The 1,153,433-nt window shown below is 43.4% G+C and overlaps 3 protein-coding genes and 1 long non-coding RNA gene across 8 annotated transcripts; 2 read left to right on the top strand and 2 right to left on the bottom strand.

Annotated features, from left to right (window-relative positions):
• The first annotated feature begins 253,439 nt into the window (after positions 1–253,439).
• Positions 253,440–1,007,128, top strand: CLSTN2 (calsyntenin 2). 2 transcript variants are annotated; one of them, XM_061420328.1, is made up of 17 exons: positions 253,440–253,788; positions 539,626–539,748; positions 811,164–811,359; positions 812,722–812,930; positions 820,861–821,010; positions 874,996–875,181; positions 887,751–887,999; positions 897,251–897,372; positions 955,498–955,660; positions 971,368–971,534; positions 980,962–981,110; positions 985,450–985,667; positions 990,102–990,272; positions 990,763–990,908; positions 991,036–991,159; positions 992,437–992,621; positions 994,896–1,007,128. In XM_061420328.1, exons 1-17 carry the CDS (start codon positions 253,683–253,685, stop codon positions 995,091–995,093), a joined length of 2,862 nt encoding a protein of 953 aa, XP_061276312.1. In that variant the 5' UTR covers positions 253,440–253,682; the 3' UTR covers positions 995,094–1,007,128. The 2 variants fall into 2 exon arrangements, with proteins under 2 accessions (XP_061276312.1, XP_061276304.1); XM_061420320.1 differs by having other exon boundaries at positions 985,450–985,673.
• On the bottom strand, positions 775,679–852,299 carry LOC133249614 (uncharacterized). Of its 2 annotated transcripts, XR_009737033.1 has the most exons (5): positions 852,113–852,299; positions 850,711–850,837; positions 819,903–820,033; positions 815,410–815,817; positions 813,832–814,814 (listed from the first exon to the last, which is right to left on the bottom strand). It is a non-coding gene; the product is annotated as an uncharacterized LOC133249614 (long non-coding RNA). The 2 variants fall into 2 exon arrangements; XR_009737035.1 differs by lacking the exons at positions 813,832–814,814; positions 815,410–815,817 and adding an exon at positions 775,679–776,396 and having other exon boundaries at positions 852,113–852,284.
• A 53,686-nt stretch (positions 1,007,129–1,060,814) lies between the features above and the next one.
• Positions 1,060,815–1,065,680, bottom strand: LOC133249595 (endogenous retrovirus group PABLB member 1 Env polyprotein-like). 2 transcript variants are annotated; one of them, XM_061420295.1, is made up of 2 exons: positions 1,065,654–1,065,680; positions 1,060,815–1,063,111 (listed from the first exon to the last, which is right to left on the bottom strand). In XM_061420295.1, exons 1-2 carry the CDS (start codon positions 1,065,669–1,065,671, stop codon positions 1,061,678–1,061,680), a joined length of 1,452 nt encoding a protein of 483 aa, XP_061276279.1. In that variant the 5' UTR covers positions 1,065,672–1,065,680; the 3' UTR covers positions 1,060,815–1,061,677. The 2 variants fall into 2 exon arrangements, with proteins under 2 accessions (XP_061276279.1, XP_061276289.1); XM_061420305.1 differs by lacking the exon at positions 1,065,654–1,065,680 and adding an exon at positions 1,064,735–1,065,629.
• A 34,508-nt stretch (positions 1,065,681–1,100,188) lies between these two features.
• Positions 1,100,189–1,130,241, top strand: TRIM42 (tripartite motif containing 42). Of its 2 annotated transcripts, XM_061420281.1 has the most exons (5): positions 1,100,190–1,100,722; positions 1,106,026–1,106,726; positions 1,114,846–1,115,669; positions 1,119,730–1,119,954; positions 1,129,973–1,130,241. In XM_061420281.1, exons 1-5 carry the CDS (start codon positions 1,100,382–1,100,384, stop codon positions 1,130,057–1,130,059), a joined length of 2,178 nt encoding a protein of 725 aa, XP_061276265.1. In that variant the 5' UTR covers positions 1,100,190–1,100,381; the 3' UTR covers positions 1,130,060–1,130,241. The 2 variants fall into 2 exon arrangements, with proteins under 2 accessions (XP_061276259.1, XP_061276265.1); XM_061420275.1 differs by lacking the exon at positions 1,129,973–1,130,241 and having other exon boundaries at positions 1,100,189–1,100,722; positions 1,119,730–1,120,692.
• Positions 1,130,242–1,153,433: the final 23,192 nt, after the last annotated feature.

Genomic DNA, 1,153,433 nt, shown 5'->3' with positions numbered 1-1,153,433 from the left:
ATAACAACACTGTTGACAAACAAGCTCATATGGTTCTCATATTAGATCTGCGCAAAAATCTCTGGGTTGTACAAACAGGAGTGGAATTGCCAGATCATGGGACATAAATACACATAATTTTACTAAATTATGTTAAATTGCTTTCCAAAACAGCTGTAACAACTTTAAACTCCCAGCAAGCAGCACACAATGTTCTTATCGTCGCTCCTCCTCACCTGGACTTGGATTACCCACTTTTCTGCTACTCTGATGGCTATGAAGTGCAGTCTCATTTGTGATTTAATTTGCATATATTTGATTACTAGGGAGTAAGAATATGAACTCATTATTCATTTTCTGTAAATTCATATATTCATATCCTTGCTTCTTAAAAAATTAATTGGATTTCCTTTTTTCTTGATGACTTGGAGTTCCTGGTAGAGTCTAGAGTACATATTAACCCATTAATGGCACTGGATATTGTAATATCTTCTAGTCTGTCATTGATCTGTTCATTTTGTCTATGATGCTCCTGTTAAACCCCATGACTACCAAGTTGTGATATCTAACTTTTTTTGTTATTTTGTTTGTGCTTTGGGGTACTTGATAATAGTTAGCTATATTGCTTCCCTGGTGGCTTAGCTGGTAAAGAATCTGCCTGCAATGCGGGAGACCTGGGTTCAATCCCTGGGTTGGGAAGATCCCCTAGAGGAGGGCATGGAGACCCACTTCAGTATTCTTGCCTGGAGAACCCCTGCGGACAGAGGAGCCTGGAGGGCTGCAGTCCATGGGCTTGCAAAGAGTCGGACACAACTGAGCAACTAAGCACAGCACACGTGACAAACCTAGACAGTGTATTAAAAGGCAGAGACATTACTTTGCCAACAAAGGTCATGGTCAAGTTATGGTTTTTCTAGTAGTCATGAATGGATGTGAGAGCTGGACCATAAAGAAGGCAGGGCACCAAAGAATTGATGCTTTCAAATTGTGGTGCTGGAGAAGACTCTTGAGAGTCCCTTGGACTGCAAGGAGATCAAAGCATTCAATCCTAAAGGAAATCAATCCTGAATATTCTCTTAAAGGACTAATGCTGAAGCTCCAAGACTTTGGCCATCTAATAAGAGGAGCCAACTCATTGGAAAATTGATGCTGGGAAAGACTGAGGGCAGGAGGAGAAGGGGGCAACAGAAGATGAGATGGTTGGATGGCATTAATGACTCAATGGACATGAGTTTGAGCAAACTCCGGGAGACAGTGAAGGACAGAGGAGATAAGTGTACTGAAATCCATGGGGTTGCAAAGAGTCAGACACAAGAAGGACTAAACAACAACAATAATCCATCTATATTTTCTTCTGTGAAGTTTATAGCTTTATTTTCCATGCTTAGGTGTTTATTCTATCTAGAATCTTTTGCTATAAAGTAATGATGTGGCTTTCTTTTTCTCCTCCTGACAAACCAGTTTCCTGACACCACTGACTAAGCAATCTTTCCTTCTCCCACTGTCTATAGTACCACCTTGATCATCTGTAAAGTTCCCATAAAAACATAACAGGAGCTGTTTGTTTGTGGAGAGTGCCCCTCCTAATGCTGACCAGCTTTTTTGTGTCCTGTCCATGGACACAGAATCTTGTGTCTATCTGGATGCTAATAGGTACAATGGTTAGAAAGGCCTGCTCTCAGATGTGATTGCTGACCTCTAGATTGTTGTAATGCACAGTGGGATGCTGATGTGCATCCCAGCATGGCCTCAGTCTCTGGCTCAAACCTGGTTCAGAGGAGCAGTCTATACTGCATATATGAATATGTGCAGAGCCAGACTTAGATCACAACAGCTGAGTTTGAAGCCCAGCTGCACCTCCTGTAAGCTAGGTACACTTGGCAAATCACTTAATCTCTCTGAACCTTAGTTTTATCACCTGTCAACAGGGGGCCAAGAACACCTATTTCATAGGGCTATCAAGAGGATGAAATGAACTACCATGCACATTTGCTGGCACTTGGCAAGTGCTTAATAGATGACAGCCACCCTGGGGTGGGAGGCAAGAGAAAAAGCTTCATAGCAAAGGTGATGCTTGAAAGATGAATAGATGTTTGCTGGGCTGCTACCCTGGCAGGGCTTCCGGCTAGGAGAGAGTATTAGAACAAAGGCCCTGAGGCGTGAAATAGCCTGACATTTCAGGAAGCTGTAAGTGGTTTGGTTTGACTGGAGCATAATGTAGAGAAAAGGAAGAATGTGCTTGTCTGTGGCATACACACAGACATAATTCTTACTGGTGATTCTCTAATTGCTTTGCATGTGTGTCTGGTCATCTGGAGGAGATGGCTGTCTCCTTGGGGTTGGGTCCTCTTGTCTGGTGCTGTGCTTGGTGGCAGGACCAGGCTGGACATCCTTGATATGGGCTGCCTTTTCAGATTCTGGGTTCAGCCATTGACACAGTGAGTCATGGGTGGGCTGGCAGGGGAAGTTTTGGTCCAGGGTATTTCCTGATCCTGAGGGACTCCAGCCCACCCATAGCCAGAACCCCCTGCTATCCCTCTTCAGGCTGGAGACAGACTGCAGTTTGAGGCACTCCCTGATCGCACTTCTCAGTGGTAAAGAATCTGCCTGCTAAATCAGGAGACACAGGAGATATGGGTTTGATTCCTGGGTTGGGAAGGTCTCCTGGAGAAGGAAACAGCAACCCACTCCAGTATTCTTGCCTGGGAACTCCTATAGACAGAGGAGCCTGGTGGCCTATAGTCTATAGGGTTGTAAAGAGTCAGATATGGCTGAACAACTGAACATGCACTGATCCCACTACTTTGGCTACTGTTATACAGTCCCAAACCAACGTCTCTTGTTTTCATTTTCTTTTACAGGATCATCCCACTTCTACTACCAATTTCTGTGTTAGAACTTGGGGAAGTGGAGCCACTGTGCATGTCACAGAATAAAGGGTTTATGACAAGAAATAGACTTTGCACAATTGTGGGAGAAGCTGGGAAGAGAAAGTCTGCATTACAGGCTGAATCATCCCCTGCCCCAAATTCATATGGGCGATATGAATTCATTAGGCAATTTGAAGCCCTAACCTCTAGTGCCACAAAATATGGCTGTATTTGGAGATACGGTCTTTAAAGAGATGATTAAAATGAAAGGAGACCATGAGAGTGGGACCTAATCCAGTATGTCTGGTGTCCTTATAAGAAGAGGCAGTTAGGGCACAGACACACGGGGGAAGACCATATGAAGACAGAGAGAAAAGTTGTTATCGACAAGCCAAGGAAAGAGCCCTCAGAAGAAACCAGCCTGACTGATACGCTGATCTCAGTTTTCTAATTTCCAGAACTGCGAGACAAAAAGTTCCTGTTAAGTTAACCAGCCTGTGGTACTTGGTTGCAGCAGCCCAAGCAAACTAGTACACTCTGGAAGGGGAAACCAGAGGATCATAAAGAGTCACTATCTGCAGAGTACATCATGAGAAACGCTGGACTGGAAGAAACACAAGCTGGAATCAAGATTGCTGGGAGAAATATCAATAACCTCAGATATGCAGATGACACCACCCTTGTGGCAGAAAGTGAAGAGGAACTCAAAAGCCTCTTGATGAAAGTGAAAGTGGAGAGTGAAAAAGTTGGCTTAAAGCTCAACATTCAGAAAACGAAGGTCGTGGCATCTGGTCCCACCACTTCATGGGAAATAGATGGGGAAACAGTGGAAACAGTGTCAGACTTTATTTTTCTGGGCTCCAAAATCAGTGCAGATGGTGACTGCAGCCATGAAATTAAAAGACGCTTACTCCTTGGAAGGAAAGTTATGACCAACCTAGATAGCATATTCAAAAGCAGAGACATTGCTTTGCCAACAAAGGTTCATCTAGTCAAGGCTATGGTTTTTCCTGTGGTCATGTATGGATGTGAGAGTTGGACTGTGAAGAAGGCTGAGCGCTGAAGAATTGATGCTTTTGAACTGTGGCGTGGGAGAAGACTCTTGAGAGTGACTTGGACTGCAAGGAGATCCAACCAGTCCATTCTGAAGGAGATCAGCCCTGGGATTTCTTTGGAAGGAATGATGCTAAAGCTGAAACTCCAGTACTTTGGCCACCTCATGCGAAGAGTTGACTCATTGGAAAAGACTCTGATGCTGGGAGGGATTGGGGGCAAGAGGAGAAGGGGACGACAGAGGATGAGATGGCTGGATGGCATCACTGACTTGATGGATGTGAGTCTGAGTGAACTCCGGGAGTTGGTGAGGGACAGGGAGGCCTGGCGTGCTGCGATTCATGGGGTCGCAAAGAGTCGGACACGACTGAGCGACTGATCTGATCTGATCAATCTTCCTATAGATCTGTTGTGGATGGAAAGTTGGATCTCATAATTTTCATCATTTGCAGGTTAAAGGGTCTCTTTAAAGTCTCGCTGAAAAGAAACCCATTTAACTTTGATCAAACATTTCCCAAACTTCTTGGGCCACTCAAACCTTCTTTCTCCTGGGCGTAGCAATTATGCAACCTGGTATCAATATCCACTCTCCTGCTCTTCTTGGCATGCCCACCTCCCAGACAGTGGTTCCTTCCTTGATTGGCTCTTCTGCCCAAAGGTCCTCCTCTGCCTCCTCTTGCCAGTTCCTGACCTTCCCTGGAGCCACACCTTCTACCTGGAATGTTGCACCTGCATGCCCTTTTCCCAGCCAGCACCAGCATGTTGAATGTGCCAAGGTTGAGCGGTACTAACTGAGCGAAAGACAGACCAGGTGCATGATGTGTGTGAAGGGGACCCTGGACCCACTTGGCTGGTGGCTTCCTGGTTGCCCAAGATTCAACTCAGTCGGCCCCTAAAAATCATGATTTGTGACATGAATCACTTTTTGAGCAGATGAGAGCAGATTTCTTGCTATCCTCATGACAGCATCATGCTTACTCCCCAGCAGGGTGAGAGGCTTCCTCTAGTGGAGAGGACGGCAGTGGCTTGGGGTGGAGTCGGGAAGGGAACCACACGTGGTCCAGGGAAGCCCTGGAAATGTGGTACCAACGTGACTCTCAGCCATCATGTGGTCCAAGTGCATATAATAGAAAGCCAGCTGCTTTGGACAAATGATGGCAGTTATTACTTGGGTGGTGTTTTAAACAATCAACTAGATGTCTTCAAATTTGTTGCCTTAGAGTCCAGGCTATTATGATGTTCATACTTTGTTCTACTAGGTTCTGTGGATCTGAACAAATATATTCTCCAATACCAAAGGTGCTGGAAAAGCTGACCCAGACAGAAACCAGAGCAGAGGCAGGCTGTGCATGGTGTATTGATGCTCCTATATTCTTTGTCATTTCAAACAGCCATTAAGGACTTTAAAGCTAAGTTTTACCTACATCCAATCTTGTCTTGCAATTGGAAAGATGAAAAAAGACCTTTCTGACAAGATGGCAGCAATTGGTTAGCTTGACAGGGCTTTAAATAGTTATTACTGGAAAAGAGCTGAAGAGTCTAAAAAGAGTGCATTCTGTTTCTCGCCTCTGTGCCCCCCACTCCCAGGGGTCAGTGGGCCAAAGAACTATAATTACAACTCAAGTGGTTTTAATAACACCGGAGGGAATTCTGAAGCCCTAGGCTGGAACAAAAGCAGAGGCCTATGTTCAGCTGGGCATAGCTCACAAATCTCCTAGCTTTCTCCAGTTAAAAACAGTCCTGAGAATTCCTGAGGGACAAGGTTCCCTGGAGAGGGGCCCAGAGATGGAAATAGATGCATTTATTTTAAGCAGCTTGTAACCCTGGCCTCCAAGGCCACCTTCAACTCTGGGTAAATTAGGACTTGGAAGACAGTGGAATTTGGGTGGTTTTCCATAACTCTTGGGGAAAACTATTCTGTAAGTGAAATTCTTAGTCTCTCCCTGAGGAACCAGAGTCATCAGAAATGTGTGTGTGTATGTATGTGTGTGTTTGTGTATGTGTTGGGGGCAGGGATGATGCCCAAATGATCATCTGTCTAGAGGCCACCCTTCTGCTTCCCTTGGCTGCCTGGATTTCCTGCTTTAAGACTGATCAGGAGATCCATGATTTCACTCTGGGGACCTCAGGGAAGATCGAGAAAAGAGGAGGACACATGAAAGGAGCTTTCCAGCATGGGGTACCCTGGATGTGGCCAGTTTAGTCAGAACGGAGATTGTGGCCAAGCAGATACATTTTCCAATGAACCAGCAGAGGGAGCTTAGAGTGGAAGCCAGCAGCCTCTGAAGACCTCAGACCGGAACATTAGCAATTCTGATTCCAGCTGTTCCTCTCTGGTTTTGACACCAAATAAATAGCAAAGGACCCCTCTCAGAAATTGCAGGTGGATTTTTTCTCCTCGGTTGCCTAGAAGTACCGCTCCACTTTGGGGTGGCTTCCCAGGGGGATACAGGTCAACCTTGAGGAGAGCAGCCTGCCTCCCTGCTCCGTGCTGGTGAATCCTGCCCAAGCTGATGTGTGTGGAAAGGTGGGGAGTGGGAGCTGCTGTCTCCGCACTGGAGGGAACTGGCTGGCTGCACTGAGGGACATGGCGCCACCTCTGGAAGGAGGCCGTTTTCCAGGACCAATCTGAACAGAGCCAGGAAGGCGAGGTCCAGCCCCACATAGGAGGAACAACAACTTAAATAACAGTATGGACTTTCTGGCCAGCGAGGGTGGGTCAGAGCAGAGACAAGTCTGGAAAACTTTATGGGAGAGATGTGTTTTATTATTACACTTTTTCCTTTTTAGTTGAAATATACTATACACATCATAAAATATATTGAATGCACAGATCTTGTGGGCACAGTTTGATGGTGTTTTACTTATGTGGATGCCCATGTGACACCATCCAGTCAAGATACTGAATATTTCTAGCACTCAAGGTTTCCTTAGTGCCCCTTTCCACTCAGTACCTACCCTCCTATGATAAGGACTATTTTGACTTTTATTACCGTTGATTTATTTTGCCAGTTGTTGAATACATGCAGAATGTTTACTTCTGTGTTTGGATTTTTTTAAACCCAATATTACATCAGTGTGATTTGTCCATGTTGCTTTGGGTACAAATAATTTATTCAGTATTTTATTCAATACAATAATTTATTCCTTGTGAATGCCGAGTGGTATTCCATTGCATGAATATACCACGATTTGTTTGTCCAGTCTTCTAATGATGGGTGTTTCTGTGCTTATCATTTTTTGACTATTATAAATAAAGTTCTACGAATGTACATTCTTGTGCAAGTGTTTGTGTGGGCACATGTACTCATTTCTGTTGGGTATATGTAGAGAACTGGGATTGCTGCTTATAGGGTAGGTTTGTGTTTAACTTTAGTCAATACTAACAGTTTTGTAAACTGTTGGACCAATTCACACTCCTGCCAACAGTGAGGGCAGTTTTACTGAAGAGACTTTAAACCAAAATTGTCACAGCCACACCCCTAGCCTGACTCTCCACTGTTTTTCTGATTCTCCTGCAGGCTCCACTTAGGCCAACATCCGCCCTGGTCATGACTAGGGTCATGACTAGGGAATTATCTGAACAGGATTTAGGAGTACAGTGAGTTCAAGGTCAGGGTCAGCCTTGGTCAGGGTTAGAGATCACCCGATGACCAAGGAGAGAGAAACACCATTTTCTGATGCAGGCACTCACCAGCCTTTTGGCAGACACTTGCTGCTCTTCTCTTGTGATGAGGGTAACCAGAATGCTGGTGGCTGTGGGTGACGATATTGAGCTTCTGGCATAGACCACTAGTCTTCATTAGATCCTCTAGTCTTCATGATAATGTGATGTGAACGATAATATCGTCCCTGCCTAGAATCTCAGTAAACTAAAGTTCAGCAAGGTTAGACAGCCCACTCCAGGTACCTACCCCAAGTACATAGCTAGTTGGTGGAAGGGCTTGCATTCGCACTCTCATACAAAACCCTTGCTTTTCTTTCCTTCTGTAAAGTTATTTATTCTTTGCAAATGTGCATTTGGCTCACATTCAAAAGAGGCAAATAGGAAACACACAAAAAAGGGTAAGCCATCCTTCTGGTTCCTGTTCCACCCAGTTTTTCTCCCAGATTTGACCGCTATTATGAGCTCCTTGTGTGTCCTTCCAGGGGTTATGCATTTGCAAATACAGGCAGATACTTAGAATAGTATTTTTCTCCACACACTATCATGCTTTCTCAATATAACATAACATGCTGGATTGCTCTTGTTTTAAGTAGTCATCATGACCTCCTTCTTGCAGTACTATAATCCATTTAACCATTTCTGTTTTGATGGACATGTAGGTTGTTTCTAATTATTTGCTATCACAATGTTGTTGCAAATATGGCTGCCTGTGTGCCATCTTACACATCTTGTACATGTGTAAGTGTATCTGTATGATAAATATCTAGATGTGAGATTATGGGGTCAAGGATGTGTGCCTCTGCCCTCCAACAACCCCAGAGGATTTAGGGTACATCAGATCTCAGAGATTTGAAATAGTCATTGGCATGATCCACAGGCTTGGCACACCATGTTTGTAGAATGTGTGAATGAAAGAACCACTTGTCTTGGTCAGACATTGGAGAGGCTGTTATGGCAGCTGCCAGGCCCCCAACCCCAAGGCTGTTCCTTTGCTTCATTCCGATGGATTTTCCTTTATGGGATTGCCTCTCAGATTAGAGAAGAAGACCCAGGGACAGGAAACACTTTTTCACCTTCCTCCAGTACATTTCAGCTGTGGCAATTTGAGGCTGGGGTTTCTCAGTGAGTGTGTGACTATAAATTAATTACTTAATTGTGCTCAGTCACTTCAGTCATGTCAGACTCTTTGCAACCATATGGACTTCAGCCTGCCAGCCTTCTCTGTCCATGGGGATTCTCCAGGTAAGGATACTAGAGTGGGTTTCCATGCCCTCCTCCAGGGGATCTTCCCAACCCAGGGATCACACTTGTATTCTCTGTGTCTCCTGCACTGCAGGCAGATTTTTTTTTTTTTTTTTTTTTACCATTGAGCCACTGGGGAAGCCCAATTATTGCATTATTACCATGTAAAAAAGACAGCTTTATCAGGTTCTCCAAAGAATGCAAAAGTTTCTGAAACTTTCTATACTCTCCACTCAACCTTCTTAAATTCTCCCAGAGGAGAAACAGGATTAGTTTTGAAGACAGAATTAAGAGTGAACCCTGAAGGAGGAGCCAAATGTGTGTGGGCTTGAATTGAGCCCCTACTAGTGGGATTTCAGGTGCTGTATCAGATGGACAGCAGAGATTCAAGGGGGATAGTGGCTTCTTAGGGCTCCTCAAACCTTGTCTGCAGATGGCTGTCTATACGTAGGCTCAGCAGTTCTCATCCTCCATCCTGAGCTCCTCCCCCAAACATGCTGCAGCAGGAAGAGATGTCTCATTTTCCAGGACAAAAGGTTTCTGCTAACCACAATCTTCATTTACATGTGCTGACTTGTTAAAATGAGATCCACATGCTTCATTGCTCCCAGTTACATTTATTAATGGAAGCTAAATCTTCTGAGGGTGAAGCTTATGGGAACATATGGTCAACCTTCCACTCTGAGAACCTGGGGTTGAGGACCACAGGGAAACAAGGGACTGGAATTTTGATAACGATTTGGTTTTTCCTGACCCACCCTTACTCAAATAGTTAAATAAAATGATCTCTTCTTCTTACCTTAAGCATACTGATTGGACAATTTAAATCAAGAAGTACTCAAGAAAGATTTACCCAACTGAATGCAGAGTTCCAAAGAATAGCAAGGAGAGATAGGAAAGCCTTCTTAAATGAATAAGGCAAAGAAATAGAGGAAACCGGTAGAATGGGAAATAGAAGGAACCAGTAGAATGGGAAAGACTAAGATCTCTTTAAGAAAATTAGAGATACCAAGGAACTATATCTGTGGGCTTCCCTGATAGCTCAGTTGGTGAAGAATCTGCCTGGAATGCAGGAGACCCAGTTTGATTCCTAAGTTGAGAAGATCCTCTGGAGAAAGGATAGGCTACCTACTTCAGTGTTCTTGGGCTTCCCTTGTGGTTCAACTGGTAAAGAACTCGCCTGCAATGTGGGAGACCCGGGTTTGATCCATGGGTTGAGAAGATCCCCTGGAGAAGGGAAAGGCTACCCACTTCAGTATTCTGGCCTGGAGAATTCAATGGACTGTATAATCCACGGGGTCACAGAAGAGTCAGAAACGACTGAGCGACTTTCACTTAAGGGACTATTTCATGCAAAGATGGGCACAATAAAGGACAGAAATGGTAAGGAGCTAACAGAAGCAGAAGAGATTAAGAAGTGGTGGCAAGAATGTACAGAAGAACTATACAAAAAAGGTCTTAAAGACCAACATAACCATGATGGTGTGATCATTGTAACCATGATGGCTAGACATCCTGGAGTGTGAAGTCAAGTGGGCTTTAGGAAACATTACCACCAACAAAGCTAGTGGAGGTATAGAATTCCTGAAGAGCTATTTCAAATCTTAAAAGATGATGCCATTATAAAGCAAATTTGGAAAACTCAGCAGTGGACACAGGACTTGGTTCAGTCACTCAGTCATGTCTGACTCTTTGTAACCCTATGGACTGCAGCATTCCAGGCTTCCCTGTCCATCACCAACTCCCAGAGAATGCTCAAACTCATGTCCATTGAGTCAGTGATGCCATCCAACCATCTCATTCTCTGACGTCCCTTTCTCTTCCTGCCTTCAATCTTTCCCAGCATCAGGGTCTTTTCCAATGAGTCAGTTCTTTGCATCAGGTGGCCACAGGACTGGAAAAGATTAATTTTCATTTCAATCCCAAATAAGAGCAATGCCAAAGAATGTTCAAACTACTACACAATTGTACTAATTTCACTTGCTAGCAAGGTAATGCTCAAAATCCATCAAGCTAGGTTTCAACAGTACATGAACCGAGACCTTTCAGATGTACAAGTTGGATTTAGAAAAGGCAGAGGAGCCAGAGATCAAATTGCCAACATCTCTTGGATCATAGAAAAAGCAAGAGAATTCCAGAAGAACATCTACTTCTGCTTCATTGGCTATGCTAAAGTCTTTGACTGTGTGGATGACAACAAACTGTGAAAAATTCTTAAAGAGATGGGAATACTAGACCACTCTACCTGCCTCCTGAGAAACCCGTATGCAGGTCAAGAAGAGACAATTAGAACCAGACTTGGAACAACGGACTAGTTCCAAATTGGGAAAGGAGTCCGTCAAGGCTGTATATTGTCACCCTGCTTATTTAACTTATATTTGGAGTACATCATACAAAATTCTGGGCTAGGTAACTCACAAGTGGAATCAAGATTTCCAGGAGAAATATCAACAACCTCAGATATACAGATGATACCACTCTAATGGCAGAAAGTGAAGAGGAACTAAAGAGTCTCTTAATGAAGGTGAAAGAGGAGAGTGAAAAAGCTGGCTGAGTATACATGGCAACAATGTTCTAAGTAATTTACATATAATAAATAAATTGTCACTAAAACCCTAAAAAAAAACAAACCCCAAAACTAAAAACGAAGATCATAGCATCTGTCCCATCACTTCACAGCAAATAGATGGGGAAACAATGGAAACAGTGACAGACTTTGTTTTCTTGGGCTCCAAGAAAAAGGGTGATGACTGCAAGCATGAAATTAGAAGAGGATTGCTTCTTGGAAGAAAAGCTATGACAAACCTAGGCAGCATATTAAAAAGCTTTTACATCACTTTGCCAAAAAAGGTCTGTCTGGTCAAAGCTATCATTTTTCCAGTAGTCATGTATGGATGTGAGGGTTGGACCATAAAGAAAGTGGAGGGCCAAGGAATTGATGCTTTCGAACTGTGGTGCTGGAGAAGGCTCTTGAGAGTCCTTTGGACAGCAAGGATTCAAACCAGTCAATCCTAAAGGATATCAGTCCTGAATATTCATTGGAAGGACATAATGAAGCTGAAGCTCCAATACTTTGGCCACCTGGTGTGAAGAGCTGACAGATTGGAAAAGACCCCAAAGCTGGGAAAGACTGGAGGCAGGAGGAGATAGAGGATAAAATGGTTGGATGACATCACTGACTCAATGCATATGAGTTTGAGCAAACTCTGAGAGATGGTAAAGGACAAGGAAGTACTATGCTCCATTGGGTTGCAAAGAGTTGGACATGACTTAGCAACTGAATAACAAGAACTCTCAAGAACAAGCTAGGAGATATACTCAAATAATAACATCTACAGATGCAGACTGCAGAGTTATTTCTCAAACTTTGCTCTATTTCTTTGTAGGTTTAATACTTGGTTGGAGAAATTTTGTGGATTTGAAGATGGATAAAACACTTCATCAATGCTTGCTTCAAAGATTTGGAAACTGAGTCTCAGAAGGAGAAGCATCATGCTCAAGGTGACCATGTGTAGAGAAAGTGAAAGAGAGAGTGGCTGATGGATTGGGGTCACAAGGAAAGCTTTTGGGAGGAGGTGAGTTTGGGTTTGGGTTTGGTTTTGAAGGATGGAAATAATTTGGTTATATGAAAAGAAAGAAGGAGGAACCAAAGTAGGGAACACTGATTGAGCAAATGTACAGTAAGAGACAAGACTAGATAGAGATGTGCTTTGTAGACAGTGAACATGACAATGTGGTTGGAAAGAAAAGTTCATGTAGGGTGATAGGAAATGAAGCTACAAGTGAAGCTTGGGACTTTGGGTGAGATGGCTAAAAGTTTATCTCTGAACAGCATTTTGGAGATTAGTGCCTAGCGATGTATTGGAACAGATGATCTGGCTGTTCGGCAAGGCATGGATCTCAAGCTGGTCCTGCAAACATTCACTCAGCACCCACCATGTCTCAGGAATTGCAGTTGGTACATAAGACACACAGAGGAAAATACCAAGCCTCAGTGGTGAGCAGCCCACAGTTTGCTCCAAAGTGGGGAACCAAGGAAGGTAAATTAGGGATTAGATGAAGGTCTCAGGTGTAAAGAGATGTGGGCTTTCATCAGGATATTTGTGGCAGTGATGGGGGTAAGAACAGATGAAGGAAGGATTTTGAATATGGAGCTAGAGGCCAAAGGAAATGATGGGATTTTGAAGATGAAGTTGGGGAGGAGGTGGTAAGTATCAAATGCTTTATAATAACCCTGTGAACAGAGTTTCTCAATCTCTGTGCTGTTGACATTTTGGGCTGGATAATTCTTTGTGGTGGGAACTGTCCCTTGGGATGTCCTATAGGAGGTTTAGGAGCATCCCTGGCCTCTATCTCCTAGATGCCAATAGCACTTACCACCAATTATGACCACCAAAAAACGTCTCCAGACACTCTCAAATGTCTCTTGGAGCTTCCAGCTGAGAACAACTGCCCTTATGAGGTAAGTGAATTAAAATCTCTACTTTACAAGTGAGGAAATTAAGTCTTAGGAAAATTAAGTGCTTTCTCCATAATTCTTTATCTAGAAAGGGTAACAAGAAGTTTTGAATCCAAGTAGTCTGGCTTCAGATCTTGCATTCTTCATCATGGTGAGGAGGGATGAGGGGGTGAAGGGAAGAGAAGTGATTTCAGCTAGGAGGTAAGGAGAAATGGTGCTGAGCCTGGAGCCTCCAAGGAAGTCATTTCCTATCAATACCCTTTGAATAGGGCTGGATAGCTGGGTAGGCTCAGCCCAGATCAGCAGGAAGTGGCAACTGGTCAACCACAATTTTCCCAAACCGAGGAACTCTCTGAATATTAAAAAGTCAAGGAGAGAAAGATTTATCTTTTCATAAAGCTAGGCTCTCAGAGATCTGTTACTAGAATGTTTCAGAAGTGATTACCTAGCCTACTTTGGATTAAAGTGCATTTTGTGGTTAAAATACTGGAGTGGGTTGCCATTTCCTTCTCCAAAGCATGAAAGTGAAATGTGAAAGTGAAGTCATTCAATCGTGCCCAACTCTTCTCGACCCCATGGACTGCAGCCTATCAGGCTCCTCCGTCCATGGGACTTTCCAGGCAAGAGTACTGGAGTGGGGTGCCATTGCCTTCTCTGTAAAATACTGATAGGCTAAAACAAAAAACAATGAAAAACTTCTAAATCTAGAGATGATGTTTGCTTCTCCTCAAATCTAATTCAAGCCTCACACTGCCACTATAAAATCTATTGATTTGTCAGTTGGTCTCACACTGGAATAATGTAAAGTAAATTTAAAAACTCAAGCACCTGGTTAATCAGTTAAAAACCACATTGCTTCTCAGAGCATCTTCCCTGCCTCTTCCAGCCAACTTCATTCTGCTTCTTAGCATTCATTGATTCAGTTAACAAATGTGATAGTGTGGATTTAATAGCATTAAGTCTAAGCTAGAGATATATAGATTAGATATAGTTTCAGTCCTCAAGGAGTTCACAGACTGTTGATCAGTCTGGGGCAGCATGTGCACCGTAGAAGCAGTGTAAGGCAAGAAAGGGTGTAAAGCAGCCCAGATAGTTGACACAGCACATTCAAAGGCCTGGAGGCAGACAGAACTTGGAGTTTTAGAGGAATTTCATGTCATTTAATTTAACTGCAAGGCAGGGTATAGGTAAAAACCCAGTGCATTCAGGCAAGGTTCATCCTGCAGGGATCTTGTTCCTTCCATTCTAGTCTTTGTTTATATTTCATGGTCTGCCAGTCTACATTTCAACACTTTCCCACCTTTTTAGAGTCAAGGCCCCTCTCTGCAAAGCCTTCCTAGGCACTGCCATAGTCCCTGAACCTTCTCTGACTCCTCAGAGCTCTCAGGGTCCATACTCTAGATTGAGGTACTTTGAGGGCAGGAGTTGTGTCTTCTGATTCTCTGGTTCCTGAGCAGACTTTTCAGAAAGGGCTAATATGAAACATTCTACTATTTATTTATTTGGGAATTTTAGAACTTGAAGAGCTGGCCTTTCTCATTCTGGGCAAACCTGACTGGAACCCTACCTCTGGGGATTCGGGCTCTGTGGGACATCGCTTGACATCACTGTGTCCTGAGTTTCCTCCCACTTTTTTGGTTGATCCTTTTTGATCTCCCATGAGACCCCCTCTGCTTCAATGTGGCCTGGCTCCCCTGAGGTTCTGATCTGTGGTGTCTTCAATGTCTGCTTCCTGCCTCGTCAAGCTCCTACACTTTTTAAACTACCATTCACTTGCTAACTACTCTCAGTCCAGCCAAGATCTCTGCCTGCATTAGAGACCTATCTCCACCAAGGACTGCTCCTGCTCCCAGGGCCTCCAAACTTATCATATGCCAATAGGTCTCATCATCCTCACCATCTCACCCCCCCACCCAAGCCTGCTCCTTCTCCTTCTGTATTCAGTAGCTTGATAAATGGCACCAAATGTCATCTCAAAGTGCCAGTCTAGGAATCTAGATAACATTCTAGAATTCCCTTATCTTCCCTTATCCTATCAGACAAGAGTCTCTTATTAATTTACTTCTGGAACTGGCACCTTCTTCATCTCTTTTCCCTCTTAGGTTAGAATTCATTCTCTCTTGCTGAGATACTTGCCTTCAGTTGCTTTTTTGGTCTCCATGGAAGTCCCACCATCTTTCCAAAAACTGATTTTTCTATTCTTCTATTTAAATTTGTCAGGCAAATTTTAGGAATGATATTTAAAGTCCTCAGATGAAAGCTCAAGATACTTCATAACCATATTCTTGACATCCTTTCCAGCAAGTTACTGGATGGTAGAGATCACAGAATGCAGGGACTCCACAGTGTTTGTGGAGTAAATATACATGTTTTGATTCTCTTAGATGTGATAAAGTTGAGTGTGCTTTTAGCTTGGGGCTGGAAAACATAACCTCCCGCCCAGCATCACTTCTGGGTCCTGTTGTTCAGATTAACAGGATCAGGCCTGTAACCTCTCTGCATGTTCTGACACCTCATTATCTGTCCCAGAGAAGGTGAATGTCCTGTCCTGTCATTAGGTCATTGTCAAATATTCTGCTTTATCACTTGGGATACATCAGGGATGAGTGTTGTTCCAATGGGAGCTAGCCTTTTTTTATTAACAGGCTTGGCTGATTCCATAAAAAGAGCACTTAGAGCTTTACTCTATACATTTGGGATAGAATCAGAAACTTAAGAGATTTTATTTGGTAGGAATAAATCTGTCTAACACAGCAATACTTGCTGCACTATTTATTACTCCACTAGCAATAACAGTTTCTTATGTGTTTATGCTTTCGTGATACCAAAGTGCCTTCTCATGCAGTATCTCATGTTTATTTTTGATCATTGTGAGCTTGGAATGGAAGGCATTACTGTCTGAAGAACAGAACTGGGATCCAGACTATGGTGCGGTGGACCCCATCTAGTGCTCATTTGCCTGAGGCCACCGTGTCCTCTTTGGAAAAATGACCTACCTTTTCAACACTGAAATTTCCAAAATGGTCTTGTATGTGTTTTTTCTAGCTTATTTGATTTGAGGAAAATCTTTCACTTTCTGCCTTTATCTCTTTGATTTCTATCTCATTTTTGACACTGATAAGATAGTTGAATAAAATAGTGGCTAAGGTTCTCTTTCTGTTCCAGCATTTTCTGTTGACTCATGGAGAAACTGCAGCTCTGGTATTAGTATTTTAGGACCTTGGACAGTGCCCAACCACTGCTTGGGATTCAAGTCTCCATCTTAAAATTCTTATTGAAATTTCAGTCATTTAAAATGAAAAATTCTAAAGATCTGCTGTACGGTATGTATATACTATATTGTACACTTAAAAATTGATTTAAAAGGTAGATTTCAAGTTAGGTCATTTTTTTCCTACAGTAAAAAAAAAAAAGTTTCTCATCTGAGCACTTAAATTTATCTTTGTCACATTTGGGTACCAAAAAGTCATTGCCACCCAGAGAAGTAGGACAGATGACTAGGCTAGCTGTAGAAGACAAATCAGCACTTTCAGATGGTGAGAGCAAATTCTCCTTGAGAGCTCACAAAGCAAGGGCCAGGCTGCATGAATGGTGGACATATAAGGTCTCATAGGACTTGAATTCCTAGGGCTTTGAAATACAGGCACCACCAGCCAATGATAAGGGAAGCAGGGCTTGGTATACAGAGCTAAGTAGGACACCAGGTTTGACTGCTCAATCAGGTGACTCACTTTCTCTGACCTCCAGCTCTGCTGACCAAACTCATACTCTTCAGAACTCAGCTCTGGTGTCACCTCATCTGGGAAATCTTCTCTCATCTTTCAACACAGAGTGAGTTGTTCTTACCCAGCCCTTTGTACAGATTTTCTATGTCTTAGAAAGAGGCATCATGGTCAAAAACTTAGACTCTCCAACCATTCTATGGGTTTGAATCCCAACTCTATTATTTACTAGTTGTGTGAACTTGGGTGAGTCTCTGTTTATGAGATGGGGATGATGATGATTATGACTATATACTACTTACCTCACAGTGGTTGCAATGAACAACAGGCAGAGTGCCCTGTGACTCCCATTATTAAGATTAGTAAAGTTTGACCAGAATTAGCATCACATCCCTCTGCACTGAGCATGCAGTTGATTTATGGTATTTGTTGAGCCCCAGACTTTACATAATAAGTGCTCAATAGGCATTTGTGGAATCATTTATTGAATTGAAATTAATAGAGACTTATATCGAAAAAGCAAGAGAGTTCCAGAAAAATATCTATTTCTGCTTTATTGACTATGCCAAAGCCTTTTACTGTGTGGATCACAATAAACTGTGGAAAATTCTGAAAGAGATGGGAATCCCAGACCACCTGACCTGCCTCTTGAGAAACCTGTATGCAGGTCAGGAAGCAACAGTTAGAACTGAACATGGAACAACAGACTGGTTCCAAATAGGAAAAGGAGTACATCAAGGTTGTATATTGTCACCATGCTTATTTAACTTCTATGCAGAGTACATCATGAGAAACGCTGGGCTGGAAGAAGCACAAGCTGGAATCAAGATTGCCGGGAGAAATATCAATAACCTCAGATATGCAGATGACACCACTCTTATGGCAGAAAGTGAAGAGGAATTAAAAATCCTTTGATGAAAGTGAAAGAGGAGAGTGAAAAAGTTGGCTTACAGCTCAAAATTCAGAAAACGAAGATTATGGCATCTGGTCCCATCACTTCAGGGCAAATAGATGGGGAAACAGTGGAAACAGTGTCAGACTTTATTTTTCTGGGCTCCAAAATCACTTCAGATGGTGACTGCAGCCATGAAATTAAAAGATGCTTACTCCTTGGAAGGAAAGTTATGACCAACCTAGATAGCATATTACAAAGCAGAGATATTACTTTGCCAATAAAGGTCCATCTAGTCAAGGCTATGGCTTTTCCAGTGGTCATGTATTGATGTGAGAATTGGACTGTGAAGAAAGCTGAGTGCCAAAGAATTGATGCTTTTGAACTGTGGTGTTGGAGAAGATTCTTGAGAGTCCCTTGGACTGCAAGGAGTTCCAACCAGTCCATCCTAAAGGAGATCAGTCCTGGGTGTCCATTAGAAGGACTGATGCTAAAGCTGAAACTCCAATACTTTGGCCACCTTATGCGAAGAGTTGACTCATTGGAAAAGACCCTCATGCTGGGAGGGGTTAGGGGCAGGAGGAGAAGGGGACGACAGAGGATGAGATGGCTGGATAGCATTACTGACTCGATGGACGTGAGTTTGAGTGAACTCCAGAAGATGGTGATGGACAGGGAGGCCTGGTGTGCTGCAATTCATGGGGTTGCAAAGAGTCGGACACGACTGAGCAACTGAACTGAACTGAACTGATATAGTAAAAGCAGCACTGAATCAGCCAACCAGTCGATGAAAATTTTATGTGCTGACTAAGGGAGTAGCCTGTGTGGAGATTTATAGGTCTTGGTATAGTATAAAACATAGGACTCTCTATAATGCTTTATTGGTGTTTACTATAATTATAATTGATAAATTTCAAACTCAATAGTCAGCATAGAGTAGGATACTTAGTAGACATTTTGGCAAATATCTAGTGAATCAAATTCCCTTCCTATAGTTTGAATTAAAAAGATCATCTTATGAAAAACCTTAATCACCAAAGTCCACTCAAGAAACTCTTCCCTGGGGCAAGTAGAGATAGCCCCTTCTCATCATGTGCCATTTACCAAGCAGCCTAGAATGCACTCTTCAACACCTAGTGTCTCCTTTTGAATTTGTTTACTTTGTTTAATTTTGAATTTGTTTAAAAATAATTACAGTAAGTCCCCTACATATGAATGAGTTCTGTTGCAACAGCATGTTCGTAAGTCTAATTTGTTCATAAGTCCAACAAAGTTAGCCCAGGAACCCAACTAACAATTGGCTATATAGTACTGTAATAGGTTTATAATACTTTCTGCACAAGTAATACAGAAAAAACCAACAAACACAGAAAATAAAGAAAACATAAAGTACAGTACCTTGAAAAGTAAAGTAGCACAGTATAACAGCTGGCATACAGGGGTTGGCATCAAGTGGAAAGGCAAGAAGAGTTACTGACTAGATGAGGGAGAGAAGTGGGAGATGGTAGAGCTGAAGTGTCATCAGCAATAGGAGACACAGGGCAAGAAACAATTTCATTCATGCCTGAGGTTCACATCTTTGAAAGTCTGCAAGGGTAGGGGACTTACTGTATAAATTGACAGGAAGTTGCAAAGAGTACAGAGAAGTCTGGCATCCTCTTCACTCAATTTCTCCCCATAGTTACATTTTATGCCATTGTAGTATTGATATAATATAAAAACCAAGAGAGAACATTGGTTCAATGTGTGTGTGTGTGTATAAGTCTTCCTTTGAACTGTAACTTTATTTTATCTGAGAAAGCATGGCAAAAGGTGTCATTGAACACAGCCCAAAGGCCCCTTTGTAGGTCTTGGGATGGGGTGCTTCAGCCCTTCACATCCACAGGAGGCCCCAGCAGGAGGACTGTAGGGAAGTTTCCAGACCAACCGGCTCTCACTAGCAGACAAGCAGATAAATGGATATAAAGGCAGAAAGACATTTCAGACCTTGAGATTGATGTGCTGCTTTTCCTAAACCCTGTCTCAGTTTGCTTTCCCCCTCCGCTTAGAGATTACCAATGTCCCAGGATATAATTCTTGAATGGATCCTCAACCCTAGGCTGGGCGTGGTGCCTTCTGCCAGGCTCATAAACACAGTGTTCTAAGGGTCCATCCACATTTATGAGAAGGAACCGGGGTAGAGCCAGGCACAGCTGAGACACCCTCTACTTGCTCTGTTTATGATGCTGCAAATAACCCGTTTGCTGAGGTGTCAGTGATGGTATTTTATAGGGGTTTAGAACACCTCATAAAGGACTTTTATTCAGCATGCTTAATTTTAAATAGATCCTTAAATTGTAGGGCATCTAAATGCCAGTGTTCTCTGAATATTTATATACCTTCTTCAAAGAGAAAAACAGCCAAGAAATGGGGAAAATCCAGACGCCATGCTCAGCTGCTTTACAGGGAAAAGTTGGGGAATGATGGGAATCTGTTTCTCTCTTCTTAGTGGGACTTTGAGAGAGATGTGGCAATTAAGAGCCAGAGAGAAATGATAGAGGAACCTCGTCCTGCGAATAATCACAGCTGGGGGTGAGCAGGACCCACAGAACGTCACAGAACATGTGTTACTGCTAAAGAGCTGGGTATGACAAGGGCCTAGTATATACCAGGTTCATTTCAGAACTTAATTTAGTTCTCATCACAACCAAATTAGGCAAATGTTATCATCTCCTCTCCTTGCTCAGTCATGTCTGACTCAGTGAGACCCCATGGATTATACAGTCCATAGAATTCTCCAGGCCAGAATACTGGAGTGAGTAGCCTTTCTCTTCTCCAGGGGATCTTCGCAATCCAGGAATGGAACTGGGGTCTCCTGCATTGTGGGCAGATTCTTTACCAACTGAGCTATCAGGGAAGCGCCCCCATCTCCTCTCCAGAGAGGACCAAAGTGAACCTCAGTGTCACGGGGCCAGCAAGCAGTGAACCTAGTTTCTGATGGCCTTGGGGACTCACTCCCTAAGCTTCCTTTATTGCAAAACAGAATGAGAAGAGAAGTAACAACCTGGGTAAGAATCAAATGAAATTATCACCAAAGGTAGAGCCCAGTGCCAGGCTCCACTGTTCCATGTACCCACATGTTTCACTTACAATACAGGTTTGAAAGTTGATTATTGTGAATTTCAAGACAGCAACACAGAGCATTAAGCCCCAAGTGTGGGACCCTCCAAATGCAGGGTACATTTAGCTCTTGCCACCATTTGCACTTAAAGTTTTCGTCATCCATTAATTAGCTCATTTTAAAACAAGGTAGTGGTGGGGTGAGGCCCAAACTATTGGCATAAAATACGCTCAAGGATGTGTTGTACAACACAAGAATATAGCCAACATGTTGTAATAATTGTAAAAATTGTATAAAAATTAAAAATAAAAAAAGTTAAGTTTAAAAAATAAAAATTGAAACAGTGTAGTGATCACTTACAGGTGTGTCCACGTATCTTAGCAGCACCAGGGACACGAGCAGGCTGTGAGCCCTTCCCTGCCTGCGGAGCTCCTGGTCCAGTGGGGCGACAGAGACCCAGGGCTGTGCAGTATTTCATGTGCTCAGCGTGAAGTCTGCCTAGAGAAATGGTGGGGAGGGAAACAGAGAAGTTCTAGCAGGGTAAACAGGATTCAGAAGAGGCCTCAGAGAGGAGAGGAAGCAGGAATTGAATCCTGAGAGATGAGAGCCTGGTATGGAGGCATCAAACTTTTAAAATCATAGAGTTTGTGGTGAAAGAGATATCAGGCCAAAATCCTAGCCCTGCCTCTTGCTAGCTGAGTGACCATGGACACGTTACTCAAGTTTTCTATACCTCAGTTTCTTCATCTGTAGAATGGTTATGATAAACCATACTTGGCAGTAACAAAACAGTTCCCATCTGCAGAAGCACATATGACCCCATATGGGGCAGAGCAGGAAAGGCGTTCCAGGTGTGAGAAGCAGAGACAGCATAGGTGAGTGGTACCTCAGGATCGGGGGAGAGCTGAGTGTGGAGGTAAGTGCAGGATAGGGCTGGAATGCAATGGATCTGGATGAAGGGTGCTTCTGAAGTTCCCTGTAGAACAAGGGGGCTCTTTGAGAGGTTTTGAACAAAGTGGTGGCAGAGTCACAGGAAGCACTGCCGCCCGCATGTGCTGAAAGGCCCCTAAAAACACCCTTTGGGTACCCTATGTCTACCAACTGTGGTTGTAGGGAGGGGTTGAAGTGAGGGAAAGCGTGGCATCTTGTCCTCTCTGCTGCTGTGGACTTTGCATCCCCCTCTCTAGGTAGTATGTGGCAGCTGGCTGGCACATCCCTGGAAGGGCGAATGCTATCACAGCATTGATAACGCATCCCCGGAAAAGCCTCAACCATTTAGTGAGAAGTGAGCCAAGAGCTGGCACAGAGAGAGAAGTCAAGCCCAGTTCACTAATTACACTAACTTCAAAACAAACAGAAGATACGGGCTCAGCACACAGCGTGGGGAAACGTCAACATGCATAAACAGGAAGGCATAGGAGCCATATGTTGGCCACGCTCCACCCACGCGGCTCCTCCAGAAGCCGGCCGCTCATCCAGCGCCGTCTGCAGATGACTGGCAGGAAAGCCCACATACGGATCAGAAATGAGCAGACGCATCGACTCCACAGTGACTGCCGCCACAGGCCCCCATCTCTCCCGTCTGTGCTGCCTTGGGCGGTGGTGTGCAGGGCAGCCTCTTGGCCAGATGGGAAGGCTAACCCATCCTGGGGGCATTTGCTGGCTCCTCTCTTGACAATCTTAGGGTCTGAAGAGTGTCAACACTGGGATCAGGAGTGGTGGGTTTAGGAGTTTGTTCTGCCTTTCACTCGAAGGGGAGCCTTAGACAGTTCTATCAATTTCTCTGACCTGATTTCCCCTAACTAAATGGAGAAAATAATGCCCACCTGATAAGTAAGTCTGAGTCACTTATCCTCTTAGCAAACACGTCCTAGGCAGTTACTCTGGTCTAGATTACATGCTGAGCCCAGGCGACCAGGAAGAGATAAGACAGGCCCTCAAGGAATGTCCAATCTAGCAGGAAAATGTTGCTATTTGCAACTACATAAATGGATCTTGAGGGCATTATGTTAGGTGAAATAAGTCAGAGAAAGACAAATACCGTATGATCTCACCTATGGTGATTTAGTCGCTCAGTCGTGTCCAACTCTTATGCGACCCCATGGACCATAGTCCATCAGGCTCCTCTGTCCATGGGATTTCCAGGCAAGAATACTAGATTTGGTTGCCATTTCCTTCTCCCAGGGAGCTTCCTGACCCAGGGATCACACCCAGGTCTCCTGCATTGCGGGCAGATTCTTTACTGACTGAGCCACCAGGGAAGCCTGCTAGTAGGAAAGGCAGCCCATAAACAGGCATTCATGCTGGGACTTCAGGCAGCCAGCAGTGAATGTCTAACTTAGCTCGAGAAGCTACAAAGGAAACTTCCTAGAAGGTCTCCATTTCTGTGTGGGGCAGGACACAGATCATGTGCTAAAAGCAAGGCCATGAGGAGACGGTAGGAGCTTACAAGATAAGGGAAGGGTGTGAAATGACTGAGTGGAGAATGTGAGAAGCCATTGATCAGAGGTGGCTAAGAGGATCGTTGGAACAATTGAAGGAAGCCATGCATGTGACAGCAGGTGATAAACAGCTAAAGGTGATGGCACGGTCAGTTTGTGCTACAGCTGTATAGGCACCTACTAACACTTTTAAGGAGAAGGCAATGGCACCCCACTCCAGTACTTTTGCCTAGAAAATCCCATGGATGGAAGAGCCTGGTAGGCTGCAGTTCATGGGGTCGCTAGAGTTGGACACGACTGAGCAACTTCACTTTCACTTTTCACTTTCATGCATTGGAGAAGGAAATGGCAACTCACTCCAGTGTTCTTGCCTGGAGAATCCCAGGGAGGGGAAGCCTGGTGGGCTGCCGTCTATGGGGTCGCACAGAGTCGGACACGACCAAAACGACGCAGCAGCAGCAGCAACACTTTTAAATGAATTTATTTTTTTAATTTTATATTTTATTATTATTTTTTTATTTCATTGAAAGAAGTATAGTTGATTTGCAATATTATATTAATTTCAGGTGTATAGCAAAGTAATTCAGTATATTCTTTTTCAGAGTCTTTTCCATTATAGGTTATTTCAGAATATTGAATGTAGTTTCCTGTGCTATACAGTAGGTCCCTGTTGCTTAAGCATCTATTATATACATACACACACACACACTAATGCTTTTCTATAAGGAAGCTCCGTGGTAGCTCAGCTGGTTAAGGATCTGCCTGCAATGAAGGAGATCCCAGTTAGATTCCTGAGTCAGGAAGATCCCCTGGAGAAGGGATAGGCTACCCTCTCCAGTATTCCTGGGCTTCCCTGGTGGCTCAGATGGTAAAGAATTCGCCTGCAATGCTGGAGTCCTGGGTTCGGTCCCTAGGTCAGGAAATCCTGTGGAGAAGGGAACAGCTGCCCTCTCCAGTATTCTTTGCCTGGAGAATTCCATGGACAGAGGAGCCTGGCAGTCTACAGTCCATGGGGTTACAAAGAGTCAGACACGACTGAGTGACTTTCATAAGGAAGCTCCGCTTGGTGTATTTGTTGCCTAACTTCTCACTCTGCATCCTATGTTGCTCTTGTGTGTATTCCTGCCCTGTCCACTTGCTCACATGCTCCTGTTCCTCCCTCTCCATTCAGATAGACCCACCCTATGCTTCCAGTCTCTACTCCATGTCTTCCTCCTCCAGGAAGCCACCTGGGATGTTGCTGTATCTGCTGTGTGAGTATCTTCCTTTCCATCTGGGAGTGCAAGAGCCCTGGATGTCAAGTCCTCACACTTGGCTGCCTTTATATTTCCTTGAGTCTCTCTTAGGTGGCCTCCTGATGGCGAGGGGCACTCATGGCCCCACTTGAGAAAAATCAACAGGAGGGCCTGTTCTCAACAGCCAAGCAACAAGTTGGGAGACAGACCATCTCAAGGACTGTCCTGTCTGAGCAATCAGGATGCTTCAGGTCTTGCAGGGCCAGGGAACTTCCCTGTCCATCTCTGGATCCCAGATGCTGGTGCACACACAGGAACTTTGCTTCCTGCTTCCTCTTTTCCGGCCTTTCCCCTTTGACTCCCACAGCCTTTGCAGGCACAGTCACTATGCAAAGACCAGAGGATGCATAGCTGAAGAGACAGTGTTCTTAAAATCCCACCATCTTGGTTCTTCTAGTTCCTGGTGTATGGTAGCCACTCCCTAACTATTTGGTGATCTATATTGAGGTTTCTGCTGAAGAGATACTTCTGACTTCCTGGGAGATGAACCTCCCACGTCTTTTCATTTCCATCATCCCTTGGTTCACAGACACCTTCAAGCTTCTGTTCTGTGCTCTGGGACCTCAACCCTCAGGGCTGAGCCGCCCATGGGGAGATGGACCAAGGGATCAGAATTCCAGAGGGTCAAGCTGCAAGCAATTTTTCCAAAGCTCAGATGCTTCTAGAATGCCTGAGGTGCTCTACCAAGGTTTCATTTTTTACTCTCCATGCTCTAATCTTCAGGGCATGAGCCTATTGCTGAGCTGTTGGGCTGGGTGGGGAGGGGGGCATCTGACTGTTTCCTGATGAGTGCCCAGTGCTGAGCAGGAATAGGGGACAGGTAGGGGGGAACCAGTTCAGAAAGAGAAAAACTGCCCAGTCAGTAGCTGGTCTGGGGCACCCACCACAGCCCTCGTCATATCGAAGTGGGTCTGTAGGGCACACAGAGAAGTGCAGACTCTCCCCTAGGGGCAGGAGGGCTGTTGCAGAGTTCACAGGAGGTCCAGCTAAAATAATTTCAGAAAAACCACTGGATGGAAGAGGTGTCAAGGCTGTATGCTATCAGTTAGGGCTCTATTCCATGGAAGATTCTATGCCAGGTGCTGTGGGGGAAAAGGCTTGGAATATATTTGTCCCATCCTTACAGAGCTGGGGACCAGGTCTGGGCAAATCCTTCATAGATGTTCAAACGTTGTAGGTGAGATAGATCAAGGGAGGGGCAGAAGAGACCTCAAGATCAGAGGACAGGGTGTATAAGCAGTGTGGGGGGTGTGCTTCCTGATGGAGAGGGTATTCACATGGAAGGAAGGAGAAGGTTCTGATAAGTCAATACAGTTAAGGTGAAGTGGCTGGGATAAGACACCTGGAAGGACTAGGCCTAGGGCACAAGATGCGGCTCAGACTGGCAAGGTTTTCTCTTTGACCAGAGGAGTGTATGAGGCAAAGCTGGAGCAGATGGGAGGAGGAGGTCTGGGGCCTGCCAAGGAATCTGGGCCTTTGTGGAACTGAGAGCCCCAGGAGGGCTATGAACACGGGAGGATGGACTTCAGAGGTGGTCAGGGTGTGTGGGCCCTGGGTCAGAGGGTCCAAGGGAGAATGAGAGCTCACACCATGCAGTTTTGTGGGGCAAACTGGATATGGTTATACCATTGGCTGCAGGCACTGGTGAGGCAGGGGTGGGGACACAAGGAAGAAGCTTGCCAGCCCATGATGGGGCTGCACGGGTGCTGAGGCCATGGCGACTATGGCTGGCCATTCCCCTGAAGCAGAGAGAGCAGGGCATAAACCACCTGGAAGTGAGCGGATCTCAGAGCTGGGAATTGCAGCCTAAGGGGTCAGCCCTTCTGTTCCACAGAGCAGAGTCAGGGAAGAGGAAATAATGATCTGAGGGAAACCAGCAAGACCAGTGTGGGCCTGTTTTGTGAGTGCCCCCCATGCCCCACCCCAGTCCATGCCTGTCCATCTGACAGATCCTCTGTGGATACACTGCTGTGGGCTGATGGATAGCTTGCCTCTTGTGCTCTGGTCCTCGGGTGCCATATGTGGGGGCTCTGGGGTCCTGGGGGCTGGTGGCAACTGAGGACATGGGGAGTAACCCCAGGAACAGGATGATCAATGAAGGCCTGCCCGTGCTCCAGGACTCACCTCCCCACCCCCTCTGGACTCCTTGCTGCTGACACCTCTCACTCCCATTTGCCCAGTCGGCATTTCCCTGCCTCTTCACAGTAATCACCATTGACAGCTATTGACTGGTGATGACAGGGCTGAAATTTGAAGGTGAGGGAGTGAACACTTCCCTTACGTCTGGCTGTGCTGCTCCAGATGCAGCAAGGTGAGGTGTCCATCTCTTGTCTGAGTCTGAAGGCCAACCAGTGCTCCCTCACCTCCACCACACTGCTTCTCCTTCTTCCAAAAGGAACAACTTTGAGCTCTAGGTAAGAATTGCCTCCTCCGGAAAGGCTTTCCTGATTGTTCCAGCCCCACAGTGGCTTTTCCCCCTTTAGTTGGACATCAGGTGTGCTTGGCATCAATGCTTTAATCGCAGGAGTAAGATATTTAAAGTGTAGGTTCCCAAACTTGGTGTGTGTCACGTCACCCAGAGGGCATGTTGAGTCACAGACAGCTGGGTCCCAAGTCAATGTTTCTGATTTAATATGTCTGAGATGGGGCTTAAGAATTTCCATTTCTAACAAGTTCCCAGATACTGCTGATGCTTCCAGTCTAAAGTGATGGTTACTGCTCAGTGGGCTTGTACCATTTCCTTGATGACTGAGTAAGAGTCTGTGGGAATGAGAGACTCTTTTTATCAGGAACATTGCCCGGTGGTTTTTTGTTAAAAGCAGATGTTTAAGAAGTCATTGCTCATTTATTACCTGGAAAAGATTTTTTTTTTCCTTGTGAGTGGCAGGGTAAGGAAAGAGAGGTGTTTAATGTTATTGGCTGAATTTTATGACACTATAAAATCTTGAAATTTACCCTGTAAAATGGCTCTTTCTCCTGCTGTTAAATGAGTTAATATGAGAAATGTTTACAGTAATATCTGCAACATGGTAAGTGCTATAGAAATGCTTATTATTATTATTGCTGTCAGGGGGAGGGGTCCATTGGAATTCTTCTGAACCCCCTTGACTTGAGTGTTATTGGTACAGATGTGGAGACCACAAGGGCTGCCTCAGGCCTTGCACTATTTAAGATTTTCTTTTCCTGGAGTGAAATATGCCCAAATGTCAACAGTACTTACCTTTCCAGGGGTGGATTATGGATGAGTTTTATTTTCTTCTTTACACTTCTCTGCACTTCCCTAATTTTCTACTGCAAATATGTATTATTGCCATTATAAGCAGAAAAATGTATTTACAAAACCCTGGGCATCTCCAACACAGCAGTGCCCAAGACACAAATTCAGTGTACTGGGCTGAACAATCTTTTCCACACCAGCATGAACATCATTCTCTCTGGGGGTTACTAATCATTCATTCTTTCATTTATTCATTTAAAGTGTTTATTGGGCATTTAATGCATGATGGACGGGTCATGATGGAAAGGTCTGACAGAATGTGGTCCACTGGAGAAGGGAATGGCAAACCACTTCAGTATTCTTGCCTTGAGAACCCCATGAACAGTATGAGAAGGCAAAATGATAGGATACTGAAGAGGAATGCCACAGGTCAGTAGGTTCCCAATATGCTAGTGGAGATCAGTGGGGAAATAATTCCAGAAATAATGAAGGGATGGAGCCAAAGCAAAAACAATACCCAGTTGTGGATGTGACTGGTGATAGAAGCAAGGTCCAATGCTGTAAAGGGCAGTATTGCATAGGAACCAAAGAGCAGTATTGCATAGGAACCTGGAATGTCAGGTCCATGAATCAAGGCAAATTGGAAGTGGTCAAACAGGAGATGGCAAGAGTAAACGTTGACATTCTAGGAATCAGCGAACTAAGATGGACTGGAATGGGTGAATTTAACTCAGATGACCATTATATCTACTACTGTGGGCAGGAATCCCTTAGAAGAAATGGAGTAGCCATCATGGTCAACAAAAGAGTCCGAAATGCAGTACTTGGATGCAATCTCAAAAATGACAGAATGATCTCTGTTCATTTCCAAGGCAAACCATTCAATATCACAGTAATCCAAGCCTATGTTCCAACCAATAATGCTGAAGATGCTGAAGTTGAACGGTTCTATGAAGACCTACAAGACCTTTTAGAACTAACACCCAAAAAAGACGTCCTTTTCATTATCAGGGACTGGAATGCAAAAGTAGGAAGTCAAGAAACACCTGGAGTAACAGGCAAATTTGGCCTTGGAGTACGGAATGAAGCAGGGCAAAAGCTAATAGAGTTTTGCCAAGAGAACGCACTGGTCATAGCAAGTACCCTCTTCCAACACCACAAGACTCTACACATGGACACCACCAGATGGTCAACACTGAAATCAGATTGATTATATTCTTTGCAGCCAAAGATGGAGAAGCTCTATACAGTCAGCAAAAACAAGACCAGGAGCTGACTGTGGCTCAGATCATGAACTCCTTATTGCCAAATTCAGACTCAAATTGAAGAAAGTAGGGAAAACCACTAGACCATTCAGGTATGATCTAAATCAAAACCCTATGATTATATAGTGGAAGTGAGAAATAGATTTAAGGGACTAGATCTGATAGACAGAGTGTCAGGTGAGCTATGGACGGAGGTTTGTGACATTGTAGAGGAGACAGGGATCAAGACCATCCCCATGGAAAAGAAATTCAAAAAAGCAAAATGGTTGGCTGAGGAGGCCTTACAAATAGCTGTGAAAACAAGAAAAGCAAAAAGCAAAGGAGAAAAGGAAAGATATAAGCATCTGAATGCAGGGTTCCAAAGAATAGCAAGAAGAGATAAGAAAGACTTCCTCAGCTATCAATGCAAGGAAATAGAGGAAAACAACAAATGGGAAAGACAAGAGATCTCGTCAAGAAAATTAGAGATACCAAGGGAACATTTCATGCAAAGATGGGCTCGATAAAGGACAGAAATGGTATGGACCTAACAGAAGCAGAAGATATTAAGAAGAGATGGCAAGAATACACAGAAGAACTGTACAGAAAAGATCTTCACGACCCAGATAATCACAATGGTGTGATCACTCACGTAGAGCCAGACATCCTGGAATGTGAAGTCAAGTAGGCCTTAGAAAGCATCACTATGAACAAAGCTAGTGGTGGTGATGGAATTCCAGTTGAGCTATTTCAAATCCTGAAAGATGATGCTGTGAGAGTGCCGCACTCAATATGCCAGCAAATTTGGAAAACTGGGCAGTGGCCACAGGACTGGAAAAGGTCGGTTTTCATTCCAATCCCAAAGAAAGCCAATGCCAAAGAATGTTCAAGCTACCACACAATTGTGCTCATCTCACACGATAGTACAGTAATGCTCAAAATTCTCCAAGCCAGGCTTCAGCAATACGCTAACCATGAACTTCCAGATGTTCAAGCTGGCTTTAGAAAAGACAGAGGAATCAGAGATCAAATTGCCAACATCCAATGGATCATCTAAAAAGCAAGGGAGTTCTAGAAAAACATCTATTTCTGCTTTATTGACTATGCCAAAGCCTTTGACTGTGTGGATCACAATAAACTGTGGAAAATTCTGAAAGAGATGGGAATACCAGAGCACCTGACCTGCCTCTTGAGAAACCTGTATGCAGGTCAGGAAGCAACAGTTAGAACTGGACATGGAACAACAGACTGGTTCCAAATAGGACAAGGAGTACGTCAAGGCTGTATATTGTTACCCTGCTTATTTAACTTATATCCAGAGTACATCATGAGACATGCTGGGCTGGAAGAAGCACAAGCTGGAATCAAGATTGCTGAGAGAAATATCAATAACCTCAGATATGCAAATCACACCACCCTTATGGTAGAAAGTTAAGAGGAACTAAAAAGCCTCTTGATGAAAGTGAAAGAGGAGAGTGAAAAAGTTGGCTTAAAGCTCAACATTCAGAAAACTAAGATCATGGCATCTGGTCCCATCGCTTCATGGGAAATAGATGGAGAAACAGTGGAAACAGTGTCAGACTTTATTTTTTGGGGATCACAAATCACTGCATATGGTGACTGCAGCCATGAAATTAAAAGATGCTTACTCCTTGGAAGGAAAGTTATGACCAACCTAGATAGCATATTGAAAAGCAGAGACATTACTTTGCCAACGAAGGTCTGTCTAGTCAAGGCTTTGGTTTTACCTGTGGTTATGTATGGATGTGAGAGTTGGACTGTAAAGAAAGCTGAGCGCCGAAGAATTGATGCTTTTGAACTGTGGTGTTGGAGAAGACTCTTGAGAGTCCCTTGGACTGCAAGGAGATTCGACCAGTCCATCCTAAAGGAGATCAGTCTTCGGTGTTCTTTGGAAGGACTGATGCTAATGCTGAAACTCCAATACTTTGGCCACCTCATGTGAAGAGTTGACTCATTGGAAAAGACCCTGATGCTGGGAGGGATTGGGTGCAGGAGGAGAAGGGGATGACAGAGGATGAGATGTCTGGATGGCATCACCAACTCTATGGACATGAGTTTGAGTAAACTCTAGGAGTTGGTGATGGACAGGGAGGCCTGGAGTGCTGTGATTCATGGGGTCACAAAGAGTCGGACACGACTGAGGGACTGAACTGAGCTGAACTGAACTGAAACCCTTGTTCTAGGATTCAAACGAACAAAGTCAGAGTAGCAGGAAGTTAAGGGCGTGGCTTTGACATCAATGAGACTTGGGGTCTAACCCTAACTCTGCCACCCCCTCGTGGGGTGACTGAAAAATTTATTTCCCTTTTGTGTCTCAGTGGTCATCTGTAATGGGGATCACAGTGCAGCCTTCTGTACAGAGTCTCTGTGAGAATGAACTGTGGAAAATGTATGCCCAGCAAGCAGCTGGCACTTGCAGGCTGACATTACTGGAGTCCCTGCTCCGAGAGTAGCAGATCCAAGATATCCGTGTTGGTGGTGACATCAGCGATCCCAGGTCACCCGCATGGTTTTCTCTGTTCCCATAGGGTTAGGTTTGGTGGGGATTGCCACCCATATCTTTGAGATGGAAGTGGTGAAGTCTAGAGGATGAAGGGACTGGCTCAGAGGGCCACATAAGCCCCCTACCTCCTGACCTGATGGGAAGGACCTCTGTGTTCCTGGGCATGTAGGGTGATACAGCATTACCAACCTTCTCAGTGGATGGCTTTGCTTTTCACTCTGCATCAAGGAACTGAATCAGTTTAGCTGCCTTTATTGCAAATTCTCCAGCTCCAATGTCCACTAAACCAAGGGAAGCCTTTCTTCCCACAGAGTGAAGGCCAGAGGTGGGACTAGAGCACGTGGAATTTCACACCTGCCACTGCAGAAACGAGACCCCACGGCACTGTGTTAAGTGTGCTGAACTGCAGCCACCCTCCTTAGGAGCTGACACCTGCCACCTGCAAGTGAGTATTTCTGTCTAATGAGCCCATGAAGCCTCAAATGCTAATGAAAACATCCTTCAACATTAATAATGTGATTGGGTGAAATTGGACAGTGATGGCACACTGAATGAAACAGGGGTTCCCTGGGAATGTGAGAGTCAGTGGATTGTGGGAGGTTTGCTTATTTCAGGCAGGATATGCTATTTTGGGGAGCAGGGTGTCACTTCTCCAAGGGAGAGACTTGTTGGGTCGATCAAGGGACACTGATGTCCTTCCCAGAGAGGAACCAATGTAAAGAGGGGGAAACTCAAGCTTTCTGCAGGGAAGGTGAACTCCTGTCTCAAAAACCACCACAATATTGTAAAGTAATTAGCCTCTAATTAAAATAAATAAATTAATTAAAAAATTTTGATGAAGCTCTGTTTATGGCCATTGTTAAGGTAAAGTCCTCCCTGAATGAAATTTTTCAGGTGGGTGGAACTTATGTGGGTTTTCTGGTTCCTCGTTTTATTGAGAAGGCTCTTTACAGTCTATTCCATGCTTCTGCCTTCTTAGACACTGCTTACTGCTTATTGCTTTTTTGTTGTTTTATTTATCTTTTTGTTTCTCTTCACTATGAGGCTGTCAGTTGCTTTTTTTCTTATATTTTTCACTATGGAAAATCTCAAACATATACAGAAGTAGAGAACATAGTATAATTAGCTCCCATTTATCCAACATCCAGCTTCAATAGTTATCAATTCAGAGCTCGTCTTTTTTTCTTTATCCTCTCTACCCACTTCCTTTCCACCCTACTCCAGGTTATTTTAGAGTGAACTCCAGCTATTGTATCATTTTCTTGCTAAATATTTCAGGTTATATCTCTGTAAGATAAGGAATAAAAAAAATTAGACACAGTACCATTATCACATCAAAAAATTAGCCATAATTCCTTGACTTCATCAAATGACCAATCTGTGCTCAAATTTCCCTGAATGCTTCATATGTATCTTTAATACCTTGTTTGCATCAAGACTGAAGTAAGTGATGCGCTGACATAAAATTTTAAGTCTCTTTAAATCTACAGATTTCCTTATAAATTTTTTCTCTTGTGATTTATTTGTGAGAAAGTCTGGTCTGGATCTTTTGTCTTGAAAAGTTTATCACACTGTGAATTTTGCTGATTGTATTTGTGTGGTCCAGTTTAATAGTTCCTCTGTTGCCTGTATTTCTTGTAAATTGGAAGTTAGATCTAGAGGCTTGATATATTTAAGTTCAGCTTATAGGACCACTTCACAGGTAGTGCTGTGTTTTATCAGAAAGTATGCAGTACCTGACAGTCTCTCTGGGACAGTGACGCTCATTGCTTACACTATTAACTCATTGATAGTGGCAAAATGTTGATACACCAATTTGATGATGCCATCTTTGTTTATTAGCTGGAAATGTCTGTAAATAGATGCTTCTCTTTGTCAACTCTACAGTTACCTGAGGGATAGTTCGTTTAAGAAAAGCAAATTAATGCTTGATTGTTTCCCCCTCTCTTCGCCAGTTTTTAAGATATTAGTTTTTCATTTGTATCTTCTAGTGATGACTGGTTTATTTTTGATTTTTATGAACTTGTGGATTGAAATGTACCTGATGATGAAATGTATCTGATGATGAAATCTATTCCAGTTATTATCATTATTGAAGCTCAAATTGCCTCCGCTTGGCCAGCTGGAGCCTTTTTGAATTTGCTCCTGAGTTCTTTTGACCTGACCCTTTGAGAGTTATATAGTTTCCCTAAAGATTTCGTAGACTTATGAAATCTCTGCCCCAGACCTTTAATCAAGCATTTCTCTAAAGATTCTTGACTTCCCTGGTGGCTCAGATGGCAAAGAATTCATATAGGAAAAATGCATACATATGTATATATATTTAAGATATACTAGAAGTTAATACTGCAGCTACCAATTCAGTTTTAGGACTATAGAACTACTTAACCTCATTAATCTTTTAAAAAAATTAATTGATTTATTTTAATTGGAGGTTAATTGATTTACAATATTGTAGTCGTTTTGTTGTTGTTGTTAAAGCATTCTAGTATATTTTCTCCTATCCTTTTCAATGATTTTTTAAAATTTAAATTTATTTATTTTAATTGGAGGCTAAGTACTTTACCATATTGTATTGGTTTTGCATCAACATGAATCCACCATGGGTGTACACGTGTTCCCAATCCTGAACCCGCCTCCCACCTGCCTCCCTGTACCATCCCTCTGGGTCGTCCCAGTGCACCAGCCCCAAGCATCCAGTATCGTGCATCAAACCTGGACTGGCGATTCGTTTCATATATGATATTATATATGTTTCAATGCCAGTCTCCCAAATCATCCCACCCTCTCCCTCTCCCACAGAGTCCAAAAGACTGTTCTACACATCTGTGTTTCTTTTTCTGTCTTGCATATAGGGTCATTGTTACAATTTTTCAAAATTCCATATATATGCTTTAATATATGGTATTTGTGTTTTTCTCTCTAACTTACTTCACTCTGTATAATAGGCTCTAGTTTCATCCACCTCATTAGCACTGATTCAAATGCATTCTTTTTAATAGCTGAGTAATATTTCATCATGTATATGTACCACAACTTTCTTATCCATTTGTCTGCTGGTGGACCTCTAGATTGCTTCCATGTCCTGGCTATTGTAAACAGTGCTGCAATGAACATTGGAGTACATGTGTCTTTTTCAATTGTGGTTTCCTCAGTGTGAATGCCCAGCAGTGGGATTGCTGGGTTGTATGGCAGTTCTATTTCCAGTTTTTAAAGGAATCTCTATACTGTTCTCCATAGTGGCTGTACTAGTTTGCATTCCCACCAACAGTGTAAGAGGGTTCCCTTTTCTCCATACCCTCTCCAGAATTTGTTGTTTGTAGACTTTTGGATAGCAGCCATTCTGACTGGTGTGAGATGGTACCTCATTGTGGTTTTGATTTGCATTTCCCTGATAATGAGTGATGTTGAACATCTTTTCATGTGTCTGTTAGTTCTTTGGCCCATTTTTTTATTGGGTCATTTATTTTTCTGGAATTGAGTTGCAGGAGCTGCTTGTATATTTTTCAGATCAATTCTTTGTCAGTTGCTTCATTTGCTATTATTTTCTCCCATTCTGAAGGCTGTCTTTTCACCTTGCTTATAGTTTCCTTTGTTGTGCAAAAGCTTTTAAGTTTAATTAGGTCCCATTTGTTTATTTTTGCTTTTATTTCCAATATTCTGGGAGGTGGGTCATAGAAGATCCTGCTGTGATTTATGTCAGAGACTGTTTTGCCTATGTTTTCTTCTAGGAGTTTTATAGTTTCTGGTCTTACAGTTAGATCTTTAATCCATTTTGAGTTTATTTTTATGTATGATGTTAGAAAGTGTTCTAGTTTCATTCTTTTACAAGTGATTGACCAGTTTTCCCAGCACCACTTGTTAAAGAGATTGTCTTTTCTCCATTGTATATTTTTGCTTCCTTTGTCAAATATAAAGTGTCCATAGGTGCGTGGATTTAACTCTGGGCTTTCTATTTTGTTCCATTGATCTATATTTCTGTCTCTGTGCCAGTACCATACTGTCTTGATGACTATAGTATAGTACAGCATTGTAGTAGAGCCTGAAGTCAGGCAGGTTGATTCCTCCAGTTCCATTCTTCTTTCTCAAGATTGCTTTGGCTATTCGAGGTTTTTTGTATTTCCATACAAATTGTGAAATTATTTGTTCTAGTTCTCTGAAAAATACCATTGGTAGCTTGATAGGGATTGCATTGAATCTATAGATTGCTTTGGGTAGTATACTCATTTTCACTATATAGATTCTTCCAAACCATGAACACAGTATATTTCTCCATCTACTTGTGTCATCTTTGATTTCTTTCACCAGTGTTTCATAGTTTTCTATATATAGGTTTTTTGTTTCTTTAGGTAGATTTATTCCTAAGTGCTTTATTCTTTTCGTTGCAATGGTGAATGGAATTGTTCCCTTAATTTCTCTTTCTGTTTTCTCATTGATAGTGTACAGGAATGCAAGGGATCCTGCAACTTTACTATATTCATTAATTAGTAATTTTCTGGTGGAGTCTTTAAGGTTCTCTATGTAGAGGATCATGTCATCTGCAAGCAGTGAGAGTTTTACTTCTTCTTTTCCAATCTGGATTCTTTTTATTTCTTTTTCTTCTCTGAATACTGTGGCTAAAACTTCCCAAACTATGTTGAATAGTAGTGATGAGAGTGGGCACCCTTGTCTTATTCTTGACTTTAGGGGAAATGCTTTCAATTTTTCACCATTGAGGATAATGTTTGCTGTGGGTTTATCATATATGTCTTTTATTTTGTTGAGGTATGTTCCTTCTATGCCTGCTTGCTAGAGGCTTTTTTTTTTTTAATCATAAATGAATGTTGAATTTTGTCAAAGGCTTTCTCTGCATCTATTGAGATAATAATATGGTTTTTATCTTTCAGTTTGTTAATGTAGTGTATCACATTGATTGATTTGCAAATATTGAAGAACCCTTGCATCCCTGGGATAAAGCCCACTTGGTCGTGATGTATGATCTTTTTAATATGTTGTTGGATCCTGTTTGCTCGAATTTTGTTAAGGATTTTTGCATTTATGTTCATCAGTGATATTGGTCTGTAGTTTTCTTTTTTGCTGGCATCTTTGTCTGGTTTTGGTATTAGGATGATGGTGGCCTCATAGAATGAGTTTGGCAGTTTACCTTCCTCTGAACTTTTCTGGAAGAGTTTGAGTAGGATAGGTGTTAGCTCTTCTCTAAATTTTTGGTAGACTTCAGCTGTGAAGCTGTCTGGTCCTGGGCTTTTGTTTGTTGGAAGATTTCCGATGACAGTTTTGATTTCTGTGCCTGTGATGGGTCTGTTAAGATTTTCTATTTCTTCCTGGTTCAGTTTTGCAAAGTTAAACTTCTCTAAGAATTTGTCCATTTCTTCCAAGTTGTCCATTTTATTGGCATATCATTGCTGATAATAGTCTCTTATGATCCTTTGTATTTCTGTTTTGTCTGTTGTAATTTTTCCATTTTCATTTCTAATTTTGTTGATTTGATTCTTCTCCTTTTTTTCCTTGATGAGTCTGGCTAATGGTTTATTTATTTGATTTATTTTCTCAAAGAACCAGCTTTTAGCTTTGTTGATTTTTTGCTATGGTCTCCTTTGTTTCTTTTTCATTTATTTCTGTCCTAACTTTTATGATTTCTTTCCTTCTACTAACCCTGGGGTTTTTCATTTCTTCTTTTCCTAGTTGCTTTAGGTGTAGAGTTAGGTTATTTATTTGATTTTTCTCCTGTTTCTTGAGGTAAGCGTGTATTGCTATGAACCTTTCCCTTAGCACTGCTTTTACTGAATCCCATAAGTTTTGGGTTGTTGTGTTTTCATTTTCATTTGATTCTATGCATATTTTGATTTCTTTTTTTTGATATTTTCTGTGATTTTTTTGGTTATGCAGAAGCATGTTCTTTAGCCTCCATATGTTTGTATTTTTAGTAGTTTTTTTTTTTTTCCTGTGGTTTACATCTAATCTAACTGCATTGTGATCAGAAAAGATGCTTGGAATGATTTCAGTATTTTTAGTTTACCAAGGATAGATTTTTAGCCCAGGATGTGATCTATCCTGGAGAAGGTTCCATGTGCACTTGAGAAAAAGGTGAAATTCATTGTTTTGGGGTGAAATGGCCTATAGATATCAATTAGGTGTAACTGGTCCATTGTATCATTTAAAGTTTGTGTTTCCTTGCTAATTCTCTGTTTAGTTGATCTATCTGTAGGTGTGAGTGGGGTATTAAACTCTCCCACTATTACTGTAATTTCCCCTTTCATACTTGTTAGCATTTGCCTTACATACTGTGGTGCTTCTATGTTGGGTACATATATATTTATAAGTGTTATATCTTCTTCTTGGATTGATCCTTTGATCATTATGTAAGGTCCTTCTTTGTCTCTTTTCATGGCCTTTATTTCAAAGTCTATTTTATCTGATATGAGTATTGCTACTCCTTCTTTATTTTGGTGTCCATTTGTGTGAAATATATTTTCCAGCCCTTCACTTTCAGTCTGTATGTATCCCTTGTTTTGAGGTGGATCTCTTGTAGACAGCATATATAGGGGTCTTGTTTTTGTATCCATTCAGCCAGTCTTTGTCTTTTGGTTGGGGCATTCAACCCTTTTACATTTAAGATAATTATTAATAAGTATGATGCCGTTGCCATTTGCTTTGCTGTTTTGGGTTCGAGTTTATACACCTTTTCCGTGTTTCCTGTCTAGAGAAGATCCTTTAGCATTTGTTGAAGAGCTGGTTTGGTAGTGTTGAATTCTCTCAGCTTTTGCTTGTCTGTAAAGCTTTTGATTTCTCCTTCATATTTAAATGAGATCCTTGCTGGTTACAGTAATCTGGGTTGTAGGTTTTTTTCTTTCATCACGTTAAGTATGTCCTGCCATTCCCTTCTGGCCTGAAGAGTTTCTATTGAAATATCAGCTGTTATCTTTATGGGAATCCCCTTGTGTGTTATTTGTTGTTTTTCCCTTGATGCTTTTAATATTTGTTCTTTGTGTTTGATCTTCTTTAATTTGATTAATATATGTCTTAAGGTGTTTTGCCTTGGGTTTATCCTGTTTGGGACTCTCTGGGTTTCTTGGACTTGGGTGGCTATTTCCATCCCCATTTCAGGGAAAATTTTGACTATTGTCTCCTCAAGTATTTTCTCATGGCCTTTCTTTTTGTCTTCTTCTTCTGGGACTCCCATGTTTTGAATGTTGGGGTGTTTGACATTGTCCCAGAGGTCTCTGAGGTTGTCCTCATTTCTTTTAATTCTTTTTTCTTTTTTCCTCTATGCTTCATTTATTTCCATCATTCTATCTTCCACCTCACTTATCTTATCTTCTGCCTCAGTTATTCTACTGTTGGTTCTCTCCAGAGTGTTTTTGATCTCAGTTATTGCATTATTCATTATTGATTGATTCTTTTTTATTTCTTCTAGGTCCTTGTTAAACATTTATTGCATCTTCTCAATCCTTGTCTCCAGACTATTTATCTGTAACTCCACTTTGTTTTCAAGATTTTGGATCATTTTTACTATCATTATTCTGAATTCTTTTTCAGGCAGACTCCTTACCTCCTCTTCTTTTGTTTGGTTTGGTGGGCATTTATCATGTTCCTTTACCTGTTGAATATTTCTCTGCCTTTTCATATTGATTATATTGCTGTGCTTGGGGTGGTCTTTCTGTATGCTGGAAGTTTGTGGTTCCTCTTTATTGTAGAGGTTCCACCCTGTGGGTGGGGTTGGACAAGTGGCTTGTCAAGTTTTCCTGGTTAGGGAAGCTTGCATTGGTGTTCTGGTGGGTGGAGGTGGATCTCTTCTCTCTGGAGTGCAATGAAGTGTCCAGTAGTGAGTTTTGAACCTCATTGATCTTACATGTATATGTTTTTTCCTATCATATTGCAAATACTATTTCTCAGTCACCAGATCATGACTCATTTGCTCTACTGCACAACACGTACACAACAGTCTGAGAATAGCAATACAAATCTTTTGGAGTTCTTTTTTTCCTTAAGATATATTTCACTAAGGATGGATGTAGAGTCAAATTGCTGTGTTTTAGAATCACAGGGAATAATCCCTCTCTGTGTGGTTATGCTAACAACTGAGTACAGAGTTAAATTCACTTATTTCATTTTGATTTTAAGGGATTTCTTTTCTAAAATTCAATTTTATTTCATACTTAGGTAAAATATTTACATGGTTTCAAAATTAAATCTCTAAAGCAAGGTATATTTAAGGATAGCTAGCTCCTAATATAAGTAAATATGTTTTGTGTATTTATAAACCCTCCTTTTGTAGATATTGGTAGCATACTACACATTTTCTCTACCTTGCCTTTCACACTAATACATCTTAGAGATTTTTCCATTGACTCACTTCTTCTTCCTTTTAATGTATGATACCATTTCTTGTCAGTTTCACTCTGCCTATCTCTAGCAATCTACCTTCTACCTTAAAGTGATGAAACTGTGCCCTGGAGTGCAGATCTCCCAGATTACAAAGATTGTGTGTTAATAGGTTCTGAGTAAGGACCCATGGAGCTCTATAGTAACGAATGGATCTTGTCTTTCTGCTAGGTATTATGGCTGCTGAGCCCCCAGCACACTTGTTGCTCAATAAAAAGTAGTTGAATTGTATCAAAATGTTTTAGATATCTTTACAACAAGCAGTCACTGTGCAATAGAAAGCACTACATTCACATCAGACTTATTCATAGCATTTGGTCCCTTTGGCAGCAAAGACATTGGTACTTGAAAATCATTATTTTGTTATTAGAATTTCTTCTGGAAAAACCTATCATTTCTGGGATCATGCAGGCTTAAGGATAAAAGCATCATGTGGCAAGATTCATTTTAATAAAAGTATTCCATAAACCAGGATGGGATTCATTGTTTTTCTTCCTTAACAGTATTTGATTGATTGATTCATCTAATCATGTGTTCACTTAATTTATAAAAGCTTCTGTGCATCTGCTACATCCAGACACCAAGTTGGAAGTTGGAACTGAGGAGGTTTCACTTTGCCCTCTCAGCCCACGGACATCATTCCTCGTCTTCATGGAACATTCATACACGACCTGTCTATTCTCAGTCTCAGATGGTGATTCCTTCTTTGATAAGGGCTTTTTTTCATCCAAAAACAGGAGGATAAGGGGATGACAAAATGAGATGGTTGGATGGCATCACCGAGTCTATGGACATGAGTTTGAGCAAGCTCTGGGAGTTGGTATTGGACAGGGAAGCCTGGGGTGCTGCAGACTATGGAGTCACAAAGAGTCGGACACGACTGAGTGACTGAACTGAACTGAAGGGCCTATTGAAACCCTGGGGGTGGTGAAGACTGCTACTGTCTGCAAACAGTTGTTTGGGTGTAAGGACATCTTCAGCCTCAGTTCATCCTGCTGAAAGCATCTGTTCACATCTCATAGTTAAATCTTGAATGGACTCAGGTCCAGTATATTCAGGTCTTCATAAAATACTTGGGCTTTTTTTTTTTAATGAAAACTTTTATTGGCTAAGCATTAATAATGTAGCTGTTTGTGGCCTGGAAATAATTGGCCCTTTTGTAAGCATAAAACTTTTCTGTTTTCTCCAGCTGACAGGGTCTTCAGTTTTGGGCCACAGCTTGCCTTGGCCTCTGCAGAATCAACAACATATGAACAGACTGGACATAGTATTGCTTTTATAATGCTGTGGTCTTCTGCCTCAAATGATTTGCTTTGAAAGGCTGTTACAAATTGCTGCACACACACCTCAGCCTGCATTTTTAAAAAAAATTTTACTGAAGTATATTTGATTTATAGTGTTAATTTCTACTGTACGGCAAACTGATTTAGTTATACATATACATATGTTCTTTTTCATATTCTTTTCCATTATGGTTTAGCAGAGGATATTGAATATAGTTCCCTGCACTTCCAGTAGTCATGTATGGATGTGAGAGTTGGACTGTGAAGAAAGCTGAGCACCGAAGAATTGATGCTTTTGAACTGTGGTGTTGGAGAAGACTCTTGAGAGTCCCTTGGTCTGCAAGGAGATCCAACTAGTCCATTCTGAAGGAGATCAGCCCTGGGATTTCTTTGGAAGGAATGATGCTAAAGCTGAAAGTCCAGTACTTTGGCCACCTCATGGGAAGAGTTGACTCATTGGAAAAGACTCTGATGCTGGGAGGGATTGGGGGCAGGAGGAGAAGGGGACGACAGAGGATGAGATGGTTGGATAGCGTCACCGACTCCATGGACATGAGTTTGGGTAGGCTCCAGGAGTTGGTGATGGACAGGGAGGCCTGGCGTGCTGCAGTTCATGGGATTGCAAAGAGTCGGACACGACTGAGCGACTGAAGTGAACTGAATTGAACTATACAGTAGGACCTTGTTGTTTATCCGTTCAATATGTAATAGTTTACATCTGCTAATCCCAAACTCCTAATTAATGCTTTCTCTACTTCTTTCCCCTTTGGTAACCATAGTTTTGTTTTTATGTCTGTTAGTCTGTCTGGGTTTCATAAATAAGTTCATTTATTTCATACTTTGGATTCCACACAGAAGAGATATCATATGGTATTGATATATCATATGGTACCATATATCATGGGCTTCCCAGGTGGTGCTAGTGATAAAGCAGCCACCTGCCAATGCAGAAGACATAAGAGATGCAGGTTTGATCTAGGGTCTGGAAGATCCCCTGGACGAGGGCCTGACAACCAACTCCAGTATTCTTGTCTGGGAAATTCCACGAACATAGGAACCTAGTGGGCTACAGTCCATGGGGTCACAAGAGTTAGACATGACTGAAGCAACTTAGCATGCACACATGTAAAAGATATCATACGGTGTTTTTCTCTGTTTGATTTATTTCCCTTTGTATGATAAATCTCTAGGTTCATTTCATTCTTTATTATGGTTGAGTACTATTCCATTGTATATATGTTCCATATCTTGTCTATCTATTCATCTGCCAGTGGATATTTAGGTTGTTTCCGTGTCTTTCAGCTTGCATTATTGAACTGCCTCTTGGGACTATTGTGAGGATAGTCCAAGGAGATAAAGACAAGCAGGAGGCAAGCCCACTAAGAGAGGGTAAAAGTCAGGACACCTCAAAACTGGTATACACACAGACGCAGATAAACACACACATAGACACACTCAGATTCCTAATTAATACAAGTATACACAGATACACACACACACACACACACACACCCCCATACTCTCACATACTCATGCACATTCACCATAAACACTCATGAAATACACATTCATATGCACATCCACACTCTCCCACCTAGGCTCAAATACACACATACACTCATACCATTCTTCGTCATTATGGAGTTTGAAATTGTTATTTGAGATGGAAATGCTCCTATTTCCCCACTGCTCTCCTCTCTGCTATGTTGAGAAACCAGACAACTGGATAGGAAGTCTGTTATTGCCACTAACTTGATCCTGAGCAGTCCACTGGGCAGCAGGCCCTCTATGGCTCCAACCCAAGGGACCTGTTTTGCAGCAAACTCTAGGCCCGGAGGGCTTCCCTCATAGTTCAGTTGACGAATCATCTGCCTGCAGTACAGGAGACCCGGGTTCAATTCCTGGGTTGGGAAGATCCTTTGGAGAAGGAAATGGCAACCCATTCCAGTAGTCTTGCCTGGAGAATCCCATGGACAGAGGAGCCTGGCAGGCTACGGTCCATGGATTGCAAGAGTCGGACACGACTTAGCAACTAAGCCACCACCACCACCTAGGCCCAGAACTAGTATCTGAGAATCAAGAGGGAAATGTGATTCTCTGCTCTCCTACTGGAGAGAGTGAGGTAGAAAAAGTGTCTGGGACTTAACCAAAGTCATCCAGGAAGGTCAGAGGTCCAGAACAGAGTCCAGAAGCCAGTTCCCTTGAAACCCATGGCCAGTCAGGCTTTGAACTGATGTGGCTTGCTCAATTCCCCCAGGATGAGTGGCTTATTTTTAGTTTCTTAACATTCACTACCATTAATGAATCCTGTAATCAAACTCATTAGTTGTGGTTTTCATTATCGAAAACGACCCCTGGAATAAGGCCCCTTACCCTGTTCAGAGGCAGTAACTGTATATTTTGTGTCTCATTTATCAAACTTTTATGAAGTAGCAATTATGTGCATGCTTCATGATCCAGGCACACTCTGAAATTGCTGGGAATGTAATTTTTCTGAGCACTATTTCATTGCTGCCTCTTTGAGAGACAGAAAATGAAGCTGAGGGTACAAGGGAGATTCTGCCTTCAGAGAGGAAATTAAAGAACTGCCTGCTTCATGCAGGTTCTCTGCCTAGAAGACCAGTTGCATGGACACTTTCGTCTGGACAAAAGGGATCTAAAATTCAGACCCCCACACCTTGCAGGGATGCCTCCCTGTGTTACAATACAGGGAGCCATGAATTATGGCCAAATCAGACCTTCCCTGACCAGCCATCCCTCACTCAGCCCCTCTTTCAGTCTCTCCTTCTCATGAGTTTTGAAGGATCTGGAGAGATGAGGTTTCTAATCACTAAGGATCAATTTCTTCCTCAAAAAACTAAAAATAGAGTTACCATATGACCCAGCAATCCCACTCCTGGGGCATATATCTGGACAAAACCATAATTTGAAAGGATTCATGCACCCCAATTTTCATAGAAGCACTACTTACAATAGCCAAGGCATGGAAGTAAACTAAATGTCCATCAAGAGAGGTATGGATAAAGAGGATGTGGTACGTATATACAATGGAATGTTCACTTCAGTTCAGTCACTCATTCGTGTCTGACTCTTTGCAGCCCTAGGGACTGCAGCATGCCAGGCTTCCCTGTCAGTCACCATCTCCCAGAGCTTGCTCAAACTCATGTCCACTGAGTCTGTGATGCCATCCAACCATCTCATCCTTTGTTGTCCCCTTCTCCTCCTGCCTTCAATCTTTCCCAGCATCAGGGTCTTTTCAAATGAGTCAGCTCTTCACATCAGGTGGCCAAAGTATTGAAGTTTCAGCTTCAGCATCAGTCCTTCCAATGAATATTCAGGACTGATATCCTTTAGAATGAACTGGTGGGATCTCCTTGCAGTCCAAGGGACTCTCAAGAGTCTTCTCCAACACCACAGTTTGAAAGCATCAGTTCTTCAGTGCTCAGCTTTCTTTATAGTCCAACTCTCACATCCACTCATGACTATAGGAAAAAACATAGCTTTGACTGGATGGACCTTTGTTGGCAAAGTAATGTCTATGCTTTTTAATATGCTGTCTAGGTTGGTCATAGCTTTCCCTCCAAGGAGTAAGAGTCTTTTAATTTCATGGCTGTAGTTACCATCTGCAGTGATTTTGGAGCCCCCCAAAATAAAGTCTGTCACTGTTTCCATTGTTTCCCCATCTATTTGCCATGACACAATGGGACCTAATCCCATGATCTTAGTTTTCTGAATGTTGAGTTTTAAGCCAACTTTTTCACTCTCCTCTTTTACTTTCATCAAGAGGTTCTTTAGTTCTTTGCTTTCTGCCATAAGAGTGGTGTCATTTGCATATCTGAGGTTATTGATATTTCTCCTGGCAATCTTGATTCCACCTTGTGCTTCACCCAACACAGCACTTCTCATGATGTACTCTGCATATAAGTTAAGTACGCAGGGTGACAATATACGGCCTTGATGTACTCCTTTCCTGATTTGGAACTAGTCTGTTGTTCCATGTCCAGTTCTAACTGTTGCTTTTTGACTTGCATACAGATTTCTCAAGAGGCAGGTCAGGTGGTCTGGTATTCCCATCTCTTTAAGAATTTTCCACGGTTTGTTGTGATCCACACAGTCAAGGGCTTTGGCATAGTCAATAAAGCAGAATTAGATGTTTTTCTGGAACACTCTTGTTTTTTTGATGATCCTACTCAGTCATAAAAAGGAATGACATGCCATTTACAGAGACACTGATGAACCTATAGATTGTCATACAGAGTGAAGTAAGTCAGAAAGAGAGAAACAAGTATTGTATTGTATAACATTGCTTACATGTGGAATCTAGGAAAATAGTACTGATAAGCTTATTTGCAAAGCAGAAATAGCATCACAAAAGCAGAGAACAAACTTATGGTTACTTATGGCTGGTGTGGGAGGAATTGGAAGATTGGGATTGACATATATACACTACTATGTATAAAATGAGCTTCCCAGGTGGTGCTAGTGGTAAAGAATCTGCCTACCAGTGCAGGAGACATAAGAGACATGGGTTCGATCCCTAGTTCAGGAAGATTCCCTGCAGGGAATAGCAATCCACTCCAGGATTTTTGCCTAGAAAATCCCATGGACAGAGGAGCCTGGTAGGCTATAGTCCATAGGGTTGCAAGAGTCAGAAATGACTGAAGCAACCTCACATATGCATGCATGTAAAAAATAGATAACTAATGAGAATCTCCTGTATAACTCCGGAAAGTCTACTTAATGGTCTATAGTGACCTACATGGGAAGGAAAGCTAAAAAATAGTGGATATATGTATATGTACAACTGATTCACTTTATAGCAGAATCTAACACAATATTGCAAAGCAACTATATTTCAATAAAAATTAATTTATAAAATAATCATTTTGCATTTTTTCTGAGCACCCCTGGGGGTCTCCTATGTCAAGCCTCTGCCAACTACTGTTCTGTTAACTTTTTTGAGAACCCATTTTTTTTCTTTTCCTCTGACCAATCATTCTCCACGTGTGACCCTTCAATGACCAGCAGCATCAGTATCTTCTGGAGTTTTTGGATATGCAAATCCTCAGGCCCCAGCACAAGACACACTGAACCAGAAACTCTAGGGGGTGGAAGCCAGGGGCCTGGCTTTAGTAAGCCCTCTAGGGGATTCTGACACTTGATCCAGTTTGAAAACCAAGCTGCAGATGAGGGGAGAAAGAGACAGCCAGGGAGTTAGCCCAGGGAGCATTTTTTCAGAGCTGGTCTCAGCTCCATGATGAGGGAGAAAACTGTGATGTGAGCAGCCTTCCTGGGCAGGAGGGAAGAGAACTGAGCACCTGGATCATATTGGAACCTAGGAGGGAGTGGGAGTGGTGGTGGGGGGTGGGCAGGTAGGCAGTGATAGGTCCTCTGTCCTTGGCACTATGTGAGGTGCTGACCAAGAACAATGCCTGACCAGTGGGTCCCCAACTTTGCCACATGTTTTAATATTGTGGAGACCTTTAAAAATTCCTGATGCCTGACTCCCATCTTGAGATGTTTTGATTTAATCGATACAAGGGGTGACCTGAAGATTGGGAATTTTAAAAGTTCCCCAATACTTCTTGTTGTTGTTCAATCTCTCAGTTGTGTCTGACTTTTTGCAACCCCATAGACTGCAGTGTGCTAGGATTTTCTGTCCCCTATCCTCTACCAGAGTTTGCTCAAACTCATGTCTGTTGAGTCTATGATGCCATCTAAGCATCTCATCCTCTGTCACCCACTTCTACTCTTGCCCTCAATCTTTCCCAGCATCAGGGTATTTTCCAATGAATCTGCTCTTTGGATCAGATGGCTAAAATATTGGAGCTTTGGCTTCAGCATCAGTCTTCCAATGAATATTCAGGGTTGATTTCCTTTAGGATTGACTAGTTTGATCTCCTTGCTGTCCAAGGGACTCTCAAGAGTCTTCTCCAGAGCCACAATTTGAAAGCATCAATTCTTTGGTGCTCTGCTTTTACTATGGTCCAACTCACATTTATACAAGATGACTAGAAAAACCATAGCTTTGACCATACAGACGTTTGTCTGCGAAGTGATATCTCTGCTTTTTAATATGCTGCCTAGGTTTATCATAGCTTTTCTTCCAAGGAGCAAGCATCTTTTAATTTCATGACTGCAGCCAAGTGCTTCTAATGTTCAGAAAGCTTGGGAACCAGGGGTTTAATTAGGAAGATCAGGTGCCCTAGTGGTGGGGCTTCAGGCGGTGGGGAGGGTGGGTGCAGGAGGCATTTAGCTATCTTTCTTGTGCTTGTCAGATTTTTATGAAATTTGGGAGGTTACCTACTCTGTTTAAAAGCTGGTCTTGGGACCTCCCTGACAGTCCAATGGTTAAAAATCTACCTTCTAATGCAGAGGCACAGGTTTGATTCTTGGTCAGAGGACTAAGATCCCACTTGCCAGGGAGCAACTAAGCCAGCATGCCATAACTAGAGAGTCCCAGCCAGAGTAAGCCTGCATGCTGCAATGAAGATCCTGTGTGTCACAACAAAGACTCAGTGCAGCCAAAATAAATAAATAAATAATAATAATAAAAAAAAAGTTTGTGGTCAGAGTTGCCCAAGATAAATGCATGGGGATGCAGAGAGGAGATTCCAAACAAATCATGACTTTTCCAAGGCAACAAACAAACAAACAAAACACCGCGGCTCTGCTGGTTCATTGGGTTGTAAAAGTGCCACACCCATTCGGACCAGGTTCCCTCGGGAGTACACCTGTACTGGAGATACCCTGACAGCAGGACAGCTGCCGTGTCCCCAGGTGTCCCCAATGACTTGCTGGTTCCTGTCCTCCCTCCTCAGTGGCAGGGCAGAACCCTGAGAAGAATGAAGGCTCCAGGGAACCACTGGCCTAGCTTGTGCCCCACCCCTTCACTTCCCCAGCTCTGGACCTCTCATTGTGGACATGAGAGTGATAATGCCTCCCCCATGTGTCTGGTGTGGGGATGATAAATATAGCACCCAGTACCTGGCCTGTTCCTCCACATCTGTGTGCCATCCCCTTGCTCTCAGACTGGTCTTACTTGAGAAGCTCATCCGCACCAAAGCGTGGGTAGTGAGGCTTCACCTGAGCATACATTGAAAACACCTAGGGAGTTAAAAAGCTCATGCTTGAGTTTTTATCCAGGGACGCTGATGTCATTGACCTGGTGTTGTCTGGGTCCTGGACTTTCAGAATCTCCCTAGGTGTTACTGCTGTGCAGTTAGGGCACATTCCAGTTTACAGAATAAATGATGACTCTCCAGGGTGGGCTCCATGATGCCTTGATGTTTGAATCATGGCCCAGGGAACCCTGGCCCAGAGGGGCATGTAAGGGCAGTTTGGACTCTGAGGCAGGCCAGAGAGACAGGTGGTTGAAAAGAGGGTGCCTCATGACACTCCATCCCACCTCCCCTGCCTTCCTAGAAGGCCAGCCTTGGCTGAGGCATCTGAGGCCAGTTGGATGCCCGACTCCCTGCCTGCTCTCTTCAGCAGCCTCAGCAGTCAGCATTGCCTGGGACTGGTTCTGAAAGGCGGGAGGTGCTCACACACCCACGTCCATCAGAGTTCCCCTTGCCTTGCCAAGTTTCCTCTTCCCAGCTGCCCATCACCACCCCTTCCTGGGAGAGAGGCACTGCTTCCTTTGTTTTTCCATATCAGACTTATCTCTGATGCTTCATTTCTGGCTCTAGAAGAACTGAGCTTATTTAGACCAGGTGGTCCAAAGCCACAGAGTGACATGAGGAAGGCCTCCAATAGTAGAGTGATATGGCTAGGCCACACCATGGGATGCCACACGTACTCTGTGGGTGGTGGAGGTCGAGGGCAGTTTAAAGTGAGAATGAACTGCTGTGAAGGAAGTAGCAGCTTGGGAAAAATTCTCAGCACTGAGTGTTGGATGGGACACAGGTGTTAAGGAAGCCATCCAAACCTGACAGAGAGAGAAAACAAGAGAGAGGGCATTTTACCAAAGTGGCTGGTTCTCTCCCATTCATTGTCTTCCCAGAGAAACCACTGCTCAGCTCAAACCACCCATGTTATGACCAGGGAGAGGTGGGTACATCATTGCAGTCTGGATATATAACCATGCTTTAAAATGAAAGTTCCTGCCTGCCCCTGAGTGAGGCTCAGAGATTAGCATATTTCAACCTTTGAATATCCAAAGAGGTCATATCCATAGGTCTTAGTGCCCACAAGCCAAACATTCCCAATTAACTTGATCGTGTGCACTAGATGACCTATTTGTTCTGCTGTGCCCAGAACTTGGCCCAAGCCTGGCACACAGCACACATACAAGGAGGAGGAATGCTTCAGCCATGCAAGGACAGTAATAAGATGGCAAGGCCATTGGCCAGACAATTGTTATTGAGCCTCCCATGTGGCTCAGTGATAAAGAAACCGCCTGCCAATGATGGAGACGTGGGTTTGACCCCTGGGTCAGGAAGATCCCCTAGAGAAGGAAATGGCAAACCACTCCAGTATTCTTGCCTGGGAAATCCCATGGACAGAGGAGGCTGGCAGGCTACAGTCCACGGTCTCAAAGAGTTGGACATGACTTAGCAATGGAGCACACGGGCAAGCACAACTTCCTTGTGCTGTGCACCGGGCTAAGATAGTGAACAAATGCAGACTGTTTTATGAATTTATAAATCCTCCTTTACAGATGATTGGTAGCATAATATACATTTTCTTTACCTTGATGAAGGAAATTGAAGAGAATACAAAGAAATGTATCCTGTGCTTACAGATTGAAAGAATTAATATTATTAAAATGTCCACACTATCCAAAGCAATTTGTCCAAACATATTTAATGCAATTCCTATCAAAATACTCATGACATTTTTCACAGAACTAGAACAAGTAATTCTAAACTTTGTGTTAAACCACAAAAGATCATGAGGGGGAGGTGGGCAGTAGGTGATCATCATGCAGTGCAGTTTTTTGGGGTGGGGTCAAGTCTGGAATTAGGGAAGGCTCTGAGGAAGGGATTTTTAAAATGAGATATGAAGTAAGAATTAACTGGGTCGACAGTGGGGTCCGAGTTTTCCTGCAGCTTCTGTGAAGGCTCTGAGATGGGAGGAAGCATGGTTCATTTCTGTTGTGTGGCTGGAGCGCAGACAGTGGAGGAGAGAGTTGGGAAGGACGCTGTCAGAGGTGGGGACCACACCTGGAATAGTCTGTAAGGCCATGTGTTAGGAGTTGGGTCTTTATCACTTCTATTGTGGAGGCGTTCCTGTGCTAGGCCAGGCTGTTTGCTCTCACTACAATCCCTCAGTCTCCTGGTACAGGGGGCAAGTCAATTTGTAAAATTACTGACCCACAGGTGATTCTTCTGTACTCTCAAATTTGAGAACCATGGATTAAATAAATGTGAGGTTGCAAATGAACATAATTGAGCGACCTTTTAGGCTCCATCCATGGGACAGTGCTGCACCCTTCTCCCAGCAAAGGGTGGGGCTGTTGCCTCTGGGACCCAGCAAAGGGTGGTTCTCTAGAGAGAGGATTCAGTTCAGTTCAGTTGCTCAGTCAGGTCTGACTCTTTGTGACCCCATGTGACAGCAGCACGCCAGGCTTCCCTGTCCATCACCAACTCCCGGAGCTTGCTCAAACTCATGTCCATCGAGTCTGTGATGCCATCCAACAATCTCATCCTCTGTAGTCCCCTTCTCCTGCCTTCAGTCTTTCCCAACATCAGGGTCTTTTCCAATGACTCAGTTCTTCACATCAAGTGGCCAAAGTATTGGAGTTTCAGCTTCAGCATCAGTCCTTCCAATGAATATTTAGGACTGATCTCCTTTAGGATGGACTGGTTGGATCTCCTTGCAGTCCAAGGGACTCTCAAGAGTCTTCTCCAGCACCGCAGTTCAAAAGCATCAATTCTTTGGTGCTCAGCTTTCTTTATAGTCCAACTCTCACATCAATACATGACTACTGGGAAAACCATAGCTTTGACTAGATGGACCTTGGTTGGCAAAGCAATGCTTTTTAATATGCTGTCTAGGTTGGTCATGGCTTTTCTTTCAAGGAGCAAGCATTTTTTCATTTTGTTACTGCAGTTGCCATCTGCAGTGATTTTGGAGTCCAACAAAATAAAGTCAGTCACTGTTTCCATTGTTTCCCCATCTATTTGCCATGATACGATGGGACCCGATGCCATGATCTTAGTTTTGTTGAATGTTGAGTTTTAAGCCAAATTTTTCACTCTGCTTTTTCACTTTCATCAAGAGGTTCTTTATTTCTTTGCTTTCTGCCATAAGGGTGGAGTCATCTGTGTATTTGAGGTTATTGATATTTCTCCTGGCAATCTTGATTCCAGCTTGTGCTTCATCAAGCTCAGCATTTTGCATGATGTACTCTGCAGGTAAGTTGAAGAAGCAGGGTGACAATATACAGCCTTGATGTACTCCTTTCCAGATTTAGAACCAGTCTGTTGTTCCATGTCTGGTTCTCACTGTTGCTACTTGATTTGCATACAGATTTCTCAGGAGGCCAGTCAGGTGGTCTGGTACTCCCATCTCTTTAAGAATTTTCCACAATTTGTTGTGATCCACACAGTAAAAGGCTTTGGCATAGTCAATAATGCAGAAGTAGATGTTTTTCTGGAACTCTCTTGCTTTTTTGATGATCCAATGGATGTTGGCAATTTGATATCTGGTTCCTCTGCCTTTTCTAAAGCCAGCTTGAACATCTGGAAGTTCATGGTTCATGTACTGTTGAAGCCTGGCTTGGAGAATTTTGAACATTACTTTGCTAGCCTGTGAGATGAGTGCAATTGTGCGGTAGTTTCAACATTCTTTGGCATTGCCTTTCTTTGGGATTGGAAGGAAAACTGACCTTTTCCAGTCCTGTGGCCACTGCTGAGTTTTCCAAATTTGCTGGCATAACGAGTGCAGCACTTTCACAGCATCATCTTTCAGGATTTGAAATAGCTCAACTGGAATTCCATTACCTCTCCTAACTTTGTTCATAGTGATACTTCCTAAGGCCCACTTGACTTTGCATTTGAGGATGTCTGGCTCTAGGTGAGTGATCACACCATTGTGGTTGTCTGGGTCCTGAAGATATTTTCTGTACAGTTCTTCTATGTATTCTTGCCACCTCTTCTTAATATTTTCTGCTTCTTTTAGGCCCATACCATTTCTGTCCTTTATTGTGCCCATCATTTTTGCATGAAATGTTCTCTTGGTATCTCTCATTTTCTTAAAGAGATCTCAAGAGAGAGAGGGTTATCCTGAGCCATTAGCAATCTACACTCACCGCAGCAGGGATGGGTACAACCTCACACCTCTCAGGCTGATTTCAATCCTATATTCTACAGCCAGATGGAGCTGTGTTTCCTTTCATATGCCATACCTTTATCCTCTCAGAAAGGAGGGACCACTTTCTCTGTGGGACCGCAACCATTATTTGGGGTGGTCCTGGGATGGGGGTGGTCATCCTTGAGGAAGGGTCCTTTGTGGTTCCTGCGAACTAGGCTGGGACAGCTCAGGGTCTAGGTTTCTGTAAAGGAAGAATTCCAGTGCAGCAGGAAAAGAAATAATGCTGGGGGACCTGGGGCTCCCAGCACACGACACACACTAGGGAGTGCCTCTGCTTGGGGCCAGAGAAGGACCAGGATGCAAAGACAGGGCCTTGGGCTCTAGTCTGGTCCCACCTGTTAGCTCCCCGGATGAGGCCTCCATCATGGAACTTGCTGTGCATTCTCCTCTATTGCTACTGGCTGTTATCAAATCTGTGCCATTTTTGTTGATTGGCTGTGCTTTCTATTGATTGTCCACTGTGATTTGGAGCAGTACACTTCTGGGATCTGTTGAAAATAGTCCCATGGTTGCTTAGTGGTGCCACCATGGCCAATAGAGGGGCTCACATTTGATAATTGTATTCTTGGCTGGATGGTCTTGAAGATCTCCTCCAGTTCAGGCCTACAGAGAACTCTCCATGAAATGTTCCCAGACTTGGCCCAAACACATTCTTCTTCCCTTTCTTTCAGCTCAGGAAATTTTTTAGTTTTGCTTCTTTCTTATTCAGGCCCATTTGTAAGTACAAAATACTTATGTAATGATAGTTATGTTTTTATTCTAATATACTGTTGGTAGATCAATATCTCACACAACCATTCGACTCCTTATGTAAATTATAAGCTCCTCAAGGGTAAGTTCTCTGGTTGCCCTACATTCCCTAGGAGGCTTCCTACTCAAATGGCCTTTAATATAAGTCTGTTGAAGAGGATGTAGACAGGCCTCTATAATTTGATTGTTTTCTTCAATCACTGTTAATTTTGAAGTGCTTGGCACCCAGTTGGTTCTGGCCTGCAAACTCAATTTGTAATTTGGACAATCATGATGGGTGCTGTTGGTGCCCTGACAAGCTCCCTGGGTGCTGTTGGTGCCCTGACAAGCTCCCCTTCACCAGGCAGGTATTCACCCTAACTCGTCCCCCCAGCACCGTTGGTGTTGGCTGCCCATGTGTCATAACCACTGTTCTTCAGGGAATTGCCCTCAGCTTAAAGGGAACCACACTGTCCAGGAGTCCCACCAGGACTGTCTACCAAAGACTGACAGACTCTGGTTTAGGGGGTGAATATCCAAAAGGCCTGGAGAAGGCAATGGCATCCCACTCCAGTGTTCTTGCTTGGAGAATCCCAGGGATGGGGGAGCCTGGTGGACTGCTATCTATGGGGCCGCACAGAGTTGGACACAACTGAAGTGACTTAGCAGCAGCAGCAGCAGCATACAAAAGGCCTACCCCCTTGGCTCAAGGAGGGACTGGCTTTCTGAAACAATCTGTGCTCCAGTGTGCTCCATGGGATCAGGCTGAAGCCAGACTCCAGCTGAAACCACAGCTTGCTGGGCTCATCGCCTGAACTGTGTGCCTCCCTCACTCCTCTCCCTCTGAGAATATAGACCAGTAAAGACCCCATCTCAGGGTTCTGCTTCTAGGGAGCATAATCACAAACAATGATGTTTGCATTTTATTCTAGTTTGACTTAATTTAATCTATCAGGGAAAAAATGATCTATTCAGTCAACCTTCTATGTTGCTAGTTCTGGCCCAGGATCTTTGGAAGATTTAATAAAAAAGGTCTTATCAACCCATGTACAGATCTTTTAGCAGCATCTTATTTTAGATGACTTGTAGTGTAGTCTCTTTTCATTCTGGAGGTGATCCAGGAAGTTCAATATTTCTGCATTTTCCAACATGAACCTCCCAGGCTGCCTCCTCTGTATAGATCTCACTCCCCAATTCTCAGGTCACCAAACTTATTTCCCCTAATATGGTAACTTTTGTGCATTTTTTGAGTTATAAATTAGGACTCAGGGTAAAAATGGAGCAGAATATTTTGAATCTGGATTTTTCAGGCAAATCCAGGGTATGCTGTCATGATGAGCTCTGCTCCTCAATGCAGACAACTATTGATGAATAGGCTCAGGTGGGGGTCGCCTAAAGAAGTGATGGGTGTCCAGTTCTGGGGCAGAAGTATGGGGCTGATTTCTTGGGGAGCTGGGTCCTTTGGGTCCCCCTATTTGCAGGAACTGAAACCAGATTGCCTGGGTCGAAGTTACACATTGGAAGAGAAGTGGGTTTGGAGCATGGCATAGTGGCGAGGTCATGGGACCCTTAAGGAGGTTGTGTTAGCTATGTGATCAGAATCAACTACTTAATCTTCTTGAGCCCCGGTCCTTATCTGTAAGAATGGGCGTGATGACAGTACCTAACTCAGTGGGTCATTGGGAAGATGAAATGTGATAATGTATGCAAATTATTGTCCAGCAAACACCAAGAAAATGTTCCCGTTGTTATAAGGCATACCCAGGCATGTTGAGCATCAGCCCTGCCACTTGGTAAGGGCTACCCTGATGACTCTCAGAGCTTTTGTTTTCCACTCATTTCTTATATTGGTGCTTGTGAGGTCTGTAAATGGGAATCACAGATCTTGGGGAGACCTCACATACTATAAATCTGACCATCACTACCAGCCTTTCCAAGGGCAGGCATGGCTTAGCTGGTGTAGGTAGGAATGAGTAGAGATGGGGAACACCTCCAACCCAACTGAGAAGCAGTCAGGTTTAGAAGCTGGAGAGGACCAGGAAGATTGGCACCTTGGGGTAACCAATGGGGTCACACAGTCTGGGGTCAGATTCTAGTCCACCCCTCTCCCTAACTCTGGTAACTTGGACAACTCACAGATATTTTCTGAGCCTCTATTTTCTACTGTAAGATGGGGTAATATGGACCCTGCAGATAAGAATCTGTGCTGCTTTAAATAAGACACCTGATGTTAGTAGGTTCTTGATAGTCAGCCAGTGCTGTATTTCTGGGTCAAACTCTCTATGCTGGTTTTGTCCTCAGCCATGCTCCTCCCTGTCCAGCCACACATGCTGCTCACAAAGCCCTTGATCCTGAATGACGAGGCTATGAAGTTCCCTCCATGGTGGGTTGGAGGATGAGGATCCAGTTTACAGAGAATGGGGCTTGCTTTGTGTCTCTGAAGCCTGTTGAGCCCACATGGCCCACCACCTGGGGGTTGGCATGGCCGACAGTGATCGGATTCCCTGTGCATTCTTCCATAGCCAGCCCAGAAGGGGAAAAGCCCTGTGGAATGCAGGCAGACACTCAGCCCTGCTCTCATGCCCTGAGGGCTGAGCAGCTGCTCTCCAATTAAGCATCCTGGTTCAGATGAGGCCACTGACCCTGAGTTCACCTACATAAATATACCTCTTCAGGAATGCTGGGGACTTCACACAGGCCTCACATGGTTTCTCTTGGAGCTTTCGAGTTTCAGAAGCTTTCTCTGATCCCACAGTGGTAGCATCGGGTGCTGGAGTACTAGCTGTGCCCTCCGAGCTGGAAGGGCATACAGTGTTTCCCCATCAGTTAAACTATGGCTGGCCGTGGGGGAAGCTTCCTCACTGAGGAGTGGGTTATCCTCTGGAAAGCTGTCATGACTTTGTCCTTTCCAACTTGCTTCTTCACTCTCAATATCCAGAGACCCCTTTCCCTGGTCTGAGTTCCCTTACACCAAGGGTCAGAAAATTATTGTCCATGGGCCAAACATGGCCCACCACCTTTTTTTTTTTCCCATTCAGAATTAGTGCTTTATTTCTTTGTAAAATTATTTATTAAGAATATTTTGATCAGTGTTTGCATTTCCCTATCATCAGGTAATGCACAATACCAGGAGAGTATCTCCTCAAGTCTTTGAAGGGTTTTTATACTCCTTTCCAAAAATTTGGATCAGTTTCCACCATTTTATTCTCTGAGATTTCAAATGCCATGAAAAATCCCCATGAGTTTCTTTAATGCCACCACCTGGTTCTGTAAATAAAGTTTTATTAGAACATGACTGTGCCCATTTGTGTACAAATTGTCTATGGCTGCTTTCCTACTATGCCAGCAGAGCAGAGTAGTTGTAACAGATACCATATGGCTGTAAAATCTAAACATTGACAGTCTAGCTCTTTACAGAAAAAATTTGCCTACCTCTTCCCTATAGCATATAGGCAGACTAGTACCAGATCCTATGCTGGCACTGGTTGGAGATGGAATTGGTTCAGGGACTGAATGAGTCAGAACTTCACTTCTGACAAAAAGTCCCTTCTCCTGGGAAATATCATAAACATCTGACAGAGGCATCCCCAAGGTCGCATAACACAGGTTTTCCAAGGCATGTTCTACAGAACTTTAGTTCTATAAGATCAAAGAGGGTTTAGAGGTCAAAGATGTTTGAGAAACACAATCCTTAAATTAACGTCTTCTTAAAGAGGTAAAGTGTATCAGTTCAGTTCAGTTCAGTCTTCAGTCCTGTCTGACTCTTGGTGACCCCATGGACTGCAGCACGCCAGGCCTCCCTGTCCATCAGCAATTCCCAGAGTTTACTCAAACTCATCTCCATTGAGTCGGTGATGCCATCCAACCATCTCATCCTCTGTTTTACCCTTCTCCTTCTTCCTTCAATCTTTCCCAACATCAGGGTCTTTTCAAATGAGTCAGCTCTTCACATCAGGTAGCCAAAGTATTGGAGTTTCAGCTTCAACATCAGTCCTTCCAATGAATATTCAGGACTGATTTCCTTTAGAATGAACTGGTTGGATCTCCTTGCAGCCCAAGGGACTCTCAAGAGTCTTCTCCAACACCACAGTTCGAAAGCATCAATTCTTCAGTGCTCAGCTTTCTTTATAGTCCAACTCTCATATCCATACATGACTACTGGAAAAACCATAGCCTTGACTAGACAGACCTTTGTTGGCAAAGTAATGTCTATGCTTTTTAATATGCTGTCTAGGTTGGTCATAACTTTTCTTCCAAGGAGTAAGTGTCTTTTAATTTCATGGCTGTAGTCACCATATGAAGTGATTTTGGAGCCCCAAAAAGTAAAGTCTGCCACTGTTTCCACTGTTGCGCCATCTATTTGCCCTGAAGTGATGGGACCAGATGCCATGATCTTAGTTTTCTGAATGTTGAGTTGTAAGCCAACTTTTTCACTCTCCTCTTTCACTTTCATCAAGAGGCTCTTTAGTTCTTCTTCACTTTCTGCCATAAGGGTGGTGTCATCTGCATATCTGAGGTTATTGATATTTTCTTGATTCCAGCTTGTTCTTCATTCAGCCTAGCATTTCTCATGATGTACTCTGCATGTAAGTTAAATAAGCACAGTGACAATATACAGCCTTGATGTATACTAGTATATTAAAGGCTATGAGGAGTCCTATGGGTGACAGTCCTATTGACTTTGTTCTGCCATGTATCTCTAATGGAAACTGGTAAGAGAATATACTTTATATGTGTACCCCAATTATAGCCATAGAATCTAGAAACAGATTTGGGAAATAATGGTTGAAGAGAAAAAGTCAACTTCATGGATTTGGGAAATTATTTATTTGTTAATTCCAGAAGCCTCTCATCTCACTCTAGAAAAGGGTGGAAAGACCATTGGTGTAGCCTTTACTGGTACTAAATCACTTTTGTGGGTATTGCAGAATCTGGGGTGTCCAGAGTTTAGGGAGTGGCATAAGCATCAGCATTATGGATGGTGAGCTTAGATGGCAGAAAGAAATCATTTTGCATCAGAAATCATTTGGGGCCTTCTTGTTCCTCATCTCTCTTGTACTGGGCCAAAGTCAGTACCATCCACAGGGAAGAAGCCTGCCTGTGTCAGATTATCTCATACTCCAGGTGTGGAGAAGCATGGGCATCTGGAGGTCAGGCAGCCCCACCAGAGATCCGAGAGTATGGCCTGAGCCACACACAGCCATTCTTACCCATCTCCCAGCTCACAGACTGGCAGGAGTGACTAGGGATGGGGAGAAATATACATATCTGAGTGGTACTTCTGGCTGGAGTTTAGGGTTGGAGTTCCTACTTTGGGCCAAGGATACAGAGCCCCTCAAGGAGCTTACAGTCTAGTGGGAGAGGAAGACCATGAGCCCCTGAAGCATCCTATCATGGCTGCCAGACCCTGATGTGTGATGCTCTCCAGGAGACCTCTTAAGATCCTGAGTCAGTAAAATGAGAAGCCACCCTCTCAGAAGCCAGAGAGTGGGATCAAGGTAGGAAAGTGACAGGAACATACTGAAACATTCAAACAAGGTCTGGAGAAGGAATTTCAGTTCAATTCATGACTGTGGACTGAGACCTTGTCTCTTAGGAGGTTAGATGTAAGCTACAGGTTTATGCAGTAGAAAATTAACAAATCTGCAGAGCAGAATTAAACCCACTCAGAAAAAGAACAGAACACCTAACAAGTAATTCTAAACATCTGAATGAAGCAGCAATTTCTTGTTGATCTAATCATAACAGAAAGACTTTTTAAAGGGAAAATAATCAAATGATGGAAAGGCTGTGGGAGCTTGGCTGTGTCCCACTCTGCCGATGGGTATGGACATTGCTGCGACATTTCTGTATGCCACATGAGCCTCCAGAATGCTGTTACCTTTTGACCAGATGGTGTCATTTCTCGAAATCTGTCTAAGGGAATGATCAGAAGTGGAGAAGAAAAAGCTTTATGAACAAAGCTATTCGTGCAATATAATTTATAATACTGAAACAATGGAAGCCATCTAAATGTTCAACAAGGTGGGTAGTAGATTGACCCCCTCATACAATAGAGTATTTTACAGAATGTAAAATGATACTTACAAAGGTGTTTTTTAGTAATAAAATTCTTTTGATACAGAATTAAATGAAAAATGCATAAGTGTTTGTAGAGAATTATCTTTACCACATATATATGTATGATGTTATAATGTTACAAATATATGTGTATGCATGGTGGGATGATGCGTAATTTTAAGGTTTTTTTTTTTCTAGTATGCATTTTCCAGATTTTCTACAATGATCATATACCATATTTTTAATCAGCTTATTTGAGCCACTTTAGCATTCCAGAGAAGGGAAAGAACATTAGCCTGGAGTAATTGGAAGATGCTTCCTGAGAGAGCAGAACATTGAGAGAGGCTGTCTGTGAAATGCCTAGAGCTGCTGCTAGAAGTAGATCAGGTGGGCTTACTCTTCCCACTCGACAGCTGGGGAGCCTAAGAGCTGTGGGTACGGCCTCGCTCAAGGTCACTCCTGGCATTAGCAGTCAGGATGAGAACCCACCGCCTGATTCCAGGCACGTGGGTTTTTCATTAGGCCCAGCTGCCTGGTAATAGGAGGAGCCTGTGGGCATCTGCTCATTATCTCTCAGCCCTCACCCTCTGATTATCAGAAGTGGATTTTTTATCTGGTGTGACTCTTTGGAAGCGAGCCTGGGCCAGCTGCCCCTGGCCAGGCTGCCTTGCTCGTTCGCATCTCTGAATCATGGGAATTCAGTTTGGAGCTGTCAGCATTTGGGAGTGCACTCCTCTGGGTTCACTGAGACTGTCACCTCCAGTTTAGTGAACATAGAACAAGTAACATGCTCTGCCTGTCAGCAGTGTCCCAAGCTTGGGGGACTCTGCAGCCCTACAGGGTCTTCCAAAAGCAGTTATCATTTGAGCAACATTTAATGAAAACATGCAGTCTGGGTTCTCTGTGGGTTTCCTGAGGAAAAGCAGCAGCAGAGGCTGGTACCAGGAAGCAGAATGTGGAGTGAAACAGCCTACAGAGAAAGAGTGGTGACTCAGTGTCGAGAACAGGAACTTCAGTGTCAGACAGACTTGGCTTTGAGTCTTACCTCAGCCTCCTAGCTGAGGTTCCTTGAGCAAGTCAATGAATCTCAGCCTCAATTTTCCTCATCTGTCAAGTGGGCATGATGATACCAAATTCACAGGGATCATTAAACAATCTGGCAATGATGTTCCACAAATGTATTATTATGACTAGTGACAATGATGATTTTAAAATAAACTTGACTACTTACCTTTAAATTGCCAGGTGGCATTAGTGGTAAAGACCCACCTGCTAATGCAGGAGACATAAGAGATGCAGGTTCGATCCCTATGAGAGAGTCAATTTCTAGGCAGATTGATAAGAAGTCCAGGGGTCCCCAAGGACAGCGGGGTCTGGAATTCTCAAGGAGGAAGAAAGGACAAACTTTTTTCCCCCTCTACATTCCTTAGGATTATATAACAATCATGTATCATGCTTGAGGACAGTCTCTGGAAAAAACCTTCTGGCTTATCCTGTTATCTTAAAATGCAAATTACGGGAATAGGTCTAGTGAGTTCTTTACAACCTCCAGACATTTTTTTGATTCATTGTAATAACTAACTGAAGAGTATATAACTCCATTGCTAACACTAGCAAGAGGGTACTCTTTCTGCCCCCTTCTGATGTCTAGTCAGAAGCGTTCTCTATCCCTTTTATACTTTAATAAAACTCTATTGCACAAAAGCTCTGAGTGATCAAGCCTCGTCTCTGGCCCCCGATTGAATTCTTCTCCTCTGGAGGCCAAGAATCCCGATGTCTTCTCATGGTTCAGCAACAACCTTTCATCTTGGGGGCTTGTCCAGGATTCTTCAGGACAAGCTAAGGATGCTTGGAGCTCTAGTTCTTTGTTCTCCTAGCAAACATGTTTTATGCTGTATTTTACTAACTCTATGGTGTGCTTGTGTGAATGAATGACACACCCTTCGCGAAGCAAGTGAGGAGCCCTGCTCTGCGGTTCCACGGTGACCTCATATGGCTTATGGCAGAAACCTGTCAGAGGTTTATACCGACCTGCCAATGCCAAGAGGCACCCAATGTCTCCTTTGGGGACCAACCAGAAGTGGGAAAAGCATGTGGACTGAACTCTCCTTTCTCGGTCAAACATTTCAGTTTGACCATTTCATAACTCCTTGGAAATTAGAAGTACCATCCTAATCTGTTGGATCATAGGCTTTCAGGGGACTTGTGATCTATGCTGTTACTGTGTTCTATGACTTAGGTCCCAAACTTGGATTGGTAGTCAGGAAGCACCTAAACTCGCTAGGAATCGAAAGTTCAGAAGTTAGATGGAGCTCTAGCTACAAGAGCATCTCTGAGGTTAAAGGTTACTTAGATTAGAACTGCAATTTCTTTTTTCCTTTGGTGGCACTGGCTCTTAGTGGACCAGAGGAGGCTCTTATACTGGTGTGGTGATGCTTGGAAGGGACATTTCAGTTTTATGCTCGTATAGGTCTTATTGTGGTCAGGAATATACTCAGGGTCGTGAACAGGCACTCAGGTGACAAATGTTTCCCCAAGCAGCCTTAGCTTGGGAGGCATTTTGGAAGGTTACTCTGATTGCACCCCGGGTGGCATCAGAGGCAAGCAAGGTTTTAATGGTGAGGAGCTGGACGTCAGTCAGGGATGCCATCAGGTCTACCCCTGGTGCATCCCCACCCTGTCTTGGTAGTAGAACAGGGAAGGACGAGTACGGCGCCTGTGTCGGTAAAGGACAGACTAAGTCTGACCAGGAAAGAAAAGCTTTGGTGTAAAGTCTGTCTACACCTCCATCTAGAGCAAGGAGGGATGCCCCCAGTAGAAAGATGGCACTGGTCGCTTTTTTCTCTCTTACAGATCAGTTCAGTCGCTCAGTCGTGTCCGACTCTTTGTGACCCCATGAATCGCAGCATGCCAGGCCTCCCTGTCCATCACCAAATCCCGGAGTTCACTCAAACTCATGTCCATCAATTCGGTGATGACATCCAGCCATCTCATCCTCTGTCGTCCCCTTCTCCTCCTGCTGCCAATCCCTCCCAGCATCAGAGTCTTTTCCAATGAGTCAACTCTTCACATGAGGTGGCCAAAGCATTAGAGTTTCAGCTTTAGCATCATTCCTTCCAAAGAACACCCAGGACTGATCTCCTTTAGAATGGACTGGTTGGATCTCCTTGCAGTCCATGGGACTCTCAATAGTCTTCCCCAACACCCCAGTTCAAAAGCATCAATTATTCGGCGCTCAGCTTTCTTCACAGTCCAACTCTCACATCCATACATGACCACTGGAAAAACCATAGCCTTGACTAAACAGACCTTTGTTGGCAAAGTAATGTCTCTGATTTTCAATATGCTATTCCAGCCTCACTCCTTTAAACTGTATCCTGAAAAACTGGGATAGATTTGATCCCCAGGGCTTAAAGAAGACACACCTGGTCTTCCTATGTGATACTGCACGGCCACGGTACCCACTGGAGGATGGCAAACTGTGGCTGGTTGGAGGGTTTCTGAAGTATAATACTGTTTTACAATTAGACTGGTTCTGTAGAAAACAAGGGAAATGGGTAGAAGTAGCATATGTTTTGCCCTTTTTCTCTCTGCGAAATATGCCAGACTTATGTCCTAAGGGTATAGATTTGGATGTGACACCTTCAGCTCCCTCCTGTTCTCCTACTTTGCCCCCATACCCGGGGCTCCAAACTGTGCAAACTGGAAGTCAGAGAATGCCCCCAAGAAGGGTTGCCTTGGTCTCAGTAAAAACCCAAACTGAGATTCAAACTGCCCAAGTAGAGGTCCAAATAACTCCTGTCTCAGTACGACCTCAGACTACTCTGATTTCAATAGAAACTCAGACCATCGAAGTAAGAGATGTGATGGAGGACAGGAGACAAAGAGACAAAGTAAAGCAGATTTCTCCAATCTATCCCTGGGATCATATGCGCAGAGCAGCCAGAGAGACTGAGGAACAGCCACACTTGCCTCTTCATGAAGCACCCACCGGGAGAAATTATCAGTCTATGAGAGTTAATAAGCCTTTTTCTTATCAAGAAATACAAAGAATCAAGGAGGATCTGGGAGACTTTTTAGGGGACCCAGAAAAATATATTAGAGCTTTTAAAGGTGTTACTCTGTTTTATGACCTTATTTGGAAGGATGTGATGTATATCTTGGGACAAACGCTGACTCCTGACTCAAAAAGTTGAGTTTTGGGTAAAGCGGTTGCTTATGGAGATGAATGGCTTGGTAATGAATCAGTAGGGAAAAGGGAGGATGAAATAACTCCCTCCCCACTGGGAATCAGGCGGCCCCAATTATAGAACCAGACTGGGACTACAACACAGCTAAAGGAAGATGGGATCAGAGTCATTTTGTCAGATGTATTCTTGAAGGCCTCAGGCAGGTGCATGCTAAGCCTTTAAACTATGGCAAATTGGCAAACATAGAACAGGAGGAGGAAGCTCCTGGTAAATTCCTAGATAGACTGAGAGAAGCCCTTTGCAGATTCACTGAGATTGATCCCAAAAGTGATCTTAAAAGATAGATTTCTCACTCAGTTGGCTCCAGATATCTGCTGTAAGCTATTAAAATGAGCATATGGACCAAATCAGTCTTTAGATACCAGTCTGTTACAATTGGCTCAGATAGTCTATTATGGTAGGGAATATGAGGAAAAGAAAGAAAGGCAGAAAAAGACAAAGGAACAGGCAGAAGCCCTCGCAGTGGCTATAAGAACCGTTCTTAAACAGCCTGAGAAAAATGTCCAGAGGGACCCAGGTAAAAAGGGATGGGCTTAGTATTACTGTGGAAAGGAGGGGCACCTCAAGCGGGATTGCCCTCAGGCATCTAAGCTGCCCCCGGCTCCATGTCAGGTCTGCAAAGGACCACACTAGAAGAGAGACTGTCCCCAGAGGCGTAGGTTTTAGGGGCCGGACTCTCAAGACAATCAAGACTGAAGGTGCCCTGGGGTCCCCACACAAGCTCCTGTCCCAATTACACCTGAGGAACCCCGGGTATTAATAACTGTGAGGGGCCAATCGGTCTATTTCCTTCTAGACACTAGTGCAACTTACTCTGTGCCTACTGAAGCCCCTGGCCCACTTTCTTCCCCATCCACTTCTGTAATGAGATTGTCTGGATGAGCCAAAAGGAATTATTTCAGTTCCTCTGTAAGTTGTGACTTACTCTGTGCTATTTTCACACGAGTTTCTGATCGTGCCAGGTCTCCCTCACTGCATTTGGGGAGGGATATACAGAGCAAGGTCCATGCTTCTGTTTTCAGGAATATGGAGCCCTCCCTTTCTCTCCCTTTAATTGAACAAAATGTAAATCCTAGAGTGTGGGCTGATGGAAAATCAGTGGGTCGAGCACAAACTGCTATTCCTGTAGTTGCCAAGCTCAAAGACCTGCACTTATTTCCACATAAGAAGTAGTATGCACTGAAACTTGAGGTTAAAGAAGGGTTAAAACCCATCATTGAAAATTTAAAGGAGCAGGGACTATTAATTCCCTGTAACAGTCCATGCAACACTCCTATTTTGGGTATAAAGAAATCAAATGGTAAATGGAGACTAGTTCAAGATTTACAAATAATAAATGAAGCTGTAGTTCCTTTACACCCCGTGGTGCCTAATCCTTATACTCTATTGTCTGAAATTCCTGAACAAGTCAAATATTTCTCAGTAACTGATTTAAAAGATGCGTTCCATTCTGTGCCTTTGGTAGAGGAAAGTCAATTTCTATTTGCCTTTGAGGACCCAACGCAGCCAGCTTCTCAGTTAACCTGGACAGTTTCGCCCCACGGATTTTGTGACAGTCCTCACTTATTTGGACAAAGTTTGTCACAGGATCTACAAAACTTTAATAGCTCCCAAGTGGTGGTGTTACAATATGTAGATGATATTTTGCTCTGTGCTGAGACAGAGGAAGCTTGTGCATGAGCCTCAGATTTCTTAAACTTTCTGGCGGGAGGCCGTTACAAGGCATCAAGAGAAAAGGCTCAGCTTTGTCAACAATCTGTTCGATATCTGGGCCTAATCATATCAGAGGGGACTAGGGCCTTAGGCCCTGAGAAAATTAAACCTATACTAAATCATACCTTACCTATGACTTTAAGGCAATTGAAAGGATTTTTGGGAATCACGGGCTACTGTCGCATTTGGATTCTGGGTTATGGGGAACTTGCTCCGCCTTTATATAAACTTATAGCTGAGACTCATCACCAGATGATCAACACAAAAATCAAATTGATTATATTCTTTGCAGCCAAATATGGAAAAGCTCTATACAGTCAGGAAAATAAGACCAGGAGCTGACTGTGGCCCAAATCATGAACTCCTTATTGCCAAATTCAGACTTAAATTGAAGAGAGTAGGGAAAACCACTAGACCATTCAGGTATGACTTAAATCAACTCCCTTATGATTATACAGTGGAAGTGAGAAATAGCTTTAAGGGACTATTTCTGATAGATAGAGTGCCTGAGGAACTATGGACGGAGGTTCGTGACATTGTATAGGAGACAGGGATCAAGACCATCCCCATGGAAAAGAAATGCAAAAAAGCAAAATGGCTGTCTGGGGAGGCCTTACAAATAGCTGTGAAAAGAAGAGAAGTGAAAAGCAAAAGAGAAAAGGAAAGATATAAGCATCTGAATGCAGGGTTCCAAAGAATAGCAAGAAGAGATAAGAAAGCCTTCCTCAGCGATCAATGCCAAGAAATAGAGGAAAACAACAGAATGGGAAAGACTAGAGATCTCTTCAAGAAAATTAGAGATACCAAGGGAACATTTCATGCAAAGATGGGCTCGATAAAGGACAGAAATGATGGACCTAACAGAAGCAGAAGATATTAAGAAGAGGTGGCAAGAATACACAGAAGAACTGTACAAAAAAGATCTTCACGACCCAGATAATCACGATGGTGTGATCACTGACCTAGAGTCAGACATCCTGGAATGTGATGTCAAGTAGGCCTTAGAAAGCATCACTACGAACAAAGCTAGTGGAGGTGATGGAATTCCAGTTGAGCCATTTCAAATCCTGAAAGATGATGCTGTGAAAGTGCTGCACTCAATATGCCAGCAAATTTGGAAAACTCAGCAGTGGCCACAGGACTGGAAAAGGTCAGTTTTCATTCCAATCCCAAAGAAAGGCAATGCCAAAGAACGCTCAAACTACGGCACAATTGCACTCATCTCACATGCTAGTAAAGTAATGTTCAAAATTCTCCAAGCCAGGCTTCAGCAATATGTGAACTGTGAACTTCCTGATGTTTAAGCTGGTTTTAGAAAAGGCAGAGGAACCAGAGATCAAATTGTCAACATCCGCTGGATCATCGAAAAAGCAAGAGAGTTCCAGAAAAACATCTATTTCTGCTTTATTGACTATGCAAAAGCCTCTGACTGTGTGGATCACAATAAACTGTGGAAAATTCTTCAAGAGATGGGAATACCAGACCACCCCACCTGCCTCTTGAGAAACCTATATGCGGGTCAGGAAGCAACAGTTAGAACTGGACATGGAACAACAGACTGGTTCCAAATAGGAGAAGGAGTACATCAAGGCTGTAGATTGTCACCCTGCTTATTTAGCTTCTATGCAGAGTACATCATGAGAAACTCTGGGCTGGAAGAAGCACAAGCTGGAATCAAGATTTCCGGGAGAAATATCAATCACCTCAGATATGCAGATGACACCACCCTTATGGCAGAAAGGGAAGAGGAACTAAAAAGCCTCTAGATGAAAGTGAAAGAGGAGAGTGAAAAAGTTGGCTTAAAGCTCAACATTCAGAAAACTAAGATCATGGCATCTGGTCCCATCACTTCATGGGAAATAGATAGAGAAACAGTGGAAACATTGTCAGACTTTACTTTTTTGGGCTCCAAAATCATAGCAGATGGTGACTGTAGCCATGAAATTAAAAGACACTTACTCCTTGGAAGGAAAGTTATGACCAACCTAGATAGCATATTCAAAAGCAGAGATATTACTTTGCCAACAAAGGTCCGTCTAGTCAAGGCTATGGTTTTTCCTGTGGTCATATATGGATGTGAGAGTTGGACTGTGAAGAAAGCTGAGCACCGAAGAATTGATGCTTTTGGACTGTGGTGTTGGAGAAGACTCTTGAGAGTCCCTTGGACTGCAAGGAGATCAAATCAGTCCATTCTGAAGGAGATCAGTCCCGGGTGTTCTTTGGAAGGAATGATGCTAAAGCTGAAACTCCAATACTTTGGCCACCTCATGTGAAGAGTTGACTCACTGGAAAAGACTCTGATGCTGGGAGGGATTGGGGGCAGGAGGAGAAGGGGACGACAGAGGATGAGATGGCTGGATGGCATCACCAAATCGATGGACGTGAGTTTGAGTGAACTCCGGGATTTGGTGATGGACAGGGAGGCCTGGCGTGCTGCGATTCATGGGATCGCAAAGAGTCGGACACGACTGAGCGACTGACCTGAACTGATAGCTGAGACTCAGCAGGTTCAAACCGACAAACTGGTTTGGTCTCCAGATAGTAAAAAGGCTTTTAAGGTTCTTCAGACTGCTCTCCTGCAAGCTCTCATTTTGAGCTTGCCCACAGGGTCAGAATTTAATTCGTTTGTCACTGAAAGTAAGGGTATGGCCTTGGGAGTTTTGACACAACCCCGAGGGCCTCACCAGCAACCCATTGCTTATCTAAGCAGAGAATTAGATGTAATTTCACGTGGGTGGCTCCACTGTCTAAGAGTAATTGGGGCAACGGCTTTATTAACACCTGAAGCTTTAAAAATAATTAATGGATGAAACCTTACTGTATTGACTTCTCATGATGTGAGTGGAATCTTAAATTCTAGGGTTAATATTTGGATGACACACAGTAGGCTTCTTAAATATCAGTCATTGTTGTTAGAAGGACCAGTAACTAAGCTTAAAGTTTGTGGAAATTTAGATCCTGCCACTTTCCTTCCTGAGAAGGAAAATGAAACACCTGATCATGATTGTTCCCAATTTCTAACTTTGAACTACGCAGCTCAGGAAGATTTAATGGATACCCCATTAGACAATCCTGACATGGAAATATTTACAGATGTCAGTTCTTTTGTTCGAGATGGAAAGCATAAAGCAGGTTGTGCTGTGGTGACTGCTGAACAGGTTTTAGAAGCAAAATCTCTCCCCCAGGGAACCAGTATTCAGTTAGCGGAGCTTGTGGCTCTGACCCAAGCTCTAGAGTTAAGCAAAGGGCAGCGAGTAAATAGCTACACTGATTCTAAGTATGCTTATTTGACTTTACATGCTCATGCTGCAATATGGAAAGAAAGTTTAAAACAGCAACAGGAGAACCTATTAAACATTTCAGAGAGATTGAGAGATTTTGAACTGCTATATATTGTCCTAAAGAGGTAGCTGTTATTCATTGCAAAAGACACAACAGGGATGGGAGTACAGTAGCTGAAGGTAATCAGCTGGCTGACTGTCAAGCCAGAAAAGCAGCACTTTATGAAACCCCTTCACTACAGACGCCTTTGATCTGGACAGGTCCTATGGAACAGGAAAAACCACAATATACTGAGGAAGAATTAGAAAGATATGAGAAAAGAGGAGCAAAGATTACTGATAAAGGATGGTTACAGTCTGAGGATGGATGATTAATAATTCCTGAAAATGCTCAATGGAAAATTCTTAAGGGTTTACACCAGAGTTTTCATTTGGGTGCAGGGAGTACTTACCAGATGGCTTCTTGTTTGTTTGAAGGTAAAAATGTAATGAAAACTTTAAAGAATATTATCAAAAGGTGTGAGGTTTGTCAGAAAAATAACCCAAAGACTGGAAAGCTAGCAAAATCTGGATTACAACGAAGTGGAAAGTATCCTGGAGAGGACTGGGAAATTGATTTTACTCATATGCCAAAAGCTAATGGGTATTCTTGCTTACAAGTTTGGATGGATACTTTTACTGGATGGATTGAGGCTTTTCCCTGTCGTAGTGAACAGGCTAAGGAGGTTATAAAGATTTTAATCCATGAAATTATCCCCAGGTTTGGGCTGCCACGGAGCCTTCAGAGTGACAATGGCTCCCCCTTTAAAGCAGCTGTAACTCAGGGGGTATCTAAAGCTCTAGGAATAAAATATCACTTACACTGTTCCTGGAGACCCCAATCCTCAGGAAAAGTTGAAAAGGCTAATGATATTATCAAAAGATATCTGCACAAATTAACTCAAGAGATGCAGGACAATTGGATTAAAGTTCTACCCACGGCTTTAATGAGGGCTCGGACGGCCTCCAAAAAGGAGGGACTGGCCCCTTTGAATGTATTTATGGAAGGCCTTTCTTATGCACAGACATTGTTCTAGATCCTGACGCCTTGGAATTAACTAATTATGTATGTAACTCAGCTCTCAGCTTTTCAACAGGCATTAATGGAACTCTGGGAGATGACTCCTGACCCAGCCTCTGAGTCAAGCAAGCCTCTATTTGATCCAGGAACCAAGGTCCTCATAAAAACATTGGGATCTGGAGGCCAGTCCCTCGAGCCCCTCTGGGAAGGCCCTTACCAGGTTATTCTTTCTTCTCCCACAGCAGTCAAAGTGCCAGGAATTGATTCGTGGGTACATCACACTCGAGTTAAGAGGTGGCACCCTGAGCAGAACTAAGTGACTTCATTTTATGTCTTTACTTTTCATGCTCTGACTTTGTACTTTTCAGATGGGCCTGATAATCTGTGTGAGCCTACTTCTGCTGACTCCAAAAATCTGTTTGATCCTTAAGACAGTGCCTTCCTGTCCTGGGATCACTCCTACGCTGTATTTCACAATTGGTCTAAGACCCAGCAGTTAGACCGATCATGGAATGCAGCATAGGAGCGCTCCCCTCTTCATCAGTAGAAGGCTTCCTGTGGTGGACATCTCTACTTCAAGAAAAGACTTTCCAAGTCTGCAAATACCTTCAACAACAATCGCATGTGATGCCTCTTCTTAAACTGATGACATCTAACAACCCTAGGATGGACTGGTGCAACACTTTGTACTTTAACTATGGATATAACATGACTTTTAATTTTGATTATACATTGTCTCAGTTTAATGACTATTTCACTACATATAAGGTAAATGGATCTAGATCTAATGGTTTTTTATCTGACATTTATCAAATATGAGATGGGGTTATATGGTTAACTCCTGAAAAAGGACATCTAATATCTGCTGCCCCTATATGCTGGGAACAAATAGAGCCATCCCCAGAAGTTAGTCAACAACTTAATTATAATGATTGGAAACACTGGGATTTTTGCCTCCGGAAATATGTAATGTAATCATTCCTGTGTTTTCCAACCTCAATTCAGGTCCTCCCTTTGCCTGGCCAGGCACTAATTGGGACTAGATATCTCAGTCACGCTGGCTTGCTCCAAAAGGGAGCTATGGGATATGTGGCTCTTACCTATGGGCACGGCTTCCCCCTGGTTGGATAGGGACATGCACCCTAGGTCTAGCTTTTACTCATGGCTTTATATTTTCAGAGCTTCCAAAAAAAGCCTGCTAATTTACCACACCTTAAAACTCGGTGGGCAAGGTCTGTATTTCACTGGTATGATTATTTGGCTGCAGTGTTTTTTCCCTCTCTGGGAACTACAGATGTTATGCTACGAGTGGATGCTTTGGCTAATTTTACTCAACAGGCATTACAAGATTCTCAAAAAGTCTTAAGTCTTTCAGCTCTTAATGCTGAACAAGCACAAATTAGAAAGGTGGTCTTACAAAACAGATTGACTTTAGATATTCTGACAGCTGTACAAGGAGGAACTTGTGCCGTTATTCATACCCAATGCTGTACATATATACCTGATATGAGCACGAATGTTACTCATTTTACTAAACATATGAACAAGATGATTGAGGCTATGGATACTCCTGAAGCCTCAATTGCCCCACTTTGGGAGATGTTAACTAGTTCCTCATGGTGGAAAACTATCTTAATTACAATAATTCTGATTGTTCTGTTTTTGCTGTTTTCTCCCTGCATCTGTAACTGTGTAATTGGATTTGTTTCTAGTCACATGAAGGTTTTTAAGTTACAAATGGTTGTCCAAGCTCCTACGAGTGCCACAGCCTCCTCCAACTATTACTTGGGGCCCCTGGGTCAGAGACCTTCAATATGAGGGTTAGGAGAATATGTTGCCTCAACAATTTAGGGACCATGACACTCAACAGCAGGAAGTAGTTATGGAATGAAAACGATGCTCCATTCCCTTGGCAACATAATTCTCCTAAAAGAAAAGGGGGAATGAGAGAGTCATTCCTAGGCAGGTTGATAAGAAGTCCAGGGGTCCCCAAGGAGAGAGGGATCTGGAATTCTCAAGGAGGAAGAAAGGACAAACTTTTTTCCCTCTACATTCCTTAGGATTATATAACAATAATGTATCCTGCTTGAGGACAGTCTCTGGAAAAAACCTTCTGGCTAATCCTGTTATCTTAAGATGTAAATTATGGGAGTAGGTCTAGTGAGGTCTTTACAACCTCCAGACATTCTTTTGATTCATTGTAATAATAATCGGAGAGTATATAACTCCATTGTTAACACTAGCAAGAGGGTACTCTTTCCGCCCCCTACTGATGTCTATGTCAGAAGCTTTCTCTATCCCTTTTATACTTTAATAAAACTATTGCACAAAAGCTCTGAGTGATCAAGCCTCATCTCTGGCCCCGGATTGAATTCTTCTCCTCCTGAGGCCAAGAATCCCAACATCTTTTCTTGGTTCAGCAACAACCTGTCACTATCTTCCAGGACTGCTGAACTTGTGGGATGAAAGCCTGGGGTTCTCAGGGTGCACTTTGTAGAGCATCTGAGTGAACGGCAGCTCGGAGGAAGGCTTTGCAATGTGACAGAGCGCCTGGGGCCTGCCGGCCTAGGTTGAGCTCTGAGTCTGGGCAGGTCTGCAGGCAGACCTACCACTAGATTTTGCAGTTTTGTGAGCCCATAAAGTCCTTGTCATACTTCAGGCAATTTAAGTTGGGTTCCTGACACTTATATCCATTTGGATGGTGACACATAGGGTAGCAAGCACACCAAAGGCCCACATTCAGCCTTCCCATGACTCCAAGTTCAGGGTTTATTTATAACAAGACAGTGTTCATAAAGGCTTGTCCAAAAGCTTTGATTCTGTGGGTCATGACCCCAGGAATCAGCCCCCGCCCCTGGCAAGGGTCACGATGAGATAATTCTGTTGGCATATACTTAGCACAGCTGCTGCGAGGTTTCTTTACTATTTATTAATGCATTTGTAGGGAACATCTACCCAGAGACACAGCAAGGAGCAGGTCTCATAAATCTTTTAAACTGACTTGAAAGTAAGGCTTTGATTTTTTCCAAATCTAGGGTAGAAAGGGTAGCTTCTCTGTTTCAAAAATATTTATCTTTTAAGCATCTTCAGGACCCTAGTTCATCAAGTGAATCTTTCTTTTAGCCATTAAAGTGAGCTGTTAAAAACAGACAGAATGGAGATCTATTTCTCTTTCATTTTGCTACCCCATGGCTCCAGTTCCTTCAAGGGGGTCCCTCTGCGGTGAGCCCAGACTGCTCTGGCCTGCACTCTGGGTTACACATACTCTTTGGTCCCAGAGCAGCTCACATCTAGTTGGGGAGACAAAGAGTAAGTGGGAAATTGAAACACAGGGGACAAAGTGTGTCATACAGGGGAGCATGGGAGCTGTGTGAGCACAGTGGTGGGGTGTCCAGTCCAACCTGGGGATCAAGAAAGACTTCCTGACACAGACAGAAAGGAAGAAACATCATGTGACACCCCTTATATGTGGAACCAAAAGGAAATGATACAAAGGAACTTACAAAACAGACAGAAACAGACTCACAGACTTAGAGAACAACTTATGTTTGCCAGAGGTGGGAGGAGGGGATGGACATGCACACACTGCTATATTTAAAATGGATAACCAACAAGGAGCTGCTGTGTAGTGCATGAGACTCTGCTCAGTGTTATGTGGCAGCCTGTATGGGAGGAGAGTTTGGGGGAGAATGGATACATGTATATATATGGCTGAGTCCCTTCACTGTTCATCTGAAACTGTCACAACATTATTAATCAGCTGTATTCCAATACAAAATGAGTTTTTAAAAAAAGACTTCCTGGCAGAGGTGACAACTTACTTGAGTCTTGGAGGATGATAGGGACTAGGTAGCTGGAGAAGAGGAGGAGACATTCCAGGCAAAATAAACAAATGGATGTCTGGTGGGGGAATGGGGAAGGAGAGCTTTGTTTATTCAGCCCCTTCCTGAAAACTACCCATGTCCAACAGCCTTTGGAGCCCAGTGCTATTTGTCTCTTTGAAATAGACTCAAGCAAGCAGGGGTTATAGCCTCAGGACCTGGCCAGAAATAGTAGAGCACAGTCTTAAATCCGACGGGTGGATGTACAGGCACAGTGAACATGTGGCAGCTGGCGGTGCAGGCAAGTGGCAGGTGATTCATTTGTTGTGTTCACTGCCAGCCCACATTTGTCACTGTTTGCTGTGAGCCAGGCCCTGGCTGGACTGGGGACACAGACCCTGCCTTTGAGGAATTCACAGGCCAGATGGAACAGATGAAGCTGGTACCATGTGATCAGGACTCAGGAGATGCTGGCCCTGTGTGATGATATCTCTGTCTCTGGTAGAGATAGCACAAAGGGTATGGGAACCCCAAAGCGGGCAGCTTCATCTGCCTGGAGAAGTCCTAGAAGGCTTCCTGGAGGAGGAGGCATCTAAGTGGAGTCCTGAATGACAAAGAAATTAGTCAAAGAAGGTGATACAATGGGAGATTTATGGGGTGGAGAGGGTTCAGAGGGCGAAATCCTGGAGGGGAGAGAAAAATCATTCCTTTAGGAAATTGAAAATGGCTCACTGTAGCCAGAGGGCAAAGCTCTGGGGCAAGTAGGGGAAGGAGTGTGGCAAGATATGCCAGTCAACAGTAGACTCAGACAGATCATGAAGGATAGTGTGAGGCAGAGAGGGAGAGTAGGATGAGAAATGTTACATAGGTAGAATCAGCAGGATGAGGCATGGGGAGAGGGTGTGAAAGGGAGAGCGGTGTCTGAGTGCTATCAGGAGGGGGATGAGGGAGGCAGTTCTCCATTCTGGGTGGTGAGAGCTTCAGTGGAGAAAAACTTGGTGCCTGGAGCAGACTGAGTAGGCGCCCATCTCCTCTGGGCTTGGGAGGAGAAGCCACATCAGAGAAGTTAGAGAAGCACTCTGAGTACAGAATGACTGTAGAGAGCGGATGCTGTCTGGAGGGCAGGCACACTGGTCTGTGCTGTTGGTACTGTTGGTGCCAGACCAGCTTGGCACTGAGGTGCTTTTCCTGGAATGTGACCTATCATCTCCACAGCCTCCCTGGAGCCCACAGGGCAAGAGGCGACTCTGTTCAGCTGGAGGCTGAAATATTATTACCTGTCGAGTTCTCAGACCGCCTATGGACAGTCCTTCCTTTCAGAGCCTTGGCTACAGCCAACGTATTCTGGAGTTCTCTTGATCACTGGAGAAAATGCTTTTGCTCTGCGCCACAGAGGAGGGAGGAGATAGTTCAGAGCAACTTAGAGGAGGTGACACTGGCTCCTCTCTCCAGCAACAGAGAGGCCACGAGACCCTGTCTCTCCCATCAGATATTCAGAAATGCAGAAATGAGGCAAGTGTTTCCAGGTAGGCACACAGTCTAACTTTTGAACTCAGCTTTTCTTCTTGATCTGGAGCCTCTCTGCTCAAAAGAAACCCTGACGTGGTGTCTCACATGCACCATCTCTGATTTCTCCTACAAGGAAGCATTTTGCTTAGTTTCAGGACAGGGATGGAGCAGGGGCAGGGCTTCACTGGAAGGAGGTGAGTGTGGGCTCTGAACCCAGATCAGATGCCTCCCTCTTGCCTCTCCTAGCTGGCAGCTGTGCCTGGCAGGGTCTGGAGGATCAGCAACCCCTGTAATGCATGCAGAGGGTCTGGGAGAATGGCCGTGGTCTCATCAGCCCTGAGACCGACAGATAGTTGTTATTTTCCTTTGGAAGTCTCACTGCTGCGAGACCCGTGTCGCCTGCCTCCCATCTCAGTGGGAGCTTGGGAATCACAGGCTTAGTGGCAGCTGTGTTGCTTTAGACGTGACTGTAAATATCCAGAGAATTAGGTGGTTTCTGGTCCTCAGTTTAAGAAGTCATTTGCTGGATGATGCTAATTAAGAACAGTCATTATATTTGAAAAAGCACCGTTTGGCCTCTCGTCTTAATTAAGTAGGAGAGAGAAACAAAAACCTGACTTCGGGAAGCCTCCAGGCTCTCAACAGAAATGCCCAAGAGAGAGGAGACTCAGACGTGGTCTGGCTGCTATTTCTCTTACACACGTGGCTGAGTGTGGGGAGTGAGTGTGCATGCGTCTTGTCTTCAGAGACCTGAATCCTGTATTACCTCTCAGCTGGAATCCAAGGGCAGGGCAGGATGGGAATGGGGAGAGATAGAAGTCAGGAAAGACGTAACTGGTAAGTACTGGATTATGTTCCCTTAAAACTCATGCTGAAGCCCTAACCTCTAGTGTCATTGTATTTGGAAATTTGGCCTTTTAAGAAGCAATTAAGGTTGTGAGTTCATAAAGATGGGCCCTAATCTCACAGCCCTGGTATCTTAAGAAGAGGAAAAGACACCGGAGTGTGCACATGGATGAGACATCCTGTGAGGACACAAAGAAGATGATCACCTACCAGTTAAAGAGAGAGGCCGCGGGAGAAACCCAAACTTCCAGCACCTTGATCTTGGGCTTCCAGGCTCCAGAGCTGTGAGAACAGTCATTTCTGTTCTGGAAGCACCCAATATGTGGTGTTTTGTTATGGCAACTGGAGCTGATTGATACAGGGGTCTCTATCCCTTTAGGTCACAACAGGACATGGGCAAAAGGGCTCAGTCAGGAGGGTCAGATAGGCCCCAGAGGCCAAGGCCAGTGAGACCCCCTCATTCTCTTGCTCCCCCCAGAGGATAGTGGTAAGGACTTAGGTACCAGGGATGGAGCTTTGTGGTGATGGACACAGGTTTTTAGGCTCTGGTGTGCTTTCTCTCAGCTGCAGTAAGTACTCTTTTGAGAACTACCTATGCTGGACACTCTTCTTTGGTTTGACTAGTGGGATCAGAGGAGCCTAGAGTCCCCTCTGTGTGGGAGTATGCACCTCTCTTTGCCTCCCTGTGAAAAGCCAAGCAGAAACCAACTAAGAGATCACTCATACAGGGGGCTCTGTAGTACCTGGTTTAGGCCAGCAACTCTGGCTAGTCGAGGAGTAAGAAGACCCTGCAGGTCAGTACTGGGCCGTGGGCCTGGGGAATGCGGTGCTGAAGCTGCTGGGGCTGCTTGTGTCAGATCAGTTTAGATGGTCTCTGATGCTGCTGTTTAGTTGATTGGTTGTTTGCAATATTTGCAACCCTATGGACTCTAGCCCGCCAGACTCCTCTGTCCATGGGATTCTCTAGGCAAGAATACTGAAGTGGTTGCCATGCCTCCTTCCAGGGGATCTTTCTGACCCAGGGATCGAATCCAGGTCTCCTGCATTACAGGAAGATTCTTTACATCTGAGCCACCAGGGAAGCCCAGACGAATCTCTATCCTTGGCAAAAGGATTCACTCTGCTCCACGAGGGTGCCTGTGCAGGGCTTGGGGCTAAGCTAGAGGGATGGTGTCATTGGACTGGAGTAGCCCCTTGGCCTAGTCCTCAGTGACCTTGGAAAGTGTTGGGGAGCTGGGGGAGGACCCAAGCTGGGGTTCTAGCCATGGCTATTTCTTTCTAATACAGAGATGAACTCAAGAGTCTGGTGGGGGTTTGGGGTGACTCAAACACTGCCCGGGGCTTCCAAGAAGATTGTTATGGCTAACGGTCTTTGCTCCAAGGCTGAAGCACTAGCCAAGAAGATGCTACCCACCTGTCTGAGCAGAAGATTCCTGAAAAGCACCAGTCCTCCCAGCAGGAAGATATTTAGAGCCTGATGGTCTGACCTAGATCCTCTAACACTCCTGGTTGTGATACTGACTAGGGATCTTGACCTTCCCCAATCAAGAGAAATTGACTAGAAACCAGACAAGAAATTCAGGCCAGGCTTTATTGGGCCCTCTACTCCTGTGGCCAGAAGGAGTGAAAACAAGTAACATGTTCTCTTGCTCGCTCCCCCCAGGTGGGGGCAAGCTCCTTCCTTATATGGGGTGAGGGTGGGGTTGTGTCCAGCGGTTGGGCCAGAGGGGTGGCTTAGATAGTTTGCTCACCCTTTTGTGATGTTAAGTGTAGGGGTCATGAACAGAACCCTGCTTTTGCTCCAGACACCCTGTTTTTGCTCCCAGCTCTTTAGAAATGGCAGTTAGGGGTTTTTTGTTTGTTTGTTTGTTTTATATCTTTTTGTATCTTCTGGTCCAAAATTTGCCCCAACTGCACATGCACACAGTTATTTTTAGTCCCATGTAGTCTCTGTATTTTGCAGCTCGAGGAGAGGTGTGTCCAGGTCCAAGCTTTGCAGCACTGCAGCAAAGGCTCCCAGGTCCCAGGTCTGTCTCAAGTCCTCTGCTCCTCCTTTCTTGAACCCATGTGTAGCCCCTACAGGCCTTCCTGAGACTGGTTGTCTGATCTCTGCCTACCTACACCCATAACAGTTCTCCAATTCTGCTGTGGGGTTCCAGGAGGAGCACGAGATGAAACACCTCAGCCTGGCCCTGTGGTAGGGCACAGCCCAAACCCCATGTGAGCCAATACAAACCGGTTTGAGAATAGCTCCTATCAGATGTCATCCTGACAAACACCGTGGATTTGAAAAATTTCTTAACTTTGTCTTGTCCTCGAGGACAATACAACCTATCTCAGGAGATACATGGAAAAGGAAATGGCAACCCACTCCAGTATTCTTGCCTGGGAAATCTCATGGACAGAGAAGACTGGCAGGCTACAGTCCATGGAGTTGCAAAGAGATGGACACAACTTCAAGACTAGATAACAATGGCAACAGGAGACACAGCAGGGATCAAGCAAACTGGAGTGTGGACAGTCTGGAGTCAGCCCCTGGGGCATATTAAGGGCTCAAGGAGTGATGCCAGCATAATTAGTAATAATGCAGCAGCATCCTCAGCATCCCATGAATGTTTAGCCCTTCTCTTGGTTTTCTCATATCTCTGGTCTTTGTTATCAGTCTCTACATTGGTTCTCCCCTCCACTTACTGCACCCCTGTCCTTATGGCATCACTTACACAGAGGAGACAGGCAGGTCACTGGGAGTTTTGGCCACTGCTTGTCTCCTGTTCCACTGCCCCCGTCTCTCACCCTGTCCTCCCACTGCATCTCAGAGGGGCTGAGATGACTCCACCTGATGCCATCCCACATTTTAAAGGCTTGATAATGTAAATACTTGAGTATGTTCTTTCTGCAGAGAATTGTGTAAAAAGATTAAGTGTTCTGTTTCCAGTTGCATTGTGTGGGAAGTTGTTAGGCAATAATCTGTGCATCTAAGAACATAACGTACTGGCATGAAGTCTTTATCAATGAGTTTCACATTCCTTAAAGATAGGCTTTTGGTAATAAAAAATAAGCTTTTTAAAAAATTACAGCAAACATTATCCTCAATGGTGAAAAATTGAAAGCATTTCCCCTAAAGTCAGGAACAAGACAAGGGTGCCCACTCTCACCACTACTATTCGACATAGCTTTGGAAGTTTTGGCCACAGCAATCAGAGCAGAAAAAGAAATAAAAGGAATCCAGATAGGAAAAGAAGAAGTAAAATTCTCACTGTTTGCAGATGACATGATCCTCTACATAGAGAACCCTAAAGACTCCACCAGAAAATTACTAGAGCTAATTAATGAATATAGTAAAGTTGCAGGATATAAAATCAACACACAGAAATCCCTTGCATTCCTATACACTATCAATGAGAAAACAGAAAGAGAAATTAAGGAAACAATTCCATTCACCATTGCAATCAAAAGAATAAAATACTTAGGAATATATCTACCTAAAGAAACAAAAAAACCTGTATATAGAAAACTATAAAACATTGGTGAAAGAAATCAAAGAGGACACAAGTAGATGGAGAAATACACTGTGTTCATGGATTGGAAGAATCTATATAGTGAAAATGAGAATACTACCCAAAACAATCTATAGATTCAATGCAACCCCTATCAATCTACCAACAGTATTTTTCACAGTGCTAGAACAATTATTTCACAATTTGTACGGAAATACAAAAAACCTCGAATAGCCAAAGCAATCTTGAGAAAGAATGGAACTGGAGAAATCAACCTGCCTGATTTCAGGCTCTATTACAAAGCCACAGTCATCAAGACAGTATGGTACTGGCACAGAGACAGAAATATAGATCAATGGAACAAAATAGAAAGCCCAGAGATAAATCCATTCACCTATGGACATATTATCTTCAACAAAGGAGGCAAGAATATACAATGGAGAAAAGACAATCTCTTTAACAAGTAGTTCTGGGAAAACTGGTCAACCACTTGTAAAAGAATGAAACTAGAACACTTTCTAACACCATACCCAAAAATAAACTCAAAACGGATTAAAGATCTAAATGTAAGACCAGAAACTATAAAACTCCTAGAGGAAAACATAGGCAAAACACTCTCCGACATAAATCACAGCAGGATCCTCTATGACCCACCTTCCAGAGTATTGGAAATAAAAGCAAAAATAAACAAATGGGACCTAATTAAACTTAAAAGCTTTTGCACAACAAAGGAAACTATAAGCAAGGTGAAAAGACAGCCTTCAGAATGGGAGAAAATAATAGCAAACAAAGCAACTGACAAAGAATTGATCTGAAAAATATACAAGCAGCTCCTGCAGCTCAATTCCAGAAAAATAAATGACCCAATCAAAAAATGGGCCAAAGAACTAAACAGACATTTCTCCAAAGAAGCCATACAGATGACTAACAGACACATGACAAGATGCTCAACATCACTCATTATCAGAAAAATGCAAATCAAAACCACAATGAGGTACCATTTCACGCCAGTCAGAAAGGCTGCTATCCAAAAATCTACAAGCAATAATGCTGGAGAGGGTGTGGAGAAAAGGGAACCTTCTTACACTGGAGAACAGTGTGGAGATTTCTTAAAAAACTGGTAATAGAACTACCATATGACCCAGGAATGCCACTACTGGGCATACACACTGAGGAAACCAGAATTGAAAGAGACACGTGTACCCCAATGTTCATTGCAGCACTGTTTATAATAGCCAGGACATGGAAGCAACCTAGATGTCCACCAGCAGATGAATGGATAAGAAAGCTGTGGTACATATACACAATGGAGTATTACTCAGCCGTTAAAAAGAATACATTTGAATCAGTTCTAATGAGGTGGATGAAACTGGAGCCTATTATACAGAGTGAAGTAAGCCAGAAAGAAAAACACCAATACAGTATACTAACGCATGTATATGGAATTTAGAAAGATGGTAACGATAACCCTGTAAGCGAGACAGCAAAAGAGACACAGATGTATAGATCAGTCTTTTGGACTCTGGGAGAGGGTGAGGGTGGGATGATTTGGGAGAATGGCATTGAAACATGTATATTATCATATGTGAAATGAATCGCCAGTCCAGGTTCAATGCATGATATAGGGTGCTCAGGGCTGGTGCACTGGGATGACCCAGAGGGATGGGATGGGGAAGGAGATTCAGGATGGGGAACACATGTACACCCGTGGCGGATTCATGTCAATGTATGGCAAAACCACCACAATATTGTAATTAGCCTCCAATTAAAATAAATTTATATTTAAAAAATAGATATGTATTTTTTGATGAATTGTTCTAATATCTGTGCATTACTTTATTATTTAAAATTTATTTCTATATCAGGTATATAGCACTAGTTTAATGTCTATACACTACAGTGTACTCCCCACCACAAGTCTAGTTACCATGCATCTCCAGTCAACTGGCCCCCACTACTTATCTTGCCTACCTCCAATCCCCTTTCACTCTGGTAACAACTGATCTGTTCTCTATCAGTTGGTTTTTTGTATTTGTTTTATTTTGTTTTCTCTCCTCTCACTCCTTCTTTTTTCAGATCCACGTATGAGTGAAATCATATGGTAATTAATTTTTCTCTGTCTGATCTATTTCACTTAGCATAATACCCTCAAGGTCCATCCATGTTGTCACAAACGGCAGAATTTCATTCTTTTGTTGTTGTTATATTCATTTGTTTTATTTTTAGATTTCACCTATAAATGAAAACATACAGTATTTGTCTTTACCTGATTTACTCCACTAAGCATGATTTCCCCCAAGTCTATCCATGTTGCTACAAGAGGCTATGTTTCATTTGTTTCTGTGGTTGAGTAATATTTCATTGTGTATAAATATATAATCCATTCATCTGTTGATGGACACTTAGGTTGCTTCCATGTCTTAGTGGTTGTAAATAGTGCTGCTATGAACATTGGGGTGGATGTATCTTTTCAAATTAGTGTTTTTGCTTTCTTAGGATATATATCCAGGAATGGATTTGTTGGATCATAAGGTAGTTCTAGTTTTAATTTTTTGAGAAACTTCCACACTGTTTTCCATAATAGCTGCACCAATTTACATCTCCACCAACAGTATACATGGGTTCCCTTTTCTCCACATCATTGCCAAAATTTGTTGTGTGTTGTGTTTTTAATGATACCTGTTCTGACAGGTGTGAGGTGATATCTCATTGTAGTTTTGATTCATGTTTCCCTAAAATTTAGTGATGTTGAGCATTTTTTCATGTTCCTGTTGGCCATCTGTATGGCTTCTTTGGAGAAATGTCAATTCAGGTTTTCTGCTCATTTTTTTCTTTTAACTTATTTTTAATTGGAGGATAATTGCTTTACAATATTGTGTCGGTTTCTGCCATATATCAACATGAATCAGCCAGATTTATATGTATGTCCCCTCCCACTTGAACCTCCTTCCCACCTCCCACCCTAGACCACCCCTCTAGGTTGCCTCAGAGCACTGGAATTGAACTCCCTGCATCATACAGAAAATTTCCACTGTCTATCTACTTTTACATCAGATCAGATCAGTCGCTCAGTCGTGTCCGACTCTTTGCGACCCCATGAATCGCAGCACACCAGGCCTCCCTGTCCATCACCAACTCCCGGAGTTCACTCAGACTCACGTCCATCGAGTCAGTGATGCCATCCAGCCATCTCATCCTCTGTCGTCCCCTTGTCCTCTTGCCCTCAATCCCTCCCAGCATCAGAGTCTTTTCCAATGAGTTAACTCTTTGCATGAGGTGGCCAAAGTACTGGTGTTTCAGCTTTAGCATCATTCCTTCCAAAGAAATCCCAGGACTGATCTCCTTCAGAATGGACTTGTTGGATCTCCTTGCAGTCCAAGGCACTCTCAAGAGTCTTCTCCAACACCACAGTTCAAAAGCATCAATTCTTCGGCTTTCAGCCTTCTTCACAGTCCAACTCTCACATCCATGCATGACCACAGGAAAAACCATAGCCTTGATTAGACGAAACTTTGTTGGCAAAGTAATGTCTCTGCTTTTGAATATGCTATCGGTTGGTCATAACTTTCCTTCCAAAGAGTAAGCATCTTTTAATTTCATGGCTGCAGTCACCATCTGCAGTGATTTTGGAGCCCAGAAAAATAAAGTCTGACACTGTTTCCACTGTTTCCCCATCTATTTCCCCTGAAGTGCTGGGACCAGATGCCATAATCTTCGTTTTCTGAACGTTGGGCTTTAAGCCAACTTTTTCACTCTCCACTTTCACTTTCATCAAGAGGCTTTTTAGTTCCTCTTCACTTTCTGCCATAAGGGTGGTGTCATCTGCATATCTGAGGTTATTGATATTTCTCTCGGCAATCTTGATTCCAGCTTGTGTTTCTTCCAGTCCAGCGTTTCTCATGATGTACTCTGCATATAAGTTAAATAAGCAGGGTGACAATATACAGCCTTGACGTACTCCTTTTCCTATTTGGAACCAGTCTGTTGTTCCATGTCCAGTTCTAACTGTTGCTTCCTGACCTGCATACAAATTTCTCAAGAGGCAGATCAGGTGGTCTGGTCCCATCTCTTTCAGAATTTTCCACAGTTTATTGTGATCCACACAGTCAAAGGCTTTGACATAGTCAATAAAGCAGAAATAGATGTTTTTCTGGAACTCTCTTACTTTTTCGATGATCCAGCGGATGTTGGCAATTTGATCTCTGGTTCCTCTGCCTTTTCTAAAACTAGCTTGAACATCGGGAAGTTCATAGTTCACATATTGCTGAAGCCTGGCTTGGAGAATTTTGAGCATTACTTTACTAGCGTGTGAGATGAGTGCAATTGTGCAGTAGTTTGAGCATTCTTTGGCGTTGCCTTTCTTTGGGCTTTGAATGAAAACTGACCTTTTCCAGTCCTGTGGCCACTGCTGAGTTTTCCAAATTTGCTGGCATATTGAGTGCAGCACTTTCACAGCATCATCTTTCAGGATTTGGAATAGCTCAACTGCAATTCCATCACCTCCACTAGCTTTGTTCGTAGTGATGCTTTCTAAGGCCCACATATAGTAATGAATATGTTTCAATGCTACTCTCTCAATTCATCCCACCCTCTCCTTCCCCTGGTGTGTCCACAACTCTTTTCTCTAATTCTGAGTTGTGCTCATTTTTAAGTTGGGTTTTTAAAATTTGAATTCTATGAACTGTTTGTATATTTTGGGTTAACCCATGATCAGATATATCATTTGCAAACATTTTTTCTCCCATTAAGTAGGTTGTCTTTGCAATTTGTTGATGGTTTCCTTTGCTGTGCAAAGGCTTTTAAGTATAATTATGTCTCATTAGTTCATTTTTGCTTTTGTTTCCCTTGCCTGAAGAGAGATCCAAAAAAAAAAATATATATATATATATATTGCTACAATTTATATCAAAGTGTTCTACTTATATTTTCTTCTAGTTTTATGATTTCTGGTCTTATATTTAGGTCTTTAATCCATTTCAAGTTTATTTTTACATACAGTATGACAAAATGTTCTAATTTAATTCTTTTACATGTATCTGTCCAATTTTCTGAGCACCACATACTGAAGATTCTGTCTTTTCCCCATTGTATATTTTTGTCCCTTTGGTCATAGATTAATTGACCATAAGTATGTGGGTTTATTTCTGGGGTCTGTAGTTTTGCTCTATGGATCTATGTCTGTTTTGTGTCAGTACCACACTGCTTTGATTACTATAGATTTGTATTATCTTATGAAGTCAGAGGGGCTTCCCTGGTGGCTCAGAGGTTAAAGCATCTGCCTGGAATGCAGGAGACCCGGGTTTGATCCCTGGGTCGGGAAGATCCCCTGGAGAAGGAAATGGCAACCCACTCCAGTACTCTTGCCTGGAGAATCCCATGGATGGAGTAGCATGGTAGGCTACAGTCCATGGGGTCGCAAAGAGTCAGACACGACTGAGCGACTTCACTTCGCTTTATGAAGTCAGAGAATGGTATAACTCCAGTTTTGTTCTGTTTTCTTCAGATTGATCTGGCTATTCATGGTCTTTCATGGTTCCATACAAAGTTTAGAATTACTTGTTCTAGTTCTGTGAACAATATCATGAGTATTTTGATAGGAATTGCATAAAATCCATAGATTGCTTTGGGTAGTATGGACATTTTAACAATATTAATTCTGCCAATCCACGAAAGGATATCTTTCTATTTCTTTGTCAGTCAGTCAGTCAGTTCAGTCGTGTCTGACTCTTGCAACCCTGTGAATCGCAGCACCCCAGGCCTCCCTGTCCATCACCAACTCTCAGAGTTCACTCAGACTCACGTCCATCAAGTCAGTGATGCCATCCAGCCATCTCATCCTCTGTCGTCCCCTTCTCCTCCTGCCCCCAATCCTTCCCAGCATCAGAGTCTTTTCCAATGAGTCAACTCTTTGCATGAGGTGGCCAAAGTACTGGAGTTTCAGCTTTAGCTTCATTCCTTCCAAAGAAATCCCAGGGCTGATCGCCTTCAGAATGGACTTGTTGGATCTCCTTGCAGTCCAAGGGACTCTCAAGAGTCTTCTCCAACACCACAGTTCAAAAGCATCAATTCTTCAGCGCTCAGCTTTCTTCACAGTCCAACTCTCACATCCATACGTGACTACTGGAAAAACCATAGCTTTGACTAGACGGACCTTTGTTGGCAAAGTAATGTCTCTGCTTTTGAATATGCTATCTAGGTTGGTCATAACTTTCCTTCCAAGGAGTAAGTGTCTTTTAATTTCATGGCTGCAGTCACCATCTGCAGTGATTTTGGAGCCCCCCCAAAATAAAGTCTGACACTGTTTCCATTGTTTCCCCATCTATTTCCCATGAGGTGATGGGACCAGATGCCATGATCTTTGTTTTCTGAATGTTGAGTTTTAAGCCAACTTTTTCACTCTCCTCTTTCACCTTCATCAAGAGGCTTTTTAGTTCCTCTTCACTTTCTGCCATAAGGGTGGTGTCATCTGCATATCTGAAGTTATCGATATTTCTCCCAGCAATCTTGATTCCAGCTTGTGCTTTTTCCAGCCCAGCATTTGTCATGATGTACTCTGCATAGAAGTTAAGTAAGCAGGGTGACAATATACAGTCTTGATGTACTCCTTTTCCTATTTGGAACCAGTCTGTTGTTCCATGTCCAGTTCTAACTGTTGCTTCCTGACCTGCATACAAATTTCTCAAAAGGCAGGTTGGGTGGTCTGGTATTCCCATCTCTTTCAGAATTTTCCACCGTTTATTGTGATACACACAGTCAAAGGCTTTGGCATAGTTGTAGTCTCTCTTATTTCCTTCATCAAAGTTTTATAGTTTTCAGAATACAGGTCTTTTACCTCCATGATTAATTCTTATTTTATTCTTTTGATGTGATTATAAATAAGATTTGTTTTCTTATTTTTTTCTTTCTGATAGTTCATTGTTAATATATAGAAAAGCAACAGATTCCTAAATAATAATTTTGTATCCTGCAACTTTACTGAATTAACTTATTACTAATAGTTTTTTCGGTGGAGTCTTTAGGGTTTTCTATATATCATACCATGTCATCTGTAAATAGTGACTGTTCTACTTCTTCCTTTCCAATTTGGATGCTTTTATTTCTTTTGTTTGTCTATTTCTGTGGCTAGGACTTCCAGTACTGTGTTATAGAAGTGGCAAGAGTGAGTATCATTGCTTTGTTCCTGATTTTAGAGAAAAGGCTTATTCATTATTGAATATGATGTTAGTTGTGGGTGTGTCATAAATGGCCTTTATTATATTGAGATATGTTCCCTCTATACCAAGTTTGATAAGAACTTTTAAATCACAAATGAATGTTGAATTTTGTCAAATGCTTTTTGCTGTATCTATTGAGATAATCATATAATTTTTATCCTTCCTTAGTTAATGTAGTATATCACATTGATTGATTTGTGAATATTGGACCACCTTTGCATCCTTGGACTAAATCTCACTTAATCATGGTGTGTTATCCTTTTTATATATCGTTGAATTTGGTTTGCTAATATTTCTTTGAGGAATTTTGCATCCATGTTCATCAGATATGTTGGCTCCTAGTTTTCTTTCTCATGTGGTGTCCTTATCTTGTTTAGGTATCAATGCTGACTTTATAAAACATGTTTAGAAGATTTCCCTTCTCTTTAATTTTTGAAAGAGTTTGAGAAGGACTGATATTAAAACTTATTTGACTGTTTTGTAGAATTCACCAGTGAAACTATTTCACCCTGGGGTTTTGTTAGTTGGGAGCCTTTTTAATTACTACTTCAATTTTCTTATTAGTAATTGGTCTATTTAGATTTTTTTAATGCCTTTATTCATTTTTGGAAGATTGTATATTTCTAAAATTTTAATCTATTTCTTCTAGGTTGTCCAATTTATTTGTTTGTAGTAGACTCTTATGATACCTTGTATTTTTATGGCATTAGTTGTAACTTCTCCTGTTTTATTAAAGATTTTATTTATTTGTCCTCTCTCTTCTTTTCTTGGTTAGTCTACTGAGGGCTTGTTAATGTCATTTATTCTTTCAAGGAACCAAGTTTTAGTTTTATTGATCTTTTTATTGCTTTAGTCTGTATTTCATTTGTTTCTGTTTCTGCTCTTTATTATTTCCTTCCTTTGGCTAATTTGGGGGTTCATTTGCTCATTTAAATGCAAAGTTAAGATTGTTTATTTGAAATTTTTCTTGTTTTTTGATGTAGGACTGTATTGGTATGAACTTCCCTCTCAGAAATGCTTTTGCTGCACCCAGTAGATTTTGGTATGTCATATTCTGTACTCATTTGTTTCTAGGTGTTTTTCCACTTCATCATTGATTTCTTTGATTACTCATTGCTTATTCAGTAACATGTTGTTTAATATCCATGTTTTTATGGTTTTTCCCCTTGGGATTCATTTTTTGTTTTGCACCATTGTGTTCAGAGAAGATGCTTAACATGATTTTAATCTTCTTGAATTTATTGAGATGTTCTTTGTGACCTAACATATAATCTATCTAGGAGAATGTTCCATATGCACTTGAGAAGAATGTGTATTCTGCTGCTTTTTGAATGGAATCTCAAGTGAGTTTTTTGATGTAAAAGGTGTATTAAAGTCCACTAACATTATTGTATTGCTTTCAATTTTTCATTTAAGTTCAATATTTATTTTATAAAACTTGGCGCTCTTATGTTGGGTGCATATATGTTTATAATTGTTATATCTTCTTCCTGGATTGATCCCTTAATCAGGTACTGCCCTTCTTTGTCCCTTATTGCAGTCTTTGTTTTAAACTCTATTTTGTCTGATATGAGAATAGGCACTCCAATTTTCTTTTCATTTTCATATTCATGGAATATGTTTTTCTATACCTTAACTCTCAGTCTATTTGTGTCTTTACTTATGAAGTGAGTCTCTTGTAGGCAGCATATAGTTAGGTCTTATTATTATTAATTGTTAAATCCATTCAGATACTCTGTGTCTTTTGATTAGTGAATTTAACCCGCTTACATTTAAAGTAGTTATTGATAGGTATATAATTATTGCCATTTTGTTGTTTTCTGACTCTTCTTTGTTCCTTTCTTTTTTCTCTTTTCTTTCATGTTTTGCTGGTTTTCTTTAGTGCTATGTTGGCTTAGTGGTGAAAGAATCTGCCTGGCAGTGCAGGAGACACAGGAGACACCCATTTGATCCCTGGGTCAGGAAGATCCACTGGAGAAGGAAATGGCAACTCAATCCATTATTCTTGCCAAGAAACCCAAGGACAGAGGAGTCTTGCAGGCTGCAGTCAATGGAGTCAGAAAGAGTCACATGCTTGAATGACTGAGCACATTTAGATTTCCTTCTCATTTTCTTTGTGTACTTAGTCTAAGTACTTTTTCCTTGTGATTACCCTGAGGTTTACATCTAACATCCTGTGTAAATAGCAATCTGTTTTAAGTTGAGAGCAATTTCAGTTTGAAGATGTTCCAAAGATTTATCTTTATTCCTCTCTATGTTTTATTCTTTTTTCTTAATATGTACATTTTATTGAAGTATAGTTGACTTACAGTGCTTCAGGTGCACAGCAAGGTGATTCAGTTATACATATATGTGTGTATTATTTTTGACATTATTTTCCATTATAGGTTATTAAAAGATATTGACTATAGTTCTCTGTGCTATACAGTAATCCTTTGTTGCATACCTATGTTTAAATTAGAAATCTAGCATTCTATTCATACTAAGTCAAATAGGTGGAATCAAGGTGTCAAATATTTAAGTTAGGCAAAAATTCATAAGATTTCTAAAATATATAATTATACATATTATTTACATATATATGTATATAAAAGCTATTCTACTAACCTTGATAATGGCTTGAGAAAGAACATAAAAAAAAAGCAGAGATGGAGAAATTGGAAAACATAAACTAAATGAAATAGGAGCACTCAGTATGAAATACATAAATTGAAAGTAAAAGATCATGATATAGTCCAGTTGTTTTTAAACATGACTGCTCATTAGAAGAGTTCCAAGGTGGCTCAGTGGTAAAGAACATGCCTGCCAATGCAGGAGATATAAGGGACGCAAGTTTGATACCAGGGTCAGGAAGATTGCCTGGAGGAGGGCATGGCAACCCACTACAGTATTCTTGCCTGGAGAATCCCATGGACAGAGGAGCCTGGCGGGCTGCAGTCCATAGGGTTGCACAGAGTTGGATACAGCTGAAACAATTTAGCATGCACTCTCATTAAAAACATATCTGGAGCTCTGGAGGGAAAAAAAGAAAAAACAATACCTGGGCATTTGTATTTTTCAAAAAATTCCAAGATAATTCTGATATGCATCTAGATTTTTAAAAGTGATTACAGGTTTTTCTACTAAATTGTAGTTTTGGTGATACAGAGTTCTGTTATTTTCTTGTTGTCCAATCATGATACAATGGTATTAAGTGAGTAATAGTTACAGAATCACAATAGTAAAAGATGTTTATCAGTTTTCCCAGTCAATAGCCAGTCAAAAAATAAAAGATAATCATAATCTCAAGCCATAATGGGAACATGGTTAACCTAACAATATAAAATAGTTACATACAATTTAGCGGTCAAGCAGAGTGATGTGTTAAGTGGAAGTGTGTACATGCACATGTTTTCTTCCACCCGCCAGTCTATGTCTTTTGGTGGTGCATTTGACCATATTGCCATTTTCTTAATTGTTTGGGGTTTATTTTCTGTAGATCTTCTCCTTCTCTGTGTTTCCTGCCTAGAGAAGTTCCTTTAGCATTTGTGGTAAAGCTGGCTTAGTGGTGCTGAATTCTCTTAACTTTTGCTTGTCTGGAAAAATTTGATTTCTCCATCAAATCTGAATGAGAGTCTTATTGGGTAGAGTATTCTTGATTTAAGTTCTTCTCTTTCATCACTTTAAATATATTGTGCCATTCTTTTCTGGCTTGTAGAGCTTCTGTTGAGAAATTAGTTGATAGTCTGATGGGAGTTCCCTTTTATGTTATTTGTTGTTTTTCATTTGTTGCTTTTAATAGTTTATCCTTTTCTTTAATTTTTGTCAGTTTGATTACTACATGTCTCAATGCATTCCTCTTTGGGTTTATCCTACCTGGGACTCTCTGTGCTTCCTGGACTTGGTCGACTATTTCCTTTCCCATGTGGTCGACTATTTCCTTTCCCATGTTAGGGAAGTTTTCAGCTATTATCTCTTCAAATGTTTTCTCAGGTCCTTTTTCTCTCTTTTATTCTCATGGGACCCCTATAATGTGAATGTTCATGCATTTAATGTTGTTCCAGAGGTCTCTTAGGCTGTTTCTTTTCATTCTTTTTTCTACATTCTGTTCTGTGGCAGTGATGTCCACCATTCTGTCCTCCAGGTCATTTATCCATTCTTCTGCCTCAGTTAATCTGCTATTAATTCCTTCTAGTATATTATTCATCTCTGTTTGGTCTTTAGTTGTTCTAGGTCTTTGGTAAACACTTCTTGCATCTTTTCCATTGTTTGCCCAAGATCCTGGATCATCTTCACTATCATTATTCTGAACTCTTTTTCTGGAAATTTGCCTATTTCCACTTCACTGGGTTGTTTTTCTGGGGTTTTATTTCATCACTTCATCTGGGACATAATTTTCTGCTTTTTCATCTTGATTAACTTTCTGTAATGTGGTTTTTGTTTTAGTCCTGTGGGACTGTGGTTCTTCTAGCTTTGTCTGTCTGCCCTCTGATGGAGGAGACTAAGTGGCCTATGTAAGCTTCCTGATGGGAGGGATTGGCAGTGGGAAAAACTGGGTCTTGCTCTGTTGGGCAGAGCCTCACTCAGAAAAGTTTTAATTCAATTATCTGCTGATGGGTGAGATTGCACTCTCTGCCTGGTAGTTGTTTAGCCTGAGGCAACCCAGCTCTGGGGTCTAAGGGCTCTATGGTAAGGTTAATGGTGATTTCCAAGAGGGCTTACTCCAAGGGGGAGCTTCCCAGACTGCTGCTGCCAGTGCCCCCATCTCTGCATCAATCCCTTGCTAACCCATGCTTCCAGAGGAGACCCTCCAATATTAGCAGGTAGTTTTGATTCAGTCTCCTGTGAGGTCACTGCTCTTTACCTCTGGATCTTGGTGCATGCACGATTTTGTTTGTGCCTTCCAGAGTCTCTGTTTCCTCCAGTCCTGTGAAAGTCCCATAATCAGAATCTGGTGGCCTTCAAGGTCAGACTCCCTGGGATTCCCAGTCCCTTTGTTGGATCCCTAGGTAAGGAGCAGTGGCTGCGCTTTGCTGGAGCAGCCGTGAAGAGATACCCCACGTCCAAGGTAAGAGAAACCCAAGTAAGACGGTAGGTGTTGCAAGAGGGCATCAGAGGGCAGACACAATGAAACCATACTCACAGGAAACTAGTCAATCTAATCACACTAGGACCACAGCCTTGTCTAACTCAATGAAACTAAGCTATGCCTGTGGGGCCAAACAAGACGGGCGGGTCATGGTGGAGAGGTCTGACAGAATGCGGTCCACTGGAGAAGGGAATGGCAAACCACTTCAGTTTTCTTGCCTTGAGAACCCCATGAACAGTATGAAAAGGCAAAATGATAGGATACTGAAAGAGGAACTCCCCAGGTCAGTAGGTGCCCAATATGCTACTGGAGATCAGTGGAGAAATAACTCCAGAAAGAATGAAGGCATGGAGCCAAAGCAAAAATAATACCCAGTTGTGGATGTGACTGGTGATAGAATCAAGGTCCAATGCTATAAAGAGCAATATTGCATAGGAACCTGGAATGTCAGGTCCAAGAATCAAGGGAAATTGGAAGTGGTCAAACAAGAGAGGGCAAGAGTGAACGTCGACATTCTAGGAATCAGTGAACTAAAATGGACTGGAATGGGTGAATTTAACTCAGATGACCATTATATCTACTACTGCAGGCAGGAATCCCTCAGAAGAAATGGAGTAGCCATCATGGTCAACAAAGAGTCCGAAATGCAGTACTTGGATGCAATCTCAAAAATGACAGAATGATCTCTGTTCGTTTCCAAGGCAAACCATTCAATATCACAGTAATCCAAGTCTATGCCCCAACCAGTAACACTGAAGAAGCTGAAGTTGAAAGGTTCTACAAAGACCTACAAGACCTTTTAGAACTAACACCCAAAAAAGATGTCCTTTTCATTATCAGGGACTGGAATGCAAAAGTAGGAAGTCAAGAAACACCTGGAGTAACAGGCAAATTTGGCCTTGGAATACGGAATGAAGCAGGGCAAAGACTAATAGAGTTTTGCCAAGAAAACGCACTGGTCATAGCAAACACCCTCTTCCAACACCACAAGAGAAGACTCTACACATGGACATCACCAGATGGTCAACACCGAAATCAGATAGATTATATTCTTTGCAGACAAAGATGGAGAAGCTCTATATAGTCAGCAAAAACAAGACCGGGAGCTGACTGTGGCTCAGATTATGAACTCCTTATTGCCAAATTCAGACTTAAATTGAAGAAAGTAGGGAAAACCACTAGACCATTCAGATATGACCTAAATCAAATCCCTTATGATTATACAGTGGAAGTGAGAAATAGATTTAAGGGACTAGGTCTGATAGATAGAGTGCCTGAGGAACTATGGACGGAGGTTCGTGACATTGTACAGGAGATAGGTATCAAGACCATCCCCATGGAAAAGAAATGCAAAAAAGTAAAATGGCTGTCTGGGGAGGCCTTACAAATAGCTGTGAAAAGAAGAGAAGTGAAAAGCAAAGGAGAAAAGGAAAGATATAAGCATCTGAATGCAGATTTCCAAAGAATAGCAAGAAGAGATAAGAAAGCCTTCCTCAGAGATCAATGCAAAGAAATAGAGGAAAACAACAGAATGGGAAAGACTAGAGATCTCTTCAAGAAAATTAGAGATACCAAGGGAACATTTCATGCAAAGATGGGCTTGATAAAGGACAGAAATGGTATGGACCTAACAGGAGCATAAGATATTAAGAAGAGATGGCAAGAATACACAGAAGAACTGTACAAAAAGATCTTCACGACACAGATAATCACGATGGTGTGATCACTCACCTAGAGCCAGACATCCTGGAATGTGAAGTCAAATGGGCCTTAGAAAGCATCACTACAAACAAAGCTAGTGGAGGTGATGGAATTCCAGTTGAGCTCTTTCAAATCCTGAAAGATGATGCTGTGAAAGTGCCACACTCAATATGCCAGCATATTTGGAAAACTCAGCAGTGGCCACAGGACTGGAAAAGGTCAGTTTTCATTCAAAGCCCAAAGAAGGTAATGCCAAAGAATGCTCAAACTACCGCACAATTGCACTCATCTCACACACTAGTAAAGTAATGCTCAAAATTCTCCAAGCCAGGCTTCAGCAATATGTGAACCGTGAAGTTCCAGATGTTCAAGCTGGTTTTAGAAAAGGCAGAGGAACCAGAGATCAAATTGCCAACATCCGCTGGATCATCGAAAAAGTAAGAGAGTTCCAGAAAAGCATCTATTTCTGCTTTATTGACTATGCCAAAGCCTTTGACTGTGTGGATCACAATCAACTGTGGAAAATTCTGAAAGAGATGGGAATACCAGACCACCTGACCTGCCTCTTGAGAAATTTGTATGCAGGTCAGGAAGCAACAGTTAGAACTGGACATGGAACAACAGACTGGTTCCAAATAGAAAAAGAATTACGTCAAGGCTGTATATTGTCATCCTGCTTATTTAACTTATATGCAGAGTACATCATGAGAAATGATGGGCTGGAAGAAGCACAAGCTGGAGTCAAGATTGCCGGGAGAAATATCAATCACCTCATATATGCAGATGACACCACCCTTATGGCAGAAAGTGAAGAGGAACTAAAAAGTCTCTTGATGAAGGTGAAAGAGGAGAGTGAAAAAGTTGGCTTAAAGCTCGACATTCAGGAAACGAAGATCATGGCATCTGGTTCCATCACTTCAGGGGAAATAGATGGGGAAACAGTGGAAGCAGTGTCAGACTTTATTTTTCTGGGCTCCAAAATCACTGCAGATGGTGACTGCAGCCATGAAATTAAAAGACGCTCCTTGGAAGGAAAGTTATGACTAACCTAGATAGCATATTCAAAAGCAGAGACATTACTTTGCCAACAAGGTCCGTCTAGTCAAGGCTATCGTTTTTCCAGTGGTCATGTATGGATGTGAGAGTTGGACTGTGAAGAAAGCTGAGCGCTGAAGAATTGATGCTTTTGAACTGTCGTGTGGGAGAAGACTCTTGAGAGTCCGTTGGACTGCAAGGAGATCCAACAAGTCCATTCTGAAGGTGATCAGCCCTGGGATTTCTTTGGAAGGAATGATGCTAAGGCTGAAATTCCAGTCCTTTGGCCACCTCATGCAAAGAGTTGACTCATTGGAAAAGACTCTGATGCTGGGAAGGATTGGGGGCAGGAGGAGAAGGGGACAACAGAGGATGAGATGGCTGAATGGCATCACTGACTCGATGGACATGAGTCTGAGTGAACTCTGGGAGTTGGTGATGGACAGGGAGGCCTGGTGTGCTACGATTCATGGGGTCGCAAAGAGTCGGACATGACTGAGCAACTGAACTGAACTGAACTGATGCTGGGAAGATTGGGATGGAGTTTAGAATGTTGACAATATTGGAGGAGTTTTTTTGTTATTATTTTTCTCCAGTTTATGGATCAGTCACCCAGTGGGTATGGGATTTGATCTTATTGTGATTATGCCCCTCCCACCGTTTTGCTGTAGCTCCTTTTTTGTCTTGGACTAGGGTATCTTTTTAGGTGGGTTCCAGACTCCTCTTATCAATGGTTGTTCAACAGCTAGTTGCAATTTTGGTGCTCATTCTGGAGGAGATAAGTGCATGTCCTTCTACTCTGCCATCTTGAACTGGAAACAATCTGCATTTCATTCTTGATAACACATTTAATGTTTTAAGAGATACACATTTTATGTATTTATTTTATATGCCTATTTTATATATTTATTTTACGTGTCTCTCAGCTAATTTATTCAGTTACTTTTGTTACTTTTGTTTTTTAATCCTGTTTGCTTTGCAAGTGATAGATTCACTATCTTTATTATATATTTACATTTTCCAGTGAGACTTCTACTTTTCTCCATCTTATTATTATTAATTAGTGCCATTTCTTTTCAGCTGAAAAGAGTCTTTGACATTTCTTATAAAGCCAATTTAGTGGTGGTAAATTCCTTTAGTTTTTGCTTATCTGAGGAAGTCTTAATCTCTTCTTCATTTGTTAGTGATAACCTTGCTGGGTAGAGAATTTTTGGTTGTAAGTTTAGTCCTTTCAGCGCTTAGAATACGTCATGCCACTTCTTCTGGCTGGTAAAGTTTCTGCTGGAAAACCTGCTAAGAGCATTATGTGGTTTCCTTTGTACATAGCTGTTTTTCTCTTGCTGCTTTTAGGATTCTATTTTTATCCTTAACTTTGACCATTTTAATTTTAAAGTGTCTTGGTGTGTATCTCTTTGAATTCATATTATTTTAAATTATCTGGAATTTCTGGACCTAGATGTCTTTTCCTTGACAGGGTTAGAGAATTTTATAACCCTCATTTCTTCAAATAATTTTTCTGGCCCTTTATCTCCCTCTTCTCCTCCTGGGACCCCTATAATAAAAAAGTTATTCTGCTTGATATTGTCCCAAAGTTCAATTAAGGTTTTTCACGATTTGATCTTTTTTTTTTTTTTTTCAATTTGCTGCTCTGTCTGGGTGAGTTCCATTGCTTTGTCTTCTAGCTTACTGGTTTGTTCTTCTACCTCATCCAATCTGCTGTTGAACCCTTCTACTGTGTTTTTCAGGTCCATTATAACTTCTGTTTGATATTTTCTTATATTTTTCACCACTTTGTTGAAATTCTCACTGTGAGTATTTTTATAAACATTATTTTGAACTCTTTCTCAGGTTGATTGTTTATCTCTGTCTTGTTTAGGTCTTTTTCTGAGGTTCTTATCTTGTTCTTTTGATTGTAATATATTCCTCTGTCTCCTCATCTTGTCTAATTCTCTGTGCTTGGTTCTATGTATTAGTTAAGTTAGTTACCTCTCCTAGTCTTGAGAGCATGGCCTATGTAGATGTCTCGTGGGGCTTAGAAGCAGAATCCCACCAGGGCACCAGAGCCAGGCATTCATGGGTATCCCTTATTCAGGCTGCATGCAACTTCTTCTTGTGGTGGGGGCCATGGCTGCTGCGGCAGTGTCCTGCAGTGGTATGCTGGTGGGCAGGGCTGCCCTCTGGAACAGGTGTTAGCTCAGTCATGGCTGCTGCCAGGTGCAGGTGGAGAATCCCAGTGGAGACACAGGGGTGATTCAGGCTCTCAGCAGCGTGTTCCCATTGATGCTAACAGGTTAGAGGGAATTCCCAAATGGCACCCACTGGTGCTTGCATTAGCATGATAACCTAAGATTGCAAAGATGGTTCCCATCAGTGTCTCAGTATCTTAACTGGATACTGAGTATCCTAATTGGTTCCTGCTACTCTGGCAGACATTTCAAGGTTAGTAAGTGGGCTCCTTTCTATAATCTACGAGCCTTTCAACCCAGAGTTTTTGTACTGTTTTTCTGATTGAGTGAGTCTGTACACAAGCCCTTTAAGAGTGGAGTTTTCATCCCCTGTAGTTCTATAATTTTTCTGGATGTATTCCCCACTGGTTTTCAAAGCCAGTTGTTTTGGGGCTTGTCTTCCCTGTGCTGAATGTAAGGGTTTGAATATCTGATGTGGAGCTCAGGTTTCTCACTCCTCAGGGAAAAGGGGCACACCTTTGTGTTCCTTCCTGATTGTGGATTATTGTGACTGGGGTGTAGTTTTTCCCTTGGTGAGTCTGTGTCTATGTTTCTTCCACCCTTCTTAATGCTATCCTTTTACTCTTTGTTGTGGAAACTCTTTTCATGCAGCTTTTCAGGTCCTTTTCAAAAGGATTTATTCCATATGCAGCTGTGGGTTTGTTTTACCCATGGGAGGAGATGAATTGAGGATCTTATGCTACCATCTCAAACCCTCACTCTTCACCTTATTTCAGACAGCTTAGTCAAACTATTAGAGAGAGAGAGTGTGGGTTCATATGATGCAATTATGTGGTAAAATAATTTGATTATAGGTTAAGGTTATATGGGTCTTCCTAGTACAATTTGTTTTATTTTCTTTAGATGAATGTTTTCTTAGAATGAAAAACAAAGAATGGTTAAAAACCATTTGATGCTATATAAAGTAAAAATAGGTAATGCTAATTGTCAATAAACATCCTAAATCAGGTATACATATATTTTGAAACTGACACATTTTTTATTAGGCATTTCAGGTATTTTTGTTGAGCCATCTGGCATTGAGTCACATTCTCAGCATTCATAGCTTTAGTTCTGAACAGTTTGTCCCAACCTATTTCTCATACCTGCTGTTTTCTGCCTCCTCATACTCTTGGCTGTGACCTGTAAGTTTATTCTCCTCTTTCTACCCTTTCTTTCCCTGCTTTGAAGGTAGGGCCTTGGGAGAGCAGATCTAGCTCTTGGAGCTGACCATGTTACCCTCCAATTTCCTTGGTGAAAATTCTCTGATTCCACGAAACGTTCCTGATTCTCAGACAGAATTTGTATAAATGAAAGTAAGTTTTCATGTGCTTATCTGTTATTTAAAACATAAAAGTGGTAGGTTTGATTTTTCACCAAACTTACAGTTCTAGGATGGACTGTCTTAAAATACAGACCATGTGGCCTCCGTAAAAACCTTGGGGGCCCTGGGGGGCAGCTCAGGGTAAAATGCAGACTGGTCTACAACAGCTGGAAAAATATACAAGGAGAGGCTCAGGGGCTGCCAGCTGGAGGACACATGGCCTGTCTAATAACACACTGCAGTCCCAGAAAGCAGACATAAGTTCCCAACACACACTCTCAAATCAAAAATCCCCAGTGCAGGTCTTTCCAAGTACACACATTGGTTTGTGACTAAGCTGCTTCCCACACAGGTAATGTCATATAGCATGCTTCTGGGTCAGCAGCAGTAGGAATTTCATTGTTTAAAAAATATAGACTGTCACAAGCAACTCAAGGCAGAAGCTAGTGATAAACCAGATGGTGAGCCCAGATATCTGACACAGCCTCCTCTCAAACAGTTCAGTTTTCATGTCCAACTGAGGTCCCCCTGTTCCCAGAAATCTTTCCTGTCTTCTTTGATGACCAGGAGCCATTCTCAGGACTTTTTATCCCTCTTAAGCCCTGTCGCCCTTCCCTATGTTATGTCTTGCCCAGAGTGACAATTCTGTGATTTTTCATCAGTTTAGTGAGCTGCCCTGGCTGTCCAAAACAGGACCTTCACCTTGCACAACCTCAGGGAATTCTATTCACTCAAAGTCGGGAGAAGAAAAGAGTGGCTAACAACCACATCAGTATGGTAGCCCTGCCCCTTGAGGGGTAACATCTCACTTCCTGATTATTATGAGCAATAATGAAGTCTTTTACTCCATAAGTGGGGATCTCTCATTGGTTGACTGAAATGTCTTAGTATCTATCCATCAGCAAAGTCTAAACTAAATTAGACAAACACAATCTTCAACTGGACCCTAGGGCAGGGACAGCACCTGTTCAGAGGTCATGAAGCCTGGCCCTGCAGCGCTCTGTTCTTTTTTTCCTGGCTGTGGCTGGCTGCGACCCTGCTGATGGGAGCCACTGCCCTCCCAGAGACAGGCAGTCTTATGTGAGACTCATCTAGTGTCATGTTACATGACTGTGTAGCCACACAGGCGGGTACTCACTTCCTCCACCAGAGGTTCTAAGATGAGAAAACTCACAGGTTGGTGACTCTTTGGGGAGACAGTATAAATGGTGTCCAAGACTGAGATTGTTCTCTTAATAGCTGCTTTTTGGAAAAAACCATGAGCCCTTGCTTAGAATACAAGGCCTGGGAGTGGATTCCTTCCCTCTAGAGTCTTTCATATTGAAGAAGATTAACCTGACCCACCAGGACTGGCCTTAAACCCTCCTACATCTGCCTTCAGGAGGGACCCTGGGTCCTTCCTCAGCGAAAGAGACTTGCGAAGGGACCCCTATCCCTCACTTGCCCCTAGAAAAGCCAACTGGGATATTTCATTTATTACATGTTCTGTCAGTTTCCTGGGACTGCTGAAATAAACTACCACAAACCAGGTGGCTTACAGCTACAAAAATGTATTTCCCTTACAGTTCTGAAATCAAGTCCATGCTTCCTCTAAGGGCTCTAGGGAAGAGTCCTTCCCTGCCCTTCTAGCTTCTGGTGGCTCTAGATTCCTTGCCTTGTGCCACATCACTCTAATGCATGCCTCCGTGGTCACACTGCCTCCTCCTCTGCACTTTTTCCTCTATGTATCTCTCATAAGAATGCATATGATAGGAATTAGGGTCCACCTAGCTAATCCAGGAATGCCCTTCTTGAGATTCTTAATTATTCACATCTTTGGCTTATAAGGTAATAGTAACAGGTTTCAGGGATCACAGCATGCACATGTCTTTTTGGGAGTCCACCATTCTGCCCCACTACAGATGGTTAGCTACAGGAGGGATCAGCATCCTATCCAACTCACCACGAGGGAGCATGGGTCTGGCAGAGGAGAGTGCTCATCTGATGCCTGCAGAATGGATGGATGAAATGCATACACAGAATGGCCACGAATCTTACAAAGTGTTAGTGGCTGGAAGACTATGTAAGTTCTGCTTCTGTCCCTGTGCTTGACAGAGCAGCCTTCATTCCTGGTCACAGGTTTTGCAAACAGACATGGCTTGAATCTTTTGGAGCTCAAGCAGAGCAGCTGTATTACATTCCAAAAGTCATAAATATTTGGGGAGCCATGTCACTTCCTAGGAGAAGGAGATGGCAACCCACTCCAGTATTCTTGCCTGGAGAATTCCGTGGACAGAAGAGCCTGGTGGGCTGATGTCCATAGGGTCGCACAGAGTCGGGCATGACTGAGCGACTTCACTTTCACTTTTCACTTTCGTGCATTGGAGAAGGAAATGGCGACCGGCTCCAGTGTTCTTGCCTGGGGAATCCCAGGGACGGGGAGCCTGGTGGGCTGCAGTCTATGGGGTCGCACAGAGTCGGACATGACTGAAGCGACTTAGCAGCAGCATCAGCATATCACTTCCTGCAGCAGCGGTGGTAAGCTGGCTGCAGAGGCTGCAGAGGTGGAACCGCCTTGAGCATCCTGAGCCGGGGGCCAATAGTGAGGCGGCTGCGCAGTACAACCTACAGCCCTGTCCCCTCGCACCCATTCCTCCAACATCAAGGCCAATGAGAGTGAGGTAGTCCTGCAGTTCCAGAGGCTCTTTGCACAGCTAGCTGGAGATGATGTGGAGGTCAGTGTCACAGAATTCATCAACATTCTCGACAGAGTCATAATCCGACGTCTCGAAGACCGATGGTTTGGGTATTGACACATGTGCCAGTATGGTGGTCGCTTGGTTTTGATTCTGGCTCAATTGAAAGGACATGCATGTGTAGGAATGGGATGGTTTTTTCTTCCCTGCAGGGTGATTCCTATAGGAGCCAACTACTTGTGACCACCTGAGGTTAATTAAAGACTCCCCCGGAGGTGACGCTGTATCTCTGGCCAGGGGGCCCCTGGGATAGTGACAGAGGGGAGTCACTTTGAGCTATTGATCCTCTGGCTTCTGCCAGCAGTGGCTGTCTGGGAAGACATCCGCAGAATGAGGTAGATATAACCAGTAAAGTTAGGGTGATAATAGATGTCCCTTTGGTATTCTGGGAGAAGATTAAGCCTGAGGAGAAGTGAGTAGATCTACAGGGAAGATGGCATGGCTTGAGAACCAAGGCTAGTTGGGAGAAGTTGACAGGCAATGAACAATTCCTGAATGGCCCAGAAAATAAAATCTGACTCCCTCTGTTGTAATGCTGGGTCTCTTCTCTGCACACAGCCCCTGAGCAGGGTTCAGTTCAGTTCAGTTTGGTTGCTCAGTCGTATCCGACTCTTTGCGACCTCATGAATCACAGCACACCAGGCCTCCCTGTCCATCACCAACTCCTGGAGTTCACTCAAACTCATGTCCATTGAATCGGTGATGCCATCCAGCCATCTCATCCTCTGTCATCCCCTTCTCCTCCTGCCCCCAATCCCTCCCAGCATCAGGGTCTTTTTCAATGAGTCAACTCTTTGCATGAGGTGGCCAAAGTATTGGAGTTACAGCTTCAGCATCAGTCCTTCCAATGAACACTCAGGACTGATGTCCTTTAGGATGGACTGGTTGGATCTCCTTGCAATCCAAGGGACTCTCAAGAGTCTTCTCCAACGCCACAGTTCAAAAGCATCAATTCTTCAGCGCTCAGCTTTCTTCACAGTCCAACTCTCACATCCATACATGCCTACTGGAAAAACCATAGCTTTGACTAGACGGACCTTTGTTGGCAAAGTAATATCTCTGCTTTTGAATATGCTATCTAGGTTGGTCATAACTTTCCTTCCAAGAAGTAAATGTCTTTTAATTTCATGGCTGCAATCACCTCTGCAGTGATTTTGGAGCCCAAGAAAATAAAGTCTGACACTGTTTCCACTGTTTCCCCATCGATTTGCCATGAAGTGATGGGACCAGATGCCATGATCTTAGTTTTCTGAACGTTGAGCTTTAAGCCAACTTTTTCACTCTCCTCTTTCACTTTCATCAAGAGGCTTTTTAGATCCTCTTCACTTTCTGCCATAAGGGTGGTGTCATCTGCATATCTGAGGTGATTGATATTTCTGCTGGCAATCTTGATTCCAGCTTGTGCTTCTTCCAGCCCAACGTTTCTCATGATGTACTCTGCATATAAGTTAAATAAGCAGGGTGACAATATACAGCCTTGATGTACTCCTTTTCCTATTTGGAACCAGTCTGTTTTTCCATGTCCAGTTCCAACAGTTGCTTCCTGACCTGCATATAGGTTTCTCAAGAGGCAGGTCAGGTGGTCTGGTATTCCCATCTTTTTCAGAATTTTCCATAGTTTATTGTGGTTCACACACTCAAAGGCTTTGGCATAGTCAATAAAGCAGAAATAGATGTTTTTCTGGAACTCTCTTACTTTTCCCATGATCCAGCAGATGTTGGCAATTTGGTCTCTGGTTCCTCTGCCTTTTCTAAAACCAGCTTGAACATCTGGAAGTTCATGGTTCACGTATTGCTGAAGCCTGGCTTGGAGAATTTTGAGCATTACTTTACTAGTGTGTGAGATGAGTGCAATTGTGCGGTAGTTTGAGCATTCTTTGGCATTGCCTTTCTTTGGGATTGGAATGAAAACTGACCTTTTCCAGTCCTGTGGCCACTGCTGAGTTTTCCAAAGTTGCTGGCATATTGAGTGCAGCACTTTCACAGCATCATCTTTCAGGTTTGAAATAGCTCGATTGGAATTCCATCACCTCCACTAGCTTTGTTTGTAGTGATGCTTTCTAAGGCCCACTTGACTTCACATTCCAGGATGTCTGGCTCTAGGTGAGTGATCACACCATCGTGATTATCTGTGTCATGAAGCTCTTTTTTGTACAGTTCTTCTGTGTATTCTTGCCATCTCTTCTTAATATCTTCTGCTTCTGTTAGGTCCATACCATTTCTGTCCTTTATCGAGCCCATCTTTGCATGAAATGTTCCCTTGGTATCTCTGATTTTCTTGAAGAGATCTCTAATCTTTCCCATTCTGTTGCTTTCCTCTATTTCTTTGCATTGAGCAGGGTTAAGAATGCTAATTCAGGCTCCCTTTGTGGGTCATTCTGAGCTGCTACTTGGAATCTATCATTGGCTTCCCAGATTTGCTGTGGGGCCTCCTGAGACCTGAACAGGGAGCAGGACAAAGGCCCCTCTACCTTAGTTTCCCCTTAGCCTATGTACAGTCCTCCCACACCTGGAGGGGGATTTCAGAACAAGCATCTCACATCTTCTACTTATTTCACTTTCTCTTTCTCTTATTCACTAAGAGTGGGATTTCTGCTTCCAGTTCCTATTTAAAGGGAGTTTCCCTTATGCCATTTCTGTTCCCTTCCCTTCTTCCACAACAGTGGCTGACTGGAGGCTGAGAAACATGGTTTATGAAGGAAAGGGTAAGAAGTATATTAGCTTAATATTTTCTGAATTCTGTCTTTGACTATTTAAAAATTATTTATTTATTTTTGGCTTCTGTGGGTCTTAGTTGCTGTGTGGATTTTCTCTAGTTGCAGCAATCAAGGGCTGCTTCTAGTTTCAGTGCACAGGCTTGTCATTATGGTGGCTTCTCTTGTTGTAGAGCAGGGGCTCTAGAGAGGGTTCAGTAGTTGTGGTACATGGATTCTGTTGCCTCCCAGCATGTGGGATATTTCTGGACCAAGGATCAAACCCGCGTCCTTCATATTGGCAGGTAGATTCTTAATCACTGGGCCACCAAGGAAGTCCTTGAATTCTTATTTTGTCTATGAGTGTGTGTGATTATGCAGCATGCATAGAATTGTGTCAACAATGTTTTCTTTCCTTGTGGAGCTCACCATTAACAAAAGAAGAAATAATCTAAATAGTTTTTTAAAAAATCACCAAACCTGTAAGGGAAATCAACGGCCAAAGCTACTTATTCTAATCAAGCAGGAGAGTAGAGTTCTGGAGGACCTGTCTCATTTCTTTGGAGCATGGAATCTCCAGCATGGAATGGAGCTTGGAGATGAAGACTCAAAAAAGAACAGTTGCTTCAGTGTCCTGGCTAAAGACCATATATTTGTAATATTGAAGTTCATATAATAAGCAAAATTGTTTATTGGGGTTTCCTTCATTTGCCTCCATTGTATTAGAATCATTATTACTACTGTTCACTGTATATAGTATACTGTATACTCTCTTGGCTTTCCTAGCAAAGATTCTGGTTCTGCCTGTGTTTTCCCGTGGCTCAAAATTTGAAGCCTCACTTAAGCTAAAAAATATCTGACTTTTCCAAGGAAAATACAAACAAAACTCTGACTTCGAGTTATTGTAATCATTTCTGCTCAGGACATGCACTGATTCATCCTCCCAACCTTAAACTCGTAGATCCTTATGGTATACAAGATTAACTGGTTTACAGTTAGGTCAGCCAGTTATATATTCTTCACAGGCAAGGGTTTAGCTTTTAATCTGATGCCAGATCCATCTCATGAAGTTTTAAGATGGTCCAGTGATTTCACTACCTTAAAGCTTGCACAGAGAGGGAGACGTGACTAACACAGAGGGGTCAGAGAGATGCAGTGTTACTGTCTTTAAGGATGGGGGAAGGGGGCCATGAGCTAAGGAGGAATCACCTGCTTGCATGAAAGTAGGAATAGCTGAATTGGGTGGCCTGGACTGCAGAGAAGTGAAGCACTTTGTCAGGAAATGGTTACTTGGTTGTAAGCTCGTCTCACAGAAGGTTCCATTAACCTTCAATATATATGTTTTATCAATGGTGCTGTATAGAAGGAGAAGTTTTGAGACTACTGTAAAAATAAGACCGATAACTGGAAGCAGGAGGCTTAAGTCCAAACCCTGACTCCAGGGAACATTAATTGACAGGAGCTCATCAAATGCCTCCATACCTACAGTGAAACCAAGCACCACACAAGGGCCAACAAGTTCCAGAGCAAGACATACCAAGCAAATTCTCCAGCAACACAGGAACACAGCCCTGAGCTCCAATATACAAAACCATAGACATCTCATAACTCATTACTGGACACTTCATTGCACTCCAGAGAGAAGAAATCCAGCTCCACCCACCAGAACACCGACACAAGCTTCCCTAACCAAGAAACCTTGACCAGCCACCTGTACAAACCCACACGTAGTGAGGAAATGCCACAATAAAGAGAACTCCACAAACTGCCAGAATACAGAAAGGACACCCCAAACTCAGCAACTTAAGCAAGATGAAGAGACAGAGGAATACCCAGCAGGTAAAGGAACAGGATAAATGCCCACAAAACCAAACAAAAGGGGAAAAGATAGGGAATCTACCTGATAAAGAATTCCAAATAATGATAGTAAAATTGATCCAAAATCTTGAAATCAAAATGGAATCACAGATAAATAGCCTGGAGACAAGGATTGAGAAGATGCAAGAAAGGTTTAACAAGGACCTGGAAGAAATAAAAAAGAGTCAATATATAATGAATAATGCAATAAAAGAGATCAAAAACACTCTGGAGGCAACAAATAGTAGAATAATAGAGGCAGAAGATAGGATTAGTGAATTAGAAGATAGAATGGTAGAAATAAATGAATCAGAGAGGAAAATAGAAAAATGAATTAAAAGAAATGAGGACAATCTCAGAGACCTCCAGGACAATATTAAACGCTACAACATTTGAATCATAGGGGTCCCAGAAGAAGAAGACAAAAAGAAAGACCATGAGAAAATACTTGAGGAGATAATAGTTGAAAACTTCCCTAAAATGGGGAAGGAAATAGTCACTCAAGTCCAAGAAACCCAGAGAGTCTCAAACAGGATAAACCCAAGGCAAAACACCCCAAGACACATATTAATCAAATTAACAAAGATCAAACACAAAGAATAAATATTAAAAGCAGCAAGGGAAAAACAACAAATAACACACAAGGGAATTCCCATAAGGATAACAGCTGATCTTTCAATAGAAACTCTCCAAGCCAGGAGGGAATGGCAAGACATACTTAAAGTAATGAAAGAAAATAACCTACAGCCCAGATTATTGTACCCAGCATGGATCTCATTCAAATATGAAGGAGAAATCAAAAGCTTTACAGACAAGCAAAAGCTGAGAGAATTCAGCACCACCAAACCAGCTCTCCAACAAATACTAAAGGACATTCTCTAGACAGGTAACACAAAAACGGTGTATAAATTCGAACCCAAAACAATAAAGTAAATGGCAACGGGATCATACTTATCAATAATTACCTTAAATGTAAATGGGTTGAATGCCCCAACCAAAAGACAAAGACTGGCTGAATGGATACAAAAAAAGACCCCCTACATATGTTGTCTACAAGAGACCCACCTCAAAACAGGGGACACATACAGACTGAAAGTGAAGGGCTGGAAAAAGATTTTCCATGCAAATAGGGACCAAAAGAAAGCAGGAGTAGCAATACTCATGTCATATAAAATAGACTTTAAAACAAAGGCTGTGAACAGAGACAAAGAAGGTCACTACATAATGATCAAAGGATCAATCCAAGAAGAAGATATAACAATTATATGCACCCAACATAGGAGCATCACAATATGTAAGACAAATACTAACAGTATGAAAGGAGAAATTAACAACAACACAGTAATAGTGGGAGACTTTAATACCCCACTCACACCTATGGATAGATCAACTAAACAGAAAATTAACAAGGAAACACAAACTTTAAACGATACAATAGACCAGTTAGACCTAATTGATATCTATAGGACATTTCATCCCAAAACAATGAATTTCACCTTTTTCTCAAGCACACACGGAATCTTCTCCAGGATAGATCACATCCTGGGCCATAAATCTAGCCTTGGTAAACTCAGAAAAATTGAAATCATTCCAAGCATCTTTTCTGACCACAATGCAGTAAGATTAGATCTCAATTACAGGAGAAAAACTATTAAAAATTCCAACATATGGAGGCTGAACAACACGCTGCTGAATAACCAACAAATCACAGAAGAAATAAAAAAAGAAATCAAAATTTTCATACAAATGAATGAAAATGAAAACACAACAACCCAAAACCTGTGGGACACTGTAAAAGCAGTCCTAAGGGGAAAGTTCATAGCAATACAGGCATACCTCAAGAAACAAGAAAAAAGTCAAATAAATAACCTAACTCTACAACTAAAGCAACTAGAAAAGGAAGAAATGAAGAACCCCAGGGTTAGTAGAAGGAAAGAAATCTTAAAAATTAGGGCAGAAATAAATGCAAAAGAAACAAAAGAGACCATAGCAAAAATCAACAAAGCCAAAAGCTAGTTATTTGAAAGGATAAATAAAATTGACAGACCATTAGCCAGACTCATCAAGAAACAAAGGGAGAACAATCAAATCAATAAAATTAGAAATGAAAATGGAGAGATCACAACAGACCACACAGATATACAAAGGATCCTAAGAGACTACTATCAGCAATTATATGGCAATAAAATGGACAACGTGGAAGAAATGGAAAAATTCTTAGAAAAGTACAACTTTCCAAAACTGGACCAGGAAGAAATAGAAAATCTTAACAGACCCATCACAAGCATGGAAATTGAAACTGTAACCAGAAATCTTCCAGCAAACAAAAGCCCAGATCCAGACGGCTTCACAGCTGAATTATACCAAAAATTTAGAAAAGAGCTAAAACCTATCCTACTCAAACTCTTCCAGAAAATTTCAGAGGAAGGTAAACTGCCAAACTCATTCTATGAGGCCACCATCACCCTAATACCAAAACCTGACAAAGATGCCACAAAAAAAGAAAACTACAGGCCAATATCACTGATGAACATAGATGCAAAAATCCTTAACAAAATTCTAGCAATCAGAATCCAACAACACATTAAAAAGATCATACACCATGACCAAGTGGGCTTTATCCCAGGGATGCAAGGATTCTTCAATATCCACAAATCAATGTAATACACCACATTAACAAATTGAAAAATAAAAACCATATGATTATCTCAATAGATGCAGAGAAAGCCTTTGACAAAATTCAACATCCATTTATGATAAAAATTCTCCAGAAAGCAGGAATAGAAGGAACATACCTCAGCATAATAAAAGCTATATATGACAAATCCACAGCAAACATTATCCTCAATGGTGAAAAATTGAAAGCATTTCCTCTAAAGTCAGGAACAAGACAAGGGTAGCCACTTTCACCATTACTATTCAACATAGTTTTGGAAGTTTTGGCCACAGCAATCAGAGAAGAAAAAGAAATAAAAGGAATCCAAATTGGAAAAGAAGAAGTAAAACTCTCACTGTTTTCAGATGACAGGATCCTCTACACAGAAAACCCTAAAGACTCCACCAGAAAATTACTAGAACTAATCAATGATTATAGTAAAGTTGCAGGATATAAAATCCACACACAGAAATCCCTTGCATTCCTATACACTAATAATGAGAAAACAGAAAGAGAAATTAAGGAAACAATTCCATTCACCATTGCAACGAAAAGAATAAAATACTTAGGAATATATCTACCTAAAGAAACTAAAGACCTATATATAGAAAACTATAAAACACTGGTGAAAGAAATCAAAGAGGACAATAATAGATGGAGAAATATACCATGTCCATGGATTGGAAGAATCAATATAGTGAAAATGAGTATACTACCCAAAGCAATTTATAGATTCAATGCAATCCCTATCAAGCTACCAACAGTATTCTTCACAGAGCTAGAATAAATAATTTCACAGTTTGTATGGAAATACAAAAAACCTCAAATAGCCAAAGCTATCTTGAGAAAGAAGAATGGAACTGGAGGAATCAACCTGCCTGACTTCAGGCTCTACTACAAAGCCACAGTCATTAAGACAGTATGGTACTGGCACAAAGACAGAAATATAGACCAATGGAACAAAATAGAAAGCCCAGAGATAAATTCACGCACATATGGACACCTTATCTTTGACAAAGGAGGCAAGAATACACAATGGATTAAAGACAATCTCTTTAACAAGTGGTGCTGGGAAAACTGGTCAAGCCCTTGTAAAAGAATGAAACTAGAGCACTTTCTAACACAATACACAAAAATAAACTCAAAATGGATTAAAGATTTAAATGTAAGACCAGAAACTGTAAAACTCCTAGAGGAGAACATAGGCAAAACACTCTCTGACATACATCACAGCAGGATCCTCTATGACCCACCTCCCAGAATATTGGAAATAAAAGCAAAAATAAACAAATGGGACCTAATTAACCTTAAAAGCTTCTGCACATCAAAGGAAACTATTAGCAAGGTGAAAAGACAGCCTTCAGAATGGGAGAAAATAATAGCAAATGAAGCAACAAACAACTAATCTCAAAAATATACAAGCAACTCCTACAGCTCAATTCCAGAAAAATAAATGACCCAATCAAAAAATGGGCCAAAGAACTAAATAGACATTTCTCCAAAGAAAACATACAGATGGCTAACAAACACATGAAAAGATGCTCAACATCACTCATTATCAGAGAAATGCAAATCAAAACCACTATGAGGTACCATTTCACACCAGTCAGAATGGCTGCGATCCAAAAGTCTACAAGCAATAAATGCTGGAGAGGGTGTGGAGAAAAGGGAACCCTCTTACACTGTTGGTGGGAATGCAAACTAGTACAGCCACTATGGAGAACAGTGTGGAGATTCCTTAAAAAACTGGAAATAGAACTGCCTTATGATCCAGCAATCCCACTGCTGGGCATACACACTGAGGAAACCAGAAGGGAAAGAGACACGTCTACCCCAATGTTCATCGCAGCACTGTTTATAATAGCCAGGACATGGAAGCAACGTAGATGTCCACCAGCAGATGAATGGATAAGAAAGCTGTGGTACATATACACAATGGAATATTACTCAGCCATTAAAAAGAATACATTTGAATCAGTTCTAATGAGGTGGATAAAACTGGAGCCTATTATACAGAGTGAAGTAAGCCAGAAAGAAAAACACCAATACAGTATACTAACGCATATATATGGAATTTAGAAAGATGGTAACAATAACCCTGTATGCGAGACAGCAAAAGAGACACAGATGTATAGAACAGTCTTTTGAACCCTGTGGGAGAGGGCAAGGGTGGGATGATTTGGGAGAATGGCATTGAAATATGTATATCATATATGAAACGAGTCGCCAGTCCAGGTTCGATGCACGATACTGGATGCTGGGGCTGGTGCACTGGGATGACCTAGAGGGATGGTATGGGGAGGGAGGAGGGAGGAGGGTTCAGGATGGGGAACACATATATACCTGTGGCAGATTCATTTTGATATATGGCAAGACAATACAATATTGTAAAGTTAAATAAAATAAAATTAAAAAGAAAAAAAAAAGCTTGCACAAAATTTGATTGATAACCCAGAGCTCAAATGTTGTCAATAGGGGGAAAAAAGTCATCTGACAAATCAATTTCACCACTTGTTCAACTTTCTTTTCATGAGTTCTCAATTTAATCACTGGAACTGGATCATTAAAAAAAAAAATCTATTTTTAGATCATAACATCTGAGAGACCTAGCATACTCCTTCAAAATGTGTTGAATAGTCTTTTAATGTCTCTGATTATTTGCATTTATTTTAATATATTTTTGTGATCAAGAGCAATGCATGCACATTGTGGATGAAACGTAACTATGAAAGAGCACAAACAATGAAAAGTCCATTTGAAAGCACAAAAAAGAGACCCACAATGAGCATTTTGGTGAATATACGTAATAATTTTTTTTTTTTTTTTCCTTTTAGGTTGAACTGTGTGAAATTGTTGATAGTCAATCATTTTTGGTTTACAAGATGGCAGTTTCAATGGTTCCACCTCATATAGACATATGCATAAAAGCCTCCATACTTATTTCAAAACTTGATTATATTTGCCTAATATCTCTGGAATAATTATCCATGTTTAAATATATCTTTAATGAAAGTATTGCAAAGATCTTTTTAAACAAGTCCCACCATTTATTTAGTTTTTTATTTGATATTTGTGTTATTTCCTCTCCTCACTTTTAAAATTTGCTATTGTAAACAAGACTGCAATAAACATTCTTATTCTTATCTGACTGTTTTCTAAGAACAGAATTTTTAGAAGTAGATTTTCTGGGGTAAAAGAATCGAATGTTTGAAATAATATTGATCATTGTTGTTCAGTTTCTAAATTGTTTCTGACTTTTTGCAACCCCATGGACTGCAACACGCCAGGCTTCCCTGTCCTTCACGATTTCCCAGAGTTTGCTCAAATGCATGTTCATTGAGTCAGTGATGCTATCCAACCATCTCATCCTCTGTTATTCCCTTCTCCTCCTATCTTCAATCTTCCCTAGCCTCAGGGTCTTTTCTAATGAGTCAGCTCTTTGCATCAGGTAGCCAGAGTATTGGAGCTTCAGCTTCAGCATCAGTTCTTCCAATGAATATTCAGGGTTGATTTCCTTTAGCATTGACTGATTTGATCTCCTTGCTATCCAAGGGACTCTCAAGAGTCTTCTCCAACACCACAGTTTGAAAACATCAATTCTTCAGTGCTTAGCTTTCCTTATGGTCCAACTCTCACATCCATACATAACTACTGGAAAAATCATAACTTTGATTATATGGGTCTTTGTTGGCAAAGGGCTGTCTCTGCTTTTTAATATGCTGTCTGGGTTTGTCATAGCTTTTCTTCCAAAGAGCAAGCATCTTTTAATTTTGTGGCTGCAGTCCAAATATTGATGGTGGAGACCAAAAAAGGGAGGGGTAGGTCTTGGAAAGTGCATTAGACAGGGCTTTCCACAGGCCTCAGTTTGAAACCTCACTCATCCAATAGCCTAACCTGATTTTCTCCTTTGGTGAATTGTGTTATATTGACCTTAAAGGTTGATATAAAGATGAAATAAGATATATTATACAAAGTGCTGCCTTCTTGGCCTCTGAAAGCTCAGAGGACATTAGGTCCATTCATAGGCTACTTAATGTAGACCATGATGATGTTTTGTCCAGAGTAACATAAACTTTAATGATGGCATGTCAGGCTTCATGGAGACCCATAAGGAGCCTAATACCTTCTATTCTTCTTACGTATTTTCAGCTTCTTTTGTCCTAAATCCCAGAGGCCCAAAGAATCTTTCTTTCTCTGTGCACTGTTTGGAGGATAAAACTTTTTCCTAAATTCTCCACCTCTAACATGAGAAGAACCAAGAAGTAGTTAAGTGTAGGATTCATAGGGTTGCCTGGGACCAAGTCCCAGCTTGTCCACTCTGATGCTTTATGATGTCAGGCAGATTAATTGACTGTTCTGTGTTCAGTTTCCTTCTTTGTTAGCAGGACTAACAATAACATCCCCTAGGTCACCAGGAGGAATTAACACAGGTAAAACACTTAGAACAGTGCCTGGCACACAATTTACATCCAATAAATATCAGTTATTACCAGAAAGCAAGCTCTCGAAGTGCAGAGATTTTGACTACCTTGGTCACCGCCAATCCCCCAGTATCTGCAACAGTGCCTGGTATGCAGGAGGCCCTCATTCACCTGTTGAACAAATGAACGGTTCTCTGAACCCCTTCATTGACAAAGTATGGCTGTGGACATCATTTTTACCACTTTTGTTGTTGTTTAGGATACCGCCATTCTAGAGTTTGCTCCTGACTTCTTTCTTTGTGGGAGAAAACGCAGGTTTCTCAGGCATAAATATTTCATGTGACTTCAGCTGCAGAAGCACATTCCTTTAGTGCAGAGTCCCTCTGTGTCTGCCGGATCAGGCAGGCGCTTGCTCTATGCCACAACTATTTGTGGATCTGAACCACATAGCACAATGGCCAGGTGTTTTGCTGTGGAGCATCACATGGGAGAGGGCTCTCTAGCCATCAGAAACCTGGCTCTGAGTAGAGCGAACACACCACACACACATACACCCCAGGTTTCCTGCCTTCAGCAGGGGCTCCAGTCTAGTGACAGACACTTCTCACCATGAACCATGAATGATGATGAGAGAGGAAGAGAGTGGCAGAGAGAAATTATGGGAGGATGATGCTGCTGAGTGACATCTCAGATCACTCAGCTCAACAGACTTTTTGCCAAGCATGTGCCATCCACCAGACAGGGACTGGTCTCAGGAAAAAGCTTTGAACAAGGCACAGGGAAAATGAGAAGACCATAAGCCACTCAAGGGCAGGGTCCTTCTTTCTTGTTAATCTCTGTATCCCAGGTTTATCACATGGTCCAGCTCAGAGAACTCAGTAAATGTTGAGTAAAGGTATCAATGGAAAATGAGTGCTCAGTTGTTGATGGATTGCATGAGCCCTTCATGAGTTGTCTGAGTAGAAGGAATAGTTGTCTCTAAGGGGTTAGAGCTTGAGCATACCCATGAGATGCCTGAAATTCAGGGCTCTAGAAGAAAAGTGACCTTGAATTACAATTAGTAATTTTTCTGCACCAAAATAATTGGGATGAATATCTTCTGAGAATAGAAGAATTTGAACTGGGGCTGTATGGCAATCAGAATAGTTGATGTGGACATGTAATGCCTGGAATCTGGAAATATTTTAGTTAGTATCTGCAAAGGGATTTTGCAGATGTGATTAACTTAAGGATCTTGATACAAGGAGATTCAGTTCAGTTTAGTTCAGTCACTCAGTTCAGTTCAGTCGTGTCCGAATCTTTGCAATCCCATGAACTGCAGCATGCCAGGCCTCCCTGTCCATCACCAACTCCCAGAGCTTGCTCAAACTCATGTTCATTAAGTTGGTAACGCCATCCAACCATTTCATCCTCTATCTTCCCCTTCTCTTTCTTCTTTCAATCTTTTCCAGCATCAGGGTCTTTTCCAATGAGTCAGTTCTTTGCATCAGGTGGCCAAAGTATTGGAGCTTCAGCATCAGTCCTTCCAATGAGTATTCAGGGTTGATTTCTTTTAGGATTGATTTGTTTGATCTCCTTGCTGTCCAAGGGACTCTCAAGAGCCTTCTACAGCACCACAATTCAAAAGTATCAATTCTTTAGTGCTCAGCTTTCTTTCTGGTCCAACTCTCACATCTGTATATGACTACCAGAAAAACCAAAGATTTGATTATATGCACCTTTGTTGGCAAAGTGATGTCTCCACTTTTTAATACACTGTTAGGTTTGTTATAGCTTTCCTCCCAAGGAGCAAGCATCTTGGTGGTAATTTGTTACAAAAGTAATAGACAAAAGCAGAACACAGAGAAGCATAGGCTCTGAAGCTCAAGGAAGGAAGGAGATTGGAGAGGCTTTGAGCCTTCTCAGGGCATTGGGCAGAGGTAAGTGCTAAGGGATGATTAGAAATGGGTAATAGAAGATGTGGGTGAAGCAATCAGTCTAGCCAGACTATAGTGACTCTATCCTCATGATCAAGAATTTGGGCTTCAATCCTAAACCATTAGAGGGTTAGAAACAACACTTATCTGCATGGTGGGGAAGGGGTGGGGTGTGAGAGGAATGGCCAAGGTCAGCAAGGATGCTACTGTGGAGACCCAAACCATGGGGGTGCAGAAAGGAAGCCACTGGAAGGAGCAAACAAAAGTGATTTACTTTCAGATCCATCCTCCAGATGTATGGACACCAATTTTGAACAACCTGCATGTGAGAATTATAATTAACAAGTCTTCTTAACTGATGCTGCATAGGCTGCATCTACCAGCCAGGGGAGAGTCTGATAGCATCCAAGGGTCTGATGGGGCCCCAGGATCCAAAGAGCAGCCCACATTGGGCTCTGCTGTTTCTGGATGCCTGTGTGGGACACTTGGGCTCCACACATGATGATGGGCTCTGTACTACATCTGGACATCTCCTCATCTGCATCTTTAAGCCACAGAGCCAGAAGAAGGTGAGCTAAGGGTCATTTCAGAGTCAAGCAGAGGGGTGGAGTGTTTCTGTAAAAAATGTCTTCCCACACTGGCCCATCCTTGGATGGTGAAGAAAAGAGATAAGAGGAAGAGAGAAGGAAGAATTTAGCAACCGTCCCAGGAAAGGGCTGGACCACAGGTGAGGCTGTGCTAAGGAGGAGATTCTCATTGGGTCAAACAGAGTCTGAATGATGGTGGTCAAATGCAATCCATAAATGATAGAAGAAGAATTTTCCAAAAGCACCTCATTGCTGAAAAAGAAGAGAATCACTGATGGTAGAAGAAAGACTACAGGGCATGGAATAACAAACTTTCATTCCACTCCTGGCTCCTTTATTAATCTGACATCCTCCACTCATTCATTCATCAAAGTAAATGAATGACTCAGAGCATGTTGAAAATTGAAGGGGAGTAAAGGCAAGGTCTAGATACTGCTCTGAAGCATCCAAAGTCTGGTGGGGAAAGAAAAGAGAAAACTGCATTTTGGCAGGTGTGCTCCAAGGACAAGTGAGGATGCCTACTCAATAAAGGATAGACAGGAATAGCTTCCTGCAGGAGCTCATGGTTGACCAGTGTCTCGAAGGATGTGTAAGAATCAAGCAGGGAGAGAAGAGTAGAAAAGATATACTTAGATATCTCTGGTTATGCAACATATTACCCCAAAACTTAGTGGAGTGAAACAATAATGAACATTTGTGATCTTACACAGTTTTGTGGGTCAGGAATTTAAGAACAGCTTAGCTGGATTGTTCTGGCTTGTGGATTCTCAGAGGTTGCAGTCTTCAGGAAGGCTTTGTCTGAGGCTGGAGGATCTGCTTCCAGGATGGGTCCTTCACACGGCTGTTAGCAGGAGGTTTCTGTGGCTTGAGAGTCCTCATAATGCAGCTTCATTGAGCATGAGTGATATGAGAGTGAGTCAGAATCTGCAATGTCTCTTATGACCTAGCTTCAAAATCTCCCTACTGTCATTTCTGTTATATCCTGTTGATTATACAATCAGCATTGTTCAATATGGGAGGAGATTACATGAGGGCATAACTGTCAGGGAGTGGGACTCTTTGGGTTAGGCTGCCATGATGGGCATTCCAGGTTAGAGGACTAGCATGAGGAAAGCTGTGGGGCTGAGATCAGCATGGACTAGTTAAGGAACTAGAAGTTGTTCGCTTTAGGGACAAAAGGTATAATTCACCTGGGTGGAGAAGCACAGGCCAGACCAAGGAGGATATTGATTGCATAGCCATTGAGAGCTTGGACTGTATTCTGTAGGTGGTGGGGATGGCCAGCAGGAACTCATGTGGGAACTGGGAAGGTCATTCTAGTGGTCGTGTAGAGAGAACAAGTTCAGAGACAGGGAGAAGAGCCAGAAAGCAACTGTGGTCATCTGTGTTAGAGCTGAAGGGACTCTCCCCGGGGACTGTGGGTGGACATGTGTGTCATATCTAAAACATGGCAAGATTTGGGGACTAGCTGAACGTATAATGGGAAGGATGGGTGAAGTCAAGGTTTTTTCCCCCTCTTTCTGGTTGTCTAGGTAGATGGAAGTGCCATTAACTGAGACTGGGGTCCTAGGGTGGAGTAGCAGAAGGGTCTGCTTTGAGGGTGTGATTTTAAGAGGCTTCTGCGGGTATTCAATGGTTTTTCCTAGAAGATATTTTGAGGCCAAAGAAAGCTTTCTGCATTGAATATATAAGAACTGGCAAACCCTGGCCGTAGAATATAGAACTTTTAATTGAAACTTAATTAAAGTGGCTTTGGTTATTAATGGTTTAGACCTTGCTTGCTCAGGGTCTATACCCTATTCCAGGATTCATTGGAAAGCAGGGAGGGAGGGAAAGAGAGAAATAGAGAAGAAACAGTCTTTGTTGTGCACCTACCATGTATTCAGCACTGTCTTGAGTGCTTTCATGTGTATCATCTAATTTAAAATCCCTGCAGCAGCATTGAGAGCTTACGCTTGGTCAGACACTCTCTGAAGAATTTTACGTGTATTCAAACATTGAGTTCCCAGAGTGAAACTGTGAAGGAGGTACTATTATATATAAGGGAACTGAGGTACAGAGAGGTTCAACAACTTGTCCTAGGTTTTCATTAGGCAATTTTTACAAATAACGAGCTAGAGTCTGAGAGTTTGAGTATTGTGGCCCAGGTCACACTGTGATAAATAATGGAGCTAGGATGTGAGTGAGTGAATCCATGGTTTTACATCTACGCGACAAAAAGCTGAGGTATGAGGCAACAGCTTTCTGGGTTTTGCCCATGGCATCAGGGGAAAAAAAAGAGGAGTGAAGAAAGACCATGCACACACACACACACACACAGCCAAAAAATAAACAAAAAACCTGTTAGAACTAATAACAGAATTTGGTAAAGTAGTACAATAAAAAATCAAGACACAGAAACCTGTTGTGTTTCCTTCCATACACTAATAGTGAACTACTGGAAAGAGAAAATTAAAAAGTAAAGCCATTTACAATTGCATCAAACACAAAAGATCTAGGAATAAACTTAACTAAGGAGGCAAAAACTTATACACTAAAAACTATAAGATACTCATGAAAGAAATGAAAAAGACACACAAAAAACTGAATAATATTGTCAAAATGACCATACTACCCAAAGCAATCTACAAGTTCAATGCAATCTTAATGTAAACACCAATGGCATTTTTCACAGAAATAGAAAAAAAACCCCTAACATTGGTATGGAACTGTAAAAGACCCCCAAATAGCCAAAGCAATCTTGAGAAAAAAGAACAAAGCTTGAAACATTAAGCTCTTTGATTTCAAATGATATTATGAAGATATAGTAATTAAAAAAGGATGGATTGGCATAAAAACAGACACATAGATCAATGGAATAGAACAGAACCCAGAAATAAATCCACATGTGTAAGGTCAATTAATTTATAACAAAGGAATCAAATATATATAATGGGGGAAAAACAATTAATTGCGCTGGGAAAACTGAATGCTGCTGCTACTAAGTCACTTCAGTTGTGTCTGACTCTGTGCGACCCCATAGACGGCAGCCCACCAGGCTCCCCCGTCCCTGGGATTCTCCAGGCAAGAACACTGGAGTGGGTTGCCATTTCCTTCTCCAATGCATAAAGGAGAAAAGTGAAAGTGAAGTCGCTCAGTCGTGTCCGACTCCTAGCAACCCCATGGACTGCAGCCTACCAGGCTCCTCCGTCCATGGGATTTTCCAGGCGAGAGTACTGGAGTGGGGTGCCATTGCCTTCTCCGGGAAAACTGAATAGCTACATGCAAAAGAATGATCACCATCTTATACCATATGACTTCCCTGGTGGCTCAGATGGCTAAGCGTCTGTCTGCAGTGTGGGAGACTCGGGTTTGATCTTTGGGTTGGGAAGATCCCCTGGAGAAGGAAATGGCAACCTATTTCAGTACTCTTGCCTGGAAAATCCCAAGGACGGAGAAGCCTGGTAGGCAAAGAGCTGGACACAACTGAGCAACTTTACTTTCACTTTCTTCTATACCATACACAAAAATTAACTTGAAATATTTCAAATTAAAGACTTGACTATAAGACCTGAAAGCATGAAACTCCTAGAAGAAAACATAGACAGTAAAGCTCTTCAACATCAGTCTTAGTGATGATTTTTTGGATTTGAATACCAGGCAATGGCACCCCACTCCAGTACTCTTGCCTGGAAAATCTATGGACGGAGGAGCCCTGATAGGCTGCAGTCCATGGGGTCGCTGAGGGTTGGACACAACTGAGTGACTTCACTTTCACTTTTCTCCTTCATGCATTGGAGAAGGAAATGGCAACCCACTCCAGTATTCTTGCCTGGAGAATCCCAGGGACGGTGGAGCCTGGTGGGCTGCCATATATGGGGTTGCACAGAGTCCAACATGACTGAAGCAACTTAGCAGCAACCAAAAGCAAAAACAACAAAGGCAAAAATAAACAAGTGGCACTACAACAAAATCAAAAGCCCCTGCATAGCAAAGGAAACCATCAACAAAATGAAAAGGCAACTGGTGGAACCGGAGAAAATATTTGCAAACCATATACCTGATAAGGGGTTCATATCCAAAATATATAAAGAACTTATGCAACTCAATAGTTTAAAAAGAAAAAGAAGCAATCTGATTTAAAAATGGGCAGAGAACCTGAATTGACATTTTTCTGAAGATGATATACAGATGAGCAACAAGTACCTGAGAAGATGCTCAGCATCACTAATCACCAGGGAAATGTAAATCAAAACCATAGCAAAATACCACCCAAGATACCACCTCACATTTAATTATTATCAAAAAGACAACAAATTACAAGCATTGGAGAGGATGTGGGGAAAAGGGAACCCTTGTGCACTGTTAATAGAATGTAAAGTAGTAAATTCACTATGGAAAATGGTATAGAGGTTCCTCAAAAAAATTAAGAGTAGATTTACCACGTGATCCAACAATTCCACTTCTGGGTATGTATATGAAGAAAATAAAAATACAAACTGTGAAAGATATGTGCATTCACGTATTCATTTGTAACAGCCAAGCTACAGAAAAAAATGAGGTGTCCATCAACGGAAGAATGGATAAAGAAGTTGTGATAGAGATACACTGTTTTTCAGCCACAGAAAAGAATGAAATCTTGTCATTTTTGACAACATGGATGGACCTCCAAGGCATCATGCTAAGTGAAATGTCAGTCAGAGAACAATGAATACCATACAACCTCACTTCTATGTGGTCTCTAAAAACAAACAAACAAAAAAAAAACAAAAACAAAAGGCTAAAATAAACAAACAATTTCCCCCATAATAGATGCAGAGAACAGGTTGGTGTTTGCCAGAGGTGGGGTGTGGAAGGGGGTGAAATGGCTGAAGGGGATTAAAAGGTACAAATATCCAGTTAGAAGATAATTCCTGGAGATGTACATCACGGTGACTATAGTCAAATATTGCATATTTGAAATATATATTATATATATACACACACATATATATATATAAATCAAATATATATATAAGCCAAAGACATATAAAATACTTTTTAATTTAAAAAATAATTTTTAGACAGTAAAACTTTGCTTGTGTCTGTCAACATGTAGCTCACAGTTAAAATTTCACAATATAGATATAAGACATAAGAATATAGAAGAGCTACAAAAAAAAAAAAAACCCCATGAATCCAAAAACAATGAATGAGGCACAATGAAGATGGTGGGAAGCTCAAAGTTACCTGGGAAAGGCAGGTAGTATAGGTCCAGTGGGCTATGCCATGCTGGATCTTTCAGATTTTCATCTAAAAGTCTGGGTATTAAAGTGAAAAACAAATTAGTTGCTAACACTGCAGGCAGGAAAAATATGTTTGTGATTTCACTGGATTCTCAGACCACCAGTATGTTATCTCCACAAAGACCTCTTGGGCCACGTTATGTGACAAGCCACTGGATAACTCCTATAAAATTAGATTTTCCCTCAAACCAGCTCCACCCAGTCTGAGGAGTTTTGGGGTGGTCCTTGCTGCAGTGCCTGGAGCCCGAGGGGGTTCTTCTGCTGGCTGCCTCTGATCTCAGAGACCATATTGGTTTTATTCATTCAACCAGTATTTATGGAGCTGAGGTCAGCACAGAAGACACAGTGGGAAATAGGACAGACGCGCTCTATGGTTTTAGGAGCTTGGAGTGTGCTGGGAGGTGTGCATAAGACAGCTAATTACATTAATAAATGCAAGATAACTCATGATAAGTGCCAAGAATGAAAGGCAGAGGCAGGGGAGAGGAATGTAATGGGGGTTTGATTTAGACTGAGGAGAATGGTCAGAGAAGGTCTGAGGAGACCCACATGCTGAGAAGGGAGAGCCTTCTGCGCAGAGGAGCATGTGTACAGGACCGCACGAGGCTGAGGAACCTGATGACGGAGTGAAGGGCTGCACAGCAAGAGCCTGAGGAGAGAGCAGGAGAGAAAACAACTGACCTGGGGGCAGGGACCTGGAAGGCAAGGCCCTTGGAAGGCAAGACGGGATTTCAGCAGAAGATACCTGATCTGATGAATGTGTCTCAAGGGCCGCTCCCCCCATCCCCTACCCGATGCTGACCGTGGAGGAAACAAGTAAATGAAGAGGACTTGGTGACCATGGCACAGATAAGATAGAATAGAGGAAGGACATGGATGGGCAGTAGAGAAGGATAAAAGTAGTCAGAGATATATTTGGAGGTAGAACCAACTGGGCACAATGATTACAATATGTTTCAATTGCATGTTGCTGCCTGAGATAAGCCAAGTCCCTGGTGGAGAGCGACATTTGCTCTTCCTTTCTTAAATGTTCTGGATCACTCCCCTTTCCAGAAAGAAGCCCTCTGACCCTGCTGCACCCACAAGCCTCATCAAATGAGGGGTCAGTGTCTGCAGACTAACACCTGCATTCTGGATTTGGCTTTAAGCAACCAAGTGGTTTCCAAATACTTAACCCTTCTCCCCTTTATGGTGAGTTCTAGGTGTGGGGAACACCCCAGAGTTTTCCACTCAGGAAATTTGCCTCCAAGGAGAGTAGTGATAGTAGTTAGGTCACTAAGTGTCTGGCACTATTTTAAGTGTTTTACACGTGGTTGATCAATGGAAATCAGGTTCATTGTTATCCCTATTTTGCAGATGAGAAGACTGAGGTACAGAGAGGCGAAGTAACTTGCTCAAGGATGCAGCTGAACTCAGACAGTCCATTGCAAAGTCTATGCACTTAAGCCCTGCTCTGCAAGTGTGAGCAAACACAGATGTTTTCAGAGGGCTCTCATGTGTAGTTTCATTCTGTGTTGCTGTGAAAGACTCAGGAAGTGGTTCTGCCTGCATCTCCCCCATTGGTACAGCTAGCAATGCTGTCAGAGAGGATTTGTCCTGGACATGCCCATCATGGCATCTGTGTGGCCAGAGTCCTTCTCCAGCCAGTGGGGCTCTGCCCTACCTCTGGTGGAAGAAGCAGTGTGGTGTGGCACCTCCTGCAGAGGGAGGGGAGGGGTGTGCTGTTGACTGGACCAGCTTTCAGCCCTTGATCCAGGAGAAATCTGTTTACAAAGTGCCAAGAGCCCAGAGCTGATCAGAAATGAAGGGCTGGCCTAGCAATGGGGATGGTTGTCAGCTTAGACCATCAGCAGCTTTGCCTGGAGCTTTGCCTGGAGAGTACAAATGCATTTGGCCCATAAGTGACAAGAGGCCACAGGGGAATGTGCAGAGCACAGTGGGGAAGATGGACAAGATAGAAGGAATGACGGCAGAGACACCACAGCCATGCTTCCACACCTGAGTTTTCCTTCCCAAACATTGAATAGCAACGCATTTTTCTGATAAGGAGGTTTCTTAGAAGGCTTAAATGCCTTCAGAAGCATTTTCCTGATAAGGAGACTATAGGGGAACTAGGTTGTCCAGCTGTTGATGGGGACTTGCCAACTGCTTTCAATTTGCATTTCCAGGGAAGCTGGTGCAGATGAAACCCCAGATTTGTAAGCAGAAGAAACTCAGCTCCCTGGTTACGGGCTCCTGTGACAGGGACCTTTGTTTCCTCATTCCAATAGAGGAGGGATGGTTGGGACTCTTGGCCCATCTCTTCAAGCTCCCCATATGCCATCTCTCCTAGGGACAGCACACTTTGCTTCCTCTTTCAGATTCTTAAATTTTTGAGATGCAAGCCAGTCCAGGACAGTGTTTTCTGAAGTGTGTTCCAGAGAACCCTAGTCGTCTGAGGTTCTCCCTCTTCTTTCTCAGCACTGCCCCCCGCCCCGTCTGCACTGACTTGGTGTCCCAAGTTTAAACAAATTTGACAGGCCTTGATGTTGGTTTATCCTCAGAAATTCACAGGGCACATAAGCATGGCATGTAGTTCTCAGAATTCCGTAACAAGGAAACTTCTTTAAGGTTGCGATTTCTCAAACTTAAGTGACCACAAAAATCTTTTTTCATATCATAGCTAGTAATAACCCCTGGAACCAGGATTCTATGAAATAGACTTTGAATGTTTTTAAACTAGGAGATCTCATGCATGTTCATTCAACATTCAACAGACTGCTTGCAGCTGAATTCCATTTCAGGCTTTGTGCCAGACACTGGAGCCAAAAAAATGTCAGGCTCAGATCCTGTTCTTAGGGAGCTTGGTTGGGTGAAGGAGACAAGGGGGACACAGAGAGCGGCCCCAGGTCACCTTGAGGCAGTGAAGGCTCCCTGGAGGAGGAGGTGATACCTGAGTTGAGTCTCTAAGAATAAGGGGTATCCCACCAGACAAAGACCCAAGGCCAGTAGGAGCTGTGCTTGGCACAGAGTCGGCAATTAATACAAGCCACTCCAGTATTCTGACCTGAAGAATTCCATGGACTGTATAGTCCATGGGGCTGCAAAGAGTTGGACACGACTGAGTGACTTTCACTTTCAATCCAGAATGAACTAATACTCAGTGTAGTTCAGTGTAGCACAATACTCAGTGTGGTAAATGCTTAGCCATCACTTTCTAGTCAAGGGAAGAACACTACAGATTTTGGTTCTCAGCTAAAGCACCTTTAATGATTAAGCTATAGACATTTTTCAGGCTCATTTCCTTTGTAATTGAGAAACTGGTGATTTGGAAGAGCCATCTTGGACCCCTATGCAAAACTTACTGACCTGTTTCTGACTTCACTGGAGCATGTGGAGTTGATGGTGCCAAGGGTCAGTTTAGATAAGACTGGACTGAGAACCTAGCACAAACCTGTCTGCCTGCCTTTGCAGAAAGTCAGCAGATGGAAGGAGAGGCTTATGCTTTCTGAACAGTCATTAATAAGCCACTTAGAAACCATATCAATCTACTCTGAAGAGAAACAATGTCTTCCAAGTGTGGAGGATATAATGTAATACTTCTGGTGCCTACTTATGCACCTAGCCCTGTCCTGGATGATTTCACGCCCGTTTTCTCATTTCATCCTCCTATGATCCTGAAGGAAGGGAGATACTATGTTCATTTCACCTACGAAAGTTAAAAAACAACAACAACAACAAAACTGTGGCTGGGGAATTAAAGTGACCAGCCAAGGGTGTGGCCAGGACATTGAGGAATGTTGGAGGCCAGATGTAGGTGTCCATCACACTGTTTCATAGTGTCTCCTTCTTACACTGTGGGGGTAAACTTTCACCTTGACCTCTGAGGTGATTCCTTTTGCGGAACTACCCCGTTACTAGCAAAACTCCAGTATCTCTAAGTGTGGTTTATTGGCTGCTTTATTAGCATTTAGTAGAGAACACAGAAAATGTTAGGGTCCTTCAGCTCTCTTTTCATTTGTCATGTCCTGGAGGTGAGTGGTGTACCTTTATATTTAGCATGTTATTAAGGCTAATTTTACCTCTGAATCAAAGGAGGATGTTCAGATTAGATGGGAAATGATTAAGTGTGGCAGAGTCTGATTTTCTAGTAAGATGGGGACCCAAAGAAGCCTAGATGTAGAATTGGAATTTTCATCAACTGGAAATATGTAGGTACAGCTTTCACACGGGTAGGGGGCATGAAGTTGAATTCTCTTGCTGAGTCTCCCCTTGAAGAACAGTACAGAGTTTAAACATTCTGGCACTGTCCTTGGTGCTGAAACTGTTTTTCTCTCCAAAGTGGCGAGGAAGGACTCAGAAAATCACATCATGGCTTAGCACCTTGGGTAAGTTGGGCCCTTGTTTCTCTTCTAAAGTCACAGGCACCCACTGGAAAAAGAAATTAAGTCAATCCCTCCTGACCTCACCGCATCATTCCCGCACACATCAGCATGGCTGAATGGCAGAAATAAGACCCTGGTTGAGTCTGGGGCTCCATGGGCCTCTCCCCATCATCAACTGCCTCCATACCTCCAATATGAACCCACAAACTCATGAAGCTTGCTTCAAGTTGGGAGGCACAAACTCTGGGATATGGTTCACTGGTTTAATGTTTTTGTTTTTAAATACAGAATATTCGGTTGAAAATCTTAAGTTAGTTCCCAGGATATAAAATAGATTCAAATCCCCTGCTTTTGTTGAAGTAGAGGAAATGTCTGAAACTCTGGCCATATGGTCCTACCCCAGTGAAGTCCCTCTTTTACATTAGATCACTTTGGATTAGAATGAAAAAGCAGGACCCTTGAGGCAGGGAGTTTTGTTCACTGCTGTATCCTCCGTACACAGAAGAATGTTTGGTATATCTTAGGTGCTCGAAGAATATTTGTTCATAATTGAAACATGTAAGACTAGTGGTGGCATTCCCTGGACCTGGACACAGTAAAGATGATACCAGAACCATGTCAGAAGAATTAACTGATTATCATTTGAGAGTCTTCATGCTTCAGTATACATACAATGTAAGATTCCCATTCATTCCTTGCTCAACTCTGCAGGTGATGACAGGGACAGGGCTAGTTTATTTCCAGAAATGGTACCTATTAACAGGAAAATCAAACGGAGCCTTATGATAGGAAGTAAAAAGTGGAAATATTGATAAAAATAACAGTGATTTTCATTTCTGTTGGGGTCTTCTTAGGTACTTAGGTGTGGAAAATGCTCTCCACATGCATTTTATCAGTTGAATCCTCAAAATATCCCTACTATATTAGAAGGACAACATAATTCACAAACCTACTGCCTATCAGTAGCATAGATCCCCTTGAGGCCTGCCAAGCTGTGAGTTTCCTGAGGGCAGGACTTAACTCTGACCTTGGTTGAGTTATTGCTGTGTCTATGCACAAAACTGAGCTTAGGGAAGATCCACTTGCCTGAGATGAAAGAGATGGGTGAAAGCAAGGGCAACTAGAGACAGGGAGCCCAGGGGAGAAGCTGTTCTTATTCCCAACATTGAGGATGCTATGATAACATGGTAGCATGAGAAGAAAAAAAATGTGCATATGTGAACATACATATGTACATATACATGTATGTATAAAATGCATGCTGCTAAGTCACTTCAGTTGTGTCCGACTCTGTGTGACCCCATAGATGGCAGCCCACCAGGCTCCCCCATCCCTGGAATTCTCCAGGCAAGAACACTGGAGTGGGTTGCCATTTCCTTCTCCAATGCACAAAAGTGAGAAGTGAAAGTGAAGTCGCTCAGTCATGTCCAACCCTCAGTGACCCCATGGACTACAGCCCACTAGGCTCCTCCATCCATGGGATTTTCCAGGCAAGAGTACTGGAATGGGGTGCCATTGCCTTCTCCAATAAAATGCATACATATATATTAATAATAAATACTGTGTTTTTAAATAATAATTATTTAATAATAAATAATGTGTTTTTTAAAGTTAGTTTTAAATAAATTGAAATTAATGCTTTGAAAGTTAGGATTTTCTTTTTTTAAGTCAGTATATTCCAGGTATAATTTAATACAGTGAAATCCACCCATTTTAAGTGTACACCTCAATTTTGACAAATGTATACAGTCATAGCCACACTACAATCAATACATTGAGTAACTCCATCATCCCAAAAGGTTCTGTGTGCCTCTTTGCAACCATCTCCTCCTCCCACCTCCAGCCTCTGGAAACCACACATCTTCTACCTCTCCCTATAATTTTGTCTTTTTCAGAATGTTGAATAAACTGGATCATACACTATGAAGCCTTTTGTGCCTGGCTTTTAAACTCACCATAATGCTTTTTAGATGCATTCATGTTTTTACATGTGTCAGTATTTTGTTCCTTTTTATTGCTGCCATTTCTATTTTCTTTAAGAATTTGTGTAATTGGTATTATTTCTTCCTAAATCCTTTGGTAGAGTTTTCCAGCAAAACCACCTAGGCCAGAACAGTATATTTTAAGAATAGGAGCTCATCGGATATTTTGGATACCTTGGCTTTGGTGCAAAGCATCCATCTACAATGTGAGAGACCTGGGTTCGATCCCTGGGTTGGGAAGATTCCCTGGAGAAGGAAATGGCAACCCACTTCAGTACTCATGCCTTGAAAATCCCACGGACGGAGGAGCTTGGTGCAGGCTACTATCTACGGGGTCGCAAAGAGTTGGGCACGACTGAGTGGCTTCACTTCACTTTGGCTTTGGTGCATGTTCAGTTTGCCCTTTCTTCCCTTACCTAGGAGGGACTGGATTGTCCACATATTCCCAGGAGACCGCCTCCCCCCACCCCCACCCCGCTGTTGCCACTAACTGCTGCTGGCTGGGTTGTAGATCAGAGTGTGCAGATGGGGGCAGGAGGGAAAGATGAAGATGCATCAGTGACTCGGGGAAGAAACTGGTGGGAGGAGTGAAATGTCAGGGAAACAGCATCCAGGGTTTCCAGAACAGAGATCAGCAAACAGGAAAACAACGTGCCAACCTCCTTCCAGCCTGATTACTGGGGAGAAAATCACTTTATCAAGGTCACATTGCTGTTTGTTTACTATTTTCATCCTCCCTAGAAACAGAAAAAGCAAACTTTAGAAAGAGACTGCTTCTCCAGGAGATTTCCAACCTTGTCTCCAGACCAAAGTGGTTTGGACAAGCTTTAGCGAAATATCTGATTAGTTTTAACGGTTTGGTGGGCAAAACTTCCAGCTGCTTTGAAGTGTTCCTTGTGCTACACGAAACTTCTCTGTATTTAACCCCCCAGGCTCTTGCCAATGGAAACAGTGTGGATTTGATCAACCCTGATCTCATGTCCTGAGGACAATTCTCTGTAGCTTCTTCCTGGAAAGTTTGCTGAGATTCAGGCCCCTATAGAACCTTTCTCCAGCTAATGCTGGAGAAGATACGGATTGAAAAAGGGACATACTCACAATAATACTTAAACAATTTCCCAGATGGCTCAGATGGTAAAGAATCTGCCTACCAATGCAGGACATGCGGGTTCAATCTCTGGGTTAGGAAGATCCCCTGGAGGAAGAAATAAGAATCCACTCCAATATTCTTGCATGTAAAATTTCATGGACAGAGGAGCCTGGTGGGCTATAGTCCATGGGGTTTCAGAGGGTTGGACATGACTGAGCAATTGAACACACACACAACAAGTAGGGCTGGTGTCACTGATGTTCTGATTATAATGTACTACTCTAGGAGACAGGGGCTTGAAAACATCAAAAGGAGGATGCTAGACATAGATAAAGGCATAACACTAGGGCAAGCATTTCAGAGAGTGCCCGGACCAGATGTCCTTAGAAAGTTTTCTGAGAAGCTTGGCCTCACCCCCCATTCTTACCCTCATCCCTCACTTTGGTGCCCACATTATACCTTCTGCCATTAGCCTACCACCCATTCTACTTTCCCAGCCCTGCAGTAGAGTATTCTGGGGTTTTTTTTCAGTGGGGGATTCATTCAAGTAAGCTGCTTATCCACTCACTCTTTTAACAATCGTTTATAGAGCAGCTCCAGTTTGTTTGACCCATGTTCAGTTAGGTGTCCTAGCTTTGTGTACCCATAGCACCACAGCACTAAGGTATGACATCTCCTAGGTGCATGTGCCTGGCTGATGGGTGGGCTACTAATGATAAAAAGCAGCTCACAGTTCATACCCATTAGGATGGCTATTATAAAACAAACAAAGCAAAACAAAATACATGTTATCAAGGATGTGGAGAAATTGGAACGCTTGTGCACTGCTGGTGGGAATGTAGAATGGTGAACTACTGCGGAGCATATTATATCAGTTCCCCTCCCCCCCAAATTTGATGTAGAATTACTATGAGTGAGTGAGTGAGTGAAGTCGCTCAGTCGTGTCCGACTCTTTGCGACCCCATGGACTGTAGCCTACCAGGCTCCTCCGTCTGGATATATACACAAGGGACTTGAAAACAGGGACTCAAACTGATATTTGTACATCCATGTTCACAGCAGCATTTTCACAATAGCCAAAAAGTGGAAACAACTGTCTTTCAACAAATGCACAGATAAACTATGGAGTGTTAAAAGTGAAAGTGTTAGTTGCTCAGTCCTACACAACTGTTTGCAACCCCATGAGCTTTAACCTGCCAGTCTTCTCTGTCCATGGAATTCCCCAGGCAAGAATACTGGAGTGAATAGCCGTTTCCTTATCCAGGGGATCTTTCTGACCCAGGGACTGAACCTGGATCTCCTGAATTGCAGACAGATTCTGTACCATGTGAGCCACCAGGGAAGCCCAATGGAATGTTAGGCATTCTTTAAAAGGAAGGAAATTCTGACATGTGATACAGCATAGATGACCCTTGAAGACATTGTGTTGAGTGGAAGTAGTCAGTCACAAAAGGACATACATTGTATGATTCCAATTATATCCGGTGATTAGAGGGGTCAAATTCATAGAGATAGAAAGTAGAGCAATAGCTGCCAGGGGCTGAGGGGAGACACAAATGGGGAGTTTTAGTTTAATGAGTAGTTTCAGTTGGGGAAAGTGAAAGAGTTCTGGGGATATTTGGCAGTGATGGTTGTGCAACAATGTAAATGTACCCAATGCCGCTTCAAAATGGTGCATTTCATGTTATGCACATTTCACCACAATAATTAAAAAACCAATCAACTCAATCATCCCTCCTCCTGAACACAAGACAGAGTAAAGGCAAAGTTGCCAAGCTGCTTCCACACGCTCACTGGGAGGACACATAAGATAAGAGCTCCGAGAGTTCTTCGACTTCAGGTGCTGTCCAGATGTAAGGAAATAATAAAATTTCCTTGGGGACAGTGTTCTTTGGGCACTGCAATTAATGAGAAAGCTGACGTAAACTGGATTATAAAACAAAGAGAGGATTTCCTGGGTCGTATAAGTAAAAATATCCACTGGCAGGAGCAGTTCATCAGGGCTCCGACTCAGTGTTTCTGCAGAATTTTCTTCTACTCTCATTCATTGTCAGCTTCTCCAACTTCAAGGTTACCCCCTTGTAGCTAAATGACACTTTTCTGAGAAATGATGTCCCCTGTGAGCTGAGAGAAGCAGAGAAGACAGATGCAGAAACACTGCTTTTGGACTCCTGCTAGTTTTCCATTTCTGGTTATAGACTTTTCTGGTTTCCAGTTGCTTCTGACCCTTGAGTGTTGAGAGCTGACCCATGCCTTTAAGACAAATTCTCATTTTCTGTTTAATCCAGCCTCAGTGAGTTTCTGTTACCTGCAACCAAAGAGTCCTAATGAACATGGTATTTGTTGTTGTTTAGTCAGTAAGTTGTGTCTGACTCTTTGTGACCCCATAGTTCACCAGGCTTCTCTGTCCATGGGATTTGCCAGACAAAAATACTGGAGTGGGTTGCCTTGCCCTCCTCCAGGGGATCTTCCTGACCCAGGGATAGAATCCACATCTTCTGTGTTGGCAGGCAGATTCTTTACCACTGAGCCACCAGAAAAGCCTGAACATGGTATTACTCCTTTAATTTATACCTTGCCTTTTTTCATCCCTCTCCTCCCAGGCTTTCAAATAAGTTATCTCTATGACAGGAACCACGCTCAGGAGTCAGGCTACACTCAGAATCCCTCATTAATTCTGCCCCAGTGCCAAACCAGCTCATTATCCACAGGCAAACTTGGGTGCTTTGCCACAGTTACTAGGAGCTTTCACATCCCTCCTGAGCACAGCCCAACTGCCCTCCTGACTACTTTAAGGGGAGTACATTTGGAGATCAAGATGTGACCCTTACTAACCATATCTCCCCAAACTTATGGTAAATCCAGAGAGTACAAGAGCTGGGTCAGCCACTTCGTGCCTGCTCCCAGGGCCCAGCAGGCAAGTTGAGCTCACACTTGACTTTCAAGATGAATTGACTGAATGATGGTGAAGAGATAGCCTTACATTTCCGATTTTTCACTAGCAACTGTCCTCCATTACAAAACAGATTCCTTAACATGATAAGAATTTACATTAGTTTAGAGTAATTGCTTACACTGTTCAATTTTCTCTGCTTAAGTGCGTTTAAAAGGGAACAAAACTCAGTAAGGGACAAGTCTTAAAAGTTGAGTCTGTTCTCCAACTGGATCCTCTTATAAGCAGACATGAGTGACTTCTAGTTTATTTTATTTTATTTTTTTAAATTTTGTTTTATTTTTAAACTTTACATAACTGTATTAGTTTTGCCAAATATCAAAATGAATCCGCCACAGGTATACATGTGTTCCCCATCCTGAACCCTCCTCCTTCCTCCCTCCCCATACCATCCCTCTGGGTCGTCCCAGTGCACTAGCCCCAAGCATCCAGTATCGTGCATCGAACCTGGACTGACTTCTAGTTTATAAGAAGCTGAATGACATAGAGCCACACTTAGTTTCCATTTGGCCCCAAGGGTATGGAGAAAAGATGTCTGTTCTGAACAGAAGATAAACTTTTGGTTGCTTGCTGTGCTGTGCTTAGTCACTTAGTCATGTCTGACTCTTTGTGACTCCGTGGACTGTAGCTTTCCAGGCTCCTCTGTCCATGGGGATTCTCCGGGCAAGAATACTGGATTGGGTTGCCATGCTCTTTTCTAGAGGATCTTCCCAACCCAGGAACTGAACCCAGGTCTCCCACATTGTAGGCAGATTCTTTAACATCTGAGCCACCAGGGAAGCCCTTTGGTTGCTTAACCTCTTATTATTAAACCAAACTGTAGAACACATTAGGGACCTTCTTCCCTCAGAAGACAAAACAAAATAAATTCAAAACAAACAAACAAAAAATAACAGGCTCACCCTGCTGGTGTTCTGATGATTCTTTATATTCTCTAAAACTGAAGTTCTCCAAGGAGAGTGGTCCTCAGAAACACTCTGTATCTATCATCAATCATCTATCTATCTTTTTAATGTGTAATCAATTGAAGTGAATTAAGTGCTTCCACTAAGCAGATTAGGCATGGAGTTCTCTAGAAGGGGATAGGCATATGTATTAGGAAAAGAGTATGATGAATTTTTGCATGTTGAGTCCAAGAACTCTTGATCTCAAGATGTGATAAAGAGAAGAGATGTATCTAGGAGCACAGGGGAAAATTATAAGTGCCTTCCTTGAATTGGAAGAAGAGAGCTGAGGCAGAGAGAAGATCTCCCAGAAGTCAGCCTCCATGGGCTTTCAATGTTGTTACCTTGGGAAGATAATTAGAATAATAGGTGTGGTGATGGCAGGGGGTGGGGTGAGATGGGAAGGGGAGTGATAGGGAAAAATGGTGTTTTTGAGAAGCATTAGGACAAGAATTGGAGGAGGAAATGGCAACCCACTTCAGTGTTCTTGCCTGGAGAATCCCAGGGATGGCAGGGCCTGGTGGGCTGCTGTCTATGGGGTTGCACAGAGTCGGACACGACTGAAGCGACTTAGCAGCAGCAGGACAAGAAGAGCAATTTACAGCCTTTTTTTGTACAGTCTGAATAACACCTCCTATTTTCTCTGCAAAAATGATAAAAGACAAGATTCAGGAAGTAAAAGGCCCAACCAGCCTAACCTTTTGCAAAGGTTCTGAGCTGTTGATAAAAGATTCCACGGTTGGAAATGGCTGAGGTGTCAGCATGAGCCCTCTCCCTCAAAGCCACCACACAGACGTTTGTTAGAAGAGGACAGATGACCATCTGCTTGTCATGACCATGCTTTCCTATGCAGAGAGGAAATAGATGAAAATGTCACTGGCCAAAGTTAGTGCCCACTTCAGCTGATGAAGTAGCCAGAGGGTGTCTGCAATCCCACACAGAGGCTCCAGAGGGGCGGCAATTTAGGATGAGGGCTTGGAAGGGGGCATGTGCCACCACAGAGCCTCCTGAAACATGAAAGACAGCATTATGAGCTATAGAGATTTGTGGGTTGACTCAGATCTCTCCTCTTTTCAAAATTAGCTAGCCATTCACAGGTAAGTATTTCCTGAGGAAGAAAGATTTCGATTTTGCATATAGGTCTGTTTGTATAATCTGTAATATCAGGGTAAAAAGGAGCCTATCTCATGGGGTTGATGTGAGGAATGAATAAAACAATCTCAAGACACAACACTTGGTATTTATAGATACTCAATAACTTTGAGATTACTGTTGGTATTAATGTTAGTGTAAGTATCTAATATTTTCTCCAAGACAGGAGAAACAGAAATCACTTGGAATCTTATGGAGCACAGGAAATTAACTCAGGGAATTGGCCATGCAAATAATAGAAGAGTTGAGGAGCCAAACAATGGGACAGTGAGGAATCCCAGAGTTTAGCAACACCTGTCAGTGTTGCTGTCAGTGGCGTCTTGTACAGTGAGAAATGAGACAATAAAGGAAGAGTCTGTGTCTCCGGAGCTGGGATAATAGGAAAAAGTTGTCAAGGTTGCTAACCCTTGCTGAGATGCCACCAGAGGTGAGGCAAGACATTCTTGCCGCCCTCCAGTCTTCTGCTCATGCCTCCCATTATCTGAACCTACCTGGGAATAGGCTGGCAGGAAGGCCTGGGAAAAGCAATTCTGGATGTGCCAAGCAGAGAAGGCAAAACAACGGGAATGGACAGGAGGGCAAACAAGCCAATGACCACTATTCTTCATAACGGCCGCAGAGTTGACTTGCTGCAGTCCTTGGAAGGTGGTCAAGACGGTCTTTAGTCTTTGAAGCTTTCTTTTCCCCTGGGCTTGTCCTCTGCTGGTTATTTCATGCTTGTCTTTATCATTTAAGCCTACTCCCAGAGTATTCTTTTTCTCTAGATGTCCATGATTGGCAATAGTTTCTTTAACCTGCCTCTCAGAGAATCTACACTGTAACATAGACCAAGACCATGAAATAAAAGAAGATACTCTAATGGCGACCTTTCAGGCTTTGGATGAATGAGGCATTTTTATTTTTGTTTGGTTTTGTTTAGTCCCGGGGCCTTCATTTCTAGAATCCTGAGAATTACAACACAGAAGCTCTGTTTAGATACACACATTGTTTCATTTGTCATCACAATCCTGTGATGTGGGTGGATAGGAATTGACTTCTCTGTTTTTTTCAAAGAAAGCTCAGAGAGTTGAAGAAACATGTTCAGTGTGATACAGCTTTAACTGGTAGAGTGAGGATTCAAATCTAGGTTTCTCTGATTCCCAAGCTAGGAGCCTCCCCACTCTGCACAATGTCTTTCTCAAGGGAAAAAATGGACTCAAGGACAATGTCATTCACTGGAGTATTTCATTCTTTCTCTTAATGAAATGACTACTTTATCACATGTTAAATTCTCATACACATGGGATGTGTTTCTGGGATTTTTTTCCCTCCCCAATATAAACTACTTATCTAGCCCTGCGTGAATATCATGCTGCTTTAATTACTTTAGCTTTAGAGGCTATTATAATATATGGTGAGGAAGTTCCCCTCTCCCTTTTTCTCTTCTTCCTCTCTCTTTTTCTTAATACATTGTTTTTGGGGTGAGGGGTTCTTGCATATTTTCTTTTCTAGGATAAACTTGAAATCTACTCATCAAATTCCAAAAAGAAATCTATTGGGGTTTTTGATTGGACTATATTGAATAGTGAATTAATTTGAGAAGAATTTTCATTTTTGCAATAGCAAATCTTTCTATGTAACAACTTGGGATATCTCTCTATTTACTCAATTCTTTTTCATGTCCTTTAATAAAGTTTTATGACTTTCTTCAAGCATGTCTTGCACATTTCCTGTTAGATTTATTCCTGGATATATTACAGTTTTGGTTGTGGATGTAAATAAGGTATTTCCTTCCATGACATTTGGTAATTGGCTATTACTAGTGTTGAGGAAGCTTCTGGCTGTTGTATGATCTTGTATCCAATCACTTTCCTACACTCACTTGGTTTTTATGGCTCTTCAGTGCAATAACCTGAGTTTTCTAAGTAAAGAATCAGATTGTCTTCCTTGTTGTATTTAAGCTGTTCTTCTTTTTATGCCTAATAACCCCATCAAACACTTTGTAATTTATCCATTGCCTTTATATCCTGTCTTGAATTATTGTAATGTCTATGTATTTTATTGCATTTAGTAGATTGTCTAAGAGTAAAGATTGTCTTATTTATCTTTATGCCATCTCTCCCCATTCGCTCAAGATCTTCGCATACTGCTTGGCATAAAGTATATAGTACATGGTCAATAAATGTTTCTGTAATAATTAGTCATGCCTTGTAATGTAGTGAGTTATTCATATTAACTTCAGATTGGATCATGTTAAAATAACATTTTGTTTCAACTAACTTCACCTGACATGAAGTATTCCTTGTATTCTGAGGTTTTTTCCCTAATTCAGGAAATCAAATTGGAATCTCACTGCCCTTGGGAAGGGGGACCTCAGAGAACAACAGGGAATAGAGATGTCAAATTCTTGGCCCTGGAATTGAAAATTCAAGCCCCCACAAAAAAGCAAGCTTTGCAGTTCTATGAAGTTTCATTCCCCTTCCTACTCAATCCAACAGACACACACACACTCACTCACACACTCACTCACACAGACCCTAAAACTACACAAAGGCTCTGAAGGGCAGGCTCTGTGAAGTTGCCCCCAAGCCAACCAGAAGAACCCTCAGCCTGGAGCCCTATCTGAGCAGGGCCATCAGTGACCCCAGGGAAGCCGTGAGGCCTTTTGTGAATGAACAGAGGACACTGCTCCAGCCGAGGAGCCGTGCTGGTTGTCCTCTCAGATGTGACCAGAGACATCACCCTTCAGTGTCAGTCAGCAGGTCAATGTTGGTGAACTAGCAGGAGTGATGCTGCCCCGGGCCCTGAGGCTTCACTAAGTCTCCATGCTACCCACGTGAAGTCAGCACTCTGCTTCCCACAGGCCCGAGGGGAGAGAGGAGCTGGATACCTAGAGGGCTGACTGTGACCCAGAATGAAAAGCCCTCTTCCTCTCCACCCACCCAGCTCTTGGCAAGTGGCCTGAAGAAACTTGCTCCATGTCTCCCACTTGGTAGAAGCAGAGGGGAACAAATGTGTTAAAATTTACCTCTTGAGGGCAGACATTGGCTGAGTCCATGAAGGATGTTTTGAAAGATGGAAGATGGGAGGAGAAGGGGACAACAGAGGACAAGATGGTTGGACGGCATCACCAACGCAATGGACATGAGTTTGAGCAAGCTCTGGGAGTTGCTGATGGATAGGGAAGCCTGGCGTGCTGCAGTCCATGGGGTCAAAAGGAGCCAGACACGACTGAGCAACTGAACAACAATAAATGGATATGCATATGCTGGGTGGAGGTGTGGAGCAGAGCCTGCCCTGGGGATGCCCGTGGAGTGATGGCTTAGAGCCGCAGGACCAGAAGAAGCCCCTCCCTCCCCTCCTCCTCAGACTGGACACTTGTCTCACCTGTCCTTCCTATGAGGTACCAGTTGGGAAATGGGGCTCTCAGCTGTCCTGCAAGTGCATTCGTGGGAGCCTACTGCACTAGTGGTTCCAGAACCTCAGTCTAACTAGCTCTTCATGATTCCTCTGGTGGAGGAATTAGTCACAGGGACCTGGACTTGGGTTTCGATGATCCTGGGAGCCCCCTTCTGTGTACGATCACATGGAAATTCAGAAGCGGGGCTGGGATGCACACTTGTGTAGTCTGGGGAGACGAGATGAGCACCATTAGGGTGTTTCAAGCTGGATCACAGCCCAGACTATGGTAACTTTAGAAAACCAGAGAATGTCTAAACTGGGAGGGCATTAGAGATGCTAAATCCAACTTGATTTTTGTACTGCTGGGGCTCCAAGAGAAGTAGTGGCAGGTCAGTGGCCCCAGAGATGATCAATGTCACCTTACAAGCCACCCCTCCCCACCCAGCCACTATGTCTTCCCACTCCTCTAGTCCACACCTCTAGGAAGCAGTTTAGGGAAGGGTGGGGCATTTCTGGGGAACATTGAGGGCAGGCATGGGGCCTTTGGGGAAAGGAAAGCTGCAGGCATGGAAAAGAGGGACCCAGAATCAGGAAACTGGGAGGGGGAAGAGCAAGTGTCACCAACTTGATGGTGGTAACAATGGCAGCCTAAGCCAGGGGGTCAGAAACTGGGAGGGTGAGAGCGGGCTGGAGGTGGGGGAGGGGCGGGGGGGGTCAAGAGGCGAGAACTAACCCTGCGGCACTAGTGTTTTTAGGGGTGACACTGGCAGATGACACGGTGCAGGCAGGCTGCCGCGGTGTCGCATTCAGGGCAGCCTCATCCCCTGTAAACCATGACCTTGCCCCGAAAGATGATCTGACTTAACAGAGGAGCACCAAGGCGGCCATGCCTGAAACCAGCTCGCAGGCGACCCTTCTTGCCACCTTCCATATTTCCCGAGGGATTTCAAAATGGTTAGCTGGAGGATGAAATTCCCACTCTGGTGTATCGGGTGCCAGCCAGGAGTGGGAAAGTATTATCCCCTACACGTGCAGCCTCTACGCACCCCTTACATCACACCAGGGGAGCTGCCAGCCTCCTGCTCCACTTGTGAGTAGGGTTTGCCCATCTCCATCCATCAGAATCTCCTAATCCTCAGAACATCTCATTTCCCAGACACATTTCCGTATCAGAGGGTCGTGTAGACACTATGTTTAAATGTAAACATTTGAAATTTGTTATTTATCCTATACCTATTACCAATAGGGATCTGAGCAGCTTACACATGCGTTAGGGCAGTTAAGACAAAGATTTTATAAAGAACTTGCTGCAAATACATCAAAGAAGGAAAGGAGAAACTTGCATCAGGAAATCAAAATAAGAGACAGGGTTCTCTAAATTTAGCTCAAACTCATGGCATCCCTAGGCGAAAGGGAGCACTATTGTTTATGTAGCTCTATGTACCTGAGAAACGCAAGCCCCCCGGAAGTAAACATCTCCTGAAGTGGGGTGATGTGCCATATGGGAGGGGACAGAAGTGTCTCAGAGACAAAGGCCTGAGATCCAGGTGTGACACTGGTCAAGGTCTTAGCTTCTTTGAGTCTGAGGTTTCTTATCTAGAAAATGAAGGCTGTTATTGTAAACAGGGTGCCTGGTCGGCCCACTCGCCTTTCCTGGCTCATAATCCTGGGAGGAAATGTGCTGGGGGGACCTTATGTTATATAAGAACCAGCGGGTGGCAGAAGAGACAGTGCCATCTGGGCAACTCCGCCTCCTCTCTGGCCTCATGGCCCAACCATCTCTTGGAAGAACATTCCTCCCAAACGAAAGAAAGAAAAACATCCTCCTGAGCCCTGGACGTGGGAACAGAAGCGAGTTCTCTGCCTAGGACTGCCGTTTCAGACCCCTGGTGCTGCTGAAGTGGGGTGATCCTGTCTGCCTCTGCAGCTTGTCTGGGAGCAAAAAGCTGGCAGCACCAGGACTGTTGAGGGTGCTTCTGCTGCTTCCAAAGCCCAGACATAACTGCACAAACTTCCAAACACACAGACATAACTGCATCTGGCCACACTTTCCTGTCTGGACCATCCCACCACGTTCCGTGGGCTCCTGCTCCCTCTGGTGCCTCTGCTGTGGGACCTGTGTCCTCGTGAGACCTGCTCTCTCATTCCCCTTTTCATACCAGGCCTCCTGGGGCACAAACCAAGATGGTGAGATGATTTCTGCCTGCTCACCTCTCCTTAAAACTGTCTCCCTCCCAGCCTAGCAAGACTTCACTCTCTGCTAGAGACATTGAGAAGAGGAAAAGAAAAACAGATTCTCAGTAGTGTAACACCAGTATTCATAACAATGACAGGGGCCAGCATTTGCTGAATGCTCAGGTGTTCTAAGCATTATATAGGGATTGTCTCATTTTATCCTTGAGGCAACTCAAATCTGTCTTCATTTTGCATAAAGAAAAAATTGAGGCTCAGAGAATTTCAGCAACTTGCCCAGGGTCACACAGCTGATGCAAGATGGGAAAGGAAACCAATATATGAACCTAAAGTATTAACCACTTCTCTCATCAATGTAGTGGTTACTCTAGGCTTTTTCTTTTGAGAACATTGCAAAAGAGCTCTCCTCTTTGTTCTGCAAAGGAATGTACTAATTGTAAAAGTGGCTACTAGGGGAAGAGGTATTTTGTGTTGAGTAACTTCCTAGGGCCCTTGGATGACTTTGTAGATATTTAGCCTTTCTGTACTTCAGTTTCCTCATCTATGAAATGGGTATAGTAATGCATACTGGAGAAGGCAATGGCACCCCACTCCAGTACTCTTGCCTGGAAAATCCCATGGATGGAGGAGCCTGGTAGGCTGCAGTCCATGGGGTTGCTAAGAGTTGGATACGACTAAGTGACTTCACTTTCACTTTTCACTTTCATGCATTGGAGGAGGAAATGGCAACCCACTCCAGTGTTCTTGCCTGGAGAATCCCAGGGACGGGGGAGCTTGGTGGGCTGCCGTCTATGGGGTCGCACAGAATCAGACACGACTGAAATGACTTAGCAAAGCATTCAGGGGTTGTTGTGAGGTTTAAATTAGCTGCTGTGTGTAAAATGCTTAGAACAGGGCCTGGGACAGGGTAGGTGTGACGTGAATATGACTCTTACCCGAGTCATTATTGTCTGGGTGGTGGTGTCCATCTCCAGCCATGTTTGGAGGAGCAAGTATTACAGGGGAAGCAGATGGGCTCTCAAGAGGAGAGCAGCTGGTGTCATAGGCATTCCACTGTTCTGATTCCTCTGGGAAACCTGACCTTGGCTGCCACAGAGAGGAGCAGCCAGGGAGCCCTGGCCAAGCATGGGTGAGATGACTCCTCCCTGCCGGGCTACTTCCTGTGTTTTCCAGCATCCTGGGATTCAGGTGTCTTGTGGTTCTGATGCTGGGCCAGGCTGGATGCTATTTTCAGTAGCAAAAGAAGAGAAGGATTCTCTGGCATTCTTTGTGTCTGAGGGAGAAGGACTGAATGGTTTACAGAACTGTCTGTTAGGTGTCACATCTCATGTTCCCATGTTCTGTCTCGTCAGAACCTTGGGCTCTAAGTTAGATGATTTGGGGCCCTGTGGACAAGGCATGTGATAAGGAAACATGGGGAAAGGAGAACCGCCATTGATGTAGACCATGAACACCCATCGTCACTGATTAGGTCCCTACTGCCTTGAGTTGGGCTCCCACACAGATCTGGTGCTTCTGGGACATTCTCTCAGTGGTACTTACATTTTCATAAATTTACAACCCAGTTGGCAGCTTCTGGGGGTAGTTATTGGACCCCTGACTCCCGCTGTGCACATGGCCTTGGGCATCACAGGGCACTGAGGACCCTCAGGAGATTGAGGCTTCAGTGGCCATTGGCATCCCTGCTCCTGGGGAGTCTGGGGCCTTCTCACAGATTTGTAATACCTCGGGACACTAAGAAAATGCAGACTGAGTCAGTAGATATGGATTCAAACCCATCAGTTTCCCGATACTCCTAATTAACCTCGTTGTTGTTGTTCAGTGGCTCAGTGGTGTCTGACTCTTTGCGACCCATGGACTGCAGCACGCCAGTCTTTTCTGTCCATCACTGTCTCCCTGAGTTTGCTCAAAGTCATGTCCATTGAGCCAGTGATGCCGTCCAACCTTTCATCCTCTGCCGCCTGCTTCTCCTCCTAGTTAACCTAATTAGTGAGATCAGTTTGAGTCCAGCTACCATGGTGCCAGCTCTTTACCTATATTATTATTTAATTCAGGAAATGCTTTCTGCACATCTACTATATGCCAAGTGCTGGTATGGCTTAGCCTATGGAGGAGAATCAAATAGACACAGATCCTGTCTCCTGGGAGCTGAGACCTGGAGGAGTGGGAGCCAGTGTGGAGACACCCTGTCACTATGTGAAGACAGAAACATGAGGGGCGGGAAGGATAGCACCGTGTGTAAGGCACAGCACAATGACTAGTGCTGACAGTCACTGCTGCTATGGTTATTATTATTTTTATTGTTATTGAAGTTGTTCAGATTAAGGAGTGACTAATTCTGTTGGCAGGAGGCTGGGAAAGAGGCTCAGTGTGGGGTGGTCAGAGAGTCAGGCAGCCCCATGCTAGCCTGACCAGCTGCTCTCTGGATATCTTAGTCCTTCCCCTCCTCAGGCTTGTGGGTGGGAAAATGGAAAGAGCTTCCTGCCTGCTTCCCTAGGATATGATCCAGCCAGTCCCATGCGGGCCCCAGCACAGGTGAGCTGATGGGTCCCTATGCTGGGGCCTCTCTGTTCCATCCATGGTTCTGGCCAGCCAAGCCTGCAGCCTACACTCAGCCAGCCTGGGGAGAGCTAATTGGCAGATGAGACATTGCAGGAGGCCAGGTATCCTCGCCCCTGGCTGTCTCCGACGCGGCGGCAGATGGCCTGCCTTCTCCAGCCCTTCAGAGACACCCCCTCGCAATTACCACTCCACAGCTGCCATGCGCAAGGGTTAGCTTGGTGCTTCAAATGTGTGCCTGGAAGATTATGTAACCTGCTGGCAGAAGAAAGCTGCCACACTTGGAGAGTTTAGCAAGATTAAATGTGTCAACAGTCGGCTTTGAATATGAAATAATGCAAATGTCTCCTTAGTCTCGTTTGAATTTTAAAAAGTCAAGATTGGTTCATGGTCTGTCTAAAATCCTATAGATCGAGAGCACATTTAACTCATTCATTCATTCCACAAGTGTAGACTGAGGGCTTACAATGTTCCAAACAAATGTGACACATGGAGAATCAAATATCACAAAAGATTCATGCCCTCAAGGAGTTTACATTCTAGCAGGTGAGACAGACTATAAACACAATAACTATATACATAGTCTAGTATGACAGAAGCTGGAAAATGCCGTGGAATAAATTTTAAAATGAAAGCAGGGGAAAGGAGCTCGAGAGTTGGGAATTAGGAGCCGTGCTGCACAACAGTAAGGCAGTCAAGCGTTTTCCTTGGGAAAGTGAACTTGACATACATTGTGTTTAGGTGACTTTTCACTCTCCTGGTTGCCAGCCGTTGTAGGTCTGAGGGAAGTGGCTAAAATTGCCCCAGGATGTCTTGAGACCCCTATCCCAGTCTTCCTGGGGAACCTCAATTCAATGAGATGCACATGATCCCACATAAGATGACCAAATGTCCCAGGTTATCGGGGATGGAGGGATTCCCAGGGCATGGGAAATTCAGAGCTAAAACCTGGGGAAATGGGGGTAAAGCGTGTCCCTAGCCCATGCCAGTGCTTCAGTAGAATCTTATTTGTAATTCGGTCCCAGAGAGCCCTCAGCCAGCCATACAGAGTGGACTGGCTGTCCAGGGCTCCAGCTTTGTCTTGGTGGTGGTGGTTTAGTCACTTTAGTCATATCTGACTTTTGAAACCCCATGGACTGTGGCCCTCCAGGTTCTTCTGTCCATGGAATTTCGCAGGCAAGGATACTGGAGGGGATTGTCATTCCCTTCTACAGGGGATCTTCCCAACCCAGGGATTGAACCCTGGTTTCCTGCATTGCAGGCAGATTTTTTACCACTGAGCCACCAAGAAAACTCTTTAAATCACCCTGTGCCTACTTAAAAATGTTTTAAGTCCGATCATTTTGTTTGATAGATAAACTAGAACTCAGAGAGGCTGGGGATTTAATCAAGACCAAATGGCAAAAGAGTATTCTCCTTCCCTCTTATGATTTCTAACCCACAGTGGGTGGGGCCCAGAGGAAGGAAAATGAGCACTCATTTCCAATATGCTTTTGAGTATCTCTAGGATAGTTTTCCTAGATAGGGCTTCCCTGGTGGCATAGATGGTAAAGCGTCTGCCTGCAATGCGGGAGACCTGGGTTTGATACCTGGGTCAGGAAGATCCCCTGGAATAGGAAATGGCAACCCATTCCAGTACTATTGCCTGGAAAATCCCATGGATGGAGGACACTGGTAGGCTATACTCCATGTGGTCACAAAGAGTCAGACATGACTGAGTGACTTCACTTTCAGGATAGTTTTACTTGCAGACATTGTAGAACAGAAAACATTCACCTCAAGTGAAGTTTGAATATTCCCCAAGGATTTCCATTGTTGAGTCTCTTCAGGGTGGACTGAATTCAGAGCTCCTCCAAGACAGGTATTGTTATGTGCTCCTGGCACAGAGCAGATGGTCTGGCCTCTGGTTAGGATGTCAGCTCACACCATATTGGTGTTAACATCATTTCCATCACCCAGGCACTTCAAACTCAGCTTGAGCAGAACCAAACTCAGCAATCCCCATCTCCCTTACCTTCTAAACATGACCCTTCTCCCAAGCTCCCACTTCAGCATCCTCTAATCATGCAAACTGGAAGCATGGCTGACTCTTCCTTCTCTCTTATACCCATAGTCCATGAATCACTCAGTCCTACCCCTGCCACCTCCCAAACCAGCCCCTGGTCCTCCTCCCCATGGCCACTGCTCCAGTCCACCATCATCTGGCACTTGGCAAAGTGTTCTCATTGGTCTCCTTGTTTAGGGCTTCCCTGGTGGCTCAGATGGTAAAGAATTCCCCTGCAATGTGGGAGACCTGAGTTCCATCCCTAGATTGGGAAGATCCCCTGGAGAAGGAAATGGCAACCCCATTCTAGAATTCTTGCCTGGAGAATTCCATGGACACAGGAGCCTGGCAGGCTACTGTCCATGGGGTGACAAAGAGTTGGACATGATTTAGTGACTAACACACACACTTGCTTTAACTGGATTCATTAATTTTACATTCCTTAGGAGACTCTGCCATTCTGTTTTCACTCACATCACTCCCTCTGATGGACCCACCTTTTCATATTTCAAGGCTTAGTTGATGTCACCCTGCAAGAGACTTTTCTTGACCCTTCTGGTTAGAACTAGTGTGCCGTGCTACCAAATGTCCACTGATGCTCAACACCACCTCTGGCTTTCAAAGCTTGTCCTTGTATCATAGAGGCTGGAAGTCTGGAAACTATATTATCCAGATTCCTTTACCAGCATAGTTCTAGTTTAAATTCTTCAAACAAAAGGCTGGTGCATGGGATTTGGAAGTTAAAAGAAGAGGACAAGTCATTATTTACTTCCAGGAATGACAGACCCATGCATGAGCAGACGGTGGTTTTGGGACATTCTTTCTCTTCCTCATTTTCTGAAAGCCAGCATCAATGTTCCATTATCATTACTTCCCCAGATCTCCCATCAGTTTTATAAATATTGAATCTCTTGCAATAAATCTTTCCCTCTTGAAATATGGAGAGTGACTTCTATTTCCCTAATGGACATGTGTGGCTCAGGTGGTAAAGAATCTGCCTGCCAATGCAGGAGATGCAGTTTCAGTGTAAGGGTTGGGAAGATTACCCTGGAGAAGGAAATGGTAACCACTCCAGTATTCTTGCCTGGGAAATCCCATGAACAGAAGAGCCTGGTGGGCTATAGTCTATGGGGTCGCAAAGAGTTGGACACAATTTAACAACTAAATAGCAGCAATGGATATGTGTCCTCCTTACTTTCTTATTTGTGATTAATCTTTACATATCCAGCACCTGGTCCAGGATCTGGCTGTTAGGATTCTGGATTCAGGGATGTGAAATGTGGGGTTTTCCTTTGAGAAATACAATATTATTTATTTATTTGGTCACACCACAAGGTTTGTGGGATCTTAGTTCCCTGATCAGGGATTGAACCTGAGCTCTCGGCAGTGAGAGCAGGGAGTCCTAACCAGGAATGCCAAGGCATTTTGAAAAATAGAAGATTTTTATCTGTAAATAGATATAGAGGATTAAGGATTCAAAGTGTGACATAGCCTGGTTGGCTACAGTCCATGGGGTTGCACAGAGTCAGACATGACTTTGTGACTAAACACATATATTAACTTCTGATATATGTTGTCTGAGTTAATCATCATATAGTCCCTGAATTGTAGGTATAAAGATTGTAGAGGCATAAAGATTCAGATATATAAGGATTCAGATGGTCTTCTCCAGATGATGTTTCATTTTTTTGGACTGAGATGCCAACAAACTAAATGGAATTATTACAAACCTCATGCCTAAGAAAGGAATTGGAAGCTTTAGCTAGAAAGAACTTGTTCTAAAAGCAGTTGGGGAATTCCTGCCTGAAGACCAAGATGGATTAAAGAAAGCTTGCATAGATTTGAGAGGAAAGATGAGAATGACCCCAGAAGAATGATTCCAGCATGTTAAGGCAAATTTCAAGATAAGATACTTTTTGCAAGCAAGAAAGTGGGCCTGGCACAGGTTTTTGAAGAAATGGGTCAGATAGTGTGTGGAGTATGGTTGGAAGGGAAGCTGAAGGTAGGAGACTCATGGCTGAGTGAGGTCCACTTTAAGTGTTGGACTGGTGTCCTGAGTAAGAGCCTTGCTAAGGCCTGCTCACTACCATGTCCATCATCCAGGGTGATTCCTGGCACACAGTAGGTCCTCTGTGGATATTTGTGGGATGAATGACTGTTGAGAAGTTGCATCCTGGTGGACTTGAACTTCTCAGAGAGGAAGTGACAAAGATAGGCAGGATATGTTTGGGTAATGGGTACTTTTGCCTCTGCCTCTGACTTTCCCTTGCTCTGTGGGGCCATACATGACAACTCAGGAGAAGTCCATGACCACAAACATCTGGCCCTGAAAACAAAGAAATAGGGAAATAAAGCAAAGCACCAGGACCCAGAAGCAATGTTAATCCTACCCATAGTAGAGAAGGAAAAGGGCAAGCTGAAGCAGCAGGGTATACACTGTAAAACTCAGCCTAAAAAGAGTCAGGGAAGTCCAGAAGGAGATGAGATTCCAGAGGGCTATCCCACCGCTGCAGGAAAGGAGACAGTGGGTCTTCTCCAGATGTCTTAACAGCGGCTTCGGTTCCTGGTATTTCTTCAACTGAGTCAGAAACTAGGGAGATGGAAAAGGCTGCAATAGACAGGCTTTACAAGGCCTGCAAGGGGGCAGAAGCAGCAGGGAATACAGGGAAGGACCGGAAATACTCAGGTACAAGTGACAGTCCCATAGAGGAGTGGGGGTGTCAGGAAAGCAGAGCGATACACACCTGGCTTGGGCAAGTTCCTGCTCACAAGAAGGAAGGGGCAGGCAGGACTGATCTCCTGTAGCAGCCCCAGGGCTGCCGGGAACAGAAGGCTCAAAGGGCCAACAGGAATTTGTGCATGTATGCTCAGTCACTTCAGCCATGTCCAACTCTTTGTGACTGCATGGTCGGTAGCCTGCCAGGCTCCTCTGTCCATGGAATTCTCCAGGTAATACTGGAGTGGCTTTTGGAGGTATTGTAAATATGGGCTAGATGTGGAGGTGATGGCACCTCAAAGAAGACCTGGAGGCAGGGGGGTTGCACATGCCAGTCTTCTTGGCAATTCTAATGAGTCTGAGATGCAGAATATATTCTTTCTATGTCTCCATTTGTTTGCTCTAACTTCTTTCTCCCAGATGTCTGGCCTGCAGCAGAAACATGGGTTCTGAGAACATTGCATGGCTTGGCTAAATTTAGTGGGTATATGGCTGGGGCTGGTTTATTCTTGTGTGCCCTATTGACTTTCAAACTCTTTGAAAAGTGGGATATATGAGTAATTTGGGGATTGGATAAATCCCATCTCCTGGTTGGGGGGTGGGAGGACACACCCATTGTGGCTACACTAGGCGAAGAGCAGCTGCTCTGGGGGAGGGGGCGAGACACTCAGACTCCAGCTCGGGGAGCTCCACTGACCAAGACTCCAGGAATTCAAATCTGGGAGGAAAGGTGTTGATTTGCTGGGATTTTAATTTGCAAAAGGACGAGAACTACAATTTTGAACTCCAGTTTCTCTGCTAGAATTTAATAATGGAGAGGGCTCCACAGAGCTCGAGTTCAGGGTATTTTTAAATTGCTCCTTGGAGTATTTTTAAGCTATCATGTGGTGTTTGTGGTTGGGCTTCCTCTACCAAGCTATATCTGACAGCATGGCTTGAAATTTGAGATGGGAAATATAACTGGGGTGAATTTTTGGCCTTGACTGTAGTGGGGCCTTGGAGCGATTTTATTTAATACCCTGTTCTGACCATTTTGGAAGCTTCTGGGGGTAACAGCTGACTGCCCATACCAATGGCCCTTGGTGAGTGATGCCTGGTGTGTCCGGAAGTTGTGAAGGTCCTGCTCCTCTGCTGGCCTCCCTCCCTACAAGGACAGGTGTCTCTGGGCTGACTGTACCCTTGACTATTTAGCCTATTCAGATAAGTGGGCAAACTCAGGGTGGAGTTAGCGTAGAACCCTGATCCTGCCTGCCTCCCGTTTCCACAAAGAAGAGGCTTCTTCCTGCCATCTGCTACCTCTGTCCCATCAAGGACAGTGGAGCCGCTAACAATCAGAAGGACATGCATTGACCAGGAAGCAAAGTGGGAGTGTTCAGAAATTGCAGACTAATGCTTACAGCAAGAGACCAGCTCAAAGTGTGATTGTGTGAATTTGAAAATGATGCCCCATCTGGGCAGGCAGGGACCAACAGAAACAGAGGTTGGTGAATAGACAACAGGTCACAAAGACAAACAACAAACATGCTCTTTCCCCTTCCATAGGATGCTTGGTGAGCAGGACTGGGCCTAGACTTCAGTGCTCACGTGCCCTGCCTGGCAGGGAGCACTTGTGTGCAGTGCACACCCTGCATAGCCTACACAACCACGCACAGCTGCTCTGCACACCCTTTCCTGTTCTTGCGTTGCCCAACCTCCAGTCACTAGGGCGCTTGCATTTGAAAGTCTCTACTTGGGAAGGGGTCCCTAGATGAGGTCTGTCCCTGACTCATAGTGCTCTCTCTGTTCAACTTCTTGGTGCTTGTGCTCTTCAAGTCACAGAAGGGCGGTGAAGAAAGCAGCCTCTCTAATCCAGACTGTTCAGGGGGCTCTTGTGCTTTTGGGGTGAGTGGGCTCCTCTCTGACCCGAGAGTATAACCTCAGCAAGTTCCTTCCTAGCTAGCATATCTTGTGATGGTCTCTCTGCCCGAAAAGGCAGGAGATATGAGAGGAATAATGTATCAAACTTCACTCTAATATCTAATGATAATGCTGCTGCTGCTGCTGCTGCTAAGTCTCTTCAGTTGTGTCCGACTCTGTGTGACCCCATAGACGGCAGCCCACCAGGCTCCCCTGTCCCTGGGATTCTCCAGGCAAGAACACTGGAGTGGGTTGCCATTTCCTTCTCCAGTGCATGAAAGTGAAAAGTGAAAGGGAAGTCGCTCAGTCGTGTCCGACTCTTCGCGACCCCGTGGACTGCAGCCTACCAGGCTCCTCCGTCCATGGGATTTTCCAGGCAAGAGTACTGGAGTGGAGTGCCATCGCCTTGCTAGCTAATAATAATTGTCCCTTATATAATGCTTCCCAGGTGACTCAGTGGTAGAGAATCCACCTGTCAATGCAGGAGATGCAGCTTTGATTTCTGGGTCAGGAAGATCCCCTGGAGAAGGAAATGGCAACTAACTCCAGTATTCTTGCCTGGGAAATCCTATGAACAGAGAAGCCTGGTGGGCTACAGTCCATAGGGTTGCAAAGAATCAGATATGACTTAGTGACCAAGCAGCAGCAGCAGTCCCTTGTATAATACCAACATAGAGTCTCATGGTCTTCAAAGCCTTTTTTAAAGATAATTTTATATCATGGCCTCTGTCAGGAATGAACGACGTGTAAACCCTCACTTGGATCCATGAGAGAAATCACTCTGTTCTCTGCCTGAACCCTATCACTGTCTGGGCTGTGAAATCCTATTTGCATAACAGGGACAGCTCCATCAGGGTGATGTGGAGGTGGGGACAGACCAGGGGAGATTAAAGCAGAATTTGAACCAGAATGTTATCGCAATGGTCAAACCAAGCCTGCTCACATGTGACATGATCCCAGAAAGGTTCTTTAATTAAAGGCTTTGTGAGATGGACAGAAAAGTGTATTGAACACGATGGAGCATGGTGCACACACAGAGGGGAGAAAGAAGTACTCTTGTCATATACATAAACTATAAGAGATACATGGTGATCTCTGATCACCATTTCTAAGCCTTGAAAGGAATTTTTGGAGAACCCAGGGGCCAGCCTGGACTGGTCCTTCTCCAAAGGTCCTATTGATAACTGTGTGTTCCTGGGTTCCAGAGCTGCCCGCACTTTTTCCCTCCAGACTTTCAGTGCCAAGCTGTCGGGTTTTCTTTCAGCCAGCCTTCTGCATCCATCATGAGCACAGCCTCTAAAGAGGCTTTGCAATCCTCCCTTGAGCTTTGCATGATTCGTCTTGGGTTTCATTTAGGAATCACTGCTAAGGCTGCAGCTTCTGCTTCTCTCTATGCATGGTGCCCTGCTGCCAGGGCTTGCCAGGGACTGAGAGGTTTCCTGAGACCAGGACATTCGGTGCTAGAACGGGGAAGGTTCTGAGCAATCAGAGGCGGGTTGGTCACTCCACCTAATGCTGTGACTCTCCCTTCATTCCAGCATCTGTGTTCTCTGCTCCCTGATGAGAGTTCTTTGCTCACTCTAATGCCACCTTTTTACTTTCTAGCCCTCCCCACCAGCCAGCAGCTAAGACCTGAGTGGGCTGTGTTACAGTGCTTACCTGGAGATATTGAATGTAAGTTACCATAGATCATGAAACTGAGCTTTTCCCTTTCCATGTGTCCAGAGTCTATGGGGACACAAAGCTTTGCAGACTAAGGTTCTCCCTAGGGTCTGCAGGGTCCTGCCTGAAAGACTGGTTCAGGTGTGCCCTAGCTCTCACTTCAGCATCCAGCCTCATCATGCTTACAAGTTGCACTGCTATTTCTCTGGGTTAAAATGACATCTCTGCTGATTCCATGCAAGACTGGTCTTTCTCTCTGTTTCACATTTATTCCAGGTCAAACATTCCGAGGTCAGCCTAAGAGTTGTGTTTCTTTCCTCAGTTTCTCTCGTTTCCATGGTGCTCACATGGCCAACTCCCAAACCTCTAGGATGTTTTGGTTATTTTTTAATATAAGTGAAATGAGAAAAATCTGATCTGTTGCTGTGGCACCTACAGCCATACAGAACCATCCAGCTGTCACCATGCCACTTGACAAGGTGACTAAAATGCAACTTACAGGCAAATCCATGTGTATGGATTTGGCTGAGGGCTGGTGGGGGAGAATGTGTGGATACCATCAACTCCAGGGAAAAGATAATCTGTTTGCAATTCCAAGTCTCATTATTTCTTTATTTGCATTCAGTATCACAAAGTCATTCATGAGAAACACATTTTTAAAGCATCATTACTATAAAATTTGTTAAACCAACTGCAAACATTTTATCAGCAGTATATCCTGGAGGTTTTTTTTTTTTTCCCCTTTCTTTCTTCTTTTTTGTTTTCTAACTGAAACATTTTACAGCTGCCTGGGTCCTAGGCTAGGTCATGAGTTAATAATGTCTCTACCTTGATATGAACTTGGGCAAATGTCTTGTGAATCAGGCAGCAGTGAGCTTTTCCTTCCTTATGGCTGAGGCAGGAAGCAGTGCATCATCATTATGAAGCTTTCTTTTTTACTTTATCTTGTGCCATCAAGTGTAATCAGAGGACCAGGGTTGCCTCAGCTCCTTGGAAGGAGATTTGCGGCACATAAACATTTGGTTTACTGGTCTTGGGAGAGCCCTGGAACTCTTTACGCTAGGGAGTCATCCAGGTAGCAAAGATGCTCTTGGAAAGAGAGACTTAAAAGGGGGAGAAACAGATTCCTGTTTAGCAGACAGTGTCCTGGAGTTAAATAGCTTTGACCCTTGACCTATTCTGATAGTACCACTGTTTTTAGTTTAGTTTTATAAGCGTAGAATTCAAAATCGTGTTTGCCTCTTCCCAGGCATGTGGTTTGCAAGCAGAGTCCAGAGGACCAGGAGTGACTTGTGCCTGGAGCAGTTGCTTCCACATTAGAGAAAATAATCCTCAGATTAGTGCGTCCGTCAGATTCATGAGTTTGAATCCTAGCTACATGTCACTGTGTGATCTTAGACAACTTACTGAGCCTCTCAGCTCCATTGTCCTTACCTCCAAAATGGAGATAATAAGTCTCAATCTGGAGGCTCATTGTGAAGATGAAAGACTAAGCTGTATAAAAATTTGAGTAGTGGTTATTTACCAGTATTATTAGTTTCAGCTGTTTTTAAAGCTGCCATCTGAGAAGATGCTCATGCTGTTAGGGATCAAAGTATTGGGGCTTTAAGAGCTAGGCCACCACTTCCCTGGTGGTCCAGAGGTTAAGACCCCCTTCCAGTGGAGGGGGATGTGGGTTCAATTCCTGGTCTGGCAGTTAAGATGCTATAGGCCACAGGGCCACAAAACCAAAACACAAAACAGAATTAACATTGTAACAAATTCAATAAAGGCTTTAAAAATAGTCCACATCAAAAAAAAAAAAAAAGCTGGGGCTTGAAGAGCATCTTAGATTCATTCACTATTGATGGGAACAGCCTCATCTATTCTGGTCTATGTGACAATCACAGAAGAGTATTAGCTGCTCCTTATGTTTGTATAATCACTCCAAATAAACTTTTCTAAACTCACATTTCTTACTCCAGTTTGTGGGTAGGACAAAACTGATTAGGCACTTAAGTTTTAAGAGAAAAGATCACTTTGGGGAAGAACATAGATGTTTATAGGCCATTTGGAAAGCAGTCACAGCCGGAGAACAGCTAGCTTTACTCTTTGCCTGTGGTTTGAAGACAGGCCCTTGGGGATTGTGTTCCTTACACTTACGACCTTCACGGGGTTTGGAAATGGAACACTGGCATTTAGCTGTCCTTGGATTGGCGTGAAGGGGTGTGGGGCCCCAGAGGCTCTGGGCTTGATGGTAATTACCAGCTCTCCATGGAGACTGATCTCACCCCAGGAACCCTAGTGGGTGGAGGCAAACAGCTACGGTCTCAAGGTCATTATTTGGGTCCTAGTTGGGCTCATTGGTGGGCTGAATCTTTTTAAAAAATACGCTGAATCTTTGTTCTCAGGACCCTGGTTGCAATGCCATCTCCCAGGACAAGTGCTATCCTATAATATGTGAGCTACTGTGCAAACTCTCAGAGGCCATGGTTCCTTCCATCAAAGAATTTTATGGGGGAGATGTATGTGTAGATGTTTAATTACCTTCTAGCATGATAAATGCTCTGAAAAAGGACATGTTATGTTAGAAGAGAGGGTTAAAGAGGTCCTGAGGACTCAGAGAGAGCCTCTTGGAAGACAATTTTTGAAAGGTGGGTAGAATTTGCTAAGTGAAGAGAAAGAAAACATGTCACAAAAAGGAAACAGTATATGCACTTTTCAGGAGGTGGAGAAAGCACAGTACATTTGATGACTGAAATTAACTTACTGTAGTTGAAGGACAAGTGTTTGCTAAGGTTTGGGGTGTTGAAGAAGCAAGGTGCATACTAGAGAGTGTAGACTTAAAAAATACTCACAACCCGAAAGTTGAGAGGCATGCTTTATTCTGTGGAAATTTTTAGGACTTAAGCCCAGGAGGCAGCATCTCAAGTAGCCCCAAGAAAACTTCTTTGAGGAGGTGAGGGATGAGCTAGGTTATAGAGAAGTTTTGCAACAAAGGGTGGGTGGTCTTAATGTCAAAAGATTATTGTTAATTAAAGAAAACCAGATCTCCCCAGTTAAGGAATTTAGTGCTTTTCTACATAAGGGAAGATGCAAGAGTCTGGGCTCACTGATATCATTGCTTTTATACACACCTCTCCTGTCTGGGGCCAGTGTTTTCACACCCTGTGCTTCCTTGAGGCTCACCATAGGGACTGGATGCAGTCTGATGGCTGCTAGATGGCAGATGTTCTTTTCCTTCCTTTGCTCCCTTAGAGCTCATTGGCTCACATTAGAGGGCAGCAATTGCTGATGATGGTGACATCCTTGTTTACTGATATGGCAGAAAATATTCTGTTTCTCAAGAGAAAAACCAGAGCCAAGTAGCCCACAGGAAAGGGCTTGGAGCTTATTCTGAAGAGCAGAGCCACCAAATGAGTTTATGAAGATTGATCAGATTTACAGTAGAGAAAGTTCATTCTGTGGAACGGAGTGTGAGTGTAGGTGAGACATGCCGCCGCCGCTGCTGCTAAGTCACTTCAGTCATTTCTGACTCTGTGTGACCCCATAGACGGCAGCCCACCAGGCTCCCCCGTCCCTGGGATTCTCCAGGCAAGAACACTGGAGTGGGTTGCCATTTCCTTCTCCAATGCATGAAAGTGAAAAGTGAAAATGAAGTCGCTCAGTCATGTCTGACTCTTAGTAACCCCATGGACTGCAGCCTACCAGGCTCCTCCGCCCATGGGATTTTCCAGGCAAGAGTACTGGAGTGGGGTGCCATTGCCTTCTCCAGGTGAGACATGAGGTTGCCCTTAATTAGGGAAGTGACATTAGCAATGGATAGTGAAGCAGAGGTGTACTCATAGGCTGAAGAAGATGAAGGAATCAAAAATAAGACCTAAGTTTCTAGACTAAACAATAGCTTAGAGAGGTTGATGACCTGGGATTCCTATTTGATTTTTTTTTTTTTTTTTACTGCAATTCTCTGGTAAAAGGGTCTATAATTTTATTACATTCTTGAACATGATATAGTTATTTGAAAGCATATCTCTGACGACTTCAATATCCAGAGCACCTGTGGGGCTATTGATATGGACTATTTTTCTCTTGGATTTCACTGATTTGGTCTTGTTTCCTAGGATAAATGGTAATTTTCTTTATCTAATTCTGGACATTGAGTTTAAAAAGTTTTAGAGACTTGAGATGATGTTTTCTGCCTCCAAAGAAGAATATGTTATTGTCATCATCACCGTCTTCTTCTTCCTTTTTTTTTGAAACTTTAATGAGAATATATATCTATATCTATAACTATATATATATATACACACACTGAGCTAAAGAAAATGTTGTTTGAGGTATTATGGGGCCAAGTCTTGGGGTGTACATGATAGAACCAGAAAACACGATACATATAAACAAAGATACATATGGTCACAGAACTAAAATTTTGTGCCTGGTATAGTTGAATCTCAGTCTCCTCATCACTCAGCAAGCATGCTGGGAATCCCACTGCTGATGGGGAAGAGATGTCCAGGCTCTGGATGTGGAGGAGTTCCCTGTAATATATTTGTAGTTTGTAGTATATCTTCCTCTGAAATTTCTCATCACACTCACACTGCAGATGGCCTCTCTGGACAGCTCGACCAGATGCAGGACATCAGCCACCTCCAGATGGGCCACCCCCTCTACCTTGGGTATCAAATGTGCCACAAAGCCAGGGTTAAACTCCTCAGGGTTGGTGTGGACCCTGGTAGACTGGAGGTGGGGGGAGAAGCCATGGAGTTCCCACATGTGAGCTCAGCAGGTTGTAGGGGAGCAGCTCCATGTGACCCCAACCTGCTCTCGCCAGACTGGAAATAGAAAGAGAATAAATCTTCTTGCAAATAGATAGGATAAGGCAAGATCACTTTGATTCAATGCAGGACTTTCTGCTTCTGTTTGTCCTTAACTGTGAGACATAGCTTTTCTGGGGTCTCAACTGAAGCCCTGAGTGTTTACCAGGGCCTCACTTATTACAGGCCCCAAGCCTCAATTTTTGTCTTGCAAGCACCATGAGGCTCCAACACTCCGTGCTTAGATTTTTACTGTCTTGGCAACTTCTTTCCACTTGGTTTCTCTGTGTCTCATCCAACATGTAGCTTGGAAATTGTAAAATGATTCAAGGAGAAATTCAGATTTAATGTCAGCTTTATCTCTTTGTTGTTCTTTTTCTCCAGGATCTTGGGTTACAAGTCCTGGATTTTGTGTGGTTTCTTTGTGGCAAATTCAACTCCAGTTTGTATCCATCCAGCCCAGAGAAGCTACTGGATGCTTTAGATCCCTGATTTTCTTTCCTGACTCTATAGTCCCAGCTAGAAATTGATAAATGACTCAAGGAGAAAAAACTGTTGAATGCAGGACTCACCACAAAGCATTTCCCTCAAATACTGGATACTTTATTTATTCTCTGATGCCATCAAACACTATTTTTGGATTTTTAGCCTCCTCTTACATTTTTTTCTTAGCTGGAAAATTAGTCTGATACAATCTATTCAGTCTCACCTAAAAGTATGAGTCTGGACTTAAATTTAATATATTTCTTAAATGTGTATCAATATAAAGCTAGATTCCAATTCTTATAGTAATAAGCTATACAAACAAAATTCAAAACCAGTTAAGAAATTTAAACCTACTAAAATCTTGGCTAACAAATTTAACCAGTTTTAAAAAGTGATTGCAAACAAAACTAGCAACATTAATTAATTAAGTTAGTATTATAAGTGAGTGGATTAAGGTATGTGATTACCTGCAAATGTCAGATTTTAATTGTGCTGTGGGATGATTCAATTCTCTTTTCTCTGTTCTAGCAACTAAATAACTTAAACTCCAACTTATACTGTGAGCTGTGCCATTATTTGGACTTCACTTTGCATAAACATTATATTTATGCATAGATTCAAATATGTTCTTTTCTTTTGGGCTCTGAGCATTTAGAATAGTGTTCTTTGGCACTAACACAGTGATAGAAATGAACACAAATGTAGGCACTGAAATGGCAGCCCTGGCATCTGGGTGGTCATCTTGATATTTCAGGATGTATTTATGTTAATTTCTTAGATGATCATTCAAATGAAAATAGAAATTTGAAAGATTATCCTTCTTGAGGATTTCAAAACTCTACGAAAGTGGCCATGGACTCCAGCTCTTGAAAATGCTCAACCATGGGTCCCAATTTTCCTGTTTTTTTTTTTCATTCTTTTCACACTCACAAGTCAGAAATGCACCTGGTCCAAGAGTCCATTCCTGAAATCTCCAGCATCCTTTGCAAGTACTCCACACTCATGGAAACCTTCCCCACCACCAGCCCTTGGCCAGCACCCATCACTCCTCCTTCTTAGTAATAAGGAAACAGTGACTAAGGCACTGGTTTCTCTTCTGGAGAAAACTTGGGACTCAGGAATCTCCAGTTAGACAGGTCCAGCCTCAGTCTCAACTATTAATAGGTGTGTGTATGTGTATGTGTCTGAAAGAGAGTGTGTGTGTAATGAGTTGTTGTTTGTTCTTTAAAATTCTTCTGTTGAAGTCCTAACTCTCAGCACCCCAGAAATATGACTATATTAGGAGAGAGGGTCTTTAAAAGAAGTTAGTAGATTAAATGAGATCATTGAGATAGCCCTTACCCAATGCGGCTGGTTAATGATCTTCCTTTACATAGATAGATAGATACAGATATTTGGCTGTGCCAGGTTTTAGTTGCAGAATGCAGGATCTTTGATCTTCATTATAGCATGAGGGTTCTTAGTAGCAGCACGTGAGATCTAGTTCTCTGACTAGGGATCAAACCCGGGCCCCCTGCCTTGAGAGCATGGAGTCTTAGTCACTGGACCACCAGGGAAGTTTCTAGTTTAATGATCTTATAAGAAGAGATTAGGAGAGACACACGAGAGTGTCACCTGTGACTCTTGACACTACAAGCCAAGGAGTGAAGCCTCAGAAGAAACAACTCCGCTGACTCCTTGATCTTGGACTTTCAGCCCCTGGAATTGTGAAAAAAAAAATTAATTCCTGTTGTTTAATCCAATTAGTCCATGGCACTTTGTTATGGCAGCCCTAGAAACTACTAGAAAAGATGGAGAGGGAAGATGGGAGAGAAACAAAATGAAAGAGGAGACAAAGCTCCGGGTCTGGCCAGCGTGTGGACATGACCTGGCAGCTGACAGCTGCATCCCAGCCTGGCTGCTCCCCACTCAGCAAGGGTCTGTGCTTTCAGGCAAGACACTGTCTGGGAATTCAGGCTTTTATTATGGGATCTGCTTCACCATGGCAGCGAGAGGCAGCGCCCACCTTACTTTCCCTTAGCTCGCACCGTGCTTTCTGAACTAGCTGATTATGGAGACTGAATAGACAGGAAGGCAAAGCGACAGGCCCATAAGCAAGAGCAGGAAGGAGACCAGGAGGCCAGAAAAACCAGAACTTACTCAGATCTAGGTGCATTTTAAAAACCTTAACACACACACACACAAACACACACACACACACAAACACACACACATACACACAACTATTGAATCAAATTTTCCCCGGCTGGCAATCAGTGTGGGGTCATGGAAAAGATGGAGTCATCATCTCAGAGTCAAAGAGACTTGAATTTAAATTCCAGTTCAGCCACTGACTTGTGGGTAACCTTGGACTAGACACAAACTATCTGAATCTGTGCTTTTCAATTTGTAGAATGGAGGAAGACACGCCTCTTTCATGACATTATTCAAGAATTAAATGGGAAAAATATATAGTCAGAGTCTTAGTCCAGTGTCTGGGACATAGTAGGAACTCAGCTGCTCTAGAAATAAAGCTTTTCTTCCCACAATCCTTAATGCAGTGGCCTCATTGTTTAGCAGCCACTGTAAAGTGTAAATAAAAGACACTGGAGGAAAGTGTGGCATGCTGGGACGTGATACCATCTGCTGCGGAGAGCAGAAGCAGGGGCCAGCATGCAGGAAGCAGATGGGGCTAAGGATGTGGGGACACTTCTTCCTTGGAGCTGGCCCCAAAGGACTCTGCAGCCCAGAGACTGAGACAAAGCCAAGCATACCCTTCCTACCCTTGCAGAATGCCTCAGGGTAGGATGCAACTGGGGGGAGAGGGGAGGCCTCAGGCGGGCATGTGGGAAGCTGAAGGAGAAAGGTGGGGAGGCACTAAGGTAGGCTCAAAGGGCAAGGGGTCCCCTGGGGAGGGGGTGAGACGTGGAGCAGCAGCTGGTGTTTTGCATCTGGTTTTGGAGGCCTGGCCACCAAGGGAAATGGAACAACCACAGCAGACAAAAGTAGAGACTAGGCAAAGTTTTTCTGTCTCAGTTACTGTTTCTCATCAGGAAAGAGCACACATAAAAATTCACTCCAGGGAAAAACCTATGCAAGCAAAAGCACCCAAGGCTTGACACCCACCACAGTGCTTTCAGTGGAAGAAAAAGCAAATGGTCTCTGAGGTATGATGGATCCTTACATATATTTATTCTTTTTTAAATGCCTGTTTGACATGACAGAGACTGGAAGAGTCAAGTTATCTCAACAAGGCCACAGGTCGCTGACTCTGAAGTGGAAAAATCTCCAACTTATGAATGGGAATCCTGATACAGAATATATATGTTGTTTATAAGAAATTCATATTTAACTTGGTGTACTGTAGTTTTATTTGCTAAATCTGGCCACTATACTAATGTGACATGGCCAGTAAGAGGCAGAGCAAGGAAGAATACACAGCCTTTACTGCACTGTGAATTATCAATGTGCCAAGCATTTTTCTTTTTTTTTTTTTTTGTAAGGTAGAGGAAATATTTTGTGTTTGCTTTTGTTTTTATTGAGTTAACATCAGGTATATAACCTTACATAAGATTTATGTGTTCAACGTTATATTTCTACTTCTGTATGTAAGCATTTTTTAGAGACATATCTTTGGCATCCTAACTTTTTCTGGACTGTTTAGGATTTCTACTTTTTGAGTCAGTTTTGGTAATTTATATTTTTTTAGGAAATCATCCACCTTTGGCTTGGTTAAGTACTTGCAGTGTATTGACTTAAAATTCTTAAGCCTTCTTATTGTTTGCAATTTTATCTTTTTTGGTCATTCCTGGTGGATCTACTGTCTTTTTTCTTGCCAAAGGCATAACCTCTCAATTAGCTGAAACTTTTTCCTAAGAACAAACTTTTTATCTTATTATTTTTGACCTTAGGGTTTTCTTTTTTTTCTATTTTGATAATTACTTTTTAAATTTTATTATTTCCTTCTATCTCATTTTGTTTTATTCTGAATTCTTTTTATTTTCTTGAATTAGGTTTTAGTTCATTATTTAAACATCCTTCTTTCCTAACATAACAGTAAAAGTAAAAACATTTTCTATTAAATATCACTATTTGGCTTATTCTCACAAGGTTTTAGCATATAATTTTCTCACTTATTTCTAAATAAAATCCAAGTTTTTATTTCTTCTTTAATTCAAGATGATTTAGAAAAGAAACTTCAAAATTCCCAAGTGGATTTTTGTTTGTTTACATTTTATGGGCTAAGTTTTTCTTGACATTTGCTAGTTTTATTTTATGATTTCTATTTATTTTGTAAGCAACTGATGTTTACCTTGTGTGCTAATATACAAAGTTCTAAGGTATTTGAAAAGAATCTACATTTTCTACTTGTTGAGGATTAAGCTCCATGTCTGTGTGTATTAAGTCATTTGTTAACTGTTATTCAAGTCCTCTATAGATTTATTTCATATTTATCTACTAGATTTTATAAGTTCTGAGAGAAGTATATTAAGATTTGTTCCATTCAGTCCAGTCGCTCAGTCGTGTCCGACTCTTTGAGACACCATGAACTGCAGCACACCAAGCTTCCCTGTCCATCACTAACTCCTGGAGCTTGCTCAAACTCATGTCCATCAAGTCGGTATGCCATCCAATCATTTCATCCTCTGTCATCCCCTTCTTCTTCCTTCAGTCTTTCCCAGCATCAAGGTCTTTTCCAATGAGTCAGCCCTTTGAATCAGGTGGCCCAAGTATTGGAGTTACAGCTTCAGCATCAGTCTTCTAATGAACATTCAGGATTGATTTCCTTTAGGATGGACTGGTTGGATCTCCTTGCAGTCCAAGGAACTCTCAAGAGTCTTCTCCAACACCACAGTTCAAAAGCATTAATTCTTCGGTGCTCAACTTTCTTTATGGTTCAACTCTCACATCCATACATGACTACTGGAAAAATCATAGCTTTGACTAGATGGACCTTTGTTGGCAAAGTAATGTCCCTGCTTTTTAATATGCTGTCTAGGTTGGTCATAGCTTTTCTTCCAAGGAGCAATCATCTTTTAATTTCATGGTTTCAGTCACCATCTGCAGTGATTTTGGAGCCCAAGAAAATAAAGTCTGTCACTGTTTCCATTTTTCCTCCATCTGTTTGCTGTGAAGTGATGGCACTGGATGCCATGGTATTTGTTTTCTGAATGTTGAGCTTTAAGCCAACTTTATCACTCTCCTCTTTCACTATCATCAAGAGGATCATTAATTCCTCTTCACTTTCTGCCATAAGGGTGGTGTTATCTGCATATCTGAGGTTATTGATATTTCACCTGGCAATCTTGATTCCAGCTTGTGCTTCATCCAGCCTAGAATTTCTCATAATGTACTCTGAATATAAGTTAAATAAGCAGGGTGACATTATACAGCCTTGATGTACTCCTTTCCCAATTTGGAACCAGTCTGTTGTTCCATGTCTGGTTCTAACTGTTACTTCTTGACCTGCATACAGGTTTCTCAGAAGACAGGTTAAGGTGGTCTGGTATTTCCAGCTCTTCAAGAATTTCCCACAGTTTTTTGTGATCCACACACAGGGGCTTCCCTGATAGCTCAGTTGGTAAAGAATCTGCTTGTAATGCGGGAGACCTGGGTTCGATCTGTGGGTTGGGAAAATCCCCTGGAGAATGGAAAGGTTACCCACTCCAGTATTCTGGCCTAGAGAATTCCATGGAGTCAAAAAGAGTCCGACACAACTGAGCAACTTTCACTTCACTCACACACAGTCAAAGGCTTTAGCACAGTCAATGAAGCAGAGTAGATGTTTTTCTGGAATTCTCTCGCTTTTTCTATGATCCAACAGATGTTGGCAATTTGATCTCTGATTCCTCTGCCTTTTCTAAATCCAGCTTGAATATCTGGAGGTTCTCGGTTCACATACTATTGAAACCTAGCTTGGATTTTCTTAATATGATTGTAGATTCGCCTGTCTGTTGTATCTCTAGGAGTTAATACACATATATATGTATATACTTCATATACATATATGTAATATGTATATATATATACACATATATATTAATATTTATATTTGGCTGTGCCGGGTCTTAGTTGCAGCACACATGTGATCTTCATTGCAGCATGCAAACTCTTAGGTGTCGCATGTGGGATCTAGTTCCCTGACCAGATATCGAACCTGGGCCCCCTAATTGGAAGTGCAGAGTCTTAGCCACTGGACCACCAGGGAAGACTCAGTGCTTTGCATATTTTAAAATTATGTTATTGGTGCATGAAAGCTTTTTGTGTCTGTAGAATATTGTGGATGTTACCTTTTATCATTAAAATATACTTACATTGTTTTACAGTAATTTTAGCCTCAGAATCCACTTTGTGTGATGTGTGTGTGTGCCTGCTTTCTATTTGTTTGCATTCACCACTCCTCTTTTCAACCTTTGTCTGTCTTTTTTAGGTATATGCATAAAACATAAAATTAGAATTTTATTTTTCATTCGCTCTTAGAGTCTTCATTGTTTCTTTCAAAAAGCAGCTTTACTGAAGTAAAATTGATATACAATAGACTATACATATTTAAAGTGCACAGTGTACATACATGAAATAATCACCAAAATGATTGTTTTAAATAACTGCCTAATGATGTTTTAATAGGGACATTAAATACCGTGTCCATAATTGAAAAAAGACATGTTTGGCCTTATTTTATCTTATTGTGTGCTTTTTGTGCTATTATATATTATTTGTTCTGTTGTTCCCCAACCAATTTTTAATTCCTAATTAAATTTTTAATTTGATCCCTAACCAATAATTAATTTTAATTGAAAAGTTTTAATTTTTATTTAGTATTTTGCTTTCTGGTGATTTGGATGCCTTTCTACATGTGTCTCTCTTTTAATGGGTATATGTGTATATCTGTGTATGTGTGTATGTGTGTGTGTGTGTGTGTGTGTGTTAGTTCTTTAATTGTGTCTGATTCTTTACAACCCCATGGACTGCAGGCTGCCAGGCTCTTCTGTTCATGGAATTATCCAGGCAAGAATACTGGAGTGGGTTGTTGTTCCTTTCTCCAGCGTATCTTCCTGACCCAGAGATAAAATCCAGGTCTCCTGCATTGAAGGCAGATTCTTTACCATCTGAGCCACCAGGGAAGCCCACATATATGTATACATAAAGTGTATATTCAAATCTGTACTTCTCTATCAATGTACTAACTGTCCCCATTTTTTAAGAGAAGACTTTTTAGTATAGTTTCATTCAACCCAATTCTAACCACATATTCCACATCAAAATGAAAATGTTAGTATGTGTTTACTTCACCATTGTCTCTGTTCCTCCCCCACCAACTGGGTTTTGTTGGAATCATTTGGAATTTGATTCCCAGCTTTTAGTTTTTATTTTGATAGAATATCCTGTATCTTTCAATCCCTTACACTCTTCTATTCTGACTTAGCCATCACTATCACTTGCTCAGTCCTCCTGGCTGCTGTCCTTACTCCTTGTCTATCCCTTGCTTATCCCCCTTCTCCACTCTCATCATCATTCTGAGGGCTTCATCATGCGCACTGGTGACCCAGATTACATTCTCAGGCCTGACACCCTCCTCTCCTCCAATGGAGTGTTCTCAGATGCCATCATTTTCACCGTCTCAGGTGCCCACTCCCCAGACTGTCATAATCAGTAACTGAACTCCATCTGCCATCCTTTCACCCCACCTCCTCATCTACCTTGTCTGGTTCTTCTGCTCAACCACTCCCCTTTCTGATCTCAGCAGTCTCTATTTTTCCATGACTGTCTCCTATGCTTCTTTCCTTCCCCATCTAGCTTGGATTCCATGATTCAGCTCTATTGCCCCTTTGCACATCCTTTTAACCAACTTGCCCCTCACTCCTGGTAGTGAGTTGAATAATGGCCCTCTCACAGGCACACCTACTTAGAATCTTCAAATGTGACCTTATTTGGAAAAAAGAATCTTGGCTGATGTAATAAAACATCCTGGATTAGGGCAGGTTCTAAATCCAATGACAAGCACTATTTATAAGAGAAAAGGAGCCACGCAGAGTTAGAAGAGGGAGGCAGAAATCAGAGAGAGTGCTGTGTCTACAAACCAAAGAAAACCAAGAATTTTTGCCAAGGATTTATGGCAGTCACCAGAAACCAAGAGAGAGGCATAGAGTGAATTCTCCTTCAGAGCCTCCAGAAGCATGCAACCCTGCCAACCCCTTGATTTTAGACCTCTAGCCTATGGAACTGAGAGAAAGTAAATTTCTAGTGCTTTAAGCCACCATGTTATTATGGCAGCCCTAGGAAACTCATCCATTTTGCTTAACTCATCCATTTTTTTGATTGGAAAAATCCTGAATTGCTTAAAACTGACTAGAGTAAACCCCCTACACAGTGAATGAGCTCCATTCTGAGAGCACATTCATAAGTCCAAATTGTTCATAAGTCCAACAAAGTTAGCCTAGGTACCCAACTAACACAATTGGCTGTATAGTACTGTACTCCAGTTCAGTTCAGTTCAGTTCAGTTGCTCAGTAGTGTCCGACTCTTTGTGACCCCATGGACTGCAGCACGCCAGGCCTCCCTGTCCATAACCAACTCCCGGAGTTTACCCAAATTCATGTCCATTGAGTTGGTGATGCCATCCAACCATCTTATCCTTTGTTATCCCCTTCTCCTCCCATCTTCAATCTTTCCCAGCATCAGAGTCTTTTCCAATGAGTCAGCTCTTCACATCAGGTGGCTAAAGTATTGGAGTTTCAGCTTTAGCATCATTCCTTCCAAAGAACACCCAGGACTGATCTCCTTTAGGATGGACTGGTTGGACCTCCTTGCAGTCCAAGGGACTCTCAAGGGTCTTCTCCAACACCACAGTTCAGAAGCATCAATTCTTTGGTGCTCAGCTTTCTTTACAGTCTTTACTGCACTTTAAGAGGTTTTAGGAAAGGCTGAGGAACCAGAGACAAAATTGCCAACATCCTCTGGATCACGGAAAAAGGAAGAGAGTTCCAGAAAAACATCTATTTCTGTTTTATTGATTATGCCAAAGCCTTTGACTGTGTGGACCACAATAAACTGTGGAAAATTCTGAAAAAGATGGGAATACCAGACCACCTGACCTGCCTCTTGAGAAACCTATATGCAGGTCAGGAAGCAACAGAATTGGACATAGAACAACAGACTGGTTCCAAATAAGAAAAGGAGTACGTCAAAGCTGTATATTGTCACCCTGCTTATTTAACTTATATGCAGAGTACATCATGAGAAACACTGGGCTGGAAGAAGCACAAGCTGGAATCAAGATTGCTGGGAGAAATATCAATCACCTCAGATATGCAGCTGACACCACCCTTATGGCAGAAAGTGAAGAGGAACTAAAAAACCTCTTGATGAAAGTGAAAGTGGAGAGTGAAAAAGTTGGCTTAAAGCTCAACATTCAGAAAACGAAGATCATGGCATCTGGTCCCATCACTTCATGGGAAACAGATGGGGAAACAGTGTCAGACTTTATTTTTTAGCCCTCCAAAATCACTGCAGATGGTGATTGCAGCCATGAAATTAAAAGACGCTTACTCCTTGGAAGGAAAGTTATGACCAATCTAGACAGCATATTCAAAAGCAGAGACATTACTTTGCCAACAAAGGTCCATCTAGTCAAGGCTATGGCTTTTCCAGGTATGGATGTGAGAGTTGGACTGTGAAGAAAGCTGAGTGCCAAAGAATTGATGCTTTTGAAGTGTGGTGTTGGAGAAGACTCTTGAGAGTCCCTTGGACTGCAAGGAGATCCAACCAGTCCATTCTAAAGGAGATCTGTCCTGGGTGTTCTTTGGAAGGACTGATGTTGAAGCTGAAACTTCAATACTTTGGCCACTTCATGAGAAGAGTTGACTCATTGGAAAAGACCCTGATGCTGGGAGGGATTGGGAGCAGAAGGAGAAGGGGATGACAGAGGATGAGATGGCTGGATGGCATCACCAACTCAATGGACATGAGTTTGGGTGAACTCCGGGAATTGGTGATGGACAGGGAGGCCTGGTGTGCTGCAATTCATGGGGTTGCAAAGAATCGGACATGACTGAGCAGCTGAACTGAACTTAGAGGCTTATAAAACTTTTCATACAAATAATACATAAAAAACTGACAAAATAAAGAAAACATTTTTAATCTTACAGTACCTTGAAAAGTACGGTACAACAGCTGGCACACAGGAGCTGGCATTGAGTGAGCAGGCAAGAAGAGTCACTGACCAGAGGAAAGAGAGGAGGTGGGAGATGGTAGAGATGAAAGGTCATCAGCAATAGGAGATGGAAGGCAAGCTTCAATTTCATTCATGCCTGATGTGATTGGGTATAAAGATGTACATTCACATCTTTAAAAGTTCGCAACCTGAAGGTTCATATGTACAGGACTTACTGTGTGTGCTTATTCCTCACTTACATGAGTACAGTCGGACAGTGCTGGGAAAACCTCATCCAAGTTTCTGGGAATCCACACTTCACAGGCTCTCCTCCTACCCTCTTGGCATACCTCAGTCCCCATCGCTGGCTCCTCCTAGCCAACAAAACCGAAGTGCCAGACTCATTTCTACCAGCACTCTCCCCTAAGAGGTCCCAGTCACAGGTGTCAGAAAAACAGACACTGAGGGTTCCCATTTACTGTGTGAGATGCCAGATTCATATATCTAAAATCTCCCTTGGATATCTAGTAGACATCTCAGATTTAACAGGAATAAACAGAAATCTGAATTTTCCATTCCTCAAAGTTGCTTTCGACTAACTGCCCTTATCTCAGTAAAATACCTCAAACTCATGAATCATCCTTTATTCTCCTCACTTATCCCACATTCAAAATATCAACTTTACCTCCAAAATTTCTCCTAATTGAATCACATTATGGCCTCTCAATTTCTAAATCTCTGCTTCAAGACACAGCAATCTCTCCCCAAGGCCATGGAAATGGTCTCTTGATTGATCCCTGGCCTTAGAACTTAGAAGTTTGATCATGATATTTCCTCCTTGAACTTCCTACTCCTCCCATTCCCATGATACCTCTGGCCTTTCTGATTATATGTGGTGAGAAAATTCAGCTCTGGACTATGATCCCATAAGATCCTGTCTGCCTGTGGTGGTCAGAGTGTGCTAACTGCTGAAACAAATTTACCCCAGTTCTCAACAATGGCTCACTGAAACAGAGCAGGATCCTATGGTCCTTGTCCCACATGTCCTCTGCTTGTATTTTGTCTGTGGAAAAACTTTAGCCAAAGAATAAGTTTAATGAAAGAAGTGAAAACATGCAGAAACAAAAGAAAACAGTCAAAGGAGAACAAATAGCAGTTAAACATAGTCAAGGACCTTTTAGTTGCTTCTCAAGAGCTATAGGCAATATTCTGAGCTATAGGTAGTATCCTGTGAGCTATATCATAGACACTGAAACCTCCGCCAGGTTTAAGAAGTTAATTACATCATGATCAGACTGTAGCCATGACATAAGCTGCTACAGTTCCAAGAACTGACCTCAAGGAAATGGTAACAAATTGACCCTGGAACTGAAGTCTAACTGTACTTGTAACAATCAAGATGACACTGGTCAGGGGCTTCCCTGATGGTCTAGTGGATAAGGACCCACCTTCCAAGGCAGGGGACATGGGTTCTATCCCTAGTCTGGAAAGATTCCACATGTCTCAGAGCAACTAAGCCCATGTGCTGCAACTACTGAAGCCCAAGCACCTAGAGCCTATTCTCTGCAACAAAGAAACCACCAAAGTGAGAATCCCCTGTACCACAAATAGAGAGCAGTCCCCAGCTCACTGCAACTAGAGAACGCCCACGCTCAGCAAAGCAAACCCAGTGCAGCCAAAAAAAAAAAAAAAAGATGACACGGGTCACACCACCAATGACCAATTTCAAGATGTCCTGGTACTGTTTCTGCTTATAACTCACTTTCTCAGCCTGTAAAAGCTCTTGCCCATTGATTGTCAATGGCAGGTGTCAGCCTTTGAACAGGCATCTGCCCTCCCCACTGATTGCCAGCATTCAAAATAAAGCAAACTTTCCTTTTCACCAACCTTGCCTTTTTATTGGCTTTTGAGTGGCGAGCAGCAAGACTGACCCCACTTTCAGTTACAAAAGTGTGGAGATGTTTGTTTCTTGCTCATATACCAGCACTGATTGGTAAACATCAGGGGTGCAGGCTGCTGTCATCTTCAACTTATGTCTCTTTGAAAGTCAGCCTGGGGGTCATTTTCATTCTAACTAGCCGGAAGAAGGGAAAAAAGCAGGGAGGAGTGCATATGGGTGGCGTTGATGGGGCAGAATTGAGTGTCACTTCTGTTCATGTTGCACTTGCTGGAACTCTCATGATCACACACACTTTCCCAGGAGGCTGGAGGATTGATCTAACGTGTCCTGGAATAAAAGCAACCTAGATTTCAGCAAGTTGGTAGTAGTCTCTGCTCCATTGCCTCCCTGACTTTCTCTTCCTCCGTTCCTGCTCATGTTCCCTATGCCTAGCCACCCACTCTGTCTGAATGAGCAGAACATACCATGTCTGAATGAGCAGAACATACCATCATTATTTTCCTCACTAAGACTGTGTTTTTTTCTGCTCAGAATGTTCTTCTCCTATAAGTATGCAAGGTTGTCTCCTCCTTAGAAGGGGTTTCCCTGGTAGCTCAGCTGGTAAAAAATCCGCCTGCCACGCAGGATTCTATTCCTGGGTTGGGAAGATCTGCTGGAGAAGGGATAGGCTACCCACTCCAGTATTCTTGGGCTTCCCTGGTGGCTCAGCTGGTAAAGAATCTGCTTGCAATGTGGGAGACCTGGGTTCAGTTAACTCAAATGCCGTCCCCAATTCTGCCAAAGCAGCACCAGCATATCAGTTCCTTTTCCCGCAGATCACCCCCATCAAATCTTCACAACACTGAGCATCTGATTAGCAGCTTCTGGAGGGCAGAGCCCTGTCTTGCTCACCACTTTATGCTGGAACAAAATGAGAGCTTAACTTTTTTCTTTTTTTTTTTTTCACTAACTCCTACTCTTTGAATATTTCATCTGAGAGTTTTTTGTTCTAAGTAAAAAAAAAAAAAAATAGAGCACTCCCTCAAGTAATTTACTTAGAAATATACTTGGGTGGCATCCATTATGAATCTTCTTAAGCTGAAAAAATTCTTTCTCTTCCCACATGAATGTGTGTGTGCTTAGTCGCTCAGTCATGTCTGACTCTTTGTGACCCCATGCACTGTAGCCTTCCAGGTTCCTCTGTCCATGGGATTCTCTAGGAAGAATATTGGAGTGGGTAGCCATACCCTTCTCCAGAGGATCTTCCCGACCCAGGGATCAAACCCAGGTCTTCCGCATTGCAGGTGGATTCCTTACCATCTGAGCCACTAAGGAATACTTTATTGAACAGTGTAAGATTCTTGGATCACAATGCTCTTCTTGAAAAACTAAACATACATTTTCCCACTGTCTTCTAGTATCTAAAGTTGCAGATGAGAAATCTGTTGTGCTCTGATTCTCTTGCCTTTGAAATGAAACTTCTTGCCATGTTTGGAAGCCTGTAAGCCAATCTCTTTATTTTCAAAGTTTAGAAATTTTTTCAAATGTATCTTTAAAGTTTGTATTGTTTTCAACTCAGAGTTTTTCTTTTTTTTTAACCTTTTTGCTTCTCTTAGTTCTGTTCATTTAACTCTTTCTGAAACTATGCACTTTGCATCTTAAGTCTCCTAGATCTATCCTCCACATCTCTTATTCTTTTTACTCTTTTATTCTTTATATTTTCTGCTTTTGTGTAGTGAGTTCATTCCTCTACTTCATGTTTTTGATTACTACTTTAGTTTTCAGTTGCATCAGTTCTACTTTTTAGTTCTTTTTTAAAGCTTGACATCTTTCTGTAAATATATGGAAATACAACACAAAAATTAAAATGTTACTGGCATCATATGACTGTGACCTTGTGAGATCTCTTAATTTTCCTTCAGCTTATTTTTTTAGAATTTTCTACACTTTTTAAAATTTATTTTTATTGGCATGTAGTTGTTTACAATATTTTTTAGTTCTGCAATTGTATTTTTCAATTCAGATGTTTTTAAAAAACTTACACAAATTCTTTTTTGGTTTTCTAGTTGTATAGCTTTCTGCAGTTTCTATGAAATTCTCTTTAATTTTTCTTGTTTCTTTCACTTAAGTTCCTCCTTGGGAAGAAGTCTGGCTCTTTGCTTGGCTCCTCTTCAAGCTCTTCATTTGGACTCATTCATTCCATATCCTTGTCTGTGGGCGTGACTCCCACCAGCACATGAGCAGGTCAGGCTGATGGTCTTGCATCAGTGGAGGATGGAAGAGCAAGGCAGAGGACATGAAGGACTGGTTTTCTCTCAGTACTAAAGGCAGTGGCCTTTCTCTCTATGCCTTTCGTAGCTCATGGTCGATGTCTTGGGCCAATGCATCCTGCTGGGTGGTCAGATGTCTTCACCCAGATTTGGCCAGAAAGGACTCCACTTTCCTTCCACTGGATCCTACCTCCTCCAGGTGGTTGAAGCAGGTCCCACAGAGCAGAAGTTGACCACCATCCAGTCCCTGGGAACCTGAAAACTCAGACATGTGTTGGCTCTCTTTAGGACTTGGACCTAAAGAGGATTAGGACCTCTCCCACCTATGTGTCATTTTTGCTTCCTTGTTGAGTTCCTTCAGGGGCTGTGGTGAGAGAGGGCATCAGAAATAAGGGCTTGAGCTGCCATTCCTCACATCTCTTCCGTCATCCTGCTTTATGTGTAACTGTGATCACCCTCCCTCTGTTGGCCTCACCCCTGCCCCCAGCTTCATTCCTGGGGCCGATGAGCTCAGGTCTGAGCAAAACCCAATGAGAACAAGGGCCCTCAGGGACCATCACCTTCTCACCTGGGGAGTGGGGTGGGATAAAGGGATTAGGGCCAGAAATGAAAGGGAGGAAAGATGGACACCATGCATTATCTACCTCTTAGGAGCACTGCAGTCTGACAAGTATGAGAATGCCTCCTGCTTAGTGGACAGTATCCAAACAGGAACTGGAGGGAATTAGGGCAGGACTAGGACACTTGGCTGGGCTTCTGCAGAGACCTCAAATCAGAGAGGTAGGAGGGGTCCCACATGATTCTCACTCTCTAGCCTACTCCCCAGGCAGGAAAGTAGATGGGGAGCAGGCAGGCAGAAAGTAGATGGGGAGCAACATTTTTCAGAAGCAAACTTTCCTGGAGTGATTATTCTCCTATTCTGCATGGAGACCTATCACGTACAGTGTGGGAAGAAGATTGGCCAGGGACTCGGGATGTGAATCTCAGCCATCTCTCTTTTCAAGGAATGTAATGCACATAGCTTTCTGGTTGCTGGGTAGGAAATGTGATATATTTGGAAAGCAGGTTAGAGTTCATCTGGGAAGAATAAATTGATCCTTCTTTAGCATTTATATGTCTTCAAGACTTAGATATTCTTTAAAGTTTATCAAAGAACAGGGTCATTGCTTCCTTCCAAACCACACTGATAAAAATCGAAAGTCATGGAACCACATTTGTAATGCAAGCTGAAACAAACAGATGGTCTCCAGGACCTACCAACTCAGGCCCTGCTGGTATCACTGCTCTAAGTTAAATTAGCTGTTTAGCTGTTTGTCTTCTATGTGCCTGGATCTACATTGTGTACTGAGAATACAGAGATGTTTAATACACAAATTCTTTTTCTCCAGAGTCTCTCATATTGGAAAAGGGATATGAATTTGGGAAAGGCAAGAAAATAAAAAGAAAAGCAAGTAAATGAAATGATAAAGGGAAACATGAGATCTTTGAGGAGAAAATGGGCCCTCAACCCAGCCTGGGATGGGGGTCAGGAGTGTTTCCACGGAGATACTCTGAGCCACTTGTGTAAACTTAGCTGAAGGAACCTGTGATACTATCTGCAGGTCAGAGGAAAATCCAGCCAAAGAGAATCTGAACAACCTCCCCACAATTCTGCCCTTAACCCCGCAGAGGTACCAGATGTGTCTGGTCAGTATTTGAATCCTGTATAACCACAACTAGGGCCAAGGATCTGCATGGGTGACCAGGATGAGTGAGCCAGAGGACAAAGGATAGAGTAGAGATGAAAAGCCAAGTGCTTAGAAGGCAGGAGCAGGTCAAGCATGGCAGGCAGAGACAAGATTTGGGGGTTAGGAACTTGAAGGGAGCGGGCTGGAGTGGGAGCAGGTGTGTCTGCAAGGCCATTCACCAGTAAGCTGAGACACCACACTTTCTATACAAGTAGCAAGGTGACTAGGAAACTGACTGGAACCTGGAAAAGATGGAGGTGGGGACTTGAATGATAGTTCCACCAAAAACTCCAAAACCTGGGATAACAGCTTCATGTAAAAAACACCTTTAAGCATCAAGTTTCAAAAACTCCTTAAACTTGTAAAGACCCTGAAAGACCCTATGTGATCTTGAATTTCCAGTATGAATTTCCAAATTTGAAAGATATTCCTATATTTTGGAACTTTTGCTAGTGTCTTGGAGGGACTGGTCAACAGTAAGAATCACAGAACTCAGGGCTCCTTCTCCTCCTTTTTCCTTCTCTTAATCGCTTTATTGAGATGTAGTTGATGTACAATAATCTGCATATATCTAAAGTGTAAACTTTGGTAAGCCTTGCCATATGTACGCACCCATGAAAGCATCACCACAATAAACCACAAAAGCTTCATTCTGCATCTTCCTGCCTGCCAGCTCCAGGCAACCACTAGTCTACGTTCTGTTATTACATGTTCATTTACTAGAATTTTATATAAATAGTCATACAATACATACTCCGTTTTTTCTGTATGGCTTCTTTTGCTCAGCAAAACTATTTTGAGAGTCTTCCGTATTGTATGTATCAAAAGTTCATTCTGTTTTATTGCTAAGTAATATTCCACTGTATGGATATACCATAATTTGTTATCTGTTCATCTGATGACAAAGGCATCTGTTAAAGGGCATTTAGGTCACTTTTACTTTGAGGCTATTACAAATTAAGTTACTATGATGCACATAGTAGGTTTATTTGTAAAGCTAGGAGCACATGTAAGAGCTCAAGTTTCTTCTCTCTTGGATAAATCCTTAAGAGTCCAATGACTGGATTACATGGTAAGTTAAGTTTGACTTCTTGCCAAAGTGTTTTCCAAAAGGATTCTTCTATTTACATTCCCACCAGCAGTGTATGAAACTTCTAGTTCCTTACCAGTGCTTGCCATAGTGTATATAATTCATTTTAGTTATTTTAACAGCTTTGTGGTAGTATTTCATTGTGTGTTTGATATGCATTTCCTCAGTGACAAATGTTGTTGAGTTCCTTTTCATGTGTTTCTTAGCTGCCCGTATATCTTTTATGGTGAAGTGCCTGTTAAAACTTTCGTCCCTTTAAAATGTTGCATTGTTTATTTTCTTATTTAATATATTGTAGATACATGTCCTTTATCAGACATATGATTTGCTTCTTTTCATTCTGTTAACAATGTTAGCAGAAGTTTTATCTTGATGAAGTCCAATTTGTTAATTTTTTCTCTTATAGACAGTGCTTTTGTTGTCATATTTAAGAAATATTTGTCTCACCCAAGGCATGAGTCTTATTTTAAGAAGGCTATGGTGTTCAAGCCTGCTCAAAATTGAAGCTCAGATGCATTATTCACAGAAAATCCCAAGTCTCTGATTTACTCCTATTTTCTTTGAAACAAAAGCATTCTCTGGAGACTTGCTTCATAGTCTGTATCAGCCTATGGAGCTGTCACCCAGAATTATCACCTCCCAGAGGCTCTGTTCTGTTCCAGGTTATCAAGGGAAAGTGTTCTCTCTTGAGGACTAGAATGGGGGCCTTCACAGGTCTTGCCTTCATATGCTACAGAGGCCAAAAACTCAGCCTCTGTGCACTGTTGCTGAATCAAATCTCAGAGACAGAGTTTTGGGTGAAGTAGAAAAGAAGAGCTTTATTGCTTTGCCAGGCAAAAGGGGAACACAGAAGACTCCTGCCTCAAATACTCTGTGTCCCAACCTGGAAAGATTTGGTGAGGAGTTTTATAGCAATGGTTCAAGGGTGGGATTGCTGATAAGATTAACATATATGTAGGGCCTGCATGCTTTTAATCTAGTTTCTAGTTGTAGGGTAGTCTCTTGATGAGTTTCTCTGGTTTCCTTAACCTGGTCTCAGATGATCTTCTTTGGAAGGAAGAATGTGAGCATCTTCCATGTGTTTGAGGATTTTAATTCTATAAAGAGCTTAAAGATATTGTGTGTATCCCTTCAGGTGAACCATGACCCTACCTCAAGGCTGCACTATTTTTTCTTGGCTGCTCCTCCAACTGTTTCTTCATCCTCTCTCTTCCCTGATTGGCAGCTGTTCCAAGCATCTGCCCTTTGGAACTCAGCAAAGGTCGTGGGGGCTGAAACATTCTTCCTACTAACAAGAAATGGTAGACATAGAAAGGCTTCCATGCCCAGGAGTCCCACAGGATCTTGTTGGTTTCATTGCCCCCTTCTACCCATCTCATGGTCTTGGCCAGTAGGGAAGTGTATCTCATAGCAGAGAGTGTGACATAGTCTATGTACTGTGCCTTAGATTTTCCTAGTGTGTGTGTGTTTTCCAGATTCTAGGCATAGGAGGAGAAGAAGAGGAGGAGAAGAAGCATGGTCCCAGCAATACTCAGGCCCCTATGTGAAACTGACTATGTCCATAGAAAGGGAAAGGTGACCCACTATGACAGTACTGTTCTGTGAGTCTTCTCACAGAATCCTTCTTATGACCAGTGAGATAGTGTTACTGTCCCCACTTCATAACCTAGGGCATAGAGTCAGAGATGTAACATAACCTAAGTTACCCTGAAAGTAAGTGGCAGAGTTGGGACTGGAACTTGTGTTGAAACAGAAGGGAGGGCAGGGCACAACATTTAAAAGAATGACATAGCCCTAGGACATGACATAAACTGATTCGAACCAAATAGATCCAAGATGGAGGATGAGTTGACTTCCACTAGACTTTGAGCCTCAGTAAAAGTGTTAGTGAAAGTGTTAGTTGCTCAGTCGTGTCTGACTCTGAGCAATACTATGGATTATAGCCTGCCAAGCTCCTCTGTCCATGGACTTCTCCAGGCAAGAATACTGGAGTAGATTGCCATTCCCTTCTCCAGGGGATCTTCCCAACCCAGGGATCTAACCCAGGTCTCCTGCATTGCTTATTGTAGCAAGCTAAATGATACACCCACAGATGCCACGACAGTTCTAAGTCCATAAAGGTTAAGAAGTGGGCAGTGGCCCAATTCCTGGAAATCTCCATCCGTTTCCTCCAAATCCTTTTCTGGATCATTGAAAAAGCAAGAGAGTTCCAGAAAAACATCTACTTCTGCTTTATTGACTATGCCAAAGCCTTTGACTGTGTGGATCACAATAAACTGTGGAAAATTCTTTAAGAGATGGGAAAAGCAAACCACCTTACCTGCCTCCTGAGAAATCTGTATGCAGGTCAAGAAGCAACAGTTAGAACCAGACATGGAACAACAGACTGGTTCAAATCAGGAAAGGAGTATCTCAAGGCTGTATTCTGTCACCCTGCTTCTTTAAATTATATGCAGAATACATCGTGGGAAAGGCTGGGCTGGATGAAGCACAAGCTGGAATCAAGATTCCTGGGTTAAATATCAATAACCTCAGATACACAGATGACACTACACTTAGGGCAGAAAGCAAAGAACAACTAAAGAGCCTGTTGATGGAAGTGAAAGAGGAAAGTGAAAAAGTTGGCTTAAAACTCAACATTCAGAAAACTAAGATCATGGAATCTGGTCCCATCACTTCATGGCAAATAGATGGGGAAACAATGGAAACAGTGAGAGATTTTATTTTCTTGAGCTCCAAAATCACTGCAGATGGTGACTGTAGCCATGAAATTAAAAGACGCTTGCTCCCTGGAAGAAAAGCTATGACCAGCCTAGACAGCATATTAAAAAGCAGAGACATTACTTTGCTGACAAAGGGCCATCTAGTCAAAGCTATGATTTTCCCAGTAGTCATGTATGGATGTGAGAGTTGGACTATAAAGAAAGCTGAGCACCAAAGAATTGATGCTTTTGAACTGTGTTGGAGAAGACTCTTGAGAGTCCCTTGGTCTGCAAGGAGATTCAACTAGTCAATCCTAAAGGAAATCAACCTGGAATATTCATTGGAAGGACTGATGCTGAAGCTGAAACTTCAATACTTTGGCCATCTGATGTGAAGGGCTGACTCATTTGAAAAGACCCTGATGCTAGGAAAGATTTAAGGCAGGAGGAGAGGGGGACGACAGAGAATGAAGTGGTTGGATGACATCACTGACTCAATGAACATGAGTTTGAGCAAGCTCCAGGAGTTGGTGATGGACGGGGAAGCCTGGCATGCTGCAGTCCATGGGGTCGCAAAGAGTCGGACATAACTGAGTGACTGAACTGAACTTTCCTGAATGGCTGGAATACTCCTCCCACTCATTAGCATATGAAATTACCCACCCCTATAGAAACTGACAACCCCATATCCTGGAACTGTTCTCACCTACTGAGATGGTCCACACTCTGTCTGTGGAGTGTGTTTCTAAGTAAATTCACTTCTTACCTATCACTTTTATCTCTCACTGAATTGTTTCTATGATGAGACAGTTAGAACCTGGGCTTCATTAAGTCCTGAAACCAGGTGTGTGACCTCAATTGAAAGACTATGGGTTCAACTCTCAATTTGAGTTGCACAGTTTCAGAGTCATTCACCCACTCCCTGCAAAGTCTCCTGGGCATGGTTTACCTGTTCAAGGGAGTGGAACCAATTTGCAGGCAATTCATTCAAAGGAAGGAATATTTATATGCAACAGCTTCACGGGCAGGCCTCTGTTTCCTCAGTCCATGAGAATTTCTCTGAATGGGACCCTAGGGGCTGTGTGAAGATGACTTGCTGCCACCCTCCTTCAGAGTCACAAAGCATACTGGGCTTTGGAGTCAGAGAACTAGATTTAAATCCCAGTATCATAATTTCTTAGCTGAGTTAGCCTCACAATGTCTCTGATTGTTCACAGATAAAGAATATTGTGAGGATATCACTGAGCCTGGGTTTTCTAGTCATTTAGAAAGAAATTTGATATATAAATTCCTGCTGCTTGGAGAAATGACTGATGAAAAGCTGTCTTGTGCTGCCAATGAGGCCCAGGGATGCAGGCCCAGGTTGGTCCCGGCCATGCTGACATTTGCTGCCTGACTGGAAATATCCAAAATATCACCATTGGAGAGGGACTGTGAACAATTATTATGAGTTTTGAGTTCAGAGACAGAGGTTGAGAAAAATAAACCTCCTCACTCAAGGTGAGATTGTAAATGAAAATTCCCAAAGCTAAGAGAAAATAAGAGAAAGGTGGACAATTGTGAGCTGAATTAACTCCAGGTGAAATAAATCTGACCATGGGAAAATTAATTTTAAAAGGCATATTTAGATTCCTCAAAGAGATAAAGAAAAGATCTCCATGAATAAAAGACATTTAGAACTGAAAATGGAACAACAGACTGGTTCCAAATAGGAAAAGGAGTATGTCAAGGCTGTATATTGTCACCCTGCTGATTTAACTTCTATGCAGAGTACATCATGAGAAACGCTGGGCTGGAAGAAGAACAAGCTGGAATCAAGATTGCCGGGAGAAATATCAATAACCTCTCCGATATGCAGATGACACCACCCTTCTGGCAGAAAGTGAAGAGGAACTAAAAAGCCTCTTGATGAAAGTGAAAGAGGAGAGTGAAAAAGTTGGCTTAAAGCCCAACATTCAGAAAACTAAGATCATGGCATCTGGTCCCATCACTTCATAGGAAATAGATGGGGAAACAGTGGAAACAGTGTCAGACTTTATTTTTGGGGGCTCCAAAATCACTGCAGAAATTAAAAGACACTTACTCTTTGGAAGGAAAGTTACAACCAACCTAGATAGCATATTAAAAAGCAGAGACATTACTTTGCCAACAAAGGTCCATCTAGTCAAGGCTATAGTTTTTCCAGTGGTCATGTATGGATGTGAGAGTTGGACTGTGAAGAAAGCTGAGCGCCGAAGAATTGATGCTTTTGAACTGTGGTGTTGGAGAAGACTCTCGAGAGTCCCCTGGACTGCAAGGAGATCCAACCAGTCCATTCTAAAGGAAATCAGTCCTGGGTGTTCATTGGAAGGACTGATGCTAAAGCTGAAACTCCAATACTTTGGCCACCTCATGCGAAGAGTTGACTCATTGGAAAAGACCCTGATGCTGGGAGGGATTGGGGGCAGGAGGACAAGGGGACAACAGAGCATGAGATGGCTGGATGGCATCACCGACTGGATGGACATTAGTCTGAGTAAACTCCGGGAGTTGGTGATAGTCAGGGAGGCCTGGCGTGCTGCGATTCATGGGGTTGAAAAGAGTTGGACACGACTGAGTGACGGAACTGAACTGATGGAATTAAATAGGTAAAATGAAACAGGACCAGTAGATATGAAAAAAAAAAAAAAACCCTATTTGAAACCCTGGAAAAATAAACAAATGGAATATTAAAATGTTGATGGAATCAACTTTAGATTGGAAAAAATTAGAAGAGAGTAGACAAATTAATTCAGAATATGGCATAACAACATTAAAATAAAAAATCAGTTAGGAGACATGGAGAAACTGTAAAGTGAGTTAGATTTTCAGAAAAAAGAATAAAGGAAATTGTGGCATAATGAAGTATGCATCTTAAAAATTAAAAGAATAAAACATAGGTGTAAAACTTTATGACCTTGGGTTAGGAAATATTTTCTTTTATGACACCAAACGCATAAGCAACAAAACAAAAAAAAATTGACAACTAGAAATCAACAAACTTAAAATTCTTTGTTCTGCAAAGGACATCATCAAGAGAATGAAAAGCAATATTTTTTCCAATTATGTATCTGATAAGGGACTTGTATCTTGAGTTTATAAAGAACCCCTACAACTCAATGATATAAGGACAAATTGTTGTCATTGTTGTTCAGTTGTGTTCAACTCTTTTGTGACCCCATGGAGTGTAGTCCACCAGGCTCCTCTACCTATGGGATTTCCCAGGCAAGAATACTGGATGAGTTGCCATTTCCTTCTCCAGGGGATCTTCCTGACTCAGAGATTGAACCCACATCTCCTACATTTCCAGGATTCTTTACACTGAGCCACCAGGGAAACCCCATAAGGACAAATAACCCAATTTAAAATGGGCAAAGGATCTAAACAGACATTTGTCCAAAGAAGATATACAAATGACCAAAAGCACTTAAAAAGATGTCTGACATCCTTAGCCATTAGGGAAATGGAACTCAAAACCACAACAAGATACCACTTCCCATCCACTGGCATGGCTAGGATTAAAAAATCAGACAACAAATATTGTGAGAATGTGAAGAAATTGGAGCCGTCCCACACTGCTAGTGGGAATGCAAAATACTACTTTGGGAAATAGTCCAAAGTTCCTCAACAGGGTAAATATAGAATTACCACATGATCTAGAAATTCTTCTCCTAGAAATACCCCAGTAATAAAAGCATTTGTCCATCCAATAACTTGTACCTGTTTATAGTAGCATTACTCATAATGATGCCAAAATGGAAACAACTCAAAAGTACATCATTGATCAAATAATAAATAAAATGTGGCTTATCCATACAATGAAATATTACCTGGCACTAAAAAGAGATGAAGTGTTAACATACTATAGCATCAGCGAACCACGAAAATATTATACTAAGTAAAAGAGGCCAGTCACAAATACCACATATTGTATGATTCCATTTATAAGAAATATCCAGGACAGGAAAATCCATAGAGACAGAAAATAGATTGGGGTGGCTTGGGGCTGGGAGGGAGGGTTCTGAGGAAAATGGAGAGTGGCTGCTAATGAGTATGAGGTTTCTTTGTAAGGTGATGAAATATTCTAAAGCGTATTGGGATGTTAAGGTGATGGTTGGACAACTCCATGGATACATTATAAAGCACTGAATCATACATTTTGAATGGGTGAATTATATATGAATTGTATCTCAATAATTTTTTATTAAAAATTAAAAGTAAAATAAAATAGAATTTTAAAAGTCTATAGTATGTAAACCAGTTAAGAGGAGAAAGGAAAAAATAAAGAAAAATGTATTCATTCAATAGATGGCAAGAAAGTCAAGAAAGGAAACTGAAGAAAGTAAATTTAAAAATTTCCTGGTAATAACTAAATCTAAATAAATTAGATCCATTCATTCTAAATCTCATCGTTCATAGGTTTTGCCTATCAAAAGAAAAAACAATGGATTGATTACAAATAATAATAATCTAACTTTTTGTTTTTCATTAAAGCATCCCAAATATAAAATCGTAGTGAATATCTACAAATAAAAAGAGCAAACTATACCTGAAAATACAAATAGAAAGAAAGCAAACTATGAGGAATTTCCAATATAAGAGAAAACCTAATTTAATGGAAACAGTGTTATTAAAAATAAAACGAAAACCCCCATATAGGTCAAATATTCTAGCAAGAAATTACAACAATCATGAACACATATGCCATGATATAGTCATCCAGTGGAATATATTGAATGAGCTAGATCTTAAATGTATCATCTTTAATCAATTTAAAAATGCATTGAGTGAAAAAACAAGGTATATCTCAAAACATGGAGAATGATTCTTTTATGTAAGTTCTAGAACATAGAACAATATAATATTGCAGATGAATAAATACACAGTCCATGACTTCATAATTTAATGACCTATTTGAATAAATGCTTCAATTCAACCACTGCTGCTTTAATACAGGAATTGCAGGGGTTGAAGGAAGTGATCCCCACCCCCATGAAATCTGAATTTGTACAACTTTTACCAATAACTTAATCAAACTGACAATCAGATTCAAATTTAAGAAGATGCACAGGATGCCTCCAACAGTCCTGGGCTGCTGCTCTGTGCTGGGAGTAGAAAGATGAATGAGCCCTAGCTCTTGTCATGAGGGACCTCTCAGCTCTCGGGGCTGACAGAAAGGTCAACAAATGATGGAACAGATAGAAGGTTGGAAAACTCTGAGAAAGCACACTGATTCCGCTCTGTGAGCTCAGGGAAGACTTTCTGGAGAAAATGCCTTCAGCACAGTCTTAAAGGATGAGTGTAGCTGTCTAGGTGAAGGTGGTGGGTGATGCTGACAGGGACAAAAACATGCAACTGGAGCAGCAAGAAGTGCATGGAACCCTCCACCATGCATACCATACCAGAGTTTGGTATTTCTGGTTTGGGCAGGAAGTACAAGGTGCAGACAGCAAAGGAGGAGGGGGCATCTGTTTAGAGGAATGCATAGAGCAGATCACCAAGCACCATATACGCACGCCAAAGAACTAGAACCTCAACATAGAAGGCAAGGGGACTACTGCAGGTTTTTCCAGAAAGGTGTGGTTATATTTGCCTTTTGGGATACCTCACTCAGGCAGCCAGATGGGGCTCAGGCCGGGACACAGGAGGTGACTTCAGAAGACAGGGGAGATCTGAGGGAGAACCTGGTATTGGAGAAGTATATGTAAAATTGTTAGGATTTGGTGAGATTGGCATGAGGCAAAGAAGAATCTGGAAATATAACCCACTTGGGTGACAGCTAGTGGGTCATCAACAGCATCTAGAGATGGGTGACAGGGTGAAGACCATCACAAGTTCATTCTCTGATGTTTCACAGTCTTGAAGGCCATGAGGAGATCCATCAACTCCCCTCATTCTCCTGACTACTAATTGTGCAATTTATGGAGGCCAGTGACAAGAAGCAGGGGTGTGTGTGTGGGGGGGCAGGGTAGAAGTGATTTGCTAATGATTTCAGCTTGTGGCTTTTTGATACTTCCTTGCAATAATTATCTTGATTTCACATAATCTATGACAAGGAACACTGACACAAGAATTGCAGTGGGAAGTTAGGTGTCACTGAATTGTATTGAAATAAGAGAATTGCTAACATGTAGCCCTGACATTTTAGCAGTATCAAATCTGATTTTGTCACATTTACAAGGCACCATGAGCTGGGATCCAGAGGCGGTGTGTTATCATTGCCTAACATAGTGTTCCTTAATTATCAGCACTCTCACACTTCCTGCACAGCAGATTGGAATCGCTAGAAATAGCACAAACTTGAAAATTAGCGTTTTTCTCTTAAATAATCAGGATGCTATATTTATAATTTTCATGGGATTGGAGTCTTAACGAAGGTAAACTAATTTCACACTCGAAGGTGAGATAGTATTCTTTTTTTCTCTTCTTATTGTGTGATTTCCCCCACCCCTTTCCAGGGTCTATTTTTTCAGTTTTTAAAAATTTCCATAGCAAGAATAATCCTATTCATTTCCCCCTCCCCCAAAGGGTGTTTCTGCACTTGGCTTACCCTTGTAATAATTCACTGTGATGGCAAGGAACCCACGATGGAATGGAAGATCTGGCTTTTCTTTATAGTTACTCACCAGCCTGTGACATTAGCAACTAGTGATCACAGGAACTGCACAATTTTTAAACATCAACAAAAGTCAAAATGCTTTGTCTAGATCCCTGAGCTCTAAATCACATACAAACTACTGCCCACCAACTGGCAATTGAGTGGGAAAGGAACAGAAAGGAGGAAGAAAATTAAACAAGGGATAATGGATGGGATTCTGAGTGGTCCTTGGCACAGAAGAGAAGTATATAGAATCAACACTTGGAGGTTCCCTCCTTCTATGGGTCCTCTTTCTTCCTCTGTACCTACCTTATCCTGCATCACAGGCACACAATGCCCTCGGGGAGCCCCATGCAAGCCCCCCACCCCAGCATGTATCCTTGCTCCAGAATCCTTCCCCCACCACATCAAAACTGCCATCTTTATTTAAAATGATACTTTCTGTCTTAAGAAGCAACCTACCTTTTGGAATGAATTTGTCTTTCATTACAAATGCCTGGTGTCCAGCATCCTAGTAATTCTCGCGTTACTGGCATTTTTCAAAAGTGTAAAGAAATGAAGTGTGTTATTTCAAGTCCTGGGAAGAGGAAGGTATCCTGGAGCTCAGATGCCTTCTTGTAGTTACAGAAGCTTTCTGGTAATCTGTCTGTGTGCAAGGCCAGCTTTGGAAGAATGCAAAGACTGCACTGTCAGCATCCTTCATGTTGCACTTACATGTTAGACTTTTGGGTTAAGCTTCACCAAAAATGATAGGTTCTCTTTGGCAAAGACATTGTAAACTTGAAGCAAAGGATTGTAACTAATACATCTTTGTTTTCACACCATTGTTGCTGTGCACACTACCTGACTGTTGTGGGGGTTCAATATATAGATGTTCATAATGAAAGAGAGAGAGTGAGAGAGAAAGATAAAGCAGCAGAGAATGCCAGACAACAACCAGAGTTTTTAGGATGGGAAGGTACAGGATGTTTAAACAGAACGTTGTTGAATAGAAGGCACAAGACACTACGAGGAAATTTTAGGAAAAAATGCAATGTAAAACAAAACAGAAATTTAGAACTCTAGGTTCTTAGGTTCAGGGTACGAAGAGATCTTAGAGGGCACTGAAATCTACTCACATCCTAAACCAGAATTCTCTGCCTGCACTGTGGAAGGCTCTATCTTGGGGCTTTCCTGCTGGCTCAGATGGTAAATAATCTGCCTGTAACGCAGGTGATCGGGGTTTGATCCCTGGGTTGGGAAGATCCCACGGAGAAGGGAATGGCTACCCACTTCAGTATTCTTGCCTAGAGAATTCCATGGACAGAGGAACCTAGCAGGCTACAGTCCATGGGGTCGTAAAGTCAGACATGACTGAATGACTAACACACACACACACACACACACACACACACACACACCTGAATGTCTGGATCATTCAGAACTCAGCAAGGTGAATGGTCAAGGAGGGTCTCTATGAGTCTGGTAGACATTGTAGGTTCTGGTCCTTGGCCTGTGATGTAAGAGCTTCACCCTGGGAAATCAACTCTGAAGAGAGTCTGTAGGAAAAATTACCCCAAGTCACTTCTGGATGATCAGTCTTTTCCACTCTCACGCTAGGTGCTGTGGGAATTCATTCCCTCTGAGATTCTGGGAGTGGGTGGGGCACTCAAGTGTGACCAATCATAGCACTGCATTTCCCTGGCCATTGTGAGTGGTCCAGGGATGGTTGCAAGACCCAATCCCAATTCCAGAAAATAGAACACAGCCTTGGCACTTGCTGGGACTGTTGAGAAAGAAACCCAACTCCAAATCATGATATACATAACAAAGGCTGCCTAGCAACTTTCAGCATAGAGTGAAGAGATTGGTGAATCCTCTCCTCAAAACACAACTAAAATATGTGGCCCAAACAATCATTTGAGACTTCTTAAAATTGACCAGATATTGAGAAATATTTATTCATGCAAAACCAACTGACCTTCAGGTATGAAGGCATCTTGTCTGGGACTGTTCTTATTCCTCATTATTTCCTTCTGTCTTAATTTGGTTCTACCAGGATGAGATGGGGTGTCAACACCAACAGCTTAATCACAGCTGGGAGAAATATTTGTAAATCATATATATGTAAATAATTTATGTTAAGATATATAAAGAAGTCTTATAACTCAATAATGAGAAGATAAGCAAGCCAACTTAGAAACAGGTAAAAGGTTTTAAGTATACATTTTACCAAAAGAAAAATGCAAATGGCTAATGAGCACAGGAAAATGTGCTCAACATCATTAATCATTAGTGAAGCAGAATTTAAAATCACAGTGGGACCTGATTAAACTTAAAAGCTTTTGCACAGCAAAGGAGACTACAAGCAAGGTGAAATGACAACCCTCAGAATAGGAGAAAATACTAGCAAACAACTGACAAAGGATTAATTTTCAGAAATTCAAGCAGCTCATACAACTCAATGCCAGAAAAACAAACAGCCCAATCAAAAAGTGGGAAAAAGCCCTAAACAGACATTTTTTCCAAAGAAGACATACAGATAGCTAACAAACACATGAAGAGATGCTCAACATCACTCATTATTAGAGAAATGCAAATCAAGACTACAATGAGATATCACCTCACACTAGTCCAAAAGGCCATCATCAAAAAGTTTACAAACAATAAATGCTGGAGAGGGTGTGGAGAAAAGGGAATGCTCTTGCACTCTTGGTGGGAATGTAAATTGATAGAGCCACTATGGAAGATGGTATGGAGATTCCTTAAAGACCTAGGAATAAAACCACCATATGACACGGCAATCCCACTCCTAGGCATATACCTGGAGGAAAGCAAAATTGAAAAAGACATGTGCATCCCATCACTCATTGCACTATTTACAATAGCTAGAACATGGAAGCAACTTAGATGTCCATTGACAGATGAATGGGTAAAGAAGCTGTGGTACATATACACAATGGAATGTTCAGATCAGATCAGTCACTCAGTTGTGTCCGATTCTTTGTGACCCCATGAATCGCAGCATGCCAGGCCTCCCTGTCCATCACCAACTCCCAGAGTTCACTGAGACCCATGTCCATTGAGTCAGTGATGCCATCCAGCCATCTCATCCTCTGTTGTCCCCTTCTCCTCTTGCCCCCAATCCCTCCCAGCATCAGAGTCTTTTCCAATGAGTCAACTCTTTGCATGAGATGGCCAAAGTACTGGAGTTTCAGCTTTAGCATCATTCCTTCCAAAGAAATCCCAGGGCTGATCTCCTTCAGAATGGACTGGTTGGATCTCCTTACAGTCCAAGGGACTCTCAAGAGTCTTCTCCAACACCACAGTTCAAAAGCATCAATTCTTTGGTGCTCAGCCTTCTTCACAGTCCAACTCTCACATCCATACATGACCACAGGAAAAACCATAGCCTTGACTAGACGGACCTTTGTTGGCAAAGTAATGTCTCTGCTTTTGAATATGCTATCTGGATTGGTCATAACTTTCCTTCCAAGGAGTAAGCGTCTTTTAATTTCATGGCTGCAGTCACCATCTTCAGTGATTTTGGAGCCCCCCAAAATAAAGTCTGACACTGTTTCCACTGTTTCCCCATCTATTTCCCATGAAGTGATGGGACCGGATGCCATGATCTTCGTTTCCTGAATGTTGAGCTTTAAGCCAACTTTTTCACTCTCCACTTTCACTTCCATCAAGAGGCGTTTTAGTTCCTCTTCACTTTCTGCCATAAGGGTGGTGTCATCTGCATATCTGAGGTTATGGATATTTCTCCTGGCAATCTTGATTCCAGCTTGTGTTTCTTCCAGTCCAGCGTTTCTCATGATGTACTCTGCATATAAGTTAAATAAGCAGGGTGACAATATACAGCCTTGACGTACTTCTTTTCCTATTTGGAACCAGTCTGTTGTTCCATGTCCAGTTCTAACTGTTGCTTCCTGACCTGCATACAAATTTCTCAAGAGACAGATCAGGTGGTCTGGTATTCCCATCTCTTTCAGAATTTTCCACAGTTTATTGTGATCCACACAGTCAGAGGCTTTGGCATAGTCAATAAAGCAGAAATAGATGTTTTTCTGGAACTCTCTTGCTTTTTTCCATGATCCAGCAGATGTTGGCAATTTGATCTCTGGTTCCTCTGCCTTTTCTAAAACCAGCTTGAACATCAGGAAGTTCACGGTTTGCTTGGAGAATTTTGAACATTACTTTACTAGCGTGTGAGATGAGTGCAATTGTGCGGTAGTTTGAGCATTCTTTGGCATTGCCTTTCTTTGGGATTGGAATGAAAACTGACCTTTTACTTAGCCATAAAGAGGAATGCATTTGAGGCAGTTCTGATGAGGTGGATGAACCTAGAACCTATTGTACAGGGTGAAGTAAGTCAGAAAGAGAAAGAAATATTGTATTCTAATGCATATATACAGAATCTAGAAAAATGGTAATGAGAAATTTATTTACAGGGAAGCAACAGAGAAATAGACACAGAGAATAGACTTATGCACGTGGGGAGAGGAGAGAGGGTGAGATGTATGGAAAGAGTAACATGGAAACTTACATTACCATATATAAAATAGATAGCCAACGGGAATTTGCTGTATGTCTCAAGAGACTCAAACAGGGGCTCTGTATCAACCTAGAGGGGTGGGATGGGGAGGGAGATGGGAGGGAGGTTCAAAAGGGAGGGAATATATGTATATCTATGGAGGATTCATGTTGAGGTTTGACAGAAGAAAACAAAATTCTGTAAAGCAATTATCCTTCAATTTAAAAAAATGGAAAAAAAAAACCCACAATGAGATATCATTGCCTATCCACCAGAATGTCTCTAATCAAAAGTTGTGGAGAGAGCCTCATACATCTCTGGAGGAAGAATGGATGTGTATAGCCATTTTTGGAAAAGTTTGACACTTTTAAAAAAGTTAAACATAATTTTACCATATCTGCACTTCTACTCAGATATCTGACCAAGAGAAACACAAATGTATATTCACACAAAGACTTGTATCCAGGGTTTCATACCAGCATTATTTACAATGGGGCTTTCCCAGGTGGATCAGTGGTAAAGAATCCGCCTGCCAATGCACAAGGTGCACGAAACTCAGGTTCAGTGCCTGGGTTGGGAAGGTCCCCTGGAGAAGGAAGTGGCAACCCACTCCAATATTCTTGCCAGGATAATCCCATGGACAAAGGAGCCTGGTGGGCTATAGTCCATAGGGTTGCAAAGGATCTGACATGACAGAGCCACTGAACATGCACACTGGTTGTACAACTCTACAAATTTACTAAAAAATCATTCAATTGTACAATTGTAATAAGTGAATCTTATGCTATCTGAAAGTGAAAGTCACTGAGTTGTGTCCAACTCTTTGTGACAGTCCATGGAATTCTCCAGGCCAGAATACTGGAGTAGGTAGCCATTTTCTTCTCCCAGGGATCTTCCCAATCCAGGGATTGAACCTGGGTCTCCCACACTGCAGGTGGATTCTTTACCAGGGAAGCCCAAGAATACTGGAGTGGGTAGCCTATCCCTTCTCCAGTGAATCTCCCTGACCCAGGAATCAAATGCAGGGGTCTCCTGCATTGCAGGAAGATTCTTTCCCAACTGAACTACCAGGAAAGCCTGGTATGTTATCTACACCTTAATAAATCTGTTTAAAAAAAAAAGAAAAATGCCTAGCTTCACTAGTGTTCAGAGACATGCAAATTAAGGGGCCTAACAATAACTTTGTGATCTATCATATGGCAAAATACTAAAGAGTTAAATTACATACCCCTGGTAAAGACTTAGGAAGAAAGATGGAATACTTATTTTAGCTTTTTTTTTATAAAGAATTGTGAAAAACTACTACAGTTAAAATGATCTATATTTTCTGGCTCTGTAATCCCACACCTAAAAAGATATTCCTGAAGAATAAAGATACAGCAATCAAGTATATATTTTAGAGGATTTTGTTACAGCTTTATATTTAGTAGCAAATTCTTTTATAAAAAACCTGGAAACAAAATGATTAATTATCAGTGTGGAATGAATAAGTTGTGATGCATCCATACTGTGTCTGTAGAGTTCAATCACAGCTAATTTGAAGATAAAGTGGGTTGATGTCGGGGATGAGGTAGGCACACAATGCTTGGAAGCTTGGAGGAGTGAGTCTACCTTGAGCTTTCAGGGACGACTTGCAGGACACCAGCGCAGAGCTGGCCCACGAAGGTTGCTGCTCTCTTTGTCACATCAGACAGTGACAGTGACTGACTGTATTATTCTCCATTATTTGCTCCCCTTCCTACTAAGAGAATTATACAGCTCCACTCCATTAACATAAAGCTTGGTCACATGACTTGCTTTAACCAATGAAATGTCAGTTGGAGTGATGCATATCGGTTCTTTATTCAAAAACTAGCCGTTTAAAAGGGAGGAAGGGGAAACTTATGAATTAAAAGTGACTTAAGAGAAATATCAGTGAAATATAATTCAAGGACCTTATTTAGAACCTGATTAAACAAAGTATAAAAAAACCTTTTCTAGAAATCAAAAAGGGAAATCTGAATACAAATTGGATGATATTCAACAAATGTTTATTTTGTAAGATGAATTAAGTATTAAGTATTGTGATTATTTTTTAAAATCCTCATCTGATAAAAATATATGGTAAAGTATTTGTAGGCAAAATGTGATGATATTTGGAATTTAGTAAAAAGAAAAAATATTGCAGCCCTCACTAGGAAGAAAGGAAGAATGGAAGGAAAGAGGGAAGGAGGGAGAGAGGAAGGAGGCAGAGGTGTGTCCGGTTTTTGTTGTTGCCATACAAATTATCACAAAGTCTTTAATGAATTTGTAACAATATTGCTTGTTTTATGTTTTGGTGTTTTTGGCCCTGAGGCACAAGATCTCCAAGGCATCTTGTCTCCCCAACCAGGAATCAAACCCATTCCCCCTGCATTGGAAGGGGAATTCTTAACCATTGGACTACCAGTGAATCCCTTTGCCTCTATACTAAAGCCAGCAAAGTTGCATTTCTCTGGTCATTCTTTCCTAGTTACATCTCTTTTTTTAACTACAGTCAGGTAAGTTTCTCTGATTTTAAGGATTCACATGACTAGGTTTGGCACATCTATATTATTCAGGAAAATCTCATTTCAGTGTACTTAACTTAGTCACACCCTCAAAATCCCTTTTGCCTTGGAAGGTAACATAGTCCTAGAGGATAGAATGTGAACATCTTTGGGGGCATCTTTCTACCTACAGCAGGAAGGATTAATGAAAGAAGATTGGTGAAATGTAAATATTGATAATTATTAAAGCTGGGAAATGGAAATATGAGAGTTCATTATATTTTTCTCACTTCTTTTGTGTATGTATGAAAATTCCCATAATAAAAGTCTACAAAGAATGAGTTAAGTCTACTGGGGCTGACTGCAGAGGATTTACATGATGAATTATAAGGTGGGAGAAGCAAACTTCAGAGAAGTGTAAGTAATATAACCCTAGTTTTATAAAATACACAGTGACTGAAGTTTTATATATTTATCGGCTTGCCCATCTTCTCTTTCTCCCTCTCTCCTTCCCTCTCTCCCTTTCTTCCCTTCATCTTATTAATCTCTAATTAAATGAACCTGGAAAAAACTCAGATAGGATATTTAGGTAAGCTGTTAATATATTGGTTATATAAGTTGTGTGTATTAGATTAAGAGAGAAGCAAGCAAAACTCAAAAGTGGAGCCTATTATACAGAGTGAAGTAAGTCATTTGATTTTAAAAGTGAATATATAAATCCATTTATGAAAATGTGCATATGTATATAAAGCTATATGAGTGGTTGGTTATCAAAATCTAGTCATTACATGGTAGAGGGATTTGGGGTAACTTTTATTTTGCCCTTATACTTTTCTGTACAGTTTTGAAAATATTTCACAATAAACATATATTCTAAAAAATCGAAAGATACAGCAAAATGATTTTAATTGTGTTAAATAAAGAAATGTGAATGAGCATTATTAATATTTCTAGTGTAAGGGGCTTACCCTCTACCTCCTACTGGTTCTTCTCTCCTACCTCCTCAACAGAGGTAGAGCTGAAATTCTAAACAGTATCACCAATGAAGATGATTTCATGTGGTTTAGAGGAAGGAGTAGGGTATAATACCCCCAAACTTTAGACTGTATTGTTGTTGGTGGTGGTTCAGTCACTTGTCCAACTCTTGCAACCCCATGGACTGTAGCCTGCCAGCCTCCTCTGTCCATGGGATTCTTCAGGCAAGAATACTGGAGTGGGTTGCCATTTCCTTCTCCAGGGCATCTTCCCGACCCAGGATCGAATCCAGGTCTCCTGTATTGCAGGCAGATTATTTACCAACTGAATTACAAGGGAAGCCCTTAGACAGTGTTAAAAATATATAAAATTCAGTTCTGCTGCTGCTGCTGCTGCTAAGTCGCTTCAGTCGTGTCCGACTCTGTGCGACCCCATAGATGGCAGCCCACAAGGCTGCCCCGTCCCTGGGATTCTCCAGGCAAGAACACTGGAGTGGGTTGCCATTTCCTTCCCCAGTGCATGAAAGGGAAAAGTGAACGTGAAGTTGCTCAGTCGTGTCCGACTCCTAGCGACCCCACGGACTGCACCTACCAGGCTCCTCTGTCCATGGGATTTTCCAGGCAAGAGTACTGGAGTGGGTTGCCATTGCCTTCTCCAAAATTCAGTTCAGTTCAGTTCAATTCAGTCACTCAGTCATGTCGGATTCTTTGCGACCCCATGAACCTCAGCATGCCAGACTTCCCTGTCCATCACCAACTCCCGGAGTCCATCCAAACCCATGTCCATTGAGTCGGTGATGCCGTCCAACCATCTCATCTTCTGCCGTCCCCTTCTCCTCCTGCCCTCAATCTTTCCCAGCATCAAGGTCTTTTCAAATGAGTCAGCTCTTCGCATCAGGTGGCCAAAGTATAGGAGTTTCAGCTTCAACATCGGTCCTTCCAATGAACACCCAGGACTGATCTCCTTTAGGATGGACTGGTTGGATTAAAGATCCATATTAAATTTTTTGAGCAACCATTAAAATAATAAAAACAGATATTGTAACCATTAAGGGATAAAGGGTGGATTAAGAGAAGTAAAACATAATCAAATCAATGGGAAAAGAGAAGTTTGGAAAGAGAAAAAATTGACATAAAGACCATGGGAAACAACTAAAAAAATTAGAAATCCAGATGTAAACTTATTCAGCTAACCTATTAAAATGCAAGGACTATCTACTATCATGTTGACTAAAAATCAAAGCCATGTATTAAAATCCATTTATCTGCTGCTTCTAAGAGTCATAAATAAAATGAATATAGAAAGTGTAAAAATAAAGGATGGAAATAGCACATCATGCAAATGCTAGCCCAAAAAAAGATGTTCTATCAGACAAAATAGATTTTAAGGTGAAAGCATTAAGATGGTGCATGACAAATGGTGTAATTCATCAAGATATAATAATTATGACCTCACGCTTCTAATAACAAGGCCTAAAAATAGGCAGGATTACAAGGAGAAATGGATGGTCCCAAGTCCTAGTGGGAGATATTAATACAGAGCTGTCACAGACTGATGGATCAAGAAAACAAAACTTAGAGGCTTTAGGGCCCTTGAATCCCATGCACAGAGGTGCAATGCTTTAGACTAAATGTTTGTGTCCCTACAAATTTGTATACTGAAACCTAATTCCCAATATAATCATATACAGAGGTGGGGTTTTTGGGAGGTGATTATGTCATGAGGATAGAGCCTTCATGAAAGTAAGTGATGACCTCATAATATAGACCCAGAGATTCCTTTCTCCTTCCTTGCCTTGATCTTGGATATTGGACTTTGGACTTTCCAGGCTAGAGAACAAATGAGAAATAAATGTGCATTTATTTCTATGGTTTGTGTCTATGGTTTTTTCCTAATAGTAGATTAATGGATTAAATCTCATGCAGATAGAAGGGGAGGGAACAAAGAGGTCCAGTCACCTCCAGGGACATCTCAGTGAAGATCATATAAGCCTTAAATTTGATCTTTGCTCTCAGCTCATCCTAGTTGTGTTTCTGAAAAAATCTGTCACCTCACTAGCTTGAAAGGTCAGCCAAGTCTTTAAGGCCAAATCAAAGCCAATACAGACATTGGAATACAAATTGGAAAACATTATTTGCTAACCAGGTACATGTTCTCCAATATATATAAGCTTTGGATCTGGGACAGATGAAAGAAATGTTTCATCTGAAAATGAAGGATTGAAAAAAAACAATATTAACATGAATAATGTTTACAATGTGCTGTTAACATTCCTTGTGAGTGAATCTCAAATGCTAGAGTGATTATTCACTCTACAAACAGCTTGCTTGCTTTGCAAATGGTTTGCCACCAGGCATATTTGAGTAATGAGCTCCTCAGTGCATTCTGCACAGGGCTCCTGTTCCCAAGAGTACTCAGCAGCAATTTTGGGGCTGGAAAGGCACTCCTCACCTGGGATACTCTGCTTCCTGCAGAAAGAAGCAGGTTAATTTCCTGCAGCTGGGAATGGAACCATAGCCTGGGGTGAGCCTTGTCACCAGGCCACCCACTCCACATGGTGCTAGGGATCCAGGAGCCACTGGCACTGCAGTTTCTTCTCTTGAATTAGATGATTTTTGTTGTTTAGTTGCTAAGTTGTGCCTGACTCTTTGTGATCCCATGGAATGTAGCCCACCAGGCTCCTCTGTCCATGGGCTTTCCCAGCCAAGAATACTGGAGTGGGTTACCATTTCCTTTTCCAAGGGATCTTCCTGATCCAGGGATTGAACTCAAGTCTCCTGCATTTACCACTGAGCTACCTGGGAAGCCCTAATTAGACAGTTACAGGGCTATAAACCCGCTGCAGTAAAGAAACTGGAGAGGATTATGGTTATGATGCCAGCCTTGATAAGCAGGGCTAGGTCAAGGGGACAGGGGAGTTTGGAGTCTACTTTGGGCAAATTTCCCCTGAAAAAGTTGCAAGCTAGAGAGATTTTCAATAGGATGGACAACCCTACACATTTTGTTACTGATTCAAGCTCACTCTGCTAGTCACATGACAGGTCAATTAACTGAGACAAGATGTTGAGGCAAGGAATATGACTTTACAGAAAGCCCACTGACAAAGAAGATGGCAGACTAATGTCTCAAAATAACCATCTTACTGGGGTCTGGATACCAGGTTCCTTTACAGAACAGAGAAGAAGGGCTGTGAGGAGGTAAAGTACAAAAGGCCATTAATCTTACAAATATCTCCTGGAATAGCAAGCCTTGGGGGAGGGAATGTGTTAATTTCTTCCTTTCTGTAGCCATCTACAGGCAGGCAGGGTCTTGAACAAAGGCATTTTGGTTTAACATGCAGGCAGAGGGATGGGGGTTTCCTGAGACAGGCCATTATGTATGGACAGTATGCTTTTAGAGGACAAAAGCAATGGGAAGCAAAAGTTAAAGTAAAATAAACAGACCCAGCATGAAGTCAATTCTTCCCTGGAACAATTTTAAAGATTTAAATTAAATGCCTAATACAGGCCTACTGTGGAAAAGTGAGATAACACAAGCAAAAAGAAATAAAATATCTTATAATTCTCTACCCAGATATAGATATTTGCAATGAACGTTTTGGATTCTTTAAACTTTTTTTTTCCGATGACTATATATCTACATATGTGTGTGGTTTCTTAACAAAAGTAGGAGCAGTCAACATTCGATACTTATCCTATATAATACCATATGTAATATATGATACTTCATTTCATGTAAGTACTATATTTCATCCATCTCCTAATATTGGATATTTAATTTGTCCCAATTTTTACCTATTGTACTAAATGCACTTGTACACCCATCTTGGTACATTTCTCTGTTTGCTTAGAATAAACCCTGAGAAGTGTTGTGTCCAGATCAAAGGGACAAGTCACCATAGAGGAGATTTACCAACTGATTCTTTCTCTACCAAGAATGGGATGATTCAGTTCCATTTCACCAATCCTGTGCCTCAACATTTTTTTCATCTTTCCAGTTTGCTAAGTGCAAAAGGTACCTTGTCTTTGTTTAAGTTTGCATTTATTCGATAGCTGGTAAGATTGTACCATTTCTGAGCCAAGGCCTCAGGAGACCTTGAATGTTTAGCATGCTCTCTTGTACCTCTGTCATCAACAGAAGACTATATCCAGGCATATGAGAAACACATGGAACAGAGTCAAATCACTCCAACTGTCCTGGAATAGCAAACAGCTAGGTGGTCCCCAGAAGTGTGAGCAAGCCCATGCAAGATAAAATTGCAGTTATTGCAGACATATCAGCAATGGATGCTTATTTCTGTGAACACTTATGTTTGTGATTGTTTGTTATGCAGCATTATTACAACAAAAAATAACTGATACAACGGACGATGGTTGCTGCAAGAAAATTGAGATGGGTGTATGAGATGGGTGCAGCTATCAGAAGAAGGATGACTGAAGGATGCAGCAGAAGCAACACAGGCCCAGTACACCGAGACATTAAGGACTTGTCTCTCTCATCTTCAGTTGTTGAGATTTTAGATGCAGAACTGAAGGGGGCAATGCTTCATTCAAAAGGAATTAATCCATAGGATGGCATTTCAGGTGATGCTGGAGGGAGACTAGTCTGGTCTTTTTTTGCCAACCAGACGGATTTTGTAGCCCGACTAGAGTTCTTCCAGGGCTCCTAAGAACATCATTGAGTGTGGGTAAAAATGAATATTGAATGTGCTTTTAGCAGAAGGTCAATGAATTGTTTGGGAAAAGAGTTTTCTCTCCTCCCACCAAGGAATCTCTCCTCTTAATGGTTCTATCAATAGTGTCCCTTAAGAAAGACACACACTAAGTGACATCTTTATGGAAGCTGATTGCTAAGCTCAGTCCCAAGAGCTAGGTTCTGAGAGCTAGCTGGGATTAACAAGAAACATAATTACGATCCAGGGGAAAATCTCTTATTTGATTGTGTAAATGATGTTAGATTTCCATAGAAATTTACCTCTTTATTTATTTCTCAATTACACAATACATTTCTTGGAAGAAATGGGATTAAATTGTAGCAAGAGACATTAATACCTGTAATATGGCCAGATTTCTTAATGTGATGGTCTTATTGTGAAAGGAATTTTGTACAGCCCTGGTGAAGTCTTTCTCCCTTGAGGTTCATAGGTCAGGTATTGTTCAGGCGTTAGATCAAGTTCAGGCATTGATCTAAGGCTGGGGCAACTGATTGATCAGTTTGGTTTTCATCTTTTTTGGAAACAGAAAGATCAGAGAGGCTAAAATCCTAAAATCTCAACGCCTGCTGGTTCTTCCTCCAATCTGCGCTTTGTTCAGCCGCATCAGGTTCTGGGTTTTCCTCTCTCTGACCCACACACCTGCCACCTAGACCTTTGTTGTTGTCCCTATTTTTACCATACTCCCTTCCCCAAGCCCTGTTTGGGAGCTGTGAGTGGTACAGTGGAAAGAACATGCGTCTAGGCTCACACATCTAAACACCCATCCACACACACTGGATCTGGGTTTTCCCTGGGCAAGGGATTGTACAAAGCACATGATTCAGAGCAGTATTTTGCCCTCATCCTAATGTGGGAGACAAATATAAACCAACCAACAAAAATATAGATAATGTGCTGTCAGGTAGGGATAAATGGTAGAAGCAGAGCAGAGTAAGGCATTAAAAATGAAGAATAGAAGATGGTACATGACTGATAAGGTAGTTGGAGAAGGTCTTTATTAGCAGGTAATATTTGAGCAGAGACCAGAATGAAGGGATTGATAATATGATGTGAGAATGAAGGAAAAGTTTAGGCTAGTGCCAAGTCCTGAGGTTGGACTGTCCTGGGAATGTTTAAAAAAACAGCAAGAAGGTCAATGTGATAGCTGAAAGAGTCAGATGGAGACTGATCAGAGATGAGGCTGGAAAGCTAGACAGGGGCCAGGCCATCCAGGGTCTTGTGGGACACAGGCATTTCAGATGTCATTCTGAATGATGTGAGACTGGGACAGCCTGGCAGCATTCTGAGCTGGAAGTTTACATGATCTGACTTACATTTGCAGGGATTTACAATGATCCTCCAGCTGCTGTGAGGAGTAGAATATAGGGCATGGCTGGGAGCAGGGAGAATGGTGAGGAGGCTAGGGCAGCAGTCCTGGTGAGCAACCGTGTTGGCTTGGTCAAGGCAGTAACAGTCAAGTGATGACTCATTTTGATACTGAGTCTGAAATCAGGCACAGCTTCTTACAAGTTGTTTAACTTCCCTGAACTTCAATTCCTTCTTCTAAAAAAATTGAAGATGAAGACACTGCCTTTGTCATCATTTGGTTCATGGTGGGCTCTTGGTAACCTGTTGACTCTATAGCCCTCACTCTCCCTTCCAGATAATTGTCCTTTCCCCAAGAAGGAATTCTTAGAGCTAGCTTTAAGTTGTAGGTGTAGAGGTTTGAGTTAGTCTGTTTTATCTGTGAGTCAAAATCAACATGGTCCTTACAAGTTCTCTCTATTGTTTAATTTTCTTCTTTATTCTCCATTTTCCTTTCCTTTCAACCAGTCATTCATTCTAAATTGTTTAATGCAAAGTGAAAGCGAAAGTCGCTCAGTCACGTCCGACTCTTTGCAACCCCATGGACTACTCAGTCCATGGAATTCTCCAGGCCAAAATACTGGAGTGGGTAGCCTTTGCCTTCTCCAGGGGATCTTCCCAACCCAGGGATTGAACCTAGGCCTCCCACATTGCAGGCAGATTCTTTACCAGCTGAGCCACAAGGGAAGCTTGTTTAATGCAATACCTTTTGCAAATGGCATATTATCATTTTGTGCTCCTGTATTTTAAATTTACCTAAGTGCTAGTGTTTCATATATTTCAATTCTCATTATTTTACTGAGTTCTGTGTTTTCCAGATCCATCTTTGTTGCCATGTACACAAGTTGATCCATTGCTACTAACAGCTAACAAATTTCCCTGAGCTCTTCTGTTAATTCCACCCCAACCATGATTGTTTTCTGTTTTGTACTATTATCATTAGTTTTATGTGATTTAGAACTTTATATAAATGGAGTTAGTCTGAATTCTTTTATATCTACTGTATGTTATTCATTGGTGTAAATATTAGCGTTTCATTCCTTTTTGCTGAGTTGATTTGTTTTTCATTTGTCTCTTGACAAACAATTGGATGATCTCTATTTTTATATATTATGTAAAAGTTTTTATAAACATTAACATTGAAGTCTTTTTGTAGACATAGGTTTTTGTTTCTTTTTGATAGATACCTAGGAGAAGAATTGCTGGGTCTTAGTGTAGGCTTGTGTTTAACTTTATAAGACATTGCCAAATTATCCTTTAAAATTAAGGTAGGATTTTACATTCTACCAACAGTGTCTGAGAGTTCCAGTTGCTCCACAACCTCACTGATACTTGTTTTTATCAGTTTTAGACAGAAGCTATACTAGTGGATGCAGAGTACGTCATGAGAAATGCTGGACTGGAAGAAGCACAAGCTGGAATCAAGATTGCTGAGAGAAATATCAATAACCTCAGATATGCAGATGACAACACTCTTATGGCAGAAAGTGAAGAGGAACTAAAAGCCTCTTGATGAAAGTGAAAGAGGAGAGTGAAAAAGTTGGCTTAAAGCTCAACATTCAGAAAACGAAGATCATGGCATCCGGTCCCATCACTTCATGGGAAATAGATGGGGAAACAGTGGAAACAGTGTCAGACTTTATTTTTCTGGGCTCCAAAATCACTGCAGATGGTGACTGCAGCCATGAAATTAAAAGACGCTTACTCCTTGGAAGGAAAGTTATGACCAACCTAGACAGCATATTCAAAAGCAGAGACATTACTTTGCCAACAAAGGTCCGTCTAGTCAAGGCTATAGTTTTCCTGTGGTCATGTATCGATGTGAGAGTTGGACTGTGAAGAAGGCTGAGCACCAAAGAATTGATGCTTTTGAACTGTGGTGTTGGAGAAGACTCTTGAGAGTCCCTTGGACTGCAAGGAGATCCAACCAGTCCATTCTGAAGGAGATCAGCCCTGGGATTTCTTTGGAAGGAATGATGCTGAAGATGAAACCCCAGTACTTTGGCCACCTCATGCGAAGAGTTGACTCATTGGAAAAGACTCTGATGCTGGGAGGGATTGGGGGCAGGAGGAGAAGGGGACGACAGATGAGATGGCTGGATGGCATCACTGACTCGATGGACGTGAGTCTGGGGTGAACTCCAGGAGTTGGTGATGGACAGGGAGGCCTGGCATGCTGCGATTCATGGAGTTTCAAAGAGTTGGACATGACTGAGCGACTGAACTGAACTGAACTGAACTGATACTAGTGAATACAAAATGTGTCTCATTGTGATTTTTAATTTGCATTTTCTTGATGACTAATGATGTTGAGCACCCTTCCATGTGCTTATTGCCTAATTTTTTGTGAAGTGACTTTTCATATCCTTTGCCCGTCTTTCTTCTTGAATTATCTTTTCATTGTTGACTTGTAGAAATTCTCAGCACATCTTCCCCACTTCAGTCTGTTAGATATGAGCCTTTTGTCAGATAAATATATTATGAATATTTTTTCCAGTTTGTATTTTGCATTTTCATTTTCTTAATGGTTACTTTTAATGAGAAAAAAGTATTAATTTTATGGAAGCCTGATTTATCTTTTTTCCTTTTATGGTTGGTTCCTTTTGAGTTTCAATTTTAAAATCTTTACTTACTCATGGTCACAAAGATATTACTGTATGTTTTATCTTATTCAAGAAAATTTATGTTTCTAGCTTTTACATGTAGATCTAAATTCTCTTAAATTATTTTTTGTGTATAAGGATTTGCAGTAAAACGTTGTACAAAATTGGCAAGAGGAGAAATCTTTGAACTATTCCCAATCTTCAGGAAAGCATTCAGTGTTTCACCATCAAAAGTAATTATTAACTGTATGCTTTTTCACAGATGCCTTATATTTTTTAAAAATTACATTTGCTAATTGGTTATCACTGGTATAAAGAAACATGTAAAGAAATGATACTGATTTTTAGGGTTTAATTACTGGATTGCCTTTAATCCAGCATTTTGCCAAGCTTCCCTATACTGTTCGATCCTGCTAGTGTTTCTAGTTAGATGTTTATAATGTTTCTAAATAGTGGTCATTTTATCTTTTTTGCTAAGTCTTTTGTCCTCTTTCTCTTTTCCATTGGCCAGGACCTTTGTGCTCTGTTCATCAGTAGCACACAGTCGTTTTATATTACCTGACATTTCCTTGCTCCAGCTTCAAGCTTTCCTGTCCATGGATAGATTGAACAAGAAAATAACACTTGAGCCAAGCTGGGCCAGTCAGATCCTGTTTCCCAGGAATTTGGAATTGGAATTCAGAGTTGGTGGTCAGTCTCGGTTAGTGCAGGCAAATCAGAAAATGGTATAAACATTGTATGGAGGCAGAGACTAAAGTCACCTTCACACAGAACAGAGAGAGAAGGGAAAAGAAAGCAGTTTAAGAGAGAGTACTGCTGGAGAGACAGACCAGCAGAGACAGACAGGACAGGGACAGAAGCACACAGATACTCTTGAACACGAAGAGAAGAAAGGAGAGAACTAATCCTGGAGACCAAAAACCCAAGGAGAAGCCCACACCCACTCCCATAGACTCCCATAGACACACATTCAGAGGGACGGACATACAGAGGCAAACAGCGATGTGGAGAAAAATGCAGAAACACACACAGCAGACATCGAGAAAGAGGGACATAAAGACAGACCAGAGTCCCAGACTTAGCGAGTCCACAGGCATCCATCAAGTCACAGAGGCAGAGACACTGCAGGTTCCTGGCCTCTGTCCTCAGGGTTTGCTGGCTGCAGCTCCCTGGGAAGCCTGTCTGCAATCTGTGCCCTCAGGTTTGGTGAGAGTCCTCTGAATCCTCTCAACAAAGCCACTTTATGGAAGCTTACTTTAGAGGCTTCTCCCTGGAGGTCTCCTTGGCACTCCAGTTTTGCACAAACCTGATTGTACCTAGAAAATTCAAAGACGTGACAAAATTAACCCTTCCAAATTGGGACTCTTAATTATTCCCTCCAGAACACAGTACCTTCTCAGAAACCTAAGAGTCCCTTAGCCTCTACAGCCAACCAGCACACAGCACTATCTTGTCATCTGTATCTCTAATCTGTCCACATTTCTCCATCTCCACAGTCCTCCTCCTGATCTAGCACCATTTCTCTCACGTAGAGACACCATGGAAGCCTCCTAACTGATCTTCCTGTGTCACTTTGCTCTCTCTCATCCACTCTTCACACAGCTGCTGAAACTTTCTGCTTAATGTTTAAATTGTCTGGTAACACACATCTGCTTAAAACCCTTTAAAGGCTTCCCATTTCATGTTGCACAAAATTCAGCTCCTACCATGGTTTCAGGCCTCCATGACCTGCCCCTGTCCATTTCTGTTCTCACCTCACATGGCCCTCCCTCAGTCACTGGACTCCACCCCGACCCACCAATCTCACATTGACCTCAGGGCCTTTGCACATGCTGAGTGTTGCCTGAAATGACACTTACCAGGGCCAGCTTCTTATCATTTAGGTCTTAAGTGTCCTCTCCTTAGAGAGATTGGTGAGATGATTTACCATCTGTGTAAGATCATGTAAAATAGCCCCTAGCCCGTTTCTTCTACAGTTTGATATTTTCCTTCATGGGACTTATCTCTGCCTTTGCTGTGCTGTGCTTAGTCACTCAGTCGTGTCTGACTGTTTGTGACACCATGGACTGTAGCCCCCCAGCCTCCTCTGTCCATGGGGATTCTCCAAGCAAAAATACTAGAGTGGATTGCCATGCCCTCCTCCAGGGGATCTTCCCAACCCAGGGATCGAACCCAGGTCTCCCACATTGCAGATGGATTCTTTACCGTCTGAGCCACTAGGGAAGCATCTTTACCTTTGCTGGTCTGTTTATTCTGTGTGTGTGAGTTTCTTTCTGCTCTCATCATCTAAGAAGTCCATGAGGAGAGGGACTGCCTATCTCAATCATGTGGTCCTCACACAGTGCCTGACACATAGGAGTTTTATACTATTTGATGAATGAATAAGTAAAGGAGGGAAGAAAAAAAAAAGTAATGAAGGAAGAAGCCCTAAGATGGAAAGTGTGACACTGAATGAGGATTGAGTGGTTGTGAAGTTGGTCCTGGCCAACACCAAGTACCTGTGACACTACAGAAGGTCAGCTCCAGCAAGGCTGTGTCATGGAGGCAGTAAGCTCAGAGGAAGCAGCACTCCATGGGTCTGGAAGATGCCCCTCTAGGCCCAGCTAATTCCTGTGGTTGCGCTGGATGATGCCTGTGGTCACTGCTAGGTCCCAGCCCTGAACATCCTCTATGGTGCCTTCAGGTCTGAAAGCACATGTTGTATCTTTTAGAATTACACACTGTGTGGAGATGGTGCTTGACCCTCAGCTTTCTCATCTCTGTGCTGGGACCACCCCTGGGCAAAGCAGAGTCTGCCAGTGCCAACCTCCCATCCCACAAAGGCCTTAGAGCCCCAGCTGCCCCTCTGGGGCCCTCTCTGCTGCCAGTTTGGGTGCCTGCATGGTCATCTCTGAGGATCCCACTGTGGCTGGTCATCTTGTGCCACAAAGTCTCCCAGACTCTCTCCTTGAGACATGTATCCTTCCTTCTGGGGCAAAGATACAAAAAGGCTGGTGTCGAGACCGTCAATGGTGAAGTCATTTTCTGTTTTCCACCTCTTTTAATTTGACTCTATTTGCAGACTTTATGTGAACAGAACAGCATTCAGTCCTTCATGAAGAGATAAAGCTGCACCCATTGGATGTGGTGTGAGCTCCCTCCTCCCAAGTCTATCTTGCTAGTGGGCTCTTCCCCTCCCGTAGGTCCTTGATCCTTGAAGGCACGAAGGTTCCAAGCACCCCTCAGCTGGCAGTGATTTATCCTCCTCTGAACCCCAGACAACTTGCCCTCTGAAGTCCTGAGATCACTCTGGCAAGGGTGGAGTGTTAGGGGATATCTGTCCACCCCACAACGGCCTCCTGTTTGGACAGAGTGCTACCCACTGCCACAGGGGAGGGGTCATGGTTACACCAGGTGACCTATCTCCACCCCACAGCTGATTGGACCAGGCTGGACACCTGACCCAAATCAGGCCAACTGAGTTCTGTGTCCTGGAAATCCTACTTTGGGTCCGAAAGGCATTGACTTCAAGTGGCAGCCATCTGTGCTGCAGTGTGGTGGCCACAGGTGAAGAATGAGGGGTGGTGGGGCAGGGTGAGCTGGCCCTAGTCTCTCCTGTCAGCCCTTGGGGACCCTCAGCTGTTCTGCCCTTTCCTGGGTCCTTGTATCTTTACAAAGACCTCTGTATCTTTATCATGAACACTTTCACAGCTTAAGTCTGTTACCAGTTGTAGCTAACTTGGGTAGGTTTTTGCTACTTCTGATCACACAGATATTTGTGTTACTATAGTTGCCTCATCTTTCCTCTAAGTGTTAAGCCTCCAGAGGGCGGGAATCTGCTTCTAGACATCTTTGCAACCTCATAATGCCTGCTTCAGTGGGATGTGAGCAGTAGGGATTCAATTACAAATTTGTCAGATAAATGACCTTGTGTGTATACCTATGAAAGAGAACCACATGCCTCAATTTCAAGAAATAGTGACTATTCCTAAAAGTGCTTAGTATTTAAACAATGGATACTTAAGAACGTTATCCTTTTAATGCAAATTCGGGCAATCTTGTCTTGTAAGTAACAGTTTTTGTCAGAAACCTCTGCTTCAGAGGGCTTCCCTGGTGGCTCAGAAAACCAATACAATATTGTAAAGTAATTAGCCTCCAATTAAAATAAATAAATTTATATTAAAAAAAAAGAATCTGCCTGCAATGCAGGAGAACTGCATTCGATCCATGGGTCAGAAAGATCCCCTGGAGAAGGGAATGGCAACCCACTCCAGTATTCTTGCCTGGATAATCTCAGGGACAGAGGAGCCTGGTGGGATACAGTCCATGGGGTTGCAAAGAGTCAGACACAACCGAGTGACTAACACTCTCACTTTTTCCCCTTGAGAACCTTCCTTGGCTCTCATTGCCCGCTAAATTATATTCACAGTCCTGGAGCTGCACTCCAGACCCCTCAGAACATGGTCAGTGGTTCGCATACACACCCTGTCCTGCCTCGTGCTGTAGTCACATCAGAGCTCTCCCGAGTCCCTCTGCTCTCCACTGTGCTCAGGCCTCTTACTACTTACAATGTTCTTGCCTCGATTTTATTCTAAAAACTCTTAACTTTTTATTGGAGACCAGTCTAGAACCTCAGTACCTCTTTTAAAGGCCTTTTCTGATTGATACCAATTCAACCTGCTCTCTAGAGTCTCCCTCCAGAGCTTCTCAAAGCAGCAGACAAAAGACCACAGCAGAGAGGGAAATATAAGCGCTGGGATATGAGTTCAAAGAACTGACGGACAAGAGGTGATTCAGGCCACAAACAAAACATTCCATCAATTACATAATTTCAACAAACTCCTCCTGAGAACTTGGAATATGCAGGCATGTGCCAGTTGGAGGTTTTTCTTAATGTTCCAGTGGCCTCTCCCCCCACAATTGTTGACAGGGACAATTGGTCTTTCCTCAATCTTCTGTAAAAGGATAGGGAACTACAGTTCCAAGGGGCCTTTGCTCACCAGATTGAGGCACATTCATCCATTTTTATAAAGACATTCTGGAACTTTCAATAAATAAGAGCTTTGAGAGTTTAAGCAGGGGAGACCATGGGGACACAGAGCCGACCTCCTAAGCGTATCAAGGAGGACTTCCTGAAGGAGGTAAACTGAGTTAACATTGAAAATTCTGGTTGAGTTTGTTTCCTGACAGCCTACAAGCTGCTTTTGTAGTCTTTGGATCTCACCTTTCCTCTTCCCCCAGGCCTGGAGAGGTGACTGAAATTTGGATGGTTCTCCTGCAGACCGTTTAGAGACCAAAAATACCCTGATGACTCAGATGTGAATTATTAACTCTTTTGTACTTTATTTGCTAAAGAGTAGCATCGTCTCCTCACTAATTCCTGGTGCTAATTCAGACTTTCAGCAATTGAAGTTGTTGAAGGTGAGGGGTCACTGGACCCAGGGTGACAGTTGGCCAGGATCAGCATTTGCTGTTTTCTCTATTCAGCACCTGAATGCAGCTGGCAAAAATCCATGCCACATGGCTTATGCCTGCTCCACAAGTCTCTCTGGGTCATAGAAAGCTCTATAATATTCACTTTTTAGAAATCAAAGGTTTCTTTTCAGGTAACGCATCAAGATTTACAGTACCGTGGACAAAATTAGGCATCTGGTTAGGAATTCAACGCATGACAATCTATCTTCTTCCCAGAGAGATGTTGTTGCACAAATCAGAAAATCATAGCCTGGCTGTATAATCAGCAACATTCCATTCTAGAAAGCATATTCTAGCCGGAATGATAAGGTCTATTGAAGCTATGGATGGCATTTCCCAAGGTTTCCGAACAGCTAGCTACACTTTCTGGGAACCTTGGTGGCTTTTCCAAATGTATCTGAAAATGTTCTAGTCAGCTCTGTTCCTCACTATGGAGCTAATACAGCCAAGGTCATGGGTTCATTTCAACAAGGGACAGTTTTCTTCATTTTCTACAGCTATATTTTCTATCTCTAAACATGCTTCAGTGAATAGATTCACTGAATCTATTCCATGTTAAAGACATTTAAAAATTTATGAAACATACATTCTGGCTCCAATCTTATTTCTCAGATCCTTTATAGCCAAGCAGCAGCAATAAATTCTTATAGTGTTTACCATAATTACTGTTTATTGCACACCTACTCTTTGTCCTGTTTACCATAACTACTGTTTATTCCATATTTGCTCTTTGCCAAACACACTTGTACCTGATTTTACTTAATCACAACCTCATATGATTGGGATCAGTGCCCCTATTTCCAGGTTAAAAAATGAAGATTCAGAAGTCAAGAAGATTTTTTAAGGTACTGCTGCAAGGGGTGGCGGTAGAGGTGGGGAATTTCCAGCCCAGTCTGTTCCTTCATGGATCCACTGCAATGGTTCTCTCCAAGGGCACAAGTGACTGTAGCTAAATGCAATGGAAAGTTTTCCTTCCTTACCTCATCTGACCTCTCTGCAGCATTTCCAACAGGCAACATTTCCATGGCCCCACAGCTTTTGAGTTTTCCTCCATCTCCTCTGGATGTTCCTTCTGTCTCCTGAGTGACATTCCTAATCTCTTCCACTTCTTAATGTTGGTGTTCCCAGGAACTTTGTGCTGGGTCCTCTTCTCTTCTCACAGTGCCCACACCTGGGGATGGTCTGACACATTCCTGCGGCTTCAACTGTCACCTGCCAGCAGCCCACTCTTCAGAAATACTCCATCTCTAGCTTGGTGCTCTCTTTTCTGTCTCAGACCTGTAGCTGCCACCACCCACTGGACATCAATGGGTCCTGGATGCCCTGCAGGCACCTCAAATTCAGTACACCCCAAAGAGGACTTGTGACACAGAAATCCAAAAGGACAATCAGGATCAATCTCATCACTGTGGACCCCAGGCACTGGATCTCTTTCCTCATCCACACAGCTCTGGGTGGCCCACTCCCTACTGGCTAACCCCCTCTACATGTGCCTTGAGCCTCCTGGAAAGACCTTGTCTCTGAATGGTCCCTTCACCTCCTTTCTTGTGCCAATAGCTGACTTTCCCCCAAGGACCTGGCTTCCTCAGAAGCCTTTTCAAGTGGAGGCTGTCTTTTCTCTGTCAGAGCCTAGATTTGAGTCAGATGTCCTCCTCGCTCCTGATTGACGTGTCCTAATGATCCTTTCTTCCTTCTTCCTGTTTCCCTTGCCTATCATCTGATTTGTTGCAATTATATACTGTCCTTTTTACTCTTCTTCAGATATAAGTCATCCATCTGGCTCACAATATTTATCTTCTTCACTTGCCATCATTTTTGGTAACTTTGACTTTCGTGCAATGAGGCATCCAATTTCATGAACTCTCCGTTGCTTACCTGTCTCATCTTCACTGAGATCATCCTCCACTCCACCTCTTCATCCACTCTCATGGACACACTGAAGACTTTCTTGTGAGTAATGACCGTAACCTCAAAGTCTTAGCCTAAAGCTTAGCAAACTCTGACTTCAGCCAACTTTCCCATTCATTTCCTTTCCTGACTTCACTCCAGCAATTCCTTGACTCCCTGGGATCCTAATATGGAGCCCAGACACTTTCACTGTCCGTCACCCGTTTCCCTTATTTTCAAATTTAAATTTCATCACTATTTATTCTTGAATATACCCTTGCTTCTCATTCCTCTCATTGCACTTCCCTGAAAAGAATCTGATTCCTGTTGGATAAAGTCAACTTTCTACCCATTCTACAGTTGCATCTTAGAAGCTACACACAGCTGGAGAAAAACATCAGCTCTCATTTTGAATTCATCATCACAGATCTCAAGTAGGTCCCCAGATGTACACAATGTTTCACACATTTCTCTGTTCTCAAACTTCTGGTATCTCCTTACTTTAAGTCTGTAATTTTGCTTCTTCTTTCACTGATAAAACAGAAAAAATGAGAAGACAGCTTCAAATTTCCATCAGAACATCTAGCAACCTTTTGCCTCTAAAGACTCAGCCATTCCACTTTGGACAATGGAGGCATCCCTTTTGCTCCTGTCTGAAGCCAACCATCCCACCTGAATCTGAGTTTTTCTCCTAGACTTTTCCAGTCTCTCTCTCTTAAAATATCAAAGTTCCCTTCCCTATTGGCTCATTCTCAATAGCATGCAAGCATGTGTTGTTTTAACAACAAAACGTCCTCTCTTCTGCCCAGTTGATCCCTTTAGTAGCAAAGCTCTTTGAAAAAGTGTATAGTTACTGTCTCCATGACCCTACCTCCCATTTTTATTTTTGAGCCCACTTCAAAGAGCTTTTGTCTTCACTTTTCCTAATTCCACTCTTGCTGCGATCCATGACATCCATGTTCCCAAATCTAAGATCCAGTCTCTGTCTTGGCATTGATCTCTTAGTAGCATTTGCATTGTCAATCACTCCCTCTTTCCTGAAGCCCTTTCTCCTCTTGACATCCAGGATACTGGGGTGGACTTCTCTCCTGAAATCTGGGCTCTGGCTATCTATCTGATAGCTCCATTTGTGTGTCTAATTAGCATTCAAAACTGAACAGAAGTGTTGATTTCTACCCAATCCTATGTCTGAATCTTGGCTCAGTCACTTAGGAGTTGTGAGATATTGGGAAAAAATATTTAGTATCTCTGTGCTGCAGTATCTTGTTTGTAAACTAGGCAGAAAATATCACCTACTTGATAACATTTGCAGTAATGGCTCAGATAGTGTAGAATCTACCTACAGTGTAGGAGACCTGAGTTCAATCCCTGGGTCGGGAAGATCCCCTTGAGAAAGGAATGGCTACCCACTCCAGTATTCTTGCCTGAAGAATTCCATGGACAGAAGAGCCTGGCAGGCTATAGTCCATAGGGTCACAAAGAGTTGGACACAACTGAGTGACCAACAGTTTCACTACTTTTCAAGGATTACATTAGGTAATAACATGAAAAGCATTGATCTTCATCCTGGCATATAGCAAGTGCTCAATAAATGATAGTTCTTAAATCTTGATCCCATCCTGGTGTCTCCTCTTGGGTATTCTTCATTCACAGAATTGACATCAACCAGTCACTCAACTCAGAACCTAATATCACCCTTGATTGCTTCCTATTCCTAACCTCTCATGTCAATTAATAACCAAGAACCCTCAAGTCTCCTTTATATGTTTCTCAATGCCCCCTTCCTCCATTCCTGCTGCCCCTTCTCAGCTCCTCTCTTGTCTGGCTGTGGCTTCCTATTGGTTCTCAAGTCCTTTCTCCCCCTGCAGCCAGACTGAAGTGATTTAAAATGCTTCTCTGCTCACATCACTCCTCTTTAATTTCTCCCCATTGACTTTAGAAAAAAGGTCTGAATTGCTCAGCGTCACTATGTCTTACCAATACAATACAAGTCACTTCAGTCTGGCCTAGGCTCCCTTTTCAAGCTTCCTGGCTCATCCCTCCTTACCTAATCTCTGAATCCAAGGTTCAGTTTTTCTGAACCAGTTGTTATCTTCAAAACTTGCTATGATTTCTTATCTCAAGGCTTTTGTAATATATGCAGTACCTTTTTTTCTAGGACACCGTGCTGCCTACTCACCCTACCTCTTTACCTGGCTACACATACACGAGGGCTCAGTCCAGATATTTCCAATTGTAAGAGGCTAGGATGATTTTCCTGTTCTAAGTTGACTGCCCGCTCTTGCTAGTGTTTACACTAATTCCTGTACTTTGCTCATGATTTCCAGTTTCAATTATCTGTTTCCTCACCAGACTTTGAGCTCCTGGAGGGAGGGACCTCGTATTCAAAACCCTTAAAGGAATGCATCTTTAATCCTTTGAGCTTGGAATATTGTCGAGTTTCTTGATATTTTAGGTGTGCTCTTAATCGGATGGAGTATGCTCAGTTGTGTCTGACTCTTTGCAACCTCGTGGACTGCAGCCCTCCAGGCTCCTCTGTCCATGGGGCTTCACAGGCAAGAATACTGGAGTGGGTTGCCATTTCCTACTCTAATCGGATGAAATACACATGTACTTTAAAGTGTGCCTGAGCATTAGTTCTTTTGATATTTGTAATGAGACTATAGGATTCTGTGGTCTCGAAGATTCTTTAGTAATTCTAAAATGCCAGGAAGGACTCCCTCCTGGAGTATTGGGCTGTGTGCAGCCAGGGTGTCAGCCACCAGAATGAAAAGGCTGAAGATGCTGGGGGATTCTGAGACCATACCTACTCAGTCAAGATAGCTAAGCAAGGGACTTTCTTTCCAGTTTTCCATCTACTTTAGAAAACATGCAGATACTGTCTAAATGGAAAGTTATGAACGTATTTTCTTTCGAGAATGTCTAATATTCATTTTCCACCCCAGTTTCTCAGAATAATGGAGAAGACAAGATAAAACAGTTAAATGGTGCCACTCCTAAAAGGCCACTTGCTCCACTTCATAATCCTGTTTCTCCTATCCTTTAGCAAACAGTACTTCCTACAGCAACGCCCCGCTTGGTGTGTTAACAAGGCCTCATGCTCAGCAATGGATGCTACTGCCGGCCTTGCTGACTGCTACAACTGTTGAGCAGCTGTCTGGCATTTAGATGAAACTCATGCCAGGAAAACACATTCCGTCATGAGTTTTTAGAGAAATTAGTTTATCTATTCTGGATGCCTCTGTGGACAAAAACTGTTGCCTGCTGTATCAGTAAACAAAGGATGTTGTAGCCATCAAGCTAGCAGTCACTGCAGACATGACCTGTGCCTACTGAGGGGATTCAGGATGGACAAATACAGGATACCAAGGTGCCTATCAAAAGAACGATTTCATTGAGCCTAGACTCTTGCATTTTCCCATGCAGAGAAAAACACTTAATTTGTTAACTGGGGATGTCTGGTTTCTTTAATTAGTGATAATCTTTGATGTTGCAACTACGTGGTTTTTGTGCAAAACTCTTGTGTATCCTGGCTCCTCCCTTTCCTCTTGGAAGCAGTCACTCAGAGTTATTTGAGAGGCTGCCTCCTGGGCTTGAGTCCTCAACAAGTCCACCAAACAAAATAAAATATAATTCTCAGCTTTAGGTGGTGCATTTATTTTAGCTACTACGCCTTACTGGGTCAACACTACTCCATGCGGGGTCTCTGTGCTAAGCAGTAGTGACACAAAGAGGGACAGGACACAGCCTCTGGCCTTAAGGAGCTCACCAGCTAGAGGAGGAGACAGCAAGGACAGCAGTGTGGGAAGTGACATGGGGGAGGGAAGGAAGCCCCAGTGTAGGAGTAGAGAAGCAAGATACCTAGTTGACCTGAAGCATCAGAGATTTCTGGAAGAATCTGAAGGAGGTGAATTTCAAGATGTCTTAAATAGTCTGGCAAAAAAAAGGGAGGGGAGTTGATGAAAGAGCATTAGGGTTATAGAAAAAAAAAAAGTAAAGGCATGTGTGGATGTCTGATATGGAAAGGGATGGCATCAGATATGTGCAGCTCCTGTGTGTTTTCCTGGGGTATGACAGTGGGTGTGAAGAAGGAGAAAGAGAGAAAGAGCAGTGGCAGGGCCCACAACATGAAGACCTTGCATAAGGCAGGGAGTCCTCTGGCATCTGAGCCTTGCCTTTACTGAAATTCTAGAACACACAGGTGCCTGGCAATATTGGGGGCTGGAATATTGCTCAATGTGATAAAGGGGCTAAAGATACTAAAGGATTCTGGAACCATCTCTACCTGTTCTAAAGTATCCAGGTAGCTGATTGTACTTGTTCCTTTTTCCCCTGAGTTGTTTGGAAACCATGTAGACACTATTTGAACAGAAAGTTATGGAATCTCCATTCTGTAGAGATTTGCTTGTATTGTGAAGGCACTGGGGAGCCATTGAAGATTATTAAGCAAGGAAGTAAACTGGTTTATGTAGTCTTGTAAAGAGGTCAGTCTGCAGGGGTAGAGAGGATGTATTTGAGGGCAGAGGCAGGAGGCAAGAGACCAGTGTAAGAGAACCAGTGTCTTCATGGACCATCTGCAAGTAATGGAAAAGTCATGATGCCTTCACATTTCTTCAGCAGGTGTGTGCAGGATGTTCAGCAGCCACATCCAGCATCACAGCTGGAGCCAGTGCTGGATGGCAGAGGGTGAGGGATTCCTCTAGAGTTCCAACAGAAGCAGACTGAAGCCCTTCCTGCTTGGGCTCTCTGTCTGCCCAGTCACCCACTTCAGCCCCCATCATCATGGTCACCTTGCCCTGCATCCTGACTGTCCTACCTCTGGCCCAATCCAACTTGCTCCAGACCCAAGCTCCTTACCCTCCTGCCCTTCTCTTGCTTTCTCTGTTTCTGACATTGGCACCAGTCTCCACTAATCTTCCCACACTAGAAGCCCGGTCTTGATTTTTCCCTCCATGGTCTATATCCCACCAACCTCGGAGTTCTGCCAATTGTACTTCCTAAATATTTCTGGACTCTGTTGCCCTCAATCCCAGCATTTGTTTCCCATGGACTGAGTTACCGCCAGAGATTCCTAGTTATTGAGCCTCTATAGGCTCTGTGTGTTGGGAGCTTGTCAATAATACCTTTCTGAGGTGCCCTTCTGATTCCTCTTATTTCTCTACACCAAGTGAGTTCTATTCCCCCTTTAAGGCAAACTAGGAATTGAACCCTGCAAGAAACCTGACTGGGCCAGGGGACCTTCATGTTCCAACAGCCTCCTGGCTTCCTTTCTCATAGCACTCCTCAATGGCAGTGTAATTGGCTTCACTCCTCTCTTCATACATTCCCACAGAACAGGATTCTGTTGCATTTGTTTCTGTGAGGTCTAAAGAACATGGAGGCTTGACACCAGTCCTAGTAGATACTTACATATTTGCTGAAGAAATAAATGAAACAGTAGGCAACACTACTGAATCCTGGTGCCTGGTCCTGTGCTTACTTGACTTAGATGATCTCTTTGTGCTTCATATTATCCTATCAGGGAGGTGTTATTACTCTTATCCTTCTTTATAGGTGGGAAAATAGAGGTTTACAAGTGTCAGAGCCAGGATTTAATCCCAAGAAGACTTACCCTGGAGCCTATGTTCTTTATCATAACTGAAATCATCCAATACCATTTTGAAGAAAGCTGAGATCCCTAGGACCATTATCACTGTGGAGTAATTGCCCTCTGGAAATGAAATTTGGGGGATCCAATGGATTCAGGGGATTTTCTTGGTTGGCCTTCAATAGCTGGGGAACTGAGTGGATTTTTAATCCACTCCCTGCCTTACTCCCGGGCCACAAGTCTGACTGCTCTTTAGACCATAGCCAGCCATGTCTCACCGTTCCTCTTCCCTCTGCCTCTGGTCTGGGGATGGGAGTATTAAATTACCTTTTCCTTCCAAGCTGCCTCAGATGTAACTTGCTGGGGACTCGGGGTGAATAGTGTAGAAACAAACCCTAAAACCTGACTCATCCCAAAGCCTGACCTTGCTGAGGTCAGGGAGCTTCTCCCCACAGCCTGGCTCATCCTGCTTTCCAGCTGGAGCCATCAATCCACCCTGCCCCAAGGCGAGGGAGGTGGAGGTACTTCTCCATCTTTCATCCTGCTCACAGCAAGGAGCTCGATAAATACTTGCTGAATTCAATTGAAAACCATCCTGCAAGCAGAGACCAGTGATTTACTGTCTAGCCTGCTGGGGGATGTTCCAGCCATTCCCAAAAGGGGGGTTTTGTGTGAGATGTCCACTGCCTCTGCCTCCTAGAGTCCAGGAAGGGTAAACTCCCCATGAGACCCAGAAGATTAATACAAGAAAAAAGTCATCATAATACCTTTATTGTTCCCATTGAAACCATTTTCACACATGGCAGTCTGTTAAGAAGCAGGATTGACTCATGTTTATTTCCACATCAGATAATCAAATCTCAGTTTTTGTAAAGGTTTGGGCATCCTGAAAAACAAATTGTGTGTGTGTCTGCATGTTGAATATTTCAGGGCTAAAGGGATTAACTTCTCTGCTGTTGCTGCTGCTGCTAAGTTGCTTCAGTAGTGTCTGACTCTGTGCGACCCCATAGACAGCAGCCCACCAGGCTCCTCCGTCGCTGGGATTCTCTAGGCAAGAACACTGGAGTGGGTTGCCATTTCCTTCTCCAATGCATGAAAGTGAAAAGTGAAAGTGAAAGTGAAAAGTGAAAGTGAAGTCTCTCAGTCGTGTCCGACCCTTCGTGACCCCATGGTCTGCAGCGCACCAGGCTCCTCCATCCATGGGATTTTCCAGGCAAGAGTACTGGAGTGGGGTGCCATTGCTTTCTCCAGGAGCACACAATTATTAGGGGGTTTTGTGGATATAAGTTTTAAGACTGTAATATCTGAAATATGATTCTTTGTTCAAGATCTAATTGATGGTCATCTTACAGACACTTGTAATTCAGTCCCCTTAATTGTAATTATTTTTTTGAAAAGCAATAAGAAGAATAATTTCCAAGAAGAGGAAAGATTCCCAATATATGTCCTCTTTAGCTTCCTCTGGAGTGAACTGCATTAGCAATGACCTTATCTGCAGGTAGAGTAAGAGGCCAGCTGCTCACACTGCCGATTTGTGGACTTCCATTTATTTCCAAGCTGCCAAGTGGCTTGGGTAGAGCACTGGACTCAAAGGGAGGCAGGACTTTATAGTTGGGAGGGCGGAAAGCCTAGAGCTTGGCAAAGAGCCCTCTGCTGGACCAGGCCACGAGGCACTTGGCAAATGAAAGGATCTGATGGCCAGCAAAGCACATCATGGTCTGAGGACAGAGGCACAGTGTGGATTCCAAACTGCTTACCACCAAGGACTTGGGTGGAAATGGCCAAATCAGACACTTGTCAAGCACAGCCAGCATGTAAGCAATTTAATTTGGAGATCTCTGTCCAGGCGACAGGAGCACAGCTTGTCCAGAATTCCCATCTCTCTCTCTCTCCTTTTTTTTTTTTTTTGAGTTATCAGTTTTTATAGGATATGTGCCTCAGTCTATGAAACCCAGAAGACTATGTTTCATTGCTCAGAACCACCAATGTATCTCTTTTCAGAAGTCCATTTTCATTTCCTTCAACACAGTATCCAATTTTATTTGTATTAAAAGTAAAAATTTTGTGCCTCTCTCCAGTGCCTTTGCCATCTATGAAAGTATATTTTCCTCCTTAGTCTTTGGACAAGTGCGAGATTTAGAGTTTCTCACCAGCTGGGGCCATCTCCAGTTCACAGGAGTGGAGGTCATCTGGAGGGAAAGGTCTTGGCATGAATTAAGTCAAGTTGCCTTGTGGATTTTCTCAGCACCCACTCCATTCTATTCTTCTCTCATCTCAACAGTGCCTGGAGAGGCTTCCACCTACTCCCCACCAGTCTCATCCTGTGCAAAAATCCCAGGTGGAAATAAACTAAGAGTTTCAGCAGAACTGCAATGATATGACTCAAAATAATGTGCTGCTTTGGCTATTTTCAGGTTTATAAGACCGTTTGTTTTCCTAAGACCCCGCTTTGTAGCTGTATTTGGAGAGGCAGCACTTGCAGGGATAATCCAGAACTGGAATATCAATGCCTCTCAGTCCTTTCTTGGATTGAAAGCCCAGCTGGCAGGAGGAAATCTTGGATCTGTAGATGGGAGCTACATGTGAGATGCCTTTGTTGTTCCTGTGGCCACAGTAGCAGTACACCTCCGAGCGGTATGTGGCTTCTCTCCCTGGTATTTTAAGAAACTGTCTGTCGTGGGCTCTAGTTAATCATCACTTCCCCACAATTTAGTGAAAACTGACAGGCAAAGATGGTCTCCTTTTTCATAGCCTTGATTACATGTTGAGCCCAATTCCAGGACGTTAGACCCTGGGGTCTGGAATCTTGGATTCTGGAAGGGAATTCTCTTCTGAGTCAGCCTTGGTTGCAAATGGTCCTGCCCCAGCTTTCCTACCTGAGTTGTTTGTTTTTGCCTCTAAAACCTCATCCAGGACTCAGCTTGCTCTCAGCTCAACTAGGAGTCCTGTCTATGCTGGAAGTCTCTCTTCCATGAACTGGTGACAGCAACACAGCACACAGCTGTGAAAACACAACGGTGGGGGGTGGGGTGGTGGTGGAGATCTGCTGGACTCGGGAAATCTCTCCCTTGGAAAGTGACAAAACAGAGACTAAATCAAGAACATGCCCATACTTGTCCCAGACCTGAGTGTGACAAATTAGGCCTCAGAGAGCAGTGGGCTTTTTAGGCAGCACTCCACACCCGTGTCCTGGGGAGCCACCAACAGTTGTCTCCAATACCCTTTGAGATATATTTGGAAGGCAGATTTTTGCAAGTCCCGTGTGTCCTGTTTTGTGATCACCCACTGTGCCACTTACTCCAATGTCCTCCTGGTCCTCCTGCTTCCTGGGGAAATGGAGACTGCTGGTGAGAAACAGAGAGTCCCTCTGCCACCCTGCGCTGGCCCAAAGCCAGCTGCCCTGACAAAGCAAAACCTTCTGAGTCCCTTCATAAAACTAACGGGGGGGGGGGGAGGAGGAAGTATCTGTCATGTGGGCATAGCTGAGGAGGGAATGCAGGGTTTAGCAGCCTTGATTCCTGTCTTCTGATGCTCAGCTTCTCCCTGGGGACTCCTGGCAAGTCACTGCTGCCATCACCATGGTGGCCTCAGGTGGTGCCACTCCCTGTCTAAATTTTAATGACTTGCAGCTTTTTGCTTATTTCCCTGTGGGCAGCACCTGGTAACAGGCAGGAATATTTAACCAAGACTCCACTACAAGCTTCTGAATAAGACTAGGGAAATAAGCACACACAGTAACTGGCAGCACAATCCATCTAGGTGTCCCATGAGATGCCTCCTGAACAACCTCCCATAGCCGGAGGCCATCTCCGCTTCCCACCCTGGTCAGCACACCCAAATGCCTCCTCTTTAGGCTCTTTTATGGACACTGCCCCTCTTCAGTCCCTGGTTCTTTTTCTAAGATACAGTATCTTGTCAGAGGAGCGTCTGTGTCCAAGGGGAATGCCCTTCACTCTCCTTCTCAGGTTTCCTGGTCCCTGACCCTCATTATCAAAATCCAACACACATTCCCAGCCTCTCCTGCAAACACCCAGGAGTGGGGTGGGTGGGGGGAGGTGGAGGTGAGAGGTAGGTGAAATCAGCACTTGTCATGCCCTCCTCCAAGTGGTCTGGCCAAATAGAAATAGTGGTATGGCCAAAAAGTTCATTCGTATTTGTTGGTATGGAAAAACCCAAACACCTTTTTTGGGGGGTGGGGTTGGGCAATCCAGTGGTAAGCAGCAAGTAGTGTGGTAAACAGAAGTGCTAAGATTTGGAATACCAGCCCATCTCTCCTGTCCTCCCTAGCTGAATTACCACATACCAACCTCCTTTGGGGGAGTGCCTGGATAAAAGATGGAAAAATCCTGGTGAAAGCCAAACATTCTCACACGGGATGTGTCATGTATGTATTTAATCATTAGCAATGCTTTTATGTGTTACACTCTTTTGTCATGATGTGAACCTTGTAGGGAAGAGCCATGAGTCATTTAAATTTTATTTTTAATTTTTGGAGGACAGAGGAGTCTGGCATGCTGCAGTCCATGGGGTTGCAAAGAGACACAACCTAATGACTGAAAAACAACAACAAATTGAAAGAGCTCTTGACAAACACTGCCAAGGGAATCAAGACCAGCAGGGATAGTTCTGTGATGTTCTGTCTGGGACCTGTGGCCTGGAAAGAAGACAAGTTTAGGCCATAAAGATGTTTAACAATTACACTTTAATAATTTAAATTGTAGATACCACCCAGAGTATCTAATGAAAAGAGTAATGTCTTGAGTGCCACCTGTGTGTCTGGCTTGTGTTAGATGCTGGGGATAAAGATGAAAAGATGTGGCTCCTGGCTTCAGGGGGCTTCTAGCTCCAAAGGAAAGCCAATCCTGGTTTTTATCACAATCACCTCTGTGCTTTGCATCGTAGTTTTGTCATATATGAATCCATTCTTGAGACATATAATTTTCCTTTTTGCTTAGGTTTGAAGTTTTATATGAACTGAATAATGCCACATATAGTCAGTCCTGTGTGCCTGACTTTTCTTGCTTGGGATGATGTTTTGGAGATTTATCCATGGTTTTCAAGAGTATAGCAGTGGTTTGTTCACGTTCATTGTCTTACTATACTCCACTGAATGAAGATGTCATAATGTATTTATCCTTTCTACTGTGGATTGATGTTTGGAATGTTTCTAGTTTGGAACTATCGCAGAGTGATAATACACACACTCTTGGGTTCTATGTGTACAAGAGTTTCTCTAGGCTAAATATCTGGGAGTGGTTCTCCTAGGTCATGGGATATATATCTTAAACTTTATACCTAATGCTTTGTCAAGGAATTGTGACACTTTCTACCTCCACCAATAGGATAAGGTAGTTCCCATTGCTCCACATTGTCATCAGTGTTAGGTACTATCAGGCTTTTAATCTTGGGCAATCTGGGTTTGTAATTCTCATAATAAATAAGGATCTACATATATTTGGGATTTTAGACCTTAGTCACTAAGAAATACCACAAATATCTTCTTACAGCTAAGGCTCCTATTTTCACTCTCTTTATGGTACTAGATGAATACATTCTTTTAATTTAATATAACCACACTTATTAATCATTTCCTTTGTGGTTAGCACTTCCTATGTATTGTTTAAAAAATAACAAAAAAACCTCCTCTAACTCAAGGTCTTGAAGCTAGTCTCCCATATTATCTTTTAAATATAATTTTGCCTTTCATGTAGTTTTTTTTTTTTTTTTATGTGCTTGGAGTTGCTGTGTCCCATTACAATTTATGGAAAGGCATTATGTCCTCATTGGTATCCAATATTGTTTTAACCATATTTACATGGGTGTGTTTGTGCATGCTAAGCCACTTCAGTCGTGTCCAACTCTTTGTGACCCTTTGGACTGTAGCCCACTAGGCTCCACTGTCCATGGGATTCTCCAGGAAGAATACGAGTAGGTTGTCATGCCCTCCTCCAAGTCGTCTTCCTAAGCCAGGATCAAACCCACATCTCTTATGTCTCGCTAGGCAGGTTCTTTATCACTAGCACCACCTGGTAAGCCCATTTGCATGGGTATGCTTCTTCATACGCAATTCTACTCCACTAGACTGTTTGTCTCTATCTTAATTACTATAGCTTTGCAATACATTTTAATACAAGATAAGGCAAGATCTACCAACAAGGTATGCAATTTTCTTGGGCTTTTTTGGCCATTCTTATGAATATATTTTAGATTAGCTTGTAAAGCTCCATAAAATCAAGAGATAAATAATTCTTTTTGGATTTTTAAACTTAGATATAATTGACATGTGAAAGTGAAAGTGAAGTCGCTCAGTCATGTCCGACTCTTTGCGACCCCATGGACTGTAGCCCACCACGTTTCTCCGTCCATGGGATTTTCCAGGCAAGAGTACTGGAGTGGGTTGCTATTTCCTTCTCCAGAGGATCTTCCCAACCCAGGGATCAAACCCAGGTCTCCTGCATTGTAAGCAAGACGCTTTACTGTCTGAGCCACCAGGGAAGTAACACTGTAAGCTTAAGGTGTACAACGTGTTGGTTTGATACATTTATATATTGTAATCTGATTACCATAATAACGCTAGCTAACACCTCTCTGGCATCACATACTTATCATTTCTTTCTTGTATTGAGAACAATTAAAATCTAGTCTCTTAGCAACTTTGAAGTTTATATCACAGTATTGTCAATTGTAATTGGTACCCTGTGCATTAGATCTACAGAACTTATTCATCTTCTAGTTGCAAGTCTGTAGCCTTAAACCACATCTTCCCAGTTTCCCCACTTCCTTGTCCCTGGCAATCACCATTGCACTTTGTCTTTATGAGCCTGGCTTTTTTTTTCAGTCCCACATATAAATTATATCATATGACATTTGTCTTTCTCTGTCTGAATTAACTCACTTACATAATGCCCTTATGGTTCATGTTGTTGCTAATGTCAGGATTTCCTTTTTTGTCATAGCTGAGTAATATTTCTTTGTATATAATATATACCATATCTTTAAAAAATTGAAACTTGAATCACCATATAATCTAGGAGTTCCACTCCTGGGTATATATTGAAGGACTTGAAATCAATATTTTGAAGAGATATTTAAATCCCTATGTTCACGGTAGCAGGGCTTAGCAGGTGGCCCAGTGGTAAAGAATCCTTCTGCCAATGGAGGAGACACAGGAGACAAGGGTTCAATCCCTGGGTTGGGAAGATCCCATGGAATAGGAAATGGCAACCTGCTCCAGGATTCTTGACTGGAATATTCCATGGACAGGGAAGCCTGGCGGGCTACAGTCTATGAAGTCACAGAGTCAGATACAACTGAGCATACACACATGCACGTTCATTATAGCATTATTTGAAAAAATTTAAGAGTTCGTTAATGGATAAATGCATAAAGAAAAAGTGAGATATATGTATTATATATTGATATATTATCAGCACTTCTGAGTTGTTATAGGGATTGCATTGAATTGGTGTGTTTTTTTGGAGAGAAACATCTTTAAAATAAAATAAAAAAACTTTGATCTCATAACTTGCTATCTCCAGACATTTATTTAGGTCCGTTTACTGTTTCTTAATAATGTTTTATCATATTATCTGTAGAGGTCTTTTACTGTAATTATTTTTGAGGTTTTTTTTTGATGTTTCTATTTAAAAATGATTATTTGTGGCTGCTATATAGCAAGGTAAATGATTTGTGCATATTATTTTTATATCCCATAACCTTGCTAGAAGCTCTTAATGATTCTAATGATTTTTCTATAGAGTCTTTTACTTTCTGCATTCACAGTCTTATAATCTGAAAATAGTAAGAGTTTGTTTCTTTTTATTCTCAATCTTTTTATCTTCTTTTTCTTCTTTCTTTTTAAATCATGCTCACTAAATCCTCTAATGCAAAACTGGACAAAAGAGATAAGACTAGCATCCTCACCTCATTCCCAGTCACAGAAGAAAAAGCTTTCAAAGTTTAACAATTAAATATGACTTTTAACATGACTAATATGTATATTATTATATAACATATAGATTTATATATAATACACATATAGAGATATTTACACAGATGACATGACTAAAGCGACTTAGCAGCAGCAGCAGCATATACATTCATATTAAAAGATGAGGAAGTTTCCATCTATTCATAGTTTTCTGAGATTTTTTAGAAATTATGAATATATATTGAATCTTAAAAAGACCTTTATGCATCTTTTAAATTAGCATCCATTTATTTCTTTAAATACTTTAATGTGTGAATTACATTACTCTATTTTCTAAAATTAAATGAACCTTGTGTTTCTGAAACAAGTCCCAATTGTTAATACTGTTAAGTCAGCTTGATAATTTTCTTTTCTGGGGAAGGAGACTACTTGCATCTATGTTCCTGAAGCGGTTTATCTTATAATTTTGTTTTCTTCTGTACTGTTAGGTTTGGTTATCAAGATGATGTAAACTCACAAAGAAACTTGGAGCCATTCTTGCCATTTTTAAAATTTAGGAAATTTTATTTAAGATTGGAATTATGGGTTTCTTAAATGTTTATTAAAATGTTAGCCTAGTGTTTTTATGAGAGGTTTAAATTACTGGGTCACTTCCTATATTGTTTGAGTCAATGTTCTTGTGTTTTTACTGTATTGGTACTGTATTGGTATTGGTATTTTATTGTATTGGTATTGGTATAGATAATATTTATATTGTTAATGTGTATTTAAATTATTGTGAAGCCTTTCAAACCTTTTGAAAGAGTCTAAAATACCTCAATGAGAATTCATATATTAATATTTCACCTAGATTCATTGTTAACATTTTGACTCATTTGTGCTTTCCTGCTTCCTTTTTCTGTCTCACTGTCTCCATCTCTCCTTCACACACAGATACATAATGCTATATGTACACATAATCATATTTTTTTCTTTGCCATTTACGAGTTAGTTGTATTATAGCTATATTTCACCCCTAAGTATTTCACTGAGTAGTGTTTTCTTATTACCATTCTTAGGTAATTTGCAATTGATATTACTCTCTTAACTGACATGCAATCTATATTCATATTTCCCCTAAAGTTCTAATTGTGTCATTTATAGGCTTTTAAAAAAATGTTTATTGACCTATAATCCAAGAAAATATCACATTACATTTTTCATTTCTCATTCATTTCTTTTAGTCACCTACGCACAAGAATAATTCCCAAACCTGTTAAAAAATATATCTATCATAACACTGACATTTTGAAGACAACTCTCAATTTTTTAAGGATGTATTTATTCACTAGAGTTTTAAAATGTATCAGGATAAGTTTAGTTCAGTACAGTTCAGTCCCTCATTGTGTCAGACTCTTTGTGACCCCATGGACTGCAGCACGCCAGGCCTCCCTGTCCATCACCAACTCCCGGAGTTTACTCAAACTCATGTCCATGGAGTTAGTGATGCCATCCAGCCATCTCATCCTCTGTCGTCCCTTTCTCCTGCCTTCAGTCTTTCCCAGCATCAGGGTCTTTTCCAACAAGTCAGTTCTTCGCATCAAGTGGCCAAAGTATTGGAGTTTCAGCCACAGCATCAGTCCTTCCAATGAATATTCAGGACCAATTTCCTTTAGGATGGACTGGTTGGATCTCCTTGCAGTCCAAGGGACTCTCAAGAGTCTTCTCCAATACCACAGTTCAAAAGCATCAATTCTTCCATGCTCAGCTTTCTTTACAGTCCAACTCTCACATCCATACATGACCACTGGAAAAACCATAGCTTTAACTAGACGGACCTTTGTTGGCAAAGTAATGTCCCTGCTTTTTAATGTGTTATCAGGTTGGTTATAAATTTTCTTCCAAGGAGTAAGCATCTTTTAATTTCATGGCTTCAATCACCATCTGCAGTGATTTTGGAGCCCCCAAAAATAAAGTCAGCCACTGTTTCCCCATCTACTTGCCATGAAGTGATAAGACCAGATGCCATGATCTTAGTTTTCTGAATGTTGAGCTTTAAACCAACTTTTTCACTCTCCTCTTTCACTTTCATCAAGAGGCTCTTTAGTTCTTCTTCACTTTCTGCCATAAGGGTGGTATCATCTGCATATCTGAAGTTATTGATATTTCTCCCAGCAATCTTGATTCCAGCTTGTGTTTCATCCAGCCCAGCATTTCTCATGATGTGCTCTGCACAGCAGGATGACAATATACAGCCTTGGTGAACTCCTTTTCTTATTTGGAACCAGGCTGTTGTTCCATGTCCAGTTCATATGCTTCCTGACCTGCATACAGATTTCTCAAGAGGCAGGTCAGGTGGTCTGGTATTCCCATCTCTTTCAGAATTTCCACAGTTTATTGTGATCCACACAGTCAGAGGCTGTGGCATAGTCAATAAAGCAGAAATAGATGTTTTTCTGGAACTCTCTTATTTTTTTCGATGATCCAACAGATGTTGGCAATTTGATCTCTGGTTTCTCTGCCTTCTCTACATCCAGCTTGAACATCTGGAAGTTCACAGTTCACACATTGCTGAAGTCTGGCTTGGAGAATTTTGAGCATTGCCTTGCTAGTGTGTAAGATGAGTGCAATTGTGTGGTAGTTTGAGCATTCTTTGGCATTGCCTTTCTTTGGGATTGGAATGAAAACAGACCTTTTCCAGTCCTGTGACCACTGCTGAGTTTTCCAAATTTGCTGGCATAGTGAGTGCAGCACTTTCACAGCATCATCTTTTAGGATTTGAAATATCTCAACTGGAATTCCATCACCTCCACTAGCTTTGTTTTAGTGATGCTTCCTAAGGTCCACTTGACTTCACATTCCAGGGTGTCTGGCTCTAGATGAGTGATCATTCCATTGTGATTATCTGGGTCATGAAGATCTTTTTTTGTATAGTTTGTGTATTCTTGCCACCTTTTCTTAATATCTTCTGCTTCTGTTAGGTCCATGCCATTTCTGTCCTTTACTGTGCTCATCTTTGCATGCCCCAGAGACTGAGACAGAACTGTGTTTGAGTGTCTCCTGTGGAAGTATGGGTCAGCAGTGGACTGCTGCAGAGGCAGGGGCTCTTGGGTATGGCTAGGTGCAGCAGACTTGGGTATGGCATAAGCCATCTTGGAGGAGGTCACCATTAACCCCACCATAGAGCTGCCAGAACTTACACAGGACTGGGGAAATAGACTCTTGGAGGGCACAAACAGAACCTTGTGCACACCAGGACCCAGGAGAAAGGAGCATTGATCCCACAAGAGACTGACCCAGACTTTCCCATGAGTGTCCGGGAGTCTCTGGCAGAGATGTGGGTCAGCAGTGGCCTGCTGCTGGGTTAGGGGCTCTGAGTGTAGCAGTGGGTTCATGGGACCTTTTGAAGGAGGTCACCCTTATCTTCATTACCTCCACCATAGTTTGGCCCCAGGTAAATGACAGGGAGGGAACACAGATCCCCCCATCAACAGAAAATTGGATTAAAGATTTACTGAGCATGGGCTGAGAGGAGCTACTCCACGTTCAAGGTCAGGAGGGGCAGCAGTGAGGAGATACCCCTCTTACAAGGTAAGGAGCAGCAGCTGTGCTTTGCTGGAGCAGCCGTGAAGAGATACCCCAAGGTAAGAGAAACCCAAGTAAGACAGTAGGTGTTGCGAGAGGGCATCAGAGGGCAGACACACTGAAACCATAATCACAGAAAACTGCTGCTGCTGCTGCTAAGTTGCTTTAGTCGTGTCCGACTCTGTGCGACCCCGTAGACGGCAGCCTACCAGGCTTCCCTGTCCCTGGGATTCTCCAGGCAAGAACACTGGAGTGGGTTGCCATTTCCTTCTCCAATGCATGAAAGTGAAAAGTGAAAGTGAAGTCGCTCAGTCGTGTCCGACTCCCAGCGACCCCATGGACTGCAGCCCACCAGGCTCCTCCGCCCATGGGATTTTCCAAGCAAGAGTACGGGAGTGGGGTGCCATTGCCTTCTCCGCACAGAAAACTAGTCAATCTAATTACATGGACCACAGCCTGGTCTAACTCAATGAAACTAAGCCATGCCATGTGGGGCCACCCAAGATGGGCGGGTCATGGTGGAGAGGTCTGACAGAATGTGGTCTACTGGAGAAGGGAATGGCAAGCCACTTCAGTATTCTTGCCTTGAGAACCCCATGAACAGTATGAAAAGGCAAAATGATTAGGATACTTAAAGAGGGACTCCCCAGGTCCGTACGTGCCCAATATGCTACTGGAGATCAGTGGAGAAATAACTCCAGAAAGAATGAAGGGATGGAGCCAAAGCAAAAACAATACCCAGTTGTGGATGTGACTGGTGATAGAAGCAAGGTCCAATGCTGTAAAGAGCAATATTGCATAGGAACTTGGAATGTTAGGTCCGTGAATCAAGGCAAATTGGAAGTGGTCAAACAGGAGATGGCAAGAGCGAACGTCGACATTCTAGGAATCAGTGAACTAAAATGGACTGGAATGGATGAATTTAACTGAGATGACCATTATATCTACTACTGTGGACAGGAATCCCTTAGAGGAAATGGAATAGCCATCATGGTCAACAAAAGAGTCCAAAATGCAGTACTCGGATACAATCTCAAATATGTCAGAATGATCTCTGTTCGTTTCCAAGGCAAACCATTCAATATCACAGTAATCCAAGTCTATGCCCCAACCAGTAATGCTGAAGAAGCTGAAGTTGAATGGTTCTATGAAGACCTACAAGACCTTTTAGAACTAACACCCCAAAAAGATGTCTTTTTCATTATAGGGGACTGGAATGCAAAAGTAGGAAATCAAGAAACACCTGGAGTAACAGGCAAATTTGGCCTTGGAATACAGAATGAAGTAGGGCACAGGCTAATAGAGTTGTGCCAAGAGAATGCACTGGTCATAGCAAACACCCTCTTCCAACAACACAAGAGAAGACTCTACACATGGGCATCACCAGATGGTCAACACCAAAATCAGATTGATTATATTCTTTGCAGCCAAAGATGGAGAAGCTCTATACAGTCAGCAAAAACAAGATTGGGAGCTGACTGTGGCTCAAATCATGAACTCCTTATTGCCAAATTCAGACCTAAATTCAAGAAAGTAGGGAAAACCACTAGACCATTCAGGTATGACCTAAATCAAATCCATTATGATTATACAGTGGAAGTGAGAAATAGATTTAAGGGACTGGATCTGATAGAGTGCCTGATAAACTATGGGCAGAGGTTTGTGACATTATATAGGAGATAGGTATCAAGACCATCCTCAGGGAAAAGAAATGCAAAAAAAGCAAAATGGCTGTCTGGGGAGGCTTTACAAAAAGCTGTGAAAAGAAGAGAAGCAAAAAGCAAAGAAGAAAAGGAATGATATAAGCATCTAAATGCAGAGTTCCAAAGAATAGCAAGAAGAGATAAGAAAGCCTTCCTCAGCGATCAATGCAAGGAAATAGAGGAAAACAACAAAATGGGAAAGACTAGAGATCTCTTCAAGAAAATTAGAGATACCAAGGGAACATTTCATGCAAAGATGGGCTTGATAAAGGACAGAAATGATATGGACCTAACAGAAGCAGAAGATATTAAGAAGAGGTGGCAAGAATACACTGTATAAAAACTGTATAAAAAGAACTGTATAAAAAAGATCTTCAAGACCAAGATAATCACGATGGTGTGATCACTCACCTAGAGCCAGACATCCTGGAATGTGAAGTCAAATGGGCCTTAGAAAGCATCACTGTGAACAAAGCTAGAGGAGGTGATGGAATTCCAACTGAGCTATTTCAAATCCTGAAAGATGATGCTGTGAAAGTGCTGAACTCATTATTACCAGCAAATTTGGAAAACTCAGCAGTGGACACAGGACTGGAAAAGGTCAGTTTTCATTCCAATCCCAAAGGAAGGCAATGCCAAAGAATGCTCAAACTACTACACAATTGTACTCATCTCACACGCTAGTAAAGTAATGTTCAAAATTCTCCAAGCAAACCGTGAACTTCCTGATATTCAAGCTGGTTTTAGAAAAGGCAGAGGAACCAGAGATCAAATTGCCAACATCCGCTGGATCATTGAAAAAGCAAGAGAGTTCCAGAAAAATATTTATTTCTGCTTTATTGACTATGCCAAAGCCTTTGACTGTGTGGATCATAATACACTGTGGAAAATTCTGAAAGAGATGGGAATACCAGACCACCTGACCTGCCTCTTGAGAAATTTGTATGCAGGTCAGGAAGCAACAGTTAGAACTGGACATGGAACAACAGACTGGTTCCAAATAGAAAAAGAAGTACGTCAAGGCTGTATATTGTCATCCTGCTTATTTAACTTATATGCAGAGTACATCATGAGAAACACTGGGCTGGAAGAAGCACAAGCTGGAGTCAAGATTGCCGGGAGAAATATCAATCACCTCAGATATGCAGATGACACCACCCTTATGGCAGAAAGTGAAGAGGAACTAAAAAGCCTCTTGATGAAGGTGAAAGTGGAGAGTGAAAAAGTTGGCTTAAAGCTCAACATTCAGAAAACTAACATCATGGCATCTGGTCCCATCACTTCATGGCAAATAGATGGGGAAACAGTGGAAACAGTGGCTGACTTTATTTTGGGGGGCTCCAAAATCACTGCAGATGGTGACTGCAGCCATGAAATTAAAAGACGCTTACTCCTTGGAGGGAAAGTTATGACCAACCTATATAGCATATTCAAAAGCAGAGACATTACTTTGTCAACAAAGGTTCATCTAGTCAAGGCTATGGTTTTTCCAGTGATCGTGTATGGATGTGAGAGTTGGACTGTGAAGAAAGCTGAGCACCGAAGGATTGATGCTTTTGAACTGTGGTGTTGGAGAAGACTCTTGAGAGTCCCTTGGACTGCAAGGAAATCCAATCAGTCCTTTCTAAAGGAGATTGGTCCTGGGTGTTCTTTGGAAGGAATGATGCTAAAGCTGAAACTCCAGTACTTTGGCCACCTCATGAGAAGAGTTGACTTATTGGAAAAGACTCTGACAGAGGATGAGATGACTGGATGGCATCACTGATTCGATGGATGTGAGTTTCAGTGAACTCCAGGAGTTGGTGATGGACAGGGAGGCCTGGCTTGCTGGAATTCATGGGGTCGAAAGTGTTGGACATGACTGAGCAACTGAACTGAACTGAGCATGGCCCTGCCCATCAGAACAAGATGCAGTTTCCCCCTCAGTCTCTGCCATCCAGAAGCTTCCATCAACCTCTTATTCTTCTCCATCAGAGGGCAGACAGACAGAAAACCACAATCACAGAAAACTAACCAATCTGATCACATGGACCACAGCCTTGTCTAACTCAAATAAAACTATGTATCAGAATAAATAATTCATAATAGCATCTTATTGTCTTTTTTAATGTATATAGCACGTATGGTTTTGCCCTCATTTTCATTTTTAATATTGTTCATGTGTGTTTTTCTTTCTTTGTTTCCTGAATTAATCAGGGCAGGGTTTTGCCTATTTCAGTAATTTTTAATTTTCTTTTTGAAAATTGAAATATAGTTCAATATGTTAGTTTCAGGTATACTTCATAGTGATTTGGTATCTGCATACAATAAGTCTAGTACCTGTACACATAGTTGATAAATACTATTGACAATACCATTTATTACATCCCTGTCTTATCTATTGTATAACTAAGTTTGTAACTCTTAATCCCCCTTTACCTGTTTCACCCACTACCTTTACCCTCTTCCGTTCTGTGAACCACAAATTTGTTCTCTGGGTGTTTGTTTTTTAGATTACACATATAAGTGAGGTAATATGTATTTGTCTTTGTCTATATGACTTATTTCACTGAGCTTGGCATCCTCTAGATCCATCCTTATTGTCACAAATGGCAAGGTTCCATATACAGAAAGAGAGAAAGAAAGAGAGAGTCTGATCTAACCTGTTATTTTGGTCCAGTGTTTCCTTATTAATACTGTTTGGGTGATCTGTCCATTGATGTATGCTGCTGTGCTGTGCTCAGTCACGTCCAACTCTTTGAGACCCCATGGACTGTAGCCCACCTCTGTCCATGGGATTTTCTAGGCCAGAAAACTGGGGTGGCTTGCCATGTCCTACTCCAAAGGAATCTTCCTGACCCAAGGATCGAAACCAAGTCTTCTGGGTCTCTTACGTTGGCAGGTGGATTCTTTATCACTGAGTCATCTGAGAAGGCCCTCCATTCATGTATAGTGAGTGAAGTCGCTCGGTCATGTCCGACTCTTTGCAGCCCCATGGACTGTAGCCTACCAGGCTCCTCTGTCCAAGGGATTTTCCAGGCAATAGTCCTGGAGTGGATTGCCATTTCCCTCTCCAGGGGATCTTCCCAACCCAGGGATTGAACCCGGGTCTCCCGCATTGTAGACAGACGCTTTACCATCTGAGCCACCAGGGAAGTCCACCCATTCATGTATATGAGGGGTTAAAAATGCCTACTATTATTATGTTACTGTCAGTTTCTCTCTTTATCTTTGTTAACATGTGCTTTATGTATTTAGATGCTCCTAAATGGGTCCATATATGTTTAAAATTGTTAACTCTGGTTGGACTGTTCTCCTTATCACTATGTAACGTCCTTCACCCAGTCTTTGTTTTAAAGTCTGTTTGGGTAATTCCCTGGTGGTACAGAGCTTGGCGCTTTCCCTTGCTGTGGAACCAAAATCCCACAAGCCACACGGCACGGCCAAAACCTTAAAAAAACAAAAAGATGAAAATAAATAAGAGACAAGTATCATATGATGTCATTTATATGTGGCATCTTAAAAAGGAGAGATATAAAAAAAAACTAGTCTACTTTATCTTATAAAAGTGTTGCTACCCAGCTTTCTTTTTGTTTCCATTTGCATGGAATGTTATTTTGTTTGACTTTAATCTATCCCTTACTTTCAACTTGTGAGGGTTTTTAGGTCTGAAATGATTCTCCTGTATGCAGCATATATATGGGTTTTGTTTTCTTCATCTATTCACCAACCCTATGTCTTTTGATTGGAACATTTAGCTTTTCAACATTAAAAGCAATTATTGATGAGTATAAACTTATTGCCATTTTGTTCACTGTTCATTGGTTATATCTGTAGATTTCTGTTTCTATCTTCTTGTCCTATTTGGATTCCTTTCTTGATTTTTTGTATGTATATGTATTACAGTTTTTGGGGGGTTTTGGTCATCATGAGGCTCATCTTTAACAACATCTATGTCTCTGTGTGTATGATTATTTTAAGTTGATGCTCTCTTAAGTTCTTAAGGAGAAAAGGAAAGATATACCCATTTGAATATAGAGTCCCAAAGAATAGCAAGAAGAGATAAGAAAGCCTTCCTCAGTGGTCAGTACAAAGAAATAGAAGAAAATGATAGAATGGGAAACACTAGAGATCTCTTCAGGAAAATTAGAGATACCAACGGAACATTCCATGCAAAGATGGGTTCAATAAAGGAAAGAAATGATATAGACCTAACAGAAACAGAACATATTAAGAAAAGGTGGCATGAATACATAGAAGAACTGTACAAAAAAAGATCTTCATGACCCAGAAAATCACAATGCTGTGATCACTGACCTACAGCCAGACTTTCTGGAATGTGAAGTCGAGCAGGCCTTAGGAAGCATCACTACAAACAAAGCTAGTGGAGGTAATGAAATTCCAGTTGAGCTATTTCAAATCCTGAAAGATGAAGTTGTGAAAGTGCTACACTCAATATGCCAGCAAATTTGGAAAACTCAGCAGTGGCCACAGGACTGGAAAAGGTCTGTTTTCATTCCAATCCCAAAGAAAGGCAATGCCAAAGAATGCTCAAACTACCGCACAATTGCACTCATCTCACACACTAGAAAAGTAATGCTCAAAATTCTCCAAGCCAGGCTTCAGCAATGTGTGAACTGTGAACTTCCAGATGTTCAAGCTAGATGTAGAGAAGTCAGAGAAACCAGAGATCAAATAGCCAACATCTGTTGGATCATTGAAAAAAATAAGAGAGTTCCAGAAAAACATCTATTTCTGCTTTATTGACTATGCCACAGCCTCTGACTGTGTGGATCACAATAAACTGTGGAAATTCTGAAAGAGATGGGAATACCAGATCACCTGACCTGCCTCTTGAGAAATCTGTATGCAGGTCAGGAAGCAACAGTTAGAACTGGACATAGAACAACAGACTGGTTCCAAACAGGAAAAGGAGTTCACCAAGGCTGTATATTGTCATCCTGCTGTGCAGAGTACATCATGAGAAACACTGGGCTGGATGAAGCACAAGCTGGAATCAAGATTGCTGGGAGAAATATCAATAACTTCAGATATGCAGATGATACCACCCTTATGGCAGAAAGTGAAGAAGAACTAAAGAGCCTCTTGATGAAAGTGAAAGAGGAAGAGTGAAAAAGTTGGCTTAAAGCTCAACATTCAGAAAACGAAGATCATGGCATACATTTCCATCACTTCATAGGAAATAGATGGGGAAACAGTGGAAACGGTGGCTGACTTTATTTTGGGGGGCTCCAAAATCACTGCAGACGGTGATTGCAGCCATGAAATTAAAAGACGCTTACTCCTTGTATGGAAAGTTATGACCAACCTAGACAGCATATTAAAAAGCAGAGACATTACTTTGCCAACAAAGGTCCATCTAGTCAAGGCTATGGTTTTTCCAGTACTCATGTATGGATGTGAGAGTTGGACTATAAAGAAAGCTGAGCACTGAAGAATTGATGGTTTGGTATTGGAACTGTAGTGTTGGAGAAGACTCTTGAGAGTCCCTTGGACTGCAAGGAAATCCAGTCTGTCCATCCTAAAGGAAATCAGTCCTGAATACTCATTGGATGGACTGATGCTGTGGCTGAAACTCCAATAGTTTGGCCACCTGATGTGAAGAACTGACTTGTTGGAAAAGACCCTGATGCTGGGAAAGATTGAAGGCGGGAGGAGAAGGAGACGACAGAAGATGAGATGGTTGGATGGCATCACCAACTCGATGGACATGATTTTGAGTAAGCTCCTGGAGTTGGTGATGGATAGGGAGTTCTGGCATGCTGCAGTCCATGGGATTGCAAAGAGTTGGACATGAATGAGTAACTGAACTGAACTAACAACTTATGGACAATAGATGATTTCATCACTTTTGTCTCTTAACCTTCCTCCTGCTGCTGCTGCTGCTAAGTCGCTGCAGTCGTGTCTGACTCTGTGCAACCCCATAGACGGCAGCCCACCAGGCTGCCCTGTCCCTGCGATTCTCCAGGCAAGAACACTGGAGTGGGTTGCCATTTCCTTCTCCAGTGCGTGAAAGTGAAAAGTGAAAGTGAAGTCGTTCAGTCATGTCTGACTCTTAGCGACCCCATGGACCGCAGCCTACCAGGCTCCTCTGTCCTTGGGATTTTCCAGGCAAGAGTACTGGAGTGGGGTGCCATTGCCTTCTCTGAACCTTCTTCCTAGCTTTATAATTGATTGATCTAGTATCTTTAGTGTGTTTGACTTTACCATTGAGATTTTTTTTGGTGCGGGGCGGGGGTAATTTTTATATTTGTAGTTTGGTTTTCTCCTTTTTTGTTTAAAGAAGTCCCTTTAACATTTCTTATAAAGTTGATTTAGTGGTGCCTAACACTTAACTTTCTCCTGTCTATAAAATCTCAATCTCTCCTTCAATCTGAATGATAGCCTTACTGTGTAGAGTATTCTTAATGGTAGATTTTTGTTTTTCATCACTTTGACTGTATTGTATCACTCCTTCTGGTCTGAAAAGTGTCTGCTGAAAAGTCAGCTGATAGCCTTATGGGAGTTCTCTTGTATGAAAATAATTGCTTTTCTCTTGCTTTTAAGATTCTTTCTTTATTAATTTTTGCCTTTATTTATAATGTGTCTTCTTGTGGACCTCTTTTGAAGTCATCCTGTTTGGAATTTTCTGTGTTTCCTGAATCTGGATGTCTCTTTCTTTTTGCAAGTTAGGGTTTTTTTGGTTTTTTTTTGTTTTTTTAAGCTATTATCTCTCAAATAAGTTTTCTCCCCCCACCCCACCCCCAGCCCCCTTCTCCTTCTGGGATACCCTATAATACATGATGTTGTGCCAGGGGTCTCTTAAACCTTCTTTTTTATTTTTTCTGTTCAGTTTGGGTGATTTCCACTACTTTGTCTTCCAGTTCACTGTTCTGTTCCTCTGGTTCATTTATTCTATCATTGATTCCTCCTAGTCTAGTTTTTATTTCAGTTATTTTATTATTCAACTTTGTTTGGCTCTTCTTTATATTTTCTTGGAGAAGGAAATGGCAACCCACTCCAGTATTCTTGCCTGGAGAATTCCATGCGTAGAGGAGCCTGTCAGGCTATTCACACTGTGTTCATCCATTCTTTTTCTGAATTCAATGAACATTTTTTGATCATTACCTTGAGTTCTTTATTGGGTAAACTGCTTATCTCCACTTTCTTTACTTCTTTTTCTGAGGTTTTGTCTTCTTCCTTCATTTGAAACATATTCCTCTGTCAGCAGCTTCCTCTTACACCTCCCAAATTCTGAGGCTTGCTGTTTACCTGATTGTGGCCTCTGCTCTCACCCCAGAGGATGGATCCTTGTATGTCCCACCAGTGCTGTATAGACTTCTCTGCTGTCCAGTGAGCCAAGTTTTGCTCTTCCCAGTGATGTTTGGATCTCAGTCCAAGAGAAGATATAGGTGCCACTTCTCTGGATACTTCAACTTACCCAAGGGATAGAGATTATTTCCTGTATATGCAATTCCTATATTCTTTGTAGTTCTCTTCCATGCTCATTAGCCAATTGCATATTACTCTACTTCCTTGTTAATAATTCCTTTTATTAAATTTCCTGCATTCAAATCACTGAGAGGATTCTATCTCCTAATGAGATTCTGAGCAATACATAAGCTATTATTGTCCAGTATTTTATTTATTTATTTATGAAAAGACAATTTTTTTTTTGCTTTGAACTTTTCTCTTTTTATTTTATTTTTTAAATTTATTTATTTTAATTGGAGGCTAATTACTTTACAATATTGTAGTGGTTTTGCCATACACTGACATGAATCCACCACAGGTGTACATGTGTTCCCAGTCCTAAACCCCGCTCCCACCTCCCTCCCCATCCCATCCCTCTAGGTCATCCCAGTGCACCAGCCCCGAGCACCCTGTCTCATGCATCGAACCTGGACTGGCAATTTGTTTCACATATGATAATATACATGTTTCAATGCCATTCTCCCAAATCAGCCCACACTTGCCCTTTCCCACACAGTCCAAAAGACTGTTCTATACATCTGTGTCTCTTTTGCTGTCTCGCATACAGGGTTATCGTTACCATCTTTCTAAATTCCATATACATGCATTAGTATACTGTGTTGGTGTTTTTCTTTCTGGCTTACTTCACTCTGTATAATAGGCTCCAGTTTCATCCACCTCATTAGAACTGATTCGAATGTATTCTTTTTAATGGCTGAGTAATATTCCATTGTGTATATGTACCACTGCTTTCTTATCCATTTGTCTGCTGATGAACATCTGGGTTGCTTCCATGTCCTGGCTATTATAAACAGTGTTGCAATGAACATTGGGGTACATGTGTCTCTTTCAATTCTGGTTTCCTCAGTGTGTATGCCCAGCAGTGGGATTGCTGGGTCATATGGCAGTTCTATTTTCAGTTTTTTAAGGAATCTCCACACTCCAGTGTTCTTGCCTGGAGAATCCCAGGGATGGTGGGGCCTGGTGGGCTGCTGTCTTTGGGGTCACACAGAGTCGGACACAACTGAAGCAATTTAGCAGCAGCAACGCAGCCACACTGTTTTGCATAGTGGATGTACTACTTTGCATTCCCACCAACAGTGTAAGAAGGTTCCCTTTTCTCCACACCCTCTCCAGCATTTATTGCTTGTAGACTTTTGGATAGCAGCTATTCTGACTGGCGTGAAATGGTATCTCATTGAGGTTTTGATTTGCATTTCTCTGATAATGAGTGATGTTGAGCATCTTGTCATGTGTTTGTTAGCCATCTGTATGTCTTCTTTGGAGAAATGTCTGTTTAGTTCTTTGGTCCATTTTTTGATTGGGTCGTTTATTTTTCTGGAATTGAGCTGCAGGAGTTGCTTGTATATTTTTAAGATTAATTCTTTGTCAGTTGCTTCATTTGCTATTATTTTCTCCCATTCTGAAGGCTGTCTTTTCACCTTGCTTATAATTTTCTTTGTTGTGCAAAAGCTTTTAATTTTAATTAGTTTCCATTTGTTTGTTTATTTCTTTTATTTCCAATACTCTGGGAAGTGGGTCATAGAGGATCCTGCTGTGGTTTTGTCAGAGAGTGTTTTGCCTATGTTTTCCTCTAGGAGTTTTATAGTTTCTGGTCTTATGTTTAGATCTTTAATCCATTTTGAGTTTATTTTTGTGTATGGTGTTAGAAAGTGTTCTAGTTTCATTCTTTTACAAGCGGTTGACCAGTTTTCCCAGCACCACTTGTTAAAGAGATTGTCTTTCCTCCATTGTATATTCTTGCCTCCTTTGTCAAAGATAAGGTGTCCATAGGTGTGGGGTTTATCTCTGGGCTTTCTATTTTGTTCCATTGATCTATATTTCTGTCTTTGTGCCAGTACCATACTGTCTTGATGACTGTGGCTTTGTAGTAGAGCCTAAAGTCAGGCAGGTTGATTCCTCCAGTTCCATTCTTCTTTCTCAAGATTGCTTTGGCTTTTCGAGGTTTTTTGTATTTCCATACAAATTGTGAAATTATTTGTTCTAGTTCTGTGAAAAATACCATTGGTAGCTTGACAGGTATTGCACTGAATCTATAAATTGCTTTGGGTAGTATACTCATTTTCACTATATTGATTCTTCCAATCCATGAACATGGTATATTTCTCCATCTATTTGTGTCCTCTTTGATTTCTTACACCTGTGTTTTATAGTTTTCTATATATAGATCTTTAGTTTCTTTAGGTAGATATATTCCTAAGTATTTTATTCTTTTCGTTGCAATGGTGAATGGAATTGTTTCCTTAATTTCTCTTTCTGTTTTCTCATTGTTAGTGTATAGGCATGCAAGGGATTTCTCTGTGTTGATTTTATATCCTGCAACTTTACTATATTCACTAATTACCTCTAGTAATTTTCTGGTGGAGTCTTTAGGGTTCTCTATGTAGAGGATCATGTCATCTGTAAACAGAGTTTTACTTCCTCTTTTCCTATCTGGATTCCTTTTATTTCTTTTTCTGCTCTGATTGCTGTGGCAAAAACTATGTTGAATAGTAGTGGTGAGAGTGGGCACCCTTGTCTTATTCCTGACTTCAGGGGAAATGCTTTCAATTTTTCACCATTGAGGATAATGTTTGCTGAGGGTTTGTCATATATAGCTTTTATTATGTTGAGGTATGTTCCTTCTATTCCTGCTTTCTGGAGGGTTTTTATCATAAATGGATGTTGAATTTTGTCAAAGGCTTTCTCTGCATCTATTGAGATAATCATATGGTTTTTATCTTTCAATTTGTTAATGTGGTGTATTACATTGATTTGCGGATATTGAAGAATCCTCGCATCCCTGAGATAAAGCTCACTTGGTCATGATGTATGATCTTTTTAATATGTTGTTGGATTCTGTTTGCTCAAATTTTGTTAAGGATTTTTGCATTTATGTTCATCAGTGATATTGGCCTATAGTTTTCTTTTTTTGTGGCATCTTTGTCTGGTTTTGGTATTAGGGTGATGGTGGCCTCATAGAATGAGTTTGGGAGTTTACCTTCCTCTGCAACTTTTTGGAAGAGTTTGAGTAGGATAGGTGTTAGCTCTTCTCTAAATTTTTGGTATAATTCAGCTGTGAAGCTGTCTGGACCTGGGCTTTTGTTTGCTGGAAGATTTCTGATTACAGTTTCAATTTCCATGCTTGTGATGGGTCTGTTAAGATTTTCTATTTCTTCCTGGTTCAGTTTTGGAAAGTTGCACTTTTCCAAGAATTTGTCCATTTCTTCCAAGTTGTCCATTTTATTGGCATATAGTTTCTGATAGTAGTCTCTTAGATTCCTTTGTATTTCTGTATTGTCTGTTGTGATCTCTCCATTTTCATTTCTAATTTTATTGATTTGATTCTTCTCCCTTTGTTTCTTGATAAGTCTGGCTAATGGTTTGTCAATTTTATTTATCTTCTCAAAGAACCAGCTTTTGGCTTTGTTGATTTTTGCCATGGTCTCTTTTGTTTCTTTTGCATTTATTTCTGCCCTAATTTTTAAGATTTCTTTCCTTCTACTAACCCTGTTGTTCTTTATTTCTTCCTTTTCTAGTTGCTTTAGGTGTAGAGTTAGGTTATTTATTTGACTTTTTTTTCTTGTTTCTTGAGGTAAGCCTGTACTGCTATGAACCTTCCCCTTAGCACTGCTTTTACAGTGTCCCATAGGTTTTGGGTTTTGTGTTTTCATTTCATTTGTTTCTATGCATATTTGATTTCTTCTGTGATTTGTTGGTTATTCAGCAGCGTGTTGTTCAGCCTCCATATGTTGGAATTTTTAATTGTTTTTCTCCTGTAATTGACATCTAATGTTACTACATTGTGATCAGAAAAGATGCTGATGCTTGGAATGATTTCAATTTTTTTTTAAAAATTTACTGAGGCTAGATTTATGGCCCAGGATGTGATCCATCCTGGAGAAGGTTCCATATGTACTTGAGTAAAAGGTGAAATTCATTGTTTTGTGGCGAAATGTCCTATAGATATCAATTAGGTCTAACTGGTCTATTGTATCATTTAAAGTTTGTGTTTCCTTGTTAATTTTCTGTTTAGTTGATCTATCCATAGGTGTGTGTGGGGTATTATGCTGCTGCTGCTGCTAAGTCTCTTCAGTCGTGTCTGACTCTGTGCGACCCCATAGACGGCAGCCTACCAGGCTCCCCCGTCCCTGGGATTCTCTAGGCAAGAACACTGGAGTGGGTTGCCATTTCCTTCTCCAATGCATGGAAGTGAAAAGTGAAAGTGAAGTCGCTCAGTCGTGTCCGACTCTTAGCGACCCCATGGACTGCAGCCCACCAGGCTCCTCCATCCATGGGATTTTCCAGGCAAGAGTACTGGAGTGGTTTGCCATTTCGTTCTCCAGAGTGGGGTATTATAGTCTCCCACTATTACTGTGTTATTGTTAGTTTCCCCTCTCATACTTGTTAGCATTTGTCTTACATATTGCAGTGCTCCTATGTTGGGTGCATATATATTTCTAATCATTATATCTTCTTCTTGGATTGATCCTTTGATTATTATGTAGTGTCCTTCTTTGTCTCTTTACAAGGCCTTTATTTTAAAGTCTATTTTACCTGATATGAGTATTGCTACTCCTGCTTTCTTTTGGTCTCCATTTGCATGGAATATCTTTTCCCAGCCCTTCACTTTCAGTCTGTATGTGTCCCTAGGTTTGAGGTGAGTCTCTTGTAGACAACATATATAGTGGTTTTGTTTTTGTATCCGTTCAGCCAGTCTTTGTCTTTTGGTTGGGGCATTCAACCCATTTACATTTAAGATAATTATTGATAAGTATGATCCCATTGCCATTTACTTTGTTGTTTTGGGTTCAAGTTTACACACCCTTTCTGTGTTTCCTGTCTAGAGAAGATCCTTTAGCATTTGTTGGAGAGCTGGTTTGGTGGTGCTGAATTCTCTCAGCTTTTGCTTGTCTGTAAAGCTTTTGATTTCTCCTTCATATTTGAAAGAGATCCTTGCTGGGTACAGTAATCTGGGCTGTAGATTTTTCACTTTCATCACGTTAAGTATGTCCTGCCATTCCCTTCTGGCCCAAAGAGTTTCTATTGAAAGATCAGCTGTTATCCTTATGGGAATCCCCTTGTGTGTTATTTGTTGTTTTTCCCTTGCTGCTTTTAATATTTGTTCTTTGTGTTTGATCTTTGTTAATTTGATTAATATGTGTCTTGGGGTTTTCACCTTTGGTTTATCCTGTTTGGGACTCTGGGTTTCTTGGACATGGGTGACTGTTTCCTTCCCCATTTTAGGGAAGTTTTCAACTATTATCTCAAGTGTTTTCTCATGGTCTTTCTTTTTGTCTTTTTCTTCTGGGACTCCTATGATTAGAATGTTGGGGCGTTTAACATTGTCCCAGAGGTCTCTGAGGTTGTCCTCATTTCTTTTAATTCTTTTTTCTTTTTTCCTCTCTGTTTCATTTATTTCTACCATTCTATCTTCTGTCTCACTTATCCTATCTTCTACCTCCATTATTCTACTGTTGGTGCCCTCCAGAGTGTTTTTTATCTCATTTATTGCATTATTAATTGTATATTGACTCTTTTTTATTTATTCTAGGTCCTTGTTCAACATTTCTTGCATCTCTCAATCCTTGTCTCCAGAATATTTATCTGTAACTCCATCTTGTTTTCAAGATTTTGGATCATTTTCACTATCATTATTTGGAATTCTTTATCAGGTAGATTCCTTATCTCTTTCTCTTTTGTTTAGTTTCATGGCAGTTATCCTGTTCCTTTATCTGCTGAGTATTTCTCTTCATTTTCATCTTGCTTATATTGCTGTGTTTGGGGTGGCCTTTCTGTATTCTGGCAGCTTGTGATTCCTCTTTATTGTGGAGGTTCCTCTCTGTGGGTGGGGTTGGATGGGTGGCCTGTCAAGGTTTCCTGGTTAGGGAAGCTTGTGTCAGTGTTCTGGTGGGCAGAGTTGGATTTCTTCTCTTTGGAGTGCAATGAAGTGTCTAGAGTGAGTTTTGAGATGTCAGTGGGTTTGGTGTGACTTTGGGCAGCCTGTTTATTGAAGCTCAGGTCTATGTTCCTGTGTTGCTGGAGAATTTCTGTGGTATGTCTTGCTCTGGAACTTTTTGGCCCTTGGGTGGTTCTTTGTTTCAGTGTAGGTATGGAGGCATTTGATGAGCTCCTATCGATTAATGTTGCCTGGAGTCAGGAGTTCTCATGTTCTCAGGATTTGGACTGCCTCTGGTTTTCAGTCTTATTCTTACAGTAGCCTCAAGACTTCTCCATCTATACAGCACTGATGATAAAACATCTAGGTTAATGATGGAAAGTTTCTCCACATGTGAGGGACACTCAGAGAGGTACACAGAGTTACATGGAGAAGAGACGAGGGAGGAGGGAGATAGAGGTGACCAGGAGGAGAAGAGGGGGAATCAAAAGGGGAGAGCAAGCTAGCCAATAATCACTTCCCTATGTGCTCTCCACAGTCTGCATCCCTCAGAGATGTTCATGGATTTACACAGAGAAGAGGGAGGAAGGAGACAGAGGTGGCCAGGAGGATAAAAGGGGGAATCAAAAGGAAAGAGACAGATCCAGCCAGTAATCAGTTCCCTGCGTTCTCCACAGCTTGGAACACACAAAGAGATTCACAGAGTTGGGTAGAGAAGAGAAGCGGGAGGGAGGAGATAGAGGCGACCTGGTGGAGAAAAGGAGAGTCCAAAGAGGGAGAGAGCAGTCAAGCCAGTAATCTCGCTCCCAGGTAAAAATGGATACTGAAGATTGGGTTCTTAAAGGTACAAAATTGATAACAAATACCAAAAAGCAAAGATTAAAAATCTAGAGTAGAGGTTAGATTCTCAAAAATACAATATTAAAAAAAGAAAACAAAATCAGAAAAATTATAAAAAATATATATATATATATGTATACACACACATATATATATGAAGTTTGCTTTGAAAATAGGGTCTTTTTTTTTTTTTTTGCAAGGTAATAGTAGGTTATTGGAGAAGGCAATGGCAACCCACTCCAGTACTCTTGCCTGGTAAATCCCATGGACGGAGGAGCCTGATAGGCTGCAGTCCATGGGGTCGCTGAGGGTCGGACACGACTGAGTGAATTCACTTTCACTTTTCACTTTCAAGCATTGGAGAAGGAAATGGCAACCCACTCCAGTGTCCTTGCCTGGAGAATCCCAGGGATGGGGGAGCCTGGTAGGCTGCCGTCTATGGGGTCGCACAGAGTCAGACACGGCTGAAGTGACTTAGCAGCAGCAGTAGGTTATAAAAATGTAAATTAAAGGAGTACTAGAGGACTTAAAAGTAAAAAAAAAATTTAAATTTTTAAATGATAATAGTAAAAATATAGCTAGGACTTTCTCTGGAGCTGTTGTAGACAGTGTAGGGTCAGTTCATTTTCAGATAGTTCCTTGATCCGGCTTGTACTTCTCAAGATCTATAGGCCCCTTCCTATGTAGTCGGTGCTAACTACAGGGTTTTAATCTATTGCACCTGTCTCTTCCAAAGCGGTTCCCTCTGTTTATTTTAGCTTCTTCTGTTTGCTGGTCTCTTCAGTGTCTAATTTCTGCCCTGACACAAGGGGGCGATGGTGGTCACTTTTTTTAGGCTCACTTGTTCACTCGTGCTGTGGGGAGGGAGGAACACTGCAAACAAATATCACTGGCGTTTGTGGGGAGTGCTCTCAGTGTCTCGGCCATACTGGGTTTGCCCCTGCTCACAGCGTGTGTGCTGTCCCAGTCTACACTGCTCAGGCTCTAGGTTGCTCTGCTGGGAACTGTCTGAGGCGGGCCCTGGGTTGCATGCACTTCCCAGGTCTAAGCCTCTCAGGTTCAAGTTCTCGGGTACTCCATAAAGGTGCAGTCTTGGTTGGGCCTGCGTTTTGTGCCCTTCCCAGGTCTGAGCAGCTCAGGTGACCAGGTGCTTGGCGAGTGCAGTTGCCCCCAGTTGGAGGCTGCATCTTATCGCCTCCCCCGTCCCAGCCACTTGGTTTTCTGGGTGTAAAACAGGCACACCATCTCAGGTGTGCTGTGTGTCTCTTCTAGGGAGCTGATCTCTGGCTGTGACCCTCCTGGTGGATGTCAACCACCCAGAATCCCAAGAAGTCTTGATTAGCAATGAAGCCTGCTTGCAGTTGGTAGAGGATGCCTCTCTGGGGCCGTGATTGCCCCCCTCCGGCTCTGGCAGCCCTCGCCTGCCTGTCTCCGGCAGGGGATGGGCCAGTCCACAGCCAACTGGCTCTGCTCAGTCCTTTGTTCTATGAATGGGCCTGGCAGTGTCTTAGGTTAGTTGTTATCTCAAGTTAGTTCCCTCAGATTGCCGGCATTTAGGCCGGGTCCTTATCCTGAGCAATAAGCAATGAAGCCCACGCCTCCCTGTCCAGCCCCTGCTTGCTAATGGTGGATGTGAGTGTCTGGGCTGCTTCTCCACTGGGAGTTGCCATTAGGCACATAATCTGTGGGTTTTAATTATTTATTTATTTTTCCTCCCAGTTATGTTGCCCTCTGAGATTCCAAGGCTCGCCACAGACCTGCTGGTGAGAGTGTTTCTGGAAACTTCTCTGTTTTTTAAGACTCCCTTCCTGGGATGGATCTCCATCCCTACCTCTTTCGTCTCTCTTTTTATCTTTTATATTTTGTCCTACCTCCTTTTGAAGACAAGGGGCTGCCTTTCTGGGTGCCTGATCTTCTCTGCCAGCATTCAGAAGTTGTTTTGTGGAATTTGCTCAGCGTTCAAATGTTCTTTCGATGAATATGTGGGGGAGAAAGTGGTCTCCCTGTCCTATTCTCTGCCATCTTAGGACTGCTCCCCCCACCCATTGTCCAGTATTTTAGTCCTATCCGATTTCCTTCAAATTTAGCACCGCACTTGTTACTTTACCATGTGAATTTTGGTTTATATTTAAACATTTATTAACACCTTTCTTCCCCACTTGTCTTAGTTTTCTGTTGCTGATGTAACAAACTCCACAACCTTAGTGGCTTAGAACAAGACAAATTCATTCTGTTATAGATCTGTAGTTCAGAAGTACAAAATGGGTCTCAACTGGATCCACATCAAGGTTTTGGCAGACCTGTATTCCATCTAGAAGCCCTAGGGAGAATCCCATTTTCTTGTCCTTCATTCCTTGACTGGTGGCTCTCTTCCTTTACTTTCAATGTTAGTATGTTAGGCCAAGTCTTTGCCATGCTCTCATTTCTCTGATCTCCTCTTCTGTCTTCTTCTTCCACATTTAAGGATGATTGTGATTACAGTGGGCCCCCTCAGATAATCCTGTGTAATCTCCCTATTTTAAGATCAGCTGATTGGCAACCTTAATTCCATCTACTACCTTAATTCCCCTTTGCCATGTAAAGTAATATATTTGCAGATTCCAAGGATTAGGATGTGGTCATCCTTGGGGGCATTATTCTGCCTACCATATCATTTCTTCTTATAACTCAGAGTTTCCATTTTAGATTATTTCCCTGTTTCTTTGCAACTTTATGTTCATGAGAATAATTTTTGTGATAAATTGATTTTTGTCTGAAAAAAGCATTTTTTTATTTTCATTTTTTGAATAACAATTTTGGCAGTACTCTTCTTTCAGCATTGTGTGTCCTGGCACCCACTATTGCTACAGAAAGGTCAGCATCAAATTGCTGTTTATTTGTAGGTAATCTCTCTTTGTGTATAGTGTTCTCAGGTTGCACTTAGATGTATTTTGGTATAGATTTTTTAAAGTACTTATCCTTTTTAAAATTTATTAGAATTTCTGAACTAAAGACTTGATGACTCTCAATAATTCTGGAACGTTTTCAGAAACTATTTATTTTTTTAAAGTCTCTTCCTTTTTTCTCTCTTGGCCTCTTCTGGAACTCTGCATCTATCTCACATGTCTTTTGACCTTTCTTTTATGTTTTTTACTCATAATCTCTCTGGCCTGAATTTTGAGTAATTATTTGCATCTATTTTTGAGTTCCAAATTTCTCTCTTCAGATACATATAATTTGTTGTTTAATTTGTTCATTTTGTTTTATATCTCAATAATCACACATTTTTATTTCTAAAGGTTTATTTTGTTCTTTCTAAAACAAAGATTACTCATTAGTGGTTTCCTCTCTGTTCTTTTCAAGCTTTTAAGAACATTTCTTTATGTATATTAAATGTATTTAGATTTTTATGTCTCTAAATTTCAATATTTGATTTCTGTGTATTTGCTTTTCCTACCTATGTACTGGTTTGTAATCATATATGTATATGTAGATTTTTTTATCTTGTGCTGTTCATTTTATTCCAGACTTTACCTGTGGTAATTCTTTGAGGGCTACACAAAATTTTATTCCTCAGTATATTTTTTCCACTAGTTATAGGTGATACTGGGGCTTCCCTGCTCAGAGGTAAAAAAAAAAATCGGTGATGCAGGAGACTGCCTGCAATGCAAGAGATGAGGTTTAATTTCTGGGTCAAGAAGATTCCCTGGAGAAAGAAATGGCAACCCACTCCAGTATTCTTATCCAGGAAATCCCATAGACAGAGGAGTTTTGAAAACAAATCAAACATTAAACAGAAAACCTTTTTTAAGGACACAAATACATGAAAAGGCTGGTTTATATCTATGGATGCTCAGGAGAGATTTTTTCACTTACCCTGGGCTAGGGTTTAGTCAGACAGGTGTCCTTGCTGTCCCTTTCTGTGAGGTTTATTCCTCAGCCTCATAGTAAAGGTGTAGCCTCTTAAAGTGGAATATAGAATTTAGGTTCTGAATATCACAGGACAGGCAGACATTAAAGGTCTACAAGACTGGCAAAGTCACCAGGGTAGAGCCAGATTTTCGGCTCACATACTTCCCAGGGTTTCACATTTCACTGAATTTTTTATTTTGCAGAATCTTTATTTTTGTTTCAGCTCAGTAGTGTATTTAAAACTTTTCTGATTTGCCTATTATTTTTATATCTAATTATCATATTGTTGAAAACAGAAACTTACAACTTGTGTTTTATTCTTGCCATGATATATTTGGTTTTCCCATTTGTTATTTCTACTTAATTTAACTGCTAATTAATATTTTTATTTATTTACTTTTTATTTTTATTTGTTTTTATTTATTTATTTTTTTACTTTACAATATTGTATTGGATGCTAATTAATATTCTATTGAATGACTATATCATAATTGAACACATTTTCTGTTGGAGGATATTTCTAGTTTTCTGTTTTCCTAATCTTGAAAAATACTGCAATGAATATATACATATATATATTTATATATACATGTTTTCACGTGCATGTGTGTATTTTTAAAATATATAACTAACAGTGATGGCTAGATGTTATGGGTAGAATTGTATCCCCCCTCAAAAAAAGTCTCCCTTACTCTCAGTACTCAGAATCTGAACTTATTTGGAACTAGTGTCTTTGCATATACAGTTAGTTCAGTTAGGATGAAGTCATACTGGAGTAGGGTGGGCTCCTAATCCACTACGACTGGTGTCCTCATAAGTAAACAACCATGTGAAGACACAGAGACACAGAAAGGCCACGTGACGACAGAGGCAAAGATTACAGTGATGCCGCCACAGTCAAGGAACAGGGTTACCAGAAACTGAAAGAGGCAAGTGGAGGACCTTCCCCTAAAGGCATTAGAGAGAACATATCTGACACCTTGATTTCAGATTCTAGCCTCCAGAAGAGTGATGGAATAAATTTGCTTAAGCCAGCCAGCTTGTGGAACTTTGCTACAGTAGCCCTCTGAAACTAACCCGGATCCTAGAGTATGTTTGAGTATTTAGTTTTAGTAGGTTCTGCCCAGTGCTTTCTAATGTGCAATTACACTTCCACTATCAGTGTATAAATATTACCATCACTCTTCAATCTCACTAGTGTATGGTTTTATTGGACTTTAACAACTTTTCTAAATTGGAAAGTGTGAAATAGTATCTGTTTTAGTCCGCTCAGGCTGCTATAACAAAACATCACATCTGGGTAGCATCTAAACAAGAGAAATTTATTTCTCCCAGTTCTGGAAGCCAGAAGTCCAAGATCAGGGTGCCAGCATGGTTGGGTGAGGGCCTTTGTCTGGGTTGCCATCTCTCTGTATCCTCAATGGCCAAAAGAGCCAGGGGCGTCTGTGGGATCTCTTTTCTAAGGGCATCAACTGCACTTATGAGGGTGGAGTCTAATCACCTAATAATAACCTAACCACCTTCCAAAGACCCCAAATCCTAAAATCATCATCTTTGAGGTTAGGTTTCAATACTAATTTGGGGTGGAGGAAAACATTCAGATCACAGCAGTATCTTTTATCATTTTTAATTTCTGTTTCCCTGATGACCTGTGGTATTGAGCATCTTTAGTGTATTAATTTGCCTTTCAGATTTATTTTTCTATAAATTGCCAGTTTATAAATTCACTCTCATTTCTTAATTGCTTAGTTTATTCTTATTGATTTGTAGAAATTCTTCATATATTCTGATACCAATCTTTTGTTAGTAATAAGGATTGCAAATATCAATTTTCACCTCATGGTTTCACATTTCATTTTATTTACGGTGTCTTTTAATGAACAAAGGTTCCTAATTTCAAAGTATTGAATACATCAATACCTTTCTTCATGATTTGTGCTTTTTGTTTTGTGCTTAGGAAATTCTTCCCTACTTTTAAGCTATAAAAATACTCTCCTAAACTTTCTTTTAAAATTTATAATTTTGCATTTTTCAGATGAAGCCTTTGTTCCATCTGAAGATCTTTCATTGCCGCTGCTTGACTCATCATCTCTCCTTTCCCCCACTAACCTCAAAGAATATATTGTTTTTTACATATGTGTTGAACTTTCCTTTTTAAGTTTTGTTTTATTTTGTTTTTGATGTGGACCATTTTCAAAGTTTTCATTGAATTCATTCCAATACAGCTCCTGCTCTATGTTTTGGTTTTTGGTTTTTGGCTGCAAGGCATGTGGGATTCCATTCCCCACTCCACTCCATGACCAGGGATTAAACCTGAACTCCACCCTCCACAGTGTCAAGTGGAGTCCAAACCACTGGAAAAGGAGTATGTCAAGGCTGTATATTGTCACCCTGCTTTTTTTTTTTAACATGTATGCAGAGTATATCATGAGAAACACTGGGCTGGAAGAAGCACAAGCTGGAATCAAGATTGCTGTGAGAAATATCAATAACCTCAGATATACAGATGACACCATCCTTATGACATAAAGTGAATAAGAACTAAAGAGCCTCTTGATGAAAGTGAAAGAGGAAGAGTGAAAAAGTTGGCTTAAAGCTCAACATTCAGAAAACGAAGATCATGGCATCCAGTCCCATCACTTCATGGCAAATAGATGGGGAAACAGTAGAAACAGTGTCAGACTTTAGTTTTTTGGGCTCCAAAATCACTGCAGATGGTGATTACAGCCATGAAATTAAAAGATGCTTACTCCTTGGAAGGAAAGTTATGACCAACCTAGACAGCATATTAAAAAGCAGAGACATTACTTTGCCAACAAAGGTCCATCTAGTCAAGGCTATGGTTTTTCCAATAGTCGTGTATGGATGTGAGTGTTGGACTATAAAGAAAACTGAGTGCCGAAGAATTGATGCTTTTGAACTGTAGTGTTGGAGAAGACTTGAGAGTCCCTTGGAGTGCAAGGAGATCCAGCCAGTCCATGCTAAAGGAGATCAGTCCTGGGTGTTCACTGGAAGGACTGATACTGAAGCTGAAACTCCAATACTTTGGCCACCTGATGTGAAGAGCTGACTCATTTGAAAAGACCCTAATGCTGGGAAAGATTGAGGGCAGAAGGAGAAGGGGGCGACAGAGGATGAGACGGTAGGATGGCATCACCAACTCAATGGACATGGATTTGGGTGGACTCTGAGAGTTGGTGATGGACAGGAAGGCCTGGGGTGCTGTGGTTCATGGGGTCGCAAAGAGTTAGACATGACTGAGTAACTGAACTGAACTGAACTGATCTGCATATCTGAGGCTGTTGATAATCTTGATTCCTGTTTGTGATTCATCCAGCCAACATATTGAATGACGTACTCTGCATATAAGTTAAATAAGCAGGGTGACAATATACAGCCTAGACAGGCTCCTTTCCCAATTTTGAACCAGCCTGTCGCTCCATGTCCAGTTCTAACTATTGCTTCTTGACCTGCATACAAGTTTCTCAGGAGACAGGTAAGATGGTCTGATATTCCCACCTCTTTAGGGATTTAACAAGCATACTTGTGGGCAAAAAACATTTTAATTCTGAACTTTCTATTCTGGTTTATATGTAATTTTTGCCTAGTATTTTGCTGCTATTTTGTTTTTAGGTCACGCAAATTACTCATTATTTTAACTTTTTTTGTTTGTTTCATTGCTTAGATCTTATTTAGATATATCCACATGTTTTTTTGGGGAAGGCAATGGCACCCCACTCCAGTACTCTTGCCTGGAAAATCCCATGGATGGAGGAGCCTGGTAGGCCTGGTAGTCCATGGGGTCGCTAAGAGTCGGACATGACTGAGCAACTTCTTTTTCACTTTTCACTTTCATGCATTGGAGAAGGAAATGGCAACCCACTCCAGTGTTCTTGCCTGGAGAATTCCAGGGGCGGGGGAGCCTGGTGGGCTTCCGTCGATGGGGTCGCACAGAGTCGGACATGACTAAAGCAACTTAGCAGCACATGTTTTTTATTGTACACTCGTCCTTCTTCTGTCTTAGAGTTTCCTTCTGTGAGAGACAGCTGATAACCTATCAGTGGGTGCCTGAAAGCATCTTTGTTTCATATTTATTCTTCAACAACAGCTCAGTTATTTAAAGAATGTATTAATTACAGGCATGTTTTAAGCACTTTGAAGACACAGGCATCTGATCAGTTTCTATAAAGAGTTAACGGAAGCCCTAATCTCTGTTTGTAAAGTACAATTTCATATTCATGTATATGAATCATGTTACATAAATCTTCAAAATCCTTAATCATTGTTTGCACATTTGCTCTTTGTAAAGCTCTCTCTCTTTTTCCTGCCCTCCCTTCCTCCCTCTCTCCCTCCCCTGCTGCAGGTAGCTGCAGTATTAAATCAACCTTTAGACCAATTTTAGCAAAATGAATTTACTTTGGATTTTAGTAGTCTGATTTAAGAGTATTCATCTCCAAACTCTAAATCCCAAAAACAGCTTGATATTTTTTACAATAAAGTCAGCTTCCAACATTCAGTTGCTCACGGATGAAAGCAGGAAGGGAATCACGCTTTGCCATTTAGGAAAAGCATCAGGTTTTTAATGTCCTTCAATTCCTCTGCTGGCAAATATATACCGTTTATCATGTGCAACCACATGACACTGCTTTTTGACATTCCCAGATGCTGTAGAACATCATGTGAAGGTGCTATAATATATCCTGTCCCCTTTGGACACATGATTCACTACACATTACCATGCCAACCTGGAAAAGAATTTCTTAAATATTGAGAAATATGAAAGACATAAAACTTTAAAATTACTTGGGTGAAATGATTTCCTTGGAGCAGTCTAGCAAGCTTGGATGGCTGTGAATGAGAAAGAGGAGGCATAGGTAGCCTCTTTCTCTGAACTAGGAAAATAAATAAGTGTTTACCCTTTCACTTCTCTCTTACTAGGACCTCTCCACTGGGCTGTTGGTGTGGAAGGCAATTCCTGGCTCCCGGTCTGGTCGGCTCCAGGCATTTTAAACACTGATGTTTGTATACTTATTAACTTCCATGTAACTGGACATGGTCTAGATGAAGCTCTGGAGCAGGAATCAAGAAAATTAGAATCTACCCCAGGCTGTGTGACATTAAGCCAACAGCGTAACCTCTCTGGGCTTCCATTACCTTCTGTATAAAGTGAAAACAATACTTTCACCACACACCCATCACCATACTCTCTTACTTTTTACCAACATCCGCACCAGTAAGAATGTTTTGAGTTTTCCAGCATGAGGCTGACAGAGCAGGTAGATTTAGATACAGCACACCTGAATTGGTCTGGCAGGGCATGTGAACTGGTGGCTTCCTGTGCCAGTGGGTCTGGTGGGTCTGGCACTGATGTGGTCTCATGGGCGCCCATATATGTTCACATTTTTCCTGCATAGATAACACCAAATACTGAAGAGTCAGAAAAAAGCCCACCAAAAGCAAGAGTGGTTCTAGGTGAGTACACACTCTCACCAGGGATGGTTTCATTTACTGCATCTCTACCGTTTGGGAGGGAAAGGATTCACCTCTTTACAATTCATTTAACCCTAAAAATAGTCTTGTTACATTAGGTTACATATTGCACCTCCATCTGTAGATGAGGAAACTAGGCTCAAACAGAATAAGCAGTTTTCTTGAGTCATATTTAGGTAGATAATAATAGAGCTGGGTTTGGAATCTAGGCTTGTGCAATTCTAGAAATCATTCTTTTTCCATTAAGCCCCATTGTTTCCTTTTCTTGGCCATACAAATCTCAACATTTGAGCTACAGCATGGGATAATTACACATTACTCACAGGACTTACCTCACCACATTTTCCTTTTCCCGGTCTTTGTTGTAGGGACCAAGTTAGAATAAGCATGTTTTAGTTACTCTTGACTTCACTTTCACTTCTCACTTTCATGCACTGGAGAAGGAAATGGTAACCCACTCCAGTGTTCTTGCCTGGAGAATCCCAGCGACGGGGGAGCCTGGTGGGCTGCCATCTATGGGGTCGCACAGAGTTGGACATGACTGAAGCGACTTAGCAGCAGCAGCAGCAGCAGCAGTTACTCTTGATGCATTACAAACCACCCGAAAACTTAGTGGCATAAAAAACTGTTACCAAGCAAAGATGCACTGCCTAATAGGCATAGAATATGGCATCAGCTTTTGAGAAAAGAACTTTTAATGAGAGATCAACCAGCAAGGAGACAGAAGACAAGGCTCTCAAATCTGTCCTGATGTGGGGTTCAAGGGTGAAATTTAAGGAGTTAGGGGATTTCAAACTGGGATTCTGTTTCGCTCATCTTGAATTAGTCCCTACAAGCTACTTGCTAGTTGGTACCTGGATTTTCCTTATTTTTGGATTTTGAAGGACTTTCTGCTTCATAAAGAGCTTTGGTGGCAACATTTCTATTCTTTGAGTTCTGCAGATGGAAGATTCTTGGTTCTGGGCTCATTCTGGAGACAGGGATTTCTGTCTTGCACATTCACAGTTCTGTCTCTGTAAAATAAGTCAAGATTTGATTAATCAGCAACCTATTTAAGGAGGCAAAACCAGTGTAAGCTGGGCAATGTTTTACATGCTGTTTCACAACAATTTTGTTACACACACTATTGGTTTCTGTGCGTCAGGAATACAGACAGGGTATAGTGGAAATGACTTGTTTCATGATGTTTCTGTTTCATGTGTCCCAGGCTTTAGATGGAAAGATTCAAACAGCTGAAGGTGACTCAGCACCTAGGAAGTGGAATTACCTGGAGATTCTGGGATGATGCAAATGTTAGACTCAGCTGGAGTGGTCAGTGCACTTACACGTGGCCTCCTCACGTGGCCTGGTACCTTCACAACATGGCTGGCGGCCTCAGGTCATTGGACTTTGCCAATGGAGTCTCTAGGTTCCAAAAGTGAGCATCCCAGTGAATAAGGCAGAAGCTTCACTGCCCTTATGATCTAGTCTGGGAAGTCACAGAGCATCGCTTTTGCCAAATTCTATCTGAGGAAGCAGTCTCAAGCCTGTTCAGGTTCAAGGAGAGAAAAGATAGATCCATCTGTCAACGGGAGAAGTCATTGAATTTTCTGGCTTTTTTTTTTTTTTTAACACCGCAGGGTATAAAGGTCCAAGGAAAGTATAAGAGAATGTGCTGGAATAATTCCTTGGTATAATCAATGACATCTTTGTTTTCAGTTAGGCACTCTGCCTCGCCAAGCATAGAACATTCATGTCTAAACAATGTTGAACAAACTGGATTTGGTCGTGAACAAGCTTGTCTCACTTTCTCTTGAAGATAAATGGGTAAACTTTAAAAAGCTCCTTTGGCAGTGACAGCGTCTGCAGGAGCAGTAAAGCATCTGAGAGATGTTGAAAATTCGGTAACATGTCCAGTTGCTTGTGGGTCATGAAGACTTAGCCTTGCCTGCCAAGTGGGGGAGGGGAGCAATAAATGACTCCAGTTCTTTAAGAATCAGGTTTTTGAACTTTCTTTTAAAGTTAAGTATTTTTAGTTAAATTCAATTTAGGTCATGTAGAAAGCCGCAGTTTAATTTTCTTTTTAAAAATAAGTTTCCATAAGCTGGTATAATTTATTTTCCTCAATCATCCAGTTTAAATTATTCAGGGGCTGTGTTTTGGTACTTAATTGGGCAAAGCATTAATGACCCTGGTGAAAATGAGAGGGAATGGCTGTGTTTATGTCAGGCCTGTTCCCGTTAGATTCTATTTTCTGAAACAGTAGAGTTATTTATTTATTAAAAACTATTGACCCAAATAAATTGCCTGAGATTCAATACCACTTTGCCAGGTGGGGCCCTGGGCGTGGAGCTTAAAGTGAACAAAGCCTTACATCATCTGCTTACCATTTTTGAGCAAGATCTGTAATAGAACACACCACAATAGCTAGTCAAGAATAAAGGGGGCAGCCTCAACAAATTCAGAGATTTGTATCACTACTTTGGTTTCAATTGGTTATTTAAATAATTGTTTAATATTCAGAAATGATGGTGGATAAAGATCTTTTTAAAAGCTGAATTCCCGAAGCTACCTCTTCTGATTTGAAACTACCTTAAAAATTTTTTTTATTTTATTGATGTATATTTGATTTACAATGTGTTAATTTCTGCTGTACAGCAAAGTGATTCAGATACATATATATATTTTTCATATATGGTTTATCATAATCTTTTCTGTTATGGCTTATCACAGGATATTGAATATAATTCTTTGTGCTGTAGAGTAGGACCTTGTCGTTTATCCATTCTACATATAATATTTTGCATCTACTAACCCTAAACTCCCAATCCTTCCCTCCCCCTTGGGAACACAAGTCTGTTCTCTATGTTTTTGAGTCTGTGAAATTACTTTTTGTTGCTTACTTATCCTACATGCTTCTCTCAAAATGATAATGTGTGAGAGAAAGAATTTCTCTCACATAGAAAGAATTTCTATTAGGCAGACATTAATTCATATACTGCACATTTAAGTTAGTGTAGATAAATTACTCAAACTTTCTTAGACAGTAAACTGGTCAGAACAAAGCAGGAAAATAACACCTGTTGTTGAAAGGATTAAATTAAGTATGGGATGCAAAACCCCTATTGCAAAGCCTGGCATGGAGTGAACCGGAACATATTAACTGTTGGGTTATATTATCCACTTTTTGTATCTGCAATGGCTTAGCACAGGCAGAGGGCATAGCTGTGCTCCATACAGATTATGTGGGCTCAAGGCTCTTGTGGCCTGAGAATTTCCAAGGCTGAACTTACTTTCATCCCCTCCATGCCAGGTTGTTGGTGCCTTTCTTGCAAAAGACATAACTCAGGTTTATGACTGGCATTTCAGAGACTTGGGAAGTAAGGATGAAATGGAGACATTTTTACAATTATTGAATGTTGACTATGTGCCAACACGTAGTCAACACACTAAGAGTTCTACATATATTTTCTCATTTACTTCTTGTAATGACCTACTTATGAAGTAGGTGTGAAAGTGAAAGTCACTCAGTTGTGTCTGACTCTTTTCGACCCATGGACTATACAGTCCATGGAATTCTCCAGGCCAGAATACTGGAGTGGGTAGCCTTTCCTTTCTCCAGGGGATCTTCCCAACCCAGGGATTGAACACAGGTCTCCCACATTGCAGGTGGATTCTTTACCAGTTAAGCCACAAGGGAAATGCTCCTTAATCAACCACCCCAAAACGTAGTGGCTGAATGCAACCACGGATTACTTTTCATAAGTCGGTTGGGCAGCTCTGATGTGGGTCAGGATTGGCTGGTCTTGGCTGGGCTTGCTCATGTTGTCTGCATTCAGCTTGTGGGTCAGTTGGTGCTGACTAGTCTAGGATGACCGTGGCTGGATGGATAGCTCAGCTCCACTCTGTGTGGTCTCACCCTCCAGCAGGTTACCTCTTGGTTGACCTGGTAGAGGAATAGAAAACATGCATGGCTGCTGTCTTACTGGCCAAAGCAAATCATGTGGATAATATATCCAAAGGGAATGAATCCAGGGGTGTATAAACAAACAGGGGCCATTAGTGCACTTGATTTTTTACAACAGGCATAAATTATCCCCCCTATTCATAGAGGAGGAAATAGAGGTTAGCAATGTTGTTAGCAACTGGCCTACCTCCTGGTATCTTTCTCTGCTGTGTTCTTTCTGGTGATCTGCTGCATGGGTTTGAGGATGCTTCCCCATCAACTGTATGTTCTCTTCTTTTTCATTATTTGGTCTGATTTGAAAGTCCATGCAAAATTTTGGGAACTAGCCAACTGGTCTTAGAAAGCTCAATAGAATGACAGTAGGTCAGTAAAGTAAGTTTATTTATTAGAAAATGAAGGGGAAGCAGATATATAACTGGATGGAGCATGAAGTTGTTGTTTAGTCACTAAGTTGTGTCAGACTCTTTTGTGACCCCACGGACTGTAGCCTGCTAGGCCCCTCTGAACATGAGATTTCCCAGGCAAGAATACTGGAGTTGTTTGCCATTCTCTTCTCCAGGTGAGCTTCTCCACCCAGGGATAGAACTGGCGTCTCCTGCGCTAGCAGGCGGATTCTTTACCACTGAGCCAACCTGGGAAGCCCTGGGTGTAGCATAAATGGAAGAAAATGAGACACGTCTATATTCTTCCTCTATTTGCTGGCCTCCCTGATTTTGCTTGGGTCAGCTTTTCCTTCTTCTGCACGCCATTCTTTCTGGATTCCGACACCAAGTCTGGAAAGGGCAAGAACCTAGTGTGGGCCTGAGGGATTTTTTAGCCCTTTGACCTTGGACAAGGAAGTTTGCTCCATTTACTCCTGTATGAAAGGAGAGTAACAGCACAGACATGGGTTGTGCAGGTTAAAGGAGATGTGCAGGTGAAGCACCCTTCCTGGGTTGAGGCTTTCTGTAGCCAGTGTGATTCATGGCTGCACTCCAAGCACCTCTCAGTGCCTGGAAATGCAGAAGAGTCCACCTGCACAATGGCAGTAGCTCTGGGTGAGCTGCCAGGCTGGGTGCAGAGTGACTGAACAGCAGGAGGGCTGTTAATGGATTTTATGGCTTTGTTGAGTACCCCAAACTACAGTTATTAATTATAGGATGCTGTTTAGACACCGTTGCAGCATATACATTTTGTTAATTGATTTGTATAGGCTCATATCTAGCAACATAATGTGCCTACCACAAAGCATAGTAATTGCCTTTTACTGCCTTTTTTGGCTTCTCACAGGAACAAAGACTTTAAAGAGAGGACAGACAACTCTCCTGGGTCTTTGGATGGTCTAATGTCTAATTTAGTGTCCAGTGGCAGGGTGACATTACCTGTCTAGGTGCTCAGTAAAAGGGATGAATCAATGAATAAATAACTTTTGGTTCTCTCTGGATTTCTCTACGTCCTTATTTGAACCCTGACTTGTGTGTGATATTGGCACTGCACACATGTATGCGAATATGGTCAAGGATTTATTGTGAGCCATTAATTAGTGTTTATGGAGTACCTCTTTGAAACCTCTGTGGCCTGGGGTTGGGGAGGGTCGTCAGGAGTGCATGGCCCTTGCACTCTGGGATCTGACAATTACGAGGTGTTACCAAGCATGACGTCAGGTGGCCAGGTCTTAAGATACGTGCAGTGAAACAGAAAGGTGGTAACTTCTTGCCTTGCCACCATACTGCAGCGAAGTTTCTGTCCCACTGTAGCCTCGGCAGGCCCAGCGCCCCAAGTCTGCCTTCTGTGATCTGGTCCATCAGCCTCCGGGAGCCTTGGCTGTCCCTGCATCTCCAAGATGGTGCGGACTCCGGCCACTGCCCTTCCGGTCCGCGGTGATGCACACGGCCCCGCAACTCCGACCAGCGCTCGCAGCACTCGCGCTCTCCAACTCTAGCGTGGGCCGGGCGCCCTCCCCAGACCAGGCGGCATAGAACGTCCAGAGTTCCGGCCACGGGCAGGACTGGCAGCAACGCCCCCGCTTCTCTTGGAGCGGATGTCAGCTTCAAGGGCGTGGCGGGGCCCGGCGCCCTGAGTCCCCGCGGGCGACGCTCAGGCTCCCGGGAACCACTTCTGAGGGAGCCAGTCATCCCTTTAGGCAGTTATTTGCGAGCCGGAGCGAAAAGGGTGCACGGCCAGAGGGCTCCCCGCAGCCGCCCACCTGGCCCTCTGGGAGCCGAGTCCTGCCTGGAGCAGGAAAACTGGAGCTGGAGCGCCCCGAGAGCTCGAGGACGGCGGGCAAAGTTGGGGGCCGGGGCCGCGGAGCCGCGAGCTCACGGCCGCTGCCGGTGTCCGCGCCTCATGAATATGCAGGAGCCGCCTCCCCCCGTCCGTGACGTCACGGGCCGTCCCGGGGTGAGCGCCGGAGCCGCTCCAGGTCCGTGCCAGTGAGCGCGGCTGCTGCCGGCGGGCTAGCGGCGCGGCGGTGGACACCGGAGACCGAGCGCGGCGGCTCCCAAAGCGCACCCAGCGGCAGGGCGAGGCGGCCCGCGGCCCGGCGCGCACCGGGAGGGGAGAGTCGGTGCGGCAATAGGCGGCGGCGGCAGCTCTGAGGCGGCGGCGGCGGCGAGGATGCTGACTGGAAGGCTGTGCTGGGTGCCGCTCCTGCTGGCGCTGGGCGTGGGGAGCGGCAGCGGCGGCGGGGACAGCGGGCGGCGCCGCCTCCTCGCGGCTAAAGGTGGGTGCTGGGGAACTTTCTTCGTCTTCGAGGAGGGAAGCAGGGCGGGCTTGAGAGTGTAAGCAGCGGGCACCCGGGCTCACGCTGGATTTGCACACCCTTCCTTGCAGCAGTTTCCCGGCGCCCGTGCGCCCAGGTTGCCCGAAGTGAGCGCCCTGCGCCGTGGACTAGATAGATTTCACCTGCGGACGCCGACCCAAGCCCTGGGCGGGGCCTAGGGACCCTGGGGAAGGCGAGGTCTGGGGAGTCGGGATAAGTTTCGGGGCTGTCTGCCCCGGGATGGGGGCGTACTGTCTGAGTCGCGGGCTCTGGCCGGGAGACGACTCGAGCAGGGCGCTGGTGCGACGCGGAGAGGCAGTTGTCTGCTTCAGCCCAGAAGGAGGAATTGGCGGCGGCGCCTCTAATGAGAGAGCAGGGCTCGTCTCCCAGCTCGGGGATGGGGTGGAAACTTGTGGGCTCCAGAGAAGGCTCCCCTTGGCTGGCCTCAGGCTCCCCCGGGGCGGCTCTGGCTCCCCTGGGAATGCGCGCCCTCGGGGTCCAGGAGAAGTGCGGGATGTGATGTTCCCCACAGCCTCTGCGACTGTGCTTCGGCACCCGGGCGCAGAACCGGGTGACCTCCCTCCCGGCTATTCTGGTTCGCTTGTAGTTTTGACCTCTCGGCTCCTCGCGTCTCGGAGGAAGCAAGATCCGGGCGAACGCCTGGCGAGGTCGAGAGGCTGTAGGCTGGCGAACCGCGGAATTTGCTGCCTTGGAGTGCGGGGAGGAGCGCTGGGGTGGGGGAGACCAGAGGGTGAACTGAAAACGGAAGGTCACGTGCTTGCTGGACGGTGGTGGGCGAGGCAAGGGAGGAGCAGAGCGAGGGGTGGGCGGCGGTGGGCGCCGGAGAGGCAGTTCTGGGCTGGGGCGCCCAGCTTTATGCTAACTTGTTGATTCTCTGTGCTTTAACTGGGAGAGCGTGCGCTTGGTTTAATGGTTGTGGTCAAATTTGCCCGTTAACCAGCTCCGGGAGGATCGTGGTCAGTGACCATTGTCAGAGGAAGGAGTTTGCTCCAGAAGATAAAGAGACGCCCTATTAGAGGCAATTTGATTTGCAAGCTGGCTTTGCACTGTAGCTTCCACTTGGCTCAGGAGGGAATGTTTTCTGTGTTTAATTACCCTTGGAGGGTGGGGAGAGTATGAGGCACACAGTTCGACTCCTGAGAACCTCGGAAATGCCTCTCTCGCAACTTGAGAATGATACAATTGAGGATAGTAGAGTTTCTGTTCATCCTGTAACCTTTTAGTTTTTTGATGACATGGTTTTTGGTGACATGATTTTATAAGTAGGCATCCTATTTCTTTTCATCCCATCCCCCCACCCCCATCCTTGAGAAGTAGTTTCTTTTGGCGGAAGACAGCGGAAAACTGATGAAGATTTCTCAAACATGTGGCAAAGGTAAAGAAATGTGTAAAGAAGCCGCCCATCACCCCGAGAGACTGTTGTTTTTGTGAAAACGGAATTAATGAAGTTCCAAAGCTTTTACTCTCCTTCCCCAATATAAAAACTTTGTTAAACAGGCGAGTGATAGCTATTGAATTTTTTCTTCACTTTATAGTAGAGCAAATTGTGTATGTATGAGCAGATGTCTGCAAACAGGGGGGCTCACAGCAAGTGAAGAAAGAAGGGAAAACTTGTTTGAGAAGAAGACCTGGTATGCTAATGCGTTGCGGGGTTCCCAGGTTAGAATGGAAAACGGTACAGATAAAAGAGAAAGATTGAAAAGAAAAAAAAAAAATCCAGGCTCTCAATGATTCACGCTTATATGAATAATTATGTGCATTTTAACCAACACTTTTCATCTTCCTCAGTTAGAACATATTCATTTCGTGCTGAAAACAAGCCATTTGTCTTTCTGGAGTAAAAAGCTGATTGGTCTGCTGAGTGCGAGTTGCTTTCTGAATCCCTCGTCTTCCTTCTTTCTCTTTCCTACCACTGGGGGGCTGCAAAGGGCGTTGTTAGCCGCATTTTTTTTTTTTTTTTTAAAGACAAATGTGTAATACTTGATCAAAACAGAGACATTTACTATAACACTTCAGTTGGGAAGTACAGGGCTGACTTTCCTTATCACAATGTACATTCATTTTACGTTTCCAAATTTCAAATCATCTCTGAAGAATGTTTGAGACACTGAAGATTATGCTTTGTATATGATGCATCCTGCCACTGACTTTGCAGTTTAACACGTCCATGTTGTTATTATTCCCATATTACTAAAGAGGAGAAAAGTCAGGGAGGCATGTGAAGAAGATTGAATGAAAAATACCCTTCTTTTCCCATACAGTTCCGAATTCACGTGTAGAGGAAGATTGGGAGTGGAGTGTCCTGGCAGACTTGAATACACCCTCTGGACAACTGTCTGGAAGCACATCTTCCTGGTGTGGGCTCCTGTATGATGTTGTGTTTGAGGCACACAGCTGGTTCTGCCTTTGTGTTTCTTGCTTCTTGCCTGTAGCAAATCGAGCAGCTAAGCCCTGGGAACCGTTTTTGCAGGATCTCTGCAATTTCAGTGCAAACGTATCCCCGACTTCAGAAATAATACAGTGGCCAGAGAGCTATTATAACACCTTCCTTTTACTTTTCTGTGTCTTGGCTATTCAAAATAGGCAAATACTTCCAGGACGCCTTGAAGGAACCAGATCCTATGCAAAGCTGAGAGGGCATTGTGGACCCAAGGAGCCTCTGGGGCAGAGAAAGACATGTCTTATCCAGGGGAAAAAGAAATACAATAAACATCTTAAGATATGTGTCAAATTTGGTGATATGTCAGTGGTCTCAGGTCTCATGAGCCTGGTACGCAAACCCTTTTCAGTTCTCAAGATCCAGGCATTGATTGTTCAGAACAATACCTGAGTATGTGCTTTGCTTAGTTGCTCAGTTGTGTCTGACTCTGTGACCCCATGGACTGCAGCCCGCCAGGCTCCTCTGTCCATGGGGATTCTCAAAAAAATAGAAGGCTTATTTTTCATTTTCCAAGAATACTGGAGTGTGTTGCCATGCCCTCCTCCAGGGGATCTTCCTAACCCAGGGGTCTCCTGCATTTCAGGTGGATTCTTTACCATCTGAGTCACCAGGGAATCCTAAGAATTCTGGAGAGGGTAGCCTATCCCTTGTCCAGGTGATCTTGCCAACTCAGGAATCGAACCAGGGTCTGTTGCATTACAAGAAGATTCTTTACAAGCTGAGCTACCAGGGAAACCCATACTTGAGTATAGACCATCAGTAATAACTGATGTTGTGTCTGCCTATGTTTCCAGAACCTGGCTCAGTGCTTTGGAGGGTTCTTAGAAAATATAAGAAGACCACCCCCATTCCCATCTCACTACTGCCTTGCTTTGAGAGCTTTGATCTGGTTGAAGAGATGAGATTTTTATGTGAAAACTTTAAAAGAATAACAGCCGGCTGAGTTTGTACCAAGCATAGTACCATATGATGGGGATGCAGACAAGGGAGATGGGGGTGGGAAAGGGCTTGCAAGTGCAGCATTTGGTAGTAAGGAGGGGAGAGGACAGAGCGGAATTGTAGCAAGAGTTGTATAATTGTAGTAATTGCAGTTTGTGGAACCTCTCCTTAGAGTAACAGGCACTCTGCTAATCTCTTTACCTGGACTGTGTCTCATATTTACAAGCCATGCAGGGCTGATGTTGGTAGCCCACTTCACAGAGAAGAAACTAAGTCTGAAAGAGGGCAAATGACTTGCCAGGACTATCAGTGAAGGTTGTGACACTGGGGTGAGAATGAGAAGGCTCATTACACCCAGTGCCCCCTGACTATTCATCAAGTGTTCTCCCCTTTGGGTTTAAAGGCAGATCTGGCAGCCATGAGGAAGCTGACTATATCTCTGAGATCCCTAGGAGCCCTATGGTCCTGCCAGCAGCAGGAGAGTCCAAGGCTGTTGTCTCGAGGGGCCTGTCAAGAGGTGAAGGGAGTGGGCCTTGTTCTTAATCACAGAAACCTGCTTTGAGCAGCCTCACCCTCCCTCTAACAGATTCAAAAACCATCCCTGTCTATTCAAAAGTGCACATGCAGAACCTCCTACAGGGGCGAAAGTGGTGTGGGATTTTTATGGTGAATTGTCCTGTATCATCTCTGGGAAAGTAGCATGTGACTTCTAGCGATGTGGCAGTAGTTTCCCCAACAACTGAAGCACAGTGACAAAACATCCCCAGCAGCACATCAGAGGGCATGTGCTGACCTGCACTCATCCCAGAGTACCTGTGGTTCTTGGGCCAGGATGGGCTCATTCCTGCCCTGGGCCCTTTGGACTATTCTTTGGGCTGTAAGGTCACCTTCCTCATCCTGATTCCTTCTGTGACTCAAGACATGGCCAGGGCTGGACATGGTCTCCCCTGGGAGCCTCCCCTGACTGGTCCCCCAGTCTGGTCCCCCAGGCTGCGGCTTTCCCTCCGGAGTACCTTGTGCTCCTAGGCTGGTCCATCACCACCCTGTAAGCCCCCGAGCTGGAATCACATCCTGATTCTCCCTGCATCTCCAAGGTTATCCTTCTGCCTGGCCTCTGGAATATCAGCTGAACAATCAGCAGTGATTGGCTTAGTGAAGCCACCTGTTTGCAGTTGCAATGGTATTGTTTCACAGACATTTTGGATATTTTTGTTTTTCTCCTGTCCTCTAGGAAGGAAAATTTGGGCTTAGTAACCAGAGAAACCTGGGTTCTAATCCTGGCCCTACCCCTTCCCAGTTAGATAATCTTGGGCAAATCAGTTAATCCCTTTGAACCTCAGTTTCTTTATCTATCAAATGGGGATACAAAGATCTGCCTTGCCGAGTAGTTGGCAGGATAGTGTTTAGAAATCACTTAGTGCAGTTCATGGCATGTAAACAAAATTAAATATATGGTGACTGTAATTTCTGATCATTTAAACACTGGGTTCTAGCATTTGAGATTCTCCCCTTCTAACCTCTTGGCAGTTCAGTAGCTTTGTTCATACCTTCCCTCCATTCAAACTCTGTTTTCTCTGTCTCTCTCCATGTATGTGCACATAGTGATATATAAATACATGTACGCAGAGACATTTGACTTGAATTGTGAAAATACTACTCTATGAATGCCTTTGAGGCTGGGACCCATATCTCATCTCATTAATCTCTAAAGCCCTGGCACTTAATGCAGGGTGAGCTCTGAGGAAGGACTCGGCAATGTATGTTATCTAAACATCTCTCAATGCTGGTGCTGAAGGTATGGGATTCTGGTCTCTGGTGTGATTTGGGTTGTTAAGAGAAGTCCCCTGACCAGTGAATATTTTCCTCCCAGCCTTGCTGTCCCAGGAAACAGAGAAGCATTCTTTTGTTTGTTTAAGATATTGACGATTTCTGTGATGACGCATGTTTATGTGGAAAGGGGTAACTGAAGCTGTGATAACCAAATGACAGTTTGAGACAGATTATTATTTTATAATTTATTATTTAGCCCACTACTAATTGGAGCCTGTGGAAATTGGAATGGTGGGTTTGTGGATAGATCATGAGAAGACTGAGCTGGGGGAAGCATGCTGAACTGAAGACACAGGCACTGAATAGGACAGACGTTTGCTATCTTAGTCAGCTGGAGCTCCTGTAAAAAAAAAATACAATAGATTGGGTGGCTTATAAACAACAGAAATTGATTTCTATGGTTCTGAAGGAAGGAAGTCCAAGATCAGGGTGCTGGCATGATTGGGTTCTGGTGAAAGTTCTTTTCTGGGTTGCAAACTGCCAACTTCTCATTGTGTCTGATGTGTGAAATGCAGAGAAAGGAAGCAAGTTTTCTCATGACTCTTATAAAGGCACTAATCCCATTCATGAGGGCCCCACCCTCAAGACCTCTTCTAATCCTAGTATGCTAGGGTTTGGGTTTTAAGGAGAGGGTATCCCAAAGACCCTCTCTCCTAATGTCATCACATTGAGGGGAAGGGTTTCAACAGGTGAATTTTGGGAGAACACTGACATTCATCCATACCATTCCATCAGGGAGCAATAGGCAGAAGGCAGAAGAGGGCAGTGATCAGAGGAGAATGCCTGAGAGAGTGAGACCAACCCAAACATGAACTGGGGCCCATTTTTAGCCATATCAGCCAATAGCTAGCCATTTCTCAGTCTCCTGTTATTCTGTGAGGGGAACAAAAAGATAAAGCAAGTTTCAGATGTCAGAGAGCTCACACTCTGTCTAGGGCAAACATCACACATGACACAAACTTTTGAAGAACTCTATAGCTTCTGGGGAGAGGTCAGACTGTGCGTGAAAGACCTTGAAAAAGTCTTTCAGGAAAGACAGAAATTGGCAAGGATAGGAGAAACTAGGAAAGATAAGAGGTCTTAATGGGTGAGTAGGCATTTGTAAGAAGATGGGGTTGGGGGGTAGGACATGTAGATGCAAAGAAAGAATGCCCATGTTGGTGCATGGGCAGGAGTGAGGAGGGAGCCCAGCCATGGAAAAATATATTTCTGCACAGAGATTACAGAGCTAATAAAGGAATGCGTGTTTATTGAATGCATACCCTGTGCCAAGCACTATTTTAAGCAATTTGCATGTGACAGTTGGTTTGATCTTAACCCCAGTTGGATTGATCCACTGATTATGTAGTTCGAATTACTATCCTGTATTTACAGAGGAGAAAACTGAGACTCAGAGAAGGGAAGTAACTTGCCCAAGGTCCCGCAGCTTAGTGTCGTGGGGCTGAGATGTAAACCCAGAACAGTGTGGCAGACACGGACTTCCCATGTCATGTGAGCATACCTAGCAGTGTGATGTGTCTTCAGTCTGAGGGAAGCTCTGAGTGGAGCCAGAGAGGCTCTGCTACCCTGGAAGGCATCTCCTCACAGTCCAAGGGCATTTGGGTTTCACTACAAAATTGCTGAAAGAATTGTTTTTCTGGAAGGCTCACTCTCTGATTGACTTCCCCATCAAGAGTGAACATAGCCTCTCTGTCCTCACCCGGGGAGCTGGAGGCCTTCCTCCATCCTCCTCACCCACCCCCATCATGCTTGGCCTCAAGCAGAGAAGGCAGCTGTTTGCATTGCGTGGTCCATTGGCCGGGTCTCTTGGGCCAGGAAGGCCTCCCAGCAGTCGTTCATTTGGGTTAATCATGGCCCTCCTCTGACTCCTTTTTTTTTTTTTTTTTAAATAGCCAGGGTCAAAGAAAGCTACCACAGACATTTTCAAGTGTATTAGTTATACTTGAAGCCTGGACTCGGTAGAATGAGGAGGTGAGTGTGGCAAGGATGGGAGAGATAGTGTAGATGGAGTAGCAGGTAACCTGACTGCTCCTAAAGCCACCCTTCCTTCTGCTGTCATGGCTGGATTTTACACATATTAGTTGTCTTTTTCACAAGTACTCATTTTACACACTGGTAAATGAACATCATAGAATATGTTCATCCCAGCCCTCTAGGTCATCATAGAGCACTGAGCTGAGCTCCCTGTACTATATATAGAGTGGCTTCCCACTAGCTGTTTTACACATGGTACTGAAAACACTCTGTTCTACAGATGAATCAGGAGAACTTTAAGCACACCAAGATGTGTGAGGGAATCAGGTGTGGCAGATGCTGTTGGAATTCTCACTGAGAAAGCCTGTGAACACTACTCTCATTGCTTCTAAAAATGCTTAATTGGCTGAAATTTAATTTAAGTTTTGCTGTTTAAAAAAAAAAAAAAAGCCCACAACACATCATTTTTGGTGACTTCTGCCACTTTGCATTTCCATACTGCCTGTTGTATTATAGAGTTAAACAAATCTGCAGTCTTCCAAGTAAGTGCGACAAGGAAATCATCGTGGAGAAGGTAGGAAAGGCATTTTTTCCCAGTCTCCTGACTTGGATTCACTGGTCAGTGTGAGGGTCAGGACACATCACGCAGCCCCTCTGATATCTGCTTCTTCCTGTGCCAAAAGGACACCATGGCATCTCCCTCCTCTGCTCAAGAAAGTTCTGAGTATCCATTTGCTAAGGGCTCTGAATGCCCTTTGGAAGGATAAAGTGTTTAAGCAAATAAGGTGATCAGATTTAAGAAATTGCCTGTGAGACTTCAGGGCTCAAACTCCCCTCAAACAAAGCCCTACATCTTTCCGCCTTTATACTGTCTTATCAGTTCAATTAATGATATTTTCAGAAGTCTGCATTTAGCGTTAAGGCTCTTGTTCTTTTGTGTTTAGTCTGCATATGGTGCACAGTGGGTGGTCACCATGGTTATGCAGCAGTTGCAGGCCCATAAATTTTCAGGGTAGAACCAGTCAAAACTGTTAATATGATGTCAAGTTGATGTGTCGTTTTCCAATTTGCATGGATAACTGCATTGCAGCAAATTAATTAAAACAGATAAATGTTAATCTAATGCATGTCTCCTTGTAATTAATGAAATATAACCATTATAGGGGTATATGATTTACTATTTTAATTTATAAAATGCTGAATTCTCCTATAAAGTTAGATACAGTAAGAGAAGAAGCTGACCCATATAAAGCATTAGGAAAAATAATCACATTTCTATAAATTAATCACTCTCTAAAAGGATATAGTTCATTAACACCATGAACTGAAAGTGTTAGATGTAAATTAGATTAACCTTTTTAGTGACACTTCCATTTATATTGCGTATTCTCTTCAAACCTCGAGCACTTTACATACATTAATTCAATTAACCCTCCCCAGACCCTTGTTAAGTAAGTATGTATATCAAAGTTGGAAAGGAGGAGAAATGAAACCCTTCAAAAATATTGGAGTTCTGGCCTTAAAGTGCATTATTTGCGATTTCCTCTGCATCAGTACAGTTGGCGCTAGACTTGTGTAGCTTGAGAACATGGCTAGGTATTCACGCTCTCTTGGGCTGTCAGGAAACACTTAGCGTGTCAATCCACACCTGAAGCCAGAGAAGCTTCTGCCTGATGCTCAGGCTAGGTGCTCTGAGGAAGCTTCTGCCTATTTCACAGAAGGCAGCCCAGCTTTGGGTGTGGACAGGGCAGCCTCAAGTGGGTGTGGGTAATGGAAAGTTAGTGACCCATTGGGGCGTCAAGGGTCAACTTGCCCTTGGGCCCTTGCAGCTCCTCCTTTTCAGTCTGCCTTTGACCGTCTGATTGCTGAGGACAGGCTGGTGAACAAAACCTTGGGAGGCGATCAGGAAAAGAAAGAAGGAGGGTCAGGTGGATGGGAATGGACCCAGACTCTTCATCTGGGATCTCTATTCAGACCTGTCAGGTTGGGGGCCAAGATCGCTGTCCTTTTACCTGCCGGGGTGGAGAGTGAGAGTGTGAGAGAAGAGGAGTCCCTAGTCATCCAGTTAAAAGCCTGCTTTTCAAAGAAAGTTTGTTGAGTGAGGACTGGGGTCTCTGGAGTAGCTTGTCACCTGCTCTGTCCCTCTCTCATGGGACCATGGAGATTGCACAAAGGCTAGAGGGAGCAGGGCGTAGTATAAACACTTTCGAAGAATCAGGGGAGGGACTTCCCTGGTGGTCTAGTGGTGAAGACTTCACCTTCCAATGCAAGGGGTTCAGTTTGATCCCTGGCTAGGGAGCTAAGAGCCTATAGGCCTTGCCGCCAAAAAACCGAAACACAAAACAGAAGCAATGTTGTAACAAATTCAATAAAGACTTTAAAAATGATCCACGTAAAAAAAAAAAAAAAAAGGAATCGTGGAGGAGATTCTGTATGCATTTCCTTAACTTGATTGACTGTGTGTTTGGATGTGTTTGGTGGTTTGTGGTTCTGAATGTTTGTTTTTCCAACTCTTTTCTGCTTCTGAGTTCTCCAACCTGCAAATGCTCTCCTAGGGACAGATTTTCACTCTGTTCCACAAACCCTTTGAAAGGCAGTGTGTTTCAGATAACCACAGCCTGCCCTGGAGCTAGTGGTTCCAGACCTACCAAGGATAATGTTAATTGGAAGGAATGTATCACTAATGGTTAGATGTCACATAGAATGTGGGAGAGCAGTGTTGGAGTGTGCGACTGCTTCTCCGTGTTTCTGGAGCTAACATACTCTGGTCCTCATGCAAGGACAGAACCCACTCAGTCCTAGAATCTCAGTTCATAGTGCTCTGCCAGCACTTCTTGGCACACTTATCTGCTGCAAAATGCTTGAAATTCTCTCCTCCATACCCTGTATGGGAGGGATTAAGAATCAGGACTCTCAGCCAAGAGCTAAAAGACAAGCCATCACTCAGGAAATTCACAGAAATGTTAGGCAATGAGAGAAGATATTGAGTTTACAGTTTATTGTATTAAGTTTATTTCTTTCATTCCTTCCTACTTTCCTTTCTTCCTTCCTTCATCTTCATTTCTTCCTTTCTTGTGTATTTTTGTTTGTTTGTGGGAGCGTATGTTATCATTTGGAACAGGGAAGGAGGCTGATCAGAGATTTATAGAGTTAAAAAGAATTTTACATTCAAGACCTAGATTTTACTTTCTTTTTATTGGCTATTTTTTTCCCCAAAAGCAAACCAATGATTTTGGCTTTATTGCACCATCATCAGAATTATCAAGATGGTTGTTTCTTGTGTGTTAATTTAAAAATGACATTTAAGTCTTTTTAGTGGTCTATTCCTCTGGGACTGAACTGAACTGAACTGAACTGATTCCTCTTTTGACTAGAGATCATGAATAAAATATTTTCTTCTTGAAGAGCCCCCTGCCTCCCCTCTCTACCCATCTGCTAGTACTTAAATTCCAGCCCTCTTTCGTGGAGGAATTCAAGTCAGACACTAGCCAAGCATCTTTGCTTGAAGATGTTTTTCTGGAGTTTTGCTTTCAGATGTATCCCACCTCTTGTCTCAGAGCCTATGAGGGAGAAGGGGAGGGCTGATGGAATTGTTGGGTCGCCTTTAGCATCCTTCTCATCCACCGTTTTCCCTCCTGAGATATCTCTTCCTGCTCCCGGTTTCCACCAGGATCTCTCTCTTCAAGACCTTGGAGGACTAAGAACTGCTTTTGGAGGTAAGGTTTGGCTGCTCCCTGGAAGTCACTGCTTAAAATACCACCAATATTAATGAGAATCATCTTCCTCCTAATCTTACAGTCTGTTTTCTCAGTCCCATGGGAAATGTTAATAGAAGTATCTTTAGAAGACTTGGCTACTTCTGTGGATCAGAACCATCTAATCTTACTAAAGACACAGGGCTCACCATGCAGTCACAGCTTCAAAACAAGTCACCTGTTCATACTCCCAACCATATGGGCCCTGATAGAGGGAATTTGGAGGTGCCACTACCCCTATCTCAAGTCTCCTAGACCTGATGCCCTAAAGCTCTATTTACATCATCTTATCAGAGAGGAAACACTCTGACTTTCCTGTAAGCTAAGGTAATGGGACATGATGTATGATCTCACTTGGTGATGTGTGCATTTAGAAAGAGGGAACACAGCTCCACCCCTAGGGTTAAGCATTTGCACACTGGTGGCATTTGGGGCAGCATGGTAGGCTGCCTGGAGGCTCTGGGGGACATGTGAGACAGATGGGTCTCTGTCATGGCACTCAAACTGTATTAGAGCGATTTAGCTCCTGTGCTCAAATTGTGGAAGCCCTCCAGGGATGAGTCTATTTGACCCACCTTATGTCATCCAAAAGCTGGCAGTAGCGGCTATAGATCCTTAAAAATCTGGGCTCCTGCCCATGCTGACTGCCAGCTCTACTGGGTCTTGTTGGCTTTTCGCTCTTAGGTCCTGGCATGGAGACACCATGGGGCTTAGTGTGTGTGGTTTCCATGGCTGTGGGTGAAAACGGGCACTTGAACATCCTTTCTCCCCTTCAGAACTAAGGCAACCTTGATTTCTGGGAAATTCAAGCCCTGCTAATCCCCAGCCAACCCACCTGAACACTTAAGTAGGTACCCCAAGAGGCAAGGGAGGAAGTCAATGTCCATTGAAATGCAAGAGCCTCAGGTGTGCAGATGGGGTGCTCAGACTCAACCACAGAAGCACTGCCTGAATATGGTTATCCAGCCCAGTGTCTCCCCTCCATTAGCCGCAAGGACTCAACCTAGTTCTCTAGCTTGATTGCATCTGCTGAAAGGCAGGGCAGGGTATCTCCTGAGCAGCGGCCAGCACACCTCACTCAGCAGTCTGTAGCACCCTAATCCTTCTCCATCTGTTGTTCTCCATGTGTTCTTCAGTGCCCTGGACTGTTTTTTTTCCCTCTGGTCCTTGCTTCTTGTGACAGGCACCATCTATACCCCTGACTCTTTCTACTGCAGCCAGCTCAGGACGGAGGGTGAGGCTGGGGGGTGGTGGGGAGGCAGGGCGTCACTGCTCAGAGAGCACTTGGTAATTTGGATTCTCCTGGCCTGACTGTACTTCTCTATCCCTCCAGCTCATGGACTGATTCCTCTTTAATCCAATTCTATGCAGCCCTTGTCACACCTAGTTCATCACCTCCGGGTCAGAATTCCTCTGTGTCACTTCAATTTCAGAATAATGTCTATTCCTTGTGTGCACTCAGATGTTCAGTCATCTCTGACTCTGTGCGACCCCATGGACATGGCTCCTCTGTCCATGAGATTCTCCAGGCAAGAATACTGGACTGGGTAGCCATTTTTTTTCCTCCAGGGGAATCTTTCCTACCCAGGGACTGAGTTTGTGTCTCTTGTGTCTCCTGCATTGGCAGACAGATTCTTTACCACTAGTGCCACTTGCAAAGCCCTACTTTGCTTGGCTTATCCCAGAAGGCCTTTCTTTAGTGGGTGCCCACCTGTTCCTGGACTAGAAGGTGTGCTTATGTGCACAGGGCCCAGCTCCTAGCAGAGTGCCTAAGCAAGCGGATGAGTGAATCTTCTCCTCATGCTTCAGCCTGACCCAAGGAAGGAACTCAGTTCCCTGCCTCCTGGGCCTTCTTGTGCCTCTGAGAGTGCACACACCCTACTCTATCTGCTTCTGCCTTGCCTGGCAGCCTGGTGCCTCCTCTAGGATGCATCCCTGGGCTGTCCCGGAGGGTATTCTTACCACTCCCGACCGCCACCTCCATTGCATAGCTCCCATATGTACTTTCATTGTGGCACTTAGCAGCTTGCCTACCTGCTTGCTCCTAAACTGCCTGATCCTTGAAGTCAGGGTCTGTGGCATGCTCATCCTGTGTCTGCAGAGGTTTAGGGTCTAGCACAGGTCAGTTTTCATTCCAATCCCAAAGAAAGATAATACCAAAGAATGTTCAAACTACCACACAGTTGCACTCATCTCACATGCTAGTAAAGTAATGCTCAAAATTCTCCAAGCCAGGCTTCAGCAAAATGTGAGCTGTGAGCTTCCAGATGTTCAAGCTAGTTTTATAAATGGCAGAGGAACCAGAGATCAAATTGCCAACATCCAGTGGATCATCGAAAAAGCAAGAGAGATCCAGGAAAACATCTATTTCTGCTTTATTGACTATGCCAAAGCCTTTGACTGTGTGGATCACAATAAACTGTGGGAAATTCTGAAAGAGATGGGAATACCAGACCACCTGACCTGCCTCTTGAGAAATCTGTATGCAGGTCAGGAAGCAACAGTTAGAACTGGACATGGAACAACAGACTGGTTCCAAATAGGAAAAGGAGTACATCAAGGCTGTATATTGTCACCCTGCTTATTTAACTTCTATGCAGAGTACATCATGAGAAACGCTGGGCTGGAGGAAACACAAGCTGAAATCAAGATTGCCATGAGAAATACCAATAACCTCAAATATGCAGATGACACCACCCTTATGGCAGAAAGTGAAGAAGAACTAAAGAGCCTCTTGATGAAAGTGAAAGTGGAGAGTGAAAAAGTTGGTTTAAAGCTCAACATTCAGAAAACGAAGATCATGGCATCCAGTCCCATCACTTCATGGCAAATAGATGGGGAAACAGGGGAAACAGTGGCAGACTTTATTTTTCTGGGCTCCAAAATCACTGCAGATGGTGATTGCAGCCATGAAATTAAAAGACGCTTACTCCTTGGAAGGAAAGTTATGACCAACCTAGACAGCATATTCAAAAGCAGAGACATTACTTTGCCAACAAAGGTCCATCTAGTCAAGGCTATGGTTTTTCCAGTGGTCATATATAGCTGTGAGAGTTGGACTATAAAGAAAGCTGAGCACCAAAGAATTGATGCTTTTGAACTGTGGTGTTGGAGAAGACTCTTGAGAGTCCCTTGGAGTGCAAGGAGATCCAGCCAGTCCATGCTACAGGAGATCAGTCCTGGGTGTTCATTGGAGGGCCTGATGTTGAAGCTGAAACTCCAGTACTTTGGCTACCTCATGCGAAGAGTTGACTCATTTGAAAAGACCCTGATGCTGGGAAAGATTGAGGGCAGGAGGAGAAGGGTACAGCAGAGGATGAGATGGTTGATGGCATAACTGACACAATGGACATAGGTTTGAGTGGACTCCGGGAATTGGTGATGGACAGGGAGGCCTGGCGCGCTGCGGTTCATGGGCTTGCAAAGAGTTGGACATGACTGAGTGACTGAAGTGACTGACAGGTAGGTGTGTGGGTGATGGCTGGAGTTCCCTAGAACCCAGCTCATTGCTTTGTGGGGATACAGGACTGGGGTGGAGTTTCCCTTGACTCATTTTTCTTCTTTATCCCTGGGCCCCCAGGCCCATCTTTCCAGTGCAAGCCCACCTGAGTAGGGTTGATGGAGTATGAGGATTTGGTTAGCAAGTCAGTACAGTCTAGGTACTGCTGTCATTGGCATGAACTTGTGCATTCCGGGATGAGGAGCTGGAGCCAGGCTGGGGCAGATGACATTTTGGGGATGAGACAGGTTTGGGATTGGGAAGCTAGATGGCTCAGGGCCTCGAACCTCTGAGGCTGATGATTCAGGATGCCATTTCCAGAGTGTGTATCCTTCTGGGATAATTAAATTAACTTTCCTATCAATGAAAAGGCTTAGTCATGAGGCTCACTCTTTAATCTGTAGCACTGAATGCAGCCTATTTGGGAGAACATCTTCTGTCCTTGCATTGATGAGAATTAAGTTGTAACCATCAGCTGTGTGTGTGCATGCTAAGTCACTTCAGTCATGTCCCAACTCTTTGGGACCTTATGGACAGCAGCCCGCCGGGCTCCTCTGTCCATGGGATTCTCCAGGCAAGAATACTAGAGTGGGATGCCAAACCTTTCTCCAGGGGATCTTCTCCACCCAGGGATTGAACCCGAGTCTCCTGTGGCTCCTGCAGTGCAAACAGATTCTTTACCACTGAGCCACCAGGATGGTACCACTGGATGCCCAGCCATCAGCTACTGCAGGTCTGATGCTCTGCCCAGCGCACTCTCCTGTGTTTCTCAGTGGATCCTCCTCGATCCTGTCAGTATCCTCTTAAGCCCTAGAATGTAGAAGTCCTACGTGTATAAAGCATGCCTCCTTTTCCAAAACAAGTAATTAAAAGTGATTTACAGTTGATGATATCAGATGCATATGTATTGAGAGGCAAGAATGAGTTGTTAGTTGGAAAAGCTTTGTCATCAATGAGAGTGAGATGGCTCCATGTGATAAGGCCCTTGGAGTTCTGCCCCTAACAGGGAAGTGGGCAAGCAGGAAGAGATGCTGACTTCTGGCTGGGCTGAGATTCCCAGGCTGCACACATAGTTCACCAAAAATGAGCAAGTGGGAATCTGTTAAAGTCAAAACATTTACTCTGGTTCTAAGGATATGCTGCTTCAGTTCTGAGCATTAAGGCTTTGATACTCTGCACAGGGAAACACCCAGATCCAGTGCTTCTGAGGCTGGTGTTGGGAGGGGAAGCTCCTGAGGTTCTTCCTGGCAATGTGGACTGTGCAGGGGGAGGGTGGGGTGTGCAGGAGGCTAATAGCCCTGCCTCTGACCCTGAAACCCCCTTTCTCCTTGTGTGCTCTGTCACTCAGTCAGGTCTGACTCTGCGAGCACCCCCTTCCCCGCCCCCTGATAGGCTCCTCTGACTGTAAGATTCCCTAGGCAAGAATACTGGACCATGTTGCCATTTCCTTCTCCAGGGGATCTTCCTGACCCAGGAATCCAACCTGTGTCTCCTGCATTGACAGGAGGATTCCTTACCAACTGTTCCACCTGGGAAGCCCCAAGTTTTTCTGTCATTTATGCTGCTGGGGCAGGGACCTGGACAGGACAGAGCTGCCCCCTTCCCATGACTCTGGCTCAAGGGAAAACAACATTACCCTCGAGCTTGGACCCAACTGAGTTCGACTAAAGGGTCAGGGCACGTAACAGGGAAATAAGCAGAAAGGAACATGATTCTAGACCACTGGTTTGCATTGCTTCAGAACCAATGGCTCCTTTTTACAACACATATTTTGTAGTTCTCCCATTATTATCCTGAAGTGAAATCTGCTGATATCATTGCTTGCTTGTATACATAATCTAACAAATCACTGTAATGCCTTAACTGAAATATAAAGAAACTAAAAGGAAAATAATGTATTATAAAATAACATATAATGCTTGCACCCAGCTTGCGCTAGAGGAGATAGTGAATTAGATGCTTGCTGTGAATTCCACAGTTACAAATGCAGATGGATCCAGGTGTGTTGTATCTGCAAGTCAGATACCATGGTCAGTGTTGGGGGAATGCGCTGTTAAGAAATGGTGACATTCTTCTGGTGAAGTTCTGAACAAGACAGTGTGCTGCTGCTGCTAAGTTGCTTCAGTCGTGTCCGACCCTGTGCGACCCCATAGATGGCAGCCCACCAGGCTCCCCGTCCCTGGGATTCTCCAGGCAAGAACACTGGAGTGGGTTGCCATTTCCTTCTCCAATGCATGAAAGGGAAAAGTGAAAGTGAAGTCGCTCAGTCGTGTCCGACTCTCAGCGACCCCATGGACTGCAGCCTACCAGGCTCCTCCGTCCATGGGATTTTCCAGGCAAGAGTACTGGAGTGGGGTGCCATTGCCTTCTTCAACAAGACAGTATACTCTGGTCTTAATTCATAGGATGGTTATATTCCTGAGAAACTTAGAGTTTATTAAAGCTACACAAAGAATATTTAGCTGACTCATTCTAGTGCCATTTAGTATAAAGAAGAGAACAGTGGAGCTCTAAATGGCATGCTGGGGGATGTTTAGGCCAAGAGGTGCCTGGAAGATACACACCCACCCCCCCTCCCCAACACACACACACACACACACACACACACACAGGCTTGTAAGTTTCTGCTTCTAAGCTGGATTCCATATATGCTTGCAGGTGAAATTACCTTCAAAGCATAGACAACTTCTGGAACTGTAGTCTTTTTGGGGACCTTTTGGGACCTAGGGGAAAATGTTACCAACTGGTAGACAACTGAAAGAGGTTGTCCCGTTTCACAGGAAGACTTTCTGAAGCATAAGGTCTTTCCAGGGGGCATGTTGAAAGACCACATCAAACGTGTGCTGGAGCATCATTTAAGGGGATAGACTAGTGGCAAAGAGGACCGCTTCTTTGCCTAAGACGGAGACAGACTGGGAGCAGGTGACATGTTGGGGGTGATGCAGGTTGAATATGAGATGGTTTAGGGCCGTGGACCTCTGAGGCTGATGATTCTGGGGGCCGTTTCCAGAATGTACATCTTTCCGGGATAATTAATGTAAATTAACTTTCCCATCAGTGAGAAAGCTTAGTCATGGGCTCCCTCTGGTATCCATAGCACTGAATACCAGCTATTTGGGAGAACGTATTTTGCTTTAGGTACGAAGACATGTCTTTTTCTTTTTCTTCTCCTGCTTCTCTTTCTCACAAGCAGAAGAGTAGGGAAAAGGAGGAGGACAGGGGAGCAGACCACACTGGGCCCCTTCTTCAGGAGACTAGAATGACTTGCCTTTTCATGGGGAGCAGAAGGTCTGTGGATCAGATAGGAGATTGGAGTTTCAAAATGCACTGGACTAAATCTTATTAATTGAATGAAAAGCTATAGAACTGGGCTGGAGTCTCTTTAAGGCAGTTGCAATCCAGTGGGAGGGAGGAGCTTGACAGTACTATTGGGGGCAAAAATAACAGTGTTTCATGTTCATATCCAGATGGATTAAATGCTAACAAACTGCCTAGAGTATTTATTATGGTCAGTGCTGATATTTCAGAGGTAAAACGCTATCCTCTTGGGTGGAAAATTCTTCCTTAGTGTTTTCATTGATAATTTAGAGGGAATAGAGTTTTTATTTTGTTTTTAATCCCTAGGTGTCTGTTTATTTTTTCTTCCTTCCTTCACGTAAGCTTGAAGGTGCTCCTAAGAGAGAAGCTGAATTGCCAAAGAGAGTTTCAGTAACTTTGAGATGAAAGTGAATTTTAGTATTTTGTTTTAATGGGAAATGGTATATCCCCATAATAAGTAGTTCAGTGACATTTGGTAGTTCTGTAATATTTGACTTGGAGTTGAGTTTATAAAAATTTCAGCCCAACAGTAACTTCAGGGCACTAAGGGCTGTATGTCTTCCTGAAATGAGAAGATCTGGTTGACATTCTGATTCTAAAATCAACATCATCTCTTATGAGTCACCATATTTTCAATCATAATGGACCTTGGGCCTTGCATTTAAAAACCTTTTCCCTGCAAGCTCCCAGCATTGACTCAGCTGGGAAGGGAGAGTTCTCACGCTCACTCTTCCAACTTAACTTACTAAAATGCTCCCTTCTCCAAGGCTCCTTGATTTTTTTCTCTCCACATTGGCTCCTTGGAGATTCTTTTAGAAAGTGGAGTCTTTTTTAACTTCATGGAGAATTTACATCCCAAGTCACCTGAAATGGTTGAACTTGGAAAAAGTAAAATGGCAGGAAGAGCCTGAGGTTGTATGAAATTGCTCTGACAGCCAGACAAAAGTATTTCTAACAAAATTTGGCGAGTAAAAGAGATGTCTAGGGCATGGTGTTCTGGTATCTCTTGGGCATTTCTGGATAATTCAGACCATCTCTACATTTGTTTCTCATTTCAGCATTAGCTCAATCTTGAAGGAAAACAATGCTCTAAATAGATTATATCAAGAATCCGATATATCACTTGTAGGCAGCAATTCAGGTCAGGGGTTGCACTCAGGTAGTTCTAGGATGCAGTGGTTTTGTGGAGTATTGTGGGGTTTTGCTTTTAATTTTTTAATTAAAAAAATAAATTTATTTTTATAACTTTGTTGTTTAGTTGCTAAGTCATGTCTGACTCTCTGTGACCCTATACTATAGACTGTAGCCTGCCAGGCTCCTCTGTCCATGGAATTTTCCAGGCAAGAATACTGGAGTAGGTTGCATTTTCTTCTCCAGGGGACCTTTCCCACCCGAGGATCAAACCCACATTTCCTACATTGGCAAGCAAAAGCAGACTGATTCTTTACCACTGAGACATCAGGGAAGCCCCACCCCTCATCTTTTTTTTCTTTTTTAGTGGAGGCAAATTTTATATATTACATAAATAATCTATTTTGAGTGTATATTTCAATGATTGCTTAAATAAATTTACCAAGTGGTGCAGCTGTCATCATCAGTCAGTTTTGAAACATTCCTGTGACCCCAGTAAGATCCCTTATGCCTATTTACTCCGTGTTGTTTTTGTTGTTGTTTCTTTGTTTTGCCAGGAGGCTCAGGAGCAGACCTCCTTCTATCAGAGGGTAGTCACAAAACCAGGTCCATGATGGCCCGGTATTCTACCCATAGTCAGCCCAGGATGGGGGAAAGGCTGGCTCTTTCACCCTGTCCCCACCACCCAGCTGGGCTGGATGAATAGAATAGCTGTCAGGTTCAGTGGGGCCTGCTACCAGTGACTTAGAATTAGGGGCCTCCTGCCCAGAGGGGATGTGAACTCCAGGCTGGACCACACAGCAGCTGTCAACCCTGCCCTCTTGCAGTGTACACTGGCAACAGACTCGATACCATGCAGGTCGGGTAGAGGCTAGTCAGTGGCCACAAGGTATGTGTGGCCACTGAGGGTGCCCTGCCCACAATCCCTCTGCTCCTGCCATTTTCATGGATTCAGGCCCAACTTTCAGCATGAATGGCCCTATGCCTGTGTGCTCTCACTGGCCAGAAGACCCTCCTCTGCCCTTGTGTGGGCCAGGTCAGAAGACTCAAGGAATTAACACCCCCAGGAGTGGTCCTCTGCCAGTGGCTGACAGGAGGCAGTGGATCGGTAACCCCGCTCCCTGGTCCCTCAGATGGGAGAACATCACAGCCTCTCACATGGTCTCTCAGAGGTCCCTATGAGATCTGGGTTCCACTTGTCCAGTTTCCACTCTTTCTTCCTGAGTCACTTCTCCTCTCCTCTACTAGTCTTTTTGAGATTATCTCCAGATAAATTTTGTGTGCATGCCCAGTCACTTCAGTCAAGTCCCACTGTCCCACTCTTTGTGACCCCATGGACTGTAGCCCACCAAGCTCATCTGTCCATGAGATTCTCCAGTCGGGAATACTGGAGGGGATTGCCATGCCTTCCTCCGGGGGATCTTCTCAACCCAGGGATTGAACCCAAGTCTCTTATGTCTCCTGAATTGACAGGTGGGTTCTTTACCACTAGCGCCATCGGAGAAGTCTCCAGATAAACCACCTGCACTCAAATACTGAGGGAACCCAAATAGATAGAAGGAGCGAATAAGAGAAGGCATTTTATAGGGAGCATTTGTGTGCTCTCTGTGGACTTCCCTGCTGTTCTCTATAATAAATCTGACAGGATCTGAATGCTGGGATTCCTTTGCACATTTAGTCAGACTCGCTTGGTAGCTGTGAGGTCTTCTGGGGCATTTGGAGGCCTATGCGATCCCTGACTGGTATTTCCCTTCACTGAACTTGGGGCGTTTCCATGCTGTACTTTACCTGGTCTTTGATCCAACCCAGAGTGAGGAGGTTTCGCTGCAGTGAGGCTATGTGCTGGGCTCTGCAGCCCAACAACCCTGGGCCTGGTTGGGGTGGGCAGCTCTTCCTTGGAGAGCAGAGGCCTGGGACTCTGAAGGTCCCCTGAGGACAAGGTTGCCCCAGCTCCTTAAGATCTGGGCTAAGGCAGATTCCCCCTGCCCCCACCCTAGGGGGAATGAGTTAAATTAGGCTGATGCCCGCAGCACACATCATCCCCGCGTCTGGGGCAACATCTGGTGCCTCTGATCGCAGCCAGATTCTCAAGAGTCTATTTTCAGCATTCTCCCAGAGCACCTTTGAGTGAATTTGCAAAGCAGTTACCTCTGTCTGCAGCGCTTCCTTCACTGATGTGAAACAGCCGGTAGAGCTGAAAATCTCTCCTCTCCACCCACCCTGGCTTGCCTGTGTGTCTGGATGACTATGGTCATTCTGTCATTTCAGGGAAGGCAGAGAAAAATCCGGTGACTACAAATTCTGCCCTTTCTCCGAGAGACTTAGTGCACTGAGCCACTGTCGGCTGAGCGGGTTGACAGGAATTAGTCCATCCGCTTAGCTTCAGTCACATGGGTCGGCTCAAAGGTATGCGATTTGGTGTTTTTTTATTTTTTTGACAGCCAAATGACTTTATTTCAGGGTGAGTGTTCTCAGCATATAAATATATGTAAATAGGCCATTTCAGGTGCTGAGGGCAACACCTGATTTATTTTAAAAGTTGTCTTAACTCTGGGTGATTGACTGATTCATGGTGTGTGAATGGTGTGTAAATCTTGATTTGGTGTATTGGTCCTGATTATGTTACTGAGAAACAGTGGGATCTTGGAAACTTCTCTGAGGGTCAGATTTCTCATCTTTACAATGGCAATATTAAATCCTACCTTGAGACACCGTTGGAAAATAATGTAAGCCAAGAACATAAAAACCTTGGCATAGAAGGGGCTGGAGTATGATTATCTATTGCTACCTAGCAAACTGTGTGCTGTGCTTAGTCGCTCAGTTGTGTCCAACTCTTTGCAACACTGTGGACTGTAGCCTGCCAGGCTCCTCTGTCCATGGGGATTCTCCAGGCAAGAATACTGGAGTGGGTTGCCTTACCCTCCTCCAGGGTCTCTTTCCAACCCAGGGATTGAACCCAAGTCTCCCGCATTGCAGGCAGATTCTTCACCCTCTGAGCCACCAGGAAAGCCCACCTAGCAAACTACTCCTAACTAATGCATATAAAGCAGAAACCGTTTTTTTAAATTGTTTTGGGAGTATAGTTGATTTACAATGCTGTGTTAGTTTCAAGTGTAGAGCAAAGTGAATGTTATACATATATCCATCTCTTTCAGATTCATTTCCCATATAGGTTGTTAAGAATAATATTGAATAGCGTTCCCTATGCTATACAGTATGTCCTTGTTAGTTATCTGTTTTATATATAGTAGTGTATATATGTGAGTTCCAATTTATTCTCATAGAGCCTGTGGCTTAGGAATTTACAAGTTGGGTGGGGTGGGGGGTTAACTTGTCAATGCTGTGTGATGCCAGTGGCTTTGAATGACCAGGTCTTGGTTGGGATCACCTGGAGGTTTCTTCACTCCCGGGCCTGGTGCCTAGGCTGGGATGACTCTGGACTGGATTTAGCTGGAGCTACTGAACAGAGGCTGCACGTGGTTCAGCTTGCTCCCTACAGGAAGGACAGGCACACTTTGTACCAGTACACAGAATAGAAGCTGCAGGGCCTCCTGTGGACTGGCTGTGTCCCTTTCCCACGTCATCTGGAAATAGGCCCTGCTCCCCTCAGGGGTTCTCTTACTAGATGGTGACTTGGATTTCCACCTCACTCTGTGTCCTTGACCTTGGCTTTAGCTAGAGTCGTCTTTACTCTCTCACGCCCGGAGACAGAGGTTGGAGGACACTCATTTCCCAGGCATCAGGTCCTGAGCCCACACTACGAGGCGGACAGCATGCACAGCGAGGTCTCTGGGGGGAAGATGGGGCCCCGAAGGAGGTGCTATCCAAAGGCTAGAGGGAAGGAGGTGATGGGGTAGCCAGACCTTGAACATAGTTACACCCATCAACTCAGGTCAGCTCTTCCTCCAGGGACTCTGTGAGGTAGTCTGATAACCCCCTGCTTTATAGTTGAAGAAGCAGAGTCGCTGAAAACTCTCAATAAGTTCCCTAAACTATGGTGTTCGGGACTTAAACTGGATCTGTGACTTCTGAGTCTAGGCTCTTAGTATCACTCAGGTGGCAGCCTCCTACTTGGTGACATTCTCCATGTTTTGTTCTCTATTTATTGTGCATTCATCCTTTTCCCTGACTCCATTCTCTACTCACTGAGGGCAAAAGCATGTCTTCTCCTCTTACATCCCCCTCCTGTGCACTTGGGAGTCCCTCAGAAAATTGCACTGGGGCCGGGCAGAGAGGCAGCCATGACTTCCAGGAGCCCCCCTGGCGATCCTCTCTCTTATGAGCCCCATCAACTGGCCACCGGTGCACTGAGCGCAGCGAAGGCATTGTTGTTTATGCTCTAGTCTTCAAAGGAAATTTTCTTCTCATTTATTGTTGAAGTATTGATTTTGAAATTGAAACACAGAAGGTCTACTAAAGGGATGTCCCATTTGGAATGCACTCTCTTTTTCCCCCCCTGTTTTCAGGTTAAAAGCAATAACCAGGAAGCAAATAGAAAGGAAACCCTCCAAAGAATTCGTGAGTGGCTCTGACAGGTTAAAGCTGCTGGATAAATGTGGAATTTACATGACAAAAACCTGAGCACAATGCTGATTGTCAATCACCAGTAATAAGATTCCCTGAAAAGCTTAAGATCTTAATTAAAAAAAAAAAAATCACTTAATTTATTTTTGCTGGTAAGTGTCCTTTTGCCTTAGGAATTTCTCAGGCTGGAATAGTGCTCTTTATAAAGTTCACTTCACCAAGGCTGGGTCTGTTTCAGCCCTGATCCCAAAACACCAGCTCCTGTTCCTGGTTGAGCAGGCTGTTTGGAGTATAGAAGTCTTGGGTGAGGGACTTCTCTTGTGGTCTAGTGTCTAGGACTCCACACTCCCGATGCAGGGGGCGCAGGTTCAATCCCTGGTCAGGGAACTAGATCCCACATGCTGCAACTAAAAGCTCCCTTGTGCTGCAAGGAAGACATGGTGCGGGCAAATAAATAAATATTAAAAAAAAAAGTCTTGGGTGAATGTTGTTGATTGGAGAGACATAAGAAAATCTAAGTTTTGATGGGGGAAACCAACAAGCTGAGAGACAAAAATAGATAAAAATAGATGATTCTGGGGAGAAGGGCAACACAGACATTGAAATAGACTGGAGAGTCAGGCTGGTGGAGGTGATGGAGGGAGGTGATGAGTGCTCTGAGCAGGAGGCCCTCCCTGCCTTGGGGCTTCCCAGCTCTCCAGCCTCATCTCCAGTCACGGCCTGGTACTTTGAGGTCAGGGACGGAACCAGGTGTTTACCCCTTCAGGCAACACTACTTCTTCCCCTGAAGGGCATGGGATGCTTTCACTTCCTCCCCGTGCACAGCCTCCATCCCAGACTTCCACGGAGAGAGATCAAGTCTCCTCACTGGGGACTTTTCTTTGGGGACTGCCTTTCTCCCACAGTCATGTCATAGCTCTAGGAGTGAGAAGCGTTAGTCACTCAGTCTTGTCTGGCTCTTTGCGAACCGATGGACTGTAGCCCCCAGGCTCATCTGTCGATGGATTTTTCCAGGGAAAAATACTGGAGTGGGTAGCCATTCCCTTTTCCAGGGGATCTTCCCCATCCAAGGATCGAACCCAGATCTCCTGCATTGTAGGCAGATTCTTTACCGTCTGAGCAGGGAAGCCCATCCTGACTCTAATCTGTACTCAAAGAGAAACTTGCTGTTTGTTTGTTTTTTTAATTTGAAAATCTGGATTTGCCTACCAGATAGTGAAGCCTATAAAGGAGCACTGCTCATCTCTTAGTATAGGCCTGTTCCCCTGCTGCTGCTGCTGCTGCGTCGCTTCAGTCGTGTCCGACTCTGTGTGAGCCCATAGACGGCAGCCCACCAGGCTCCCCTGTCCCTGGGATTCTCCAGGCAAGAACATTGGAGTGGGTTGCCATTTCCTTCTCCAGCCCTGTTCCCCAGTACCTGGTAACTGGCAAACTGTTGACTGGGTGGGTGAGTGGACAAAGGAATGAGTGACTTGTTGATTCAATGAGATGCTTTGGTGTGGGGCCTCTGAGAGTTCTGGAGAGGCCAAATGATGTCAGGGAGAGACCCAAAGTCAGCAGAGTGTGTGTGCTGTGTCAGACACAAGCTGAGACCAGGCTATATGCCACTGCTGCTATCTGAAGGCCTGGAGAGTACAGGGACCCCCTTTCTAATGGTGAACCTCACTGCCCTGGGCTAGAGGGGCTAGGCTAGCACAGGAAACATCCTCAGGCACTCAGGGTCTCAGGAACCCCATGGGAGCCCATTTGTCAGACTCTTCAGAGTTATGGACTTTCCTTGTTTTTCTGATTCTTTTCTCCTGCTGAGTCACCTGCCAATGGGGAACCCCGTGATTGATACTGATCTACACTACAGATGCAGCCAGGGCCACATGGAAATAGGGCTTAGCCAGAGTGCCCAGGCTGCTTGCGCTCCTTCACAGGGAGCATCTGGGGCCAACTGTCACTCAGAAGGTTGCTCAGAGCAAATAGCTGCTCCTGTCTGATTTGGAGTCTGGATGCAGTATTGCACCCGGACAGGATCATGGCCTCTGGAACCCTTGCTGCACAGTGATGTCTCCTGGGAGGCTGGGGGGTGGGGACTGTCAGTGAGGACTGAGAATGTTGCTGGTCCACTCTGGGGAGGGCTTATTGGCCATATGGGGTATTTGCCCCTCCTCCTGCACTTGTCTAGGAGGTGTGGAAGCAAGTGATGTGTGCTCACACCATCCTAGCTTTCTCTTTCTGCTGTCCCTGTGGTCTCTTCTTCTGGCTCAGTCATTACTTTTCTCCTTTGGCACAGTATGCATTTCTGTACAAAAGATGGAAATCCACTGTGGAACGAGGTGGGGCAATCACCCCACCTTGTTAAAATAATCACCCCACCTAGATAAAATAACACATGTGAATTCTGCCCAAGTGGTCATGATGAACTTGAAGACATGATATATAATATATATAAAATGAATATATATATTTATATATACATACATATATGAAAATATATAATAAAATATATAGAAATTGTATACACATACACACACACACACACTTAGGTCATAATTTACTTGGTGGGCTGGGGAAATGAGCATTAGGAAAGGGAGATACCACTAAGAACCTGCAGAGATGCACACTTGGCAACTCTGTGCTCCTCCTAAGGGATCAGTATGTGTCCCCATAGAGTCAGGATTAGACAATAATGTCAAACAAGCCCAACACATCTGGGAAAATAGATACTCCATGGAGCATTGTGACCTCATTCCATGTCTGCACAGGTATACCATGTCTCATCAATTTCAAGCTGATGATTGTTCTTTCCAATATTAACATCTCTGAAATCAGGATGAGTCTTCTGATGGATGGTGATGATGAAATGTGTTAAGTGACTGTGACATTCCTTTGCCTGTTTGCTGTCAGATCTGTCCTTACCTTCCTGTTGCTGGGCACTGTAGGGAGGGCACCATGATCCCCAGTGGCCTTGCCAGTTGCTTCTGCCTCAAGACAACCCATGGAAAACCTTAGTGGAAGACTGGAGAATGTGGATAAGGGAGAAGCCAGAGAGTTCCTCCCTCTGCTTATTGTCCTGGGCAGTCTCCCCGCTGCCACACAGCTCCTGTCCCTGCGGATGGCTCCACCAAGATTCCAGGTTCTGTCATGTGGCTCCAGACCCTGGGCTCTGGTGACCTTGCCACCTCTGTTTGCCCCTTCCAGACCTGGGTGGTAGTGGCTTCCTGTCTTGCCGCTTGCTGTTTAGGTTCTTTGTTCTCTGTCACTTGGGTAACTGATTCTCTGCGTGAAATTTCCTCTTTTTGAAGTATCTAGTCACTGTTTTCCTGGTTAGACCCTGACTGACGCAAAGATGCAACATCACATGATTAAACATTGAGGAGTCATCATTACTCTTCCCCAGATCCCCACATTGTCTTAAATCTGGTCATGTTCAGGTCACCAGTGGCCCCTCTGATGCCAATCTCAGAAGATACTTTGAGATCTACAGTATTTGGCAGTAGAGCATCCCCCTTTATTGAATCTCCCCTCTTCCCATGACTTAGTACATCCACCCCTCCTTCTCTTTGCCTTGTGAATTTCCTCGGTCTCCTTTGCCCAGTCATCTCTTTTGCAAGTCGTGTATTGTCAGGTACTGCAAAGTCCAGGGTCATCCCTCTGCCCTTTACCTGCCCACACCTGTGGCTTAAGATACACTGTCTCCACAGCATGGAACTGTCTCCCAAGCTGCAGACACAGAATTCCACTCTCCCCTAGCCACATGCTTTGGGTTGTCTTCACATCCTTCAAAATTGAAGTGTTCTTGGCTGCACTCACCTTCTTCAACCCTGACCGCATGCCAGCTCATCTTCCTGTGTTCACTGTCTCAAGGGATATGGCCTCATTCATCCTGAAATCTGTACTGGAATCATCAGGGGGTTATTGTGGACCCTTCTCTGCACTTCACCTCCTCAGTCCAGCTGGTTTCCAAACTCTGTATCTGGTGGTGTGTATAATTAACTAGCAATCTTGGACGTGGGTAGGTAACTTCTCTGATTTGTAGCATTTGCTGATATTCCCATTATGGCTGTAATTGCAGGCTACCACTGTGACATCGCTGAACGTGGACTTGGGAAGGGATGTGTACAGTCAGTTTTTGCGAGCTATTCTGAGCCAGCTCTGCATCCACCCTCTTATCCCCATCTTCTCTGTCAGCCTCATCAAGCCTCTGTTGATGTATCTTCCCCCTTGCGGGCATCCTTCACCAGATTGGAGCGTATCAACCCCCAAGTAAAACGCTTTGAGAGTTTCCCATGGCTTAGAAAAATATCAGAGGCAGAGTCTGCTTGGCCTTGATTCTGGAGGACATGGCAATCTTTCCACCCTTAGGTCTCCTCCCAGCCTTAACACTGACCTTGAGCCCCCAAGGAGCCAGGATACACCTGCTGACTCTCTTGACATTTTGCCTTCCTTTTCCTTACCACCCATCATTTTACCTGTTTTGGATGTTCAGTCATTTTAGAATATTTGCTTGGGCTGTATGTGACAGTGACCATGGAAGGAGCCATGGGGTGAGTCGGTTTTGTATCTCGGGCTCTCAGTTTTATATAAGGGGCAGATCTCAGTGTGTCCATCATTTTAGGCACCTGCAAAGATGCTTATGAAATAAATGACAGTTTAGAGGGTTGCATCTTTGGGAAATTATTAAAGAAGTCTTAAAAACCTAAAGATTCTTTTGGATATATTGGGTTGGCCAACCCAGGATATTACATTAGAGAAAACAGGTTCAAATACATAGCTCTCCCTTTCTCCAATGGCTAACCCTTTCTTCTAGAAATAACACAAATTGGCTGAATATCTCCCTGGGCTGGACAGTGGCAATACAGGGAAGAGCAGGACCTGGCTGACCCTCACAGACTCATGAATGACCACGGAGTCCTAGTACTCTGTCTACTATCCATTTAGAGGTGTCAGGGAAAGGCTTCCGGAATTGATCTCAGCCAAGGGTAGTTAGTGCTTTGGTCTCATCTTTCTCTTTAAAAATGGAACCCAAATCCCCCAACCTTACCACCCACCTCTTGTTTTTGTTGTTGCTCAGTTGTGTCCGACTCTTTGCAACACCGTAGGGATCTTGTTTTGTTGGTGTTTTGATTAAATTAGATGACTCTGAAAAGCTGACTGCATAAGAACATGATATGACATTATTATTCATTTATATCATTACGGTGTGTATGTATGCGTGTCCCTGCTCTCTCCCTCATTCCTGGATGTTATGGTCCAGTGGGTGGGAGAGACGGGGAGGTATAAACAGAGGGAAAGACCCCACCTCTGCCTTCACATGGCTTACACTCAAAATGTGGAGAGAAGTGGAGCACTAACAAAATAGAAAATGCAAGTAGGTGACAACATATGGTGTTCTTCGGCTGGTTCTCTAGGTTTCCTAAAAGGAAGGAACATGGATTCAAGTTCCAGAATGGCAATTTGCCTTAAAGACACATCTACATTTTCACAGATGGGAGGATTAGAGAAATGCAATCTGGTTCTTATCCTTATAGCAGCTAGGAGAGACTAAATGTTTCCTTGAATGTTATTTTCTTTTGTAATTAAAAAAAAATACTTTCTTCTTTTAGAAAATTAAGGAAAAGCATAAAAAATAGTAAGAACATTTACAATTTTACATTCAAAGTTTAAAAATTACCATATTTCCCATCACTCAGAGATAATCCCCAAGGTATTTCTGAGATTTTTCTGTGCATATTTTTGCATAGTTTAATTCATATCATATATACCACTTATATCTTACATTTTCAACTTAATATTATCACATAACTGTTTTTCCAGGTTATTAAAAATGCCTCATAAACATTGCCTTTAGTGGCTACATAGTGTTTCAGTATGTGAGTATACCGTAATTCATTTGAGCAGTCATTTTCTCAGATATATTAGTGGTTTCAATTTTTTTGTTGTTGTTTAAAATAATTCTGTAGTGGAAATTTTGTATCTCTTTTTGTGTCTTTAAGGTACAATTCTAGAAGAGGTATCCAAGGATAAGGACATATTAAGGTCCCTGATATATTTAGCCAAACTGCTTTCCAAGAGGGGCTCATGGTTTATCTTCCTATTTATATCGCTTTATTTCCCTAGCCTCTATTATCATTTTCTTAACAGCTATAAAAACTGCACATACTTCCAGTGTACAGTTTGATCAGTTTTGACATACATAGGCACCCATGAAGCCATCCCCACAACCAAGACAATGAACAAATCTAACACTTTGAAAATATCCTTTCTGCCCCTGCAAACTTCTCCTCTGTTTGGCCTTCCCTACCTTGCTCCCACCCATGTGTGTGCATGCATGCTAAGTCGCTTCAGTCATGTCTGACTCTGCAACGCTATGGACTGTAGCTTGCCAGGCTCCTATGTCCATGGAATTCTCCAGGCAAGAATACTGGAGTGGGTAGCCATGCCCTCCTTCAGGGGATCTTCCCAAGCCAGGGATCGAACCCATATCTTTTAATGTCTCCTGAATTGGCAGGCAGGTCTTTACCACTAGCACCACTTGGGAAGCCCTCCCACCCCACAAACAACCACTATTCTGCTTCCTATCATTCTAGGTTAGTTAGCATTTTTTATTTTATATAAATGGAACTATGCAAAATCTACTTTTTTTTTTTTTTCCGTCTGGCTGTTTTTACTTGGCATAATGATTTTGAGATTATTCTATTGTAGCATGTATTAATTTGGAGAAGGAAATGGCAGCCCACTCCAGTGTTCTTGCCTGGAGAATCCCAGGGACAGAGGAACCTGGTGGGCTTCCGTCTATGGGGTCACACAGAGTCGGACACGACTGACGCAGCTTAGCAGCAGCAGCAGCATGTACTAATAGTTCATTACTTTTTATTGCTGAATAGTATTCCATTGTATGGATAGACCAACATTAGTTTATCCATTCAACTGATGGACATCTGGGTTGTTTCCAAATAAAGCTGCTGTGAACATTCATATATCAGCTATTAGTAAACATATGTTTTTCTTTCTGTTGGGCAAGTACCTGGAAATGGAATAGATGAGTTGTATGGCAGTTATATGTTTAACTAATTGGTGTCTTTCATTAGTAGTAATTATCTCTTAAGGCAAAACATTGATGCATTAAAATGATAATGATAATACTTATGATTATGATTATTATTTGTTGTTGTCCAGTCACTAAGTCATGTCCAACTCTTTGTGACTCCGTGGATTGTAGCCCCCAGGATACCCTGTCCTTCACTATCTCTTGGGAGTTTGCTCAAACTCATGTTCTTTGAGTGGTGATGCCATCCAATTATCTCATCCTCTGTTGTCCCCTTCTCTTCATGCCTTCAATCTTTCCCAGCATCAGGGTCTTTTCCAGTGAGTCAGCTCTTTGCTTCAGGTGGCCAAAGTATTTGAGCTTCAGCTTCAGCATTAGCCCTTCCAATGAATATTCAGGATTCATTTCCTTTAGGATTGACTGGTTTGATCTCCTTGCTGTCCAAGGGGCTCTCAAGAGTCTTCTCCAGTATCACAGTTTGCGAACATCAATTCCTTGGTACTCAGCCTTCTTTATGGTCCAACTGTCACATCCATACATGACTACTGGAAAAACTGTGATTAGATGGATCTTTGTCAGCAAAGTGATGTCTCTGTTTTTTAATACGCTATCTAGGTTTGTCATAGCTTTTCTTCCAAGGAGCAAGTGTCTTTTAATATCATGGCTGCAGTCACTGTCCGTAGTGATTTTGGAGCCCAAGAAAATAGAACCTGTCACTGTTTTAACTATCTCATTGAACATTGCACTTGTTCCCTGATCAAAGTTGAGGTCGAGGAGGAGTGGAAATGAGGAGGGAGATAGAGACCTCCTCCTTGTCACTCTTTTAGATGTCGAACAGAGAGTAACCAAGAGGGATCCTCTGTGCACAAAGTGGTTTCTAAACCTTGCTTCTCACACTGGGTCTGTAGCCCTGTCTCTGCTCATTATACCCTAGCCCCCTCCACTTTTCCTCAGAAGAGTAGACTTGTGTTCTTCCTGCCTTTGATTGGCATGTTCTGCTTAAATTCAACTTTCTCTCTCTTTACAATACTTTGTGCTGAAATGACATAGTCCTCTTCCAATCACATCACCTTCTTTCCCTCTTCTGCACTCACTACCCTTTCTAGTATTAAGAGGAGAATCGAAGTGGTAGGTGAGGGACTGCGGAAGAAACCGCATTGCAGGAGTGACTGGGAATTCCATGAAGCCAGTCTGGTCTTTCCTGCTTTCTGTCCTTGGCTGGGAGAGACAAGATATTCAATAAAAAAAAATTGTTGAACAAACGAATACATGAATTTACATAAGGGGAAAACTAAGTGTCATCAGTGATCAGAGGACAGAATGATCAAGTCTACTTATTTGGGGCAGTCAGAGAAGGTTTCTGGAAGGATATGGTACACAGAATGCAATACAAGATAAAATATGAAATGTTAGATTGTGTGCTTCAGAAAGCATTAGTAGAGGCGGGGAATTGCACACGCCATGACATTGAAAGCTTATACAAACATATGGGCTAGAATTATATCCATTTTTCTGGTGAGCCACCAAGACTTGGAGATTAGGGGAAACCTGCCCAAGGTATCCGGAGAAGGCAATGGCACCCCACTCCTGCAGATGTGAACCCCTGTCCTCTGCTGGCTGTGGCCAGAGGGCCTGAAGTCCTCTTCTGCCCTTCCTCCCAGGAGCACAGTATGTAGTGAGGTGTGGCCTGAGACTGTCCCCTTTGCCCATTGTGGAAGCCCCAGGATGCCAACTTTCGCATGGCCTGTCTTGGGGCCCTGCACCCCAGCATCTCTGGGTTTACTTATGAGCCATGAAGATGGACAGAGATTGACTCCATGCTCTTCTGTCCTCATCTTTCTCTGAGCCACTCGCCACATTGATCCTAGAGAGAGAAGATCCTAGAGAGAAGTTCTGATGCATCTGATAAGAACTCTCGTTGAGTTCCATCTACTATTGTTTTAGGGTTTGTTTCTTTGGGAACTACAGTTAGATCCAGAAGACCTTTGCTTTCTGCTTTGCATTCTGGCCTGTGGGAAGGACACTATCTGTGGTGCATGAGTCTCTCAACACAGCTTGTCAGGGAGCTTGTCAGTGGACAGTGTCTTGGTCTGGGAACTGGAGCAGACTCACCCCTAAGAAGCCCATCCCAGGCTGAATGCAATGTTTGGCACATGGTAGCAGCTCAATGGCTATGGGACTGAATAGTCTTGTATGCTGGCTTGGATGACATCACCAGGGCAGAGGTTACCCAACTTTCCCAGCTCAGGACTTTTTTCCCATAGCACCCCCTGCCCAAAAAAACACCGACCAGTTCTGCTTATTAAATTGATTTGTCCCGCAAATTTAATAACTATTTATGCCCTAACAATGTAGTGCCTGCAAGGTGCCACACGATGTCTCAGGCCATAGAATCACACTGGACACTGCCATCCTTGTATCTTGTTCCAGATTAATTTTTACACAGTTTCTGCCTTTTATCATAATAATCCTGAAATTCATAGTTCACAAAGATGGCATCATGAAAGGAAGGCAGCCATCTAACGTTGAAACTGAAATGCCTCAAGCTGGTTGTTTGCGTGGCACCTGGCAGATATCACATATTTAGAAAAATCCAAAACATCCAGGGGCATCTCTGGGAGGTTGTGGTGGTTCCCCAGGGTGTCTTGGCACACGGTTTGGGAACCATAGCTGCAGTATCACTGTCCTCCCCCAGCTTACCCTGGTGTCGGGTGGATGCTAACAGTGTCCTTTGTCTCAGGGGTGGAACCCTGCAGGAAGTGCTCTCAAATGCCTCCTGGTCTAAGAAGAGGAACATCTTCATAGAATGTAATCTGGACCAGGTCGGGGGTCAGGGCAGTTGTTCTCCATGGCAGAGGAAGAGCCCGTTTCATCTAAGAAAGTGCGTGATTACAGGACGAGGAAGGGTGGTGTGGGACTTGGTGTGAGCATGTGTTCTAACAACCCGGAGAGCCAGAGGACACTTGGGTGGAGGTGATGTCTGAGCTTGGGCTCAAAGCAAGAGCTGGAGGAGGCATTCCAGGAGAAGGGGCTGCTGCCTTGAACCAGACTTGAGGGCAGAGCCACCCAGAAGGGGCTCCAGGGGGTGGTGGGGAGGGATGGTCTGGTCTACATTTCCTGGTCAGGATGCCGTCTGAGGGGCAGTGAGACAGAGGCTCATGCCTTGAAGGGCAGACTTCTGTGTCCTCTCCCCTGTCCTGCAGGCTGTGTGACCCCAAACCTTTCCTGGGATGCTTTGTCTTCTCTCTTTCTTCCTTTTCTTTAAACAAATGAGAAAGGCATTTTAACAAATGTTAGCAACTGCTGTTTGCAGGAGGGTTGACTCCACCTCACAGCCACACGTCTCTGGCCCATGGCAGCCGCCTCCCTTCTCTTCTCTCGGGAACGACCTGCTTTGTCCTTCAGAACCACCAGCTGACAAATGCCATCTGATGCTTCTCCTGGGGACCTCCATTCATCTTGATGGCAGGCTTCAGACAACACCGCCACGGTGGATATTTTTTACTTTGAGACTTTCTTCAGTGATTTTATTTTGCATGCTTCTGCGTTTACTGCCACCTTCTCTAGGTCTCCGGCAAGTTTACACGGTATCATTTAGTAAAGAAAATATTCTTCTGCAATTTGGTTCAATGGCTGTTTAAAAGAATGAATGAAATGAATGAATGAAAGGCTCTATCATTTTCTCAAGTTTGGTCCTGCAGGTGAGGCAACCATTGATCCTCTGACAATTGCAGTCTGAACCCACCTCTCTGCCTTTGTATCTGGGGCAATACCTCTCTCAAACTTGTCTGTGACCTGGAAAGGAGGAGCATGTGGATTTGTGAGCGAGCCGTGGGTCCTTTGCAGCTCTGAGCAGAAGCCAGGCTGATCTGCTTCTCCTCTCATTGTGGGTGAGAGCAGCCCCCATCACACCTGGGGCTGGGGCTTCTGCTTATGGTCTTAGGGCTTCTGCTTTGCTGAGCGCTGAGGAGGGAGATGGGAGGGGGATACAGGGCAGTGCTTCATCCAGATTGGAGGCAGGGTGGCCTGTTCTGGTTTATGGTATCAAGACGGGGAGTCAAACACATGCCTTTCTCAGAGCTGGGCCAGCCCTCTTGACAGCTAGGTAAGGCACCAGATTTCCAGCTTTCTTCCATCCAGGACCTGCTTGCCCTCTGGCAGGGAGGGTAGACCCTCCCATAGTCTCCTGCTCTTTCCACATGCCACACCCCGCTTCCACGTCCCACTGAAGTCCCAGGATGCTCCCACAGTATTCAGCAGTGTGCCCTTCTCTTGCTGCCTCTGTAAATCCCACGTCCTGCTCACGCTGCTGCTCTCTTTCATAATCAACTTGCCCTGACAACCTGTTGGGTGATGGTATGATGGCTGACCCACTGTTCTGCTGTTTATTTCCTCTGTAAGATGCTGGCACTTTATTTGCACTGGCTCCTGGAGGACAGGAAGTGCTGGGGGGGCTCAGACCAGGAGCATGGACCAGGTAGTGGAAGGGGTGCCCTGGGCTCTGACTTCCTGTGACCAAAAGACAGAAGGAGACCTGGGCTTTAGGGGGCCAGCGTTGCCATCCGAGTCAGTCTTGGCTCTGGGTAGGGATGATATCGAATTCCAGTCTTAGCCCTTCTGTGCCTGGGGGAACTGCAGCAGCCTCCTACTCAGGCCATAGCACTATATCCCCTCACAGTCTCTAACCCCCTTTACCTTCTCTGCAGCCGTAAGCTTTGTCCTCAAACCCAGATCCCAGTGTGCAGTTCTTTGTTTGCATCCCTTCAGCTGCTCTCATCATATCGAGGGTGGAGTCAAAGCTCCTCAATTGCATCTCTCTGGTCCTTTATGAAGTAGCCCCAGCCCAACACTGGACCCTGTGAGTGTCATTCCCACACATATACCATGACTGCTATTACCTCCTGCTCTGCTGATGCTGTTTCCTCTGTCTGGGATGGCCATTTGTCCCCTCCCCACTCACATAGCCTGCTAATTCCTATTCATCTATTCAGATTTACCAGGTGAAGCCTCACTCCTTCTGGAAAGCCCTCCCAGGGTGCTGCAGCTTGGGGTGGGGGCCTTCTCTCTGAGCTGGCACAGAACCCTGGAGTTCCTTGGAGCACGGACCACACTGCACTCTCATAATTTATTTGTTGTCTAGATCTTACTAGCATGGGATCCTTGAATCAGTGACTACAATCCTCAAAGGTGTATGTATGTTTGTTGATGGACAGAATGAGTGAAGGGAAGATGCCCAGAGTCAGGCATGTGGTTTGACTTTGGGGTGTCTGTTTGTGCTTGGGGCCTGCCAGCAGCAAAGGACTGAGAGAGGTTACTAGTTATAGTGAGATAGGGAGTCTGCCCCCACTTCAGGTTCCCAGACTGTCCGCACTTGGGAATCCAGAATATAAATCAGGAGAGGAGAATGTGAAGGGGCACGGATGTGTTGTAAGTACATTGAGGGTGGAGGAAGCCTGTAGCTCTTTAAGTTTCAGCCTGGTAATTGCCACCACCCCTGGTAATGGCCTTGGCAGGGCTTGTTTCAGGCCAGTGCTCCTGTACACCTGCCCCAATCATGGTGGGAGTCAGGGACTGGCTGGATTATGCAGGGATATTGGGTAAAGGGGATGGATTTCTGAAAGAGAAAAACAAGGACTACTTTTGAGGGATCTTGTGAGTGGGAGGCCTCCTGCCATTCCTCTCCCTTCTTCTGTGACTGGTCCAACGGCAACCTGAAAGATGGCCTTGTCTTTTGAAGCTTTGAAATCGCACCCATTAGGATGTGGATAATTTTTCAGTTGGTTATGCCTCTACCTGAGCTCTTAGGTACTGAGGTCAGATCAGCTGTCAGCAGTGGCCACTGTCATCTCCCATCTGCATCACAACACCCAGGCATCCAAGGAAGGACCACCAGAGAGTGGTCACAGCCGTCACCCACGTGTGTCCTGAAGGAACAAGCCAAGGGAATTTGGCCTCTGAGGCTCAAGGTGGCTACAGGACAAAACCTCATACGTTTTCTGGAAGCCTAATTGCATTTCCTTTGTATAATTATGTTTCCAAAACTGTGGATGCCTTTCCCTCTTCCCTCTGCTTTAGGAAAAGCTGTTTTGTTATTAAAAGTGGCTGCCAATTTATTCTTTGCCTAAAAATGAGACCTCCCAGTTTGCCAGGAATATTATACTCCAATTGTGTTTTGGATATTTTGAAGTTGTAGCAAAAAGCTGTTTAAAAATGATGAAATCACTCCGTGTTTTTACACATCAGACTAATGTTGACACGTGAGAACACGCATGCAGTCACTATCAGTTTGTCAGACGGTCCATTTGTCAAGTGGGCCCGCTGGTTCTGTGAAAGTGAAGAGAATCACCTGAGATGACTCACACCTCTTAGGGCCCAGGGTCTCACATTCTGGTTCTCTAGAAACGGGGGCATGAACACAGGGTGTTGGGTGTGCGGAAATGTTTTGTAACATAAAAGCCATACTGTGTTATCCTTGGCAGGTTGTATAATCTCTTCTCCTGTAAAGTGGGCAACAAAAAGCCTAGTTTGTTGTGAAAATAAAATAATGATGTCTGTATCTATATAGGTATCACACATATATACATATATCTGTGTATATATGTATATACATAAAGATTTATAAACACACATATATCTGTATAGCAGCAAATGTTATTAAACATTTAGTATAATCAAAGTACTTAATGATTGGTTATTTGGTTTAAAATAGGGTGGCATTGTATGCCTTCTTGAACATATGAAGTCTTCAAAGAATTTAGCACTCACATTGGAGGCCATGGGGACCAAAGAATTAACTGGAGGCCACAAAGTAAACTGGAGGCTAGCATTAACTAGAAATCCACACTTGTAAGAACTGGGCTCCTTGGATCTATGGAATATTAGTTAATGAAATTCTAGGGATAATAGAGGGTTAATGTTCAAACTTGTTCTCTTCTGCAGTCCCTTTAGGAAGTTACCAAAGTTTCAAGAAAAATAATCCATTGAGGACCCTTGGCATAAACATGATCCTCATGACCACAGTCTTCTGAGAGCTCCATTAATTTATTTCTTTTCTCTTCTTCTTAAATAGAAGACAGAAGGTAACTTTTTTATGACTTTGTGTTCTGGTTAGTTTGAATCTTGAAGTAGTCCAGAAACTCAATATGTGGAATATATGGCTGTATAAAGTCAGGGAAAAGTATAAAAATAAATTAAATATATTTTAAGAAACCCCAATGAAAAATTATTGACATTTTAATTCAAATTCATGTTGGTAAGTCTGTTCTCTAGCAGCAGCAAAAGACATAAACTCTTTTTATTTGTTCATAACTTTGAGCTATAAAAAAGATCATTATTAACATTTTTTTCTCATATGGTAGCATAGCCTTTAAGTTTAAGAGCTTGGAAAAGTAAGAACATGCAGAGTATTAAAGTCATCATGAAATTGTATAGAGCTTTGTATATAATGCTCTTTTTACTCCTTCAAACACGTTCTTATGCATTTTCTTATGTGAGACTCTCACAACCTGCCTGTGAGATGGGCAGGGAAGGTTTGTATATTCCCATTCATCAGAGCTGGATACCAAGCCATGAGAGTTAAATGACTTGCCCAAAGTCACCTAACTAGTAAATGTCAGTTTTTTGTTTAGTTGCTCAGTCGTGTCCAACTCTTTGCGATCCATGGACTATAGCCTACCAGGCTCCTCTGTCCATGGGATTTTCTAGGCAAGAGTACTGGAGTGGGTTGCCATTTCCTTCTCCAGAGGATCTTCCTGACCCAGGGATCGAACCCAGGTCTCCACATTGTAGGCAGACGCTTTACTGTCTGAGCCACCTGGGAAGTAAATGTCAGGGCCACCACCAAAAACAAGGCCTCCCGAGTTGTCAGTCACTGCCAAGTCCTGTCTATTCTGCCATCAGATAGCCCTTACTCCTAGTCTCATTGTCCTAGCCTGGCTCAGTTGTTAATTCTTGGGAAGGCTGCATCTTCCTCCTAGTTGAACACCATCCCAATCCACCTGATCTCTTGGTCATTTTCTCATTCTATGGTAGGCCTTGAGGGCCTCCCCTGTGCGACAGCCAGATGTCTTTTGCAAGAGCACCTTCATCGCCATTGGAGAGTCTTCAGGGGCTTCCTGTTGCCAACCATATAATCATATCCTCCTGCCCCTACCTGTCTTTCTGCCCTGCTTCCCCTTCTCTCTGTTAGGCCTCTCAGTCCAGCCTGCCTGAGCGATTGTCCTCACTTGGGTCCTGCCTGTTCTGCTCTCCTGTGTCATACGTGATGTACAGTCCACCTGCACCACCACTCTATGGATCTGTGCCTCTGGGCATAGAGGCAAACAAGACTTTCCCAAACAAACCATCATCCACTTGCCCCAGATTCAAGGATCTCTCCTCCCTTCATCTCTTTGTACCCACATTGTAGAATTGATTGACTGTCTCCTGCAACGCTGTAGACTGGCTTTGTTCCCCTTATAGAGAAACCAGAAGGCAAGAACCTTGGTATAGATTACCTAAAACATGGGATGCCAGCCTTTGAGTCAGACCAAGTCACTTGGTCCCTCTACAGCCATGGGGATTTCAGGCAGTCATTAGGTCTTTACTGGAGTCACCTGCAGGGTTTCCAGAAAAAGAGGTCTACATCCCACTCTGAGATTGTCCTGTAGGTTGGGCTGGAGTGTGGCCAGGGCATCAGGATCCTAAAAGGCCCTCAGACAAGTCTGATGAGCAGTACGGGTTGACAGTCACTGATTAACTCTGCCTGAGCAGATAGACTGGGATTTCCCTGGTCAGATGTAAAGAATCTGCCTACTACACAGGAGACCAGGGTTCAATCCCTGGGTCAGGAAAATCCCCTGGAGAAGGGAATGGCTACCCACTCCAGTATTCTTGCCTAGAGAATTCCATGGACAGAGGAGCCTGGAGGGCTACGGTCTATGAGGTCACAAAGAGTTGGACATGACTGAGTAACTAACACACACACACACACAGACAGACAGACAGACACACACACAGATTAAAACGGCTCTTGCCCAGAGTTCTTGGCATCGCAGGCAACCACATGTGTAAAGCATCTGGTGTGAGGTGCTCTCTTTATTGGAGAAGGAAATGGAAACCCACTCCAGTATTCTTGCCTGGAGAATCCCAGGGACAGAGGAGCCTGGTGGGCTGCTGTCTATGGGGTCGCACAGAGTTGGACACGACTGAAGTGACGCAGCAGCAGCAGCAGCAGCAGCTCTCTTTATGCTGCCAGTACATGAAGGTCATAACAACAATGATTCAACATTGTAGCCTCCACAGCACCTCACACCCTGGCCTGAACAAGGCAGGTGCTCAAAGCCCAGTTCTAAAGTATGAAACATGGGAACAGTGTGTGCTTTGTGAGGGCGGTGTGATGTGTCAGTAACCTCTGGTGACCATTTTGGTGACAGCACTTGTCGCAAGTGGCCTGTGAACTGCCTAGTGAGGCTTATCCTGAACACACATATGCTTGGCCCCTGTTTGCACACAGCCCCTCCCCTCGAAAGCTGCAATCTTTCAGCAAGAGCTGAAATCTTGCAATCCTACTGGGCAGGCAGGAATTTACAGGTGCTGATGCTGTGGTTTCTGAGGGGAATTGCGGCCTCTCTCAGTATTTACTAAGTCATGATGGGCCAGTGGCTGAGAGAGGGTACTCCTTTTAGAAATAGTTCTTAAACATAATGATGGGAAAAAGCTTTCCGGAAAAGCTAAAAGAATAATGATAAGCTCCATCGAACCCCTGCCCCTTGCCCCATGTCAGATGCGTTGCACAACATTATGGAGGGCCAGTGGACTCTGTAAAAACCTTGAGCAGTCAACACTGCCTTTAATGGTAAATTCTTGCCTTGAGGACATCAATCAAGGGGAAGATTATGGTTTAGAATTATCAGGCTTTCTTCCTGGCATGCATATGCTCTTCTCAGGGCTGAATAGCTATTAGTAGTCCTTCCTGAAGCCAGAGAAAAGGAATGACCACTGAAGATTTGGGCTCTCATTAAATGAAATGCTTATAGAATAAATACACCCCTGATTAGGAGGGCTGCTGAGGAGCCTCAGTACTCTGCAGGGCTGGAGAGGAATGAGATGAGAGGCCTCATAAAAGAGCAGTCAATTATTTTAAAGATGAGTTGGCATCTTTTAATTCCTCACCAGATAATGAAATATCTATTTGAGCCTGAGGCCATTGTATCATTTCTGGTGTGTTCAACAAAATTTATTCAACAGTAATTTATCAAGTGCTCCTCTGTGCCAGGCCCTGGGCTGGGGCCTGGAGACACTCAGAGGAATGAGCTACAGTTGCTGGCTGTGGAGAGATGACTGTCTCCTGGGGGTGAAGAGCAGCACGGGCTGCCTGGAGGAGGTTGTGGCCTCAGCCAGGCTTGAAGGAAGGGGAGGGGTTATACCCAGTGAAGGAGTAAGAGGTCTCTGTCTTGGTGAGCTGGGCTCACCCAAGGACACAGCCGTGCCTTCACAGGTGGGCCGGTGCTCTGGGTTCTGAGCCCACCCATGGCTGCAGACTGCAGACCTGGCCCACCGTTAGCAGCCTGGACAGGACTGAGCCTCCTCCATCACTAGGCAGTGGACCAGGAGGACAGGAGACACGCATCCCAGCCCCAGCTCTGCTTCATGCCTGCGTATGACCTCAGCCAACGAGGCTCTAGTGTCACCATTACCATCTGTGCAGCCTCTGACTGTCTCCTAATTGCTGACCTTGGGGGCTGAAGAGGGTTGGAGACCTTCTGCGTCTGCAGGGACTTCCTGAAAGAAAAGGCCTGATGTGCCCTGAGGGATGCAGGTGGCCCAGGTTGGAAGGTCCTCATTTATTTGGAGTCACGTGATTATGAGCATCTTTCTGAGGATTTGAGTTCCCCATAAGTGCTAAGTTTAGTGACAGGAAAGAGTGTAGCCATGGATCCCAACAGTGGGCTGCACGGTCAGCTCCGTCAGTTGCTCACAGCACTGCCCAGCTCCTTCTCAGAGCCCAGCTTTCTCCTCAGTAAAATGAGCTCAACCCTAGTTACTCCAGGGTTTATGAAGATTTCTTAACTATCAATATAAGCCCTTAGCAGAAGGTCCCTCGCCCCTTGCCATCTCTCAGTAAATTGTGGTTAGCCGCATCCATTATCCTGTGCAAATCCCATGGTGCAGGGTGTGCCTGATGGGGAACTTGGAGGTGATGCTGGAGGTGCTCCCAACTGCCTCCATCAGGGACAGTGTGAGGTTTGTAGAACCACTACTTTCTCCTGCCTCAGCCCTCAGTTAGCTCCCAGCAGTGGTTATTAAATGAATGACTAGATGAATGAATGAATGAGTAAAAATCCAGAGCTGGCCATCTGGTATTTTTTGCTAGGAAACATTGCTAGCACATCTGTCTTTATTGTTAGAAATCAACAGTTCCTTTCTTCTACCTTGAGGAAGGAAAAGGATTCCTGCAGAGTTTTGTCTATGAGTGAGATGTTGGATTCTTGATCAGATTGGTGGGAAAGGGAACCTACACTTATTCAGTGCTTGCTGTGAGCTGGGCATTTCCTGATGGATGCCAGGGGCAGGTCCTTGAATGCAGGGTCCCTTGATTCTGAGGCTGCACCCCTGAGTTGGGTGCTCTGGTGGGGCGTGGTCTGCCTGGAGCCATGCCCACACCTCTGGCAGTTGTCCACATCAGACTCCGAGGACTGGTGGCCTCCTCTTGGGCGATGATTTCAGGAGGGGACGTCTGTCCTACCTAAAGACATGGTGTTGGGGGCAACGAGGTGAAGGACTTGTCCTCAGGAGCAAAGGGTTATCAGATGGCCTATGACACCTGAAATTGAGCTGTGGGCAGGAGGAGACCAGGAACTTGGAGTTCCCAGCCCTGCTTGGCTGGGAAAGTGACATTTCCAGGAAGCTGATATTACTCACTGGCAGGTTTCTGGGAAAGGATGGAGCCTGTGGTTATGTTGGGAGGAAGAGCTCAGCTTGGAATATGTGTGATCAGGTGCTGGGACTGGGCAGAAAGCGGCTGGATTGTCCAAGACACTGTTTTTGTTGTTCCTGTCACAAGTGGCTGATTTTGTGGCTCTACCCAAACCAAGGTGCTTGTTTTGTTGTTGTTCAGTTGCTCAGTCGTGTCTCTTTGTGACCCCATCCCTGTCCTTCACTATCTCCTGGAGTTTGCTCAAACTCACGTCCATTAAGTCGATGATGCCATCCAACCATCTCATCCTCTATTGTTCCCTTGTCCTCCTGCCCTCAATCTTTCCCAGCATCAGGGTCTTTTCCAGTGAGTAGGCTCTTTGCATCAGGTGGACAAAGTATTGGAGGTCAGCTTCAGCATCAGTCCTTCCAATGAATATTCAGGGTTGATCTCCTTTAGGATTGACTGGTTTGATCTCTGCAGTCCAAGGGACTCTCAAGAGTCTTCTTCAACACCAGTTTGAAAGCATCAATTCTTTGGCGCTCAGCCTTCTTTATGGTCCAACTCTCACATCCATCCATGACTACTGGAAATACTTGAGAGAAAGCAATTTGATATAAACATTTTGGGGAAGCTTTGCAAAGCCGCATGAAGCTGCAGGTTTAGGGCCTGAAGATGATGCTGTCCATCCTATGAGAACTGGTTTGGGAAGGGGAGTCACAGGTAAAGGACTCAAATTTCTGGTCCTCTGGATGAAACCAAGATACTTTCAGCCACAGGACTCTCCCTCTGCCCTCCTGCCCCCACTAGACAAGGTCCCAAAGACATTGTCAGCTGTCCTGCTCGGGGTGGGGAGAGGTGACACACCCAGGCTGTTTCCTGCTTCCCCGGAGGTCACTGGGTGATCTCTACAGAGCCCCCCGAGGCAGAGAGGAGGTTTCCGGGGAAGAACAGCAGCATCCTGCAGTGACAGCATTTATGCTCTCGCTGAATGTTTTACAGCATGCATTGCACTGAATAAATTGAAATTGGGCAGAAAGGCTTTTAGCCTATTCATCAGTCCAAGTGAACCCCTGTTAAGAGGTAGAAATGAGCTCTTATGGGGATAATAGTCATAAGAAAACAAAGTACAATAATATTCTTCTCTTTCCAAATGATATATAAAATCAGTTGCTCATGAGCCCAACTTCTCCTGCTATAATTTATTCTAGGAGACCAGGCCTGGCAGGGGAGGCAGGGGGCAGGTTGCATGCTGGCTGCCCTGGTACAGAGACTCCAGATATTTATCTTAGAGAGGCAAACTGAGGAGGAGGGCTTAGAGGGTGTGCTGGGCACAGGGGTTCAGTAGGCCCAAGAGTGCAGGGCTCTAAGAAGAAGGTGGGGCTTTGCCTCTTCTGAGCACGGCCTAGTTCATGCTGTGTCTCATTTAATCCCCAGGCTCCTGAGTCTGCAGAAGAGGAAGCTGAGACTCTAGGTGAGCAAGTGTCTCCTGAAAAGCCTCTCAGCTGCCTAGAAACAGGCTGGAAGTGATAGCCCCTGGGCCTGGACCTAGAGCTTTTAGGAGCCCTAATGAGGGTTGGGGACAGAGTTTCCAGTGTAGGAAGTGCAGGAGTTGGGGGTGGGGCTGAGGAAGTCTGCTAGGCTGCACTTGGCAACAGGGAGCGGTGGGGAGAGAGACTCAGAGGGAGCCAGGCACTCTGGTGAGGAGAGGGGAGGGCTGTGCTTGACTGTGAACTCCCTCAGGGCAGAAACCACAGCTGTGGTGGGCCCCTTGGCCCTGGAGGGCACAGAGTGGGTGCTCGTTAAGTGTTCATGAGCCAGAGAGTGATACTGTTATTCTCAGTATTAATTGCAAATGTGAAATGGCACCCTAAGTAGAGGTCATTCAACTGAATCAGAACTAAGCGACTAATGGACTTTCCAAAGTAACACCCAGGAGATCTTGATTCTAAGACAGGACCTGTGGGATCCGACCCTTAGGTGCAGTGATAGGAGTGAAAAGCTTCAGACTTCTCAAAATGCAAGGTCATACAGACCAGGTACTGGGTCTTGGTTATCTATGGGTTCCAGCATCTAGGCCAGACACAAGCATGGGGCTCTGTGAGTGCTCATCCAGTGAGTGGATGGATGAATGGACCGTTCCCCTATCACTCTTCCATACTGGGCGCATCCTCAGTGAGTCAGAAGGCCTTGTATCACATGTGTGGACCCTCCTCCCTGGTCTCTGGAAAGCCAGCTGAATCATTGCTACAGTCTTTGCAACATGCACAGCCAGAAGTCTTCATCAAGCTCTCATAGGGTGTCAGGCACTTGCTGAGGGCTTTGAACATCTGACACCATGTAATCCTCATGACTCAGGAGGCGGCGGTTAGGATGCAGAGACTGAGAGTCGGGGTAGCGTTAAACTGACTTTTCCATGGAGCCATGGAATGAGTTCACATCAAAAGGCTGAGGAATACATGACAATACATGGAATAAATGACCGTGACTGCTCTGTGTATATTATGGATGTTTTATAATTTATCCCAGACTGTCATCAAATATTTCTGCAGAGCAGTCAGAGCTGACAGCCCCACCTGGAAGCTGCAGTGAGAGTGTGTTCTGCTCCTGTTCGGTCAAGAGCCTTTCCAGTGATGGTGCCATTAGCTGCCTCCCTCTCTGGAACAACCCAGAGATGAGGGCTCAGCCAGGATGGACCACACCATCTAAATTTGCCACAAATCTGAATATTAAGGTGAGAATTACTAACAGCTACCACTTAAAGGAACAGGTGCTGTGCTTGGGGCACTGGGCCAAGTGCACGGACGTGGAATCCCACAGAATCCTTGAAACAATGCAGGGAGGAGGTGATACTGTCCTCACTGTATGGAGGCTTGGGGAGCATCAACAACTCGTCCAAGGCCACTCAGCCAGTGGAGACAGAGCCAGGATTCCAATGGAGTCTGTCTGAGCCTAAAGTCCCTGCCTTTTCCACCTACCCCCACCCCAGTGTGCCCACCAGCAGGCCTGTGATGGATTCACCCAGCAGGCAGATGGCTGGGGAGGGAGAAAGAGACATATGGTCTCAGGTCCTGTCTAGCATGCAGCCTGCCGTGATCAGGTCACCTCACCTCACCAGGCCTCTTTTTTCCACATCTGTAGTATGGGTACATGCAGGCATGCTAAGTTGTGTCTGACTCTCTGTAACCCCATGGACTGTAGCCTGCCAGGCTCCTCTGTACATGGGATTTTTCAGGCAAGAATATTGCAGCGGGGGGGTTGCCATTTCCTTCTCCAGGGGATCTTCCTGACTGGGGGATTGAACCCGCATCTCTTGCATTTTCAGGTGAGCTCTTTACCACTGCGCCATCTGGGAAGCCCCTATTTGTAGTATAAAGGGAGCTAAATATGCTTTGGGTTGATGATTCTGGGGGTGCGCGTCTGTAGCTATATGTCTGTTGAAGCGCCTGCATGTGCCTTGGCGAGTTAGAGGCTTAAAACCCTCCCCAGCAGACAGACTTCCTAGAATGCAAATATGCAGTCTGCTCCTTTGGAGACCTCCAGTAATGAAGTGCCCGCCCCCTCCATCTGCCTCTTCTTCCTGCTCCAGCCTCTTGCTGCCTGGGCGTGGGGCCTGGGAAGGAGCAGCAGTTGCTTGCAAATAGGAATCAGTGGGAGAGAAAGGACAATACCTTCCATCCTCCAGGGCCTGACTGGCAGCACTAACACTGTGATTTGTAGGTGAGAATGGGAGTTGGTGTGTTTCCTGCTGTTTTCTCTCTTCTTCCTGCATCCTTACCTGATCTTTCATTCACACTGCAATTCCTTAAAAACAAAGGGCTGGGCAGTGCTTCAGAGCCCCTTGGGCAAGCCCACAGGAGGTTTGGACAGGGATGGGACAGGGACCGAAGAAAGAAGGGACCACTGAGGAAACCAGCTCCCAGTGGGCATTGCTGACAACACTGGGGCCCCAGCCACCACAAGACCTGAGACTCACCATCTGCCCTCTTTTCTCTTGTTCCTTTCAGAATCCCACAGTGGTCTTGAGCAAAATGATGGTGTTAGTCATAAGCAATGTCAGCTGGTGTGGATTTTTATACCTGTGCCTTTTCCCCTTACCTGTGACTCTCCAAGGCACCTGCTAGATTATTATTCTATCAGGATTACCAAACTCCAAGGGCATCCTTCTAAGTCGCAGGCTCTGCAGGCTTTTGGGGACTGTCCTTCCCTTGTGCTGACTTTTTACCAGGTCTGTTTGGCCTGGAGACTGGGAGCCATGCACCCAACCAGGCAGCCTGGGCACTGCAGGAAAGCCACCACCCAGCAAAGAACAGACTTATAGTTGCTTCTGTGTACTGGCCAGGGAAGAGACCAATCATATTATTTTTTATTCTTCACCTGCTGAGAAAAATAAAGCTTTGGATTGGAGGTTATGGTCCCATGCTCTTTGCTCAGCGTGTTCCCAGTGTTTCCCTGGCTGACCTGTTTCCATGACATGTGGTGACCCAAGGGGCAGTGGCACGGATAGTTCTCCTTTTGACAGTGGGAGGGACTGGTTCTGAGGAAGACCCCCAGACATAGCATCAGTTCTATGTGGACTTAAAACACCAGAGGAAGGGCTGGTGCCAAGTTGAAGGAGTACTGAAAGGGACCCTTTTCTCAACAGAGCAGAGAAGCAGAAAAAAGCAAGGGACCCTCTGAGCTCACCTATTCAATTGTTCCGAAAACTTGAGTCCAGTGAAATGCAATACCTACTGTTGCCAGGTGCTCAGCTGGGTCTTTCCCACACGACTGGGGAAAGCTGTTTTCTCAGGAGCTACTTGTGAATTTGTTTTTGAAATGTTGCTCTGGGGCTACTGTCTTCTTTCCAACTAAAAACTTCCTGAGTGCAGGAGCCACAGAGTCAGAAAGAGAATGAACTTATGCACTTAAAGATTACAGGTTTAGATTCTGCTTAATAACTTACTGAAAGTGGGTAGAAAACAAGAAAGGCAGAAATCAAGATAGTTACTATGTTTGGAAAATACAAAACGTTGTACAGGAAAAAGAAAAGTGAGGCATCTGTATGATTTAGTTGGGAATGACATTTGCACAATCATAATTATGTAAACACTGAATAGAGGAGGAACCAAGATGGCAGAGGAGTAGGACGGGGAGAACACTTTCTCCCCCACAAATTCATCAAAAGAGCATTTAAACGTCGAGTAAATTCCACAAAACAACTTCTGAATGCCGGCAGAGGACATCAGGCACCCAGAAAAGCAACCCAACTCTTCGAAAGGAGGTAGGAAAAAATATAAAAGACAAAAAAAGAGACAAAGAGGGAGGGACGGAGTTCCGTCCCGGGAAGGAGTCTTAAAAGAGAGAAGTTTCCAAACACCAGGAAACCTTCTCACTGCCGAATCTGTGCCGAGCTTTGGAAGCACAGAGGGCAACATAACAGGAAGAAAAAATAAATAAACAATTAAAACTCGAAGATTGCGAGTCCTACGGTAACTCCCCCAGCAGAGAAGCAGCGCAGACGCCTGCACGCGCCATTAGCAAGCGGGGGCTGGGCAGGGAGGCGCAGCGCGGGCTGCATCGCTTAGAGTAAGAATCTGGCCTGAATACCCTGAGCGCTATCTGAGTGAAATAATTTGGGCTAGCAAACCAGACTGTGGGATATCTATCACGCGAAAAGCCAGCCCTAACCTAAGACTGCCAGGCCCACGCACGAAACAAAGGACTGAACAGAGATAGCCAGCTGCAGACCTTCCCCCTCCGGTGACAGGCAGCCAGAGCCGGAAGGAGGCAATCGCAGCCCCAGAGAGACATTATCTATAAAACTGTAAGCAGGCTTCTTTGCTAACTAAAACTTCTTGGGGGTCTGGACGGTTAACATCTGCCTGAGAAGGTGTGCCGGTTTTACACCCAGATAACCGAGTGGCGGGGAGGCGATAAGTCGCAGCATTGGCGCTTGCCAAACACCTCATCACTTGAGCTGCTCGGACCTGGGAAGAGCACAAAACTCAGGCCCAACTGAGTCTGCGCCTCTGAGGACTACCCGAGTGCCTGAACCTGAGCGGCTTGGACCTGGGAGGTACATGCAACCCAGGGCCAGACTCGGATTGTTCCAGGCGGAACAACTTAGAGCCCGAGCAGTGTGGGCAGGGAGGCTACACGCGCCATGAGCGGGGGCAGACCCAGTGTGGCTGAGGCACTGCGAGCACATGCCAGTGTTATTTGTTTGCAGCATCCCTCCCTCCCTCCCCACAGCGCGACTGAACAAAGAGAAGAAATACAGCTCCACCCATCAGAACACTGACACAAGCTTCCCTAACCAGGAAACCTTGACAAGCCACCTGTACAAACCCACACATAGCGAGGAAAAGCCACAATAAAGAGAACTCCACAAACTGCCAGAATACAGAAAGGACACCCCAAACTCAGCAATTTAAACAAGATGAAGAGACAGAGGAATAGCCAGCAGATAAAGGAACAGGATAAATGCCCACCAAACCAAGCAAAAGAGGAAGAGATAGGGAATCTACCTGATAAAGAATTCCGAATAATGATAGTTAAATTGATCCAAAATCTTGAAATTAAAATGGAATCACAGATAAATAGCTTGGAGACAAGGATTGAGAAGATGCAAGAAAGGTTTAACAAGGACCTAGAAGAAATAAAAAAGAGTCAATATATAATGAATAATGCAATAAATGAAATTAAAAACACTCTGGAGGCAACAAATAGTAGAATAACAGAGGCAGAAGATAGGATTAGTGAATTAGAAGATAGAATGGTAGAAATAAATGAATCAGAGAAAATAAAAGAAAAACGAATTAAAAGAAATGAGGACAATCTCAGAGACCTCCAGGACAATATTAAACGCTACAACATTCGAATCATAGGGGTTCCAGAAGAAGAAGACAAAAAGAAAGATCATGAGAAAATACTTGAGGAGATAATAGTTGAAAACTTCCCTAAACTGGGGAAGGGAATAATCACCCAAGTCCAAGAAACCCAGAGAATCCCAAACAGGATAAACCCAAGGCGAAACACCCCAAGACACATATTAATCAAATTAACAAAGATCAAACACAAAGAACAAATATTAAAAGCAGCAAGGGAAAAACAACAAATAACACACAAGGGAATTCCCATAAGGATAACAGCTGATCTTTCAATAGAAACTCTTCAAGCCAGGAGGGAATGGCAAGACATACTTAAAATGATGAAAGAAAATAACCTACAGCCCAGATTATTGTACCCAGCAAGGATTTCATTCAAGTATGAAGGAGAAATCAAAAGCTTCTCAGACAAGCAAAAGCTGAGAGAATTCTGCACCACCAAACCAGCTCTCCAGCAAATACTAAAGGATATTCTCTAGACAGGAAACACAAAAATGGTGTATAAATTCGAACCCCAAACAATAAAGTAAATGGCAACGGGATCATACTTATCAGTAATTACCTTAAACGTAAATGGGTTGAATGCCCCAACCAAAAGACAAAGACTGGCTGAATGGATACAAAAACAAGACCCCTACATATGTTGTCTACAGGAGACCCACCTCAAAACAGGGGACACATACAGACTGAAAGTGAAGGGCTGGAAAAAGACTTTCCATGCAAATAGGGACCAAAAGAAAGCAGGAGTAGCAATACTCATATCAGATAAAATAGACTTTAAAACAAAGGCTGTGAAAAGAGACAAAGAAGGTCACTACATAATGATCAAAGGATCAATCCAAGAAGAAGATATAACAATTATAAATATATATGCACCCAACACGGGAGCACCGCAGTATGTAAGACAAATGCTAACAAGTATGAAAGGAGAAATTAACAATAACACAATAATAGTGGGAGACTTTAATACCCCACTCACACCTATGGATAGATCAACTAAACAGAAAATTAACAAGGAAACACAAACTTTAAATGATACAATAGACCAGTTAGACCTAATTGATATCTATAGGACATTTCATCCCAAAACAATGAATTTCACCTTTTTCTCAAGCGCACATGGAACCTTCTCCAGGATAGATCACATCCTGGGCCATAAAGCTAGCCTTGGTAAATTCAAAAAAATAGAAATCATTCCAAGCATCTTTTCTGACCACAATGCAGTAAGATTAGATCTCAATTACAGGAGAAAAACTATTAAAAGTTCCAACCTATGGAGGCTGAACAACACGCTGCTGAATAACCAACAAATCACAGAAGAAATCAAAAAAGAAATCAAAATTTGCATAGAAACGAATGAAAATGAAAACACAACAACCCAAAACCTGTGGGACACGGTAAAAGCAGTCCTAAGGGGAAAGTTCATAGCAATACAGGCACACCTCAAGAAACAAGAAAAAAGTCAAATAAATAACCTAACTCTACACCTAAAGCAACTAGAAAAGGAAGAAATGAAGAACCCCAGGGTTAGTAGAAGGAAAGAAATCTTAAAAATTAGAGCAGAAATAAATATAAAAGAAACAAAAGAGACCATAGCAAAAATCAACAAAGCCAAAAGCTGGTTCTTTGAAAGGATAAATAAAATTGACAAACCATTAGCCAGACTCATCAAGAAACAAAGGGAGAAAAATCAAATCAATAAAATTAGAAACGAAAATGGAGAGATCACAACAGACAACACAGAAATGCAAAGGATTATAAGAGACTATTATCAACAATTATATGCCAATAAAATGGACAATGTGGAAGAAATGGACAAATTCTTAGAAAAGTACAACTTTCCAAAACTCGACCAGGAAGAAATAGAAAACCTTAACAGACCCATCACAAGCACGGAAATTGAAACTGTAATCAAAAATCTTCCAGCAAACAAAAGCCCAGGTCCAGACGGCTTCACAGCTGAATTCTACCAAAAATTTAGAGAAGAGCTAACACCTATCCTGCTCAAACTCTTCCAGAAAATTGCAGAGGAAGGTAAACTTCCAAACTCATTCTATGAGGCCACCATCACCCTAATACCAAAACCTGACAAAGATCCCACAAAAAAAGAAAACTACAGGCCAATATCACTGATGAACATAGATGAAAAAATCCTAAACAAAATTCTAGCAATCAGAATCCAACAACACATTAAAAAGGTCATACACCATGACCAAGTGGGCTTTATCCCAGGGATGCAAGGATTCTTCAATATCCGCAAATCAATCAATGTAATACACCACATTAACAAATTGAAAAACAAAAATCATATGATTATCTCAATAGATGCAGAGAAAGCCTTTGACAAAATTCAACACCTATTTATGATAAAAACTCTCCAGAAAGCAGGAATAGAAGGAACATACCTCAACATAATAAAAGCTATATATGAAAAAAATTCAGCAAACATTATCCTCAATGGTGAAAAATTGAAAGCATTTCCTCTAAAGTCAGGAACAAGACAAGGGTGCCCACTTTCACCATTAATATTCAACATAGTTTTGGAAGTTTTGGCCACAGCAATCAGAGCAGAAAAAGAAATAAAAGGAATCCAAATTGGAAAAGAAGAAGTAAAACTCTCACTATTTGCAGATGACATGATCCTCTACATAGAAAACCCTAAAGACTCCACCAGAAAATTACTAGAAATAATCAATGATTATAGTAAAGTTGCAGGATATAAAATCAACACACAGAAATCCCTTGCATTTCTATACACTAATAATGAGAAAACAGAAAGAGAAATTAAGGAAACAATTCCATTCACCATTGCAACGAAAAGAATAAAATACTTAGGAATATATCTACCTAAAGAAACTAAAGACCTATATATAGAAAACTATAAAACACTGGTGAAAGAAATCAAAGAGGACACTAATAGATGGAGAAATATACCATGTTCATGGATTGGAAGAATCAATATAGTGAAAATGAGTATACTACCCAAAGCAATTTATAGATTCAATGCAATCCCTATCAAGCTACCAACAGTATTCTTCACAGAGCTCGAACAAATAATTTCACAATTTGTATGGAAATACAAAAAACCTCGAATAGCCAAAGCGATCTTGAGAAAGAAAAATGGAACTGGAGGAATCAACCTACCTGACTTCAGGCTCTACTACAAAGCCACAGTTATCAAGACAGTATGGTACTGGCACAAAGACAGAAATATAGATCAATGGAACAAAATAGAAAGCCCAGAGATAAATCCACGCACCTATGGACACCTTATCTTTGACAAAGGAGGCAAGAATATACAATGGATTAAAGACAATCTCTTTAACAAGTGGTGCTGGGAAATCTGGTCAACCACTTGTAAAAGAATGAAACTAGAACACTTTCTAACACCATATACAAAAATAAACTCAAAATGGATTAAAGATCTCAACGTAAGACTAGAAACTATAAAACTCCTAGAGGAGAACATAGGCAAAACACTCTCTGACATACATCACAGCAGGATCCTCTATGATCCACCTCCCAGAATATTGGAAATACAAGTAAAAATAAACAAATGGGACCTAATTAAACTTAAAAGCTTCTGCACATCAAAGGAAACTATTAGCAAGGTGAAAAGACAGCCTTCAGAATGGGAGAAAATAATAGCAAATGAAGCAACCGACAAACAACTAATCTCAAAAATATACAAGCAACTCCTACAGCTCAACTCCAGAAAAATAAATGACCCAATCAAAAAATGGGCCAAAGATCTAAATAGACATTTCTCCAAAGAAGACATACAGATGGCTAACAAACACATGAAAAGATGCTCAACATCACTCATTATCAGAGAAATGCAAATCAAAACCACTATGAGGTACCATTTCACACCAGTCAGAATGGCTGCGATCCAAAAGTCTACAAATAATAAATGCTGGAGAGGGTGTGGAGAAAAGGGAACCCTCTTACACTGTTGGTGGGAATGCAAACTAGTACAGCCACTATGGAGAACAGTGTGGAGATTCCTTAAAAAACTGGAAATAGAACTGCCTTATGATCCAGCAATCCCACTGCTGGGCATACACACTGAGGAAACCAGAAGGGAAAGAGACACGTGTACCCCAATGTTCATCGCAGCACTGTTTATCATAGCCAGGACATGGAAGCAACCTAGATGTCCATCAGCAGATGAATGGATAAAGAAAGCTGTGGTACATATACACAATGGAGTATTACTCAGCCATTAAAAGAATACATTTGAATCAGTTCTAATGAGGTGGATGAAACTGGAGCCTATTATACAGAGTGAAGTAAGCCAGAAGGAAAAACACCAATACAGTATACTAACGCATATATATGGAATTTAGAAAGATGGTAACGATAACCCTGTATACGAGACAGCAAAAGAGACACTGATGTATAGAACAGTCTTATGGACTCCGTGGGAGAGGGAGAGGGTGGGAAGATTTGGGAGAATGGCATTGAAACATGTGAAACGTCAGGTATGAAACGAGATGCCAGTCCAGGTTCAATGCACGATGCTGGATGCTTGGGGCTGGTGCACTGGGACGACCCAGAGGGATGGTGTGGAGAGGGAGGAAGGAGGAGGGTTCAGGATGGGGAACACATGTATACTAATTAAATAAATTTCTATTAAAGAAAAAAAAATGTAATAATAATAATGTAAAACCTGCAAGTAATAACAAACTACAAAAGTATAAGAAAAAAGCAAACAACCTAATTGCAATATAGGTAAAATAAATGAATGAGCCTTTAACTGGAAAAAAAAAAAACAAAAACACTGAATAGAGGGCAGCAGAGGATGAGATGGTTGGATGGCATCACCGACTTAATGGACCTGAGTTTGAGCAAGTTCCGGGAGATGGTGAAGGACAGGGAAGCCTGGTGTGCTGCAGTCCATGGGGTTGTAGAGTCAGATATGACTTAGTGACTGAACAACAACAACTTTGGGCCAAACAGAGTGTAACATAGCCAGCTCTGTTGGGAAGACTGGGGATGATGTTTATGTGTGTATATGTATGTGTGCACATGTATGTATGTGTTGTGTTTATGCACGTGTGTGTGTGTCCATATTTAGGTGTATGGTGTGGAGAGAGAACAAGAGATAAATTCTCTTCTTCCAAGGTGGAAAGATGTTGCCTAGAGGTGAAAAATGAGGTAGCAACCTAAATACGTTTGTTTGGAGGTATGGAGGTAAATAAAGAAGCAGTTGCTTTTGGGAAGCGGGCAGTGGGGCTAAGGGAAGATTAGGGGTGATTGCTGTTTTGTAAAAAGCCTTGTAGCACAATTTGATTCTTAATTCTGTGTATTTTGGATTTTGATGAAAGGTAATTGCACATTTTAAAAAAGAAAATATTTAAAATGGATACACAGCACCTAGTGGATCCTACCTGTTCACACCCCAGGATGTGAACCCCCACTTAGGAGGTAGCAAACTTTGAAGCTTGGTCCCCTGACTTCTGAGGCCTGTTTAGCAGTGGCCTCTGATCCATGATAAATGACCAGGGCTCCAGACTAGGCTGTGGTGCCTGCCGGGTCTCCCTGCCTCCTCTGTGAGGGCCTTGTTAGCAAAAACCACTGCCCACTGCCCAGCCCAGCAGAGCCCTGAAGATTTTTCACTTGTTCTCTGAGGGTGTGCAGGGCAAATATGGGCAGTGCTGCTGTCGTCTGTCATTTACATTTCCTTGTTCGTGGAGCCCAAGATAACTGGTTCAGTTCTTGTGCATTGAGCAAGTAGCTGAAGACTACTTGCTTCCTACAGAGAGCTGCATATGGGTTTCTTGCTCAGTTCTGTGAGCACTGATTTTTAACTTTGGAAAGCTGAGACGAACTCTTCATTTTATTTTTATTTATTTTTTTTAAATTTTATTTTATTTTTAAACTTTACATAATTGTATTAGTTTTGCCAAATATCAAAATGAATCCATCACAGGTATACATGTGCTCCCCATCCTGAGCCCTCCTCCCTCCTCCCTCCCCATACCACCCCTCTGGGTTGTCCCAGTGCACCAGCCCCAAGCATCCAGTATCGTGCATTGAACCTGGACTGGCATCTCGTTTCATACATGATATTTTACATGTTTCAATGCCATTCTCCCAAATCTTCCCACCCTCTCCCTCTCCCACAGAGTCCATAAGACTGTTCTATACATCAGTGTCTCTTTTGCTGTCTCGTACACAGGGTTATTGTTATCATCTTTCTAAATTCCATATATATGCATTAGTATACTGTATTGGTGTTTTTCCTTCTGGCTTACTTCACTCTGTATGATAGGCTCCAGTTTCATCCACCTCATTAGAACTGATTCAAATGAATTCTTTTTAATGGCTGAGTAATACTCCATTGTGTATATGTACCACAGCTTTCTTATCCATTCATCTGCTGATGGACATCTAGGTTGCTTCCATGTCCTGGCTATTATAAACAGTGCTGCGATGAACATTGGGGTACACGTGTCTCTTTCCCTTCTGGTTTCCTCAGTGTGTATGCCCAGCAGTGGGATTGCTGGATCATAAGGCAGTTCTATTTCCAGTTTTTTAAGGAATCTCCACACTGTTCTCCATAGTGGCTGTACTAGTTTGCATTCCCACCAACAGTGTAAGCAACAGTGTAAGAGGGTTCCCTTTTCTCCACATCCTCTCCAGCATTTATTATTTGTAGACTTTTGGATCGCAGCCATTCTGACTGGTGTGAAACTCTTCATTTTAGTGCTGCATCACCACCATTGTTGTCATAGTCATCAGGTCATCAATGGCGTTTCCATTCACCCACTTGTCCAAGCCATTCTTCAGTCATATCCTTTGACTCTCGTCTGTTCCCCTCACTCTGCATCCCATCCATCAGGAAATTCTGTGAGTTCTGCTTTGAAAAGACATCCGTGATCCAACAACCAGTTCTCTTACCCCACCAGTCACTACCTTGGTCCAGGCCATCATCATCCTCCTGGATTACTATAGTAGTCTCCTGACATTTCCCTGCTCCCACCTGGGGCCTACAGTCTGCAAAAGGAAATCTTAAAACTCAAATGCCTTCTAGGGGTGCCTAGAGCAGAACCTAAAGTCCTCACAATGATTAGCAAGGTTCTGTGTGACCTGCCCACCTGTCTGGCCTCATTGCCTGTCATTCTGTTCCTAGCTCACTGTTCTTCAGCCACCCTGCCCTTCTTGAGGCTCCTGACCACTTTGAGCTTGCTCCTGCCTCAGGCCCTTTGCACTTTCAGTTCTCTGCTAGAATCATCCCCTAGATAATCATGTGCTTTTTTTTCAAATAGATCTCAGCTTCCATGGAAGCTCATCGGACAGGCTTTCCATGACTATCATGTGTAAAATGGCAATGCTGCTCCCCCACATCATGGTCTTGCCCCTTCTACTTTATATTTCTTGAGAATGGTTTCCATTTCTATGCTGTATTACAAATATATTTATCTTCCTCTTTGACAATAATCTCCATGAGAGCATTTGTCATTTCAATCCCCGATACAGCCACAGTGCCAGCACACACTAGGCACTTGGTAGATATTTGTTGACTATCCCATTGAGTGAATTGTGCACCCACTGTGGGAAGAGCACTTCCAAGGACTATAGGATATATAGGCATTGGGCTTGTGCCATGCAAATGATTCATAACACCCAGTGACCATGGAGAGTGATCCTTACTAATTTCCAGCAGCAGTTGTAGATGTAGAGTAGCCTTTTTAGTTTCCTTGTGTAACTCTCACCTGGATTTCTGGAATGAACAGTGTATGGTATTATGGAGGGTGGGGCAGAAAATACAGCCAAGAATATCCTGCCATTGAGAAACCTTTATGTGAATATTTGATTGGGCAGATCAAAGTGATCTTGTCTATGGGTCACCTGCACATATTGGAGTCTTACTGTTGTTTCTCTGTGGCATCATCTCTTTTCTTTCAAGCTTTTTGGAAAATGTCATATTCTCAACTGACTTTCTGAGACAGTTTGGCTGTGTGCATGGAAGTGATACAGCCCCCACTCCCAGATTGACCTCTTTGTGAAAATGTAGTGATATTTAACAAATATTTTTGAGCATCTGCTGTATTCATAGTTCTGTTCTAGGAAATAGAGGTATGGATAGAATTAGCCTCTTTATAGGGGCTAAAATGACCCATGGAAAAGAGCATAAGTCTATCTGGGTTTAATGCCCTTTGAAAGTATAGTCCTCCCCCATAACTTTTATCATTGCCCATACTTCAGGGTGGCTATGTTAAGTTCCCATTAATTGGAGTTTCTTCTTCAACAAATGGAATACTAGACATTAATTAATGGTCACTGACTATTCCTCAGCTCAGTTTTCTGGATATATATAATTAGAATTAAATGGTGAAAGAGATTAGGCAGACTAAATTAAAAGAACAAGAGAGTCTGGGCTTTTCAGAGAGAATCTTTGCTCTTCCCAGTCATCCATGTTGACTTTGGACATTTTCATGGACAAGTGGACAAGACATTTCCATGTCTTGCCTGGGCTCATGCTGCAAGGTAAGGAAATAAAAAAGTAAGTTTCTAAGGAAGGGCTTCCCTGGTGGCTCAGACAGTAAAGAATCTGCCTGCAATACAGAAGACCCGGGTTCAATCCCTGGTTGGAAAGATTCTCTGGAGAAGGAAATGGCAACATAATCCAGTATTCTTGCCAGGGGAATTCCATGGACAGAGGAGCCTAGTGGGCTACAGTCCATGGGATCACAGAGTCAGACGTGACTGAGCGACTAATGCTTACTTACTTAGGCTGGGGCTCACAGGTGGAGATGGCAATTCTGTCTCCAAGGCTGCCACACCCTGGCCCCTCCCTCTCTTGCTGGTCAATATCTGTCCTCAGTATTCAGACATGGCCTGTAGGAGAGTTGCCATGATTTGTGTATTCCTTTCCTGCTATTGGCAGAATAAAGAAGAATAGGCCCTGAGTGATGAGGAGCTTGCTAATTTAGCCTATAATAACTTGTTTTCCATTTAGGAGAAGTTGAATATACTGTGGGCAGCTTTTCCTAACCAAGTTTTAAGTGTTCATCAGCAAATTAAAATATACGGCTAATTTCTTGTCTCTGTGTGTGTTTGTTTCTGGTTGAGTTCTTTTTCTGGGGGGGGGGGCAGGGAGGGCGTATTATTGTTTTAATTTTTATTTATTTAATTTTTGTTGAAATATACTTGATTTGCAGTGTTGTGGTACTTTCAGGTATACAGTAAAGTGATTCAGTTATATATATAGGGAGTCTTTTCAACCCAGGGATTGAACCCAGGTCTCCTACATACATTGCAGACAGATTCTTTTAACATCTGTGCCACCAGGGAAGCCCGTGTATATACATATATACATATGCATATAATATACACACACACGTATATACGTGCATATTCTTTTTTACATTCTCTTCCATTATAGGTTAGTACAAGATGTTGAGTATAGTTTGCTATGCTATGCTGTAGGTGCTTGCTATTGATTTTATACATAGTAGTGTATATCTGTTAATCCCAAACTCCTAATTTATCCCTCTCCCCTTCCGCTTTGGCAACCCTGAATTTGTTTTTGTGTCTGTGTGTCTATTTCTGTTCTGTACATAAGTTCATTTGTATCCTTTTTCTAGATTCCACATCTAAGCTATGTCATATGGTATCTGTCTTTCTGTCTTACTACACTTAGTATGATAATCTCAAGGTCCATCCATGTTGCTGCAAATGGCATTATTTCATTCTTTTTTATGAATGAGTAGTAGTTCATTGTATATATGCACCTCATCTTCTTTATCCATTCATCTGTCAGTGGACACTTAGGTGGTTTCCATGTCTTGCCTATTGTAAATAGTGCTGCTGTTATTAATATTGAAGAGCATGTATCTTTTTGAATTATGGTGTTCTCAGTATGTATGCCCAGGAATTGGATTGTAGGATCATATGGTAGTTCTATTTTACAAACAGAAGTCCAGGACCAGATGGCTTCACAGCTGAATTCTGTCAAACATTCAGATAAGAGTTAACACCTATCCTTCCAAAACTATTCAAAAAAAATTGCAGAAGGAACACTTCCAAACTCATTCTATGAGACCACTGTCACCCTGATACCATAAGCAGACAAAGATACCACACAAAAGAGAAAATTACAGGCCAATATCTCTGATGAACATAGACATGGAAATCTTCAGCAGAATACTAGCAAACGGAATCCAACAATACATTAAAAGGATCATACACCCTGATCAAGTGGGGTTTATCCCTGGGATGCAAGGATTTTTCAATATCTGCAAATCAATCAATGTGATACACCACATTAACAGAAGAATAAAAGCCATATAATCATCTCAATAGATGCAGAAAAAGCTTTTGATAAAATGCAACATCCATTTATGATAAAAAACTTTCCAGAAAGTGGGCATAGAGAGAACATACCTCAAAACATTTGTTGTTATTATTGCCATATATGACAAAACTCCGGCTAACATCATACTCAACAGTGAAAAGCTGAAAGCACTCCTTCTAAGATCAGGAACAATGCAAGAATGTCCACTCTTGCCACTTCTATTCAGCATAGTTTTGGAAGTCCTAGCCATGTCAATTAAAGAAGAAAAAGAAATAAAAGGAATCCACATTAGAAAAGAAGTACAACTGTCACTATTTATAGATGACATGATACTATACCTAATAAATCCTAAAGATGCCACCAGAAAACTACTAAAACTCATCATTGAATTTGATAAAGTTGCAGGATACAAAATTAATACACTGAAATATGTTGTGTTTCTACTCTAACAGTGAAAGATCAGAAAGAGAAATTAAAGAAATAATCCCATGTACCAGTGCACCAAAAAGAAATAACTAGAACGAAACCTATCTAAGGAGGCAAAAGACCTACAAAAACTCTGATTATTTTATTTTTAGATTATGAGTGGCCTAATGAACTTATCATATGCTCCAGTTACACTTCAGAGAAGTCTTTTTTTTTTTCTATTTTAAATGACAGTTTTATTAAGATAAAACTCACATACCATTCAGTTCACCTATTTAAAGTGTACAGAGTTGGTGGTTTTCAGGGTTTTTATGTTTATACTTGTGAATGACAGTGTATCATAGTAATATTAAAACATTTTAATATTTTTTCAATTTAAAAGCTTTTGTAGGTTCCTAAGTGCTTCCCTGGTGGCTCAGACAGTACAGTGTCTGCCTGTAATGCGGGAGACCCAGGTTTTATTCCTGGGTTGGGAAGATCCCCTGGAGAAGGAAATGGCAACCTGCTCCAGTATTTTTGCTTAGAAAATTCCATGGATGGAGGAGCCTGGTAGGCTACAGTCCATGGGGTCGCAAAGAGTTGGACACGACTGAATGACTAATGCTTGCTTGCTTAGGCTGGGGCTCACAGGTGGAGATAGCAGTTCTGTCTCCCAGGCTGCGGCACCCTGGCCACTAAGCGAATATACTGTCCTTGGTGTTTAAATACTTATGTGGGGAGTTATTTCTGCTGAAAGAATACTGTTGAGAGTAAGACCATTTAATAATGCTTGGAAGGGCTTCTTTTATTTGATATATGCAACCTAACAAGCTGTCATAGATCTGAGAAATAGCTGTGCGCCAGGGCAAAGACTGCCCACCCTGCCCCACCACTGAGTGATGGGATCTCAAATGTAAGCCGTTTGTGAGTAGTCATCCATCTACAGTTCATTGAGTTGCTACTAAAGTCCTCCTGTGACTTTATTAGCAATGTAATGTAATTAAATCATTGCATTTAATGTATTGTATTGTAATTACACCATAGCTAAAGATTAAAAGTAGATTTTGCTGCATCCTATGAAGAAGAAATGTACCTACAACAAAGGCACAAGAGAAAAAAATCATTAAGGACTCAATAAAAATTAATAGGAACTACACATAACCAGATACTATTGAGATAACTTGATTAATATTATTAGGCAGATACCAGATTTTGGTTCAAAGAAAAATATGTATTTTGCTGGTTCCCTAGTAAACAATACACTCAGTTCAGTTCAGTTCAGTTCAGTCACTCAGTTGTATCCGACTCTTTGTGACCCCATGAACCGCAGCACGCCAGTCCTCCCAGTCCATCACCAACTCCCGGAGTCCACCCAAACCCATGTCCATCGAGTTGGTGATGCCATCCAACCATCTCATCCTCTGTTGTACCCTTCTCCTCCTGCCCTCAATCTTTCCCAGTATCAGGGTCTTTTCAAATGAGTCAGCTCTTCGCATCACATGGCCAAGATATTGGAGTTTCAGCTTCAACATCAGTCCTTTCAATGAACACCCAGGACTGATTTCCTTTAGGATGGACTGGTTGGATCTCCTTGCAGTCCAAGGGCCACTCAAGAGTCTTATCCAACAACACAGTTCAAAAGCATCAATTCTTCAGCGCTCAGCTTTCTTTATAGTCCAACTCTCACATCCATACATGACCACTGGAAAAACCATAACCTTGACTAGATGAACCTTTGTTGACAAAGTAATGTCTCTGCTTTTGAATATGCTGTCTAGTTTGGTTATAACTTTCCTTCCAAGGAGTAAGCATCTTTTAATTTCATGGCTGCAGTCACCATCTGCAGTGATTTTGGAGCCCAAAGAGCCCCAAAAAATAAAGTCTATCACTGTTTCCACTGTTTCCCCATCTATTTGCCATGAAGTGATGGGACTGGATGCCATGATCTTAGTTTTCTGAATGTTGAGCTTTAAACCAACTTTTTCACTGTCCTCTTTCACTTTCATAAAGAGGCTCTTTAGTTTCACTTTCTGCCATAAGGGTGGTATCATCTGCATATCTGAGGTTATTGCTATTTCTCCCGGCAATCTTCATTCCAGCTTGTGCTTCTTCCAGCCCAGTGTTTCTCATGATGTACTCTTCATATAAGTTAAATAAGCAGGGTGACAATATACAGCCTTGATGTACTCCTTTTCCTATTTGGAACCAGTCTATTGTTCCATGTCCAGTTCTAACTGTTGCTTCCTGACCTGAATACAGGTTTCTCAAGAGGAAGGTCAGGTGGTCTGGTATTCCCATCTTTTTCAGAATTTTCCACAGTTTATTGTGGTCCACACAGTCAAAGGCTTTGGCATAGTCAGTAAAGCAGAAATAGATGTTTTTCTGCAACTCTCTCACTTTTTCAGTGATCCAGAGGATGTTGGCAATTTGATCTCTGGTTCTTCTGCCTTTTCCAGAACCAACTTGAACATCTGGAAGTTCATGGTTCACATATTGCTGAAGCCTGGCTTGGAAAAATTTAAGCATTACTTTACTAGCATGTGAGATGAGTGCAATTGTGCGGTAAGTTGAGCATTCTTTGGCATTGCCTTTCTTTGGGATTGGAATGAAACCTGACCTTTTCCAGTCCTGTGGCCACTGCTGAGTTTTCCAAATTTGTTGGCATATTGAGTGCAGCACTTTCTAGAGTCATGTTTCAGGATTTGAAAGAGCTCAACTGGAATTCCATCACCTCCACTAGCTTTGTTGTAGAGCATCATGAAAACTTAAGAAACAAAAGCAGCCAATAAAAACCGCAGAGGTGAGTTCTTTCTAATGAAGTCTGCATCTAATCTCCTATTTTTTCCTCTGATGTACTGAAAGGACTTGGTGTTGGTTATGACATGATCTGTTTTGATCAGTGAAACTTGATTATGTGTGTGTTATTCACCTTTCATAAGCAGCCACTCATGTGGAAATCTGTTTACAAAAAAAGAGCAGTCTGAAAAAAAAAAAGATGGGAAGGGTGGTTTTCATCTGATTTAATATAATCTAACCACATTAAAATCTTAATTAGGAAAGAAGTTTTAAACTGTGGGTCTCATCTGGAGAAATATGCCTTAAAGCACTCCTAAGAGAGAAATGAGCTTTTCCCTTAATTCAGTATCATAACTTGGTTGGTTCACATATTCATTTCAAGGCCTTGAAATAATCCCCTGTTTTAACCCTATAGTCACAAAAATCCACATGTTATGAACTTGAGGGACAGGAGAAATTATTGCATATTACTAAGACTATTTTCCTTTGGATTTCTAAAAATACAGAATTTTACATGTAGAGTTCATTTTTATTAAATCTTCAAATGCCTGTGTGACTTAAATTTCTTGCAGAGTCAAAATGCCACTTTTCTTTTGCTGCATTATAGTATTAAATGGTAATAATTTAGTATAAATTTTTAATGTATTTTACAGTCAACTCCCAGATTAGTTAGAAGATACTGTGTATCGTGTTTTGTTTTGTGTAAAGTGTTTCACATTTTAAAATGGGAGCTTACCCAATCAATAGCATGTTATTAACTTTGCATATTTGTAATAATGTGAAATTCAGATCCAGCAGTCTAATGTTTCTGAAAATGAATATATAAAGCAATATTATTTCTTAATCATTTATAATTTGATTCAGCCTTCCCAAATGGTCTCCCTTCATTACATTTCTTTTTTTCCTCTCTGGGTTCTCTCTCAGAGCCAAAAGTAAAACTCACTGGAGTCACTCCATAAATTAATCCATCTCTTTAATGAGCCAAGTGATGGTTGTTGATGACAATGGCATGGTAAGAAATCCTAGTCATGAGATTGAGCAGGGAGCAGGAGGGACCTGGTGGGGCAGTGTGTTTGAGGAAGTAGTGGGGACAGAGGTTGGCAGGTATCCAGTGCATGGCAACCAAGGAGACCAATACACTGTGATCTTGCCCAATAGCACAGATTCTTACCCTGGGACTATTCTCCAGGACAATCCGTGGTTATGGGGGCTATGGATGGTCAGAGTCCCTCACAAATGAGGAGTAGCATCAAAGATGCTGTTCCAAGACAGCAGAGTGTCATCTAGCAAAAGAGACACAGAGAGATGTGTCTGGTCACTCTGCATTTCCCCTTCAGCCATTCCAGTTTCAGTTCTGTAGTCATGCACCATTGATGCTGGGCTTCCCTGGTGGCTCAGAGGCAAAGAATCAGCCTGCAATGCAGGAGTTGCAGGAGATGCACATTCGATCCCTGGGTCAAGAAGATTCCCTGGAGAAGGGCGTGGCAACCCACTCCAGTATTTTTGCTTGGAGAATTCCATGGACAAAGGAGCATGTCAGGCCACAGTCCATAGGGTCACAAAGAGTCAAACATGACTAAAGTGACTGAGCATGCATCTACCACCAGCTCAATCCAGTGGGCCTTCTCCTTTCTTGTACTGCTGGACCTCACAGCAGTGTTTAAATATAGGTGACCACCGCTTCCTCCCTAGAATGCTGCCTGCTGGGGCCCCAGACTTTGCATTCCTCTTCCTTCCCACACTCCTCCATGCCGTAAACTTTCCCCTTTCCAACTCCTCTGACCATTTCATGTGGCATTTCCTTAGGTTCTCTCCATGGTGCTCTTCTCAGCCCTCCCTGTACCACCTCACCCCATCCATTCCTTTGATAAGACATCAATATAATCATTACATGAAAGTTTCCAAAAGCTGCACTTCTAACTCCAGCCTTCCATCTCTAATTGTCTGCTTGATATTTCCACTTGGGTCCCAGTTGAATATGTCAAAGCTGAACAGAGCTCATGTTCACCTATTTTCCATCCTCAGCCTCAAGCATTTTCCTTTTCGTATTTGCACCATATCCTTGCTCCAGTCAAAAAACTTTTCAAAAAATATTCCAAACCAGCAACAATGCCATCAGCTTTGCCTCTAAAATGTGCATGCCCACTTCTCATTACCTCCACTGCCACAACCAAGTACCAATCCCTGTATTCTGCCACGTTCACCTGCATCACCTGTTACCTGGTCTCCTGCTTCTGATTTCCACACCCTCTCAACATGCACTGTAGTCTACCCATGGACTGTCGTCTGCCAGGCTCCTCTGTCTATAGGATTTCCCAGGAAAAAATACTGGGGTGGGTTGCTATTTCCTTCTCCAGGGGATCTTCCCAGGTGAGGGATTGAACTGTGTCTCCTGCATTGGCAGGTGGATTCTTTACCAATGAGCCACCAGAGAAGCCCCTGACAACCATTGCTGCTGCTGCTGCTGCTGCATCGCATCAGTCATGTCCGACTCTGTGTGACCCCATAGACGGCAGCCCACCAGGCTCCCCCGTCCCTGGGATTCTCCATGCAAGAACACTGGAGTGGATTGCCATTTCCTTCTCCAATGCATGAAAGTGAAAAGTGAAAGTGAAGTCGCTCAGTCATGTCTGACTCTTAGCGACCCCATGGACTGCAGCCTACCAGGCTCCTCCGTCCATGGGATTCTCCAGGCAAGAGTACTGAAGTGGGGTGCCATTGACAACCATTAGCCATAGATAATTGTCCACTCAACAGGTTTTTTATTTTTTTGGCTATTCTCAGTGGCATGTGGGATCTTAGTTCCCTGACTAGGGATCGGACCTGTGCCTCCTGAAGTGGAAGTGTGGAATCTTAATCACTGAACTGCCAGGGTAGTCCCACAACAGAAACCCAGGCAAATCACACAAATATGAGAGTGTTTCCTCAATAACCAGAGAGGAACACATGTCCGTCCGATCTACCTCCCAGGGTGAGGATGACACGAGAGGAGAGCTCTTGAGGAGTTGGAAGGGCTGCAGTGCTACGTGACACCCAGGTGATTCATTTACCCTCTACTACACTTGGATGACCAGGCTTGAGGCTGCATTGTCCAGTGTGCTAGCCACTGGTCATGTGTGGCTATCTTAATTTTTTTTTTTTAAAAGAAGAATAAGATCATCTCACATTACTGCTTAAAACTCTTCAGTGGCTGCCTACTGTACTCTGCCTAAAGTCCATACTCAGCTGAGATAAATGAGGCTCACAAGGGCAGAGTGGAGTAGACTAAGCTTAGCGTGAGGAACTGACCATTTCTGTCTATGCTATGCTATGCTAAGTTATTTCAGTCGTGTCCGACTCTGTGCGACCCCATAGACAGCAGCCCACCAGGCTTCCCCGTCCCTGGGATTCTCCAGGCAAGAACACTGGAGTGGGTTGCCATTTCTTTCTCCAATGCATGAAAATGAAAAGTGGAAGTGAAGTCGCTCAGTCGTGTCTGACCCTCAGCAACCCCATGGACTGCAGCCTTCCAGGCTCCTCCATCCATGGGATTTTCCAGGCAAGAGTACTGGAGTGGGGTGCCATTGCCTTCTCTGCCATTTCTGTCTAAATAAGGACAAAGGAAGGAACATCCCAAATAAAGTGGTATGGAACAGAAATCGAGTTTTTTGAGCTTTATTTCTTGTAAAAAAAAAAAAAAACCTTCCCAGATGGCCAAGAATCTACCTGCAATGCAGAAGACCCAGCTTTGATTCCTGGATTGGGAAGATCCCTTGGAGAAGAGAATGGCTGGCTGCCCACTCCAGTATTCTTGCCTAGAGAATTTCATGGACAGAGGAGCCTACTAGGCTACAGTCCATGGGGTAGCAAAGAGTCGGATACAACTGAGTAACTAACACTTTCTTAGGTATTCCTCCCAGCCTTACATCAGTCAGTCATTAGATAAACAGGCCTTCTGTGTTGTTCTCTAGATTGAGGTTTCTAATCAGGAGTCCATGGGTGTGTACCTCCTGAAACTCTTGACAGTGTTTGCAAAATTGTGTGTGTGTATGTGATTGTGTTTGTGTTCTCCTGTGCATTTTTTTTTCCTGGAGGGAGAATTCACTACTTTCATCAGCTTATAGAAGAGGTCTATAGCTGTCACTAAAAGTAGGTTATTTATACATCAGTGTCTTATGGACTCTATGGGAGAGGGAGAGGGTGGGAAGATTTGGGAGAGTGGCATTGAAACATGTAAAATATCATGTATGAAACGAGATGCCAGTCCAGGTTCGATGCACGATACTGGATGCTTGGGGCTAGTGCACTGGGATGACCCAGAGGGATGGTATGGGGAGGGAGGAGGGAGGAGGGTTCTGGATGGGGAACACATGTATACCTGTGGCGGATTCATTTTGATATTTGGCAAAACTAATACAATTATGTAAAGTTTAAAAAAAAAAAGTAGGTTATTTAAATATAGTGACCTAGGGATATTGTTGTTGTTGTTTAGTTGTGAAGTTGTGTCCAACTCTTTGCAGCCCCATGGACTACAGGCAATCAGGCTCCTCTGTCCATGAAATTCTCCAGGCAAGAATACTGGAGTGGGTTGCTGTTTCTTTCTCCAGGGGATCTTCCTGACCCAGGGATCGAACCTGTGTCTCCTGCATTGGTAGGCAGATTCTTTACCACCAGGGAAGCTAACTTAGGGATAAAGTCAAGGAAAACAGGTAGTAGAATCTTGGTTGCCCTGAGGTTCATTTAGGTGTCTGTGTTTGGGGCCTGATTGCCCTGAGGTCAAGCTTGTGTCATCCAGTAGGACTTCCTGTGATGAAGTCAATATTGTACATCTGTGTCATTCAGTATGACAGCTCCTATGTTCACTTGAAATGTAACTAGTACATCTGAGGAGCTGAACTTTTATATTTATCTAATTTTAATTTAAATTAAGAGAGCCACCTGTGGCTAGTGGCTAGCACATTAGACAGTGCTACCTCAAGCCTGATTGTCCAAATGTAGTAGACATGAATGGATCACCCAGGTGTCATGTACCACTTCAACCCTTCCAACTCCTCAACATCTCTCCTCTCATGTCATCCTCACCCTGGGAGGTAGATCTGGTCCTCTCTGGTATTACTGAGGAAACACACTGACATTTGCATGATTCGCCTGGGTTTCTAGGAGATGACTGAATTTTTATAGAGTAAGTTCCAGGATGTATTGAAAATTTTACAGTAAGTTATTACATGCGCATAAAGGTTTCTGTTATGAATCATTACTGTAATTATTAAAAATAACAACTACCCTTTATTACATGTCTTTATTAGATAGTTACATGTTCCTGGGCATTATGTTGTGCTATTTAGTTTTCACCCACCTCTTTGATGAGGCCCAGAGAGGTTCAGATCTTGCTCACTGTAAGTGGCAGAGCTGAGCATCTAACCGTGGGTTGTCACACTCCTGTAGGCAGACTCAGGCCCCCTGCTCCCCTTCACTTGACCCTGGGTCTGGCAGACTATAGGGATGTTCTGTTTACCCTGCTGCCCTGTTTGTGGAGCACATGGCTCTTTCTTTCAAGTCTAGTAGTGGAGACTGGTTTCCCTCCCCCTTAGCCCAGGCTATTTAGAGCCTGATAAACTTGCTCTGGGCAGGGCTCCCTCTCCCTGTGTTTCTTTATGAAGTTCTTCATTTCTGTGCTGCTTGATTGTGCTCAGCTCTGCCCTTAGCAGCAGGTCAGTGTTGAGGCATTCTTGTCTGGGTGTAAGGAGTGATAATTCTTTTGTGATTAACACAACTCTGGCATCAGAACACAGAGCACCAGATAGCTGGGTTTGTCAGCAGCATCTGTTGCACACTCAGGGGCTGGCTATGGACTGGTGTTCCTGGACCATATTTTAAAGGTGGCAGAGATACCAGAGAAACAGAGTTGCTTTGAGAGATGGGTATCTGCCAGGGAAAAAAAAAAAAAAAAAGATACATCTGATTATCCTCAGTGACTGTACTTATGTACCCTCCTTGACTTAAGGATAGATCATACATGCCTATTATCTAGCTTGAAGTTCTTGAAAAGAGCCCCCTTGGCATAGCAATCCTAAGAAGAGAAGTCACCTTTAGTGAATCAGTTCCTCTGTCTTTTGGAGAGTCAAGTATTTTTTGACTCTGAAAGTCAAAATTTTTTGACTTTATGCAATCTTTATACAAGATTTTATACAATCTGAAAGTATAGCTGCCTTTTCTTTTCTGCTTATAACATGTGCAAAGATCTTAAGCAATTGATGTGCCTGGTGCTGGGGCCTTACAAACTGTTGGTGGCGAGTGCTTTGGCAGTATGGATTAACTGGTTCTTAAAATGTTGCTACCCCTCACTCAGTAACTGAAGCTGTAAAAATTTACCCTAAGGAATGAATATGAGACATGGCCATAAACTTATGTTTAAAATATTAATTATGGCATTATCTAGTAACAGCAAACACTGGATGATAAGGAAAGTGGAACCACTAAAAATAGTCAATCAGTTCAGTTCAGTTCAGTCGCTCAGTCGTGTCTGACTCTTTGCGACCCCATGAATTGCAGCACACCAGGCCTCCCTGTCCATCACCAATTCCTGGAGTTCACTCAAACTCAGGTCCATCGACTCAGTGATGCCATCCAGCCATCTCATCCTCTGTCGTCCCCTTCTCCTCCTGCTCCCAATCCCTCCCAGCATCAGAGTCTTTTCCAATGAGTCAACTCTTCGCATGAGGTGGCCAAAGTACTAGAGTTTCAGCTTTAGCATCAGTCCTTCCAAAGAAATCCCAGGGCTGATCTCCTTCAGAATGGACTGGTTGGGTCTCCTTGCAGTCCAAGGGACTCTCAAGAGTCTTCTCCAACACCACAGTTCAGAAGCATCAATTCTTTGGCACTCAGCTTTCTTCACAGTCCAACTCTCACATCCATACATGATTACTGGAAAAGCTGTAGCCTTGACTAGACAGACTTTTGTTGACAAAGTAATATCTCTGCTTTTGAATATGCTATCTAGGTTGGTCATAACTTTCCTTCCAAGGAGTAAGCCTCTTTTAATTTCATGGCTGCAGTGACCATCTGCAATGATTTTGGAGCCCCCCAAAATAAAGTCTGACACTGTTTCCACTGTTTCCCCATCTGTTTGCTGTGAAGTGATGGGACCAGATGCCATGATCTTTGTTTCCTGAATGTTGAGCTTTAAGCCAACTTTTTTACTCTCCTCTTTCACTTTCATCAAGAGGTTTTTTAGTTCCTCTTCAACTCTCTGCCATAAGGGTGGTGACATCTGCATATCTGAGGTTATTGATATTTCTCCTGGCGATCTTGATTCCAGCTTGTGCTTCTTCCAGCCCAGCATTTCTCATGATGTACTCTGCATATAAGTTAAATAAGCAGGGTGACAATGTACAGCCTTGACGTACTCCTTTTCCTATTCTAAGGGATTCCTGCCCGCAGTAGTAGATATAATGGTCATCTGAGTTAAATTCACCCATTCCAGTCCATTTTTGTTCGCTGATTCCTAGAATGTCGACCTTCACTCTTGCCATCTCCTGTTTGACCACTTCCAATTTGCCTTGATTCATGGACCTAACATTCCAGGTTCCTATGCAATATTGCTCTTTACAGCATCAGACCTTACTTCTATCACCAGTCACATTCACAACTGGGTATTGTTTTTGCTTTGGCTCCATCCCTTCATTCTTTCTGGAGTTATTTCTCCACTGATCTCCAGTAGCATATTGGGCACCTACTGACCTGGGGAGTTCCTCTTTCAGTATCCTATCATTTTGCCTTTTCATACTGTTCATGGAGTTCTCAAGGCAAGAATACTGAAGTGATTTGCCATTCCCTTCTCCAGTGGACCACATTCTGTCAGATCTCTCCAGTGTGACCTGCCCGTCTTGGGTGGCCCCACAGGGCATGGCTTAGTTTCATTGAGTTAGACCAGGCTGTGGTCAAAACTTGATTGACTAGTTTTTTGTGCTTATGGTTTCAGTGTGTTTGCCCTCTGATGCATTGTGTGGATTTATTGTGTGTGATATATTGTGTGGATCACAATAAACTGTGGAAAATTCTGAAAGAGATGGGAATACCAGACCACCTGACCTGCCTCTTGAGAAATCTGTATGCAGGTCAGGAAGCAACAGTTAGAACTGGACATGGAACAACAGACTGGTTCCAAATAGGACATTCTAGGAATCAGCGAACTAAAATGGACTGGAATGGGTGAATTTAACTCAGATGACCATTATATCTACTACTGAGGGCAGGAATCCCTTAGAAGAAATGGAGTAGCCATCATGGTCAACAAAAGAGTCCAAAATGCAGTACTTGGATGCAATCTCAAAAGTGACAGAATGATCTCTGTTCGTTTCCAAGGCAAACCATTCAATATCACAGTAATCCAAGTCTATGCCCCAACCAGTAACACCGAAGAAGCTGAAGTTGAACGGTTCTATGAAGACCTACAAGGCCTTTTAGAACTAACATCCCCCCCAAAAATAGTCAATAAAATTCATTATTCCCATGTTTTTGCTCACCTCCTGTGTAGTTCCACCTTTCTCACCATCCAGGGTCTCTATCCAAGGGCTGCGTGTCATTTTGTCATTGGAGTGGAACTTACATTTTATAGATAGCTGAGATAGAAAAGGAAAAGCACGTCGTTAATACAATTTTTTCTGCAAACCAGCAAACAGGATGGAGATGTTGCTGCTGGTGGTGGAATTTATCCAGCTTGAGTGGTAGAAGGTTAGCAGGTACCCTGCCTCTAGCACCCTTGATCCTCCTGGTGAGGCTTCTTGAGGTGCCAGGCACACATACACAAAAACAAACTGCACACTTGAGGGCAACAGGAAAGTCACCAAACTCCTCTGAGTTCAGCGTTTGGGCTGCAGAAACTGGAATTAATTAAGGATTTTGATTTTGTCCTGGGAAACCTGTCCTACCTGTGTGGCAGCTACAATTGTTCCTGGACTTGTACTGCACTAGTAATCTATAATATACTCTAGTATTTACCTGAATCTGTTCACTCCAGTCACTCAGTCATGTCCAACTCTTTGTGACCCCATGGACTACAGCACACCAGGCTTCCCAGTCCATCACCAACTCCCAAAGCTTACTCAGACTCATGTCCATCCAGTCAGTGATGCCATCCAACCTTCTCATCCTGTTTTTCCCTTCTTTTCCTGCCTTCAATCTTTCCCAGCATCAGAATCTTTTCAAATGAGTTAGTTCTTCCCATCAGGTGGCCAAAGTATTGAAGTTCCAGCTTCAGCATCAGTCCTTCCAGTGAATATTGAGGACTGATTTCCTTTAGGATTAACTGGTTGGATCTCCTTGCAGTCCAAGGGATTCTCAAGAGTCTTCTCCAACACCACAGTTCAAAAGCATCCATTCTTCAGCACTCAGCTTTCTTTATAGTCCAATTCTCACATCTATACATGACTACTGGAAAAGCCATAGCCTTGACTAGATGGAGCTTTGTTGGCAAAGTAATGTCTCTGCTTTTTAATATGCTGTCTAGGTTGGTCATAGCTTTTCTTCCAAGGAGAAAGCGTCTTTTAATTTCATGGCTGTAGGCACCATCTGTAGTGATTTTGGAGCCCCCCAAAATAAAGTCTATCACTGTTTCCACTGTTTCCCCATCTATTTGCCATGAAGTGATGGGACCAGATGCCGTGACTTTAGTTTTCTGGATGTTAAGTTTTAAACCATCTTTTTCACTCTCCTCTTTCAGTTTTATCAAGAGGCTCTTTAGTTCTTCTTCACTTTCTGCCATAAGGGTGGAGTCTTGATTCTCTTTTCTCTAAGTTGAATTAGATTCCATCTTAGCACTGGGAGGGTGATGCTAGCCAGCTCGCAGCTTTTCTATCTGTATTAACATTGTAGAACTGGCATTTTTCTAAAGACATATGAATAGGAATTCTGTTTGGGGGCCTTAGGGCGTTTACTGAGGAGGATGGAACTGCTGTAGCTCCTGTCCTGCCACCTTGCTCCATTTTTCTCTCAAGGAAGCAACTGACTTAGAGCCACCAGCTGGTGTGAGAAGCATTCCCTTCATCTTATTTGTCCCTTTGCCTTTCATTAAAAACGGGCTTCCCTGGTGGCTCAGCTGGTAAAGAATCTGCCTGTAGTGCGGGAGTCCTGGTTTGATCCCTGGGTTGGGAAAATCACCTGGAGAAGGGAATGGCTACCCACACCAGTATTCTGGCCTGGAGAATTCCCTGGACTGTATAGTCCATGGGGTCGCAAAGAGTTGGACTTGACTGAGCAACTTTCACTTTCATTAAAAACAAGTAACAAAGAAACAAGAGGGGGAAAACAAGAAAAACAAATCATGCTAGTCTTCAAAAAGATGGGCAGTCTTCAGCTGGGTGGAATTTTAAAGTACATTACAGTGTTGAGAGCAAAGTCCCAACATAATGAAAGGAACCTCCAAATATCATGACTCCATCCAAGGTCCATATCCCATAGTATTTGTGGGGCTTCAGTGCATTATCAGTTTTCACTTCTCATGAAACCTGGTCATGGTCAGTTTCACTTCTCTTAATAAACTTAAAAGTTTATTAAGCACAGATACACACTACTGTATTTAAGGTAATAGGACCTCTGTATAGCACAGAGAACTATATTTAATATCTTGTAATAACCTATAATGTGAAGAATCTGAAATTCAGTTATATATATAGAATATATATACAGGTGAATTCTTTACCAGCTGAGCCACCAGGGAAGCCCGTTTTTAACAAAAGGCAGAGTCTAATTGGGACAAATAAGATGAAGGTCATGAATAAACATCTACTTCTGCTTTATTGACCATGCCAAAGCCTTTGACTATGTGGATCACAACAAACTGTGGAAAATTCTGAAAGAGATGGGAATACCAGACCACCTTACCTGCCTCCTGAGAAATCTGTATGCAGGTGAAGAAGCAACAGTTAGAACTGGACATGGAATGATGGGCTTGTTCAAAATTGGAAAAGGAATATGTCAAGGCTGTATATTGTCACCCTGATTTTCTAACTTATATGCAGAGTACATCATGAGAAATGCTGGGCTGGATGAAGCCGAAGCTGGAATCAAGATTGTTGGGAGAAATATCAATAACCTCAGATGTGCAGATGACACCACCCTTATGGTAGAGAATAAAGAGGAACTGAAGAGTCTCTTGGTGAAAATAAAAGAGGGGAGGGAAAAAGCTGGCTTAAAACTCAGCATTCAAAAAACTAAGATTATGATATCTGGTTTGTTTCCATTGCAAAACAATGGATACAGTGATAGACTTTATTTTCTTGGGCTCCAAAATCATTGCAGATGGTGACTACAGTCATGAAATTAAAAGACACTTGCTCCTTGGAAGAAAAGCTATGACCAACCTAGACAGCATGTTAAAAAGCAGAGACATTACTTTGCCAACAAAGGTCCATGTAGTCAAAGCTATGGTTTTTCCAGTAGTTGTGTATAGATGTGAGTTGAACCATAAAGAAGGCTGAATGCTGAAGAATTGATACTTTTGAACTGTGATGTTGAAGAAGCCTCTTGAGAGTCCCTTGGACAGCAAGGAGATCCAAGCAGTCAATCCGAAAGGAAATCAGTCCTGAATATTCATTGGAAGGACTGATGCTGAAGCTGAAACTTCAATACTTTGGCCACCTGATATGAAGAACTGACTCATAGGGAAAGACCCTGATGCTGGGAAAGATTGAAGGCAGGAGGGGAAGGAGACAACAGAGGATGAGAAGTTTGGGTGGCATCACCGACTGGGTGGAGATGAACAACTCTGGTAGTTGGTGATGGACAGGGAAGCCTGGCGTGCTGCAGTCCATGGGGCCACAAAGAGTTGGACACGACTGAGTGACTGAACTGAACTGAATGGTTGTGATGCTGCTTTTCCGTGTCACGTCACAGACGCATGCTTCCTCTTCTGCTCAGTTTTCTCCCATGCTCTGGGGCTGTGGTTTTCCTCTCCTCCTCCCTTTTTGAGGGTTTTCACTCCAGTGTGGTTTTCTGCTCCCCACTTGCAGAATGCCTCTGTGTGCTCCTTCCCTCTGCATGGCCTATTACTAAGCTCTCTCACTCTCCATGCTCTGAATCTCTCTCTGCTCTGTCTGCTGTCATTTCTCCTGCCTGAAGTAAAGGCTTCTTTCTGCAGGAACCAGAGTTCTTAGGACTTATACAGGTGAGCATGTCCCTGAACTTTCCGAGCCTTCTGGTTTCTTAGCTCTAAAAGGGGGAAGTGAGAATCAGTTGGGATCATGTACTCACCAGTTGTGCACGGAGCCTTACTACATCTGAGGGGCCATCAAGTGACAATCTCTCTCTCCTTTTTTTTTTTTCTGTTTGTAAGAGAAAGTCAGACCTTTAATAATTATAATTAAAAAATAATAACAAAAGCTTACAAACAGCAATACCACATTTCATCCCCACTTCATAATGATGGAGTAATAGCTGGTACAGGATGCAATGACTCAGAATCAAAAATGAAAACAAAAGCCAAGTCAACCCCTGGAACAACCCACACTGCCAATGACTCCATATGGAGTTCAAACAAGTAGTCAAATGTTAACCACTTGTGGAGAACACCATGGAGTTCCTTGGGTTTTCATAGTAGTTTTCTTTTGAAGGTAAAATAACATAGGGCACAGATTAAGTTGTATTGGGCCAAGTTTCCTCTGTAAAGTACCACCACAAAGCTTTTCCCACCCACCCTGCCGCTGCTGCTGCTGCTGCTGCTGCTGCTAAGTTGCTTCAGTCGTGTCTGACTCTGTGTGACCCCATACACGGCAGCCCACCAGGCTCCCCCATCCCTGGGATTCTCCAGGCAAGAACACTGGAGTGGATTGCCATTTTCCTTCTCCAGTGCATGAAAGTGAAAGTGAAGTTGCTCAGTCGTGTCCGACTCTTCACAACCCCATGGACTGCAGCCTACCAGGCTCCTCCATCCATGGGATTTTCCAGGCAAGAGTACTGGAGTGGGGTGCCATCGCCTTCTCCACACCCACCCTGCAGTCCATGGTTTTTCCCATTTTTTTCCTTTCTGAAAGGTTCCTGCCAGCAACAGTGTAATCCATGTGGAGGGCAATGAGGAGATACAGTGAATGAGATATAAAGATATATAAAGCAGATATAAAGAATGAATTTTAAAAATGTCACTTTATATATAAATTCGGAAATCATTTTGCCCTTCCATATATTTTTTTCTTACAAATTGCTTGATTTCCAAGCCAAATGGCTGAACTATAAACTGTGTTCACCCTTGAACACAGAAGTGTCCGCATCCTGGGGATCCTTCCATTGGTTGCAGGCTGTAAGGCATTTTCGGTAACCCTTGTGCTGTTACTTTAACTTTTACTGTTATTATCATTGGAATCCTTTTTTAAAATACCCTGTGGGAGTATAAATGTCATGGATGTGTTCATTAGGAAGCATTGTTTGTCCTGAAAGTTGCATTTAAATATCAATAGGTTTGGGCCTGATAAAATACCAGGAGAAGGCCAGGCTACTGCCATAATACGTTGCATGGTAACAGAAGGGTGACCACTCCATGGAATATTATAACCATGCTGAGAAAATAAAAAGCTTCCTCAAAATAAAATATGCAAGAGTGTTTGCAGATTTATGTGCTTCTAGGATTCATCCCCCTTACTTTGTATTTATCCATAGGTCTGGAAATGTACCTGATTTAAATTGTCTGAAACCTTCAGAATTATACCCTTTGCAATTGTCCTGCTAAATCAAAGAAGTTACCCACCATGTAGAAGATGAGCCTAACCTTTTACTGCCAAGTTGGTGGTCTATCAGTAAATAATGAAATGCTTCATAAAGAGAAGAAGGCTCACTACCGGGAGGTCCAAGCTGAAGGCCCTACCTGGATAAGTTAGAGGCAAAAAGGTAGCTGCTGTGTGAAACAGGTGAGCTGAGGAAGGTGCCAGACAGAATGCCCTTGGAGTTCTCACTGGAATGGTTTAACTCATATTTCCCCTAAACATGCCATGGTGACCATTGTTGGGACACAGAATGGCTTTAAGTGAGTGTAGCAATAAACTGCAAAGAAGGCAATGGCAACCCACTCCAGTACTCTTGCCTGGAAAATCCCATGGACAGAGGAGCCTAGTAGGCTGCAGTCCACGGGGTCACGAGAGTCTGATACAACTTAGTGACTAAAGCACTACCAGGATACCTAGAAAAGAGTTTTAGACTGTTAGCCTAATGGAGGAGCCTGGTGCGCTGCAGTCCATGGGGTTACTAAGAGTCGGACACGACTGAGCAACTTCACTTTCACTTTTCACTTTCATGCATTGGAGAAGGAAATGGCAACCCACTCCAGTGTTCTTGCCTGGAGAATCCCAGGGACGGTGGAGCCTGATGGGCTGCCGTCTCTGGGGTCGCACAGAGTTGGACACGACTGAAGCGACTTAGCAGCAGCAGCGATAAACTGGCTTTATATTAATAGTTGTGTCTTTATTTTAATATTGTCTTAAAGCATAGCTAGCATATCAAACTCATGATATAAAGTTCCCTTTTAAAATAAAATTATTTAAATGAACAGTGTGGCTGTATTTAAAGAAATATTTTAAGTAAATGCTGCTACAGGTGCACATGGCTATAGTAGAAATCATGAGAGTGTTATGCAAATGATAGTATTCTGGAAAATGTTGGTTTTAGCTTGTTTAGGTAAATATGGGTGTCATGTTGATGGAAATCCTGACAAGCACATATTGTCCTTTTGGGGCAATATATTGCATAATTGGATGTACTGCTATTTTATATGTGGCTAATTTCAGAAGCTAAAAGAACCATATCTATTAAATGCTATTTTATTTGATTAATAAAAATGCTAGATTGTTTTAGGATTGAATAAATATAAAATGCTAATTGGATATAAAATGCTTATTTATGTGATCATAGGGATTGCCATAAAATTATAAGACAGTTATTACTGTTTAATATTGCCTTAATTAGACGTGCTCTTCCAAAAGTTAGAAGACAATAAGCTTCTCTCCATAGCAGTTCCTGAGGAATCAATGATGTTGCAATGAGATTAGAAATCAAAATAAAATGGGGAATTTCTTTTTCCCAAGAGGGCATAGGGAGATGTTAAGCTGTACTTTTGGAGGCCAGTGTTTAAATAGACTGCCACAGAGTTGTTAGATTTAACTTAACTTATAGAATGTCCACTGTATGCCATGCTGTTAGATCTCTGAGGAAGTGATGATGTTAATGTGAGGCAGAATTGTTTCAGGAGCAAATAATGAAAAAACCATCTCAAACTGGCTCAAACAAATAGACAAAAGATTGATAATTTCACACAATGAAAAGCCTAAGGGTAGGCTTCAGGCATGGAAATATCCAGGTGCTCAGGAAATGTTATTGGGACATGGCTTCCTCCATCTCTCTGCTCTACTGTCTTCTTACTCTCTAAGATTCTGTCCACTGAGAAGAATCTCAGAGCACAGTAGCATCAATCAGGGCTCAAGACCACATGTAGTGCAGGAGAGTCATTGTTTCTCCTCTTCCACTTCCACTGTTGTTTGTTGCTCTACCTCAGGGTGCTCACATATCCTTTAAGGTCTACTCTTGCATCTTCTGTTCTTACAGTATGGCTTCTCTTCCCAAGCCCATCTTCAAGTCCTCTGTAAGGGAGGAAGGTTGATGGCCTGCGCCTGAGATCTTAATTGGGGAACGGTTCCTCATATTTGTGTGGTTGGGCATGGTTTGGCAGCAAAAGTGGGGAAAGGCTGTGGTGCAGGCCTTCTTTCTATCTTTTTCTCCCATAGAGAGATCTAGTCTAGTCTTTTCTCCTTTTCCAAGAATACCTCACGGATAATTTAAGCCAAATCCTTCTTCTGGGCCTGGGGGTCTCCCTTCCTCTTTTTGTTTCTACCTGTAGAGGTTCTGGAACATACTCGTTCCAAGATTCTGATCCATGTGACTCTAGAGCCATGTGGCTTCTGCTTTACATCCCAGCTCAGCCTGTACCACAGACCTCTGCACTGGGGGCCCTGGGGGACCCTGTGCTTCCCATTACTGCTGCTTCCTCTCTTGACCTGAAAAGAATAAGAGGGGTGAGTGATGCTGCTGCTGCTAAGTCGCTTCAGTCATGTCCGACTCTGTGCGACCCCATAGACGGCAGCCCACCAGGCTCCCCGGTCCCTGGGATTCTCAAGGCAAGAACACTGGAGTGGATTGCCATTTCCTTCTCCAATGCATGAAAGTGAAAAGTGAAAGTGAAGTCGCTCAGTCGTGTCCGACTCTTAGCGACCCCATGGACTGTAGCCCACCAGGCTCCTCCATCCATGGGATTTTCCAGGCAAGAGTACTGGAGTGGGGTGCCATTGCCTTCTCCAGTGAGTGATGCTAGTACCCAGATAATCCTGAATCTGTGGATAATGAGCAATTGGGCACCAAAACCTCACTTTAACTTCCAGCATGCCCTCTACTGAAGGGCCTTTTGCCCGAATATGTCCCCACCTCTCCCACAAAACTCATATACTGTGCCTGCACCTACCTGGGTGTTAATTTATTCAAACTGATTGATTTATTAACACAAATTCCCTAAACAGTGGACACAATTGTGGGCTTTACAAACAAGTGTATCTTGATTTAAATCCTGACTTTGCAACAAACCAATTATGTGGTTTTGGACCAGTTTGTATCTTAGTTTCCTCATCTGTTAAATGAGGCTGAAAATACTGGCCTGGTGGCCTTGGAAGACAAAAGTGTGTGACAAGTGAATGGTAAATGCAAGCTGCAGCAGAAAGAGACTTGTGGCTGGTGCTGGGAATCCGTAGAAGGAGGACTTGTCCCCACAAGCTGCTTGCTGGGGCTTCCTGGGCAACCAAGGACGTCTGTGGTGAGATCTTCCCTGGGATTTCAGCAAAGTCTCCCAGTGGAATGCTGGCTTAGCCTGGCTCAGTCCCCAAGGATGCTGGCCTATCTGACCTTTATACCTGCCAGGGTCCAGATGAAGAGCAAAGCTCACTCACAGGTGTTTGGACAGACTCAGAACTTTTGTGCTGTTCTTGAAACCATCCAAGTCTTGGGACTGGACTCTGTGTCTTCCTGTAGAGGAGTGTATTTGCCTCCCAGAAGTTTCAGCTTGCTTTTACCCAGTCCTACCTAAAGTGCTTCCCTGGTGGCTCAAATGGTCAAGAATCCACCTGCAATGCAGGAGATCTGGGTTTGTTCCCTGGATCAGGAAGATACCCTGGAAAGGAAGGCAACCCACTCCAGTATTCTTGCCTGGAGAATCCCATGGACAGAGGAGCCTGGCAGGCTACAGTCCACCGGGGTCGCAAAGAGTCGGACGTGACTGAGCAACTAAATACTTTCACTTTCTTTTTCATCTTTGATTTGGCTTAGAAACTGCCAGTAACCTCTCCTTGTGTTTCTGTAATGTCCCATACTTTTTATCATACTTTCACATCTGCATTACCTGATCCTTAGAGCACCTTGGTCGATACTATCCCATTTGACAGCTGAGAAAATTGAAACATGATGTCTTACTTTAGATCTCCTAATTTCTGATCTCATGTTTACTATATTACTCTGAGTCGCACATCTGGTATTCTGTCTTTATTATTCTTATATGGAGACGATGTTTTATGAGGTCTTAAGACTTTTATTATTCTGCCCTAGTTGAGATCCTGGACTGTAAGCAAACCTTCTAGAACGTGCAGTGCTCTTGGGAGGACTGGTTCTCCTTGTCTCCCCCCTTGCTAACCACCCTTCCCCCAGCCTCTGCTCCTATTCAATGCTTATATGATATTGACACCAGGTGCATCCTTTCTGCATATTGTTTTTGCTTACTTGAGACTTTGGGATTAGAGAAGTTAATTGGGCAGTCAATAGCATTTAGTGAAAATATACTCTGTCCCATACTCTGCTAGGAAGTAAAGGTGTTATAAGAATTATGAGATGTTTTCTTTGCCACTGGGGAGTCTACAAGAGAGAGAGAGATGGTCCCTTCCATATGATTTCTTCCTCTTCTTTCCTTCTTTGGGATCCTGATATCCTTCCTAAGTGACTGTGGTCTCAGGCACAAGATTTTGGCTTGGAACCAAAAGAACACCGTTCATTACTGGTGTCCTGACCTTTGTGGGGTGCCTGTTCTTAGCTGTGTCTCTGACTTTGAGGAGCTTTTGGGGGGCATTTGGAGACTTGAATGCTGATACTCCATCTATCCAGGCTGAAGTCGTGCTTGCAGTGAGCATTCAGGGTTAGAAGGATTACATTTCTTTCCATAACTGCTGCTGCTTCTCCTGATCTGCAAGGAAGAAGAGGGGTAAGTGATGCTAGTAGCCAGCTAATCCTGAGTTTATAGATAATGAGCAAATGGGCACTGAAACCTCTGGGACCCCCAAATTACCCAGTCACCCATGAACAGAGATATTTCTTTGGGAAATTGGTTGTCATTTCCAGCCTCCACACCTCACAGAATAGCATATTTCCCACATGTCAAGTTAAATATGCTGTTGTTTATTCTGATTTTCCCTTTCTCTTGGGAACCAAGCAGGGAGGGGCTTGTGCCCAGGGCTTTGTCAACCAGGGAGCCACATGGCAGTTTTATGGACTTTGCATCTTGCTACATCAGCTGACTTTTCTCTTCTCCTTGCATGTGATCCCTTGAATTTTTCTTCTCTGAATTGTCTGTGGTTCTGACATCCTGATTGGGCTTCTTTGTACAGAATTCAGCCACTTTTCCACATGCTTCATCCCAGGTGACTATGGGAAGAGCTGTGTGAAGAAGGAGCTTGAAGTCTTAGCAGATCACTGATGTCTGTCCTGGGCATAACAAGGAAAAGTAGCTATACGTGCTATCTGTGTTAAGGTATGAAGGGGGATGGAAAAATCTCTGCATACAGTTTTCTAATCTGCAGCACTGTGGGTGGTAGATTGGCACTTTTTATAGATGGCAGTGTCTGGCAGTCATCAATATTCCATTGCACTTGTAACCCAGATTTTTACAACTGGGCCTTAGATATACAGAATTAGATTAATCATAGTTCTTTTCATGACACACTGTTATCATTCACCCTCTTTTATTTATTAAAAATATAATAAACACTATGAACTCACAACTTTAACCAAGAATTGTATATTATCAATAACTTACACCTGCCCATGTGCTCCTCCCCTACCTCAGCTATATGCCTCCATTACCCCAGAGAGGTGACCGTGATTCTGAAGGTTGAGTTTATTAAACTTCCTTGTTTATTTTTTTTAAGTTTTTCAAATCACACATGATGCCTAACTGCAAACTGTTTGATTTTACTTGTATTGAACTTTATAAAAAGGCATCTTACTGGATATTGTCTTCTGGGACTTTTTTTTCTGGCCAACTTTAAGATGTTACTGTGTGTATCTATATTTCAGTGTGACATATACATACTTTATTTGTCCATTTTGCTGTTGATGGCCTTTGGGTGGGTGACTATCCAGATTTACAAGATGATTCCAGATTGCTTTTCAAAATACTTGTATCATTTTATAACCCTACTGACAGTGTATAAAATAGCCACATTACACTGCATTTTCTTGAACATGGAATATTGACTACTTTCTTATTTTTCCATTGAACAAATGTAAAATGAAATCTCATGACCTTGATTTCCAATTTCTTGATTGCTGCTAAGGCCTAGCATTTCTTCATATGTTATTAGCTGTAAGTGTTTTTGCTTCTGTGAAAATGCCTGGTAATGTTTGTTGCTCATTCTCCTATTGAGTTGTTTGTGTTTTTTAAATTTTTTGTAGATACTTTTTATAATGACACTAGCCCTTTGTTGGTTGTCTATTCCACTGATACCTTCTCTGGGTTGTAATTTGTCCTTTTTCTTTCTTTGGGTTATCTTTTGATGAACAAAAGTTTTTCATTTTGATGAAGTCATATGTATCAATTTTTCTCTTATTGCTAGAACTTTCTTAATCTTGTTTAAGAAATCATTTTCTGTTCCCCAAATAGAAAGATAGCTAAACACACACACATACATGCACAGTGTTGATTTTGTGAATGATGAGTTAGAGATCCAGTTTCAATTTTTACAAATAGAGAACTACATTTTCCAGCTCTGTTGACTGAATTATACCCTCCTTTCCCCTGTATGTTCATGCTGTCTCTTTTATACATTAAAATATTAAAGTTCCACGTATGTGAAGATCTCTTCCTGAGCCATCTGTTCTGGTTTATTGGTCATTTTTCTAGTCCTTTATCAATGCCCTTCTGTCTTAGTGATCACACCTCTATATTTAATCTCTGTAGTCTTTGTATGTGGTACATTCCTTCACTGTATCCTTTTGCAAGTGTGGTGGAGGCTGTGCCTTGTCTATTTCTCCTGAATATACATTTAGTCAGTTTGTCAAATCCCTTAAAAAAGTTTGCTATTGTTTTCAAATAGAGTTGCATCAAATTTATAGGCCATTTTGGAGAATACTGACATCTCCCTAATGATGAAAACATCCTTTCCATGAATGTGGTATATGTCTCAAAGAAGGAGAAGCCTGGAGATAATAGTTTTCTCAGGATCCTGGAAGTACAGGGCACATGTTTAGACCACAATAACCCCTTCTTTCTTCTTGCCAGTTAGAGGTATTTATGGTCTTATATTGAAAAAAAAAAAAAACATTTATGGCCATCTGGTTTAAAGTTTTCTCTCCTGTTCCCAGGGAGATAGATTGTGAAAATTAAGATGAAACCCTGTCTATAGAGTGCCTGGTGCATTGTCTGGCCCAGGGTGCTATCTCAGTAATGGGAAGAGTATGCTGCCAGGAAATGGGGCTCCCTGCGCTTAAGAATCATGTGGACCTGGCTTTGCATCTTTGCACCTACCAGCTAAAAGACCTGGGTCAGGGACCTCATCAGACCTGACCGGGGTCAGGTCTCCTAGCATCAGTTTCCTTTATGGAAACTGGGGTAGTAGAGTTCATCACACAAGGCCCTGGGAAAGTTCTGTAAGGTGTGCAGTTCAGTGTTTGGCACTTGGCAAAGATGGGAGGTCAATAAAGAATGCTTCCCTTCCCTGAATTATGGTCAGACTAGTGGCCCAGATGGTAAAGAATCTGCCTGCAATTCTGCAGACCAGGGTTTGACCCCTGGGTTGGGAAGATCCCCTGGAGAAGAGAACGGCTACCCAATCCAGTATTCTTGCCTAGAGAATTCCATGGACAGAGGAGCCTGGCGGGCTGCAGTCCATGGGGTTGCAAGAATCAGACAAGACTGAGTGACTAACACTTTCACTTTCAGGACATTGACCATTCTCCTTCAGCTTCGGGAACTGCAGGGGCCCTTCCCATTAGGGTCCTGCCATCTGCCCTGCCCTGGTCCAGAGGGGTCTCAGAAGCTGGAAACCCTATTTCCTCAACTGATGTTCTGATTTATATTCTAGTCACATACAGAGGTGACACCAGATCTAAATAGGTTTCTAGAAACCTTGAGGCTAAATTTCGAACGAAATTGCCTCTGATGGGAAGAGCAGGAGCTTCAGACTCAGCTTTCTTCTCCTCGCTGGACCTTGTGGTTTTGTGTTCTGAGGCCTCCAGTGGCCCCATTACTTGCCTGTCCCCATGGCCTCCCCTGCCTGGGGCAGACGTGCTGCTGTGCCTGCCCTTTGGAGAGGAGCTGTCTCCAGGCATCAGCCACCTGGGGCAGTCTCCATGGTGATGGCCTGAGGAGCCCTGATGTTTTCTGATCCTGACTCCTGGGCATGGGCAATACATCTGCACCCTGTACCTGCCCACCTCAGGCCCCAGGGCTGTTCCCCGAACTGTGCAGCTCTGTAAGGAGGAAGCTGAGTCTTGACTGGGGCCTCTGTGGTTATCAGCTTGCTCAGAGAAAAGCAGATGTTTTGGGCACCTGAAATGGACCTCAGATGTGCCTGCTGGGCAGGATGGGATGAGCTAAGATAGTATGTCTGATATATCCTGGTGAGCTCTGATGCTGTCGCTGACAACCCTTAACCAAATCAGAGATGGACACCTTTGTTATTTATTTCACTTTCATTAAATAGAGGAAAAAGTGCAACCAGAAAAGTAGATGTTTGCAACTTTCATTTTCAACTTACCATGAGAAGTCTATGGATGGAAGTTTAAAAATTCCAGATCTTCCCTTTGCTCTGAGCTCTCTGTTGTCACACAAAATGAAAGGTAACAGACAGCACATCTAATGAGAGTTGACAATGTGTTGATCACTGTGATGGGCACTTTATATAATCATCTCCTTAAAGCTTCACTGCAGTGCTGCAGGGGCAGTGATGGTTAACAACAGAACTGCATTGCAGAGAAGGGGCTGAGCCCCAGATGTTGCTGTTTGGATTCAATCAGCCCAAGTAGAGAAAGTTGCTAATATACAGTGACACTCATCAGATAGTACCCATCCCTTGGGCAGTATTGAAGTTTTGACACCTCGTTAGCTTGGGTGACCTTGAGGAAGCGATTTAATGAGTACTTACCTTAGAAGGGGCTCCCCTGGTGGCTCAATTGGTAAAGAATCTTTAATGCAGAAGACCCAGGTTTGATCCCTGGGTCAGGAGGATACCCAGGAGAAGGAAATGACAACCCACTCTAGTATTCTTGCCTGGGAAATCTCGTGGACACAGGAGCCTGATGGACTATGGTCCGTGGGGTCCCAAAAGAGTCGGACATGACTGAGTGACTAAACCACCTCAGGTGAGATCATATGGTATACCTTAGAAGACTGTTCTGATAAATAAATATAATGAATTAATGAAATTAGTAAACATATGAAATGTTAAGATAGTGCCTGGCACATAGTATACATTCATTTAACACAATGGCACCCCACTCCAGTTCTCTTGCCTGGAAAATCCAATGGATGAAGGAGCCTGGTGGGCTGCAGTCCATGGGGTGGCTAAGAGTCGGACACGACTGAGCAACTTCACTTTCACTTTTCACTTTCATGCATTGGAGAAGGAAATGGCAACCCACTCCAGTGTTCTTGCCTGGAGAATCCCAGGGACGGGGAGCCTGGTGGGCTACCGTCTATGGGGTCACACAGAGTCGGACACAACTGAAGCGACTTAGCAGCAGCAGCATAAATTAAATAATATATAGTAAGTCATAATCATCAGTAATTAATACAGTTGTGAATAATGTTACCAGATATTGAAATTGTTGTCTCATTTCATCTATGTCTCAAACCGTAAAACAGGGGTTGACCCAATGGAGAGGATCAGATAAGAGACTTAACAGAGCGTCAGGGTCCAGATGAGTTTTGTTCCTTCTGGAGTCTATAGATGGCCCTGTTGCAGCTGTCTTCACTGGATAATACCAGTGCAAAGCATCTCTAAGAGCCGAGCTGTTTTTGTGTGATCTCTGGGTCCTAGGAAGGGATGACACTTGCTCTGGTGGAGCAGCCTGGGCTTCTCATCTTGTTCTTCCCTGACCAGCATTCTCTCTTCTTTCTTCACTTTCCCATCCTGTGCTCTCTCATCATGCCTGGGAGATAGAAAAAGCTACTTCATGAGTCCTCATCCCTCTCTTTCCATCTTCCACTCTGACTGAGGTCTTATAAGCCTAAGAGTTCAGTATTAGGACCTTTATACCAGGTTTTTGCAGTTGTTGGCATGTTTCTTGATTCTGGGGCAGAGAAGGTTGGGAGAAGCACACAAATGAACACTTCAAACTATCCTCCTGACTCACTTAAAAAAGCATACAGGGACTTCCCAGGCAGTCGAGTGGTTAAGACTTCGCCTTTCATTGCATGAGGTGCAGGTTTGATCCCTGATTGGGGAACTAAGATCCCACATGCCTTGTGGCCAAAAATAAAAACATAAAACAGAAGCATTGTTGTAACAAGTTCAGTGAAGACTTTAAAAATGGTCCACATCAAAAAGAAATCTTAAAAAGCATACAGTGTTGGCTTATTTGTTCCTGTTTTGTATACGCAGAAACTGAAGCTCAAAGGTGTTAGGTCACTTACTAAGCACACTATTCACTCATCCAGTAAGTGACCCAGTAAGTAACCTCAGAGGAAGATGAGGTTCAACCCCAGTCTCTTGAAGGTCAAAGCATAGTTCAACCTTAATTACGTGTGTACTAGACCTGTTCGATGTTTCCCACATATTTTTCCCGTGATTCTTTTTTCTCTCTGCATGTTAGTGTGACTGTCTACTCATCTTGTCTTCTGCCTGTGTCCAGTTTGCTGTTAAATACACTTGATGAATTCTTGATACATTGCATATTTTGGTTCTAAAATACCTTTATATTTTTTTATTACACATTCCAATTTCAGTTGCAATTCTTCATTTTTTCATTCATTTTGTTCATCTTTTTTTCTATTTTTAACATTGTTAATCACAACTATTTTTAAAGTCCTTATCTGCTAACTCAGTATTGGGATAGTACATGGGTCTATTTCTGTGATCTCTCTTCCCTTGATTGTTGGTCAATTTTTCTTGCCTCTTCATATGTCCTGTAATTTTTTATTGTATGCTGGTCATTGAATGTAGAAAACTGTAGAAGCTCTAAAATTATTTTCTACCAGAGAGCACTTCCCTTTCTTTTTTAGGTAGATAGGGTGAGAAAATGATGACTTCAATCCAGTAAAACATATACATTCATATATAATGCATCAATCAGTGCTCAGTACCTCTTTGATGTTTCCATATTCAGGCAGTTTCCCTCATGGTAAAGATGAAGCTACAGTTTCTCTTGTGCCAAATAATCAAACAAGTACCTTCATTAATATGCAGTCTTCTTGTTTATTCAATAATTAAAGACAAAGAAAGAGATAGTCAATCAGTTGCAAGGTGGCTTTCTTAATGTAAGCAGATGACTGATTTTGACCTTGATTTCCATTTATGACAAGTGCCATCTGGAGAGCCCTCCAGGGGAAGGCAGACACTGATGGGGTGGGATGTGGGAGAAGTCAGTAGAAATTCACCTCTGGCCATCTGGATCCCAACAAGGAAACCTCATCTAGCAGTCAGTGTTTTTTTTTTTTTTTGCCTTGGAAATATTTTGGTTTTTTTAAATTTTATTTTATTTTTTAACTTTACAATATTGTATTGGTTTTGCCATATATCAACATGAATCTGCCACAGGTATACATGTGTTCCCCATCCTGAACCCTCTTCCCTCCTCCCTCCCCTGCCATCCCTCTGGGTCGTCCCAGTGCACCAGCCCCAAGCATCCACTATCGTGCATCGAACCTGGACTGGCAACTCGTTTCATATATGATATTATACATGTTTCAATGCCATTCTTCCAGATCATCCTACCCTCTCCCTCTCCCACAGAGTCCAAAAGACTGTTCTATACATCAGTGTCTCTTTTGCTGTCTAGTATACAGGGTTATTGTTACCATCTTTCTAAATTCCATATATATGCGTTAGTATACTGTATTGGTGTTTTTCTTTCTGGTTTACTTCACTGTGTATAATAGGCTCCAGTTTCATCCACCTCATTAGAACTGATTCAAATGAATTCTTTTTAATGGCTGAGTAATATTCCATTGTGTATATGTACCACAGCTTTCTTATTCATTCATCTGCTGATGGACATCTAGGTTGCTTCCATGTCCTAGCTATTATAAACAGTGCTGCGATGAACATTGGGGTACATGTGTCTCTTTCAATTCTGGTGTCCTCGGTGTGTATGCCTGGTAGTGGGATTGCTGGGTCATAAGGAAGTTCTGTTTCCAGTTTTTTAAGGAATCTCCACACTGTTCTCCATAGTGGCTGTACTAGTTTGCATTCCCACCAACAGTGTAAGAGGGTTCCCTTTTCTCCACACCCTCTCCAGCATTTATTGCTTGTAGACTTTTGGACAGCAGCCATTCTGACTGGCGTGAAATGGTACCTCATAGTGGTTTTGATTTGCATTTCTCTGATAATGAGTGATGTTGAGCATCTTTTCATGTGTTTGTTAGCCATCTGTATGTCTTCTTTGGAGAAATGTCTATTTAGTTCTTTGGCCCATTTTTTGATTGGGTCATTTATTTTTCTGGAATTGAGCTGTAGGAGTTGCTTGTATATTTTTGAGATTAGTTGTTTGTCAGTTGCTTCATTTGCTATTATTTTCTCCCATTCTGAAGGCTGTCTTTTCACCTTGCTTATAGTTTCCTTTGTTGTGCAGAAGCTTTTAAGTTTAATTAGGTCCCATTTGTTTATTTTTGCTTTTATTTCCAATACTCTGGGAGGTGGGTCATAGAGGATTCTGCTGTAATGTATGTCAGAGAGTGTTTTGCCTATGTTCTCCTCTAGGAGTTTTATAGTTTGTGGTCTTACATTTAGATCTTTAAACCATTTTGAGTTTATTTTTGTGTATGGTGTTAGAAAGTATTCTAGTTTCATTCTTTGACAAGTGGTTGACCAGTTTTCCCAGCACCACTTGTTAAAGAGATTGTCTTTTCTCCATTGTATATTCTTGCCTCCTTTGTCAAAGATAAGGTGTCCATAGGTGCGTGGATTTATCTCTGGGCTTTCTATTTTGTTCCATAGATCTATTTTCTGTCTTTGTGCCAGTACCATACTGTCTTGATGACTGTGGCTTTGTAGTAGAGCCTGAAGTCAGGCAGGTTGATTCCTCCAGTTCCATTCTTCTTTCTCAAGATTGCTTTGGCTATTTGAGGTTTTTTGTATTTCCATACAAATTGTGAAATTATTTGTTCTAGCTCTGTGAAGAATACTGTTGGTAGCTTGATAGGGATTGCATTGAATCTATAAATTGCTTTGGGTAGTATACTCATTTTCACTATATTGATTCTTCCAATCCATGAACATGGTATATTTCTCCATCTATTAGTGTCCTCTTTGATTTCTTTCACCAGTGTTTTATAGTTTTCTATATATAGGTCTTTAGTTTCTTTAGGTAGATATATTCCTAAGTATTTTATTCTTTTCGTTGCAATGGTGAATGGAATTGTTTCCTTAATTTCTCTTTCTATTTTCTCATTATTAGTGTATAGGAGTGCAAGGGATTTCTGTGTGTTGATTTTATATCATGCAACTTTACTATATTCATTGATTAGTTCTAGTAATTTTCTGGTGGAGTCTTTAGGGTTTTCTATGTAGAGGATCATGTCATCTGCAAACAGTGAGAGTTTTTCTTCTTCTTTTCCAATTTGAATTTCTTTTATTTCTTTTTCTTCTCTGATTGCTGTGGCCAAAACTTCCTATCACTGATGAACATAGATGCAAAAATCCTTAACAAAATTCTAGCAATCAGAGTCCAACAACACATTAAAAAGATCATACACCATGACCAAGTGGGCTTTATCCCAGGGATGCAAGGATTCTTCAATATCTGCAAATCAGTGTAATACACCACATTAACAAATTGAAAAATAAAAACCATATGATTATCTCAATAGATGTAGAGAAACCCTTTGACAAAATTTAACATCCATTTATGATAAAATCTCTCCAGAAAGCAGGAATAGCAGTCAGTGTTAAGAGCCACTCATAGAGGCAGCAGGAAGGGTGAAGCTTTAGAATTATTTGGGAGGTCTTTCTCTAGAGTCTTTCACTAAGGTTGGGGCCCTCTCAGGGACCAAGTTTCTTGCCTTCATGCCCTTCCAGTAATTCGCTAGCAAGATGAAGCTCTTCATCTGGGAATGAGCACTTCAGGAAGATGTCCAAACTGCAAAAAAGAAAAAAAAAAAAGAAATTTTTTAGGCAGGAAGAACTGGTTTGTAGCCTCTCCAGCTAATACAAGTAAAACGCAGTGTGATGGGCTTCTTGTAATAATTTGGTCATGAAGTGAAAAGAAGAAGTGAAAGTATTAGTCACTTAGTCATGTCTGACTCTTTGCAACCCCATGAACTATAGTCTGCCAGACTCCTCTGTCCATAGAATTCTCCAGGCAAGAATACCGAAGTGGGTAGCCCTTCCCTTCACCAGGGGATCTTCTCAACCCAGAAATCGAACCTGGGGTTTCTTGCATTGAAGGCAGATTCTTTACTATCTGAGCCACCAGGGAAGCTGACCTTTGGTCAATTCACGAAAGACCCATTTGATTTATTTGTGGGGACTCCATAGTTTCTTTTTGGGTGCTGAGCAAAGTATTGAAACCCAAAACTCTTCTCCATCCCAGAGCAGACACTGTTGTTCAATCTCCACAACTTGGCCATCTAACATGCCCCTTCTCTTGGCACACTGGAACCAAAGGTTGTGATTCATAAATGAGTATGACTACATCAGGCAGCCCCCACATCCTAAGGGCATTGGAGAAGGCTGTGGAAGAGAGAATGATAACCAGTAGCCAGGCCTGGGTATTACTACAACTGGGAAAGGTGGCCCCAAGAACCCAAGAGTAGGGGAGCTAAACCCTACAGCCATTGGCCTGGGGATGGCGGTAGCTCTGGGTAGAATAGTCCTGAGCAGGACAGTGCCCCATAATTCCATGGCTATCACTGTGACCACCAGTACCCTCATGTCAGACAGGGTCTTGGTCTTAAACTACATGCGTGGGCTGGTTTTTGTCCCCCTCCTCAGTCCAGATCCTCCCAGCGTGTGCTGTGATTATTGGTTCCCCTCTTCACAGTGTTTCCTATCTGTTCTCTAACTTCTCTCCCTGTCTTTGGTGTTAGTCCAGCCTCTGGCTACATATTCTCTGGGTCCCCAGGTAGTCCTGCCAGGCTCCTGACCTCCTCTCACCCTTTGCCCATCAGGATTCATGCACAGAGCCCCCCATCTGCTCTTTTTTGTGTCTCCTTTCCACCCCAGTAAACCTTTGAACTGACAGCCTAATACGTGCTTATCCTACACTGTGTGCTGTGTAAGTAAAACAAGATGCTGAAATTCTAAAATTCAAAATGCTGCCGCAGAGCTACATTCTACCTGAGGAGACACAAATTTCTCAGTTCTTAAAAAGATGGGGCTTCAGTTATTTATTTATTATTTATATAGAATTTTTTAAAAGTGTTATTATTGGGGTATAAGTGCTTTACAGTGCTGTGTTAGTTTCTAATGCACAGCACCATGTATCAGATATATGTATACATATATCCCCTCCCTCTGATTCTCTCTCCCATCCCACCCCTCTAGGTCATCACGAAGCTCTGAGCTGAGCTCCCTGTGCTATACAGCAGCTTTCCACCAGCTATCTATTTTACAATATGGGGAAGCCAGTAGCTTAGTGGCTCAGTAGCAAAGAATCTGCCTGCCAATGCAAGAGTTGTGGGTTCTATTCCTGAGTTGGGAAGATGCCCTGGAGGAGGAAATGGCAACCCACTCCGGTATTCTTGCCTGGGAAATCCCACGGACAGAGGAGCTTGGTGGGCTATAGTTCATGGGGTCACAGAGAGTCAGACATGACTTAGTGACTAAACAACAACAAGGTGTATGTTTATCAATTCTACTCTTCCAATTCGTCCCACCCTCCCCTTCCCTGCCTGTGTCCACGTGTCCATTCTGTATATCTGTGACTCTATTTCTGCCCTGCAAATAGGTTCATCTATACCATTTTCTAGATTTCATCAGTTCAGTTCAGTTTAGTCACTCAGTCATGTCCGACTCTTTGCGACCCCATGAATCGCAGCACGCCAGGCCTCCCTGTCCATCACCAACTCCCGGAGTCCACTCAAACTCACGTCCATTGAGTCGGTGATGCCATCCAGCCATCTCATCCTCTGTCATCCCCTTTCCCTCTTGCCCCCAAATCCCTCCCAGCATCAGAATCTTTTCCAATGAGTCGACTCTTCGCATGAGGTGGCCAAAGTACTGGAGTTTCCGCTTTAGCTTCATTCCTTCCAAAGCACACCCAGGACTAGATTTCATACATATGCATTAATATGAGAAATTTGTTTTTCTCTTTCTGATTTACTTCACTTTATATGACAAACTTTAGGTCCATCCACATCACTCCAGATGACCCAATTTTGTTCTTTTTATGGCTGAGTAATATTACATTGTGTGTAAGTACCATATCTTATGCATCCATTCATCTGTTCTTAGACATTTAGGTTGCTTCCATGTCCTAGCTATTGTAAATAGTGCTACAATGAACATTGGGGTTGTTGTTTAGTCTCTAAGTCATGTCCAACTCTTTTGCCACTCTATGAACTATATCCTGCCAGGCTCCTCTGTCCATGGGATTTCCCAGGCAAGACTACTGAGATGGGTTGCCATTTCCTTCTCCAGGGTATCTTCCCCATCCAGGGATTGAAACCATGTCTCCTGCTTGGCAGGTGGATTCTTAACCACTGAGCCACCAGGGAGTGAACATTGGGGTACATATGTCTTTTTGAATTACAGTTTTCTCAGGGTTTATGGAGCTATATTTAATTATGTGCTAAATGGTGTGGTGCTGATAAGTGCTGGAGAAAATCTGATGAGGGAAAATTAAATATAGTTTGAAATGGGAGAAGTAGATCTTGATCTGACAGGTGTGTCTTCCCTGAGTGTTGGTCTTTGACCAATGTCATCTCCAACTGGCAAGGTGGCTGGCAAACAGCTATAGTAAAAGAAATGACATGATAAACAGAGTTGTAGGTGTGCCAACTGACACATACCAGCATGGTGATCACTCACAGCCTCTGTTGTTGACAGCTTCGTTGGAGCAATATTGTATATTTGATTTAGCCTGGAGTTAACAATATCTAAGTTCATTCAAGCTACTGCTACTAACATTAGCAAAATGATGGTTCAGGAGCCAGAGTTGATATTCAGTATAACAGACACATTCTCGGAAAAGTGGCTCCCAGTGCAATCCCTGTGGAGCTTTCACGGTTTCTCAGTAGGGTTTCCATGGATCCCTGGGTCTTAATGAGGATGTGGTATTCATGAGCAGATAAAGAAGGCTGACCGATGGCTTTAAATCAAATCAGACATTTTTCTTGTGAGATATTTTGTTTTCTTCTTTCTGAAAAATTTAAATTGCAAGAAAAAAACTCTTGGCCACAGATTTTATAATAATCTTTGTCCCACAAATCTAAAATAATCTTATGAAAAATCCAAAACCTGGTTTCTTAAAAATCTATCAGGCTTTCTTCAGTATGTGGATCCTCTAGCTGGGAAGACCTTCCTTGGTTCCTGTGCAAATGTCCATGGAAGAAGTTGTTCTCCAAGTCTCTGGAGCCTTAGCACATATCATACTGCTGCTGCTGCTTAGTCGCTCAGTTGTGTCTGATTCTTTGCAACCCCATGGACTGCAACCTGCCAGGTTCCTCTGTCCATGGGATTTCCCAGGCAAGAATCTAGAGTGGGTTGCCATTTCCCTCTCCAGGGGATCTTCCTGACCCGGGGATCTAACCCACGTCTCCTGCTTGGCTGGTGAATTCCTTACCACTGAGCCACCTGGGAAGCCTGCAGGCAGCAGGGGATCCATTTACATCTCTCTGGCTGGCTGTAGAGCACCTCACCATGTCTGTTGCATGCCATTTCTCCCCTGAATAAGATACACAGTAGGCTGATGTTTTCTAATCAAGCACGGTCCACTTGATTGCCTCTTGAATTTATAGCTTCACTACCTCTTCCCAGGTGTGTGACATTTTCTATTCTGTGAACATTTTGTGCCTCAGTTTCCCCATTTGTCACATGGGAATAATAGGAGTATTGTGAGGCTGATAAGCACTGATAGGAGTATTGTGAGGATTGTATTTACTTTTTAAGCACAGTGTCTGGTTAGGAATGATAATAAATAGTAGCCATATCTGGAGAAGGAAATGAGCCCACTCCAGTACTCTTGCCTGGAAAATCCCATGGACGGAGGAGCCTGGTAGGCTGCAGTCCATGGGGTCGCTAAGAGTTGGACATGACTGAGCGACTTCACTTTCACTTTTCACTTTCATGCATTGGAGAAAGAAATGGCAACCCACTCCAGTGTTCTTGCCTGGAGAATCCCAGGGATGGGGGAAGCTGGTGGGCTGCTGTCTATGGGGTCGCACAGAGTCGGACATGACTGAAGCGACTTAGTAGCAGCAGCAGCAGCAGCGTAGATATATCATAAGAACTAGGGTGAGATGAATAAAGGACCATCTGAGGTGTAAAACTTATGGAGACACACACACACACACACACTAAACCTTGGAAATAAAGCTTAATACTATTTCAATGCTACATTTTAGAAAATCAAAATTAATGCTAAAATTCAGGATTTAAAATGTCAAATGTTTAAATAGATATAAGATTGGTGTTACTGATTATTTCCTTTTGACTCCAGTACAGCTGGGCATGGCACTGGTATGTAATTATACATCTATATATCTATGCCTGTTACTGCCCTTCTTTCCTGTTTGGCCCACCATGAAACCTCTCTTCCTCCATCATCCACTAGGGGATCTGAAAGTGAAATAGAATGGGGTGGAGGGATTGTTCATCTTGCAGGATGGTTCCCCCAAGCCATTGGGCTTGCTGAAGAAATAGCATTCAGAAAAGCATAGGTGTGTCTAGGAGGATGCAGGGCTGAGCTGGGACTGGATAGTTCAAAGTGTAAGCCCTGGCCAGGGTGCGGGGTGGAAACAAGACACAAGGAAGCAGGAGAGGTAGGTGTTCTGGCAGCCCGTGTGGTTAGCACAGCATGAGTGGTACCCAGAGGGCCGCTGGCCCTGGCTGCCCTCTCAGGGAGTAGCCTTTTCCCTCCTGCATTCCATCCCATCCCATCTTCTTTTTGAGTTTATGGTAATCCAAGTAGAGGCATATGGAGTCCCATCGTATATGAATTTAATTCCTTCATTTATTCATGCTTCCAGCAATTTTGAAAAAGCAGAGAAAGAGATCAGTTGAGTTAGTGCTGGGGATTCCACCACTCCACTCCAAGCAGGTGGGCTACAGAGTGAGCAGATCCAGGGGCAGTAGGAGGCTCAGGCTAGCCTAGGTTCCCAAGTACCCACCATGGTGTGAGAACCTTGCAGACCCTTGTGTCCTTGTGTTTGTGTACCTGTGTGTGTATATGGGAGGCTGTACACTGTGGTAACTCTCAGTGAACTGGTAACCACTCCCTTTGGCTTCAGTGCAAGAACCAGTGACCTTGCCCAGTAGTGGAGGAAGGATGCTGGCTGGTTCTGTGTGCCGTCTGGACAGGTTAAGGCATTTCCTGTTAATCCAGCTTCTGGTTCATTTCCTCATGCTTCCCTAAATTATCCTACCACTCTCCTAGATCTTCTTTCACCCTCGGCACACGAGGAATCACACACAGAACCTTACCTGCCTGACCAACCATGAGTTTCATAGCATATTCTGTGTGCTTAGAACCTAGCACTGGGGGAGATGTGAGTTTTGTTGTAAGCATTCATCTACTCATTTACCTGCCTGTAGTTACTGGGTGAAGACTCTTGGTCAGAGACTATGTCAGCTTCGAGGATTCCAAGCCTAGTAGGATACTATCTGACCTTTAGGAGCTCATGTTTCAGTGGAGAATGACCACATGTAAATGGCTGCTTCCGGCATAGGGCAGGTAGTGTTGGAGGCATGGTTCTGTGGAGTGATGGCCCTTCTTCTTTCCCAGGTACATGTGTTTGTCCCATGAGTGTCCCATGCTTCTTTAAGGGAGCAGTTATGAGCCATCCAGCTATCCCAAGAGCTACAACCTTGTCTTGGCAGTGGCAAATTTATCATGCCCCTGGCATCCTTTTTCCTTCAGCTGGTGTTCCAAGGCTCAGCTCACTTCCCGCTCCTGCAGTGTACATCTCATGACATTTTCAGCCTCCTGTGAGCTCCTTTCATGCTTTTCTGAGTGAGGAGGTGCAGCCTGGTGGGTGAGGCACCCTGAGAAGTTTGTGGGACCTGGAAGGCCATCTAATATATAGATAGCTGTTCTTATAACTTATAGGGGTCCCCAGGGCTCAGGGGCTTCCCTGGTGGGTCAGACAGTAAAGAATCCACCTGCAATGCAGGATACCTGGGTTTGATCCCTGGGTTGGGAAGATCCCCTGGAGAAGGGCATGGCTACCCACTCCAGTATTCTTGCCTGGAGAATCCCCATGGACAGAGGAGCCAGGTGGGCTGCAGTCCATGAGATCACAAAGAATCAAATACGACTGAGTGGCGAAGCACAGCACAGGGTTCTGGGCTGAATTTGGCAGGCTGTCCATAGCACTTGCTGTCGGCTTTCTTCAAATCTGCCAGGATCAGAGCCAGTGCTTTGCCTCCATCAGGACCCCCAGAGTTTCAAAGTTAACAGAATTTTCCAATGATATGAACAAGCAGTGGATTACAGTTTGGCTGCAAAAGACATCAGTGGGTAGTGTTAATTGCCTAGCCATGCTGTTAGTGATGGTGACAGTGGAGCTAGCTGGCCGTGATTCTGCCCAGGCACTGGCTTGGTTGTCTAAGGCCATATTCTGTGTTCTCCTGAAACCTCTGGGAGAAACATGGATGATGCAATCAGTCACCCCAGAAATTGATTCAAATGACATTTGTTTGCAGATTTGCCCAAATATTTAATTGTTTGGCATACATAAACTTTTTTTTTAAATGACTTTGTTGGCATTGTACAAATACAAGCCTGTTACTTCATTTTTGCATCAATGTAAATATTTTCCTTTACCAATATTTAACTAATGTGCTGTGTTACAGATAGCTGAACAAATATGAAATATATCATGGACTTCTGCTAAACAAATTCTAGCTGTGACATTGAAGAAAGGTTCATTTCTCTCCAATGTTTAGAGGAGGAATATGTTCTTATCTATTATGCTTATCCAGCCACACTGTTTTCTCTTCTGTCTTAAGGTTCTGTTTCCTAATTATCCATCTCGATCTTAAAACTGACCTTGTTGAGTCATTGCTTGCTTTGGAAAGATTTCTTTTTATTCCTTTTTATAGTGTACGTAATTCATGTGCACAGTACAAAAAAAAAGTTAGTTCAGATAAACAGATCTAAAAAACAATTTAAAATCATCAATAATCCCATCACCCAGAAATAATGACTGCAAACATCTTGTTTGGTGTTAATCTGTTCAGAGGTATTTATTTGCCATTCGCTCAGTAAATATTTATTGAATTCCTATTTTGTACTCAATACACGTGAAATCATCCTCTCTCTATATTTTTGAGGCCCACTTATTTCTCCTAAGCATGTACATCTTCTCAAGTCAATAAATGTGTGTTTACAGCATCTTTTAAAATACTTTTCAAGTCTAAGTGCATATCGATACATTCTGTTATTTTAAAATTTCAGTTATTGTAAGTTTCTATTGTTATAAACATTGCTGCCACAAAGATTCATGTCATTATTTCTTGGAACACTTATCTGATTATTTTGGAAAGATTTTCATATTTGTATTTACATCCAAATTATAAAAGAAGGTGTAGAATCTGCCCTGCTGCCCCCACATGCCCACACACAAATGGGCCAGTATGCTTGAATCCCTGGTAGTGAAGTTGCTATCTCAGCAATGTAGTCTCACTTGTGCTGTTGCACCTGCCCAGACTCAGCTTCCTGAGGTTTGCATTTGATCATCCTTCAGTTTCTATTTAAATGTGACATTCTCAGAAAATCTTTGCTGACTCCCCATTAGGTTGCTGCTGCTGCTAAGTCACTTCAGTCATGTCCGACTCTGTGCGACCCCATAGACGGCAGCCCACCAGGCTCCCCCGTCCCTGGGATTCTCCAGGCAAGAACACTGGAGTGGGTTGCCATTTCCTTCTCCACCTCATTAGGTTAGTTCTGTATTATTATTGCAACCACCCCCAGCCCTTCCAGAGTTCTGTACTTCTCCTGTCCTATTAAGATCCCTGAAGACAGGGATCCTGTTGTCGGGCTGTCTTTCTAACCAATTAGTATGGTGCTTGGTTGGATTCAAGTATTTGTTGGATGAGTGAAAGTACCTCTCTGTGTTTGTCTCATGTTTTTCTTTGATTTTCACTTCCATCTTTCAGGAGATTTCTGTGCTCTGCCCCCAGTTAGGAGGCCTTGCTCTTCTTCTTTGTGTTGGTGTAGAGACTTTTTCTAAGATGAGAAGATACTGGTTCACATGCATGACAATTCTAGCGGTGGGATGGGCTTCAGGTATGGCTGGATTTTTGTGCTCCATGATGGTTCCCAGAGAGTAATCTTCCCATTTCCAGGCCTGTAACCTGGCCTCATTCTCTGGCAGGTATTCTGGGGAAGGCAGTGACTCTCAGTTGCTCTATTGCTCTTTCCTGAGAAGTCCATCAAACATGGGTGGAGGATTCTGAGTGGCCTGACTAGGGTCCCAAGCCCTTCCCTGAACTCTCTGTTGGGCCCAAGGAGGTGAGATCCTGTGAGCTTGGGGTCCCATTGGGAAATGGAAGGAAAGTCAGGATGATAAAGTTGCCCATTATTGCTGTCCACTCCACTGCACTCTAAGATATCTTGGTCCTCAGCATGTCTGACTTCTTAGGACCTTGCTTTGTGGCTATTGTTGAAACTATTCATGCAGAACATTAGAAAAATAGTGCTGGTTTGATTGCTGTGGAAACCTGATGAAATAGTGGATATGGATATATGGATATGGAAAGTGGATATGAAAGCACTTCAGTGTTTATAAAACAATTTGAAAAAGGAAGGGGCTCTAAAAACATTGTTGATTTGGACATCCCTTTGGCTTTGCCCCAGAGGTGCAGCTGGGTGGCCTGTGTGTCCCAGAGGTGTCCCCTGGGGGAGGGATCTGCGCTCAGAGAACCTGGTCCCTTTCCTGTCTCCCCACAGTTAGAGCCTGAGCTCTAGCCCAGGCCTCCTCAGACCCTCTTGGGCAGAGTCAGGGACCCTGTCTGGGCTGGAGCCCTGGCACTGCTAATAGGGCAGCAGGTTAGAGTGCAACATGTCCAGGGATCAGTTGTCCCCTGATTGGTGGGATGGCTGTATTAGAGTTAGGTCTGTTACAGCTACTCTGCTGGCATTTTAGTGGGTGTCTGGTGTCAGGAAGGGGGTCCCAGCAGAGCTGAAGAGCTGGTGATAGAGCACGAGGAAAGGGCCATCCTCCACTCCCAGATGTGCCTCCCTGCACCCTTGACCTGCAGACCACCTGTTCCTCCAACTCCATTTCACTTTTCCTCAGACCGTGGATCTGCCCATTACTTGCTATGTGACTTCAGACCCACTGCTGAATCTCTCTGAACCTTGGAATCCATCCTCTGTGAAGCCATCCCAATGGTGCACTTTAAAATGAGATAGAACGTGGATGCCACCTGGCTCCAGGCTTAGCATAGACTGTATGTTTGCTTATCACTCATGAGCTCCCTGGATTGGTCCTTCAGATGACTCCCACAGGACTGTTTGGCTGCAGATGGTGTGCCAGAATGTAACCCTGGTCCTTCCTGAACCACTGGGGGCCCTTTCTCTGGCCACCGCCACCCTCACACCAGGGTTTCACAGAGTCCCTCCAGGAGGGGTGAGTGTCTAGGGAAGTGGGATCTAAGGGCTCAGGTGGCCAGGGCAGTGGGGGTGGCCTGAGAGGGGACTATGAGGGAGAGGACTCCAGATCTGGGATGCAGAACCATCCTGGTCAAGAGAGTGAGGCCAAAAACGCCTCTGGGGGAGCTGAGGGGCATTGCTGTCCATCAATGGAGGAAATCCGAGGTGCTGCTTTGGCTGGGGGTGTGCAGGAAGCGGCAGATGGAACCACAATGGGAGATGTGACGATGCTCAGCCCAGCAGAAGATGTGCCAGGGCACCTAGCCCATCACATTGCCTCTGTGTACCATCTGCACTAAGGATGCCATGGCCTCAGTGTTCTCATAGTACAGAGCCTGTCCAGAATGGGTGCTCAGAAAGCAAGTGCTTACAGAAACAATGATGAGAGATAGGAGGGAGGAAGGGAAAGAAACAAGGGAGAGAACAACTGAATGAGAAGGTCTGCTGAGAGCAAGGGCGTGGGGTCAGAGGGAGAAGAGGTAAGAGCAAACCAAGTGCATCAATAAAACAAAGAAGCCTGAGCTCCTAAGAATTGATGCTTTTGAACTGTGGTGCTGGAGAAGATTCTTGAGAGTCCCTTGGACAGCACAGAGATCAAAGCAGTCTGTCCTAAAGGAAATCAGGTCTGAATATTCATTGGAAGGACTGATGCTGAAGCTCCAATACTTTGGCCACCTGATGCAAAGAGTCGACTCATTAGAAAAGACCCTGATGCTGGGAAAAGATTGAACGCAGGAGGAGAAGGGGATGGCAGAGGACGAGATGGTTGAATGGCATGGACATGAATTTGAGCAAGCTCCCGGGGATGGTGATAGACAGAGAAGCCTGGTGTGCTGCAGTCCATGGGGTCACAAAGAGTCGGACATGACTGAGCAACTGAACAACAAAAGGATGCATCAGAAAACACAATGCATACTTCTTTTTCTCTTTCAGGACAAGCTATCTGAGGCAGGCTGTCCAGAGCTTGAGGGACCACTCAGCCATGCCACTGAAGTCCCTGGTGTTCTCTTTCTCTCTTCAACTGCTGATCGTATACTTGCTGTCCCTGGGGCCTCAAGGCTGCTGCCTCGGCTCCAGATACTCATCAGGGTTGGGGGGATGTAGAGGGAAGGGGAAGCTGAAAGAAGGGGTAACTAGCTGCATTGGTCCATATTTTCAGGAAAGTAAAAACTTTTTCAGACACCCAAGCAGACATCTGTTTCTAACTCACTGGATGGAACTGTGTCTCCTGACAATCTCCGGCTGCAAGAAAGGCAAGTCACTAGCTTTTGCTGCCTCTGTGATGAGACAGTTGAGTTAGAAGGGTTGGCAAAATTGTGGGGTGAGTGACAGCCAGTGCCCTTGATCCCACGCACTTACCCTGGATGACTGAGTGGCTGCAGGCTGAATTAATCCAGTGAAGGAGGTTAGGAGGCAAGAGGCACTTCAGAGGGAAACTGATGAGCCTGAAATTCCAAAGTGCATCTCTACAGAAGCAAAGCTGGCCCTGGAAATGCAGCCTGGAGGTGGGGCTGGGCATAGAGTCTTGGAGGTGGCCATAGAATGGCCATAGAATCTTGGAGGTGGGCATAGAGTCTTGGAGGCGGCACAACCGTTGGTGAACACAGAAAGATTGCTGTCCTAATCAAGGTGGCAGGAGGGTGACAAACTGGGGTTATCAGGGCAGGAGTCAAGTGGATGGATGGTTCAGGCATGGCTGTGGGAGGGGAGCCGTGTCAGGAGAGCATCACTGGGAAGTGTGGTGGGCCCTGAGTCAGGAGGCAAGCCATGTCACTTCAGGCAGCCTCCTTGGAGTTGATGAATCTAATTCTGGGTGAGGGAAAACAGTTGAAGGGGCTCTGGGCCTTGGGGCTGAGGCTAGAGTCTGCAGGCTGTGCAGGACCTGGCCCATGGGAGGTGCTGAGGTGGTGGGAAAAGGCAGCTGAGCTCTGATGGCTTTGAGTGAGAGACCTAGATGCTTCACCCAGCTCCGTGTTTGGGCTCACAAGGATCTGGAGGGTATCACTGAGTGTGGGAATGGAAAGAAGTGCATGGAAATGGGTGGGTGATATGGAAATAAGGGCTTTGGGTGCCAACTATTGAAATGTCTTCTTTTCCCGAGGCTTTTGCAACCCAAATATATATAAACTGCCTATATGAACACACCGTGGCATGTGACAGACAATCTGATGCTTGGGTCTAAAGTTTTAATTTAAGAAAATTTAATTGCAAAACACTAAAAATAATCAGAAACATAAATAGCAGAGCAGGCCTGTCATCATCACCAAACTCAAAATCGTGAACTAGAAAGAGTATGAGGTACTGTAGAAAATGGACCAGTTGGAAAAATAAGCTGAGTCTCCCAGACGTCCCCAACCTGTGCCAGGGGGTCAGGGGGTCGGGGCAGGGTCCACGTGTGCTTGAATCACTACAGCCTCCTTCCAGATGCCTGGCTAGAGCTCAAACCTGGGCTTCATCGCCCTCCTCAAGTATTCCTTGATGCTCCTGTGATGCAGATGTTTATACCAGCCAGTGCCCATCACCCCTTGCTCCCTCCACCAGCATCCAGGACCAGCCAGTGCTCTGCCCTTTTGCTGAGTGGGTAGCTGCTTCCTTCTATCTGCTGTTATATGCCTGGTGGCCTTTCCCTCCCCCACAGCTGAGAGAACCTTGGGTGCCCTCCTAAATCATCCAGATGTTATCAGGATTGGGCTCTGACCAGGGCAGTATTGTGGGGGGTGGGAGAGTCGGGGGCAGGGGTGGCAGTGAGACTTGTAAATTGCCCCAAGAAGGGGAGGGACCTATGCAGGTGGGAGGCGGATGGTCCACTGGGGATCCAGGGCTTAGGCGGGTAGCCTTGGGGGTCTGCAATGGCAGGGAGGACGTGGTTTTAAGTAGGGGTTCAGGATGGTCTCAGTGAGAAGCTGGCATTGAGCAAGAACATGAAGCAGGTAAGGGAGGGAGGGAGCTACATGGGTGTGGGAGAAGAGCATCGGGCTGTATAAAGGCCACAGTAGGACATGTGCCTGGCATGTGTCTGAGGGACAGTGAGGAGGCTACTGGGACTAGAGGAGAGTGAAAGATGGGGGAAGAGAGGAAATGAAAGAGGTCTGATGGGGATGGAGGGTGGACTTCTGCAGAGCTGTGCAGTCATTGTGTAGGGACTTTGCATTTCCCTCTGAGTGAGATGAAGGTCATTGCAGGAGTTTGAATAGAGGAATGACATGACCTGACTTAGATAACAAATGAGTACTTGGGCTGCTGCTAAGTCACTTCAGTCATGTCTGACTGTGTGATCGCATAGACGGCAGCCCACCAGGCTCCCCCGTCCCTGGGATTCTCCAGGCAAGAACACTGGAGTGGGTCACCATTTCCTTCTCCAATGCATGAAAGTGAAAAGTGAAAGTGAAGTCGCTCAGTCGTGTATGAGTCTTTGCGACCCCAGGGACTGCAGCCCACCAAATCGTGAAGGATCCACTTCCAAGCTAACAGATTTACCTGCCACAGTCTCATAGATGTTGGCAGATACAAGCCTTCCGATCAGAGATAAAGGGTTTTATTACTCACAGGATAGCAGGCAGCATGGCTCCTGCCTCTTGTTCGCTCCCTGAGTTGTACCGGGGCCATTCGGTAGATGCCGTGCACACAGTAGGTCTGCATCACAGCCGAGGAATCCCACGTTTAGGAACCCATAGTCTTATGAGGGGTTGTTGGGCAAAGTAGCCCCAAGTTTGTCCTGGAGTGAGACAGCATCTTTATTACCTTGTTCAGATGACAGTCTGCCCTCTGTCTAGGGAGGAGGTACTGTCTCTCTCCTCTGAAGTCTGTTTCTATAACCATCCTTGAAAAGATAGTCCAGGACAAACTGTCACAGAACACATGGAATTAGCATGAAGAACTACCACCTTCCCCCGCTGTCTGGTGACAGTAAACTAAGAGGTGGGAAAGCCGGAGGACCCAGCAAGAGGATGTTACTTGGAAAAAGATGATGGTGTTTGGACAGGGTCATAGCAGTGCAGGTTGTGAGAAATAGAAGCCAGATTCCGGGTATATAGTGCAGGTAAAGTCACAGGATTTCTTCACAGGTCTGATGAGGTCTGTGAGAGAAGAAAGAGATGAGGAGGACTCCAAGGTTTGGGGGTGGAGCAGTGGAAGGATGAAACTTCTATCAACCCAGCGGGAACATGGTGGGAGGAACCTGGTGGGAGGACCAGACGTTCTGGTCATGTTGTGTGTGATTTGCCTATCTGGTCCCATCACTTCGTGGGAAATAGATGGGGAAACAGTGGAAACAGTGACAGACTTTATTTTGGGGGGCTCCAAAATCACTGCAGATGGTGATCGCAGCCATGAAATTAAAAGACGTTTACTCCTTGGAAGAAAAGTTATGACCAACCTAGACAGCATATTAAAAAGCAGAGATATTACTTTGCCAACAAAGGTCCATCTAGTCAAGGCTATGGTTTTTCCAGTGGTCATGTATGGATGTGAGATTTGGACTGTGAAGAAAGCTGAGTGCCAAAGAATTGATGCTTTTGAACTGTGGTGTTGGAGAAGACTCTTGAGAGTCCCTTGGACTGCAAGGAGATCCAACCAGTCCATCCTAAAGGAGACCAGTCCTGGGTGTTCACTGGAAGGACTGAGGCTGAAACTCCAACACTTTGGCCACCTCATGCGAAGAGTTGACTCATTGGAAAAGACCCTGATGTTGGGAGGGATTGGGAGCAGGAGGAGAAGGGGACGACAGAAGATGAGATGGCTGGATGGCATCACTGACTCGATGCACATGAGTTTGGGTGAACTCCAGGAGTTGGTGATGGACAGGGAGGCCTGGCGTGCTGCAATTCATGGGGTTGCAAAGAACTGGACATGATTGAGTGACTGAACAGAACTGAACTGAAACAGCTCAGAGAGCAAGACTATAGACGGAGCCCAGAGACCATTGAGCTGACCTGTCTGCCTTGCTGTTCTGATTGGGGGGGAGGACTCCAGGCAGAAGATGCTCTCAGTGGCTGTTTCAACTTTCCGGTCACCTATCCTCTTGAGCCTTGGAGTAGACTTCCCCTTTCAGTTCCCCATCTGACCCCTGCAGGGCTGTGCCAGGAGGTGCAGAGCAGGGTACCACATCAGTCTAAGAGGAAGCATGTCTGGGAAGGTGTGCTATGCTGTGTGGGATCTGGAGGATGTGGGCTGTTATCCAGGGGCTGCAGTGGGGAGGGCTTCCTGGACAGGGAGTGACTTGCACAAAGGCTTGGAGGGGAATGAGAGCTTGAGTCTTCCAACAACTTCAGGATCCAGACACTTCCCCCAGCCCCCAGGCATACATGGAGGGCTGTGCACAGGCCAGAAACCCATAGAGACTCAAGGCACAGGGTCAGGAGTGGGGAGTCGAGTCCCATCAGCCCCTGGAGTTAAATGTCAAGTGATGCCTTCCCAGGAAGGAGGAAGATGGCAGTGTTCCAGAGGCAGCCAAATGGAGAGGAGACCTGGAATGTGATGTTCTTCATTGCTAGAGCCAATCGCACAAGCACAGCTGGCCACAGGACTGAGCTGGGCCTTTCCTTCTACCTGCAAGTGATGCGGACAAGTGTCCCTCAAAGGGAGCCTGTTCCAGGGCCTGGGAGTACTTTTGTTGTCTCATCCTTTTTATAAACATGAGACCTAAGCCAGAGATTGCTTTTCCCATTGAGCCCAACTGTAGGGGGAGAGGCTCATCTTGGTCCCTTTGCAGACCAACTAGTATATGTATATATGCTTCCCAGATGGCTCAAGCAGTAAAGAATCAGCCTCAGTGCAGGAGATTCAGGAGACACAGGTTCAATCCCTGGATCAGAAAGATCCTCTGGAGGAGGAAATGGCAACCCACTCCAGTATTCTTGCCTGGAGAATCCTATGAACAGAAAACCTTGGCAGGCTATAGTCCATGGGGTTGCAAAGAGTCGGACACGACTGAGCACAAAATTTAGTGTATGTATGTAAAATATATGGTGGCTCAGTGGTAAAGAATTTGCCTGCCAATGCAAGAGATGTGACTTTGATTCCTGGGTTGGGAAGATACGCTGAAGAAAGAAGTGGCAATCCACTCCAGTATTCTTGCCTGGGAAATTCCATGGACAGAGGAGCCTGGTGGGCTGTAGTCCATGGGGTCACAAAGGGTTAGACATGGCTAAGCAACTGAGCAAACACACATAATATATATAGCATATATACACACACATGCACATATATACACACAGTATATATGTAATCTATATGCACAGTGTTTATATTTGTTTTTGTGTTTGTTTTCTTCCCTAAGAAAGGAAGGAATAGAGTGGTTTGTCCTTTCAGGTTGATCTATGATTATAAATTATAATCTCAGGATACTCCTTTCCCCACATTTTTAAAGAAAATCATTTCCTGATATTCCATTGTAGCTGCCGAGCGATCGGCTGTGGTCACATTAGATGTGTGTCTGGAAGATGCTCTAATCTGGTGTGATGCATCCATTCACAGGTGTCTAATCCCCAGATGAAAACCGACTCACAGCTGTGACATGATGCTTCCCTCCCCGAGCCCTCAGTCTGAGGGGGTGCATTTAGTGGTAATTGTGGGAATGATGGTATTTATAGCAGACTTTGCTGAAGAAAGTACCTCTCCTGGGAGGGGTTGGGGGTTGACTGTGATAAGAAACTTGTATGAAGCTGGGAGGCATTTGATTGGAGTCAGTTAAAGGAGTGCCCTTTTCTGTGGGCAGAGTGAAGGATGCCTTGGGGAGCTGTGGGTCCCTAAGAATCAGTATGCTCTGGTGGCTTTCTGGGCAAGAATGTGGAGGGGAACGGGAAGAAGAAAGAGGAGAGCCTGAGGTCAGCTAAGGGTCAAGGCTGAGCTCCTCCCTTCCCACCTGCGTGGCTTTAAGTGGCTATTTCCATCTGTGTCTGGAATTCTTCCCCGGTTTGTGTGTCAGCAGTGACCCTTCCAAGTTGGGAAGGTGTCACTGGGGCTCATTCTTGTCTTAACATTCTTTGGTCATCTGTGCATCACTCCAGGTAAGGAGACACCTGAGTAGAAAGTGTGTGTTGGTGATGGAGACACAGCTTGAGGTCAGGTTCTGCTGCCTGTACTGTCCCCTTCCCACTGGATGGCTACCCTTAGCCCTGCCTTAAAGGAACTCTCATCCCCACTGTGCACACACTGTGCCACATGTACCGCACACAGCCTGGCACTTGGTAGGTAATGCTCAATGATGAGTACTCAGTGATAAGTACCACATCATATGGGACCCTCAGCTTTCAGGTTCTTTTATGTATGTTTTAAGTGCTTATTGCACTGATGTACAAGATGCCGCATCTTCCAAGTTAATGAATTGTTACATGTCTGTGAAACCTTGAGCCTCTCTGGCTCCTCTCTTCCTGTTGCTTCATGAGAGGTCCAATCTGATGATCCTGGGGTGGGGGGGTCTCTCCATCTTTGACAGTTTGGTGTATAGAGCCACTCAGAGGAGTCTGCCCTGGTCATACAGGAGAAAGGTCAGTCCTGCTTGCTTCCTGAGCCTCAACCCATCGATACAGAAGAGAGACTATGTGATAGTTAATTTTATGTTTCAACATTGCCCAGATTTTTGATCCAACATTAATCCGGATGTTTCTCTGAGGGTGTTTTTCAGTGAGATCAGTGTATAAGTTGGTGGACGTTGAGTAAAGTAGATTGCTCTCCTTAGTGTGCTGGGCCTCATCCAATCAGCTGAAGGCCTACCTAGAACTAAAGACCAACCTCCCCTGAGCAAGAAGGAATTCTGCATAAATGGCCTTCAAACCTGAACTGGCTGTTCCCTGGGACTTCAGCCTGCTATCTCACCCCCAGATTTTGGACTTGTCAGTCTCCATAATCCCGTGAACCAATTCTGTGTCTATCTGTCTCTGTCTATATCTATCTGTGTGTGCGTGTGTGTGTGTTAGTCGCTCAGTTGCGTCTGACTCTTTGCGACTCCATGGACTGTAGCCTGCCAGGCTTGTCTGTCCATGGGATTCTCCAAGCAGGAATACTGGAGTGGAGAGCCATTCCCTTCTCCATGGGATCTTCCTAACCCAGGAATTAAGCCCAGGTCTCTAACATTGCAGGTGGATTCTTTACCATCTGAGCCATGAGGGAAGTCCCTATCTGTTCTCACACACACACACACACAGACATGCACACACACAGACATGCACCCACCCACCCCTTATTTATTCTGGAGACATCTGTTTAATATAGATGGCTTGGCTTGGTCTTTAAAAAAAAAAAAAAACATTTCTTAAATACGTATTCCCAGGCAAAGCAGTTTGAGCTTCATCTTGTTTTTACTGCAAGTCATTAAAGAGTTTAAAACAAAAGAAGGTCATGATTGGATTTATATATTAGAAGGATGCTCAGCGGGTCAGACAGTGGGTGGGGGAACTAGGGGCTGGGGAACCAGTGTATTTATCCAGGTAGGAAATGATGAATTTGGTAGCAGATGTGGGAATGGAGAGGAGGTCTGGAGTGGGGAGATATTTAGCCAGAGGAACTAATAGGGATTAGTTCACCCCCCATTGCATGGGGAACGAAGAGAAAGTCAGGGTGGATCTGGCTCCTGGGTATCTTGGGGATGCCACTGCCTGACAGTACAGAAGGAGGAGGATTGGGCTGGGGTGGTAGGTAGAGCAATGTGATGGGTTTTCTGGGGGGCATGTCAAATTGTGCTCCCTTATCCTGAGGGACATGCCCAGGGAGCACGGGTTTGGGAGATGTCACAGCTTGGAGGGCTGAAACCCTGCGGCGGATGTAGAGCTTGTCTATGTTGCTCCCAGAGCATCATTTGCATGGGACACCTGTCTGAGCGCCTTGCCCGCCTCGCTCAGTCTAGTTTTCCCAAGGGCCAAACACAAAGAGCCAGTTAATGCTGAGGGGGAAATTCAATACCTGTCGCCAGAACTCAGCAAAGGCATTAAACACCATCTGATGCCAGCCAAGTAAAACAAATGAAAAAAGACTCTGAGACAACCCCACCCTAGAGGGAGGCAGTGTATTGCTTGTGCTGGAAGGAGTAGGGGAAGGGTTTTCCGTGTGTGCACACATGTGTACTCAGGTAGAACCCTCATTTGTGTACACACATCATTTATGAATAACTGAGTGTCTGTAAACCAGCCATCAAGTAGCTCATTTTAGCTTCACAGACCCCCCTCTCTCTGCCCGCTTTGACAGCTGTTTTGTTCTACTGACACATGAGGAGAGTGAGGGCCCCCTGCCTGTAGACAGGCTCAGAGTGCTGTGATGGGGGTTGGGAGGCAGCATTTCTGGCCTGAGTCTTCCCCCTTGGGTGCCCTGTGGGCTGCATTCCTCCCAGATGTCAGGTCCAAGGCCAGCAGGCTTTCTGTTGTGACTGGGAGCCGCATCCCTCCTCCTGCAGGTTGGCCGGCCTCTGAGGCATGACTCTGACACTGGGGTTATAAATGTTTCTGTCTGGGTGCATTATCTAAATTGTTATGTATCACCCTGGGTAATGGCAAAAGTAAAAACCGCTGTTAGCTCAGTGAATAAATCCTCGATGTTGATCAATCATCGCGTGGCGTCGACTCTTTTAATAGGCACAATTTACATGGAGACTTGGCAGCCTGCTCCGTCTTCTAATTGCAGATGGAAAACGGATGCCGATCTCTGCTGTGCCATAAAAATGTAAACTATAAATGACTTAAACACTTGCGTGCTCCCTTCCCCACCCAGCACTCATTTCCACCTCGTATTTAGATACAAATCGGAGAAAAAAACTACTCTCATGTGAGATAATAACTTTTATGATGCGGGGCTCCCAGCTTCTCCCATCTGATGCCCTCAGTCCTTCTTGGAGCCATGGTTTCACCGGGTCTCTCTCCACGGGGAAAGCATCCTTTGTAGCTACACAGACAGTCCCCTGCCTCTTAAGTACTTTGATGGTGTTGCGTACTGTTAAGTACTCTGAGTTACTGCCCCTGTGCTCATTAATGTTCCTGAGGACTGAAGGGATTGGAATCTTCCAGAAGAACTGAACTCCAGCACAGAGCCCTGAGAAGAAGTGGATTCTAATGGTGGCTGCGGTGATGATGGGCTGAAAGCGAGTCAGGAGAGCCAGGTCTACGCAGGTGACTCAGTGACGCAGTGCACCTGCAGCCTCGCCAGGAGCCAGGCTTCTTTCTTTCTACGCTTAGCCCTGGGACACCTGCAAGCCCTATTCTGTTAGAAAATTCCTCATCAGAGGTATTTACCTGATGTTTTAGAACAGGCTGTGTGGGCTGTGTGTACATGAGTGTGTCTCTGTGTTTTGGGGCTAGTTTCTGTATTCCAAGAGCACTATGGGAGTCCCTGGGACTTTTCTGGGATGATTTGAGGGAGCCCCATGAAGTGCCCTGTCCTTATGGGTCCAAATACTTTCTCTCACCCACATGCCACTGTACCTGCTATTCTACCCATAAGGGGTGCATTTCTTAGGGATTTAAGGCAAGAAGACCCCCTTTCACGTCCAGAATGGAGTTCTCCCTTGTTCATACATTCAAGTTCAGGGACTTCCCCGGTGGTCCAGTGGTTAGGAATCCGCCTGCCAATGCAGGGGACACAGGTTCAATCCCTGGTTCGGGGACGATCCCTCATGCCTCAGAGTAGTGAAGCCCGTACACCACAACTACTGAAGCCCAGACACCTAGGGCCTGTGCTGTGCAATGAGAGAAGCCACTGCAATGAGAAGTCCACAGACTGCAACGAAGAGTAGCCCCTGCTCGCTGAGACTAGGGAAAGCCTGTGCACAGCAACAAAGACCTAGTGCAGCCAAAAACAATAAATAAAATTAAAAAAATAGACTAGTTCAGATTACAGTGTGCAGCCATTGATCGTTAAAACCATTTTTAAAAGGCCATCCAACACACTTGTGGGGAGAAGCACAAAACCAGAGCCAGAGTGCAGTGTAGCCAGCCAGGCAGTGGGCGGAGCTGGGACCCAGGCACTGAGCTTCTGAAACGGTAGCCGGACAAGATGCTAAGAGAACGTGGTGCATGCTGGTCTGTAATGATGGGTGAGGACCCAGAGCAAGGCTCAACAAGGACCACACCCCCGACCTGAGAACTGGGCTGCCTCTGGTCTTTCCTTCTTGGCTTGGGACTGGTTCTGTTCCTGAAATGCAACTGCATTGAAGATCAGATGGAAATCTCTCTAACACAGGAAACTTGGTGTTGTTCTTTTGAGTATGAAAGAAAAATTGCTGTTTGGCCCTGGACCAGCCCTTGCTTTCTCTGAGCCTGTGTCGCCTTTTGTAATCTGGAGAGCAGACTAGGTGGTCCTATGAGGGTGGAGCTGCTTTGGGTCCCTGATACTCTGGAGCATTGGCCTCCCCATCTAGGGGCCACCTGAAGCCCTCAACAGGTCCCGGGCCCACGTGTAGCTTTGCGGGGGGCACTGCCCTGGCTTCACGGGGCAAAGGAGGCTGCTGGTACAGTTTTCAGTGGTATGAACTGCATCTACTGCCCCGGGAGGTGCTCAAGCTGGGCACCAGGGCACCCTCCTGGGGGCGGGGGTCCCAGGGAAGTGCTGACTCCTTGTTTACCCGGCGGCTCTCCAGGGATGCTGTATGTCTCACCCTGCCCTGCTCCTCTTAGGCACCGCTACTTCTTGGCAGGAGTCTGGTCCGAAGTGAAGAGAGCTCGGACTGAAATTGCTGAGCCTGGGTGTGGCCTCCACCTGGCCCTAGACCTAGGGCTCTGGGCCCTGCTCGGGGCTTTGGTGCTACCCTCCTCCCTGACTCACAGTGACAGGGAGGGTCCTCTGGAGATTGATGGGGGTTGGAGGCCATCAGCAAAGGTTAAGCACTCAGCCTCTGAAGCCAAATTACCTGGGTTCAAACCCTGGCTCTATTCATTGTAGACTGTAGCCAGTCTGGGACTCAGTTTCCTCATCTGCAAAATGGGGATAAGTAAGGATACCTACTGTGATGAAGATGATTCAGTGAGGGAGTCCGTGCAAAGCTCTCAGCACACATCCTGATACAGCATTGACGTTCATTAAACTCCAGCTACTTTCTGGCTGTTTACTAATAAGATGTGTAAAGGCTGAGCATGGAGATGGCGTCCATGCTCTGTTTCACATGTGAGCATCCCGTAGCACTAGGGGCCTCCTGCCCAGGGGCCCACCCTTTGTCCTCCCCTATGTCAGTCCCTCACACATGTGGGCAGCCTGGGAGTCTGCCCCGGGAGATGTGGACAGAGCTGCAGGCAGGGCCCACCTCAGCCATGTGTCCTTTCCCCCATGCAACAAGGTTTTCTTTTCCTGGAGATCACCGATGGGTTGAATAAATTTTCTGCAGCTCTCTGGTATCTTCAGCCTGGCCCCAGTGGAGGGTTGGTCACCAGCACATGCTCTGTGGTGTAGAGAGCAGGCTGGGCTAGAGGGTACCCACACCTCACATAGCTGGGTCTGTGTGATGGCTTCTTTTTACTATAGGGCTATTCATTTTAAGTCTCACAGTGGTGCTGCGGGTGAAGGAGACACAAACATTGCACGTAGAGATGCACAGATCCAAATCTCAGCTCTGTGGTCTCGAACCAGTTACTTGGGCTTTCTAGGACTCAGTTTTGTCATCTATAAAATGGGGATGATAACCCTTATCTTGCATGATTTTTTTCTGTCTCAAGATGCTACATGTAAAGCATCTGACTCATATTTGCTGCTCAATAAATAGTGGTTGCTATTTTTCTTAAGTGAATATACCCAAGGCTAAGGATTTGGCCCTTTAGAATATACTCTTGTGATCACTTACAAAATTATTTGAATTAGGCTAAGAATTGTAATGCTGAAAGAAACCTACTCAACTGCTTGCATTTGGCAGATGAGAAATGAAGGACCTAGGATCTACCCCGTCAGGAACCTTGCTGTTTCTCGAATTCTTTTCCTTTAGCTGTGTATTATTTGTCAGTAAACAGGAACTTTGAAACTGACCACAGTGTTGTTCCTCAAGTCATTTAGTTTTGTTTTCATTTACTATGTGGGATACATAAGAATTTTTATCAGTAATTAACCTCCAATTAAAATAAATACATTTATATTAAAAACAAAGAATTTTGATCAGCAAAATTTTATTCATGGGGATGTTCACCCAAACTAAAGCTGTGTCCATCCAGCACTAGGTCTTAAAGTACACCCACAAAGATGCGGGGGTGTGTGTGCAGAGAGAGGATTCACTTTTTTCCAAGTGTTTGCTTTGTTAGGTGGAGGTCGGGGTTTGGCTCTGCCTCTGCATCTTCTCCAGCTGTGTGACTGTGGCAAGGTGCTCATTCCATCTGAGCCTCAGCTTCCCCATTGGAGATGAAAACAAACAAATAGCACATCTGTGCAGGGTTTTGTTTTCCTCGATATTACAGATGGTTATTTCTGACCTTCCACTGCCTCCCAATGGATGTCGGTGGGTGATGACGAGGAGGGGTTAAATCATTCTTCATGAGCACAGCAAGAAGAGGAGGAGAGGGCAATGAGAGCTGTGCGAGGAAGAGGTCAAAGATGTGTTCAGTATGATGTATGATGCAGGCCTTTCTGAGATCTTCAGTAATGTCCATCTTGCTGGGTGTCCTTCCTGAGGATGGGTTTGCTTAAAGATGGAGTTGATTGTGGGATGGGCATGGAAGCAACTCACAGGTCATGCAAGAGGGAAAGGATGCATGGCTCAGAGCTGGGTGCTCATGGGAACAGAGGCGGTACCTCCGTGGAGTTTCTGGGATCAAGGACAGTGGTCGTGATTGTTGTTGATAATAGTGAAGGGCAGCCTTCCCTGGTGGTACAGTGGATATCAGTGCAGGGGACATGGGTTCAATCCCTGGTTCGGGAAGATCCCACATGCCGCGGAGCAACTGAGCCCGTCAGTCACAACTATCGAAACCCACGCGCCCTAGAGTCCGCAAGCCGCAGCTACTGAGCCCATGTGCCGTGGAGCCTGTGCTCCACAATAAGAGAAGTCATCAAAATGAGAAGCCCACGCACTACAGTTAGAGTAGTCCCTTCTCTCTGTAACTAGAGAAAGACCTTATGCAGCAAGGAAGACCCAGTGCACCCTTAATAAGTATTTTTTAAAAATAGTGAAGGGCATCCCTCTCCCTCCCCTCTCTGGGCAGCCCATCCTGCTTCCTAGGTGGAAGTGGGGGGCAGTGTCTGTGGACCACCTTCTCTCCAGCATCTCCCCTCACCCCCTGCATCTCCCTGGTGAGGGGTGGGATGAGATTGAGTCCCTCACCCCACTGGCAGGGTGTTGATGAGCCCTCTTGGATGAATTCAAGCCTCTGCATTTCAGTATTCTTGACATGAGGATATATCGCTATGGAAAATATTGGAGTTGGAAACTATTAAAGTGTTTTCTGAAGTCAGGCTGTGGACCACAGATTTATAGGGAAGGGTTTTGTTAGGGGGGAAAGTGCCGAGAGCATAAAAGCCAACCATACCCAATATCTTTCCCAGACAGAAATGATATTTCAGTAGGTAAAATAAATAGTATATAGAAGTACTTGCAAATACATCACCGCGCCCTTTATGTTCTGTGCGGGGTGTGTATGTGCAAAATGTGTCCCAAGGCCCAGAAAGCAGAAAAAGAACTAAACAGACAAAAACATGTGCCTTCCCATAAAGGGCCATCTTTCCTCTGCTTCGTCTCTGTGTCACATAGTGTTACCAGCTTTGAGGAATGGAACTGCCACTTGTTTCTTGTTGGATTGGTTGCTGAGAAAGGAGGAGAGTGGCTGGAATTGAAGCTCCCGCCCCTTAGGGCCCAGTGCCCTACTGCAAGGTGACACTCGGAGGCTGAATGGGACCTGTGTCCCTATAGTTCCCCTTCCTTCACTCGCTCACTGTTCCCCCTGGAGTGTCTGAGATCCAGAGCCAGCTCATTGTTTCACAGATGGGTACCAGGGACCCACAGAGAGGTGGGGAGGCCCCCATCTCATTCCCTACTCCACACCGCCCTGCTTGGGGTGCCTCCCTGCCTCCTGGCCAAGAGCCCAGATTCCTGACTCAGACCTGTGACAGTGACCTTGGGAGCCCCAGCACACAAGCACCCACAGGGATAACCTCCCCCTGCTGGATGGAGGCCCAGGTATTGCAGGTTAGATTCGGAACCGTGATGAGGATTTCTGTTCAGCTGTTATGTTTCAGGAGAACCTGGAAAAACAAACGTCAGTCCTTCTGCAGCTTTCAGCCTAGGGGCTTCATCAGAGCCCACCTGAGCCTGCAGGCCGAGTGGAGGAGCCAGAGACACAGCTTTGGCTTAAATGCAGCAGTGGGTTGCCTAATGTCCACCCAGAACCCCAGAAAAGAAAGTGAAAGTGTAGTTGCTCAGTCACGTCTGATTCTTTGTGACCCCATGGACCGTAGCCCACCAGGATCCTCTGTCCATGGGATTCTCCAGGCAAGAATATTGGAGTGGGTTGCCATTCCCTTCTCCAGAGGATCTTCCCGACCCAGGGATCAAACCCAGTTCTCCCGCATTGCAGGTAGATTCTTTACTGCCTGAGCCACCAGGGAAGTCCCCCTAAAGGGCTTTAATTGGAAATGGGATCTTTGCAGGTGTACCTCGTTAAGGTGAGGTTCTGCTGTGTTACAGTGGGGCATAAATCCACCCACTGGCATCTTAATGAGGAGAGGATGTAGAGATGCAAGGCAGGCAGCCCAAGTTGAGGAAATGGGGAGCCCCCAGAAGCTGGAAGAGGCAAGGCGGGGCCCTTCCCTAGGGTCTTCTGCCTTCAGAAGCCCCAGCCAACACCTTGATCTGGGGCTTCTAGCCTCTAAAACTGTGAGAGAATGAGTTTCTAACCCACTCAGTGTCTGGCAGTTTGTTCCCACTACCCTGGAATCTCCGCAGGTAGAGAGGGGCTGCTCCTGGATCTGCCTCTTTGAAGAAAGCAGATGGGGTGTGGGGGTTTAGCTGAGGGATAGAGTTTGAGGAAATGAGAATGCTTCAAACTGAGTTTTCTATCTCAGAGGCTGTGTTAGTCAGGGTTCTCCAAAGAAACAGAACTGATAGGATGTGTTTACACACACCCCCCCACACATGAAAAGATTTGTTTTGAGGAATTGGCTCATGCAAAGATGGAGACCAAAAAGTCCCACAGTCTACTGTTTGCAAGCAGAGGACCCAGGAAAGCCGGGGGTATAGTTGAGTCTGAATCTGAAGCCTGAGAACCAGGAGCTCAGATTGCAAAAGTTCCATGTCCCAGCTCTAGCAACCAGGTGGGAGGTGATGCCTCCCTCCTCCCTCTGCCTTTTTTTTTTTTTTTAAATAAAGTCTGTATTTTCTTCTTTCTTTTTTTCCTATTTTGCTCTAACTAGGCCCTCAGTGGAGTGATTGATGCCCACTTGTATGTGTGCTATGTCGATTCAGTCATGTCTGACTCTTTGCCAACCTATGGACTATAACCCACCAGGCTCTTCTGTCCATGGGATTCTCCAGGCAAGAATACTAGAGTGGGTTGCCATTCCATCCTCCAATGGATCTTCCCAAGGAGGGATGAAACCCATTCTCTTAGGCCTGCCAGTACTTGGTAGGTGGGTTCTTTAACACTGGTGCCACCTGGGAAGCCCACTTGCACTGATGGGCAAATGACTTCTCAGTAATTGCATCTGAAAACACTCTCCCAGACACACTCAGAAATGATGTTTGAAAGCTTTCTGGGCACCCTGAGGTCCAGTCAAGCTGACACACAGAATTAGCCATTTTAGAAGCTGCGGCTAGGTTAAGCATGGTCCCTGCAGAGTGAGTGGTGGGGCTCCCATGTTACATTTTAAAAAGCCCCACTAACAGTTATGGGGCAGCTGACTTTTCAGGACTCCGAGCTGAGGGCTTCCTTCTGAAACTGTGCAATGAGTTCAGTGGATCACTTCCATATTCATGCTGTTTCATCTTAAATTTGTTTCCATCTCCTCTTTTCTCTGCCTCCTCCCCAAACTTCTAGGATCTGGAACATTCTCATTCTGAGACTCCAGTATATTCTCTCAGGCTTTTCCATCTGTCTGGAGTGAGAGTGGAGGTGGTCTGTAGTAAATATAGAAAGGAAATGTTAATTTTTGAAGATAAGTGAATTCTCTCCTTTGTTGTTTTTTCCCCTGCATTTTTACATTTTAAGTATGGCAGAAATAATGAGTTTTGTGATTCAAAGTCTGGTGTCCATATGGTATGTAAGTGTTCTTAACATTCACAGCTGAATTTGGGTCTGTAAAGGATGCCGAGGGAAAAGAGAGCACCCATGAAGATGTCAGGCCCACACATGCAAGGTCTGTGCCCTGCATGTTGACTTTTAACTTTCTTGTTTGAAATTTGAAGTCATCCTCATAAAAGTGTCATCAGGCCTTTAGAATAGTCTTCCCCAAACTACCTGACTCAATGAGTTACGAACTCGGTAGGGAATTTAGGCTTGGATAATACCTGTATGTAAGAAATGCACAGATACAAAACACACAGATGAGACGTGCTATAATGCTGATGTCTAAATATTGTAAATTTTGAAATTACATTTCCCCCAGAGCTTTGACATTTGTGTTATTCTTGTCTCTTCTGTTGGGATCATTACCATTTGATTCTTCAAGGATTCCCCCTTATTTCTGCTCCCCATCTGCTGCTCCCTCTGTATCACCTGGTTAGTCTAATACTGAGTTCTCCAAAGACTCAGGTTGGAGACCTCAATGAATTTCAAAGTTGCCACAATGCAGCAGATAGAGTTCCCGAAGGCCAAGTTCAGAGAAGCCAAAGCTATTTCCGAGAGGTCACAGCCTCAACTGCTTCTCTTAGCACTTCACCTTGGCCCTGCATTTTCTGTTTTTTGTTCAGTGATAAAACACACTGTCCATCACTGCATCTGGCACCACTAAGAATTGTCAGCAGCTGTGTGCTGGCAAAAACAGTAGAGTGGGGTGCAGCAACAGAGCTGGGCTGAAGTCACCCTTTCCTGTCTGGAGGGCTTGCTGAGTACCAGGCACATACTAGCTGCATGCCATACTCCATGCCACCTCATCCACTTGTGAGGAAGATAATAGTACAGAGATGGGACTGGAGAGTTAGGTCACTTCCCCAGTGTTAGGCCTCTGGTTAGAGGTACCGTATATGCCCCACAGTGACTGCTCACAGAGTCCCCGTGCTTTCTTCTTTCCCTCATAATTTCTCTCTCTTTTAAAATTTTTTAAATTAACTTTAAATTGGAGTAGACTTAATTTACAATGCTGTGTTCCTTTCTGCTATATAGCAAAGTGAATCACCCATACGTATGTAAATATCCACTCTCTTCTAGACTTCATTCCCATATAAATCACTACTGAGCACAGAACAGTGTTCTTTGTGCTACACAGTAGGTCCTTATTAGTTATCTATTAGTTTACATATAGTAGTGTGTATATGTCAATCTCAGTCTCCCAACGTATCCCTTCCCCCTTTGCTATAAGTTTTTTTCTACATCTGTGACTCAATATCTGTTGTACCAATATCATTTGTAACAAGTTTTTAGGTTCCACATATAGATGATATAGTATGATATTTGTCTTTCTCTGTCTGACTTACTTCACTCAGTATGACAATCTCCAGATCAATCCATGTTACTGCAAGTGGCATTAATTCATTCTTTTTTCAGGCTGAGTAATATTCCACGGTGTGTCTATTCTTTATTCATTCCTCTGTTGATGGATATTTAGGTTGCTTCTATGTCCTGGAAATTTTTTTTTCTGGCTATTTTAAATAGTATCTTTTCGATTTATGGTTTTCTCCAGATATGTGCCTAGGAGTGACATTGCTGGTATGGTAACTCTATTTTTAGTTTTTTAAGGACCATCCATACTGATTTCCATAGTGGCTGTACCAATTTGCATTCCCACCAACAGTGTAGGGGGCATTACCGTTTCTCCACACCCTCTCCAGCATTTATTATTTATAGATTTTTAGGTAATGGCCATTCTAACTGGTGTGAGGTGATAATCTCACTGTAGTTTTGATTTGCATTTCTCACCAATGCTGACTCTTGAAAGCTGGGTGTATGCTGAGCTGCATCATTGGGAAACTAAGAAGTAGACAGAAGTGGGGAGTGCGGGCCACATTTGCAGCCTCCATTTTCCCTGTCTTCTAATGGATCCAGGAGATCTCTCAGCAGGCAGGTGGAAGACTCAGAGAACATGAGGCTGAAGGGGTGGTGGAGACTCACACCCTACATTCCTCTGTTGAAACAGCCCCACAGGGGGAGGACACAGGGCTAGATGGGTGTCTGACACTCAGTGTTCCTTCCTACCCCTCTTCAGTCTTTTTATAAGAAAAATAGTCTTGTCCCCTCACTGGAGATGATGTAACTGAAATCTACACTCCTGAATCTACTTTTGGAATTGTTCATTAAAACTGCATGCCAACAACGTTTTCTCTAAGGACCGCGAATGGCAGATAAATGGCATCTTCCTCCTACGTCCCCTTGGTGGGACACAAGATTACAGTCAGAGAAACAGGGTTAAGGGCTCTGCAGCATAAATTAGGCTCAGGATGAGCAGCCCTGGACGAGTGGTGGATGCATTTCCTTCCGTTTCCTTCCTTTTTCATGTCAGCCCTTCTTCTGTGGAGATGTCAGCTTGACACTGCCTCTTCTAGCTTTTATTCATCTTGGAACAACTTGACAGCCCCATGTCAAAAGGTTAGGACACCCTTCTGCCAAAGACCTCAACAGCTACGCCTGATGTTTTTTAAAGGGCTCAAATAAATCCAGGTAAAAGACTGATATTCTTAGGAAGCCAGTGGGGAGGAGGGGTCATGCTTTGCTTCAGTTTCATTTTGCTACAAATCAAACTGAATTTTATATGTGGTATCTGGAGGGAAGACAGTCTTGGACTAGGAAGATGGGCAGAGCCTTGTTTTGTCCTTTTTGGCTATTTGCTAATGAGCAACATACAGTTCTCAATGGATTGGGGTGGGGTATACCACCATTTCCCTGGGGCGGTGGAGGTGTGGGCTATCCAAGTCCTGGTGGCCACCTGGAAGGGTCCTGGGGAGGAGTCCCTACTACATCAACTCTTGCTGTCCTAAGTGAAGAGATTAATCATTTGGATAAAAGTTCTGAGTTAGGATATATCTTTTGCTATCCGACGTCTTGATACTTTGCTGTCTAACTTTCAGGAACCAAATCAGTTCAGATAATTAAGTGTGTATCTGTATTTGAGAGAAGCATCTAAGTAGCTGGAAGAAATATCTAAGTGTGTGAGTTCGAAGATCAAGGGATATTTGTAGTTTCCTAATTCCAGGCAGCTCATGACAAGGATGGCATCCATGGGTTGGAACTTGGTATAATGGAGAGGACACAGACTCAAGAAGCTGTTTGTTAGAGTTGGGTCTTCACTGCTACTACACCGTGGAGTGGTATCATCCAAAGCTGACCTTGGGAAGAAATCAGGTGGCTGGCAGCTTGCATGATTTGATATTGCCCTGGGGAAGATTCCTATGTCTTCAAGTAATTCTCTGCTCAGCCGGAATGATCTGTCAAAACTTGGTTAGAGAGGCAAAGCTGGCTTTCAACCCAGGCAGTCTGCTTCTACTCTCTGTGTCCACAGCCACTGCACAGTTGACTGGGGACCTTGGATAAATTCCTCCTCTTTCTGGGTCTCAAGACCCCTCTGTAAAATGCAGAGGTTAGATTCCAGGAGCTCCAGACTGCTCAACTGTCCTGGTGCTCTGTAGCTGAGGGGACAATGTGGCAAGCCTCCCTGAGCCCAGAGCAAGCACAAGTAGGTGGGAGGGATCCTTTGACCTCATTCTCCCCCACCCCAGACGAAAGGAGAGTGCTGCCCCTGGAAATACTGCGTGGGGCTTGTCCTGAAAATTATGTCTGTGCAAAATGAACAGGCTTGCTGGGGCGAATGGGCCCATAAATATACTCAGGGGAAAAATTAATTTGTGAAACATCTATTTCCCATGTAGCCTTTTTATGAGTCTGTGTCAGATTTATTCTTGTTCTCCTGCTCTGTCTTTGCTCCCACCAAGCTTAGGTTCCAGGGCCAGTAAGTACCATTTCTGGGTAGTTCACAGGGGGTGCAGGTGGCAGAAGTGTGGGCACACCTGTCTGCCTCCGGCCAGCTGGGCATCAGATGTGGTACAGGGTCTGTGGTGGCCCAGGACCCAGGAGACCTGGCCTCCAGCCCCACATCTACATATGTATGACATTGGGACAGTGGTTTGGTCTCCTTGCCCCTCATGTTCCCCATTTACCAAATCAAAGGTAATGGAATAAGCCTCTGGGTTAGTTTTTGAGAATGAGTGGGGGTGTGTGTGTGTGAGCAAAGTGAAAAGTGCGGTTAAGATGGGAGGGACAGCCTGGCCCTTGGTCCAGTAGAATCTGGCTGCAATACTTACCAGCCTGTAAGCCAGCATGAGTCCCTTGACCTCCCTGAGCCTTGATTTCTTTATTTGTACGATTGGAATCATGACCTCTACTCTAGAGAGCTGTTTCAATATTAAAAAAAGAAATAGGCCTGGCACATGGCAGATAGCATATAAAAATTATAATATGCTCTGGGACACAGATGAAGAGAACACTGAGGCTGCACAGACCTCCTTTGTAGACCAAAGGGACATAGCGTGGTGGCGGGGTCAGCCTAACCGCATCAGGGGCCAGGCAGCAGTCTATAGCTGTGCTCTCAAAGACAATGGCTTCACAGTGATAGCCAGGGCAGCTTTATTCAACACCCACCTTGGGCCAGGTGCTGGGCTTCAGAAAAGAGCTTCCTTTTCTGCTGTACCTTTCCTGGGATGTCAGGCATGCTATTCCCCACCCCCATCCCTCATTTCAGTGATGCATTTGTCTGTCTTCTCCAGAGGCCGTGAGCATCTTCTTAAAGTGCATGCAAAACACCCGATAATTTAGTGTGAGAGCAGAAAATAAACACAAATACTGCTTATCATTCTGTACACCTCCGTTGCTCACTCTAATACCACTGATGAAACGGGCAGCCATCAGTTTAATAAACAGTTGAGTAGACTGAAAAAAAAGAGAGAGACAGAATATTCCTCAGGGCTCCTGGGATCTTAGATGAGCCAGGAAATATCTGAAATTGTGTTTTATGTCTGCGCAAAATTCCCTTTTTGTGTTGTGTGCATGTGTACACTGGGTGAAATGCTGAGTTTTACCAGCACTCTTCATATTCTTAAAGGGCTGAAGCTCAAAAGGTTGCAGCCTATTAATCTACTGAGTCACTATTTTTTTTAGACAGGAGGAGGTTGAAATAATTAGTTGTATCATAATAAACGGAAGAAAATGTCTCTCATTGCCCTTTAACAACTTGAAAGGGTGCAAACTTTCAAGACTTCAGTGAATGTTTTCAATTAATGTTGAGTAAATTTGCATTTTGTAAATGTGATCAAATGTGTATTACTCTATATTATAAAATTTTTGAGACGCTGACAGAAAGCACAAAGGCAGAACATGGGGGTTAATGCTGACAGTCTCAAGTCAACTCTCTATTTGTTTTAGAGATGGCTTTGCAGCACATAGAAATTAATAAGTAATTTTTTGGGTGACAGCCTGAGGCAACTGACTGAATGCTTAAATCCAAGTCTCTGCCATTTGGAAAGGAGCAAATGATTTTTGTAGAGGTTGTCTGTAGCAGTGGGGGGAGCGGGAGGTGCTATGGGGGAGCATCTAATGGGAATTCTCATATTTTAGTCATTAACCTAGAATAGGGATGTCACCATCCTGTCAGAGAAGGAGGAAGTAAAAATCTCAGAGACCACAGGAGTCTTAGATGCCAAATTGAGATCAAAGTTTGAAATAAGGCTGGTCCTCCCTGCAGAGGTTCCCTGTGCTGTTTCCTTGGGAATGATCCCCGTCCTGCCATAAGGCATCCCATGTGGATAGCATGTCTGCAAATGCTGACTCCAGGGGCCTTTCAGGCTTAGGGAAGCCTGCCCTGCCTTCCTCTCCTTCATCAAAACATTTCCTTCAGCTGGAATTCTAGCCTCTGGAGGTCCAAGAGAGAGAGGGGTGTGGAGGAAGGGCAAGGGAATGTTTTTAGAGTTTGATATCCATTGATATCAATCAACTCCCCCCAGTCCGCAATCTCTTCATTCAGTAATTCATTTATTCTAGGGGTAGAGACATACATGAAATTAAAGGATGCTTTCTCCTTGGAAGAAAAGCTAGGACAAATCTAGGTAGCGTATTATAAAGCAGAGATGTCACTTTGTCAACAAAAGTTCATATAGTCAAAGCTATGGTTTTTTCAGTAGTCACGTGCAGATGTGAGAGTTGGACCATAAGCCTGAGCACTGAAGAACTTTTGCTTTCAAACTGTGGTGCTGAAGAAGACTCTTGAGAGTCCCTTGTACAGTAAGGAGATCAAGCTAGTCAGTCCTAAAGGAAATCAACCCTGAATATTCATTGGAATAACTGATGCTGAAGCTGGAGCTCCAATACTTTGGCCATCTGATACGAGGAGCCTACTCGTTGGAAAAGACTCTGATGCTGGGAAAGATTGAGGGCAGGAGGAGAAGGGGTCAACAGAGAGTGAGATGGTTTGATGGCATCACCAAATCAGTGGACATGAGTCTGAGCAAACTCTGGGAGATGGTGAAGGACAGGGAAGCCTGACATGCTCTAGTCCGGGCAAAGCTGGGCAGAGTCAGACATGACTTAGTGACTGAACAATTCTTACCTGGTTTAGGAATTAATTGACACATGAAAGACATCATTTTCTTCTTAATCATACATGTTGGAAGTTTTTTATGAAAAAAAAAAAAATTCCTTGAGGAATTTTCAATTCTGGCCAGCTTAGATGCTAGTCCTATGGCCTGTGTCAGCTAAGGAACTTGTACTGAATCTCTGCCTCCTTTGCAGTTCTAATCTATCTCAAGACTAGAAGAGGAGGGGGGAAAAAAAAGACAGGAAGAGGGCTTATAGATCCCAGTGGCACTTTGTCAAGGGAATCACTAAGTATGTAGGATGGCCCATTAGTTGGAATGTCTTTCTTCCATGATACTGTAAGCTTTTTGTGAAGTATACAGGGTGAGAGCCTCCTAGAAGACCTTCCTTCCCCCCTCCCTCCACCCCTGCCAGTCATTCCCAACACAGCAGCACTGTGAACATAGAGGAGACAGCATGGGCGAGAGGGTGGACTTTGGATTTGGGGTTTGAGTCCCAGCTCTAAATCTTACTAGCTGTGGAAAATTGCTCCATCTTGAATAATAATAGAACCTGCCTCCCAGGGCTGTTCTGTGGGTTAAGTGAGAGGATCCACCACCCTCTGCCTGCCCCCTCAACCTCCTCCTGAGCTCCCTGCCTGGCGTCCAGTCATATCTGTTTCCTCTTCATCCCTGGGAAGTACTACCTTAAGACAACTCCTTTCTGCTTTGTACATCTTCTCCCCAACTCACCTCTCCAATTGTGTGTGTGCCACATGCTGTTACATCTTTTGCATCTCAGCTGGACGGCCCCTGCCCTGAGCCACAGTGTTCGACCAGGCCCCCATCCTAGGTTCACAAAGTAGCTTGGTCTTTGGTCTTGGTGCATTTATCACCACTTGTAATTATACTTTTGTGTTTTCTTTGATCAAAATCTGTCTCTCCCGGTAAACTGTGAGCTCCACAAGACTGGGGACAGCTTTGTTTGCCTGTTTTGCTTCCTAGTGCCTGGCCTGGGGCTCAACACCAACTATATGCTGGATAGTATCTACTGAATGAGTGGCTAAACATTTACCTTCTGAAGCCCTGGCAAGCATATACATTCCACTTTTGTTTTGTTTCACTTTTCAGAATGGTTTCCATTCCATTACAGGCATCACTCTTTTTATTACATTTTGCCTTATTGCACTTTGCAGATAGATATTTCTTTTTTTTTTTTTTTCCTTTTACAAATTGAAAGGTTTCTGGCAGTTCTTTGTTGAGCAAGTCTATGGGCGCCATTTTTCCAACAGCATTTGCTCACGTCGTATCTCTGTGTTGCCTTTTGGTAATTCTCAAAATATTTCAAACTTCTTCATTGTTATTATACTTGTATAGTGATCTGTGATCACTGATCTTGGATGTTGCTTTTGTAACTTGCTGAATGCTCAGATGATGGGTAGAATATTTTAGCAATAAAATATTTTTAATCAAGGTATATGGATTTTTTAGACATATTTAATAGACTTCAGAATAGTGTAAATGTAACTTTTATATGCACTGAGAAACCAAAATATTTGTATGATTCCCTTTATTGAGATATTTGCTTTATTGTAGTGGTCTGAAGCTGAACCTGCAGTATCTCTGAGGTATGCTTGTATCTAAAACGTTCCCAGTCCAGTCCCAAATCCATAGAGTGATTTACACTGCCTTTAATTAGAATCTGCTCTGAGAAGCTTGGCTCAAGTCTAGAAGAATCCCATGGCCTTGTCAAGTGTTTGCCCTGAAGATTCAGGTGGCATTATACATCGCTGCCTTTCCTTATTGATAAATCTGTTTGAAGTAAGTGGGAATTAATGATATCCTGGGATAAATATAAAAATACAGGTATGTAGGTAAAAATTCCAACGTACTGTAGAGCACAGGGAACTCTACTCAAGTACTCTGTAATGACCTATATGGGAAATAATCTGAAAAAGAGTAGATATACGTATATGTATAACTGATCCACTTTGCTGCGCAGCAGAAACTAACACAACATCATAAATCAACTATACTCCAATAAAAATTAATTTTTAAAAAAGTCCAAATCTGGGCACAGCTAAGACATTTGGAAATATTTGGATTTTTACCTTAAAATTCTACTTTCCTTCCCCTATTATGCATGAAGTGGACATAGTATTAATGTCCAAATCACAATATCACATCAAATGCTCTGTCCACCTCCATTATCCTTTTTTTTTCCTAAAGTTTTTATTGAATTTGCTACAATATTGTTTCTGTTTTATATTTTGGATCTTTGGCCATGAGGCATGTGTAATCCTAGCTCCCTGACCAGGGATCAAACCTGCATCTCTGCATTGGAAGGTGAAGTCTTAACCACTGCACCTCCATTATTGTGATCATGTCAGCAAGGACGCTAAATCTGTTTTTACAGGAGGTTGAGGATCAGATAAAATGCAAGACATTCTGTCACTCATCAGAATGTTTCCAGCATTTAGCATGTTGTCATTAATTTTGACTACATTTTAGATCATATTTATTAAATGAGAGTATATTTAATCTAATTCCTAAACATTGTGTACACTGTGAGAGGTAAAGAGAAATAATATTTTTGGATTAAAATGTATATTATAAAGAAGTACAAAATTCAGAAATGTATATAGAAAATAAAAGTCTTACATAATCCCTGCACCCTAAGATAGTTACAGTTTGCATTTTGGAGTATATAATTTTAGTTTTTCTCTTGTGGTATATGTATATACTTATATACCAGTTTGGAATTATACAATACGTACAATTTTGTAACTTCTTTTTTCTGAAAATGAATATTTTAGGGACACATTTTACCAATCTTAGTTATTATTTTCACACTTTTAAAGAACTTTTTGAGATTGGAAAACTTCAAACAGATACGACCAAAAACACACCACTGTTATTAACCTTCACGTACCTGTTTCTCAGGTTCAATACTTTGGATTCATCTACCATGGAGGTATTTTTGAGGAGCTCTTAACCATCATACCCTTTCTTTCATCAAGATGTGAACCTGGATCTCTAAAAGATAAAGGCTTGTCTTATTAAATGCATACCCACAGTGTCATTATCTCACTTAAAAATTAATAGTAATTCCTTATTACCATGAAACGTTCATTTACTGTTCAAATTTCCCCAATTGACTTATAAAAGATTTTTACAGTTCATTTTGTTTGAATAAGGTCCAAATAAAGTCCATACGTTGCATTTGGCTGATATGTCTCAAAAGTGTCTTTTAATTTAAAAGTTCCCCTGCGTATACGTATGCCCCCTGCCTTTTTCCTTGCAGTTTATATGTTAATTTTTTTCTGTAGAGTTTCCCACAGTCTGAAATTATGTCCCTATGGTATCCTTATAACATATTCCTTTCTCCTCTTTATTTCTTGTAAATTGCTAGTTAGCTCTAGAACTTTGCTGGGTTCTGGCTTGAAGTTTTGGCAAGATAACCTCGTGTGGCATAGCAAATATCCATCAGATGGTATGTAATGTCTGATTGTCCTTAATTTTGTGGTGTTGGCAGTCACTAATGATTATTGCCTAAGTAATTATTCAGTAGGGCCTGTGGAACAGTGATATTCCAGTTTTATCATTCCTTCTGCACTTATTAGCCAAAATACTTTTATTAAGATAAGTTTCCCTTTAGTAACTGTTTGGGAGGTTTAAAGTAAGGAGCTGGCTCCTTAATCTTCCTTACTCGAAGGTAGCTAATATGTGTTTTATGTTCTGTGAACACATGACTGAGGCACGTTTGATGTGCTTTTCAGTAATAATTCAGATAATAATGTTTCAGTTAGCATTATTATTAATACTCAAATTGTCCCATCTGTGGTCAGTACATTACCTTCCCTTCCCTCTCCTAGTCTCCCAGCTTCCCTGGAGACATTTCTAGAACAGGGACTGTTTTTCATCTATAAGTCAAGCACCTTCCAATGTAACACCCCTTACCTCTTATATCCATGATGTTCCAATTCCAGGCCTCCCTCCAGACTCACTTCCTCCTCCTCCCATGGCAACACAGAGATGTTAGGCAGCAGAACAGCCAGAAAGACGAAATCCAGATGCATGTATTCTCTGCTGGGGAGAAAGTCTCACCATGACTGAGATGAGGAGCAAGATAGAGGCTCTGCCAGACAGAAATTCATATAAACTAAGAGAACCAAAAGCCACCCAGACCTGACCTAATCAGGTGAGCGATTGCCTCCAGGTCACACCTTTAGTCAGACCTCATTTCCTTAGGGAACAGATACTCCCCCAAGATTACTTTTCTTTTTGCAAAGAAGATACAAGAATCTGGATTTTTCAGCATAGCACTTTCAGGCTGGCGCTGCATTCCCTGCCAAGAAGGTGTCTTCACAGCCAAAAAGCCTCTGCTTAATGTCCTTGCCCATCAGGCAAGCAGGGGAAGGGATGACTGAGGCGGTCTTCAATGCCAGTTCCTACCTGAGGAGGCTCCATGAGTAGGAGTCTTAGCAAGTTGGCACCTGGGCTGGCTTTCAGCACTGGTTTCTCTCTCCTGCTGCTGCTGCTGCTAAGTCGCTTCAGTCGTGTCTGACTCTATGCAACCCCATAGATGGCAGCCCACCAGGCTCCCCCATCCCTGGAATTCTCCAGGCAAGAACACTGGAGTGGGTTGCCATTTCCTTCTCCAATGTGTGAAAGTGAAAAGTGAAAGTGAAGTCGCTCAGTCGTGTCCATCTCTCTCCTAGAGGAACTATATAAATGGAAATCAGACCTGCTGCCATTGAAAAGATAGCTTCAGGCTGGTGCCTGGGTTCCCTGAGACACAATTCCATAGACTTTGATGACATCCTTGCTTTTTGTCCTGGCAGTATACATAGGCTGCATGTGGCTCCTCTTGTTCATCTCCTGTCCCAGACCTAGAATTAGACATTTCTCTAAAGAGTCTTTATTGGAAAATGTTTTTTAGGTAGTAGGGATGCCATTGCTGCTGGGTTTTTCACTATTCTTGTCTTTTCATTAGCTAGAGCTTGAGGAAATGTATTTAGTTAAGCTCTATGAAATTGTCATGTTATTGTTTAAAGTGATCCAATATTGGCAATTTCACATGGCTTAACCTATTTTTAGAGGAAACACATTATGAGTCCAAACTGATCTGTTCCAGTGAATTTGTCTTTACTTAACTTCATTGATTCTGACAGTCTGAGCCACTTATCCCCAGATATCTGGTGAGGCCACTTCCTACTAACTGCTCTTCTTCGCTTAAGGGTTTCTGGGCTAGTGATGATTTTGAAATTTCTCCCTCCCTCTCTCCCTTCCTTCTTTCCTTCCATCCTTGTGTAATGGCTACAAATCTGTCCCTTGCGTCCACCATAATTTATTTGATCCATTTCCTTTTCCTGAATATTTTGGTTCTATTTTTTCTCGTTATAAATGTGGCTGTGGTGAATATGTTTGAATATAAATCTTTCTTGTGTATTTCTTTCATTTTTAAAAGAATAATTTGTTTATTTATGACTGCGTTGATTCTTGATCGCTTCTTATGGCCTTTCTCTAGTTGCAGAGAGCAGGTGCTACTTTCTAGCTATGGTGATGGGCCTCTCACTGTGGCAGCTTCTCTTGTGGTGGAGTGTGGGCCCTAGGGTGTGACGGCTCAGTAGTTGTGGCACATGGGCTTAGTTGCTCTGTAGCATATGGAATCGTTCTGGACCAGAGACCGAACCCATGTCCCCTGCATTGGCAGGTGGATTCTTAACCACTGGACCACCAGGGAAGTACTCTTGTGTATTTCTGATTATGTCCTTAAAATGAACTCTATTGTCCATGGGATTATCCCAGGCAAGAATACTGGAGTGGGTTGCCATTTCCTTCTCCAGGGTATCTTCCCCATCTAGGGGTCAAACCCACATCTCTTCTGTCTCCTGTTTTGGCAGGCAGGTTCTTTACCACTAGCGCTGGCAGGCTACAGTCTGTGGGGTTGCAAAGAGTCAGACATGACTGAAGCGACTTAGCACGCACACAAGATGAACTCTTAGAATGTGGAATTTCTGAGTCAAGAGGTAGAGGCCTTTTAAGGCTCCTGGGTACATTTTGCCAACTTACTTTCTTCTCCTGCTTCCACCACTGGAAGGTTTTGGTCCAGATCTTCATTCCTAGTAGGATGTATATTTCTAGTTTGTATGTCCATCTTTTGCACATGAATACTTGTGTTATTTACTATTGTACTAACAATAGTAAAAAAAAAAAAAAAGCATGTGACTCTATTTGTAAATAAATTAGTGTTTTAGTTTATAACCATGCATGGCATTCCTATAGCTAATTCAGATTTAGGGCCTATCTTAGAAACACTATTGATTTCTTTCTCCACAACATGCCCTATATCTCTCCCCTGCCACCAGGTAATTTGTGGGGTTGAAAACAACTTGAGAACTGGGATTCTAAGGGGGAGGAAAATTCTGTTTTATGTGTGTAGATGTATATTACATGTGTTTGGACATATATAGAAAGTAAATGCATATGTATGTTATAAAGTATTTAATTTATTAAATAAGTAGGAACAGATTAAAAGATAACAGCAACAACTTCTAAATGTAAAAAACATCAAACTATGCCTAAATTATTTGGAGTTAGATAAATTAGAACTTTCCTTCATTTTAAGCCATTTGAAGAAATCAAAGCTCCAGTATTCAATCAATATTCCTTTGTCCAATAAAATTCATTATTTGTATCCTGTAAGCCAAGCATTGTAGGTGAGCTTACACACTTCATACCATTGATTTCTGAGCTGCTAAAGCTGCCGGATTTTGCACTCGCCTGGTCAGTTTCTCCTGTGCCTTGCACATGAACTGTTTTGCGTAGCTGTGCCTTCCTCACCTCATTCCCTTTGGTATCTTTTTTATGCTTTGCTCTCCTGAGCACAGCTGAGGCAGTCCTGGCCTGAGGCAGGCTGTAGTCCTCAATCTAACTTCTCTGTACCATTTGTCATAGAAACACAATAGAAGTTGTAGTCTACATCCTTGGGTGCCGGTGTGCGAAGAAAAGAACAGCCCGAACTCTTTCAAGGTGCCAGACCATACATTGTATATGTTAAATAGAGTCAGCTCATCCAACAGAACTGTTACAAGCTGCAGATTTCCACCCCTGGTATTATTTTCATATGCTGTCTCACTGCCTGGAAGGTGGGAAGAGGAAGGCCAGTGACTAATGTGCCCACGCTTGCCCGTGTTAGTATTCCTCCCCAAGCAACCCAGTCTGACCTTATGCAGATGCTGCCAGGGCTCTGGATGTTTTATTCAGTGCTGATGTCTTTTCCCATTGGTGAAAAGAAAGTTCGAGTGGCCAAGCAGTTTGAAGAGATTAAATAAAATGGACCCCTTCTTTAGAAACGTGTTTTTACTTCTCATTTAGTTTGAATCCAGTGGCGAAAGGAAAAGAATCAAGTCTTGCCTCAGAGGCTGTTGGTAATGCAGTGCAGGTGACAGTCCCGATGAGGGGAGAGAGTATTTTTCATGATTACAAGGTGGAGCGTGCAGGATCTGGCTGTTAGGCAGGCCTAGCCATGAATCAGTCATGTCTGGCATGATGGGGGGGATGAGGGAAGAAAATGGGGCTTTGTCATCCAACTCCAGTTGCCAATAGCAGTGATAAATGAAGGAACTGAGCACCTTCCAAGGCAGGCAGCCCGTGTGGAGAAGAGGCAATGTAATAAAGATTGGAGATACCTTCCTTTGTGCTTCCGTGAGCTCTCCATGTGATATATCTGCTGTGCCATTCATCACGTTACATCTGTAGAGCAGTGGGGTGACATAAGAGCTCATTTTTATCATCTTGAGATAGACAAGATGTGGTTGTGACTTTAATTAACGGACTCACAGTAAGTTTATTTAGAGTCTCTTCCCAAGGCTGTGTAAGTACTGTCTGTGAGGGTCACTAGGCCACGTGGAGCTGACTGTGGCTGAGAAGGCCATCTGCTTTGCAGGAAGGACTGTCTGGTTCATATATGATATGCTCAGTCACTTCAGTCAAGTTTGACTCATTGTGACCCTATACACAGTTACCCGCCAGGGTCCTTTTTCCATGGGATTCTCCAGGCAAGAATACTGGAGTGGGTTGCCATTTCCTTCTCCAGGGGATCTTCCCGACTCAGGGATCGAATCCGCATCTTCTGTGTCTCCTGCATTGCAGGAGGATTCTTTACCCACTGAGACACCTGGGAAATGAACTCTCTGGAAAATGAACTCTCATATATAGAGAGTTCATTTTATAGAAAAAAGACTCCAGGAAGGTTCTGGTCTCTCTAGGAGGTCTGGAGCCTACAAGAACTCAGTTCCATTTTAGACAAGATCTTTGTAGAGGGCAGTCCCAGAGGAAATACAGCTTACCTTTTATGCTTTGTGGGGAAGGGTAAGTGGTACAGGAGGAAAGATGGGAAGCCAGGTCTTGTCTGAGGTTTCATGGCGTGCGAGTCCCCGGCTCTTCTGCCCCTGGCCTTTCTCTCTACAGGCAGCTCCTTTCAGTGCTTACATTTTGCCTAAAATCCTTGCAAAGCCTCAGTCTCTCTTGCTTCCACACTTTTGTACACATGGTTCCCACACTTTTGTACACATTGTTCCCTCTGCCTGACAATGTTTCTTCCACCTTCTGAGTCTGACCATCTCCCACAAGGTTTTTAAAGCATCTCTGTGTCATTGTAGACCATCAGTGCCATTGCTTCTCTCTATTCACCAGGCAAGCACCAGCTCAGTGGCAGGGGTCCTGTCTGTGTGGGTATCTGTTGTGTCTTAGCATTCCCAGCCTAGATTATGTAGAGCCAGACAGAGAAACCTTTGCTAAAGAAGGAAGACAGACTGAGCTGTTTGGTCATGATCCCTACTGCTCCACCACACCCTAGTCCTGAGTCTAAAGCTTTATTGAAATAGAATTCACAAGTCATAGAATTCAGCCATTTAAAAAGTGCTATTAAGTAATTTTTATTATACTCACCGAGTTGTGCAGTCATCACCACAATCAATTTTAGAACATTTTCATCAACAAGAACTCCGTGCATATTAGCAGTCAATACACAGTTAAGTTCATTTGCTTCATTATATATTTGAAACTAAAAAGAACCACATACCCATTAGCAGCCCCCCTGCTACTTCCCCAGCGCGCCCCCGCCCCGACCCCTGCAAACACTAACCCACTTTCTTTCTTTGTGGATTTGCCTATTTGGGCCATTTCATAAAAATTGAATTATACTGTCTGTGGCCTTTTGTGTCTGTGTCTTTTATTTAGCACAACATCATTCAGGTTCATCTGTGTTGTGGGATGTCTCAGGACTTCATTCCTTTTATTACCAAGTAACATTCCATTGTGTAGATATATCTCCTCTTATGTATCCATTTACCAGTCCATGCACCACCAGTCCCAGCTGCAGTTCTTAATGATAGCTCTGCTGTCACCTCCTCCAGGAAGCCTTTCCTGGCTCGTCTCTGACTCAGTTCTGGGACAGTTTGCTTTCTGCATCTACCACGCGAGGAGGACACTGTAACAGCTAGGACTCATCTGTCATTTCTGCATGCTTAGCGACCAGCCGCCCTTGGTGTTGCCCCCTCCAGCTGTCCCTTCTGAGTGACTTTTTTTTTCACAAATGCCTACCTTCTATGTTATTTATATTGAGAAATTTATAAAATAAAAGAAAAGGCAAGAATATTTGGTAAATGTCTGTGTTGCTTCCATCCAGATTGCTGCATCATCTCATATTTCCTTCAAGTCGCTTTGTCTCTCCTGAATTAAAAAAAAAAGGGATTTAAAACTTTGAGTAATTTATATCCCCTTTGACCATCAGTCTTGGTCATACTCCTCCCTCTATTTCCCTTTCCATGGGAAACATCATCCTGTTAATTTTGTGTGTCTATTCAGTTATATACATGTAGTCATGAAAAATATCAGTAGTCATCTTTAGGGTATATTTTAAGTTTTTTTTTTAATGCTGCTACAAAATATATATTGAGTCTATAACATTCTTTTCATTTTAGCTTAACTCTCTATGTTGATATATAGATTCATAGTTTTCTTTCTAACTGCCATATAGTATTCCACCTGTACTTTTCATTTACATAATATTTTCTGTTAACAAGTTCATTTCTTATGGAAATTAATTTAAGAAGGAAACTGTGTCACCTCTATAAATGGAAAATAATTATTGCTTGCCTTAAATAAAGTTACAAGGAAATAAAGAAAAGCATGGCTATTAAAATTGAATTATGAAGTATAAAAAATTGACCAGAAGAATATTGTTCCCATGATGACTGCACAGGAGCGGGGAGGGAATAAAGCCAAGAATCATGATCTAAAAGGACACACATGTGTCTGAAATATTAGCATTATTTATTTAAATGAAAGCTGATAGGGCTTGCCTTAAATATTGATATAAGGAAATTAAAAATATGCATAGCCTTTAAAATTAAAATAACACTCTCCAGGGTAACCCCTGCTGTCAGCTTGTATGCCATGGCTGTACGTGGAAATTGCTTTGGGAAATACGGCTTAGAGTTAAATGATCAAATGAATGAATACATCCAAGAATGAATGGTCTGCAGTGGAATTTCAGGCGTCATGCCCACAATCCACAGGCGATCTGTGGTGAGCTCAAAGGCTTCCTCAAGCTCCACACGGAATGGCCCTCAGACTTGGCTAGTGTCCTGCTAACAGGAATGGCAACCAACCCGAAGTAGCACTTATAGGAGCTGCTCATATATGAGCTTATTTCTCACAACCCTAACAGATAGATACTCTCATGATCCTCCTCATTGTACGAATAAGGAAACAGATAAAGAGAGGTTAAATAGATTGTCTCGGATCACACAGCTAGGGAGTAGCAGAGCTGGCTGTGGACCTGGGAAGGGGGACACTGGGTTCTGGATCCTTCCCTCTGCTCTGCTGGGCTTCTGTCCCGTTAGTGGAGCCATGTGAGCCCCTCTTCTGGGCTGGTCCTGTGTTTAAGGCCTCAGTGCAGGTTGGAGAGGGCACTGGCAAACTTAGCGTCCACTCCTGCTGGGGCCAACGGCCTCCGGCAACCCCAGCCCCGCCAGCCTGGGGACAATGACCAGACTCAGCTCCCGCCTACCACTCCGGCTCTCCCAGATACTCATCTCGTGGTCTCTGGCCCCACCTACTTCAAGTCTCTGTTCCCTCCTAGTCTGACCAGCTTCACCTCTCTGGCCAGCACTGCCCCATCTCTTGGGGAAGCCCAGACAGGTGGTACTGGCTGGAACTCAAGTCTGAGCCAGAGAAATGATCAAAGGGACCTGGCAACACGGAGAGCAGGGAGTTAATTCTGACCGAGGCACAGAAGGCATCTCCACGGAGGACACAGTGACCAGCAGGCCCTGCAGAGGGCCAGCTCTGAAGAGGAATAAATCGCCTTCAACTCACCCCTCTCTGGGTGGCCTTTGACTGACTTCTTTGTCTTCCTGAAGGCTGTTGCCAAGGAAATTCTGAAGCTTCACAGTAAAACCAAGAAACCATCTTTTAAGGCAAGTTTTCTAATCCCAGGTGCATAAAATCAATGTGTGATAAACGATTTTAGCCTCTCTTTTTAAACCATCACTTATAATCTCCAGAATAGAGTGATTATTTCCAGAAGGAGAGACCAAAACCAGCCCTTTTTCAAATGCTCATAGGGACTACATGAGCTTTTACCTTTGCTATCTAATTTCATTATTTCAGTCTCTCTAAGGGGGGGCACCTCACCTCCCTGAAGGGGCGGATGCTGTGTGTAGGGGGCCAGGTGAGGGACCCAGGGCACAGAGCTAAGAGAACCCTGGGCCATGGTCTTCATGACTCCAAAGCTTCCTGTCAATTGCATTGGTTTGGGAGGAGCCCAGTGGGATCCCAGGGGCTAAATGTGAACTTAAAAGGGTCATGGGGGGACTTCCCTGGCAGTTCAGTGGTTTAGACTCCATGTTCCCAATGCAAGGGACACGGTTTCAATGCCTGGATGGGTAACAAAGATTCCACATGCAGCACAGAAAGGCCAAAAAAAAAAAAAAAAAGTCTTGGGACGGCAGGCAGGCTGAGCCCCAGCTCAGAGTCTTGAGACGGTGGTGATAGTAGTGAGCCTGGGATGGTGAGCCTCCCACTTGGCATTCTCCAGGTTCAAACACTCTCACCTGTGGTCCAGTCACCTGCTAAAGCTGTATTACTTACTCAGTCTTGTACTAAATATGTCAGGGGCCTCTGGTGTGAGGGAGCAGGCAGAAAGAAGAGAGTGCAGTGCAAAGGGAGGAACGGCAGGAGCAGCACAGGCTTGAAGGTTACAGCTGGGCTGTGATTAAGGGTAAGGCGACCGCCCAGAGCTGGGCCCACAAGGTTTCTCCTTCTATCTGAACTCAAAGCACGGGAGCTTGTTAGCCCCTTCCTGTCCCTTCAGGCCCGTCTCCACTGTCTCTGTCCCATCCTGAGCCCTGGGGGACTGACCTCTGGAGGTTGTTCCTCCAAGTACCCTTCCCTCTGGCTTCTGGCTGAGTTTGACCGGAAGAAGTTACCTGCTCTTGACTTACCCCGGCCTCCATGTCTCCATTGGTTAAAGGCGGAGGATACCAGTCTCTACCTCAGAGTTTTGAGGATTAAATGAGAATACCTGTGTGCACTGTTAGCACAGTGACTGACCCACAGTAAAGTCTCAACTGTATGGTTTTCTCAGCCTTAGACTAGATGACCTGGGATGAGTCAGCGAAGACCTTTCTGCCTCTGTTCTCAACCTGTGCATGGAGGCGAAGAGTATCTCCCAGACGTGCTGTGTGGGTTGAGTAGGACATGGAGACCCACTTGAGGGACTGACTGAAAAGAGTTAAGGAAAGGACTCTTTACTACATGGACCATATGGAATCGCCAGTGATTTGGCCATTTCTGACCTACAGACACAGCAGTTTCACGTGGTTCCTAAGTGTGAGCAGTGTTAAAGGGGTGTCACTATTGAGGAAGGGCGAAGCACCCAGGTCTAGCAACATGGCAGCCATAGCGCCCCAGCTGGAGGGGTCAGGGGAGAGTGGTTAGCAGCAGCGGTTACTGGGCCCTGCCCAGAGCTGTGACTGTTGAGACAGGCCAGCCCCCAGCAGCCGAGACCCTCTGTAAAGGAGCAGGGACCACACTGGGACCAACAAAGGGACAGAGAAATGAACACCCCTGCTGCTCACTCCTGCTGCCCTTTCTGAATTCTTCTGGCACCTCCCTCTGGTTAAATCCAACCAGACAAAGGGCACCAGGGGCATGGATGAATCAAACCATAGACATCAGCCTCCCAGACATGAAGGAGAGGTGGAGAATGGATCTGCAGGCAGGAGAGGGGAGTCACCAGCTCCCATACTTCTGTTCAGATGAGAGCCCAACAGTGGGTGGCTGCTTCCTTATCATCCTTATCCCTACTATTGTTGGGGGGACTAAAGATCAATCACGGTGAACAGGGATGCAGAGGTTCAGTAACATCAAAGAAAGAAACAGCACTGGACCAACCACAAGAAAAATCCACATAGAGAGGCCTTTAGAGATTGTCTTGGATTTCACACAGGCTTTGGCACTCCCTGGCTAGGACCCAAGGCCAAAGGAGGCAGGAAACGCAGCATCTAATCCTCATTCAAAGTCCAGGCACCAGCTGATGGTGTAAACAGTTTCAAGGTCTTCGGTAGAACTGGGCTTTAAATGGCAAATTGCTCCAGAGAGAGGCTGTCAAGAAAAGCCATCAATCTTAGGGCCTCTGCAGTTTGCACAAGTTTGCAGACCTTCAGGACTTTTTCTGATGAATGGAAAACAATTGGACCTAGATAAAATATCACAGACTTTTTTGTGCATGTGTGCCCAGTCATGTCTGACTCTTTGCAACCCTGTGAACTGCAGCCAGCCAGGCTCCTCTGTCCATGGAATTTTCCAGGCAAGCGTACTGGAGTAGGTTGCCATGTCCTCCTCCAGGAGATATTCCTGACCCAATGACTGAATGCGTGTCTCTTGTGTCTCCTGCGTTGGCAGGTGGATTCTTCACCAATGTGCCACCTGGGAGGTCGACACTACAGGCTTTGATGAAGCCCCATTACAGTCAGAGTTGAAGCCCTTCCTGCCTTTGGCCAGTGTCTGATCCATCCTTGGCATGGCCGCTGGGACTCTTCCTAAAAGTGCTCTCATCATTCATCCATACCCTACCTGCACAGTTGCTGGGCCCTGACCAACAGTCAGGGGAAGAGGGAGGAGCAGTGAGCTGTCTGTGGGCTGCAGGGGCCATGAGGGGGCTTTGTTCACACTTGTTTCTCCAACTGTGCTTTTTGATGTGGCACTCCCTTCCTGCAAGGACCGTGTGATTATTTCCAGAGAACAGTATACCCAGCATAACCTGAAAAGTTTCAAGAGTGTTGAGGCCTAGGTCTCGCCTCATTTACATCAGAGATGGTGATGCCATTGGCTGGAGGGTGACTTGGGTTCTGGGACTGTTGTAGACACTCCCCAGGTGACTTTAGTGTGTACCCAGCATGAGGATCACAGTCTTCAAGCAGGGATACTCTTGAGCTGCATTAGAAACCCCTGCAGGGCTTGGAAAACTGGATTGTGGGGCCCCATACTCAGAGTTGCTGGTTCAGTAGATCTGAGGTGGAGACTGAGAATTTCTCTAAAGTTCCAGGCAAAGCTGATGCTGCTTGTCTGGGGACCACACGGTAGAACTACTACCTTAGTTGAAACTGAGGTTCTGAGAGTTTAAAGGATTTGCTTGAGGTCAAACAATGCTCAGTGGACAGAGAACTGAAGTCTGTCTGTTCCTCTTCGGGCCTGGCTGGTTGAGCCTGTGCAGTGGGCCAATATTTTCTTCAACTATTTCTGGTGTCAGATTATCACAGGAGCCAAACCTGCTCCCCATCCCATTCTAGATTTAGTCTTTTAAGTTTGTGTTTACTAGACTTAACAGATCATAAGAATCCTGGTGTGGGGGAGAGTGGGAAGGGAAGCACTTTTTAAAATATTTATTTCTAGCCAGTTGTGTCTCCCACCATCATGAAGTGGATTTGGAAACATCCCCAAGGGAAGCATTGGCCTTCCTGAACTTCTCTTTGAAAGTGTTGCCTTTCCCTTCTCCTGCTTGAAAGATCCTTGACATGGGCTTGGAGCCTAGCAAACCTGGGTTCCAAGTACAGCTTGTCAGTTCACAGGCTCTGTGGTCCAAGACAGGTGACCTAACCTCTCTGAGCTCACTTTCTTTCTCTGACACCTCTACTTCTGCGCAGGATATGGGGAACATAAAATAGTATGCCCTGGGTGTGGGCACAGCACCTCATTTCTGTCCCGTATCCCAGGCTGTGTGGTAGGGACAGACATAGCTGCCACCAGGAAAGCACAGCCGACCATGGGCCTGCAAGAGTGGCACTGACCCCTCCTACGGGTGGGGCTTGCAGTCAGGTCTCCCAGTACATCCACATGGGCTCCCTGTCACTCCTGGGTGCAGGGAAGATGGGCATTGAACACAGCAGGCCCTGCCCCAGAGGCTGACCCTCCCAATCAGCAGCCGCACTGTTGCCCTCTCTGTGCCTCTACCATCCTCTGGGCCCTGAATAGGAGAGAATTTCATGCCCCTGACTCTCTGCACCCCAGTGATGGATGTGTGTAAGTGACCTTGGCCCCTCAGCCACCGTTGGCGCACACAATGATATAATTGAATTTGTATACGCTGTAAATTTTATTAGAGGAAAGCAATCTAGTTCCTATTCTGATTCTCTAGAGTTACTGGATTGTATCGAGGATAAACTAGCTGCTCAGCTGGGCAGGGACAGAGGTCCGGGCCATGGTTACTCTCTCACTGGCTTTCTCTGGGTGTGATAAGCACAAGTGTGAGCCAGTGCCAAGAACACTAGATGCCTCTAATGTGGCAGGGAGCCCAAAGGGAAGGGGCCATCTGAGAGCTACTCATAACAGGGTCTCCACAGGGAAGAGTCCTCTCTCCTGTCTAACGCTCTGCCTCCGTCTGCCCCATTCAATATGGCCCATCTCTCTTCCCCTTACTCCTTATGGTTCTGCCTCAATTCCTGTCCCTCAGAGCCTCACAGCTTTGGGCAGACAACTGGCTCACCTCCATGTGCCTCAGTTTCTTCATCTGGGAAATGGACTCAATAATACTTGTCTCAGAGGGATGTGGTAGAATAGAGTGAGATGGTTGCTTTCAAGTGCTTGGATATAGTCAGAGTTAATGAACGTGAGGAACTTCTCCATGGAAACCCTTCTTGGGTGATTGAATGCCTTCTCTGAAGACCCAGGTGTTCTAATTATCTGCTCAGAAGAAGGCTTGACACTGATCCCAGTGGATGGCCACAGTTGGTTCTCTGTCTGGCTGAAAATTCCCAGAACACAGGACAGGGTGGTGAGTGACCACAAGGGGCTGATGGTAACCAACAGTTCCATAGTGCTCATGGGAAGAAGAGATCCTTGGGGACTCATATAGTCAGCAAAGGCTTCCTGGAGGAGTTGAGGGTAAGCAGGGCCTTTATGTAGAAAATAAATTTATGGTTACCAGAGGGTAAAGGGTGGGGAGGGATAAATTGGGATATTGGTATTGACATTTACACAATCAGTTCAGTTCAGTTCAGTTCAGACCCTCAGTCGTGTCTGACTCATTGTGACCCCATGAATCACAGCACATCAGGCCTCCCTGTCCATCACCAACTCCTGGAGTTCACCCAAACTCATGTGCTTCGAGTCGGTGATGCCATCCAGACATCTCATCCTCTGTCATCCCCTTCTCCTCCTGCACCCAATCCCTCCCAGCATCAGGGTCTTTTCCGATGAGTCAACTCTTCGAATGAGGTGGCCAAAGTATTGGAGTTTCAACCTCAGCATCAGTCCTTCCAATGAACACCCAGGACTGGTCTCCTTTAGGATGGACTGGTTGGATCTCCTTGCAGTCCAAGGGACTCACAAGAGTCTTATCCAGCACCACAGTTCAAAAGCATCAATTCTTCAGCACTCAGCTTTCTTCACAGTCCAACTCTCACATCCATACATGACCACAGGAAAAACCATAGCCATGACTGGATGGACCTTTGTTGGCAAAGTAGTGTCTCTGCTTTTTAATATGCTGTCTAGGTTGCTCATAACTTTCCATCCAAGGAGTAAGCGTCTTTTAATTTCATGGCTGCAGTCACCATCTTCAGTGATTTTGGAGCCCCCCAAAATGAAGTCAGACACTGTTTCCACTGTTTCCCCATCTATTTCTCATGAAGTGATGGGACTGGATGCCATGATCTTCGTTTTCTGAATGTTGAGCTTTAAGCCAACTTTTTCACTCTCTTCTTTCACTTTCATCAAGAGATTCTTTAGTTCCTGTTCACTTTCTGCCATAAGGGTGGTGTCATCTGCATATCTGAGGTTATTGATATTTCTCCCAGCAATCTTGATTCCAGCTTGTTCTTCTTCCAGCCCAGCCTTTCTCATGATGTACTCTGCATATAAGTTAAATAAGCAGGGTGACAATATACAGCCTTGACGTACTCCTTCTCCTATTTGGAACCAGTCTGTTGTTCCATGTCCAGTTCTAACTGTTGCTTCCGGACCTGCATACAGGTTTCTCAAGAGGCAGGTCAAGTGGTCTGGGATTCCCATCTCTTTCAGAATTTTCCACAGTTTATTGTGATCCACACAGTCAAAGGCTTTGGCATAGTCAATAAAGCAGAAATAGATGTTTTTCTGGAACTCTCTTGTTTTTATGATGATCCAGTGGATGTTGACAATTTGATCTCTGGTTCCTCTGCCTTTTCTAAAACCAACTTGAACATCTGGAAGTTCATGGTTCACATATTGCTGAAGCTTGGCTTGGAGAATTTTGAGCATTACTTTACTAGTGTGTGAGATGAGTGCAATTGTGCGGTAGTTTGAGCATTCTTTGGCATTGCCTTTCTTTGGGATTGGAATGAAAATGGACCTTTTCCAGTCCTGTGGCCACTGCTGAGTTTTCCAAATTTGCTGGCATATTGAGTGCAGCACTTTCACAGCATCATCTTTCAGGATTCGAAATAGCTCAACTGGAATTCCATCACCTCCACTAGCTTTGTTTGTAGTAATGCTTTCTAAGGCCCACTTGACTTCATATTCCAGGATGTCTGGCTCTAGGTCAGTGATCACACCATCGTGATTATCTGGATCATGAAGATCTTTTTTGTACAGTTCTTCTGTGTATTCCTGCCACCTCTTCTTAATATCTTCTGTATGTAAAAGTTTAACTAATAAGGACCTACCTGCTGTAGTCTTACTCTGTAATGACCTATATGGGAAAAGAATCTAAAAGAGTGGATATCCCCAGGTGGCCCTAGTGGTAAAGTATCCACCTGCCAATGCAGGAGATGAGGGTGATGCAAGACCTGGGTCAGGAGGATCCCCTGGAGTAGGAAATGGCAACCCACTCCAGCACTCTTGCCTGGAAAGTCCCATGGACAGAGAAGACTGAGTGTGCACACCTGCCTTGGTCTGTCTGTAGGAGACCCTGAACACTGTGTGTGTGTGTGTGTGTGTGTGCGCACACACATGTTCATCATGGACAAATTTATTGGCAGAGCTTGATTCACAGAATTCTTGAGTAGCAGGGACTGAGCTTACCCTGAATTTGATTTCCACTCAACTTCTCAGAAACCTGGCTATTTCTGGAACACACTTGGGAAATGCCTATAGGTTTATAGACTGTTGTTTCTGAACTTGACAGAAAAACTGGCTTTGATTTTGTTGAAGGTTTTCTGTTTTATTAATGTTGGGTTTTCCCTCTAGATAGGAAGGCAGTGCAGTCATGTGTAAACCTCCATTTTCATCTTTTTTTTCCTCTCATTTCATTCTACTTCATCACCTGATGCCTGCTATCTCAGGCTTCACAGAGATGGATGGCAGTGTCCAGAAACCATTTTCTTATTCTTCTTATCTTGTTTGCTTAAACCCTGGCTCAGGGGGCCTTCCTCTCCCTTGAGGAGGCCTTGGGTTTTCACCTGATTTCGAGCCACCATCACACAGCAAACGAGCTCTATGTATCTTTTCAGATTGCAGCATTTAAGCAGGGCTTTGTAAGTAGAAAAAGGTATGTGTTCATGAGGAAAAGCTTGGTGGAGGAAGAGGAGCTTAAATTTCAGAAACACAGAGCTGTGTTTAAATCTTGTATTGCTTCTTCCTAGTGGTGAGACCCTGGGCAGGTTAACCTACCCGCTAAGCCTTGGTCTGTATTTGCAATGAGGAAATAAAAATGCTTGCCTGCACGCTTATAAGGGGGAAGATTAAAATGAATGGTAAAACAAAAATATCCAGTATAGTACCTGACACATAGTAGATGCTCAGTAAATGATGCCTTTTTCCTTTTGATACCTTAGATAAGAAAACATAAACTGCAGACAGAAATGGCAACCCACTCCAGTATTTTTGCCTGGGAAATCCCATGGACAGAGGAGCTTGGCGGGCTACAGTCCATGGGGTTGCAGAAAAGTTGAACATAACTTAGCGACTAAACAACAATGCCCCCTTTTCCTTTTTGTAACCATAAGTTTGTTTTCTATGTCTGTGAGTCTATCCTCTGTTTGGTAAATAAGTTCATCTGTGTCATATTTTAGATTCTACATACAAACAATATCACATTTATCTTTCTCTGGCTGACTTACTTCATTTAGTATGATGATTTCTCGGTCCATTCGTATTGCTACAAATGGCATTATTCATTCTTTTTTATGGCTGAGTAATATTTTATTGCATATATGTATATATGCCACATCTGTATTAATCCAGCTGTTGGGAGCAGTGACTCAGATCATGAACTCCTTATTGCTAAATTCAGACTTAAGTTGAAGAGAGTAGGGAAAACCACTACAGCATTCAGTTCAGTTCTGTTCAGTTCAGTTGCTCAGTCGTTTCCGACTCTTTGCAACCCCATGAATCGCAGCATGCCAGGCCTCCCTGTCCATCACCAACTCATGGAGTTCACTCAAACTCATGTCCATCGAGTCGGTGATGCCATCCAGCCAACTCATCCTCTGTCGTCCCCTTCTCCTCCTACCCCCAATCCCTCCCAGCATTTGGGTCTTTTCCAATGAGTCAACTCTTCGCATGAGGTGGCCAAAGTATTGGAGTTTCAGCTTTAGCATCATTCCTTCCAATGAACACCCAGGGCTGATATCCTTCAGAATGGACTGGTTGGATCTCCTTGCAGTCCAAGGGACTCTCAAGAGTCTTCTCCAACACCACAGTTCAAAAGCATCAATTCTATTTGCATTTCTCTGATAATGAATGGCAGATTCATTTCAATATTTGGCAAAACTAATACAATATTGTAAAGTTTAAAAATAAAATTAAAAAAAAAGAAAAAAAGCATCAATTCTTCGGTGCTTAGCTTTCTTCACAATCCAACTATCACATCCATACATGACCACTGGAAAAACCATAGTCTTGACTAGATGGACCTTTTTTGGCAAAGTAATGTCTCTGCTTTTTAATATGCTATCTAGGTTGGTCATAACTTTTCTTCCAAGGAGTAAGCGTCTTTTAATTTCATGGCTGCAGTCATATTCTGCAGTGATTTTGGAGGCCCAAAAAAGAAAGTCTGACACTGTTTCCACTGTTTCCCCATCTATTTCCCATGGAGTGATGGGACTAGATGCCATGATCTTAGTTTTCTGAATGTTGAGCTTTAAGCCAACTTTTTCACTCTCCTAAGAGGCTTTTTAGTTCCTCTTCACTTTCTGCCATAAGGGTGGTGCCATTTGCATATCTGAGGTTATTGATATTTCTCCCAGTGATCTTGATTCCAGCTTGTGCTTCTTCCAGCCCAGCGTTTCTCATGATGTACTCTGCATATAAGTTAAATAAGCAGGGTGACAATATACAGCATTGATGTATTCCTTCTCCTATTTGGAACCAGTCTGTTGTTCCATGTCCAGTTCTCACTGTTGCTTCCTGACCTGCATACAGATTTCTCAAGAGGCAGGTCAGGTGGTCTGGTATTCCCATCTCTTTCAGAATTTTCACAGTTTATTGTGATCCACACAGTCAAAGGCTTTGGCATAGTCAATAAAGCAGAAATACATGTTTTTCTGAAACTCTCTTGCTTTTTTGATGATCCAGCAAATGTTGGCAATTTGATCTCTGGTTCCTCTGCCTTTTCTAAAGCCAGCTTGAACATCTGGAAGTTCACGGTTCACATATTGCTGAAGCCTGTCTTGGAGAATTTTGAGCATCACTTTACTAGCGTGTGAGATGAGTGCAATTGTGTGGTAGTTTGAGCATTCTTTGGCATTGCCTTTCTTTGGGATTGGAATGAAAATGGACCTTTTCCAGTCCTGTGGCCATGGCTGAGTTTTCCAAATGGAGTTCTTGTAGAGCTCCTAATAGGACTATTTAATTGCAGTGTAATTACAGGCAACTTAGCTGTGGACTGAAACTGAAAAAGTGGCGAATGGGCATATTTGGAGAAATTCAGGCTAGTTAGTAATGAACTACTTGTAAAAAAAAAATGTGAACTCTTCTGTAGCCTTGAACAGTGCTGGGTTCTTAGGACAGCTCCTTGGAAATCACTTAGGAAAGGGCTGCTGTTTTATGAATGTTGAAAGCATGATACTAAAACCCAAGATCACTTGGCTCAAACTTGAAATACAGGGTAGGGCCTAAGATCCTGACTCTTTAATCCTCCTTCCTAGAACCCCACCTCATGCCAGAGCCTTTTCCTGGAACAAGGTGTTTCCATGCCCTGCCCCCTAACTCTGCAGCTTCAACAACAATTTCTCTAGGACACACCAGCCTGCTCATCTCCATACCATGCACTTTATATACATTGGCTCATGGAGCCTTATAACTCATGAGACATGTGTCTTCATTTCACAGAGGAAGAAATTGAGGCCCACAACCATAATATGGACCATCCGAGGTCATTTAGCTGTAGCTGGTGGTGCTGAGATTTGAGCTAAGGGCTCCTGACACCTGAATTAATGCCATTCTCTTGGGGCCATGTTGAAAAGAATTGCTGGAAGCAGCCCACATGTAGGAGCCACATGGGAGCATTTGCAACAGCATCTGTTCCATAGCTGAGTAGATCAAGTTAGAAAGAAATGGGCACTTTTCATGCCCTCCTCAGCCTTCCCTGACAGTAGCAATGCCTTTTCTTCCCAGATCCCTTTGGTCACTGATGCTATCAAACTGAATTTTTTTAGTATAGAAATGTTACATCCCAGGAGTTGATACTCTTGCATAATATTTCTAAAAAAGTTAATTGTCTCATTAGTCATATTTGCATTCTGTTTTAATTGCATCTTGAGAGCAAATGTATTCATTTTTCCCCTATGTTATAGTTCTCTCTTTAACAGCCTTTTAACAAAGCAGAGATCAAAACACACAAAGAATATCTGCTTTCTTAAAATATTCCACCTTCTGAAAATGTAGGGCCCAATTTTCACTGCAGCTGTAAACTAATTATCAGATACAAAATATGGATCACAACTAATTAATCAGGATCTGACCTTCTTTAGAAGCCATAGATTCCTATAAACTAGGTTACCATTAGTAAATACATGGAGATTTAAATAGGAATTCAAGAACTGTGGTAACAAGTGGGTATGAAATGTTTATATTTCTAACAAATGGCAAAGGCAAGAGATCATTTTCCTAAGCTTATGTCTGGTGAAATTTTCCAGAAACCCACTGTCCGCAGAGCCTTATTAGTGGGACACAGATAATGAAGCATCCATTTCATTAGCATTCTAGAATCTACCATTTGAAAATAAGGATGGCTGCTTTCAGTTTTCAGTTTTTCAAAAAATAGACACTGTATACCTGCTGTTTACAAGAGCTCTGTGCTGCATGAGGTGAAAGATTGTTAGGTAGCTAAACCAGCCTCCTTGCCCTAGAGGGGTCCATTTAAGTAGGTGGAAATGAGGTGTGGTCCCAAATTCCAGGGAGGGATGACTGAAATCCTGAGGGCAGCTCTCAGTGAAAGCATCAAGGAAGCACACTCGCCTAGCCTAGTGACAATGGAGCTGGGTTTTGATGGGTCATGAGGATTTCATTAGACAAAAGAGAAGATGGAGGAAGCATCTCAGGTGGGAGAAGATGTTGAGAGAGAGATGAAAAGACATGTTTAAGGAATAGAGGGACAGTATTAAGATTCGAGTGTCTAGCACCAAGGTCTTCATGGTGGTTTTGTGACTGTGCAGAAGACAGGTGCAGATTTCAAGAAACGTTCATACATGTTTATTCTCCTGGGGAAGGATGCTGTAACTTGTGGTTATCTTCACAAGAAGGCCAGCAATTCCCCTAAAGTTTAGGCTCTCTGGCCTGGAGGACAGTTTTTGTGAACTGAGCATTTGGGGAGCAGGAAGAAAAATGCAGAAATACATGTTAGGGACTTCCCTGGTGGTCCAGTGATTAAAACTTTGCCTTCCAATGCAGGGGGTGCAGATTAGATTTCTGGTGGGGGAGATAAGATCCTGCATGCCTCAAGGCCAAAAAACCAAAACATAAAACAGAAGCAATATTATAACAAATTCAATAAAGACTTTAAAAATGGCCCATATCACAAGCACGGAAATTGAAACTGAAATCAGAAATCTTCCAGCAAACAAAACCCCAGAACCAGACGGCTTCACAGCTGAATTCTACCAAAAATTTAGAGAAGAGCTAACATCTATCCTACTCAAACTCTTCCAGAAAATTGCAGAGGAAGGTAAACTCCCAAACTCATTCTATGAGGCCACCATCACCCTAATACCAAAACCTGACAAAGATGCCACAAAAAAAGAAAATTACAGGCCAATATCACTGATGAACATAGATGCAAAAATCCTTAACAAAATTCTAGCAAACAGAATCCAACAACATATTAAAAAGATCATACATCATGACCAAGTGGGCTTTATCCCAGGGATGCAAGGATTCTTCAATATCTCAAATCAATCAATGTAATATACCACATTAACACATTGAAAGATAAAAACCATGTGATTATCTCAATAGATGCAGAGAGCCTTTGACAAAATTCAACATCCATTTATGACCAAAAAAAAAAAAAAAACCCAGAAAGCAGGCACAGAAGGAACATACCTCAACATAATAAAAGCTATATATGAAAAAAATTCAGCAAACATTATCCTCAATGGTGAAAAATTGAAAGCATTTCCCCTAAAGTCAGGAACAAGACAAGGGTGCCCACTCTCACCACTACTATTCAACATAGTTTTGGAAGTTTTGGTAGCAGCAATCAGAACTGAAAAAGAAATAAAAGGAATCCAGATGGGAAAAGAAGAAGTAAAACTCTCACTGTTTGCAGATAACATGATCCTCTACATAGAAAACCCTAAAGACTCCACCAGAAAATTACTAGAGCTAATCAATGAATATAGTAAAGTTGCAGGATATAAAATTAACACATAGAAATCCCTTGCATTCCTATACACTAACAATGAGAAAATAGAAAGAGAAATTAAGGAAACAATTCCATTCACCATTGCAATGAAAAGAATAAAATACTTAGGAATATATTTACCTAAAAAACAAAAGACCTATATATATATATATAAAACTATAAAACACTGGTGAAAGAAATCAAAGAGGACACTAATAGATGGAGAAATATACCATGTTCATGGATTGGAAGAATCAATATAGTGAAAATGTGTATACTACCCAAAGCAATCTATAGATTCAATGCAATACCTGTCAAGCTACCAATGGTATTTTTCAGATAACTATAACAAATAATTTCATAATTTGTATGGAAATACAAAAAACCTTGAATAGCCTAGTCAATCTTGAGAAAGAAGAATGGAACTGGAGGAATCAACCTGCCTGACTTCAGGCTCTACTACAAAGCCACAGTCATCAAGACAGTATGGTACTGGCACAAAGACAGAAATATAGATCAATGCAACAAAATAGAAAGCCCGCAGATAAATCTACCTATGGACACCTTATCTTTGACAAAGGAGGCAGGAATATACAATGGAGAAAAGACAATCTCTTTAACAAGTGGTACTGGGAAAACTGGTCAACCACTTGTAAAAGAATGAGACTAGAACACTTTCTAATGCCATACACAAAAATAAAATGGATTAAAGATCTAAACGTAAGACTAGAAACTATTAAACTCCTAGAGGAAACATTGGCAAAACACTCTCTGACATAAACCACAGCAGGATCCTCTATGACCCACCTCCCAGAATATTGGAAATATTGACAAAAATAAACAAATGGGACCTAATTAAAATTAAAAGCTTCTGCACAACAAAGGAAACTATAAGCAAAGTGAAAAGACAGCTTTCAGAATGGGAGAAAATAATCACAAACAAAGCAACTGACAAAGAATTAATCTCAAAAGTATACAAGTAACTCCTGAAGCTCAATTCCATGTATACCTGGATACATGGAATACATACATTTTGATATTTGGCAAAACTAATACAATTATGTAAAGTTTAAAAATAAAATTAAATTAAAAAAAATTTAAAAACAAACAAAACAAAACAAAAAGACCAAATCCAAAAGTGGGACAAAGAACTAAACAGACATTTCTCCAAAGAAGATATTCAGATGGCTAACAGACACATGAAAAGATGCTCAACATCACTCATTATCAGAGAAATGCAAATCAAAACCACTATGAGGTACCATTTCACACCAGTCAGAATGGCTGCTGTCCAAAAGTCTACAAGCAATAAATGCTGGAGAGAGTGTGGAGAAAAGGGAACCCTCTTACACTGTTGGTGGGAATGTAAACTAGTACAGCCACTATGGAGAGCAGTGTGGAGATTCCTTAAAAAACTGGAAATAGAACAGCCATATGATCTAGCAATCCCACTGCTGGGAATACACACTGAGGAAACCAGAATCGAAAGAGACACATGTACCCCAATGTTCATTGCAGCACCGTTTATAATAGCCAGGACATGGAAGCAACCTAGATGTCCATCAGCAGATGAATGGATAAGAAAGCTGTGGTACATATACACAATGGAATATTACTCAGCCATTAAAAAGAATACATTTGAATCAGTTCTAATGAGGTGGATGAAACTAGAGCCTATTACACAGAGTGAAGTAAGCCAGAAAGAAAAATACCAATACAGTAGACTAACGCATATATATGGAATTTAGAAAGATGGTAATGATAACCCTCTGTGTGAGATAGCAAAAGAGAAACAGATGTATAGAACAGTCTTTTAGACTCTGTGGGAGAGGGTAGGAGCAGTATGATATGAGAGAATGGCATTGAAACATGTAAAATATCGTATGTGAAACGAATAGCCAGTCCAGGTTTGATACATGATATAGGGTGCGGGCAGGAATCCCTCAGAAGAAATGGAGTAGCCATCATGGTCAACAAAAGAGTCCAAAATGCAGTACTCGGATGCAATCTCTCGATACTGGATGCTTGGGGCTGGTGCACTGGGACGACCCAGAGGGATGGTATGGGGAGGGAGGAGGGAGGAGGGTTCAGGATGGGGAACACATGTATGCCTGTGGCGGATTCATTTTGATATTTGGCAAAACTAATACAATTATGTAAAGTTTAAAAATAAAATAAAATTTAAAAGAAAAAAAAAATAAAACAACAGAATGATCTCTGTTCGTTTCCAAGGCAAACCATTCAGTATCACAGTAATCCAAGTCTATGCCCCAACCAGTAATGCTGAAGAAGCTGAAGTTGAACAGTTTTATGAAGACCTACAAGACCTTTTAGAACTAACACCCAAAAAAGATGTCCTTTTCATTATAGGGGACTGGAATGCAAAAGTAGGAAGTCAAGAAACACCTGGAGTAACAGGCAAATTTGGCCTTGGAGTACAGAATGAAGCAGGGCAAAGACTAATAGAGTTTTGCCAAGAAAATGCACTGGTCATAGCAAACACCCTCTTCCAACAACACAAGAGAAGACTCTACACATGGACATCACCAGATGGTCAACACTGAAATCAGATTGATTATATTCTTTGCAGCCAAAGATGGAGAAGCTCTATACAGTCAGCAAAAACAAGACCAGGAGCTGACTGTGGCTCAGATCATGAACTCCTTATTGCCAAATTCAGACTGAAATTGAAGAAAGTAGGGAAAACCACTAGACCATTCAGGTATGACCTAAATCAAATCCCTTATGATTATACAGTGAAAGTGAGAAATAGATTTAAGGGCATAGATCTGACAGAGTGCCTGATGAACGATGGAATGAGGTTCGTGACATTGTACAGGACACAGGGATCAAGACCATCCCCATGGAAAAGAAATGCAAAAAAGCAAAATGGCTGTCTGGGGAGGCCTTACAAAGAGCTGTGAAAAGAAGAGAAGCGAAAAGCAAAGGAGAAAAAGAATAAGCATCTGAATGCAGAGTTCCAAAGAATAGCAAGAAGAGATAAGAAAGCCTTCCTCAGCGATCAATGCAAAGAAATAGAGGAAAACAACAGAATGGGAAAGACAAGAGATCTCTTCAAGAAAATTAGAGATACCAAGGGAACATTTCATGCAAAGATGGGCGTGATAAAGGACAGAAATGGTATGGACCTAACAGAAGCAGAAGATATCAAGAATAGGTGGCAAGAATACACAGAACTGTACAAAAAATCTTCATGTCCCAGATAATCATGATGGTGTGATCACTGACCTAGAGCCAGACATCCTGGAATGTGAAGTCAAGTGGGCCTTAGAAAGCATCACTACAAACAAAGCTAGTGGAGGTGATGGAATTCCAGTTGAGCTATTTCGAATCCTGAAACATGACTCTCTGAAAATGCTGCACTCAATATGCCAACAAATTCGGAAAACTCAGCAGTGGCCACAGGACTGGAAAAGGTCAGTTTTCATTCCAATCCCAAAGAAAGGCAATGCCAAAGAATGCTCAAACTACTGCACAGTTGCACTCATCTCACACACTAGTAGAGTAATACTCAAAATTCTCCAAGCCAGGCTTCAGCAACATGTGAACCGTGAACTTCCTGATATTCAAACTGGTTTTAGAAAAGGCAGAGGAACCAGAGATCAAATTGCCAACGTCCGCTGGATCATGGAAAAAGCAAGAGAGTTCCAGAAAAACATCTATTTCTGTTTTATTGACTATGCCAAAGCTTTTGACTGTGTGGATCACAATAAACTGTGGAAAATTCTGAAAGAGATGGGAATACCAGACCACCTGACCTGCCTCTTGAGAAATCTGTATGCAGGTCAGGAAGCAACAGTTAGAACTGGACATGGAACATAGGACTGGTTCCAAATAGGAGAAGGAGTATGTCAAGGCTGTATATTGTCACTTTGCTTATTTAACTTATATGCAGAGTACGTCATGAGAAACACTGGGCTGGAGGTAACACAAGCTGGAATCGAGATTGCCAGGAGAAATATCAATAACCTCAGATATGCAGATGACACCACCCTTATGGCAGAAAGTGAAAAGGAACTAAAAAGCCTCTTGATGAAAGTGAAAGTGGAGGGTGAAAAAGTTGGCTTAAAGCTCAACATTCAGAAAATGAAGATCATGGCATCCAGTCCCATCACTTCATGGGAAATAGATGGGGAAACAGTGGAAACATTGTCAGACTTTATTTTTTGGGGGCTCCAAAATCACTGCAGATGGTGACTGCAGCCATGAAATTAAAAGACGCTTACTCGTTGGAAGGAGAGTTATGTCCAACCTAGATAGCATATTCAAAAGCAGAGACATTACTTTGCCAACAAAGGTCCGTCTAGTGAAGGCTATGGTTTTTCCTGTGGTCATGTATGGATGTGAGAGTTGGACTGTGAAGAAGGCTGAGCGCCGAAGAATTGATGCTTTTGAACTGTGGTGTTGGAGAAGACTCTTGAGAGTCCCTTGGACTGCAAGGAGATCCAACCAGTCCATTCTGAAGGAGACCAGCCCTGGGATTTCTTTGGAAGGAATGATGCTAAAGCTGAAACTCCAGTCCTTTGGCCACCTCGTGCAAAGAGTTGACTCACTGGTAAGGTCTCTGATGCTGGGAGGGATTGGGGGCAGGAGGAGAAGGGAACGACAGAGGATGAGATGGCTGGATGGCATCACTGACTTGATGGGTGTGAGTCTGAGTGAACTCCGGAAGTTGTGATGAACAGGGAGGCCTGGCATGTTGTGATTCATGGAGTCGCAAAGAGTGCGACATGACTGAGCGACTGAACTGAACTGAACTGATAGGGTGCTTGGCGCTGGTGCACTGATATGACCCAGAAGGATGGGATGGGGAGGGAGTGAGAGGGTGGTTCAGGATGGGGAACATATGTATACTCATGGCAGATTCAAGTCAGTGTATGGCAAAACCAATACAATATTGTAAAGTAAAATAAATAAATTCATTAATTAAAAAATTAAAAATGGCCTGTATCAAAAAGAAGGAAAAAAAAAAGAAATTCACGTTTCAGCAGACCTTGGTGGCCTTGAGGCCATGGTTCCACACCTGGACTTTTTGGGACTCAGCTGGGGTAGGAGGCAGGATAGGGTAGAGGTGAGAGAAGCAGGAGCTGGCCAGAGGCTGGAAGAAGCAGAGAGGCTAGAGGGAGGTTTCTGTGGTTCTAGAAGGACAAACAAGGGCATGGGCCAGGGAGAGGAGGCTACCAGAAAGTAGAGCTGGAGAAGACTGGACAAGCTGTGGAGGACAAGGTGAAAGGCTTTGGTGTCAAAGGAAAAGCAGGTAGACATGCAGAAGCAGAGAGTGATGGTGGTGTGTGAGCTCTGGGGCCTGACTGCCAAGTTCCAACTAAGTTCTGCTGCTTTCCACCCCTGCAACTTGGGGCAGCTTACCTAACCTTCCATACCTCGGTTCCCTTATCTGTGATACTGACTCCTCCCTCAGAGTTGTGCAGGCAAGCATCAAATGGACAGAGAAGCATTAGGTACCTGGACCAGCCATGATGAGAGCTCAGGGAGCCTGGGCTCTCATCCCTTGGATGCCAGCAGCTCCATGTGGGCAGGGCTTCAGTGCTCTTCCACTGCTATCTCCCTAGGGCCTGAAACCATGCCTGGGACACAGATGTGTGTCCAAAAAGTGTGTTCAGTGCTGAATAGATGACTCGTGGTGATATGCCAGGAGCTGGGACACAGGCATTCTCTTGCTGGAGGTAAGTGTGATTCTGAGCAGGGGGTAAGTGAAAGCCACACAAAAGGGTCCTAGGGGACCATGTGACCTCACCCCAGCCTCCTCCTCAGGACTGTGTGTCGAGCCCTTGCACACTTACCATCATGTCCAGTCCTCCCGGTGGCCTCCTCTGAGCATGACAGGATAAATATGATCATCCCCATTTTTCAGAGGAGAGGCTGAGGTCTGGGCAGTGAAGGAACTGGCTTGGAGGCAGCTGGGTGGGCTGCTTCTTGGCCCTGGGTCTTCCCATCCCATGCTGCTTTTTGGATCCTCAATCTGTGATTTCCCAAGTTGCAACAGAAGCATTTAGTTTACTAAAAAAAAAAAATGTCCAAAGAGAGTACCAATAGTAAACAACAAAAATTAGGGGCTCATAGTAATGCAGAAAGAGCTTATTCAGGATCTAAATGTTTCACGGAATGATGGGGTTAAGAATAACATTGTCACAGGCAGAACTCAAGAGGAGCTGGCATCGTGCCTCAGCCCTGCCCGAGCAGCTCTGTGGCTTTTGACAAACTGCTTCATCTTGCTGAGCCTCGGTCTCCTCATCCATAAAATGAGGATAATGAGACTCCTTCACGGCTGTTAGGAGAACTAAATAACATGTTTATAAATAACTCGGCAAGATTCTTGGCATATAGGAAGAGCTCAATAAAGGGTTGTTATCCTTCTTTCTTCTATTATTATGCCTTATTTGTGCAGATAGCCTGGCTTCGAGGGAATAATATATGTACTATTGTGAAAGAAGAAAGGCTAGTCCTCCAGCCGTAGGAGAAGAAACATGGCAGTGAGGGTGTGATATTCCTGGGGAGGTGGGGTGTGAGGATGGAGGAACCTGGGTCAGGAGAGGAAGGCTCTTTAGGACTATAACCAGGGCTGCCCGGCTGCTTACCTGCTAAATTGCTGAGGGCTTACCTTGATAAAATCCCCAAAGTCCTTTTAGAAGTGAACTCAGTAAGCCAGCCTGGGCTTTCCCAGACATGGGGAAACCCTGGATCTCAGGGGTCTCGGCTCTGGCTATTTGAGTAACTGAGCCTCGCAGTGGCAGGGCCAGATGAGATAGCTAATGTGATGGGGCTTCAAGGATGCCTGGTCCAGAGGAAGTGCTCCCCATCTGGCTGTTAGAGCAAGCCCTTTAGAGTCTGAGCTCACCACCAGTGGGCTGCCCTCTTTGGGTAATGAGATTTGTTGTTGCCCCGGCTAACTGTTTGGAGAAGGCAATGGCACCCCACTCCAGTACTCTTGCCTGGAAAATCCCATGGACAGAGGAGCCTGGTAGGCTGCAGTCCATGGGGTCGATAAAAGTCGGACACGACTGAACGCCTTCACTTTCACTTTTCACTTTCATGCATTGGAGGAGGAAATGGCAACCCACTCCAGTGTTCTTGCCTGAAGAATCCCAGGGACGGCGGGGCCTGGTGGGCTGCCGTCTATGGGGTCGCACAGAGTCGGACACGGCTGAAGCGACTTAGCAGCAGCAGCAGCAGCATGCAGCAGCTTGCCTTACAGACTGAGAGTTCTTGCCTATTAGCAGTCCTCAAGCTGTAGGAATTGCTACTCCATAATTATAACAAGTGGCAAAGAAGCTGCCTGCAAATGCAGGAGATGTTAAGAGGCGTGGTTTTGATCCCTGGTTCAGGAAGATACCCTGGTGAAGGAAATGACAACCCACTCCAGTATTTGCCTGGAGAATCCCATGGACAGAGGAGCCTTCGGGCTACAGTCCATAGGGTCACACAGAGTTGGAAACAACTGAAGCGACTTACCATGTATGCAATTATAACAATAGCAACAACAATAATAACAGTTGTTATTATTATTAATAATGGTAGTGATGAAGTGTAGAGAAGGAATTCCAAGTGAGGGCTCATCAAGAGATGAGTCGGGCATTTGGGAAAAGCCAAGAGAATGGTGGGTGTGTATCGGGAGTCCCAGGCACCCATTTTGCAAAATGCTGGGTGCAATGACCTAGTCCCCTCTAAACATGTGAACACTCTTCTTTGAGAAGCACCTTCTATCTGATTCTAAGTTACCAGCCTCAGCAAGTCGCAGGTAGCCAGGAAAAGGCGCATTCTCCAAGCAGAAAACTTCCTACTCTGTAGACAAGCACGCCCCTCACCCCCTGCCAGGTATTATACTGAGGGATTAAATTCTCTCCCTAAGCTGCTCAAATACAGTTATAAAGAACACATGCATGTGATGTGGGTTTTAATTGCAAAGACAAATCAAGCCCCACCATCTTCTCATGTGGCCACTGAAGAATCATTTAATCTATTGCTTGGTTCCATGTGAGCAGACTTCGGGAAAACAAATAATAAATACTTGTAATTGCTGCTTTGAGGGCCTCCCTGGCTGAGCAAGCAGTGCAGACTGTGGTCTTCCCTGTTCCCTCGCCCTGCCTTGGCTCAGCCTGACCTTTCCTCCCACAGCTGTCACAAGTCCTCATAGGACTAAGCTCTGTGCTTCCCACCCTCGCCCCCAGGTTCCCCTCATTGTAAAGTCATCCTATGCTGGTAGGATTGGAAGATGGTGTCTGGTCCCGACTCTGCCGTGACCTTGGCTGGATCACTTCTTCTCTCTGGGCCTGTTTCCTTGTCTATAACCTTATCTATAAGGCTTTCTTTTTTATTTTTAAATTGAACTTTAGTTGATTTACAATATTGTGGTAGTTTCAGGTATGCAGCTGTAAATGGGAATCTCTCATTCTTTTTATGGCTGAGTAATATTCCATTGTATATGTACTATATCTTTATGCATTCATTTGTCAATGGACCCTTAGGTTGCTTCCATGTCTTGGCTATTGTAAATAATGCTGCTTTGAACATTGAGGTGCATGTGTCTTTTTGAATTAGAGTTTTCATCTTTGGGGGTATATGCTCAGGAGTTGAATTTCTGGATCCTATGGTAACTCTATTTTTAGTTTTTTAAAGAACCTGCATACTGTTCTCCATAGTGGCTGCACCAGCTTACATGTCTGCCGTTGCTGCTAAGTCATTTCAGTCGTGTCCGACTCTGTGTGACCCCATAGATGGCAGCCCACCAAGCTCCTCCATCCCTGGGATTCTCCAGGCAAAAATACTGGAGTGGGTTGCCATTTCCTTCTCCAATGCATGCATGCATGCTAAGTCGCTTCAGTCGTGTCCAACTCCTTATGACCCAATAGACGGCAGCCCACCAGGCTCCTTTGTCCACAGGATTCTCTAGGCAAGATTACTGGAGTGTGTTGTCATTTCTTTCTCCAAATTTACATGTCTACCTACAGTGTAGGAGGGTTCCCTTCCCTCCATACCCTCTCCAGCATTTATTACTTATAGACTTCTTGATCCTGGCCATTCTGATCAGTGTAAGGTCATACCTCAGTGTGTTTTTGATTTACATTTCTCTAATAGTTATACCATCAGAGTTTTTAAACATGTTTTTGCACCATAGACCTCTAGAGGAGTCTGGTGAAACATATAAACCCTTTCTCAGAGTCATGGTTTTTAATTAGCAAAGTAAAATATATTGGATTATAAAGGGAACTAATATTGAAATAACTATCAAAGATTTATAAATTGTGATGGTGTAATATATATGCTTATTTATTAACACATTAAGCAACAAAATCTAGTTGTGAGTATAATACCTATCCTAATTCTCAAATAGCAATGGATGTAAATGATATTCTGAGATGTCTGTGATAACTGTGATGGGACACACAAGCACCTATGATTTCTATTAGTCACAAAGTCATTTTTATTTGTCCACAGCTAGGACTGCTGGGGTCTGCTGCCTACATGCACAGTGAAGAAAATCCTGAACTGCTGTGAGATTAGTGAGGACAAAGATGTAAATATTTCCTATTCAAATTTTAGGCACCCCCTGAATTGTACCCAGAAATGCCAGTAGTGAGCCCTGGACTTCATGGTTTCTCTGGGCTCTTCCAATCATAGCATTTTACTGGTGTCAGACTCTGCCAAAGGTAGGCCAAGTCCTTCCAGCTTGAGCCCCAAGCTAGAGGAGAAAAGGATTGATGGAACCCTCCCAACCCCATGTTAACTGAGCACCTGCCGCTTACTGGGTGTCACCCTAAACTTATCGTTAGGGCTGGATAAAGTCCTCCTTCATCTTAGGAGAGGAGTGTTAAACCATATAAAAGATAAATACATAAACAGAGGTTCAAAACCCTGACTAAACTTCTACCAGAAGCTTGCTCTACAATAGGAATATCTCAGCCACCACCATGTTCTGCTGTGTCTGGTCACCCTCTGAAGAAGTGCCGTCCTGCACCATCAACCCTGTGCTGGATATGTTCCCTTTCTGAACCTTGGATTCTTTTTCAGTGGAGGGGGCTGCGAACTACTCCATAGGATCGAATGACAAACACAATCGGCAGAAGCACACCCGCAGTGATACGGGCACTGGACCCGTGTGGATGAGTCTAGCTGTGGCCTCTGGGTGCTGGAAGTCTTGCATCTGGAACACGTGTGTCCTGAGACTCTCCAGGGCCTTTGCTCCTGCTGCTCTGGATCTGGTCTGGAAGATGGAGCAGCACCATTCACCACCTTGTACCCTGAGCAGTGATGGAGCATGAACAAGGCATACGGCGCTCTGGGAGGTGTCCTCCGGATATCGCTAAGGGAGGACTTCCAAGGCCCTGTTAGTAAAGACCTTATCTTTAGCTGTTGGAAACTCTTCACATCCCTCCCCAGCCCTAGAAAGGTCCACTGATGATTGTACGCATTCCCTGTTGCTGAATAAAGATTTGGGGAATTATCTTTCTTATGCAAAACATTTTGGATATCATTTCTGATTTTATTGTTTATTGTCTCAGAACCTTCAGGCTGGTTGCTTAACCTCACTGTGCTTTTGGTTATTCCTCTCTGAAAAGGGAAATAAAATGTCTTTCCTGCTGATGGAGCTGTAAATGGGAATCACTCATTCTTTTTATTGCTGAGTAATATTTCATTGTAAATGTACTATATCTTTGTAGTACAAAGATATGTTGTAAAAAATGTACTATGTTGCAGGATTAACCAGGAAAATCAAAGCAAAATGAAACCTAATCACATGGAAAGAAAAAAACCTGAAACTTTCTTAAACAACTTTTGTGTACAAATGAAAATTAAAATCACAATTACAAGCTATTAATAGAGCAACACTGTATACCAAAACTTATGGAATGTGACCAAAGCTATCCTTCAAAGCAAATCTGTAGCCTTAAATGCTTAATAATAAATGAGAAAGAATGAAAATAGATAAAGCATTCAGTACAAGTTAAAAAGGAGAAATCTAAGGAAATTAGGGAACAATAAACCATAAATATAGTAGAAATTAATGTATTAGAAAAATTGAAAAACATTAGAATTTATGCTGCTGCTAAGTCGCTTCAGTCGTGTCTGACTCTGTGCAACCCCATAGACGGCAGCCCACCCAGGCTCTGCTGTCCCTGGGATTCTCCAGGCAAGAACACTGGAGTGGGTTGCCATTGCCTTCTCCATTGTGTGAAAGTGAAAAGTGAAAGTGAAGTCGCTCAGTCGCGTCCGACTTGTAACGACCCCATGGACTGCAGCCTACCAGGGTTCTCCATCCATGGGATTTTCTAGGCAAGAGTACTGGAGTGGGGTGCCATTGCCTTCTCTGTTAGAATTTATAAGTGAATCTAAAAGCTCATTATTTGAAGAAACCAATAATATAGACATGTTCTTTAGATATAATCAAGAAAATAAGAGAGAAAGCATAAATACAGAAGATTTAAGATGAGAAATGGAATATAACTATGATTATAGAATTGGGCCAGGGCTTCCCTGATAACACAGTTTACCAACTGAGAATCTGCCTGCAATGCAGGAGACCCCAGTTCAATTTCTGGGTTGGGAAGATCTGCTGGAGAAGGGATAGGCTACCCACTCCAGTATGCTTGGGCTTCCCTTGTGGCTCAGCTGGTAAAGAATTTGCCTGCAATGCAGGAGACGTGGGTTTGATCCCTGGGTTGGGAAGATCCCCTGGAGAGGCTATCCACTCCAATATTCTGGCCTGGAGACTTCCATGAGCTGTGTAGTCTGTGGGATTGCAAAGGGCCGGGTACAACTGAGCAACTTTCACTTAATGTATTAGAAACATTGAAAAACCTTAGAATTTATAAGTGAATCTAGAAGCTGATTCTTTGGAGAAACCAATAAAACAGACACACTCTTCTTAGATATAATCAATAAAGTAAGAGAGCAAGTGCAAATACAGAAGATTTAAGATGAGAAATGGAATATAACCATGATTATAGAATAGATTAAATTAGAAGGTCATAAAATTTTCAGCTCTAAGCTAAATTATTAGGAAGATTCTGAAATATTTGGCATTCTGAGAAAATGTATATGATCAGATTTGACTCAAAAAGTTAACCTGGCTAATAGCCATGGAAGCAATTTAAAATGATGTTTAATGAATTATCAAGAAAAATACAGAAATTTTCAGAGAAGGGTCAGAACAGACTGAGTCAGGGTTTTACTGGAGCAGGTGCATGGATGGGCAACACAAGGAGCAGGACATGGTCAGGGACACAGAGATCAGAATGAAGTCAGGTGATCAAGGCCAAGGGCAGGTATGTGGGAGGTGAGAGCAGACGAGTCAAAGTCTGGGACAGATTGGATCTAGAGACCCACCCAAAGTGTGCTACTTTTGAGGCTCAGATCTGGCCATCTGGATCCTACCCTTATCTTCATGGTCATCCTGAGAGAAAGCCTCACCACCTCCTCACCCCTGAGTTTTGTGACTATCGATGGGAAAGGGTTTTGCAAAGCTTGAGTGCTTGTACTGATGCAATTGTAACAGTAATTTGAGAGAAAGGCCTACTCTCATCATGGTCAAGAAATTGATTCCTATGAAGCCATTATGTTGATAGCTTCAAGACTTTCAGGTGCTTCCCATGGACTTGAATATTTTATCCTGAGAGGCCATGTCAAGAGGGCTGGGGACAGAGGGAGATGCTCCGGGAAGAAAATATTTTTCTGAGTCACCATCTAAACTTAACTGGCCTCCCAAACTCTCCTTATAGTCTATCTGGAACCAGAAGGTCAGAAGATGTGGGGATTTTAAAGATTCAGTTCCCAGAGACCATTAAATGCATCATCATGCTTTGCTTCATTCATATAAAGCATGATGTTGGCAAATACAGCCTTGGGAGTGAGGGGCACCAGACCCATGAGTGACAAAATGCTGTGGGGGAATGTTAGATCTTAATTGACTACTTTTACTATCCCATGACACCACCTTATGGCAGAAAGTGAAGAGGAACTAAAAAGCCTCTTGATGAAAGTGAAAGAGGAGAGTGAAAAAGTTGACTTAAAGCTCAACATTCAGAAAACAAAGATCATGGCATCTGGTCCCATCATTTCATGGGAAATAGATGGGGAAACAGTGGAAACAGTGTCAGACTTTATTTTCTTGAGCTCCAAAATCACTGCAGATGGTGACTGCAGCCATGAAATTAAAAGACGCTTACTCCTTGGAAGAAAAGTTATGACCAACCTAGATAGCATATTGAAAAGCAGAGACATTACTTTGCCAACAAAGGTCCATCTAGTCAAGGCTATGGTTTTTCCAGTAGTCATGTATGGATGTGAGAGTTGGACTGTGAAGAAAGCTGAGCACCGAAAAACTGATGCTTTTGAACTGTGGTGCTGGAGAAGACTCTTGAGAGTCCTTTGGACTGCAAAGAGATCCAACCAGTCCATTCCGAAGGAGATCAGCCCTGGGATTTCTTTGGAAGGAATGATGCTAAAGCTGAAACTCCAGTACTTTGGCCACCTCATGTCAAGAGTTAACTCATTGGAAAAGACTCTGATGCTGGGAGTGATTGGCGGCAGGAGGAGAAGGGGACAACAGAGGATGAGATGGCTGGATGGCATCACTGAGTCGATGGACATGAGTCTGAGTGAACTCCAGGAGTTGGTGATGGACAGGGAGGCCTGGCGTGCTGCGATTCATGGGGTCACAAAGAGTCGGACATGACTGAGCGACTGAACTGAACTGAACTATCCCATGGAAGAATTAATCTTAAATGCTCTGCCCAGCCATGATGGAGAGAGAAAGTTACCCCTCATATGTTAACTTAATGTATTTTAAGTTCCCATGATTTGCCACCCGTGTTACACTCACTGTTCTACATAACACTCACCATCACCAACTGATATGCAAATATTCTTATCCTCACTCAACAGAATGGGTCAATGAAGGAATGAAATAACTTGCCAGTGCTCTTTGAGCTAGAAAGTACCAGAGATGAGACTTACACCTTGATTTTGATATCCTTGACTTTTCTTCTCCATCACCTAACAATTTTAGATAGGCACGTGCCCAGAAAGAATCTATTCTGAAATGCTCCGTCCTGTTCTTCTCCGCACCTGTTAGGAGTCCCAGAGCAGCCTGTTTGTCTGCATGGACAGATGGGAGCTGGAGAAGCAGTCTCCCACTTTCTGCTTCTGCACGGAGGCTACACAGCCTCTGTCCTAATGTGTTTCCAGGGCTGTCTCTCTAATCTTTCTCTGATGCCTGAAGTATTGTTTGTAGGCACCAAACTTTTGTTCCATGACGAGAGAAAAGGCTAAGGGAGGATATGATCTTTTGAAAGAAGATAAGCAGGTGTATATTAACATAGAAGTGTGGCTGATTTCAGAGATACTTTCTGGGAAGAAGGGCTAGACAGGAAAGTCAATAGGGCTGAATGCACCAAAACTTTTGTGCAGGAATGTTTCCATCAGAAAGGAAGAAACAAAAACAGGAGAGGCTGAAGGTTGTCAAGACGCTCTCCAGACTCTTGCTGCCTGCAGGAAACAACCCTCTGCTTAGGCTTCTGGTACATTAAACCAAAGCAGTAGGTTGTTGATTTATGTTAATCTGTGACCACTATGACCTCCATATCCTCTTCTAATGCATCAATTCATCTCATTCATTGTCCTTTGCCAGCAGGCACTCACAGATGCATAGCAGTCAAAAAAAAATGGCAAGGAGGTAGGCTGTGGATGGCTATTCCTTCTCTTTCTGTGACAACCACCCTGAACCAGTTGCTAGCAGCACTCCTATAACTCACATTTCTACATAAAGGAGTTTGGTAATTTATCATCTGTTATTTTTAATCAGAGCAAGAGATGTCTGGAGTGGATTTCATCAATCTTGAGGGAGGAGAGGTTTGACCCCGACTCTCCCTGTACCCCCAGCCTGTGTGACTCCATGAAGGATTAAACAGGGTATGTGTAGGGTAATGGAAGGTGTCTTACTAGCTCAGAGCAGGCAGGCAATGATGCTCCACAAGCTCAGTGGGTCTTGGCCTCCTCCTCTCTGAATTGGGGACTTAGTCGCCAGCTTGTAGGATGGTTCTGAAGATCATTGGGTAAAGCTCCCAGTGCAGGGCCATCACATGGTTGGGGCTGAATGGACATGGGTTCCTTATTTCTTTTGGTTTTTGTTTTTAGAAGTGACTGCTGTCATTCCCTGTAGCTATCAAAAATTTTTTTTCTAATTTATTTTTATTGAAGTAGTTTCAGGTGTATAGCAAAGTGATTCAGTTATACATGTGTATATTTTTTTCAGGTTCTTTTCCCTTATAGATTATTACAAAATATTGGGTATAGTCTCCTATACAGTAGATCCTTGTTGGTTATCTGTTTTTATATAGTAGTGTGTATATGTTAATCCCAAACTCCTAATCAAATTCTTGCTCAGTTATCCAGCTCTGTTGATGGAGTGATGCTCAACTTTCATCTGCTTCCCATAATTTCAGACAGATAATGTCCCTGGGGTCTCTGCTGATGCTACTTCAGTCTGGAGGAAGAAATTGCCACATTGAGAACCTCTTTGTGGCAAGCAAGTTACATAAATGATTTTATTTGAATCTCCAGAAAGTCCAGGAAAGTAGGCATCACATTTATTTGAGAGAGGAAAAGATGGAGTCTCAGAAAGTGAAATGATTTTCCAATGATCACACAGAGCTACAAAGGATGGATGTAAATTTGAGTGTGCCTGACATTTAAATGCCTAGATCACAGGTGCTGTCATCCCCCCTGATCACAAGGGCTCCCGTGTGGGTAGCCATTTGAGGAAGGATATTTCCCTGGGAAAAATGGGGCTGCTTCCATTGTTTTGATGTTGGTGTCTTTGCCTCACTGGCTTCAGGAAATGGAATTCTTGAATAATGAGTCTCTTCAGCTCATCCCACTGCTTCACTAAAAAGGATGAAAATTAGTGATGTTTGTTATCTTCTCTCTGACATGAATGCTCTGTCCTCTTGGCAGAGGTTGTGTCTGTGCAATATGGACACTGTTTGTGTGAGACTTTGGTTCTATTCCAGGCCCTGGGCACTGTGGACACAGTTCTATTTCTCTCAGACTCCCAAGTCCAGGGTAGTGGCAGACATGTACAACCAGGTACACTCCTTGGAAGATGATTTAAAAGTGAGGCAGAGAGTCTGGTTCAGAGCTGGGCCAGCCTTGTTTAGTCATGCAGGAGGCAGGATTTGTCCTGGGCACATGCACTATTTTTGTGGGATCCGTTTCAGCCAAGTGGACAGTGGTCCTGAAGTCTGGAAGAAAGTGCCTGGGGTTGCCTTTGTTTTTGACTACCTCTTATAAGGGCTTCCCCGGTGGCTCAGCTGGTAAAGAATCCATCTGCAATGCAGGAGACCTGGGTTCGATCCTGGGGTTAGGAAGATCCCCTGGAGAAGGGAACGGCTCCCCACTCCAGTATTCTGACCTGGAGAACTCCATGGACTGTATAGACCATGGGGTCGCAAAGAGTCAGACACAACCAAGCAACTCTATAAGCACCAGGAATCCAGACAATTCACTTAACCTTTCTGGGTTTTGGGATCTTCATCTACAAATAAATAGACTCAAAGAAGCCTTTCAGAGTTAAGCGTAGATAAACTGATACCGGGAGCTTCTTGGCACTGTGGCTGGCACGTGGTTGACTGCCCTCAGGTTCCATATGGACTGTTCATGTTGAGTTTATGTCTCTTTGTTCTTCTTTGCATCCAGATGGACTTTCAGATTCCCTGAGTACTTGGATTTAAATGCATTTGGGAGCAGTATGCTTCATTTCTCTTTCCACTGAGGAACAACACATATTTATTGAATTGAAGGCTACCTTGTGATACGTTGCTTTCTGGGCAGACTTTAGCTAGAACATGACCTGTTTAAGTTATCCTGATGGAATGACTGATTTCTGATGATGACCAGTTCTGATGGGATGTCTAATTCCTGATGGAGCTGTTAAGGAAATGTGAGGTAGCTAGGAGAAAAACTTCATGGTCATATGAAGACAAAAATGAACCTGTAAATTAAAGAAAGGAAAAAAAATATTCTTGGACGATAAGAGTCAATGTTTAAAAATGTTAATTCTTCTACTGTTAATCATTAAATTATAAACAATCCCAACCAATAGTCTAAAATTGGTTTGGTTGCTTAGGTGGGAAAACTTTCAACAATGATACAAGAGTTTATTTAGAACAGAGGTTGGCAAACCAGGGCTCACTGAATCTAGCCCACTGCTGTTTTTGTAAATAAAGTTTTATTAGAACACTGCTGCTGCTGCTGCTAAGTTGCTTCAGTTGTGTCCGACTCTGTGTGACCCAATGGACGGCAGCCCACCAGGCTCCCCCATCCCTGGGATTCTCCAGGCAAGAACACTGGAGTGGGTTGCCATTTCCTTCTCCAATGCATGAAAGTGAAAAGTGAAAGTGAAATCGCTCAGTCGTGTCCGACTTTTAGTGACCCCATGGACTGCAGCCTACCAGGCTCCTCCATCCATGGGATTTTCCAGGCAAGAGTACTGGAGTGGGGTGCCATTGCCTTCTCCGTTATTAGAACACAGCCTCACTCAAAACTTGTTTCCATATGACCTGTGACTACTTTCCAGCTACAAAGGCAGGGTTGAGTAGTTACTATACAAAGACTGTATAGCCCACAAAATGCCTAAAATGTTTACTGTCTGTTTAACAAAAAGTTTGCAACTTCTGATCCAGTGAATTAAACACATAAAAATATCTATTTAAACATAAGAAAGGATGGATATGGGCAGACCAACCTTACCAAATTTCAGAGTGCTTGATAAATACTTAAATCAGTTTGGTATTGACATATGAATAGAAAATTGCTCAATGTTATGAAGGAGTGCAGAAATAGGTCCCAATATTGGTAGAACTTACATCGAGTGTAAGATAAGATGACATTTAAAATCAGCAGGAAAAGATGAACTATTCAATAAACTATTTGGTATCTAGAAAAGTCTCAATACTTTGTTTATGCCTTATATTAAAGAAATTGTAGATGAATGCAACATTTAATAATAATCAGTGAAATCATTTAAAGCTAAAAGGAAACAATGGTACAAAGGAAAGTAAGCTGATATATTTTACTTAAAATTTTTTTTGAAGCCTTCCCAGTAAATTTACTAGAGCAAAGCCAAAAAACACTTGAAAAACAAGGCAGAATATCCTCACTATGACCAAAAGAGGTTGTAAGCAAAGGGTGCCAACAAATCAATGAGAAAATAATAAAACAATCTAATCAGCAAAGAGCATCAACACACAGTTCCTACACAGACAATGAAGAAATGAAAAAATTCAAATAAACAGATGGAAAAATGCTCATCCTTCTCCTGATTAAAGATGTGTAAAGTACAACAACTCTGATGTATCTTAATTTACCTGTCAGATTAGCAGCTTGGCAAAGACATAAAAAGTGTCAAGGGTGTCTGGAAGCAGATATTTGCATACAGAGTTTGGAAAGAGCAATTGCAGTCTCACTCTAGAGTAATTTGACTGCTCTTATGAGCATTGTAAATTCATCTACACTTTGACCTGTGTTGCCACTTTTAGACACTTATACTGCAGATATTGTCAAACACACAAAGCTACTTGGAAAAGGAGATTCATTGCACATTGTATCAGAAAAAAAAAAGCAAAACAGGAAAGGACCTAAATATCCATCATTAACGTTTCATTGTGTCAGTGTTTCTCAAATGAGTAATGCATCCATTCCATTTAAGGTAAAAATAAATTCTCAGAAACTTGTTCTACTGAATTTAATTATTAGGTTGTTGTTCAGTTGCTAAGTCCTGTTGACTCTTTGTGACCCCGTGGACTGTAGCCTGCCAGACTGCTCTGTCCTCCACTATCTCCTGGAGTTTGCTCAGATTCATGTCCATTGAGTGGGAGATGCCATCCAACCATCTCATCCTCTGCCATCCTTTCTCCTTTTGCTTTCAATCTTTCCCAGCATCATGGTCTTTTCCAAGGAGTTGGCTCTTCCAATCAGGTGGCCAAAGTATTAGAGCTTCAGTTTCAGCAAGTCCTTCTGATGAATATTAAGGGTTGATTTCCTTTCGGATTGACTGGTTTGATTTTCTTGCAGACAAGGGATGGTCAAGTCTTCTTCAGTACCACAATTTGAAAGCATCAATGCTTTGGTGCTCAGCCTTCTTTATGGTCCAACTCTTACATCCATACATGACTACTGGGAAAACCATAGCTTTGAATATGCTGCTGTTGCTGCTTCAGTCATTTCAGTCATGTCAGACTCTGTGTTTGCAAACCATGGATTGAGGCTCCTCTGTCTATGGGATTCTCTATCAAGAGTACTAGCATGGTTGCCATGCCCTCCTCCAGGGTATCTTCTTGACCCAGTGATCAAACCTGAATCTCCTGCATTGCAAGCAGATTCTTAACTGCTGAGCTACTAGGGAAGCCCCAACTTTGACTACACAGACCTTAATTATGAGGTTTCTCTAAAATGTGGAACTATTGAACTAAGTATAAACCTCATACATTTATAGTTCTTATTATCATATAAATTAAAAATGTTTATGAGTTTTATTAATTTTATAAGATGTCTGTATTCTCCTAAAACTGAATGTTGAGTGTATTAACAATGGGTTGTATACATACACATTCAGTTTTATATGTAAAATCTATACTTTCAGTTCAATAATACTAATAAAAGAAAGGCCTATTTAGATTATATAAATACATTTTGGTCTTGCTTGTGAGTTCAAGCTATTCAGATCCATGATTAATCAAAACCTTCAAATGCCAGTTTTAATGAGCTGTCAGTGATAATACTGTGAAGCTATCCAGTTTATTTGAAAATAAGGTTAGCATCCTGGCTTATTGAAATGTGTGTTAAATAGTAATAAATCTAATTATCACTGGAACTGAGACCATAAACATTCTTCCTTGGGTATTTACTGCCACACTCACTGCTAATGAGTGGGAGGCAGGGCTGTGCACACTTGCACACATGCAGACATCTGCGGTCCATGTGAATTGCGATTTTGCGTGTTCTACACGCAGAAGGACTCAATTTCCCCACCATTTTTCTCTTTTCGACTTACTTTGACATCCTTATTTCCACTGACTGCTATAATGTCATTTGACCTTCATTTTCAATGACCCTGTGACTCAAACAACAGGGCTGCATCTTTGGGCACTTTGTGGTTAAAAGATGGCCATCCAGATGATCCCAAACATGGCTTTGACTCCTTGACTTCGGAGATTCCATAAAAATGAAAATGCATAATCCCCAAAGTCTGAGCGCCTACCGCACCAGGCTCACTGTAAGGTGGTGAAATCTAAGAGTTCCAGAGAAGTTGCTGGAGAAGGTGGTAAGAGGATAAGTAGTCCCAGCTCCAAAGTCGTAGTCACGGTTACCATCTGGGATGTCTCTCCTGGGAGCCTCTGATGTGCATGTTGAAACTGTGCCTGAGCTTTGGAGCAGAGACAACACAGGCTTGGATCTGGGCTCAGCCACTTACTCACCAGCCGACTGATTTAGGGCTTGCAGAATGGTGAGTGCCAGAGCTGGCACTGGGGCACCAGGACCCACAGCTGAGGGTTACCCACTTCCTCCTGCCAGGCCCTAATTGACCCCTCCTCCTCACCCATGATGCTACCCAGCACTCCACCAGTCAGAGTTCCCTGAGGCAGTGGTCAAGGCCATGGAGGGAGAGATATGCCAGGCTCACTTCAAAGATCTGGACCAGGCATCTCTGGATGGTCAAGTAGATGTTGGCAGAGAGCAGTTAAGCATTTAAAATCTTTACATCAGATGTTTTCATGCACTTCCCTGCCGAGAAGTGCAAGGGGTGCTTGGTTTAACTGTGGTTATTTATGGCCCGAAGCAAGTGGCTGGCTGTTCACTAGAAGCCAAGGGTTTTATTTCTTACTCCTGTTTTCCATTCCTGGGATTTATGGCCCTTGGGTCTGGCAGAACTCGCCTGAAAACCTGTGAACTCAGTCCTCCCCTGCCTGGCCCCGCTCTCTGGAGGCTCTCTGAAGGTACAGGCATGAGGTCCCTGTGCTGGTGATGCTGCTGGCGGTGGCTGGTCAGGCAGCTTATCCTCCTCTGTTTTTGGCACAGGAAACACCAGCCCCAACTCGGCATAAAAACTGAGGTCAAAGCTGCTGTTTTTTTTTTCTTTATTCATCTATAATGTGACCTTTGATTTTCTTTAGTTAATATGTGTAATTTCAAAAGAATTGCCCACTTCTGCTCAGGACTATTATCACCCATTTTTGTCTTGATTCTTTGGCCCTATGGCATCTGAGAGAGATTTTGTCACCTGGCCTACCTACCCCCTGCTTATGAGGGGGTCTCACAGCAGGCCCAGTTGGCAGTGTGCCTTGGCCTGGGCAGTGACTGAAGATGTTCTTCCCTTCTGGGAAGCTCCTGGACCACCTGGTGGAAATGGTAACTGTTACTGGCACATTCGAGTTGCTTCATAGGTAACTGCTCAGGGCATGGCGGGTAAGTGGTCCCTGCTTCTCTGGGTTTGTCCACAGAAATGCAGTTCTGCCTCTCTGCCCAAATTGGTACATTAAGCTCTGTTCATAGAGGTGTAAATACAGTAATAATAACCTTAGTAATACTTAGTGCAACTGAGCATGTTCTCTGTACCAACTTCTAAGGCTCACAACAGCCTTGTAAGAGAGGTCCTTTTATTACTCCCATTTTATGGATGAAGAAATAGAGGCCCAGAGCGGTTAAGAAATAGAGGCCCAAAGTGGATTTGCACAAGGTCACAACTAGGTAGTTGCAGATGAAGACTCAGTTCCAGTTGACTCTCGAACCTGCACTCGTGGCCCATATGAGATGTGGTCTTATTGCAGGAAGTAGTAGGGGTTCTGCTCTCAGCCCTGTTGAAGTCCCTTCTCTGGCTTCCCAGTCGGAAGCTCTCTCTGCCCTGAACCTCCTGCCTGGAGCCCTCACTTGCCCCAGATCTCATCCTGGTGCTTTTTCATGGAACATGTCTTGTCTCTCCTCTGCATGGTCACCATCCTGAGGTAGAGGCCAACTCTGGGAGTAGCAGTCACACTCAGCAAAATGCCTTCACTAGTATCCTGATGCCAGTTATTTCCTCCTTCTTTTTATCAGCAACACCAGACAGAAGTTGATCATTTTTATTCGCCTTTTCTCAATCCCCTCTACATTATGCTGATTATTTTATAAGCTGTGGCTTTCATCTTTTTTTTTTTTTCCTTCTACTTTCTTTGGGTTCAGTTTACTCCTCTTGTACCTGTTTTAAGAAGAAGGGTATTTTAACGTATTAATGTTTGTCCTTTCTTCACTTAGGGCTGTGTATTTTCATCTAAATATTCCTTCCGCTGAGTGCTGCATGGGTTGACGTGTACTTTTTATGTCCTTGAATTCGGAGTATTTTCTCTTCCTATCATGTTTTCTTTTTTGACTCATAGGTTATTTAGAAGTGTATGTCTTAACTTCCAAATAAATGGGTGATTTTTCGGGTTTATCTTTTGATGATTGATTTCTGCTTAAAGGCTAATACTCTTATATCCAAACAGAAACACCTCCCATTTATCAGGCCTGACCCTGGGGCGGGAGCTTACTCCTTCTCTCAGCTCCTACCCCCATCCTGCTCAGGGAGTATCAGTGTCTCCATTTCACAGATGAAGACCACTTGATGTCACACCGTTATTATGTGTGAGCTGGAGTTGTGAGGGCAGAGACAGGAAAGCAGTCCACTGAAACCCAGTTCTTCCTGGCTCTGAAGTTTAGTTCTGCCACCATCTCATCTCCAGTTCACAATCACAGAAATTGTGAATGAATAAAGGCTTTGGCGTTGGTAGAGGGATTGGGGGTCCATGTCATCATCCCTCGGGTGGACACCAGCTTCTTCTGCCCTGCACTTATTTTATATCCTGCCTTGCACTCATTTTCACTAATTAAAGTTCTCCCTTCAGATTGCCCGGGTGACTTTTGACAAATTCACGTTCTGGTCACCAGCTCTCTTCATTTCAGCCACCCAGTCAGGCTCCTACCATCAGAGTAGCAAAAAGCGAGTTATAAAAATGCAAAAATAGCTTGGAGGGAAAGGCCTGCCTCAGGATGTGAGTGACATGTCATTTGAGCAGCCGATGGATGTCAGCGCCTGCCTCCCACTCCCCACCTGATGAGCAGGATTGCTGGCAAGCAGCTCCTTTATGATTCCATCATAAAGCAAGTCCATCATGGTGGTTCATCCTTAGTAAACATTAAGGGGAAAAATGAGGACTCTGATCATTATTTGGCACACAGGCTTTCATTATTGTATTGTCCCCTGGCCTGTTTTTTCTCTGCTTTCCTGGAGGTAATCTCTTTGCTGTCAAATTATCCAAGGCAGCTGAAGAGAGAATTTGCTTCTTTACATGTCCTTTCCAGAGATCATCAATAAATAATAAACAAACTCTGGAGTTTCTGGAGCCTTCTGTTCTATAATGAGGTCATTTGAGCTCCAAGTATTGAGAGGGTAAGTTCTTTAAGGAGAAATGCAAAGAGGATATGGTCCAGATATTCTGAGTGTTAGGGATCTAACCTGCCTGTTGTCAGTTCTTTAAAACCTGTAAATGATGGAGTTCAATGCTGTATTCACAAATTGGCCAGGAGCTGGGGCAGGCTTGGGGCAGTTGATCCCAGCCACAGGGCTGTCCCCGGGGAAGACAACCCTGAATGCCGAGGAATCTTCACTTGCTTGACATGAGCTAGATGGCCAGTTTAGTTTGTGGTGAGTGTATATGGGATGGGAAGGACTGTTCATTTTTTATTAAAATGACATATTTCCCTTATACAAAAATAATGCATATTCACTCTGGATAACCCTGTTATAATCTCATCATTTACAATCACTTTAACTTTCTTGAGTATATTTTTTCAAATATTTCTCAAAGATAACCTATACTTATAAAAATAAAAACAGATCTTAACAGTATGCATTTTCTTTGAATCTTACATTTTCAAGTGTATACGGGAGACGTATTTCTGTGTCAGTGAATATTCTGGCATAGTGGTTAATGGTTGCATTGTATTTCATTGTCTGACGGTACCACAATTTGTTTAACCAATATTGTTGTTTGGGCTCCTTTTCTTTCTTTTTGTTTTGCTGTATACAGTGCTGCAATTAACAACCTCTGAGTTAATTTGATATGCACACCTTTTATCTTTCAAACCCTGGGATAAATTCCTAGAAGGACTGTTGGGCCCATTGCTAGGCCTTCCTTTCTAATGCTTTTGATCTGCACTGCGTAAGAGCATTGCACTAGAAACGAACCCATTATGTTCTCACTCCCATGGTGGAGACAAATCCAGCCTCTGTACCCCAACACCAAATTGAATCTCAGAGACAGAGTTTTTGGTGAGGTAGAAAAGAATAGCTTTATTGCTTTGCCAGGCAAAGGGGACCACAGCAGGCTAATGCCTTCAAAAGTGCATGTCCCAACCTGGAGGGTGTGGTGAGGACTTTCATAGTAATGGTTCAAACAGGGCATGATCAGCTTGTGGACATTCTTCTGATTGATTGGTGGTGAGGTTAGTCGGAATCAGCATCATCAACCTTCTGGTTTCAAGCAGTTTGGGGTTTGAGTGCTTGTGGGCAGCATAGGGTTAACTTCTCCCACCTGGTGGGGGTTTCAGTATCTGGATGCATGCTAAGTTGCTTCAGGCTTGTTGGACTCTTTGAGACCCCATGGACTGTAGCCTATCAGGCTCCTCTGTCCATGGGCTTCTCCAGGCAATTATACTGGAGTGGGTTGCCATGCCCTCCTCCAGGGGATCTTTCTGACCTGGGGATCGAACACATGTGTCTTAGTCTCCTGCATTGGCAGGAGGGCTCTTTACCACTAGCGCCACCTGGGAAGCCTTACTTCTCAAAGATATTGTTGTGTATCCCTTGGGGTGGAACCAGGACCTGCCCCAAGGCTTCACTATTGTTTCTTTTGACTATTCCTCCCTCTTCTTCACATCCCCTCCCTTCCCTAATTAGCAACTGTTTCAACCTGCCCATTGGAACTCAGGGAAGGTTGTCAAGGCTGAATGAGGTCTTTTTCCTATAATCAATAAAGAGAGAGGTACATAAAGGCTTTTGTGCCCAGGAACCAACCCTGCAGGGTTCTGCTCGGTATCAATAGTTTAAACATGAGGACTCTCTATGTCTTTTATTCCCAATACAGGACAACAAACTTGGTGAATATTCCCAGGACTGGAGGTTTGTGTGTCCTGAGCACAGCTTCGTGATAGCACCTAACACTCTAAATGAGAGTCGTTTGCTTACTCTTTTGTCTCTTCCACTGGACTAAAAGCTCCTGGAGTGAAAGATTCTTAAGTCTTGCAACCCCAACCCCTAGTACCTAGTGGGAGCTCAGTAAATATTATTTCATTCATTCACTTAATAAATATTTATTGAGTACTGACTCCCTTCTGGGTGCTGTTCTAGGCCCTAGGGAAACCTCAGTGAGTGAAGCAGATTAACATCCCTGTTATTATGGAGCATTTGTAGACCTGAGCGGTGTGGTCCATGACTGCCTGCTCACCGCCAATGGTTTCTCTGCCCTTTCAGGCCCAACTTCTCTCTGAAGTCTTCCCTGACCCCGCTGTGCTTCCTGTGAACTCAACAGCAGTGAATGCCTGCATGATTTATTTGACATTTTGTTTGTGCAGTGTGAATTGTTTTCTATATTTTTACAGCTCATAGCCTCCCTGGCCAAACTGAGGACATCTTGAAGGGTAAGGATGCCGTGAAAATGGAGGCCACAGTTTCTGCATCCATGGGTTCATGGCGCCAAATGCTGCCTTGCCCAGAGCTGATTTACAGGGTGACGCTCTGCCCTCCCAGCCAGGCACTGTGCTCTGAAGCTGCTGGTTATACCTCTTCTCTACTCCGGCTCCCCAGGACTGACACTTGAATTGCATTTTTCATCTCTGAACTTTAAGGACAACTAACTCAAAGATGACTAGGAAAGGGAAAATTCAATGAAACAGGAGAATCTACATTGTCAGCTCAAAGTTCTCTTAGACAGTCATGGCTGGAGCTGGATTCCTGGTCCTAGCTGTGTTCTGGCTCTGTTCTGTCCTAATAGTTATCTGCTATCTGCTGACTCTTCCTTCATTCTTTGCCAAGATGTCCTCTCCTCTGATCTGTTTCAGGCCATCCCAGGCTGGCTGACTGGTTTCCTCACAGAGAGCTCTCATACAAATCGTCAAGTTCTCCATCTTTCTGTGAACACCTGGTAAATGTTCCTTCCTTAAAGCAAGGTTCTTAAAGAGCCTAAGAGTTCTACCAGTATTTCTATGCACTAGTTATTTCTATGTCTATTGGTACCATGCAGAAGTTTTCAAATGTGAGAGATAGGGGAAGCTCCCTCTTCTCAGTGGAAGCAGACCCTTATGATGCCCTGAACAGAAGGCCTGCCCTGCACAGCTGGTGTGGCCTTCCTACAAAACCCCATCAGGCTTGCAGTGGGAGGGGTTTTGTCGGCATCCCCTTCATTGGGAGGTGAGAAAAATATGGCTCAACTCCTAAGATTTGAAAATGCTCAACCCTAGAACCTCCTCCACCCACTGCCCACGCAGCCCTTTCTTCCCATGCCCTTTCATCTAACATCAAATGTCCACCTGCTGCCACTGCCAGTGTTTGGTATGGCTGAATCACTCCTCTGCTGGAATTTAACTCATTGACAGTTTATGTGTGGCATCTCCTAGAATCCAGTCCAGATTGTGATACGAAAGCCTATAGCTCCATCTCAGGGGTAGTGGTTGAAACTAGAGGGAAATGAATCAAATATGAGAAGTCACTGGCATTGGTGAAGAAATTCCCCTGCAAAAGGTCAATTGAGAAGCTTGATAGGGGGTTGCAAGGGAGGAGAGGAAGGACAGAAGGCCAAAAGGGAACCCGTCTTCCTTCCACGTGCCCCGTCCTCCTTCAGATAAATGTGAGGAAATGCTCAGAGCAGCTCTCCTGTGATAGACTTTGCATCTGTGCTTGACGTATTTTTTCAGTGAGGTGGTAAGTGCAGAGGCACTAAACTAGCTTCTGCTGGTGGACTGTTCATGATTACAGAATTGGGAATTTGAACCTGAAGCTGTCCAGTGCACGGAGTGTGTCACCAAGGTCTGGGGGAGGTGGCTGAGGCAGAGCTGACCCATTTCTTGCCAATGTGGAGCCAAGTGTGATACAATATACTGCTAGTAGTATTAGAAAATTAAAGGTGACTTTTCAGTCCAGGATTGTGAGCTGACAGCAGCTTGGGGAGCTCCATGTAACACATATATTGTCTCCAACAGGGGGCCTTGATGACTGATAGGGGAAAAGCTGTGCCGCAGCCTAGAATTATTATGCTCAATCACAAAAGAGGGCGGGGGTGGCAGCATAGTGATGGATTAGTGCTGTCTGTGGGGTTAATGGTGAGTTTTCCTCCTGCTAGTGGTCTGTAAAGAGAGCAAAGAAAAGGGGAATGATGAAGGGGGAGAAATCAATAGTATTAGCAGGGTCATGATAATAAATGCAGTCGTTTATTTCTGGGGTGGTTTTTATTGAACTGGTTATGAACTTGATACTTTTTCCTTTCAGTTTATAACTTGGTTGGAGAAAATGAGAACTGGGGGGGAAAGAAATCCAACTTCCTGGTAGACATAGCAGCTATGTTGGGTTGAATAAGTCTGCAGTTTTCGTAGTCTTTGAAAAGGAGAACTGAGGAATGAATGTTTGTATGGATGGAGGAGCTCCAGGAATGCTGGGGGGAAGAGGGCGATTTTTGATGTTAGACCTGTTTTTGCATCCTGGTTCTGCCTGTTAGCAGCTGCATGACTATTGGCCAGTTACTTCATCTGTAAAAAGGGATAAGTATATCTCCCTAGCCAGGGTGGTTATGAGGCTCAAATAGCATCATGTGTATTTGTAAAGGGGTCTCAGCTCCTGGTAGGAAACAGCTACACTCAGTAAATAAACCGTGGCTCTGGTTTGCTAATGCCGTCACCAACTTGGTATTCTTATTTCGTTATAGTCACACAGTTCCGTGGTCTCAGCCACAGGCCAAGAAGGAAATGTGTGGCGTATTTGATTTTTGAGTCTCTTGATTAACAGTAATCATATTAGTCTCCATTTGAAGGAGCAAGCTCAAGTCTCTAAAAGATATAGAAACCTCATCCAAAAGATAATAATAAGCCTTGGAAATACTTACACAGAAATGGAAGGCTCAGCTATCATGGGTGCTATAGAAAACATTACCTGGGTGGATGAAAAGGAGAAATAAGTCTATAAATAGATATTTTTTTCTCCAAAATGAAGTTCAAAAAGTTATTTTTAAAAAGCTAGGAAAAAATCTGAGGAAGAATACATTGGTTTTCATGTTTAGCCTTTTGGACCAAGGCATATAATCTTGATTATTCTTGATTATTTGGTAGGGAGGAATTAATATATACCTACTTTGTGGCAGATGTATTCACATACATTGTTTTCACAATTCAGTGATAGGAGGTATTTTATCCACATCTTACAGATGAGGAGATTGAAAATAAAATATTTAACATAGACTCAAGTTGCATTGCTGGAGTGAGGCCAGGGTTCACACTCCACATGATCCTCCTGCTGCCTTATAGAAGGGAGAACATGTTGGCACCTGGAAAATCTTCTTGAAACTTCTTCCCCTCCCAGGCCCAGTGGGTGCCCTTCCTTATGCTCTGACAGTAGTTGGGTCTCTGCCATCACCCTGAGGTAGGAAGATGGCAGGGAACAGCTTTAAAAGAATGACAGCTATTGAGGATATTACATAAACTGGTTTAAACCACCTAGGTCCAAGATGGTAGGTGATCGACCTCCACTAGACCTTGAACCTCGGAGAAGGCAATGGCACCCCACTCCAGTACTCCTGCCTGGAAAATCCCATGGATGGAGGAGCCTGGTAGGCTGCAGTCCATGGGGTCACTAAGAGTCGGATACAACTGGGTGACTTCACTTTCACTTTTCACTTTCATGCATTGGAGAAGGAAATGGCAACCCACTCCAGTATTCTTGCCTGGAGACTCCCAGGGATGGGGGAGCCTGGTGGGCTGCCGTCTGTGGGGTCGCACAGAGTCGGACACGACTGAAACGACTTAGCAGCAGCAGCAGCAGACCTTGAACCTCAGTATATGCTCACTGAAATACATCAGAAAGCTAAATGACACATCCATAGCCACCATGACAGTTCTAAGGCTGACCATAGAAGGCTAAGTTACTAGCAATCCCCTCTCCTTCTTCAAAATAGTTGGAATAGTCCTCCCCCTCATTTGCCTTTGAAATTACCCACCCCATAAAAATATGACAACCCTGTACCCTGGTGCCTTTTGCCTCTGAGATGGCCCACAGTCTGTCTATGCCATGTGCATCTCCCTGGATAAACCTTCTTTCACTTTACTGTGGCTTGCTCTTGAATCCTTTCCTGCGTGAAGCGAAGAACTCACACCTGATGGCCGTTCCCGGGACTTGCCTGAGACCTGGGTGGTGACCATCCTCTCCTCTATCGCCCTTCCTTTCTTTCCTGCAACAACCCCACTTAACTCACTCTAGTGTGCTCATTTATTCACTAGACTTAACTAGACTTTATCTCTAGAGTGAATTCCAAAATTTCAAAAAACTGGGTACTCTTCACCTCTAAACCTCCAGGACCTTCCTGTGGGAGGCTGGCACATCATGGGTGCCTAAGAAACGTTTGAATGCTGTAAGAAGATAATCCCCACATGCCTGGGTCTCAGCCTTTTCTTTTGAGCCGCACTGAGTCTTAGCCTCATCTGTTCAGGGTCCTGTTTGGGCTCATGCTTTTCCCAATTCCACCTTCTTTTCCTGGCCCGTGGGTTTTTCTCATCAAGATTAAAGCTCTCCCAGACTGACTACTGAGGTTTCCCGGATCCTCCACTTCTCCAGCTTTCCTCTGATTGTTTCCATCCACAGTGTTGCCCCCTTCTTCGACTTCCACAACTCCACCTGCAGCTCGAATTCTTGGCTGTGTTTGCTCATCCCTCACTGATGACGGTACTGCCCCAGACACCTTCAAATCAGCGTTCTCCCAGGGGCTGGAGCTCTGTGAACCACCTGGATGAGGCAAACCAAGGTCTGCCATAAGAATGAGATGATTACAAGGTGTGTAACAAGGATATGGAGAAGGCAATGGCACCCCACTCCAGTACTCTTGCCTGGAAAATCCCATGGGCAGAGGAGCCTGGTAGGCTGCAGTCCATGGGGTTGTGAAGAGTCGGATATGACTAAGCGACTTCACTTTCACTTTTCACTTTCATGCATTGGAGAAGGAAATGGCAACCCACTCCAGCGTTCTTGCCTGGAGAATCCCAGGGATGGGGGAGCCTGGTGGGCTGCTGTCTATGGGGTTGCACAGAGTCAGACGCGACTGAAGTGACTTAGCAGCAGCAGCGACAAGGATAAGTGCAGTTGTTGTTGAACTTGAGATTTTGTGCCCCAATGCAGTCAAGCCAAATAGATAGAAGCATCAAAGTTTGGAGCAGAGAATGGTTTATTGCAAGGGCAAAGCAAGGAGTTTGAGTGGCTCATGTGCAAAAGGTACAAACTCCTTGATGGTTTTCAGGGAAGAGTTTTTATAGGGAGAATTTAGAGGAGGAAGCAGGCTGCAAAGTGTGTGACTTTTCTGATTGGTAGAAGAATTAAAAAATATATTGTTACATATATCCCTTGTGAAGGCAATAGTGCAGCTTTATTGCTGCACTATTATTTCCTGATTTCTTTTCCTTTGTTTCTGCATTCCCTCACCTCCCTAATGAGGAGCTGTTTGAATCTGCCCTTTGGAATTCCAGGAAGGGATAGGAGTCTGAAGCTTTTTTCCTACAAACAAGAAACAAGAGATAAGGAAAGACTTTTATACCTTGGAGGACTCCACAAGATCCTGCTAGTAATGGGGGGAGTTTCAGTTTACTTCTGTCACTTATCAGCTAGGGGACCCCTAATTCTCTTAGCCTCTTTCCCCTCGTCTCTACAACAGGGCTAAAGATACATATTTTGCAGTTAAGTTTACCAAAGCACGGGTTGGTTTCTGGCATTGTGAGGAGGCTGTGTGTGGAAGGGAATTACTGAAGTGGAGATCGAGGCTGACTTACCTCCCCTGTCCTCAACTTCACAACATACACAGCGATTCTAAAGATGTCTTAAACATGCTATTTCTTTGTGGAGTGTGGATCTCCAAGAGACAAGAAGATGCTTCTGTTGATGACAGCCTAGGACAAGAGGTGAAGCTGTGTGAGAGAGAGATGGTTCTCTGTGAACAAAGACACCCTGAGTGGGGGAGTTTTGTCCTATACCAACATTTTCCAGTTGGGTTTGTTTCCTCCCCTTAGGGCAAATTCCTCACAGCTGTCAAGATACTGCTAAAAATGAAGGACAAAGAAAAGAGAATACCACAGTGTTGAAAGCATGGGTCAATTTCATGTGTTCTTTTGTTTTGAAAGATTAATTTCTTGGCGCCGAGGTTGATGTTCCTCCTTTCTCAAGTTTGCTATTAGTATTCTGTGTGAAAAGTTGAACACTTGAAATGGATAAAGATTACCTGCCAATGCTTTCCCTGTGAATCAGATTGAAAACGCAAACTGTGACAGGAGGCAGAGACATTGATTTTATTTAGTAGGAAATGGGGAGAGGAAATGGCTGGCTTTGTGGCTGCAGCCCCAGGCGCTGGTAGGTCATCCAGACTCCTTAGATCCCTTCCCCTGACCCCATCCTGACTTCTGTCCTCCCCTTCCAGCCACTTCTTTCTTTCTTCTTTCTTTCTCCTTCCCATTTCCAAGCTGCCCCAGCCACCTCTATCTCCTTTAGCAGCACTTCTTTTTTTTTTTTTTAATTTTTAGTTAGGGGATAATTGCTTTACAGTGTTGTGTTGGTTTCTGCTGTACAACATGAATCAGCATAAGTGTACATATATCCCCTCCTTCCACCCCTCCACCCCTACCACCCTGCCACATCGAGGTCATCACCACGCACCGAGCAGCACTTCTGAACACTTCAGAGAGGAAATCTTCAAGACTGTCCAGTGAGAGGTAGAACTTTGTTCATTTTCATCTACTAGGTTTAGCCTGTATTCTGCTCTAGAGATCAAAGACAGCTTGGAGGTAAATTATCAAGCTCTGCAGCTTAATAGCTGTTTGGCCTTCAGCAAGTTGCTAAACCCCCCTGGAGTTAGCTTGCTTGTTATTATTTTTATATAAAATGGAGATATACCTACCTATTGGCTGATTCATTTAACTAAGTGTAAGCCCTTCTGTTGGATTTAATGTCACACGGGACATTTCTCCCCAGCTGTTGGTGGATAACAAGCCTCTTAGGAGCACTGCAATGACCAAACACCTTAACTGGAGCCACTGGTGAGGGGCCAGTACAGTCCAGACTCCCAGCAGGTGGGTGTCCAAGGAGAGGATTTATGATCATTGTTCTGGGCCCAAGGCTTGGGGAGTAATGCCGGAATGTTAATTCTTTCCTGTGATCTTTCTTCTGACCTTATTTGAGGGCTCTAGGCTCCTCTCCTGTGGCTTTTTCCCCCCCTCCTTTTCTCCTACTCCTTGACTTCAGAGAGCTGTGTGCTGTATCTGGAGGGCTGGAAGGGGCAAATAATGGGAATGCCTATTGTTTTTGCACTGGGCTTTTTCTATTGAGAAGTTTCAGAGTGGACCGTGCTTCCAGGCTTTGCTATGCAGGGGGCAAGCCAAGTCTGGGAAATGCATCCTTGAAATATATGTCTCCATTCTGCCTCATTTTGGGGATCAGAGTGAATTAGGTTCACTCTGGATTTTAAGGTCCTCCAGAACTTGACCTCTGTTTACTTCTCCAAACTGCTCAGTGTAGTTCTAATGTTTCTACACAACCACTCCAAAGAAAGAAGTGATATGCTCAAGGTTCTCACTGTGTTACCCACCAGAAGTGGGACTAAAACTCATGTTTTTGATTCTTTCTCTTTTCTCCAGCTGCAACTGAATTCTTTCTATCCAGTCAGGTCAGCAGGCCTGAAAGAAACTCTTAATACAGTGCATTTTTAGGATGGACTGAATTAATTTGAAAGTAATCAATATTTGGTCAAAAATGAATCTGATTTTCAAGCTAATTTATAGTAAATCTTTCTATTGGTTTTAATGAAGTGTTACCATATTTGATGTTCTTTGGGGGATTCAGTTGAGAATAGCTAGTTAATCTGTAAATTCCAAAGAGAAGAATTGTTTGTATTTTTTCTTTATAAATTAAAATATGTGTTTGAATTTATGACTACATTTATAAAGCTTCCCAAGAGCAAGTTTCTGTTAAAATAGAGTTCTGTGGTGACTGGATTTTATACTTGAAGCAATAAATACCCTTCAGTATGATGTGAAAAGTGGGGCAATGGTAAAGAATTTGCCAGCAGAAAAAAAAAAAAAAAAAGAAAGAAGTGGCTTTCTGGTCCCTATCATACCCTGTGTGTGTGACTGCTTTCTGGTCTTCCTACATCCCCTTTATGGGGTGCTCTTGTTGCTTTTATGTACTACTTCCAATTGTTTCAACTTATCCATGAACCTTCTCATGATCTACTGTAGTTTCCTACAGTAAGTAAGTAATAAACTCACTCTGGGGCCTGACTCTTACCACAGGCTATGGTTAGGTGCTGGAGGTATATGGGGGAATTGAACATGGTTCCTGATTATGGTGAACTTACATCCAGGCTGTATCTTTTGTACATCCACCATGTGTGTCTCAGTAACAAGCACAGGGCTTTCCATCAGGGGATCATGCAGAACATGTACAAACTTTCTACATCAATGTAGCCATGGACAGCATCTTCATTTGGATTCCAGGGCCTTTGCACATGCTATTTCTTCTTCCTTGGGCTAATAAACTCCCTTAAATTTCAGGTGAAATGTTATGTCCCATAGAATCCTTTTGATCACTGAATACTGTATCAGGGTCATTTTTATAAGCACTTGTAACTTCTTGAACTCTTCTGTCATAGCATTTATCACAGTTTTTATGATCTGCTTGTGTTTTGACTATTTTATGTCTCCTTTTCAAGATGGTAAGCTATGTGTTGAATGTGATCTATTTTGTTTACCACTCTATGCCTAGGACCTGGCACAGGGATAAATCCACTATGTTGCTCTTTGATTAATTTGTATCAAATGAATGGCAGAAGAAATGGATAGAGGGATGGATGGATGGATGAATGAATGGATGGTTGGTTGAATGAATGATTGAAAAAATAAAATTAAGCATTCACAAACAGCAACCATGGTCATTCAGTGACATCTACATATCTGCCTTTCTTTTCCTCTCCAGCCAAGCTTTGTCCTCCAGTCTTTCATCACTTTTGGACTCTTTGATTCTGAGTGTCTTTGTAATTTCAGGGGCAGAAACCTGGTTCTTGTGTTGAGTGGTACATGATGAGTCTGTGTTTTCAGTGTAGGGTTTTTAGCACAGCTGTCCCAAGGAGTTCTTGCTCAGTACAGAGATGCTACCCAGTTCTAGTGGTAACTCTGGCTGATAGGCCTCTGTGTGCAGGATGCAGCCACAGGTGATGAACAGGAGGAAGAATATCAGCATTCATGTGTCCTAAGCTCTGTGATCTTTGTTGAGGATTTCTTTCTTCCTCCCTTCCTCCCTTTCTCTTTTTTCCTGTCTTTCTTTTCTTCTTTCTCTTCCTTCCTTCCCTCCCTCTCTCACACTTTCTTCTTTCCCTTCTTTCTTTCTTCCTTTCTTACCTTGACCCTCTGCCTCCATTCTGTACTCATCAAAGGTGAACTTGATACTTATATTTTTGATGTGTCACATAAGCTAGAGGTCAATGGAAGTCATCCTTCATTACATTTAGAAAGTTCTTACCAAAGGGAAGTAATAAATTCGCTTGGTGTGGAAGTGTAGGTGTTTCCTGATGTTGTGTATGACCCCAGAGGAATGGGAGGCCAAATCCAAATGAGTCAGCATTTCTGCTGTGCTCTCTGCTTTTCTTGTGGCAAACTGGGCATGTTATACATCTCCCATCTGCCTCCCAAGAGGCACCAACACACGCCTGCAGCACCACTGCCTGTGTTGGCATCCAAAAGACAGAGCGGTATGTGTGCTAAGGGAATGAGCTCATCCTTCTTTCTTATCAGCCCAGGGAAGCAGCTGCAGTATTGGACAGGGCATGGGAAGATAAGGTTCCTGCTCAGCGAAGCCCTTAACCAGCCTTGTGAACTTGGGCAAGTCCTTTAGTATCTGTGGGCTTTTGCTAAGGTAAGGAGCAGGGGTATGTATTGATGAATGTTCATTCATACATATTCCAGCTGCCTGACAAAATCTTATTTCCTACAGTAGCTGAGAATCTGCCAACATCTGTCAGAAACCAAGCCTGCAGACAACTGTAACAGAATATGCTGCTGTTTTTAAGGCTATTTTACTCAGTTCTTAGGTTCAAGGAGACCACGTTTGTAGGTTCTCTGATGTACTACACAGTCCAGGGCACACTGATGCAGGACACAGTCTATTGTTGAACTTGAACAAGTTCCAGAAACAGAGATTTTAGGGGCTTGAGGGAAGCCTAGAGGCAGTGCTCCCATCAGACCTTTGAATCCCCCTCCAACATCTGCAATAAGTGTTTTCCATCCCTGCCTACCACCTTCCAATACCCTCCTAATGAAGCCTTACTGATGTTGGAATTAGGTAGGACTCAATCAATGTGTATGTGTGAGTGAGTGTAAGTGTGTAGATGTGAGTGTAAGTGCGCTTATACACACTTTGTGTAATCCATGAGTTTGTTTCCAGCGTGTATGGCTGAATCTCCCACCATTTACCCACATGCCCCCCACCATTTCCAATGAGAAACAGAATCTTTCTAGGATTGTCAGTATTTTGGATTCTTATAGCCTCCCTCAGAGAAGGCAATGGCTCCCCACTCCAGTACTCTTGCCTGGAAAATTCCATGGATGGAGGAGCCTGGTGGGCTGCAGTCCATGGGGTCGTGAAGAGTCGGACACGACTGAGCGACTTCACTTTCACTTTTCACTTTCATGCATTGGAGAAGGAAATGGCAACCCACTCCAGTGTTCTTGCCTGGAGAATCCCAGGGACAGGGGAGCCTGGTGGGCTGCCATCCATGGGGTCACACAGAGTCGGACACGACTAAAGTGACTTAGCAGCAGCAGCAGCATAGCTTCCCTCCACTAGTACAGTTAATTGAGGGCTGATTCTGTTGGCAAATATTATGCATTCTTCATCCAGAGTCTCTGTGGACATCTCATTTCCTGCCTTATAGAAAGAAATCGACAAACATATGGGTGTCATTGCTGTTACATTGTTGCACTGAAAGAAAAATGATAGATCAAAGCATTTTGTTCTACTCTTAGCACAAGAAGTCTTTTCCTTCCAGCAACTGGAAAGTATTTCTGTCTCCCACGCACAGTCCTTCTGACCAGCATTCAACCCACTTACTTTCTTCCTTACATCAGTGCAGATAGGGCCATGATATGAGCTGTATTCAACACTCTAGAGACATTGCTCACTGTGCTACCTAGTGGGACCACCCTGGCCTGATGTGGGGAAGAGTCAGTGGGCTGTGGGCATCTTTCATGAGAGTCCAAATCCTCTGGGCTCAGCTACTCTCCCCAGAGAGTTGATATGACCAGTGGTCTATGGCTGGGTGCTGGGGTCCATCTGATGAGAGACTCAGGTGTCACTGTGATATACCTGCCTCCCAGCATCTTGACTGCTTCCTTTTGTGCTTTATCCATCCTTTGCTGCACTCAGGATCTCACACAAGCTTGAGTGACTATAGGCTTAATAGAAGTTGGTCTAGAGACTGAAAACTTGGCCCCTGCACATACCCTAGAATTTGTAGCCTTAAGGGAGGTTTTGAACTTTGATCTCCTTTGTAACTCCGTTGTGTATCTTCCAGATCCTGTGCTTGTACAAGTCCACAATCAGTCATGTTGTATAGAACCAGCTACAGTACAGGTCACTGGGGGTAACTCCTAGAGATCCTCTCAGATGAGCATTGAGCCCTCATTCAGATGTATGAAATTTTTAAATATGTTCATCCAACTGCAAATCTACTTTTGGGCTTCCTCCTCCCCACCAAATTCGTAAAAATATCATAATAGACTTTGCTGATGACCCTGTCGACATTTGGACATGTTATGCCAAAGGCAGGAATGGCAAAAGGATTTCCTCTGGTATGACCAGACCACAGAGTAGGTGTGGTCCCTCTGAAGTACTATCTGGTGAAGATTGTTGAGGCTGTATCTCTGTGCAGTGACAGGGAATGCTTGGATTGATTAGCAATGTCTGCTGTGGGTGTGTGGTAGCCGAGTAGTAATATGTATGCTCATGCTCACGCCCAGTCACTTCAGTCGTGTCTGACTCTTTGCCACCCTATGGACTGTAGCCTACCAGGCTCCTCTGTCCATGGGATTCTCCAGGCAAGAATACTGGAGTGGGTTGCCATGCCCTTCTCTAGGGGATCTTCCCAACCCAGGGATCGAACCCACGTCTCATGTCTCCTGCATCTCCTGCACTGCAAGAGGATTCTTTACTGCTGAGCCATTCCAGAAGCCCAGCATGTGTGCTGAATTTAGTGTAATGCATGGAACATAGGCTCTGGAGCTACACTTTCATTCACATCCTAGCTCAGATATCTTAAGCAAATCACTTAAACCTTCTGTGCTTCAGTATCTTCATCTGTAAATTGAAGATACTGACAGTACCTACCTCATAGGGCTTTCCCATCAATTGAATCAAATGTGTCAAGTACTTAGAATGGTTCCTGGGCACAGAGTAAGTGTAAAATAAGTATTTTCTATTATTATAATTATTAACACATATCCCTGACCATCCATTTGCTATTATTGAAATTATTAACGCATATCCCTGACCATCTATCCAATAAAAAATTAAGGTTAACCTGATGTATTTAGCATCAAAAGTCCATTTCGGGTCCATAGGATTTCTGTTTTGTGTTTTTCAGTGCTTATAAATCTCTATAAGATATTTTCTACAATCTTCTTGGACATTACTATGTACCTCATGACATGTATTTTTGGATTCATGCTTTCTCATTTCTTAAAAATTAAGACTTTTGCCATTACTTGATCTTTAGGAATTGCTTTCATTCTGTTATTGCACAGCTGTCTTTGACAGATCCTGGTGACATATGCAGTGTCACTGTGTATCACGAACAGTTTTAAGAGCTTCTCTTTTGTTGTCTCATTTACTCCTCTCAACAGTCTTTTCAAGTTGACACTGTGATCATCTGCATTTTACAAATGAGAACACTTAAATGGCTTGGAGATTTTTAAATATATCTATGGTTTAGAGAACTTCAATGTCTTGCCTGAGATTGCTCAGCTGGCAAATGGCAAAGCTGAATTCAAACTCAGATCAGTGGCTCATGTCAAAGGTAAATTGAAGACCTTTTGTTTGGTGGAGATTTTTGAAGTGGAAGGAAGAGGATCCCAGCTGATATCTGAAACAGGATTTGGAAGCTGGGGTGAAGTTCTGGATCAGGAGCCAGTGTCATTGAAGACCAAGCAGATAGGAGTTGTGGTATGCTCATTTTCTCTTTGTTGAGTTTAAGGGAAGGGGGTAAAAGGAAGACCTTGATTTAGATTAAGTTTCTTCAGTAGGTCAAGGGGAAGGTCATTGAGATTAAGATAGAGTCCAGGTAGATGGATGATCAAGTTATCAGGCAAGCCCTAATAAGCCAATTAGAGATTAAAAATATGAATTGTGGCCATGCTTGTAAATGAATTTATATTTTTTATGTCCTAGTTCAATTTATGGGCTTCCCTGGTAGCTCAGTAGTAAAGATTCCTCTTGCAACGCAGGAGACACAGAAGATGTGGGTTCCATCCCTGGGTCAGAATATCCCCTGGAGGAGGGCCTGGCAACCCACTCCAGTATTCTTGTGGGGAAATCCCATGGACAAGAACAATTATATTATCTCCTGCCTTTATAGCTCTTAGTGTCCTGCATCGGAAGGGTCCATTTCTCTACCTTCCAGAATCATTCTGTCAGGATGAGTTCACCCTTTTATCCATCTAAGACTTCATCCATCCAGGCACCTCTAAGTTGGTAGTTGTGTTGTGGATAAAGAAGTGAAGAAGATAGACTTGCTGTTTGAAGAATGCATGTTTAAAGTTTAGAAAGAAAACAAAATAGGTAAAAACATCTGCACAGTAAGGTGAGGCTTATATGGAGACCACCATTAATTTATGCAAGGTTCCCAAGGAAACACCTAACCCAACCAGAAATGGGGGGAAGAAAGTTACTGAAGGTGTCTTAGAAGAGGTGAGTTTTGAGTTAACCAGGTAAGGTTAAGTTCTTTGTAGGTGGCAAGGCAGGGAGGTATGGTGATGTGTGAAATATTTGGAAACTTCAAAATGCTTGTGTAGTTAGAGTGTAAATTTCAAGAGTGGCAGGACCACGGAGCAAGACTCAGACCATAGCCCTACAAGTCTCAGAGTCCAGGTTAAGGAGTCTAAATTTTAAGGAGTTTGGAACTATTGATCTCCATGGGTTGAATGAAAGGCTGAAGGCAAGAAAGCTTGTTTTCTTGTCAGCCTTTTGTTATGCTCTGACATCTCAGACACATTGGATTTTGGGGCCCATTATTCTTTTTCTCCTAAGAAAATCAGATGCAAATAGAATCTCTTGGTTAAAATAAGATTTAGAACACTTTTATCACAGAAGAGATGGTGTGACCATAAACGTCTTGGTCCCACAGGCAACATTTTCTATTAGCAGCAGAAGATTTAACAGATGTCCATTATCTGAGAATGGGATTTGTTCTGATAATGGCCAGACAATGAGTTCAAGGCACAGTTTATAATCTAGAGTCTCCTTTATTCTTGTACAGAGCACATACATCAAGGTTCACTTTTATGTGACACCTGGACATGGCATAACTTGTTGGGGGAGACACTTTTCTCAAAGTCTTATATTTTTTAATCTAGACTACAGCTGAGCCCACAGCCCCATCCCATTTCCCAATTATGTCCACCAAGTCTACACTGACATTCAAGGTAATTTGAACTGACCTTCCCAGAATTATAACTGCAGAAAAACAAAAGAAGCCAGCTCTCCAGGGCAGCTGTCACTTGGCCCCTTCTTATCACTCCCGCGATACCAAATCTTCCACCCAATGTCTCTGAGGTGCCAGGGAGAACTTCATTACCAGGGTGATGTGGTCTGCCACAATGGATGTGGCGATGTCATGCCTCATCCCTGGGGCTCCCCCTGCGCTGCTGAAGAGGCCCTCACACCTTGCAATAGGTTATCTGAGGCAAGACCCACAGTCGGGAATTCATGGATGCTTGCCCATTCTCCTGTTTTCTCAGCCTTTTAGTGTGTGTCCAAACTTCCTGAGGCCTGTCAGCTTAGAGTCTACTCATGTACCACTCAGTCTGAACTCAGTGGTCCCCTCTCACCCCTTGACTTTCTGTTCCACTTGCTCAGACCTCTTGGGAGTTTTACCTGGGACTTGTTTTCCTACATATGACCTTGTGCAACCTTCAGAAATAAAGCACAGTCCTGTCTTTTGGGGTTTACCTCTGGCTTCCTTCTTGGCCAAGGTTCAGATTTGACCTTGGACTACGAGGTCCCAGGGCTTGCCTGATAGCTCAGTTGGTAAAGAATCCACCTGCAATGCAGGAGACCTGGGTTCGATCCCTGGGTTGGGAATATCCCCTGGAGAAGGGAATGGCTACCCACTCCAGTATTCTAGCCTGGAGAATTCCATGGACTATATAGTCCATGGGGTAGCAAAGAGATGGACACGACTGAGTGACTTTCACTTTATGTGGTCTCTGAGTGTCCTGATTAAACACTTAGGTGGTTCCCCTAAGTGCAGTCCTTTGAGTCTAGGCCCCAACCCTGGCATCTCCAGGAAGACTCTTTCCCAGGCCAGCCCTCTGCTGTGCCCAGGGGAGAATGGGACATATTCATGAAGCTAGGTCAAAACACCCAAGACATTGAGAGAGCAGTGAAGAAGCTTACTCAGTTCTGGCAGTCTTCCTTTTCATCTTCTTTATATCAATCAATCTACTCCATCCAGGATCAATGAGAAAAAACAGGGATGTTATCAAAGAATGAGCAAATGCAGGTCATATGCTTCCTGGTGTCTAGTGTCGTGTCAGGAGATATGAGGGAAGCATGAGGTCAAGTCCTGACACCTTTGCTCTGGGAACTTGACCCCTGTTGGAGACATAGCACAAACACACAGACCACAAGTAGGGCACAGTGAATTCTCTTGGGAGAAGAAGGCAAGATCAGCAGAGAAGTCTTCTTGAAGGACCCCTGGATTAATATGGCCCCTGAAGGGCAAGGCAAGGGGCAAATTAGCCTAGGGAGAGGAGAGAATTTTAGAATTCTAGAATTTTAGAATGCTCCCCTTAGGGGGAGCAATTTGGGCTCTGTGGCAGGCTAGAAATAATATGGGTAAGAAAGGCAGGAAAAGAGGTGGGAGAGCAGAGGTTCAGGGGGTGTGGAACTGAGCTTTGTAGTAGGAAGTTGGAGGCTCTCATGTGCCAGGTTGGGAGTGTGAACCAATTGGCAGCATTGAAGGATGGAGGCCGAGCAAGCTGGTGGAGGAATCTCCACGATACTGGACTCTTCCTGGTGGGTTGTGATGGGTTTGTCATCAGCTCTGGTGCCTTTTTCACTCAGAGCCAGTCATAGTTTCTTGATTTTAAAGGTGGGCTGATGACAGTGACCCACTGTGGCAATTGTGAGGATTGCTGTGGATGAACTTTAGGAACAGCCTGGTGCCTAGCAGATAGTTGTTGTTCAGTCACTAAGTCGTGTCGACTCTTTGCGACCCCATGAATCATAGCACGCCAGTCCTCCCTGTCCATCACCAACTCCCAGAGTTCACTCAGACTCACGTCCATCGAGTCAGTGATGCCATCCAGCCATCTCATCCTCTGTCGTCCCCTTCTTCTCTTGCCCCCAATCCCTCCCAGCATCAGAGTCTTTTCCAATGAGTCAACTCTTTGCATGAGGTGGCCAAAGGACTGGAGTTTCAGCTTTAGCATCATTCCTTCCCAAGAAATCCCAGGGCTGATCTCCTTCAGAATGGACTGGTTGGATCTCCTTGCAGTCCAAGGGACTCTCAAGAGTCTTCTCCAGCACCACAGTTCAAAAGCGTCAATTCTTCGGCGCTCAGCCTTCTTCACAGTCCAACTCTCACATCCATACGTGACCACAGGAAAAACCATAGCCTTGACTAGACGGACCTTTGTTGGCAAAGTAATGTCTCTGCTTTTCAATATGCTATCTAGGTTGGTCATAACTTTCCTTCCAAGGAGTAAGCGCCTTTTAATTTCATGGCTGCAGTCACCATCTGCAGTGATTTTGGAGCCCAAGAAAATAAAGTCTGACACTGTTTCCCCATCTATTTCTCATGAAGTGATGGGACCAGATCCCATGATCTTCATTTTCTGAATGTTTGGCTTTAAGCCAACTTTTTCACTCTCCACTTTCACTTTCATCAAGAGGCTTTTGAGTTCCTCTTCACTTTCTGCCATAAGAGTGGTGTCATCTGCATATCTGAGGTTATTGATATTTCTCCCATAGCTTTGACTAGACAGACCTTTGTTGGCAAAGTGATGTCTCTGCTTTTTAATGTGCTGTCTAAATTGTCATAGTTTATCTTCCGAGGAGCAAGTGTCTTAATTTCATGGCTGCAGTCACCATCCAGAGTGATTTTAGACACCAAGAAAATAAAATAAAATCTGCCACTGTTTCCATTTTTCCCCCATCTATTTGTCATGAAGTAATGGGACTGGATGCCATGATCTTCATTTTTTGAGTGTTAAGTTTTAAGCCAGCTTTTTCACTCTCCTCTTTTACCTTCATCAAGAGGCTCTTTAGTTCTTCTTCACTTTCTGCTATTAGGGTGGTATCATGTGCATATCTGAGGTTATTGATATTTCCCCTGACAATCTTGATTGCAGTTTGTGCTTCATCCAGCATGACATTTCACATGATGTACTCTGCATATAAGTTAAATAAACAGAGTGACAGTATACAGCCTTGGCATACTCTTTACTCCATTTGGAAACAGTCTGTTGTTTCATGTCTGGTTCTAGCTGTTGCTTCTCAACCTTCATGCAGGTTTCTCAGGAGACAGGTAAGGTGGTCTGGTATTCCCATCTCTTTAATAACTAACAGATAGTTAGTGCTCCATAAACACTGGGTGTGAAATAGACTGTGTACAGAGTGGCTGGCAGGGACCAGACATACCCAGGGCACCACCATGCTGGATTGAAGAAGACACCTTCATGATGAGACTTCAACAGACAGTCTTCAGTTTGAAAAAATGGGCTAGAATCTAGAGACAAAAGAAAATCTGAAAGATGTGGTATGCTTATGCAATGGAATATTACTCAGTCATAAAAAGAGTGTAATACTGTCATTTGCAGCAACATGGATGGACCTAGAGATTGCCGTACTATGTGAAGTAAGTCCCACGGACACAGACAAATACCATCTGATATTGCTTACACGTGGAATCTGAAATATGACACAGATGGACTTATTTATGAACAGAAAAAGACTCCCAGACATAGAAAACAAATTACACTTATCTAAAGGGACAAGGGAATAGAGGAGGGATAAATTAGGAGTTTGGGATCAGAAGATACAAACTACTAGATATGAAATAAAGTTCTACTGTATAGCACAGAGGAGTATACTATATTCAATATATTTTAATAAACCATAATGGAAAAGAAGGTGAAAAAAGATATATTTATGTTGTGTTGTGCTGTGCTGAGTCGCTCAGTAGTGTTCGTCTCTTTGCAACCCCATGGACTGCAGCCTGCCAGGCTCCTCTGTCTATAGGGATTCTCCAGGTGAAAATACTGTCACTTTGCTGTATATGGAAAACTGACAGAATATTGTAAATAAACTATACTTCAAAAAAGTAAAAAAGGAAATCTCCTTGACGGTGCTCTCAGAAGGCTGGCTTCCCAGGAGCTGGAACAGTGAACAGGTTTTCCCGTTTCACCCACTGTCTGTGTCAGTCCCCAGCTGTCCTTGAGGGAAGGCATTCCTGGTAAACACCCTGGCCTGCTGGGCAATATGTGACAATCAGAGAAAGAAACAGGGCATTTCATTTCCAAAATCTGCTTACAGTTTGAAGACATTTTGAAACTGTTTCTGCTGACTTGTTGCACTTCCGTATGAAATCATTTTCCTAAGTCACTTTGTGAATGGGAACATTTTCCTCACTTTTTATTGTTGAAATGTAATGTACACGGTCCCTCCATGACTCCAGGTCTTCTGTGGTTCCTCTGAGCCAAGCACAAAGCCTCAGAAACAAACACAAAAAGAAAAATATCCCATGAGAGATTCTGTTGATTATGTGCTTAAAAGTTTTGTTTCAAGAACACACATGGTCCATCATGACTCCAGGTCTTCTGTGATTCCTCTCAGCCAAGCACAAAGCCTCGGAAACAAACACAAAAGGAAAAATATCCCATGAGAAATTCTGTTGATTATGTGTTTAAAATTTTTGTTACACTTTCAAGTTCTGTTATGAATGGAAACAAGAGCCCCTGTTCACCTTTCCTTTATGCCTCATCACACAATCCTGTGATTTCCATTTGTTTTGTCTATTCCCAGTTCTCAGTCAGTGCCCAGCACATAGTAGGTGCTCAGTAAATGTTGGGTAAATAAATAGTGATGCAGTCGTTCCAGGCTGGCAGTGCCTCGCTATCACCCATGGAACATTTAAAGACAGCATGCCCTGGGCTTCCTTCCTGACCCCTGATCACCCTGCTGGGGGAGTGACTCACATTCTGTCACGGGTGAGGCTTCAAGGCTCCTGAGAGCACAGTGTGCCTCTCAACCCTCCTGGCCCTATTTAGCAATGTTTAGAGCTGAGGTGTAATTTTGCTGTCTGGTTCACTGAGGAATCTTCCCAGAACCCATCCCCCTATGAACATACTTTTAGATAAGCTGGTAATCCCACTGGGAAAAGCATGCGCCTTGATAACAGAATAAAGATGACACTGATGCCCTGTGTGGCTCGAGCCCAGGGCAGTAGTTCATGACAAGAAACTGGTGTTCACTTAGCATGTGCTTGGTATTTACATACATTATTCCTTTCTTCCTGGCAGGAACCTTAGTGGGAAGTGTCATTGTTTTTCTCATGGGGAATCATGCCTTTAGGAGGCTGAGGGTCTTTCCTAAGGTCTCAGAGCTGGAAGGCAGAGTGGGCTCCCCCTACAACCCCCCACCAGGATGTCTCATCTGGGGCCAGTGCTTACAGGCACTGCAGTGGTCCAGGTTGGCCGGGCTGGGTGACAGAGGCAGAGATGAAGTCACTTTGCAGAGAGCAGTGGGCTGAGAGTCAGATGACCTATGTCTATTCCAGTCTCTATGGCATCAAACAAGTTAATTACTACACAAGGGGATAGCACCTACAGTGAAAGCTCTGTTCGCTGTCAGCTCACTGTGTGTTTACTGTCCCTGGGGTACAGAGAGGGGACTGTGCACCAGAGAAAAGATAATCCTGAGAGAGCCTCCACCAACCCCTTGCCCCCATGCAGCTCCACAGTGTGTCTCTGAACATCACCTGGGAAGGGTGAGTTGGGCACTGCCTGGTGGGTGGATGCTCCTCCTAGCAGGGGTCCTCCTCTCTGAGCAGGCTGGAGGGGGCCAAGGACCAGGAATGAAGGATGACTGGACACCACTCTGCCCTTCTGGAGGCCACCAGATCCATCTGTCCTCCCCATGGTGTGTCTATACTATCTGGACCACCCAGAGGATTTAAGCACTTTGCTACCCAAAGTGTTCAGATGGGAGCTTCTGAACCAGAAAGAAAGAGAGAGAGAGAGGGGGAGAATGAATACAGGTCACAGGCTATGTGTCCATTCTGCCACCTGACTCCTTCAACCACAGCCTGGCCAAGCCTCCTCAGTGAAGGGCTGCAGGGGCACTGCCCCCTGTGGTTGCTCCCTGAACCACTGTTTCACAGATACTGTTATTACTTCAGTTCAGTTCAGTCGCTCAGTTGTGTCCGACTCTTTGTGACCCCGTAAACCATAGCACACCAGGCCTCCCTGTCCATCACCAACTTCCAGAGTTTACCCAAACTCATGTCCATTGAGTCGGTGATGCCATCCAACCATCTCATCCTCTGTCATCCCCTTCTCCTCCTGCCCTCAATCTTTCCCAACATCAGAGTCTTTTCAAATGAGTCAGCTCTTCGCATCAGGTGGCCAAAGTATTGGAGTTTCAGATTCAGCATCAGTCCTTCCAATGAACACCCAGGACCGATTTCCTTTAGGATGGACTGGTTGGATCTCCTTGCAATCCACGGGACTCTCAAGAGTCTTCTCCAACACCACAGTTCAAAAGCATCAATTCTTCAGCCCTCAGCTTTCTTTATAGTCCAACTCCCACATCGATATATGACCACTGGAAAAACCATAGCCTTGACTAGACGGACCTTTGTTGACAAAGTAATGTCTCTGCTTTTTAATATGCTGTCTAGGTTGGTCATAACTTTTCTTCCAAGGAGTAAGCGTCTTTTAATTTCATGGCTGCAGTCAACATCTGCAGTGATTTATGAGCCCCCCAAAATAAAGTCTGCCACTCTTTCCACTGTTTCCCCATCTATTTGCCATTAAGTGATGGGACCAGATGCCATGATCTTAGTTTTCTGAATGTTGAGCTTTAAGCCAACTTTTTCACTCTCCTCTTTCACTTTCATCAAGAGGCTCTTTAGTTCTTCATTTTCTGCCTTAAGGGTGGTGTCATCTGCATATCTGAGGTTATTGATATTTCTCCTGGCAATCTTGATTCCAGCTTGTACTTCATCCAGCCCAGGGTTTCTCATGATGTACTCTGCATAGAAGTTAAATAAGCAGGGTGACAATATACAGCATTGATGTACTCCTTTTCCTATTTGGAACCAGTCTGTTGTTCCACGACAGATGGGTTATAGTGGAGAGGTCTGACAGAATGTGGTCCACTGGAGAAAGGAATGGCAAACCAGTTCAGTATTCTTGCCTTGAGAACCCCATGAACAGTATGAAAAGGCAAAAAGATAGGACACTGAAAAATGAACTCCCCAGGTTGGTAAGGTGCCCAATATGCTACTGGAGATCAGTGGAGAAATATCTCCAGAAAGAATGAAGGGATGGAGCCAAAGCAAAAACAACACCCATTTGTGGATGTGACTGGTGGTAGAGGCAAGGTCCAATGCTGTAAAGAGCACTATTGCATAGGAACCTGGAATATTAGGTCCATGAATCAAGGCAAATTGGAAGTGGTCACATGGGAGATGGCAAGAGTGAACATCGTCATTTTAGGAATCAGCGAACTAAGATGGACTGGAATGGGTGAATTTAACTCAAATGATCATTATATCTACTACTGTGGGCAGGAATCCCTTAGAAGAAATGGAGTAGCTGTCATAGTCAACAAAAGAGTCCGAAATGCAGTAGTTGGGTACAATCTCAAAGACAACAGAATGACCTCTGTTCATTTCCAAGGCAAACCATTCAATATCACAGTAATCTAAGTCTATGCCCCAACCAGTAATGCTGAAGAAGCTGAAGTTGAATGGTTCTATGAAGACCTACAAGACCTTTTAGAACTAGCACCCCAAAAAGATGTCCTTTTCGTTATAGGGGACTGGAATGCAAAAGTAGAAAGTCAAGAAATACCTGGAGCAACAGGTAAAATTTGGCCTTGGAGTACAGAATGAAGCAGGGCAAAGACTAATAGAGTTTTCCAAGAGAACACACTGTTCATAGCAAACACCCTCTTCCAACAACACAAGAGAAAACTCTACACATGGACATCACCAGATGGTCAACACCGAAATCAGATTGATTATATTATTACTTAAGCCTAGGTAAAAGCCAGTCAAGTAAGTGACAGTAGAAGTAATAAGTAGCAGTGCCAGGCCAGACAGCCGAGGGGACCCAGCTCCAGTCCACACCCTCTTTGGCCTGAAGGTGTCCTCTCTGCCTCCCTCTTTTCAGTCTCCTCTTTTAACCTCTTTGCCACTGACCCCCAGGCTCTCTTCCCACCTCCTTCCCTCTTGTCCTTAAACAACAGAGTCCAGTGAAGTTCCCACTGATTCTCTGGATTGTGCACATCTCATATCCTTAGATGTTGAGTCCTATTGTCTCCCAAAGCCAATAACTGAGGGTCTGGGGTGCAGAGTGGTCTCTGACTCAGCATCCACATAGGCTAGGGGAGGGGCACAGATCTGGTCATTTTAAGGGTTGGCTGGGAAGAAACCATGATAATCTTCCATTCTCACTCTCTCCTTGAGAAGAAGTGTCCCAACAAGCAGTGTGCAAAAGCATTTGGAATAGTGCAGGCTGAATGTGACTGATTTATAGTTCTGTGTTGATTTCATTGAATATTAAAATACATGCAATGAACATGCCAAGTCAATTATTTCTCAGATACAAGTAATAATATCTTAAGGATAACTCAATAAAGTGAGTTGATAAGTCAATAATAAGAACAAGGAGCAAATAGAAGTACAAAGAGTGTCCAGATACAGCAAGAACCTGAGAAGGGAATCTGGGTGGAGCTTAAGTGTTGGGGACTGTGCCCAGGGGGACCCACTACAGAGCGTGTAGTTCCTTCTGAAGCCAGCCCATCTGCTCCATAGGAGAAATTAAAACAATTACCTGAGCTTGAACTGCATTTTCCATCGCTAATATTATTCTTCTTATAAGAAAGACACCAGTTCTCAACCCCCAACATCAGGACACAGGAGAAGCAGAAGCATCTGCTGCATGAACTTGACAGTCACTCCTAAAACCTCTTCCCAGTCCAGTGGGGTAGAGAACTGAGGATCTTTTTCAAGGTCACAGAATCAGGCAGACCCAGAGTCAAGCATCAAACCCACATCTATCTGACTTCAGAGTCCATGTTCTTTCTCTTACTTTCCAAGAGGAGCTTCAGACTCTATGAAGTCTATGACTTGAATTAAGGGTATTTTAATTTCTCTCCATGCCCTTTGAAAAATAAAATTGACCTATTTTTCTGGGGCTGGCTGATTCCTTTAACTCTCCCAGACATTTTAATTAGCATCAATTCCATGTATTCAAGGAAATGAGTTTTTATTTCAAATGGTGCAGGAGCCTCTGCAGGGAAGAAGGGGAAAACACATTAGCAAGTGAACTGTTCAGCGCTCAAAACTCTAATTTAAAAAGGTAACATCTTAAGTGCTGAAATTAAGGGACTAGAGTGCTGTGCAATATCAATACTATATCCTTCAGCCTGCAGCAGCAATGACAACAAACATCGGAAAAAGTCGGAAAAAACTCCCCACTGTAAGGTCTGTGTCCCCAAGTTGTAATGTCCAGATGCTCCCTTTGAGTAAGGAAATTGGCCATGTTCTGAGATCTTGTGAGCATGCTGTCTTTTCCTTGTGGCAGGTTTCATGTGTAGCAAACTAACTTTGCGTGAATGATGTTCTAATACATCAGTGATTCGACTGCAGCCAGGACTTCAGAGTCATTGCCAGGACTAGTGTGACTTTCAGTGACCTTTTGAGGTCCTGAAGTTCCTTCAGTTAAGACCCAGATGGATTCTAAAAACTAAAGCGGGTTTTATTGACTGCATGAGGTCACCACATTATGGGAGGCAGGTGGTGTCCTCAACCCAATAGGAGCCTTGCACAAAGATTTTGTGAGATTGTATGAGCTCAGTTTCTCTGTCCCTTTCCAATTGAGTTCTGTCCCTTCTCCAAACACCACATCAAAGCTGCTTGCATATTAGGAGTATTTGGGATTTGGAGCAGTCATGATGGAATTAATGGAAGACATGGAATTTGCAACATTGCCTTTTGTTCTGAAGGTTCTCCATGAATGACCACCACCCAGGGAGGACAGTCTCTGAAACTGTCTTGTCATGTGGCCCCGCTTCTTAATTTGGTGCTGCAGGGTGCTTGATTGTGCTTCCTGATGTCCTTAAGTCAAACATGAAACATTCTTTAGATATCACAGTTGAGGGCAGGAGGAGACAGAGGATGAGTTGGTGGCATCATTGACTCAGTGGGTGAGTTTGAGCAAACTCAAGGTGAAGGTCAGGAAAGCCTGGGGTGCTACAGTCCATGGGGTTGCAAAGAATTGGACACAACTGAGTGGCTAAGCAACAATAATAATCTCCTTCTAACAGGGACAGTATGTCTACATGGGGAAGCCCAGTGTCACTGGAGAATGGACAGAACCAGTGGGCTGTTAACAACTATTCTACTCCTGAAAGTGTCAGCTGATGGAGAGCAAGTGACATGCATTTTCTGCTTTTTATGACCAACCTAGAGAGCATATTGAAAAGCAGAGACATTACTTTGCCAACAAAGGTCCGTCTAGTCAAGGCTATGGTTTTTCCAGTGGTCATGTATGGATGTGAGAGTTGGACTATAAAGAAAGCTGAGCACCGAAGAATTGATGCTTTTGAACTGCAGCATTAGAGAAGACTCTTGAGAGTCCCTTGGACTGCAAGGAGATCCAACCAGTCCATCCTAAACGAGATCAGTCCTGGGGGTTCATTGAAAGGACTGATGTTGTAGCTGAAACTCCAATACTTTGGCCACCTGATGCAAAGAGCTGACTCATTTGAAAAGACCCTGATGTTGGGAAAGATTGAAGGCAGGAGAAGAAGGGGATGACAGAGGATGAGATAGTTGGATGGCATCACCGACTCAATGGACATGGGTTTGGTTGGACTCTGGAAGTTGGTGATGGACAGGGAGGCCTGGCATGCTGCGATTCATGGGGTTGCAGCTGAGCGACTGAACTGAACTGAACTCCTGAAAGTGTCAGCTGATGGAGAGCAAGTGACATGCATTTTCTGCCTTACACAATAATTAGCATCAAGCCTTGGTATGATTATTAATAGTTTTCCTCTTCAGCTACAAACACCCCTCCATTCTCAGAAAGAAGACAGACACGTTGTCTGGTGTTGGGAGGTACTGGTCATGCTATTCTCAAATTTCTGCAGAAATAGGGGAGAAAGAGTAAGTGGGAAAGAACACCTGGTGGCTGGAGACCATGGCAGTGATTGGTAACCAACATCTGTGTCTCTTTAGTGCTATGTGTTTTCCAAGGGCAGCGACAGCCACTTGAAACCCTGTAAATTAGCTTTAGGACTTGGAAATAATTGAGCTACATGCTGGCACCCACACTGTTGGTGAGTGGGTTGCTGTTGATTTGTCTGCGATGGCTCTTGTTTCTAATGCTTGTGCAGTTGTGTCAAGCTGCTCTCCTAGGAGATAAAGCACAATGGGTAGATGAGGAAATTTAAGGATACTGGATGACAATTTAGTCAACTTCTTGAAAAAACTAAAGCCAAGAGAAAGCCATTTGATTTTACCAAATGACTCCAAAGTGTAGTTTCAGAGTTCTCAGAGCGCATCATATTTCCTCCTGCCTTCCTGCTTCTGAAATCTCATTTTCTCTCTGCTGTCCAGTGGTTTCCCTCCATCTCCAGCTCCCCAAATAGCTCAGGGCATAACCGATTCTGCTGCCCCTCCTGCCCCTTTCAAGCTGGTGCTATCTAATGAACATGCTGTTTTACTTAGAAGTTTCCCAGCTTTCTCGGTGGAAGGTTTCTGATATCCCAATTGACATTAATGGCTTACACGACATTGTGTGTGCACACGTGCATGCTCAGTTGCTTCAGTCGTGTCCGACTCTTTGCGACCCGTGGACTGTAGCCTACCAAGCTCCTTTGTCCATGGGTTTCTCCAGGCAAGAATACTGGAGTGGGTTGGCATGCCCTCCTCCAGGGGATCTTCCTGACTCAGGGATCAGACCCACATCTCTTGCATTGAAAGCAGATTCTTTACCCACTGTGCCACCTGGGAAGCCCTACAGGACATTTCATCTCCTCAAAGCTTTCGTGATGTGCCTGAGGATAAATGGCATAAAGGGAGGGATGAAGCTCTGCTGGTAGACTGTGACATTGGTGGTAGGGTGCTGGGAGAGGGTCTTAGGCAGAAGAACCTTCCTGGTATTCTGCTCTTCTGATGAATGACTGGCTCCCATCCCATGGCTTCTTCTGGGGGTGATAGGTTGTGGGAAATCTTCTAAGTCTTGACCCAGGACCATATCAGTTAGGATCATTAACTGATGTGTGCCTCAGTGCTGATGGAGATCCATCAAAGCCTCCTTTGAAAATCCCCAGAGATAGAAATGGCCCATGTTGGACACTGGGCACGGGACTCAGGCCTTTGACTCGGAGTTGGTCTTGTTTCATCTCACAAGACATCTGTGATCTCTTAGCCTGGACTGGTCTGTTGTGCTATGGGGAAAACAAAAGAAGGAAAAGTTCTAATTTTCCTGGACTTGGTATACTTTTGGAAGAGGCATGAAGTGAGAAGAGTAATGGGCAGGGTAAACAGAGCCAGGGTGTGAGTGCAGGACACTGAGGTTCTAGCCCTTGCTCAACCATTAACCCTGAGCAGTCTAGTTCCTGGTTAAACTTGGGCAGTTCATCTTCCTTCTCTGAGCCATGCTTTCTTCATTTATTAGAGGGGAGTTTGGATCAGATGAGGTCTCAGATTGCTTCCAGCCCCAGTATTGGGTATATTATAGTTTTATCATCTCAAATGAATGGATACTTTTTGAGTACCTATAATGTGCCAGGGACTCTATGTATATTTTTCTAATATAAATAACAACTATGCTATTATAGAGTATTGCATATACATCATTACATATAATAACAACTTTATTATCACCTTCCTTTACACATAAAGATGACAAGTCTCAGAAGGTTTGGGTGGTTGCATTTACAGTGAATGAAAGTCACTCCAAACTTTGGGTTTAAATGACTTTTCCAAGATTAGAGTGACTTCCTGTTTCCAAGCCCAGCAGTCCTTTTTTCTCTCTACTCCATCTTTAAACTGGACAGATATACCCACTGTCTGATCTAAACTTTTTGCTTTTCTGCTTAGGGACTTCTTTGCCCAGCCTTACTTAGGGGACTGCCATTTCTCTTGGAATTACCGGTGTCGTAATAATGATTATAGCAGCTAATATTCTTCAGCCTTTACTATGTGCCCTTGGGCAGCTTACAGTCAAATTGAGGAGATAAGACATGCTAATGTGAAATATGTAGGTAAAAGCACACAAATTATTCAAAACAATACGTAGTTGCACATACACTTTCAAATTCTTTAAAAGAACTAGATGGGGTGGGCCAGAGGGCCCACACAGACCCCCTATTCCCATCTATCCTCAATTCCAGTGCAATTACAGGGCTGGAAGGCACTGTATTTAAAGTCCACAGATGGGATTCACTGACTACTTTGTGTGGTTGTACATTTTCATTGTCACAGGTGTTGGGGGTTTTCAGGAAGTGATTTAAGATCAGGAAATAAAGAATGTAATTATGTCCCCCAAATGCAAATAGGCAGCTTTGATTACATTGGATGGGAGTTCTAGTATTTTTATTCTTCGTGTAAAATACAATGAAACTTTATTTCCTGCTATTCCTCTTAGAGAAATGAATTTCCCAAATGCTTTGCACAATGCAATGATATAAGATATTGGGAGGACTATTTCTGAAAACACCATTGGGAAGAGAATATAAACTGAATAAATTTGCCTATTCAGCTTAAAGGCCAATAATGGTGAAGAGCATAGGGAGAAGAAGTAGAGACCAGTGGGAACTTTATTTTGTGCAAGGGTAAGAGCCAATGGGAAGTTTTAAGAACTTCACAAAGCAAACCACCCTCAGGTTTACAGCTTGGTGGGTGCGGACTTCTGCAAACCCCTGTTGTTTTTACAACCACACTTGGCCTTCCATAATCCAAACTGGTATTTTCTACCAACTTCCAAAAATATGGTACAATCTGCAAAGTTAGAATAAGCCTTTTCCGCACCATTAAATTTTAACATTTCACATTTCCGAGTATTTGGCTACTAACACAGCATTACTTTTAATGAGAAATCTCAAAGCTGATTTCTCGCCAGCTGTCACTGTTGAATTGCTTGATGTTAAATCCTTCAGCAGGACATAGGGAGAGAGAAAAAGAGCTATTATGTGACATTAATGATTTAATCAAAATATGTTTGTTTGGAAATGTATTGACACTGCATATTTACTATTTTTAAAGTAATAATTTTTTTTTTTCTCCTGGAGATTCTGTTCATTCCTCTGGCTTTGGCGAAAATTACAAAATACTAAAAAACATATAATCCTCTTTGGATGTAGTTCACTGTTTCATAGTAGACATGAAGTCCCTTGATTTTTTCCTATCTGGCTTCCAAAGAACTTATTCCATGGTCCTAAATTACTTAGCTATAAACTCTGTGCTCCTATAAGTATTATGATTTATTATTATTATTTTTATACAGAAGCTTTAGGAAAACCCACTCAGTAGCAGGGGGAGAGGTGAAATTCACTGGACTGCCATGTCAAAAAGAAAAGAACAAACACTTTCTGGGTCAGATCCCAAACCTAGGATTAAACCAGTTTCAAGTGATACTTAGAGGTGAGATCGTATGTAGACACTTGAGGCAAGAAGAGTCCAATGTTGGGACAATTAGCTGAGTGAGAGGTGAGCCAGATGCCAGAGCCCAGAGAAGGACATAGGTCCATGCATGGCTCAGACAGTCTCATCCACTAGCGGCTTTCTTCCCTTGGGCAGAGTTGAATGATCTGTGCTAGCTTTTAAGGAGCTTTCCTGAAAGTCCCAGGCTTGCCTGGGGGCTCAGTGGTAAATAATCCACCTGCCACTGCAGGAGACACAGGTTCAATCCATGGGTCAGGAAGATCCCTTAGAGGAGGAAATGACAACCCACTCCAGTATTCTTGCCTGGAAGATTCCATGGACAGAGGAGCCTGGTGGGCTACAGTCCATGGGGTTGCAAAGAAACAGACATGACTTAGCAACTAAACAGCAAAAACAGCAACCTGCAAGACCCACCTGTTTTCCAGGACTGCAGTAACAAATTACCGTGAACTTGATGCCTTAAAACAACCGAGATTTCTTCTCTCGTACCCCGGAGGCTAGAAGTCTATAATCAAAGTATCTGTAGATCTGGGGTCCTTCAAGGCTCTAGGGAACAATCCTTTCTTGCTTCTGGTTGCTCCAGGCAGTCCTTGGTTTGTGGCTGCATCACTCTCATCTCTGACTCCATCTCTACCTGGCCTTTTCTTCTCTGTGTGTCCTTATAAGGACACTTGTCATTAGGTTTAGGGTCAATTTGGATAATTCAGGATTGTCTTATGTCTAGATCCTTAACTCAAGTACATGGCAAAGACCCCTTTTCCAAATAAGGTCACAGTCACAGGGTCCTGAAAATGTGAGAGTGTTAGTTGCTCAGTCGTGTCTGACTCTGCGACCGCAGGGACTGTAGCCCACCAGTCTCCTCTGTCCCTGGAATTCTCTAGATGAGAATACTGGAGTGGGTTGACATTCCCTTCTCCAAGGGATCTTCCTGACCCAAGGATCAAACTCAGGTTTCCTGCATTGCAAACAGATTCTTTACCATCTGAGCCACCAGGGATTCCTCACGGGGTCCTAGACATGGCCATATCTTTGAGGACGTATTCAATCCACTACACTCGCCAGATTCCTGCTTCCATTTCAACTGTAAGAACTGGGCCCACGGCCATCCCTGCCTGCAAGGAAGGGTGAGAGATGCACATTTTTAGCTGTCTAAAGCATTTCTGTCATGAATTCCTCACAGTGTGATGCTGCAGGTTCAATTAGAGCTGGCAGAGTAGATGAAATCTGTTTGCCAACCTTGAATAAAATGACTGTCTCTGGTTAAGGGGTGAGGTGAACACAGGGACCACAGATGGATTGAGGAGACTGGGGAGTTCTGTTGGCAGGGCTCTGGGAGACCCTGTGAGGAGATGTCGCTGAGGCAGAGCATGCTGCTCTTGCTCCTAATTTCTTTGGCAATCAGATCTTGCAGGGACTTTTAAAGTGTTGGACTAAAGGCTGAAAGTGTTGGACTTTTCCCCTCAGGTGTCCTTTCAGCCAACCCACAGCTTCCATGGGCACTGGTCTTTTGTTGGTGATTTCAAGCCAGACCACACATGTCACATAGAGGTCTCTGAGCTGACTAAGTAGCCTACTTCAGGAGCTCGGAAAGTAGGGCAAGGTGCAGATTGAGAGACATATTGCAGAGAATCTTGCCTCTAATTCTAAGCAGAAACTTTAATAATCATACTGTGCATTGCCTAGCAAGATTTCCTGTAAGTGGGAGGTAATTTCCTCATAAAGAAAACAAAATCTCCATTGGAAGCCAGTGTCTTCCCATGACCCAGATGGCTCCTTTGTTATTTCATGTTCTTAATGATACTGGTGTTAGAAGCTGGGAAATAGAAACCTCAGCTCCACCCAGCTGGAGTTGGAGAACTTGGAAAAAGAACTCTAAAGATAGGATTCAGAACTGAGGTACATGCAATAAATGAAGAATTAGTAGGTGTAATTGTTACAGAACGACCAGTCATTGAAAAGAGCAGTGGAGTCAAGTTGGGGTTCCATATCTAAGGTCTAAAACATACTGTGTGATCGACAATTTACTCAGTTCTTTTGACTCTCAGGTTCTTCACCTGTCAGATAGGGATATTACTATCTTTGTTGTGAATATTTGAAATTAAGTATGAAAATCACGTAACTCATTGCCTGAAAGAGAATAGATGCTCCGTTAAAGGTAGCAGCTGACTTTATGATTTCACAGTCCTTTGAAGGCAGACGTCTCCTGGGCCTGACCGTGCTCACAGAGTCCAGACATCAGTTATAGCTCAGTTTGGGGTCTGCAGCAGCTGGATGGAATGCCTGGAGAAATCTCCTTTTGACAAGATGCTGGCTGTCCCTTTAGCTAAGCCAGGGGTTGCTAATTTCTGCATTGCCTTCACGCTGTCTTCACACACCTGCTGCAGAACTAAGTGATGCACAGCTGGCTTACTGTGAGTAGAGGGGAGGCAGCCACATCCTCCACAGTGAGCTCTCAGGGGACGCAGGAAGCCTCTGTTCACAATTTTCCCTCAACCTCCCCCTCCTGCCACAGTGCCTCTAGCTCCATCATCACAGGCTCTTTGTGGCATCATTTAGACATTATACATTTATCTTTCCATCAGCTGCATGGATAAGTGACTTATGCATTCACCTCCTTTTGAAGAAAGCATCTTAGCTGTGATCTCAGAATCTTAGTTAGGAGATATCAAATGAAGTCTGAACCAGGAAGTATACTCAGCCATATCTAGACGGTCAAAAATAAAATACAGTGTCATATTCTGGAGAGGGTGGGGGAGATATTCTCTCCTCTTGTTTTCCATGGCTTTGCTGAAGTCTTTGAGAATCACAGTCAATGGGGCAGGCCTTTATAGAGGACCTACTGTGTACTCAGTCCCAGTTGGACTCTCAAGAAGTTTTTGAACTAGTTGGGGAGGGAAGATAAAGACAAGCAAAAAGACTTCATAATACCAAGACCTTGCAGCCATAGAGAACAGAATACCTGCCAGTCCTTGAAAAACTGTGGTACAAACAGTATTCTGATCTCCAGGGAGCTGGAGCATGACGGATGGAGATGGTGGCAGGAACCGTGGAAGCCGATTAGAACTTTATCTTCACCTTGTTCTTATCAGGTAACAAGGAGATACTTGTTCACAGTAAAGACTGGTCATTTTAGCCAGAATGGAAGGAAGTGTATGACTTTAATCAGGATATTGCCAACTTGTGCAATTCACTCTCCTGCGGTTGGTAAGGATAGTAAGGATATCTGTCACCCTGCTGACTCCAACCGAGATAAGGGTTGAATGGCCCCCTTCAAAGGATAACCTGGCTTCTTCCAGAGATAGTCCCTCCCTCCTGCCCTTTTTTTTTTTTTTTACAGAACCGCAAGCTCGGGGCATGGGAGAAAGAGAGACCTCTACTCTCTGCAGTGTACCACCCACACCTGCAGGGTGGTCATTGTTCTCCAATGGATAGCTGCCAGCTGTAAACATTTCTCTTCTGTTCCTAGCACAAATGTGAGGAAAGACCTGGGATTCTTTCATTGTTGCCAACTAAGAGATAGCTGGCGGGAGAAGCCCCCCGCTTTTCTTGCTTCCCACCCCAAGCCTGCTGGCTTCACAGTATAGCAGGGTCCTTTGGGCTGATCTTACAGCCACATCAATTACACAACATGTGATAATTCTGCTCATACAAAATACACATTGATTGATCCCCAAGAGAGTTGTTCATAATTGAGGAAAAGCCCGAAGCCAGGATAAAAAAAGAAGCTGTTGCTCAAACAGAAAACAAAAGGCAAAACCTGAATTTTTGTTGGTAACATGGAAGGAATCTTTTTCCAGGGCAAGGACTTGGGTGACTTAGAAAGAGGTGCTCTCTTCAAGGCTCGAGATAGTTCCAGACTTAAGTTAAGCAGTGACTAAGAGCAGTTAAGAGTTAGTGAGATAAGTAACACTTTTATTCAGAGACTTATTTCTTTAAATTCATCCTCTTAAGATGCATCATCTTTAAATACTCTGATCTCTCTGACTTAGCTATTTTACTAAAGTTCTTGATGAAGTGCATTCAGGCACCTGTTAATAACCATGCTCATGGCAACCTGGTTGAATGTCAGGTTTTTGTCAAAGTTCACACCTCAAGTATGAGCAGAGTTCCTGGAATGAAGGCATTGTATCCTAAGTCAGCTGGAAACTGTCTCAACTCAAACATTTGAAGGTCCCACACATGACACACATTTTGGTACTTTTTTCAATAGGTGGTCATGGATGGTAACTGCCTTTCCTCCTCATCCAGGCCTGCAGTCCCCTAGTCCAGGAGAGAACATGTTACGTTTCTCCCAAGCCACTGAGCTTCGTTCTCTCCTGTCCTCAGACCACAGTGAAAGGTTTGATCCCTGGCATCAACACCAGGCTGATTTCATAGAGTCACTCATCAGACAGATATTTGCTGAACATCTATCCTGTGCCAGGCTTCTTCCATGAAATGGGAGCCTTCCCCAGCAATGGCAGGCTGTGTCGAGGCTGTTTGACCAGACCCCTGGTACCCTGGCTTCCTGCTAACCCAAGACTGGAGGATGTAGCAGGCCTTGTATACTCCTGGCATTGACCTCTGTGTCTGGGAACAAGACCTGCTTTCCCTCATTCTTTGACATCTGTACCACCCCCAAGAGAAGGCTGCTGTCGGTCCATCCATTGCCATGCAGCACATAAGGTCCCCTTTGAACACAGGTCTTGCTCTGTGATCTGAGAGATGGTGGGGCCTGAGTCCCATCTCCTTCAGTGTAACCCCCAGCACCCCCCGCCACACTCAGTCTGTGGGGGCCAAGGTGGCAGGCCTGGGGTCACCTACAGAGCACCTGTAGAGCATGGTCACTTCCTTGGGGAAAACTAGCAGGGTTTCCTGCCTTTTCATGTGTATGGCAGGCATTTGAGGCTGCCTTCCCATGTCAGATCTGGTCTCTAGAGCCTCCACCTATTCTTTCTCGTAACATGATCCAACCCTGAGCAACACACCTTGCAGATGGACAGGTTCTCCAAGTGATAGATGACCAGGCCCATTTCTGCTCGGGAGAGAGGTCCCCCTGGAACCCACATCATCCCTGGCATGCATTTCTTCCAGCGAGTCAATTCCAGGAAACCTCTTCAAAGCCTGCTGGAACTCCCACAGGAAAGGGCAGATTTGATCCAAAAGAGCTTTCTTCCCATGGCAAAGAGAGTCCAGAATTGTGTCCAGGTCCTCCACTTGGACTGTGTCCGCTGGACACCTGTCATTCTGAGGGCTGCCTCCCTGCAGCCGGATGGAGCAGGAGGTCTGGCCTCAGTTGTCCCTGTGTCCTATGTCTTGGGCATGGCACCACATTCTAGTTTCTGCCTGGAATTCTAAAAAACAAAGTCCCTCTCCAGGATGGCCCACAAGGAGATGGGAGGGTCAGTTAAGTCTCCCCAAACCATCACACTGTGGTGGACAGCGCACAAGGCCCTGTATAATTTATACGGAAGAAAGGCCACTTTCAAAATGGACTTTTGTAAAAACAAGATAGCAAAATTTCAGAATGGGCGTTTAGAACACTGTCATGAAAAATAGAATTAAAAAGTATAGAAGCATGCTCATTTTCTCTTATATTTAATAAAAATGGTGTTATGACTGCGCCTGTGTGCTAAGGCAAGTGTTGAGTATTTTTCCCCGACTCTCTTGTTAAGTGGGGAGGGTGGGGGTAGGGGAGGGGAGGCTTTTAAGTGGGAACTCACTTTGTTCGATTAGTGATGTGACAACTTTGCCTTTTTTACACTTTTACTTTCTCAGTGTTGTGAAGTGATGAGAAAGGGACTGTCTAAAAGGACTAGCACTCTAGATGGGGTCTTTTGCTGAGTCCTGAAACAGCTGGGAAAAGACAGGCGAGAGAACAACTAGAATTTCTGCATGGTCCACAGGGCACTTTGACAGTGACGTGGTTCTTGGTAAAGGCATCTGTCCGGAGGGTCCCCACATCCCGCCATGGCTCCCCCAAAGTAGCCTGTACTTTGGACTCTTTGGTTTTGACTCTCCACTCTCTTATCAGAGTCTTTCCCACCCTTTTCCTCTAACACAGGAGGCGGCACTTTCCCTGGACCCTCTTCCCCAGCTCTCCTAAAGTCTCCCTCCTTCAGAGGGGAGGAGCTCTGGGTGTGCCTGTTGTTCTGGGACATCTGAGAACAGCTCCAGGGAAGAGTCTCCTAGGGCCAGATTTCAGGGGAGCGCTCCCTGCGCCCAGCATCAGTGCAGACTTGCTTGGTGCCTTAAGCAAGGACTCTTGGATCAGACGTCTGCATATTCATCTCTCCAGCGTGACAGGAATACTCTGAGTACACCTGTACCTAAACCCTCCAGCAGAAGCAAGCTTCCCTGCTTCTCCCATTAGACAGTGGCTCCTCTTTTCTCTGAAGTCCTAAGGCAGGGGAGGGTTTGAGTCCTCACCCCTTCTGCTTGGAGTGGAACCCAAGGAAGGATGCAGGAGCCAGAACACTCTCTAAGGTTGCTCCCCTTGTTACCCTGAGAGGAAACGATTCAGCATTCTATTGGGAATTAATAAAATGATTTCTTTTCTCCTTGTTCTTTTAATACAAAAATGCAGGAGCATAGGCATTCTTCTCCTAATTCCATAGCTCAGAAAAAGGAAGTTAAAAAAAGTTAAGGAACTTCCCTGAGGATAGACAACTGAGCTGAGCCCACCATTCCCATTACACTGCCATATCAGAGCAGTGGAGGATAGATAAGGGTGCCCAGGGAGAAAACGTGCATGTATGTTTTGTTCCAGGTGCTGGGTGTTTCTCTCCAGTTTGCAGAAAATATAGAAATGGATTCTCCACGTGGCATCTTCTTCTGAAATGTTAATGTTGACTCTTTCAGTAATTATGCACATACGGGTAGAACTACCATATCAACAGGTCAGGAAGTTGACATGGGCCATCTCAAACCTTCCATCTTAGCTCTCAGGAGAAATTGGAGGGTGTTTGGCGTTAACTATGTTTGCTCTTTAAAGTTTTAAACTTCAGTACTTAATATCATATTATGTGTGATTATTTAAAAATCACAGCCTCCATCATACCTGCCCAAGCCTTAGGGAGAAAGCTCTTTAGGGATTCTTGGAGCCAATGGAACCTGGGCAGCTGCCACAGTAGCAGTGAGGCTAAGTCACCCTCCACCCCCAACCCCTCTCCAGCATCCCTTTTCCAGACAGTTATCTCTCCTGCCAGCCCAATGGTGCCCATGAGATTGGAGTCCAATCTCTTTTTGCAAGAAACCCTCACCTGAATACACTTACCATGTATCACCCTCTTTGGACATACACAGTTTAAAAGATAGGCCCAGAAAGGGAAGCCCTTCAGCCAAAGGGAAAAGGAAGGGACCAGCATTGGTTGTATTCCTACTGGATGCCAGGGAGAGCTCCTCTTATGCCTCTCGTCCTGGGGACAGCTCTATGAGCTGGGCATCATAATATCATGATCCCATTTTAAAGATGGAGAAAGTGTACCTCAGAGGGGTCCAGTAACTTATTCAAGCCAGCCAGCTGTGAAATGGTAAAGCTCAGATTTGAACACAAAAGATGAGGACAGGTGGAATCCCAGGCATTGTGGTTCATGGCTAAGGGCATTGGTTCTGGGCACATGGACCTTTCTTGGCTCTCAGCACATCATATATGGACAAGACTGCTATCTCTTCCTTGCCCAAATAGAACAGGAAACCATGGCACCGTTGTCTCGTCCCTGCTGTGTGCTTGCTAGCCTCAGGGGGGCACTCTCTGCTGCCCCAGAAAGTCAGGTGTTTCTGAGACAACTGAACTCCTGGCAGGCTGTCTCTTCTTCCCAGGAAAGTCTAGGGCTCATACTTGGGGGAAGCCTTAGAGACACCTGTGCTCCCTGAGGAGCCTTGATTTGTTCTCATGAGACAAGTGCTCCTGCCTGACTGAGGGGATATTTGGCTCCAGATTAGGAAGAAGTGGGTGGAGAGGCTCCTTCTTACTGGCTCTGGAGGTGAGTGATGAGTGTGATGGGGCCAGGAGCCTTTTCTGAAAAGATGGCTCCTTGGTCTTTCCAAGGATATTGAAGTTTAGGGAATTCCCCATGGTGGCTCTGCTCTATTAAAACACTGGCTTCTGTATAGCTCTTCAGAAGGGCTGGGAAAATTCTGAGGGAACTGAGAAAGTTCCCAGGGCGGCGGAAAGGCCCCCTATTCCCAGAAGAAGAATTTCTGGCAGCCTAGAGACAGGAACCAAAGGCTCAGCCTAGAGCAAAAGTGACAGTGAAGACTTGGCTTTCATGTGACCTAGTCATGAGGCCGTGCTTGGTTCTGACTTTGCAGTCAACACCCATGGGACCTAGGAAGCCATGCTTTTCTCTGGGCTCCTTTTCCTCTGTAATAAGTGAAAGGAATTTGTTAAAGCTTTCCAGGTTTCCTCCCAGTTTGGCCATTTGATCACAGTAATCCCTCTAAAAAGCCTCTTGATGAAAGTGAAAGTGGAGAGTGAAAAAGTTGGCTTAAAGCTCAACATTCAGAAAATGAAGATCATGGCAACCGGTCCCATCACTTTATGGGAAATAGATGGGCAAACAGTGGAAACACTGTCAGACTTTATTTTTCTGGGCTCCAAAATCACTGCAGATGGTGACTGCAGTCATGAAATTAAAAGACGCTTACTCCTTGGAAGAAAAGTTATAACCAACCTAGGTAGCATATTCAAAAGCAGAGACATTACTTTGCCAACAAAAGTCCGTCTAGTCAAGGCTATGGTTTTTCCTGTGGTTATGTATGGATGTGAGAGTTGGACTGTGAAGAAAGCTGAGCACGGGAGAATTGATGCTTTTGAACTGTGGTGCTGGAGAAGACTCTTGAGAATCTCTTGGACTTCAAGGAGATCCAACCAGTGCATTCTGAAGGAGATCAGCCCTGGGATTTCTTTGGAAGGAATGATGCTAAAGCTGAAACTCCAGTCCTTTGGCCACCTCATGTGAAGAGTTGACTCATTGGAAAAGACTCTGATGCTGGGAGGGATTGGGGGCAGGAGGAGAAGGGGACGACAGAGGATGAGATGGCTGGATGGCATCACTGACTCAATGGATGTGAGTCTGGGTGAACTCTGGGAGTTGGTGATGGACAGGGAGGCCTGGTGTGCTGTGATTCATGGGGTCGCAAAGAGTCGGACACGACTGAGTGACTGAACTGAACTGAACTGAATCCCTCTAACTCCCTTGTTTTTCTAATCCCTATCCGCTTCCCAGAACCGTGACTCTCAGACTTGTGTATGCCAATTTTATGTCCAGGTTTTCTAAAATATTTCTTTATGTTAAAGGGCTGGAGATTTTAAGTCATGTTCACCACTCATCTTCAAATCTGCAAATATAAAAATAATTCCCCCTTAATATTCATGTTTTACCTTGATTTTCTCAATTCTTTTATTTTGAAAAGCATGGTACTTAGATGAGTCTGTGCTTCCTTGGGCTTTGTAATCAGGATGAGTAATCAGGATGAACTTCTTGAGTTCCAAATGGATGTTAAGATGCTTAGCCTCCTCTAAAGAGTTGCCCACTTCTGACCACTAATACAGGAAGTGCAAAAGATCAGGGAATGGACCATTTTGCAAGAGTAACCCCGGAGCATATTTGCACAGTAATATCTTGGCAATAAGCAAAGAGGAAATGTAAACATTAAACACAGTGGTGCACCATGTTACTGAATTAAGAACTTAATTTCAAAAAAAAAAAAAAAGAACTTAATTTCTACACTTCAGTAGAGAGAAGAGAGCTTTAATTCTAAGGTCAGGACTTTTCATTTTGCTATTCCTCTGAATGCTTTTATTTGTTCTTATTAAAGAAAAATTAAAAAGCTAACTATGAATGTTCTAAAATTATTCCCTTGAAAGGTAAATGTATTGCTGCAACCACTGGGATGATGATCATATGATGATGATGGTTTCTATTTTTTTTTTTTTTTTGCTTTTTAAATTTTATTTTATTTTTAAACTTTACATAATTGTATTAGTTTTGCCAAATATCAAAATGAATCCGCCACAGGTATACATGTGTTCCCCATCCTGAACCCTCCTCCCTCCTCCCTCCCCATACCATCCCTCTGGGTCATCCCAGTGCACTAGCCCCAAGCATCCAGTACCGTGCATCGAACCTGGACTGGCAACTCGTTTCTTACATGATATTTTACATGTTTCAATGTCATTCTCCCAAATCTTCCCACCCTCTCCCTCTCCCACAGAGTCCATAAGACTGTTCTATACATCAGTGTCTCTTTTGCTGTCTCGTACACCGGGTTATTGTTACCATCTTTCTAAATTCCATATATATGCGTTAGTATACTGTATTGATATTTTTCCTTCTGGCTTACTTCACTCTGTATAATAGGCTCCAGTTTCATCCACCTCATTAGAACTGATTCAAATGTAGTCTTTTTAATGGCTGAGTAATACTCCATTGTGTATATGTACCACAGCTTTCTTATCCATTCATCTGCTGATGGACATCTAAGTTGCTTCCATGTCCTGGCTATTATAAACAGTGCTGTGATGAACATTGGGGTACACGTGTCTCTTTCCCTTCTGGTTTCCTCAATGTGTATGCCTAGCAGTGGGATTGCTGGATCATAAGGCAGTTCTACAGAAGAACTCAAAAAAGAAATCAAAATTTGCATAGAAATGAATGAAAATGAAAACACAACAACCCAAAACCTGTGGGACACGGTAAAAGCAGTCCTAAGGGGAAAGTTCATAGCAATACAGGCACACCTCAAGAAACAACAAAAAAGTCAAATAAATAACATAACTCTACACCTAAAGCAACTAGAAAAGGAAGAAATGAAGAACCCCAGGGTTAGTAGAAGGAAAGAAATCTTAAAAATTAGAGCAGAAATAAATGCAAAAGAAACAAAAGAGACCATAGCAAAAATCAACAAAACCAAAAGCTGGTTCTTTGAAAGGATAAATAAAATTGACAAACCATTAGCCAGACTCATCAAGAAACAAAGGGAGAAAAATCAAATCAACAAAATTAGAAACGAAAATGGAGAGATCACAACAGACAACACAGAAATACAAAGGATCATAAGAGACTACTATCAACAATTATATGCCAATAAGATGGTTTCTATTGTAAATATAGGAAAACCAGCATTCCTCAAGGTTCACCGACCTCAATCATGCAGGCAGGAAGGACTTGACTCACTCTCAGTCCTGAGTTCTCTCTGATGCCCCTCAACCTCTGTTCACACTGGCTTCCCAGCCAGACACTGACCCTCTGGAAGGCCAGATGATGGCTTCTTGCCTCGCTCCCCTGCTAACTCCTAGACCAGGATAGAATTACAGACTGTACTCTCAGAAGGTCCTGGGATCCTCAACTCCGTTCTTCTCAAGGGATTAAGTTGCATCTTTAAGGCTCAGCCTCTGTCACTTCCCATCTCATGGGCTTGCTTTCTGAGCTCCACGGATGGACAGTGATTCTGCTGGATAGTTTGAAATAATCTTGTGCCCAGAGATGACATCTTTCTTTTTATGCTTTATATTATCCCTGTCCCCACAGACACAGAGTATGTCCTATCCCATGTGTCAGTTCTTCTTGCTCTGCCCTCCCCACTGGAGACTGTGTTTTGTTGTTCATCTCCTCCTGACATGCCCCCAGACCATGGGGATGAGCTCATGGATGTGGGCTCAGAAAGACTCCATCTTTGTTAGCCAAGTCAGAGAGATGACCTCTCCGGTGAAAACTTGGGTCACCAGGGACTTGGGGAGGCCCCTTAAGCAGAGGTTGCTTTGAGACAAGTCTAAAGCCATGTGGTAGAGGAAAGGAGTCCCTGTTTAGGTCTAAACCAGGATGTCTCAGCATGGAAAGCGCCACCACCTCTGCAGGGAAGACACCCCCTTCCCTCCCTGAGGGCTTCCTTCTTACCTAGGCTCAGCTTTCTTTCTTCTTTCCCCTACCTCCTGATTCAACAACACATCAGTCTGCAAGACCTTGCTTAGTACCTATACTCATGTATTCCTGAATCTATGAGATGAGAAAAATGGCCCATCCCTTCAAGTAATCAAAATAAGGTTTAAAGACAAGGTACATGTATTGGAGCAGCTAGCCAGAAGCAGCATCATAGTTTATGGAGTTCTCTCTCTGTACCAGCAGCCACTGTGCTAAGGGCTTTATATGCACTCTCTTATTTGCTTAATCCTTAGAATATCCCTTGGAGAAGGAAATGGCAACCCACTCCAGTATTCTAGCCTAGAGAATCCTGTGGACAGAGGAGCCTGGTGGGCTGCTGTCCACAGAGTCACACAGAGTTGGACACTACTGAAGCTACTTAGCACGCATACATGCATTGGAGAAGGAAATGGCAACCCACTCCAGTGTTCTTGCCTGGAGAATCCCAGGGATAGAGGAGTCTGATGGCCTGCTGTCTATGGGGTCTCCCAGAGTGGGACATGACTGAAGTGACTTAGTATGCATGCATGCATGCATAGAACACCCCTGGAATGTTCCCATACCGATGAGGAAACAAACTGAGGTGTAGAGAGTACAAGTGAGTTACTCATGGCCACATAGCTTGTGAGCTGCAAAATTTGGCCTCAAAACCAAAGTCTGACCCCCAGACCTATGCCCTTTTTCTCGTAAGTGTCTTTTTAAATTGAAGTATAGTTGCTGGAAAAGGTCAGTTTTCATTACAATCCCAAAGAAAGGCAATGCCAAAGAATGCTCAAACTACCACACAATTGCACTCATCTCACACACTAGTAAAGTAATGCTCAAAATTCTCCAAGCCAGGTTTCAGCAATACGTGAACCATGAACTTACAGATGTTCAAGCTGGTTTTAGAAAGGGCAGAGGAACCAGAGATCAAATTGCCAACATCCGCTGGATCATCAAAAAAGCAAGACAGTTCCAGAAAAACATCTATTTCTGCTTTATTGACTATGCCAAAGCCTTTGACTGTGTGGATCACAATAAACTGTGGAAAATTCTGAAAGAGATGGGAATACCAGACCACTTGACCTGCCTCTTGAGAAACCTATATGCAGGTCAGGAAGCAACAGTTAGAACTGGACATGGAACAGACTGGTTCCAAATAGGAAAAGGAGTACATCAAGGCTGTATATTGTCACCCTGCTTATTTAACTTATATGCAGAGTACATCATGAGAAACCCTGGGCTGAAAGAAGCACAAGCTGGAATCAAGATTGCCAGGAGAAATATCAATAACCTCAGATATGCAGATGACACCACCTTTATGGCAGAAAGTGAAGAGGAACTAAAAAGCCTCTTGATGAAAGTGAAAGAGGAGAGTGAAAAAGTTGGCTTAAAGCTCAACATTCAGAAAACGAAGATCATGGCATCTGGTTCCATCACTTCATGGGAAATGGAAATAGATGGGGAAACAGTGGAAACACTGTCAGACTTTATTTTGGGGGCTCCAAAATCACTGCAGATGGTGACTGCAGCCATGAAATTGAAAGATGCTTACTCCTTGGAAGGAAAGTTATGACCAACCTAGATAGCATATTCAAAAGCAGAGACATTACTTTGCCAACAAAGGTCTGTCTAGTCAAGGCTATGGTTTTTCCAGTGGTCATGTATGGATGTGAGAGTTGGACTGTGAAGAAAGCTGAGTGCTGAAGAATTGATGTTTTTGAACTGTGGTGCTGGAGAAGACTGTTGAGAGTCCCTTGGACTTCAAGGAGATCCAACCAGTCCATCCTAAAGGAGATCAGTCCTGGGTGTTCATTGGAAGGACTGATACTAAAGCTGAAACTCCAGTCCTTTGGCCACCTCATTCGAAGAGTTGACTCATTGGAAAAGACCCTTATGCTGGGAGGGATTGGAGGCAGGAGGAGAAGTGGATGACAGAGGATGAGATGGCTGGATGGCATTACTGACTCAATGGACATGAGTTTGAGTGAACTCCAGGAGTTGGTGATGGACAGGGAGGCCTGGTGTGCTGTGATTCATGGGGTCGCAAAGAGTTGGACGCAGCTGAGTGACTGAACTGAACTGAACTGAATAGGTGCTCTATTGGAGAAGGAATGGCAACCCACTCCAGTATTCTTGCCTGGAGAATCCTGTGGACAGAGGATCCTGGTGGGCTGCTGTCCATGGGGTCGCAGAGTCAGACACAACTTAAGCGACTTAACAGCAGCAGCATATTTGCTGTATAATATTATATAAGTTACATGTATAAAATAGTGATGCACAGTTTTTAAAGGTTATACTCCATTTATAGTTATTATGGAATATTGGCTGTATTCGCTGGATTGTACAAAAGCACTTATAGCTTATTTGATACCTAATAGTTTGTACCTCTACCTCCCCTACCCATATGTTGCCCCTCCCTCCTCTGTCTTTTCACTGGTAAGTACACGTTTGTTCTCTGTATCTGTTAGTTGGCTTCTTTTTTGTTATATTCACTAGTTTGTTGTACTTTTTAGATTCCACATGTAAGTGATATCATGCAGTATTTGTCTTTCTTTGACTTATTTCACTTAGCATAGTGCCCTCCAAGTCATCCAATTTGCTGCAAGTGAGAAACTATCATTCTTTTTTGTGGCTGAGTATGTATTCCATTGTACATATGTACCACATCTTCTTTATCCATTCATCTGTCGATGGGCAGTAAGGTTGCTTCCATATCTGAGCTGTTGTAAATAGTGCAGCTGTGTACATTGGGGTGCATGATTTAGTGTTTTTGTTTTTGCTTTTCAGATATATACCCCAGAGTGGTATTGCTGGGTCATATGGTAGTTCTACTTCTAGTATTTTGGGGAACCTCCATAATGTTCTCCACAGTGGCTTCGCCAATTTACATCCCCGCCAGCAGCATACAGGGATTCCCTTTTCTCCACATCCTTTCTAAGGCCTGTATGGATTAACCCTCACTATACAAAAGTGTGTGCAAAACTAGGAATAAAGATGCTGAGCGTCATTGGCCTGGCTCAGCTCAAAACTCCAGTGAAGGAAATGGGAGGAATTCTTAGTTTGTTGAATCCATTGTCTTTATTGAACACAGAATCTGCTTTCCTTTCCTGCCTAAGAAGATAAAGCACCATCTTGATGGGATATTCACCTCTGTTCTGAGAGGAGTGACAAAGAAAAGAGAAAGTTTACTCTAATGGCTTATCTTCTAAGAGATTTCAGGAATACTTGTATTTTTGAAGCTTATTTTGCTTTTGAAATCACCAATGAAGCGAAGTAACAGGGAAGAGGTGCAAATATGAAAAGCATGTTTTTCACTATGCTCCAAATAATTGCTTTTCCCCTAAATTTCTTGGTGTGATATATACATCTTTGAAACCTGCAGTAATAGGAGTCTTATAAATCACAGGAACACATCTTCATAGAGAAATTTCAAGGAGAATGTGGTGGAGATGCAGACAGCCACACACTGTATACTGTGTACAGGGCCATAACTTCCTTTGTAAGCTCAGCAATCGGGAGCCTTTCATCCCTCTATTAAGTAGAGCTTCTCATAGATGAATATAGACCTGGGCAAGTGCTGGCTTCTAAGCAAAGGTGAGAGGAACTTGGGCTAAGATTCCATGTCTAACTGAGCAAGCATCATGAGAGAAAGGCAGCTGTCCGCTCTTTAGGGCTCTGGGCAGAGCCTACTTATTGATGCTATGGAAAAATCATGGTAGAAAGTTTCTCTTTGCAAACATGCTTTTGGAGCCAGAACAGGAGAAAAACAGACCATAAAAAAAATCCCTTTGAACCTACTGTATAGACAAGGAACACTGCTCAATGTTATGTGGCAGCCTGGATGGGAGGGGAGTTTGGGGGAGAATGGATATTTGTATACGTATGGCTGAGTCACTTTGCTGTCCACCTGAAACTATCACAGCTTTGTTAATGGGCTATACTCCAATATAAAATAAGAAGTGAAAAATATCCCTTTGAGGCTGATTTTCACTTAACCAAAGTGAAGTACAAATGCTTATCACAGAAAATGGCTCATAATCTGCTGGTGGTAATTTTCTGGAGAGGCCGTGAGATGCCAACTCCATCCTGATGTCTGCCTCAGAGGCCTGCTGGAGCTGGCTGTGCCAGCGTGGGGAATCCGATTGTTAAGCAGTCTGAATTTTGAAAGTCAGTTCTTAAACCACTGGTGGCTTGAAACTGGCCAAGTTTGGACTGTTTATACTGTGGAAATAGGTCAACACTACAGATGGAGAGTTTTGCTTTTGTTTTCTGGAGGGCTGGTTTCCTAGCACACCCGTGTGCCAGCTGATAACAAATTCAGAACAATTAGCAGCACCTGACTGTGCTCCTCAGAGGTCTGTGGAGACCCTGTGAACCTGGGGGCCCAGCCACAGAGAGCCTGCAGGCTGGCTTCAGACCCTGACTGTCTCCCTCAGTGATATGGCTGTGGATCTTCACTCTAGCTGCTGGTGGGAGCTGCCCATCAGTCAGCATGGCCAGCGGTGCTCCCACTGTACTCACCAGGGCTCCTGTCTCAGGGCCGTGCCATTCTGGTGCCCTGATTCCAACCCACAGTGCTGCACCGTTCACACAGGTGGGAGTGGAACTGCAGAGTTTCAGTCATACACTTCCACTAACCTGGGGTCAGATTTGTCAGAGTTTCCTGGTGGTGGTGGTTTAGTCTCTAAGTTGTGTCCGACTCTTGTGACCCCATGCATTGTAGCCTGCCAGGCTCCTCTGTCCATGGGAGTCTCCAGGCAAGAATACTGGAGTGAGTAGCCATTTCCTTTTCCAGGGGATCTTCCTGACCCAAGAATCAAGCCCAGGTCTCCTGCATTGCAGGCAGATTCCTGAAAGTTTCCTGAAAAGCATCTTATTTCCCTTTTAATAACCCTCCAGGTTAAGTTGGGCATGTCCATGCCTCTCTTTCAATTAAAAACAATAAGGCAAAGAGTGAATGGATGGAGAGATTGTGCAAAATTATGCTACTCATTGGTGGTAATGCAGGACTCAGATTGAGCCAAGAGTTTAATTTTTAAAATAAAGTAAATGAAGAAATTGTGTGTTTATCATATATGAATCATGATATAAAATGTGGGAAGTTATTTACAACCCTGGGAAGGTACCAGCTGCATGGGATAGCTGTGGGAGGTCCGGCCAGTGAACGGGGGATGTTCTGGGACCCTGTTCTTGGGCCCCATGATGGCCTATGGTCACTTACAGCTGCCTCTGAGAAGATGTTGCTAGTTACAATCCATCCACTTCTCCTTGCTGGCCTTCAGAGTATATCCCAGATCCCTTGCCCCTGCCCATGAGGCTCCACATTATACCCTCTCTGGCAGATCTCATGTCAATTTTCCTTGCCTTGAGAGTCCCTATCTCAGTGACTGTACTCATCACTTCTCCTGCCGCATCCCCTGCTCTACTGAACTGCTTTAGAACTTGGCATCCGTTGGTTCTTTGGTACAGAAACTCCCTACTAGACTTGTCCTCACCTGTGTGCTGGGTTAGGTCTGCTCTGAGGTGGCTCAGCGGTAAAGTATGTGCTTGCCAGTGCAGGAGATATGGCTTCGATCCCTAGGTCTGGAAGATCCCCTGGAGGAGGAAATGGCAACCTATTTTAGTGTTCTTTCTTGGGAAATCCCATGGACAGAGGAGCCTGGCAGGCTGCAGTTCATGGGATCGCAGAGTGAGACATGACTAAACATGAACAATACTGTGTTGTAAGGACGGTGCACTCACTCTTACGTGTCTAACTTTTGGTGCTCCTACTGCCCCCTGCATCTGTCACGACCCTCATGACGTAGCACCCTGTCTTCTCTCTCATCTGTTCGTGTCCATCCTGTAAGCTCTGTGGAACAGGCTTGAATGAGTCTAGTTTCTAAAGCTGCATTCCCCAGCCCAAACTACTCAGTACATGTTGTGTTGGGATAATAAAGAGATGGTCTTGGACAGAGGGGTCATAACTCTTACAATAAGATCCATCTGATTTCCATGACAAAGCTTGTGCAGTCAAGTGAATACATCCCTCCATAGGGCTACCAGATTATAAGGATCTTGGAGGTAGGATATCATATGTCTATTATTTCTATTCCTGGTGCCTGGCACACAGTAGGTGTACCATTCAAGTATTCGTTGAATGAACCAAAACAGTGAAGGAATAACAAATGGGTTGCTATTGTTCACCATCCTGGCAGCACAAAGACCATCACCCTCTGCCCACAGTTCCTCCATCTAATATTAACATGTTTAATTTTCCCTGGTGCCAGATGCCAGCTTTTCCAGGAGCCATCCCTGGAACCTTCTCGGTGAAAACAGCTGCACCTTCCTCTCACCTGCCCTGATGGAACTTATACCTTGATGTTTCCAGACCCACTCCTGGGCCTGCATTCTATTTGTTTTCCTTATTTATAATAAGGAAAGTGTTAACTGGTTTAGCCAACACATCTTCATTTCCAGTAGGTTTTCTGAGGATGACATCAGTTGTTCCCAGGGGAGGAAGCACCAGCCCATTTTACAGTTGAGGAAACTGAGGCTCCTAGAGGTCACAACTCATTCGAAATCACATACTGTGAGCAAGTTAGAGGTAGATGTGGGAATAGCACGCTGTCTTCAGCCCCTAAGCCTATTTCTTTTCTTTTTTAAAAAAATTATTTTATATTGGAGTATAGGTGGTTTACAATGTTGTTTTAGTTTCAAATGTACAGCAGAATGAATCAGTTATACATATAGCCACTCTTCTTAGATTCTTATATAGGTTATTACAGGATATTGAGTAGTGTGTCCTGTGCTATACAGTAGATCCTTGTGCCTATTTATTTTCTTTCTGCAATTCTGTTTTGTCTTCCCAGTTACAGGGATTCTGTAGTGGGGTGCAGGACATTTCCCTAAAACATGCGTGACTTTTTTCTGTGTGTGTTTACAATTTTCAAAGGTATAAAGTCATGACTGCTGGGCAGTTTCATCCCTTGCTTCTTTGGGGGTGTCACATATTTCCTGGACCCCCATCCCTTCCTCGGTTTACCAGGCTAGAAAGAGCTCATTCTTCACTCCACTGGTGCAGAGATGGAGGAGGAAAGTATGAATAGAAGGTTATCCACAAAGAGCAAGCAGAAAAAGTCCCTGCTTCTGATTAGATTTTGCTCCCCAAACCAGCTTGTCCCTTTCTGATCTCTGCACCTTGGCAGGACAGCCTGGGACAAAAGATTTTTGTGTTTGGGATTCTTTTCAAGGGAAGACACTGGAGTCATACCCTCTTTGGTCCCCAGGGTGTCATTCCCCAAGAGATGGGTTGAAACAATAAAGACGTCTTTACCAAGAAGCTGTTCCCATTATATTGTTCTCAATGAATGGCCACTTATCAGAGATGCTCACTCTTCAGGAAAGATAAAGTAGCTTTGCAGATTTGATCAGAAATCTGCATGGAGGAACTTGCTAAAGTGACTAAGACTGGTCTGGTTGCTTACACTGACAAGGTCTAGAAGCAGCCAGCTTCCCGCATTGTTTCTGTGGGATATGTAAACCCAGCGTCACCGCTGGACCAGAAGCCTGCGTTGCCCTGTCATGGTAGTCATGCCTTTTAGTTCAATGGACAGAGTGTCTGATGTGTGGGTGCTTAATGTCAGAGACATGAGCTTTCCTGGACCCTGGAAGACCAACCTGTTCCATTGGAAGAACAACTGAGTGGGAAATCCTGGTATTTGCCAGCCCCAGCGCCATAGTCCCCACCTCCTGAGACGTCTCATCTGCAGATCCACTGATCTATTATTGACTTAATGCTGGCTTGGCCAGAAACTTTGTTCAGGTTTTTCCATATCATTGTAAGAAAAACCTGAACAGAGTTTTTTGCCAACCCGATATTTTTCTTCAGAGGCACTTACTTTTTTAAAATTCAAATTTATTATTATTTTTTCCAAGCAAGAATACTAGAACTGATTGCCATTTCCCCCTCCAGAGGATCTTCCCAACCCAGGGATCGAACATGAGTCTCCTACATGTGTCTCCTGCATTGCAGGTGGATTCTTTACCACTGAGCCACCAGGGAAGCCTTTTTTTATTCAAAGTTATTTTAAAAAGGAACTTTCTGTTTTGGCCATGAGTGGAAAATTAATACCACTCGCTATAAATCTATGAAAGTAAATATGGTGAAATCAAAGCAATAGTATTAAATTCTAGCCAGACACTGGTGTGCAAGAGGTTGAAAGTATTAGGACTGCTCAAAGCCAGAGGGCAGACAGGTTTTCAGACCTGTGGCCATCAGACAGACTTGATTCTGAAGTGGAAAAAGACCAATTTTCTCCCTTCCAGCTGGGCCAAGCATGGGGTGAGATCAGTGCATTTCCTGAGCACATAATTAAGGAGGCACTTGATCCCAGGGATGGCCCTGCACTTATACCAATGCAGGGAGGGAGCACCTCCTTAAATTTTGTTCCTTGGCTCCCTCTCTTTGCTTTACTCTGGTCCAAGCCCTCTGTGGGTGGGCATCATTCATCATCTGGACCCCTTACCACTTAAATTTGTTCATGGAGAACCAGCCGAAGACGTGGGGAACACTGACTCCTTCCAACCTCCTATGCTATCAGAAGAGAGTTGGGGTGACTGTGTTAGTACTCAGGTAATTCTTAGCTGTGGTTAAGCCCTTTGCTAAGACCTCACTCATGCCTGCCAGATGCAGAGTGATTTCATCAGGTTTTCCAGCATCTATCATTTTGCCCCTTTTGGAACCTGGATGCTGTTTGCTTTTGGTCCTTCTGGCATCACTCCTATGCCCCTGACTCCCTCCACCCTTCCTCCCACTCTGGAGTCCCATGCAGGCAGGGGGATGGTGCTGCTAGGATGGTCCTGAGTATACACTATGCTGTTCCTGTGTCTGAAATGCCTTTCTCAGTCTGCTTCCTTCTCAGCCCTCAAAGCCCTGCTCAGGGGTCCCCGCTCCCTGACTGGGTGTTCCTCTGCCACCACACGACGAAAAGTGACCCTTGCTCAGTCCACTTCTTTTCTTCTGTACTGGGTGTTACATCATGGGGGCCTTTGCAGCCTGGAAGTCCTTGAATGTGGACATGTGTCTTACATGGTGCCAATAACCAGGGCTCAGTCCAGCTCAGGAACTGGGGCATAGGCTCTAGAATCAGACAGTGGGGGTTCTGCGTGCTCACCCCACCTACACCCCCTGAAGCCTGATTTTCCCCTCCCGTAACACAGAGTTAGCAGTGCCTCTGCCAGGGAAGTGATGAAAATGTCATGAGGCAAAACAGGCAGAATCCCTTGACCCAGAGCCTGCCCATGATAGCACCCTTGAGTGCTAGTTCCCCCGGAAAGGGGCTTGCTGAAGAAGTGGGACTCTGGTTAGCGTAGGGAGAGGCTGCAGAGACCCACATTCTGTAAACCACACTTATCACTGCCCCTTCTCCTTTTGATGGGAATTTTATTATCAACTCCATAGGTCCATGCTTCTAACTCCTCAAAGAACTTTCATAGACATAGATTCATAGGATGAGCAGAGCAGCTCTGGGACAGGAAAAGAAGGTGGGACATACCCACGTTACAAAAGAAAAAATCAGGGAGGTGAGGCGAGTTGCCCAAAATCGCAACGAGAGCTGGGGCAGAGCCAGGCCTGGGCCTCTGTGCTCCCAACTAGGTTCCATATTCCTTGCATTTGGTCCCTTTGCCTCTAGGAAGCCTTATTATTGAGATGTCCTGCTGCTAATTGCCTCCTTCTTAGGCTATGATATGGACTGAATTGGTGGTGGTTTAGTCTCTAAGTCATGTCTGACTCTTTGTGACTCCATGGATTGTAGCCCACCAGGCTTCTCTGTCCATAGGATTCCCCAGGCAAGAATACTGGAGTGGGTTGCCATTTCCTTCTCCAGGGGATCTTCCTGACCCAGGGATTGAACCTGCTTCTCCTGCATTGCAGGCAGGTTCTTTACTGCTGAGCCACCAAGGAATCCCATGGGCTGAATTGTTTCCCCCCAAATTCACGTGTTGAATGAAGTCCTAACTCCCAGTAGCACCATCTTTGCATGCTTTAAGTGCATTAAAAGTTTGGGCCTTTAAATTGGTATGAAGGCAAACTGAGGTCATATGGGTGGGCTGTAATCCAGTGTTAATGGTGTTCTACAAAGAGGAGATGAGGACACAGACAGAGGGACAGACATGAGGGGATGCAGCAAAAGGATGTCCATTTGTAAGCCAAGGAGATAAGTCTTGGAAGAAACCAAAACTGCCAGCACCTTGATCCTAGGACTTCTAGCCTCCAGAATTGTGAGATTTCTGTTGTTTAAGCCACCAAGTTTTGTTATGCAGCCCAAGCTAACTAATACAGTCATATGTTGGAACTGAAAGACAATAAATAAATATTTATTTATGTTCCCCTCCTGGGCAAGGGGAATGATAGAAAAACTTGGAAGAACTTCCCAGTTCCAGAGAAGACCCTTGAGCCATCATTTGGTCTCACCACTGCTGGGACCTTCTGATGTTGTTCCAAAAGCTAAATTGCTTTGGAGCACTTGGTAATGCTGAGTCCTGGGGAGGACACTGTAGGTCTTCTCTCGGAGTCGACAGTGGTTAGAAGAGGCAAAATGGACATAATTCAGTGGAGTAGTCTGGGTCTTGTCTTGGAACTCAGGCCAGGTAAAAGGACGGAGGGGTGATGGGCCTCAGAATGAGGTCTGTTGGGAAGTTTGCATGAGGATGCACGGGGTTCAATTTCAGGTACCCCCAGGCTAGAATTCAGACACTGGCAAGTTACTCAACCTCTTCAAGGCTCAGGTTCCTTATCTTTAGAAGATGGACAATATATTCTCTCCTAAGACAGAAATAGGGGTCATATCTGGGGTAGAGAAGAGGCAGTGGTGCGGTTGTTATCATCGCTTCATTTGCCGAGTTCCTCTGGTGGTCCCCTTGCATGCCCGGGACACTGAGTAGGAGTGCTGGGGCTGAAGGTAGAGAAGCAGAGCCACAGCAGAGCCACAGGTGACCGCAGCAGAGAAGACAGCAGGGAGCCAAAGAGGGCATAAGGAAGGGAGAGATAGGACCTAGCTCTCCACTAGTTGTGGGGCCAGAAGGGGTCAGATGTTGGCTCAGGAAGTAGGGTGGGCATGTCACAGCTCAGAGTTTTCACAGCTCATGCTCACATTCCTTCCCTTCCCACTGCCTGTCTCTCCGTACTGCTTCCTCCTGGATCAGGAGCAGAAAACTCCTGCTAGGATTCCCTGGCCCGCACTCAGGAGAACCCCAGGATTGAGTCAACCCGGGTCAGCTAGTCCTTAGTAATGAGCATCAATGTGTGCCTTGAGCTCTCTTTGTGATTTGGGGCAAGTCCTTTCACCTCCGTGATTTTCCCGTTTGTAAAATGGGTATGTCTCCACCTTCTTCTCCTGTCCCAGAGCTGCTCTGCTCATCCTGTAAATCCATGATTATCAATACCTGTGGCAGATTCATTTTGATATTTGGCAAAACTAATACAATTATGTAAAGTTTAAAAATAAAATAAAATTTAAAAAAATTAAAAAAAAAACTCTTTGAGAAGCTAAAAACATTGGACCTATGTGGTTGATAATAAAGTTTTCACTAAAATGAGAAGGGGGATGATAAGTGTAGTTTACAGGAAACTGGTCTCTGCTGCCTCTCCCTACTCTAAGCAGATAGCAGCTCTTCAGTGAGCCCCTTTCCAGGGGAGTGAGCAGTTATGGGAGCTGTCATGGGCAGGCTCAGGCTCGGTTTTGCTTCATGACATCTTCTTTTTTTTTTTTTTGGTAAATTGAGGTATCTTTGCTTTACACTGTTGTGTTTCTGCTGTACAGCAAAGTGAATCAGCTATACATATACATATATCTCCTCCTTTTTCGGATTTCCTTGCCATTTAGGTTATCCGAGCGCATTGGGTAGAGTTCCCTATGTTATGCAGTAGGTTTTCATTAGTTATCTATTTTATACATAATAGTGTATATGTGTCAATCCCAATCTCCCATTTCATCCTACCTCCCCTTTCCCCTTGGTATCCGTACATTTGTTCTCTATGTCTGTGTCCGTCATACATAATGAAGTAAGTCAGGAAGAGAAAAGCAAGTATCATATATTAGTGCATACATGTGGTACAGATGAACTTATTAGCAAAGCTTCATGACATCATCATTTCCCTGGCAGAGGCACTGCTAGCTCTGTGTTACAGGTGAGGATAAGAAGGCTTTAGGGGTGTGGTCTGGAGGTGGGTGGGGCATGTCTAGCTCTAGACACCGAGGAGTGGGAGGAGCGAGAAACCTGGGTCCCTCCTGTCATCCCAGAGAGATGGGTGAGGTGTCCAGACAGGACAGTTCAGTGAAGCAGTGGGTGCAAACCAGACAGCACATAGTAAATGTTGGGTTTATATAAGCCACATGAGTGCAGTCAGTTGCTGGAACGCATAGGCAGCAGGCATCCTGCACCTCAGAGAGAGTGTTGCCTTTGGAGTTTTCAGACACCACGTGGTGCTGAGTGGAAGGATGGTCCCATAGCCTCAATTTGCTGGTACATAAAATGGATGCCTTCAGGGCTTTTTCTCTGCACTTCCACACGTTCTCAGGGGAAGTGCTCTTCCTGTTCAGGGTTGGAGAATTCCTTGGTAGGAGGACTGTCCCCAGCAGGGGAAGGCCCAGCCCTTCAAATCAGCCCTGGAAGAGTGAAACCTGGGCATTCAGGGCAAGGACGATGCTGCCGGCCCAAGTGGGCCAGCACAGTAGTCCTGTGGCTCATCTCACCTTCCCTCCTGAGGAAACGAACTGGTGGGCAAATATACAAGTCTGCTGTTTGAAGTTAACACCAACTTTAGAGAGAGTAAACACAGCTGTAATAACACAATAACACAACCATAATGTAGTTGTTCGGTCACTAAGTTGTGTCTGACTCTTAGCGATCCCGTGGACTGGAGCACGCCAGACTCTACTGTCCTCCACTATCTCCCAGAGTTTGCTCAAGTTCATATCCATTGAGTCGGTGATGCTATCTGAGAATACAACCATAATAGGGGGTTGTTAATTGTAGTTTTGATTCATTCAGGAGCAGTATTAAAGCCGAGCATGAGGCACCTCCCAGTGGCTCTCTCTCTTACTGTCTTGCAGAGGACACTTCTTCACACCCCTCAAAATGCTTAAGTGTGATTACAATACTGATGTCCATGGGTGTGCACTCCCCTTCAGCGCAGGTTTTGTGGCCAGAGGATGCTTCTCCCCACTGCATCAGCTTGTCAATGCATCCTTAACAGAATTAATCTATTAGCTGTACAGGGCTGGATAGCTTTATGAGGAGGCAAACCTGAATAGCTCCTCTTCACTTCAAAACCAGCAAAACACACTGGATGGGCGTGAAGGGCAGAACATTGGGTCCAGAGCAGAAACTAGACTCCTGAATGATTCACAACGTAACTGTGATATTAGATGATAAAGAATGCCTTTACTCCCAAGAAAGGGCTTCCTTGGAAATTTCCCTTGAAGAGCCCTCTTGAGCACTCTGCCCTGCACCACATTAGCTCCCCAGTGGTCTGAAAGCATGAATTAATGGTGCAAGGAGAGTGTGCATCACTTGGGGTCATTGGGAGGCAAGTATCTGTCTGAAGTGTGTAAAGCCATTGGCATAGCACGCTCTGCAGAGGGCCCAGAGAGAAAGGCGCATACACCACTCACGTTTGGTCTCCTAGTATAGGGTCCACACACTTTTTCTGTAAAGAGCCAGATGTTTTAGGCTTTGTGACCCTTAGTTCTGTCACATATTATTTTTAAATGATAACCACAGTAAGTTTACTGAACATCCATTATTTTATATAGATACAAAATTTAAGAAATAGAAAAAAAATTTCCTTGTGATAAGAACTCTTAGGACTTATTCTTTTAACAGCTTTCATATGCAACATCAGTCAGTTCAGTTCAGTTCAGTCGCTCAGTCATGTCCGACTTTTTGCGACCCCATGAATCGCAGCATGCCAGGCCTCCCTGTCCATCACCAACTCCCAGAGTTCACTCAAACTCATGTCCATCGAGTCAGTGATGCCATCCAGCCATCTCATCCTCTGTTGTCCCCTTCTCCTCCTGCCCCCAATCCCTCCCAGCATCAGAGTCTTTTCCTATGAGTCAACTTACAACAGAGTTAATTATATTTATCATGTTGTACATCATGGTACTTATTTTTATCTTAAAGAAGAAAGTTTGTACTTTCTGACCATCTTTATCCTCTTCCATGTCCCCTCACCCCCTGCCTCTGGTAACCACAAATCTGATCCCTTTTTCTTATGAGTTTGTTTGTCTTTGAGCAATAATTGACCTATGACATTATGTTAGTTCCTGTTATATAACATAGTAATTGGATATTTTTTGTGGTTGGTTGCTGTTGCTACTGCTGCTGCTTTTTCTTCTCCTTCTATTTTACTTCATCATCCTCTTCCTCTTTTTATTTTACAATTCATTGAAAATGCAGATACTATCCTTAGCTTATAGGCTGCGAAAAACCAGGCCACAGACTGGGTATGACCATTGGGAGGTAGTTTGCCCATCCTTGTCACAGAGGTTGGTGAGCCAGTCAGTTCAGGAGCCTCAGAGGTGGGGGACACAGCCCGTGGAGCCTGTGTGGAAGTCACTCAGGCAGTGCATTGCTGAGCCCCTTCTGCATGCCGGGCACTGTTGTAGGACACATGGGATATGCCAGTGGGCAAAGTAAACAAGGACCTCTGCCCTGTGAGGTCACATTGTAGTGGAGAGAGACAATGAAAAAAACATAAGTATGTAGGAGGGTGATAAGTGCTAAGAAGTAAATATAAATAGAAAAGTAGGAACTGCTAGAGGAAGCAGGTAGGGGAGAGAGGGGTTGGGTCTCCCTTCTTTCAAAATCCTTCTTGACTGGTTCTTAGTTGTATGGTTTTGGGTGATTTTGTTCACCTCTCTGAGTCTCAAATTGTCTTTTCTATAAAATGAGGGTAACCTTCAAGGGCACTTGCGGGGACTAGATGAACCTATGAAGCACAGGACCACAGCAGGAGACATTCAATACAAAGTTCCAGATACCATCATCATCGTCATGATATTATAAGTTGTGTTAGCAGTCGTAGTGATGGTGGTATTAGTAGTGCCTAGAGCACTAGTTGCTAAGATCCCGGAATATCTGTCCATTATGTCAAGGCTGCCAAACAATCATTGTTGTGGTTGGAAGGCCAATGAAGTCATCAAGTCCAAAGTCCTCATTTTACTGATGAAGAGCATTTGAGAGAAAGGTCACCCAGTAGATCTTAGAGCTCTTTCTACTCCTAGCCCAGGGCACATCAGACCACTTCACTCTTATGCTAAGGACCTCTCTTCAGAGTTACCCCCACCAGGCAGGGTCTCTGGAAGTCATACACTCCAATGCCTTCACCTCAGTGGTAATCCTGACCATGACATGTGCCAGATATAAGACCTTGGGCAAGTAACTTAGTTTCTTAGTGCTTCATTTTCTTCATCGTAGAAGGGGGATAATAATATAACAAATAGCATGTGGTTAGTGGGAAGTTTAAATGTGTTGCTATTTGTAACAGTCTTAAAGCAGTACCTAGAGCATAGTAAGTGCTTTGTAAGTGTTTGTTAACTGCTATATAGAAAATAAATAAGATGAATGATACCAAGGGTGAGTGGTCAGGGATGGCTTCTCTAAGGAGATGGCACTTGAGCTGAAATCTGAATGCTAAGATACTGACTATGAAAAGACAGAGGGAATAGCATCCCAGGAAGAAGGAACAGCACATGAAAAAAGACCCTGGGTAAAAACTGTTGAGTGTATTGAAAAATAAGCCTACTCATATTTGGGGTTGGGTGGACAGTGAGACAGAGGGAAGCCAGGGTAAAATCAGGGAGTGCCTCATAACAGCTGATCTTTAATGTTGCTGTATGAAGCTAGCAGGGTTCTAAGCAGACTACTACAGAGGTGTTGAAATGTAGTGGACAGTGATGAATGCAGGGAGATCAGATTCTCTCTACTGCAGTAGCCCAGGCAAGGGATGCTAATTGTTGTTTAGTTGCTAAGTCATGTCTGACTCTTTGTGACCCCCTGAATTGTAGCCCACCAGGTTCCTCTGCTGTGGTGTTTCTGAGGCAAGAATATTGGAGTGGATTGCCATTTCCTACTCCAGGGGATCTTCCTGAACCAGGGATCAAACCTGTGTCTCCTGCTTTGTAGGCAGATTCTTTATCACTGAGCCATCTGGGAAGCCCCATGCAAGTGACTTGCAGTAGGGTAAAAGCAGTAAGAGATGATAAGAAATGGGTGAATTTATGGAAATTTTTGAGGGTAGAGCCACAGGGCTTACTGATGAATGAGATATGTAAGCAACCTGAAAAGAGAAGTAAAGTATGACTTCCCAGTGTTTCCTGCATCTCATGCATTGGGATCAGGAAGATCCCCTGGTGGAGGAAATGGCAACCCACTCCAGCATTTTCGCCTGGGAAATCCCTTGGACAGAAGAACCTGGCAGACCATAGTTCATAGAGTCACAAAGAGTCAGATACGACCAAACAACTGAGCATGCATGCATGCACCCCAGTGGTGTTTGGCATGAGCAACTGAATGGAAAGCGTTGCCAGTAACTGGCATAGAGAAGACTGGGAAAGGAGCGGATCTGATAGAGGCCATCAGGCCATCACTCAGGCCATCTAATCCTGAGCATGTTGAGATGACATTGGTACATCCAAGTGGAGCCGTTGGCAGAGTTGGGAGTTAATACTCAAGTCTGAAGGTCAGGCCTGGGGATGAAATGTTAGCATCAGCAGCACAGAGGAGGTAAAGTTCCCTGCCGGGTGGGAACACGCAGGAAGTGGGTGCGTATAGAGAAGGGGGCCAAGGAAAACACTGAGTCCAGGAGAGAGAGAGGACTCACCCAAGGAGGAGGGAGCAGCAGCCATAAAGTAGGAGGACTCCCAAGAGCATGTGGTGACCTACAGGAGACCATGATTCAGTGTGATCTTTTCTCATGCTGAATAAGGTGAGGCTCAAGAACTATTCAATTTAGCAGGACAGAGGTAACTCTTGATCATGGAGGAATGGCCTCAGTAGAGCAGTGGAGACAGCCCAACTGGAGTGGGTTTGAGGTCAGATGAGGGGAAAGATGTGAGAACCATGAGCACTGTCAACTCCTTTGAGAAAGTTTGCATGAACAGACACGTGGAAATGAGGCAGTATCTCAAGTGGGGAGTGGAATTGTAGGGTGTGGAATGTTTCAGAGAGTCAATGTCAAGGCATGGTGAGAACAAAGTTGACTATTTGGGAGAAAGAGGACACTTGGAGGAGCAAAGACCTTGAGTGGACAAGAGGGATATGTCTAAGGTCTACAGAGAGAGCTTGATCTTAGGAACAGGGAGGTTTCTACTGTGATAGGAGGGAAAGCAGAGTATGTGAGAACAGATGCCAGTGAGCTAGAGTTTAGGAGTGGGAATATGAGGTAGTTCCTTGATTTCATCTCTTTTCTTCATGAAATATGAGGCAGACTTAACAGCTGAGAGTTAGGAGTAGGGAGAGAGTGTTGAAGTTTTTAAGTAGAGAGAGGAAGGTGTGAAATAATCAGAAGGGGAACTAGACAGTGAATTTACTGGGGAAAGCCTGTAGCACTGTCCATGGTTCTGACTACCTACTGGAACTTTGGTCTCATAGTCTAAGCTAGAATTGTTTACTTGTTCTTCTCTAAACACTTCTAAGTGGGTGCAGGATCTGAGAAGGGGATATTTGGGTTAAACTAGGATTGGCTTGAGAACCCTGTAAACAGTATGAAAAGCCTGACACTGAAAGATGAACTCCCCAGGTCGGTAAGTGCCCAATATGCTACTGGAGGTAGGTGGAAAAATAACTTCAAAAAGAATGAAGAGATGGAGCCAAAGCAAAAACAACACCCAGTTGTGGATGTGACTGGTGTTAGAAGCAAGGTCCGATGCTGTAAAGAGCAATATTGCATAGGAACCTGGAATGTTAGGTCCATGAATCAAGGCAAATTGGAAGTGGTCAAACAGGAGTTGGCAAGAGTGAACTTCGACATTTTAGGAATCAGTGAACTAAAATGGACTGGAATGGGTGAATTTAACTCAGATGACCATTATATCTACTACTGTGGACAAGAATCCCATAGAAGAAATGGGGTAGCCATCATGGTCAACAAAAGAGTCCGAAATGCAGTACTTGGATGCAATCTCAAAAACGATAGAATGATCTCTGTTCATTTCCAAGGCAAACCATTCAATATCACAGTAATCCAAGCCTATGCCCCAACCAGTAATACTGAGGAAGCTGAAGTTGAATGGTTCTATGAAGACCTACAAGACTTTCTAGAACTAACACCCAAAAAAGATGTCCTTTTCATTATAGGGGACTGGAATGCAAAAGTAGGAAGTCAAGAAATACCTGGAGTAACAGGCAAATTTGGCCTTGGAGTACAGAATGAAGCAGGGCAAAGACTAATAGAGTGCTGCCAAGAGAATGCACTGGTCATAGCAAACACCCTCTTTCAACAACACAAGAGAAGACTCTACACATGGACATCGCCAGATGGTCAATACCAAAATCAGATTGATTATATTCTTTGCAGCCAAAGATGGAGAAATGCTATACAGTCAGCAAAAACAAGACTGGGAGCTGACTGTGGCTCAGATCATGAATTCCTTATTGCCAAATTCAGACTTAAATTGAAGAAAGTAGGGAAAACCACTATACCATTCAAGTATGACTTAAATCAAATCCCTTATGATTATACAGTGGAAGTGACAAATAGATTTAAGGGATTAGATCTGATAGGCAGAGTGCCTGAGGAACCATGGACAGAGGCTGGTGACATTGTACAGGAGGCAGTGATCAAGACCATCTCCAAGAAAAAGGAATGCAAAAAGGGAAAACGGTTGTCTGAGGAGGCCTTACAAATAGCTGTGAAAAGAAGAGAAGTGAAAGGCAAACAAGAAAAGGAAAGATATGCCCATTTGAATGCAGACTTTCAAAGAATAGCAAGGAGAGATAAGAAAGCCTTCCTCAGTGATCAGTGCAACGAAATAAAGGAAAACAATAGAATGGGACAGACTAGAGATCTCTTCAAGAAAATAAGTGATACCAAGGGAACATTTCATCAAAAAATGGGCACAATAAAGGACAGAAAAGGTATGGAGCTAACAGAAGAAGAACTTATTAAGAAGAGATGGCTAGAATACACAGAAGAACTGTACAAAAAAGATCTTCATGACCCAGAAAATCACGATGGTGTGATCATTCACCTAGAGCCAGACATACCGGAACTCAAAATCAAGTGGGCCTTAGGAAGCATCACTATGAACAAAGCCAGTGGAGGTGATGGAATTCCAGTTGAGCTATTTCAGATCCTAAAAGATGATGCTGTTAAAGTGCTGCACTCAATATGCCAGCAAATTGGGAAAACTCAGCAGTGGCCACAGGACTGGAAAAGATCAGTTTTCATTCCAATCCCAAAGAAAGGCAATGCCAAAGAATGTTCAAACTATCACACAATTCACTCATCTCACATGCTAGCAAAGTAATGCTCAAAATTTTCCAAGCCAGGCTTCAACAGTACATGAACTGTGAACTTCCAGATGTTCAAGGTGAATTTAGAAAAGGCAAAGGAACCAGAGATCAAATTGCTAACATCCTTTGGATCATCAAAAAAAACTAGAGAGTTCTGGAGAAACATCTGCTTTATTGACTGTGCCAAAGCCTTTGACTGTGTGGATCACAACAAACTTTGGAAAATTCTTAAAGAGATGAGAATACCAGACCACCTGACCTGCCTCCTGAGAAATCTGTATGCAGGTCAAGAAGCAACAGTTAGACCTGGACATGGAATAACAGACTGGTTCCAAATTGGGAAAGGAGTATGTCGAGGCTGTATTTTGTCACCCTGCCTATTTTACTTATATGAAGAGTACATCAGAGAAGGCAATGGCAACCCACTCCAGTACTCTTGTCTGGAAAATCCCATGGACAGAGGAGCCTGATAGGCTGCAGTCCATGGGGTTGCTAAGAGTCAGACACAACTGTGTGACTTACTTTCACTTTTCACTTTTATACATTGGAGAAGGAAATGGCAACCCACTCCAGTGTTCTTGCCTGGAGAATCGCCAGGATGGGGGAGCCTGGCTGCCATCTATGGGGTCGCACAGAGTCAGACACAACTGAAGTGACTTAGCAGCAGCAGCAGCAGCAGCAGCAGCAGCAGCAGCAGAGTCCATCATGAGAAATGCTGTACTGGATGAAGCACAAGCTGGAATCAAGATTGCTGGGAGAAATATCAATAAACTCAGATATGCAGATGACACCACCCTTATGGCAGAAAGTGAAGAAGAACTAAGAGCCTGTTGATGAAAGTGAAAGAGGAGAGTGAAAAAGTTGGCTTAAAACTCAGCATTCAGAAAACTAAGATCATGGCATCCGGTCCCATCACTTCATGGCAAATAGATGGGGAAACAGTGGAAACAGTGACAGACTTTATTTTTGGGCGCTGCAAAATCACTGCAGATGGTGATGGCAATCATTAAATTAAAAGATGCTTGTTCCTTGGAAGAAAAGCTATGACCAACCTAGACAGCATATTAAAAAGCAGAGACATTGCCCTGCCAACAAAGCTCTGTCTAGTCAAAGCTATGGTTTGTCCAGTCATCATGTATGGATGTGAGAGTTGGGCTATAAAGAAAGCTGATCACCAAAGAATTGATGCTTTTGAACTGTGGTGTTGGAGAAGATTCTTGAGAGTCCCTTGGACAGCAAGGAGATCCATCCAGTCCAGTTCAGTCGCTCAGTCATGCCCGACTCTTTGTGACCCCATGAATCTCAGCACACCAGGCCTCCCTGTCCATCACCAACTCCCGGAGTCCACCCAAACCCATGTCCATCGAGTTGGTGATTCCATCCAACCATCTTATCCTCTGTCCTCCCCTTCTCATTCCCTCAATGTTTCCCAACATCAAGGTCTTTTCAAATGAGTTGGCTCTTTGCATCAGATGGCCAAAGTATTGGAGTTTCAGCTTCAACATCATTGCTTCCAATGAACACCCAGAACTGATCTCCTTTAGGATGAACTGGTTGGATCTCCTTGCAGTCCAAGGGACTCTCAAGAGTCTTCTCCAACCAGTCCATCCTAAAGGAAATCAGTCCTGAATATTCATTGGAAGGACTGATGCTGAAGCTGAAATTCCAATACTTTGGCCACCTGATGCAAAGAACTGATTCATTGGAAAAGACACTGATGCTGGGAAAAATTGAAGGCAGGAGGAGACGGGATCGACAGAGGATGAGGTGGTTGGATGGCATCACTGACTCAATGGACATAAGTTTGAGTAAATTCCAGGAGTTTGTGATGGACAGGGAATCCTGGCGCGTTGTAGTCCATGGGGTCGCAAAGAGTCGGACATGACTGAGCAACTGAACTGAACTGAGGGTGAGTTGGGCAGGTAAGGAAGAAGGAAATAGAACCAAGGCAGTTAGGCAGGTTTGTGAGGGTGGGATTATGGTGCTTACCATTGGGCTCTAAACAGAATAAAGATGGAAATAAAGATGAGGGCACATGGTTGACAGCAACAAAGTGTCAGTGTCAGAGTCAATGGGGTCAATGTAGGTCCCTGTGGGGGGTCAAATGATTGTTAGTGTGTTTATGCCAGAGTGAATGAGTAGGAAGGGTAGGAGGTGATGGTCAGGAATGGATGATAAATAGAAATTTTGTAGTTAATTCAGTGATTGATGATGCATGACCTTAGGATTGGGTGCCCAAGGTGTGAGGAGGCAAAAGATTGAGTCAAGGAGGTCAAGGAACTCAGAGGCCCTTGTAATGGACAGACCATTCCCATAGATGTTCAGGGCCACCCACGTAAAGACAGGGAAGCAGGTCTGAAGTCATTGGTGAGTGACAAGGCACGGGATGACTGGGGCCTTGGCTGATGACAGCAGTGTGATGATATGCTTCAAAAGAGCTGGCGGTTTTGAATGAGGAAGTCTGTGACAGAGTTTGAAAGTGGCAGTGAGGAACCAAAAAGCAGCTTCCCTCTTCCAGACTCCGAGCTGTGAAAAATTAACCTCTACCACTAGAAAGTCCTGTAGAAAGACCCTAAGGCCTTCTGGGTTTCCATTAGAATAAAAAGGTGAAGGAACCATCCAAAGCTGAGGATTGAAGTGGGTTTGCTTTTGATATCATCTGGGTTCTACAGGGACTGGCCAATGTGTTTGAGGATTAGGACAGGACTCTGGATGGATTAAGGGGACCAATGGGCTAGTATGGTCTTTTCATCACTTACTTCTCCTTCTAATCCTTTTGCAATTTTTTTCTTTTCTTATTAGCTGGCTTCTGAAAATTGAGGATCTGATTTTTAACTTCATTCATCCATTCATGCATCTTTGTTTTTGTTGTTCAGTCACTAAGTCGTGTCTGACTCTTTGCAACCCCATGGAGTATAGCCCACCAGACTCCTCTGTCCATGGGATTTTCCAGGCAAAAATACTGGAGTGGGTTTCCATGCCCTCTTCCAGGGAATCTTCCCAACCCAGGGATCGAATCCGTGTCTCTTGTGTCTCCTGTATTGGCAAGCAGTTTCTTTACCACTAGCGCCACCTGAAAAGTCCTTCATGTACACTTGCATGCATTCATTTTAATGAGAGCCTCAGCTGTGCTGGGGTCACAGAAATGGTCATATCTGGATCCCGCCCAATATAGTGGATCCCTGGCATCGTGGACAGATACACAAGTAAGCTGCATTTGTCAGGAGGTGCAAGTGCTGTGTTCCTGGAAATGGTTAAAATAGTGCAAATAGCGAATTGTTGAATTTAAAACAATTCAGAGCAGGTTCAGAGTTATCGTGATACTGTCAGTCTTCTTCGCTTGCATACCAGGATGCATTCTTGAGTGGGGGAGATCAGGGTGATGTTAGGGGCAGAGGGCTGGGGTATATGGGAGTGCCCCCACAGTATTATTTCACCCGTGGAAGGCAGTAATAATCTGAGGAGACCTACTAGGGTTCAGATCCCAGGTCCCATACTTACTAGTCATTTGAGATCTCTTAAGGCAATGGCACCCCACTCCAGTGCTCATGCCTGGAAAATCCCATGGATGAAGGAACCTGGTAGGCTGCAGTCCATGGGGTCTCGAAGAGTCGGACACGACTGAGCGACTTCACTTTCACTTTTCACTTTCATGCATTGGAGAAGAAAATGGCAACCCACTCCAGTGTTCTTGCCTGGAGAATCCCAGGGATGGGGGAGCCTGGTGGGCTGCCGTCTATGGGGTCGCACAGAGTCGGACACGACTGAAGCGACTTAGCAGCAGCAACCTGTCTAAGCCTCTGCTTCCTCATCTGTAACATGGGAATAGTAATATTCCTAATGATAGACTTGTCATGAGGACTAACTAAGTAGTAATGTCTATAAAACTCTAAGGATAGGATTAGTCCTGTACAAAGTAAGGTCGCAAAACATGGTAGGTTTAATTATTATCGTTATTAACATGCTACAGTCTGTATTATGAGTCAGGTGCATGACTGTGGGAAAGATTTGGAAAACCACTGGTGTGATGGCAAGGGCAGAGCACAAACAGATGACTATAATGCAATGACTGAACAAAATGTAAGAGGAATGAAGTAGGATGAGCAGACCATCAGGAATCATGGCTCTCAGATCCCTCCTGAGTCTGATTCCCTAGTCAAGAAGTGATTTCCCTGACACGTATGAATGAAGAGAGCCAGGCTAATATCAAGGGCTTGAGGAGACTAGGGAGAGATAAGAATAGGAGACTGTGGGGTTATCGTGAACATTAAATGAATTAATATTTGTAAAGCAGTTTGGAGAGTCCCGGGCACAGAGTAAGGGCTATCTAAGTGTTCCTGTTGTTATTTTTCTTTTTGGTCATTTATGAGTCTAGAAATTTTGTGTTTCATCTCAGATCCTGGGAATACCACACTGACTTGTAAATCCAAGCACCATTTCCATTTAATAGTAATAGTAATAATAATAAATAATCATCATAAAACATTTAAAACTGATTATGTCTTAGAATTAAGAAGCAAATACATTATAAGAGAGTCTTTGTTTAATAAATAATGGATCGATTGCAGGGGTTCTTAGTCTATGCTTTATGAACTGTCTGAAAATTTATGCAAACATTTGCAAAAACATGCATTTGTATGTTTTGCTAGGTTGAAGGTCTATAGCTTTCATCAGATATTTAAAAAAGATCCATGTCCCCATAATAGATTAGGAAACATTGAGCTTTCCCAATTAAAATATAATTTCATTTGCAAAAAAAAAAGAAAATCAATTTAAGTAGATTTGCCACAAGTCCAACTCATGGGCAAGTGAGGAGATGTCCAGTCAGGCAATTCCCACCAACTATGGGCCTGACTGCTCTGCGGTTGATACTGTAGGTGATGAAACAATGCATTAAATATGGTTTCTGCTTTCAAAGATGACATCAGACAGCATCCTGATAGGAAACAGATGGCACATTCACATTAGATAGTTAGAAGAAAGGCTAACAAAGGGATTATTTACAAGCGTGTGGACAGGATGGTGTGAACAAAAAGAGAGTGTGGTACCCTGGTCTAGACATGGTGGAGTATGTGACCACCTTCAGCCTTGAAGGAGAGGGATTCACTTCTGTCCATGAAGATAAAGTTGGGCAGGGAGGATCTCCTAAAAGCTGTGACCTTCCTTTCAGGGAGGGACTTGGCCACATTTCAGGGACCTAGGGGGTGATTGCTAGAACAGTAAATATCCCAACCTCTCCCCTCCCTTCCTCAATCCCTGCAGCAACCCCTATGGCTGAACCCAACCACAAGGGGGCAGGCAGGGAAGCTCTCTGATATGATCTATTTATTATTTTTTTAATAAATTTATTCATTTTAATTGGAGGCTAATTATTATACAATATTGTAGTGGTTTTGCCATACATTAACATGAATCAGCCATGGGTGTACATGTGTTCCCCATCCTGATATGATCTATTGTCTCACGGAGCACAAAACTGGGCAGAGAAAGAAAGGTCCATCTGGAGGGGAAGCTGAAGATGTCCACAGGGACCTTGTTGGGAAGACGGGATGGGCTGAGTGGATCATGTGAGATTACTGAGTGGATCATGTGAGATTAACACATAAGATCATCAGAAATGCAGACACCCTGTATAATTAAATTCTCAGCAGGAAAAGTATTAATAATAGAATCTCCACAGTCAGAAGGTTTGAGAACATGAAGTCATCATATTTTGTGAAATGTGAATCTTATATCTAAATACTGCGATCCTAGAAACAGAGTAGCCATGTCATTTTTCCCTGACAGCAGCACTGAGCTGATCCAATTTGAGTGTTCAGTGTTTGTCAAGTTGAATTAATTCCTATGACTTTAAAGGGCTTCCCAGGTGGCCTGGTGGTACAGAATCTGCCTGCCAATGCAGGAGATGCAAGTTCAATCCCTGAGTTGGGAAGATTCCCTGAAGAAGGAAGGCAACCCACTCCAGTATTCTTGACTGGGAAACCCCACGGACAAAGGAGCCTGGCGGGCCACAGTCTATGGGGTCACAAAGGAGTCGGACACAGGCTTCAGTAGTGGTGGCTACCTGGACTCTAGAGCACAGGCTTAGTAGTTGTGGTACATGGGCTTAGTTGCTCCCCAGCATTTGGGATCTTCCTGGACCAGGGATCGAACCTGTGTCTCCTGCATTGGCATGTGGATTCTTTACCACTGAGCCACCAGGGAATCCTAGGTTTTCCACTTTTTAAGCAAGGATTATACCTACCTCATAGGGAAGTGATGAAGATTCAAGGAAACAAAGCCCATATACAGTCTGGTAAACAATAAATGCTCAATAATTGATGCTCTTGTTACTGGATGGTAGGGAAGGATCATACCTTCCCTCTCTATCTGCAGCATCTGGCCAGCACTGGCTCAGACAAGGTGCTCAGTCAGTTGTTGACAAGAGGAAGGGTATATGAATGACTGGGTCTTGAGTGGGTTGGTGTTCTGGAACCCCTAAACAGGTACCACATCAGCTGAGCCTGGTGTGTTGAAGCTCGGCACTGTTTGTCCATGAGCCCCATTCATCACTTCTGACTCGCGCACGCTGGCACAGCGAGTGATGCATCACCCAGCCCCTTATCACGTCTGGGAAGCCCACTCTCATGTAAATGCAACACGGACCCCATTCATCAAGGGGATGGCGTGTTCTCCTGGTAAACTCAGCTGCCTAATGTACAGTGAACACAAGTTCCGTAGCATACTGAGCAGCCTGAGCCAGGCGCGCATTGGAATGGATGCTGAGTGTGGCCTGACATCCAGGAGATAAAAGTCCTGTGTGTCATAATGTGATCATCTCTCACACGGGTTTCCAGACGAGGACCAGGGCAAGAAAATAGAGGCAGAGCGAAGATTTCACAGCCAGAGAGATGCAGTCAGCTTTCATGCTCCCCTCACAACATACACTTGGGGATGTATGAGGCTCACACAACCCTGGTGAGCCTCAGTTGCCACCTTTGCCTCCTGGGAGTGGCAATAACAGACTTGTGTAAGGAGCGCCCCCTTGCATTTTTTAGGAGGATGCTGAGGGAAATTCCACTGATTCTTAGACAAAGTATTAGATGCACATGCCATGAAATCCTCCCTGAAGCCCTGCCAGAAATCAAAGATTCCTTTACAGAAGGTTGCCTGGGGGTATAATAAAGGAACATCGTGTTTTTCCTTATTCATTCCTTCAATAAGCATTTACAATTGCAATCTATATGCCGCATTGTGGGGCAGGGGTGGGAGACACAAATAAAATAATGCCTGCTCATAGGAGCTCACTTTCTAATGATAAAGGAACAAACACGAAACACACATGGTGAGATGAGTGTTATGATGGAGGGAAGCAGGGGGACAGGGAGGAGGGGTCCTGATCCAGCCAGCAGGAAGCTGGAGGGGTGATGCTTTTCTAGATGCTGATTTTATATTTTGTATCTTTATTTTCAAGAAGTTTGGGCACTTGCAATTTTGTGGCCCAATTCAAGGCAATGATTGAATTCTGTTATTAACTGTTTTCAGAATGGACAGTCCTTTTATACCCTATCTAGGCTCTTAATTTTATGCCTGTTGATTTGATTGGACGAATTCATTCCCATAGACATACTTTGATACTGCATCCCCCAGGAAATGCACATCAGGGGCAGGCTTTCTGAACTAAAGCTGATCTTTCCACTTCCTTCCTCCATGAAGGAAAACGTGGCTTCTGTTCCTCTGTTGGGTCACAACCACTTTGTCCCTCACAACTTGATAGATCTGGGACTGGCATTAGTGAATCAAAGGTGAAGTCTAAGGGTGCCTGGCTCTACTTCTTTGGCAGCATATCATAATTTTTTTGCTCAGGTACTTATTAGACCATATTTTGTCCTTTCAAATCCAAATTTCCCAGGTTACTAAGACTGAGTTTCTTCAAAGAATTTTTTTTTTAATGCAATGATGCTCTTAGGTAATTTTTTTGGCTCAGCAAATGTTTTCTTTCTTGATATCTATTTGTTGCTTCTATACTGTGAACTCTACTGGTGTTTTCTTTTGGAATGCAAGTTACGTGTGTGTTTGATGATTGTAGTTGTCTGTATTTATCATTTTCTCCATCTTAACTTTTATCTTTTTGTCTTTTCTTCCTGTATTCTAAGGGAAGTTGTCAAGTTTGTGGTTTACATCCAGAGTTGTCACAGCCTCTTAGAGGCAACAGGTTGTCTTGGCTCTTGTTGACAATTTTTAGCCTGATGTTAACTAGCCTGACGTTCTGGTGTTGTCTTTAATTCTGCTTCTGTCTGGAAATGGTAGAGGTATGAGAGGATGGGGAGAGGTGTAGGTGATGTCTGGATGGTGAGAGGTCTTGTATCCTGTTGATGATGGGGAATCATTCAAGGCTTTTGCACAGGGCATGGCCCAGCGATTTTGCCTTCTAGTAAGCTCACTGTGCCATTTGTGTAGAGGAAGATGGACCGGAAGGGAAAAGACAGAGGTAAGAACAAAGCACAGAGAAGGCCCTAAAATTGCTCTTCGGTGGACCAGTGTCTTCTGAATTGGCTACAAGACGGGGAATTAATGTAGACACAGGTAGTGATGTTTAAAACATTGACGACTAAATAGATCATTGAAGCTATACTTGTGTGTGATTTAAAAGCAGGTGATACAACACCCCCAAAGTAATAAGCTTCTCTCAGAGATGAATTAAGATTCAGTCTGGCAATTACATTAAGTTTTCTGATAGATAGCTCACAGGGAGAGCTGCAATTTTGATACATATTGCTTTTCTGCATGGCAGGCCCGTGTAACTTATCATGTTGGTTGAAGTTTAACAGGAGGAAAGAGTGTAAAAGACACTTCACTTTAAGGGGAAATGCCTTCCTTTGGATTCTATGATTTTTACTGGTAGCACTTAAAGAATTCTTTTTTCTTCTGCATTTAAAGGTGAATAATATATATATCCATATATCGCTTCCTTCTTAGTTTTTCAAGCTAATACAGGTAACCTCATTTAGAACGCATAAATCTAAAAGTTCTTTTTAGGGACTTCCCTAGTGGTCCAGTGGTTAAGAATCCACTTTGCAATGCAAGGGATGTGGTTTCATTCCTGGGGAACTAAAGTCACACATGCCATGGAGCAGCTAAGCCTGCTCACTGCAGCTACTGAACCCACGTACTCTGGAGCCCGTGTGCCATATCTAGAGAGCCTGAGGGTCACAATGAGTTTCTACATGCTGCAATGAAGATTGCATATGCCACAATTCAGACTGGAAACAGCCAAATAAATAAATAAATAAAAGTACTCTGTAAACCAACTTCATATCACACTACACAGGAAAAGAAAAGAAAGTAATTCTCCCATGCTGTGAAATGCAGAGGAGAGGGGGCATGGAAAGGAAAAATGCCTGGACCCTGGCTTTGGTAGACCCAACTTCTGATCTCGGTTCTCTTTCTCTCTAGGTGTGGGAAGTTGTTTATTGTGTCTGAAGTTCAGTTTCCTGGCTGGACATTGAGCACCTTAGGCTGCCTTGAGGATTGAAAGAGATGACATGTGAAAGTACAGCACAAAATAGGTGCTCCAGTGAAGTGAGCTCTTCTAAAACATTTTGTATTTCTTCAAGTTGAAATGCATGATTGATACCAATGGGCATCTCAGACAGTTCTTATAAGAGCAACTCAGCTCAACAGCTAGAAAATGATTAGTCCCTTGTAATTGCATCTGTGTCCCTGTGGAGATAGTTACAGCCCCTAGTCCTTCCCAGGGAAGTCTCATTTTGAAGATATTGTAGTGAAAAGTATATTCAGTGTCTTTGGAAAATGATAGATTTTTTGTCATCATTTTAAAGGATTTTAAAATGGATATTTGGGGTAACTTCTTAAAATGTTTGCTTAATTGAGCAAGTTGTTGACCTGGAGACCACGTAGAAGTCTTTTTTTTCAGTGGAATCATAGACAGGGTCTTGGTCCATACCTCACCTACTGTGTTTATAGGCAAGGTATTTCTAGAGAGACCTGGGGTCAGCTGACACTTGGCAAATCAATAACTGGTTAGAAGTGTGGCCAAGATTATGTCTGGAAAAACCCAGGTCACTGCCACATCTGAAGGTTGACTCCTGGAGAGGGGCAAAGGTGGGGTAACCGGGGGTTTATTGCCAGATTCAAGAACATGCACAGATGCTGCTAGGAGATCAGTCAGATTACACAGCACTGAAGAAACCTTGGGAGGTTGGAAGCCAGGTACTCCATGCATGGCGTTCAGCAAAGCATAGAAAACCTGGGTTATTCTCCCTGGAAATGTGGGAATAGTATCTGTTCTCACTGGAAGAGCTGCAGCCCACCATGGAGGCAATAGGATACTTAAGGCTGGAATTTGGACCTCAGGTGGTCGGAGCTTTAGATGGGATGTCCTCCTCCCCACGTCCCTTAGGTAGTTAGAGTGGAAAGAGCCACTGACTTGAAATTAAAGCTCTCACCTGGCCTGGAACCCCATGTCCATCATATAGCTTAACTGCCTCTGAATCTCTGTTTCCTCAAGCATATAGTGGTGAGCACAGAAGGCGCCTTTATTTTCCCCTCTTGCTTGTATTCATGTACTCGGAAGGTGTTTTCCTTCTGGAAGTAGAAGTCTTTCCCCTAGAGCCCCAGAGCTGTCACAGCCCCTCTGTCTCAGTCTCCTGTTTGGATGGCTGTCTGCTCCCTGGCCAACATCAGACTGGATTGCTCTTCTCCGCTCAGGACAGTTCAGTTCCATCCCAAACAACTGACTTCTTGGGAAAACCAACCATGCATGAATGAGGCTCATATGACCCTGCAAAAGGTCTGGAGAGCTGACTCAAGACATACTCCTTAAAATAATATTTTCATAGAAACCTGGACTGTGTTCAAACTGAGAAAGGTTAGATCTCTAATTAGACCTTTTGGTCAGAGGGAGTTATCACTTGGGCATCAGCTTAGGAGAAGATAGTTTGACCCTCGTGAACATCATCTTTATGGATTTCTCCCAGTGTAGCACAAAGGGCATCAGACAACACATTGTGCGATGCAGGCCACCAGTGCCAAGTGAACTGGGGCAAAGACGGGAGGGCGGGGAGCAGCTGTCACCTGGTGCCCGAGATGCACACACTGCCATTCCACTAATCCATCAGGAAACATCTGTCAAAGCTCCAAAATACATAAATACCTGCAGCAAACCCTAGAGTATGGCTTGTGAAGAGTTTCCCAAGCTAGGTTGCAATAAAAGAAGGTTGGAAGGTACATTTAAGAACATTTTAGAATGGAGAACATGTGGAATTTCTTGTGCCAGGTGTGATCTCTTTGCAAACAAGAATGGGTTCAAGAAAGGCTTAGATAGCATTTTCATGAGGGTGTGGGAGTAGTCCTCATAATAACAACAGTCCAATGTGATGCTTTTAAAAAGATATATCAGGGATATACTTCCTTGGAGTTATACAGTGCCTATTTGCATATAGAAGACTCTGAGACCTGTAGTAAAGATACCTGTTTAATTTTGTTTCATTCGGAGTTTCCTAAACTTATTGATTCTGAAATTTTCTGATGTCCTTAATCACACTCCTCTCCTCTTTGGGGGCACATAGTTGGGAAACCTGGAGAGTTTTCACTACAGTTTTCCTCTGTGTTGTCTTTGTGGCCATATTCAGAAGAGGGATTTAGAGCTGAATGGAGAATGAGGTTGATATGATGTATCCTTCTGGTGTGTTTCTAGTCTCACATTCTCCAAACATAGGTGAGTTTGGCTAGGAGAAATTCATGAGCACCAAAACTTCTAGGAACATCAAAGAAAAGCATCTTGGAGAGGGGATGAAAGCAGATATTACAGGATTGTGTGGATAGCCCATGGCATTGTCTTCTCCTACCCTGAGAGCAGAGCCATATAGCAAAGTAACCAAGATCACACTTGGAGCAGGAAGATTTAGCTTTTTGACAAATGGACTTGTTAACCTGGTGGTGTATGTATCTCAGTGTTTTTCTTCTTCTTCCTTCCTTTCTTCTTCTTCTTCTTTTTTTTTTTTTTTTGATAGCTTAAGTCAGTTTATAAAAGAAATAACCTGTGTTGTATGAGCCTCTTTCTCTCCAGAGCCCCTCCATTTTAGAACCTGGCTTAAATCCTAATCTTTAAAATTGTATAACCCCAAACCAAATTATATTTCTGCTCTTTGCCTTGAGAGCGCTGGTGAATGCAGGCATGCATGCAGGAGACTTATGTCTCTATCTTGGAGCATTAATATGGGTAAGTCATTTATTTACCTTGAACTTGAGAAGATTCGAAGGTTTTAGATCCAGAGAGGCAGAGTGAGGGTCAGTGTCATTCTTAATGAACAGTTCCTTTAAAGTTTATCAAATAGAGTGAGGCTGATTATGTCTATAAGCTGAGCTTCCCTGAAATGATTTTGATGGATAACAGTGCTCTAGTAATTAAAAATATATATCACTATTCATCATCAAGCCCCAATAGGATCTTGAATTCCTACTGAAAATAGACAAATCTCCCCCTCAAGTCTTGCTGTGCTTGGAGCTGGCACTGAAGTGATATCGTGGGAAGACAGGCTTCGGAATTCTGCAGAATTAGCGTCACGACTTAGTAGTTGGCTTTAGAGAAAGTTACTTAGCCTTTCTGAATGTGAAGATCCATGTGTAAAATGGGGACAGTGGTATTTATCTTGAGGGAATTGTATGGATTAAGTAAGATGACAATTAGTACATTGCTTTGTCGATGAGAGGTGTGAGATTTGAAATATACTGGTTATTTTTGTTGCTACTGTCATTATCATTATTTGGTCCCTTGGCCACACCTCCTAACTTTAGCCCAAGTGGAAATTTGACCATGGATGTAGCAAAAAAAAAAAACACAGGTTTTAGGGGTGAAAGCTGTATGACTTTGGGAAAAATCACTTGGCCTCTCTGAGCTTTAGCTTGTCTGTCTAGAAGACATAGTGACTCTAAACCTTTCAACTGCCCTGCAAAATTTTTGGAAGAATTGGATGGAAAAACTTAGGGAACCCCATGAGCATAGTCCTGGCTGACAAATGACTACTCTTCTTACTCTGCACTTGAAGAAGAGGGAGTTGTGGGCGGATAGAGCCAGGGTACCTGGGTTTAATGTCAGATACAAATTGTGGAGATTGAATAGCAGAAAATATGACAGGTCACTGAAAAGATAGCTGAATTCAGGTTCTAAATGATATAGCTATAAAAATGTAGAGCTGTTTGATATTCTGTAGTTACTTTCCTTTTTATCATAACCATAGCCTGCTACTTCTATCTTATATTGAAGGCTGAAGATGCAATTTATTCAAAAAATACTTATTTAGAACAAACAATGTGCCAGGATTTGGGCTAGGTACTGAGGGTGCATTGATTTATTCTGAAGAAATCATTGATGAGGTTGTTGTTGTTCAGTCACTACGGTGTGTCTGATTCTTTGCAACCCCATGAACTGCAGCATGCCAGGCTTCTCTTTCCTTCACCCTCTCCTGGAATTTGCTCAAACTCATGTCCATTGAGTCTGTGATGCCATTCAACCATCTCATCCTCTGTTGCCCTCCTCTCCTCCTGCCCTCAATTTTTCCCAGTATCAGGATCTTTTTCAAAGAGTTGGCTCTTCACATCAGGTGGCCAAAGTATTGGAGCTTCAACTTTAGTATCAGTCCTTCCAATGAATATTCAGGGTTGATTTCCTTTAGGATTGACTGGCTTGATCTCCTTGCTGTCCAAGGGACTCTCAAGAGTCTTCTCCAGCATCACAGTTTGAAAGCATCAATTCTTTGGTGCTCAGCTTTCTTTATGGTCCAACTCTCACATCCATACATGACTAATGGAAAAACAATAGCTTTGACGATATGGGCCTTTGTTGGCAATGTGATGTCTCTGCTTTTTAGTACACTGTCTAGGTTTGCTGTAGCTTTTCTTCCAAGGAGCAAGCATCTTTGAATTGCATGGCTGTAGTCACAGTCTGCAGTGATTTTGGAGCCCAAGAAAATAGATGTCTGTCACTGTTACCACTTTTTCCCCATCTATTTGCCATTAAGTGGTGGGGCCAGATGCCATGATCTTTGTTTTTTCAATGCTGAGTTTTAAGCCAGCTTTTTCACTCTCCTCTTGCACCTTCATCAAGACACTCTTTAGTTCCTCTTTGCTTTCTGCCATAAGAGTGGTGTCATCTGTATATCGGAGGATGAGGGCTAGCTGTCTAATCAGGAGCAAGGGGAAATTCATCTTCCTTCTGTCCTAGCTTCAACAGGGCTCACGAGCCTAGTGATATAAAATCACTTAGATGAGAGCTGGGGTCCTTTGCAGATAGCAAATTACTGTAGTATACTTGGTCTTTTTTCTATTTCATATAAGTGCTATCTGGTTGCCTGAAAAGTTCCCATCATCCCCAGCCTCCCAAGCTGTGTCACATTTATACATCCTCTTGGGCGAAGCTCAAGGGTCACCACCTCCATGAAGCCTTCTTGGACCACAGTCTAGGTCAGGTGTCCCTCTACCAGAACCTGAATTCCCTCCCTGTTCTCCCTTCTAACATTTTTAGTGCCCATTACTCTGTGTCCTCTTGCAAGGGAACCTCTTTCTCCTAGACTATAAGCTCTTGATGGCAAAGACTGTCCCCAGCCCAAGAACTGTAATGTGTTAGGGGCAGTACTGATGTGATCTGAATGTGTGTGGCATAATGTACTTGCAAATCACAAAGAGATATATGTAATAACGGTAGCTGTTATTACAACTATGCCAATATTTACATAAAGCTTTGCAGTTCACAAAGCACTGCCTTGGTCTTTCTTCACTGAGTTCTCACCCAACACCACAAGGCAGACAACTTGAGTAGAACAGAATAACCTGCTTGTCTGTCCCCTGCCCTGCAGACAAACAGTTGAGGAAAGACTGACAGGGTGGGCTCTGGTGTGTCAGGGCTGGAATTCAAATTCACTTCTGTGTGGTTCCAAATCCTTTTGTCTCCTCTTGTTGTTCAGTTGCTCAGTTGTGTCCAACTCTTTGTGACCCCATGGACTGCAGCAAGCCAGGCTTCCCTGTCCTTAACTATCTCCTATCTCCCAGAGTTTACTCAAACGCATGTCCATTGAGTTGGTGATGCCATCCAACGATCTCATCCTCTGTAGCCCTGTTTCCTCTTGCCCTTAATCTTTCCCAGCAGCAGAGTATTGCATCAGGTCAGCTCTTAGCATCAGGTGGCCAAAGTATTGAAGCTTCACTATTGTCATTTGTTTGTTAATTTTCTTGCTTAACAGAAGTCCTAAGGAAAGGACACACAGGCCATACGTACCTGGAAACACAAATTCCAGCAGACAGTGAGGCAGGTGCCGGACCCACCAGTAGGGGCTCCACCAGCTGGCTGCTCTCCTTCCCTTACATTACTTACCTTTGCCTAGTTTCCTGAGACCTGGCCTCTCTCCACTGGGACTGAAGTCTAACATAATACAATAGTGTTTGGCTTGTGAATATTGCAAATACCCAAAATGCAGAGAGAAGATTTCTCCTGAGACTCTGTGCTTGAAGGGAGGACAGAGTGCTGTGTGACAAGGGACAGGACAGAAGAGGGAACCAGCTTTACTGCCTCCACAGTGCTGCTTCCCACGCACAGGTCCTTTGCTCGGTTAGACCACCTATCTGGTCCTTGTCCAGCAAATGAGGACCCCATGCAGCAGCTGGGCCAGGGTATAAGAATGAGCATCCTTCCTGAGTCAGACTCACCTGAGGTAGGTGCATTGTCCAGGTGCCCTGAGGCAGCGTGGCTGGTGATGTGCTGAGATCAAGGCTGAGTGAAGCCAGGTAGACTTGAGGAGCTCAGTCTGAGTGTCAACTCTGAATGACAAGTTCATTTTGGGAGACCCTGGAAAATATGTCAACACCTACTCCTGGAGCCTGGTAGCCCCTGGATGCATATGAATGGCTTTCTCTCTGAACCCTTCAATCCCTGGTCTATCCTCTACTCTCACCCTGGTCAGTATGGCCATATGAGGTCCTTCTCTGCTCCTGGTTCACCCAGGACTTGTAGAAAAGGTAGAAGAAAAGGTGCAAAATTAGAAAAATTGATGGGCCTCTTTCTGGTACTGAGTGACTTTTTTGTGGTGGCTCCAAATCAAAGTCCATTTTGAGAGGCTTTGTTGGAGTTTTCTCAAGTCCTCCCACCCAGACACAGAAAGAGCACTAAGGATGCAGAAGATCCAGGTCCAATCTCAGCTCCATCATTTACTATCAGTGTGAGACTGGGCAAGTTAATTGCTTTCCTTCTGCACTTGGGTTTTCTCTTTATAGAATATGAATCACCATAGTTGCCTGGATTAGAGATGAGTCAAGTGCCTGCCACATGGTAGGCGCTCAGTATATAGCTGCTTTCTAGATGAAAGGAGAGCATGTCAGGATAGAGCAGAGTCTGGGGATATAGAGAACCACGGCCAGGGGTCGAGTCTCAGCTCAGTTCTGACCACCCTACAACTCAGGTGAAGTACTGAACACATCTCAGAATCTCACAAGGGCAGTGTTGTTGTTGTTATTTTTATCCACAACATTGAAATAATACTTGCCCTTCCTTTCTCCAAAGGTTTCTCTGAAGTCCAAATGACTTCTTCCAACTCATGAGCTGACTTTCTGCCTCTACAGGGAGAATGAATGAGTCTATGACCTGAGACTGGGGACCAAGAGAATGGAGCGGTGGGGATGAAGAAGACAAGGGGCTGCCCTCTGCTTCCTACCTGCCTTCAGCTTGCCAGCATTGCATACTGACCTATCTGGTTCAGTAGTTTGTAGCCCTGTATTGCACACTGCAGTCACCTTGGGAGCTTTAAAAACTACTCAGGCCTGGTCTCACCTTCTCTCAGAGATGCTGATGTGAGTGGTCTGGGGTGTAGCCTGGGCATCCAGATTTTTCAAAACTCCCCAGGTGATACTAATGTGTAGTGAGGGATGAAAGCCTTTGCTTTGAGGGGAAGCAGATCTAAAGAAATGTAAGTGGCATCCCATATTTAACTGGCTCTAACTCTGTCTGAGTGTATGGAATACTTGCTTTAAGGTGAGTTCATTACTCTGTGTAATAGCAACCACTCAAAAATCTTACTGGATTAGATTGAGTTGAATGTATTCTTGACTCATGTTCAAGTCATTAGAACCAGACTCTCGTCCTGTAGCCAATGACTTGTCCCAAATGATCACCATTATATTATGACTGGTCTGGCCACTGGCCACTTCCTTCCTTCAGTTCTATATCTGAAAGTCAGTACAGAAGAAGGTCTGGCTGAGGACAAACTATTTACTGAGTACCTACAAAAGTTATTAAACCTTCAGGTGTATCGAAATCACCCATAAGCCTTGTTAATAAATGCTAGGCACCATCTTAGAGTTTTTGATTCAGTGGATTTGGAGTCAAGAATCTGCATTTCTAACAAGTTCCCAGGTGATGCTCATTGATGAGGTCATCAGGACTGTGGAAGCAGTTGTTGGGAACACGGGACACCTAAGAGCAAGAAGGCCGCTCACAGAGGACCCCCAGCCTAGGGTCAGGTGCTTGAGGACCACACTACTATCCAGGCCGCCCAGTCTGGGGGACCTCTCAGCCTGAAGTGTCTGCCCCAGGGGTTTGAGGGAGCTGGATGACCATGACAGAAGTCGAGGAGTTGTCCCAGGCCTAGCCCCCAGCTAAACCCACACCAGATGCCAGAGACCCCTAGGTTCCATCTCCATGAATTACAGAAAGTTTCAGGAGTGACCAAGTGATACACTTGGATTTCTGTGATTCTTTTCCTTCTTATTTTCAAACTCCTTTTCACGTGCTAAGAATTGCCATCATCCTGTCTTTGTCTCTGGATATTCCTGCTCAAGTAATGACTGCTCTAATGCTGCAGGGCCCTTGTGTGACCTGGAGAGAAGTCCTGAGAGGCAGGGAGTAGCATTCTGGTTTTGCCTGTTGTGATCTAATGTAATAAGTACCTTATCTCTTTGGGCCTGTTTCCCCAACTGTAATATGGGAATAACACCTCTCCCACTCACTTCATGGGAAGCCAGAGGTGATGATGCCTTTGAAAGGGAACTGGAATCTTGCAGGCAACTTTAAACTCTACAAATGTAAGGAGCAGCTGATCAACCTGGACTTGAATGCACTTCCACTTTTTGCTAGTGTTAGTTGCTCAGTTGTGTCCAGTTCTTTGTGACCCCATGGACTATAGCCCACCAGGCTCCTCCTTCCATGGAATTCTCCAGGCACGAATATTGGAGTGACTAGCCATTCTCTTCTCTAGGGCATCTTCCTGATCCAGGGATCCTATCTGGGTCTTCTGCATTGCAGGCTGATGCTTTACCATCTGAGCCACCAGGGAAGCCCTCACTTTTTGCTAATATTATGACAAATGTGCTCCCAGAGTCCCATTTTCTCATCGGTCTGATAAAGATAATAATTCCCTCATCACAACAGGACTGTTAGGCCACTATGAATTAAGATAATGTGTGTATAGACTCTAACAAGTACCTGGCATATAAGTTACAAACCCAGAACAGCAGCAGCTGTTATAATGATTGCCATCATTAGGCTGATTATAATCTTCATAGATAGGAATTCAGGTATTTTTGCCAGTAGACCCAATTCTTTCATGGAATTCCCTCCCCTCCCCTTTCAGTATAATGGTTCTTAGTTCTGGTTCTGGAAAAGACTCTTGAGAGTCCCTTGGACAGCAAGGAGATCAAACCAGTCAATTCTAAAGGAAATCAATCCTGAATATTCATTGGAAGGACTGATGTTGAAGCTCCAATTCTTTGGCCACTTGATGCTAAGCACTGACTCATTGGAAAAGACCCTGATGCTGGGAAAGATTGAGGGTAGGAGGAGAAGTGGATGACGGAGGATGAGATGGTTGGATGACATCATCTACCCAATGGACAGGGGTTTGAACAAACTCTGGGAGATAGTGAAGGACAGGGAAGCCTGGCATGCTGCAGTCCATGAGGTCACAAAGAGTCAGACATGACTGAGCAACTGAGCAACAACAACAAACTACATCTGTTTAAATCCTGGATGAAGAGCATCTTCTAGAGGTCCACAGCTCACTCTCTCTGAATTTCACCCCATTCTGTTATTTAGGGGAAGATGTTTCTGCATGCTGGCTGAGCCCATCACCCTACGAGGCAGGACAAGCTCTGGTCAGAAAGCTTAATGATTTGTGTAGGAATTTAGGATGCTCTGATAGCAAACTTTCAATCACTTCTTTACCTGAGATCTTTGAGGGAAGTGTGCAGAAAGAGTTGTTATGATTCCAGCTCTCCTAACCCATGAAGGCACGTGGAGAGTGCTGTGCTCATTAGCATGCCTGCCGGCTCCCTCCCAGAGTGCCTTTGTGCTGCCTGTCAGCTTCTGCTTGGTAGATACTAAACACTGTGAAGGCAAATGATATCATGACTGACAACTTAATAGATGTCTTTTTGAGCTGGACGTGCTCCCCAGCGCTCTAGCCAGATAAAATTAACAGAAGCCTTCAAGACCATTCTTTTGAGGCTGAGACTTGGGAGAGAGTCTTGCTAGCAAGAGCCTCCTCGTTCATCTGAAAGGCAAAGAATTCAGTCTGATTGGAGATTAGGGGCTTGGATGCTTGTCAACAGGGCTGCTAGCTGACTAGCAAGAGAATCGACATTTTCCTAGGTCTTTCTAACAATAGGTAAAAATTATGAGATTTGGAGAGAAATATGATCCTTGTTAATGTGAGCAGGCCCCCAAATGAGGGTTGATGTTAAAACTCATCCCCTTAGGAGATGGTTCACTTATTCTGATTACATTGAACATACTTAAAATGACTTTCTTTCTTTTCATTTTTTTAAAGATTATTTTCAGAGTCCATAATATGAAAAATCCCAAAGTAGTACAGTTTAGATTTACCAGATTAGCTCAAAGTGTTATTTGTTCTTGAAGATAGTGATGCTGGGCTCTTTCTTTCTTTTTTAACTTTACTGGAGCATATCTTTTCTAAAGCTTTATTGGTTTGGAAATATGCACACACCCATGAAACCAGCATCACAGCCAAGGTACTGAATATATCTATGATCTCCAAAAACTTCCTTATGTTCTTTTGTGGGTTTATTTATTTATTTATTTATTGTAAGAACATTTAAATCAATATCGATCATATAAGCATGTTTTAAAATGCACAATACTGTACTGCTAACTATTGGTACTATGTTGCACAGCCAATCTCTAGTTCTAGAGATTAGTCATCTTGCATAATAGAAACTTTCTACCCGTTGAAGAACAAATCCCCCTCCCTACTCCCTGCAGCCCCTGGCAACCACCATTCTATTTTCTCCTTCCATGTGTTTGACTAATTTAGACACTTAGTGTAAGTAATAATCATGCAGTATTTGTCCTTCTGTAACTGGCTTATTTCACTTAGCATAATGTCCTCTATGTTCATTCATGGTGTCACAAATAGCAAGATTGTCTTCCTTTGAAAGGCTGCATCTTAAGGGATAAAGAAGATGCACTATGCTCCTCTTTTACATCCCCAGCCCCATGCTAGCTTGCATCATGCTAAACCATTTTTATTCACCCAATAGGCTGTACATTCACCTTCTCTGGGTCTTTACTTGTGACTTTTTTTTTTTTTTTTGGCCTGAAACAGCTTTCCTTTCTGTGGGAATTTGATAACTCCTTGTCATCTTTGAAGAGTCATTTCAACTTGTTTCTCCCATGAATGAGATTCACAACTCCAGTTTTCCCCCAAGAAATATATTTCCTGCCCTTGTATCCTTGCTGCTCCTGGTCTACTCCTTGGCAGCTTTGTCATCTCAGAAGAGTTGCATTATGGCATTGTTCCTTACACTGTGCTTTCTTTTAGATCAGAGAGCAGATCTTTACTAAACCTCTTAATCCAGCTTCCAGTGGAGCATCCAACACATGATGTCAGCTCAGTAAATGTTTATTCAAAACTCCAGACCTTTAGAAGCATGGGTAAATCGGAAGAGTTTAGGCTCTGACATGAGACAGCTTTGATTTTGTAGCTGTACAACTCAGATTGGGACTTGAATCTACTATCTTTTAATTGAGATCACACACCTGGTCTCAGGACTTAATGAGACTCAGGTTCTTTATGTCTTATGGCAGAAAGAACTCAGAAACGATTTAGTTAGAGAGATATACATTCCATAAACAGAATGTAGTCGGTTTCAAAGGTGAGAGTGGCCGTACAGTGTGGGGTCATCTCAGAGGGTGAAAGCAGCTCTGAGAGAAACACATCCATAGACAGAGTGTGGGCCATCTCAGGAGGTGAGAGGCTCCGAAATATGGCATGGTTGGTTTTTATGGGCTGGGTAATTCATAGGCTAATGAATGGGAAGAATATTCCAACTATTTCTGGGAAGGGGCGGAGATTTCCAGGAGTTGGGCCTCTGCTCACATTTTACTTATTATGATCAGCCTTGGGACTGTCATGGCACTGTGGGCATGTCATGTAGCATACACTGATGTTCCCTCATAGCTCAGTTGGTAAAGAATCTGCCTGCAGTGCAGGAGACCCAGGTTCGATTCCTGGGTCGGGAAGATCCCCTGGAGAAGGAAAAGGCAACCCACTCCAGTATTCTTGCCTGGAGAATCCCATCGACAGAGGAGTCTGGCAGGCTACAGTCCATGGGGTCACAAGAGTCGGACACGACTTAGTGACTAAACCACCACCACCACCGATGTATTACATAAGTGCATAATGAGGCTCAAGGTCTAGTGGAAGTTGAATCTTATGCCATCTTGAACCTTGTTGATTCTAACCAGCTTATGTCATATCCTCAAGGGCTATGTTATTCATGACTTAGTGACTAAACCACCACCACCACCGATGTATTACATGAATGCATAATGAGGCTCAAGGTCCACTGGAAGTTGAATCTTATGCCATCTTGAACCTAGTTAATTCTAACCAGCTTATGTCATATCCTCAAGGGCTATGTTATTCTTTTAGAGCTTGTGCCCTGCCCTCTTCTCTCTTGTTTCAATTTCACCTTCCTTCCTGGCCCATAAGAATGGGGCAGGGGGCACAGGGAAAGACTCAGCGTTTCTGAGCCTAATACCTCTTGATCCGTAGAAGGGAGAAAATGATTGCTAAAGGTGTGGGGTTTCTAGGAGAAATGAATGGCATGGGCCAGGTGCTCTGCACAGCACATTCAGGCTGTGTAAAACATTTGCTGGAAGGATCATAGCTTCTCAAGGCAGTTCTCAGAGAGAAGCTTTCCAAATGGTCCAGCAAGGCTGAATTTCTGGAATAAGTATATAGGCTCTCAAGGGACTACTTAGAAGAAATCTCTCCGAACGGTCTGAGCAGATGCTAGTGTGTGGTGGGAAATACAGCTTTCCTTTCCACTAGCTGAGGCTCATGATCAAACAGCCTGCCCAGGGCTGCCCCAGCCCCCTATCCAAGAGCCCCAGTGGCAAATTCTAACACATTTTCGACTTCATCTGCATGCTCTGTTCAGCCTTCTGCATATGAACAAGTTCCAGGCAAGATTCCAGTGCCTCTTCCAAGCACAGGAGGGTTTCTTAGGTTCAAAGAATATCTTTCCTGGAGCTGGCAGGATGATCTTTCTGACACGTCTCGCCCATGTGGGACAGATGGCATTACAGAACAGTCTATCTGATGAAAACCATTGCCCATGAGTAAGATGGTACAGCTTTCACAATGGCCTGCCATTTCAAAACACTTTCCCACAAGAAGCCTGCTTTGTTTCTGGGAACTGGTTAGAGGGACTTGGATGTGTGGTGCCACAGGGCAGACTCTGGGAAGTCCTATCCCCAGGACCCCCCGGAGCCCAAGTGTCACTCCCTGGTGAGGTATAATTCCCTGTGACCCCTGCTGGCTCAGAAAGCCTGTTGAAAAGTATAAAACTATAAACCATGGGGCACAGACTCCTTTACAGAAAAGAAAATAAACAAAACAGGAGACTTGTAAGTTATCAACTTAAGAAAGAAAGTGAAGTCGCTCAGTTGTGTCCAACTCTGTGCAGCCCCATGGATTGTAGACCACCAGGCTCCTCTATCCATGGACTTTTCCAGGCAAGAGTACTGGAGTGGGTTGCCATTTCCTTCTCCAGGGGATCTTCCCTACATGATGGCCTGCCATTTCAAAACACTTTCCCACAAGAAACCTGCTTTGTTTCTGGGAACTGGTTAGAGCGACTCGGATGTGTGGGGAAGATCCCCTGGAGAAAGAAATGGCAACCTACTCCAGTACTCTTGCCTGGAAAATTCCATGGATGGAGGAGCCTGGTTGGCTACAGTCCATGGGTTTGCAAAGAGCTGGACACAACTGAACGACTTCATTTTCTTTTACTTTCTTTCTTAAGTTGATAACTTACAATAACTGGGATGCCCAAAAGGTGCTGAACACACGATAAGGGAAGAGGAATTTAACTGTAGTTAAATGCAGTGTGCGATGCAGGTTGGTTTTATTAGGAAAGGGGTATTATAGAAATATCAAAAACTCAGCAGAGCGTTGTCAGGATGGTGCTGAAAAGCCGAAGGGTGAAATTGCTCAGACAAAGCGAGAGAGTGAGTCGCAGCACTGGAGAAGTGAAATGTAAGGATTTCGCCAAGCAGGCAGTGCCATGGAGACAAATGGGCCAGCATTTCTCCTCGAAAGCCCCTTGAGGTTTTACTAAATAAAGCAGGTGGGTAATTCAGAGGAAGTTCAACTGAGGGAAACGAAAATTCAAAAGAAATCGTGTTGCACCTACAAAGTGGCAGGGGTAATCTGGTAAACATTTTACTGGCAATGCACAGAAGAAAATTTCTTAATCCAAAAGAGTGATGGTGCTGAGAGTAAAAGAGTTTCTGTGTGCTGGGAGGAACAGCGAGAGAGACACTGCTGGTCAGCTGGGATGTTTATGTCAGTCCTGAATCTGAGGCTTTAGCCATAGTGACATCCTTTTTGGCCATTTTCTCCATCCCTTCTGCAATAGGATCAACTGGGGATTCAGAACAAGTCCTCAGGCACCTGTGCATTTATTCATCAACATTTCCCTTGACCCTACTATGTGCCAAACTCTGTTTCCAGTGCTGGAGGCACAGAGACAGACACCTGTCACTGTGAAAGGAACTTGTTGATGGCCAATCTGCTGAGGGAATTAATGACTGAATGGGTGAATGGATGGAGGGATGGATGGAAGAGTGAGAGTGTCTGATACTCCCCAACCCTAGCAGAGGCCAGGGTCTAATAGCCGGGAACAAGGAAGTTCAGCTAAACTGTTTCCAGGTAACTCAGGTAGGAGTCTGTGCAGGACCCACTGAGTGCCCTGGGGCGGGGGCTGCTCACCTTGGGAAGTCAGCGAGTGTGTCCCTGAGAAGGATGGAAGGCGTCCTGAGGCACCATCTGCCAAAATGACCCTCCTGTCCCCAGGCCCCACTTCAGTGAGCCCCAGCATCCAAGAATGGTTCTCCACTGGACTGTTGGCCCGACTGCTTGCATGGTTTACCCCTTTCTCACTCATTCAGTCTCTTTCTGGCCACTCCCGAGTAAACTGACCCTGGTGTCTGCGCACGGGGTTGACCCACACTTCCCATGGATGTGACAGAGTCCCCAGCAAGATGACAAGGGGGTAATGTGCTCACTTTACAATCATCCTGTGTCGACTTCCCTGGTGGTCCAGTGACTAAGACCCTCCCCTCCCAATGCAGGGGACGTAGATTCAGTCCCCAGTCAGGGAGCAAGATCCCATGTGCCGCAGCTATGAGTTTGAATGCTGTATTTAACAGTCCTGTGTGCCGCAACTAAGACCTGGTACAGCCAAATAAATAAATAGATACGAGTAAATATTTTAAAAAAATCATCCTGTGTTAGGGGACGGTGAATGCAGCTCATTCTAGAATCACCTAGAACTCACAAAGGGGAATCACAGTAGAAACAGACATATGAGTGATAAAGGACAGGATTGAAGAGGGGCTGAGGGTCCATCACGCTGCTCATGCCCACTACATGAGCAGTGGCTCCTTACTACCCACTCTGGTCCTCTGACAGTTGCCAGGCTGCCTGGAACCCTGTGAGGACCTCATAGGGTCTGCTCCTCCCAGCTGGAGGCTGAGTAGGAAGGTAAAGACAGTGAGTATTGTCACAGGCCAGTGAGGAGTGCTCAGAGAACTCTCACTTAGCTGGAGAGGTGGGGGTGGACGTCTCCTTTTGCCTAAAGCATTTAATTGCTAACGACTTTAAATGGGATTTGTTAAAGTGATTCTTTGTGTTCAAGCCTCCTTTTGTCCAGTCATTACTCACTGTGGTTCATCTGGATACTTGAGACAGCCCAGCCTGGCATATTCCTCACCATGGCACTTTATAAATGTTCATGCTGATTAGAACTTTTATTTTTCATAATGACCCTCTAATGTAATGATAACATAAGTAATAGTCCATATCTAATGGCTTCTTGTCCAAGGGCTGAGGGAATTCGTTTCATGTATTTAGTGCCAAAACTCCTAAAAGAAAACTGTTTAAGCTGTTGCCTTCACTTACGTGTTTTTATGAATCTCTGGATAAAAAAGGGAATGGCTTATCTGGAAAGCTGGGAGAAAAGAAAGATGTTCAGGTCAATTCTGATGCTTTTTGGATAATCTACACACTGTTTACTTATCACAGAGTTGCTAAGAAATATTAGGATGTAGGCCAATGACTGGACGAGGAGACTGAGCAGAAAGCTGGGAGGTTTGCAATACTCGGGTCCATTTCGGACACATTTAGGCCACTGGACCCTTGATGGTCCATAAATAGGCCATGGGTACAGCTGGTTGCTAGTGGGCAGGAGTTTATTGTGGGGGTGGGAATAGAGTCTTCTCCAAGTAAAGAGAGAAGAGCTCAGAAACCCACTGAGCAATTCTAGAAGACTAAGACCCCCCTCTCAGGCAGTCTGACTGAGAAAAATGGAGGCTTCCCATTTCTCAGCAGGCTGTCCCACACCCCATCAGCCTTTTCTTTCATCCTGAGCCCTTCACCCCTTAGGGATGCATACTCCTGGTATTCCTCCTCCACATCTGTGTTTTCTGTGTGTAGTCCCCAAAATCTGCTCTTAGTAATATCTTGAGAGTGAATAAGTGTAGCTCAGGGGTCCTCTCTCCCAGGGTACATTCACTTTAAGTGTGCAATGAAACACTTTGGATGCAGGAAAATGGATTGCAGACTGGGAGAGAGCTTCGTCTGCGGAAGCTTTCGTGTCACTGAAATCATCCTGCAGATAAGGATGCAGGCTTCTACTTCACCCATGACAAAGCTCGATAGATACAATACTAGGCACCCAGTCAATTTAGTGTCAGATAAGCAACACGTGATTTTTTTTAGCAGAAATGTGTCCCAAAGACTGCATGGCACAATGATACTAAATTAATCATTTGCTGTCCATTTGAAGTTGAAATTTAACTGGACTTCCTGTATTTTTATCTAAGTTAGATAACCTTATCCATGAGTCTTGGGAAGTTCAATATCACAGTAATCCAAGTCTGTGCCCCAACCACTTATGCCAGAGAAGCTGAAGTTGAATGGTTCTATGAAGACCTACTTGACCTTCTAGACCCAAAAACAAAGATATTCTCTTCATCGCAGGGGATTGGAATGCAAAAGTAGGAAGTCAAGAGATACCTGGAGTAACAGGCAAGTTTGGCCTTGGAGTACAAAATAAAGTAAGGCAAAGGCTAACAGAGTTTTGCCAAGAGAACACACTGGTCATAGCAAACACCAATTTCCAAAAATACAAGAGATGACTCTGCACATGAACATCACCAGATGGTCAATACCAAAATCGGATTGATTATATTCTTTGCAGCCGAAGGTGGAGAAGCTCTATACAATCAGCAAAAACAAGACCGGGAGCTGACTATGGCTCAGATCATGAACTCCTAATTGCAAAATTCAGACTTAAATTGAAGAAAGTAGGGAAAACCACTAGGCCATTCAAGTATGACCTAAAGCACGTCCCTTACAATTATGCAGTGGAAGTGACAAATAGATTCAAGGGATTAGATCTGATAGAGTGCCTGAAGAACTGAGGCAGTGATCAAAACCATCCCCAAGAAAAAGAAATGCAAAAAGGCAAAATGGTTGTCTGAGGGGGCCTTATGAATAGCTGAGAAAAGAAGAGAAGCAAAAGGCAAAGGAGAAAAGGAACGATATACTCACTTGAATTCAGAGTTCCAAAGAATAGAAAGGAGAGATAAAGCCTTCCTAACTGACCAATGCAAAGAATTAGAGGAAAACAATAGAATGGGAAAGACTAGAGATCTCTTCAAGGAAATTAGAGATACTAAGGGAATATTTCATGCAAAGATGGGCACAATAAAGGACAGAAAAGGTATGGTCCTAACAGAAACAGAAGATATCAAGAAGAGGTGGCAAGAATACACAGAACTATACAAAAGAGATCTTAATGACCCAGATAACCACAATGGTGTGATCACTCACCTAGAGCCAGACACCCTGGAATGTGAGGTCAAGTGGGCCTTAGGAAGCATCACTATGAACAAAGCTAGTGGAGGTGATGGAATTGCAGGTGAGCTATTTCAGATCCTAAAAGATGATGCTGTGAAAGTGCTGCACTCAATATGTCAGCAAATTTGGAAAACTCAGCAGTGGCCACAGAACTGGAAAAGGTCAGTTTTCATTCCAATCCCAAAGAAAGGCAATGCCAAAAAACTGTTAAAACTACCACACAATTGCTTTCATTTCACACACTAGCAAAGTAATGCTGAAAATTCCCCAAGCGAGGCTTCAACAGTACATAAACTGAGAACTTCTAGATGTTCAAGCTGGATTTAGAAAAGGCAGAGGAACCAGAGATCAAGTTTCCAATATCTGTTGGATCATACAAAAAGCGAGAATTCCAGAAAAACAAACAAACAAACATCTATTTCTGCTTTATTGACTATGCTAAAGCCTTTGACTGTGTGGATTACAGAAAACTGTGGAAAATTCTTCAAAAGATGGGAATACAAGACCACCTTACCTGCCTCCTGTATGCAGGTCAAGAAGCAATAGAACCAGACATGGAACAATGGACTGCTTCCAAATTGGGAAAGGAGTACATCAAGGCTGTATATTGTCACCCTGCTTATTTAACTTATATACAGAGTACATCATGTGAAATGCCAGGCTGGATGAAGCACAAGCCAGAATCAAGAGTTCAGGGAGAAATATCAATAGCCTCAGATATGCAGATGACACCACCCTTATGGCAGTAAGTGAAGAGGAACTAAAGAGCCTCTTGATGAAGGTGAAAGAGGAGAGTGAAAAAGCTGGCTTAAAACTCAGCATTCAAAAAATGAAGACCGTGGCATCCAGTCCCAGCACTTCATGGCAAATAGATGGGGAATTTTCTTGGGCTCTAAAATCACTGCAGACTGTGACTGCAGCCATGACATTTAAAAACTCTTGCTCCTTGGAAGAAAAGCTGTGACAAACCTAGACAGCATATGAAAAAGCAGAGACATCTCTTTGCCAACAAAGGTCCATATCATCAAAGCTATGATTTTTCCAGTAGTCATGTACAGATATGAGAGTTGGACCATAAGGAAGGGTGAGTGCAGAAGAATTGATACTTTTGAACTGTGGTGTTGGAGAAGACTCTTGAGAGTCCCTTGGACTACAAGGAGATCCAACCAGTCAGTCCTAAAGGAAATCAATCCTAAATATTCATTGGAAGGACTGATGCTGAAGCTGAAGTGCCAATACTTTGGCCACCTGATACAAAGAGCTGACTCATTAGAAAAGACCCTGATGCTGGGAAAGACTGAAGCCAGGAGGAACAGGGGACGACAGAGGATGAGATGGTTGGATGACATCACCGAGTGAATGCACATGCGTTTGAGCAAGCTCCAGGAAATGGCAAAGGACAGGGAAGCCTAGAGTGCTGAAGTCCATGAGGTCACAAAGAGTTGGACACAACTGAGTGACTGAACAGCAATGAGTCCTAGACTTGGTACCATCCCCTGGGGTCCTGACTGTGGCTTAGATGAGACCCCATCCTAGCAACACAGGTACAGGTGAGTAGACATAGTGGTCCAGCCCACTTGTGCCTGGGCTGATCTGAACATGCTGCTTCCGCCTTCATCCACATGGTTATCTCAGTGAAGAGGAGGTCTTCCTGGTCTATTGTACGTCCAGGCTCTGATCAGGGAGGGGCACTTGCTTGGTAGGAATGAACATGGCAGTTAGCATGCATAAGCTGCAAAATCAGAACTGAGTTCAAATCCAACTGTAGAACTTTAGTCGTGGGATACTCTCTCCATGTCTCAATTTCTCGTCTGTAAAACAGAGATAATATCTACCTCTCAGGTTGTCATGAGTTTCCAAAGTGAGAAATGGAAAGCAGCTGTGTAGTGAACCCCATGTTGTGTCACCCAGACTCCTCTTCAGTAACGTACCAGTTGCCCCAACTGCTGCGAGAACTATTGATAGAAACAGCTTCCAGCTTTCAGCCCCTTCAGGCCCTGCCTTAGCTACAAAGAATCATGTTCCTTCCTGGAATATCCCCATCCAGTGACTGATGGATGCAAGAGTCTGAAGGCCTATCTATTTCAGCTTAACCCAGGACAATGCAGAAAGGGCCATTAAAGCGCTAGAGCATCACTGAGGGGGGTCACTGAGACTGCATCACTTTCCCCTCTGCCCTTCCTACTTCTCTTCCTTCTCTTCCACATCTGTGACCCTAGGGCCACTGCTATCAAAATATGCTTCACAATAAACTATGTCTTAGAGTCTACGTCCCAGGAAACCCCTCCTGCCACAGCCTGGTACCATTCCTGGCACTATTCCTGGCACACAGCATAGGTGCTCAACTCATGGAAACATGGATGACAACAGCCCAAGAATGGCAGCAGCAGAGTCAGACATGCAACTACATGCTGCTGCTGCTGCTGCTGCTAAGTCGCTTCAGTCGTGTCCAACTCTGTGCGACCCCGTAGACGGCAGCCCACCAGGTTCCCCCATCCCCAGGATTCTCCAGGCAAGAACACTAGAGTGGGTTGCCATTTCCTTCTCCAATGCGTGAAGGTGAAAAGTGAAAAGTGAAAGTGAAGTCGCTCAGTCATATCCGACTCTTCGAGACCCCATGGACTGCAGCCTACCAGGCTCCTCCATCCATGTGATTTTCCAGGCAAGAGTACTGGAGTGGGGTGCCATTGCCTTCTCCGATACAACTACATACATGGATCTAATTTTACATGGCAGCTCCTGCACCTTCTTAGAAAGAGCTTCCTTGCTGGTGGTGATGTCATTTGACATTAGATTGTGATCAGTGCAAGGCCCATGACTGACTCCATGCCTTTCTTGGTGGCTGACATGGGCTTGGAAACACAGAGGTGCTCAATAAATGTTTGGGCAACATTTAGCTGCTTGGCTTCAGAAGATTCAAAGGAATAATAATCTTTTTGGGGAAAGTCATTTACAGATATAAATAGCTTTAGGAGAGTGTGTGGAAGAGATACATGAGTGGGTGTGGCATGGGAGTGTGGGGTTTGAGGATACCTTTGGTCCACAAAACAAGGTCATGAGGCAAGAGTGATGGATTCCCCAGAGACTCAGGAATTGATGGGAGAGAAGCTCTGGACTACAGGCAGGGCTGGAGAGAGAGCAGAAGTCAGGCATATGGAGATTATAGACTGAGAAGCCCTGGGCCAGGCTAAGGAGTGTGATCTTTATTCACAGGGTGAGCTACTCGAAGGAAGGGAGCTCCTTTATTTACAGGAGCTACTAGAAGGAGGGGAGCAGGGGATGGTGTGGACCAACCTGTATTTTACAGGTCACTCTGCCCACAGTAGGGAGAATGCTTAAGGGACCAGTGTTTGGCCTAGGTGGTGGGGATGGAAAGCAGACACACAGGAGTCACTTCTGTGAGGGACATGATATATAATATATACAGTAAAGATGAATCAACAGATGAAAGAGAAGGGAGCCACGGAGGTAGGTATGCAGGGTTTTGACCTTCCATCACCACTCTACCTACCCAGCTCATCATGTAAGACCCAGCTGAGCTCCAGCCTCCATCTCCTGAAGGTCATTATTGAGCTCCCCTTCTGCTGAATTTCTACAAAATTACATCTGAGTCTCCCAATCACATAGTTCTGAATCTTGTTCTCATTTTCTTATGCCATTGGGAACTTCTCCAAGAAGAAGCCACCCTTATCATCCTAAGCACACCTGATTGTCTCTTTGTAATTCTTTCTCACATTAACCAACTGTGCTTCTCTTGGTTTTTCCCTGTGTGATTCTCTCTTCTTGGAATGTTCTCTCTCTCTTAACTGTCAGATCTCAGCTCACCTGTCTCTGCTGAAGAGTGGTCCCTCCAACAACTTCAAATAGGTCACTTCCCTTGACATGTATCCACATGGGATCCTGTGTTTGTCCTTCTCAGCACTGATCCTATTTTAATTACTAGTGTACTTCCTTAGTTTTGTCTCTCCAATACCTAGCATCGTCCCTCCCACATTCAATAGTTACTCATTAAGCAGATACTTGTTGATTGAAACTGTTACTTGTTGCTTCCGCCGTGTATGTGGGCAATCAGTGTTCACATTCCATTAGTCCAGCCCCAGGAGAAGGCAATGGCACCCCACTCCAGTACTCTTGCCTGGTAAATCCCATGGACAGAGGAGCCTGGTAGGCTGCAGTCCAGGGGGTCACAAACAGTTGGACATGACTGAGCGACTTCATTTTTACTTTTCACTTTCATGCATTGGAGAAGGAAATGGCAACCCACTCCAGTGTTCTTGCCTGGAGAATCCCAGGGACAGGGGAGCCTGATGGACTATGTCTATGGGGTCGCACAGAGTTGGACACGACTGAAGCGACTTAGCAGCAGCAGCATCAAGTGTGGCTGGAAACCATTTTGAAAGTTATTTTCAGGGGGATGACTCTATGGTCTCTTTCAGCCCCCAGGATGAAGCAGCCCCATATCATAAAGCTATGCTTCATAGCTAGTTCTCTTTCCTTGTGCTGTCGGAAATCCCATTTTCTCCCACTCCATGCTCAGTGGAGTTAGAGGTAATCTACGTACCCAATGTAGATTCATAAATACTTTATGAATCCAGCAGGTATTGAAAGAGAGCTTGGTAGGTACAACCCCTAGCGACAGTCCCTGGAGCCAAGGAGTGTCCCCATCAGCACTGACTCCAGCTCAGATGTTCCCGAAGGAATCCGGATCCACCTGTGACTGGGGCCATGAAGGCTGTGAGGCTTGGGTGCCTGCTTGGTGTATGTGGCATGTCCAAGAGCTTGGTTTATGAGGATTTCAGAACTGCATGCCAGCTCACGGGGTGGGGCTTGCTAAACTCCTGCAGAGAAAGAGACAAGGCCTCAGCCTTCACTGCCGGGGGAGGCGGGGGCAGGTCCTGACACCTTGTTAGCTCCAGGTCCCCTCTCAGCTTTGTTTCTGGATCCTGTCCCTCAGCCTGTGTAGACAGAAGCTGCTTTATAAAGCTGTAGGGGTGGAGGAGCAGGTGTGCCCATTGGCACAGGGAAGACAAGGGGCTGCCAGGCTCTTATAAACATAAATCACCCTTCACAAAAGCATGGGGATGCTCTGCCTTTGGTTGTGTCACTTTTCAGGCCTGGAGCCACCTCCCTGTGGAGGGAAAATGGCCAGAGCTCTGGCTTGGGGCTTCAGCAGTCTGCTTAGCAGCCGTGCGGAGCAGGCCTGCCCTCTCCAGTGCTGGGGTGAGCCCTGTTTGCTGGCCTCTGCCAGCTCAGGCTGTGGCTGCTGTGGAAAGAGCTTGTGAGGGTTGGGCGTACCTGTGTGTATTGGAGATTAGGGTTAAAGAGGAAATCAAGGGTCTTCCTGGTGGTCCAGTGGTCCTCAGTTCCGCTGCAGGGAGCACAGGGTTAGTCCCTGGTCCGGGAACTAAGATCCCACAAGTTGTGTAGCACAGCCAAATGAAAAAATAAATATAAATAAAAAACAAAAAAAGAAGTCAAAGCACAAGTGAATCAGAGAAGTCATTCTCAAAATCACCACCTTGCCCCTGAATTCCTCCTCTGAGAGCCATATCCTCTGGCGGTTAAAAGGCCTTTGGAGTTCTCAGATTTCCTCTGGATGAAAATGAGAGCCTGAAGACGGAGAAAGTCTTAGCATCACCCACCAATGGGGCCAGGTGATGGTGGGGGCGGGGCAGCGGGGAGGGCAAGCAGAGTGCTGGGATGCCAGCCAGTGGCGGGGCTGGGGAGAACTCTGTGTGGGGACGGGAGGGAGCTGGAGGGAGCTGGGCTGAGCCAGGAAAGGGCTCGACAGGAGGGGGCTCCTGTCAGAAACTCCCCTCACTGTGTCAATAAGTCTGTTCTCTACATCTGTCTCCATTCCTTCCCTGCAAATGGGTTCATCGGCACCATTTTTCTAGATTCCATATTTGTGCATTAATAGAAGGAGAGGGTGGAACAAATTGAGAGAGTAGCATTGACATATACATACTGCCATGTGTAAAATAGATGGCTAGTGGAAAGCTGTGCTGTGTGGCAGGGAGCTCACCCTGTGCTCTGCGATGACCTAGAAGGGTGGGATGGGGGAGGGGAGGGAGGCTCCACAGGGAGGGTCTGCATATAAATATATGGTTATGACTCTTGTACAGCAGAAACGCAGCATGGTGTTGTAAAGTTTTTTTCCTCCAGTTAAAAAATTAATTAAAAAAAGATACTTCCTCGACGTCACTGACAGTCCTGATGGTTCCAGTTTATTCACTGAGTATGTGTTTATCAGAGCCTATTCTGGGCCAGACACTGTCTCAGCTCAGAAGAAGCAGTGAAGGGCAAGACAGACAGGGTGCCCTTTCTGGAGAGGGCAGACAATCACAGAGTCTTGCAGAAGGTGATGCTGGGTGTGGTTTCTGTGATGGAAAGACTAAAGGATGGGTTGTGGGGGCAGGGAGAGATAGCTGAGATGAAGTCATCAGGAAGGGGCTCTTTGAGGTGATGGGAAGGAGCTAGTCATGCTGTTGGGGCAAAGTATTCCACACAGTGGGAAGAGCAAGTATCACAGGTAGGACCCAGTTTGGTAAATTTAAGTAATAAAAAGGAAACCACTGTGGGTGGGGCATCGAGGGGGAGAAAAGGTTATGGGAGATGAGTCAGGGCTGGCCCTAATCGGTCATGGGAGGAAACTGGAACTTTATTCCAAGTATGATGGGCCGCTTTGAGAGGATCTCAGCAGAAATAGCCATGGCCTGCTTTATTATCAGGTTTTCTGTTTGAAACCATCACTCCAGAAGCTCTGTGGAAAAGAGTTTATAGGGGAGAAGAGTGAAAACACAAAGATAAAGTTGAGAGTTCTTGCAGAGGCTCAGGCAAAGGATGGTATTGGCTGGGGATAGGATCATGGCAGGTAGAAGAAAGAGAGGTTCCATCCACATTGTAATATGTTGGTGTAGAAATGGCAGAACCTGCTGATGGATTCTGTGTGTATATGAAGGGACTATTGGTTAGGAAAAGGCAGGAATGAAGGCACCTCCTGGGGTTTTAGCTTGAGCATCTATAATGGTGCCGTTTTCCGAGATGGTGCCCATTTGGTGGGGAGCATGTCTGGGGAAGAAATTAAAAGTTGTTTCCTGTTTTCAAGTGGCAACCAGAGGGAAGGGCTTCCTGGACATCTGAATGGGTCAATTATACCTGGTAAGGGGCTCATCTTTAAGACACGAGCAAGTAACAGATTCAGGGGCTGAACATCCTTGCCCTTCCTTTCTCACAAAACCAGGGGCTAGGAATTGAGTATCTGACCACATCTTCCATCAGTTGTTCCTATGGAGTGTGGGGCCACTGGGGGACACCAAGTGTCCTGGGAGACATGGGTCTGCTCTCACTGCCCACTTTGGCTTGAGGAGGAAGCCCAAAGGCTTTGGCTTTGTATAGTCCCACACAGACTGCAGGACAGTATGAGACACTTCCATCGGACCTTTACTTTCCTTTCTCCTGCACTGGGAATTCATTTGCACTAAGGTCAAATCTACATGTTCCTGTATAAAATTCTTGCACACTGAGTCCCATCTTGGGTCTTGGGATCTGTTTCTTGGAGAGCCTGGATCAGCACACCTTGCTGAATTCAGAAGAGACAAAGGTCATACGCCAGCAGGGCAGCAGAGGAGGGCTTGCCCATGCCCTTTGTGAAGTGGATTGAGTTCTTGGAAATGAACAACGGGAGGAAGCATCACTGTTGAGGAATTCAATCCTTATTTTTAAAAAAGGATATGAGAAAATGATATTGGGAATTAATGTGTAACTTTTAAAAATAAATCTCTCCATTTTCACTAATATGCAGCACTGCAAATAATCCACTATCAATAGCCATCTTAAATTCAGTATAATGAACTCTGCACAATTAATTCCATTTATCATTCTGTACTCAGAAGAATCCTGTAGACTTTCCCAACCCTAAATCAGTTCATTGCTCATACATTTATGTGCTTTGTTACAGATGATATGTGTGTCTTGTTTCCCACCAAATGTTCTGTGACAATTAGATTTCATAAGTCAGAGTTCCTCCTGGGAACTTCCTTTCTCAATTCCACTGAATTCTCTTTCCATACTGAACTGTTCTAGGCTGATGTTTATCTTCTGCCAATGTCCTTTATCTACCTGTCCATCAATCTGCTTTTCTTTTCTTTATTTCTTCCTTGCTTAGTTGTCCCCAGAAGTAATGTCAGTATACGTGGAAACCAACATTCTCTTGATCAACCAAAGTTATTCAGAAGTTGTTGTTGTTCAGTTGCCCAGTCACGTTGAACTCTGTGACCCCATGGACTGCAGCACGCCAGGTCTCCCTGTCCCTCACCATCTCCTGAAATTTGCCCAAGTTCATGTCCATTGCATCGGTGATGCCATCCAGCCATCTAATCCTCTGATACCTTCTTCTCCTTCTGCCCTCAATATTTCCAAGCATCAGGGACTTCTCCAGGGAGTCGACTGTTCACATCAGGTAATCAAAATACTGGAGCTTCAGCTTCAGCATCAGCCCTTCCCATGTGTATTCAGAGTTGATTTCTTTTCAGATTGACTGGTTTGATCTCCTTGCTGTCCAGGGGACTCTCAGGAGTCTTCTGCAGCACCACAGTTTGAAGGCATCAATTCTTTGGTGTCCTGCTTTCTTTATGGTCCAGCTCTCACAACCATATATGACCACTGGGAAGACCATAGCCTTGACTATATAGACCTTTGCCAGCAGAGTGATGTCTCTGCTTTTCAACACATTGTCTAGGTTTTCAATAGCTTTCCTGCCATGAATGAATCGTCTTCTGATTTCATGGCTGCAATCACTGTGTGCAGTGATTTTAGAGCCCAAGAAGAGGAAATCTGCCACTGCTCCTACCTTTGCCCCCTCTATTTGCCATCAAGTAATGGGGCTGGATGCCATGATCTTAGCTTTTTAAATAGTTTTAACCCAGCTTTTTCACTCTCCTTCTTCACCCTCATCAAGAAGTTCTTTAGTTCTTCTCCACTTTCTGCCATTAGGGTGGTATCATCCGCATATCTGAAATTGTTGATATTTCTCCCACCTATCTTGATCCGGCTTGTAACAGACCCAGCCCGGCATTTCTCATGATGTGCTCAGCATATAGGTTAAACAAGGCAGCAGACAGCAGACAGCCCTGCCGTACTCCTTTCTCAATCCTAAACCAATCAGTTGTTCCATACAGGATTCTACTGTTGCTTCTTGACCCACATACAGGTTTCTCAGGAGAAAAGTAAGATGGTCTGATATTCCCGTCTCTTTAAGAGATTTCCAGAGTTTGTTACTATCCACACAGTCAAAGGCTTTAGCATAGTCAATGAAACAGAGGTAGATGTTTTCCTGGAATTCCCTTGCTTTCTCTATGATCCAGCAAATGTTGGCAATTTGATCTCTGGTTCCTCTGCCTTTTCTAAACCCAGCTTGTACGTGTAGAAGTTCTTGGTTCAGGTAATACTGAAGCCTAGCATGCAAGAGTGTAACCATGACCTTACTAGTATGAGAGACTAGTGCAATTGTTCTGGTTTTTGAATGTTTGGTTTGAACATTCTTTGGATGAGGATTGACCTTTGCCAGTCCTGTGGTCATGGCTGGGTCTTCTAGATTTGCTGACATATTGAATGCAACACTTTGATAGCATCAGCTTTTAGAGTTTTGAATAGCTCTACTGGAATTCCATTGCATCCACTAGCTTTATTAATAGCAGTGTTTCTTAAGGCCCACTTGACGTCACACTCCAGAATGTCTGGCTCAGGGTGACTAACCACATCACCATGGTTATCGATTTCATTAAGATCTTTTCTGTACAGTTCTTCTGTGTATTCTCTCTATCTCGTCTTGATCTCGTCTATGTCTGCTAGGTTTCTACCATTTCTGTCCTTTATTGTGCCCATCTTTTGGTGAAATGTTCCCTTGATATTTCCAATTTTCCTAAAGAAATCTCCCGTCTTTCCCTTTCTGTTGTTTTCCCCTATTTTTATGCATTGTTCATCAAAGAAGTAAATTGTTCATATTCAGAAGTAAATATGTTGAAACTAGAAATCTTGGTTAAGAAAATTTATAATTGTGAGGGAATAGTGGTTCCATGTAGAGTGCTATGTGGGTCTTTGTGCAGATAATTGACACTAAGAGCATATTCATTCATTGATCTTTTAATTACATTTGTTGGGTACCTGCCATATATCAGGTCCTCAGGGTCTTTGGAAATCATCAGATCAGAAATCCCTTAGATTTCTTTTGAGAAGGGTGCCTTAAACATTGAGAGACTCTTCCAGTTGCCAAAGACCTGTTCTACTTACCTCCAGGGGAAATTGATACCTTAGTAGTGGAGTTACCCTCTAAAATTGCTGAGATCATGATTTCTCTATTGAGGTACAATGATTGCCTCCCCAGCTCTCTGAAAATTCAGAGTCCAGATTTATTTCAGAAATTCATCGTGATGCGTTTAACCTTTGATGCCTTTTGCAGGAATGATTTATGAAGTTTGTTTCTTTTTATGGCAGTTTCTCCAACCATGTTGCAAATGATATAAAGATTGTAATTTCAGACAGTTATTCTCTTGACAGCATGTGCTCAAGTTCATACAGCAAGAGAGGATGCTCCTCTTTCTTTTTTCCAGAAAAATCAGAGGCTCTGTTACCTCCATTGCATTGCAACAACTGGTGTGCAAACTGCTGAGTCAACCCGTTGCTTGTCTTTCAGAACCAGAGAAAAGATTGATCTTGTCACCATGTTAATGGACTTTCACCTAACTAATTTGAATCTAAGAATTGATTATGTGACTCTGTCCTTGACAACTTTAGGTATTCTTTCTTCCTTCCTTCAACTTTGTCTCTTTGTTCTCTCTCCCCTCAGTTCCTCTGCTCACACCTTTTATTCTTATATGAGTAGTAGGTTCTATGTTTTAAATCCACTGCCAGGTCTCACAGCCAACTCTTTGGTCTCAGAACACTGCAACATTATTTTTATTTATTTATTTTAATTTAGACTGCACTGAGTCCTCACTGCAGCACATGGGCTTTCTCTAGTTGGGGTGTGCTGACTTAGTTGCCCTGTGGCGTGTGGGATCTTGGTTCCACCACCAGGGATCAAACCAGTGTCCCCTGCATTGGAAAGCAGATTCTTAACCACTGGACCACCCAGGGAAGCCTCCACTTTAACATTCTTAAATATCATTAACAGCCCCTGAGCTTTAGTTTTTGTGGATCACACCTATTACTATTTATTTCATTAGTAATTAGAGGTAATAAAATTTAACATATATATCTATTAATTCAGTTAAAATAATTTAAAAACCTATCACATGTCGATGAAAATGGCATACTTTTTATTAAAAAAGAATGACATTATCCAAAATTTTAAAATAATGAGGAGTGTACCATTGTTTTACGTTTTTACAAATGTCTGGCTTTTTAGAAGACAGCTAAATTCTCATATCTGTTTCTGGATTTAATCTGTTATGGTACTTCTTATATAGCCTCTGGAAAACTGCAGAGAGAGTGAAAGAAAAGACAGCAAATAGTATCTTAGTACTGCATGAAAATAGGTTTGACCTTGTGAATCTCAAAGAGTCTCAGGGACCCCTCAGGGTTCCTGGGCTATCCTTCGAGAACTGATGTATTAGGGTTAGAGATACAGGCATCTTTCCTTACCATATGGTAGTGGAGAAAGAAAAGACAGCAAATAGTATCTTAGTACTGCATGAAAATAGGTTTGACCTTGTGAATCTCAAAGAGTCTCAGGGACCCCTCAGGGTTCCTGGGCTATCCTTCGAGAACTGATGTATTAGGGTTAGAGATACAGGCATCTTTCCTTACCATATGGTAGTGGAAAGACACAAAATGGTATTTACAGCCTGGTTTAGTCGTTGTTATGCCAGGGATAGGCCGGGGGCTGTGGGAGGACAAGGAGAGAGCTAATTCAGTTTGGTGGTGTTTTTCAGGTTGGAGAGGAACAGGAAGTCAAAAATGCTTTCTTGAGTCAGTGGTGCCTGAGCTGAGCAGATAATTAAATTTGAATGCAAATAGACCACGTTGTCTGATACCTTGATACTCAGGGCTGATCCTGAGAGTGACCTAGGGCATTTGGCTTGTGGCTTTATGGTGATTGTGTGTTTGGTGGTGATGGAAAGGAGGCTTTTCTTGCCTATCCTCTACCTCTGGTATTTCACAACTTCCTGGGAAGAAGCCAGAGCTAGAGAAATGCAGATAACAATCCACATAAATAAGAAGTGAAATTGACCTGCCAGTGCTTTCTTTCAGAAGCACTGAGAAGCAGGTGAGCATTTTGCAGTGAATATACTGTAAACCAGATAATTGCCATTCATTGTTCTGAACATCTTGGGATCAAAGGCATGAAATGGAATTTGCAATAAAAATGTATCACACATTGGCTACCCTCTAGAACGAAGTTGATAGCAAAAGCCACAAAGGTTGTTTTTTTTTTTTTATTAGTTTGCCAGTATAGAAACAAGAATTTTGTGTTTCTATCTGAGGTTAAAAGGAATTTGCACTGCTGCATCCAATCTTCTCACTCATTTTGAATATAACATTTTAAAAGCTTCTTCAGTGAGTATGATGGTTGTTTTATGTTTCCATTTGGCTGGGTGATAATACCTGGTTATTCAATGAAACATTCATGTAGGTGTTGCTGTGAAGGCATTTTAGAGATGTGGTTAATGTCTCCAGGCAGTTGATTTTAAGTAGAGGAGATGATCCTCAATAATGTGGGTGGGCCTCATCCAATCAGATGAAAGGCTTTAAGAGCATTCTGCCTCAAGTGTGTGTGTGTGTGTGCACGCATGTGTTAGTTGCTCACTCATGTCCAATTCTTTGGGACCCATGGACTGTAGCTCGCCAGGCTCCTCTGTCCATGGAATTCTCCAGGAAAGAATACTGGAGTGGGTAGCTGTTTCCTTCTCCAGAGGATCTTCCCAACCCAGGGATTGAACCCAGGTCTCCTATACTACAGGCAGATTCTTTACCATCTGAGCCACCAGGGAAGCCCAAGACTTCCTCAAGACTAGCATTAACTCCTTCCAGCCTGCAGGCCTACCTCATGGATTTCAGACTTTCCAGTTCCCACAATTTTGTGAGCCAATTCCTTTATATGTATATATTTATATATATACATACATAGGCTTCCCTTGTGGCTCAGCTGGTAAAGAATCTGCCCGCAATCCAGGAAACGTGGGTTTGATCCCTGTGTTGGAAAGATCCCCTGGAGAAGGGAAAGGCTACCCAATCCAGTATTCTGGCCCAGAGAATTCAATGAACTATATAATCCATTGGATCACAAAGAGACATGACTGAGCAACGTTCACTTTCACTTCACTTTCATATACATACATACATGCATATATATATGCACATGTGCATATATCTGTATATGTATGTGTATACTCTACCTCTTTATCTATCTCTGTCTCTCCATCTCCCACTGGTTCTATGTCTCTGGAGAACTCTGGCTGTTCTAGAGAACTCTATTCTGGAGAACTCTGTGTCCACTCAGAGCACTTGGTCCAAGACTCAACCCCCAGGGTTGGAATGGAAACAAATATGTGCTGCTGCCTTGACCTCTGGTTGGAAGAGGACTGACCCAAGGAATGGGAACCTCAGTTCTTCCATTAGAGACCATGGCCTTGTATGATTTCCTGAAGCTTCCTGAGCCTCCATAACATCATCTATGAAATGGTGTCCTTGCAGCCCTCACAGGCGCAGTTGGAAGGATTTAATGAGATCACAACTATAAAGTCTGGCACATAGTAGGCCCTCCAGAATGGCCATTCCTAATTGGTTACATGGTGGTTGTGGTTGAACAATGGCTATTACAGAAAGAGTTGTAGACACATATTTAGTAGCACCAATTCTAAAGTAAGTTACAGGCTAGTTTTAGGGGTTAGAGATGCTAAAATGCAGTGAAGGATGAGATATTGAAGTAATAACAATCTTGGGGAATTATAGATATAACAATTTAGTGCACACTTCAGTCTGATAATGTTGTTCAGTAGGTAAGACATTTTGTGTGGAAAATCCAGTTGGCTCTAGCAATTGATGGGAACATTAAACTTTCACAGTCTCTTCCCCCCATCTTCTTGATCTCGGGTAGCCTCAGCCTGCAGCGGCTTGAAGCAGGGTTTTGGTTCTCAGGTAGAGACTGAGGTCAGGTTGAAGTGATGAGGGCACCAAATCTTAGCCATTAGACCAGAGGTCAGTGAAAAGGCCTTGGCCCTTCAGTTTTGCAGAAAAGAATTCTCATGAAGATGGATATCAGTGAAACAAGTAAAGTGTTTATTCAGTTCAGTTTAGTTCAGTTGCTCAGTTGTGTCTGACTCTTTTCGACCCCATGAATCGCAGCACACCAGGCCTCCCTGTCCATCACCAACTCCTAGAGTTCACTCAGACTCACATCCATTGAGTCAGTGATGCCATCCAGCCATCTCATCCTCTGTCGTCCCCTTCTCCTCCTGCCCCTAATCCCTCCCAGCATCAGTCTTTTCCAATGAGTCAACTCTTCAGATGAGGTGGCCAAAGGACTGGAGTTTCAGCTTTAGCATCATTCCTTCCAAAGAAATCCCAGGGCTGATCTCCTTTAGAATGGACTGGTTGGATCTCCTTGCAGTCCAAGGGACTCTCAAGAGTCTTCTCCAACACCACAGTTCAAAAGCATCAATTCTTCAGTGCTCAGCTTTCTTCACAATCCAACTCTCACATCCATACATGACCACAGGAAAAACCATAGCCTTGACTAGATGGATCTTTGTTGGCAAAGTAATGTCTCTGCTTTTCAATATGCTATCTAGGTTGGTCATAACTTTTCTTCCAAGGAGTAAACGTCTTTTAATTTCATGACTGCAGTCACCATCTGTAGTGATTTTGGAGCCCCAAAAAATAAAGTCTGACACTGTTTCCCCATCTATTTGGGGGCATGCTGGGTCCCATGTGGGTCTTGACAGGCTGTGGGTGTTGAGATTCAGAATCAAAAGGGCCTCTGCTGGGGACATGTAAGATGCTCATCTCCACTGAGTCAGCTCTGATCTGACACCTTGTTTTATCTTCCTCCTGATAAATGGAATATTGCCTGCCATATCAGTAAACAAAGGATGTCATAGTCATCAGCGATTGCAGCCCTCCAACTTGAGCCAGAAAGCTCTAAGGAAGCTCAGGAGGGAGAGTACCTGCCATCTAGTGGCTATCAGACTGTAGCCACCTCCCTAAGGTGCTTGCTCCCTGGGGAAACTCAGGATGAGAAAGCACAGGGCACTGGCCCCAGATAGCTGAGGTGCATATCAAAGGAGTGATGTCAGTGAGTCTAGATCTTGCACTCTTCTATACATAGAAGAGCACTAAATTCCTTAACTTGAGATATGTGGTTTAATTAATTATCTTTAATTGAGAGTAATCTTCTGATGCTCTGACTACCTGCCTTTTGTTGCAAAGCTCCTATGTTTCCTGGCTTTCCCCCTTGCCTCCTAGGAGCAATTCTCTCAGGGTGACTTGACTGGATAGCATTTTTATTTTTTTGGCTACACCACATAGCATGTGGGATCTTAGTTCCCCAACCAGGAGTTGAACCCTTGTCCCTTACATTGGAAGTGCAGAGTCTTAACCACTGGACCACGAGGGAAGTCCCTTTCAGGGTTACTTGAGATGCTGCCTCCTGGGCTTGATGTCCTAAAAATTCCTGCAGAATAAAACATAATTCTGAACTTTTAAGTTGTGAATAAGTTTTTAGTCAACATTCCCAATAACCCTGTGAGATTGGTATTACCTCCATTTTATAAAGGAGGGCAAGCAGAGGTCTAGATAGATTGAAAGAATTGACTAAGATAATCTATTGGTTACATAGTGTCAGGACCATGGCATTAAGCCCAGAACCCCTTGAACCCAATCTCAAGATCTGTCTTAGGGCAAGCTTTGGGTAATTGGCTTTATTTGGATGGCTTCTTTAGAGACAACTGAAAAATCTCACTTTTGTGAGATTCTACAATTCTCCTGTACACACACAGAGCTTGCTAGCCTCTCTCCTGATCCACATGCCAGTATGCACTGGAATAGTGGTATATGGGTCATCCTCAGGCTGGGGCAATTTAGTTCATGACTTTGAGATAACCCACACACTAAACAATTGAGTATTTATGGATAGCAAATGACAGACGGAAAGAAAGAAAAAATAGGAATGGTGGATACATGTATGGAAAGATGGACAGAAGGAAAGTGAAACCATCAGATGGCATTTTCAGGGGTAGGGGGACTATGAGGAGCTCCAGCCCTTTATGTCTCAGCACAGAAAGAGTTCAGTGAGAGTCAAGATGATAGATAAGAAGTGATTTATTAGAATAGGAGGCTTGTGAGGCTTACAGGTAGGTGAGCGATGCCATGCCCTGAGAACTTAATGGGCTACCGTTTTATGATCAAAGGAAGAGTGGGGAGAGGGAAGAAACCACCTTCTTCCTCATTCTTGAGTAGATGTCATGCTTCCATCATCAGCTCCTCTCCCAGGTTGGATAAAGGAATTGTTTTGTCCCTGATCCATGATCCAGCCAGGACTGTTATGGCACTGTGGAAAAATTATTTCAGGTCTCAGTACAGTGAGGGTCTTTGACTTTGAGATGTCGCCTTTCCATTAATTATTGTTTTTTATGTGTGCAGAGAGCATATCCTAGGGGTCATTAACTTACCTTCCTGGGCAGGATGTGGGTCTCCTGCCACCATTATTTTACTATTTGGGGCCTGTCTCTTGCTTCTATTGCAGAGTTTTGTTGCTAAGCAAGCCTGCTTGGTTTTGTGGTTAAGTAAACCTGCTTTCTTGAATAATCATTAACTTACAGGGGTTTCCCATACTTTTTTTTTTTCCTACTTAGGTCTTCTAATGAGATTAACTATAGAATGATCTGCTTTGTCCCTTTACTCTGTCCCTATCAAAAGGAGAGAGGAAGGGAAGGAAAGCGCTGGTCCACTCACACTGATTGCAGCCATCAAGTAGATAAGGATTAATGACTCAACCGTCTCTTCCTCACTTTTTCAACCCAATTAAAACAGTGTAACTTAAGATTCATCTTTTGTGAATCTTTCCATGTGTGAGTCACACACATGGGATTTGCATTTAAAACTCTCTAATTGGTACCTCTAGCAAGAGATATATATTGCCACTAATTAAGTGATGGCAAATGCCACCCTGTTTTGAGAGACACACCCTCTTTCTATCTGGGTGATGTCAGAATACCTGCTCATTGGAACTAAAGTGCTGCTAATTGCTTTAGGCGTTGGAGGTGCTGGGAAAGCAAATGAATGCTGACTTCATTTGTCAGGGTGCTGGGCAGTGTGCCAGGACCTGTGGACATCACTGTGACTAGGATGCTCCCTCTCCATGAATTGGGGGAAGGAGAGGCAAGGAACCAGTTAATGGCAATGCAGCAGTCCTATAACCTGAGAGCAGGCAGTGCAGGAGGATGAAGGGTTCAGAGGAAGGCCATTGGAGGAGGTGGGGCATCTGGGAGGTTGAACAGACAGGAGGCAGGAAGAAAGGAGTATGAGGAGAGGGGTAGTCAACACCATGAGGGCAAAGCCATGGGTCATGGAGGGAGCCAGAGTCTTTGGGTGGCTTCCGTGATCTTGTGGTTAGGAGAACTGCTGATGGACCCAAGGCAGGGAAGCACAGGACCAGATTTGCGCTTAGGCAGGCTTACCTCCACCGAGACAGAGATCCTATCCCACCCTCACTCCCAAGCAAGGAATAAAAATACTTTTTGAAATGCTATGACATTTATTGTAGTTAGGAAGCATTTTATTGTAAGAACGGACACCCACTCAAACTAGTACAAATTTTCAAAAATTATGGTTGGGGGAAGAATTACTGACAGGCTTCACATGGCAGCCTCAGACACCCTGCAGCAAGCAGGCTGGCAAGTTAGTGAAGGTGTGATGAGCAGGACCTGGACTGGAGAACAGGAGTGGGGAGCAGCCTGTATGTTCCCACCAGCCTCTTGGGGTGCTTCTCTTCTCTCTGTATGTTGGCTCCCAGATCCTCTGTCTCCTGGCTGATTAGCTTTCTTGGATTTTAATAGCTTTCCAGCTCCTTCTAAATGTTGGGTTGGGTGATCACTACATGAACACCAGCCCCAACTCCTTATGAACTTTCACCTCAAGTACCCATTACCAAACACATTATAGTTTCTCAGCCTCTTAAATGAAAGTTTAAAGATCCAATTAATTGGCCCAGCCTACTCCACCCACGGATTCCCTGGTCTAGGCAGCTCTACCAGGGAATGAAGTCAGAAGGGAAAATTGGACATAACAAGCAAAAGAACAGCCTGTCATTAGAGTGACCTGTTTAGTAGGATGTAGTTAACCTCACTGGAGCATTTTGCAAGCAGTATGGTATGTTTTTACTCACAATTCACTTTTACCCAGGAGAAAGTATTGTAGTTCTGAGGTTCAAGTTGCCTAGCAATGGCCAGAGGGTCAACTGTAGGGTATAAATAGGAAGATTCAAAGGATGAATCATCAGCCACTTGGTGCTGGGGCTTAGATTGAGTGTTAATGCAGTGTTTCAGAGGTGGAAGCAGAGAGACAAGAGCCGAGGAGTATTCTCAGGGTACATCTGTGCTCTAGTTAAAGGCATGTTGAGGGAGGGGGGCAAGACCTAATTTCTGTGTAAATGGAGCAGAAATATCACACTGGTGTTTCCTCTATATTGATGCAAAGATGCAGGCATTTTCCAGAGGCTGAAATGTTGTGGAAAGGACAGGGTTCAACCTCGAGAGGAGTTGTAATGCCAACAGGGATGTTGTCTTATGAACTGATAAGAAGTCAGTTCTGAAGTTACAACCAAATGGAGCAAAGTATGTGCTGACTGGCCTCAGTCTGTTGAAACACAAAACAAAACATTTGTCAGGGAAGGGAAGAGATTAAATAGGAAATTATGGCCAAGCCACCATTGTCGGTATCTATTACTTCTTTCTGGAAAAGAGATGGTTCTCCAGTGTAGCTTCAAGACAGAGTTTGGAGGCAGTTCCTGGATGATTGTGTGCAAGACAGTAATCCCTAGTTGATGTAGATGATATCCATCAGTCCCGCCTCTTGGCTGGCCTTGCCCCTCAAACTATAGTCTCCAACCAAATGTAACTATTCGTGTTCCTCCCTCCACCCACTCCCCATGGTGTAACAGGTGCTTTACTATTGAGTCCTTGCCCATGCAATGTTCTTTTGCTTGGGACCCTCCATATCCTGTATCCCTGCTTAATTCCTCCTGCTTTTGACTTCAAATCTGCTTTCTCCAGGAGTTAATTCTGGGTTACCATGGTTGGATGAGTGCTTCTCCTCTCTTTTTCAATAGTACTCTTCTTTTCCTCTTCCTACCTATCTCTTACTATCCTGGTTTTGTGGATCCTTTTCCATTCTGAGAGTCCCTTGAGAATAAGGACTTTGTTGTTGTCCCGTATTTATTGAAGTATAATTTACACACAATACAATTCACTCTTTTTAAATATGCATATTGGTAAGTTTCAACAAGGCACACAGAGGTGTAATCATCACCGCAATTGAGATACAGAATAGTCCCATCATCCCAGAAAGTTCCTTGTACTCCTTGGCAAGCGGACTCTAGCAGTTACCAATCTGTTATCTGTCCCAATACTTTGGCATTTTCTTGAATGTCATATGAATGGCATCACACAGCATGTAGTCTTTTGTGTCTGACTTCTTTCATTTCACCAGTGAAATACTTTGGAGATTCCCCTATTTTGTCATCTGGATCAGTTGTTGATTTCTTTTCATTGCTGAGTAGGTGTCCATTATATGGATATATTGCAATTTGTTTATCCATTTGCTAGATGATGGCCACTTTAGTTTCCACTTTGGCACAATTCTGAACAAAAAGTCTATGAAAGTTTACCTGCAAGGGTTTTTATGTAATTTGTGTTTTCATTTCTCTTGGGTAAATACTAGGAATGGAGTTGCTGAGCCATTTTATAAGAAATTGCTAAACTGTTTTCGAAGTGGTTTTATTATTTTACATTCTTACCAGCAATGGGTGAGTTTCAATTGCTTTACATCTTCATCACAACTTAGTGTTGTCAGTCTCATTTTAACCATTCAGCAGTGACATGGTGATATCCCACAGTGGCTTTAGCTTATGTATCTCAGATAACTATTAATGCTGAATATCTCTTCTCACTCTTATTTGCTATTTATGTATTTGCTCTGGTGATAAGTGTGTTCAAATTTTTGCCCCTTTGAAAGCAGATTATTTGTCTTTTTTTTTGCATGAGTTCTTTTTAAATTTTGGATACAAGCCCTTTATGGGATGTGCTTATTTAATGTTTTCTCCTATTTCTTTTATAAAGTTGAATGAATCAATTTTATCTTTTATAATTCATGCTTGCTTTTGTCCCTTCTAATAAATCTTCACCTAACCTAAGGACTCTCAGGGTTTTTTCCTATACTTTTTTTTTTTCAAGGTTTTGTAGTTTTAACTCCTACATTTAAGACCATGATCTATTTAGAGACACTTTTTTGTGTGTGATGTGTGGTAAGTAGGATTGAAGGGTTTTGTTTTGTTTTTGCTTACGGATATCCAAAGCAGCATTTAATGAAAGGATTATCTTCTCCCCCATTGAGTTATCTTGGAACCTTTGTCAGAAGTTAATTGACCATATGTATGTATGTCAGTTTCTATACTCTTCAGTCTTTCTTTTGATCTATATGTCTATCTTTATGTTAGTATCACACTGTCTTGATTAGAGTAGCTTTATAAGAAGTTTTAAAATCAAGTAGTTTAAGTCCTCTAACATTGCTCTTCTTTTCAAAATTGTTTTGACTATATCAGGTCTTTTCCATATAAATTTTAGGATTAGCTTCTTATCCGTTTTATTTTGACTTGGGTTGCACTGACACTTACAGATCAAGTAGGACAAAGTTTACATCTTAACTATTATCAAGTTTACTGAATTGTGAACATTGCCTATCTTACAACTAAGACCTCTCCAGGTCTTCATTAAATTCTCTCAGAAATATCTTAGTGTTTTCAATATACAGATCTTACATGTATTTTGTGAAAGTTTTTTAGTATTTTGTGAAAGTTATTTCTAAATGTTTGTGTTTTTGATGCTATAATATTCATATTTTTAAATTTAAACTTCCAACTGTTTATTTCTAATACATAGAAATACAATTGATTTTTATAGGTCAACTTTCTAACCTGTGACTTTCATAAACTCATATAGTAGTTCTAGTGGCACGTTTGTAGATTCCATAGAATATGCTTCACTGATAAGCATGTTCTCTGAGAATAAAAACAATTTAACCTTTTCATTTCCAAACCAAGTGGGTAAACATTCACTCTTTAATCATTATGATGTTAGCTATAGGTTTTTATAAAAATTCTTTAGCTGAGTAAGTTTCTTTCTACTCTTTATTTGCCAGTGGCTTTAGTTATAAATGGATATTGAATTTTGTCAAATGCTTTTTTCAGCGACATTTTTCCCCATTTGACTGCCAATGTTTAGACTCTTTTTGCACATTGTAAGTACTCCATAGATAGTTGTTGAATGAATGAAGCTGAGCTAAACACCTCTGAAGTGTTAGGTACATCTCAGCCACTCAGAGCATGAGATGAGCTAGGGGGACTTGAGAGTATTTAAATGCCTCGTTGTACCAGGGGTACTAGATTTGACTAAATGATCATGCAGTTTTTCACACTATTCCAATGAAGTGTCTCTATTTTACAAATGAGGGATAAGTAATGTACGGAAAGGTTAAAATCTATAATATTGTCAGGATGTGGGGAGGAATTTCTGTGTTTCATTACTTGACAAAAATAAAAAAAGACAGTCATTAAGTTCAGAACACCAAAAACATACAAAGGAGGCTGGTTGCAAATAAGATGCAAGTTAAAATGGAGGACAACTCAGCCATTTGATGGAATAAATGAATCAAGAATCCAACTGATCTAGATATAAGGAATGGTGTTCTTGAATTGATGGACCTCTAAGAAGGAAAAGTAATCCTTGCCCAATACTTGGATTAGCCGTGAACTGTATCCTCATAATCAAAATAATGTCAATTTTAAGTACTGATTTGCAACCCTGAGGATTTGATCTATACACAAAACAAAGATTTCGTTTGGGTTACTCATCAAGATGCAAATGTTTATCAATGTTGACAAAACAGAAGTTGAGATAGATCTGAAAGAAGTTAGAAAGTAAGAGAGGAATGAAGAAATTTTAGGACAATGAACCTTATTTTCTAAAAATGGAATGTTTAAACCCCTCTGAGACTCAGGTCCTCACCTGTACAGTGATATGAAGGGGTATCTAGAGGGGTTGTTGGGAAGACTAAAGAATGTATCTTAACTACCTGATGTGTGGTAGGTACTCAACTAACATTAGTAGTGATAAAGAGGAAAATCCTCACTAATGAGGAAAAGGCATCAACTTCTCAACATTAGGGTCTATAAAGCACCTTTTCTGAAGACATTGTCACTGCCCAAAGAGCAGGGGTGAATCTGAGTGAAGAAAAGTCAGGGGCTATGTATCCAGCCCAGGACACCTGAATGACATGGCAACCCTATGGGTGGAGTCACCATCCCCATTTTACAACTGAGAGAGTTGAGATTCTGAGTGGCCAACGGACTTTCAGGGGATCAGCCCTCAAGTGACTAAGCCAGGGCGGAAACCCAGCAACTATGATTCTAGATATTGTTGTCTGCCACTGAGCCCAGTGGCACATGAATCTGAAGCATTGGGTGAGCTCCTGGCATATCTTTTGTACACATTTCTAATGAATAGGCCCCTGGGTTTAATTAAAGGAAAAAAAAAAGATTAATTATTTTTCCCAACAGTTGCAAATTATTTACATTTCATTTGTGTTGATGGCTAATAAAAGAGCAGAGGAGCATGGGGACAGCCCAGAGTGGCTGTAATTCTTCCAGAGTCCATAATGAAGCACTGGTTTGAATGCCAACGTGTGAGCAGGGATGAGCCCGCTGCCACATTCAGACCTGTTCTAGGCAGAGGGGCTCTCTTCCCTGGGCTTGATTCAACCTTCAGAGATAGGTTTCAGGGATTTATTTTCTCACACTGCTAGGCCAAAAGTCTGAAATCAGATTGTCAGCAGGACCATGCTTGCTCTGAAAGTCTCCCTGATAGCTTCGGTCGTTCCTCAGGTGTGGAAGCACAGCTTCAGTCTTCATATGGTGATCTCCCTGTGTGTATGTCTGTCCCTCTCTGTGTGAAAATTTCCCCCTTTCATAAGGACACCAGTCATTTTGGATTAGGGCCCACTCTAATAACCTCATTTTACTTGATTCAGTTCAGTTCAGTCGCTCAATCGTGTCCGACTCTTTGCGACCCCATGAATCGCAGCATGCCAGGCCCCCCGTCCATCACCAACTCCATAAAGACCCTATCTTCAAATAAGGCCACATTCCAAGGTACTGGAGGTTAAGAATACAATGTTCTGGGAGGATATACCTCAACTACTAACATATTTTAAGTGTATTAATTGTATATTATATAGTGTATCATTCAGCTGGTCAAATTATTGAAGAGCATCTTCAAATGCTAGGTGATTTAGACAATTTAGATAGACTCAATCTTTCATTGATCAGAAAATATTCAAATGTGTGCTATATCTTCACACATATTTTGGTACTTATCCATATATATGAATATAAAGTTCAGTTGGAGAAGACTCTTGAGAGTCCCTTGGACTGCAAGGAGATCCACCAGTCCATTCTGAAGGAGATCAGCCCTGGGATATCTTTGGAAGGAATGATGCTAAAGCTGAAACTCCAGTACTTTGGCCACCTCATATGAAGAGTTGACTCATTGGAAAAGACTCTGATGCTGGGAGGGATTGGGGGCAGGAGGAGAAGGGGACGACAGAGGATGAGATGGCTGGATGGCATCACTGACTCGATGGACTTGAGTCTGAGTAAACTCCGGGAGTTTGTGATGGACAGGGAGGCCTGGCGTGCTGCGATTCATGGGGTCGCAAAGAATCGGACATGACTGAGCGACTGAACTGAACTGAAAGTTCAGTAATAACTCCTAATGATGGATCAGATAAGGTTGAGGTAAAAAAATCCCCATATGCAGTTGTAATCTGCTATTTTGTTGATTGATAACAAGCTTTTACTCTGAAACATCTATGAATAGTAGCATTTGAGAAATAAAGCTTTGGATCAATTATTTAAAATATCTACACTAGGCATCTGCGTGCTTCCCTGGTGGCTTAGATGGTAAAGAATCTTCCGGCAATGTGGGAGATCCAGGTTCGATCCCTGGGTTGGGAAGATCCCCTGGGAAGAAAATGGCAACCCACTCCAGTATTCTTGCCTGGAGAATTCCATGGACATAGGAGCCCAGCAGGCTATAGTCCACGGGTTGGATAGTTGCAAAGAGTTGAATGTGACTGAGTGACTAACACACATACACACACATGCTAGGCATCTAGAAATAGAAATAATGGGATTTTAGCAAATTCATAATAGTATTATGGATTAGTTATTCAAATGATGATATTAAAAGTCAGTCTTTGATTTATTGTTTCCATTGTTTTCCAGTGAACAAGCACAAACCATGGATTGAGACTTCGTATCATGGAGTCATAACAGAGAACAATGACACAGTCATTTTGGACCCACCATTGGTCGCCCTGGATAAAGATGCACCGGTTCCTTTTGCAGGTGAGATGATGGCTTTGCATGGTCGGGCCCCACTCACTTGAGAGATGTGTCAAGAAACCTCCACGAAGATTTTTTTGCTGTTGTCACCACCTGTGCCTTTCACAGATGAGTTTGTGCTTTCAAAGCTGGGCTTTCAAAGCTGGGTTTCTTCTGATTTCTGGTAAATTCTGTACCTCGTTATGGTTTTTCTCCTTGGTGTTGCCGCCAATGCAAGACCCTTATATCTTCTTTTTCTGAGAGATGGTGTATGATATATTGCTAAGATGGTCCCTAGAGTTGGAAAAGTTGGGCCAGCAAGGTCCATAGGGGAATTTTCTCTCTAGAAAGATCACTCATACACATGAGAAGATGTGAGACCCACTGTCCCCACTACTCACGATCATGGGCAGATGAAGACTTGTAACTTGGTGGATTGACAAGAGAAAAAGGAAAGAAAAAAGTATCAGGAGTTATTTGTTAAGGGTCATGTCCTTGAGCTTCAAAATGGATGTCCCATTTGGAGAAGGAATCTGGAGGCAGGGCCATTTTGTCCTTGCAGCTTGTAACTAAAGAGCCTTCTCAGTGTCATCAAGATGACCACTGCTTCCTCCTCTAACCTCCTGCAAGGGCCAAGTCCCCAGGAGGGTGTGTAAAGAAGATGGCTATGTCTCATGTTTCTATAGATTTTGGCAAAGAAAAGGGGATGGGTGATGGCAGCGGGAGGAGGGGTTGGACAAAGAATTTCTGAAGATGCCTACATCATGAGTGATATTGTTAACATTTTATAACTGTCAGGAGGAAGACAGGAAATTTAATGAAGGTTTTCAAGATTTCTGGAAGATTGCTTTATGATAGATGGGTGCCAAGCTGAGGTTTTCACCGTGATGAAGTCTATTTTTCCTGACAGTTTGTCTGTTACTTTATGAGCTGCTTGGGCAGAAAAAAATTGGCTCTTTCACACTTCTAAGAGATAAGCTTTGTGAAGGCCTTTTCTTCATTACAGAACATTTTATAAAGTAAGGAATGAGGGGTGAGTAAAATAGGGAAATTCAGCCTTATGTGAAGATAAACCCATAAGTATTCTTGCAGAGCATGGGGGAGACTCTCAGAAGAAGGCTTCATCTTTATTTTATGCAGAATGGTAGCCACAAAGAGTACCTAACTGTGACTTCCATGGTGTTTAGAGTTGGGGCATTTCCATATATTTTCCAGCCATCCTCAGAGGTCCCAACTCAACCAAATGCCACTTGGCAGTGTAAATCCCATGCTGTCTTTTCCACAAAAGATGAAATGTCTTCCCCAGACCTTCTTTGCCAGTCCCGGGAATATTCCAACTCATCCCTTTCTTGGACATAACTAAACTATATTGGGGTTAATCAGCAATTCTCACCAACCCTCTGGAAACAAACACTAGCAAAATTGTTTGGGTTATGAGAATGTTTGAATTGGCATGTGACATGTGCTTTTAAAAATGAAGTAGAGACAACATTTAGAAGTTGAGATGTTTTGCATAAAACTGCAGGATTCTGGTTTATCTTGATGAGTCAGATCTGAAGTATCTGAAGTACTGAGTTGTGGCTTCCCTGGTTAGATGGAGTATGTACAGGTCCTTTATTTATCTTTCCATTCAAGTGTGTGAACCCTGTTTAAGACATAAGAGAGAAAACTAACGACATATTAAATGAGAAGTACATGGATGCTGTTAAGTCACTGTAGTGTAGTGGGGCTAACACTTAAAAAGATGAAGCATGCGTCTGAGTATTCATTGCGTCTGCATCAGTGTAACCCTGCTCTCGTCCAGTAGTGAACTAGGAAACTGAGGTTGTTGATTAAGCTGTTCTACAGTTAAGTTAGAGACTCTGTAATGTAAAGACCAAAGTGGGAAAAAAAATTTTTAAGCAAATCTGGTGTTGGGAAGTTTGGATTTACAATGACTTACCTTCCTTGGTTGTTGACCTGAAGGACACTTAATCATTTCACCTGAAGATTGACTAAAGGATTTTCTTCAATTCTAAATCCATCAAATACTCTAAGCTTGGAGTTGAATTGTAACCATTAAATGTGACCACAGGTTTTCTGACATTTCTTGAATGTAAGGTTGACTTCTAAGTGAAGCCCTGAGTAGTCTCTCTCAAGACAATTTCTACACTCCTCTTGATACTTACGGCTGAATTTTTAAAAAATCTAGCTTAATGCATCAAAAATATAATCTTCCAAGCTCTTAAGAGTGAAAAATAAAGGTGCTTTTGAGAATGGTCAAAGCTATTTTTCTCGGCATTATTTATGATCGGCTCTAAGACAGGACACAGACACTAACCATCCATCCATGCTGCAGGCATTTATTTTAAAACATTTATCTTAAAAAGAAAATACTGAAGATTTATTTCAGATTCCTATCATTCTCATAAAATTGAAAAATTCGTATCTACCAGCTCCATCACTTCGCGAAGTCAACTGCAGCTTCTGGTGCCCCTTAGCAACTGCTCTGGTGTTGTGTGTCAGGTTTCCACCCTCATCCCAGTGGTCTTTATTTCCACTTAGCCGGTGAGATGAGCTTTAAGCTCATGGGGGGATGGTTCCAACCATGTCACTTTTGCTCTGTCTTGTTTCTCTTGAGATGTCCCCCCTTTAAAAAATTTTTTTAATAAAAAATTCCTATGTAAGGTATCATTCATTTAAATAAAAATCATGATTGCATTTTGTGGATAAATGCAAAATCCAGGGGTATAAAACAGCTTTTATTGTGTATCTCCTGATTATGACAATCATGTTTATTATAGAATATGTGAACATTTCTTACACCCAGAAAGAGCCTCGGTAACATTATAGCATATTTCCTTCCAGTCATTGTTCTACTTTGTTTTAATCTAAAAATTTTGATCACAGTTCATAGTCAATGTTATAACTTATTTTTCCTGCTAAACTAAGGAATATATACCATTTTATTAAGTACTCTTCTGCAACTCATTAAATGGCTGCATGATTTCTGACTCAATGAATATTCTATAGTTTACTGTTATTTTATTTTTTTCCAAATTTATTGAGATATAATTGACATATAATGTGTAATATAAGGCATACAATGTGTTGCCTTGATACAGTTGCATGTTGCAAAACGATTACCCCCACGTAGTGTTAACTAACATCTCCACCACCTCACATAATTGCCACTTATTTTTGTGGTGAGAATATTTAAGGTCTACTGTCTTAGCAATTTTCAAGTACATAATACAGTATAACTTTCATCAACATGCTGTGATCCATTAGATCCCCCAAGTTTATGACTGGAAGTTTGTACGCTTTGACTGACATCTCCCTATTTCCTTACTTCCAACCCCTTTTAACCACTATTCTGCTGTTTCTATGAGTTCAACTTTTTTAGATTCCATATATAAGTGACGTCTCAGTATTTGTCATTCTGTCTGACTTATTTCACTGAGCGTTACTGCCCTCCAGGTCCATCCATACTGTCACAAATGGAAGGATTTCCTTCTTTCCTTCATGGCTGAATAATGCCTGTGTATATTTCTTTATTCATTCATCCACTGACTGACAGGTAGTTTCTGTATCTTGGCTATGGTGAATAATGCTGCAATGAACCTGGGAGTACAGATACCTCTTCAAGACTGCTTTCATTTCCTTAGGATATATAACCATAAGTGAGATCGCTAGATCATATGGTAGTTCGGGTTTTAATTTTTGAGGAACCTCCATGCTGTTTTCTGTGATGGTTATACCGATTTACATTCCCATCGACTGTACTTTAGGGCTTCTTTTTCTCCACACCCTCACCGACACTCATTAACTCTTGTCTTCTTGGTGATGGTCATCCTAACTGGTATGAGATGATGGACAATTTGTCTATTTCTGGTCTTTCTTATTACAACATGTGTCTGTATGTCTGATTCTATCATTTGGATGGATTTCAGGATTAGAATTAATTGGTCAAATATTTTAAAGTTCTGAAACACATTAAATTGCTTTCCAGAAAATTTGAATGCACTTGCAGTCACATCCACACAAATCTCTCATTCCCTGACCCTATATGGCTCCTTCTAATGGTGTGGAATCTTATTTTATGGCAATAAGATGCAATCACCAATTACATAGTCTCAGTCTTTTTTATTTTTAAGTGTTTATTTATTTGGCTGCTTCGGGCCTTAGTTGCAGCATGTAGGATCTTTTGTTGTGGTATGTGTGATCTAGTTCCCTGACCAAGGTTCAAACCCAGGCCCCCTGCATTGGGAGCGTGAAGTCTTAGCAATGGGCCACCAGGGCGGTCCCAGTAGTCCCACTCTTTTCATTCGTCGAATAAATATATAAGCTTCCCAGGATTGTTGTATTGGTTAAATTTAAAGAATGTTGCAATGGTTCAAGATATAGTAAACTTTTTGTTGATCTGAGTTTCCTTTTCACAATGCTTGTCTTCCTTTCATAGAGGAGATCACTAACTCACAGGCAGCTGGAGAAAATTGCTGTGTCCCAGAGTAGGCCAGCCGTGGGGCTGGGAGGGGAGTGTGGAGACTCATACTTGCTGTGAGTTCCCATTCCCTGTGATATTTCTGTTTGATCCCTGCCCCAGCTGATTAGCAGAGACACTCTCTCTCAGTCAATGAAACCTCTCTCAGACCTCAATCAAGTCCGTTAGACCCAACTCAGTTCTCAACCTGGTGTCTAAGCTCAGCAGACACGATCTTAGAGAATCAGATACAGAAGAATCCTTGAATCATAATGAAAATTCTGTCCAGTGCATGGCAAAAAAATGAAAGCAAGCTGGGCACACCGTGAACTTATTAAATTCTGCATGAGCCCCACTGAGGCCTGTTAGGAAACTGTGGAGACTTTTAAATTTGAAGGGAATTAGATTACCTTTCAGAGATAATAGAATTGCTCATTTGTCTACATTGGGCAAGTCTGGACTTGTCTTTTGTGAGGATAGGGCTGCAGAGAATGATCAGGCATAATTGGCTGGCTTCTCAGCCTGGGTGACTCTCTGAAGGCTGCCCAGAAAATTGCCTGGGATATTATTTGGCCTGGTTTGATTAGCTGGTTATAGCAGAAGGGACTTTTCCTCCATGGTTATCTCTCTGGGTCCTCCTTGTTCTGCTCAGCATCTACCAATCTATCTCCCTCGTCTTTGGACCCAGCCAGGGCCTTTGTTCATGCTTTGGACTCCACAGCTGCCTGAGGCAGAGACCCTCCTCGGGGGTCTGTACAGCAGTGGTGTCTTATGATGATAAAGGAATCCTACTTGTGAACAGTCCCAGGCTCTGATCAGATACACATGGATTCACAGTTAGGTTCTGCCATTGACAAGGTGTATGGTCTCAGATAAGGAACTGAACACCTCTGAGGGGTTGCTAAGTCGCTTCAGTCCTGTACGACTCTGTGTGACCCCATAGATGGCAGCCCACCAGGCTCCCCCGTCCCTGGGATCCTCCAGGCAAGAACACTGGAGTGGGTTGCCATTTCCTTCTCCAATGCATGAAAGTGAAAAGTGAAAGTGAAGTCGCTCAGTCGTGTCTGACTTAGCGACCCCATGGACTGCAGCCTACCAGCCTCCTCCATCCATGAGATTTTCCAGGCAAGAGTACTGGAGTAGGGTGCCATTGCCTTCTCCGCTCTGAGGGGTAACTTATTTATATTTAATAAAATAGGGGTAAACACAGTACCTGGGGCTTCCCAGGTGGCTGGGTGGTAAAGAACCTGCCTGCCAATGCAGGAGATGCAGGTTTGATCGCTGGGTTGGGAAGATCCCCTGGAGAAGGAAATGGCAACCCCCTCCATTATTCTGGCCTGGGAAACCCCATGGACAGAGGAGCCTGGCAGGCTACAGTTCATTGGGTTACAAGAATCAGACACAGCTTAGCGACTGAACGACAACGAACATAGTACCTACTCCTGGGTTAATATGTGGATTAAATAAGATACTAATACCAAGTGCCAAGAGCACTAGCAGCCAAAGGATGCCCAGTGTATCATGGTTCTGATAATCCTAGCAATGGTAGTAGTGAGAGTAATCAAGAGTAACAATAATTCTCACAATCATCAATAAGCTGTGTTTTATTCATTTTAGCTTGACTATAATGAAGTGATATAATCTGTGGTGCTGATATTAAGGAAAGAAGAAAAGCAAGTTCAGGGATTTTTGGAAGGCTTGATGTAGTCACCCACTTGTACCATCAAGCTATGCTGCCTGGATTGTCTGCTTATGTGGCAACCAGTTGACTAATGCTGGGGAAAATCATTTATGAATTGTGTGGAACTCTGGAAATTTTAGTTGAAAAGTAATGTCCTTATGTTCTACCTATCATTTATCCCTGTGGAATAACCTATTAGTTGTGAACCGTGTGCTCCTTTGTTATAAATGCATACATGCACACACACACACACGCATACAGAGGTGTGTGTGTGCAAGGTGCTCCATGCACAGAATTACATCCAAGCCTTTCACCAACCTTGTAGAACAAGTGGGTCAGCTATTATGATTTTGTTTTGCAAATAAGGACATTGAAACTTGGAAAAATTAGGTAACTGTTCTAGGTTGCCAAGCTAAGCCTTGTCACTCAATTCCAGACCCTCAGACTCCAAGTCCTGCCTCCTGTCCCCTCTGCCAGTTTTCCAGTGTGCGAGGCATATCTCACTGGCAGTGCAAGATTCCCATGGTACCTGGACATACTGTTAAAGAAAGTTGAATTCCATGTTAAGTCATTCCCATTTAAGTTATTTTTCGAATCTTTCTGAATCTATCAAGGAGAAATGTGCAGTTGCGAGGATCAAAATGTCTTTAGCACCCTCAAATACTTGCTAATCTGTCTTTTTTGACAAAGACAGAGCAAGGTCCATCCCATAGCACTCCATGGGCAACCACGTTGTGCTAGAATTTTAATAACATTCTGTTGTATTTTATTTAGATTATACTCTATTTGAGGCACATATTGCTGGCTTTTTAGTTTTCTTTCTGATTACATTTACTGAAGTTTTAAAAGCCCAATTTAAAGAAAAAGTTTAAGTAAGTAAGTATTTAGGTAGTTTATGGCAGCAGCAAAATCTGTGAAAGAAGTCTTTGGCTGAGTACCACATGGGATACTGTGGAACAGCCACATCTGGGCATCACTGCCCCATCCAGCAACCTCAGGACCACCTGTACTGGACACAGCCATCTTCAGTCTGTCTCAGCCCACAACTCTCTGAGCTCTTGCCCAAGCAGCAGAGGGGCCGTCTATGTCAGCCTCACCGTGGATGTGCCTTTGTGTTCCAAGATGGTTGGTGTACGGGGTTATTCCTGAGGACCAGAGGCTGGGGTCGCATCCTGTTCTCTGAGCATTACTTGGTCTCAACCAGAGTTCAGTGAAGAGCAGGCCAGGCAGAGAATTGGGTTCAGACTTAGCTCTGGAATCTACAATGTGGGCTGTTGCCTTGGACCTCACAGAGTTGGAATCTAGCATAAACAGGAAACAGAAGAATATGGACCAGCATCTATGCATTCAAGTACTTAACATCTTAGGCTTCCCTGGTAGCGCAGCTGGCAGAGAATCTGCCTGCAATGCAGGAGACCCCAGGTTGATTCCTGGGTCAGGAAGATCTGCTGGAGAAGGGATAGGCTACCCACTCCAGTATTCCTGGGCTTCCCTGGTGGCTCAGCTCGTAAAGAATCTCCAGGCAATGCAGGAGACCTGGGTTTGATCCCTGGGTTGGGAAGATCCCCTGGAGAAGGAGATGGCATTGGGCTTCCCTGGTGACTCAGATGGTGAAGAATCTACCCGCAATGTGGGAGACCCAGGTTCAATCCCTGGGTTGGGAAGATCCCCTGGAGAAGAGAATGGCTACCCACTCTAGTATTCTTGTCTGGAGAATCTCATAGACAGAGAAGCCTGACAGGCTACAGGAATAACCTGAACAGACTTTTTGGCCAACCCAATACATGTTAATAGAATAAAAATAAAGAACAAAAGAAAAAGAATAAAAAAGAATAAAACAGTATACCCATATTTCTAAAACCCTGCCAGACTATTTTTATTCATGTCTAGATACATAGTTCTTATTCATCTGGAGTATATATGGTTCAGTCTTTGTGTTTTTTTCTTTTCACAGAACATTTTCCAAGCAGATTGAAACATATTCAAAAATACTAACATGTAGGCATAATTATGTATCATATGGCCATATCATGGTTTACTTCACCTTTCCACTATGTTTTGTATATTTGAGTTGTTTACACGATTTTTCCATTAAAAACATAACACTGCCGTGGGCAAGTTTGTTTAAAACACCGTTCTTATATAAACATAGGAGTCAGGATTTTATGTTTATGGTTTAGTTCATAAATAGAAAAAAACAGATGTGTTCTCTTTTCAGTGACAGATTTGAGCTTGTGTTGTCAAATGTTTTTGCTGATATAATCTGTGTTTGCCCAATTTCCAAGCAGATGCCAGGGTTCAGATTAGACATAGACAGGGAAGTAAGGGCTAGACAGGAGTCCCATACCTGTTTGCAGCCTGTGGCAGAGTCCTTGGTCCCATCTCTGTAGTCTTCAGGCCTCCATCCCTATGGTGAAGTCTCCCCCTCACTATAGTGACCGTGATCTGAAAGTTTCCAGCTATAGGTCAGCTGTGATTTGAGAACAATACAGGAGTTATTTGAAAGCCAAAAAAAAAAGTGAGGGTGCAACAACCAGTCGGTAAACCAGAAGATCTGGTCAAGTTGATGCTTGGGATCACGGGGGAGATGGGGTGGGAGGTGACTATGAAAAGGTTCATGTGCAGTCCCCAGAAGTAGAAAGGCTTATCAGACCGCATCTGTGCTCCTGATTCTGCTGCTGCTGGAGGGGTTTGCTGGGCAGACTGGGAGAAAGAAAGACCTGATGCATCCATCACTCTGGAATTAAAGTGTTGTTTATCTCTGCTCCTTGGTTCTCTTTGTTCTACCCACTTGGTAGCTGCCAGCCTTGACAGTGATTGATGTGGAATTGGGGGCATAATGGGGGTTTTTTCTTGGTCATCCCTTCACAGGCACTGCATCCATTCCAGTTTTCTCCTTTCATGAATTTTCAGTCTCCCTTCTGTCTGCTGAGGGCCGAGTGCTTCAGGAGGCAGATCTTAGCTCCATGGGGGTGGACAGGGGCCATCACATCATCCTCAGAGGCCAGGAGACTTGGGCACGAAGCCTTCACTCACTGAGCAGAGAACACAGCACTCCTCCTGCCATACTTTGTAGGGTGAAGCCACTCTGCCCAGGGGAGACTAAGGAACTTCCCTGGATCTCTGTTGCCCATGACTTTGGGGTCTTTGCCCTGAATTGTTTCTCTCAGTTGTGACAAAGGCTTCCACTTTTTTCTTCTTGTTAATTATTCTCTTTCTTTGTCCACCCAAAACTGAAGCTGTCTGTGTGTCCCCTGCCATGTGGCCTTTTGTGGTTGTTGGTTTTAACTTGTGTCATGTTGCAGGCTATGTGTCTGCTCAGCCTTGGTAGGTTTCAGATGGCCCATCTCATCTTAAAGATTCTACTGGTCAGTTCCCCTCCATCACACTCTGTGCTTAATCCTGGTATCCCAGGCCTCTCCATGGGAGCCTGGTTGGACTAGGTTCTTGGGCAGCAGCTAGAGACCCTATGGTGTGCTCACACAAGCTGTCTTGGTTTTGGAGGGTCAAGGATGGCTGGAGGAGGAATTCGAGCCAGAATACAGGGGAAGGAGCACAGGAGCCAAGGGGTGGTCAGTCAAGGAGGAAGAAGGGGATGACAACAGGGAATGGACTTCATGGTCTGACTGGAGGTAGGAAACAATTCACCAATAACCCTGACCTTCTAGATGAGAAAACTGGCGAGGTCATGTTCCAGGTAAACCTAACACTTAAGGGGGAACCAGTGGATACTGTGGGGTGTTCTCCATCAATAAGACTGAAGAGTAAGGGACATTCAGGGAGAAAAATGCTGCTGGCTTCCCTAGGACCACAAGTTTCCAAAGTTGTGGGACTTTTGGTGCCAAAACTGAGAAGGTCCTGATAAACTGGAGTGAGTTCGTCACCCTAATAGGAGGAAGGTGGAGTCCCAGGTTGGAAAACTTGCATTCTGGAGAAAACTTGCCATAGGAGAAATCTTGATGTGAGAATTTCAAGTCTCCTGGATTCTGGATTAATGACAATATACTAAAACAAGATGAAAAGTGAATAATGAAATCAGTACTAAAGCAGAGTTGTTGCCAGCCATATGGTAACTGTGCCATTTGAAAACAGGTACCCCTTCTTTCAGATAGACACTGTCCTGCACCAGAGCACATGACTTGGCAAGTAGAGGAAGAGGTGGATTTTAACCCTAAATTGTCCCCTTGATCATACATCCTCATATAGGAAACAGCTTGCACACAGCACTGAAAGTTAAGTAACATTTGTTTATTTATTATGGGGAGGTTTTGGGTATTTTGAGGGGGTGGGGGACTGCATCGGGTCTTAGTTGCAGCGTGAAGACTCCTCTATAGTTGAGGCATGCAGGCTCAGTAGTAGTGGCAGGTTGTGGGCTTAGTTGCTCTGTGGCGTGTGGGATCTTAGTTCCCCAATCAGGTATCGAACCTATGTCCCCTGCATTGGCAGGCAGATTCTTAACCACTGGACCACCAGGGAAGTCCCTTAACTAACACTTACTGAGCCCACACTACCTATCAGGCACTGTAGTAGGTATTTTACATACACTGCATTATTTACTTTTTACAGCAAGTCTCTGAAATAGGCATTCTCCTTATCCCTATTTTATAGAAAGAGAGACTGAAGTTAAATCAGATTGTATGATTTGCTCAGACCGAGTAATAAAGGTGAAGTTGTAATCCAAATGGTGAAGTTGATGCCTCCTTTAAGTATTGCTGTCCAACAGACACTACAAAACTTAGGAGCATCGAACAAGAGCCATTAACTCTTTCCCATGGGTCTACTTATTGATTGGGCAGCTCTGTTCTTCTGAGTCACTCAGCTGATCCCAGCTGGGCTCACTTGGGTATCTGTGGACAGCTGGTGGGTAGATTGTAGGCTGGCTGGGCTAGGATGGCCTTGGCTGGGATGACACCATTGTCTGCCATGAAATCTTCCAGCACACTGGCTTAGCATGTCAGCAGGCTGGCCAGAGCATATATATTCCTGTGCTGATTGCAAAAACTTTTGACAGTTTGTTACTGTCCCACTAGCTAAACAAGTCACATGGTTAAGCCAGAGTAGGAGCAGACTACCATAGGGCCTGGAGAGGTGACAACTTAGGGACACCAGTGTGGTCATTCTCTCCCTACCCTTAGGCTGCAATTATTCACATCCCTTCTTCATGCAAAATATGCTCACTGCATCCCAGAACTCCCCAAAGTGGAATCCAGTCAGGCATCTGGCTTGAAGCCCAAGATTTTGTGATCCTCATCAAGTCTGGATGTAGCTCCTCTTGATCCAGAGACTTGTGAACTTTCTCTTCCCTCACAGAGCCTCCAGGGAAAGGCAAACCTCAGTAAACTCATCAAAAGGGGGAGAGATGGAGGCACATAGCCATCACTTGACTTACCTGTAGCAATCTTGATATTCCTGCCAGAAAAATAGTGCCAGGTTCCCCCATTCTGAGGGTGATTCTTTTCTGTAGGAGGGCTCCTCAGTTCACTGTTCTCTACTGCTCCCTGCGAACCACTGTTCTCTTTCACCGTCATTTAGTTAAACGTGTATGCAGCTCAGGAGGCAACAGTTAGAACTGTACATGGAAAAACAGACTGGTTCCAAATAGGGAAAGGAGTATGTCAAGGCTGTATATTGTCACCCTGTTTATTTAACTTATATACAGAGTACATCATGAGAAATGCTGGGCTAGAGGAAGCACAAGCTGGAATCAAGATTGCCCGGAATCAAGATCACCCTTAAGGCAGAAAGTGAAGAACTGAAGAGCCTCTTGATGAAAGTGAAAGTGGAGAGTGAAAAAGTTGACTTAAAGCTCAACATTCAGAAAATGAAGATCATGGTATCTGGTCCCATCACTTCATGGGAAATAGATGGGGAAACAGTGGAAACAGTGGCTCACTTTATTTTGGGGGGCTCCAAAATCACTGCAGATGGTGATTGCAGCCAGGAAATTAAAAGACACTTACTCCTTGGAAGGAAAGCTGTGACCAACCTAAACAGTATATTAAAAAGCAGAGACATTACTTTGCCAAAAAAGGTCCATCTAGTCAAGGCTATGATTTTTGCAGTCATGTATGGATGTGAAAATTGGACTATAAAGAAAGCTGAGCATTGAAGAATTGGTGCTTTACTGTGGTGTTGGAGAAGACTCTTGAGAGTCCCTTGGACTGAAAGGAGATCCAACCAGTCCATTCTAAAGGAGATCAGTCCTGGGTGTTCATTGGAAGGACTAATGTTAAAGCTGAAACTCCAATACTTTGGCCACCTGATGCGAAGAGCTGACTCAATTGAAAAGATCCTGATGCTGGGAAAGATTGAAGGCAGGAAGAGAAGGGGATGACAGAGGATGAGATGGTTGGATGTCATCACCGACTCGATGGACATGGGTTTGGGTGGACTCTGGGAGTTGGTGATGGACAGGGAGGCCTGGCATGCTGTGGTTCATGGGATCACAGAGAGTCGGACATGACTGAGCGACTGAACTGATCTGAACTTATCCCGTGACTAGTGGACTCAGTGGAAGTAGCCTCAGTGCCCCTGAGGTCGAGGTCCTGGCCTCAGTCCCTGGGGACACTCTTAGCTTCATTCATCTCTATGTAAGTGTCCTTGACTCTGTCCAGGTCAACCAAAGACAATGGGCCAAACCTAACTCCAAAGTTAGGGTCTCCTTATATAATAAATCAGAAACACACAAAATAAAAGCCTTTTTTTTTTTTTTTCTACTGGAGAACCAATTCAGAAGACACAGGCATCCACCAAGCTTCAATCCCAAATATATCTGAACATAAAGGACTCCCGATCTATGGCCTTATTGACAAGCATGATATCACAAGTTTATGGTACTTTCACACTCACTGCCCTTGGTGGCTAGATTCCAGGCCACATGACCCAGCCCCCTTGCCTGGCTGTGATTGGACACAGGGTGGACACTTGACTGTAGTTGGCCAGTGAATCAGCTAGTTCCATCCTGTGACCTGCTACCTAGATAGAAAAGACCACGTGGGCCGGTTGGCTTCTGTTTGCATGCTGAGGTGCCATGCTACAGGGTAGGGGTTGCAGGTAAACCTTCTGTGACACATGCAAATCACAGTATAAGAGCTTGGTCAGCAGACTGAGAGGAGGCAGCTGTCCTAGAGAGAAACAGACGTGACCAGAGGGAATGGAGTCTAAGTGGTCCCTGATGGGAACTGTGGCCTCAGTTCCTGAGTGGTCCTGCCTGGTGTCCTGGTGATCTTGCTGAACTTGTATTTCCAATCTCTGCTCTGATATAATTGAGTACGTCTCTGTCTTTGAAAACCAGAGGCCAAATAAAAACCACCTGTCAATGTGATTTTCTGTGTTGAGGGCATGGGGCATTGTTTGAGCTACAGGAGAGAAAAGAGCCCAAGACAGTTAGGATAAGGGAACAGCATAGAGAGGAATGAACTGGGAATTTGAAAACACTGAAGAAATCCTCTTAAAAAGCTGTAACCAGCAATCATCACGGTGAAATCAATGATGATTGAAAACTATCTCCAACTGTCTGTAATTGGACCATTTAATAGCCAAGCTTCGACAAGTTAATACTGATTCTAATCCCTTCTCTAGAAGCTATTTCTGCAGCTTATGACAGTGGCCATATTGAATAGGCCTGGAATTGAGCCCCATCACAAATATTAATTATGAACATGGATTTGTAAGGTCAGTGGTTTGACTTTAACAGGAATCAGGGGCCTATGAATGCAAATCCTAAATGTCTTAGCTTGTTTTGAGATTCCAAATCAAAGAACAGGAGCACAAGCAGGCATTTATAGTTCAGTTCTTTTGCATTGGCACAGTGTCCAGCGTGTGATCACGGAATACCTTGGCGTGAGTTCAGAGCTCGATTTTATGATCTTGTAGCTGCCTGTAATCACAGATGAGGCATCAAAGGCCAGCTGTCCTCCATGAACCTTGACAGTCTGTATAAACTAATTAGTTTTTTATGAGCCATCCTTTCAGAGGTTTGGAGAGAGGGCCTATTAAGTCGAGTTCAATATGATCTACAAACTTAAAAAATTATCATTATTTATCTAAGTTCCAGCTGAGTGCCATGGTAAATGACATCCCTGGCAATGGTCAGCTTGGGTGGCTGTTGACTTTATTAAAATACAAATACTTTGTGTTTTTTTTTTTATAGAAAGGAGAATCTCAGTGTGGCAGGAGTTCTTTTTACTCATTAATAATACTATTAGCAAAATTTCAAGGTCAGGGAAGAGTTAAAAAAAAAACCCTATTTGAAGAGTGTGGGCATATTTGCAAAGCCGCCTCCTGGCTCATTTTGCTGAAGGTTGCAAGGGTAAAAACATGACACTCTTTGGACCCAAGTTCAGTGTCCAGGAACACCCCTTGGCCCTTTCCCTTCTTTCGTGTCTCTCCTCCGGTCCTTAAGATGCCAAATGTACAGTCCCTGCTCCCTGCCCTCTGCCATGTCTCTGTCTGGGCTACCTTTGGGCCATCCTTCTTAGTGCTGTTCCCTGTTCCTATGGTATCTGCCCTGGGCTGGCCATACCATTTGGGGTGTATTCCGCCTTGACCTCCACCAGTGGTGCTCCATCACCCCCCACCTATGGATGCCTGCTACTACCACTGTCCTCAGGTGGTCCACTATACTGTTGATGGGCCCACGTAATAGCGCTTCATCACCTCCCCTCACCACCTCTCTCTCAGCCCAGGAAGAAGTAGCATTTCTCCTCTTCTGGTCCACTTGTGCTCAGGGTTCCTGCAGAAACATTGTTTGGACTCCTAATGTTGACGTCTCTTTCCGTTTTGCTACAAAATCTTCCCTTCTCAGAGACGGAGGGTTCACGTGCAGGCCAGAGATGTGCTGTGGCACATAACCTTCCAGTCCAGTCTGCCACTGATTCTGCCCTCTGCCATCTGAGTTCTGTCTCATGTGTAGTGATTTTTGCTTCCCTCACAAGCTCAGATATTCCTGCCTGCTGTCTGGTTTCCACTGGGTGTCTCCAGTCATCCCCCTTCTCATGTCCACATCTAATCCATCAGACATGACTTTCAATGTCTGAACTTAATTTACAAAGAGGGTCCTGGGCCAAATGCAGCCCAGTGTGTACAGGCAGAGAGCAGGGGAATGCTGAGGGGGTCCTTGTAATTCTGAATGCCCATGTCAGGATCACCCCTCTGCCAGGGCTCCCACATCATGAGAAATAGACTCTTGTCTTCTGAGTGGTATCCTCATGGCCCCAGGCTCATGCAGTTCTCTCCTCTGCCATGGTACTTGCCACACTGGGCTGTGATTGTATTCATGAGCCTGCTTGGTCTTGAGCAGCTGTGTCTCAATCCATTCTGTGTCCTTAGCACCTGCCACTGAGTAGGTGTTCGGTGAAAGTCTGTAGAATGAATGAATGGCAGAGCATATTACATCATATGCTTAAATTGATCTAACATCCTCTCTTATTGCTTTGGACACATTTGCACCTGGCTTCACCTTGGACTCTGCTGTGCTTTCAATGCAATGTTTCATTGTCTGCTCCTTGTACCAGAGCTTCTGTTAGGTCCATGCCATTTCTGTCCTTTGTTGTGGACAGGAGCAGAAGATTTTAAGAAGAGGTGGCAAGAATACACAGAAGAACTATACAAAAAAGATCTTCATGACCCAGATAACCATGATGGTGTGATCAGTCACCTAGAGCCAGACATCCTGGAATGGGAAGTCAAGTGGGCCTTAGGAAGCATCACTATAGACAAAGCCAATGGAAGTGATGAAATGCCAGTTGAGCTATTTCAAATCCTAAAAGATGACGCTGTGAAAGTGCTGCACTCAATATGCCAGCAAATTTGGAAAACTCAGCAGTGGCCACAGGCCTGGAAAAGGTCAGTTTTCATTCCAGTCTGAAAGAAAGGAAATGCCAAAGAATGTTCAAACTGCTGCACAATTGCACTCATCTTACACGTTAGCAAAGTTAATGCTCAAAATTCGCCAAGCCAGGCTTCCACAGTACGTGAACCGTGAATTTCCAGATGTTCAAGCTGGATTTAGAAAAGGCAGAGAAACCAGAGATCAAATTGCCAACATGTGTTGGATCATCAAAAAAAAGCAAAAGAGTTCCAGAAAAACATCTACTTCTGCTTTATTGACTACTCCAAAGCCTTTGTGTGGATCACAACAAACTGAAAAACTCTGAAAGAGATGGGAATACCAGACCACCTCACCTGCCTCCTGAGAAATCTGTATGCAGGTCAAGAAGCAACAGTTAGAACTGGACATGAAACAACAGACTGGCTCCAAATTGCAAAGGAGTACATCAAGGCTGTATATTGTCACCCTGCTTATTTAACTTATATGCAGAGTACATCATGAGAAATGCTGGGCTGGATGAAGCACAAGCTGGAATCAAGATTGCTGGGAGAAATATCAATAACCTCAGATATGCAGATGACACCACCATCGTGGCAGAAAGTGAAGAAGAACTAAAGAGCCTCTTGATGAAAGTGAAAGAGGAGAGTGAAAAAGTTGGTTTAAAACTCAACATTCAGAAAACTAAGATCATGGCATCTAGTCCCATCACCTTATAGCAAATAGATGGGGAAACAGTGGAAACAGTGACAGACTTTATTTTGGGGGGCTCCAAAATCACTGTGGATGGTGATTGCAGCCATGAAATTAAAAGACGCTTACTCCTTGGAAGAAAAGTTACAACCAAACTAGACAGCATATTAAAAAGCAGAGATGTTACTTGCTGACAAAAGTCCATCCAGTCAAAGCTATGGTTTTTCCAGTAGTCACTTATGGATGTGAGAGTTGGACTATAAAGAAAGCTGAGTGCCGAAGAATTGATGCTTTTGAAGTGTGGTGTTGGAGAAGACTCTTGAGAGTCCCTTGGACTGCAAGGAATTCCAACCAGTCCATCCTAAAGGAAATCAGTTCTGAATATTCATTGGAAGGACTGATGCTGAAGCTGAAACTCCAATTCTTTGGCCACCTGATATGAAGAACTGGCTCCTTAGAAAAGACCCTGATGCTGGGAAAGATTGAAGGTAGGAGGAGAAGGGGACGACAGAGGATGAGATGGTTGGATGGCATCATTGACTTGATGGACATGAGTTTGAATAAGCTCCAGGAGCTGGTGATAGACAGGGAAGCCTGGCGTGCTGCAGTCCATGGGGTTGAAAGAGTCAGACACGAATGAACTACTTAACTATTCCAGAGCAGGTTTGTTTATCCCTATGTTCTGGCACATAATCTAACTTAGAGGTTCTTGGGAAATATTTGCTGATCTGAGTTGAAAGAACCAAGTGGCTTGAAACCTACTGCTAAGCAGCATAAGGATAGGGATATAGTATCATCATTTTGCCACAAAAGAGGCTAAGGCCAACTCCTGGTGGCCCTCTGGTTTACTTTGGAGAAAAGTCACCCCACCTTGTGTGTTGCCCAGATCGCTACACCCACACCCATGGAACCAGTGACGGAAGAGCCCTGGCTCAGGTGGATCTGGACCAGAGGGAACTGTGGTGATCCAGAGAGATCCTTTGTGCCAGTGGAGGGTTACCTTGCCTAAGGGAAGATGTAGCTGCTACTCAGGCCTAGCTAATTTATTTTAAGTTGATTGTAAATTAAATGCTTTATCTTGAGGTAAAGGTAGTTTTACATGCAGTTGTAAAGAATAACACAGGAAGATCCTGTGTATACCACCCAGTTTCCCACAGTGATAACTCATGGAAAGATAACACAATATCACAACCAAGGGATTGGCATTGGTAATCAAGATGCAAAACATTTCGTTCATCACAAGGATCTTTCATGTTGTCCAGCTATAACCACACTGACTTTCCTCCACCCAGTCCCTCCTTAACTCCTGGCATCATGATTCTGTTCCCATTTCAATACTTTTGTTATTTTGAGTATATTGAATATGTTGTATATATTGAATCACCGAGTAGGCAACCTTTTAGAGTTGATGCTTTTTTCACTCAACATTATTCTCTGGAAGTCTATCTAGGTTGTTGCCTGTGTCAATAATCTATCCTTCCTTTTCATTGCCAGGTGGAATTCAGTGAGATAAACGTACCAGTTTGGGTCATACTCAATGTTTGTTTAACTGTTCACTCACTGAAGGACATCTGGGTTGTTTCCAGTTTTGAACTATTATAAAAATAAAGCTGCTCTAAACATTTGTATACAAATTTTTGTGTGAACACGAGTCATCACTTCTCTGGGATAAATGTCAGGAAGTGCAATTGCTAGGTGGTATGGTAGTCACGTGTTTAGTTTCTTAAGAAACCGCCAAAGCATCTTCCAAAGTGTCTGGACCTTTTTATTTTCCCACCAGCAATGTATGAGTGGTCCAGTTTCTCTGTATCTTCACTGACACTGGATATTATCACTGTTATGTTGTTATAGTCATTCAGATAGGCTGTGCAGTGTTACTTCATTGTGCTTTTAATTTGCATTTCTCTAATGGCTATTGATGTTAAACATCTTTTCACATCCTTATTTCCAGTGCGTATGTGTGTATGTCCTCCATGAATTGTCTCTTCATATCTTTTGTCCATTTTCTAACTGGATTGTTTGTGTTTTTACTATTGAGCTTTTTATTTTTTTAACATTGAGCTTTGAAAATTCTTTACGTATTCTAAAAACAAGTCTTTTGTCAGATATCTGGTTTTAAATACTTTTTCTCATTATGTAGTTTCCCTTTTCATCCTCTTAACAAGGTCTTTCTCTGAGCAAGACCTTTAAATTTTCATGAAGTCCGATTTTCATTCTAGGGATTGTGTTTTGGGTGTCCAGGTTAAGAACTATTTGCATAGCTCTAGATTCTAAAGATATTTGCCAATGTGTTTTCCTAAAAGTTTTATAGCTTTACATTTTATATTATAGCTTTACATTTTATATGTAAATGTATAATCCATTATGAGTTAATTTTTGTGTAAAATGAAACACTTAGGTTGAGATTCCTGCCACCGCCCCCCCCAACGGATGTACAATTGCTCCTACGTCATTTGTTGGAAAGTTTTTTTCCTCCATTGAATTCCTCTTGCACATTTGTCAAAAATCAGGTGGGCATGGTTGTGTGTATCTGTTTCTGGGTTTTCTCTTCTATTTCATTAATTGGTATGTTGTTCCATAACAATTATGCAGTCTTGAGTATTGTAAATATACAGTAAGTCTTAAAATTGGGTAGACTCCCTATTTATTTTTATTAATTTCAGTTCCTTTAGTTTTCCATATAAACTTTATTTTTTAATCAGAGTAAAATTGTTTTACAATGTTGTGTTGGTTTCTGTTGCACAACAATGTGAATCAGTCATAATTATATATTTATGACGTATATATTTATGACTGATTTGTGTTTTGTGTGTATATCAGTTCAGTTCAGTCACTCACTCATGTCCAACTTTTTGAGACTCCGTGGACTGCAGCACACCAGGCTTCCCTGTCCATCGTCAACTCCTGGAGCTTACTCAGACTCATGTCCATTAAGTCGATGATGCCATCCAACCATCTCATTCTCTGTTGTCTCCTTCTCCCACCTCCAATCTTTCCCAGCATCAGGGTCTTTCCAATGAGTCACTTCTTCGCATCAGGTGGCCAAAGTATCGGAGTGTGTGTGTGTATGTGTGTGTGTGTGTGTGTGTGTATATATATATATATATATCCCCTCCATCTTGAGCTTCCTGCACTGTCCATATAAACATTAGAATAATTTTGTCAACATCTAAAAAAAAATCCTGCTGATACTTGATAGGAATTGAGTTAAACCTGCATATCAATTTGGGGGAAATTGACATCTTTACTAAGTTGAGTCTTCCAATCCATGAACTTGGTATACATCTCCATTTGTTTAACTTTTCCTTGATATCCTTCAGCAGTGTTGTGTAGTTTTTAGCATACAAATCCTATACAGGTTTAGTTAGGTTTAAACCCAAATATTTCATTTTTACAGTGACCGTAAATGGTATTCTATTTTTCATTGTGTTGTTTATGTATCATTGCCATTGTGTAGAAATTCAGTTGCTTTCATATGTTTGTTTTTATGCTTTGTGTCCTACAACTTTAATGAACTCCTACATAGACAAACATGTAATCTGTAATTAAGAACAGGTCTGTTCCCTTTTATTGCCTTACTGCACTGACTGGAGATGAGAGATTTTCTTGCCTTGTTCCAGATCTTAGGGGAAAGCATTCACTCTTTGACCAATAAGTATAATATAACCAACAGGGTTTTTGTAGATTCTCCTTATCAAGTTGAGGCAGATTTTTATTCCAAGGTTTCTGAGAGTTTTTTGTTTTATCATAAATGGGTTTTGATTTTTGTCAATTTTTTTCTAATATGGATTGTTATGAATGTGTGCTTTTCCTTCTTCAGTTTGTTAATATGGTGATGATGTTGACTGATTTTCATATATGACTCTACTTTGCATCTGTAAAGTAAACCCAGTTTACTTATAGTGTATAAGTCTACTTATGTGCTGCTGTACTGTACTTGCTAATATTTTACTAAGGATTTTTCCATCCATATTCATTAGGGATATAAGTCTTTCATCTTCTTTATTTGTATTGCCATTATCTGGTTTTATATCAGGGTAATATTAGTTTCATAAAATGAATTCAGAAATATTTTCTCCCTTCTGTTTTCTGGAGGAGATTGTGTAACATTGGTGTTAATTCTTTTGTAAATATTTGGTAGAGTCCTCCAGTTGAAAATGCTTTCTAGAGAGTTTTACAATTATAAATTGTTTTCTAAGTAGTTATAAGGCTATTCAAATAATCTATTTTATATTGTGTGACTAGTTATAGATTATGTTTTTCAAGGAATTGGTTTATTTTATATAAGTTGGCAGATGTATGTGTGTGGAGTATTGTTTTTAGTATCCTGTTATCTAATTCATACTCATATTTCTCTTCAAATTGAATCTTTTGCCTTTTCTTATCTATTGATGTCTATGTCACACTGTAATTATATATACTAATTCATTCTTGATATTGAAAATTTATGTCTTCACTCTTTTTCTTTGTCAAACTTGCTAGAAGTTTATCATTTCTTGATCCTTTTGAAGAACCAACTCCTTATTTCACTGATTTTTTCTCTATAGTTATTCTATTTTTATTTCATTGACTTTGTTCCTGTCTTAATATTTCCTTCATCTGCTTGTTTGGGTTTATTTTTCTATTCTTTAGCTAGACTTTTGAGGTAAGAGTGTACTTTATTGATTTTAGATTGTTTCTCTTATCTAATGTATGCATTAAGTATTATCTGTTTTCCTCTCAGCACTGCTTTACCTGTGCCTTGCAAGTTTTGATGCATTTTTATTTAGTTTGATATATTAGTTTTATTTATATTGAGACCTCCTCTTTGAGCCATAAGTTATTTAGAAGTGTGTTGCTAAGCTTCCAAATGTTTGGAGATTTTTCTGTTATATTTCTGTTGTTGATTTCTTCTTTGGTTCCTTTTTGATCAGAGAGCATACTTTGTATGATTTTAATTAAAAAAAAAAACTTAAGGCTAGTTTTATGGCTCAGGATATATCTCTGTATATGTTCTCTGGGCAATTGAAAAGAACATATATTTTGCTCTTGTTGGGTGAAGTGTTCTAAAAATGTCAGTTGAATCCTATTGGTTGATAGTGTTGCTGATTTTTTTCTATATCCTAACTGATTTTCTGTCCAATTCTATCAGTTGTTGAGATAGGACTGTAGAGAGCTTCAGCTTCTCTATTTTTCCTTTCAGTTTTATCACTTTTTGTTTGATGCATTTTGCATCTCTGTTGTCTATTGAATACATGTTCAGAATTGCTATGTCTTCATGCTGGGTTGCCCCTTTAATCATTTGGTGTTACTCTCTGCCTCTAGCATTTCTTTCCCTCCTAAGTTTACTCTATCTGATATTAACATTGCCACTCTGCTTTGCTTTGATGAATGTTTGCATGCTACATCTTTTTCTACTGTTTTACTTTCAATCTTCCTCTTTCATTATATTTAAAGTAAATTTCTCATAGACCATGTGTTGGGCATTTATTGGTCCAATCTGTTTAATTTACTCTCCCAGTCTCTGTCTTTTAATTGATGTATTCACACCATTTACATTTAGCATAATTATTGACATTTTAGGTTTTGAGTCTGCCATTTTATTTGCTGTTTTCTGTGTGTTCTTATTATATTTCTGTTTGCTTTGTCCTCCTCCCAGTTAGTTATATGTATATGTTTCAAATTTCATTTTGATATATTTATAGTATATTGAGTGTATCTTTTGGTAAAGTTTTTGTTGGTGGTGGTGGTTGCTCTGGCTAATATATATATACATAATTTGTCGCAAGTCCACTGGCGTCGTTATTTTATCAGTTCAAATGGCATACAGAAACCTTATCTCCACTTATGTCTCTTTACTCTCCCCATTTATAATTGTCTTAAATATTTTACATGCATTTATAATCACATCAGATAATGTTATGATTTTTGCTTAACTGTCCAATATAATTTAGAAAATTCAGGAAAGGCTATTATATTTACCTGGATTTTTGTTCATCACGTTCTTATTTCTTTTTTTCAAAAACTTCCTTTAGCCAGTTTTTCAGAATAGGTGTTCTGATGACCAGTTCTCTTAGTTTTTCTTCCTGGTAGAGTATCTTTATTTCCCCTGCATTCCTGAAGCATATTTTCATTGAATATCAAATTCCAGGTTGACAGTTACTTTCTTTCAGCCCTTGAATAACCTTGTGCTTCTTCCCTCTGACTTGCTTGGTCATTCTAACTACTTTTCCCTTATAAGTGAAGTGTTGTGCTGGCTGCTTTCCATATTTTTTTCTGTCTTATATTTTCAGTTTAGTTATATCACCTTGGATTGGGCTTCTTTGAGTTTATCTTGTTTGACATTCACTCAACTTCTTGAATCTGTAGGTTTGTGTCTCTTGTACGAAAGGGGAGTTTTTCAGCCCCCTGCTTTTTGGGGGCCACACTGTGTGGCATGCAGGATCTTAGTTCCCCAACCAGGGATCAAATCCATGCCCCCTGCAGTGGAAGCATGGAGTCTTAACCCACTGGAGTGCCAGGGAAATTCCAAGCCATTATTTTTTTGAATGTTTTTCACCACTGCTCTCTTTTTCCAGAACTCCAGTGACATGAATGTTAGATCTTCCATTGTAGGGCCCCACAGGCCCCTGAAGCTCTCTCTCTCTCTCTTTCTTTTTAAAGTACATTTTCCTCTGTTGCTCAGGTTAGGCATTTCTGTTTTTCTCTCTTCCAATGCATTGATTTCTTCCTCCATTCCTGATAAGCCCATCAAGTGAACTTTTAATTCACTGGGATTTTCCATTCTAAAATTTCCATTTGGTCCTTTATATCTACTGTTTTTTGTTTTTTTTTTTACTGAGGTTTTCTAATTCCTTACTTAGGCTTTCTACTTTATTTTGATTCATGCATGTCTATAATTGACCCTTCAATCATTTGCATCATGCCTGCTCTAAAATCTTTGTCAGATAAATCTCATAGGTCTTTTTTCTCAGGAGTACTATCTATAGATGTTCTGTTTTTCATTCAGTTTGGAATTTTCTTAGTTTTTTCCTATTGAAACCTTAAACATTTAAAATTATTCTCTGAAACTTTAGATCCTATATATACCGTGTGTTTTAATTGGCTTTTTCTGACAATGAGCAAGAGAGGAGGGTGGGCTCTATATCCTTAGTGCCATCTGGTGGTAAGAGTCTAGAGAGTCTTGGCTTTCACTGATACCTGAGGGGGCTGTCTATTACTGCCAAGCTGAGGTGGGAGCTCCAGCTTCCCACATCATCTCCAGTGATACTGCAATGGAGATGGCCTCATTACAGTGGGGAAATGATGAAAGACCTCACTTTTTCCTAAGTTTATTCTGGCAGTGGGGAGCTAGGAGGGCTCCTCATTACTGCCAGCTGAGGGTAGACACTCAGGCGCCCCACATGGTCTTCACTGACACTGTAGGATAGTCCTTGTTACTGGCTGTTGAAGATGGAAGTCCCAGCTCCCTACTTAATCTTCTCTGACAATGTTTCAGCCAGGATGTTGGGTACCTCAGTATAGCCTCATGAGAGTGGAGGTCTAGGATCCCTACTGAGCCTTTTTTGGCATAGGTAGAGGTGAGGTCACAGTTCTTTATGTAGCATTTATTGTAGAGTAATGTAGAGTAGAGTGGTAATTGTTCAAAGCTTATCTATTTTGCTGCTGCTCCTGCTGCTGTCACTTCAGTCATGTCCAACTCTGTGTGACCCCGTAGACGGCAGCCCACCAGGTTCCGCTGTCCTTGGGGTTCTCCAGGCAAGAACGCTGGAGTGGGTTGCCATTTCTTTCTCCAATGCATGAAAGTGAAGTTGCTCAGTCATGCCCAACTCTTAGCGACCCCATGGACTGCAGCCTACCAGGCTCCTCTGTCCATGGGATTTTCCAGGCAAGAGTACTGGAGTGGGGTGCCATTGCCCTCTCCGTATCTATTTTGCTAGGCAGCTCTTTTTTCTGGTCCTTTGGCTAGAGAAAGTAAACTTTTGTTTGGAGGTTTTTTGTTTTTTGTTTTTTTCCCCGTGTCTATTGGCATTTCTGAATTGCAGCCTTCTTCAGCTCCAGTTTTGGGATATATGAGGTGAAATGAAAACCCAGGGAACTCATTATCACGCTGTTTCTCTGCTCCTGAGCTCCCTGACTGGTTTGTTTTCTTCTCTCCAACTTTAAGAATCTTCCTATGTTTTATATATAGACACATATATGTATACATGTATATATCTCTATTTATATATATTCTAGGATCTTTATGCTTAGTGGGAAAAACAGGAAAAAGTGTAGTATTTTTCATCTACAGATGTAACCTCAAATCTATCAAGTTTTAGCATTTTCCAAAAGAAGCCAGAAATCCAGAATTTTGTGTGAAATTTCCAAAACGGTTTTTAAAAAGTAAATAATTCAATTTTGTCTATAGAGCACTGTGCGGACATACAGTCTACAGATGAAACATCACTGCTAGCTAAATTTTTCCCAAGACCACCAGCTTGTGACCTCTGGTTTTAGGCTACCCAGGCAATGAGGGATGATGGACTGTGAGTTTGGTACACTTGGAGGTCTGCACACTGCCAAAGAGGGATGTTTGCCCTATCCCACATTTGTTCCTTGATTAATTCATAAGAAAATTTCGAGTGACTATTGCACGTGAATTACAGTGGTGAATGAGCCAGTCAAGGGCTTCTCACCATGGAGCTTACATGCGCAAACAAAACACACCCTCCTATAGTGGACATCATGATGGAGAAAAGATTTTCTTAAAAAGATGTGACTCTGTGGGCAGCTTCTTAGGTGAACCATCTTTCTAATAGTTAATCCTAGTGAATTTCCTCAGGAATCCAAAGTCATATTTCTTGTTGTTCAAGAGAAATACATGGGGGCAGCCCGACTGGCTCCAGTGACAGTGAAAAGAGAGGGAACAAGTGTCTCCTAGCTATTAGGGTGCCCTGACCTGGAAACTGGCCATAGTCAGAGATAGCAGAGCTTTCCCAAACTTCATGGTGGTTTGGGGAAAAATATCCAGAGTCACACTAATGCAAGTCAAGGAAACAGGAGGTCTGACTTCTGGATGTAGGGCATGAGTTACCACTGCATGGATAGGAGGGGCTAGAGATAGAAGTGAAAATTAAGAACAGCTGTCTCAGCATGCACTTGTCTGGTCAAACCAGGGGCTGGAATGGAGTGGGTACCACTTGCCATTTCCAGGGTAGAAAGGACAGAGGGCTGAACCACAGAAGGCACCGTTACAAACTCTTTTGACCTTTTTTGGTCATTAGGGTGGATGCATGATTAGTCTTGCTTCTGAAGATGCTTATGCGTCTTCGAGTCCCTTGATATCCCAAACAGCATAAACACGCATGGTGGGGTGGAAACAGAGAGGCAGCCTGAACAGCACAAGCTGTCCCACTCACATGTATTATGCAGTATTATATTTCTGCACACACAGATTTTGTGGTGAAGCTGAAGTTTAAAATCCTCAGCATTGAACTTTCTGTTTACATTCATGTCTGAACAGTATCTGTGATCCCAATGACAGCGTGGTTATTTTCTTATGAAAAAAATTACTTCTCTCCCCTTACTCTTGGGCCTTTCCATCTCAAAACCTTGAAATCTTCAGAGCTTTTTGGCAATTCCTCATTTTTTATGAGTTTCAGCCATAAAAGAAGTTGACTTACTCAGCTAGGAAAAGGATGATAAATACTAATTGAATTTTATTTTGCAGAATCCTGCAGCTGGAGATAAGAAAGCTTAAAGACATGATGAAAACAAACAAAGAGCTCATAGTTTGTCTTCCTGCATAGCAAGTACAACCCCACCTGACTCGCAAGCACTCTCCCTTTCCTCCAAATGTGAAGAGTCCCCAGCCTTAGTCTCAGCCAAGGCAGCTGTCTCCACTAGGGAATGATTGTTCATCGGCATTCACAGCAAACTGCAGAGAGGAAGAACCTTGCTGGAAATAGAGTGGCGTCATACAGTCAGGTCTCATACAAATCATAGCAGTTGCCTGCCTACTATGTGCTTGGCACTTTACTGACAAACTTACATACATTATTCATTTACATTTTCCAGTCATGTGAACTTATAAATCTGGTACTATTTTTACTTTAAAGATAAGGAAACTCAGTCTGAGAAAGATTATGTGACTTGTTGAGATTACACAGCCAGGTACATCTTAGAGCCAAAAATCACATAAGCTGGCATCATTTGTTCAGGTCATTGGTTCTTAACTGGGGCAATTTTTGCCCCCCGCCCTCCAGGAGACACTCAGCAACATTCAGAGACATTCTTTGGTTTTCTTAATGGGATGGAGGGTTGCTATGGCATCTAGTGGATAGAGACCAAGGATGCTGCAAAACATCCTACAGTAAACATGAAAGCTCCCCACACCAAAGAATTATCTGACTCGAAGCATCAGGTCATAGTGTTGAGATTGAGAAACCCTGGTCAGGAAGGCAGGAAGCTTCAGTGTTAGTTTCTATTCTGCATCTAGCTCAGAATTTAACTTTGGAAAAGTGACTTCCTCTCTTTGAGCCTCAGTTTTCTTGTGTGTAAATCAAGGGACTAGACGGTTAGAATGAATTACCTCTAAGATATTTCCAACTTTCACACACTACAGATCCTGAAAAACTTTAGAATTTTATTTGTGGTTCTTGAAGTCATCTTAAAAATGCCTATCAAATGGACTGAGGCTTTAAGCAAAAGTAAGGAGAGTTTTTGATGGCCTCAATACGTTATATAGTGTGGACGCTTTATGCATTCTTCAGTAGAAAAAACTGTCTTCACCTCATTGTATCTGGGTCTTCGTTGAGGATCCTGTTAAATGTTGACTTCTTGCCGTAATTAAGTTGCCTGTTCTATGCCAGCCAGTGATTGTGTCACCACGGCTGGCCCAGCTTTGTGCTTCATGGTATGTTGGTGCCTTTGGGGAAGACAGAGCAGCTAACAGTGGGACTAAGGTACTCATGCTACCAACAACTGTGTTATGGACAAACACACACACTGTGACAGCCACAAGCATGGCTGAGCCCTTAACATGAACAGACCGCATAAACCCTACCATGACCCTGACTGGCTCAGCTGGCCAGGGGAGGTCAGAGGAAGAACTTACTCCAAGGCCAAAAAATTACTGCTTTGCCAGCATGCTGTACACATATACACCAACATATGCACAGATTAACCCACACATTTGGCAAAGGATTAAACCTTTCAACCACTTCACTTGTGTTTATTTTATGAGGATTTAACTTCAGTGTTTTGTAATCGTGGAGAGCAGACCTTCAGTGTTTTAAAGATTCATTGCTAATGCTTTTGTGAAGGTCAATGAAAGAAAGAGGGATTTGTTTAAATTTTAGAGAAGAGGGCATTTGAGAATTGGTAAATTAAATTCTAAACTCTCTCTGAGTCATAGGTTAGGATGGAGATATAGGCGTGATTCTGTTACTGCCTTCAAGGACCTGGTCACGTCTTGATAGGGAGGCATGTTAGAGCTGGGTTGGAGGTAAGTGACACTGCTGGAGCCATCGAGGCTGTGGAGTTGGGCCAGAGTCACGAGACTGGGTGAGTTTTTTGCAGGCTGAATTACTTCTGCATCATCATGGCTGAGTGGAGTGAAAGGCAGATAGAGACTTCAGTGAACACTGCTGAACATAATAGACCCAACACAGTTCTCGCTCCTGCTCCATGTATGTTGCTTTACCACACCCTGCTCTGCCTGAACTAGCAACTCCTTGAGGGAAGAGCCTTGGCTAGCTTGTGTCAGTATCCCCTGCACCTGGCTCAGGGAATCCCTGAGGAATGGATAAGTCATGCACGGCCGAGTGGCATGCCCAAGAGCCTGTAGACCAAGGACGGCAAACTCCCTGAGGGTGAGGGATAGTCAAGTGTGGCTCCACTGGTGGCAGGGAACCTGAAAGATGAGGCAGAGAGAAGTAGGTGGGAGACTTCTAGAGAGTGAAGGGGAAGTCAGAGTGCCTTTATCTGGTGAGAAAAGTCAGAGTTTTGGTGTCTAGAGCGTATCTGAGTTTTCACCTGCTACTTAACAAAGGATCACAAATTAGTGCCTTAAAACAATGTCTACTTATAATCTCAGTTTCCTAGAGTCAGGACTCTGAACATGTATGGCTGGGTCCTCTGGTCAGGGTCTCACCCAGCAGAGGCCAACGTGTCAGTTTGACTGTATTCTCACCCAGAGCTAGGGTCTTCCTCCAGGCTTGCCTGAATTGTTGGCAGAATTCAGCTTCTTGTGGCTGTAGGACTGATGTCCCTGCTTTCTTGCTGGCTGCCAGCCCAGGAGATGTTCTCAGCTCCAAAAAGTTGTTGTGAGTAATGTAATATGTGCCAGGCTTTTCACATTGATTATTTCATTTAACCCTGTAAACCAGAGGTCAGCAAACTTTCTTACAGAGCCCAGTAGTAAATATTTTAGGCACTGCAGATCAACAAGCAACATCAAGCCTATTAGTTAGGTACTTAATATAACTATTTAAAATGCAACTATTTAAAGATACAAAAGCCATTCTTAGCCTGTGGGCTATAAAAAGCAAGCTGGCTGAATTTACTAGTGTGCCTGCTCCTTGCTCTTAATAATCTCATTAGGCTGAAGTTAATACGCATCCCCCAGATGAGTAAATGGAGACACAGGGGCTTTAGATTATTGCCTGACTGTCAGCTTCCAGGTAGATCTGGTTCTGGTTCCCAGACCTGATCAATCCATCTGGTTCTCCAAGAGCTAATCAAAAGCCGCATGTGCAATGATTTATCTTCTGCTCATCTTCCATCTGGATGCTAACTCCCTCCCTTTCTCTCAATCCCCACAAGGCCAACAGGGCCAGAGGTGGAGAATCCATCTACCACATACAAGTCGTGTGGTCTTCATGCCTGGCCAGGCTTAGTTCAAGTAATGCTTTGTCTAATCATCCGTTCCCTTACATGAACATCAGAATCAACTACAGATCTAAAACTCATATTTCATGGGTTTCATCCCTAAAGAGTTCAACTCAGTAGGCCTGAAGTGACCCTGAGGATCAGAATTGTCTTGAGACCTTCCAGGAAATTTGATGCAGAGTCATATTTAAAAATCACCAAATAGATCAGTGCTTCCGATCAGCTGGGTGCTTTTCAAACTTGAAGCCACTCAGGCCCCAGGTGGTTATTGTCACCAGGGATAATGGGGACACACTGACATCTTTTCCATCCCAGACTCCCCACACTTGCCTGAAGCTGGCCTTCCCAGAGATATGGTCAGTGGGCCTGGCTGAGCTTTGGACAGATGGCTGACAAGCACTGAGGTGAATCTGATGGTCTCCAAAGTTGTTCTCCAGAGACCTGCCAGGATGAATGAACGAAACATGTGTACCTGGCCATTAGGTGGATGCAGCAGAGTTCACCTCCAGCAATCACTTAGTAAGACTTCAAAGACATTTCATCCAGCTCAGACAGTGAGTGTTAGAAATTGCAAAGGTCTTTTAAATATAGTGGCATTGAACGCAAACACAGTGCACAAATAGAGTTCACATTCTGGCTGAAGGGCGTTATGCATGTTAGGGTTGGGCCAGTGGGTGGCTCATTCTGGGTACTTCCTAGGGGACCTGTAGTGTAGGCACAAAGGCAGTTCAGCGCCAAGGCGTCTATACTCTACATGTAGCCTACTGCTTCTTCACCTGGAGCTTCATTCTAGGTATGAGCTGTACAGACCGGTCCCAGGTTTGTCCTTGGGCAAGGTCATCATGAAAGCCAAGATGTCCATGTTCTTTCTAAATAGAACTTGGTTGTAGTATGGTGCAGAAGTTTGTACATATTTTAAAATCACAGTCCCTGTGAAATCTAATGAATGATAGAGAATTTAGTACCCTGAAAAATACTGAGAGAATTTCATATAAGTTTTCAGGGACTCATGAAACCCTTAAACCACTCCATCCTTAGACTCCAGATAATAACCCCCAAACATAGCAGAGAGTCTTCAGAGGGGAAGAGAGTGGACCCTTATTTAAAGCAATTGGCTCGTCAACGTTAGCATGCCATACATTTCCAAGTTTATTTCTAAATCTGTGAAATGGGAGTGTTCTTAATATCTACAGAATAATAGTGAAAAATAAAAATCAAAATGTATAATGAATGTGAAAGCATCTGGAAGCATTAAAGAGGCTATTTTGAAATGCAAGATCCTGTTATTTGCTTTAAAAAAAGTGTCTGGTTCTAAGGCAACTGAGTTATTCTTCAATCTCATTAAGGCATTGTATGAATGTTCAAACATTTGAAAACACATCAAAGACAGAGCATTTCTCAAAGATTGAATTGAACAAATACTAGTATTATTTTAAATATTTTTATTTATGTATTTATTTGGCTGCACTGGGTTTTAGATGTAGCGTGCGAGCTGTTTTAATTGTGGCACGTGGGATCTAGATCCTTGACTGAGAATTGAACCTGGGTCCCCTGCATTGGGAGCATGGAGTCTGAGCCATTGAACCAAGAAGGAAATCCAGAACAAATATTATTGAGTCCCTCTCTGGTCTCTAGTCTAGAATGCCCACTCCTCTACCACCTGGCTCTTCTTTTCAGCACCTGTACTGTCTTCAGGCCATAACTGAAGCATCATCTCCTCTGCTAAGCCTTCCCAGCCCCTCCCCACCCATCCCATTGCCCCATCACCTGATACTTCCTCTACAGAACCTTGGCAATATGACCTTGGAACTGCTTATTCATCCAGTTCTCTCCTCTCCCGACAGGGACCACTCTGAAGTCGGGGAGGGCGACCTGCTTGCCTCTAGGTCCCCTGTACCTGCACAGAGCAAAAATGTTTGTTAAATCAAAGGGAAATGAATGAGTTTAAAGTCCTGTCCTTGTTCCTTGAGGTGAGCATAACAAAAGCCCTGCCCTCTAAACATTTACTCAGAGAGAAAGCTGACATGAGAGAGGCCCTCAATTCTGCTGTGGCCTTTAAAGAGTGATATGGCCTCAGTTCAGCTTTATCGTGGAAGGTAATTCTTGAAATGGCCATTGAAAAACAACTGAGTTCCAGAGGCTCATTCAAAAGGAGACTGGAAGCCAGGAGCAGAGACACAGGGGGAGAAAGGTGTGGTCTTTACTTTGCCTGGCGCACTGGCTTTGCATACAGCGGAAGTGGGAGCCACAGCCAAGAAAGAACAACTGAACAAAGATGTGGAGCACATTCTCCGCCAGCCAGGGAGTGTGTACTCAGTGGGGAGCCAGGAAGGTTTTTGATTAACAGGACTGGAATAGAGGCTTGGGAAGTCAAAATCTTGGCTACTACAAGAGTTGCTGTGAATACTCTATACATTTTGGTGTTGCAAAATTAATTGTTTATGCAGAAAAACTATTTATTAAGTTCCTACTATGTAGTCAGCTCTGTTCTAGAAACTTAGGACTCTTTGCAACCCTATGGACTGTAGAATACCAGGCTTCTCCGTCCATGGGATTTTCCCAGGCAAGAGTACTGGAGTGGGTTGTCTTTTCCTTCTCCAGGGGATCTTCCCGACCCAGGGATCGAACCCAGGCCTCCCACATTGTGGGCAGATGCTTTACCCTCTGAGCCACCCGTGAAGCCCAGGATTCATATTAGTGAACCACAAAGAGTCCTGTGCCCCTGTAAAGCTCACATTGTAGCAGAGGTAAGAAAAAGACGGACAAAAACAACAGATAGAGCAAATATGTAAATTATATAGTATTGTTGTTTAGTTGCTAAGTCATGTCCAACTCTTTTGCAACCCCATGGACTGAAGCCCACCAGGCTCCTCTGTCCATGGGATTTCCCAGGCAAGAACACTGAGGTGGATTGATATCCCCCTTTCCAGGGGATCTTCCCAACCCAGGGATCAAACTCACGTCTCCTGCATTGCAGGCAGATTCTTTACTGTCTGAGTCACCAGGGAAGCCCAAATTATACAGTAGGTTGGATAGAAAAATGAAAAGGGAAAGAATCCTGAGAAAGCAGAGCAGGGAGATGGAGATCGGGAGTGTCAGGTGGCCTCACTGTGAGAGTGATATTGAAGGAAGGAGGGGCTATGCCCTGTGTCATGGACCGGGGTGTATTTCAAACAGAGAGAATTGTTAGTACAGAGCCCTGGAGATGGGAGCATGCCTGACTATTTAAGGAAAGGCTGGAGGTCAGAAAGATGATGAGGGTGAGGAAGATCAAGCATGGCTTGTAGACCGTGGTGAGAACTTTGGCTTTTGTTTGTTTGTTTGTTTGTTTTTGAGTGATGTGGGAGCCATTTCAGGCTTTGGAGCAGAGGAATAGAATGAACTGATATACCTTCTGGTAAGATCCCTTTGGCTGCTGCATTGAGAACGGATTGTAGGAGGACATGGGTAGTATCTGGAAGGCCAGGCAGGAGGCCACTGCTATAATCCAGCTGGGAATGTTGGTGGCTTCTAACAGGAGATAAGAAATAGTGGGATTTACTTTTGCAGAGTGGGTATGCTTTGAATGTAGAGCTAACAGGATTTCCCGACGTGATATATGACAAGTGAGAGAAATAAAGGAATCTAAGATGGCACCAAGTTTTCAGGCCCAAACTGGAAGGATGGAGGTGCCATTGCCTGAGCTTGGAAAGACTGTGGGTGGAGTGGATTCGGGAAGCAATACTGGGCATTCGCTTTAGAACATTCCATTGCTATGTCTTCTAGCCACTAAGTGGAGAGGTGAAGTAAGCAACTGGATACCCAAATTTGGGGTTTGGGAGAAAGGTCTCACTGGGGAAATAAATTAAGAATTGCTGGTATACAGCTAGTCTTTTAAGCCATGGGCTATTAAGATGTTCAAGAGAAGAAGTGGAATAAGCACAGGAGACTGAGAAGAAATGGCCAGTGCATTAGGAAAAAACCAAGAGAATAAAGTATCTGGAGATAAAGTGAAGAAAGCGTGGAGGAACATGGATAAGACTGGGGCTGCTGCTGCTGCTGCTGCTAAATCGCTTCAGTCGTGTCTGACTCTGTGTGACCCCATAGACGGCAGCCCACCAGGCTCCCCCGTCCCTGGGATTCTCCAGGCAAGAACACTGGAGTGGGTTGACATTTCCTTCTCCAATGCATGAAAGTGAAAAGTGAAAGTGAAGTTGCTCAGTTGTGTGCGACCCTCAGTGACCCCATGGACTGCAGCCTTCCAGGCTCCTCCGTTCATGGGATTTTCCAGGCAAGAGTACTGTGGGGTGTCATTGCCTTCTCCGAAGACTGGGGAGATGCTCCCAAACCACCTCCTTTTGTTTCTGGGCACAGAATGGGATTATATTTCCCACACTCCCCTGAAATTAGATGCACCCACGTGACTGAGTTCTGGATAGTAAAATGTGGGTGGAAGTGATGTATGCTACCTCCAGGCCTGGCCACTAACATCTCCTGCTCCCTTAGAGCAGCGGAGGACCATGGCCTGAGGGGAGAATAGAGACTGGATGGGAGGATCTAGGCCCCCAATGACTCTGTGGAACAGCACTCCCAGCCCCGTACACATACAAGCCACACCCTTTGGGATCTATCACTGGTGAGAAATGACCCTTTGTAGTTTTAGCCACAGAGATTTAGGAATTGGTTGTTACAGCATTTAGTATCTCTGAAAAAGACAGAGACTGATCACATGGTCAAGGAAGATGAGTGAGGACTGAGAAAGGGTCCTCCCATGAAGCAACGTGGAGGTCTTTGATGACCTTGAGAAGAGTAGTCTCAGGGGGAGAGTGAAGGACAGTCTGATTGGAGTTGGTCCAATAGAAAAGAAAAGGAAAAAAATTGATGACCATGAGTCTAGACCTGCTCTCTGTTGGAGAAAGAGGGGTCGGGAAAAGGATTGTTTTAATATGGGAGAAATAAGCACACCCTGTGCCATTTGTTGGTGGAAAATGTCAGCTCTTTGCTGAGACGGTGGTGCAATTTGGCCTGTGGCCCATGCCTCTGCCACTCACCTAGGAGAGTTATTTGTTTCCGCCTGAATAGCAAATGATATCGTTTTGAAAGGCCTCGTGGTGCCTGATTGATTTGTTAGGGAACCTGACAGCCTTAATGGACTTTTCTGACAAGACAATGGCTTCTCCTGGCAGTGCTTATCTTGGAGAGGTTCCAGGGATGGTAATGAACAGCATTATGCTCAAAGACAGAGGATGAAGAGGAGGAGGAGGAAGAGGAGGAGGTGGGGGGAGAGGGAGGGGAAGGGAGAAGGAGGAAGAGGGAAACAATGAAAAGATTTTACTTAACATGGAACCTGAACTTAACGTGGGAAGGAAATAAGCTCCCAGGTTCGGCCTAACTGGTAGAAGCTGGCAGAGGGAACGAAGACATGTGAGAAGGGTCTTGGTTAGTAGGAGGCAGCCAGGACTGCCCTATGAGAATAGAGAATACTTCCTTTTGCGGTTAATCTCCATGGGTCTCTCCTTGCTCTCCACTTACCAAAAGAAGGTGTCCTTCGGGATGCAGTGTGGCATGTTAGAAAGGCTTGACTTTAAATTCCCGCTTCATCACTTTCTGCCTGTCTGCTCTTGAGTAAGTCACTTAACTTTTCAAATATTCAATTTCCCCTTCTGAAGTATGGAGATTGTAATATCTAAAATAACTTCTGGCATGAGGCAGAGATCTACAAGTAGGGGATCTACGTGATGATCCAGAGAAGATAATCTAATGGGTTATCATCCTGTTCTTTCTCTCCAACCTTGCCCAGGTTACTGAGCCCTCTATGCCTCCCTCTCCTAATCCATATGTGGAGGTTGTCACCTATGCCCCAGATTGGAGGGGTTTATTAATGAGTGAATACATAGAAAAGAGTATCTGGTGCATCATACCTTCCTAATGAATTAGTTCTTAGAATTATTTGCACATGTGTGTGGTTTTGTGTTAATTTGGAAAAAGACACATTCCTTGTCTGGTTGGTTGTGCTTAACATGGCACCTGGGCAGAACCTCGGAATGCGGCAAAGGATCTGAAACTTGCAGATCTGTTACTTCTGAATAACAGTGCCTGTCACTTGAGGTATGTCCAAATGTTCTTTCCTGGGGGAAACTAGATATGCGGATGGGTCTCCGCCTCATCTGAGGGGCCACATGTACCAATCATGAGGTTATTGCAGCACCTGGGGTCTTATTATCCTCGTCACTGCCCCACAGATAGCCACGCTGTAGTAGGTTCCTGATGGGCCAGTCCTGCTTGTCCCCAGTTCTGGCTCTATGAGGCATTGGAAGGGACTGATAATACCTACTGATAGTGCATTGATCATGATATTATTGACCTGCTAATGATTCTTGGGGACTTCCCTGGTGGCTCAGATGGTAAAGCGTCTGCCTGCAATGCGGGAGACCCAGGTTCGATCCCTGGGTCGGGAAGATCCCCTGGAAAAGGAAATGGCAACACACTCCAGTACTCTTGCCTGGAAAATTCCATGGACAGAGGAGCCTTGTAGGCTACAGTCCATGGGGTCACAAAGAGTTGGACACAACTGAGCGACTTCACTCACTCACTCAATGATTCTTGGAGGCTCAAAATATGGTAGGGGTGGGGGAGTCAGGAGGCGTGTGAGAAAAGGGCAGAGGTTTTCTATAAGATGTGACCTCTGTCCTGCCCATGACAGGGTAAACATAATCATGTGCATCTTAAAAGCTGAGAAAAGTGGGAGCTTCTCTGGTGGTCTAGTGGTAAAGAAACCACCTTCCAATGCAGGGGACCTGGGTTTGATCCCTGTCAAGGAACTAAGATCCTGCATGCTGCGGGGCAACTTAGCCTTCCTGCCACAGCTGCTGAACCCATGCACTGCACGAAAAGCTCACATGCTGCAACTAAGACCTGGCACAGCCAAATAAATAAATAAAATAAAATTGGGCTCTTAAAAAAAATGTTAAGAAAAATGAAAGTCAGAGAGCCTGTAAAGTGCCCAAGATCACATAGTATCCAAAGGTATGTTCTGGGCTCTGAACCCAAGTCCTGCTGACGGCCAAATATTATGTTTTTTAAATTTCTTTTTCATTATTCCCATGTGTGGTTAAACTCAATTCAAATGCTTATGGAGCTCACACTGAGTCCTTGATGCTGGAAGGCAGAACATATGTGAGTGCAGAAGACATTATGCCCACCATGAGGCATGCTAAGTGTAGGCCAAGAAGGCAGGTTGTACTCAGGGAGCCCCTGAGCACACGATGCACGGTCAGGCGAGCCAAGCCATAAAGCAGTGTGTGCTGTGCACTTTTGTGCGTGTGCTTAGTCAGTTGTCTCTGACTATTTTTGACCCCATGGACTATAGTCCGCCAGGATCCTCTGTCCATGAGAATTTTCCAGGCAAGAATACTGGAATGGGCTGCCACGCCTTCCTCCAGGGGATCTTCCCAACCCAGGGATCAAACCTAGGTCTCCTTCATTGCAGGTGGATTCTTTATTGTCTGAGGCACTAGGGAAGCCATAAAGCAGAGATTCAGAGAAAGGCCATTATAGGTACCTCCTGGGTCACAAAGGTGGGGGTATCAGAGCCATATTAAACTGAGTTTGGAAAGCAGATAAGGTGAGGAAGTTCACAGAAGGAGTGGGGGGAGACTGAAGATTGGGTGTCCTTGCTGTTCAGACTTGACTGCACCTAGCTGTGTTCTGTGCATGCCCAGACACAGGGCTTGGTCAGTACAGGAGCTCATCAGTCAAAGCACTGCCTCTGCCACTCCATGACGACTAAGCACCCACTGCATGCAGGCACCGTGTCTGGGGCTGGAGCCCAGAGAACAATGAGGCAAGGTCCCTGACCTAATGAGCTCTCACTCCCCGATCAATGCAAACAGCCAGGCCTCGCAAAGCTCCAGACCAGCAGTACTCACTAGTCAGCCCAAGGGGGTGGATGGAGTGTGTGCTTTGCCCCTGGGGGCTGGGAGCTCTATCTTCTGTCCCGGAAAAAAATGCACCAGAATGCACAGGAGTAAGAGATTTTATAATCGATACAACTTTGAATCTGCTCCTACTTAAAGAAAAATAGAAAGGAAATCATTTGCAAACTAAAGAATGTTTGCTTTTATTAGTAAAAAATCACTGTCTGTGGAAATACTGCTGCTGGGATTCACAGCTGTAAACAACTCCAAATTAGTCTGTTCACAGGAGTAGGAAGGGTGGGGGCAGGGTGGGTTATCCATAGTGGAGTTGGGGAGTTGAGGGAGGTAGGGAGGGAACCCACAAGACACCTTCTCCAGGTGGAAACCTGGGCTCAGCAGGAGTGGAAGTCTGGAGGGAAGGACATGCTGTGGTGGATGGGGCCACCCTTCCCCAGCTAGGGAGCAGAGGCTCAGCTAAGGCTGAGTGGCAGGGCAGGGATTTCAGCAAAGTATCCCTAAAGGAACTGCTGGAGGAATTGCGGCCCCAGCCATCGGGAAATGAGCTTGAAGCACTCCAGGCGGGGTCTGGCTTTGTGAATATCCATCTGCTCTTATCAAAGAGGAGGACACCTGACAGTAAAAGCCAAACCTGACCCATCTTCCAGAACCGAATTAGCTCCCCAAACCAATTCTTCAGGGCTTTTTCTTTTAAATAATGAAGGATCCCATAAATGTACTACCAAGTGGATTCTGAGAAGCCCAGGAGAGAGGCTGAGGTCAGGTTTAAAATCTCTCAGGGAACCTCCCCACAGACTTGCCAAGGAGACATCCCTACTTGCCCTGTTAGCATCTCCAGTCAGGGAGGGTCTGATGGGTTTTTCTCTTTGGAATGCTGGTGGAGCGCTGTTCAGGGTCCTTCCAGGCAAATCTCAGGGCTCAGCAGGCACTGGTTGGCAGATGTGGGACCACAACACAGCTGCCTGAAGCAGGAATTCCTAGTCCTGGGAGATGTCAGAACCTGCCCTGGCCTGAGCCGTTCCGTGAGTAGCTGAGATTGGTTCTCTCTTTCTTCTGTTCCTCCTTCTTTATCCATCCCCAGGATCACTGAGTGACCAGAGCCCTCCCGGGTGGAGATGGAAAGTTGGGAGATTCCAAGACCTTTTCTCAGACCTTCCTTAACCTCCTTTATCTCCATGTCCTATTTACAACTTCTCAGACCTTCCTTAACCTCCTTTATCTCCATGTCCTATTTACAACTTCTCGGATGTCTGCATTTTAACTAATAATCTAGCAAACAGTAAAGAGAAGGGTTTGAGAGCGGGTCCTCCTCTCCAGGAATGTTTGTGCTTTTCAAAGAGTTAGTGTTCCAGAATCACCATGTGAATCTCAGTAAGAACCTTCCCCTCTCTAAATGCCAGCTGTTAATTTGTAAGAGAAAGGATTTGGTCTAGGTCCCCATGCTTCCCATTCTATCATTATATTTTCATGTCTTGGTGGCATGATTTCAGCCAGCAGAGAAAACTTTGTGACCTTTAATTCAGACTACATTGAACTCTCCTTTTTGTCTTTAAGTGGGGATAACGATAATGCCTTCCTCGGTGAGTTGTTTCAAAAATTAAAGAAGATGACATTGGGAGCATGATCCGTAAATTCAGAAGGTCAAAACACCTGTGAGGACTGAGGTTGATGGTAGTTTTAAAAATAATCTAGAACAAGCATCCTGACATTGAAGAAATCCTCCTGGACACCCCTTAATGCACTTCTTTTTGTTTAAATATTTATTTGTTTGGTTGTGCCGGGTCTTAATTTTGGCACTCAGGATCTTCAATCTTTGTTGTGGTATGTGGGATCTTTAGCTGCAGCATGCAAATTCTTAGGGATCCAATTCCTTGACCAGGAGTCAAACCCAGGCCTCCTGCATTGGTGGCGTGGAATCTTAGCCATTGGACCACCAGGGAAGTCCTGATGCACTTGTTTTTGTTTAAATATTTATTTATTTATTTGGTTGCACTGGGTCTAAGTTGTGGCGCTCGGGACCTTCCATCTTTGTTATGGAATGAGGGATCTTTAGTTGCAGCGTGTGAATTCTTAGTTGCAGCATGTAGGATCTAGTTCCCTGACCAAGGATCAAACCTAGGCCCCCTGCATTGGGACCTCAGAGTCTTGGCCACTGGACCATCAGGGAAGTCCTGATGTACTTGTTTTATTGGTGCATTGGATACATTTCTAGGAGTCGAATTTGTGGGTCAAATGTGTACACTGTTCGTATTCTTGGTACCCGGTGCAGAAGTGGCTTCCAGAAAGGAACTGACTTACCAACAGTTAAGAAACAAACTACTGTCTCTTCTGTTCTGCCCCTTTAATAAGCAAAACTGCAGTTTTGTTTTGCATTTTGTTGATTACTGAGGAATTTGAACATTTACAAAATGTTTATGGGTATATTTTTTTGTCTTATAAGTTTTATATTCATATATATTTGTAAATGAAGTGATTATTGCTTCCCTATTAAAATGCAAAATATCTAGCTCTAATTTCCTCTTTTTAATAGTAATCCACTGCTATATTTTTTGTAGGAAATATTACTCTTTTGTGCTTTTAAATCTTGATTAGTTTGTTTTGGATATACATTTTAAACTGTGTTAGTCAATTCCATTGATGTTTGCTTTTGTGATTTTTTTTCCCATTACTTTTTGCTCTAAGCAAAAAGAAAAAAAAAAAGGTTCTTCATCCAGATATCCAAACAATACAAATACATTTTTCCCCCCAAGGTCATACGTGGCTCATTTTTATTTATTTTTTTTTATTTTATTTTTAAACTTTACATAATTGTATTAGTTTTGCCAAATATCAAAATGAATCCGCCACAGGTATACATGTGTTCCCCATCCTGAACCCTCCTCCCTCCTCCCTCCCCATACCATCCCTCTGGGTCGTCCCAGTGCACTAGCCCCAAGCATCCAGTATCGTGCATCGAACCTGGACTGGCAACTCGTTTCTTACATGATGTTTTACATGTTTCAATGCCATTCTCCCAAATCTTCCCACCCTCTCCCTCTCCCACAGAGTCCATAAGACTGTTCTATACATCAGTGTCTCTTTTGCTGTCTCGTACACCAGGTTATTGTTACCATCTTTCTAAATTCCATATATATGCGTTAGTATACTGTATTTATGTTTTTCCTTCTGGCTTTCTTCACTCTGTATAATAGGCTCCAGTTTCATCCACCTCATTAGAACTGATTCAAATGTATTCTTTTTAATGGCTGAGTAATACTCCATTGTGTATATGTACCACAGCTTTCTTATCCATTCATCTGCTGATGGACATCTAGGTTGCTTCCATGTCCTGGCTATTATAAACAGTGCTGCGATGACAGGTTTCCTCCACTATCCGAAGGTAGAGCATTTCTTTGAAGACTTTCATAAGCCAAAATGGCATAATGCAAAGAGCAATTCTTAGGACTTATCTTGCTAACAGATGTGCAAAATAAATCAAGATAAAGCACAGATGCTCATTGACATGGCTCAAAGTTATGGTGCCTTGATGTTGAGGCACTGAGTCTAGTTTCCTGGGAAAGAGCTTGGTGGTGTCATTCTGGTCCAAGTGCATAAAGCCTCCCTGCAAAACAAACCCTAGACACTATTTTCACTTTTCACTCTTTTTTTTGTTGTTGTTGTTGCAAAGGTTAAAACCCTCTTTGGATTTCTTTCAGTTAGCAAATCAGGTACTAATGTAGGTCTTTCTAAAAAGCAAAGTGGCATAAAGCAAACTTTTGAAAAGCAGAGATACCTGTATTTGAAATTTGTTTTGATGTAGGATTGATGAGGTTCTAACTTAATTCTTTATGAAATGGGGACTTTCCTGGTGGTCCAGTGGTTAAGAATCTGCCTTGCAATGCAGGGGATGTGGGTTCCATCATTGGTCAGGGAACTAAGATCCCAAATGCTGCAAGGCAGCTAAGCCCATGTGCCACAGCTACTGAGTCTGCACACAGAAACTAGAGAGAAGCCCGTGCTTTGCAAGATCCCCATGTCACAAATAAGACCCAACACAGCCAATAAATATATAAATACTATTTAAAATTTTCTTATGGGTAAAAGTACTTTACTAACTGTCTTAAAAATGATTTTATTAATTATTTATTAATAATAATGTTATTAATCCCCAACTTAGTAAATTTAGCTGGCTGTATCCAGAAAAAGTTTCTTTTTACTGATTATGGAATAAAATAAGATCTTTTAACCTTACAACTATGATGAATCTTTTTGTTTGTTTGTTTCAGCTTTTTTTTTTTTTCATCTTAGCCAGGAAGAATTTACAATATGTTTGTTTACTGATTCCATTTCTCCCAAATATAGATAATTCTTAGGACCTCTGCCCTCTGCATGTTGAGTGTTCTGATATTGTCCTATGTTGCTTTGGCATTTATCTGCTTTCTTAGACATCTTCCTGTTTTATTTATGTTTTTCATCCCTGACAGTTTTCCAGTGTTCATTTTGCTTTTCTGTGCTATGAATACAAATTTTCATTGTCATCTGCATTTTGAGGTTCTGTTGCAATTCTTTCATATTTTATTCATCTTGTTTTAATGAACTCTGCTGGGTTTTCACATTATTTATTTTTTAACCCAGCTCTGCAACTAAAGACCTTGTGACTTCAAGTGAGCTGCGTAACTTCTCTTTGCTTCTCAGTGGATGATTAGGAGAATAAAATGAATCGGTACTCATAAAGAGGTTGTAACCATGCCTGGCACACAGAAAGGGTTCAATTCATTGTACCTGATGAAAGTGAAAGTGGAGAGTGAAAAAATTGGCTTAAAGCTCAACATTCAGAAAACTAAGATCATGGCATCTGGTCCCATCACTTCATGGGAACTAGATGGGGAAACAGTGGAAACAGTGTCAGACTTTATTTTGGGGGGCTCCAAAATCACTGCAGATGGTGACTGCAGCCATGAAATTAAAAGACGCTTACTCCTTGGAAAGAAATTATGACCAACCTAGATAGCATATTCAAAAGCAGAAACATTACTTTGCCAACAAAGGTCCATCTAGTCAAGGGTATGGTTTTTCCTGTGGTCATGTATGGATGTGAGAGTTGGACTGTGAAGAAAGCTGAGCGCTGAAGAATTGATGCTTTTGAACTGTGGTGTTGGAGAAGACTCTTGAGAGTCCCTTGGACTGCAAGGAGATCCAACCAGTCCATTCTGAAGGAGATCAGCCCTGGGATTTCTTTGGAAGGAATGATGCTAAAGCTGAAACTCCAGTACTTTGGCCACCTCATGTGAAGAGTTGACTCATTGGAAAAGACTGTGATGCTGGGAGGGATTGGGGGCAGGAGGAGAAGGGGACGACAGAGGATGAGATGGCTGGATGGCATCACTGACTTGATGGACGTGAGTCTCAGTGAACTCCGGGAGTTGGTGATGGACAGGGAGGCCTGGCGTGCTGCAATTCATGGGGTCACAAAGAGTTGGACACAACTGAGCGACTGAACTCAACTGAACTGAACTAATGAGTGGTCCTTGCTGTGTCTTCGTACACACTTCCATGGGGGTACCGAGGGAGACTGCACCAGCTGCTGCTAATCAGGGACCCTTCCAGAAGATAGATGCCTGAAGTACAGCAACATCTGTGTTGCTGTGTGAACCTGAAGCTCCCCAGGCTGAGCTAGCACAGAACCCTGGCATTTAGTGTCTGAGAAGGTGACCAGGCCCCTGCACACCACTCTCTCCTGGGGGCTAGAAGCTGTAAAGGAGCAGTGGCATAAAGAGGCCAGCATGATGAGAGGCAGTGGACTCTTAGTTCAAGTGGTGGAGGAAGAGGGCTCTTCAGTGGTTCAACTTTGAAGTGGTTCTAACTTTATAAGTGTAAGTTGGAGCCTTAATGATTGGAGTTCTCACACAGATTTCAAGGGTTTTCTAAGAACCTGCTGCTGCTGCTAAGTTGCTTCGGTCGTGTCTGACTCTGTGCTATCCCATAGATGGAAGCCATAGGGCTGCAAATCAGAGGCCATTCAGTTACTCATTCATTTCCTCCCTTTTTCATATTTATTAAGCGTCTGCCATGTGCTAAGCACTGGGGATACAGTGGTGAACAAGACAGAACCTTCTCTGTCTCCTGTGAGAAAATCCATCCTTCACTGCATACCTACCATGTCACCCTCTCCTCCTAAAATTTGTTTTGGCTGTGCTGGGTCTTTATTACAGCACATGGACTTTTCTTCTCTAGTTGTGGCACTCGGGCTTAGTTGTCCCACAACATGTGAGATCTTAGTTCCCTGACCAGGGATCAAACCTGCATCTCCTGTATTGCAAGGTGGAATTTTAACCACGGGACTACCGGGGAAGTCCCTCATCCTCTTTTATTAGGAGCCTTACATGTATCACCACTGCATCTCTGTAATGACTCTAGGAGGTTGCTACCATGTCTCCATTTCACAAATGAAGACCTGGGACAAAGGAACTTGCTGGTTGTGTCAGTGGAGAAACAGGATTTGACCTTCTATTTGCCTGAATCTAAAGCCCTGCCCTCATGCTCCCTAAATCCACCAATCCCCAAATCCTGTGAATGATGAGAATATATTTGCAAGGATGTGACTTGAAACAGAGCCATGATGCTCACATTGATAGAAGCAGCAGTAGCTGGAGGATGCCGTACAGCTGGATGCTAAGAAACATCTGGAAATACTACTCACTCTCAGGCAGGTGTTAGGCATCAAGGAGCCAGTCAGCTGACATGACATATCCCCAGCAGGAAAGAGGCTGTTTTGCCTGGAGGATAGACTCCTGAAGTCTGAGAGAAATGTTCAGTTTTGCTCTTGTAATCTTCAGGGAAATTGTGCAGTAGCCTGAGCTGAGCTCGTAGAGGATCTAGAAGACATCAAGCTGCTTTTCTTCTGGATAATTCATCGCAGTGAAGCCATCCGTGTCCTGACCTGTCTTTGCCCCATTCCCCAGGGAAAGTGTCACTTTCCTGGATGTTTATTCTCGAGTAGGTCTTGGTATGGGCCCTGTCCATGCAGTGGGCTCAATGGAGACAGGTATTTATAGAAATCTGCAGAATAAACCTATTTATTGATATAACAATTGGGGTGAAAATTGTGGAAAAGGGAGGGTTTTATGAGAAAAAAAAATACTTAAGAATACTTAAAAAATACTCAAGAATACTAAGAAGCTAAGAATACCACAGATTCCTAGGAAGCTTCAAGTCTCCAAATTCATAATACCCTTCCCCTCCCCCATTACCAAGTACTTCATCAACAGTAACCAGAGCCTCTGCTGTCAATATCAATATGCTGCTGCTGTTAAGTCGCTTCACTCGTGTCCAACTCTGTGCGACCCCATGGACAGCAGCCCACCAGGCTCTGCCATCCCTGGGATTCTCCAGGCAAGAACACTGGAGTGGGTTGCCATTTCCTTCTCCATATCAATATAAGCATAACTTTTAAGAAGAGTTGAAAGCGGTTGCCTCATTCCCAGATCAGACAGAGCCAGGCTCCTGTGCAGGCTCTGCCTGGTAGAACCAGAATCCGACTGTCGGGGCCTCATCTCAGGCCCGTCACTCACCAGCAGTGTGGCTCTGGTACATCAGCCCTCTGCCTGGCCCCAGTTTCTTCCTCTATAAATTCAGCAATTCAGTTAAGATTATTTTAAAGAAACTTCCAGATCTTTTATTTAAGATCCATTCTAGAGTGATTGTTTTGCAGGGATAAAAAATCTGTTCTCAATTATCTATGACCAGTAGAGAAAAGGAGACATCCCAAACCACATAAGATATGCTAGATAATTCATATATATCCATTTAATCCTCACAACAAAAAACTTCTGTTGTAATACCTACAGTGGTACAGTGGAGCTGAGTCATCATACACATTTAATTTACTTGAATGAAAGCAGACATGAATTGTGAGACAGAACCCGCCTTTATCTCACCTCTACATCCTCTGCCCCTCACCTCGTTCACCAGCTCTCCCTCAGCCTTTCAAACTGGACCTTCACCTCCAGTAATCAGGAAAACATGGGAAAAGAAAAAGAAAAAATATGAGATATTTTGGGTTTCCAAGTGCCTGATGTTCATAATTCAAAGGGGATGTAAGGTTTTGTTGTTTTATTTTTCAAGTAATTTTGATTGTGCTTAATTTTCAGTTCTCAGCATGCCTGTTGACTTTTGACTCTAAATTTGCATAGATTTCCCCTGCATCACCCTTATTAGCTATCAGATGAAAAGACTGATGCCCAGGGGTTAAGGATCTAGTGAGCAGCCAGGACTCAAGTGCAGTGACACCAATGATGAAACCCCTTCCCTGTCCCCAGCTTTCTGCATGGCTGAGCAGAATCCACCATGGACATTGGACTCCTCAGGAACGTGATGGGTGTGTGCTGTGGGCATTCCTCTGAATAATCAGTCAGTTATGCTTAGCTTTCTTATGCATTATTTTAATCATTTTCAGCAGATATTCTCTTTCTGCATATGGTTTAGCTCCATCCAGCATTAAAATGAGTTTGCAGGCCTAGGGGAATTGGTGACTAATGACAGAAAAGCAGCCATCGGTGTCCTGTGCAAGAATGGAACATGAGTTACAGGTTAACATTTTTCATTTGCCACTGGTAATCTACAAAGCAATTAATCTGCATACAGATAATTACAGGTTGATTTGGTTGTACCTCTTTGAAATCCAGACTGTGATGTATATAAGTAGAAAGCTTATGTGTTGTGTTCTGAGGACCACCCAGCCTGGAAACCACCTGTAACTAGCTGGAAGTTCCACCTCTTATCTGCTTATAATTCTTCAGTGAATCCCTGCTGACTTTGGCTGAAGTCTAAACTCTTTAACATGACCCATAAGTCCTTTTAGTATCTGCATTCTCTATCTTTAGCTTCATCTCCCTCTGTTCCCCTTACCTCCCAGCAGCCTAACAAACTTATTTCACATCCGCAAATAGACTGCCCTTCTGTTCACTCCAGACCTTGCCACATAATATTGCTTATGCCAAGGATCCTCGTCCACCACTCTCTGATCCCCCACCCCACACCTCAGCCCTCAGTCTTTGGGAAACTGGTTCTGATGTCTTCTGCCTGGGCTTTGTGCTCTCCACACTCTCTGTTGTAGTCTCTGGTTCCTCTACTATAAGCTCCTTGAGGGTAGAACCCCGTCTGTCTTCCCACCATGCTCTATCTCCCCACACTGCCAGTGCGCAGGGGTACTCAATGGCTATTGATGAATGAATGAACCATCCAACCAACCAACCATCACCCAAGGCTAAACTTCAAATTCCCTAACTGGAAGAAATAGTTTCATAGTCATCGGCATGAAAAGAAATTTTTTCTTTCATTTTTATAACCTGATAGCCATCAGCAATTTTCCTTTCATTTTTAATACCAGAAAGAGTGTATTAATATATTCTCCTTTTTAAAAAACTAAAAAGAAGAAAGAAGAGAAACATTGCAAATGAGGCTAAACTCCTCTTACATACCATTTCCAGTCCCAGGCTCCTCAACTATTTTTCATATTATTTTTCCTGACCTGTGTGTGTGTGTTTGCAGGTTTGTATTTGTGCACCCCCATACCCTCCAAAATGTACAGTATTAAATGGAAACATCTCTTTGCAGCTTGCTTTTGGAAATGTATGCTGCTGCTGCTAAGTCGCTTCAGTCGTGTCCGACTCTGTGTGACCCCATAGACGGCAGCCCACCAGGCTCCGCCGTCCCTGGGATTCTCCAGGCAAGAACACTGGATTGGGTTGCCATTTCCTTCTCCAAAGCATGAAAGTGAAAAGTGAAGTTGCTCAGTCATGTCCGACTCTTCACGACCCCATGGATTGCAGCCTACCAGGCTCCTCTGTCCATGGGATTTTCCAGGCAAGAGTACTGGAGTGGGTTGCCATTGCCTTCTCCCTTGGAAATGTATAGTATGTTGTAAATTTGGCTTCAGCACCCTTAGCTCTGATTCATTCATTTTAGAGGCCATCAGGATTTCCCAACATGGATAGAAAAGTTTATTTAGTTACTCCCCTATTGTTCATCAACATCGAAGTATGTTGTAATCCTGGAATCTTTAAGAGAGAGGGACATCAGGGATCATATGATCAGATCTTCTCTAGAACCTGGAGTCCCTCCAGTAGCATCCCTGGTCAGACATCTCCTGCTGTTGCTCAGATACTGTAAGAAACAGAATGCTCGGTACTAGAGAAGGCAACCCTAACTAGAACATTTGTTCCTGCAGTAAACAAAGATCTTCCCCCTTGTAATCCCCACCGTTCTTTCTCAGTTCTGTCCTCTGGAACCTCAACCACTAAGGGTACCTCCTCCCCATCACCATACTTGCCCTCTGAATGTATGATGGGAGCTGATGTGTCTCCCACTAACAATTTTTCTTAGACTTTTGCCAAATCCTCTGCCCTTTGATTTCTAGACTCGTTGAACATCAGGCAGCCTCCTGAATGCAGACAGTTTGGAAAATCCTCTCTCAAAGTGTCACTCTTAGGAGGGAATGCAGCATGCTAGATAAAGCCAAACCAGCTCTCAGCTCTTTGGGATTATCCTCTCCCTTCATCTCACCACTAGATTTGGGTTATGTCCACTGGTATCTGCATAGCTTCAGGCCCCAAAGAATGAGGAGGCAGGATAAGCAGATTTGGTCTTGGGAATGGGTACCTGATGACCTTAGGTGAGACCTGTTCCCCTGGAATGCAGGCCTGGGGGAGTGGGGAGGGACAGGAAGATGCTGATTGCCTATAGAAAATGCCAGTGAGCAAAGGGGACCGAGAGCATGATCTCTCCCACAGATCATTGTACTTGGCATGAGCCATGGGGGAAGTCAGTTCCAAGGCAGTAGTGATGCCTATTGATTCTTATCAGAGTAAAATGAGGCGCACCTACCCCATGGTACCCAGAGATGCCCAGAATACCAGGCAGGAGCACTGTCCTGGGTAGTAACTGTTGGTGCCCAGTTACTCCTCTCTGTTTGGTCCAGGAGAACATCTAGTCTAAGGTCTGAACTTGTAATGTGAAAGTAGAGCCCCTGGTGGAATTAGCAGGAGGAGGAGTCTCATTTCCTTCACAGAGAGTTAGTATTGGCTTCATGAAGATCAGATCTCAAATCCAGCTGTGCTCTCTTATCACCCAGCTCACTTTGGTTGCAAGCAACAGAAACAGACCCTGCTGGCTGAAGCAGAGCAGGATTTACTGGAAGAATATGAGAGTAGAAGGAACTCACACACCCTCCCTGAGTTCTCAGAAAGAAGGTTGAGGGTCCAAATTTAATTCCCATCCTTGAGACAATCTATTCAAGATTTGGTGATCCAGAAAGTTCAGTTGGCCTGGCAGTTTGGTTCATAGTTCCAATCTAAAATAAGGAACAGTGACTATAGGACATCCCAAGAGAGCCTTTCTAAGCCTATCTTAGATAATGTTATCCAAGCCCCAGCTTTCTTATATATTATATATATTTTTTAAAAAAGGGAGAGATGAACATGCCCACCTACTTTGAAAGGGCTTTCGAACTGCCCAGCACAGAGTAGGTGGTCAACATTCTTTAACTTCAAGATATCCCAGGGCTAGAGTCAGAGCTTGCATCCTTTCCAAATAGCCTGGGCACAACACTTACCAGCTTGTCTGACCTCTTTCTGACACATCCTCACTGCTTGCAGGTCTTCAGTAAAGAATTCCCCAATTATTTAAATGTTATTTTCAAGGATCCCATCCAGAGATCGAGGGAAAATTCCCAGCCCAAGTGATTGCTCATGTGGCAGACAGCTTTGAGACCAGGGAGAGTATAGCACAGGAGAGAAATTCAATAACTGCATAATTTAATGAAAGCAATCTTTCTTTGACTGTCTGAAGCCTTATCTGTTTTCTTACACTTTGGAAAATCACAGACACCATATATTTTGGAAGTCTTTATATAGCATAATAAAATTAGACTATTTATTTTATGTGCGTTAATCCGAATGTATCAAATTTTTATCAAGCAACCAAAATAACAAACGCTTATGGATTGTGCATTATGATGTAAATCTAGGGCAGAGGGATGAATATTTTAGTAACTGCACTTAGTCTTTGCAATGACAGGGACCTGGATCCCCTGGTAGAAATAAGAGGTAGGAAGATTCTCTTTCCACCCTCGCTCTTCTGTGCCACTGTTAGCTTTGAGGATCAGGAAAGCTGCCCCTCACTTTGCCTTCCTTCTCCCTCCCTCTTCCTCCTCTGGCCTCATCCTTTTCCTTTACTCTTTCCTTTACTCCTCTTACACCATTCACCTCCCGTTCTCTTCATTCCCTTTCTCTCTCCCTGTTTTCCCCAACTTCTTTCTATGCCAATCACAAACTCTCCCTTGCCTTCAAGTCCCACCACTACAGGCTTGTTCTTTGGGATAAAACTGTTTCCTCTGTTTTATCAAGGAGCACACAGAACAGGAGGAGACAACTAGTTCTTAGCCAGACACCCTTTAACCATAACAGTTTGACTGTCTTTATCTCCATGATAGGCTTCCCAGCTGGTGCTAGTGGTAAAGAATCTGCCTACCAATGCAGGAGATGCAAGAGACTTGGGTTTGATCCCTGGGTTGGGAAGATCCCTGGAGAAGGAAATGACTACCCACTCTGGTATGCTGGCCTAGAAAATTCCATGGACAGAGGATCCTGGCAGGCTATAGTACATGGGGCTGCAAAGAGTAGGACATGACTGAGCACGCACACATACACATCCCCAGGAAGGTTGTCTCTGTGCAAGAGGTATCAGTGGTTTGAGAGAAAGAAACCCTGGATGTAGATTTGGGGAGGGATGGGGCTCCTTGCTTGGCTCTTAACCACCTGTGTTAGCTCAGGAAACCTGAGACTCATTGTTCATGTTGGCATTTAGCACAATGCCAGGCATAGAACAAACACGCCATCAATTAAGAGTCAGGAGCGTCCAGTGATGATCATGCACAAGTAACATAACCTCTCTGTGCCCCACTTTTTAAATTTGAAATATCAAGATAACAGTGCTGCTTTTCAAACTGCATTATTGGTAGATTTAATAAGTACTTTGTATGAAAAGCTTAAAACAGTGCTCGGTATATAACAATGGGAATTATAACAGTGTGTAATACCCAATATAAAGTAGGTGTATCAGTCTGGGTTTAGTCAAGAAAATGGCAAATACTTCTTGTGTTTCCAACAGGAAGGGATTTCATAGAGGGGATTAGAAGATATAAGGTCTTTAGAGGAGCTGTGAGGTGAAAGAAAGGGAAAGCCACCACTAGCATTTTGGAACTCAGGGATTACAGCACCAGCAGAGGTGACTTGCAGGAGGATGCCCAGTGCTCCTGGCATCAGTCCATCCATCTCTCCTGGAAAGCCCATATGTCTGCCCACCCGCCATGGCTTCAGGAGCAATAAGGTTCTGCTCCTCCTCTACCTTCAAATTCTCCAACATATGCCTCTCGGCTTTTACAAAGATAGAAATCTGTTACCTGCTGGTAAAGATTCAAGGAAATCTACTTCTCAGAACTCTAGGCCTGTGATGCAAGACAAAACTCAGAGGAGAGAAAGTGATGTTGAGTTGTTCATACTACTCAGGCAGAATGGGGATGATACCTAGGGTTGATATAAGGAGCACATGAGGTTTAGAGTGTAAGAGCCTTTTGTCAACTTCAAACTTCCAAGCAGGTATTAGATTTTGATGGTAATGGGAGTGAAGTGGGAGGAATATGCCCTGACAAGACCAGATAAGACCAAGACCAGATAAGAAAACCTGGGAAACCAACAGACAGTAGAGTGTAAGTATGTCCATAGATAATTTGACACATTCAAGACTTTACCATGTGCCAGGCTCTAGTGTAAAGGCTTTACAGGCACTAAGTTACTTCATTCTACAAAAGCCCATGTGGGAGGTACTATTATTACATTTTACAAATGAGAAACTATGGTCCAGAGAAGTAACTTGCAAGCAAGTAACTTGCCCAGTGTCCTATTGCTAGTAAATAGGATTTGAATCCCAACTGGGACGATCTCCTGGAGAAGGAAATGGCAGCCCACTCCAGTATTCTTGCCCGGGAAATCTCATGGACAGAGGAGCCTGGAGGGCTACAGTTCATTGCAAAGAGTCAGACATGACTTAGCAACTAAACAACATGACTCTAGGGGTCAGTTTCTTAACTGCCAGGTAACAGAGAAAGGAGAGGATGTCAAGTTGGAGTTGGCTGACTTCATAATTACGCAGGAGCTGGCTTTGGTTGGAGCTGAGGGTCTATTATGCACCAGTTTGATTTCTGTATCCTTACAGAAAAGGTTATTTTTAAAGCACAGGTTGTTATTTTGCTCTTCTAAAAGCAATTTGGGACCAAGGTTGGGGATGTTTTCTCTGATCAAAAATACTTTGACAAGCCAAACTAAGCCACTTTGTCCCAGGACAGCTGTCCATGGAGCAGAGTTATAATTTGCCCTGAGAATTGATTTTTCCTATTAGAACTCATTCCCATTCAGCCCACAGTGGCACCTCCCCTAGGGTTTGCTGAGATCCAGGAAAAACTGATCATCATTAAATAGTCACCATTAAAATACAGTTTTGTTAATTACTTTGTGCCTGACAAAAATGTAAAAATAGTAAAATGCAAAAAGCAAAATAAATCTTGCTCTACAATATTTTCTGTACCTTTTCAAGATCTGAAAGGAATAGAAATGGTTGCCGTCTTGAGAGAGGGTTTTGGTCCTAGGACTTGAAGGCAGCACATCTCTTCTAATCGCCTCCCCTCACCTTTGGTTTTTCTCCCAGTCAGATGCTTTTCTAAAGCAAATAAAAAAAAATCCATATTTGCCTTAGAAAGCAAGAACGCTCTTGTTGGGCTAGGAAATGAAACTTATTTAAGAAATGTCAAGTACAGAGGAAGCTTGGAAATTATGCTTTAAATTTTAAATGTCTCTAAAGCAGAAAGGAAGGAAGAAACCAAATCATGTTTTGCTTTAGCTCCAAAGCGTATTAGCAACTCACGTGGCCTTGGAATGAACCAGACCCTTCTCTAAGTCTTAATTAATGACTCAGCATAGAAGAATTGATCCATTTTCTGTCTGCCTCAAGCAGAGAAATGACCATTTATAGGACCTGTGGTCATTTTTCAAGAGCTCATCAAGGAGCTGGAACTCAGGAAATGAAAACAAAACTAAATAAATGTTGATAAGAAACATAACAGTTATTATTCTGTAAAAATGGAATGTCTGCATAACTAAACTTTTCTCATCAGCAGAAATTTCCCAGTTCTTGTCAGAAAAATGACCACCACTGTTAGCTGAGAGAGTCCAGTACCATCTGAGCCCCCAGGACGTCCCAGGCTCAGATAGTAAAGGATCCACCTGCAATGCAGGAGACCCACGTCCAATCCCTGGGTCTGGAAGAGCCCCTGGAAACGGGAATGGTTATCTACTCCTGTATTCTTGCCTGAGAATTCCATGAACAGAGGAACCTGGCAGGCTACAGTCAACTGGGTCACAAAGAGTCAAATGGGACTGATCGACTAACCCTCTCCAGTATTTGGGAACAAAACACTTCAGAATCATTAAAATTGCTATTTCTCTGCCTGCATTCATCCATGCTGTGTAAGCAAAGAAGCAACCTCACACATCCCCTTAGTTGCAAAGCTGTTAGGGATCTGGGGGTGGTGCTCTCGATGCCATCCAGGCATTCATAAACATTTGTTCACTCATTTATTGTTTTAACTTTTAAAAAATATTTATTTACTTACTTGGCTGCTTTGGGTCTTAGTTGTAGCCCACAGGATTTTCACTGTGTCATGGGGAATCTTTTGTTGAAGCCCGCAGACTCTCTAGTTGAGGCACTCAGATTTAGTTGCTCCGTGGCATGTGGAATCTCATTTCCCCAGACAGTGATCGAACTACACACCTTACATTGCAGGGTGGATTCTTAATTACTGGACCACCAGGGAAGTCCGTTTGCTCATTATTTAGTTCTTACTTTGGGGGTTGGAAAGACCTACCCCAAGACCAAATAGGATGCAAATTCAAGTGAGGCAGCAGTGTGTAAGACAGAGGGGCCCTGCAACTGTGGTGAGCTGAAGACAGTCTGCTCTTAGGGAAAGTGGACCCAACATTTGTTGCCTTGTTGGCCCAGATTGCTAGCTCTCCTGATTTTTGAGATGAATCTGAGTTGATGCATATAAACTTCCTGAATTTTACATATCAGCAAGTAGTTCACATTTTTTGAAATATCAAGCAGGTCAAGCAAGCATGTCTTCAGGCCAAATTTAGCCCACAGGAGCTTTATCCCTGGAAATCTTTCAAGGTGGTGGCAGTTTTACCCAATAGCCCAAGCCCCATGACACCTGGAACAAAGACAGTATTTGGGGTGAAGCTGTTGCGGGAAATGATGACTTGCATTTGCTTCTAAAAACAGAGTATGTGGAGTCCCTTGGTGGATGAGGATATAGTAACAGACTTCACCAACACGATCATATGCAGCAGGATTAAATGTTTCGATCATCTGAACCATCTCTGTGAACTACAGGAGCAGCGATGGCAAAGTGGTGACAGATGGGGACCCAACCTGGGTGGAGCAGGAAACCCCAGTTGGCAGCATTTGGTTCGCACACAGGATTTTCATGGATGGTGCCTGAACCTATTTTTTATTTTATTTTAATAATTGAGAGTTTAAAAAAATTACCACCTATGCATCAACTCCAGCCACACTGTGGTCCATTTGGGTAGCACCATAGCAACCATCATACACAAGTTGCAGGAATGAGGGACACTTGGATGGCCGGGTGCAGTCACCTCTGAAGAGTGGAGAGTGCAGCCTTTCCTAAAGAGTGCAAACGGGAACAGGGGCACACAGGTCTCACGTGCGTGCCAAGGACTCATGAGTTTCTCATCTCATGAAAGCCCTTATCTGGCCTGCTTTCCAGAAGAGCACTCAGGGGACCTCTGGGCTCACACATGAGTTGTGCATGAGTGAGCTTTAATTAAAGCTCAGGGCTTTAAAAGCTCCAGGTTTCCTGAAGGTAACCTTTCAAACCACAGTTCCTTCATTCTGAGAATTCTGAGCTCCTGAAGAAAATAGGATGGCTTTTTATCTAGGAGCAATCTTGTTTCTAGAGTTCTTTTTCTTGGTGTATTTTATTTAATGTTTTATGGATGCTGCTCACTTTTCACTCAGAGCAAGTCTTCTCATGGTGCCCTGGATGCTGGTAAATACAGTGAGAAGGAGTCCATGGTGCCTTGATGGAGGGGCAGTGTCCACTCCTTCTAGACTGGCCAGTGGATTCAGCTCAGGCATCAGGACAGCTGGGATCCTGCACACCTGCTTGGTAAAGTGACTCACCTGCTTGACTGTCAGTGGGAATGCAAATTGATACAGCTACTACGGAGAGCAATATGGAGATTCCTTAAACAACTGGGAATAAAACTACCATATGACCCAGTAATCCCACTACTGGGCATATACCCTGAGGAAACCATAATTGGAAAAAACGCCTGTACTCCAATATTCACTGCGGCACTATTTACAACAGCTAGGACATGAAAGCAAGCTGGATGTCCATTGACAAATGAATGGATAAAGTAGTTGTGGTACATATACACAGTGGAATGTTACTCAGCTTCAAAGAGGAATGCATTTGAATTGGTTCTAATGAGGTGGATGAACTTAGAGCCTATTATACAAAGTGAAGTGTAAGTCAGAAGGAGAAAGACAAATATTGTATATTAATTCATGTTATGGGATTGAGAAAGATGGTACTGATGACCTATCTACAGGGCAGCAGTGGAGATGCAGACATAGACACCAGTTTTGGACACAGTCGGGGAGAAAGAAGGTGGGATGATTTATGAGAGCAGCATTGAAACGTATATATTACTGTACGTAAAGTGGATAGCCAGTGGGAATTTGCTGTATGACACAGGGAACCCAAAGCCAGTGCCCTGTGACAACCTAGAGAGTAGGGTGGGGAGGGAGGTGGGAGGCAGGGTCAGGAAGTGGGGAACATATGTATACCTATGGCTGATTCATGTTGATGTATAGCAGAAGACATCACAATATTGTAATTATCCTCCAATTAAAAATTAAATTACACCAAAAGAAAATACCTGGAAACCTGGCTTTATAAAAGCTTTTGGTGGAGCTTGGCACCTGGGAATGTTCTATGCCAGGGAGGCAGGACTGTCTCTGAAATATGGCATTGTCACTGTCACACCTGCTGCTAACCTATGGCATTGTTTTGTTTTTCATTTCTAGAAATTTTATTTTTATTTATTTTTTAATTTAAAATTTTACCTTATATTGGAATACAGTTGACTTACAATGTTGTGTTAGTTTCAAGTATACAGCAAAGTGATTCAGCTATTCATATACATATATCCATTCTTTTTCACAAGATTATTACAGGATATTGAGTCGAGTCCCTGTGCGATACAGTAGGTCCTTGTTGCTTATCTATCTTATAGTATTGTGTGTTTGTTCATCCCCAGCTCCTGATTTATCCCTCTCTACTTGCCCCCTGCCATAGCATTTTCCTTTTGGTAATTGTAAGTTTGTTTTCTAAGTCTGTGAATCTGTTTCTGTTTTGTAAATAAGTTCGTTTGTATCGTATTTTTAGATTCACATATAAGTGGTATCATATGGTATTTGTCTTTCTGTCTGACTTACTTCACTTTTTGATAATCTCTACATCCATTCATGTTGCTGCAAAAGGCTTTATTTCATTCTCTTTTATGGATGAATACTATTCCATTGTATGTATGTACTGCATCTTCTTTACCCATTCATCTGTTGATAGACCTAGATAGGTTGCTTCCATGTCCTAGCTATTATAAATAGTGCTGCAATGAACATTGGAGGGGGGCATGTATCTTTTTGAATTATGGTTTTCTCTGGATATATGTCCAAGAGTTGGATTGTGAGATCATATGGTAGCTCTATTTTTAGTTTTTAAGGAACCTCCATACTGTTCTCCATAGTGGTTGTACCAATTTACATTCCCACCAGCAGTGTAGGAGGGTTCCCTTTTCTCCACATCCTCTCCAGCATTTCTCGTTTGTAGACATTTTTGATGATGGCCATTCTGATTGGTGTGAGATGACACCTCATTGTAGTTTTAATTTGCATTTCTCTAATAATTAGTGATACTGAGCATCGTCTTGTGTGCTTTTGGCCATGTATATGTCTCCTTTAGAGGAATGCCTATTTTGATCTTCTGTCCATTTTTTAATTGAGTTGCAGGTTTTATGCTCCATGCTGTTCTGAGAGCTTTGGCCATATTTACTCATTCCGCATCACTGCAAACTCGGGCAGTGGGCACTTTAATTTACCTTATTTTATAGGTTTGGGGATGGAAGACATGAGGACTCAGGTATGTTGTCAACATCTGTAAGTGTCAAGAGTCAGGTAGTTTGGCTCCAGATGCTACACTGTCCTGCCTCTCATGGTTTCCCTGCTATCAAGAAGATAATACCCAGATGAAAGCAATCAAATGTATCAGTTCAGCTTTAAGCATCTGAAGGGGCACAGACTGCGCTGTGTCACCTGTTGCAGGTCCTCAGAGACCCACAGGCTAGTCTGCCCACAGCGCCCTCTGGCGGAGCTGGCTCACCTTCCAAGTATCATTTTCCTGTGCTCATCATGTTATTTGGTCGCCGCTCTGTCATACTGGAGGGAACAGGGAGTCCAGGTTCCCTGGGAGAATAGAATTGTGGACATTAGCAGGACCACAGGTGGAATTTGGCCTCTTATCTTCTTACTTGGGCCCCATGGTTAGTCAACAGACAGCTTCCAATTTTAGCCTTAAATTGGTCTAGATGTCTTTAGCTTTGAAACCAAGCATCTTTACCTGGACGGAATAGCAAGTGCCCCTCCCCACTATGTCTACGACTATTAACTCCATCACTCATGAAGAAGATTCTGGGTGCATTCAGAGACAAACTTGCCAAGAGCCATTTCCATTCAATTCAGTAGAAATGCCTTCAATAGAAATACATCACGGAGATACACGAGCAGAATTGGTGTCTGCTTCCATAATGTTTTCCATCTAATTGAAAATCCAAAAGCAAAAGCCAGTGCATGAACTCATAGGAGAGAAAGAACAGAACAAGACCAAATATCATTTTGTGCTGATCTGTAATAGAGACAAGGCAATTTCCATCCAGGGAAAGATAGAAGGATGATATTTACAGATTCCTCTCTGTGCCCAGGACTGCCTGCCCAGCACATTCACCTACATGGTGTCCTTGGATCCGCACAACCAGCTGGTGAGGTCAATATTATTACCTGCATTAATAGATTAGGCCTCTGAGGCCAGGAAGGGCAGAAAGTAAACTGAGGTGCTGGCTCTGTGGGACTATGGGTTTGGGACTGTGAGGAAACCAGATTTAGAGCAGGTGGAGCATAGGGGACAGGTAAGGAGTTAGCCAGGCTCTAGACACACATGCACCCCGTCCCGTACTGGGTCTGACTTCAAATGTACCACCAATCAAAGCAGACATCAAGAGCCAAACCTATTCTTTACCAGTTAGGCCTTTACCAGATGCTGAGAAAATGTTTTATATTATTGAAAGAATGAATTAACAATATCATTTGAGGGCTCTTCTGGCTTGAAGCATGAAGGATACTCAGAAGGATATTGTTATCCTGATTTAAACTCCTGATTGCTGTCCTCAAGTCTTTGCCTATGACTTTAACTCTCAATTATTACTCTAGACACTCCTCAGATTATGCGCACTGCTGCTGCTGCTAAGTCACTTCAGTCATGTCTGACTCTGTGCGACCCCATAGATGGCAGCCCGCCAGGCTCTGCCATCCCTGGGATTCTCCAGGCAAGAACACTGGAGTGGGTTGCCATTTCCTTCTCCAATGCATGAAAGTGAAAAGTGAAAGTGAAGTAGCTCAGTCATGTCCAACTCTTCGCAACCCCCTGCAGCTAAGAACTAAACATCTCATCAGAATGCGGGGCAAATGCTTGAGACCTGGAATGTTGGGAGGCAGGAGGACAGGCTAGATTTGTAGCCCCTGAGGGTCTCATTCTGATGCCAGCACACCTTGGGAATTCTTTCCAGGTGGTGCTAGTGGTGAAGAATCTGCCTGTAAGTGCAGAAGACAGAAGAGACCCAGGTTCAATCCCTGGCTCGGGAAAAATTACCTGGAGGAGGGCATGGCAACCCACTCCAGTATTCTTGCCTGGGAAATCTCATGGACAGAGGAGGCTTCTGGGCTGCAGTCCATGGGGTCACAGAATCAGACACAACTGAAGTGACTTAGCATGCACTATATCCTTCAGGGGTTGATAAGAAACTGTGCTGAAGGTTGGCTGGCACCTGTGTTGAGACCCAGGATCCAGGGTCCACAAGACTCACAAGGCAGCCAGAACTGGAACCCCAGCACTGCAGCTCCCCAAACCAGAATTTATCAGTGCTCTGGAGCTGATCCAACACCAAGAAACTGCCTCTCTACCCTAAACACACCAAAGCTGATTTGAAAACCAGAGGGCCAGCAAGACTTATAGTCATGCAGAAGATGAGCCTCCACATGCAAATATCTTACATCTCTTGTATCTTTTACTCCTTGCCATAATCTTAAGAGATGCTGTCATTTTTATCCCAATGATGTAGATTGGAACACTAAGGCCCAGAGAAATAAAATAACTTGCCCAAAGCAGACCCACTTAGAAAGTGGAAGGGTTAAGAATCAAGCCCAGGCAATCTGACTTGAAAATCTTTCTTCTTAACCACTGTCCTCTGCTGAGTTGTAGTCATGTTGACCAAGAAATGTCCTATTCACTCTGGGTCAGAGGTGACTTCTATATGGATTTGACACTAGATGCATGGAGAAATCATCAATAGGAAGAAGCAAAGGTGAGCTCCCAGTATCAGAGCTGGCCTCTGGAGTCTTTTGCCAGTCTTTGGACAAAACTCAAGAGACCCTTGAGTGTTGGGGCACTAACTCATCACTTTCTGAGAAACTTCCTCTTTGCAAAGAGGAGTCCTCAGAAGGTCTCTCTGCACTGGGCATTTTACCTTATTGACATCCTCTTTCCTGGGCAGGTGTGTTATTTCCTGTCTACCACAGCGCAGGTAGAACCATCATGTAGACTCACTGGGAACACTGAGAGGTTGAGATGCCCTCTCTCCTGGACCTCCTTCTACTGTGCTAAAATAAATGTTCCTAACTCCCGAAGGGCTTCCCTAATAGCTCAGTTGGTAAAGAGTCTGCCTGCAATGCAGGAGACCCGGGTTTGATTGCTGAGTCGGGAAGATTCCATGGAGAAGGAAATGACAACCCACTCCAGTATTCTTGCCTGGAGAATTCCACGGACAGAGGAGCCTGGCAGGCTACAGTCCATGGGGTCTCAAGAGTAGGACATGACTTAGCAACTAAACCACCACCAATTCCTGACCGGAAGCTTTAGTGATTGCTTCCAAGGCTTTCATTCCCCGCCCCTATCCCCCTACCTCGTCACACCTGTTGCTATGGCTGTTTTATTCCAAATGCCACCATGTTCAGCGTGGATTCTTTGAAAAAGACCCGCCAGCCTCTGCAGCCAGGAAGGTTCTGGAAGTGTACGTTATCCCTGAGCATTCTGTAAAGTCATGTCCAAGGATCCATTAGCTCAGAGCAGTGGGGTGATTAGCTGGGGCCCCCTGGGCTGGCTCCCTTATTGTGAGTGATTCCTGCATGGGCTCTGGATTGATTTATCTACGTATCTTTTCCTTCCTAGAAGAAGCATAGAGAACCAGTTACCAGTCTGGGCTTGAAAAATCGTATAAATCTGAATTCAAGCATCAACCTGCCCCTTCCTATCTGGGTGAACTTGGGAAAATTATTAAACCATGGTAACTCTCAGTGTTCTCATCTATGGAAGGAAGTAACGATGAAGCCTAGTTCTCTGTATTGTTTTGAGGGTTAAATGAGATAATACCTGAAAATATTCACCATTCCTAGACCTCAAGCAATAATAGTTACTATTTTTAGTCATCAACCCACATTCAGTGAGCACTTACTATGTAGGGGGTGGAGATACATCAGGAAACATAGTGGGAAGCCCCCAGGCAAGAATCAAGGAAGTCAGCTTTCCTCAGAGTGGGTCTCAGAGTGCTTTTGTCTGGGTCAAGATTCACAAGAAAATGAGGTCTCCTGGTCCGATAGGCTAAAACAAAACAAAACAAAAAATCCTGATTATAATGGTATAATCAGTCATTGTAACTGTATAATCTTACAGTAATCTATAGATCTCTCATGCACAGCCTCTTATCAAAGAATCTGAGTGGTCCTGTGATAAAGATGCCTGCTTAAATTTGATTAAACCTGAACTCCCCAAACTCACATGACCACGAAACCTTTGTTTGCTAATTCCTATTAGACTGACTGCCTGTGTTCTATGTTCTGAGAAAGACAAAAAGGAAAATACTGGCTAGAGATGACTGAAAAAGCACCTCTAACGTATAATGAGAAATAACAGAGTTTGTTCTTCCACCAAGAAGCCCAAGCAAAGGGCTACTTGCAAAGGACACCTCTCCTTGTGGCCTCACCATATCCTTCCCTGACAGAGTCAGTCCTGTGGAGATGTATAAGGCAAGACTTGGCTCTAAATGCTAAACTACCCTCCTCTTATAGAGGAGTCTGTAAATCTTTGACTAGTGTTTGCCCTCTTTGGAATAAATTCTTAATTGATTTCTAAAGATTGCTGTTTGCAAATTAAATTACACTTCCCTTATACATTATATAAAGAAGCATAAACCAGTCACCTCTCCTGGGCATACACCCCCTCCTTGAGTTCCTAGGGTGTGATTACATTACTTCAGTTGCACTGCTTCTGTTCAACTCAAGCTACATGAATTGTTTCTCTTGCATGTTTAATTGCCCATGTCTTATTACAGAGAGAATTTATTGTTTTAGTGCAGCGTAAAGTTCAAATATTTTATGCAAGATGAATATGGCCACTGACATTTTTATTCCCGTTTCAAGTTCACACGCACAGAAATCATATTGGAAACTTTTCAAAACATCTGTGACCAATACTACAAAGTGTCAAAACCTCCAGAAGGTGTTTTAAAAAAGGAAAGACTCTAGAGCACATGTTTCCTTCTTTAACATCGCAAGGGATTCCACTAACTGACATTGACACAAGCTCATGAAGAAGTTCCCCTAGGTATGAAAAATCATTTGAAAGCACATTGGGATTGAACTGTTGATATGTACCTGAGTCTCCAGAGCATGATGCTAAGTGGAAAAGCCCATCCCAAGAGGCTACACTGCATGATTCCATTTTGTAACATTTTTGCTGAATATTTATTTATTTTGGCCCTGATGGGTCTTGGTTGAAGCATGCAGGATCTTTAGTTGTGGCATGTGAATTCTTGGCTGTGACATGTGGGATCTAGTTCCCTGACCAGGGGTCACACCTGGGCCCCCTGCAATGGGAGCTCAGAGTCTTAACCAGTGGACCACCAGGGAAGTCCTATTTCATAATAGTTTTGAGTTGCAAAGTTATTTAAATGGAAAAGAGCTTAGAGGTTGGCAAGATTAAGGAGGGAGTGGAAAAGGAGGATAGTAGGTTGCTTCCACCTCTTAGCCATTGTGAACAGTGCAGCAGTGAACGTAAGAGGGCAAATACTCTTGGAGATCCTGATTTCAATTCTTTGAATAAATATCCAGAAGTGGAATGGCTAAATCACATAGTAGTTCTGTTTTTAATGTTTTGAGGAGCCTCCACACTATTTTCCATAACAGCTGAACCATTTTACATTCTCATTAACAGTGCACAAGTGTTCCCATTTCTCTACATCCTTGCTGACACTTACTATTTTGTTGGGTGATTGATTGATTGTTTTGGTTTTTCTGATAGTGGCTATCCTAACAGGTATAAAGTGATAATTGTCATGATTTTGATTTGCATTTCCCTTATGATTAATGATGTTGAGCATCTTTTCATATACTTATTGGCAATTTATATTCTTTGCAGAAATATCCTTTGCAAGTTATTTTAATTTTTGCTGTTGAGTTGTTGGAGTTCCTTATATTTTTTGGATATTAACCCCTTAGCAGATATATTATTTGCGGATACTTACTCCCATTCCATAGGTTACCTTTTCACTCTGCCAACTGTCTCCTTTTCTAGACATGTTTTAGTTCGAGGTAGTCTCACTTGTCTGATGTTTCTTTTGTTGTCTATGTTTTTGGTGTTGTATCTGAGAAATCACTGTGAAGACCAGTCTTGTAAAGCTATTGCCCTACATTTTTTTCTAGGAATTTTAAAAGTTTCAGATCTATGCTTAAGTTCAATCCATTTTGAGTTGATTCTTATTTATAGTGTAAGATAAAGGTTCAATTTTATTTTTGTGCATGTAGATATTCAGTTTTCCCAGCACCATTTGCTCAAGGGACTATTCTTTCCCTATTGTGTATTCTTGGCACCCTTGTCAAAGATTTTTTGATTATATGTGCATAGATTAGTTCTGGGCTCTCTATTTTGGTTCACTGCTGTGTGTGTATGTAAATATATATGTAAATTGTCAGTACAATTCTATTTTGATTGCTGTAGCTTTATAATGTTTTGAAGTCAGAAAATTTGAAGCCTCTAGATTTTTTCTTCTTTCTCAAGATTATTTTGGCTATTTGGGGTATTTTTGTGGTTCCATATACATTTTTGGATTTTTTTACATTGCTGCAAAAAGTAACATTGAAATTTTAATAGAGATTGCATTGAATCTATAGATTGCTTTGGATAGTGTGGGCATTTTAATGTTAAGTCTTCCAGTTCATGAACATAGGACATCTCATTCGTTTGTATCTTCTTTAATTTCTCGCCTCAGTGTTTACAGATTTCATGTACTAGTCTTTCACCTCCTCAGTTAATTCCTAAGCATTTTATTATTTTGGTGCTATTGTAAATGGAATTGTTTTCCTAATTTCCTTTACAGATAGTTTGTTGTTAGTGTACAGAAACATGTATGATTTTTACATGTTGGTTTTGTAACCTGCAACTTTACTGAATTTGTTTATTCTGACAGTTTTTTTCGTGGAATAATTAGGCTTTTCTACAAATAAAACCATGTTGTCTGCAAATAGAGACAGTTTTATTTCTTTTTATCTGATTTATATCCATCTCTTTGTTTTTCTTGCTTATTTGCCCTGGGTAGAACTTCCAAGACTGTTGAATAGAAATGATGAGAGTGGATATCCTTTTCTTGTTCCTGATCTTAAAGAAGCTTTCAGATTGTTTTTGTGTTTTATTGGCCTTTGATTATAATGTCAGTTGTGGTCTTTTCATATCTTTATTATGTTGAGGCAATTTCCTTCTATTCCTAGTTCTGTGTTTTATCATGAAGAAGTGTTGAATTAAAAAAAAAGTCCCTACATCAATGGAGATGATCATGTGATATTTTTATTCTTCATTCTGTTCAAGTGGTGTATCACCTCAACTGATTTTTTCATATATTGAAGCATCCCTGCATCCCAGGGATAAATCCTTCTTGGTCTTGGTGTTTGATCCTTTTAATATATTTTTGAACTCAATTTGCTAGTATATTGTTGACGATTTTTGCATCTGTATTCATCAGAGATACCAGCCTGTAGTTTTCTTGTAGTGTCTTTTTCTGGCTTTAGTGTCAAGATAATGCTGGCCTCAAAATGTTAGTGTTCCCTCTTTATCAATTTTTTGGAAAAATTTGAGAATGATTGGCGTAAATTTGGGAGAATTCTCGAGGGAAGACATCCTGGGCTTTTCTTTGTTGGAGGTTTTTGATTACTGGCTCAATCTCCTTACTACTCATAGGTATGTTCATATTTTCAGGTTCTTCATAATGTAGTCTTGGTAAATTGTATGTTTCTATGAATCTGTCCATTTTTAATATGCTATCCATCTTTTGTTGTATAATTGCTCATAGCAGTCTTTTGTAAGTTTTTTCTTTCTGTGGCATCAGTTGAAAAGTCTCCACTTTCCAATTTTATTTATTTGAGTCTTTTCTTCTTAGTCTAGCTAAAGATTTATCAATTTTGTTGATATTTTTAGAAATCCAACTCTCAGTTTTATTGATTTTTTCCTATTGCCTTTCTATTTTCTATTTCATTTATTTCTATACTAATCTCTATCATGTCTTTATTACTCCTAACTTTGGGCTTATTCTCCTTTTTATAGCTTCTTGAAGTGTAAATTTATGTTGTTGAGTTGAGATTTTCTTATTTTTTAACACAGGTGTTTATCACTTCAGTTCAGTTCAATCACTCAGTCATGTCTGACTCTTTGCGACCCCATGAATCGCAGCACACCAGGCCTCCCTGTCCATCACCAACTCCTGGAGTTCACTCAAACTCATGTCCATTGAGTCGGTGATGCCATCCAGCCATCTCATCCTCTGTCGTCCCCTTCTCCTCCTGCCCCAATCCCTCCCAGCATCAGAGTCTTTTCCAATGAGTCAACTCTTCACATGAGGTGGCCAAAGTACTGGAGTTTCAGCTTTGGCATCATTCCTTTCAAAGAACATCCAGGGCTGATCTCCTTTAGAATGGACTGGTTGGACCTCCTTGCAGTCCAAGGGATTCTTAAGAGTCTTCTCCAACACCACAGTTCAAAAGCATCAATTCTTTGGCACTCAGCCTTCTTCACAGTCCAACTCTCACATCCATACATGACCACTGGAAAAACCATAGCCTTGACTAGACGGACCTTTGTTGACAAAGTAATGTCTCTGCTTTTCACTATGCTATCTAGGTTGGTCATAACTTTCCTTCCAAGGAGTAAGCGTCTTTTAATTTCACGGCTGTGGTCACTCTGCAGTGATTTTGGAGCCCAAAAAAATAAAGTCTGACACTGTTTCTACTTTTTCCCCGTCTATTTCCCATGAAATGATGGGACCAGATGCCATGATCTTCGTTTTCTGAATGTTGAGCTTTAAGCCAACCTTTTCTCTCTCCTCTTTCATTTCATCAAGAGGCTTTTTAGTTCCTCTTCACTTTCTGCCATAAGGGTGGTGTCCTCTGCATATCTGAGGTTATTGATATTTCTCCCTGTAATCTTGATTCCAGCTTGTGCTTCTTCCAACCCAGCGTTTCTCATTATGTACTTTGCATATAAGTTAAATAAGCAGGGTGACAGTATAGAGCCTTGACGTACTCCTTTTCCTATTTGGAACCAGTCTGTTGTTCCATGTCCAGTTCTAACTGTTGCTTCCTGACCTGCATATAGGTTTCTCAAGAGGCAGGTCAGGTGGTCTGTTATTCTTATCTCTTTCAGAATTTTCCACAGTTTATTGTGATCCACACAGTCAAAGGCTTTGGCATAGTCAATAAAGCAGAAATAGATGTTTTTCTGGAACCCTGTTGCTTCTCTATTAATCCTGCTTCTGCTACATCTCCTTAGTTTTCATATGTTGCGTTTTTATTTTCATTTGTCTCAGGATATTTTCTAATTTCCCTTTTGATTTTTTTCTGACCCATTGGTTGTTCAAATGTGTGTTGTTTAATTTCCACATATTTGTGAATTTTTAATTTTTCTGCTTTTGATTTCTAGTTTTATTCTATTGTCAGAAAATATTTCAATCTTATTAAATTTATTAGACTTTTTGTGATCTAAAACAATGGTATATCCTGGAGAATGTCCAATGTGCACTTGAGAAGAATATGTATTTTGCTTCTATTGGGGGAAATATCCTTTATATGTCTGTTAAGTCTACCTGGTCTGTAGTGTTGTTCAAGTCTTTTGTTTTTTTATTGATCTTCTGTCTGGATGTTCCATCCATTATCAAAAGTGGGGTATTGAAGTCTCCTACTATTATTGATTACTATCTACTTCTTCCTTCAATTCTGTCATGGTTTATTTCATATACTTGGGTGCTCTGAGTTGGGTTCATATATATTTATAATCGTTATATCTTCTTGATGAATTGTCCTTTTATCTTTATATAGTATCCTTCTCTATCTCTTGTGACAGTTTTGACTTAAAGTCTGTTTTGTCTGATATAAGTATGGCCATCCCTGCTGTCAAATGTCTTTTACCGCCTTTTATTTTCATTATGAAAAGTGAAAGTGTTAGTCACTCAGTCGTGTCTGACTCTTTGTGACCCCATGAACTGTAGCCCGCCAGGCTCCTCTGTCCATGGAATTCTCCAGGCTAGAATACTGGAGTGGGTAGCCATTCCCTTCTCCACAGTATCTTCCCAATCCAGGGACTGAACCTGGGTCTCTCACATTGCAGGTAGATTCTGAGCCACCAGGGAAGCCCACATTTTTATTATATGGGTTCTTAATCCTATAGTAAATCTCTTGTAGACAGCATGTAGTTGGATCTTGTTTTGTTTAATTCATTCAACCAGTCTATGTCTTTTGATTAGAAGTTTAAACTATATTTAAGTAGTTACTGATAGGGAAGTCCTTACTTTGCCATTTTGTTCATTGTTTTCTGTCTTATAGCAATTTTGTCCCCCCTTTCCTCTCTTGCTATCTTCCTTTGTATTCTGCTGATTTTTTCTGCAGACATGCTTTGATTCCTTTCTCATTTTCTTTTGTGTATCATCTATAGGTATTTTTCTTTGTTGTTACCATGGGTCATACATAAAACATTTTATAGTCTTAACAGCTGGTTTTGCACTCACTTAGGATACTGTATCCTTTTGACTGAGTTCTGGTTTTCTCACAAAGGGGATTCATTCATGTATTGTTGCTGGGTCAGTGTCTCCATGGGAGAAGGAGGCTCTGCGGGTTCCCATTCCACAGCCTTTTCCCCTAGCATCCTAAGTTGTTTTCCTTTGATAACACAAAACACATACTGATGCTAATTATGTGGTTATTCAAGGGAACTAAAAATTGTCCAGGTGTTTAAGGATGTAAGTAAACAAGGAAGCGAAGGAGGAAGTGGGGAAAGTACCATGCTCGCTCTGAAAGCCTTAAAATACTGTAGCTACTTTTGCCTTCTCCAGAAATTCCTCCAGAGCTCATCTAGACCCAGCTTTCCAGCTTAGTCTTTATCAATATCTTCTCTTACAAAAGCAAACTAAGATCTTTTTTTTAATTTAATTTAATTTTTTAACTTTACAATATTGTATTGGTTTGGCCATATATCAACATGAATCCACCACAGGTATACACATATTCCCCATCCTGAACCCTCCTCCCTCCTCCTTCCCTGTGCCATGCCTCTGGGTCATCCCAGTGCACCAGCCCCAAGCATCCAGTATTGTGCATCGAACCTGGACTGGCGACTCATTTCATATATGATATTATACATGTTTCAATGCCATTCTCCCAAATCAGCCCACCCTCTTCCTCTCCCACAGAGTCCAAAAGACTGTTCTATACATTAGTGTCTCTTTTGCTGTCTCGTATACAGGGTTATTGTTACCATCTTTCTAAATTCCATATATATGCATTAGTATACTGTATTGGTATTTTTATTTCTGGCTGACTTCACTCTGTATAATAGGCTCCAGTTTCATCCACCTCATTAGAACTGATTCAAATGTATTCTTTTTAATGGCTGAGTAATACTCCATTGTGTATATGTACCACAGCTTTCTTATCCATTCATCTGCTGATGGACATCTAGGTTGCTTCCGTGTCCTGGCTATTATAAACAGTACTGCGATGAACATTGGGGTGCATGTGTCTCTTTCAATTCTGGTTTCCTTGGTGTGTATGCCCAGCAGTGGGATTACTGGGTTGTATGGCAGTTCTATTCCCAGTTTAAGATCTTGCTCTGTAAGAGGTAAAGCTCTAATAAGGAAGAATTTCTTTTTTGCACTATGTGTACATAGAAACTTCTGCTGACGAGTTCTCTCACACTTGTTCCCTCTCCCATGCTTGTCACTCTAAATAGGATGTAAGATGGGAGCTCAACCTATTTTTTTGTTTTTGATGTTGTTGTTGTTCAGTTGCTCAGTTGTATCCAACTCTTTGCAGCCCCATGGATTACAGCATGTCAGGCTTCTCTTCACCATCTCTTGGAGCCTGCCCAAACTCTTTTCCATTGAGTTGGTGATGCCATTCAACCATCTTGTTCTCTGTCGTCCCTTTCTCCTCCTGCCCTCAATCTTTCCCAGCATCAGGGTCTTTTTTAATGTGTTGGCTCTTCACATCAGGTGGCCAAAGTATTGGAACTTCCTTCAGCAGCAGTCCTTCCAATGAACACCGAGGGCTGATCTCCTTTAGGATGGACTGGTTGGATCTCCTTGCAGTCCAAGGGACTCTCAAGAGTCTTCTCCAACACTACAGTTCAAAAGAATCAATTCTTTGGTGCTCAGCTTTCTTTATAGTCCAACTCTCACATCCATACTTGACTACTGGAAAAACCATAGCTTTAACTAGACGGACCTTTGTTGGCAAAGTAATATCACTACTTTTTAATATGCTGTCTAGGTTTGTTTTTGATACACAGCTATTATAGAATCTATTGCACTAGAGTGAAATTATTGCTTTTCTATCTTCTTTAATAGTCTCTGAGCAGCTTGGAGGATGTGTCTGATTCATCTCCTTGCCCCCATAGTAAAGCTCAATAAATTAAATGCTCATCCAGTGTTTTCTGGATCAATGAGATGGATGGATGGACAGACAGGGCACTGATGAAATATTAGGCCTCAGTGATCAGGGGCAGGGGAAGTTTTGACATTGATTTCTGATGTATGGAACAATACATCCTGACAGCACTGATATGAGGCAAATGTATTTGCTGAGAAGGTTGTACACAGTAATATTGTGTGGTCTAATACATAGCAAGCATAAGTACAAAGAAAGAGAACAAACCCATGGGTACTTTAGACTTAGCTATAATACCCTGAATAAATAGTTCAGTCCTTAAATTATATCTCAAGTAGTAAATACAGCTATTTCAGAAACCACCTTTGGTCATTTGTAGATGGAACTCCTCCCAAACCACCCTTAGGATATTGTGGTCTCCCCAGGGTCTGTCCTATTTATATGAGAACAAAAAGCCTTATGGGTTCTCAAGAGACTTCATTACCAGGACAGCCTGGCAGTTCCTAAAGGCAAAGAGATAGCTGAAACTTGGCTTTTAATAGAGGGATCATTTTCTAATTTTTTATAAGTCAAATACTATTTCTCTACAATAAAATATATATTTTAGATCCTTCCTAATTCAGACCTTTCTCATCTCCATAACAATGGAATCCCATGGTGAGCACTGGAGAAAAGAACTATTATCCAGAGATAGAGGAGACCATTATTAACAAAAAACAAGGATCTTGGCTTCTTTTGGGAGAGACCCTCACTGTCCCTGGTGATATCACCCAAGAGTCCTTCCCACCTGAAGTAGACACTCTTCCTCTTCCTGGCTCCAGAGTTGTTAATAGCCTCCCAATCCCCTTCAGCCCTGGATGGGCTCCATGATTCCATAAATCCCATCTTTCTAAATTCTAAACATCTAAATCTATTCCCATCATAAAAAGGATATTAAAAAAGGTTTGAAAGTGAAAGTGAAGTCTCTCAGTTGTGTCCAATTCTTTGCAACCCCGTGGACTGTAGCCCACCAGGCTCCTCCATCCATGGGATTCTCCAGGCAAGAATACTGGAATGGTTTGCCATTTCCTTCTCCAGGGGATCTTCCTGACCCAGGGATCGAACCCAGGTCTCCCGCATTGCAGGCAGACACTTTAACCTCTGAGCCACCACTTTTTAAAAAATGCAGGTTGTCTCATGAACAGTGAGTTAACTATCACAATCCATCACATCCACTGGAAAACACAAGGAGAGAAAAATTCAGGTCAAGGCAAGTCTGAAATATCCTTAAGTGATGGTGCTCTTAAACTAGTTTACCCAGGATAGCTCCTCTGAAGTCTAGAAAAATACTGCACACTGAGGTATTCAATAAAAGCCTGAATTTCTCTCAACAGTCCCAAGTTCAAGTTTTGTCCACATTCTGTCACTCAACTCTATTGTCTCTTCATTGTTTATCTTCTCTAAATATGATTGAGAATCAATTCTAGGAGATACAGGATTGTAAGATCTATTTAAGTAGGAATTTTAACATTTTAGCACATTTTTGAATTGCTAATTTGGACATGCTGCCTTGAATGTAATTCTCACTCCGTTGTGCTTTGTCACTCAATCGTGTCTGATTGTTTGCAACTCCATGGACTGTAGCCCACCAGGTTCCTCTCCATGGGGATTCTCTAGGCAAGAATACTGGAGTGGGTTTCCATGCTCTTCTCCAGGGGATCTTCCCAACCCAGGGATCAAACCCAGGTCTCCCACATTGCAAGCAGATTCTTTACCATCTAAGCCACCCCATTAGCCTTTGCTGAATGAAAGGTTTTGGATTAATTCAAGTTCTATAGTGTAGTGGTTAGGTACACAGATTTGAAAGTCAGACTTCCTATGTTCAAATACAAGATCTGCCTTTTTTTAGCTGTGTGGTCTTAAACAACTTTGTGCCAGGGTTTTCTCATTTGAAAGATAAGGAAAATTGTGGTGCTGGATTATTGGTACAGTATATCATTGGATTACTGTGAGAGTTGAATGAGTGAATATATCGTGTTTTTAACAGTGTCTAGAGCCAAGTGCATATTTACAAACAAATATCATTCATTTTATTATTGAAAGTTGTGATGTAGCTTGTGGGACAGAAATACACAGACCGTTTCAATCCCACCTCCAGACATTGCTGGCACTACAAACCTAGTCAAGTTACTGTCCTTTTTTGATTCCCGGTTCTCTTATCTGTAAAATAAGAATAATCAGCTCTAGCCATACAGCTGTTGGAAATATTACAGAAGATAATCCAAGTGCCATTCTTGAGAATTATGCTAGTCTCTCTTGGTCCTCCTCCCCTCATCATGAGTGCCCTTTCCCTTCTCCCTCGTAGTCTCCCTACTCTGACCATCGCTCCCCTTAGAGTTTCCTAAGCCCTCTGTTCTTACTGTATGCACTCCCCGTGTGTGGTCTCCTCCCTGCCATCCCTTTGATCACATTTCCTACAGGATGATGTTCCAAATTCCTACCTTCTGCCCAGATCTCTCCATAGTTTCCAGTCCATATACCTACCTACTAAACATCTTCACTAGTCTATTCCACAGGCACTTAGAGTCAAAGACTAACCTCACTTTGTCTCCACTAAACCTGAATGTTACTATAAATGGCACACTCACTCACCCTATCACTCAGCTGGAAGCTTGAGTGTCTTTACTCTCTCTCACCACTGACATTTCCGCATCCCCCAAGCTCCATCAGCTCTCCTTCTATAATTCTACCTCCTCTCACTGACCACTGTCACTGCCAGAGCTTCCTGATTGGCCTGTCCTTTGTATTGCACCCCACCCTCCACATCTCTAGTCTATCCATTTTCCATAGTGAATCCTTAGTAAAATTTCTTTAGATTCTTAAAAATCCATGCATTATTTCTTTCTGATTTAAAAGGCTTCAGTGAAACCCATTGCCCTAAGGATTAAGCCCACCTCCTTTAGAGGTTGCAAAGGTCTTTGATAATCTGGCCCCAGATTCTCCCTCACCCATTACTTACCATTTGCTTTTCAGACTAATTCTTTGGTTTGGCAGTCAGATTGCTTTAGCTTCCTGCCCCTAACCTTTGAACGTTGTTCACTCTGCCCCTCTCACTTTGTTGATTCTACATTCTCCAAGACTTCAAGCATCAGTAGAGGCTTATCTTCTTCCAGACAGTGCTCTGACCCCCTTCTCCTGGTGTGTGTAAGGTGCCCTCCTCCAAGCTCATACCATGCCCCATGGTATCTCTGCATATAGGTAGGCTGCCTGTTTACATCTTCCTCCCCACTGGATTATGAGCTCTCTGAGAAAAGGAACGCTGCATAATTTATCCTGTGTTTATTTATATTGCTACTGCTGCTTAGTCACTTCACTAATGTCTGACTCTGTGCGACCCTATGGGCTGTAGCCTGCCAGCCTCATCTGTCTATGGAAATCTCCAGGCAAGAGTATTGGAGTGGATTGCCATGCCTTCTTCCAGGGAATATCCCCAACTCAGGAATCAAACCCAGGTCTCCTGCATTGCAGGCAGATTCTTTACCACCGAGTCACAGGGAAGTCCATGTTTATTTATACTACATGGTATATGGTAGTCATTCAGTAAAGATAAATGAATAAAAAGAACTGGCAGATGTTAGTTGACATTTCCCTCTTATAGAGCTCATCTAACAAAGAGTTGGATATGAAAGGGCAAAAAGTCTCCCTGCCATAAATAGTCTGAAACTCTTCTTCACCCTTTTAGTAGCTGTGATATTCATCCCAGATACCCAAAACCCAAAGATTTTTTGTCCCTCATCAAAATGTTCTGCATCCAGGTGGCTAGTAGAAAGTCCATTAGCTTGAAGCATCCTTTCTTACCTTCCCCTCCCTTCCACATTCCCTCTTTCAGAGGGTAATATTTGGTGCTCTAGAATAGGAAGGACAAGCTATAGCCTGAGGGCCAAATTCAGCTCACCACCTGTTTTTGTAAATAAAGTTTTATTGCAACTCAGCCACTCTTGTTCATTCATGTGCTGTTTATGACTGCTTTAATGCCACTGTGGCAGAGTTGAGTAGTCATAACAGAGACCATATGGCCTGCAAAGTCTAGAACATTTACTCCTTGGACCTTTACAAAAAAAATGGTTTGCCTTAGAGTTTTGCTTAAATCCAATTTCCATGACTGAGCAGCATTCCTAATACTTTTCCTAGGATAAAGCTTTTTGTTTGTCTAAGTACTTTCATATTCACTGAGGAAAAGATGTTCAAATCCAAGTATTACTGCTCCCAGGTGAGGCCCCTGTGCCTGCTGTGCAGCCCACACTTTGAGTTGTGAGGAGGTGGCACATAGTCTCTGCCTGTGCCTACAGTTGGCTCACTATTCAATGGTGTAAACTGGAGAAAATAAGGTACTTAACCCCCTGGGCCTTGGTTTCCTCCTCTGTGCAATGTGTTTAATGAAAGTAACATCGATTGCCAAGGTTATAGTGGAGAGTAGATGGGATGCGGGAAACTTGTTACTGCAGTGTTTTGTTTTGTTTTGTTTTTAATTTAAAATGCTTAATAAATGTTAACTGTTATGATTTTCTTCGGTTGTGTTCTAGGACTGTAGCAAAACATTTCAAGCAGATCTCCTGAATATTGGACTTCCCTCCTCAGAAGGAATAGCTTAGCTCTCTAGGAACAAGCAGATTTCCTAAAACTTTCTTGTTTGCGTGAAATTGGCTATATATCTCAGGGCTCATGTGAGAAGATCAAAACTGGCCCATCCATCCATTATCCATTCTGATGTCATTCAGCCTCTGTCCCCAGCTGTGGGCCTTTTCCCTGCCCTGATCCTTCTTGCTCTTTTGCTTTATCATACTGTTCCCCTAAGTTCACATTCTCTCATCCCACCTCTCAGCCTGCTTCTCAAAGACCAGCTGCCATGCCACTTCCTACAGGAAGCCATCCAGGACTGTGGTCCCCACCCAGAGTGTTGTCCTCTTTCTCAAAGTTCATACAGCCCCAGGACAAGCAATTGCTCTGTCTATGAGAACTGTCTCCTCAGCCTTTATTTAGCTGTATGACTCATTCAACATCCATGAGGCTCAATTTTATCAACTATGAAATAGGAAGAATATTTATCTTTTAAGTTTGTTGTGAGGATTAACTATAATTTATGTTTCTTGTACATGGTATGCTTTTAGCGCATGACTCTTTGCACACAGCTGGGCACATGGGCTGATAAGAATTGCCCCAGATAGCAATGCTGCTCCCAGTGAATGGCCTCAGGGGGCTGGCTGGGGGTCCTGACAGTCCCCTATCTGTTCTTTCCACCCTTTCCTTTCCCTAAAGACTTTCTGGGTTAGCACGTAACCCCACCCTCACCCTCAAGAAGAAGGGTGGTGGTAAAGGAGAGTCTCAGTGCTTCTAGGAGCAGAAATGGATCATTCTGTTTGGAGAGACATTTAAATGCATGCTCAGTGAACACAGTAGAAACAATAAATCAGGACCTGAGATGTGTCCAGTGCCATGCAGGTCTTCGGACCCACCTGTTGGTTTGTGTGGCTTTAGTTAATCTCCTGATCTGCTGTGACTGGCAGAGGGCTAGTCTTACCTTTCCACTGCACTCTGGTGAGGAGTCTCTGCTGCCTACCTAGTCTATGCCAGCAGGTTCCAGAGGTGGGAGAGGTAAAGGCCCCAAGGGGAAGATTCAGACCATCCTTGGGGTTCCTAAGCCTCCTCCTAAATGTGTAGACTAATGCATTCCCAATCTATGAGTGAATGGGAGGTGTGTCTTCATCCAAGGTTTAAACCTTGCTTAGAGCTAGGTGATTAAAGAAGGTGAAGACACTTTACTTGCTGGAAAGAAGGGAATGGAAAAGAATAAAATACTTGGGAAAATTCTGAGAAAAGGAGTTTTTAGAGAAAAGCCACAGATATGAAGAGGAGATAGCAGTGAAGAGTAATATCTATCTATCTACTTACCTATCTATCTACCTTCTACCTAACTTTCCATCTCTTTTCTTATCTGCCCATGCTTTCTTTTCTTTACTTGTTACACATCTGAAACATAATTTATATTTGTTTTAATGTTTGTGACTATTAATTTTCTGTTTCTATCAACAGATTATTCTCCATATATATTTTTCTGCTTCTTTTGCATGCCTGGTAAATTTTTATTGGGTACTGGACATTGTGAATTTTATGGTGTTGAGCTGTGGCATGTTTTTGATACCTTTAAATATATTCAGACTTCATTCTGGAATGCAGTTAAATTTCTCAGAATCACTTTTAGCTTTTCAAGCCTAGCTTTTCAGCCTCATTAGGTGGGACCAGATCAGCTGTTCGTCTAGGGATAATTTGTCCTCATTACCGAGGCATTACTCCATGCCTCTTGTATGACAAGGTTTTCCCTCACTGGGTGGTAGGAACACAAGCTATTCCTAGCACTGAGCTCCAAGGATTATTCTGTCTGCCTTTTTTTTTTTTTTTTTTTTAGTAGTTCCCCACCCCCCAGCCTTGGTAGTTTTCTCATGCTTCTCTTCCCTCAGAAATCACTATGCAGTGTTGTCTGTTGTACAATATCTGAAAACCACTGTGTTTTATATCTTTTCCAAGTGTTCTAGTTTTTTAAGGCTGTAGGTTCTTACTATTCCATCATGGTGGGAAGTGGAATTTCTATCAGATACTATTTTTATCCTTGTTTTACGGATGGTGAATCTGAGGCACGAAGAGTCTGAGTAATTTGCCCAAGCTTACATGGTTAACAGTTGGAGTAGACAAGAGATTTGAAGTCATGTTCTTAAATCTGAGACACTGCTGTCTCAAAAGTATTTCTGTAAATCAAGTCAAAATTCTTACCAATTATAATTTGTATTTCCCTATTACAGAAGAAGGAAATAAGCATGTGTTTTCACATAAATCATCCAGCATTCAAAGAGACCGGCCCATTCTTTTCATCCATGTGCTCAGAGCTACGAAGCATGGTGCTTCTTCAGGCGTCAACCCCAATGCTGTATTTGCATCCTGTTTCAGTTCTGTGGACAGAATACATTTCTCTTGACCCTTTGGGGCCACAGGATAGATTGCCAGAGCCTCCACTGGTGACAGATTCTTGTATTGAAGAGAAATATAATCTGACTTTTCACTGCTATCTGGAAAATTCCTGTTTTCAGAGCACAAACCATTTAACCAAACAGTAAAGAGATTATGGTTCACTGTCTATGCTGAATTATGCATGGTTTTCAGCTAGGTAAAGTTCGCTGTGTTCTATTTTAAGAATATTTTCTGCACAGAGTAGAAAAAAAAGTCTGTACTGTCCAGAAGCAACTATTTTTGATGTATTTTACTTCTACTAGGGAAAAGAAATAATAAGTCTGAACTCCATCCATTTTTCTTGCATCGCGTTTTGTAATTGGTAATAAGAGATTTCTCTTCATTTTAGAAGTGCAACTTTCCCTTCATGTTCCAAGACATTAAAAGGAAAAAAAAATAGAAGTAAATTTGGCCCAAGTTTTAAAACATCTATTGCAGCATACTCATTATGACATTTTTTAGAATTAGGCTAACTAATCTTGCTTAATACATGAGAAGTGTTTGCTGTTAAGCACTGTGCCTTCTCAGAACACCATGTCAAAACCATTTTAATTTGAGTTAGGGGTGATTAAAAAATGTCAGCTTTAAAAGGACTATTTCAAGAATGCCTCAGAGCCTTGGATTCAGCTACAAAGAAATTTGTGATGCATTGAAGTAATAGAATGACTAAGGCAAGGACTTAAATTCCAGATTTTAAATTCAGCATTCATGGTGTAAAGTACAATGGATGTGAACCTAAAAGGGAAATCAGATTCCCTAGCTGAATTGAAGACATTCATTTAAGGGGGAGTGAAATCAAAGTAGGAAAAAACATCTGTACTATTCTCAAAAGTACTCTGCCTCTCATCATTGATCCCAGCAATCTTTGTCACATTTAGATTGCAGGAATGCCTTAATAATTATAGTTTTTGCTGCCAGTCTCTTCGAATACTGACTGTAAGGATGGGGTAGGGTGGTTGGTGGCATGAAAAGCAAAATGAGATAACTTCACAGTTTTGATTTAGCCCAAACCTGCTACTCAGTTTTGCTTCAGTGGTTTTCAGATATTGTAAAAGGTTGGAGAATAGACACATATTTTCCTAATAAATTAGAAAATATTTTATTTCATACTTATTGAAAGACTTATTAAAACAAACAATAGACTGTTATCCATCCTATGCATACTTCAAAATGATAATATAGGTAAAATTAAATGATTGAAGAGCCTTCAAATCATCTTCATATGTAGAGGCTGAGTTTTCTAATGACATGTCATTTAGAGTTGTCCAATCCAGTTTTTCCATACGATATTATCCTTCATGCCATTAGAGCATTGCTCGTTCAGCATTTTTTTAAAGTGCCTCATTATTGTATCCAGCACATTCTCCAAGTGCTACAAGCCATTCTGGAAATTTTGATATGTATATGCTGGCAATAAAAACTACAACTTTACTACAGCCTGGCCAGAAATTGTGAGATGCCATTGATTTGCTGATTTTAAAATTCATTGAGATTTCAATGATGATAAAATATAAAAACTACGCATCCTAGAAAACATGAAATGCTATATATGTTTATATATATTTCTGTCTGCTACTGCTAAGTCACTTCAGTCGTGTCCAACTCTGTATGACCCTATAGATGGCAGCCCACAAGGCTCCCCCATCCCTGGGATTGCCCTGAGAATCCCTGGGATTCTCCAGACAAGAACACTGGAGTGGGTTGCCATTTCATTCTCCAATGCATGAAAGTGAAAAGTGAAAGGGAAGTCGCTCAGTTGTGTTCAACTCTTCGTGACCCCATGGACTGCAGCCTACCAGGCTCCTCCGTCTATGGGATTTGCTAGGCAAGAGTACTGGAGTGGGGTGCCATCACCTTCTCCATATATTTCTGTATACACATATATATTATGTATATATAATACACACATAGATATATAAACATTTATAAAAGAAACAAAAAATTTCCTGTTTTCTAGGATCTCACACGAGAGAATACGTCACCTTTATTTCTTTCCTGGGCCCAACACTCCATCTGTGCACTTATCTCTAGCCTTGGCATTTCTCCAAACCCTGGCCCCAGCTTTAGCCATAGTTCTATCATAATTACATCTGGATACCTTGCTGTTTTTATGGTAGTACTTACAGAGAAAGTTGTCATAAACAAAGAAAATAAACATGAGTGTTTACATGACATTTTGGGGAAAGAATGAGGTTTAAAAACAAAAATACAAGATTTGAGCTCCACTGAGCTATAATGTTTACCAGCTGAGACCTTAGCTAAGTTACATATCCTGCTTGAACCTCATTTCCTCATCTGCAAATGATGGTGCTATCATTACCAACTTGACAGGTTTGATGAGAATGCAGATAAGATAACATTGATAGAGATGTTAAATGATACACACATGAATCTCACTTATACATGTCCTGTGGATCAAGAGGTGAAGACTGCTGATGGTAGATGATTCTTAACTTCACTTCTAGAAAAGCAACAGAATAGAGAGCTAGAGAGCCAGCTTCCAGAGATTGAAGCAATAGGACTGAACAGGGCACAAGGGCTGTTTTGAAGCTGGAATAGACAAGGAGGGCAAAGTTCTTTTGTAGCACTAAGGTTCCCTTACTCTATACTCACCCTCTCCAACAGAGAACCCTCCTCCTCTTAGATGACATACTGACCATCATCTTGGAGCCTCAGAGTGGAGGAAGTGGTATGTGTCCCCAGTCATCAGGTGTAATGTACCAATATTCCAGGAGATGGGGAGTTGTAACTGTTGACAATGTGACAAAACATGAAAAATGATAATGCATGAAATCAGCTGTAGAAATTATGATTTGTAAGTTATTATTTTTGTGTTCTATTTCTCATATTTTTAACAAGGTAGTTTTTAAAAAGCAATGTTAAGAGTGCCATCTCATGGTTGAGATTTATATCCATTTTGTTTAGTTGTGCCTGCCTGTTCCTGTCACCTATACTCAGGATAGTAAGTAGGTTTTATACCTACTGTCATCTGCAAGCAATTGGCAGTGACTTCTGGGAGTACTCTGTTGTAAAATATTCTCAGGCCATGTCCATGTTCAGCAAGTAAATGTTCTCTAAGGACTTAAATTTTAGTGTCTGTTATAGATGAGGAAGAGGAGAATGGAGTCAGTGTTCCATTAATCCACTTGTTCAAATCTGTAGGTTGAAATAAACATTTAAGAGTCAACTGAGGAAGAAGTTAATCCTGCACTTAATTCTTATCCTGGTATTAATGTCCTGTAACTGTTCCTAGGCATCTTGCCCTGATTCTTCTGGCACAAGTGATTAGACTATGTCTTCATTCATTCATTTAACAAATTTTGTTTGGGTGCTTATTGTGATCAGATCCTACTGTGCTAGGATCTGGGGATAGATCAGTGAATAAGACAGATGGAATCCTGTTGTAAGAAAGAAGGCATTCAACAAGCACACATGCTATTTAATAGTGCTCCCTTGGGAATTCCCTGACAGTCTAGTGCTTACTACTCTGAGCTTCCACTTCAAGGGGGCATGGGTTTGATCCCTGGTCAGGGAACTAAGATTCCACATGCCATGCACAGCCCTACCCCCAAAATACTGCTCTCTTACGTACTACAGAGTAGGAAACTTGTATAGTATATTATGAATACATAAAAATAGGGGAACCTGACCTATTCCAGGAAGCAGTGAAAGTTTCCTTGAAAAATATGTTGTCCTTTTTCAATGCATCTTCAATATTTTCAAAACCTGTCTATGAGACATATGAGCAGAAATATTAAGAACGTTTGAAATACAGTATTGGTAAAGGTGGCCATGGGGCTATCATGGGCCAACTTCTGAGAGTATTTTATTCAAGTTGACTTTACATTTTGGGCCTGGTGTTCCTTATTCCAAATGTCCATTCTCTGTGCTCTGACCTCCAGGAGACCAGAGAAGTTAACTTTTCCCTACATGATATAGGAACACAACCCCCACCACGTGTCTTCCCACTTGGCTGGACACTAAGGGTTTTTATGGACCTTGAGGGATTTTGACACTCAGCCATCACCTTCCCACGGGGAAACTTACAAGCAGTGCATGCTCACAGGACCCTGAGTTTTATGAGAGGACAAGACTCTCATTCCCCAGGCTGCCACGTCTGGCATTCACAGGGGCAATGGGGCCTGTCGGAGTCCTTACTGCCCAACAGCCTGTGGAGGAAAAACACTCTTTTCCCAAATGATTCTCTCCCAGAGGACCACTGTAGTGCTATCACGTTCATCCCGGGTGAAAGACCTGGGCTCACCCAGGTAGCCCTCATTCTGGACTCGCATTTGGGAACACACAATCACTGCAAGGGTTATCTGTACTTTTTATGTGCTTGATTTTATCAACACCCACTTCTTTCTTTTCTCCCTGACTCATTATTAAGCTCTGATTCTTCTAGAACCCTTGCCAAGCCAGTGCAGCCCACTGAACTTTTTCCTTCCTTGATCCTCAAATGCACACGTTTGCTTATTGCATAGATTATGTTTTCCAAAACACACCCTCAGGGCAGAGATATTCTTGATTCCCATTGTTCCCCATCACCCTAGACTGTAGCACAGACCCAGCAACACATGAGGTGTATGTGACAAAGCCCACTGGGAATAGATAGAAACAGCAGTGTGCTTTGGCCTTCACTTCCCAAGTCAGGAGGGGATTGCTCACTACCAAAGGCACAATATTTTGATCCAGACTTTAGGAGGGAAGTCCTTGGTGTGTGAATGATCAGCTAGTGCTGTGCTTCCCACAAGTGGGTCATGAACAGTGTCAGTGTCCCAAGACATCCTGGGTTACGATGCCCTCATGTGTCTGTGATTAAAGAGTGGAGGAAGGTTTTGGTGGACATGGAGTGGAGAAGACAGAGGACCTGTGGCATGTGTACATACATGTGAATGATTGAAAAGAAGTGCTCTATGGATACCTACTTGTTTCCCATGTCAGTCCAGAGTGAAAGTGCCCCGTATGGGTTGTGTGTAGCTGAGACACACAGGTAATCTCTACTGTGTACATGCAGAGCCCCCACAGATTCCACGGTCTCCACCTTTACAGGGAGTGCTGAGAAACTGCACTGTAGACTCTGGGAGAGGGAAGGGAGTTTTCTTTTTTTCAGTTGTGCTTATGTTTCATTAGTCTTACAGTTCTAGGTTGATGTAAATTATAGTTGGTTCTCTGTAACACTTACTCCTATAGAATGTTCATTTTATATTATATTTTTAAAAGTTCTGTAGCCCAGTAAATTCTGAAGCATCAAGTTCAAAAACATGATGGCGTGTCATGCCGCAGGACTGCTGAGCGGGGCTCCCAGGAAGCAGGGGTGGGAGCGTCTCCACACTGACCTCACCGCGGACCCTCTTCCTCACAGTGTCTTGGGTTCTCGACAGCTACTTTGGGAAGCACTGCTCTATTTGACCTACTATGCATGTCATTTGTCTCCTAACTTGACAAGCACACGTTACAGGAGTAGAAAAGTGTTGCGTACTTGGCTTTTAGTCCTCAAGGCAGAGGGCACAGTAGGTATTTAGGGATTGTTGGTCTTTCTTTTCTTTTTTAAAAATTTTTTATCAGAGTATAGTTGCTTAACAATGTTGTGTTATTTTCTGCTGTACAGAAAAGTGAATCAGCTATACATATACACATGTCCCCTCTTTTTTGAATTTCCTTCACATTTAGGTAACCACAGAGCACTGAGTAGAGTTCCCTGTGTAGGTTCTCATTAGTTATCTATTTTATATGTGTATCAATAGTGTATATATATCAATCCCAATCTCCCAATTCATCCCATTCTCCCTTTCTCCCATGGTATCCATACGTTTGTTCTATATGTCTGTCTCTATTTCTGCTTTGTAAGTAAGATTGTTTATACCAATTTGCTGCTGCTGCTGAGTCGCTTTAGTCGTGTCGGACTCTGTGCGACCCCATAGACGGCAGCCCACCAGGCTTCCCGTCCCTGGGATTCTCCAGGCAAGAACACTGGAGTGGGTTGCCATTTCCTTCTCCAATGCATGAAAGTGAAAAGTGAAAGTGAAGGCGCTCAGTTGTGTCCGACTCTAGCAACCCCATGGACTGCAGCCCACCAGGCTCCTCCGTCCATGGGATTCTCTAGGCAAAAGTACTGGAGTGGGGTGCCATTGTCTTCTCCGTATACCAATTTAGGGAGTGTCTATTGAATGAATAAATAACTTGATAAAAATGTGCCTGTGAGAAAGTCAAACAGATGTAAGTTCCAGGGTAAAACATACTCCATTATGTGGTTCTAATCAGATGCAGCGCACATGTGCAGGTCACTGCTTCTGTGCCAGGCACGGTGCTAGGCACAGTAAGTATAAACCTGAAGGAGACTCAGCCATGTCCCTGAGAAGCTCAGAGCCTTGAAGGAGAGACAGGCATTTAAATAAAGAAATCACCCAACTGTGGATAAATGGGGGACATGATGGATGTATGAGGCTTGGAGATTGCAAAGGAAAAGGAATATTCAACCCTTTACCTTCATGATGACTAAAGTGGATTTTGGAAGGATAACAGTGAGATTACCAGGTTGACAAGAAGAGGGGTGGGTAATGCAGGGAGAGGGTCCATGCTGGTCCAAGGCTTCCAAAAGGGAAAATCTAATGACTGACAGGTATTGGGGTTGAGATTATCCTCAGTCACAGTGTGCACGTCCTTGCTTCTCTAGAGGCAGTACAGCTCTGCAGGGACGTGGTTTCACCCTGATTGTGGAAGGTGCTACACTCCCTGACTCCAGGGATCTGTGGTGGCTGTGAACAGTGGCCTCACCATTTGTGAACTCCCACTCAAGTGCTGTCCTTCTGGGACTGAGGGAGGCTTATGTAGAGTGTGAGCCCGGCTCTAGCGCGTGGCTGATGGCGTCTACTGAGGGATGTATATCCACGACATGCTTATTTGCTTAAAATCTTCTTATTATGCAGTACAGATATGTGTATCTTTTTTTTTCAGTTTACAATCAATAAACTGTGAATCTGTGACTGTAAATAAGACAACGTGTAAAAATGCATTTACATTGATACTTCCAAGTTAAAATTTATTTTGCTTTTACTTTAGTTTATTTATGAGCCAGGAACAGCCCTGATGGAGAATCTGTTTCCACACTAATAACACTAAAATAGATTTAGATGCCTATCAGATGGAAGTTGAGTATCATTTTTAATTATGATTAAGATGACGTTCTATTATTTTCCCCAGGAGAGTCATGAATTTTGACTTTGCATGAAATGTTAATTGAATTCACCTCCTGCCCCTTCAATCAGAGGATATCCCTGCTAAATAATTATGGTTCTGAGTGGCCAGTTGCTAATAGGGGAACTTTCACTGCCATGAGTTCAAAGCATCATTCCAGATGCCTTTCCCCAACACAGCCTTTCTGAGCCAGAAGGAAGAATCAGAACTATGTGGTTTTGATTAGGTAGCTGTGCACACCTTGATGGTTTACTTCATCTTTCTAAGCCTGGGTCTCCTCAACTCAACATTGGCCATGATACCCATGTCCCCAGATGAGGATTTCATGAAACATGTTGTAAAATGCGTTGCAAAATGCGTTGTACTATGCCTGGTACATAGTAATTGCACTTAACACTGGTGTTCGTGGTATTCTTATGATAATTATGATATTATTATTATTATTATGGAACCCACATCTCCTGCATTGGCAGGTGGATTCTTTACCACTAGCACCGCCTGGGAAACCCCATATTAAAGTATAGTAAAGAATACACCTGCAATGCAGGAGACCTGGGTTTGATGCCTGAGTCAGGAAGATCCTTTGGAGAAGGGATGGCTACCAACTCCAGTATTCTTGCCTGGAGAATTCCATGGACAGAGGAGCCTGGTGGTCTTCAGTCCATGGGGTCACAAGTCAGACAAGACTGAGCTTTCACACTTTCACTGTTTTCCCCATAGATATTATATTGTCTTGTACATATTATTGAGCATCCCAGGTGGTGCTAGTGGTAAAGAACCCACCTGCCAGTGCAGGAGACACAAGAGACGCGAGTTCAGCCCCTGGGTCAGGAAGATCCCCTGAAGGAGGGCATGGAAACCCACTCTTGCCTGGAGAATCCCATGGACAGAGGAGACTGGTGGGCTACAGTCCATGGGGGTAGAGAGTGACAGGGGCATCTCAGGGCAGGGAGGATGGTGAATTTAGGAAATTCCAGGAGGGGGTGTTGGGCTCCTTAGCAGTCATCCAGGGGGATTGCTTATGTCCTGGGGGACGCTCACTTGTTTCTGAGAGGCAGTAAACGTAGTAAGCAGGGCATGGGCTGTGAATTCAGATAGACTTGGGATCCAATCCTAGGGTTATTATTAAAATGGGAATAATAGTGCTATTTCAAGTTACTGAGGGACTGTGAATAATGAATGAAAGCATCATGAACATTTTTGGCACCTGACAGCTCCCTCGTGGTGGTTAGGATAGGATTCAGTGCTTTCACTGCCAGGGCTTGAGTTCAGTCCCTGGTCAGGGAACTAAGATCCTGCAAGCTGTCTGATGCTGAAAAAAAAAAGAACAAACAACAAATTCTTGGTGTCAAATACTCTGGGACTGTACTTATAAAATGATACCAGGAAATGTAGAGTAGGGAACTCATCCACCACAACAGGCTTTTGAAGATTCCCCTTCTAGCCAGGAATGAATGCCCTTGAGATTTTGGTTGGTTTTGAGAAAAGTGAGTTGATGATCATGAAAGGACCTTGACTCTGACCTTGGGTTGTGACTTGGCTGTCAGTAATATCTGCTCTGTGCATGCTCAGTTACTTTAGCCATGTCCGACTCTTTGCGACTCCATGGAGTATAGCCCACCAGGCTCCTCTGTCTATGGAATTCTCCAGACACTGGAGTGGGTTGCCATGCCCTTCTGCAAGGGATCTTCCTGACCCAGGGATGGAGCCCACATCTCTTACATCTCCTGCATTGCAGGTGATTCTTTACCCACTAAACCACCTGGGAGGCCTGATAGCTGCCCCACAGGGGCCTATTTTTAACCACATGTCTCCCTTGTGGTCATACTGAGAACCCAGCCACTCAGCAATTAGGACTTCACTCTTAATAGGGTGACCAACTGATTTGATTTTCTTGGGACTTTCCCAGTTTCTCCTTACTTAGTTGTAAGTAAGTTTCCTGCTTAGTCCTTGGGAGAAAATTTATGACCAACCTAGACAGCATATTAAAAAGCAGAGACGTTACTTTGCCAACAAAGGTCCATCTAGTCAAAGCTGTAGTTTTTCCAGTAGTCATGTATGGATGTGAGAGTTGAACTATAAAGAAAGCTGAGCGCTGAAGAATTGACGCTTTTGAACTGTGGTGTTGGAAAAGACTCTTGAGAGTCCCTTGGACTGCAAGGAGATCCAACCAGTCCATCCTAAAGGAAATGAGTCCTGAATATTCATTGGAAGGACTTATGCTGAAGCTGGAATCAAGATTGCCAGGAGAAATATCAATAACCTCAGATATGCAGATGACACCACCCTTATGGCAGAAAGTGAAGAGGAACTCAAAAGCCTCTTCATGAAAGTGAAAGTGGAGAGTGAAAAAGTTGGCTTAAAGCTCAACATTCAGAAAACGAAGATCATGGCATCCAGTCCCATCACTTCATGGGAAATAGATGGGGAAACAGAGGAAAGTGTGTCAGCCTTTATTTTTCTGGGCTCCAAAATCACTACAGATGGTGACTGCAGCCATGAAATTAAAAGATGCTTACTCCTTGGAAGGAAAGTTATGACCAACCTAGATAGCATATTCAAAAGCAGAGACATTACTTTGCCAACAAAGGTTCGTTTGGTCAAGGCTATGGTTTTTCCTGTGGTCATGTATGGATGTGAGAGTTGGACTGTGAAGAAGGCTGAGTGCCAAAGAATTGATGCTTTTGAAGTGTGGTGTTGGAGAAGACTCTTGAGAGTCCCTTGGACTGCAAGGAGATCCAACCAGTCCATTCTGAAGGAGATCAGCCCTAGGTGTTCTTTGGAAGGAATGATGCTAAAGCTGAAACTCCAGTACTTTGGCCACCTCATGTGAAGAGTTGACTCATTGGAAAAGACTCTGATGCTGGGAGGGATTGGGGGCAGAAGGAGAAGGGGACGACAGAGGATGAGATGGCTGGATGGCATCACTGACTCGATGGATGTGAGTCTGAGTGAACTCTGGGAGTTGGTGATGGACAGAGATGCCTGGCGTGCTGCGATACATGAGGTCGCAAAGAGTCAGACACGACTGAGCGACTAATCTGATCTGATCTGATGCTGAAGCTGAACCTCCAATACTTTGGCCACCTGATGCGAAGAACTGACTCATTGGAAAAGACCCTGATGCTGGGAAAGATTGAAGGCAGGAGGAGAAGGGGGTGACAGAGGATGAGATGGCTGGATGGCATCACTGACTCAATGGACATGAGTTTGAGTAAGCTCCAGGAGCTGGCGATGGACAGGGAGGCCTGGCGTGCTGTGGTCCATGGGGTCACAAAGAGTCGGACACGACTGAGCGACTGAACTGAACTTTCCAGTTTTAGCACAAAAAGTCCTGCATACTGAGAAATTATTTAGTTCCAGGCAAATTAGATGGCTCATGCCCCTACTTGTCACCCTACAGATGAGAGGTGACCTTTGGAAAGCCCTGGTATCCTTGTAGTGCTCAGAACTACACTTGTGTTAAGCTACCTTTCTCCCAAACCTAAAAAATCAGTGTCAAACCTGTATATTAGACAGATTTCCTTCATTTAAAAAACAAGCACAAGAACACAGAACACCTGGGTCTCAAGAGTAAAACAAAATGATGTGATTTATGTCCTCTGCTGCTGTTCTCCCCTCCTAATGGTTTCTGGCGTGCTTGCTGTTTTGTTTTTTTGTTTTTTTGTTTTTTTTGAATGGGTATCATTTAAGTGGAAAATGCAGGAGTTTGAGTGTGTGGAGAGCCATGGGGCACATGGGCAGCGAGACACCTCCTGTCTTCAAACCTCCACAGACAAAACCTTTGCCCCCTCTGTGACAGATGAACATACAGTCCCACCACCCTGGCTGGCTTCCCACACTCCAGCCCAGCCAGGCCCCACAGGACCCACCAGCCCTGCATTCAGAGCTTGGCAAACGCATACTCCTAGGCCACACCCACAGAGACTCTGTTTTAATTCAGCCCAGTTTGGGCCAGGCCTCAGGATTCCTTCTAAGTCCCCTGAGGTGATTCTAACATGTTGCCAGTACTGCCAGGACACGTTTCTAATCAAACAGGATGTACGAGCAGTGGAGGTTCCAGACATCAGCACATTTCAGACCCTCTACTTTCCAGACATCTAAGGCACAAATTGATGGTCATGTGAGAGGCGAACCTCAGAGACCTGTTTGTGGGTGTCTGAGAGGAGATGAGAAGCAGTGATGTCCATTCCCTGGGCAGAATGAAGCATCTAATTTGATATACACAGAAAACTTGGGTATATGTTAAACCGAAGGGGCCATTTTGAAGTGAAGACACAAGTGGGGACTTCCTTGATAGTCTAGTGGTTAAGAATCTGCCTTGCAATGTAGGGGATGCGGGTTTAATTCCTGGTCAGGGAAAAAAGATCCCACATGCCTCGAGGCAACTAAGTCCAAGCATCGCAACTACTGAGATGGTGTACTCCAGAGCCTGGCACCACAGCTAGAGAGTCCCGGCACTGCAGTGAAAGATCCTGCATGCTGTAACTAAGACCCCATGAAACCAAATAATTTTTTTTTTTAAAATAGACACAAACTGTACTGCCCAGGGGTTCTGTGGGGGAGTGCCACCAGTTAAGAACAAGGCACCTTGTAACAGGCAGCAATGGCTGGGTCTGCAGAGCAGCAGTGGACCCAAGCCCAGAGAGGAGGAGAGGGTGGCAAGTTTGGGCAGAAATAGAAAAAACTAAGAATCTTCCTGAAATGCTGCATTAAGTGGCCTTGCTCTCTAGCGCACGTGAGGCTCACTCTAAGAATTTCCAGCAGTAGTACTTGAGAAGACCTCCATCAGCCATCAGAAGAGGGACAGCTGAAATGCTGGGATGGAAAGGAAGCGCTGAGGCACCTGGGACACTTGGGTATCAGTTCAACTCCCATCTGGTAATAGCAGTTCCACCTGTGCACACTCCTGTAGGCTCTGCACATGAACAAAAGAAGTCCACAGAAAACCTTCAACTGAGGGCTTCCAAATGCATTTGAAGATTAGCTTATGATCATTGGTCTACACACAGGAGCGAGAAGGAGCTACGTTGCACACATTTGGAGGGCAAGTTTCAACTTCGGCTTCCCACTCCCACCAAGTAACTGTATGACCCTAGACAGGTCACTTTCCCTCCCTGGGCCTCTATTGAGCCAATTTTGAAATAAGAGATGTGGATCAGATGATTTCTAGGAGACAGCTTAGTACTGACTCTTTAAGTATTCATGCTTTTTTTTTTTTTAGCTCAGTGTCTATTCATCAGGGTTGTCCAAAGAAACAGAACCTGTGTGGGTGTGGGTGTGTGTGTGTGTGTGTGTGTGTGAGTGCATTGATTCATGCAGTCATGGAGGCTGAGAAGTCTTATGATCTGCTGTCTTCAAGCTGAAGATTCAGAAAGGCTGGAAGGTTAATCAGTTCAAGTCTGAAGGCCTGAGAACCAGAGGAGCTGGTGGTATAAACCCCAGTCCAAGAGTCAAAGAGGATGAGAAGAAATGTCCCAGCTTAATCAGCGATGCAGAAAAAAAGGGACGAATTCATCCTTTCGGCCTAAACAGTTCTCCTAAAGTGTTGTGTGAGACCCACCTGGCTTGGGGAAGGCAATCTACTTTACTGAGTCCTCCACCAATTCAAATAACCATCTCCTCTGAAAGCATGCTCACAGAAACACCCAGAAATAATTAATCTGGGTACCCCATAGCCCATCAAGATGACACATGAAATTAACTACCACAGGGAATTCCCTGGTAGTTAAGGGAAATCGGTTGAAACTAAGATCCCGCAAACCACAGGGCAATATGGCCAAAAAAGAGAAATTAACCATGGACCAGGCAGTAAATATGGACAGAGAGAGAGGTCCTGAGGAAGGAATTACCCATGAGGTCTTTAATTCCTCTTTCCCAGCCACAGTCATGCGCCCCCCTCCCCCACTTCCACTCTCCTAAGCACATCCCTACAACGCTGGGAGCCACAGAGGGGCTGAGATACCAGCCAGCTTGTGCAAGTCCAGCCCTACCTCTGTTAAGATGTCACTTCCATGGACAGAACCTTAACAGAGAGAGACTGTCCTGCCTCCTAAGTTATTTCTTTGTTCAAAAAAGTCCAGCTGAGAATCTGAGCTCCAGTGAAGATAAATTGACACAGACAAATGTTCCAGCCAGAGCAATTGCCCTGCAGCTCACATAAGAAACTTTAGTTGACGTGCCCAGCCTTTAGTCTGAGAAGTCTGACAAGGCTGAGGGTTGAGCAGAGGGCTTATTAGGCACCGTATTGCTTCGGGGAATGGGATTCTCAGGAAGGAATGATCAAGAGAGTCAAGGGCTGTGTGTTCTGGTCTAATTAGCTGACATGACCTGGTGGGAGATAATAGCACATGATTTCCATATTGGGTACCTGTAATGTCCCAGGTACAGTACTGGTACTTTGCAGATTTTTTCCAATGTCTTCCAAAACTTAGGACATTATTATCTCCATTTTACAGATGAGAAAATTAAGATTTGGTGGTTTAGTTGCTAAGTCCTGACTAACTCTTGTGACCCCATGGACTATAGCCTACTAGGCTTCTCTGTCCATGGGATTCTCCAGGCAAGAATACTGGAGTGGGTTTCCATGGGTTTCTAAAGGGAGAGTTACTTTGTGCCCCAAATGGTCTGGCATGAAAGCCTATTTTCTTTCCTGTCGTACATGCTAAATACTAGGTATGCTTATCACTCACCATTCTTGGAAACTACTGTAACTCATGCGTCCCAGCTAAGATAACTTGGGAATACAGGAGGTTAGAGATGTCAGGGAGGAGCGTGAAAAGGCCTAAGTTTACGACAGTCACCAGAGAGCCTCGCCCAGCAGGGCAACAGGCTGGCAGCAGCATCAGTACCAACCCAGCCATGGCTCCTAGCTTATGGCTTGTGGCTGGCAGGGAGAGCCCAGAACAATAGCAGTGTGGCTTCAGACGCTAGCCGAGAATCAGGTCAGTTTAAGAAATAGCAATAACTCCTTTCAAAAGGTGCCTGCTTAATTTAAAAAACAAAACAAAACAAAAACAAAAAACAAAAAAAAAAAAAAACCTTTTACTTGCTTGTATTTTATGCTGAATTTATTCCTGAGCCATAAGTTTTTCTTTCTGCACGTTCTTTTGGGGTTGTTGTTGTCATTTATTTGCTAAGTTGTGTCCGACTCTTTTGTGACCCCATGGACTTTAGCTGGACAGGCTCCTCTGTCCATGGGATTTTCCAAGCAAGAATACTAGAGTGGGTTGCCATTTCCTTCTCCAGGGGATCGTCCCAACCCAGGGACTGAACTCTCATCTTCTGCACTGGCAGATGGATTCTTTACCACTGAACCATGAGGGAAGCCCTCTTTTGGGGTATCTTTTTCATATTACTTTTTGTTTGGCCGTGTCACACTGCATGTGGGATCTTAGTTCCCCAACCAGAGACAGAACCTGCACTTCCTGCGTTGGAAGCTGAGTCTTAACCACTGGACTGCTAGGAAAGTCCCAAGGTATTTTTTCTTCCATGCAGCCTCCTCTTGAGGTTTAGGGACAATCTGTTCTTCTTTAATAAAGAGCATCTCAGTGTGGTGGCAGAGCTCATGTAGAGCTAATCAAACCATGAGTTTTACAGATACGGTAGGTTCGGTCGCCTGAATGTTCTCAGTGACCAGAGAATCTACCTCCAAACCTTTAAGTTTATCATCACTCTTTGTACTTTTAAGCTTGTGCAGCAAAGAGCACTCTTTTGGGGCCACTGACCCTGTGTCTGACCCCATTGTTTCACCTAGATATATCTGCCAGATCCACCATTGTAAGGATAGAATAGCATCCATTGCTCCTGTAAAGTGACATCTTATAGATACTTGATGGCTTATTGGATATGCAAACCTAATGGCCTGGGCAGTCACATGGGTTTTCATAAAGTGGACATAAAAATTTGAATCTCTTGATTGACATGATTTTGTAAGATGTTCTGGATTAAGTGAATACCAATCCAGTTTCAGAAATCAACTCAGTTGGCTAACACAAAGAGTCTGGTTTATTTTTTATTGGAAACTTGAAACTAATCTGTGTTGTGGTAGGATATATTAAAATAAGACTGACAACATACTGGGAAGACAGACATTATTCAAGAAGCAAACACTCAGGGCCAGCAGCAAGCCTGTCTGTGCTGTGTGCTTAGTCTCTCAGTCATGTCCAACTCTTTGTGACCCCCTGGACTGTAGCCCACCAGGCTTCTCTGTCCATGGGGATTCTCCAGGCAAGAATACTGGAGGGGGTTACCATGCCCTCCTCCAAGCGATCTTCTCAACCTAGGTATCAAACCAGGTCTCCCGCATTGCAGGCGGATCCTTTACTGTCTTGAACCACCAGGGAAGCCTGTCTGACCATCCCGTATTCTCTCAGCGCAGTTCACTGGTGCCTGCCCTATACCAGGATCTTGGAACACTGAGAGAGCTGGATCTGCTTTGTCTTTCCAGAAGCCCACACTCCTCCAGGGCCCTCCAAAGAATGCGGCAAACTGACAGTGGAAGGGTGGCCTATCATTGGAGAATATACTAGAGATTTCCACGTCAGAAGGTTTCAACTGAGAGTCACAACTACTTGGCTGCGCCTTTCTGGGCAGCTGGGACTTAGGCTCCATGAAGTTTTCATAGAGGAAAAAAAAACGAGAAAACTCTATTTTAATTACATTTTAGAAGTCAAATTTACATAACCATTTGATGTAATATCGTTTGTTTCAGGCTTCCCTGGAGTGGCATGGGAGCTGCTGTCCCTGTAAGGGACTCAGCCCCTAGGATTGTGGCCAGACTTTTCTCTGCGCTGGGGAGGGGTGGGTAGAGCCAGGCTGCCCTCAGCTGCAATGGGATGGGCCCCTGGCCAGGGATAATTAGGCCAAATGGTTGTGAAAACCCACCCAGGGGGAGAAAAGAAAGGAAAGCCGTCTCTTTAATTAATTACTCTTTTCCCCAAACTTGTGAGTAAAACACTAAAATTAAAATCCATTTTCATAATATAGTCTTCATTAATGTGAAATGTGGTTTTAGGCAGGCCTTAATTCAAAGCCTGGTTTTTCAGTGGAAAAGAATATTGCTTTCGGGTGCCCTTTAATAAATCCAGAGCTGACGATACGGAATTATAAAAGATTTCTTAAGAATTCCAAGAAGAGCCTTTTCTCCCACGGGCTTGGTTCTTTGTGTGGCAGGTGTGTTCACGCTGTGACACTGTGTCAAGCATATGTTGACTATAACTCCTGCGGGCTGCACACGTGTGCAGACGCCTGGGTGCTCGGTCCCCTCTATGAGTGCCAGTACCACACCCTTCCTGGCTGGCTTTCTCTGAGACCTGCCTGCTGGGCATTCAGGCACTGTCTGTGGAAGGAGGTAAGGGAAGGAGGGAGGGAAGGAGGGAGGGAAGGAAAGAAGGCAGGAAGGGAGGGAAGGGAAAGAAGGAAGAAGGAAGGAGAGTGACATTACCAAAAGGTAACTTCATTGTTCTCAGTACTAAAATTGGGCATCTCCTTTGGGGCAAGGCCATTGAGTTTGACATTTATAAAATTTTTTGAGCAAGAATCATTATAAGTACCTTCTTCCATTAAAATTTGCTCTGGCCTATGTTATTTATTCAGCATCTGTTTCTATACTTTTTTTAGTTTGCCAAGTTATTAAATGAATGTTTTGTGACTAAGAGTCTGAAGAGCTAATTTGCTTTCTTCAAAATGTTGGCAGGTAAAGCTAAAAATGTTTCATGGAATTTGGAGACATCTTTACACTAGCTTGGTGCTGGATACCTGGTTCTTTGACTAGGGTGGCAAGGGGAGAGGAAAGTCACCAAGAGCAGCTGCTGACTCCCTCCCCATCTCCGGCCCCCTCTCCCTCCCTCTCTCCCTCTCTCCTCCTTCCCTCCTCCCTCAAGAGTTACTGAGCACCCTCCCTGAGCCAAGCCCCTGATCTGTGCTGTCAACAGTACACTGTATATACAATGAAAAGCTTCCAGCTCCCACCTTTACAAAGCTCTGTCAAGTGAGGAAAACAAAGAAGTAAACCAACAGCACAAAGTCATGAGCCTGGTACCCGGAGGCAGTGGCATGTATGCCATGCCTGGGAGAAGGAGTAAGAGTTGCCCTGGTGGAGAAGGGGGAGGTGGGAAAGAGGTGGTTTCAGCGCAGGGCACCACACTCCAAGCCTAGAGGCAGACAGCCATGGCACACCTGGGGCTGCAATGCGCTTGCTTTGGCATCTGCTCAAGGTGTGAAGACAGCAGTGGGGAGACAGGGCTAGGTTCTAACTAGTTAGATGCCACATGAAGACATTCACACCTAAGCACCATGGAGAGGCGCTGAAGAATATTGAGCAAGGGAGTGACACAATGAGACATGGGTTTTATTTGTAGAGAAGACCTTGGAAACAGACCTGAGAGAAGCAGGGACAGGTGAGGGTCGAGCAGAGATGAGATTAAGAGTCAGGTTCAGTGGACAGTGAGGGGAAAAGAAGGAGTAGATTCTAGAATAAAGCCCAAGGTTTGAAATCCAATCCCATGTGAAGATGTGAGCTCACACGTCTACCCTTGTCAGAGGTCCTGTGGTAGCACTCAGAGACCCTCACTGCTTGAAGCATGGTCCACAGACCACCAGCATGGGCCTCCAATGGGGGACCTCAGTCCCCACCAATTCTGCATTTTCAAGCTCTCTGGGTCATCAGGGTTGTGTGAAAGCTGGAGATTCATGTGTGCAGAGGATCGTGGGAAGGAGGAGCGCAACTCTGTAAGGCGCGGGCATTTAGCAAAGTATGGTGTACAGATGTGCCCTGTAGAGCGGATTATGTTGTTCAGGGAAGTAGCAGCTTAGGCTCAGAGACTTGAAAAGATACGTGGGCAGCTGAGGGAGGGTCAGACTTGATCTAGGCCATTTTATGAAAGCCACTAATGGCTGAATCTGCTGGCCTGTGTGTCTCCAGAGGCCAGGGAGATCCAGCCAGCATGCTAACATCAATCCCTGGATCTCCCCCACCCCCAGACTAAACTCTCTTGTTCTTGTTGTTCAGTCACTCAGTCATGTCCAACTCTTTTAACCCCATGCCCTGCAGCACGCCAGGCTTCCCTGTCTTTCACTATCTCCCAGAGTTTGCCCAAACTCATGTCCATTGAATTGGTGATGCCATCCAACTATCTCATCCTCTGTCATCCCCTTCTCTTCCTGCCTTCAGTCTTTCCCAGCATCAAGGTCTTTTTCCAGTGATTTGGTTCTTTGCCTTAGGTGGCCAAAGTATTGGAACTTCAGCTTCAGCAACAGTCCTTCCAATGAATATTCAGGGTTGATTTCCTTTAGGATTGACTGGTTTGATCTCCTTGCAGTCCAAGGGAGTCTCAAGAGTCTTCTCCAACACCACAGTTCAAAAGCATCAATTCTTCAGCACTCAGACTTCTTTATGGTCCAACTCTCACATCTATATATGACTACTGGAAAAACCATAGCTTTGACTAGACAGACCTTTGTTGTCAAAATGATGTCTCTGCTAAACTATCTCGTTGTCCACCAAATGTGTGTTCCCGCCTAAGACTGTTTTCATGTGTGTGAGTCTGATCACCAGGATTCTTCTGACTCCTGGTGTAGTCCAGGTACATCAGGCAAGGGACAGGGGAAACCCTACCCTAGGTCAAGGCAGAGGGATGGATGGAGAGCAAAAGGCCGTTTTGAGATCACAGAGTTACAGTTGCAAAGACAGAATCAGCGAATCTTGGGCATGGGCGAGATGTAGGTGTAAGAAGGGAGCTCGTCAGAGTTAGCACTTGAGCTCTGCCAAGGTCACTGCCAGGCCCTTCATTGGCTGGGAGCATGCCACATGGGAGTTACCTCCATGGGGACTTTCTGGAGCTGTCTCCATACCCAGGAAAGCTATCTTCAGCTGCTCTGAGCTCAAGGGCATCATCCACGTGGTACCCAAGGAGTTGATGCCCCTAATTAGTGGCAATGATTGGCATCACTAATTTGTTTATGACATTACATAATCAAATTTATGTAATTGCTCTTTTATAACTCACTTAAAAAATTCAAAGCAGCACAGTGCAGGGAGGGAGAGGATGAGCAGGGGTGTCTGATAGGTTGGCATTCCTGTCTTTCCTCCCAGGGCAAGGTGTGTGCTCTGAGAGAGAACACAGGAGGAACAGGAAGCAGAAGGGCTGTTTCCAGACCTACCAGAATCAGGGATGGCTCCTTTCTCAGGGACAGACCTTAGTTGAATTCTTTTCATTACAAGGAGACAGGATGTTCAGGATCCCAGGAGACAGGGTCCCACCAAGAGTTTCAGTCTTTGCTTTTTTTTCTCGCATCCTCCAGACATGACCTTTGCCATCACCCCCTGACAGATGTGGGAGTTTTTGATTGAATGACTCCTGGAATTGGAATCCCCATGCTTGATCACAGGAGGCAGGGGCTATCAGTTCTGCTCAGAGCTATGAGCAGGCCTTTGTTGGAGGCAGTTGGGTAATTCTTCACCGCCATCAGGAAGCCACATTCTGCCTCCTTTGGAACTATCCTTGGGGCAGAAATTTTGGGTCTCTTACTTCATTTGGGCACATCTCTCCCCAGTCCTCTCTAAAAATCATAAAATAGGTAAGGAACGGTTCTTTACAAGATATTTGCAGACTTCCTATGTTCTCACCTCTCATTGCAAATTCGTGACAGATCTAAGAAGAGATGCAGATCCTTGCAAACCTTATGCAAGAGATGGAAATAATCTTCTTGGCTTCCTGCAAGAAGGAAAAATTATTGTATTTAGGAGTGAGGAGGTCTTTGGCCCCATGGGGAGGAATTTTATGAGTTTCCCATAACTAATTTATAAGAGAGTTTCTCAATCTAGGACTTACTGTGGCTTCAGGAATTCCATGAACTGTCTGAAATAATTGTGGGTACAATTTTTGTATGTGTGCATTTGTATATCTTTATGAGAATCAGATCAGGCAATTCATAAAATTGTAAAGGCTATGATTTAAAGTAGCTTAAGAACCTAGAGTTTTTTGGGTTTTTTTTTTTTTTTAGTTTAAGAAAATCCTTCAAATATGGTCCATGTGGGCCTCATGCCATCCTTGTGAATGACGCAGAGTGGAGACCATTATCTTCAGCTTATCATGAGGAAACTGAGGCATAGAGATGTTCAGTGCTCACTGACCATAAGCCTCTTGGTTTTTGGAAACTGTACACATAACCAAAGTTCTGACTCCTATTCCTTCAACTCCAGCATAAACTTTAAGAACAGAAATTATAGACTCCAAATAACTCAGGACACTTGGACATTTGGAAACTTAAGATTGTTAAAGTCTGAAAAACTGTGTGTTCAAGTCGGATCTCTGCCAACCCAGATATTCCCTTTCTCCACATTTTGCTGATATGAGGTTATGTGCAATGACAAAGCTTTTTCTAGGTCATAGTTAACCGTGGGTATAACACCTAAGATAAGAGAGACCTTCCCGCCAAAATGTCCACAAAAGTCTCCTTGCCACAGTCCTCTGCTGGGTGTTGGGACTCTTATCTCAAAATGTAGATGCTTACCTCTCTTTTGCTGCAGGTGAACATTAAAGTTCATTTTGAGCCACACTTCTCCAAAAAGCAACCTTAAACATACTTTGTTTTTGGACATAGAGAACAGATTAGTGGCTGCTCAGAGGGAGGGGGTTAGGGGAGAGATGGAGTGGGAGGCTGGGGTCAGCAGACGTAAGCTTTTAAATAGAGAATGGATAAACAGCCAGGTCCTACTGTATGGCACAGGGAACTATATTCAATATCCTGTGGTAAACCTGAATATGAAAAATATCATTATATACGTGTAACTGAATCACTTTGCTATACAGCAGTAATTAACACAACATTGTAAATCAACTAGACTTCAATTAAAAAAAAAAAGAATGCTGTATTTTAAATTCACAAGCAAACTAATTCCTAGAGGAAAATGTGTATTTGAATGGTTGCAACCTGTTCCAGTATGTGAATGGAAATCTGATACTGCACCTTTCCAAGCTCTACAGGATAACTATCATCACATCAGTCTCCCCGGGTTATTTGTACAGACTGAACGACATGAAATGAGAGCGTGCCATCACTCTGAGTAGTGGTCATTTGCACTGGCATTCTTCAGAACAAGCTTCAGGTTGGTAGTTCCATTCTCTGTCTTCCCTGCTTGACATCTAGAAGAGCATATGCTGGACCTCACATCCTAAGAAAGGCGTGTTTCTCCAGGCTTTGAGTACTTTTCTTTTCAACTTGGTTTTCCTCGGGTTAAATTTTTCTTTTTTCTTTTTATATTTATAGATTTTTTTTCTGAATGTTAGAAAGTAGCCAATATAACAATAATTATATTTTCTTCTTCTTTCAAATTGTAATTTTCCAACTTAATTAAAATGGCAACTTTATCAACTAGTCTGTTTCCAAATAAAAGTGGAATTTTTTTCTTGAGACTATATCAATATTCACTTTGATGAGATATTTTCCAGTAATGACTTTTAAGAATGTTTTAGTATATTGCTTTTTTTCCATATCCCTCTCATGTTTTCCCACCCAATAAAAGTTCTTATTTCTCTTTGAATAAATTCCTTTTCTTGTGGATTGAGAATCAAAATCTCTACTTCCCCCAAATTATACTATTGTTCTAACTTTATTACATTTAATCACTTCCTTTGGATGGAAATGAACTCATTAAAATGTTTTAATCATTAATAAAGATGATATTTCTCTATTTAATCAGAATTTTATTTCCTCTCAATGCTTTAGAGTTTTTTTTTCCTCTATTGCGTTTGTTTTAGAAGTCATTGACTTGTCATTATTTTCATTATTACTTTTTCTACTCGTTTGAGACTTCCATGTGATTCAGTCCAACAGGAAGCCAAAGAAATATGAATAAAATATCATCAGCAGTATTGCATGACATTTGTAATGCGCTGCTTGTTTGTTTTTAATTTGCATTCTGATGTGAGAAGTTGTTGTCTTTCCAAGCAAGGCCACACCAGATGTGTAACTCCATGCTGCCTACTGGAAGTTGGACATCACACTCCCCGGTGTGGCTGGGGTGACAAGCTTGATGCACAGGGGGCTTTGGAGAGCAATATATGTAGTGTAGAAAGGCATATAGTGGATGCTTAAAAAACGAATATGTATTCATGAAACGGAATTCTGTGTTCACTGGAACTGTTGAAGAAGCGTGTAGAGGATCAGTTTCAAACTTTGAAAGAGAACATCCATCAGACTAAGGAAAGGCTCCATAAGAACTGAGTGTGTGCTCCATAAATAGCCCTCATGCACAGTTGCAAGCGGGAAAGTCTCTGGGGATCACTTAAGAGATTAAAATGATTTAATAAGGGAAAGTGTTAAGTGATAAGTAGAAAACCATGATCTGGTGGTCAAGACATAATCAACAGTAACACAGTCTGCCTGTGTAATGAGGAAGGTCTTGTTTACTTGGAGAAAAGATGAGAAGGATTTATGGTAGATCATAAGTGTCATGATAGTAACTTCTTGTATTTTAACTTTGTTATTACGCAGTTGTTTATAAAGAAGAAAATTAAAATAACTGGTAGTCCCATTGGCAAGGGATGGCAAGTATTGTTGGTATCCCAGGCTTTTTCAGTGCTTTGTGTGTAGCAGTGCCTATGTATGTGTTTGTTATAAGATCACATTCTATGTACAATTATTTTTCTGTATATTAAATATTCCCATGGCATTAAAAATGTCTTGAAAATATGTTTTTAAATGGCTGCAAACTGTTCTGACATATAGATGTGTCACAATGTAATTAACAATTCTCCTGCTCCTGGGCATGTAGATTGTTTCCAAATCTTTGCAGATAGAAACATAAATATTTTAAAAAGCTTTGCAGTCATCACTCTTGTGCCAAAATATCACTCTTTATTTCAGATTCTTTCCTTAAGATGAAGTCCCCATAGACAAATGGCTAGGTCAAACGTCATAAATGTTTCTAAAACTCTCCGCATCTATTCTTTTCAGGTTTGTTATTTTATTTTTCCACTAATAATATCCAGGTGTTCTCCCTTTCATAGATTCTGCCAGCACTGACTATTATTATATATATTTTTCCTATGTTGATCACAAAATGATCTCATCTTTAATTTGTTTTTCTTTCATTATTGATTGAGCACTTTCCCCAATGCTTAATCACATTTTTAATTTCCTCTTTTACACATGCTCTGTTTGTAACTTTTCATTGTGTTATGCCTTTGTGTTAGGCTGGCTTTAGTAAAGTTATTTAAACAAACCTTGAGACTAGGAAAAGAAAGCCCAGTGTGGAGACCTTTATCTACCCACTTGCTAATTTCACCTGGTAGTGACTTCCTCACTGATGTTTGTAGCTGAAATTATTATTTCAATGCTTTGTGCTTAGGTCAAGTATTTATACATAAGGTTTTTATTTGACAGCTAATCCATGGCTCAGCTTTGGGAAAGCATGATTTCTTCCATGTGGCCATAGATAATATTAATAGATGAGGTCATTTCCAATTCATTTGTCTTTTCCTTTTTTCTTCTTCTGGCTCTCTTTAGTCAAATCCTTGGAAAAGCTGTAAATGCCCACAATGAGAATGAAAAGTCATGTTTCTGATGGGAAGTTTTGTCATTTCCCATTTGCTGCTGAGATATGTGTTCTTTTCAAACTAGAAGTGAGGATGAATTTTTCTACTTATTAAATTCTATTACTTCCTCCCTATTCATCTTTTTTTTCTTCCTTTAATGTCTTTTGTGGAAACTTCCATCTTAATATCTTTGAGCTTTGAGTTTTCTATGGGGTGCAAGACCTCTTTGGGTTTTAACAAAATATTGGAAATTGCCATTCTTCTGACATTTGCCATGTGATTACCAGATGCTGTCTGATGACAAGGAGTGCTTAAGAAAGGTCTTCTGTTGTTTATCCGTCCAATATATCATAGTTTACGTAAGGTCCTACTGTAGAGCACAGGGAACTATATTCAGTATCCTGTGATAGGCCATAATGCAAAAGAATATTTTAAAAAGAATGTCTATATGTGTATAACTGAGTCACTTTGCTATATAGCAGAGATTGATACAACATTATAAATCAACTATATTTCAATTAAAATATAGATAAAATTTTTTAAAACTAACAAAAAAGAAGGATGTTCTGTATAACTAATTATCTTTCTTTTCGAAAGAAAGAAAGTGAAGTCGCTCAGTCGTGTCCAACTCTTTGCGACCCCATGGACTGTAGCCTACCAGGCTTTCTCCGTCCATAGGATTTTCCAGGCAAGGGTACTGGAGTGGGTTGCTATAACCGGTCCACAATATCAGCTTTCTCATTGATGAAAATCATGATATGTATATAATGTCATGACTGTCTGTGTAGGGAGATGTAAGCCGCTGTGGACGTGTCTTTGGCAGTAATGGATAACCTCACACATGTGATGTCTATATCATACTACTGACACACATTTGGGTCAGTCCCTTTGGTAATTGTGTAATAGCTCCATGTATCTTTATAGCTTACCTTAGCCAATGGAATGTCTTCAGAGCTTGCTTTGCTAGTTATCATTGGTATTGGAGGTTATCTCAAGATCAACCATATACCCGAGCTAATTAGGATAATGCTATAAAAATTATAGATTTTAGAGTTGCTCTGTTCTGCCTGATAAGCTGTGTGACCTCGGTAAGTGTCTTAACCTCTCTGAGGCATGGTTTTGAAAAAAGAGATTAGAGTAAAAATTTTGCAGGATAATTGTGTTTATATATACTGTGTTTCTGTGCATGTTTATTTGCAGATGAAAAAGATCCAGCAAAGTATGAAAAATGTGTTTGTATGTGTATGTGCTTGGAAATGATGCAGTAGACTATGAAAAATGTAGTGTGGCATTAAGAGGGGCTGATGGCTGGGATGAAGGCAAATGGTGATCGGATTCAGCCTGTGAGTGTTGAGGCTAGTCTTTGAGAGGAAGAAAGACACATCTTTCCATCCCTCTTTCGGACAATGAGACATTTAGATAAACTATTCATTGATGGTTCCAAGACGGAGAAACTTACCTGAAGGAAAGTTTAAAGCTTAACTCGATAGTCTGAGAACATTCAACGCTGCAGTTTACAGGCATTCATTACAAATGCCACACTGAGTATTTTCCTTCCATATTTCATGCTCATACATACTCCGTATTCATCTTTTATGGATTCCATATCTGCAAGTTCACCTACTTGCTAAAAATTATTGTAATCCCAATAAGCAGTAGTCACAATGCCTCTAAAGTCATTTGTGGTTATGTGCAAAGTGGCAAACACTTGAGTTGCCCAGTGCACCGGTTTCCAGCTGAGGCGGAACAGCATGACGCTTTTGCCTGTGTGTTTCAGCTCATCTTGTTAACAAATGTCCTTTCCATGGTCGATTTAGTGCTGAGTGTTATTGCATTTTTGTGCTTTTTTGTTGGTAGTTTTGCTATTTAAAATGGCCTCTGGCACTTCCCTGGTAGTCCAGTGGTTAAGACTCTGTGCTTCTACTGCAGGGGGCATGGGTTCAATCCCTGGTGGGGGAACTAAGATCCCACATGCAGTGAAGCATGGCCAAAAAAAAAAAAAAAAAACAACTAAAATGGCCTCTTCCATAGTGTTGAAATGCCGTCTAGTGTCCCTGAGTACAAAGCGTCAGTGGTGTGCTTTATGGAGAAAATATACTTGGGTTAGATGAGCTTCATTCAGACGTGAGTTCTAGGGCTGCTGGTCATGAGTTCAGTGTTAATGAATCAATGATATATATTAAATAGAGTATCTTTAAACAGAAACAGTTTAAAATAAGTTTACATGTTTAGCAGTTGAAAATGTTATGACCAGAGGATCTCAGGAACCTAATCCTGTATTTCTCCCCTAGGGCAATGATTCAGTATTCACTGCTTCAGCATATTTGGTGGCTTCATGGGCTGTAAAAATACTGCAGATGACAAGAATCAACTGTGGTTGGTGATGATTCCCCTTGAGGGTTATCCCCTTGCACTGCCTTCCCCTGACCTGCCAGCAAGAGATCTATCATCTCTAGCCTGTGAGGGAAGTGCCCCAGGAGCCTCGGACAGAGGGAGAAGAACGTGAGAACTGCTCAGGGGTTTCTAGGCACCTAGGAACCTGGCAGTTCTCCTTGAACAATGGCTATTACTTGGGAACTAAGCCAGTGGGGGAGATCCAAGTGAACAGGCCAGCTTCCACATGCATTTGTGGGAAGCCCTCTCTATGTCAGACCAGATGCTGAGATGACAGAGGTGACTTAGAGCCCTGCTCCTGAGGAGCTGACTATCTTTGGTCCCTACCTCTCCATCCCAACACTGATCAAAGAACTGGGGGTGTGTGCTGACCTGCCATGTAATCCATCACCACTGTAGTCCATTGAATCTTTATCTCCACCATAACTGTATGAGGAGATACTATTATTTAATACTACTCTCACTTTTTAGAGTGGGTACCTGAGGTCAGATAACTTGCCTAAGTGTTTTTTAATTAATTTTATTGGATTATAGATAGTAAAGAAACTGCGTACAATGTAGGAGACCTGGATTTGATCCCTGGATCAGAAAGATCCCCTGGAGAAAGGAATTACAACCCACTCCAGTATTCTTGCCTGGGGAATCTCATAGACAGAGGAACCTGGCGGGCCACAGTCCAGAGGGTCACAAAGAGTCGGACACAGCTAGGTGACTGACACTTTAACTTTTCATAGTTGCTTTATAATGCTGTGTGGTTTCTACTGTAGAGCAAAGTGAATCAGCTATATGTATACATATATCCCCTTTTTTTTCCTGGATTTCTTTCCCATATAGGTCACCACCGAGCATTGAGTAGAGTTTCCTATGCTATACAGTAGGTTCTCATTAGTTATCTATTTTATATACAGTATCAGTTGTGTTTGTATGTCTATCCCAATCTCCCAATTTATCCTACTCCCCTCTTCTCCCTTGATATCCATCTTGTTCTTTATGTCTCTGTCTCTATTTCTGCTTTGCAAATAAGATCATCTATGCCATCTTTCTAGATTCCACATATATGCATTAATATACAATATTTGTTTTTCTCTTTCTGACTTACTACACTCTGTATGACAGTCTCTAGTATGGAGCTTCCTTAAAAAACTAAAGATAGAACTACCATATGGCCCAGCAATCCCACTGCTGGGCATATATCGAGAGAAAAACATAATTCAAAAAGACACATGTACCCCATTGTTCATTGCAGCAACATTTACAATAGCCAGAATGTGGACCCAACCTAAATGTCCATCAACAGAGGAATGAATAAAGAGGATGTGGTGCAAACATACAATGTAATACAGTTGCTGTTTGCTGTTTAGTCACTAAGTCATGTCTGGTTCTTTGCAACCTCCTTAACAGTAGCCCACCAGGCTCCTTTGTCCAAAGAGTTGTCCAGGCAAGAATACTACAGTGGATTGCCTTCGCCAAGGGATCTTCCTAACCCAGGGATCGAACTTACATCTCCCGCATTGGCAGGAGGATTACCACTGAGCCACCAGGGGAAGCCCAATTTAATACTGCTGCTGCTGCTGCTGCTAAGTCACTTCAGTCGTGTCCCACTCTGTGCGACCCCAGAGATGGCAGCCCACCAGGCTCAGCCATAAAAAGGAATGAAGTTGGGTCATTTGTAGAGATATGGATGGAACTTGCCTGAATTTACACAGTACATGACCACGCCAGGAATTGGGTCCAAACAGTGGAGCTGCAGACACCCGGGTCTTCAAATGCTGGTCTGCACTACCCTTCCTGCTTAGGGGATAGATGTGGAAACAAAAACAGTTCCAGGTAAAGGTGCTCCCTACTGGGAGTCCTCCCAGGGGCTGAAGGAACCCTAAGCCAGTGTTACCTCCAGAGTCTCAGCTAGTAGTAAGGTAAGTGTGAACTCACAACCTCTCAACAGAGCAGGGAGGGCTCAGACTCAGTGCCACTGCACAGCCTCCATGAGGTCAAACTCGAAACCACGCTGTCCGAGGCTCCTTGAGGCCAGCCTGCAAGAAAACAAGCTTTCATCAAAAAAGAGGCAATCACTCTGGCTAACCCATCTCCACTGAGTGTGATTAAGTGCCGTTTGAATGCACTTTCCATCGACATTGACTTTTAAGAGCAATTCTCCTGCTGCAGATAGGAAATAAAAGCTGGTTTTATCTGGAAGAAAAAGAAAGCCATCAGTGCTTTTAGTTTTCTTCCATAAGGGCCAGATTTTCTTCCTTCTTCCCACTCCCACACAGAGCTCCTGAAGAGGGAAGTAAGTCAGCAAGATTGTTACATATCAAAGAGATGGTCAGGGCTAGAGGCCCTGGAAAATTAGGCAGATAGAGGCATCTGTGCAGGTCTGTTTTCCCTCCTGTGAGCCTCAGCGGTAAATTCAGAAAGCTCTCCTGCATCAGGAAAGCTAGGCTCTAGGGGTCTCAGGCCCCTGGCTAGGTGGGCGTAGCTGGCATAGATACCAATATTGCATTGCCTCTGCTCAGCCATCTGCAACAGATCCCCTTGACTTATGGGTGTTCCTGGCAGATCTTCCAGTGCTGCACCTGACATCCTTCAACAGCCTAATGCCAGAAACAGGGGCACTGGACTTCCGAGGGTGACTTAAGCCATCACCCGACTGTCTGTTCCCTCTCTCTGCACTCAGTGTTGGCTTGCTGACCCCACAAATCTTTTGACCTTTCATTTTCCCAGTTTCCAGAGGGAACACACAGAAGATATGGTTCCCTGAGTAGATGCTCTTCAACTTTTAATCTTGTAAACAAATGGAACCAATAAGACATGTAAAGGAAAAGCACTAGAAATCATGCCCCAACAGTGAGATCCAAAATAACCACAAAAAACTTGAAAAAGTATTAAGTGTGTTTATGAAGTAGTTTTGATGTTCTTATAAAACAAAGAGAGGACCCTTCAAATTTCTTCCACTTAAAGTATAAGACATGATTGCCTTCACCCACACATGCATGCCTAAAGAACAATTCCTATTCACAGCTCCTAGAGGACAATTTGAAGATGTATCCATTGGTATCCTGTTTACATGCTGCTGCTAAGTTGCTTCAGTCGTGTCCGACTCTGTGCGACCCCATAGACGGCAGCCCACCAGGCTCCTCTGTCCCTGGGATTCTCCAGGCAAGAATACTGGATTAGGTTGCCATTCCCTTCTCCAATGCATGAACACATGCTAAGTCGCTTCAGTCATGTCCAACTCTGTGTGACCCCATGGACAGCAGCCCACCAGGCTCCTTTGTCCACAGGATTCTCTAGGCAAGAATACTGGAGTGGGTTGCCATTTCCTTCTCCCTCCTGTTTACATACTGGTTGCTTAAACCCATCATTTGATTTAAGTAGGTTGTTCTGCTTCGAGTAGAGGCTGAATAAATGAAAATGCGTCTGAAAATCCATGGCTCAGTTTTTGTTTCACTATCTTGTTTGTGCTGGCACTGAAGGTCTGACAGTTTTTTGTGGGGCTGATGGTCACCATATAGGATGTTTATTAGTCTAACAAGTGAGCATCCTTCATCAGATCAGTTCAGTTCAGTCACTCAGTCGTGTCTGACTCTTTGCAACCCCATGAATCGCAGCATGCCAGGCCTCCCTGTCCATCACCAACTCCCAGAGTTCACTCAGACTCACGTCCATCGAGTCAGTGATGCCATCCAGCCATCTTATCCTCTGTCGTCCCCTTCTCCTCCTGCCCCCAATCCCTCCCAGCATCAGAGTCTTTTCCAATGAGTCAACTCTTCACATGAGGTGGCCAAAGGACTGGAGTTTCAGCTTTAGCATCATTCCTTCCAAAGAACTCCCAGGGCTGATCTCCTTCAGAAAGGACTGGTTGGATCTCCTTGCAATCCAAGGGACTCCCAAGAGTCTTCTCCAACACCACAGTTCAAAAGCATCAATTCTTTGGCACTCAGCCTTCTTCACAGTCCAACTCTCACATCCATACGTGACCACAGGAAAAACCATAGCCTTGACCAGACGAACCTTTGTTGGCAAAGTAATGTCTCTGCTTTTGAATATGCTATCTAGGTTGGTCATAACTTTCCTTTCAACGAGTAAGCGTATTTTAATTTCATGGCTGCAGTCACCATCTGCAGTGATCTTGGAGCCCAGAAAAATAAAGTCTGACACTGTTTCCACTGTTTCCCCATCTATTTCCCATGAAGTGATGGGACCGGATGCCATGATCTTCGTTTTCTGAATGTTGAGCTTTAAGCCAACTTTTTCACTCTCCACTTTCACTTTCATCAAGAGGCTTTTCAGTTCCTCTTCACTTTCTGCCGTAAGGATGGTGTCATCTGCATATCTGAGGTTACTGATATTTCTCCCGGCAATCTTGATTCCAGCTTGTGCTTCTTCCAGTCCAGCGTTTCTCATGATGTACTCTGCATATAAGTTAAATAAACAGGGTGACAATATACAGCCTTGACATACTCCTTTTCCTATTTGGAACCAGTCTGTTGTTCCATGTCCAGTTCTAACTGTTGCTTCCTGACCTGCATACAGATTTCTCAAGAAGCAGATCAGGTGGTCTGGTATTCCTATCTCTTTCAGAATTGTCCACAGTTTATTGTGATCCACACAGTCAAAGGCTTTGACATAGTCAATAAAGCAGAAATAGATGTTTTTCTGGAACTCTCTTGCTTTTTCCATGATCCAGCAGATGTTGGCAATTTGATCTCTGGTTCCTCTACCTTTTCTAAAACCAGCTTGAATATCAGGAAGTTCACGGTTCACATATTGCTGAAGCCTGGCTTGGAGAATTTTGAGCATTACTTTACTAGCGTGTGAGATGAGTGCAATTGTGCGGTAGTTTGAGCATTCTTTGGCATTCAGAGTAAGTTTAAATAGACCCATTTCCCAGGTCCACTGGTTGTCCGTCTAACTGTGGATGCTATGGCCGATTCATGTTGATGTACAGCAAAAACCATCACAATATTGTAATTATCCTCCAATTAAAATTAATTAATTAAAAAAACAGTGATTTGTCTTTAGCTCTATGGAAGAGAACCGTGGCTTTTTATGTGCCATCTCTGATTGTTAGTTATTGTCCGGATCATTGTGCTGGAAAGAATTCCAAGTCTGAAACTGGCTCAGCAGGGAGCAGTATCATGATCAATTAGTGATGTTTACCATGAATGCATGTAGAGAGAACTAGGACAACAGACACCCATGTTTTGCATCCCTGGATTAGAGCAGCAACATTTGAAACCAACCATAACAGGAAATCCTAGGGGATGGAAGATCGACCAGTTACCTCTCAGGGCAACAAATTGAGTAGGGAGGAGATTGTGTATCTTTTTGTCTGTTACAACACTGGGATCCCCTTTTCAAGATTCCAAGGCTCTTCTGAGCATCTGTCAGTCTCCAGAAGTCTCTGATGCTTCATTAGCAAGGAGGATGAGAATACAGCCTAAGGAGCAAATATAGATAAATAAGATTTGGAGCATACCCAGCTCCATGTTGCTCCTCAGTGAAAGTATTTTCTGACGTTATAGAATGCCTCTGCCCTGGCCTAAGCGTCTCTGTCCATAGGTTGCAATCCCCAGGTCTGCCGCACATGTCTGTATTTCAGAACAAGACAAAAGCCTATGGGTATTGAGGAAGCTGTAGGTCAGGGAGAAAAGGTGAACCTGGCTGAAGCAGAGAGAGTCAAGCAATGACAATCACCTAAAGAAGCTGAGAGTGTGTGGATGCATCCTTTGATCCATAGGAGCATACCTACATTCTCCAGGTTCAAGCTGCTTAAAATCACTATGCCGCCTCCTTCTGATAGAAGACCAGATGGTCTGCCACACCCCAGGCTAGCAGACACGTAAGCCTGTGAACGTACAAGGGAAAGCTTCAGTGATTGCTAACTTGCTTGGTCTGAGGGAAGTCGTTGCCATCTTTTTGGTACCTCAGCTTCATACTGCACTGAGCTTTGGAGGCATGGGAATTCTGGTTTGGCTCAGAAGCCCCAGCATAGGAACCATATGGTGTGGATAAAGGCTTTGGAAAACAGCAGAGAAGACAGGATTTCTGGAAGGTGTAGTTTTTCTTGGACTCTGATTGATTCTGTGAAATGAAATTACACCAAACTGACATCCATTAGCTCCTGTCATATACGCAAATCATTTGTCCTTGAGAAACATACAACATAAAAATGGGGAATGAACTGGAGGCAGAGGGAAGGAGAGGGAAGTGATATGTGATATGTGATTCAAGCTTTGAACTTGGTGGTGTAAAGGTTCACTGGCATGCCCTGTGGATGCCTTCCAGGGAAGCCCTCTGAAGTAGCTTACTGTCCAATAAGAGCACAGTGACCTGAGACCCAGCTGGGAGGGACTGAGGTCTCTGGGTCTTCAGAGGAGGGAGTCTCACCCAGCAGAGGGCTGGGCCAAGAATGTACAGTGAAAGGAGCACTGGTTATGCTTTTATGCATTTATTCCTCAGCCCTTTAACCAACCTTTCATTCATGGGGTTTAGAAAACCCATGGGCATTGGGGTCACAGAGATGAACAGAGGTCAGTTCTCCCCATCGGGGAGGTCAGGGAGTGCATGTAGTCAGGCACATGATAGTGTTATGGGGCTAGGGTGGATCTGATGGGCCGGAAGGTGGGCAGGCTGGACTGGCCGCTCCAGGAGGCACTTCGGGGCACACTGGAGAATGGCACCTCTTCTGGACAGACGTCACCCACAGGCATGTGGCTTGACTAGCAGAAGCTTCATTGTGAAAATTAGGAAGAGCCCCAGTCTTCTGACTGACTCTGTACCCAGCCATAGTGTTGACTTAGCCTGTGAACCATGGGAGCACTCAGGCACTCTTTGTGCAGTGTGCAACCTGTGCAACTGTATATAGTGTCCCGGGGGCAGTGGGCTAGAAGCCACTGCTTATGTCTTGACTTGATGTTGTGTAACCCTAAGCAGCACACTTGAGCTCTCAAAGTCTCCTTGTCTGTGAGCGCAGAATGGAAACCGTAATATGCAGCTACCTTGATTACTGTGTGTATATTAGTGCATATGCTGGTGCTCTGGGCCCTGGAAGGCTCTACCCAGATGTTAAATATTATTAATCAGTTGAGATGTGCCTACTGATTAATGGACCAGGGAAATCTTTACTAAATCTGCTGGTGGATAAACCTTACATTCACTACCTCTTCTTGTTTCTCTCCTCTCTCTTTCCCGGCCCCTATCTCTGTCTCTCCCTCACACTCACACCTACCTCCCACCATCAGTTCTGCAAATTCACAGGCTTACTGTCTGCTTGCTGAGAGACCCATATCTTTGTTTTCAGAGTTTCAGTCAAAAGGTAGGTTTTCTATGGAGTCATAGAGCTGCATACAACTTAACAATGTCCTTCAGTCCCTAGCTTCCTTAGTTTTTACAGAAAGAATTTTTTAAGAGGACATACAAAATAAACAGTCAGGAAGGGTTGGTTTCCAATAGTGAGATTGGAAAGCATTATTGGGACAAATGAACCGAGCTGCACATTTGCATTAATTAAATTGACCATAAACCCAGCTTAATGTTTTATTTCACCTTTCTCCTGGCATGATGGTGCCAGAGTGTTTTGGAATTCAGATACATACCCGCTGGCAGGGATGCTGAAAGATCAGCAATAATCAATGTTTGTAATCAAAGAAGATTAAACTCTGTACTAATTAACGGGAATCTAACGATGGACACTCTTGCGGGGCAGAGTGGCCCAAGCCTGCAGTGTGTTCACACACATGGAGGTAATTAAACAGTGGACCCTTCTAGAAGGAAAAGCTTTCATTGTTACTGAGTTCAACACTGCACAAAGCACAGTTTTCTTACCAATAGGGAATCAAACCAGGTGTTGTAGGAAATTGAGACCTGCTGACAAGCAGTTTCTGACCTGTATCACCAGTGTGCTTCTGGCCCCATAGGAACTTGGGGTAGTATTAAGAGAAGGGGTTTACTCCTGAGTTCAAATCCCAGCTGTGTGATCCCAGGAAAATTACTTAACTTCTCTGTTTCCTCATTTGTAAAATGGTAATAGTAATGATAATAGTAATTATACATGTGTCAGACAGGTTTTGTGAGGATTTGAGGAGTTCAAAGTGGTGAAGATAGAAAGATGGAACATAAAGGGGAGGAAGTGCTGGATGATTTCTTAAGCAAGTGCTCATTACCAGACCCTGAGCTTTATGGACAGGGGCATGTTTAACCTCAAAGCCGATATATGAAGTACGTGTTATTAAGCCCATCTTCACTGATGAACATGCCAAGGAAACTGGAAAACAGTGAACACCAGAACTTCCTGCATGCCCTAGTGAGTGAGGATTGTTGGCTCCCATTTACTGAGAGGACTGACCACATGTTCTCTACAAGGCACTGTTCATTCATTGCCTGGATCCTTTACTTATAGTACTTGGGACCTTCTGACACAGGTAAGATGGAGACTCAAGAAGGTCAGGTAAGAGTTTGTGCCAGAGCTGGACTCGCGCCCAAAGGTAGCCGGGTCCCCTCTGCAAGGGGGTGTCCACAGAAGGGAGGAGGCTGAAGGGAAGATGACTGGCACCCACTTTCTGTGTCAGCTGCCCTTGTGACAAAATGAGACAGGATCCTTGCTTGGGATGTGTCTGTGGTCTGGTTGTGAGGATGGAATTCAAAATCAGAGAACGGAAGAACGTGTGTGACCCACTACGTTTCATGTCAACCCCTGTTCCCCCCACCTGAGCAATGCACACTCTGGAATATGAAGAACAGGATCCTCTACTGTGAGGCCAGGCTGTGTGCGTGCAGACGGGACAGAGGTACTGGGGTGCAGGGATCCACCTGGTCCACCTTGAGTGTCTGTGGTTGGAAATCCTGCTCCAGAAGGTGGCAAGTGCTACGGGGACCCAGCATTTCCAGATGATTTTATTATAGCCTACACAAAATCTTCATTTTACTTGAAAAGCACATTCATGTGGTCCAGTGGCTAAGATTCCACGCTCCCAATGTAAGGGGTCCAGGTTCGATCCCTGGTCAGGAAACTAAATCCCACTTGCTGGAACTAAAAAGAAAAAAAAAAAAAAAATCCAAGCACTGCAACCTGGAACAGCTAAATAAATGAATATTAAAAAAAAAAAAAAAAAGGAAAGAAAAGCACATTCATTATCTGGCTGCTGCTAGCAGAATTCTAGAACCTGCAGTTCTGAGTGGTCCCAAGCGAGGGCTTACAGCTCCTTCCCCAACATTACTCATCTCCAATAGACCCAATAAGACATCTGCCTTTGACCTCTCATCCTAGCACAGAGAAAATTTAGCACCCTTGCAACAAAGTCATAATTTAAGAGAAATGACTCCCTGATATCCTCATGCCAGATAATTCTTTCCCAGCATCTCTGGGTGATTTCCTTCCCAGGGAGCAGCATAATCACTTTGTACTGGCTCACCAAACAGCCAATGGCTCGGTGCATCATTGCTGCCAATCATATGGATTTAGAGCGCCTTTGCATTCTGTAATCATTTACCCCCGAATCTCTTGGAGGTCACCTCTGCTCATGAGGGCCCTGACACCCAAAAAAGCATAAGCCCCAATGCCAGCTAAGTCCAAGCAGGGAAGGGCAAGTGGCAGGATAGTCGGGGTGCTTCTCTCTGCTCACCTCCCTTCCAGACAGCCCATTGATTTCACCAAAGGATCTGCCAGTTTTATAGTTTGTGAAGCTGCTCACTAGGTCTGACTTATTTCAAAAGAAAATCTCTTGACATTGGAACTAATGTGCTGATGTAATACAGACTCACAAATGTGTGTGGGTTCCCAGCTGAGGCAAGACATGTTTACTCAAACCAGTGAACCCTTAGCTTCTAGAATCAAAGTACACACAGAAACCAACTCTGCATTCTGCAGTCTCCTTTCCTGCTTGTCATGATAATAGCACGGCGTTTAATGCAGCCACCCTGCTTTGGTTTTACTTACACCTTGATCCATAGAAGCCTGTGGAGTGATGTAGGATAAGAAAACTTAAGAGGTTTTTGAATAAGTTAAACCCAGAGCCACAACCCAGCTCCCCCAAGTCTAGTTGAGAGATCTTGGGAAAGGTATTTCATGTTGCTGGCTTCAGTTTCTTCTCCTTCCTTAGGAGACAGAGTGACAATTTAATCAATATGCGTAGGACATGTAAAAGGTCAGCAATTAAGACCTCACAGGGTGTGTGACAAGAAAGAAAATCCTGAAAGGGTGTGCACAGTGTCCAGAACACGAGAGCCACTCAGTACGATTAGTATAATTGGCACGACTATTTAAAATGTAATATTCTGCATTTTGCGTTTCATTGTATTGATCGCCAGATGGGAAAATCATAGAATGTTTAAGGAAGGTTGTGATTGGCAGCGTTCCTTTCTGTCTTGGTTCATTTGAAAACCTTGAAGGAAAAGCTCTTATACACATGGGCCCAGTTATTTTGGGGTTCAGACCCCACCCCTTGCCCCCCTTGCATCTCTCACTGCCCTGTCATGAATGGCATATTCAGGAAAAGATAGAAAGCACTCATGATGAAGAAATAAGCTCACATTTTGAGGGCAAACTTCCTGTAAAATGACTACACCACTGAAATCAGACTTCTGATCTTTGAATTCCTTCTGGTTGGAGAATATACTCACTTCTCTCTTTTTCTTAAAAATCTTGATCATCTATAATGCTGCAACTTGTGTTCATTCACGTAATCTTCACAACAGTGTCACAGCTAAGGCAGCTGAAGCCTCACAGGTATATGTAACCTCAGGATGACTCCTAAATGCATATTTTTCCTGTGCTAAGTCGCTTCAGTCATGTTTAACTCTTTGCAGACCTATAGACTATAGCCTGCCAGGCTCCTCTGTCCATGGGATTCTCCAGGCAAGAATACTGGAGTGAGTCGCCATTTCCTTCTCCAGGGCATCTTCCCAACCCAGGGAATCTTCCCAACCCAGGGATCAAACCCACGTCTCTTATGTCTCCTGCATCGGCACTCCAGTTCTTTACCACTAACACCACCTAGGAAGTCCATATTTCCCATAGCACATAGAAAAAGGATAATATTTTTATACATTTATAAAAATTGTAGGGCTAGCAATATCAAGGTGCAGAGGAAAAATCTGTGCAGGCTGTGGGGAGAATGTAAAACAGCTGCCGTTTCAGAGCTCTGGGGCTGGTACAAAGTCAGTTCCTAATAGATGCTCACTCTTGGCTTCCCATACCACCAGGCTGGGCCCTCCTCACAAAGCCCCAGCAGCGATCCCTCTGGATAACTCACCTGCTCTACTGACTCCTGGTGGTGGAGTCAGAGCACTGGCTCTGAACAAATGTTGAAATATTGATAATTTCCTTATAGGAAGGTGTTTTACTTTTTAATTTATTTTATTAAATTATAGCTGATTTACAGTGTTGTGTTAAATTCTACTGTGCAGCAGTGATTCAGTTATGCATATATACATTCTTTTTTGTATTCTTTTCCATTAGGAAGATGTTTTGTAGATATATAGTCACCTCACTCTCTCCTTGCAACATCCGTGACTTGGATAGGGGGTAGGGGTATGTCTGAATTAATTCCAAAAGGGAGGCAGAGCTAGAGCAGCTCACGAAGACTCAAAGGATGTCTGACAGTTAAACTCACAATGCCATGGCCATGCAGCATGCTCAGGGGACAGGTGTTAAGCAAAGGTTACAGTGCAGCCCCGCCCACTTCCGGGGCATAGCCAGCAGAAGTCTGCACACTTCCCCTTGGAGACCTCTGTCCTGTTGGCACTTGCTCATTGACACTGAGCTCAACACTCAGGGCTTGAGGGCCTTTAGGCCCCTCCCACAGAGGAACGCACCACGCATGCACCAAGGAGAGGCCATGCAGGTTAATATGGGCTCTCTTCCTAGATAAGCAATGTCAGGGAATAGGGGGCCTTGGTCCTGCCTCTCCTGAGCAATGAAAAGTCTGACCGAGTGCAACTTAGACCCAGACCCTGCGGCTCATCAGAGAGGCTGGGACAGTCTCCCAGGGTCTGCCTGATGCTACCCCAGCACTGTCCATTCAGCCAATTTCAATAGTAATCATTCATGTAAATTGCCTTATTAGGACTTACTCTGTAAAATTACCAAGCATGGGCCACATCTTCATACAGTAATAGGAGAGAAAGGCAGACAATTGTATTCACAGGCTCTGAAACACCTGGATGGCCAGGATGTTAGGAGAGTTGAGACAGGACAGGTCTGTCAGGCATGTCTGCCCCAGGTTCTGGGATGGGATGCAGTGTGGGTGGTTCCCAGGACCACTGGAAGTAACCCATTCAGAGGGTGAGTGTGGCCCTCTTTAAGGAGGCAAGTCAGAGATTAGGGCCTGTGAGACAGTGGTCTCATCAGATCTGGGGAACGAGGCAAAGTTGTTGGGGATCAGGGGGCAAAGGACAGGTGTGGATAGTAAAACAGAGGGTAAGATAAGCTAGGGGAGGTGAGTCAGAATTTAGGCTGGAAATGGGAAGTTTCAGATACTTGCCTTTATGAGGCAGCGACTTTTGTAGAGCGTGGAGGTTGGTGTGCCCAGGTAGCCAGAGCGGGCAGCAGGTACCTTCCTTGGCTTTGTCTGTCCGTGGCCAGCAGCTGAGTCTCTTCTGGGGAGGACTGCCTTTGGGCTCCTGGAAGTGCTTTGCCTATTGATAGAGAGATGGAGGTGCCTGGAAATCTGTGCATCTCCCCCCAGGGAACCCTGTACCAGTGACTGTCTAGAGAAGTATGAAAGTCCAGCCCCCTTGCTTCAGGTCAGGACAATTCTGAGCTATATCATATACTCCAGAGACCCCTGCCAGATCCGAGTGAAGTCACCCTCCGTGGGACTCTGCCTGAAATCACATCCTCATCTGATTTCCTCCTTTCCCTGCCAGCCAGCCCACTTTCTTGTAGGTCTCCCTTGGGAGGATTTCTTAATGAGCCACTTACACAAGAACCTCTGTCTCAGGATCTGCTTCTCAGGAGCCCCCTTAGGAGGTATCTGACTCGTGTCCGTGATGGCAATCACTTCCAGCAGGGGGTGCAGCAGAGTAGCCCACAAGACTCAATGAGTACCTACTAAGTGGTACAGGTTTGTAGAAAGATAATGGTCAAGGTGGATTGTGATCATTTGAGGGGAACTTCCTGGATGATATGGGCTGACACAGTCTTGAAGGGTAGGGGTTAGAGAGGCCATGGGAGAATGTGAGCAGGGGGACTCATGAGCAAAGATGCTGAGGCGGCTGCCAGCACTGGGGGTCTAGAGACTGAAGAGAAAAGAAGCTCACTTGTCTAGGCTCTCATGTGGGTTGGGTAGAGAACCTAGATACAAACCAGAGACCTGCCTTTCTTATTCTACCTGGAAAGCAAAGAATGCACCTCTCTCTTCCTCACCCAGGTAGCCCTCACCACGGGTGTGGGAATAGTGGAGAAGGTCCAAGCTGGTCCTAGTATCTGGAGGACGAGCCAGCTGGCAGCACCTTAATCACTCACAGGCGTCTGAGGATGAGGTGCGATGCGTGTCCCCTCAGCCTGCCCCATGCGAAGGCTCTGAACTCCCCTTGACTTCCAGCAGGCAGCCTTCCCTTCATGGTCCTGCTCACCTCTCCAGCCCACACTCAGGCTAGGTATGAGCAGGGTCTGCAGTGGGGCAAAGACCAGGAGTGGGAAGAGAACCACCTCGTAGCTGAGTGCTACCTCAGTCTGAGCTTCCCCTGAGACAAGGATGGAGGTGGTTTATTGAGGGGGAGGTGACCCCAGGAAGCTCAAGTTCAGGAGTAGGGGACCTAGGACAAAGGGCAGACAGCCAGTGAATGGAGCATAGCACACAGGCTCCTGTGGCAGGTTCTAACCCCGCTGGTGACCCTCATAGATACTGATTTGGCCAAAAAATTTATTCAGGTTTTTCCATAACATCTCTGAACAAACTCTTTGGCCAACCCAATATAATGAGAATGACCAACCACCCAAGTCTGCCAGACTGACCCAGTGTTAGCACTGAAAGTCGCACATCCCTAGAATCTCCTCAGCATCTTGCAGACCAGGATGGCCACTGATATCGTGGGAATACGCACCGAGGAATGCAGAGATTGAAGCATTTATTGACACAAGTCCCTCCCTGGTTGACCATTGCCTTTGGGGATAGGCACTTCTGGGCTGCCCCACATAAGCAATTGAGCAAACACTGGAGAAATCCCTCAGGCAGAGAAGCTGGGAGATGCAGGCTGTTGAGGTAAGAAGCCATCTGCATACACTGAACAGTCCATGGAGCTGCAGGTGAATTCAGATGTGGGCCGGGAGGATGTGGGTGGAAGCATCAGTAAAGTCAGTTACCAGTACCTGTGATCTTAGGTGTGGGACTCTGCAAGGTAGGAGCAATGAGGTAACTTGCAGGTCTGAGGAGTTAAGTTGCTTCCCCTGAGGTCACTGGCTTTGTTCCAGTGGCGAGAGGTGTCCAACCTCAGAGCCTACTCACCTTGCCTTTCACCTGTGGTTTCCAATCATCTAGTTATACTCCATCCATCTCCAGCTGCATCTAGCCTGAGATACATCCCTTCTAAATAGCTCTGCAGACAGCTGCTACAAAGAGAGGCTACTGAACGCCATCCTAGAATTGAGTTAGTAATAACTCACCTTGAAAAATAACAAGGTTAAGGCTGAAGAATGCTCTATTTAATTCTGTTGTAATTAAGAGAACTTTTCTGCATTGCATGCTGCATAATTGAATTATACCACCGATTAATTTTTTTAATAATTATTTGTAGATTTGTTTCCCTTACCAACACACTTTTTTTAACTAATATACTTTGCCACTTAATAAAGCAGATAGATGCTGGGGGAGAGATGGTGGAGGAGATATTGTTTGTGTTCAGTGGTTCCATCATTATTACTATTGATTGCCCAGCCTTTTTATTCACCTCAAAGACATGGCAATTAATAAAAATGGAAATGAAAGAATATCCGTGTTCCATGAGGCTTTATTGAAAGAGGAAATAAACAATACATGTAGACAAGGAATAATTCTTTGCTGGCCGTGACAACGATGCTTGCAGAGAAAGAATGAACCTGCATCTTAAGCAGCTGAGCCTCTCTCTTAAGGTGCTAGTAAAATATCATGTCTGAGGCCTACCCCCTAGAAACCAGGCCCCCCTGACCAGTCTGTGGCTGGCTGAAATAAGGCAGAGGCTGAAATAAGGTAGAGGGCATGATCTGGGTGATCTGAGATGGCCCTTCCCTGAGCTCCTGCATCTACTTGGTATTCAAGATGGGTAGCTCTAAATTGGATTATAATAAGTCATCCTTGAGATCCCTGGAGGGTCTTGGCCTGAATAATGAGGTGAGATGAGTGGGAGCGGCCCCAGGTACTCTTAGACATTACCCTGAAGTCTGGCCCTGCTCTCCCTGCCCTCCTGGCATTCATGCAAACGCCGCTGCTCCCAGTGGCTTCTCTAAGCCGCTCCTCATCCAGGAAGCCTGCCTCCACCGCATCCAGACCTGCGGCTGCTCACCCTCCAGGCCTGGCCTGCAGCTGCCTCCTCTCTGCATGGCCCATGGCTGTCCTCCAGTCAGTCCGTGAACTTTGTGAGCATCAGCCCTAGGCCTCTTCACTGCCATACTGGGCCCCAATGCAGTGCCCAGGAGCAGCCTGCTGGCTCCAGGGAGCTTATCTGTGCATATTTACAATGACCTCTTTGCCAGTGCCTCCAAAAGTGGTTCTCCCCCACTCCCAATGGAGGTATAATTTATATAAAGTTCACTAATCTTGCAGGCACAGAAGGATTATGTTTTCCATGTCTATGCCAGCATGTAGCCACTGTACAGATAAAGGTATGGAACCCTTCTAGCACCCCAGAAAGCCCCCTCTTGCCTCCCACCCTAGGGTAACCATGCTTGTAACTTTATCACCACTGATCAGCTTTGCCTGTTGCAGCCTTTATAGAAGCAGAATCACACAGCAGAGACTTTTGTGTCTGGCTTCTTTTCCTCCGTTATGTCTGTGAGGCTCATCTTGATGGCATTTAGTGTACCCTGAGCTCATCCCCTGCAGGGCTTCCCTGTTTGATCCTGCTGGGGACCCCTGATTGTGGAAGACAGGGACAAGCCCAGGGCTGCAGACAAAGCTCCCACTAGCTGCTGTGGGCACAGCACCAGAGCTCAGGGTATGGGGACAGTGGCCAGTTCACTACTGGGTGACCAGCCTGTGGGCTGAAGCTGCCATAGGCCTTGACTCTTTGGGAAGAGGCTGTTCAGTGTATCCTCTCAGGAGCTGGGCAGGGAGATAAACAGGAGGATGGAACCATCGTGATGAATATGGGCAGATGGCTGTGCCCTCAGGAAACCTCTGATTTGCTCTGCCGATCAGATCACTGCCTCTGAGGGAACCTGCCTTCCTGTTCACTGTAGCAAAGCAACTGTCTTCACTCAGGTCCGGCTGAGTGAATTTGGGAAAGCAGGTGACCAGCTGCTTATCTGAAGTGGACATGAGCCTCTCAAAGCCAGCAGACTGCCTTATTTGTCTCTGTGTCCCCAGCGCCTGGCAGATGCCTGGTACACGGCATGTGCTCAGTTAACATTGGTGCCAAAGGACCAAAGGAGCGGGATATAGACAGACCATCCTACTTTGAGGTGATGATCAGTCCTCCCTCCTCACACTGCCATGGGGGATCCACACCCATCAAGCCTTCTTGCCCTGTTCCAGAGGTGAGCAGGCCTTTCTAGAGCAATGAAGGCCATGACCTGACAGTGAACCCAGCGCCAGCCTTGCTCCACATTCGTGTCAGCCCCCAGGTAGTCTGTTTTCTCCCAGAGCCATGATCCTGCTCTATTCATCTCTGTGCCTGCAGCCCCAGCACAGGGTCAGGCCAGAGAAGGGAGTTCAGGAAATTGTGTGAGCCTCAAACTAAAATATTCATGTCTTCTCTTAAATAAAAGGAAGTTTTAGCAAGGAAGAAGGCATTTCCAAACTAGGTGACATTCTGAGATTCCAGAATCTTACATAATCATATATGTGCAAAAAGAAATAAATATTATCATTTCAGCAGGTCCTGAGCTTTTTTGTACAGAATCACAATAATAGGTAAGCGGGAAAATTGAAGGACTAGATTTATTTGCAATGACAGAGGCATAAAATGAATGGTGGAATGAGTAGGAGATACCTGAAAGTTATAAGAAAAAGGGACAGCCAGAGATAGGGGGCAACTGAGAGGAGAATTGGGGAGTTAGGAGGGTGAGAAAAGTAACTAGGAAGTGCCTGCCATGTCTGTGAGGAGCTGAGAAGGAGAATGTTCAGAATGTTTTGCTGTGTGTTATGGAGGAACTCTCCTTGGATGACTTCTGAGACAGCTCAGAAGAGACTTGCTTTTCTGTTCAGTTTTTCTAGGTGTAGAACTAGGGCATCTTCCAGTGCGCCATGATACAATGTGCGCTGGGGGTGGGGGTGGCAATGGGGGGAGCAGGTGGCTTTATGTAGGTATGACATACCTGGAGATCATAGCTGAGGTGCCCCAGGAGTCAGGAGAGCCTGGGTTACATCGAGGGACTTTGAGAATGGTTGCTAGTGACTGATCATGTCCAGGGTTGGCCCCAGTCTTCATGAAAATGAGGGCTTTGGTACATTGAACTTGATTTGTGATGGTAAATAACTTTCATGCATTCAAAAGCCAGTTAGGCTTAATTGGTGGAGTCCTCTGGGGAATGTATGGAGGATTTTGATGCAGAATCTGAGCTCAGTAAGAAAGAGTGCCATGACTGACATAATTGACTAGCATCTGTCCTGAATGCCATGGAGAGCACAGTGGTCTGGGTTTAGAGTTTCCCTAAGGCTCAAGGTCAAACTGTGAGTGTAAGTTCATGTGCGGTGGATATAACCTCACAAGGGGTGGGGCGGTGTCATGAAATATTTGAAATCTCATTCAAAGAGTCTGTTGTATGCAGTAGGAATTCTGTAAATGCTTTTGAGTGAATTCTTAAATGTATGTGGGTGCCTGGAATGTTGTTGCTATTTAGTTGCTAAGTTGCGTCTGACTCTTTTCGACCCCGTGAACAGTCAGACTCCACTGTCCATGGGATTCTCCAGGCAAGAATACTGGAGTGGGTTACCATTTCCTTCTCCAGGGGATCGTCCCAACCCAAGGATTGAGCCCATTTCTCCTGCATTGGTAGGCAGCTTCTTTACCAGTGAGCCACCTGGAAACTCTGAGTGCCTCAAATATTAGAACATAGTAGGAAAAAATTCTTTTCATTTTAACAAATATTGATTTGGTGCCAATAAAGTGTCAGGTACAGTGAAAGATAGCAGAAAGGAGAGTGTTCCTGCCCTCAGTGAGCTCTTCGACTTTGACGACCTTTCAGAAATGAAAACATAAAACAAACGTGAAGCTTACCTTGATCACATCAGCCGCAGGGCAGCTGCTGCTGAGAAAATGTATCTTGGTAGCTGCTCACTGCAGGTGGAGCAGGTTTGGGGTTCTGTGATCATCACTCTTTTCTGTCCATATCTCTAATTCCAGAAACATGGGGAGATATCCTGTTACCTGCTTAGTTTGTTCTGAGAAATACTCCCATTCACATTCCACTCATCGAGCTTTTATGGGGAAAAGATCTTTGATTTTAAAATCTTGACAGTCTGATTCCTCAACCCACAACTGATTAGAAGCACAAGTTTTGAGGTTGGGAGTAAGCAGTGGAGAATTTTAGAGGGAGCCCTCTGATCAAGGTAAGAAAAGAAACTCAAAAGAGACAACCAGAGACAAGCCCGGGAACCACAAGCAGAAAAGAGGACATGAAACCAAATGAAAGCCCAACCTTTGGGGAATCGCCCACTCCTCTCAACCACCAGCCCTCCAGGCATACACTGCTGCATCAGATTGGCTAACTGGTCCAAGGAGGACATGGGCATGAGGACAGGGATGCTTCTTACCAGAGGCGAGCAACTGACCACGTCAATCTCAACAGTGGCATTATTTAGGCAGTAAGCACACCAGCCAGAAACTATATCCTAGTTGACAAGGGATGATGGAGATGCAATGCTAAGTTAGATCCTTCATATACATTTCCCCAAGCATCATGGAGAGGGCCTTGCCCCCAAGTGGGCAGCAGTGGTCCCACAGGGTCTGGGTGGGCCAGAGAGCATGTGGTGCCCACAGGACTGCAGACTTCCTTTTGATGAGGAGGAGGGCTAGGGGAGGAAGAACCTTGATTCTCCAAGAAGCCGGACATCAGGGCTTCTTGGGAAGTCTCCCAAGTTTAAAATACTAGCCGCTAATTCAGTTTTTTAAATGCACTCTATGGACCAATGAGAAGGGAATAGCAACCCACTCCAGTATTCTTGTGAGCCTGGGAAATACCATGGACATAGGAGCCTGGTGGGCTATAGTCCACGGGGTCACAAAGAGTTAGACGTGACTTAGCAACCAAACAACAAGAACACGGACCAAAGAACCTTGCCTGTGACCTTTTGTTTTCTTTTTTTCCAAATTCCTTCTCCCCCATCTCCTTCCCCATGTGTGATCTCCATATTCTTGGAGGGGTATTATTCTGTGTATACTAAGGAAACCAACTTATAGAGTGGTGGGGTGATTTGCTGAAGTTCCCAGAGCTGGTGGGCAGAGGAACCAAAAATTGCAACTAGGTCTGTGTTAAAAGGGGTTTACTTTATTTTCTTGGGCTCCAAAATCACTGCAGATGGTGACTGCAATCATGAAATTAGAAGACGTTTGCTCCTTTGAAGGAAAGCTATGACAAACCTAGACAGCATATTAAAAAGCAGAGATGTTACTTTACTAACAAAGGTCCGTATAGTCAAAGCTATGGTTTTTCCAGTAGTCATGTATAGATATGAGAATTTGACCATAAAGAAAGCTCACTGCCAAAGAATTGATGCTTTTGAACTGTGGTGTTGGAGAAGACTCTTGAGAGTCCCTTGGACAGCAAGGAGATCAAGCAAGTCAATCCTAAAGGAAATCAGTCCTGAATATTCATTGCAAGGACTGATACTGAAACTGAAGGTCCAATAATTTGGCTACCTGATGTGAAGAGCTGACTTGTTGGAAAAGACCCTGATGCTGGGAAAGATTGAAGGCAGGAGGAGAAAGGGACGACAGAGGATGAGACGGTTGGATGGCATCACTGACTCAATGGACATGAGTTTGAGCAAGCTCCTGGAGTTGGTGGTGGACAGGGAGGCCTGGCATGTTTCGGTCTGTAGTGTTGCGAAGAGTCGGACACGACTGAGGGCTTGAACTGAGTGACACTTCTTTCACTGTGCTGTTTGTACAGTGTATGCATTGCTTTAAAGTGTCAGGCATCTTGACTTTTATCATTTGCAGCCCATCCTCACCAAGCCAAGGATGGGTTCCATTGCAACTCTCTGAGCTGCTGTTTCCAGAGAGGAAGTGATGATCACTCCTCAAAATGGCTTCCCTGCTAAAACTGAGCTGTCATCTCCCAGAGAAATGATGTAAAGAGACACTCAGCTGGGGATGAGGTACAGTCCTGAAGTAAGGATGTCAGACCTCTGACTTTCCTATCAAGTGGATACTTATCCCTTTGTTCTTTAGATAGACAGATGATAGATAGAGAGATGGATAGATAGGTACGGATACAGAGTAGAAAGATAGATCTAAATAGATTTCAAAATACAGAAGGTTCTAAAGACTAATACAGCTAAACCCTGTTTTCCTACTAACCAACTTAAGAAATAAAACATCACCAATTCAGGTGAAGCCCTACGTGCCTCTCTCTGACCAAATCTTTCAGATTTAGTCAGCAGAAAGTCAGTGTTTATCATTTCCATGCATCCTCCTCTTTCTGAGAGCCAAAGCCTATGTATGTTTTTAGGTTACACACATGTTTATGCAGATAATGGTACACATCTACACTCACACGTGTATACCATATATATACACATGTGTGCATGCACCCACACCCACTATAGAGTTTCCACTATCCCTCACAGAAGATTCATGCTTCACTTTCTGCCTCAAATCTTGTCTGGTCTCTTCAGTGAGCCTGTGGGGTTAGTGGGCAGATTGCATTACCCTCACTTTTCGGAGGAAAAATAAGGACTTCAAGAGGGGGTAGGAGATGGGCAGGAGCTCATAGATGGCACAACTAGACTTGTACCTGGGCTTCCTCTGCCTAGCTCTAGGGCATCCCCCAACTCTAGCCCCCACAGCAGGGTCTCTGCCTTGCCCTGGGTCACTTAGTCACAGGCAAAGTTGGACGAGTCCGCACAGAAAAGTCATTTCTCCACCAACTGAAAATAGCAAACCTCAGTTGAAATTTGTCTTTCCAATTTATGTAGTACATTCGTTTTCTCTTTGAACTCCTCTCATTAATCGATAATGTTCCCTGCCCAATCAGTTCCTTTGATTACTCCCTTTTTTAAACCTTAGAGCTGGGAGCTGGATGAGTTGCATTAAGTTATGACTTATTTAGGAAATTGATATTGGCATTTGCTACACAACTTGCCTTTCTTCAGTGAGTTTGCTTTGCTCTAATTCTCTGTGAGAAGCTCCAACTGTAAAAGAGATACAGGCTAATTAAAAATTGGAAGCTGGTAAATTTCACCTTGGGCAGCTCGTCTGTGCTTTTGGCAGGAATTGATGCAATTATTGATCAAATAAAATTGTCATCCAAAAGAACATATCTTTTTTTGCTTTAAAAGCGAAAGCAGCGAGATATTTATTATTGAAATCAAGGTTTTACCAAAGATGCAGTAATGACAGATAAAAACCAGGTAGGCTTTTGTCAAAATGAGTTACATATATTTTAAAATTTAAATGCTATTAGATTTCTTTAAGTGAAAGAATAGATTGGGCTTCTAATTTATTGTTGGGCTAAAAAGCACCATACTGGGCCCACCATAATTACTCAGTAAATGCTTGTCAAGTTGAACTGAATTGAAAAGACCTCAAGACACAATTACCCTTAACCAGCCTTTTAAGATAACAGAAATTGTAGGCCTATTCCTCCTATATAATATTAATGGAGTCCTAAAGAAAATACGAGTTATTTTTTTTCCTAAGAAAATCACATTATTTATACACTGCAGGGGTCTGTGGGGATCAAGTTATCAAATCAGGGGTACGTGTTACCAACTGTGGATTTCTTACCTCAGGAGTCACTTTGCCTTGGCTGCACCTGCCTCAGTGCAGGCGGACCTGCACACTTTCTGTGCAAAGACAGGCTCCAGCAGCACAAGTCCTCTTGAAGCCAGTGCAAGCTCAGTTCAGTTCAGTTCAGTTGCTCAGTTGTGTCCAACTCTTTGCTACCCCATGAATCGCAGCACACCAGGCCTCCCAGTCCATCACCAACTCCCAGAGTTCACTCAAACTCATGTCCATCGAGTCGGTGATACCATCCAGCCATCTCATCCTCTGTCGTCCCCTTCTCCTCCTGCCCTCAATTGCTCCCAGCATCAGAGTGTTTTCCCATGAATCAACTCTTCGCATGAGGTGGCCAAAGTATTAGAGTTTCAGCTTTAGCATCAGTCCTTCCAATGAACACCCAGGACTGATCTCCTTTAAACCTCTGCCCAAAATAGTTCATGCCAAAGGCTTTGTTCTCCAGTAAGCTGCAGGTCCCATTTCTCAGTGTAGAGATACCTCTGTCAAAAGCCTATGTTTGCTGGGCTGGTGGCAGAACCTGTCACCAGCCACCACCTCAGCTGGCTCAGGCTGACATCCAGGACAGAGGGATGGACAGAGCTGGGGACCAGCAGAAGGTGAAGGCAGGACGAGCTTTGTCCTCGAAACTGCCAATCCTGACCATCCACCCCCACCTCCCTCCTTTCCTGGAGAAAGCCGAGTGAGACAAAGGTTTGCTGATTCCAGGTGACAAGATGGGGGCTGAATGGAGTGCAAGAGGGAAGGGAAGAAAAGTCCTTTCAAAGGAACACCCTCCAGATGGTCACCACTGTGTGCAAACTGGAGCCCAGGGATACTTCTGTGATATTGAGTATGTTCTCATATTGTCCAGTATTGCATCCACTAGCACATGTAACTGGTGAGCACCTGAAATCTGGACCATGAGATTGAGAAACGGACTTTTTTAACTTTTATTTATTTTATTTAATTTTTATTATTGATTATGTGGTGGCTCAGTGGTAAAGAATCTGCCTGCCAACACAGGAACCCCTCCACTGCCCGCCCAGCACTACTGCTCCATCAGAAGAGCCGGAGCTACAAAGGAGGGGCTCTGGCCAGTGTAGCTGAGGCAGGAGCTGCTTGAGGCTATTTACAACAGACCGATGGACTATAGACTGCCAGGCTCCTCTATCCATGGAATTCTCCAGGCAAGAATACTGAAGTGGGTTGCCATTCCCTTCTCCAGGGGATCTTCCTGACCCAGGGATCAAACTTGGATCTCCTGCATTGTAGGCAGATTCTTTACCATCTGAGCCACAAAGGAAACCCAGTAACTACAGCAGCAGTTTTCAAATCAGCTCGAGCACCAGGAGCTCCAGGAAGGCTTGTTAAAACAGATTGCTGGTGGCCAGCCTGGGGGCTTCTGATACCCATGCTGCTGGCCAGGTGACCACATTACCAGATTCCTGGGCTCAAGTCAAAGGTGGACCAGAGTTGGAACTGAGGTGACCAGCCACCCGATTGGCCTGGCACCACGAACATGAGACTTTTAGTGTTCAAATCAGAACAGTCCTAGAGAAGCCAGACAGGGTGATAACCCTCACTGGAGGTGTCTTGGCACTTGGCCACCTGTTCCTCAGTGACTTTGCCAAGTGGGAAGTTTAAACCCAGTCCTGCTTGCCTCTCAGGGCAGCTGTGGTGTGTGATGCCTGGGAAATTATAGCATTGGGCTTTAAGATATGCTGCTTCTCCAGTGGCAGAGGATGCAGGGAGCCTCTAGAGCAAGAGACTTGATCTGATCCCCAGCCTGTGAGCAGCATCCAGAAGTGTAGCCCTGGCAAAGAAATGAGCCCCACTGTCTAGGTCCTGATTCTCCTGGGTAAGGCTGGGAGCCTGTGGGATGAGCTAGAAGAGGGAGCTCTGCTCGGAGCCTTTGATTCCCACCTGGTGGTAGGTTTATTTCCTTGTTAGGTGTGATGTTTTCAAGGGGAGACTCTCTGGACCGTTCCTCCTCCCAAATCAATTAAATATTAATTGTCATCTCTATTCAGTCCTGTATAGATGTTTGATTGGAAGGGGGTGAAGAGGATCAGCAAAGCTTGCTCCCTGCTCTAGGATGTCCCTTACCAATTGACAAGGAAAGAATGGTTTGAAGACACCCATTCCCAGTTCCCAATCACAGACAGACAGATGTATGCACTGCCTCTCCCTCTTATTCTATATTCTGTATACCCTTGGGCCTGATGGAGCATTTGTCTGCCTCTCTGCCCAGCCATAGACTGTGAGCACCATGAGGGCAGGGACCACCTTACCTCTCTCCCAGATTCCCAGGCTGAGCTCAGAGCCTAACAGGGAGCTACCAATTGGAGGCTGTTTGCTGGAGGAAGGAGAAACCTGCTCCTCTGTATGTGTTCAGCCAGAAGAGGGACTAAATGGTAGCCAGGGAGGCTGTAGGGGCCAGGAAGAGGTGAGGCAGGCCCTGGAACATTGGGAAGGGTAGGTGTTTTAGAGGCAAGTGGGTGAGAAACTGCCCTTGGCTGTTAAACAGCATCATCAGGGCACAGACACTGGAGAGACCCTAGAAAGTATGGGTGACACGGAGGGGCCCAGCCTGGCTGGAGTGAGGGATCAGACTGGTCAGCAGAGTAGAAAGAGATTGGCCCAATCCAAGGAGCAGATAATGAAGGGCCTTAACAGCCCAGCTGAGAAGTGGGCTGTTATATCATGTATTCAACTGGAATATAATAGTAAGCAAAGTTTTCTGAGAATTAAGAACAATACGATCTTTCTGACTTTCTGATTTTTCCAGGATGTTGTGTGATTTGTTAAGGTGGCCTTAGTAGATAAATAGTACAGGTAATGAAACATTACTCAGCAGGACAAAGCAGTGAATTGATTTTTAATATTTACTGATTTAGTTGGCCATGTCAGGTCTTAGCTGTAGCACTTGGAATCTTCGCTGTGTCACACAGGGTCTTTCACTGTGGCACACGGACTTTCTAGTTCTATCTCAGGCTCAGCAGTTGTAGTGTGTGGGCTTGGGCTCAGTAGTGGCAGCCCATGAGCTTAGTTGCTACACAGCATGTGGGATCTTAGTTCTCCAACCAGGGATCGAACCTGCATCCCTTGCATGCAAGGGGGATTCTTAACCACTGGACTACACAGAAGTCTCCAAAGCAGTGAGTCATTGATAGACCCAACAACATGGATGGATCTCAAAATCATTGATATACTGAGTCAAAGAAGCTAGGCCATAAAAAAAAGAGGAGGGCATCCTGTAGGATTCCATTTATATCATTTATACAAAATTCTAGAAAACGAAAACTAATCTCTGAGGACAGGAAGCAGATCAGAGTTTGCCTGGGATGGGAGCAGAGGGCTGGGTTAATTACAAAGGGACATGAAGAAATGTGGAAAGCTGATGAAATGCTTGTTATCTTGATTGCAATGGGTTTCACAGTGTATACACATACACTTTAAATGTGTGCAGTTTCTTGCACTTCAATTATGTTTCACTGAGTTTTTTTTAAAATAGGTTATCCACCACAACAGTGTAAGTGGAGAAAACATAGTATAATTTCTTAAGTAAAATGGAATACTTTATATATGTCAATTCTTGCAATTCTCTCAAGCAACCCAGTGATGTAGATATTAAATTCTCATTTCACAAATTCTGAACTGAGGCGCAGAGATGTTCGGTGACTTACTCAAGGTCACACAGCTTGTGAGTAATGGGCGGAGCCAGAATTCCAACACAGGTCTATCTGATCTCCAGATCACTATGCCATGTACTGTATCTGTGCCTCTCAAACTGATTCTCCATCTGAAAGCTTCCCCAGTGCTCAGGAGGAGAGGGATGAACTGATGAATCAAACAGCGCTTCCAAAACCTCTGAGGACACTGCATCTCATCTTTCAGAATGGGTTTGGTTTGGGGGTGGGGGAATCTTACATAATGATTATCACAGTGATTTTAGCTCAAATTTTTAACCCAACCACTGATTGCTAGTCATTTCCTCTTCTAAATAGACAAGGCATAGCCTTCATGTGAAAAGCAATCAGCATAACAGAAACAAAGAGAGTCAGAGATGGGTGTGGGCCACTTTCATTTCAGATATAACCCAACTGTAATCTTTGCATGATTAATCATGAACGTGTATCATATAAAAATAGAAGTGAAATGTGGAGGAAAGTGAGAAAGGGGAGTAGAAAGAAATGCAGAAGGAAGAAGGAAGGAGGGAGAGAGAAGAGGAGGAAGAGATGGAGGAAGAGTTCTCTACTTGGGGACGTACGTCTAGATCAGTGCATAGTCAACTCATTCTCCTGGCCCTTCTGCTCTCACCCAAGATGCTTGGCACTAAGAAGTGATGATCACACCAACTCCCTTGGATCCTCAGAGACCCAGGTCTGTGGAGAAAAATTCCATTGTAATCACTGAACACCATTTCCTGGATTCTTAGGGAAGAGTCTTCAATGGTGCCTAAGAAAAAAATGCAGCTGATTGGGACCCTTTGATTCCCTGAGTTTTTTTTTTTTTTTTTCGTGGCATTCAGCCTCCTCAGTCCAGGACATAATTTCTGAGGTTTGTATATTGGATTGAGGAAATGCTGATCGATTGTTTTGATTTTCTTTCTCACTGTGCTCCAGTTAGCAGCCCATGCTTACACCAACACCACTAACTAATTTGTGCTTACAATGCCATCACTGATGCCATGGAAGGTCCCATTAGCACCTTCTGAGGGATTTACATGAAAATGACTGTGAACCAGACTTGGACACTAATGAATTAATCTATTAGTGAGGAAACCCCAATCTCTTCTGAGCAGGTAGGAGCATTCTCCACAGCCCCCTGAATGAGCTGGATTTTTTCCATCCATCCTTCATACCCACCTCCCCCAACCCTGACAGCCTCCCCAGACCCTTCTCCTCCCCAACCCTGTTCTTCCTCACTTGGGTCAATGCTGCTGCTACTGCATTACTGCCCTGCGCACACTGTGCTGAAGTCCTCTGGAATCTCCACTGGTTGCTTCTTGAGAAAGACCATAGTTACTTCCTTTGTATCCACAGGACCCAAGGAAAAGTAGCCCCAAGATAGTCAGTATGAGTGTTTACTGTGGGCCAGGTAGGTCGCAAGGATTTTACCTGTATCCAGTCCTCTAATCTTCAGAATTCTATGAGATGAGTTGTAGTATTATTACTTTATACATAGTAATGTGTATATGGAGCTTCCCAGGTGGCTCAGTGATAAAGAATCCGCCTGCCAAGCAGGAGACACAGATTCAATCCCTGGGTCAGGAATATCCCCTGGAGAAGCAAATGACAACCCATTCCAGTATTCTTGCTGGAGAATGGGACAGAGGAGCCTGGCAGGCTACAGTCCATGGGGTTGTAAAGAGTTGGACACGACTGAGCGACTAAACAGCAGCACAGATATAGTGGCAGGTAAACTGAGGCACAGAACAATTCAGTTGCTTGTCAAGAGTCACGCAGCTAGGAAACAGAGGTGCTGGGGTCCAAACCCAGAGAGTCTGCTATAGAATCCATTTTCAAAAAGTTTGTTGGCATACCTTGACTTGTATTTTTAGAAACTGAGGTCTTTTTTTCAGGTACATATTAATAGTTAATACCTGGACCAAAAACTTAAGCTGAAGGAATGGCACCTATGGGGGCCATAACCTAATTCTATAGCTCAGTCCCAGCTATGGCCAACCAGACCTCTATCCTGTTTCAGGCCCTTTCCTCATGGTCTTCAGAGTCAAGATCAAACACTTGAGTAAACCTGTACCCTCTCTTCAATGACTGGCACATCATAAGTGATTTAATTAACACTTGTTGAATGAATGAATGAAGAAATGAGCACATGCATGCACCAAAACATATACCCATATAAGGACAGAATTTAGCAATTGTTGACTTTCTAAAATCAGTGCAGTTCAGTTCAGTTGCTCAGTTGTGTCCAACTCTTTGCGACCCCATGAATCGCAGCATGCCAGGCCTCCCTGTCCATCACCAACTCCTGGAGTTCACTCAGACTCACGTCCATCGAGTCAGTGATGCCATCCAGCCATCTTATCCTCTGTCGTCCCCTTCTCCTCCTGCCCCTAATCCCTCCCAGCATCAGAGTCTTTTCCAATGAGTCAACTCTTCGCATGAGGTGGCCAAAGTACTGGAAAACACAGCCCCACTAACTTGCTCTTGAACTAAAAATATAACCCTGTCAATAGTCTCAATATATGTTTCTTACACATCAGACAAGATTTAAGGATCTAAAGCATAGGATTTTATCAGGATCTCATATATGCTAAATGATGACAAATTTTCATATTGAGTCAGGCAAAATTGTGTTTTCAGGTGGAAACAGGGCTTGAGAGGCATGTAAAATAGTCTCTGAAGCCTCTTTGACCAGACTACTAGATGCTGAACAGACATTTTTAAGGCTTTTAAAACCAGACTTTATGTAAAAGGTGGAGAAATAAAGATCAAAAGTCCCTTTAGTGCTCTAATTTTGCTAATAGGCACCAGAAAAGACTTTCATTATCTTTTTGCATGTTTAAGATAATGAAGGATTCTGGAATTGGCTACAAACTCCCGTTTTATGAATTTTTTTGAGCCTGGTTTGGTGTGGGGTTGAGTTCATCTTGCAGTCATTTACAGAGCCATTCCCATGAGTCAGGCACTGCAGTCAGTCCTGGGTGGGGATTGAGGGTGGGGGTGGTGGGGTGGGGGTGGGGAGCTGGTCATAGAGTGAGCTTTAGAGGCAGCTAAGAGAACAGAGTCCTGCCCTCAGGGAGCTTCCTGTCACTGGGAGGGAGCATTAATATAGCAGGAGGAGACTACAAGGTGTCTCTCTGGAGAGTGTTCTTTGGTGTAGACACAGAAGACCCAGTTCAGTCCTCTCAGAGGGGTGGTCTTCCAGGTGAGGTTGAGGGACACGTGGAGAGATTGTTGCAAATGAAGAGAAAAAGAAGGAAAGAAAGGGGCATCCCCATGTCTTTTGAGAAATTCATGGTCCACTGGGGAAGACAGACCCTAATGCAACCAACCATAGTGCAATGGACAGATAACACAGGGAAGGTTCTTCCCTGATTGAGATTCTGGCAGGGTCCTGGCTTCCTGGCTCCCCCTCTACTTGAGAGTGTGATATGGATAATGCAATGTGTAGTCATAAGGAGTCTGATTCACACTTCCTCCCCTGTCATCAAACCACCTTTACCCTCTACTCCTCTAGCTGATGACCCCCACTCCATACCTTACTGTGAAATAGAAGCCATTGGAAGATAGCTTCCACATTTTCCTACCCTTCAATGGAGGCAAGTCCTTCCTCCTCTTGGGGTCATTCCATCACCTGACCTGCAAGAATACCCTTTTTCATACCTGTCAGTAAGGTACCACTACCATCAGCATACAAACAGGCTCAAGTATCTGATATTAAAGGAAAAAATTAAATCCTTCTTTTTTCTTCACCTTCAGCTGCATCCAAAGATCTCTGCTACCCTCCGCAGGAAAGTACTGCTCATTTCTCTGCACCCCAGTTTCCTCATCTGTAAAAAGAGGCTATCATAATCATCCCAAAGGGTCACAAACATAAATCAGTAAATCCACATGAAGTATATAGAAAGGGCCCAGCCTGGGATGAGCTTTCACTGTTAACAGTTATTAATCTCCAACAAGTTGCCTGTACTAATTTATTGACCTCTTCATTTTATTAGTCTTCACTCCCCTCCCATCCGCCCTCCCCTCCTAATGTGCAGCTGAAGTCGCTTTTGCCAAGGTCACCAGTAGATAAGGTGAAGCTCAATCATATGACCACCCCCTGTCTGCTCCCTGTTGGACCCCACATTATTCCACAATGCCTACTGCTCTCTCCTGCTGGAAACACTTCTCCCTTGGACTTTGGGACTCCATGGCTCTGCTGGAAGCTCCTGCTCCTTGCTTTGCTGCCTCCTTTCACTAGGTAGACAAACATTTGAGTCTTTGACATACTGTTTTGACCTGTCCACCCTCTCCAGGTCATACCTCTCATGAACTCTAGATCCACATAGTCCCCTGCTCACTGGTCTTTGCTCCTCTGTGTCCCAGTCACCTTGAATCCCCTGTCAAAAGCAGAGCTCTGCCGGCCCCCTGCCTCAGACAGTCATCCCTCCATCCTCTCCATCTCAAACACAAGCTCCAGCCACTCAGACTCACAGCCATGGCCGAGTCCTCCGTGCCCATCCGCATCCATGGCCACATCGACCCCACCAGGAGGACCCCATCATGAACCTCCCCACTGGTCTCTCTGCTCTAGCGCTCGTCCCTCCTCAGTACATCCTTCTTTCAAAGCTGGGGGGTGGGGGGGTGGTCTTCTTAAAGCAAATTCCAGATCATGTTTCTCTCTTGTTTAGTTCACCTCAAAGACTTTCCAGTGCCCTGAAGATAAAAACCATCCCTTCTCCCACGGCCTGCAAAGCCCCCAGGGACTGCCAGAGTCCTGCCTCCCATGCGTTTCTCCTGCTGATTTTGCCCTCACTCAGAACGCTCAGGCCCCGTGGCCTCTCTCTGTCCCTCCAACATGGGGTCTTTGGTCTTGCTGCTCCCTCCCCGGGATGCTGTTTCTCTGTTTCATCAGCTCTCAGCTGCTTCCTTCCTGTATGAGCATCTTAGCCCAAATATCTCTTCCTCAGTTAAGCCTTCTAGGTGATACACCTAGTTAGCCATGCCATTGATGTTCATTTCTTTTCTATATGCCCTACTAAAATAGAGCCCCACACACAACATGAAGAACAGTATCTGCGTTGAACACAGCTGTGTCCTGAGCATCTTACATCACGCTGGCTATGCACTAATTCCTTCACATGTCTTTTTAAGAATAAACCAATTAACAACCCTGCCCACCTGCTACAGCATCTGTCTCAACTTACCCCAGCATTCCCGAGTGCCGATTAGAACAAGCGCTACACAGAAAAGAGAGTCATACAGGATGCAGAGTCCAAAGACTTGGGTGTACAGTATAAATTCATTCCCCAACCTTTATTAGTCAAGTGACATTAAGCAAGTTACTTAACCTCTGTCAGGTTCAATTTCATCATCTGCCAAATGAAGGTGAGGATAACGATATATCACTCGCAGTTTTGCTGACAGAGCTGCACATGGTAAGCTGTGCAACTATGCTTTACACAATTATAGGCTACTTTCAGTGCTGAGTATTTCAACTAGTAACAGAGCTTGCAGGTAACTATTGTCATTTTCATTTTTAGCTGATGGGGAAGGAGGGACATGAGTCTGGGGACCAATTTTCATCCCCACCCACGATGTGTGAGTGTATCAAACCCTATCATCAATGAGCTTTCGTTTTCTCTCTCCTTCCCTCATTCTCTCTGAAACTTTATATCAACACATAGCTTTATATGTATGATTTTGCCAGTTTTCTAGAAAAACAATATACCTTGTTTTTCTTTATATTTATTTTGTCATAAGCAAAGATGTACATATGTTTATTGACTGTTTATAGTTCTACTATAAATTGCCTATTTCTTTTCTTTGTCCATTTAGGGAGAAGGATATTGAACATTTCTTTATGAATTTGGAATCAGTTTGTATATTAGGATTTTAGCGTTTTATCAATCACATATGTTAAAATATTTCCCCAATCTTTTAAATTTATCTTTTAACTTTGTTTAGCATAGTTGTTCCTTTACAGAAAGAGTTGCAAAAAAATTATAAAAGGATTTACCCTTGTTTTTGTCCAATATTTAGGTACTTGTGTTATTTCCATATAAATCTTTGATCTATCTGAAATTTATTTTGATTTGAAAAGTGATATAAAGATCTGGCTTTTTGGGCCACACTATGTGATATCTGTGAGATTTTATTTTATTTTTTTACACCTCTATACATACTCATTTATTTTTTAAAAAGAAACATGGGAAAGATAAACTAGTAGTTAATGAAAATAATTACCTAAAGGAGTTGGTTCAGAATGGGGTGGAAGCATAGGTATGAAAGCTAGGCTAAACTGAGTATATTTTTTATGTAGTTTTGGACTGTAGCCCACTAGGCTCCTCTGTGGAATTCCTCCATGGAATTCTCCAGGCAAGAATACTGGAGGGGGTAACCATTCCCTTCTCCAGGGGATTTTTCAAACCCAGGAATCAAACCTGGGTCTCCAGCATTTCAGGCAGATTCTTTGCCATCTGAGCCATCAAGTCAGTTCAGCTTAGTTCAGTTACTCAGTCGTGTCTGACTCTTTGAGACCCCATGTATTGCAGCACGCAAGGCCTTCCTATCCATCACCAACTCCTGGAATTTGCTAAAACTCATGTCCATTGGGTCAGTGATGCCATCCAACCATCTCATCCTCTGTCATCCCGCTTCTCCTCCCACCTTCAGTGTTTCTCAGCATCAGGGTCTTTCCCAATGAGTCAGTTCCTTGCACTAGGTAGCCAAGGTATTGGAGCTTCAGGTTCAGCATCAGTCCTTCCAATTAATATTCAGGACTGATTTCCTTTAGAATTAACTGGTTTGATCTCCTTGCAGTCCAAGGGACTCTCAAGAGTCTTCTCCAACACAACAGTTCAAAAGCACCAATTCTTCAGCGCTCAGCTTTCTTTATGGTCCAGCTCTCACATCCATACATGACTACTGGAAAAACAATAGCTTTGACCAGATGGACCTTTGTGGGCAAAATAATGTCTCTGCTTTTTAATAAGCTATCTAGATTGGTCATAGCCTTTCTTCCAAGGAGCAAGTGTCTTTTAATTTCATGGCTGCAGTCACTGTCCGCAGTGATTTTGGAGCCCACGAAAATAAAGTCTGTCACTGTTTCCATTGTTTCCCTATATATTTGCCATGAAGTGATGGGACCAGATGCCATGATCTTAGTTTTTTGAATGTTGAGTTTTAAGCCCGCTTTTTCACTCTCCTCTTTCATTTTCATCAAGAGGCGCTTGAGTTCTCTTTCTGCCATAAGGGTGGTGTCATCCATGTATCTGAGGTTATTGATATTTCTCCTGGCAATCTTGATTTCATCTTGTGCTTCATCCAGTCCAGCATTTCGCATGATGTACTCTGCATATAAGTTAAATAAACAGGATGACAATATATAGCCTTGCTGCTGCTGCTGCTAAGTTGCTTCAGTCGTGTCCAACTCTGCGTGACCCCATAGACGGCAGCCCACAAGGCTCCCCCGTCCCTGGGATTCTCCAGGCAAGAACACTGGAATGGGTTGCCATTTCATTCTCCAATGTATGAAAGTGAAAAGTGAAAGTGAAGTCGCTCAGTCGTGTCTGACTCTTAGCGACCCCATGGATTGCAGCCTACCAGGCTTCTCCGTCCATGGGATTTTCCAGGCAAGAGTACTGGAGTGGGGTGCCATTGCCTTCTCCGATATAGCCTTGACATCCTGCTTTCCCAATTTGGAATTAATCCTTTGTTCCATGTCCAGTTCTAACTGTTGCTTCTTGATCTGCACACAGATTCCTCAGGAGGCAGTTAAGGTGGTCTGGTATTCCCATCTCTTAAAGAATTTTCCACAGTTTGTTGTGATCCACATAGTCAACGGCTTTGGCATAGTCAGTAGAGCAGAAGTAGATGTTTTGCTGGAACTCTCTTGCTTTTTCGATAATCCAGCAGATGTTGGCAATTTGATCTCTGGTTCCTCTGCCTTTTCTAAATCTGGCTTGAACATCTGGAAATTCTTGGTTCATGTACTGTCAAAGGCAGAGCTGAGGGGTATCCTTGGACAGGACCCCACATGCTCTTTGTTTTCTGGACCTCTTTACATTCTTTAAAAATTATTGAGGACCACTAATCACTTATTTATGTAGGTTCTATTTATTAGCACTTACATTATTAGAATGAAAATTGACCTATTTTAGTTATACTTATTTATTCATTCCCAGTGGCTCAATGGTAAAGATTCTGCCTACAATGCAGGAGATGCAGGAGACATGGGTTTGATCTCTGGGTTGGGAAGATCCCTTGAAGGAGGAATTGGCAACCAATGCCAATATCCTTGCCTGGAGAATCCCACAGACAGAGGAGCCCTTGGGGTCCGAAAGAGTTGGACATGACTGGGCAACTGAGCATATTTATTCATTCATCAATAATCAACCCATTAGATGTGAACATAATTAACATCTTTCCTGAAAACTAACTATATGATCCCAAACAAAGTGAATTCAGTGAGAAGAGTGGCATTGATTTTGATTTAGCTGATGGTGAATCTATTTAAGATCTAGCTTAGTAGAAGGCAGCAGAATTCTCACTGCTGCTTTTCTATTTGATGTGTTATAATATTATATCTTGTGTAGCTTTTGTAAAGGGGCTTCCCTGGTGGCTCAGATGGTAAAGCGTCTGCCTACAATGCCCTGGGTTCCATCCCTGGGTCGGGAATTTCCCCTGGCGAAGGCAATGGCACCCCACTCCAGTACTCTTACCTGGAAACGGAGGAGCCTGGTAGGCTACAGTCCATGGGGTCATAAAGAGTTGGACACAATACTGTATATTCATGAGTTACAAAAAGTAAAAAAGACAAAAACATCTTCATGAAATTATGAAAACAGTTTTGAATTCACGGGTTCTTCCTCCAAGGGGCCACAGGCAAACCTAGGGCCCTGGATTGCACTTGGAGAATTTCTCTTTTGGAGACAAGAAGGTCAAGGATGTGGGACTGGCTAACTTGCTAGGTGTTGGACTTCTGTTCTGCAAGCAGGGGACCTACTCCTTTTCCTGGAGGATACCCCCTACCCTCTGGCCTACAGGATAAATGGGGAATGTATAGATACAGTCCCAGTACAGAGGTGGAATTTCCTCCAGCTCTTATAGGGGTTGTTTTGGCATAGAGCCTTTGCTATCAGTGTTCTCAGATTCCTGCAAAAGAGGTCTGTTTTAAAAGCGAATACAAAAAAAAAAAGCAAATACATTTTTAAGAAGGAATATGTGAAAATACTTCGTGCGTGGACTGGCCTTTGTTTTCCATCAACAACAGAGTTTCTATGCTATTATAGAGAACAGCATTAACGTTTATTTGATTAAAAAGCCAGTAGGCCCACATCTTAATATTTGGAACATTGTGATCATTTAAGGCTTGGTTGGTTTTTGCTAGCTTTTGTAGTTTTTTTTTTTCCTCTCTGAAAGCAAAAAGAGAAAAAGACTCCCATACTTACAGCCATGACTCTTATTGCAAGGCTGTGTGAGCTGTCAGAAGGCCCCTGACATTGGAGACCACTTGTTAGCTGTGCTGACATACGGGGGCCATATTTATAAGCTACATAATTGAATAAAGATGAGTTTAGAGATGGAAAAAAAGAACGCCAGTGAAAATGGTGAATAACTGTATTCATTTGGCTCCCTTGGGATTGGGCTTGTTTTCTGCTTCCTTGCTATTAATGAAAAGAAATCCAATTTGTTCTACATGGTGAGGTTTGTAATTTAGATGCTTATTAATTCTGGCTTCGCATAGGAGCTCTTTGAAAAATATGGTCTTCAAAGCATTTACCCTCAAAGGCCAACAAACCTTCACTGAAAACAAGCCAAACACGTGTGGCTAAAATGTTTTCTGTGTTTAACACAAACTTCTGGAGTACCTGCCATGTGAAAAACCCTGGTCTAGGTGTTGGGGTGGTTGCAGATCTAGGTGTTGAGGTGGTCATAGATATAGAAAGAGTGCCCCACAGTCCAGATGGGGGGTGAGGCAGGGGTACAGAGCAGACAAGGGAGGGTTCCTCTTCGGGAGGCTGGGTGGTGGGGTGGGGTGGGAATGGTGACTTAAGGGAGGATGGTTTGGGCCCAGTGTGGAACCAGGAGGGCTAAGGTGCCAAATGAGGATGCCAGCATTCTGGCATGGGCCAAGGGTGTGCCTGCCTTAATGAGGTTGTCAGTCTCAGAAGTGATATAGGATTGTAATTCCTTGGCTGCTGCTGAGTCCCCAGCCTTTGTCCAGGCCTGTGAGGCACACAGCAGGGGAGGCTGAAGCAAGAGGAAGGTCTCTATCATCAAACAGTATGTGATCTTGTTGAGGCTACTGAAGAGCACAGGGAACACGAGGACAGGAAAGCCTGGGGCCTTCTTGGATGAATTCAGGCCTCAGGTAGGCAGTTTATGCTCTAAGTGTTCATAAGAGGAAACAAGAGTGTGATCATGCATAGGACTTCCCAGTGGCTAAGACTCTGTGCTCCCAGTACAGAGGCCCTGATTCAATCCCTGGTCAGGGGATTAGATCCCACACACCATGGCTAGGTCCAGGTACAGACAAATAAATAAATAAAAATAAATGAATATTTTTAAAAAAGTGTGAGTGTGTATGAGTTCAGCCATTCATATGGCAGTATTTCTTGAGTGCATGCGTGTGGCGTGCTAAGTCGCTTCAGTTGTATCCAACTCTCTGAGACCCAGTGGACTGTAGCCTGCCAGGCTCCTCTGTCCATGGCATTCTCCAGGCAAGAGTACTGGAGTTGGTTGCCATGCCCTCCTCCAGGGGATCTTCCCAACCCAGGGATTGAACCCAGGTCTCTTATGTCTCCTTCATTCACAGGGGAGTTCTTTACCACTAGCTCTTGAGTGCATAGTTGGTGCCCAGCCTACTGCTAGGCTTGGGGAACCAGAAGAGATTACCTGTGCTCCACCTTCTTCAGGGACAGACATCTTCTTCTCCTATGTGCCTAGGAGGATGCTGGGTAAACAGTAGGTGTTCAATTAGTATTTCACTGACCTCAATCCAAAAGAAAGGTCAGGCTCCGGTCTCAGCTATCCCATTGCCCAACCTCGCCATCTTTAACAAGTCATTTAGCTCCTTTGGACAATTTTCCATTTATAAAAGAGGGATAATCTCTATAAACAATCCTTCCAGGATTTTTCCCACGTGTAAGATTAATAACATCCTCCAAGCATAGAGCTTCCTGCAGTTTACAAAACACGCTTACTTCCAAATTATTTTTATAATGGCATAAATTTGTGGTTTAAAAAAAATTTTTTTCTGAGAATAAGCACTTACTTATTTATTTATTTTGGCTGTGCCACACAGCTTATAGGATCCTAGTTCCCCAACTAGGAATTGAACCTGGGCCCCTGCAATGGAAGCACAGAATCCTAACCATTGGACTGCCAGGGAATCACCTTGCAAATTTTAGAGTGAATCGAGTTGAACGTCAATTGGTGCAGACAAGGTAGGTGTCCAGGGATCTCTGCAAAAGCCATCAGAGCAAACTCGAGCCTGAAGGGACCATTCAGTGTCCCAGCCTGGCCCTGGGTCATTGTAACCTGTAACTATCTTACAATGGCCCTGGGCCATATTTAGAACATATCTTCAATGTTCCAAAGGAGGGAACACTGACCTGTGTGCTAGAAGTGTCAGTCGTCTCTGGCTGGATGTGTGGGGAGACCAGCCACCATGAAGACCCCCACGCTGGCCTTACATGAGGTCACTGTCACAGGGCAGGGCTTGTGGCCCTGGCACTGAGAATCCACAATCTGGAGGAAAATAAAGTCCACAGCAGTGCATGCTACTCTTTCTCTTTGATTTTAAATGAGTTACTTCTTTCTCTGAGTTTCCTTTTCTTTATCTTTGAAATGATCAGAGACGCTCCTCATTAGGGGAATTGTGTGGACTAAATGGCCAATATATGTAAAATTCAGAAAAGGATATATGCAAACTAAGTGGTTACCTTGGAAATTGACAGTGAGAAGATTAAATGGCTCCCGACTGTAACTACATAAAACTTCAATTTTCTTTGAATTTTCTGATAACTGTGGCCAACCTCAAAGCCCTTCATGCTTCTTCCTTCATCCCTAATAATCTTCCAAAATGCCAAGTTCAGTTCCAAACGGAGTCCTTTGCTGACAGTGGGACTCTGACTTGAGCTGCAGTTGAGTCTGGCTGCTACCACTGGCTCTATGTGGCCATGGTGATGGAGACACAGGATGCCTCGAATCTCCTTGAGCCAGCGCAGGGGTAGGGGATGGTAGTGGGTGGCGTGGGAAGAAAGCCAGCTTTGCGTCCAGGCAGACCCAGATCCTCACCCCAAGCCCACCACTTGGTAGCTGTGCCATCTATGTATGTGGGCAAGAGGCTAACCTCCCTATTTCCTCAGCTAAGAAGAACTGGCGATGTTCTTTTCATGCCTATTGTTATAAATCCAAGGGAAAATTATCTCTATCAAGTGCCTGGTGCCCCACATTGTGTGCAATGCTCCCTCCCTCCCCATTTCTGATGCCGATCAAGGGGCAGCCTCTGTTCTGTGCTGAGAGCCCTATAGACAGATCCAAGCTGTCATCACAAAAACCAGGGTCAGAAGGGGCTTCATGTGTATAGTAATAGCTTGTTACACTCATTTCCAACAGGAGTTGAATTAGAAATCACATCTCTTATTACTTACAGAAACCTGAAACAGGTTTATTTTTTAAACTTTTTATTTTATATTGGAGTGTAGTCAATTAACAATGTTGTGATAGTTTCGGGTGGACAGCAAAGTGACCCAGCCATACATATACAGGTATCCATTTTCCCCCAAACTCCCCTCCCATCCCAGCTGCCACATAACTTTGAGCAGAGTTCCCTGTGCTATGCAGTAAGTCCTTGTTGGTTATCCATTTTAAATACAGCAGTGTGTGTGTACATGTCCATCCGAAACTCCATAACTACCCCTTCTCCATATCCTTCCCCACCCCGGCAACCCTAGGTTCGTTCTCTAAGTCTGTGAGTCTGTTTTGGACACAGGTTCCTTTAAACTGTGTTGTCTCTAGAAAATATACAACTAAAACCAACTCAACATTGTAAATCAACTATACTCCCAAAAAAATTATTTTAAATATCAAAAAAACAAAAATAAAATCCTTTAGTCGCTGTGTTTGCAAGTGTGGTGGAGTGAAGGCATTTTGGGACCCTTGCTCCTAAAGAGGAAGTAGACTGTTCCTCCTGTTTCCTTTACATCAGTCGTCCCCAACCTTTTTGGCACCAGGGACAGGTTTCGTGAGAGAAAATTTTTCCACGGACCAGGGGGTGGGGGTGGGTTTCCGCGTGATTCAGGTGTTAGTACATTTACTGTGCCCTTTGTTTCTATTACCTTTACATCAACGCCACTTCAGATAATTGGACATTAGATTCCAGAGGTTGGGGACCCCTGCTTTACATCAGCCCAAGCTTGGCCAGATGCCGTGGGAGGACAGGGGGAGGGGAGCACAGTACAGTCAGGGCACGGGAAGAGATGAATGGGCCCTCAAGCAGTGCCCAGAGGAGGCCAAGAGGGCCTTGGTGAACCAGCCTCACCGTTCCAGAAAGCCACATGTGTATCAGCCGGTGCAGGGTAACACTCTCAGGGCCAAAGAAGAACTTGGCAGGCTTTCAACCAAGCCCGTGCAGCCATGGCTACCAGATTCTTGAAAAATATTTTAGGAGAATGAAATGCTTCCAATATTTTGATAAGTTAAAAAAAAAAAAAAAAAAAAACAAAGCAAGCCAGAGAAATGTCTGTATAGTCTGATCATGGATTAGTTTTTTCTTTTGTTTTTTTTTTTTTAATGCACAGAACAAAGCCTGCCAGGATAGACACCATAGACTGATGGATGACTTTTTAGTTATTCCTTTATACTTTTCTGTCTTTCCAAGGATATTTGCAGTGAGCATATGTTACTTTTACAATCAGGCAGGGAATGGTGCTTTGAAGCATCCATCTCTTGGCTTTGACTAGAGCGGGTGGTGTAGACAGTAGTCATCCCTGCTCCCACTGGTGACTCATGCTGTGCCCCTCCCTACTACAGAAAGTTCTCCTTTTTTCGCAAATCCAGGGCCTATTCATCTTTCACCCAGTCTCCGCCAGACTGCCCTTGCCGAATAGACTCACAGCACGGCATCTGTGCACCGCCTTGATTTCACAGGCATCCCAGTGTGTTCAGAATCAACGCAAAGTGCCCAGGACACTTCGCACCCAGCCAGTGCTCATCAATACTCTCAATCAATGACCCACCTGCCATGGAGAATCTCTCCTGTTCTAATTGTTTCCCTTTGTTACAAACACTCACCATGACCTCTCCAATTAGAAGATATATTCTTCCCCACAGCATCATCCCTCTAAGAGGATGGCAGCATGTTCGTGCTTTAATACCATGGACTCGTGGCTACATTGACCGCTCATCCTGGCTCTTTGTGGTCTTGGGCAAATTGCTGAAACTCCTGAGTCTCTGTTTCCACCTCTGTCAAGTGGAAGCATAATGCAGTCTGATTTGCAGGACTTGAGACTGAGAGAAGACTGAATGTTATGAGAGCACGCCGGCCCCACACATTTTTGTCTCCCACCCCCGTGTGCTTTGCCTGGATTGACGGCTTACCCCCGTTTCTTCGCCTGCTCCAGACCCACAGCCCTGTTGCCACTTGGCCTCTGGTCTCAGCACCCACAGAAAGCGGCTCTTCCAGCAAATTGATGTCTCTGTTGCAGAATTGGTTTTCTGCCTATTCAAATCAGTTTCACCCCCACCAGATTTCTGGTGCTTTGGGATCTATTTTTGTTTTTCTTTTTTTAAGAATGTATTTTCTCATTGGTGTTGTTTGTACATGAGCAACACTGAGTACTCAGAGTCCCTCATTCTGCGGGACATCTCCCCAGTCTTCTCCAACAAGCCAGTGTGAACCTCCCCACAGGATCCATTACATCTTCCCTCTCGCCCTCATTGCTCTTCTTTCTGGGGACTCCTGGCTCCTGTGTTTCCCTGATCCCTTCAGCAGGGCATATAGACTGTGGCTCTGACAACCCCACATCCGTGCCTCACTTCTCAGTCCTGTGCAAACAGAAGGGTGAGGCTGATCATCTCTAAAGAGTCCCCTCAGGACTAGGCATAGAAGTGTGAAGTTATACAGTAAGTGCTCACCTCTGCTTAGTCACGTCCATGGAACCATGCCTGATTCAGGGAAAAGCATGGAGTGAGTGTCCATTAAATGTTTGTTGACTGAATATTTGTTTTTTTAAATGGGTTCATTGTGTCTTGCTCCTTCATCCTTCCCAGTATTCCCTGTCTTATTGAAACCAACTTCTCTAAAATGGCCAGACCCTAGTTTGGGAATGTTATGCTTTCCTCCATCACTCATGGGAGCAAAGGTGTCTCAGCCATTTCTACTTTGTGAAGCTTCTGGTATATTGAAAACTAGAGCAATGACAAACCCATTAGAAACCCCATGATACAATGCTGTCTGGCACAGTGCTATGTGCTAAGTCACTTCAGTCGGGTCTGACTCTTTGAGACCCCATGGACTGTAATCCTCCAGACTCCTCTGTCTATGGGATATTCTAGGTAAGAAAACTGGAGTGGGTTGCCGTTTCCTTCCCCAGAGGATTTTCCCAGTCCAGGGATTGAACCCTCATCTCTTAAATCTCCTGCATTGGAGGCAGGGTCTTTACCACTAGTGCCTCCTGGGAAGTCCACCGTCAAAGATTACATTGAACAATCAGAGTTATGTAGTGACTGCTTCCTATGCAGTCTCTTAAGGTGTCCCTTTAACATGGTCCACAGGTATAACCATGCAGACCAGACATCAAGTCTCTTTATGAGGCTCTTCTTGAAGGTGAGGAGTGGACCAAAGGACCCCCTTGCATGGCCCATCATAAACCTCCCCTCCCACACTTGGCTAAACTTTGAGCCTGTCAACTCCATTTTGAGCCTCCTGGCATCACTGAAAGGCTACAGAACCCTCAGTTCTGGAACACTGATGGTACCAATACCATCCCAGGAACCAACAAGATAGAACTGGTGGATGAGCACAGGCTTCAGGGCCAGAGGGCCTCAGGTGCCCAGGCCTGCTCTGCTCGGGTAGGTGTCAGGACCCAGACAAGTCATTCACTACAGCACAGGTGTAAGAATCACCCACTCAGAGACAGCTGGTCAACATGGGCGAGGCCACGCCGGGCTGACTCATAGTAGGCTTGTCATATATGACCCTATGGTTATCAATCCTTTGCAGGCCCTCCTGGAGTGCATGCCGCATCCTGATAGATGAATGTGGTCCTTATGGAGGACCCTGCATCTGCTCTGGGAGAGCTTACCTAGTTAATTTTGGCAAGCACATTTTTGCAGTGAATGAACGCAATCCAAATCATTGTGCGAGGTGCTAAAATCAGATTAGTCGGCCTTTCCCAAGGGAACTGGTGAATTTTTCTAAACCACCCTGCTCATTTCTCAGCCAGCCAGAGTGCCACGTGTTCCGTGTTGACAGAAACCTCTCATCATATGGCGCCAAATCATTAAACAGTGTTTAACATTTCAGAAGCATAACCCTCACTCCAGTTTTGTGCTAAGCCATTCAGGATTCTCAGAAAATCAATATGCATGTCATATCCCTTCTCTCCCTCCCCGATCTCGCTGCTTCCCTAAGCACCACCCTATCATGATGTAAAAGCGAACTCTCTGCGAAAAATTGGTTCTTAACTGAATTGGCCCAAAGCCTATGCAGAATAGGCGATTTGCATCCTGATTTAACTTTTACTGGCTATGTGATCTTTGAGCCATGGTTGCGTTTGGTATTCATTCATGTATATTCAGTAAATATTAATTAAGCACATGCTATGTATTTGGCTATTTCAAGTACTTGGGATAGAGCGGTGGATAGATCAGCCTGGCCCCTGCCCTCACAGAACTTAGAGTCAGATGGGAGAGTCAGACACTAAATACATGATTAAGGAGCTGGTTATTTGAATTGTCATCTTGACAAGTGAGGCAAAGCAGAAGTAGTGGGTACAGGGAGTGCCTAACTGGGGCTCCAAGGGAAGGCTTTTCTGAGGGAGGCCTGCTTAGGCCCAAACTGAAGGTTAAATAGGAGGTGGGGGAAAGTGGCCATGAACATACCTGTGAAGGGTCAGAGGCAATGAGATGCTTAGGACACATGGGTGCTGGGAAGGTGTCTGGGCACCTGCTGCTCCCATGGGTAGTGGTGCCAGGTGAGGCTAGGGAGAGGCAGCCTCAGGTTACTCAGGCCTGGCAGGCCCTGAGCAGGACTGTGGTGTGCACTGGTGGATTACTTCTGGTGCTGAGACAGGAGAAGGTGGGAAAGACCCTGGGCGTCTGAAGAGGGCGAGGAGGCAAGTGGTCCAGATGGCTCAGGGATGGAGTCGGATGATGGGGAGCTCTGGGTGCTAGTTACCCTAGATGTCACAGTACTCTGGAGGGCTGCTCTTCTGAGTAGGACATAGCCGGTGTTAAGGTAGACAGGCAGAGGATGCAGGACCTGGACACGCCAACAGACCTGTTGGGCATAGTAGGATCCCTCTGTGATCAGGGCATTCAGTCAAGGATTTCAAGTCACAGCTATAAGAGCTGGCAGCCACAAGAATCTGCCCCCAGGCCTAGCCAGAAATTATCCCCCGGGGACTAAGTCTTTCCTCAGCCCCTGTGCTCCTTCCCTGTCCCTTGAATGTCTGCACCATGCCCTGGCACTTGGCCCTGTCCTCCCACTTCTTTAGGCCTGGGTTCTGCCCCCTTGCCCCTCCCACCATACATATGCAAACACACATGCCCAATTCTCCCAGGACACAAGTCTGGCTGTTGGAGTAGGACTGATGCCTCTGAGTGTTGCTTTTTGTGGCATGGTCATTTTGCTGGGCCCCTCAGCCCTAACTTGCCGTTATCACCTCCAGGGAAGGTCTAGCCTTGGGGCTCTAAACCTCCATGCTCTCTCCCCCTCCTCTTCCTGCTCCACTTTCATCTCCTTCCAACTTGGCCTTCCTCCCCTTACTGCTACAGCTGCAGAAGCTCAGGTCCGAACATCTGTCCCCTGAGCTACTAGAGGGGTCTCCCCACTCTTCACCTCTCTCCTGCTTGGTCCCATCCCATCTAAATTCAGTCCTGCGGCCAGAGATGTGTTTAAGTTTTGTCGCTCACCCTTAAAGACTTCTGTGAACGCTCGGGCTGGCCTGTAGGCCTGGGCAGGTCTGGCTGGCCCCCAGCTCCAGAGCCCCTTTCCACCCTCCCTGGAACTACCACGCCTTGTTTCATACACTGGTTAGTTTCCCAGGCTCTGGTGAGCCTTCATGCTACTGTAGCTGCTGTTCTTCTTTCTGGAAAGACCCCACCTACTTCCTGTAGAAGCAGGCTCCCCTGCTTGTCCTTCAGCACTCTTTTCAGGATTTGGTCCCCTCTGTGAGATCGTCCTCAGTGTCTGCAGACACAATTGAGGGGTCATTTCTGGGCTGCTGCCATGCTCTCTGCCCTCCCTAACTGTGGGGTGAACTCACTGATTCCAGTGGTCTTTCTCCAGCTGTCCTTCCCTTATTGGCTTAGCCTGGGATATCCTCTCCTGCCCAGTGCTATTCCTGTACTTTGTTCTCCAACTAGTCTATTACCTGCTATTCAAGCTGCAGTGGATATGAGATTATATAAGAAAAGCATTTAGAACATTGTCTTTCACAGAGCAAGCACTAAATAAATGTGAGCTAGTACATCATGTCTTAGCACTCTTATGTATTGTTTTTTAGTCTTTAATTCATTCATCCATTAGTTTAATGACTGTTAATTGAGCACCTGGTACAAACCAGCCTCTGTGTTAGTTACTATGGATTCAGGAAGAAACAAAACAGATAGAGACTCTGCCTTCCTGAAGCATCCCAGGCTGAGAGAAGAGTCTGAGCAACGGCTCTCGGGAGCAGGGACCGTGGCTGATCAGAGCTTGGAGGGAGGCCCGTCCTGCCAGAGCACAGATGGGAAGGAACAGGTGAGCGAGATGTGGCCACAGGTCAAGAGTCTTCATTTTAAAAATAGAGTTACCATATGACCCAGCAATCCCATCCCTGGGCATATATCTGGAAAAGATGAAAACCCTAATTCAAAAAGATGCCTGCACCCCAATGTTCATAGCAGTACTATTCAGAATAGCCAAGACATGGAAGTGTCCTAAGTATCTATCAATAGATGAATGGATAAAGAAGATGCATATATATTCAGTCATAAAAAAGAATGAAATAAGATAAGTCAAAGACAAATATCAAATCATATCACATATATGGAATCTAAAAAAAAATACAAATAAACTTATTTACAAAACAGAAACAGATTCACAGACATAGAAGACAAACACAGATGTGCTGTGCTTAGTCGCTCAGTTGTGTCCGACTCTTTGTGAGCCCGTGGACTGTAGCCCGGCAGGCTCCTCTGTCCATGGGGATTCTCCAGACAAGCACACTGGAGTGCATTGCCGTGTTCTCCTTTGGGGATCTTCCCAACCCAGGGCAAGAACCCAGGTCTCCCGCATTGCAGGCAGATTCTTTACCATTTGACCTACCAGGAAAGCCCAAACTAACAGTTATCAAAGGGGAAAGGTGAGACAGAGGGATAAATTAGGAGTTTGGGATTAACATATATACACTACTATATATAAAATAGATAACAAGAACCTACAGCATAGCACAGAGAACTATATTCAATATCTTGTGATAACATATAATGAAAAAGAATCCAAAATACATACATGAATACAAACATGTATATTCATATATTTATGTAGAATTACTGTGCATCTGAAGCTAACACAACGTTGTAAATCCACTATAGGTAGAAAGGAGCTCCATAGCCAGCCAGTATGTGCTCAGTTGTGTCTGACTCTTTGTGACTCCATGAACTGTAACCTCCACCAGGCTCCTCTGTCCATGGAATTTTCCAGGCAAGAATACTGGAGTATTGCCATTCCCTACTCCAGGGAATCTTCCCCACCCAGGGATCAAACCCACACCTCTTGCATCTCCTGCACTGGCAGGCAGATTCTTTACCAACAGCTCCACTTGTGAAATCCACTATACTTCAATTAAAAAAAAAAAAAATTAGTGGGAAACTCTTTAGTTAGGGTTGGTGTGACCAGACTTGCTTATCTCAGAACTGCTGCTGCTGCTGCTAAGTCGCTTCAGTCGTGTCCGACTCTGTGCAACCCCACAGACGGCAGCTCACCAGGCTCCCCCGTCCCTGGGATTCTCAGGCAAGAACACTGGAGTGGGTTGCCATTTCCTTCTCAATGCATGAAAGTGAAAAGTGAAAGTGAAGTCTTTCAGTCATGTCCGACTCCTAGCGACCCCATGGATTGCAGCCTACAGGCTCCTCCGTCCATGGAATTTTCCAGGCAAGAGTACTGGAGTGCGGTGCCATTGCCTTCTCCGTATCTCAGAACTAGGGACCTTGAAAATACCTAACAAAATTGTTTGAGTAAATAGATGATAACATTTAAAGTGCATGAATACATACTATGTTCTAGATACTATCCTAAGGGCTTTGAATGTAATAACACATACAATCCCCACTAGACCCCTATGAAGTAAGTGCTATTTTAATCACTTGTGTTCAGCGGATGAGGGGAGACAGAGACAGAGTTCAGTGACTTGCCCGAGTCCCACAGCTAGTGAGAGTGGGCCAGGATTTCTACCCAGGCACAGGACTCAGACGCTGGGCTCTGTGGACAGGAAGATGGAGCAGCAAGCTTGTACTAACAAACCATCCCGGAAATGAAAAGCCTTATCTAAAGTTGCGTCTCTAATACTAAAGATTATTCCAGTTATTTCTCTACATGTGCATCTAATGTTCTCCGTTCTCATTAGCGGCACCTAATTAGCAGTAATCCAATTAAGCCTGGTTCTGCTTTCTGTGGTTTATCTGGACCCACAGGGCTTTCCTTTCTCCCCTGCAGTCTGTGCCTGTCGTCTCCAAATGCTAAGAAGCAAGGTAGACGTTTATTTTTAATGAGGGGGCCAAGAGTTTCATTAGGACATGAATCTGAGCTCTCCTCCTGGTCGCTGTTTGCTCTGTGCTAGTTTTGCTAACAAGTAATTGGTTTCAGATCGCTAGGTGGGCATTACTTTACAAATTGGGATCCCAGTTACCCAGAAATAAACGATTTCCTGCTTCCGGCGGGGCCACGTGCTCTGTGTGGTGGCCTTCCTCCAACAGGCTGCCTGAGGAGCCATCACTCAGTGATTCACCCCAGCACTGGGCCCCTGACCTGCTCTTTCATTGTCGCGTGTGAGGAGTTTGACTTTCCTTCTCTTTATTTGTCTTTAAAGTCTTTCTCCCTGGGGGAAATAGACACACTGTTTTGACAGCCATGCTATCCCCTTCAGTCTGCAGTGCTTTCTGGGTTTGAACTGTGAGCTGGTTTGAGGCTATCACTTAGCCTTGGGAACGTGCAAGCCAACCCTAAGCCCTCTTTTAAAATAAGAAGATCTATGGAAACTGACCACCTTTGGGTCCCATCTCCTCTAAGATGGGCCTTGTCAAGAGTCAGGACAAGCCAGCCAGTTGCAGTCTGCAGTGAAGTCACCTTTAAAACCACAATGAAATTGTAATTGATTGAGGTCAAGGGAAAACGGACTGAGGGTGTGGGCATGGTTTCAGAGGAACGCTGTTTGGTTTGCCTTGGTTTTAGAGCCTGACAACAAGTATGTGAGAGAAATAGAGCTGGGAATTTGCATTTGTTTTAAAAATTGAGAGCAAAACCTCTTAAAGGGTGACATTTTCAGCAATTGGATTCTTTGTTAGCTTGTCTCCAAAGGTCTCCACCCTAATCCTGGGCAATTTCTATTTCGTGTTATTGGTTTGTGTGTTAATTTTTTTAACATAAACATTGGAAAGAAGTAATGCAAGGCCTCTTGTGGGAGTAGGGGTGGAGGCAATTACATTGAATGAATGAAACAACGTGCTAATTGTGATGCTAGGTGCTGGGGTTATGAAGGTGGATGAATCAGATACCATCACCATCTGGAAACTGGCTCTTTAGCAGAAGAGACAGAAAAACAAGTGCAACATGTCATTTTATGGCTCTTCATTGAATCTCTTTGTGTGTCAGATGCTGTGTGTTGTGCATGTCTCATCGCTTGATCTTCATGATCACCCTGAATATGAAGGATACTGGTTCTTTTTACAACTAAGTAGACCAGGGCTCAGAGAGGTCGCCAGGGTTACTGAATGCAGGGCTTTCTAAGGTCCATTGCTCTTTCCTCATTCCAGTGTAGACTCCATGCTCTACGGGGAGGACACATCTTCTTTGTCAGTGGAGGGTCCTCCTGAAAACTCCATAGAAGAGATGGCAGTTCAGTGGAGCAGAGTGTCACTTTGAATTATATGACAAATTACTGCTGAGAGAGGCTGAGAGCAGAGGCGAGCAGCGGAGAACGCCTGGAGGAGGCAGCAGCTGTGGTCAGCGCTTTAGAAGAAGCACAAATGGGTTATAAAGTTGTAGCAAAGGGGCATAATGATTCCAGGAGTGGGACAACTCAGAGATTGACAGGGTAGCTTTCACAGTTTTCAGATGCATCAGTACCAGCTACTCAGGGACTCTCTATATACTCACAATGTGAAGTATGTCATTGGTGAAGAGTCTAGATCTCAAAATGGCTTTGTGATACAAAGCACAATGCCCCCATCTCCAGATCCCAGCAAATACACCAGCTGCTTCCTCGGTAAGGTCGTCAGCCCTTTGGGAAGTTGCCTCTTCCAGTTTGGGAATGGCAAGAGCAGCTCAAAGTGGGAATAGAAACAGGCCCTGCCTTCTGAGGTTGGTTCCTTCGATCTACCTCCATCCCAGTCCTTGGGTGACCACAGGACCAAGGAACTAGAGAACGCAGTACAGACAACCTGGTTCAAGAGAAGGGAATGCTGTGGGCCACACTATGACCTGTAGGGCACGAATCACATAGGCAAGTGACAGGCTCTGGACATTTCCCGAGTATGGTCTCATATGATCCTGAGTATGGGATCCTTACAACCACATCATGAAGTGAGATTTTTTTTTCCTTGCTTCCATCTTCCCTTTAAATTAAATAGCTGTCCTCAAGGCTAAGCTTTTAGGAAGAATTTGGGTAAGAAGGAAATCTTATGATGTTAATTCAAAGCCCCTAAATTATTCATGATACATGAAAAACCCTGGGCTTCCTGACATGGAGGTTCCCTTAGCTGCTTCCCTGGCATCCCTCATGGGATGGCTGTTCACCTGCAAGACTCCTGGGATGGGGAAGAGGTCAGGTTATCCCTTGGAACCATGACTTTGCACATATTCTTTCTTATGCCTCCTACATGTCCTTATCTCCTTAATTTGGAGGAGAATTGTCTGTTGTTAAGCCTAATCCTTACAGCTGTTCCCCTGGAGATCTCAGAGGGCTATCCATATTTCCAAGTTCCTGTATTGTTGCTTTTTTTAATAAGCCAGTTTAGAAAAACTAAATGAGCAACAACAAAAAATGGGGCTTTTTCTATAAAAATCTGGATTTCTAACCTTTGGGTAAACCTAGAACTTCTAGGAACTGGGGCATGGATTCCCGACAGGAAACCATCACGGTGAGTTAGTAATGGCCACCTTCTTAGGAAGGAGCTTACAGTCTCCCATTTAGTCCCACCTCTCCCTGTTTTTCTTACATGAGGCCTGCTTTCTGGTTTTGTGCCAGGCCTGGCCCTTGGGGACATTGGAATAACTATTAATATCTCTGTAAAATGCCTGTCTTCCCAAAGGAAATACATCTGTGTTCCTTAGGGCAAGACCTCTGCTCACTCATGGACACTCTCTAGCACAAAACCAGCACCAAGAAATATCCTTCAGGGAAACAGCTTGAACCAAGCTTCTCTTTATCTCAGTCAGATGAGAGCATTCTGTCACTCTCCAGCCTCAGCCAAGGAACTAGTAGTACAGTGACCCAGAAGTTGTGGCTGCTTCCTGGTGAGGGCAGGATGTGGAGAACAGAGAGCACTGCTGATAAGAGAAGGGGTGAAGACCTAGGGGACCAGCCTTTACGCACATCCCCGATCCTGCCTTGAACTCCAGGAACCACCAGTTGCACCAACCAAGTTCAGAAATATGGAAAGCCTTCCCTGAATGAAACAAATGAAAGCCTTGAAACAGGCCCCTTCCAGAGTCCAGTTCTGAATGACACCTGTGATTTCTCAGCTGATCATGAACCCCATTATTGGAAAAGGTGTACACCAACAGGATTTGCTTGGAAGAAATCATGTCAGACCTAATTAATGACTCTAGAGTCATCAACCAGGCTCCTCTGATTTAAAGCCCCATAGACCAATCCACGTTAATTGGATTTGATTGTATTTGCTATTTTAATTAGTAGGCAAATTATGAAAATGTTTATTTGTTCATGTAGATGCTGTTATCCCTCACTGCTGGGGCTTTTTTGCCTTCCCCATGTGCCAAATGTGAGACCGTCCATTGTTCCCTTGCTCAAGTCCTTTAGTTATTAAACTGGTTTTCAATTAGTAAAGGGCAATTAAAAAGTTCCAGTGTCCTGGGGGGTACTCCAGGGAGTGGTCGTTTCCTGAAAATGAAGCATCCTCCTTGCAGCTTGCCTTCTGAGGGACCCAGGGACCACATCTGTCTGAGCAAAAGTCTCAAGTCAGAGCTGACGTCTTTCATCAAGGTCACAACCCAGGTCAGTCTCCCAAGTCTGTGCAATGGGCTCAGCGTGGTACAGAGTCTGGAGTAGAAGGTAGAGAGGATAAAAAGTAGAGAATGTTTGGTCACTACCTCCATGATGACTTCTGTCTCACTGAGATGTAGGAGGGGAGCTTGGCAGAGGGAGAAAGAGGTAGGTTGGCCTTGCAAAGGAGCGTGCAACTACCCCGGCCCTGGAGGAATTAGAAGTTTTTAGGCTCAGTCATTTCATGGGCATTTGCTATGTTCCAGCTGTGTGTCAGGCTCTGTTGAGTTGTCACCAGTGTGATAGTATTAATAAATGAAACCCAGCTATGAGCTTCACAGCCTGGTCTGGGGGTAGACAAATTAACATATGATTACAATTCTGTGCGAGCAGTAGTGTCAAGGAGAGAAGCCCTTTCTAGAAGACAGCACAGGGAATGGGATCTCACCTGGCCTTATTCATGACCCCAGATCTTAGGTCCTAAAGGAGAACCAGCCCTGCCAGTTGCAATGATGATAGCTGTTTGAGCTTGGAAGAGCTTCAGACTCATAGAATTGTGATCAAGTCTGAATTCAGCAGCATGTGTCAGATGCCAAGCATGGTGTTGGCGCAAGTAGCATTTGTGAAATGGTGCCTGTACTTTTACAATTTTTTAATGTCTTTTCTGTGGATCCACTTCTTCAACCTGCACTGTCTTCTCCTCTCAACATCTCCTGGTGTCTGTGTCACCCATTTTGCCTCTTGATCACATGCCATTTTAATCATTGGTTAGTTCCACTGGTATGTCAGCTCCCTGATGCCAGGGACTATATCTCAGGTCTCCCAGAGCTGCATGGGACAAAAGCAGGTGTTCACTGAATGCCAGCTGGGGAGTGATTGACAGGGGCTCACACATTTCCCTGGGGTGGTGGTGACATGTGATCAGAAGTCATAATTGCCTTGAAGGCAAATGATATTCTAATCTGTCACTGTATTTGTGAAGCTAATATTTCATTTCACATAGTTAGTGGAGGCATCGTGAAATTGTTATACCACTCAACTTTTGAAGAGACACCTCATATTAATCTCATCAAACTGCTCCAAGTTTTAAACTCCCTGTGAATGCAAATAAAGACTTCCATGGAAAAATGCAGAGTAGGCTGTCAGCATGATGATGGGAAAATTGTTTCACTTTGGGGATAACTTGAGGAAATCAAGAAAATAAGTTCTTAGTGCTAGTCAGAGTCATAATAAAGTGAATTATTAGAGGCATTTCCATTTGAGAGTTTCGATGATTTCCCGGATTAGTGGATCCTCTGGGAAGAATGCATCCTTGTAATGAAGCTGAGCCTTTAAAAAATAAACAAACAAACAAAGAAAACAATCTCCATGAATTATATCCAAGAAGTGGTGAGTGGACCAGATGGCTCAATTACCAACAGGATTGTTGCTTTTTGCATCATCCTTGGAAAGTGCAGGTGGTAAAGTTTAAGGAATCTTCTGGGAAGGCACATCTAATAAGTCACTTCAGTGTTTGGAAGCAGAAGTTTTATGGCTTTCTGATGCAACTGGGTTTCCCAGGTGGCTTGGTAGTAAAGAATCCACCCACCAGTGCAGGAGACACAGGTTAGATCACCGGGTCAGGAAGATCCCCTGGAGGAGAAAATGGCAATACACTCCAGTATTCTTGCCTGGGAAATCCCATTGACAGAGGACCCTGGCGGGCTACCATCCATGGAGTCTCAAGAGAGTCCGATATGACTGAGCAACTAAACAACAATGATGCAACCCAAACTAAGAGGTGAGGCATCAGAGGCCAGAGACCCCTGCTGGCACATCCGCATCCAGGCCTGCCCTGCAGCCAGTGGCCTCAGGCCCCCAGTTCAAGTATCAGACTTACAAGTGCCTCTCTGTGTCAGGAGTCACCACTTCTTCAGAGTTTTTCTTTTCCTCACATCAAAATATGGAATCTCTGTGCTCTGATTTTCTCTCAAGGACAAAAGGAGGTTCACCTGAGACAGTTGTAGGTGACACCTTGGAAACTAAGTCTCTCAATACTCAAACGGCTTGTTAAGAAACAACTTATTTACAAAACAGAAATAGACTTGCAGACATAGAAAACAAACTCATGCTTACCAAAGAGGAGAGAAAGTGGGGGTGGGATAAATTAGGACTTTGGGATTAGCAGATACAAATTTTGGCATTGAAACATGTAAAATATCATGTATGAAACGAGATGCCAGTCCAGGTTCGATGCACAATACTGGATGCTTGGGGCTAGTGCACTGGGACGACTCAGAGGGATGGTATGGGGAGGGAGGAGGGAGGAGGGTTCAGGATGGGGAACACATGTATACCTGTGGCCGATTCATTTTGATATTTGGCAAAACTAATACAATTATGTAAAGTTTAAAAGTAAAATAAAATTAAAAAAAAAAAAACCCACAATGAGATACCAATACAAAAAAAAAAGATTAAACGACATGGCCCTACCATGTAGCACAGAGAAATGGTCAGTGTCATATCATAAACCATAGTGGAAAAGAATATGAAAAAGAATATATGTATTCTTCAGTTAATCAGTCCAGTCGCTCAGTCGAGATGAACTCTTTGTGACTCCATCAACCTCAGCATGCCAGGCCTCCCTGTTGATCACCAACTTCCGGAGTTCACCCAAACTGGTGTCCATTGAGTCAGTGATGCCATCCAACCATCTCATCCTCTGTCGTCCCCTTCTCCTCCTGCCCTCAATCTTTCCCAGCATCAGGGTCCTTTCTAATGAGTCAGCTCTTCACATCAGGTGGCCAAAATATTGGAGTTTCAGCTTCAACATCAGTCCTTCTAATGAACACCCAGGACTGATCTCCTTTAGGATGGACTGGTTGGATCTCCTTGCTGTCCAAGGCACTCCCAAGAGTCTTCTCCAGCACCACAGTTCAAAAGCATCAATTCTTCTGCACTCAGCTTTCTTTTTTGTGTGTGTGTGATTATTTTATTTTTTTAATTTTATTTTATTTTTAAACTTTACATAATTGTATTAGTTTTGCCAAATATTAAAATGAATCCACCACAGGTAGAGTCCAACTCTCACATCCATACATGACCACTGGAAAAACCATAACCTTGACTAGACGGACCTTTGTTGATAAAGTAATGTCTCTGCTTTTGAATATGCTATCTAGGTTGGTCATAACTTTCCTTCCAAGGAGTAAGCGTCTTTTAATTTCATGACTGCAATCACCATCTTCAGTAATTTTGGTGCCCCAAAAAATAGTCTGACACTGATTCCAATGTTCCCCCATCTATTTGCCATGAAGTGATGGGACCAGATGCTATGATCTTCGTTTTCTGAACGTTGAGCTTTAAGCCAACTTTTTCACTCTCCTCTTTCACTTTCATCAAGAGGCTCTTTAGTTCTTCTTCATTTTCTGCCATAAGGGTGGTGTCATCTGCATATCTGAGGTTGTTGATATTTCTCTCTGTAATCTTGATTCCAGCTTGTGCTTCATACAGCCCAGTGTTTCTCATGATGTACTCTGCATAGAAGTTAAATAAGCAGGATGACAATATACAGCCTTGACATACTCCTTTTCCTATTTGGAACCAGTCTGCTGTTCCATGTCCAGTTCTAACTGTTGTTTCCTGACCTGCATACAGGTTTCTCAAGAGGCAGGTCAGGTGGTCTGGTATTCCCATCTCTTTCAGAATTTTCCACAGTTGATTGTGATCCACACAGTCAGAAGCTTTGGCATAGTCAATAAAGCATAAATAGATGTTTTTCTGGAACTCTTGCTTTTTTGATGATGCAGCGGATGTTGGCAATTTGATCTCTGGTTCCTCTGCCTTTTCTAAAACCACCTTGAATATCTGAAAGTTCACAGTTCACGTATTGCTGAAGCCTGGCTTGGAGAATTTTGAGCGTTACTTTACTAGCGTGTGAGATGAGTGCAATTGTGCAGTAGTTTGAGCATTCTTTGGCATTGCCTTTCTTTGGGATTGGAATGAAAACTGACCTTTTCCAGTCCTGTGGCCACTGCTGAGTTCTCCAAATTTGCTGGCATATTGAATGCAGCACTTTCACAGCATCATCTTTCAGGATTTGAAATAGCTCAACCGGAATTCCATCACCTCCACTAGCTTTGTTCGTAGTGATGCTTTCTAAGGCCCACTTGACTTCACATTCCAGGATGTCTGGCTCTAGGTGAGTGATCACACCATTGTGATTATCTGGGTCATGAAGATCTTTTTTGTACAGTTCTTCTGTGTATTCTTGCCACCTCTTCTTAATGTCTTGTGCTTCTGCTAGTTCCATATCATTTCTGTCCTTTATTGGGCCCATCTTTGCATGAAATGTTCCCTTGGTATCTCTAATTTTCTTGAAGAGATCTCTAGTCTTTCCCATTCTATTGTTTTCCTCTATTTCTTTACATTGATCCCTGAGGAAGGCTTTCTTATCTCTCCTTGCTATTCTTTGGAGCTCTGCATTCAGATGGGTATATCTTTCCTTTTCTCCTTTGCTTTTCACTTCTCTTCTTTTCACAGCTATTTGTAAGGCCTCAGACAGCCATTTTGCTTTTTTGCATTTCTTTTTCTTGAGGATGGTCTTGATTCCTGTCTCCTGTACAGTGTCACAAACCTCCATCCATAGTTCATTAGGCACTCTGTCTATCAGATCTAGTCCCTTAAATCTATTTCTCACTTCCACTGTACATTCTTGCATATACATATATATACACACCTTGTATATATCACACATGGTGATATAGCTGTATCACCTTGCTTGCTATATACCTGGAATTAACACATATTATGAATCAACTACACTTCTATTAAATGAATAAATAAGAGCTTGTTAAGGTTACCTTGGAGAAGGCAATGGCACCCCACTCTAGTACTCTTGCCTGGAAAATCTCATGGATGGAGAAGCCTGGTAGGCTGCAGTCCATGGGGTTGCTAAGAGTCAGACACGACTGAGCGACTTCACTTTCACTTTTTACTTTCATGCATTGGAGAAGGAAATGGCAACCCACTCCAGTGTTCTTGCCTGGAGAATCCCAGGGACCGCGGAGCCTGGTGGGCTACCGTCTATGGGGTCGCACAGAGTCGGACACGACTGAATCGACTTAGCAGCAGTAGCAGCAAGGTTACCCGACTCATTTTCCAGTTGTTAGAGAAGGGGGAAACACCAAAATTCATATTAAAGATGCAGCTAGGCCTTCCCTCACATTTCATGGCAGGCTTGTTAGTTTCCTAGGAAGCCTCACGGTTTTGTACTTCTTGTTATTAAGGCTCCTAGAAACTGCAACTGCAACTTCACCCCACCCCAGCTATAGTAGTATTCATTCCAAACATAGCACTGAGGGAGTCTAACCCACTTGGTCCCCTTCTGTAAGGACATAATAGCTAGAGGCCAGCTGGGATGGCATAGATGGCTGGGAGGATCCCAGGGAATTTAGTCAGGAAAAGTAATAATAATAACAATAATAATGCCTAACATGAAATATGGATTCATTGCTTACTATATGCAATTCAGGGCCACCTTGATGTGCAGAGTTTGCACACAATGTGCACTCACCCTCCAGGGCTGTGCAGCTCATTACTCTGCGACTGTGTGGCAATGAATATTAGCAACAGAGGGCAAGGACTGTTGCAGCCTCTGTGTTAGATGAGGACCAGGAGGCACCAGAAAATGAAGTGATCTCTCCAAAATCACTCACCTTGTGAGTGATGGAGCTTTGTGCACTGGCTCTGGAGGCCATGCTCTTAGCACCTATGCCATGACATCACTCAGGAAATCTCACAGGAATAGTGCTATCCTGGCAAATCTCAGGTGCCTTGGGCAGAGACATACATTTGGTCCAATGACCAGCTGATGCCATTTGATAGAAAAAAGGGGTAAGGAGGGTGCTTAGGAGGCTAAGTGGTGAGAGGAACCACAACGGTGATAGAGCAGAGGGCAGAGTCAAGCTTTAGCAAAGACAAAGCAGGTGCATCAGGAATCCCATTTCCTAACAAAGGATGGGGTCAGGATGCTAGGTTTCTGCAGAAGCTGACTCATGGTACCCAGCAGGGCAGAGCAGTTACTGAAGAACCCCTCTGGGATGCTCATTCCTAGGGTATTAGCAACGGCCTCTCAGGTCCCAGGCTGTGACCTGAAAGTGATTAATTGTAAAAACTTTGCTACTGCTGAAGGCTGATTATTTTCTTCATGCTGGCATGGCCGTCTTCATGTGATGGAGTTCCAGAGAAATATTGTGATGCAAAAAAGAGTCCAAGGACCTGAGGCAAGGCCCCTCCTCAGAGCCACCATTCCCTGCTTGGGGAGCTGAGGCATGTCATTTAATAAAAACAGATTGAGTGTCTACTCTGCACCTAGCTGAGGAGGAAATGAAAGAAAAAGTAAAGTGGACAATTTGAACCTGTCCCTCTGCTCTGCTGTCCTCAGCATGGGTACTAGGCTAAGGGCAGTTTGCTGAGATCCCAAGGTGGCCCCTGGTGGCACTTGGGTCTGTGTGCTACTCTCTTCTCATGCCAGGGGAGAGTGGGAGAGAGAATCAGGTCCCCAGTCATGCCACATGTGTCTTTATCCTCAGGCCCATGGTCTTGAGTCCCCTCCTAGTCAAGCTACAATGGCCAGAGAAATGCCATACACTGATTTGTTTAAGTCACTAGGCTGCCCCTGTGGGGCTGGGGCTGGGCTGGCTGTACATCAAATCGTGATCTAATTAGGAAGAAGAGTGGGGAGATGGATACTGGGAAGGCAGCCAACAACAGTGTCCAGCACAAGTACTGTGACTGAGGTTTGTCACAAAGAATAAAGGGATGACACGTGAAAAGTTCTGAGCTTGCACCTTAGCGTGATTGTAGATCACTTTAATAATAAGCACAGGCGCAAACTCTTCTAGGAATTTCTGTCTCCTCTTCAAATAATAATCACTTTGCTCTTTTGAAACACGCCCCAGGCATAGCACTATGCTGATGCTTTGGAGAAGTGGCATCTGAGCCACTGCCCCTCAGAGAAAAAGGCCATTCTCACTGCAAACACTTTGTAGCTGCTTTATGGTTTTTATACTTTATTGCAAGTGCATTCCCAACAGTCTCTGAATGCTGTGCTCTAGTGTCCTAAACAGGCGTCCTTGTCCTGCCGTGAGATGCCTTCTCACGTGAAGTGTCATCTCAGGCTGTGATGTACGTCCAGGGTCTGACCACAGGCAACCATGCGTTGCATCTTCCCTCAGCCCAGCTGCTCTGACAGCCCTTGTCATTGGGTTCCCTGCAGGAGCTCTGCATGTTGCAAGCCAGCCAGGAGATCCCAAGGACGGGTAGAGGAACAGGGTTACCAGGACAAGCTCTCACTGGGAGTGCATCACAGATTGGGGGACCTTGTCAGAACTCACTCCCATTTATAGTTTTCAGGTAGGGGTAGGGAAATCAGATAAGAGGAAACACAAAAAAGGGAGTCTCAGACATGGGTTCAAACTGAAAGTGATGGCCCTATTGTCTTCTTTCAAAGGAAAGAGGGTATGATAGGGTTGCTGGAAAATGATGGAGTGATAAATGGCATGGTCTTAATTTGATGATTTTAGATGTAGGCATCACATGCTTCAGGGTACACTGTCAGCACTGAGTAGACACCTCAGGCCTAACCATGCAAAGTCAGGCTGGCAGTGGTCCTAAGAGAGCTGGGTGCCCACCAGCCCCTACTTCCATATAAGTAATACCCATACTTCATTTTTATTTGAGAGGACTCAATTTATGTATCTTCTAGATTATACCAGATTCAGGAGCATCTCATTATTAGCTGGAGCTCTGAACCAGGTCAAGTAGGAAAAAGCCATTTGGGGGGATGCAATTGTAGCCTTAAGTTACTTCAGAAATGCAAGAATACATGGCAGGCATGCAAGAAGGCAGAAACAGAAGGTAAATGCAGTCACTAAGAAACTGAGTTGCTTACGTTTGCTTTTCTGTTTGATGCGAGGTTAGCAGGGGCAATGGAGAAATCATATCTACTGAATGCCAAGAGCAAGGCTTCACCAAATAGCCCCATACAAAGGATGCTGGGAAATTGCAGGTTGTCCCCTTATCTTCTGGGGGCTGTGAAGCTGAAATTAATGGGCTTAGTTACAACAGGTAAAGGGCAAGGGGGTCTAGATGACTGATGGTGAGTGATTGTGGTGAATGATTATGGGAAAGCCTGGCTTCCCTGACTGTATGGTATACCTTGGGCAGAGCACAGCTAATTCCTCGAATGGGGGCCTTGGGGTCTTCAAGATGAGTCTAGAAAGGACATATCCTGAGAACCTCCATAGCCTTGGACCCAAGGTCAGCCCAGACTCATGCTCAAGCCTCCACATCCTGCCTGTCTCCTCTCTGGCAATACCTTTGACACCTGTTACCCAGTGAGGTCAACCTCCTACATAATTACCAGCGAAGCCAGGGGCGGGGAGGTGGGGGGGCGGGTCTGGCCCAGCCAGTTGGTGATCCTGTGTACCTCAGCCCCAAGCTTGCCTCCCCTTCCTTCTCTCTGGACCTAGGCAGCTCCCACCAGTGGCCTGTGCCATCTGGCCTGTGCCACCTCCTCTGTGCTGGCTTCCTACACCCTCAGGTGTGGACTGCACTCAGGACCTCTGGGGACCCTAGAAGCTAGTAACTTAGCATCCCTTCAAACCAATACTCCTTAAAATGCTGCACTATTAATAAAGAGTGAGGCTGTGGGAGAGATGCACATCCCCCGGAGAAACAGGCCTCGGATAACCAGAGCCTTCAGATAAACAGCACTTCCTTCCAAGAGGGTGGTTAGCAGATACTGGTGCTCCCTCAGCTGCATACCATCTCCAGAGCTGATCAGGTTGTTCTCCGTGGAAAGAGTTCTAGGAAATTTTTCCCACTTCTGCTACTTCAGTATCCAATTCAAATTTGCTTTCAAGGGGCCATTACTGCTCCCAGCTTCTGGGAGGGAATCTAGGGATTATGCAGGAGCTGCAGGCTTGTCCAGCACAGGATCAGCACCTGGAGCAGAGGGGCTCAGTTCAGTTCAGTTCAGTCGCTCAGTCGTGTCCGACTCTTTGCAATACCATGAATTGCAGCATGCCAGGCCTCCCTGTCCATCACCAACTCCTGGGGTTCACTCAGACTCACCTCCATTGAGTCAGTGATGCCATCCAGCCATCTCATCCTTTGTCGTCCCCTTCTCCTCCTGCCCCCAATCCCTCCCAGCATCAGTCTTTTCCAATGAATCAGTGCTTCGAATGAGGTGGTCAAAGTACTGGAGTTTCAGCTTTAGCATCAGTCCTTCCAATGAACACCCAGGACTGATCTCCTTTAGGATGGACTGGTTGAATCTCCTTGCAGTCCAAGGGACTCACAAGAGTCTTCTCCAACACCACAGTTCAAAAGCATCAATTCTTTGGTGCTCAGCTTTCTTCACAGTCCAACTCTCACATCCATACATGACCACTGGAAAAACCATAGCCTTGACTAGACAGACCTTTGTTGGCAAAGTGATGTCTCTACTTTTGAATATGCTATCTAGGTTGGTCATAACTTTCCTTCCAAGGAGTAAGTGTCTTTTAATTTCATGGCTGCAATCACCATCTGCAGTGATTTGGGAGCCCCCAAAAATAAAGTCTGACACTGTTTCCACTGTTTCCCCATCTATTTCCCATGAAATGATGGGACCGGATGCCATGATCTTCAGTTTCTGAATGTTGAGCTTTAAGCCAACTTTTTCACTCTCCTCTTTCACTTTCATCAAAAGGCTTTTTAGTACTGCTCTTCACTTTCTGCCATAAGGGTGGTGTCATCTGCATATCTGAGGTTATTGATATTTCTCCCTGTAATCTTGATTCCAGCTTTTGCTTCTTCCAGCCCAGCGTTTCTCATGATGTACTCTGCATATAAGTTAAATAAGCAGGGTGACAATATACAGCCTTGACATACTCCTTTTCCTATTTGGAACCAGTCTGTTGTTCCATGTCCAGTTCTAACTGTTGCTTCCTGACCTGCATACAGGTTTCTCAAGAGGCAGGTCAGGTGGTCTGGTATTCCCATCTCTTTCTGAATTTTCCACAGTTGATTGTGATCCACACAGTCAAAGGCTTTGGCATAGTCAATAAAGCAGCAGTAGATGTTTTTCTGGAACTCCCTTGCTTTTTCCATGATTCAGTGGATGTTGGCAACTTGATCTCTGGTTCCTCTGCCTTTTCTAAAACCAGCTTGAACATCTGGAAGTTCACGGTTCACATATTGCTGAAGCCTGGCTTGGAGAATTTTGAGCATTACTTTACTAGCAGAAGGGCTCAACTAGCATCTAACTCTAGAGCAGACCTGAGGGCCCTGGCCAGCACCTTCCATCAGCTTCTGTGCATCTATCTCTCCAGGCTGCAGCACAGCCCCCACTCCAGGAGAAAGAAAGCACTGGGACAGGGATAATTCACAGGATAATGTCTTAGTCATAAATAAGTTCCCAGAACAGGGACTTTGTTATTGAAGAGAAAGAGACAGAAATTCAATGCTGGGTAGAGGTGGGACTTCCTTTGGTCTGTTTTACATTGCTGGTTTCCATCAGGCTGAAATAGCCTAGCTACAAATTCTCAGCCAAATACTGAGATATGAACACGCACTAAGTCATGTTCTGTGTACCACTTAGGAATGATGGAATGAAGAACATGCTGAGCACTTATCCCCATGGCAAGCTCCGTGCTAAGGGTTGGAAATACAGATGAAAGCATAGTATGGTTTCTGATTAAAGAACTTGAGTCTAGTGGAGGACATGAACAAGAAAACAGTCAGTGAGATGCAGAGTGATAAATGCCAAGATCATCTCCAGGGACTGTAGAAATGTAGAGGAGAAGCCCCAAGCCAGCATGAGGGTGGAGGGAGTCAGGGGAATTTTCTAGAGCAGATGGCAGTAAACCAAATCTTGTCTTTTAAAGGGAACCCTTGTTATTTCTTGTTGAACCTTAAACAATTTTTTTTTATTAAAAATAAGTCAACAAAAAAGATTTGTCCAGGTGCAGATTTTGAAAGACTCAGAGTGAGTGAGAGAGAAGGTGAGGTGTGTCTCAGACTCACACCCAGCAGGATGCTATCGTCACTCTTGGAATCTCTAAGTCCCAGGTGGAAAACCGCTAAGGGATGTCTGGGTTACAAAGTTCCAATGCAATCAGTGAATCAAAACTAAATCCCTTATTTGCAAACGAGTATCCCTGTCATGCAAAGTCCTTTTTCCCAGAGCCAAAGTTTCTCACTCTCAGAAAACCATGTACATTATGTGAATTAAAATTGAAGGGAGAAATAAAAAGCACACTTCATGCTGGGTTGATTTTCTCTAATAATCTGATCCCTGCCCCTTTTGGAGTGGGAAGTTATTGCAGATATAAATATTTGTAATTTTTTATCTGACGTATTATATTTGTTAACATCGCCACAGGGTAGATGCTGCACTTGAAAAAATAGGAATATTGAATGGTGGGACTAAAGAGAGAAAACCAGGAAGGAGGATGGGAATCTTCTCTTGAGCAAACTTCCCCAGCAGTCGGCTCTAGTGGAGGAAAAGTCTGGACCACTGGTCGGGGAACTTAGTTTCCAGTTCTGATGGCGGTTAGCACTGTGCCTGGGGATAGGAGCATTTAAACCTCTATGGTCAACCTGTCTCCTCTTCAACAAGATGTTTTGGGGAGACTATAATAGACTAGTAGATGTCAAAAGATTTCAGAAAGCAGTGAGTTCCACACATGCATATTTCAACAAAGGGCACAGATGCTAAGAAAGCTGTCCACTTCCTCTTCACCCTCATGAACAATATTCTCGACACTGTTCTCTCTCTGATCTCCCCATCAACAAGGCTCCAACAAATATGGATTCAAATCCCAGATCCGTGATTTGGGGCAAGTTGCTTGGCTTCCCTTATATTCAGTCCCTTTATCTGTTCAATGAAGAGAATCACTGTCCAATTAAAGATAGTCTGTAGAATGAAACCAGAAATGGAGAGTACAAAGTGGCAGTTATGCACTCAAAGGTAGACCTCTAAAGACTCATGACACCTAAGGAAGAAGGCCAAAAGATGAGAAAGAGGAAAGAAAAGGAATCGGGAATGACTCTTTCTCAAGCACAACAGGAGTCATGTCCAGCACATGTTGATGTGCCCAGTGACAAAACTGAAGTGTTAATCTGAGTACACTGTACTGCATTCGTTCAATATTTGGTCCAGAAGATACACACAAGAATGTTCTTCATAGAACCTAAAATAAGAACCTGGAGAATAAATGAATTCCCTCTGTATAAAAACACATGTGAACGCAATAAAACCCACTCAAGCATCCAGCAATGCAGGGTGATCATGGTTGCTGGATGATGATCTTCTGACAACAAAGATTGACTAGTAGAAACAAAGTTAGCAGGAAGCTTTTTTCCAAAGCTTAAACTCTTCGTGGATGTGATTATATTTGGTAAGAATAGCTTTTCAGGACTTCTCTGGTGGTCCAATGGCTGAGACTCCGTGCTCCCAATGCATGTGGCCCAGGTTTGATGCCTGGTTGGGAAAATTCTGAAAGAGATAGGAATACCAGACCACCTGACCTGCCTCTTGAGAAATCTGTATGCAGGTCAGGAAACAACAGTTAGAACTGGACATGGAACAACAGACTGGTTCCAAATAGGAAAAGGAGTACGTCAAGGCTGTACATTTTCACCCTGCTTATTTAACTTATATGCAGAGTACACCATGAGAAATGCTGGGCTGGAAGAAACACAAGCTGGAATCAAGATTGCCGGGAGAAATATCAGTAACCTCAGATATGCAGATGACACTACCCTTATGGCAGAAAGTGAAGAGCAACTAAAAAGCCTTTTGATGAAAGTGAAAGAGGAGAGTGAAAAAGTTGGCTTAAAGCTCAGTATTCAGAAAATGAAGATCATGGCATCCGGTCCCATCATTTCATGGGAAATAGATGGGGAAACAGAGGAAACATTATCAGACTTTATTTTGGGGGCTCCAAAATCACTGCAGATGATGACTGCAGCCATGAAATTAAAAGACGCTTACTCCTTGGAAGGAAAGTTATGACCAACCTAGATAGCATGTTCAAAAGCAGAGACATTACTTTGCCAACCAAGGTCCGTCTAGTCAAGGCTATGGTTTTTCCAGTGGTCATGTATGGATGTGAGAGTTGGACTGTGAAGAAGGCTGAGCGCCGAAGAGTTGATGCTTTTGAACTGTGGTGTTGGAGAAGACTCTTGAGAGTCCCTTGGAGACTGCAAGGAGATCCAACCAGTCCATTCTGAAGGAGATCAGCCCTGGGATTTTTTTTGGAAGGAATGATGCTAAAGCTGAAACTCCAATACTTTGGCCACCTCATGTGAAGAGTTGACTCATTGGAAAAGATTCTGATGCTGGGAGGGATTGGGGGCAGGAGGAGAAGGGGACGACAGAGGATGAGATGGCTGGATGGCATCACTGACTCGATGGACGTGAGTTTGAGTGAACTCCAGGAGTTGGTGATGGACAGGGAGGCCTGGCATGCTGCGATTCATGGGATCTCAAAGACTCGGACACAACTAAGCAACTGAACTGAACTGAACTGGGGAACTAGATCCCACATGCTGCAACTCAAGAGTTTGCAAGCTGCAACTAAGACCTGGTTCAGACAAATAAGTGAATAAATAAAAATAAATATTTTTTAAAAAGAATAACTTTTAAACTAAATCATACATTTTAAAGACAAAAAAAGATAAAGTCTGTAAAATAGGTTTATAAATGATAGTCATCATTATGACATGTGGATTTTACTCTATTAGGATACTTTCAGCAAATAATAAAGAAACCCAACTCAACTGGAAAAAAAAAAAAAACTAGAAGGAGAAAAATGTATTTCTCATGTAATAAGAAGTCTGGCGTCAGGACATAACCAGGATGAATTGAGTATCGACTCAGTGACATCACTGAAGATCCAAATTCCAATGTTGGCTTCCTAAGGCTGGTCCCTTGCTTTTCTTCAAAGATGCCTGCAACGGTTCCCAGAATCACATGCCCACTCAACAGTGTTCACAGGCCATACCCAGAAGTGGATGTCCTCCTGATATCAATAGACTAGGAAATCTACCAATAAGGAAAATAGGTGGATCTCTAAGAAACAACCAGATAAGATCCTGTGCCCTACCCTCTTGAATAAGGCTCAAGGCTAAAGATATGATCTAATAGAATTCAAATCTCCCTCATACTTCTTAGAGAAGAACAGTGCACACATTAGGTCTTCGCTAAAGTGTTGCTTCTAATTAAAAACAATTAATGAAACACTCCATTATTTAAAAACTATCATGCTTGCTGTATTTATTCTTTATGTAGAAAGCTTTCAACTATGATATAATTTCTAAAAGCAAGAAATAAAAGGAAACAAGTTAATTGTTTAACAATAGAGGAATGGTTTGATAATCAATAATGCACCCCTCTAATTCTGAAGTATTAAGAATGATTTTAGATAACATATAAAAATTCTCTATAATGTAAAAAAGTGAAAGTGAAGTCGCTCAGTCATGTCGACTCTTTGCTACCCCATGGACTGTAGTCCACCAGGCTCCTCCATCCATGGGATTGTCCAGGCAAGAGTACTGGAGTGGGTTGCCATTTCCTTCTCCAGAGGATCTTCCCGACCCAGGGATCAAACCCAGGGTCTCCTGCATTGTAGGCAGACCTACATCTGAGCCTCCAGGGAAGCCCCTATAATGTATAGTGAGTAAATAAAAATGCATATACACAACATTGTTTCCACTAAGGAAACAAACATAGTTGTAAAATAAAAGTATGTATAGGAAAAAACAAACTCCACTAAAGAAATCAGACCAAAATATTGGCAGTGATTTTTATAGCATATGGGAACCTGATGGACTGGTTTTCTTTTTTCCCTACAATGTTCAAAATTTCTATAATTCATGTCTTTACTCTTTTAACAGGGAGAAAAATAATTTAAAAAAATAATGGTGCTTAGCCTGACCACAGAGAATGCCTTCTTAACATGGATCTGCGTATATATTTACATCTCTCTATTCTGTCAAAATCAATGTGAAAAGGCAACTCAGACTATGTGGGAAAGTCTCTGCATCTCATGCATTTTTAACAGATTTATTGAAACAAGTGAGAGATGAGGGAGAGGACCTCTTTGCCCTGAGAACAGGTTATATAAACTAGAAGTGATATTGTGGTGACAATGACCACAGAAATGTACGTTAGGAGACCCTTCTGAGACTTCAAACATGTCATTAAAATGCTGAAAACTTGGGAAACCACAGTTATTATCTGTGACAAATTAAAGAGGATTGACATGCATCTTTATTAAGACATTTATTTCGATTACAAAGAGATTAAAGAACTGAGACTGCCTCCAAGACAAGAAGTTTGATGAGATGGATCAGAAAGCATGAGATGAGGTTTCCAGACAACCAGTATGATGTCTAAATGGACAGTGCAGTTCACTTCACAATGGATGAGTTGTTCATGAAAGACCCCCTCCCTTCTCCAAATGCCTCATCTATAGCTTATTACTGAATCAGTTTTTAAGAAGCCAAATGTGTACTTTTACTCCTTACAGTCCTACCCCACAATGACATGTTAGCCACAGAAAGAAGTACCCTTTTAATGCATTGTAAGAAACTCTGTGTGTGCCAGAATTTCACCCTGCATGTTTCATATCCAAACTCTCCCGTGCTGCTTGGCATTATACCTGAAACGCCACCATTATCGCTTTACTCTTTGACCCTTGAGTAACCACTCATTTCTTAAGATTCCTCAAACAATGCTGTCCTTCTGGGATGTAAAGCTTTATGTGGCTATCAGAGCAGCTCGTAGATTAGGAGCTGACCATCAGTAACAACAATAATCAATAAGGAAAGCATCTAGATATGAAGTTGAAGAGGCAAAACAAGAGAAGGAAGTAGGCCCCAAAAGGCAAGATCGTCACAACATTGCATGTCTTGTGCCTGCGGCATCCAAATATTGTGTTCTCATTGATTGTTGTGATTGATAATCACAACAATTATTGTGTTGATTGATTATTGTGTTCTCATTGTTGATTGTTGCTGTGAACTACGTAAATCTTCCATGAAACTGAGGAACAGGGAACTTTGTATGTTGAGCATTTCCCATATATCGTTGCATCATCCCAGCGTTTCTTCATCGTCAGAATAAAATCAGCTCTAATTAGTTAAAGAACTTAGAAGTTTTCATGTTAATACATAGCCGATTTTGGCAAGAACTCGAGAACCTGGGAGACAGATTTCTCCAAAGTTACCACCAGACTCTGACCAGTTGCCGGTTTTATCCAGACAAGTCTTGCTGTGGTGCTGGCCGTGGTACTGAATGCTGTGACTTGACACCAATTATGAGGCACCAAAGGAACCAAAATTTTGGTCCTCCTTAGAAGGACAGTAGCTTTCTTTTTGCCTCTGCACCTTCAGACAAAACTCTCTCTTCGACCTGTGCAATTTGTTGTGACATTTTCCCGAAGTGCTCTCTACAACCACATTTGCTTTAGACATCAATTTAAAGAGGGAAAGGTTGACTTTTTGGATGTGAAATATTTTATATGTGACCTTTTATCTGTCATTGCTATTAATACAGAGTGTTTTCCCTGAAGAGTAACTAAAAATACAGTCAAATAAGATTATCTATTGCATAGAAAAAATAACACTTCATTAAAGAGACAGTGTATATAGCTCTTGGCAAACAAGTCAGTATCATTAAAGCAATGCCAGAAAGCAGACAGCAAAGAGGATGAGTTTATCTTGTCTCATTCCTGAATGAGCCAGGACTCATTCTTATGGGAAAAACTGAAAATCATTAGAATTGAAGTCAGGCTTACTGGTACCCAATCAAAATCTGATGCTCTATGGTTCACTGTGGTAACAAAGGCTCTTTTTGCTCTTCACAACATAGCCATCATTCTGCCCTCCAGAGGGACAATAACAGGCATGGTAACTTCAGACGTTCACAACCTGCCCCTGTTGCTGGGGCAACAGGTGCAACTTATGAAATGCCTTCATGCAGAAGAACTGAAAGCCTCTTTGAACTCATGTAGGATCCGTGCATTGCTGGCCTCAAATTTGGGGTGTAGGTCTTCTGTTGCCAAACCTCCCTCATGCTTCTCCCCAGTTTTAGAAGATGGAGTCTGCTTGGTGTACTCAAGATAATATGGATTTCTGAGTCTAACAGATTTCTGTTCGTGTTCTGGCTCCACTGACAAACAGCTGTGCCATCTTTGGCAAATCACTCTACCTTCATTCACTTCAGATTTCTAATCTACAAAGTGGACATAACTGTAAATCCTACCATCTAGTGTTTCTGTGGGGATTAATAGAAATTAGTAATCATGCACTCAATAAATGTTGGTTTACTTGCCATTCCACAGAAAACTATGTGATCTGAGAATTCAGTGTAGCATGTTAACTTCTTGCTATAGTTTTCAGACATATTTAGTCACAGGCCTGTTTGTTTAGTGAAACTGTCTGGGTGGGAGACCTGGAGTTCCAGCACCTCAGGCCAATTGTACCTCAATCTCAGTTTTCTGAGATGATCCCACAAGTCTGTGGGAATCATGGGCTTCTGAAGGATGGTTTATCAATTGTTCTGGGTATTCATTGTGCCTTCTTTCCACCCATACTGGCCTTGTGACTGGTTTAGATTCTTCAGAAAGAAACTAGGTGTCTTCTATAGTTTTTAGCCCTAAACTAGAAAGTTCCAGGAGGTGGACCCTATTTCCAACCAAATGACTGCAGACAGACTTTTCCTAGCTTCCTGGAAAGTAAATAAATGGCATCTGTATTTTGATCTTCTGCACAGTTCCCAGGGTGGGGCTGCACATCCCATATTCAGGGCATAGGCCATACCTTTAAACCAAGTCCTGTTCATTCTTCAAAACCCAGGGCAGATTGATCCTCCAAAGAGAAGTTTCACTGAGCTTCCCAGCACAGGCTCTTCTTTCAGTGAGCTTCTCACTGGATTGTAAAACATCTGGGATTTGGGGGACATCATATCTTTGGCTGTTTCTCCACAGTTCTCAACTCCTCTATTTTTCATTTTGCCTACACTCAAAGAAAGCCCTAGGGAGCTCAGTATATACACGATGACAGAAGAAAGCTAAGACGGTTCCTCACAGGACTGTTCATTATATTGTTTGTATTTGGGAAGACTCCCCTGAAACATGGGATGCTAGGAATTCTGTTTAGAAAACAGAACAGTGGATTGGTTAAGACAGTGGACTCTGGAGTTGAATTCTCTAGGTTCAGCCTCTGGCTCTGTCACTGGGTGGCTTGGCACAAATTATCTAACACCTCCCTGCATCAGTTTTCTCAAGTATAAAATTGAAATAATAGTATCAATAGTTCTTTCCTCACAAGGTCATTATGAGCATTCAATACATTAGTATATGTAAAGACCTCAAAACACTGCCTTGTGTGCATTAAGTGTTCCATAAACTTCTCACTGACATTTTGCACAGTGTTTTATAATGAAATGAGTTAGTATGAGATTACAAAAGAACACTGGACTGAGAGTCAGGAGCTATGTTCTAGTCTTAGGTCTCCCATTCACTTGATGTGTGATTTTAGTCAAGCTACCATTGCTTTTTGGGCCTTTCTCACAATTATATTATCAGTGGGTTGAAGAAGATCATCTATAAGGCCTCCTGTCATCTATATCTTTTATTTATTTATGTTTTTGTTAAAGTAAAATTGATTTATAGTATTGTATGTTTCAGGAATACAACAAAGTGATTGAATATTTTTGTAGATTATACCCCACTTAAAATTATTATAAAATATTGGCTCTGTGATGTATAATAAATCTTTATATCTTATTTATTTTATACATAGTAGTAGTTGGTACTTCTTAATCCTGTATCCCCGTCTTTCCCTTTCTCCTCACTCCCTCCCCACTTGTAACCACTAGTTTGTTCCCTATATCTATGAGTCTGTATCTGTTTTGTTATATTTATTCATTTGTTTTGTTTTCTAGATTCCACCTATAAGTGGTATTATACAGCATTTATCTTCTCTGTCTGATATCTATATATATCATAACCTTGTGATCTATTCATCTATTTATGAACACTCAGCTAGCTTCCACATTTTAGCTTTATTTAAATAAGCTAAATAAGCTATGAGCATTGGGGTTCATATATCTTTATGAGTTACTGTTTTTGTTTTCATCAGATACATATCCAGGAGTACAATTGCTAGATCGTGTTGTTGTTGTTCAGCTGCACAGTCATGTCCAACTCTTTGCGATCCCATGGACTGCAGCACGCCAGGCTTCCCTGTCCTTCACCATCTCCCAGAGCTTGATAAGACTCATGTCCATTGAGTCAGTGATGCCATCCAACCCTCTCATCCTCTTTCATCCCCTTCTCCTCCTGCCTTCACTCTTTCCCAGCATCAGCATCTTTTCTAATGAGTCAGCTCTTCGCATCAGGTGGCTAAAGTATTGGAGCTTCAGCTTCAGCATCAGTCCTTCTAATGACTATTCAGGATTGATTTCCATCAGGATTGACTGGTTTGATCTCCTTGCAGTCCAAGGACTCAAGAGTCTTCTCCAACACCGCAGCTCAAAAGCATCAATTCTTCAGCGTTCAGCCTTCTTTATGGTCCAACTCTCACATCCATACATGACTACTGGAAAAACCATAGCTTTGACTATACAGACCTTTGTCAGCAAAGTAATAGTCCTACTTTTGCTTTTAGAGGAACTTCCATACCGTTTGCCGTGATGCTGCACCAGTTTATATTCTCACCAATAGTGTACTAGTATTCCATTTCCCTGTGTCCTTGCCAACATTTGTTATTTGTGGTCTTTTTGAGAATAGCTATTCTGACAGGTGTGAGATGATATCTCATAATGGTTTTGATTTTAATTTCTCTAGTGATTAGTAATGTTGAGCATCTGTTCATGTGCCTATTGACAATTTATGTCTTATTTGGAAAAATATCTATTCAGGTATTCTGCTTATTTTTCAGTTGGGTTGCTTGGGTTTCTTTTTATATTTATTTGTATGAGCTGTTTACATATTTTGGATTCATAGGACATATAATTTGCAAATATTTTCTCATATGTAGTAGGCTGTATTTTCATTTTATCAATGGTTTTCTTTGCTGTGCAAAAGCTTTTAATTTCAATTAGATCCCATTTGTTTATCTTTGCTTTTGTTTCCTTTGTCTCAAGAGACTGATCTAAAAAAATATTGCTACAACTTATGTGAAAGAGTGTACTGCCTGTATTTTCTTCTACAAGTTTATAGTTTCCAGCCTTACATTTAGGCCTTAAATCCACTTTTGGCTTATTTTTGTATATGGAGTGAGAAAATATTCTAATTTAATTCTTTTACATTTAACTGCCCAGTTTTCCCAGCATCACTTATTGAAGAGACTATCTATTCACCATTGTATATACTTGCCTCTTTGTCATACTTTATTTGACCATGTGTAAATGCTCAAACTACTGCACAATTGCACCCATCAGAGAAGGCAATGGCACCCCACTCCAGTACTCTTGCCTGGAAAATCCCATGGACGGAGGAGCCTGGTAGGCTGCAGTCCATGGGGTCGTGAAGAGTGGGACACGACTGAGTGACTTCACTTTCACTTTTCACTATCATGCATTGGAGAAGGAAATGGCAACCCACTCCAGTGTTCTTGCCTGGAGAATCCCAGGGACCAGGGAGCCTGGTGAGCTGCCATCCATGGGGTCACACAGAGTCGGACACGACTGAAGCGCCTTAGCAGCACACGCCAGTAAAGTAATGCTCAAAATTCTCCAAGCCAGGCTTCAGCAATACATGAACCGTGAACTTCTAGATGTTCAAGCTGGTTTTAGAAAAGGCAGAGGAACCAGAGACCAAATTGCCAACATCCGCTGGATCATGGAAAAAGCAAGAGAGTTCCAGAAAAACATCTATTTCTGCTTTATTGACTATGCCAAAACCTTTGACTGTGTGGATCACAAGAAACTGTGGAAAATTCTGAAAGAGATGGGAATACCAGACCACCTGACCTGCCTCTTGAGAAATCTGTATGCAGGTCAGGAAGCAACAGTCAGAACTGGACATGGAACAACAGACTGGTTCCAAATAGGAAAAGGAGTACGTCAAGGCTGTACATTTTCACCCTGCTTATTTAACTTCTATGCAGAGTACATCATGAGACATGATGGGCTGGAAGAAGCACAAGCTGGAATCAAGATTGCTGGGAGACATGTCAATAACCTCAGATATGCAAATGACACCACTCTTATGGCAGAAAGTGAAGAGGAACTAAAAAGCCTCTTGATGAAAGTGAAAGAGGAGAGTGAAAAAGTTGGCTTAAAGCTCAACATTCAGAAAACGAAGATCATGGCATCTGGTCCCATCACTTCATGGGAAATAAATGGGGAAACAGTAGAAACACTGTCAGACTTTATTTTGGGGGGCTCCCAAATCACTGCAGATGGTGACTGCAGCCATGAAATTAAAAGATACTTACTCCTTGGAAGAAAAGTTATGACCAACCTAGAGAGCATATTGAAAAGCAGAGACATTACTTTGCCAACAAAAATCTGTCTAGTCAAGGCTATGGTTTTTCCTGTGGTCATGTATGGATGTGAGAGTTGGACTGTGAAGAAACTTGAGCGCCAAAGAGTTGTTTTGAACTGTGGTGTTGGAGAAGACTCTTGAGAGTCCCTTGGACTGCAAGGAGATCCAACCAGTCCATTCTAAAGGAGATCAGTCCTGGGTGTTCTTTGGAAGGACTGATGCTAAAGCTGAAACTCCAGTTCTTTGGCCACCTCATGTGAAGAGCTGACTCATTGGAAAAGACTCTGATGCTGGGAGGGATTGGGGCAGGAGGAGAAGGGGATGACAGAGGATGAGATGTTTGGATGGCATCACTGACTCGATGGACGTGAGTTTGAGTGAACTCCGGGAGTTGGTGATAGATAGGGAGGCCTGGCATGCTGCAATTCATGGAGTTGCAAAGAGTCGGACATGACTGAGTGACTGAACTGAACTGATATGGGTTTATTTCTGGGTTCTTTATTCTGTTCTATTGATCTATGTGCCTGTTTTTATTTCAGCACCATACTAGTTTGATGACTATAGCTTTGTAATGTAGTCTTGAAGTCAGGGAGCATGGTAACTCCAGCTTTGTTCTTTTTTTTTTTTTTCCAAGACTGCTCTTCATATCTCTTGTGCTTTTGTACAAATTTTAGGACTATATGTCATGAGTATTTTGATAGAGATTTTATTAAATATATAGATTGCTTTGAGTAGCATGGACATTTTAACAATATTAATTCTTCCAATCCATGACCATGGGATACCTTGAAAGATCTTAGTTTTTTTGAACTTTTCTATTATTTTGTGGTCTATTATTTATTTCCTCTATGATATTCATTACTTTTTTTTTCCTGCTGATTTGGGGCTTTATTTATTCTTTTTCTAAATCCTTTAGATGGTAGGTAAGGTTGTTATTTGAGATTTTTCTTATCTCAAATAAGAAAAAGTAGACCTGTATCACTATAAACTTTACTCTTAAAACTGCTTTTGCTATGTCCCATAGACCTTGGAAAGTTGTGTTTTTATTTTCACTTGTTTCAATTCTCCCTTAATTTATTCATTGGCCTTTTTTTTTTAAGTAGCATGCTGTGTAGTCTCCAGTGTTTTCCAATTTTTCTTCCTATAATTTATTTCTAGTTTCATAATGTTGTAGTCAGAAAAAAAATGGTTGACATGATTTTTGTCCTTCTAAATATGTTGAGACTTGCTTTGTGGCCTAGAATCTGATCTATCCTGGAGAACATTCCATGTGCACTTGAAGAAAATGTGTGTTCTGCTTTTCTGGAATGGAATGTCCTATAGATATCCAAGGATATCTATAAGTCCACCTGGTCTAAAATGTCATCTAAGGCCACTGTTTCCTTAATTTCTGTAAGGATCATTTGTCCATTGATGTAAGTGTTAAAAGTTCCCTACTATTATTGTATTATGGTCAATTTCTCCATTTATGTCTATGAATATTTGCTTTATATATTTAGGTGCTCCTATATTGGGTGCATATATTTTAATGAGTGTTACATCCTCTTCTTGTATTGATCCCTTACCATTATATAATACTCTTCTTTATATTTCAGTATAGACAGTTTAAAGTCTATCTGATATGAGTATTGCTAGATCAGTTTTCTTTTCATTTCTGTTTGCAGGAAATATCTTTTTTAGTCCCTTCATTTTCAGCTTGTGTGCCTCTTTAAATATAAACTGAGTCTGTTGTAGGCAGCATATACATTGGTTTTGGTTTTTTAATTCAATCACTCACCCTATGATTTTGGTTGAAGCATTTAGTCCATTGACATGTAAAGTGATTATTGAAAGGTGTGTAGTTATTGCTTTTGTTTCTTATTTTTGGGGTGTTTTCTAGTTCTTCTCTGTTCTTTTCTTCTTTTAGTTTTGTGATTTGATGATTTTTTTTAATGGTATGCTTGTGTGTGTTTCTCTCTGGTTTGTGTTTATATTGTATGTTTTTGACTTGTGGCTACTAATGGGCGGCGGAGTGAGGTGTTCAGATATGGGCTGCCCTGGTAGCTCAGACAGTAAAGAATGTGCCTGTAATGCAGGACATCTGGGTTCACTCCCTGGGTTGGGAAGATACCCTGGAGATGGAAATAGCAACCCACTCCAGTATTCTTGCCTGGAGAAGTCCATGGACATAAAAGTTGAGCTATAACTGTATCTACTTGTTTTAAACCAATAGTCATTTTAAGTTCAAACACATTCTAGAAGATGTACATAAGATGCACATGTTTTATTCCTCTTGTCCACCTTTTATGTTTTTAATGAAATGTTTTACAGCTTATCTGGCCCTTAACTGTTTGTGGTGCTTTATAATTCATTTTATATTTTTTGTTTTTTAATCTTTATACTTGCCTATTTAAGTGGTTAATCCATAGCCTTTCCTATATATTTGCTTTACTCGTGGCAAATTTGTATAGATTTTTACTTCTTGTTGTAGCCTTTTTCTTTTCCACTTAGAGAAGACCCTTTAACTCTTTTTTTAAGGTCAGTTTAGTATTGATATACACTTTCAGATTTTCTTTATCAGAGAAGTTCTTTTTGTCTCCTTAAATTCTGAATGCTAACCTTGCTGTACAGAGTATCCTAAGTTGTAGCTTTTCCCCTTCAGCACTTTAAATATATATTCCACTCCCTTATGGTGTGCAGTTTCTCCAGAAGAATCAGTTGATAGCCCTATGGGGGTCCTTTGTGTATGACTCTGTTTTTCTCTTGCTACTTTACAATTCTCTCTTACTCTTTACATTTGCCATTCTATTTATATGTCTTGGTGTGAGTTTCTTGGATTAATCTTATTTGAGACTTTCTGCGTTCTGAATGTGGAAATCTGCTTTTTCTTCAGGTTCAGGAATTTTCCAGCCATAGTTTCATCAAATACATTTTCTACTCCTTTCTCTCTGTTCTCTCTCCAGGAACCCTACAATGAAAATATTAGTATGCTTGATGTTATCCCAGAGGTCCCTTAAACTGTTCTTTCTTTTATAATTTGTTTTCCTTTCTGCCGTTCTGAGTGGGTGATTTCCATTATTCTGTCTTGCATATTTCTTATGCATTCTATTTTATCAGTCATTCTCCTGATGATTCCTTCTAATATGTTTTCATTTCAGTTATTGTATTCTTCATTTCTGACTGATTCTTTTTGTGTTTTCTAGTTCCTTGTTAAAATTTTTGCTGTGTTCATTTATTCTTTTCCAAAGTTCAGTTAGCATTCTTATTACTAATGTTTGAATTCTTTACCTGTTAAATTATTTATCTCTGTTTCACTTGTTGTTTTTTCAGGGTTTTTCTTGTTCTTTCATTTGAAACAAACTCTTCTCATTTTGTTTGACTTTCTCTGTCTTTATGAATTTAGGTGAAATAGTTACCTATCTTGGTCTTGAAGGTGTATCCTTATGGGGATTATCAATATGCAGTATATATGTGCCCAGTAGCTTTGCTGGAAAAGCTCGATCTGAAGTGAGCATGTGTCACATCTTCCCTTTGAGTGTGCTGGCAGCTACCACCTAGGTAGGAAGTAGGACTAGAGATGGAAGGGCTAGAGCCAGTACGAGGTGTAAGCCAGGGCTTCTATGCTCAGTCACTGCCACTGCTCTACTGGGGGCAGGGGCAGCATCCAAAGTGCTGGAGCAGATGCCCTGAGGGTCAGATCCAAGGTGGTTCCATTCCTTCTAACTGTACTCTCCCACTACCGCCAGAAATGGCACCTCCAATCTAGTGGAGATCAGTGCCAGAGCAAGAGGAGCTGGAGTGGGCACCTAGTGCATGCTGAAGTGTTGGCTGGCATGGTCCTAGAGAGCCAGCCAGAGCCCCAGGCTGTTTCCAGTTCTCTGCTTCTGTGTACTTGCCAGAAACAGCTGCCCTCACCCCATTCAGATGCAGGGCCAAGTCCAAGCCAGCTCTGACCCCCCAAGTGCATACTCTTCTTGGCAGTGGCAGTCTTCTCCATTCGTGTGGCACTGAACCAAAGCAATAGGGGCTGGAGCGGGAACTTAGTGCTGTCTGGGGTGCATGCTGGTGATGTTTCAGACTAACCAGAACCCCAAGCCATTTTTAATCTGCTTCCTCCACCTTACTTCCAAGAATAAACTCGAGTGTATACATATTTTTCATAAGCAGAGTCTTGGCTTCTTACAGCTGTCCAGTAAGACCCACTGGTTTTCAAACTAGCAAAAGGGACTTATCTTCCCAGTGTAAGACCCAGGGCTGGGGTTCCAAATATATGGTTTGAACTTCTCACTCTCCGAGGAGGATCTCCAAGTCTGTGATATCCCTCCGTCCCCTCTGTGTCCCCTGCTAGGAGCCCCAGGTCCTGACATGACCAGTTCTCCCTTAGTACCCAGCTCCCTATAGATCTTTCAATAAAGTCTTAGTTGTAGAGGAGACTTTCTGACAGTCTCAAGTTTGTTTTCTATAAGAATTGCTCCACTTGTATATGTATTTTAGATGTATTCACGCAAGAAGGTGAGCTTTGTCTGCATCCTCCTTCTTGGTTGTGTTGACCTCCCCGCCTATATCTATCTTTTTAAAATTTTTAACTATGGTCAGACATATGTAACATAATATTTACCATCTTAACCATTTTAAGTACACAGCACAGCGGCATTAACATTCTCATTGTTTACAGCCATCGCACCATCCATCTCCAAAATTCTAAATCTTAAAAAATTGAAACTCTGTTGTCATTGATCAATTATTCCTCATTCCCTACTTCTACCAGGCCTGAGTAACCACCATTCTACTTTCTTGAATCTAGGAATTTAAATACTCTAGATATCGCATGTATGTGTAATAATACAATATTTGTTTTTTTCTGATTAGCTTACTTTATTTAATAGTCCTATACAATGGACATGGGTTTGGGTGGACTCCGGGAGTTGGTGATGGACAGGGAGGCCTGGCATGTTGCAGTTCATGGGGTCACAAAGAGTCGGACACGATTGAGCGACTAAACTGAACTGAAGGTTAATCCACATTGTATCACATGTCAAAATTTTCTTCTCATTTAAAGCTGCATAATATTCCACTGTGTGTATGCACCACATTTTGTTTATCCATTCATTCACTGATAAACATTTGGGTTACTTTCACATTTTGGCTACCTGTGAATAATGCTACAGTGGACATTAATGCATAATTATCTCTTTGATTTCCAACTTTCAGTAATTTTTGGCATATACCCAAAAATGCAACTGCTGGATCATATGGTAATTCTATTTTTAGTTTTTTGAGGACCCACAATATTGTTTTCACTAGCAACTGTACCATTTTATATTACCACAAAACAGTACTTGAGAGTTCCAATTTCTTCACCTCCTCAAAGCATTTGTTATTTTCTGGGTTAGGGTTTTTTTTTTTTAAGTGGCTACCCTAAAGAGTGTGAGGTGTCGTCTATATCTTCTGACTCTGTGCCTTTCTGCTTGATATGGCAGAAATGGACTGGTTGCAGGCTCCGCTGCCCAGCACATTGCTTGGGTCCTTCTTCCCGTGACAGTTTCCTATGCTAGGTACTCTGTATTCACAGAGCAACCTCCCAATCTTCCCTGAAAGGATTGTGATTGGAGCTTATAAATATACGTGACACACCTTGAATTAAAAAAAGAAATTGAGCCCGATCTCATAAAAAATCAGCCTCTTCCTTTGATTTCATAGGCATAAGCACTTCAGGTCATATTTATGGGGTTAAAATCCAAGCTCTGATCGATGGTTTCTCATCTGCTTCCTGTATTCAAGGCATGGCCCCAGAAAAGCCGGCATGGGGAAATCTATGGCTGGATGCCACTAAAATATAAATGTTCCTTCATTTCTAATGGATGCTGAAGAATGAAGTTTATATCATTACACCTACCATAAAATATTAAATGTAAGTAATTCAATGTTACCCAGAGGCCAAAGCCAAGCTGGAGCATTTTCCTTCCCCTGTTCAGGGAGGAATGGCCCTGAGTACCCCGCCTGGCTCCCAAATACTGGTGAATTCCTGCACCTTTACTGTCCACAGCTAGAAGCTGCCTTTCTTAGGGTCCCATAATGCTTGGTGCTGCAGGGAACGATTGATAGAGAGCCAGGTCTGCACCCAACATTTTTGGCTTCTGGGAGAAAGAGCCAAAGGAGTTGCTCCTCTTCCTGAACTCTTCAACTAAAAAGAAGATTCCGTGTCTGTTGAGACCTAAGGATAGGCTGTGTCATATGCTCTTTGCACCCCCAAATCCTGCCCCATCAACCCGCCTGGTCTCATTGTAACCACAAGGGACAGGTTGGTGCACACTGTCAGAATCCCTACATGAGGAGCACCCACCTCATGCTCAGACACAGCCCAGAAGTGGGGGAAAGGCCCTGTTCCCAGTAACAACTCCCCACTAATGGAGCAGAGGGTGGGATGGTTGATTAACATCTCAGCCGCTCCTCCTTTCAAGGGACAATATCGATGTGCATTCTACATGATTCTCAAAGGGTGCCCAAAGGACTGAGTCTTATTTTGGCCACAACAGTAACTTGCCCAGTTCTGACCCTTTCCAAGGTTCCTTGTCTTGTTTTCCTTGCCCCATCACTCCACCTTCCTTGGACACCTCCCAGGTAAATTACTCGGTCCAAGTCCTTATCTCAGGTTCTGCTTTCGGGGGACCCATTCAGGACACAATATGAGGGGGATTTATGGAAGAAGTGAACTTTGAGGCTTAGGAGCTGAAAAAAAAAACAAAAACAAATATCTCTAAAAGTCAGTGTCTATGAAAAGAACTGGGCTTCAGTTGTGCATCTTGTTCTCTATACATCTTCCCCAGACAGTCAAGGTCAGGCCACAATTGTGCAGGTCGGGTATTGCACAAGAGCACTGAACACAGGAATTTGAAAGTTGGTACTTGTTCTGCTCTTCCCCAGACTGGGAAAGGGACCCTCATGCTTACAGAGCCCTTGTTCTGTGAACATCAACCATCCCACCCTCTGCTCACAGAGCCCAGTGAGCACTTGTTCTGCTCACCAGGCCACACCCTCAAGTGCTGGGCTGTATCCAGCAGAATAAAAGTTTGCTGTTTCTTAACAGGGTACTGATCACTCACTCTCTAGGTCTTGTGGCTTCATGTTGGCATCTGCACCAAGAAGGTACCTTTTTCCATTTCACACAAGGTTCTGCCCTGTGTCTGACTACTTTTATCCACATACCTAACACTGTAACCAAGGCAGTCTGTCCCATGTTCCATATGACACTTTATTTCTGCATCTACCCTCGGCTAGTACTGACTTCCTCACTCTTCTCCCAAAAGGTACTCCCATGTTCTGCAGTGTTTGTCTTTGAGTCTCCACTTGTTCTATAAGCTTCCAAGCTGACTTGGGTCACTACAGTGCTGATTGGGATTCATCCATTTGTTCATATGTTTATTCTTCAAGAATGTAGTCAGTGCTTTTTTAATAAATACTTGGCTCTGGGTCTGCAGACATGAAGCAATCTAACCCCTGTTCTGGGGAAAGACAAACAGACAGACAGAAACAGAACAGGTGACAGTGCAGTGACAGAAGTGCACAGGGGCTCTGTGAGCATGAGAGTCCCCTTCCTAGTCTGGGGCAGAGCAGTGACTGATAACTGTCCTCACATGAGGTGGAGGGTGGGAGATGTGGAGAACATTCCAAGAGAGAATAGCAAGTTCAAGGACAAGGAGAAAAGAAAAGTCCACAAGGGCCTTTGCTGGAGTATAAACTGGAGATAGAGGAAACAGAAAGATAATGCTGAACTGGGGTGGGGGGATGGTAGGTGCAGGTGGTAAGCAACATCCTGCCCAACAGGATAAACCCAGTAAGATGCTTATAGTAATCAACCCTGTAAGGTATAGGGAGACACCCCAGGTGCTCAGCAAGAGCTTCACACTTGCTTCTATTTCAAATAGTAAAACTTTAATTGATTTTCCTCCCAAATCTACCTGTGTTCCTAGATGGTAAGCATGAGAGTTGGAGTTCATTGGACTGGGATGAACACTTGGCCAGAATGAGTGGATGAGAAATGTCATGGATGTGGACTTAGTCTTCTCAACTTGGAAGATGCCGAGTCATGAGGATTGGAGGCTGTGATGATCACTGTTGCTCCCTGTCCTTTTCACACAGTGGATTTTCTGGTCTACACTCCTAGGCGAATCTCATTGTCTCTTCTGCTGTGAAAGTCTATAGGAAGAGACTCCTTTCCCTCCTGAACACAGGCATGAGCCAGGAGCAAGAAGAGAGGCAGGCAGGGGGTTAGCAGTGGGCTAGGAGGAGGAGGACCTATTCCTATTTGTTTGCTCAAGATCTTAGCATGACCTTGTAAAATGTAGGGAGGCTCAGATGAGCTGAAAAAATATGAGGTCATTTTGTCTTACTGACCATTATTCAAAGACAGATTCAAGCTCAGGCAAGTCATCAATCTTCTCTGAACCTCAGATCTCCTTCTCAAGGGAGTTCATGGTCTTTGCCTCCCTGGGCTGTTTGGACAATGAAAGGGACAAAGCAGAGTGCCTGGCCCAGAGCCTGGTTCTGATGGTGACCCCTGTTGAAGTTTATTAGATGTTGCCTCCTTCCTCTCCACCCACCCTCCTTTAGGGATCTCTTTCCACTTTTCTCAGCCTCCTTTTCTTTTTATTTATTGAATTCATCAAGCAGCATGCAGGATCTTAGTCCCCCAGCAAATGATCAAACCCATGCCCCCCTTAGTGGAAGTGCAGAGTCTTAACCACTGGACCACCAAGGAAGACCCTCACCCTCCCTTTGTAAATATACAAGCTCTATGCCAAGATATGTCAGCATCATCCTATTCATTCATCTCTCTATAGGTTAATCTACTGTGTCATCACCAGTGAGGATATCCTGAATCAGCACTCTGATTGTGCACTATTTTTGCTAGTAATTTGCCATGTGACTGTTGGCAAGCCACATTTCTTGCCTGGGCCCCAGCATGTCCATCTGTAGAATGGATGAGTGGATCAGATAGTTTCTGAGAGTCCTCTCAGCTCCAACATTATATGACATTATGATTCCATGGCTATACACTGTGAGCTCTCACCTGGGCCCTTGCCCCATGGTTTGACTACAGTCTTACTCATATCATCCCTGGTTTTCTCTTTTCCACTATCCAATCCCTTGCTTTCTCATCCCAGTAGAATTCTCTGCTACCAGTTGGGACCCCTATCACTCTAGGTATTTCCTCCTCACTCATTCTGTTTCATTGCAGCAATTAACAGTATTGAGTAGAGAGAAGACATGCAATATTTTTTTTCTGTTGTGTTAATTTGGAATTTTATTCTGAATATTACTGAGGGGAAGACAAAGAGAGTCTGAGCTTATAATTAGAGATATGGTTGCTGGGTTCACTAGACCGGGACACCTACACAGTTGTTAGGGCAGAAACACTAGCCCCAGAAGTACCTACCGCTCCACATTCAACCTGCTGTTGAGACTGTTATGAGCAGATGACATGAAAATCGCACATGGATTCTAGGTCTGGATATGTCACTTTGATCAAGGATGGGCAGACTGGAGTTGTGGACAGCATAACAGAAGAAGGCAGAGGTAGAAGCCTCATTTCAAGTTTATCTTAAGTCACCATATGCCCTTGAGTCCCAGTGCTTAACTTGTTGGATCTCGGTTTCCTCATCTGCAAAGTGAAGGTGCTCTTACCTCTCGGGGGTGCCCTGATTGAGACATTGCACACAGAGGTCCCTTGGTGCTACCCCCAAAGAGGAACAAATGGTATCTGAAGTCACTGTTTATCCCCTGTTACAGAAAGGTTTTGTATAATGAGCAAAACCCATCACCCTCCCCAGCCACTGAGAAATGACTCATTCTCATGGATGTCCTGAATAAATGGAGGAAGTATAGCAGCTCTAAAATATTAAAATGCAGAAGCAGGCTGGTGGCCTCATTTGTCACTGCCCACCTGCAAGTTTCCGCTCTGTGTTACTCATGCATTTACTACCCTACATTCATTCATTGAGTGCATCACAACATATGCTGAAGCGCTGCTATGTGCCAGGCCCTGGACTAGGTGGTGTAGGCATGAATGGAAGGCCAAGGTCCTACCTTAGACCATCTCCCAGCCATGTGGGGAGGCCCTCCCAAAGCATGTGCAATATGTTCTGATCAGTGACAGTATGAAGGAGTGGGAGACCAAGAGAAGGATCACTAAATCATCCAGAGGAATCCAGAGAGGCTCACAGAGGAGATAGAAGTTAAGAGGATCCTTACAGGATGGGTGAGCAGAAGGGGATGGGGAGCCGGCAGGTGGCAGGGGAGATGAGCCTTGAGTTTGGGCTGAATGTCAACAATAGGCAGAAGGTATAGGGAAAGTGTAGGAATGGACCAGCATGCAAGTGTAAAGCCAAGCCAGCAGTCTGCCAGCTGACCCTGGAAGTCAACCTTTCCTTTACCCCTGAGCTTCAGGGATGTGCCATCATTGTTACTACTTGGTACTACCTTGTGGGCAGGTGGGCACAGGGCCTGGGTGTCCAGGAAAGTTGCTTATATCCAGGAGGAAATTAAAGGCTAGCGGAGGAGTGGCCACAGGAGCTTCTTTTTCATTTACTTATGTATTTATTTAGGCTGTGCTGGGTCTTCATTGCTGTACACAGGCTTTCTCTAGTTGTGGTGTGTGGACTTCTCACTGTGACTTCTCCCATTGCAGAGTGTGGGTTCTAGGGCACGTGGGCTCAGTAGTTGTGGCACACAGGTTTATTTGCCCAGAGGCAAGTAGAATCCTCCCAGACCTTCTGTATGGAACTGTTGTTGAGTGTCTTGCCCTGTGGGTAGTAACTTGCATCCTAGTTTTGATTAAAATCCAAGTGTGGGGTAGGCAGCCTGCCTCTGGCCACCTAGGACCTTTGGACCTGGTGACCCATTTGGTGGCTATGGCTGGAAATGGAGCAAGACTCATCTGTTAAAGACCGATTACTATGAGGTTGGTGGTAGTTAAAGAGAGAATAAACTTCTCAACCTTCCAATTCTTAGAAAGGATCAATTACCACAGGTAGCAGGTGGGGAGAAGTTGTCAGGGGAACTCATAGCAGTGTGTCCTTGCTCAGAAGACGAGGAAGACAAAGAAAGCCCCATGGAGACTTGAAGTGGCTTTTTTTTTTTTCTGACATGATTAAAGGACTCCATGCATTCTCCTGTTCTGAGGCCCTCTCTTCTTTTGCAGGCCTGGGTCCACTGTGCTCGAATACAGAAGCCTGGGGACTGCCCTGGTGGTCCAGTGCAAGGGGCATGGGTTTGATCCCTAGTCAGGGAAATAAGATCCCACATGCCATGTGGCATGGCCAAATAATAATAATAATTTTAAAAGCTTCCTTTAAAAAACAAAGAAACTCTGTCTGGTTACCCCTGATTGAGATAGCCAGAGTCTCAAAGAGAGTTAAAGACAGGATAAATCAGATCAGAAATCTTCGAGACTGCATTTCTGACTGGTTATCATTATGTGTAATAAAGACAGAAGGGAGAATAAATACTATTACGTCAAAAGTTCTTTTCAAATGGCTGTCGATTCCCACCCTGCTGACATTAACTCAATCAGACACCTAAAACTGGGGGGCCATGAGCTTCAGGAAGTCAGTTCTTCCAGGAAGAGGGAGAAATGAACTTGCAGAATACTTGACTATGATTCTGTGTGTCTGTGTCTGTGTGGGTGTCTGTGTACATGATGTGTATGTGCTTGTGTGTCTGTGTGTGTGTGATTTGTATGTGTGTCTGTGTGTGTATGATGTATATGTGTATCTCTGTGTGTGTGTATATCTGTGTATCTGTGTATGTGTTTGTGTATGTGAGTCTGTATGTATGTGAAGAGCAAGGAACAGGAGGCTCAGAACAGCCTACTCTTCTCTGAACTTAACAGCACTCAGAACTGAGGCTCCAGGCCATACCATAGTCTAAGTTAAACTAGACTCTAGATAGCAAAAAACTGCTCTTTCATCCTTTCCAGAGTCACAGTTGGGCCTTTGGAAGCATTCTGATGATTCTGTTGTCAATCAGCAGAGTTATCTGTAGGTTAAATACTGTTGAATTAACCAATGCAAGAGTTACTGATGACCAATAATAGCTTCTCCCACGTGCTAACTGTGCACTGGGAATCATGAAGGCCCTTTGAACATTTCACCTCATATAATCCTTATAAATAACTGAAAAGAATAGACATTTGTTTCCCCATTTTACAGAGATAGAAACTGAGGATCCGTTTCTATCTTTGTAAACTTGCAAAGCAGATATGCGGTAGAGACTGGATTTGAATTCAAGAATGATCCCTTGCTCAGCTGTTTTGGAGCCTGGTGTGTGAGAGGAGGAAGTAGATGAGGGGTGGCCTGCAGCTGAAAATGAGTCATGAAGGGTTATATTCTAGAGGGATCATTCTAGGGGGCTTGGCCTTCCTTCTTTCTAGTTTCCAGGCTCTGCCTGTGGACTGGCCCCTCCTGGGCATCCCCTGAAGTGTGGACAAGTCCATGGAATGGCAGAGCTCTCCCACTGCTCGGGACTCATAGGCACAGAGTCCCCACCTAACAAGGTAGGGCTAGGAACTGACCCTCTGCCAATCGCACAGTCCCCCCAGCTTTCATCAGCCTGTCAGAGCCAGTGTAGGCATGCCAAGATTTTGCTGAAAACCACCTGCTCTTAATGTATTAAAAGCTGAAGTACTGAGGAGGGTGATGTCTTTTGTGTTTTCTTTATGGAGCCATTTGCTGCTGTTCTTTGTGAATTGTGCTGCAGAAAATCGGCTGCCAGAGGCTTTGATTGGCAGCTTTCACTGTTTATTGACTATGCCAAAGCCTTTGTGTGGATCATGATAAACTGTGGAAAATTCTTCAAGAGATGGGAATACCAGACCACATGACCTGCCTCTTGAGAAACCTGCATGCAGGTCAGGAAGCAACAATTAGAACTTGACGTGGAACAACAGACTGATTCCAAATAGGAAAAGGAGTACATCAAGGCTGTATATTGTCACCCTGTTTATTTAACTTATATGCAGAGTACATAATGAGAAACCCTGGGCTGGAAGAAGCACAAGCTGGAAACAAGATTGCCAGGAGAAATATCAATAATGTCAGATATACAGACGACACCACCCTTATGGCAGAAAGTGAAGAAGAACTAAAGAGCCTCTTGATGAAAGTGAAAGAGGAGAGTGAAAAAGTTGGCTTAAAGCTCAACATTCAGAAAACTAAGATCATGGCATCTGGTCCCATCAATTCATGGCAAATAGATGGGGAAACAGTGTCAGACTTTATTTTTCTGGGCTTCAAAATCACTGCAGATAGTGATTGCAGCCATGAAATTAAAAGATGCTTACTCCTTGGAAGGAAAGTTATGACCAACCTAGAGAGCATAATGAAAAGCAGAGACATTACTTTGCCAACAAATGTCCATCTAGTCAAGGCTGTGGTTTTTCCAGTAGTCATGTATGGATGTGAGAGTTGGACTCTAAAGAAAGCTGAGCGCCAAAGAATTGATGCCTTTGAACTGTGGTGCTGGAGAAGACTCTTGAGAGTCCCTTGGACTGCAAGGAGATCCAACCAGTCCATCCTAAAGGAGATCAGTCCTGGCTGTTCATTGGAAGGACTGATATTGAAGCTGAAACTCCAATACTTTGGCCACTTGATGCGAAGAACTGACTCATTGGAAAAGACCCTGATGCTGGGAAAGATTGAGGGCAAGAGGAGAAGGGGACGGCAGAGGATGAGATGGTTGGATGGCATCATGGACTCAATGGACATGAGGTTGGGTAAACTCTGGGAGTTGGTGATGGACAGGGAGGCCTGGAGTGCTGTGGTTCATGGGGTCACAAAGAGTCGGACACAACTGAGCAACTGAACTGAAATTAACTGAACTGAATGATGGGCTGATGGGGCTTCTGTTATTGTTCAGTCGCTAAGTCATGTCAGTCTCATTGCGACCCCAGTGAGCACACTCATTTGGAGCACATGAGTACACCCCATTATCATGAACCAGATTTCACAGCTTCACAAGCAAGGACCAACCCTGGCAATATCACCCTTCACCACCCCCTGGATAAACAGTTGAGGAAAGTATGGAGCAGCTGCCTTTTTCCAATCAGCAGCCATGTTACAGTCTCCAAAAGAGCTGCTGCCCATTGTGGCTCAGCTGACCAGATCCTGGGTCCAAATTTAGGAATGGGCTTCCTTATGGGGAGCTGCCATTCATCTCTGTCTACTCCCGGGCACAGTTACTGCCCTTTCTGTACTGGCAGATGTATTAATGTCCAAGGGCTACTGTAACAAATACAAACCAAATGGCATAAATGACAGAAATTTATTGTCTCCCAGTTCTAGAAACTGGAAGCCTGATATCAAGGGGTTGTTGGTTCCTCCTGAGAACTGTGTGGGAAGATCTAAGTCTTCCCCATGGTTTTTGGTGGTCTCCTTGGTTTATAGACAATGTTCTCCCTGGGTTTCCACATCATCTTCCCTCTGTACATGTCTCATCTGTGTCCAAAGTTCCTGTTTTATTAAAGATGTGGTCATGTTGGATTGGGCTCCCCAGGTGGCACTAGTGTTAAAGAACCTGCCTGCCAGTGTGGAAAATATTAGAGACGTGGATTTGATCCCTGGGTTGGGAAGATCCCTTGGAGGAGGGCATGGGCACCTACTCCAGTATTCTTACCTGAAGAATTCCATGAGCAGAGGAGCCTAGTGGGCTATGGTCCATAGGGTCACAAAGTCAGACACGACTGAAGCAACTTAGCATGCAAACGTGTTGGATTAGGGCCCACCTTAATGCCCTCATCCTAATTTGATCATCTACAAACACTCTATTTCCAAATAAGGTCACATTCACAGGTGCTGGAGGTTAGGACTTCAACATCTTTGAGGGGGACACAGTCAACCCATTAACAGCCGAGATGCTGTCTTAGTGTCTGAATCTGCACGGGAGCTATGGATACATAGGCTGCCAAGGTGATGGAGAGACACTCAGCGTGTGGGACAGCCTCGTCTGAGATACAGAATAGAACAACCGTCTTCATTCTGAGATCTTGAGCTCTGGACCAGTCAAGGAAGAAAGCATCTGTGCTTGGAGAGGATGGAGCCTGAGTCTCACCAGCTGACATTCTGTCTGCATTTTTCTTTTCAGAAGTAGCTGGACACTAGTTGAGCTCTTACTCTTGGCCTAGAACTGGTTCAAGGGATTTATATATGCTAACTGATTTAACACTTATCATTTCCTTAGGAGGTGGATACTAGCATGAGACCTGTTTTACAGACAGCAAGTGACTTTCCTGGCTCACTAATGTGATAGAATTGGGATGAAAACTCAAGCACTCTGACTGCAGGATCTGCCGGATCCAAACTTTTAATCCTGAATTCTTGATAATGCAGATTTTAACCACCTCCCTGCCCCCTACACTAACCCCTGACCCAGAGATTCTGATTTAGCAAATATGAGATGGAGCTCAGAAATCTGAATTTTAAGAGTACCTGTAGTGATCCTGCTGCAGTCTACAGTTTATACGTGGATTAACAGTGTCCTCCTGTTTCCATGGAAATGACTTTGTTAGAAAAGGTCGTTCGTCTACAGACCTCTGAGTAGCAAGGGTAAGCACCATCGTTTTCCTCTGTCTTCTCTCAGGCACATGGTAACGGGTCTCCACATACCACCACTCCACCCTCCTCCACACAGCAGCCCAAGGAATCTATTTGCAAGGCAAACCTGAGGCCACAGATCTGTTTGTGACCCTGTTGCTCCTAGAATAAAACCTGCATCCACAACACTGCCACAGGCCCTCCGGGAGCCATTCCTGCTCGTGCCTGGGTTTAAGTTCCATCTCTGCCAATGGAGCAAGTATTTTAAGCCCTCTATGCCTCATCTGTAAAGCAGAAATAGTTAATAACATCACAAGGGTGGCAGCCAGAATGGAACATGTCCAGTTCCACTCCTAGCCTCTAGGTGGCGAGCAGTCAGAGGCAGCTTTCTGGGTAAGAGCCCCCTTGGAATGTTCAGCACTGTATGACTCTGAACTCAGAGTTCCTAACTTGTGGGGCTCTAGAAGGATGTGAAATGATTGTGCAAAGACTAGTGTTCTTTACTGCACAGACCTGGCACTAGCTCCAGAGGGGCTTTTGATATCTGAGACTCTGGAGGACACACACCTGGTAGAACAGATGGGGGAAGGGTAGACCATCCTTCCTCCAGGCCTAAAGGTTCTTAGTGTACAGATGCCCCTTCCTCCCCATCCTCAACCTGGTCAGCTGCTCTGTTAATCTGATGTGCACAGTGCTTGTCTGCTTTTCCCGAACGGATAGTGGGGCATATGGGCTCTTAGCTAACGATGTGGGGGCAGAGATGAGGGTTCTGGCCTCCTGACACAGACCCACATGCACTGCTTTGTTAGGAGGGAATGGGGATATGTCACCCTATACAGTGGCTTCTCTTGGCAAAGCTGCCCTGTGTCAGTGGCCATGACTAGCAACATCGTGCCATCTGCTTCTCGGACAGTGGCTTGTGGGTTTGAGGAGGACAGTCCACGTTTGAATGTGGCCCTCAGAACATTAGTACCTTGTCTGTACCATAAGGGGCTAGATTGAAGCATCTCAAGATTTTTTTTTTCCATTTGGGTTATTTTTGAAATCCGAGGAAGAGCCCTGGGCCTAGGATCAATGTTCTGTGCTGACCAACTACGCTTCTCTCTCTCACTTTCTCCTCTCTTTCTCCAAACCTGCTGCTGCTGCTGCTGCTAAGTCGCTTCAGTCGTGTCCGACTCTGTGTGACCCAATGGACGGCAGCCCACCAGGCTCCCCCGTCCCTGGGATTCTCCAGGCAAGAACACTGGAGTGGGTTGCCATTTCCTTCTCCAATGCATGAAAGTGAACAGTGAAAGTGAAGTCACTTAGTCATATCCGACTCTTCACGACCCCATGGACTGCAGCCTACCAGGCTCCTTTGTCCATGGGATTTTTCAGGCAAGAGTACTGGAGTGGGGGGCCATTGCCTTCTGTGCCAAACCCCCTACAACCTCATTATTCAGGGCAAATGTATTAGGACTGGAAAGACTGTGGCTTTGACTATATAGACCTTTGTCCATAAAGTGATGTCTTTGCTTTTTAATACACTGTCTAGGTTTGTCATAGCTGTTATGAAGTGAGTAGTGTGTAAAACAGCATCAGGATTCAAGTCTCACTCCCCTGGTTATGGCTCGAACGTGTCCCTTTAAGATCTTGTTGAAACTAGTACTTGCCTAGCAGATATCTTCCTAAAGCATGCTTTTCATCATAGTCCAGACTACCTTGTAAAGTGCACCTGACTTTCAGGAGCTCTAATTTACTTCTGCATAATACACATGTTTCACCTTCCCCTGTATGTGGCACACTGTAATAATCTATGCTTAATAGATTTGGAAATGAGTGAATTAAAAGTTAAAAATTTATAGAATATTCCTAATTTTTAATTTTAAAAAATGTAAAAAGAAAATAATAAAAGTATGTATACAAATAGAATGATTGTATATGCAAAGAGAAGGTTGTACAGCATGGTATTCACAGTAGCCTGGTGGCTGCAATTGTAGAGGATTCTCATTTCCTTTTTACTTTTTGATAAACTTAATTTTTTAGGGTAGTTTTAGATTTACAGAAAATTTTCACATGATAGTACAGAGAATTCCCATAAACCCCACTCTCAGTTTGCCTCATTATCAACATCTTACATTAAGATGGTACATTTGTTAGAATTAATGAACCGGTATTGATAGAGTCTTATTAACTAAAGTCCATACTTTATTCAGATTTTCTTACTTTTTTTACTGAATGTTCTTTTTTGCTCCAGGATCGCATCCAGCACATCACATTACATTCAGTCATCCTGTCTCCTCGGGCTCCTCTTGGCTGAGACAGTTTCTCAGACTGTCCTTGTTTTTGGTGACCTTGACAGTTTCGAGGTAGACTGATCAGATTTATTGAAGAATGCCCCTTGATGGGTCTTTGTATCACGTTTTTCTCATGATTAGACTGAGGCTATGGGTTTTGTGGAGGAAGATCTCAGTGGTCCAGAGCCATTTTCATCACACTGTATCATGGGCACATTCTGTCAACCTGAAGACTGAGGTGGTGTTTGCCAGGTTTCTCCACCATAAATGCAGTTGTACCCCCACTTTCTGTACTATACTCTTTTGTCTACTGTTCCATATACTCTGAAGTTTTTTTCTTTCAATGAACATATCAGTAATTACTTTGATAATCTGGGAGAAAAAATATATTTTTGTTTTGGAAAAATAAATGACAAAGTCTCATCAAACTTTCATCCTTTCTTTATATATTGTTATGGCTTAATTTTCACACTATTGTTCATGGCTCCTCCAGATGACCCTGCAAGGAGTGGTCTGGTCACAGCCTCGGTTCCTCCAGAGTATGACCCTGACCTTGACCCTGGCTGATAACCTCATGGAGAGTGTATCGTGCAATGTATCTTCTGATGATGCCATGTGAGCAGCCCCATAAATCAACCAGGAACCTTGCCCTCTCTGTAAAATTAAAGGGGACTTTCAGCTGTACTTTCTCCTTGCTGCCTGTAAACAGGGCGTAAATCTTGCTGAAGAAGACGTTCTTATCCAGCCACCTGAAAACATCCCAGCAGCTTGGAGGACAACCTGCTATTCTCTGTCCTTTCAGAACACGCATTCCCTGCCCCAGGCCAGGTGTATTGTGTTCAATTTTCAGTGGGATAAATGAGTGAATTGTAGCAGTTTCTTCCCTTCTCTCATCCCTGGCTTTTTGTCAAAGAAGCAAACGAGAGTGATGCATGAAAATGAGACAGCTTTTCCTATGGTACCAGTTTCCTGGCCACCTGCAGCAGCCACGCTGTCCTGAAATTTACTATTCTTGTTTTTTGTTTGTTTGTTTTGTGAAGGAAACAGTTCTCCACAGTGAGTCTGAGAGCAGGTGGCTAATTTCTCTGCTTTAAAAGGAGCCTGATACAGAAGGCAAGGTTCAGAAAGGACACTGCTGGGGCTGGGTTCCCCAGGATGGATGATCAGTGGACTGAGCTTTGTTTATTTAACACCTAAAAGAGAAGAAAAGAGTCTTCAGTCATCCCTTGTCCTGGCGTGTCTTTCTGGACCAGGTAGCGTTTCTTTGGGAATATGGAAAATACTCAGCAAATTTCACAGCTCTGGGTGGTTGCTGTCTTCTCACGTAGAGGGTCTCAACCTTGGCACTACTGACACTGTGGACAGAATAGTTCTTTGTTGTAGATGACTGTCCTGTGCATTTGGGATGTAGCAGCATCCTTGGTTGCCACCCGCAAGAGGACAGTAGCACCATTTTCCCAAGTTCCCAAGTTGTGACGAACAAAAATGTCTTCAGACATGGCCAAATGTCCCCTGAGGGGAAATCACCCTCCACGAAGAACCACTATTGTAAAGGGCTGCGTGTCTGTCTAGGTCCTGTACAGTGGAATGCGTCTGCACCTCTTGGTTATGCTCGTGTTTCTGCTTGAGGACTAGGAGATACAGGTACTCCTTGCCTGTATAGGGCAAACGACTTGCTAACATTAACTGCAGAAAGTACAAGGGTTTGAAACCAGAAAGGTAGTCCCCATCATGGTTCCTGTTCCAGTTAGCTACTGCCATGTAACAAAGCACCCTAACCTTAGTGCAATAAAACAGTAGCCATTTCTGGATGCTATGGTCTTTAGGAGGTGACTTTTTGATGTCTGGAGCCTTCAGCAGGAATATTCGAAGGCTATGAGGGGCTTGACACCTGGGACCTAGAATCATCCGAGGCTGTCTTCACTCACATGACTTTTAGTTGATGCTGGCTGTCATCTGGAACTAAGCTGGGGCTGTAGCCTGTTTATGTACTTGTGACCTCTCCATGTGGTCTGGGTTTCCTTACAACATGGCGGCCTCAGGGCACTCAGATGCTTAAGCATGTGGTGTCTTGGGGTTCCAAAAGGGACTATCAAAAGAGGAGCAGGGGGAAACTGTCTTGCCTTTTATGACCAGGCTTTGGGAACTCACTGTGATCAGAAGCACTCCCAGATTGCAGGTGTGTCAAAGTCACATTGTATGAAAAGCATATGGTCGGGGAATATTATTATAGCTATCTGCCCAAGTTCCCTCCTTGACTTTATCATCCTAAAAGAGGGTGTTTCCCTCACCCCATCCCATGGGCCCTGACTCCTGACTCTCTTCTCTCCCGTGGGCCCTGACTCTCTTCTCTCCAGCTTTCTCTTCTCTTTTATTTCATCATAGAGGCTCCCCCATAACCAAAGAGATTGAGTTGAAATTAGCCTCCAGATCAGCTAGAAAGGATTAATATTGGAGTTTTGTTTGGTTTATTCCCTCTCAATATCTCCAGTGGTTCTAAGAACCTTTTGATTCTCAATTCTAGAGGTCTTAAGAATAGCTAACTCTATTTCACCTTGAAAAAGCTCCTTTTAAGGCAAAAGCCACAGCATTGGTTACTATGAGGTTAGCTCAATAAAGAATTATGAGACTGGTGTACTTGAAATAAGATTTCACACAAATATTTGCATTTAAGAGACTGTTCTAAAGAGTGAACTTATGTCTTCCAGAGTCCAGCAATGCACAGTGCACACACTGGGTTCTTAGTGTTTACTGAATAACTGTTTCTGACCTCAGTGACCAGGCATTTTGTTATATTTAGTATTGTCTATATCAGAGGCTTGTGATATTCTCCTTAAGCCTGGAAGATCTAGACAAAAGAGAAACAGAATATCAAGTTTTACTTTTCTTTAATCCTCATGCAAATCCTAGTTGCACTGAGTAATTCACATAATCATTCTGAAATAATATAACTTGAAAGAGTTTCTAAGCTGTGCTGTGCTTAGTCACTTAGTCATGTTTGACCCTTTGAGACCCCATGGACTCAAATGAGCTCACCAGGCTCCTCTGCCCATGGGATTCTCCAGGCCAGAAAATGGGAGTGGGTAGCCATTCCCTTCTCCAGGGGATTTTCGTGACCCAGGAATTGAACCCAGGTCTCCTGCGTTGCAGGTGGATTCTTTACCATCTGAGTTGCCAGGTGGCCATAGCTAAATGTTTGCCTGTGGTAGTTTTGAGCTGATGATAAAATCGTCTGGCATTGCTGATGCACAGGCAGCCCATTGTTCGTTCCTGGCTGAGGACTCCCTGGTTTGATTGTTCAACTGTCCTTTACTGACTGCTGTGTGCTTAGACTCATTCTAAGTGGCAGACATGGGTGGCTATCCAAAAGAAGGCAGACATCAAGTCTTAGGGCTGCTTTTAGCTTTGTTTATCTGCTATATTTATTTACAGTTGGTTAAGATTAGCATATCCTTCCTTCTCCAGCCTCCTCTATTCCCATTCTTTGCCTTGCCTGGTTTATCAGTCTGCTATATTTTTGGTAATCCTGCATAACAAGCCACCTCACTTCTTGTTGGCTTACAAAAGTAAGCATTTACCATTATTTGGAGTTTGGCTGATTTAAGCTGAGTTCAGTTAAGATAGACTTCAAGTTTGCTTTACACATATGTCATGGCTGGGCCTGAAGCTAGCTAAGACATATTCTCATGACAAAGGCAAGAGCACAGAATACAAATCTCACTCTGCAAATGTATTCTAAGCCTCTGCTCATATCATGCCTACTAACTTGTGTGTATGTGTGCTAAGTTGCTTCACTCGTGTCCAACTCTGTGACCCTGTGGACGGCAGCCTACCAGGGTCCTCTGTCCATGGGATTTTCCAGGCAAGAATACTGGAGTAGATTGCCATGCCCTCTCCAGCGTATCTTCCTGACCCAGGGATTGAATCTTTATGTCTCCTACATGGGCAGGTGGGTTCTTTATCACTAGTACCACCTGGGAAGCCTGTCTGCTAACTTAGCAGTGACCAAAACAAGTCACATTCTCAGCCCAAAGCCAAGTTGCATACCAGTAGACTCCTCCCAGGAGACAGGGGGAAAGTGCTTGAATATTTATTAAGCAGTAATCTAATCTAGCACACCCAGTACTTCTTCTACAAGAGCCATGCTCTTTCTGGCCTCTGGACCTTAGTATGCCATCCCCTGGACCTGAATACTCTTCCATTGGAGGTCGAAGTATCTGATTCCCTGACTCATCTTTTGGGATTCCAGGCCGGAGCCACCTCCTCTAGGACACCTTCCCTGATAACACACTTGGGTTCCTGAACTCTTCTCCAGGTTCCCATCACATCCTGCATGTCCTGAACCAAGCGGATGTATCTGTTGGTCTCTATCACCCCCACCATTCCATTCGTGAGTGTTAAACCACATCTGAGTCACCATTCTTTCCCCAGCATACAGCACAGACTCAGAAGTTGTTCCTATTTTTGTTTGTTCTGAAATTTTATGCAGTCATTCATTTATTTATTTATTTTTGACTGTGTTGGGTCTTCACTGATGCAAGGGCTTTTTTTCTAGTTGTGGAGAGTCGGGGCTACTTTTCATTGTGGTACTCAGGCTTCTCATTGCAGTGTCTTCTCTCGTTGAGGAGCATGGGCTCTAGGGCACACAGGCTTCAGTAGTTGTGGCACGTGGGCTCAGTAGTTGCAGCTCCTGGGCACTGGAGTGCAGGCTCAGTAGTTGTGGACATGGGCTTCGTTGCTCCATGGCATGTGGGATATTCCCAAACCACGGATTGAATCCATGTCTTCTACATTGGCAGACTGATCCTTTACTACTGAGGCACCAGGGAAGCCCAAGCTCAAAGGATTTAAAAAGAAAAGGCACACTGTGCTGTGGCATTGGGTGAAGGGTAGTGATCTTTCTATACTGACAGCTCTCGGCAAGAAGCACAGATAGAACTGGGTTTCAACATTTCCAAGGGGGAGGGCCATTTGGAGTGAACTATCCAAGCTATCTGGGCACATGTAACTATCCAACAAATGCCATCTGCTTTGGAGGCGTGTGGAGACTGGGAAATCAGTGCAGATTGTGTGGCTTAGGTTCTGTTCTAGAGGGCATTAGATCCTCACTTGCCTGTTTTGAGTGTTGTTCCTCCTATCCTGACTTAGATGGAGAGCAGGTCTGATTAGCTGCCAGTTTGTTCCCCAAGGAGTAGGCTTGAATTTGAGGCCAAGAGGCATTGGGTAGATACAGGCTGTTTTATGCAGGATCTGTCATCGATTTGCCATTGATGTTCCTGTGTTGATTTTTGTTGTTGTTGGTAAAGGTTGTGGGGCTGGGAGTGTGGAGCAGAAGGCTGTGCATGTGGTTAAAAGCAGTAACATATGTGACCACCGCTCATCTCTGTTTGGAACTTTCCAGAGGCAGTAAGGAGGGTGAAGAGGCAGTAAGGCAGGCTTTGAAGCCTCTTCAACTTCTTCAGAATGAGGTTGGAAATGGGAATCTCTGTTTCCCAGGTGGTGCTTTAAAGTCACAGCTGTTCTTCATGTAAAGAAATCCAAAGTCTTTCACTGTGAATGATCAATTTGAAGGTAACTCAATTATCTGCATTTGCCGGTTCAATATGGTGCTCTTAGATGTAATAACCCATCATCTCAGCTTTCTGAAACAATGCATGGCTTCCCAGGCTGGGTCTTCATCCAAAGAAGTGAGTGGAGACATTCAAAAGCCTCTTCCAAATCAATACACAGAATACGAGTGATCAGAGGGAATGACAGAACCCCAAACCCTGCCACCTCTTCTTGTGTCACTATCCCCCTAGGCCTGCAAATGTTCATATGAGTCTCACCATCTCAAAGATGTTTTTTCCATGCCAGTTGAATTGCCATGAAATTCATCAGACAGATATTGCATTGTTTTTTCAAGTTTATAATGTCTTGGTAGCCAAGTCCATGCAGCTACCCTGCATATAATGGCCCAAACAAGTTCTTTTGGGTATTCTTATTTAGCAACAGTCCTCAGGGAGCTATTCTAAGAACACAGGGGATAGAGGTACAGGGCCTGTCTGGCACCTTCATCTCATTTTCAGTGACCCACTCTGCTCATTGCTCCTGTTCGACTCACTCTGTATCCACAGCCCTGGGCTGTGCTTTACCTGCCCACCTTCCCAGTTCTGCCCATTCAGATTTTCTGGGCAGCATCCCCTGCTAGTCCAAGGGCATTGCACAGAGAAGTTACTCAAAAAACGTGTAGGATTGAATTATGAGAATTGAGTACATTTAGGAACAAAAGTCCAATATGCAGAAACTCTGAACTGAGCTGTTTTCAATCCTATTTATCTAAAATTGAGGTTGAAAACTCTTTGAATCTGTTTGTATAGTCAGCCTTTCATTTTCTTTAATGACTCTTAGCCACTGACTTTATCCTCCAGCATTTTACAGTACTCACCAGCAAAAAGTGGGAGAATGACAACCTTCATTCTGGCTGTGAGGATTATGGGTAATAGATAGAGAGTGAAATGCATGCGACCCTCATTATATGATCTGGAATCTGAAATAAAGGTTAGAATTATCTATCTACCAATCCACTGAACGTGCCTCAGCTAATATCAGACTTCCTTGTACTAGTCCCTAGGTTATCATGTTTTTATTTTCTTCTAATACATAAATAGTAAACACTGAAAGAATATCTTTTCTAACATTTTTTTTTTATAACTTTTCTCTCCTGAGAGAGATTTCACAGCTTTACCAAAGTTTTGCTTTATTTTCTTTCAAGGGGCCCAGATTCTGTTTTCTTCTGAGAATGACACACACATTTTGAACAGAGTCATTTTCTTGATGCTTTTCTCACAAAGTACCATTGAGTAAAATGTGTTACTTGAAGTCTCCTAATAGACCAAAAAAAAAAAAAAAAACCTAAAATAAACACACAAAAATATTTTGCTTTTGAACTTGTCCTTATTGAACAGGAGAGATTGAATCATTACAATGACATGAGATCTGAGTGAGCTGGAGATCCCAGGCAGGTTTCGCTTAATCTTGAGTCCACTGTGGCTTTGTTCAGTAGATATTTACAGGATGGTACCACGGAGCCTACCATGTTGGTGACCTGGCATTTTTCTGCTGTCCTGAATCAGAGAGTAAACAAAGGTGAGTCACTTGTGAAGCAAACATCTGATTAATCACTAAAACACAGACTACAGCACTTCTTTATTGCTGCTCTGTGTAGATAAGATCTCCATGAATCATTTCTTCTCTCAAAGCAAGAGAGAGTTAGCAGTCATAGCACATATACTTTTATGATCTCCAGGTAATGCTTCCTTCAATCTGCCTCTCAGCAATCGTTATTAAAAGGGTCAGTGGCGTGTGCTTGTTTTCATATGAGTTTTTATTAAATGCTCATAGACCTACTGCATATCTACTAAGGTGCTCTCTCCTGAATTGCTTCTTCAGGGAAAAATAGCATAGAGATGGAAACTTTGGAGAATGTATATGTAGAATCTCTTCATTGCACTTGATGGAGAAAAAAATATTAGATTTTGACCCTAGAGCCCAGTCCCATCAACTAATTCTGGCAGCACAAAGAGGTGGGTTGAGAAGGATCTGATGCTTAATATTGACTCAGTACAGAGAATACTACAATGAATTGGGATTGACTGTCACTTGGGTGAAAATTTTCACTTATGAGCAAAATTTGCACCTACTATAATTCTCACTTCATACTGTTTCAGTTTTAAATGTTAAACACAAATAAAAAGTTGTTCAACAAGTTGTCTTATGGAAGATAGAATTGAATTAATTAAAATTCTCCTTCATCTTTACACAATCACTGGGTTATTGTTGCTGTTTTTGTTTTGTTTTGTTTGTTTGTTTGTTTTACTCTTTTACATACATGTAGGACTCTAGAGTAACTTTGGACTTGAGGGGTGCTCACTGTTCTAACCAAGTTTGGACTGTTCTGTGTCACTTAGAGGGCTTCCCAGGTGTCTCAGTGGTAAAGAATCGACCTGCTAATGCATTAGACAGGTTCGATCCCTGAGCCAAGAAGACCTCCTGGAGAAGGAAATGACAATCCACTCTAGTATTCTTTCCTGGGAAATGCTATGGACAGAGGAGCCTCTGGGCTACAGTCCATGGGGTTACAAAGAGTTGGCCATGACTGAGCAATTGAGCACACATGTCAGTGGGTAGAAAGAGAGAGTCATGGCACGGGTATTGGGTATTGGGTCTGTCTCTTAGACTTGCAAACCTAGCCAGTTGTGGTCAAGTTCACAAGCTTTGGCCCCTGGAAAATTTCCTCTTGAAATGGTTGTAACCAAGATGAGATGTGACTGTAATTCTTTGGCTTCAAACTCTCAGATAGAAACTAATTTATTCAGTCTTATCCCACCAGACTGGACAGGCTGAACTTCTGAATGAAATGAACCCTGGTGCCCCAAACCAAGTTTTTTAACTCTTAAAATTAAATTTAAATCTGTTTCAAGTTATAAAGACATTGTCTTCCTCTGACCACCTTTGTATCCATGCCCCAACATAGGGTCAATCAGTGAAGACCGTCTCACTTGCCTTGCGTTCTCACTTTGCTGTGTCTGGGTCCCTGTCAGCCAGGGCACTTTTCCTGCCAACCAGGCTTCAGCACCAGTCTGCTCTCAAGAAAGGATGTGCTGTTAGTCATTTACATCTCAGCTTGAGTTTCACTGTTTTTCTTTCTCTCGGAAAATAAAGTCTGAAATTTCTGTAAGGAATGAAAGACCCTTATTACAGGAAGGGTACCCATGTACTCTTGCTAGCTTTCCTTCCATGGCTGCGTTTCTCTCTCTAGCAAGACTCTAAAGATACATAGATTCGGGGGAATGAGCAGCCACATGTATCCCTATCTATCACTCTGCACCGCTGGCTGGCTTGCAAACAGAGGACAAGCATTCTGCATCCCAGGATCTCTCTCCAAAGCTTTCTCTTACTCTCCCCGCCTCTCGCTTTCCTGACATCTCTCATAAAACTGAGGGGTTCGTTTTGATGACAGTTTTTGAAACTTTGCCAGAAGTATGGGAAGGAGAGCCAAGAGTCAGGCAGTGGCTGAGGGCTAATGAACCTCTTTCTGCACACGGGCACCCTGCCATCCCCGGGGGAAATGAGCTGGCTGCAGAGGCAAGTTAGGTCCTTCCTCTTGGCTTGGCGGCAGCTTAAGAAAAAAGATAATAACTTTGGAAAGCTGAAAGGAGCACATCCAAGAAAAGCAAATCTTTCTTAAATAATGCCAAGAACACTCACATTAATCTCAGAAGGTAATAATAGGTAGAGAAGTGTCACTCATGTAAAATGAATTTGCAGGAACTTCCCAGGCCATCCAGTGGTTAAGACATAGCACTTCTTCTGTAGAGGGTGTTGATCCTTGGTTGGGGAACTAAGATCCCCCATAGCTAGCTGCAGATTTCCACCTTCAACACAAAGGCTTTGGGTTTCTGAAAGTCCGGTGGTGAGGGACCAGATCTCATGCAGAAAATAGCATACAGGGTAGGGATGGAATAGCTTGTGAGAGCCCCTCTTGTGCTATAAGTTTCCAAAAGTAAAACATTGAAGGACACATTAAGTAATGAGTGTATAGGTGACATAATGCCATCTCAAAGTCTTAACAGTGGGTGCTCCATATGATTCTGTTTCATTTACTCATTTACTGCTTGCTTGCTGGCAAGTTCTTGGGTTCTTTCATCCCAGATGTTTTCACAAGATGCTTTTAAGTTCATGTTAGCCTTCTGCAAGTGGTATGTACAGAATGAGGCACTTATTTTGGTTTCTTCCTTCATCTAAGTAATCCATGACTTTCTGCCTTAGACTCCAGGTTATTAAAGCCTGGGGTTCTTGGTAGTTCTAAAGAGTGAGGCTGTTCAAGATGGAGAAAATCATTGAGTAAAGTTATCATAAGGCTGATTAGGTGTTTGACAAACCCTGAACCCTTTACCTTATCCCTACCCACCTTCTGCCAACACTTGAGCAGTTTATTTTCTCAGATCCCACAGAAAGCTTAGTCTTTATTGACCCAGCATCCTAGTCTTTATTGACCCAGCATCCCTTGTTTTACCCCTAACCTAAGAGAATTAGTGCTGGTGGAAAAAGGGTTCACAGGGTGCTTCAGAGGCAGAGAGAGGGACCAGTAACCAGGATAAGGGAAAACTGCCCAGAGAGTGGGGCAACATAGATAAGTATGAAAATATGATTAGAAGAGGCTAGATAAGCTTGTCAAAAAGCATTTCTCAATATGAGGGGTGGAAAGAGAGAGAATGTATCAGAGTTTTATTTAACTTTTCAAAGAGGGAACCAGCAAGATGAGAAAATCAGTACAAAAGAGAAATGAGAACTGGGATTTTATATAACTTGTGAAATAAAAAGGAATGCTGAAAAGAGATAGATAAATTAGATGCAAAGCCAGATAATTCCTGCAGGGCAATGAAACTATAACATAATTTTTCAGTTTCTTTTCTACCAGCCTCTCTACCTTATCAGAAAACTAATGTTTTTTATATGTTAACCTTTATCCTTTGTAGAATACAAAATACTCTGTCCAAATCAATAGTAACCAGTATGAAAAACACAGCCAAATCCTCCTAGAGCAAAGGTTCAGTTCAGTTCAGTCGCTCAGTCGTGTCCAACTCTTTGTGACCCCATGAATCGCAGCACGCCAGGCATCCCTGTTCATCACCAACTCCCGGAGTTCACTCAAACTCACGTCCATCAAGTTGGTGATGCCATCCATCCATCTCATCCTCTGTCATCCCCTTCTCCTCTTGCCCTCAATCCCTCCCAGCATCAGAGTCTTTTCCAATGAGTCAACTCTTCACATGAGGTGACCAAAGTACTGGAGTTTCAGCTTTAGCATCAGTCCTTCCAATGAACACCCAGGACTGATCTCCTTTAGAATGGACTGGCTGGATCTCCTTGCAGTCCAAGGGACTCTCAAGAGTCTTCTCCAACACCACAGTTCAAAAGCATCAATTCTTTGGCGCTCAGCTTTCTTCACAGTCCAACTCTCACATCCATACATGACCACTGGAAAAACCATAGCCTTGACTACACGGACCTTTGTTGGCAAAATAATGTCTCTGCTTTTGAATATGCTCTCTAGGTTGGTCATAAGTTTCCTTCCAAAGAGTAAGTGTCTTTTAATTTCATGGCTGCAGTCACCATCTTCAGTGATTTTGGAGCCCCCAAAAATGAAGTCTGACACTGTTTCCACTGTTTCCCCATCTATTTCCCATGAAGTGATGGGACTGGCTGCCATGATCTTCGTTTTCTAAATGTTAAGCTTTAAGCCAACTTTTTCACTCTCCACTTTCACTTTCATCAAGAGGCTTTTTAGCTGCTCTCCACTTTCTGCCATAAAGGTGGTGTCATCTGCATATCTGAGCTTATTGATATTTCTCCTGGCAATCTTGATTCCAGTTTATGCTTCTTCCAGCCCAGCGTCTCTCATGATGTTCTCTGCATATAAGTTAAATAAGCAGGGTGACAATATACAGCCTTCACGTATTCCTTTTCCTATTTGGAACCAGTCTGTTGTTCCATGTCCAGTTCTAACTGTTACTTCCTGACCTGCATATAGGTTTCTCAAGAGGCAGGTCAGGTGGTCTGGTATTCCCATCTTTTTCAGAATTTTCCACAGTTAATTGTGATCCACACAGTCAAAGGCTTTGACATAGTCAATAAAGCAGAAATAGATGTTTTTCTGGAACTCTCTTGCTTTTTCCATGATCCAGCGGATGTTGGCAGTTTGATCTCTGGTTCCTCTGCCTTTTCTAAAACCAGCTTGAACATCTTAGCAAACTATATTTATAAAGGCCCAGAGAGTAAATATTCTAGACTTTGTAACTATTGTAACTACTCAGTTCTACTCTCACAGCACAATAGTTAAATAAATAGTTTAACTAGACAGTAGTTAAATAAATGGGCATGGATGTATTTCAATAAAATTTTATTTGTAAAACCAAGTAGTTATCTAGATCTGGCCCACAAGCCATGGAATCTGCTCCATGATGACCTTAAAAGATCACATAATCTTCGATGAACTTACTTTCAATCAGAAAACTGATGTTTTGGTGTTTTTTTCTTAACAGGTTTCAAGCAAAAGAAATAACAAATGCAAAGGCATAGGGCATGAGATCACATATTGTAATGGGAACTATGACCAAGTTAAAATTCCTGGAGCATTGATAGGGTGTATTAGGAATTGTTGTTGTTTTAATCGCTAAGTCATATCCAACTCTTTGCGACCCCATGGACTATAGCCCACCAGGCTCATCTGTCCATGGGATTTCCCAGGCAAGAATACTGGAGTGGGTTATGATTTCCTTCTCCAGGGAGTCTTCCCAACCCAGGGATCAAACCCCAGTCTTCTGCATTGGCAGGCAGACTCTACCTCTGAGCAACCTGGGAAGGCCATATTAAAAATAAAGCTGGATTATTTGGGGAAAAAATCAGCCATCATTTTACCTGTAGTTATAAGTGTACCAGAGTAATACACCTGGGCAAGGAAGAGAGCCAGACCTGTTCTAATCCCAATGAGTGACCTGTGAATGTTGAGTGAATCTTACTAAACCTCAGTTTTCCTGCTTCAAAAATAAGGATAATATTGGGCCCACCAGAGATTGCTGTGACAGTTAAAAGAGGCAATGCATGTCCTAATACTCAACAAATGATAGGTTTTAATGATAAAATCATTATTGATATTCTTTATTAATCAAAGCCAAAGGGATGTCCTAGGGCTACAGTTGAATCATTTGTTGAAAAGGATAGGGGCTGGGCTCATGAAGGAGGAATGGAAAGTCCTATTGCTCCCTTCCTTGCCATTTAAGGTCTATGGTGTTTGAGGCTTTGTCCTAAGACCAACTCAGTCTCTCCCTTCAATACCCCTTTCCTGGAATTCCTATAAAGAATCTCTTTACACCCCCTCCCCACCCTTTTTAGCAATTCATAAGCAACAGCGCTTTGGGGACAATAACTTTATAAACAAGCACAGTGAGTGTACTTTGAGCAACGCTGCTGGATTAGCAGCTGTATTTGCATTCAGACAATGGATGTGCTAATTAAAAATGATTCCAACCCATTTGTTAAAGCCCGGAGAGATTCTGTTAGAAATATAGCAGCCATTTTTGCTCCTGGCCCTGTCAACAGTGTCCTGCACTTACTCAAAGCCACTCTTTAAAACTACATATTATTAGTTTGTTTGTTTGTCTGTTTGTTTGTTTGGTAATTGGGACCAGTTATCGCCTTCATTTTTTTAAAAATACAATTTATTTATTTATTTTTGTTATTATTATTTTTTTTACTTTACAATATTGTATTGGTTTTGCCATACATCAGTTATCTCCTTCAAAGCAGAGGAGTTCATGTCTCCCCACCCAACCTCCTGGCAACCTCACCCCCACCCCATCTTTTCAGGGAACTCCCTCTGTCTTGAGGTTGCTAGTAATATCTGCCCTCTGTTTACAGCTCTAATGCTTACTCAGATGCCTACAATGAAATATTAACAAAAAATGATGATGAAGTATTTGCTGCAGACCAGTTATGTATTTCTTTGAAATGTCTAAGTAGTAATGTGCGTGTGTGTATGCTAAATCATGTCAGACTCTTTGCAACTTTTAGCCCACCAGGCTCCTCTGTCCATGGGATTCTCCAAGCAAGAATACTGGGGTAAGTTGCCATACCCTCCTCCAGGGGATTTTCCTGACCCAGGGATTGAACTGTCATCTCCTGTGTCTCCTGCATTGGCAGGTGGGTTCTTTACAACTAGTGCCACCTGGGAAGCCCCCACTGTTAGACTAATGATACAAATGCCACACAGGGCTGTCCATCTTTGCCTGGGTTCAAACCAAAGGCTGCCTAGTGATCCAGGGCAGAGGACCAGCCCCAGTGCTGAGTCCATATCAGACTGCAGACTCTGAGCCACAGAGTGGCCCTAAGGCAGTTCTAAGGATGAGCCCACCAGAGAATGGTCAGCCTGGGCCACCAGCCTCCTATTCATCTATCACACTTGACCACTCAGGAGTGTGCTGGCTTGTTTTGAAATGGCTCCTTGTATTTGGAGAATAGCTGGGCACATAGCCTTGCTATCTAGGAGCGAGGGGAGGTGGAGAGGGTGAGGCTGAAAACAGTTAGGAAAGACCACCTTGAAAATGGCAATGGATGCTCATACCTGACTGCATCCAGTCTCCAGACCATGGCGTCAGCCTAGTTCCATGGATCAGGGCAGAACTTTGAGCCACAGGTGGATACTGGACTTTCATCTGGGAGTGTTTGTGTAGCTAGCAAACACTAGGTACCTGTGTATCTTTGTAAAATTACTTATCCTGTGTGATTAAAGACACTTTATGCCCTTTAACTATACAGAAACTTTATAGCCTTTGTAGTCAATGGTACCCACCACAGTGCCATCTTTGTAACAACATGTAAACTTCATTTTCACGTCATCCTATGTGTGATTGCCCCCACATCAGCCCACCCTGCCCAGTGTTCTAGCACTTTGGATGGTGCTGTTGAGGGAAGAGGATTTCTGCCTGCTTTGCATCCTCCCCGAGTCCCCCACCATCCCCCAGCCCCTTGGGCATCTCCTGAGATTCTGTGAGGGTCCACTTTCAAAGCAAGCAGCCACGGCCTGCGTTATAGCTCCAGGTGTTTAGTGTTTTAACGTGGATGGGGTGAATCTGGAGTGGCCCATGGTTGGGAGGAATCAAGTACATACAGTTACCCCTTTTAACTTTCTTCTGCAAGAGAGTCTTGAAGAGAGACTTTGCTTTCTCACCCACTTCCCCTTGCATGTCTTCCTCTCCATCTTCACATTTACCTTTGCTAGGCTGCACCTCAGGTTGGGGGCTGCCCACTGCACAGGTGTACTGCTTATGGACAGATGCTCTTCAGCATGGGCATCTCTTTAAACCCTGTTACATACTCACTCTGAGATGTCTGAGGTTATATACACCTGGTCCCCAGCAATCCTGGTGAGGTCCAGAGTGAGTTAGTAAGGAGAGGCCACACACCTCTCACTGTGTTATCAGAAGAACACCTAAGCTAACATGTATGTCTGAGGTATTTTACAGAAAGAAGCGGCTTCACTACCCAATTGTGTGTGGACATAAGACCTACCCATCTTAGAATGGCATTTTTTATTTCAAAATGGCACCTCTTATTTTCTTTCTTTAAACTTAAATATGAACCTTCACTCTCCTGAATAAGTAGTTTGACTCAGGGAATTCATCTCTTTTCACATGCTTGTTTTGATTCTTTAGGCCTTTCTTTGTTGATCTGTAAAATGGGCATATTAATATTGGTCACAGAGGATTGTTGTGAAGCTAAAATGAGAAAATACCCCTCCCATCTCCACCTCAAATTGTAAAGAATCTGCCTGCAGTATAGGAGATCCAGGTTCAATCCCTGGGTCAGGAAGATCCCCTGGAGGAGGAAATGGCAAGCCACTCCAGTATTCTTGCCTGGGGAATCCCAGGAACAGGGGAGCCTAGAGGGCTACAGTCCATGGGGTCACATAGAGTCGGACACAACTGACTGACTTTCACTTTCACACATCCCACCAGTGCTCATGGAGTACCAGTTGTGTGTTCCTCCTGCTGCTTGGACACCTCCTCCAGGAAGCCTTCCAGGCCTCAAGCTAGGCTGGGAGCCTTGAGTATGTGGCTCTTTAGCACAGAGATTTTTATTAGTGTTGTCACTTGGCATTTGCCTAGTTGTCCCAGGATGGTCCCTTCATGTGAGGGAGGCAGGCACAGACAGGGACGCGGAGCCTGAGCAGTGAAGAGGCAGCAGGAGATGCTGCTTGCAGGGGTCATAGCTCACCTGAGATTCGATGGTCCACCTCATCCTGTCCTTTCTTCACGTGCCTTTAGGATGAGATTCTGGGAAGGGGATATTTGGGACTCAGACTGTCTTACTCAGGACACAGAGGACTGTGGTTCAGGGACATCTAGGTGCCATCATTTCCAGCCCAGCTAAGGATCACCAGGGTGCTCTGGGGGCTCAGACTTCTCCATCTGAGCTGTTAAATCCAGTGCTGAGCCAACTAGTCTTGTCAACCTAATACGGAGGAAAGTATGATGCGTTTCTGGATTGCATGGCAGAAATGCAGGCTTTTTTAATGGATTCTGACAGTCCATTAGCTGATAGCGAGGGGTGAAGTATGAAGTGCCCTCGAGAGAATGTCTCTTCCTGTTATAGCATGAGCCGGGCTGATGCTGAGGGGGCCTGCTCTCACCACACCCACATGGGGCTAAGACGTCTTTGATCTTCCAGCAGACCAAGGGCAGGCTAGGGCTCCCCATGCTGTGTGTTAGGAGGTGGCCCATCAGTGGGTCTCCTCTGCTGAGTATTCTGTGAAGCCTGGGTCCTTGGTCTCTCACAGCGTCAAGGAGACATGGCCAACCCCATACCACCTCCCCTTGGAAAAACTTCCCAGAAGTTTCCTGGCTTTAGGAAGCAGTGAGAGCTCCTGGAAGGGGCTCTGGGCTGAAAGTCCACAGCCTGGCTGGACTCTGGCCCCAGTTTGTGGCTGAATAGTTGGTGACCTTGAGAGAGACTCTGGATTGTCCTTTTGAGGAGGATTTTTCATCTATTAAAAATTGTCACCTATAAAATGGTGAAAATAGCCTATCTTGCTGTAATATTAGTGTTTAAAGATGATTCCCTTAATGAATATGAAAGCACTTAGAAAAGCATAAGCCAATATCAAAAGTAAGGCATTAAGAATGCCTTTTGGCCATGGAAATGATTTGAGACTGTGACCCTTTCTTGGATCATGTGTTGCATATTTGAACCTCTGCACAGAGCTGGAAGGTACTCAGAATATTATTTTAGATTAATGTTATTCTAGTTCCCAACCCTGGAAGCTCTTGGGAGCTTTTAAAAAAGTACCATTCTTCTACCACCACCTCCCATCCCATCACTCCAACCCTCCAACTCTCACATTTGGTCCTATTAGTCTGGAGGTGGGATAACAGCATGAGTGGTTTTTAAATTCCACAGATGTTGTGCACCTGGAGAGGGAAAGACTGGCTTGGTTCAGCCCCTGGTTTTGGAGGTACTGATGCAGTGAATCTGGGAGCTGTGGGACCCCCTACACAGGTACACAGGAGGCAGTCACCAGGAGGCCAAAAAATAGAAAATACAAGCCCTCCCAGGCAGGCCAGAAACCAAACCCTCTGACATCCGGGCATCTACACCTAGCAGCAGAAATCCTGCCAATCAAATGTATCATCTTCAAGTCTACAGTCACCCTACCACCACCCACTTCAACAACATCTGCCACAAATATTGCTCTGGGAATTACTGCCAAAGCAGGAGATGGTGGTTTATTTGCTGGTGTTTGTGGGTAAAAGCCTGTTGTCCTGTTCTCCCCCTGGACTCAGCTCTTCAGGGCAGGGGCTGAATGTCCTCATCTCTGCATCCCCCAGCAGAGGAAATCAAACCAGAAAAAACATTTGGTGGGCGAGTGAGTGAGAGATTAACTGGATGAATAAAAGCATCTGAAGTGCTCAAAAACGAGGTTTAAATTTAAACCTTGAACATCATATAATGAAACCATTTCCACACTCAACTAGCTCTTCTGTCCTAAATTTTAATTAAGTCAGCATAAAAATCATTTTGATAGTTAGCCAGGGATGCACTGATGCTAAACATTATGTGTACTCATATTAAGAAAAGCAAAGGAAAAAGAAATGGTGTTTTTGATTCCCTGCCTAACTCGCAATAAACCATTTATGGTGTTAATTGTTTATAATAACTTAATGGCATAATTACTCCCATGTAGATTGCCAGGAATAATGAAAACACAGAAAGATCACAAATCTTCTGAATCAGGTTTAAAAAGAAGGCTAGCTTTACCTTTTATCAGTTGGGTGAGATTGGTCATCTTGCTTATTAACCTCTGACCCTCAGCAGCCTCATCTCTAATTATCTATCTTGCTGAATTAGGACAGTCAAGACATAATAGGCTTACTTCAGGTTAAATTCTACAGTCACTTGGCCCCATCCTAACAGCAAGGGAGGCTTAGAAATGTGCAGTAAATGTCTACTACCACCTTTGGGCAGTACAGCTCCATGTATATTAGTTTTCCCTCATTGTGCTTCTGGAACACATTTATAATTTAGAAAGGAGGAACAGAGGGTGGGAAAACCACTAATCTGGAAATCAAGGCCTCACTCCTCCTATAACCCTTCCCTTCTTTTTTCCTCCATTCCCTCATTCTTCAGAAAATATTTATCTGGCCCTTCAAGGTACCAGGCAGCTGTAGATAGAGTTGAAGGCAGCCCCTGCCTTCATGGCACTAATATTCTGGCAGAGAGGCTTAAGGGAGGCATGGAGCAAGAAACAGACAAACAAGTGAAAAACCAGAATAGATGCATGTATATGTATGGCCGAGTCCCTTTACTGTCTACCTGAAACCGTCACAACATTGTTAATAGGCTATTGTTGTTGTTCAGTTGCTAAGTTGGGTCAAAGTCCTTTGTGACCCCATGGACTGCAGCACAGTGGGCTTCCCTGTCCTCCACTATCTCCTGGAGCTTGCTCAAACTTATAGCCATTTAGTCAATGATGCCATCCAACCATCTCATCCTCTGTTGTCCTCTTTTCCTCTTGATCTCAATCTTTCCCAGCATCAGTCTTTTCCAATGAGTTGGCTCTTCGCATCTGTTCAGTTCAGTTCAGTCGCTCAGTTGTGTCCAACTCTTTGCGACCCCATGAATTGCAGCACGCCAGGCCTCCCTGTCCATCACCAACTCACGGAGTCTACTCAAACTCATGTCCATCGAGTTGGTGATGCCATCCAGCCATCTCATCCTCTGTCGTCCCCTTCTCCTCCTGCCCCCAGCCCCTCCGAGCATCAGGGTCTTTTCCAATGAGTCAACTCTTCACATGAGGTGGCCAAAGTATTGGAGTTTCAGCTTCAGCATCAGTTCTTCCAATGAACACCCAGCATCAGGTGGCCAAATTATTGGAGCTTCAGCTTCAGCACCAGTCCTTCCAATGAATATTCAAAGATAATAGGCTATACTCCAATGTAAAATAAAAAGTTTAAAGAAAATAAGTGAAAAACTGACTGACTAAATTGAGTAAATTCCACTAGTGATCAGTGCTATGATACATTACAATTGACTGATGTGATCATAAGTACCTGGAAAGAAAGAAGTGAGGCTTTTGAGAGGAGAGTGACCAAGAAATGCCTTTCAGAGGAGTTGTCATTTGAACAGAAACCCAAACATCTGACTAGTCATCCACACTAAATACTTCACTGAGAAATGAAGATATGGTATCAGAGCCAGAAAATAAGGGTGTGACTTTTGGACTGGTGGAGTGAGGAGCTTGGCAAATACCCTCACTCTTCTCAAAAAGGAGTATAAGAAAAATAATAATAAAAAGTTTTAATTTAAAAAGTAAAAATGATTAAAAATGTTAAAGACAATAAAACTAAAAAAATTATAAATAACAACCATTTCTGGACTCTAGAAATTGACCAAAGGCAAACAAAAGGCTGGGGAACTATCACGAAGAATTTATGTCAATAAGTTAGATAACTTCAGTGATGGAAAAATCTCTAAAAAGACACAAATAATTAAAACGGACTCAAAAAGAAATATAAAATCTTAATAAACCTCTAGCAAGCAAATATATTGAGTTAGTAATGAAATGGAGAAGGCGATGGCACCCCACTCCAGTACTTTTGCCTGGAAAATCCCATGGATGGAGGAGCCTGCAGTCCATGGGGTCGCGAAGAGTCGGACACGACTGAGCGACTTCACTTTCACTTTCATGCATTGGAGAAGGAAATGGCAACCCACTCCAATGTTCTTGCCTGGAGAATCCCAGGGACGGGGGAGCCTGGTGGGCTGCCGTCCATGGCATCACATAGAGTCGGACACGACTGAAGCGACCTAGCAGCATTAGCAGTAATGAAATATCTTCCCACGAAGAAAGCCCAGGCCCAGCTGATTTCACTGGTGAATCCCATCACATATTTAAAGAAGATAACACCAGACCTTCACAAACGCTTCAGGAACTAAGGGACGAGGAAGCACTTCTCACCTCATTTTATTGGCCCAAAGCAAGACAAAGACATAAGAAAACCACAGACCAATATCTCTCATGAACATAAGTAAGTGTTACTCACTCAGTCCTGTCTGACTCTTTGCAACCCCATGGACTGTAGCCCACCAGGCTCCTCTGTCCATGAAATTCTCCAGGCAAGAATGCTGGAATGGGTTCCCAAAACATAGATGCAAACATTCTCAAAATATGACAAATCAAATCCAGCAACACATAAAAAACATTATACATCATGACTATGTGGAATTTATCCTGAGAATCAAAGGCTGAGTTAGTGTTCAAAAACCAATGCAATTAATATACTACATCATTTTACTAGAACAGGAAAAAATGGCAAGGACAAAGGCCACATGATGATCTCAATAGATAGAAAAAAAGCATGTGAAAAAATTCAACATCCACTCAAACTAAAAATAGAGAAACTTCTTTAACCTAATAAAGAGAATTTACAAAACATTACAACTATTGTTATATTTTATGATGAAGGATTGAAAGCTTTTCCCACAACGTGGAAACAAGGTAAGAATGTCTACTCTGAACACATATATTAATATTCAGCATTGAACTGATGTTTCTAAGTCAGTGAAATAAGACAACAATAAAACAAAAGATATTAAAGACATTCAGATTGGAAAGGAAGAACTAAAAATTGTCCCTATTCACAAACAATATGAACCTGGATGTAGAAAATCCTACAAAACCAATAAAATTCTACTAGAACTAATGAATAAGTTTAGCAGGTCACAGATACAAGATCAGTATTAAAAAATCAATTGTATTTTTATATACCAATGATGAACACTACAAAAGTGAAAATAAGAAAATGATTCCATTCAAAATAGCATCAAAATTGATAAAATATCAAAATATCTAGGAGCAAATTTAACAAAAGAAGTGTAAGACTTGCACACTGAAAATTATTTTTTAAATTGATGAGAAAAATAAGGGAGAGATATTCCAAGTTGATGAATTGGGAGATTAACTATTATTACGTGGCGTGTGTGCGCTAAGTCGCTTCAGTCATGTCTGACTCTGTGACACTATGGATTGCAGCCCAACAGGCGGCTCTGTCCATGGGATTCTCCAGATGATACTGGAGTTTCCATGCCCTCCTCCAGGGGATCTTCTCAACCCAGGGGTCAAACCCACATCTCGTACGTCTCTCGCATTAGTAGGCATGTTCTTTGCCACTAGCACCACCTGGGAAGCCCAACTACAGTGGCAGTTCTCCATGAATGAATCTGTATATTCAATGCAATCCCCATCAGAATCTCACAGGCTTCTTTTTGCAGAAATTGGCAAGCTGATCAAAGGACTCAGAATAGCCAAAACAACTTTGAAAAGGACGAACAACGTTGGGAGCGTTAGACTTTATGACTTCAAAACTTACTATAAATCTCATGATCTTAAATTAGGCAAGGAGTTCTGAGATATGACACCAAAGGTATGACCCATAAAAACATAGATAAATTGGACTTTATCAAAATTTTAAAAATTTTGTGCTTCATGGGACACTACAAAGAATATGAAAAGATAAGCCATAGACTTGGAAAAAAATTTTGCAAATCATATATGCGATAAAGGATTGGAATGCAGAATATATAAAATTTGATTTATGAGTTGGCATAGTAAGAGATTAACAACAATAACTAATAATAAAATAGGGTAATTAGGGCAGACAGAATGAAAACCACAATCACAAAAAACTAACCAAACTGATCACATGGACCACAGCCTTGTATAACTCAATGAAACTATGAGCCACGCTGTTTAGGGCCACCCAAGTTAGACAGGACTTGGTGCAGGTTTCTGACAAAATGTGGTCCACTGGAGAAGGGAATGGCAAACCATTTCAGTATTCTTGCCTTGAGAACCCCATGAACAGCATGAAAAGGCAAAAAGATAGGACACTGAAAGATGAACTGCCCAGGTCAGTAGGTACCCAATATGCTACTGGAGATCAGTGGAGAAATAACCCCAGAAAGAATGAAGAGATGGAGCCAAAGCAAAAACAACACCCAGTTGTGGATGTGACTGGTGATGGAAGTAAAATCCAATGCTGTAAAGAGCAATATTGCATAGGAACCTGGAATGTTAGGTCCATGAATCAAGGCAAATTGGAAGTGGCCAAACAGGAGATGGCAAGAGTGAACATTGACATTTTAGCAATCAGTGATTCCTAAAATGGACTGGAATGGGTTAATTTAACTCAGATGACCATTATATCTACTACTGTGGGCAAGAATGCCTTAGAAGAAATGGAGCAGCCATCACAGTCAACAAAAGAGTCCAAAATGCAGTACTTGGATGCAATCTCAGAATGGCATTGAAACATGTATAATATCATATATGAAACGAGTCGCCAGTCCAGGTTTGATGCACAATACTGGATGCTTGGGGCTGGTGCACTGGGATGACCCAGAGGGAGGATATGGGGAGGGAGGAGGGAGAAGAGTTCAGGATGGGGAACACAGGTATACCTGTGGCGGATTCATTTCGATATTTGGCAAAACTAATATAATATTGTAAAGTTTAAAAATAAAATAAAATTTAAAAAAATAATTATTAAAAATTAAAAAAAATAAACACAAATGTAATAAATATTTGATAAAAGGAAATCACACACACAAAAAAAACAACAATGGAATAACCTCTGTTCATTTCCAAGGCAAACCATTCAATATGACAGTAATCCAAGTCTATGACCCGACCAGTAATGCTGAAGAAGCTGAAGTTGAATGGTTCTATGAAGACCTACAAGACCTTTTAGAACTAATACCCAAAAAACGTGTACTTTTCATTATAGGGGGCTGGAATACAAAACTAGGAAGTGAAGATATACCTGGATTAACCGGCAAATTTGGTCTTGGAGTACAAAACAAAGCCGGTCAAAGGCTAACAGAGTTTTGCCAAGAAAATGCACTGGTCAGAGCAAACACCTTCTTCCAACAACATAAGAGAAGACTCTACACATGGACATCACTAGATGGTCAATACCAAAATCAGATTGATTGTATTCTTTGCAGCCAAAGATGGAGAAACTCTATACAGTCAGCAAAAACAAGACCAGGAGCTGACTATGGCTCAGATCATTCAGACTTAAATTGAAGAAAGTAGGGGAAACCACTAGACCATTCAGGTATGAGCTAAATCAAATCCCTTAAGATTATACAGTGGAAGTGGTAAATAGATTCAAGGGATTAGATCTGATAGGCAGAGTACCTGAAGAACTATGGATGGAGATTCATAACATTGTACAGGAGGTGGTGATCAAAACCATCCCCAAGAAAAAGAAATGCAAAAAGGCAAAATGGTTGTCTGAGGAGGACTTACAAGTAGCTGAGGATAGAAGAGAAGCTGAAGGCAAAGGATAAAAGGAAAGATATATCTATCTGAATGCAGAGTTCCAAAGAATAGCAAGGAGAGATATGAAAGCCTTCCTCAGTGATCAAGGAAAAGAAATAGAGGGAAATAACAGAATGGGAAAGACTAGAGATCTCTTCAAGAAAATTAGAGATATCAAGGGAACATTTCATCCAAAGATGGGCACAATAAAGGACAGAAATGGTACGGATCTAACAGAAACAGAAGATGTTAAGGAAAGGAGGCAAGAATACATAGAACTATACAAAAAAGATCTTCATGACCCAGATAACCACGATGGTGTAATCACTCACCTAGAGCCAGACACCCTGGAATGAGAAGTCAAGTAGGTCTTAGGAAGCATCACAATGCATAAAGCTAGTGGAGGTGATGGAATTCCAGTTGAGCTTTTTCAAATCCTAAAAGATGATGCTGTGAAAGTGCTGCACTCAATATGCCAGCAAATTTGGAAAACTCAGCAGTGGTCACAGGACTGGAAAAGGTCCGTTTTCATTCCAATCCCAAAGAAAGGCAATGCCAAAAAATGCTCAAACCACCGCACAACTGCACTCATCTCACACACTAGCAAAGTAATGCTCAAAATTCTCCAAGCCAGGCTTCAACAGTACATGAACCGTGAACTCCAGATGTTCAAGCTGGATTTAGCAAAGGCATAGGAACCAGAGATCAAATTGCCAATATCCACTGGATCATCAAAAAAGCAAGAGAATTCCAGAGAAACATCTACTTCTGCTTTATTGACAACACCAAAGCCTTTGTGTGGATCACAACAAACTATGTAAAATTCTGAAAGAGATGGGAATACCAGACCACCTGACCTGCCTCCTGAGAAACCTTTATGCAGGTCAGGAAGCAACAGTTAGAACTGGACATGGAACAAAAGACTAGTTCCAAATCGGGAAAGGAGTAATTCCAGGCTGTATATTGCTTATTTAACTTATATGCAGAGTACATCATGAGAAATGCCAGGCTGAATTAAGCAGTAGCTGGAATCAGGATTCCTGGGAGAAGTATCTATAACCTCAGATATGCAGATGACACCACCCTTATGGCAGAAAATGAAGAGGAACTAAAAAGCCTCTTGATGAAAGTGAAAGAGGAGAGTGAAAAAGTTGGCTTAAAGCTCAACATTCAGAAAACTAAGATCATGACATTTGGTCCCATCACTTCATGGCAAATAGATGGGAAAACAATGAAAACAGTGAGAGACATTATTTCCTTGGGCTCCAAAATCATTGTAGATGATGACCGCAGCCATGAAATTAAAAGATGTTTGCTCCTTGGAAGAAAAGATATGACAAACCTAGACAGCATATGAAAAAGCAGATACATTACTTTGCCAACAAAGGCCTGTCTAGTCAAAGCTATGGTTTTTCCAGTAGTCATGTGTGGATGTGAGAGTTGGACTATAAAGAAAGCTGAGTGCTGAAGAATTGACACTTTTGAACTGTGGTGTTGGATAAGACTCTTGAGAGTCCCTTGGACTGCAAGGAGATCCAGTCAGTCAATCCTAAAGGAAATAAGTTCTGAATAATCATTGGAAGAACTGATGCTGAAGCTGAAACTCCAATACTCTGGCCACCTGATGCCAAAAACTGACTCATTGGAAAAGACCCTGATGCTGGGAAAGATTAAAGGTGGGGAGGAATAGGGGATGACAAAGGATGAGATGATTGGATGGCATCACTGACTCACTGGATATGAGTTTGAGTAAGCTCTGGGAGTTGGTGATGGACGAATAAGCCTGGTGTGCTGCCGTCCATTGGGTCACAAAGCATTGGACACAACTGAGCAACTGAACTGAACTGATTCTAATAAAAACTATATACGTGGTCCCTCTCAAAATATCTTCTTTTTTGGGGGGGGCACCCCACACAGTTGGTACTTCTTAGACCAGGAATCGAACCCACATCCTAAACAGTGAAAGTAGGGAGTCCTAACCACTAGACTGCCAGGGAATCTGCTCAAAATATCTTACTGTAGTGTACTCTCCCTCTTCTTGTGATAATGTGATATGATAAAAAGCCCACATAATAAGAGAAAGTACGGTGAATGATGTAGGCACCGTGATGGAGTGTTAGGCTGCTGTTAACCTTCTGATGTTACATCAGAAAGAGGATTATCTGCTTAGGGTGATCCTGAATAATCGAGACATGATGATGTCCAAGGTTGGGTGTCTGGAACAGAGAATGTCAATGGAGATCCAAGACAGAATGAGATGCATGAGATATTATCATGCTATTCAAAATGGTGCACAATTTTAAATGTTTCGATTGTTCATTTCTGGATTTTTTCCATCTAACATTTTCAAGCCATGGTTGACAGCAGGTAACTGAAACCATGGATAAGTGAGGACTACCGTATTTGAGTTTTTCCCTTCCAGCCTCTGGGACAAGCTGGCACCTGAAAACGGTGGAAGATGCCATGACCTGATTGCTAGGAATGACCCTGGAGCTCACACTGACCAAGCCAGAGCAGAGGCAGTACTGTGTTGGGGCTGGGCAGCATGTGCAGGAGGGCAGGGAAAGCCAAACCCACATGACTGGTGTGACCACATGCAGTCAGAAAGAAATATTCTAGGTCACTCTACACTCAAAAGAGTGCTTGCCAGGATGGCCTGGCAGTGGGCCTGGTATTTAAGAACTTTTTTGCTGAGCCCACCACCCAGATTCCAGCCCTCTCATTCAGGGCCAGGTTACCCAAGAGGGATACCAAGGGGTGTTTCAGATCAGATCAGATCAGATCAGTCTCTCAGTCGTGTCCGACTCTTTGCGATCCCATGAATCGCAGCACACCAGGCCTCCCTGTCCATCACCAACTCCCAGAGTTCACTCAGACTCACGTCCATCGAGTCAGTGATGCCATCCAGCCATCTCATCCTCTGTCGTCCCCTTCTCCTCCTGCCCCCAATCCCTCCGAGCATCAGGGTCTTTTCCAATGAGTCAACTCTTCGCATGAGGTAGCCAAAGTACTGGAGTTTCAGCTTTAGCATCATTCCTTCCAAAGAATACCCAGGGCTGATCTCCTTCAGAATGGACTGGTTGGATCTCCTTGCAGTCCAAGGGACTCTCAAGAGTCTTCTCCAACCCCACACTTCAAAAGCATCAATTCTTCGGAGCTCTGCCTTCTTCACAGTCCAATTCTCACATCCATACATGACCACTGGAAAAACCATAGCCTTGACTAGATGGACCTTTGTTGACAAAGTAATGTCTCTGCTTTTGAATATGCTATCTAGGTTGGTCATAACTTTCCTTCCAAGGAGTAAGTGTCTTTTAATTTCATGGCTGCAGTCACCATCTGCAGTGATTTTGGAGCCCCCAAAAAATAAAGTCTGACACTGTTTCCACTGTTTCCCCATCTATTTCCCATGAAGTGATGGGATCAGATGCCATGATCTTTGTTTTCTGAATGTTGAGTTTTACACCAACTTTTTCACTCTCCACTTTCACTTTCATCAAGAGGCTTTTTAGTTCCTCTTCACTTTCTGCCATAAGGATGGTGTCATCTTCATATCTGAGGTTATTGATATTTCTCCTGGCAATCTTGATTCCAGCTTGTGCTTCTTCCAGCCCAGTGTTTCTCATGATGTACTCTGCATAGAAGTTAAATAAGCAGGGTGACAATATGCAGCCTGATGTACTCCTTTTCCTATTTGGAACCAGTCTGTTGTTCCATGTAAAGTTCTAACTGTTGCTTCCTGACCTGCATATAGGTTCCTCAAGAGGTAGTAGGTCAGGTGCTGTGGTATTCCCATCTCTTTCAGAATTTTCCACAGTTTATTGTTCAGTCGTGTCAACTCTTGGCAACCTATGGACCGAAGCCTGCCATTGTCCTCTGTCCATGGAATTCTTCAGGCAGGAATACTGGAGTGGGTATCCATGCCTTCCTCCCTTCTCCAGAGGATCTTCCCAACCCAGAGATCAAACCCACATCTCTTGCATCTTCTGCATTGCATACGGATTCTTTATTTTAAATTAATTTATTTATTTTAATTGGGGGCTAATTACTTTACAACATTATAGTGGTTTTTGCCATACACTGAGATCAATCAACCATGGGTGTACATGTGTCCCCCATCCTGAACCCCCCTCCCACCTCCTTCCCATCCCATCCCTCTGGGTTGTCCCAGTGTACCAGCTTTTCGTGCCCTGTTTCAGGCATCAAACTTGGACTGCTATTCTCTGCTATTCTCTCAAATAATCCCACCCTCACCTTCTCCCACAGAATCCAAGAGTCTTTTCTTTATATCTGTGTCTCTTTTGCTGTCTCACATATAGGGTCATAGTTACCATCTTTCTAAATTCCATACGTATGCGTTAATATACTGTATTGGTGTTTTTCTTTGACTTACTTCACTCTGTATAATAGGCTCCAGTTTCGTCCACCTCATTAGAACTGACTCAAATGTGTTCTTTTTAATAGCTGAGTAATATTCCATTGTGTATATGTACCACAGCTTTCTTATCCATTCATCTGCTGATGGACATCTAGGTTGCTTCCATGTCCTGGCTATTGTAAACCGTGCTGCAGTAAACATTGGGGTACATGTATCTCTTTCAATTCTGATTTTCTCTATGTATATGCCCAGCGGTGGGATTTCAGGGTCATATGGCAGTTCTGTTTCCATTTTTTTAAGGAATCTCCACACTGTTCTCCATAGTGGCTATACTAGTTTGCATTCCCACCAACAGTGTAAGAGGGTTTCCTTTTCTCCACACCCTCTCCAGCATTTATTGCTTGTAGACTTTTTGATAGCAGCCATTCTGACTGGCATGAAATGGTACCTCATTGTGGTTTTGATTTGCATTTCTCTGATAATGAGTGATGTTGAGCATCTTTTCATGTGTTTGTTAGCCATCTGTATGTCTTCTTTGGAGAAATGTCTATTTAGTTCTTTGGCCCACTTTTTGATTGGGTCATTTGTTTTTCTGGAATTGAGCTGCATGAGCTGCTTATATATTTTTGATACTAATTCTTTATCAGTTGCTTCATTTGCTATTATTTTCTCCCATTCTGAAGGCTGTCTTTCCACCTTTCTTATAGTTTCCTTCATTGTGCAAGGAAATTTAATTACGCCCCATTTGTTTGTTTTTGCTTTTATTTCCATTACTGTGGGGGATGGGTCATAGAGGATCCTGCAGGCAGATTCTTTACCACTGAGTCACTGGGAAAGCCCGAAATCTTCCTGGACCAGGGATCAAACCAGCACCCCTTGCTTTAGCACGCAGACTCTTAACCACTGGACCACCAGGGAAGTCGCAAAGAAGCTTTAAGTGAAAGAGAACACCTTAAAAATTCTTTAAAAGATAATTGAGGGTTTTTTTGTTGTTGTTTTGTTTTTGTACATGGTATAGTTGTTCCTGAAGGAAAGGCTGAAAGGAGCACCATATAGAAAATGAGTGACTTCTCTCCCAAAACGGAAAAAAGTATGAGGTCAAACTCCATACATACCACTTAGCAGCTGGGTAGCCCCATCCCTGGTGGTGAACTTCTCTGACCCTCCACATTCTCTTCTGTGAACCTTCTGTAGTGGTGGTGGTGAGAGTGAGTTCAGTTCAGTTCAGTTGTGTTCAACTCTTTGCGACCCCATGGATTGCAGCACACCAGGCCTCCCTGTCCATCACCAACTCCTATAGTTTACTCATACTCATGTCCATTGAGTCAGTGATGCCATCCAACCATCTCATCCTCTGTTGTTTCCTTCTCCTCCTGCCTTCAATCTTTTCTGGCATCAGGGTCTTTTCAAGTGAATCAGTTCTTCACAGCAGGTGGCCAAAGCAGGTGAGAGTGAAAGAGGCTAATTTATAGGTAAAGCACCTTCGATGTGGTAGACACTCAGTAAATACATGTGTACAGGAGCTTCCACCAGGGAACTGAAGTCGACAGGAAGGGCTCCTGAAGGAGAAGGCTCCATGGGACTAAAACTGGCCTTGGACGTAGAGGACTTTGGGGGATGTGCAGAGAAAGAGGCAGGGCCTCTGTGCTTCCATGAAGAGAGGCTCAAATGTGGGAATAACCCAGTAGAAGGACGCAAGCCAGCCTGGCTGGAGGGGACAGTGTTGCCAGAAGGAAGGATGGGACCCAGAGCTATCCAGACCCTATTGGAAGATCAGTTTTTGGCCTGAATCAAGCCCCATCACTCAATGGGTCAGAGCCAGAGTCTCATCTTTCCTGCTGGTTCCAAGTGGCCTTTAATTCTCAATCTGTGCTTGTCTCTACCTATGCTTGAAGGCCCTCAAGATGACCCATGTTAGTTGTCAAAAAGCTGTTCCAGCACCCAGCATGGACTCAGGTCACTAAATTTCACCTCCACCCTCCTTCTGCCTCTGTCTCACCTACAGTCAAAGAGCAGAGGAATTGCCATCTTTCTCCACAGTGCCCACCACCTGCTATTCATTCACTGGGAACATTTAAGATGTGGTACATATATACAATGGAATATTACTCAGCATGAAAAGTAATATTATTGGGTCATTTGTAGAGATGTGAGTGGACCTAGAGACTCTTGCAGAGTGATGTAAGTCAGAAAGAGAAAAACAAATAGTGTATATTATGGCATATATGTGAAATTCAGAAAAATGGTACAGCTGCAGGGCAGGAATAGAGTCACAGACATTGAGAGTGGATGTGTGGATGTGGAGGGGGACGGGGGTCAGGGTGAATGGGGAGAATGGGATTGATCTATATACACTACTATGTGTAAAGTGGATAGCTAATGGGAACCTGCCATACAGAGCAGGAAACTCAGCTCAGTGCTCCGTGATGACCTAGAGGGGTCAGAGGGAGGTTCAGGCGGAAGGGGATATATGTATACAAAAGCTGATTTACTTTGTTGTATAGCAGAAACTAATACTATGTTGAAAAGCAACTATACCCCAATTTTAAAAAAGAATTATTTTTTTATAGCTTTAGCATTCATTGATTATCTTACAGTGTTATATGGAAGCATTAAGTGAAAAGAACAATCTGGAAAGCAGAAAGAAAGGTGTGTGACTCCTTTTTTTAAAAATGAAGTACAACATGACCTTTCTTAAACACTTGGATATTCTTAAATACATTTAAGATATTTAAAAGATTAAATTTTCCATGCTTATTACAGTTCCTTAAAAAACAAATTAAGATTCATATATTCTTTACAACTGAGGTGTTGCAGATTTCTCCCGCCAGATCTGGTTTTGTCCATTAAATCTCTATGGCATGGAGGATCAATCTAGAAAACCCAACGTTTACTTCTAGTGATTCCTTAAATAACTGGGAATAGACCTGCCATATGACCCAGTAATCCCACTGCTGAGAATACACCCTGAGGAAGCCAGAATCAAAAGAGACACATATATTCCAATGTTGATTTCAGCACTATTTGCAATAGTTAGGACATGGGATCAAACTAGATGTCTATCGGCAGATGAATGGATAAGGTAGTTGTGGTTCAGTTCAGTTCAGTTCAGTCGCTCAGTCGTGTCCGACTCTTTGCGACCCCATGAATTGCAGCACGCCAGGCCTCCCTGTCCATCACCAACTCCCGGAGTTCACTCAGACTCACGTCCATTGAGTCAGTGATGCCATCCAGCCATCTCATCCTCTGTCATCCCCTTCTCCTCCTGCCCCCAATCCTTCCCAGCATCAGAGTCTTTTCCAATGAGTCAACTCTTCGCATGAGGTGGCCAAAGGACTGGAGTTTCAGCTTTAGCATCATTCCTTCCAAAGAAATCCCAGGGCTGATCTCCTTCAGAATGGTGGTTGGATCTCCTGCAGTCCAAGGGACTCTCAAGAGTCTTCTCCAACACCACACTTCAAAAGCATCAATTCTTCGGCACTCAGCTTTCTTCACAGTCCAACTCTCACATCCATACATGACCACTGGAAAAACCATAGCCTTGACTAGATGGACCTTTGTTGACAAAATAATGTCTCTGCTTTTGAATATGCTATCTAGGTTGGTCATAACTTTCCTTCCAAGGAGTAAGCGTATTTTAATTTTATGGCTGCAGTCACCATCTTCAGTGATTCTGGAGCCCAAAAAAATAAAGTCTGACACTGTTTCCACTGTTTCCCCATCTATTTCCCATGAAGTGATGGGACTGGATGCCATGATCTTTGTTTTCTGAATGTTGAGCTTTAAGCCAACATTTTCCACTCTCCACTTTCACTTTCATCAAGAGGCTTTTGAGTTCCTCTTCACTTTCTGCCATAAGGATGGTGTCATCTGCATATCTTAGGTTATTGATATTTCTCCTGGCAATTTTGATTCCAGCTTGTGTTTCTTCCAGTCCAGCGTTTCTCATGATGTACTCTGCATAGAAGTTAAATAAGCAGGATGACAATTTACAGCCTTGACGAACTCCTTTTCCTATTTGGAACCAGTCTGTTGTTCCATGTCCAGTTCTAACTGTTACTTCCTGACCTGCATACAGATTTCTCAAGAGGCAGGTCAGGTCATCTGGTATTCCCATCTCTTTCAGAATTTTCCACAGTTTCTTGTGATCGACACAGTCAAAGGCTTTGGCATAGTCAATAAAGAAGAAATAGATGTTTTTCTGGAACTCTCTTGCTTTTTCAATGATCCAGCGGATGTTGGCAATTTGATCTCTTGTTCCTCTGCCTTTTCTAAAACCAGCTTGAACATCAGGAAGTTCACAGTTCACGTATTGCTGAAGCCTGGCTTGGAGAATTTTGAGCATTACTTGACTAGCGTGTGAAATGAGTGCAATTGTGCAGTAGTTTGAGCATTCTTTGGCATTGCCTTTCTTTGGGATTGAAATGAAAACTGACCTTTTCCAGTCCTGTGGCCACTACTGAGTTTTCCAAATTTTCTATTTGTACATATAGTTGTGGTACATATACACAATAGAATATTACTCAGCTATGAAAAGGAATGCATTTGAGTCAGTTCAATGAGGTAGATGAACCTGGAGCCTGTTATATGGAGTGAAGTAAGTGAGAAAGACAAATACTGCAGATTAACGCATATATATGGAATTTAGAAAGACAATACTGACTATCCTACCTGCAGGGCAGCAAAGGAGGCACAGATGTAAAGAACAAACTTTTGGACTCAGTAGAGAAGGCAAGAGTGGAATGATTTGAGAGAATAGCATTGAAACATGTACATTACTTTATGTAAAACAGATAACCAATGTGAGTTCAATGCATGAAGCAGGGCACCCAAAGCCAATACCCTGGGACAACCCAGAGGGATAGGGTGGAGAGGGAGCTAGTTCAGGATGGGGGGCTGGCACATGCACACCTGTGGCCAATTCATGTTGATGTATGGCAAAAACTATCATAATATTATAAAGCAATTATCCTCCAATTAAAATAAATTAACTTAAAAAAAAGAAATGTAAGCCACAAACTCAACCTCTTGACCCATAAAAGAATGTAATTTATTGTATAGATTTCCAGAGTTAGCCTGACCCTCTCACAGCACGATTGAGACATTTTGATTGACAATTGTCTCTTCTCCTCTAGGAAAGTGTTGACCTTGCCATCCCATCTGGGTCAGAGTACCCCCCCAACCCCCGCCACCTTAAGCAGAGGTTCAGTAGTAGTTTTTCAATAAATGAAAGAATTTCTGGCTAGATTGTGACTCCAGAGTTACCCAGCAACACTTAAGACCCATCACTGAGATGAGAAGCAGTAATTACCAAATTCATCAATTGGATTCTAGGCACTTCCATTGTTACAGCTTCCTATTTAATTGTCTTGTGTAAAATTCATCAGTAACCATTGTAAGTCAATACTGAGTCAGTGAGAGAGATTTCCATGTCATAGATCTTTATGAACTTCATACTTGCATTTCTCATCAGGCAGCAGAGGAATGCCAGCTATGGGTCTTTCCTGCCTCTAACATCAATTAATTAACCCTAGGATCCAGCAGAAGTCACCAGCAATGATCCATCATGGAAGATCTGTACATAGTTAGAACCCTGCCTGACCAATGTACTTTCCATCCTTTTGGTCCAGAACTTGAATCAGATCAGTTGACATGTCTGATTTGCATTGCTCAGTGTGTTTTTTGCTTTTTTGTTTTAAAAAACTAATTAATTTTGGCTGCACTGTGTCTTCATTGCTGCATGAAGGCTTCTCATTACGGTGGCTTTTCTTGTCGCAGAGCACAGGCTCTAGAGCACAGGCTCAGTTGTTATGGCGCATGGGCTTAGTTGCTCTGAGGCATGTTGGATCTTCTCAGACCAAGGGTCGAACCCACATCTCCAATGTTGGCAGATGGATTCTTTTTTTTAGGTCCTTTTTTTTTTTTTTTAACTTTACAATATTGTATTGGTTTTGCCATATATTGACCAGCAAGGAAGCCCCTGCTTGTTTTTTTTTAATTTTTTTAAAAAATGATTGGTGTTTAATATCTGAAAATCAGGAGATGTCTTATAAAAATCTGCAAAGCATCTGTAGATGTCAACATCTACAGTTGACATCTCAGTTTTTGTTTGACCAGAACCAATGGGAGCTAAATACAGTCCAACCACTTTGGACCCAGCGTCAGCACTCCCATGGCCAACCCTCCAGTAGTTATCCTTAACTCAGCCTGCCTCACTCACTTCTGTTACCCAGCCTTGTATTACTACCAGCAGGAGTTGAAATCCCTAATTGCAGATGGTTGAGGATTGAGGCTGGAGATGGACACACAGGCCTCACCATGGGAAGCACCACAGGGAGCTACAAGTAGGGCCCCGTGTAAGTTGTTTCTAGGGGTTGCTTTTTGTTACAGACATATAGGGCATGTTAAAAGCTGAAACTACATATTTATCCTGGAAGTGAATAAGGACCACTGCCATAGGATTGTGAGAACGTGTCTTCAGTCTGAGAGTCCCCTACTCCAGGGAGGGTTGATTTCCATGTGTTGTCTAGAAACACCCCATCAATCATGAGAACTAACCAGGGTGACTGAACTAACAGGGGAAAGGACATGTGTTTGGATTGTCTAAAGAAGCCCTGGGGTGGTCCAGGGCAGGCTTCGCCACCCTGGTTCTGTATTAGAATGACCAGTCTGACTCAGCTGCTCTCAGGGGAGGCCTGGGACCCACATATGTATTGATAAAAAGTCCCCCAGTGATTCTTATAGGCAGTCATGGTAGAGAATCTCTGATCCCAAGCAAGTTTATCTTCTTAAGGTCAGTAAGCATGGGACTGAAACACAGTCCTTGGTTGAAAGCTTGAGGGTTTTGCCTGCCCCACCAGACCAAAGACCCAAGATGGCTTGGTGTTACAGCCTTCTCCTAGCACAGTGCCTGGCATATGGTAGATACTCAGTTTATACATATGGAAAGAAGAAAGAAAGGGAGGGAAACAAGGCATCATCATAGAAAGCTTATGATCCAGCTTGGCTCTGATTTTGTGGTTCTAGAATATGGTTGTCATGTCAGGTTTGAGGAGGAAGGAGGAGACCCCAATATGACTACACTAGCTTGAGAGAACTGTGTTTACTCCTCATGCTCTCTCCCTGGGCAGTCTGGAGTCAAGCTTACGTGGGAAGGACATGTAGTTGAAAAAAGAGAATCCTTCATATTTACAGAAGAATAAATGCAAGTTTTAGAGATGAGCTGACTTCTTCTGATACCCAGCTCCACGGGGACCATGCTGGATCCATGAGCACACGATGTTTCTTCCATGAGAAGAAGCAGCCTAGAACCACCTTTCCCCAAGCAAACACACAGCCCACACCACCTCCATGGACTTGGCTGGGGAACCACGGTGACTCTGATACCAAACACCCAGCTGAAAGTCTGCAATTTCCACAAGTTTGTGCGTCTCATAAAAATTTAAACACCTGCTAAGTGCAGCAGCAAGTGAAAACAACACCTTTTGCAGGAATTTTCTCACTTCTCAGAGGTGACATGTTTCACCCAGCAATTCCCCTGGCGCCGAGGCTGCTAAAAGACAAAAGGGGCGGGTACGACGTGCCCTCTACAAGTCCTGGCAGGGACCTCTGGAGCCAGGGGTCGGCCAGTGCTTTGGGAAGAAGAGAGCCTCAGCCACAGGAAACATGTAGGTTGATCTTTGAAGTCAGAAATGGCTGGGCCTGGAAGACATGGCCCTGGAAAATGGTGGCAAAAAAAGAAAATTGACAAGAGGATTAAGGAGAGAACATGCTCAGCTGGAACATAGGGAGTTAGGGGGTGGCTGACAAGGAGCTGTCGCAGACTAAAGACCAGATACATGCTAGACATTCTGCGCACAAGCTAGTTTCGCAGACTGCACCAGTCTTTGGTGCCAGTGGAGCCTCCAGACCAGTAACGAATAATATACTGCCAACATACCATCTGATGTGAAGAGCCAACTCAGTGGAAAAGATCCTGATGCTGGGAAATATTGAGGGTAGGAGGAGAAGGTGGCAACAGAGGATGAGATGGTTGGATGGCATCACCGATTCGGTAGACATAAGTTTGAGCAACACAACATTTAGGCTGTTCAAGACACTGGCACGATGCAGGCTTCAGACCATGCAAAGTCCTGCAGTTTCCAGGTCTCATATGAACTTCCTGGGTCATCCCACATTCCTCCCTGATGTGGGTTGAATTGTGTCCCTTCAAAATTCTTTCACTGAAGTCCTATGCCCCAGTACCTCAGACTGTGACCTTATGTGGGAGGAGGATATTTGCCAGTATGATTAAGTACGATGAGGTCATCCTGGGGTAGGTAGGCCCCTAGTCCAATGTGACTGCTGTCCTGATAAAAAAGGGGAATTTGGACATGGACACACAGAAGTGAAAGTGGAGATTGGAGTGAAGCCAGCAATTCACAGAAAGCTGAGAAAGAGAGATGTGGATAGATTCTCCCTCACAGCCCTCAGAAAGAAACAACTCTGCCAACACCTTACTCTCAGACTTCCAGCTTCCAGATCTGCGAGGCAATGAATTTTTGTTGTTGAAGCCACCCAGTTTGTGGAGCAACTTGGCCCAATGAATACACTCTCCAACCCTTGCTTTCATCAGGGACATCAAGTGGTTGCCCTGGAACCTTCCTGTAAATCATCCTGATGCCTGCCCTCCAGTGAGTCACCTATGTCCAGGTATATTGAGTCCAGTCTCAGCTTGGACTAGAGCCTCAATGTCCATCATCCAATATAATCCATCCTAAAGAAAGCCTGAGAAAGAACTTGTATCTTTACTTTCAGCTGAGTAACTGCACATCAGCTAAGTAACGGGACCATAAAGAAGGCTGAGCACCAAAGAACTGATGTTTTTGAACTGTGGTGTTGGAGAAGACTCTTGACAGTTGCTTGGATATCAAGGAGATCAAACCAGTTATTCCTAAAGGAAATCAACCCTGAATATTCATTGGAAGGACTGACGCTGAAGGTGAAGCTCCAATACTTTGACCATCTGATGCAATGAGCCGACTCATTGGAAAAGACCTTGATGCTGGGCAAGATTGAAGGCAAAAGGAGAAGGGGATGGGAGAGGATGAGATAGTTGAATGGCATCACTGATTCAATGGACATGAATTTGAGCAAACTCTGGGAGATAGTGGAGGACAGGGGAGCCTGGTGTGCTGCAGTTCCTGGAGTCGCAAAGAGTCGGACACAACTTAGCGACTGAACAACTAACAATTACATCTCAGGAAAAGTATAGGACTCAGGTAGGATCACACATTTTCATCAATTTCAGGATTTCTCCATCAAACCAGTTGGGGTAAAATGGCTGAGTAGCATATGCTCAGCAAATCTGTGGTCAGGGAACTTCACATTAAACAGTAGTACTGCCACTAAGTGGGCAGTCTGTCCTCATCAACCCTAACCCTAGAGGGACACCCACTATGTCCATCTCACCCTTTCTGGAGCACTTGTAATACACTGATGCTTCACAATGGGCCTTGGGTAGAGACCAAGAGACACCAAGCCAGTAACAGCTGCCTGGGAAGGGGGTTTGTAACTGGGGGATCTGGGTAGAGCAAGGGCATAGGATGAATCTGGAGAAAGATGTGCATCAGGTGGAGATATACCTAGCCTGGGAAATCCAGCTTGGGGAGGGAGGAACATGAGCTCAGTTTACTACTGTTCCTCCTGGAATCCCACACTTAAACATGCATGCCTGTGTCCCTGGCCATAATATTTTCATAATTTCCAGGATGAAATCCAATCTTCCCTAAAGGTACCCTGTGAAGTGCTAGCTGCAGGAGATGCTCTACAAAAAGATATTAAAAGTTCCAAGGATGCATAGTCTTGGGAACACCATTTCTCTTGGAAATCCCCAGTACAAATTAGCATATTAAAGTCTCTGAGAAGCCTTGGAGTGAAGAACCTGTTTTAACCCAACAATTTCCAACCATAGGTCGTAGCATAAAGGAAACTATAAGTGTGTGTAATATCCGTTTTAAAAAGGCAGAATATATTCTAGCAAACATGATCATAAGACTACTTTAATATTGATAATATGAGAGAGAATTTCACTGAAACGTTGAGGACTGTTTTTCATTCTTGGGAGAAGCTCAGCTCAGTCATAGGGAAATATGACCTCTTCCCCTGCGACTGCTCTGTGAGTGCCCACCAGGCATTAAAACATGCCCAATGTGAGCAGCTACACTTGGCAAGTGATCAGCTTTCTGCTTCACTGCGCTCCCACATAAGGTCCATTCTGCACCCTATGTGCTGTCTAATGAAAGGAGACTCAGAGACTGACAGAGACCAACAACTCAGAGGGAATCTCTCCAGCTTTTTCTCTTTTGAGCCATGGGGCTGCTCATCCAGGGTGTGTAACCATCTTTAGTGGGAAGAGCTCTCTGAGTGTGTGGTGTGCTGGCAGTCAGGACTGTTGGCTCAGAAAGGAGCCAACTGTTGCCTATTTAGGGCAATAGGAGCAGTCGCTCTGACCTACACACACTGTCATGAGTGGTCTCTGACAGTAGGAAAGGTAGAGGTGTGATCATGTCTTTGAAGAGTGAAGTGGAGCCTCACTCCCCAATCTGCCCAAGGGAAAGGGGTCAGATTGAAGAGGCTGAGGCTCCTGTCAGCACTGGGGCACTAAATGGGCCACTCTCTGGAGCCCTCCCTCTGGACCTGACATCTCACATGCCCCCAGCTGTTTTCCTTCCCAATTGCTCAGGCTCGAGACCCTTCTCTCCATCTTCGCTGCAGGCTTCCTGCAACTGGACCCCATCCCTGGGCCCGGACAGCCTTCAGTGCCACTGGCAACCTCCCTGTCCAGCTGCTTGCCCCTCCACTCCTCTGCAAAGAGGTCCTTCAGGGCAACATCCTTCATCCATCAGACTCCTTCAAGGCCCGCTAACTGTAGGATGTGCTACAGCCCCTGCCCACTGGCTCTCACATCGCAGCCCTTTGTGACCTGGCTTTTAGTTGCTGTGTAATTCTGTGCCTTAAATCCTAGCAGAGGAACCAGGTCAGTCAACTTATCTGTACTATGCCTTCCCCTGCTCCCCCTCCTCCTCTTCCTCTTCATCCTCCCCCACCCCTCCTCTTCCTCCTCCTCTCAGACTGTGCACATCCTATTCTTCTCCACAGCCCACCTAAAGTTCCACATCCTGCCTGGTGTGTCTTTAGAGTGAACTCTTATAGGACCCATTACTAAACACTCATATAGCATTCGCCTTCCTCTCCGTGTTGTTAACTGTGCTTTATAGATCTCCTCCCCCGCATCCCCCCCCCCCAAATAAGCCTCTCTATCGTAAGTTTCTTTGCTGTTTCCTTTATTCCTATTCTTTGGATTTGCTGGTTCTTTGAAAACACTGATTAAATGGATAAACCTCTGATAATGATGAGCAGGTTAAAAAGAAGACATAACCTATAGCAAGAAGATAAGAGGGAACAGCAGACAGTACATGATAATCCAATGTATTAAAAATGACTACGACAATAAATTTGAAAATATAACCAACATAAACAAATTTCTAATATGGCTTTTCTAATTGATAAAAAAATAAATGGAAAATAATCATATAACTCTTAAATAAGTGGAGCCAATAATTTTCATAGTCAGATGCCTGTTTCCTACCAGCTTTGCTGTCAGCTCCCTGGTAACTTCTTGATTGCATCAGAATGTATATTGATATCACCTGACTGAGGTTGGCCGTCCTATCCTTCCCAGTATTCCGGGGGGGGATGGGAGAAGGCCAGCTGCTTCCAGACAACTCTGTTGCTCTGATGGTTTCCTCTGGCCACCCCAGCCCAATGTAAAGCTTCTGTGTCTTTTGCAGAATTTCAGATAAGGCCTTTAGCCTTCCAATTCCCTTTGCCCATGTAGGAGCAGGATGACCATACTGAATCAGTTTTTTTTTTCTTAATTGAAGTATAATTGACTTACAGCAGTATGTTAGCTCCAGGTACACAACATAATGATTCAATGTTTCTATACATCACAAAATGATCTATCCCCACAATAAGTTTGATTACCATCTGTTTTCAAACAAAGAGATTATGCAGTTATTGACTGTATTCGCCACACTGTGCATTTCATCCCTGTGACTCACTTATTTTGCGACTGGAAATGTGTATCTTTTAATCTCCCTCACTTCTTTCACTCATCCTCCCGCCTCCTTCCCTTCTGGCAACCACCTGTCTGTTTCCTTATCTATGAGTCTGTTTCTGCTTTGTTATGTTTGTTCATTTGTTTTGCTTCTTAGATTCCATATATAAGCGACATCGTGTGGTATTTGTCATGCTTTGACTTATTTCGTCATCCAGGTTCATCCATGTTGTCACAAATGACAATATTTCATTCTTTTTATGGCTGAGTAGTATTCCATTGTAGATATACACACATGCCTTCATCCATTCATCTATTGATGGATACTTAGGTGGCTTCCATATGTTGGATATTACAAATAATATTGCAAAGGATACAGTGTCTCTGTTTTTCAACAGAAAACAGAAATGAGTGTTTCTGTTTTTAAATGAGTGCTTCTGTTTCCTTCAGAAAAGTAGAAGTGAAGTTGCTAGTCCATATGGAAATTTTATTTTACGTTTTTGGTAAATAGTCGTATTTTTTTCCACAGTGGCTGCGCCAGTTGACATGACCACCAACCGTTCCCTTTCCCCTGTCTCTGGTGGTTCTGAATCTTGACAGCTGGACTATGTAGTGAACTGAATGAATGAGCTTAGTCCTTACTGCTCACAATGCAGCTGAGGGACCGATGGACAGCAGCTGCTCTGGTACAGGTTTCACCGTGGTGCATTAAAGAAGCCAGCCTGGGGAGGAGGCACAAATTGAGGGAGAGAGGAAAGAAAGGGGAAAGGGGAGGACAGAGGCCTGCTGTCTGATCCTGGGGTGCTCTAGTCAGAGAAATTTGCTTGGGAGCTGGTTGCCATAGGGGGACAGTCTTGGGAACCTGTGCCGCAGCAGTGACTAATGTGGCTGGAGAGGCCCTGATGGTCTTTGTTCTTAGAGACTCAAGACTTTGGCATATGCACTGGAGACAAATGAGCTCTATCTTCTTATCCATTTTGTTTTATTGCCTGATTATCCTAGTTTTATAGTTTGTAGATTATATTCTTCGTCTTCACTTTGCTCTTCAGTTTCTTATATTTTAATTGTTCTCAACTGATGTAGGATTTAATGACTTTCTTTTATCTTGCTTATACTTTTATCCCTGGCTTATATTTTATCTACCAGTTCTCTCATCATATTCAACTTTTATTTTGAGTTTTATCTTTATGTTGTTCGTTTTTATTTTAGCCTTGTTATTTGCCTTTCACGCTGTTTTAAAATGGCTTTTGCCTTGATTCATCTCTTTTGTTGATAGCCTACTGTTACTTTACGTCTTGTATGCTCTTTAATTACCAAACGGTAAGTTTGAGAAAAGTCTTGGAGGAACCAGATGTGAGGGTTTGTGCGGTGTCTCAGAAAGGACACTTTGAATGGTCAGAAACAACAAGCCACTCATGCTGCCTCCAGTACAAAGAAGGCTTATTGAAAGGATACAGGCTCATACCAAAGAAACAAAGTGCAGCAAGGATATTCAAGCCTTATTAGAAATGGAAAATTATCATCAACAGCTATCTTCTCGCCTGGCTCTCATTCTGGACTCCCTTGTTCCTCCCTCTCTGCTCCTCTCTTTCATGTGTCCTCTTCAAACAGTTCAGATCTGCTTTCCCAAAGGCCCAACCCCAGCCCCCAGCTCAAGTCTGCATGCCTTATAGTCCAGAACCTATTACCATAGAACTGACTCAGTCACTGTCAATCAATTCCAAAAACCCGGAAGAGACACTCTGACTGGGCAGTTCAGCTTGGCAAAGTTTTCAACTTCTGTCTCTACCCCACCCCCACATACATCAGCCATCAGGATGGTGGCAGGTAGTACTCAAGACTGTACTTTCTAGGCTGTAGCAGGTAGGTTCCCTGCCCAAAGGCCATGATGGACAAGGAAGGGAGAGAGCCTGGATGCCTTTTTCCATATAAATGATTCCACAGAGGGACTTCCTTGGTTGACCAGTGGTTAAGACTTTGCCTTCCAATGCAAGGGATAAGGGTTCGATCCTTGGTTGGGGACCTAAGATCCACTTTCCTCGCAGCCAAAATATAAAACAGAAGCACTACTGTAACAAATTCGGTAAAGACTTTAAAAATGGTCCACATCAAAACAGAAAAGAAAAATCTTTAAAAATAAATAAGTAAATGATTCCGCTGAAACATCCCAACCTCACCCCAAAAGTGCCCCCCACTCCCATTCTGCATCATCCCTCTATTTCTTTTTTTTTTTTTTCTTACAGTTTCCAGTCCCATATTAGGGAAGTTTTTGGCTATATTTTCTTTCAGTATTTTCTCAGGTCTTTTCTCTCTCTCTCTCCTCCTTCTTGGACCCTATAATGTGAATATTGATGCTTTTTTGGGGAGGGTTATTTATTTTTTTTTATTTTAATTAAAAGATAATTACTTTACAATATTGTGATTATTTTTGCCATGCATCAATATGAATCTGCCACAGGCATACACATGTCCTTTCCTCCTGGACCACCCTCCCACCTCCCTCTCCACCCTGTCCCTCCAGGTTGTCACAGAGCACCCTGCATCATACATCAAACTCCCATTGGCTATCTCTTACATATAATAATGTATATGTTTCAATGCTCTTTTCTCAAATCACCCACCCTCTCCTTCTCCCACTGAGTTCAAGTCTGTTCTTTAAGTCTATGTCTCCTGTGCTGTCCTGCACATAGGACCATTGGTAGCATCTTTCTGGAGTCCATATATATGGCCAGCTGTAAACTGAAATGTCTACCGGACTGACCACCTTGAGAGACAGCATGTAACAATGAAGTAATAATGGTTTTATGTATAGTCCTTTTATGGAGGTTCTTGACAATTTATATTTTTAAGTCAGCAATTCCTCCAAATCTTGGAAACATGGACAAGGATTATTTTCATTTCCTCTTGAAAGAAATCTAGTCAGAGGCACAAAACCTAGTTAAGCACCTTCAACCGACTCTGGAGGGCTGTTTATGGTGAGCCTAGCCTCCTGCCCGGCCCCATCAAGACACCCCCTGGCTGGGCTCCCCTGCCTGGGCCTCTTCAGCCACCCCTGTAGCTGACTCTTCATCTATTTAGCAAACTTACTCTGAGCACACTGTGTGCTGGATTCCCATCTGCTCACATGGGGCTTGTGACACTGAACAGGATACGTACATGACAGTCATGGCTGGACTGCATGTCCTTTAAGGACGTTCTCTCCCTCTGCCTCCTCAGGGCCCCCACAAAGGACCAAGTGGACCTGAAGGGCAGCCGAGCAAAAGTGTGTTTGTGGGCTTTGCAGCTCAGAAAGCAGAGAGTTTCAGCCTCCTGGTTTGATTTCTATATCAGTTTCCAAGGACTGCTATAGCAAAATGCCATGGGCTGGGTGGCTTAAACCAAGAGAAACTTACTGTCTCAGGGTTCTGGAAGCTGGAAGTCCAGAATCTGGTGTCAGCACGGCCTGCTTGCTCCAGCCTCTAGGGAAGGTTCCTTCTTTGTCTCTTGCAGCTGTTGGTGTTTGCTGGCGGCCTTCATGTTCCTTAGCCTATGGCTGCATCACGCTAGTCACGTGATCCTCTTCTTCTGGGTGTTCGAATCCTCTTTCTGTGCATGTCTGTCTCTGCCTTCGAATTTCCCCCTTTCTAAGCACTCCATCATATTGGACTGGAACCCATCCTAATGACCTCATTTTAACTTTATTACATCTGTAAAGACCCTAATTATACATATAGTCCCATTCTGAAGTTAAGACTTCAACATGCTTTTTAGTGGAGGGACATAATTCAATCCACAGTTGTTTCTATGGCTGATTCTGTCACCCACTAAGTGTATAGCCTTGGAAATCACTCAGTCTCTCTTCACCTCAACCACCCACTACTGTGTGTGTGTGTGTAAGCCAAACACCAAGGTCACTGCAAGGTCTAAATGAAGTTCTGTGTGTAAAGCACATAGCGTGATGCCTGGTTCATCCTAGGTGGGACTTCTCATTGTTTTCAGGTTACACTTACTGACCACACAGTTCCTCCACTCAGAGCTGATACTGTAGTTTTGATTCTGGTGTGGAGTCTGAGAGTGACAGGCCACCAGGAGCCTCCCAGGTTGTCCAGCTGGGCGTCCCCAGCAAGAGCACAGTGCCGACCCAAGGTTGGTAATGTATCAGTTTGTTGAATTGAACAACTGGACCTTGCCATTTTAAAACAACATCACTGAGGCCACCTTTGCCACAAGGCCTACTGAATAACAGAAAACAAGAGGCCTCTAAAGAATAAATTTGGGGTCAGACCAGAAAGCCTTGAATTAGAAAACATGTGTATACTTACCTCTCTGACTCTTCTCGTGCTACTGATCACATCCTCACTGTATTCAGACTCCCTTTCTCTTCCTTAAGAAGAGGCTAGCACACTGCTACCTCAGGGCCTTTGCACTGCTGTTTCTTCTACCCCAAATGCCCTGTGTATCTACCCTCTACCCTTCTTCCCTGTCTCCCAATATGTCTGACAAATTTCTTCTCATTTTTTACTCACCTAGCATCCTCCCTACGTGCAGTTATTTTCTTGTTCTTTCCCATCCTAACATTAAACCCCATGTGTAACCACATCATCAGTCTTGTACTCATTTGATACCTGTCTTTTCCATTGTTTTCCACTGTTCCAAGTTCATATGCCTGACACACAGTAAGACCAAACAAACCAAAGGAGAAAGAAGTTTACTGAATGAGAAGGTGCCAGCTGAGAGGACGGGAAATTTCAGTTTGTCTCGGATCCATCTTACTGGCTGGCCGGGGTGTGAGCTTTTTAAAAACAAAAGGGAGAAAATGGAGGGGGGATCTTGGGCTGTGTGACTAGCTGGTGCACAGCTCTCCGATTTGTGCATGGTGAGGTAACCAGGTGATATTTTGGGAGTCAACATCATCAACCTTCTGGTTCTAACTGGTCTGGGGTCTACGTGCTTGTGGTCAGCAGTTTCCATCTGGTGGGAGTCTGACTTCTGTAAAAAACAAATCAGGAATGCATTTCAGAGACTGTTATCTATGTCCGTCAAGGAGGAAGTAAAGATTCTGTGAGTCAGCAGTGTGGCTGATCTGAGGTTTAAATTGTTGCCCATTCTTCTGACCCAACTGCTATTTTTTGTTACTGCATGTTCACATGCTTACAATCACTAACTCAAAAAAAAAAAATTAGAGTATAGCAGCTTTACAAGGCTATGTTAGTGTCTGCTGTACAACAAAGTGAATCAGCTACATGTATACATCCCTCTTAGACCTCCCTGCCACCCTACCCCAATTCCACCCTTCAAGTCACCACAGAGCACCAAGCTGAGCTCCCTGTGCTACGCAGCAGGTTCCCACTAGCTATCTGTTTTACACTTGGTAGTGTATACAGGTCAATTCCAATATTCCGGTTCATTCCACCCCCATTCCCCTGTCTCATGTCCATACATCCATTCTCAACATCTGCGTCTCTATTCCTACCCTGCAAATAGGTTCACCTGTAGCATTTTTTTAGATTCCATATATGTGCGTTAATATATGATGTTTATTTTTTTCTTTCTGACTTCACTCTGTATGGCAGCCTCTAGGTTCAGCCACATCACTATAACTGATTCAAATCCATCCCTTTTTATGGCTGAGTAATATTCCACTGTATATATGTATCGTATCTTCTTTATTCATTCATCTGTCGATGGATATCTAGGTTGCTTCCTTGTCCTGGCTATTGTAAATAGTGCTGCTATGAACCTTGGGGTACATGTGTCTTTTTGAATTACAGTTTTCTCAGGGTATATGTCCAGTAGTGGGATTGCTGGGTCACATGGTAGTTCTATTTTCAGTTTTTAAAGGAGCCTCCATACTGTTATTCATAGTCTTTAGCCAGTCTTTTGAGACTGAGGAGAGGCCTGGGAAACTAAAGCTTTCCAACAAACAAGAGGTGGGGGGCACGGTGGTGGGGGGGAGTGGAGATCTGGCCCTGGGAAGCCTCCAGAGGGTCCTGCTAGGTTTCAGTCACCCCTTTTCTTTGATACTCTTCATTCCTGGGGGAAATAGGTTGGGGACAAGGAGAGAGGGAACAACATTTTTCATAGAGAGGTTAATCATAAATTTGGCAGAGGAACTTGGTTTCAAGGAGACTTAGTTTTACCATTAGACCAGATTTGAGATTACAAGATCCTGCCCAGTTTATTATCCATGGGTTACTGCCACCTAGCTCAGACTGTGCTCATAGCGGTTGCTGGGGACTGTTTTGTGGGTCTCTCACAGGTGGAAGAGTTGACTCATTGGAAAAGACCGTGATGCTGGGAAGGATTAGGGGTGGGAGGAGAAGGGGATGACAGAGGATGAGATGGCTGGATGGCATCATCAACTCGATGGACATGAGTTTGGGTAAACTCTGGGAGTTGGTGATGGACGGGGAGGCCTGGCGTGCTGCGATTCATGGGTTTGCAAAGCGTCGGACATGACTGAGCGACTGAACTCAACTGACTGAACAGATGGAAACAGTATTTCCTCTAGATAACATGTGGCCCCATAAAGCCAAGGGATGCCGATCATCCAGGGAAAATGAGTAACTCATAGTCTCTACTTTCAACTGAGTGATTCAATCAATATGATTTGCCAAGGAAGTCTGCTTGTTTTCATGGAAGTTAACAAGCACCCCTGCAACCAGCACCATCTTCGTCAATATACATGGACTATGCTCTACTTCATTTCTTTTGGGGCCCAATTTACTAGGATAACCTCTAAAAACCTCCTGCTACAGAAAAGTAATATCAAAAACAGGAAGCGGCAGAGGCTGTTATTCTTTGCACAAACTTCAAGCATGCTTCACATAGGCTCTGTGAGAAATGAGATGATTCTATGCCCTCAGGAGGAGAAATGGAGGGGCTCCAACTAAAAGGCTTTGGGGGTTTCCCCCTATATGACAATCAGATGACCAGGAGATGGGTTCTTCAGCTACAGTAGGGAAGTCACCACAACCAAGTCTCCAGGCATCATTACACTTTGAAAACTGAGATGTTCATGGCAAGCTAGAGAGACTGAGCTTATGATCCTAGCAGATGATCAGAACCTGGGGAAAGTGGGAATAGCCAATAATGTGGTCGTTAAATCATAACAATCAAAACACATGAGAGATGCTGAGTGTGAAAACAGACATTTTTGAGTTGTTTCACAAAAGAAATGATCAGATCACATCACCGTAACTGCTTAAGCAGTTTGAAAGGTGCTGGTGCAAATCAATTTTGATGTCCATGATGGATAGTCAGTAATTTATTTCTCTGCATTATTCCAGAAAGGATGACAGGTAAATTAACACCAAGACATCTTGGCTGGTGCCAGAGACACAAGGAAAACGGCAAGGGAATGTGGAAGTTTTTCTTGTCTTCCTAATGAACTCCTAATCATCCTTCTAGCCCAGTTTAGATGTCCCCTCCTCCAGGAAGCCTTCCCCATCCTCACTGTTGACTAGCTTGTCTCTGTTGTACTTCTCAGACGCTATATTAAATGGGTGGGTGTGTGTCTGTTCCCTTACTATGCGGGTAACACTGTCAAACTGGAAATCATACCTAAACAGCACCTTCTCTTTGTGAATTATTGTGTTATCAAGCTGTTCAGTTCAGTTCATTTCAGTCGCTCAGTCGTGTCCGACTCTCTGTGACCCCATGAATTGCAGCACACCAGGCCTCCCTGTCCATCACCAACTCCCGGAGTTCACCCAGACTCATGTCCATTGAGTCAGTGATGCCATCCAGCCATCTCATCCTCTGTCGTCCCCTTCTCCTCCTGCCCCCAATCCCTCCCAGCATCAGAGTCTTTTCCAATGAGTCAACTCTTCACATGAGGTGACCAAAGTACTGGAGTTTCAGCTTTAGCATCATTCCTTCCAAAGAAATCCCAGGGATGATCAAGCAATAGTTAAAATCTTCTTTATAAATAAATGTAGTCACTAAGTCATACCCAATTCTTTGCAACCCTGTGGACTATATAGCCCACCAGGCTCCTCTGTCCATGGGATTTTCCAGTTAAGAATACTGGAGTGGGTTGCCATTTTCTTTTCCAGGAGATCTTCCCAACCCAGGGATTGAACCCTCATCTCTCTCTTTGGCAGGCAGATTTGTTTTACGCTGAACCACTGGTGTGTTCTCCCTATAAATAAATTTAAATAAAAATGAGCAAATCCAATTGAAATTATGAAGTAAAAATGTTATAAGTCTTTGTGGATTATAGACAAAATCACAAAGATGATCCTTGGCAAACTGAGGTTGAAAAACAGTAGAATAAAGGCCTGAATCTTTCTTTGGTCTAAAACTTCACACTGCTATGTGCATACAGCTCCTCTTCCTAAGAAGATGTCAGCTGGTACTCTATTTCTTTTGCCTCTTCTGCAGTGTCTGGAATATAACAGGTGCTTGTTAATTATTCCTAATATCCCATGCATGAGTGTGATTGGCTAGGAGAGTAACAAGTGACAAAAGATGTAAGTAGTTGTACCCTAAGCTTATCCCAAAAGTTCTAAGCCAAATGCCATTCACCAAGCAGGAGGAGGATGAAAAACTAGGGCTGATAATTTTGTGCAGAAATGTGCAATGCAGACTTCCTAATCGATAAAAACAAAGGTAATTCTGAGAAGCTGCAGAAATGACTCCTTCTGTCAATTTATTTTACTGGGGTGTGCAGAATTTTGGATCTCATTGGACATAGTATAATTATGTGACCTTTGCTGCTGGCAGCAAGGGAATTAAATTCTCCTGGGTGTTCTATAAATAACTCCTACCTAGAGAAGGGGGAATTCCATTTCTCTTTCCATTTCTCTGTAGCTTAAAAAAGTGAACTACATCCACATATGTTTTGCATGGAAAGCATGAAGAAGCAAAGGGGTATTTACTGTACAATGAGATGGATCATGAAGCTGCAATTTATCTTGCATTGGCCCAAGGGGGAAATGAAGCATCCTATTAACATTGCTGGTCCGTGTGAATCACAATCGGCAAATTAGAGCCAGAGCAAAGCACCAATAATACAAATATCTGTGTGCAGCAAAGGAAAATGTCAAAGCAGAGTTTGGCTCTGCTGGAAATGGGTTACATTTAGAATGCATTAGCTCCTGACACCCAGGGTCCGGGCAATCTACAACTCTCTCAAGTTATTTACTGTAAACTTGGAAGCAGCCAACCTTTCACATTTGCATTGGCTTTCTGTTGCCAGGAAAAAGGAAAAAACAAAACAAAACAAAACAGTACATGCAAAGAAAATGAGAGAGATGTTTTGAGTCAGTTCGCTGAAAGGCTGGTTTACTGGAGTGCACGTCCTGTCCATGAACTTGGAATGCCTTGGCCATGGTGGCTGCCAGCCTGCAAGCATGCTCAGACCTCCCTTTGCATCCCTGCTCCCTCTGATTCCTGGGGGAGTGATGGTTTTATTTTGCTCCAGAATTAGAAAATGAAGCAGCTGAAGCTGGGAGTTACAAGCCTTAATTATCTTCCCTGGCCTTTTCTTCAGGAACCTCAAATTGATTTTCAAATTTTTCTTCTGAGTTTGATTTAACATTTTAATCTGCCTGCCTTCTGTGGGGGCTTTCTCAGCACTATCGATGACAAGGAAATAAAGAATTAGCCAACCACATTGGAGGTGCTTGTTACCAGCCAGGCAGCCCTGGTCTTGATGAGCAGTGTCCATGGGGTCATCGGGTCCTTGTGTAAGAAGGTCCTTCATCTCCCAGCCACCTTGATCAGAATGAAAGCTGGAGTCATGCCTGACAGGCAGCGGCCTCTGAACTTTGGTTTTAAACTGTGAAGCTGTCCCCTGGGGAGGCTGACTTATTAGCTCCCAGAATTGATAGAACAGTAAAAAGAGTCCATATACTTCTGTAATATTGATTGGGCTGCCATTTCTCTTTCTTCTGCAGCTGGAAATATGGATTTTCCTGACACTTGCCTTAACTTGAATTAAACATTTAAAATATGCCTCTGCCCCTTTGGGGTTCCCCACCTGAACACTTGGGAACTTCAGTACCAGATATGGATTATGAGCAGAACTTGTCAAGAAGTGAAAATGTGAGGTCTTGTACACCTGCAGTAGTTTGTCAGTTTCAGAGGCCTTGCTGTACAAGGAAGAAGCTTGATCTGGAGACAGCACCGGAGCTAGGAATCACATGGCATCAGATCCCACAGTGACTTGAACAGGTCATCCAGTTGCTCTGTGTCTCAGTTGACTCATCCATTAAGTGGGATGAATACCTACTGACAGTGGGGTTGCTGGTAAGGTTCCTACTGGCAGTGTGCCCATTGACTGGAACTGAATTTGGAAAGGATGCAACGGTGTATCCAGCTCAGAAGAAGCAAACCATGGGGCAAGCTTATTGATTGCATCAGGCGTTAGAGGAGCCTGGCACCTGGAATAACAGCCCAGGTGTAACAGAGATGTAACAGAGATGTGTTACAGGGCAGAGCCCCAGACACAAACTGGGATCTGAGATAGGGGCTAAACAGACTTTGAAATGACCAGGTAAAAGAGAAAGGGGCTTGGTAACTGGCAAAGAGAAACCTGGAGGCAGGGTCCTAGTGATGACCTTGCTGAGATCTTTCTGACACCAGATGGTAACTTCTGAGGCTCTTTCTCTCCTGGGAGGACAAAATCCGAAGAAAATGATTTTCCCAGCTTTAGTACAAAGGGGCCACCACTGATGCGAGCAATTGCCAACACCTACTGTATACTTTTTCCATGCCAGCATCCTGTAAAGTGCTTCCTGCACTTTGCTTTGTTGATTTATAGTTTACAAAGCCCAATATAGTAGGTTCTGTTATTATTCCCAATGTATAGATGAAAAGATTGAGGTGTAGAAAAGTCCATGCATTTTGGCCATGTTCACAGAGTTAGGAATGTTGGAGCTGGTACTTGAAGCCAAGTCATTCTGATTACAAATGATTCTTAACCATCATCCCATTTTTCCTATGAGTTGATCAAGACTTTGACATCCAATAGATATTCCCTGAACACCTATATTAAGCCGGGTCTTAAGCTAGTCAGTAAAGTCAGGAAGATAAGTATAGATTCTTACTTCCAGAAGCTCCAAAGGGAAAAAAAAGATGTGTGGAAGTGATTCATAATGCAGAAAGTGCAGGGAGCCTGGGAAGCATGGGGCATGGAGTAGGGGCACCAAGGAGGTGATGCCCATCTCAGCTTGAGAAGTCAGAGCAGGCTCCTCAAAGGAGATGACTGGGTTTTGAAGCTTGTGTAGGAGTTATCCCAGTAGATACTTAAAAGGGAGAGTTCTCTGTTAGTTGACCAAGAGCAACTTGGATGGCCCTTTTTCTTAGGAATAAAGGCTGCTGATGGTAATATCAGCTGCTTACTAACCTCTCAAATGGGCAACTTGCAAGCCTTTTTGTTTCCACAGGTTTCTCTTTGCAAATAATCTGCAAAAGCCTGCTTGTTGGGATATTTTTGCTCCTTGATTTCCAGATGAAAAAGCTTGTGCACTAGTTGCCATTTGGCTTTCTGATATCCTAACCTTCAACCAGCAATTTCCAAGCAGAGCTTCTCTCTACTTGAAGTGGCCTTTGCCAAGCAAATCTGGAGTTGCCAGATAAGCATGACACATTTTCTCATAATGTCAATTCTATTCAAAGAGGCAAGGATAAACAACATTAATTTCATAGTCAAAGGTATTTATTTATTTACTGTGCCAGGTCTTAGCTGTGGCATAGAAGATCTTTGTTGTGGCATGCAGAATCTTTTTAGTTGCATCATGCATGCCATAACAAAGATCTTGAGTACCACAATTAAGATCTGGTTCAGGGAAATAATAAATAAATAAATAAATACCTTTGACTAAGAATAAATATCTTTGATGGTGTGGCATCTTGAGTTTGTGGCACGTGGGATCTAGTTCCCTGACCAGGGATTGTACCCAGGCCCCCTGAATTGGGAGCATGGAGTCTTAACCACTTGACCACCAGAGAAGTCTTAAAGACATTTAGATATTTTACAGAGTGAATGGCAAAATACAAAATATTAAGAAATAATACATTAGCTTTGTTAGAAACATCACAGTTAACACAGGCCACTTTTTGGCATAACAATTCCTTCTCCATCATTAAGTGAAGTGAAGTCGCTCAGTTGTGTCCAACTCTTTGTGACCCCATGGACTGTAGCCTATCAGGCTCCTCCATCCATGGGATTTTCCAGGCAAGAATACTGGAGTGGGTTGCCATTTCCTTCTCGAGGAGATCTTCCCCACCCAGGGATCGAACCCGGGTCTCCCACATTGTAGACAGGCGATTTACCATCTGAGCCACCAGGGAAGTGTCCATCATTAGGTGATAGTGAAATGGCTGGATGGGATTAGGATTAAGTTTGCCAGTTTCTTGCCCGTATAATCTTGCAGTCAATCCTTTACTAGTCCCAAAGCCTCCCTTCTCCTTGTAGAAAGGATGAGGTGTCCATTCCCTACTGTAAAACCCAGTAGGGCCTGCTCTTTCATTAAGATGAACACCATGGTTGTTCCTCATGCTTCACCAGCAATGGCTGAATTCTTACAGCAGTTTAATGTCTTGCTTGAAATTAAAATAATGGGAGACAAAACCGTAAGAAACCCACGATAGGCTGCGTCAAGTCATAAAACTGTAATGCTGCAAAAGCACAGCAGCAAGAAATGACTGGTGATGTTAAGGGAGCAAAATAAATATCAGCTGAGTTTTTAATTAACTGCCTCTAAATAATGAAAATGAGCAAATTAGACTCACTTTGAATAGCAAAATACCACTGTAATGTGAAAATTGCTTTGATGGAGAGCATGGCGTCTTTGATGGAGAGGTGTAAATCAAGCAGCAGCTCTCACTAGCATCTCCTAAGAACCATGTACCTTTCAGCCTATGTCAGCTTTGTCCACAGTGGACAAGTGTCAGCAGGCATTTTTGCCTGGGCCTCTTGAGGGGAGGGGAAGCAGAAGGAGCCGGATACAGAGGATTTTCCCAACCTCTAGGTTCTATCAATTCAGTTCAGTCGCTCAGTCATGTCCGACTCTGCAACCCCATGAACTGCAGCACGCCAGGCCTCCCTGTCCATCACCAACTCCCGGAGTTCACTCAAACTCACGTCCATCGAGTCGGTGATGCCATCCAGCCATCTCATCCTCTGTTGTCCCCTTCTCCTCCTGCCCCCAATCCCTCCCAGCATCAGAGTCTTTTCCAATGAGTCAACTCTTCACATGAGGTGGCCAAAGTATTGGAGTTTCAACTTTAGCATCATTCCTTCCAAAGAACACCAAGGGCTGATCTCCTTTAGAATGGACTGGCTGGATCTCCTTGCAGTCCAAGGGACTTTCAAGAGTTTTCTCCAACACCACAGTTCAAAAGCATCAATTCTTTGGCACTCAGCTTTCTTCACAGTCCAATTCTCACATCCATACATGACCGCAGGAAAAACCATAGCCTTGACTAGACGGACCTTTGTTGGCAAAGTAATGTCTCTGCTTTTGAATATGCTATCTAGGTTGGTCATAGCTTTTCTTCCAAGGAGTAAGCGTCTATTAATCTCATGGCTGCAATCACCATCTGCAGTTATTTTGGAGCCCCCAAAAATAAAGTCTGACACTGTTTCCTCTGTTTCCCCATCTATTTCCCATGAAGTGATGGGACCAGATGCCATGATCTTCGTTTTCTGAATGTTGAGCTTAAGCCAACTTTTTCACTCTCTTTCACTTTCATCAAGAGGCTTTTTAGTTCCTCTTCACTTTCTGCCTTAAGGGTGGTGTCATCTGCATATCTGAGGTTATTGATATTTCTCCCAGCAATCTTGATTCCAGCTTGTGTTTCTTCCAGCCCAGCGTTTCTCATGATGTACTCTGCATATAAGTTAAATAAGCAGGGTGACAATTTACAGCCTTGACGTACTCCTTTTCCTATTTGGAACCAGTCTGTTGTTCCGCATCCAGTTCTAACTGTTGCTTCCTGACCTGCATATATGTTTCTCAAGAGGTAGGTTAAGTGGTCTGGTATTACCATCTCTTTCAGAATTTTCCACAGTTTATCGTGATCCACACAGTCAGAAGCTTTGGCGTAGTCAATAAAGCATAAATAGATGTTTTTCTGGAACTCTCTTGCTTTTTCGATGATCCAGCAGATGTTGGCAATTTGATCTCTGGTTCCTTTGCCTTTTCTAAAACCAGCTTGAACATCTGAAAGTTCACAGTTCATGTACTGCTGAAGCCTGGCTTGGAGAATTTGGAGCATGACTTTACTAGCGTGTGAGATGAGTGCAATTGTGTGGCAGTTTGAGCATTCTTTGGCATTGCCTTTCTTTGGGATTGGAATGAAAACTGACCTTTTCCAGTCCTGTGGCCACTGCTGAGTTTTCCAAATTCGCTGGCATATTGAGTGCAGCACTTTCACAGCATCATCTTTCAGATTTTGAAAGAGCTCAACTGGAATTCCATCACCTCCACTAGCTTTGTTCGTAGTGATGCTTTCTAAGGCCCACTTGACTTCACATTCCAGGATGTCTGGCTCTAGGTGAGTGATCACACCATTGTGATTATCTGAGTCGTGAACATCTTTTTTGTACAGTTCTTCTGTGTATTCTTGCCATCTCTTAATATCTTCTGCTTCTGTTAAGTCCATACCATTTCTGTCCTTTATCGAACCCATCTTTGCATGAAATGTTCCCTTGGTATCTCTAATTATCTTGAAGAGATCTCTAGTCTTTCCCATTCTGTTGTTTTCCTCTATTTCTTTGCATTGATCGCTGAGGAAGGCTTTCTTATCTCTTCTTGCTATTCTTTGGAACTCTGCATTCAGATGCTTCTATCTTTCCTTTTCTCCTTTGCTTTTCGCTTCTCTTCTTTTCACAGCTATTTGTAAGGCCTCCCCAGACAGCCATTTTGCTTTTTTGCATTTCTTTTTTTTTTTTAATTTTATTTTATTTTTAAACTTTACAATATTATATTAGTTTTGCCAAATATCGAAATGAATCCACCACAAGTATACATGTGTTCCCCATCCTGAACCCTCCTCCCTCCTCCCTCCCCATACCATCCCTCTGGGTCGTCCCTGTGCACCAGCCCCAAGCATCCAGTATCGCGCATCGAACCTGGACTGGCTACTCATTTCATATATGATATTATACATATTTCAATGCTGTTATCCCAAATCATCCCACCCTCTCCCTCTCCCACAGAGTCCAAAAGACTGTTCTATACATCAGTGTCTCTTTTGCTGTCTCGTATGCATTTCTTTTCCATGGGAATGGTCTTGATCCCTGTCTCCTGTACAATGTCACGAACCTCCATCCATAGTTCATCAGGCACTCTATCAGATCTAGTCCCTTAAATCTATTTCTCACTTCCACTGTATAATCATAAGGGATTTGATTTAGGTCATACATGAATGGTCTAGTGGTTTTCCCTACTTTCTTCAATTTCAGTCTGAATTTGGCAATAAGGAGTTCATGGTCTGAGCCACAGTCAGCTCCTGGTCTTGTTTTTGCTGACTGTATAGAGCTTCTCCATCTTTGGCTGCAAAGAATATAACCTAGGTTCTATAATAATAATTATTACTATACTATTGAGAAGATAGTGTAATCAGAGGTGAACTCTGAAGTATCTGAATATAAATGTTGGCTTATGATTACTCTGTGATGTTGGGGAGTTTCTTAACCTCTCTGTGCTGCAGTCTTCTCATTTCTGCTGGCACAAAGAGTTGCTCTAAGGTGACTGGCACTGTACCTGGCACAAAATAAGCACCAAGAGTGACTGAGTAGCAAGTGTAGACCTCCACCTTGTTCCTGATTTCAGGAAGAAAGGATTTGTTATTTTACCATTAGCATGATTTATCATAGATGCCCATTATCAGTTTGAAAAAGTTTTTCCTATTTCTAATTTACTGGGAGACTATATTTCCTGTGGGTGCTGAATTTTAGCAAATTGTTTTGTCTATTGAAAAATGACCGTGTGTTTTTTCTCATTTATGCTGTTAATACGTTTGGGTGAATTACATTGACTGAATCTTGCATTTCTAGGAGAAGTTCTACTTAGTCATAATCCTTTTTTAGAGTTGGATGAAATTTGCTAGGATATTGTTAAGGATTTTTGTGTCTGTGTTCATGACAGAGGTCTGTCATTTCCCTTACTTATATTGTCTGGCAATGTATGTTTCAGGTTTTGGTATTGGGATAACATCAATCTCTTAAAAAGAGACAGTGTTCCCACCTCCTTTATTTTCTAAAAGCAAGCCGTGTATAATTGCTGTTATTTCTTCTTTGGATATATGATAGAACTTATTAATGAAATAATCCAGGCCTGGAATTTTCTTTGTGGAAAGATGTTTTTATAAAAATTACAAATTACTTAACATTTGATTAAATTTGGCAATAATAGGGATTTTAAAATACACTTACTGTGGATAATTTTACTCTTCTTTTCCTGGCTCTTGATATCAGATCTTTTTCTTTTATTATATGTGCACTTAAAGCTATGTTTCTCTCTGAGCACAGATTTATCTGCATACCCGTACATTCTGATATATTGTTTTTATATTATCTTCAGTTTCAATTATTTACTAATATCCCTTTCAATTTCTTCTTTGATTCATGTACTGCTTAATTGTGTATTGTTCGATTTCCACATATGTGGGGTTTCTCTAGATCTTTTATTGTTAAATGTTAGTGGTTTCCAATTTAGTGCCATTGTGATCAGAGAACAGACTCTAGGATTTCAACCTTTTTGTTTGACTGGGTCATTTTATGGCTCAGAGTATGGTCTTTGTCAGCATAGCTTGTGAGGTTGAACTTGTGAGGTTGAACAGTTGGGTGCAGTTCTGTAAATATCAGTTGGGACAAAGCGGTTGATAGTGTTATTTAGATTACGTATGACTTTATTCATCATATTTGTTTTCTTGTTATGTCAATTACTAAAACTCTCCTACATTGCTGTAAAATTGTCCATTTCTCCCTTTAATTCTGTCCATTTTTGATTCATGTGTTTTGAGGATAATAATTTGGTGCATATGTTTTGTTATCATAGTCTGTTCCTTTTAAAATTATTAAGCGTCCTTCTTTAGCACTAATCTCTGTTTGCCATCAGTTTCATATACTATTTAGTTAGCTGCTCCAGCCTTCCTATACTTGCTATTTTTATTGAATTCTTTCTCAGTCATCTCTTTTGACCTATCTGGGTTTTTATATTTGGAGCACATCTCTTATAGATAGCATGCCTATTGTTGAGTCTTGCATTTTTATCCATTCCGATAACCTCTTTTTATTGGAATAGTTAACATAATTATTGATATGATTAGAGTCAAATCTACCATTTTATTACTTTTCTTTTGTTTAGCCTCTGATGTTTGTTTCTCTATTGCTCCTTTCCTGTCTTCTTTGGGATTATTTTAATATTCTTATAATTTCATTTATCTATTGAGTTTTCTGCAATGTCTTTCTTTTTTCTTTCTTTTAGTGATTACTTTCTTTTTTTGCATTTTTAAAAAATAATTTACTTATTATAATTGGAGGCTAATTGCTTTACAGTTTTGTGGTGGGTTTTGCCATACATTGACATGAATCAGCGATGGGTGTACATTTGTCCCCCTGGCCTGAACACCTCTCACACCTCCGTCCCCATCCCATCCCTCTGGGATGTCCCAGTGCACTGGCTTTGAGTGCCCTATTTCATGCATCGAACTTGGTCTGCAGCCATCCATGGTGTTAAAAGTCCAATGCTGTTCTGATTCTTGATCTCTTATGTTTTTGTCTTTCTTTCTGGACATTTTCAGAATCCTTTCTCTATTCTTTTTTTTTTTTAATGCCATTCAGAGCTTTTTTTTTTTTTTTTTTTAACTTTACAATATTGTATTGATTTTGCCATACATCAACAGGAATCCACCACGGGTGTACACGTGTTCCCCATCCTGAACCCCCCTTCCCACCTCCCTCCCCATACCATCCCTCTGGGTCATCCCAGTGCACCAGCCCCAAGCTTCCTGTATCCTGCATTGAACCTGGACTGGCGATTCGTTTCTTATATGATATTATACATGTTTTAATGCCATTCTCCCAAATCATCCCCCACTCCCTCTCCCACAGAGTCCAAAAGACTGTTCTATACATCTGTGTCTCTTTTGCTGTCTCGCATACAGGGTTATCGTTGCCATCTTTCTAAATTCCATATATATGCGTTAGTATACTGTATTGGTGTTTTTCTTTCTGGTTTACTTCACCCTGTATAATAGGCTCCAGTTTCATCCACCTCATTAGGACTGATTGAAATGTATTCTTTTTAATGGCTGATTACTTTCTTTATATATATATCTATAAATTTTGACAGTCTTCCTACAATTATATTTTATAACTTTGTGCAAATTGCAGAAAACCTGCAACCATATAGGTTCATTCACAAGGCCTTTCCTGCCACCCTTATAAACCCTAGAAACAATGTTATAATTTTAGTTTAAACAATAATTTAAAATACATACTTTAAGCTAATTCAGCAGTACGAGAACTGTGAACTTCCAGATGTTCAAGCTGGATAATTTTAAAAAGGCACAGGAACCAGAGATCAAATTGCCAACATCCATTCGATCATTGAAAAATCAGGAGAGTTCCAGAAAAACGTCTACTTCTCCTTTATTGACTATGGCAAAGCCTTTGACTGTGTAGATCACAACAAACTGTGGAAAATTCTTCAAGAGATGGGAATACCAGACCACCTGACCTGCCTCCTGAGAAATCTGTATGCGGGTCAAGAAGCAACGGTTAGAACTGGACATGGAACAACAGACTGATTCCAAATCAGGAAAGGAGTACATCAAGGCTGTATATTGTCACCCTGCTTATTTAATTTATATGCAGAGTACATCATGAGAAATGCTGGACTGGATGAAGCACAAGCTGGAATCAAGATTTCTGAGAGAAATATCAATAACCTCAGATATGCAGATGACACCACACTTATAGCAGAAAGCGAAGAAGAACTAAAGAGCCTCTTGATGAAAGTGAAAGAAGAGAGTGGAAAAATTTGCCTTAAAACTCAACATTCAGAAAACTAAGATCACGGCATCCGGTCCCATCACTATATGGCAAATAGATGGGGAAACAGTGGAAACAGTGAGAGGCTTTATATTCCTGGGCTCCAAGATCACTGCAGATGGTGACTGCAGCCATGAAATTAAAAGGCACTTGCTCCTTGGAAGAAAAGTTATGACCAACCTAGATAGCATATTAAAAAGCAGATGCATTATTTTGCCAACAAAGATTCATCTAGTCAAAGCTATGATTTTTCCAGTAGTCATGTATGGATGTGAAAGTTGGACTATAAAGAAAGCTGACAGTCAAAGAATTGATGTTTTTGAACTGTGGTGTTGGAGAAGACTCTTGGGAGTCCCTTGAACTGCAAGGAGATACAACCAGTCCATCCTAAAGGAGATCAGCCCTGAATATTCATTGGAAGGACTGATGCTGCAGCTGAAACTCCAATACTTTGGCCACCTGATGTGAAGAGATGACTCATTTGAAAAGACCCTGATGCTGGGAAAGATTGAAGGCAGGAGGAAAAGGATGAGATGGCTGGATGGCATCACCGACGTGATGGACGTGAGTGTAAGTGAACTCCGGGAGTTGCTGATGGATAGGCCGGCCTGGCGTGCTGTAGTCCATAGTGTCACAAAGAGTCAAACACGACTGAGCAACTGAGCTGAACTGAAGCTAATTAAGAAGAAATAATTGTCTTTTAGATACTTACAATTCCTATTGATCGTCCTTTATCCCTGAAGACCCATGTTTCCCTAGTATCATTTCTCTTTTTCCAGAAAAAAATTCTTTCAATATTTCTAGTAGGTCCAGTCTAGTGGAGAAAAACTAACATGTTTTCATTTCACCTTCTTTCTTGAAGGCTATTTTTGTTTGCTATAAAATTAGAGACTGATAGATCCTTTTTCTCTAGTTTTTTAGAGATGTACTTCTGTATTCTAGTTTCCATGGTTTTTGATCAGCCCACAAACATTCTAATTATTGTTCCCTTGTATATAATGTCATTCATCTGTGGCTGCTTTCTCTTTATCTTTGGCTTTAATGTGCACAGGTGTGATTTCACTCATATTTAGTCCTCTTGGGATTTATTGGCCTCTTTAACATGTAAATATATGCCATTCACCAAATGTGGAAAGTTTTTCAGCCATTACTTCTTTGAGTATTATTTTTGCCTCATTCTCCCTCTCCTCTCTTTCCTGAGACTTCAATTACCTGTTATGTTAGCCTTTTTTATATCAATCCATACATCCCTGAGGTTTTATTTTTCTCCAATATTTTTTTCTTTTCTACTTCAGATTTCCCACAGGTCACTAAAGCACCATTCCTTTCCTTTCAAGCTTTGTTCTCTCTTTCCTTCAGATTGGCTACTTTTATATTGATCAGTCATGCACTCACTGACCTGTCCTGTCATCTGCAGTCTGCCATGAAATCCATCTAATGGATATTTTATTTCAAATATTATCTCTTCTAGTTATAGAATTTGTTTTTGATTTTTTTTTCTATATTTGTCTTTTCATTCGTTACAAGCATGTTTTCCTTTATAGCCTTACACATCCTATAAGAACTTAGTGTACTTGTTTGAAAATACAAATATCTGAGTCATCTAGAGGTTGGCCCCTGTTTTTGAGAAAGGGTCACATCTTCCTGGCTATTCGTGTGTCAAGTAAGTTTGGATTGCATCCTAGACGTTTTGAATGTTATTTCAAAAGGACTATAGGTTGTGATATCCCTTCAAAAAATGATGTTATTTTGTTCAATAGACAATTTACTTAGTTCAACCCAAACTGTGAACTCTCTTTTGCCTGCTGTGGGCAGCAGTTCAGATCTCATTGCAGATGGCTTTCAGTCTGTCCCCAACATGCCTCATTCTGGGGTAGAGTTTAAGCCTAGAATTTGGGCTTCCCCTTCCCTGGCTTGTTCCTCTCTAGGATTCTCCCTCCTACTCCAGCAGGTCTGTGTACTTGACCAGACTTTCTATTAGAGTTTCAGCACCCCCTGCTCCACCAGGGCCACAGTTGCTCTCAAGGCACAGGATCAAAACAGAAAACTCATGAATGCACTTAGTAATGCAGAAATACATACTGAAAAGTGGTTAAGATTAAATTTTAGGTTATATGTATTTTACATCAATTTTTGTAATGATTTTAAAACAGAAAAAAAAAATCACACTGTGCATAGCTTCCTCTAAATTCTACTCCCCTCCAGTATCCACCTGTTTTGAATCGCTCTCCAGACCATTAGGTTTTTGTGGCGGGGGGAGGGGCGGTGTTCAACCTAGATAGCATATTCAAAAGCAGAGACATTACTTTGCCAACAAAGGTCCATCTAGTCAGGGCTATGGTTTTTCCAGTGGTCATGTATGGATGTGAGAGTTGGACTATGAAGAAAGCTGAGTGCTGAAGAATTGATGCTTTTGAACCGTGGTGTTGAAGAAGACTCTTGAGAGTCCCTTGGACTGCAAGGAGATCCAACCAGTCCATTCTAAAGGAGATCAGTTCTGAGTGTTCTTTGGAAGGACTGATGCTAAAGCTGAAACTCCAATACTTTGGCCACCTCATGAGAAGAGCTGACTCATTGGAAAAGACTCTGATGCTTGAAGGGGTTGGGGGCAGGAAGAGAAGGGGACGACAGAGGATGAGATGGCTGGATGGCATCACTGACTTGATGGACATGAGTTTGAGTGAATTCCGGGAGTTGGTGATGGACAGAGAGGCCTGGCGTGCTGCAATTCATGGGGTTGCAAAGAGTCAGACATGACTGAGTGACTGAACTGAACTGAACTAGGGAGAAGGGGTGGTATTTTCCAAGGATTATGGATGTTTCTATGAGAGAGTCTGTGTTCAGAGTCTTCTCATCTCCCTTTAAGTCCCTTTACTTATACGTTTTACAATCTCAAGTGTTCTTTTTACTCACAGGGAAATCCTTTTACTCACAGGGAAAGGAGCACAATGCATTAAATTTGTGTGAATCTGAATGATTCTAACTAGGAAAAGTACAATAAGAATATTGACATAGTATGACTTTTGCAATATATATTTATTATTTTATAAAAATATTTTTTAGTATTAATGTGACTAGTGTAATATTAAATTTGTTTTATAAAAATAAAATTTTCTTTATAAAGAGCTATACATTTTGAATTCTAGTGATTAAGTGAATTGTAAACTAGAACCTTATTGTCAAAAGACTTCTACCTTAGCTGGTAATTAGTATTAAAACCATTTGTCAGTACATACATCTGAATTTATAAAAGTGACCAGTGTGCTATTATTTAAATTTTTACTGTCATTAAAATATCAAATAGTTTTTGTCCTATAACAATGCCATCCAAGCAGTCGTTAAGATGCAATGCTAATGCAAAGCCTGACAATGAACATTTTGGGAACTTGAGCTAAATTTAGATTTATCATCTAAAGAAGGCCAAATGGGCTGTTTTTTTAAGAGGAAGCATTCTCCTAAATGTTAGGAATCATGCTAAGAAATAAAAATCAGTGTTAAAGCAGAACAGTTCTACAGTTACTGTAGAGTGAATCTCTCTACATTTATTTTTATGGGAAAATTAGCCTTTAATGGTGTATATTATGAATAACGTAGAGCAGCATTGTCCAACATAAACATAATTCAAGCAGATACATGATATATGTTTTCTCATAGCCTCACTAAAACAGTAAAGAGAAATGGGTGAAATTGGTTTTACTAATGTATGTTATATAACCCAAAACATCTAATATAATCATTTTGATATGTTAGCAAATAGAAACTTATTGAGAAACTTTACATTCTATTTTCATTAAAAAGGTCTTTTTCCACAGTGAAAAGTATAAAACATTTAACAAGTCATTCTTTGAAGAGAAACTTTCTTCCTGTGTCTGTCCAAGTTCCAAAAGACATTGCAGATGAAAAAAACTCAGAATAAAGGAGACGGAAAAAATGAAAACTGATCTTGAACCTCTGACTGGTTCAATCTTGAGGCCATGTCTGAGCCCTCTGTCTGGACACTGAGGAAAATGGGGACAGAAAGAGATTCTAAAGATTTTAGCTGTCAGCATGATTCTACCAATTCTATTTGAATATTAGGTCTTCCCGTGATTAATTGATGAGGCTGCAATATTCAGCCCTTATATCTTGAGAACTCATTAGCACTTATTAACCTCAAACATCTTTAATTATTTGATCTGATATACAACTTCTATTTCTGAAACTCAGTTGGGAGACCCAGGAGAGCAAGGACAGAGTCTTGGGGTTCTGGGGACCTCAGCACCTAGTAAGATTCACTTCTGACAGCAAGTAGGTGCTTACAAAAATTTTGCTGATGGAGATAATTGGACAGTAGTTAAAGGTCATTATATTTGTATGTGATTTTTTCACTCTCGGGGTGCTTCAACATCCATTTTATTTTCTCAAAGGGAAAAGAAGGAGTTAGCATCACTTTGAGGTAAGGCTCAAGGTGATGATTGTGAAGTGCGTCTGACTCACCTGTCAGTTCAGTTCAGTCACTCAGTCATGTCCGACTCTTTGTGACCCCATGGACTGCAGCACACCAGGCTTCTCTATCCATCACTAACTCCTGGAGCTTGCTCAAACTTATGTCCATTGAGTCAGTGATGCCATCCAACCATCTCATCCTGTCATCCCTTTCTCTTCTACCTTCAGTCTTTTCCAGCATCAGAGTATTTTCCAATGAGTCAGCTCTCTGCATCAGGTGACCGAAGTATTGGAGTTTCAGCTTCAGTATTAGTCCTTCCAATGAATAGTCAGGGTGGATTTCCTTTAGGATGGACTGGTTGGATCTCCTTGCAGTCCAAGGGACTCTCAAGAGTCTTCTCCAACACCACAGTTCAAAAGCATCAATTCTTTGGCACTCAGCTTTCTTTATGGTCCAACTCTCACATCCATACATGACTACTGGAAAAACCATAGCTTTGACTATATGGATCTTTGTTGGCAAAGTAATGTCTCCGTTTTTATTTTTTATTTTTTTTATTTTTTTTATGGTTACTGTGACACTTTTGTATAGGAGTCACCATTTATTTGTGCTTGGTTTCAGTTGCTTATCTCTCTCTCTCTCTTTTAAATTATTTTTATTTGAATTTTATTTTATTTTTAAACTTTACAATATTGTATTAGTTTTGCCAAATATCGAAATGAATCTGCCACAGGTATACTTGTGTCTCTGTTTTTAATATGCTGTCTAGGTTTGTCATAGCTTTCTTCCAAAAAGCAAGAGTCTTTTGTTTCATGGCTGTAGTCACCATCTGCAGTGATTTTGGAGCCCAAGAATATAAAGTCTCTCTCTGTTTCCATTGTTTCCCCATCTATTTGCCATAAAGTGATGGGACCGGATGCCATGATCTAAGTTTTCTGAGTGTTGAGTTTTAAGCCAGCTTTTTCACTCTCCTCTTTCACTTTCATCAAGAGACTCCTTAGTTACCCTTCACTTTCTGCCATAAGGGTGGTGTCATCTGCATACCTGAGTTTAATGATATATCTCCCAGAAATTCTTGAATCCAACTTGTGCTTCATCCTGTCAGCATTTTGCATGATGTACTCTGCATAGAAGTTAATAAGCAGGGTGACAATACATAGCCTTGATGTACTCTTTTCCCAATTTGGAACCAGTCTGTTGTTCCATGTCTGGTTGTAACTGTTGCTTCTTGACCTGCATACAGATTTCTCAGGAGGCAGGTCAGGTGGTCTGGTATTCCCATCTCTTGAAGAATTTTCCACAGTTTGTTGCAATCCACACATTGAAGGCTTTGGCATAGTCAATAAAGCAGAAGTAGATGTTTTTTGCCCAGAATTCTCTTGCTTTTTCTATGATCTAATGATGACAATTTGATCTCTGGTTCCTCTGCCTTCTCTACATCCAGCTTGAACATCTGGAAGTTCTTGGTTCAAGAACTGTTGAAGCCTAGGGTAGAGAATTTTGAGCATCACTTTGCTAGTGTGCAAGATGAGAGAAATTTGTGTGGTAGTTTGAACATTTTTTGGCATTGCCTTTCTTTGGGATTGGAATGAGAACTAAACTTTTCCAGTCCTGTGGCCACTGCTGAATTTTCCAAATCTGCTGGCGTATTGAGTGCAGCACTTCATAGCATCATCTTTTAGGATTTGAAGTAGCTCAGCTGGAATTCCATCACCTCCACTGGCTTTGTTCATAGTAATTCTTCCTAAGGCCCACTTGACTTCGCATTCCACAATGTCTGGCTCTAGATGAGTGATCACACCATTGAAGTTATCTGGGTTGTGAAGATCTTCTTTGTATAGTTCTTCTGTGTATTCTTGTCAACTTTCCTTAACATCTTCTGCTTCTGTTAGATCCATACCATTTCTGTCCTTTATTGAGCCCATCTTTGCATGAAATGTTCACTTGATAGCTCTAATTTTCTTGAAGAGATCTCTAGCCTTTCCCATTCTATTGTTTTCCTCTATTTCTTTGCATTGATCACTGAGAAAAGCTTTCTTTTCCCTCCTTGCTATTCTTTGGAAGTCTGCATTCAGATGGGTATCTCTTTCCTTTTCTCCTTTGCCTTTAGCTTCTCTACTTTTCTCAGCTATTTGTAAGGCCTCCTCAGACAACCATTTTGCCTTTTTTGCATTTCTTTTGGGGATGGTTTTGATCACCACCTCCTGTAAAATGTTACAAACCTCCATCCATAGTTCTTCAGGCACTCTGTCTTTCAGATCTAATCCCTTGAATCTATTTGTCACTTCCACTGCATAGTCGTAAGGGATTTGATTTAGGTCATACCTGAATGGTCTAGTGGTTTCCCCTACTTTGTTCAGTTTAAGTCTGAATTTCCCAGTAACGAGTTCATGATCTGAGCCACAGTCTGCTCCCGGTCTTGTTTTTGCTGACCGTATGGAGCGTCTCCATATTCAGCTGCAAAGAATATAATCAATCTGATTTCAGTATTGACCATCTGATGATGTCTATGTATAGAGTCATCTCTTGTGTTTTTGGAAGAGGGTGTTTGCTATGACCAGTGCATTCTCTTCTGTTAGCCTTTGTCCTGCTTAATTTTGTACTCCAAGACCTAATTTGCCTATTACTCTAGGTGTCTCTTGACTTCCTACTTTTGCATTCCAGTCCCCTGTAATGAAAAGGATATCTTTTTTTGGTGTTAGTTCTAGAAGGTTTTTTAGGACTTCACCTGTATCCAACAGCTATGTGCAAACAAGATCCCTTCAATTTTTTTTCTTCTTTTTATTTAATTGGAGGCTAGTTACTTTACAATATTGTGGTAGTTTTGCCATACATGCACATGAATCAGCCATGGGTGTACATGTGTTCCCCATCCTGACCCTCCCTCCCACCTCCCTCCCCATCCCGTCTCTCAGGATCATCGCAGTGCACCAGCCCTGAGCACCCTGCCTCATGCATTGAACCTGGACTGGCAATCTATTTCACATATGATAATATACATGTTTCAATGCCATTCTCCCAAATCATCCCACCCTCTCCCTCTCCCACAGAGTCCATAAGACTGTTCTATACATCAGTGTCTCTTTTGCTTTCTCACATATAGGGTCATCGTTACCATCTTTCTAAATTCCATGAAAAGTAAAAGTGAAGTCGCTCAGTTGTGTCTGACTCTTTGCGACCCCATGGACTGTAGCCCACCAGGCCCCTCAGTTCCTGGGATTTTCCAGGCAAGAGTACTGGAGTGGGTTGCCATTTCCTTCTCCAGGAGATCTTCCCAACCCAGGGATCAAACCCAGGTCTCCTGCACTGCAGGCAGATGCTTTACCCTCTGAGCCACCAGGGAAGCCCATAAATTCCATAAATATGCATTAATATACTGTATTGGTGTTTTTCTTTCTGACTTACTTCACTCTGTATAATAGGCTCTAATTTCATCCACCTGATTACAACTGATTCAAGTGCATTCTTTTTAATAGCTAAATAATATTCCATTGTGTATATGTACCACAGCTTTCTTATCCATTCTTCTGCAGATGGACATCTAGATTGCTTCCATGTCCTGGCTATTGTAAACATTTAAAAATAAGACTCTCTACCCTTATTTTACAGTCCTCTTTCCCACTGGCAGTGGGAAAGGTACTTATCCCCATCCTGTAATTTCATCTAGGCCAGCAATTTTTTATACACTCAAAAATTAAACACTCTCTTGTCAAATATTAAAAATCCAGCCACTATAAACAGTCACTGTCCTGGTCAGTGAGGTATTCTTGCTCATTCCCTCCTTCTGCCATCTGTCCACACCTTATCTGAATTGTGGACACCTCAGGATCAACCAATGAGGTCAGCAGAAGGACTGGGAATTATTAACATTGTAAGATCACACAGTGGAACTAGGAAGGAGCCCATCTGATATGGCTTGCCATCCTTTTCTGTTGCCTCCCTCATACAGCTGTGATGAGAATTCCGTTGTATAGCTTTTCACAAATCACTTTACCCAGTTGATGCCATTGTAAATTCTCAGCTTCAGAAAGAAAAAAGTACTATTCTGATTATAATATGGTGGCCATTAGAAGGAGATTGCTGTATTCCCATTTCATAAATGGAGAGATGGAGGTATAGGAAAGTTTAACTTTTTATAAATTTTAGAGCAGACAAGTGAAGAGTCAGGGTTTGAATCTAGGTTTGCCTTACTCTTAGGCACTGATCCTTCTGCTGGGAAAAGCAGCACCAAAACCTTTGCAAAGAGAAAGACATGGCTGTGTCCACAGAACAGGGTCTTGTCTCAGCAGAGGCTGAAAGGTTTTCCTTCTTGCAATTATGGTGGTGGCCGCATGACAACCACCACTAATTCTAGAAGTATTTAGGAGAGAGACTGACTGATCCATCATCATTTATGTTCTCACAACACCCAGAACAGACACCTACTGCAGCCTCAACAGTACACTGTCGCACTCATCTCTTTGTATGTCTGCCTCCTTCTCCTGTCCTCAAAGACAGAGCTAGTCTGTGTTTCATCTAAACCTCCCATTCCTGGCCAGGCTGGTCAGCACACAGAGAGAAGCGAGCTACTTGTTTTCACTGTGAAGTGAAAGTCGCTCAGTCGTGTCCGACTATTTGCGACCCCATGGACTATACAGTGCATGAATTCTCCAGGCCAGAATACTGGAATGGGTAGCCTTTCCCTTCTCCAAGGGATCTGCCCAACCCAGGTCTCCCTCACTGCAAGCAGATTCTTTACCAGCTGAGCCACCAGGGAAGCCCAAGGATACTGGAGTGGGTAGTCTATCCCTTCTCCAGTGGATCTTCCTGACCCAGGAATTGAACCAGGGTCTCCTGCATTGCAGGTGGATTCTTTACCAACTGAGCCACTAGGGAAGCTGTAGCCCTAAAAAATGTCTGGCTCACTATAAATGTGAGCTAGAGTAAACTTTATAAATTATTATTATTTATTTTCTTCTTATTATATTTTTTATGCCTGGGGAAGATGTGATGAGTGAATGATAACCACAGCATGTTTTTGTACTTGGGAGTCCTTCACCTCCAGACCATGGGCTCCAACCAGACAAATGGTTGCCTGTCATCTCTCCAAGCTCTTTGTGACCCAGTTGTGACTCACTGAACCCTGGGGATGACTCCAAATCTCTTAGCATAAACGTTGGTTGCTACACCATTTATTCTTTCAATAATATTGTTGAAGAAGGAAAAAATGTGTTAACTTCATTGGTTTTTCAGCAAAAACATAACCACTGTGTTAATCTTCCAAAAGGAGGGGGATTTTTATTTAGCACAAAGCTTTAGGAAAATGAAAATGACTTTTGAAATAAGAGAGTATATTTTATTTTTGCTCAATACTGAGTAGATAACTGTAAATGGTGACATTCCCCCACCGCCACCTTTGGTTTCTAATAGAAACAAAGTAAGTTGCCAATATGCTTCTAGCTGCTGCAGGTCTTCAGGCAGGATTTATTATAATTGTAATAATAAAAAGTAGATAGACTTTTATGCTTTCCAAAGTTCATTTTAAGGTGTCAGTGCAGCCTCACTGAACGTTCAGGATTAGGCATGGCTATATCCTCAGTTGTGAATAGGAACTTGGGATACACTCAAGATCTTACAGTGAGAAGAGCAGGGCTGGGGCTCAGTGCAAGGCCAGCTGCCTGTGTTGGTTGATCTGAAATCTTCCTGCCACCTAGATACATGACGGGGCAGCCAAGTTCAGGGATACTCCATTGAATCTTTCCCTTCAACTTTTCACTTTTGGAAATTTCAAGTTTTTATTTGAAGTGGGAGGGCTTAAAATCAACCTTTTTTTTTTTTTTTAAGTATACGTTCAGCCTTGATTTGATGTTCTGCGCATGATTACCACCTGGTGTGATTAGCATTTGTCCTGTCCTTTTTTTATTACACCTTATGTGACTACAGGTGGCTCCACATAGAGGTGTGGAGCACACTTTAAGAAACCCTTCTGCCCAGCCCCCAGGTGGTGTGGTCAGTATTCCCTGCCTGCCAAGTGTGTGTACTGGGAGGACAGAGGATGCAGTTCAGAGCAAATGGTTCCATCCTCCATTGGCAGGGACCTCACCAATCTGAAGCAGAAGCCTTGACAATATCTATCATTTTTCTCAAACCTGGGGTCATAAACCTGGCCTGATGTTTGTTCCAACAATTCTATCTGCACGCTTGGGGTGCAGTGTTTCTCAAGATGCTATGGCCATTTCGGGTGAGACTGTTCTCAGTGGTATAAGACTGGCCCGCTCAGGACAGAATGTTTAGCATCCTTACGTGCGTACATGCTCAGTCGCTCAGTCATGTCTGACTCTTTGGGACCCCACGTACTGTAGCCTGCTAGGCTCCACCGTTCATGGGATTTTCCAGGCAAGAATACTAGAGCTAGTTGCCATTTCCTTCTCCTGGAGATCTTCCCAATCCAGGGATCAAACTTTTGTCTCTTATGTCTCCTGAATTGGCAGGCAGGTTCTTTACCAAACGAGCCACCAGGAAAGCCCTTGGCACCCTTGACTCCTGCCCAGTAAAGGCCATTAGCAACCTCCTGTCACTGTGATGAGCAAAATCAGACGGACACACAAACCCCACCCCCAAAATCTCTCCCCATGAAGCAGGACTGGCCCTGGATGAGATTTTGCGGATTCACAGGATGCAGTCATTGGCCAACAATATCCAGGAAAGTTGTTAAGCTGTGACTGATAAATGTAAAGTACTTACTTCAAGGAGTCGCCAGACTGTTTGCTTGCTAGGCAAATGCTTTTTTTTTTTTAACTTTTATTTGTTTTTGGCTGTGCTGAGTCTTCATTACTGCACATGGGGCTTTCTCAAATTACAGCAAGCAGAGGCTGCTCTCCAGTTGTGGTGTGCAGGATTTTCATTGCGGTGGCTTCTCTCATCGTGGAGCACAGACACTGGTGCATTCGAGCTTCAGTAGCTGTGGCCCATAGGCTTAGTTGCTCCATGGCGTGTGGAATATTCCCGGACCAAGGATCAAACCCGTGTCCCCTGCATTGGCAGGTGGATTCTTAATCCCTAGACCATAAGGGAAGCCCTCAGACTGTTTTTAATGACACATGTGACACACATTGAAAATATTTCTGATGGTGAAATGAACTCCACATTTGGCCTCTTCCATTCTCAAACATGAACAGGGACTTTGCCAGAAGTGTGTGGCTTTTCTTCAATATAATAACAATAGTAAGCACTAACATATATATAGTACTTACTTCATGGCAAGCACTGTTAAGTGCTTTGCATGTATTAACTCATTTAATCCTTCCAACAACCAAGAATGCTATGAATAACTGTTACTAATATCATGCCAGTTCATAGATGAGAAAGCAGTCACAGAGAGATAAGTGATTTGCCCAAGGTCACACATGTAGATAATGGAGGATTCCAGTCCAGCCTGTCTGGCTGCAGAGCCAGAGGTTAACCATCCATGCTTGAATGAAGATGTGGAAATGAAGCCCCACCCCCAGCACCTTGTTGATATCAAGCTCTGCCTGGTTCTTCTTATTACAAATGCCTCAGCTGTGCAATGCAGAGGAAACTGAGTTGCTCTGAGGTCAGGAGTTTTCTGACAGGTGGTGGGTCATTTTGCAAGTACTAGGAATAGAATATGGAATCATGATCTGGCTGGCAAATCATGGTAAATGATTTATGGTTGGTAAATGATAAACTTTTTGGTTTCATGACCACTTTAAACATTTCATTGCTAATGACACTTTGGGTTATATCTACTGATATTTACTGTATTCGAAACAAAAATTGAGAAGATTCCAAATGCTAATTTATTAACTTATTTTTTTTAAATCACAATAATAAACTCATTACAGGTTAACATATATAACTGATTTGACCCAAAAAATAAATTTTCCAAAACAAAATTAGTGTGAAGAGTGGTGCTGTGCACATTTTTGCAGTCTCTTCAATGTCTGCTTCAATAGAGGACAGCTAGACCCTCATAACTTCCCTCCCTTCAATCTGTTGTGATATGCTGCATAGGTTAAAGTATGTGAAGAAAAAAATAGGGCCTCACTCAGGTATATAGTTGGAAAAGGGAGGAGTATTTTAATCTTTTCAGATAATCGTAGCTATTCTTCTCTGATACTGCGCCAGAAGGCTGTAAGTAATAGCTTCTTTTGTAAATTATTCTTTATTTTGGCTGCGCTGGGTCTTCGTTGCTGCAAGTCGGCTTTCTCCAGTTGTGGCGTGCAGGGGCACTTTCCAGTTGTGGTGTGTGAGCTTCTCATTGTGGCATCTTCTCTTGTTGTGCCCCCAAGTCTCTAGAGTGCGGGCTCGGTAGTTGTGGTACACGGGCTTTGTTGCTCTGAGGCATGTGAGATCGTCCCAGACCAGGGATCAAACCCATACCCCCTTACATCGACAGGCAGACTCTCAACCACTGGACTACCAAGGAAGTCCCAGTAATAGTTTCTTCTTTTTTTTTCTTCTACATCAATTTTATTTTATTTATTTTTTTAAATTTTATTTTATTTAACTTTACAATATTGTATTGGTTTTGCCATATATCAAAATGAATCTGCCACAGGTAAGAAGAATGGAACTGGAGGAATCAACCTGCCTGACTTCAGGCTCTACTACAAAGCCACGGTCATCAAGACAGTATGGTGCTGGCACAAAGACAGAAATAAAGGTCAATGGAACAAAATAGACAGCCCAGAGATAAATCCACGCACCTATGGATACCTTATCTTTGACAAAGGAGGCAAGAATATACAATGGATTAAAGACAATCTCTTTAACAAGTGATGCTGGGAAAACTGGTCAACCACTTGTAAAAGAATGAAACTAGAGCACTTTCTAACACCATACACAAAAATAAACTCAAAATGGATTAAAGATCTAAACATAAGACCAGAAACTATAAAACTCCTAGAGGACAACATAGGCAAAACACTCTCCGACATACATTACAGCAGGATCCTCTATGACCCACCTCCCAGAATATTGGAAATAAAACCAAAAATAAACAAATGGGACCTAATTAAACTTAAAAACTTCTGCACAACAAAGGAAACTATAAGCAAGGTGAAAAGACAGCCTTCAGAATGGGAGAAAATAATAGCAAATGGAGCAACAAACAACTAATCTCAAAAATATACAAGCAACTCCTGCAGCTCAACTCCAGAAAAATAAACAACCCAATCAAAAAATGGGCCAAAGAACTAAATAGACATTTCTCCAAAGAAGACATACAGATGGCTAACAAACACATGAAAAGATGCTCAACATCACTCATTATCAGAGAAATGCAAATCGAAACCACTATGAGGTACCATTTCATGCCAGTCAGAATGGCTGCGATCTAAAAATCTACAAGTAATAAATGCTGGAGAGGGTGTGGAGAAAAGGGAACCCTCTTACACTGTTGGTGGGAATGCAAACTAGTACAGCCACTATGGAGAACAGTGTGGAGATTCCTTAAAAAAATGGAAATAGAACTGCCTTATGATCCAGCAATCCCACTGCTGGGCATACACACTGAAGAAACCAGAATTGAAAGAGACACGTGTACCCCAATGTTCATCACAGCACTGTTTATAATAGCCAGGACATGGAAGCAACCTAGATGTCCATCAGCAGACGAATGAATAAGAAAGCAGTGGTACATATACACAATGGAGTATTACTCAGCCATTACAAAGAATACATTTGAATCAGTTCTAATGAGGTGGATGAAACTGGAGCCTATTATACAGAGTGAAGTAAGCCAGAAAGAAAAACACCAATACAGTATACTAACACATATATATGGAATTTAGAAAGATGGTAACAATAACCCTGTATACAAGATAGCAAAAGAGACACTGATGTATAGAACAGTCTTTTGGACTCAGTGGGAGAGGGAGAGGGTGGGATGATTTGGGAGAATGGCATTGAAATATGTATAATATCATATATGAAACAAGTCGCCAGTCCAGGTTCGATGCACGATACTGGATGCTTGGGGCTGGTGCACTGGGACGACCCAGAGGGATGGTATGGGGAGGGAGGAGGGAGGAGGGTTCAGGATGGGGAACGCATGTATACCAGTAACAGTTCCTTAAAGTTTAGCTACCATAAAGAATCTGAAATCACATTGATGAACTTATTATATACTGCTGTATTAAAATCCATTGCTCCATTTCACACTTTGAATGAATCTTTTACTCATACATTCTGCATAACAATATGCATTGGTCATTTAGGAGATATTGATTTCAGGCTAAGTAGATCTTTCAAAAGTTGACATATTTCATTATACCCTATCAACATTTACATTCCTTAATACCACTACTCATTTCATCAGAAAAGTATTAAAGCATTGGTAAATTGTCACACTGTCTGTGGCAGACACAGATTTTCCAAAATTGAAGTCTCAAATTTATCACTGGTTAACCACTATGATGAGTTCTTTTCCTTGAAGTGACAGACTTACTTTAAAAGAAAGCCTGCCACACACTCATTTAAATAAACATAGTTTGTCTGTCAGTCATTCTTTTCAAGTAAAAGTAGCATCTCCTATGAAAACATCCTAGTTTAGCTCCCACTCAACTTAAATCACACAGATGCTTTTCCTACCATTCTTTGCTCTACAAAGATGCTTTATGAGTACTTTCCATTTTGTTATGCAGAATATTAAAATACATGTACTCAAGGATTGAGATTTATGAAAATTGGCGATATTTACTGCATCGTTAAAGACATTCTTAAGTGAAATTGGACTTCTTCCTTTATTTTTACAGTTGACTACCTGTCACATAGAATGCAGTCAGGTGCTACTAAGGCATCAGCACTTTTATTCACCATTGCTTTTACACCATCAGTGCAAATATCAACAGGGTAGAAGTCACATAACATCTTAGTGTTAATATGATGGTTTTGATTTGAGGGCCTTGCAGAAAGGTCCTTAGGGACCCAAGGGGTGTACAGATCACACTTTGAAATCCCCTCTCCTAGAACATCATACCCACCCAGTGATAAGCAACATGAAGGACAGAGGGCACAGGATTTACATTCAAAGGGTCTAGAACTCAGTTCTTGATCCACTTCTTACTATTAAAGAGACCTTGGGTCAACCACTTAATCTATCTGAGGCTCCTGTTTTGCACCTGAAAAATGAAATCAACCCAATCTGTTGGTCAAGGGTATTCAAGGGTATGAAGAAAATATATTATAAAAATCAGTTTCATTAATTCATTCATTCATCAATTTCATCTATTTTTTCATTCATTCATTTTCCCTAGAATCTTATGGGAGGAATTAAGAGAGAGTTTTTTTCAAGAGATAACTACACCAATTTCTGCTGATGTGTCATATGGTGTGTTGCGGCAGAGGAAAAGGTATTTGTGAGAAGGAGGGAGGTGATGAGGGGCTGGAGCCACGTGACAACCGCCCCCACGACACTGCAGGGGCTCCTCTACTGATCTGGCCCCTCCAGGGGCTCTCAGTGAAGCAGAATTCAACCACCCTAGGCCCCAGCTAATGCCCCATGCTGCTGGCCCCATTTCACCAGAGTCTATTGCTGATCCCAAGTGCGTGTGCACCTGTGCATTGAATTCCCACACACAGGTCACACACCAACTGTCCCGCCCAGGAAAGCGGATTGGAAAGCAAGATTTTAAAAGTGATATTTTCTATATGGAAGCCATTAGGTCTGATCTTTTAAATACATCATCCTCCTACTACTGTGCTTTATTAGTAATAACAAATTCTGGTGACAGGCCTCACAAAAGATCAAGACAGCCCAATGTGTCACTCACAGAGGTTGGGAACTGCAATTTTAAATATGCTTCTTCCTCAGGACTCTGTCCCAGCACATTCCTGTCTTTCAGTCTCTCTTTCAACTTGCTGTGTTTTTAATTTGCTATTTGATGTGATTCTAAGTAAAGAAAAATTAAAATTTTCAATTATTAGCATAATTTCTACCATTTATCTTTATACTACGCAATGGCAGTTTCAAATGCAAATAGAAGAGCAGTTAACTGCTATGCATCATCTCTGAAAATTACAGAATTTGCATGTCCTAGCTCAGGTATGCATGCGTATTTTATTCTTCACCAGAGCAGTGTAAATGCTACACAAGCAATACTCAACTGTTTTCATTTCACTTCTTCATATGCATATATTCTACCAATGTTCTGTCACCTTTGGCTTGCTGGTATAAGGATGGTATAAAAAGAAAAGGAATAATGGGTGGTTTTATCTTTATCTCTCTGTCATCCTTTTCAGCCTAAGTGATTGGCTACTACAGGGAGGAATATAGTAACAGAGGATATGACAGGGTTCTTTGGTCACTTGTCTTCATTCTGTGTTCAATTTTCATTTAAACAGAAAGGGTAGCCTCATGGAGTTATCAGCTCCCTGCCTAGTGGATTACTCAGTTGTAGACGTCACACGCTCACCTTGCTCTCGCTGAGGTTCCTGAATCTCCTTCTCCACATCATGGGTCCACTAGAATACTCTGCTCATGGCATATCCTGACCACTAGATACGAATGGGGAGCACTGAATAGGGAGCACCTCCATTGCTTAAGAAAGACTCCTTTGTTCCATCAGATTTCATTTACAAAACCCAAGTTCAAAGATAACATTATTAAGAATTTCAGTGTGGCAGCAGCAGAGGTTTCAACCATGCTTAGGGCCCTCTTGAGCACATGGCCCCTGAGTGCCTCTCCGGTTGCAAATCCATGAAGCTGGCCCTGCCCCATTGCCTCTACTCCTGCCACACGGGTCTCTACAGTCCCTCGTCCCTTCCTGCTGAAGGGCACTCCCATGTGTTACCCCCCTGCTTGAAACTCAGTTTACTCTCCTGTGGCCTGAGTGTCTCCCTTTTTCTCTTCCTGTGATCTCAGCTCAGCCATCACATCTATCTTAGACCTCCCTGCCCAGTCTCCCCAGGTCAGGACTCTTAGCACCTCCTTCAATGCACATATCACCATCACCATCCTTCCTGACAGCAGGTGATTATACAATTCCTTAACTTCCTCCTACACTGGACTGCTATCACCCCAGGACTGGGTGGGGTTTGATCATCACTATTTCATCAGTGCTGGGAGCATAGTTCCTAATAAATATTTATGAGCTGGATGAATGGGTGAATAAATGAATGAACGTTTGCAGCCAGAACACAAGAGTCAGATGAAGAGGTGGGATCAATGAGGGTGATGTATTTCACTAGGGTGAATTCTAGTTTTTGTTCAAAGGAGGCTAAGTCCCATCTCAGTCTGAGCTGGTGCAGACTAGGTGAGCATGGCATAGCCCTTGTGAACTTCACTGTCTCTTCTAGGAGGTAATGAGGACTTGAGGATTGGGTATCTTTATGCCCTAAGGGAGGGATCCCCAACCTCTGGGCCACAGACCAGTTGCCTCTTGTCAGATCAGTGGTGACATTGAATTAGAAATGGGGTACACAATAAATGTAATGACTTGAATCATCCTGAAACCGTCCCCCTGACATCCCCAATCTGTGGAAAAATCATCTTCCACAAAATCAATTCCTGGTACCAAAAGCATTGGGGACCACTGCCTTAAGGTATCCAAGTTGTTTTCTTTGTGTCTCCAGGTCCAGCAGTTTCTCAAAAAATACTGGCTCTATGGAGTTGAATTGAGCTGCATTTAGTTCCATGAAAATATGTGGCCCTGAGGTTTACTTTTCTCAGCCTCCCCTGTGTCTGGATCTCCCCTTCCTCCTTTGCCTTTTCCTCCTTCCTCTCCTTTCTTCTGGTTCAGGATTTCTGAGCCTTGAGGACTACTCTAGATGAGATCGAGTGTCTCTAACAGAGCATTGCCCTCATTCGCGTTCAGTTTAATTGGACTTTTCAAAGAGAAAGGATCCAATGAGTCTTAGAATTGTGGCAATAGTTGGGAACTTCAGAGAATACCCTAGAACTAATCTGGGCACATTTACTGCTAGTATTCCCGTAACTGGCATTCATCTTGAGATAGAATCTCAAGGCAGGCATGTCAGAAGTCCATCTCTTCAAGCCCAGCCAATTCAGAGCAGAAATGAAACTTGAGGGTGGGATGAAACCCCTTCTCCCACCTTGAAGGCTGTAGACCTAGTCTTGTCCAAGAGGCAGTGCCGTGACAGAAAGGGAAGCAACCTTCTTGTTAGAGCCTGGCCCACAAACTGTCTGTCTTGTTCATTATTCCATGACTACATTTGAGAAATGGCCAGGAGGGAATGTAGTGAAAATGGAGTGTTCATAATGAAATTGAGGATCGATGAAATAATAAAAAACAAAAGCCTAAAGGTAAAATTGGTATTGATTGGCCATCTCAGAAAACATTGTTAGTAAGAGATCAGCGCATGCTTCCTCTATGTAAAATGGGGGCTTTCTCTCCTGAGCGAGGCTTGAACAGGGTTTTAGAATGTTACCAGAAGCAATTCCTGCGGTGGTCCTCTGAGAAGGCTGCTTGGAGATGGTGCAGTGAAGCAGAAAGGGTGTGGAGTTAGGACTCAGCCATATCCGGGGTTTATACCAACTTTCACTCTGTGACCTTGAGCAAGCAATAACTTCTCTGATCCTTTTTGTTGTTAATTTGTACTAATTGGTATAAAATGTCTGCCTTGCAGGTTTATTGGGATGATTAAAGCAGATCACCTGGGTGGGGGTACAAAGCTGGATGCCTGGGCAGAGCAGACATGCAATCATGTTATCCCTTCTTCTCATGGTGTCTGTTCTTTGGAGCAGCTGGGCAGGTGCCTGGTCACTCTGAATGTGAGGACCCCATTAAAATATATACAGTAGGCACCTCACCCTGGTCCCAGCAGTGCAGCTGGGACAATGTCAGACCAGGATTGGGGCATGCCAGGTAGATGCTCTCCCTGCAACATCATCTCCTGGTGCTGTTACTGATGACACAGTTGAAACCCAGTGAGTCAACATAATTTGACTAAATCAGCTAGAAAGTAGCAAACCTGGAACATGACTCAGGCCCTTGGGCTCAAGCCTACATTTTATTCACCAGCAGCCTGGACCCCTTGATGCCCATGTCACATGATGCTCACCCAGCTCTTTGCACTATGAATGGTCCTTCTGGATATCTACATATTGTCTCCCCAACAAGTCTATAAGTTCCCTCAACACAGGAAGAGAATGTGTCTCAAACCTTTAGTACTTTCCAGAACACTTACTACGGGGCTCAGAGTCAGGGTTCAAGAAGTCAATATTTGCCAGTTGAGGTAAAGAAGATATTTTCGTTGCTTTATCGTTTTAATGCAGAGAAAAAGGTATAATAACACATGAACCCAGCTGGGGGAGAGAAATGCATTCATTTTACAGTATAGTCAGTTCTTTAAGAAGGTGGTTTCTCAGGCTCCATGGGAATTCTGAAATTCACATAGACTCACCTCCACTGTTTGGAGAGAAGATGGCAAGCTCAGAGTGGTGTCCGTCCCAGTCCCCACAGAGAAGTAGTGGGTGAGAGACGTGAAGGGGGTTGCAGGAATGTGGGGTGCTTAAACCAGGAGTAAAGGGCAGAGCAGAGCAGTGCTGCTCACACCGACTGAGCAAACAGGTCACCTGGGGACCCTAATTAAGTTAGCAGAGGCAAACTGTTGTATATAGGATAGATAAAAAAACAAGGTCCTACTATAGCACAGGGAATGATATTCAATATGCTATGATAAACTGTAATGCAGAAGAATATAAAAAAGAATGTATATACATATATACGTATGTATAACTAAGTCACTTGGCTATACAGCAGAAATTAACACAATATTATAACTCAACTATACTTAAAAAAAAAGATATAATGGACATACTAAAAAATAAATAAATAAAAAAGATGTAGCTCCTGACTCCAGAGGTCCAGGGTCCAGGTCCTAGGAGCCTGTAATTCTAACAAGCTCCCCAGGGATGCCCAGGTCACTGCTTCACAGAGCACACTTTCAAGAATCGAGGATGTTGTCACAGAACAAAAGACAGTGAAAGCTTTGGCCTTTTTCTCCTTTCCTGTGTAGTCATTTGTCTTTTGACTGTGGTCAAATTCCTTAATCTCATTCTGGGCAGAGGGCAGGCGAGAAACCTGCCAGGAAAACTGGCAAACTGGGATGAACAGCCAGCTCCCCTGCGTGATGACCGCCCTCCCCACCCCCTTGCTTTTTCTGCCAGCTGCACTGGATGGGGGACATTCCGGTGTTACCACTGGCTCCCTAAAGGCTGCTTCCAGCTTGACAATTATCTGCGTGGAGGGAAATGGCCTAGGGCTTTTGGGTTTGCAAGTCTGGTCCAGTCGAAGCTCTGTGTGCAGTCTGGCTGTTCTTAAGACGCTTTCTGTCTCCTTCTGTCCTCCTGCAGGAGAAATCTGTGCATTCAAGATACATGGCCAGGAGTTGCCCTTTGAGGCTGTGGTACTCAACAAGACATCTGGAGAAGGCCGGCTCCGTGCCAAGAGCCCCATTGACTGTGAGCTGCAGAAGGAGTACACGTTCATCATCCAGGCCTATGACTGTGGCACGGGGCCCCGGGAGACAGCCTGGAAGAAATCTCACAAGTGAGTGACCTGATGGAGCTGACTGCTGCCCTCCCCTGCCTGACTGTCTGTTTCGATACGCATGCGTATCACTCCTTGAAGCTGCAGCCTGCCAGACCGCTGGCTAGGTCCACAGGCCCCTGCAGGCATCAGCATGGGTCACTTTCTACCCCTCTGCTTCACGTGCAGATACTCTGACTTTACTATCAGGACTGAGGTCAGTTGTCACTTCCTCTAGGAAGCTTTCTATGATCCAACCCATCCCTGCAGAACGAGTTGGAACCTTTCCCTGGATTTCTGCCAGGCCGTATGCTTCTGTCAGTCAGCGCCTTTCATTTAGGGGTTATAGAGTGTAAAAGTGGTAGTCGCTCAGTTGTGTCCAACTCTTTGCAACCCCGTGGACTGTAGCCCACCAGGCTCCTCTGTCCATGAAATTCTCCAGGCAAGAATACTGGAGTGCATTGCTATTTCATTCTCCAGGATATCTTCCTGACCCAGGGATTGAACCCTGGCCTCCTGCATTACAGGCAGATTCTTTACCATCTGAGCCACCAAGGAAGCCTCATTTGGGGTTATAACTCTCTCAAATTGGGTCAGAGTAAGAGTGGCTCAATACTTTGGCCACCTGATGCGAAGAACTGACTCATTGGAAAAGACTCTGATTCTGGGAAAGATTGAAGGCAGGAGGAGAAGGGGACAATAGGGGATGAGATGGTTGGATGGCATCACCGACTTGATGAACATGAGTCTGAGCAAGATATGGGAGTTGGTGATGGACAGGGAAGCCTGGCGTGCTACAGTCCATGGGGTCACAAAGAGTCGGATGCGACTGAACTGACCTGAACTGAAGGGTGGCTCAATGAATGGACAAATGAGCCAGAGAGATGCAGGGATTCCTAACCTCCAGGATCTAATGCCTGGTGATCTGAGGTGGAGCTGATGTAATAATAATAGAAATAAAGTGCACAATAAGTGTAATGTGATTGAATCATCTTGAAACCATCCCCTCCCCACCCCCATGGACCCACCCCCCGGTCCATGGAAAAACTATCTCCCACGAAATTGGTCCCTGGTGCCAAAAAGCTTGGAGACCACTGAATTCTAGAGGAAATGCGTTGCCTAAAGCTGGGTAACAAGGAAGGTCAAAGAAGCTGGGTGGGGGGTATCTCTCTGGGGTGAATTCATCTCAAAGGATTGGGGCAGGACAGGCAGAGGCATCTCAGTGGACGGGGGGACAGGGCCCTCAGACAACAGCCAACCCAGTTGTCATGATTTCTCCACTCTCGTGGCCTTGGGGCCTGAATCAGTACCCATGGGAAGTGCAGGAGTCTGGTGCAATTCTTTCATTACTGGCCTCTCTTCCTTTCCTGTGTGTTGTCCTAGGGCCGTGGTCCATATCCAGGTGAAGGACGTCAATGAGTTTGCTCCCACCTTCAAAGAGCCGGCCTACAAGGCTATCGTGACGGAGGGCAAGATCTATGACAGCATCCTGCAAGTGGAGGCCATCGACGAAGACTGCTCCCCCCAGTACAGCCAGATTTGCAACTATGAAATCGTCACGACTGATGTGCCTTTTGCCATCGACAGGAATGGTGAGTGTCCTTAGAGAACCCCGGTGGATGGGAGCAGGGAACAGCTCCACCCCCCCACCCCTCTGAAAGGTCAAGTTCAGGCTCTGAATGTACTTGGCCAAGTGATGCCTCCCTGCCACCCCTGATCTAGGCTCTGTACCCAGAACTTGGGTACATTCCCTGCACTAGAAGGGATGACTTCACATAATTAGCAGCCCAGTCAGGTCTAAAGTAAAAGTGTTAGTCACTCAGTTGTGTCTGACTCTTTGCGACCCAATGGACTGTAGCCTACCAGGCTCCTCTATCCATGGAATTCTCCAGGTAAGAGTACTGGAGTGGGTTCCCATTCCCTTCTCCAAAACACCCCAAGATCCCTTGTAAACCTCTTTAGTGAAGAGTCTATCGAACTCATGATGCTGTGTATCTGGATGCCGAAGACAGGTTGGTTTTCTGGTAGAATTTTCCTGCTGTCATTCAAGCGTGAGCCATACCATCAACTCAGCCACATCTTAGTTTCCTGTATAACAAACTGTAACATCACTTCTGCACCAAAACCGTCTGTTCCCAAAGAGATACTAAAAGAACAGGTGGAGATTTTGGAAACACCTTCTAAGCTGTAGATTTTCTAAACTATAGGAATCTTTAAAGCTCTTGCCAATTTTGTTTGGTTTTTGATTTGTTTCTTAATTTTTATTATAGTTGCTTTACAATGTTGTGTTAGTTTCTGCTGTACAGCAAAGTGAGTCCCCTGCACATATACATATATCCCCTCTTTTTTGGATTTCCTTCCCATTTAGGTCAGAGCATTGAGTAGAGTTCCCTGTGCTATACATAGGCTCTAATGAGTTATCTGTTTTACACATAGTGGTGTATATATGTCAATCCCAATCTCCCAGTTCATCCCACCCTCCCTTCCCCTCTTGGTATCCATACACTTGTTCTCTGCATTTGTGCCTCTATTTCTGTTTTGCAAATGGTTCATCTGTGTCATTTTTCCAGGTTCCACATATATGAATTAATATGCAGTATTTGTTTTTCTCTTTCTGACTTGCTTCACTCTGTATAACAGTCTCTAGGTCCATCCATGTCTTTGCAAACAGCACAGTTCCATCACTTTTGTGGTTGAGTAATATTCCATTGTATATATGTGCCACATCATCTTTATCCATTCTTGCCAATGTTCTTTTAGAATTTCTCCCCTAATTGGAATGAGGAATGAAAGACCCGTCCCACTATACCCCAATCTCAAATTAAACTTAGAAAGCCATTTGGATATTTCCCCATCAGCATTATTTTTAAAACTCTTTCCAGTATAAACACCAAAAGCAGAGGCCCAGGCAGCTCAGCCCATTTCAACTCTCAATAATTTGATATTAATCAAATGATAATTATTTGCCAACTACGTTGTTTCATTATTAGCATGAGTGTGTGGTCATATGTATATTATCCTTATTTTATTTTAAACAAGATTTAACTGCTCAAAGACGTAAACTTTGTATAACCTGAGGTTCATCCACTCTGTCAATGTTTATTAAGTGCCAGGCACAGTCTGGAAACTGGGAATAGAGAGAGAAGGGAAGTCATAGCATAAGCGGGCCTGTCCACATGGAGCTTACCATCTAGCAAAATTAAAAAAAAAAAAAAATTGAAAGGCAGCATCAAGGATGAAGGTGGTGCACAAAGCGTGCCCTGAACCAGACCCAGGGGTGGGCAGTGACTCAGCCATGAGCCTCCTGGTAGCCAGTGCCTAGAGGGAAATACCATCAGTCACCTGCTTGCAAATCTTCAGCGCTTCCCAGGCTTCCTGATGTTGAGACCAGGGAGAAACATACCCTGTAACAGAGTGCTCTGCATCCTGGGAATTGTTACAGATTCCCTCATCCTTGGCATCCAGGAGTTTATCATCTGTCTCAAAAGATGAAACCAATATTCATAAAGCAGATAACGTGATAATAGAGACATTTCCTTATAAGATGCTCAAACACATGGCAAGTGTCAGTCACACACCTGGGCATCACTCACTAGAGGTTAATTCTGTGGGACACAAAATCAGTGCATGAGGAAGTAAAGGAGAAAATACTGTACTGTAATTAAAGTTTGGCTCAGGATTAAGAAGCAGGTAATTTCATTTGTAGAGCCTGCCAGAACTGCTCTGGATAGCTTTTCCTACAAGGCCCTGTGACGTAGCTGATCTGTCCCCACCACACACACACACACAGGCACTCACACCCCACTGTATAAAATATAGAGTAATGCTTTGTATTTTTCCGGTCTCCAATGGTCAGCTGTGAAGTCTATGACTCTGAGAGCTCTGGAACTGGGGGAGTGACAAGTCCTTGCTATAGAGCTGGACTGGATGGGGGGAGGGCATCCAGAACTAGTGGTCAAACTGCCCTTGGCCTCCTGCCTTAGTTCTGGAGAGCCACAGCCCTGGGAGAGAGGAGATGCTAATTCCTTTATCAGAAGGTAAACTGCCCCAGCCATGAAGATAATTACTCACCTTGATGAGCCATTTTACTAACATATGCCAATTTATTTCCCTGGCTGTCTCATTAAAAGTGAGTAATGGTCCTTCGCCAGGCCTCTGCCTCCAACGTTGGTTTACAGCCTGAGATGTAGAGGAGAGCGGGCACTCCCAGGGATTGTGGGCCCTTGACGGCAAGGTTTACAAAAGCAGTTCTCCAGTAATGAAGACAGGACCTCAGGGCAGACACAGAAGCAGCTCCCATTCTAATGAGCTTTCCAGTTGGCCCTTATCCATCACTTCTCCCAGCGACCTTCCCAGCTCCTTGAAGAAGTTCTTCACATGCACATTAGAAAAAGTACTGCTGAGTTGGGGTCCACTTATTCAGGCCCCAGGCCTTTAGGGAGATTGGCTCCAGGGCCCTTCCACCTGCCATACTCTTTGCTTGTGGGGGAAAGAAGGGAAACAGGGCATCAGGGAGGATAGATGACATGGAAGTGATTTGACCTGTCTGAACGCAAGAATCAACCTCTTCCAACCAGGGGTCCTTGGCCTCCCTTCCCTTGAATTCCTCCCCTGAGATATCATGGCGATAGCAGTGAGGCCTCGAGGAGAGGCAGTGCCTGTGGATGAAGTTAACAGGGTACCCAGCATAGAGTGTTCCATTCATGACACCATGATTATCAGATACTTGCCTGGGTGACTAGGACATGAAGGTTACTCACTCCCCATGGATTTTCAAGCTGAAATTATGAGCATGTAACTAAGTTTGTGGCATTGCCACCTCTTGGGATATTCTGGATCCATTTCAGATGGCTTCCAGTCCCCTGTATCTTTCTAGCACTTGGCTAGTCTCTCTCAGATTGCTAGGTTGTAGATCCTCACTTTCGTTGAACTGATGGAAAAACTGATTCCTAAAGAGTAAAGAGTTGGCAGAGTGGGGACTGCAGCCAGGTCCCCTGAATGTTTATCCCAAAGCTTTTTCACCAGTGATATTACCACTGTCCTCAGTGATATTTGACAGGAATGTATGACAATGGTATTTAAGTTCAAAAATACAAAGTTTCGTCTTAATCCTCTGCCCACCACTGTGAGAGAGAGGGAAAGAAGGAGATCCTTGATGAATTACTTAAACTTGATGTCAGATTTTCATTGTAAAATGGGAATTAAATACTGTGCCTAAGGGACTTCCCTGGTGGTCTACTTATTAAGAATCAGCCTTCCAGTGCCAGAGACATGGTTCAATCCCTGCTCAGGGAACTAAGATCCCACATATTGTGGGGCAGCTAATCCTGCATAGTGCAACTGGAGAAGCCCACATTAGCCACAAATAGAGAAAACCCGAGCACCACAGTGAAGACCCAGTGCAGCTGAAATAGACAAATAAATACTGTGCCTGTGTGAGAGGGCGGATCTCACAAGGCACTCCTCAGACTGTCGGCACAGAGCAAGCACTCAACCAGGAGTGGGGATGACCGCACAGGGAGGTGCGGGGGCTCACCAGGACACCCGCCTCCATTCAGCAGGCTTTCGTACCCTCCAAGCAGTGGTTGGTTTCACACAGCCTCTGCTGAGCCCTCCGCAGGCTGCCCTGGAGAGTCAGGGCCCTTGGCTACCTAAGAGTGAGGTGTGAGCCCAAGTCTGCTTATCTCCAAGTACGTGAACATACTTCCCTTCCACCTGAATAGAAGAGGAACTGCTCGCCCCTGGTGGGAAACTGGGCAGCATAGAAAAGTATGAAGAAGTCACTTTTGTAATCCCACCAAAGAGAACTACCACTGACATTTTGCTAGCACTTTTTCCATGAAGTTTTGAAACAAAAGTAAGGCCACACTTTCCCTTTTTCACTTATCATTTAATTGTATAGATTTTTTCCATCCGTAAAACAGTTCATAGTTAATACTTTACTGTAAAGAGCAGTCCATCTAAGCAGAGATTCAGGCTTAGCTTGTCTCCTGATGATTGGGCATCCAGTTTCTTTACTCTTTTTCAATGTTTTAATAATAAATAATGCTTAGATGAACATATTTGTTGGTTTGCAATTTGTATCGTTTTCCTGGAGTCAGTTTTTATATGTGAAATGACTTGGCCAAAAGGTATGAGCAGTTGCAAAGTGACCAACCTATGTGGCTTTCCAAAACGGCTGCTCCAATTTAAATTCCGGCAGAAGGAGGGTGTAGGTCAATGCACTTGTCTCATTGCATCCACCGCCCCAGCTGAGTTTTCAAAAAATACTTTCACTGTGACACATGGTAGATACTGATAGTTCTTTGAGAGTTAGCTTCCCAGGCTCATTTGGAACAGAGAAATACAGAGATCAGTGCTCACCTGGGGTAGCTGTGGACTCAAGTCTCCTGAGAAGATGCCACTAGGAGAATCATTAACCAGTTGGGAGAATAACAACAATTGTCACAAAAGCAAAAGTGGCGGGGTCCAGCCCCGGCTGATCCAGGGTATTCGAAGGAGAGACTGCGTAGGTGAAGATAAGGAAACAATTGCTTAATTAAATGTTAATTAAGGATATAAAGAGTAATAGAATGAGGATAGCTCAGTGAGGAAATACAGTGGAGAAAAGAGGCTGAATAATTCAGCCAGAAGGTAAGAGAAAGAACGACATGGTGAGACCAAGTTTCGGTGAACAAGGCCCGCACTTTATTTTCCAAAGTAGTTTTTATACCTTAAGTTATGCATAGAGGATAATGGGGGAAGGGGTAGAGTCAGGCAGCAAGCCAGGCTTTCTTCCTGCAAACTTATCATATGCAAAAGCTTAGGTGATTTGCATCATCTTCTGGCCCGGAGGCCTGTTAACATTTTAAGACCCTTTCTTCAGAAAACTTATTTTTCTCTAAAGGTGATAAGTCAAGCGCCACCCTCCAAAAGCATTAGATAAAGTTGCATTCGTACAGAGCAAAGGTGTGGTGGGCTATAACAAGAAAAAGAATTAACTCAAGGGTCCCAGGTTACAAACATTAAAGCTACTATTTACACCAATTATATTAATCAATACACTGCCAGGGACACAGCAGGTAAGGGATATGGAAACTTAGCAGCAAACATTGGCCCAACAAGTGAAAATCCCTTCACCAATACAATTTCTAATCAATCTTTTAACTGCTCAAAGGAATCTGTATTTAGACAGTTTAGAACATCTCCTGCCTCTCACAGTTGGGAGGCTCTGAACAATCACATGTGGCCAGAAAAACCTATTCAGGCAGGCTAGAGGATTTCCAAAGGAGTTTGTAGGTTGAAACACTGTCACACCCAGGAATTATTAACTGGAGCTGTAAGCTAACTCTTTTTTCAGAGAGAGGTAGTGGGGGACAGCCCCCCCGTAAAGTCAGAGGTGTAGGTGAAAGCACAAAGCAGAAAGTAGGCAGACTCTGGTTTTGGGGGTAGATGGGGGACTCCTGAGGCTCGATCCCGCCTTTGCGTGTGCCGAGCCTCCTTCCTCATGACCTTTGTCATGGGCGGAGTTCCTCACGCTGGCTCCCGGCAGTGATAGAATTCCAGTTGAGCTATTCCAGATCCTGAAAGATGATGCTGTGGAAAGTGCTGCACTCAATATGCAATATGCAATATGCACTCAATATGCAATATGCTGGCTCCCGTCACAAAAGGATGGTTTTTTGTGATCTTTAAAAAAAATGTTTTTTAAAGTGTGACTTAGCCAAATACAACCCTTCCCCCACAACCATCAGCAACATTATTATACTCTCATGTTTACCTAATGCTCCAAATCCTATCCTCTGAAACCCATTCTCCCTTGTGTGAAACTGGTGGTGGTGGAGAAAGCAAGTTAGTTTCTCAGACAGTTTCATTAAGACTTCTTACTCAAGTGGAGCTGTGGTAAATTGAGCCAAAGATTGCGGTCTTGAGTGTTTCTTTTTCTCCCACAATCAATAGTGTTGCTCTGCTGAATGTCACACGGCCTGTAAACCCTGAGCCTTCCCCTTCTACGAGGTGTATCTTTTGAGAGCCATTTAACTTTAGAGAAAGAGAAAGATAAAACTTTTTGTTCAAAATTCAATTTGATATTGCTGAAGCATATTCTCATGGTCCTATTACAGCGCTTCCACCTGGCAGAAGGACTCCCTTGTGATGGCTATAACCATGAACTAGTTTGTTAACAGAAGCCACAGAGAATATTACCAACCCCACACTGAGCCCTTTCACACATGCGCGGGGCCCCGAGCTGAGACTGAAATATATAGCTGAGTCACACAGTCATAGACAACAGACTAGTAGTTGCCGGGGCGGGGGGGGGGGGGGAGGGAAGGACTGGGAGTTCCGGATGAGCAGATGCAAACTAGTACATGTAGGGTGGATTAACAACACAGTCCTAGTGTATAGCACGGGGAACTATATTCAATATCCTGTGATAAGCCAAAATGGAAAAGAACATGCAAAAGAATATGTATGTATAACCAAGTCACTTTGCTGTACGGCAGAAATTCACACAACATTGCAAATCAACTATACTTTAATAATTTTTAAAAAAAATTCAACAAAGCTGCACAGAAATTGTATACCTGAGTCAGTGATTCCATGTTTGTGTATTTGCTTGTTGATTTGTTTTTTAATTTCCATCTTCTTGATTTTGCTTCTAGCAAAAGATGATGATATCATTTGAGTTCTAATTTGCTGTCAACTCTAATTTTCACTGGAAAAGAAAAGCCAGAATGAAATTATTCTTCTGAAAGGAAGACTTTAATCTTGGAATCAAACAGTTAAAATAATTAAATGCGCATCAGGCCTTGATTCATTTTTGAAACCATAATTGTATTTCAGCAAAAATAGTCAAATAAAAGTTTGCTCATTAATTGTCAAATATTTCTGAACCATTGTATCAAACCCACGGGAACAAAAACACACAAATGGCTCAGAAACAATATCTGATCTCTCTTGGAGAAGAAAAATGTCTTTGCCACCGGGGCAAGGAATCTATTATTCTGTGTCGCTTTCAGAAGAGAGGTCACACGTCTTCTCTTATTGATTTTACTTCTTATTTGGTAGCAAAATAATGTGAGAAGAGGCAGTGCATGTTCCTGGCGAAGAGCCCAGATGTTAAAAAAAAAATGCATGTTGAGAAGTTTCTGAATTCCATCTTTTTCCCAGAGATTTCCTGTAACGTGAGCACACAACACCCTGTATCAGGGACATAGCCACATGGGTGCAGTTTAGGGTGGTATTCTGACAACCCCGTACTTAATACAACCACTTGGATTCCAGACGTGTGCACAGAATTCCCTGCCAGTTCTGTCCCAAATCTGGAGTGGCTCCAGCCAGCTGTTCCTAGGACTCTGCCACTAAGGATCAAGCAGGCCACATGTGGAAGCCACGCTCCCTACGTGCCCTAGCTTTTATAAAGAGATAAGAAAAGGGGACGTTTTATTCTGGTGAAGGCTGGAGGAGGGCAGAAGGGATTTTGAAGAACTGCAACTTGGTTCACTTGATCTGAAATTATTTTCAATGTCCCTGTGTCCTCAGGCAACGTCAGAAACACGGAGAAGCTGAGCTATGACAAGCAGCACCAGTACGAGATCTTGGTAACCACCTATGACTGTGGACAGAAGCCCGCAGCCCAGGACACCCTGGTGCAGGTGGACGTGAAGCCAGTTTGCAAGCCTGGCTGGCAAGGTGGGCCTGCTCTTGTCAGACTTGTCGGCTGAAGGCAGCTGGGCCGTGTGTCTCGGAGGGGCTGCACCTGCCTTCTGATCATCACAATGTATCACTAGAGGAGTTTGTAAAGCACAGGCACTCTGCTGTGAGAAATGGAGTAGCCTATTTGTTCTCACAACTCCTGGGTGATATATTGCCCCCACTGTACAGCTCAGAATGTCCAAGTCAACTCATCTAACTCATGTGCCCAGTTTGTCCAGGGTGCCCTTTCTCAAGTCTTATGACATCTTCCAATCAATAGTAATTATCCCACAGTGCTCAGGAGAAAGTGCCGGAAAACCTACATGCTGCTAGTGCGTTTCAAGTTTTGATCATTGCTCAGCACCCGGGGAAGGTTGTGTGTTCCTTGGGCTTGCACGGAGGGCATACAGGCAGAGGTTGGAGAGCCAGAATACAGCCTCTGCGTTAGCAGGTTTCTAAACTATTGGCTCTGACAGTGGAGAAACAATGGCCTTAGATGGATGTGGATTTTTGTTTACCTCTTTTAGGATGCAAAGATAGAAGGTTCAGCTTACTCTTAGGTGATGGAGATATAGCAATGAACTAAGGAGAAATAAGCTTCCCTAGTGGCTCAGACGGTAAAGCGTCTGTCTGCAGTGCAGGAGACCTGGGTTTGATCCCTGGGTTGGGAAGATCCCCTGGAAAAGGAAATGGCAGCCCACTCCAGTATTCTTGCCTGGAAAATCCCATGGACCTCGGAGCCCGGTAGGCTACCATCCATGGGATCACAAAGAGTCGGACACGACTGAGCGACTTCACTTTCACTTTCACTTTCAAGGAGAAATAAGGATGCGAAGGCCAGTGCAGAGAAGGAGCTCACAGAGGACTGAACAGTGTATGGGGTAACAAGAGTTCTAGTGGTAACATCAGTAGTTCTGCTGGCTGGGCAGGGATGCTGGAGTCATCTCTGTGCTGCCATTTGGTTGCTGCTGCTGCTGCAGCTTCTGCTTACTGATAACTCATGGTGTTCCATGGACTTCTCTGCCTCATGGCCTTTGTCTGTTGCCTTCCCTTCATATGTCTTTAAAGCCCCTGTTAAAGCTTTCATTGTTCAGCTTCCTGGTCCCATCAGTTAGTCAGTTCAGTCACTCAGTCATGTCTGACTCTTTGCAACCTCATGGACTGCAGCACACCAGGCTTCCCTGTCCATCACCATCTCCCGGAGCTTACTCAAACGTCACCGTCCATCGAGTCAGTGATGCCATCCAACCATCTCATCCTCTGTCAGCCTCTTCTCCTCCCACTTTCAATCTTTCCCAGCATCAGGGTCTTTTGCAATGAGTCAGTTCTTCACATCAAGTGGCCAGAGTATTGGAGTTTCAGCTTCAGTACCAGTAATTCCAATGAATATTCAGGACTGATTTCCTTTAGGATGGACTAGTTGGATCTCCTTGCAGTCCAAGGGAAACTAAAGAGTCTTCTCCAACACCACAGTTCAAAACCATTAATTCTTCTGTGCACAGCTTTCTTTATAGTTCAACTTTCACATACATACATGACTACTGGAAAAACCATAGCTTTAACTAGACGGATTTTTGTCACTAAAGTAATAGCTCTGCATTTTAATATGCTGTCTAGGATGGTCATAGCTTTTCTTCCAAGGAACAAGCGCCTTTTAATTTCATGGCTGCAGTCACCATCTGCAGTGATTTTGGAGTCTAAGAATATAAAGTATCTCACTGTTTCCATTATTTCCCCATCTACTTGCCATGGAGTGATGGGACCAGATGCCATGATCTTAGTTTTCTGAATGTTGAGTTTAAGCCAACTTTTTCACTTTCCTCTTTCACTTTCATCAAGAGGCTTTTCAGTTCATCTTCACTTTCTGCCATAAGGGTGGTATCATCTGCATATCTGAGGTTACTGATATTTCTCCTGGCAATCTTGATTCCAGCTTGTGCTTTATCCAGCCTGTCATTTCACATGATGTACTAAATCAAATCCCTTATGATTATACAGTGGAAATGAGGAATAGATTTAACGGCCTAGATCTGATACATAGAGTGCCTGGTGAACTATGGATGAAGCTTTGTGACATTGTATAGGAGACAGGGATCAAGACCATCCCCATGGAAAAGAAATGCAAAAAAGCAAAATGGCTGTCTGGGGAGGCCTTACAAATAACTGTGAAAAGAAGAGAAGCGAAAAGCAAAGGAAAAAAGGAAAGATATAAACATCTGAATGCAGAGTTCCAAAGAATATTTAGAAGAGAAAAGAAAGCCTTCCTCAGCGATCAATGCAAAGAAATAGAGGAAAACAACAGAATGGGAAAGACTAGGGATCTCTTCAAGAAAATTAGAGATACCAAGGGAACATTCCATGCAAAGATGGGCTCGATAAAGGACAGAAATGGTATGGACCTAACAGAAGCAGGAGATATTAAGAAGAGGTGGCAAGAATACACAGAAGAACTGTACAAAAAGATCTTCATGACCCAGATAATCACGATGGTGTGATCACTGACCTAGAGCCAGACATCCTGGAATGTGAAGTCAAGTGGGCCTTAGAAAGCATCACTACGAACAAAGCTAGTGGAGGTGATGGAATTCCAGTTGAGCTATTTCAAAATCTGAAAGATGATGCTGTGAAAGTGCTGCACTCAATATGCCAGCGAATTTGGAGAACTCAGCAGTGGCCACAGGACTGGAAAAAGTCAGTTTTCATTCCAATCCCAAAGAAAGGCAATGCCAAAGAATGCTCAAACTACCCCACAATGCACTCATCTCACACACTAGTAAAGTAATGCTCAAAATTCTCCAAGCCAGGCTTCAGCAATACGTGAACGGTGAACTTCCTGATGTTCAAGCTGGTTTTGGAAAAGCCAGAGGAACCAGAGATCAAATTGCCAACATCCTCTGGATCATGGAAAAAGCAAGAGAGTTCCAGAAAAACATCTATTTCTGCTTTATTCACTATGCCAAAGCCTTTGACTGTGTGGATCACAATAAACTGTGGAAAATTCTGAAAGGGATAGGAATACCAGACCACCTGACCTGCCTCCTGAGGAATCTGTATGCAGATCAGGAAGCAACAGTTAGAACTAGACATGGAACAACAGACTGGTTCCAAACAGGAAAAGGAGTATGTCAAGGCTGTATATTATCACCCTGTTTATTTAACTTATATGCAGAGTACATCATGAGAAATGCTGGACTGGAAGAAACACAAGCTGGAATCACCATTGCCGGGAGAAATATCAGTAACCTCAAATATGCAGATGACATCACCCTTATGGCAGAAAATGAAGAGGAACTAAAAAGCCTCTTGATGAAAGTGAAAGTGGAGAGTGAAAAAGTTGGCTTAGGGCTCAACATTGAGAAAACGAAGATCATGGCATCCGGTCCCATCACTTCATGGGAAATAGATGGAGAAACAGTGGAAACAGTGTCAGACTTTATTTTTTGGGTTCCCAAATCACTGCAGATGGTGACTGCAGCCATAAAATTAAAAGACGCTTACTCCTTGGAAGGAAAGTTATGTCCAACCTAGATAGCATATTCAAAAGCAGAGACATTACTTTGTCAACAAAGGTCCGTCTCATCAAGGCTATGGTTTTTCCAGTGGTCACGTATGGATGTGAGAGTTGGACTGTGAAGAAGGCTGAGTGCTGAAGAATTGATGCTTTTGAACTGTGGTGTTGGGGGGAGACTCTTGAGAGTCCCTTGGACTGCAAGGAGATCCAACCAGTCCATTCTGAAGGAGATCTGCCCTGGGATTTCTTTGGAGGGAATGATGCTGAAGCTGAAACTCCAGTACTTTGGCCACTCATGTGAAGAGTTGACTCATTGGAAAAGACTGTGATGCTGGGAAGGATTGGGAGCAGGAGGAGAAGGGGATGACAGAGGATGAGATGGCTGGATGGCATCACTGACTCGATGGACATGAGTCTGAGTGAACTCCGGGAGTTGGTGATGGACAGGGAGGCCTAGCGTGCTGCGATTCATGCGGTCGCAAAGAGTCAGACACAATTGAGTGACTGAACTGAACTTAACTCTGCATATAAGTTAAATAAGAAGGGTGACAATATACAGCCTTGACGTACTCCTTTCCCAATTTGGAACCAGTCTGTTGTTCCATGTCCAGTTCTAACTGTTGCTTCTTGACCTGCATACAGATTTCTCAGGAGGCAGGTCAGGTGGTCTGGTATTCCCATCTCTTTAAGAATTTTCCACAGTTGTTGTGATGCACACAGTCAAAGGCTTTGGTGTAGTCAATAAAGCAGAAGTAGATGTTTTTCTGGAATTCTCTTGCTTTTTTGATGATCCAGTGGATGTTAGCAATTTGATCTCTGGTTCCTCTGCCTTTTAGAAATCCAGCTTGAACATGAAGAAGTTCACGGTTCACATACTATAGAAGCCTGGCTTGGAGAATTTTGAGCATTACTTTACTAGTGTGTGAGATGAGTGCAATTGTGCATTAGTTTGAGCATTCTTTGGCATTGCCTTTCTTTGGGATTGGAATGAAAACTGACCTTTTCCAGTCCTGTGGCCACTGCTGAGTTTTCCATATTTGCTGGCATATTGAGTGCAGCACTTTCACAGCATCATCTTTTAATATGTGAAATAGCTCAACTGGAATTCCATCACCTCCACTAGCTTTGTTCGTAGTGATGCTTTCTAAGGCCCACTTGACTTCACATTCCAGTTTGTCTGGCGGTAGGTGAGTGATCACACCATTGTGGTTACCTGGGTCATGAAGATCTTTTTTGTATCAGTTTGGTTTGGTTCAGTCTCTCAGTCGTGTCCGACTCTTTGTGACCCCATGAATCACAGCACACCTGGCCTCCCTGTCCATCACCAACTCCCAGAGTTCACTCAGACTCACGTCCATCAAGTCAATGATACCATCCAGCGATCTCATCCTCTGTCATCCCCTTCTCCTCCTGCCCCCAATCCCTCCCAGCATCACAGTCTTTTCCAATGAGTCAACTCTTCGCATGAGGTGGCCAAAGTACTGGCTAATGCTTTCAGCTTTAGCATCATTCCTTCCAAAGAAATCCCAGGGCTGATCTCCTTCAGAATGGACTGGGTGGATCTCCTTGCAGTCCAAGGGACTCTCAAGAGTCTCCCCCCAACACCACAGTTCAAAAGCATCAATTCTTCAGCACTCAGCCTTCTTCACAATCCAACTCTCACATCCATACGTGACCACTGGAAAAACCATAGCCTTGATGAGACAGACCTTTGTTGACAAAGTAATGTCTCTGCTTTTCAATATGCTATCTAGGTTGGTCATAACTTTCCTTCCAAGGAGTAAGCGTCTTTTAATCTCATGGCTGCAATCACTATCTGCAGTGATTTTGGAGCCCCAAAATATAAAGTCTGACACTGTTACCACTGTTTCCCCATCTATTGCCATGAAGTGATGGGCCCAGATGCCATGATCTTCATTTTCTGCATGTTGAGTTTTAAGCCAACTTTTTCACTCTCCACTTTCACTTTCATCAAGAGACTTTTCAGTTCCTCTTCATTTTCTGCCATAAGGGTGGTGGCACCTGCATATCTGAGGTGATTGATATTTCTCCCAGCAATCTTGATTCCAGCTTGTGCTTCTTCCAGCCCAACGTTTCTCATGATGTACTCTGCATATAAGTTAAATAAGGAGGGTGACAATATACAGCCTTGACGTACTCCTTTTCCTTTTTTGTATAGTTCTATGTATTCTTGCCTCCTTTCCTTAACATCTTCTGTTTCTGTTAGATCCGTGCCATTTCTGTCATTTATTGTGCCCATCTTTGCATGAAATGTTCCCTTGATAGCTCTAATTTTCTTGAAGAGATCTCTAGTCTTTCCCTTTCTATTATTTTCCTCTATTTCTTTGCACTGATCACTGAGGAAGGCTTTCTTAACTCTCCTTGCTATTCTTTGGAACTCTGCATTCAAATGGATATAACTTTCCTTTCGTCCTTTGCATTTAGCTTCTCTTCTTTTCTCAGCTATTTGTAAGGCCTTCTCAAACAACCATTTTGCCTTTTTGTGTTTCTTTTTCTTGCGGATGGTCTTGATCACTGCTTCCTGTACAATGTCACGAACCTCCGTCCATAGTTCTTCAGGCACACAGTCTATCAGATCTAATCCGTTAAATCTATTTGTCACTTCCACTCTGTAATGGTAAGGGATTTGATTTAGGTCATACCTGAATGGTCAAGTGGTTTTCCCTACTTTCTTCAATTTAAGTCTGAATTTTGCAATAAGGAGTTCATGATCTGAGCCACAGTCACTATATCCACAGTAGATAGGATACTGAAAGATGAACTCCCCAGGTCGGTAGGTGCCCAATATGCTATGGGAGATCAGTGGAGAAATAACTCACAAAAGAATGGAGACAGAGCCAAAGCAAAAACAACACCCAATTGTGGATGTGACTGATGATGGAAGTAATGTCTAATGCTGTGAAGAGCAGTACTGCATAGGAATCTGAAATGTTAGGTCCGTGAATCAAGGCAAATTGGAAGTGGTCAAACAGGAGATGGCAAGAGTGAACATCAACATTTTAGGAATCAGTGAACTAAAATGGACTGGAATGGGTGAGTTTAACTAGATCACCATTATATCTACTACTGTGGGCAAGAATCCCTTAGAAGAAATCAAGTAGCCTTCATAGTCAACAAAAGAGTCTGAAATGCAGTACTTGGATACAATCTCAAAAATGACAGAATGAGCTCTGTTCATTTCCAAGGCAAACGATTCAATACCGCAGTAATCTAAGTCTATGCCCCAACCAGTAATACTAAAGAAGCTGAAGTCCAATGGATCTATGAAGACCTATAAGACCTATAGAACTAACACCCAAAACAGATGTCCTTTTCATTATCAGATCAGATTAGATCAGTCACTCAGTCATGCCCGACTCTTTGCGACCCCATGAATCACAGCATGCCAGGCCTCCCTGTCCATCACCAACTCCCAGAGTTCACTCAGACTCACGTCCATCGAGTCAGTGATGCCATCCAGCCATCTCATCCTCTGTCATCCCCTTCTCCTCCTGTCCCCAATCCCTCCCAGCATCACAGTCTTTTCCAATGAGTCAACTCTTCGCATGAGGTGGCCAAAGTACTGGAGTTTCAGCTTTAGCATCATTCCTTCCAAAGAAATCCCAGGGCTGATCTCCTTCAGAATGGACTGGTTGGATCTCCTTGCAGTCCAAGGGACTCTCAAGAGTCTTCTCCAACACCACAGTTCAAAAGCATCAATTCTTCGGCGCTCAGCCTTCTTCACAGTCCAACTCTCACATCCATACATGACCACAGGAAAAACCATAGCCTTGACTAGATGGACCTTTGTTGACAAAGTAATGTCTCTGCTTTTGAATATGCTATCTAGGTTGGTCATAACTTTCCTTCCAAGGAGTAAGCGTCTTTTAATTTCATGGCTGCAGTCACCATCTGTAGTGATTTTGGAGCCCAGAAAAATAAAGTCTGACACTGTTTCCACTGTTTCCCCATCTATTTCCCATGAAGTGGTGGGACCAGATACCATGATCTTCGTTTTCTGAATGTTGAGCCCTAAGCCAACTTTTTCACTCTCCACTTTCACTTTCATCAAGAGGCTTTTTAGTTCCTCTTCATTTTCTGCCAGAAGGGTGTTGTCATCTGCATATCTAAGGTGATTGATATTTCTCCCGGCAATCTTGATTCCAGCTTGTGTTTCTTCCAGTCCAGCATTTCTCATGGTGTACTTACTCTGCATATAAGTTAAATAAACAGGGTGACAATATACAGCCTTGACAAACTCCTTTTCCTATTTGGAACCAGTCTGTTGTTCCATTTCCAGTTCTAACTGTTGCTTCCTGACCTGCATACAGATTTCTCAAGAGGCAGATCAGGTGGTCTGGTATTCCCATCTCTTTCAGAATTTTCCACGATTTATTGTGATCCACACAGTCAAAGGCTTTGACATAGTCAATAAAGCAGAAATAGATGTTTTTCTGGAACTCTCTTGCTTTTTCTATGATCCAGAGGATGTTGGCAATTAGATCTATGGTTCCTCTGGCTTTTCTAAAGCCAGCTTGAACATCAGGAAGTTCACGGTTTACATATTGCTAAAGTCTGGCTTGGAGAATTTTGAGCATTACTTTACTAGTGTGTGAGATGAGTGCAATTGTGTGGTAGTTTGAGCATTCTTTGGCATTGCCTTTCTTTGGGATTGGAATGAAAACTGACTTTTTCCAGTCTTGTGGCCACTGCTGAGTTTTCCATATTTGCTGGCTTATTGAGTGCAGCACTTTCACAGCATCATCTTTCAGGATTTGGAATAGCTCAACTGGAATTCCATCACCTCCACTAGCTTTGTTCGTAGTGATGCTTTCTAAGGCCCACTTGACTTCACATTCCAGGATGTCTGGCTCTAGGTCAGTGATCACACCATCGTGATTATCTGGGTCATGAAGATCTTTTTTGTACAGTTCGTCTGTGTATTCTTGCCATCTCTTCTTAATATCTTCTGCTTCTGTTAGGTCCATAGCATTTCTGTCCTTTATCGAGCTCATCTTTGCATGGAATGTTCCCTTGGTATCTCTAATTTTCTTGAAGAGATACCGAGTCTTTCCCATTCTGTTGTTTTCCTCTATTTCTTTGCATTGATCGCTGAAGAAGGCTTTCTTATCTCTTCTTGCTATTCTTTGGAACTCTGCATTCAGATGTTTATATCTTTCCTTTTTTCCTTTGCTTTTCGCTTCTCTTCTTTTCACAGCTATTTGTAAGGCCTCCCCAGACAGCCATTTTGCTTTTTTGCATTTCTTTTCTATGGGAATGGTCTTGATCCCTGTGTCCTGTACAATGTCACCAACCTCATTCCATAGTTCATCAGGCACTCTATCTATCAGATCTAGGCTGTTAAATCTATTTCTCATTTCCACTGTATAATCATAAGGGATTTGATTTAGGTCATACCTGAATGGTCTAGTGGTTTTCCCTACTTTCTTCAATATAAGTCTGAATTTGGCAATAAGGAGTTCATGGTCTGAGCCACAGTCAGCTCCTGGTCTTGTTTTTGCTGACTGTATAGAGCTTCTCCATCTTTGGCTGCAAAGAATATAATCAGTCTGATTTTGGTGTTGACCATCTGGTGATGTCCATGTATAGAGCCTTCTCTTGTGTTGTTGGAAGAGGGTGTTTGTTATGACCAGTGCATTTTCTTGGCAAAACTCTATTAGTCTTTGCCCTGCTTCATTCTGTATTCCAAGGCCAAATTTGCCTGTTACTCCAGGTGTTTCTTGACTTCCTACTTTTGCCTTCCAGCCCCCTATAATGAAAAAGGACATCTTTTTTGGGTGTTAGTTCTAAACGGTCTTGTAGGTCTTCATAGAACCGTTCAACTTCCGCTTCTTCAGCGTTACTGGTTGGGGTATAGACTTGGATTACTGTGATATTGAATGGTTTGCCTTGGAAATGAACAGAGATCATTCTGTCATTTTTGAGATTGCACCCAAGTACTGCATTTCAGACCCTTTTGTTGACCATGATGGCCACTCCATTTCTTCTGAGGGATTCCTGCCTTTTCATTATAGGGGACTGGAATGCAAAAGTAGGAAGTCCAGAGATAACCTGGAGGAACAAACTTGGCCTTGGCTTACAAAACAAGGCAGGTCAAAGGTTAATAGAGGGTTACCAAGAGAATGTACTTGTCCCATCACTTCGTGGCACATAGATGGGGAAAAATGGAAACAGTGGCAGATTTTATTTTTTTAGGCTAAAAAATCACTAAAGACAGTGCCTGCAGCTGTGAAATTAAAAGATGCTTGCTCCTTGGTAGAAAAACTATGACAAACCTAGACAACACAGTATAAAGCACTTTGCCAACAAAGCTTCGTATAATCAATCTTTCCAGTAATCATGTATGGATGTGAGAGTTGGACCATAAAGAAGGCTGAGCACTGAAGAATTGATGCTTTTGAACTGTGGTGCTAGAGAAGACTCTGAAAGTCCCTTGGACTCCAAGTAGATCAAGCCAATCATCCTAAAGGACAGCAACCATGAATATTCATTGGAAGGACTGATGCTGAAACTGAAGCTCCAATCCTTTGGCCACCTGATGCCAAGAGCTGACTTGCTGGGAAAGACCCTGATGCTGGGAAAGATTGAGGGCAAGAGGAGAAGGGGACGACAGAGGATGAGATGGTTGGATGGCATCACTGACTCAATAGACATGAGTTTGAGCAAGCTCTGGGAGATGATGAAGGACAGGGTAGTCTGGTGTACTGCAGTCCATGGGGTCACAAAGTGTTGGACATGACTTGGTAACTGAACAACAACAGAAAGGGTGTGATTAGCTGTGTTTTTTGCTCGTGTCCCTATCAGGCAGGCTGATGCCAGACCACTGGCCAGATTTTGAATGGCTGCCTTTTAGCCAGGCATTCAGTCCTAAAACTGTTCAGCAGGCCAGACTGGCAGGGCCTCAGATTGTCCCCTGCACAACTTTGTCTCCCTTAATCTTGAAGCTAGAAAGATGGGAGGTGTAATTAAATCCACCCTTGGAGAAAGCCAGAATCATTAGCTCTTGAACAAAGTTTGTTGTTTTTTAGTCACTCAGTCGTGTCCAACTCTTTTGCAACCCCACAGACTGTAGCCCCAGAGAAGGGAATGGCAACCCATTCCAGTACTCTTGCCTGGAAAATCCCATGGGCGGAGGAGCCTGGTAGGCTGCAGTCCATGGGGTCACGAAGAGTCGGACATGACTGAGCAACTTCACTTTCACTTTTTACTTTCATGCATTGGAGAAGGAAATAGCAACCCACTCCAGTGTTCTTGCCTGGAGAATCCCAGGGACGGGGAGCCTGGTGGGCTGCCAATCATGGGGTCACACAGAGCCAGACACGACTGAAGTGACTTAGCAGCAGCAGCAGCAGACTGTAGCCCACCAGGCTCTTCTGTCTGTAGGGTTTCTCAGGCAAGAATACTGGATTGGGTTGCCATTTCCTTCTCCAGGGCATCTTCCCAACCCAGAGATCGAACCCCCATGTCTCCTGCATTGGCAGATGGATTCTTTGCCACTGAGCCACAAGGGCAGCCCTTTTGAACAAAGTAAAAAAGATGAAATGCTGAGTAAGAAGAGACACAGATGAGACATATGAGATGTAAAGAGCACTGTGGGTCATCTTGATGTCCATCTGTTTAGGATCAAGCCAGAGGCAGAGAAATGAGTACAAACCAGAGTGGGAAACTGTTCCCAACCTTGGGAGGCCTGAGCTCTGGTTGAGTGTAATTCACTAGACCCTTAGGATCTTGAGGACAGGATTCTGTCACTCCTGTTCACAGTAGAATTTCTCAGGCTTAACACATGTCTGGCCCCAGTGGTAGGTGCTCAAGAAATAGGCCTTGAATGAATGAATGAGTGGATGGAAAGCTATCTGAGTAAAGAACTTGCCTTGTCTTGTTTTGACATATAACAACTGGCCCCAGTGAAAGTCGTGCTTTTGAAAAGAAAGCCTAGAGAGAATATAAAAGTTTTCTAAGCCTGGACCACATTCCCAATGGGATTTTAAGTGAGGAAAGCAAAACCCAAAGCCATATCTGGAGAATGATCCCAATCTGTTTTGTCTTTGATAAATGAGATACCTACAGATTTGGAATCACATTTTTGTACTTAAATTTAAATGTAATTTCCAAACAGAGTTTGTACTTATTTCAGTGTTCAATATATGCAAAGTAAAACATGTTGATAATGTTAGTTCTGTATATGAAAAATGTATGGGGCCACTACCTTGGGGCACAAGGCTATTTTCCACTCTTGACAATGAGGCCAAGAAGGCAAGGATGCTGTCCATTTTTTGGTGTGTCTGTAGCGCCCAGCACAGGGCCAGGCACAAGGCAGGTGATTGACAAGTGTTGAGTGGACGAATGAATGGTGGAAAATATAACTTTGTGTGGAACAAAGACAAGAAGGAAGCAGCACCTTCCTGTATCAGTTCACCATGCCAGGCAAAGTGATGTAAACAGGGGTAACATTAGGACCAATGACTTGATGATGGCTCCCTGCCCGAGTCTGCCAGCTTTGGGTGGCTGATGCTGATTCTGCATCACTCCCCTCTTCCCTCAAGCTTACTCGCTGTAGACAGCATTAAGTCTGTCTCCCCAGCCATCACCCCAACAGGCTAACAGATCACAGACAGGCACTCCTGGTTCTCTGATATGTGTGGCAGTGGTCAAAATCAAAATGCTTTCCTGGAATTCCTATCCCAGCTCCCAGACCGAGTGCAGAATCTTCCCTCCTTCCACCATACTGGCCCACTTTACTCCTCCACGGGGGCAAACTCCGCCCTCCCCTTGGGGCCAGTTCTCTCTTCTACTGGCTAGGGCTGCCTGGGAACTGGAAGTGCTCCTTTCTCCAGGGAAGAGCATCACCACTAGTCCCAGATATATGTCTCCTGTCTAGCCCCCTTCTCCCAGCTTTGTAGAGCAAACTGGAGCGAGCCATGTTTTACTGGGTTGGTTTTGTTTTGTTTTACTGATCGCAGATGAAGCAGGCTGTCCCTCACTGGGGGAGGCCTTCAGTTCCTAGGGAAAAGGGCTGGATCTTCCTGAAGCAGGTGTAGGGGTGAAGGCTGCACTGTGGGAGGCTATTCAGGGTACATTGAGCAGTATCAGGAAGCCAGTCTGGCTTGTGGAGTGGGTAGGGACTAGGGAGAAATGGGAAGTGAGTTTGGTGAGATCAGGGGAAGGGGGGGGTTGACAGTTAAGATTTTGGATGCCAGGGTGAGGAGCTGCAACGATCCCCAAGCCCCTGGGACCCAGTTCTGAGTGAGGGATCTGCAGATATGTGCCAGGCATAACTGCCCAGTAGAACAGGCTCCTCACTGGGCTGGCTTCTAGCAAGCAGCAAGAGCCACCAAGCAAACACATTTTGGCAGTTCAAATTCTTGTACCTGTTCTAAGTCATTTCCCTCCAGGCAGGAGGCGACTGCAGCATAGTGAAAGCAATCCATCATGCTCAGAGCCCTCTGTCTCCCTTGGACCACTCTCTCCCAATCAGCTCTTGAAGCCTTGCTGTACTTAGCTTCTCCCTGGGAGCTATCCTGGGGAAGCCAGGGACCTGCTCACAGTTAGAGCCCTCCCTTCCTCCCAGACCCCAGTGATGCCCTAGGGCACTGGACAATTTATCTGTTACCATAACCCCTTCTGGGAATGTAGTGCTGCAGCTTTCCCCAGGTGATGCTGGCCTTACCCAGCTGTATATGAAGGACCTCCCACCCCCTGGCTTTGCTGCCACCTACCTTTTAGACTTTGGCTGAGGCATCATCTGCCTCAGATGTGTGGGACTTCCCGCAGACACTCACTGAATTTTCCAGCCATCACCTAAATGTAAACTTGCTTACCCCAATCACTCACCAATGGCAGAGCAAGACTTATCAGAGGCTCAGTTGACAGCAAGGGAGGAAGGCTTGACCCTAGGATACTAGAGGCATGTGTCTTGCTCTTATGTTTCGTCTTCTCTGCTGTATTCTGAGATTGTAATTCTTAAAAGGTGTTAGGAGTCAGCTCACTCTGCAGGGATAGGTGGAGATTTGCCTGAGGTTGTGTTACTCCCATTTCTCAGCTACCCAGGGAAGAAGAGGGTCCTCAAAGCATCACTTAGACTAGTGCAGGTGGAAGGGAAAACTAAATCTCTGTGCTTTTTTCTGAGCTCAGAGAATGCTTAGGGGCCTGATGGCAGCTCTTATTCATGGAGATGAACGATTCTAATAGGAACCAGGAAAACGGTGTGCCTGCCACACGTGCACGGTAGATGAGCTCGTGCCTTTCATGCCAGGCATCTGGATTTGCAGTCTTCTTAGGGTCTCTTTCCCTTCTGCCAAGCAGTTGTATGTGCCCACACCTGAGGACTTCAGGAAGAATCTGCATCTATCCATGGGTCAGAGCACCACAGAGCATGCAGTGCCCTCAGAGGCTCTCAGGGTGATGGGGGCAGTAAGAGCAACGGACATTGAGAAGGTGCTGCTGACCTCCCCTTATAGGAGCCACAGACTGTGTCCTGTGGAGCATTTGCAGTTCAGTTGCTGGTTGAGGGTTTTGTTTGTTTAACTTTTACATTATGGGATGGACTATCACCTCTTTTTTTTTATTGTTAAAGATTTATTTATTTTTGGGCACGCTGGGTCTTCATTGCTGTGTAGAGGTTTTCTCTAGTTGCAGAGATTGGGGGCTACTGTTTGTTGCAGTGCTTGGACTTCTCACTGCGGTGGCTTCTCTTGTTGCAGAGCACAGGCTCTAGGGATGTAGACTTCAGTTGTTGCGGCTTTCGGGCTCAGTTGCTCCACTGCATGTGGGATCTTCCTGGACCAGGGATCAAACCCATGTACCCTGCACTGGCAGATGGATTCTTAACCACTAGACCACCAGTGAAGCCCCACATCCCTTCTCTATCCCTCCCTTTATTGTTCTTTATAATCCCTTGGCCCATGTCTCTCTACATTTCAAGCCGAAAGTATTGTCTGCACAGCACTTACTTAGGACATTTTCCTTTTTATTGTTGCAAGTCAGATTTTGTATTTATTACTTGCTCCTGCCAGCTGAGACCCAAAGTTCAGTCTGTTACTGTCCCCTTTATGCAAAATGGTGGCTTTCCTGATGGCTCAGACAGTAAAGAATCTATCTGCCTGCCATGCAGGAGACTCAAGTTTGATCCCTGGGTTGGAAAGATCCCCTGGAGAAGGGAATGGCAACCCATTCCAGTATTCTTACCTGGAGAATCCCATGGACAGAGGAGCCTGGTGGGCTACAGTCCATGGGGTCATGAAGAGTCAGACACAACTGAGCGAATAACATTTTCATTTTTTCACTTTATGCAAAACAGCTCCCCTCTGAAGAGAACCGCTGTACACTTCCCTTCTAGGCCTTCACCCTTTCTTCCCAGGCATGTTGCCGACCAGACATCCAGCCATTCTGTATCTGAAGTTCCCACAGCAAATCAGCTTTCCAGACTCCAGCCCCCACCCCCAGGATTTGCCTGCTTCATACCTGAGCACCATCCCACGGCAGCCAATTACACCTCGCCCAGTATCAGTTCACCCAGCACTGGCGGTTCCTAGAGCTTCTCCCTCGGGCCCAATTCTGGCTCCTTTTACCTTCACAGTAAGGCGTCCTATCTAATACAGAAAGAAAAGGAGATGCAACCATGTAATGGCCATCTCTTCTCTGTTCTTTTGGGATTGACTAATTCTCCAGGTGCATCAAACTATCAAGGTGTTTCTACCATTCCACAAATCAGGCCTTCATTAGGCAGGAGATGGATGTCTTTTAGAGAAGTGCTTCTCATGTCTGAGTGTGCACATGAGCACCTGGGGGCTGGGAACAATCCAGATTCTGACTCAGTAAGTCTGGGGTAGACCTGGATGTTCCTGGCCCATGGCTTTCACTTGGAGTCAGATGGTCAGGCAGAAAATACTACCAAACACCTAGAGGGTGCCTAAGATTTTTATGTTGAAAAGATAGCAACCTGAAAGCCGTTGGATGAGATTAATTTTCCCTTCAGTTCAGTTCAGTCGCTCAGTCATGTCCGACTCTTTGCAACCCCATGAATCGCAGCATGCCAGGCTTCCCTGTCCATCACCAACTCCCGGAGTTTACACAAACTCATGTCCAGCAAGTTGGTGCTGCCATCCAGCCATCTCATCCTCTGTCGTCCCCTTCTCCTCCTGCCCTCAATCCCTCCCAGCATCAGAGTCTTTTCCAATGAGTCAACTCTTTGCATGAGGTGGCCAAAGTATTGGAGTTTCAGCTTCAGCATCAGTCCTTCCAATGAACACCCAGGACTGATCTCCTTTAGGATGGACTGGTTGGATCTCCTTGCAGTCCAAGGGACTCTCAAGTGTCTTCTCCAACACCACAGTTCAAAAGCATCAATTCTTCAGCGCTCAGCTTTCTTCACAGTCCAACTCTCACATCCATACATGTTATTTGCAATTTGAGACAACTGAAATTGACACACATGTGACACAGTAGGAGATATTCTGGAATGAATTCAGTCCCCCTTTATTGAAGGCCCATGGCGTGCTGAAAGCTGGGGGTATAGAGGAAAGAGACCTACTAGGGTTCATAGTATAGAAGGCAATAAGAGGGTCACAAGTTCTGCTGGAGGGAGCACTGGGTACGTGAAGGAGAGACATTTAACTTTGTAGAGGCCATGGAGTGGATGTACCTGGGGTAGATCTTGAAGGATAATAGTTTCAGCACAGAGAAGAAGAGTGTTCTAGACTAGGGATCAGGTGTCAGGAAGGTGGGGGAGAGCACGATATGGCCTGGGCATGGAGGAGAAGACTGGACAGGCCAGTGGGGACCAGATCCGGAGGGGGACCTCCTATATTACCCCATGGGCAATGGGAAGCCTAGAGGCTCCACCAGACATGATGAAGGGGGTACTGAAGCAGAAGCACTGCTTGGCCGACCATGTAGATGGGGGCAGGGAGACCAGCCAAAAAGATGATTATTCCTAAGTATACTAAGTGGAACACTTCTAGAAAAATATCTAAAGACATGCATTTATTCCAAAACCAGTTCAAAGTACTGAGAAGCAAAGAAGGTTTGATTTTCAGGCAAATCCCATGAGACTCCATAGGCAGGGGGTCAAGGCTGGCAGTCAGGCATGTCTAGGGTAGAAAAGACACCTGCTAAGCTTTGTCAAGTATATATTCTGTCCCCTCTGCAGCTGTCCACTTCCCTGCCACCCTGCCATGTAGAAAAATACCCAGGGGTCAGCTGGCTTCACCCTCTGCCTTGCAAAAGTCAAATCAGTTATTGATCAAGTATAGCAAAGAGCTGACTTAGATTTTACCAGTTGAGAGGCATTGATTTTGAATCATAAAATGATAAGCTCACAAAGGTACCCAGATTTGCTGAGAGAAACAGAAATAGATGGGGTTGTGAAGTTGGAGATGTGTCCATTGGAGGATTTATGGCGATGTCAGCCTTGTTGCAGGCTGATGTAAGAGGGCATTTCCAGAAAGACAGAGGAAAGGACAGCTCTTTGCCCTCTGTTCTCTCATTCATTGTCCTGCCAGGCGGTCCACCATTCCACTATGGGGAATTCCACTTTTTGTTCTAAAAGATTGTCAAAAAACAAAACTCCATGTAGTAAATATGAAGATCTAGTTGTTTTATTCAACAATTTATGAGTCAGGCAGTATCCCAACTACTGTTCTCAGAGGTCGTACAAAATGGAGACTTTTTATAGAAGGAGGGAGAGGCGAGGAAGTTATGAGCACATGAAAAGAAAGAATTGTTTCAGGTCAGGTCATCCTCTTTGAGGAGAAAGGCAAGGGTCTATTATTCAGATTCTCTCTCTTCCTTTGAGGGATGAAAAGGGTCCCGCTGGCAAATCACTGGTGCTGATCAGAAAATTCCAGGTTGGCCAATTAAGGTTATATCCCTGTATATAGGTTGTGCACCTGAAACTAATATTTTAGATCAACTATACTTCAGGAGAAAGAAAGAAAGAGGGAGGGAGAGAGAGAGGAAAGGAGGGAGAGAGGCGGGGAGGAAGAAAGGTAAGAAGGAATGAAGAAAAAGGAAGAAAGAAAGGATTACATGCCTGGAGAAGGTCAAACCCTCAGTCAGGTCAAGTATTAAATCTAGGTTTGGTATCAGGGCTTTAGCACAAGCATGCCCTTTTGAGCCTGTGATTTTCCCTTTAATAATTCCCCCCTTTTGGTCAAATGCTCAGTCTGAGAGATCAAAAGTTCAGGCATAAATACCACTCTCACCTATTGCTCTGCAGTTCTCACAGCCTTGTTGATCCTTGGTGTGGTATCCATAGCTCATGATGTCTTTGCTTAATCCCTGTGACATTCACAGGCCATGGTTCTAGGTTCATAATCCTTAAGTTGCTCAGTCTCCTCATCTTCTTTTTTCTGATGTTCTAGTCTTAGGGAGATCATTTGCTTGGTGGTTGCTGCTGCTGCTGCTGCTAAGTCACTTCAGTCGTGTCTGACTCTGTGCGACCCCATAGACAGCAGTCCACCAGGCTCCCCCGTCCCTGGGATTCTCCAGGCAAGAACACTGGAGTGGGCTGCCATTTCCTTCTCCAATGCATGAGAGTGAAAAGTGAAAGTGAAGTCGCTCAATCGTGCCTGACTCTTAGTGACCCCATGGACTGTAGCCTACCAGGCTCCTCCATCCATGGGATTTTCCAGGCAAGATTACTGGAGCAGAGTGCCATTGCTTGGTGGTTAGCAACTGCAAACACGCATTTAAGACTTTCAGGAAAATAAAACACACTAGGGTATTACTATGATTATAATAAGCAGGATAATTCACAGTGTTTGGAGTGCACTTTAGAGCCATGGTCCCCAAAACCCAAACCAATCAAAGAAAGACCCCACTGAAGCAGTCACCCTTTTAAGCCAAGTGGTTTGTTCAGTAATTTTATGTAACTGAGTTTCAACTTCCCTGAAGTGTCAATCCAGGTATAGCGCAGACAACTTGTTCAGCTATTTGAATAAAATAGGATAAAAGCCTGTTCTATTATCAAGAACGATCTTGACCAGAGAGTCTAAGGATCTTTGCTGGGCAGCTAGTGCTTTTGCAACAGAATCTGCAATGTCTCTAAGAGTTAAGGAGAGATTTATTATTATATCTCATTTGTATTTACTGCTAACCAGGAGATGGATTTATTTGCTGCCTTTATCTGCTCAATCCAGGGGTCAGTGAGGTTTTTAGTGCATGTGGAAAGAGAATCTCCTTTGTCATTTTAGCAGATGAAAGAAAACCAAGTTTTAGTTTTAAGTAAATATTCAAGCATATTTTAAAATCCATATAATTTCAATTTTAGCCAGCTTGATTGATTATAAAAGGTGAAATTCCTGCTTTTTCTCTTTCTCTTCAACTTTTTGTATGCATTTAGTTTGTCTTTCATAACCAGAAGTTCTAGTTTAGGCAAAATTACTTTCACTTCCCTTAACAGGCATGCATTTCCATACCTCACATCTTTTCTTAACCAAGAAACACATCCTACTTTCCTTGCATACAAAATTGTGTCCCTTCTTATTACTAATAACTTTACATATATTGCCTAGAATTCTTAACCCTTAGAAACCTTCATTTTTAGTGAAAACTAAAGAAGTAAGTGATTGTAAACCACAGGTCAGATAAGCATTTTATTTTAGATTGGCAAATTTACAAATATATTTCATAATTTCTAGAAACATGTCTTTCTTCACAGTACAGTCTTTCACTGTGATACAGAACATGTTTACTAACAGAACCAAATTTATCTTGAGTTTCTCTGCAATCAGAAGCCAAAAGTAGATAAACATGTTCAGTAATTAATATTTCATGACTCTCTTATTTTAAATGACCTAGATATTTAGCAAATTTCTATCATTTAACAAGAAAATTCAAAAGTTTCAAGATACCAAAAAGACTTTGGAGGCTATCCCTAAGTACATATACAATAAAATATAACTGTTGCTTAAAAATTGATGTATAAATTCTTATCCTATTTACACTTATGCAATGGCACCCCACTCCAGTATTCTTGCCTGGAAAATCCCACGGATGGAGGAGCCTGGAAGGCTGCAGTACACGGGGTCACTGAGGGTCGGACATGACTGAGTGACTTCACTTTCACTTTTGATTTTCATGCATTGGAGAAGGAAATGGCAACCCACTCCAGTACTCTTGCCTGGAGAATCCCAGGGATGGAGGAGTCTGTTGGGCTGCTGTCTATGGGGTCGCACAGAGTCGGACACGACTGAAGTGACTTAGCAGCAGCAGCAGCAACTGCAAACTTGTCACGGTTGAATTGCCCATTGCATTAGCTGGGCTTCCCTGGTGGCTCAGCTGGTAAGAATTCGCCTGCAATGCAGGAGACCTGGGTTTGATTCCTGGGTCAGGAAGTTCCCTGGAGAAGGGAAAGGGGATTCTCCAGTATTCTGGCCTGGAGAATTCCATGGACTATACAGTCCATGGTGTCGCAAAGAGTCAGACACGACTGAGCAACTGTCACTTTGACTTCAACTTGTTTGCTGCCATCAATTATGTCTAAATTACCCACCAAAAACTTCATGACAAAATCAGCCATTGTCCTGAGTTATTTTAATTTTTGCTGACAAATTTTGTGACCAAGAAACATGAATTTGACTAGTAAACCTGGGTAGAATAAGTTATCTGTATTATAGTCACTGTTGATAACTTTAAAGACAGATCTGTTTAAATTAAACCAACCAACTTAAAATAGCTTTTATTTGCTGAAGATTATCCCAAATCATGTGAACTTGAAAAATATTTGAGTTTCTGTTCTATTTCTGAGAGCTTCAGAATGACCAATTCATGCAAGCACTTGCATTCAAATCAACTAAATGGCTCTCTTTTACAGATTAATTTTGGTGATACCCCCCAAAGGTGGGGAAACATAACATAATCTACAACATACATACAATATAAACACACAAACATATAGCTGCAGAGAGCTTATAGCCCAGTTTCCAAATACGTGTTCTCTCTGTTTCTGTCTCTCTCCCTTTTTGTCTCATTTATTTCTTCTGGTGAGAAACTCTCAATTAAGTTTGCATTTCAAAGAATGGCTCTTTGGTCCTAAAGAAGATAGGGGTAGGAAATTTACATCACAAAGGCACAGATTAAGTGCAGGACAAGTCTGGGTCTAATGTCCTAATTTTTAAAGCATTTTGAGAGGAATAGGTGAGGTTTGGGGGTTGACAAGACAAAAGAAAAAAGGGCCCTGCAGTGATTTGCAACATATAGACAATTGTTTCCAATTCCTTGAAGAACTGGGATGTAGCTTTTGTTTTAGGTACAATTTATGTCTTTAATTTTTTCACAGGTTTTACAATAAGTCTTTCAATGAAGCTATTTTGGAATTTCAAAAATTTCTGAAGACTTCTGCATACCTATCAAAATAGATATCCCATTCTGTTCGTGTGATTTGGGAGCCCTAGCTTTTATGTCGGAGAAGGCAAAGGCACCCCACTCCAGTACTCTTGCCTGAAAAGTCCCATGGACGGAGGAATCTGGTGGGCTGTAGTCCATGGGGTCGCTAGGAGTCGGACACAACTGAGCGACTTCACTTTCACTTTTCACTTTCATGCATTGGAGAAGGAAATGGCAACCCACTCCAGTGTTCTTGCCTGGAGAATCCCAGGGACGGGGAGCCTGGAGGGCTGCTGTCTATGGGGTCGAACAGAGTCAGACACGACTGAATCGACTTAGCAGCAGCAGCAGCTTTTATGTACGGTTTTTTTTTTTTTTTTTTCTCTAATTTTATTTTATTTTTAAACTTTACATAATTGTATTAGTTTTGCCAAATATCAAAATGAATCCGCCACAGGTATACACGTGCTCCCCATCCCGAACCCTCCTCCCTCCTCCCTCCCCACACCATCCCTCTGGGCCGTCCCAGTGCACCAGCCCCAAGCATCCAGCATCATGCATCGAACCTGGACTGGCAACTCGTTTCCTACATGATATTTTACATGTTTCATTGCCATTCTCCCAAATCTTCCCACCCTCTCCCTCTCCCACAGAGTCCATAAGACTGTTCTATACATCAGTGTCTCTTTTGCTGTCTCGTACACCGGATTATTGTTACCATCTTTCTAAATTCCATATATATGCGTTAGTATACTGTATTGATGTTTTTCCTTCTGGCTTACTTCACTCTGTATAATAGGCTCCAGTTTCATCCACCTCATTAGAACTGATTCAAATGTATTCTTTTTAATGGCTGAGTAATACTCCATTGTGTATATGTACCACAGCTTTCTTATCCATTCATCTGCTGATGGACATCTAGGTTGCTTCCATGTCTTGGCTATTATAAACAGTGCTGCGATGAACATTGGGGTACACGTGTCTCTTTCCCTTCTGGTTTCCTCAGTGTGTATGCCCAGCAGTGGGGTTGCTGGATCATAAGGCAGTTCTATTTCCAGTTTTTTAAGGAATCTCCACACTGTTCTCCATAGTGGCTGTACTAGTTTGCATTCCCACCAACAGTGTAAGAGGGTTCCCTTTTCTCCACACCCTCTCCAGCATTTATTATTTGTAGACTTTTGGATCGCAGCCATTCTGACTGGTGTGAAATGGTACCTCATGGTGGTTTTGATTTGCATTTCTCTGATAATGAGTGATGTTGAGCATCTTTTCATGTGTTTGTTAGCCATCTGTATGTCTTTTTTGGAGAAATGTCTATTTAGTTCTTTGGCCCATTTTTTGATTGGGTCGTTTATTTTTCTGGAGTTGAGCTGTAGGAGTTGCTTGTATATTTTTGAGATTAGTTGTTTGTCGGTTGCTTCATTTGCTATTATTTTCTCCCATTCTGAAGGCTGTCTTTTCACCTTGCTAATAGTTTCCTTTGATGTGCAGAAGCTTTTAAGTTTAATTAGGTCCCATTTGTTTATTTTTGCTTTTATTTCCAATATTCTGGGAGGTGGGTCATAGAGGATCCTGCTGTGATGTATGTCGGAGAGTGTTTTGCCTATGTTCTCCTCTAGGAGTTTTATAGTTTCTGGTCTTATGTTTAGATCTTTAATCCATTTTGAGTTTATTTTTGTGTATGGTGTTAGAAAGTGGTCCAGTTTCATTCTTTTACAAGTGGTTGACCAGATTTCCCAGCACCACTTGTTAAAGAGATTGTCTTTAATCCATTGTATATTCTTGCCTCCTTTGTCAAAGATAAGGTGTCCATATGTGTGTGGATTTATCTCTGGGCTTTCTATTTTATTCCATTGATCAATATTTCTGTCTTTGTGCCAGTACCATACTGTCTTGATAACTGTGGCTTTGTAGTAGAGCCTGAAGTCAGGTAGGTTGATTCCTCCAATTCCATTCTTCTTTCTCAAGATTGCTTTGGCTATTCGAGGTTTTTTGTATTTCCATACAAATTGTGAAATTATTTGTTCTAGCTCTGTGAAGAATACTGTTGGTAGCTTGATAGGGATTGCGTTGAATCTATAAATTGCTTTGGGTAGTATACTCATTTTCACTATATTGATTCTTACAATCCATGAACATGGTATATTTCTCCATCTATTAGTGTCCTCTTTGATTTCTTTCACCAGTGTTTTATAGTTTTCTATATATAGGTCTTTAGTTTCTTTAGGTAGGTATATTCCTAAGTATTTTATTCTTTCCGTTGCAATGGTGAATGGAATTGTTTCCTTAATTTCTCTTTCTGTTTTCTCATTATTAGTGTATAGGAGTGCAAGGGATTTCTGTGTGTTGATTTTATATCCTGCAACTTTACTGTAGTCATTGATTATTTCTAGTAATTTTCTGGTGGACTCTTTAGGGTTTTCTATGTAGAGGATCATGTCATCTGCAAATAGTGAGAGTTTTACTTCTTCTTTTCCAATTTGGATTCCTTTTATTTCTTTTTCTGCTCTGATTGCTGTGGCCAAAACTTCCAAAACTATGTTGAATAGTAATGGTGAAAGTGGGCACCCTTGTCTTGTTCCTGACTTTAGAGGAAATGCTTTCAATTTTTCACCATTGAGGATAATGTTTGCTGTGGGTTTGTCATATATAGCTTTTATTATGTTGAGGTATGTTCCTTCTATTCCTGCTTTCTCGAGAGTTTTTTATCATAAATGGATGTTGAATTTTGTCAAAGGCTTTCTCTGCATCTATTGAGATAATCATATGGTTTTTATTTTTCAATTTGTTAATGTGGTGTATTACATTAATTGATTTGCGGATATTGAAGAATCCTTGCATCCCTGGGATAAAGCCCACTTGATCATGGTGTATGATCTTTTTAATGTGTTGTTGGATTCTGATTGCTAGAATTTTGTTAAGGATTTTTGCATCTATGTTCATCAGTGATATTGGCCTGTAGTTTTCTTTTTTTGTGGGATCTTTGTCAGGTTTTGGTATTAGGGTGATGGTGGCCTCATAGAATGAGTTTGGAAGTTTACCTTCCTCTGCAATTTTCTGGAAGAGTTTGAGCAGGATAGGTGTTAGCTCTTCTCTAAATTTTTGGTAGAATTCAGCTGTGAAGCCGTCTGGACCTGGGCTTTTGTTTGCTGGAAGATTTTTGATTACAGTTTCAATTTCCATGCTTGTGATGGGTCTGTTAAGATTTTCTATTTCTTCCTGGTCCAGTTTTGGAAAGTTGTACTTTTCTAAGAATTTGTCCATTACTTCCACGTTGTCCATTTTATTGGCATATAATTGTTGATAGTAGTCTCTTATGATCCTTTGTATTTCTGTGTTGTCTGTTGTGATCTCTCCATTTTCGTTTCTAATTTTGTTGATTTGATTTTTCTCCCTTTGTTTCTTGATGAGTCTGGCTAATGGTTTGTCAATTTTATTTATCCTTTCAAAGAACCAGCTTTTGGTTTTGTTGATTTTTGCTATGGTCTCTTTTGTTTCTTTTGCATTTATTTCTGCTCTAATTTTTAAGATTTCTTTCCTTCTACTAACCCTGGGGTTCTTCATTTCTTCCTTTTCTAGTTGCTTTAGGTGTAGAGTTAGGTTATTTATTTGACTTTTTTCTTGTTTCTTGAGGTGTGCCTGTATTGCTATGAACTTTCCCCTTAGGACTGCTTTTACCGTGTCCCACAGGTTTTGGGTTGTTGTGTTTTCATTTTCATTCGTTTCTATGCAAATTTTGATTTCTTTTTTGATTTCTTCTGTGATTTGTTGGTTATTCAGCAGCATGTTGTTCAGCCTCCATATGTTGGAATTTTTAATAGTTTTTCTCCTGTAATTGAGATCTAATCTTACTGCATTGTGGTCAGAAAAAATGCTTGGAATGATTTCTATTTTTTTGAATTTACCAAGGCTAGCTTTATGGCCCAGGATGTGATCTATCCTGGAGAAGGTTCCATGTGCGCTTGAGAAAAAGGTGAAATTCATTGTTTTGGGATGAAATGACCTATAGATATCAATTAGGTCTAACTGGTCTATTGTATCCTTTAAAGTTTGTGTTTCCTTGTTAATTTTCTGTTTAGTTGATCTATCCATAGGTGTAAGTGGGGTATTAAAGTCTCCCACTATTATTGTGTTATTGTTAATTTCTCCTTTCATACTTGTTAGCATTTGTCTTACGTACTGTGGTGCTCCCGTGTTGGGTGCATATATATTTATAATTGTTATATCTTCTTCTTGGATTGATCCTTTGATCATTATGTAGTGACCTTCTTTGTCTCTTTTCACAGCCTTTGTTTTAAAGTCTATTTTATCTGATATGAGTATTGCTACTCCTGCTTTCTTTTGGTCCCTATTTGCATGGAAAATCTTTTTCCAGCCCTTCACTTTCAGTCTGTATGTGTCCCCTGTTTTGAGGTGGGTCTCTTGTAGACAACATATGTAGGGGTCTTGTTTTTGTATCCATTCAGCCAGTCTTTGTCTTTTGGTTGGGGCATTCAACCCATTTACGTTTAAGGTAATTACTGATAAGTATGTTCCCGTTGCCATTTACTTTATTGTTTTGGGTTCGAGTTTATACACCGTTTTTGTGTTTCCTGTCTAGAGAATATCCTTAAGTATTTGTTGGAGAGCTGGTTTGGTGGTGCAGAATTCTCTCAGCTTTTGCTTGTCTGAAAAGCTTTTGATTTCTCCTTCATACTTGAATGAGATCCTTGCTGGGTACAATAATCTGGGCTGTAGGTTATTTTCTTTCATCATTTTAAGTATGTCTTGCCATTCCCTCCTGGCTTGAAGAGTTTCTATTGAAAGATCAGCTGTTATCCTTATGGGAATTCCCTTGTGTGTTATTTGTTGTTTTTCCCTTGCTGCTTTTAATATTTGTTCTTTGTGTTTGATCTTTGTTAATTTGATTAATATGTGTCTTGGGGTGTTTCTCCTTGGGTTTATCCTGTTTGGGACTCTCTGGGTTTCTTGGACTTGGGTGATTATTTCCTTCCCCATTTTAGGGAAGTTTTCCACTATTATCTCCTCAAGTATTTTCTCATGGTCTTTCTTTTTGTCTTCTTCTTCTGGAACCCCTATGATTCGAATGTTGTAGCGTTTAATATTGTCCTGGAGGTCTCTGAGATTGTCCTCATTTCTTTTAATTCGTTTTTCTTTTATCCTCTCTGATTCATTTATTTCTACCATTCTGTCTTCTAATTCACTAATCCTGTCTTCTGCCTCTGTTATTCTACTATTTGTTGCCTCCAGAGTGTTTTTAATTTCACTTATTGCATTATTCATTATATATTGACTCTTTTTTATTTCTTCTAGGTCCTTGTTAAACCTTTCTTGCATCTTCTCAATCCTTGTCTCCAGGCTATTTATCTGTGATTCCATTTTAGTTTCAAGATTTTGGATCAATTTCACTATCATTATTCGGAATTCTTTATCAGGTAGATTCCCTATCTCTTCCTCTTTTGTTTGGTTTGGTGGGCATTTATCCTGTTCCTTTATCTGCTGAGTATTCCTCTGTCTCTTCATCTTGTTTAAATTGCTAAGTTTGGGGTGTCCTTTCTGTATTCTGGCAGTTTGTGGAGTTCTCTTTATTGTGGTGTTTCCTCACTGTGTGTGGGTTTGTACAGGTGGCTTGTCAAGGTTTCCTGGTTAGGGAAGCTTGTGTCGGTGTTCTGGTGGGTGGAGCTGTATTTCTTCTCTCTGGAGTGCAATGAAATGTCCAGTAATGAGTTATGAGATGTCTATAGTTTTGGGGTGACTTTGGGCAGCCTGTATCTTGAAGCTCAGGGCTGTGTTCCTTTGTTGCTAGAGAATTTGCTTGGTATGTCTTGCCCTGGAACTTATTGGCCCTTGTGTGGTGCTTGGTTTCAGTGTCGGTATGGAGGCATTTGATGAGCTCCTGTCAATGAATGTTCCTTAGAGTCAGGAGTTCCCTGGAGTCAGGGTTTGGACTTAAGTCTCCTGCTTCCGATTATTGGTCTTATTTTTACAGTAGTTTCAAAACTTCTCCTTCTATACAGCACCATTAATAAAACGTCTACATTAAAGATGATAAGTTTCTCTACAGTGAGGGTCACTCAGAGAGGTTCACAGGGTTACATGGAGAAGAGAAGAGGGAGGAGGGAGTTAGAGGTGACCCAAATGAGATGAGGTGAATCAATAGTGGAGAGAGTGGGCTAGCCAGTAGTCACTTCCTTATGTGCACTCCACAACTGGACCACTCAGAGATGTTCACGGGGTTATACAGAGAAGAGAAGGAGGAAGGTAACAGAGGTGGCCAGAAGGGTAAAAGGGGGGAATGAAAAGGAGGGAGACAGATCCAGCCAGTAATCAGTACCCTAAGTGTTCTCCACCGTCTGGAACACACAGAAATTCACAGAGTTGGGTAGAGTAGAGAGGGGTTAGGGAGGAGACACAGGCGACCTGGTGGAGAAAAAGGAGGGTCCAAAGGGAGAGAGAGCAGTCAAGCCAGTAATCTCACTCCCTAGTGAAAAATGGGTCCTGAAGATTGGGTCCTTAAAGGTACAAAATTGGTAACAAATACATAATAGCAAAAATTAAAAATCTAGAGTAGAGTTTGGAATTTCAAAAATACGATGTTAAAGAAAAGAAGAAGGAAAAGAAAGAGAGAAAGAACGAACAAACAAAAACAAACAAGGTCGCGAAAATTATAAAGAAAGTACAGGTACAAAATTGATAACTAATACCAGAAAGCGAAAATTAAAAATCTAGAGTAGAGTTTGGAATTTCAAAAATACGATGTTGAAGAAAAGAAGAAGGAAAAGAAAGAGAGAAAAAACGAACAAACAAAAACAAACAAGGTCGCGAAAATTATAAAGAAAGTACAGGTTCAAAATTGATAACTAATACCAGAAAGGAAAAATTAAAAATCTAGAGTAGAGTTTGGAATTTCAAAAATACAATGTTAAAAAAAAAAAAAGAAGAAGAAGAAGAAGAAAAATAAAGAGAGAAAACAAACAAACAAATACGAACAATGTCACAAAAATTATAAAGAAAATACAGGTACAAAATTGATATCAAATACCAAAAAGCATAAATTAAAAATCTAGAGTAAAGTTTGGAATTTCAGATATACAATGTTCTATAAAAGAAGAAGAGAAAAAAACAGAGAAGACGAAAAAAAAAGAAAAAAAAAGTCACAGAAATTATATAAAAAAAAACTATAGGTACAAATTTGATAACATATACCAGAAAGAGAAAATTAAAAATCTAGAGTAGAGTTTGGAATTTCAAAAATACAATGTTAAAGAAAAGAAGAAAAAAACAAAAACAAACAAAAAAAAAAAGGTCAAAAAATTATAAAATATATATATATGAAGTTTGCTGAAGAAGAAAAAAATAGGGTCTTTTTTTTTTTTTTTTGCAAAGTAATAGGTTATAAAAGTGAAAATTAAAGGAATAGAGGACTTAAATTTTTTTTAATTAATTAAAAAAAAGAAAGAAAGAATGATCGTAAAAATAATAAAACTATATCTAGGACTTTTTTGGGTTTTTTTTTTGTGGGTGTTGTGGGTTCAGTTCATTTTTGGCTAGTTCCTTGGTCAGATTTATATTTCTCAAGATCTATAGGCCCCTTCCTATGTAGTCCGTAGTAACCACAGGGTTTTGATCTATTGCCTGTAGCTTCCAAGGCGTTTCCCTCTGTTATATCTTCTTCTGTTTGCTAGTCTCTTCAGTATCTGGTTTCCGCCCTGACTCAAAGGGCACGGTGGAGGACACTTTTTTTTTTTTTTTTTAGGCTTACTTGTTCAGTCGCGCTGTGGGGAGGGAGGAAGGGATGCTCCTTTCGAAGAGTTGGGTTGCTTTTCTGGGTGCCTGATGTCCTCTGCCGGCATTCAGAAGTTGTTTTGTGGAATTTACTCGACGTTTAAATGCTCTTTTGATGAATTTGTGGGGGAGAAAGTGTTCTCCCCGTCCTACTCCTCCGCCATCTTGGCTCCTCTATGTAGGGTTTTAAAATGATCTATCTGTCCCTCATAATGGCCATTGTAATTCCTCTGAGAGTTGACAGCAATCTGGTAGATCCCTGGCTACAGATGGAGTTTAGCCCACATTTCTATCCAGCTGTCTCTAGTCACAAATGGAGCATAATCCACATTTCTGTTTCATCATATTTTGGAACCCCCAACCTGATGGCTACTGAGCCCAGCTCTCAGGACACAAAACAAGCTTAGCAAGATTTTGCCACTTTTGAAAATATCTACAGCTTCTGGAATCACAGTTCTCAAATATAAAATAAGAAGGTATGTCAGAAAGTGGCACACTCAAGTTTTGGGTATAAAGAATCTCATTAGCAACTAGCCTTTATCTACACAATCAATACAAAACAAGACAAACATGTTCATATTAACATACAGGCAGTAACCAAGAGATGATTCTGCATCCTGGCTAAAGACAGACCTGTATGAAACACCAACAATTCCCCTGGAGGCTTGGAGAAAGGATTGAACCAGCAGACCCCAAGGACTGAGGCATTGAGGATTGATTCCAAACAAAATGGAGAACTGCAACTGCCACCAACAATTCCCAACATGGAATTTGGAGAAGAATTCCAAGCAAATGTGGAATTGCACACTAAACCTTCATCAGTTCCCAATGTGGAATCTGGAAACAGAATCAAGGGCTGGAGTTTTCCACTCAAAAATCTGAAAATTGTAGTCTGAAAGGCTAAGGGCTTGGCTCCAGGCAGAGTCATCTGCCAGCTCTATTGGCTCCAGGCAGAATCATTTACCAGCTCAAACTGACCTGCCTTATAAAGGAAAGCCAATTATACTGAAAGCATGAGAGCAAAGTGAATGGAGCTCAAACTGAGAGGAACTTACCAATGGCCCTTCGAAACGGTGAGAAAGACGGTGAACTTGAAAGCATTCACAGGGCACCATGCCTGTGTTTCCTACTGTCCCCAGATGCCATTGAAAGTTTGCTTCAGTCCCACTACTGCCATCAAATCTGTTAAAAAACAATGCCACCAAGTAAATGGGAGCATCTAATTGGCTTTATTCAATAATTCATGAATCAAACAGCACCTCATCTAGTACCTAGACAGATGCTCCAAGAAGTTGTACAAAATGGAAGTTTTTTGAATAGAAGGAGAGTGGAACAAGGACACTATTAGTGGGGAATAAAAAGAGAGAATAGTTTCAGACCAGCCCACTTTCTTGGGGGGAAAGGGCAAGAGTCTACCACGAAGGTTGCTTCTTCCTTTGGGGGATGGAGAGATCTCACATGACAGAGTACCCTGTTAGTGCTGAGAATAAAATTCCAGACTGCCCGATTAAGATTGCATTTCTTGACAAGGTTGGAACTGCAGTTAGGTCAAGTATTAAGTCTAGGTTTGATATCACAGGGCCTTAGCCTAGTGATGCCATTTAGGCCCTGTGGTTTTCTTCTTTAACAGGATAATCCCCACTTAAATTGTAAATGTCAAATGTCACTATTAAGCCAGGATTCACCAAATCTAGTTGATCTGATTTTGTGAAACGGTGAGCTACAAAATGGTAGCACATCTTAAATGGTTGAAAAAAATCAAAAGATGAATAATATTTTGTGGCACATGAAAATTACATGAAATTCAAATTTTAGTGCCCATAAATAAAGTTTTTGGCATACAGTACACTCATTCATTTATGTATTATCTCATGGCAGCTTTTGCACTATGACAGCAGGGCTGAGGAGTTTCATTGGGACCAGATGGCCCTCAAAGCCAAAATATTTACTATCTGGCCCTTTCCATAAAATGTTTGCTGACACTTGCATGAAGCTATTATTGCCTGTTGACACCTTAGTGAGTAGTAGTTTATCAGAGTATCTAGGGCAGCCTAAAAAAAAAACAGAACGACAAATGAACACATTTAGACAGAGGCAAAGAAGTATTGATACAAAAGTCCAAAGCACGATTCACCACACAGAAGACAGAGAAACAATTCTAGTCCATTTTACAGATGAGGAAAACTTGGGGCAAGAGGGATTGAGTGACTTGCCCAGAACCTCACAGCTGATAGATCTGATAGATCGCAGAGATGGAATTCACATTCATGTCAGTCTATCCCAGACAGACTAAGGTGTCAAGAGGAAGGAGGAGAATAGATTAGAAAGTTGGGAATTTCCAACGAGGCAGCTTTATACAAAAGGCATCTGAGAAAGCTGTTCAAGAGACACATATGTCCTTTGGGAATATATGTAATCTCTTTATCACCTTATCTACAAAATGGTGATGAGACTTACCTTGAAGGAGCAGCTAGTGTTCAATGAAGCAATATATAGTTTGCATCTCAGTGATGCCCAGTATTCTTTTCCTCCCTTCTCCATGCCTGACCCTTTTTCACATTTCCTTAACTGAGCCTCATCCTATGCCCTGTTCCCTTGAGATTACAGTTCATTTGAGAATAAACCCACAAATAGATACCATTTGTCTGAGCCTCAGGTTACCTCTGGTGATCTCATGGGCCAGATAAACCCAGTGTGAGCCTAAGACCTGGGTGTTAAGTTTCAAACGAAAAGATGCCGCCCCAAGCTCAGCTTCTCCTGTCAGAGACATAGCCTGAAGATTATCCACCATCTACCCTTCTGCTCAACAGGACGGAACTTGGCTTTATTTGAGGTTCATCCCAGGGGCTCAGCTCCTTCATCCCTATGCCCTCCCTTCATTGTCCTACTGACTCTCCTCTTTATCAGGATTCTCTACCACCCCCCATCCCATATCCCCGCAGAGGGATGGGGGGGTGATGGGGCCCAGGGATGCAGCAGTCAGGTACAGAAACAGTGCAGACAGTTAGATGGCGATGGCGGTGGGAAGGGCTTCATCAACACAGCTCCATCATAATTTTCAGGCTTTGCTGAAGCCCCTTCCCTGGCTAGCTTGGGTTTCCTCAACTATAAATTAAGAATCATGACCCTTGGCTCAATTATTCTGTATGATTTAGGAAGACCACAAGAGGCTCTATGTGTGGAAGTGCTAATTTAAATCATCAGGCAAATAATGTTGTGATCAAATAATGTTGTGATCAAATAATGTTGTGATAAAATAGATACTATCATACAAATGGGCACAGATACATACACACACTGAAATCCATCGAGTTGGGTAAGGCTGTGTGGCTTAAGCACCAAGTCCTTGATTTTGGAGGCTAAGACTTGGACCAAAGGGAGACAGTGAGGTGGGGTGGGAAGAGCAGTCTAGGGGGCTGAGAAACCAGGTCTCAGTCCCAGCTCAGCTCCAACCCAGCCTTCAGCCTTGAGAAAGTCACTCCTGCCTGGCTGGGCTTCCCCCAAGTGTAAAGGGCTCAACAATGCCTTCTTGTGAGGATGAGATGAAAGGTAATGTGTGTAGTACCATGTTCAGAACCACACGTGATGGGGCTTAATGAACAGCAGCTCTTTTTAGTTTCCTTTATTTCAATTCTTAAGATCACAGTGGAACATTTTGTCCCAATTCCAGTAATTAGAATCCCACTAACTCCAGTGGGTGTGACCCCAGGACTGTGGTTGTTGAGTCAGCTCAGATCTGCCAGGTGCGCCTCTGTGCTCCCAGAGAGGCTTCATGGGGCTCTCCTGCGCTGTGAATAATGACCTGTTGGGACACTGTGGACACAGTCGGTCCTTAAGGTGCAACAGATGGTTCTGAACAGGATGTTGATTTACCTACTCAGTGATTTCTTTATTTGGCCACGCTGTGCAGCCTGCATGCGGCTTCTTAGGTTTCCAATCAGGGATTGAACACTAGCCCACTGCAGAGAAAATACAGAGTCTTCCCCACTAGACCACCATGGAAGTTCCTCCATGACTTTTTAAAGCACTTAAAGACTAGCTGGATAAATGTGCCCACCGGAAAACCTGGCTCCCCCAGACTCCATGTGAGCCTGGGGGGAAATGAGCCCCAAGGTTTCTGGGTCCATAATCTCAGTCCTGAGGGGGAGGGGGGAGTGGACTGCACTCACCGCAAGCAGCACTCAGCCACATTAATAGTCACTGCTGACCGAGCACTTCCTGTGTGCCATGCCCTGTGTGTGGCTGAGGCAGGTACTCATGTACCCAGTCACTCTTCATCACACCCTGAAAGCTGTGTTCTTCCCGTTTTGCAGACGAGGACTTGGTGGTTGAGACTCTTGCCAGCCAGCTACTAATATCCAGGACCAGCCTTCAAATCCAGTCCTGTCTGCCTGCAGGACCACTGCTCATTCAGCTGCAGTGTCTCAAGGCAAAGGAGGACACTGGCCTCCTTGGGAGACCTTTGAAAGAAAGGTGTCTTGGGGACAGTCCCACAGTTGGAACCCTTTCCTCATGTTATAAAGAAAACGTGTTGTTGAACAGTAAGGAACCATGAGAGAGGATGGTGGCTTGCCAGATAGTGGTGGGGAGAGTACCACTCCTGCCATACAAGCCCACAGGTGATGCCTGCCTTTGTTCAGGAGAGCAGGGCATCTATAGGCCTTCTTGGATGACCCCTTGGACCCTGGGAAGGGGATGGACTTGCCAGAGGACATCCAGATGCTGAGAGATGGAACCAGAGCTGGTATAGGTCTCCTGACTCAGTGCCCCAGCCCACCTCCCCATCTCTCCATGGACCTGGGTCTGCCCCCAAAGCCGCTTGTAGTCAGCCAACTCCCTCTTCCATGGACAGTTCTTTTAAATACTTGCAGGCAACTTGAATTCCTCCCTGAAGGGAGTCAACAGAGAGTGGGGCTTGGGAGGACTGCTCCAAAGCCAGAAAGATCTGGATTCACATCCAGGTTCCATCACATCTTGGCTCAGGGACATTGGGCAGGTCACTTACCTCTTTGAGCCCTCGGATATGGTGTCTGCAAGAAGAGACTAAGAATAGCATTTGTCTCAGAGGGTCGTCCCAAGACAGAACTGTGCTGAGCTCACAGGAGCATCTCCGTTTGAACCATGAAGGAGATGAAGAAACAGAGGCCTCTAAAGTGGGCTTAGGAGTCAGGCCAGCTAGTCGGTGCCATTTGCTAGGGATGTGCTCTCAGGCAGGCCATTTCACATCTCAGCCTCAGTTATATGGCTCTCAGATCAGATCAGATCAGTTGCTCAGTCGTGTCCGACTCTTTGTGATCCCATGAATCGCAGCACGCCAGGCCTCCCTGTCCATCACCAACTCCCGGAGTTCACTCAGACTCACGTCCATCGAGTCAGTGATGCCATCCAGCCATCTCATCCTCTGTCATCCCCTTCTCCTCCTGCCCCCAATCTCTCCCAGCATCAGAGTCTTTTCCAATGAGTCAACTCGTCGCATGAGGTGGCCAAAGTACTGGAGTTTCAGCTTCAGCATCATTCCTTCCAAAGAAATCCCAGGGCTGATCTCCTTCAGAAAGGACTGGTTGGATATCCTTTCAGTCCAAGGGACTCTCAGGAGTCTTCTCCAACACCACAGTTCAAAAGCATCAATTCTTCGGCGCTCAGCCTTCTTCACAGTCCAACTCTCACATCCGTACATGACCACAGGAAAAACCATAGCCTTGACTAGACGAACCTTTGTTGGCAAAGTAATGTCTCTGCTTTTGAATATGCTATCTAGGTTGGTCATAACTTTCCTTCCAAGGAGTAAGCGTCTTTTAATTTCATGGCTGCAGTCACCATCTGTAGTGATTTTGGAGCCCAGAAAAATAAAGTCTGACACTGTTTCCACTGTTTCCCCATCTATTTCCCATGAAGTGATGGGACCAGATGCCATGATCTTCATTTTCTGAATGTTGAGCTTTAAGCCAACTTTTTCACTCTCCACTTTCACTTTCATCAAGAGGCTTTTGAGTTCCTCTTCACTTTCTGCCATAAGGGTGGCATCATCTGCATATCTGAGGTTATTGATATTTCTCCCAGCAATCTTGATTCCAGTTTGTGTTTCTTCCAGTCCAGCCTATCTCATGATGTACTCTGCATAGAAGTTAAATGGCTCTCAGCATCGGTGAAATGGCCCTCCTACTTTTGGAGGGCCTGCTCCCTTTCTCAGTTGGATGCCATGCAGACTGATAGCACATACAAAAGGCCCAGCAAGAGTTTACTAAGTGGTGGTTTCCTTCTTGCTCTGCGTTACTGAAAGGCATCATCAGCCTAGACACTGATATTTATCATCTGAACATCAACCAGACACTTGATTCTCATGATGAATGTGACCACAGCCAGCCACTCACCTCTCCTTGCCAAGCTCATCCTCATCTCTAACAGGGGCAGAATAATGCCAGCAACCCCTCTCTGCATCCTCATCATGTGGCTCTTGGTGGACTGAGCAACAGACTGCAGAGCTAGGAGTCCACCCTGGACTCACAGAGCGAAGCATGTAGTGACCCTGGAGATGCCAGGACGGTGGCCTAGAGCACTAACTCCGCTCTAACCATGCAGAGGGGTGGCTGAGGTCCCAGCACATAAGAGATGCTCTCAATGCTTCCATTCAACACAGGGAACTTCCCCCAGGGCCCGGCCTGAGCCAGGTGAGCAGGGCACCCTGGGGTCAGGAGCTGGAAGAGGGAAGAGAGCAAGCAGGTGACCAGATCCTGAATATATGATTCCAATCCGAGGAAGTCAGAGCAGGGACAGGGCCCAGGGCCTGGAATAGCAGAGAGCAGGGGTACCTAAGCCTTTGGAAAGGGATGAAGGGGCACTGAGGCTTATTGAGGGGCCAGTACAATTTGCCAGGTGCCCTGAGGGGGTAGGGATGGACGCTGTGATGGGAAGAGGCAGGGAGGAGTACTCCAGCAGAGCCTAGTTCTTCAGTTCTGCACCTTCAGTTCAGAATCATGCCAGCCATGGGTTCTTGTCCATGTCCAACTCAGCATTTCTTGCTCTCTGAGCAAGGAGAGACAAGAGTTCAAGTTGCAGATAAGAGTGTGGAGAAAACTCGGCACAAGTGGATGAACCAGTATGCATTTCCCTGTTTGTTTTCATGACAGATGCAGTCAGATTTCCAAAGTGGACAGTGAATGAAGTAGACAGAACTTTCCAGAGAGATTCTGTTCAGCTGTGGGTGTACCAGCCAGACTTCACTGGAGCCCAAAGGAGCGTGGTGGGCCTCAGCAGGAGGCTGATCACCCTGGTCAGGAGGGCAGGGCAAGGCATGGGCACATGGGCCCAGAGCAATGTGGAAGCTCAAGGGGTCTGGAGAGGCTTGGAGCTCCCCTGTCAGACTGTGGGCCAATGTGGAGTATCTGTCTGGGGCTGTAGAAACTAGTACACTCTGAGGATGATGAATTTCTGATAATCTGGTTGATGGAAATTAGTATCTAGAGTGCAATGTGACCTCATTTTCAGCCTAAGACACGTGGGTTGTTTAGCCTTATTTCAGCGTTGAGTCATTTGTGGGAGGCCAGAAGCCCCTCTCTCTCTCCCAGTGCCGGGTCTGTCTCTGACCTGCATCCCTAGGTGACAGCAGCCAGTGATACTTGGCAGCATCCACTGGCAGGGAGCACAGCAGGACCCATCTACCCACTGAGGTCTGGTGAATGGCAGCCACATGTGGACTGACTCGCCCACCTTCTTCCCGGCTACAGGCCCAGAAGCAAACAGTGACAGCATGCCACTCCCTGCCAACCTCCAAGGCTTTTGCTCTTCAGGCTCTCAGCCCCCCATGGATTTGTAACACCCTTCATGACTGAATGCAAGACAAAGCACCCCATGCCTAGTGTGTGGGCGGCACTCAGACCTGCCAACAGGAGCTCTGTGGCAAAGGGAAGCGGCAGGTTGTCTGTCTGCCCAAGTGGCCAAGGGAGAGGGATGGTTTTCAAGCAGCATTTAAAAGTTCTGTATGATAAGTAGCAATTGGACCACTGCAACTTTTTAATATATTTTATTTTATTATTTTATTTTTTTAACTTTACAATATTGTATTGGTTTTGCAATATATCAACATGAATCTGTGACAGGTATACACGTGTTCCCCATCCTGAACCCTCCTCCCTCCCCGTACCATCCCTCTGGGTCATCCCAGTGCACCAGCCCCTAGCATTCAGTATCGTGCATTGAACCTGGACTGGCGACTTGTTTCATATATGATATTTTACATGTTTCAATGCCATTCTCCCAAATCATCCCACCCTCTCCCTCTCCCACAGAGTCCACAAGACTGTTCTATACATCAGTGTCTCTTTTGCTGTCTCGTATACAGGGTTATTGTTACCATCCTTCTAAATTCCATATGCATGCGTTAGTATACTGTATTGGTGTTTTTCTTTCTGGCTGACTTCACTCTGTATAATAGGCTCCAGTTTCATCCACCTCATTAGAACTGATTCAAATGTATTCTTTTTAATGGCTATATTTTAAATTATAGTGTTTCCTGCTCATTTTCAAAGAATGTTTTAATATATATATTTAAGTTTCATTCATCTCTTTGTGGCTGTGCTGGGTCTTGTTGCTGAGCGGGCTTCCTCTGGTTGCAGTGAGTGGAGGCTCCTCTGTGTTGCGGCGCTCAGTCTTCTCATTGTGGTGGCTTCACGTGTTGTGGAGCGCGGGCTCTAGGGTGCGCCAGCTTCTGTAGCTACCAGGCTCTAGAGTTGTGGCACATGGGCTTAATCGCTCCATGGCATGTGGGATCTTCCTGGCCCTTGCGTCTCTTACACTGGCAGGCAGATTCTTTACCATTAGCACCACCTGGGAAGCCCTTGAAAAGAAACTTTTTAAAGATAATAATTACAATAAAAGTTCCCCATGATCCAATGAACGCAGTATTATCAATATTACAGTATACTTTTCTCCCTTCATACACAGTCATTTGAACTTTGCGTGTTTCCCACTTAACTTGGTGCCACATGTATTATCCCACTTCATGAAACCATACCGCCCTCTCATCAGCTGCCTAACATTCTTTCAAAGAAGGTCAAGTGTGCCTGATGGGGTTCCTGAAGTCAAATGGGACAAAGTGATTGTCCAGCTTTAGCTCGGTTCTGCTTTTCTGTGTATCAGTGAATATCTGTGCAAAAATCTTTGTCTGCATTTTGGAGTACTTTCTCAGGAGTATTATCACCTGGGCCAAAGCATATGGTCATTTTGAGGCCCAAGATATGTTTTGCCAAGCATCAGTCTAATCATCTGTGATGACTCCCACTGCCCATCCATGTAAAGGACACCTCTCCCCAGTCCTGGGCGCTTGGACTCTGATTTCCAATGTATTTGATGGACTCTGCAGCTTTGTGCCGTATTTTCCAAAGAGATGATAATTTGGTCCCAATTTTAGAAAGTCAATCAGTGAAATGAAAAACTCTGCAGTCCTCTAATATCACCTGGAGTTGTGGTCCTTTTGTTTAAAAAAATTAATTCTGCAACCATGTGCCACTGATCTATCGATTAAAAAGATCTACGTGACTGGAGTCTGAAAAGTTTACATAAGCCATCTTTACAAAAAGACTAAAAGTGTGTGCTTGAAAAACCATATGCTTGCATTGTAAATGCTTTTCAAGGCTATAAAAGTAAAGATTCTTGAAGAATAGCTACTCCATCTTGTACCAATAATGCATTCATCCCAAGATAAGAAAATTGCCTGGAAAATGCTCATGTTTATTGGACATAAGAAAGAAAAGCTTCTATAAATCCAAGAGAAAGTACCCTGATTGGTTGAGTTAATGATTTCCCCCTTGGGAGACTTGTCTTCCAGAATGGCTGCTCTTAAATTGCCTGGTTTCTGCCCCTTTCCAGCATCAACTCTGCTGGACATGTTTCTGCATGTGAGCTGAGAATCTCTGGGGATGAAAAGGGTGGGGAGTAAAAGTAGCCAAATTTGGCATGGGGCCCTGGTTTTTGAACACCATGTGGTTCACTTCGATGGCAGCACTGACAGTCCCGGAGAGTGTGGAGCCAGGGCGAAAGGGGGAGGACCCAAGCTTTAGAGAAGGGGTGCCCACATCAGCAAGTTCAGAGCCTTGTTGGAAAACTAAGGTGCTCCCAAGGGCATCAGAGGACCAGTGAATGGATTCCCTCCTAGCATGCAAACAGCCAGGGGCTGACCAGATTGGGGTGCAGTGCCAAGGGGGCCTGTGTCAGGCATGGGAGCAGAACAGACCTCACCCCCGGCTGAGGGCAGATCTGGATACACAGTGCATGGAATGAACCCCAAACCCAGCCCAGCAGAACAGCAGCAGCATCCTCAGTTCAGAGAAGCTGGAAGGAGCAGGAGAATCCAAGAATAAAGACAACAGGAAGAAAGGCTGACCAGAGCAACGGGCCAGGAAGATTCCCAGAACCCAGAACATGAGCACAGACACCTTCCATGAAGCAGCCATATCATTCATTCCCCAGATATGTAGTGAGAACCAGCCATGTTCCAGGAACTCCACCAACCACTGGAGATTTCAAATCTAAGCAAAGGAGGCAACCCGCTCTTGTGGAACTCGTGATGGTAGATGAAGATGGAGGTGAAGGGTGAGAGTTTCAGGTGGAAAACAATCACGGAAGTAAATGAATAGCTTAGTCTACTGTTCACAATCAGTCATGTGGCCAACCCCAAAATCACCGGGGAAGGGAAGTGTACTCCTTCCACCGGAGGAAGGTGTCAATGAAAATAGTCAATAAACAATCAATAATAAGGGTAGAAAAGAGTTTTATTTGAGTCAAACTGGTTTAAACCAGAAGCCAGCTTCCTAGATTACTCTGAGAAACTGCTCCAGAGAAGTAGAGTTTTCATCACAGTTTTGTATCTTGTCAGAACAAAGAATATTAAACAAGTCATGGTTACATTTCTTTAAGATTTCAAAAAAAAAAAAAAAAAAAAAAAGAACAGACCAACATGCACACAGCGAGGCAGTATGGCTTTGGCACCTGGGAAGGGAGTCTTATCGTCAAAGGAGTACCAGCATTCGTGTACCAGGTAGAGGGGCATTTAATCCTTATTTTTAACATGGACATTGTTTGCTTCTGGCCAGTGTGCCCTTTTCTTTCATGATTAAAGCAGATGTATACTGTGTGTTTGATAGGCCACAAACAGGCTATTTTAGTTAGCAGAAACTTCAAGTTACTTCACATGTAAACCAAAGTGACTTCCCTATATCTCAATATATGAAAAAATGTTTTATCAATCACATGGTCAGGAGGTATAATCTAATGCCTCACAACTGGAAGTGGCTCTGTCTCCACTAAGAGCTCTGGCCCTGCATCTGTAGTTCTTCTGGAATCAGAACCCACACAATGTGAAGAAAGAAAAGAATACTTGTTCTAAGCTCATTCGGTGTCAAGTCCTACTCTGCTGGGTCAGCTTTCAGGCAGCAAATAGATCTCCCTGTGGTCATCCTGCATAGGGAGCAGAAATCCCTTCTCAGGCCCCTCCCTGACTGTTGGAAGTCATGAATGTGGTGAGAGATGGAGTGGGAGTTTAATGCCCAATATGTTTTGGCTGAAGCTCCAATACTTTGGCCACCTGATGTGAAGATCTGACTCAGTGGAAAAGACCCTGATGCTGGGAAAGATTGAAGGCAGGAGGAGAAGGGAACGTCAGAGGATGAGGTGGTTGGATGGCATCACTGACTCAGTGGACATGAGTGTGAACAAGGCCTTCACTGGGAGATAATGATGTGCTGCAGTCCATGGGGTTGCAGAGAGTTGGACACAACTTAGCGACTAAACAGCAAATTGTTTTGGCTGGTCATTTCCAAGTCTGTCTCTGTATCCAGATCACTTTGGGGAGGAAGGTTGATTAAAATCACAGATTCCAGGGCTTCCTCCTCAAAACCTTCTACTGGGATCTCCCAAGGTGAGACCCAAAAGGCTGTCTTGAGAACTTTTACAGGTGATTCTCCTGAAGCCAGCCCCGACCCTGAATCTGTGTATAGACAAGAATTTGGGGAGTGCAGTGTGAGCTCCATATAGATGAGGTAAATTGCAAGCCCTGTGAATTGGGAAGGAGAGGGCACAGTCTAGATTGGAGCAATCATGGAGGAATCCCTGGAAGAATAATTGGATATATTGTGGTTAGGGAATGTTAACCACTGTAGATTAGAAGGTCATAAAGAGAGGTAAAGTAGGAAGTTGTTGTAGTGATTTGTAATGATGGTTGTAAAACTGGAGTGGACTAGGACATGGAAGCAACCTAGATGTCCATCGGCAGATGAATGGATAATAAAGCTGTGGTACATGTACACAATGGAATATTACTCAGCTGTTAAAAAGAACACATTTGAGTCAGTTCTAATGAGGTGGATGAAAATGGAGCCTATTATAAGAGTAAAGTAAGTCAGAAAGAAAAACACCAATACAGTATATTAATGCATATATATGGAATTTAGAAAGATGGTAACAATGACCCTATATGCAAGACAGCAAAAGAGACACAGATGTAAAGAACAGACTTCTGGACTCTGTGGGATAAGGTGAGGGTGGGATGATATGAGAGAATAACATTGAAACATGTATATTAGCTGTATGTGAAATAGACCACCAGTCTAAGTTCGATGCATGAAACAGGACACTCAAAGCTGGTGCACTGGGACAACCCAGAGGGATGGGATGGGGAGGGAGGTGAGAGGGGGGTTCAGGATGGGGGACACATGTATACCCTTGGCTGATTCATATCAATTTATGGCAAAAACCACCACAATATTGTAAAGTAATTAGCATCAATTAAGATAAATAAATTAATGTTTAAAAAGGAATTTAAACAAAACCTGGAGTGGAAAGAGTTTGATCTCAGGAGTCCTCTAAAATTCAGAAGCAGAAGGGCATTAGTAGCCCTGTAGATATATAGGGTAAAATGTTACAATGCTCTAAAATATTGCCTTCTAGATTTGAAGTCTTTGGATGTAAGTTTTAGGAAATAGGATATTATTTAGAGTAGTGCTTCTGGACTGAATCTAAGCTCGTGCTGCTCAATGCCTGACAGGTCAATAAATCAAGGGACAAGTTGTTGGGGCAAGGAATAGCGACTTTATCAGAAAGCCAGCAGACTGAGAAGATGGTCAAATGGTGTCCCAAACAAGTATTGTATCAGAGTTAGAATTCAGGCTGCTCTTATACTAAAAGGAGAGGGGGGTATGGTTGGTTGTTGCAAACATCTTGGTGTTAGAATCCTTTGTTCTTGCAACTATGCAGGTAGGTCAGGTCATGAGGCTTCTACAGACCTCCAATAAGACAAATGTTATTCTCTGTTCTGTAATTTCTTATCTCTATATAAATGGAAAACTTTTATACTCTTAAAGATTAGAGCATTGAGAATAGGTTATCATGTATATTTCAGGGAATTAGCAACATTCTTGTAGCCAAAAAATAGAATACAAAGGTTAAAATAAAAGAAACAGATCTAATAGAAAGTCAGGTTTATTCTTCCCTATTGTACTTCTCAAGTCACCTATGGTGAAGGATTGGCTTTTTTCCCAATCATCATGAACCTTAATTCTTTAAAAACAATGAGACAAATTTCTAGAAAAATGAAATAAATAGCAAAGACATTCAAAATGTAAGCCAATTTTTAAGTATTATTGGATTTGATAAGCATAAAATCACCCTGTCAAATTGCTATAAAGTTTTTTAAAATGTTACCCTGGATTTCTATGGCAGACCTATAACAAGTAACTCCAAGGCCACACCCCTCTATAGACCACAGTAAGTAGCATTGTCCCAGAATCTGTTGTTTCCTTTGCCCTCCACAAAATCAGAAATGGTTTAGGCTTGGGATTCTCAGATGGCGCAGTGGTAAAGAATCTGCCTGGCAAAGCAGGAGACCGTAGAGATGTAGGTTTGATTCCTGGGTCAGGAAGATCCCCTGGAGTAGGAAATGGCAACCCACTCCAGTATTCTTGCCTGAGAAATCCCCTGGACAGGGGAGCCTGGCGGGCTACAGTCCATGGGATTGCAAAGAATTGGACACAAATGAGCATGCACATGCAACATGCAGATCTTTTTAATTTAATCTGATCATAAGCATCTTTATATGATCCTTACTTACCTCATGGTACTGGTTCTCCTGACTGACAATAATAGGCCAGGGAAGAGGGTATGATAGAAGCCCCTGATTTTGTCAAGGAGCTATTGGGCAGGAAACTATCTGCAGTTGCCTGGATGCTTCCAGAATAAGGCCTGAAAGTGTCCACCCACATGCCTGACTTTGAAATCCCCCAGGTGACGATGTGAGGATTTTCTCAGACCAAGGATTTGGTAATCAAGATGGTAACTTGGGATGAAATTAAACCCCTTCTATCATCAGGAAATTAAAGAGAACTTCACAGGCAGGACAAAATTTGAGGACAAATTACTGGTTGTCTCATTTGACATTTATTGAGACATCTTGGGGGACTAAAAAGGTTGCAAATACATGAGGGTTTCCAAAATTGGACTCACATGCAAGTGCAGTTTCATCATCATACACACTCGTCCACAGACACTCAGGCTGAAGTGTGTATGTATGTGTGTACACACAAATGCACACACACGCACGCACACACACACACAGCAGCTACATCTAGGATTCTTCACATTTTAGTGTCTGGCAGTTTAGCTTCCCTGCATTGCTGCTGCTGCTACTAAGTCACTTTAGTTGTGTCTGACTCTGTGCGACCCCATAGACGGCAGCCCACCAGGCTCCCCCGTCTCTGAGATTCTCCAGGCAAGAACACTGGAGTGGGTTGTCATTTCCTTCTCCAATGCATGAATGTGAAAAGTGAAAGTGAAGTTGCTCAGTCGTGTCCAACTCTTAGCGACCTCATGGACTACAGCCTACCAGGCTCCTCCGTCCATGGGATTTTCCAGGAAAGAGTACTGGAGTGGGATGCCATTGCCTTCTCCATTCCCTGCATTAGGCAGCCAAATTAGAATGTGTGAGTGTGTGTGTGTCTGTGTGTGAGTGTGTGTGTTTTGATTTTCATATACCTAATCATTCACTCATTTCTTAGATATTTATTGAATACCAGTTATGCACCAGGCCCTGCAGAGTGATGTACAAGTTATGCTCCGGTACATGAATAGATGGTACATGAGTCAATAATTCTCAGTGGGGAAGGCCAGGCAGGAGTTGGGTAGAGGTAGGGCGCATCACCAAAACGAGACCCAGACAACCTCCTTTACAAAGTCACATGCGATTTGGGACCTGGAGGAAGAGAAGGACCAGCCACCGGGGTGTCAGGGACTGAGCACCAGGCAAAGGGCTGCTTTGAGTTGTACCTCCTGATCTGAACTGTGGGTATTTTTTCTCTTCCCTCCTTCTTTTTTTGTAGTTAATTAAGATCTCTCTTTTTAGTGAGAATTAAAAGGTAATAAAATGCTCTTGTGAAGATAAGTATAGTAAATGGAAAGAGGTCAGTAATGATGGAAGGGAGAGGACTCCTTATATTTGTAATTGAGTTCAGAGAGTTTGTGTTTTCTTTCTTTTGAAAGTGTGCCTGCGTGTAATTGTTTTTAATTGGGGAAGGGAAAATCGCATAATTTAATGCTTAAAAAGTGATGTATGTCTTATGTATTGGGCCCAGGCTAAGTAGTTTGCATGTATCATCTGATATAAACCCTTTCAACAGCTCTGAAATAGGTGATAATATCACCAGTGTTTGCATGAGTAAACTTAGGCAGGAAAGGAGCTGACTGGCCCCCCAGCACATGGTACCAATAGGTAGACCTAGGACTTACACCTAGTCTGACCCCAAAGCCTAGGCTCCTCTCTCTGGGATAGTTAATTAATATTCCCATTCTACAGGTGAAGAAACTGAGGCTCAGAAACATGAAGGGACATGCCCAAGGTTATTCAGCTGGAAAGGCAGCTATTGGGGTCAAAATGATTTTCAAGACAGTGACAGCAGAGTGTTACACCAAGCATGGGGCCCTTCTGTACATGAAGCTGGTCTTGGAGCCAGGACTGGATGCCTGGCTCTGACTCCTTCCAGCTCTGACTGGAAGTCTCAGTCTCTGACTGAGTTTCTGACTCAGTCTCTGTTCCTTCCAGCTAAATGTCCCATCTGCTGCTTATAGACCCACAACAGCAGTAGAGAAAACGTTAAAAGAAAATGAACTCAGAAAAGCCAGGATTCCTTTTAGAGGTTGAGTCTTAGAGTCCTATAGGCCTGGCACAAGTCCTGGCCTTACCACGTATATGATCTAACCTTATCTCCACACCAGTTCCATGAGCTATAGTTGTAATATCTCCGCATTTTACAGACAAGGAGTGTCTTGCGCAAGGTGCAGTAGCTGGCAGGCAGAGGAGGCAGGCATCTGACTCCTCCTCCCTCATGTCTCTACTTCGTTGTCTAAGCGTCACCATGGCTCTAACCAAAGTCAGACTGGGATTCTGAGGACTCCACTCCAGGAGCCCTGGGGGGAGAGGAGACATGAGGAGGGTCTCAGAAGCTGGCTCTTGTCACTCTTTTACCAAAAAGCTCACTTCCTGGCCCAGCACTCAAGTCCTTGCCAATCTGGCCCCAAAGTTGCTTTCTGGCCCATCTCACACCAGGTCTCCTAGATGCCCACTCCTGGCCTTACATTTGTCTACACTTGCTGAGTCCCACCAGGCCGCTGAGTGGGGAGCACCATTCATATCATTTTCCATCTAAGTAGCACTGCTTATTGTTGTACCAAGGCCATGGTGGTGACACCCACCAATTCTCTCTGCCCACCGTGTGCCCCATATCCTGCAGTGCTGTGTTAACCGTGCCTTCTGCCTGCATCCTGATGCTTGGACAATGAGGGCCTGGCTGAGCCTGGAGAGACTGCCCCCTCAATCAGCGAATTCCTAGAGAGAAGGAACAACTTACCCTTTTGCTTTTCAGGCACTGACCAACCAATCCAAAACCTACATCCCACCCACCTCTTTTATCAGGGTCTCACACTCCAGCCAACATTTACCTGCACTAATCACCCCAGGGCCAGGTACCAGACAGCTAGGGACAGCTCCATGCCCCAGAGGCCCCTGAAATTATACAAACTAGGTGATTCTAAGGCTGCTTACCTTGCCTGACCTCTTCCTTCCATGCAAACCATAGCACAGGCTCTGGCCCACGGTTTTTTTCCTCTCCCTCTACCTCTTAACTATCCCTGGTGATTCTCCATGCATCCCCAGTGGTGGGGGACCCCCTCTATTGGAGACTTGTGAGTATAACAAACTCTCTTTTCAATGGCAATTATATCCTGATCTGTTGGCCTTATCACACTTAAATAATAATACAACCTATGCTAAAACGAAGTCCAGGTCACTTCCTCCAGGAAGCCTCCTTTGTTCACTCTAGTCAGTATAACTTACCTCTTCTTTGTTCTCTGGGGTCTGCTTTTTGTCCCTCTGTCTGCCTTAAAGCTGGCTGTGTGCCTGTCACTGCCCTTACCTGACTGTCAGTGCCTCTGAGTCAGGGCTCATGAGTTACACTTTTCTGTCGCTCATGCCTGGGGCTCTGCCTGGCCCATAGTAGGTGCTCAGTAAATGCATAGCATCAGAATAATGATAAGAATGATACAAGACTGCTGACAGGAGTAGTAGCAGTAGCTGTCTGTTCCTGGTGCTTTGCATTTGTTATTGTTTTGTTGCTAAGTCGTGTCAGACTCTGCAACTCTATGGACTGTAGCCCACCAGGCTCCGCTGTCCATGGGATTTCCCAGGCAAGAATACTGGAGTAGGTTGCCATGCCCTCCTCCAGGGGATCTTCCTGACCCAGGGATAGAATCTGCATCTCCTGCTGGGCTAGCAAATTCTTTACCACTGAGCCGCCAGGGAAGCCCTGTGCTTTGCAAACCTTTTCTCCAATTCCCAAAGCAACTCTTCAAGGTAGATTTATGTAATCACCATTCTTTGGATGTGAAAATGAAGCTCAGAGAGGTTCAGTGATTTACCCAGGGCCACACAGCCAAAAAGTAGCAGAGTCATGATTCAGACCTGAGTCTGTCCAACTGCAGAATTAATCAGAGGCCCAAAGATAACTGCTTTGCAAAGGTCACATGACCCGAATTTGGGTGAGATGAGATTCAAACCCAGATTTCTTCAAGTCTTCAGAATTTGGCTGAATTGAACTGAAGTTAATTTCCCTATTGTGTGACCCTGTCAGTGGTAACCCTCTGTGTGGCTTGATTATGAGGTGGCAATCGGAGATATTTTAGTGTTCTGGACACCAGACCTAATCTAGCTGCTAAGTGACATTTCCAAAGCACAGTCTGCATTCTTCATACCCTCACTAAACACCCATTTATAGCTCTTCACTGGTCCTAAGATGAAACCCAAACCTCTTAGCCAGCATTTATCATCTGACCTCCACTTACCTCTCCAGCCCATCTCTACCTCTTCACTCACCCCCAGCTCAGGTGCACTGGATGCCAGTGAAGATAAAGATGCTCCCTGTTGAGCATGTCCACCTCCTGAGCTTCTCCCAGTAGGAAAGGACATCCCTGGGTGCCAAATCAAAGTCACACATCCCTGGAAGAAAGACTTGAAAGATGCCAGGTGGTTGACACCTACAGAGTCTAGTTAGAATATCAGCTAACTGAACAGTCCCTGATCAGGACAACCCCTTTCCTATCCCTCCCCCTCCCCAGCATCCCCACATCGAGCCATTTATTTTGTATGAATGCAGCAATTTCCTGGACAACCTGATGCTTCTTCCTCTGCTAGGAGCTGAGACTAGGAAGAGCTGGAGGCCCTTGAACATACACAGTTAAGGGAAAAAAAGCATCAGACACACCTGTGTCTTTCCCTTCCCTCCTTCGGTGTCACTTCTGAGTATAGAGTTGGAACAATTTACCGAGTGTCTTGAATTACAAGAGCCCATAAAGCCTGTGCTTTCCAGAAGTCTCAGCTTAGCTTTTTTCCACCTCCAGGCATCTAATAAGAGAGTTCTAAGTAGTTAATCTTTTCCTAATGAGAAAATATATGTTCCCCAAATTCAGCAGGAGTTATAATACATTCATCCCATTTCTAAATCTTTAATCCCCTGAGAGGGAATTTAATTCCTGAAGGCATTCCAGGGTAACCTTTCCAAGAATGTTTATGATGCCATTGAGCCCGAGTATTAAAACAATAGGTGGTCTACTTCTTTACTCTTTATTTAAGAAAAAAAAATGAACAACAGTTCATTAACTAGTCTCTAGATCTTTCATGAATTGGAATTATTTTCTTTCCAAAAAGATTTCGTTTCCAAGTGGGATAGTTCAGAGAAGTTTAGGAAGCTTGTGAACCAAAGTGGGATGTTTCTATCGTGAGGTATCATGGGGAAGGTCGCTCTGTTGGGCCCTCAGCCTTCAAGGCATACATCAAGCCCATGAGGAGGTATAAGTATCTCAGATCTACAGGTGAGGCCACAGAGGACCAAAGATAACTGCTTCGCAAAGGTCACATGACCCGAATTTGGGTGAGATGAGATTCAAACCCAGATTTCTTCAAGTCTACAGTATCAAAGCAGCCCCTTTACCCCTACAACTGCCCCCAAGGTCAAGCATTGATGAAACTGACAATATTCCTTGATCCTTTACCATCATCAGAAATTATCATTAAAAAAAATTTATCAGTGTAAATTGAATATTCAAAGATGAATCTGTAAAAATTGCCATTCTCAGGCCCAGCAAATCCTCGGAATCATAGAGGAGTTATTGTAAAAGAACTAGACAGCCTTGAGCAAGTCACACCAACTCTCAGCCACAGTTTTGCCATGTGCACTATTAAGATAGTAACACCCACTCACTGGGTCGCTGGGAGGATTAAATGAAAGAACAGATGTCAAAGCACCTAGCATCTTGTAGATGCTTATAATTGTATGTCCTCTTATTTCCTGCAATAAATGTTATTGAATACATGACCAATTAACAACATTAATACCATATCTGATGAATGTGTCCATTGTGTTTGAGGCTGAAATGATTCAGCATTTAATCTCCCCAGATCCTGGTGGTAGGTGCTACTTTTATTCAGGCTCAAGGTGGGTAAGTGGTTTACTCAGAGTCCATGCAGGAAGTGAGAAGGCTGGAGTCTGAGTCCAGGCACCCTGAATTTGGAGGTCATACTTTTAGACATGTTGCCATCTACCCTCCAGAAAATGAGAATGAATAGATATTTCATGTGGCAAACACTGAGTTTGATGACTTGCCTTTTGCTCTCATAAACCCCCACCCTTTCTTGAAAAATGAAAGATGTTTGTGTGAGCTTCCCACTATGTCAAGGATGCTACACTCAGAAAGCTTCATTGATTTCTTTTACAATATGGCTGCAGTTTGCCTGCTCTCCATAAACCCTCAAAAACACGCCTCATGAGATCACAAAAGCTACTGGCAGGTATGATGTTCTTCAAGATCTTTTCTCCCTGATTTCTCCTTGGAGAGGGCCTTGCCCCCTTAACCAAAGGCAGCAAAAAGACTGAAAACTTTGCTAGGACTCTGTCTCCACTATTCAGTTCAGTTCAGTCGCTCAGTTGTGTCTGACTTTTTGTGACCCCATGGACTGCAGCACGCCAGGCTTCCCTTCACCAACTCCAGAAGCTTGCTCAAACTAATGTCCATCGAGTCGGTGATACCATCCAACCATCTCATCCTCTGCCATCCCCTTCTCCTCCTGCCTTCAATCTTTCTCAGCATCAGGGTCTTTTCCAATGAGTCAGTTCTTTGCATCATGTGGGCAAAGTATTGGCGTTTCAGCTTCAGCATCAGTCCTTCCAATGAATATTCAGGACTGATTTCCTTAAAGATTGACTGGTTTGATCTCCTTGCTGTCCAAGGGACTTTCAAGAGTCTTCTCCAACACCATAGTTCAAAAGCATCAGTTCTTTGGCACTCAACTTTCCTTGTGGTCCAACTCTCACATCCATACATGACTACTGGAAAAACCATAGCTGTGACTAGATGGACCTTTGTTGGCAAAGTAATGTCTCTGCTTTTTAATATGCTGTCTAGGTTGGTCATAGCTTTTCTTCCAAGGAGCAAGCATTTTTTAATTTCATGGCTGCAGTCACCGTCTGCAATGATTTTGGAACCCAAGAAAATAAAGTCTGTCACTATTTCCATGGTTTCCCCATCTATTTGTCATGACATAATGGGACCGGATTTGTTGAGCTTTAAGCCAGCTTTTTCACTCTCCTCTTTCACTTTCATCAAGAGGTTCTTTAATTCCTCTTCTCTTTCTGCCATAAGGGTGGTGGCATCTGCATATCTGAGGTTATTGATATTTCTCCCAGCAATCCTGATTCCAATTTGTGCTTCATCCAGCCTGACATTTCATATGATGTACTCTGCATATAAGTTAAATAAGCAGGGTGACAATATACAGCCTTGTTATATTTGCTCTGGTACTTACACTCCTAAAAAGACTTGAGCTGGAATTTCTCGTCAAAGATAACCACTAACATACCTGGATGAGAAAGAGATGCCCGCAGCCCCTGCAGAACACCAATAACAGGGATGTCTTGGGCTTCTTCAACTGAAGAGGCTTCCAGAAGCAGATGTTATGAGGAATCTCTCACCACTAGCAGGAGAGACTCAAGAACTGATGATGTAGGGCCATACCACGGGCACCTTGCACAGAACCATTTCTCTGATCTTTTTTAATTGCATTTCCCTAAAGAGAAGGATGATGCAGAGAGAGAGGAGTGAGAAAGGGAAGGAGAACAGCCTCCTCCTTGATACCATGTCTTGTTACTGGGAAGATATTCTTCCATATCATTTCTGGACTAAGTGCCTTTGAGAACAAAGAGAAGCAAACATGTGATGGCTTCTGTTGGGATGGTTGTTTCTGTAGGACGAGAGTAGGGGCAGACAAGGAAAGTACCAGATAAGCTACAAATAGGCTATGGGTTCTGTCTGTGGCTCAAGAAAGGCTGCCATGGCTGAAGTCAAAGTTAGGTCTCTAGGGCTCCCCAGATCCACCTGGAAAATATTTCCTGGGATTACAGTTTGGTGTGGAGGGATCAAAAGTAAACTCACAATTCCTGCCTTTAAAGAGTTCCTAGTTACAAGAAGGGGAAGGCACACAAATGGATCATTCCAATGACATCCTACAAGATCCATTCATGCTTCCTCCCACTGTCTAGTGAGTATCTGCCCTGTGCAGGGCATCGCGCAGCATGATGGGGATTCAGAGTTACCATCAGCTTGGAATCTACTGTTGAGAATGCTGTGAGGGCACAGAGGAGGGTTTCTATCCAGACTGGAGATATCCTGAAAGTTATGTGGTAAAGGTAACAGACAGACAGGAACAGGAAAGGAGCTCCATGCAGAAGAAATCGCATGACTGAACGCACAATGGTATGTGATATTTTGAACCTAGGTTGAGACGAGCCTGGTCATGTGTGGACTGCTGCTTACAGCACGGTGACTTTCAGATATATCAGACAAAAAGCCCTCCTGTCTGCCAGTGATTTGTCCTTTAGATTGACCTGGGGCCACATGGGCTAAAGCAACTCCATGGTCTTATCCTCTAGGAGGTAATGGGCCATTCCAGACACAGCTCCTGGGGGCTCTAAGGAAAGACATATAATTGGGTAGATTCTCTTTTACCTATAGTCATTGTCATCTAAACATCCTTTCAATGGGAAGAAAATCCAAAAAGGAGTGAATATATGTATATGTATGGCTCATTCACTTTGCTGTACAGTGGAAACATTGTTAAGCAAGTATACGCCAATAAAATTTCATTTAAAAACAAACAAAAATCATCCCATAGCAAGTTCCTGGTGAGAAACCTCACAACATGGTGTTAAATCTTTGCTCATGACTCCAAAAAATACATTAAAGGGTGGTTGGTTATCATGGGGGTTCAGAGCTAAACCCAGATTGCCGGGTTATGTGGAATGTGCAGGGGGTGTGAGCATCTCCTTTCCTCTCTGGGGAAGGAATAGCAGGATTGGAGCCCTACTGCATGCCAGGCCCACATGGTTGCCCCACTTCACTGATAAGGTGCCTGAGGCTTGGAGACCTTCAATAACCTGCCCAAGAACTTCCTGACCTGATAGAGTCAAGCCAAGATCGTTGCTGCCTTTACTTCAAACAAGTTTCTCTGAGGCTCCCCATGGGCTTTCATCCTTGACATTCAGGCGTCAGCTCAGGCAGGAACTCTCTCCATCTAAAGAAGTTCCTCTCTAGAGGTCACCACTTTTCCTTTCATAGCACTTACCCTCCGCAATAGGACAGCATGGCGTGTCCATTGCTTGTCTCTCTCTCAGCTCCACAAGGCAGGGACCCTTTCAGATTCCTTCATTGCTGTATCTGTGATGCTCCAAGCAAAGCTGGGGGCATAAGAAGCTCAAACATACGTTTGCTCACTGAACAAAGCCCTCTGTCCCTAAGCTCAGCCCTTTCACTCTGCTGGTTTCCTCAAGATGGCAGCCAATGGCCAATGGGTATTTTCAGGAAGCCCCTTGGTGGCTGATGAATGATCCTAAATGCAAGACTTTCTGAGTTTCCCAAGGGTGAGGCAGGCAATCCATAGATTTTCATTTTTACCTTGGCGTAAACACACCATCCAGGGACTTCCCTGGTTGTTCAGTGGTTAAGACTTTGCCTCCCAATGAATGGGGTACAGGTTCAACCCTGGTCCAGGAGCTAAAATCCCACATGCCTCCAGACAAAAAACCAAAACATAAAATAGAAGCAATATTGTAACAAATTCAACAAAGACTTTTTAAAAATGGTTCATATAAAAAACTTTTTAAAAATGTTTCACATAAAAAAACTTTTTAAAAAAGAGATACCACCTAGCAATGTGACAAATGTTTGAGAGTCATATAAAATAGTATCCACAACTCATGTTCCTTGATGATTCAGACTTCTACCCACAAGTCTGGCTCAGGCCTACGTAGACTTCTCAGGCAGGCATCATTGTCAGCAAGTGCTGTTGCCAGTCACCGTGAGCACGGCCTTGCCTAGACTCTGACTCTCCACTCTTGTTGTTTCAATCAGTTCTTGTGTACACTCACTCTCAGTGTTTATTTTTGTTGATTGCTCTTTTTTTGTGTAGTGTCATTTTGATTGTGATTTTGTTCCTCTCCCACACTTTGATGTCTCCAAGTTATTTTTCCACTAAAATGCAGGGATAAGACCATCAGCCCTACTTAAGTCACAGTCCTGAAAGGGAAGGAATCATTGTGCCTAACCCCATGGCCTCATGGAGTCCTGAATTATCTTGGCCTCTTTTTTTGTTTGTTTGTTTGCTTGTGGCAAGGTGTATGCATTCCTGAAAATCAACTTGCTGGGAAAAATGGGACGAGGGACTCAACAATCAAAAACATCATCAGTTCAGTTAAATTCAGTTCAGTCACTCAGTCGTGTCTGACTCAGTGATGCATAAAAAGAGACAAAGGGACTTCCCTGGTGGTCCAGTGGTTGGGAGCTCACCTGCCAAGGCAGGGGACATGAGTTCAATCCCTGGTCCTAGAAGATCCCACATCCCCCAGGGCAATAAGCCAGTGCACCACTCTTAAACCAGAGTTCTAGAGCCTGTGCTCTGCAACAAGAGAAGCCACTGCTGTGAGAGGCCTGCATACGGCAACTAGATGGTAGACACCACCCCTTCACCACAACTAGGGAAAGCCCATGCACAGGAAGAAAGGCCCAGCATAGTCAAAAATAATAATAAAATAAATTAAAAGCCAACCTTATTTGAAAAAAAAAAGACACACACACAAAAACAACACCAGCACAGTTTTACACAGGTTAAATGATTAAGAAATATATAAGTACTACAGTACATACGGTACCTTGCCTTGAAGAGACCTGAGGTCTGCTTGTGGTGGTGGATATAGGAAGGGTTGAAGCTGACGCATTATTGTGAAGAGGGTTTTCTGAATGACATAGAAAGCTGTAACTGCATTGCAGGCAGGTGTGGCTCATTACACATGGCGAGTGGAGTAGCTGGTAGATGTTTTGAGGTCTGTACGTGGGCCTGTTTTGTGCCTTCCTATGTGGCTTAGCTCAGCCAGTCGTGGATTTCTGAATTCATCTAGTGTTTCTTGGGGACAAAATCTTGCATAAGCAAATGTGAAATCCCCGTTATCCTCGAATCATTTCCTAATATATCGATTGTGGTGGTTTAGTCGCTAAGTCTGCCCGACTCTTGCGAACCCATGGACTATAGCCTGCTAGGCCTATCCTTTGTCCATGGGATTCTCCACGCAAGAAGACCGAAATAGGTTGCCATTTCCTTCTCCAAAGGTACCAATTGTGTTGGAACAAATGTACATTTTCAAAGCACATGTTACAGCAGAACTGTCTGCACCTGACTGACGGTCACTCTTTCCTTGTTTACTCAGACTGGACCAAGAGGATTGAGTACCAGCCTGGCTCAGGGAGCGTGCCCCTGTTCCCCAGCATCCACCTGGAGACGTGCGATGGGGCCGTGTCCTCCATCCAGATCACCACGGAGCTGCAGACCAACTACATTGGGAAGGGCTGTGACCGGGAGACCTACTCTGAGAAGTCCCTTCAGAAATTATGTGGTAGGCTTCCCTGTTTGGGTTATTTTTTAATTCATTGTTTTAAACAATATATACAAAGCGTATCTTACTATATTATGAAAGAATCAGCCGCTCCCCACTGCACTGGTACATGTGACCCCTGGATGAATATTAAGTTTACTTATTATGGTTAAATCAGCAATGCCCAACCTTTTGGCACTAGGGACCGGTTTCATGGAAGACAGGTTTTTTAAGTTTTTAATTTTGTATTGCTGCTGCTGTCGCTTCAGTCATGTCTGACTCTGTCCAACCCCATAGACAACAGCCTACCAGGCTCCCTCATCCCTGGGATTCTCCAGGCAAGAGCACTGAAGTGAGTTGCCATTTCCTTCTCCAGTGCAAGAAAGTGAAAAGTGAAAGTGAAGTCGCTCAGTCATGTTCGACTCTTAGTGACCTCATGGACTGCAGCCTACCAGGCTCCTCCGTCCATGGGATTTTCCAGGCAAGAGTACTGGAGTGGGGTGCCATTGCCTTCTCCACTTTTGTATTGGGGCATAGCCAATTAACAGGCTTTCCAGGTGGTGCTAGTGGTAAAGAACCCACCTGCCAATGCAGGATACCTAAGAGATGGGGGTTTGGTCCTTGGGTCAGAAAGATCCCCTGGAGGAGGGTGTGGCAAGTCACTCCAGTATTCTTGCCTGGAAAATCCCATGGACAGAAGCCTGGTGGGCTGTGGTCCACAGGGTTGCAAAGATTCAGACATGACTAAAGCAACTACACACAGCTGATTAACAAGCAATGTTTGATAGTTTCTGGTGGACAGCAAAGGGACTCAACCATACACATACACATATCCCTTCTCCTCCAAACTCCCTGCCCATCCTGGCTGCCACGCAACATTGAGCAGAGTTCCCTGTGCTATACAGTAGGCCTTCTTGGTTATCCATTGTAAAAACAGCAGTGTGTACATATCCATCCCAAACTCTCTAACTCTCCCTTTTCCCCTTTCTTCCCCCCTGGCAACCATAAGTTTGTTCTCTAAGGCTGTGAACCTCTTCCTGTTTTGTCAGTAACTTCATTTGTATCATGCCTTTTTAGATTCGTGGAAGACAATTTTTCCACGGACCAGAGGTGGGGTTGGTTTCAGGAGGATTCAAGCGCATTACATTAACTGTGCACTTTATTCTATTATTATTACATCAGCCCCACCCCCGATCATCAGGCACTAGATCCCAGAGGTTGGGGACCCCTGGGTTAAAGGGTTGGAAAGCTCAGCTTTCAGCACCAACCACACCTGATCAGACCCCACCATGTACCAACTCTAAGGCTGTGGGCAAGTGCTGTGACAAAGCCTCTATTCTTCATCAATAACATAGGGACATTATGTTCCTGTGTACACACACAGGCACACACATGTAGACACAGCACCAGGAGTGGAAGAGCACCTAGTTGGGACCTGAAGGAACACGGTTCCCTTGTACTGTGTTGATTTCAGAGAAGTGCCTTCCCAGGGGCCAGTGTGAAGGGTGGTGCCAGCCTCTCAGGGAGAGGCGGGTCTCCTCCTCTGGAACCAGCTATGGCACACGAGGGCTTACTGCAAATGAAAGTGCTTGACCTTTGTTCCAAAATTATGAAGAATTTTAAGGCAGAAACAGCAAAGCATGAAACCAAGCTGGGGGCCCCGTGTGACTGTTCAGGTCACATGCTGATGAAGCCGGGCCTGGATGGCCACGCTGGAGAAGAGCTAGGCTGGGAGGAAAGATGGGGAATGTGAAGGATCCAAGTGTAGGGGACAGAGGGCCGGCTGTCAGTGTGCTGAGACATGGTGCCCCAAGAAGGAAGCAGGCCGGAACTGGGAGCCAGGGTGATGCAGGTTCTACCCGAGGAAGCTTAGCTTTATTGAGCACCTGCTGTGTGCACCTCACGCGTGTGTGTGTTAGTCATCCAGTCTTGTCCGACTCTTTGCGACCCTATGGACTATAGCCCACCAGGCTCCTCTGTCCATGTGATTCTCCAGGTAAGAAATCTGGGGTGGGTTGCCATTCTCTTCTCCAGTGTGCTTCACATGCCCTACCCTAATTCACACTGAGGAGGGTCTCATTCATCCAGTTTTAAACATGGACAATTAGACGCCCAGAGAGGAAAAATTATGTTTAAGGTCACACAGGGAGTGACAGAGGCAGGCTTTGAAAGTAGGTCTATGGGAGGGAAGGGCTCTTTGGCTCTGGATCTGTGACGCTGGGCCAGGACTCTGGAGCTGGAATGTAAATCTCTCAAGTCAAGTGCAGAATAAGACACAGTACGGCGGGAACGGTCCCATGTGCTTGGTAAACCAGACCGTGGGTGTGTTGATGGGCCTCTTTCCTCCCCACCATGTATATTTCATTTCTTTCTTGTTCTCTCCGAGACTATTCAGGCCCTCACACAGCCTCTCCAGCCGGACTGTGGGCAGCTCAGAAAGAGCTTAGTCTTAAGACGGGGCCTGTACTTGGGGGTAACTCCATCACCCACGGAAGATGTGACTTCCTGAACACGGCCTGCACCCCTCCACTGGGGGCCCCTCCACTGCTGTCTTTGCAAAAGTTTTCCTCCCTCACCAATGACACACACATGCACACACACTTATGTGCACACACACACAAGGTGCACACAAGGTACACACAGGCACACAAAGTGCACACATGCACACAAGGTACACACATGCACAGAAGGACACACACATTCACACACAGATGCACACGGGCACACAAAGTAGGCACAGGCACACACACATGCACACTTAGGTGCACAGTGCACACAAGTACACACACGCGCACACAGAGGTACACACATCCACAACACACAGGTACACACATCACACAATGAAAACACAGGTACATACACAGGCACACACTCACAGCTTCATGCACGCAGCTCTTGCCCAAGGACCAAGTGACAGTTTGAGAACTGGATGTGCAGTATGCCCTGCTTGGGTAGCACAGTGCCCCATTTATCATGTTGCCAGGCTGGAAGGAGGGCCCATGGGAAGGCAGGTTTTTCTAGAATGATGCAGGAGATTGGGGAAAACAGCACAGCCTAAGTATTCCAAACAGCTCTTGTAAAAATGCCCATCAGCAGCCCGCAGTACTGAGAAAGCTGCCTCCGGTGCTCTTTACTCCACGCACAGAGAAGCCGTCTCCACCAACATCTCATTTCGAATGAATATCCCATCTTGCTCCCTGTGCACCTGAATTATAAGTCAGCTCAACCCCACGCCACCGCAGGTTACAGTCATTTCCTCAACTCCTCCAGGTTAGGAGATGATGGAGTCAACTTGTTAAAGATCAGATGAGCCCAAGGGCACGCACAGGTGATTTGATTCTGAATGTTGCTGGGGGGAGAACAGGAGATGGAGAGAAGGAGAGGATTTTTCAAGGGAAGAAACTTTAGAGCAAAATTGCATCTGGTTGTTAATATAGCTCACTCCTCTGGGCTGCCAGCCTCACCTGGCAGGAAGGCAGGTTCAATCAGACAGGAAAGCACTTTACCCTGAGATGCAAGCTTATCTAGTACTGGGAGCGACCTTTGTCAAGCTCAGCTGGAAAGAATCTGCCTGCCATGTGGGAGACCTGGGTTCGATCCCTGGGTTGGGAAGATCCCCTGGAGAAGGGATAGGCTACCCACTCCAGTATTCTGGCCTGGAGAGTTCCATGGACTGTATAGTCCTCACTTACACTTCCTGGTGTGCACTTCTGGGAACCCCGAGTAAGCCTGTTGGGGGGGGGTCCATTCCTGCCTCCAGATCAGGAATCTGCCTCTTGAATCTACAGAGGAGAAAAGACAGAAGCAAATGAGTGAGACACATGCCCATCCATGTTAGGTCTGCTTCCTTGGGCCCCACGCTCTCTCCAGACTGTGAGGGAAAGGTAGACCAGATCTCTTCTAAAGCGGAGCCTGGGTTGTGATTCCTGACTTAAGTGGGGCTCCTTAGGTTCTGAAGACAAGCTTCTTTGCATTTTCCCTGGCTTGTCAACAAGCTGCTGGCAGGGTTTCCCAGCCAGAGGGCTACCGTGACACTTTAAGCCCCAGTGTTCATTCTACATATCTTCATTGACACTTTAAGCCCCAGTTTCATTCTACATATCTTCATTGACTTTGGATAGTAACAGGGAGACCAATTAGGATGTTATGGCCATAGTCTAAGCAAGAGATAATGATTTCTGAACTGGGGGAGTGGCAGTAGGGATGAACCTAAGACAGGTTTAGGAGGCAAAATCGGTAAGGGTCAACCATTGATTGAGAACTGGATGTGCAGTATGCCCTGCTTGGGTAGCACAGTGCCCCACTTATCATGTTGCCAGGCTCAAAGGAGGGCCCATGGGAAGGCAGGTTTTTCTAGAATAGTGCAGGAGATTGGGGAAAACAGCACAACCTAAGTATTCCAAACAGCTCTTGTAAAAATGCCCTTTACAAGCAGTGAAAAACAAGGAATCTTAGAAGATTCTAATGTGAGCATCTAACTGGATAAGAGTGCCACCAACCAGAACTAGAAATTCCAGGCAAGGGTGGATTTAGGGGACAGTGATGACAAATATCTGTGAAACAGCCAGGTGTGGGTGCCCAACTCTAGAATGACTCCCCACCCTCCTGAGCTCCCGAGGACCTGCCACCATCCCACTGGTCCACTGTTGGAACCCATTTCTTCCCAGTGTGCTGCCTCTTCTGGGCCAGAGTATTCCATTTGTCACCATCCCCAGCTCATTCCCATCCCTATGCCTTTGTTCATGATTTTTTTTTTCCTGCTAGAACCTCTCTCTCCTTTACCATTCCAAACCCTTTCCTTAAGTCAATATTTGCCTGCCATCTCTGCTATCAGAAGCAGTGCTGGAGGGCTCCCGGGTGCTTTTAAATTCTGGCATTGCTTCTGTGACACTGTCCTTGTGCAGTAGCCCAGGCAAGGCTGTCTCCCACTCTGAGAGAGGTCTGATCAGTGCCCACCTGCTTCCTCTTTCTGCAGCATCATTCACAAGGAGCAGTGATGGCATCCCTGAATAAGGAGCCATCAGACAGCAGCCAGGCAGAGCCACTGTCAGGAAGTACCTGGCAGGTGCAAAAGCACCAGAAAAAAGCCTCTTTGTTTCCAAGGGAGCACCAGACATAAGCCATATTGCTGCCTGAGGTTTGCGCGCTGAGACTTTGTAAAACATGATACAAGCTCCTGCGCCTGTGTCCCTTTCCACTTGCAGGAACAAATTTAGCCTAACACGGTCCCCCAGTGACCTTCCTGTATGTGAAGCCAGGCCTCGTGGGGAAGCTGGACAAGCTGCTTATAACTTCCTCTGGATTCAGAAAGTCAAGATAAGAACTCTGCCATCTCAGTCCCAGGTTTTCCCAAGGTGAAGTGTCATACAACTGCCTTGAGAATGAAATGTACGATGAGGCCCCAGTGAGGCTTCCTGACCAAATTCAATTTGACGTTAGCCCAAGCCTAAGAAAAGGCCTGCTTCCATGGCCCTGAGTCACTGCATATTACAATAAGCAGCAAAGCAGTTTGTGACACACACGTCTCTTGGAGCCCTGAGGCCAGGACTGCTCCTTCCTGAAACCACAGGCTCCTGGCATCTGTCCAGCATCTCCCCATATGACACTCGGGGTCAGCTGCTCTGGTGTGCAGTCAAGAGCTCTGAGGACAGGTCCTGTTGAAGGAAAGGCTGCAGTGTGAGAGCCTGCTGTTAAATCAAGAAATGGATCCATCAGACCAGCTCATATCATCAGACAGTGAGCTGTTCTCAGAATTCATACACTTGTGAGCACAGGAGATTTTCATAGAGAATCTATTCATTCATTCATTCATTCATTTTTTTAAAGGAAAGTTCAGCTTTCTTGCTTATTTAATTTACTTACTTATTTTGACTGCACTGTATCTTTTTTGCTGCATAGGCTTTCTATAGTTGTGACAAGTAGGGGCTACTGTTTAGTTGCAGTTCATGGGCGTCTCATTTGTGGTGGCTTCTCTTGTTGCAGAGCACAGGCTCTAGAGTATGCGGGCTTCAGTGGTTGTAGCACACGGGCTTAGTTGACCCGCAGCAGTGTGATCTTCCCAGACCTGGGATCAAACCCATGTGCCCTACACTGACAGGCAGATTCTTAACTACTAGACCACCAGGGAAGTCCTCATTTGCTTATTTTTAATTCAGCAAATATTTGTTCAGTGTCCAAATGCTTTCATTCGTGAGGTTATCTAGAAGTTAATAAGACCACTTAATAGTTCAAGGTGAAGACAGTCATGTAAAAAACTTAGTCCATCTGATGGTAGGATCAACAGGCTGTGAGCTTTGGAAAGGACATCAAGAAGTCCTCCACCTCCATGCAGAAGGTATGCAGATAGAAAAGTGGTTATGGTAGCCACTGATGTCAGTCATTTATGCACATTATCAGTCAGGACAGGGCAAGTTAGGCTGTGGTAACAAATGATGCCAAAGTCTATAGGCTTAAAGTCTATAGGCTTAAAATAACAAAGTTAATTTCCATTCCTATCACATGTCCTTCTTGGGTTGACTGTCGCTCTGTTCCATGTTGGTTTCCCACCACGATCCAGGCTAACAGAATAGTCTCTATCTAGAATATTGTTGATCTCATGGCAGATGTAAAAAATATATGTGGTGAACCTTGGACTGGCTCATAAATTTTCTGCCCTAAAGTGACACATGTCATTTGCATTCACATTTTCTTGGTCAGAGCAAGTGACACACACACAGCCAAGTGTGATCAGTGGGTCACTGAAGCATGTTAAGAACAGAAGAATGCTTTCTACCATCATGCAGTTCATGCAGTTCAAGTATGGCCTTTGTCAAGAGGGCCTCCCTGGCTTCCCCCAAGACTCTCTGCTGCTGCTGCTAAGTCACTTCAGTCGTGTCCGACTCTGTGCGACCCCATAGATGGCAGCCCACCAGGCTCCCCCGTCCCTGGGATTCTCCAGGCAAGAACACTGGAGTGGGTTGCCATTTCCTTCTCCAATGCATGAAAGCAAAAAGTGAAAGTGAAGTTGCTCAGTCGTGTCTGACCCTCAGCAACCCCATGGACTGCAGCCTTCCAGGCTCTTCCATCCATGGGATTTTCCAGGCAAGAGTACTGAAGTGGGTTTCTACCAATGAACTATTCCACCCACCAAAAATAAAAGACTTTCCATTGGGTCTCTAGAGGTAGGGCCCATTGCTGCATGGTTCATTGCTGTATTCCCACCACAGTGCCTGGCATAACTAAGACATAATATAAGCATGTAATGAAATAATATGGAGTTGATGCTGCTAATCATGGAAGGTGCTACAAAATGAGGCCTGTGTCCTTGATTACAATGGTTCCTCTCCCCTGAAATCCTCCACTTCTCCCATCCCTTTCTGCATCGCATTGTGGACCATAAGGAGGCATGACTAAGGCTCCACGTCTGTCACCATGGCCGCAGGCCCACTTGAAATGCTGAGGGCACTCTGCCTTCACCAAGGCCATCCAGAACAGCACACAAACCCTACAGTTAAGAGGTCCAGGGACTTCCCTGGTGGTCCAGTGGCTAAGACTCCCTGCTCCCATTGCAGGGGTTCTTGCTTCGATTCCTGGTCAGGGAACTAGATCCCATGTGCCACAACTAAAGACCCCATGTGCCAGAACTAAGACCCAGTACAGCCAAATAAATAAGTAAATATTAAAAAAGAAAAGACCCAGATGGTGACCTCTGCCCCCAGGCCCCTTGTGGGCTCTCACTCCACTGTGTGTCCTGAAATCTGCCTAACTCACCCGTCTTTATCTACTTGCTGGCTCGGCAAGGCTTCTCCACCTTGATAGGGTTCAGAGACCTCAAAGCAGACTTCATTTCTGGTTACAAGCCCCTTACACTCAGGCCACAGTTTCTGTGCACCAGACTAGTATGAGCTCTCAGTAGCCCAGTGGGTCCCAGGGACTTTTGCATCTTAAATACACCCTGACATGCAGACAATGCCACACTATCTTTGCAAGTTATGCATCCTTTTTACCCACTGCTTTCCATGGGATACCTTGGGGAGAGGAGAGAGAACTTTAGGAGAAAGGAAATCCCTCTCATTTTATTTAAGTGCACCAGAAAATGAAATTGTTGCTCAGTTACTAGGTCATGTCTGACTCTGCAGTCCCATGGACTATAGCCCACTAGACACTGTCCGTGGAGTCTCCAGGAAGGATACTGGAATGGGTTGCCATGTCCACCTCCAGGGGATCTTCCTGACACAGGGATCAAACCCAAGCCTCTTGCATTGGCAGGTGGATTCCTTACCACTGAGCCATCTGAGAAGCCCCTAGAAAAATGAAATATAATCAGTTAAGTCTGTGGAAGTCTGCACCATCTAGTGAAACACAGTGTCATGCTTTCCTGGAGGCAACATCTGTGGGCTGGGCAGAGTGACATGCTATTTCCCTCATCAAGGATGACATCGGTGGCCTTGCCAGGGCACATGCCGTTCTGTGGACAGCCACCTGTACAGGGAGATGGGTCCTGGGCTCTGGGCTGAGCTTGGCAGGACACTGTGCTGTATGGTAGAAAGAATATCACCAGGTGTCTGATAGCTGGGCCTGCCTCCAACTAGCTGTGTGGCTGTGTGATCCTGCTCAAGTCATTTCTCCTTTCTGGGCCTCAGTTTCCATGTCTGTAAATGTACAGGAGGTTGGGAGCAGATAATTGGGAAAAATGAAATTAACAGATGTACACTACCATATATAATATAGATAACAGCAGGGTTTTACAGTATAGCAAAGGGAGCTATATTCACTATCTTGTAATAAACTAAAATGGAGAAGAATCGAAAAAAGTGTATAGATACATACATATATATGTGTAACCAAATCACTTTGCTATACACCTGAAACTAACACAATATTGTAAATCACTATACTTCCATTTTGTTTTGAATGTGCAGGAGATGATAAGATCTTCCTCCAGGTTGATTGAGGTGGTGCGGTGGGGAGTGTGGGCTTTGGAGCTGGCAAGTTCTGATGACAAGTCCACTCACTCGCTGGCTGTGATCCTGGGCTTGCTGAGCCTCGGATTTCTTCCTGTAAACTGGAATCATAATAATGTCCACCACTTAGATGAATAACTAAGAAAAAGCAGTGACGTACTTAAGTCTAGACCCACTCAGTGCCCAATAAAATGTTCCAAGGGAAATGAGAATAAATGTCTGTTGAAAGTATAATTCAAAAGATACATGCACCCCTATACTCTTAACAGCACTATAGCCATTTGCGGGAACATGGATCGACCTAGAGATTGTCACACTAAGTAAAGTAAGTCAGACAGAGAAGGACAAATATCAGATGATATCACTTATATGTGGAACCTAACACAAAGAAACTTATCTACAAAATAGAAACAGACTCCCAGACATAGAAAACAGACTTGCACTTGCCAAGGAGCAGAGGGTGTGGAGAAGGGATAGAGTGGGCGTCTGGGTTTAGCAGAAATAAACTACTACATATAGAATGGATAAGCAAGATCCTACTGTGTGGCGCAGGGAACTACATTAAATATCTTGTGATAAACCATGGAAAAGAATATAAAAAATAATATATACATATGGATAACTGAATCATTTTGCTGTACAGCAGAAACTAACATGACATTGTAAATCAATGTCAAAAAAAGTAATAATAAAGGTCTGTAACTATGAAAAGTAAAGTTCCCTAAATACACATACATAAAATGACATGTAACCAGTTGTTCCTCCTAACCTTCTCTTTCTGTTTTCTCTCCATCACCCTCCACCTCATCCTTGCTCTAAACCTCCCTCCCTCTATCCAACCTTGCTTTGGGGAAAATTAGCAATCAGCTCCTTCAGTAACCTAAATGACTAGTGAATTCTGCAGGAACATTGGCTCCTTAACAAAAGCAAGGTCCTCGATCAAAAGGGAAGCTCAAGAAGTGGAGTTTTAAGCCATGTCAATGTCATCCTGGTTCCCTGGCGTGCAAGTCTCTGGCTCTGTGTGGTGGCAAAGCTGACCTTGGTAACGGCCGAACACACATCCCTGTATTGGGCCCTGCCAGATTGTGCTGGGGGGCACTGGCTTGAGCTAGAAGTCAGGAGCCCTGCATGGTCAGCCTGCATCTCCCTGGCCACCTGAAATTTCAAGAACGACACACATTCATTGTGAGCCCTAGTCACCAGCTGTTATCCTGGACAAATCCTGGTGTCCGAACCAACTCACTTATGAGACAGAGAAGCTGTTACCAGGTGGCATTATTCTGGGAGATTCTAGGAAAATGAACTTATTCCAAAAACCACATATGTCCCACCCTCCAACTACCCCCAAATCTTTACCTACCACTACCTTGGTAGATTTCTTTCTTTCAAATACCTAGGGAGGTTCATAGCGCTGAAGGCTTTGCTAGTCATTAAAATGTTAGTGTGAACTAGCTTATCGGATAAGTAAAATGGACATCAAATAAGACTCTAGGAGTATGGATGAGAACAAGTAAAATTTCTTTTTTTAGTATTTATTTACTTGGCTGGGTCTTAGTTGTGTCATGCAAGTTTAGTTGTGGCATATGGGATCTAGTCCCCTGACCAGGGATTGAACCCTGGTCCCCTTGCATTGTGATCACCGAGTCTTAGCCTCTAAATATTGATGACAGATGTGGGGTGTGGACTAGAGGCTGGGTGAATAAGCTCGGTGGGTTTTGGGTAGGGGCCAGAAGCATCTCACAGAGGTACTTTACAGAAGAAAAGGCAGTTATAAACATTAATGGAGCACCTACTATGTGTCAGGCATGCGACCATGCAAAATCCCTAAGAAACATGCTTGTTAATAATGCAGTCAACGCTGCCCACATTTCCCCTTGATAAGCATAGCTACAGGGTGATTGTGAATTAAGAGACCAGAATCTCCACCCCCTACATCTCAGACACTGCAGTTCCCCGGAGGCCTTTCCCAGGGTGAGCTTCTCACCAGCTAAGCAGAGCAGCTGGCTCTAAGGATACAAATGTTTCACGCAGCCAACCTTCAATTGCAAACCAATAGGTATCTGTTCCAAGGCTACAGGGAAAAGTGGCTGGGTGAAACATTTTCAAAGTACATTAGTTTCTAATATTGCACCTTTCTGAGGAATTTTCAAGGGTCATTTCAACTCTAGGGGGTGTTTGTGGTGGCAGTCCCCAGGTGAGATGAGTCTCTGATACACAGAATTCAGAAGTCCAGCGATCCCTGACAAATGGCACCACTGTCCATTAAACCCATTTATGACCACCTGGTTGGTACTGTGCCAGGAAGGAGCCCCACACACCTGGTCCCCTGCCCTTGGCATACCTTGGACTCCCTGGTTCTTGTTCCCTGGAATTAGGAAGCCCTCCACCTTCCTCATCCCCTGAGTAGCTGAGCTCTGCTCCTCTACAGAGCATAAGGATGCCAAGAGCACTGCTGGCACCACCTGAGCTTCAGTGAAAAGGCCAAGGCAGCCCAGTTACCCTCCTGGCTGTGCCATCCTACTTTCTGGGTCAGCTCCTCTGGCTCACTCAGCCCCTCCCTCCACAAAGCTGTTGGTGTAATTATTCTAAAACACAAATCTGCCTATGGCACTCCCACTGCCTCGGGTTATCCTTAGCCTAGAATCATAGTGGTAGCAAAAATCATAGCAACTCTAATAATAACGGCAGAGTTACAGCTAATGTAGAGTGAGCTCCATTCATGGTGCGCCAAGCACACTGTCCAAGCCAGGATGCAGTCTCTCATCCAGTCCCCACAACACCTGGGAGGGCTGGTGGCAGAGAAGAGGGTGGAGGATCAGAAAAGTGAAGTCTCTGCTCACAGTCACGAGGCTAGAAAGTCAGGCCACCACCAGGCGTCAGATTTAAGTTCTGCCAACTTCAGAACCCGTGTTCTCAACCACTGTACCATTTGGCCTAAACAAATGATTGGAAAAAAGTATGATGAGTGCAGAGTGATTCACACTCCTCTTGGAATCAGGCTGTGTGTCCTCTATCACAACCCTGGTCTCACTGCATTCCAGATATCCATCAATTTGTGGGGACCGAGCTCTTCCAGGTCAGGACCTAGAACTTTCCCCATCACAGCCCTGGTCTCACTGCACCCCAGGGGTCCATCAATTTGTGGGGACCAAGCTCCTCCAGATCAAGGACTGCGCTGATTCACTTTTACTTTGCCAGCACCTAGGAGGGGTCTTGGCACCTGCTGGGTGCTCGATAAATGGCTGACAGGTTAATGCATGGATAAGTGCATGAATGAATCCATCGGTTGGAATCAAGCCCTGGCCTTCTCCAGGAACCTTGCCTGCTTTTCGAAGCCCCCAGGGTAATCTCGTTTCTCTAAATTCCTTCAGCACTTTTTTTCTTGTATAATGGTTAATTGCACTGTTTTCCCACATGCAATACTTTTGTCTGTAAGTTACCGATGCCTCCCCAAGCCGCCATGGGCAACTTGGGCAAGAATGACATTTAACCCTTCTTTCCCCAAGTCACCCAGCTCAGGACAGAGCTCTTAGCTCTGGGTGAGTACGCATATTAGTTCACTGTGGCCCTGAGAGCAGAAAACAGAACATGAGGACACCCGGCCTGGGAGGAATGACCCTTTGTTCTTTCTGTCCCCGCCCCCTGTAGGAGCCTCCTCTGGCATCATTGACCTCTTGCCATCCCCCAGTGCTGCCACCAACTGGACCATAGGACTGCTGGTGGATAGCAGTGAAATGATCTTCAAGTTCGATGGCAGGCAGGGTGCCAAGATCCCTGATGGAGTTGTGCCCAAGAACCTGACCGACCAGTTCACCATCACCATGTGGATGAAGCATGGCCCCAGCCCTGGCGTGAGAGCCGAGAAGGAAACCATCCTCTGCAACTCAGATAAAACCGGTGAGCCTTGCGTCCAGCTCTCCTAGCAGCTGCCCGTTATGTCCCAGCTGGTCAGGCATGGCCACGGCCACCACGAGTGTGGGAGAAAAACAGGAGTATGAGAGGAGACCTGGGAAATATTCTGGTCTTTGGTTTTCTGCCTGCTGACTTCCTGGGCTTGGGGTAGGGCAAGACCACAAATGCGAGGTAGGGTACAGACACAAAAGAATCGAAAAGTTGGCATTGGTGGTTTTCAGACTGGTTTCTTCAGAACCTCAGCTTCCCCAGAAGTAATGTAGGGCTGCTATACCAGGGGCTGGGGGTGAGGGAGGAGATTTCATCTTTACTTCAAGCAAAGCAGCTCCACCTTCACTGTATTATATATAGGCACATTTCCATTAAGATCATTTTCAATGAAAGGGTCCTGCTAACTTACAACAGTAGTTTGAAAATCACTGCTGTGCATAATAATGGTAGCTAAGTCTTGTTAGCTATTTTTCAGCATGCTAAGTGTGTGCAGCAGGGTTCACAGCTTGGTGGTTAAAAATGCTCCACCACTTACTGGCTGTGTAATCTTGAGCAAGTTGTTTAACTTCTCTGTGCCTCAATTTCCCAGTCTATAAAACATGCATTTTATTAATAGTATTATCTACCTCATAAGATTTTTATCAGAATTAAGTGATTTGATGTACATATAGAGCTTTAGAACAGTAGCTGGCACACAAGAAGTGCAATCTGTGTTAGCTCTTCCTGTTCCAAACGGTGTCTCACATCTCTACAATTGATTTTATAAAAGCAATATTGTGTTTTCTGTTTTAAGGATGAGGAAACATCCCTGAGAGGTTAAGTAGCTTGTCCCAAATTATACAGCCAGTAGGTATCAAAACTGGAAGGTAAGCTTAGCTCCAACTAACTCCAACCCCGTGTTCTGCTCATCACACCCCACATGTAAAGATACACACACACAAATACTCTGGTATCTTATGAAAATTTGATGCCCACAGTTTTCCATTTCAAATGCTACTCTTGTTAAAATATTTCAAATAAATAACAGGAGCCTGTGGTGCAGCCACAGTTCACATGGAAGCTTTCCCACTGTTTAACACGTGACCTTTGAGGGCTTGCTACACAGCTTCAGTTCAGTTTCCCCATATGTAAAATGGGGGAGATAAACATGAGATAATATATGAAATCACTTAGCAGATCCACACATAAAATCAATGCCAATTTACTCAATGTGGTTGTCATTGTCATTGCTATTTCTGGTTTTATTCCATATTCTATCATTATCAGGACCCCACATTCCCTATTTCACCTAATCTTTGCAATACATGTTATAGTGTTTTTTGGATGTAGAAACTGAGACAAAGGAAGTTGCCCATTTTTCTAGGCATATGGTGTCAGAGCCAGGGCCAAGGATTGGTTTTCCTGGGATCTTCCTCTAGGAAGTGCCCCACAAACCTGCTTAAGGTGCCACTGGGGATTGGGACTGGGTTCAGAGCTCAGCCCAGGACCCCAGGAGCCACCCTGTGGCCCCATCTTCGCAGTGTCTGGTAGGGTGCTTCCATCATGAACCCAGGAGCCCAAATGCAAAGCATCCCCAGCTAGGGTTAGCGGCCACACACATGGAGTCCTTTCTAAAATGTATCAAATGCCCTTGGGAGGCAGATCAAATAGATAGAGACCTTTGGGCTTCCAGAGAAGGAAATTGGAATTTGAAAGGCTGAGCAACTAACTTAAGATGACACAACTGATTGCCAAAGAAACAGGCTTGGCCCTAGTTTCTCCAGCTCAGGTTTCAGTTCAGTTCAGTTCCTCAATCATGTCTGACTCTTTACAACCCCATGGACTGCAGCACACCAGGCCTCCCTGTCCATCACCAACTCCCAGAGTTTACTCAAACTCACGTCCATTGAGTTGGTGATGCCATCCAACCATCTCATCTGCCGGGGTCCAGCCCCGGCTGATCCAGGGTATTCGAAGGGGAGACGGCTTCGGGGAGGATCAGGATACAATAGCTTCAACTAGATATTAATTAGAGATATAAAGAGTAATAGAATGAGGATAGCTCAGCAGGAAAATTCAGTGGAGAAAAGAGGCTGAGTAGCTTGGTTTACGTGGGAAACCAATAAAACTTCAGGACAAGAAGCTTGTACCACTTACATAGGCCGCAGGTGTCCTTCCGTTCTCCCGAAGGAGAGGAGACACTGAGGCCTCCCCGGTCGGATCTTAGAAGCCCAGGCATAATTAGTAAGCATGGTGGGCTTCACGCTCCAGATGGAGACTCAGCCAGAGTATGAGAGGGAGAGAGACATGGGGAGATCAGTCTTTCGAGGAACTGATCCCAATTCTTTATTTTCCAGAGTCTGTTTTTATACACTGAGATGTTATACAAAAGTCACGCAGGGACTGCAGTCCTGACTTTTGTTAAAGTCAGGTGCTTCATACAAATGTATACAGAGGTCTTAGGGGTGTTACATCATCTTCTGGCCAGGGGGGCCTGCTGACAATTTATGACCCTCTCCTTGTGACAGTGGTCAGTCAACACTTATTTCTCCAGGGGTGATTATTCTTAAAACAGATGCCACCCAAATAAAGTTACATTCGTATAGGGTGAGGGTGTAGTGGGTTTTAGTTAAGGAAAGAATTTACTTAGCCTAAGGTCTAATGTGATTTATATCAAAGGTTAATACTTATTTCTTCTATATATTCATTAATGTGTGTAAGGTCAGGGGATGTGGAGTCTTAGCAACAAACATTGGCTCAACAAATGAAAAACCCTTCACCAATACAATTTCTAATCAGCCCACTATACTTATACTAATGGTTTTCTAACTTTTCTAGGGAACCTGTTTTTAGACGGTTTAAAGCATCTCGTGCCTCTCATGGTTGGGAGGCTGTGAGCAATCACATGTGGCCGGACAAGCCTGTCAGGCAGGCTAGAGAACCTTCAGAGGAGTTTGTAGGTTAAAACACTCTTGTCACGCCCAGGAGTTTTTATTAACTGGAGGTCTAAGTTAACTCCTTCTCTGAAAGAGGTGGTGGGGGACAGCCCCCCGTAAAGTCAGAGGTATAGGTGAGAGCACAAAGTAGTAAAGTAGGCAGGCTCTGGTTATGGGGGTAGATGCTCGAGAATTTCCAGGGGGACTCCTGAGGCTCGATCCCGCCTTTGCCTATGTCGAGCCTCCTTCCTCATGACCTTTGCCATGGGTGGAGGTCCTCTCACTGGCTCCCTGCACTCATCCTCTGTTGTCCCCTTCTCCTCCTGCCTTCAATCTTTCCTAGCACCAGGGTCTTTTCCAATGAGTCAGTTCTTTGCATCAGGTGGCCAAAGTATTGGAGTTTCAGCTTCAGCATCAGTCCTTCCAATGAATATTCAGGACTGATTTCACGTTTCAGGACCATGCTGTTGGAACAGTGGCTGTCAACCCTACTATGCACTGGAATAACCTGGTGACCCTGTAAAAACACCCAGATGCCAGGGCCCTGCCCCAGCCCAGGGATTTAGCGTCTGGGGGATTCTTTTGTGCAGCCATGGCTGAAAACTGCGTTAGACGATGATGCCTCACTTTCATCAGAGTAGCGCCCCCAGTAGGCATTTCAGCCCCTTCAACCAGCAGGTTATGGCACTGCTCAGCTCTGGCCTCAGCATAAAATAACACTGGGCCAATCAGCTCAACACTGGCACAAAAAAAGATGGGGAAGATTTTCTCACTTCTTTGACTTGAAAATAAACATATATATATATATATATATATATATATATATATGTATGTATGTATGTATGTATCTCCTGCCCTAAATTAAAAATTTGTCAGGATCAACTAAAGCTTGATTAGGGCTTTTATATTTCAGGAAAAGAATTCTCAAGTTATAAGAGCAACACATGTTTATAGCAAGTAACCTAAAATTGCAGAAAAGTAGGAAAAATATACAAGTCATCTAAAATTCTAATAATTGGAGATATTTTCTGATAACAGTTGGCATATTTCGCTATGAAATGAAATCTTATTTTAATTTCTATGTACATATAGAATATTCTTACAATTTTTAATCTATTTTTATAATACCTGTGATACTATTATGTTTCTCTTAAATAACATTACATGTATCCAGGTCATTTCTCTATGTGATAAAATATTCTTTAAAAATATGAATTACATGACAGTCCTGAGGCTTTATTATACTTCATTTAACTGGCTCCCTTTTGTTAGACATTTAGATTATTTCCTTTTAAATGCTGAAACAATGTTGTAATAGGCATTATTGCAATATATAATAAGTATTCTTGTATATACCTGTATGGATAGTTCTGATTATTTCCTGACCAGAAGCTGAATTATTGAGTTAAAGAATATATTGGGTTGACCAAACACCCAATTAGTTACTGTATACTATACTAACTTATACTAAGTTAGTTACAGTATACTAACGCATATATATGGAATTTAGAAAGATGGTAACGATAACCCTGTATGCGAGACAGCAAAAGAGACACAGATGTATAGAACAGTCTTTTGGACTCTGTGGGAGAGGGAGAGGGTGGGATGATTTGGGAGAATGGAATTGAAACATGTATAATATCATATAAGAAACGAATCGCCAGTCCAGGTTTGATGCAGGATACAGGATGCTTGGGGCTGGTGCACTGGGATGACCCAGAGGGATGGTACGAGGAGGGAGGTGGGAGGGGGGTTCAGGATGGGGAACACGTGTACACCTGTGGCGAATTCATATTGATGTATGGCAAAACCAATACTATATTGTAAAGTTTAAAAAAAAAAAAAAAAAGAATATATTGGGTTGACCAAAAAGTTCATTTGGATTTTAAAACCAAACAAACTTTTTGGTCAACCCAATAAATGTTAGAAAGGCTGTTGATATAAATTACAAAATCACCCTTCATGAAAATTGCACTAGTTTCTGTCTTACCCACTAAGTAAAACTCACCAATGCTAGCCTATGATGAAGTAGTTTATTTTTTGGATAACAGAACTGATTAGTCATCAAGGGTTAATTGCAGTTTTATAAAAGAAAGGAAACCACTCTCAGCACAACCACCAAGAAGCCTCACGATAACTAACACATTTTCATTCGTTTTCCCTCCTGTCACTGTCCAGCAGCCCGAGCTGGAGCTGCGGGGTGAGGCTCAGCTTTGCCCAGACATTCAGGGACTCGAGATCCTTCCATCATTTGTCACTGCCATTTTCAACCACAGGACAGAAAGTTAGAATTGAGGGTTAAACACGGAAGGGTTTTATTAGCTAGACCAGCAAGCCACATACTCCCAGTTTTCTGGTGAGAATTTGATCTCAGTGTTCCATCTGACCATGAGAGAAGCAGCGAGATGACTGAGGCTATGTTTCTAAGAGCAAGGATACAAGGTTAGGTGAATACATAGCAATGGCTCTACCACATGGCATTGTGAGGGGCACTTGTGCTCCCTCCAACCCCACCTTTCTTGGCCCTATCTCTCCATTCCTGGTGTGAGCAATGTCCTTTCCTGGCCTCTCTTAGAAACTCCTCTCCCCCTACACACCCGCTCCTCCTGTGGGACCCTTTCTTCCTGGCACCAGCCCTCTCGCTGCCTCTGAGTTTCATTTGAATACGATGTGCCACTTGCAGTGCCAGCTACTTTCATACAGTGCTTTCCAAGACAGAGGGACCAACCAGTCCAGAAATCACCAAGTGATGGGGAGAGAGGTGCCAGCATGGTAGAGAGTCCTAGGATGGTCCCTCAGGCTGCTGGACAAGGAAGGGGTGCTCTCACACATCCAGAGATGCCCAGAAAACCTCTCAGAGGGACCAAGGTTGTCTAAAGTAGAGAGAAGGTGGGAATCTCATTCCCACCTCCTTGTTGGCTGAGCTGAAAACACTCTTACATCTGTTCCAGGCTGCTGTCAGAGCAGAGCCCAGGGGAGCTCTGGGCAAGTGTGACTTGTGTCCTAGGAGTTTATGGTACAGGAAAGGTGGACCTGCTCTGACTCTTGCCCAGATGGTCTGAAGGCAAGAGGCTAATGGTGGCTGCCTCTGAGGGGGGAGCAGTGAGGAGAGAGGGGCAGCAGGGGGAAGGACTGCCCTATTACAATTTAGCAGAACATCAGTGTTTTTATTCTTATTCTTAGGGACCAAATGGACATCCAGAAGTGGTTGAGACTGGAGCCAAGAGGGCTGAGTGCCAGGAAGAGGGAATCCAGTAGGAGAAGCAGATTGGCAAGGGGGCAGGGATAAGCAACCAGGGGCAGGAGCCAAGACCATGAAAGCTGTCATGAAAATCATGAAAGGAATCATGAAAAGCCGGGCTTAGAGGAGTAATGGAGAGGTGATGGTGGTGGTGGTGGTTTAGTTGCTAAGTCCTGTCTGACTCTTGCAACCCCATGGACTGTAGCCTGCCAAGCTCCTCTGCCCATGGGATTCTCCAGGCAAGAATACTGGTGTGAGTTGCCATTTCCTTCTCCAAATGGAGAGGCAAGAGCCAACAAAGGTGGGACCAGAAGTGATGTGAATATCCCTGCTGTCCAGATTGGGACAGTGTCACATAACAGATCAACTCCTATGTGAAGATTGTAACATGCCCTTTCTTATTAAGGGTGTAGGGATTGAAGGGGTGGTGGAGGGAGAAGGGGTGAAAATATTTTTTAACCAGGGCCCAGTTTCATGGCCACAGGTGATCCCTGCAAAGCCTCTCCAAAAACCAGCCAATGCACCCATGAAGGAACCCACATGTACACCCACATGACAGAGGACACTGGACATCCCTGGGGAATAACAAAGTCCACTGCCTCTTTAAAGAGACCCCACTTCTCTCCTTCGCATCTGCCTTCCCTGCCCCTGACCAAGACTGGAGCTGGGAGGAGTTTGGGGGAGGAGGCAGTGGGACAAGAAGAGTCCTTTCGCCACTGGTGGCCAACAAGCCATGGACAAGGCTGAGTGGGGAAGATCTTTCAACTAATGACACGCTGGTATTTGATATGGAGACTTTCTGGACTATTTAATACCTGACAGTGGCCAGAAGACTTTAGGATATGCCAGAGATGTGGGCAAGGAAAAAGAGGGGGGCCGCCAGGGAGAACACTGAAGGACAGCAGAAGCGGAGCTGAATTCCGAGTGTATCATATGTCACTGATGTTCCTCATGTCATCGAGGAACCAGTTACCCTGGTGTGGGTGGTGACTCCAGGGATCCAGCCAACAGAGGGCGGGGGAGGGAGGGACCACTGGAGGGAGAGCAGGAGATGCTGTAAACCTCCCATGAGGTCTATCTTTTCATTCTTCTTTAACCTCTTCACCACAGCCTCTCCTGATGCCAAATGAAGCCAAAGGGGAGAAATCTTTCTGTATCCTCCTGACAGTTATCTATAGAAACTACAGGAAATCAGTTAGGCAATAGTGTGGGAGACAAGAACTGGTTAGTAAAATTCCTATAAGCAGGCCTGGGTATTTCATCAATGTAAAGATCAAGTAGTCACCTGAATATTGGTCTTGACCAATGCTGCCACACTTGGCAACTGACCATTCTCCCTCTGTCCATCTTTTGGTTGCATTTTGAAGAATGGTAATGCTTTTGTGAAAACAGCATCTGACACTACTCTGTTGTGTTGTCATGGTCACGAGGCAGTGTAGTAGTCCTTATAATAACCAACAGCCATTGAACATCTGTTCTGGGCAGATGGTTTATACACATTTCCTCATTGTATCAATTAAGATGCTTTCAGTTACAAGGAATGGGAAATATAGAGCAAACTGATATCAAATGATTAAAAATCAAAATTATTAAGGGAATGTGGGGTTCTTGTAACTAAAAGTGGCTAGAGCTAAAACAGACAGCTTCTGATAAAGTGTGATCAAGGTCCTGGCTCCTATTCTCTACAATTTTTCAGATCTGCTACCTTATATGTATCAATTTCATGTTAGCAAACATGTCTGCAGCAGCTCCAAGCCTCCCAGTATATACTGCAACTTCTTGAAAGAGATGGGGGTCTCTTCTTGCTAGCTGCTAAAAGAGGGAGACAATTCTTTCCTAGACTACTTATAACAGCTCCAGAATCACTGGCCTGACTCGAGTCACTTTCCTGACTGAAGCCCCATGGCCAGGAGAATGGTCTGCAATGCTGGAGGTGGACCTGGGTTCTGAACCAAACACTGTGGTGGGGGTTATTTCACGAGCCTTTTTGGCTTAAACCAATGTGGAGCCCATGCCTTGAAGTGGGAATTGATGTTGATTCCTCCCACTTATACCTCCGTAAGCAAGGTGTGTACAGGATGTGCAAAATCAGTCAACCACAACATCTATTCTTGTGACACATTAGGATAATCCAGCATCCCTGTCATGATACAGCTAAGGAAATCAAGCCTCTAAGAGGTTGAATTACTTCTCCAGCATCATCCAGAGGTATGGCTTCACTCCACGTCTATCTGAATCCAGGGCCCATGTCCTTCTTGCTGTATCTGCTCATTTGCCCAATACTTACAGAACATGTGCACCATACTTGCCTTCTGAGTGTGATACTTTGTAGTATAGTGTGAGTTCTCTGCGTATTGGTCAAAGAACAGCTCCCTGCTTCCCAATGGCTGTTATATTGTGACTACAGGATATCATGGCTAGGACCCAGTTGATTTTTTTTTTTTTTAATCAGAAAAGGAAGTTTTAGCAGGAAGAGAAAGTCCCATCTGTTGTCTGTGTATGGGGAAAGAGGTATTTATTCATTGCTTTGGAAATTAAGGGAACTGTGTCTAGTGCTGGAAAGTTGACCTGCCACCTCCTCTCAGCAGCCAGAAGAGAGGCAGATCTCCTTAACTGCACACAGAAATGAAGGTGTGCTCTGTGGTTACTGTTGTCAAACCTGATGAAATAAAATAAGAGCCTAGAGCTCTGGGAGCATCCAGCTGTGTTAAAGGAACCTAGAGTGGCCGATGTGATTGTCAGAGAATGCCCTTGGCACTCCCAGAAGTCTATGTACAAAAAAAAAAAAAAGAGCTTGTGAACATATGTAATTTTATCCAGGTGCTAATGCAGTAAATGTTGGTATTTAAGGCCCAAATGGCTTCTTGGCAGAAGTTTTTTGTGGGCTTTCTGGAATCTACCTCTTCCATTTCAGAGAGCTCCACACGTGTGTTCTAGAACTATTCATTAGATCAGTTGGAAAAGGAAAAAACTAGAATGCCCATTTCTTTGTTTTTGGGGTTGTGCTAAGTGATGAACTGGGAAGACTCCTCTAGGGGTGATGGGCTTAGGGATTCTGGCTCCCCTCAAATCCTCTTTCTGCTTTTCAGAAATGAACCGGCATCACTACGCCCTGTATGTGCACAACTGCCGCCTCGTCTTCCTCTTGCGCAAGGATTTTGACCAGGCAGACACCTTCCGCCCAGCAGAGTTCCACTGGAAGCTGGACCAGGTATGGGGCTCACCTCGCACCTTCCCACCCCCCGCCCCTCTGCCGGGATGGTTGATGTGGTTCAGGGATGATGGCAATGGGTAGGTACTTCACGGTTCTGGTCACTTGCTGATTTGGAGGAAAATCAACTCTGGGAGACACACAGCATCTTGAAGTCAGGATGGAAACTGCCGCCTTAAAGACCAGTAGGAAGTGGGGAGGACCACCCTTCCTGGCTGGACCGTCACCCATCAGTGGACTTGCCCGTGTGTAGCTTGTCGACTTGCTCTGTGTGGAGCTCCTGGGAAGCTGATCCTCTTGATCCCCAGGCCCAGTTTCTGATCTTTGTTAGCACATCTTTTTGTCATAAATGCTCTGTGTCTCCTCTTTGATGCTGTCCTTTGGGTGACAGTGCAGCCTCGCCTTTGGTGACACAGGTTGGGAGCAGGACTGAGGACTTTGAAATCATCAGTGACACAGTGCCCTGTGAGCAGTGCATGTTCTCTTCTGTAGCAGGAAAATCTCTGACTCCTGACTTGTGATCACAAGGGCCGCTGTGTCGGACTTGTCAGTGACAAATGAATTAAGTGTCTAGTTGGAATGAAATGCTTTGAAGTGACTGTTTCTGAGGGCTGTGCAGTGATGAGATTGTGGAGGTGGCATTTCTCTGGGTGGTCGTGTTGCTGAAGAAGTATCAGTACAGCAAACCTAGAGTTGTCCTCTGCTTAGATTTGGTGGTGGGGGCGGATGGGGGGCACAAATTTTTGTTCAATGGTTTTATATTGTCAAGAGGGAGCGTAGTGGTCGGCAGAGAAGAGGGTCATAGCATGGGTGCTGCTTAATAAAGCAGATGAAATAATGCTCATTCTACTGCATCTCTTGTTTGCTTTCTTTCTGCCCAACCCATATTCTGAGAGCTTCTAGGGCCCTCAACCTTCTTTTCTCCCTCCAGGTGGATGCCACCTGCCTCACCGTGCTTAGGGCTGAGTGTTTCATAATCCTCTCCTTTCTCTTTCCTTATTACCTGTGTCTACCACTCCCCACTCCCTTTTCTGCTGAAGCCCCAGGCACCCAGTGGGGTTGATCTCAGAGTGTGTCACTGGAAAGCATACCAGAAGGAATTCATTTCCACCAAGATGAGAATGATTGCTACCACTCTTCCTCTATATGAAAGTACTGACATATGCTCTTTAGGAGAGAGATTCATTAATCTGAGGGAATGTCTCAATGGTGGGACATCAGGCAGCGTGACAAGGTCAAGGATGCCAGGCTGATGGGAAAGATGTTTGAGGGAGTCCTGGGGCAACTGCCTGATCCATTCTCAATAAATCCCATCCTGCTGGACCCTAGGGTTTTGGAAATATGGCATTTGGATTAATATATGTTCTTCTGAATTAGAAATTCTGGGCCTTACAAAAATTACACTATCTTGACATTGTTTATCTGATTTCCCAGCAACCTCTTGGCTACCTTCTAAAATGCCATATGGTTTATATGGGATGTTTTTATAAATACATAATATGAATTGAGGTAAATTAGAATAAATTCCATATTGTGAGGGGTTTTAATAAAAACATTTCTATACTGGCTGAGATCATTATAGATGCCCTTCAGTATTTCCTAAGATGGGATTGAAAGGAACTATTATAGGCAAATGAAAGTCACAGGCTTTGCAATTTAAACTAGGTGAGGAAGGAATTCTGGCAAGAATACTGTAGTGTGTAGCCATTCCCTTCTCCAAGGGATGTTCCCAACCCACGGATTGAACCCAGGTCTCCTCTATTACAGGTGGATTCCTTATCATCTGAGTCACAAGGAAACCTTATAGTGAATCTAGGAATTCTGAAATCTGCTCCCAAACTGATGACTTTAAGGAGGAGCTGAGAGCCACTGAATATCTTCCAAACTTCTCTAGTCTCATTTACTACCATTCATGTGTGCCTGCTCTGTGCCAGGTACTCTGTGCAGAGCTCAATCTCATCTCTCCCCAAGCCCTGCTGCGTGGATAATATGGAGCAGGAGACCATGATCCAGCAACTTGGCCAAGGTCACACAATAAACATGGCTAGGACCTGCTTTTTCCATATGCTCTAGTGCTCTTTGGTGAGCGTGCTAATCAAAATGCAAAATGTTTACATTTTTAAATTTCAAATAATTTTTATTTGGAGATCGGAATTATGCAAAGTGCAAAATGTTTATCCTGATGAAACCCTATGAAACTGTCAAATCTTCACTTTGTTCAAGCTCTGTCTTCCTTGTCTTAGCTTGGGTTGCCGTAACCGAATACCACAGCCTGGGTGGCCTGAACAACAGAGATTTATTTCTCACAGTTCTTGAGGCTGAAAAGTCCAAGTTCAAGGTGCTAGCCATTCCCCCATGAGGACCCTCCTCCTGGCTATATACAGCAGCCTTTCTCACTGTGTTCTCACATGGTGGAGAGAGCTTAGGTACCTTTCCTTTTCCTTATCAGGCAGGAGCCCTATTGGACTAGGGTCCCACCCTTATGACCTCATTTAACCTTCATTAGTCCTAATGAAAATTAGACCCTTTCTTCCAACACAGCCATGTTTTGGGTTAGAGCTTCAACATATGAATTTACAAGGATGCAGTTCAGCTTACAGGGCTTCCCTGGTGGCTCAGTGGTAAGGAATCCACCTGCCAATGCAGGAAACGTGGTTTCAATCTCTGGGTTGGGAAGATCCCCTGGAGAAGGAAATGGCAACCTACTCCAGTATTCTTGCCTGGAGAATTCCATGGACAGAGGAGTCTGGTGGGTTCCAGTCCATGGGGTTGCAAAAGAGTCGGGCACAACTTAGCAACTAAACAAAATCAACAAAGAACAATTTAGCTATAGCATTCTTCTACTAAAGAAATTAGCATAAAAAATGTGAAGCCTGCCTATTGATGATCAGAAGCCCCAGCTCACTTGAATAGTTGCCCACACCCTGAGAGGAGCTACAGTGGGTGGGAATAGGGAACCTCCACCATACTCATACGAGCAATCCAGTGGAATATACAGACCAACCCAGATTCCTCTGTCCACTATTTAGCTCTCTAGCTTCTTTCTGTAGACAGAAACATATCAGAAGTTTCTTGGATGTAAATCATTTGATGCCAAGCTGTGTGTATCTGATAAAGTCACCTCCCTCAGGAAGCCATTCTGGGTCACATGTTGTATAGCTTGCCTCTTCCCAGTGCTCCCCAGACTCCATGCAGAATCTGTCCCAATACTTACTCTGCCTTAGTTACCCATTTATTTGTCCTGCCTTTCTTCCCACTTTGTGCTGAGATCCTGGAGGGCATGTCTGTGTCTTACTCTCTCCAAATTCTCAGTGCAGATTGTAGCCCTGAGCACACAGTTGGTGTCCAGTAAATGTTTGCATAAAAATGAATGGATGTTGAGATCAAAAGAAAGGAGAGACAAAATGAGGGAGGAAGAGAGGGAAGTAGAGAAGAAAAATCGAGATCTTTTAAAACCTCCTGGTGATTAATTGATCTTTTGATCCATTTTTATGGAACATTTTAAAATTCTAAAATTTTGCCCTTTTTCACTCTCTGAATCTCAAAGGTTCAGCTTTGATCTTGATAATTTTACTCTTTCAAAGATCTCACTGATTTTACCCCCAGTGGTTCTGTAACTGTTATAAAACTTTCTGGCCTTGAGTGGAAAACGCTCAAGCCAGTCTAATGTGCTGTGTGTACTCAAATTGCTGACCCACCTTAGGGGTTCTAAAAGCATAATAAATGTCCTACTGCCTGATGAGACCTCATTTATTCTGAGCATAAACTTTGTGCCAAACTCTTTGTTAGGTACCAGAGATCAACTAAAATAAAGCTTCTGCTCTCTGGAAGTATCCATGACAACGGGGCAGACAAACACATAAACAGTGTACAATCCTATGTGATATGTGAAGAAGGCAGGGAACCAGGTAGGGGGCATCCGTGGGGACCAATCTGAAGGATCCTGCCATGTCCCTGGGTATGAGGGCCTGGGAAAGCTTCTGGGAGGGGTGGGAGGGTTCAGAGGAGGTAGAGCCAAGTAGCCAAGCCGGGAGGGAATGAGGAGGGCCATCTTCAGGGGATTGTAAGCTTTCTGTGTGTCAGCACAAGGACAGGGCGGAAGGGGAAGACGTTGACAATGTTATTGAACCTGGACTTGGGTCCATTCGTCCAACTGATACGGGTTATGGTGAAAGAAAGTATAGCATTTATTCTAAGGCTCCAAGCAATGAGAATGGGCAGCTCATGCTCAAAAAACTGTGAACTCCCCATGGCTTTCAGGCAAGAGTTTTTTTAAAGGTGGTGTGAGGGAGCAGGCCTCACGGTACGGTACGTGATCAGCTCATGCAGAGTTCTAATTGATTGGCATCAAGGTGAAGTTGTAAGCATCACCAATCCTCTGGTTTCAACCTGTCTGGAGTCTCTGTGCTTTTAGTCAGCAGTTTTCATCTGATGGGGGTCTGCAACCTGTACAACTTAGGAATGTGTGTCAGACCTTTATCTGTATTTCTCAGGGACCTGGGAGTTTAGTGACACTGCTTTGTGGATGACTTATTGTCTAAATTGTTCCCAGTTTGTTGGTTCAACAGCTAGTCTTTGTTTCTACACTTTCGCATTTCCTAATCATTAACCCTTTGAAGCCAGTCTGATGTATTGTGTGGGCTTCCCTGTTGGCTCAGTAGTAAAGAATTCACCTGCCAATGCAGGAGATGGGTTCAGTCCCTGGGTCAGGAAGATCCCCTGGAGAATGCCCCAGTATTCTTGCCTGGCAAATCTCGTGAACAGAGGAGCCTGGTGGGCTACAGTCCATGGGGTTGCAAAAGAGCTGGACAGGACTTAGCAACTAAACAAAAATAGCAATGTATTATGTGCACTCAAATTCCTGGCCCACCTTAGGAAATCTTTTAAGATTGAGAGGTGACCTGGGAGACTAGAACAAAATAGTTTTACTTCAAAAGACATGGACATAGGGACTTGAGTACAGTTTCAACAGGTATTAGGACCCAGTTTGGAGGAGCAGGTGGGAATTAAACATCAAGAGGCTTTTTATAGTGTGTTATTGAGTTGGTAATTTATCCCCAAAGAATGGGCCACAATCAAAGCATTTTGTTATTCAAAAGAAGACTAATAATTTGGGGGATACAACTGTGAGGAATGCTAGTATGACATTCATAAAATATCACATTCAAGCAAATGTAACTCAGGCCAGGTTATTCACTGGGGTCAGTAGCAGGGGGTATGATAGAATCAGGGTCTCCCTCTTCCTTTCTCTGCAGCCAGGAGACTAAGAGTGTGACAGATGCTGCTTGTGGGCATAAAATGAGGGCATGATGGGTGGGCTGGGTTCTACATAGCTTTTCAAGTGTGTGTGCCCAGGGAGTGTAGTAGTTGTCACAGAGGAGCTACGTGCTTCCAAAAAGCCCATCCCTTTCCCCTGCACCTCAGAAGGCCTTTGCCAGGGTATATAGGCTGCCAGATAAATCCATTACAAGGCAACCCCAAGAAATGCCCCAACTACCCAGTGTACCTCTTGAAAATGAATCCATGATGAGGAGACTGTCATTTTAATTAGATTTTTACTTATGATCTGCTAATGGAAATCCCTCAAGCCTGCACTTAGTCATGTGCAAACCCAGACAAGAGCAGAGGAGAAGGCCAGTTGCCAGTTCACATGCAAAAGGTTTATGAACTTACAGCCCTCCCAGCTTTCGTGTTATTTGGATATGGTTGACTCAGCATCACAAATTCTAATGATCTTCCCTGTGAACTTACTGGTACTTGGAGGGAGACAGCACACTCACTTATTGGAAGACACAGCTTGAGTGACAGCCTTAATGAACCAATAAGAGGACAGGCGCCCCAGGCTCAGACAAGGGGAAAAAAAATGCATCTCTGAAAAATCGCAAGGAAGTGAAATCCATTCTGTTGGCCCTCACCTTCTCTGTGCCAGAAATTGCAGCAAGCACCAGGGGAGAGAAGGACACGATGGATCCTGCCTTAGGAGCCCACAGCCCTGCCTAGATTATGCCCAATTTTACAGACCTGAGGATTATTCTCCTGCAAGCATCCCAAACTCTAATAGTCATGGACAGGAGAAGCAGTCAAAGTGAGTGCAGATGCCTGGCTGGGTGACTGTGGGTCCTCATTCAGACTCACCTACCACGCAGATCCAGGCCACACAAGAATCCAAGCCTGATGCTGCACTTGCAGTCGTTCACAAATGGGGAGTCAGGTTGCCATAGAAAACCTTCCAAATTGAGTATTTTCTCATTTAAAAACGTATTATCAAACCAGATGTTCCATGGTATACTTTATAATCTGGTCACTGATAAAAACAAACAAAAGATCAGTAACCAAAAAAACCCACCATCATCTGGACACAGGAAAACCACACCGTAACGTGACTGTTTGAGAAGTTTGATCTTCGTCAGTAAGGCACATTTGTCCTTTCTGAGCACCTCCTGTCCTAGTCCCATGCCCCACCCTCCATGAAGAATGCTGGGTTCCCAGTGTCAAGTGTGGGGGGCATGTTGTGTCCCCAGGGGGCCCTTCACTACACCCAGGAAGAAGGGGCAGCTGTGAGTGGGGCAGGGTCCCTCAGACCCAGGTGGTCTTCTTTCTTCCCACATAAAGGAGAGAAGAAGCACAGGCCCAAGTTACTCTGGAAAAAAATGACAGAGCCAGGATTTGAGTCAAATACTCACATTTGTCAGACCATCGCCTTTGCCCATTAAGTCTATTCTACTTGCTTAGAAATCCAAAGCTCCTGGGAGAGGAGAAATCTTTTATTCTTGGTGAGGAAAGTGTGTTTGAATGATGTAAAATGAGTTTACTCGCATCTGCTTTTTCAGCCACCCTAGGAGTCAAATGAGTTAGTTCAATCATTATTATAGCCAAGTGCCAAGGAGTTAATTGGAGAATGGTCAATCCAGTCCAGACCAGTCGTCTTAATGAGCAAAATAATTGGGCATTGTCAGTGCTCTAATTCCACAGTTAAAGACTGATTTCTTGGGTGCATTGGCCATGCTTCCTTTAATGCAGTGACATAGCCCACTCAACACCCCACCTAGCACACTGGCCTTTGGTGAGACCTGCTTCCCTTTAGGAACATGTGTCCTAATCGGATGGGGAGGAAGAATGTCCAGAACCTCTTTTGTGTCTCCTTTAGGCAGAATCCCAAATGACTTCCCTTAAGATGCCAACTTGCAGGGTTGTTCAGAATGGATAAGGAGTTGGGGAGAGTCACAAACACAGTGAGTCTTACTTACTTCTTTATTTTTCTGTAGTACATAAGGTCCCTTTATAAGCCCTCACTTTTTTTCAGTGTCCCTCTCCCTGCCTCTTCTCATCTCCAAGAACTTCTAGAAACATTTCGGGAGAGGGGGCATCTGTGATTTCATGGTGTTGGCAGAGAACAGTCCTCAGACGGCCTTGGTCCTCTTGGGTCAGGACTGTGCAGTGACCGCATTTCCTGCTCTCTGGAAAGTGCTGGCATGGTTATCCCAGTCATTCCGTTTTCTTTAGAGATGGTACCAACATCCTAGAAATCCATCACCCACTGCCTGAGCCATGTTCTCTCCACCTCGAAGCTCCTTTCCTGGCAGCCTTTCATCCTGCCCATCTCTGCTGCACTGGTTACCTCCACCCCACAACACCTCACCTGGGCTCCCCAGGGCCCCCAGCGAGCCACCTAAGGTGCATGTTGTGTCCTGAGTGGCCCCTCACCACACCCAGGAAGAAGGAGCAGCTGTGAGCGGGGCAGGGTCCCTTAGACCCAGGTGGTCTTCTTTCCTCCCACATAAAAGAGAGAATACGTCACAGGCCCAAGTCCCTCCAGAAAAAAATGACAGAGCCAGGATTTGAGTCAAATACTCAATTTGTCAGACCAGTGCCTTTGCCCATTAAGTCTATTCTACTTGCTTAGAAATCCAAAGCTCCTGAGAGAGGAGAAATCTTTTATTCTTGGTGAGGAAAGTGTGTCTACCTTTGGTAGACAGAATAATGGCTCCAAAGGTGTCCACCTCCTAATCCCTGAAATCTGTAAATACTTTACCTTACATGGCAAAAGGTCTTTATAGATGTGATTAAAGATCCTGAGCTAGGGAGATTATCTTGGGTTAGTCAAGTGGATCCAATGTAATCCAAGGATTCTTACAGGAGGGAGGCAGGAGGGTTAGAGTCAGAGAAGACATGACAGGAAGCAGAGGTCAGAGTGATGTGAGCCAAGGAATGCACCCACCTCTATGAGCTGGTGGTTAAAAAAAAAAAAAAAAACGGATTGTCTCTTACAGTCTCCAAAAGGCACCTTGATTGAAGCCAAGCGAGATTCATTTCAGATTTTTTTACTGCCAAAGCTATAATAGAATTAATCTGGGTTGTTTTAACAGAAAGGCTGAGGTTTTTTTGTTTTTGTTTTTGTTTTTGTTTTTAATAGCAGCAATAGGAAATACATACATTGTTCGTGAGCCTTTGGGAGATCACCTCCCATCTTCCCACACTTTACTGAGGTGACCCTGGGCCCAGCTTTCCAGGCAGGTTCAGAGACTCTTCTGTACCCCCAGTGTGAGGCCTCTGTCCAGGGTCTCTATAGAACCCCTCCCCTTGGAGGCATGGCCCTACCAGGGAGGGATGAAGAGCCACTGCCTTTAACATCCCCCACTTACTGCCTGCTGTTCACCAAGCCTGCTGCCTCAACAAGCCTCCGGACTAGGATCCCCATGGGGCACATTGAGCCTTTCCTTCTGCCCTAAGCCATATCTTTCCTCTAGCCCAAGGTGCCTGTCACCTCACCAGCCATGATCAGTGGGAAAGGTACCTCTCTGCCTTTAGGGAAGAAGCGTGAGTCCTTTATGCTTGGTTCTGAAAAATGCTAAGACAAACTTAGAAAATCCTCCTTCTCTTGACAGAGTAGCACTTGGAGCCTTAAGAATGGCAGAGTTGATACATGAATGAGATCCTCTAGATAATACCTGTCATTCCCCTGAAGAACAGAAACCTGCGTCACTGGAAGGTCTCTACTGGAGTTCACACCTCACCCCGCTGTGCTCTCAGCTTGGTGCCGCAGGGCTTGCTCCCAGGGGAGAGAAGCCTGCTGGCTCCAAGGGACCGCAGTCCAGGAGTAGCAGCCTTACTGCCCTGGGAGCACCCCTCACTCAGTGGGCGTGGGAGCAGCCAGGCGTGAAGGTGGGGAGCATTTCTTGGTGGCCTCTTTCTCTCTTCTCAGGAGTCCCAGTGATAGACAGCCAACCCCCTACCCCACCAACCACAGCCGTGACCTTGTCTATGCCCCCTGTCTTATTCTCTGTCCCTGACTTGCTCTCCAACTTCCTCTTTCTTCCTCTGTGGAATCAGCTCCCAAATGAACTCTCTGCTCTTATTTGGCCAGCTAGCATGCACAGGTAGAGTACTGATCTACAGTGGGCCGTTAGCAAACAGCCACTGCTATTATTATTGGAAAGAAAGGGACTTCTTCAGAATTTCAGGGGCAGAACCATAACTAAATGAAGGAAATTACCAAGAGACCAAAATGAAGTGAGCCAAAGGAAGGAAAGGAAGGTTATCAAGGTACAGACGAAGGCTGTCAGGGCTGTAGTGGAACTGATTGCAAGCCTAACCTGCAGTACCATCTGATGACAAATAGATAATTCCATCTGTCATACTGGGGACATAGTCTCCATAAACCTGCTGAGGGTCCCCTCAGCCTTGCTCATCAGTACATCCTGAGTCATTGCTTAAAGAGGGGGTTTTGCAAGGCTTTCTTGGATTTCCATTATTACTCAAATGATTTTCTTTAATTTTTCTTCTGAAGAGCCTGTGCTAAAGGAGAATCTGGACTCTTGGTGAATTAAGAGCTGCAGGAATGTAATTATGCTACCAAACCAAACTTGGGTCCATTTGTCTGCATGCAGTGAAGCCAATTTACTGACAGTGGGTTGTGGTGAAAGAAAGTGCAGCATTCATTGCAGGGTGCCAAGCAAGGAGTCCAGGCAGCTTGTGCCTAAGAAACCTGGATTCCCCGATGGCTTTCAAAGAAACGTTTTTAAAGCCAAGGTGATGGAAGGGGGTTAGGAGGTGCTTGATCAGCTTTTGGACATTTTCTGGTTAGTTGATGGTGAGGTAATTGGGAGTCAATATCATCGGGCTCCTAGTGTCAACTTGTCTGGGGTCCATGTGCTTATGGGCAACATACAGTTAACTTCTTCCACCTGGTGGAGGTTTCACTACCTGCAAAACATCTCAAAGGATATTTCTCACAATTATCTATGACTCTTGAGGAGGATCTAAAGGTCCTTGACTTTGTTTAATGGCTAAACTATTATTTTGTCTTGCTTGACTGTTTTCCTTTCTTTCTGCATTTTCTCATGTCTCTGATTAATTTTATTCTTTGGAACTCAAGGAAAGCCTAGAAGGCAAAAGTTTTTCTTAGATAAGAGGCAAGCGGGGGGGGGTGGGGGGGTGGGGGGGGGCAGAGTTTGTTCCAGAAAGGTCTCATAGGGTCCTGCTCAGTTATAATTCTCTTCTCTGCTGCGATCTCACCTGGCTTCTCCCACACTTTTATTCCATCTTGAAGTAGAAGGCTATACCACTGGTAAATTTAAACAAATCAAAGATGCTAATTATCCTATACCTTCTCCCTCTGCTGGCAGACGTGGCTCCTCTCTGGCCTCTTTTCCCCAGATGAGCATCTGCTCAGTAATTCTTTTTGCTCCTGTGAAATCATTATTTGTGTCTTAGCCTGTACCTCTGCCCAGAGGCAACAAATGCATTTTCTGTTCAGTAGACATCTTGTAATACATATTTAAAATCAGTCTCATTTTACTGTTAAAAAGACAAAAACAATGTCAACATAATTACAAATGCTTAGTAAATCAAATCACCATTTCAGTAATAAGATGCTCAGGCCTTGGGGTGGTCCCAGTGGAAGCAGCTTTGACTCAGTCACCACACTGACTGTAACTTGCTCCTATCTTTTCTCTAGACTGCTTTGGGGATTAGGTACCAGGGAGAGGGGAGAGAGACTCCTCCTTGCCATCAAACCCAAGCATCTACATTTGTCGTATGAAAGGTATTTTTCTCTCTGTGTCATTTCCACAGTGTAGAAAATAAGAAATTGGCATAACTGAAACTTAATATAAAACAGCACATTCTAATGCTAACACCCTCATTTAGGAGACATAAGGCAGAGGCACTGATGACCACGAAATTGCTGTATAGTGAGAAGGAGAATTGGATTGAACATTATTTCTATTCTTACTTTGCTCCAGACACTTTCTTTTTTATTCTAACAAGAATCTTGCAATTTAGGCAAAACACCCAGGTTAAGGATGAAGAATGGGAGACATAATAGGTTGCTTTCCACATCTCTTATCTAGTAAATGTGCTCAGTCACTTCAGTCGTGTCCAACTCTTTGCAACCCCATGGGCTGCAGCCCACCAGGCTCCTCTGTCCATGGGGTTCTCCAGGTAAGAATACTGGAGTGGGTTGTCATGCCCTCCTCTAATAAATGGAAGAACCTTGAATATGACCTTAACACACATGTGCCAAGAGGGTAAAATGCACTGTTATTGACTTGGGAGGATTTACAACCTTAGTGAGTACACAGCATGAGAAGAATGAATCAATATCTGTGGTGATACCTAAGTGTTTAGAACAGGGCATGGATGTCCAGCGAGAAACAGATTCCAAGATCAGCTTATCAGGAATCACATTTTAGCATCTTTTGCAGTAAAGATCAGCTTTCTCCTGAGGTCCGCGGGTGAGAGTTCTGTTCAGCCAATAAAACAAGAAAAGCCAGTGAAGCTGACTCTAAGGGAATATCACTCCTCCAGGGATGTCCTGCAATGCAATAACCCTGGAGGTCCTAGGCAGTGAGATTAATTTGCCCTACCTTCCCTGCTTCCTCCCATTCTCCTATGAGTCATCTGTTTCCATCCTTAATGTCTAAACATGCAAATATTGCTGCACTTTCTGCTCATTAGTTTAGCTAAAGGAAGTGCCCTTTAATTATGCTTTTAAATAATGAACCTCCTCCATCACCTTGACAATTAGTGCATATTTAGAAGGAAGCAAGGCCTCATTATGAAACTGCTATTGCACCCCTTGGTTACTAGGAAGAAGGTACTGTTCTTTAGACAACATACATAGGAATCAAAAGACAAATAAGCCTTGTGATTGCATTAGCTTCTTGTAGCCCTTATGTGCAAGAATGGCAAACAGCCAATGTGTGAGGGAGAGAAGGAAAACTGGCATTTTTTGAGAGGCTGTTATGTGCCAATCCCTAAATACATTGATTTGCATACATTAAGTCTAATCTGCTCAGTTACTTTTGAAGCTATTTCTTAATTCAGTTTTTTAGATGTTGAAAATGAGGCTCTGAAAGATTAAGCAATTTGCCTAAGGTATCAGACCAAGTCCACCGTTCTCCAAAAGAACATGGGTTATTTTCCATTATGTGTTTATCTTGTTGAGAACTATTTACATAGCTTGGCATAATGGGGTATCTGCCAAGTTTTCACCATATTTCTCCATCCATTGATCTCAGCAGACACTCACAGGAATAATTTGTTTCCATAAAATTCCAAGGAAAAGACAGTTTGGACAATATTATGTTTACACCTATCTGCATAGCTTTTAAAAATGAAACAATTTGTCATGATAAAGCAAGTTATTTCTACTATCTTACTGACCAATTACTTGTTCATCTTTTAAGACTATCTTTCAAGACTCAAGGATCACGTCCTTTATAAGACTTTCCTGTAATTCTCTCTCCCGTAAAGAATTAGCCTTAACTCCATGAGGGCTCCAGAATTTTATCACACCATTCTTCACACTTCATTACACTTCTTTGTTTGTTGGTTCATTTCTTCCACAGTGCTGGGATATCATGTCTTATTCACCTTTTTAACTTTTAACATAGCATCTAACACAAATATGTGTCCAAAATATGCTTCTTAAATTTAAAAAGATGAGTCCTTATATGAATGTCATAATTTGATTTTCTACACCATGATTCCCAAACACTGGTCCATAGACCTATAAGTACCAGTTGGGCTATATAAATATTATCTGAGGAACATTGAAAAAAAGCTTCCAAAAGCAAAACAAAACAAAACCAATATATCCTTTAACAGGTGAATAAATAAATAGCCTATTGTATATCCATACGTGGAATGCTGTTCAGCAATAAAAAGGAACAACATATTGACTTACACAACACAGATCGATTTCAAAAACATTATGCTAAGTGTTGAAAACTAGACAACAAAGACTAGATAGTCCATGACTTCATTTATATGAAATGTCCGCAAAACACAGTTTTAAGATGGAAAATATTATAGATCACTGGTTGCTTGGGACTCAAAGTCAGAGGAGGAGTAAACTATAAATGAGCACAGTCATCTTTAGGTGACAGAAATGTTATAAAACTAGCTTGTGATAGTTGTTGCACAAGGTGAAAAGGCAGCCTTCAGAATGGGAGAAAATAATAGCAAATGAAGCAACTGACAAACAACTAATCTCAAAAATATACAAGCAACTCCTACAGCTCAACTCCAGAAAAATAAATGACCCAATCAAAAAATGGGCCAAAGAACTAAATAGACATTTCTCCAAAGAAGACATAAAGATGGCTAAGAAACTCATGAAAAGATGCTCAACATCACTCATTATCAGAGAAATGCAAATCAAAACCACTATGAGGTACCATTTCACGCCAGTCAGAATGCCTGTGATCCAAAAGTCTACAAGCAATAAATTCTGGGAGGGTGTAGAAAAAGGGAACCTTCTTACACTGTTGGTTGGAATGCAAACTAGTACAGCCACTATGGAGAACAGTGTGGAGATTCCTTAAAAAACTGGAAATAGAACTGCCTTATGAGCCAGCAATCCCACTGCTGGGCATACACACTGAGGAAACCAGAAGGGAAAGAGACACGTGTACCCCAGTGTTCATCGCAGCACTGTTTATAATAGCCAGGACATGGAAGCAACCTAGATGTCCATCAGCAGATGAATGGATAAGAAAGCTGTGGTACATATACACAATGGAGTATTACTCAGCCATTACAAAGAATACATTTGAATCAGTTCTAATGAGGTGGATGAAACTGGAGCCTATTATACAGAGTGAAGAAAGCCAGAAAGAAAAACACCAATACAGTATACTAACGCATATATATGGAATTTAGAAAGATGGTAACAATAACCCGGTGTACGAGACAGCAAAAGAGACACTGATGTATAGAACAGTCTTATGGACTCTGTGGGAGAGGGAGAGGGTGGGAAGATTTAGGAGAATGGCATTGAAACATGTATAATGTGTGAAATGAGTCACCAGTCCAGGTTCGATGCACGATACTGGATGCTTGGGGCTGGTGTACTGGGACAACCCAGAGGGATGGTATGGGGAGGGAGGAGGGAGGAGGGTTCAGGATGGGGAACACATGTATACATGTGGCAGATTCATTTTGATATTTGGCAAAACTAATACAATTTGTAAAGTTTAAAAATAAAATTAAAAAAAAAGAAAAACATATCTCTCCCATCAAAAAAAAAATTATTGAATTGTACAATTACAATGAATGAATTGAATGATGTATAAGATAGCTTTTATCTATGAAGCTATTTAATAAAATTATTAAAAGTAAGAATTTTAAAAGTGAAGAAGAATGAAAAGAAGGAAGGAAGGAACCAAGAAAGCAAACCACAGTTCTTTGAGCTTGAGGTGTCATAAGATGAAGTTCATCAATTCCAGAATTCCTGGAAATTTAGGGAGATAACACCAGAAAGGCTTTGGTGATTCAGATGGTAAGAATCCGCCTGCTGTGCAGGAGACCCAGGTTCAATCCCTGGGTCTGGAATATCCCTTGGAGAAGACCATGGCAACCCACCCCAGTATTCTTGCCTGGAGAATCCCAACAGAGGAGCCTGGGAGGCTCCAGTCTATAGGGTCGCAAAGAGTCAGACATGATGGAGTGACTAAGCATACACACAGCATGCTGCTACTGCTGCTAAGTCTCTTCAGTCGTATCCGACTCTGTGCGACCCCATAGACGGCAGCCCACCAGGCTTTCCCGTCCATGGGATTCTCCAGGCAAGAATACTGGAGTGGGTTGCCATTTCCTTCTCCAATGCATGAAAGTGAAAAGTAAAAGTGAAGTCGCTCAGTCATGTCTGACTCTTCACGACCCCATGGACTGCAGCCTACCAGGCTCCTCCATCCATGGGATTTTCCCGGCAAGAGTACTGGAGTCGGGTGCCATTGCCATACATAACACCAGAAAAGAGGGATATATAGGAAGAGATCTCAAACTCTGAAAGCAAACCTACTTTAGATCCTTGACTGACCCCTGGACTGTGGACATACAGAAGAGACTTTGGAAACCCAGTGAAAAGAGATAGCACGAAAGATGAAAATAATGATCAGAGATTTTAGTTACCATCTATTTCAAATGAGACAAATTTTAGAATTCCTCCAAGTTATAAGGGCTAAATAAACACTTTGAGTTTTATAATAAAATGACAGGATAAACATATATTAGAAGTAAAGTTCATATGTCAGGATGTTCAAGATTAAGAGTAAACCTAAACACTAATAGCCTTATATAGTATAAAATCAAAGTCTACAGGTACAAAGTGATCTTTAAATAATTTAATAAAAATCAACAGTCTCAGAGAAAGATAAAAAGAATCCAGAGTTTCTACTATGTACAATTCTCAGTTCCCAGTATGAGAGACAAATTATTAGACATGTGAGGAAACAGGAAAAAATGTGACCTAAGGTTCAGAGTTGGAAAAGACCCTGATGCTGGGAAAGATTGAAAGAGGAAGAAGAAGGGGACGACAGAGGATGAGATGGCAGGATGGCATCACGGACTCGGTGGACATGAGTCTGAGCAGGCTCTGGGAGTGGTGATGGACAGGGAAGTCTGGTGTGCCCCAGTCCATGAGGTCGCAAAGAGTCAGACATGATGGGGTGACTGAACTGACTGACTGAAGATTCAGAGTAAAATCATTCAGAAGAAACTGTTCCTGAGATGACACAGATATGAGAATTTTCAGAAAGCAAGTTTAATGCAGCTATTTTTAATTGTTTTAAAGTTTTAAGTATTGTCACAATGAATGAATAGTTAGGGAATATCAGCGATGAAATGGGGATTATGTGTACATGTAAATCTAAAGTGGAAAATACGATATCTAAAATGAAAAAAAGGATTTAGTGGCAGATTGGAGATATAAGAGTCAGTAAACTGGAAGAGAGATCAAAGGCAGTGGTACAATATGAAGAGAGAAGGAGAGAGGAGATAGATTTTTTAAAATCTGGAGTCAGTGAGGGGGAAGGGCAAGAGAAGAAAAAAGGAGCAGAGAACAGAGAAAAGTCTCAAAAGGACCAAAGGACAAAAATAAGTGAATGGAGCATAAAAGAATTAACTGAAAACATAATGGTTGAAAAGTTTTCCAAACTTGGTACAAAACATCATTTTAAAATTTAAATAAGGTAAGCATGCTCCAAACTGGATAAATACAAAGAAGACCACACCTAAACACATTATCCTCAACAAGTTGAAAACCCAAAATAAAGACAAAATTTTGAAAGCACTCAGAGAAAGAGAAAAAACAAACAAACAAAAAAAAAAAAAACTTTTTTTTTCCATGTGGGAGAACACTAATATGAATTACAGCTGACATTTCACTAGAAATGATGGAAACCAAAAGACGATGGGATGACAAAATCTTCAAGAAAGAAAGGCAGTGGTGTCAGATGGAAAAACAAATCTATAGGAAGGAAAGAATAGAACTGGAAATGGTAATATGTGAGTGAACATAAAAGACTATCTTTACTTCTCTCCTAATTTATTTAAATAACAACTTTTACTGCAACAATTACAAGTTGGCTGTGGGCATAAAATGTACATAGATTTAAAATACATAAATGCAGCAGACCAAATGATGAGTGCGGGAAATGGAGTTATACTGTTGCATGCTTCTTACATTTTATGTAAAGTAGTTTAATGTTAGCTCTAAGTATTCTATGATAAGCTAACAATGCATGTGAAAGAAGGCCTACTTTAGAGTAGAGACCATGAAATTAAAGGGATGCTCTAAAAAAAAAAAAAAAAAAAGACTCAGAATGTAGTAGATTTCTTAAAACAGACAAAATTGGGTGATGGTGGTGACAATGGAAAAGAACCATTGGTGTGCATGGGTCACAAAAGGAGTGGAAAAATTGAGCCTGGGATTTTTAAATAATGCTTAAAAAGAATGCTCAAGGGGTGGTATGAATGATGAAGGAGGGCCTGATTTTACCTCCCAATCTTTAATTGGAATTGGCCACAATATTTAAGAATGTATGGTTGTCTGTTTGCCATGAAACAGAGTTGTCATGTTTTAGAGGGCCTAGCGAGAAAATTCTGAGGTTTGGGTTTCAGAAAATAAGCAAGAAAAGCAACAGGTATAAGTTTAAGGGATTTGGAAAATGGCCTAGAAGTGTAGGAATAGAAAGAAAGGTGGAATTTGCTGCTTTTATGGCTGCAAGCAGCTGTGTCAACCTTGTCCCTTTGTGTATCAGTCATGGGGTTTTTTCCCCTATATTTTGATTCCTTGACCTTTGGGGGCTTTTTGAACCCATGAAGGAAGTGCCCCTCTCAGAGCTAGTTTATTTCTGGAGATAGTAAATGACTTGTCTGCCAGCACTCCTTTGTTATGAAAGGTGTGCTGAACCCCACCTGCCTCCTTTGATTGGACTTCTGCAGACCAGGACACTATATGCCTGCCCTAAAGCATTCCAGAACCAAGTACTGGACAACTAGGGACCACACTTGTAGCCTAGAGCCCATTGGAATTATTCAGCTAATTTCTCCCCTCACCCCCTCTGCCTCCTGAGCAACCCTAGTGCTGCCCTCCTGTGTAACCCTTCATGGTATGCCATGTCTCCTGTTTCTAGGGATCTATGAGTATAAAAACTTCTTTCATAGGTGTATCTTACCATACCTGATTAAAACGAACCTTAGGTTCCGTTTACACCCGTGGCTGATTCATGTCAAGTATGGCAAAAACCACCACAGTATTGTAAAGTAATTAGCCTCCAATTAAAATATATTAATTAATTTAAAAAAAATTGTGTACCATAGAGGCCTTGAGGACTGTGTGTGTCATCCGATAATCAGCATACCCAAGATGGAGTATGTGTCCTTTCCCTTTTAAAACATAAGCATCACTCTTTATTTAAATAAAGAATAAGTGAAGAGGGCTACAAAAGCAATGATTTTAGCCATAAATTAGAGGTTAAAGGGGGAAATTATAAATAGTATTTATGAATTAAGGTATTCACAAAGGTCTCAGAAATAATCCCTTGTTTACATCAGGAGTCTCCCATATTTACTTGGCATTTCCTTAAATCCTCACCTCTCACCTCCAGACCTTGTGGCCATTTTGTCTTCAAAAGCCAAATTAGCCTCTATGAACAGTCCAATGGAGGCTCTGGAGTCAATTTCCTTATCATCTTCTAGGCTAAATCAAGGTACAAACATGTTATGACCCTCCCTCATCTTTATCAGAGGGGATAAATTATTCTTCCTAAAAACACTGTCCTGATTTCATTGTCCAAGACAAAAACAGGACAGTGCTGGAGCCACCGAGGTGCTTGACCCTGTGGATCATTGTCTTCTTCTTTTTAGTGGGTAGGTGGTAACTTCTCATGTGCTCATGGGGAGGAGAACTTTTCCTATCCCATGCTGCTGCTGCTGCTGCTGCTGCTGCCGCTAGGTCGATTCAGTCGTGTCCGACTCTGTACAACCCCACAGACGGCAGCCCACCAGGCTCCCCCATCCCTGGGATTCTCCAGGCAAGAACACTGGAGTGGGTTGCCATTTCCTTCTCCAATGCATGAAAGTGAAAACTGAAGTCTAATATCTGCCTTCGTGACATTACATGAAATGTTAGACACCGAGTACCCCTTATCATTCTATTTAGGTTTCCCAGGAAACAGAGCTTTGTATCAGCTTTGTAATGTGGTCTGCTTCTATTAGAAGGGTCACACACCCTTCCATCAAACAACCTTCTCAAAAGGTTCCATTACCATCACAAATATAAGGGGACAGTGAGGCTTTGGCTATGGGGTCACAAAGCAAAGAGAACCTCTTATAACTATTATTTAGACTCAAATAAAAAGAGAACTCATAAATAGTGCATACATGAGAATTGAGACATGAATGACTTAAAGATATCATTCACTTATTTTTATATCTGTAAACATATGAATAAAATGAGCCTTACAAGCCAAGAGTGAAAAATATACCTTCAGGTTTATTCCAGAATACTAAAAATATCCCTCTGCCATATCTGGCCAAAATATGTCACAATGGGAACTAAAAATAAAATAAGGAAGGAAAGATTCTTTCATGGGCCGAGTGCAAAGCTTGACTGCCTGTACTCGGCCCCATGAATTTAGGCTTATTCAATCACTCATTTATAACAAATTTAAATTGAGATTAAATTTTCAAATGAACATACAAAATATTTCAGGGGCAAATGCTCATGAAGGAACCGTGGAAAGCAGGCAGGCTTTGGAGTCTATCAGATTTGAGTTTGTGGTTGAGCTCTGCTCTTATTAGCTGTGAGATCTGGATGAGGCACTTCACCACTCTGAGCCTTAGTTTCCTCATCTGTGAAATAAGGTTAGTTGTAAACACCTCGAGGTTGTTTGTGAAGATTAAATGATATAATGACTGTAAAGGAAAGTCAATGAAGGAGTGGCAGCAGAACATTCAGATCAGATCCATGTAAGTGTTGTATAGGGCCAGCACTGCCATAATATATATACACATGGATAAATAATTAGGTAGATAGATGCAAGCATGTTAAGCTATGTCTGATTCTTTTTTGACCCCATGGACTGTAGCCCACCAGACTCCTCTGTCCATAGGATTTCCCAGGCAAGAATACTGGAGTGGGTTGCATGTCCTTCTCTGGAGGGTCTTCCAAATCCAGGGATCAAACCCACATCTTCTGCACAGGCAGGCAGGTCTTTTACCACTGAGTAACCTGGGAAGGGAGATAGATAGATAGATAGATAAATGGATGATAAATGATGATGATGTAGAATAAGCACTCTCCTACTTCTAAATACATAAGCATTTAACACATGCTGTCTTAGCAGCTTCTTCATGCCAGGCACTGTCTGGTGAAAACAACTTTGATAGGTCTCTGCTCTCATTATCCAGATTATGGTCTTAGCATATCATTTGTGATGAAAGAAACTAGCTTTTCTTGAAGAAATAGCTAATTCCAGGCTTAGGGCAGAAAATGAACAATACAAATCTGGATCCAGTTGCCTGTTTACAGGAAATACTGGGACAGAGCTGAATGTGAGTGCTGATGCTGCTGCTGCTAAGTCACTTCAGTTGTGTCTGACTGTGTATGACCCCACAGACGGCAGCCCACCAGGCTTCCCCATCCCTGTGATTCTCCAGGCAAGAACACTGGAGTGGGTTGCCATCTCCTTCTCCAATACATGAAAGTGAAAAGTGAAAGTGAAGTCGCTCAGTCGTGTCTGACCCTCAGCAACCCCATGGACTGCAGCCCACAAGGCTCCTCCATCCGTGGGATTTTCCAGGCAAGAGTACTGGAGTGGGGTGCCATTGCCTTCTCCAGAATGTGAGTGCACAGTTAATGAAATCCAGACTGGGAAACTTGACAGGTCAATGTCCTGTGTTCTTTTGTTTTTTGGGGGGGTGACTTTTTAAAAATGTATTTATTTTAATTGGGGGCTACTTACTTTACAATATTGTGGCTTTGGCCATACATAGGCATGAATCAGCCATGGGGGCACGTGTCCCCCCATCCTGAACCCCCCTCCCACCTCCCTCCCCACCCCATCCCTCTGGGTTGTCCCAGGGCACCAGCTTTGAGTGCCCTGCTTCATGCATTGAACTTGCACTGATGATCTATTTTACATATGGTAATATATATGTTTCAATGCCATTCTCTCAAGTTGTCCCACCCTCGCCTTCTCCCACATAGTCCAAAAGTCTGTTCTTTACATCTGTGTCTGTTTTGCTCTCTTGCGTATAGGGTCATTGTTATTGTCTTTCTAAATTCCATATATATGCATTAAAATGCTGTATTGGTGTCTCTCTTTCTGACTTACTTCACTCTGTCTAATAGGCTCCAGTTTCATCCATCTCATTGGCACTGACTCAAATGCATTCTTTTTTATAGCTGAGTAATATTCCATTGTGTATATGTACCACAACTTCCTCACCCATTCGACTGCTGATGGACACCTAGATTGCTTCCATGTCCTCACTATTGTAAACAGTGCTGCGATGAACATGGGGTTCATGTGTCTGTTTCAATTCTGGTTTCCTTGGTGTGTATGCCCAGCAGTGGGATTGCTGGGTCGTATGGCAGTTTTATTTCAATTTTTTTAAGGAATCTTCACAGTGTTCTCCACAGTGGCTGTACTAGTTTGCACTCCCACCAACAGTGTAAGAGGGTTCCCTTTTCTCCACACTCTCTCCAGCTTTTATTGCTTGTCGACTTTGTAATGGCAGCCATTCTGACTGGTGTGAGGTGGTGGTTTTGATTTGCATTTCTCTGATAATGAATGATGTTGAATATCTTTTCATGTGTTTGTTAGCCATCTGTATGTGTTCTTTGGAGAAATGTCTGTTTAGTTCTTTGGCCCACTTTTTGATTGTGTCATTTATTTTTCCGGTATTGAGCTGCATGAGCTGCTTGTATATTTTGGAGATTAATTCTTTGTCAGTTGTTTCATTTACTATTATTTGCTCCCATACTGAAAGCTCCCATACTGAAAGCCTTTTCACTTTGCTTATAGTTTCCTTCATTGTGCAAAAGCTTTTAAGTTTAATTAGGCTCCATTTGTTTATTTTTATTTTTATTTCTGATACTGTAGGAGGTGGTCATAGAGGATCTTGCTTTGATTTGTGTCAGAGAGTGTTTTGCCTATGTTTTCCTCTAAGAGCTTTATAGTTTCTTGTCTTACATTTAGATCTTTAATCCATTCTGAGTTTATTTTTGTGTATGGTGTTAGAAAGTGTTATAATTTTATTCTTTTACAGGTGGTTGATCAGTTTTCCCAGCACCACTTGTTAAAGAGATTGTTTTTTTCTCCACTGTATATTTTTGCCTCCTTTGTCAAATGTCCTACTTTCTTCAGCAGATACATTCTGAAGAAAAGAACAATAGAGGAGGAATCTTTAGATTAAAAAAAACTTTAAAAGCATAACAAATTAGTTTTTTAATGGGAAAAACTAAACCATGGTATCTAGGGATACAAATTTGAATGATAATGTGTGTGCCACCATGCATGCTAATTTGCTCAGTTGTGTCCAACTCTTTGCAATCCTATAGACTGTAGCCCACCAGGCTTTTCTGTCCATGGAATTCTCCAGGCAAGAATATTGGAGTGGGTTGCCATGCCCTGCTCCAAGGGATCTTCCTAACCCAGGGATCCAACCCGAATTTCTTACGTCTCTTGCATTGGCAGGTAGGTTCTTTACCACTAGCACCATCTAGGAAGCCCTATGTGAATGACAATACTGTGTGAGTAAAGACTTTAAAAGTCAGGACACCATACTCTTGAGAGGAGGAAGGGGATTCTGACAGGTGGGATCTACCAGTCAGAAGGGATCACCAGAATGGTGAGCTTTGGGGAGATTGTAACTGGTAAAGTTCTTTCTCAGCCTAAACAGTGGCTGGAAGGATATTTGCTCAATAATGTAAATAGTTCAGTAGGTTCTACACTTGATCTATGTGGCTCTTGGCATCTTATTTCAAGTTATAGTAAAAATGTATTTAGGAGCTTCCCTAGTGGTCCAGCGGAGAAGGCAATGGCACCCTACTCCAGTACTCTTGCCTGGAAAATCCCATGGACAGAGGAGCCTGGTAGGCTGCAGTCCATGGGGTCGCGAAGAGTCAGATACGACCGAGTGACTTCACTTTCACTTTTCACTTTCATGCATTGGAGAAGGAAATGGCAACCCACTCCAGTGTTCTTGCCTGGAGAATCCCAGGGACGGGGGAGCCTGGTGGGCTGCCATCCATTGGGTCGCACAGAGTCAGACACAACTGAAGCAACTTAGCAGCAGCAGCTAGTGGTCCGGTGGTTAAGACTCTGCACTTTTAATGCAGGGGGTATGGATTCACTCCTGGTCGGGAAACTAAGATCTCACATGCTACACAACTAGGCCCCCAAATTTTTAAAAACAGATTTTAAAGGTAACTTAGGATGCAGCATGTGTTGGGGCAGGGCTACTGTGTACTGGAGACTCTGCCATGTGCTCTGGCAATGAGGGGAGCTCTAGCCTGGCCCTGAAGGAGGTTAGAGTTGAGTGAGAGAGAAGGTAGTTGGATTACCATGATCAGAGCTAGGAGAGAGGGAGAGGTGGACAGGGAGGGGTGCCTAGCCAGCCCCAAGGGGCAGCTGAGGCTTGTCAGGAACAGCAAGGACAGGACCCAACAACTGTGAATCCCGACCACACACTGGTCCAGTGTGAGCACACAGGGCGATGGTGAGTCTGTCTTGGCTCTAAAGGAGCTTGAGTATGGTCTTACTGTGGTGATGTGGGCAGACAGTCTACTCACAGACAGGGAACCCTGCCCTGAAATTCACACCACTTCTCTGTCTCGTTAATTCCTGCCAGACATTATTGCCCCATTACTCAGATGGCAGGTAACTGAGGGTTAGACAAGATATAGAACAATTTGCCCTCGATCAACTGGTCAATGACTAGAAGGGCTGAGAGTTGAACCCAAACCTACACTCTTGAACCAATGACATTACCAGGGAAGGCTGAGACAGGTTCCCTGACAGGTCCAGCTGGTGTGTCTGTGGGAGTAGGCTGACCAGGACCTGAAGGGGTTAGCAACAGAAAAGCACAAATGATAAAAGTGAAAAAAGTCATCGTTACCAAGTAAAACAACAAAGTAATACAACTTTAGCACCAAGCACAATCAGGGTACATTACGTGTGTGCCGACAGGGCACCTATGAATCGGTGCAAGCTTCCCAGGGTTATCCTGGGGCCTCAGCCACCTTCCCAGGTGACAGATGACATTTTACCATTTAAATACCCATGGCAGAAGAAGGACAGATGTGTGTACACTATACTTGGAGAAAATATATAGCCACAAAAGAAATCATATAGGAGCAAGAATGTAATTTTTGAACGGGAAATCTCAAGTTCACATCGTACCATGGCCACTCTCTAGCAGTGGGAACTTAGGAATGTTACTTAATCCCTTCAAGTCCCCAAGTCCTCATCTTAAATGTGGGTTAATGAGCATTAGCTGTGTGCATATAAAGCACCTGATTCATGCTGGATGGTAATAAATTACATTGCTTGATCTTTGTCCTTGTTTTTACTTGGTCTTGTCCATCCTAGAGATCAAAGTCTTGGCTTAGCCAGCTTGAATCTGTTCTGGAGAATTCTAGAATTCTGGGCTTAATAGAAACAAGAAGTCATGCCCTCTGGTGTGCCTGGCAAGTGGATGAGCCTGGCTGAAGTTCACAGATTTCTGAACCTGATTTTCTGGGCTTGAATCTGTGCTCTTCCATATGTAAAGTTGAGAAAGTAAGTTCACTGTATCTCCGTTTCCCAATTTCACCCCATAGGATTGGGAGGATTAAACATGGTAATACAGTGCATTGTACGCTCTGTAGGTTTCTGACTCCAGGCTTCCTGCATCCCTGTCAATCTGACTGGCACCTTCCCTGGGCATCACTGGCTCCTCTGGGGCTTCTCAACTCCTGTTTCCATAGCAGAGGTTCTGACTTTGCTAAGCAGTGACTCAGTGAAGGCTGAAGACATGAAAGACTTGAGTCTTTGCTTCCTTCTATTGCTCAGCCCATTGGACAAGCATGGAAGCCTAGGTCTCTACTCTGTGGATCCGGGGGCCTCCACACCAATCACTTCTTCTCTGTGCGTGTTTACAGCCCCATTGAGGTGGGAAAGGGAAGGGAATGGCAACCCACTCCAGTATTCTTGCCTGGAGAATTTCATGGACAGAGGAGCCTGACCTGCTACAGACCATGGGGTCACAATGAATCGGACACCACTGAGCAACTAACAGTAACTAACTAACATGAAGGAAGGATACCTTCCTACTGGAGGCAGGGCTGTTCCTACTGGAATGCCACTTGGGGCCTGTGTGTCAGACACCCATTGCCAGAAAAAAAAAAAAAAAACAACCCCGTTAATAGGCATCACTGAAGAATCACTTGCCCCCAGAGTAGGGGCTCCACTGACTTTCATTCTAGAACCCTAAGCCTGAGCCACAGAGAAGGCTTTTATCCAGTCTGCCTGAACTGCCCTGGACCACTTCAGAATGTGGCCCATCCCCTGGGAGTATGTTCTGAACAGACAGGATTCTGTGGCTCACCACCTTTCAGCTATGGGCAGTCTGCTCACCTGGCAGTGTCGTAGGCTGAACGCTGACCCCATCATCGGCTCAGTCACCATGTGCAGACCCCACACCTTGCAAAGGTCCCACAGACCAGCCTTCCTGGCTGTGATGTCAGGGCAGGTTCACATGTGGTCAATTAAAGAAGCCTAGGAGGCTTCCTCATTACACTTTATTACTGGAGACTGCTCCATTTCTGCATTTCATCTAACAGCTGCTTATCTAGGGAGAGAGAGGCTGAACATTTAAAGGCTGTTCATTTAGTAAGATTTTAGCATAGTTTCAATCCCCTGCAAGTCATTTGTCTCTAACAGATTTCGGGCTTTTTATCCTGGGAGGAAGCCACGATTGGTCACTTAAAATCTTGGAAAACATATTTTACATCACAAGCATAGTCATGTTAATTTGTCTTCCCATGTCTCCATGTGGCTCACCCGCCCACCCCCACCCCTGCTGCCCCCAGCCTTTTGTCCACTTGGCTACTTCGCTTTGACGATTTTTCTAAAGACGTTGCAGGGGCTGCAGCACCACTGTCTGACCTATACATGTTTCCTGAGCCCACTTCACCCTTGCCCTGAATGCTGGTGTGGTTCGTATACCACTGGTATACAGGGAAGCTGGGCTTCCCTGGTGGCTCAGATGGTTAAGAATCTGCCTGCAATGCAGGAGACCTAGGTCCAATCCCTTAGTTGGGATGATCCCCTAAAGAAACGGCAACCCACTCCAGTATTCTTGCCTGGAGAATTTCATGGACAGAGGATTCTGATGGGCTAAAGTCCATGGGGTTGCAAAGAGTCAGACACGACTGAGCAACTAACACAAACAGGAAAGCTAGTCATACCCAACCCATAAGAGCACTTATATGTTCATGGGGATCAAATCACTTAATTTGGGCGATATTAGTCTATCAACAGTGGCTTTAAGGGAGAGAAATTAGAAATACATGTGTGGATTTTTTTTTAATTTGTTGCCCATTTATTTTAATGTGTAAGAGGAAAAGTGTAACTTTTATATTACAGCCATGATTTCAGAGCTATGAAATGATATTAAATTACTTTTTAAGTCAGTTATTTAAGTAAAAGTGAGTTGACTTAAGGGGCTTCCCTCATAGGTTAGTTAATAAAGAATCTGCCTGCAATCCAGGAGACCTGGGTTCAATCATTGGGTCGGGAAGATTCCCCTGGAAAAGGAAATGGCAAGCCACTTCAGTATTCTTGCCTGAAGAATACCATGGAGAGAGGAGCCTGACAGGCTACAGTCCATGGGGTCGCAAGAGTTGCACATGACTTAGCAACTAAACCACTACCACCACCACCACAAGTTGACTTAAAGAAAAAATATTAGGGAAATGATGGTAGAAAGGTATGTGAATTTGCACGTTTACTTAACAAATACTTCCTACGAGCACCTAGTATGTGGCACGAGTTGCTCTGGTCCCTGAGAATGCACAGTGAGCCAAGCAGACAGAAATTCTGAGGCTTCAAAACACCCAAGCAAGCACTGCACCAAGGTTCTCTGAATGGCCAGTAAATGCTTTAAAAAGGGCTTAACTTTATTAGACATCAGATCAGATCAGATCAGTCGCTCAGTCGTGTGCGACTCTTTGCAACCACATGAATCGCAGCACACCAGGCCTCCCCGTCCATTACCAACTCCCGAAGTTCACTGATACTCATGTCCATCAAGTCAGTGATGCCATCCAGCCATCTCATCCTCTGTTTTCCCCTTCTCCTCTTGCCCCCAATCCCTCCCAGCATCAGTCTTTTCCAATGAGTCAACTCTTCGCATGAGGTGGCCAAAGTACTGGAGTTTCAGCTTTAGCATCATTCCTTCCAAAGAAATCCCAGGGCTGATCTCCTTCAGAATGGACTGGTTGGATCTCCTTGCAGTCCAAGGGACTCTTAAGAGTCTTCTCCAACACCACAGTTCAAAAGCATCAATTCTTCGATGCTCAGCCTTCTTCACAGTCCAACTCTCACATCCATACATGACCAAAGGAAAAACCATAGCCTTGACTAGACAAACCTTTGTTGGCAAAGTAATGTCTCTGCTTTTCAATATGCTGTCTAAGTTGGTCATAACTTTCCTTCCAAGAAGTAAGCGTCTTTTAATTTCATGGCTGCAGTCACCATCTGTAGTGATTTTGGAGCCCAGAAAAATAAAGTCTGACACTGTTTCCACTGTTTCTCCATCTATTTCCCATGAAGTGATGGGACCGGATGCCATGATCTTCGTTTTCTGAATGTTGAGCTTTAAGCCAACTTTTTCACTCTCCACTTTCACTTTCATCAAGAGGCTTTTTAGTTCCTCTTCACTTTCTGCCAGAAGGGTGTTGTCATCTGCATATCTGAGGTGATTGATATTTCTCCCGGCAATCTTGATTCCAGCTTGTGTTTCTTCCAGTCCAGCATTTCTCATGATGTACTCTGCATATAAGTTAAATAAACAGGGTGACAATATACAGCCTTGACGAACTCCTTTTCCTATTTGGAACCAGTCTGTTGTTCCATGTCCAGTTCTAACTGTTGATTCCTGACCTGCATACAAATTTCTCAAGAGGCAGATCAGGTGGTCTGGTATTCCCATCTCTTTCAGAATTTTCCACAGTTTATTGTGATCCACACAGTCAAAGGCTTTGGCATAGTCAATAAAGCAGAAATAGATGTTTTTCTGGAACTCTCTTAGTTTTTCCATAATCCAGCAGATGTTGGCAATTTGATCTCTGGTTCCTCTGCCTTTTCTAAAATCAGCTTGAACATCAGGAAGTTCACGGTTCACATATTGCTAAAGACTGCCTTGGAGACTTTTGAGCATTACTTTACTAGCGTGTGAGATGAGTGCAATTGTGTGGTAGTTTGAGCGTTCTTTGGCATTGCCTTTCTTTGGGATTGGAATGAAAACTGACCTTTTCCAGTCCTGTGGCCACTGCTGAGTTTTCCAAATTTGCTGGCATATTGAGTGCAGCACTTTCACAGCATCATCTTTCAGGATTTGGAATAGTTCAACTGGAATTCCATCACCTCCACTAGCTTTATTCATAGTGATGCTTTCTAAGGCCCACTTGACTTCACATTCCAGGATGTCTGGCTCTAGGTCAGTGATCACACCATCGTGATTATCTGGGTTGTGAAGATCTTTTTTGTACAGTTCTTCTGTGTATTCCTGCCATCTCTTCTTAATATCTTCTGCTTCTGTTAGGTCCATACCATTTCTGTCCTTTACCGAGCCCATCTTTGCGTGAAATGTTCCTTTGGTATCTCTGATTTTCTTGAAGAGATACCGAGTCTTTCCCATTCTGTTGTTTTCCTCTCTTTCTTTGCATTGATCACTGAAGAAGGCTTTCTTATCTCTTCTTGGTATTCTTTGGAACTCTGCATTCAGATGCTTATATCTTTCCTTTTTTCCTTTGCTTTTCGCTTCTCTTCTTTTCACAGCTATTTGTAAGGCCTCCTCAGACAGCCATTTTGCTTTTTTGCATTTCTTTTCCATGGGGATGGTCTTGATCCCTGTCTCCTGTACAATGTCACAAACCTCAGTCCATAGTTCATCAGGCACTCTATCTATCAGATCTAGGCCCTTAAATCTATTTCTCATTTCCACTGTATAATTATAAGGGATTTGATTTAGGTCATACCTGAATGGTCTAGTGGTTTTCCCTACTTTCTTCAATTTAAGTCTGAATTTGGCAATAAGGAGTTCATGGTCTGAGCCACAGTCAGCTCCTAGTCTTGTTTTTGCTGACTGTATAGAGCTTTTCCATCTTTGGCTGCAAAGAATATAATCAGTCTGATTTTGGTGTTGACCATCTGGTGATAACCATGTATAGCGTCTTCTCTTGTGTTGTTGGAAGAGGGTGTTTGTTATGACCAGTGCACTTTCTTGGCAAAACTCTATTAGTCTTTGCCCTGCTTCATTCTGTATTCCAAGGCCAAATTTGCCTGTTACTCCAGGTGTTTCTTGACTTCCTACTTTTGCATTCCAGTCCCCTATAATGAAAAGGACATCTTTTTTGGGTGTTAGTTCTAAAAGGTCTTGTAGGTCTTCATAGAACCATTCAACTTCAGCTTGTTCAGTGTTACTGGTTGGGGCATAGACTTGGATTACTGTGATATTGAATGATTTGCCTTGGAAACGAACAGAGATCATTCTGTCGTTTTTGAGATTGCATCCAAGTACTGCATTTCAGACTGTTTTGTTGACCATGATGGCCACTCCATTTCTTCTGAGGGATTCCATCAGGAAAATGCAAACTTAGTCCACAATGAGGTGCTCTAAACAGCCACCAGAATGGTTAAGGAAAAGAGGAGAGAAAAGAACAAAAGACAGTACTAAGACTTGGCAGGAGTGCATAACAACTAGAACTCTTGTATATGGCTTATGGGAATGTCAATTGGTACAACCACTTTGCAAAACTGCTTGGCAGAATCTCCTAGTAATTCTCCTAGTAGTCCCAGAAGTTTCACTCCCAGTAGTCTACCCAGCAAAAGCACATACATATGTTCACTGAACAACATGTACAATATTTGGGAAATGAACGGGTCTCACGAAAAGCTAGTAGAATTAAAACCTATCTGCACTGCTTTGTGCAGAGGTAAATAAGACAGTATCCTGGTCCTTGAGTAGCCCCAGAGTAGATTCTCTTCACTAAACACTTTTCCTGAGTGTGTACTGTCCTGGGTCTCATGCTAGGCACTAGTAATGCAAAGCTAAATCAGAGATGGGCTGTACTCTCTTGGGAAAAGACAGTCACTTCCTCAACAACCAGGATATCTTGGCCTTTTGCATTTAGCTCAAGGAAATTTGGTTGCATGGGTGTCAGTATGGACAATCCTGGTTTATATTCTGCAACTATTTGTTTATGCAGTTATGTCGTCTCTCTCCATGAGAGCAGGAACCCCACCAGTCTTTTTTCCTGTTGTGTCCCCCTGGACTTTAGCAGTGCCTGGCTCACAGCAGGGACTCATGGGGCACATGCTAGAGGCAGCATGGATGGATGGATGGATGAGTGGGTAGATGGGTAGGGAGGCAGATGGACGGAAGTGAGTGGGTGGGTGAGTGAAAATGACCACAAATGGGAAGAGGTTAGTAGTCTATATTAATTCTGTTCCCACTGGAGGTAGAAATCCATGTAAGGAATATTCCACAAAGAATTTGATAAACTCACTCATCTCTACCAAGAACACTCATCAGTAGTTTGAATTGTTACAATCAACATGGACTTTTTTTTTTTTTTTACAACATAGCTTAATATTTCTGGAGAACACTATTCTAATTTACAGTAAAGAACTTTGGTTTAATCAGCAAAAGAAAAAAAGTTTGTGAAGATCATTGGCCTACTTATGTTTTCCCATTGCACTCCTAGCTGGGTTTACCTCTTTGGCCTTTAATTATTTTATTCTCTTGTATGACTTTATCTCTGACACTTCAGGATGAAAATGTGATTTGCCATACAGAGGTTTCAGCAAAAATCACACTCTAGTCAGCAAATTGAGAGGTTGATAAAGGAACAGAGGGATGGACTGAGGCTTTGAAAGGATGTCTTTAAAGTGTTTTTAATTAAATCTGTGTTATTATTTAGAATGGTGGAAAATCATTTGCATGCATTACAGGGTTTGTTTAGAATCTCAGTCATGCTGTTCTTATAACTGTAGCATTAGTCATGGAACCTAAGGGCAATGTGACAAGTTTGCTTCTTCAGTCGGATATGTTGTGAGCAGCACCTCCTGTGCATGCCTGCTGTATACTAGTCATTAAGCTAGGTTCTGAGGGGGTTACAAAGAAATTCTTGGCAAAACTGCTGCCTAGCATACCAGGAGCTGGATGACATTGCCAGATATAATTCAGCAGAAGGGAGGAGGATGAAGGACTGAACACTACCGAGATTTCCCATATGGTAATCTGCTGTAGGCACTTCGCCTGCATTCTTTCTTTTAGTCATCACAGCAGTCTGCACAGGAGAACCATTACCCCCATTTCACAGACAGAAGACTTGCTCAGAGCATCGAAGCAGCTGGTCTTAAGCCACACAGCTCTGTAGTTGAGCTCTCTAAAAACCTGTGTTCTTTCAGCATACTGCCTCCTAGGGAGGCTGAGGGCCACCATTCCTGAAGGCTGGCCTTTTCCACATTTGTGAATCACAATGCCCATCATGCTGGTCTGAGGAGGGAAGCATGGCCCTAGGCTTTTCCAGCAAGCCTTCTCCAATCCCTAGACTACAGGGCTCTTTCTTCAAAGCATTTGTCACGATTTAAAATAGATTGTTGTTTGTGTGATTGTTTGAAAAAATATGGGAGCTACAACACAAAATACTCTACACTTAATCCTTGAATTAAGACAGACTATCTGAGAACCACATTGTTCTGAGATTTCATCCCAGGGTCCCTCTCGGGATTGTTTTATCAATAGTGATTTCTCCTGAATACTCACTGTGTGCTCAGTGTCATAGTGAAAATATTTTGTGTATTATCTTATTTGTCCTTTCCACAACCTGTCTTATAGATGAAGAATACTGAGACATAGGGGATTTAATTTGCCCAGAGTCACAGAGGTGGCCAGTGGCAGAACTGGAAATTACACTAAGCTACTTCAAAGCCCTATTCTTAACCTTATACTGCACTATCTTTTCAGTTATGTATTCTTATTGGAGTGTACCTTGATATTAAACTTTCAGACCACACTGAAGTGTGTTAAAAGAACCAGTCCCCAAAACTCATTATCAGATTTTAAAGGGTGATGTTGAATATTGTGGTGTCTACATCATGCAGTATCTCTTTTTGAGAACCACAAGAGAGAGCTCTGTCTGAACTCAGTACAAGGAAGAGCTCTGCTTCTCTTTGACAAAAGCTGCCTCTTCATTGCATGGGTGTGGCTCAGTAATAGCACTCAGCAGGTTTCCTCTGTGCATTGGCTTCTTTAGCTTGCAGAACAAACTGGTGGCCCCTTTGCTAAAGAATGTAGACCCTTTCAGCACACGTTTAGGGGCAAACCACACATACTCCCTCCGAAGCTTCATCTCAACTTTCTATTTTCATCTGAGTCCCTGGAAAGCAAAGTCCAAAGTGAAAATGTATGAGTTTCTCCTTTACAATAAGGAGAATAAGTTCAGGGAGATGAGAGTGAGGGGAAAAGGAGTGAGGCACAAATAAAAAGGAAATAAATAAAGAGGGTGTGTTCTAGTCAAGACATGGAAACAACCTGAATATCTTATAGACAGATGAATGGATAAAGAAGATGCAGTACATATATATAGTGGAATACTACTCAGCCATAAAAAGAACAAAATAATGCTATTTGCAACAGCATGGAAGCAATTACAGATTATCATACTAACTTAAGACAGAAAAAGAAAGACAAATACCATATGATATCACTTATATGTGGAATATAAAATACGACACAAATGAATCTATCAATGAAACAGAAACAGACTCACAGAAAACAGACTAGTGATTGCCACGGGGGAGAGGGTTGTGGGCGGCATGGTCTGGGAGGTCGGGGTTAGCAGATGTAAGCTTTATATATGGCTTCCCTGATGGCTCAGACGGTAAAGAATCTGCTTGCAATGCAAGAGACCTGGGTCACCTACATTTATATATAACTTTTATATATCCATATGTAAAAAATCCAGCTTCTATATATAGGATGGATAAAAATAAGGATGGATAAATACAACATGGGCTTCCCTGGTGGCACTAGTTGTAAAGGACCTGCTTGCCAATGCAGAAAACATAAGAGACATGGGTTCGATTCCTAGGTTGGAAGGATCCCCTGGAGAAGGCTATGGCAACCCACTCCAGAATTCTTGCCTGGAGAATCCCATGGGCAGAGGGGCCTGGTGGGCTACATTCCATGGGGTCACAAAGAATCAGACATGATTGAAGCGACTTAGCATGCATACACACACTTATAGCACAGAGAACTATATTCAATATCCTGTGGTAAACCATAATGGAAAAGAGTATTAAAAAAAGAATGTATATGGATACACTGGACCACTTTGCTGTACAGCAGAAATTAACACAACACTATAAATCAACTATACTTTAATTAAAAAATACTGAAACAATGAAAAAGAGAGTATGTCACAGGCTTGGACACTGCTTACTATCAAGTTCAGGTGATGGCTCTTCCAAAGAGTTATTAACTTTGAATAATAACCTACGGTGTCTTAGGTGAGGAGAGAAAGGACGAATTCGTCCACAGGCACGTGCCTCCTGTTTGCCCCAGGAGTGTTCACCCCTCTGTATGTCTGGGTAGCATGAGTCCTGCTGTGTCTCATGGCTCAGAGATGGCTGGGGAGCCTATAGCAGGGGCAGGGCTGTGGGTTGTGCCCTTGAGAAGCTCAGCACTGGTCAGCAGCTGGGCAGACCATGAAGAGATATTTGCCACATAGCTGGAGCCAATGTGTGGCCATGCCCCTCCCCACCACCCACAGAGAAGTGGTACCGAGACCCAAGGTGGGTCTGACGAACTGTTCTTCCCACATCTTCCCTTCCATGGCTTCTTCCTATTTTCTAACCTGCTTTCTTAACCTGTATTTATTTTATCCTTGTAAGCCACATGCAATCTGCTTTTGGATGGGCTGAGGTATAAATAAATCCCAAAATCTTTGCTGTGTGCTAATCCAGACTCTCCAGTGAGAGTCATATCCTCAAGACAGCCCTTCTCTTTCATCCTTGAAGGTGGATAAAGTTGGTGCTCGAGGCTAAATTGATGCAACCACTAGCCACTGTCATTACCTCTCTACACAACTTGGTAGCCTTTAACTCTCATGCCAAGTGTAAGGCTTGGTTTCCTCAAGTGTTTCCTCTAAACCTTGGTTACATCTATTATTGGAAACCCCAAGAACCTGCAAGAACAATATTCCTTGGAGTCCCCAACACTGAGCACTTGATGAATGTTTTTGCATTAACTCAAATAAGTAACAATAATTATGTACTAATAAGGACCATTTATTGAGCATTTACTATATGCTCAACCCTGCCCTGGAACAGGTTTATGTCATTGAATTTCATAGAACTCAGATCCTACCATCTGTGGCTCAGCCATATAACCTGATGGCAAAACCAGATTTCTATGATGATGGATTTTGCTAGAAAAAAATTTATATACTACCTCCCTGACTCTGAAAATGTCAATGCAATATTGAGTCCTTGGAGAGTTTGTCGTCTCGGATGCTTCTCTTTCTCTGGTTGCCTTGGTCTCTAGGTTTCCTTTTCACTGTGTGACTTACAGCCCCACCTACCACCTGCACTAAAAACCGTCTACCTTTTAGAATTCAGCAGTGAGGCAGCCTTTAATTACCTAATCTCTTCAGTGTCCCGAAAGTGTAATTAGTTTGACTGGACCTTGTAATTAAATGGTCAGACAAACATGTGGGAGGACACCATTCACTTGGGATTCTTTTCTGTCTTTTTCTGGGCTGAGGCTCTGAGAACTGCAGCCCCACAAACAAAGACCCAGCCCGGTGCCAAGCTGCCCTAAGGCCTGGATGCCAGGGCAGCATTTAGAGATGGAGGGGCTGGTCTTTGTGCCAGACAGCTGGGTTACTGGCAGAAGTGCCCTTGGTGGAGTGGTGGTACAATTCCTCCATCTCTAAATATTTCTTGTGGATTGCCTCTCACTGGCCTGCCCGGGTGTCTGAGGTTCACCCCTTGCCTTACATGGGGTACAGATATTTAAGACCCCTTTAAAAAAAAAAAAAAAAAGAAGACACATGCTCTTACCAAAGGGAGGGCAGAGTGTGGATATCAGGGCATTTCATAGGGAGCAGCTGGTGGGCTGCCGTCTATGGGGTCGCACAGAGTCGGACACGACTGAAGTGACTTAGCATAGCTTAGCTTAGGAAAGTCCAGGTTGTGCTGTGTGCATGCTCAGTCACTTCAGTCGTGTCTGACTCTTTGTGACCCTATGGACCGTAGCCTGCCAGGCTCCTCTGTCCACAGGATTCTCCAGGCAAGAATACTACAAAATAAACAAGCTCAATACCAGAAAAATAAATGACCCAATCAAAAAGTGGGCCAAAGAGCTAAACAGACATTTCTCCAAAGAAGACATACAGGTGGCTAACAAACACATGAAAAGATGCTCACCATCACTCATTATCAGAGAAATGCAAATCGAAACCACAATGAGGTACCATCTCACGCCGCTCAGAATGGCTGCCATTACAGAGTCTACAAGCAATAAATGATGGAGAGAGTGTGGAGAGAAGGGAACCCCTCTTACACTGTTGGTGGGAGTGCAAACTAGTACAGCCATTATGGAGAACAGTGTGGAGATTCCTTAAAAAACTGGAAATAGAACTGCCATATGATCCAGCCCACTGCTGGGCATACACACCGAAGAAACCAAAATTGAAAGAGAAACATGTACCCCAGTGTTTACTGCAGCACTGTTTATAACAGCCAGGACATGGAAGCAACCTAGATGTCCATTGGCAGACAAATGGATAAGGAACTTGTGGTACATAAATGCAATGGAATATTACTCAGCTATGAAAAAGAATGCATTTAAGTCAGTTCTGTGAGATGGATAAAACTGGAGCCTATTATACAGAGTGAATTAAGTCAGAAAGAGAAACAATACATATATTAATGCATATATGTGGAATTTAGAAAGACAGTAATAATGACCCTATATGTAAGACAGCAAAAGAGACACAGATGTAAAGAATAGACTTTTGGACTCTGTGGGAGAAGGCAAGGAAGGGTGTGATGATTTGAGAGAATAGCATTGAAACATATTTATTGCCATATGTAAAATAGATGACCAGTGCAAGTTGATGCATGAAGCAGGACACTCAAAGCCAGTGCTCTGGGACAACCCAGAGGAAGGGGGTTCAGGATGAGGGGACACATGTAAAACCATGGCTGATTCATGTCGATGCAGGGCAGAAACAACCACAATGTTGTAAAGTAATTAGCCTCCAATTGAAATAAATAAATTAATTGAAAAAGAATATACTAGAGTGGGTTGGCAAGCCCTCCTCCAGGGGATCTTCCCAACCCAGGGATCAAACCCATGTCTGTTAGGCCCCCTGCATTGGCGGGCAGGGTCTTTACCACTAGTGCCACCTGGGAAGCCATAGGTCCGGGTTAGGGGTCCCCAAGTCTAGGCTCAGGAATTCAGAGTCAGCTTATGACCCTTGAGGATTCTGAACGTAAATATCTCCTCTTTCATCCACTTAGCATAAGAGGAAGGCATTTCTCATTAAATATCAGAGGCTGGTCCCCAAACCAGTCTTGCTGATCAGTGTTTAAGGAGACAGAAAATATCTGGGAAATGAGCAGACCAAGCAGCACATACATATATAGGGATGACCACAGACGAAAAGCATATTTGATGATACAAGTGGGCTTATTTATGAAACAGAAATAGACTCACAGACATAGAAAACAAACTTCTGGTTACCAAAGGAGAAAGCAAGGGAGGGATAAATTAGTTGGGATTAACATATACATACTACTATATATAAAATAGATAACCAACAAGATTCTACTATATAGCATAAGGAACTATATTCAGTATTTTGTTGTTGTTGTTCAGTCACTAACCTGTGTGCAACTCTTTGGGACCCCATGAACTGCAGCACGCCAGGCTTCCCTGTCCTTCACTATCTCCTGGAGTTTGTTCAAACTCATGTCCATCCATAGATGGATGATGCCATCCAGCTATGTCATCCTCTGTTGCCCCCTTCTCCTCCTGCCCTCAATCTTTACCAACATCAGGGTATTTTCCAAGCCCCTTGGTATCTTGTAATAACCTATAATGGAAAAGAATCTGAAAAAGAATATATCACTTAGTTGCACACCTGAAACTAACACAATATTGTAAACTATACTTCTATTTAAAATAGAGAAATGTATTTGAAAATTAGAAATATACCCCTATTGGTGAGGGAGAGAAGCTTTCTAATAGATGTGGGCAATCCCACAATGGAACCAAAGCAAAGCATTCAAGCAGGAGCCTGCAGTCGTGAATCGATAACATGGCATGTGCTCTGAGGATGGGGAACCGGGGAAAGTGTTCCTGAATCAGGGAGGAGGGGGGCTCTGCTCCCTTTTTGCCTGCATTGAGCTAGCATCGTGTTGTTTCTGCTGGGTCAGTTTTCATGTGTTCACTGGGTTGAAGAAAATACCAAGGAAGCAGTGTTTTCTGGAATCAGGAGCCCCCCCAGCTCCCTAAGCTGCCTCTGATGGAATCATGGCACTTCTGCAGGCATGTATGATTCTCATTTGTAGAACACATAGAACACTCAGCCTTTCATCCTCCCTGGGACTCTGAGGAGAATGTTGGATAACATGAGGGGTACTTTGAAAATAATAAGGTGTTAGTTCATTAATGGAAAATGATGAGTGCTGTTGCCATTAATGATGGTTATTAAGTATCCATTATAAATACAAATTAATCCTAAATCTGATGAGGAAGGAGGTGGGTATAAAAAAGTAAAAGAGATCTAAGTGAATGGATTTAAAAGCAGTAATGATAGCAATTGAGAACCAGCCTGGCTCCTCTAATCTCTAGGTGAGTGTTGTGGGGAGGGGAGACCTCCCTGACCCGCTTAATGGAGGGAGTCTGTTGAGAGAGCCAGCCCTGCACTCAACTCTGTGGTGAACGAGGCATCTTCTTTACAAAGCGACCCATCCCCTCCCCTGACCTACTCCTATTCTCCCTCTCCTTACTAGCTAGCTTGCCTGAATTTGCATCCCTTTCTCCTTAGACTAAGGGACTGAAGGTGCGGTCTGGATAGGGGTGTTTGCAAGGGCACTTGCTATCACTCTGACACTCTAACACCCTTTGCAGGTCATCTACCTGCAGCCACCCCACAAGTACCAATAGCCGGTATGGTGTCAGTCCTCCAGCAAACCTGTAGGAGCAGCCTCCCCTGCCCGGCCTGAGGGATGCCCTGCCACTCAGTGCTTAGGGATGAAATGGAATGCTTTGGGAAGCCTCACCTCCTCTCCCAAGGCCCTCCAGCTTTCAACAGTGCCTACATCCACTTGATGTACAAGGACCCCTGACAGACACCCTCTTCAAAGTCTCATCCAACAATGAACTGATCTTTCTTGAGTGAGAACAGCACATCTTGGTATAGAGCAGATCTTCTCCATTCTCATGTGTAAGCCCATCACCTGGAGACCTTGTTAGAATGTGGATTCTGATTCCGTGTTGGGGCAGGATCTGAGATTCTCATTTCTGACCAGCTCCCAGGGGACACCTTTGCTGCTAGCAGGTGCTGTTGCTGATGGATGACTCGTGTTTTGCTCAGCAAGGCTTTTCAGCCAGGTTCTGGTCACAAACTCACTGTGAAACCTTGGGCCAGTTATTTAACCTCTCTGAGCCTCCCTGGATCTGTAAAGTGGCGAAAATAATAGTATTGCCTCCAAGAGTTGTTGGAAGAACTGAGTAAGGCAATGCCTGCAGAATCCTTGGCCCTGGGAGTAACACAAAGCAGATGAGAGAGGGTGGTACTTGCAGTACCAACATTGAGTGGGGTCACAGGATGATGGGGGCAACCCTTCTCCTAAGGGTGCCTTTCCCTGGGAAGACATTTCAGAGATTTGAAGAGCACATCATTCAGGTTTAGTACTGCCTGGAGCCAAGGCCAACCATTTCCACATCTCTGAATGTAAAGACTGTTGGCATTTCAGGAAAATGAGCCCCTATTAAACAGCATTTAATTAATGGGGAACTGGCTTTAGGGAGATTCAGTAGGTTCCCAGTTATGTAGTGTGTGGCCAGCCCATTTAAATGTCTTTAGTTACATGGAATTCTTGTTTGTTTGTTTATTTAAAGTGACCATAGATGACATGTAATGAGAAACACTTTAAAATACTGAGGGCAGTCAGGGATCAGAGTAACTGTGCCTGGTATCAATGAAGGATTTGGGGCTGGGCTGGGGAGGTGGAGAGCTGTGTAGGGTGTACAGGTGGGAACTGATCTGGGTGGGCCAACCAGGATGAGAGAAGTAGAAGGAGGGGTGACCGATGTAAGTGAGATGCAAAAATGGAGCTGACTACCAAAAGAGGACAGTGAGAAAATGGGTGTGTTTGGAGAAGCAGGGATTATGGGTTTGATGAGATGGGTGTGTTGGTTTCCTATTGTTACTGTACAGGCTGCCACATACTTGTAGCTTCAAACAACACAAATTTATAATCTTGGAGTTTGGAGGTCAGATGTCTGAAATTAGAGCTATTGGGTTGACCAAAAAGTTTGTTCTATTCTTCCATAAGATGTTACAGAAAAACCTGAAGGAACCTTTTGACCAACCCAATAAAATCAAGGTGTTGAAAGAGTGATGTTCATTCTGAAAGCCCTGGTGTGAATGGGACTCCCTTCCCTTTCTGGCTTCTGGAGGCTGCCCCCACATTCTTCAGCTTGTGGCACTTCCTATATCGTCCAGGTTAGCAGTCACATGGGCCCCTGCTTCGTCACATCACCTCTGAACCTCTTGCCTCCCTTTCACTTACAAGGACCCTTGAGGTTGCATTGGCTTTACCTGGAAAATCAGGCTAATTTCTCATCTCAAAATCTCTCACTTAATCACTTCTGAAAAGTCCTTTTGCCAAGTAAGAGAACATAGTCACAGATTTTATGGGTCAGGGTATAGATATCTCTGGGGCTATTATTCTGCCTACAAGTTCAGTTCAGTCACTCAGTCATGTCTGAATGTTTGCGACCCCATGGACTGCAGCACACCAGGCCTCCCTGTCCATCACCAACTCCTGGAGCCTGCTCAAACTCATGTCCATGGAGTCAGTGATGCCATCCACCATCTCATCCTCCGTCATCCCCTTCTCATCCCACCTTCAATCTTTCCCAGCATCAGGGTCTTTTCCAGTGAGTCAGTTCTTTATATCAGGTGGCCAAAGTATTGGAGTTTCAGCTTCAGCATCAGTCCTTCCAATGAGTATTCAGGACTGATTTCCTTTAGGATTGACTAATTTGATCTCCTTGCAGTCCAAGGGACTCTCAAGAGTCTTCTCCAACACCACAGTTCAAAAGCATCAATTCTTCAGCACTCAGCTTTGTTTGTAGTCCAACTCTCACATCCAAGCCTACAAGTTGGGGGTGACTTTAATGTGTCTGTCTTCCAGTATTTTGTTAGAAATGCAACTTAGTAAAGAAGTTCCTTAAAAAAAGAAAGAATAGAAAAATTTTACCCAAGGGTTTGGGACAGAGGGAAAAATTGTTTTCATGACCCAATTATCTTACTATATTAGCGTATTTGTCAGGAGAATGTCCCCTTTACACAAACACTGAGGACCAAGGTCACACATGGCATCCTGGCAGAGTTGCCTTCATCTGGGATCCCCAAGGAAGAGCCACAGGACAGGAAAGGCAGCCTGCAGGCCACGAGGACCTGGGAGAGTCCTTGTCTTTCTTCCCTCCCTCTTCTCAGCACTACCCTCCCCTTCCCTGGTAAATTCAACCCCTCCCCCTAGAATCTCAGTGTACTAAGAAAAACTCACCTGTGTACTTTTCCTTTACTCTCATACTATGCCACACTCATAACTCTTCTGATATTATGTGCTTTTTTTTTTTTCTTCTTTTCCATACAAAGCAATTCTCCCCGGTATCAGTTGGATGTCCTACCATTCGATTCAGTTTCTGTCACTAACTGGAATTAGCACAGATCGCAGAGATTAAGGGCTCAGTCACGTGAGACACACCCACTTCAGATGCCAATCACAAGTAGTAAGTCCCCAGGTTACCCACCACTTCTGTCCAGCTAGGCTACAAGTCGGAGGTCCCCATGACCCCTTCCTTGGATTTGATCATTTGCTAGAACAGCTCACAGAATTCAGGGGAATATTTACCTGTGTTGATCAGTTTTATGTAATAAAATATACAGATAAAGAATACAGATGAGCAAGCAGTCAGATGAAGAGACACATAAGGTGAGATCTGGAAGGGTCCCAAACTCAGGAGCTTCTCTCCCTGTGAAATTGGGGTCTGTTATCCAGTGGTCATGTACGGATGTGAGAGTTGAACTGTGAAGAAGGCTGAGTGCCAAAGAATTGATGCTTTTGAACTGTGGTGTTAGAGAAGACTCTTGGGAGTCCCTTGGACTGCAAGGAGATCCAACCAGTCCATCCTAAAGGAGATCAGTTCTGGGTATTCAGAAGGACTGATGCTGAAGCTGAAACTCCAGTACTTTGGCCACCTCATGCAAAGAGGTGACTCACTGGAAAAGACTCTGATGCTGGGAGGGATTGGGGGCAGGAGGAGAAGTGGACAACAGAGGATGAGATGGCTAGATGGCATCACTGACTCTATGGATGTGAGTCTGAGTGAACTCTGGGAGTTGGTGATGGACAGGGAGGCCTGGTGTGCTGCAATTCACGGGGTCACAAAGAGTCAGACATGACTGAGTGACTGAACTGAACTAAACTGACCCTTCTAGTACATAGGTGTATGTGCCAATCCAGAAGTTGACGGATACTGAACCCCATACTATTGGAATTTTTATGGAGGCTTTATCATGTAGGCATGATACATGAGTAACTCTTTCTGCAACCCCTTTCCCCTCTCCCCTCTCCCTAGAATAGTGGGTAGGACTAAAAGTTCCAAGCTTCCAGTCATGGCTTGGCCTTTCTGGTGACTGATGCTCATCTACCAAGAGTAGCCTTATGAGAACAAATGGCATTTCTATGACACAGGAAGTCCCAAGAGGGTGAGGTGCTTGGTGTCAGATGCTTTTATCATTGAGGAAATCACAAAGGTCTTAGCTCTGTGTGAGGAACTGGGATCAAAGATTAATGTTAGGACAAAATATTCTCCTAGCACTCCTACTTACAAGGATTTTTAGGTCAGGAACCAGAGGCAGAGACCAGTATTTTACATATATATATATATATACACACACACACACACACACATATATATAGTATTCAGTTCAGTTCAGTTGCTTAGTGGTGTCCCACTCTTTGCGACCCCATGAATCGCAGCAAGCCAGGCCTCCCTGTCCATCACCAACTCCCGGAGTTCACTCAGACTCACATCCATCGAGGCAGTGATGCCATCTAGCCATCTCATCCTCTTTTTTTCCCCTTCTCCTCCTGCCCCCAATCCCTCCCAGCATCAGAGTCTTTTCCAATGAGTCAACTCTTCACATGAGGTGGCCAAAGTACTGGAGTCTCAGCTTTAGCATCATTCCTTCCAAAGAAATCCCAGGGCTGATCTCCTTCAGAATGGACTGGTTGGATCTCCTTGCAGTCCAAGGGACTCTCAAGAGTCTTCTCCAACACCACAGTTCAAAAGCATCAATTCTTCGGTGCTCAGCCTTCTTCACAGTCCAACTCTCACATCCATACATAACCACAGGAAAAACCATAGCCTTGACTAGACGAACCTTCGTTAGCAAAGTAATGTCTCTGCTTTTGAATATGCTATCTACGTTGGTCATAACTTTCCTTCCAAGGAGTAAGCATCTTTTAATTTCATGGCTGCAGTCACCATCTGTAGTGATTTTGGAGCCCAGAAAAATAAAGTCTAACACTGTTTCCACTGTTTCTCCATCTATTTCCCATGAAGTGATGGGACCGGATGCCATGATCTTCGTTTTCTGAATGTTGAGCTTTAAGCCAACTTTTTCACTCTCCACTTTCACTTTCATCAAGAGGCTTTTTTGTTCCTCTTCACTTTCTGCCTTAAGGGTGGTGTCATCTGCATATCTGAGGTGACTGATATTTCTCCCAGCAATCTTGATTCCAGCTTGTGTTTCTTCCAGTCCAGCGTTTCTCATATAAGTTAAATAAGCAGGGTGATAATATACAGCCTTGACATACTCCTTTTCCTATTTGGAACCAGTCTGTTGTTCCATGTCCAGTTCTAACTGTTGCTTCCTGACCTGCATATAGGTTTCTCAAGAGGCAGGTCAGGTGGTCTGGTATTCCCATCTCTTTCAGAATTTTCCACAGTTTATTGTGATCCACACAGTCAAAGGCTTTGGCATAGTCAATAAAGCAGAAATGGATGCTTTTCTGGAACTCTCTTGTTTTTTCCATGATCCAGCAGATGTTGGCAATTTGATCTCTGGTTCCTCTGCCTTTCTAAAACCAGCTTGAACATCAGCAAGTTCACGGTTCACGTATTGCTGAAGCCTGGCTTGGAAAATTTTGAGCATTACTAGCATTATCTTGCTCATATTCAGGCATAATAATAAGCACTCAGTGAAGTGGTCTTAAGTCTGAGCATCTCCCCCACTTCTGCCAGATCACCAGAGAGAGAATCTCAGAGGCCTGGCCTGGCAGAGCCAAGGCTCCAGGCTCCCCAAGCAGGACCTCAGCCTCTTCCACACGAGGCAGGGTGCCTAGCACATGGCAGGCTGCATGCATATTGGTTGGATGAATGAATGAATATAGTGTACAGACTTTTCAATGGGATTCAATTATTTAATTATTGATGCATCTTTTATGTACATTTCCAGAACACTTATAACATATCCCAAATTACTGTTCACAGGATTCAAATAGCCTTTCCTCATCCCCAAAACAATGGTGACCTACGTGGCCACTTTGCTGTTTCTATCAGGTACACGGTAGAATAGAATGCTGGGCACAGCCTTGGAGAACTTTCTATTAATAAGTCCCAGCCCTGCAATTTGGGAACATGGCCAGAACAAGGCTATTATGGGTTGAACTGGATTCCTCCAAAAAAGTTGTTAAAGTCCTAACCTCCAGTACCCCAGAAAGTGACTTTATTTGCAAAGATTGTTACAAAGGCAATTAGCAAGATGAAGTCATACTGGAGTAGGGTGGACCGCAACCCCCTAACCCAATATGACTGGTGTCTTAGAAGATGACCATGTGAAGATGGAGGATTGGTAGAATGTATCTGTGAGCCCAGGAGAGGCCTGTGGCTACCTGACTCTAGGCATGGAGCAGACCTTCCAAAGAGGTCTGCTTCCATGGAGCAGACCCCTGCAGAGGACCAACCCTGCTAGCATCTTGATCTCAGACTTCTAGCCTGCAGAGCTGTAAGACCAATCATTCTTGGTCTCAGGAGACCAGTGGGTGGTCTTTTGGTGTAGCACCCCTTGTTGTTGTTTAGTCGCTAGGTCATGTCCTACTCTTTTGTGACCCCATGATTGTAGCCCACCAGGATTTTCTGTCCATGGAATTTCTCAGGCAAGAATAATGGAGCACGTTGCCATTTCCTCCTCTAGGGGAGCTTCCTGACCCTGTGATCAAACCTATGTCTCTGGCATTGCAGGTGGATGCTTTACCACTGTACTACCTGGGGTCCCTAGCAGCCCACGCAAAGTAATACAAAGGCTAACACAGAATTATGCACTGAGACCTCCCCGGTCTTGTTTGAAGGCTATACAGCCTGGTCCCCACACAATGTAGCTTGGATAGAGGCCAGGGTGGATGAACCACACATATCTCTCTTAATGTAGCAGCCCATTTATATTTCCTGACATCTACAATCAGACCCAAGGTTGAAACCAGCAGGTGCTTTGCACCTGATCAGTGCTTCATTGGTGCCCCAGAATCCATGCTGAGTGACTATTCTGGGCATGGGGCTGGTCAGAGCATACCACCTTGTCTCCAAAACAAGAGAAGGTTGGTGCTGACAGGTTCCTATGTTTCTTTGGGTGTTCCAGTGGAGAAGGAAGAGGAAGTGGGGAGGGAGAAGAGATATTGCTAGATCTTAAAAACTGTTCCCAAAGCTTTGTGTGAGACTAAAACCCAAGAGTGAAAATTCCAAGTGGCGAATCTCCCTAACAGACCAATCTTAAGATCTTGGATGTGCTAATGGATTTAAAACTCTGGCTGTTCCCTAAAGATTTCTACACAGTCTGCCAAACTTAACTGGCTGACTTGTACTTCAGACAAAGCACCAATTTCTTTGCTGTGGAATTCCTAGCAGAGGCAACCTATTCACAGTCCTTCCCTGGAGGCCCCTGTAAAATGCAGATCGGCCCCTCCCTCTCCAGAAATCACTCTGCGGATGGGGGAGCAGGGAGGAGCAGGTGATCCACGTGTGGCCAGGATGGATCTTTTCTGGAGCAGCCATGTGAAGTTTACAGCCAAAGCGCACTGACAGTCGTCTATTATTAAAATCAGGCAATCCAGAGGCCACCAGGGCAAAATCAGAGTGGGAAGCCCATGTGGTGGAGTATCTGTGCTAGAAGTTCAGCCACTCTGTTTGGAAGGCATGCTTGTCTCAGCCACTCTACTGAAGAGCTAACAAATACACACCAGGTGGGCATGTGACCAAAGGTGAGACAGGTTAGCCACGTGGCACCTGGTTTGCAGAGCCAAAACCTAAGGAGATCCCAGTGAGATTTGAGATGCAGGAGGCACTGGCTGACTTGGCATGTGCTATGTCTTTGGAGATGGAAATACTTAAACAATTCCATTAAAGATCAGCTCAATTTTCCAAGGGGGCAGAATTTATTATTTGAATTATTCAAGGGAATTTTATTCATCTACACCAAGATATTAATAAATGTCAACTAAATTATAATTATGTTTTGCTAAAGATATCTGCTGAGATGCCTCCTCTTTTTTTAACTTGCAAGGAGAAGTCAAACTGTGTGTTTATAGACAGCCAGCCTTAATATTCTGAGTGGCAGGATGAAAAATTAATTTTCTTCAAATGCATACATCACTGAATAGTTAGCTGCATCTGAGCAGCCTGGGGTCCCCCTCAAAGAGCCTATGATTCATTTTTATCTTTGCCAAAGGATAACATTCAAAGGCACCTGAGGACAGGAAGCAGGAATTCTGGGCTCCAGCCCTGCCATCTACAAGTTCCTTCACCTTGACCAAGTCCCTGATATTCTCTGGCCCAAAGGCTGGTCAGAGGCCCCAGGGGACCCTCCCACCTACTCTTCTGCAGCTCCTCCAAGACATCTATTCCTCCCTCTCTTGCTGAAGGCAGGAGGCTGAGGGCTCCTGAGGATGGGGTCTATCCTCCTTAGCACAACATAAATCTTTACCACCCCCATCTCCTTCTTTGACTTCCCTGGTGGCTCAGACAGTAAAGCATCTGTCAACGATGCAGGAGACCCAGGTTCGATTCCTGGGTGGGGAAGATCCCCTGGAGAAGGAAATGGCAATCCACTCCAGTACTCTTGCCTGGAAAACCCCATGGATGGAGGAGCCTGGTGGGCTACAGTCCATGGGGTCTCAAAGAGTTGGACACAACTGAGTGACTTCCCTTTCTCCTTCTTTGCACATCCCTCCTTATGGTGCTCACCCGGTCTCCAGGTCCTTTAAGTTCTCCCCTCACTTTCTTTTTGGAAAGGTCACTGGGCACTTGGTACCCAGGACTTGGTTGCCATTGTGGCTGAAAGGCTGTCTGCCCAGTAACAGAAGAAGAGGCCTCAGGGGAGAGCAGACAGGGCTTTGCAGAATATGGCACCTACTCATCCATCCATCCGAGCTTTCACTCATGCTATCTGTAGTTATCAAGAACCTACCACATACCTGGAGACAGACATGGTTCTTGCCCTCATGGATCTTGGAGTCAAGGACTGGCTTCACCAATAGGACAGCCACCAGCCACGTGTGACTGTTGAGCCCTTGAAATGCAGCTAGTCTGAACTCAGATGTGCTGTTAATGTGACAGACACAAAGACTTTACAAGAAAAACATAATGGAAAATGTCTTACTAAGTTTTACTATAGATTACATGTTGAAATGATAAATGGATATATCAGATTAAATAGAGTATAGTATTAAAGTTGACTCACTTTTTCTTCTTTTTTAGATTTTTAATGGAGCTACTAGAAAATGTGGGGTTACATACGTGCTTTAAGTTTTGAGAGGGACTTGAGAAAGTGGAGGTGGGCAAGGATGGGGTGGGCTGATACAGAGTAGCCTGGGTAGCCTGAGGGGCAAGAAGCTGGGCACATCCTGGACCACCTGCAGGGAGGGCAGAGGAAGTAGTTGAAGGTAATGGAGACCAAGGAAGCACCAAGAATAGCCCCCACTTTTTTAAGCACTCACTATGTCAGATCATTTAATTTCATGGCTGCAGTCACCATCTGCAGTGATTTTGGAGCCCCAAAAAATAGTCTGTCACTGTTTCCAATGTTTCCCCATCTATTTGCCATGAAATGATGGGACTGGATGCCACGATCTTAGTTTTCTGAATGTTGAGTTTAAAAGATGCTGCTCCTTGGAAGAAAAGTTATGACCGACCTAGACAGCATATTAAAAAGCAGAGACATTACTTTGCCAACAATGGTCCATCTAGTCAAGGCTATGATTTTTCCAGTAGTCATGTATGGATGTGAGAGTTGGACTATAAAGAAAGCTGAGAACTGAAGAATTGATGCTTTTGAACTGTGGTGTTGAAGAAGACTCTTGAGAGTCCCTTGGACTGTGAGGAGTACACCCCAAAGGAAATCAGTCCTGAATATTCATTGGAAGGACTGATGTTGAAGCTGAAATGCCAATACTTTGGCCACCTGATGAGAATGGTGGCCACCGACTCATTTGAAAAGACTCTGATGCTGGGAAAGATTAAAGGTGGGAGGAGAAGGGGACGACAGAGGATGAGATGGTTGGATGGCATCACCGACTCAATGGACATGAGTTTGAGCAAGCTCCAGGAGTTGGTGATGGACAGGGAAGCCTGCCATGCATGGGGTCGCAAAGAGTCAGACACAACTGAGCGACTGAACTGAACTGATGTCAGGTCATATATATGAGGTACTCATGAGGCGGTTACTAATGTTCTTATTTCCATTTTATAGATGAAGAAACTGAGGCACAGAGAGGGAATGTGACTTGCCTGTCACCTGTCACATTGTGCCATGACAGCCAGGAAGTAGTCAAATCAGGATTTGAGTGTAGGGGCCAGACTCCAGAGCCTCAGTGTTGAACTTGCTACAGCCTCTCTCTAGGATTGGGCTGAGGAGTGAGCCCCTGGTGGGGAATGGGCACCCCCGTAGGTTTGGAGCAGTGAAGAGCCCGGTCTGAGGAGACAGGAAGGCTAATCGAGGGGCAGGGAGTTTGGAGGAGACCCCATGTGTGCTGGCAGCAGTGGGGCTGGGAGAAGGGCCGGGACTGGCGCTTCCACGGCGCCTGCTCTGAGGCCAGTCTCTGCCCACCCTGTTACAAGCCGTGCCCTCATCCTTGTGTTCCAGCCACAGGCCCACCACCTGCGCTGTTCCTCTGCCTCCAGCATTCTTACTGACCCCCTCACCTGCCTCCTTCATTTCACCATCACTTCCAGCCTCCATAACTGAATAAACCTCCCAATTATGGACTCATTTTGCACCTGGTACATCCCTTTCATGGACTTTGCAGGTGGCGCTAGTGGTAAAGAACCTGCCTGCCAATGTAGAAGACATAAGAGATGCGTGTTTGATCCCTGGATTGGGCAGATCCCCTGGAGGAGGGCATGGCAACCCAATCCAGTATTCTTGCCTGGAGAATCCCCATTGACAGAGGAGCCTGGTGGGCTATAGTCCATAGGGTCACAAAAAGTCGGACATGACTTAAGGGATTTAGCACATACACATGCACATCCCATTCTAGTATGTCTTTCAGATATAAAGTTACATTTATTTATGTGAACATTTCATTTTCTGTCTATTCCCTTAGGGAAGGAACTGTGTCTATTTTTGCTCACTTTATATATGCAACACCTAGAATAATTCCTGACCCATTACTGCTATCAGTAAATATCCATTGGATACATAATCAGATCTTCCTGCAACATGGATGTTCTATCCACTGTACAGATGAAGAAACTGGCACTTAAAGAAACTTGCCCCAGGTTCCAGATCAGAAAGGTGGTTTCCCCTACTACAAAGCCATTGCCTGTCAGTGAGACTCCAAGGAGGCAACCATGCCTGGGGGTGGGATGGGGGGGTAGGGTGGGAGGCTGCTAAGATAGTCCTGGGTCCTTTCCAGGCCAGGGTCTTACTGTTACTAGGACTCACTCATATCTGATGACCTTCACCCTCCTTCCTTAACCCCATGAGGCTCCAATCTTCCAGAACTCTCCATGTCTGCTGAACTTTTGCAACCCTTCCTCTTGGGCTGCCAGCCTAGTGAGATCACCAGGATTCCAGGTGTTTGATACAGATATGGCCTCATCCCCATGATCATGATCATGCTCCAGCTTCCTAACCTGGACTCTCATCACCTTTTTCTAGAGGAACCAATTCCACTATTGCTGGCTTATACTGTAATCATTCATTCATTCAGTAATTGTAAGTGGCCATTGTTTCCCTTAGACCGTACCTTTAGAAACTCACAGTCTTTTATAGGACGGAGTCTTACTCATGTGGTGGAACCCTAACTGCCTCAACCCCATCCTAAAGTGATGGGGTTCACTCACTTTCAAGACAATTCCTTTCTAGAACCATGCAATCTGTCTTGGTGCAGTCAATTGTGATCAGGGAAAGAACCGTAGAGGAGGAATAGTCTCTTTCCTAATTGTCAAGTTGAAGACACATGCTTCCTGGCCTGTTAAAATATTAAACTTTCTCTGTACACAGTCGCTTACAACCCGCAACAGGCAGACCATGCCTCCAAGGCTCCAATCTGAGCCCCAAGGCCCTGACAGATGTTAGCTGTTGGGGAAATTCAGGATGAGAATACCTGTAGATGAATTCCATGGCATGTCCTGGAAACAAAAACCAGGGAGGAGGGGGAAAGCTGGGCTTGAGAGGCTTTTTGTTTTGGGGGGTGTGAGGGAGTGCTCAAATGTGTGATCAGAGGCAGGAAAGCTTCCAGGTGGGGCAGGAGGGATGGTGAGAGGGGAGGGTATATAGAGACAGGAGCATCTGGTGGACAGCAGGAAGGCACTGATAGAAATCTTCCTGTTTTGTTTGCTGTCACATTCCCAATTCCAGGGAAGTGCCTGGGACATAGTGGGCACTCAGTCTGTGTTGAATGAACTGAATGAATCTCACAGGATGTGTCTTCTGAGATTTTTGTTCCAGGCGATATTCATAGGTGCCCCAAGGGCTTCCCAGGTGGCGCATAGATAAAGAACCTGCCTGCCAATACCAGAGATACAAGAGTTATGAGTTCAATCCCTGGATCAGGAAGATCCCCTGAAGTAGGAAATGGCAACCCACTCCAGCATTTTTGCCTGGGAAATCCGATGGACAGAGGAGCCTGGGGGTCTACTGTCCATGGGGTTGCAAAGAGTTGGACACGACTGAGCGCACACACACACACACACCAGAAAATAAAATAAAGGACTTCAGAAAATTTGGCAAACTGACTATTTTATTCTCCACAGTAGCACAGTAAGTTCTCTGGAGCACTGGTTCTCAGACTTATCCTCTCTGAACCACCTAGAGGGCCTGTTAAAACACAGACTGCCAGGCCCACTCATCCTCAGTGGTCTAGGGTAGGGCTTGAGAATGTGCATGTCTAGAGCTTCAAGTTCCTAAATGTCTCAGCTCAGGCTGCTATAACAAAATACCACAGATTGCCAGTTTAGACAACAGACATTTGTTGTTGCTGTTGTTCAGTCACTAAGCTATGTCTGCCTCTTTGCAACCCCATGGAATGCAGCACGCCAGGCTTCCCTGTCCTTCACTATCTCCTGGAGTTTGCTCAGACTCATGTCTATTGAGTCAGTGATGCCATCCAACCATCTCATCCTCTGTTGTCCCCTTCTCCTCCTGCCTTCAATCTTTCCCAGCATCAGAAACTTTTCCAGTGAGTCAGCTCTTTGCATCAGGTGGCCAAAGTATTGGAGCTGCAGCTTCAGCGTCAGTCCTTCTGATGAATATTCAGGGTTGATTCACTCCCACTTTACTGAGAGTAAGATTTCTGCCCTAACCTCTGACTCTCACATGAACTCAGCCAACCCTACCTCTGTGGGGCTTTGCAGAATTTGCCAATCAGCCCCAGGCTGGGCAAGAGAAGCTTTGTCCTGGTTGAGGGACTAATTGAAATGCACCTTTTCATTGCATGGAAATAAGGCCCATCATTAAGACCTGGAAGTTAAAGGATCTCCCCAGGATGTCTTGCTGGGGTGACACCAGCTGATCCAGTAAGCTGATCACACAGGCAAAAATCATATCATGGTGCCAGGGCACGTCTTATCATTGCTGCATAATAAAGGTGTTCCTCTCTCCCCATGGATAAATTTAAATCCTGGGTGCTAGCAATTCTTGATTTATACTCTCTGAGCACAAATTATGAGGACGGCATTTGGGGATAGTTTTGAGGATTTGCCCAAATGTTCCTCAACCAAATTGCAAATGGGAGAAGTCGCTTTGACACAGGCCACCTTTTATGTTTCCCGCTCCCCTGGGCTCCACTGCCCTGAGTCAGCAATTGCTTTTTGACAGAAGACCCAGCAGGTGCTTTCTGAGCTGTCATAAACACCTGCTGCTGAAAAACCACTGAACTTTTCCCTGCCAATTCGGAAGTGCAGGCGACCTCCTGGGGAGATCTCAAATTGATTTGCAAATAAGAGTGGCATCTTTGCCTTGGCTTAAGGTTGATCTTAGCACTAACCAAAACTTCATCTTTCTAATGTTCCAAAACAGTGGCCTGGGGCCAGGTGGCCTTGCAAGTCCTCAGTGAGAATGCAGTTGGTTTCAATCCTCTTGGTTCATTAGCGTTCCATTTCAGCAACCGAAGTTCAATTTTGACCTACCCTTCAAATATGTCCTGTGGGGCAGGAGCTTATGAAGCTTATGTATTCACTCTCATCTGAATCTAATATGTGAGAAGGCTGCTGCAGTGAAGAGTGGCTTTCTAGAACACAAGGCACTTACTTAAATAAAGTAACACACTCCTTAGCATGGTGTACAAGCATCTCAGGATCCCAGCCCCACTGCTTTCCACCAGCCTCACCTCCAGCCACACATACCTGACACAACACTGGTTGGAAAGTATCTTTCTATCACGCACAGAATCCATCTCTCTTGATTGCTTTATCAAATGTTTCATTTTGCTGTAATCTTTCTTCCAATTCACTAACTCTGTTGTCGGCTTTCTTGATTTATTTCAACAACTATGTCTTTTATTTCTGAAATTTCTCTCTGGTTCTTTTTCAAACCTGCCGTCCCCTATCTCCTTTGCAGTTGCTCCATTTTCTCTGGTTCCTGGAATGTGTTTCATCATTTGTTTTGTCTGCTTTCTCTCATGCATGCAAAGGATTGTTCCCTCTATGTTTTATCAGTTTTTACTCTCCGTTCATCTCCAGCAGGAATTGTCCTGCTCATGCCCTGGGTTGGGAGCACATGTCTCTCCAGAGGTTTTGAATATGTCTTTCCTAAAGGCCTAAAGACTTCAAAGATGCATTTTTAAAGTAGAGTCTAAGCTCTGAATTTCCACGTCAAGTGGGCTGTTTACACTTGAAGCGAATGTGCATGCTCAGGAATGGCTTGGAGGGGTAACATCTCAGAAGAGATGCTTACCAGAGTGATTGGCTGGCTTCCCCAGCCAATCAATGTTGGCAGTTGTCCCAAGACCCAGACTTCAGACAGTCCTAGACTTTATGCAGACATGCCAACTCGAGTTTTCTTTGCACAGAAGACCTGAGTCATTCCTGATTCCTGTGGGCTTTGAAACCACAGCTGATAGGCTGAACCTTTCTCTCTTATTTTTGTTTTATATTGTTGCTGTTGTTGTTATAGTTTATGCAGCATCTCAATGTGTTTGGAAAAGGGAAGGAGTTTCCATATCTGTTCAGGTTGAAAATATGCTCTAAGTATTTGGAGTACTTTGTTTTAGCTCAGTTCACACAACAACCCCATGATGTACATACTATTATTACCCTTACTCTACAGGTGAAGGAATTAAGGACCAGGAAGCTTTAAGTACTTTCCTGAAGTCCAGAACATGGTTCCCCAGAAATTCCTAAAGCCAGTGTGATACCCACCCTGTGACCCCTAGGCTCACCCTACAAGGACTCCCCGCCCCCTCCTTGGTTGCCCTGCCCACTGCACTCTGTGGCTGCCTTCAGCCCCAGGGCAGCCCCTCACTCTGTCCCACCCACACTCATACCAAAGCTTTATCACACTTCTCCTGCTACATTTGGTCCTCTCCCCCTGCTGAAATGCCTTCCATCTTACTGTAATGTCAAACACACTTTCTCGACCTTTCCCCTCTCTAGTACATACTGTAAATTCTAAGGAGAAACGAGGGTGGAGTGGTGAGAGCAAATGAGAGAAGCATCTTCGGAATTTGGCAGTAACTTAGCTGGAGGGAGGGACAGAGGGAGGAAGTCAAAAGCAGTGCCCAGTGTACTGGCTTGGATGGCAGATTGGATGAGGGAGCATTCGCTGAGGTGGAGGACACAAGACAAGGAGCAGGCAAAGCTGGGCACAGGGCTCTTGGGCTCAGTGTGGGGCATGGTGAGTTTGAAGTGCCTGTAGGACATCTAGCTGACCACTCGGGCAATCTGACACGTGAGTCCGTCACTCAAGAGAAAAGTGTCTGGGACTACTCTGGTGGTCCAGAGGTTGAGAATCCACCTGCAAAGGCAGGGGACATAGATTCGACCCCTGGTCTGGGAGTATCCCACATGCCAGGGGGCAGTTAGGCCCGTGCACCACAACTACTGAGCCTGCACACGCTAGAGCCCATGCTTCACAAGAGAAGCCTGCACACTGCAACTAAAGAGTGGCCTCCATTCGCTGCAACTAGAGAAAGCCCACACGCAGCCATGAAAATACAGGGCAACCAAAAAAAAAAATTAAAAGTAAAAAATAATTATTTTAAAAAGAATAAGAGATAAGTATCTGCTCAAGACCCTGATTTGGCAGTGAGCATGCCGAAGATGCAGTTTCGATCTTTGGGGTTGCGAAGATCCCCTGCAGAAGGAAATGGCATTTCACTCCAGTATTCTTGCCTAGGAAATTGCCTGGCAGAGGAGCCTGGCAGGCTACAGTCCATGGGGTCACAAAGAGTCGGGCATGACTTAGAAACTAAACAACAACAAGGGAGGATTAAATGGTACAAGGAAGAGGAAAAGCTGCTTTGACATTGAGTAGCATGTTCCAAGATTGATTGTTGCTATGACTACCATCTTCCTCAGGTCCTCAAAGATTGGTACCTCGTACTGCCTATAGAAAAAAAAAAAAAAAAAAAGCTATCCAAGTCCTAGGACCTCAGTTCCAAGCTGTCCTTGTAGCCTCATCTGCCACTCCTCACCTTTCCCAAACCAATGTGACTGTGTCTATGCTCCTTCCCTCCTCACAGGGCAATCAGACACCCACCCCCCTCTACCATGCCACCCTGGTGCCTCACACAATCTGTGGGCATGAGTCACAACTGTTGCAAGCCTTTTTGTCAATTCTATGTCTGAACTGGAAGCTCCATGAGGGCAGGTGCTTTCTTTCCTTCACAAAGCAGGATATGCATTTAGTAAATGTCCACAGGACTGAATGAATGAGTGAATCTCCATTCATCCCAAACCTATTATCTTTTTTTTTTTTTTTTTTGGCAATAGGATTGATGAATGAAGGATTAAAAGATTGTTGCTCCATTCACCTGAATGTTTTCCTTACCATCTATTCTTAATGGAGCCTTAGTAGTTCTAGTCACCCTACTTGCCACTTTTCCCAGCCAGAAGTTTGGATCTCACAGTGCATTTTGTCTTGTCTGTAAGACTAATCTCAGTTCCCATTTCATTCGAGTCTCTTGTGTATTTGATACCTAACCACCACCACCCCTGCCCCAAATTGAAAATCTAGAGTAAAGCACATACCTGACAAGTTCTGCATTCCACACAGCCTCTAGTACACTCCCTCACACATTGGTTTGTAGGTAAATGCATCACACATTGAATAACTATGTTCAAAAATACCTGATTTCCTGAGAAAACCAACTCGGAACTTCCCATGTGGCCTTTTCTAGGCCATTTAGACCAACTCCTGGCAGCCTAACTTCCTCCCCTCTCATGAGAGGCTTCTCCAGTCCCCAGCTCACCCTAGAGTACCACCCTGCTCCCAGCCCAGATCTCCTTGGCCTTGTTCCTGCTACCCACCCTGTAAGTGATGTGAAAGAAAGCAGGCCAGAGGACCCAGCCTCCACCCAGCTTTGGCAGACATGGAGTACTGTAGAGTCAACCAGCACATGGATTCAATGTGGCCATCAGGCCCGAGAGCATGGCCACTGGAAGTGGGGTGATGGTGACCTGGGCAAGGGAGCCCCCTTGTGCTGCCCAATTGACTTTTGTGTTCTGTCTACATTTCAAAGGGCATGAGGTGTAGAGAGGGTTACTGCACTTCCACCTGCCCTTTTCCCACCCTGGACTAGTCAGAGGTTTCCTGATGCCTCAGAGAATATCCTGGGGATGGGGGTATTCTGACTAGCCATCCTTGACTTGCATCCTGGACTGCAAGTCCAGGATACGTTGGGCCTCCTTGGATTGGAAGCTTCCTCATTCGGAACTCTCCCTAGTTTCTCATTCTTCTGTTGCCCCCAGGCCCTGTCTCCAGGTTTTCCTTTGTACCACACCTATACCCCTAGGTCAGGAGAAGGCAATGGCAACCCACTTCAGTACTCTTGCCTGGAAAATCCCATGGGTGGACGAGCCTGGTAGGCTGCAGTCCATGGGGTCGCTAAGAGTCGGACAAGACTGAGCAACTTCACTTTCACTTTTTCACTTTCATGCATTGGAGAAGGAAATGGCAACCCACTCCAGTGTTCTTGCTTGGAGAATCCCAGGGACGGGGAGCCTGGTGGGCTGCCGTCTCTGGGGTCACACAGAGTCGGACACGACTGAAGTGACTTAGCAGTATACCCCTAGATCAGCCTCACCTGGGTCCCAGACCTACCCCCAGACTCCTGTACCCAGTCCAGTGTCTGATCACAGGCATCAAGTAGGAGGGGAGTATAAATCGGGTTAGGACCTCTAGTGGGATATACGCAGTACTGAACTGAATACTTATGAAGCGTAACAGGATTTTGGAAGTGTCTGCCTGGAACCCTCCTGCTTACCTTTCAAGGGTCCCTAAAATATTCATCAGCCTTTATCAGGTTAATGGACTTCAAAAGGAGTAATTTTCTGAGACATGAGACAAGACAGTATAAAAAGAACATTAAGGGGAAAAAATCTTACTCTAAAATGAAAGGGAAAAGATCATTTAGCATCCCTGTTGGTGTTATCTATTCATGAGAAACAGCACATTTAATCCAGAGTGGGGTGTAAGGAGGACTTCGATGCCCTCACTTGGGGGTCACCTTCCTGCAGAACTCATCTGTCTCTGCTGCCACAGATGACAGGGGCGATGAAGACAAGAGGATGCAGAAGGATCTGAGGGGGAGGGAGTGGGGAAGAGATGGAGTCTAATGGGACTTCTAAGGCACTTGCTTGGATTGGATGAAGGGGGTGCCATTCCCCAGCCTTGCCACCTTTTATTCTTCCTAGCTCCTTTCCCAAGACATGCCATGTTGGTTTCTAATTTGGATCATACTGCAAAGAGATCAAACCAGTCAATCCTAAAGGAAATCAACCCTGAATAGTCATTGGAAGGACTGCTGCTGAAGCTGAAGCTCCAATACTTTGGTCACCTGATGCAAAGGGCTGGCTCACTGGAAAAGTCCCTGATGCTGGGAAAGATTGAGGGCAGAATGAGAAAAGGGCAACAGAGAATGAGATGGTTAGATAGCATCACCGACTCAATGGACATGAATTTGAGCAAACTCCGGGAGATAGTGAACGACAGAGTCAAACATGACTTAGCGACTGAACAACAAGTGGGATTTGAGTACCTTGAGGTCAGGAATAGTGACTTTATCCTGGCTCCAAATGTCTCTACCCACCCATTAAGGTTAGGTTTTGGTTCCCAGGTCTAAGACCAAAAGTCTTAGGTACTAAAATTATGAGCAGACATGAATGTGAGTGTGCTCTGTACCAAGTTCAGCCAGGAGGACTCATTGTCATCCTTCTTTGGCTTCCCAGGGACTCTAAGGAAGGATGAAGCTGAATCTTCTTGGGAAGACTCTGTCTCAGAATTTATTTTGCTTCAGTTGAAGGGAGCATGAGACTACAACAGCTCCTTGGGCAAGCATTAATATAGAGACAAAGGAATTGAAGGTTTTCTGTTCTTATGAAACTCCTTCTTCCTTTGTCTGTTGCTCTGTCCTTGCTCATAACTCCTAATTTCTTCCTCTTCTATTTTGTTCTTTCTTTTTCCCTTCCTCTGTGCCTTCTCTATCTTCATCTTCATTTCTACTTCCAGTCTAGCATCTTGCTTTTTGTAGCACCATCCATCCTCAAGCTTCAAAAAACATTTTTGGGCTTCCCTGGTGGCTCAGAGGTTAAAGCGTCTGCCTCCAATGTAGAAGACCTGGGTTTGATCCCTGGGTCAGGAAGATCCCCTGGAGAAGAAAATGGTAACCCACTCCAGTATTCTTGCCTGGAGAATCCCATGGATGGAGAAGCCTGGTAGGCTATAGTCCATGGGGGTCACAAAGAATTGGACATGACTGAGCGACTTCACTCACTATTGCTCACACAGAGCAAATTTAAGTTGACACCCCCACCTGTCCACCAGAACTTGCCGACCAAGATAATCTCCATAGTCAGATATTTACCCAATGATAAGTTTCCCAGGTGTTCCTCAATTCCATGGTTTGCTCCATCATATTTGATGTGCGTTTCTATAAGCTCAGTGCATATCAGCCATTATGTTCACTGAGTTCTTTGCAATAAACATTGTTAACCTAAAGGTCTCTTCTCCCTCTTTCATAATTGGAATAAAAGTCTATTGGATGTTTTATTGCATATTCAATTTTAAGTGTTGCTTCTCTTTCTTTTCACTAGATTTGTGACAAAGAATGGCATTACTATGTCATCAATGTGGAGTTTCCTGTGGTCACCTTATACATGGATGGAGCAACGTATGAACCATACCTGGTGACTAACGATTGGCCCATTCATCCATCTCACATTGCCATGCAACTGACAGTCGGCGCTTGTTGGCAAGGTAACCCTTAGGTCCAGCCCTTCTCCCTGGCCTATCAGTGTACAGTCCATCAAAGGTACAGGCAGAGAAAAGGGCAAAGCAAGTGGTATGAGCTTCAGCCAGGAAAATATAGTATCCCCTACTAATAAAACAGGACTTAAAAAGTTAAGGATGAATCCAAGCACTAACCTTGTGTAATAATAAAGCACTTGGCTTGAGACCAGATTTTGACTTTAGATCAACAGGAGCAATTTCAGAATTGCCTCTGAGTTGCTAATGCATTTTATTATTCTGGAAGCTTATCTGGTTTCAAACTGGGGCTGTGTAGAGAAAAGCCTGCAAGTGGAATCTGGTATAAAAAATTGCCAGTTGGCTCTGTTGCTCTCTACACTGGTCAGGAGCCAAGGATCTCTCTTTATTCCCACTCAAATTGTCTAAGATCCCGACTCTCTGTTCTGGGAAGTCACTTCCTCTGCTGCTGCTTCTCCTCCAGTCCCCAGCCCAGACTCATCACCTCTTTGGAAGTAGGAGAGCCAGCTCTCTGAGCGTGCATCTAGCCTTTCTGTTCCCCACTCAGATTTGTGAGCATCTTTGTCTTTGCTCCCTTTAACAGCTGGGGTTCTTTGAAGTATCAGTGAGAGACCAGAGGGGAAGTAAAATGCTCCTCAAATAAGCAGATCAGTACTTGGAGATGACTCCTCAAACTCCTGATGATGCCTTCTTTGAGGGTTACTAAGATTTGAGACCTTGACCATTTGCTGTGGGGGCGGAGGAAAAAGGTGGGTTGTGGTACAAGATTATGACTTGGGAGGACTGGCTCCCTCTAGGGGAGACATAAACCCCTCTGGGTTGGGACAAAGAGTAAATTCTGGGCAGCTCCATGCAAGAGAAGATGGCAAGAAGGGCACACGGTGCAGCCCTGGGAGCACTAGGGACAAAACCCAGGAAGGAGACAAAGCAGGAATGAGGCAACGGAAGACAGTGTATTTTTTTTTAATTGAAGTATAGTTGATTTACATTGTTGTATTAGTTTTAGGTATACAGCAAAGTGATTCAGTTATATATATATATATATGTATATATATATATACACACTTCTTTTTCAAATTTTTTTCCCTTATAGGTTATTGCAAAATCTTGAGTAGACTTCCCTGTGCTAAATAGTAGGTCCTTGATTATCTATTGTGTTTATAGTAGTGTGTATATGTTAATCCAAATTCCTAATTTATCCATTCCCCTCTTTCCTTTTTTGATAACCATGGTTGTTTTCTGTCTGTAAGTCTGTGTCTGGGTTTTTTTTTTTTTCCCAGTTTTTAAATATATTTGTTATTTAACGAAAAGAATTTATTTAGCATTAATTTTTTTAATTTTTAATTGGAGGATAATTGCTTTACAATGTTTGTTGGTTTCTGCAGTGCAACAATATGAATGAGCTATATGTAATGTATATCCCCTCCCTCTTGAGACTCTCTCCCACCCCACCCCCAGCCCAGCCCTCTAGGTCATCACGGAGCATCAGGCTGGGCTCCCTGTGTTATGAAGCAGCTTCCCACTAGTTATCTGTTTTACACATGATAGTATATATATGTCAGTGCTACTTTCTCATGTTTTTGTTTGTATATAAGTTCATTTGTATCTCTCTTTTTTTTTTAGATTTGACATATAAGCATTATCAATGATATTTGTCTGGTTTACTTCACCTTGTGTGATAATGTTTAGGTCCATCCATGTAGCTACATATGGCATTATTTCATCCTTTCTTTATGGCTGAGTAAGAGTGTATTTTTGAGTAGAAGTCACCTACTTGAAGTCCGATGTACATCACATGACAGTAAAAATCTTCTCAAACGTTTCATAGAATGTGGTAAGAGCTCCCTCAGTATTGCAGAATTCCCCAGGATATGAGGAGAGGAAGACTGTGTCATCTGACGTGAGCCCATGGAACTAGTTAGTATAGCAAGGCACTAATTCAGAGGTTGCCCAGGAATCATTAGTCACTGAACACAGTGTTAGAACAACAGCCCTCTCATGTGGTTGCATGCCCCAGCTAGACGCCACAGCCAGCCCGCAGATATTTTGGGACATAGATTGGATGCTGCCCATAAGAAAGAGCGCTAAGAATGCATTTGAGTCAGTTCTAATGAGGTGGATGAAACCAGAGCCTATTATACAGAGTGAAGTAAGTCAGAAAGAGAAACACCAATACAGCACTTTAATGCATGTATGTGAAATTTAGAAAGATAGTAATGATGATCCTATATGCAAGACAGCAAAAGAGACACAGATGTAAAGAACAGACTTTTGGATTATGTGGAAGAAGGCAAGGGTGGGATGACGTGAAAGAAGAGCATTGAAATATGTATATTACCATATGTAAAATAGATGACCAGTACAAGTTTGATGAATGAAGCAGAGCACTCAAAGCTGGTGCTCTGGGACAACCCAGAGGGATGGGGTAGGGGAGGGAGGTGGGAGGGGGTTCAGAATGGGGGGACACATGTGCACCCATGACTGATTCATGTCGATGTATGGCAGAAACCACCACAATATTGTAAAGAAATTATTCCCCAATTAAAATAAATTAATGAATTTAAAAAAGAAAGAAAGGGCCCTAATCATGTCACCATGAACCTTACCATGACTTCCCTAGCAGCCCTCAGGGACCACATCTGAGCCCCATCATCCCAGCCTGCAGTGGAAACCTGCAGAATCTCTAACTTCCTTGAGTTCCTATTAATACTTTCTCACCTATCTCCTTATCTAGAGTAATACCTGTATTGCAAGGTTATTATAAGGACTTGGTGCAGGCATTTGGAGTGTGTTTGGCATGTTTCAGTTGAATGAATGTGTAAATTTGAAAACATCTGCTGGTTGCCTCCTCTACCTCCTCCTCTGCTCCTTGCACCTAAACCCTATATGGTAGATTTTCCACAAGACCTTGGTACACTTTGGCTTCTGTGATTCCAGCTTCCCCACAGCTCCCTGAACGTACTGACCTTCTCCCCTTCCCCAGGACTAATCCTCACAGACAGGCCCTGGCCAGCCAGGTCCATCTCTAGGTCAGAAAGAAGGTCACTGAGCCTGGGAAAGAGTCAGTCAGAAGACAAGCACGGGAAGATGGGGCTGATGTTGTAGTAGAGAACTCATCATCCATGCTTCTGAGCACGGAGAAGATTTAGGTATCTTTTCTGAAAGGAAAGATAATCTTTGGTGAATTTTCAGCTTGGGAGAAAAATCCCTTAAAGTCTTTAAAACTTAGCTTTTGGGGATGAGTATGAGTTCACTAGGCTGATAAAGGTAGCAACAGCATATGCCATGGCAGAGCAGCTTGATGTTGGCGTGCCCAGGGTGCCTATCACTGGAATGTGCGTGGATCAGAATGAGTGGAGAGGAGGAAGAGATAGAGTTGAGACCAGACCATAGGGTGCATCTTGCCTTGTTAGGAGCTTGGATTCTCATGAATATTTACATGCTCCCTGGAGCCATGTTTTTGTCTTGGGTGGTGGTTTAGTCGCTAAGTCGTGTCCTACTATTGTGACCCCATGGACTCTAGCCTGCCAGGCTCCTCTGTCCATAGCATTCTCCAGGCAAGAATACTGGAGTGGGTTGCCATTTCCTTCTCTAAGGGATCTTCCTGACTCAGGAATAGAACCCAGGTCTCTTGCTTTGCAGGCAAATTCTTTACTGACTGAGCTACGAAGGAAGTACCCTTTGTCTTGGGAGGAGACATCAAAAGGTCTTTCAATAGGACACAGTGCTGTGAAATTGATAGTCAGTAATACAGCCCTTGCCTCGGCATGTTTCTAAGCCTTCCAAACTCCACTTATACACACATTATAAGCCCGCTGTGTGAACAGGCCCCTTCAGGACTGTAATTGTGGGGAGTTTTTCAGGTACTTTTGAGGTTGGCAAGGGAACCAGTTCCCATTTGTGAAATTTCCATTCAGGGGGTTAACAATGGGGATAGAAAATAATGTGCTAGCAGCTGCTTGCTGGGTGCTCCCAGGAACTCAGAGCTGGAACTCAGAGGCTCCAGCTCAGAGGCTGGGCAGGACTCTGCCGCCCCAATTAGTCTACTGTGTCCTGTGATTGAATTGGAAAGCCAGAGTAATCAGTGGAACTTCATTTTCATGGGTATTTTTCCAGTAATTAAAAAAAATGAGATTTCATTTACACTTAGTAAATATTGCCAGGATGGCCTCAAGCAGGCAGCATATCTTAATTCTAGGGAAGGGCTTTTGAAGTCAGGATGGACCTTGCATCTCAAGAGAGTCCTTCTGTCTCTGTGTGGCTGCTGTGTGCCACCTAGCCATCACCTCTGTGCTCTGTGTCAGCGTTTTCAGGATGGAGCCAGACCCTCTCTCCTGGCCAAAATCTGTCTGTGCTGACTGAGAAACTGCTGCCTTTAGACAAATACCAGGTCCCTTGTCTCTCTCTGGGTCATGCCATGTGGGAAGATTGTTTAAAAGACTAATTAATTTGTCCTTTTCCTTAGAGTCCCTATTCATCCATTTCTAACAACAAAAATTCAAGTTCTACTCATATGTGATAAAAATTATATAATCTCCTTTGTGTCTGGACCTCTACCCTGGGTCCAGCCACCCAGGCCCTATAACTCAGTTGTCAGGGGAATGAGTCAGGAAGGCTACTGATGCGCCAGCCACAGAGATGACCCAGCAGGTGACACTCCAGAGCACCTCTCCCCCATCACGACAACCGGAGAAGCTCTGACTTACTAATTTTATATGATATCAGAGCTAGAGTTGTTTTAATGAAATGGCTAAACGTGTTTGAAGAAGCATAGCTGTAAACACACATTTAAGAAGGTACCACCCTGCCCCCTGCCTGAGCCTTATCTGCTCTTGGCAGAGCTCATCACTGTCGTCCCTGCTTGTGGCTCTGTCCCCAGCGACCACCTCATCTCTGCCTCTGCTGGGGACTCTCCTCCACTGCTCTGGACCTTGGCCTTCCTAGAGCTACCAGCTTTGCCTCTTCCTAACGATAGCACCCCCTGGTGTTGGATGAGGAGGGCCTTCTACCCTAGCTCCTGGTCTGGCTGAGTCCTACCCGCTACTTAGCAAACAAAGCAGCAGGAGATAGAGAAGGGGCTAGTTCCAAAAATTAGACTCTGTTAAGGAAAAGACACAGAACCCCACTTACTTGTGGCTTTTGGGAGGGGCTGAGGCAAAGAATACGAATGGCCAAAAAAAGTAATAAAAAGGCAGAAATGTTGCTGAAAGTTGCAGTAATCAATAGCATCTGTTCCTCAGACAGAGGGGAATTGGAGCCACATGTGGTCCTGAGATCTGGTGTACATTTTCAGGTCATTATTTTTGCCAGACACTAAAATTAGTACATACCTGGAGCGCATGTCATCACTTAATAAACTTGGTCTAATTTAATACAAATTCTCTTAATAAAGTCTGTGTTGAAATTATTCTGCATCCCTGGAGGTCTCTGCTGCTGAGAGAGAGGCACGTGCTAGCATAGTCTGCCTTACATTCAAGTGGAATTTCCCCAGGGCTTCATGAAGCTTGGGTCCCCCAGGTTCCACAAGGAGGCCAAGGTCTAGTTTGGGAAAACATATAAGCCATCCCCACGGCCCACACTGAAGAGTCACAATGCACCTTTGTTTATTCAAAGCTCTCAGAAACTCACCAAGAAACCAATAGTTTGACATTACCTAACCTGTGGTTCTCAGTCTTATTTCACTATGGAAGTCACTCTGTGTAGATTAGTGTTCCTGGAGCACTGTTTGGGAACCATCTCATTGGAGTTATTAATGGAGGTCTCTATCCCCCACTAAGGCATGGATTTGCAGAAAGCAAGGACTGTCTGCTCTCAAAGAGTCCCCTTCCCTCCCCTTTCCTCCTATGTTATGTCCTGGAGAAGGTCAATAATTATTGGTTATTGAATTATATCCCAGTTTTGAGTTTGTTTTGACAAAGGTGTATGGCTAATGTCTGATACACAGGGGTGACTAACACAGTGTCTCTTAGCATTGTCTGTATTTAAAAATCAAGTAAAGATGATTCTAGGCCCTAGATTTCATTTGGCATAAGGGTATATTGGTCTAAAGACAACACAGATGAAATCAGCTTTAAAATTTGGTGATTTATGTGTGGAAACAGGATAACTGAGTTACAATTTAAACTTTGAATCTCATTCTAAAAGTTACATTAATTAGAAAATTTTAACAAGGGTCTTAGAGCAAAAAGGCCATTTTAATTCTGAGTATCATTTTAACTTGTCTGAGAGACACACTATGGCAGGGAGGGAAAAAAAAAGAAAGAGACCCCTGAAGAAAGAGAAGACTCCCATGACATCATCTCATCTCAGAGCTCCTTGGTTCTTGCTGGCACCAAAACTGACTGCTAGTTTTGAGTTCCTGCACTGTGCTTAGCTCTGGCTTGGCTTTTCTTTAACAACCCTATGTTGTGGCTGTGATTATCATCTCCATTTTGCTCATGAGGAAACACGCAGAGAACATAAGGACCTTGGGAAGGGTCACCTAGAGCCTGGTTTGCACCGAGAACTGTGTCACCCACAGCATTAATTACACTGCCACACCCACCTCTGCTTCTAGAGATATGTAGAACCAGATGGCATTTAATAGCCAAGCAAGGAAGGCCAGAAGATTCTGGAATCCACAGGCAAACCATTTGCCAGGACTCCCCGGGCTTTCTTCCCCAGATCAGACAAAGTCAAGCTGAGGCCAAAGATAATGACTGGCCCACTGGGCATCTTGGTTTAACAGGAGGGCTGAATCTAGAGTCAGAAAAGAATTCTAAACCCTTACTGCTACTGCTGCTGCTTACTTGCTCTGGGTCTTTGAAGACTGTGTCTTGCCTCTGTGCTCCTGGAGAATGGCGGAGCCATTCTGGTTGATATATAAGGGCCATTCCAGCTTTGTGAATCTAGGTGCCTAACGCCAGAGTACTGACTTTTGGGGTCATCCCATAAGTCATATGTTTCTTATGAACTTAGAACCCACCATGTAAATGTTCACTGAAAATGCTGGAAGGATGGAGACATAACAACCAAAGGATCAAGAAAGCCTGCTGAGACTGTGTCATGGCCAGCCCTGAGGGCAGAGCATCCCTGACCACCAGTCCTTACAACTACAGTTCTAAACCCTGGGGTTGTGCACAGGTTTTAAAGCCACAGTTTATGGGAGTCTATTACACACTTCACTTAGTCTTTGCATTCAGTGGGTATCTCCATCACTGAAATGAGAGAAAGCAAGATTTCCAATGGTCTCACCATTTGCATTGCTCAAAATTGATAGCTAACCATCTGTGAAATTGTGTTCCTTGAGGGGCATCTCCATCAACAAGCCATGCACAGAGCAGCATCCAACCCAAGCAGGAGGGAATATGCCCCCACCCCTCCTTTCTATGTGCTTCTCAGACTAAATAGCTGTGGGAATGACAGCAAGAAAAAAAAAAAAAGACCAGCAGCATCCCACACATACTTTGCAAAGGGAAGCTACTTTGTCCATTCACACAACACAGGTCTTTTACTCAGAGGAAAGTGAATATTACTGATTCTAAAGCTATGTGTATAGTTGGTGGGCCCACCTCTCAGTGGAAAGAAAGCTGAATGAAAACTCTGGCTCAGAATAACACAAGCTATGTTAAATCACTTTTGCCAAAGACCATTATTTTTCATGAGAACTGTGTTTCCCAGTAAACTTGACACAAATCACTGGGAGTTGCTGCTGAAATCATTCAGTGTCTACAGAACTCCGTGTAATTGGACATTCACCCTCAGCCTTGTATCAATCCCAACCTGTCCTCATCTTTCTGAAGCAGCCCAATTATGAGATCCTCCAAGAAATTCTGCTTGAACCCTCCCAGCCATATGTATTGTATGGCACTCAGGTCAAAAGCTTGAGAGCAAGCAAAACCTGAGTCTGAATCAGAGTTTCACTAACTTCTGCCTGTAGGGCCTTAGGCAAGTTACCTAGCTGTGAAAATATCATCTGTAAAAGGAGTTGTAGTTTAGCAGGTAAGAATCTGAATTCACAAAGAAAAAAGTCATTTTTCCACATCCATTTAGTGTCACTTCCAGTCCCTCTTCTATCTGAGTGGGGGAGATTCAACCTTGGCAAGTTTGGAATTCTCCCATTTCTTTAGTCACTCAGTTGTGTCCAACTCTTGCAACCCCATGGACTGTAGACTGCCAGGCTCCTCTGTCTGTGGGATTCTCCAGGCAAGAATACTGGAGTGGGTTGCCATTTAGGGTGCCAGCTGATTTCAGGGGGATGTATAAGGGGCTAGGGTGTTGAGGGGCCTCCAGTCATCTTTCCATGCAGGTGTCTACTGAAACGGTGTCCATCTCTTTGATCCTCAGTCATTAATGGTCCTTCGGGGTCATCAGCGCTCTGTGTAATTCTTTGTCTTAGGGACACAGAAATACCTCTGCTGCTTCTCATACCTTGTAAAACCATGTTTGGTCCCTCTCTCCACCTATCCAGATGTGCCAGGTTCGCTTCCCCTCCCAGCATCACACACTGTTTCCAGGGTGTTCACCCTCATTCTGCATCTCTGTCATCCTGTCCATCCACCCCCCGCTGCCACCCCCTAGCTTGGAGTATCATCTCCTAGACTGGGGAAAGGCAGGTTTTTCCTTCCTCTATTTTCCAAGGATGTTGAAGATACATCTTCCCCACCCTTCTAAATTTAGGACTTGAGATGAAATTGAGGAAGCAACTCAGCTCCAAGCCCCATCTTCTCTCCCTCCTGTCAACCGTTCTTGCAGCAGTGAGCACAAGACAGAGATGCGTTTAAACTGAGGGTAAGATGAAAGAAATCAGAAGAGACAGACTATGATCTCAAAAGTACTATCCTGCAACTTAAGCATTATTAAATAAAATACCCTGGGGAAGAAATCGTCATGTTTTAAGGACCCAGTGTGTGTGTGTGGTAAGTTGCTTCAGTCATGCCCAACTCTTTGTGACCCTATGGACCATATCCTGCCAGGTTCTTCTGTCCATGGTATTCTCCAGGCAAGAATACTGGAGTGTGTTTCCATTTCCTTCTCCAGGGGATCTTCCCAACCCAGGGATCGAACTGCACCTCTTGAGTCTCCTGCATTGGCAGGCGGATTCTTTACCACTAGCACCACCTGTGTGTTAGTAGCTCAGTCGTATTCAACTGTCTGTGACCCCATGGACTGTAGCCCACCAGGCTCATCTGTCCATGGGATTTCCCAGGCAAGAGTACTGGAGTGGGTAGCCACTCCCTTCTCCAAGGGGTCTTCTGGACCCAGGGATCAAACCCAGGTCTCCTGTATTGCAGGCAGATTCTTTACCATCTGAGCCACCAGGGAAGCCCTGGGACTTGATAAATCACGGCTATTATTTCCCCCCCTGATCTGTTGGATGTATTTTCTATATCATGTGTTTGGAAATTAATCATGCACTGCCTTAGGAAATGAACTGAACTGGCAATTTACTCTTACATTTTTATTTTACTTTTCCAGTGTCTATACTTTATTCTCCCAACTGAATGTGAGCTCCTGGAAAACACAGTCCTATCTTATCATCAGCTGAATCAAACAGAATGCTAGGCAAACAGCAAACACTTTAAAAATGTGTGCAGATCTAGCCTTAGGAATCTGTGTTTGCAAATATTTGGAGAAGGTTCTTTGTATTGGAAATCAGGTTATTTTCTTTTCTTACAATAATTCATGAGCATATGTATGTCTAAATGTTAGCAGAGAAGCCATGTGGTGTGTGCAGACACCCTAGATATTAAACAGAAAGATTTTTCAGTATATGTATCCACTCTTTTTTTAAATCCCGCATCACAACCACCTCTGAGTGCAAGTATATTTCTAGTTTTTGCTAGCCTCCTATTGCACAATGCTAATTGAATTGCTTTCCTGGAGTCGTGTCATTAATAAATAGAGTGCATCGCAGGTCTAGGATTCTTAAGTCAAAAATAGAAAAAATGGATGTTTTGCTGAGTGAAAATAGTGTGTAGGAAGATGTTCTGGCACCCAGGAAAGTGTAAAGGATGGTGAGTGGTGAGTGAGCAGATGAGGGGCTCTGGGTGGCAGACCACAAGGGCTCTCTCCCAGCTACACTCTATTTTTTCCGATTTAATTTTAATTGGAGGATAACTGATTTAAAATATTGTATTGGATTCTGCCATACATCACCATGAATCAGCCATAAATATACTTGTGTGACCTCCATCTTGAACCTCCCTTCCACCCACCACCCCATCCCACCCCTCTAGGTCATCACAAAGCACCAGTTTGAGCTCCTTGTGTTTTATACAGCAATCCCCAGTAGCTATCCACTTCACACATGGTTAACATATGTGTTTCAACACTACTCTCTCAATTTGTGCCACCTTCTTCCCATCTGCTCTCTATGTCTGTGTCTCTATTCTTGCCCTGCAAATAGGTTCATCGGTACGATTTTTCTAGATTCCATATGTATGCATTACTATATGGTATTTGTTTTTCTCTTTCTGACTTACTTCACTCTGTATAACAGGCTCTGGGTTCCTCACTATACTGACTACATCAGTGTAGTCTACATCCACCTCACTACAACTGACTCAAATGTGTCCCTTTTTATGGCTGAGTAATATTCCATTGTGTATATATACCACAACTTCTTTATCCATTCATCTGTGGATGGACATTTAGGTTGTTTCCATGTCCTAGCCATTGTAAATAGAGCTGCAATGAACATTGGGGTACAAGTCTTTTTTTCAATTATGGTTTCCCCAGGGTATATGCCCAGTAGTGGGATTGCTGGGTCATATGGTACTTTTATTCCTAGTTATTTATTTTTTTTCTTTTTAAGGACTCTCCATGCTCTCCATAGTACCAGCCACACTGTATAGACTGGGCTGACTAGTACCACCAGAATGACCAGCTGGTCCTGAGTATGGATGGATACACTCACTCTCTAGAAGCCTACATTTCACCAATTACTCCTTAGATGACCTTGGCTACTTTCTTCTCTCTAAACCTGAGTTTGTTCCTCTTTAACCATAGAGGAAATGCCTACCTCTCAAGAGTTCTATGAAGGTTCAATAAGATGATGTATGTTGAGGACTTCACACGGCATTGGGCACAGAGTTCATGCCTAGTCACTGAAACTTCTTGTTGGATCTGCTGCTCTAAGTGGGAGACAAGGCAGGGAAGAGATAACCACCTGGATGCCCTGGAGTGTGGCAGTCTACCAATCAGATCCAGGCTCATACTCATCTTCCTGCAGGGTAACAGAAGTGTTCTTTCAGTAGGGCAGGAGCATGCTGATGGCTGTGAGGGGCACCTTAACCATGAGGGCCTCGGGAGCCTAAACCCAATGACTCCCAGATTGGCTCCCCCATACCCAAAGCCATGGCCTGAGAGATCATCTCAGGTCATCTCTCAAAGTCAAACCTGTGGACAGAGCACTTTGATAGAGCCTTGTCCATTCATTTCCAATGTGAAGATGTTCTGGGTAGCGTGAGTCAAAACAGATTAAACCGTTAAAGATGGATGCCCAGCTCCCATAGCTGAAGACATCCTGCAGTAAAGCAGTGAGGAGGTCTACTCAGGATTCGCTCAGCCTGCTGTACCCTCCTGGCTCTGCCCCCGCTCCAGGCATTGCCTTAGTTGTCCCTGGTCTGCTTGCAGGATGGCTGCAGCCACTCTCAGCCTTCTATCTTTACAGAATGATCCCCAGGGGAAGAGAGCAAGAGTAGGTTCCAGACACCTTCTAGAGAGAAGATGGAAGCCCTTGTCCCAGAGGCTACCAGCCAGCTTCTCTGCTCATCTCATTGGGTTAAACTTGATCTCCTGATTATCCCTAGACCAACACTTGTGGCTTTTTGGATGCCAAGTGCTGATTGGCTTCACCTGGTATGGCTAATCCCAAGTCCATGCCTGGTTCAGTCACTGGAGCAATGGAGACAAAACAGCCTGACTGAAAGTGAAAATGAAAGTCGCCCAGTCATGACCGACTCTTTGCAACCCCATGGACTATACAGTCCATGGAATTCTCTAGGCCAGAATACTGGAGTGGGTAGCCTTTCCCTTTTCCAAGGGATCTTCCCAACCTAGGGATCGAATCCAGGCCTCCTGCATGGCAGGCAGATTCTTTACCAGCTGAGCTACAAGGGAAACCCAGCTTTGACTAAATAGAGGATCTTCCTGACTCAGGGCTCTAACCTGTGTCTCTTGTGCCTCCTACACTGGCAGGTGAATTATTCATTAGTTTTGAATAAATAGAGTCCATCCCTGGAACTCGAGTCAACCCCCCAAACTTCAGTGCTGCCATTGCAAGAGGGCAGGAGTGAGGTGGATGCTGGAGAGATACCACAGGTGCTACTCTGCTGGAGCATCTCCTTCAATCCAGCCAACAATTAGGAAGTGTCCACTGTGTGCCAGACAGCATGTAGGAGGCCCAGTGACACCGGGTCAGGGGCTTGTGTTGTTGAGAGGGATAAATGAGCCAATGTGTGCAAAGTGCCTGCAACAGTCCTCCGTTCCCCTACTACCTGCCCAGTATTGTCTTCATTACAATGAATCATGCGTGACTGCTCCCTTCCAACCAGGAGACAGACTTAAATAAATTCTAGCAATGTGTGAGGATGGGCAAGAGTAAGCCACCAGGTGGCGCAGAGCAGAGAGATCACTTAGGAGTAAGCAGAAGCCTGGCTTTAAGAAGCTTATAGCCCAGTGGTTCTGAACCTTGACTTCATGTTTGATTCACTTAAAGGAGATAGACAGATGAATGGACAAAGAAGGTGAGGTATGTATATAAATACATATATATTAATATAATGTTATATATACATGTATATATGACTTTGAATCCACCTGCCAATGCAGAAGACACAAGAGATGCAGTTCAGATCCCTAAGTCAGGAAGATCCCCGGGAACAGGAAATGGCAAACTGCTATAGTATTCTTGCCATGGAAAATTTCCTAGACAGAGAAGCCTGGTGGGCTACAGTCATGAGGTCGCAAAGAATTGAACATGACTGAAGAACTGAACAAACACACACACACACACACACACACACACACACACATATATATAATGGAATATTACTCAGCCATAAAAAGAATGAAATAATGCCACTTTGCAGCAACATGGATGGACTTAGTGAAGGAAGTCAGAGAAAGACAAATATAATATCGTTTAAATGTGCAAGCTAAAAAAAGATACAAATAAGCTTATTTACAAAAGAGAAAGAGACTCATAGACATAGAAAACAAACATGGTTACCAAAGGGGAAAGAGGGGTGCGGGGAGAGGGATAATTTAGGAGGTTGGGATTAAAATATACCTACTACTATATATAAAATGAACAACAAGGACCTACTGTATTGCAAAGGGAACTATACTCAATATTTTGTAATAACCTATAAGGGAAAAGAACTTGAAAGGAACATATATATATATGTATATATATATATATATATATGTGTGTGTGTGTGTTTATATATATATATATATATATATATAACTGAGTCACCGTGCAGTTGAAACTAACATGACATTGTAAATCAACTGTACTTCTATTAAAAAAAAAAGGTCATAACCTCTGTGGGTGGGATACAGCACCAGAATCAGTTTATTCTTTTTTTTTTTTAATTTTATTTTATTTTTAAACTTTACATAATTATATTAGTTTTGCCAAATATCGAAATGAATCCGCCACAGGTATACATGTGTTCCCCATCCTGAACCCTCCTCCCTCCTCCCTCCCCATACCATCCCTCTGGGTCGTCCCAATTATTCTTTTAAAGATTTCCCAGATGATTAAAATGTGCAGCCATAATTGACAACCACCCCTTATAGGCTCTTGAAGACATGAAACACACGTACATTAAATAACAACGCTGAGTTCTTAGAGGTGCACTGAAATGAACTATCTGTGTTCCAAGGCTCAGGGCAGGGAGAAGGCAAGGTGAGCAGAGAGCTTGAGGGGCCTTGGAGAAGCAGTGGGATCTTCCTGACCTGAGCACTTTAGAGGCGGTATCTAGTGTGGGGAGGAATGGGTGAGAGCAAAAGTATGTGTGCAAACATAGAGGGTGTGTCATTCTGGACCCAATCAGAAGAGAAAACCACACAGTAATTTCAACAAGAAAATATAAAAACTCACTGACTGTAACAGAGCACTAGAATAATGAAGCAGCTAAGAGAGAATAATCTCTTAGCTGGTAAGAGAGAACTCTGAAGGCTATAGGAATGCAGGTATCAGGATGCCCATTCCCGTAAGATTGAGACAGGGCCCCCAGTGGAGAGTCCTCTGCCACCCAGGCTGAGGTCCAGACTTTGCTGACACAGCATCGCTCACTCATGGGCAGAGAAGTCACTGTGGTGTTACTCTGGCAGAACCTTCCAGAAACCTGCCCTCCAGGTGCTAGAGAAACTGATGAGGGGGCCACTGAGGCAGCACAGGAGAACCAGGAGGCAAAACCCAGAAGTGTCCCCTACAAGTGCGTGCAGGCTCAGAAAGGCTACAGAACCTCCCACAGAGAATTAGCAAAGCTAGAGTTCTGCCCAGATCCATCTTTCCTGCACGTTGGCTACCTCTCTGAACAAACTGAAGTACAAGATCAAAGCTCAGGTTGTTGACGTAGGCTGCCCCTGGATGGAACAGTGTTTGTGTTCAATGAAGTCAGTGGGAAGGGGCTCCTGGAGGAGCTGAGGCTTCCACTGGACCTAAAGGGGCATTGATATTAGGGAACTTTGGGAAATCAGGGAGAGAATGGGAGGAGGCAGCTTCCAGGCTGCCTTTGCAACACAAGCCACACTGAACAATTTCCCCAGCTGAAGAGCTGACCTGGGCACAGACAGTAGAAGGACATAGGTGAGGGGAAGAAGGACAGAGGTAGAACAGAATCAAGGAAGCCCCTATATGACAAAGAACTTGGATTTGAGCAGATATGAAATCAACTCCATGAGAATCAGAGCCCAGGGACTCAGGGTTCTAGGACCTGTCAATCGCATGCCAGCCTTTCAGTGAAATGAAGACAGGGTAGCAGATGCCAGCTCTGCAGTCACACAGACCAGAACCAGAGTGCCAGCTCCAGAGTTTAGCTGTATGTCCTGGGGCAAGTCCTTCTACCTTTCTGAGTCCCAGGGCTCCTTGTCTGTCATTTGGAAACAATGATTCCTCTTTGTAGGCTCACCCCGATGAAATCCCCAGCAGACAGCCTGACACACAGCACGTCTTTCATCACCGGAAGATTCCCTATCCCCTGCTTTGACTCTGTAGGCACTTTCTGTCTTCTAAAACAGGAGTCCCCAGCCTCCAAGAATCTAATGCCTGATGATCCAAGGTGGAGCTGATGCAATAACAATAGAGATAAAGTGCACAATAAATTTAATGTGCTTGAATCATCCTGAAACCATCCCCCTCTTCCAGTCCATGGAAAAATTGTCTTCCACAAAACTGGTCCCTGGGGCCAGAAAGCTTGGGGACTGCTGTTTTAAAACATTCTGTGCCTCTGAAAGTAAATGTTTTAAATTCAAAGTTCCAGAATCCTAAATAGGTGTAGCTGGGGAGTGCCAAGGTCTTGGCAGCCAATAACATCCTCTTGACATTCTGTGTTCACAACTCTGCACTCTCCACTTGGAAGGAAAAACTCAGGTTTAAGGGACACAATCACTGTATCCTTGGCTCCATGGCCGGACGGCACCATGAAGCAATGTTGCCTGCCCAATCTCCACAGGGCAGATAATGGTGCTTCTTTATCTTTTAGGAGGAGAAGTCACCAAGCCACGATTTGCTCAATTCTTCCACGGCAGCCTGGCCAGTCTCACCATTCGCCCTGGCAAAATGGACAGTCAGAAGGTGATTTCCTGCCTGCAGGCCTGCAAGGAAGGGCTGGATATCAATTCCCTGGAAAGCCTGGGCCAAGGAATAAAGGTAAGAAAGGAGCCAGCCTAGCCCCCGGTCAGATGGTGCTTTGTGAGGGGGAGGCACCCAGCACCAGTGCACTCCTGGAAGCCGAGTTGTTCCTTGCCACGTGACACAGAGACGGTGCCTGGTGAACGTGTGGCCACAGTGGGGAGAATCATGACCATGACTACACAACAGACTTTGTGCCATCTCCTGAAATTCCTTGATGAAGCCTGAGGATAATCAGTTTGATGCATAAAAGCAGGCACATGTTCAATGTCTACCTGAAGGGAATTATCATATTTCACTGTTTACCTGGGTGGTGGGCTGCTTTGTTGTTTATTTGCCCAAAGGAACTGAGGGATCATGCAATCGTACCTTTCAGAAATACAAAAAAAAAAAAAAAAAAGTAGAATTAAAAGTTTGGACCATGGACAATATGAATTAGCACAGAAAGTCATCCTGGTGTGGGGTGGGATTAGAAAGCAGATGCTGAGGTCATTGGGTCCTCCATTATTAAGTTGAAGCCCAGATTGGGCTCCAGGCAATGTCTCCCATCAGAGAGAATACTAGCAGATTTACGATTTTTGTCATCCATACACGATATAACTAAAGTGATCCCAGGGAATCCCAGCTACATTTTAAGAAAAGCTCCTCCTGAGGGGGCAGGATATGGCTGACTGTCCTCATCAAGCCCCTCAGCCCCAATGGGCAGGGATAGCTCTGGCCTCACCTGGATCAGGGAGCACGTGCCAGCCTCAGGCCTCAGGGTCCTGAGCAAATAGAGGGGTAAACATCATCACAGCCTGTGCTCTATCATAGCAGATCCCAGTGGAAGCAGGCAGTCCCTTGGCCTCTTCTCTGGGAGTCAGGGTGGCCCTCGAGCCCTAAGAAGTTTTCCCAAGGAGGCAGTGACCAGAGCAGAGGTTTTCCACTGCTTCCCATCTGTCCCCACTCAGCATTATCCATGGAGCTGCCCTGCCTTTCTGTCCCTAGCCAGAGCCCGAGGAGTCAGACCTCCAACAGAGGAGCCTCCTGTTTACGTTCTTAGTGGCCAACTGCTTGTGAGGCTGTGATTCAGGCTGGCCTTGAAGGAACCAGTGGTCTGGGTACATTATGCTTCTCTTTCTGTAGCAGTCACTTCAGCAAACATTCCACAGACAACCAGAGAACAGTTCTGGGCAGAGTAGAGGGAAACAGAAGTGAATGGTCCAAGCTTACTGTCTTTAGGAAACTCAGTGGTCCAAGCAGATACCTGTAATTTACAAGCACCAACATTTACTGAGGGTCTCTCAGGTGCCAGGCACTGTTCTAAAAGCTTTATGGATTTAACTCCCTTAAGCCCCAGGTAACCCTATGATAAAAAGAATTATACCATGAATATTCCCATTTTGCACCTGAGGAATGGAGGCATGGAAGAGAAAGTTTCCAAGATCTCGGAGTAAGTAAAGAGAGAGTCAGAATGTGAACCCAGACAGCTCTGCTCCAGAGCTTCAGAACCTGGGGCATGGGCAGTGAGGGAAGGCTCCTTGGAGGAATTCGACTCCTCAGGCAAATTCGGTCTCAGCACATTGTTAAGGATGAGTAAGAACCAACCAGGAAAAAGGGAGGAAGTGGTGAGGGAGAGGGCAGGGAGGTCATTCTAGGTGGAAGGTCAGTGTTACAAGTACCAAAGTTGCAGGAAGAAAGCTAGAAAGAGACCAGAGAGGTGGGCAGAGGCCACATCATGGGGCCTTATTCAGTTCAGTTCAGTTCAGTTCAGTCACTCAGTTATGTCCGACTCTTTGCGACTCCATGAATCGCAGCACTCCAGGCCTCCCTGTCCATCACCAACTCCTGGAGTTCACTCAGACTCATGTCCTTCGAGTCAGTGATGCCATCCAACCATCTCATCCTCTGTCATCCCCTTCTCCTCCTGCCCCCAATCCCTCCCAGCATCAGAGTCTTTTCCAATGAGTCAACTCTTCGCATGAGGTAGCCAAAGTACTGGAGTTTCAGCTTTAGCACCATTCCTTCCAAAGAAATCCCAGAGCTGATCTCCTTCAGAATGGACTGGTTGGATCTCCTTGCAGTCCAAGGGACTCTCAAGAGTCTTCTCCAACACCACACTTCAAAAGCATCAATTCTTCGGCGCTCAGCTTTCTTCACAGTCCAACTCTCACACCCATACATGACCACAGGAAAAACCATAGCCTTGACTAGATGGACCTTTGCTGGCAAAATAATGTCTCTGCTTTTCAATATGCTATCTAGGTTGGTCGTCATTTTTCTTCCAAGGAGTAAGCGTCTTTTAAAGTGGTATTTCTTTTTTTGGCAACAAGCAGTTATTGAAGGGCTCCATCCATGCAAGGGAACATGGTCTGGACAGGTGTGGGGTTCAGAATGCTCACCCTGGGACCTGGGTCAGTGGGAGATGATGGGAGGATTACATGGACAATGTAAAGAATGGCTTTCCAGTACACTGTTTAACATACATGAAAACACACACTCAGGTGCCCTGGGTACACAGCTAATCACCTGTCATCAAAGGAAACTCACAAGACCACATGAATTGCAAAGGCCAGCTTTCCACTGGTCAGTTTCTTGGCAGCTGGCCCAGGCAAGGCCCTCGTGGCACATTTCAGACGGGTATTCTCACAGGCAGAGCCTGGGGTTTGATCTTCATCCCCTGTGTGTACTGTTCTCTCAGTGTTTGGTCAAGTCAGTGATGCAGAAATCTGTCCTCCAGTAGATCCTGAATCTGTCCCTTCTCTAGAGATTCGGGATTTGCTCCCTGCCTCTGGGTGGATCTTTTCTGCTCTGGACCTTCCCCTGGGGCTACAGTCAGGACTCCAAGCACTGCAGAACCAATCAACCAAACGTGCTGCACTTAAAAACCACACATCCTCAGAAATATGAATTAAGAACCATAGCAATTCCTACCTAGTGATCATGGCCTGTGAAAGAGGAAGCACTAAATTCAGTGGCAATCATAGCTGTGGGGGGTGGAGGAGGCTAATCTGACATTTTAGGATACCACCTGCTCAGAACCAGCCACTGCAAATGATCCTGTTCCATCCTCGGGATGCAGCAGGCAAGAACTAGATCACGTATGAAAAGTTAATGATAACACACACGACTTACGGTGCACCCACTGGGGGCTATTTTAGGTTCATTATCCCTACTTCTCACAACAAATTAAGTATTATGACCCATTTCAGATATAAGGAGATTGGGGCTCAGGGACTCGTCCAAAATAAGTCTAGGCTCTTTCCTCCACACAGCTCAGATTAGAAGACATTCTTGAAAATGATTAAAATTGCTTCCTACCTGCATTCCCTCTTTTATCCCTCATTTTGTTTTTGAATAATGACTAGTGTTTTCTCTGGGCTTCCCTGGTGGCTCAGGGATAAAGAATCTGCCTGCAACGCAGGAGACAGCAGGAGACTCAGGTCCAAGCCCTGGGTTGGGAAGATCCCCTGGAGAAGGGCATGACAACCCACTCCAGTATTCTTGCCTGGAAAATCCCATGGACACAGGAGCCTGGCAGGCTATGGTCCATGGGATCGCAAAGAGTGTCAGACATGACTGAAGCGACTGAGCACACTGCACACTTTTTCTCTACTGTCTCCCAGCCTCCTCCTTCCTCTCTGGCTAGTCCAAAAAAGCCAGAGCCTCCCACGAACTAAGGAAATACCTTGATCACTCACATGGACCCAGGCGGGTTCCTCTTCTCACTTGTTTTCCTCTGGAAAATGTGCATTTCTGGATATTTCACCAGCTTGTCTGGAGTGAGTAAATGGCCAAGAGGGGTGCTGTTATGTATCCATACAAGACACAGTGGAATCCTCAGATTCCTGAGGAAAATCTGCTTTTGATTTTCATAGCCTCATCCCTGCCAATTTGTCATCTCTAGTGTGGAAGTGTGAGAAAGAAGAAGAACTTTGGGACAAAACATTTCTAGATTCAAAGCACAGTATGGATATTTCTGAGCAGGGTGACCTTGGGCAAGGTACTTTAATCCTTTAAACCCCAATTCCCTCATGTGTAAAATGTTCTTAATATCATTGTGTAGCAATGTAAGAATTGAAAAATACATATATTTTATATATCCTTACATATATTTATATATCAGATATAGCAAAGATATCCATATAGATGAGGTATAGATACAAATCTCCCCTAGAAAACCTGATAAATAGGCTCTGAACAAATCAGTTCCCTTCTCCTGCTGGGTTGACCTTGCAGTTGGCATTGCTGCTGCCCCAGCTTCTTTTGAAAAGTAAGTCTGGGTGATATTTGCAACAGAATAGCCTCTATTGTGGTGAATCGTCCTCTGGCCCAGCACAGAAAAGCTGGCAGGTGCCCAACGGAAAGGGTAACATGCCCAGAGTGCCATGGCCAGTCTGTTCCCCAAGAACAGCCCAGGGCTTTAGGCAGGGACTTAACTGATGTCCCAGCCTGACCCTCTAGGACAGCTGACAGTTCTGCAAAGGCCATTTGTCTAATCACTCTTTGGTTCAAAAGAAGAATCCACTGGCTACAGACCAGCTTTCCAGGCTGAGTGAGTGCTGATTCCCAAGAAGCCATCCCCTGCCCCTGTGGCAATGCCAGTGCCATTCTGTCTTCTGTAGTGCCAGCCTGACCTTTAGTCATGCCACAAAAGACAACACAAGCATACAAACAAAACCTACTCTAGAGGAAGATTTAATTGATCTTGTAAGAAAATGAGTTGGTGGCTAGGCCAGCACCCACCTTATGCCCTGTGACAGTCTCTGGGATGCTCTGGAAGCCAGAATTGTGTATGCAATAGAGATCCAACACATTCCCTAACTCCTCTCTCAAGGAGGCTGCAGTGGGAATGCCTTCCGCTGATGCTGATGCCATGGGTTGCTGCCAGTCCATTCCTCTGGAAGCACTGCTTGATTTTCCTATGCAGCCCTCAAGCAAGGCTCAGAAATCAGCCTTTTCTGCAGGGGACATCATCTTGTCTCATGCTTATCATGTACTGGACCTTGTGGTGATGCTGAAAAAGTCAGCCGACCCTGCCCTGGAGGTGCTTGCAATCTTCTGGGAGAGGAGACAGACAGCAAAAGCACCAGAAGACTTCTATAGCAGGGATTGTAGAGATGAGGGCAGGGGAAAACATAGAGACTTAAGTAGTATATTTAGAAGAATGATCTTGAATCTGCTCAGATCAGAAGTGGATAATTTGTAAAATACTGATAACTACTGATGATTCACCAGTGTGTGGCATCTCCATAGCTGAGCACTCTAAGCTAGTGAGTCAGCCCCAGCAAGAGAGAAGCCAGCCGGGGGCCCACTGTAGCATCACCCAGAGGTTGTGCATATGCCCAGAGGCTCCCACATCCAACACTGGGAACAGTCCTTGGGACCACATGTCACAGCTCAGAGAGACTCTGCTCAGGGCTTTGAGGATGGGAGAAAACTGGATCATAGGGAACGATGAACAGTGAGGGCAATGGTACCAGCATAGGCAAAGCCTCAGTTACAGTATTAAGAGTTATGATAAAAGCTATTATAGAATGAGTACCTTTTTTTTAAGTGCTAGATACTTTATATACATTATCTTACTTAAGCTCCAGACAGGTAGGTATTAATATCCCCATTATTTTCAATGAAGAAATGAAGTCCAGAAAGGGGAAGTGAACAGTCCCAAGCTGTATTCTGTAGCTCGTTCTGGACCTGGGGTACAAAATCTACACAGCCCCTGACCTTTCAAAAGTACCACATAGCCTTGGGGATGTGACTCATGCCTGGGAGGGAAGGGTTGAATTCTTCCCATGGATCAAACAATTGCAATAGCAAATGACTTCAAAACTCTATCACTTAGTGCTTAAAAGTTTATTTTTCTCCCACACTAAGTCAGGGAAATGAGGTAGGCTTTCTACCTAGAACACCAGAGTTGAGAAAGAAAACAGCTGGGGCATCCAGCAGGGCTCTTCACTACCTCAGCCCAGAGTGCCTGCATCACTTCCTCTCACATGCCATTGGGCAGACACAGTCACATGACCCACCAGCAGGTGGCTTGAGGCAGCTGAGAAGTACAGCCTCCAGGAAGGAAAGGAGAACATGGTTTGGGAAGCACTGATGATGATTTGCACCAAGGCTTGACTGAAAAGACAAGTGACTGGAAAAAAGTCCTTTTGGGGAGTAAAAAGAAATGATACTGAGTAAAATATGGGTTGGAAGACCATTCACTCATTCATCTAACAGGGACTTCTGGGCACTCAGGATGAAGTTCTGAGATTCAGGGATAAGAGTCACAGCTCCCGTCCTCAGTGAGCTCATGGTCACTGCACTATAATTATACTACCATTTCACGTGAGCTTCCCAAGTGGCTCAGTAGTAAAGAATCCTCCTGACAATGCAGGAGTCACAGGGTCAATCCTTGGATCAGGAAGCTCCCCTGGAGAAGGAAATGGCAATGCACTCCAGTATTCTTACCTGGGAAATCCCATGGACAGAGAAGCCTGGTGGGCTACAGTCCATGGGGTCCCCAAAGAGTCAGACACAACTTAAACAACAACAAACCATTTCATAGGCACTATAGGAACCCAGTGGGGACATAAGTGGGGGAAGCCAGGGAGGCCTTAAGGAGAACGTAACAATGAAACACTAGCATGATACTTGAAAGAGACAGTGATTGAGCGTCTGTTGGCTGAGGCCACCATGTGCGTTGTGTGTGCTCACTTGTGTCCGACTGCAACACCATGGTCTGTAGCCCACCAGGCTCCCCTGACCATGGAATTTTCCAGGCAAGAATACTGGAGTGGGTTGCCATGTGCAATGGCTCCACAGTGCTCATGAGACATCCACATCCTAGTGGGGTCCAGACAGAGAATGAGAAACTCTTGTGAAGACATCCAGGTCATATCAGGGAAAAGCTGAAATAGATGTTTCCCTTAAACCCTTCAGAATATACTGAATCTACTTCATGGAAAGAGCAATGCAAAATAAAACTACACTAAGATAGTATTTATCACCTATCAGATTGGCACAAATCCTAAAGTTTGACAGCATGCTCTTTTGTTGCAGTTTTGAGAAAAGAGCATTCTCATACACCTGAGAGGGAGGGTATGGTGATATAATCCCTAGCAAAGGGAAATTTGGCAACATTGTTAAAATTTAAAGTGCATATACCCTTTGACCTAGCAATTTCACTCAGGGATTTATTCTCCAGATATATTTACACACTTAAAAAGTGTTATATATAAAAGATTATTCATTATGGCATTATTAGTAGGAGATTGGAAACAACCCAAATGTTCATATTAGAAGACTGCTTAGATAATTTATTTAATATTAAATAATATTATACAACTTGAAAAAAAAAAAGACAAGACCTCCAAGACACAAGCTAAGTGAAAAAGCAAAGTACAGTATAGCATGTAACAAGCTATCTTTGGTGGAAGAAAGAAAAAAAATGGGAATCTATATTCACTGATTACACATTCATTAAATGCTTAAATATAACTGTCAGGACAGGCTATGTTATTTTGCAGTAACAAATGACTTTAAAATTTCAATATATAGAAATTTTTTAAATTGTACACACTTCATGCCCACTAAAAATTAGCTGCAGTCTTATCCATACCCCCCTCACTGTGAGACCCAGGCTGTTAGACCATTGGGGAACCTTGCAGTTTTCATGGCAGAGGGAAAGGGACATGGGACCATGAATTAACTGGCTGTTAAATCTTCTACCGAGGTTGTGAACCAAATAATACATTGGCCTACTCTCTGTTAGCCAAGCAAGTCACATGACCACTATTGAGTGCAACAGGACAAAAATGTATATCCTGTAGAAGGGTACCATAAGTTATGTGATTAAACCTGTTGACAGGCTTGTATAAGCCTTTCACTGCTGCTGCTGCTGCTAAGTCACTTTAGTCGTGTCTGACTCTGTGTGACCCCATAGACGGCAGCCCACCAGGCTCCTTGGCCCTGGGATTCTCCAGGCAAGCACACTGGAGTGGGTTGCCATTTCCTTCTCTTAGGAGGAGAAATAACTGATTATGAATAATAATGCAATTTGTACTAAGAAATTAATGGAACAGTGATCACCTGTGGGATGGGGTTGGGGAAATTAGTTTCACAGGAGATAGAAATAAGATGGACAATTTCACTTAGCGCACACACACACATACACACACACACACACACACACACACACACACACACACTGTTGTTGTTGTCTAGTTGCTCAGTCATGTCTGACTCTTTGCGATCCCAAGGACTGTAGTCTTCCAGTCTTCTCTGTCCATGGGATTTTCCAGAAAGAATACTGGAGTAGGTTGCCATTTCCTTCTCCAAGGGATCTTCCTAACCCAGGATCAAACCCATGTCTCCAGCATTGACAGGCAAGTTCTTCAACACTGAACTACCAGGGAAGCCATATATATATACACACATATATTCATATATATATACATATATATTCATATATATTTGAACCATGTGGATATGTTATCTATTCAAAAATATAAATGATTGTTGGCAAGTAGCTACATTAAAATATATCCATGTCTCTCTCTCCTATGACACGAGTACTGGATACAAAATCTGAATCCACAGATAAGTCCCTGGCATATTACTGATAGCAGTTCCTAATAGTTATTACTCAGAAGTGTGTCAAGGTCAGTAACTCAGATTAGTACAAAAGCAGTTCTCCACGCTTCATTCAGAAATAAAGTAACTGCAGAAGATGGAATAATGCCATGGAAGAGACAGAAGTTTGGATTGAATTTATCTGGTTTGAGAACCCAAGTGACTCAGTGGGTAGCATCATAGCCCCTTGACCTTCACTGAATATGAGATACTAAGGACCCCAAATGGGATGGATAGGCAGGTGACAGGTATGTAAATATCAAGTGATTAAAAGTCCTGGGAAACCAAAGTTTAGCACCAAGAAGGCAAGATCAAGAATCAGATCTAAGACAGAGAGAAGGCCATTAACTTAAAAATGAACTTTATGATTGGAAGCTGAAAAGATGGGACATGGGGTGAGGAAGTGGAGTGCAGGGTGAATGGAGGAGCAGTTCAAGGTCAAAGTCAAGACAGCAAAAGGAGCTGAAGCCCCTGGTTTCCAGGCTGTCAGCTGAAGGGGTGGGCAGTCCAGGAGCTGAAAGTTTCTGAGAAGGACCTCATAGTAGCCTCGAGCATGAGCCCACTAAAGGCTGGACCACAGGAGCATGATGACTAAAAAGGATTTATCCTGTAGCTCAGGGTAGTATTACCAGGAGTTTATAATCTCAGGCAATCTTACAGAGGACAGTCCCAAAGTCCACCAGGGGAGAGTAGAGATTGAGGGATTAAAAGTCACTGTGCACACAGCTGCTGCACTTCCACAAGCTCTGGAGATGCCTCAGTGGCCTTTGTATGGAGATGGAGGGTCTCCGTGGAACTGTGAACATGCCTGACTATTCTCTCCTGTGATACCCCTGTCTTCCAGTATCATTTCAACCCCTCGCAGTCCGTCCTGGTAATGGAAGGTGATGACATCGGGAATATCAACCGTGCCCTCCAGAAGGTCTCCTACATCAACTCCAGGCAGTTCCCAACTGCGGGTGTGCGGCGCCTGAAAGTCTCTTCCAAAGTCCAGTGAGTAGATGCTAGGCAGCCTGGGGCCCAGCCAAGGCATCAAGGATAGTCCCTGGGATATTCTCTTGCAAAATAGGATTCACCTGTCTTCAGCTGCTGGCAGCTTCTCTGCTGTCCCTTTGAGGCCACCCCAGTGGATTTGTGTTCTCCTTTTGTTTTTTTTTTAAGTGAAATATAATTGATGTAAAATATTATGTTACTTTCAGGTGTACTGCATAGTGATCTGACATTTGCATACATTATGAAATGATAACCATGATAAATCTGGTAACCATATGTCACTATACAAAGTTATTACAGTGCTATTGAGCATATTCCTTATGCTGTATGTCACATCCCTGCAGATATTTTATCACTGGAGGTGCATACCTCTTAACTTCCTTCACCTATTTCACCCCAACCCCAACCCCCACCCTCCTGGCCACCACCTCTTTGTTCTCTGTATCTATGAGTCTGGTTTGGTTTGGTTTTTTAGATTCCACATGTAAGTGAAATCCTACCGTCTTTCTCTGTCTGACTTATGTCACTTAACATAACATCCTCTATTCATATTGTTGCAAACTGTAAGATTTTATTCTTTCTTATGACTTAGTAATATTCCATTGTGTATATATATATAATTTATTAGTGCTATAGTATTAATATATCTATTAGATATATACTATATATATATATACGATAAATATGTCTAATTATATTTTAAATATATATACTATATATATACACAAATATGTATTTACCATAAATATATAAATCCACATCTTCTTTATCCATCTGTGCTTGGAGTGTTAGACTGCTTCCATGTCGTAGTTAATGTGTGTAAATAATGCTGCAGCGAGCATTAGTGTGCATATATCTTACCAAATTGGCACTGTTCAGGAAAATACTCAGAAATGAAATTGCTGGATTATACAGCAAGTCTGTTTAGTTTTTATGAGGACCCCCATACTGTTTACCATAGCGGCAGCACCAATTTGCATTTCCACCAGTAGTGCATAGAGGCTTCCTTTTCTCTGCATCCTCGCCAACACTTATTATTTACTTTATTTTTGATATTAGCCATTCTGATGGGGTGAGGTGGTACCTAGTGGTTTTGATTCACATTTCCCTGCTGACTACTGATATTGAACATCTCTTCATGTGTCTGTTGGCCATCTGTAAATCTTTGCAAAAATGTCTGCTCGGGTCCTCTGCTAATCTTTCAGTTGGGTTATCTGTTTTTTGCTGTAGAGTTGTATGAGTTTCTTGCCTATTTTGGGTCTTAACCCCTTACTATATAGTGTATGTGCTCAGTCGTGTCTGACTCTTTGTGACCCCATGGACTACAACCCACCAGGCTCCTGTGTCCATGGAATTTTCCAGGCAGGAATACTGGAGTGGGTTGCCATCTTCTATTCCAGAGGATCTTCCCAACCCAGGGATCAAACCCACATCTCCTGCGTCTCCTGCATTGGGAGGCGGATTCTTTACCACTGTACCACCTGGGAAGTCCTCTTTACTATATACATCATTTGCAAATATCTTCTCCCATTCGTTAGGCTGCCTTTTTATATTGTTGAGAGTTTCCTTCACTGTGCAAAAGCTTTTAGTTGGATATAGTCCCATGTGTTTATTTTTGCTTTTGTTTCCATTGCCTGACGAGACAGATCCAAAATAATATTGCTGAGACCAATGTCAAAGAGCATACTTTCTGTGTTTGCTTCTAGGAGTTTTATGGTTTCGGGTCTTACTCATTCTGAGTTTATTTTTGTGTATGATGTGAGAAAGTAATCCAGTTTGTTTCTTTTGCATGTAGCTGTCCAGTTTTTCCAACATCTATTGAAGCTGTCTTTTCCTCATTTTATATTTTTGCCTCCTTTGTCATTTATTAATTGACCATCTCTGCATGAGCTCAGTTCTGAGCTCTCTATTCTATTGCATTGATCTACATGTCTTTCTTTGTGCCAGTACCATACCTGTTTGGATCACTCTAGATTGGCAGCATGGTCTGAAGTCAGGGAGTGACTTCAGTGACCTTCAGCTTTGTTCCTCTTTGTCAAGACTGTTTTGGCTTTTTGAGATCTTTTAAGGTTTTATACAAATTTTAGAATTTTTTGTTCTAGTTTGGTTAAAAAAAAAATACCCTTGGCGTTGTGATAGAGATTGCATTGACTCTGTAGATTGACTTGTATTAATTCTTCCAATCCATGAACATTCCATACATAACTTTCCATTTGTTTGTAACATCTTTAATTTCTTTCATCAGTGTTTTGTAGTTTCTGAGTACAGACATTCTACCTTCTTAATTAGATTTATCCCTAGGTATTTTATTCTTTCTGATGCAAATGTAAATGGTTTTCTTTTCCTTTTTCTGATAGATCGTTGTTAGTATATAGAAATGCAATAGATTTCTGCATATTAATTTTGTATCCTGCAACTTACTGAATTCATTTATTAGTTCTCATAGATTTTGGTAGCATCTTTAGGATTTTTCTATGTATAGTATCATGCTTCACAAGTGTTTATTAATTGAATTAAATTAAACAACCTAGCCTTGATAGAGTTGCTAAATACAATAAGTATGCAAGAGAAAGAGAAGGCATAGTTCTTGTCCCCAGGGATCAGAGTTAAATTAAGGAGATGAGACTATCACTGTGACATTTAGATAACACCTTTACTGGTCTATCAAATTGTTTCTCAGCCAAACATCTGCCTGGGAGGGCCGCTAGGAAAGGGATCCCAGAAAAACTCCTGAGAAGCATAAAGGGAGTCACCTAGCACCTGGAGCCATTAAGAGGACCCAGAAAGACAGCAAGAAGGGTGGGAAAGATGGGTCTGCTGCCTACCATGTTGCTGGGGCCTGGGACAGATGCCAAAACAGAGCTCACAGATGGCAAATACATCCAACAGTTCTAGTGATGGAGAAAGTGCTCCCACCTCCACACTAAAGCCCACCCCTGGAGGCTACGATAGGGAACAGGTAGCTGACCTCCAGGTCAGCCCTACACTGTAGTGAAGAAGAGACCACACTGCTGGTCTCCAGCTCTAGGACCAGGCTTCCATAAACTGGCAAGGGGAGTAGCTGCTGGTGCCACAAAGGCCAAAAAAATAAAAAGTGGGAGCAAGAGCCCACCACCATGGCCACACCCAGCCCGCCCTGGAGAAAAAGATGGAGTGGCTTAGCCTATCCTGCCCCCAGGAACCTTGCCAAAGGATGTAAGCTGATGGCTCCCACCAGCTGGAGTCCACCATCACTCCCAGAGCATCCATCTAGACCCTAGGGTTCTCCATGTAGCCTGGGTCTTGGTCGCAAGGAGCAGCAAAGTATGCCAGTGACACACATCCCTGAGGTCTGACGAGAGTGTTAGTCTGTCAGCATTTACTGAGCTCCAACCACGATGCAGGCTCTTGGGTGGCTTCCTATCTACATGTCACCTGCATTCAAGCCTTACTACTATAAGGTAATTATTGTCCCATTGTATAGATAAAGAGACTGAGGTTCACAGGAGTCGTGCTCCCTGCCCAGATCCTCCAAGCCCAGGAGTGGCAGAGTCGGGTGTGGACCCTTGCCTGTCTCACTTCCTAGGCTTTGTTCTTGTTGTCACACCACCCTGGCCCCCAGACATTTTTGTGACAGTGCATCAGGGCAAAGGAGTGTGGTTACAATAGCAGTCTACTGGTACATCTGGAACAGGCACACACGTGTGTGATATCCTCATAGAGAGAGAACACATAACACTGCTCTAGCAGACAGGGGAGACTAGCCCTGGGGTCTCACCTAGGAAGATGGCTGTAACTAACCAGCAAGACAACTTGTTTACTAAATCCTTATGCACAGAGCGAGCAGTTGCTGTCTAATTAATGTTGCTGTTGATTACTTTGTTAAAGGATAATTAAAGGTGGTTTAAGGTTTAATTAACCTTAGTGGTTACTTGTTGCCAGGTATAGAAAATTCCCATTTCTCCTAGAAGTCAATCTTTTTTTATGTCCCTAGATTGCTAGTAGTTTTGACTGTATGTGTTCATGTTCAGTCATGTCTGACTCTTTGTGACCCTGTGGACTGTAGCCCACCAGACTCCACTGTCCATGGGATTTCCCAGGCAAGAATACTGGAGTGGGTTGCCATTTCCTACTGCAGATCTTTCTGACCCAGGGATTGAACCTGTCTCCTGTATCTCTTGCACCGCAGGCGGATTCTTTACCACTTGAGCCAATAACGTAACTTTAAATTTGAATGTCTGCTGACATCATCAGAGGCTCTCAAGCAGTCAGGATGTCTCATTGAGGACTAGAGGTGGCTGCAGGTATCTTGTCCATATTGGATGATGGATGGTTTCAGCAATGACTGCTGTTTCCCCAGGTGCTTTGGAGAAGATGTGTGTATCAGCATCCCCGACATAGATGCCTACGTGATGGTGCTGCAGGCGGTCGAGCCCCAGATCACCCTCCATGGCACAGACCGCTTCTGGAGACCCGCCGCCCAGTTTGAAAGTGCCAGAGGGGTGATCCTCTTCCCTGACATCAAGATTGTGAGCACCTTCACCAAAGCTGAGGCTCCCAGTGACTTGAAGACCACAGGTACAGGTGCATACACTGGGTCGAGAGATGGTAGACCTTAAATTCTCACATAAAGTATGTTTCTTGTTAAATCACACTTCAGGACAACAGTGTTGTTCACCATAGTGGGGCAATCTATAACAAAAAGTCCTGGAGATAATGCAGATACATAACAGAGGGGAGTGAATGCCTTAGCAAATTGTGGTACCCCCACCTAAGAGGTGATGCCATGGCATCACTGGGTCAATGGACATGAGTTTGAACAAACTCAGGGAGATGGTGAAACATAAACACGGATTGGTGTGCTACAGTCCATGGGGTTGCAAAGAGTCGACACACCTTAGCGACTGAACTGCAACAACATATAAGAGGTATGATGCCGGAGGGGAGGCACTTATGCCAAACTGTAAGTTTAAAAAAAAAAAAAAAGCAAGAAGTGAATTAGAGAGTATCTACACACATACTGATCACAACTATGTCAAGAAAAAAAAAAATACACAGAAAAATGCCCAGAAGGAAACACACTTAGTGCTAACAGTCTCTGAAAAGCAGAATGAGAGCTCATTTGTTTCTACTGTTCACTTTTCTACAACTGCAAAATGTTCTGTAGTAGGCATGTATCATTCTGGTGATCAGAAGAAAAGCTAAAGAAGCTTTAGCTGCATCTTAATATATACATTGGCAACCCACTCCAATGTTCTTGCCTGGAGAATCCCAGGGACAGGGGGGCCTGGTGGGCTGCCATCTCTGGGGTCGCACAGAGTTGGACACGACTGAAGTGACTTAGCAGCAGCAAACATGTCCTTCAGTAATATCACACTCAACTCTCAGGGAACTTTGCAATTGTTCTTTCCAGTGGTTTTATGGTTGGGAGGGCTGTTCAGTAAACATAATTTGAATTACCTGCTAGGAAGAAACACTACATTGATCTGAAATCTATAGTGTATTCAGCTGGTAGGGGAAGAAAGATGGAAAGATAAAGAAAGAAGGCAGGAGACCTCTGGGGCCAGAGCTACGGGAAGAATATGTTTGAGAACCATCTTTGCCTCCTCCTCCAAATGAATATTTTTGACTCTCCATTTCTGCCTCCAAAAGCAGCTGCTAATGATGTGCTAGTGCCAGTGGGGCTGAGACCCTGAAGGACTGCTTCTATAATAATCCTAATTACCCACTGCCTTAATCCACGCTGGTCCCTAGGAATGGGATGCCTGGCAAGGCTGTCCTTCTACGCTCACAAAAATAGACGGTATTGGGCCAACTGTCCAGGCAGAACCATTTTCCAGTTACACTCCAAGGTGAATTGGGTCATGTGATCTTCCCTCTGGTCCTCATTTTGGCTGAAATCAGACAGAAAAAGAGAGACTCTGATTGCACGGGCTGCAGGCCATAGCTAAGAGTATCTGAATTCTCAAGGCCTGACATCAGCATACAGGTAGTCCAGCGACAAGCAATTATATGGGTCCATGTGTCACCTTCTGTTTATGAGAAGTGCATGCAAACCATGTAGCCAAGTGCCTGAGAGCTATTATTAGTACTTTTAAAATTTTACTGTTATGGTTGTAAGAATAATCATTATTGTGGGTGCAGTAAACAAGCAGGCTAATGGCACTTCCACCAGTGACCCTCTCCACCATCCTTCTTCTGCCCCCATGGATTCACTTACTGTGCTGTTTCAGTACCACCAACATACACACCCCTCTCTACCCCAACACCTCTGTGTTAGTTTACACATCTGCTCATGGTCTGTCCTCAGCCTGGAAGGTCCTTCTCTGTCCTATTCCCTATTATTACTGAAAAAAACAGTCTACCTTCAATGTCTCCTCCAGAGGGCAGCCCCCAACCACTGGGTCAGCCCCCAGCCTGACCCCAGACTATACACCCCCAACCACTCTGTATGCCCCCCCAACCACTAAGGCTCCCTCTCACACACATTGGCAGGCCCATGGTTGGTGATTATCTATTTACTAATAACCAGACAAGGAGCTCCTCCAGGACCAACCATGGCTGATTTTCCAATAAGTTCCTCAGCCCAGAACAGTCCCTTTAGGGCAGTGGGAAGCAGGGAAACTGCCAACGGAACATTTAGCCCATTATGCAAGCACGAGAGAAAAAGAAGATTGTGGGGTCAACACACCTCTGCCTAGAGGGAGCAATCAGTCAACCACGTAGGGTCCTAGGAGCAAAGATGATCCAACCTGACCTCAGAAGAGAAGAATATGGCTCCAGAGAAACCCCAGAAACCATATGCCATTTGAAAGAGAGATATACATGCACCATTATTAATAATAGACCTTGTTAAGTGTTTATTAATGTGATTTTAGATTTTGCCAACAATACACAAAGCCATTGACATTGGCAAGCCTTTTAAAATTAAGCATATGGAATTATTTATTAATAACACATATCCAGTGAGAATAAAAAATATTTTGGGTATTCCTTAAAAATTAAACAAAATAAAATAATTATTTCAAAATAGCTCTCTCATCTTTTATGAATCCTTTTAAAATTTCTGTTTTCATAAATGTTTTATCATGCACAAAATAAAACAGTCTGCTTAATGAGTAAATATACTTATTTAAATGATCTCAGCTCACAAAATTTTTAATAAAGGCCTGCAACATCAAAAACATTTGAAGAGCAACAGCCCAGAGGCTGAGACTTTCGCAAAGTATGAAATCAGAAAGTCATGGTTGGGGACTTCCCTGGTAGGGCTTCCCAGGTGGTAAAGAACTAGCCAATGCAGGAGACATAAAAGACATGGGTTCCCTGGGTCAGGAAGATCCCCTGGAGAAGGACATGGCAACCCACTCCAGTATTCTTGCCTGGAGAATCTCATGGACGGAGGAGCCTGGAGGGCTATGGTCCATAGGGTCACAAAGAGTCAGAAATGACTGAAGCGACTTAGCACGCATGCACTAGTGGTCCAGTGGTTAAGATTTGCCTTCCAATGCAGGGGGTGCAGGTTTGTTCTCTGGTCAGGAAGCTAAAATCCTGCATACCTCTTAGCCAAAAAAAAAAAAACCACATAAAACAGAGCAATATTGTAACAACTTCAATAAAGACTTTAAAAATGATCCACATCAAAAAAATCTTTAAAAAATAAGAAGGTCATGGTTGCCATCCCAGCTCCTCCCCAGCTGTCTGTGTAACCCCAGGCAATCTAGCCCAGTTCATGGACTGTCTATTCCCCACTCAGGGAAATGGGGATAATAATGGTACCTCCTCTAGTGCCTGTCAGGATTTCCTCTGCACTGTGCCTAGCATAAAGCAAAGACTCCACAAACACCAATCACTTTTATTTTAAAGCAGGAGTTTAATTGAGGACTACCAAGCTGTCTAGCATTCAAGTACTCAGACATCCTCTGGGAAACTTGGGTGTCATAATATCAGTCAAGGACAGCTAAGCTGACCAGTAGCTTGCCAACTAACCAATTTACTTACTTAATTATATCAACAGTGCACCTCCACTTGAGCAATGTGTCATAATACAGCTGTCTGTCAGCCTCTGGGTCAGATACTGAGGAGTCAGTCATGCAAAGGGCTTCAGAGAAAATCAGAGTCTATTGGGAACAACAGAGACATACGCCATAACCACGTGGGGAAAGCTGTGAGAGCCTCTTGGAGGGGCACTCACCTCTGGTCCCAAAGGAGACCAGTTCTTCTTGAGCATCTACTCTGTGCCAGACACCATTTTCATTTTTTTCTTTCCTTTTTTCTTTTTCAAATTATAAAAGTATGATAATACATTTACAGGAGACTTGGAAAATACAGAACAAAGTTACATATAGTTCCACTATTTGTTGTTCACTCACTCAGTTGTGTCCAACTCTTTGTGACTGCAGCTCCACTATATATTACAATTACTTTTTAAGTAGATAAGATTTTTAGTTGGAGTTTCAAAATAAACTCTCAAAAATTAATAGAATGAATAGAAAAGTAGAGGTGATGTAGTAGACCTGAAAAGCACTATGAACCAACTCAACATACTTAAGATTTATACAACTTTCACACAACGGCAGGATACAAATTCTATTCAAGTTCCCATAGACTATAAACTCAGAGACACAGAACATATTAAACAAGGTGCAAATTTTCATAGTTTAAAGGTACTGAAATCATACAGAGCCAGACACTGTTTTCCATCCTCTCAATGCCCTCGCCCTCTTTGTGGATGAGGAAATCAACAGGTAAACTAGACAGGTTCTCAGGAGCAGTGCTAGTACTCAGATTCACATCTTCTGACTGCGGTATTCACGCTCTTCACACAAATTCATGCTGCCCAGCCTCAAGGGCCGCCTGGACATCCATCCGAGCAGAGATGGTGACCTGGGGGGACTTACAGCCTCTGCTCCTGACCCAGCCTGAACCTGGGGTACAGACATGGAGGAGGGGGTGTGTGGGAGCCAATATCTGTGCTGTCCTCATGCCCATGTTTCTCATTGTCTCTTCCCACAGCCCCCAAATCAGCAGTTTTAGAAGAAATGCTTCACAACTTAGATTTCTGTGACATTTTAGTGCTGGGAGGGGACTTGGACCCCAGACAGGAGTGCTTGGAGCTCAACCACAGTGAGCTCCACCAGCGACACCTGGACGCCACCAACTCCACAGCAGGTTACTCCATCTACGGTAAGGTGGTGCTCAATCCTGGACCCAGTGGTCCCCTCTCACCTCCAGGGAGTTGAGTGCAATGGGAGCTCCATCACCTATGGAGGAGGTCAGGAGGGAACACTTGAGCTCAAAGCGTGGACTTCTAGCCCCTCTATGGACAAGCTTCTCCAGCCTCCTCTGGTCCTGGCTTCCATTCCATTCCTGAGGAAGTCTTCTGTAGAAACTAGGCGAAAGCCTGCTCTTATCATATTTGATCTCAGCAAGTATTACAGCAGCATTTGGCAGATTGAGGTCAAACATTCCAGTGAGAGCCAGTCTACATGGAAAATCTGTGCTTCAGCTTAATTGGTTCCTGGGACGTCTGCTTTCGCACATTGTCTGCCCCTAAATACCCCCAGCTCTTACCCTGGTCGAATTCAGGGGAGACCCGCGCTCTCTGTAGGCACAGTCTGTCCCCACAGCATCTCCTCTTCTGCGTTCTTATGACAGGTGTGGTCTCTTGGCACAGGTGTGGGCTCCATGAGCCGCTATGAGCAGGTGTTGCGTCACGTCCGTTACCGCAACTGGCGTCCGGCTGCCCTGGAGTCCCGGCACTTCAGGATCAAGTGCTCAGAACTCAACGGGCGCTACACCAGCAATGAGTTCAACCTGGAGGTGAGTGAGTCCTGCGGTGATGAGGGAAGCCCAGCTCACCCGTTCACTCCCTCATGTATTCAGGAAACTGCCAACACTGGTCCACCGGCCACTCCCCGTCAGAGCACCTTCTCCCTGCTCTTCCCAGGTCAGCGTCCTCCATGAGGTCAGAGTCCCGGACAGTGAGCACGTCAACCACCTTATCGCGCAGCCACCATTCCTCCAGTCCGTCCACCACCCGGAGTCCCAGACTAGCATCCAGCACAGTTCAGGTGGGTCACCTGGGGGGAGGGACCTCAGGAGGCCAGGTGGTCATTGCAACTCAACAGTTAGGGTGCAGCAGCCAGAACTGAAGGGGGCACCCGGCTATGGAGAAGCTATGAGACTGGCTCTGAGGTGCTCACAGCCTTGGGAGGGAGCTGGTCAAGTATACAGGGAGTTACAGGCAGTGTAGGATAAAAGATGTTCGCACACAGGACTGGGGTAAAATTTAGCATCTTTTTAAGCCCAACTCAAAGCTATGCTACGTGGCACTTTCCCTGAACACCTCATGTATGCTCACACACACGACTGCACCATATTGAAAAGGCTCCTACCCTTCCTTCTGTTCCAGCACTTACAATATTGTCTTCCTGTCTGGTGGGCACTTCTCTCTGTCCTGATTGAACTCCACAGTTTCTGGCTCTCAGGGCAGCTGCCCTGTACTTTGATGGAAAAAGAAAGAGATAAAAGAGAGTGTGCATTTATTAAGCACCTGCTGTGTGCCTCTGTGAAAATTCACACAGATGATTTCATTTACGTCTCAAAACTACCCATGGGATAGGAATGATTAAGTATATGTATATATAATCCTATATATAGGATTATAGTTGCTTTACAATGTTGTGTTAGTTTCTACTCTACAGAAAAGTGAATCACCTATACGTAGGTGATTTTTGGATTTCCTTCCCATTTGGATCACCACAGCATTGAGCAGAGTTCCCTGTGCTATACAGTTGGTTCCCATTAGTTATCTACTTTATACATAGTACCAAATTACAGCATTGTTTACAATAATCAGGACACGGAAACAACCTACCCGTCCATCAACAGAGGAGTGGATAAAGATGTGGCATACATGCATACATACATACATTACATACATGCAATGGAGTATTACTCAGCCATAAAGAGGAACAAAACTGGGTCATTTGTAGAGCTGTGGCTGGACCTAGGATGTCCTACAGAGTAAAGTAAGTCAGAAAGATAAAAACAAATATGGTATATTAAAGCATTATGTGGAATCTGAAAAAATTGGTATAGATGATCTTATTTACAAAGCAGAAATAGAGACATAGATGCAGGCAATAAACATATGATTAAGTCTATTACATTATCGATAGATGACAAAAGGGAAGCCCAGAGAGACTAAGGTGCTGACCCAGAGTTCTCCAGCTGAGGTACGTGTAGGCAGATTTTAAGCTACACGTGAATGTTTCAATCATGTTGCATCCCGAGAGTAAGCTAGTCCTTTGCTCACTATGCCATGTGAATTCCTTCCTCGTTCCAGTGGTCCCAAGCATTGCCACAGTGGTCATCATCATCTCCGTGTGCATGCTAGTGTTTGTCGTGGCCATGGGCGTGTACCGGGTCCGGATCGCCCACCAGCACTTCATCCAAGAGACTGAGGCTGCCAAGGAAGCAGAGATGGACTGGGACGATTCTGCACTCACTATCACGGTCAACCCCATGGAGGTGATCCTCAGGCAGGGACTGGGAGCTTGAAGCGAGATGTCTCTCCTCCACTGGGTTCCATCCATTCTGTGCCAGAAGCCCTGTCCAGCTAGCCTAATCCCACTCATCCTTCCCTTCTCTGGGCTCCTCCAGCCCTCTCAACTTGAATGGTCCACACTTTGCCACCCACTGCATGTACTGCTCAAAAACCTGTGAACTGCTCTCAGCCAACAAACAGAACCAGACATTTCTTAAGCCAAGCAGCAAAGTGGTGTCTGTCCCTGGCCTCTCCCATAGTCTTTAACTCAGAGCTGACTCATACTCAGGGACTCAGGATTGAATTTTTATTAGCTACCAGTATAAATTAGGTGGCTATGCTCCATCTGCCTGCAAAGCTCACTTAGAGGCTCAGAGTAGGTAAATACAAAAACACAATGCTAACAGCTGCCATTTATTGAGCACCCATCATGCCAGAACTGTCCTGGGTCCTCAGTGCACACGTCACCTCATTTAATCTTCCCAGCAACCTGCGATGTAGGAGTCCCAATCCTCATTTACCAATGTGGGACCAACTCAGGGAGGCAAAGTAAAGTGTTCAGGCTCCCATAACTGGTAATGTCAGCACCAGTATTCAAACTCACCACTGCCTGATTCTAAAGTTCTTATTGTCCTAATTGGCCATCAGCTCCCCAAATCTACACGAGTGTCCAGTGCTCCTGATCTGGGCATATGAATACCAACAAAAGCCACTTCCATTGTGCCCTTTGGTCTGCCCATGGGTGCTGGGTGGAGGGAAAGGCTGGAGCAGGAAAGCAAGGTGGCCACTGGCCATCGAGGTGCCACTGAGAAATGAAGTGTCCTAGCCTGTCCCCAGTTTCCCTTCCACCTGGCTTCACGCTTCAGTTTCAGAGCCAGCGTGCTGATGAAGCTTCCATCAGGTGCTGAGGTGTAATGCTAAGTGCATCAGTGTGGGCCCCCAGCATTTCCACCCTCATAGAACTGAGCCTTGGGTGTGGGATGCAATGCAAGATCATTATGCCTGAAGCAGTCTGATTACCTGACCAAAGTGTGCTTGCCAAGGGCTAACCTGGCAGTCAGTGAAGCAGGAGTAGGGCAAGCCTTTGGGGCTGGAGTGTCCAGGGAAGACTTCTTGGAGCCTAAGAGAGACCTTGAAGAATGGGTAGGATTTAGGGGGAGGTAAAGGTAGAAGAGAAAACACTGCAGAAAAGGGATGAAGACAGGCATGGGTGCGTGTCTTTTATGGCTAGTTTATCAACTCAAAGGATAAATCCAGATATCAAATTTTACTGGAATCACCAAAAAGCTCAGGGGAGGGGATAAGACTGGAAAAGAGTGGAGTGGAGTTTAGGACACAAGTCAGGTGACGAAGGGCAGGCAAGGAAAATGAGGACCGTGAACTTTGCCTTCTGGAAGGAGTATTTTTGAGGGGCAGCACACCTGAATCTTGGCTTAGAAGACCTTCTGCTCCCAGAGATATTATTTTCCCACCTGGAAAAGGGATACAAACTTAAATGTCATTCTCTCACTGAGAAGCAAGTCACTAAAGACTTGGAAAGTTCCATGTAAATAGGTTCCAGAAATGCCAGAAAACAAACCTTAACCCAGGACTTCCCTGGTAGTCCAGTGGTTAAGACCCCACCTTCCAATGCACAGGGGTGCAGATTTGATCCCTGGTCAAGGAACCAGGGTCCCACATGCTGTGGGGTTCTGCCCAAAATGTAAGTGTGTTAGTGTTAGTCACTCAGTCATGTCTGACTCATTGCGACCCCATGGACTGTAGCCTACCAGGCTCATCTGTCTGTGGAGTTTTCCAGACAAGAATACTAGAGTAGGTTCCCTTCTCCAGGGGATCTTCCTGACCCAGGGATCAAATCCAGGTCTCCCACACTGTAGGCAGATTCTTTGCCATCTGAGCCACCAGAGAAGTCCACCAAAAATTTAAAACAAAACAAGACAACAAGGACAAAACCTTAGCCCAAAAGGTTCACTGGATGATGGATGGGATGAACTTAAATGCGCAGTACCTAAAACACAACAATTTACCTTAAGTCTGGGTCTTGGAATTCACCATTTCTTGTCTTTTCCTTAGTCCTCCGACTGGTCTTTCTCCAGAGGACTTCCCTTCCAAAGTCCATCTCCTGGCCCAAGGGTTTAGCATTAAGGGAAGTTCCAAGGGGCCCTAATTATCTCCTTAATGGAGAGAGAGACTTAAGCGCCAACACGGCTTCTGTCTGATCCATGATGAGCATTTCCCTTCTCTCTCCTGACATCCAGAAACACGGAGCCCCAGGGCGTGGGGAAGAGGAGACCGAGGAAGAGGAGGAGGAGGAAGCGGAGGAAGACAGCTCCAGCAGCAGCGAGTCCGAGGGCAGCGAAGAGGAGGAGGAGGAAGGGGCGGGCAGGGGCAGACACGGGCAGAGTGGAGCCAGGCAAGCCCAGCTGGAGTGGGACGACTCCACCCTCCCCTACTAGTTCCCCGGGGCCACGCCCACCCACCTGTCCGTTTTGTAAGCCCTGCCCCGATGTACACCCCAGCCTATCACATGTCGCCTCTGATTTCCATGATGGTCCCGGCAGGCCTTCCCCAACCTTCTGGAACCCATGTTTTACGCCCTGGGCACAGCTCGTGTCCCAGTCCTGGGGCAGTTTCCAGAAGCCCAGCGTCATCCTCAGTGGGGATTTCGGGGTGAACTTTTTCCTGTGGCCCCCACTTCTCTGGCCCTGGGCTCACCCAGCATTCTGTTAACCAAATCTGTGGGTTCTTTCTGTTTGCTCCTCCCTGTAGGGGAGAAGATCAGCCTTTATGTTGCTCCCCAATTGGGGCTCCGCGTCCCCAGGGCTCTTAGGTTCCAACCCACTGTGCGAGCACGGACTCCATGTTCTCTCCAAACAGTCTGGCAGGTTCTCCTCACCTGACTCTCTAGGCTGCTTCCTACAGGCAGGGTGGTCAGACTACACACACGGGAGGTCTAAGTCCTCTGCACATCAAAGGAACATCCTTACCCAGGTGGAATTAAGTTTGCAGGACAGGTTGGCTTGGGCTCCCCTCACCCCCACACACATCCACTCTCTCATTTTGGAGAGCCTTTTCCTTTGTTCTTCTTGAGGCCATAGAAGCTTATATGAAAAGTCCAAAACCAAGAATAGGTCCTTGGCCACAGCAGGGCCTGGTTCCCGCCAAAGCGCTCTGAGAACCTGCCTTGCTGGCAGCCACTGAGACCTGCAGGGCTGCCCTACTGGCAGCTCCCACCACAGGACACCATGGAGGCCAGAAAGCATTCCACACAGCTACTGCCCCCGGCAGCAACTGAGACAAGCCTACAGCTGGGGAGCAGAAAGAAGGGCTGAGGAGATGGTACGACTGGGCTGCATGGTGGACACAGAGCTGGGTGACGAGGGTGGCTGGGCCCTCCCAGGCCAGAAGGTGGCCCGGAAGTGGACAAGGCTCTCACCGTCTAGTCTTAGGGTCCCTCATCCCCTAGTTCACAGTTCTGCCTCTTGAGAAGATACATTCCTCTTGGATGTATTGGAACAAGCATGGACTGCTTTGAGTCTAAAACAAGAGTTTGGAGATTAAACTGCTAGGAATTAGAAGCATGTTTGCCGTAATAACAGCTTCTTTTTTCTTCTCAGAAAGGGAGCAGTGCTTTAGGTGGATGGCAGATATATCCAAAAACCTAGGTTCCTTCTTTCTGCTTTTTTTAAATAAGAAAATCTTTTCCATCTCCATCTTAACATGGACACTTTTGGAGGAGAGTTGTTGCTATAGTAACTGGTCTGTGATCTTTTGTGGCCAAGAAGATAGCAGGCAAGAACTAGAGCTGTTACAGGACTTCCACGAGGCTCTTCGAATGTCTTTGTTTCAAATGTCTTGGGCTTTTTTGTCCTTAGTATGTATGATCTATCGCCGAACTCTCCCCACACCCATCCCCCAACCATCTCATATTGGCTTGGCACAGCAATAGAGCTGGTCCACAGGCACAGGGCATTCAGGATCAAAAGAAAGTTCAGAATCTATTCACTCTACTTGCTGTGTTACCAACTCAGAGAGAACTTATGAAGGGGGACCACCATCAGTGTCCTTTAGTGACAGGTCTTTCTGATTCGAGGAAACCTTCTGATTTGAGGGAACCACCTTAGGCGGCTTTTTCCATCACCTAGAGTGATTTTTGCATCTCTTCTCTCCTTCAAGCCTCCAAGTATCCCATGAGGTAGAGGGGACATCTATTATTAGACCCATTTTCATGTTGAGTAAACTGAGCTTCAGAGATTCAGCATCTTGCTCAGTTTTTCTGACGCATCAACTGGATGGGACTCCCCACCATCCACTCCTTGCCTAGGGCCTGCCACTCTGATTCTACTTATTTGTGTTCATGAACTAAGAGGCATTGCTGGGAATCTGCTGTGTGCTAAGCGCTCTACCAGCAGCTGTGGGAAAGGAAGAAAGCAGACAATAAACCCCTCCTCCCCTTAGAGGACTTGATAGCTGCAGAGGAGAAATAGGCATAGAAATCACGTAAGAGACAAATGCAGAGGGAGAGGGAGAAGTCACAGGAAGAAGAGGGACTCATTCGCAAACTCAACCCATGCTCTCATTTTTCCCTTCTTAGAAGCACCGGCAGAAGTTTGGGGTTTTCTATTCATTGAATGGAAATAGACGCCTCTGTGAATTTCCCCAATAGCCCTTTTCTATCAGGCTGGGTCTATGCATCTACTAGAAGAAAATCTCGGGTTTTTACTCCTTACAATCCCCTTAGTTAAATAAAGAGATCCTTTAATTGGGCCTTCAGGAGCTAACAGAATTCTTGCAAAATTATAACAGTAAAATGAATACTGTATGGATATGTTTAAAGCCAATTCCTTTGGAATTGGATTTTTGTTTAAAATATTTAATTCTGGTGTTCAGGAGGTGCTTGCTTCTGCTAGGTCTTTTGGTTTGGCTGGGGTGGGGAAGGTGGTCCCCATGCCCTCCACTGCCTCCAATGGCTACCTCACTTATTTATGGCTGAGTGAGCTGTTTGGGGCACATGAAACCATTATACGTTTGGGGGCTTTGGGAGGGACGGGAGCAGGTGAAAGTGGCACTTGGCCAGGGCAGCTCAGCTGATTCACTTGTGACAGGATTCATATGTAGAGAAACAGCGGGGTCAAGTCAGAGCCGTTTCTGTCTACTCCCACTGTGGGAGATCAGCCTGCATTGCCAGCGCTGAGGACAAGGCCCTTGAGATGATGCTGCTGGATCTGTGAGCATGTATAGTGTTCCCAGTGCCGAACTCAGCACCACAGGTGAGAACAAGAAGGGGCAATTATATAAAAGTAACAGAAGCTTCAGGGAGTATCCAGGTGAGTGGTGAGTAACATAACTTGCCATCCCCCAAGGATTCTAACCACAGGTGGAAAATGCCATTCATCAGCCCAGCGTTTTCCAGTCTCCATCTGCTGGCATCTGGGAATCCAAACTCCCAGATGGCTGGATACCCTGTGGCCTCTCACCCAGGCAGCAGCAGCAGCAGATGTCCATCTGGACAGGGAGGAACAGCTGACCAGTTTGTCCACAGGACAGACTTTTGCTCATCTTGCCAAGCAGATGATCAGATCCTGCTCTCTGAAGGTTGAAAACACATAGGCTGAAAACTCAGGTGACAAGAAGAGAAGGAAGAGGTTAATGGAAAAGGCTAGTACAGAATGAGTTGCCCTAGTGGAGTAAAGCAATCAACTAGTTGGCCACCTGCGTTAAATAATACTAAGTACACTCTAATAAGTTTCATCAAGTGCTATAAATCTGACTGAGGCCTCAGTGCATCTAGTTACCAAAAATGTGATTTCAGTGGGTTCTGCTTTCACCACCTCTGTCTTAAATATATACAACTATTCTATCAAGCAGGGCTTAGCCCACACAGCTCTGCTTGTAGTATGGGCTGTGGCCTGGCAGACGTGGACCCTGCAGGGAGATGGACTCCTGGAAGGGAAGTAATGTATCCTGTTCTTATACATATGGCAGGATTGGCAATCTTCACCTGGAAGGAGCCAGTTGGTAGATATTTTGGATTTTTCAGGCCATAAGGTCTCTGTCACAAGTATTCTACCCTGCCATGGTAGCATGAACCAGCCACAGACAATACACTTAAATGGATGAATATGGCTATATTAAAAAAAAAAAAAAAACTATTTATGAACACTAAAAAAAATCAGGCAATTTGAATTCATATTATTGTCAGATGTCACAAAAATTTATTACTTGTTTGACTTCTATTTTCCAGTACTTAAAAACAGAAATAACTTTCTGAGTCCATCAGGTCAGTTCAGTCGCTCAGTCATGTCTGACTCTTTGCGATCCCATGAACCGCAGCATGCCAGGCCTCCCTGTCCATCACCAACTCCCAGAGTTTACTCAAACTCATGTTGATTGAGTCAGTGATGCCATCTAACCATCTCATCCTCTGTCGTCCCCTTCTCCTCCTGCCTTCAATCTTTCCCAACATCAGGGTCTTTTCAAATGAGTCAGCTCTTTGTATCAGGTGGCCAAAATATTGGAGTTTCAGCTTCAATATCAGTCCTTCCAATGAACACTCAGGACTGATTTCCTTTAGGATGGACTGGTTAGATCTCCTTGCATGGTCCTTATAAAAACTAGCAGCTGGCCAGATTCGGCCCAGGGGCCACAATTTGCACACCTCAACTGTGTGTGTGTGGGAAGCAGCCTTCCAGCCTTTCATTTGCCAAGAAAAAGCAGATATCTTAGGCCCTCCCATAAACTGCTCAGGGGTCTTTGCCTCCAAAATGAACAGCAAACAATGCATAGTCCTTAACTAAACTGTTTTTAAAATCCATGTTCCAGAGGGAAAACAAAAACCAAAACCAGAAAATAACTTGTTACTTGTTGAATTGACTCAAGCTCAGGCAAGCATTTGTCAAGAGCCAAAAGCCTGGGATCCAGGAACCCACTGACCACTGAGCTAAGTGCTGGCTCCCAGGTGCGGGGCCTTCCCCCAACAACTCAGCCCGTAATGGTTTCTAAGCAGGAATGTTCATTATCTCAGACTGATTTCCATTCAGCCCTGCTCATGCCATTGCTATAAAAATGATCTTAAAGACTTGTGACTGTTTAAATCAATACAGCATAATCAGTAGAAAGCCCAGCTGGGCACACTTCAAAATTAGCAGTCTTCTCGGCTGTATGAGTCAACACTAGCCAAAGGAAGAAAAGGAGAACAGGAGAACTTTCTTCTTAACCATCCCCTTATTTGAATTAACCAAATCAGTTTTACTTAAAACAAAACAAAACAAAACAAAAAAAAAAAAACTGAGAGAGCTGGTCTAATCCTTTGAAAAAAATGTACCAGTGCAATGTAGATGCTTTTCAGGGAAGACCATCCTGAGGCCTTTGTGGGACCCCAAAACCTACTGTGATGCACTCTGGCAGGCTGTGGATACTATAGCATTCTCCATTGGCATCAGACGTTTATCGAGGCTGAGAAGCCAAAACCCTGGGCACAATTTAATTTTCACGTTACCACTCTCTGTTGTCCAGCAGTAGGCAAAGGCAATGAGTAATGAAAGTTTTGAAGTCTACTCCAGCACCTTCAATTTCCTGCCCTTATTTGTTTTACTTTATAAATTTATTCTGTACCTGCTTTATAGATCTTGCTTTGGTTTTCCTTGGAGCACCAACCAGAAAGAAGAGTTGGCTTGGTAAGAAGTAGGTTAGAAGCCAAACTTGACTCTTCCAGGGAGAGGAAAAGAGACAGAAGATGTTACCTTCATGAGCGCCCCAGAAAGCAATCAGACACCACCCTGTATGTCATGAGCAAACAGATGGGATTCTGTGTTTGCAGCTCTTTTCGATGTAATTCAGCAAACCCTCGCTCAGCCCCTGTGGCATGCCAGGCCCTGTGCCAGGAATGGGGAAGGGAGGATGGATGAGTGGTGGCCCTACCCGTGAGGATCTTTCGAGCTGCTGGGATGTTTCCTCTGCTCTGTTGGAGGCTGTCCACGAGCAGTCAGGATGGTGGGGACAGAAGTTGGGATTGAGAGAGGGGGATAACTTGCTTTGGCAGTTCTCCAACTGTGTCAAGTGGTAGGTGGGAACCCCGCCACACATTGCTGAGGCCAAGTGGAGAACTTTCGGGGGATGTAGGCAGTCCTATCCTACATGTTTCTTAATTCCAGCCCGTTGATTCAGCTCACCTGGAAGCCAGTCACCTTGCCTACAGGGCAGAAATAGCATGGCCAAGGGCTGAGTTTCAGTGAAACCAGCCAAAGGAAGTTCTTACGTAGAAACAGCAGGCAGCCAGACATTGGAAGTTAGGAACGGTAACCCAGGTCCAGGAGCCAGCATGAACCTAGGTCTACAGCCGTGGAATAGCCTGGGGCTCGGAGGTCCCAGGTTAGAGCTGAAGAAGGAAAAATGCCTGAGTTGGGAGGGCCTACTGCGGGTTCACACCCCATCCTATGGAATCCAGGCTCTCAAGGTGTCCTTAGGCCAAGGCAGTAGCATCACCTGGGATCAAATGGTAAATACAAATTCCTGGACCCCACCCAAGACCTGCTGAACCAGAAACCGGGGTGGTATCTGGCGCCTGTGTTTTAAGGAGCTCTCTGATTCTGATGCACGCTAAGGTTTCAGAGCCACTGATCCAGAGGATGAGAAGAAAGATTAAAGCTGGCATTGGGAGCCGATGACTATTAACAAGATTCCAAAAAAAAAAAAAATGTGTACTGATGAGAATGCTGAAGCAGACTGCCATCTCTCCTGGGCCCTCCCAGGCTCTAATCCACTCTCTGAGTCAGTGGTTTCAGGAAACCCTGGTCCTAGTCCCCATTCCGCTCCTCCCCTAGGGCATGAACCATTCCCTGCTGGTCTGGGCCCACTCATCCTGGAGAAAGACAGCCCAGGAGAAGCTGCAGTGAGGCCACCCAGCCCTAGGGAGGCCACCTTAAAGGGTCCTATAAGCTGAGTGGCCTCCTCCACATCTGTATTTTAAGGGGAAACAATTAAACTGTAGTACGCTGGTGGAGTGGCCCAGGGCCTGGCGGAGTGGAGCCGGGTCAGTTAAGGACACAGCCAGGTGATTGTAGCATGGCTCCATTTGTAATGAGATGGGGCCATGTGGTGTCACATGCAGCCACTAAATCGGATGGTGAATGAATGGCTTTTCTTGGAAGGGAAGTAACTCACTCTGGATGCTACTGAAAGTAGAAAACAAAACCCCAAAACAAACCTACAGCCTTCCCTACAGACAATGTCTTGGCCCTCGAATTTCTAAGACCTGCAAAGGTGCCAGGCTCCACCAATACCCTTTTCCCCCATCAACTGGATCCCTGAGGTCCACCTTTTATTGATTAAGCTTCTTGATTTAGGCTTAAACTGTGAGGGTCCACAAACCTTTGGAAGGAACTAGTTGGTGCCCTATTAGTCATTTACACCTAGCTCTGGGCTTCCCTGGTGGCTCAGACGGTAAAGCATCTGCCTGCAGTGCGGGAGACCCAGGTTCGATCCCTGGGTTGGGAAGATCTCCTGGAGAAGGAAATGGCAACCCACTCCAGTACTCTTGCCTGGAAAATTCTATGGACTGAGGAGCCTGGGGGGCTACAGTCCATGGGCTTGCAGAGTCGGACACGACTGAGCGACTTCACTTTCTGGGGTACTGAATCTGTCTTCATGTATGGATTTTTGGGAATCAGAGGATGGGGTGCTGGGCCTTGGGGTGGAAGCACAGAGGAGAAATGGGCTGGGAAGGAGCCCAGATGCATGACCTCAGAGATCCAGCATCTACTGTTTAACTCCTACAAACTCCCATCCCCTCCTGATGGACTCATTCCTGGTCCTCTCAGCCATCTCCTTGCTGATACCTCCAAAATGCCACCCCTCCCCCCTCCCCAGGACACCTCCATTTCTCCAATCCAGCTTGGAAAAGATCTTCTAATTAAATGTCCAGTGTCCTAAGACCACAGAGATCCTATCAGGAATAACTCATCTCTCATAGATAAGAGTATACTAACAAGGATGAATGGGGCTGGCCAGTTGTGTGCTGGGGGGCGGGGGGAGAACCAGCCAGGCCCAAGAGGGGAAGGTAAAGCATTCTTTCATGTCACTTAGATCCAGGAGAGCCTCTGTTCACAGCTGGCCTCTCTTTGTGAGTTTTCTCATGAAACATTTCTCGCCCATGACCTTAAGGTGAGGTTATATGTTTCCCTGAGGTTAGTCACTTATTACAAAGGCTCCCGTGGGACAAAACCTCCTGTGGGGGTGGCAAAAAGAGGATGGCGAGGCCTTCAGTAGTTCCGGGAGCAGGTGGGTTTTGTCCTTGTTGTCAGGCAGGACAGGGACACACCGTGAACTGAGGGTGAGGACTCAGATCCAGCCATGACGTCAGGTAGAGTGAGTGAATAAGGGGGGTGTTCACTGAAGTCCTGGATACAGGTGGGACACACACAGTGTGGCCCTGGGCAGGACATAACAGCCATTTACATTAGCCAGAAACACTGGAGAAAATCGTGTCCCAGTACTAGCAGTTCCTCCCATCTTGAGGGGCAGGGGGGAGCTGGTGCCTCTGGACCGCTGAGGTGCCACATCTCCAGAATCAGGGGCCCACCCCATGAAAACTTGCCGCTGAGTGAAAAGGAACCACAGCCCTCATTTTCCAGGCACAAGGTGGGGTGACTAGGACACTAGAAAACATGCTTGTGTAAAGCTAATGTGGCTGCCTGACTCTGGCCTCCTCTGCTGACCCAGGCCCCCTCCTCAAAGCAAGAAGAGAAATTTATCTATTGCAACACCCTGGGTATCTAGCAAGCACCTCGGCCACAGTGTGTGCTCTATAAATGCTAAAGTAAATGGAGTAGCAGAGATCACTTAACCTCTTTTGAAAAATTAAGATGCTACAATGGAGGGAAATGGCTCCATCTTTTCTCTCCATATACAAGTTCAGGTCCTTTATAAATTCAGGTGGAGGAGGACAGAAGTGTAGTAGAGGAAGGGGAGCATTCCTGCTTCCCCAGTGGAAAAAGAAGAGAGTGGGGGTTTTTGGAGAGGGACTCTCTCCCAGCTATAACCAGTAACAGGAGCCCCTAGGCAAGGAGCCGGGGTAGGTGGGCCTTAATGAGCCAACTGGCTTTGCCCCAAAGGTCATGGGCAGCATCCCGACCAAGGAGAGAAAGTCATACTCTGTTAATGCCTGTGCTGCTCTTCAGGCCGTTTTATCAGATTCACTGCAGAGGAGATTCATCAAGATGAAGCTCAGTTCCCAATAGACTAATGAAAAGAGGGCAACAGACACGAGAAGAGCTGAAAGGCAGACGGTGTGTATTAATCACAGGCAAGAGAAACATGTCAGCTCTAATGTCTGTTTGCTTTTATCTTGAAACAAAAATGCATCTCGGCTGCCAAGACCTTTTTTTCCTGAGCATTTCAGAACAGAAATGGGACACACACATGCATGCATATGCACACACACACACATTGGAGGGTTCTTTTTCCCCAATGGGAAGAACTTTCAGAGAAATGAGCCCACAGGTTGTGTGTATTTGCAGAAGCAGAGAACCAACCATGAGTTTCAGCTACAGGCTCCAGCCCCCATGCAGAAAAGGGAGTGAAGAGGAGGAGGAGGCATCAACCCTGGGAAAGGGTTAATAGCTCTTTGATGTGGGGCTCCGCCTGTGCCTTGAGGGAGGGGGCGGGGTCACAGATGTGAATGTAACGGTGCACATCCACCTCAGAGACAAAAGTGCATCTGTCCTGGTGGATAAGGAACACAAGGATCGGGAGCCCCACCCACACCCCCCACTCCCTTACATGGCTGCAGAGGAGGCTCTGACATGTGGGATTTGGGAGAGGTTGTGCCCATTTTCACTAATTTCAAATGCTGGAAATAAAACAGAAGCATTTAAGAGATCAGGAAGCCAGACTTGCTACCCAGGACTGACTACTCAAAAAAACAAGAGAAGAGATTGAGGGGAAAGGTGACTCAGAGTTGGGAGAGGAAACGGGTGAGGCTGAGTTAAGAGTGACAGCAAGAGGGACATGGCTCCCTGGGGAAGCCAGAGGATAGCTCTAGATTGAGAGCTGTAGTATCCAAGGTTCAGCCAAGTATGGGTGAGTCTGCGCATGTGACTGCTGAGGCAAGCAAATCAATTGCTTCCAAACTCTGAGTCGTTTGAAGCTGGTTTCAGTTCTAGATGAACTAGTTATTATGGATCAATCCACTTGACTGCTTCCAGCCTGACTTCAGTGGCTTCCAAAAGGGGTTTTTGGTGGTCTCTACTGGACAGGCTTGATAGGAGATTGAAGAAAAACAGTTGATGAGTTTAGAAAATAAACTGCATGCAGAAATCAGTTGTTTTCAGAAACATCTGTAGGTAGTAGAGTGGATATCTTATATTGGTAGGGACGTTATAATGTCAGTAAGGTTAAGAGAATGATCTGTTGGGACATATGTTTGAAAAATTAATATATTAAATATAAATTTTCAGACAAGTAGCTAAGGACAGCTGAATATGTGTCATACACACACACACACACACACACACACATATATATATAAAATGACAGAGAAGGCAATGGCACCCCACTCCAGTACTCTTGCCTGGAAAATCCATGGATGGAGGAGCCTGGTAGGCTGCGGTCCATGGGGTCGCTAAGAGTCGGACACGACTGAGCGAGTTCACTTTCACTTTTTACTTTCACGCATTGGAGAAGGAAACGGCAACCCACTCCAGTGTTCTTGCCTGGAGAATCCCAAAGATGATGGAGCCTGGTGGGCTGCTGTCTATGGGGTCACACAGAGTCAGACACAACTGAAGTGACTTAGCAGCATAAAATGAAGAAATAAGTGTGATGTAGAATGAAGATGTCAATGGTTCACATTTTAAATTCCTTAGAAGCACTGGTTTGGATGTTATGCTTTTTCTTGCTGTTATTCTTGCTCTCAAAACACTGGCACATAGTTAAGAGTTTGGTAAGTGCTTAGAAATTGAAGGTCCAGCTTGTTGCCACTCAGTAGACGGTAGCATCACCATGCTGCTGCTGCCGTTTAGTCACTAAGTCATGTATGACTCTTTGCGACTTTGTGACTCTTTGCGACTGTAGCCTGCTGGGCTCTTCTGTCCATGGGATTTCCCAGACAGGAACACTGGAGTGAGTTGCCATTTCCTTCTCCAGGGGATCTTCCCAACCCAGGGATGGAACCTGCATTTCCTGCTTGGCAGGCAGATTCTTTACCACTAAATCACCTGGGAAGCCCTAGAATCAACACACCCCAAGTTAAATGAGTTGCAGAGAAGCAGGTCAGCCACATCCCCCTTGTAAGTCATCACAGCTTCCTGAAGAGAAGCTTTTGTGGATTCGCAGATTCAAATTTGGCATCCTGTCAGCCAGCTGCAGGTCTTGGGTCAGGCTCTCTGGTAGTGATCAGTGACAGAATGTTACAGTAAGTGAGTCAGTACCACTAAAGCCACATCTGCATAACTCCCAGCAAGATATTTCTACAGGGAATGGGGCTAGGGGCTCTCTTCCTGTGGTCTCTGCCATTTCCTAAATACTCAATGAAATGCTGTTGAATTTTGCCAACTTCAGTTCTGGAGCTAAATGAAAAGGTTCTGGGCTCAGCTGATCTGAAAGGTCTAGAGATTTCTTCTCCCTTATCTGGAGCTGCCACCAGCATTTAGAAGCCTTGGATGACTATTCCAATCTACCCAACCACAGTGGGTGGGGGAAAGGTCCTATGAGCTTTCTCTCCTCAGAACCTCTGTGGTGTTGACACCATAGACAGAGGAAGGGCCAGCAACATCATTCTGTAGAATCACCTTTGATCACCGTTACTGTCTGGACAGTTTCTGCCAGTGTGGCCAGAGTGCCTCTCGCCATGGCCATCTGCAGCTCCATGGCTGGGCCAGTGTGTACCTGACACATGTCAGACTTCTGAGATCTTCCAGCTGTCTCAGAGTGAATTCCTTCAATTTAGAAAATGGGTTTATTTACTAAATATACTATTGTGTGTGTATGAGTGTGACACAAGGCAAACTCTGGACTGTCTCATTAGAAGGATGCATTTATACTGAATCTAATTTCGGGAGATCATGCTGTCATCTTGCGCATTGAACAAGGTTGCCCAGTCACAGAGGAACATGCCCTTTCGCCTCCCCCCACCCTCTCTCAGCTCCCCTCCCCTGCCTAATCGAGCTGTCGGATCCACTGAAGGCTGACGCACAGTGAGGGGCGCCGAGAAGCTGTATGTATATAAAGATATAAGAAGAAATAAGAACCATCATAGGAATCTGCTGGGCTCCTTCCCATGACTGTGAGCTTACCCGTGTGTGAATCACAAACTTTAAATTTCTAATAATTCGGATTCTTGCTGTTTCCAAGTAATTTGTTAAATGCCTATTCAACACAGATATTTATTTTCAGCCTTGGCTTGTAAATGCCTACAAACTGATTCATGTTGGTGGTCATTATGACACTTTCTGTGAATTGGTGAATAAATATGACTTTTGAATTTCACAGTAAATGTGACCTCAGAGAGCTTTTATTCTCGAGACTATCTGATGAGGTGAGATGCTAAGAAGAGCTTTGACTGGGTCAGTAGTCTCTGGGGCTCTGTCCTAAATCCATGCCTGGGGGATAGAGGGACGTGGGATGACGTGAGGGATGGTGACATGGCAAACTGGCCCCTGTCTGGGCTCTGTCAGGGCACCCTGTTCCCCCCCTGTTCCCCCAGAGTGGAACTGGGCAGCACTGTTGCTGGGGACCAATCCAAAGGCTGTGCTAAGGTATTTACTGAGCACCTACAAAGCGCTGGAGCTCTATGTGCGTCATCTTAAGATGAAGATGAGACCCCAAGGGAGCTGGGGCATTGAAGAGGGCAGGTGGGGCTGAGCCCAGCACTCTACCCCTCTCTCTCCCCAGCCCATTGCTTCCTGCTCTTCCATTCCCACTGACCTTCCCTTACACCCAGGTGCCAGTCAGGGCCACCGTGTTCTTGAAACCTGAAGATGGGCTGTCTTCCCATTCAAACCCAGTGGACATCCAGAGGACTTTTTCGTAAATCACGGGTACAGCTGCCTCTCCCTTCTAATTTGTATCGGGCCCACCCACGAGTTAAGTCTTACCTTTTGTTTCCAGAGAGAAGGAAGGAAAAGTCAGTTTTCTTGGAAGTTTTGAGGTCATGAAGGGGGCATGCAACACAGCAAACATCACCAATAGACACTTTTTTTAAAAATTTATTTATTTTAATTGAAGGCTAATTACTTTATAATATTGTAGTGGTTTTTGCCATACAGTGACATGAATCAGCCACGGGTGTACATGTGTTCCCCATCCTGAACCCCCCCTCCCACCTCCCTCCTCATCCCATCCCTCTGGGTCATCCCAGTGCACCAGCCCTGAGTACCTGTCTCATGCATTGAACCTGGACTGGCGATCTGTTTCACATATAGTAATATACATGTTTCAATGCTTTTCTCTCAAATCATCCCACCCTCACCTTCTCCCACAGAGTCCAAAAGACTGTTCTATACATCCGTGACTCTTTTACTCTCTCACATATAGGGTTATCATTACCATCTTTCTAAATTCCATATATATGTGTTAGTATACTGTATTGATATTTTTCTTTCTGACTGACTTCACTCTGTATAATAGGCTCCAATTTCATCCACCTCATTAGAACTGATTCAAATGTATTCTTTGTAATGGCTGAGTAATACTCCATTGTGTATATGTACCACAGCTTTCTTATCTATTCACCTGCTGACGGACATCTATGTTACTTCCATGTCCTGGCTATTATAAACAGTGCTGCGATGAACATTGGGGTACACATGTCTCTTTCAATTCTCGTTTCCTCGGTGTGTATGCCCAGCAGTGGGATTGCTGGGTCATATGGCAGTTCTATTTCCAGTTTTTTAAGGAATCTCCACACTGTTCTCCATAATGGCTGTACTAGTTTGCATTCCCACCAACAGTGTAAGAGGGTTCCCTTTTCTCCACACCTTGTCCAGCATTTATTGTTTGTAGACTTTTGTATAGCAGCCATTCTGACCGCCATGAGATGGTACCTCATTGTGGTTTTGATTTGCATTTCTCTGATAATAAGTGATGTTGAGCATCTTTTCATGTATTTGTTAGCCATCTGTATGAATAGACACTTTCTTTTAAAGCAGCTCTGGCTACCCTCCTCCAGCCATATGCCGTCTACCTACCCTTGCCACCCTTTCTTTTCCTACCCCTGCTCACATCTCCCCATCTATGACAATCCCCCAAATACAGGCTATTCACACCCTAAAAGGAGCTCTTGTGTTCTGTGTGAAGACAGCACATTTATCACAATGAACTATATTTTCTGTATCATGTCTCAGAAAATCAGCAAGAAGCCTGAGGAGATTTTGTCTGTTTGGGGGGTCCTTCCATCTTCACCTGGATAAAGCACACTCCAATACATATACACAAGCACACACACACACACACACACCTACACCTATCCTTGGGCATCTCTGGAGCCCTATATATAGAGGGCCCTTGACAGTTCTCATCATTCCTTTGATCCTGAAACAATCAGGCCCATGTTCTTGCTATCTGATAAACAGACCCTTCATGTTCTTTCCTGCCTATTCCCTCTCATCTCTTTCAAACACATCCCCTCACCCCTCAGCCTCCACCACGGCCTGCTCCTGGCCTCCCTCTCCGACTCTGTCCACGTGAGACTGAAGCTCCGCTGGGCGGTGCCCTCCCAGGCAGACAGGCTACAGAGACTTCTAGGAACTTACCCTTCATATGGAAATACCCTGGAGCTCCAGGGCTTTCCTTGTCCCTCAGGTCGAACGAGATAGATTTTTTTTTAACTGAAAATGTTCTGGTCTATCAAGTTCAAATAAAGGGCTTTACGTTAGGTAAACTTGATGAGTGTCCATGGCAAACACACACACCAACAAAAACCAACTTATAAATGACTACACTCTGGATAAAAGTCCTGGACAGAGGTTTCACCTCAATCAGTACTGTGTTCATGCTCTAGCAGAGAACCTGGGCTAGAAAGGGCTCAGAGAGCATTTATGAAGCTAAACTGAATTAAACCTCAAATCCAAGGGGCTCTGTGACCTGGCCCAGTCTACGCTTTCACCCTTGTATCACCCAATTGCCCAGCAGGAGCCCTAGGTCTTAGAATTCCCAAAGCACATGTAAACATTCTTATCACCACGTTTTTGCTTGCTGGTCCTACTACCTGGAATGCCATCCATCCTCCCATACCCAATATCATGGAAATCTGACCTCTGATAGAAAGTTCCCCGCTGAGCTTCAGGGCTATAGATCAGTAATGCCACTTTGATTTCCCCAGTGGAAGATGATCTTACCCACCTCTGCACCCTGGAGCATGGCCTACCTTATTGTAAAGCATCTCAAGCCGACTGTGGGAGGAACAGACTGTAGGGCTGACTCTTTGTTATAAGCTAAACTCATGTGCCTGCAGAGGTAAAGGCAGCCAAAGGTAGCACAATTACCTGGATGGGGCCTTCAGTGCAAAGACAAATGTGTGACTGCCTCTCAGCCCCAGCCCCTGTCTCAATGCAAGGGTATTGCTCATGATTGCCAGAGCTTCTGATTTTCTCTTTCAAGACAATCAGAAACCTGGGTTTTCATGTGAAACAGACCAGATTTTAAATTTTGGCAACTAATTCCTAGGTTTTAACAAATGCTGTATGGAAACCCCCCCGCAAAATGGATTAGCAGGCTGACTTCAGGACTCAGTTGACCATTTTGTGACCTCTATCCTAGACCATATTAGTGTGGATCAGGTGAGTTCAATTCATCAGAAACAAATAATCATCACACCACCTTGATTCAGATTATTTGGTCCTGTGGGTCATGGTCAGCCATGTGGGTACTCAAAGGCATGACCAAGGTGAGCAGGTCTCTGGGCCATAGTGTGGTCGTGGATGGCTATCAATCAGTTCTGGGGGGAAGAGATCAAATTTGTAGCATTTGCTGACTCCCATGACATAACTACTCCCTCTTTGGCTGATCTGAAGCCACCAACGCGACATCACTAAAGTCAGGGTTAGAAAGAGATCCTAATAGTGAGCTTTTTCAAGGCCACTTTCACACACCACTGTTTACAGTTCAGGTATCAAGAGGATCCCAGGAGCACCTGTACCCATGACCTAAGGCCAGAAATTTTCAGAACATGCATTGGGAATCATCTGGAAGAAAATGCAGGAAAGAGAGTTTCTCAAACTGATTGGACTGTGGAATGCTTGCCCTCCTAAAGCATCTTTCTGACCAGCATTCACTTTGGGAAATGCTGCCTTTAGCCTGAGAAAAGGACCTGGAGCCCAGACCCACAGTTCTTCCCTTTGTTAGTGACTCATCCAAGGGAACCATCCAGAAGCAAGCAGTTAATTTCATCCCAAGCATGACACCTCTGAGTCCCTGCTCCACTTCTTCAATACCTATCTGCTCCAACAGCCCACTCAGAATCACACCTTAAATTTCCAGTGTGAATCCTCTTTTTTGGTCATTGTTTCTTTTTTTTTTTTTCTTGGCCATGTGGTGTATGGGATCTTTGTTCCCTGATGAGGGTCAAATTCACACCCACTGCATTGGAGATGCGGAGTCTTAAGGGACCACCAGGGAAGTCCCTTCAGTTTCTATGCTGTTGATCTTGCACATGAAGGCAATATCTCAGGTTTAATTGGCCAACAAAAGTTGTGGAACCCAAGCATGTTCAGGTTGGTGCTAATGGCGCCATTAGGGTGTGTGGGTGTGATATCAGCAGTAATGCTTGGCCAGCAGAAGGGTGACACCTACAAGCTGTAGCTGGCTGGTGTCCTGCACACTGAGATGCTGGGCTGCCAAAGGGAAATGGAAAAGATAAAGGTCTCATTGATCTTCAAGACCGGGTACCATGGGTGGCCACAGCACCTGCAGAAAATCTCTTCCTTGCCACTGGTTGGTCACCATGTTAATGCCCTGGCTTGAAACTCTGGGTCAGTCCCACCCAACTGAGACCAGAACATGTTAGCAAAGTAAACCAAGAGACAGGCCTTCAAAGAGCCTCTGTGTTTTTGTAATGATATTTTTAAAAAAATATTTATTTCCTTGACTGTGAATTGTGGAGCATGGGCTCTGTTGCCCCACAGCATGTGGGATCTTGGTTCCCTGACCAGGGACTGAACCCATGTCCCTGCACTGCATGGCAGATTCTTAACCATTAGACCACCAGCGAAGCCCCTGTAATGATCTTAAAATAAAACTGAATGGACTATGGCTTAGAAGTGCTTTCTATTATAACAAATTTTGTCATGGGAATCATTATTAATATATGTATTTTATTAAGCACTAACTAAGAACTTGGAACTGTGCTGTGCTTTATATGCATTATTTTATTTTAACCTCACAAAAATTTTATTAGATTTATATCTCCATTTACAAAGTACAGAGAGGCCAAGTGCATAATCTGAGGCAACATGATGCTAAAGTTCAGGGTCACTCAGGCTCAAACTAGTGTTTTTAACTCTCCCAGGTGGCTCATTGGTAAAGAGTCTGCCTGCCAATGCAGGAGACCCACGTTCAATCCCTGGTTCAGGAAGATCCCCTGGAGAAGGAAGTGGGAACCCACTCCAGTATTCTTGCCTGGAGAATCCCATGGGCAGATGAGTCTGGTGGGCTAGTCCACGGGGTCGTAAAAGAGCTGGACACAACTTAGTGACTAAACAAAAATAACAAATCAGTCCAAAAGCAGATGCCTATATTCTATGAGCTCCATATTCATGGAGCTACTCGAAAACCTTTAAAAGGAAAGATCTGGGTGCTCATATACACTGGTCATATTGAAGAGACTTCCACATATGCCCATGAATCTCACTCACCAGGATGCTCGCTGGACACAAGCCCCCCAGCCATGGATCCTGGAATCCTCAGGCACATCTCTCTGACTTTGCTCAGGAACTTCAGTCCAGTTTTCTCTTCCCTAAAATATAGGAAGGCAGTCCCGGAAGTCCTCCATGAATTGACCTTGAGTTCCATTCCTCAGGGCCACATTGTCAAAACCATTATTTCTGTTCTACACTTCCCTTCATCTGCCTTGTCCCTTCTAATTACCACCAACATTTATAGTCATCTAATCATTGCACAAGCATGTCATCAGGGCCTACCGTTTTCTTGGGATGAAGTTAAATACCATAGGCACATACATATACCTGCAAATACCCCTATGCACACATATATATACCTAAGGCCTTCCATTTTTGTGATTCCTTAGTAAAACCACTTACTAGTCATGGCACCACAGTTATGTGACCTATTCCATGAGCTTTCACTTCCTCATTTACAAAATGGTGGTAATGATACCTTTCTTAAAAGATTCTTGTGATAATTAATGAGATAATTTCCATTAAGAATCTGCCAAACAAAAAGACACATGCACCCCAATGTCATCGCAGCACTATTTACAATCATCAGAATGTGGAAGCAACCTACATGTCCATCTACAGATGAATGGATAAAGAAGATGACATATACACAATGGAATATTACTCAGCCATAGAAAGGAATGAAAGTGGGTCATTGGTAGAGATATGGATGGACCTAGAGTCTGTCAAACAAATGAAGTAAGTCAGAAAGAGAAAATATCACATATCAATGCACATATGTGGAATCTAGAAGGATAATACAGACAAACCTGTTTTCAGATGTAGAGAAGGCATGGGGAGACGGGGTCTGGGGAAGAGGGTTGGATGAATTGGAAGATTGAAATTGACATGGATACACTACCATGTGTAAAATAGTGAGCAGAACCTGCTGTGAGTCACAGGGAGCTCAGCTCAGTGCTCTGTGATGACCTAGATGGGTGGGATTAGGGAGGTAGAAGGGGATATATGCATACATATGGTTGACTCACTTCACTGGACAGCAGAAACTTGCACAACATTAAAAAGCAATTATACTCCAATTAAAAAAAAAAGTCTACCACTATGTCCAGCTCTACAAGCATTCACTGAGTATTTACATCACAGTTTTGATCTCCAATCTCCCTTAGTCAGAGATAGTGTGGGTCACACCCTCACTCATTCAGTCGGTCCTTTGTCTATTTTCTCATCTCTTCATTTAGCGGTACTGGGGTCTGTCCTAAACAACACTCTCAATAGGTATCTCCACTTTATCTCCTTGATGTGGAGGTTTTTGGAAAGAGAAGGTATTTTGCTGTGGATCAGGCACTTCACTGGTATTTTCTAACTGAATCCTTCCAACAGCCCCATGTGGAAACCTTCACCCTCATCCTATACATGAAGGAACTAGGAGAGGAGGTCTCCTGTCAAGGTCACACAGCTGGTAAATGACAGAATCCAGATTCCCACATAGATGTGGTTTTCAGAATGTGTTTGGCTGCTCAACCAAGTGTCTGCCCATGCAGCTAAGAAGTAACCAGCCTTGAAGAGTGAAAACCAGCCTTGAAGAGTAAAATATTGCCTTTGAGAAAGCCAAGTGGCAGGTGCCAGAGCCCAGAGACGAATGCTCTTTTCCTTTTTAGTGCCTTGGGCTACCACCATTCCCAAAGGACACAGAAGATAGGAACTTAAAAGCCCTGATTGGCCAACTAGAGTTTCAAAAATAATAGAAATGCTAAAAGTGTGTAAACCAGAGGAAGTCTAAAAACCAACAAGAATGCAAACTATGTGAAAATACATACTCAGAAACAAGAGCAAATGGGTCTCCTTTCCCAGAGCAGTAATGCCAGCTAACTGTCCTCAAAGTCTTTGTTGACCTCTGAATCCTGGAACCTATGACAATGCTGAGAGCAACTTGGAGTCTTCATTCATTCATTTGTCTATTAGTTGCCCAAAACTGTTCCATGATCCTAATGATGCCTCTTGTGAACCATCCACCATGCTAGGTACCAGGATACCAGCAATACCAGCTTCCCACCTTCACTGGATGACCAGTCGAGTGAAGGACAGAAGCAATTATTAAATAACTCATAAGTAGGGTATAATTGCACTTATGAACACTGCAAAGGAGGCACCTCTGGAGCTACAGGCATCTATGCCAGGGTAGATTATCTTCATCAGAAAGCCAAGGTTCCCAGGATTAAGTTGAGAAGAGGGAGAAAAGGGAAGTGAATTGGTCAAGGTTTCTATTAGCAAACAAGAAAGTCACCATCAGCTAGTGGTAGCCAGCAGATATTCATGAACAGAATGATTGGAGTGACAAGAGAAACTGAGCTTCCAGAAACACCATCCAGCAGTGTCTTCTCCAGCATGAATGAACCGAGGCCGGAGTTTAGATATGGGTTGCAGATCCGCAAGGATTTCCATCTTGCTTTCCTCTCTCCATTCCTCCCCTAAGACTTTCACTCCAAATTCCCTGTGACTCTACCTCCTGAATTGCCGTGTCTCAGCCTGGATGAGCCCACTGGTAGAGTCAGTGAGTATGTAGACTGAGCGTGGGGCTACTCTAATCCAAATGGACTCAGATGTTGTCAATTAAGATTATGCTACTTCCTTGCTCGAAATCCACCAAGAGACCCCCATAACCACAAGGGAGACCCACTGCAAGCTTTATAATACGGTTAATAAGCTGGCCACCACCTGCTTGTAACAGACACACATCCTCCACTCCTTCCTGTGTGGAATCCTGCAGTCCAGAGCACATGCGTGTGCCCATCAGACTTAACTAATATGGGGTAAGGCGGTGGGGGAGCCTGAAGTGATCTCAAGGAAGAGGCTACTTTCTGGGAAATGTAGCTATTTACCTGTAATACTGATGATGGGCAGCCATGAGCCTTCTCAGACACCACCTGTTTAAAAAACTGAAAAACTACATTGTGTATTTTCCTCCTGCTAATGAATGATGAGGGCTAACTTTTCACTTGACAAAAATATGTCAACTCTGTCACTTGGCGGAAACACACTTTGATTAAAAAGACTCCTTAGTGCACACTTTCTGCTTCTCAATAGTAGCCAAAAGGTAGCATAAGAGCATTTTGACCCAAACACAACTGGAAGCAGGCTTCTTTCACTAGAAGGCGCCTCTGGCTAAGTTTGACAGAGGGACAATGGGGCAGACTGCTCACGACCAGAAGGCTCTGGTGAGCGCTTTCTGAGACGGGCAGCCTGGGTGCATGTCCACCATCCCTGCCAGCTGTACTGCCAGACTTTCCCAGTTCCTTCATCCAAGGGGAAATATGGTGTCTAGACTCAAGGATAAAGGTGGTATCAATGAGGTAAAAAGAAGCCACTTCCAGCTTGGAAGTGAATTTAAGATACCAGTTTCAGAACTGTGCACTAGGGACTCCCGTGGAGGTCGGTGGTTAAGACACTGTGCTTTCACTGCATGGGTTCAATTCCTGGTCAGGGAACTAAGATCACACATGCCATGCAGCCTGGCCCAAAAGTGGGGCGGGTGGGGAGCGGAGAATTTTTTAAATATTGTGTTCTGGCTGGAACAGTTACTCTGAATTTTCCTGGGTGTGGGAGGACACAGTCTGCACTGTCAGCCATCTTAAGACAACCCAGCCTCCTGCAGGAAAGGCCGCAGGAGGATCTGGTCTGTATTCAGTGAACATTTTAACCCCAAACGGATGGGTGTGAATAGATTCATCCCCCAACATAAACTTCCCCTGGGGAAAGCTGAAGCAGACCACCCTGAGGGTGTTTCTCCCCCATGTGGGAGGTGAGCTGTGAAAGGGAAGTGAAAGTGTTAGTCGCTCAGTCGTGTCCTGTCCAACTCTTTGCGACCCCGTGGACTGTAGCCCACCAGGGTCCTCTGTCCATGGGATTCTCCAGGCAAGAATACTGGAGTGGGGTGCCATTTGAGCTATGAAAGGAGAGTCTAAAGATGAACCTGTTCAGGATCATGGCCCAGCTTGTGTGCATGTCACGTGTCCGGAAAGGCTTTACATATTCTGGGATGAAAAACATTGCCCTCAGCTATAGGATATTCTGTTTTAGATAAAATCATGTACCTAAAAAACATTCCCAAAATGATAGAATTCAGGGATTCCAAGACCTTATTTTGACCAATATACCAGAGAGAGACAGAAAAGAGGAGAGCAGGAGAGACTGCAAGAGAGATAGGAGAAGAAAAACCAGTCTTTCTACCTCCTTCAGCTCCTTTATAGATTCAATTGACTATAAGTTGAGAAGTTCTAACCCCAAAATGTTGAAAATATTATAAATTTTTGTAGATTTAGATGTAAAATGATTACTAATAGGCACAAAGAAAGCAGTGAGAGTTAAACACACACATACACTGTCAGCCACTCCAAAGAAATCTTCAGCTAAAATTAACTAACAATTGTTATATAATCTTCAAAAATACTTCATAATAAACAGCCTTGTGTATGAAAGAGAGAGAGAGAGAGGGAGAGAGAGAGAATGGTTAGTTAATATTGAAATATTCTGAACAGGAATCCACACTCCAGGGAGGGTTGCTTAAATTCTTTAGATATCATTATTAAAATCTATACAGGAGGTTTGTTTACCAGCTAAAGAGAGATCAGAAATATTTTTAAGAACCCAAGAGGAAATGGACAAAGAATGTGAACAGACAATTCAAAAAGGAGGAAACTCGGGGGGCTAAATGGCATACAACAATATTCTCAAACCCATTAAAAATGATAGAAATGCAAATTCAAACCAAATTCAAACATCACAGACCCATTGGAATGGCAGAAATTAGAGAGCTATATAACTTTGAGTTGATGAAGCCCCAAAACCCTTGTGCACCACTGGTGGGGATGTAGGCACCCAGCACCATCACCCGGGACTCCATTTGACAATCCCCGGGAAACATCTTGGATCCACCTGGTAAGTAGGGAGGTTTGTTGCAACATCATTTCTGGTACCAGGGAGCTGAGGCCATCTGAAGCCATGCAAGTAACCATGGTGGGATGTGAAGCACGGCTTAGAAAGAATAGCCTGGACTTAGCATGTGGCAGATAGCAGAGTGTGTTCTGTGGCCTCTGTCAGAACAGAAGCATTCAGAACTGAACAGGTCCTCCAGCCCCTAGAACTGTTGGCCACTGATACTCTTATCCTCAAACCTCTCTAACAATTCTGTCAGCCAGTGCAAGCCCCTCTCCCAGTCATGTTCCCAGGGCAGCCCAGGTCCAATAACCGGTTGATGCCTTGAGGCTGGACTTCCCAGCTCCAGAGCTCCCCATGAGGTCCCCATCATTTGTGTCATAGGTCAGGTCCTCCTCTTGCCCAGTCCTGCTTCTCTCCCTCCGCCCTCCTCCCCACTCTCCCAGGGCTTGATCCTGAATCACAGAACATTCTAAGTAAACTTCTTTCAGGCTAATCTTCTATCTCATAGTCTGTTTTCTGGGAAATCCAACCCAACATGCATAGCAACATGTAAGAACATACCATGTAAGAACAGTGATAAGGGCAGAAAAAAAAAAAACAATAGAATAAGATCTCTAACCCAATAAATATAAAATTTTTTAAAAGGCATACAAAACTATGCATGCTTTCAAGAACACATACAGATAAAAGAACATTACATGGATTACCTATGCAAGGGAGAAGAGAACAGGAGAGGAACGGGACTTTGAACAGAGAACAATGAGGACAGCATGACAGGAGCTGAAGGGTGCACTGGGTCAGCGCTTTTGCACCTGAGGTCCAAATTAGTATTACTGCTACTATTACTCATAACAATGAAGGAACTTGAATTGATGAACTGAGGGTTGATTCTGGATATATGGCTGCCTACAGAGATGGTTTGGATCGCCATGACCTCTGCATTAAAATCAGTAAGAGGACTTCCCTGGTTGTCCAGTGGTTAAGAATCCACCTGCCAATGCAGGGGACATGCAGATTCCACGTGCTGCAAGGCAGCTAAGCTCATGCACCACAGCTACTGAAGCCCGCACGTCTAAAGCCCGTGCTGCAAAACAAGAGAAACCACCGCAGTGAGGAGGAGCCCCCACTCACCTCAACTAGAGAAAACCCGAGGACAGCAACAAAGACCCAGCACAGCCAAAAACATAAATAAATTAAATTATTTAAAAAAAAAAACAGTAAGAAAGTAAGCATGGCAGCCCGCTTCCTTCAGACCAGCACTAAGGTCTAGAGTTCCCTGGTCCTGGGAGCACCCACTTTACAGAGCACTCCATCCAGCCCCCCAGCTTTATGGCTGGCTGCTCCTGCCATCAGAATATTTTGAGTATTTGGGGGTCTGTCCAGGAGTGAAACTTTCACTCAAAGTATCCACAGCAGTCATTAAGGATAGAGAGTGAGGACTTCCTTTTTTACAAGCAGAGCCCATGTGACTGTTTTGTGACTTCTCATACATTGATCAGAATTGAGTTTCAAACATGTTTCTGTGGTTCTTCTGCAGCAAAATTGTGAAGGAGAGAAATATAGCCCCACAAACCTTGCCAGACTCAACCAGTGTTTACCAAAAGGTAATTGTTGACCAGGCAAATCAGTTATGCGACACAGCCCAGCTTTCTTTCTGAACCCCTTTGCTCTTCTTCCTGGCAAACAGTTCACAGTGCCCCGTCCTTGCAACAGGGCTCTTAATGGGTCCTAGAGGAAGTTCTAACCAGTGGCATGTGCATGGACAGAAAGCCAGCCACTGTTAGAAACTGGCTGTGAACAGTCAGTTCTGCATGTTCTTTCCCTTCTGCCATTGGCTGCAGATTGACATGCATCCTTGGAAGCAATGGTTGATGATGGTAGAAACAGGAGATGGACGACTTGAGGCAGAGCTGCCCACTGATCAGGAACACTTGCTTTGGACTTGACATGAGAAAGTTCAAAAGAAATTAAAACATAGTATTGAACAAAGCTGGGAAATATAACATTTCAGACTCTGGTAATAATTTGATACACTTGGATCTGTGTTAAGACTTCTGTTATTATTGTTTAGTTGCTTAAGTCTTGTCTGACTCTTTTGTGAACCCATAGACTGTAGCCTGCCAGGCTCCTCTGTCCATGGGACCTTTCAGGCAAGAATACTGGAGTGGGTTGCCGTTTCCCTCTCCAGGAGATCTTCCTGACCCAGGGATGGAACCCACAACTCCTGTGTCTCCTTTGTTGGCAGGAAGCTTCTTTGCCATATTACCACTGAGCCACCTGGGAAGCCCCATTAAGGTTTCTAGCATTTCCTTACTTAGATCTGTTTATATCTGCCTTGTTATCTCATAGGTTAACCAAAAGTGTCCTCCTCACTCGATTTTAAAAATAACCAAAGATCATTTTATTTAAAAGGGGGTAAATACCCAGGGGTCAGATATAGAAAGATATAAGACTGGAGCTGAGAAATGCTCCAAGATGGCTCTACAGGAAGGCCAATTATAAATAACACTGAATGTTATCCACTGATCAAATAAATATGTACTTGTTAATTTTTTAGTTACATAAGTAGCTTTATTTTAACTCAGGTAAGTTCAGCACATGTTACTAATTGCCTATATGGTTAACACTCTCACTTCCCTGCTTATGAACAGAACAGTTAAAATTATACAACCTTCCTGTGTCCCTGCAGCTAAGCATAGTCACTTCACTCAGTTTGGGCAATTAGATGTAGCTGGAAGACCCTGAGGAAGATGTTCTTGCCTGAATTAAAAGGCAAGGCTGAGGTAGCCTTCGACTTTACCCTTCTCTCTTCTTCCTGCCTGGAACAGAGATGAGAGGACTGGAAGGGGTGGCAGGCAAGAATACCAGAGCAGGTTGCCATTCCTCCTCCAGGGGATCTTCTGGACTGAGAGATTAAATCTCCGTCTCTTGTGTCTCTTGCCTTGGCATGTAAATTCTTTATCACTGAGTACTTGGAACGCCCTTTGATAAGGAAAGGTATCTCTTAAATATCCAATATAAAAACAATAATTAAATGTCTAAAACCCATTTGTAAAATTGTTTTTTAAAAACTTCCTTCAAAACAGCATTCTTGAGAAATAAATATGTTTTGACCAGGGGGAAAATGGCTTATATGCAAGTACTTTTAAAGAGCTACAAATCACAGCTTTCAGAAATTTCCAAATGAATTCAAAATCAAAAAATAAGATGCTATTGTAATTAAGCTCATTTTAATTACTAATTTTAAAGTATGTCATTGTTATTCAGTCACTAAGTTGTGTCTGACTCTATGACCCCATGGACTGCAGCATGCCAGGCTCTCCTGTCCTCCACTATCTCCCGGAGTTTGCTCAGAATCATGTCCATTGAGTTGATGATGCCATCCAACCATCTCATCCTCTGTCATCCCCTTCTCCTCCTGCTCTCCATCTTTCCCAGTATCAGGGTATTTTCTAGTGCGTTGGCTCCTCACATCAGGTGGTGAAAGTATTGGAGCTTCAGCTACAGCATCAGTCCTCCCAATGAATATTTAGGACTGATTTCCTTTAGGATTGACTGGTTTGATCTCCTTGCAGTCCAAGGGACTCTCAAGAGTTTTCTCTAGCACCACAATTCAAAAACATCAATTCTTCATTGCTCAGCCTTCTTTGTGGTCCAACTCTCATATCTGTACATGACTACTGAAAAAACCATAGCTTTGGCTATATGACCTTTGTCAACAAAAATGATGTCTCTGCTTTTTGATATGCTGTCTAGGTTTGTCGTAGATTTCCTTTCAAGGAGTAAATGTCTTTTAATTTCATGGCTGTAGTCACCATCTGCAGTGAATTGGGAGCCCAAGAAAATAAAATCTGTCACTGCTTCCACTTTTTCCCCATCTATTTGCCATGAAGTGATGGGACTGGATGCCATGATCTTAGCTTTTTGAATGTTGAGTTTTAAGCCAGATTTTTCACTCTCCTCTTTCACACTCATCAAGAGGCTCTTTAGTTCTCCTTGCTTTCTGCCATTAAGTGGTATCATCTACACATCTGAGGTTGTTGATATTTCCTGTAGCAATCTTGATTCCAGCTTGTGGGTCTTCCAGTCTGACATTTCACATGATGTACTCTGCATATAAGTTAAATAAGCTGGGTGCCAATATACAGCCTTGACGCACTCCTTTCCCAATTTGGAATCAGTCCATTGTGCCATGTCCAGTTCTAACTGTTGCTTCTTGACACGCACACAGGTTTCTCAGGAGGCAGGTAAGGTGGTCTGGTATTCCCACGTCTTTTCCACAGTTCGTTATCATCCACACAGTCAAAGGCTTTAGCATGGTCAATGCAGCAGAAGTAGATGTTTTTCTGGAATTCCCTTGCTTCCTCCTTTCAATAAATAATAAGCATAATACTAAGCAGTAATTCCCTTGCTTTCTCCTTTCCATATGCTATGGAAACTGGTAACATTCCAAAATTATTCTGTGTCATAGTAATGTGAGTTTTAGATAAACATAAAATAACATGAACATTTCCTCAAGGTGTGAAATAATAGAAAATACATATATTAGTCTCTGCCCGTGATTCCTGAACAAGGCTCTTAAAATGCTTAGTATTCCCTGGGTGATAGAAGTGTCTTTTGTTCTAATGAGGTGACTCGTGGCGTGCTGCTGGATGAAGGCCAGTCACCAGAAAGAACAAGTTGTGATTAGAAGCTTGGAAAATATATAAATGTAATATCAATGTGGTAGTGTTACAGATAATATGTCAGCATCTAAATAACTAGATGCTTTTAAAGAAGTAAATTGCTTCTAATGAAACCAGACATAGATGCACTTCATTTGTGTTTGTTTAGATTTTCAATAAAAGCATTTTACTAATATTTGCTAATATTAATTGTAAGATATTTTATTATTGGTTTTTGTATATATTTTATGATGTAAATTGGCTTTGGGGACTTTGGATTTTTACAATATGGAGCATGGCAGAGACATGTACTGGCCACCGCCTATGCCTCCACATTTCCCAGCTCCATGCAGTTATATGGGCAGTTACATGGCCAAAGGACTATGTCTTAAAGTGGTTCATACCCCTTCTGGGACAAAGCAAATTAAAGCCAGGACATGACAAACCCAGGACTTCTCTTCTTCCCTAGTAAAGTGACTGCAGAAATCAAACATTCGAAATGGTGTAGCTTCAAGATGGTAGACTTTCTGCCAGCCTGGATCCTGAGTAACCATGCGGGGCTGAGCTCACTGACCATGGTAGATATGAACTATGCGTGGGAAATAAACCTTCATTGTTTTAAGTTCTATAGCATTATTCTGGCTAATTTAAGTAGAAGAATGGATAACTGTAACCATCTAAACAGAATGCAATATAAAACTATAATTATCTTGTGTTTGTCTATGTTCTCTATTCATTGCATGGATGTCTACCTCAGATATTGACAGTCTTATTGTTTTGTATTTTCTTGAGTCCCCCTGAAGGAAAACACAAATAAAATGGAAATTGTTTTCTCCTTTAAATTACTGGCACAATAAACCAGATGAAGCCAACATGGAAAATTAACCCGGAATTCTAAAACGGAAATCATGCTTGCCATTTTGGGGGCTTCCCCAACCATCAGTGGGCTTCCCTGGTGGCTAAGATGGTAAAGAATCTACCTTCCAATGCCTGAGACCTGGGTTTGACCCCTGGGTTGGGAAGATCTCCTGGATAATGGCATGACAACCTACTCCAGTATTCTTTATTGGAAAATTCCCATGGACAGAGGAGCCTGGCAGGCTACAGTCCATGGGGTCATGAAAGAGTTGGGCACAACTGAGCAATTAACACCCCAAACATCACTGGTTCCTTGGAAGCTCTGTCTGATTCTAACCTGTCCTAGGATCACACCCAAATTCAAGAAAACTTCCCTGGAGACTGATCTTCCTCCTACACCTTGACCATTTCTTCACAATCTCCAATGCATATCCCTCCACTTCTTTGCCTTCACTATTACTATTTCAGGGTTTGGTGCTATGTCCTCAACTCTTACCATGCCACAGACTTTCCTTGGAAGAGTTCGCGAATGCTTGTAGCTTCACTAATTTCCAGGAGTCACTGCAAGTGCCTTCCCAGCACTGCAGATGCAGCTGGTTCGTCTTCACTGAGATGCCCTGTAAGAATCTCAAGCAGCTCATCCAGCCGCCCCAACAAAGCTACTTTCTTCCTCTGCCCAATCTCAACATCGCATCAACTTAGACACTTAGATCACTATCCTTGGAAATCCTCACATATACAAAGTCTCTTTTCTCATCTTTTTCTTATTTTTCTCCCCTAACATTTGGACCTTTTCTTCTCACACAAAGCTACTCTTATCGATACTACTGCACCGGTCCTAGTTTTAATTACCCCACTTCTATGCAATTCAACATTGCTCTAAGTGAGCTTTCTAAACGCAAATCTCATCCACCTCTGTCAAAGTCTCGCCCCATCACCCAGGGTAGAATCCCCGTAGCGTGGTCCTCCAGGCCCTTTGTGACGTCACTCCTGCTCTCTCATTGAGCTTCTTTTCTGTCCCCTTCTCTCCTGACACTCTGAGTTACAGCACAGCTATGTGTGCATCCCTGGACTCTGTGGACATCCACACCTCTGGACCCTTGCTCATGCTGTGTCTTCTACCTGAAACATCTATCTCAGCTGGTTTGTCTAGCTAAGTGCTGGCCATCATTCAGGTTCCAGTTTGGACACTCTGTCCCCAAGAATACCTTCTCTGCCACCCACACTGACTTAGGTCCTCTCCTCTCTGATTCCTCACTGCCGTGTGCTTTCCCTGGACATAGAAGGATCAGATTATCCTGCCATGTCTGTCTACTAGCCTCTCTCTCCTCCTCCCTCCCTCTCTATGGATGGACAGAGCTGGATTCTCCATGAAGCTGAGGATGCTCTAGCCTCAGGTCTCCTCACTTGCTCAGCTCCTTCCCAAGGCTCTGCCAGGGGCCCTAACAACGTATCCTCATAGTCATGTGATTTGTCAAAAATAAGATATTTAAATACAGTGGGTTCACACTGTTCTCCATCTGACTTCCCCCTGCGTCACTTCCTTTCATGCAGGTGGCACTGAAGTGGCTGCGGGATAGATTCAATTTGGATTGAGTGGGGCATTTTACAAAAGCGCTACAGTGTCTTCTGTGGGATACTCTTTCACCTACGTGTGCCAGCCCCTCCAGCATCAGGGACAAAGGTCCAGAGATGGGGTGACAGTATAAACATGTTCCCCTGTGCCTGCAGGTGAACCACAACCAAAAACAGTTAAAATACATGAAGCCAGGGACTTCCTGGTTGTTTGGTGGTTAAGAATGTCCCTTCTAATGGCACAGGACATGGACTTGATCCCTGGCCAGGGAACTAAGATCCCACATGCCTCGGGGCAATTAAGCTCCCAGGCTGGAACCAGAGAAGCCCCCACACACTGTGACAAAGACCCAGTACAGCCAAGCAAAAAAAAGAATGCACGGAGCCAGAACCAAATGTGTAATACTCTTGTCATCATAGGAAGAAACAGTTGTAAGCAAAGGCTTTGGAGCTCATCCACACCCAAATAAAAATGTCCCTCTTCTCAGGATTATAATTAATAATGTTGTATATACAATTATCAACTTGGCACGTATTTTAAAATTCCTTTTTATGGAATGTAACAGTAAATTTTATCTTGATTCTTGTGTTATAGGGCACAAACCGGTAGCAATAATGCAAACAGAGAACATGACTACGTGGGAAATTTCATGTCTTAAACCTCCCCATACATCAGGTACAGCTTAGTATAGCTGATGTAATTTGTCCACTAGAAAGTCTGAAAGTTTCAGATAAAACTGCATACAAAATTACCACTGAAGCAAAAAAACAACCTTAAGAAACTTGTCTGGCCAAACTCCTACACAGTCAGTGTACGGAGTATAAGTTTATTTCAAAATTATACAGTTAAACACAAAGTACTACCATTCAAACTACTGTACAACTGTGCTCATTTGACATACTAGGAAGGGAATGCTCAAAATCCTTCAAGCTAGGCTTCAACAGTACGTGAACCAAGGACTTCCAGATGTACAAGCTGGATATAGAAAAGGCAGAGGAACCAGAGATCAAATTGCCAACATCTGCTGGATCATGGGAAAAACAAGGGAACTCCAGAAAAACATCTACTTCTGCTTTATTGACTACGCTAAAGCCTTTGACTGTGTGGATCACAACAAATTGGAAAATTCTTAAAGAGATGAGAATACCAGACTACCTTATGTGTCTCCTGAGAAATTTGTATGCAATTCAAAAATTAACAGTTGGAACCAGACTGGTTCAAAACTGGAAAAGGACCACGTCCAGGCTGTATATTGTCACCCTGTTGATTTAACTTAGATGCAGAGTACATCATGTGAAATGTCAGGCTGGATGAATCACAAGTTGGAACCAAGATTGCTGAGAGAAATATCAACAGCCTCAGATATGCAGATGATACCACCCTAATGGCAAAAATTGAAGAGGAACTTTAGAGGAGAGTGAAAAAGCTGGCTTAAAACTCAGCATTCAAAAAACTAAGATCATGGCATCCAGTCCATCACCTCATGGCAAATAGATGGGGAAAAAATGGACACATTGACAGATTTTATTTTCTTGAGTTTTGAAATCACTGCTGACAGTGACTGCAGCCAGAAAATTAAGAGAAGCTTGCTCCTTGGAAGGAAATCTATGACAAACCTAGACAGCATATTAAAAAACAGAGACATCACTTTTGCTGACAAAGGTCAGTATAATTAAAGCTATGGTTTTTCCAGTAGTCATGTATAGGTGGGAGAGTTGGATGATACACTGAAGAATTGGTGCTTCTGAACTGTGGTGTTGGAGAAGACTCTCGAGAGTCCCTTGGACTGCAAGGAGATCAAACCAGTCGATCCTAAAGGAAATTAGTGCTGAATATTCATTGGAGTGACTGATGCTAAAGCTGAAGCTCCAATATTTTGGCCATGTGATATGAAGAGTCAACTCATTGGAAAAGACCTTGATCCTGGGAAAGACTGAAGACAAAAGGAGAAGGGGGTGTCAGAGGATAAGATGGTTAAATGTCATCACTGATTCAATGGACATGAATTTGAGCAAACTCCAGGAGATAGTGGAGGACAGGGGAGCCTGGTGTGCTGCAGCCCATGGGGTCACAAAGAGTCAAACAGAACTGAGCAACTGAACAATAACTGGCATCACAGAAGTGGATTTCAATGTCCTTTGTGTAATTCTTAATTATAGATCAATTTTGTATAATTTTCAAAATTAATGATCACTCTAAAACAAAAATATGATAGAAGGAAACTGTCCTAGGGGATGCCAAAAATATCAACTGAAAGACAGACTAACACAGGCTTCAAAATGTCAAAACCTCTTATATCACTCTAGACTAAAATATTGATGCTCCAGAGGAAAATAAGGAAAGTATGATATTTAACATGTATAGATTAAAAAACAGCAGAAGAGATAAAAGAGATGATGAGAATCAGAACATTACTGAACAAGAAAAAAAAAAAAAAGCCAGAGACCTAGAATATGCAATCCTTACATTGGAGATAGAAGTTTTCCCCTAATTCACAATTCTACTATTTACATGCCATTACTTTGATGATACATGAGGATGAAAGAAATTTTCCTCAACTACCAATAATATAAAGCAATTTTTGACAAACTAGGCAAAAGGAATGACTGAATCATCTCTTTCTTCCTTAGAAAATAACATTATAAAATTGTTGTCACATGAAGAAATGATCAAAGTATATACTATCAAAATATGTTTATGAAAAGCATCATAGAACTGTATCTGATTTTCTATTTAAGCTCAATGCTATTCTTCTGATTTTATCAGCTTTTAAATATATGAAATTTGATGTAATTTCTGTCTTATTCTAAATAAATATCCATTTTTATCTAATTTTGTAGTCATAATCAATAAAAACCAAGCAAACGCTGGATCCACTCCCTGATGGGAGAACTTGCAGTTTCCAAGTTTCTATGTTACTGACCTGGGTCCTTGGACTCTTTAATCAATAGAAATTGATAAGAGGCCAGATGAGGAATTCAGGTAAGTCTTTACTGGGACTCATGCTGCAGCATACGTGAAGTTATTTTTAGTTCCTTGTAGTTTCTTTGTGTTCTGTTGCTCCAAGAGATATTTGACCAGGTGCAAAGAAAGCAGTAAAGGGTCTTTGGTCCCAGGTCCCGGTCAGTCTCATTCGCACTGTCTCAGCTTGTGCTGGCACCTCGGAACTTACCCACTGAAGGAAAGAGGGGCAAGCTTGGGAGCCAACTGGAGTATTATTGCCCTGTCCCTGTGACTCCCTAAGTCACCTCACAGTTTATTCCTCTGCAAACACAGAGTCCTTTCTTGTCCCAGAGGCTAACATACACAGAGCTGGGGGATCCGCCTCAGCTCCTGCCAGGTCATCAACTCTGTAGATGCCTCCTGCCTTCCACAGATGCACAAATGTTCTAGGAATGCTTGTCTGCATGTACAGAGTCCAGCAAAGAGCCCTACCTTTGTGTTGGCTAAGCCAACATCATGGAAATGAATAATCCCCTGAAATAGAATCCCCTGGTGCATGTGGGTGGAAAGATACAGGTTCATGAGCTTGCTCATGAAACTAAGAGCTTTCTTGCTGACCCAATAAAACAGTAAGCAGTCTCCTCCTCTTCTAACGCTGGCTCCTTGGAAAGGGTGGCTCTGTGAAGTCGCTCAGGCTCCCACATTGCCAGGTCTTCACAGTCTGTTTTCCTGTTGGCTGCCTGAGTCCCAGACCACAGCTGTTATGAATGCTCCCGCTTCAGGGCTTTAACAGACTTTTATAGGCGTTCTCTCCCAGGCATGTTTAAATGGCCCTGGGGCATGGTTGCAATGACTTACTTCAAACAGTACTTTCCAAAGGGAGGCTGCAAACTTGATCATTTCTTTGAAGTTTTGCATTCTGTTGCCTTCTCCCCGCTCCCCATGTGCTGAGCAGAAGCTGAGCTTGAAGCCAGGCCTCCACCATGGAGACCAATTCCATGGCCCAGGGCAGAAAGGGACATTCACATTGAGCATGCAACTGTCAGAAAACTCTACTGGCTACTCACTGAAGGCTCTTCAGTCTTTCTTTTCTGCTCTGATGGAAATAACTATATGGCACTTCCAGTAAAAATAACCACTAGAGGGCACAAGCCCAACCTAAGAGCTTATATTTATAGTTAATTGTCTCAATGATCTATGAAGTTGTATTCTTATTAGTCCCATTTTGCAGATGTGGAAATTGAGGCCCAAATGGACTAAGTGATTTGCCCAAGGGCAAGCAGCTGGAAATACTATAAAGGAAAATTAGACCCAGTGTTTAACACTGTTTTCTTAATTGTACAGTGAGATTGTTGATAGCAACCATACAATCACACACCTACTTAGAATTCTGTGCTAAGACAGGGGAGAGTTCATGATGAGAAGGACCATTTGCTTCTCCCACTGCCTTTAAGGAACTCATGGGGTGGGGGTGGGGACGGGGACAGGGACAGACCTTTGAGCAGAGGATTTACAATAGTGGAAATACAAACACAACATGTGTTAACGGCAGGAAGCCTGGTCTAGTAAGGAAATGTTTGCTAATACACAACTGAAAAGGAGCTCTTTTGCTTCTTGCAATCATTTTCTACAGAAATCCTTCCATATGACATTTAAAATGGAGATAGTTTTAAAGAAGGATGAGAAAACAGAGATACAGAACCAGCATCAAATGTTCATTTCTGTCTTTCCTTGTTATTCTTCATAGAAATTCCCATTATATCATACTGTATTATCCATATTTAATTATCTCTATTTCTCAGGCTAAAAAAAAAAAAACAAACCCTAAGGTTCAGAGATGTTAAGAGAACAGGGCCAGTTGACACAGCAGAATCCAAATCTAATGCAAGTCTGTAAATTCATCAACTCCACTTGTTGCCCAGCACCCAACACTGCCTTTTCTGGAATGCAGCCACCACCTGATGCAGGGACCATGAGTAGGACCTGGGACCTGAGAAAGCCCAAGGCTGGTGGAAGGTTTGAGCCCTGCTTCTCCCCTGCTCACCCACTGCTGCCTCACCTCACCAGGCCCAAGATTCATCACTGCCACATCCAGGCCTGAGCTCAGCTCTCTGGGGACCATGTCTGAGGTGCTCGGTGACTCAGGGCCTCCTCTGTAAATTCCTATTAAGCACTCTAGATTTAATAGCTACTATTAATACAAATTATGCTTCATTAAGCGTGAAGCTAAGGAGAACTCGGCTCAGAGGCTCCAGTTCAATACAGAGCTGAAGGACAAACAGAACGGCTATTTTTAATCCTGGCAATGTCAGCAGGGAGCCAGCAGCCTGGCACCGCATGTGCCTGTCTCTTCTGCTGCAAATGGAGTTTTTCACATTTCAAAGAAATATCTTTTGTTTTCAACTCGAGGTTTATGAGGGAGGAAAATCTTTGAGGGATGTTAACACCCAGAACATTTTTCCCTTTAGAAAAGCTTTTCTCTAGAATGCCTGAAAAGAAACAGGGAAGGAGAAGCTCTCAACAGGTCCCCTAGCAGACTCCTGTTTCCACAGCTCCGAGGAGGCTGTGGTTCTCTGAGATTGGGGGATTAGCAATGCTCATCCTGCCACCTTCAATGTCACTTTGCAGTTTATGGTGTATCCAGAGGCAGTTTAAGAATAGACAAAAATCAGATTTGGAATATTTTAGATTGGGGTCAGCAAATGTTTCCTGTAAAGGGCCAAAGAGTAACTATTTTAGATTCTGTGGGCCCTGTGGCTCTGTTGCAAATATTCAGCTGTGTTCTGGTAGCACTAAAGCAGCCATAAAATCACAAGTAAAGGGATGTGCATCACAGTGTCTCAATAAAACTTTATTTACAAAACTCAAGATGGGCCAGATTTAGTCCCCAAGGCTGCAGAGTTTCTCACCTCTAATTCAAATTTTCTGCTTCATCTTAGATGTTTTTTGAATGGGTGTAACCTTAGTCTTTTATGAGCATGCTTACATCGGCTCTATCTATTTACCTACAAAGTTGTGACAAGCGACATTCTTTAAAAAAAAAAAAAAACTCTGTACCTGATACCAGTGTAGGATTATGGTATTACAACATTTGAATTGGTTAAATTTACTTATTATCTCCAACTGGTTCTGCCTTGTATCACAAGTCTGTGATATACATTCATGGGGCTGCAATTTATAATCAGCACTTTTGCTGAGAAGTCAGTTTGCACGCTTCTATGTTTTATATAATACACGATCATTTTTATTTGTCCTAGGAATCTGACTGAGTGCACTGCAGGGAGACCTGCTGATGAAATGCCCCAGTTGATCCACTCTGGTTGGTATATGAGTCAGAGTTCTCCAGAGAAACAGAACTAATGGAAGAGGTATAGAGATACAGAGAGAGATACAATACAGGTATAGCAAACCACCTCAGTATTCTTGCCTTGAGAACCCCATGAACAGTATGAAAAGGCAAAATGATAGGATACTGAAAGAGGAACTCCCCAGGTCAGTAGGTGCCCAATATGCTACTGGAGATCAGTGGAGAAATAACTGCAGAAAGAATGAAGGGATGGAGCCAAAGCAAAAACAATACCCAGTTGTGGATGTGACTGGTGATAGAAGCAAGGTCCGATGCTGTAAAGAGCAATATTGCATAGGAACCTGGGATGTTAGGTCCATGAATCAAGGCAAATTGGAAGTGGTCAAACAAGAGACGGCAAGAGTGAACACCGACATTCTAGGAATCAGTGAACTAAAATGGACTGGAATGGGTGAATTTAACTCAGATGACCATTATATCTACTACTGTGGGCAGGAATCCCTCAGAAGAAATGGAGTAGCCATCACGGTCAACAAAAGAGTTTGAAATGCAGTACTTGGATGCAATCTAAAAAATGAAAGAATGATCTCTGTTCGTTTCCAAGGCAAACCATTCAATATCACAGTAATCCAAGTCTATGCCCCAACCAGTAATGCTGAAGAAGCTGAAGTTGAATGGTTCTATGAAGACCTACAAGACCTTTTAGAACTAACACCCAAAAAAGATGTCCTTTTCATTATAGGGGACTGGAATGCAAAAGTAGGAAGTCAAGAAACACCTGGGGTAACAGGCAAATTTGGCCTTGGAATACTGAATGAAGCAGGGCAAAGGCTAATAGAATTTTGCCAAGAGAGCACACTGGTCATAGCAAACACCCTCTTCCAACAACACAAGAGAAGACTCTACCATGGACATCACCAGACGATCAATACCAAAATCAGATTGATTATATTCTTTGCAGCCAAAGATAGAGAAGGTCTATACAGTCAGCAAAAACAAGACCAGGAGCTGACTGTGGCTCAGATCATGAGCTCCTTATTGCCAAATTCAGACTTAAATTGAAGAAAGTAGGGAAAACCACTAGACCATTCAGGTATGACCTAAATCAAATCCCTTATGATTATAGTGTGGAAATGAGAAATAGATTTAAGGGACTAGATCTGATAGATAGAGTGCCTGATGAACTATGGACAGAGGTTCGTGACATTGTACAGGAGACAGGGATCAAGAACATCCTCATGGAAAAGAAATGCAAAAAAGGAAAACGGCTGTCTGGGGAGGCCTTACAAATAGCTGTGAAAAGAAGAAAAGTGAAAAGCAAAGGAGAAAAGCAAAGATATAAGCATCTGAATTCAGAGTTCCAAAGAATAGCAAGAAGAGATAAGAAAGCCTTCTTCAGCTATCAATGCAAAGAAATAGAGGAAAACAACAGAATGGGAAAGACTAGAGATCTCTTCAAGATAATTAGAGATACCAAGGGAATATTTCATGCAAAGATGGGCTCGATAAAGGACAGAAATGGTATGGACCTAACAGAAGCAGAAGATATTAAGAAGAGGTGGCAAGAATACACAGAAGAACTGTACGAAAAAGATCTTCATGACCCAGATAATCACGATGGTGGGATCACTGACCTAGAGCCAGACATCCTGGAATGTGAAGTCAAGTGGGCCTTAGAAAGCATCACTACGAACAAAGCTAGTGGAGGTGACAGAATTCCAGTTGAGCTATTTCGAATCCTGAAAGATGATGCTGTGAAAGTGCTGCACTCAATATGCCAGCAAATTTGGAAAACTCAGCAGTGGCCACAGGACTGGAAAGGTCACTTTTCATTCCAATCCCAAAGAAAGGAAATGCCAAAGAATGCTCAAACTACCGCACAATTGCACTCATCTCACACGCTAGTAAAGTAATGCTCAAAATTCTCTAAGCCAGGCTTAAGCAATACATGGACCATGAACTTCCAGATGTTCAAGCTGCTTTTAGAAAAGGCAGAGGAACCAGAGACCAAATTGCCAACATATGCTGGATCATCAAAAAAGCAAGAGAGTTCCAGAAAAACATCTATTTCTGCTTTATTGACTATGCCAAAGCCTTTGACTGTGGATCACAATAAACTGTGGAAAATTCTGAAAGAGATGGGAATACCAGACCACCTGACCTGCTCCTTGAGAAACCTATATGCAGGTCAGGAAGCAACAGTTAGAACTGGACATGGAACAGCAGACTGGTTCCAAATAGGACAAGGAGTACGTCAAGGATGTATATTGTCACCCTGTTTATTTAACTTATATGCAGAGTACATCATGAGAAACACTGGACTGGAAGAAGCACAAGCTGGAATCAAGACTGCCGGGAGAAATACCAATAATGTCAGATGTGTAGATGACACCACCCTTATGGCAGAAAGTGAAGAGGAACTAAAAAGCCTCTTGATGAAAGTGAAAGTGGAGAGTGAAAAAGTTGGCTTAGGGCTCAACATTCAGAAAACAAAGATCATGGCATCTGGTCCCATCACTTCATGGGAAATAGATGGGGAAACAGTGGAAACAGTATCAGACTTTATTTTGGGGGGCTCCCAAATCACTGCAGATGGTGACTGTAAGCCATGAAATTAAAAGACGGTTACTCCTTGGAAGAAAAGTTATGACCAACCTAGACAGCATATTGAAAAGCAGAGACATTACTTTGCCAACAAAGGTCCGTCTAGGCAAGGCTATGGTTTTTCCAATGGTCATGTATGGATGTGAGAGTTGGACTGTGAAGAAAGCTGAGTGCCGAAGAATTGATGCTTTTGAACTGTGGTGTTGGAGAAGACTCTTGAGAGTCCCTTGGACTGCAAGGAGATCCAACCCGTCCATTCTAAAGGAGATCAGCCCTGGGTGTTCTTCGGAAGGAATGATGCTAAAGCTGAAGCTCCAGTACTTTGGCCACCTCATTCGAAGAGTTGACTCATTGGAAAAGACTCTGATGCTGGGAGGGATTGGGGGCAGGAGGGGAAGGGGACAACAGAAGATGAGATGGCTGGATGGCATCACCGACTCGATGGATGTGAGTTTGAGTGAACTCCAGGGGATGATGATGGACAGGGAGGCCTGGCATGCTGCAGTTCATGGGGTCGCAGAGTTGGACACGACTGAGTGACTGAACTAAACTGATAGCTATAAATGCTGGGATAGATAGATAGATGATATTGGCTCATGGGATACTGGACGCTGAGAAGTCCCACAGTCTGCCATCAGCAAGCTGGAGAAGCCAGGAAGACCAGTGGTATAGTTCAAAGGCCCATGAGCATGAGAGCCAATGTCGTAGGCTGCAGTTCGAGTCTGAAGGCCTGAGAACCAGGAGTGCTGAGGGCAAAGATTGCTGTCAAGCTCTGCAGTCAGGCAGAATCTATTCTCCCTTATCAACCTTTCTGTTCCATTTAGACCCTCAGTAGACTGCATAGTGCTTACCCACATTGGGGAGGGACATCTACTTTACTCAAGCCTCCAACCCAGATGCTAATCTCATCCAAAAACATCCTCAAGGACACATCCAGAAATACTGTTTAACCAGCTATCTGAGCACCCCAAGGTGCAATTAAGTTGACACCTGAAACTAACCATGACAATTGGTTAGATACTTATTGAGCTACTATTCATTCCCACTTCCTTTGCCCTAGCATTTGAGGAAATTTTCTTTGGCCAATGGGATGTGAGAGTCCATTAAGGGAGGAGGGCTTGAAATTACAAGCTGGGGCATAACTTTCATCATAACTGCTGCTGCTGCTGCTAAGTTGCTTCAGTCGTGTCTGACTCTCTGCAACCCCCTAGACGGCAGCCCACTAGGCTCCCCCATCCCTGAGATTCTCCAAGCAAGAACACTGGAGTGGGTTGCCATTTCCTTCTCCAATGCATGCAAGTGAAAAGTGAAAGTGAAGTCGCTCAGTCATGTCTGACTCTTAGTGACCCCATGGACTGCAGCCTACCAGGCTTCTCTGTTCATGGGATTTTCCAGGCAACAGTACTGGAGTGGGGTGCCATTGCCTTCATCCTAACTACAAGCCAGTAAAATGGTACAGCTGCTTCCAAGAGTATGTGGGAGCAGGGTTTGTATCGTCATCAGCAAAAGGCTTTCTAAAAAAGAGTGCTCAAGTGAAATTTCTGGAGGAAAAGGAGGGGGGGAGGGGAATTAAAAGACAATTGCTGTGCCAGATGTAAAACTAGTTACTGTTTTACAGAGCAATAGAATCACAATTTGAGGGGTGGGGCACAGCAGTGATTATCAAACAGAATTATAAGTCAACATGGAATTTCACAATGTCTCAACTCTAATAAATAACAAATAGCAAAGCCAAATACAGGAACATTCTCATAAATAATTAAGTACTCTTTGGTTGAGCCTGTTAGCCATTGAAAGGACATCTTACATCTTTGCCTTATTTTTACGCTTCAAGTAAATTTTCTTTCCCATTGTTTGAGGAATACACCACAATCATGGAGAATAAGCTCGGGTTGTAGAGATAAAACCATGTCCTGAATCTGAATACTTTAGAACTTCTCAGGTACAGTGCCCCTGGTGATGGTTCTGCAGGTACAGTCAATGAGTATAAATAAACCACATGTTTTGTGCACCTTGTGGCCTCAGCTGTTCTACCCAGGGCCAGGGATAAATGGGCAGAAACTCAACAAGGAAGGCACCACTTACTCTGCCAGTATGGTTATTTTGTGGATTGTCCCGGGATGTGGCAGCCCACAGCTCTCCTGTGCTCCTTGACCTTGGGGCTACCAAGGGGGTTTGAACTCCTACAAATGGGTTGAGATGGTGGTAGGTGGGTTTGTAGGTGGTTTGACCACGTACAAATGGGTGGTCAAAGGGTTACGGCCTCATTATGTCTAGTGAGGTGTCATCAAGTAAATAACATCCTAAAACCTTCACAAAGATGCAAATAATTATAACATTTTTTGTTTCTAATATTACTAGAATATCATCTTTGGTTCTGTCCTTTCTTAGGAGCATAGCATCCCTTGGAGGGGAACAATAGGCACAAGCCAACTAGGAGCCTCCCTCAGGCTCTCATATGCAGGCAAAGTCACAGGCACTTACGTTTACTTTAGTACATGGCTAAGCATCACTCATATCTCACACACCCAGAATAGATATTTTAAAGGATGCTGGACAGCCATCAGGAAGCCTTCCTGAATCTCTCCGGGCCTTGCTGTAAGCCTCAAGTTTCCTCTCCTCAACAGACTGAAGACAAGGGATTGGCACACTTTTGATGAAAAGATCAGATAGTAAATACTTTGGAATCTGTATGTCATGCAATCTCTGTTACAACTCCCTGACTTTGACATGAAAGTAGAGACAGAATATGTAGACAAACACCTGTGGCTGTAGTCCAGTCAGGTATAAGAAGTGGTGGAAAGTTGAATGGGCCCATGATCTATATTTCCTCAACCTTTGCTCAGCATGGCAGGCTTCCGGTTATGAAAAAAACCCTCCCATGTTTGCATGGGCCTTGACAGGCCACTTCCTACGCGCTGCACCTACAACCTCTAAGTGAAGTAAACCGTTGATTTGTTTTTCCCAGCATCTGAGTGAGGGTCATCATTTACATGAGCACAACCATTCCTCTTGCAGGCAGCAGCTAGGAGGCTGCGCACAAAAATAGCTCGTTAAAAGTGGGGAAGGGGAATGTGAAGGCTGAAAGACAGTGTGTAGCTGCAGGAGATAGAATTTTAGAGCTTCTAGTTATAGGTCAACTCATCAGAAAGCATTAGACACCCAAGTCGTGGTGGTTGTTCTTCAGTCACTCAGTGGTGTCCAGCTTTTTGCAACGCCATGGACTCCAGCACACCAGGCTTCCCCGTCCTTCACTATCTCCCGGAGTTTGCTCAAACTCATGTCCATTGAGTTGATGATGCCATCCAATCATCTCATCCTCTGTTGTCACCTTCTCCTCCTGCCTTCAATCTTTCCCAGCATCAGGGTCTTTTCCAATGAGTTGGCTGTTCACATCAGGTAGCCAAAGTATTGGAGCTTCAGCTCCAACCATCAGTCCTTCTAATGAATATTCAGGGTTGATTTCCTTTAGGATTGACTGGTTTGATCTCCTTGCAGTTCAAGGGACTCTCAAGAGTCTTCCCCAACCCCACAGTTCAAAAGCATCATTCTTCAATGCATAGCCTTCTTTATGATCCAATTCTCACATCTGTACATGACTATTGGAAAAATCATAGCTTTGAATACACAGACCTTTGTTGGCAAAGTGATGTCTCTGCTTTTTAATACACCATCTAGGTTTTTCATGGCTTTTCTTCCAAGGAGCAAGTGTCTTTTAATTTAATGACTGCAGTCACCATCTGCAGTGATTTGGGAGCCCAAGAAAATAAAATCTATCCCTGCTTCTACTTTTTCTGCTTCTATTTGTCATGAAGTGGTAGGACTAGATGCCATCATCTTGGTTTTTTGAATTTTAAGTTTTTTGAGTTTTAAGCCAGCTTTTTCACTCTCCTCTTTTACCCTCATCAAGAGGCTCTATTGTTCCTTTTCACTTTCGGTCATTAGAGTGGTATCATCTGCATATCTGAGGCTGTTGATATTTCTCTCGGTAATCTTGATTCCAGCTTGTGCTTCATCCAGCCCATCATTTCACATGATGTACTCTGCATAGAAGTTAAATAAGCAGAATAACAATATGCAGGCTTGATGTACCCCTTTCCCAGTTTTGAACCAGTTTGTTGTTCCATGTCCAGTTCTAACTGTTGACTTGAATACAGGTTTCTCAGGAGACAGGTAAGGTGGTCTGGTATTCCCATCTCTTGATGAATTTTCCACAGTTTGTTGTGATCCACACAGTCAAAGGCTTTAGCATAGTCAATAAAGCAGAAGTAGATGTTTTTCTGGAATTCCCTTGCTTTTTCCATGATCCAGCAGATGTTGGCAATTTGATCTCTGGTTCCTCTGCCTTTTCTAAATCCATTTTGTACATCTGGAAGTCTCAGTTCATGGACTGTTGAAGCTTAGCTTGAAAGATTTTGAGCATTACCTTCTTATCATGTGAAATGAGGGCAATTGTGCAGTAGTTTGAACATTCTTTGGCATTGCCCTTCTTTGGGATTGGAATGAAAACTGACATTCTCCAACCCTATGGCCACTGCTGAGTTTTCTAAATTTGCTGGCGTATTGAGTGCAACACTCTAACAGCATAATCTTTTAGAATTTGAAATAGCCCAACTGGAATTCCATCACCTCCACTAGCTTTGTTTGTAGTAACACTTCCTAAGGCCTAGTTGATTTTGCACTCCAAATGTCCAGGCTCTAGGTGAGTGACGAGATTGTGGTTAAATTTGGTTTAACCAGATTGTGGTTAACCAGATCATTAAGACTTTTTCTATATAGTTCTTCTGTGTATTCTTGTCACCTTTTCTTAATCTCTTCTGCTTTTGTTAGGTCCTTACCATTTCTGTCCTTTATCATGCCCATCTTTACATGAAATGTTCCCTTGGTGTCTCTAATTTTCTTGAAGAGATTGTTAGTCTTTCCCGTTCTATTGTTTTCCTTTATTTCTTTGCATTGTTCAGCTTTCTTATCTCTCCTTGCCATAATCTAGAACTCTACATTCAGATGGGTGTATCTTTCCCTTTCTCCTTTGCCTTTCACTTCTCCCACAGAGATGACTTCAAAGACACAGTCTCAGCTGATGAAATGAGAAGGTGGGCCACGGACCCTGCAGGCTGTGGAGCTCATCAAGGAGCTGTGGGGTTGAGGTAGTGGTTGGCCAATCCCAAACCAGGCTAGAGGCCAGGATGGACATGAACATGAAGGCGGATGTTGTCAGGGGCTGAGATGGGGCCTGGGCAGCAGCCAGAAGCTGAGCAGCTATAAAGCTGGACACCAGACTGTGAGGAGGGGTAATAAGATGGCAGCTACAGCCCCCCACCCCAAAGTCACAGGCTGAAGCCCCTTTCTGCTTGAACCCAGCAGACTAGGAACTGGGGGAAATTTGACAATGAATACTTCTGGCAACCCTGAAAGAACCTGCGCACAAATCCCTGTAGAAGACCTTCTTTTGTAAACTGTATAGATCTAACTTTTATCTCTAAGGGAAAAAAACTGGAAAGAAAAAAGTCCTGAAAACAAAGCCTTTGAAATGCCGAACTTCAATTCCCTTGGAAAAGCTGCTAGTAAATAAACTATACCAAGCTATCAGTTTTCCCCCCTTTGAGAGTAAGAGGGGGAAATGAGTTCTGAAAACAAAGCTTTGAAAGAAAGTCTTTGAAATAACCCCACCTCTGCTCCAAAACTGGTCCAGCCAGTCTAGAAAAGCCAGTTATAAACAAATAGGTGCACAGGAAACTAGAAGTCTTATTTGCTTGCTGTGTTATAACTTAAGCTGCAAAAGATGTCCTCTGGTGATGGGGGTGAGAGGGAGGTATGAATTGGGAGTTTGGGATTAACAGATGCAAACTAGTATATATAGAGTGGATAGGGAATTCTGGCAGTCCAGGGATTAGGACTCTGTGCTACCATTGCAGGAGGCACAGGTTCAAATCCTTGGTGGGGAAACTAAAATTTTTCATGCTACATGGCACAGCCAAAACTAAAACAAAGAAGGGATAAAACAACAAAGTCCTACTATATAGCACAGAGAACTATATTCAATATCCTGTGATAAACCATTATGGCAAAGGATAGGAAAAACAATATACATATGCATAACTGAATCACTTTGCTGTGCAACAGAAATTAACACAAACTGTAAGTCAACTGCACTTCGATAAAATTAATTAAAAAAAAAATGTCCTCCCACAGGAAAGTTACAGAAAAAGCCCTCCAATTCCCTCCACCTGACAACCCCCTCCCCATCCCAGGCCGTGTGGAGTAGACATAAAAAACTACTGGGCAGGGAAACAAAGAATTTGTGCATCAAAAGGTTGACATCCTACCCCTTGTGCTGTTCAGTCACTCAGTCTTGTCTGACTCTGCAATCCCATGGACTGCAGCGTGCCAGGCTTCCCTGTCCTTCACTACCTCTTAGAGTTTGCTCAAGTTCTTGTCATTTGAGTCATTGATGCCATCCAACTATTTCATCCTCTGTCGATCCCTTCTCCTCCTGCCTTCAATCTTTCCCAGCATTAGGGTCTTTTCTAATGAATTGACTCTTTACATGAGGTGGCCAAAATACCAGGGTATCAGCTTCAGCATCAGTCCTTCCAGTAAATATTCAGGGTTGATTTCCTTTAGGATTGACTGGTTTGATCTCCTTGCTGTCCAAGGTATTCTCAAGAGTCATTTCCAAATAGTAAGTCACATTCCAGGTAATTAAAGTGAAAATTAAATAATGTGAAACATTGATACTCTCCACAACCATCGTAGCATAACTAATTCAGGATTTAAGTAACAAAACTTCTGGCTTTGGCAGTTGACTTTGGAGCTCAGGTTCACATGGAGAGTATATCTGGGCTTAAACTCTGCCCTTAAGTGTTAGTGAGCTGAATTAACAGGTATGTCCTTTCCAGGTAGGTATGTATCTTGTGCAGGGTGTTTATGTCTTGTTCTGAGCTTCACCTGTGCCTCACACATGCACAAAGTTTGGACAAGCTGGCTCTCTCCCTACCATTCCCCTCCAGTCCACATCCTTCAAACCTAGTGAACTTTATTTCCATCAGTTGTGTGAGTTTGATCATTGACCCACCATGTATTCACATCCCATAATTTAAAACAGAAAGGAGACTGGAACTTGGGTCAATGTAGCACTGTAAGGACATAATTTGAAGCCCCCTTTCTCTCCTCCAATCTGAATACAGAGTAAGAGGTGAAATATAAAAGAAACCTGCTCAAATCATTGTTGTTTAGTGGCTAACTCATGTCCTGCTCTTTTGTGACCCCATGGACTAGCCCACCAGGCTCCTCTGTCCATGGGATTTCCCAAGCAAGAATACTAGAGTGGGTTGCCATTTCCTACTCCAGGGGATCTTCTTGACCCAGGGATAGAACTCGTGTCTCTTTCCTGCACTGGCAGGTGGATTCTTTACCACTAGCGCCACCCCGCCTGGTAAGCCCAATGTAGTCTGTGTGGCTCCTTTAAAGCATTTTTAAATTCTCATTATTTTTTCTCTTTTGCCTAGTGTTAAGCATTTCAGGGATGCTTTAGTCCAGGGGTCCCCAACCTCCGAGATCTAATGCCTGATGATCTGAGGTGGCGTTGATGTAATAATAAAAGAAATAAAGTGCACAATAAACATAATAAGCTTGAATCATCATGAAACCATCCTCCCGCCCCGGTCCATGGAAAAACTAACCTCCGTGAAACAGGTCCCTGGTGCCAGAAAGGTTGGAAAACACTGCCTTACTCAATTCCTCTAAGGGCATATCAATTTGATTTGTTAAAATTCCTAGAAATATTAAAACAAGGTAGAAAAAGATGCCTCAAAGAATGGAGAAATTACATAAAGGGCGAAACTATTCAATTTTATGATATCTTACACAAATATTTAAGCAAATATATCATTAGATGAGACAATGTGAAAAAAAAACCTTGAAGGTTTCCAAATGTTACAACCCTAAAAATTTACATGAGGTGTCCTAAAATAAATTCTTCAACCAAAAGAAGTATTTCTAAAACAATCAACATTAAAAAGCAAATTTGGATCCACCATGCTAGAGGAAACGCTGAATTACCATTTATTTAGGCTGTAAGCAATATTACAAAATTATTAATGTGTAAAAAGAACATCAAAGAGTATGTAGCCAAAAATGTAGACAAGCTCAGGAAATGTTCTTATTTAGGAGATGAGGATGCCAAGGGTCAAGTGGTTGCTTCATGTTCTTCACCCACACCCTACTGGGGGTGGATCAGTTTCTTAACTGACCAGAGCTGGAAGCTGGACCTCCAGCCCTTGAGCACAGGCCCCTGCCCCAGCCTTGCAGAGCTCAGTGTGTACTCTGGATATGGGGACACAGCTCATACTCTGAGCACCAGTGGTTGGGTCCCATTTGGCTCTTCCACTCAGCCTCTGCAGGCAGCTGTTTTTTCCATTTGAAGCTTGATTTCACAAATAAATGATTCTTTGGCTTATAAAATACATGCAAATCAAGGTATTCTGTCCATTGGCCAAATACGATCAACAGACCTGCAAACAGGTAAAATCTTCACTCACTGACTCACAAGGCTAGCCTTCAATCTCCAACCTCCTGGTTTTTATCCCTGAGGTCTGTACTGATTAACAAAGTTGTTCCAAGCAGCAACAAACTTCTGACTTCAACCTTTTCCTTGAAAGTTATTATATTAAGTCTGCCGAGTCTGGATAACAGGCTGCTGTCCCTGCTTTCTAGTTTCCTGGATGTGTTTCTGGTTACATTCTAGAGACAGCTGGTATGGAATACAGTCCCAAATGTAAGACTGCTGATCACAGCCCAGATCAGTCCCTGCTCCAGGCCCTTATGGAAGCCCAGCCCTACCTGTCAAATCTGCCCCTCCATTATGCATATTACCAACTGGGATGGTTAATTTTATGTGTCAACTTGGCTGGGCCACAGCACACAGATATTTGGCCAAACATTATTCTGGATATTTCTGTAGGGTTTCTTTCTTTCTTTTTTGGATGAGATTAACACTTAAATCTGGAGAAGGCAATGGCACCCCACTCCAGTACTCTTGCCTGGAAAATCCCATGGACGGAGGAGCCTGGTAGGCTACAGTCCATGGGGTCGCTAAGAGTCAGACAGGACTGAGCGATTTCACTTTCACTTTTCACTTTCATGCATTGGAGAAGGAAATGGCAACCCACTCCAGTGTTCTTGCCTGGAGAATCCCAGGGACGGGGAAGCCTGGTGGGCTGCCGTCTATGGGGTCGCACAGAGTCGGACATGACTGAAGCCACTTAGCAGTAGCAGCATCAGCAACACTTAAATCAGTAAACTTAGAGTGAAATACAATGTCCTCCATAGAGTGGTGGGCCTCATACAATCAGTTGAAGGCCTAAATGGAAAAAAAAAAAGACTGACCTCCCCTGAACAAGAAGTAATTCTGCAGCAGGAATTCTTCAGGAATTTGTCAGACTTGAACTGCAACTTTGGCTCTTTCCTGGGTCTTCATAATCACATGAACTAATTCCTTAAAATAAATACATATCTCTCATATATGTTGGTTCTTGCTTCTCTGGAAAATTCTGACTAATGCAACTGCCAAGATGGTTTAAAGTAGCATGTCATCCAAAAATTCAATACACTCTTCCAGATCTTTGAATATAGCATATGGCAAAAAAAAAAAAAAATTCCTTTTTTTGGTTCTTAATCTTAGATTAAAAGAAAATTATATTGGACAGATCTTGAAAAATTTGGGGCCCAATCTAACCCATAATGTGTTTAGCTAGGTACATACAAAATTGTTCTTAATTTTCAAGCTATAAATTAGAACTCAGGATATTTCACTATAAAGATTACTTTTAAATTCAGATTTGTGCTTCTCCTGGAAAACAAGAGCTGGCCACATGGAGCTGGCGCCCCTGCTTCGCAGAACTTGGCCGGAGCTGACAAGCTGCTGGCTCTTTAGACGGGGCATGTTCCTCACAGCTCCACCCTTTAAGCAGTCTGACACCCAGGCACCCCCCTCTTCCACATGACCTACCTACCTGGCTCCTAAAGGCATTTGAGTTTGCTGTCCTTGAAACAATAACAAAGCCAGGATGAGACTAAAAGGAAAAAAGAGAGGGTGTCCTGCTTTCCTAATCGGCCTTCACTCCAGTCAGAGCTCACTGTCCAGGTGACTTGACAGGTCTATAACTATCAGGAGCTTCATTTTTTTCCTGAGAAAAATAAGGCTAACGGTACAGATCCCACATGATGTATATGAGGATTAAATTGTATAATGTTTGCACAGCATGCATGTGTGCTAAATCACTTCAGTCGTGTCCAACTCTTTATGACCCTATGGACCATAGTCCACCAGGCTCCTTTGTCCATGGGATTCTCCAGGCGAAAACACTGGAGTGGATTGCCATTTCCTACTCCAGGGGATCTTCCTGACCCAAGGATTAAACCTGTGTCTCTTATGTCTCCTGCATTGGCATGTGGATTTTTTACTACTAGCACCACCTAGGAGGCCTGATAGTTATTACTATGATTAGCTTATTCAGACAGAAGCCATACTGCATTTGGTAATGACGGGCCTGACGTCAGAGGCTTCCCTAAAGCTGTGGACACCTTCCCAGCCCAGCTGCTTCCCTTTCTTCAAAGTATTCCCCCTATACCCTGTCCCAAGCCCTTTAGCACTCTGACGCTGGATCCACTGTCCAACAATATGAACACATTACAACACAGCAAACGTCACAGCAGTTTGGAAAATCAGATTTATTAAAGTCTAACTTTGATCATGTCACCTGTTTTAACTGTGAGAAGTTTGGACAGAAGTATACTATCTTGTAACGACCACACAGTGAAGATGTAGAACATTTTCATCATCCCCAAAAGTTCCCTGTGGCACCCCCCAAAGCTCCTGGCTTCCGGCCACCACAGTCTGCATCCTGTCCCTACAGTTTCGCTCTTCCTAGAATGCCATAAAATGGAAGAAGAGGGTATATGTTCTTCGGAGTCTTCTTTCGTTTAGCGCAATGCTTTCAAGATTCGGGGCCTTCCCTGGTAGTCCAGTGGCTAAGACTCCACATTCCTAATGCAGGGGGCTCAGATTTGACCAGGGAACCAGATCCCACAGGCTGCAACCAAGAGTTCACGTGCCACAACTAAAGATTCTGCCTGCCACAGCAAAGATGGAAGGTCCCGCATGTTGCAACTAAGATCTGGCACTGTCAAATAAATAAAATATTGATAAATAAATATTTTAAAAGAGTCAACTGTGTTGTTGCATCTATCATCAGACTGTTTCTTTTTATTACTGAGTAGAATTTCATGGTGGCTCAGAGGTTAAAGCGTCTGCCTGGAATGAGGGAGACCTGGGTTCTATCTCTGGGTCGGGAAGATCCCCTGGAGAAGGAAATGGCACCCCACTCCAGTACTCTTGCCTGGAGAATCCCACGGAGGGAGGAGCCTGGTAGGCTACAGTCCACCGGGTCGCAAAGAGTCGGACACGACTGAGCGACTTCACTTTCACTTTCAGAATTCCATTGCACGCACGAATCACCATTTGTCCATTCACCTGCTGAGGGACATTTACACTGTTCTTGGTTTTTGTCGATTTTGAATAAAGTTGCTATAAACTTTATGTACAGATACTTACGTGGAATATACTTTAATTCCTCTAGGATAAAAATCTAGGATTGGAATCACTGAGTCTATGGTACATATGTATTTAACTTTGTACAAAAGCACCAAACTATTTTCCATAGTGGCTATGCCATCTTCCTCTCCCATACTTTGTGTGTTCCAGTTCTACATCCTCTCTAGCTGGTATTATTAATACCAGCTTTTCAATCCAGCTATGCTAAATTGTGTGTAGTGATATTTCGTTGAGGTTTTAATTTGAATTTATTTTCTGACAAATGATAATAAGTACCTTTTTATATGCTTATTTGCCATTTCTTTATCTTCTTTGGTAAAGGGTCATCAAATATTTGTTCATTTTTTTAAAAATTGGGTTCTTTGAACTCTGAAAACTAAGTTTTAAGAGTTCTTTATATATTCTGGATGCAAGTCCTTTACCCAATACATGGCTGACAAAGTTTTTCTCCCAGCCTGAGACTTGCATTTTTATTTTCTTAACAGGGCTGCCAAAGGGTAAATCCTTAATTTTCACGAAGTCCTACTGATCAAATTTTTTCTTTCATAGTTTCTGCTTTTTGTGTTTTATCTAGGAAATCTTTATCTCAGACATGGTCATAAACATTTTCTCCCATATTTACTTCTGGAAAAGGGATGGTTTTAGCTTTTAGATTATAATATGTTCTGTTAGAGGTTAATTTTTACAGATAGGATGAAAGTAGGATCGAGGTTCATTTGTTTCTCCATATGACTACCTCATTGGTTCCACTCCATTTGTTGAAAAGACTAGCTTTCCTTCATTGAATTATCATCACACCTTTGTTGAAAATCAATTGACCATATACACATTGGTGCATTTCTGGACTCTTCATGCTATTTCATTGAGTTACATGTCTGTCTTTATGCCAAATCCAAACTACCCTGGTTATTGTAGCTTTATGTAGTAAGTCTGGAAAGTAAGTACTCTGTGCCTCCCTTGTTATTCTACTCTATAAAAGTGGCTTTGGCTATTCTAAGTTCCTTGCATTTCAATAAAAATCATAGAATCTGCTTCTTAAAGAAGCTATAAAGAACCTTCTAGGATCTCAGTTGGAATTGCTTTGGATCTATAGATCAATTTCTGGAGAACTGACCTCTTAATATCAAGTCTTCAAATTTATATAGTATATTATTCCATTTCTTATGTTTTTTTAATGTATATATAAGCATATATATACAAATAAGTTAATACATATATACATAAGCAAATACATACATATATATACATAATCAAATACATTGTGGGTGTTATTTCAAATATAACTGTCATATATTCTATCGATTAAGAATAAGAAAAACTTAAGTTTTTATTTCATCTTCATGTATTTCTTCTTCGGTGTGCTTCCTTCCTTTATGTAGACCCAAGTTACTGACTTTTGTTGTTCCTTTTCTCCAAAGAACTTCTTACAAGTAAGACTACTACTGGCCACAACTTCTCTTAATTTGTATTTGTTTGAGAAATGAATTTTTGTTTGTCTTAATTTCTCCTTCATTTGTGAAGGTTACTTCCACAGAGTATAAAATTCTAGTTTGATGGGTTTTTCTTCCAGTACTTTAAATATTTCTCTCCACTCTTATTTCTTTCATGGTTTCTGAGAAGTTAGATGTAATTCCTTGTCTTTTCCTCTATAGATAACATTTTCCTGCCTCTGGCTTCTTTCAGGATTTTATTTATTCTCTTACTTTCTGTAGTTTGAAAATGATATGCCTGTGTATAATTTTGTTCTCTGAGCTTCCTGGATCTGTGGTTTGGTGTCTGACATTAATCTGGGGCAAGTCTAGTCATTATCGTTTCAGATATCTCTTTGGTTCCCTCCTTTTTTCTCCTTCATGTATTCCCATTTCACAGATGCTCATCCTTCTGTAGTTGTCCCACAGTCCTTGGATATTCTGTTTTTGTTTTTGTTTTTTCCAGTCTTTCTCTTTGCCTTTCAGTTCTCAAAGCTTCTATTGTTACATCCTTTAGCTCAAAGATTCTTCCCTCAATCATGTCCAGTCTACTAATAAGCCAATCAAAATCATTCTTTGTTTCTGTTACAGGGGGTTTTACCTCTAGCATTTATTTTTGGTTCTAACTTACAATTTCCATCTCTCTGGACTTCCCTGGTGGTCCAGTGGTGAAGATTCTGAGCTCCCAGTGAATATAGGAGCATGGGTTCAATCCCTGGTCAGGGAAGATCTCGCTTGCCATGTGGCCAAAAAAAAAGATTTCCATCTCTCTGCATACATTGCCCATTGTTCTTTAATTCTGTATACTTTATCCATAGGACTCTTACATTATTGATCATATTTGTTTTAAATTCTTGGTCTGATAATTCCAACATCCCTGCCATGCCTGGTTCTGCTGCTTGCTCTGTCTCTTCAAATTGTGTTTTTTGCCAAAAAGGCAAAGGCATGCAAAAAGTATGCTTTGTGATTTTTTTCCCTGACAGCTGCACATGATTTACAGGGTGAAAGAAACTCTAGTAAATAGGCCCTTAGAGATGTAGTGGGAAGGTGTGGGGGAGGGGAAGTGTTCAACTGTACAATGTTCCTGGTCTGTGGACTTCATAAGAGTTTCTCCGTTTTTTTCTCCTCCATTAGGTGGGACAGGATAGGCTAGAGCTAGCCTGATTTGTTTGTTTCTCTCTCCCTAAGTCAGCTGGGCTCTGAAAACACCCCAGCAGGTTAAGCTCTTATTAACTAGTTTCCCATGAATGCAAGCTTTGTTAGGAAGAACAAAGTGATCTGCAGATTTCAAAATGACTCCTTTCCCCTGCTCCTCTGGGAAGCACAAGGGAATTTTCTCTACTTTCTGTGGGAAGCTAGTCAAGCTCCTGGAGGTAAATCTCACATTACCCTATGACTACATTCTTTTAGAGATTTTAACTTTCAGATTTGTCCACAGGAAGCCTCTGGCAATTAGTCAATTACAGTTCAGGTTTTCCTACTCCCAAGCACTGGTTCCCTTGGCAATTTCCATTAGTTGAGTCTCTGCTGCAGTGGCCGTGACCCTCTGCATTCCTGTCTCTTCAGTCTTGGGGGCAGCAGTTTTCCTTGTCTCCTCTCCTCTTTTACAGATTCAAGAAGAGCTGTTCTTCAGTCTGGTCAGTTTTTACCTGTTGTTAAGACAGAGTGTGACTTACTTTTATGATTTTGTGTTTATTATTTTTGGCTGTGCTAGGCCTTGGTTAAGGGCTTGTATCTAGTTGCAGCAAGCAGGGGCTACTCCCTAGTTGCGGTGTGCAGGCTTCTCAATGCGGTGGCTTCTCCTGTGGAGCATAGGCTCTAGGGCACACGGGCTTCAGTAGTTGTGGTACATAGGCTTATTCGCCCTGTGGCAAATAAGAGTTTCATAAGAGCTTCATCCTCTCGACCAGGGATGGAACTCATGTTCCATCAGGCAGATGGAGTCTCTACTACTGAATCACCAGGGAAACCCTGGAACGATTATGTCTAAGCTCCTTACATGCAGAACCAGAAACTAGAAGTCTCGTAAGTCTTCTAAATTTTTTCCCAGCAATAATTTTCCAGTATACTAAATATATATTCAGTATATACAGATTTTGTGTGTATTTTAAAATTTTCCCCCAGTGTTCTATATTTTCCCTAAATAATGTTGTGTTTTCAATACTATTTTAAATAACATTCTTAATTTTAATTCTGATGTGTTCATTGCTAGTATAAGTGTTAGTAGCTTAGTCATGTCTGACTCTTTGTGACCCTATGGCCTCTTGCCTACCAGGCTCCTCTGTCTATGGAATTCTTCCAGGCAAGAATGCTGGAGTGGGTTGCCATTCCCTTCTCCAGGGGATCTTCACATCCCAGGGATCAAACCCAGGTCTCTTGCATTGCAGGTAGATTCTTTACCATCTGAGCTACTAGGAAAGCTAGTATATAGAAATACAATTTACTTTTGTGCATTGACATTCTGTCGTGCAAGCCTATAAATTTTTTTAGATTAATAGCTTTTTAATAGGTTTATTACTATTTTCTATGAAGACAATAATGTTATCCTTGAATAAAAACAATTTTACTTCTTCTTTCCCAATTTAAATTCTTCTTACTTCTTTTTCCTGCCTTATTGCACTGGCTATGACTTCCAGTACAATGTTAAAGAGATGTGGAGAGAGGGGTCATGTTTCCCTTGCTTCCCAAACTTAGGGGAAATCATTCAGTCTTTCACCACTGAGTATGATGTTAACTGTAGGTTTTTTGTAAGTGCTCTATCAGGTTTAGGAAATTCCATTTATTCCTAATTTTCTTTGTTCTTTTTATTTTGGCTGTGCTGGCTCTTCTTTGTAGCATGTGGGCTTTCTTTAGTTGCAGTGTGCTGGCTTAGCTGCCCTGTGGCATGTGGGATCTTAGTTCCCCAACAAGGGATCAAACCTACATACCCTGCATTGGAAGGCAGGTTCTTAACCACTGGACCACCAGGGAAGTCCCTTATTCCTAGTGTTCTGAGTGTTTTCATCAGGTGTTGTTGTAATTTTGTCAAATATGTTTTCTGTGTCTATTAAGAGAAATATTTTTTTTTTCTGTGCTCAGTTCAGTCACTCAGTCGTGTCTGACTCTTTGTGACCCCATGAATCACAGCACGCCAGGCCTCCCTGTCCATTATCAACTCCAAGAGTTCACTCAAACTCATTTCCTTCGAGTCAGTGATGCCATCCAGCCATCTCATCCTCTGTCGTCCCCTTCTCCTCCAGCCCCCAATCCCTCCCAGCATCAGAGTCTTTTCCAATGAGTCAACTCTTTGCATGAGGTGGCCAAGGTACTGGAGTTTCAGCTTTAGCATCATTCTTTCTCAAAGAACACCCAGGACTGATCTCCTTCAGAATGGACTGGTTGGATCTCTTTGCAGACCAAGGGACTCTCAAGAGTCTTCTCCAACACCACAGTTCAAAAGCATCAATTCTTCAGCGTTCAACTTTCTTCACAGTCCAACTCTCACATCCATACATGACCACTGGAAAAACCATAGCCTTGAGTAGATGGACCTTTGTTGGCAAAGTAATGTCTCTGCTTTTCAATATGCTATCTAGGTTGGTCATAACTTTCCTTCCAAGGAATAAGCGTCTTTTAATTTCATGGCTCAAATCACCATCTGCAGTAATTTTGGAGCCCAAAAAAATAAAGTCTGACACTGTTTCCACTGTTTCCCCATCTATTTGCCATGAAGTGATGGGATGAGATGCCGTGATCTTCGTTTTCTGAATGTTGAGCTTTAAGCCAACTTTTTCACTCTCCTCTTTCACTTTCATCAAGAGGCTTTTGAGTTCCTCTTCACTTTCTGCCATAAGGGTGGTGTCATCTGCATATCTGAGGTGATTGATATTTCTCCCAGCAATCTTGATTCCAGCTTGTGCTTCTTCCAGCCCAGCGTTTTCTGTGCTAGTCTGTTACTAATATGTGAATTACACTGAAAGATTTTAAATAAACCAACTCGCTGCTTTATCCTAAGCTGGAAATGACCACATGTCAATAGGAGAATGGTTAAACACATGGTGGTTTGCACATACCCTTCCCCCTTGTTTTCCCTACCATATCAGTGATAAAAAGATAAGAAGGCTAAGAACAAATATAGACAAATTATGTGGGAAAACCACAAGAAGGGAACCACAAATTACTGATGAGTATATGAAGAAATTCTCAATCTCCCTGGTAATCAGAGAACTGCACATTAAAATAAGAAAACACTAGACTTCCCTGGTGGTCCAGTGGTTAAACATTGGATTTTCCTGCTGATCCACTTCCCAAGGCAGGCACACAGGTTCAGTCTCTGGTCAGGGAACTAAGATCCCACAAGCCACAGGGCAACTAAGCCCTCCCACTGCAACTAGAGAATCTCACCCACCACAGCTACTGAGTTTGCACATGCGCTCTAGAGCCCGTGCTCCATACCTAGAGAAGACCGCTCACCAAGACAAGAGAAGCCCATGAGTGCTGCAATGGAGTACCCTCTCAGCCAAATTAAAAAATAAAGAAAAGAAAAAGAAAGAAAACACCATGTTTTACCCAGTGAGCTCAATAGCCACAAGCTTCTGGTTGCCTCCGTCTCAGTGGGACACAAGAGTTCTTGCTGTGATAAAACACCCAATTGTTGACATAAATTAAACAGCTACTACCTAGTGCCTGGCTGGGAAGAGTAACTGGTGTTGTAGTGTTTGAGGACAATCTTGAAATTCTGAATGACAAGAAGTACCCCATAACGTATCTGGGAGAAACTCTTATATAAATCCAAGTATAAGAAGAAACATGCAAGTCTTTATCACTATATTGTTTATGATAACAAAGAGGAGAAAGCAACCCAGTTGTCCCTCTGGATAAATAATTGTGGAATTTGCCTATGATAGAGTGTTCTAAAGGAGGAGAAAGGAATAGATTTGATTTTAACACAGCAACATGGATAAGTCTAAACAACATATTGAGTGGAAAAAGTAAACAACAAAAGGAGATCTACAGCACAGAACCAATCACATAAATAAAAAGAAACTGCATTATAGATCTTTAAGAACAGACTTATCTGAATAAACACATGGAAGGTGGATTGAATGGATGGACATAAAATATTCTAGAACAGGCTCCTACCAAATAAGGGAAATGAAGTGGGCTTGTGGGATAAAAGGGGAAAACAGAGATAAAATAAATGAAAGAGAGTTTGCACCAAACAGGGGGTGATAATATGCCTTAAGCTGAAGGGTGTAATCAACAAAGTCTGAGTACATGGGTCTCAAGGACAAAAAAAAAGCTATTTTAAATGAAATTTCAGCTCCTGAGACAGACTAGTAGGGGACAGATTTGGGATCCCAGGTGCTCTATGGAGCTCTTCCACAGATGAGAAAGAAAAAAGCCATGTCCTTGATGACCTAAAGCTACAAACTGTCAAACTCTATCATCTAGGTGATTTGTTGCACTGTTCTGTCCCCAGTGCATGGCTTAGTCCTGTCTCTTCAGAGGTGCTATTTTGCTGATGTTGATGATTATATCCCAACATTATGGAACAGCACATTCCAAAAGAGCTTAAAAATCCAACACCATTGCAAACTCCTCTCATTTTGATTTCCTTGAGCACGTAAAGGAAGCCTCTCCACACCTAAAACAGGAAAGATCCACCTTGAGTTTCTTCATCCCCTAAAGAACTGAGGGACCTGTGGGTCTTCTGTTGTACCTGCTGGGCCTATTGCAATGACTTTCTCTACCTGTATCAAATCCCCTTAAAGACAGAGAGAGCAAGGAAAACATGTGTACGTGTGTGCTAAATAAAACATTGTGCACATGAGTTTGACTCTTTTTGACCTCATTGAGTGTAGCCCTCCAGGCTCCTCTGTCCAGGGAATTCTGTAGGCAAGAATATTGGAGTGGGTTGCCAGGCCCTCCTCCAGTGTATCTTCCTGACCCAGGATTGAACCCGCATCTCTTATGTCTCCTGGATTGGCAGATGGGTTCTTTACCACTAGGGCCACCTGGGAAGCCCAAAGAAAATATGAAGTGAAGTGAAAGTCGCTCAGTCGTGTCTGACTCTTTGCGAGCCCATGGACTGCATAGTCCATGGAATTCTCCGGGCTAGAGTATTGGAGTGGGTAGCCTTTCTCTTCTACAGGGAATCTTCCCAACCCAGGGATTGAACCCAGGTCTCCTGTATTGCAGGCGGATTCTTTACCAGCTGAGCCACAAGGGAAGCCCAAAAATACTGGAGTGGGTAGTCTATCCCTTCTCCAGTGGTTCTTCCCAATTGAGGAATAGAACCGGGGTCCCTTGCATCACAGGCGGATTCTTTACTAACTGAGCTATGAGGGAAGCCCCAAGGAAAACATACTAGTTTTCAAATTAATTTTACATAGAGAGATGCTGTGCTCTAGCTTGGGTGGGTGAACAGCTGTCATCAACTTTTCTGTGTCTCATCAATAGGGAAGCAACCGGAAGCCTATGTCTATCAAGATCTTTAGGAAAAACATGGTAAAGGAAGATAATTCACCTTATCCATCAATTTATCTATCTCGGTAACACGGGTATGGAAGTGTCATAAAGCAGATAATTCTGTGTCATTGCTTTTGCTACAAATGGTATATTTTGTGGGGAAAAAAAGAAAATATTATTTATTTAGACACTTCATTTTCATAGTAAATTTTTGTTACTCACTTTAAGTATTCAATGACTTGGCAAATACCATTATATACTCAAGTAATAACTTATGTTGAGCAAACAGCTCATCTGTAAATGGCACATCTAGACCAAGTATTTAATATGAATTCTGCTGGTTCTGATGGTAAAAAAAAATCTGCTTGCAATGCAGGAGACCTGGATTTGATCCTTGGGTCAGAAAGATCCCCTGGAGAAGAGAATGGCTACCCACTCCAGTATTCTTGTCTGGAGAATTCCAGGGACAGAGGAGCCTGGCAGGCTACAGCCTATGGGGTTGCAAAGAGTTGGACATGACTGAGGGACTAACACTTTTACTTTCACTATGTTTATAAGGCAATTCATTAATTTCAAAAAAGAATGATGGCATTGTGAACTGCATGGCATTTCCATTGCAATGCATACCCATTCCACCTGTGGTCCTGGATCTGTATTGGTATAAACATGGGGTTTTTTTTTGTAATCTCTTCCACACATTCACCACAAAATGGATGTACTTATCCTCCACCCTAATGAGAAAGTGACGAGCCTTGCACAGGACATTGTTAGCTGCCCCCTCCACCCACAATATCTATCACTCACCATCCCATTGTGTTAGTAGGCATAGGGTCTAAGGTTGACCTACCACTCTTATTCCTGGGGTGTGTGTGTGTGTGTGTGTGTGTGTGTGCGCGTGCGCACATGTGCACACTAAGTCACATCAGTCATGTCCAACTCTTTGCAATCCAATGAACCATAGCCTGTCAGGCTCCTCTGTCCGTGGGATTCTCCAGGCAAGAATATTGGAGTGGGTTGCTGTGCCCTCTGGGGGATTTTCCCAACCCAGGGATCCAATCTGGGTCTGTTATATCTCCTGTGTTGGCAAGCCGCCTAGAGTCACCTGGGAAGCCCCTCATTCCTGATATCAGCCCCAAATGTCCTAAATCTATCCCTCCTCTTCACCACAGTAACTGATTCAGTTAAAATACAACTCAGGACTTTGGATGATTTGGAAAAGAACAGCTCTTTTGCTCTGGATGGAGTGGTGTATGGATATGAAGCCTATAACTGCTGCTGCCAGCCTGAACTCAAGCAAGCCAGTCTGGGAATGCAGTTGATCCACAGCAGAGCAGAAGAAATGCTGGAGAAATGCAGCCAGCACCCTGGTCAGCCTGAGCCTGAAAATAGAATTTTCTACCTCTAGACATTTCAGTCATGCAAGTCACTATTTGTTAAAGCCAGGCTTTTTTTTTTTTTTTCCACATTACTTGGAAACCAAATGTATCTTTGCCACACTAGTCCCAAAGTGCTCAAAATAAGTAGGAAGTGGGGTGGAGGCAATTTATGTCTTGGAAGCCATCTTCCCCATTTGTTTATCCAGAATGCCACTCTACCTCCAGGAACTGTCTTTGCACATTTGCAGTAGACAAGGCAATGGCACCCCACTCCAGTACTCTTGCCTGGAAAATCCCATGGACGGAGAGGCCTGGTAGGCTGCAGTCCATGGGGTCGCTAAGAGTCGGACACGACTGAGCGACTTCACTTTCACTTTTCACTTTCATGCACTGGAGAAGGAAATGGCAACCCACTCCAATGTTATTGCCTAGAGAATCCCAGGCACGGGGGAGCCTGGTGGGCTGCCATCTATGGGGTTGCACGGAGTCAGACACGACTGAAGCGACTTAGCAGCAGCAGCAGCTAATAAAGAATGTTTTTTTTTTTTAATTTCTAAACCCTTTCTTCTATTTCCAAGATCTCTTCCACACATAAGATTCGACTAAATCTAGCCATAACTTGACTGTGGGGACTCTGGAACATTCACCAAGAGCCCTGGGACTCTTAGCTTTCTCTGACTGACAATGCTGAGGGCAGGCTGGGAGCTGTGCCTCCTCAGGCATGGGCCCACAGGTCCCCAAGGCAGCAGAAAGAGTCAACAGCACAGCCTTCTCTGAGGCAATAATGGAAATGGAGCCCAGTGGATAGGCTTCTTGTCTGTAAAGGCATCCATCACAGTGATCAGTAAGTCGCTGCCCCTGACATTCTGTTGCCATCACATCCCCTGTCTATTCAGAGCTTCCAGACTATCCATCTGCTTCCTAAAGATAGAGTCCCATCCTGATCACCTTTTCTCCACCATGACTTTTCATTCCCACTGCTCCATGGGCCTCCTGTCCCAGCACCAACGTCCTCCTCAATCAGCCTTCCACCCTTAGCACACCTGGGGCCTTCTCATCCTTCTGCCTGTTCTTGCTCCTCTGCCCTCTGCTGGATCTTCTTTCCCCATCCCTCTGCTTTTCTAAATTCTGCCTGTACTTCAAGGCCTTACTCCTGAGTAGCAAAAGAAAAGGGCATGAGTTTGACATCAGACTGACTTGGGTTTAAATTCAATAGGGTAATTATGAATGATGGAAAGAGGCTGAATGTGTCTGAATGAGAGCACAAGATATTCAGGATCTATTTCTGCATATTCATCTGTCTCAGTTTCCCCTCCTGCCTACATATATCCCAGGAGTCATATTCCCAGGACCAACCTTCTATAGAGACATGTTATGTGTAATCATGAGACTATGGCCCCAAATTTCATTCAGCAAACTGGAGAGGACTTCCGTCACCTGAGAAAGACACAGTTGTAACTGAAACCATCTGAGATGCTTCCTCTCAGGGTCTTCAGTTCAGTTCAGTTCAGTCGCTCAGTCGTGTCTGACTCTTTGAGACCCCATGAATTGCAGCGCGCCAGGCCTCCCTGTTCATCACCAACTCCTGGAGTTCATTCAAACTCACATCCATCAAGTCGGTGATGCCATCCAGCCATCTCATCCTCTGTCATCCCCTTTTCCTCCTGCCCCCAATCCCTCCCAGCATCAGAGTCTTTTCCAATGAGTCAACTCTTCACATGATGTGGCCAAAGTACTAGAGTTTCAGCTTTAGCATCATTCCTTCCAAAGAACACCCAGGGCTGATCTCCTTTAAAATGGACTGGTTGGATCTCCTTGCAGTCCAAGGGACTCTCAAGAGTCTTCTCCAACACTACAGTTCAAAATCATCAATTCTTCGGCGCTCAGCTTTATTCAAGTCCAATTCTCACATCCATACATGACCACTGGAAAAACCATAGCCTTGACTAGACAGACTTTTGTTAGCAAAGTAATGTCTCTGCTTTTCAATATGCTATCTAGGTTGGTCATAACTTTCCTTCCAAGGAGTAAGCATCTTTTAATTTCATGGCTGCAGTCACCATCTGCAGTGATTTTGGAGTCCCAAAAAATAAAGTCTGACACTGTTTCCACTGTTTCCCCATCTATTTCCCATGAAGTGATGGGGCCAGATGCCATGATCTTCGTTTTCTGAATGTTGAGCTTTAAGCCAACTTTTTCACTCTCCTCTTTCATTTTAGGGTCTTACCTCTCTCCAAAAGGGAGGAAAGGTATTCTCAAAAGAAGCCACCCCAAAAATAGCTGGAAAGAAATTTCTAACATGGAGAGTAGAACTGCCCTTCTCAGGTCACCACCCACGCCTTTTCTAGGTGAGGCCCTTTCCAGGCACAAGGTGCCCTGACCTTTACATGTAGGGACATGAGAGAAGTGGGAAAGGAGAGATAAAAGTTGACTAGTTCTTTAGGACTTACAGCTCTAGATCAGATAAGGCCATTAGCATCTTCTGCTTTTAACTTTTTTCTTGGCCACCTAAGTCCCTAAACTTGTCCTTTAGAAAACCTCAGGACCATAGGAATGACCTTTGGCCTTTTGACATAAAACTTTTCCAAAAAGTAATACATCATGTTAATTTAATCTATAAAAACAAAATGAAAAACAAAAACCACCCAGCCAGTGTTTTTGCTACCCAAGGCCACAAGAGACAAGTCCCCTCTAAGTTTACGGGCCTATGATTCTCTAGGAACTACCAAGGTTTTGTCTTTAATGAATTTTCCCAAACACTTCCTCTTGGTGGCTGGAAGGCTCTTCTTCTAGTGGAATGGATGTTTCTCAGGGAGACTCCTGAATCCATTCCTCTGCTACCCTGCTTTCTGGTCTGTGCAGCCTGGTTCTCTCTCCCTAGCACTATCAGATCACTATGGAACAAATTCTCTGTTCTGTGTTCACTCTAAAATATGTGCCATGATTAATAATTTTGCTTGTCTTCTTAGAAATCTGATGAGCTTTGGAGGAAATCACTTGGTTAGCTTGAGTTTACTTATAAAAGATGTCCCACCCCTCAACCCAAAACTTGTGCTGAGATCTCTTTTTCACACTGTAAAGTTCTGTTCTGCAAACAGAGACACTCCAATGTCTTTGAAACCATGAGTGCTTCCCTTAGAATTATAATGATGAAGGTGGCATCTCTCCCTTTGAAACTATTGGTAAAGGGCTTATTCAGCATTCCATGCCTTTCTTCTCTCCTCTTTCCTTCCTCAGGTCACCTGCTCAAATTCAGATGGAATGAAAGCTAATGGGAAACAATAACGTCTTTTCCAAAGGTTTCTCTACCTTTCTCTGGCTGACTTGACATTTTGTTGGCAGCCTTCAGGGCACTTCACACTTCTCTGGAAAACACTGAGAGCAATTTATAGGCTCTCAGCCCATATAATAAATAGGTTTTCAAAACAATCTCTCTTAAAATTTCCAACATTATTTAGACTGGGTGAGATTCGGTTTTTTCCTCTATTGGTTTCCCCTGGGAGATATTACCAAATAATTACAAAGACCATAGGGGCTGAGGTAACAGTTCAGTGACCATAAATCACTGATACTCTGTGACAGGCTTGTCACTGAACGAAAACTATGTTCCAGAAATGACAATACACTGGCATCATATTACTTCTCTCAATCTGGCTTTAAGTCTGGAAGTTCAAAAGTCTTGGTCAGTTCAGGTGTGGTAAATATCTGTACTTTTGCTCCTTACCATCTACCTCCGATGGTACTGGTAACCCCACTCCATCCCTGTATTTCTCTGGGGAACCACCCACTCCCACACTCAGTCCATGTGCTCTTGGTAGGGTCAGCCCATGCTCAGCTTCAGGAGTGAATATGTAAGTTGGGAGTTGGGTCTAAGTCCGTCAGCACAGTGCCTTCCTCTGGCCACAGCAATTGGCTTAGGAATGGTCACATAACCCAACCCAAGCCAATAAGATGCTGCTAGGGCTTGCCAGGTGGCACTGGAGGTTAAGAACCTGCCTGCCAATGCAAGAGACATAAGAGAAGCGGGTTCGGTCCCTGAGTCGGGAAGATCCCCTGGAAGAGGGCATGGCGATCCACTCCAGTATTCTTGCCTGGAGAATTGCCCATAGAGGAACCCGATGGGCTGTAGTTCATGGATGGGGGTGCAAAGAGTCAGACACAGCTGAAATGACTTAGCACACACAAGCACGCAGGTTTTCTAGGAGAGACACAAGTATCTTCGTTTCTGGATTTAAACTGTAAGGAGGAAAGAGTTTGAGACTTGTTGCCACCGTCATGTTACCATATGGAACCTGAGACTGTCAGCCAAGTCAGAGCTGAAATGCAGAGCTGAGATGTGGAGAGAAACTGAGTCTGATATAACACTGTTTGAATCTTTAAATCCATCTATAATTCTGAAATAAATCCATCTATAGATGTCTGAAACCATCTGGGTGGTTCAGTTAAATGAGTTAAATGAGTCAAAATTTCCTTTTTTCTGATTAAGCAGGTTTTGACTGGGTATTATTTTACTTCAAACTAAACATAAAATCCTGAGTGCCCCGCCATGTTCACTGATTTTAAGTTTGAAAAATACATTCAGTGATGATAAAAGTGTAAACTGAGTGACAAAGTGCTTGCATTTCTGTATTGCCTGTGCTCTCACTGGCCAGACTCTTGACAAGGCCAAAGAGAGAAGAGCAAAACCTAAGGGAAGGCTTCCCTCTCAAGACAGGCTAGGACCTGGGACTCTGTTGCAGTGCTTGCACCTGGACAAATGTCTCCTTGGGCAACAAAATACAAAGAAACTACAGGGGACTAAAAATAACTGCATACATGTGCAGTTGGAGTGAATTCTGACAAGATACAAAAATCCCCCCCCCAAAACCCAGCTACCACTTATGAAGAGCCAGGAGCAAAAATAGGGTACTGTGCATGGCTATTGCCCTCAACACCACCAAAGGGGTGGGCAAACCAGCTAAGCCATCCTCCAACCTGACCCCCTGGAGACACCCCTACCCTAACCCTACATAAGGAACCAACTAACATCCTACTAAGGGAGCAACCAAAGGAATATGTTATTTGTTCTCACTCCTTCCTGTAGCTGCGGGAGTCCCAATAAAGCCCTGCCTGAATATCTTGTCTGGCATCTTATCAATTTCTGGAGACTGGGGAGGACCAAGAGTCCTGATAGGTATCACTCACACCTGGAGCAGGGAGCAATCAGATACAGGACCTCAGAGTACCTCCCACCTCAAAGGGGTGTGGGAATGCGGGGTGAAAGAGGGAGCATGAATTTATGGAAGAAACTCATTCAGAGCTACAGGTCCATGGCAGGAAGAAGCTGGCTTCCTCCTGACAAAGGTCAGGTAAGTATTCCTGGCAATTCAAAATACCTTGCAGAGCTGGAAGGCCTTGCACTCCAAGAGAAGGGAGTCCTCACAAGACCTATAAATGAAGGAAGAACCTGTACATAAGCCGGAACAGCTTTAGAAAACTGTAAACTGAGCAAAGTTTGGCTCTCACTCACTGAAGCCTGTGTCCCCCTCTCAGCACCTTCCTCCCAGAGGTCCAAGATTCCAGTGTGGATTCAATCACAAGAGATGGGTTAGGACTCTGGCACAAAGGAGCTGGGGATTTATGTGAATGAAGGAACAACAGGAATAGAAAACCAAAGGAAAACAGAGATGATGAGACAGAGGCCAGCCTTCAGTTCAGCTCCAGAGGTGAAACATCTAAAGCGTTGCTAGACTCCCGTCTCTAAACAAGGAACAGAATTCCACCACTAGAGTTGCATTCTTTTAACCTCTGACTTTAATCTCATTAAAATCCACATCTCCTTGGAGAGAAAATAACTCAGACTTTAAACTGTTGTCAATCATTTGCTTTTCTTTGTGAAAGCTTTGTTACTAGAGAAGGAAGTGTGGTAACTAGGAACATAAATACATGAAGAGGATGAGGAAATGGAACATTGTTGAGAGGAAAATGGCATTTAGGCAAGGCACAATAAAGTGGGCAGAGCACAGACTTCTGAGTCAGAGGATCTGGATTCAAATCTTGATTCTATCACTAACTGTTCAGTTCAGTCCAGTTCAGTCACTCAGTTGTGTCTGACTCTTTGTGGCCCCATGAATCGCAGCACGCCAGGCCTCCCTGTCCATCACCAACTCCTGGAGTTCACTCAAACTCATGTCCATTGAGTCGGTGATGCCATCCAGCTATCTCATCCTCTGTTGTCCCCTTCTCCTCCTGCCCCCAATCCCTCCCAGTATCAGGGTCTTTTCCAATGAGTCAACTCTTTGCATGAGGTGGCCAAAGTACTGGAGTTTCAGCTTTGGCATGAGTCCTTCCAATGAACACCCAGGACTGATCTCCTTTAGAATGGACTGGTTGGATCTCCTTGCAGTCCAAGGGACTCTCAAGAGTCTTCTCCAACACTATAGTTCAAAAGCATCAATTCTTTGGCTCTCAGCTTTCTTCTCAGTCCAACTCTCACATCCATACATGACCACTGGAAAAACCATAGCCTTAACTATGAAAGGTTGTTGTTGAATCACGCGAATACACCGGGATTCTTGGCCCCCGGAGGAGAAGAATTCAATCCGGGGCCAGAGACGAGGCTTGATCGCTCAGAGCTTTTGTGTAATAAAGTTTTATTAAAGTATAAAGGAGATAGAGAAAGCTTCTGACATAGGCATCAGAAGGGGGCAGAAAGAGTACCCCCCTGCTAGTGTTTAGCTGGATGTTATATAGTCACTAGCAGTCTGTTAATGAAAGAAAGGAATGTCTTAAAATTCAGAATGGCACCAGGCCCCTCACCCATAAGATGCATTTTGGGATAAATGGTTTATCCTGGGCCATAAAATGATTAACTTGAATCTTGAAGAAGGGCAGACCACCATACAAATAGTTTCATTTACATAGATTAGGGGAACAATATCCATACTGGTTTGTCAAGTAGGTTCTGGGCCAAGAGGCGGAACCGACTTGGAGACAGAGTTTTGGGGTAAAGGCATAGTACATTAGCATAGCTTAAGACAAACATTTCCATAAGAAAAAGGCATTGGTTATCTCTAGACTCGAGAATAGCTAACTTCAGGCGAAACCGGGTGTCATTATGGCAACACAATATTTTAAGAGAAACCTCCCTTTAAATTTGTATAGAGAAGGAAAAAATATTGCTAGTTTGTTTCCTCCTGCCGCTTAAGAGAGATAAAAATGTCTGACACTTGCAGGCTATTTCCTCTATTTGGAGACCCCTGGCCTTCCTGCCTGTTACCCTCTCATTCCCCCCTTTTCTTTTAGGAGAATTATGTTGCCTAGGGAAAAGGGGCGTCGTTTTCATTCCATAACTACTTCCGAGCTGACAAGGGGCGTTGTCCCTAAATTGGTGAGGCAACATATTCTCCTAATCCTCATATTGAGGATATCTGATCCAGGGGCCCCAAATAGTAGCTGGAGGTAGCTACAGTAGTAGCAGGAGTTTGAGCAACCATTTGTAACTTAAAAGCTTTCATGCGGCTAGAAACAAATCCAGTTATACAATTACAGATGCAGGGAGCAAACAGCAAGAACAAAACAACCAGAATTATCGTAATTAAGATAGTTGTCCACCATGGGGAATTAGTTAACGTTTTCCAAAGTGAAGCAATTGAGGCTTCAGGAGTGTCCATGGCCCTAATCATCTTGTTCATGTGGTTAGTAAAATGAGTAACATTCGTGCTCATATCAGGTATATATGTACAGCATTGGGTATGAATAATGGCACAAGTTCCTCCTTGTGCAGCTGTCAGAATGTCTAGAGCCAATCTGTTTTGTAAAACCACCTTTCTAATTTGTGCTTGTTCAGCATTAAGAGCTGAAATAGCCTTTTGAGAATCTTGTAATGCCTGTTGAGTAAAATTAGTCAAAGCATCCACTCGTAACATAACATCTGTAGTTCCCAAAGAGGGAACAAACGCTGCAGCCAAATAATCATACCAATAAAATACAGACCTTGCCCACCGAGTTCTAAGGTGGGGTAAATTAGCAGGCTTTTCTGGAAGCTCTGAAAATATAAAGCCATGAGTAAAGGCTAGACCCAGGGTGCATCTCCCTATCCAACCAGGGGGAAGCCATGCCCATAGGTAAGAGCCACATATCCAATAAGTTCCGTTTGGAGCAAGCCAGCGCGACTGAGATATCCAGTCCCAATTCGTGCCTGGCCAGACAAAGGGAGAACCTGAACTGGGATTGGAAAACACGGGAATGATTACATTGCATGTTTCCCGAGACAAATATCCCATTTGTTTCCAATCATTGTAATTAAGTTGTTGGCTAACTTTTGGGGACGGCTCTGTTTGTTCCCAGCATATAGAGGCAGTAGATATTAAACGTCTTTTTTCAGGAGTTAGCCATGTAACCTCATCCCATATTTGATAAACGTCAGGTAAAAAGCCATTAGATCTAGACCTATTTACCTTATATGTAGCAAAATAGTCATTGAACCGAGACAATGTATAATCAAAATTAAAAGTCACATTATGTCCATAGTTAGAGTACAAAGTGTTGCACCAGTCCATTTTAGGGTTGGTAGATGTCATCAGATGACGAAGAGGCATCGCATGTGATTGTTGTCGAAGGTATTCACAGACTTGGAGAAAGTCTTTTCCTTGAAGTGGGGATGTCCACCACGGGAAGCCTTCCACTGACGAAGAGGGGAGCGCTCCGCAGACCCAGCAGTTAGACCGATTGTGGAATGCAGCATAGGAGTGAGCCCAGGACAGGAAGACATTGTCTTGAGGATCCAACGGCAGACTCAGGATATTTGGAGTCAGCAGAAGTAAGCTCACATAGGTTATCAGGCCCATCTAAAAGGTACAAAGTCAGAGCATAGAAAGTAAAGACATAAAATGAAGTCACTTAATTTTGGTCAGGGTGCCACCTCTTAACTCGAGTATGATGTACCCACGAATCAATTCCTGGCACTTTGACAGCTGTGGGAGAGGAAAGAATAACCTGGTAAGGACCTTCCCAGAGAGGCTCGAGGGATGGCCCCCCAGATCCCACTGTTTTTATGAGGACCTCGGTTCCTGGCTCAAATAGAGGCCTGCTTGACTCGGAGGCTGAGTCAGGAGTCTTCTCCCGGAGTTCTGTTAATGTCTGTTGAAAAGCTGAGAGCTGAGTTACATAATTAGTTAATTCCAAGGCTTCAGGGTCTATAACAATGTCTGTGCGTAAGAAAGGCCTTCCATAAATACATTCAAAGGGGGACAGTCCCTCTTTTTTGGGAGTAGTTCGAGCCCTCATTAAAGCTATGGGTAGGACTTTAATCCATTTGTCCTGCGTCTCTTGAGTTAATTTGCGCAGATGCCTTTTGAGTTTCTGGAGACCAAACCAGTTTGTCAGTTTGGGCCTGCTGAGTTTCAGCTATAAGTTTATATAAAGGCCGGGCAAGTTCTCCATAACCCGGAATCCAAATGCGACAGTAACCTGTGATTCCCAAAAATCCTCTCAATTGTCTTAAAGTCATAGGTAGGGGGTGATTTAGTATAGGTTTAATTCTCTCGGGGCCTATGGCCCTAGTCCCTTCTGATATGATTAGGCCCAGATATCTAACTGATTGTTGACAAAGCTGAGCCTTTTCTCTTGATGCCTTGTAACCACAGCCTGCCAGAAAGTTTAAGAAATCTTCTGAGGCTCGCGAACAAGCTTCCTCTGTCTCAGCACAGAGCAAAATATCATCTACATATTGTAACACCACTGCTTCAGAGCTATTAAAGTTTTGTAAATCCCGTGACAAACTTTGTCCGAATAAGTGAGGACTGTCACGAAATCCCTGGGGCAAAACTGTCCAGGTTAACTGAGAAGCTGGCTGCGTAGGGTCTTCAAAGGCAAATAGGAATTGACTTTCTTCCGCCAAAGGCACTGAATAGAAGGCATCCTTTAAATCAATTACTGACAAATATTTGGCCCGTTCAGGAATTTCAGACAATAGAGTATAAGGATTAGGCACCACGGGGTGTAAAGGAACTACAGCCTCATTTATTATTCGTAAATCTTGAACTAGTCTCCATTTACCATTTGATTTCTTTATACCCAAAATAGGAGTGTTGCAAGGACTGTTACAGGGAATTAATAGTCCCTGTTCCTTTAAATTTTCGATGATGGGTTTTAACCCTTCTTTAACTTCAGGTTTCAGTGGATACTGCTTCTTATGTGGAAATACGTGTGGGTCTCTGAGCTTAACAACTACAGGAATAGCATTTTGTGCTCGACCCACAGATTTTCCGTCAGCCCATACTCTAGGATTTACATTTTGTTCAACTAAAGGGAGAGAAAGGGAGGGCTCCATATTCATGAAAACAGAGGCATGGACCTTGCTCAGTATATCTCTTCCCAAAAGGGGTGAGGGAGATTCTGGCACAATCAGAAACTCGTGTGAAAACAGCACAGAATCCCAGTTGCAAGATAAAGAATAACTGAAATAATACCTTTTGGCTCGTCCAGACAGTCCCATTACGGAAGCGGATTGGGAAGAAAGTGGGCCAGGGGCTTCAGTAAGCACAGAATAAGTTGCCCCAGTATCTAAAAGGAAATCGACGGATTGGCCCCCCACAACTATTAATACCCGGGGTTCCTCAGGTGTAATTAGGACGGGAGCTTGTGTGGGGACCCCCGGGCACCTTCAGTCCTGATTGTCTTGAGAGTCCGACCCCGGAGACCTACGCCTCTGGGGACAGTCTCTCTTCCAGTGTGGTCCTTTGCAGACCGGACATGGAGCCGGGGGCGGCTTAGATGCCTGAGGGCAATCCCGCTTGAGGTGCCCCTCCTTCTCACAGCAGTAGCAAGCCCATCTCTTTTCACCTGGGCCCCTCTGGGCATTTTTCTCAGGCTGTTTAAGAACGTTTTTCATAGCCATGGCGAAGGCTTCCGCCTTTTCCTTTGTCTTTTTTTGCCTTTCTTTCTTTTCCTCATATTCCCTACCATAATAGACTGTCTGAGCCAGTTGTAACAGAGTATCTAAAGACTGATTTGGTCCATACGCCTGTTTTAATAGCTTACGGCGGATATCTGGAGCCGACTGAGTGAGAAATCTATCCTTTAAGATCACTTTTCCCTCTTCACTTTCGGGATCAATCTCAGTGAATCTGCGAAGGCCTTCTCTCAGTCTATCTAGGAATTTACCAGGAGCTTCTTTCTCTTCCTGTTCTATATCTGCCAATTTGCCATAGTTTAAAGGCTTAGAACGCGCCTGCCTAAGTCCTTCAAGAATACATCTAACAAAATGACTCTGATCCCATCTTCCTTTAGCTGTGTTGTAGTCCTAGTCTGGTTCTATAGTTGGGACCGCCTGATTCCCAGTGGGGAGGGCCGCTATCTCGTTCTCCCTCTTCCCTACTGATTCATTACCAAGCCACTCATCTCCATAAGCAACCGCTTTTCTCAAAACTCGAGTCTTTGACTCAGGAGTCAGCGTTTGTCCCAAGATATACATCACATCCTTCCAAGTGAGATCATAAAGCAAAGTAACACCTTTAAAAGCTCTGATATATTTTTCTGGGTCCTCTAAATAGTCTCCCAGATCTTCTTTGATTCTTTGTATTTCTTGATAAGAAAAAGGCTTATTAACTCTCATGGACTGATTATTTCTCCCGGTGGGTGTTTCATAAAGAGGCAACAGCTTGTGTGGCTGTTCCTCAGTCTCTCTGGCTGCTCTGCGCATATGATCCCAGGGATAGATTGGAGAAACCTGTTTTTCCTCTTCTCTTTGTCTCCTGTCCTCCATCTCATCGCTTACTTCGATGGTCTGAGTTTCTACTGAAACCAGAGTAGTCTGAGGTCGTACTGAGACAGGAGTTGTTTGGACCTCCATGTGGGCAATTTGAATCCCAGTTTGGAGTCCCAGGTACGGGGGCAAAGGAAGAGGATAGGGAGGAGCTGAAGGTTTCACACCCAAATCTATACCCTTAGGACATAAGTCTGGCATATTTTGCAGAGAGAAAAAGGGCAACACATATGCTACTTCTACCCATTTCCCTTGTTCCTTACAGAACCGGTCTAATTGTAGAACAGTATTATACTTAAGAGACCCTCTAACTGGCCACCGTTCGCCGTCCTCCAATGGATACCGTGGCCATGCAGTATCACATAGGAAGACCAGGTGTGTCTTCTTTAAGCCCTGGGGATCAAATCTATCCCAGTTTTTCAGGATACAGTTCAAAGGAGTGAGGCTGGAATTGTTAGCTCCCATCTGTAAGAGAGAAAAAAAAGCGACCAGCGCCATTTTTTCTACCGGAGGCGTCCCTCCCTGCTCTAGATGGGGGTGTAGACAGACGTTACACCAAAAGCTTTTCTTTCCTGGTCGGACTTAGTCTGTCCCTTACCGACGCAGGGGCCGTACTCGTCCCTCCCGGTTCTACCACCGAGATGGGGTGGGGATGTACCAGGGGTAGACTTGATAGCATCCCTACTTGACGTCCAGCTCTTCACCCTTAACCTTGCTTGCCTCTGATGTCACCCGGGGTGAATCAGAGTAACCTCCCGGAATGCCTCCCAAGCTAAGACCGCTGTAGGAAACATTCGTCACCTGAGTGCCTGTGCACGACCCTGAGTATTTCCTGACCACAATAAGACCGACGCGAACATTAAACTGAGATGTTTTTTCCAAGCATCACCACACCAGTATAACAGCCTCCTCTGATCCACTAAGAGCCGGCATTACCAAAGAAAAAAAAAACCCATCGCAGTCCCAATCTGAGTAACCTTTAACCTCAGAGATGTTCTGGGAGCTAGAGCTCCATCTAGCTTCCGAACTTTCGATTCCTAGCGAGGCTAGACACTTTCTTGACTACCAATCCAAGTTTGGGACCTAGGCCACAGTACACAGTAACAGTATAGATCACAAGTCCCTTGAAAGTCTATGATCCGATAGATTAGGTTAGTACTTCTAATTCCCAAGGAGTTATGAAATGGTCAAAGAGACCGAAAAGTTTGACCGAGAAAGGAGAGTTCGGTCCACACGCTTTGCCCATTTCTGGTCGGTTCCCGAAGGAGACATTGGGTGCCTCTTGGCATTGGCAGGTCGGTATAACGCCCCGACAGGTTTCTGCCGTAAGCCGTATGAGATCACCGTGGAACCGCAGAGCAGGGCTCCTTACTTGTTTCACGCAGGGCATGCCATTCATTCACACAAGCACACGGTAGAGTTAGTAAAGCATAGCAGAAAACGTGTTCGCTAAGAGAACAAAGAACTAAAGCTCCAAGCATCCTTACCTTGTCCTGAAGGATCCCGGACGAGCCCCCAAGATGAAAGGTTGTTGTTGAATCACGCGAATACACCGGGATTCTTGGCCCCCGGAGGAGAAGAATTCAATCCGGGGCCAGAGACGAGGCTTGATCGCTCAGAGCTTTTGTGTAATAAAGTTTTATTAAAGTATAAAGGAGATAGAGAAAGCTTCTGACATAGGCATCAGAAGGGGGCAGAAAGAGTACCCCCCTGCTAGTGTTTAGCTGGATGTTATATAGTCACTAGCAGTCTGTTAATGAAAGAAAGGAATGTCTTAAAATTCAGAATGGCACCAGGCCCCTCACCCATAAGATGCATTTTGGGATAAATGGTTTATCCTGGGCCATAAAATGATTAACTTGAATCTTGAAGAAGGGCAGACCACCATACAAATAGTTTCATTTACATAGATTAGGGGAACAATATCCATACTGGTTTGTCAAGTAGGTTCTGGGCCAAGAGGCGGAACCGACTTGGAGACAGAGTTTTGGGGTAAAGGCATAGTACATTAGCATAGCTTAAGACAAACATTTCCATAAGAAAAAGGCATTGGTTATCTCTAGACTCGAGAATAGCTAACTTCAGGCGAAACCGGGTGTCATTATGGCAACACAATATTTTAAGAGAAACCTCCCTTTAAATTTGTATAGAGAAGGAAAAAATATTGCTAGTTTGTTTCCTCCTGCCGCTTAAGAGAGATAAAAATGTCTGACACTTGCAGGCTATTTCCTCTATTTGGAGACCCCTGGCCTTCCTGCCTGTTACCCTCTCAACTAGATGGACCTTTGTTGGCAAAGTAATGTCTTTGCTTTTTAATATGCCATCTAGGTTGGTCATAACTTTCCTTCCAAAGAGTAAGCATCTTTTAATTTCATGGCTGCAATCACCATCTGCAGTGATTTTGGAGCCCAAAAAAATAAAGTACGAACAAAGCTAGTGGAGGTGATGAAATTCCGGTTGAGCTATTTCAAATCCTGAAAGATGATCCTGTGGGAGTGCTGCACTCAATATGCCAGCAAACTTGGAAAACTCAGCAGTGGCCACAGGACTGGAAAAGGTCAGTTTTCATTCCAATCCCAAAGAAAGGCAATGCCAAAGAATGCTCAAACTACCGCATAATTGCACTCATCTCACATGCTAGCAAAGTAAAGCTCAAAATTCTCCAAGCCAGGCTTCAGCAATATGTGAACTGTGAACTTCCAGATGTTCAAGCTGGTTTTAGAAAAGGCAGAGGAACCAGAGATCTAATTGCTAACATCCGCTGGATCATCGAAAAAGCAAGAGAGTTCCAGAAAAACATCTATTTCTGCTTTATTGACTATGCTAAAGCCTTTGACTGTGTGGATCACAATAAACTGTGGAAAATTCTGAAAGATATGGGAATACCAGACCACCTGACCTGCCTCTTGAGAAACCTATATGCAGGTCAGGAAGTAACAGTTAGAACTGGACATGGAAGAACAAACTGGTTCCAAATAGGAAAAGGAGTACATCAAGGCTGTATGTTGTCACCCTGCTTATTTAACTTCTATGCAGAGTACATCATGAGAAATGCTGGGCTGGAAGAAGCACAAGCTGGAATCAAGATTGCTGGGAGAAATATCAATCACCTCAGATATGCAGATGACACCACCCTTATGGCAGAAAGTGAAGAGGAACTAAAAAGTCTCTTGATGAAAGTGAAAGAGAAGAGTGAAAAAGTGGGCTTAAAGCTCAACATTCAGAAAACAAAGATCATGGCATCTGGTCCCATCACTTCATGGGAAATAGATGGGGAAAGAGTGGAAACAGTGTCACTAACTGTTACCTTGGGCTAATTATTTCATTCCTTTGAAATTCAACTACCTTCTTTGTGACACGAGTATATAAATACCTATCTCCTTGCCTTTGATCATTACACCCTCTCTGTCTTGAGAGCCCACTCATTCCTTGCCATTTGCCTGGCTATCTTCTATGGAGGCTGTATGTCACCTGTGTCACCTCCTCAGAAAGACTGGATTGGGGAGGAGCCCTGTGTCCTACAGCACCCACCCACACAGAACAGAGGCTGCATCAGAGGCAACTCTTGCTATTCGCTAGTGTGACTTCTCCCTCTGAATGTCTCCCAGGATCTGTGTCTTATTCACCAGTGCATGGTAAACTTGAGAAGATCAGGGAAGGGGACCTGAAGAGCCCTCACCTAGGAGAGATGGGGACATTGGGCTTTAATGGGCCAGGGGAAAAGCTGGGCCCTTTGTGGGATATTGTCCTTCCACCACACAGAGAAGCAATGTAGGCAAGACAGAGGGAGACAAATGGGCAGCTACACCACTTCTGTTCCCAAACCAGCTTCCTGCTGCTGCTGCTGCTGCTGCCAAGTCGCTTCAGTCGTATCCGACTCTGTGTGACCCCATAGACAGCAGCCCACCAGGCTCCCCGTCCCTGGGATTCTCCAGGCAAGAACACTGGAGTGGATTGCCATTTCCTTCTCCAATGCATGAAAGTGAAAAGTGAAAGTGAAGTCACTCAGTCATATCCGACTCTGCGACCCCATGGACTGCAGCCTACCAGGCCCCTCTGTCCATGGGATTTTCCAGGCAAGAGTACTGGAGTGGGTTGCCATTGCCTTCTCCAACCAGCTTCCTAACCTGGAGCAAAAGCCTTAATGGAGTCAAGGCAGGAACTGTGACTGTGCTGTTAAAGTTAAATTCAAGGTCAAAAGCATTGTGTGAGGGCAGAAGCAGTCACTTCATAATGATGAAGGCTGCAATCCACAGTACAGATAATACTGTCATGAACCATTGGGAATCAAATAACAAAGCATCAACATTTGTAAAGTAAAACTACAGGAAATACAAAGAGAAACTGACAAAAATATAAAACTAATAGATTGTTATATACCTCTTTAGATCTGTGATAGATCAAGCAGATGCAAATGAGGATATAAACTACATGAGCTGTATGATTAAATTTATGTTTTTTTCAGGAAGCTATGGTACATTTATAAAAATTACCATCTTTTAGACGTAAATTCCAAGAAGCTATTATAATGCAAACTACATTCTAAGAATGTAATACAATAAAACAATAATAAGTAGCAAACAGAAAGAAAGAAATGCCAAATACTTGGAAATTAAGGGGGGGAAACATCTCTCTTAATTAACCAAAGATAATAGATAAATTACAATTGTCAAGTATCTTTAAAATAAAATAATAGCATCACAAATTAGAACTGGGAGACATTCAAACTGTACCAAAAAGGAAATTCATAACTTTAAACACATCTTACAATAATAAACAAGAAAGAATATAAATTAAATTAGCATGAAACATAAAACGTTTAAAAAGAAAGGAAAAAGAAGTTCAAAGAAAAACAATTAATTAATGATCAACAAAGAATAGAACTAAAGATTTTTAAGATCAGGTCCTTTAGAGGAAAAAAATGAACACAGCTGTGGCTACCCACTCCAGTATTCTTACCTGGAGGATTCCATGGACAGAGGAGCTTGGCAGGCTACGGTCCATGGGGTCACAAAGAGTCAGACACAACTGAGTGACTTTCACTTTCACAATACATTATTGCGTAGCCTAATCAGGAATGAAAAAAGTGCAAAAATATAAAAATTAGAAATGAATAAAGGAGAAAACACAAATGCAGAGAAAAATTCAAAGGTATATTTTGCCCAGTACTGAATTAGTAACTTTGAAAATGGGAATGGAAAATATGATTTTTCAAAGAAAATATAAATTACCAAAACTTCGGAATTAAGGAGAAAATCATGGTAGAAACTAAGAAATATATCAAAAAGTCACCCTGTCAAGATTTCACATCTGCCCAGAATACTATAGCCAGGTGATTTTACTAATGAATATTTGAGGGGTAAATAATTCTCATATTTTTTTCAAAATTGTTCTAAAGTAGGTCCAAAGTAAGGGAACAAATTCTCTACCACTAGGTGACAGAAGTCACAGGTTCACATTTTAAGAAGACCATATAAGATGAGAGATATTGTCGTGTCCATAACCGTAAAATATGTCTCACTTTCATACCATAGTTCTGGTATCCTTTGCAGAACCTGAGCTGTCCTTCAAAGCTCTAAAAGATAGACTTTTGACTGTGTGAGAACACCGTGAACAAAAGCATACCTGACACTGTCCTGCTGTATTTACTGACCTACATCCTTCTAGTCAAGGACTTTCCAGGTGGCTCGGTGGTAAGGAATCCATCTGCGAATGCAAGAGATGCAAGTTCAGTCCCTGAATGGGGAAGACCCTTTGGAGAAGGAAATGGCTACACACTCCGGTATTCTTGCTTGGAGAATTCCATGGACAGGGGAGCCGAGCGGGCTACAGTCCATGGGGTCTCAAAAAGTCGGACACAACTGAGCAACTAAGCAACAGCAACAATCCTTCTAGTTGAAGCTGAAGCCAGCTGTGCCTTTTGAAATCAGATGAGTACAATTGTCAGTTTGAGCCTAAGACCATGAAGAAAGGCTTTGTCCTTCACAAGGGTTTTTAAGTTCTTGTTTTACTCTTGAAGAAATCCAAATTGGAAGCTGTGGACATACATACTCAAAAAAGGAACATACTTGAAGAAAATGCAATGGCCTCACTGAAAAACTTGGTGAATTTGTGTGCAAGTACAGGGAGGCCTGGCGTGCTGCGATTCATGGGGTTGCAAAGAGTCGGACACGACTGAGCGACTGATCTGATCTGATATATTTTATAGTAAAATTTAAATTTAAAGTTACAGGAATTCTGCTTCTGTAACAAAAGTGGCTACTATCAGATAAACTGTCCCATGGATATCAATTATAAACTCTGAACAAACTTGAGGAAAATCTAATCTACATGAAAGCATTAAAAAGCAATCAAAACAGGCAGATGCTGGAGGAGGTTGTTAAAAGAGGACAGCACTGGATAACGGTTTGTGCATATTTTCACCTTCAGGCTTTCCCCAGTCCATACAAAGCCAGGCTGGAAATCTAGCAAACATCCACAGCCCTGCAGCCTTACCGACTCAGAAGGTGGAGCTCATGGCTTCCAGGGTGCCTGGAAAGTAAGAAGGCCACAGAGATAAAGCCTACAATCTACACGTAAAGCCTACTCAAATCCTCAGTTGACCCATGAATTACACACACGTGGGAGAAAATACCTGGAGCCTTGGCAGGACTTCCCTTATGGCTCAGCTGGTAAAGACCTGGGTTTGATCCCTGGGTTGGCAAGATCCCCTGAAGAAGGGAAAGGCTACCCACTCCAGTGTTCTGGCCTGGAGAATTCCATGGACTGTATAGTCCATGGGATTGCAAAGAGTTGAACACAATTGAGCAACTTTTACTTCACTTAATGGTCAAAAGGCAGAAAGAACTGAATGCATATTTCAGCTGTTGCCAATCATAGAATAGATAGTTTGGAATTTGAGTTCAAATAGGAAAACTGCTTCCTTAAATTAAAAACCACCAATCTTTGGAGGAAAATAAGAAAATCTAAAGTTTCAGTAATGTTTCATCCTAATGTTCGGTATACAGTCTTTTTAATATTTATTTATTTATTTGAATGTATCACTGCAGTTCATGGTCTTGAATCCAGGGATTGAATCCACGTCCCCTGCAATGGAAGGTGGATTCCTAACCACTAGACCATCAGGGAAGTTCCTACAATTATATCTTACTAGACAATATGAGAAAACAGAAAAATATGAGCCATAGCTAAGAAAAAATTATCAATCAATATCAACTGACGAGATGATATTGGAATTACCAGATAAGGATTTTAAAGTTGCTATTATATTTTCAAACTCTTAAAGGTAAATATAAAAATGGATGGGCAGGACAGGATCCTCTGCAGAGAAATGTAAAAGAACCAAATAGAAAATTAAAAACTTAAACAGTATAATCTCTGACATAAAAATTTTCTGGATAGGCTTAACAGAAAATTGAGAATAGCAGAAGAGTCACTGAACTTGAAAGAGATCAATATCAGTTTTCCAAAGTGAAGATCAGAGAGAACAAGAATTTTTTTTAACAAAAGGGTTACAGTGTCCTATTCCTATGGGACAATAACAAGCAACTACAGTCCCAGAAGGAGAAGAGATGGACAACAGGGGAAGAAAGGAACGTCTGAAAATATGATGGATGAAATTTTTTCAAATTTTTTTAATGTCAACTTATAAATTCATGAGGGCTTCCCAGGTGCCACTAGTGGTAAAGAACCCACCTGCCAACACAGGAGACATAAGAGACGAGGGTTCGGTCTCTGGGTTGGGAAGATCCCCTGGAAGAGGCATGGCAACCCACTCCAGTATTCTTGCCTGGGGAATCCCATGGAAAGAGGAGTCTGGCGAGCTACAGTCCATGGGGTTGTACAGAGTCAGACACGACTGAAGTGACTTAGCACGCATAGATTCATGAAGCTCATAGAAACCAAAAAAAAAAATACTAAGGAAAGCAGAGCTAGGCATGCTGTGGTCAAACTGCTTAATCTAAAGATAAGTGAAAAATCTCAAAAGCAGCCAAGAAAACAGCACACTAGATAAATGGGGAAAATATATGAATAATGGCCAGTTCTCTTTAAAAACAACCAAGATCAAAGTACAAAGAAGTAATATCTGTAGAGTGCTGAAAGAAAAATTCACAGTTCTATATCTTGTGGAAAATATTCCTCAAAAAATAAAAATGAATAAAGACTTTTTTAGATAAAGTAAGATTGAGAACATTTGTTATCATGAGAATAATACTTCAAGAAATGCTAAATGAAGTCCTTCGGATGGAAAGGAACTGATATCAGATAGAAATTCAAATCCACACAAAAAGACTGAAGAGAACTGAAGTAAAGATATGTGTAAATACAAGATATTACACAAATCTTAATTCCTCTAAAAGACATATGACTATTTAAAACAAAATTATAACACTGCTTTGCAGGCTTTTAACATATGTAAATACAATATATGTTAAAAGAATAGGCACAGAGGACTTGGGTAAAAAAGAACCAAACTGTTAGAAGAATCTTATTAAGGAACTTAAGTATAATACTAAAAAATATTTGATCAACCCAAAAAAAGACAAGAAAGAGAGAAAGAAAAACAATAATTGGGGCAACTAAAAACAATAAGGTAGTATAGTTGAATCCAACATCAATAACTGCATTAAATATAAATTAAATATGATATTTATATTTAATAAAAAATTAAATAGAAATGGACTAGGAAAATAAGAAAATATATATTAAAGAGCAGAGACATCACTTTATTGACAAAGGTCTATATAGTCAAAGCTGTGGTTTTTCCAGTAGTAACGTACAGATGTGAGAGTTGGACTGTAAACAAGGCTGAGTGCTGAAGAATTGATGCCTTCAAATTGTGGTGCTGGAGAAGACTCTTGAGAGTCTATATTGTATACCTGTAACTTATATGACTGTGTGGATCACAATAAACTGTGGAAAATTCTGAAAGAGATCGGAATACCAGACCACCTGACCTGCCTCTTGAGAAATCTGTATGCAGGTCAGGAAGCAACAGTTAGAACTGGACATGGAACAACAGACTGGTTCCAAATAGGAAAAGGAGTGCGTCAAGGCTGTATATTGTCACCCTGCTTATTTAACTTCTATGCAGAGTACATCATGAGAAACGCTGGACTGGAAGAAACACAAGCTAGAATCAAGATTGCCGGGAGAAATATCAGTCACCTCAGATATGCAGATGACACCACCCTTATGGCAGAAAGTGAAGAGGAACTAAAAAGCCTCTTGATGAAAGTTAAAGTGGAGAGTGAAAAAGTTGGCCTAAAGCTCAACATTCAGAAAATGAAGATCATGGCATCTGGTCCCATCACTTCATGAGAAATAGATGGGGAAACAGTGGAAACAGTGTCAGACTTTATTTTTGGGGGATCCAAAATTCCTGCAGATGGTGACTGCAGCCATGAAATTAAAAGACGCTTACTCCTTGGGAGAAAAGTTATGACCAACCTAGATAACATGTTCAAAAGCAGAGACAGTACTTTGCCAACAAAGGTCCGTCTAGTCAAGGCTATGGTTTTTCCTGTGGTCATGTATGGATGTCAGAATTGGACTGTGAAGAAGGCTGAGCACCGAAGAATTGATGCTTTTGAACTGTGGTGTTGGAGAAGACTCTTGAGAGTTCCTTGGACTGCAAGGAGATCCAACCAGTCCATTCTGAAGGAGATCAGCCCTGGGATTTCTTTGGAAGGAATGATGCTGAAGCTGAAACTCCAGTACTTTGGCTACCTCATTCGAAGAGTTGACTCATTGGAAAAAGACTCTGGGAGGGATTGGGACGACAGAGGATGGGATGGCTGGATTGCATCACTGACTCGATGGACGTGAGTCTGAGTGAACTCCAGGAGTTGGTGATGGACAGGGAGGCCTGGCGTGCTGCGATTCAAGAGTCGGACACAACTGAGTGACTGAACTGAACTGAACTGAACTTATATAACATTACACATCAACTATACTTCAATTTTTAAAAAGTCAGAGTTTGTCAAACTGAATAAAAAAGCAAGAACCAATAATATACTGTCAACATGAAATGCGCTTTAAATATAAAGGAAAAATAAGTTAACAGCAAAAATATTTTGTATTTGTCCATCAAATATTGAACATTAAAAAATTGGTGATTAATTAATATAATGCATATAGCTGATTCAGTCTGTTGTACAGCAGAAATTAATACAACATTGTAAAGCAATTACACTCCAATAAAAAATTAAATTAATAGAAAAAAGATGGCCATTATTATGATAAAAAAATCAACTCATTTGAAACTAATAACCACCATATATGTTTATGTGCATAATATCTGAGCTTCCGAAATAAAGCAAAATCTGACAGAACTAAAGAAATAAATAGATAAAACCACCATCATTGTTGAAGACTTTCAATGTACTTCTCTGAATAATTTATAAAACAGTCAAAAAAATCACTAAAAGTATAGATGATAAGAATATTATCAAGAGCCTTGGACTAATTAATATTTATGACAACTGGAGAATGCATGAGTGGGATGTTCTTCAATCTAGACCATATGTTGGGTAATATAAGGCTTAAGACATTTCAAAAAATTGTAATTGCAGAGTATATTCTTGACCATAATACAATTAAATTAAAATCTATGGCAATATATATCTAGAAAAATCTTAAATATTTGAAATTAAACAACATATTTTAATAACTTTTAAGTCAAAAATGAAATTAAGGAATTTTAAGAAAAATTAAAAATATTAAAAACTGAATAGTAATGAAAATAAAATATAACATTTATGGGATATAGCTAAAGAAGTGATTGGGAAGTTTATAGCTTCAAATGCTATTATTATAAATGGAAGTTTAAATGAATACTCTAAGTTTCCTTAAGAATCTAGAAAATGATGAGCAAATTAAGCCAGAGCAACTAGAAGGAAAGATACAATAAAAAACCAGAATAAAAATCAATAAAATGGAAAACAAATAGCATCAATAAAACAAAGTTTTTTAACTAATAAATTTAAAAATCGCTAGTAAGAATGACAAGAAAAAAAGAGACAAATACAAATTACCAATTTCAGAAATTGAAACATGAATATCATTATAGATCTTGTAAATACTAAAAAAGAAAAGATTATGTACATTATGCCAATGCATTCACGTCAGAAAAAATAGGTAAGTTTCTTTATAACCACAACCTACCAAAACTGACAAAATTTAATATATAATATGAATAGCCCTATAACTATTAGAGACATTGAATTTATAGTACAAACAAAAAAAGTTTCTGTAGTGAAGGACTGATGGTCTTATTCATGAATTAAAAACATTTTTAATACCATTTATGGTCTCAATAAAAGCAGGAAATTATTTAATAAAATAACATCCATTAACAATTTTAAAACTTGAAATAGAAGACACTTATAAAAGTGATATAATTTTAAAACTACAGTGAATATCAACAGAACTACAGTGAATATCAACAGAACTACAGTCAATATCACTGTCAAGTGCAAAAGAATACTTTCCCCTAAGACTGGGAACAAGAGAAGCATGTCCACTATCACCACCTCTGTTCAGCATTGTACTGGAAGTTCCAGTCAGTACAATAAGAAAGAAAAGAATGAGACGGAAAAGTAAAATATTTATGTACAGATGACATGATAGCATAGAAAATCTTAAGAAATCTACCATGAAATTTATTAGGGTTAGTAAGTGAGTTTAGTGAGTTCATAGGAAACAAATTCAACATACTAAAATCAGGCTCAGCAGAAAACAATTGGAAAATGAAATTAAAATTTTCGATTACAGTGCAGTCAACAAACTTATTCCTTTAGGAATATATTTAATAAAAAATGTGGAATACCACTGCCATTTTAATGATTCTATTATTTTAATGGAAATAATGGTATCTGGAAGAGGCAGAGGGGCCAGGTGGTAGAAATTAATCACCAGAAACAAAGTCGGTGTAATCACTTTGAGGGGAAACAGAGATAAAGGGACTACCAATGTCTTGACTCCATGGGACTTTTGGCAATGGATAATTGATCACAGCATTCCTTGGAATGAAGGAGTTTGACAACCTACTGAGGAATTAATGTTATCTACATAGCTGTAAACACTCTAGTTCAGGCAAAAACAAGCCTGATGAATCCCATTACAGAAAGTTAAAGCCTACATTGATTCAGAAGCAGTGGCTATAAGTCTGGCTATAAGGTCAGCGTTGGGAAAGAAAAGAATTGGTGACCAGGAGGTCTGCAGGGAAAGTATATGAATCGTCCTCTCAAAATGGGTACAAAATCTGGATATTTATGTCTTATGTGATTGCTCATTGAAAGGTGGTTGTTATAATCAAGTGGACAAAATATTGGGTTGGCCAAAATATTCATTCAGGCTTTTCAAGAAGATGTTACAGAAAAACTCTAAATGAATTTTTAGCCAACCCAATAGAATCTGTTGATTGTCAACCTCTTCCCCCAGCCACTTCAGTGCTTGCTCAATGGGCTCTGAATACAGTGACAAGGAGGCAGGTTATATGTAAGCTCCAAATGGACCTTCTCTACCAATCCTAACCCACCTAAACTACTGCTGAGAGTGACCTGAACAACAGCAGAGATCAGTGCTGAAACCCCAACATGGCACCGTTCCCTGCAGAGTCATCCAGTCACCCGGTGGTACAGGGATTGCTGTGCTGCCCTTCCGTCCTAGAGGGGCAAAAATGTGACCTCCCTGAAACAGGTCCGTCTACTGAATCCAGATCAGCCCTGCTGAGCACACAGCCATCTGTGAACTTAAATGTTTATTCACTCTCTCATTAACCATCGCCACATTGTTTCTGACCAAATAACTCATTTTCATGGCCAGAGAAGTACAATTGGCTCATGCTCACAGAATTTCCACACATCCTAGCACCTACCCCATTACCTAGAAGCAACTGGACTCACAGAATCATGGAACGGCTTCCTGAAGACTCACCACAGAGCCAGCTGGGAAACAATACCTTACAAGATTGGGGTACCCTCCTAAAGGATGTTTTAGGAGGGTAAACATCTGAGAGATGGTAGTTTTCCCCCATAGATAGTGTACCTGCATCTGAGAACCATAAGGTGAAATAGGAGTAGTCCTTCTCATTAGTATGCCTGATAATCCACTTAAGAGAATTTTTACTTGCTGTCCTTACACCTTTGGGCTCTACTAGCTTAAATAGTCTTAGATTCAAGGGGGAAATCTTGCCGCTAGGTGACACCACATTTCCTTTGACTTAGAAGTCAAGATGGAGATCTGATTGGGTTGGACTCTGCATGCCAGTGATCCAACAGGCAAAGAAGTGGATCACAGTTCTGTCTGGAATTAATCCTATCTATTGAGGAGAAATCTGGTTGCCACAAGGTGCATCAATGCCTGGAACCCAAGTACTAAACCTTTTCTACCCAGTAAAGACAGGGTTTGCAGTACTGGCAAGGATTCAGATTATTCCAGTAAATGACATTGACCAGTTACTGTTAAGCTAACTCAGGGCTGTCAAAAGTGAGGGCTCTGAATAATAAGGCTAATAATGTTCTCTTTCATATAATCAGCACAAGAGAAATTTGAGGTTTTGAGAGTAGCTTGGGGCTAATACAAAGTAAATAGTTTATTTACTTAATTCAATCAAGAAAGTACTTATTTTCCTGTGGAATTCAAAACCTTTCCTTGCAAATTAAACATATGAATATGTCATAAAAAATGTGGCTCACCTTTTGAGAGTATGCATGTCCCCCAAGATTTGTTAATGAATAAAAATCACACTAGAATGATTTCATAAGAAGGAAACATCACACTGGAAAACCTGGTTCCCAACCCTGAGACATGGTCCCTGTCTTAGTCCATTCACACTGCTATAACCAAAAATACCACAGACGGAGTGGCTTAAATAACAAACCTTTATTTCTCACGGTTCTGGAGGCTGGGAAGTCCAAGATCAAGGCCCAGATGTGGGATCTGGTGAGGACACATTCCTGCCATGTTTAGGACAGCAGTCTTTGCTGTGTCCTCAACATGGCAGGATGGGCAAAGAGTTGTTTGGTTTCTTTTTAAGGGCACTAATCCCACTTGTTAACTCTCTGCTCTCATGACCTAATCACCTCCCAAGACGTCATCTCCAAATACCATCCCACTGGAGATTAGGTTTTAATGTGTGAATTTTGTTGGGGACACAGTCTACAGCAGTTCCAAACTGACTCCATGTTTCTTTGAGCCCTACTACATCTTAACTTACTACATCTTAACTGGGAAAAATTGAAGGCAGGAGGAGAAGGGGATGATAAAGGATTAGATGGTTGGATGGCATCACTGACTTGATGGACATGAGTTTGAGCAAGCTCTGGGAGTTAGTGATGGACAGAAAAGCCTGGCATGCTGCAGTCCATGGGGCTGCAAAGAGTTGAACATGACTGAGCAACTGAACTGAACTGAACATCTTAACTTAAAAGAGCTTCCCAACCAGAGACCTCACAAATTGAACAAAAATGGACCTTTTTTGGCAGAAGGAAGAAGCTCCCCAGCACCAGAGGAGTACAAGGAGAAACTGAGGGTTCATGATTCGGGGATGCTGGGGGAGTGTTCCCATATCAACAGGGCCTGGGGCAGATGACCATTGAGGTCTATTCCAGTCCTGCTGGTACAAGCCTCTTGTTATCAGCTTGAGCCAACTGCCAGCCCTCTCACCCCCTTACCTGCTCTGAAACTGCTGCAGAAGCGCAGCAATCACTGTTAAGACTTAGTGCTAACACAAAGGTGGTAGACTGTGGTTAGGAAACCAAAGATCCATCTCATACTTTGATTTGAAACAGGAACACAGAAATAGCTTTCCTTTCCCCTGTCACATTAGTTTAATTTACCACAGGCCAGTACCCTTGCCTAGAAAATCCCATAGACGGAGGAGCCTGGTGTCCATGGGGTCGCAAAGAGTCGGACACGACTGAGCGACTTCACTTTCACTTTCTTTCATCACAGGCTTACTGCTTCTGGACAGCAGGCTCTAGAAAATTCTAATAGTGATTCCTCAAATGCCAGCCAGGGTGAGAGACTGCAACATCTCACTGGTATGTCAAAATGACCCGCAAAATAAGTACTCTTATGGTCATCCTTCCCATTTCATAGGTGAACAAACATCAACTTTAAGAAAGTGATTTCACCCAAAGCTACATAGCTAATTACTAACCACACTGAAGCTTGAATCCAACCAGACTGATGCCGAAGCCCCCAAACTGGAACTGCTGGTCCAGGGGCTATACTTGGCCTGTAAGTCACATCGCTATTCTGCCTCCCAACAGAGCAGTTCACTATTTATCAGCTACCATACCCAGCCATGGCTTTCCTTGTGGCTCAGTCAGTAAAGAATGTGTCTACAGTGCAGGAGACTGCCTGCAATGAAGGAGACTTGGGTTTGATCCCTGGGTTGGGAAGATCCCCTGCAGAAGAGAATGGCACCCCACTCCAGTATGCTTGCCCGGGAAATCCCATGGACAGAGGAGCCTAGCGGGCTATAGTCCATGGGATTGCAAGAGTCAGACACAACTTAGCAACTAAACCACCACCATAGCCAGCCATGGCATAAGATGGCCTACAGCCTTCATTCCCTTAATCCCCACAACCATCCTACGAGGCAGATATTACAACTCCCATTTTACCAAAGAGAAAATTAAGGCATCCAGAACTAAAGCACTCACCCCAAGAAGAGAGATCTAAGAGGCAGAGGTAGAATCCACAGCCACATCTGGCCAACCCCCCAGTTGTCTTCTTTGCCCTTTACCAGGTTGCTCTGATTGACGTGTCCCCATGGGAGCTGGCAGGTTTATTTACAGTGCAGTTGTTCATGGAGTGAGAAATGAAATATTTCCCCAAGAAAATTAGGAGGCCACAGCCAATAATGACTCCAAAAGAAATATGACTACAAATGGTGGTATAATCCTGTGCTTTTGATAATTCTCTCAAGGGAAGATGCATTATGCTAGTTTATCACTTTAAATAAATTCTCAGCAACCTATTTACCTGCCAGTTTGTATCTGTGGAGACTGTTTTTGCAACATCAGATAAATGAGCAATTAGAGACTTTAAAAGGCTCTTAAATGTGGTGGAGCTTATAAATGTGAACTCCCAGGGATGGTAAATGTCACATCAAATGTCTTGAGTATTCATTTCGTGTCTACCCTTTGTTTCAACAGCTGTGATATGGCACTCCTTATCCTAATCTGAGGACACCTGCCTTCTAGCAGGATATAATGAGAAAACTGGGGACCTGGGACATAGGTTGCTTGGATTCTAGACCCAGCCACCCTTAAATGAACTTGATCAAATCAACATTTCTCTCAGTTATTTGTTAATAAAATGAAAGGGTTGAAACTAGAGTATTGTTAAGAGCTCTCCAAGCTCTAACATAACGGCTTCACAAATCTATGCTTTGACTATAAATAGTTTCATTCTTTATAATTCCTTGGCAGGATCCTAAACAAGGGCAAGTTTAGCCCTGAATTAATATTTGTTATCATTGTCGTCATCATCATTATTGGGTGAAGTCAGAAAAAATCTGTTTGCTGCAAAACAAGTAGAACCATGATCTAAAATTCTACCATTAGAGATTTATTTCTTTTGAGTTAGAGGGTTTTAAAATATCTCAGACAAAAGAAATGCTCTGAGGCAATGGGTTACTTTTAAAAAGCAGAAATTTTCTTGCTTTTAAATGAAATTCTTGAATGTGCCCCTCAATACAAATCATGGGGCTTCCTTGGTGGCTGTAAAGAATCTGGCTGCAATGCATAAGACCCAGTTTTGATCCCTGAGTCAGGAAGATACCCTGGAGAAAAGAATGACTACCCATTCCAGTATTCTTGCCTGGAGAATTCCATGGACAGAGGAGCCTGGCGAGCTAGAGTCCATGGGGATGCAAAGAATTGGATACAACTGAGCAACTAATACTTTCATACAAACCATAGCTATTGAATTTTCTGGATAAAGTGAGATATGGAGTAGGCACGGGAATGGGCAGGAATCCCTGGGAGTTCCTCCATTTAGGATTTCCTGAACTCTTACATGGCCCCAAGGTACTACTCCAAAACCTAGGATTCATTGAGCAACCATTCAAAACATTTCTATAAGCCACTACCAGCTCACATTCTTTAAGGATTAAAGAACTAACAGAGAGCAAGTTGAATGATGGTTGGATGCTGAGGAGACCAGATTCTGAGCTGGAAGGGAGAGGAAAGAAAAACTATACTGAGACTCTTCTGTCCACCACATACTTTGCTAGGTTCTTTAGATATGCAGTAAGGGGAAAGTATTTAAATTAAATATATTCACCAAGGCCCAGGACCCATGCCAATCCTTCTACTTATGCACTGGACCGATCCCCCTTCTCTACTCAGGAGGTTGCTCCAGCAATTCTCCCCTGTCTCCTGATTCAGTAATTTCCCACACGGACCACAGACATGGCTTCCTAACTGCTTCCCCACCAATCTACTGTGTCTATCAACATAGCCACTCTGCCCAGAACCACCGATCGTTACGCTCCAAGTAAAAGCCAAAGTCCATCACAAGTGTCCAAGGGCCGCACACTTAGGGCCTGATCCCATCTGACATCTCCTGTTCACTCCTTCTCTGCTGCAGCCACAGTGTCTTCCTGATGCTCCTAGAAAATCTCAAGCACATGCCTGCCAAGGTGTCTTTGCATTGGTTGTCCTCTCTACCTGGGATAGTCTTCAGTTCCCCAGATAGCCACAGGGCCCATTCCCTACGTTCTTCAAGCACTCTCTCCAATGTCCCCTTCTCACCAAGTTTCCCAATTTAATACTGCAGGCTGCCCACTATCTTGGGCACTTCCACATCCCTTCCTGTTCCGTAACTTTGTTTGTTGAAGTCTCAACCCCCAATAACTCCAAATGGGATCTTATATGGAAATAGGGTCATTGTCAGTGTAATTAGTTAAGATGAGGTCACACTGGAGTAGAGTGGCCCCTAATCTGACTGGTGTCCTTAGAAAAAGATAAAATTTGGACACTGAGACACACATGCATAGAGGAAGAATGCCAGGTGAGGATTGCAGTTAAGCTGCCACAAGCCGGGGAACTACCGGAAGCTGGGAGAGTTCCCTGGAACAGATTCCTCTCTAGATTTGGCAGAAGAAGCATGGTCTTGATCCCAGACCTTCAGGCTCCGGACTAGTGAGACAACACGTTTCTGTTGTTTATGTCACCTGGTCTGTGATACTTTGTTACAGCAGCCCTAGCTAACTAATATACTTCCTCTGCTCTGCTTTTCCTCTTTCCCATGAGACTTCAACGAATCATCAGATTTACTCATTTATTCCTTTTAATGTCTAGTGTCTGGCTCCCCTTTTTGGACCATCACTTCTGAAGGGGCATGGGTCTTCTTCTACTCTGTTCACTCATGTATAAGGTATTAATATAAAGAATTAAGTGAATGGCCCTCCCTGGTCGCTCAGATGGTAAACAATCTGCCTACAGTGCAGGATACCTGGGTTCAATCCCTGGGTCTGGAAAATCCCCTAAAGAAGCGAATGGCACCCCATTCCAGTATTCTTGCCTGGAGAACCCAATGAACGGAGGAGCCTGGTGAGCTACAATCCACAGGGTCACAAAGAGTCGGACATGACTGAGCAACTAACACACACACATTCAATTGAGTGTTGGACTACTTGCGACCCCATGGATTGTAGCCTGCCAGGCTCTCTGTCCATGGGATTCTCCAGGCAAGAATACTGGGGTGGGTTGGCATTTCCTTCTTGAGGGGATCTTCCCAACCCAGGGATCGAAACTGGGTCTGTCATATTGCAGGCAGACTCTTTACCGTCCGCACCACTGAGGAAGCCCACACACACAGATTAAGTGAACGCTTTCAAATGAAGGATAAATGCACACATTTGCCTCCTTTATTCTATGTTCTCAAGAAACCATAATACAGTTCTACCTCACTCTTCTGTCTTAGCTCTCAGACTGACTGCCCAGCACCCTCCCTCACCTTACGGGCTCTCAGGGTCCATCTTTCTGCCCCTGGGGACAATACCAGGAGGTTGCTAGAGCCTTACAATGAGAAAATTGTGGCCCAAGATGGTGCAATTAGATTCATGTTGCACATATTTAAACCTCAAAATTGCCCTATGAAGCATATGTCATAATCCCATTTCATAAATAAGAAAACTGAGGTTCATAAAAGTTAAGCAATATGCCCACAGATCAGATCAGATCAGTCGCTCAGTCGTGTCCGACTCTTTGTGACCCCATGAATTGCAGCACACCAGGCCTCCCTGTCCACAGCACCCTGCAATTTATGCATGTTGACCTTTCAACCTTCTCTCCTCAACATGGCAGCTTCCCAGAGATAGGAACAGCATTTTATCTTTTTTTTCCAGCTAAGCTGGATCTTCATGGAGGCATGCAGGCTTGGTTATTTCCAACATGGGCTTAGTTGCTCCAAGGCATGTTGGATCTTAGTTCCCTGACCAGGGGTGGAATCTGCTTGCCCTGCATTGGATGGTGGATTCTTAACCACTAGACCTCCAGGGAAGTCACAGGAACAGCATCTATACTGTATTATCAGCTGCTAGGCCAGCCGGGCACACAGGACGTGCTCCATGAACACTGCTGAACTCTCCGTAGTGACACCACTGGTGACAAAGTTGGACCAGAACACGGTCTGACCCCACAACCGGGGCTCATACTTCCTCACTCCCCAACCCCAAGGAAACCATGTTAACACCCCTCTGGACATCCTCTAATACACACTACACATCGTAGACGAATAGGCACGTGTCTTTCTTTTCTTTCAAAAAATGAGGTCTTATATACTCCTGTGTGCTTCTTGCTTTTCTCATTCAACATTATTCCCCAAAACTCCTGCAGGTGAACTGGGTTGGCTCTAAATTATTCCTCTTAATGATGGTACACTATCACAATTTATTCAACCATATGTCATTGTTGGGTATTCATTTTATTTCTAGGGTTTCTTTTCTTTTCGTTAGTGTTGCTACATTAAGAATCCTTAGACCTATGGAAGATTTCCAGGAGTGAGATGATTATATTAAAAAGTAAATGTGTATGTGATTCTATTTGTTATAGTTAAAATTTTCAAACATATAAAAGTCATGGAAATAGTATAAAGAACCCCCATAAACCTAATGGCCAGCTTCAGCAGTTATCAGGTCATGGCCAGTTTGTAATCTCTCACCCACTTTCATCTCTTTCATGTAATCTCTTACCCACTTCGCTACAATCTAGATTATTTGGGGGAAGGGGAACAGATATTTTATCACTTAATCTATAAATGTATCTGTCTTTACCTGTAAAAGTTAAGAACTCTCCTAAATAACATAACCACAATACCATTATCAAACCTGAAAAATTAATAATCACTTCTTCCTATCATTCAATCTTCCAGCGGTATTCAAATCCCTCAGTTGAATCATAAATAATAAATAGTTTTACAGCTTGTCCAAATCAGGATCATAGACTCAAAAATTACAATTGGTTTATATGTCTCTTGTATCTTAGGTCTCTTTTAAATCAGAAATTTTCACCTTTATATCTGTAATGTGTGTATCTCCCTTGCAAAGTCTCTGTTGAAGAAACTAGGTCATTGTGTTTTCCACAATCTGCGTTTTGCAAACTGTTTCACCTTGATATCAACTGTCCTGAACAACTGGCAGTTAGATCTAGAAGTCTGGTCAAATTCAGATGAGAACTTTTTACAATACATTATAGGTTGTGCTGTGTACTTACATCCAGGGGGTGCACAAAGTCTGATGGTCTTTGGAACTATTAGCTGTCCCTGGTGATATTGTCTAGATCAGTAGTTCCCAAATTTTTTGACACCAGGGACCGGTTTCATGGAAGACAATTTTTCCATAGACCAGGAGGGTGGGGGATGGTTTGGGGATGATTCAATGGCATTACATTTATTGTGCACTTTATTTCTACTATCATTACATCAGCTCTCCCTCTGATCATCAGGCGTTAGATCCTGGAGGTTGGGGACCCCTGTCTAGAGTCACCTTTTCAGTAGGAGTTGCAATGGATGATATCACAATTCAATCCCTCTTCAATCCTCACAAAAGTCAGGATACTTCTGTGAAGAGAAAATTCCCCTTATACAGTTCATATAACAATATCTAGATAAATTATTCTCTCCCTTTATTTACCAGGTCTCAAAATAAGTTAGTTTCCTAGTATCATCCAAGTGAGGGTTGTTGGGATTTTTTTTCTTTTGTTTCAGTTATCTTTGTGATTGTCTTTAAATGTGAATGGTTTACAGACTCGCTCTCTTTCTCTCCAGAAAAATGACCTTGAGTTAACTCCTAGCTCTGTTCCCCTGGAAACATAATAAAGGTGAAAGTCATCTATGTTACCAGGCAACATTGCTTATAAAATGACTTCTAATTAGTAAACTACACCTGGCCTTGGAAGATTGTGAATTAACTATAAATATCTAAACGGGATCCATAGTTTGAGCTTCTCTGAATGCAGTGCATTCTTGTAACTGCATGTCCCTTGCTAGGACCCCTGGAAACTATTCCCCTGGGAGGAAGTAAAACATATTGTTTCATAAGGGAAATGGCACTCATAAGCCAGGATGGCTCCCATACCCATCAGTTAAGCCCGGTTCCCCAATAAACAGACGATGAGATGGAAATTTATGCACTAGAGGTGTACTGGAGAGGGCTCATGGGGAGTGAGGGGAACAGGATTGTACAGCAGGACAAGTTAAACTGTAACATACTTGAAACTGGAAACCTCAGCCAATCCAATTGGACTTCCTCAGTAGCTGGTGACTGAAAGTCGCTCAGTCGTGTCCAACTCTTTGCAACCCCATGGACTATACAGTCCATCGTATTCTCCAGGGCAGAATACTGGGGTGGGTAGCCTTTCCCTTCTCCAGGGGATCTTCCCAACCCAGGGATTGAGCCCAGGTCTCCCACATTTCAGGTGGATTCTTTACGAGCTGAGCCACAAGGGAAGCCCAAGAATGCTGGAGTGGGTAGCCTATCCCTTCTCCAGGGGATCTTCCTGACCCAGGAATCAAACCAGGGTCTCCTGCATTGCAGGCAGATTCTTTACCAACTGAGCTATCAGGGAAGCCTCAGTAACTGGGGTGGCTCCAATTTAGGCAGAACTGCTCCCTAAATTGGAGCTTAATCTAGGGCAAGGCAGTGCTCCTCCACTGAAAGCAATTCCCAAAGAAAGATTCAGATGTGGACTGCAAGCAGCCAACAAGAGGAGTATCTCAGTCTTAACAAAGATACATGGATAATGCATTACAGCATCATTGTACCCACTCATTGGTCTCATTCCTTTGTACATGAGCTGTCATACCAGCCCTGCCCCTGACGTGCTATTCTTCTTTCCTTGTATCCTCTAGCAAGGCTAAATGAGCTAGTGCCAAAAGGGGACTTGTTGACTTTTGTAAAATGTATATCCACATCCACATTTGTTTTATACACTTCCTGCCCTAGACCTAGGACCCTCCATTTGTCCAAAACGTCTTGGTTCATTTTGCTGAAATTCAGAGACCATAATCTAGGAGACAAGAGGATTCATTAACCTGGAATGTTAGGTCCATGAATCAAGGTAAATTGGAAGTGGTCAAACAAGAGATGGCAAGAGTGAACATCGACATTTTAGGAATCAGTGAACTGAAATGGAGAGGAATGGGTGAATTTAACTCAGATGACCATTATATCTACTACTGTGGGCAAGAATCCCTTAGAAGAAATGGAGTAGTCCTCATAGTCAACAAAAGAGTCCGAAATGCAGTACTTGGATGCAATCTCAAAAACAACAGAATGATCTCTGTTTGTTTCCAAGACAAACCATTCAATATCACAGTAATCCAAGTCTATGCCCCAACCAGTAATGCTGAAGAAGCTGAAGTTGGACAGTTCTATGAAGACCTATAAGACCTTCTAGAACCAATACCCAAAAAAGATATCCTTTTCATTATAGGGGACTGGAATGCAGAAGTAGGAAGTCAAGAGATATCTGGAGTGACAGACAAGGTTTGGCCTTGGAGTACAGAATGAAGCAGGGCAAAGGCTAATAGAGTTTTGCTAAGAGAACGCACAGGTTATAGCAAACACCCTCTTCCAACAACAGAAGGAAAGACTCTACACATGAACATCACCAGTGGTCAATACCAAAATCAGATTGATTCTATTCTTTACAGCCAAAGATAGAGAAGCTCTATACAGTCAGCAAAAACAAGACCAGGAGCTGACTGTGGCTCAGATCATGAACTCCTTATTACAAAATTCAGACTTAAATTGAAGAAAATAGGGAAAACCACTAGACCATTCAGATATGACCTAAATACAGTGGAAGTGACAAACAGATTCAAGGGATTAGATCTGACAGACAGAGTGCCTGAAGAACAATGGATAGAGGTTTGTGACATTGTACAGGAGGCAATCATCAAGACCATTTCCAAGAAAAAGAAGGGCAAAAAGGCAAATGACTGTCTGAGAAAGCCTTACAAATAGCTGAGAAAAGAAGAGAAGCTAAAGGCAAAGGAGAAAAGGAAATATATACCCATTTGAATGCAGAGCTCCAAAGAATAGCAAGGAGAGATAAGAAAGCCTTCCTCAGTAATCATTGCAAAGAAATAGAGGAAAACAATAGAATGGCAAAGACTAGAGATCTCAAGAAAATTGGAGATACAAAGGGAACACTTCATGCAAAAAATGGTCACAATAAAGGACAGAAATGGTATGGACCTAACAGAAGCAGAAGATATTAAGAAGAGGTGGCAAGAATACACAGAAGAACTGTACAAAAAAGATCTTCATGACCCAGATAACCATGATGGTGTGATCACTCACCTAGAACCAGACATCCTAGAATGCAAAGTCAAGTGGGCCTTAGGAAGTATCACTATGAACAAAGCTAGTGGAAGTGATGGAATTCCAGTTGAGCTATTTCAAATCCTAAAAGATGATGCTGTGAAAGTGCTGCACTCAATATGCCAACAAATTTGGAAAACTCAGCAGTGGCCACAGGACTGGAAAAGGTCAGTTTTCTTTCCAATCCCAAAGAAAGGCAATGCCAAAGAATGTTCAAACTTATACACAATTGCACTCATCTCACACGCTAGCAAAGTAAAGCTCAAAATTCTCCAACCTAGGCTTCAACAGTACATGAACAGAGAACCTCCAGATGTTCAAGCTGGGATTTAGAAAAGGCAGAGGAACCAGAGATCAAATTGCCAACATCCATTGAATCATAGAAAAAGCAAGAGAATTTTAGAAAAACATTTATTTTCTTCATTTACTACACCAAAGCCTTTGACTGTGTGGATCACAACAAACTGTGGAAAATTCTTCAAGAGATGGGAATACCAGACCACCTTACCTGCTTCCTGAGAAATCTGTATGAAGGTAAAGCAGCATCAGTTAGAACTGGACATGGAATAACAGACTGGTTCCAAATCAGGAAAGGAGTACGTCAAGGCTGCATATTGTCACCCTGATTATTTAACTTATATGCCGAGTATATCATGAGAAATGCCAGGCTCGATGAAGCGCAAGCTGGAATCAAGATTTCCAGGAGAAGTATCAATACCCTCAGATATTCAGATGACATCACCCTAATGGCAGAAAGCGAAGAACTAAAGAGCCTCTTGATGAAAGTGAGAGAGGAGAGTGAAAAAGTTAAAACTCAACATTCAGAAAACTAAGATCATGACATCTGGTCCCATCATTCCATGGCAAATAGATGGGGAAACAATGGAAGAAGCAAATGAGAGACTTTATTTTCTTGGCTCCAAAATCACTGCAGATGGTGACTGCAGCCATGAAATTAAAAGATGCTTGCTCCTTGGAAGAAAAGCTATGACCAACCTAGACAGCATATTAAAAAGCAGAGACATTACTTTGCCAACAAAGGCCCATTAAATCAAAGCTATGGCTTTTCCAGTAGTCATGTATGGATGTAAGAGTTGGATTGTGAAGAAAGCTGAGCACTGAAGAATTGATGCTTTTGAACTGTGGTGTTGGAGAAGACTCTTGAGAGTCCCTTGGACTGCAAGGAAATCCAACCAGTCAATCCTAAAGGAAATCAGTCCTGAATATTCATTGGAAGGACTGATGCTGAAGCTGAAACTCCAATACTTTGGCCACCTGATGCAAAGAACTGACTCGTTGGAAAAGACCCTGATGCTGGGAAAGATTGAAGGTGGAGAAGAAGGGGCTGACAGAGGATGAGATGGTTGGATGCTATCACCAACTCTATGGATGTGAGTTTGAGTAAGTTCCGGGAGTTGGTGATGGACAGGGAAGCCTGGCGTGCTGCAGTCCACGGAGTCGCAAAGAGTCAGACACAACCGAGTGACTGAATTGACTGAACTGAGTCATGGTTTCAAGGCCTTTTCAGAGGCCAGAATTAAGAAATTTTCTTCAGGTAAAATACATCATGAGTTGACATTGATATTTTTAATTCATATCAGGACTACCCGATGTTCTTAACTTCAGGAGTCATCTCTGTATGTTCTTTCTCCCATGCCTTAGATTGTGATACTCATTGACATCAACAAAATTCCTCATTTATTGAAAAATATACACACAACCCTTTCAGATGAACAATACTAACACTACCATTAACAGCACGATTAGTGAAAGAACATAAGCTTTCTCCTTGCTTTATTTTGCCTCTACTTAGGAATCAATCTCACTAGGTAAAATCAAATTACTGTGTTTTAAACTGACTGAAAATAATTCCTCTTGGTATGATTGTACCACCAACTCAAGTCACAGGCTCATTTTTTTTTTTTTTTCATTTTGCTTTAAGTTTTAGGATTGCTCTTTTAGCTTAACTTTGCATTATAATTATACAAAATATTTAAGTGGTTTCTAAAGATATAGTCCCCCTCCACCTTACTCTTGCATTCCCTTATAAATCTAAATTTTTGCTTTATCTTTTTATCTCATGTGTCAAGTTAAACCAACAACTTAACAACTTTTCTGAGATGAATGGCCACATATTTTATACACATTGCTACACCTTTTTGCACTCATTAACATATTTTAGAAATCATTTGAAAACAGTCACCGGAGGTCTTTCTCACTCTTTTATGTAATAGCATTAAGCACCATTGTGTGCTTTAGCTTATTTTATCAGTTCCCTGATGATGGATATTTGAATTGTTTCAAGTTTTGTGCTATTACAAATAGTGCTGTAATAAATAACACCATGAATGAATCTTGTTTGTAATTTTGTCAGCGTATCCTTGGGAGAAATTCTTAGAACTAAAACAGCTGAGTCAACAGGTAGATGAGGTTTTGAGAGTTATGTCAAACTCTCCTCCCCAGTGTAACATTCCCATCAGTAACCTAATACATGAGAACTTTTGTTCATCTAGAGCTTTGCCAAGAGAATATGTTCTCAATTTTCTGTGTTTTTAATTTTGATAATATAATGGGTAGAAAATGTTGATTTTTCAGTGTTGATTTATTTTGCATTTAAAAGGTAAGAAACTTTATATATCATTAAAGGCTACTAAGGGCTTCTCTGGGTTTCCCTGATAGCTCAGTTGTTAAAGAATCCGCCTGCAATGCAGGAGACCCCAGTTCAATTCCTGGGTTGGGAAGATCCACTGGAGAAGGGATAGGCTACCCACTCTAGTATTCTTGGGCTTTGCTTGTGGCTCAGCTGATAAAGAACCAATGTGGGAGACCTAGGTTCAATCCCTGGGTTGGGAAGATCCCCTGGAGAAGGAAAAGACTACCCACTCCTGTATTCTTGCCCAGAGAATTCCATGGACTATAGGCCATGGAGTCTCAAAGAGTTGGACACAACTGAGCAACTTTCACTTTCACTTTCAAGGGGTTCTCTGGTGGTTCAGTCAGTGAAGAATCTGTCTGGAATGCAGGAGACTTGGTTCCAGTCCCTGGGTCAGGAAGACCCTCTGGAGAAGGGCATGGCAACCCACTCCAGTATTCTTGCCTGGAGAATCCTATGGATAGAGGAACCTGGTGGGCTACAGTTCATAGGTTCACAAAGAGCTGGGTGTGACTGAAGCAACTGAACGCGAGCATGCCAAGGCTAATAACATTTTTTCTATCAACTTTAAATTTTTAGCTCATTTTTCTGAAGGAAACTTGATATTTTTCATATAAAATTTTTAGAAGTTCCTTAGATGTTAAAGATATCAAATCTTTGCCCATAGGCTACACATTGTTTTCAGTTTTTCATCATCTTTCTACTTTGTTAATGTGAGTGGGTTTGGTAGTTTTGTGGGAGGAGGGGTTGCTTCACTTTTTTATGTTTTGTTTCAATCCTTTAAAATATTCTTATTTATGTAATCAAATTTGTCAATCTTTTTTCTTTATTGTGTTTTCATTTTTGTCATAATGAGGAAGGTTTACCCCACTCCCAAGTTAAAAAGCAATTAGCCCATGTTTCCTTTTTTTGCATAATTTCATTTTTTACCAATGTAAACTTCTGATCCATTTAGCATTTATCTTGGTGTGAAGAATGGATTCAATTTTATTTTTTTACAGAAGACTATCCAGTCCTCCTAACCATATACTTTAAATACCTTGTCTTTTCCTCCATTGACCTGTGATGATGCCTTTATACACATATTAAATTTCCATGTCCAATTTTGTCTATTAGGATTTTTCTATTTCTCTTTCAGGGTCAGTCTATTTCTTCACCAACACCAGTACTGTTCAATTATAGAGGCATAAAAAATTTTAAATATTTAGTTCAAGTGAAAAGTGAAAGTGTTAGTTGTTCGGTCGTATCTGACTGTTTGCAACCCCAATGACTGTAGCCCACCAGGCTCATCTGCCCATGGGATTCTTTAGGCAAGTATACTGCTGTGGGTTGCCGGGTCCTTCCCCAGGGGATCCCAGGGATCAAACCCATGTCTACTGCATTGCAGACAAATTCTTTACCGTCTGAGCCACCAGGGAAGTACAAGTACACCCCTTTATTTCTATCCTCCATCAGAATTTTCCTGGCTATTCTTGCTTATTTGTTCTTTAAGTAAATATTATAAGCAATATCTCTAGCTTCAGAAAAAAAAATTCTATTCTTATTAGAATTACATTGGATGTGTTAATCTAGGGAGACCAACATCTTTAGGATGTTGAGTTTTGCTATCCATAAATATGGTACATCTTTCTATTCGTTCAAGCCCATATTTAAGTCTTTCAAGGGTCTTTTAGAACTTACCCAATATAGATTTTGAACTTTCTGGTCACGTTTATACCTATTTACTTCTTGTTTTTTGCTTTTGTTTTGTTTCTGAATGTAAACGGATAGTCCTTCCTTTTATATCTTCTGGTTTTTGTTTGTGTATATGAAAGTCATTGATTTTTGAATGTTAATTTTGTTTTTCCCCTTGCTTTATTGAGGAATAATTGGATGCCAAAATTCTATATATATATAAAGGATACAATATGATGACTTGATACACATACAAGCTGTAAAATGATTACAACAATCATGTTAATCAATATATCCATAGTCTTTAGTGTGATAAGAATACTTAAATCTACTGTCTTAGCATATTTCAAGTACATAATATTAACTATAGTCACCATGCTGTACATTAGATCTCTAGAGCTTATACATCTTTTAAATGGAGGTTGTACTCCCTAACCCACATCTGCCCATGTCCCTACCCCCAACTCCTGGAAACCATCATTCTACTCTCTGTTTCTCTGAGTCTGACTTTTTTTTTTTTTCCAGATCATACGATAGCTGTCTTTCTCCATTTGACTTATTTCACACAGCAGAACATCCTGCAGGCTCATCCATGTTGTCACACAAATGGCAGGATTTCCTTTTTTATGACTGAATATTTCAGTGTGAGTATGTATGTGTGTGTATCCCATTTTCTTTCTCCATTCATCTACTGATGTTCACTTAATTTGTTTCCATATGTTGACTATTGTAAATAATGCTGCAATGAATACAGGAGTACAGATGTCTCTTCAAGATAGTGACTTCTTTTCCTTTAGTTATATAACCAAAAGTGGGATTTCTGGGATTTCTTACATTAGTTCTATTTTTAATTTTTCAAGAAACCTCCATACTGTTTCTACAGTAGTTATATCATTTTACATCCCCACCAACAGAGTACTAGAGTTCCCTTTTCCCCACATCCTCAACAACACTTTTTATTTCTTGTCTTTTCAACAATAGCCGCCCTAACTGGTGTGAGGTGATATCTCACTGTGGATTTAACTTGCATTTTTCTAATGATTAGTGATGTTGAGCACTTTTTATGTACTTGTTAACCATTTGCATGTCTTCTTTGGAAAAAAATTTATTTAAGTCTTCTGCCCATTTTTAGGATTTTTAGGATTACCTGGGATTTCTTTCTTTCTTTTTTTTTTTTTTTTTTTTTGCTCTTGAGTTGTATGAGTCCTTCATATATTTTAGAAATTTACCCCTTCTCAAATACATGATTTGAAAATACTTTCTTCCATTTCTTTTTTTTTTTTTCACTTTCTCGCATCATTTCATTGATTGCCTCTTCACTCTACTGATTGTTTCCTTTGCTGTGCAGAACCTTTTAATTAGGCATAGTCCCACCTGTTGATTTTTGCTTTTGTTGCCTATGCTTCTGTTATCATATACAAATAAGTCGTGTAAAAGTATATTTATTCACAGATGACATGAAGTTTAAAAAGCTTTTTTTAATATAAATTTATTTATTTTAATTGGAGGCTAATTACTTTACAATATTGTATTGGTTTTGCCATACATCAACATGGATCTGCCATGGGTGTACACATGTTCCCCATCCTCAACCCCCTCCCTAATAATGAATTCATCAAAGTTGTAGGACACAGGACCAGTATATAAAGATCTTCTACATTTCTATACCCTAACAATGAACAATCCAAAAGTAAAATTAAGAAAAAATTTTATTTATAGTAGTATCCAAAAAATATGCTTAGGAATAAACTTAGCTATATAAGTGTCAGATTTGTAAACTGAAAATTAAACAACAGTGTTAACAGAAATCTTTGAAGACCTAAATAAATGGAAAAGTCTCTTGTGTTCATCTATTGGAAAATTTAATTTTAATATGAAAATACTTCTGCAAATGATTTACAGATTAAATGCAATCCCTATCAAGATTCTAGTAGCCTTTTGTAAAAAAAATAAGAAAGCTGATCCTAAAATTTATATTGAAATATACCAGGCTTAGAATACCCTAAATAAGTTCTAACAGGAAAAAAAAATATGGAGAGCTCACATTTCCCCATTTTAAAACTTTCTACAAAGCTGCCATGCATGCCAAAACAGTGTGGTTGATATAAAGATAGACACATAGAACCAAGAAGCATAATAGAGTCCAGTAGTAAACCATCTATGGTTAATTGATTTTCTCAAATCAAATTTAAAAAATAATTCAAAATGAATCAAAGACCTAAGTGTGATAATTCAAATTATAAAGTATTAAGAGAAAATGTAGGTGTAAGTCTTCATGATCTTATATTAGGCAAAAGTTTCTTAAATGACACAAAAAGGGCAAGCAATAATAACAAAAATATAAATAAATTAGACTTCATCAAAATTAAAACTTTTGTGCCTCAAAGGACACTGTGAAAAAAAAATTTTAAACCTAAAAACAGAATGGAAAAAATATTTACAAATCTTGTAGGTGGTAATGGTGTAGTCTCTATATTATTCAAAGAACTCCTACAACCCAATAATAAAAAAGACAAATAGCTCAATTTTTAATTGGGCAAAGGATTTAAATAGACATTTCTCCAAAGTGTCATGTTAGCTGCTCAGTCCTGTCTTAATCTTTGCAATACCACAGAGTGTAGCCTGCCAGGTTCCTCTGTCCATGGAATTCTCCAGGCAAGAATACTGGAGTGAGTTGCTATTTCCTTGTCCAGGGGATCTTCCCAACCCTGCGATTGAATCCCAGTCTCCAGCACTGCAAGCAGATTCTTCACCATCTGAGCCACCAGAGAAGCCCAAAGAAGTATACAAATCAACATCATTAGTCATAAGGAAACTTCAAGTCTAACCACAAGAAGAGCCCCCTTCTTAACCCAGCATGATGGCTATAATAACAATTTTTGGAAAAAAAAAATAACATGTTTTGATAAGGATGTAAAGGAATTGTAACCCTCATCACATTGTTGGTAAGAATGTAAAATGTTAAATGGTATAGCTATTTTGGAAACAGTTTGGCATTTCCTCAAAAAGTTAAACATAGAGAAATTCCATTCCCGGGTACAAACTCAAAAGAATTGAAAACACGTGTTCATATTTAGATCCTTAATCCCTTTTCTAATGCCCACATGCCTAAATTATCATAGCAGAGATGAATGATAGTCATGCAATAAGCATTATGTTACCAGTTTACCTATGTTATTTTTTAATATTTTAGAACAACAATCCTGCAATAGAATAGTACCTTTTCCCATTTGGGAGCTTAGGAAACTAAGGCTCAAAGATTACACTAAGTTCAGGCAGTAGTGGGGCAACGGTTACCACCAAAACCTCAGTTCAGTTCAGTTCAGTCGCTCAGTCGTGTCCTACTCTTTGCAACCCCATGAATCGCAGCACGCCAGGCCTCCCTGTCCATCACCAACTCCCAGAGTTCACTCAAACTCATGTCCATCGACTCAGTGATGCCATCCAGCCATCTCATCCTCTGTCATCTCCTTCTCCTCCTGCCCTCAATCACTCCCAGCATCAGGGTCTTTTCCAATGAGTCAACTCTTCACATGAGGTGGCCAAAGTATTGGAGTTTCAGCTTCAGCATCAGTCCTTCCAATGAATACCCAGGACTGATCTCCTTTAGAATGGACTGATATAAAAGTCCATGGGATTTCCTTTGCAAGAATACGGAGTGGGTTGCCATTTCCTTCTCCAGGGGATCTTCCTGACCCAGGGATTGAACCCGTGTCTCCTGCATTAGTAAATGGATTCTTTACCACTGAGGCACAAGGAAAGCCCCCCATACAATATTATTCAGTCATAAAAAGGGAAATACTGATACATGTATGAACCTTGAAAACATTATGCAAAGTGAAAGAAATCAAATTCAAATGACCACATATTATATGATTACATTTATATGAAATGTCCAGAATAGGCACATCTATATACACAGAAACTAGATTAATAGCTGCCAGGAGCTATGGGGATGACAACTGATGAGTACAGGGTGTCTTTGGGGGTGGTGAAAATCTTCTGGAATTAGACAGTGGTGGTAGTTACACAATATTGTGAATATATTAAAAACCATTGAACTATTCACTCTAAAACAGTGAGTTTAGGGCTTCCCTGATGGCTCAGTGGTAAAGAATCTGCCTGCCAAAGCAGAAGACAAATGTTTGAACCCTGATCCAGGAAGGTACCCACATGCTGCGGAGCAACTAAAGCCCATACGCCACAACCACTAAGCCTGTGCTCTAGAGCCTGGGAACCACAAATATTGAGCCCACGTGCTGCAACTGCTATAACCCATGTGCCTAGAGTCTGTGCTCTGCAACAAGAGAAGCCACGAAATTGAGATGCCCACGCACTGTAAGAAGAGAGGCCCCCACTCACCCCAACTAGAGAAAAGCCCACACAGCAATGAAGATCCAGCACAGCCAATAAATAAATAAATAAAACAGTGAGTTTAATGGTCAGTGAATTATATCTTAATAAAAATTTTAAAAACATTTTTTAAAATTTTATTTTATTTTTTAATTTACAATATTGTGTTGGTTTTGCCATATATCAAAATGAATCCACCACAGGTATACATGTGTTCCCCATCCTGAACCCTCCTCCCTCCTCCCTCCCCATACCATCCCTCTGGGTCGTCCCAGTGCACCAGCCCCAAGCATCCAGTATCGTGCTTCAAACCTGGACTGGCGACTCATTTCATATATGATATTATACATGTTTCAATGCCATTCTCCCAAATCATCCAAAAGAGGGAGTCTTGCTGAGAGCAATGATGAAAGTAAATTCAGGAATGAAATGCAAAAACCTCTGTGCTTGGAGAACAGATAAGAATACTGACAAAACTGAGTTCAGGAAACTATGTGGGGGAAAGTGTCTCATACACTGCTGCTATCAGTATTAACTGGCATATTCATTTAAGTAAACAATTTATTAATTACAAATAAATACATAAAGCACATAGCCTATGATCCAAAATTTTCATCTGTAGGAACATAAAATCAAAGTGTGGATGGAACAGCTAGCACTCAGTGAGTGTTCTTTCTTATTATAAAGGTGATAATCATAGGGAGAGATAATATATTATGCAATGAATTCCTGCAGCCAAATTGGCTCTCACTTCTGTTTCTTTTTGGACAAAAAATAAGACAGTGTTCATACCATATATATGGTATGATCATGAAATTTCTGCTCTTTTAATCTTTGCAAGCTGCATAAAGTGGAAAGCAAAATTCTCCCCTAAAATAGAAGGTCATTTCTAGAGATACTGAGCATATATTAATGATAAAAGCAGAGATAAGGAGTCTTGTGTAGAATTCCCGCCTCCTGATAAAAGGGATACAGCAGGATGGGACTGGGGAGGAGGGCAGGGGCATAGAAAACAGAGCCTGAGTCTCAGCCAAACTCCATGAGCCTGCAAAATAAATGCCAAGAAATATTCAGAGTGACTTATGCCTGAAGCAGTGAAAATCATCAGTGACTATGCAGTGACTAACAAACTCAGTGACTATGGAAAGAAGTGCCTTAAAGAACCTATATCTTTTTTTTTTTCCCTTAATTCTTTCTACAAATGGTAATTCCCTTCACATATGGCATTATTATTTGTAAGCACTGCACTTTGTTCATCAAATAAAGAGTTCTAGCAATGCAAAAACAGCCCATGAAGAGGAATATCATGTCTACTTTTCCAATGCACCATACCCAGGCCTTTCGGCCCATGAAGACATACCCCCTGCCTCAACTTGCCCAAGTTCCAAGGTAAGAGAAATAGCTTCTGAAATCCAGCTCATAACCCCAAAGGTGCCAAGAGACAGCTAAACCTCCAGGATGCCCTCTGTGTTGACACTCTTCTGGAGCTGGCCCTCTGGAAGCAGAGAGTGTCCATCAGCCTTCCTGCCACTACCCCCCAGATGACACCCTCCCTCCTACCCTTTATGGTGAGACATGGTGGGGAGACAGGGATTATGACATAAGCAAATGGCCTGGAGCTGATCTATGTAAATGCCAGCCCATGGGCTTCCTGGCAGGTACACCACCTGTGAAGGCCTCATAACAGCCAACCTCTTGCAACCTCCAAGCTGACGGGCCTCATCAGGGGGAGGAGGGACCCCCTCCACGGGAGAACTGACAGCAGGATTCTGGTAGAGGAGGCCGCAAAACGTCCAAGGGGCGGGTGGCCATCATGTAGGAGCCATGGATACCGCCATGTGTGTTTGCTCTCCATGTTGTACATGGCAGAGATGTTGTCCGCGGCTATGCTCCTGCCTGTGCTGCAAGTTCCTCTTCACCTCGGAGCGGAACTGCACCTGCTTCCCCTGCCCTTACAAAGATGAGCGCAACTGCCAGTTCTGCCACTGCACCTGCTCCGAGAACCCCAACTGCCACTGGTGCTGCTGCTCCTGGGCCAATGACCCCAACTGTAAGTGCTGCTGCACGGCCAGCAGCAACCTCAAGTGCTACTACTACGAGAGTCGCTGCTGCCGCAATGCCACCATCACCTTCCGCAAGGGCCGCCTCCGGAGCATCCGCACCTCGTAAGTGCTGCACACCCGACACGGGCCACAGTGACTCCGGACACCTGGGGAGTGCCCTACCAACTGCGGGGACAGGGCAGGTCAGCCACCCCGCCCCAAGTCCACCTCCTTATCTGAAAAGGAGAGGCCAAGAACTTGCTCGGAGAAGGCAATGGCAACCAACTCCAGCACTCTTGCCTGGAAAATCCCATGGAGGGAGGAGCCTGGTAGGCTGCAGTCCATGGGGTCGCTAAGAGTCGGACTCGACTGAGCGACTTCACTTTCACTTTTCGCTTTCATACATTGGGAATGCAAATGGCAACCCACTCCAGTGTTCTTGCCTGGAGAATCCCAGGGACGGGGAGCCTGATGGGCTGCCGTCTATGGGGTTGCACAGAGTCGCTCACGGCTGAAGCGACTTAGCAGCAGCAGCAGAACTTGCTAGCAGTTAACTCTAGTTACATTTTTTTGTTTTCTTTAGCTGCTCAGTCATGTCCAACTCTTTGAAACCCCATGGACTGTAGTGCCGGGCTCCTCTGTCCATGGCATTTCCCAGACAAGAATACTGGAGTGGGTTGCCATTTCTAGGAGATCTTCTCCACCTAGGGATCCAACCCATGTCTCCTGCATTGGCAGGTGGATTCTTCACCATCTAGCTACAAGGGAAGTCCTAGTTACTCTTTGTCATGGTACAAATATATCACATGGTCTTTGTATGGTGACAGATGGTAGCTAGACGTTGGTGGTGATCATTTGGAAATGTACAGAAATACCAAATCACTATGTTGTGTAACAGGATCTAACATAGTGTTGTGGGTCAGTTACACTTCAAAAAGAAACAAACACAGGAAAAGAGTAGATGTGTGGTTATCAGAGGCAGAAGGTGGGGATGTGGCATTGGATGAAGGCAGTCGAAAGATACAAACTTCCAGTTATAAGATAGATAGGTACCATACGTAAAATAGATTGCCAGTGGGAGTTTGGCGTATGATGCAGGGAACCCAAAGCCAGTGCTCTGTGACAACCCGGATGGATGGGGTGGAGAGAGAAGTGGAAGGGGGTTCAGGAGGGAGGGGACACGTCTATACCTAGGGGCTGATTCATGTTGATGTATGGCAGAGACCATCACAATACTGTAAAGTGATTATCCTAATAAAATAAAATTTTAAAAAAGATAGGTACCAGGGATATCATATACAAGAGGATAAACATAATTAATGCTTCTGTCAGTTATATATGAAAGTTGTTAGGAGAATAACTCCTAAGAGTTCTTAGCACAAGAAAAATTTTTTAATTTTTTTCCATTTCTTTAATTTTTTATCTGTCGGAGAAGATGGATGGTCACTAAATTTACTGTGATAATCACTTCCTGATGTTTGTAAATCAAATCAATATGTTCTACACCTTAAACTTATACATTGTTAAATGTCAACTACATTTCAATAAAACTAGAAGGGGAAAGAAGAGCTAAAAAATACTCCAAATAATCTGTTTTGTACTTAATGTAACAATAAAAATATATATTGAATGATGTTATTATTTTAAATGCTTTTGTTTGCATTTCAAAATGTAGCAATAAAAATTACTTCCACTTCAAAAAAGAATTTTGTAGCAATGAAGTGTAAGTGTCCCTAAACAGCCACTAACCAGTACAGACCTGAGTTCCAAACAAAGCCCCACCCTGTATGAGTGCTGAGCTCTCCTGAACTCCACCTCTCTCACCTTTACAAAATAGTAATAGCTGATGCTTAGTGCAAAAACAACTTGCCAGGACCCATGTGGATGACCCCAGGTAATCCCTGCCCCATGGCTACCACACCTATGAGAAAACTTAGCATTTAAGACATTGAATGACCCAAGATCACACCACTGGTAAGATGTAGTCAGAATTTGAACCCAGAGTTTGTGTGCTTAAATTAAAATTAAATTGAAATGCTGTCTTTCAAAATGCAGAGTATGGTATCTGCAGTGATTCAGGGGATATGAGGATTAATATCGTTTTGAAATTTGTTATGTGATATAAAAATATAAATTGCTCTTCCTCTTCCTCCTCTGAACCATTCATATCTGCAACACTTCTTGGAAAAGCAGTAGCTTCCACAGGCTGCTTTTGACACTATGGCCTGCGTAAATACCCCAGATGGCCATGAACTCCTGCCAGCCTTCTCTTCGTTCCTAACCAGATGTCATAGCATTGAGAGTCTCAGTTACTCACTTAGGGCATTAACCTGCCATGACAGGCACTGAACATCCTTTTCCTGCTCTGACCACAGCAGTCTATGTCACTTTGTCTGGGGTGGCAGAGACACTTCTTACAGAGGAAAGACCAAAACTCAGCCCTCTAGGATGACAGCATTTGGAAAGACAGAAAGATGGGAGGCAGGCTGGAAGCCTTTCAAGACTGGAAGAACAATCCTGTGAGCAAAGGTTCAGTGAATTTAGGGAAGGATACGCTCTCTCTCACAGGTCAGCACTTAGTAGATGCTTAGTAAAGGTTACTCTCAACTCACCTCTTGTGATTTTTGCATGAATAGAGAACCCAGGGGTTCTCAATGCAAGTCCCAAAGGTCTAAGGAGCAGAAAGTAGCTTCCACTCCCTCTCTCCTCTCAACTGCCCCATTTTCTGCAAATCAGCAATGGAGCATCTTAGAACCATTCCAACAAGAGGGGGATGACATTGGTCTTTTGGGGGATGCTTAGACCAGGAACTCCCAAACTTTGTTTTGTATGAGAGTCACCTGGGGATCTTTACAAACTACTGATGCCTGGTCTCCACCCCCAGACATTCTGATTTCATTGGCTTGGGGTAGGACCTGGACATCAGGATTTGAAAAGCCTCCCCCACTCCCAGGTGATGCTACAGTGCAGAATGGCCTGAAGGGAACAAGAAGGGAAGCCAGGAGACTTGCAGGTGATATAATGGGAACCCAAGTACAAAAGGAACAGGCCTAAATCTGGGAGCAGGCAGTCAATGCACAGAGGAGCAGAGGCCATTATCTCAACAAGAAGACAAGGCTGCTTGGCTTGGTAACTGTTTTGGCATGGAACGATGGTCACTGAATGCCCGAGTCCAGGCCTGAGGCTTTCTGATGATGGTCAGAGATGCTACCACAAGTGTCAGGCAGCTTGTGCTGGGTACACTGAGACATATTCCTTCCATCTGGCCTCCCTCCTGGTGTCTGATCCTGGCCTCCTCTGTTCTTCATCACTGCTTCCTGCTCAGCATCTTCCTCATCCCTCCTCACTCTGAGCTCATTCATCCCTCCTTGCCTTACTCATCTCCTTTTTCCACTTTCATTTTCACCTCCATGCCAGCTCCCTGGGCCATTAACAACTGTCTGCTCACCGTGTTCTCTTTTTCTCTTCCCGCAACACCCTTGTCTCTCCCTCTCTCTTTCTGAATTCTCTTGCTATCTCTCTTTATATCACACCCTGATTCTCAGAGTCCCACCTAATCAAACTGGAGTAGTCTATCCAGCTGCCATATGTAAAACTAGCCTGCTTCTCCAGGTGACCCCTTCAGAACCTGGGTAGGAGAAAGCAGAGAGGCTGGGAAAGCAGAGAAGGAATGAGACTGAAAACATTGAGGCTATCAGGCTTGGATACCAGCATCCAAATCTCCAAGAGAGAGCTTCCCAGGTGCCCAGTTCTCCATAAGGACACTGTCACCAAAAAACCACTCCATTCCAGTGTGTTTGGGCATCACACATGACTGTCTGGGCTCTGAGACCTAGGTCCCTGGCTAAGGGAAGGGGGAAGAAGCCAGGGGCATATAGGGACTGCAAAAAGGCAAAAAAACAAAAACAAAAACAAAAAAAAAACACAGGCACAATGTCAAACTCAACCCCCAGACATCACTAATACAGAGGATAAGAGAGATCGGAATAGTCACAAATTAAGTATCTTATCATACTTCCATCTAATTCACTTATTTTCACAAACTGCTTCTGCCCTGACTGTAGTTTCTTAGAATATGCACTTGAATTTTACAAGTATGCACTTACTTCATCCACAGTTCTTATATGAAATCAGCCTCAGATATTAGATAAAGGTTCAACACACACATAGTAGAAGCATACACTTCTCATAGACTTGACCATTGTTTTTCTCTGCTGTGGACATGGGCTGGCTAGGAGCAGAATGAAGTCATTACAGTGCACATTTATTGAATGCTTACTATGTCCAGGCAGTTAAGCACTTACCATGGATTATCCCATGGAGACTTTAAAATCCTCATGAAGGAAGTAGTATTGTGAGATTTGATTTATAGAGGAGGAAACTGAGGATGAGAGAGGTGACGACACATCTCAATGGTGCAACTCCAAAGCAGTGCATTCCATCATGTGCGACCTTAAGGGGGCCTCTACCTGCTTAAGTCACAGTTGTGGTCTGATCATTAGAACACTCAAGTTCTGGGCTTGGCTAGGAGACTGACCTCCTTGTGTCCTGGGAAGAACGCTTTGCCCATCTCTGTGCTCCCTCTCACACATAACAATAATGATGTCAGTGCCCTTTAGGTAAAAGCCACGAAGAACACACCTGTAGCTGGAGGAGATTGGATTTACTGTCCCACTGAAACAAGAGAGAGATACACCATGAGCAAATGTGAGTTGTCTCAGTAGGAAGGCATCACTAAGTTATTACAGGATTTATGCTCATGGTAGGTGAGGACACAGGGGTAAATCTCCTATTGGGTATCTTAATAAATCTTGCATAGAAGATGGAAATAACAGGGTTGAGCCTGTTATTGGTTAAAAAAAAAAAAAAAAAAAGCAGCAGTCACTTCTTTTAACCACGACAGGGGATGTTTGGTGATTTTTGTGGTTTGGACAATGTTCTTGCTTCTGAGTTCAAACATAAGGAAGTAATTTGTTTCTGCTTTGCTTCACCACAGTCCCAGAATGGCCTTGTCTGCTGTGGGTGTTCTGTGATATTATCTATGGCCAACAGAATTCCAATACCCAGCTGAAAGTGCCTGCCCCTCTGGGCTGTTTTTCTCTTGCTCAAAAATAACAAGCAGTTGCATATCAGGTACAGCATTCCAGGGACTGCTCAAAGGCCATCCAGGTTTTCAGTTCCATTTAAATTTTCTCAAGAAGCCCCATCAAGTGATTCTATAATGAGGAGACAGACAGACAGAGGTAAATTAACTTAAATGCGTGAGCCCAGCTAAAAGATGGTGGAGGCGGGTTTAGAACCAGGTTTGCGGACAACCCATGCTCCTCCCCATCACACCGCGCTGCGACTCAGCGATGCACCTGTTCCTTCCGAGAGGGAGAAACGGAGGCCGCCTCCTGAGTTCGCACGCTTGCTTCTCCTTGCAGCTCCAAGACGGCCCTGCGCATCGGGAGCAGCGACACGCAGCTGGAGGAGGTGAAGATGATGCCGACGGCCAACAGCAATCTGGTCAGCCACCTGTCGTGCCCCATCTGCGGCCGCCTGCGCCTGCACTCCTTCATGCTGCCCTGCCACCACAGCCTGTGTGAGAAGTGCCTGCGGCGGCTGCAGAAGCATGCCGAGGTCACCGAGAACTTCTTCATCCTCATCTGCCCGGTGTGCAACCGCTCGCACTGCATGTCCTACAGCCACAAGATGCAGCTACCCGAGAACTATCTGCGCGGCCGCCTCACCAAGCGCTACATGCAGCAGCACGGCTACCTCAAGTGGCGCTTCGACCGCTCCAGCGGGCCCATCGTCTGCCAGGTCTGCCGCAGCCAGCGCATTGCCTACAAGCGTTGCCTCACCTGCCGCCTCAATCTGTGCAACGAGTGCCTCAAGACTTTCCACTCGGACGTGGCCATGCAGGACCACGTGTTCGTGGATACCAGCACGGAGGACCAGGACGAGAAGATCTGCATCCACCACCCGTCCAGCCGCATCATAGAGTACTGCCGCAACGACAACGAGCTGCTCTGCGGCTTCTGTAAGACCTCCCTCCACAACGGCCACGACACCATCAGCCTCATCGACGCCTGCTCGGAGAGGGCTGCCGCGCTCTTCAGCGCCATCGCCAAGTTCAAAGCAGGTCCTGATCCCTTTTTCTCCCTCCACTACTCCTAGTTCAGGAACTGATGGGGAAGGTGATTTGGGAGGATCTGTTTAACAGAGAGGTTTAGTTCCACCTGGTGGAGGGATCCAATCCCTGGGAGACACTGAGCCAGTCTGCAAATCAGTGGCCTGGTATTTACATCTAGCAACTACTGCCAGCCATTTAACTCCCTGTGCCTTGGTGTTCCCAGCTGGAAAATAGGGATAATAGTGTTACCAATGCAAGTTCATGTGCCCAGCACACAGTGAGACCAAACAAACCAATGAAATGTTGGAGTTTGGAACAGAGAAAGGTTTATTGCAGGGTCATGCAAGGAGACAGGTGGCTCCTGCCCCACCCAACTCCCGAATTCTCCAAAGGCTTTCAGCAAAGTACTTTTCTAAAGGCAGAGTAAGGGAGGGGCAAGGCTGGGTGCTGCAAACTTCTTGGTGTCTATATCCTTTGTTCTTGCAACTGTCCACCTAGATCAGGTCACCATGTTCTTGCAAACCTGCAACAAAACAAATGTCATTCTCTGTTCTGCGACTTTTAATCTCTATATGAATGGACTCTTGAAGATCCCAGTCTTGAGAATAGGCTATCATGTATATTTCAGGCTACAGGCAATATTCTTTTACAAAATGTGCAGAGTCAGCAGGACTAAGCACAGGTTAACAAAACACAAAACGAAAGGAATAGATTAAAACATTAATGGAAAGGTTAAAATGAAAACAACAGATCTAATATGGAGTCAGATTTGTTCTTCCCTGTTGCAATAGTAATAACTCCTTGTGAGGATTAAATGAATTACTCTATCTTAAACACGTAAAAACAGATCCCACACACAGTAAATGCATAAAGATTCTATCATCTTGGTTATAATTTTCATGACCTTGGGCCTCATATTGCTCTTTGGAGAATGAAGGAGCTTGATCCTGTAGTATTCTGAAGTTCTGTGAGCCTGTCTAAGATATTTTGTCCTTAAGGATGGATTTCTTGCAGTATTTTCCCAATTTTAAGGGGGAAAGAATTAAGTGATATTGAGAGTTACCTCTATTTTCAATTTCCCCCAAAGCTGCAAGCAGTAAAGTAAATGAACTGGTAGCAAATACCCAGAGATAGCCAATAATGTTCTAGTCCACAGCTTGCTATTCCTCTGCATACCTGCTCATGGTATATGTAAATACTACATATACCATAGTTGTAGTTTCTATAAGGGAAACTGACTCAAGTTCTTATGATGGAACCCGGTACAATGATATTTTACAGATATCAGCAAAGAGCCCAATAATTTCTGTGTGTATATCCACCAGGGTAGATAAGAGGATCTCATTGACACTTTCAGGCCCTTTTTTTAAAATATAAATTTATTTATTTTAATTGGAAGCTGCTGCTAAGTCGCTCCAGTCGTGTCCGACTCTGCGCAACCACATAGACAGAAGCCCACCAGGCTCCCCCGTCCCTGGGATTCTCCAGGCAAGAACACTAGAGTGGGTTGCCATTTCCTTCTCCAATGCATGAAAGTGAAAAGTGAAAGGGAAGTCGCTCAGTTGTGTCCGACTCTTAGCGACCCCATGGACTGTAGCCTACCAGGCTCCTCTGTCCATGGATTTTCCAGGCAAGAGTACTGGAGTGGGGTGCCATTGCCTTCTCTGAATTGGAGGCTAATTACTTACAATATTGTATTGGTTTTGCCGTACATCAACATGAATCCACCACAGGTGTACACGTGTTCCCCATCCTGAACCCCTCTCCCACCTCCCTCCGCTTACCATCCCTCTGGGTCATCCCAGTGCACCAGCCCCAAGCATCCTGTATCTTGAATCGAACCTGGACTAGCAATTCGTTCCGTATATGATATTATACATGTTTCAATGCCATTCTCCCAAATCATCCACCCTATCCCCCTCCCATAGAGTCCAAAAGACTGTTCTATACATCTGTGTCTCTTTTGCTGTCTCGCATACAGGGTTATCATTACCATCTTTCTAAATTCTATACATATGTGTTAGTATACTGTATTGGTGTTTTTCTTTCTGGCTTTCTTCACTCTGTGTAATAGGCTCCAGTTTTATCCACCTCATTAGAACTGATTCAAATGTATTCTTTTTAATGGCCGAGTAATACTCCATTGTGTATATGTACCACAGCTTTCTTATCCATTCATCTGCTGATGGACATCTAGGTTGCTTCCATGTCCTGACTATTATAAACAGTGCTGCAATGAACATTGGGGTACACGTGTCTCTTTCAATTCTGGTGTCCTCGGTGTGTATGCCCAGTAGTGGGGTTGCTGGGTCATAAGGCAGTTCTATTTCCAGTTTTTTAAGGAATCTCCACACTGTTCTCCATAGTGGCTGTACTAGTTTGCATTCCCACCAACAGTGTAAGAGGGTTCCCTTTTCTCCACACCCTCTCCAGCATTTATTGCTTGTAGACTTCTGGATCGCACCCATTCTGACTGGCGTGAAATGGTACCTCATTGTGGTTTTGATTTGCATTTCTCTGATAATGAGTGATGTTGAGCATCTTTTCATGTGTTTGTTAGCCATCTCTATGTCTTCTTTGGAGAAACATCTGTTTAGTTTTTTGACCCATTTTTTGATTGGGTCGTTTATTTTTCTGGAATTGAGCTGCAGGAGTTGCTTGTATATTTTTGAGATTAGTTGTTTGTCAGTTGCTTCATTTGCTATTATTTTCTCCCATTCTGAAGGCTGTTTTTTCACCTTGCTTATAGTTTCCTTTGTTGTGCAGAAGCTTTTAAGTTTAATTAGGTCCCATTTGTTTATTTTTGCTTTTATTTCCAATATTCTGGGAGGTGGGTCAAAGAGGATCCTGCTGTGATTTATGTCAGAGAGTGTTTTGCCTATGTTCTCCTCTAGGAGTTTAATAGTTTCTGGTCTTACGTTTAGATCTTTAATTCATTTGAGTTTATTTTTGTGTATGGTGTTAGAAAGTGTTCTAGTTTAATTCTTTTACAAGTGGTTGACCAGTTTTCCCAGCACCACTTGTTAAAGAGATTGTCTTTTCTCCATTATATATTCTTGCCTCTTTTGTCAAAGATAAGATGTCCATAGGTGTGTGGATTTATCTCTGGGCTTTCTTTTTCTTCCACTGATCTATATTTCTGTCTTTGTGCCAGTACCATACTGTCTTGATGACAGTGGCTTTGTAGTAGAGCCTGAAGTCAGGCAGGTTGCTTCCTCCAGTTCCATTCTTCTTTCTCAAGATTGCTTTGTCTATTTGAGGTTTTTTGTATCTCCATACAAATTGTGAAATTATTTGTTCTAGCTCTGTGAAAAATACCATTGGTAGCTTGATAGGGATTGCATTGAATCTATGGATTGCTTTGGGTAGTATACTCATTTTCACTATATTGAGTCTTCTGATCCATGAACATGATATATTTCTCCATCTATTAGTGTCCTCTCTGATTTCTTTCACCAGTGCTTTATAGTTTTCTATATATAGGTCTTTAGTCTCTTTAGGTAGATATATTCCTAAGTATTTTATTCTTTTCGTTGCAATGGTGAATGGAATTGTTTCGTTAATTTCTCTTTCTGTTTTCTCATTATTAGTGTATAGGAATGCAAGGGATTTCTGTGTGTTGATTTTATATCCTGCTATTTTACTATATTCATTAATTAGCTCTAGTAATTTTCTGGTGGAGTCTTTAGGGTTTTCTATGTAGAGGATCATGTCATCTGCACACAGTGGGAATTTTACTTCTTCTTTTCCAATTTGAATTCCTTTTATTTCTTTTTCTGCTCTGATTGCTGTGGCTAAAACTTCCAAAACTATGTTGAATAGTAGTGGTGAAAGTCGGCACCCTTGTCTTATTCCTGACTTTAGGGGAAATGCTTTCAGTTTTTCACCATTGAGGATAATGTTTGCTGTGGGTTTGTCATATATAGCTTTCACTATGTTGAGGTGTGTTCCTTCTATTCCTGCTTTCTGGAGAGTTTTTATCATAAATGGATGCTGAATTTTGTCAAAGGCTTTCTCTGCATCTATTGAGATGATCATATGGCTTTTATTTTTCAATTTGTTAATGTGGTGTATTACACTGATTGATTTGTGGATATTGAAGAATCCTTGCATCCCTGGGATAAAGCCCACTTGGTCATGGTGTATGATCTTTTTAATGTGTTGTTGGATTCTGATTGCTAGAATTTTGTTAAGGATTTTTGCATCTATGTTCATCAGTGATATTGGCCTGTAGTTTTCTTTTTTTGTGGGATCTTTGTCAGGTTTTGGTATTAGGGTGATGGTGGCCTCATAGAATGAGTTTGGAAGTTTACCTTCCTCTGCAGTTTTCTGGAAGAGTTTGAGCAGGATAGGTGTTAGCTCTTCTCTAAATTTTTGGTAGAATTCAGCTGTGAAGCCGTCTGGACCTGGGCTTTTGTTTACTGGAAGATTTCTGATTACGGTTTCAATTTCCATGCTTGTTATGGGTCTGTTAAGATTTTCTATTTCTTTTTTAGGCCCTTTTATCAGTGGGAATAGCTTCCTTGAACAGAGGCCTACTTTACCCAAGCCTTTCAGAAGAATTGCCTAATCTTTTCAATAATCTTATAGTACAGGCATTAAAATTCCCTCCATGGATAAGACAACTGGTGACCTAGTCTCTCTGAGTCCAAAATTTGTGTTAATTCCACAGCACTCATTTGACAACCTACTGTGCTAAACAGTGGCCAGAATCTAAAGACAGAGAGACTGAAAAACAACAGCGACCACCGCCACCACCTGCGGCCTGCTCCTCTAAGTGGTGGCCTAGAGTCAAGTGACCAGGATGCCCCAGATCAGCCTAGCTCCTCCCTTGTCAGATATTTCAGTGTCCCTAGAAGCATGTCTGAACAGATGACAAGGGGGAAGCTTTCCTCTGAATTGCACAGAAAGGTTCCATTGGACAGAGAAGTGGGTCAGAGACAGACCTTGCTAATTATGCCTCTCAGAACCTCTCACCATCTTATTTCGGGAACACCTTGATTTCTCAATTGCTCCATGCCTAGAAACATGGTTTGTCAATGGACATTTATTAAGTTTGGGAGCAGCACCAGGGAAGCACTTATATTAAAGAAATCCTACAGGAGCCATGTTGCCAGGCCAGTGGAAGCCCCACTTGTTCCTACTGGATTTTTTTAAGGTGAGACCCATGGCCTGAGCTTGACTGGATTCTCCAGAGCCTCAGCTTAGGGAAAGGGATGCTGCATGTAGCCTGCTATGGGCCTCATGCAATCATAGAAAGCCTGGGTCTTTAACAAAGTCACGCTGGGATCATTTTCTCAAAGTCCGGGACACCTGAAAAACAAGACAACGAAGAGACATCACTACAAATTCCAATGAGCCCAGCCACTGGGAAAGGGCTACCTTTATGGCATATCCATTCAGACATAGGGGAAAAATTGAGCCTGTCCATCCTTGTTAAAAAAAAAATTTTTTTTTAAACCAGGGCTCAAACTTATTCTTAAGGACTCAATTCATTTTCAGGGAGGTGCTGTAAATCTGCATTGTTAACAGATCTCCACATAATTTAAAATCAGGTGATCTGAGACCACGCTTTGAGAAGCTCTGGGCTCTGAAGAGAAGGTTCAGTTTGGGTTGATGCTGTGCAGTGTCCGGCTGCTTACTGGGACCAGTGGGAAGCTTTACTAACATCTGATATATGCATCCTGTCCCCATAGATGTAAAGGCTAAACAATGAGGATTTTTCAAAACTCCCATGTAATTCTAACATGACACCAGTGTTGAGAACCACTGGCTTAAAGGGAGCTCAGAAGTTTAGTGCCTTGTTTCTCAAAGTGTTGTCCAAGTCCAGCAGCATGGGAATCACTTGGGATCCTATTAGAAATGCAGAGCCTCAGAATCTGCATTTTTAATAAGACCCCCTGAAGGTTCCCTGGATTAGATTCTAAATCTAGCTGCAGACAGTCTCACCTGGATTCCTAAGCCTTTGCTCAGCCTGATTCACTGAGCAGGTAAAGTTAAGAGATTTCTCTTTTTCTTTAAGTTTCCCAGGTGATTCTGGTGCTCACAGAGAGCTGAGAAGGGCAACTGGGGCAATTAAAAACATAAGGCTCTGGGGTTAGGCAAATAGAATTAGGGACAGGCCCTGGTTTCCACTTGCCGTGTGACACTGGACAGTCGTTTAACCTCTCTGAGCCTTAGTGGCCTCTATAAATGGAAATGATGTCTTCCTCATAGGAAGTTATATGCAATGTATAATAATATATGGATATGATTCAAGGTGTAATACATGATAATGTATGGATTGGTTCTATAATAAATGTTTAATAAATAGTAGTTAATTTTAAATACAGTGCCTGAAAGAGACCTTGCTCTGAATTTGTTCTAAGAAGAGCTCTTGCAAAACCACATTTGGTTGTGGGGGGGAGGGAGGGGGTGGGTCGGGGGAGCAGGTAGTGCTTCTGGTCTCTCCTCTCTTCTCCTCTCCTGATAACCCCCCTTTCCCCTCGTCAAGATATTTTTATCTTGTCTCTCTGGACTCTGCTCTACAGATACCTAACTAATCCCTAATAAAGCAAGGAATTTCCTATTCAAATATCTTTAACAATGAGTAACTGCTGAAGAGTCAAAGGAACCAGTGCATCATTAAGTGGAATTTCTGGGGCCCTAAGTCACAAGCAGGGCTTGCATGTGGGGAGGGCAGGGAGCATTTCTCAGCACCACTGCAATCACATCCTGATACTCCCCTGTTCAGCCCCCATCTGTATTGCCTCTCCATCCACCCTTCTGGGCCAGTATGAGGAAGGAGGTGGGCAGAGGAAATGAGGGCCTCAGAAAGTAGACCAGAAAGCAACACTACTGACATTCACCCTGAAGATGTGAGAAAACACAACAGAATGGCTTACACTCAACAAACACCTTTCCAGCACCTCTACATATCCTAGTCACAGTGGTAACCAAGACAGTTGTTGTCCTGTTCTCACAGTCTGCCAGAACCCTAGGGTTTAATGCACATCATTGTCACAAAGGCCACCACCCACAGAAATCCAACTTACTGTGGATCCAGGACCATGTTACCAACCAAGATTTGGTCATCCCCACGGCCGAGTAAAATCTGGAAAGGATTATAGCCCATCAATTTACTGCAGAGTCACCCTTTCCTGGAGAGGACCTTACCTCTAGAATAGGCCACAGAAGGTTAACCTGTATTCAAATTGCTGTCAAACGCCTAAAACCCTGTAAAGCCAATGAAGTTGCCATTTCACAGACAGAGGTGGGCCACATGCTCACCCTGCCCTGGCATCCTCTGCACTGCAACATCATTGGGTTTGTGCATTCCTGGGGCATCAGTGGTCTCTCATACTCATATCTATATCCTTAGAGCTTAGAAAAGTATATGATGTGGAATAGGTGTCCCATAAATAGTTGTTGAACAGTTGAGTGGACTTAAAATCCAAATGCCATGTCAAGGCTGCAGGATGAACTTGGTTTTCCTTGACTTGTAACAGCAGACCCTTTCTGGAAAGGAACTGGGAGGTGGGGTAGGCAAGACAGGGAGTCCAGCTGAACCCAAGAGAGTCAAAGCCCCCAGCAGAGGAAAAGGACATGTCAAAGAGAAGCCACAGTGAAGGGGAACTTTGCTAATTTGCCACTATTGTCTAGAGCTGGGTTTTGGTGAATGAGACAAAGCAATATTTAGAAGTAGTCATCAGAAGTTTTTTTTCTTCTCCCACCCCTGCAAAAGCTTAGGCTTTCACATAGGGAAAATCCACCACTTTGTGACATCACCTCTTCTCAAGTCCAACTTGCTAACAGGTAAAGTTGAGTGAAAACTAACATCAAGGGTGGCCTTGAACTTCCACCTTTAGACCCAAGGCTATAAGGATTATTAGATAGAAGTATTCCAGGGAAGGCTGGCTGTCATACCCAAGGGAAATATTAGACAAAGAGGAAGAGAAGGGTGTGTGGAGAGGGGCCAGAGTCACTTTATAAACCTATACTAGCATCTTTCAGCCCAGCAACAAGTGGTTTTCCTCCCTTTTCACCCACTTCCTTGGAGCCCAAGTTAGTATGCTCCAGTTTGCCACTGGCTTTGATATCTGGGGAACTGAAAATTTTAACTGAAGTAACTAACTTGATTGTTTTGCAGTCCGCTATGAAATTGATAATGACCTCATGGAATTCAATATTTTAAAAAACAGCTTTAAAGCTGACAAGGAGGTAAAGCGAAAAGAGATCAGAAATGGATTTCTCAAGCTGCGCAGCATTCTCCAGGAGAAAGAGAAAACCATCATGGAGCAGATAGAGAATCTGGAGGTATCCAGGCAGAAGGAAATTGAAAAGTATGTGTACGTCACTACCATGAAGGTGAACGAAATGGATGGCCTGATTGCCTACTCCAAGGAGGCGCTGAAGGAGACAGGCCAAGTGGCATTCCTGCAGTCAGCCAAGATCCTGGTGGACCAGATCGAGGATGGCATCCAGAGCACTTACAGGCCCGACCCACAGCTCCGGCTACACTCCTTGAACGGCATGCCCTTGGACTTCGCTGAGCTCTCCAGTGCCATTCACGAGCTCTTCCCCACAGGACCCAAGAAGGTGTGTTCCTCTGGGGACTCCCTGCCGTCCCCCTATCCCCTGCAGTCAGAAATGATGATCGCCAGGAAGGTCACTTTCAGCACCCACAGCTTCAACAACCAGCAGATATACCAGCGAAGCTCCTCCTTATTGTCCTTCAATGCCCCTGCCTGTGAGAAGACCAAGATAGGTCTGGAAGCCTATGGGCGAGCCCAGTCAGCTGCACCTGCCAAGCCCACAGATGGCCTCTATACCTACTGGAGCACAGGGGTAGAAAACCAGCCTGTGCAGAATAGCAATAGCTTCCACAACTGGTACTCATTCAACGATAGCTCTGTGCAGACTCCAGGCCCAATTATTATCTACCAGACTCTGGTGTATCCAAGAGCTGCCAAGGTAAGAAAGGCTCTGGGCCCCGTAGGAAAGATGGGAGGGTGTGAGCTATGGCATGGAGGTGGGTAGTCAGGAAAGTTTGCACTTAGTTCATTGACCACTCGGATATGGTCACTCAGATCTGTTCCTCTGGACTCTGTGTGGTCAGTCCATTCAAAAGGGAAAAGTTCCTGAAGTCTTAAGAGCCCGAGATTGGCTTAAACCAAACAATGTATTTAACTCATAGCCAGATATGCATCTGAAAGCCCCAATTCCACTTCAAAGACAGCTTCTCTATTGAAAGAGACTGCAATTTGGGAACCAAAGTAATTTGAAGAGACTGCTTGAAGAGGGTAATATTTCCCAAAGGAAAGCCTGTAACAGTAGAAAGAGAACAGAAATTGGAATTAGAAAAGCAGGCTCCATGATTTATCAGCTGTGATTCCTATAAATTGCTACTTTTTCTATAGAAAATATCTAGACTCTTCATGAATTTGGAAAGATTAGAAGGATAATCCCCAATGGAATTCCAGTTCTTATCTCCTGAGATTCAGCTTTTTTTTTAGTGAGGGAGGGTATGTATCTCTCACAGACCTCTACAACTGCCATCACTCAGCGTCAAGGGATGTGACTCTTCCTTGACCTTCTTGGCCTAATATGAACAAATAGCCCATCTCTTAACATTCCTTTCAAATCTAGCTGATTGAATCTAAACTGAATAGTTTATATAATGTTCTATTGGAGAAGGCAATGGCACCCCCACTCCAGTACTCTTGCCTGGAAAATCCCATGGACAGAGGAGCCTGGTAGGCTGCAGTCCATAGGGTCGCTAAGAGTCGGACACGACTGAGCGACTTCACTTTCACTTTTCACTTTCATGCATTGGAGAAGGAAATGGCAACCCACTCCAGTGTTCTTGCCTGGAGAATCCCAGGGACGGGGGAGCTTGGTGGGCTGCTGTCTATGAGGTTGCACAGTGTCGGACACGACTGAAGCGACTTAGCAGCAGCAGCAGCATTAGCATCCAGGAAGGAAAAAATGTATTCTATGAGAGCATATCTTGCCTCCTCTTGGGGCCACTAGAGGGACAATTCCCAAGCCAACCCATGGCCTGCTCCCATGTAGCAGAATCCACCTTCTGTCCTCATGATCTGAGAGCACTCACAAAGACACTTAACGTCCTTGAAGCCTAAACTAGTGGTTCTCAAACATTAACATGTGCCTGGGAATCTTGTTAAATGCAGAGTCTGCTTCAGTGGGTCTCAGTGGGGCCTGAGATTCTGCACTTCTAACAGACTTCCAGATGTTGACATTGCTGCCAATTAGCAGACCACACTTCAGTATCAAAGGATGTAGAAACAAGAAAATTAAAGGGAGACACTGACCAAGCCTTACTTTTTTACTCTCCTGAAACATCATAATCTATGTTTTGGCATTTATAATTGGCTCCAGGAATGACCTTATGTTGCAAGGTAGAACATATAGAACATATCCTCCCATGGGCTGTCAGACACAGCAAATGTATCTCTGCCCTTCACGTAACAGGTCCCCACAACGAAGCAGCTGAACCTACACTTCCAAATGATACTAGATCAGCAACACCTGCATGTATGTGACATTGCGTCAGGGATTGCGTTAGGTCTCATCTCCATGCAACTCAGACCACTTGAGAGGTTGGCAAGATCCAGCTCTGGATGGGAACGACTGGTGATGTTTGCCCTATACTTGAGCTTGGAGAACAGTCTCCCTATGCCACCTGTAAACGGTCCCTTGATGAATTCAAGAAAGGAACGTACATAGGAAAGCTCAGTGAAGTCACTGACTCTCAAAATAGGACACCTAAACCTACTGCCAGACAGTGGTATTTGGTGTAAAAATATCATTTTTTTTATATTTTCACCTGAATAGGTGAAATGCACCTATTTCAGGATCGTGGGGAATAGTTCACACAGGAATTACAGTGCTCAGGAATACAGAAGTTGAAATCAGTATTGGCATGTCTCTTGAGTGATGATTGACTAACAGTTCTCTTTTGTTTGGGGATATTTGGTTTTGTTTGTTTGAATTTACTTGGAGTATAGTTGATTTACAATGATTTTTTAGTTTCAGGTGTACAGCAGAGTGATTCAGTTACAAACACACATATATTCATTCTTTGTCAGATTCTTTTTCATATTGGTTATTATGGAATATTGAATACAGTTCCCCGTGCTATATAGTAGGTCCTTATTGGTTATCTATTTTATATACAGTAGTGTGTGTGTGTTCATCCCAAGCTCCTAATTTATACCTCTACCCCTACAAATTTCTCCTTTGGTAAATCTTAAATTTATTGTCTCCTTTTGGCACAGGAAATACTCTTTAAGTTAGTCTTATGAGTTGTCACTATGTATCTTAAAAATCTTAAAGAGTTTTTTATAAAAACTCCATTTTATTTCTAGAAATCCCTCCTAAAGAAATGATTAAAAACGTGATGAAGATCCATGCCCCAAAGCGTTCAATGCATCATTATTAGAGTGTAAAATTAGAGACAACCTAACTGTTCAACTATAGAAGGACTAAATCATTTATGGGGCAATTATTAAAATGGTGCTTTAATGAATTTTTAATGATATAGGGACATATATAAAATGCAATAAGTGAAAAAAGCAGGAATCAAAGCAATATAATCCAAATTACATACATTTTTGTATTTGTGTGTATTCTAAAATTGGAAAGTAATAATTATTAACTGAACTCTGAGATTATAAGAGATGTTTATTTTATTTCTTATACTTTTTATGTGTTTTCCAAGTTTGTATTTAAAACGAGTACATTTTGGTAATCAAAAAATGTTTAAAAACTTTATACATTTATATGACTTATTAATAAGTTGGGCTTTTTACACTTTTAAAAGTGTAAATATATAAAAATAATTATAAAGTAATCATACAAATTCATAGCAACTTTAAAATATGTATACTTATAAGAGTAGTTATAAATTAACTTTATTTTATACACAAAATTTTTATATTTTTAATTGGTGGATATTTGCTTTACAATGTTGGTTGATTTCTGCCATACAGCAGCGTGAATAAGCCCTAAGTATACATACATCTCCTCCCTCTTGAACCTCCCTCCCACCCCAACCTCCATCCTACCCGTCTAGGTCATCACAGAGCAACTGGGCTGAGCTCCCTGTACACACAATAACACTTAATTTTATGAAAATTTAAATAAAGTATGCAATGTATGTTTAAAAATAGTTATTATAAAATACTTATACGTCAGGCACAATCTACTAATTAACATTTGTTAATATTTCTCTTCCCAAGAGTTGATATTTTATGCTTTGAGTGTGAAAATATATTCTCCATTACTTGGATGAATAATTTCACCTCTTTGCAACTCTTTTGTATATAAATGAAGGGTTGAAATATATACACTTTTCAACTTCTAAATGTAACCTTTCTGAGCTCCACAGTAAAATGCCTACATACATAGTCAGCGACTCAGTTGTGTCCGACTCTGCAACCCCATGGGCTACAGCCCTCCAGGCTCCTCTGTCCATGGAATTTTCCAGGCAAGAATACTGGAGTGGGTTGCCGTTTCCTACTCCAGGCATTCTTCCTGACCCAGGGATTGAACGCACATCTCTTGCGTCTCCTACATTGGCCGGCAGGCTTTTTACCGTGGCGCCACCTGGGAAGCCCCCCACTGTAAAATGGGAAAATAAAATCTCCCTCTGAGGGAGTTGTGAGGAGCACATGAGTCAGGCCATGTCTGACACAGAATCTGATGCATAACAGATGTTCAGTAAATGGTAGACACTTTGGTTAGTGGTGTTCAGAGGACAAGATCACCTCCACATTGACTGACAGGAACAGAAGCCAGAGGAGCATCCATCTGTTCTTAAAATGCATAGTAAACATCATGTCAGGACTCATCACCCAGCCTTTCAAGACTGTTGCACAAGGTCTTCAGCAGCTAGAGGGGCTGAGTCAGTTTAAACTTACCCCATGGGGTCAACAACACCAATCTTCAAGGAAAAAGAGAACTGCATGGTGTCTGCTAATACCCCACTAATACATCCACTTCTTCCTAGGTTTACTGGACATGCCCAACAGAAGACGTGGACTCTTTTGAGATGGAATTCTACGAACTCATTACTTCCCCTCCTAACAATGTGCGGACAGAGCTCTGTGGACAAATTCGGGACATAATGCAGCAGAATCTGGAGCTACACAACCTGACCCCCAACACCGAGTATCTGTTTAAAGTGCGAGCCATCAATGATAATGGTCCCGGGCAGTGGAGTGACATTTGCAAGGTACTGTACACATTATTTCTCAGACAGATGTTCTTGATCCACTTTGGATGCACCTGTCAGGATGATCACGAGATCATGGAACTCACCCTGTGACAGGCCCCTCTACTCCCGGAAAACTTACTACTCAAGGACACAGAGAGGGCCCCTGGCCTTAACCAACTTTGCCAATGAGGCCTGAGAATCATCACTTCAGTCTGATTCAGAAAACATTCGTGCCAGGTATCAGGTTAGGATGTAGAGGTGCCAAGGAAAATAAGACATAATTCTTGCCTTCAAGGAGCTCAAAGTCTAGAAAACAAATAATCTTGGTGTAAGAAGGACAAAAAAAGTGACACATTAGCCCCCGTGGTGACTCAAGCAAAGATAGTGTATCAGATTTAACCAATATAAATACAGGATGCATGCAATGAATAAATTTTTTAGTGTTAGTGTATCCCATGCCATATTTAGGAAATACTTATACTAAAAAATGTATTTGCTGTATATCTGAAAGTCAAGGAGTTGCCAGTGAGCAAGCCAGGAAGAATTCCAAAAAAGGAAGGGATAAGATTATTCCTCTTTTTTTGTGATGCAAGGCTGGTTCTTCCTTGTATCTCCAGGGGAAATACATTCAGGGGCGTAATTTTATTGATATTCAAAGGAGAAAGGGAAGAAAAATGCCAAAACTGCCTAGAACTATCTCACTGTACAACCATGATAGTGCTCTTAGGAATCAGTAAATTATATCTTAATCAGAGATTCTTTAGAAGTAAAGAGAATAAATCCATTCCTTTTGACTTTTGAAAAGAGAAATTTATAGTGCAGAGAGAGAGGACTCTCATGAGACCACTTACAGGTGGGACACACACCTGATACACAAGAAAACTGGCAAGTCATCAGTTTCTCTCAGTCTCTCCATCAGTATCTCTCGTTCTACTCCCTCCCACACACACCCTTCTTCCATCTCTGCTTCTGTCCAATCTGCACCACTGTTAGCTAGCCCATCATTTCTCCTCCCCTAAATTCAGCTTGCATGTGGTTTTGGAGGTTTGTGGTGCAATCCGTGTGTGACCAACACAGTCTGACTAGCTCCATGCCCCTGGACTCAAGAATCTGACTGGTTGCTACCTCTAGTGATGAAAGGAAGTGGGAGGATTGTGCTGTTGCTCATTACACTTGAAACAAGTCTCCTGGGGAGGGGTGGGGGCCCTCTACTCCACCCCGATGCGCTGTTTCTGGAGCACAGCACCCCTGTGCATCCCCTCCCCCTCCACGGAGGTCAGATACTCACACGGGAAGGCAGAGTGACTGATGAGAAAGTCGCCTGGTTGCTCCCCCTGTTAGACCCCAGCCAGGTACCCTGTCGGTCAGTTGCCCCACAGCCCAGTTCTTGCTGGTACCCTTCTCTCCAGAGCAAAGAACACCCTCTGCTGCTGCCACATTTGACAGCAGGTCCTTTTGACTATGGATTTTTCCTTCAATCTAATTCCATCTGCCTTCTCATTTTTTAGAAATTCCTCTGAAATGTCTTGCCCATGAAGGGCACTCAGTGCTGTTATTGGTTTTTTTTTTTTTTTTAACGTGTATCTTAAGTCATTTTTAGATGCAAGGGACAAAGATGTGGGTGGAGAGACCAAAGAGTGTCAGCCTTCCTTAGGTAGATATTTTGTCATCCCTCTTACACTCTGAACTGCTTGAAAACAAAATTCACATTTAATTCATCTTTCTTTCTCCCACAATGCCTACCAAAGCACTGTGCATAGAGCAGGGTCTTAATGGTTATTGAATGAATACACGAGTGAAAATGTGACCAAACAAATAAATATATTAAAAAATGTCTACATAAAAGAGAGAGGAAAGAAACTGATATGTAAAATTAATAATTGCAAACTACTGGAAGAGGCCTGAAAGTTGTTATGTGCTATTTTACAATCAATTGAGAAGCAACATCCCCCTGAAACTGTTTAGGTCAAGCGTTTGCTCTCCCTATAAAGGAAGAAAACTCATTCCAGTTTCTTTTCTTTTTAACACAGTTTCTAAATAAGCAGAGCACTAATTAATGAGCTTTTCTGGAAGCTTCATTTTTATCTGACTCACAGAGCTGCAATATAGATTTTTCCTTCAGAAGTAATTCTTCCTCCTTTTTTGTGATTATATTAGCATTCCAGGGGAAACTCAGCTTTCCTTAACATTTGTCATGATTTGCATAAGTAAAGGCTTCAGTAGCAAATGAAAATAAGATGGTGTGTTTGAATGACATTTATAAAGCTTCATAAAAGTAATGACTTCAGCTCTTTCCTATAAAATCGAAATATTTTTCCTTCGGCATCAGTACTATGCAGGTATTCCTGAAAGGTTTCATTTAAAATGCCGTAATGAGGCAGCAGAATCATTTCTTATCCAAAATGCAATATTCCCATCCTTTTGTTAAGGAAGTGAAATAACACCTTTTATATTTGATTTTCATAGTATGTGGCTTGTTGATTTTATTTTTTAGGGATTTTATTTGCAGTCTAATACATGAAGCATGAAAATTAACTTTAACACTTTTTAAAGGTCTCATTCATTGCAGGCTGACTCTGTGTCCAACACTGTATATTCATTATCAGTGATCATCCCAACCGCTCGAAGGCAGGCAGTTACTGCCTTCAGTTTACAGAAGAGGAAACTGAGGCTCAGACAGGGAAATTGACTGGCCTCATGTAACCCGAAGGAGTTGAGTGGGAACCTAGGTCTCATCCAAGGCAGGAGTTCTTCGTCCCATGCACCATAATCAGATAATCAGATGCAGTGAAGTCTGGGCAGGGTGGTCTCAGCCTCGGGGACCTGGCCTCACACTCTGGAAGGATGCTGTCCAAACAACAGCAGTGAGTGGGACTTTTCTTTACGAAGCAAAATCATACATCAGAAAGAGTACTGGGCTTGAGCAGCGTACCCGGGTCCAAGCCCCAAGTCCACTAGGCAGCGACTCAGTGAGGACAGGCATCATGCTGTCCTTGCTCACCCCTCTTGGCCCCTAGTTCCCAGGTGAGAGCTTCTAACATCCAAGAGCTTCACTGATGTTTGAGAAGGAATGGAGACGTGGTTTTGGACCAATCATGTACTCTGTGGGCTCCGTCCCTCCTCCTGCTCTTCCTCTAGACCACTGCCCCCGTTCTCACCCCATTGTCTCCCTCTGACTTCAAATCTCCAGGGAAGTCTTCAAACTTCTGGGAAGTCTTTCCATGATAAATCTAACTCTTCCCCTTGCCTTGGTTTCCTATTGCTCCTATAACAAATTGGTAGCTTAAACAATACAAATTTCCCTCTTAACTCACAATTCTGGGGATCAGAGATCTAAGGTGTGAGCAGGGCTATGTGATTTCTAGAAGCTCCAGGGGAAAATTCATTTCCTTGCCTTTTCGGCCTTCAAGCAGCTGCCACGTTCCTCGGCTCATGGCTTCTTCCTCTATTTTCAACACTAGCAACTTTAGACTGAGCCCTCACGTCATCATCTCTGTGGTTCCCTTCTGCCTCTCCCTCTTCTACTTTGAAGGACTCTTGTGGTCACATAGATCCACTTGATGATTCAATAAATCCCTCTATCTTTTTTTTTAATAGTTATTTATTTTGCTACACTGGGTCTTAGCTGCTGCACATGAGCTCTTCAGTCTTTGTTGCAGTACACAGGATCTTTAGTTGCAACATGTGGGATCTTGTTCACTGGCCAGGGATTGAACCCAGGCCCCTGCATTGACAGCGTGTAGTCTTAGCCACTGGACCACCAGGAAGTCCTTAATCTCCCTTTCTTAAAACCAGCTGACTAGCAACCTTAGTCCCCCTTTGCCAAGTAACAGGGCTTCCCTGATGGCTCAGACGGTAAAGTACCTGCCTGGATTGTGGGAGACCTGGGTTCCATCCCTGGGTTGGGAAGATCCCCTGGAGGAGAGCATGGCAACCCACTCCAGTGTTCTTGCCTGGAGAATCCCATGGATAGAGGAGCCTGGCAGGCTATAGTCCATGGAGTCACAAGCAGTCAGACATAACTGAGTGACTAAGCACACACAGCATAGCCATGTAACGTGACATTCACAGGCTCCTGGGATTTGGACGTGGGCATCTTTGCGGGGAGCATTATTCTGCCTACTACAATCTGACATAAACCAGATTTCCCAGCTTACATCAGGTCTGAGGATAGATATTCAGGCCCCAGAATAATCACAAACTGGTACTGTTCTGTGTCATTCCCTATAGTTCTTAAGGAAATGCACCTCTCCCTGTCCCCACCCATACTCTCAAATTCCTTCTCAGTCTGTACTGGGTCCCGCCCCTCAACTGTGCCTCATGTGTGCTCAGGAAGTGGTCCTGCCAGCTACCCTGAGTATCCACAGGGCTGCTTCCTTCCTGCTCAGGCTGCACTTAGGCTGGAAGTCCAGCCACAGAGCAGGGCTACCTGGCCTTCCTGGACATGTTCAGTTTCACAAAAGCCTTCTTCTGGTTTTCCTTCTGTCCTAACTGCAGACACCCTGCCTTAGGGTAACACATACATATTCAGGGGCTGGGGTTAGAGGATAATTTGAGTGACCAACACTAGTATGCATTCGAAATAACTACCCCGAAGCTACCCTCTCACTCACCCACATACTCACAGTGACTCCATGCCCTGAAATGAAGTTGAAGTGGTTTACATGCTCTGTCTCCTTAGAATTCATTATTTTCCAAAGGGCCCCTTGATGGTTCATGTAAATAGAACCCTATTAGTCCCTTCCTATTTTCCCTGCCAATAAGTTAGAACCCTGGAATGAGTATAATTTAGGCTCAAACCTGATCTATCATTTTTTAACCTCACACACAGAAGGTGGAATTAGTCAGACACCTCAACCCATGGTCCATTACCAACATGGGTCTATTTAAGGCCCTTTTCTTTTTGTTTGTTTGATTTTTTTTGGTATTAGGGGGTGCTTTTGTTCTTGAGAGTTATGTTTTATTGGGCAAAAAATCTTAGAACTTCAAGCCCTTTCTTATTTATGTATTTAATTCCTTTTGTGACTATGCTATGCTATGCTAAGTCGCTTCAGTCGTGTCCAACTCTGTGCGACCCCATAGACGGCAGCCCACCAGGCTCCCCCGTCCCTGGGATTCTCCAGGCAAGAACACTGGAGTGGGTTGCCATTTCCTTCTCCAATGCATGAAAGTGAAAAGTGAAAGTGAAGTCGCTCAGTCGTGTCCGACTCTTAATGACCCCATGGATTGCAGCCTAACAGGCTCCTCCGTCCATGAGATTTTCCAAGCAAGAGTACTGGAGTGGGGTGCCATTGCCTTCCCTCCCTAAATATCCATTCCAGTATGTTTTCTGTGCATCTTGTTGCTTTTATGTGTTCTTACATGGTGTGTATTTTTTTGAATGTTATTAATTTACGCAAACATCATGGTGTTACATAACTTACTGTGTCTTACCTTTTTACTCTGAACACTGTTTTTATGAACCACCCATGTTGTTGGGCGCATTTAGCCCCTAACTCCTAACACTGCCCCATCCTTTACAATAAGCTGGTGTTCACCACGTTTTACCTGTTGACTCAGCAGAATAGATACTCAGGTGACTTCCAATAATGCTCGGTGAACAGCCTTATTCATATTTTGTGGGTGGGATGAGGATGTGAGACTTTCTCTGGGACATTTTATTAGTTTACTAGAGTTTGTCACATTAGATGTTACTAATTGGCTTAAACAACAGAAATGTATTGTCTCACTGTTCTGGAAGCCAGGAGCCCAAGATTAAGGTATTGGAGGGTCTGGTTTCTTCTGAGACCCTTCCCCATGATTTGCAAATGTCTACTTTCTCCCCACCTTCTCCCTGTGAGAAAAGACTCACAGAGTTTTTTCTCATGCAAGTGCACCTCAGATGTGCCTCTGTGTGTCCAGACTTCCTCTTCTTATAAGGACAGTCACATTGGATTTGTTGTTGTTTTTCAGTTGCTAAGCCATGTCTGACTCTCTGTGACCCCAAGGACTGTAGCACACCAGGCTTCCCTGTCCTTCACTATCTCCTGGAATTTGCTCAAACTCATGTCCATTAAGTCAGTGATGCTATGTAACCATCTCATCCTCTGCCGTCTCCTCTCCACCCTCTTCTCCTCCTGCCTTCAGTCTTTCCCAGCATCAGGGTCTTTTCCAGTGAGTCACCTCTTTGCATCAGGCACCCAAAGTATTGGAGCTTCAGCTTCAGCATCAGTACTTCCAATGAGTATTCAGAGTTGATTTCCCTCAGGATTGACTGGTTTGATCTCCTTGCAGTCCAAGGGACTCTCAAGAGTCTTCTCCAGCACCACAATTCAAAAGCATCAATTATTTGGCGTTCAACCTTCTTCATGGTCCAACTCTCACATCTGTACATGACTACTGGAAAAACAATAGCTTTGACTATATGGACCTTTGTCAGCAAAGTGATGTCTTTGCTTTTTAATACACTGTCTAGGTTTGTTAAGACCCTCCATCATGACCTCATTTTAACTTAATCAACTCTTTGAAAGCCCTGTCTCTAAATACATCACATTCTGAAATACTGAGAATAGGACTTCAACATAAAAATTTTTGAAACAATTCAGCCCTTATCAGACATATACCATGAGTGAAATTGCTGGGGATAGAGTGTGTGTGTACTTGATCTGACTGGATGCATGTACATTGCATAAGGAGTGAATGAGGGTCCCTATATCCTAGACCCCACCTAGCCCATTACCATTTTGCTAGCCCAATAGGTAGAAAGTGCTGTCTCCTTATTATTTAAAATTTCATTTCATAGGCTTGTTTTCAGGATTCCTTCTTCTGCAGATAGCCTGATAAATATCATGTACTCATTCTTCCACTGCATTTTTCTTTTTCTAGATGATTTGCAGTATGACCTTGTATATTCTAGATCATGGTTTTAGATACTGCTAATATCTCCTCAGTTCTGACATTTGTCTACTAATGTCTACTTTGTCACTTTGTTCATTGTGTATTTCATGAAACAGCAGAAATCTTCCATTTTGATGTGATCAGTGTCACCAGTTATTTTTTTCATGGTTTGACCTTTTGAAGTTTTGTTTAAAAAGTCCTTAAGAAGGCTTATATCACAAAGGTAATCTTCCACATATTCTTTTATTAACTTTAGTTTGACCTTTGAAATTTAGGACTTTAATCCATCCAGAGTTCACCTTTGTGTGTAGTTCTAGGTATGGACGTTCTACTTTTTTTGGACATTGAATGGGTCAATTTTCCCAATATCATCTACCTAGCAATATCCTCTCCATTAGAATACAAAAAGGATGCCACTTTGATCTTGTATTAAACTGCCATATATTCAGAGGCATTTCTCTGAGCTCTCTATTGTATTCCATTGGTCTGTTTGCTCGTATGTCAATACCATACTACTTTATTGTTGATTTCAGCTTTGTGTTATGTCTTAATGAACTGCTAAGGTAAGTCTCCCTATTGTCCTTCTTTCTTTTTAAGGTCTACTTAGTTAATAATAGAAATGCATTCCTTTACATGAAGCATGAAAATTAACGCTTTTTAAAGGCCTCATTTATTGAAGGCCAACTCCATTTTGGAGTAAGTAAATTGAATTCCTAAAGAAAAAAAAGAAAGAAAGAAAAGATAAAATGAGTAGAATTCAGCTGGGGAAGCATTGAGTCTCTACTTTGGAGACAATATTTTTGTAATAGTTCTGATTTTTGTTCAAATCACCTCCTGTGTGCTTTATTAAGGTTTTAAAATTCTTCTTGTAGAGGTACTACATGTTTCTGGTTAAACTATATATTTTACAGACTTAGTTTATATTATTAATGGTATGTTTATTTAATTATATTTTCTAATGTATTGCTGGCTTGGGAAAAAAAAAAAAAACTACTGTGTTGATAGGTTAATCATGATTCCAGCAATCTCAATAGTGTCTCATTATTCTGAGAGCCTATCTGTTGATTCTGCTTTTTTTTCCCAAGCATAAGATCATATCAGCTATAAATAATGATAGTTTTATCTCTTTTCTTGCAATTCTTGAACATTGATTTCTTTTTCTTTTCTTATACCTTTGGCCAGGGCTAGGGGTCCTGTAGAAATGGCAGTTGTAAGAATTGATGTCCTTGTCTTATTCTTAATTTTAATGTTTTTGCATTGAACCCTGATGGTTTTTTTATTTAGTTTTTGGGATGTATAATCTTTATTAAGTTAGGGAAAGTTCTTTCTACTTTTAAATTTTTGAGAGCTTATGCAACTTTATAATTTTTTAAATCATTGAAGATAATCATGTGATTTTTCTCCTTTAAGCATTAATGAAATAAATCACATTAATTTTTCTGATGTTAAACTCCACTTTAATTCATGGAATAAACCCTCTATGATCATGATGCATTATTTTTATAATATACTTGGTTTTAGTTAGCTCATATTTTGCTTTGGAGTATTGCATCCATGATCATATATGAACCGGACCTATACTGTTTTGCTTGTGTGGTTTTATCTGCTTCTAGAACCAATATTTTACTAGCTTGATAAAATGAGCTAGGAAACTATTGCTCTTTTTCTATTTTCTAAAAGTACTCTTTTTCAAAAATTTGATAGAATTGATTTGGAAAGCCATCTGAGGTTTGGGGGCAGGGGAAGGCCTATCAGCTATCATTTCAGTGTCTTTAGTACCTCAAGTCCTCTTCTCTGTTTCTTCTGTCCTGTTTCATCTGATCCTCTTGTTCAGAGACACACTTCAGTCCCCACTGCCCCATTCACATGTCGTACTCAGGCTTTATCTCTGAAGATCCTGTCCTTTATGACAGAGCTTTTGTAGGATTTACCCCTATTTTTATGAGTCAATTCTCAACCTGTCACAACACTGTTATTTCTTCCTCATTGCCCCCAGTAGCTCTGTGTGTGTATCTTACACATTTATATAACCCTTATCAGGGTTATCTCCAAGTATTATTTCCATTTGTATCTAGGAATGGGTAATCTAACACCATACATATAATCTTTGTCTTGCATGAAGCCTTGTTTTCTCTAAAACTAAAAATAAATTTTGCAAAACTAGAGAGCATAATGGTAATAGTGTCTATTTTTTGTCCTTTCCCCTTGAATACAAACATAAAAATCTTTATATAGACAGACTCTGTGCTTTGTACAAACATTGCTCTTCACAATCCAAACTGCACCCCCACTCTACCTCCCCCATGAGTCCTGATCCATCAAGACTGAGCTCATTTGTCCTGTGTGCTGTCTATCACACCCGGATTTTGACCTCACTCCCTAAATGCCTTCTTAGTAAATGTGTATTGGGAAGGAACAGAAATGCCATCAGGGCAAGATCTGGGTAAATCTATCATGCTCAAGGTAAGGCATGGAGCTCCACATCTAAGCTGAGTTGGTGAGACTTCTAGGAAAGTCCTGCTACCCAATGCAAGCTGCCTTTTCTAGGGAGCACTGACTATGCACTGTGGTCAGGGATGGTATGAAGCATCAAAGAGAAGCGGTTGGCAGATGTACAAATTATGATTCTATTCACCTTTCATTCAATTTTCAAGACACTTCTCTGTACCATATCTGATGTTGGCAATACAGAGATGAAAGATTGTCACTGCCTCCACATCCCAATCAAGGTGCTCACACTCTGGTAAGAAAATGAAACACACTCGCTGAAATGAACAAATGATAAGAGCTGTGACAGAAACAATTTCCATGGGTTGGGTGGGGAGCACCCTGGGGCTACTTTCTGGTGAAGCCCACCTGGGTCACAACCTCAACACAATAATCAGCACTCACTTCTTGCCTTAAAGAAGTGGGACCTTCTCTGTGAAATCCCAAACCCACCACATACTAGCACTGAGACTTTAGGAAATCTACCTGGTTCTTCTGAGCCTCAGTTTTTTCATCTTTGAAATGGGATCAACGGCACCTGCCTCATGTGATTGTTGGCATGAGGAGCTAATCAGATAATGTGTGTAATGTCTGGCCCGCTGCAGAGGCCAGGCTTCTGGGAGCTGCTATGTCCCTTGTGGTTGGTACCAGGGCTCTCTGCTTCTGATTGCAGGTGGTAACACCAGATGGGCGTGGAAAGAACCGAGCTAAGTGGGGCCTGCTGAAGAATATCCAGACTGCCCTCCAGAAACGCTTCTGAGCAGCCCCGCAGAGCAGGCAGCAACCTCAGAGATGCCACACAAAATAGACATATAGAGACACACACATATGTAAAAGTATTTTTCTCACCACATTCTTCATTGAGGTTGTAGACAATATTCCCTGGACCTCTGAGCCATTTAAGCAGAAGTCTACTAAGAGCTAATAAAAGGAAATGTCTTGGCTTACTGTTTGCTCATTAAATTGAAACTAAGATACAAAACAGTCAGCAAGTCAGTATGTTTTATTATCTCAGGTCTAACCCTAGGCTCAGAATTCTGCAATGTTTTGTGGGAGGCAGCATTGGTTGAAAAAAAAAAAAAAAAGTCACTCTCTTTGAAGTCAGGTCCCTGGGTGTGCATTCTGATCCTGGCCTAAGTAGTTCTAGTTACTAGAACTAATGTTTGGGCAAATCACTGATGAATGGGGAGGCAGAAGACGTAGGAGACACAGGTTTGATCTCTGGGTAGGGAAGATTCCCTGGAATAGGAAATGGTATCCCACTCCAGTATTCTTGCCTGGAAAATTTCATGGACAGAGGAGCATGGCAGGCTGCAATCTATGGGGTCACAAAGAGTCAGACATGACTAAGCACACAGCACATATGAACATATGCCTATCACTCCCTTCCTATTCAGTCTGTTTTAATATGAAAAAGTCAATATTGTTAGAATGCACTTCCTAATTATTGAGCCTGGACTTGCCTTCCCATAACTTTAACCCTATGGTCTGAAGCATGCCTCGGAACCAAAAGAATGAGAGTGCTCCCTCTTGTCTTCACTCCTTCTGGTCCCCAGAGCAAAGGAGGAGCAGTAGAATGCCTGGCAGGGGGGTCCCCTACAGTTCTTTGAAGTAAGGCAGTAAAGGATGGCAGAGTTGTGTGTCAGCTCCAACCTCGCTGAACTTGGCCAGGCCCTTCAGACAACGTGAAGCCTCCAGAGCTTCTTGCCTGACAAGGACCCATGCCTGGAACAACCCTCTCCTGAACTCCACCCCACTGCTGGTTAGAAGACACCACCAGTCTTACAGGCCCCAGCTCAACCACTTCCTTCAGGAAGTCTTTGCTGATTCTCCAGGTGATCTAATTTAGGATGATACCTCCTTTTTTTCCCTGGGTTCTCCCTAAACACAGAGCACTTCCTCCCCACCCCCTCCCCCACAGAGTCATCTATTCCAGTCCATGATGCTCAGAAGCACTCATTGGTCCCTAGTCTCTAGGGCAGGGACAGCATCTCATTTATTCTGTTCCAATGGCTGATTCAGTGAAGCTCACATTAGTACCAGGGACAGAGGAACTAGTGTTAGAAGACAGGTGCACAGAATGACCCTCCTGTGAACCCCACCCCCAACACATTAAACTGCACTATGAGGGTCTATACACAGAAGTGGGAGGGGGCATGGAAAAGGACAAGTGGTCAATGGTCTCCCCTTTCTCTAATCCCATCCTTCTCATGAGCTGTCCCATGGGCATGTGTGGCCAACCAACCTAGCTTCACCCTTCAGCCAAATGCCATAGGACCATGGCATTTGCAACCCATAATTTTGCCCAGAGGCTCAGCATCAGAGCCAGAAAAGGGCCTTTCCCTGTGAGAAATCCCTGGTGACAATCTTCTAATAATGTGAGATGAAGCTCAGCTGATTCTTGCCCTGCCCCCCAAAAGTATTAGAAGAAGCAGTACCTCAGGAAGCTTCATCATGATCCTATTACTATAAATGATGGCTTGAATCTACCATCAGATTTGGTATTATCATATAATCATTTCTGTTAAAGGCTTCAGAATCATCATTAGCACAGGGAGCAAATTAAATGACATGCCAGCAGGGATTTTACTACTGATAAACTGAAATGAAATTAGATGGAAAAAAAAAAAAAAAGGACGATACCCATTTTGCATTACAAAGAACACACCTACTCAGAGCCGAGAAGAATGACCAGAATCAGATAAGCCCCAGCACCCCATCTTGCCTCTCTAGAGAACATGCAAACTTGCATTCAGCAACCAAGACGGTCTGGGATTCTCTGAGAAGCCCACTTTACTGGTAGCTGAACTAGTCTCCCAAATGAAAGATGGAGCTTCTTAATGGTGCAGAAATCCTTGCACATCATTGGGTCCCTGGGTTATGGTTTACACAGAGTGCACCCTCCTGGGACTCCTCCTGTGGTATAAAAAGGAAGACAAGGATCTGGTGTAAAGCCAGCACTTCCCTAACCTACCGTGTGGCCTTGAGTGAGCCCCTCTCTCACCTTGCCTGAGTCCCTCTCATCTTACAAAGCTGGATGTCAGCTTTATTGTCTATATGATGATGTGGTTTGTTTAGACATTTTACAGCTAATCTTTAATAAAATAAGAATAATGTTCCTTTTCCCGCTTCTTAGGACTGTTGTCAAACGCAAATGAGTAATAAACATGAAAGCATGTAACAAAGTAGAAAATACTATTAAAGAGGAAGTTTTTGTTTGTTTCTTTTTAAAATTGGAGAATGATTGCTTTACAATGTTGTGCTGGTTTCTGCCTTACAACAACGTAAATCAACCACAAGTATGCATATGTCCCCTCCCTTTTGAACTCCCCTCCCACCCTCAAACCCAACCCACTCCTGTAGGTTGTCACAGAGCACTGGGGTGAGCTCTGTGAGCAACTTCCCACTAGCTATCTATTTCACATACAGCAATGCATATGTTTCAGTGCTACTCTCTCAAGTCCCACCCTGTGTCTACAAGTCTGTTCTAAAGAGGAAGTTTTTTTTTTTAATTGAAGTATATTTGATGCACAGTATTTCATAAGTTACAGCCATAAAATACAGTGATTTATAATTCTGCATGTGCATAGTAGTACATATATGTGTGTGCTACTAATATAACCAAGAGATTCATAAATATACACCACTACATTGAGCAATAATCTCACTGTATATCTGCATATTTCAACATCCTTATCAGTCTTTCTTTAGAGCACAGCGTTTGAGTACAGGAACAGATAATTAGTGGCTGTGTCTACTTGAAAAGACTTTGTAGTATATTACTATAGTTGCTAGCTAAGAAAATGGTAGTTTTCTAGCACCTCTCCTCTTCTTACTTTTTTCTTTTTTTCTTTTCACTCTAAATTCATTCACTCATTTAACACATCTGTAATGAGACCTAGGGACAAGGAACACAGTGGGGAATTAAACAGGCATGGTCCTGCCACACATATTTTACAGTCTAACGAGGAAGACAAAGATATAATATGCTGATGACTAGAAATGATGAAAAGTGCTAGGGAGGAAAGGAGCATGGAGCTGGGAGGTATCAATTCAAAAGTGGGTGAAATGGCCTGAATGTTGCATTCTCCAAAATTCATCTGTTGAAACCCTAATCCCAATGTGATGGTGTTTGAAGGTGGAGCCTTGGGAGGTAATCAGGTCATGAGGGTGGGACCCTCAAGAATGGAGTTAGCGCCTTTATAAGATGAAGCCAGAGAACTAACTCACTGTCTTTCTATCACTTGAGGGAACAAGAAGACAACCATCTACACCCACAGAAGAAGGGTCCTCACCAGAACCTGATTATGCTGGTGCCCTGATCTCGGACTTCCAGCCTCTAGAACTGTGAGAAGTAAATTTCTGTTATTATAAGACACTCAGTCTATGATGCTTTGTTAGTAAAGGGCTCCCCAAGAAGTGAATTTAAAGCTATCTCCTTAAGGGAAGAAACCAGCCATGTGACAAGCAGAAGAGAAAAACTTCTCTGTTTTTAGATCGAGTGGTAGCAGTGCAAGGGCCCTGAGGCAGGAAAAAAAAAAAAACAAAACAGGAACTCAGCAATCCTAGAGGCTTGATGGCAGGAAATTAGGAGAAAAGAAGGGTGGTAAATGGCCTTGGCCGAACTTAAAGGCCATCACAGAGGGTGTACATGTAGGGAAGCTGTAACCCAGGCAATGTCACAACCCTATTTATATATTAGTAGTGTTACTTTCGGTTCTGTGTGGACAGTGAGTTGCAAGGAACCAAGAGAAAAGGCAGGAGGACTGTTAGCACCAGCATGGTTACCTGGGCTGAAGGGACAGACTCAAGGTGAAATCAAGAGCCTTTTCTGACCAGTGGTGTATATGGATGAGCAGGCAAAAGTAACCAAGGATGGTGTCAAAGATTCCAGATTAAGCATTGGGTGGATGACGGATCCCGAAAGGGAAGAAGAGACAAGTTTCAGTTTTAGGGAAACTATGTTCTGCCTTGGGTGAAAGAGGATGCTTGAAGGATTGGTGGAATCAGCGGCATCTGGGTGTTGTGTCAGTCTGATTCAGTCTGGAAAACAGAATCCACACCAGCCCTTTTAACAGAGTGAACTGAGTACAGGAATTGGTCAACAGATGTTGGAAGACTCAGGACAGAAAAGAGCCACTGGGATAACACAGAGGTGGCAACTATCATCCCTAGGTGCCACTGTCACCCCCATGGCCAGGAAAATGGGGGGAAGAAGGTATGGTTACCAGAACCAGAGGCTGGAGGAGGAGCCCTGCTAAGCTGGGACTCAGATCTCTGAGCAAAGGTCATGGCCAGGCTGGTGCTGGTATCTCTGGGGGAGTTCTGGCAGGCCCGTTCTAGGGTGTGGGGAGAAAAGCTGGAAACTGTCAGTGACAGCTGAACTGCAACAGCCTGGAAGGTGACGCTGCCCTGAAGAGGGGGCAAGACCGGAAGAAACTTTTTCCTACACCCCCTCCCAGGACCCCAATCTTCCTCTGGTGTCCCCTAGTACCAGAGCATCATGGAGTCAGCTGGCAAAAAAAAAAAAAAAAAATGCTATCTGCAGAGTCACAACCTCAGCATCAGAGACCAAGTCCAGAAAGGTGGAGTAGAGGCTGAGAGACATCAGCTTAATAATTGGAACAATTATGTGAGCTGCTGCTGCTGCATCACTTCAGTCATGTCCGACTCTGTGTGACCCCATAGACAGCAGCACACCAAGCTCCCCCATCCCTGGGATTCTCCAGGCAAGAACACTGGAGTGGGTTGCCATTTCCTTCTCCAATGCATGAAAGTGAAAAGTGAAAGTGAAGTCGCTCAGTCATGTCTGACTCATCGCGACCCCATGGACTGCAGCCTACCAGGCTCCTCTGTCCTTGGGATTTTCCAGGCAAGAGTACTGGAGGGGGGTGCCATTGCCTTCTCCGCCATTATGTGAGACTGGGACCCAGAGAACAGGCCTGGACTGGGGACACAAACTCAAGTCATCAGTGAATGTGATTCAGTGATTTGCTAGAATACTAATGGCATCAACCGTCTCCAACTCAAATAGGCTCTGGAGGAGAGACCAGAGAGACAAGAAGCTAGTTCCTGTCTTCAGGTTGCTTACTAACCACCAGGCCACCTGGAAAGCACGTGGGTGTTGAATCTGTTGTGAGGCCTCAGGAGCTATGGGGCCCCATCCCAAGTAAGCATTGGAATCACCTACGGAGCTTTTTAAAAATAAAGATGCCCAGGGTCCGCCCCAGAGCCACTGATCAGATTATAGGGCCCAGAGACCTTGGTTTTAGTGTTTTTGAAAAGCCTCTGAGTGATTGTGAGGAATGGCCCTTTCCCAGACCAGCAAGCACGTGGGACGCACTAGATTTGCTGAGTTGCTGAAAGATGGTTCCAGGCCTAAGTTGCTGGAAGACGCTTCCAGACTGCAGGAGGACCAGAGTTAGCCTTTGAGGGATGAACAGGAATGATAATGCACAGGCCAGAGGAGAGGCCACCATGAAGATGGCTTGCAGAAGGGCATGGCAGCAGGAGTGAATGGAAGCTGGGCACAAAAAATTCTCAGAAAATGTTCATTGATTTGAGTTGTTAAAGTCTGAATTTACCCTGTGCTGTTTATCTTTAATCTCTCGTTTTTCTCTGAGAGATAATGAGAAACAGGGTATGTGGGGAAATGTTGATATCATTTCAACAGTTGCTTTGCTCCAAAATAAATAAAGGGGTATATTCAGGGGGAAAAAAGAGATAATATGAACCAAAAATGGCAGGAGCAATGTTATACACAAGTGCTCTTATTTCTGCCGGCTGACATGTCTTCCTGGTGAAAGCCATCAGCAGCACCCAGCCACACACTCATCTGTGCACCCCCTCCACACACACACACATATACACGTATATACACATACACTTGTATGAATGAATATATGTGCACACAAACACACATATATACACACATGCACTCCAGATTCACTGCCTTTGAATCATATCATCTCTCAAAAAAAACTTGAACCAGTAGGAACTTGTCTTAGTCACTCAGATGGTAAAGAATCCACCTGCAATACAGGAGACCTGGGTTCAACCCCTGGGTAGGGGAGATGCTCTAGAGAAGAGAATGGCTACCCACTCCAGTATTCTTGCCTGGAGAATGCCATGGACAGAGGAGCCTGGTGGGCGCCAGTCCGTGGGGTTGCAGAGTCAGACATGACTGAGCAACTGCCACATTCACTTTTCACTTTCACTTAGATTTGAAGAATTAGAAGATCAAAGAGGCATGGTTCTTAAAATGTCCATCAACAGATGAATGGATACAGAAAATGTGGTACATACATACAATGGAATGTATGCCACAAAAAAAGCAAAACATTGCCATTTGCAGACACATGGATAGACCTAGAGATTAACATACTAAGTGAAGTAAGGCAGAGAAAACAAAGGTATGATAACCCTGATATGTGGAACCTAAAATATGACGCAAATGAACTTATATATGAAACAGAAGTCGACTTACAGACACAGAGAAGAGATGCGTGGTTGCCAAAGGAGATGGGGGATAATTAGGAGTTGGGGATTAATAGATACACGCTGTATAAAATAGATAAACAACAAGGATCCACTGTATGGCACAGGGAAGTATCTGCAATATCTCGTAGTAACTTATAAGGAAAAGAATCAGAAAATATATATATGACTGAGTCACTTTGCTGTACACCTGAAACTAACACAGCATTGTAAATCAACTATTTGTTGTTGCTGTTCAGTCACTAAGTTGTATTCAACACTTTTGCGATCCCATGGGTTGCAGCCTTCCAGGTTCCTTTGCCTTGGGGTCTTCCAGGCAAGAATACAGGAGTGAGTTGCCATTTTCTTCTCCAGGGAATTGTCCTGACCTAGGGGTCGAACCCTGGGTTCAGGGTTCAATCAATGCATCTCCTGCATGAGCAGGTAGATTCTTTACCACTGAGACACCAGGTAAGCCCAAATCAATTATACTCCAATGTAACTCCAATTCTGCAACGGGAAGGGGACAGGGAGGAAGGGAAGGTCTGACATGATGGAGGGATGATGGTAGACCTCTCCCTGTCACCCTGTTTTCCAAAGGATTCACAAGGACATTTTGGTTTTAAATCAAATAATTTCTTTGCCAGAAAAACAACCAGAAGTCGGGTTGTGTAGAAGCTCTCAGAAAAGCCAATATGCTCTAAGGCAAATAATTGACTGAATCTAGGGGAAAAATGCAATTTAGGGAGAAGCCCAAGGGATACGGGCTACTGCAAAACTGAACCGGGCCCAGAAGCTTGAATTTTTTACAGCAAATTGTAGAAGTTAGCAAAATAGAGTCCTGAACAGAGTTCTTCAGCTGCTGTGAATCTATGCATGACTTCATTTTCATTCCTTTAATTCCACTAGGAGCTACAATTTCTAAATTTTCCTTCAGGAAAAAAAAAATCATTTAGCTCAAAAATAATGCTTTCTATATAAAACTGTAGATGTTTCAGGGTTTATTTCTTTGATTTTTTTTTTTTTTTTTTGCCTTCCAAGAAAATCAAGGTAAAGAGAGTCTTTAATCTTAATAAAGCCAGGTGTAGCAAGTTTCTTTTCGAGCCCCAAAGTAGACTACAAAGTCACTCCATAAAAACTGATCAAGGGCTTTCCTGGTTGTTAGGAGTCTGCCTACCAATGCAAGGGACATGGGTTCAATCCCTGCTCCAGGAGGATTCCACATGCTGCAGAGCAACTAAGCCTCTGCCCCCCAACTACTGAGCAGGTGCTCTAGAGCCTGAGAGCCACAACTACTGAGCCTGCACGCTGACACTACCGAAGCCCGAGTGCCTAGAGCCCATGTTCCGCAACAAGGGAAGTCATCACGATGAGAAGCCTGTGCACCGCAACAACAGAGTAGCCCCACTTGTCACAGCTAGAGAAAGCTCCTGCACAGCAACCAAGACCCAGAGCAGCCAAAACTGAAATTAAATAACTACTTAAAAAATTAAAACTGTACCAGCCAAATAGAGGAGCTTATAGAGGAAGCTCTACCCTACATGGGTTTCCACACCAGAAGCAATAGCAGACAGTCAAAGCCACCCCCATTGGGCTCTGTGTCCAGACCAGGTTTGGTTGAGGGCATGGAACATCCCCAGGGCCATGAAAGTTGAAGGAAATTAAAGGAGCAGAGAAACAAGCAGTAGGCAGAGCAGGTAGGGGAACAGCACGGAGAAAGAGGTAGAAGCTAGGTTAGTGTGTCAAATGCATGAATGTGAAACAAAAAGAAATACATACACTGGTCTCTGCCCTTGGTTCCTGACACAGAGCTTCTAAAACTCTTGTAAATAGGAGTGCTGGGAGAATCTTCTATTCTGACATTTAAACTTTGACCCCAGTTTCTGATGCACAGCTCCTAAAACCCTCATAATTTCCTAAGTGATGAGAGCATTTTTTTGTTCTATTGAGACAACTCTAGGTGGGCTCCTGGGTGGCTCCCAATAGGGGTTGATCACCAGAAAAACCAAACCAAGTTTGGAAGCTGGGAACTTTTCAGCCTGACCCCTCCCCATCCTCCAGAGAGGGGAGAGAGTCTGGAAATGGAGTTAACAAGCAAATATGCTTTCATGATGATGCCCCATAAAAATCCCAATAGTGCATGTTCTAGGAGCTTCCAGGCTAGTGAATAACGTGCTTGGAGGGTGATGCACCCCAACTCCACGAGGACAGAAGCACCACTTGGGATCCTCCCAGACCTCTGTACTGTATCTCAATCTGGTTGTTCATCTGTATCCTTTATGATAGCCTTTATCCTATACTAAACTAGTAAACATAGGGGATTGTTTCTCTGAGTTCTGTGAGCTGTTTTAGCAAATGATCAAGCCCAAGGAGTTGTGGGAACCTGATGGTTGGCCAGTGGCTCAAAAATGCAGGTGACCACCTGAGAACTGTGAAGGCAGTCTGGTGGGACTGCACCCCTCACTGCTCGAATCTGAAGGTAGATAGGGTCAGATTCGAAGTGAATTAGAGGACACCCAGCTGATGTCATGGAGAATTACTCGGTGTTGGGAAACCCTCACACAGAAGGAAAAAACACACAGGAATCTGTTTTTCCTCTCCAAGGAGTGATAAGCCTAGATGGGGCATTTGTGGCCAGATAAGAGGACTGTGAAGAAAGCTGAGCACCGAAGAACTGATGCTTTTGAACTGTAGTGTTGGAGAAGACTCTTGAGAGTCCCTTGGACTTCAAGGAGATCCAACCAGTCCATCCTAAAGGAAATCAGTCCCGGGTGTTCACTGGAAGGACTGATGTTGAAGCTGAAACTCCAATACTTTGGCCACTTCATGCAAAGAGTTGACTCATTGGAAAAGACCCTGATGCTGGAAGGGATTGGGGGCAGGAGGAGAAGGGGATGACAGAGGATGAGATGGCTGGATAGCATCACCAACTCAACGGACATGAGTTTGGGTAAACTCTGGGAGTTGGTCATGGACAGGGAGGCCTGGAGTGCTGCGGTTCATGGGGTTGCAAAGAGTTGGACATGACTGAGCGATTGAACTGAACTGAACTGAACTGAAGAGAGGTCAATGAAAAACAAATTTCAAGTTTATCATGGCTGATGAGGTTGTTAAGCTGGAAATGAACAATAGTAGTAATTATGACTGAAAGAATTGATACTTATGACTCTTTCCAGGCACTGTACCAAGCATTTTATAGGTATGGGATCATTTAATTTTCACATAATTCTATGAAGTAGGCCCTATTATTAATATTAGGGCTTTCCAGCTGGCACTAGTGGTAAAGAACCCACCTGCCAAATAAAGGAGACATAAGAGATGCAGGTTCAATTCCTGGGTCAGGAAGATGACCTGGAGAAGGAAATGGCAATCCACTCCAGTATTCTTGCCTGGGAATCCCATGGAAAGAGAAGCCTGGTGGACTACAGTCCATGGGGCTGCAAAGAGTCGGACACAAAGAAGTGACTTAGCACAGCAGGCAGTATTATTATTACCTCCATTTTACTGGGAGGAACTGAGCCACAGAGAGGTTAAATAACTTGCCCAAGGCGACACAGCTTATAAGTGGCACAGAGAAGTTGAGACTGAATACAGCCTGGCCCTGGAGACTTGATGGGTGAGGGGTCTGCCCTGCCTTTACCCTATACCCTGTTTCATGCACAGCCATTCTGAAAACGAAGCTGAAAAGTGGGAGGTAGACGGGCGCCTGGGGATGCTTGTGGGTCTGATCAGGATCCACGCCACCCTCTTATATCCTCTGGTTGGAGTAGGGGTCCTGTCACTTACATAAGTTCTCATTTCATTGTTTACTGTTTTCAGATTGGGGCTCTTCAAGTGCAGGCTTGGGCGGGTCATGATCCAAGCACGTCCAAGAGGCCCTGGGAGTAGGGAAAGGCTCTCGGAGGAGGCAGGTGAGGAGGGTGAGTGGAGTCTGCCAGGTGGCCCTGGGGGAACAGGGACCCAGGTCCTGGCCTGGACCCAAAGACACCCACTAAGATCTCGTGACAAAGTTCAGATGGGCTCTTCCCCTGCATTCTTGTCTCATCTCAGCAGAGGCTTTGGGCGTGGGCCCCCACAAGGGACACTGAAAGAAGGGCCACTGAGGTCCAGTGTCACACATTAGGCCCCGAGCTCGTGTGTGTTTTCCACTTTGAAAGCAGCTGAGGTCTTATGTGGGCAAAATTGAAGGGTTAAGCTGTAGAGAAATGGTCTCTTGGGACCAGCCCAGTGCTCTGTGGGTTTAAAGGTGAGAACCCACCTGCTGATTGGACCTCGCCTGTGACGTGTGGATTGTCTCAGGGGATTGATCCCAACTCCAAAAACATGATCTCCCTCCCAGCTGTCTAGGAAGAGCTGGGACAGGAAGGGGAGGGCTGTCACACACATGCAGAGATTCCCAGGAGGACACCTCATTTGAATAATTGTCACCTTCCCTGGGTGATTCCCCAGAGAGGCACAGCCTAGGAGGCACCAGAGCTGGGCCCCTGTGCTGTCTCAGCCACTCTCTGTCTGCAGGACCCTGTTAGGGTGTTGACATTCTCTGATCCTCAGGAGTTCACTGTTAGAGAGGAGGGTAACACTGGAAAGGACTCTCATGAAGACCATGGGGTATAAGGAGAATATGTCCCCACAACCTCAAGTGAAGTGCTGACCTGTGACAGATGCCCAGTAACCAGGATGTGTTGCTACAGTTGCAATAATAATCCACACAATTGCCATCATTCAATTCAGCCATGTCTGGATGAGAACTGCCTCTTTTAAGGCAAAGCAGTTCTGAATTTTTTCAAAATTCCTAGACTTAGACACACCTTAGCAGCTGAACAACAACAACAACTTTGAGAATATGGAGAAATGACAGACCTTGGCATAAAGCACATACCCACAAAATGTCGAACAGGATGTCAATAGCATCCAGAAGCCCATAATCCCACCTTTGTCCCCTGTGGGAGTCTGGGGGCTCCAAGTTCAAAGGCTCTGCATTCAGGAGTATTTGCCTATCTCTGAGCTCCTTCATTTTGCCCTGAGATGGGGGTAGGTACGCCTCTTGGCACTTTTTTCCCAGGGCAGTTTTAGGAGGCCTGTCACCATCGCTGCCATGAAGCCCCATATTGGGCCACAGAGCAACCAAAAAGCCCTGGAATCAGCATGCTCACCAAGCAGTGAGTGCAGCCTGAAAAAATAGCAGTGCCTGTTCCACAGGCAAGCTTGCATTTTTCGAACTTGAAGCTGCTGTGGCAATAAACAAATGCAAGACACAAAGAACTTCCCAAAGCACAGGCAACAGCCTATGCAGGTACCAGAAACAGCCTGACATTTAGGGAAACCCACAAACTTGACAAGGTCAGAAATCCCTGCTACAGTCCAGCTGCCCTTCCACCGGCCCCCAGCCCAGCATCAGCAACTGTGACGGAGGGTTGCCTAGCAATGCCAGAGTATTGGGCCTCCTGTGGCCACTAACCTAATTAAAGTGGAAGTCTTTTAGAACACGGTTTAAATGGAAGAAAATCATGCCCCTTTATTTAGGCCCTGCAAATAAATCCCATTTCCAGGATCCCCTGGTCATGGATTCTCCTCATAGCCACTTTGCCAGTTCCCCATAACTAGACTCTCATACACAAAGAAGAAGGTCATGGTTGGGTTGGTTTGTCTTTGTTTCTTTTTCTTTCATCTTGCTCTCTTAAAGTCACAGAAACTAGAGTTAGAATGATTAAACAGTTTTGCCTGATTTTCAAATGTGGAAAGCCTATGATTCAATTTTCTTCCAAAGAACTACTCAATCAAACCAGTAGGTTTACACTGTCTCCAACTTACTATACTGTAGCCAATGAAAATAGGGAGAAATTTAATCATAATAAAAAGCAAAGATGGCTTAGGGCAAGAGAGTTGAATAAATGAAGCTTTTTTCTAAAGCCCTCTCCATCACCTCTGTGTTACTCCTTTGATTCCACACCTATGCTTCTTCCAGCCCCTCTCCCCAGCTCTTACTGGATCTTCCAAGCAAAAGTGAACAAAAAAGTCTTGAGGCAAAGGTGAACAAAACCTGGTCCACTGGACCTGACCTAAATCAAATCACTTATGATTATACAGTGTAAGTGACAAATAGATTCAAGGGATTAGATCTGATACAGAGTCCCTGAAAAACTATGGATGGAGGTTCACGACATTGTACAGGAGGCAGTGATCAAGACCATCCCCCAAGAAGCAAAACGATAGTCTGAGGAGGCCTTACAAATAGCTGAAAAAAGAAGAGAAGCTAAAGGCAAAGGAGAAAAGGAAAGATATACCCATTTGAATGCAGAGTTCCAAAGAATAGCAAGGAGAGATAAGAAAGCCTTCTTCAGTGATCAATGCAAAGAGATAGAGGAAATCAATAGACTGCGAAAGACTAGAGATCTCTTCAAGAAAATTAGAGATACCAAGGGAACATTTCATGCAGAGATGGGCACAATAAAGGACAGAAATGGTATGGACCTAACAGAAGCAGAAGATATTAAGAAGTGACAAGAATACACAGAAGAACTGTACAAAAAAATCTTCACGATCCAGATAACCACAATGGTGTGATCACTCACCTAGAGCCAGACATCCTGGAATGCGAAGTCAAGTGGGCTTAGGAAGCGTCACTAAAAACAAAGCTAGTAGGGCTGATGGAATTCCAGTTGAGCTATTTAAAATCCTAAAAGATGCTTCTGTTAAAGTGCTACACTCAATATGCCAGCAAATTTGGAAAACTCAGCAGTGGCCACAAGACTGGAAAAGGTCAGTTTTCATTCCAATCCCAAAGAAAGGCAAGGCCAAAGAATGTTCAAACGTATGCACAATTGTACTCATACCTCATGCTAGCAAAGTAATTCTCAAAATTCTCCAAGCCAGGCTTCAGCAGTCCATGAACTGAGAACTTCCAGATGCACAAGCTGAATTTAGAAAAGTCAGAGGAACCAGAGACCAAATGGCCAACATCTGTTGGATCATAAAAAAAAGAAAGAGCATTCCAGAAAAACAGCTGCTTTATTGACTTCATCAAAGCCTTTGACTGTGTAGATCACAATAAACTGTTGAAAATTCTTAAAGAGATGGGAATACCAGACCACCTGATCTGCTTCCTGAGAAATCTGTATGCACGTCAAGAAGCAACAGTTAGAACTGGACATGGAACAATGGACTGGTTCCAAATAGGGAAAGGTGTACATCAAGATTGTATATTGTCACCCTGTTTATTTAACTTATAAACAGAATATACCATGCAAAATGCCAGGCTGGATGAAGCACAAGCTGGAATCAAGATTGCCAGGAGAAATATCAATAACTTCAGATACACAGATGACACCACCCTTATGGCAGGAAGTGAAGTAAACTAAAGAGCCTCTTGATGAAAATGAAAGAGGAGAGTGAAAAAGTTGGCTTAAAACTCAACACTCAGAAAACTAAGATCATGGTATCTGGTCCCATCACTTCATGGCAAATAGATGGAGAAACAATTAAAACAGCGAAAGACTTTATTTTGAGGGGGCTCCAAAATCACTGCAGATGGTGACTGGAGCCATGAGATTAAAAGATACTTGCTCCTTGGAAGAAAAGCTATGACCAACCTAGACAGCATATCAAAAAAGCAGAGACATTACTTTGCCAACAAAGGTCCATCTAGTCAAGGCTATGGTTTTTCCAGTGGTCATGTATGGATGTGAGATTTGGACTATAAAGAAAGCTGAGCGCTGAAGAATAGATGCTTTTGAACTGTGGTGTTGCAGAAGACTCTTGAGAGTCCCTTGGACTGCAAGGAGATCCAACCAGTCTATCCTAAAGGAAATCAGTCCTGAATATTCATTGGAAGGACAGATGCTGAAGCTGAAACTCCAATACTTTGGCAACCTGATGCAAAGAACTGACTCATTGGAAAAGACCCTGATGCTGGGAAAGATTGAAGGCAGGAGAAGGGGACAACAGAGGATGAGATGGTTGGATGGCATCACCAAATCAATGGACATGAGTTTGAGCAAGCTTTGGGAGCTTGTGATGGACAGGAAAGCCTGGCATGCTGCAGTCCATGGGGTTGCAAAGCGTTGGACATGACTGAGTGACTAAAATGAACTGAACTGAAAGGTGAACAGAGATCTATTACTTCCTTTTCCTTTTTTACATTTACATTTAAAGTTGCTCAGTCATGTCCAACTCTCTGCAACCCCATGGACATTCTCCAGGCCAGAATACTGGGGTGGGTAGCCTTTCCCTTCTCCAGAGGGTCTTCCCAATCAAGGGATCAAACCCGTCTCCCTCATTGTGGGTAGATTCTTTACCAGCTGAGCTATAAGGGAAGTCCAAGAATACTGGGATGGATAGCCTATCCCTTCTCCAGGGGATCTCCCCAACCCAGGAATCAAACTGGGGTCTCCTGCATTGCAGGAGGATTCTTTACCAACTGAGCTACAAGGGAAGCCAAAAATCTGACAACTGTAGTTGTTTCCTCCTGCTGCTTAAGAGAGAGAGAAAATGTCTGACATTTGCAGCCTATTTCCTCCACTTGGAGACCCCTAGCCTTCCTGCCTGTTACCCTCTCATTCCCCCTTTTCTTTTAGGAGAATTATGTTGCCAAGGGAAAGGGGCTTCATTTTCATTCCGGAACTGCTTCCTTAGCTGATACGCTTCTTTCCTTGTTTCTCTCTTAGTAAATGATTGGTCATCTGCATTACCTGCAATTCAGGAAGCTTCCACCAGGGGATGATACCCCATTTTGCAGACTCAGGAATAATAATAGTATAAATCAGGGCCAAGATACCAATATTTATTCTATAAACCTATAAATGGTGAGATTATGGGGGTAAATCTTTTCCTGCATCTTTATACATTTCTACAACTTTCAGAAGAGAATATGTTTCTTTGATAACCAGAAAATAAATTGAAAATATTTTAAAGTTATTACAATGTAATAATATTACTCAAAGAACAAACACAGAAAAATAGTTGCTGGGATATTACCTTCTATTACCATTAAATATAAGAGTTTATGTTCCATGGTGTACATGATGAATTCATGGAATCTGGATGCAATCATGATATATAGCTTGCCTATCCCATTAAGAGGATTTATCCCATTTATTATTTGAACAGTCATCCTTGTCACTCCTGCATTTAGCATGTTAGTCTGGCTCAGAAGACACCAAATGCTGCTGCTGCAAAGAATCTGAAGACCCTGAAGGAAACAGAAACTCCAGTGTCTGGTCTCTCCTTTGATCGTAAGACATCTTTCAATCTGGCACTATTGGTCAGCACATGTAGAACAAATTCAGAGAAAAGAAAAGGAGCAACTGAAGTGTTTTTCTTTCCTATGTCTTCTCAACTCTAAATCAGATTTCCCTTTGGGACTTTCTACTTTCACATCAGAATTAGCCAGTCTACCAAAATGTAAAAGAGTGATGCCTTTAGCAATAATTGTTGTAAAGAAATGTTGTATGGAAATATTATGTTAGGTTTTAATTTCTCCATGAAAAAAAAAACAAAAAAAAAATTTTTGGAATTTATTGAAAATTCAGCAATCCCAACATTAGAAATATATTCTCTGGAAACAAACAAGTGTATAAAGATGCATGTCAAGAATACTTATTGCAAAGTTGTTCAAAATAACAAAACAATAAAGACAAGCTAAATGCCTACCATTTAAGAGAGTATTTAAATAATGTATTTAAATAATGACACCTCCATACTTTTAAATACTCTAAAATCGTTGCAAGGAACATTGGCACAGAAAGGTGTCCATTGATGGGTGTTAAGGGAGGTAGGAGAGAAACAGACAATCTGAAGGGAATTATAGCATAATCATTTTGAAAGAGACTGGTTAACTGGACTTTTCTTCTGGGTGGCTGAAGCTCCAAAGCTGAGAACCAAAGATGATATGTATTCACCCATTTTAAAGAGAATCTCTAGATACATCCATATAGTGAAGTCACTCAGTCGTGTCCAACTCTTTGCGACACCATGGACTGCAGCCTGCCAGGCTCCTCTGTCCATGGGATTTTCCAGGCAACAATACTAGAATGGGCTGCCATTTCCTTCTCCAGGGGATCTTCCCAACACAGGGATCAAACCCAGGTCTCCCGCATTGTAGGCAGATGCTTTTACCATCTGAGCCACCAGGGTAGTCCATATAGGTCTTGCTAAAAGACAGTGACCCATTCAGTGACCACTACTCCATCCAAATTATAAATTAGAAGATGAGTTTATCATAGGGAGCTCATTGAATGTAAAGTAGAATTAGAGAATTGGTCTCCTCCCTTCCTTTGCCCTGGAGCGAAATGTGTGTGCCACCTCAGGGCAGGAGGAGAACTTCCTAGAGAGACTGAAGGATGGCTGGCAGTTTTCTCCCCAACTAGAAGCTGAGTTCCAGAAACAAAATCCTATCTTAGTGACTGTGGTAAACTAGATTTTTATTGAGCAAATATTCCCTCCAATCAACCATTCCCATGGGAGTGTTCTTTCCCACCCCATGGAGTTTGTTTTGACCCCATAGTGAGCAGAGTATTCCTACCTCCTTTTCTCTGGATTTTCATTCAGTCATGGGGCTTGTTCTGACCAATGAGATATTAGCAGACATCATAATTAGCAGATACTTGAAGTGTGTAGGCATCATATGATTTTTTTCTCTTGTACTTCTGTCATCTCTTGGGCTTAACTTCCCAGGGAAGCTGCTCCCCCTTTAGTTTTGGCCTTGAAGGAACACACATAAAACAAACCTGAGCCCAACCAGCAGCAAGGAGCCAAGACCACCTAGAACCATTGCTTAAAGCTGAGCTGCCAGACAAACCAAACTGGTATCAGCTGAACAGAAGCCCTGTGATTGTGAAAATAAATGCTTACTAAATGTAGTAATCTACATGTTGCTCAGTTTGGAGGTGAGTTGTTACACAAACTTATTGTACATCTAGCTGACTGATACAATGGTGAGAGTTCTTCAGACACCTGGATAATTTACTCTGGGGCTTGATACATGAGCCTAGAGATTCACGCCTGGAAAATTGTGAGGGCAGCACCTGGCAAAAGCTGCCCATAATGCCAGGATGAAGAGAGATGCAACACAGTTGGTGGCTGCACTGCCAGCATCTGGTGGGGCAAGGACGTAGGAGATTCCCATACACAACTCCAGTGGACCGAGTTAGAAGGCTTGAGGCAGCCTGATGGAATCTCATTCAAAAGCAGTGTCTGCCAGGTGAGTTAGCGGCTGTGGGTGCACCTTTGGAGGAAAAAGCAGTGGGAGCAGGAACCAGCGGCAAGGATATGAATGAACGGCAAGGAAATGTGACAAGGTCACCATGCCCTCCTTTCCCATTGCAGAGCCCTCAGGTTGGCTCATTCTAACCTGGAAGGAGATGTGAAATTAGAGTCTGTATTTAGATTTGACTAGACCTTTTAACACCTGAAAACAGGGTTCTTGTAACCAAGAAGTGACTAGAAAGCTGTAAAATCTTCTAGAGGTAACATTAGGGAGGGAGAAAAAAATGAGACAACAATTCGGAAAACAATAATGGGGCTTTAAACCATTAATAAACTATGTAATTTATGTTATAATATATAACTATTAAATAGCATCTATTAAGCATGTCGCTTGAGATTTATATTTTTATTTCTATTTTGAGAAAACCAACAGCCAGAGGTGGGTCTGGGCAGGGTGTCTGAGAGAGGGGTCTCTGGCTGTGGGAACAGACTGCTGCCTTCTCTCTGCAGTTCCCTTGGCTCTAACAACATGGCTCACGCTCAGCAAATTTCCCTTCAAATGTTCAGCCTGTGGCAATGAGATACTTTTATAGCTTTTTATTTAACATCCCCCTGAGAATGATCATTTGCTTTTACAGGGTATTACCAAGAAACAAAGGCAACAAAACACATTTTAATTGTTCAAGCAATTTGGCTCTTTTTCTTTCAGATAATAGAGAACTCAGAAGCCTGTAGGGCAGAGAACTGGACCTGGAGTTAAAAGATGGGGATTGTTGCCTGTTCGGGGGCCCAGGCTCCCCAGGTGACCTTGAGCGAGGCCCCCAGTCTCTCTGGGCTTCACTTTCTTCTTATGCAGATCCACTTGCAGTATATGCCACAGGCATCCTATGTGCCCCGATGTCTTTTGTTGTAGAAAAACCTCTGAGCGAGGCTGATAATCAGACGTGTGTTCAGCCCTTTCTGTCGCACCAAGGCACACTGTGATCCCGAGCAAAAGAATGAGTGTCATTGAGCATCAGTTTACTTATCTTTAAAATAATAAAATAAGCCACGCTTTAGCTACCTCCAGGTGTCTGTTGTTTTCATGTGCAGTTATCTAGTATTACCTAACACTACCATGAGACACCGTGGCTAAAAACAACCATCTATTTTGCTCATGATTATATGGGTCATGGATCTGGGGAAAGACCCAGCTGGATGGCTCACCATAGCCCTATGTGGGATCAACCGGGGCCTCTGGGGCTGGAGAATCCAGTTCCATGATGCTTCTATCACTCACTTATCTGGTACAGTAATACTTCTTAGTCTCTCTCTCTCTCTCCACATGGTATCTCAGAACCTGAACACAGCAGGCAAAATGTAGTCAATTAAGAGTTACTTTCAGAACTGGCAAGGCACAAATTCCACTGGATTTATTCTCTTGATCAGAGTACTCAAAGTCCAGCCCGGAATCAAGAACTGAGAAATCAACCTCATCTCTTGCTGGGGGAAGGGCAAGATCATGTTGCAAAAGAGCAAATGGGATATTAGATACAGAAAAGTAGAATCTGTCTCATATAACTTTTGTCTGGAAAATTAAATTCCCATGTATCTACCAAGTTCCATTATGATCCTCAGCTCAATTTTCGATTTTTTAAAAAAACATCATTTACTTATTTATTTATTATTGGCTGTGCTAGGTCTTCCCTGCTGCTCAGGCCTTTCCTCAGTTGTGGTGAGTGGGGCTACTCTCTAGTTGCAATGCCGGCCCTCTCATCACAGTGGCTTCTCTTGTCGGAGCACAGGCTCTAGGGCACTCGGGCTTCAGTAGTTGCGGCTCCCGGGCTTTAGAGCTGAGGCTCAACAGCTGTGGTGCACAGGCTTAGTTGCTCTGTGGCATGTGGGATCTTCCCAGGCCAGGGAATGAACCTGTGTCTCCTGAATTTGCAGGCAGATTCTCCACCACTGAGCCACCAGGGAAGCCTCTCAATTTCCCATTTTTAATCTACTTCGTTCAGGTGACTTTGAGGTAAGCAATGGGTCCATCCCAAATCCAACTACTGCAGTCTCCTAAGCATGACCTGTCCTCTCGATCAGGTTCAGTTAGAAACGTAGGGTAATTCCTTCATCAGGGAGACAGAGAGACTTGATGCATCAGTCATGACTAATTAGTCATAAAATCATGATCCTAGTAACAAAAATTCCAAAATAAACGGCCTAAGAAAAGTATAGCTATCTCTCACTGCATGTGAATCACAGATTGGCTGGGCTCTGCCACTCTGAGACTCAGGCTGACAGCATGAGCCATCTGCAGTCTGGCCAGCCCCAAGGCAAAGGGACAGAGCATGGCTTCCATCCAGAAGTGAGACATGTCACCTCTGCTCACATTCCACCAGCCAACAAAAGCCCCATGGCCATACCTGACCTCAAAGGGGCAGGTATGTGCAACTCTGACTTTGTCATGCCCCAGATGGAAGAAAACCAGAAGAACACATTCATAATGACCACACGGGGGTTGGCCTTTCCTAGAATTCAGCTCAAGGGTGCTTTCAGAGCCCCTTCTCAATGCAATGTACCTGCATGAACACGCAGAGAGAAAATGCATTCTGTTATGCTACATTCTCCTGTTCTGATATGCTACTTTTTTTTTTTGGGCTAAGCTTTTCTTTGCTATTTCTTGTAAGATATTTCCCAGAGGAGTGACAGTAGTTGAAATCCTAGTCTTGCCTGGAGAGTCACAGAGATCAAAATATTCCCCAGTGGGGGTGGCAGAAGGAGGAAGTTCACAGTAGTGAACTGCCAGCTCCACAGAACACATAGAGATGCCACATGCCACCCACACAGTCTCCACCCAGAGGGTCATGTTGTTGACCTAGGCTGTAGTGTGTTAACCAAAGTCAGTTTGCAGAGTGCCGAGTTGGAATCACATTACCTTGGTTCAAAGCCATCACTTTTTAGCATGCGAATGTGAAAAATTGACTCAACCTCAACCTCTCTGAGGTGGTGCTAGTGGTAAAGAATCCACCTGCCAATGCAAGAGGTGCAAGAGACACAGCTTCAATTCCTGGGTCATGATAATCCCCCAGAGAAGGAAATGGCAACCCACACCAGTATTCTTGCCTGACAAATCCTATGGACAGAAGAGCCTGGTGGGCTATAGTCTGGGAGGTTGCAAAGAGTTGGATGCAATTGAGTACGCAACCTCTTTGAGCCTGTTTTCTCAGTTGCAAAATGACAATAGGACCTGTACTTAAGCTTTTGGAACTATAATGAGAATCACATGAGATGACACGTGTAGAACACTTAGAAGAGAGTCTGGAACTTCTAAAATTGCTATCCTTGCTGTTGGTGGTGGTGTTATCTGGCTCAGCTTTGCAAGCCTGTAACTGGTGTTGAACTCTGTGCATTGATGGCCACACTCATGTAGCCAGCCCTTGGTGCTTGGTACGAGGGCATAGCCAGTAAAAGCTATGAGGATGAAATGAAAAAAAAAAAAAAGAGAGATATGAAAAGCAGTGGTCCCTAGCATTTAATTATTATGAGATGTAATAGTTTTATGCCTGGAACAAGGACATAGTTATCCTTCTCACCTCCAAAATATCTCCTCTATCAACCTGCTATGATGCCTGGTATTTTATCATTAGAAATTCATTCCTTAGCCTTAATCATTGCCTTGTGTAAATGCCTTATAAGCACTGATTGAGTAAATGAGGAACAGAGGGAAGGGTTTAACAAGAGTAGCCAAGGCATTTCTGACTGTTTTGGTGAAAAGGAAGCAGGAGAAAAAGACTGAGAGGGAGAGAGAAAGACCTTATTTTCATCCCTGAATCCAGTCAAACTTGGTGTGATAAATTTAAAATATGTCTACAGATTATTTGGCACTCCTCCCTTCAATAGGTGAAGCTAAATCAGGGAATTGTGTGGTGGGCTGGATTTGGTGAGTCGCTTCTAATATGTAGAATGTGGTAGAAATTACAGGGTGAAACTCGAGGGCAGATGGCTTTTATCTTGCTTTCTTTTGGATCTCTTGCTCTGGGAAAAGCCAGCTACCCTGTCAGAGGACACACAGGCAGCCCTAAAGAAAGATCCACATGGTGAGGAACCCAGGTCTCCTGCCAACAGCCAGAGAGGAAGTGTTGGCCCTTGCCCACAGCCACGTGAGTGGACGCTTCAGCCCTAGTCAAGCCTTCATATGGCCCATCCAGTGTCTTGCGGGCAACCTCATAAAAGAGCGAGAACAAGAACCACCCACCTAAGCCACTACCAACACTCTGTAATGACCTATATGGGAAAAGAATATTAAAAGGAGTGGATATATGTACATATATAACTGATTTGTTTTGCTGTATAGCAGAAACTAACACACCATTTTAAATCAACTATGCTCCAATGAAAAATGTTTAAAATGACAGATGAATGGATACAGAAGTTGTGGTGCATATACACAATGGAATATTACTCAGCTATAAAAAGAAATACAGTTGACTCAGTTCTAATGAGGTGGACAAGCCTAGAGCCTATTATACAAAGTGAAGTAAGTCAGAAAGAGGAAAAATAAACATTGTATATTAACACGTATATATGGAATCTAGAAAGATGGTACTGATAAACCGATTTTCAGGGCAGCAATGGAGAACAGACTTGTGACACACAGCAGGAAGGAATGCGTGGGACAAATAGAGTATCACAGAAACACATATACTACCGTATGTAAAATAGATAGCCAGTGGGAATTGGATGTACGACTCAGGGAGCTCTGTGACAACCTAGAGGAGTGGAAGGTGGGAGGGGATTTCAAGAAGGAAGGGACATATGTATACTTATGACCGATTCATGTTGATGTATGGCAGGAATTGACACAATATTGTAAAGCAATTATCCTCCAATTAAAAATAAATTGTATTAAAAACGAAAAATTAACATTAAAAAAAAATGAATGAGTGAATAAACTATGGTTAGCACAATAGCGGATTTTATAGGCATATAAGCAACACCCCAAAAGGCAGTATGGTAGGAAAAATAATCAATTCACCTCAACCAAATATCTGTTTTATGCCTCCACTACAAGAATGATCTTACAGAGTGGAGAAAAGATGGTGTGGCCCAAAGCTGACTCTGCCCAGGGGCCACAGAGAGAGAGAGAGGAAGCCCACTGTCCATGGACACAGGACATGATGAGGAAGTCTGCCTGCAGGCGGAAGGCGTGGTGACCCTGCCCCATGGTGACCCCATCTGACCCAGAGGCTGTCATTACATTCATAGTGGAAATCAATGCAGAATGAGCAGCAGGTTTTTTTTGTTTTGTTTTGTTTTTAATTTTATTTTATTTTTAAACTTTACATAATGTGTTAGTTTTGCCAAATATCAAAATGAATCCGCCACAGGTATACATGTGTTCCCCATCCTGAACCCCCCCTCCCTCCTCCCTCCCCATACCATCCTTCTGGGTCGTCCCAGTGCACCAGCCCCAAGCATCC

Source organism: Bos javanicus, chromosome 1 (genome assembly GCF_032452875.1).
Source record: "Bos javanicus breed banteng chromosome 1, ARS-OSU_banteng_1.0, whole genome shotgun sequence".
In the NCBI taxonomy this organism is placed as follows: domain Eukaryota; kingdom Metazoa; phylum Chordata; class Mammalia; order Artiodactyla; family Bovidae; genus Bos; species Bos javanicus.
Note: the sequence above shows the minus strand (reverse complement) of the source record. Positions and strands in the feature narration are given on the sequence as shown.

Excerpts from the sequence above, each read along its gene's own strand:
- TRIM42 (XM_061420275.1), top strand. The coding sequence starts at position 1,100,382 with ATGGATACCGCCATGTGTGTTTGCTCTCCATGTTGTACATGGCAGAGA. Across the intron at positions 1,106,727-1,114,845 it reads CATCGCCAAGTTCAAAGCAG|TCCGCTATGAAATTGATAAT; the intron begins GTCCTGATCCCT and ends ATTGTTTTGCAG. Across the intron at positions 1,115,670-1,119,729 it reads TGTATCCAAGAGCTGCCAAG|GTTTACTGGACATGCCCAAC; the intron begins GTAAGAAAGGCT and ends ACTTCTTCCTAG.
- CLSTN2 (XM_061420320.1), top strand. The coding sequence starts at position 253,683 with ATGCTGACTGGAAGGCTGTGCTGGGTGCCGCTCCTGCTGGCGCTGGGC. Across the intron at positions 985,674-990,101 it reads CTTGAAGACCACAGGTACAG|CCCCCAAATCAGCAGTTTTA; the intron begins GTGCATACACTG and ends CTCTTCCCACAG. Across the intron at positions 992,622-994,895 it reads TCACGGTCAACCCCATGGAG|AAACACGGAGCCCCAGGGCG; the intron begins GTGATCCTCAGG and ends CCTGACATCCAG.